This window comes from Marmota monax, unplaced genomic scaffold, assembly GCF_021218885.2.
Source record: "Marmota monax isolate L192 unplaced genomic scaffold, Marmota_monax_Labrador192_F-V1.1 WCK01_AAM20220418_F8-fsc00007, whole genome shotgun sequence".
Taxonomy (NCBI): domain Eukaryota; kingdom Metazoa; phylum Chordata; class Mammalia; order Rodentia; family Sciuridae; genus Marmota; species Marmota monax.
Window position 1 is genome coordinate 27,681,769 of NW_026692781.1, and position 1,136,897 is coordinate 28,818,665.

A 1,136,897-nucleotide genomic window follows, 5' to 3' on the forward strand; every position below is an offset into this window, starting at 1 on the left:
ACATCAATGGTTGTAACAGCCAAGCTATGGAACCCATCTAGATGCCTGTCAAAAAGTGAATGGCTAAAGAAAATGTGGTGTATATACACAGTGGAATTTTACTCAGCCATAATGAAAAACAAAATCATGGCATTTGCTGGAAATGGATGGAATTGGAGAACATAATGCTAAGTGAAATAAACCAGACTCAGAAAGTCAAAGGCTAAATGTTTCCTCTCATACCTGAAGCTAAAGCAAAGCAAGAAAATAAGGAGGTGGTGGGATCCTACAAAAATCGAAGGAAGATCAGTGGAGTAGAGGGAGGAGGGACATGGAAAGAGAAGAATGGGGGAACAAAATTGACCAGATTATGTTGTTATGGGGTGTGTGTGTGTGTGTGTGTGTGTGTGTGTGTCCTAGTGAATTTAACCTTCATGCACATCTATGAAGCACTAATTTTAAAAAAAAAGTACAAATAAATAGAAGAACAGTAAAGTAGAGGAAGAGGAACAGGGGAGGTAAGAGGGGAGGGAAAGGGGAAGTCTTGGGGATTGATGTTGAGCAAATTATATTCCCTGCTTATATGATTAGGTCAGAAGGAACTTATAATATTAAGTATAACAATAATTCACTAATAAAATCATAAAAAATAAAAAATTGGCCAGAAAATATGACATCCAAGTGACTGCCTCATTCTCATTCTAAATGATTTATTTGTGCTATGGACCTATACTAAGTTATGTATGATAATAACTGCAAAGCTGCAGCAGCAATCAAGGCCACCCAACTACCCCACAGTTCAGTGGTATCTGCTGGTATTCCTGCCACAGCATAAAGTATATTCAAAGTCACTCATACACTATGTCTTTAGCACCATGCTCAGTGGTACTTTCATGCCCTGCCCTTGTATTTTGTAGAGCTCACAATTTGGAAATGTTTATCTTTAGGAAAATTATAATGTTCATTCCACTAAATCTTAGGTACCAATAATTTCATACTCTGGTCTACCTTTTGTCTGCTTGCTATTATAACTGAATAGAAGAATGAGTGAAGAGAAATGGGAACAACACCCAAAAATAACACCCGAAAGAGGAGCCACAATGAAGGAAAGGGTCAAGAGAAGCCCCTGCCTGAGCACTGAGCCAATTTTTCTTCCCTTTACTCATTGACAAAAATATCACTGGAACACGTTAGTAGAAACCTGTGCAGGATGCTATGACATTGTGAAGTTGCTTCTTTGGCATCAATACTTAGACACATCAAACAGGAATCAGCAAATGCCAACTTTAAGCTCAGCACTGCTACAGACATTCAATGAATGACAGAAATAGATGTGAACTTCTTACATTACAATTGGAGAGAGTGACATAAATGGTACCAATGAAAGATAAGTATAACTAACATATAGGGCATAGTCAAGAAATATTTGTAAATAGACCATAAATAATAGAGCACAATAACTAAGAGAACTAATTTCAGAGTCACATTAGCATTCATATTCTGGCTTACCATTTACTAGCTTTGTCTCTATGTCAATGTTTTAGCCTTGCTAAGACAAAGTCTCTATATCCATCCAATAATAAACCTACTTCCCAGAGAGTTCTTATATGAATTAAAAGCCAGGTGTCATATGTACTCAATAAAAATATTAAAAGCAGCATTTATTAAATGTTTGTATTTTCTAGGCATTTTATAAGTAGTGTTTATGTATTGACTCATTTAATTTTCCTTTCTCCATATTTTTGTGCCAGAGATTGCACCCAGGGGTGCTTAACCACTGAGCAACATTCCTAGTCCTTTTTATTTTTTATTTTGAGACAGGGTCTCACTAAGTTGCTTAGGACTTTGTTAAATTGCTGAGACTGGCTTTGAACTCACACTCCTCCTGCCTCAGACTTATGAGCCTCTCGTTTATTTTTCTTAGCATTCCTACAAGGAGCTACAGGAGTAGAAAAGCAAGACATGGGCAGGTTATGTAGAGGCTAAGAGTCACACCTAGTAAGTGATAAAGCTGAATGCCAGAGTCTACATCCTGGTACCTGTAATGGTTAACTTTGATTGTCCAAGTGACCAGATTGAGGGATACCTAAGAATTGGTAAAGCCTATTTCTAGGTGTGTCTGCCTGGAGAAGCACCATCCTGAATGTAGGTGGCACCATCCAACAGATAAGAAGCCAAGATAAAACAAGAAAGTGGAACAAGGTGGGGAGCCAGGTCTCACTCAGTCTTAACTCTTCTCAAGGAGTTGTGTTTTTACTGCTTCTATCACCTGGAGACATTAGACTCGGAAGTTCTTCAGCTTTTAAACATGCTACTGGTTTTTCTGGCTCTCTAGCCTGCACATGTGCATTGTGGGGCTATTCAGCCTCTGGTCATGTGAATCAATCTAATAAATTCCCTCTAAGAGTAATATATATTCTATTGATTCTGCTTCTCTGGAGAATCCTGCCTGATACTGTGCCCTTCTGCCTTTCATAAATGGAAGCCAAAAAAAGAGGAGGTGACCAGAGGCAGCTAATAAAGTAGATGATGCTTTGTCACACCTCCGAGACACCTGGATGCAACATAAAGCAGTCACTAGTAGGCGTGGTAAAATTTTATTAGGACACATATTAAATGCCAGAATCTCCTTAAGGAAATGAGATATAAAGTAATCAATATCCTGCTCAGTCAACTATAAGAAAAAGAAAAAAAAAAACCCTCTCTATTCCTGTGAAAGAACCATTAACTATTACAGAACAACACTGTGATAAAGATCAAGATTTTATATCCACAATAATGCATGTACTTTTATGGTGTTCCCTGCAGCCTAAAGAGTCTTTTTGTCTGTTGCTCTTACTTAAATCAAGCAGCTGCAGCCTACCCTCTCTCGGAAGCCTCTTACATGCCTGCAACAGCATCTTCAGCAGCTTGCCTTACTACCCCTAAAGGCAGCTGGTACCTAAACTAGAAGGGTTATAGCAGCCTTTAATCTCTATAATAACAGTACTTAGGCTGTAATTATCCGGGCAAATAATTCATGATCCAACAGTGGGAGCAAAGGCTCCTTTTGGTCTGTTTTCTTCCAGTTTTTTCCTAAAACTAAGCTCAAAGAGAAGATCATGGCAGTTATCCAAGGTGGACTTGCCACAGAATGGAATAATGCCTCTTGGGGGAGGTCACAATTGCCCTAAGGGTAACTGATTGCAGAGTGGGAACAATTTATTAAGTCTTGCTATGTAATCAATTTAATTGCACTAACCCCTAAACAATAGTCACCTGGTTGCTGCTAAATACAGTTGTCTTCTAAAAATCTTTTAAAAATGTAGATTATTTTTTGATGCAGAACATTTTTATATTAATATGTTATGCAAAAATATATGATCACATTTGTTCATAAGAGAGAAGACCAGTATAAAGAGAAAAAAGAAAAACATAAGGCAGCACACTATGGCATACATAGACTAAGGAGGTTTAAAGCAGAAAGGTAGATATCCCTGTGGGATAAGGTACATGTGAAAGATTTTATAATAACACATTTCTTATCTCCATTTCACAGAGAAGAAAGATTATATAATTTCTTCAAGGTCACATAAATAATAGGTAAGGATTCAATTTCTCTGATGTGAGCATTAAGACTCACCTCCATACTGGACTCTGTCTCCAAAATATGGTAGAATTTGAACTGGCCTTGAAGAAGTATAAATTCATCAAAGTTAAGAGTGCAATACAGGAGCTAATGATGCAGCTCAATGGTAGAGCACTTGCCTAGCACAAATGAGGCCCTGGGTTCAATCCTCAGCACTGCATAAAAATAAAATAAATAAAAATTTAAAAGCATGTATTACATTCCAAGAGTGGAGGGAAAATCAACAGTAAAGACAGAGAAAGAATGGAAGGTCTCAGGAAGATAAAATAGAGGATGATATAACTTAAGGGGAGACTACAGAAAAAGATCAATAGAAAATATCAGAATGGAAAGAAGACCTTGCAAAGAAAGAAAATGGCAGTTTGGGTAATGCAATCTCATACTCAAGTTTTTGATAATGATGCCATCTGTTGAATACCTCCTGTGTTCCAGGAAAACATCATTTTACCCAACCTTCACATCTTCTTTGAAAATATAAATATTGTAATTTCTGTTATTCACCCTGTTCTGACAGCCAAGCTTCTCTGGGTGTGGGAATCCATAGTACTTCTCTAAACCTAGGTACAAAGCAATCAAATAAACGATACTCAAATGATGGAAACCAGTAGAAAAAAGTTATTGTGTTAATGTTTTTCAACCTGACAATGCAATTTTGAAGAAAATTGTGGACAAAATTATCAAAGTTTTAAAATATAGACCTTAAAATATCAAATTAGGCACAATTTTTAAGAACTGTCATTTACAAATCTAGATGTATTTAGCATGTAATCACAAAACAGTGTATGAGCAAATTGATTTTATAAATAGAAAATGATTAAGTAGTGTAATTAGCTTTGAATGAATAAGTACTTAATGATGTATCTTATCCTAAGCATAGTCTTTGAGGAAAAATATAATTATCATGGTAAAAGTTGAACCAAATTTTGTTTGTATTATAGTTTTCTGTTGGTGTTTTTAAATTGAAATACCATATGTGGGCTGGGGTTGTGGCTCAGTGGTAGAGTGTTTGCCTAGCATGTGTGAAGCACTGGATTCAATTCTCAGCACCACATATAAATAAATGAATAAAAAAAATAAAGCTTCATCAGCATCTAAAAAAATATTAAAAAAAAAAAGAAATACTGTATGTGACCCATTTTCTTACTGGTTTCCAGTTCATTCTTTTGTTTATGGTACTTGTTGATTAAAATTTCTTTTTCATAAGGTTAGCTACACAATAGTAATTTTTAAAATTTTTAACTGACACATAAAGACATACAATTGTACATATTAGTGTACTGCTATATTATATTTATATATGTATATATATTATATATAATATTTTCATTTCTTTATGGTGAAAACATTCAGAATTTTTTCATCTAGCTTTCTTTAAATACACAGTACAGTACATCAATACATAGTTGTTATGCAGTCATGATTCTGTGCAATAGCATACTAGCACTTCCTGTTCCTAACTGTAGCTTAGTACCCATTATCAACCTCTCCCCACCTTCTCTTCCCTCCACAAGCCTCAGCCTCTGGTAACCACCATTCTACCTTCAACTTCTGTGAGGTCAACTTTTTTAGATTCCTCATGAGTGAGCTCATGCAGTACTTATCTTTCTGGATTATTTCTCTTGACATAATCATCTCCAGTTCAAAAAAATATTTAGTCAAAGAAGACCCACTAGGCTAAACATTTTCTAGAACATTTGGAAGAACCACACTAGCAGGAAGAATCACCTCCAGCAGTCCCTGTGACACTAAAAAAACTAGATTTTTTTTGTAACTTATCTGCTTCTACTTGCTTTCTGTCCTGGCACAGTTATTTAGACGGATATACACCTCACTAAGAGTAGCTAATTCTCAGTTTGCCCATTAACCTATGATAAATTATGGCCTGGCTCAAAAGTAGGAACTACCAGATCTCCTTTTGAGAAATTTGAACTACGAGACTGCAGGAAAGTTGCTAGATAGTGATGAAAGATGAAAGACCTAGGGTCATGTACAGTCCATGTCAGAACAGTGTGGTCATTGTGCTGTCAGGCGTAGAGGAATCTGGTCTCAGAGAAAGAACATGAGACCAAAATAAGAGAGGCCATCATCCCCTGAGGGAGAAAGAGAGATAAAACAAAATTCTGTGCTTCTAATGTCTTCCCAGCTCTAGTTCCCAAGAGTCTCGTACATGCCCCAGTGCCTGTATTTAGATTTCCATGTGGTTTAACTGGTTGTCCTGACAATACCTCCCTTGTTCAGGGTTTTTCGGTGCTTTTCTGTTCCCTGCCAACAAAACATCTTTGTCTGACCTCCTATGGTCCAAACTCTGAACTATCATATCATTCCAGGAGTTCAAGGACGACTGTGGAAGATTCTGACTCTTAAAATTTTTGCAAAAAGGTAGAAAGAAATACAGGCACCTTTAAAGATAATATCAGACACACCATGCACAAGATGGCAAAGTACAGTAGAAGAAAAACGGAAAAAAAAAAAGCCTGGTTCCAATTGGTTGTATCTGAGAGGTTTCTTGAAGGAGGTGAAGATTCCACTGGATCTTATACAATGTAAGGTTTTCAAAAGTGAGGGAAGGTGAGGAATTATATTCTAACACACACACACACACATACACACACACATACAGACACACACACACACACAAAATAGCTTCGGCAAATGCAAATGGCAGAAAAGGGTACCTTCTTTGAAGAAAAAGTGTTATGAAATGATTTTACTATTCAGTACACATAGAATGGGAATATTTAAGGGGAGATAAATAAGTGTATCTATCACAGGTCATGAAATATACAAATTATTGTGTAGCCCATAGAAATTTTTTTTAAATTTGTCCCCTTTTTGCAGTGCTGGAGGTAGAACCCAGGGCCTCCTGCATACTCGATAAACTGCTCTACCAATGAACTACATCCCCAGCCCCATGGAGAATTTTAATTAGAGAAATTATTTTATTAATGAAGTGTTTTAGTCAGGTTTCTCACTGCTGTGACTAAAGGACTTGACCAGCACAATTGTAGAGGAGAAAATATTTATTCAGGGACTCACAGTTTCAGAGGTCTCCACCCATAGACAGAAGGCTCCATTCCTTAGGGCTGGAGATGAGGCTAAACTTCATGGCAGAGTTTGTGGCAGAGGGAAGCAGCTCACAGGATGATCAGGAAACAGAGAGACACTTCACTCTCCAAATACAAAATACATACCCCAAAGCCACACTCCCAGTGAACCATTTCCTCCAGCCACACCCCACTTGCATCCAGTTACCACTCAGTTAATCCCATCAGGGATTGATTCACTGATTAGGTTAAGGCTATACCCCAATCATTTCTCTTCCAAACCTTCTTGCATCGTCTCACCTCATATTCAAACCATAACATGATATAATAAAGAAAGCTTAAAATTCAGTGTATACTGTCCAATAGGAGGACAGGAATTCAAATTAAGACACCATTAAAAAAAAACTACTGATTATTTTAGGCCTAATACTAGAAATGAATAAAAGGCCTGAAGGAGATTTTTCTGGATTAAAAGTATAAGCAAGATTCAAGGAAGTTTGTTTAGTAGGAAACAGAGCCCACAGGTCACTGTGGGAAGGGTTGAAAAAGGAAGCAGAGGAAGAGAATGGGGCAGGAGAAGAGGAAGCAAGGGCCCTGCCAAGTTTCAAGACTGGGAGAAGTGGAAACTTTGTGAATGGCAACCGAAGATGACAGGGTTGAGAAGCATAGTGAAATTAATTGGTCTTGAGGCTCCAGAGAAATTCCACTTAAAATAATTGTGGTGGTCCACTTTTATCGTAAAGAAACAATTTCTGGAATCACAAAAATTATCAGTGTATTAAGGTGACTCCATAGGTTAATGAGCAATCAGAGCCATGAAAACTGAAGCACTGCATTGGATAGTTAGAACTCACCTGAGCTTTATTTCCATGTCCTAGGAAAATTCCTTCATAACCTAACTCCTATAAGGGATATTAAGACCAAACCAAAAATACACACCAGACATTAATATTTCTGAAAAGTTGCTAATGCATTTTAAGTGAAAAGTTATTCTTTCTCCCTTAATAAACCATGATAAATTTTATAAATGAATTGCAAATGCTCCAGGAGTCAAAAACTTAAATATCAATTTCTCCACCACATAATTTATGAAGCAGTTGCTAGAAATCACTTGACCCCTTTCTACCTTTTCCAAGAGGCTCAAACAATCATTCAGTACATGGTGGTGCTTAACTCTCTCAGGAATTATTCCACAAATTGTATTTATATGCTCTCAGCTATGAGGCAGTTGAGCGTTGATATGGGAGACAGTCATTAAAAGGCACATTCCTTTATTGACTCCTAATTCGTTATTTTCTTCTCATAGATAAAACAGTAGTTATCTTCCACAAAATAAACACCAAATATGTACTTTTCTTGGGGTGCAGGATGAGAGAAAGACTGTCAGTATGTTATTCATTATTTTATATTATTTGGGAAAGTATGTGCAGTACTTGAAAAAAAAATAAACTGTTCATATGACATAAATTATTAAGAACCAATGAATCAGGAAAATTATGAACACAGATTGAATAGTCCACGTGCTTAAAATCAAAATACCACATCAAAACAGAGGAAGAAACCCCATTCATAAAAAAAATGGATATGGTTGAAAACCCCTTTTTGTGAACTATGAAAATTATCTGCCGACCAGATCAATTATCTTTGGGTAGATTTCACAAAATATCTTATGTGAGTGGTCTCCAAAGTATCCAGCTAATAGTATCTCAAACTGAAATGAAAGAGAGAGAGTGGGGAAATAATGGGGGGGAGTCTGTCCATGGTCACTTAAGTAATTTGGCATAATTGAGGAGATACCAGTTTGGGAGTCAGGCACAATATGAAGATGCTTTACAGCTACTTTAGGCAATCAATTATGGTTGACATTTTCAGTAATTCATAAGTAAGGAGAAAATGATAAAGAATTGTTTTCTACTGCTTTTAGTTACTTAAAATCCAAAAGGTAGCTATAATTTAGAAATGACTAAAATTGGATGTTTTCCTGTGTTCTATAGAAGGTAAGAAATGTATAAATTTTGGGGGTTGGAGTTGTGGCTCAGTAGTAGAGCACTTGCCTAGGATGCATGAGGCACTGGATTCGATCCTCAGCACCACATATGTGTAAAATAAAGATATTGTGTCCACCAATAACTAAAAAATAAATCTTTAAAAAATGTATAAATTTTACTCCAGTCCTATTCATATTTATCCCATGAGTAATGTTCAGGAAGCCATGTATATGCCTTTCCATAGTTTAGTGCACGCACAACCCAACAAAGTTAGGGAAGCTGTGAGAGGAGCACATACCTTAAAACTCCTACAGGTTACCCTTATATCATTCCTCTTTGATATCATCAATTTTGAAAGAAGTATAAATTTTCACTACACTCTCAAAAAATGAAAATAATAAAAAGCCTACTTTTATTCATGAAACACCCCAGAGACACTTATCAATTATGTAATTGATCATCACTTTTTGTTAGCTATCCCAAACCCTTAGTTGAAACCCAACCAAGTGTTTGTAACACAGACATAAAACAGAGTCAGAATTATAAATAAAATTGTCTTCTCTCAAATTGTATCTTAATTAGCCTATTATCAAACTACATTCCCCCCAAATTAATATATTTTATGTCAATCGAATGGAATAGATGTTCTCAATCAGTTGAAGTCACTGTCCCTCCCCAATATCCTGGAAGTTTTTTCTTAAAACTTCAGAGTTCTCAAAGACTTTTAAAGTCTTACAACACAACAGTCCCTTCTCCAGAATAGAACTAATGATTTTTTAGTGAATTTATTCCTCCTTTGAGAGTCTCCAGAGCTCCATAATTTTATAATGGTATAGCTACATAATTTGGTGATTTCAAATGATCTATTCATGAGTGCATATGGATATCATTTGGTTTAGATTAGATTAAGGCTCAATCATAGCAAGTCAAGAATGGTCTCTTTGAGTCCTATTATTTCCAATTAGTTTCATCCCCTCCTCCCCACCATCACAACTGGGAGTATGTAAGGAAACCATCGCATTTACATATACAAAAGAAGAAAAAACTGAGAAGGCAACTTAAGTCACTACCAGAACAAAATTTTTCAAATGTGTAGTAATTAATGAAGAAGTCATTTGGCAAAAAATTGGCATCATGAATTCCTAGTGTCTTGGTCCTCATCTGTCTTGCCAGTTCCAGCCTACAGAACTGTGGTCAGAGATCATATGTGCCATCATGAGATCATCAGAGTATTGAACACACCTGGAAAAGCGAAAAAAGCCATAAACCAAGGAAAGCAAAAATACACCAAACTGCTACCATCGTCCCACACTCGGAGCAAACATCATTCACCATATAATTCTTTGTGAATCTAAATGTGAATTCTCAAAAAATGGGCTTCTGGCAGTCACTACTAATCAATCAGAATTGTTTTGCAAGATAAAAGACCATCTTGCCCACAATATCCATACCCCTGATAGCAGGAGATGGCTGTAGTTCTATGCTAACTTCAGCACCCAGCCTCCCAGTCAAAGAATAGCAGAAATGGAGAAATTGAAGCACTGGAGCCATGGAGATAACTACTCAGAGGTGTGCAGATGCTTTTATGGCCACAAAAACCTGTTGACTAATATCACCCTTTTCTGAGTCACCAGCATTTACTGAAATAGGTTATTAGCAGCCCGGACTACATAAATGTTTCCTTAGATCTTTGGACAGAACACTTCTCAGAATTGAACAGACACTTCTCAGAAGATGATATACAGTCAATCAACAAATATACAAAAAAAATGTTCAACATCTCTAGCACTCAGTAAAATGCAAATCAAATCTACTCTAAGATTTCATCTCACTCCAGTCAGAATGGCAGCTATTATGCATACAAACAACAATAAGTGTAGGCGAGGATGTGAGGGGAAAGGCACACTCATACATTGCTTGTGGGACTGCAAATTGGTGCAGTCAATATAGAAAGCAGTATGGAGAATCCTTGGAAAACTGGCAATGGAACCACCATTAACCAAGTTCACTCCTCAGTCTATACACAAAGGACTTAAAAACAGCATACTACAGGGACACAGCCACATCAATGTTTATAGCAGTACAATTCACAATAGCTAAACTGTGGAAGCAACCTAGATGCCCTTCAGTAGATGAATGGATAAATAAAATGTGGTATATACACACAGTGGAATATTATTCAGCATTAAAGAGAATAAAATCATGGAATTTGAAGGTAAATTGACGGAGCTGGAGAACATAATGCTAAGTGAAATTAGCCAATCCCAAAAAAACAAATGCTGAATGATTTCTCTGATTTAAGGATGATGATCTAAGGTATGCTGCGGGGGCGGGGGTGAGGGGCGTGGATTAAATGATTCTAGCTAGGGCAAAGGGGAAAAGGGGAAGGAGGGGAAGGAAGAGGGCATAGAGGTAGGAAAGATGGTGGAATGCGATGATCATCATTCCCCTAAGGACATGTATAAAGACACGAAGGATGTGACTCTATTTTGTGTACAACCAGAGATATGAAAAATTGTGCTCTATATGTGTAATATGAATTGTAATGCATTCTTTTGTCATATATAACAAATCATTTTTTAAAATGCTCAATTTTTAAAACATTCCCTTCTCATTGTTATTTAATAAAATAATTGCATGTAATAATTCTTCAATTAAATTATTTTAGTTCTTTAATTGAAAAAAGATTTGCTATGACATTAGGATAAAATAAGACAGTAGAAGACATTATATTGTTGATGCCCTATTCCTTTTTGTGTAAAATCGATTTCTGATGCTTCATTTGTATCCATATTGGTCACACTGTGTGTTATATATTTTAACTTTTTACTACAGAAAATTCCAAACATTAACAAACAACAGATAGAATTGTCTAATTACCTCCAATGTATATACCAATTGAGCATTTCCAACAATTATTTTCATTCTACTCTTCTAATTTTATCTGGCCCTTTGCCTTTTCTTCTCAAGAGATTTTAAAGCAAATTCAAGAGAGCATATCCTTTTACTCATAAACATCTCAGCATGAATCTCTATCAAAAAAGAATGTTCTAAAACATACCACGAAATCATTACCACATCCAACAAAATTTAAAGTAATTCCTTAATTATCAGTAGTAACCAGATAATAATAATGTTCAGATAACAATAATGTTCAATTTTCTGAAAAATGTCTTCTTGAATTTTTGGTACAAATCAAAAACCAGGGTCCAATTGGTTGATGGATTTCTTCAGGTATTGCTTCCTCCCATTATTATTTTTTTTTCATGTTCTTTATTGAAGAAACTGGACCATTCATTGGTCTGTATATATTTTCCCCATTTTATATATAGCTAACTGGATTCTTGTAATGGTGTTTCATATGTTCCTCTTCTGTATTTCCTAAAAGTTGGAGTTAGAAATAGAGGCCTTATTGATTCAGGTTCATTTTAGCAACTAATTTTTCTTTTGTCAAGAATACTTCATGGAAGGAGGTGTTCCTTGTCTTATTTTAGGAACCACCGCTCAATCTCCACACTTACCATAATATTAAGAGTGATGCATCCATTGTCCAGTTCTCCCTCACTCTTTCACTTAATGACCCTAGTAGCCATTTGTGATTTGGGCTCAATCCATTATTTCATTAGTGCTTCCAGAATGATAATACTTATTCTCCCTGCACTTAATAGCAATGTTTTTTCTATAAAGTAAGAAATTCTCTCATCAACTATTAGACAATCTGAAATAAAGTCCATACAGGAAGACAAAATCAATGTCTGAATCCTTCCTTTTATCCATTGCCAAAAAGTTAACTGACATCCTAGCAACCTCCAAAGGTTTCAGAGGGTTTTGTGGTTTTGCACTTAGTTTCTTTGCTTGCTTTTTGGTAGCATTAAGGGTTTTACTATATTTGCTGAAGTCTCTAGTCATTTTAGCCCCTGCCCCACCTTTGGCCAGTGCTAGCTCTTCAAGTTGGCTCCTGTGTAATTTTGACATGATAATAATATCCTGGGTTAACTTTCTCTTACCTGTTCTGGAAAAATATCTCAGGCTCATTTTTTTAACAATTCGTCCCTGACCCAAACTGCAATTAGCCATTTCTCTGGAGAGATTAATTCCTTTTAGTGGAAAACCATATTTAGAAGTCTCTACTTGAGTTCTAGTCACATGACATGTGATCATTGCTTCTGAGGCTGTTCAGTGGTCAAAACTGAAAACATACATTTTCACACAGAGAAATATAACCAAGTTCATAATGCTTAAGCTTATATTGCAGGACTTTTTGCTCCTTTGATCTTATGTTTTTCTCTTTTCTATTACGCTGAATATCCTGGTTCCTAATATTTGCTAATGTTTGCTTGTTCCTATTCATTTTGTTTTACCCTGTTTATCTATGTCCCTTTAAAGCAATATTCACATTGCCATCCACAATACCTTTGAATGCAGTTCAATGTTTCTTTGTGTTTTCTGTCTTTAGAGTATATCTCACTAGTGATCAAAAGTCAAAATGCTGTGTTTTAAAATCATTGGAAATTATTATTCTTTGCATAATTCTCTGATTAAAGTTAGGCTCATTAGTTTCTATTTGTTTTGCATTTTATAATTTGCTTTGTTGTTTCCTATTTTAATTATTTTTATTACATAATATACATACAATCTCCAAGATAAATCCATAAAAGAAGGTACTTTAATAGGTCTAGCCTCCATTACTACTTGTTCCCCTCTGTTTCCTCCCTGTTGCTAAGATATTAACTTTTGGTACTTTTTGGTTTATCTCTGCATTTTTCTTTTTCAAAATATTATCAATGCACACATATACTTAACATATTCATGCACAATAACAAACTCACAAAATAATATCCCTCTGCATCTTGGGTTTTTAATTAATATAAAATATTTTAATTAATATGTCTTGGAGGTTACTGTAAAAGTTTTTAGAAACCTATTCTATTTTATGGATGAACCATACTTCTTCCCAGGTGGTTGATATTTTAAATAATTATTAAAGTAAATTTCTAATAATTTTGCAACTACTTTATTACTACTAAAAAGGATTTTGGGGGCTTTGTCCACAACTGCTTTTTCCTATTGAAGGTTTTAAAATTAACTCTGTTCTTTGCAGGATACATTGCTTTCTCAAACACAAAAATAATCAGCTCTCATGTGAAAATATATACATCCACAATGGAGAAACAAAGTCCACTTTTTTAAAACTGAAGCAGAAATTTTTAGTGTATGTTTCCCCATTGATGTGAATTTAAAAGTGCCATATTCTGTGGATAATAGCATGCCAGAAAATAAACAGGAAGTTATTGTTCTAAGGTAACACTAGACATTTCTTATGTTTTGATGATGCTAAAATGTATCACAAATTTGAAAAATAAATGTTTTAAGCCAAATGAGCTCATTTTTTTTCAAGACACTTCTCTATCACCTCTTCTAATACAGAAGTGCATAAATTTTAAATGCATATGTACAGATTCCAAGAAAAATTACTACACACACACACACACACACATACACACCACCACCACCATCACCACCAAAAAAAAAGTGTCAAATGAACTTGTCAATGAAGCAGGATTCATAAAAGATACTCCATCAAATATATATGGATACAAATTATGGGCCAAGTACTCTACTAACCACTGGGAACACAAAGCTGAATTGGCTACCCCAAATTTAACTTTTTCACTGAAATGTGAATCTTTAAAGAGTTGAAAGAAGATGTATATAATTTACAAATTCTGAAAGAGTATGCTAAGGACAATCATAAATATTTACAAACTTACAATGAAGGCAGCAGAGAGAAATTCAAGTGATTTGTTCTTAGAAAAGCTTCCCAATTAATTGGCAGCTGGGTTTGGGCTGTGAAGGCTAAGGGGGAAGATGAGCAAAGGAACACATGGCAAAGGGAAGAGCCCAGGTATTATATTTTCCATTAAATAACAACAAATGGGCTTTCCCAGGACTTCGTAACTTTAGGGGCTTTAAAAATTAACTCAAGCCTAGGCACCACCCCACTCTACAAATGCACTCTTGGGTTAACTGTCTGGACTGAAGTTGAGCATCAGAATTTTTTTTTAACTCCCAAGATAATTCAATATGAAATCAAGATTAAGAATCACTGTCATGATTGATGTCTGAACTATTCAAAAAGACTTGAGCCCTGTAAGAATAGACCTTTATGCATCTAGGATGGAGGGATGGCTTCTTTGTTTATGGGAATCTTTGCTGTCCAACACTAAGTCCTGGCTGCAATATTATCAATAGTGCCCTCTTTCACTGTCAAATCAGGAAAATTGACACATTTTTTGATCCATATAAAAAAACAGCATTTAAAAATTGTATCAGTTATTAGCAAGATAACTTACTTTAATTATTAAAATAATTTTGCTTTTATAAGCATATAGAAAAAAGCAACACTTTTAACCCTGGTAACAAATCAGGCTTCACCTTAAACTAAAATCTAACACAAGTGAAATGAAAGAAGATTGCCCGTCGTTTGGCCATTAATGTTTAATTATGCATTTCATTAAGTTTTTACTTTAAAAGGTTCATTAGTAACAATTAGTCTTCTCTCTTCTCTAATTTATATGCACCTGTTTCTAATTACAGTGGCGCTATGTCAACCTTAGAAAATGCATCTTAAACTCTAAAATAACTGGAATATTTCTGCCTACTCAAGAATATATGTCTTCCTGTTTAAGAGACAACTCCATTTTATTTTGTTTCAAATGCATTTCCTATACTTCTCTGGTGTAATGAATTTTTAGTCCTCCAATATTTAAAAGGTAAATATGAACATTTCTATTTTGTTCACGTTCTAAAGACTGGCTTCTCACTGAAGAGGGTAATCCTGTCTCAACAAAAGGATGGCAGGGAACCCTAAAAACTAATTGTAATCATTAAATTTTTTCTAAGACTCTGGCCCTCAGAACTTAAACCAAAGCCACATGAACTATTACTGAAAAGTCTTCATAAAATGAGACTAATTCTTCAGCAAGGAGTGGCCATAAAGAAATTCTGTACTCCAAAAACCCCTTAAATAGATGAAAGCATAGAAATCTTCATTATCTGTAGGGACAAATAGAAAAGTTTACTTATATCAATCTATTTTTATAATGTTCAGATGAAGTTGAAAATATATATATTACAAATTATTGCTGATCAGTTGATAAATTCCTATTTCAGAAACTTTCACTTTTAACAGAAATTAATCCCAATGAGAATAAAGGAAAGTATGGTGCTTAAACATGATAATTCGATTGTTTTTAAATTATGATTATATAGCACACAGCATTATAAGCTGTAGACATGAATACTACTTTTGAACAAATAATCAAAACGAATTTCCTAAGTACAGCAAAGAAACTTCTCTTACCAAGGAAAGTCATAGGGAAAATCTGTCTTCAATACTCTCACTCCTCTCCTGGGCATCTTCTCTCATTTTTCAGCACCTCTCTTTATCCCTCCCTGACCAACCCTCCAATTCCACACCCTCTCTGTGTAACATTCATCCCAAGCCTGCCTAGCCCCAAGTGCTCCCAGACCTCCTTTCTTACGTTGAAACTTGGCTATCCTTTTTTCCATCTCCTTTGATCTCAATTTTCTGGCAAAGACTTGACAAATCCTTATACATACATCCATGACTGATAGTAAGTTCCATTCCAAGTACATTTATAAATTTAGAGCTTTTATTTTAAAACAAGTAAGTTACCCTAATGCTGAAAGCTGAAGTGATTTTGTAAAGAAAAAAAGTACATGCTAAACATGGTACACAGTTACACAACTCTGGGTAACTCATTTAACTTTGATCTTCAACTTGAGCAATTGTAGAATTTGTATAATAATCCATATATTGTGATAATTATATGACGGCAGATAAGCAAATGTGCTTTAATAATCATAAATACATTGCAGGTATGTGTATATAGGTCTACATATATACTGATACATATATAGAATAAAATAGCATTATTTATTTTGGTGGAGAACAGGGACCTATCAGATGTCTACCTTTACAATTGTCAAACAAATGAATGACCGGCTAGGATATTAGATGACAAAGGGAAGAGAAATGACCTTCCAACAGAAAAGGATTGCTATATACCTTGGAGACTGCTTCTGAGATACCCAGAGAAATGGCTTTTAGAAAAATGGACACCATTTCATACCTTTAGCCTTCCATGTCCAATATACTGAATTTGACACAGTAGGAGAATATAGGATAAAAATGGCCCTGCGGGTAATTTCATCCTATTATGTTTATATGAAAGGAAGACTGTGAAGTTTATGGGTTTCTTTTTTTTTTTCAGTTTCTTTCTTACAATTTTAGTGCACTGATCAGAACCAACCTAAAGCTATATGCTGAAGGCTACAATTTCATAGGAAGTATCCCAGTTTAAAAAAAAAAAGAAATGATGGATGTGTATCCATAAGGAGATAACCTCAGGAAGGCATCAGAGGCAAAATAAGATTGTCTTAAATAAACCCATTTAGGACGAGCCTATCATATAAACAGACTCCCATACTATAAAATTATGGATTGGTCAAAAGTAGCTGAAAAGCTTGTAAGATATGCTGAGGAGACAAGTTCGGGCTAGTGTGTAATCTTAAAGCTGCTGAGGCAGGAAAACCATTAATTGTATTTTCTGAGTGATGTTTTTGATCATTCTACCTTTCATGAAAGAGGATTTTCTGGAAGTCAAAAGGGTGGTAGAATGTCAAAAAAAAATCAACCAAGTGAAAGTATATTTGCCCAGAATATGATTTTCTGATTTTGTGGAAATTAGCAAGAGTAGATGTTGTCATTGTTGTTATTGTTGTTCCCAGAAATCACACTGGGTCTGAGCAGCTGTTTAGGATGGGTCTCACGGCAAAACTTCCTGACGTGAATACCAAAGTGGATAGAAATTGATGCCAATAAGGCATAATGTCTCCAGCTCCCTTTCTGTGCAATTTCTTAGAAGAATCTTATATAAATGTGCTGATGGGAACAACCAGTAATGGGAGTCCTGAATGAGGAAAAGAAAGAGCAGTATAACAAATAGTAGGCCTCAGGGCAAGAACAACATCAGCAGGAGATAAAGGGAAGTTGGTCAGTGTTTGAACTGAAAAATTGCTACAGAACCAACAGACTAATCTCTGCTAATATGTTGGTGGCTGCATTAATAAAGCAGCTTCATCACTAGTGTTGTGACAACCACTCTTTTCTGTAGGAAGAGAGAATCAAAATACTTAGGCTCTGGTGCTGCTGAATATGTAGAATTATAGCACTTTAATAGACACATTTAAGAAAAGCTGCTGTCGGTTTTTTGTTTTTTGTTTTTGGAAGGAGAGCTACGTCTCATATCCCAAAAGTGATAAATCACCTGGGGAATCTGATGAGATAATTTGACCATCAAAGGGCACTGTTCACCTATTTATAACCCCAACACACACTTTCTTCAAGATCATCTTTCTACCTTCTGTCCCAGAAATGTTTATGTTAACTGTTTAGAAATCATTATAGCGCTTAAACCACTGACAATTAGTTAATATGTATCTCTATTGCCCAATGCTATTTACAATTAGATAAGTGTTAGATTAGCTTCATTGATTTATTTGATATAGCACTAAAGTTTTATTTCTGTAAGCTCAATCTCCCTAAATTTTTTTTTCATGCAGGAAGTTCTTAGTCCCAACCTTTAAATGTGAAAAATAACTTTGCCACCTATTTAAAAATTCTAAATCACAAAAAAATTGCTATGAACTGAAAGATTTCACTTTTCCCGTCCTATCAGTATTCCTTAACAGCTAGTCAATATAGGTTAGATAAACAAGTTTCAGAGAATTTAATATTGGAGAAAAATGAAAGAATATGTTTTCTCCTAATATTGAATAACATACATTTTTGTATATAACTAATTCTGCAAAAGATTTATTGGGTACCTACTACATGCCGGCCTATGCTTTTGAAAAAAAAAAAAAAAAAAAAAAAAAAAAACCTCTGGGACAAAGAGATGATAAGTGTTTGCCAAACAAAAATATATGTGGTGGGTGGGGGGGTAGGGGTATAATAATTGAATCAGTATAATTAGCCCATTCAAGGAAAATTACTTTTAAACTTTAAAGTAGTGTTGGGATTTGTTTGTTCGTTAGCTTCATTGTGTATGATCCTTATGGTCCTTCTCCTTTTTAATCCTTTGTCCAAAAAACAATTAGGATTTTTATAGCATAAATATGGAATCTACATATTCTGCTTTTGACTCCCACAGTAAGGAAGTGAAGCTCCATTTTCTCTTAATTTTGTTAAGAAAATAAATCTTTCCTTGCTTCTTAATGTATACACACATCCTTTGTTGGTGTTTTTCTGAAGAAACCCTTACCAATAGAGTAGATAAGCCTAAAATGTCCCCCAAAAGCCCACAGTGCATGAAAGTATCGTAGAGGAGATCCAGGAGTTCTCAGGTGGAAGACAGAAAATTCAGAAACAACAACAGACCATCTGAGACTGGAGGTCAGAAGGAAGGGGCTTCAGAATACTAGAACATCATGACCAAATTAAATGGCAGAAATTGTGGATTCCATCAACAACATCACAAGAGACTCCAGAAAAGAGCAAGTCACAGAGGCAAGAAGACACCAGCGCATAGCACCCAAGGACCAGCATGACTAACAGTACCACAAAATGAGGGAGATACATTAGGCAGCACATACACCAGCCCTCGCAGCAACAATATCAACTTCTCACTACCTGTCCCCCCTGGAAAGAGGCACCTAGAGAGAGTAGAATAATAGTCCTGATATAAAATTTGTATTTTGATTATTATATAAAATAGCCTGGGCTAATAATAGTAAGTAGACTGTATTAGACCTGAACCTATACTTGTTTGACAAGAGAAAATTTATTCATGCTCTTCCTCATCATGAAACTTTGGGGTCTCTAGGGAAAAAAAAGATGCCATTCATTGACCACATGCGTTGTATGTGAATTTCAACTCTGCTACACAAACTTGCTTCTTATAGATTAATATTTTACTCATTTTAAACCAGAATTGACATATTATTTCCACAACCAAATATTCTATATAATAGAATATCTTCTAGAATACAGTATCAACATGTTTACACATATGTAAACATATGTCACTCTGGTTACAAGTTAATTTTATCAACCTAACATTAATAGCATGCCAAGGAATTTTTCTTCTCTAAAAATGAAGTCAATTAAATAACAGCCTTTAACTTAACTTTACATTGATTTGTTGACTTCTCACTTTTCTAAAGACTTTCTTATTTTTAAGCATTAAGGAAGGGTTGCATATGTACAACCTGTATTTTTAAGACCGTCTTTGTTGATAGAGACAGCCAAAGACCACCGGGGTAGCACAGGGAAAATATCCCAGATAAGCTTCAGTTCAACATGGACCCTGATCCTTGGAAGCCTGAATATTTTTTAAAATCTTCAGGAACTAAGACCAGCTAAATTTGTCAAAAAAATGAGGAGTTGGCTGCTCCTGGATGGGGTAATCTTCTTTGATGGGTACCGTCTAATTATATTCATTATATTCGAGCTGTCTCAAGATAGGGGCAAAGTTTAGTGGCCTATGGACACCTGTGGCTTGTAAGAAGCACCCTCTGTGCTTCTTACAAGCCAGGAGAGAGGGCACATGGAGAAGAGAGAGGAAATAAATAATTCCAAATAAGAGGTAGTTGAGTCAAATCTGTCTATAGACATTTGATTAAACTCACACACCTTGTTTGTTACTTACAAAACTATGTAGTTGTACTTCCTGGTTTACATCAGAAACTCTTTCAACATACGATTAAAGACTATTCAGAAGAGTTCCAAACTTCATGACTGCCCAGTCAGCCAGCATTCAACTATAGATCTTCAAGCTACTGTTTTGTTTTTTTTTTTTTACTTGCCAAAATAATTTCAAGAGCTCCTTTGTGGTTTTGTAGCCTTTGTTGGTGTGTTGGTTTGTTCGTTTTGTTGTTGTTATTGTTGTTTTTAATACTGGGGAATTAAGCCCCACCCATTTTTATTCTTTCTAATTTAAAAACAGAGTCTCACTAAGTTGCTGAGGCTGGCCTCAAACTTACAATTCTCCTGCCTCAGTCTCCCAAAAAGCAGGGATTACAGGCATGTGCTTCCATGCCTGGCTGTAGAGTTTATTTTTAAAGTAGTTGTAGATTCATAACACAATGAATCAGAATGTACAGATATCTCCAATATTCTTCCAGCCCCCACACATGCAATAACCTCCCCCACTGACATCATGCACCAGAGTAGTATATTTGTTACAATCATTAAAGCTACATTGATACACCATGATCTCCTGAAGACCTTGATTTACATTAGGATTCACTAGTAGTGTTGCACATTCTACGGACTTAAACAAATATATAATGACATATATCCACCATTACAGTATCATACAGAATAGTTTCACTGCCCTAAAAATCCCCCATGTTCTGCCTATTCATCTCTCCCTCCTCACTAACTCCCAGTAACCACTAATCTTTTTACTGTCTCTATAATTTTGCTTTCTCCAGAATGTCATGTAATTGCAATTATACGTTTTGCAGCCTTTTCAGGTTGGCTTCTTTCACTCAGTAATATGCATTTAAGTTTCATTCAATGTCTTTACATGATTTTATTGCTCATTTCCTTTTGATTCTGCATTATCCCATCAACAGGATGTAGCACGCTTTATCCATTCACTTACCAAAGGAAGTCTTGGTTGTTTCCAAGTTCTAGCAATTATAAATAATATTGCAGTAAACGTCCATGTATACGGTTTTGTTTTGTCATAAGTTCTCAACTCATTTGGGTAAATATCAAGGAAGGCAACTGCTGGATGTATAAGAGTATTTTGGGATTAGTATGAAACTATCAAGTGGTCTTCAAAAGTTGCAATACCATTTTGTACTCCCTTTAACAACAAATGAGAGTTCCTCTTCCTCCATATTCTTACCTGCATTCATTGGTATTGATCTACATTTGGGCCAGTTTAATAGATATGTAGTGGTATCTCATTATTTTAATTTGCAATTACTTAATACCATTCAATATAAAGCATCTTTTCATACGATTATTTGCCTCTCATTCGTCTTCCTTGGTGACGTGTCTGGTCAGCATTTGTGTTTTATGATCATGCCTTCGAACTCTTTTTTTTTTTTCCCCTAACTTAAAATAGAGGGTTATCCTGAGAAGAGACTGAAGAATCAGGATTATTTCATTTAGGAAAAGAAAATCAAGTCACTCTTTCATCTTTAAATGTGAAGTTTATAACTAGAACTGATGTTTTCCTCAGGAAGGAGTTGAACAAAAATATCTCAAATTGATAATGCAGTACCTGTTTGCCACCTGACCTCCAGTGCCCAAACTCCACCTGTAAAACACTCACAGGACCTGGTGATTATCACCATCTCATTCTGCAGGATTAACGTGAAGGTCTGGGCTATTCTTTGAGTTGTCACTTTTGTTTTATGAGAATGCTCACTTGTTCAGAATGCCCTCGTGTTTAATCCTATCAATTTTATGGCCAAATAAAACAGGGGTCAAATTTACTACACAAGCTGTGATTCATGAAATTATTTGGATAACTATTAGCATTGGACCAAAAAGACTATTACCTTTCTAATAACTAATTTGTATCCATATAGGTAGCAAGTTGGGGATATTTGTCTTTTAAAATTTGTTATATCAAAAGACAATAACATGCTATTGGGAGAAGTCATAAATAGCTTACTAAACAATGCTTTGGCATAAGTATGGTTTAGAATAGGAAATGGTTGTTAATGGTTCCCAAGCAATTTATAATAAATTTATAGGCCAGACTACTAAAGGCACTAAAGTTATGATAATGTAAAAAGGAAAGAAAATGAAGAGATGCAAATGTAAGACATGGTCAAAATCTCCTTAATTTAGATGAAAATTATACTTTACCTTCTAATACATTTTATTTATTGAACAAAATATTATATATAATCATTCAGATTTTTTAAAAATCCTCTGCTCTTTTAACCTTTAAATTTTAACATTAATGACCAAATGCTTACTAGACTCTTCTAACACGTTTTAAAACTTTCATTTGAAATGTAACTATTCATACAATGATAGGTTATGGAATTATATCATCCAGAATAAAATGAATTCAAGAGCAGATAAGATCTCGAAACAAAAACAAAACCAAAAATTAGTGAAGTCACTAGGAAATCAATTAAAAAGCAGAACTATCTATCCATTATAATGCACGAAATAAATGGGAGTTCTAAGGTATTTTTTTTTTAACTAAGAGCAGGTCCATTTGTTCCATCTATCATTTTTGACAAGTCTATAATTACAAGTTATCTTAAATAGGTAGCTGTCAATCATTCTTCTAAAGATGCTTAGAATATTTCCTATTAGTTCCAGGGTCCAATGTGTATTAATTACCTTCTAGAAAATCTTTCTTCTCTTTGCATGAAGTCCCTCCTACTGCTATTTCCCCTGGTTCACCTTCTGAAGAAATGTCAAATAATTGTTCATAAACTACAGCAGTGTTTATGAAATTCAATCCAATACCAATTTACCTTAATGAAATAGAAAATATCACAGAGCATTGCATAAAGACAATAAGTTGATTCATTGTCTCAGTTATTCATGTGAAAGTGCTATGGTTTGCAGAGAAATGAAAAATTGTGCTCCCTATGTGTACTATGAATTGAAATGCACTCTGCTGTCGTGCATAACAAATTAGAATAAATAAATACATTTTAAAAATATAGATCAATTTAAAAAAAAGAAAGTGCTATTGTTTGGACAAGTGTCCCCAAAGGCCCATGTATTTAAAATTGGTCATCAATCAATGATTCTACAGGAAGATGGTGGAACCTTTAGGAGGTACAGCCCAGTGGGAGGTTTTAGGCCATGGGACTTGCCCCCAAAATGGATTGTGAGACCCTGTTCTCTCCCCCATCCCACCCCACCTCCCTCTCCTTCCAGTCTCCATGAAGTGAGCAGCTTGCTCCACCATGCCCTTCCCATCACAAAGTGCTGCCTTGCCATGAACCAAAAAACAATGGGGGCAAGCAACCATGGGCAGAAACCTCCAAAGCTTTTTTTTTCCTATAAGCTGATTTATCTCAGGTATTTGTTACAGTAATAGAAAGCTGATTAACAGTAGGTATATGTGAGCTGGATGTTCATATATTTATATATGAATATGTGCACATCAGGGAAAAATATATTTTTTTACTGGTTTTCAGTGGTTAAAAATAGGTAAGACATCAAGCAGTTTCCTCTGACCACTTTATTTCTTTTAAATTTAAAGAGCATTTTCTGACCATGTTTCCTCTCTTTAGGACTTGCAAAATTGCTGCCATTCATAGAGTTTCACTCCTTGTTGATAGTCCAATTTTGCTTTGGAAAAATTCACAAAATATTTTCTTAGAGACAACTTTTCACTAAATTATATAAGCCTAGAATTTTGCATCTTAGAAAATGAGGCTAATTTAAAATCTTTGACATATGAATTATGGCATAACTGCTATTTAGCCTTTACATAATGAGAATGACTCACGATGTCTGTATGTATCAGCAAACTTCTAAATTGTTATTACAATTGATGAAGCTAGGAAGTGTTTTTTTCTGTATGTGGTACAATTGAAGCCTCAATTACATTACAATAAATAACATTGCTTTGATATGTAATACAAAGAGGCATTTAAGAAAGAATTTTTCCACACTAATTTTGCACAGCTTCTCATTACTAGAGGCAAAGCTGGGGATTAATTTCCAGCATTAAAAATATGAATCTTTCCTAAAATATAAACGAAAGAGATGGGAAGTCGTGTAATACTATTACAAAATTCAAAATCTTTCCTTTGGATTTTTTTCTTTATTTCCTTCTATATCAACTTTGTTCAGGTATAATATACACAAAATGACATACATTTTTAAGTGCACAGGTTAATGAGTTTTAACAGTGTACACACCAATGTAACCACCACCCCTTCAGTTCAATCCTTCTTCAGCCATACTGCATGAATTAGTGTGTACTTATTTATGAAGGTAAACATAGACTTAACATGTGTCCTTTCTAACATGTAGCATTTTTTCTTTATAACTTGTCTGCTATAGTAGGGTTCTCCAGAAAAACTAGAACCAATAGGAAGATATGGATATAGCTATAGATATAGATGTCTAACCTGTAGAACTTATTGGTTCCAGAACCAAAAAAAATCATATTGTATAAGGTACACACAATAAAATTCAATATATATGATACACATGCACTAGAGTATATGTATAAACACAGTCATGAGTCTCTTAATGATAGAGATACCTTCTAAGGAATACATCATCAGAGAATTTTCAGAGTATATTTACATAAACCTAGATGATTTATATCTAGATGGTATAACACAATCACTTAACGTAGTCTCTCTTTTTGCCGTGTCCCCAGACCTTTTATTGTTTTTTATTGTAAGACAGACTTGTTAAGTTGCTTATTACTTCTTTATGGCTGAGTAATACTCCATTGTGTATACATATCACATTTTCTTTATCCATTCATCTCCATAAATTGCTGAGGCTTGTCTTGAACTTGCCATCCTCCTGAGCCAGTAGTATTACAGCAGTGTGCCATCGTGCCCAGCTTAACACAGTATCTTTTCCTTTTATTCCTTATTAATTCTTTTTAATTATACATGACATTAGGATTCATTTTGACATAATTATAAAAGTAAAGAATATAATTTGTTCTAATTCAGTCCCCAGTACTTCCCATTCCCCTACCCTACTCCCTCCCCATATTCCCTTCCCTCTACTCTATTGATTGTTCTGCTATTTGCTGATAGTTTTTTTTTTTAATTAGTCTCTTGTTTATTTACACAATGGTGAGATTCACTGTGGTAAATTTATATACATACATAGGAAAGTTAGGTCAGATTCATTCCACCATCTTTCCCTAACCCATCTCTCCTCCCTTCCCTTCATTCCCCTTTGTCTATTTCATTGATCTTTCTTCTATTTTTTTTATTACCTTTCCCCTTATTTTGGATTAGCTTCCACATATGTGAAAAAAAATTCAACCTTTGACTTTTGGGGACTGGTTTATTACACTTAGCATGATAATCTCTAGTTTCATCCATTTACTGACAAATGCCATAATTTCATTCTTCTTTATGGCTGAGTAATACTCCATTGTGTATACATACCACATTTTCTTTATCCATTCATCTGTTGAAGACCACCTATAGCTTAGCTTAGCTACTGTAAATTGTGCTGCTATAAAACAATGATTTATTTACTTGCATCACCATAGTATTGATTTTAATTCCTTTGGATATATACCAAGAAGCAGTATAGCTATGTTATGTGATGGTTCCATTCCTAGTTTTTTGAGGAATCTCCATGTGCTTTCCAGAGTGGTTGCACCAATTTACAATCCCACCAACAATGTATGAGTGTTCCCTTTTCCCCACATCCTCACCAACATTAACTGTTACTTGTATTCTTGATAATTGCCATTCTGACTGGAGTGAGATGAGATCTCAATGTAGTTTTAATTTGCATTTCTCTAATTGCTAGAGATATTGAACATTTTTTCATATATTTGTTGACCATTTGTATTTCTTCTTTTGAGAAGTGTCTGTTTTGCTCTTTTGCCTAGTTATTGATTGGGTTATTTGTTGTTGTTGGGGTTTTGGGGTTTTTTGTTGTTGTTGTTTTGTTTTGTTTTTGGTATTAAGTTTTTTGAGTTCTTTGATTATCCTGGATATTAATGCAGGTAGCAAGACTTTTTCCCATTTTGTTTTCTCTCTCCTCACATTCTTGATTGTTTCCTTTCCTGGGAAGAGGCTTTTAATTTGATTTCATCCCATTTAATTATTTATTTATTTTTTTACTTCGTGTGCTTTAGGATTGACATATCTTCTTGATACAGTCAAGAGATATAGTAAACATGAGAATGAGATGTGTAAGCTGCTGCCAGTATAATACAGCATTCTATCTTGCAGTAAACTTTTTTAATAAGTCAGAATGTATTCTAAAATGACAACTAGATGTACAATAAATACATAAACATGTAACATCATTTATTATTATTATCAAGTATTAAGTACCATATATAACTGGATCACTGTATTTTATGTGACTGGCAGTGCAACGGGTTTCTTTATACTGGTATTACTGCAAAAACAGGTAATACATTGTGCTTTGATGCTAGAATGGCTATGACAATAGGAATTTTTCACCTTCCTTATAATCTTATGGGACCACCATTGCATATGCAGTCCATCATTGTCCTAAATGTCATTGTGCAGCCTAACAGAAGGAGAAAGAGAGGGAAAGAGGGAGATATTAAGGAATTGGCTCACACCATTGAAGAACCTGAGAAGTACCAAGACCTGCAGTCAATCAGCTAAAGACCCAGGAGAGCTGATGCATAGTTCCTGTCCAAAGACCAGCAAGCTTAATACACCAGGACAGTCTACATTTCTGTTCAAGGTCAAAGACCAGCATCCCTGCTCAAACAGTCAAGAAGAAGGTGGTCACTTTTACTTGCTTTTTCAATCTATTCAGGTCTTCAATGACTGGATGAAGTCTACTCTCACTGGGAAAGGCAATCTGCTTTACTCAGTCCACAGATTCAAATGTTAATCTCGTCTAGAAATACCCTCCCAGCCACATCCAGGATAGGGGTTGGCCAAATGTCTGGACATTCTGGCCCAGTCAAATTGACACATAAAATTAACCAATACAGTTATTGCATATATAATCCCATATCTCATAATACAATCTAAATTCTGAAAAGAATCCCTGTTGTATACCTGTTGTGGCATGATGAAAAAAGCTAACCAGAGAAGAAAAATGGGGAAAAGAAGAAAAAATGAGTGGAAATCAAGTAAGAAGAAAAACAAAGAGAGGTTTTATTGGCCTGATGTCTGTCTCAGAGTATGCTGGGTTTGTAGGAATTGCTACTGGGAGGCTATGGAAGATGTTTCACTGCTGTGCGAGCACACTTCCTAATAATGGTAAATTTTGAAATAACCTCTGGGTACCCGCCTTGTGGTTCGGGTCTCTAAAATTACCAAGTTCAAATAAAACTAAATTAAATTGCCAAGTCCCTTAATGATTCATTCAACATTTACCATCTTTATCCTGAGCAAGGGAATGTCTTCTAGATAAACAACTCCATTCTTGGGAGCTAAGAGTTAAGTGGGAAAATGCTCCTGAAAACATACACTTGAAAAATCATGAAATGCTACTTTACTTAAGCCTCCTCTTCTTGGGCTGAAATTTAGAAGAAATTGTCCCATTCTCCACTTCATCTCCAACCCAACTTCAATGTTTGCATGCAATAAAGATGAAATTCTGACCTCTGGATTTCAGAAGAATGACTCTCTCCATTAAACACTTGACCATAACCCATGAAAACATTCTTTGAATTAATTCTGGGTTCTTGTAGGTGTAATGTGCTCTCAAAGGTCATTTTGTTAGTTCATTGTACTAACCCAACATTTTCCCATTTTCCTTCATTTGTTTGGTTCAAAATCTTTAAATACATTCTTTCAGGTGAGGGTGGGGAGACATAAGGGAACATTGTGACGAAAATGTGAGTCATACTCTTGGCTCCATTTTCCTGTGCTGGGATTGTATTTGCCATAGCTCAGGCATGGGTTCAGTGACAGGTTTTCTAATCTGAGCATTTTATGGCTTTAGCATTAAATAAAAATACGCAAGTTCCAAATGTCTGCCATGATTTTCTTAATATTTGAAAGCTTTTACAACTTTCAGGTGCATGCACTGGAACATTTCAGAAGAGTTTCATTCTTCTAGACATTTAGAGTTATAAATATGAGAATTTAATTTTATGAATGGGGTTTTCCACACACTGGTATTCTACCATAAATGGCCAGCTATGTGCCAAGAACTGTTCATAATGCTTGATGGTTTTTAACTCATTTAATTATTTATTCTCATAACCATAGCAGTCAATAACCAATATTGTCCCCATTTTACATCTGTCGGTGACACAAAGAACAAATAACTTGTACAAGTTTGTGCAGCTAGTAAGTGAAAGAGTGGAAATTCAACCCAGACAGACTGTCTCCAAAATCCACATCCTTAACCACTGTGCTGTTGCTTTTCCATAGAGTGGTCCTTTATCTCTTCTGGAAGTGGCGTAATTCCTGTAGTTACCAAGGAGTCTCATTTAAGATATTGAACCTAGATGGTTAATATGTCATAGGGCTTGGGAAAGGCATTATGCTGAGCACCTCACATTCTTCTTATTGTAGCATTGTAGGGAAATCTTATGTTTTACCAAAGCAAAATATATTCAATACCATTTAGATCTCAGGAATTATAAAAACAGGGAAAAAACAAAAACAACTTTTTCGTACTCTCTACTTAGAGACTCAATAAAATACTTCTGACACCAGATGTATGGGGATTTTCCCCACCTACCAACCAAGTGATTCTGCATCAGTTTCTCCTGTGAATACAAGCTGGATGTTTTCTAATTCAATTAAATTGTGACATTTTCTACCTGGAGATAATTTCAGATCCCACAAGTTGAGGTTGCAATCCCACAAGACTATCCTCCAGTTCAGATGCCAATTATAAACACCAGTTTGTGGTCCTTTTTTGACTGACTAGCTATAACAAGCTTCCCCCAAGACCCTCTCACGTTTGAATAATTTGCTAGAGCAACTCACAGAACTCGGGGAAACACTTTACTTATATGTACTGGTTTATTATAACAGATATTACAAAGGACACAGATGAGCAGCCAAATGAAAGAGATGAATAGGGCAAAGCATGTGGGAAGGGTTATGGAGCTCCCATGCCCTCTCTGGGTACACCATTCCTCAAAAAACTCCACAGGTTTGGTGATCAAGAAACTCCTCAGAATCTCATCGTCCAAGAATTTTTACAGAGCTTCATCTTCATCACTTCCCTTTCCTTGAGGTTGCTGGGTGTGGGTTGAAAATTCTATCCCTTCTAATCTTTTAACCACTTGGTCTTTCTGATGACTGGCCCCATCCTGAGGATATCTAGGGGCTCTATGTTAACATGCCTCACTAACATAAACTCAGAAGTAGCCAAAAGGGCTTTTATCATCAGGAAATTCTGAGGGGTTTAGGAACTTCCTATAAGAATCAAATATAACAAGAGATGCTCTTATCATCATTGTCACTCAGGAAATCACATGGGATTTAGGAATTCTGTGTCGAGAACCAGGAACAAAAACAAATACATTTCACATTATATCACAGGCATGTTAATCAAAGATTATATTTGAAAGTCTAGAAATGGCATTAGGTAAACATAAGTAATTCAAGAAAACTGATATTGACAACAACCTAACACCATTCATTTTTTATTTTTCTGTTTAATTTTTGTCATATAATTTAATATCTCCCAAATGATCAATTCTCACATAACTAGATAGGAAAACACATTATACTTAATGTGTTTCATAAATTTTGTGTTCCATACTTTTGACTTCAGTGAAGAGAATATATCTGGTTACCATTCTGTATGTCCATTCTGTTTATAATAACATCATATAAACCTCAAGTTTGTCATTGTTTCCCCTTAAACCTTAGTAGCTTTGATTCTTGAAACTCCTTTTATAGACTTTGTAGAGCAAAAATAACCAAGACGGGAGCAGACTTCAACTAATCAGCAAGCAGTCTTTATTAAGTCACGACAGAATGGCATATTTTCAGGGGAGAAAATGGCGACCAGTTACATTAGGGGTCTGTGTTTTATGGGTCTTAATGAGAGTTAATTACAGCAGAATGTTTAGTGTGACTTAATCATTAGAGACTAAGGACGTGCTGTTGGGCAATGAGGAAACTAGTTGTGCAGGTTAAAAATCTAACTCAGGAAAGCAGTTGTAAAAGCTTGAAACTCATTGTTACCAGGATGAAAGTCCAGAGCCCATTGTTTGCCTTCCCCTCCTCCCTCCCCCCATCATATGTCCCTCCCCTCCCCCCACATGGGAAAGGGGGCTATCATTCCTCTTTTCTTGGGGGGATGTTATTTTCCATATCCTTTAAACTTCCTCTCTCAAACGTTTAATCAGTTACTTTATTATGGTTCCTCACCAAATTGTCTTGATTTATTCATGTATTTTGTAATTGTTGAGATCCAAATTGAGCACATTCCATATTTTATTATTAAAATATCTTTATCATCATATCATTTCCTCTTGTGAGTTGTGGTTTAGAAGTCAGGAGACTTAGAATCAACTATACCCCTTTTCCCATGTTCTGTGTTGGATAAATCACCTAACATAACTTCCCACTGGTTTGCTCATATATAGATACTAGGAATTACATTAGAAGATTTTTTTTTTAATCTCAGGATGGTATGGTTTTATGAGTTATTCCAGCCAAATAATAATTTTAATGGTGATCTGTACATAGCTACCTTCTTTTTTCACTTTCTTTTGAAGATTTTTTTTCCTTCACAAAGAAGATTATCCTTCATTTATCCCCAGGGAGCTTCAGTATATTTATTTTTTTTAGCTTGTCAAAGTCATTCAGAATTCGAAGGAATTCACTTAAAATATCTGTCCTTCAAATCCAATATGCACTAGCTAGGGGAAAAAACAAAGTATGTCTTATGTATTGAATCAATTTTAGGAATTTATATGAAAAAAAAACTATATTTCTATACCTAGTCTCATAAAAAAGGGTTTAAACAGATAAGGATTAGGTCAAAAGGTGAGATTAATTGGTCTTAACTGTTCATCTTCTATTTTCTCCTCTTCCGATAATATTTATTTAACACCCTCATTTACTGTGCTATATGCTATGCCAAGAAAGCGTAACAGATGTATTTCTTGTCCTTGAAGCACTCAGATCCTAAAATAGATATCATTGAAATGAGAAAAAGATAATAGGTCTGAAATATGCAGAGAAAACTTGCCTTTTACAAAGTATATGCACTTTTACTGATGTGTGCTGGTTGGTACCTGGTGGTAAAACGGCTTCATCTCAAGGCTGAGCTTATGCCTTGGATGACATCTATGTCCTGCTCACTTCTTTTTTATTTTTATTTTTTTGTACCAGGTATTAAACCCAGGGGCCCTTAACCACTGAGCCACATCTCCAGTCCTTTTTTAAATGATTTTTTTTTTTTTTAATTTTGAGACAGGATCTCACTAAATTGCTTAGGGCCTCACTAAGTTGCTGAGGCTGATCTTGCCTCAGCCTTCTGAGCCTCTGGGATCACACACATGTCCACTGTGCCAGGCTTGTCCTGCTCAACTCTGTGGGCCATTTAGGAAGGGTCTCACCGAGAAACAGTCAGACTTTATTATTTTACTACACTGGTCTCTCATACCTATCTCTGCCCTCTTTTCTTTTTATTCCTCTTCTCTCTCCACTCTCACACTCTTAACGGCCCTTCATTACATAGAGATAATGGAGTCCAGGTACTTCATGTAAAGCCAGCCCCATACTTTCCTTGACACCTGTGTTCTCAAAATTATTCTTAACTTTTTTTTTCTTAAAATTATTATCAAATTCTTTCTTCCAGTGATAAAGAGTTCCTAAGAAAAAATAATAATGGTAAGTCAAGTGTAGTATCTTTCTGTAAAGAGGCTGAGAATCTTCAGTACAGGGACTATGAATAATTCTTGCTGGAGTGATATTCTTATTTGAGGCCACATAATTGGAGAAGGTCATGGGAACTATAAAGAAAGAGTTGCTAAATTCTGGTAGAGCTTAAATTAAAAGACATAAAGCTTAGAAATACTGCAGCACTTTTGATCAAAAACATGAAGAATAAGTAAAGGACTAGATGCAGTGGAGGAAAGGAATCATTAGTCTAGGATATCCTCACATTCTTCTAATTTGTAACTAAAGATAAGGAATTGGACACTTAAGAAGAGAAATGGCAACAGAAGAATTTTAATGAGAAGGACTTGATTGTTAAAGTTATTGGTCAGTAACTCACTTTTGATAAAACATAAATACCAATAGCCTTATTATTTTTGTAAAAATGTGGTTCATGGTGCTCCCCAGAGGGAGGAATATCAAAAATAACAAAACATTATTGAAAAGTTACTAATAAAAGTTTCCCTAAGCAATAACTTCTCATTCCTGAATTTTTTCAAAATTTTATTCAGTTTTTCTATGGATTTTCTTTCACATGCTCTTTAAAAAAAAAAAAAAGGCAATAGGACATAGCTATCCTATGTGGCTATCTAGAGAACTTTTCCCTTTGTCAACTGCAAAGTAGTTACCCATGTCTATAAAGTTCTGATAGTGATCTCCATAATTTAAAATGTTTTTTCTAGAGCAAGACTAGTCATGACACTAAAACATGACAATAGTGAGTTGTGGAATCAGGTAAACCACAAAGTTAACTATAAGGCAAATCATTTAAAATATGTCTTTTACAGAAACAAATGCATTTAAATTGCTGTTTAGGTGTTCTTACACATTTGCTGTTTGTAGGGACGGTTGAAATTCATTGCTCATTTAGCTGCCGCTCAGTTGGTAAGCATGTTAATGAACTAGGTACAGTTTGAACCATTTCTTTAATACGTGCAAATGCTTTCAGGAAAACAAAAAGAGCCTTCCCCTCTGCAGGGGCACATATGTAGGGAAACACTGACTTTATATATATTCTGGTGACACTACAGGAGTCAATAAATGTTTAAACTTAACCACTTGATGGGATTTATACATTCAGTAGAAATAAAATTCAGTACAGTTGTATTCATAGCCCTTTTGTTTTTTTGCTTGGTGTTTAAAAAATGCTTCCAGAAGGGGTAATGTTTTATTGATTAGACAACCCAACAGTTTTTTGCTATGTATAAATAATTGCTAGGTGTTTCAGCAAATTTTAGTTGTAAAAGTGACTGGAGTCAACATTACTTGGCAAATTACTCTATTTCCTTACTCAACATTTTTCATATTTCAATTAACTTTTTTCCTCCACTAAGTACTAAACAATGAAGTAAATACGCAGTTAGAAATCGTTTTGTCATGCCTGAACATTACTATTTCACAAAGGGCAATCAATTTTGAATAGGTAATCTGTCAGTGAAATAATTGCATTTACCTTTTAATTGATGTTTAAGCCTCTTTAAGATCATCATTAACAAGACTCTATTAATGATTAGGCAGAAAATATCCTCATATAATTAGCACTTTTCTGACAGCAAGCAATCCACCTTTGTCCTAGAGGAGTAGAGTATAAGAACAGTTGAGGAGGCCCACCAGAAGACAATTCTAGGCCAGATATTCCCAATGGCCACAGAGGATGAATGTCAGGAACTATTTAATAAAATTCCTTTAGGGAGAGAAGAGAATGCTCTTTATAGTATTGTCATCATTTTGTAGCGGCGGAGGTGGGTTTCAGACATTCTCCTTTCCTGTGTGTAAATGTGGAACATCTGTGGGAGCACATGCCTGTGTAGGCTGTGCAAACAAAAATAGAAGGGTTTCCATTTTGAGATCTCCTTCCTGGATATTGTCAGGGGTGAAAAAATAAAAAGGGCCAGATCCTTTTTTTATGGTGTTTTAAGTTGATATTTACAGTTGCTACAGAGAGTAACTTTGTTCATCCATTCTTTTAAGACAATGATCCTGCCCATGATTTTCTTGAAGTCCCCAATCACAAGATTCCCATATGTGAATGGCAGGGGGTTGAGGTCACGCATTACTGTCTACCTGGTTCAATGTCTCCATGATCACAAATCAGAAAGTAATTCAAAAATGGTAAATTCCAGTCCTATTGATGCCTTCTGCTAAAGTAGTTAAGATTGCCATTACAGATTATTTTCAAAAGCTCACATATTGACCTTATTCAAGTAATAATTGGAATATTTCTATTAGATTTGACTCAGAGCAATCTTTTTGGTTATCACAATCTTAATCTAAATTCCCTAGTCATACCAAGTTAATTTAAGCTAACTGATTGAAAACAACAGAGGAAAGTAGTAACTATACCATTTAGAATAATTCAGGTTTTTTTTTCTTTTCAGTTAAATAAAGAATACATCACAATATGAATGAGTTGAGAAAATTTATAAATTATATACAATTCTATGTAAGAATCAGAATCAGCACATACCCTCTGGTTGAAGACAGATTTATTTTTATTTTTTATTTTTATTTATTTTTTTTTAAAGAGAGAGAGAATTTTTTTAATATGTATTTTTTAGTTTTCGGCGGACACAACATCTTTGTTTGTATGTGGTGCTGAGGATCGAACCCGGATCGCACTTATGACAGGTGAGCGCACTACCGCTTGAGCCACATCCCCAGACCCAGACTTATTTTTAAATTACTCTGTAATTGTCCGTTTTTGTTCTATTTATTTATTTATTTTTACTGCTGCTGGGGATTGAACTCAGGGCCTGGTGCTTGCTAAGCAAGTGCTCTACCACAGAGCTACATTCCCATCCTTTTTTTTTCCCCCTCCTGTTCTTTTATTTTTGTTGTCATTGTTGTTTGTTTGGTTTTGTGTTGAGACCAGGTCTTGCTAAATTGCTCAAGCTGCTATCAAACATGCAGGCCTCCTGGCTCAGGCTCTCCCGTAGCTGCGATTACAGGTACATAGTACCACACCCAGATTATAATTGCCAGTTTTGACTGTCTCATAAGTAAATCCAATCTGATTTTATTCACTGTATCATGTAAGATAAATATCCTAATTTGGGGCATTTAACAGATAATTACCAGAGATTTTTTATCCCTGCAGATACATTATTTTAACAATATTTTATAAGAAATAATGTCTCTTAATAAACATTTCATATCATAAACCTTATTTATGATGTTCTATTTGTAAAATGTCATGTCAATTATATATTTTAAACATTTATCTCAAAGAAAAGAGTTATAATGTGTTTCATTCATTTTTAATGTTACTTATTATAGAGCAGTAGTATTTTAATAAACTAAAGAAAAACCTTACAGTTGTTGACAAGTAACTAGAACTGACTTATGAAGAGTGAGGCAAAGCTTTTTGAAGTTACACACCAATATTTTAAGCACTGTAATAAAGAATGACATTCCACTATTGATAAATTAGAGTGGCAGAATGATACTGTACAGAAAAGCCTGAAATTGTTTTGAAACTTTTACTGGATTTTTTAGACTTATATAAAGAAACTGATAATAGATTATATGAATTATTCTAGAACTCCTTGCAAATAAGGTTAGTATTATCTAACCCCAAACTGTCCTGTCAATTCCACATTTTAAAAGTAACTTTCCATATTAAACAGGTAAAAGTCAAAATGGTATTCATCTCCTTCATTTAAACTCATTGAACGTTTTTTTCTGAAAAGAAAACTTCAAAAAACCTGTATTTTTTTTTCTGTATGTTCTTATCAACTCTGAATTTATAACTTTTACCTTTTTCTCTATTCCCTGTCGTTTGAGACTGCAGGAAAAAAATGTTGCTATAAAGTTCAATGTATTTCATTGCAGTTTATGGGTGCAAAGTCTAACTCATCAAAAGTGAACTACATAGTTCTGATTGGCCTTCTTTCGAAGACCTTTTAGAATTCTTATCATATACTGCATGCAATTATAAGTTAAGGTATGGATGAAAATGGAATATCCTTGATTGTGCTTACTGAATTCCAGAATTCAAATAGAATCACCATTGTTACCATATGATTCAGCTCCATGGCTTCTAATTGGATTTACTTTTATAAACAATACCCACACAAATGAAAACTTAAAAAAAAATAGATACTAATGGAGAATATATAACAAGTAAGCTGTGAATTCTGTCTTTTAGATGCTAATGGTTTTAAACAGGAGACAAGATATGTAAATAACCATAAAAGACAGATGATTGGTGATGGGAAGTGAATGGCTGGGATAATTTAGCAAAAAGGAAAATGACTCAGAGAAAGTCTAGTGAGGAATACGACAGATGAGTTTTGGGAAGTGAATACAGCAGAAATAATTAGAAGATGAAGAAGACATGGAAGTTTACAGTACTTAAAATTACTACTAATAAGGGAGTGATCAAAAATGTAAAATTATCAGACTTGGGGAGATGCAGTAATAAGACCGGAGCAGAGGATATTATATTCTGAGGCTGTGATTCTGCTCTCAGTTTGTTCATTTTCAACCCTTCCACATTAGCCTTTTCATATTTCTATAGCCAACCCCATTAACATTGTAAATAATGAAAGCAGCTAAGGGATTCCTTTGATGAATTTCTGCAATTTCTTTTCTCCTTTTGCTATTCTATTTTTAATGAACAGAACAACACATAAAGAAGCTTCGGTTTCTAACAATGTTCATTTCACACTTACATTCAAACTCCAAGGCAACATCTGAGAGTGAGTCTTCAACTCAGAGCCTTGGAGGAGCTGAGTAAATGAAGAGAGGTGAAGTGGTTTTTCAGAGAAGGTGCAGCAAAGCCAAGCTGACACTAGGAGAACTTTAGGTCATTAAGGATTCCCAGGCCACTTGCTGCTGAAGGATTAATGTCTACCTCAGGTCTTGGGCAGATGCCAAGTAGGATAATTGCTTGGGGAAAAATTAGCTTGGATAAATTGAAAACTGCTCTTTGCCCATATATTAAACAGTCTGGAAGCTTCATTTTTCCATATGGTTTTTGTTTCTGGGCAGCCAGGTTACTGCTAGAGGCTGTAATTTCTTTGTTATTTGCTTGCAGGACATTGGGTAAGTAGAAAAGGTTTAGACAATTGAATTAAATTTGGGGTGGGCTGCTTGAAATATGTAGGTGATGGGGCAAACTGCATTCCTGAGCCTTTTAAGGTAGTCATTAGCAAGCATATTGTGGCTACCGCAGGTAAAATTTATCTCGTTAATTTTAATTGGGGAAAATCATCTTTACTTCCTTTTCCTAAAGCCCACACTTCATTCCATGGTTTAATTATGTCATTAATGCACCTCACCAAAAAAAGCAGTTCATCTCTTCTTGATCTCCTAATAAGCGTCCTACAACAGTTCATCCAAAACTTCCCCACTGTTTTCATGCCCTGGATTCTCCACACTCCCTCATTCTCAACAAATGAGCTCACAATTATTTCATGGAGAAGCTGACAGTCATTTAGCATAAACTCCCTCATCTACCCTCCTCTCAGTTTTGGTTTCTATACCTGTCATGTCTCTCTCACTTAGTTTCAGAAAAAGAGGTCTTTTTGTGGCTTAGCATCATGTCTAGGTTCCTTGCTTCTCCAAACAAGACCAGAAGAACAGAAACTGCATCACATGATGACAGCCTGCACCAAATGCAGGACCCATGATGGAGCTGAGAGGCAAAACCTGGATTCAAGATTTGTACACACACTACGTTTTTGGTCTCAGTTATTCCCACATCCCAGGAATATTTTCCTTTAATTATTTACTTTCATTGTAACAATGTCAACTTCTTTTTCCTGCTTGGCTCTGAAAATGCTCATAACTTTTTTTTTTCAGTCTTATAGATCCATCTCTTCCCACCACTTCTCTCTTCAATTTCAAGATTCTTAGCATATTCTTACCCCATTGTCTTGATTTCTCTGAATCCTTTTATGATGACTCCCATGTCTTCCAGATTGTACCCTTGAAAGTGGCCAATGAAGCCAGTCCTGGTGGTAGACACCTGTCATCCCAGCTACTTGGGAAACTGAGGCAGAAGGATCGCAAGTTCAAAGACAGCCTGGCACCTTAGAAAGACCTTGAATCAAAATAAAAAATTAAAAGGGCTAGGATGCCACCTACTCCTCTGACAGTGGATTAATACCCAGAATATTCAAAGAACTCAAACAACTGAACACAAAAAAGCCAAATAACCCAATCAACAAATGGGCAAAAGAACCAAAAAAATAAAATAAAATTTAAAAAAAAAACACTTCTCAAAAGAAGAAATACAAATGACTGACAAATATATGAAAAAATGTTCAACACTCCTAGCAATCAGGGAAATGCAAATAAAATCTACATTGAGATTTCATTTCCATTTTGAATGGCAATCATCCAAGAATACAAATAATAACTGCTGTCAAGGATGTAGGGGGAAAGGTACACTCATACATTGTTAATGGGACTGCAAATTAGTGCAACCACTTTGGAAAGCAATGTGGAGGTGACTCAATAGAGTAGGGAACCAACATATGACCCCAGCTATCCCACACCTTGGTATTTATCCAAAGGAACTAAAATCATCATACTATAGTGACACGGCCGCATCAACGTTTATAACAGTGCAGTTCACAATAGCCAAGTTATGGAACCAGCTCAGATGCCCATCAACAGATGAATGGGAAAAGATGAATGGGTACATAAACACAATGGAGTTTTACTCAGCCATAAAAAAAAAAATGAAATTATGGTATTTGCCAGAACTGTAGAATGCTACACTGAGTAAAATAAACCAGACTCAGAATATCTAGAGTAGAATATTCTCTCTCTTAGCAGAAGCTAGATCAAAACAAGGAAAAAAGGGGTGGGAGAGAATGACATGAAAATGGAAGGCCGATCATTGGACTGGAAAAGAGAAGTTGAGGGGAAGGGAGAGAGAGGAAAGGAGAGGAACAGCAGCAGGAGATTGACCACAGTGAATTCTGCCTTTATGTATACCTACAAAGTACCAGTTTGTAAAAACAATAAATAGGTGGGGGGGATAGTAGAGTAGAAGAGAGGGGACAGGGATACAGGGAAAAAGGGGAGGGAAGGAAGAGCTACTAGGGACTGGCACATTATGTTCCATGCACATGAGATTATATGTTAAAATGAACCCCACCATTATATATAGCTACTATAAGGTAGTAACAAAAACATGTTTTTTTGAAAAAGGGCTGAAATGTTGCTCAGTGGTGATTTTTTTTTTTTTTTGGCATTTGTTTACACAGAAATTCAAAAGTATTATATAGTTATGATGTGAATGTTAAATCGGTTTGATATGGGAAACTTAGTTTTCCTTTCTTTTTTCAAATATTTTTTTCCTAAGAGTTTGAATATCATGGTTTCCTTGCCTTCAGGAAATGTTGACTGTTATTGCAATTTATGATAATCTGAGTACTTCTCATCCTACGGTAAAGTCCTTTTCAGCTGGAAAGGGAGGAGGACAGGTGGGAAGAGTGAAGCAGAGAGGAGAAATAGGAGGAAGTGTGGGGTCTCCCTACCACTAGCAAGAGCATTTCAGAGGAACCATTCCAGAATTGCCTCTGGCAATGCCCTGGGAAGAACCCAGGATGCCTGGAAGGGTTACACAGTACATTCACAGAGGGGACTAGTTCCCTTCATCCCTGTCAGACAGAGAAGCTGCAGAGTGAGCAACCTGTCTGCAAAGACCACCCAGAGACTTAAATATCCAAAATGGCATTGTGAGAGGGCTGGGGTTGTGGCTCAGTGGCAGAGCGCTTGCCTAGCATGTATGAGGCACTGGGTTCAATTCTCAACACCATATATCAATAAGGTTCATTGACAACTAAAAAATATTTTAAAAAATAGCAATGTGAGAAATTCCTGGAAATTAAAAGGCTTTCATTTACATTCAACATCTCTTCTCATTCTACTCCCAATCTACATAATTCTTTCTCCAGTTATCACTAAACCTTTCTAATTTCACAGAAAGGAGTATGAACAACAAGGCTGGAATTAGATCAATCAAAAGGAAACAAAGTATTATTGCTTTCATCCTCAAGTTTGGACACAAATTCATACTTGCTAAATGGTCAAATTAACAATCTTTTTTTATATTTTTATTTTAGTATAATAAAAAATATTATGGCTTCCCCACTCCAAGGTGTAAATATAATATTACATATAATATATATATTATAACATATATAGTCTGTAATTTGTCAAGTACTTTAATGGTTTCATTTTTATTCTTAAATCTTTAATTCATCTCCAGTTTATGTTGATATATTTTATGTGTAATAGCAATGTAATAATGTAATTTTAAAAGTGCTTCCCAAATGGTTGACCAGTTTAATTCTCATTTTCACCACATATCAAACAGAATAAACTGGACACCCTGGAAACGGAAAGCCAGGAGTTACTTTTCTTTTCCTTTTCTTACATTTCTTCAGTTTGGTTCCTTTCCTAATTTTCTCCAGCTCTATCCTCTTTCAGTTTATTCTACCCTGAAGCCAAAGCGATCTTTCTAAAAGGCAAATCTTCTCATGTCATAATTGTTACTGACAAATATTTGAAGGGTTACATTGTAGAAGAGAAGTCTGCTGTGTGGAGCAGAACCAGGGCTCCTGGTAAGAAAACTCAGTGCAAATTTAAATTGTCAAATGGTGGAGCCTCCTCTCTTTCGAGGAATTAATTCTTTCTTTTGGTTTTCTATGAAAATAATCTCAAACTGGAAGACCACTTGTAAGGAATGCATTGAAGAGGTTTTCTTCACAGGGAGTTGGAATAGATGATTTCAAGATTCTACAGTTGAGCTGAGCCTGTGGAGTTCCATAGAAACAGCTCAAAATACAACAAAGGAAGGGAAAATCTACAACTGCGGAGATATCTCTTAGGTAAACACACACAGTTTTCCTGTTAAAATTGTGCAAAACACTATATATGGTCATTTTGGATAGTTGTGTAGTTTTCTAACAGGAAAATTTTGAGGTTTGTAGTAAGATTCTTATTAAGTTCTCTGCTTATTTAATGCTTTTATAAAAATTGGGTTTAATTTTCTGAATATCCAATATATTTATTTAAAATTGTAGTTATTTCCCTTACTATTGGTATAGTATTTCATTGCAAAGCAGTATTTTTTTCAGACATTAGCATATATTCTCTATTCAGTTTTGAATTTCTAATTAATTGTGATCTATTGAATATACCAAAATATATTGACCAGTATTTGGTATTAACATAATTCATTAGAAGTGATTTAGTTCTTTTAGTATGGAGTAATGTTATTAGACCAAAGTCTTTGTTTTGTTTTTAAAAAAGCTTGGAACGGAAAGGTTTATTATACTTTTTAGCAATATCCATCAGCTTCACGCTGATTAGCATATGAAATGGGGGCAAGAAGAGCATCAGAACTTCATGGTTTAGTGATTTAGTCTCTGAACCACAATCTAGTTAAGAGTAGAGCCGCAGGGTTACTAATATATTAGGACTAAGGTCACAGAAGGGAATCAAGTGCCTTATTCCTTGACTTGATTATTATTAAATGTTTCCCTTCAGGAACATTACATTAATTTTCAATTTCAGAAGGAAAATTACTTTTGCAATACTTAGAACAGGATGCTAACTAGGTTCATCCCAAACCTGGACCTTTGCCAACAGCCCTGAGATATTCTTGATAGATAATTTCCTCCCCCCTCCTTCCTGCATGTACTATGTTCTAATTGTCTAGTGGGTGGAAAATATAATTTTATGCTAAATGAATTTCTGCAGATGTTATTTGGAGTATCTATATAATCTAGCCATGAAGTCACAGGGGACCAGTTGTCTGGATAAAGGTTTTAAATATATGGTGATCGTGGAGTTCCACATATTTGTCAAATAGATATTTTTCATAACATTTCTCTACTTTTTAAAATGCATAACATAAAAAATATGGTAGAGCTTAGCAGATGAAGGAAGGCAGCCCAGTAAAGGAAAGTTCCTCCAATAGCAAATGTATGAGGGTATACTCTGGACATAAGACTCTGAAAACTTTTTTCTCCCAAGGGTAGCATACTCAATTGTATGGTGTGCAAATGTAATTAATAAACCTCTAGATTGAACAAAGGAAGATAACATTTATTGGAACATTCAGGCTTTAAAATTTTTACTTATGTGGCATCCATATGAGTACTTTTTGGGGTTTGGGCTAATATTTGGAATGGTTTCAAGAGTACTACATCCATGCATCATATATGTGGGAAGGGATTGATTCCTTCACTCTTTACTCTCACATACCGCAGAACTTTCCTAAATACCATTTTATTTTGATGTTAGAATAAGATCCTGAGAATTATACTGCCTAAAATTCATACAAATTGTACGTTTATTTTCTCTTCAGGTATAGTGCCTGTTGTTAATAACTCAAACAACACTGGCCGTAAGATACAAGTTGTGTTTCCATTATGTCTCTCTATTTTTTTTTTGAAGTATCAAATGATTTAGCATTAATTTTGCCCAACCCCAGTCCAATAAATGCAGCTCTCTTGAGTGTATTAGTCCTAGCATGTTAGAGTCTGTAAACAAGTCAGGATGGCGCCTGGCATTTTGCCAGGGGGAGTGGTTTGTGAGGTGGCGCCAGTGAGCCATTAAGTGTGGAGATTCCTTATTGGTTGACTGCTGTACCTAGTTTATGTTAATTAAGATAAGCTGTGTGGAATGTATATATACCGCTCCTGTCCTACAATAAACAGCTCCCACTCCTGCTGTATCAATCTACGCAAGTTCCTCGTCACCCCCCGGTTATTTTGCTGCAGCCGGACTGCGGCACTAGCATGTCAGTTATCTGTTGCTTTGTGACAAATCATCTAAAAAGTCAATGGCTTTAAAACTATCATCACCTGTCGTCGTGAGCCATCCATGGGCTGTGTGTGTGTGAGCTATGTGCATTGGAGCTAAATGAGGGGACTGGTCTGGAATTGCATGCTGATTGGGCTGAGCAATGCAAGTGCACCTTCCTTTTAGCTCTGCCTGTGATCCCACACAGCACCTGAGATGGGTGTGACTTGCCAAGATGTCAATCAATCTGCTGACCACAAGACATCAGGAAGCAAGGCTCCACCTTGGAAACACTATCCCCTGCCTTATTTGGTGAAGTACATTGCATGGAAGCTCCTTTGTGTGTCCCCCCGCCCCCCGCAATAAAATAAAGAGATTCCGGGTGCATGCTCTCTTTCCAGCACTGTCCAGAGAGGAAGCTAACCCTTAGGGTCACAGAGCAGTCCCACCCTCAACCTGAGAAACTCATGTCCGTGTGTTGCATGATTTTTCTCTGTTTTCTTAGCTTAATGTTGCAGCCAGCTCTTTTTTGTTTTTTTTTTTTTTAATTTTTTATTGTTGGTTGTTCAAAACATTACATAGTTCTTGATATATCATATTTCACACTTTGATTCAAGTGGGTTATGAACTCCCATTTTTACCCCGTATACAAATGCAGCCAGCTCTTTTGAACCCAGTTCATCTTGCCAGCACAGGCAGCTGGTGAGAATCACCCTTACTTACCACAACTAAGCGTGTTGTTGAGGAGGGTCTCCTGGCAAGCTCAGCTGGGCTGGCTTTAGGCTTCCCACATCAACTGGATCCCAAGGATGGAATCAATAGACATGAACCATTTATTGCAGTGGCTTGGAAGTCACACAGTGTCACTTTGCTACATTCTGTCAGCCTAAACAAATTACAAGGCCAGCTCAAATTCAAGGAGATATAGAAATAGACTACTCCCATTATTGGGAAGGAACATGGGTGCAATCTAATCAATAGTCACAGTTGAATTAAAATCTCAAGAAATGGGAAAATAAGAACAATTCATACAACCCAAATAAAAAGAAAAAAAAATAATATGAGGGATTGAACACAGGGCCTCACACATGCTGGGCAAGTACTCTCCCATTGAGCTACATCCCCAACAATTTTTATTTTTGAAGCAGAGTCTCACTAAGTTGTCCAGGCTGGCCTTAAACTTGTGATCCTCCTGCTTTAGCCTTCTGAGTCACTAGGATTACAGACAGGTGCCACCTCACCCGGGTAAACACATTTTTAATGGAAAAAATTTTAAGAAACTTCACACACACACACACACACACACATGCACATGAAAATGTGCTCGATATCATTACTCATCAGAGAAATGTATATTAAAATCACATATACCAAAACATCACACTATACCACCAAAAATATATATATAGTTATTATTTTTCATTAAAAATCTTGAGTAAATAGTTGTATATGAGCAATCGCTTCTAATGTTACAAATGTTAGATAGAGGGATAGAACAACTATCAAATCATTCAAAATAGGTATAGAAAGGAATTTGAATGTTCCCAACACACACACACACGCACACACATACAAAGAAAATGATCCATGTTCAAGGTGATAAATATACCAGTTATCCTGATCTGATCATTGTATGTTGTATACATGTATTGAAATGTATACATGTATTGAAATGTATCCAATGATTGTGTACACTTACTACATGCAAGAAAAAAATCCAACCTTCCCTTCATCTTCCATAACACTTATTTGTAAACTTATTGAATTTTGCCTTACATTTAGAATATCTTCATATGCAATCTTATTAGACTGACAGCCATTGTTAAGAGAGGGTGTATATTATTGCTTTTTCTTCCTCAATGCTTTGCAAGATTCTTTACTTTTACAAGTTATCAATGAATGCTGGTTAAGTTTTTACCTTATCTATCAGTTATTTTTTGATACTTGATATGGACATGTTAAAAAGAACAGACCAACCACTGTATAGTTTGTTCCAGTTGCCTCATAGATTTTTACATTATAGGTTTTCTTTAAGAATCAAGGAACTTGGTGCATTTTAAAAGCTTTACTTTTGGGTATATTTTTTGAATGTTTATAATTTAAAATGCAAATTCCTTTCATGCCATATTTTAAGTTGAACTTAGCTTTCTTGGATTTATACCCTGGAATTTGCTCTCAGTACTGGCTTTTTGTCCTGGAATCTCTTTCTAACAGAGATACATAAAAACCATATTAAATACTTTGGCAATGTGAATAAGGAGTGCAAACACAGATGATAAGCTCAGAATATACCCTATCAATTCCTGGAGGGTGGACTTAGGGGGTAGTGAAATAGTTTATTTTAGCATCTTATAGAATAGAGTGTGGACAGGTTAAAAGTGTTAATGTATATATATATATATATATATATATATATATATATATATATGACATGTGTAATCTTTTTAGAACAAAAACTGCACCAAAGGTTTGTCTAAAGCTTCTTGGCTGGTGAAAATATATAAGGATCAAGTAAAAAAAGATGCAGAGATGTTAAAGAATAAAGTTTTAATGCTTAACGTGCACTGGGCCAATATCTAGTAAGTAAGAACAATCTGTATAATTTGAGGAAGAAAAAAAGATTTTTTTTCTTAATTCATAGAATTAACCAAGTTCATTGAGCAGCTATTTATGTGTGGAACACACAAGGGCTTCATTATTTAGCTATATTCAGATAAAAGCTTTCACTTTTTGCTTTATATTACATGTCTAGACAGAGGCTTAGTTTCTATCCAGAACTAAAGGACACTTAAATAATTTATTCCTGAGTACAGAAGTTTATCCTAACTCCTAGCAATCCTTCTCCATCAATCAGGTAAGTCCCTAACTAAACAGATGAGATTTCCACCAAGTTTTGATGGCCAACAGGCATTGTTGAGCCAAGAATGAAAATTAATTTCATAGACAATGACCTTCTTCTGAAAATGCTTACATAGTCAAGGTTAGCATTCAATCACTCCAGGAAGATGTGTTCTGCTTGATTTAAGAGAGTCTCTTCCTTCTTTTACTACCCAGCTTGCTATTGAACAGGAACTCAGGGAGAAGATATCTGTCAGATGACAGTGGTCTCTGCATCTTTCCAAATGATGAGGTTCAGAACATTTAAAACATAGTTTCTCTCTCCATTTGTAAAGGAGGGTAGCAATGCTCACATCCTCCCCAACTGGAAGGGCAGCATTCAGTGCATGGAGCCCTCAAGTGGTTTGTGATTTATTTTGATCATCACAGACTCAGATACTTACAGCATGTTTTAAGTGCCTACCCAATTATACACAATGTGTTCACTTTATTTCAGTGGATCCAGAAAATACAACTGGAAGTACAACTATTGTTGAGGAAGTGTAACTGTTCTCTTTTTACACAGAGAGAATGGGATTCAGCAATATTAAGGGAGTTCACTCAATGTGACATTTCAACTTTGTTCTAGAAACAATATTTAAAAATGTGTTTCCTGACTTCAAATTCAAAACTCTTTTAACTCTTTCCACCTCTCCCCTCAGGAAACCGCCATGTACTGTCACAGCATTCTCTCTGGATTGTTCAATGTGTGTTATAAACGTGCACATAAATTCTATAAACTTCAAACTAGACTTTCCTCTTCTGTCTCTAATCACAAAGACCTCATAGCCATATCACCTCCAAGGAAATTCGTCATTGACCAGAAAGAAACAAGATTACAAACAAAAACAGCCCTTCATGGTTTTATCAGTATTCAAGCAATCCTTATCCAAAAACATTTAGAAACAGCCACTAAACCATACCACTCTTCTTTTAAAACATATTTTAATGAAATAAAACCCTAAATGGTATCCACAGAGCCTTCAAAGAAAATTTTCTAACTTTAGCTGAATATAACAACTAAGTTGAGATCTTTTCTCAAACTACAAAAGTAATTAATTCACCACCTGGCTTAGTGCCTCAAAAGGATTAAATATAAAACATGAAAATTGCTTTCAGTTAAGGGGCAGTGAGATGAGATCGCATGAGAACTTAGTAAAAGACTCAAGATCAAAGATGGCACATTGGCAGCAGGTCAGGGGTATCTGTTCAAGCACAGCTACTCTCATGGTTCAAACAATTGCCATTTATGTAGAGCTATAAATAAGCAGCTCACTTAGGAAAGTGTCCCCCATTTCTATTCTTCAAAAAATGCTAAAAAGTGTTGTATTTATCCAGGATTTTTATGCTTATTGCCCACCAATGGGATTTTGGAATCAAGTATCATTGGCATAAATGGAAAGACATTGCTGGATTTTCCAAAACCAAATAAATAAAGAATTTCATTTTGTAGGTATATAATTCATGCAGTGTTCTCTATAAGTCTAAATTTTCTTCTTTCAAAACGCCCTCTTATCATGATGTACCACCCTCTGCAGCCCTCATCTTAAGTCAAACCAACAGGGTTTCCCAATCTTGGACTTTGAACCTTAAAACTGTGAGCTAAATAAATCTTTCCTTTTTATAAGTTAGCTGGCTCAGGAATTTCAATGCAATAGTACTAAAATCCTTCTTTTAGAGAGAGAATTCAGACAATATTCATGTTTGTTTCCCTCCTTCCTAGCACTCAGCCAGTCAATAATTTGGAGTCAGTGATTAAACTCCAGAGTTAGACTATCCAAGGTCTATCACTGTACCACTTACTAATTTTATGACCTCATTATTTTTTTTTCTAAAAAAGAAAGAAAAGTGATATAAATTCACTAAATAAAATAGAGTACACAAAAAAACTTAGTATAATAATGCTCAACAAACATTAGCATTTATTGTTGTTATTATTGGTCTGGAACTTAGCAAGACAAGACTTTAGTCATGTCTTTGTGACTCAGAGAGAGAAATATGGAATGAATAATGGTCCTATCAGATGACTAACAACTAGATAATTGACAGTACAAAAAGAATGGTGAGAATGACTAAGGGAGTTTTCAGGAGCTGTAGTTCAGGACACTTTGGCTTCTTCTGATCAATATTTTTACCAGTGACTTAGTTGGTGATTTATCACATTTAAAGAAAACCTGACATACGTGGTATAAAATAGCATCTTGCATTCCCTGATTCAGCCTTTCTTAGCTTCTCACTACAGTAGCCATGAAAATCAAGCATATTATCAAGATATCAAAAACTGGAACTGATGATCAATGGGGCGTGAGAATTTAAGACTCATTCACACTTAAGAAGCTTCTACATTAATGTCTCACAATCAATACTAGCTTGAAATGTGTTCATTTTATTCAATTAATATTTATTGATCACCCACAATATACTCAGTACTATTGTGGGAGCTTGAGATCCATCAGAGAACAAAAACAAAAATCCCTGTCCACAGGGAATATAGGGATAAAGAGACAGTAGTCATTATTAATAAGTTGAATAAATGATGTATTCAATGGTATTAAGTTGTGTGGAATAAAATGAGGGACAGAAAGAAATATTGTGAGAGGAGAAGGGGATACAGGATTAAACAGGGTGGTCTAAGCTTCCTGGCTGAAAAGATGAAATTTGAGCCAAGGCTCAAGAAATGTTTGAAGGAAAAGAGCAAGTTGGTTATGCTGACATCGATGAGAGCAGCACTCCAGGTAGAGGGACAAGCCAGAAGAGAGACTCCAAGGTGGGAAGAAAGAACAAAACGAGATTGTTCACTTCTTTCCCTGCTTGTCTGTAAGTGAAAAAAAAAAATCATAAAGTGAGCCAAGGAGGATTGCATGTTGAATGTCTCCCGTGTGCTGTAGGGAGGTAGTGGAACCCTTGGGGAGGTGGGATGTAGTGGGAGGTCCTTCAGGTGATTGACAGCATGAAGGAGTTCTCATGTGTCCTTTTGGAAATGTTTATGAGACCCCTTTTATTGTTATAAAAGAAGCAAGCCTGACTCTCCTGCTCTCTTTCTCTCTGCTCCAGTACAAGATGTAATCATTTGCTCCTACAATCCTCCTGCCATGATGTGCCACCATCTGCAGCCCTCACCTGAAGCCAAACCAATAAAGTTGCCCAATTTTGGACTTTGAAACTCCAAAATTGTGAGCTAAATAAACCTTTTCTCTCTATAAGTCAGCTGTATCAAGAATTTTATTGTAGTATTACAAAACTGACTCATATATGAGCCAAAGGGGTGTGTTTTAGAATAAAGGAATAATGTATATGTTGAATAACAGAATCAGAATCAAAATTGGACAAACTAACTTTAAGACGAAATTAAATAAAAATAATGAAAAGTATTACAATTGAATTTTTAAAAGGAAATACTAGATAAGCACAGCAGCACACATCTATAAAACCATCTATTCAGAAAATTGAGGCATGAGGATCACAAGTTTTAAGCCAGCATAGGCAGTTAAGACAGACTCTGTTGCAAAATAAAATTTCAGAGGTCTGGTAGTAGAAAACTTATCTAGCATGCACAAGTCCCTGGGATAACACAGACTTATCTTAACAACAGAATGTATCAAAGACATTTGAGGGTTTTAGTTGATTTGGGGGGATGCACACCTATAATCCCAGCAGCTAAGGAGGCTGAGGCAGGAGGATCCAGAGTTCAAAGCCAGCCTCAGCAATTTAGCAAGGCCTTAAGCAACTCAGTGAGAACCTGTCTCTAAATAAAATACACAATAGGGCTGGGGATGTGGTTCAGTGGTCGAGTACCCCTGAGTTCAATCCCCAGTACCAAAAAATAATCCAATGTGAGTTAACACTGGGAGTGGCTACCAAAACAGCTCTGCTATTAAGGGCAAAATTACTATGGAATATCTCAAACCAGGAAATGAATATTTTGGGCTGCTCTACATAGTTGGCAAAATCCTAGAGTATATGTGTCAGTATGTAGCCCACACTGAAAAATGTACTTGGATGAATGCAAACCAACGTTAAGGAGACTAAGTGACCTGACATCTGAGAAACAGTTTTATGAAATAGAAGTTGAGAAGCTAGAGAAGGAATGAAAAATATTTTAATAATTATAGGTACACAAATGAAATAATTTAAAAACCAGTCTTTCTTATTTTACCCTCACAATATCCAGAGGTAAATATTATTATCATTGTTATTATTATTATTTATTGCCTTATGGTTTTTTCATTATCTCATTTTTTAAGCCAAAGATCAAGACTCAGATGTTAGAAAGGAAAGGCCAGGCTTGGCTCAGGCTCCTGGGAGTGAACACACATAGTCCACTGACAACTATTCCAATCTAAGTATGTTTACCAGCCTCCCGGGATCTCTGCTGCCCCCCAGACAGACAAACTCTCCACTCCAAACACCCCAGTACCTTCTCCCAACAGACTGAGAGCCAGTATCCCATGTTGACAAATGCTCTATTAATTGAAACCCACCTAACCCTTTCTCACGATCTCTTTGTCTTCTCTTTGTAGTTTTCATTACCTTCAGCTCCCAGCACTCTTCCTTCCACTTTGAAAGTGAGTGAACACTATAAGGTAGCTATCACGTGAGTGTCAGAAGAGATAACATAAGAGGGAAGAAGTAAAGAGATAAAGATGAATAAAAGACCATATCCAGTAAGTTGGAATTACATGTGCATCATGATCCATTCATTCCCCTCCTAGGTATATTCTCTAGAGAAACTTTTGCACATGTGCACAAGAAAATGGGTAGGAGGGTATTTTTAAAAAAATGTTAAATGTTAAAAAATTCAGTAGCATCTAAAAGTCCAAAACATAGATAAGCAGAAAAGTAAAAAGAAGGAACCAGAACTACATGGAGCTATCTGTTTCATAGAAAGAAAGTAGAGTTTCAAAAACAAGTTACAAAATTATATGTAAACATGATGCCACTTGTGAACATCCAAGGAATATTATTTATATACGCATGGTCTTTCAAGATGGTGTTGCTTCTTGTCACTCCACTTCCTCCTCAGTTAAGATGTACCTATTTGCTCCTTCTTGGGGATTTGGTAAAGTCCTCCATAGAGATGAGCTCTCATGCTGGAAAGAGGTAAACAGGAAGGTGTATCTGAGAAACTTTTAACTGCGTTTTCAGCTTTGTTTTTCTTGTGTCACTTACCTCTATATCCTTGCTTAAAATGCCTGTCATCCTTTCCTGATACAAAATCCTTACCCATCCTTCAAGGTCCAATTTAAACTAGTCCTCTAAAATACTTTCCTAATTATCCCTAATTGGGATTTAATTTTCCTTTCTCTTATTCTCTTAGCATCTTTCTCAATTGTGATGTTAGCATGTCTTGTAAAATTGTTTCATGACTGTCTCCCAGTTGAACTGATTGTCTCTGAAGACCATGGGTTTTATCTTCCCTGTTTCTGAATTCCTCCCTAGCACCTCACACAAGTGGCATACGCTCAGAAGAGCTGAATGGATGTTTATGTCAGTTTAATCCTAACTCTTTATTGTTTTCAATCTGTTTGACATCTATATATCATGCTGCCTGGAGCCAATGCCTTCCCCCATCCTCTTAAAACTAGTTTTGTGATCTATATCCCACATCTAACTCAACTCTCAATCAATGGCCTCTTCTCTTCCTTGACAGACTTCTCCTGACTTGGAACACTCATCCTGTTTTTTTTTTTTTTCTTAGACCCATCAGATCTTTCCTGAAATAGCCCTCTGCCCCAGGTACCATTATGCAGGTAAGGTGTGTGTGTGTGTGTGCATGTGTGTGTGTGTTTGCGTGCACCGCGTACCTACCCTCAAATCAATTTCAATTATATTTCCAACATAATTAAATATAATTATGACATTAAAATTTTAATTGAAATATTAAGTTTTTCAATATTGAGAACTATAAACTAGTAGTCAACAGCATTGAATTATACCTAATTTGTTCAGAGTTGTTTCCATGCCAATTAAAAATGCACCATATACAATTTTGGCAGATAATAGTAGCAAGAGCTGATAAATAAGCCGCTCTTAAATGGATCGCCCCAATTAACTGCAAGAATAGAAAGTTACTAGAGTTAGACGAAGTATTACTATAGCCTTTGGGAGTTTTCTGAAAGGCATTCTGAATTAGCAAATAATAGGGAGCTTTCTTTGATAGGTAATACATAATCGAATGCAGCTAAATAATACCCAATCCCAAAGGAAACTTGCTTTTTTAATAAAATTCTAATTTTATTAGATATTTTCTTAATACCAAAACATCCAGTTCACATTGTATTTTTTCTCTCACTCTCTCCATCTCTCCAGATTTATTTGTATTCTTATTGAAGTGCATCCTTTAGTAGTTCTCTCAGAAAATTTGTGGGCAGTAAAGTAATAAGTCTTTTTTTAAGTGACTTATTTTGCCTTCGATTTTGAATGATGCCTTTACCCTAGAACTATGAAAATATTGCTCTCAGCTTCTGTCATCTATTACGAAACGGAAGTCTAATATCAGTTTAATTACTATTCCTCTGGCAATAATCTTTTCTCTATTTCTTTTTATAATTGTTATATTTTTGTTATTTTCATTTATCCTGGTCATTGCACAAATATATTTTTAATCTACAGCTCAGCCCTATTCCTGTTTGGCTAAATTAATGATCCTCAACTCCACTGTTAGAACAGTATTAGAATGGCCCAAAGAGTTTTCTCCAATTATATAAAATTCTTATCAACTACCTCTTCACATTCAACTTTAAATTTCTCTGGACAATTGTTAGACATAAATCAGAATGTGTCATTCTAATACCTTTTTTCCTTCACTGTTTGTCTATTTTATACGGTGTTCTGAGTAAATTTTTCAATACTATTTTCCAATTCATTAATTCTCTCTTCAAATTGTATTTAGTTAAGAGTCTTGATATATTTTATATATAATATGACATGTATATATGTATTTATTATATTTATATTATTTATATTATGTATATGTGTTGTGTGTATATGTATTATGCATTTATTACATATTTATTGTACATATTATATAATCATTATGTATTTATTATATATTATATAAAATTGATATATTTTTAAATTTTGGCTTGCAGACTCATTTTCATTGGGAAGTATTCTCCTTATCTCTAATCTGCCTATTCTTTCCAAGCCAACAGTTTTATAATTTCACCTGTACAACCCTCTGGGGAAAACAGTTCTGAAACTTATTAGTTTAGGGCTCCTGACCTATGGTGATAATAAATGCACAGTTCTTCTCAGATCTTTCCTTTAGGCTAATCCAGGTCCTCCTGTCTCTTCCAGCACCCAGTTTAGTTTAGTACAGACCTAGGCCACTGTCATTGGCAACCCTTTATAGCTTCCTTCACAAGACAGTCCCTAGTTTCAAGTAACATTCTTAGTTCTAGTAACTGAAAGTAGCACACAAAGATACAAACTCCTGTACCCAAAAGATATAAATTCTTATAAAACCCCAATCTGAGCACTTCTTAATACTTCACAATTGTGTCCTTTATTTTCCACAGATATGTGTATCATATTTTGGTCATCATAAAGTCCCTTAAGTTTTCTCTTTTTATATGTTACCTGTCATTTCTGTAAAACTACCTCTACATTCTGGCTCTCCATGAAGTAATTCAGCCCATCTTACTGAAAACCTTCCCTCTTCCTCCACTAGTCTAATTTGTAGGTGTTACCTTATGAGATCTGAGTTCCTTCAAATGAGCCCACATTCGTGAGATGGTTCCTCAGATGGAAGCGATCACTCTGGTTCATATCCATAGACTTTCATCCCAGTTAAATACCTGGCAAATGTGTTTACACTGTTCTCTACTGATAACAGGTCAGTAGCATCATTTCACACAACCAATTGGTGCTACCTGTCTATTTAAATTCACTGAACCAACAAGAAGAGGGGTACATAGCTTCTGCATTAAGAGAACTTGACACTTTACAAGCCCTGGGAAACTCTGGTTGTTCTAAACCTTGACACTGAGTAAATCAGAGTAGGCATCTGGAAGGTTGAGTTGCCCTTTATGTTTTCACCTGGTGAATTGATCATTACCTGAACAATCTACCCCCTTAGTAAAGACTGCAGAATATATATGAGGCTCCTTGAAAGGAGATAATGGGGTTTGTCTTCAAGCCATGTCTGTATTACAAAAATACTGTTTTTTCTTAGATTATATGTTTATGCTGGTAGAGTTTTAAGAAGGTGAATAGAACGTGGCTGCAGTATACAGCACATATTAAGAGAGTAACTGTCTGATAACAAAGCAAACTGGTAACCTATATAGCCACAATCACAACTCTCAAAGTCACTTTCAAAAATAATTAAGGATTTGACTACTTAAACACCACCTTTTCAATATTATTTCTCCAAAATATACATGGACTTATTTGTATGATAGAAATGAAAAAAAAGAAAAAGGTGTTATTAGAGAGCAGAAAAACCAGATTAATAAAACTCTATCCCAGAAAGTCCCACTTTTGACTTTCAGTATCTCTTCAAGTACATCACATAATTTGTCTACAAAGTAGAAATGCTAATATTTGCCATATCTTCAACTAATAAACACTCTTTGAACAACCAGGATTAATACTCCACATAAATACATCAGAATTCTATTTTCACTAACATCGTTCAAAGCCTACTAAAGTTTTTAATCCATTTGAAAATAATTGCCTAATTACATGAAAAGACATGAACACCTGACTAAAAGAAGATTTCACACCCTGTGGAATTCACATAGAGCTGTCCCCAGAATTTACAGAGGGAATAAATTGGGCCCATAAACTTGGAGCCTTAGGTCAGGTTTATCCTGATCTAAAGCTTTTTCCAACTGTAAGGAAAAATTTAGTCTTGTTTTATGAGATGAAAAAGTCATAAAATATATGGCTCTTACACAACTGAGTGACTCGAATTGCTACTTCTCTCAGCAATTATACTATGAGCTACAGGAATCAAATGACTTCAGGAGAGGCTATGGGCCACTGTAAAATGCCAGCGCTGGTATTTTAAATGAAATAGCTGAACGTTGTCAAATGAAGAGCTGTGTTATGAACAGTGCTAGCATTTAAAAGGGACCAGGTCTCTGCCTACCCATTCATCACCCCAGTGTGTGCTGGGACTGACAGATGGATTTAGAGCATTCCCATTTGCTTCCTCCTTTAAAAAAAAAAAAAAAAAAAACTGACTTCAAGTTTCACTAATGATTGGTGACTGTCGATTTGCCAAATTCAATAGTCTTTCCTCAAACCTCATCCGCTTTAATGTCTCCAAAACATAAAGGAGACTCTTTTCTAAAACACCTCACGCCTCTGGCCAGGCAGGGCACAACGTCACCAGGTTTCTACCTTCTATGACCTTCACTTTTTTTCCTTTTCATATACCCTGAAGTTTCTTTGGCTACTCTTGTCTACCCAGACTTTCTTTCTAGGTTAAAGACTCCCCAAACTAAGAGACTAGACTTCACCTTTCTCCCATTTCTCAATTCACATTTCTAAAGTCCCAATCTTTAAATTTGCATTTCTAAAAGCTCTCACTGATACAACCCATCAATTTGTCTCTGAACATCCTACTTGGGAACCACCTAGAATTCTTTACTTAATAAGGCTTAAGTGTTCCATCTTTGTCAAATCTATCCTTCTGGTTATCATTATTATTCTTGCTGTGGTTCATCGCCTTGATTCAGGTCTCTGATGTTTTTCTACAGTAGCCTCCTAATTGATCTCAATGACTTCTCTTTGCCAGCTTGATGCATTAGAAATGTCAGAAACATGGCTCCACTTTCCCTTACTAGTCCTGTTTATTATGATTCCTTCACAACGTTCTAGGAAACCAGTCCACTTGTAAGCCATTAAATCACTGCCACACATTGCCCCTCTGGATGTCTGATACATGTCCTTTAAGACCCTTCACAGTTGGCCATCTGTCATGGACTGAATTTTTGTCCCCTCTCCCCAAATTCCTTGGTTAAAGCCCTAACCCAACATGACCATATTTGAAGATAGGGCCTTTTAAAAGGAAATGAAGGTTAAATAATGTCACAGGAATGGACCTTAATCCAATACAACCAATGTCCATGTATCAAGAGTATACACCAGAAGCATGTGTATGAAGATGAGGGGCCATGTGAGGACACAGCAAGAAGACAACCATCTACAAGCCAAGGAGAGAGAGAAGACTCAGAAGAAACCAAACCTGCTGGCACTTGGATCACTGGACTTCTACCTCAGAACTGAGAAAATTTTCTGTTGTTTAAACCACCTAGTCTGAGGAATTTTTGTTGTGGCAGCCTAAGCAGACTAATACAGCACCTCTGCCAAGAAGTCTTTCTGAATGGCTCTCCCCCACTATAGAAATCTCTATTTATTCTTTGTTGCTTCCATGGCATAGATTGAGTATCCCTCTTCCAAAATGCTTGGAAACAGAAGTATTTCAGATTTTCATATTTTTTCAGATTTTGGAATAGTTGCACATACATAATGAGATGTCCAAGTAATGACCCCCAAGTCTAAACATGAAATTAATTTGCTTCATATACACCTTATATACATTGCCTAAGGATCCTTTTATGCAATATACAGTATTTTGAGTTTTGACCATGACTTGTCAACAGGTCAGGTGTGGAATTTTCCATTTGTGGCATCACAGTCATGCTCAAAATATTTTCAGATGTTGAAGCATTGCTGATTTTTGAATTAGAGTTGTTCAACCTATACTTCTTTGTGTAAGATTTTGTCTTGAAATGATTTTAGAATTGCATAAATGTTGCAAAAACAGTGCAAAGTTCTCATATACCTTTCATTCAGCTTCCCCTGATGTTAACATATAACCACGAAATGAATGTTGATACAATACTATTAACTTCTGACCTCATTCTAATTTCAGTTTTTCTCTAATGTCCTTTTCTGTTCTGGGGTAATCCAGAATTCCACACTGCATTAGTGGCTCTACCTTCTTAGACTCCTCCAATATGATGTTCCCACAGTCCTTTCTTGTTACTCATGACCTTTACACTTTTAAAAAACAAATAGCTATTTTGCAAAATGAACCTCCAGTTGGACTTAGCTAATGTTTTTTGATCCAATTGAGATTATACATTATTCACAAGAATAGCATAGAAGCAAGATTGGACCCACCTCAGCACATCATTGTGATGAGAACAAGGGAACGTGTTGCCAATATGTCTTATTTGGGGTGATGTCAACCCATATGTGTGGTTGTGTGCAGGTTTTTTCACTGTGTAGTTACTATTTTCCCTTTATAATTAATAAATGTGTCAAGGGAGATAATTTTAAATTATGCAAATATATTTTTTCTCATCATATATTTGCCCACAAATTTTAGTATCCATTGATGGATCTTGCCAGCAACAATTATTACTGCAAAGTTGATTCAGTAATTTATTCAGTATTCAGTTTCTCTAGTTTAACATTTATTAATAGGACTTCTACTAAGTGTGTTTTCCTTCTTCATTAATTTATTTATTCAAGTATTTAAGTCAGTGTGGACTCATGATACTTTCAGGTGGTAGGGGGAGGGATGGAGATTGAACCAAGTGTCTCACTATAGGCAAGCACTCTACCACTTAGATACATCCCCAACCCCTCATGGATATTTTATGAGTTATAACCCACCACTATCATTATGTACTTTTTTTCTCAAATTGTTTCAGCTCTAGCCTTTGATTCGATTTTTAAGCCCTGAAAATTTGGCTCATAATCCCTTTCTACCCTCAAATCCAGCAATGGCGAGTTCATTCTTTGTCATGGTGTCACTTAGATTCCAGGTCTCCTGCCTCCCTCTTTCACTCACAATGAGTCTTAAAATGACATTGGGCTGTAGATAATCCAGGAAACTCTCCAGGTTTGAAGGTCAGGTGATTAGCAACCTTAATTCCCTCAGCATCTTGAATTCTTCCTTGGCATGTAGCCTAGCATACTCATAGGCTCTGGAGACAGGGACATGTGTATTTGTGGAGGTGTGGGGGGACGGAGGTGAGCATTATTCTGCTTACCACAATATGTATTGATTCTTGTGTCCCTAATTCTCAATTCAGCACCCCTTTGTTCTAGTCTTCTCCCTTTCCTTATTTAAAGCTTCTTTCTCTGACAACAAGAAACCTGGCTGTCATTATCTATTATATATGTACTTGCTTGTTCAGTTCACATAGTGTCAGAATTGCTGACCCATACTCTGAAAGAAACAAATTTAGTAACTGTAGTACAGTATTAATGCACAGTTCTTTTTCGTTTAATCTCACAGTATGGCGGCAAAATGCTGTTTCTTGAAGTTCTTTAGATTTGCTTTGTCTTCCCCGTCCTTTCATTGTGCTTGTTATTCATTTGTAGCACAGCTACTGTTTGTATTCCATTTGGACTTGACCCTTCGTGGTGGTTGATTTTAACTATTTATAGGGGGAAAATTATATTAGGGGGAAAATTTTTTTTCCAGACACCTTGCTAGAAAATCAGATACATCATGTGTAAAAGATAGGATTTTCTGTTGGTAAATAAGAAACTCACTGCTCAAAAACAGCTCAATAAGGGGCTGGAGTTGTGGCTCAGTGGTAGAGCACTTATAGAGCATGTGTAAGGCCCTGGGTTCAATTCTCAGCAACTCATAAATAAATGAATAAAACAAAAGTCCATCAACATCTAAAAATTTTTTAAAAAAACAGCTCAATAAGTATTTCCTGCAGAGGTTTCAAGTTGGTGGATGGCAAACCAAATATAATCAATAAACCTTTTTTCTTTTAAGTAATAGTTTTCAATTAAGCAACATATTTTTTTCACTTCAAGAAATTATTTATAAAAATCTCAATTTTCACTATTCCACAAAACATTTAAAGGACTAACTATTCTAGGCTCATATTTGTACATGATAGCAGTTGGCTAGAGTAAGTAGTAGCAGCCTCTTTAGACAGGTTATAAACTTTTCAATTTACCATCATCTCCAAGCTCAGCCCACCTCCTTCATTTACAGTCTGCCGGGGCCTCCATGCATTTGGGTTTGTAACTAAAGATCTGGAGTTCAGGGTGGAAGCTGTCAGGTGGCAGGCCCAGTTTTGATTAGCATATTAAAACAGTAGGTACCCTTTATTAATCATTTTCAGTGCCAGGAATTTTACTAATTACTTAATATATGTCACAATCATTTAAATCTTACAAAGATCTCTCTAAGAGAGGTAAAAATCTTTCCATTTTATAAAAGAGAAAACTAAGACCTCAAGATATTAATATGATGAAGAGCAATACTTTGAGAAGTGAGGGATTCAAGGTCCTTAAGGACAACAGATAGTAGAAAGTGACAAAATAGAGATGATTACAGAACATTGTGCAGGGGAAGGTCATGAAAAACTTGCAGAAGAGTAAAATACAAAGCATAGGAAAAATAGAATAGGAAAGCAAATTTCTAAGAAACATCAGCACAGGCCGTGGTTATACATATCTATAATCCTACCCAGTCTGGAAGCTCAGGCAGGACGATGGCAAGTTCAAGGTTAGTTTTGGCAACTTATGGAGACTCGTATCAAAATTTAAAAATAAATAAATAAGTTTTTAAAAGAGGATGAGGGTGTAGCTCAGGGGCAGATCACTTTTGTAGCATGTGCAAGGCACTGGATTTGATCTGCAGAACCTAAACACACACACACACACACACACACACACACTAGCAAGAACAAAGCCCCAGCAAGAAACCATTCAGACACAAAACAAAAAGGCAAGAATACAAAGAAGTTCAAGAGAGAAAGATCCAAGGCAGCAATGGTGGAGTGAAGATGGGACCATCAGCACCCTTAGCCCATGTACTCATTAGATACAGAGTAAAGTGATCCTCCAGCTTTCTTCACATTTTATTATAACTCATCCTTGTTTAACTGATCGACTTATTGAATTTGTTTCTGACTCTATTCACAACAGATGTGGGTTTTCTGAAATGAATCCTTGAGTCTGAAGGTAAATGTCCTATGGTCCTATGTAATTGTCCTGGCTATCTGAGCAAAATCCACTTGGTACCATACAGAGGAGACAGTGTTAAGCCATACTCCTCAATCTTTTTTTGGAATGCATTCCCTTCTTGTTTCTAACCCTTGCAATTCTAGTTTGTGGTTACTTTTAAAAAAAAAATTTGTAGTTGTAGATGGACAAAATGCCTTTATTTGTTTATTTTTATGTGGTGCTAAGGATCAAACCCAGTGCCTTACACATACTAGGCAAGTGCTCTGCCACTGAGCTATAGCCCCAGCCCTTGCAGTTACCTTTTTGCTTCATCATTGTTATTCTTTCCTTGTACTTGTTGGTGTTCCGGTAAATACTGAACATAAAACTCTTCAAGAGAGAGAGGGACGGGGAGACAGGAGAAGAGAAAGGAAGAGGAAAGAAAGCAAATTCCTAACTTGTTGCTGAGTTTGCCAATGCCCATGGTGTAAATACACCAGCTGGAGCCCACTTCAAGCTATCTGTGTTGTCACTGGAAATGGACAAGGAGGACACATGTAGTGAAACATGATTTTATAGGCTCTCCATTATACCATATATATGCGATAGATATATCAATAGTATTGATAACAGTATCATGTAGAGAAATGAACACCTGAAAATATAAAAATTGGTTCTCATGAGCCAGTATGAGCCAGCTTGAGACAACTACTACTTATAATTGAAATTTATAGATGACATAAGACATTTAGGTGGGCCACAGATCATTTTCTATTTTCCATACATAAGTTTAATTTTTTACTCAGAGACTCTCATTCTGAAATGAAGATGGGTAATCTCAGTCTTTTCTTAGTACCACCATCTGTCCAACAATGGAAGTGGGTGGGGGGGCACAGTTTTCTTCCTTGTCAGTGTTAACAGGTGCCACTGAAATGTTTGTTGTCCAGGCCCACATGACATCCAGGTCAATGTCTCTCTATTTCTCTGTACCATGCTTGGGCACTGAAATCTTGCCCTAGCTACTGTAGGAGTTTTTTTATTCTCTGAAGGTTCTCTAAAATGAACTGACAAAGGCAGAGTGATCAGAGAGAAGATACACAAATTCATTACATGCATGGAAACAATAAGAGAGCAGAATTACCCATTAGACTCACATGGTTCAAAAACACTTATACCTACTGTCATGTATATCTAAAAAGAATGAAATTTTTAAAAATAAAAATAAAATTCTAAAAAACACTGGTAAATACTGAACATAAATACCCCTTTTGCTAGAGGGGAGGTGGGGAAAAAAGAATGTCAGGAGAGTAGTAAATGATCTTAGGAAGGATTCCGAGGACATAAGATGGCCTGGAACAAAGTTAGCTGGACTCACAGAGCAGACAATAGATGGTCAATGAGTCTCCATGGGACTGAAATAGAAGACAATGGTGTGTGACCCAGGTCTTTCCAGGTGTATGGACAAACAAAGTTATTCAATCTTTCTATGACATGAGTTTAGTTAATGCTCAGTGAAGAGATGGGAGGTCATTGTTTCTTCTCTGGTGAGTGCAGATTTTAGTCAGATAAGGAATTTTGCAGAAAGCCTCTCCCTGAACTTGGAGCTTCCTGGATAAGCAAAACAAGGTCAGAGGAACCTTGATTCTGAACCTGCTTAAAAAGGCCTTTCATTTCCTTGAAATCAAGTTGCTCAGAACAAATATATATATATGAAAATGTTATATATTATATGTTATATATTGCATATATATATGGAAGAAAAATATATACATGAAAGAAAAAATTTAGTGTATTCTTCTCTGGGCCTCAGCACTGCTTGTATCCCCATCTGCCTCAGAAACCCACAACTCCTCTCAAGTGACTTCCATTCCCCAGCAGCACTGCTAGAGAATAGGGTGTGTGAGGTCCCTGCCTTCCAGGAATTACAAAATCTCTGTTCTTCTTTTCTTTTTCTCCAATTCTAGAATTGTTTTCCCACTCTGGGAAGTGGGAAATGTAAGACTTTAAGAAAATTTGCCTATTCTAGGAATCCCCTCCCCACTCTGAAGCTGAGGTTTTTTGAAACAACATTAAAAGAGACTCCCCAGTTATTTTGATGATTGCTGTCACATCTCTGCCCTGAGATAATGAGTATCCAGAGAGTCTATGGAGGGATTCACGTAGGAATACAACATAGGTTCAATTTTATTAAAAACAGGAATGACTCTAGACATAAACTTGACCCTTGGCCTCTTTTTCCTGGCCATGTCTTGAGTAAATATTCCTTCTAGGAGAAAGATAACAGTTAAAATGAGTCCCATGCAAATTCTACTCTTTTCCCATTTCCCTCCCACCAGAACAAAAACAGTGTCCTCTTCCTATCTTCTGGAAGAAAAGATGAAACCGAGGGGAGCAATAGAAGCGTACCAAGCGTAGCATCCAGAGCCTGCTGTTTTTCTTTCTCGTTGGAGTTTACTAAAGCACACACCTCTTCGATGTGTTTCGGAGCTGTAGCGCTGGCATTTTTACAGCCCAAGGCTCTATCCCTGGGGAGCAAGTTCCACAGAGCACCTTGCCCTCGCTGCTTTTCTCCCTGCAGGTTCCTCCTCCACTGTCTTTCTAACTCTTCTTTGGAATTTTTCATCAGTCCCTGGAGGTGGGGGTCAGTAGAGCGTCTTTGAAAACCCCTATCGAGGTCCTGGTTCCAGTTACAGGAGAGCTGGGCTTGGAAACTTCTCAGACCTGATGCAGCAGCACAGCAAGCACACCACTGTGCACCTGCCAGTATCCCTCCTGCCTCCCAGGCCCGCCCCTGCTGTCTTGGATCATTCATTGACTGGATGCTTCTGTGAACAAGGTATTTGTGCTCTTACTTGGAATACAAAGATTAATGACATATTGTGCCCTCTTGCTGCTCATGGTCTATGGCATGGTCAGGAAGAGGCGAACAGTCTTACCTGAAGTCTCAGTGATGGGGCATGGCGGCGGGGGCACGTTATATCTGAGATAAAAGACCAAGTAAATGTCTGGCAAGCAAAAATTGGAGCAAAGGAGGATGTTCAAGACAGGAGAAAGGACCCGAGCAAAGGCACAGAAGTGGAGTAGAAAAGATAGAGGGGAAAGGCTCCCAAAGTCACCCAGATTTGTTGGACACTCCAGAAAGTCAGGTGGTACAAGAATCAGGCAGGAAGGGTGAGTGAGACCAGGTTGGGGAGCATCGTGTTCATCATTATAAAACAACTAAAGTGGAAATTCAGTAAGGGCTTTCAAGTAGAAAAGATGCAAGAGCCAACATCCTCATCTTACAAACAGACAAGTGAAGGGACAAATGTTTTTCAGTGACTTCCCCAAGATCACATCACTCTTCGGGAGCAGATTCGAGGCAGTGATCATGGTTGGGAGCCTTTAAAGCTAACAAGGCACAGGTTGCTGTTCATGACCTGATCCTTGCCCACCTACAGCTTGACGTCCTTTCTTCCCCCAGAAGATTCATCTCCATGTTTCTGAGCCTTTGTCTGCACTGATCTCGCCACTTGGAAGCCTTTCCTTTGCTCAACCCCTTCCCATTTCAAACAAGAGCTGGTGAACTGATGATTCAAGGCTTTGCTGAGGAGTCTTCCTCTTTGTTCTCCAGTGTGTCCCTCTCACACCCCTCATCCCATCCTCCTGGCAGTGCCTGGGTTTCTATTTGTCTGACCTAGCAAACCAGGAGCGTTTTGAGAGACAGGTTCAGTGTTTTTCTTCTCATTAGCATATCCCTAGGAGACAGTAATAATCATGTACTATAAAGTGACCTTAAAAATGAGCGAGTCTCATTTAGTAACTTTGAAAAAGGATTATTTGGTACACAGATAACTTATTGGCTACAAATTGGATCAATGATCTAGTCAAGAAAGATGTTCACCTCATCAACAAAAGTATAAAAACAGCAGCTACAAACCAAAGATGAAAAGATTTTTTTAAAAAAATAGGAGTAAAGTCAAAGGACCACAAGTTAAAAAAAAAAAAAAATTGGCACCAAGCCCCTTATTGACTAAATTCCCACATTCAAAAAATTGTACATGGAAGTGAACTTCTCCTTTTTTCTTCCCTGTATGAAAACTTGTTTTCACTCTTCCCTTGGAACATCTCTTTGCCCCTTGTTACAGGTGAAATTACATTTCCTCCAAATTCATATCTTGACGTTCTACCCCAGTACCTCAACATGTGGCTTTATTTGAGGAGAGGTCATTTACAGAGGCATTAAGTTATAATGCGGCCATTGGATGCACCCTAATCCAGTGTGTTTGGTGTCCTTCCAAAAGGAGAAATTTGAAGAAAGACACACATGCCAGGAGAACTCGTTATGAAGATGCAGGGAGAAGCTGATCATCCAGAAGCCAAGGGAAGCAGCTGGACCAAATCCTTTTATCAGGGCCCCCGGAAGGAACCCTACCCACATCTTGATGTCAGACTGAAGCCTCCAGAACTGTGAGATGATAGACTTCTATTGTTTAAGATACTCCATTTATGGCACTTTGTTATAGCAGCCCCCAGAAACTAATACACTCCACCTAAGCATTTTCCTCCAGATAACCCTCATTCCTGTTCTTCCAATATTTCCCAAAAAAAATTTAAAAGAAATATATATATATATATATATATATATTTATTTGATAAAATCTTATGGCTTCATTTGGCTTCTTTTAACATCAGTGGGTAATCTTACCTCACAAAGTTAGATGTAATATAGGAAAAACCTCTACAATTTTCAAACCCATAATAATCAAGTTCTGTAATCACTAAAAAGAAAGTTACAAAAGAAAACCAATGCTGAGACCGCTTATAAAGCAAGCACAAAGGCAGAAGACAAAATTGGCTGTGCACTATCATTAACTAAAGCCATCACGGCTCCTTTGTAATCTTAAGCAGCTATTCCACAATCTTTTCACTTGCAATGATGAACTGAACTTTTGATAAAAGAAAATATTTGATCTCCTTTTAGCCAAAAGTCTTCCCTTTATAAGCCCATTTAATATTCCAGAAGGATTTTCTTTCCTTTGAAGAAATATAAGTTTGACATTCTAAAGGCATTCGTATTTAAAAGTGTACAAAAAAAATTTTTTTTTTTTTTTGGAGAGTACCTGGTGAAGTACTGACTTGCCCCTGTGGCTCAAAAGTTCATTTATTTTTCGCTCAGAATAGCATTTCTAAACACTGTCAATCCAACACCGGCATGCCTTTTAACCTTTATCTAAATAATGTCCATTTCTTTTCCACTATGATGGAGTTCAAGCCTTTGCAGTATGCTTTAAAAGTTGTAAGAGATATACAATTTTCTCCTTTTTCTTTGTTCCTGGATTTTAAACATCTCCATATACCCCCAAAATAAAATAAAACTACAAGTTTCCCAAGAAGAAACCAGTAAGGAAAAACTGCAATTCTGTCATAGAATAAGCATGTATCCGGCAAACATCTGTCTTTTATCGTGTTGTTCTTATGAAGCTCAAGAAATAGATATTCTAATTTTGAAAAGCTGACTCCTATAAAAGCACTTATAAACTGTGAGAAAATTATCTCAACAATGAAGAATGAAGCTCTCTTCAAAAAATATTTATGTGATTTGCAGGGATGGCTAAAGCACGTCTTAAAAGGCAGCTCCTGTTTGTCGTAGGTGGAAAAGGCTCTGAGATAGTGATTAAACATGACAAGACTCGGCTTTGAAAAACTGACTTCATTTGGCAACTAATACAAAAAATTATTCTGACTTGATTCATGGAACTTTTCCCATGTGAGAAACAGTAAAATCCAAATGAACTAAAAAGAGTCAAGTTTACAAAAATGTAATTTTAAAATGTGGCTGAGAACAAATCAAGGATGGAATGACCTTGACTACCATATTAGTCAGGATTCTTTGTTTGGAAACAACAGAAATGAATCAACCCAACAAAGAGAAAGGGAATCTACAGGAAGAATATGGTGGATCTCAAAAAGCAAAACAGCCTGAAAGGATACCTCCAACAGTTTGAAAAGGAAGAACTAATGAGCAGTTTTGCCTGGACATAACTGGTAGAAGATTCCTCCATCCAGGCAAATCTGATTAGCCTACCTTAGTTACCCACCCAGAAGAGTTAAGAATCCTTTGACTAAGATTGCTCACAATATAGCAGAGACAATTTTTCCAAGGGAAGTGAGGAAGTATTAAGAGGAGAATTTCTGAAATGGATGCATATGGTAAATAAATAAATAAACATCCTCTATAAGTCAGCTTATATGACAGCAAAATATATACCTTACATGTTTTTTTAGGGAAAAAAAAGTATGCAAAACTCATGTTTCACCTAGTAATGATTTTATTTGAAAGAGCTAGTGAGCTTTTAAAAAAGTATTAATGGATGAATGGATAAAGAAAATGTGGCATATAGACACAATGGAATAGTACTCAGACTCGAAAAAGAGTGAATGTTGTCATTTGTGATCTCATGGATGGAACTGGAGATCATTATGTTAGGCATAAGCCAGGAACAGAAAGAAAGTACTACATGATCTCACTCATACACAGAATCTAAGAAGTCAATCTCAGAAACTGAGGGTAGAAGGGTGGTGACCAGAGGCTAGGGACAATGTGGGAGAGGGAGGGATAAAGAAAGCTTGATCAATGGTACTATGGTACAGTTAGATAGGAATAAGAAGTTCTGGTGTGCTATTGCACAGTAGGGTACCTATATATAACAATTATGTACTGTACATTTCCAAAGATTATAAAAAAGGATTCTAGCAGGGCCTGTAATCCCAGTGACTCAGGAGGCTGAGGCAAGAGGATCATGAGTTCAAAGCCAGTCTCAGCAACTTAGTATGGCCCTAAGAGCTCAGTGAGACCCTGTGTCTAAATAAAATACAAAACAGGAGTTCAATCCCTGGTATCAAAAAAAAAAGAATTTTGAATGTTTTCATTATAAAGAAATGATGTTTGGGAGATAGATATATCTAACCTGATTTAAACATAATACAACATACACATGTATGAAAACAGAACACAGTGCCACATAAGTACAATTTTTATTTTTTATGTATTGGTTAAAAATTATTTTTTTAAGCTTTCAAACATGTTTGTCAAGCATGAAATTATCTAAATAATTTTAAGCCTTTGACATATGCAGCAACAGTTACCTACATATTCTTCCATGTTTACAAGTTAGCATGAATACATTAAAGTGCTCTTATGTATACTTCCAACAGTTTGTTATCTAGAGAAACAGATATTTATAGACCATAAGAATGATACTTCAACTGTGCAGACATTCCTCAAAAAAATGTGTTCTCAATCCTGCCTGTTTTTAGCTAAACTTTTGCAAATAGTAACTGATCATAAAGCCTTCATCTAATTTTATGGTTTTGAACTTTGAAATTAGACAGCATGAATCAGAAAAATAAATTTAAGAATTTTATAGCTCTGATTCTAATATTGACTCAGGAACCACTATTGAAGCCATCAAGTAAAGATTTTACAATTCAACACTGAAACATTTAATATTTCTGAGCATAAAAAAGGTATGGAAATGTATTGATCTTAAATTTTCAAAAACATACCAAATAAACAATTCAATTGAACAGATATCTGATACCAATCCTCTGCCAAATTCTGGCACTTAAAAGATAAATAACACATAGACCCTACCTTCAAATCACTCAAAAATCTAGAAACCTAGTAGCAAGTAATTACATTATGTGAGGATAAAATGAATATTTTTAAAAAATATGCTTCATTCCATAGCTCCCTCACACCCCACCCCCACCAAAGTTGATTGGAAAACACATGGAAAGAGGGTTGAAAATCTAGTTCTAGTACTGTACTCTAGAAAGTACTCTACCACTATGGCTAATGGTAGAGTACTTTCTTAGCTCGCATGTGGCCCTGGGTTCAATCCCCAAAACTGCCAAAAAAAAAAAAGGGCAGATTTTTAGTCTCAACCCTTGGATTCTGACAAGGTCTGAGGTGGGGCCCAGAGACCTGTATTTTTAGCAAGTTTCTTCATGTGAATCCAATGCTAAGACTTTTAAGAAACAGGGGCCCCATTGAAAGCTCCCAATTTCCTTCTCCCTTTTCATTCTTGTGTTTGGAACTGACAAAGTACCACAAAGTGAATGGCTTCAACAAGAGAATTTATTGTCTCACTTCTAGAAAAAAATAATAATAATACTTACATGCAAGTTGCTGAAAAAGTACATAGAAGAGAAGACTTCAGAAGAGATGTGTGTTTGAACTGAACTTTGAAGATTAATAAGGCGATCAGAGTGGGGAAAATTTGCTAACCAAGAAGAAGAAGAAGAAATGCCTTGAAATAGTAAGAAACACGGAGAAATATGAGAAAAGTTGTAAACTTTGGATTGCTAAACCACAATTCTGACAAAGAATACAGAACTAGCAGCTAGAGTTGGAGTCATAACATAAAAGCTTTCAGGCTTTAAAAAGTATTGAAGTAAATCTTATAAACTTGCATTTCCTAAACTATCTAACTAAGAGTAAAGAGCACCTAAAAATACTGCATCCTAAAAACCTCTGTAGCAACATCTGTTTTACCTCATCCCCATAAATTCTCATTACAGTTTGAGAAACTGATTCCATCTTCAGAAGAAGGCCATGACTAATCCAAGAAATTATAATGTCTTGTCTTCCTTGCTTGAATTTGGCTAAGGAACTCTAATATTGATCATCTGGCATTGCCATGGTGACTGTTACTGGTTCAGAGCTGGACCTAAATCACATCAAACTGAAAAGCATTATTGTCCCGTGATTGGGGGAAATATTCATTCTCTATCTATCTATCTATCTATCTATCTATCTATCTATCTCTAGCTTCAGATAAAATAAATACAGCTTTAATGTCAAAGGCCATGGGCAATAATCCCATGATTACAAGAACCACCAACCTTAATGGATGGCAAAGCAGAAAGTGGAAAGAACCAGAGTCCTTGATGACACCATTGAGTTGCTGAACCAACAAATGCTTAAGTGAAGATTAAAACCTGTTTCATGATGTCAAGGGGCTCATTATCTTACAGGGAAGAAGGCAGGTGCAGGAATTTCAATACACTTTAAAAAGCATTGCAGCAGAGATCAGTACAGACATGAAGAAAACCAAGGAGAGGAGATTGGTAAGGCTAGAGAAAGCTTCGCATCTCTTTCACCTGAGTTTGGGGTAATGGGCAGGAGTTCATAGTTAGTCTGCATATACATGTGGTTTTAATATGTTGATATACTAAGCATTTTACCTTATGCCCTCCAAATGTTGTAAAAAATTTTTTTTAATTTTTATTGTTGGTTGTTCAAAACATTACATAGTTCTTGGAAACGTTGTAAAATTATGAAAAGTAAAATCCTTTTTAAAATGAAGGTGCTCAAGGGAAGCTGACAAATTTCAGACAAATTCAAAATAGAGTGGTTTTTTTTTCTTTAATTGTTTTGTGCTGAAGATTGAACTCAAGGCCTCACACATGGGAAGTGCATACATTGTACTACCAAGCTACACCCCCAGAACCCCAATTTATAAGTTTTTTGTGATGGGCAGTATGAACAGCCATAACTGGAATCCTTTGAAAATGTAGCCAAAATTTTAAGTTCTTATTAATACAGTAAGCCTTGTAATTACTGTTCAGCAAACTCTATCTTTAAGACTCAGGTATCTTCCCATCAGTAAAACTTCAACGGACCATAAATGTCATTTTTTTTTTTTGCTTAAAAGCCAAATACAGAATTATAATTGATGATATTGTTTATGACCTGAAAACCCCATGCCCAGCAAGCTTTGTTTCTCTACCTAATAATTTGCTAAGTATGCTTTTACCAGAAACATCCTGACAAGTTTCTCACCATATAATAAAACAAAGTGTTTAACTATCCTTGTGGCTCCTCAAGACCAAGGAGTTAGAAAGAGACAGCTCTAGGAAGGAAACCACATCAAAACTCTTTTATCTCAAGAATAACATTAGATCATTTAAATTTTTTAAATACTCTTCCAATTTAATTGGGTTTCTTAAACCTACATTTGATGGAGAGGGAAATGTTCTCACTTATTTTATCTTAGCAAAAAAGGAGATAAATGTAAAAATGTCATGTACGTTCTTTATTTAAAATGAAGATTCTTCTCTTTTGAGTAAAGACTTTAGGCATGAAGTTCTCATCTAACAGCAATATTTTGACTCTCTTTATGCTGGGATCTTCATTTTGACAGTCTTGCAGCTGTGCGAGTTTGCAGCTTCCTGAGCTAAACTCAAGAGGCTCTGAGTCCTCGCCAGCTGTCTTTCAATTTTACATCAACTCTCTTGGTGTTTTGTCAGTTTAAAGCTTTTGCAAAGTTTTCAGGGCCTGAATTCATTAGATAAGGGAAATGGGTCATCTAAATCTCAGGCAGCCTCAACTGCCATAGACATTCACTATTGTAAATTTCCTTCAAGACTGAATTAGAAAATAAACCCCATGGGTTTTTGTCAGTATTGGTATTTGATGATACCCTTATAGCAGCATCTGCTGAAGCTGTATGTGCCTCAATAAAAATACAAAAATCTGTTTTAAATTCCTTTTCCTTCATATTTTCTGTATAACAGCTATTATAATAAAGACAAAAAGGTCACTCGAAGTTCAGTTTACTAAGCAGATGATAGGCAACAAATTCATCACAAAGCTACTTTTTAATAATGGCTACTAGAAGAAGAAATATCTATATTATTTCTAAAGAATCCTGTAGAATCCTAAAACAGATTTTAAAAATAACAGATTGTCAGGAAAAGTTAAGTAAGCTGAAACACAAAGCTTCAACCATCAAAAGGTTTGATGATTCCTCTGAGACTGAGGAACAGCTTTATTACCACAAATGATCCCATGTCATCTCCATCCTGGTTCACTGTGCATCTTAGATCTGCAAAGACCCAGGCCTTCCCACATCTCGCCAGTAGATAGAAATATTTAAGTGTATACCTCTATGTAAAGCTGAAAGGAGCAAAAATAAATAGTATGAGGAAAAAGTAAGAGTATTGATAACTTTCTGTAATGCTATAAATGAATAAGTGTTCCATCCTGTGAAGATTAAAATCTGTATAAATTTTGCCTTCTAAAAGTAATTTCCAAGACAGTGAGAAAGAAGTATCAAAATCTATATAAATTTTGCCTTCTAAAAGTAATTTCCAAGACAGTGAGAAGGAAGTATCAAGGCAGGAGACTTTACAGAGAAATAGAAATTGCCTTCAACAGAATTTCAGATTATGTGAACCAAATTATATTTATTGCCAACTGCTTTTCTACAAATAAGCTATTATAGCACAGCGTGACCTAAAGTATGTTCTTCAGAATTAGCAAAAATCACTGCACATCTGACTTGGCCACTTCTATGATTTTGCACATGCCATTTATACTTGTTAAGACTCAGTTGCCTTGTTTGCAAATGAGGATAACATCTAACTCACGGTACTGCTATTAACATTAACCAAGATATAATGCATATCAAGTACCTGGAATATAATACATGAATAATAAATGCTAACTATTCATTTTAATGGATTCCATAGTGCAAAGAATATAAGTGTATTATGCTCCCTGAATTTATAATTCATAAGCATAACTACCTATTCTTGTGAACTGTGGGGAAACTAGAAGTGTCTATTAAGGCTTGTTTTAGTCAGCTTTTTCACAGCTATGATGAAAAGACCTGACCAGCACAATTGTAGAGGAGAAAAGATTTATTCAGGAGCTTATGGTTTCAGAGCCATAGACAGCAGACTCCATTTATCGGGACTGGAGGTGAGGCAGGACATCATGGTGGAAGAGTGTGGCAGAGGGAAGCAGCTCACAGGATGATCAGAAGCAGAGAGTGGAGAAAAACTCCACTCTGTAGATACAAAATGCATACCCCATAGCCACGCCTCCATTGAACCACTTCCTCCAGCCACACCCCACCTGCCTCCAGTTACCACTCACTTAATCCCATCAGGTATTAATTCACTGATTGGGTTGAGGCTATAATCCAATCATTTCTCCTCCAAACATTCTTGCATTGTCTCATGTGAGCTTTTAGGGGACACCTCACATCCAAACCATGACAAGGCTCTATTTGTATACATCACTCCAAACTGAGCCCCCTTGGGAGAATAAAGAAAAGAATATACAGTGAAGAACTTAAGACATCTGACAAGTCAACTTACTAGACACTTACCAGAGAGGTCACAAGCTCTATAACAATGCTGTCCAATACTTCTTTCTTCAATGATAGAAATACTCTATACCTCCACTATGGAACATGGTAACCCCTAGACACATGTGACTATTGAGGACATGAAATGTGGCTAATGTAGCTGACTAACTCAACTGTTAATGTTATTTTAAGTAATTCAAAGTTAAATAGCCATGTGTGGCAATTGCTACCATATTGTTTACTACATTTCTTTATGAATTGACACTTCCATTAGACCTTCCTAGGGAACAAAAAAGAAAAATAAATCTGAGTAAATAAAAGTTCAATGCAGATATAAAAGAAAGGCCTGCTCCATTAATGCAATCCCTGGATCTTTTAAATAACCTTACTTATTGAGCTATGATAAATCAGAATTTTCTTTCCACTGGAATAGCAAGGACTTTGCTTGATAGTACAAGAGAGGTGGTAAGCAGCTCAGGTAGTGCTTTCAAAGTACAGCAAACCTAATTGTCAGCTGCTTGATAAGATTAAATACTCCCAGGACCATTTAGAAAATGCTGCTGTCATGAACTTCTCAAGAGGATGTCCTTGGCAGAACCCAATGCCAATAGGAGACACCTCCAGAAGAACTGGTGCTTGAGAATTGACAGGAGCATTTGTTTGGGTTACCTTAGGAAGATGTGACTTCCTGGAAATCCTCAGCTCCTCTACTTTCAGTTCTTCATAAGAGAATAAACTTTATTTTCCCCTTGCTACATAACATAACATATTTATAGATCCTAGATATTAAGACATCTTTAAATGGGCCATTAGTCTGCCTAACACACACGCACACATGTACGCACACACAATCCTACCATAACTGAGTAGTCACAATGATGTTTTGAGTCCCCAGGTATTAATATCAATTTCCTTAACCCCTATATCCAAGAATAAACCAAATTTGGGGGTTATACCCATAAATACCATTTCTGAAGTATAGGATTAGCCACATAAATGGGCATAAGTCCCTTTGGGTAAGTCCTGGAGAAATTCTTACTTTAATAAGTGCTGTTGATGTTGCAGGATCCTTCATCGAGGGAGTGAGGCCTTCCTTCATTCAATGGGCTCTCAGTCTAAGAACTAGCTCAGGTCTGTAAACTGAGCAGAGGGTTATGATATATATTATTGCATTGGCTGCTCTTAACTTCCTAATCAACAATACTCCCTTGGGTTTGGTGATATAAATTATGAAATACTATTGTTCACTGCACATCTGTTTTGTCCCTGGGAATATCATGCTCCATCTCCACAACTCTCTGTGGATCAGTCACACCTAACTTTCACCTTTGGTCATCATAATAATTGCATCCACCTTGCTTCTGAAGTGCACCCCCCAACCTCTATTATTTTCAGATTGTTTCACTCTCTTCATTCTTAGCTATTGCAGTTCTGTAACAGTGCTTTCTGCTGCCAGTCCTGGCCTCCAGAGCTCAAAACAAATCTAGTGCCTTTTTCACCTCTGCACCCCATATCATTTCTAGCACCTTAAAAGTGTCACTTCAATGTAGTCTCTTGGACTCATTTCTAGACAAGAATTATCATTTGTTGCATTTGTTCTTCTTGATATAATGTGTTTTTTCATCTGTCTGCTTTCAGGATTTTCTCTTCATCAAATTGTTTCCAACAGCTTAAATACGATAGGTCTAAAGGTGTGTGTGTGTGTGTGTGTGTGTGTGTGTGTGTGATAGATCTTTTATTTGGCATCTGTCATTAATTTTGGGAACTATTCCTTTTGTTTCATGCCCTTCCCCTTTTCTGAGATTCCCATTGCTTCTATAATTGGACCATTTGATATTGTCCCACAGTTCTTGGAATCTCTTCTATTATCTGATGAAACTGCAAATCCATCATCATATCTTTTACTGTGTTTTTTCTATTTCTACCATTTGCATTTATTCCATTATCCCTCTAATCATGCATGTGGACCACCACTTTGGCCCTTAACATAGTTAATAATCATAATTATTCTGAATTTCCTGCTTAATCGGACCAACATCTGCATCATATCTGAGTCTGATTGTGCTGATTGCTTTGTCTCTTGATAGTATATTGAATTTTCTTTCTGAATTGTATTCTTTGTAATTAAGAATTCTATCCCACATGTACTCTGTCAATATATGCTACTGTGCATTTGGCTAGATCCTGCAATTCCTCCAGTCCCTGGCTTTCTTAGCAGGCCCCAGTCATTTTATATTGTGATTTGACCCTTGTTATTAGTCAAGAGAGATAAGACAGTAAAGATAGATTGGCTAGAAGTGGGAAAATGAAGTGAAGCAGATGTTATTTTGCTACATCTACACCCTCTATCATCTTTTACCCCTCTCCACATTGTCTAAAGCAAGACTAGAAAAAGGAAGAGAAAGAGGATTCAAGATGGTGAATTAAAGGCACCCAGAACTTGTGGGCTTCTACAAATAAAATAGAATCAAAACAACTGGTGAGCTGTGCACATTGGCACATGCCTGTAATCCCAGCTACTCCAAAGGCTGAGACAGGAGGATCTCAAGTATAAATCCAGCTTGGGAGACTTAGTGAGACCCTACCCCAAAATAAAAAACAAAAAAGGCTAAGGGTGTAGCTCAGTGGTAGACCAACAATGCATTCTTTCCTCCATACCAAACAAAGAAAAAACAAACAAAACACTGAAGAACAGCTGCACATTTAGATGTGTGACTATCAGAGAATGCTAAAGTTCAGTAGTGAACAGACACAGACTTAGAGAAAACCAGAGACTTTGGATAGTGGAACAGAGGGTGAAACCAAGCTCCATAATAGTGATCACATAGTAGCACAGCACAAGTCGGGGTATTGGTGAAAGGAAGAGTTCCTGTGAGTACCAGTTGCACAGAATCAGCACCTTGCAGAAATACATTCTAAACAGGCAATGGACCTGGGATCTGCATAGCAAACTGGCTCTGGAGAAGTCCTTCACACTTCTCAGAACATTTGCATGGTGCTGTAACAGGAAGCCATCTTGAGAAGGTCTTGTCTGAGTTTAGCATCTCTGGGCTTTCATCTTTCTATCTCTAGGGCCCTGTGACAATATTAGCACACTGGCTCAGTGGGAAGTTGCCTTGAGAGTTAGTTTGATCCTGGGGGAGAGCCTCTGACACACACCCACTGAGATGCTATGTAATAGGAAACTGGACTGAAATGACAAGGGAATGCAGGACACTTCCTCATTACAACCAGGAGTTAGGCAGCCAGCTGCAGGAATCTGGAGAAGGGAGCAGTGGACCAGTCCTGTGTGATTTTATATGGGAACCAAGTCTTAGAACACCAGAGTCATGGGCGATGGACTGTGCAGGGCCATCCACCAACCCCAGTACAGACCACTGCAACTCCATAGCCTCTCCCTGTGCTTGGAGTGCCCAGCACAAAAGGCCCAGGAGGCCTTGACATGCTGCAACATTGGTGTCTGCTCCACTCTTGGAGAGTACAACCCTACAAACTCCAGAGTAAATCGTTGCCTGAGAAGCTCTGAGTTCTTCCCTAGCTCATTTTGGAGTACAGGGCCAGCTGAGAGGTATTCCAGCTGGCAATAATCACCAACCACTCCTGCTGGTCACCTGGCAAGCACTGCAAAAGAAAGAAGTGGGGAAACAATTCCATACTTTGGTCTCTCCAAGAGAGGACAGTCCAATAAGGCACAGAAAGAAGCTCTGAGCAACATAAGTTGCAATCACTCTTACATGCACAATCAAGCACCTCAATGTGAGAGAGATTTTATTTTTTTAATAATTTTTGTCTTAATGCTGTTTTTCATTTGTATTTTTTTCTTTCTTCTTTGTCTCTTCCTCCTCCTCTTCTTCTTCTTCCCTTCTTTTAGTACTTAATATTTTATTTCTTCTTTTTCCTTTTTGCCTTTGTTATCACTTTTCTTTTACATGTACATGGTGATAAGGATGACCATAATTCCAAAAGCAAGCCTCATGAAAATACCAATGACATTCTCCACAGAACTAGGGGGAAAAAATCCTAAAATTCATAGAAGCACAAAAGACTCCAAAAATCCAAAGAAATCTTAAGCAAAAAGAGCAATCTTGGAAGCATCACAATACCTAATTTCAAAATGCAGCACAGAGCCATAATATCAAAAACAGCATGATATTGGCATACAAATAGATGTATAGATCAATGGACAAGAAAAAAAAAGGAGAAATATATCCATGCATTTAGCCAAATGACTCTCAACAAAGTTGGCAAAAGCGTACATTGGAGAAAAGACACATCTTCAACAAGTGGTGCTGGAAAAACTGGATTTCACACATGGAAGATTGAAACTAGACTCCTATCTCTCTCCCTGCAAAAAAAAATCAACTCAAAAGGAATCAAAACCTTTAATGTGAGACGTGAAGCTTTGAAATTACTAGGAGAACACAGAGAAAGCAAAGATATTGGCAACAACAACAATTTGCTGGATAGGACAGTAGCACAGAAAATACAAACAAGAATTGACAAATGAAATTTACATCAAAATTCCAAGCCTCTGCCCAGCAAGAGAGTGAAGAGACAGTCTATAGCATGAGAAAAAACCTTTACCAGCTATTCACTGACTGAGGGTCAATATCCAGAATATAGAAATAATTTCATAAAAAAAGAAGAGTAACTAATCCAATCCCCAAAATGGGTCAATGATCTGAACAGACAAAAGAAGAAGTAAGAATGACCGATATAGGGGAAATGCTCAAATTTAGCTATCAGGAAAATGCAAATCAAAATACACAGATTCCATGTTACCCTTAATCAGAATTGCTATCATCAAAAAAAAAAAAAAAAAAAACAGAGCCCGGAGGGCGGGGGGCCCGTTTGCCGGGTGGGCGGGGCCGTTAGCAGAGCCAGGAGGGCGCAGGCCGTTTGCCAGGCCAGGCGGGGACCCTTCTCGCCGCGCCGGCCGCCAGGGGCCGCTTGTAGAACCCGCTGTGAATTGTGAATTCGTTGGAATTGTGAATATTCTTTTGAAATATGGAGCCCAGCTAAATGAACTTCATTTGGCATACTGCCTGAAGTATGAGAAGTTTTCAGTGTTTCGCTACTTTTTGAAGAAAGGTTGCCTGTTGGCACCATGGAACCATATATCTGAATTTATAAATCATGCAATTAATGCACAGATAAAATACAAGGAATGGTTGCCACATCTCCTGCTTGCTGGATTTGACCCATTGACTCTACTCTGCAGTTCTTGGATTGACTCAGTCAGCGATGACATTCTCATCTTCACTTTGGAATTTACTAATTGGAAGAGACTACCTCCAACTGTTGAAAAGATGCTCTCTGCTCGTGCCTCAAACTCCTCCTGGGTTCTGCAACAATGGATTGATGGGAGGCTCCCACTATGTTGACCAGGCTGTATTTGACTCCTGGGCTCAAGTAATCCTCCCACCTCAGTCTTTGAAGTAACTGGGACTACAGCTGCTGTTCCATCCCTAACACATCTTTGTCGTTTGAAAATTCGGTCCAGCCTAAAGCCAGAGCACCTCCTCTCTGACAGTTTTATCCAGCAGCTGCCACTTCCCAGAAGCCTGCATAGCTATTTGCTCTATGAAGAGGTTCTGAGGATGAATGAGATTCCAGAACTGGAGTCACTCATGATGGAGAAGTGAGTGAAGCAACTTAACACAGCTCATTGAAAACCATCAAGACAAAAGAGCTGTGGAATGCAAAAGTGTTCATGATTTTATTTCACAAAAGATGATGTTTGTTTGTGTGGTTGGGTAGGTTTTGGGGACAGTAGTAAATAAATGTGAATGTTTACAAGTGGGCTCAGTAAAAACATATTATAAACATCACTGATGCTACTTTATTGCAGTTCATCACCAGTGCACACTTTGTGTTGTAAAACCTAACAATTTTCTGCTTTATTCTGCTAATGAACTGTGATGCTGCTTCTAGTGCTAGACATGGCATATTTCTACCTATGATTCATGTTTACCTGGTTCTAGGAGCTAAGAATGGAATGTATAACACTTCACTTGAAGTGTATACAACTGTGGTTTTGAATCTGTTATTATTGTTGTTATTATTTTAGTTGGGGCTGAATATCTTATGTTTATTAAAGTTTTTCTATCTTGAAAAAAAAAAAAAACAATAATGAATGCTGGTGAGCTTTTGGAGAAAAAGGAACCCTTACACACTGTTAACAGAAATGTAAGTTAGTAGAGCCACTGTGGGAAACAATATGGAGGTTCCTCAAAAAACTAAAAATCAAACTACCGTATGATCCAACTATTCCATTCATGAGTATTTATCCAAAAGAAATGAAGTCAGCCTACAAAAAAGATCCCTGCATATCCATGTTTACTGTAACATTATTCACAATAGCCAAGATATGGAATCAGTCTAGGTGGTACCCATCAACCAATGAATGGGTAAAGAACATATGGTATGTATACACAATGATGTACTAGTCAGTTAAGTAATTGAAATTGTGCCATTTTTATGAAAATGCATGAATTGAAAAACATCAAGTTAAGAGAAATTATCCAGGGGCTGGGGTTGTGGTTCAGTGGTAGAGCCCTTGCCTAGTACACGTGAGGAACCAGGTTTAATTCTAGCACCTCAAGTAAATAAATAAATTAAAGTTCCATCAACAACTAATAAAAATATTTTTTAAAAAAGAGAGAAGAGAAATAAGCCAGACACAAAAACATAGAAAAACAAGGATCATATGTCTTCTTTCATATGTGGAAATTAATATATATATTAATATATATATGTATAACCTGGAAGTAGAAGAGACATTATTAGAGAAGGGGAAGCAGAGGAGGAAGCAGGGAAGAAAGAGAAGAAGACAAAAGACACAAAACAGTGTGGACATAATCAAAGCACAATTCATGCATCTATAGAAATGTCACAGTGAGCCAGGTGCAGTGGTGCATTCCTGTAATCCCAGCGATTTAGGAGGCTGAGGCAGGAGGATTGCAAATTCAAAGCCAGATTCAACAACTAAGTGAGGCGCTAAGCAACTCAGTGACATCTTGTCTCTAAATAAAATACAAAATAGGGCTGGGGAGGTGGCTCAGTGGTTGAGTGCCCTGAGTTCAATCCCTGGTACCAAAGAAAAGAAAAGAAATGTCACAGTGAAACCCATTAATTTGTACTATCAATTTGTATTAATGAGTATAATTTTTTAAATTAAGAGAAAGTTTGAGGTTTAGGGGAACATGAGAATTTGAGATTTTCAAGTGCTTCTGCCTAGATGTAATCCCACTCCTTTCCAAATAGGGCTCTGTATTTTGTAAAGTAGATCAGCCAGAGTTGAAAATACAACCCTCTTTGGAGCTCTGATACTTCTGTAATCAAATCCTGAGTTTAATTCTCTGTATTTTTTTTCTTCCCTCTGGCAGAATTGTTCATGCTTCCAAGGAAGCCCTCTGGCTTTCACTCTTCACCTTAGAATAGTAATGTATTGTCCTTAGCCTTTCGTTTTCCTTCTCTACTACATTGGTCCATCCCAGTAACAGCCCTCCCTTTTAATAGTCCTTAAATCGCAATTTCACCTGAACCTCTCAAATGCCTGACCTATTGCACCTACCAATGTGGCTCCTTTCACCAGTAACACACCACTTTTCAGCAGTGGCAAAACTTTCAGCAATTACAGTGCAATCTCTTGCCAGGCTCCACCAACAGGTTCCACCAGTGCTACCAACAGTGATGTTAAACCAGCTCTTAGGTCTCATCTTCAAATCGGCTGCCTAGGATCACTCCACTTCTCTTGTCAACTATAATAGATTTTCCCCCAGGAAAATTGTGTCTGAGACTAATATCTACATACAGAAGTTACATTCGTAATGCTTCTTGGAAACTGTGGGTGGTAAGGGAAATAGGATTGGGCATAGGAAGAGACTGAAAGGTGATAAAGTGACAACAGAATGTTAAACTGAAACCCTGAAGGCCAAGCAAGCTCTGAAATACAAGGTTTCAATGAATCACTGCGGATGTTAACTGGAAAAAGAAAGGATCAGGGCCTGTGACATGTTCCCACACCTACCACCAATAAGGCAGAATACAAGTTGGGAAGTATCCTCCAGATCTAGAGCTCAGAGGATATTTATAAACTTTGGGGAAGGAAAGCACTGTTTATACCAAACCGACATTGACAAGAGATAAGAAGGAAGATTACTTAAAAGGGGGTAAGCCTTGGATAGCAGGCAGCCATAAGGAGAAGGGATGTTGCTTCTGGGTTGATTGAGCTTAACAGGTCAGAACATTTACACATTAAACAGGTCACAGTGGCCCTAATAGTTGATGTGACGGGATTGGAGTTAGGGTTTTAGAATATAAAACGGTCTTTTGTTCTTTTTAGACTACAGCTTATTACTGATTAACCTTTCCCCATTTTTCCTCCCTTTCATCCTCTGGCCATGTATAATTAAATTTGGGGCATCTCAGACTTTTCTTTTCTCAGGAGGCATTTTTCAAAGGGCAGCTCAGACAATATTTGAGCACTCTGAACTTCAGATGGTCCTTAGAGCTGTCACAGTTAAGGCAAAGGGAATGAACATTTGACTCTCACATCAATTAGTCACTGTTTCAGGGATGGGGGTGAAACCAAAGTAAATAAGCTCGCTTCTCCCAAAGATACTTCCTAAAAAGGGCCTCAGTTGTGAAGCGTCAGCCACCAATTCTCTCAACCACCACAAGAATGAACTCCTTGACCCTGAAAAGAGCTCTCTACAGCACACCTCAAAAGGGTTCCTAGTAGCCTGGGTGCAGTGGTACACACCTGCAATCCCAGCAGCTAGGGAGGCTGAGGCAGGAGTTCAAAGCCAGTCTCAGCAAGAGTGAGGCTGCTAAGCAACTCAGTGAGACCTTGTCTCTAAATAAATACAAAATAGGGCTGGGGGTGTGGCTCAGTGGTCCAGTGCGCCTGAGTTCAATTGCAGGTATAACCCCCCACAGTCCACAAAAAAAGTGTTCCTTCTAACAGATGATAAAGGTTAAGTTTGCAGTACTGGAGGTAGGTCTTTTCCCAATATCTCAAGATTATATTCAGTTCACATAATTTGTAAGCCTGATCATCAAGATCCATGACAGGGCTGGGGACGTGGCTCAAGCGGTAGCACACTCGCCTGGCATGTGTGCGGTCCGGGTTCGATCCTCAGCACCACATACAAAACAAAGATGTTGTGTCCGCTGAAAACTAACTAACTAAATAAATAAGTATTAAAATTCTCTCTCTCTCTTTAAAAAAAAAAAAGATCCATGATACTCTGTTTCTTCCCATTTTTTCAATATCCTATGCTAAATATGATAATACTTCTGGAAATTTTATGCAAACTCCCAGTTTCATCTCAGTCGTGAAATGAAGAAGGAAGAAAAGGCTGGTTACATTGCTTTAGTTTAAAAATAAAAGACTCAAACCTCCAACACCAAGACCAGGACAGTAGTCCCAGTAGAAAACCAAGAGCCATCCATCTCAAGAGAAGATGGGCCTATGAGCTGAGACAGGTCCACCAGGAGATGCTTTTTTAGTACCAGTGTTAGAGGATCCACGTTTTATTTCCATCAAATGACTCATATTTCTTTAAAGTTCACAATACTTAAATTTCAGCCTACCTCTTTCTTAAGCATGTTCCTTCATTTTTGCATGACACACAAGAGATTCTGATAGAAACGTACCATAAATTCCAACTGCTATTAGAATTTACTCCTTTGGTATAATGAAACACAAAAAATAAAATTAGTAGAGACAGTAATTTGTATGTAATTCAATTCAACATTTCAGCCTCTCCTAAAGAAAATAGCTAATAATTAAAACCAAAATGATAACAAGTCAACTGATGTTTAATGTGAAAAATGTGAATATTGCTGGTATTCACACTAACAACAGATAAGAAAAAAAAGTAGTTCTTTTCACAAGTAGACAAAAACTGAATGCAATATCATTTTACTCCTTAATACTACGTAATAGAAAGAATTTTCTGAAGATTAGATATTAGTAGTTTACTCCAAATTATCTCATTGCTAAAAATACATATAACTTATTGAGTATCTACTATGTACCAGAGATTATGGTAAATGCTCTTGTACCTCAACTCTTTGATTTTTATGAGATTACTACACAGTTATTTTAGCTAAAGCTTAAAGAATTTAAGTAATTTGCCCAAGTTCAAATGGTTGCTTAAGTAACAAATCAAGGATCCTAGGGTGATCTATACTCAAAATCATGGCCCTAAACCCCAAGCCACAGGGCTTCTTTAAAGAGACTATTTTATTCTAATCTCAAATTTTTCTCTGATACTTTTAGGTTGATAATAGCCTTAAATCTTTGTATCCTGAAGATTCATCATTGCTTTTACTGATGCCTAAGCCATGGCTTCTTCCTGCCCATACACGCACCCAAGGTAGACTCTAAGACATACAGAAATTTCATCCAGATAAAGAATAAGTCCTATTTATTTATATATAAAAAAAACTTAACTATTAAATAGTACTAGGAAAAGAGGCTGGACTGAGTAAAAATTTAAAATTTTTAAATTCCAAAAAAATTTTGGAATCAGCTCATTAAAAACTGCAATTGAATATTGAGTATTACTCAGCCATAAAGAAGAATGATATTATGACATTTGCTGGACAATGGAGGGACTTATTGCAATAAATTAAATAAACCAACCCCAAAACATCAAAGGCCAAAAGTTCTCTATGATATGTGGATTCTCGCTCACAATGCGGGGATGTGCCACAGCAGGAATAGAATTTAACTGGATCAGACAAAGAGAAATGAGGGGAAGGGAGAGGGGATGGGAATCAGAAAGACAGTAGGATGTATCAGATATAACATTTCTATGTTCATATATGAATGCATGACCAGTGTAAAGCGACATCATGTACAACCACAAAAATGGGAAGTTATACTCCATATGTGTATGATATGTCAAAATACATTGTACTGCCAAGTGTAACTAAAGGACAAATTTTAAAAAATAAAAACCCACAATTGAAGCAGGGCATGGTAGCACATGCCTGTAATCCCAGCAGCTTGGGAGGCTGAGGCAGGAGGATCAAAAGTTCAAAGCCTCAGCAACTTAGCAATGCCTTCTCTCCAAATAAGAAATAAAAAGGGCTGGGGTGTGGCTCAGAGGTTATGTGTCCTTCCAACCCTGGTCCAAACACACACACACACACACACACACACACACACAATTGAGGAAGGAAAGGGACCATAACACATACCCAACCCGAGTGGTTAACTTCATCTCCATCTCAGCATCTCAGTTGCAAAGCTAAATCTTATTTTAAAACAAGAGTTCTTTTCTCATGATGAAATAAGTTGTAACTGTCTAGAACATTCGGCTCTATTTTTCAAAAGGACTACCAAAATTTGAACTAAGTGTTATACACATAAAAATTTAAAAAGAAGATTCAAATATAGGCTGCAAGCAGTTCCAAACAAGAAAACAGCCAAAAAGTCAGGTAAAAATGATTTTATTCTCAGTGGGTTTAACCCTGGAATGAGACTGTTACCTCCCTTCCCATTACAGAGGCACAGGCATGTGAGCCACTGACTTTAATTAGATTGGTGGCAGGCACAGGATGACTTCAACATCACACCAGTCCACTGAAGCCTGGTCCAGGCTAGTTCTTACAAAATACGTAAATAGGCAGACATGATAGATTCCCTCCACAGATCAAAGAATTCTTCTTTCTCTATAAATATGCTCTTCTGGGAAATTAAGTAAAAGAGTCACTTTTATGTAGGAACAATATTTCTGTCTTCTCTCAATGTCAGAGGCCTTTAGACTTAATATCAGGCTTTCTCCTCTAACTTTGCACTACTTCAGGTCATCCTCATGGGAAATTTTTTTCAATTAATTAAATTCAGCAGTCAAGAGCCAAAGTTTCCTGATGGAAATAGGAGCCAGAGTGAAAAGGGGGGTGTGGGTACTTGTGGACACAGACATTCTACCACCTGGCTGAAAGGTTAGTATTATTTACCCTTCACCAGGGTAGGAGTAAAGGGAAATTTCCCCTGTGCACGCTGGAGGTACACTGGAATAAACTGGTAATAACTGATTACATATGAGATAAGACATGCAAACGTATGGAAGTGTGAAAGGGGAACACATCACAGCACAGGGAAAGACAGGAGTATGATTACCCACTGCCCCAGCAAGATTCTACAGAGGGATGGGTTAGCAAGAACGTCAGGGGAATGTTAAATGACTTCTGGCCTGGATAGCATTCAGCCTGGGACGAAGTCAGGCCACAGAACAGTGGATTGTGTGCGATTCTCTGTGGGGCCAAAATGGAGGACAGGGGTTTGTGACAAATGTCTGCTCAGGAAAGCAGACAGGGATCAGTCTTTCTTCCTATGAGTTGCCGCTTCTCTGGTTGAGGAAATTTCAGTGAGAAGACTAAAGATAATTGTCTTCTGTTGGTGGATCCTAATAGATAGATAAGGAGATAGATAAGGGAGCTTTCCAAAGCAGGCCCCTGTGCTAAGAGGAGGAGAAATGAGGGAAAAGCTCAGGGGGACCTTGATTTCCAGGTAGGTTCTAAGGTCTCTCAGCATGTCAAAGTATGTCTTTGGGTTTCCATTTTCTGATCCCCAACATCAGTCATTTTCTCCTTTTAAGTAATCACATGAGTAAACACATCAGTCTGTTCCTACTTAGTTTTTGTTTGTTTTCTCATGTATTTTGTTTGCTTATTTGGGTAGTGCCAGGGATCAAGCCCTGGGCCTCACATGTGCTTGGCAAGCACTCTACCACTGAGTTATTTCCCCAGGCCCCAATCAGATTTTTATGTAACAAAAAGGTCAAATTAGATTTTGAAGTTCCCCTCAAGAGTTTTGAAAGAGCACATAGGATTGGCCTAGGAAATTGAGCAATCAAAGATTATTTTTTAATAGCTGAGGAGGTACTGATATAATCTCTTTGGTATTATCCAAATAAGAACCTGCAGACTGAGTAACCTACAAAATTTAATTAAAAGTATATTATGTCCCACTGGGATTTTTTTTCTCACCAGAGTGATAAGTAATATACAGTTAGAGAACTCAGTAAAGTTTTAGTTCAATGCTATATCATAGTTTCAATAACTATTTTGAAAAATGTGGTCCAGACAACAATGGTAATAAAGGAGACATTCCATTTATAATTTTTTAATGTTCAAGAAATAATTACCACCGAATTATTGCACAAATAAAGCACATGCCAATCCTATAATGTCTTTATTATTACATTATAGCACTTTAAGAACACACTGACAACATAATATCTGAAGCCAAATAAAATTACTAAAAGTCATTGAACATTGGAGACCATGTTTTACACACACACACACACACATACACAAGAACAATGTTCAATTTTGAACAAGTGAAATATCACACAATTTTCACTTAACAATACTAGTTGAGGGCAGCAAAGATAATTTAAAAAACTAACTACTATGGTTTAGGTGTGGTTTGCATGTGTCTCTCAAGGAATATGTTGCGAGATTGGTCCTCAGTCTGACAACATTAAGAGGTAGTGGGATCTTTAAGAGGTGGGACCTAGCAGAAAGTCCCCAGGTCACTGTGGGTACTTGAGGGACTCCAAGGAACTCCAGTCCCTCTCTGGCCTTGTGATCTCTCCCTTTTGTGGCTATTCCCATTATTGTGATGCCATCCACCATGAGGCCTTCATCAGAGCCAATATGATGCCAGCATTATATCCTTGAACTTGCAAAACTATAAGCTAAACAAATCTCTTTTTTATGTCACCCAACCTCAAGTACTTCATTACAGTAATAAAAAAAATTAATATTTTAGCCTAATCCTTCATACTTAATTATAAAGGTAGTATAAGTATTTTTCCCCTCATATTTACTTTTATTGAAATATATTACTTAGCTCAGGAGAAGGGAATTTTTCAAATATTAACTAGATTTCATCTGAGTTTTGAGTCACTGTTATTGCTTTCTTTAAAAAAAAAAAATTCTTAATCAGTTTTTGTTTGTATTTTTCACTTAGGTGTTCTTAATCCCTAGTGTGTTTATAACCTTCCTTAGGAAATTGCTCTTAACTCTGGATTGGGGGGAAATAGTTGGTCTCCAACTATCAACTCTTGGTATACAAAACATGCTTCAGCCAGTTGATTTGAACTTAAAAGTAAAGTCCCTAGTGAAAAGGCCTTCTAAGTGGTAGTCCCAGGACAGCTTTTACAACTCATAGTGTAATGGAATTTACCACAGCATCCTTCCATCCTGCAAGGTGCTATTTTAATAGTCAGGCACAATCAACCCTACAAGTAGGGAACAGCAGCACAGCTATGCCAGCCCCATAGTAAGAACAGGGCATCTTCTAGCTTGGGTCATAGGAGGTCAGAGGGGGGATCAAAGGCGGAAAGTGACGGCTCCTCTCTTGAGAGCTGCCCCGTCAAGAAGGTCCTGCTGGAAGCAAAGGCAGTGTCAATCAAGGGCTTCCTCATCTGCTTCCCCTCTGCTCCCCTTAAGGCAGGCTCTGCAAGCAGAAGCCCAGGAGACCTTTTACAATGCAAACTAGATCCTGTTGCAAAATCTCAAAGCTCTCTGAGGTTTTCCATCTCACTTTGAATAAAAAAAAAATTCTAAGCCCTTTCCCTGACCTGCGTGATCTGGCCTCTGGCAGCTTCTCTGATCTCCTTTCCTACTGCTCTTTTCCCCACTGCTATTCACCCCCCACTCCCTCTTCTCCAGGCACTTCAGCCTCCTTGCAATTCTTCAAACACGTCAAGCATCGCCCACTTCAATCCTCAGCACTTGCCCATCTCTCTATCTGGAACTCGCTTCCCCCAGAGGAAGAAGGGCTTGCTTCCTCATTTAATTTCCATGTCTGCTCTAATGCCACCATTTTAGAGAGGTCTCCTCTGATGACCATGATTTAGCACTCCAGTCACTCTCAATTACCGTGCTTCATTTTTTTTTTTTTATCATAGCACTTAAAACCTTCTTACTCATGTTACATTTTTATCTTCCCTAGCACAATGCAAGTTCTGTTAGGGCAGGGAATTAGTTTTGTTTACCAAAGGATACCCCAACCCAGTGCATGACCCATAGATCCACATTTGCTAATGAATGATTTGCTAAATGAATGCTAAAGGTATGAGTCTCAAAGACAATTGCTTGCAAATCACAGCCTGCCTACATTTAAACTTGGCTTCTATCACCTTAATACACCAGCCAATGCCAGGGGAAAGTAAGTTATACAAATAAAAATGATAAAATGTACACTAGCTAAAATATGCCTCTGAACATAGTATAGTCTGGAAAATTAACAATCAGAAATTTAAAAAATCAATTTATGGCAACTTTCATTTTATCATCTAGTGCCTTGATTATAACCGGAAACCCTAAATGCTATCCACAACAGCACCCTCCCATCTCCTGTGTATATTCCAAATTGTACAGATCTACATAGACTTCCAAAGCACTTGGCTCAAAGGGGAAGGAAGTGCCTAAGGTCACTGGCATTCACAGATGCAGCATCTTCGCCTTCAACACTCTTCAGCCTTTCAGGCTTACACACACACACACACACACACACACACACTATACTCAGCAGGGGAGAGGATGGCTAATCACAGATGGCAGAATGTTAGAGCTGGAACACCAAAGACATTATTAAATCAACCCCTAAATTTACATTTGAGCAAATCAAGGCCCAGACAAGAGAAGTTGCTGATGAATTTTTATGCTTTCATTAAACAACTTTATAAATGGGTTTTGTCTGGAAGGTATTATTTTCAATCCCCATTATTGTTAATTTCTGAGCAAAAAAATAATAATTTTTTAGCTGCTGTTTATTTGTTAGAGATTTTACTTTTTATTTTTATTTATTTGTATTTGGGTGGTAATGGAGATTAAAACCAGGGCCTTACACATGCTAAGCAAGTACTCTACCACTGAGCTATACCTCCAGGCCTTATTATTTTATTTTGATGAAACAGGTCTTGCTAAATTCCCCAGGCTGGCCTCAAACTTGCAGTCCTCCTAACTCGGCTTCCCAAATACCTGGGATTACAGACCTCTGAGCCTGGCCATAAATTTGTATGGTCCATTTGTAATGTGTGTGTGTGTATGTGTGTGTGTGTTATTAGGGACTGAACCCAGAAGTACTTTACCACTGAGCTACATTCCCGGCCTTTTTCTTTTTTTTTTTTTTATTTTGAGACAGAGTCTCACTAAATTGCCCAGGTTGGCCTTGAATTTGTAGTCCTCCTGCCTCCGCCTCTCCAGTCACTGGGATTACAGGCATACTTCATAGTGCCCAGACCCAGTTGTCTTTTTAATGAACAGCTCTTTAGAACCTGCCTGCTCAGTAGTCCTCAGTCCCTGCTCAGAAATACACAGCTCTGATTCTGAGGCTAGGCCCTTGAGCAAAGCTGAAATCCCTCTCAGGTACAGAAGTCAGTCTCTGATCCTCGCCTGGTTAACGGGAACACAGACTAACCCAGTCCACACTAATGGGTTCATAGTTGGACACATGACCCAATTAATACTCATTGCAGGATTCGAAGTCTTAGTTACAGGAGTAAATAGGAGAGGAAAATTCATGGTCAGCCACAGAGGAAAAGCCTGCCTGAAAGGTGAGCCAACACCACTGAAAGCAGAGAAGAGAGACAGAAAGAAAGTGAGATCCAGTGACATCAGGCCCTTTATGTTCAGCCACATTTACCCCTTGATTACTCCTGTCAATACATTCAATTGAGTTTTTCTGTCACATGCCACTAAAAGAATACAAACACACAAGTAAATGCAGTGAGTGTTGTGTAAATTTATAGAAGAAAAGAAATTTCAGGAATATGATATAGAGAGTTATGTGTACACAGAAGAGCAAAGATTTTCCTATTTATTTGCCTAAAGAGGACCACCACTCTAAAACTGGAAGCAACGTAAGTATAGTTAACAAGTTTCTTGGCTCTAGCCAAGAATATATAGCTAGCAAGTATCAAGAAACCTGCCTGAGCTTTAATCCTCTACACTTTCTATCACAATCTGTAGCAGAAATAAATGTCAATAAATTGTTGCTCTTAAAAGAAAAAATCTTGAGAATCAAATTTCTATTTTTACTAGCTGATGGAAAGTTTTTAATATAAAAAAATACTAGAACAAAAAAACTGCAGCTGCAAAAAATTAAGATCAACTTGGAGATTTGTTTTTATTCTTAAAGCAGAAAAACTGATGACTGTAACAACTGCATGCATAACTATCCACAGTTCCCATGACCCACAAATGTAGCTAAAGAAAAGATGCTGTCACGCATACCGTCTTTGGGCTGGGGGGATGTACAGTGTCAGCCAGAAGGGTTTAATCTTCCTTTCCTCTGTGTAGGGCCACTCACCTAATAGAGCTGGCTCCAACAACAAGGAGCAAAGTGAAATGGAAAAACTGCACTAAGATAAGCACTTTCCAATTTTAACCCTAATTAAAAGAGGGTACCTAGTAAAAATACTTGTTTAGCAACACATTTGGAAGTTTTAACATGCTCTCAGTCCCCTCTGGAGGGCCACAATCCATGAGTCATTTGGCTAAGTAATCTGGTTTTCCCCAAGTCAAACATTTATTTGTAGTTTGACTGGGGATGGAGTTATAGTTACTGTGATTATCCATGGCTGTGTTTGTATAGATACAAAAGTGAAGCTTAGATATTAATATAGGATATTAAATCAATCCAAAGAGTTCAGAAGAAAAAGAATCACTGTCACTTAATAGGACAGAATGGAAAACTCATAAAGAGATCCACACAAATATATCTGACTGATCTTTTCCAAAGGTGCAATACCAGATCAATGGAAGAACAATAGTCCATTCACCAAATGAAGATAGAGGAATTAGACATCCATAAACAAAATCCTCACCCTTATCCTCACACCTTATGCAAATATCAACTCAAAGTGATTACATACATAAATGTATCTTCAGGACCATAAGCTAAATGAAGTGTTCTTAGATTCAACACTAAAAGCACAGCTTATTAAGAAAAGAATACATTGGATCCCATCACGATTAAAAATGTTTGAGATCCAAGATGGCGGGCAAGAGGGAGGCTGCATTCCTTGTCGCTCCATGACCTGGAATTCAAGAAGTGAAAAAACTGTTTCTCTGCAAGTTATTAGAGGACCCCCAACAGCTGCTCCCACACCCATGCCTGCCCAGGTCCCCTGGCTGCACTCCTATGTGGACCCCCATCTACCAACGTGGGGCTCACCTGGTCACCTCCATCTTGGGACCCTGCAACCTCTGCCATAGTCCCCTCCACATGGCACCTTGTACCTGGGGACCCCAGACAGGGTCTGGAGAGAGCTGCCAGCCACAAAACTGCACGTCACAAAGCTGCATCTTCAAACACCCTGCTCAGTGCAACCATCCGGCCCCACCTGATGCCACACATCTGAAAGCAGCTGCCTCAGTTTTGGGACACCATTTTGGGTTATCCTCTCTACCACCATCACCATCTTTACTTGGGGCAACTCCTAGCTTGGGACACCAGCTGGGGTCTAGTAGCAATATCAAGGTACCCTATAGACCTCCAACTCCTCACATTCCCTACAGCCACTAACCTGGCACAGTGCTTGCAACTATGTCACCTGTCCATAGCTCTCAAAGCCTGGTCCTGATCTGTACAATACAAAACAGCTCTCCTGGGCAGGTGCTCAGGACACAGAGCACAGCCCACAGACCTCTGGAGAGACAGGTGCCTGATTGAGGAGTAGAAAGGGAGGGGGTGAGTGAGATACAATTTAGAGAATAAATTAGAAACCAGGAATTGTGAGGTCTACAGGTGACATAAGGAGATAAGACCAGGTGCCCACATCACATGAGCAGGCCCCAAAGGAGATCCTTGGGGTGCAGTCTTCCATTGGAGACTGGCAGGTTCTATACCCCACCTCTAGGAATTCCACCTCCAAGACCAACCCTCCCAAGTTGGAGATACCAGCAAACAACAGACAGTCCCACCTGCTGGATGAGAAGAGAAGCAGGAAAGATACTGAACTCAAACAGAAACAATGTTTTAATTTTCCTTCAAGATTTTTTTTTATTTTTCTTTCTTTCTCTTTTCGCTCTCTTTTCCTGTCCTCATATCCTCAACATTTGTGAAACCAAGTACTTTTCATGCATTATGCTACTGAGGACTGGGATGTATGAATAGTATATTACAGGTGTGTTGTGTATTCTTTTTTATTTTTATTTTTATTTTTTTTCTTTTTCTGAATTTTTATGGGTTTTTTGTACTCTCTCTGTTGTCTTCCCACTTACTCATCTCTCCAAAATCTCTTTCTCTCTTTTCTCCTGTTACTAGCTAACTTATTTGAGTCCTCTTTCATGCTTCCTAAGATCTAATAACTCTATATCCTCATCTCCTACCTCCTTAACCTCTCATCCTACACCCCACCCCTGGTTCTCTCTTTGTTCATCATCAGAAGCAGTAAACTCTTTTGCAAACCTACTGTTTATATTGAAGATAATAATTGAACACACCATTTCTGTCTATTGTGGCAAAACTGTAAACATCTTAATAGGAGCTATTTGGTTTAAGGCTATGTATATATTTTTTGCATTTGGGATCTGTTAATATTGATCTCCCCCCTTAAATGAGAGGATTGGAACCCTTTAGGGACACTATAAGTCTATAGGTTAAAAACTGTAACATCTCAGATATACAGTCCTAGAAGGGAAGACACAGACACACAAACAACATGAAAAAATCAGGTGAAGAAAATACCCCAAATAAACCAATATATTACATTACTAAAATCAATGGCCAGCATGGCAGAAGAAATGTTAGAGAAGATATTCAGGATGTACATAATTAAAATGTTCTGTGAATTGAAGGATGATATAAGAGAGTAAACACAGGCAGCAAAAGATTATTTTGATAAAGAGCTACATAAGCAAATACAGGAAGCAAAAGATTAATTCAATAATAAGATAGAAATTCTGGAAAAAAAATAGAAATCCTTGTAATGAAAGAAACAATAAACCAAATTAAAAACTCAACAGAAAGCATTGCCAACAGATTAGATCACTCAGAAGATGGAACCTCAGACAATGAAGACAAAGTATATAATCTTGAAAATAAAGTTCATAACACAGTGAGGATGGTAAGAAAACATGAACAGAATATCCAAGATTTATGGGATAACATGAAAAGACCAAATTTAAGAGTTATTGGGATAGAGAAAGGCACAGAGTTATAAACCAAAGGACTGAACAATCTATTCAATGAAATAATTACAAAAAAATTTCCAAACCTGAAGAATGTATTGGAAAATCATATACAAGAGGCATACAGGACACCAAATGTTCAAAATCACAACAAATCTACACCAAGGCACATAGTAATGAAAATGCCTAGCATACAGAATAAGGACACAATTTTAAAAGCCACAAGAGAAAGGAATCAGATTACATATAGGAGGAAACCAATTTGATCTCTGCATATTTCTCAACCCAGACCTTCAAAGCTAGAAGATCATGGAATAACATATACCAATCTCTGAAAGAAAATGGATGCCAACCAAGAATCTTATAAACAGAAAAATTAAGCTTTAGATTTGATGATGAAATAAAAACCTTCCATGATTAAAAAAAATTAAAAGAATTTACAACTAGAAATCCTGCACTACAGAACATCATCATCGGCAAAATATACCAAGAGGATGAGGAAATAAAAAACAATGATGAAAATCAGCAAAGCAAGCCATTACACTAAGAGTAAAACCAATCAAAGGATAAACCAAGTTAATTTAAAAACAAAAATTACTGGAAATACAAACCATGTCTCAATAATAACCCTGAATGTTAATGGCCTAAACTCACCAATCAAAAGACTTAGACTGGGGACTGGGGCTGCAGCTGAGGCTGGGGCTCAGTAGTAGAATGCCTGCCCCACACATGTGAGGCACTGGGTTTCATCCTCAGCACCACATAAAAATAATAAACAAGACATTTTGTCCATCTACAAAAAAAAGGAGGAAAAAAAGAACATAGATGGACAGATTGAATTTTTAAAGACCCAACAATATGCTGCCTTCAAGAGACTCATCTTATAGGAAAAGATATCCACAGACTGAAGGTGAAAGTTTGGGAAAAAACATAGTGTTGTTCACAGGGACTGTGTAAACAAGCAGGAGTTTCCATCCTCATATCAAATAAAGTAGACTTCAAGCCAAAGTTAATATAAAGGGATAAAAAAGGACATCATTTCATACTGTATAAGGGAACCATACATCAACAGCACATAACAATTATAAATATATATGCTCCAAACAATGGAGCATCTATGTTCATCAAACTCTTCTCAATTTCAAGAACCAAATAAATCACAACACAACAATTCTGGATGACTATAACCACCTCTTTCACCACTGGATAGATCTTCCAAACAAAAGCTATACAAAGAAACTATATAACTCAATAATACAATCAATAATTTGAACTTAACAAACATAGAATATTTCATCCATCAACAAGTGAATACACTTCCTTCTCAGGAGCACATGGATACTTCTCTAAATTAGACCATATATTATGCCACAAAGCAACTCTAATATACAAAAAGTGGAGACACTACCCTGCATTCTATCAGATAGTAATGGAATGAAATTAGAAATCAATAATAAAATAAAAAATAGAAACTACTCCAACACCTGGAGACTAAATAATACACTATTGAATGAACAATGAATTGGAGAAGACATCAGAGAGGAGATTAAAAGATTCTTAGAGGTAAATGAGAACACTGATACATCAAAATCCCTGGGACACCATGAAGGCAGTACTAACAGGGAAATTTATTGCATGGAGTTCATTCCTTAAAAGAAGAAAAAGTCAACAAATAAATGACCCAACATTACATCTCAAAACCCTAGGGGAAAAAAAACCAAGACCAAATGTAGTAGAAGACAGGAAATAATTAAAATCAGAGCTGAAATAAATGCAATTGAAACAAAAGTAGCAATTGGGAAAATTGACAAAACGAAAAGTTCGTTCTTTGAAAAAATAAATAAAATTGATAAACCCTGAGTCATGTTAATGAAGAGAAGAAGGGAGAAAACTCAAATTACTAAGTTCATGATGAAAAAGGAAATATGACAACAGATCCTATAATAATATGAAAGATAATTAGAGGGGCTGGGGATGTGGCTCAAGCGGTAGCGCGCTCGCCTGGCACGCGTGCGGCCTGGGTTCGATCCTCAGCACCACATACAAACAAATAAGTTGTGTCTGCCGGAAACTAAAAACAAATAAATAAAATATTTTTAAAAAAAGATAATTAGAAACTATTTTTTGAAAATTTTCATTCCAATAAGATAGAAAGTCTTGAAGACATTGACAAATTTCTAGGGACATATGACATACCCAAACTCAATCTAAACAAAATACACAAGTTAAACAGATTAATTTCAAGCAATGAAATAGAGGACACCATCAAAAGTTTACCAACCAAGAAAAGCCCAGGACCAGACAGATTCACAGCTGAGTTCTACAAGACCTTCAAAGAAGAACTAATGCCAATAGTTTTTTTTCTATATTCCATGAAATAGAAAAAGAGGGAACATACCAAATTCATTCTATGAGGCCAATATCACCCTGATTCCAAAACCAGACAAGACACATCAAGAAAAGAAAACTTCAGACTAATATCTCTAATGAACATAGAGGCAAGAATTCTCAATAAAATTCTGGCAAATCGAATATAAAACGTATTTCAAAGATAGTGCACCATGATCAAGTGGAGTTCAGCCCAAAGATGCAAGGTTGGTTCAACATACATAAATCAATAAATTTAATTCATCACACCAATAAACTTAAAGATAAGAATCATATTATTATCTCAATGGACACAGAAAAAGCATTCTACAAAATACAGCACCGTTTTATGTTCAAAACACTAGAAAAACTGGAGATAACAGGAAAATATCTCAACATTGTAAAAGCTATCTATGCTAAGCCCAAGGCCAACCATTCTAAATGGAGAAAAATTGAAAGCATTCCCTCTAAAAACTGGAACAAGACAGGGATACTCTCTTTCACCACTTCTATTTAGCATAGTCCTTGAACTCTAGCCAGAGCAATTAGACAGATGAAGGAAATTAAAGGGATACAGATATGAAAAGAAGAACTCAAACTATCAATATTTGCTAATGATATGATTTTATACTGAGAGGATCCAAAATATTCCATTAGAAAACTTCTAGAACTAATAAAAGAATTCAGAAAAATAGCAAGATATAAAATCAACACTCATAAATCAAAGGCATTTCTGTACAACAATGACAAATCCTCTGAAAGAGAAATTAGAAAAACTACCCCATTTACAATATCCTCAAAAAAAAAAAAACCTTGGGAATCAATTTAACAAAAGAGGTGAAAGACCTCTACAATGAAAACTACACAATGCTAAAGAAAGAAGTTAAAGAAGACCTTAGAATATGAAAAGATATCCCCCATTCTTGAATAGGCAGAAGTAATAGTGTCAAAATGACCATACTACCAAAAGCACTATATAGATTTAATGCAATTCCAATCAAAATCCCAATGACATTCCTCATAGAAAAAGCAATCATAAAATTCATTTGGAAAAATAAGAGACCCATAATAGCCAAAGCAATTCTTAGCAAGAAGAGTGATGTGGGAGACATAACAATACCAGACCTTAAACTATACTACAGAGCAATAGTAACAAAAATGGCATGGTATCGGCACCAAAATAGACTTGTAGACCAATGGTACAGAATAGAAGGCACAGAGACAAACCCACTTAAATACAGTTTTCTTGTACTAGACAAAGGTGCCAAAAACATACATTGGAAAAAAAGACAGCCTCTTCAACAAATGGTGCTGGAAAACTGGAAATCCATGTGCAGCAAAATGATATTGAGCCCCTCTCACCATGCACAAAACTCAACTCAAAGTGGATAAAGGATCTAGGAATTCAACCAGAGACCCTATACCTAATAGAAGAAAAAGTAGGCCCAAATCTTCATCATGTTGGATTCAGCCCTGACTTCCTTAACAAGATTCCTATAGCACAAAAAATAAAATCAAGAATCAATAAATGGGATAGATTAAACTTAAAAAGCTTTCTCTCAGCAAAAGAAACAATCAGTGAGGTGAACAGAGAGCCTACAGAATGGGAGCAAATTTTTACCACACGCACATCAGATAGAGCACTAATCTCTAAGATATATAAAAAATTCAAAAATCTTAACACCAAAAAAACAAATAACCCAATCAATAAACGGGCCATGGAATTGAACAAACAGTTCTCAGAAGATGATATAAAATCAATCAACAAAAATAAGAAAAAAATTTCAACATTTCTAGCAATTAGAGAAATGCAAATCAAAACTACTCTACAATTTCATCTCACTCCAGTCAGAATAGCAGCTATTAAGAATACAAACTACAAGGCAAGGAGGTAGGGGAAAAGGCACACTCATACATTGCTGGTGGGACTGCAAATTGGTGCAGCCAATATGGAAAACAATATGGATATTCCTTGGAAAACTTGAAATGGAACCACCATTTGATCCAGCTATACCATTCCTCGGTTTATATCCAAAAGGCTTAAAAATAGCATATTACAGGGATACAGCCACATCAATGTATTTAGCAGCACAATTCACAATAGCTAAACTGTGGAACCAACCTAGATGCCCTTCAGTAGATGAATGGATAAAGAAAGTGTGAAATATCTACACAATGGAATATTACTCAGCATTAAAAGAGAATAAAACCATGGCATTTGCAGGTAAATGGATAGAGTTGTAGAATAAAATGCTAAGTGAATTTAGCCAATCCAAAAAGAAAAAAAACAAATGCCAAATGTTTTCACTGATATAAGAATGCTGATTCATTAGAGATGGAGGGGTAGCATGGGAGGATTAGATGAACTTTAGATGATAGGGCAAAGAGGGGGGGAGGGTAAGGGAGGTGGCATGGGGGTAGGAAAGATGGTGAAATGAAATGGACGTCATTACCCAAAGTACATGTATGAAGACATTAATGGTGTGACTCTACTTTGTGTACAATCAGAGACATGAGAAATTGTGCTCTATTTATGTATATGAATTAAATTGCATTCTGCTCTCATATATAACAAATTAGAATAATTTAAAAAAAAGAATAAAGCAACAATAAGTGTTAGTGAGGATGTGGGGGGAAAGGCACACTCATACATTGCTGGCGGGACTGCAAATTGGTATAACCAATCTAGAAAGCAGTATGGAGATTACTTAGAAAACTTGGAATGAAACCATCATTTGACCCAGCTATCCCACTCCTCAGTCTATACCCAAAGGACTTAAAAACATCACACTACAGTGACACAGCCACATCATTGTTTACAGCAGCACAATTGACAATAGCTAAATTATGGGAACCAACCTAGGTGCCCTTCAATAGATGAATGGATAAAGAAAAAAATACACACAATGGAATATTACTCAACATTAAAAGAGAATAAAATCATGACATTTGCAGGTAAATGGATGGAGTTGGAGAATATCATGCTGAGTGAAGTAAGCCAACACCAAAAAAAAAAACAAAGGCAAAAGTTTTCTCTGATAAGTGGATGCTGATCCATAATGGGGGTGGGAGGGAGCATGGGAGGAATGGAATAACTTTGGATAGGGCAAAGGAGAGGGAGGGGAAAGGAGGGGGCAAATGGGTAGGAAAGATGGTGGAATGAGATGGACATCCTTACCCTAGGTACATGTTTGAAGAAATGAATGGTGTGACTCTGTGTACTTTGTGTACAACCAGAGAAATGAAAAATTGTGCTCCATTTGTGTATTATGAATCAAAATGCAATCTGTTCTCATGTATAACAAATTAGAACAAGTAAATAAGTAAATTAATTAAAAAGAAAAATGTTTGCTTGGTGAAAATCTCCAAAGAACATGTAAAAAACAAGCAGGGGACTGGGAGTAAATACTTGCAAATCATCTCTCTGATAAAGGACTTGTGATATAGAATATGTAAAGAATCTTCAAAACTAGTTAATTTTTTTTAATTTTCTGAATGTTTATCCAAGAAAACCTACCAAAATTCACTGAAAATAAAATCCATGGCATCTGAAGTATGACCCACTCTCAATCCCCTCTTCTAGCTCAGCATGACAAGAATCCCCCTTGGGGTAAATACAGTCAAGAACACAGGGATTCCTCTCCCTCCAGCTCTCATTGAGGAATGTGGAATCTTCCTGGGAGGGGAAAGCCACTATCTCATCTTCCACCCCCACCCCCCTACCCAGATTAATGCTGTAGAAGTCAAACCAGGGCAGCTGAGCAGTCAGGAGCTCCCTTCCTCCACCAGCCCCTAGTAGAGTACAGGCTCTATCCCTGACAAGGCACTGAATGCAGGCAAGGATACTGAGAAACCATATCATTCATAGCTGTTGATGGAAATGTAAAGTGGTAGGGTCATCTGGAAAAGAGTATGGCAGTTTCTTGTAAAGTTGTGCTTACCATATGACCCAGAAATTAATACCCTTGGGCATTTATCCCAGAGAAATGAAAATTTATGTTCAAACAAAAACTTGCACATGAATGTTTATAACAACTTTATTTATAATAGACAAAAAAGGAAACAACTGAAATGTCTTTCCATGGGTGAATGATTAAACAAATGGTGGGACATCACAAAGCAGGATGCTACTGAACAGTGAAAAGGAATTGATACACTAATCAACTTAGATGAATCTCAAGGAAACCACATCGAGTGAAAAAAAAGTCCATCTCAAAGGTTACATACTACATGATTCCATTTATAGAATGTTCTTCAAACTGCAGAATGATAGAGATAGAGGAGATAAGTGGTTGCCAGGGATTGGAGGTGATGGCTATAGCTGTGTAAGGGCAGCCTGAGGGATCTTTGTGATGAACTCTTCTCAATCTTGACTGTGTCAGTGGTGGCATGAATGCACTCGTGATGAACTGCATTGGACAAATTTACAGAGACATACACACACACAATGCATATAAAACTGGTGAAACCTAAGTAAGGCTGATGGATTGTACCCATGTAAATTTCCTGCTTGTGTTTTTATATATAGTAATGCAGGAGTTTCAGGGAAAATGGATGAAGGGTATGTGAGCTTTCTTCATATTACCTCTTACCACTGCCTGTGAATCTAGTTATCTCAAAATGAAAATGAAGGTTTTTTTCATAAAAGTGATTTAATGTCACACAAAGTTGAAAGAGCAAATGATTTTTAGATGCAATCAACTAAGCTTGCCAGGTTATCATTGCTAACCATTAGAGCCAGAGAATTTCCTTTCACCTTATTTTGGCCCCTTAAGAAATGAGAGACAGAATAGTATTTGAGTGTTACTTTTCTCCAGCTGTCTCCTATGGTAGCTAATAAGCTGAGCAATTTTTATTAATCATGGGTGTTGCCTCAGTGGTGATTCAGTTCAGTGCAAAGCATACAGTCTATGGTGTCATGGGCATACATGTGTTAGTAGTTTTCCGTCTCCATAACAAAATACCTGAGGCAATTAACTCCTAAAGAGAAGAGTCTTATTTTGGCTCACAGTTCTGGAGGTTCCAGTCCAAGATCGAGCGGCCCCATTTATTTCCGGCCCTGGCAAGGGAAAATTTCTTACATCAAGAGCTGGGAAGCAAAGAGAAAGAGGAAGAGGCGGGGTCCCACAATTCCCCTTGATGCCATGCCCTCAATGACCTAATGACCTCCTACCAGGCCCTACCTCTGAAGGTTCTAACACCTCTGAATAGCATCACTTCAAGGACCAGGCCTTTAAGCATGACCTCTGGAGAACCTACATCCAAATCATAGAGCCCCAAGTCAATTTCTGTATTTTTTCTCCTGCAAGAACTGTAACATTGAACGTGCAGAACTTGCTCTTTCTCAAAGCCAGGACTGTAAAGTGGTCTAATAACATTATCTTGCAGAATTTTGAAAAAAAAATAAATAAATATGATAAGATTATATACACCAAAGGCTTAAACAACCATTATCATTAGATTGAAACAAACCCCTAATGGTCCTTCAGGGATTACCTAGACAAATCCTGAATTATAAAGATGAGAAATCTGAGGTGAAGAAAAGTGAAGGATGGAGAGTCCACAGGGAATAAGTGGCCTATTGGGGAAGGAGCATGTGTGTTGGAAGACCAGTCCATTTTTATAACAGACAGATTTTTAAAGCATTTGAAGAAAGGCATCTCTTATTCTGTTTCTCTTTAATCTCTCCATCCCACCTGCGTGATACTCCACACAATAATGCTCATAAATGAAAACGAATTCAATTACCAGTGTAAACTGCATAGGTAAATCCTAATAATATCGTTTATATCATATACAACATTTCATCATGTCATTAGGTCCAATTTGAAAACTAGCATGGCTCTTTTTCCTTTCATCTCAACAGAAAATAGATTTCAGAATTTATAGTCATTTATTTCTAAATTTTCTTAGATAGTGATAGGTTGAATACTGCAGACAATTTTTAATCCATTAAAATCCATATACTATCAACTTGGTCTTTGTATTTTCCTTTGGAAAATGAGCCTTTGGTCTTTTCCCTTTATGGAAGCTGACCAGATGTTAAAACTCACGGTTCCCCCCCCACCCCGGGGAATATCAGGACATTTTATATTCTCATTCCATTTCTGTAAAGTCTTTCTGAATAAAAATTTTAAGATTTTGTTTTATAGCAGTGTTCTAGTTCTTGAAGTCCACCTGTCTTAAGATTTTTTTTTTGTACTGCTTTACAGACCTGCCTTTTCAAGTTCTTATCTGAGCCCATAATAAGTGTATTTAAGAAGATGCCCTTTTCAGCACTCCTGGATGGGGAATATATTCATCTTTATTTATGCATGTTCCAATAACTTTATATGACTTTATATGTCTTACTCTCTTCAACTCCTTTGTGAGCCAAACCTGCTGAAACAATAACCTCAAGTTCCCTATGGGTTTTCTCTATCCTAATATCTGCTTTCCTGGACTTTGTTATGTCACAATTCCCCAGGGTTTGTACTAATAAAAATTTCTACATGTAGACCACGTTAAATTTTTTAAAGCATATTAACCCATATAATTTTACCCATGACTATTTGTGGGTGCTTCCCCCTGCCCCCCCCCCGCACCCTGAAAACAGCAAAAATTAGACTGTCTGGGTCCAGAGATGGAGCTCAGAGCAAAATGCATTGTCTTCGGACATTAGCTCAGCTCCTTCTCTGCCTGGTACCCAGGACTTACCATCACCTGCCCCTGCCCTGAGATTTCTGGAAGACTGTGTAAATTGCTTCAGGCTGACTGCAGCTGGACCGTCTAGCAGGGTGACATGTTACAGCTTGGAGACCACAGTGCTCTTGACTCTTCAAGGTGTTCAAACACAAACTAGCCAATTAAAGTGGTTTTAGTCTTTAGACCAGAAGACATAAAAAGTAATTTCTAGCACCAAAATTCTGTGATTATAACAAAATACTTCATTCAGTCCAAACTACAATTTTTTTGGTAGATTGTTTTCCTTTCTTCTTCCTTACAGACTATGATTGTTAGAAGAAGAAGAAATGTTAAAGTCACTGTATAAAAGAAGCATTTAAGGAATATAAATGTTTGCCCCATTTTTCAGCAAAACTCCACTAATTAAAGTTTTTCCTACAACCAGTGTCTCCTTTCTCCATTCCACCCTCTGTGTCAGTGATGTGTAATAGAATTCTTGCACTAAGGGAAATGTACTGTATCTATGCTGTTTAATGCAGTAGCCACATGTCACTATTAAGCTCTTAAACACAAAGAAATGTGGCTATAGTAACCAAGACAAGTGTTAACTTCATTTTATCTTAATAAAAATATCTGGAGGCAGCTAGTGGCTGCCATATTTTCAGCATCACCTATATGATTATCAAAGTAATGATCCTAAAAACAACTCTGTTCCCTGGCTTAAAAATTTCTCCTGGCCCGGGGCTAGGAGCCCGCGAAACTGCTTCTCGGTCGGGGTCCTGCTGAGGGCCGGTCAGGACTCACCCGTTGCTTTGGTTGCCCGGCAAGGGGAACGAAATGCTGCCATTCGCATAGGATACCAACATGGCAGAGATCTGATGTCATCAGAAAGCGGCGGAGGAGAGAACTTCATCAATACCAGCGGCGACATAAACAGTTGGTCTCCTGTTAGGAGGGGTGAGGCACAGACACCCGAGTCTCCTCAATTTGTCGTCGAGCCAGAGGGGAGGAGCCGGGCCGCCGCCAGCGCCCGGAGCAGGCCCAGCGGCTCGCCAGCGTGGTGACCACGTGACCCCAATTGGAGAGGGGGCGGAGCGGAGCCGCCACCCGCACCCGCAAGGTGGGCAGACCCGCGACCCAGTGGTACATGGGCGTGGTAGGAGGGGCAGGGCAGAGCCGCCGTTCGCGCTTGCAAGGTAAACAGACCTGTGACAGCCTGGCGGGTCAGGCCCAGTGGCTTGCCAGTGTGGTACACACGTCACCCCAACTGGAGTAGGGGCAGAGCAGATCCGTCTCCCACGCCCGGATCAGGCCCTGCCAGTGTGGTGGTCACGTGACCCCAATTGGAGTGGGGGCGGAGCGGAACCGCCACCCGTGCCCGCAGGGTGAGCAGACCTGTGACCAACCTGCAGATCAGGCCCAGGGGTCCGCAGGCGTGGTAGGAGGGGCAGGGCAGATCCGCCGCCCGCGCCTTCAAGGTAGGCAGACCTACAACAGACCGGCGGATCAGGCCCAGGAGCCTGCCGGCATGGTACACACACCACCCTAATTGGAGTAGGGGCAGAGCAGAGTCGCTGCCCGTGCCAGGAACAGGCCCAGCGTCCTGCAGGCGGGGTAGTCACGACACCCCAATTGGAGTAGGGGCAGAGCAGAGCCACCACCCGTGCCCGAAAGGTGGGCAGATCTGCGACCGACCAGCGGGACAGGCCCAGTGGCCTGCCGGTACGACAGACACGTCACCCCATTTGAAGTAGGGGCAGAGTAGAGCCGCCGCCCGCGCCTGCAGGGTAGGCAAACCTGCAACCGACCAGCGGATCAGGCCCGGTGGCCTGCCGGCGTGGTACACTCGTCACCCCAATTGGAGTAGGGGCAGAACAGAGCCGCCGCCAACGCCCAGAACAGGCCCAGTGACCTGCTGGCGTGGTAGCCATGACACCCCAATTGGAATAAGGAGAGAGCAGAGCCGCCGCCCGCACCTGCAGGAAAGATACGCAAGCAGTATGAAAAGACAAGGAAAGAAAGGACCACAAGCAATGCAGGTCAACGCAACTTTAGAAGAGGTAACAGCTGCAGCAGATGGAATGTCAGACAAAGAATTCAGGATATACATGCTTCAGATGATCTGGAGCATCAAGGAAGACATTAGACAGCAAAATCAGACAATGAAAGATCACTTCGACAATGAATTACACAAACAAATCCAGGAAGCAAAGGATCAACTATACAGGGAGATAGAGGTTATAAAAAACAAACAAACAGAAATCCTAGAAATGCAGGAAGCAATAAACCAACTTAAAAACTCAATGGAGAATACTACCAGCAGAGTAGAACACTTAGAAGATAGAACATCAGACAATGAAGACAAAGTATTTCAACTGGAAAAGAACATAGACAGCTCAGCAAGACTGTTAAGAAACCATGAGCAGAACATCCAAGAAATATGGGATAACATTAAGAGACCAAACTTAAGAGTCATTGGGATACAGGAAGGTACAGAGCTCCAAACCAAAGGAATGAGCAGTCTATTCAATGAAATAATACGAGAAAACTTCCCAGACTTGAAGAATGAGACAGAATCTGAAATCCTAGAAGCCTACAGGACACCGAATGTGCAAAATCATAAGAGATCCACACCTAGACACATTATAATGAAGAATGCCCAACATACAGAATAAGGAGAGAATTTTAAAAGCTACAAGGGAAAGGAAGCAGATTACATTTAGGGGTAAGCCAATCAGGATAACAGCTGATCTTTCAACACAGACTCTGAAAGCTAGAAGATCCTGGAATAACATATTTCAAACACTGAAAGAAAATGGGTTCCAACCAAGAATTGTGTATCCAGCGAAATTAAGCTTCAGGATGGAGGATGAAATTAAAACCTTCCACGATAAACAAAAGTTTAAAGAATTCGCAGCTAGAAAACCATCTCTTCAAAACATCCTCGCCAAAGCATTACAGGATGAGGAAATGGAAAATAACAATGAAAATCAACAGTGGGAGGTAGGACAGTAAAGGGGGGGAAAATAATCAAAGAGGAAAACAAACCATGTTTAGTAACAGAAATAAACAAATATGGCTGGAAGAACAACCCATATCTCAATAATAACCCTAAATGTTAATGGCTTAAACTCACCAATTAAGAGACACAGGCTAGTAGAATGGATCACAAAACAAGACCCAACAATATGCTGCCTACAGGAGACGCATTTGATAGGAAAAGACATACATAGGCTGAAGGTGAAAGGTTGGGAAAAATCATATCACTCATATGGACTTCGGAAACAAGCAGGAGTGTCCATACTCATATCAAATAAAATAGATTTCAAGCCAAAGTTAATCAAAAGGGATAAAGAGGGACACTACATACTGCTTAAGGGAACCATACACCAACAAGACATAACAATCATAAATATTTATGCCCCAAACAATGGTGCAGCTACGTTCATCAAACAAACTCTTCTCAAGTTCAAGAGTCTAATAGACCACCATACCATAATCATGGGAGACTTCAACACACCTCTCTCGCCACTGGACAGATCTTCCAAACAAAAGTTGAATAAGGAAACTATAGAACTCAAAAACACTATTAATAACCTAGACCTAATTGACATATATAGAGTATACCACCCAACATCAAGCAGTTACACTTTTTTCTCAGCAGCACATGGATCCTTCTCAAAAATAGATCATATATTATGTCACAGGGCAACTCTTAGACAATATAAAGGAGTAGAGATAATACCATGCATCTTATCTGATCATAATGGAATGAAACTGAAAATCAACGATAAAAGAAGGAAGGAAAAAGCATACATCAATTGGAGAATGAACAATAGGTTACTGAATGATCAATGGGTTATAGAAGACATCAAGGAGGAAATTAAAAAATTCTTAGAGATAAATGAAAACACAGACACAATATATAGTAATCTATGGGACACATTGAAAGCAGTTCTAAGAGGAAAATTCATTGCTTGGAGTTCATTCCTTAAAAAAAGAAAAAACCAACAAATAAATGATCTCATACTTCATCTCAAAATCCTTGAAAAAGAAGAGCAAAACAACAGCAAAAGAAGTAGAAGGCAAGAAAGAATTAAAATCAGAGCTGAAATTAATGAAATTGAAACAAAAGAAACAATTGAAAAAATTGACAAAACTAAAAGTTGGTTCTTTGAAAAAATAAACAAAATCGACAGACCCTTAGCCATGCTAGCGAAGAGAAGAAGAGAGAGAACTCAAATTACTAGCATACGGGATGAAAAAGGCAATATCACAACAGACACTTCAGAAATACAGAAGATAATCAAAAACTATTTTGAATCCTTATACTCCAATAAATTAGAAGATAGTGAAGGCATAGATAAATTTCTTAAGTCATATGATCTGCCCAGATTGAGTCAGGAGGATATAGAAAACCTAAACAGACCAATATCAATTGAGGAAATAGAAGAAACCATAAAAAGACTACCAACTAAGAAAAGCCCAGGACAGGATGGGTATACAGCAGAATTTTACAAAACCTTTAAAGAAGAACTAATACCAATACTTTTCAAGCTACTTCAGGAAATAGAAAAAGAGGGAGAACTTCCAAACTCATTCTACGAGGCCAACATCACCCTGATACCTAAACCAGACAAAGACACTTCAAAGAAAGAAAACTTCAGACCAATATCTCTAATGAACCTAGATGCAAAAATCCTCAATAAAATTCTGGCGAATCGGATACAAAAACATATCAAAAAAATTGTACACCATGATCAAGTAGGATTCATCCCTGGGATGCAAGGCTGGTTCAATATACGGAAATCAATAAATGTTATTCACCACATCAATAGACTTAAAAATAAGAACCATATGATCATCTCGATAGATGCGGAAAAAGCATTCGACAAAGTACAGCATCCCTTTATGTTCAAAACTCTAGAAAAACTAGGGATAACAGGAACATACCTCAATATTGTAAAAGCAATCTATGCTAAGCCTCAGGCTAGCATCATTCTGAATGGAGAAAAACTGAAGGCATTCCCTCTAAAATCTGGAACAAGACAGGGATGCCCTCTCTCTCCACTTCTCTTCAACATAGTTCTCGAAACACTGGCCAGAGCAATTAGACAGACGAAAGAAATTAAAGGCATCAAAATAGGAAAAGAAGAACTTAAATTATCACTATTTGCAGATGATATGATTCTATACCTAGCAGACCCAAAAGGCTCTACAAAGAAACTATTAGAGCTAATAAATGAATTCAGCAAAGTGGCAGGATTTAAAATCAACACGCATAAATCAAAGGCATTCCTGTATATCAGCGACAAATCCTCTGAAATGGAAATGAGGACAACCACTCCATTCAAAATATCTTCAAAAAAAATAAAATACTTGGGAATCAACCTAACAAAAGAGGTGAAAGACTTATACAATGAAAACTACAGAACCCCAAAGAGAGAAATAGAAGAAGATCTTAGAAGATGGAAAAATATACCCTGTTCATGGATAGGCAGAACTAACATCATCAAAATGGCGATATTACCAAAAGTTCTCTATAGGTTTAATGCAATGCCAATCAAAATCCCAATGGCATTTCTTGTAGAAATAGAGAAAGCAATCATGAAATTCATATGGAAAAATAAAAGACCCAGAATAGCAAAAACAATGCTAAGCAGGAAGTGTGAATCAGGCGGTATAGCGATACCAGGCTTCAAACTATACTACAGAGCAATAGTAACAAAAACAGCATGGTACTGGTACCAAAACAGGCGGGTGGACCAATGGTACAGAATAGAGGACACAGAAACCAATCCACAAAACTACAACTATCTTATATTTGATAAAGGGGCTAAAAGCATGCAATGGAGGAAGGATAACATCTTCAACAAATGGTGCTGGGAAAACTGGAAATCCATATGCAACAAAATGAAACTGAATCCCTTTCTCTCGCCATGCACAAAAGTGAATTCAAAATGGATCAAGGAGCTTGATATCAAATCAGAGACACGCCGTCTGATAGAAGAAAAAGTTGGCTACGATCTACATACTGTGGGGTCGGGCTCCAAATTCCTCAATAGAACACCCATAGCACAAAAGTTAATAACTAGAATCAACAAATGGGACTTACTCAAACTAAAAAGTTTTTTCTCAGCTAAAGAAACAATAAGAGAGGTAAATAGAGAGCCTACATCCTGGGAACAAATCTTTACTCCTCACACTTCAGATAGAGCCCTAATATCCAGAGTATACAAAGAACTCCAAAAATTAGACAATAAGATAACAAACAACCCAATCAACAAATGGGCCAAGGACCTGAACAGACACTTCTCAGAGGAGGACATACAATCAATCAACAAGTACATGAAAAAATGCTCACCATCTCTAGCTGTCAGAGAAATGCAAATCAAAACCACCCTAAGATACCATCTCACTCCAGTAAGATTGGCAGCCATTATGAAGTCAAACAACAACAAGTGCTGGCGAGGATGTGGGGAAAAGGGTACACTTGTACATTGCTGGTGGGACTGCAGATTGGTGCAGCCAATTTGGAAAGCAGTATGGAGATTTCTTGGAAAGCTGGGAATGGAGCCACCATTTGACCCAGCTATTCCCCTTCTCGGTCTATTCCCTAAAGACCTAAAAAGAGCATGCTACAGGGACACTGCTACATCGATGTTCATAGCAGCACAGTTCACAATAGCAAGACTGTGGAACCAACCTAGATGCCCTTCAATAGACGAATGGATAAAAAAAATGTGGCATTTATACACAATGGAGTATTACTCTGCATTAAAAAATGACAAAATCATAGAATTTACAGGGAAATGGATGGCATTAGAGCAGATTATGCTAAGTGAAGCTAGCCAATCCCTAAAAAACAAATGCCAAATGTATTCTTTGATATAAGGAGAGTAACTAAGATCAGAGTAGGGACGAAGAGCAGGAGAAGAAGATTAACATTTAACAGGGATGAGAGGTGGGAGGGAAAGGGAGAGAGAAGGGAAATTGCATGGTAATGGAAGGAGACCCTCAGGGTTATACAGTGGAGGGGGTAGAGAGAGAGGAGGGGAGGGGAGGGGAGAGGTGGGGAGGGGGGATGGTGGAAGATGGGAAAGGCAGCAGAGCACAACAGACACTAGTATGGCAATATGTAAATCAATGGATGTGTAACTGATGTGATTCTGCAATCTGTGTATGGGGTGAAGGTGGGAGTTCATAACCCACTTGAATCAAAGTGTGGAATATGATATGTCAAGAAATTTGTAATGTTTTGAACAACCCACAATAAAAAATAAAAGAAAAGAAAATTAGTTGCTGGAAATCAGAATTAAATGTCCAACAAACATTCTAAAACAAATTTTTAACAGATTTGAACTTATAATTTTGGTAAGCTATAAAATGGTTTGGATTTTTATACAAAAAGAAAACTATTTCTCAATGGAGAGATGAAAATGTTATTTAGCTATGGAAATTTTGTTAAAAATTAAGAGGAAAAAACTATATCCTACAGAAGTGACAGATCTTCAATTAAGCTCTGAACAACTGTCTATAGAATTTGAGACTATTCTATAATATCAAAGTTGTGTTAATTCAAATTTTAAAATGTAATTACTTATTTTCAATTTAGTGCAAAATGGGAAAATCTGCTCAATGAATACTTTTCAATTGTAAATTTAATGACATCCGAATATATATCAAATACTCCAATAAAAATTTAGTGTCCAAACTGAAAAAAATAAAATGACCACAGCAGAGATATACCAGATCATTTTCATTACTATCATTTTGCTTTTGCTGTCAGTTACACATTGTAAATTTCTGTTCAGTGTTTTGTTAAGTAAGTAAAGGGGATGATTTCTTGGTCTAATGAGATAACATTAAGTTAAGCAATGCATCGACTTGTTCAAGAGGTTTTATAGGTTGCTCTGGGATAATGATTTTATTTATTTATTTTTTAGTGCTTTTGTTTTGTGGACAAATTCATGTAGACATTCATAAAATGTTGGGGATCTGAATTATGTTTCTCATTATTCCCAAGTGAAAGCATTGAAACAACAACAACAAAAAATTAAAAGACTGAAAAAAAAAAAATTTCTCCTGGATCCCATTTCCAAATGTAGGTTGGCAGATTATGCCACCCCAAAATAAGCTACCTTGGAATAGGGATTATTTTGAGTAAAAGGCACTTGAAAAAGAGCAGATGCAAAAAAAAAAAAAAAAGTGTTCTAACCTCCTCTCTTTATCTCAAAAGCTGGAGATGAAATTCACATATGATAGATGTCCTCCCTGTGCCAGAAGGAACATAACATTCTCATCAAGGATAAGAAGTTGAGATGGAGAAAATTCTGTACAAACAGACCTTGTTAAAAGAATTATCTTCTTTTAGCTTCTTCCCTGCATGGTTTAATTCCTTTTCCATAATTGCCTCTTTTTGTTCAACCTACTATAAAAGGGTTTAGTTTTGCCACTTCTTTGGGTCTGCATTTTCTCATGAGAGCTCTTGTGTCTTGTAAAACATATAATTTGCATGCTCTTCTCCTGTGAATCTGTCTTATGTCAATTTAATTCTCAGTCTCAGCCAAAAAACGCTGAGAAGGTAAAGATAAAAAGTTGTCTTCCTTATCCCCACATCAATGTTTCTCAAACTTCCCTTTCAAAATCCCACTGACAGTATTGTCATAAGCAACTAATAAAAAAAAATGTTAAGTTCAATTAAAAAAAAAAAAGAAACTGGAAAACATAATCCTAAGTCTAAGGAGCCTAACTTAAAACCAGACAAGTTGGAAATTAATTTAGAGTAACCTTTTCACCTTTAAAAATGTATGAATTTGGCCATCCTCAACATAATATATCCATTCCTATTACTATATAAAGGTTTAAAATGTCTGGCCATCAGATCAAAGAACAAGTTTCCTACCTCCTTCATTGATTAAAGGTGAGAAGCTATTAACATTAATGATAGCATTAATTAAATCAACTACTAACAATTTGAGAGAATTCGACTGAATGAAAGAAACACTGCTGCTGCCAAGGGACATATCAGATTTACACCTAATCAGTTTTTCTTGGATTGAGTGTCATAAAATTTTGATAGCCGTTGAAGCCAGAATTAAAGACAGGCAGTCAAGGTAGATAGGCGATCTGGTCCAGAATACGCAGGCCAGTTTGGATCTGGTAAGTTGGAGACTACCCCTGGGAGACTTAAATGTTAATGTCCCCAGAGCCTTGCCTATACTGCCCCACTCTAAGAGTTGTTAGCAATTCCTGAGCAGACCAGGAGCTACTAACTAATGCACCCTGGTCCCCTTCCTGGCCGATCACTCCACCTTGGCTCCTCCAGGCCATCTGCTTCTCACCTTTTGGCCATCGACCAGCTCATCTCCTGAGCCTATTTACATGCACAGGAAGGAGAGAGAGACAAGGGGGAGAAAGCAGAACAAAGAAAGTCTAGGATGTATAAATGGGGTGGGATGCCAGGATACCAGCTATGGCTCCCTTCTCCTTCCCAGGAAAGTGTATGTTGCCTTTTTCATCCCGTATGCTAGTAATTTGAGTTCTCTCTCTTCTTCTCTTCGCTAGCATCGCTAAGGGTCTGTCGATTTTGTTTATTTTTTCAAAGAACCAACTTTTAGTTTTGTCAATTTTTTCAATTGTTTCTTTTGTTTCAGTTTCATTAATTTCAGCTCTGATTTTAATTCTTTCTTGCCTTCTACTTCTTTTGCTGTTGTTTTGCTCTTCTTTTTCAAGGATTTTGAGATGAAGTATGAGATCATTTATTTGTTGTTTTTTTTCTTTTTTTAAGGAATGAACTCCAAGCAATGAATTTTCCTCTTATGGAACCAACCTAGATGCCCTTCAGTAGACGAATGGATAAAAAAAATGTGGCATTTATACACAATGGAGTATTACTCTGCATTAAAAAATGACAAAATCATAGAATTTACAGGGAAATGGATGGCATTAGAGCAGATTATGCTAAGTGAAGCTAGCCAATCCCTAAAAAACAAATGCCAAATGTATTCTTTGATATAAGGAGAGTAACTAAGATCAGAGTAGGGATGAAGAGCAGGAGAAGAAGATTAACATTTAACAGGGATGAGAGGTGGGAGGGAAAGGGAGAGAGAAGGGAAATTGCATGGTAATCGAAGGAGACCCTCAGGGTTATACAGTGGAGGGGGTAGAGAGAGAGGAGGGGAGGGGAGGGGAGAGGTGGGGAGGGGGGAGGGTGGAGGATGGGAAAGGCAGCAGAGCACAACAGACACTAGTATGGCAATATGTAAATCAATGGATGTGTAACTGATGTGATTCTGCAATCTGTGTATGGGGTGAAGGTGGGAGTTCATAACCCACTTGAATCAAAGTGTGGAATATGATATGTCAAGAAATTTGTAATGTTTTGAACAACCCACAATAAAAAATTAAAAATATAAAAAAAAAAGAAAGTGTATGTTACTCCTTTTTAAATAAACCCCGTTATATATACTTGCCTGGGAGTGCTTCTCTAATGTTATATTTCAACATGTGAGGGAGCAGGACTCGTCACCAATAACTAAACTGAGATTCACATAGTATGGGGTGGAAATGGTAATCATTTTTTTTTCCATGAATTTATAAACTGTATCAGAATAATAATTACCAGATATTGCAAAAGTAGTGGTGGGTGAAAAATAATTTTAGGCACTTGTTGGTGGCTATTTTTATACTATACCAGTTAACTGAGAAGTGAAATCACTAGTGTCATATGGCCAGTGGTACAATGTCTTTTACTTCAGTAGGAAAGTGTTGTTAAATCTCATTTTTAGTATAAAACTGGCTAATGTATACCAGTAAATAGATAGCTGATAATAGTCTTTATTTTATCAAAAGCATTATATCATTTTCATAATATAAAATATGCTAAACTCGCTTTAAGAATCCTTCTTTTCTGATAAAATAAATATTTATAACATAATAAAAAGTTAGTGGACTTTCTTACAGCCATGGCTTCTCAAGAAGATGTAATGACTGACCCAAAAGGCACAATGCCAATAGAGTAAAATAAGGCCATGTTCATTATTTTCATATTTAAAGTTTTCCTTACTTTCTATAATCAAATTAAACTACTGTTTGAGACCCCCATCTTACTGATGGGTGAGAGAAAGGTACACTTAAATTTGCTAAATAAAGTTAATTTGCAAGGGTCAGGGTGTAGCTCAGTGGTATAATGCATGCTTAGCATGAAGAAGGCCCGTGGTTCAATTCCCAACACCAATAAACAAAAATCCAAAATAAAGCTAATTTGTATCTTCTTAAAATAATTCCCTTCCAAGTAAATATTCAACTAGTTCAAAGTATACTCTCCTGTGAGGGCTTTTCTCCCTTTCTCCCTTCCTCCTTTTTTTTCCTAAGAATTCTGCATTCCAAATCAGCCTTTTAAAGCTCTGCAGCAAGGAGGCAGGACCTCTAGCTAAACCAAGATGAAGGGACCATCAAGCAAGCCTATCTTTCCTTAGGGATCATGTTTTCATGACATACCTTCTAGCTATGATGTCTCTCTATTTAGCTGCAAGAATTCTTGTAATTCGGGCTGGGATGTAGCTTAGTGGCAAAGCGTCTGCCTTGCATTTGCAAAGCCCTGGGTTTGACCCCCAGTTCCAAAAAAGACAAAAAAAGAACCCAACCAAAATAATAATAATAATAAGATTAAAAACAAGAATTCTTGTAATTTTGGGGGGGTCTGGGGTTGTGGCTCAGTGGTAGTGCACTTGCCTAGCATGTGTGAGGCACTGGGTTCAATTCTCAGCACCACATGCAAATAAAAGGTCCATCAACAATTAAATAACTAAGTGTGTGTGTGTGTATATATATATATGTATATATATATATAGAGAGAGAGAGAGAGAGAGAGAGAATTCTTGTAATTTTGCCCTTCAAATGTGTAAATGTTTTTTAAGATATCATTAAAACTTAATGGCTGCAAGAGGACTCCAAGTTTCACTCCTCAATCACAAACTCCATATTTTAAATTAACATGCGCCTTTCTCTCTTACTATCCCTTTTAATTTAGCTTGATTTCTCTGTGCACTTTCCTAGCTATAACCCTAGGGCTCTCATCTTCTCGGCTGCCAAGACCAGTGCACTGGGTAGGTGGCTCAAACTTTCCTCATGACCATGAATATTGACACTGGCTTTAAGCATCCTATTTTGAACCACTCATCCATGTTCCCAGTTGTCTTTATAATTGTAAAATATTATACTTTTAAAATGCAAATGAACTGACAGTAAGAAAAAACTTCATCCAAAACTTCCATTCTTTTGTGTTATCAGAACACACTGCAGGAGGTAGAGCTAAAGATAGCCAGTAATCAACATTTATAAACTAACATTTATTTGACTGTAGTTGTAGAATAAAGTTGGCCCTATTTGGGAACCAACCATGTTTGCAGAAGCATAACAAGAATTTAAGAAATATAATAATACTGATTCATAAACTTGCAAATGCGTTTCTCATAAAAATAAATTATACGTGAATCTCACAGGACTCATGGAGCAATCTCATGGATTCCATCCAGTCTGTCTCAGAGAACAGAACCAGGTATGTCAACTTGTGACATTAACATGTAGTGGACACTGTGAGGCTCCCCCAGGGTCTCTTTCAAAAAAGGGCTTTTTTTCACCAGCTGACTTCAGCTGTCACTGCCTTCAAAATCAAGAGCAACTGCAAAAGGCTGCCTTGCCTACAGCCATGTCCTTCTGGAGGAAATTCATATCCAGTGACTGATAGATGGAGGCTGGGTCATTTCAATCCACTGCAGGACAATGCTGATGAAGCATTTTAATTCTAAGTTTCTCTGTGGAATCTGCAGAGGTTATCATGGGAACTGCTTTAGCCCTCAACTTCTCCTTTGGCTCAATCTTACATCCTTTACTTTCCTTCCACAATAAATTTCCTGCACACTACTCTCGCTCTCGGGGACTGCTTCCTAGTGAACTCACCCCATAAGACTCAATCTTCCCTTCCTGAAACAGTCAAGACTTGTTTCTTACAGCACGGATACCCAACCAAAACAATGACCTGATTTGCTAGTCACTTGTTATGCATAAAATGCTACACCATCTGGACAAGTGGTTCTCAAAGTCTTGGATTTATTTTTATATTAGTATCCAGATCAATTAACTCCATGGGTGAGCCCTAGGAATCATTATTTATCAAACTCTCTCTGTGGGATTCTAAAGTAATCCAAGACTGAGTCCATTCCAGGCTTTCAGGGGAAATAATACAACTGATCAAGATGGAGGGAAAGGATCCTGCTGCATGTTCTTGTGCTTGCATATGCTACAGCAGCTTCCCTCCACCTAATCTGCTAGATATGCAACACACACACACACACACACACACACACACACAGAGCATCTCTGCTTTTGCTCAGTGCCGCAAGTGAACTGTTTGTGTACCTCGTCAAGGGCAGCTTCTCCATCTTCTCAAGGTCTCTAGGGAGTGTCCCCTTCACACTGCACCATTATTTTTTCCTTTCTCTATTGCAGTATTTCTATTAGCATGTGAACATGCCAAAAGTTGTCTATTCTTTACCCTCAAAAATAAAAATAATTTTTAAAAAATACTCAACCCTTCTGCTTATTCAGCTACTTCCAGTCTTCTAGCTAGGGCACCATTTTTCCGCTCCTTTTTCAGGAATACATCTTCAAAGAGTTGACTACATATGCTCTTGTTATTTCCTAACCTTCCATTTTCTCATTCTTTCCTGAACCTTTTTTTTTTTTTTTTGGAGTGGGGTTAGGATGGTAGATGGGGTGGTACCAGAGATTGAACTCAGGGGCACTCAACCACTAAACCACATCCCCAGCCATATTTTGTATTTTATTTAGAGACAGGGTCTCACTGAGTTACTTAGCCCCTCACTGTTGCTGAGGCTGGCTTTGAACTTGCAATCCTCCTGCCTCAGCCTCCAGAGACACTGGGATTACAGGCGTGAGCCACCATACCCGGCCCTGAACCTTCTTTAATCAGTCTTTTACCTCAACCTTTCAACCAATACTGCTCATATCAAGGTTACAGAGACATTCACCTTGCCAAACCCAGTGGTTAATTCTCAGTCCTCATATTCCTATCAGGAGCCTCTGACAGAATCTATCACTCCCTCTCCAAAAAATTGTCTTATATGCTGAATACTGAATAGCAGAAATTCTCTTCCTATCCTAATTGTCCCTTATTCACAGTTTTCTTTGCTATCCCCTCTTCATCTTTCCAGCCTCTGCGCATTACTTTACTGATGGGCTTATCTCTTTGCTGTCTATATTTGTTCATTAAGGGATTATCCAAGTTTTATGCCTTTAAATACCATCTATATGCATGAAACCCCCAAATGTAGATTTCCAGTGCAAACTGTTTCCCTAAATGCCAAGCTTATTTATCACAACTATCTATTTCAATCTTCACTTGGATATCTAATTGTCATTTCTCATTTATCACGTCCAAAACAAAACATAATTCCTCCTCAAACCTGCTCTTTCCAATCTTCTCAATGTCAGAAAATAGCAACTCCAACCTAGTTCTCTCACCAAAATCTTTAAAGTCAATCTCAACTGTTCCCTTTGATTCCATGTTACAAATTCTGTTAGCTCTACTTTTAAAATATATGTAGAATAAAGTCACTTCCCATCACTGCCTACTGCCACCCTAACTAAGCAACCATCATTTCTCAAAATAAATCTCATTGTTCTTAGTGGTTTATAGGCCTACCTGTCTGGCTCCAGCTCTCCTCTGTGAATAGCTAGTGGATGGAATGCATGTACCAATGTACTTTACAATTTCAGTCTCTCCCACTCTACTATGAGCAGGTTCTTAGTTATCCCTTTGTCCCTATTCACAGTGCAGTGACTGAGCACAAATTTGAGGATTCAATAAAAGGTAAGTGGATAAATAATGAGTGAATGAATGTTACAATATAGACCATCATGAATAAAGAGATTTATTGATCTGCTTGACAGAAAATTCAAGAGGTTATTATTAGCTACATTCACTGTGCATGTCAACTGGAAAGAATTTCACACTTGCTTTGTTGTATTCATTTTTCTGCTTGATTCACTTGGTAGAACTGAATTGTCTTTCTTCTTTCCAGAAGCTGATTAATTCAAACAAAAGGGCATGTGTAGTGACCCTCACAGCACACTGACCAAGTTAGTTGACTCCAATGATTCAATATGTACAAAGAAAGTCTGTTGAAACAAGATAGGAGCTAATGAAGCCAACAAAATCAATCTCAAAAGTTTAGAAGCTCCCTATTAATCTATGTATATTTAAATAATCTCAAATGTATTTATACTGAGATTTGATAGCTATTGCATATTCCTGGATAATTCAAGTTAGCAGAATATACTCTTTTAAAAGTTTAGGCCATTTTTTTTTTAGTTGTTGGACCTTCATTTTATTTATTTTCTATGCTGTGCTGAGAATCGAACCCAGTGCCCCTATACATGCTAGGCAAGTGCTCTACCACTGGCCACAACCCCAGCCCCCTTTATTTTTTATTTTTAATGGAGGTCTGGAAGATAGGAGTTCAGAGAGGCTCACACCTGGTCCAAAATTAAAATTAACGTGCATTTCCCTAATGAGAATGACTTCATGATTTGCATTCACATTAATTCTCAACAGGCTTACTTAAAATTGTTTTGAATTAGAGTTTCATAATTAGGACTTAACATTTAAATCATATTCAGGAGACTGTGCATATGGTTAAACAGACTGACAGAATAAATTATGAACTAACGAAATAGTAATCTATTACTTTAAAGCATTTGGTAAGTCATATTGTAGTTATCCTTTTACATCTTCTTTAAAAAGTCTTCTCTTAAGCTTCTTAGTCACAGTTCACCCCTCATTTGACCTATGACACTTGTTTACAATAATGACACTTGTTTACAATAATGACACTTTCACTATCCCATCCCAGGGGCTCAAACTGACCTATGGGCCAGTGATAGGAGAGAACATTTCAGTAAAATACCTAAAATGTTCCTTTATGTTCTCACTAAACTGAGCTTTGCTCCCTTTTCCCCCACGTATAGCCTCCAATAAAGCTTTTCTCTACTTAAAGTGCCCCTCTCGATATTCTGTTTAGAAATTGGCAAAAAAAAAAAAAAAGAATCAGGTGTTTACTCACTTGCTTTTGAAATCTAAGCACTATTTTCTTGGATACCTTGTCTTCTAAATGTCTAAACTCCATTCCTCTCCACCTTTATCATATTCTAGCATTGTCTCCTTCCCTTTAGTGCAAGGTTTGCAGCCTTGGCACTGTTGACACTTTGGGCCTGATGACTCCTTGTTGGAGGGGATTCTCCTGTGTGTGCTAGGATGTTTAACAGCATTCCTGGGCTCTGCCCATGGGAGATGCCATTAGCAACTTCTCCTGCCCCTACTCTGGTCACAACAACCGAAAACGTTTTCATACTTTGTCAAGTGTCTTCTGGGGAGAGAAAAGGACTACTGTCTGTCCCCAGCTAAAGACCACTGCTTTATGACAGTGGAAGGTAAAGTTCTTTCCAAATGACTCAGCTACTAAGGATCTCTGGGACTCAAATCCATATCATCCAATCCCTATTACAGTGTCTTTCCCTTAAAATGAGAAATCTTGCACTAAACAGGTTTTAGGCAAAGATAGGGCAAAGACTGGATCATGCTCAGGAATCCATTTTCTCCCATCTCCCCTAAGATGGACACAGGTCCTCTCTCTACCACTCCATCTGCTGCCAATCAAGAACAGAAGCTAGACCACCATGAAAAAGGAAAGCAAAGAGAAAAGTGGCTGATGTTGATGCAATGGTATATAGAAGGTGGTATATGAATCCTGGGCATCTTAATTGTCAGAATTCTGAGTGTGATTACTGAGGGACACCTTGTTCCTTTCTTTTCTCCTTTGGTAGTGCCCTTTAGTATCTTCACTTTGCACAGCACTTCACAGTTAACAAATCTTCTGTCACACATGTACTCTCATTTGCCCCTCCAAATAATCCTGTTAGGTAAACCAGGAAACATTATTGTCTCAAATTCCACACTTGTTAGCTGAGGTTCAGGAATGTTAAGTGATTGAGTAGTCAACACCATGGCAACAGCATTGTACTGATTCTCTCTCTCTCTCTCTCTCTCTCTCTCTCTCTCTCTCTCTCTCTCTCTCTCATTTTGTTTGTGTTTGTGTTGGTTTGTTTTGTTTTGGGTTTTTGTTGTTGTTGTTTGATTGGTTGGTTTGGCTTTTTTTTTTCCCTTTGGTACCAGAGAGTGAACTTAGGGTCACTCAACCACTGAGCCACAACCTCAGCCCTATTTTGTATTTTATTTAGAGACAGGGTCTCACTGAGTCACTTAGCGCCTCATGGTTGCTGAGGTTGGCTTTGAACTTGTGATCCTCCTGTCTCAGCCTCCAGAGCTGCTGAGATTACAGGTGTGCACCACCGTGCCTGGCTTGTGTTTACTTTTGTTGTATTTGCTGTTTTTGCCATACTGGAGATAAAACCCAGGGCCTCACATGTGCCAAAGACTCTACCATTAAGCCACAACCTCAACCAGTTATCCAAAGCCAGCCCCTTGGCCCATTCACAATGAAGTGTAAGTGAGTGACTCTTCCCAAGAGTGTCTCCATTTTAATGTCAGAGGAAGAAAATTCAAGGGCAAAATTTCAGGCAATAATAATCAAATGAGAGAAATGAGTTAGGAAGGGAGGGAACATAGGAGAAATACGTCCCAACAGTCATAAATGACATCTGAAAGGTTCTTCCAAATGTATCTAAGTGCTAAACTTAGTGCCAGACTCCTGCAAAAAGTTAAACATCAAGATAAAGTTACTTCAGGGGCTGGAGTTGTAGCTCAGCAGTAGAGCACTCCCCTAGCATGTGTGAGGCCCTGGGTTCTATCCTTAGCACCACATAAAAATAAATAAATAAAATAAAGGTATTGTGTCCAACTACAACTAAAACAATAAATATTAAAAAAAATAAAGCTACTTCAGACAAATCTTATTTATTCCAAAAATGAAGTCAATACATAATAAGGAAAGGTGGAGAGTTTTAAAAGAATTAGAACAAGGAAGATATGAAAAGGGATGGTAAGTCCCACCAGGGGAAAATGAGATAATTAAAAGTTCAAGTGGTTAGGTTAAATCAGAGGTGTAATATTTCATCCAGAAAAAGAGAAATTAAAAATATGCCCCTCTTTTCCAAATGATTGAATAACAACAATTGTTGTGTTTTGTTCTTGTCCATCAGAATGATTCCCTGTGCTGATCTCAGAAGGACTCCTGAAGCCCATTAGAGGGATGAAATCATCTTTGAATCCAGTGTCTACTAGAAATAGCATGTAAATCCCTGCCTACCTCTTTCTTTTTCCTACAGCGTTTTTGTCCATTTAGTTTTTGTCCTCCTGGTATCTCTTGACCTGTTTTATGCTATCAACTTCTCAAATGTCTTTTAATAACATATAAAAAAATTATCCACTTGATGTTTCCTGTTTTGAAATCTCAGGCTACCAAAAAAGATTAAAGTAACCGAGTCTGATAAAATTAGACTAAATCTTTCTTTGAAGCAATGTTGGGTTTTCTTTTTCTCTTTCTTGTTTCAATGCAGAAAGTAACAACATCTTTTTTTGTGTCATTATAAATGTGAAAGGGGCTTAACAAGTTATCAAGCTCATTATATGAATTGAGAAGGCACTGTATTAAAACTGTCAAACAAGAGTGCAAACTCCTATTTGTATTTATTTTAGATCATCAGTGAAGATAACCTCACAGAATATTTCTTCTCTTTGTAAATGAAAAAAATAACACGGTGATCATGGTTGATGTATATGAATATGTATCTCCACAGAAAACATGGGTTTTGTTTCTCTTCAGTAGTACTAAGTTATGGCTATGTGTTTCTCATTTAAAAGAAAATAATAATCACAGGGAATTGAGGATAAGTCTTTCTTTTAAATTAACGTAAGAATTATACCAAATACAGAGAGGACTAAGCATCATTTGCCTTTATACCCAGTAACCAGACAGAAAATGAACCAAGATGATGGGTTAATCAGAATTCCTAGAGAAAATCTGCCTATATAGACTCACTCCTCTCCTTGAGAAGATGAGCCTTGGAACAACCCGTTAAAGATGCTGGTAGGATAATTGGCTAAATGAAGATGGATCGCACCTGAGGCTGAGACATCCTCTAACAAACCTCATTGACTTAGGGAAAGAATAAGGATGTGCTAGGGGACAGATGAGGTGGGAACAAGGAAAGGGAGGAAGCAAAGTAGAAATTTTATTCTGTTTTATATAAACCAAACTCCCTGTTTTGTCCTTGAGCCACGTACAGACTCTCTAGCTGGGGCTCTCAAATAGGACTCAAGTGAAAGTAGGACAGTCTTCTGCTTATTACTGAGGATGACACCGCATTACATGGGGAATATGTAATAGAATTTTATTTGGAACCAGGGATTTGACACTTCACAGAGATATGTCTCTTGATTTAGGATTGATGGCTTTGCTTACATACAAGTGCCACCTTAACACAAAACACGAATATCCACCTCTTCGTTGTGATGAGGGAAATGAAATAGTTCAGGTTATTTTTATTTATAATCAGATTATGCAGCCTAGAAAAGAAAGTAGTTGAGCTGGGGGTGTGACTCAGTGGTAGAGCACTTGCCTAGCATGCACGAGACCCTTGGTTCAATCCTCAGAGCCACAAATTTTTTAAAAATCTAAAATGTATTGACACGACACACTTAAATTATCCTGGAATAATTTAAATACCCTTAAATAACCTTATTTTAGGCATTTTCAAACAATAGGTGAGCAACTAATGACTATGATCTAAAGTGAAATGAATATTCCAACTCCAAGATGCCACTGGTCTTCACAGTTCCAAATATAAATCTTTTGTTCATGAAATCCCAGTAGTGATTAGCAGAGTGGAAGTGATTTATGATTAATGAATATTATATGAAAATGTATTCATAATTTTATTAACATAACAAACAATGACCTAACATGAGTCTCTGAGCACTACCTTTAAACTCATCTCATCTGGTAGGAAGAAAATTATCAAATAGCTGCATCCCCTACCGTGGGGGAACCGAGACTATACATTATAGAAGTGTAAATAAAGTTCCAAATTATTTTCAGATTTATAAATGGTCAAAGGCATTTTTATTTTTTTTGTTGTTTTTCATCTCAAACTAAAAGGAGACAGTGAAGTAAACAGATCATCTGAAAATATACATTCCAAATTTTATGGATGGCGAACCTGAGAGTTTAGATGAGTTTTGTTATTTTAAAGAAAACTAAGTTCAGCTTCTGCACCATCATTTCTCCTATATGCCAGTCACGCTTTCTGTCCTCTGTAATTACCCAAATATATTTCATGATATCATCAACCCAAAGACTGGCATCCTACTTGGTTAATACAACAGTAGATAGCTGAGTCTGTTTCTTTTGACAAAAAAAAAAAAGTTGGGAAACATCCTAGGAATCTGCCAATTACTGTTGAGCAGAACCAAGTTTTAGTTTTATTTGAGAGTTGTCTCAGCCTCATCTGGTAGGAGACAACGGTTTTTGCTGAGTTTCAAGGACTCATATATTCTGTTTGCAGTAGTTTTTTTCTTGATCATCAAAGAGAAACAATTAACAATACAGTGCTTAAATCAGCAAAGAGTACTTTTAGGTCTGATTTGCCTCACTGTTCCTCTTTCATTAAGACTGATTTCTTGTTTAAATCAAGACTCAATGTCTAACTTCTCTCTTTCTTCAAAAAGAGATTTTTATTACTCTGCTCCCACAGCTCTATAAATCATATTCTTGCAAACTACACTTTCTAACCCATATTTCTAGTCTTACAATATATAGTGCATATAAAGGGTCCACTCTACAGACTGATATTCTCACTGTCATTCTTTTGCCATCTTTAAATTCAGACTCTTGACCCATGATAAATGCATCCTCATGCAGATACATAGTTTCACATATGCTCATGAATTACAAACATAAATTTTGTAGACAACAAAAAACAAAGAATTCATAACATGCAAATTCATCATTTGTCTTTTTTTTGTTCATATTTTTAAGAGGGAATTGCTAGTTGTTGGTTTTTTTTTTTTTAATAATGCCGGCTGTTTTTCCACTAAATCTCTTGTTTAAGCAATAAGAGAACTTATTAGAAATATTTGCAGTAGTGCGCATAACTGATGGGAATGCTGAACAGTTAGATCTGAAGGAGCTCTAGGAGTCATGAGGGCACTCCTGAATGAATTTGTTCAAACCAATTTCAGTCTTATCTATATTCTACTCAAGTTTTATATTTATGGACCAACATATCTGATTAATTTTACCTCTATCATAAGTTTCTCTCCTCCCATTTTCCAAAATTTTTTTTCCAAAATGTAAAGAGGCTATTCTTCAAAATGGAAATTCAATAGTACCCAAAGTTGGAACAGAAGGGCAACTGAAAACAGTATATGCCCTTCCTTGTCTAGCCCTTTGGCTTCCCAGTACCCTATACATTCTTCTTTTGCATTTTAGACCCCCAATGTCTCTAGCCAACGTTTTATAACTATTGCAGATAGCATTGACAAAGGACTCAGCATCTCCCCAAAGAAAACCTCAAATAGGTGATTTTCTGTCAAAGTTGCCAAAAGTGGCATGAAGCTTGCTCTTTTGTTTTTTAAGTTGGTCTTTTTACATACACATGACAGTAGAGTGTATTTTGACGTATTATACATACATGGAGTACAACCCATTCCAATTAGGATCCCATTCTTGTGATTGTACACGATGATATGGAGTTTCACTGGTGGTTTATGCAGATATGAACATAGGAAAGTTATGTCTGATTCATTCTACTGTCTTATTCCCATCCCTTCTCCCTTCCCTTCATTCCCCTTTGTCTAATCCAATGAACTTCTATCTTTCCTCCCCCGACTTTATCATGTGTTATCATCCACATATCAGAGAGAATGTTCAGTCTTTGATTTGGGGGAATAGGTTTATTTCACTCAGCATGATGACTAATCATTCTGATGACATTTCCCTAGAAACAGTGATTGATTCAAGGTACAGCATGGCATCCAAGATAGACAAATCATGGCCAGTGAGACTTTTCTTATTCCCCCACTGAAGCTGAATCACATTATATGCAGATTTGAAATAATGCTGACACTTTATTGTCTTTTTTATTTTTTAAGAAAAATTCTTTTTTGCTTGTTTGTTTGCTTGTGGTACCAACGATGAACACAGAGCCTTTTGCACTAGGAAAGCTCTCTGCCACCAAGCCACATTCTCAGTCCTCTGTTTTTCTTCCTTCCTCCCTCCCTTCCTTTCTTTCTTTCAGGCAGGCTCACACTAAGTTGCCTAAGCTGTTCTAGAACTTGTGATCCTCCTGCCTCAACTTCCCAAGTACCAGGAATTACAGGTATGCACTGCTACATCCAGCTCTTAAGAAAGTCTAGAGAAGAATTTTCCTTGTCTAACAACATAGTGTACTAACTACTCATCCCTTGGATTTTGTCAATGGTAAAAGATTGCACTACTGTTATCAAAATAACAAAATGGATACTGAAAAAGCACATATCAACCAGAAACTGTTCTATCCCCATTCATATATATATATTTTACAACTTTATTCAGGTATCTTTTACATGCTTTGAAGTTCATCTGTTTTATGTATATGAAGGATTGTAATATATTCATGCATTTTTGCATTCGTCACCACAGTTGTTCTGCAATACTTCCATCACCCCCAAAATTCCCCTGTGCCCATCTGCCATCAATTCCTACTCCAATTCCTATACCTACATAACTACTGATCTGCTTTTTCAAACTATACATCTGCCTTTTCTAGAAATCTCATATAAATGGAATCTTGCCACATGTAGTTTTTGTGTCTAGCTTCTTTCACTTTGCATAATGTTTTTGAGACTCATCCATATTACTGTCTGTATCAATAATTCATTCCTTTTCATTCCAGCGTAGTATTCAGCAAAATGGATATATCACATTTTGTTTATCTCCTCACTAGCTGATGGACATTTAAATTTTTTTCCACATTTTATTTGGCTATTTTGGATGATATAGCTAGGAACATTTACATACAAGACTTTGTGGACTTATGTTTTCATTCCTCTTGGGTAGATTCTAGGAAAGTATATTTTCAACTTTGAATAAACTGCCAAATTGCTTTTCAATTTACATCTTACATTCCTTTCAGCACTGTATGAAAGTCCAAATTCCTCCACATCCCTAACAACTCTTGGTATTATGTCTTTTTGATTATTGTCTCTCTAGCTAGTGTATAATACTACCTCACTATAGTAAATTTGCATTTAAACTTGCATTTCCCTAGTGACTAATGAGTTTCTTTATATGTCATTTGTAGTCCCTCTCTGATGGAGTCTCTACTCAAATCTTTATCCACTTTTGAGTTGTTTTCTTATTTTTGAATTGTAAGAGCTCTCTCTATATTCTGGATGCAAGTTCTCGTCATGTATATTATTTGCACAATATTATTCCTAAAATCCCTCCTCATTGTGGGTCATTTTGCCCTGACTATTGCTTCCTGTGAAAGGCATGGTAGGGAATACTAACAATTTTTATTGAGCCAGAGGAAGACAAAGTGTCTTAATGTAGAATCTTCTTGTTTATTCAAAACAGACCTTCAGGGTAGCTACTCTTCCTATCTTTATATCACAAATGAGAAAAGTAAGTTTTTGAGGGATTGAGTACCTTACCTAGAATCACATGGCAAATAAGTGGTGGAGTCAAAAAATCAAGAGGATAGCGAGAGGGGTTTTCCCCTAAACTCCTGCTATATCAGTTGCTGGCCAGTCAAAACAGATTTTTTGCCAATGCTCTCGATTCCCCTAGAGGTCAAGTTTCCTCAAGAGGAAAAAACAAAAACAAAACATGTAAAGGTGTAACCCTTTGATTTCTTTTGTACCCACTGGGAAAAATTAAAGTTATTCATACAGCAAGCAACAAACAATTTCACACATCTCTCTAATTCCTGCCGAATGTCCAATGTACAGATTCCAGAGCCACTGAACAGTGGAAATAACAGTAGAAGTGTTGGAGGAACTGAAGTCAATGGTAGCTTATGCTAAAATTTTTACATTAAATAAAATTAAAGTGTGTCCATTAAATACCTGTTATGATTTAGATATAAGGGATCCCCCAAAAGCTCATGTATGAGACAATGCAAGAAAGTTTAGATGTGAGAAGACTGGGTTAAGAAAGCCTTAACCTAATCAGTGTATTAATCCTCTGATAGGGATTAACTGAGTGATAACTGAAAGCAGGTAAGGTATGGCTGGAGGAGGTGGGTCATTGGGGGCTGCCTTTGGGGTTTACATTTTGTCATGGTGAGGAAAGCCCCCCCACACACACACTCTCTCTCCTTTCTGGGGCCATGTTTCCAGCTGCTTTCCTCCGCCACATCCTTCCACCATGATGTGCTGCCTCCCCTCCAGCTAAGAATAACAGAGTCGTCATCTATGGATTGAGACTTCTGAAACCCTGAGCCTCTCAAAAAAAAAACTTTTCCTCCTGTGATTTCTAAAGGAGGTAAAGAGGAATGAAATTATGTCATTTACAGGAAAATGGATGGTACTTGAAAACATTTTGTTAAGCAAAATAAGCCAAACTCAGAAGGTCAAGGGTCTTATGTTTTCTCTCATATGTGGAAATTACAGAGGAAAAAGGAAAAGAAAGGTGTGTGTGTAATGTGGGGGTTGGGGACACCACATGGAGGCGCTCAAGAAAATCATAAGGAGATCAATAAAAGAAAGGGAGCAGGGTGAGGGAGGTGGGGAGGAAGGGGGAGTACTGGAGAATAATAGTAACCAAATTATATTGTTTTATTGTGTGCATGTACAAATATGTAACAACAAATACCATCTCATTTTGTACAACAATCATATACCAATAGAAAATATGAGGAGGGGGGACTAAAAGAAGAGAGGGTGGAGGTGGTTTCCCATACCTCTCCACAGAATACAACTGGCAACTTGAAGGCTCCAGTGCCTTACATAGAGGAAATGGCAGGAAATCGTTAAGGGAGAAGACCTCAGCTTAGTATCATGCTGCACAGGAAGCCTGAACACAAGGGGGAAATGGCAGCCACTGTGTGGTAGCCTAACAGCCTGTCTATTAGCAGTCCCGCACACACACGCACTCAAACTCTGAAATTTTGAATGAGATAGCATATATTCAGTATAGAATAAAGAATAAAATTTACAAGACCAGGAGTAAAAGTGCTAGTCTTGGTTTTGACTATACTCTATCCCTGTTACTCAAGTTGGTTAATTAATTCTCCGTCTCAGTTTCCTATTTTCTTTTTAATTTTTTAGCTTCCTATTTTCTTAAGAGAGGCGATTAAGTGAGATGATATTTTTTAAATCTTCACATAACCATCTCTAATGTTCAAAAAACCTGTCCAGTTCACCCTCTGCCAAGGGAATTTTAACATTTCTTATAAAAGAATCCTTATTCTAATCTACAAATGTGTAAAGACTGAAGGTTCTAAATGTTTAGATTTTTTTTTTTTTTGAGAAAGTGTCCTTCAGGCAGAAGTAAACCGTGTCCTCATCTGTTGGCTGGTCCTTTTCAAGGCACAATGCATTCCTAACTTCTAACCTTGGCAGGTCATGTTTTTTTTTCTTCTTCTTCTTCTTCTTTTTCCTATTGTAAGAGCTCTCTGAAGTTCTGAAGTCTTGTCTGCAAAATAATGAAGAAAACATCGCTGTCTGCAAGGCTGCTTGTCACCTCTGAATATACTCCATCAACATGCTGCCACTTCATCTTGTTTAGGCTCATCGACTGCTTTGTAGAAGGACACTGATGTCCACATCTATCTCCTTGAGACAGGCAGAGAAACAAATCCTTTTTCCTGTCTCAAAAAGAGCTGACAAGCTTTTAGTAGTGTTTATCTTCACTGAAGGGTGATAACCTTGAAAATGAAAGTTAAAAGAAAATGATACAATTAGGTATGTAGTCCTCTGCATTCTGTATTACAATTGGTTTTCTTTTACAGTGTAACATGTCAAAGTTTTTTTTTATTGTCTCCACTTATTTTTCTAAAACTAAATTTAAAATCACATTTCATTTACAAAGTACAAGTGCCTCCTGTTGTAGCTATTTTTCAAAAATGAAATTCCTCTTTTAAGCCTAAAATGGGTTAAAACTATTTTTCCTTTAACACTTTATATCCCCTATCCATCACTCTTCCCATATCATCCTTGCCAGTTTTTGTCTCTTCATTGGCATTTCTTGACCCCATATTATGTCACATTCAGAAAGTACTGAGGTTTCCCTAATAATCTATGCTGATTATAACCAAGTCTTAGAATTCTAATTATTTTATGTTGTATTGACTCAAGGACAATAGAGTGAATTTGATGTCCCATTAATAACTTGCATATTATAGTTCTCTTAAGACCTAAATTGTGTCCATGACTGAGATTCAAATAGATATGGATATACCTGGCAATACAGTAACATGGTCCCCTAAGAGTCTATCTTCATGAGGAACTATGAGTCCCTTATGAAAGAGTTCATCCCAACAGAACCAGAAGCCAGGCACTGGCTCCCTCTTCCTCTAGAGATGGCCCACATTCTCTCTTGAGTGCGTATTCCCTGTTCTACCCTAAAAGTATCTTAATACAAGCCATTCCACCACTGAGCTACATGCCCAGCCTTTTTATTTTATTTTGAGACAAACTCTTGCTAAGTTGCCCAGGCTAGACTCAAACTTGTATTCCTCCTGCCTCAACCTCCCAAGGATCTGGGGATACAGGCATGCACCACCATGATCAGCACAGCTAATTCTTATAAATGCCTAAATTAAATAAAGACAGAAATTAAGTTAACTAATCAGAAACATCCAACAACTTATATAACAGGAACTTTCCAAGGGATAGACCAAATAAGATAATTTTATAACTGTAGCCCATCATATTTTCTCTTCTTTACCTCTGCCACCCTGTGAAAGCCTCCTCTTGCATTCCCTGGATGAGCTCCTGAACCGCTTCTGGTTTAGAGCTTCCCAGTTCATGAGTCATCAGAGCTCAAATAAACTCTTTAAAATAAAAAAGAAGAAGCAGCCAGGCACTGAGCTTTGCCATCAGAAGACAGCAATGTTTATGAGTCCAGTGTCATGTCTGTTACTCCGCTTTGTCCCAGAGCCAGCTCCCTAAAGTTTCATGCTCAAGGCACAGGGGGAAAAGAGTCCATGAGCAAAAACTCTAGTTCACAATGGAGAAAGAGGCACTCTAGCAGATCAAGGTGCAGTTATGGCTTCTTGCAGGTGCCCAGTCCAGCTCCCAGGGAGCACAGTGACTCCTAAGGAATGACTGGCAGTGGGCTACTGAAAAGGGCTGAGCTGGCAGGGATAAGCTGGTGCCAAGCTCTGTGAAGTCCTCCTTGGAGATTCACAAACACACTGAAGGATCATTCTAGAAGGACTGAGGTTGTGCAAAAGCATGAGGGAGCATCCTCTAGGGCATTTCTACCACTTTTCTCTTCTCTGCTTTGGCTACCTTCCTCTTTGCTCATGCCTTTCTCCATGGACGTGCTTAACCAATTCAGGACATGTGGTAGGACTGAGCCAGCAAGTCCCAGGAGATAAGAGCCAGATGGGGCCTTGGAGGCCAGATTTGCACTGGCCTACCCACCTCTCTGCAGCTAGCTGGTGCTGGCACTGACAAGGCGCTGAGTGCCAACAGAGCCTGAGTCATCATCCACCCACAGCTAAGTGTTGCTGCTTGTGCTCGGTGGGAGCCAAGTGTGGACAAAATATCCTTGTGGGCTTAATCTGGCCTGCAGGCTGTATTTAGCCACCACTGCTCTGGCCCTGAAGTATTTCACAGTGATATAAGAATGTCTAAAATTTACATTATCTGGTTTTGGCTCAGAACTTGATATAACATCTTTAGTATTTTCCTAGTAGAATGCAAGCCATCTCTTGTTCTTTTTCATACTATTTATACAGAGCCAACAATCTTGTGCATGGAGGTCTTCCTTTGCCATGAGTTGTTTTTTTATCTTTCCATCTTCCCACCTCCACAAAATAAATATTAAGTCTCATAGATATGCTGGGGAGTAGGCTTGAGCAATATAAATTATAAAGTCCCCTAAAATAGCACCATCTAAAATGCAAAGATATTAAAACTCTATAACAAGATTTTAAGATGCTTAGAACTGCAGCACAAGGCTGAGCACAAAATAACACCCCAATAAGTAATTGTTTAGTTGAAGTTTGATGAATTAAGTGGAATGAAATATTAATTGGCAGGTTTATCAGGACAAAGGCAGAGTATGTATTCAAAGAGAAGTTTGGAAAAAGCTTCTTTGAAGTAGCCAAAGGTTCAAATACTACAAAGGATATAACCAAAGAGCATAACTTTGGAAAAAATATAAACTAGAGATATTAAACTGTATCTCTCTTGGATATTGTAATGATAAATTAAATAGTATGTAAATTATCTAGTATAAGCTCTGTTTTAATGGAAATAAATTATTGATTTTTAAAGTCATATAGAACAGCTTTATGACTATTTGCAATAGGGATTAAAGGGTCAGTATTTTTTACTTGTCTAAGCAAATATTGGACAGATCAGATAAGGCTACTGTGAGGAGGGCTCTCCTGTGTGGTAAATAAATGTCAGCTATAATGTAAAGATGGAGGGTTTTCTTTGGAGGGGGGGGTTACCAGGGATTGAACTCAACCACTGAGCCACAGCCCTATTTTGTATTTCATTTAGAAACAGAGTCTCACTGAGTTACTTAGCACCTTGCTTTTGCTGAGACTGGCTTTGAACTTGTGATCCTCCCACCTCAGCCTCACAAGCTGCTGGGATTACAGGCATGCACCACCATGTCCCACACATGGAGATTCTTGATTGCCGCAGTCTGGCTGGGCACAAATCACGAGCCACTCAAGCAGGAACAAACTTTATTTTACTCCCGCAAAGCCCACCCACGCGGCCCTCCTAGGCACACCACACACCAACCGGAACTCCCTCCCCCAGAACTTCACCAACCAACACACGAACTCCCCAGGAATCCCCTCGAGAACTCCAAAGTGGGTGGGGGGGACAGCAGGGGTGTGTATACAATTGAATCAATCCAGCATCATCTTAATGGCTCGCCTCTCAACCATTACTTCTGGCAAAATGCCAGGCGTCATCCTGACTGGCTGTGGCCCTCAACACTTGATGGTGCAGTGCCTGAGCATTGGATGCTATGAAAAACTCACATAAATATCTATGTTCTATTTTACTACCAAAGAAAATCTCTAATAAATCCCTTTTTTAAATGAGGCACCAAAACCTTCTGGAGGTGAGACTTTTTCCATATTATAGCATTAGACTTACCACATTGGTCAAGCCATGACCTCAGGAGTCCATTGTGGAGACCCCACTAGATTGATTTAGCAACATAAAACTGTGAGATCTAGAATGGGTTCCATCCCTTCCTAGCTATACAGCCTGGGACAAATTACATAAGCTCATCAAACTTCACTCTCCTCATCTGTGAAATGAGAACAATATTTCCGTTCTTCCTACATTACGAAGTTATTGATTGTTACATTGTCCATTCTGCCTTGGCTCTATCTTGTGTGAGCTTAATAATGAGTGTCTCTTCAGCATTGGGTTAGGTCTTGATTGAATTACAACATGAACCTTTACATTAGCAAACGAGGTAGCTGTGAATCCCATTTTAGAGATGAGAAAACTGAACACTGAGAATTGTTAGTGGCAGAGCAGGAATCTGATTTTAAAGCCCATGTGCCTGGCCATTCTTCTAACTGCCTCTCAGAAGCAGGTGGACTTGGAATGGAGAGCCCAGCATGTATTTAATATTAAGTATCAGGCACCCTGGTGCTTGCCCTCCAAGAGGTTATAATCCAAAGTCATGATTTAGAGATACACATTGTCAAATTGCCATCTGCATCCACCCCAGAAGATTTAAATGTACCCTGAGTCTCCAGTCAGTGGGGTGATTTCCTCTGATAGGTTATGAGACCAAAAATGACAAACCACAACCAGAAGTACCTACATTCAGGTGGGGAGAGAGATGCATGGTCAATCTGTGTGGCCATGTGGTACAACTTTCTCTGTGGTTTGTGGCACCATTCCTCTATGTCTACTAAAGTAGAATTTGAAGAAGAAATTCCTGTTTACTGTTCTGTAATTAGAAAGAAAATTGAATTTTGTTTGGCTTGAGATACACACATGTAAAGCTAAAACCTTTAAAAGTAAAACCTTTTCAAAATAACTTAAATAATGATAAATCTCCATTGGGCTTCCTTCCCTGTATGCATAACATTATAGTATTTAATTGCTTCCACAGTCAGAGCCTAGAACTTTAAAATGCCAAAGTAGCTGTCTGATGCCATTTTACATTAAAGGATCAGACTGAAAGCCCTATCTCCCCACTCTGTCCTGTGCTCTTTCCTCTGTAAGATTACCCTTCTTTATGCTGGTTTTAATTCCCTGCCTGAAGGAGAAGAATTGTGTCCTTCTTTCTTCCTTTCTGCCAAATTCCTATTGATTGGTTGGTGATGAGTTAGTAAGAACTTGATGAGAATGCCATCCAGGCCTTCAGTGTCAAGATCAAGGCAGACTTATAAAGAGATGCCTTTCATCTTTTCCTAAAGTCAGTGCCTTAGGTAATCACTTCGTGTCCAGAGGCAATGAGTCCCCCAGATGAGGTGCCGTGATTCAGGGAACTCTGGCCCCAGCTTTGTCAGCTCATTAAGGATACAGTCTACCACAAAGTGACTTTTGAACACACTAAGTAGGAAGAATCAAATGGTTTCTGCAGTGACAGGGTCAGCTGGATCAGAGCCTGAGCCTTGAAATAAATCAGATCCTGAAGAAGTAAACAATAAAAGAAGCTGAAGACACATTGGATACAGACGTGGTGCTTTTATCTGTCAGACAGCAAGCCGCCAACTTTCTCTTTTGCAAACAGACTCGCTGTTTCTGTGGGTGCCATCTTATCATGTTGCGGGTGACTCCCCCATCTCACCTGTTGGTCTGTGAGCTCTTGGAGAGCAAGGACCTTATTGTGCATATTTTTATTCCATAGTTTGCAGCACATTCCCTTTTATACAGTGAATGTTTGATGTATGAAGAAATAAAAGAAGAAAGGAACAAAAACTCTATGTCCAGTATCCTGAAGAAACTTATAATGAGGGTTTTCGCTCTTGCCCCAGATTATGTAAAACCACAATAAAAAAAAAGCACAATTATTTTGTAAAAGAGAGACATCAAACAATGAAAAGGCTAACAAACAAAGAAACTTTTGTTTACGGGCCACTGTGTGCCAAACATAATGGCAGGAAATTTTCATATCTCAACTAAACCTTACAATACCATCATGACTCACTTATTCATATTCTTCTTTTATATATCAAAAGAAACTGGGGCTAAGAAAGACTAACTAACTTGTTCAAATTCAGGCAACTAGAATTCACATCACCAGTTCCACAGCCCATATTCTCCTCATTTCATCGGATTGTTTACCATAGGCAAAATATATATTTTTACAGCCATAATTTAAAAACATTTTATCAACAAACATTTCTATCATTTTAGCACCACCAGCATTTTTGCCTCTTCTTCCACTGACATGCTTTATTTTACGATACTACTTCAGAACTTCTGCTTCGAGCAAAGATGGAATAATGGAAACAAACGTCCTCCTCTGGCTGAAACAACAAGAAAAACAAATCAAATATATTAAATAGTTTTTAAGACACTGAGCATCAGGAAACAAACTGAGAGACGGTGAATAAATCACACCAGCCCTAGGACTAGGACGGCTGCACCTCACTGCTTTGAGAAAGCTTCCAGACTGAGGCACAGGAAGGAGAATCCAGGCACAGCCCAATGAACTACTCAAGTTGAGGAGATAGAGCTGAGAGCATAAGGAGACCCAAGGCAGGTGGGCTTTGCTAGGCAGAGGATCCGAGAGGAGAGAACCTAGCAAAGCTGGAACTCATCAGATTTGTAGAGATACCTGTGTCCCCTTATTATGGTTTAGCTACGAGGTGTCCTCTAAAAGCTCATGTGTGCAACAATGCAAGAATGTTCAGAGTGAAATGGTTAGATTGTTAGAGCCTTAACCTAACATGCATGTTAATCCATGGACTTGGATTAACTGGGTGGTAACTTTTAGGCAGATAAGGCGTGGCTGGAGGAAGTAGGTCAATGGGAGTATGTCTGCAGGGTTTATATTTTGTCCCAGGTGAGCAGATGAGCAGAGCTCTTTCTGCCCCGCCTTCTACCCACTCTCTTCCTCTTCCTGGCTATCCTGTCCTGAGCTGCTTTCTTCACCATTCTGCCAGGTTCTATCTCATCGTTGGCCCAGGGTAGGGAATCAGCCAACCATGAATTGAAATTCTGAAACAATGAGCCAAAGTAAACTTTTCCTCCCCTATGTTTTTATTTTTTTTATTTTTTAACCTAAGGACACTCAACCCCTGAGTCACATCCCCAGCCCTATTTTGTATTTTATTTAGAGACAGGGTCTCACTGAGTTGCTTAGTGCCTCACTTTTGCTGAGGCTAGCTTTGAGATCCTCCTGCATCAGCCTCCCAAACTGCTGAGATTACAGGTGTGAGCCACCATGCTCCACCCCCTACATTGTTCTTGTTGGGTCTTTTGCACAGTGATGAAAAGCCTGACTAAAACATCCCTTCAGTATTTCACAGACTATTGATCAGTGTAGAAATCTGAAGAAATTACCTGTGGCCAGGAAAAAATATGCAAGAGAGGGCTGGAGGTATAGCTCAGCAGTAAAACACTTGCATAGCATGTACTAGGCACTGAATTTAATCTTAAGCATGGGGGCGGAAAGCAAGAGGATTAAAGGGAAGAGTGTTGTGTTCAGCATTCACACAAAGGCCAGGGATATCTTAATTTTCCAGCCAATTGGTTTAATTCATAATTTGTGGGGCTTTGAGTAGATTTCCCAGCAGTGGGAAATAATTGAACCTAGACTAAACATGGTACTAGAATCACAAACAGCCTCAAAAACAGACCTTAAGGGATTAAAATGTTTTCAAGTAACTTAACTACATCCTAAAATAAAGCTCAAAAGTATATGGGCCTGGGTTGTAGCTCAGTGGCAGACCTCTTGCCTAGCATGTGTGAGGCACTGAGTTCAATTCTTGACACCACATATAAATAAATGTCCATCGACAACTAAAAAAAAAAAATTTTTTAAGTTGTAGATGAACACAATACCTTTATTTATTTTATGTGGTACCGAGGATCAAACCCAGTGCCTCATACATGCTAGGCAAGTGGCTCCTGAGTTGCAACCCTAGCCTCCAAAAAAAAAAAAAATATATATATATATATATATATTTTTTTTTAATGGCGTATATGTAGGAATACAACAATATACTGCACTCAATAGGATAAAATTCACAGAGTCCTGCATCCAGTCATCTAAGACATTAGGCAGGCAAAATAGTAGGAAAGCACATTTCAGAATAAGTAGAAAATTGACCAATTAACACCAATCCAGACTGGCACAGATGTTAGAATTAGCAGACAAAAACATTAGACAAGTATTCTAGTATTTTCCATATGTTAGAAAAGTCAAGTGAACACATGGAAGATTTAAAAAAGAACCAAATCAAACTTTTGGAGAAAAATACACTGTCTGAGAGATATGGGTGGGGAAAGTACACTGGATGGAGTTAAGGGCAAATTAGGCTTTGCAGAAGAAAATATTTCTGAACTTGAAGGCATAACAATTGAAACTATCTAAAATGCAACACAGATAAAAACTAATCTTTTTTAAGAAAATAAGATCAGCAAGCTGTGGAACAACTTCAGGCAGCTTAATGTATATGCAGTTGGAGTTTCTGAAATAGGGATGTGAGAAAAAAATTAGAGGAAACAAAGGCTGACATTTTTCAAATTTGAAGAAATGACAAATGTGAAAAGCTCAACAAAACTCAAACATACAAGAAACATGAAGAAATCAACACCAAGGGACATTGTACTCAAAACTGTACCAGACAATGATAAGGATAAAGGCAAGTCTTAAAAGCAACCAGAGGAGAAAAGACACATTCTTTACATAGAAGCAAAGACAAAATGTCATCAGATTTCTTCTCAATAATAATGCAATCCAGAATAATATGCTATAGATCTAAAATTCTATCCTCACTGAAAACATCTTTCACAAAGTGAAATAATGATGTTTTTAGATACACAAAGCTGAAAGAATTCATCACCAGCAGCTGAGTGTCTGGGTACTCACCTATAATCTGAGGGATTTGGGAGGCTGAGGCAGGAAGATTCCAAGTCCAAAATCAGCCTAGGCAATTTAACAAAATCTCATCTCAAAATAAAATATGTTTTAAAAGAAATTTTTTAAAAAGTCTAGGGACATACCTCAGTGTTTAGTATATGTGAGTTCCTGGGTTCAATCCTTGGTACCACACACACACACACACACACACACACACACAATTTATCACTAGCAAATCCACACTATAAGAAATAAGGAAAGTCCTCCAGTCAAAAGGAAGATGACCACGAAATGAAAATAGTCATCTGAAATAGTAATGAAAAGCACCAACCATGATGATACACAGAGTAATTGCTAATTTTGTGTTGACTTGACTTCAATAGCTGCACAGATTACACATTATTTCTGGAAGTGTCCATGAGGCTGTTTCCAAATGAGATTAATATTTGAACCACCAGTTCAATAAAGCAGATTGCCCTGTCCAAAGTGGATGGGCATCAAGCTGTCCATTGAAGGACTGAAGAGAACAGAAGGTGAAGCCAGTGGGAATTCACTCCTTTTGCTTCTTGCTTGTCTAGAAGGACACCTGCCTACACAATATCTCATCTTCTCTTGCCCTCAGTCTGGGATTTCCTAGGTCTCTAACTTGCAGATGGCAGATTGTAGACTCCTCAGCCTCCAGTGAACACAAGTGTTAATTCCTCATAATAAATATATTTAGAAATATCATGCTGGTGATTTCTTTGGAGGACCCTGACTAATACACATGAGTAAATACTTAAAGGTTTTTTTATTATTTATATATCTTAAAAGGTAGTTAACTGTTTAACCAAAAATGATAACAGCTTATGGAATTTACAGCATATGTAAAAGTAAATTTCAAAATGAAAAACAGCATACAGCTAGCAGGGGAAAAAGGAAGTACACTGTTTCAAGTATCTTATCCTATATGTAAAGCAGAATGATATCACTTGAAGGCAAACTGTAATAAGCTAAAGGAGTTTAAGTCTTATAAACCTATAACAAATACTAGAGTAAGAAAACAAGTCATAGCTAATACACCATAAAAAGAAGAGAAAATGGTATCGAAATACTTAAGCACAAATGTTCATAGTAACAATATTTACAATAGCCAAAGAGTGAAAACAATCCAAATGTCCATTAACAGATAAATGAATAAATAAAATGTGGTATATACGTCATAATATTTATATTCTGAATATTTACTATATTCTGTGCAAAGCACTTCACGTCTATTATTCCAATCATTCCTCAGCATCATTCTCTGCATGAGAAGCTTTATTATGCTTATTTTACATGAAAATTATTTACCTAGAAAAATTTGACTCAGCAGCTAAATAATGTATGTCATGCTGCAAGTGCTACAAGCAAAAAAGTAGCAGATATTTACCCCTTCTGAAGTCACTACTACGAATAGGCCAAATTAATTTATTTCAACAAATATTTATAGAGTACCTACCATGTTCCAGGCATGATTCTAGGCACTGGGGACAGAAAGAAAGGGTTAGTCATGGGCCCTGCCAAGGAGCTCACAAACTTGAGGAGGAGATCAATTTTTAAAGGCAAAAAAGAAGGGCAATAAAATCAATAAGTATATTACAAAATTTAGGGTATATGGGCTGGGGACAGAGCTCAGTTTCTAGAGTGCTTGCCTCACATGCACAAGGCCCTGGGTTCCATCCCCAGCACCACTATATATGTATGTATGAATGTATGCATGTATATATATATATATATATATATATATATATATATATATATATATATATATATATATGTATATATACAGGTATATATGTACGTGTATGTGTGTGTGTGTGTGTGTGTGTGTGTGAATGGTATACAGAAAAAGAAGTGATTCACATCCTGAAAGTTTTTAATCTGGGGGAAAAAAAATGGGACTGTAGTTCAGTGATAGACTCTTGCTTAGCACGTGCAAGGCCCTGGATTCCAATCCCAGGCCATAAGAAAGCAAAAAAGAAAACTAGCACCAAAGTATATATTGCTGTAAGAACAATAGAATGTGAACACACGCAATTAAAGTGTAAGCAAAAGTAAGTATCAGGCCAGGCATGGTGGTAAACACCTCTGATCCTACTAGCTATACACGGGTAGAGCATCTCTGGGTTCAACTCCAAGTACTACAAAAAAAAAAAAAAAAAAAAAGCTTATAAACTTCATTTTCCCTACCTTTTATCTCTACATGTGGAAAAGTCAAACTACTGAGTCAACATAATCAAACCAAAACCTCAAACTACAAAATCCTTGGCAACTGCCCAAGTTGCAAGCAGATTAGCTAATTGAATTTCCAGTCTGTATCAATGATGGCACCAGCCAGTTCATTAAAACTGATGTGAATTTTTAGTGTATAAATAATTTAGGTGTATTTTTGTTATCCCAGGCTGCTGGTTTTCCTTCCTACAGTGAACAGTCTATAAATTCATTAACAAAGAGAAGCTATGCTCCTTAATTCACTGAATGAATCACTGTGATTCAAATCACAGCCATGTTTTCTTTAATTCTGAAGAGAGAAATTCTAAATGTTCAAAGAGTATCAAGAAAATTGGTTAAGTAAAACAATTTCAATTTACCATAATTGGATCTTTTCTGTAAGTAATTAGTAGTATCATTTGCCACCAGTTTTTTATAATGAATACAATTGATTTCTTTTTCAGAATTGATCTTATTTTTTCATTTCGTCATTCATTTTTTCAATCCATTCATTTTTCTAATAAATTTTTATGAAGGCCATTTATATCCAAGCATTGTTCTAAGAGCTGGGGCTCTGGCAGAGAACAAAAGACTCTGCCCAAAGAATTTATATTCCAGTAATAGACTAATTCAAAAAGTAAATAAATACAAGATCAAATGATGTTGTGTATTAAGAAAAAAAAAATAGAGCAGGGTAAGGGAACAGAGAGTTTGGAGGCTCACACATACAGTGTTATATGAGTTAAACATCAAGGAAGGAAAGAAACAACCCATGCAGATATTCCAGGAAGAATATCTAAATGCTAAAGACATGAGAAAATAGCCCTTCTAGTCCATTCAAAATAAAACAAAAGCAAATCAGAAAGAAGGCATGAAGAAAGTTGTAAGACATAAGGATGTAAGGACAGAGATAGGGCTGGAATACCACATGAGTTTTGTAAGGGTCTTGATTTTTTCCCTGAGTGACATAGAAATCATTGAAAACTTTTAAACAGAGGCATGTTATAATCAATCAAAGTTCCATTTCAAAGAATCACTCTACTAGCACTAAGGCACAGAGTCCCAGTGCAAAGCTACTACATTCATTGAGGAGAGAGATGGTAGTTTGCATCCTGGTGGTAGAGGTGAAGGAGGTTCAAAAAGAGATGGGCTTTCAGGAAATTGTGATGGTAGAGCCCATAGAATTTACTCATGAATGGCATGTAGGCTGTGAGGGGAAAATCAAGAATGATACTATGAAAAAATATTTTAAAAGAATAATGCCCTAGTTTATGACTCAAGCAGTTGGAAGAATAAAAATTCTTTTTGCTTAGATCAGAACTATAACAACAGATTTGCGTTGGGGAAACAGTGGAAACGTCAGAGGAATAGCAGACATATTGCTAGACATCAAAGTAGAACTGGCAGTAAGCACCTGGATATTTGCGTCTAGAGCTCAGGGAAAAGATCTGAGCTGGGGATATAAATTTGGGAGCTGTCAGCATATAGATGGCACCTAAAATCGTGATATTGGATGAGATCACTTAAGAAGTGTACTGGAGAAGAGGAGCCTCACAGGACGTGCCAATATTCAGAGGTCATAAAGACTGGGAAGAACCAGCAAAGAAGATTAAGAAGGAGCAACCATTGGCTCAGGTTGTAGCTCAGTGGTAGAGCGCTTGCCTAGCACGTGGGAGGCACTGTTTTGATCCTCAGCACCACATCAAAACAAATACATAAAATAAATGTACTGTGTCCATCTACAACTAAAAATATATATTTAAAAAATTAAAAAGGAGAAGCAACCAGGGTCAAGAGAGGTTTGGGGGTGTTGTTTATTGTTGTCATTGATTTGAAAGTTGGGGTACCAGGGATTGAACCCAAGTATGTTCTACCCCTGAGTTGCATCCTTGGTTCTCTGTATTTTTTATTTTGAGATAGGGTGTTGCTAAATTGCGCAGACTAGCCTTGAATTTGCAATCCTCCTGCCTCACCCTCCTGAGGTGCTGGGATTACAGGCATGTGCCTCTGCACCTGGCTCATTGCGTTTTTAAAGTAAAAGAAACTATAACTCTTTGTGCTTTTCATTGGTGGATTATAACTCTTCAGTAATAATGTAGATTGAGATGAATATGATTCTGTCTTCTTAGAATTCTCCTCATGTATCAATGTGACTCATCTGTCTCTTAGTATTCTGTTTGCTTATAGATTTTGCTAATGAACTACCTTAGAGTAGTTCATAAAGCAAGCAACATAGAATCTATTGGTCTTTTGTCAGCCCTTTTGTATGTTGCCTGCTCTTGAGTCATCAATAAAAGACTTGAAAATTAAAGATGTGAGGTAGGGGTGTGTGTGTGTGTGCGCGCACATACACAGAGAGAGAGAGAGAGAGAGAGAGAGGAAGAGAAGAAAGCTACGTGCATATTATTTAAAGTATGATATTTGTAATTCATTTTGGCCAGACATTTAAAAAGAAAAATTGATCATACAAGAAAATTGTTCATACAGAAGATTGTTTCCTCCTGTGTACAGCAATTTATTTCCCTTAATCTTCTTGATCTTTTCAAATTAACACTCTCCAAAATGAAATTTACTTCAGACAGGCATCATTTTAAGATTCTGATTCTAATCTTTTCTGGTGCAGATTTTGCAAAGAATTCAGTGAAATTTGTGAATATGGATCAACTACAGGACCAGAACATTAGAAAGGACTAATAAATAATAATAACAAATAAATAATAAAGTTGTCACAAGGGACACCTGGAAAGAATTCATTTGTTTAGAAAAATTAACGAGCACTGTGAATTGTCAATGTATGTTCTTCTCTTATTATGTGTATGGAATAAACAGAGTCTGTGTGAGCTTAGTTTAGTATTTGGGATGTTTTTATTTGGTCTGAGATATTGTATTCACACACTGGTAATCTAGGCCTATAAGCTTGAGAAAATTCACTGAAGAATGACTGGAAGTTATGATTTACATATGGTTTGTACTACCGACATCCTTAAACTTTGTCTTTTAGACAAAAAGCATTAGGATAAGTAGTTGGAATAAAATTAGTTTAATTCATTATTATAGGGTCAAAAATTCAAGAAAGATTCTCATCTTTCTCCTGCAAGAGTCGGAAGCACATTTCAGGATCTTGTTTTGTTTCCATTTTATCCATCGCTGAAAATGGCAGAAACATTTAAATGCAGGTGGCTGCTTAATTCTACTTAGATAATGATGATGATGGCTATTATGGTGATAGTAAATATGCAACTGGACTTTCTCCCTCACAGGTTGGATTGGAAATTATATTATTCTATAAAACATAGAAAAATAAAAATTTGTCCTATATACCTAACTCCCAAATCCTAGGATCTCATCAAGTGTCAGAGAGTAACTACCAGGCATTCTGTATAGCCAAAAAAAGCTAGTTACAGCCCACTCCTGCCTAAAGTAGGCCGTGGAGGAGAATAAATCTTAAGAAAAAATTCAATTAAATTTTTTCTTACACTCTACTGCACAAATGTCTGAATAAATTTGGAAATCTAAATGTTTCTTGACCTAAAATACATCCATCTCCCTGAGGTCTTCTGTTCTTTACGATCATTGAAATAACATAATTATCCAATAGATCTTACTGGGATAACCACGGCACTCTTACTTTGACATTGATATTGTGCTATGACATAGACTAAATAGATAGGTAGATAAATTATTTATAAATGATAGCTATTATTTCTAGATAAAGGATTTTATTTATAGATACTTGTTATTATATAGAGATAAATGTGGATAAAGAGATGATTTGATGTAACAAATTAGGAATCGAGGCTTTTAGTTTTGATTTCTACCCTACCACACACTGTGACCCTGAGCAAATTACTTAACCTCCTGTTGACTTAATTTATACATCTACAAAAGGGTAAATTACCACCTATGTTATTTACAGAGAGGATGAGGGATTTACTTAACATAGTAATTAGTAGGACTCCATTATTTTGGTAAAATTCTAACAGCTGGAAACCTACACAGATTTAATTTATAGGAAATCTTAATACTGAAATAACTACTAATGCAGTTTTTTAAAAAGGAACTATCCAACTATAAAATTGGCAAATGTTTCCCTTGGGCTAGATAAATGAGTTTACTTTGTTGTAAACTCATCAACTCACTAGATCAGACTATAGGAGTAGAAAATTCAAGGTCATAGTAAGAGTTTCTGTGTTTCTCAGATACTTTCACACACAAAAAAAAATTGTCTGAGCTAGACCTCAATTACATCCCTGACCACATCTCAATCTACTGCTTTATAGCACATGGCATAAGGTCACTGAGGAATGTGACCTAATACCAAGGATGTCTCTCTAAGACCTGTTATCACCATTACCAAAAAAAAAAAAGCAATGCAAAACCTAAATCTTGTTAATTGTATACAGTAGTAAGTTCACCTTGGTCCCATTACAAGAATATAAACCTCAGGAACCTGTAAGGTTTTTATCTGTTTGAGATATATATATATCCAGCTCCTAGAACAATGCCTGGTATACAATAAGAAAAAGCATGTTTAGTGAATTGATTAATTATTCTCAATCAGGACTTGGAGCCTTCCTTCCTTTCATTCTCAAAATAACTAGAGGATTTCCCAGAAGACGGTTATGGGGGGGTGGGGGGAAGGCTCTCTTTTGGATTATTAGGTTATGTAGTATAGACAATTTGACATACATCTGAGAATAATTAGAAATAAACAATGTAAAGAAAACTCAGAAGCATCTTTATTTGCCCAAGACCTTCCCTATTTATGCCTGTTGACCTAACATAATTATGTAAAACATTTTCTTTGACCCAGACATGGTAACAAGCACCTATAGTCCTAGTTATTCAGGACACTGAGGTAAGAGAATTGCAATTTCAAGACCAGACTGGGAAATTTAAAGAGAGTCTATCTCAAAGAAAAAAAAATAATAATAGTCACTTTTTATTTTCAAGAAATCCTGATTGAGACTGCAAAATATATTCTTTTTCCAGCCTACTGACTTATCTATCCACCAGGAAATTCAGAACCTTGATTCCTTTTGTAAGTAAATTCCTTCATTCCTAGTAAAATTGAAACTAAATCCTGAAATAATCCATCAGAATGTTTAATAATAAAGACCAAGGTGCAGTGGAAAGAATAATAAACTAGAAGTGAACAAACTTGAAATGTAATCTAAATTGTGCCCACTAACTAGCTGGGTAACTCTGGGAGAAAAAAATACACACACACACACACATACACACACATACACACACACACACACACACACACACACATATATATATATATTTCAATTGGTCTTACTGCAGAAGGCAGGATTGATTGACATAAATAGACTGAAACTGCAAAGGCCCTTCCAGTTCTGCTATTTCATAATTCTTCAGTTTATCTTTTTCATTTTCTTTTCATTTCTGTTAATTGGTGAGAGATGGTTTGGGGCACATTGAATTCATTTTCTAATGATTAAATGATTTCAGAGATCATTAGTGTGCCTTAGAATTCTAAAAATTATGGTGCACACCTGTAATCCCAGTTACTCAGAAGGCAGGATGATTGCAAGTTTGAGGCCAGCCTTGGCAACTTAGGGAGACCTCGTCTCAAAATAAAAAATAAAAAGGGCTGGGGATGTAGCTCAGTGGTAGAGCACGTTTGAGTTCAATCCCCAGCACAAAAAACAACAGACAGCGGGAAAAAAAAAAAAAACACTCAGTAAATAATGCTTCTTAGCCTCATTCACCTAAAAGTGGAAAGCTGGGGCATAATGTGATAGAGAAGCCAGGATAACCAGGACTTGCTTACCTCTTCACCTTTTTCACCACCAGTATCCACAAAGCAGTGGGAAAAGCCTACTTGATGAGTTTATGGTCCAAGGGAATTTGAGGGAGTGTCATGGTTCGAATTGTATCCCACAGAAAGAAATGTTCAAGGGCTGCGGAGATATATATAGCTCAGTTGGTAGCGTGCTTGCCTTGCATGCACAAAGACCTGGGTTCAACCCCCAGCACCACAAAAACAAAAGAAAGAAAGAAATGTTCAAGTCCTCGCCTCTAGAATGCATAAATGAGAAGTAATTTAGAAATCGGGGTTTTGTCATATAATCAAGTTGGGATGAGAGAAATTTAGACACACAGAAAGACAAATGTGACATTTGCCGTGGAAGCCGAGGGTGGAAGGACACAGCTACAAGGCAAGAGATACTAAAGATGCCACAACGCCAAAAACTAGGAGACAGGCACAGGTCAGCCTCTCCCTAAGGCTTCCAAAGGAACCAAGCCCATCAAAGCCTTGCCTTCTGTCTTCCAGCTTCCAGGACTTCAACACGGCTTTGTTGTGTAAGCCCCCAGTCTGTGGGACCTTGTTAGGATAGCCCTAGGAAACTAGATCTGGAAGCATCAAAGCAAATTTCTGCTCTATTGTGTCTCTTTCCCACAAGGGAGCCTAGAAATGCCTCATTTGACTGTGTAAAAGTGCAACAAATTTGTCATTCCCATGAGCAGCACACTGCTGGGGGATTGTCATAGGCCGGGACCTCAGCTCCAACTCCCTCTTTCATGCTTTGCTCAGGGTTTCTACCGATTCCTTTGAGGGCAGGATGTGGTTGGCCCCAACTTCCCTGCTTCTTGGAACCAGCATGTAACACATGATTGTTTTGCAGGGTATTTCTACTGCTATTATAGAGACACAGGGTCTTGAAGTGATTAAAAAGTGACACAAAATGACAGACATCTCCAAAGTACAGAAGAATATATGTGACTTTACAAAGACATTATGGAAGTGTGACCTGATTATTGTCACATGATACTTGCTCAGTAAGGAAGACTATTATTTATAGAATCACTTCATGAGCCATTTCTAAATGTGGAGCCTGTCTAAGGACGCTGAGAATAGAAAGATAGGAAGACACAGTCTCTGATCTTACAGAGATTACTCTTCAGAAGGGACATAAACAAGTAAATAAGGGCAACAGGTGTTTTTTAAAAAAAACTATTGATGTCATATTGGAGTAGCAGTGGCATAAATTAGTTGTCACTGACAAATTCCACAATAAAATGACCCTGAATCGAGACTTGAATGCTATAGGTATCTGTCTAGTGGGAAGGTGAGAAAGGAATTCCAGCATGTGCCCAGGTCCGGATATGTCCATAAGCACGTACAGATGTGCATATGTTGGTGAACTTATTGGGCTGCGAGCTGTCTGCTGTGGGTAGAGTAACCCAGAACAAAATTGAAAAAAAGTAAGAAAATGAGCCTAAGGGAATATGTCAGTGGCAAGAGAAAAGGTAGTTCAGAAAATCATTTCACACATTCCTACAGATCTTTTTTTATAGGTAGCCTCTACATAATGGCTCCATGCATCATAGTTGGTAATTTAAAGAGAACATTATCAGGTAAGAGACTCATAATACTGTAGTGGCACCCCCTCCTCCACACACAAAAAAAAAATCTTAACTAAGCTTCTCCAGAAATCTTCACCATAATTGATTTTAAGTCTATAAGCAAAAGAGTCTGTACAAAAAAGTTCCATGTATTTAAACTTCCTATTTTCCTGTTGCTCTGTTTTACTTGGCCCCTGGCAGGGAAGAAATCAACACTCCAGGTGCTGAACGCTGCTTTTACTTGTTTTTCACAAATATGTATCCACTATAGTAGTTTGTAGACGTGTGTTTGCAAATGCAAAATGTGAAAAAAAGACAAATCCTTTAACAAGGCCTCTGGCCTTGAGCTGGGGCTTCACATTGATGTCTACATTTCTAAGATAAGAGAAGTTACCAATTGGGCTCACAGCGGGCAGGGGGAGGAAAGAAAGGGAAGAAGAAGCTCTCCCCTTCTCAGGTGTTGTCCTTGGAGGGTTAACTTGCTCAGAACAGTGAAAGAAAAAGCTGCTTCTATGTGAACTTCTGCAGACTGTGAACTTCTGAGCCCCTCCCCTTACATGCTGGGTATAAAATTCTGAAACCACCTGAACTCGGGGTTCAGGGAATTCATTTATTACAGCAAAAGCTGTGCCTTCTGGAGCTGGCTGCAGCCAAATATAACTGTTTCCTGCTATCTTTGGTGCCTTGCCTCGTCTGTCCCTACAACAATATCAAAAGACTAATTCTTTGCTCATGAGCGTGAGAACCATATTTACAATAATCCAGAAGTAAAGTTGTGGTAAGAACAGGAAAAAGCAGGAGAGAAGAGAAATAAAATAAAAAAAAAAATGGTAAGGTGGTAAAATAAACTAGGTAATGCACAGAACATAGATGTGGAGAAAAGAGAACTGGAGGCCAGCCCTCAGGTTTCTTGCACCGGTGACAAGGAGAACAGAGACACTCTAAGATGGAGAATAAAGACAAGAAAATGAATTCAGTTGTGGGAATACTAACAGTTAAATGCTTTGTGGGAAAATAGTGGTGAAATTGTCCAGTGAGCAATAGCGTCCACAGAACTGGAACTCAGATGACAGACATGATTGCCATGGGAGATAGGGAAGATGAGCTTACAGTTGGCAGTTGAAGCTAGAGAAATAGATACGCTCAGTGAAACGGGCCGGGAGGATAAGAAAAGAAGGTGTGCAATGAGAGGCCAGAAGCCTGGGTTCTGGAGTCAGAATGCTAGGGTGGAAGCATATCTCTGTCACTAACCAGCTATGTCACTTGGGTAAATTACGTAACTTCTCTGTTTCAGTTCCCTTAAATGTGAAATGTGGTGAGAAGTGAGTTATTTTATGTACTTAGAAGAGTGCCTGACTCAGAGTAAATACTCAATAACCCTCAAGGTTAGAGGAAGAGAGGAAGGGGAAAGGAGAGACTGAGACAGAGCAGGGGTGATGAGAGAGAGCAAGCCAAGGAAAGAAGCCTAATAAAAAGCAGTATGTGAAGTGGACCAAGAGGAGCCAGTGAGAAATGCTGGGAAGGTGCTCGCAGAAAGGATGTCAGAAACATCAAGGAGGGTGGGAACCTCCAGATGAACTGTTTATTCAGAAGCTGAATCTTCAGCAAGGTCAGAAGATGAGCAAGGGTATGAGGAGTCCACTCAGCTCTCAGTGCAGAGAAGCAACGAGCAGGCTACTATATACCCTCCTCACCAGTCTGCTACTGTTTTCACCTGCTTTTTTATATTCATAAAAGAAAGAATTTTGCTTGACATGAAGGTGCAACATGAAGACTAAGCATTTCGGTCCAATTTAGTCAAGTCTTTGTTGTTGTTTTACAAATTGCCCTGGGCATGGGGAGGGGAACATTTCAGGTTGATAATGCAAATAAACAAAAAGTGTAGTGCTTTTGTCACTTTTCCCACTTGCAGCACTCTCAGTCACTGTCCTCATCTGCCCTTTCCCAAGGCTGGAAAGAGTGAAGATGACCAACCATTACAGGTGATGCCCACATGTAATCCCAATGACTCAGGAGGATTGCAAGTTCAAAGCCAACCTGGGCAATTTAGTGAGACACTGTCTCAAAATAAAAAATAAAAAGAGCTAGGAATAGCTCCGTGGTAGAGTGTCCCTCAGTTCAATCACTAGTACTAAACTAATAATAATAACAACAACAACAACAACAACAACGACAAAGGAAAAAGAGAAGTAAAAAGGTAAATTGAGAACTAAAGAAGAGTAGGATGTGGTGGTACATACCAGCTCAGTGGGAGTCAAAGGGCAGAGGATCAGGTGATCAAGGCCAGCCTGGGCAACTTGGCAAGACCCTGTATCCAAAAAAAAAAAAAAATGCTGGGAATGTTTTACCTCACAATAGAACACCCATCTAGTAAGCATGAGGTCTTGGGTTCAATTTCCAGCACCTCAAAATATAGTACATAAATAAATAAAAATAAGACTCTATCTCAAGAAATGTAACAGCAGTGAGAACACTGGTATGTTGGTTATGAACCTGCTTTTACAGAGTTTCATAAATCCACAATTTTAACACACCCTCTGTGTGATGCTTATATCAACAGTCTGAGTGTCTGACTTTTCAAAAGAATCATTCAGGATTGTGTAGAAATTGAGAGTTGCTATTTCTTGAGTACAAGGTCAAATACATGACAAAAGCAGAGCAAGATATTTTGTGGTACTAGGCCCCACACTGAAAGTATTTCTATGAAAAATTGATTCTCAAGCTCTAAGGACTTTTAAAATGCAGATGTCTGGGCCCACACCCAGTTTTTGACTTAGTAGGTCTGCCTTAAGGCCCAAGAATTAGTTATAGCCAACCCCCAGGTCATATTATTTCTGCTGATTCAGGAGCCATGCTATACAGTTCAGATCCAGAATGTTCCCCCAAAGCCCAGTATTAAATCCTTGGTCCTCAGGGCAGTGCTATTACAGGTGGTAGAATATTTGAGAAGTGAGGCCTTGTGGAAGGTCCTTAGTTCATTGGAGGTATACCCTTGAAGTGGATTGTGAGCCTGGTCTCTTCCAGTTCCCTTTCTTTTGCTTCCCAGACATGAAGTGAGTGGTGGGGCTCTGACATGCCCTCCCAGAGGCCCAAAGAGATAGGGCTAACCAATCATTGACTGGTTAAAATAATTTAAATATAAGTTAAATTAAACTATACTTAAACTATGAAATAACTATGTAAATTTTAAAATAATTTAACTTTAAGTTATATTTAACTATTTAAATTAAACTATACTTAAACTATGAAATAACTATGTAAACTTTAAAATAATTTAACTTTAAGTTATATTTAACTATAAGTTAAAATAATTTTTTTCTCTTTAAAACTTGATTATCTTAGGTATTTTGTTATAGCATCAGAAAGCTAACAGACTAGCTATGGAGAAATACTATTCTTCAACTTCAGAAAATGGTAACATTTTGTTCTCTTATTTCAGGAATATGAAGAAAATCAAACTACACACATACATATACACACACACACACACACACTTTTTTTATTCTTTCTCTTTCTTCAAGCATTAAGTGGGACTAGGGTGTTGCTCAGTGGTAGAGATCTCTCACCTAGATTGTGCCAAGCCCTGATACTAGGTTCAATTCCCATCCCTAAGAAACAACAAAGGAATAAATGGCTAGGTATGTAGCTCAGTGGTAGAACAAGTGCTCTACCATTGCACTACATCCCTAGCAGGCTTGTGACCCTACATTCAATCCCTGGTACCACAAAATAGAAAATTGTAAAGAATGAACCCAGTTCGGAGCCACGGTGCCAAGTATCACACAGCCTTACATGCTAAAGTAGAAGGATGATTTCCCATATCCATTACACCATGTGGTCTCACAGTCAGCCCAGATGGGTCAAGGTACAGACAAAGAACATTTTGTTCCTTCAAGTGTATCACAGTGTTTTTGCACAGCCATTCCAAAACTTCCCAGGGAGCTTTTAAATAACACAGCAAGAGTATTGGGTTCAGTTCTTATCAAAGAATGTTGTTTTAATTTAAACATATTTGAAGTAAGAAATAGTTTGTGGCTTATTTTTCCTCCCTAACTCAGGGATGTTGTGCAAGAATCCACATGAAGATTAAGTTAAGGATAATGTCCAACTCACAATGCTTGTAAATGACTTGTTTCGTAACTATGATTCATAATTACATACTTGCATAGTGTGTGTTCAACATGACTGTACTGTGATTCCCTTTAGCAACTAGCTTTAAATTCCTTTAAAATGAGAAACCTGAAATAGTTTTTGTGTAATGCATCATTCACTGTAACAAATTGAAGTGTAATATTCCAGCATATTTTGTCTTTTTAAATTTTTTTTGCAGTACTGGGAATTGAACTCAGCAACTCCCACATGATAGAGAAGCACCCTACCACTAGGCTACATTTTCAGCTCCTCATCTTTTTTTTACATTAAGTACTTTTTCATGAAGATAGATAGATAGATAGATAGATAGATAGATAGATAGATAGATAGATAGATAGGCAGGCACACATATATGTTGATTTCCAAATAAGAAAGGGTATTATAAATAACATATGGTAGTTTTTCATACTGTTGTAGGTGAAGTATTACTTGAAATGATCATGATCAGTTGGACGTGGTGGTGCACCCCTGTATTACAGCTAGTAGGTAGTCCTGAAGAAGAAAGATCTCGATTTTGAGACTTACCTGTGCAACATGAGACCTGTCAAAAAATAAAAATTTTTTTTTTAAAAAGTCTAGGAGTGTAGCTTAGTAGTAAGACACTTACCTAGAACACGTAAGACCCTCATTTCAATCCCCAGAACCAAAAAAAAAAAGCTAAAATTGTTAATTATGAAAAGAATATATATTTTATAAGAGAAGCAACATTTACAGCCTTTTATATACATGTATGTTAAAAATGAAGATTTGGGACCATCAATTGCATAGTTACAATTGTATTTTAAGTTGACTTAAAAAAAAAAAAACAGTTTGTTTTAACAAAATCACAGTTGAAAGCTGGAGGTGTAGGTCAGTGGTGGAACACATGCTTAGCATGCACAAGGCCTGGGGTTAGTTCCCCAGGTCCAAAATTTAATTAATTGATAAACTTAGTTAAAGTCTTTTAAAAATGGCCGGTGATGAAATTGGAACATAATTTTTTTCTTTTTTTGCAATGCTGGAAACTGAACTCAAGGTCTCACACACAATAAGCAGGTGCTCTATCATTGAGCTCCATCTCCAGCCCAATAAATAAACATTTTATCCCACCACAGTCATCCTAGATAAAAAAGTAAAAGAGGCTCAACCTCACAGGCATTTTAGATGCAAACCAGGTGGCTCTGATAAAATTACTGGATGACAATAATATTTCTTCCTTCCTTCCTTCCTTCCTTCCTTCCTTCCTTCCTTCCTTCCTTCCTTCCTTTCTTTCCCCATCAGTGTCTGAATGTGCTTCTGTCCAGGAAACAATGGCACAGTGTGAGCTGTCCAATAGCTTAACTTTACAAGATGCCTTCTTCTAAGCTGGAGTAGAAGGGAGAATTCTTTAAAAAAAGAAAAACTTAAACTATTTTGCATACATGCTTTTTAAAATTATGAAAAGAAAATTATTGCTCACTCTTAATATAACTCTTTCTCCTTCCCACAAATTAACCACAGCTAATAGTTTTTTGGTGTATACATATGCAAAAATATATGAGCCTGGTCTCTTCCAGTTCCCTTTCTTTTACTTCCCAGACATGAAGTGAGTGGTAGGGGAAATAAATACATATATATTTATTTATTTATTTCCCCCACCACTCTCTATATATCCTGGTTTATACACATTTCCATCATCTTATCTACACAGTGCAGTCATACCATACATATTTTTTTACCTCTTGTTTAAAACACAAACCTTAGACATATTTTTTACCTCTTGTTTAAAACACAAACCTTAGAGTTATTTTTATATCTGCAGTTACAAATCTTTCTCATGCTTCTTTTTTAATTGCATAATATACAATTGAATGTGCAAGTTAGGTAATCATTCTCTTATTAACAAATAGGTGGTTTCTAATTTTTGCTTTAGAAACAATGCAGCATGGCAAGTATATCCATGGCATAAACTACCAGTTGCAGAATTGCTAGGTTGAAGGGTTTGTCAAATTTGCAATCTTGACAAATATTGCCAAATTTTCTCTTAAAGAGTTGTCAAGTTTCACTTTCACTAACAGCAAGAAAAAAAAAGCTTCATTAATTCATTACTTCTCTTAATTATTACTTTCAGCAACAGTACAAGAAGGGGCCTATTCCAAATATTGGAAAGAACCAACCCCATGTAAAATTTTCCATGTTCTGGTATATCAGGGCACTCACTGAATCCTGGTGATTACTCTCAAAAGCATCACTCTAGGGGCTGGGGATATGGCTCAGTTGGTAGAACGCTTGCCTCGCATGTATAAGGCCCTTAGTTCAATCCCCAACACCACAAAAAAATAAAAACATTACTCTGATTTCACTGGTTAGTTTATCATATAAATATGTATTTAACATATTTATTAAAAGATACTCCCCATGTGCCACTTTCCCTAGAACTTGCTAATAATCTAGAATCCTTGCATCTTGTCCCATGTCCTTGGAACATATACAGTCCTTGTATCTGGATGTAATATTAAATAATAATAGCTCACTTATATGGAACTTTTGCTCCAGGATCTCAGAACACATTATACGCATTATCTCATTTATCATAAAACATCCCTTTAAGGGAGGCATTTTCATCTGTATTTCAAAATAACATAGAGCTGAAACTGTAGACTGTTAAGGATCTCCCTTAAGGGTTATCATGAATTAATGGTTTTATGTTCTCTGGCCTTCCGATCTGAGTTCAGCAAAGTTCATGACAGAGCCTCTCTGAGTTCTCTTCATTAAGGAAAGTCTCAATGCTTTTATAAAACTATAACAAGCACAATGGGGCAGAGGTCTCCAGATGAGACAGGGAAGGTTGTGAACTACTTTTCTCAAAGGACTTTACTTTCTTCCATTAAACAACTGCAAAGAGAATAGAAGTCAGGCCACAGATAGAGAAGAAACTACATTGTAGATAAAAGTTTACATTAATCTTAAGAATCTGGGGATTTTCATGGTGTTGATTTAAACGAGAAAATGTATGAAACTTGATGAAGCAACTTTAAGCTTTGACCACATTGAAATGAAGAGTAATGAACTAAAAGTTATGCTGGAGTTAATGGACAATAATAAAAATTTGGAAAAAAAAATGTGTTGGAATGACCAGTTTACATTGCATGTGAGGCCCAATAAACAGTGATAGAAACACGTCAAATAATAACAACAAGTGGAACAGTCCATTCAACACCACCATTGTGAAATCTAGAGCTGGTTACCTGAAATTCCTGGCCTGACTTAGGGAAGGTTATTTAGAAGCCCCGGGTAGGCAAAGACAGACACAGGAATGATTGCGACCATTCCTTCAAGCTTATGGTAATGCCCACTACAAACAGACAGTGGATTTTTCCACTGTTGCACTTCTATTTTTCTCTCATAAAAGTGAAGATTCTGGCAATACACAAAAGGGCAGAAATGCCTTTCACACAAGGATCCCACTCAGGAATCCTCTGCCTGCCGTTCTGAGGTCTTAGCAAAGCCTATCATTGCCTCCTCTAGTTCTAATTCACAGCAGAATTCTGTGGCCTCGGAGGAGGAAGTGCAGTATGGTGAATAGAAAAAAAAAATACAAAATTCCATAAATAAAATCTTCTCTTGCTTTGTAACTTCAGCCAAGAGTGACTTGTGAACCAGTAGCACAGATCAAAAGACAGCTCACAGAATTTTCCAGAAAGAATGCTGGGGCAGAATTTCTTTCTTTCTTTCTTTTTTTTTTACCATTTCAAACACTGAAATAGAAAGAACTCAGAAAAATAATGTGCAAAATACTGTGGGCTTTAGTTAGCAGAACTGATTTGCTTTCTATAGCAGCAAAATTAGATGTGACTATCTTCAATGCTAAAAGCAGTGAAGCTTAGCTGCATAGCTCATATTCATGTTAATTCCAGTGTGTTAAAAGATTTTTCATTGTTTTTGCTGTTCTGAGCTACTCAAAACCATGAACATGAACACTCAAGTAGATGTCCTAAAAAACTATGCCATGTTTGAACAAAAAGTTTCTTATGGTAACATACAATGTACATATCTCTGATATTTGACATATCTCTGATATTTGACATACAATGTACATATCTCTGATATTTGAAAGATTTCATAAATGTGAAGCAGTTACTTGAAGCAGTTACTTGAAGCACACACACGCACATACTGAACCGTCTTCAGTAAGAAGAGACAAGGTCAGACTCTGAGGGGTTCCTGTCTCCCGTAGAGTTTGTCATCAGAAAACCAAGGCAGATTGCCAGCGCCTGTGTACATGAATTTTCTTTATCCTCTTTTGTTTTGGTTATGGGGCTTATCCTAGTGATTTTACAAGATGCCTGCTGTGTTCCTGAGAAAATAAAATGTGCAAAGCACACTTCCCCTCAGCTAGTCCACACCCATGGGAGATATCTTGAGTGATTAAGTGTTGGGCTCTTAACTGCTGCTCTCTCTACTCTGTAGGCATCTGGGTGTTAATCACAACAAAGACATCCTTTCAAATGAAAATGCTGGCAGGTCTCTTTAGCTCTTATAGGACCCTAGAGACATTTGGCCTAATCTAAATCTGAAGGTTAACTTCCAAAATTTAATTTAATTTATTCAATTAAAAAAAATTGGTATTGTTGAAAAGATAGGTGACCTTTTTTAAGATCTTTTCAGGCAGTTTCAGTGGTTTGGGAGGACTCAGTGCAGAAATCTTTTTATTCTCTGAAATGGGGAGGCATTTTCATGGGATAAAACAATAAAATATTGTAGAGGTAAAAAAGATTTCCAAATCATCACTGTAGGCCTATCATATTATCAGATAAAAATTTCCATATGATTTTTTTTTCCCTAAATATGTCACTTTTTGGATAAAATAATATAAGCATATGGTCCAAACTTGAAAAGACATGAAACACTGGATAGTGAAAAATAAATATTTCCCACTTCCTGTCATCCAGTTAGCATCCCTGGAGGGAACCACTGTTATAGATTCTTATGATTTTTCCAGAAATAGTCTATGCAAGTCTTAATATCCTTGCAGCTAGAGCTCAGTCCTGGCAAGGCCAGAGAGGTCATAAATTAATCACATTTTGTAATTATCATAAACTAAAAATGAATTTTTCATTTCCAACCTCAAGTGTGTTACTAAATTGGGCAAGTTAATTAATCTCTCTTCCTCAATTTCTCCATCCATGTGGTGGAACTAAGGGTACCTACCCATCAGGCATGATTATCAGGATTAAGTGAGGTAACATACCAAAGCTCCAGATACACCCCTTGATTTTAACTATGGGAAGGCAGATGCTTTTTCTTTCAACTCGCATTTCAAATGCAGGGTACAAATTCTTACCAAGGTCAGACTGAAGGTGTTCATAGCATATATATGGAAAGAAGCACGGGCTGAGGCTATGGCTCAGTGGCAGAGTGCTTGCCTAGTGTGTGTGAGGCACTGGGTTCAATCCTTAGCACCACATTTTAAAAAATAAATAAATAAACAAACAAAGGCATCCTGTCCATCTACAATACAAAAAAAAATTTTTTAAAAGAAGCATGTATTATACTGTCTGTTTGCATAGCACAATCACTTTGTTTTTCTCAACCTTGGTTAAGTTGATTGGCTTCTCCCTTAATCACTTTATAGCTTCCTTAATAATTGTCTTTCATCTTCCCCAAGATCAGTTTTGAAACTTGAAAATCTGATGTCTTCCTACTTTCAAAGATTTTAGGCAAATAGTATTATTGAGAGAGTAAAAGAGGAGAGAATTTATAGTTTCATAAATACTGATGATGTAACCAGTCACTCTGCTAAGTGGTACAGAACCAGGCAGGACACAATGGAGAAGATGGAACAGAGGACTGCTTGAATTGGTGACATTTGGGGGAGTGCTTGGTCTCCTGAGACATAGAAAATTATTAGCTCAGGGCCAGGGTTGTGGCTCAGTGGTAGAGTGCTTACCTAGCATGCGTGAGACACTGGGTTCCATCCCAGGCACCACATTTAAAAATAATAATAATAATTTTTTAAAAAACAAATAAAGGTATTAAAAAAAGAAAGAAAATTATTAGCTCATCCAAACTTAAAGTTTCAGTTACAAGTAAAAGAAAAATCCAACCAGAAAGTTTGCAACAATTCAAGGAATTCATTGGTCTATGTATCTAAAAATCCAAAAACTGGGCAGGCTTTGGAAAAAAAAAAAAAACCTATGTCTCCATAATGCCAGCAAAGACTGTCTTTCTTTCCACATCCGCATTCTTTGATGCTGTTTCCATCTCAGGTTTCCACACTAAAGGTAGCCAGAAGTAGTCAGAGCAACATGATTCCTAGTTCATACCTACAAAAGTAGTGAGTAGATTTGAAGCAGCTCCTGAGGTTTAAAGAGGAACACCCCCCCCCAAAAAAAAAAAAAAAAAAAAACTCCAACTGTCTCTTTAACCTCATCATCCATAATTGGGTCATATGCCTACTCTGAGCCAGTCAGATGGACAAGGTAATGTTATTCATTTAAGATAATCAGGGATTATTTCTGGAGGTAGACAATCCAAACTAAACCATATCAAAATATAATGTCCATTGAAAGAGTAGAAAAAAATCTAGATGGTGAGGAGGGATTTCCCAAATGTTGGCTCCAGCCTTTGCTACTGCTTTTCCCTGTGTGCCTGTTCTATGTGGCTTTCTTGGGCTGACTCCACAGGCAAGATTTTTACTTTAGATTACTACGTGTAATCTGATTTACACATAGCTGAGACTTGTCATGGACAATTCTCACACCAAATACCTCTGACCTCACAACTTCAGTTCCATTAATGACTTTATACCTTAGGGAAAAATCATCAAAAAAATCATCTAACTAGATTGGACTAACCTATGAATAGACTCTCAGAGTAGGTCTCCACACCCTGGACCAGTCACAAGAGCCAGAGGAGTGGGTCATCTGATGCAAACATGGACCAGTAGGCCCATCTGTTCAGCAGGAAAACAGATTCTTTTAGAAGGGGATGTGGGCAGAAAGGCATACATCTTTAGAAAAAAATCCTAGTGGTGAAAATGACAGGAAGAAAATGGCACCGAATTTAAAGATAAAAGAAAAGCTGTCACCATGATTTAAAATTAGACTATGTGACTGATCAGAGACTTTTGCTTTAATCGCTATTTTAGCCTCATAATCTCCAAAAATTTTACTTTACAGAATACCGAAACACTTCTTTGAGGAAAAACATTACAGAAGGAAACAATCTTTGATCATAAATCTAGAAACCTCAAAAGATATTTATTATGCTCATTATATCCCAGGTGCTGAAAAGTGTCAAAGCATAGCTAAATTTTATGCCTATTTTTTGAAGACTATTACTTCCTCAAAATGAATTTCAATAGTGAACAAAGCTAACAGAATACCCCAGTAGAATTTCTCAAGACAAAATTTCACTCCATATTCTAGTATGACCCATTTTCAGCTCCTGAATTCCAAGAGAGCATTAGAAATCCCCATGCCATCCCCAGCCGGACCACAGATATGTTCACTGGAAGGGGAGGATTTGAGTTCTCAGCAGGGGCTATGGCACTAAGGGAAGAAGTGTTGTGTGGTTACTCGCACAACCAAGCCTCTGCCAGACCAGGAGAAGAATGGGAAAAGCTAGAAATGATGACCTTTTTGTGTTTTTCTTCATTCTCTTATAATGTATTCAGGGTCTCTGGCCTAAATAGCTATCTGACTGGTCTCTGTTTTAAGTGTGAAATAAACAATGGAAGGACACTCACTAGTCCCCATAAATCTGGGAATGGACTGGGCAGAGGGCACCAAAACTTTCCCAAATTATGGAAATTGCATTGATTGTCTTCCCAATGGTTCCAATACTTCAATTAAAAGCCATTTGCCTTGACTAGCTCAAAATATATTTAAATGAAGTTGAAAAAGAAAAATTATAAGAAATATAGAGTGCTGGGGATATAACTCAGTGGAGAGTGCTTGGCAAGCATGCATGAGGCTCTGGGTTTGATCCCCAGCACTGCAAAAAATAAAAAATAGCAAACAAAACTAGTTCCAGTGATGGTTAAGACTGAAGAAACAATTGACACTTAAAAGAAAGAGGACTCTAGACATACAGGCACAGTGGAATTGTTTTAATCAACATTTCATGCAGCAGCTCTGCATGGCCTTCCCATTTCTCAATAGCTTTGATTTGTGGAAATAATGGTTATGTAATTTCCACACATTGTGCTCCAATCACAGCATGTAGGCTACAATAAAAAGAAAACAACCAACCGTACTTGAAGCTGGAGATTTTGATAAGGTTTCTTTTTACTTCATGAAGTTTTTTTAACGTGGTATTTTTCTAAGGCAACTGAAATATTCCTACTAATCTTAAGCAGGTAGATATGAATGCAGCAAGGTGGTCTCATTTTCTTAAAGGTATCTATAGCAGGGACAATGATTAATCTAGTTGTAAAATATTAACAAAAAACAAACTATTGGACTATAAAAATCCCACAGTTAACAGATTGTTAGTCTTTCCTCTTAAAAAAAAAACCTCTATGCCATCTGTTTACAAAAGATGAGAAACGTTGAAGAAAATTATTTCCCTTAGGGCATAATGCTCCAGCCATTCAGAGAGAGGTCTCTCTGGCATTTTTAATAAGGATTTGGTACAAGGATGGAGACAGCATCAGGACTGCAGAGTCATTGGCCAGGAAAAACAAAAATGACTTCCCCCGGTGCCCTATTTTAGTTTTATTCTTTGAACTTCCAAGAGTTTATTTATTGTTGTTGTTATTATTATTTTTAATTTGGCACAGACTGTTTCAAAAATCATCTTGGTTCCCTTTTTTGAAGTGTGTTCTTTTTTTTTTTTTTTAATTGTTGAGACGATTTCTAAAGTGCTCCACCTCCACCACCTGTCATCAGATGGGGGCTGCGGCTGGGAGAACGCTCATCCTCCTAAGAGCAGCTGTGGACTGAATGGTGAAGGGCAGCAGCCACAGGAACAGAGGCAGGCACAGGTTTGAAGGTAGGTGGCAACACGATGTCGCAACATAAAAATACCCATGCAGTAGATCAGTGAGAAATTTTCATAGCTAAGTGTACCTGGAGAACTGCAACTAATTTATTAAATCTTAATTCTCTCAAAAGGATTTCCCCCCTTGGTTGCATATACAATTCTGGGAAATTTTCCTCTTCTCACCTAGTCATTTCTATGTGATTAATGGTACGATGGTCACTCGTCACTAGATGGCATTGTGCAGTGTTCCTTGACAGCAGTAATTTAGCAAAGTTACTGCTTGGGTCATTTTTCAATATATTCTTCTTCAGTATGGATCTTGAGAGTCTAACTCTGATCCTAGAGTTTGGGAGTGTAGCTGGGTGGTAGAGCACAGTCCTGCATTCAAGCTCCAGCACTACCAGACTAAATAAGTAAATAAATCTGATCCTGGATATTTCACCTCTGTATGTTTTGTGGAGTTGATATTGTAAAATTTCTATCTTATTTAATATTGTTTTTCCTCAATGTATCTCCTAATACATGAACCCAACATATATTAGTCTTAAATCAATAATAAATTTATTCTTCCTTTACATTTTCTTTCAAGTCTTGTATGCAAATGTATACTTATAGAGGCTTTGCAGAAATAAGTGTGTGTGTGTGTGGGGGGGGGTCATTGGGGATTGAAATCAGGGCTTTGCTCATGTTAGGTATGTGCTGTACCACTGATATCCACACCCCCAGAAATAAAACAAAGGTCAATACACCTAGTATCTCTACCTAAGCATTCAGTAGGAGAAAACACACACACACACACACACATATGAACACTTGCTTTGACTAAGCATGGCCAATTGAAATCTAATCATGGATAAGCTATGCATATGGAATAACATAAACATGATCAGTTCATGCTTTGACAAAGCTGTGGAATTTATAAAGGTTTTATAACAGCTATGAATAGGAAAACTGATGTTAATATAATGAGTTTATGGTCACAGTCTTGTATTCTTCCAGGTATGACAGGGAATTATGACCACTTTCATTTGTTGTTTCTCAATAAATCTTATAATACTGAAGAATAAATTCTAATGTCTATGTTGTCAATTAGAAAAATTTTTCTAAATTATAAGTTTTTCTAAATTATAATTACAACTTAAGACCTGAGAACTTGTAATTAATCATGGATTAAGATGTATTATTTGGGGCCTGGTGTGATGGCACACATCTGTAATCCCAACTACTTGGGAGGCTAAGGCAGGAGAATTGAAAGTTCAAGGCCAGCCTGGGTAACTTAGCAAGAACCTGTCTCGAAATAAAAATTAAATGGGCTGAGGATGTAGCTCAGTGGTAGAGTGCTTGCCTAGCATGTGTGAGGCCCTGAGTTCAATTCCTAGTGTCACAAAAAAAAAAAAAGTGGAATGATAAGATGGCAGATAAATAGATAAATGATGGATAGATGAATGATAGCATCTAATATACTACTTGATATTCTAAATAGTTCTCTATAATCTGTAATATTTGGACTAGTTTGTAGCTCAGGGTAGAGTACTGGCAAGACCCTGGGTTCTATTTCCAACACCAATATATTGATCTTCTATTTTCATTTACTTAATATATGAAAAAACGTTTCTCTGCTTTAATTTGCTTTTTTATTTTTTATTTCATTCATTCATTCATTCATTCAACAAACATTAACTGAACACTTTCTTTAGATTCAAAGAGATAAATAGGACACTAAGTTTGCCCTCAAAAATCTTTTAGTCTTTTATGTCTTTCCACAAACATGAAGTAAATATCAGAATCCTTTATGGGAGAAGGAAAAGGGAGAGTAGAGAAAGAAATGTAATGCAAATAATCTTCGGTGAGGATATTAGATGTGTGGATTATGATCATAATTCTGCCAGTAACTCATGCTATCATCCAGGACCTCCCTCAGTATACCTTCAAATGAAATAATTTTATATGGAACTGACTTACAAAACTGTAAAACACTTTTAATATTTGACTTTTAAAGTCTTTTTAATTTCTTCCCATAAGAATCCCACATTTTTTAAAATAGAACTTTGATCCTGCAATCAATGCTTCTTCCCTTTAAATTTTCCCTTCTATTTCAAAAGTCAGCAGCATAAATAAAATCCATTAAATTTCCAATTCATCTTGTAAAACAAAAGTGAGCAGCCAAGCACCATGATCTTGGAGAGACAGGCAGAAGGCCTAACTCCATGTCCTATGATCGCATTGAACTAAAGCACAGAGACGGTGCAGATCCCCTTTCCTCTTCTACTCTGCTGATTTCCTGCTGCTGCTTTAGGTTTTTGTAGTGAAAAATAGAATTTCAAGAAAATTTTATCACAATAACATATGTGGGATGATCTCTTGTGAGTTTCCTTATGATCCCAGGACTTTACCTCATCAATACTTGTATGGCAAGAAAAAAAAAATTCTTGTTGATAACTGGATTAGGAGAGTCAGACTATATCCTAGATAATATCTATTCTCATATTCATTTAATAGTTCCGCAAAATGCTTATTTTTCACTAAGGCAAATCATATCTTAATCTACTATAGGTAAATCAGAAAACTTTTCTTTTTCCACAGATTGTGTACAGAAATCGTTATGTAAAGAACAACAAACTCAAATGTATTTAAGACCACAAATAAAGATCCATGCAAAGGTGTGTCCCTGGAGAGATCTTTGACTGGATCTAGGTGTATAGAGAGAGGTGCTTTATCTTAAATTTTCTGATCCATTATGTGAGGATTTTGTCTTTAACTTCATTACTGCATTAGGCTGTATTTGTAGTAGGATGACAGCTTACCTGTAAAGATTAACTACTAATTAAGCATTTGGGCTGAAACTTCCCTTAATTTATTGTCAGATCTTCATTTGAAATAGTCTCATTTTATTAAGAAAAGGGGGAAAGCAGCTTGGATTCATTCTACCTGTAAAAAAAAAAATGATTTCCCTGTACTTATTTTGAATGATTATCATTCTAGAATATCTGTCTACCATCAGACATGAGCTATGAGGAAACTTAGAAGATGGAAATGAAAGTTTCAAGACCAAGATACCTATTATTTCCTGACTTTCTCTTCACTATTCGGGTTTATGACATTCTTCTCTTTTTTCAAAATATTATTTCAAGGCAACAAATATTATAAGAATGACTTATTAGTATTCGTGCACAAAGAACTGGTGAATTCTACTTCCCCAGTCTCAAAGACCACAGCACTTGAGCTTTTCATCATCAGTATATTTGAATGAAGTGACCGTCTCCCTCATGAAAGTATATATATTCAATTTCACCATGGACAAAACTCATCCATAAAGAACTAGAGATTTAAAAAAAGATATTTTTGGAAAATGTACTGAGGCTTTTCTCTAAATATAAAATGTCATTTCATCAGTGCTGGTCATTTTTTAATCACATATGACAAAAGATCACAGATGCTCATAAAAAAATCTAAAAGGAATGGAATGTTATTCTCTTCTGAAATGGCTAAGTATCTTTCCTTTAAACTGTTTTGAAAAAGAAAAACAAACTTTACCACTTTGAAGAAAATGCAGGAAGCCATATGGTCCCACCCAAAATTCCTACATGCAAAACGTCCTCATGGGGAAAGGGTTCAAGGTGTTTTTGAGAACAGAACTTTAATGTTTCTGCCTATTAACAATGGTACTTCCTGTTTTGACCTTTCACTATACTGACGCTATCAAGAAAGTATATTATGGACTTCTCCTTTTTGCCCAATAAAGACCTGTTCTCTCACTATGTGTATAGAGTTCAAAGTGAACATTGCCACTACTCAGTTCTCCTGGGGTTTTATTAATTGATCTGTGGTAACCCAACAAGGTTGGAATGTCAATAATTTATAGTTACCTAGTGGTGAGCCTGGTATTGAAGTCAGCAGACTGTGCAATATTCCTCTGTTCAAATGTGCATGAAGCTACATGTTGTCTCTAAACAGCCCCTATGTTTTACTAAAAAATATTAACAACCTCTAACAGATTAGTACTCAGTGATCTCTTTCTAAGCCATCTTCTTTAAAACAATGAGAGGAGGTCTGGGGTTTTAGCTCAGTGATAGAGCACTTGCCCAACATGCCCAAGGCCCTGGGTTTGATGCCCAGTACTGAAAAAAAAAAAAGACAAGAAAAACTTACTAGGTGATACTTTTTTCAGGAAACTGAGACTTAAGGATCACTTGAGTCCAGGAATTTGAGACCAACAAAAAGTGCCTGGGCACCCTTGAGTTCAATCCAGGTACCAAAAAAAAAAAAAAAATCCCCATCCTTCCACCCCACCCCCATTCTCCCACCCCCCACCCCAGCCAAAAAAACAACAAAAAGGAAACTTAATCTTGGAATTTATCCTTCAATTCTTGAGGGAAGTTATGTATCCCTATGCCATAGAAAAGCAATTTATTGGCTATCTTTTGTAAATTTTATAATATATTTTCTTATATAAATATATAGTATTAATGTACAAATTAAATTAAATACGCATAAATATAAATATCAGGCAAACCTAAATAGCTGCTTCCTTTACAATATTTCAGTAATTTGAATATACTATAAAAATAAATTCCTTCAGGCATTTACTACTTTCACTGATGATTTATGTAAGACCTAGTTAAAAATTTTTTTGAACTTCATATGTTTTAGATGCAGAGTCAGATTGTTGCCCAAATCAAATGATACTAAACAATAAAACATTTGCTAGAACAGAAGATGAGGAAAATATCCTCAAAGGATACTATTGATGTTGCTAAAATTGCTAATCCCATTTGGAAATCTGTGCAACTTGATGAGCAGATGCACAAAAGATATTAGTGGGAGATCTGAGATAACCACAGATAATTAGAAAAGTCAGTTCTTAGCAGAATGCATTCTGGGGCAGAAATGTTTTAGATGCAGAAGATTTTCTGGCACAATAATTAAAATAACTACATTTTTTGACCATTTCTATAACTTTATAAACTAAAATAACAATGAATAATTGTCAAAAGCCAATATTTTCTACTTCTTCCAAAACCACACTTCTTCCAAAAACACACTAAAATTGTCTCTAAAAAATGATCACCAATACATGTTTTCTTTAATCTTGAATTTTTATTTTTATTTCTTTCCTACCAATAAACAACTGATAAATCAATTTTCTTGATTCATTATCAACACTGGACAGGTCAGAGAAATAGAACAAAGGTAAATTAATTTTTTGGTTGTTTATTTTGCTTATTTGTTTGTTTTGGTACTGGGAATTGTTTGAATTGGTACAGGTAAAGCCCAGAGGTGCTTCATCACTGAGCTACATCCCCAGCCCTTTTTATTTTTTTTATTTTGAGACAGAGTCTCACTAAGTTCCTGAGGCTAGTCTCAAATTTATGATCCTCCTGGCTCAGCTTCCCAAGTCACTGGAACAACAAGTGTGGGTCACTAGACCCAACACTAAATAAATTTTTAAAACCCTTTATAAATAAAATATATTATGCAACCACAATAATCCATTAAATTCAAGCTACTGTATATCTACGATCACTTTTTTCTCTAAAAATCAGTGCTTAACAGGTCCAGTTTTAGATGTTTAGGACTTAAGAGTAGTAACTGGGGAGTCAGATGTTCTGAATTTTAGTTATAGGATAGTAGTACCACTCATTAGTATCTTCAGTAAGACAAATTTACTCCAGTAGGCACTAATTTTCCCCTTTATTAAATGACAATGATAATACACTGAACTTCATACACTTGCTTAGAGGATTAAATGAGATAATATATGTAAAGTACCTACTGCAAAGTCTGGGACATAGTAGGCATGCTGTAAAATTACTAGTTGCAATTTGTCAATATAATGCAATAATTCTGGCAATGCTAGGCGCAATGGCTCACGCCTGTGATTTTAGAGGCTTAGGAGGCTGAGACTGGAAGATGGCAAATTCAAAGCCAGCCTCAGCAGCTTAGCAAGGCTAAAATTTTAAAAGAGAATAATAATTTTTAAAAAATAATGATAATTTTTTAAAATTAAAAAAAAAAGCAGGGGGTGGGGATGTGGCTCAGTGGTAAATTGCCCCTGGGCTAAATCCCCAGTTCTCCCCCCACAACAAATAACACCAACAATAATGTTGTTGATAATGACCATAATGATGCCTGTTCTACAGGAGTTCTAAACTTCCTCCTGAGGTTTCTAGTTTCATGTGGGACTAAGAGGCAAGCCCCCGAACGAACCTCTCCTGTTCTTCTTGAGAACACAATATTTATGTAGAAGTAAAATCTTTGAAAATTCACTTTCCTGTTGCCGACACCTTCATACCTCACTTGTTGTTTATGTAGGGAGGTATGTAGACCTGAAGAAGGAAAAGGGATGCCTGAATATTTGGGAACCACTTTTGAAGGGGGAGAATCCAGAAAGTCAGTATGTTTTATCTGACACTTGTTCAGTTGGCACTGAAAACTACATAACAGAGAGCTGAGAATCATCACTTCAAGGATGAAAATTTTAAGATATCTCATATCTCAAGTATACACTAAGAATCCTGGGCTGAGAGTGTTTCTCTTCCCTAAGCATGCACAAGGCCCTGGGTTCAATACTTGGCTCCACAAAAAAAAAATGAAATAAGAATACCAGCTGGAAACACATACCTGTAATCACAGCAACTCAGGAGGCTGAGGCAGGAGGATCTCAAGTTCAATGCCAGTACATTTAATTTAGCAACACCCTGTCTTAAAATCATTTTTTTAAAATATTTTATTTTATTTAGTTGTAGATGGATAGAATACATTTATTTTATTCGTTTATTTTTATGTGGTGCTGAGGATGGAAACCAATGCCACACATGTGCTAGGTAAGCACTCTACCACTAAGCTAAAGACCCAGCCCTTAAAATAATTTATTTTTAAAGGGCTGGGTGGGGGCTGGGGATATAGATCTGTTGGTAGAGTGCTTGCGTCAAATGCACAAGGCCCTGGGTTTAATCCCCAGCACCACAAAAAAAAAACAGGAAAAAGGACTGGGAGATGTAGCTCAGTGGTAGAACACTCCAGGAACAATCCCCAGTACCACAAAATAGGTAGATATCGGGATAGATAGATAGATAGATAGATAGATAAGAAAAGTGTTGGGAAAAAGTATAATGGCAGCCACACCCCAGGAAAAAAAACCCAACATGGTGCCTAAGGACCTTCTCTTCCTATTTTCCCCTTTTATGGCGCGAAAAGTTCCCGCCAGTATAAACTCTCCCGATGGCGCCAATTTCAAATCTCGCTGGCAGGAAACCTTAGCCCCAATAAGAACTAATTTCGTGGGCTCCGGAACTGACATCTGGAGGAACTTACCAATAAACGAGTGACCCATCATTTACCTAAACCCTGCCATCTCTCCTTAGATATAAGCCCACAGCCTTTTGTAATCAAGTGGAACTCTCCCCAGCGAATTGTCTTTCGTGGAGGAATTCTTTCAAAAAGAATAAAAGAGTCTGTCGAATTTTACAAAATTATAAGGAGGAGTTTGGAAGTTCAGGAACAAAAGCTCTATGTTAAGAAAAAGAGAATTAAGAGGTTATAAAAATCACAAAAGCTAAAAATGTGCTGTAGGTTAGAATTTGATGGGGGTCCATTGGGATGCTGATTAGGAACCAAACCCCTCCTTAAAATACCAGCATAACATACCTTAGACTGAGGCAAACTGACATCATTTTAACCTCTAATCCATTCTCTCTTTACCTAGAAAGAGACATTTATTTAAGGGAAAGCAGAGTTGCATCCTTTGCTTTGGACTTGGAGCACCTTGAAGAGCTGTGGCCAGGGTAAGTCTTCTTCCACTCAACCTACCCTAGCATTAAGGCATATTTTGGTTGAGATCATGGAAAGGATGTTAAGGGCCCCTATGACATGGCTTTGTATTTCCCTATTTGCCATTTTATTTTATTTTATTTACTTAGTACCAGGGGTTGAACCCAGGGGCGAGCCACATCCCCCTCCCCCTTTATATATATATATATATATTTTTTTTTTTTTTTTTTTTTGAGACAAAGATATCATGGGAGAAGAGATGTCTCTGGGAAGGGTCCGAGGAGTTCCGAGGGAAGGAAAGGAGGATCTCAACTCAGGACTAGCAGGGTTCTTGCCATATGTGATGGAAAAGAATTCCAGCACTAGCCAGACAAAGGCACAGACAGAGATTTATCTAGGAAGATAGATTCTCATTCAAGGGAGAATGAGGCTGTCTCAAGGATGAGAAGCAGCCCTGACTTGGGCTGGGGGTCCAATACTTGGGCTGTATCAGGGGCCAGACTGGAGGTGGATCCAGGCTGGAGCCGCACAATTTCACGCCATTTTTCTCTGCATTTGTGTATTTCCCTCACCTTACAAGGGCATGGGCCAAGGGCATGTTGCTCAAGATTTACAGCTATGCTTTGTACATCTCAATGGCTCGTGGGTGGGTGTTTCCTTTAAGATTCACTATTTCTCTTTCTTTATCCTAAGTCCTTATCTGAGGGTCTTGCTAAATTGTGGAGGCTGGCTTTGAACTTGCTATCCTCCTGCCTCAGTCTTCTGAGTCACTAGGTTTCCAGGCATGCATCATCGCACGGGATCTGTTTACTATTTTAACTTGATGTCGGTCAACCAAGATTCAAGAATGGCCAAGTGCTTCTAGGGAATTCATGGAATATTTTGTTGAAGACATAAACTTGAATTTCTACAAATAGAAACTCAATACCCATTGAGAAACTGTACCGACTTTGAACTTGAGTCATGTACCTTGTCCCCTTCCTTCTCTCTTCCAAACCTTTTTCTCGCTAAGCAACTCAGTGAGACCCTGTCTCTAATAAAATACAAAATAGGGCTGGGGATGTGGCTCAGTTATCACGTGCCCCTGAGTTCAATCCCCAGTAGCCCCCCAAGAAAAAAACCCAACCCTTTTACTCATGTTCTCAGCAGAATAACAAAACTAGGAACTAAGTCTAGTAAAGAAAATAAGTATTCCATACTCAGAAAGATGAATTGTTGGTGTTGTTATATACACAGTGAATCATTAATTTGAAGTTTTGAATTGGTAGATCTGTGTTTTTAAAAGCAATTCAGTCAGGCGCGGTATACACCTGTAATCCCAGGCACCGGAGAGCCTAAGGCAAAAGGATTATAAATTTGAGGCTACATTTTAACATGACCCTGTCTCAAAAGGAAAAATGAAAAGGGCTGGGAATGTAATGAAGCCAGATAGAGTGTCCCTGGGTTCAATCCTTAATACCAAGGAGGCACAAGAAGATCTTAACAGGGCTGGGTGGGGCTCAGCAGTAGAATGCTTGCCTAGCACACGTGAGGCCCTGGGTTTGAACCTCAGCACCACATAAAATAAATAAATAAAATAAACTAGAAATAAAAAATAAAAACATTTAAAAAAGATCTTAACTACTTGTTAAATAGTCTAACATAAGCAATTTTCAGCAAAATTTTCATACTAATCAGAAAAATTGAATTAGTGAATTGTAACATCAGTTAAAAATGTGATGAGGAAGATATACAGCTAGCATGACCTTATGTCTTAGAATTGATCCTTAATACCAAAATATTAATAGAATAGAAATAGAAATATATTCAGAAGAATCAAGGCACAAACTGACCACTAAATATTTTCTTACTCTACATGTAGCATTGAGAAGGAACAATACCTTCATTTCTCCCCCTTGTATTATTTTTCCCTTTCCCCTCATTTCCTCTTGTATGTTCTTTTGTATAACCCTGAGGTTCTCCTTCCATTTCCATGCAATTTCCCTTTTCTCTCCCTTTCCCTCCCACCTCTCATCTCTGTTTAATGTTAATCTTCTTCTCATGCTCTTCGTCCCTACTCTGTTCTTAGTTACTCTCCTTATATCAAAGAAGACATTTGGCATTTGTTTTTTAGGGATTGGCTAACTTCACTTAGCATAATCTGCTCTAGTGCCATCCATTTCCCTGCAAATTCTATGATTTTGTCATTTTTTAATGCAGAGTAATACTCCATTGTGTATAAATGCCACATTTTTTTAATCCATTTGTCTATTGAAGGGCATCTGGGTTGGTTCCACAGTCTTGCTATTGTGAATTGTGCTGCTATGAACATCGATGTAGCAGTGTCCCTGTAGCATGCTCTTTTTAGGTCTTTAGGGAATAGACCAAGAAGGGGAATAGCTGGGTCAAATGGTGGCTCCATTCCCAGCTTTCCAAGAAATCTCCATACTGCTTTCCAAATTGGCTGCACCAATTTGCAGTCCCACCAGCAATGTACAAGTGTACCCTTTTCCCCACATCCTCGCCAGCACTTGTTGTTGTTTGACTTCATAATGGCTGCCAATCTTACTGGAGTGAGATGGTATCTTAGGGTGGTTTTGATTTGCATTTCTCTGACAGCTAGAGATGGTGAGCATTTTTTCATGTACTTGTTGATTGATTGTATGTCCTCCTCTGAGAAGTGTCTGTTCAGGTCCTTGGCCCATTTGTTGATTGGGTTGTTTGTTATCTTATTGTCTAATTTTTTGAGTTCTTTGTATACTCTGGATATTAGGGCTCTATCTGAAGTGTGAGGAGTAAAGATTTGTTCCCAGGATGTAGGCTCTCTATTTACCTCTCTTATTGTTTCTTTAGCTGAGAAAAAACTTTTTAGTTTGAGTAAGTCCCATTTGTTGATTCTAGTTATTAACTTTTGTGCTATGGGTGTTCTATTGAGGAATTTGGAGCCCGACCCCACAGTATGTAGATCGTAGCCAACTTTTTCTTTTATCAGACGGCGTGTGTCTGATTTGATATCAAGCTCCTTGATCCATTTTGAATTCACTTTTGTGCATGGCGAGAGAAAGGGATTCAGTTTCATTTTGTTGCATATGGATTTCCAGTTTTCCCAGCACCATTTGTTGAAGATGCTATCCTTCCTCCATTGCATGCTTTTAGCCCCTTTATCAAATATAAGATAGTTGTAGTTTTGTGGATTGGTTTCTGTGTCCTCTATTCTGTACCATTGGTCCATCCGCCTGTTTTGGTACCAGTACCATGCTGCTTTTGTTACTATTGCTCTGTAGTATAGTTTGAAGTCTGGTATCGCTATACTGCCTGATTCACACTTCCTGCTTAGCATTGTTTTTGCTATTCTGGGTCTTTTATTTTTCCATATGAATTTCATGATTGCTTTCTCTATTTCTACAAGAAATGCCGTTGGGATTTTGATTGGCATTGCATTAAACCTATAGAGAAATTTTGGTAAGGGGGAGAAATGAAGGTCAGTAGAGGGGGTAGAGAGAGAAGAGGGGAGGGGAGGGGAGGGGAGGGGGGATAGTAGAGGATAGGAAAGGTAGCAGAACACGACAGTCACTAGTATGGCAATATGTAAATCAATGGATGTGTAATTGATGTGATTCTGCAATCTGTATATGGGCTAAAAATGGGAGTTCATAACCCACTTGAAGCAAAGTGTGAAAGATGATATATCAAGAACTATGTAATGTTTTGAACAACCAACAATAAAAATAAATAAAAATTAAAATTAAAAAAAAGAGAAGGAACAATACAAAGCTGGGTGTGGTGTCTGCACACCTGTAATCATCCCAGGTATTAATCATCCTTATTTTTATTTTGAGGTACTAGAGATCACAAATTCAAGACCAGACTCCCCCATTTTAGGGAGATCCTGTCTCCATACAAAATTAAAAAGGCTGGGATGTAGCTCAGCGGTAGAGCATTTGCCTAGCGTGCATGAGGCCTTTGCTTCAATCCTTAGTATCACAAGAAAAAGAAAAAACAAAATAAAAAGAAAGGAAAGGATAGATTCCTAATGCAAAAACACTTTTATGAAATGATGAAGGAGAATGAATCGTAAGTGAATAATATAAAGGGAAATTAGCAGGGGCAAGGAATAATGAAAATAAATACAAGTACCTTTCCATGTGGGGTAAAACACGCATGTTAAAACATTTTAAAAGTCTGTACAGTTTTCATGATGCTGGCCTTACAGGTTGAAGAGGTAAAGATAATTCAAATATGCCAGGCATGGTGACACACCTCTGTAAACCCAGCTGAGACAGGAGGATCTGGAGTTCAAAGCCTGCCTTAGCAAAGGTGAGGTGCTAAGCAACTCAGTGAGACCCTGTCTCTAAATAAAATACAAAATAGGGCTGAGGATGTGGCTCAGTGGTCAAGTGCCCCTGAGTTTATTCCCTATACAAAAAAAAAAAAAGATAATTCAAACACAAATTATATGATACAAAGTCAAAGTTCTGGTTATTAAATGGTACTGGGGAATTATTATGAGCATGGAAAATAGGTGAAAAAATCTCTAATTCTGATTAGTATTTTATATTATATGCTAGAATTGCTCTGTGCTCTTTGTTGTTGTTTTGTTTCTTTTTCCTTTTTTTTTTAAGATGTTACACCTTAAGATTAGCTATAGCAAGAGTACAATTTTAAAGATAAAAGAAAATTACTTACAGGCCCAGACACATCTGTAAGCATTTGGGGTCAATGCCAACTGCGAAGTGTACTGGGGGGTGTCCACTCCCAGGGATAGAAGCTGGGCTCCGGGCTACTGGAAGAGCTGAAGTGTGAATTAACTCTGTGGGTGCAAATCCTCTTCCAACTTGAAACACCAGTCAGTGTAGGTGGTCCATCCCACATTTACATTTCCAAATACTTCTCTCTCAGAACATATACAATTTAGAGGGTTAAAACCTTCAGGAAAAATATTCAGGAACTGGAGACCAGGAGTAGCCTTATGGAAATCTGCATGATAATTGTGCTATTTTCTGAAAGAAAGCAGCCAAATAAACATGCTAAATAATCAAGGATGCTGGTAATTTTTCCGATTTACCTTACTCTCTGTTCACAACTATTCAGGGTCTCATTTCTACAGAGCTTCAATGAGATTATTTTATTACACATGATGTGAATCTTGAAGAGATTTGTTTTTTCTTTCGTTGATGTGGGCATTTCTGCATGGATCCCAATCCTCAAGCTGTTTCACAATACAATAATTTTAACAATTTAAAAGATTAAGTTTGTGGGTTATCTTTTTTTTGCTTACTCTGTATAGCTGAGTTTTGTCATTCCTCTCTAAAACACATGGTGGTGTAGTCTTTCTCTTTCTTTCATTTGTTCTTTCTTTCTTTTTCTTTCAATTACCACATAATAATTGTACATATTCATGGGGTACAACGTTGATGTTTTGATACATATTTATGATGGATAAAGGGATCAAACTAAAGATCAAATCAGGTTAATCAACATATTTACCACCTCAAATATTTATCATTTCTTTGTGCTAGTAATATTCAAAAATCCTTATTTTTATTTTGAGGTACTAGAGGTTGAATTTAGGGGCACCCTACTTCTGAACTATATGTCCAGCCTTATTTATTTATTTATTTGTTTGTTTATTTATTTATTTAGGTACCAGGGATTGAACTCAGGGGCACTTAACCAGAGTCATATCCCCAGCCCTTTCTTGTATTTTATTTAGAGATGGGGTCTCACTGAGTTGCTTAGGGCCTCACTAAGTTGTTGAGGCTGGCTTTGAAATCATGATCCTTCTGCCTCCACCTCCTGAGCCACTAGGATTGTACACCACCAGCTATTTTATTTTGAGACAGAGTCTCCCTAAATCACTAAGACTGACCTCCAACGTGCAATCTTCCTTCCTCAATCTCCTTAGCTACCAGGCCTAAAATCCTTCCTTCTAGTTATTTTCAAATATGCAGTAAACTGTTGTTAATAACAGTCACCCCACTATGCCATAGAAGACTAGAACTTAACCCTCCCATGTAACTACATTTCTGCATTTTAGAAGCTCTTTTTCTACTTTCTTCCCCTGCCACCTTTCCCAGCCTTGCTGACCTATTTTACTTTCCACTTTTATGCGATCAATTTTTTAGCTTTCAAATATGATGAGAACATGCAGTGTTTGTCTTTCTGTGCCTGGCTTATTTCATTTAACATAATATCCTCCATCACCATCCATGATGCTGTAATGACAGGATTTGAAGACTGGATAATATTCCATTACGTGTGCACACCACATTTGCTTCATCCATTCATCTGTCAATAGCTTGGTTGTTTGTCTGTCTTGGCTATTGTGCATAGTGGTGATTTCCTTTCCTTTGGCTGTGTACTCTTTTTGATAACCTCAAACGGAGTCCAGGCCATTGGATTATTTCACTCAAGTCTCTGTTGCCTCTTTTCTCAGGAAACCAGCCAAAGGCACCTCTGAGGCCAGGAATTACTACCTCTCAGCTTCCTTTCCTTTTGCTAATGTTGTCTCTTCTTCAAGTTTTGTATTTCCAGCCTCCTATATTCCTCTTTTTTTAAATTCCCACAAACTGAGTACTTCTCAGTTTCCATAAGTCAACACTGAAATGTTCATAGTTTAGGAAATAGCATACAGAAATAGAGCTGTGTGTCATAGGAGAAGTATGACTTGCTATAAGTAAATAGCCTATTGTTTGCTGTGAAACTCAAAAGATTGCCGGTTCCCCAACTGAAGGGCTAGATGTGTGAGAGGTGAGGCACAGACACAGCACACACTGTATGCAGGGTCTGGAAGACAACAATGGGCTGCAGTGTTCAGGCCCTGGTCAGAAGCTCCCTGCCTGCAGCAGCAGCAAGACTAGCAGACCAACAGGTATTTTGCCCGGTTTGCCTAAATTTTAAAATCTACCATAGATGCCTTCAAAATGAGATACTTGCAGCCTTCTCGGGCCTTCTAGTATTGGGTAGTTGATTCTAAAAGTCTTCCAAAGGAGACAATGTTAGCATTCCTTTCCTTTTTTTCTTATGATAATAATAAATTTAAGGCTAAAACCTGACCCAGAGATGAGTTATTTCTGGCTTACCATCTTTTTTGGCCAAATGCCTTGTTTGAGTACCAGATGTTTCTATTTGTTGTTGTTTGTTTTGTTTTGTTTTATTAGGAATGGTTGGTACTGAGGATTTAAACCCAGTGGCACTTTACCACTCAGCCACATCCCCAGTCCTTTTTATTTTTTATTTTGAGACAGGGTCTTGCTAAGTTGCCAAGGGTCTTGCTAAATTGCTGAGGCTGACCTCAGTTTGCAATCCTCCTGCCTCAGCCTCCCCAGTCAACTGGGATTACAGGAATGTGCCACCACGCCCAGCTCCTGATTTTTCTAGATGTACAAACTGAAGAGTTGGAACACAGGGAAAGAGAGAGAGCATTGTTTTGCTTTTCTCTGAAACTCTGGTTTATATATATACAAATAAAACCAAAGGAAACAGTGGTGTTTACACATAAGGTACTCTGGAATTGTGTAGAAGATTAAGGGTTCTCAGATGTCAAAGAAGGCCCTAGAACAGAAAACCTAATATCAAAGGTCATGCCTTCAGAGCAAAAGTTCAGGGTGAAGCAAGGTTTGGGGACCTGCCAGGCCAGCACTATTTCTCTCTGTTCTTCCTAGATTCATTTGTTTGTTTATTTATTTACAGTGCAGGGGATTGAACCCAGGACCTTGCACATTCTAGACAAGTACTCTATGATTGAGCTACATCCAAATCCCTTCTCAGACTTTAGACACTCAAGTGGGATGGTGTCTTGTGAGCAGTTGCTAAAAGGAAAAGCAGTTGCTTTGGGTTGAAGGGAGTAGAAAGATTAAATCTGAAGGAACCAGAATTCACCCTCTGAAAGCCACAAGCTCTGTGTTATGGTGACCAGCCAAAGCACTTTGTACCTTTGCTAGAACTAGTGCCTGCCTTGCCCTAGCCACAAAAGGCAAGTGGGAAAATACTGTTATCTAGTTAGATTCCAAATTCTTGTCAGGTTACAACTGCAATGCCCCCCCTTGCCCCCACCCCAGTCCTGGGGATTGAACACGGGACCTTGTGCATGTGAGGCAGGCATTCTATCAACTGAGCTATATCCCCAGCCCTGTTGGCTTCTTTTGATAAAAGAAGGTGGGGTATCTTCGTCCATCCAACATATTAAAAAAATATGTAGTACAAAAGTTCAAAAGCCAAAACAAAACTACCTCCTAAAGCAAAATTCTGGCTCCAGGATTTGGGTGAGTTTTCTTTCCTTGATTGCAATCATTTCCAAGAGAGAGGAACCTCTTTTCCCAGTCTCACTTCTTTAAAAAGAAAAAAAGCAAGTTGAAGCAGAATTAGCAATGACCTTCCTCATCTTGGGATCCAAAGGGCAGGATGGGGCTGTGTTAACACAATGACAGAAACAGGATGGAAACCCTTGTTACTGTTTTTCAGAAGCTAGCCCAAGGGTTGCCATGGTAACGCACCAGTCTATGAGACTACTGTGAGCTTTAGGGTACAATTTTGGGTTACATTCTTAAAAGAGCACATCAAGTGTTTGCATTAAAAGAATGAGAAAAGAATCTTTTGGAAGTAAACCAAAACTGGTTTAAGTTACTGATTTGAACTTTTGAAAGCATTAAGTGTCTTGGGAGAAAAAACAATAGAAATGTATCAACTAGTAAATCTTGCTAAGCCTGTAGAAGACACATCTGATAGCAAAACTGAAAGAAAGAATTGTAAAGTCAAAAACAATTGGAGCTATTTTGTAATTTAAATATGCACATATTTGGTAAGAATTGGAACTATAAAAGAAATTGTTCTTTGCTCTTAGCTCTCTGCTGTCCCCTTGGGATTACGTGTGGAAGATTCCATGACAGGAGATTTGATCCAGCTATATTTTTGTTCTGAAGTCATTGCTTCTATACATTAAGAGCTTTATTAATTTTTTACAGAAAAGCATAAATGAACAAAGTGCTCTTTTAGAACGATTATTCCTGGAAGAAGTTGCTTAACTACATAGGATTCTGCAGTTAAATTCTTATCTAATGTTTTATGGTAGTCTCTAACCTTGCCTCTTTGGCTTTTCAGATTAAATAGAGTACAATGACCTTGTAGGAACAGGGTTCTGTACAAATTGTCATGCCTTTTAGAGCTTTACCTTTACTAGAAAATTTTTGGGGAAAATATTATGAAGTAAAATGACAAATTCACAAACTATTTTAAGATGAAATAGAGAACTTGAAGGAAATTACATACATGGGGCAGGACAGCTTCTTGCCAGCTCTGCCCTCCCATAGAACCCTCTGGTTCTCCCACTTAGTACTTTACGGGAAACTTTGAAAAGCCAGATTCAAGCAATCTCCTGGAATTTCCTGAGGGGGGATCCAAACAGTACAATATATGAGTAGGTCCTAATTACTGCTTAATTTTTTACACTTAGTTTAGGGAATTTTTGACTTGTCTTTTTACAGCAATTATAGGGGTAGAGTGTAGGTTAATGTGATTCTAAGTCAGAGGCCAACGATGCTAAATTTGGTTCTTTTTTTTTTTTTAAGTTTGCAAACTAAGACTATTTTCCGCTATTTAATGGTTACAAAACTGCAAAACAAAAACAAAACAAAAAGAAAACATGACATGCGAAATGATATGAAACTAGAATTTGTGGTATACCTAAAGTTTTATTGGAACATAGCTACACTTTCATGTATGCATCATCTGGGACTGCTTCTGAACTGTTAGGGCAGAGTTGAATGGGTGCCACAGAGACCATATGGTCAGCAAAACCCAAATATTTACCATCTGGCCCTTTGCAGAAAAAGTTAGACAATCTCTGATCTAAAACAGAATCTCTACCTCTGCCAAGGTGCAGCATAAGTTCTCTAACTATCAAACATTAATCAAATTATATTAATATTCCACTAATGAGACCTGTTCAGATAGGAGTTCACTGTCCTGGTACAGAAACCTAAAAGCACAAAGACCAAGCCTGGTAGTTGACAGTAAAGAAGGGGAAAAGCACAAAAAGAAAATAAGAAATATATGTAAGTAAAAAAGTGCATAAGATATGTCTAAGCAATTTCTTCCAAAGAAAGTAGGAAAGTTTTCAATGGTATTTGCTGTTAGGTTTCTTTTTTATGTCAGAAACCAAAACTCCCTGTTTTCAACCAAGTGGAAACTGTGGAGACATTTCCACTTAATTAGTGATTTTCTTTCAGAGGAATTAATGATCAGTGTGTGCAAGTTCAAGTTCTGACCTTATTTGTCAAGCTGCCTGAGGTTAAATGTGCTGGGAACAGGACAAAAGGAAGCATGGAGATATGAGTCCTGAGACTTCATTCATCTTTGATTAATTGAATCCATGAGAATATCTTTCTGGGCAAATGATAACCTGCTTCCTTTAAACCTAGGAAAGTCATTCTTTTGAATTAAAATTCTAGTCATGATTCTAATTTAACCAAGTGTCTTGTCTCCCTATTAAATCTTGGAGAGTGTCATACTTTTTCTTGGGTCCTGGGAAATCTTTTGTGAAACAGAACAGTTGAAGCCAGGAGCCATGACACATGACTATAATCTCACTATTTAGGAGACTGAAGCAGGAGGATCTCAAGTTCAAGGCCAACCTGAGCAATGTAGTGACACCTTGTCTCAAAATAAAACTTAAGTGGTTTGGGGATATAGCTTAGTGGTAGACTGCATGAGGCCCAGGGTTCAATCCCCAATACTGCAAAAATAAAAATAAAAACTTTTTAAAATTTTGCAATTGTACCATTTCCTTATCAGGGACTTCTCATTTCTTTTTGCTGTTGCATACAGGGGCAGTGTTTGCATAGTGTTAATGCTTGCTGGGTTGTGCCCCAAGATTGTAAACAATTCTAGGGTCCCCTGGCTATAATGTAGCTTCTCATTTCACACTCAGAATATTGTAGAATATAAGTGAATATAAGAAAATCAATTAATCCATTCTCGTGTTTTAAGTAAATTTCAGTACCTTTATACTAATTCTGGATTGTAATAAATGAATTGATACATCTCTGTTGTATTTTCCTCTAATTTGATCTTGAGATTCCTGTCAGCACTGCCCTAATGGGGTCCTGGGCAGTAGGTGGTCGTGGATATTTACAGTGTACTTTCCAAGGGATGCTTCTTTATTGTGGTAGATGAGCTAATGACTGAGTATCTTACCTGTGACCAGGTGATCCTGACCAAGGGAGCTTATTTAAGCGGGCATCCTTTGGCTCTCATCTGACCTCTGTCCTATTTACTCCCACCAAGATAACCACTATCCCAGGAGAGTCCCAACCTGGAGAGAAGTTAGATTCAGGTGTGTCAGTGAGGTGAGATCTGGAGGAGGCAACTCAACAAAATGCATAAAATCACAAAAGGGGTGTATTACAGACCCCAGACAGAAGATGCATCACACTTAGCAGGGCCAGTTGGTAGGACTTAGTGGCCCCGGGCTTGTGCACTCAACCAGTAAGTGGAAAGCAAGAGAAGAAAAAGAAAGGCATCTGTGAGCCAAAGCCTTTTGGGGGATCCAGGATATTACCCAAGCAAAAATTTCCTTCAGGGGCTATAACTGGTGTGTTTAGAACAAGTAGATACAAGTTCCGTGGAATCACACTGTGGCTGAGAGGTAGTCACTGTGGCATATCTACACAGTTCATTTGGGCTACAGGGGTCAGGAGAGTGAGTCAAGTAGTTTACCCACCTATCCCATAGAGACATGGTCACGAGGAGTCGGTTTCGTAAGGTAGATATCTGAATCCAAGCACGTGGAGGAACTGGGAGGAGGCAGCAAACTGGAAACTGTGCCAAGGGTGAAGAAGCCTTGCTTCTATTAGGGGGAAGTGAACCTTAAATTCTAAATGGATGTAGATCAATTTTTTCACTGATGCATACAGTGGGTGATATTCGCATGGGGTAAATGCTTGCTTTACCCCAGTAGGTTTCTCAGCAGCCAGCACTCTACCCCTGAGCCCAGCCCTGGAAACGAGTTTTAACAGTGGGTTTCTCAGAATCTTCACTCTTCACAAACTGCTGGGGAAAACATTTCATTTCATTGGTATCTCTTCTACTTTCTTTGTATGCTCCACAGCATTCTCAAGAATGTGCTTATTTTCATTAGGCCTAAACAGCATTCTCTCAAGGTCAAATCATCTCAGAGTCTTTTTGCCCTTAAATATTTAAGGCAGCATTACTTCAGGAATGAACATCCATCAAAATCATTTGGTATGAAAAATCATCTGGTACATAGTGCTTTCTTTTAACAAGTTAAAGAAATAGAAGGAACAGTTTTGGATCTACGTTAAAAGGATACCTGCATTTAAGTAGAAAATGAAATTTCCTAAGTTAACCTACTGGGCTTTTAGATTTTTTTTATATCTTATTTTACAATAACTTCATCAGACAGGAGAGAGCAGAACTGACCACTGGGTCAGCAGGGGAGTTCCAGGCAGAAATAATGTAGTGCAAGGCAAATTAAGATCATTGTGGCAAATCTGCAGGGAATCTTCATTCCCCAGAGAGTTGAAGGCCTAACTGCCAAAAAGGGATGCAGCTCTCAGCCTGAAGTGGAAGAAAGGCCTCTTGAATGTGAACGTGGTGGCTGGCAGTGTGTTCCGCAGCAGCTGGGGAGTCTGCTTGGAAAATAAGGCTTCTTGCAGAAACTGAGACTTAATTAATGTCAGCTCTCTAGATAATAAATTCATATACTATAGAACCTAATTTCTGGAAATGGCTGATACTACTTGGCAGCCACAAATTCAGCACTAAGGCTTTCCACAGAGGCCTGTCCATCTGGTTAGACTTTTCTGCCTGCTGATCAGGAGATAAAGTTTTTTGTCCCCCTTGATTACACAAGTCTTCCTTTTCTGACTTCCGAACAATAACTTTTCTTCTTAAATGCTTTATACCAATAAATAAAACCTTTCAACTTTTAAAATTCTTCTCTGTCCCATTGTATTTTCCTTAGTAACTATTACTTCTAGTTTAAATATGAATACGCTGATGCTTTTGAAACTTCCTTTCAAAAGAAGTGATAGATTTTCTTAGCAAGTCTGAAATTGATTTAGCAATATGTTGAAAAAAATTGCACCTTTGATTAGTCTGGATTTTTGTCATTCATGTAGCTTACATTTTTTTCAGATTTTGTTGTTGTTTGTGTTGCCCTTTGTGTGTGTATAACTGGAGATTGAACCCAGGGGCATTCTACCACTGACCTAAAATTTATTTATATATTTACATATTAAATTATATATATTGTTTGTTTGTTTATTTGTTTGTTTTAAGACAGGGTCTTGCTTAATTTCCTAGCTGACCTTGAACTTGTTATCCTCCTAACTCAGCCTCCTGAGTAATTTGGGCCACCATGCCTGGCTATTATGCATTTTCTTAATTTCTTTCTTTTTTCTTATTTTTAAATTGATGTATTATAGTTGTACATAATGATGGCATTTATTGTTCCATATATGTACGCACACACAGTATAGCAACATCTCTCTACTGTCCATTTTCCAATCTATTGGCTTCTACTTCTTATCCATTTTCTTCCTTTTGATTACCATGGGCTTAATTTGTTCTTTTAGTTGCTTATCATGAAAGTTTAGATCATTCATATTAAACCCTTTTTTTTTTTTTGGTACCAAGGGTTAAACCCAGGGGTGTTAAACTACTGAACCACATCCCCAGCACTTTTAATATTTTATTTAGAGACAAGCTCTTGCTAAGTTGGTTAGAGCCTCACTAAGTTCCTGAGGCTGGCTTTGAACTCTCGATCCTTCTTCTTCAGCCTCCAGAGCCTCTGGGGTTATAGACATGCATCACTGCACCTGGCTCTCTTTCTTCTCTTCTAATATAAGCATTCAGTGTTATGTATAAATCTGTCATCAAAGACTGTTTTAGCTGCATTCCCTAAATTCTGCTGTGGATTGTTCTAATTTTTTATTCACTTCAAATTTTTTTCTTTTTGTCGTGCTATTTAGAAGTATGTTGCTTAATCCAAATATTTGAGGATTCTCCATACATCTAGGAAATTAGTGGTTTCTTATTTCTGTAGGGGAGCAAAGACTTCTTTTTCCTTGCCTGTCATGAAATGAGTCCCCTTTAATGAAAGACAGCTTAACAAGAGAAAAAAACATAAATTTATTTAATATAATTTTCTTCATAAGGAAATGAAGACCCAAAGAAACGGGGAGACCAATGTATTTTATGCTTAGGTTTGATAAGAAATAGATAGTCATGGAAGGTAAGATTAGATAAAAGGGTATGATCTAATGCTAATAAAATGGGAAAACTTAGCAAAGGAGAGGGAGCATGGAATGGAGTTCTTAGGACCTGTGTCTGACCTGCATCTGACCTGCTTCAGAGACGAAGGGTCAAGAGAAGATAAACGAGACCTTCCTTCTTATGAGATTTTCTGTAATGCACAGATGCCATATCTTAGAGTAATATGTCCTGAGCCCCATCATTGTCTTCCATTGTAGCCAGGGATAGATTTTATTTTCAATTCCTGGTCTATCTTCTTGAATGTTTTATACTGAAGAATATGTAAATTTTGCTGTTTCTGGATACAGTTCTCTATGTATGTCAATTATGTCGAGTTGATTAATAATATTGATTGTTTTTGTTCGTTGTTTTATTCCGAGTACCAACAACTATCAGTTAATTGTAAATATGTCTCATATGAATGAATGAATGAATGAATGAATGAATGCATGAATCATACATGTGGTTATCATTTTCACATTTACCCAGACTTTATTTTTTATTATTATTTATTTTTATTTTTGGTCATGTTGAGGATTGAACCCATAGCTTAGTTCATGCTAGGAAAGTTTTCTTCTACTGAGCTACAACCCGGAGTTCTAATAAGTTCAGGAATGAGATACTTTCAAAGAATAACGTCAAACCTAACCAGTGTATCTGTCACTAGCACTCAAACAATCATATGGGAGCATTAAGGTAGAAAGGCCGTGTGAGATGCATTTCTAAGTCTATCACTGTAGGGTTTACTGCATATTCCCGGTTATTTAGAGTTCAAGTGACTGCTGTCTTTCGAAAATGTTCTGAAAGAAAATATCCAGAGAAATATTTATTTGGCAAATCAGCATAAATTTGATTTCATGGTGGACAGTTAAGGATGGGAAGTAAAGGGGACCAGAAGGGAGATTGTGGCCCTGAAATATTTATAACAAAGAACATTTTTTAAAAATATTTATTTATTTTTTTAGTTGGATACAATATCTTTATTTTATTTATTTATTTTTACATGGTGCTGAGGATCGAATCCAGGTCCTCGCATATGCTAGGACTCTACCACTGAGCCACAACCCCAGCCCAAAGAATATTTTTAATGATTGCAAATTTTTAAATTTTATTCTCTCTTTACAAAGCCTTTGTTTCTTCATAGGACTCTTTAAAAGAGACTTCAGTCATTCATGGCCCAGGGGAAAAAAATATGATACTTATAGTAGAATTGATCAAACTTTTTAGAGTAACCTCACTGTTCCCCATAAGATCTGTTCAATATTTATTTATTTTAAGATTCATAAAAATCAATATTAGTTTATTTATTTATTTGATTATTTATTTATTTATGGGTACCAGGAATCTAATCCAGGGGCTCTTTAGCACTGAGTACATCCCCAGCCCTTTTTATTTATTTATTTTGAGACGGGGTCTCACTAAGTTCTTGAGGCTGCCCTTGAACTTTTGATCCTCCTTTCTCAGCCTCCCAAATTGCTGGGATTACAAGCATGCACTACCATGCCTGGCAATATTAATTTTATTTTGAAACTTTTACAACACCCCCTGAAATTACTATACATAAACTGGCATGTTAGGAAACCAGGTTTTCTGGATTGGGCCTGTGAACAATTTGAAATTGTGAAAACTACTAACTAGAGTTATAATTTGTGCAGCCTCCTAAGGTGGTAGGAGAGCTGTATTGTGCTTAACTCATGCATTTAAATTAATTCACATTAAATTTGTGTACGGTTGATGTATAGCTCAGCTTTCTGTCATTTCAGTTCTCTAAAAGACTCATACCTTTTTCTTCTTTACCTTTTTTGTTTCCCTCCAAGAAAACCTTGACAGAAATCAAGTCTAGCCAGTTCTACTAGTTCTTGCCTTAAGGATAAGTGCTATCTTTAAAATCACACAGGCTTGCTTGCTAGTCTGAGGTGTTTTTAATTAGGCCAAAACATGTCTTAGCCTGAGAATTTATCTGCATAATTCTAGGTTTTAATATGTAAGAAAGCTAGCCAAGAGAATGTTACATGTGGATTTTTTTTTTTTTTGGTTGAACTGATTGAAACTCTTTTAATGCATTTCTCTATAAAAACTTTTCCTCTACTCCTTGAAATCTCTTAATTAGATACTACTCTGAGTATGCAAACATGAGCTTACATTCTCTTGCTTTGAGCTCATATTCTTTTACATTTCTTCCCTATTTGTTCTTTCATCACTCCCACAGATTACTTCAACCCAAAAAGGATTCTTTGTGCCTTGCTTTTGGTAATCAGGAAGAATGATTCTGCTGTTGTATGAGGGAGAATCATTCCAAATCCAACAAGAACTATTCATTTTGAGAACCTGAGAAGGATCATTAGTCATAGCTATGGGGACCGGCACTATCAGACAGACCACTTGCAGCAGGACTTGCTGGAAGAACTGAGGGTTTGTGTGAAGACATGGGCAGTGGGAACTCAGCTACCCCTGCTCTGGCAGGTCAGAGCCCCCCTGCTCCACTCAGTGAGAAAGACAGCACAGATCCTCATCCCTCAGATGTCAAGAGGAGGAAGCATGCCTGACCTCTAATGAGTGGACTCTGCATCACGGTGCAGGTTATGTGGGTTCCATACATCTCCTATACTCAGGAGTTAAGTTCTTCCAGAAGGGCACCGGAAGTTCCTTGTGCAAGACTACTTTGGAAAACCTTTCACTGATTTCTGAGTATACCTAGGGCTACTGATTAGTTCTACCTTTGTGAAGTAGGAAAAAAATAGTACTCCTTCCTCATAGGTGGGTGATGACAGCCTCCTTCCTGCCAGGGCACTTGGCTTGCCTGGTGGCCTTCTGTAGTGACAACCTGTGTAATTGTTGTGGACTGCCCAGTGGCTACAGCTCTGACCCTGGCCCTGCCTTCCCTGGAGGCAGGAAACACTTTGTCAGTTTTGCCTCTTGATATCACCTGGAGAGTGACAGCCAGTAGCTATTCGGAAGTTACAGGATATCAGGCTGGTGATTATCAAAAGATCTGCGGAAAAAAAAGACCACAAGGTGTAGAAAGAAGTTCTGCTTTTTGTAATCTTTTACATCTTGACTTAAATTTTCCTTCACAGAGGTCTTCCCTTGACAACTTACCTAAAGTGAAATCAATCCCGGGACTGTTTTTTTTTTTTTTTTTTTTTAAGTCCCTTTTTTAAAAAGTGACAAATGACAGTTATTGCATTTGTATTTTTATCTTATTTATTAACTGTCTTCAATTTTCCTGTGTAAGGTGTTCACCCATGTACTCCCAACACAGTATTGACCACTTAATGTGGAGGTGGCACTTATTACACCTGAGTTGAATGAAGGAATGTGTTGAGAGCCACAGCCGAAGGGGCCCCAGCAAACTTCCAGCTGCCGGCTGATGATTGGCTCACAGCGGCCCCAGCAACATCTAGCTGATTGGCTCCTCGGCCCCAGCAACATCTAGCTGATTGGCTCCTCTGCGGTGATGCTCATTGGGCTGTTTCCCTGCCCTTTCAGACCATGGAGCTGCTCATTGGGGGACTTTTTTGGCTCCGCCCACATGACCCAGCCAATCGGCCTCAAGAGCAGGAGGATTGTGGGAGGTGGAGAGAAGCTTGTGTGGGAGAGAGAGGCTTGTGGAAAGCCGGTGGTAGCAGTTGAGGCTCTGAGGGTTTTTCCTGAGAGGCTGTTTTGTTTGGCGTGTGTGGTTCTAAAAATAAAGTTAGTTTCTTTTGACAAGTGGCTCCTGATTGTGCCCAGCCAGACTGCGGCAGGAATGTCTTTAGCAATCTCTGGCTATGGCAAGGATGGGAAGCATGAAGGCGATCTCAACAACAAGATGACAGGGGATGCTCAGCAGCCTCGCTCAGAGGGATACAGTCTATCCGGTGACCTGGGCCACAGAGGCGTTTCTCAAGCCTGTCACCTTCCAGATAGGAAAGACAGAGCAGTTGATGTTTCACTGTGTTTAGCTAACATCCACTGAGCATGGCAGGCATTGTGCTTGGTCCTTAATTTACGTATACCATGTCATCCAACCTGCACTACAAGTGCCCTAGGAAACAGGCATAATGACTATCCAATTTTGCACATCAGGAAACTGAGAGAAGTTATGGATGTGTGTGTGGTTATGGATATATGTGTGGTTATATAAGAAACACAATAAGTAGCAACATCAGGACTCAATCCCAGGCCTGTCTGGGCTTAAATAATGCAGTCTTATGCATTAGATTGCCTTTGCCTTGAACACAGTGATAAGGAGCAGGAGATTCAAAACACAAGTGCCTATTATACAAACTTGCTTAGCCAGAGTCTCTGTGGCTAAGACTCATGGACAGTGGAGGATTTCCATCTCCACCTGTGTTCAAATATAGTAAGTCCTGGCCTGCATGTCCAGTACCTTATTTTGCTTCCTTGATGGTGCTCTCTCCCCTTTTTTAGAAGTGGAGAGCCATCTGTTGCATAGTTATCACAGCCCTGGGCCAGAGGAAGACTATTTCCCGCCCTCAGCCAGGCACAGGGTACCTAGTTACACAGTTCATCAGGGAATGGCGTTTTGTCTTGCAGCTGGAGGAGCATTTTATTTGTACTTTAGAATCTAACTGAAGGATGGCTCAGGTGTGATTTTCCTCCCACATTTTTCCCCCCTCAATTTTAATGACCATTTAAAATGGCAATAGTTTTGCCTTTCAGTTTGAGAAGTGCTGTAAGGTGACCCAATAAACAGTTTGGGATTGTCAGCAGCCACCTCCCAAGAGAAAAAAAAAATGAAAACATAGGCCTCTGCTCCTTGAATCTAAATAACAGAAATGTTTACAAAATTTTTGTCATCCCAAATGATCAGAAATTTTTTTCACAACCAATTACATATGTATCTGTGCTATATATTTACTTACCGGGTAGAACATTATGTTAATTATCTGAAGATATATATATATATATATATAGCATTTCAATATATGCAAATTGCATACAGCTTTCCATATTATTCATTTAAACAAATACATTGAAGACCTCGGTGACAGGAAGAAATCAAAATATTTAAGTTGACTCCAAGAGGTTAAGAATCTTGTTGTAATTCTTCATAACAAGACCCAGATATACCAGGATATTTTGGGTTTTAGTGGAATCATACTACCAATACCCTGCTTCTCTTCATAAACCAGTATGATTCATCAGCCTCCTACCAATAGGACAGGCGTGTGCTTTCATTCCTTTGCTGCACTGGTGATGGTTTGGTAGCTCACCTTACACAGGCAAGAACATACTCACAAGTAAGGTTCAGAGAAACACTGTACCATTACTAGTTCTTCTTTGTTGTACAGATGAAAACAATTAAGGCAGCATAGTCTTGATTTTTTCAGGTATGAATGTAGGATAACGTGGAGGTGTACAATCCAATGATTCACAGATTCTCTGTGCTTTTTTTCCCCCTCCTGCATTGGGGATAGAACCCAGAGCCTCACACATGCTAGGCAAGCACTCTACCACTGAGCTACATCCCCAGCCCCTTTAATGAATTAATTGATGAACTTTCTTATTTATTACTTTTTGTGGTAAACAGAATTGAACCCAGGGGTGCTCTACCCCTGAGTTACATCCCCAGCTGTTTTTATTTTTTATTTTGATATACGAGTTTTACTATGTTCCACAAGTTGGCCTTCAATTTGCAATTCTGCTGCCTCAGCCTCCCAAGTAGGTGGAATTACAGGCTGGGGATGTGGGCTCTTGGCACTTTTTTGGCAAGTACCATGGATTGAACTCAGGGGCACTCAACCACTGAGCCACATCCCCAGCCTTATTTTCTATTTAATTTAGAGACAGGGTCTCACTGAGTTGCTTAGCGCCTCACCATTGCTGAGGCTGGCTTTGAACTCTTAATCCTCCTGCCTCAGCCTCCTGATCATCTGGAATTACAGGCATGCACCACTGTGCCCAGTTTGTGAACTATATTTTATTTTGTAAACTTTTTCAAAGTTGCACTTGATGTATTGTAATTACTCTTGATTATTATCCATGTTAGCCAGAAAATATTTAAAGATCACAAAAACATGTTTGTCACATCTGTGAGAGCTTACACCGTTAAGCACTAAGAGCTGTTCATTTTGAGTTTTTTCAAGAAGAAAATAATGCTGGAATTTAAAAAACAACCATGTGACTTTTCTCTATTCGGTTTTGTTTGTTTGTTTGTTTGTCATTATATACCTTAATGGCGTGGTGTAAATTTGAATATGTCAACTGAAATGAGCTTTTTTTCTGCCTACTAGAAAAAGAATCCTGAGCAAGATCAAGTTTATTTCAATTTAGAAAACATTTATCAAAAGTCTAAAAAAAAGGACTAGGTTAGGTGCTATAGGTAAGAATAAAGAGAAGCAGAATCTTAGTGGGGAGATAAAACAATACAGAAATGACAATAAATTAGAGGATGACAGTTATTTATATGAGGGAGGAGACTGCAGCTGGAAAAGGAGGATATTTGAGAAGTTGTTACTAGAAGGTGGTATTTAAATATTTTTAGATTTATTTTTAATTGGCAAATAATAGTTGCGTGTGTTTGTAGGGTATAATGTGTCATTGTGATATACATATACATTGTGAGATGGTCAAGTCAGTTAAATTCATCACCTCACATATTAATCTTTTTTCTGTGCTGAAAACATTAAATATAACCTTTTAGCAATTTTGAAACATACAGGTACTTATTCACTATTCAATGCAATAGATCTCTAGAGCTTTCTTCTAACTGAAACTTTGCACTTTGATCAACATTTCTCCCTTCCCCATCCGTCCTCTCCCCTGTCTTTGGTGACCACCATTCTCTACCTCTATGAGGTAGAGAATGGTGGTCATGTAAAGTGACATCCACATGTCTACATACATCCACATGTAAGTGACATCATGCAGCATTTGTCTTTGTGTGCCTGGCTTGTTTCACTTCGTATGATGTCCTCCAGGTTCATCCATGCTGTAACAAATGACAGGATTTCCTTCTTTTTTAAGGCTGAATAGTATTTCACTGCTCATGTGTACCGCATTTTCTTTATACATTTATTTGAAAATGAATACTGAATTTGGTTCCATATTAGCTCTTGTGGATAACGAATATGGGAGTGCAGACATTCCCTTGGCATACTGATTTTAATTATTTTGGTCATATACCCAGAAGTGGCATTTCTAAATCATATGATAATTTCATTTTCAGTTATTTGAGGAACCTCCAGACTGCTTTCCATAATGGCTGTGCTAATTTACATTCCCACCATCAGTGTACAAGGGTTTTCCTTTCTTCATATCCTTGCCAATGTGTGTTATCTTTCATCTTTTTGATAATACCCATTCTAACATGTGTGAGGTAGTATATTTGTGGTTTTAATTTGCATTTTCTTGAGGATTAGTGGTGATGGATACTTTTTCATTATATCTGTTGTTCTTTTATAGGTCTTCTTTTAAGAAATTTCTATCTAGGTCCTTCATCCACATTTTGATTAGGTAGTTTCTTTTCTTGCTATTTAGTTATTTAGGTTAGGAGGTGGATTTGATATCATTACAGTTAAGAATTCCTCCAGACCATAACCTCCTTGAAGGAGCCACTTACAGTTGGATCAGGCTCCATTCATTTCTGTTTGGGGTATTACTTCTTTTCCACATCCTTCCTGCTTTCCTTGCTAAAAGAAGAGAATAATACACAGGAAAATACTCTTTTTCCCAAGTGCAAAATTATTTTTTGGTCTAGAGCCAATAGAGTAGAGAGACTATGTACAAAATACTATAGTCAAGGTAGGAGCATGGTACATGTTACCAGAAAGTGATATAAAATTTGCAAGATTTTAAAGGGATCACTCAAAAAAAAAAAAAAAAAAAAGTTGGCAAGGAGTCATGTGAAGAGGAGGAAAAGCCAGAATGTGTGTGTTACCCACCTACTATAGTTATGGTGTTGTAAAAAGATCAGTCCAAAAGACCTTGTTTTATTTATTTAATCACTCTCTAAAATGTTTGAATGCAAGTGCAGAAATAAAGGTATTTATGAAGTCAGACTTGTAAATGCCAGGAAGTAGTAAAGAATGCCAACTTAATCTCTGCTACCTGTGTGAGTCCTCAGGGAAAGGTGAGCTCATGAATGCATAAATACAGATCATTACAAGGCTGAATTAAAATACATTAAATATGGAAGTCAGATATAAACCCCTGAGGGTTATCCAACATAAAAAGAATAGTTGAAGAACAACCTGAAGCTTTAAAAAGGGGGGAAACCTAAGATCCTCACTGGCTGGGGAAAACAGTTACTAAACATCCTTCAAGAAAAGCACCTTATATAAAGCTTGGTGTTTGAAAGCCCTAGCACCTCACTGATCCAAATGAATGAAAACATAGGAGGAGGGACTTGCTTTATCTTCTATTTGTGGTCTCCACAGCCCCTGGACCCAGGAAGCTTCAATAATTGTTAACCGAGTTGGAGTGAGCTGAAATAAAGAGGTAGAGATCCTAAGCCTCCTACTGAAATCTTCCTTAAAGGGTAAGTTTTGTTTATTTACTATTCCTTCTAGGGTATAGTTACTTAGCAAAGTGTACGCTATTAGGTAAACATTTGGACATTTCTTTTACCATTTTATTTTTGGTTAACAATTTCTTCAGTCATACAGGGATCAGAGCAAATAGAGACAGACATCTCCCCATGTACCCCAGAAATTGCATGTGCAGGAGTGTAACCTTCAATGTATTAATGAATTAATATTAGTAGAAGATTCAGTGGGGACAAAAAGAAAGAAGTTAAAGACCTTAAAATAGAAGGTAATAGCTACCAATGAAAAGAAAGAAAAAGGTTCATATAAAGGAATTTTTTTTTTAAAGTGAACTAAAATTGAGAGAATGCTGAGACAATGGAAAACATTAAAAATGGAGAAGCAGGAACAGGAAGGACATTTTACATGCACAGCCAGATTGGTTTGTGAACCAAAATGTGGACCAAGGATTGTATGCAGGGATCAGTTGGAAATTGTTCTGAAAAATAAGCCAAAATAAAGGAAAAAAGATGTTTGCCCTCAAAAAAATGAGCCAGAATAGTCACTCCTTTTGACAGGAAATGACCACTTTTAAAGACATTGAAAGGATAACTACAAAAGTAAGAAGCAAGCAGTTAGAGTGAACAATTTGGAATAATGGAAGGGAAAAAATGGGCACAGGTCCACATTATTAAAATTATAAGAAAGTCTATTTACTGCAATAATTGCCATGAACAAAGTAAGGCAAACAAAACCTTTGGTTTTTTGTTTTTTTTTTTTCCTTAAAATCTCAAACCTGAACCTAATCAGACGTGTTTGCAATTAATGGAGATTAACTGATTGCCTGCAAGTAGGTTTAGGATCACAAACAAACTCATCCAAGGTAATTCTAAAGGAGAAATGAAACCACCACAAACCTGAAATTATTTTTTTTATTGGAATACTTTTATTCTATGATATAACTTTAAAATCTGAAAGGCTCAGCATTAGTCTTAATGCTAAGAAGAAAATAACAAAGCATAGGACCTTGGAATTCTTCATGGCTTTGACTGCAAAGGATCATTAACAAGAAAGGTCCAGATATAGTTATTTCAGTAACAGGGTATAACTTAATTTAAAAATAAATAAAATAATTTCAGCCTAATTTTCATCTAAAAGTAAGACATTAAGAATTTGAATCTTGTTCAGAGTTTTTCTTTCACATGAGAAACTAAAATAAAATGAGAGAAGAGAAATCCCGGAAGAAATGTTTCCAGTGAGCTTTTTGATTTTATGGTGCAAAGAGCTGGTCATCAGAGTGTAATTTTTCTAATAGTTGAACTTTAGTCCGCTCATTTAGGTTTCATCTTGTATAAGCAGAACATCCTGTATGTGCAGGTTCTTTGAAGTGATTCCATATTTGGGGTCAGTTATGCCATGAAAGGCTTTATGCTTGCTTTTTGGTATTTGTGGAATAACAGAAATATTAGCCAATTTGCCTTTAAGCTAAAGACAAGCAAATGTAATTCGGTATCCAACATTTTAATTTTTTGAGTTATGTATCATTTGGTATTTTAACCATCCTTTGTACTGACTTTGCTTTGTACAATATTATCTTGAGTAAATTTTATCTTTTCTTCAAGTATTTGAATCCATAATGACAATGATGTAGATGCTTACACATGCTTTGAGATGGTGGTGGTGGTGGTGGTGTATGTGTGTGATTTATGTAGAAAATCAACATTTATGTCATATGCATCTATTTGGAAATGTGCCCCTTACACATCCAGGCATGTTTTATGCCACACAAAAAGAAGTAATCAGCCTCGCCCCCAAGGAGATTATTATTTCAGTTGATTTAATTTACTGTATATAAGAGCATCTTAGCTCTGAGGATTGAGAGTAAGCATCTTGCCTGAGTAACAGTTAGAAAAAAGTGATTTTGGAGTTAGATGGATCTGAGCTTGAACCCTGTCTGTGCATATTAGTATCTTTGTTCCTTATAATCAGAAATATCAAATTGTGGTTAGGTGTGGTGGTGCACACCTATAATCCTAGCTATTTGGGAGGCTGAGGCAGGATGTGGCAACTTAGTGAGAGCTGTCTCAAAGAATAAAAAGGATGGGGGAATGTAGCTCCATGGTACCATGTTAGAGTGCCTCTGAGTTCAATTTCCAGTTTTAAAAAAAATAGTGAGAGAGATTTCAACATGTAAAATGGGAAAAAAATGAAGATATTAGTTTTTACCTTACAGAGATGTCATGAGAGTTAAATGCAGTTATGTTTATAAAACAACAAACACATATGTAAGTCCTCAATTTTTCATTCTCCTCCTTGCATATACATTTATCTAAATTAATGCTGGGGATTAGCATAGACCATAGTTGTCTGCATTAATTTTAATCTAAGATTTCTAATCAATTTCATGAAGATATTCAGGTTCTAATTGGCGATACTTTGGGTGGTTAAACAAGGCAGCTACCTAGCAGTTAGAAATTCAGGCATGAGGAAGCAATGCCAGGGCATGATCTCCAGGGCCCAGTTGACATCCTTCCACACAGTTCTTCACCAGTCAGCATCTACTATTCAAAATGACCTCCTAAGGGCTGGGGACTTACAGAGGGAGAATATGCTGAAAAAGCCTGGAAAAATAGTTTAAAAAAAGAAAACTAGGTAAGAAGATAAGAATTTATTTTTGTCAAAATGCGTGGGGAACATTTTTTTTAAAGGCACAGATGGGGCTGTGGGTGTAGCTCAGTGGTAGAGCACTTGCCTAGCATGTGCAAGGCCCTTGATCAGATCCCCAGCATTGCAAAATATAAATAAGATAAATTATTTCAAAAGTATTTCACTATAAATAAATACTGGGGTTTCTTACTTTTCTGCTCCTAACTTCCAAGACCTTTAGTTTTGCCCAGAGAACACAAAGGAAAGCCTAACACCACCACTACCACTATACACGTGCACACAGGCGCGTGCGCGAACACACAGACACACACACACACACACACACACACACCCCACATACCACTCAGACAATCTTTCCGTCTTTTTCTTTCTGCTGAACAGTATTGAAAAGCCACACTTTCAGTTCTCTACCTGAAACCCAAATAATTTTCTCTTCATCCTCCTGGTCACTCTGCAAGAATATCCTTCAAAATAAAATCAGAGTAATTGCAGATGCCTGCAACCTTAGAGGAGATAAAGATATCCATAATCAGAAAACTCCAACTGTAACAATAGTCCTCAAAACCTGCTAGATTTTTTGGACTCTTTATAGTCATTTAATCCCCTCCTCTTGCCATTTCCCATGTCTATTGAAAAAGAATAAATAAGGGCTGGGGATATAGAGTGCCTGACTTGCATGTACAAGGCACTGGGTTCAATCCCCAACACCACAAAAATAAATAAATAAATAAATAAACAAACAATAAAAGAAAATAGATTGGTCTTTCAACTCCTGGATGAGAGAGAATTTTTAAAATGAGACCATCACTTCTGTTGAATCTATTAGTGTTTTGGTGGTGGCTTTCTAATTTCTTTTTCATTACTGGTAGTTTGAACCTAAGGGTGCTCTACTGCTTCACTACATCCCACCCATTTTCACTTTTATTTTGAGATGGGGCCTTGCCTTTCCCAGGGTGACCTCCAATTTGCAGTCATCTTGCCTCTGCCTTCCCAATGGCTAGGAGTATTTGAGATGATAGGTGTATGCCACTGTGCCCTGTCTTATTTGTCTCCCTTCCCTCCCCACTGTGAATTTTCTTTTAATTTTATTACAAAAAATAAAATTGCAATAAAATAGACCCATGCATTTTTTGAAATGGTAGTGGTGCTAGGGATCAAACCCAGTGTCTCTTGCTTGGGTGAACTACCTTGAAGCCTATATCCCCAACCCTCACAAATTTTTTACATAGTGAGGTACTTCACTCAAATAAAAATCTAGGCTATTTTTAGTACTCAGAAGTCTCTCTGATGCCCCTTCCCAATCAATAATCCCTCCCTGGTAAACACTTTGCCTGATTTTTAACTTCATTTAAGTGGAACCATAAACTACATATGTACTTTCTTGTGTCCAGGGGATTTTGGTCAAGATGAAGCCAATGAGATTCATCCACATTGTTCCTCATGTCCATAATTTGTTCATCTGTCATATAGTATTCTGTTGCATGAATATACTGCAATTTATCCTTCCCTATTGATGAGTATTTGTGTTGGTTTCAACATTTTGATATCATATATAAATCTGCCTTTAAAATCTCCACTGTGGATTTTTTTTTTTTTTAAGTAGTATTCTGGAGAGGATTTTCAGGTACCCTGCTAGTGTGTGTGTCTATGTGTGTGTTACTGATGATTGAAACCAGAAGTGTTCTGCCTCTGAGCTACATCCCCAGCCCTTTTAATTTTTATTTTGAGACAGGGTCTCACTGAATTTCAGATGCTGACCTTGAATTTGGATCCTCCTGCCTCAGCCCAAGAAGCAGGATCACATGTTCATGTAGCAGGGAAACAGGCATGAACCACAGGGCCTTGTGTCACCCCACTGATCTTGCTCCATATTTTTTATTCTGGTGACATCAGAATTCAAAAGAAAGTAGAATTCCATTTTTTGCCAAAATTGAAATAAAATGAGAGAGAGAGAAAGAGGGAGAGGAAGAAAGAGGGAGAAGAAGAAAGAGGGAGAAAAGAACAAGGGAGGAAAAGAAAATGTATGGGCATGTTAGTATAAAATCTTAAAACTCATAATTCCCATTTTATAGTGATATCTGATCATCTTAATTTGCAATGGCTAAATAAGTAATGCTTACATGATTACAGACTTCTCTACTTCACTTTTGGAAACACTCCATACCCCCTGGAAATTTAAAGAGATATATCATATCCCTTTAAGAAGTGGTAAAATCACAGTGTCAAGTGCAAGTTCTAGGACCAAGCTCCCTAGGCAGTTTGGTTGACTTTGAGTTTTGTTTTGTTTTTTTAAGTTTTTTAGTTGTCAATGGACCTTTATTTTATTTATATATATGCAATGCTGAGAATCAAACCCAATGCTTCACACATGCTAAGCAAGCACTCTACCACTGAGCCACAACCCCAACCCCGCCCCCCAGAGTATTTCTCTTAAAATGGTTTTGTTGTGGTGCTCTTTTTGACTTAATGAAGAGTCCAAAACTCTTGAACCACTTTCCAGGGATATGAGTAAACTGCCTCTTCAAGTGTTCCCTGTGGTCTGTGTGCTATTGGGCCCTTCCCCATGCTAATTCTTATCTTTCATCCTTATTTCACTTCCCCTATTTTTTTTTTTTTTTTGCTTTTGTTGTTACTTAATTTGCTTCCTCAAATATATAGTCTTAGACATTTAAGTTTGTTTCCTTGAGCTCTAGAATCTACCACATTAATAAATTAATTATTTAGATAATTTTTAAATATATATATATATATAGATCATCTAGAAAGTCAGTTAATTAAAATGATCAGTAGTGGCAATCAGCAAATTATTTGCACAGCAGCTTATTTTTTAATTACAGATGTTTAAATTTCTGCCTGAGATTAAGGATAATTGTATGTTCATTTTGGGAATGTTGCTTATTTTTAATTGTAATCTTTTTTGTTTAGCTATGGGGGAGAATACATATTCTTTGTAACATCTTTGTCAATGTTGAAATCAGAGTATAGTCATTTTCGATTGTATACATGCCAAATAAAGTCTGAGAGCCTTTTAAATAGTCATTTGGTACTATAGAATAAACCAAAAAGAGTTAATCTATCTATCTATCTATCTATCTATCTATCTATCTATCTATCTTTCTATCTATTTGCTTGTATCAAAACAAAGTAAATGCATGCTTTATAATATTATAAGGCATATGAATGACTTCTCAATTTCCAATTGTTAATAACCATAGGTAGATGTTTAAAATATGGTTCAAGTTTGCCTATGACTTCCCGCTCAGCATTTAGTGCCAGATGGGCAAAGCTTCCATGATGAATTTTATCTGCCACCTATGCACAGGAAGCAGTTTTATGTCAAGACAAAATGGAAATTCAATAGGCCAAAGTTGAGAGAGAGAAGATAAATATGTTTGTGCTGAAGGACCATGGAAACACATATAGATTATACTTACAGAAAATATTTGGGGAATTAGTGAATTACTTGGAAGGACATGTTTTAGTCTCCTGGGTTTGTTTGACTCACATTAGCAGCCCCCATCTGCAAAAAGTCACTGTTCTCTATCCTAACTCAATTTCAGAGTCAACTTTCTGGCTTTCCTTGAAACATGCTTTGTATTATACTGTCAGGAAATAACTCTTTGTCAACTTGATGGTCTGGGCTCAAAAAGCAAGTAATAAAAGTTTAAATTGTGATTCTATTGCAATAGAAAGAAAGAAAAAGAAACCATAGCTAGAGCTGGTTTTGAATTCCTGCGATGGTGTTTAACTTGTTCAAGGTTCTCATTCAACATTTACAATTGGCTCAGTGTTAGGGAGAAGGAAAAACCTGTTGATACAGCTCCTTTAAGTACCCCGGGTTTCCAAACAACTCTAGATAGCACACATTCCTGTGGTGGGAGGCAGAGGGTGAGCCAGAGCCCTCTCCATTCATTCCAAGAGAGGGGAGAGAGACTGAACTATCCTCCCACAGGTGAAGTTAAGCTCCTCCTGTAAGTGGATTGATTTGTTACATGAATCAAAGTTCTATGGGTCTGGGCCAAAAACATTGTTCTCTCACCTGGTACCCTTTGTTCCCCTAACCCATCCTCATATCTCCCGAGCTCATAGCTAGGAAAATGTTTCTTTTTCAGTGATGCTTTCCTTCCTCCTTGATGATAATACTGTTTTTCTTTCTTTTGGGCTACAAAGGAAAATGATTTCTTTCCTTTTGGTTAGCAACTGTGTGCTTGCCTATCTAACACATTCCATTGTTTCTTTTCTTTTGTTACCATGTTTGTGCACATCTGAAAACCAAATGTGAGCTTTGTATCAAAACAAAGTAAATGCATGCTTTATAATATTATAAAGGAATAACACTGCTGTTCTCAGTGGTTATAGTCTTAGAGCATTTAAAATTTTGAAAGTGCTTGAAGTTTTCTTTTTAAAAAAAGCTTACCGATGAACTTCTTACAGGAAACTCATTTTGTGAAGTTTCTGGGTTTTGTTCTTATGGGTTGTTCACAAAAATACCTAATGTGTTTCAGAATTAGCTATGCCTATTTTAGTGAAGTGGAAATTCAGCAGATTAAAACCTTAGACTGATTTTTAAGTTTTTACTTTTCTTTGCAATTAATCAGTTCTGTGTATACATAGAAGCGATTTTATATGATATTTCAGTAAATAAAATATTGTCTAGTGTAACAATTTAACTTTTAAAAAAGGCTAACCGGGTTGGGGATATATTGCAATGGTTCAGCATTTGCCTAGCATGTGTAAGGCTCTGGGTTCAATCTCTAGCATCTGAAAAAAAAAAGGGTGGAAGAAGACCAGGAAGTGGGGGAGGGAGGAGGAGGAGGAGAGAGAGGAAATATATAGGCATTGTGGGAGCAAAAGACAATGGTTGTTGATGTTTATTGTTCCTTGAAAGCCACATTCTAATGTTGTCATTTTAATTTTGTAACTGTTGCCAAACTCTTTAGCAATGTAGAGAAGAAGTACATTTTTACCTGCTGTGTCCCTCCCTTTTTTCTGTCCCCAATCTCAGTGATCCTTAATATTCAAAGACACAGCCACTTAACCTGCTGGCCCTCTCTAGCTGGAGAGATGGACTGCTTTGAGTCATCCCCCCTTTTATCTTGTGAGATCATTCATTCCCTGAGTAATGACATCAATTTTCCAGGAGGCTGGCTGGCTAGGGATAAAATCCATGACCATTAAAGGGATGAAGTTAAAGGACTTCATCTGATGCATAGTAGGAGCTTGATAAGTATCTGCATAAAAGTCTCCAACTGTTTCCTTTATGTCAAATATATCTCCAACTGGATCATGATGGAGCAAGTTTTCTTTATTTTTTGTATTGCAGTTATAATCCCGGCTTTAAAAATATTGAGTGACTTTATATTGCCAAAATTAAGCATATAAGCATATTTAGCATTTCAAGCCCTGAAAACTTACATAGCCCAATAGCACAATATACCCTTTAAATTTTGCTGAAGGGAGTTGTGAGCAACAGTTGCTGAGCTGGTGATTCCCCAAACCCTCTACCCACTTAAATGAGAGTAGTGTCACTTACTGAACTCTGACATAAAATATTGTTTGGTAGGAATGCTTAATTTGCTTAAAGAAATTTTAAAATAAGTACTAGAAAAATCCATATTAACTTCCTCCTTAAAACAACTTAAGCTTAGACAAATTCCACTGATTCACCATTCCCTTGCTAACAAACTGGGAGGCCTCAGCCATATTTTGGAATCTTGCAGCTGATTTCAACCATTTGCATTGTTACCGGCAGTATTAATGGAAAAAGTAGACTTTTTCTGCATTGCCCCCTGGAAACCCTGGATTGCTGATACTGGGTAATGGATGTTCTGTCCCAGGGAGGATAAAATCTCCCCTGTGTGCAGCCAGATTTAAGGACTTCTAGATCTCTTTTACCTCAAGTTCCTCCCATCAATCCATTCACTTATATATACCAATTGCCTGGCCCCCATAAGCCCATGATTTTCTAAATTACATGGCCTGCCATTTCTTCAAGAAATCACATTAGTCTTCCAAAACCACTTTTCAAATAAAACTGCATTTTTCAGATATATAATACATTTTAAAAATTCTTCCAGCAGCCACCTTGTTCTAAACTCCATATAATTTTATTTGTAACTCCTAAGGCAACAATCACTTGATGTCTTATCTTTAGGTGTGTTTATCCTAACCACCCTTGTTGATAAATCACCTAAAAGCAGAGATTGTCTCACTCCTTTTATCTTCCCCTGTGGTTTCCCACTCAGTGCCCCCACACAATGCCCTGAGCATACATTTGTTCATTTAACATTCACGTGGATTTCCCTGAGCCAAGCAGGTCAGGCTCTGGTGGTGTGCAAAAACAGATGCCTTCCTGTAGGAGTTCCACCTCCAACGAGGGAGATTGATATAATCCACAAATAATGCATAAAAACACATGCAAGATTTCAGTGAGACATGAGGACATCTGAACTCTTCTAGACTGGAAAAGGGATCTTTTAAAGGAATGATTGGGATCTGAAAAATAGGAGCCAAGGTGGAGGTGCAGGAGAATGAAGACACTCCAGATAGAAATATCTGTACACAAACCCTTTCCTTGGGAAGGAACACAACACTGAAGTGGAAGAAGGGCATCTTTTGTGATCAACTTTACTTAATCAAGAAGATGCAGAGTACCTGGGAAACTAAAGGAAACTTAGTGAATGTTAATGACAGAACAATGAATTCCCATTTCCGGAGAAGGCAAATAGTGGTATGGTAAATTCAATTATTATATAATGAAGCAGGAAGCTTCAACCTATAAGAAGGAGACTATAAGTCATAGCATTTGGTCGTAGCATTTGGAAAAAAACAGGAAAGCTGGCTGATATGATTGCATTGATTTATTACAATTTGAAGGTGATAATGACTCTAAAAAATCACATACTATTCTCTGAGAATATTATAAATCCCTGGAACATCAAACTGAAAGTATTTTAACTTTGAATTACTCATGTATTTTCATTTTTTGAAGAAATTTGTGGGCTGAGAGTGATGCCTCTACCAGAATCATTCATTCCTGTATTTCCTTTAACTTCATTAAAAACTTCTGTTTGTTTTTTTCCCCCCATAGGAAAAGTGTGTTTTAAATCTGCTGCATATCATTTTGTTATATGGCTGTATTAATAAACATCTCCTATGGTTAGGGTGCTTCCAATATATTGCTATTTCTTATAATATCAAAATTATCAGCCACGCACTTTAAACATTTTCACAGAAATATATCTGTCAGATAATTTTCCAAAAAAGTGATTACTGGCCAATGAATATATGCATTTATAATTTGAGTGATATTGCTAATTTGCTTCTGTAGTTATTGCATAATTTTACAATATACCAAAATATGAGTCCCTTTTTTCCTATGGCCTCCTCAGTAGTGTATTACCAATATTTTGAATGTTTTCAACTCTAGTAGGTTAAATAAAAGTATCGATATTTTAAATTTATTTTATTATAGTGAAGTTTAATAGCTTTTGTTATGTCTAATAGCCATTTGTATTTTCTTCTCTTTGGCAAACTTTTCATATTTTTTGATGATTTTTTTTTAAATTAGGACCTAATTTATTGATATGATTTATTGAATAAGAATTAAATTTTAAAGCATTGAAATAGGAAAAACAGAACCAATGAGAAAGGCTGACAACAATGCTTTGCCCATTTTGAATATTGGATTGTTGATAATTTCTTGTTGATTTCTAAAAACTTTTTATACTTTAGAGATATTATACTTTTTTGATGAGTTGCTAATAATTCTCCCAATTGGGTTAATTGGGTTTTTTGTTTGTTCGTTTGTTTGTTTTTGCATTTTCTTATAGCATTATTCAAGGGTTTTTTGTTTGTTTGTTTGTCTTTGCTTTACAGAAGATTTTGTTTGTGTGGTGCTGACGATTGAACTGAGGGCCTCACACAGGCCAGGCAAGCACTCTAGCACTAAACCACATCCCTAGCCCCCATTATTTTGGTTTTGATAAACTTATCAATCTTTTCTATTATGATGTCAAGAGTTTGGATCATAGTTACAAAGTCCTTCCTCACTTCCAGACTATAAATAAATTCTTCCATATTATATATTATGACATTGAAAGCTCCACCTGTTTGCTTTTAAGTCTTTAATCTTTCATGTACATTAGGCATATGCTATAAGGTACAGGTCCAATTTTTTTTTGCATGTCCAACTGCTGTCCAAATATATTTTGAATTATTTTTTAAAAAAATTAATGAAGAACATTGAGAAGGAAAAACAAGAGTTGATTCTAGAAGACCCATTCTTGGAAAATGAAAAGTCATGAACTACCAAAGTAAATGAAAGGTTAAGGAAATTTAACTACGCAATCTGTGCAGCAAGATGGCCAGAAAATACATTACATAGATGTTGCCGTACCTCCACTTTTGGGTAAGACATGGCCAATCTGTCAGGGTGCCATTCCTTACAACTTATTATTTCAGGCAGCCACTTCCAATTAATCAAAATTGCCACGTGTGCTACTCATGGTGAAGGATTTGATTGGGAAGAAATGGTAGCAGGAGAAGTGCCAAGAGATGTGACCGAAAAGGCAGGTGATATTAGGATCTTGAATGCATATTGAACAAAGGGGACAATGTGATTCTTTTAAGGCAGAAAGAACATGGTAAAGGTACGTGTATAGAGAAAGGAGGGTTGATGGCTCAAATAAGAGAAACTAAAGATGATTGTAGTAGTTCAATATAAAGATACTGAAGACCTGAACTAAAGGAATGAAGTAAAATGAAGAGAAAAGGCCATATTCAAGAGAAAGGCAACAGAATATATCAGAATTAAAATCATCAGGGTTTGGTAACCAATTGGCTATAGGTAGTAATACAGAAAAGAGAATAAAAAATTATCAACCCTGTCTAGCTTGGGCAAGTAGTGGTGCTAAGAAACCATTCAGAGAATGTAGTAAGAGGAACATATTTAGGGATGGAAATGTAATAATATGGAAAAAGAGTTTTGTTTTACATTTCATATATCAGTAATGTATTTGGACTACTTATATTTACCTAGCACTAGATTGAGATTGCAATGTATTTAGAAATAAAGAGAAGATTTAGTATGATGCACACAAGGAATGTACTGTAGAAAAGAAATTGCATATACAGAAGCTAGAGAGTGACAAATTAGATCTACAAATTTCCAGTATAAAAGATGACTGTTTCAGCAATGGTGGAAGGGATGAATTTGAAAATGGAGCATATAATAAAAAAGGAAAGAAAAAGAACACTAAAACTGAAAATAATCTACATATGTTTATATAAACTGAAATAGGAAGTATAAGGTGATCTTGCAATAATAGTTTAACATTAGCTTCTACCTGCCAGTACCAGCATATTATATCCAAGCTTGGGCTCCAGGGCTTTAGACATTAAAATCCTGGAGAACATTCAAAGAACAACAGAGATAATTAAAGGGTTAGAAAAAAATAGCTGAGGTATGAAAGTATACTTGAGTTAACCTGGAAAAAAGACCAAATGGTGACTCCATCCACAATAGATAGATAAAGGCTCCCTAGAAATAGTTTTCCAGAGTTCAGAGCACGAAAAGAGATTAAATTCTAAATTTATCTACCTGAGGTACAGGACAAAACTTCCTGGGATGAAGGTTACATACATATTGGAGCTATATTTGGTAGTACAAGTTGTCTAGAAGTTGTGAAGTCTTCTATCTTTGAACCTACATAGAAAATTCTGTATTTAGCAAGCACTCTCTACTTACAGATTGAAATTTCTGATCCCTGCCTCTCTGCCAGCAAAAACATACCACAAATCCTGGATGGGCTGTTACCCTAAGATATTACCTTCTAGAGGTCATCTCTACTGTGAGAGTCCCTTCAGAAGCCATTTATTGAATAACTTTTTTTTTTTTTTTTAAGCAGTGCTGGAGAGAGAGGACCCAGGGCCTTGTACAGGCTGACATGGATTCAATCATTAAGCTATATTCCCAGCCCTTCAATAACTTTTTTTTTCTTTTTCTGTACTAGGGAACCCAGAGGTGCTTTACCACTGAGTTACACATCCAACTTTTTTTTTTTTTTTTTGAGACAGGGTCTTGCTGGCCTTAAACTTGCCTCAGCCTTCTGAGTCTCTGAGATTATAGGTGAGGGTCACTGTGTCCAGCCTCAATAACTATGTTTAAACAATGTGTATGAGACTTAATTTTAAATGCCACGGACATGACCTAAACAAAACAGAAAAAATTGAAACATACACAAAGTTTATTTGGATCAAGTACCTAAAACCTATTGCCCAAACTCTCCCCCTTCCTGGATCCTTCATCTGTTTTCTGCCATATGCCTGCCAGATTCTAGTATTGCAGAGATCAGTACAGAAGACTAAAGAACCCTTGCTCCAAAGATATACTATAAGTCTTATGATGAATATATATACAATTTCTCCCCCAAGTACCCAGGGGCACTTAACCACTGAGTCACATCCCCAGCTATTTTTAGAGAAAAGGTCTTGCTGAGTTGCTTAGGACCTTACTAAGTTGCTGAGGCTGGCTTTAAATTTGCAGTCCTCCTGCCTCAGCCTCCCCAACCTCTGGGATTACAGGCATGCTCCACTGTGCCTGGCTGACATAAATATTTTTAAAACTGAACATGGATTACTTGTAGTCTTAATTTTTATCAAATTCATTCAAGATGTAATTTTATTCATTGTATTTAATCATTTCCTTTTTGACTATCTGCTGTTTGATGGCCATTAGTGAACAAGACAGCATGATAATCAATAATGGGACTTATTAGAGACATAGTGACTGATTTTAATTGAGTGGGAAGGAAATATTAAAATATAAATCATTACGTAGTCTGTTTATTTAATATATGTAGATATACATGCTTAATAATATAAAATATTTGGAAAGAAGACTACTGCAAGGATACATGTTGAGAAACTAGCTGATTTTTTTTGGGGGGGGGAGCTATTGGGGATTGAACTCAGGGGCACTCAACCACTGAGCAACTTCCCCAGCCCTATTTTGTAATTTATTTAAAGACAGGGTCTCACTGAGTTGCTTAGTACCTCACCATTGCTGAGGCTAGTTTTGAACTCATAACCCTCCTGCCTCAGGCTCCCAAGCTGCTGGGATTACAGGCATGTGCTGCACCCAGTTTAGCTGAATGCTTTTAAAAACATATTTAGATTTGGAAATTCATTGCTGTATGAGTAGTGAATTCTTTGATTTCTTTGAAAGTAGTGTTTGATGGGATATGCTTTCTTGGTACTGAATTCAGCATAGCAACAAAGACTGGACATCTTTGTAGAAGTGTAGGGCAATTTAGAAGCTACCTGTAGGATAGGGAGTCATTTTCTTCCTGTAATTACTATCTCAAAATACTTTGACGGGGCTGGGGGAATAGCTCAGTGGTAGAGTTCTTGCCCAGCAAGCATGAAGACTGGGCTTAGATCCCCAGCAACACCAAACAATTAGACAAAACAAAACAAAACTTTGAAGCATGCTGATATCATTTGATCCAAGTCACCAGAAAGAAGAGCTGACAGCAGCAGACGGTAGGATTAAGAAAAAAAGGTACAGAGCCAGCACTCATGGAAAAAACAATTTTACTGGTAAAATTATCACCAGTTCAGAGATGTGCAAACCAGCCAGAATAAACTTGTGGTAAAGTATGAAGTGACTGCACATTTTAGCAAAGTTTGGCTTGGAAAGTAGATATTAAAGAATGATTTTTGGAACTAAATTTGAATAAGCTGAGAATTGATGATTCTTTGAGGACAGAAGACATCAAGAGAGGGAGGAGAAAACCAGGGGATTCTGAGATTATTTTTTTTAATAGAACAATTACCTATAATCATAAACCCAATGATCAACTTAATGGGCAAAGGAACTAGCCTCGGTGCCTTATGAATGTTTTCCTGTGAACTTTTCATAAACATCCTATAAGGTAAGGCGTATTTCACAGTTAAAAATGCTCAGGCCCAAATATTTAAATAATTTTCTCTACTTAGGAAGTGATGGTGCTAGGATTCAAATGCTAATCTGGTTCCAAGTTGGAATCCTTTTTATTATAGCACATTGCCTCTTACTGTGGTGTACTGCTTTAGAAAATGAGCAGTTTAGGTACCCCTTTTTCCTTCAAGCATTCCAACACTCTCAGAAGTGTTTTGGGTTAAGTGCACCTACTGAAGTGAATATTTTCAGAGCAAGGCCAAAGGAACATAATAACTAGATGTCAATACCCAAACTGTTACTAGTCAACTGTGACTTGTAGGCAGAAGTAAAGGTAATAATCTCTTGAGGGCAGGGTGTTTAGACAGAACTTAAGTATTTGAAAGGAAAAGTATAGTTAAAGTGATGGAGTGATTTTTGAGTAAATGACACATGAAAGTTTGGACATCATTGATATCTGGGCTTGAAGAAGAGCAAAAAGAGCAGCAGTGGTGATCACACAGATAGGATCACCAAAACAGTGATTAACCAGGCGAAGTCAGCTAAGCCTAGAACCAATGTTTGAAAGAGGTACGAGAAACGGAAGGGTAAAAGTTTGTAGTTAAATGAATGATCCCTTTAATGTAGAATTTGAGATCCATTTAATCAAAAGTTCTACTGTATTTAAGAATGTTCTATAAATTATCCAAGGGCAGCCAGGAGCAGTGGCGCACACCTGTAATCTCAATGCTGGGAGGCTAAGGCAGGAGGATTGTGAGTTCAAAGCCAGCCTTGGCAATGTAGCAAGGCCCTAAGAAACTCAGAGAGGCCCTGTCTCAAAATAAAAAATAAAATGGGCTGGGGATGTGGCTCAGTGGTTATGTACCTCTGGGTTCAATTCCCAGTAACCACCCCCCCCCAAAAAAAAAATATCTAAGGGCATGTATTTTTTCATTACATTTCATGATATTATTGGTTTTGAGTGTGTTATTCCTTTTGGTGGGGAGAAGAGCAGTGCTGGGGATTGAATCCAGGGCCTTGTACTAAGTTACATTCCCAACCCTTGAGTATATGATTCTATTAACAACAGAATTTTCCCCCATGTATAATATTTAAATATTAATACTTCTATTTTAAGTTTCATTTAGAATGGCTTTATGATTTGGTTTTTATAAGAATGTGGAATCTCCCTCTCTCTTACCACTCCTGTTTTACTCAGTGTTATATAATTTATTATAAATACATCGTTAATGATATATTCTTGCAACAGAAGTAAGTTAATCCTTTTGGGCCTTGGTATATGTTTCTAAAAATGAAGAATATCGTGTTAAACCAAATACATACTACGAAACAAATATCTAGTTTCTACTTAAAGTTTTAAGAGGGTAATTTTTACTTTGGCTCTAAAACTAAAAGTTTGAGGCAACTCACTTAGCTCTCAAACAGACATTTGTTCCAGAAAACATTTTTGACCTCATAAAATATCTTATTTTCAGTTTTTGTTTTTTTGTAATGTAGAGGGTTGAACCCATGCTTCATATGGTCAGCCCTCAGTCTGCAATTAAGCTACACTCTCAGCTCCTCATATTTAAGTGAGACAAAATATCTACATTATCTTATATACTTTTATTTTTATTATTCTTTTTTTTCCTCAGTAACTTGCTTTCTTTTTTTCTTTCTTTTTTTTTGGTACTGGGAATTGAACTCAGGGGCACTCAACCACTCAACCACATCCCCAGCCCTATTTTGTATTTTATTTAGAAACAGGCTTTCACTGAGTTGCTAAGTACCTCGCCATTGCTGAGGCTGGCTTTGAACCCACGCTCCTCCTGTCTCAGCCTCTGGAGCCTCTGGGATTATGGATGTGTACCATTGCACCTGGCAGTAACTTGCTTTTTTAATCCTCTGAAAATGAAAGAGCCTAAATATATTATGAATATACGTATCACACTGCAGAAGTAATGTATCAGTAAAGATGTTTTGGTCACACACACACACTTCTTTGGCATATGATTTGGGAAAGATTGGTTCAAGGATTCCATAGTTAAAGTAAAGGCATTATTATTTCCTAAAAATATGTGCTCTGGAAAAAAATAAAGGAGAGAGATCATTCACAAGTCAAAATCTTGGCCCATTCAGTTGAATCCACATATAAAGGAAGGTCTGCTGTTTCCATATATGAAAGATATAAGATGTGCTGACTTTCTATGCAGGAGAAGGCCAAGGTGAACATTTCACTCATAAATTATAGAATTGCAAAAAGCTAATTTTAAGAGGTTGATAACCTATATTTGAGAATAGCCATTGTCTTTGTCCAGTAAAGCATTAAAGGTTTAAAGCTTTTTTTTTTTATTAGTTGCTAATGACAATACAATGATCTTGACATATCATACATTTGATTCAAATGGGGTATGAATTCTCATTTTTCCACATGTACAGGTTGCAGGATCACATTGGTTATATGGCCACGTATATACATATAGCAACATTAGTGTCTATTTTATTTTGCTGCCCTATCCCCCCTCCCCTCTCTTCCCCTCCCATCACTTCTCTACCCAATCTACTGTGACACATTTCTCTCTCTCTCTCTTTTTTTTCCTTCCCCCTCACATCATCATACATGTATCTTGTATAACGATGAGGGTCTCCTTCCATCTTTGCAATTCCCATTCTCCCTCCCATTCCCTCCCACCTCTCTTCCCTATTTAGTAGTAATCTTCTTGAAATTTTATTCTAATTAGTTAAAGGATTACATCTTCACCATGCTCCATCTTCATCCACAATCCATTTATTAAGAACCTACGTTGTGCAAGGCATTGGGATGGGAGATGAGCCAGAAGAATACATACTCAAGGAAAGATTTTCCCCATCCTAGATTGCTTAGTGGACACCATCAAGGCAGTGATATCAAAAATTGAAGAAGACTCAGTGATGATGAACTTGACCAGATTTTATTAGCAAAATAATCTGTAGTGGGCTGAAGATATAGCTCAGTGGTAGAGTGCTTGCCAAGCATGCTAGAAACCCTGGGTTTGACACCTGGTGCCCCAGAAACAAACAAAAATCTGTGGAGCAGGGCGCAGTGGCACATTCCTGTAATCCTAACAACTCAGGAAGCTGAGGCAGAAGGATTGCAAATTCAAAGCCAGCCTCAGCAACTTAGCAAGACCCTAAGAAATTTAGAAAAACCCTGCCTCAAAATACAAAAGAAAAAGGGCTGGGAATGTGATTCAGTGGTTAAGCACTCCTGGGTTCAATCCTTGATACAAAAACAAACCAACCAACCAAACAAACAAAAACATTTGGAAAAGCTCTTTAATCTGCATGTAAGTTTTACATTTTGCAATTCATAAGTTAGTACTTTGATTTTATTTGAACAATAGATGAGGAATCACAATTTTTTTCAGAACTTCAGATCCCTTCTAAATACAGTCCTTCCTTGTTTTTTTTATTTTTTTTAAGAATTTTTAATATTTATTTTTTAGTTTTCGGTGGACACAACATCTTTGTATGTGGTGCTGAGGATCGAACCTGGGCCACACGCATGCCAGGCGAGCGCGCTACCGCTTGAGCCACATCCCTAGCCCCTTCCTTGTTTTTTTAATCTTGGGGAGATTAAAAGCCTCTGAGATTTTCTTCTGTTCTATACTCTCTCCCCACTGGCCAGTCCCCTGCTTAGAGACAGAAGTCTTATGATCAGAAACCCTAAAAACTTTAGGTTCTTCTTAGAATAAGAAGACTTCACTCAACTTGATATAGTGGGACATGATAGCAATGAATAGAATGGTCTGACAATATATAATATAATATTATATATATATGCCACTTTCCAGTATACCTCTTCTTTCTCAATAGCTTTGTTCCCAAAGCTTTGTGATAAAAGTGATAAACACAATTTTCATCAGACACATAAATGAAAAATAATGCAAATACTTTTTTCTTGGTTGCAAGATTTGTATTACTAACGTGACTTTTATAATTCTGTGGAAATGAGAGTAGAATAGTCTTCTTTAAAAAACCAAACACATCTTTAGATTTTAGGGAAGACTTTAGGGATTCCTCTTGAAGAGTATGGACTATGGTTACAGTCAGCTGGAAAGAATCTGTGCAAGGTGCAGATAAGAGTGAAGAGAATGTCAGGTAAAATATCATCAATGGGTAATAATTTGCCTGAGCAAATTTTCCCTAAAGATCTGATTTTTCTATGTAGATTTACTCATCTGTATCCCAGACCCACAAACTGGCTGGCAAGTTTTATTGGCAGGAAAATTGATAAATAGCTGTAGCCTGGAGATAGAGTTTCTCTCCTTGCACATAACTGTCTTCCTATGTCCCTTGGCTATTTTTAATCTCAAAGCATTAATCTGTGTTTCTTGGGGAAAATATATTCATGATAATGCTTCAGTAAATTCTCAACAGCTGAAAGATTTACCTTAAAATTGTATTTTAAAACATTACTTTCTGTATTAATGAAAGGTTTACTTATTACCTAAGAGGTGATCTACATCAGGAGGTTTTAACCAGTCATATGCCTAAGTTCCAATTTGCTCTAATGACTTTGGAGAGTTTATTCCTGAGGACTCTGTCAAGAGATTTTGAAGCAGTAGGTCTAGAAATCTGTATTAGAACAAAACAACCCACTCACCCAGTGACTCACACCCACATCAGCAATTTAGACAAAATAGACACAGCTTCAATTATCATCCATTCTTCCATTTTAAAATGGAGTAAACATGAAGATACTTATTTAAATAAATGCCAAATGTATGCTATTCCACGTTACCAGAGGCTTGGTGATGTGATTTGAGCAGCAACAGCTTCCCACCATTAGCAGCACACCATAAAAACAATTATATTACCTGAATTAACATACACCAAAAAGTAGCTCAAAAATGAAGAGAGACTTCTAAGGACCTTCCAGTTCTAACATGTTATGTGTGTTTTATTAACCCACAACTAGAAATTTTCTTGTAATATAGGAAATGAGGAAAGGAAGGAATTGGAAACAAGGCAGATAAACCTGAGGGAAGGAAGATATATGTATAGTGTACTGATGAATGACCAGGTGCGGGGCTGAGAATCTGTAAATACTGAAGGGCATCAAAAATCCACTGGAAAAGAAAAAGAATTGCAAAGATGAGGGGATTGCTCTTGAAATTCAACTTTGCTAACCTCATACTGACTAAGTCCTCTGTGGAAGAGCTCTCTCTATGAAGACATTAAAATATATTTTAGAAACAGACCTCTGGTAAGACATATTTACAAAAATGGGCATTTTGAGTAGGATCAACAAAATGCCAATAAAATTGGTGTCATTCTAACTTGCTTGCCAAAGCCATAATTAAGGTATACATAGATGTTATAATGTTGTAATTAAAATACACACTGAAACACTAAATCTTTATAGACATTCATAATACATAAGAGAACCAGGAGAGAGAGAAACACGTTCCCTCCAATGTAAGAGTGTGTAAGTAAACACTTGTAGGGCTGATGAATTGTCTGGATTTGGAACACACAAAAAAGTCTCTGTAAACATTCATACATCACAGACCCTCCATGGAGGAAAGTAGTAAACTAAAATGCTTGAATTCTTTGTTGTTTACCTTCTTTTTTCTTATGCTGGGGCTTGAATCCAGGGTCTGGTGAATGCCAGGCATGCATTCTACTATTGAGCTGTACTCCCAGACTTATTTCTTACTAATATAATTTTTTGTTCCCGTAGAAAAGGTCAAGATAAATAACTGGTTAATATTTTAAACTGTTACATTTGTTAATAACTGTTAAATTGCTAGTACCACATTAGTAGGCTCATATCAACCAGGGTCCACATCTACTCTAGTTCATTACTCAATACTTATGTAATATTAATTATGTATACTTAATACTTACTTGATATTAATTATGTATCCAGCACTGCACTAGTCAGTAGGGATACAGATTGAAACAAAAAGCTTCTGCCCTCATGAAAATGCACATTTCTGGTAGACAGACAAAAACAAAATAGCCACAAATAATTAATTACAACTTGTGATAGGTAGAAATTTGAAGAAAAAAACTAAGGGCTTATGCTAGTGAGTGTGATCTAATTTAGACTAAGGGGTCAGGGAATTTCTTTCAACAACAACAACAAAAAGCCAAGACCTAAAAATAGAAGAAGTTAGCCTACTGAAAATAGAGGTAATTCCTCGAGTTTTCTAGGCAGAGTTCCTGAGTCTACTTTCCATGTTGTTAAATGATTCCTAAGCAATTTTATCCAGTCCTGTGGCTTCAAGTATCATCTAAATGCTGACAAAGACAATTTTCTTTCTTTCTTTTTATTTTAATCTGACTCAGATTTCTCTTTGGTGGAGCTTGACCTGAATATTCTGTTGCCCACTCATATCTCCAAAGAGATGCCCCTTATGTACCTCAAACTGGAAAACATCTCAAACTATTAAATCTTCATTTCCCACCTTCACCTCCCTGTGTCCTCCTCCTCGTCGTTGTCATCGTCGTCGTCGTCGTCGTCCTCCTCCTCCTCCTCCTCCTCCTCTTCTTCCTTCTTTTAATGAATTTAGTGCTGGCATAGTTAGGCCTGTCTAGTCACCTTGAAATCATATAAAACTGTATTTTATTTGTGGTTCTGGAGATTGAAACCAGGGCCCGATGTACGCCAGGCAAGCACTGTATACTACTGAGCTATACCTCCAGCCCCAGTCGTCTCTCATTTAGTAAAAGATAATTCTAGTCATAGTGTACAGCCACACTCATTTAATCTATAGCCAACTCGTACCAATTCTACCTCCAAGATATATCTCAAGTTTGTCTACCTTTCTTGCCACTGCGTCTACACCAGAATTTTCCCCTTGGATTACCGTAATGGCATCAGTAAATACACCCAACCTCACTATTTGAATACAACCACAGTTAGGAACCCACTGACTGAGCATATCACCTAATATTTTCCAGCATGTGTCATGGTAAGAGCTCTGCACATATACGAATGACTCAGCAAAATTCCTTTTCTGTTGGCTAATGAAGCTATCAACAGCTCAAAATTAATTTTTTCCTTGTGACACCTAAATGAAAGGGACAATTTGGAGAAGAAATATTTCCACACTACTGCTGGATTGAATCAGTTATTTTACTTGACATTTATATTTAAAATGTTAAATTGAATCTGATTACAAAGCACCCAACATAACTTACCTTAAGCTGCATAGCTGTTGAAAACAAAACAAAACAAAACAAAAAACCCTACTATTTACAATACCCTCAAAATACAACATTGCTTAAGAGTTTTGCAGTGCTGGGGATTGAACCCAGAACTTTGCACATGTTAGGCAAGCACTCTGCCATTAAGCTACATCCCCAGCCCAATTATCATTGTTATTATTGGGAGGAGGAGTAGAAGTAGTAATGCCTTGATAAGTTACTGAGTTTAGCTTTAAACCTGTCATCCTCCTGCCTCAGCCTCCTGAGTCACTAGGGTTATGGACATGTGCCACCATACTCAGCCCAATAACTTATTTTTTGATGACACCAAATTGTAGGTGCAATTGTACCTTGAATCGTTTAACCATAATTAATTTAAAAGTTGCTGATAATCTGCCTTGTATTCTGTTACTGCTTCAAGATGCTCCAAAAAAAAAAAAAACATGCTATTAAATGGAAATATATTAATCCTTGATGGATATTTAAAGTTATTTCTGAAAAATATCCTTGAATGCAATCTCAATTTGTAATTAAGAATATTTATGTCCATTTGCAACAGAGATGTGGGGACAATATTGACTTTACTATAAGATCAGTTTTATTCTATTCTAAGGGAGAAAGCAATGCAAATTTTATGGATATAGTTATTATTAATCAAAGCTAAAGAAACTAGAATGTATTTATGACACAGGATGGAAAACTTCACTCAATGCACAATTACGACTATATATATGACCACTTAATGTCTTTAGAGAGTATACTGAAACTACTCCATCATGGGATGACTGTAACTCTTAATTTGGATAATTTTCATTGTAGAGGCTCTTTGTTGAAGGATATTAGAAATTTGTATTTTTCATATTTGTTTTGATATTAAAGAAATTTCATCATTCTTTTGATTTGATACAAGCTACTTCTAAAGAAGTTCATGGTTCTGCTCTTTCCATGCAACCAGGGTAGAGGCGCACACATGTAGTCCCAGCTACTTGGGAAGCTGAAGCAGGAGGATCACTTGAGCCCAAGAATTCAAGACTGGTTTGGGCAACATAGTGAGACTCCCCCTCCACCCCGCCCCCACAACATTTTCCATGAAGTTGCACTTGAGTGATCTGACTTGAGTGATAATGTCAAATATGAAGCATGTTCCTGAGCTCTCCTACTTCATCTTAGACAATTCCAATACTGGAATCTGCTAATGTGAATTAAAATTATTGGTTCCATCTATTCCTTCTAGAGTCTAGACCCAAGTTCACCTGAGAATTTGGTCTCTTTTTCTGCTGATAAAGAGAGAACATTACTTTATTTTGAAATCTCTTGAATAATTAATTTTGATGTAACAACATCAATACATTCCAAAGAACAAGTTACAATCTGTAAGTACTTCAATGATACTTAACATATGAGCTTAAAACATATTATTGTCCTTCAATTTTAGAATTATTCTTCATTAGAGGAGTTGAAAGTTGTTTTTTTTTAATAGATAGAGGTTGCTATTTTCCTAAAACCATTCCTCATAATGTGAACTTGATTCTCCTTGTAGAAACAGGAACGCAGATCTTTTTTTTATTCTAATTTGTTATACATGACAACAGAATGCGATTCAATTTATAGTACACATATAGGGCACAATTTTTCATGTCTCTGGTTGTACACAAAGTAGAGTCACACCATTTGTGTCTTCATACATGTACTTAGGGTGATGATGTCCATCTCATTCCACTGTCTTTCGTACCCCCATTCCCCTCCCTTCTTTCTCCAGGAACTCAGATCTTGAAAAGTGCAAATAGGTGTGAGCCATCTCTCCTTTTCCATTGACACATAAAGGGCAAGTGGATAGGAGGTTAAAAAATAATTTTTTCTATCTATAAGACCAATTTTTTCCCTTTGTATTTCTCTGATTTAAGCATTTTATTTTCTGAATCTCATAGTCTGATAGTTTAAAGGTAAAAATATAAAATGGATTAGAAACCTTCAAACCTGCATCAAAAGACTGGCCTAATTTATTTTGTAAAGAACTTCTTAATTTAACTTAACTCACAAATATACTTTTTTTTTCCATTCTTTTACTCATGACCATGTCTTGGTGGCAGGACATTAATTGTATTATCACAGAATAACAAATACTTTTCTATTGATGTTCTATAGAGTCTGTGATTTGATTTCTTGACACAGGTTTTTGCCTGTGAATACCTAGTTACTCTCTGATCCGGATTCTTCTATAATGGAGGAATATTTTCAGTCTCCAAATTCTTGATGTTACATTCTCATCCCCTTAAGTATTCTTATTGTGTTTTCATTAAATTTAATTTTATCTCATTTATTAGACTTGTCTCCTTATTAGCCATATGTTCTAGTTGTTTGTTCAACTTGGTGTGCCTCTTCCTTCTAGTTACCGTGCCTTGTTGAACTGTTTGTCATCATTTTATTTTTCACGTTCCTTTTGGAGAGTTTAAAAGGTACCAAACACTGATTCTTGCCAGCAACCTGTACAGATGAGATGAACTGGGTTTAAAACAGCTGGCTGCAACATTAAGCTAAGAAAATGGTGAAAAAGCACAGGACTTAGAAGTAATTTTCATGTTGAGGGCGGGACCACTCTTTGACCTTAAGGGCCAGCTTCCATGCTGGAAAAGGAGCGCTGGAAAGAGAACGTGCACCCGGAATCTCTTTATTTTTATAGAAGGACACACAAAGGAGTTTTGATGAAATGTTCTTTACCAAATAAGGCAGGGGATAAGGTTTCAAGGATGGAATCTTGCTTGGTGATGTCTTCTGGTCAGCAGATTGATTGACATCTTGGCAAGTTACACCCATCTCAGGTGCTGTGTGGGATCACAGGCAGAGCTAAAGGAAAGGTGCACTTGCATTGCGCAGCCCAATCAGCGTGCAATGCCAGACCAGTCCCCTCACATGGCTACTATGTGCATAGTTCACACACAGCCCATGGATAGCTCATGACACTGATGATCAGTCTCATGGGCTCAGGAAGTAGGAAAAATTCTAAAGATGCTTTCAACTTCAAGGGACAGAAAACCCATCTGTAAGTCAGTAAAATATTAGGCAAAGATAGGGCACTTCCAGAGTTGAATAATTCAATGATTCAGCACTGATATCACAGATGTTTTCCATCTTGAATTTTATGCAATTCAATGTGTCATCCTTTTGGATGAGTTATTTCAGTGTTTCACTTAGATGACATAGTCCTTAGACAGAAATGGGACATTCCTGTTTCCACCTTTCCCAGAGGCCCTATTGACTTATTGGCCAGAATGGTACCATATATCTTTTTTAGAATTAACTGGTAACTAAGATAGAATATTACATAAGCTTAATCCAGCACTGGTCCATACAATCTGGGGGCTGTGACCTCCTTTTAGGAATCTAAAATCATTATTTTTCCTAGTAATGCTAAGATAGTACATGTCTTTTCCCATGTACTGAAAACACAGAAGTAGCGATGGTGGCTAGCTCTGCCAGTAGTTTAACACCAATTGAAGGAGAGGCACCAAAAGGTACAGCAGTGGTATTCTTCACTGCCAGGAACTCATATGAAGTTTTACCTTTTGACTGGTTTTTTACCTGGTAAATGCCGAAGTGCTTTAGTTATCTCTGTTTCAGTATACCTGGTGTCATTGTTTGGATTTTGAGCTGAAATGTCCACTTTTTTCATGAAACTTTTATTTTTGTTTTTGTTTTTTACCCAAAAGACTGACAAATGATATGGTTATTTGGACTTGGATATTTTGCAGACTTTTTCTTGAAAGTGAACAAAGTTAGCCTGTCATTTCAAGGAAAACAACTGACAGTATTTGTTGCAAATGATAAAATTCAAGCTTTCAGATGAAAATTAAGATGTTGGAGAACTTGTATCCACCACTGTGAGCTTGACAGCTTTATAAGACTTAAAAGAGTTTTCTGATGAGATGATGAGTTTGGTGGTGATATTAACACAAGTGGTTTATTTACTTTTTTAACATGATATGGTGAAGTATGCCATCTTTGGAAAGTTCTGTGTATCTAACTGAACCAATATTTTCCCAATGACTGACGGTTAATACAAATTCATGCATAGGTAAAATGATCCATTTTAAAGAGCAAAATAGACCAAAAAATTAAGAATAACATAGTACAAAATTTCACTGATCTATTCCATGTTCTACATTGCAAATAACCAACAAGAAACTTTTTTTTTTCAGTTTTAGTGTAGTATCAAAGAAGAATATCCAAAATTATCTGGAAAAAAATTAAAATATTTCTTCACTTCAACTATGTATTTGTATGAGACTGGATTTTTCTCCCTATTTCTCTGTTTCTCTCTGAGAAAGAGATCAAAACAACAGATTGAGACCAAAACAACATATTGGATACAGAATCAGATAATGAGAATCCATGTCTTCAATTAAAAAGACAAATAATTTTTCTTATTTTGAAAACCATAGTTATTTTTCTTAAAATTTATTCATAAAATACATAATGAGTTGGTTATTTTTATTTTTAAATCGAGTATTTTTAAATGATCTGATTTTTAGTTTCTAAAATGGTAAATATTGATGGATATGACTCACATAACCAAATCCACTTTATAGTCCTCAGCAGTCTTGAAGAATGTGTCCTGAAACCAGAATGTTTGAGAACTACCTAGTTTAGACTAATTAAAGATATGCCATTTGGAGCTTGGCTTTGGCCTTCCCCATGGACATAATTTTCTGTTGTCTCAATAAAATCAGGACTCTTTGGCTAAGAAAAAGCAGGAGGGGTGGCAAATGGCTTGGTGTAACAACAATCATCTGCCACAGCTGAAGTGAAGGAGAATTTTTCCAGCACCATTTGGCAATCAATAAGCTTGTGGGATCTTTGGGAAATGTTGGCAAAGTCTCAGATCTCAGGAACAAAGAAGACTTCACATGCCAAGCTCTCCTGTATTACCAGATTCTAGAAGACTTCCTTTAAAAGATGCACTTAGAAAGTGGACGGGGTAGTTAGTTGTCTTTGATGCCTGTTGGGAATTAACCTGTCTTTGGTCGGGCTCTCAAAAGCAATGATGATTTTTCTCCTAGGTTGCAGGAGTTTTGATAAATGATAAAATTCACACTTTGAAATGATAAAATTCAAGCTTTCTTTCCCAGGGAGCACAACACACTGAGATTCCATACACCTGCCTCTGTACTGTACCAGCTGTAGGTCCCAACTATACCTGGATTCACCTCCAGGCGCCACAAGTCAGCCAAGGTTGTTTTGTGTGATGAATTGGCAATTATTCAAGAAAATTATTATAATGACTATAAAGGGAACAGACAGAAGTAGACTTAAACAATATCTGTATGAGATCAGAGAGAGTAATAGTGGTAAAGAAAACAGAGATATGTAAGGACCCTGTGGGGACACAATAGGAGCTATAGGATTAAGGTCTAAAACAAGGACTTCTCCTTTAAACATGTTGAATTTAATATCCCTAGAGGTCTATAGCATCCACTAGGTAGTTGGAAATATGGTCTGACCTTTAAAAGAGAGATTGGGTTTAGAATGCAGATTTTTGTAATGTTCAATATAAAGGACATAGTTGAAGCTGTAGATATGTTTCCACCTGAGAGATAATCTGAAGTGATAAGGCAGTCTCAGGTATTTAGGAAAAGGAGATTGGAAAAATGAATTAAGCAGAACCAGAACATTTTATTGAAGATGTTAAAAAGAGAGAATCCACAAGGAGAATGTCATCTTACAATGCAGGAAGAAAATTGTGAAAGTTAGTAAGACTTGACAAGTAAAAAGTCAATGACGACTTTTAAAGAGTAAACTACTTTGTAAAACTGTTTTAGAACAGTTTTAGATTTATAGAAAAATTGCTAAGATAGCATAGAGAGTTTCTACTTTCCTCACACATGGTTTACTATTATTAACTTTTTACATTAGTTTATTTGCCATGACTATAAACCAACATGGAATTTTTTCGGTTTGTTTTTGTTTTTGTTTTGAGACAGGGTCTTGCTGTATTGCTCAGATTGGCCTGGAACTCCTGGGATCAAGTGATCCTCCACCTCAGTCTCCCTAGAAGCTGGGATTGCAGACATATGCCATTATGTCTGGTTCTTCTTTATAAGCTTTTATTAACTAAAGTCCATAGTTTTTTTAAAAAAAATTTTTTTATGGGGGAGGGTACTGGGGATTCAACTCAGGAGCACACACTTGGCCAGTGAGCCACATCTCCAGCCCTATTTTTTTTTATTTAGAAACAGGGTCTCAGTGAGTTGCTTAGCTCCTCACTCTTGTTGAAGCTGGCTTTGAACTCAAGAGCCTCCTGAGCCACTTGGATTACAGATGTGCGCTACCACATCCAGCCATAGTTTTTAATCTAATTTCTTTTTTGTGTTCCAGAATCCCATCCAAATTACCCTATTTCCTTTAGTCATCATGCCTCAACCTCTTGGTTTTAACAGCTTCTCAAATTTTCATTATTTTTTGATATTGACAGTTTGAGAAGTACTGGTCAGATATTTTGTAGAAAGGCCCTGATATTCTTTTCATGATTAGTCTTGGGTTATGGGTTTTGGTGAGGAAGACCACAGAGGAACAGTGTCATTTTCGTGTGTGTGTGTGTGTGTGTGTGTGTGTGTGTGTGTGTGTGTGTGTTGCTGGGGATCAAACCAGGACCTCTTGTGTGTGAAGTATGTGCTCTACCACTGGGCCTCACCCACAGCCTGAGGTGCTGTTTTCATCACATGCTATCAGACCATATTTTTTAAAAGGAAGTCTGCATGCATAGCCCATACTTAAGTGACTGGGAAGCTATGCTCTTGCTCTTCAAGGATGAAAAAAATCTACATAAATTATTTGAAATGCTTCCACATGGAATATTTTCCACAGTCTGTTCTTCCTCATTTATTAGTTTATTTTAATCATTTGTTTCTATCAGTATGGATGAATCAATATTTATTTTAAACTCAGGTTATAATCCAAAATGATATCTTATTTTCTTGCTCACATTGTTCCAGGTTTGGGCTCTCTGTCTCTCCAATCCTGTGTCTCTTACACACCTTCATTCAATGATGACTTTTTAGTGAGCCATTTCTCCTCAGGGGGTAAACAAAGGTATGACAGTGAATGAAGAAGTAACCAAGTATGAACAGTATGCCTCTTAAAATTTCTATCTCATGAGACTTAGGAATGAAAATCAGCATTGTCTGTTCTTACTGCTTTTTATTTGGCGTACACTAATTAAAAAAAAAAAAAAAAACCAGGGAGTAACATGGTAAACGTTAATTACAATGTGAGAATGCCAGAATACTTTTTGATGTACTCAAAACTTTTCTATGAATGCCAACAGTGCAGGATTATATGATTTGATTTTAGGTCTCATTTAAATTCCTGCAAAGACTTGATCTTTAGAAATGATATAAAAATGTTGTCCAATAAATAGGTAATTTTTCTCACAGTGAATATCTTCCAGTGGTAAAGTCACTTAAAAATATTTAGAAGACAAAATTTCTGTTCATTTTGTTCTCTGATCATTTCCTCAGTTAATAAATGGTGAAGTTATTCTGCTGGGGGCAAAAGAAATGAGAGTGAGTTGGGTGTCTTGTTGGATAGGATGTTGACAGGTGAAGGCTAAACAGAAAATATTAATTCATAATTCATCCTGAAAATACTATTATCGGCCATGTTTCATGCTTTGGGTCCAGGGAAGCCATTCTCAGCAGCCATGGCAGTAGTATTTACTGTACCTACTTTATACCAAGCAGTGGACTGGAGGCTGAAGGGATACTACTGGCACAACCCTGCTATCAAGGACTCAGTGATTATAGGAATTCTTGGTACAGGGAATGGGATAGACTAGCAAACACAAGTACAGTGCAAATGATGTGCTGTGGGGGAAGTCTAGGTGCCAGTGCAGAGCAAGACTCGTATCCTAGGGCTGGTCTGCAAAGAGAAAGGACAGGGAAGCTCAGAGTGATAGCTAAATGAAATCTTGAAGGACAGGTAGGAGAGGAAGGAAAGGGAAAGGGTGCAGAAGAAAGGAGGCACCTTAATTAAGTAAGGAAATGCATGACATTTGAAGAAACATAACAAGTCACTCAATATAGTTGGGTTATAGAGTTGCAACAGTAAAACAATGTAAACAATGAATGCAGTTTAAACATCTTTAGTAGTTATTTCAAGAAAGTATTAAGAATTCAGTGAAATTTTAATATTTTTATTTAGCCCAATATATTTAAAATCATATAATCTCAGCATATAATCAGTATGAAAAATTATTACTGATGTTTTTATAATTTTGCACTAGATTCTAGGAATCCATTGTGTGTTTTACATTTAAATCACCATCTCAATTTAGACTCTCCACTCTTCAAGTGTTAAACAACCACTTGTGACTTGTGGCTGCCATATTTTGGAAAGCATAATTCTAGAGTAATGAGATGTAAATTCACAGAGATAATATGGAATCAGATTAGATCAAACACTGTTTGTCAGGTAAATTATTTAACCCACGGGCTGTGGGAAGCTTTGGAAGTTTTATACATGACAGTAACTCAACAAGTTACTGATGGCTCTGACTTTCATTGTGGAGAGTGGATTGGACGTGAGCTTCATCAGGATCCAACTAGTTCTGCCAATAAATGATCATAACTTTAGGGGAGTGACAAGGGTGTGGTGAGATTTAAGAGTCACCAGTTCACACATGTGTAGTCCTGGCTGAGACAGGAGGATCCACTGAGCCCAGGAGTTCCAGGCCAGCCTAGGCAAAACAGCAAGACTCTGTCTCTAAAATTAAAAAGAGAGAGAGAGAGAGGGAGAGGGAGAGAAATAATTAATACAGCATAAGGAGAAATAACCTTACAGGCATTGATAGAATAAGATAAGAATGACTACCTTTCTTCTGCTCCTCTTCCTTGATGCTCCCAGGAAATATAATAAGACAATTTTGAGAACTGGGGAAAACAAGAGAAGGGTGGGAAGATGGAGAGACAATGTGATTAGTTTGGTGCATCTTAAATTGCGAGTTGCTTAGGAGACATTCAAGTGTAATGTTCATATCACAGATGTTACCTGCATAGAGATAGAAACTGAAAACATGAGATTTGCTATAGTTTCAATGTGGTTTATGCCCAAACCAAAGGTGTTAATAGTTTGTATGATGATGTTAAGAGGTGGAAGCCAGGCCTGAGGCACATGCCAATAATCCCAGCTACTTGGGAGGCTGAGGCAGGATGATCCATCTAAGTTTAAGCAACTAAGTCAGACCTTGTATCAAAATAAAGGGCTGAGGACGTAGCTTAGAGGCAAAATTATTTGCCTCACATGCACCAGGCCCTGGATTTGATCCCCAGTACTGCCAAAAATAAAATGTTTTTAAAATGCGATAGGACCTTTAAGAGGTTGGTCTACTAGTGGGTCTTTAGGTCTTTAAAGCATTAAGGTAGTTTTCATGAGACTCTGATTAGTTCTTGTGGGAGTGTTGTTATGAAAGAGCAAGACTGGCCCTGGGCCCCTCCTTGTTCTCTCTACCTCTCCAGTTCACCATGTGATCTCTTGTGTGTGCATGTGCTCTTGTCTTGATGCCATTTGTCACAGAGTAAACCAGCAAATGCAGCCCTCACCAGAGAACAAGTCAATGGGGCTGCCTGACCTTGAACTTTCAGCTTCAAACTGTGAGCTAAATAAACCTCCTTTCTTTAAAAGTTATCCAACCTCAAATATTTTGTTAGGCAATAGAAAATGGACTAATATAGGAGTGTATAAAATTTCCAAGGATGAATGTATTGAGTACGTTAGCAGTTGTTGTCCAACTTTTCTTTCCTTTATTTTATTTTTTAATGGTCCTAGAGATCAAGCGCAGGGTCTCAAGCATGCTAGGCTAGCATTCAGCTCTTTTAATCTAAATTTTAAAAAAGAATTACCTGGAAACTGATTTAAAATGCAGATTTTTGTTCCTTACTCCTCATTATGCTGGTTCAGCAAGTCTTGGAGGACAGTGGGAAACTGTACTTTTAATAAGAGCCCCTAGAGAATTTGGTGCAAGTGGTCCTTGAAGCACTCCTTTATAAACACTTGTATAGCATGATAAATAAGAGGAACCAGAAGAGGTTGTCCATGTGTACGGAAGATTGTAGAACAAAAGCTCTCTAAGAAATTAGTCAATGAGGTTTGAAAAACCAGAAGAATGCTATCTGCTATTAAAATGTGTGTGCGTGCGTGTGTGTGTGTGTGTGTGTGTGTATATGCTCACGCGCGCGCATGCGCGCGCACGCTTTACAAGATTTTTATGTAAAAGACAGCAAGGATGGAGGTGGGAGATATAAGTAGGTGTCTTACTTGGTGGGACAATCAGCATGGCAGAAGGAGACATCACCCTTTGACTACTGCCCAAGGTGTCTATCCTGGGCATGTTTTCTCAGCCCACCATCAACCACATCAAATTCCCTGAGGAGCTGAGGGAAGAAGTAGTTAACTGCCTGAAATGTAGCAGAGAAATCAAATACAATACCAGTTGAAAGCCACAGTTGGCTTTAGTAACTTAGGCTTATGGTAGCAATTTGTGTGACTGAGTAGGGATGGAAGCCCAACTTCAACAGGTGAGTTGCAAAGGGGATCAAGTAAGTGTGTAGACAATTCTTTTGAAGGATCTATGATTATGACAAGGAGGAAAGAGAAGGTTGAGCCTTATAGGGATGTTCACTTAGGAAATGCTTAGGGATGAATGCCCTCTGAGTCTGCCCACGCGATTTCATTTCTATTATGTGGGTTGATTCAATAATGTGAAACCATACTCTCATAGAATATAGTTATTAAATAATGTTATTCTATCCTTTGGAACCAGTCAAATGACGTTTAGTTATACTATCACCTCTTATACTAATTACTGGAATGGATAAACTATTGTGCAGAATAACAGTAGCTGATTACTGATGATTTGAAAGAAATGCCAAGCTGGGCCAAAGTACGGTAGGTTGGAGTTTAATGAAAGCAATAAGAAAGCAGAAAAATTCTGAAACTTTGAATTTCTCAGCCACCTCTTCTCCCTCCATCTCCTGCTTTTAGGGACCTGCGTGTTTAAATTGGTCATTTAATTTCACTCCAACCTTTATTCCCCTTTGCCAGTTTCCAGGGATTAGGACGTGGGCATCTCTGGGAGGGGAAGAGGTCATTAGTCTGTCTACCACACTAATCCTATTCTTCAGTTCCCTTCTTGCCTGTGATCATGCCACCTGCCTGCTTAAAATTCTTCAGAGGCTCTTACTGCCCTCGGGGTAGCATTCAGACTTCTTAAGATGGTACACAAAGGCCCTGTTTACCAGTCCTGTCTCATCTCTCTCAATCTCTGACACCAAAACCACACAGGACTGGTGTTGTTTCAGTTTCCTAAACTAAAAACCAAGCTTTCACCGATGTCATTTATCTGTGTGGGGAAACCCCACCCCACACCCCTTTACCTGTCTCTCCTACTCATCCTTAAAACAGAAGCCAGATGTTACTTCCTTTAGGAAGCCTACTGCTATAGACACCCATACCTATCTCTAACATAGCACTTGGCACTCTATAATTACCTCCTTAATAACCTTCCCCCCTGGATTATTTAAGAGCAATAATCTCATTTTGTTCACAGGCATCTTAACTACTTTACATATTGGCTTGCATATAGCAGAAGCACAAACTTTTGCTTGAAGATATGTCCTTGCCCTCCCTTTATACTTATCTATTTTTTCAAGGTAGACTGGCAGAGAATATAGAGTCATATGAATCTGAGGATAGAAATGTTCTTTCATTTTCTAAATGAATTTCACTTTAAATCTGCTAGAATATATTTTCCTGCACCCAATCTATTCTTCATTGATTTGCATATTTGCCCTTTATATTTACATTACTAGAATTGAAGTCATGAACATGCACCTGATTCTGCTTAATTTTTAATATAACTTTACTAATATAAACACATACTTGAACAACTGGATCAAAACACTGTGAAAGGGGGAACCTTTCAACTGGATGTATAACCAGATTGGCTAACTAAAATATTAGAATAAATATCACCCTTAGAATTGATTTAAGTTCAACAGGCTGAAAGGGAAAGTGCAAAAAAAAAAAAAAAATGTTCACAGTATAAGTATCTTGATTTTTTTTTCTTTCATTTAATATTACATTTAAAATTCCCATTGACCTGTTGACCTGGCATTTACAGACTGGGAAGCTACCAGTTTAGGGTTCCTTTAATTTTCTCTTCTTTTTTTAAAATTACCAACTTTGTCAGACAAAGTAGTACAGTTGTTCCTCAGATACTGAAGTATACACGGAAGCAAGCATATAAAGCAGGGTTTATTTAAAAAGGGATATGGGATGGTCAAAAATTGGGAATCAGGTAGTCCAGAGGGGCCAAGGTAGAGTGATCCCTGCTGGAAGGGGGTGTAATTAACAACTCCCTGTAGGGAGGGAAAATTCCTGGGAGGCGTTACCTTAACAATAGGTTGGAGCTGGGGCAGGTTGTCTAAGGGTGGAGGAAGGGCTCTGAAGGAATTAACATTTCAATTCCTCCATTCTCAGGATGGACTCTTGCCTATCTGCCTAATTCTGGCTTCACAGTTATCCTAAAAAAAAAAAAAATAGGGTGCTGCATACAGCCTCAACAGATGGGGCCTAAGAGAACAGGTTCAGGAGCCAGGCTGCCTGGGCTGGGGTCCTGGCTCTGCCATATGCTATGTGGTTACCTCAGTATTTTTATAAATAGACCTAATGATAGTCACTGCATAGCATTGTTATAAGAATAAAGTGAATTATTATATTAAAGCATTTAATAGGGCCTGACATTTTAAATGATACAATTTCATGTGTGTAGGGTGGGAAGACTGACTATGAAACATAACTGCTTAGAGAAGGCAACTGTCATAATTAGGATGAAACTTGGATATAGTGAAATCATTGGAGGCTGCAGGTGAGATCATTTATGAGAAAGAAAGCCAGCCAAGCCTGGTGGGTCTTGGACTGTTAGGCACTGCCAGAAGCCTTATTCCCCATAAACATAAGGAAGTTCCTAAAACTTCTATAAAAACACATGCTATTAAGAAGTGGTTGATGAGATTTGTGAAGATTGGAAAAAGTGGCTTATTTTATTAAGAATAAAGAGTTTTACTTAGAAATAGTAGAAGAAAAATTCAGAAATCTCTACAAATCACCCTTGTTTTGACAATTTATTTATTGCCTTCCCTAATATTTAGAGTTCCGCTGGATTCTTGCTGTGAAATTTTTTTAATAAACAAAGGTAAGCAATATTTGCTAAGAAAAAACAAGTATGTCTTGATTTTAAAAGATATTCTTGATTGTTTTCATAAATGTCAGTTGTGAAATGGGTCTCCTTATTAATTATCTTAGAAGCCCCAGGCAAGATTTGAAATTTATTATCATGTAATGAGAGTTTTAAAATGAAGTTTAAAAATAGATTTATTAATTTCAACAAGTTTAACAAACCATTTTAAAAAATAAATTTACATGGTCACTTATTACTAATTCATTCCCATGTTGACAATTTTCCTTAAATTGAAGTGTAACCATCTTAAATACTTTTCAAATTTGTAATATTAATGTAGCTATTTTCATTCCACTATTTTCTAATTCTTATGACTAAGAGTTGAGTTTTGGAAGATCGATTTCTGCTGTACTGCTAGAATTCCAAAGGATCTAAAACTGCTGCCTGAAAGCATCTAGGTCCTCATGGTTAATACTAGTGGCTGTCTGTCAAGCCTTCGGTTTTTCTTCATCTTCACATTCTGTGAGTGAACAAGGTTGACCAGAAGAAGCAGGATTGAGAGGCTGGCAATTTGTCTACAGTTTTCCTTCTTTCACTTTGCACCACACTGCCCTTAGGAATCTAGATAACCATATTTTCTTCTTTTAGAATGTCCTCTTCAGAAAAGACTTGGGGCGGGTGGGGGTGGGGTGGGGGTGGGGGTGGGGTGGTGTGTTACTCTCTTAGCAATAAAAACAACAAAGTGGCAGTAACTTTTCTCAAAGTTTCTGGTTTCAAGACCCACAAATGAAGGGCTAAACATGGAATTTCAGGCCTTGGTGAATAGTTAGGTTTGGGCATATAAGTCTTCCTGACACATGTGGACAAATGTGCCTTCTGCCTCTTGGTCTGGCTTTCTGAGTTGTTTTGTGAATGTATCTTCCTCTTTCTCTGGAGCCAGTTCATACTTTTATTTATGAAAAAACTCACCACAGTGAATTAATTGGAGGTTTTTGAGCTTCTCTGTTATTGTCTCTCTCCCAGTAGAGATGCCTCATGTTACAGACCTTTTGTTTGCATTGCTGGCTCAGGAGACTAAGAGGTCTGGCTACTTTAATGCTATCTTCATCCATGAAGATCATAAAAGTTAATTTTTCTTCTCTGGGTGGGAAGTTGCTTAAAGTTTTGTGTTATCATTTCATTTCTCCAATCTATTTTTGTCTTTGCAGATAGCGTCTGCACTAGCCTACCAATTCAGAATGACTTCACTTGACAGGCACATTAGTCAAATTTGTCTCTTACCAGGGTGGATTGGCTTATCTCTTCTAGCATCTCAAAAATGGTGGGCTCTGTGGAAGAGGATGGCCTCAGATATATAAGCCTTGCTCTTTAGAATAGGGCAGAAGGGCAACTGTGTTATTTTAGTGTAACTGCCACAGACCTCTCAAGGTTTGTTTATTACCACCTCCACCTTCACACTCCCCTGCCTTGCTGGGAATTGAATCAGAGCCTCCTACATGCTAGGCAAGAGCTCTACCACTGAGCTAGATCCCCAGCTCCATATATCTTAAGTTTAGGAAGTCTTGAGACTATGCAAAAAACAGTAAGACTGGGGAGTCCTAGTTTCTCAAAGAATCTGAAAAAGACTGCCCTAGGTATCCCACCTCCTCCTCTTGATAATGTCCTTACCTCATTAGATGTTAGACAGTGCCACAGGCCCCAAGGAACAGGAATGGGATGTACCTTTTACATTTCTCTGGCATCAGATCCAGAACTAGAGTTTCAAACTCCAGGCTGAAGTATATGGTATCTGAAAATAAATAGGTAGTTACTAACTTTAAGGTCAACATTTAGAACTTAACAGATTCCTGAAGTCTTCCTTTTCCAGCTCTTTAATACCCATTCTGGTACTTAATCTCCCACTTCGTACCCACACTATATCAGTATTATTTAGTCTTGCTTGTATTCTTGTCTAATGACCTATTAGACATAACCCTGTCTGAGCCAAACTTTTTTTGTCATGTGAAAATTTGATTTAAATTAAAGAAGAATTTACAGAGTTCTTTATTTTTGTTACGAATCTTGATTCATAAAAAGAATAATTGAATTTGAAAGGTCTGATTTCTTAGAATCAGTCATGTTCTTTATAGAATCCATTAAAGATTCTTATCTTCACTGTGGATGAAGACTATTTTTTCTTGTTAGAGGGAAAGCCACGTTTATGACATGGACTTCCTTCAGTTGCAGCTAAAGATCTAAGTATAAGATATGATTCTTAATCTCTACTGTAGCTGGTTCTTTTCTAATCCTTGGAAAGACAAAAAGGATGCTGGATTTATTTTATTAAGACTCCCAAAAAGGTTGGTCACATTTAAGATTTTAGATATGTGAAATAATATTGTGACTGAAACAGTGTGAATAAGCAAACAATGAAAGGTAAGCCATTTACACATAATTCAATATTATCTCTCTCTCTCAGATCCTGGAAATCATTTATACTGTTCTTGTAGTTCAAATGAGCTTCTTTATAAATCATATGAGGTGGCTGGGGAAAAAAAAGTCTTACCCTTTCAAGAAAGTTCTGTGATTCTAATATATTATAAATTCCCAGCAGCAGGTACTTTTGCATAAGCCTGAAAGTTGTTTTGTGAGATTCCTTTTCCTAGTAGGAAAAAGCAGTGCAATAGTTTGTAGCTTAATTACTTATGTTGTCTAATAATTTTGCTGTAAACCCTCCCCAAATCAATAGGCATATATTTAAATGAATATGAATGCTTGGGTAAGTTTATAAAAGCAGTAGGAGACATGGTCTCTATTTTCAAGTAGTTTATATAGTTTTATGCAGATGTAATATTTAAAAGTTAAAACAATTAGTAAAGAATAGCCAACAACAAATTAGAATAGGAGTCACTAAGAAGATCTGGATCCCAAGGCCTCCATCTTAGCAGGTATTATTAGCCTTTTGGTTCCTAAAATGTGGATATCTGTGGAGCCTTGAGAGGAAGGGTTGGGATACTGGTGTAGAGCATAGGGAAATCTTATTCTGAGCTGTAGCTGCTTCAGTTTTCAGTATTTGTTGTAGTATTTGTTGCAGTTGTCAGTATTTGGTCAAGGACTCAGCTGTATCTGTATGTACCAGCTGAACATTAGCTTTGTAAGTATTAAAATTAAAAAGCAGAGTAGCTGCCCTAAAATATAAGAAAAGCAAGTGCTCTATCTTGTTTGGAAAAGAAAAAAAGACATGTATATTTTAAGGGTACTTAAATGACTCTTGGAATACTTTAAAAACAATCCTCTCAACTTATCCACAGATCTGAGGATCATGGCCATTGTCTCCCACAGTAAGAGGCAATAGTGAAACTATCAGACTAATATGAGACTAACTCCTTCCTGCATACCTCAGGACTTCTCCCTTTGCCAGCAGGAGTAAGGCCCATGGAGTGGCTTCACAAAACACGAAAAAAAAGATATGAAAGAAGATATGAGATTTTTAATGCTGTGGCAGTAGGTCGGCATTAATTAGGTGCCTAATATATACAGAAAACAAATACACACACAAAAAAGAAACAACCTTCTTCACCAAGTAGCCACACTGGGTAGGTTTGGACCCCAATTTTCCTTTCTCCCTGTTTGTTCTGTAATCTTGGGCAAGTTACTTAACTTCTTGTGCCTCGGTTTCCTGAATAATTCCTACTTGATTGTTTTATGGGGATTAATACACATAAGAAGCACTTTGGAAGTACCCAACACATACTAATGCTTGCAATTATTATTAATCATGGTTATATGCATCCAGCTACATACCAATAAGACAATTCCAGAATTCACAATTAAGTAAATTATGGTTGAATACAGGTAGACTTCAACATGTGCTGGGACAGGAAACAGAGTAATGAAGCAGAGATAAAATATCCAGATCCAACTTTTGAGAAAAATGTGGGTTATTAGTTGCTTAAGATGGGGATGGGAAGCGGTGGAGAGACCATTCAAATGGGAGTTATGGCATAAAAAATGCCAAGAATAAGTGCGATGCAGGCAGCAGCCCTTGCAACTTCTTGGCTGATCAGGAGTTTTTGCTCTTGGGTGTTAAGAAACAGTACATCGATTAAGGAGTAGGAAAGACTATTTTAAAGGTTGCCAAAAGTCTCAAAATGACTCTAAATGAGTGACATGTTCTCAGGACTCAACTTTCCCTTTTAGTCTTCAAAGGCCCACAGTAAGTGCGTTTTAAACGGGCGAAGCAGGGGTAGGGTCAGCTATGAAAAACTCATTGCACTTAGCACTAAGTTCACATTTTTTGCCCTAAGAGACTGAAACAGTTACTTTCACAGAGGAGGAGGAATTAGAGAGATTTTACTTAGATAAGTATCCTAATTTATCAGTCTGACACCTTTTGGCCAAAGTGATTGCTCCAGGATCTTCCATTTCTCATTCGCCTGCCCAAGGCCTCAGGAACCGATCTGTAACACTGGGAGAAAAAGCAAGTGGTGAAGGGCACTCCACGCATGCGTTAGAAGCTGCCCCAACTCCCCCACAGTGTCCTTTCTTGGAACAAAACTAGCGCGGAGCCACGGGGCTCCGCAATTTGCGTAGACTCGAATTTCTATTGCTCTGACCATCCGTGTGGAATCCGCGAGTGGTGCAATTCCCTTACGCAGGCGGCGTTTCCGAAGTGAATGACTGGGTGGTGCGTGTACGCCCGTAGCGTAGCACCCATAGGCAGACGGGGTGCGGCTGCGCAGGGACCTGAGTGGGCCTAGTACGCTGCTAGCGTAGCGCGGCGTCTGACGCTCTGGCTTCCGCGACGCATTTAGCGCAGCCGGCTTTGATGAATACACGATTTGGTGCAGCCGGGGTTTGGTACCGAGCGGAGAGGAGATGCACACGGCACTCGAGTGTGAGGTAACTATAAAACCCCGATTTGTTTACATTCCCTCCCCCAGAACCGGCCCCATGCGCGGCGGAGGCTGCGAGTCCCGGGACGGCGTGGGGGAAAGAAAGGGAGAACAGAACCGGGGTGTCGGGGCTGGGTCCCTCGGGGATCTGGGAGCTGGGGCTCCCGCAGCGGCTGCAGTCGGCGGCGAAGGCGAGCTGGAGCAGAGCGCGCGGTGGGCAGCGCATGGGGCGCCACGGCTCCTCGTGTGCGCTCTGGGCTGCTGCGGGCCGCGGGGTCGGCGGCCGGGAAGCGTCCGCCCCGCGTGCTGGACCGGAGTCCTTCTCGGCCTCCTGTGGAGGCTGGGGTAGCCGCGCGGCCCGCGCCGCGGCGGAGGAGTGACCGCTGGGCGGGCGGCGGCGGTTAGGGGGCTGCGCGCGGGCTTCCTAGGGCCGCGGTGGCGTCGCCAGCGGAGAAGGGGACCCTGTGGCCCGAGGGTGGGAGTATCTGCAGGTTGTCTTAGGGGGACTGGGCGACGAACGCCCCCGATTCTTTCTCTGCAATCCTTCCTTCTGGTCCGAAAAGGGCTGGGCAAGGGGACCCCGGGATGGAGCGTCCGCGCCACTCTTCCGGCATCAGGGGACTAACGGACGGCGGCGTCTGAGCTTCTACTGCGGGGGCCTCGTGGGGGCTTGTTTTCTCCCCGACCAACTGAAAAACCTAGGCGGGGCGCGGGGGAGTGAAGATTTCAGCCTGTTGGGGTCCTGGGAGCTGAGCACTCGGGTGGGGCTAGGCCGTGGCGGGTGCGGAGGTGGCCTGGCGGCCGGGGCTTTGTTCCTGAAAACCCTTAAGTGGAGGGCGATGTGGGGCGCGGTTGGGGGAAACTTGAGGGGGCTCTGCTCTTCCAGCTAGGAACCTGCCAAACTCCTAGCCTCTCCCATGGGATCTTCAGAATGCCCCAGCTAAGAAGGGGGCTTTCTGAGGGCTCCGGCGACGTGACGTTGAAGGTCTTCCTGTGTCTTCTGTAAAGAAACGTTCACGTGGGAGCCTGTCCTCGTGGGCTGCCTTTAAGGAGCCGGCACGTGGAAGAAAGAGCCCAGTAGGACCCGCTGCCCTCAGTTGCAAGGGGTCCTTCACTCAAGTACCTGTTATAAGTGATGAAGAGTGACACAAAACAAGTTTAAAAGAAAAAAAAGTGAACCTATTATTTATTTTATTTGTCTTTTTCACTGTTGCATTCCAGTTCACCTTGCAACTGAGTCATCCCTGGAGCAAAAGTAGCATGTGGCAGGTTTATGTTCTGTTTTCATTTTGGATGTGTATCTAAATTGTATATGGTTAAAAAAAAAATAGCAAATAATACATTGGAAAAGCTGGAGCCTTAAGTTAATGGTAGTAATGAAATTGAAAGACTTGACTCCTGTGTACTGTTTTATATTAGGACTCCCTGTGTACAAATTGAGGACCCCACTGTGAGTCAGTCATTTTTTTCTGGTCCTTGGGAATCCGTGCCTGACGACGCACATCCTACGTGCACTGAACATTCCACTAGGGAGAGAAACGAACGATATAAATTGTGGGAGATAAATCCTGTAAAGAAAATAAAACCACGTGTTGACAGGCATTTTTAACATTCTTGTGTAGTGAAACTCAGACTAATGTGTTTTGTGTTTTGTTTTATTTTTGTGATACTAAATATTTTTGACCCCAGGGCTTGGTTCGTGTTAGGCCAGTGCTCTGCCACTGAGCAACATCCCCAGCTCAAGACTAATGGTTTTTAAATGTAATAAAATACGAAGGGTTACAACAAAAACCAATTGCATAGAAATAGTTATTGAGTTGTTAAATATTTATGATGAAGTAATTCATGTTTTAGTAAATAAATACCAACAGAAGTGGCTGATCTAATGACTAATTTGAAACTAATGGAGAACTGTAAATGATTTTTTAAAGAATGATTTTTTTTTTCCTGGATATTTCCTTTTGCTATAATTTTGCCTTCTACATGAATACTAAAGGAATGACTACATTTCAGTGATTATATTTACCCTACCCCATTTCACAAACCTGCATTCTGCCAGTGGACTCTTTGTTTAGAATCCCTGTGCAAGGATGACTTTGGTACTACGTTTTTCAAAAATGGTTAGGGAAGAGCTCTTCTGATGTGACATCAGAAATATATTGCACAATAAGCTGTGCAGGTCTAGTATCCCTTATCCAAAATGCTTGGGACCAAAAAATCTATTTAAAAAAATATTTGCACATACATAATATCTTGGGGTGGGACTCAAACCTAAACAAAATAATTTATATTTCATATGGGCCTTACACACAGCCCAAATAATTTTATATGTTTTTCTTGTATTTGCTTTTTGACTGGGACCTGTTAAACAAGAGGTGATTTGTGAATACATTGTGCCATATTAATGCTAAAAATATTCTGGATTTTCATTTTGGGGATGGTCAACCTATTTTAGGTTTTCCTGTTACCAGTTTATATTCCACTAACAGCTTCAAAGCTGACATAAATTTTCCTCATCTAAATTTTTTTTTTTTTTAGTTAAATCTTTATTTTACTTATTTACATGTGGTGCTGAGAATTGAACACCAGTGCCTCAGACATACCAGGCAGGTGCTCTACTGCTGAGCCATAGCCCAGCCCCAAATTTTCCTCATTTTTGAGCACCTGATTTGAAGTACTTTGAGGAGGCTTTGAGTTTCCTCTATGGGTACTGCTCTAGGGTTTTTTTTTTTTTTTTCCTTAGATGCTTTATGGAGAAGGTAGGATATGAATATTATAGCAATAGAAATTATTCAGCAGCTGGTATGATCATTTGCTTTTTTGTTGTTTTTTAAATAGTACTGTGCTTAGAACCCAGGGGTGCTCTGTCATTGAGTTACATCCTCTTTTTTAAATTTTGATATAGGTTCTTACTAAGTTTCCCATGCTTCCTTGCTTTTCAGTCTTCAGCCTCCCTAGTAGCTGGGGTTACAGATGTGCAACACCATACTGGTAGATCATTTGTGCTTTTTTTTTTTTTTTAAATTGGCACCAGCGATTGAACCCAGGGACGTTTCACCACTAAGCCGCATCCCAAGCCCTTTTTATTTTTTATTTTAAGACAGAATTGCTTAGGACCTTGCTAAATTGCTGATGCTGGGTTTGAACTTGAGATTCTCCTGCCTCAGCCTCCTAAGTTACTGGTATACACAGGTGTAATACCGCCTGGCTCACATTTGCTTTTAATTAAAAAAAATTTTACTTTATTCTCCCAAGTAATTGGAACAAATTTAGGGCTTTGGAGTGAGATTAAAAGTTCACAACTTGGGTCTGCTGTTAACTTGTTTGGTTTACCTTGAGTCAGTTCCCTTAATCTTATTTGTAAACTTCTAACTACTGTAAAATTTACTATGAGTTTTTTTGTGACTGTTAAATGATAAGATGATCCAAAATGCTATAAGCACTTAATTCATTTTACCTTTTCTACACAAGTGTTTCCCTATGATGATCTGTAGTTGTTGAAGGACTCCTTTCTCTTTTTCTTTTACCTTCATATGTGATAACCACCCCTCAAAATGAGATTTGATAGTTTCTTAGTGGGCCTTTGCGAGGATACAGTTATCCATCCTATTTTTTTGTCCTGTTAACTCATATGTAAGAACCATAGGATTTTTCCTCCCTTGTTTCTATTCTATAATTTCATGTGTACATTTCATATCCCCTGCCAAACTAAATTCCTTAAGCTGGGGGAGGCATACTCTAAAGCTTATAGTCACATAGTATTCATTACACATTCATTGTATGTGCAAATTGTCAAACCCTTTAATCAAGTTCAAAATGTTAATTGAAACAATTTAAATTTAGCATTAACCTAAGGGAGAAACTTTGGATTAAAATGTCAGCCTTATGTATATAGTGCTTCCCTCAAGAATGGAAATGCCATGAGTTTTGTTTTATATCAGAGGGACATTATCACTGGTGCATTTTAAACTGTGATTCACACGTTGGATGTAAAAGAAACTAAACAGAAAATGAAAGAGAAAAGTAGGCAGTCAAAACAAGTTTCTTGCATTATAACAAGTTTAATAATCTTAGGCCATATTCATTATAGTTTAATATTTTAAAAAATACACTTTAGGCAGAGAAGATGTAATTCAGTGGTGGAACTCTTATCATCTCATCACAACAAAAAAGAAAGGGAAAGAAAAAAAGTTTACATGTCCAGACTGCCAGAGTAAACCTCATGCAGTTTTATGCTGCCCCCTAGTGTTTGTTTCTCCTTAAAGTTTTCTTGAACACAATTTACAATTTCACTTACACATGTTCCCAAAATGAGATACCCTTTAAGATACCAATTACGTTTAGTATCTCATATCTAAGCTAGCTTTGGGCTTTCTTCAGCTGATTAGTATTGCTAGTAAAATGGACATAACCTTTTAAAATTGGTTAATTTTGATTACTTTTAGCCTTCTGTTTTCCGACTAGGGAACAAATTGGGTGTGGAGGTGGAACTATATAACATCACCAAATGACCTTGCAATAGTATATGTGTTTTTTTCCCAAACAGGAAGAAAGTAATGTTCATCTTTGACGTTAGCTTTGTATATGATTGATAGCAATTTTATTCATTTAATCTGGGCTGCTGCTTGTCTTGGAAATATAAAAATCTACTTTCTGGCTTACTTTAGTCCCATATATAACCTTGAATTGTTTTGACTGTACTGATAATAAAGTTTGAAAATGCCAAATTCACATCGTGAGCTTTCTAAAAATTTATTTTGAACTATGATTTATGTAGAATGATTTTTGAAAAAAAAATAGGATTTCCTATAGTCATTTATGTAAACTCAGATTATAGGTTTTAGATTATACCAGTTACCTGTATTCCAAACTATTTTTTTTCCTTTTCATCCTCTAAGTTCTGCAGGTTGGCTACACAATGACTTGTAGATTTTTCTAAACTAAATATATTTTCAAACAATAAAAATATTGGAATATTCAAAAGTATGGTTCATCAGATACGAAACAATTTACAACTGAAATGAAAAGTTTTAGATAACAGCATTACTGAAATTATTTCAGGTCAACTACTTAGGTTGTCATATCAGTATTCCGAAATATAAAATCAATAACCTATTAAAATTGTAATATCACATTAACAGTGTGAAATGTTATTTTCTTATTATCAGAACATAAGGATTTTAGATTGGATATTTAATAGATTTTTAATGTTCAAAGATGTTAGACTAGGATGTTAGTGATAGTGACAGGTTTGTGCAAGTAAAAGGATAAAATCTTGTGTAAGTAGTGTTTAAATGACTTTCACAATCTAAAAGTTAAGGGTAGATGATTTTATAATTACCTAATTTTATAATTTTGTAATTACTCATTTTTTAAAGATATTTTTGCTGCTGAAAAAGAGGCATGTATTAGATAATATGAGTCTCTGTATTAACATTTCTAACAAGCATAATTTTATCCTTAAACTGTACCTACTTTGGAGTGACACCCATCTCATTCAGAAAAGGCTTTTAGGGATGAGAAATTTTTTTAGTTTTAAAGTATTAGCTTCTCCTACAGTTAGTTGTTTGCTGAACTAGTTTTTTGTTTGTTTTTTAAGTGTATAGATAAACCAATGGTCAGCAAACTATGCCCCTTTATCTCTTTGTAAATTGTTATGGGAACATAGCTTCCTCATTCATTTGTGTATTATCCATGACTACTTTTGTGCTATAATTGTCAGACTTGAGTAAGTTGTGATAGAGACTTTAGGACTACAAACCTTTTAGTTTTAATACCTGACCCTTTCAAGTCATCCAACTCTTGTATCCTGTGTGTGTGGGTGGGTGGGTATTGGGGATCATACTACCTAAGAGTGTTCTTTCTCTGAACTGTGTTCTCAACCTTTTTTGATTTTATTTTGAAACAGGATCACACTAAATTGCCCAGCCTGGCTCCTTGGAACTAAATCTTAATTTTCTGCCTTATTACACATGTTGCTTTTATTTTAAATAGTTACATTGTTTTGGAAACTATATGAGTACAATACTTGAGTAACAGTGTTTAGTCAAATGATAGGTGATAATGTAAGCTCTCAGGTGTTCTTAATCTAAATAACACAGAAACTTTTCATCTCTTCCCCCTTTCCATTTTTCCTCTACTGGAGAAATAGACCTTTTTTGTGTATGGAGTTGGGAAAGGACCGTAAAACCCTGGGTCTTCAACCTCTGTCACTGTTTCCTACTACTACTTATGAAACATGTTAGTTTATCTTCTCTAATTGAAAAGTTGGTTGTGTCTTGTAACTTATTCACAACAAAGAATGTATCATATTTATTTTTATGTCTTCTCTCTGCCTGTCTTCTTTTTCCTTTCCCTTCCTCCTTTTTCTCCTTTTACTTCAAAAAGCAATATATAATTGTGTACTAACAGGCCTGTGAACAAACAGTTTGGTATACTACTTTTTTGTACACTGTATTGAAGATGAATCATTATGTTATTTTGTTTACGTATAGTCAGTATACTTCGCATTATATTACAGAGAAACATAAACCTCTTGATTGGTTTGTATACCTTGAAAATTTGGTTTGTATACCTTGTCTATATAAATGGAATAATATATGATTTGTTGTTATTTCACTATGAAATGAGATAAGTAAAACAACATAATTTAGGAAAATATATCTAATTATAAGATAGTATTGTAGCATTATATATAAAACTACATGTAACAACAATGACTTTAACGTGAGAAGTATATATGTTATAAAGCAGTGAGGTCAGGTTTTCTCTTCTCATGGGCCCCTTTTTGGTGGAGAATATCACTTGACTTCATAACTTTTTAATGTTCGGGATAGACCTTTTCATTCTCTTAAGAATTTGATTTTAAATTAAGATATTCTACTATTCTCAAGTAAAGTAATTCATAAAGTGAATATAAAACAAATGTAAATATAAACTTTATTTTTAAGAAACTGATCATACCAATGTACAAAAATTGAAGAAGGAAATCAGAAATTTAGGCTAAAAATGAATCACTGAAAAAGGCTTTTAAGAAAAAAAGTTTTGTTAAATCACTGTAAATATAATTTTATGTAACATCATTTATAAAACAACTGCTAGGACTTTTCCTATGAAGATTAAAAAATTTTTTTTTTTTAGTTGTAGTTGAACATAATACCTTTATTTTATTTATTTGTTTTTATTTGGTGCTGAGGATTGAACCCAGCGCCTCGCACATGCTAGGCGAGCACTCTACCGCTGAGCCACAACCCCAGCCCCTCCTATGAAGATTTTTGTCTAAAAACAAGTACTTGAAAGTATTTTTGAGGCTAAGACATAAAGTTTTTTGGTTAACCATAAGTATGTATAAGTGTCAGGTGTTAGCAATGGAAGTTTTCTTTTTTCCCCCCGAAAAGGAAAAGTCAGAGGTCTTAATTCTTTAAGGGGTCATGTTATTTTTAATTGCATTTTTTTTTAAAAGACTATATATTAAATCTGTGGGGGGAAGAGCCTTTTAAATTTAGAAATAGTTTCATTTTATTGACATGAAAGCACCTGTAATGTCAGGGAAAACATTGTAATCAAACTAAAAATCAAACTGAAAAATGCACAAAATATGACCAAGTTATGTTATAAAAATTCATATATTTCTAACAATATTGGAGCATCAGGAATAATTTTATAAACACAAAATAAGGCAAGATTTTTTACTAATTCCAAAATTAACAATACTGAGTGTTAATGAGAGTACTATGATCATACAGCTGGTGGCAGTATAACCAAGTTTAATTTCTGTAGAAAACAATTTGGAATACTTTCCAGGTACATGGCAAGACCTAAAAAGTGTTAAAATTTTTTTAAACTTTCTCACATTTTGTAATTAACTGTAAGGAAATTACTAAAAATTACCTAAGTTGGAATTGCAGTGTTTGCATATTGTGATTAAACTCCACCAATAAATGTATTTGAAAATCTTGAACTGTATGTGATTTTCTTCCACTTGTGATGTGATTTTTATTAGTTTATCAGCTAAAATTTTTTAAGATATTTGATTGTTTTTAGCCCTTTGTTTTTCAGCCAAATTTAAATATGAATATGGTTTAAAGAATCAAATAGTATGTGAGCACTTTGAGGATGGTGGAAACCAGTCCTCTGAATTCTTTTGTGTCTGCTTAAATCAGGAACCCTTTTAGTTCCCTTAGTTAATTCTTTAGCTAATTACTATCACATCTCCAAATAACATGTTCATTACTTCTTGTTGACTTTCAGTTTTAGTCATTATCTATTTAATGAACGACTTAAGTGTTCTCACTTCTCTGCATACCTTCCCATTTCCTACACTCCAATTCCTCAAAATTTAGAATATTATTTAGTGTTCTATTATGCTATAAATGTTACAGCTGCTCTTTTGTAGTAAACTATTTTTCCTTTCCTGCAATACCTTTTTCCTGGCATTAATAATTAAAAAAAAATTAATTGTAACTCTTCGACATATCTATATATCAAAGTCTATACCAGCTCTGTGCTTTGGAATATAGCTCTGTAAAGGAAGATTCTATGTTCAGTTATTTATATTTATATTAGTAATTGTTAAACTTGGTAAAGATGTTATTGGACTGGTAATTGGTAATTTGTTAGTAAAAATTAAGTAGCTTTGATATTTGGGTTACATTTTTGTAAGAGCCTGCTAAATGACTGCACTCTTACTTTGTTCAACAATTAAGATGACCTTGATGATTCAAAATAATTATAAGGACAGCTAAAACTAATTGGGCAGAACGTTTCCATGGTAGGGAAGAAATAGCCTCTATGTTGTAAGCAACATCAGAAAATGTCTATGTTATGAAAAGACTGTCCTGGAGATTCTGTGATCATTGCCTGCCCCCGACCTCCTAAATATCATTTTAACTGGCAGTTATTATGAATGGCAAGCTGGTCAGTGTTAGGGATATGTTAACCATGATAGAATATTGAAAGAGGAAAACATAGAGAAGTGAAGATGGTGGGACGATAAAGATTTGAAGCAGTGGCAACAGGTATTCTAAGTATGAGGGCAACTCATCTTCATCATCCATGTTAATGGAGACTTATATACATCCAGGATGGAAAAATTTTTGAAGTCTGTTTACTGAAGGAATAAAATCATAAATATTTGGTTAATTTCAAAAAGCATTTCAGTATTTAATAACTAATAAAGGCACCCCAGTTAGTGCATTTATTAATCTTAGATGTTCTCTGTATTTTCAAGTAGTAGAACAGACATAGCAAAATTATAGGTAACATTCTGTAATAGGCTTCCAGATCCCTATAATGAAAGGTTGAAAAGCAGAAATGCAGATAGTTGTTCAGACATTTAATGTGAAAGTGTAGGTTTGCATGTAAATGTTTAGAATACAGTAACGATGGATTTAATTTGTTGATTGGGTACCTTAAATCAAGATATAAATGTTTCTAGACTCTGACTTTTTAAAATTAGTAAAACAGGACAAACACTGAATTATTGACAAATTCAAGCAGTGTGCATCCTGTTTTCATATGAATGAATTTCAGTGGAAAGGTAGGAGATTGCCTGAACTGTGCCTTTTCCCCCTCCTGGAGGAGTTTCACTGGCATTCTAAAGTGTGAATATAACTTTAGTAGATTAGGTAGCTGTGAAGTGGGGTACAAAAAAGCACACCATGAAGCTATAAGAGGATTATGTGTTTCCTACTGAGAACTCATTACTACAATACTTTTATCCCTGGAAGAATTTTACAGTGTCAGTGAAACTGGTAAGTTGTGGTGAGTCTTTCCAACTTGTATTCAAATACTAGTGAAGTGGAAGCCTCCTGTAATCTAGAGCTGATCTTGGATGTGCTAATTAATGCTGCACGTGCTCTTGGAATATTGTGATAGCATTCTTTCAAAGGAATCACTACAAAGGGATTTTGCCCCCTGCTTCTGTACTTTTTTATAATTTCAGTGAAAGATGCATAATCCTACATCCAATAATGGTAATACCTTAGGTTGAGATACTTAACTACTTTCCGAAGTAGTTTCATATCCAATATTTCTGAGGGGAAACAGTGAAAGTACTGGGATGAACTCGATAAAAAGGTTTCTGATTCCTGATCTATGATACTGAATAGAAAATAATACATTTGGTGGATGCATCAGAAATGGGGATGAAATTCAATTTATGTTACTATTAATAACTTGCACTTAAATGGCTTTTAAATATTATAAAAATGGGAAAATAACAAATATTAAGTAGTAAGACTTTTACCACTTAAACGGTTAAACCTTATTATCTGGTTATTTTAGTGACTGAAAAATGAAACATTACTAGTCTCACTTTGTAAGTGGTAATAATATTTAAAGACACTGTGACTTGCCCAAGGACTCATAGCTAATAAGTAGCAGTTCAGTTTCTAACAGAACTTTGACTCCTTGACTGATAGTTCTTCATTATGTGAAGAAGTCTCATTGCTTCTCCTCACTTACTCTGTACTTTTATTGGATCACAGAAGGAAACTAAACTGATGTATGACTGCCTGCATTCTTGTGAAGATTGATTGAACCCACTCACTGGTAGAAATGCTAGCTGTGTTTATGTAATTGAAGGTATAAATAAAGCTGTTTTTTAACCATTATTTAAAGAAATCCTATAATGAAACCTTTAAAACAATGAAGTCCTTTATAAAATTAGGAAACTATATATAGTATTCAATGGACTTTCACATTGTTTACTTAAAGCATGATGTATTTATATGATCTTGTTTGGGGGTTCAGTGACTTGCTGCATTCCTAAGCCAGAGGGAGACCTGACTTCTGGAAGTCCCAGGAAATGAGATCTGGTCACTTGCTCCCAAAGCCAAATGGAAAAGTAATGGTGAAAGACAGGAAAGGCATTTATTTAATGTAGCCATAGTGGGAAAGTGGCGGGCGGGTGGGGGGAGTGGTGGTGCAGGGCAGATCTAGTTCCCTCATCCCTATCTCCCGAAGTACTGAACCTCATGTTTCAGGTTTAAGTAGAATTGGTACAAGGGGCAAGGAGGTATGAACTATATAACATACCGACAGAAAAGTACAGAAGTGTGAGGTGTAAAACTCATCTTTTTTTTTTTTTTAGAAAGAGAGAGACAGAGAAAGAGAGAATTTTAATATTTATTTTTTAGTTTTAGGCGGACACAACATCTTTGTTTGTATGTGGTGCTGAGGATCGAACCCGGGCCGCACGCACGCCAGGCAAGCGCGCTACCGCTTGAGCCACATCCCCAGCCCCACATCTTTTTTTTCAATGGGGATTGAACCCTGGGACTTATGCATGCTAGGCAAGTATTTAACACTGAACTACATCCCCAACCCTTTTAATTTTTATTTTGAGACAGGGTCTCACTGGGCACAGACTGGGCTGGAACTTAGGATCCTCCTGCCATAGCCTCCCAGGTAGCTAGGGTTACAGTCATGCCACCACATCTTGCCAAAACTCAACCATTTTCACCAGCTCTCAAGTGAAGAAATAGAACTTTACTTACAACTCAGAATTCCACACATGCTATCTTCTAGTCATTCCCCACATCAAGTATAACCACAATTCTTACTGAATATTTGGTTCTGTTATTAATGTTGAATACAGGATAATATTAGTTAACTTCATTTTTTTCTTTGCATCCAAAGCTAAATATTTTCATCAAAAATAGTAATAATAAGCATGATGGTTAAATAGCTTTATTGTAAATTAATCCTGCTCTTAGTGTAGAAATTATGCAATGATAGAGTACTTAAATTTTTAACTACAGTGTTATACTGGAAATCAACAGCAAAACATGAAAATAAACTTGTGGCAGCAACTACTAGTTATTTAAGAGAATTAATTCTTTGATTTGTTGTGCACTAGGTTTATACATTGGTGTCTATAGCACCTAATATAAGTCTTGGGTGGATAGCTCAATATATATTTGCCAAATTGAAAAAGTACTCTCAATTATAAAAGTTAACGTTCTTGCTGGGCATGGTGGTACACACCTGCAATCCCTGTGGCTTAGGAGGCTGAGATAGGAGGGTCACAAGTTTAAAGCCAGCCTCAGCAACTTAATGAGGCCCTAAGCAACTTAGCCAGACCCTGTCTCAAAAAAAAAAAAAAAAAAAAAAAAAAAGCCTTGGGATGTAGCTCATTGGTAAAGCATTCCTGGGTTTAAATCTCCAGTAACAAAAAATAAAAATAACATTCTTAATTTAAAAAAATCTGGAAAACTCCAAAACAAGAAACAATATTTTGGCTAGGGCAAAGCTGAGTTCTGTAAAAGCCAATGTTTAGATTTGAATGGTATATGGAGTTATGCAGCATTTCCCCCATTCTTGTCTCCACCCTAAAGATGCTCTGTGCTGCAAATAGAAAAGGATTTTGTGGAATGCTGTAAGTTGCTGGTGAGACTGTATTTCCTAGCTTCCTGGTTGATTGATGGCATGTGGCCAAGCTCTAGCCAATGGAATATGAGGAGAAAGTGCAATTTCTGCTTCCCTTGTTGATGAAGATGAAAATTTCTGAAACTGGACTTTCTTTTTCTTTTCCCATTATATAGACTAATTTATGTTTGTGTGAATGCCAGGTGCAGAGTTGTCCTCAAACCTATACAGTCGTCTTAGACTGCTGTTTTAGGTTTGTTTGATTTGGGGGGATTATTTTTAAGAGCAAACTTGAATCTTGATTATTTCTTAAGCCACCTTCGGGAGAGGTGTTTGCAATAGCTGTTTAGCTGGTGCAAACAGGTGCATACTTCATTCAAGTTTTTTTTTTTTCTTCCTCCAGTAGTGAGGATTAAACCTGTGCCTTGCCCATGCTACTGAAGTGCTTTACCACTGAGCTACATCCCCAGCTCTTTTTATTTTGAAACCGAAGTCTTCTCAGATCAGCCTCCTGAGAAGCTGGGATAATAGGTGTGTGCCACCATCCCTGATTCCAAGTAATTCTTACGAACATATCTGCTGTAGTAGTTCTAAATTAAGTTGCAAAGTTTATGAATTATTTATTAAAATACTTAGCCAAGTTTTAAGACTTCTTTTTTGATGTTACTTGTGCCCTTGCAGTCCTGTGTTCTTGTTAATATAAAGGATTAGTGGATTTGAGATATTTAGAATCTTTGCAATAAATTGAGTATTTTGCACAATTGAATGCTATGCATTTAAAAAAGAAAGACGTACACTATCCATAGTATTTGTGTTTTGTGGAGTCATTCACTTTATGTTATCTCATCAACATATGCATATGTTGTATATGGTCTTATTTCCACCACTGGTACTTATTCATTTGACAGTGAGATAGTATGAAGGAACTGAAGGAACCTCATGACATTTGTGTTTCAAATGAGTGGAATTACACTCAACATCAATTTTCAGTAGCATCTTCTAATGGAAAACCAGGATAACTGAGGAAATATAACATTTAGAAGCTAAAGGAAAGTGTATCTTCTTGGTTTGTAGTAATTTGAATCATCCACACCCCTAAACCTTCGTTATCGTTAGTATACAACTGAAATATATGAATTTAATTTTTTATTGGCACATTATAATTACATATACATTAATTGGAGCATATTTGTACATACTAATAACAATTTTGATCAGATTCATTCCCCAGTATTTTTTCTTTTCTCTCTGCCCTGACCCCCTTTCCCTACTCTACTGGTCTTCCTTCTGTTTTCATAAGCTGTCCCACACATTTTATCCTTTTTTTCTTTCTAGTTTCCACATATAAGAGAAAACATACGACTCTTGACTTCTAAGTCTGGCTTATGTTGTGTAATACTGTCACATCCCATCCATTTTCCTGGAAATGACATAAAAATTCATGTATTTAAAATGGTGAGTTTTTCCATGAGACTGTATAAGAAATTGAAATGTTTGGATTAAAAACAAATAGTTGGGCTGGACATGGTAGTGCATGCCTGTAATCCCAGAGGCTAAGGAGGCTGAGACAGGAGGATCACTAGTTCAAAGCCAGCCTCAGCAAGGGTGAGGCACCTACATAACTCAGTGAGACTGTGTCTCTAAATAAAGTACAAAATAGAGCTGGGGGTGTGGCCCAGGGGTTAAGTGCCCCTGAGTTCAATCCCCAATACCAAAAAAAAAAAAAAAAAAAAAAAAGCTGGCTGGGTGTGGTGACATACACCTGTAATTCCATTGACTTGGGAGGCTGATACAAGGGATCTCACATTCAAAGCCAGCCTCAGTAACTTAGCAAGGTAACCCAGTGAGACCCTGTCTCAAGAAATGAAAAGGGCTGGGGATGTGGCTCACCATTTAAATATTTTTTACAAACTGTTTGTTAAAAATGTTAACCTATACAAACCACACATAATTTAACAGCATTTATTCAGATAATCATAAGGTTCACGTGACCATTGTTTTAATAGAAGTGTTTGGTTATTTATCTGTATAAATAGTAAATCTTAAACTTTAGCAAGCTTACATCAGTTCTTACTAGTAAAGCTGAATAAAACACTGCTGGGCTCTACCCTCAGAGTTTCTGATTTATAATAATTTGCATTTCTAAGTCCCAGATGATCCTGTTGCTACTGCTGCTACTCTTACAATGCAGTTTGATTAACCACGGATACAGGTTATGTAATACCTTTCCAAACTTAAAGAAAAGCACATAAAACAATAATTAACATGTGAATCTCATTATCTTGCTTTCACAAGATACCCAAAAGGGAGGTATTTTGCATGTTTAAAATTTTTGATAAATGATACATCTTTTTGTAATTTACTTTTTGTATTATGTTTTTGAGATTTTTTTTTGCATGTGTTCCTTCATACAATCATAACTGCAGTGTTATCTCTCATTACATATTTTATTTTACATTATTTTATCCATTCTTTCACTGATATATTTAGGATGTATATACCAAAATAATGACGTATAATCAGCTGCCATTCCTTATTTATCTCTTTTTTTTTTTATATTTTTAATTTTTTATTGTGGGTTGTTCAAAACATTACAAATTTCTTGACATATCATATTCCACACTTTGATTCAAGTGGGTTATGAACTCCCACCTTCACCCCATACACAGATTGCAGAATCACATCAGTTACACATCCATTGATTTACATATTGCCATACTAGTGTCTGTTGTGCTCTGCTGCCTTTCCCATCCTCCCCCCTCCCCCCTCCCCACCTCTCCCCTCCCCTCCCCTCCTCTCTGTCTACCCCCTCCACTGTATAACCCTGAGGGTCTCCTTCCATTACCATGCAATTTCCCTTCTCTCTCCCTTTCCCTCCCACCTCTCATCCCTGTTAAATGTTAATCTTCTTCTCCTGCTCTTCATCCCTACTCTGATCTTAGTTACTCTCCTTATATCAAAGAATACATTTGGCATTTGTTTTTTAGGGATTGGCTAGCTTCACTTAGCATAATCTGCTCTAATGCCATCCATTTCCCTGTAAATTCTATGATTTTGTCATTTTTTAATGCAGAGTAATACTCCATTGTGTATAAATGCCACATTTTTTTTATCCATTCGTCTATTGAAGGGCATCTAGGTTGGTTCCACAGTCTTGCTATTGTGAACTGTGCTGCTATGAACATCGATGTAGCAGTGTCCCTGTAGCATGCTCTTTTTAGGTCTTTAGGGAATAGACCGAGAAGGGGAATAGCTGGGTCAAATGGTGGCTCCATTCCCAGCTTTCCAAGAAATCTCCATACTGCTTTCCAAATTGGCTGCACCAATCTGCAGTCCCACCAGCAATGTACAAGTGTACCCTTTTCCCCACATCCTCGCCAGCACTTGTTGTTGTTTGACTTCATAATGGCTGCCAATCTTACTGGAGTGAGATGGTATCTTAGGGTGGTTTTGATTTGCATTTCTCTGACAGCTAGAGATGTTGAGCATTTTTTCATGTACTTGTTGATTGATTGTATGTCCTCCTCTGAGAAGTGTCTGTTCAGGTCCTTGGCCCATTTGTTGATTGGGTTGTTTGTTCTCTTATTGTCTAATTTTTTGAGTTCTTTGTATACTCTGGATATTAGGGCTCTATCTGAAGTGTGAGGAGTAAAGATTTGTTCCCAGGATGTAGGCTCTCTATTTACCTCTCTTATTGTTTCTTTAGCTGAGAAAAAACTTTTTAGTTTGAGTAAGTCCCATTTGTTGATTCTAGTTATTAACTTTTGTGCTATGGGTGTTCTATTGAGGAATTTGGAGCCCGACCCCACAGTATGTAGATCGTAGCCAACTTTTTCTTTTATCAGACGGCGTGTGTCTGATTTGATATCAAGCTCCTTGATCCATTTTGAATTCACTTTTGTGCATGGCGAGAGAAAGGGATTCAGTTTCATTTTGTTGCATATGGATTTCCAGTTTTCCCAGCACCATTTGTTGAAGATGCTATCCTTCCTCCATTGCATGCTTTTAGCCCCTTTATCAAATATAAGATAGTTGTAGTTTTGTGGATTGGTTTCTGTGTCCTCTATTCTGTACCATTGGTCCACCCGCCTGTTTTGGTACCAGTACCATGCTGCTTTTGTTACTATTGCTCTGTAGTATAGTTTGAAGTCTGGTATCGCTATACCGCCTGATTCACACTTCCTGCTTAGCATTGTTTTTGCTATTCTGGGTCTTTTATTGTTCCATATGAATTTCATGATTGCTTTCTCTATTTCTACAAGAAATGCCTTTGGGATTTTGATTGGCATTGCATTAAACCTATAGAGAACTTTTGGTAATATCGCCATTTTGATGATGTTAGTTCTGCCTATCCATGAACAGGGTATATTTTTCCATCTTCTAAGATCTTCTTCTATTTCTCTCTTTAGGGTTCTGTAGTTTTCATTGTATAAGTCTTTCACCTCTTTTGTTAGGTTGATTCCCAAGTATTTTATTTTTTTTGAGGATATTTTGAATGGAGTGGTTGTCCTCACTTCCATTTCAGAGGATTTGTCGCTGATATACAGGAATGCCTTTGATTTATGCGTGTTGATTTTATATCCTGCCACTTTGCTGAATTCATTTATTAGCTCTAATACTTTCTTTGTAGAGCCTTTTGGGTCTGCTAGGTATAGAATCATATCATCTGCAAATAGTGATAATTTAAGTTCTTCTTTTCCTATTTTTATGCCTTTAATTTCTTTCGTCTGTCTAATTGCTCTGGCCAGTGTTTCGAGAACTATGTTGAACAGAAGTGGAGAGAGAGGGCATCCCTGTCTTGTTCCAAATTTTAGAGGGAATGCCTTCAGTTTTTCTCCATTCACAATGATGCTAGCCTGAGGCTTAGCATAGATAGCTTTTACAATGTTGAGGTATGTTCCTGTTATCCCTAGTTTTTCTAGAGTTTTGAACATAAAGGGATGCTGTACTTTGTCGAATGCTTTTTCCGCATCTGTCGAGATGATCATATGGTTCTTATTTTTAAGTCTATTGATGTGGTGAATAACATTTATTGATTTCCTTATATTGAACCAGCCTTGCATCCCAGGGATGAATCCTACTTGATCATGGTGTACAATTTTTTTGATATGTTTTTGTATCCGATTCGCCAGAATTTTATTGAGGATTTTTGCATCTAGGTTCATTAGAGATATTGGTCTGAAGTTTTCTTTCTTTGAAGTGTCTTTGTCTGGTTTAGGTATCAGGGTGATGTTGGCCTCGTAGAATGAGTTTGGAGGTTCTCCCTCTTTTTCTATTTCCTGAAGTAGCTTGAAAAGTATTGGTATTAGTTCCTCTTTAAAGGTTTTGTAAAATTCTGCTGTATACCCATCCTGTCCTGGGCTTTTCTTAGTTGGTAGTCTTTTTATGGTTTCTTCTATTTCCTCAATTGATATTGGTCTGTTTAGGTTTTCTATATCCTCCTGACTCAATCTGGGCAGATCATATGACTTAAGAAATTTATCTATGCCTTCACTATCTTCTAATTTATTGGAGTATAAGGATTCAAAATAGTTTTTGATTATCTTCTGTATTTCTGAAGTGTCTGTTGTGATATTGCCTTTTTCATCCCGTATGCTAGTAATTTGAGTTCTCTCTCTTCTTCTCTTCGCTAGCATGGCTAAGGGTCTGTCGATTTTGTTTATTTATTCAAAGAACCAACTTTTAGTTTTGTCAATTTTTTCAATTGTTTCTTTTGTTTCGATTTCATTAATTTCAGCTCTGATTTTAATTATTTCTTGCCTTCTACTTCTTTTGCTGTTGTTTTGCTCTTCTTTTTCAAGGATTTTGAGATGAAGTATGAGATCATTTATTTGTTGGTTTTTTCTTTTTTTAAGGAATGAACTCCAAGCAATGAATTTTCCTCTTAAAACTGCTTTCAATGTGTCCCATAGATTCCGATATGTTGTGTCTGTGTTTTCATTTATCTCTAAGAATTTTTTAATTTCCTCCTTGATGTCTTCTATAACCCATTGATCATTCAGTAACCTATTGTTCATTCTCCAAGTGATGTATGCTTTTTCCTTCCTTCTTTTATCGTTGATTTTCAGTTTCATTCCATTATGATCAGATAAGATGCATGGTATTATCTCTACTCCTTTATGTTGTCTAAGAGTTGCCCTGTGACATAATATATGATCTATTTTATAGAAGGATCCATGTGCTGCTGAGAAAAAAGTGTAACTGCTTGATGTTGGGTGGTATACTCTATATATGTCAATTAGGTCTAGGTTATTAATAGTGTTATTGAGTTCTATAGTTTCCTTATTCAACTTTTGTTTGGAAGATCTGTCCAGTGGTGAGAGAGGTGTGTTGAAGTCTCCCATGATAATGGTATGGTGGTCTATTAGACTCTTGAACTTGAGAAGAGTTTGTTTGACGAACATAGCTGCACCATTGTTTGGGGCATAAATATTTATGATTGTTATGTCTTGTTGGTGTATGGTTCCCTTAAGCAGTATGTAATGTCCCTCTTTATCCCTTTTGATTAACTTTGGCTTGAAATCTATTTTATTTGATATGAGTATGGACACTCCTGCTTGTTTCCGAAGTCCATATGAGTGATATGATTTTTCCCAACCTTTCACCTTCAGCCTATGTATATCTTTTCCTATCAAATGCGTCTCCTGTAGGCAGCATATTGTTGGGTCTTGTTTTGTGATCCATTCTACTAGCCTGTGTCTCTTAATTGGTGAGTTTAAGCCATTAACATTTAGGGTTATTATTGAGATATGGGTTGTTCTTCCAGCCATATTTGTTTATTTCTGTTACTAAACATGGTTTGTTTTCCTCTTTGATTATTTCCCCCCCTTTACTGTCCTACCTCCCACTGTTGGTTTTCATTGTTATTTTCCATTTCCTCTTCCTGTAATGCTTTGGCGAGGATGTTTTGAAGAGATGGTTTTCTAGCTGCGAATTCTTTAAACTTTTGTTTATCGTGGAAGGTTTTAATTTCATCTTCCATCCTGAAGCTTAATTTCGCTGGATACACAATTCTTGGTTGGAACCCATTTTCTTTCAGTGTTTGAAATATGTTATTCCAGGATCTTCTAGCTTTCAGAGTCTGTGTTGAAAGATCAGCTGTTATCCTGATTGGCTTACCCCTAAATGTAATCTGCTTCCTTTCTCTTGTAGCTTTTAAAATTCTCTCCTTATTGTGTATGTTGGGCATCTTCATTATAATGTGTCTAGGTGTGGATCTCTTATGATTTTGCACATTCGGCGTCCTGTAGGCTTCTAGGATTTGGGATTCTGTCTCATTCTTCAAGTCTGGGAAGTTTTCTTGTATTATTTCATTGAATAGACTGCTCATTCCTTTGGTTTGGAGCTGTGTACCTTCCTGTATCCCCATGACTCTTAAGTTTGGTCTCTTAATGTTATCCCATATTTCTTGGATGTTCTGCTCATGGTTTCTTAACAGTCTTGCTGAGCTGTCTATGTTCTTTTCCAGTTGAAATACTTTGTCTTCATTGTCTGATGTTCTATCTTCTAAGTGTTCTACTCTGCTGGTAGTATTCTCCATTGAGTTTTTAAGTTGGTTTATTGCTTCCTGCATTTCTAGGATTTCTGTTTGTTTGTTTTTTATAACCTCTATCTCCCTGTATAGTTGATCCTTTGCTTCCTGGATTTGTTTGCGTAATTCATTGTCGAGGTGATCTTTCATTGTCTGATTTTGCTGTTTAATGTCTTCCTTGATACTCTAGATCATCTGAAGCATGTATATCCTGAATTCTTTATCTGACATTCCATCTGCTGCAGCTGTTACCTCTTCTAAAGTTGCGTTGACCTGCATTGCTTGTGGTCCTTTCTTTCCTTGTCTTTTCATACTGCTTGCGTATCTTTCCTGCAGGTGCGGGCCGCGGCTCTGCTCTCTCCTCATTCCAATTGGGGTGTCATGGCTACCACGCCGGCAGGTCACTGGGCCTGTTCTGGGCGCTGGCGGTGGCTCTGTTCTGCCGCTACTCCAATTGGGGTGACAAGTGTACCACGCCGGCAGGCCACTGGGCCTGATCTGCCGGTCGGTTGCAGGTTTGCCTACCCTGCAGGCGCGGGCGTCGGCTCTACTCTGCCCCTACTCCAAATGGGGTGACGTGTCTGTCGTATCGGCAGGCCACTGGGCCTGTCCCGCTGGTCAGTCGCAGATCTGCCCACCTTTCGGGCACAGGTGGAGGCTCTGCTCTGCCCCTACTCCAATTGGGGTGTCGTGACTACCCCGCCTGCAGGACGCCGGGCCTGTTCCTGGCACGGGCGGCGACTCTGCTCTGCCCCTACTCCAATTAGGGTGGTGTGTGTACCACGCCGGCAGGCTCCTGGGCCTGATCCGCCGGTCTGTTGCAGGTCTGCCTACCTTGGAGTCGCGGGCGGCGGATCTGCCCTGCCCCTCCTACCACGCCTGCGGACCCCTGGGCCTGATCTGCAGGTTGGTCACAGGTCTGCTCACCCTGCGGGCACGGGTGGCGGTTCCGCTCCGCCCCCACTCCAATTGGGGTCACGTGGCCACCACACCGGCAGGGCCTGATCCGGGCGTGGGAGAAGGATCTGCTCTGCCCCTACTCAAGTTGGGGTGACGTGTGTACCACACTGGCAGGCCACTGGGCCTGACCCGCCAGGCTGTCACAGGTCTGTTACCTTGCAAGCGCGAATGGCGGCTCTGCCCTGCCCCTCCTACCACACCCATGTACCACTGGGTCGCGGGTCTGCCCACCTTGCGGGTGCGGTGGCGGCTCCGCTCCGCCCCCTCTCCAATTGGGGTCACGCGGTCACCACGCTGGCGAGCCGCTGGGCCTGCTCCGGGCGCTGGCGGCGGCCCGTCTCCTCCCCTCTGGCTCGAGGACAAATTGAGGAGACTCGGGTGTTTGTGCCTCACCCCGCCTACCAGGAGACCAACTGTTTATATCTCTTTTTTTTCTTTGAAGGAAAGGTTCTATGCATATTTCTTCCCCATGTATGTACTTAGAAAAAGTAGCCTTTTGGTCCCAGAGGAAGGAATGTTGATTGGTCTAAGCCACTCACTGCAATGGGAGTGATTGGCTTTGGCATGGGCATGGGCATGTGGTATAGATGTGATAAAAGATATGTAAGGGAAAATCTAGAAGGGACTTGAGGGTAAGAGTTTATTCTCTGTTTAAAAAAAAAAAAAACATGATCTAGTGTGGTATGTGGTTGTGTAAAGGTGGCTTGATTATGAGATTAGCAATTATCTTGAGACTATGAAGACAAATCTGAGGGTAAAAGAGCTTGGACTTTTGATACTGTAATTATCCTGGAATCACTCATGTCTCCCAGCTTCTTATGTGAAAGTTTATTTTATTTTAGCTACTTTGATTATTTGTTATTAACCACCAAAACATTGTGTTTGTAGGAAATTATCAGTAAGATAATTTTGTGATGAAGATTCATGAATTTGTCTTCTTGTGCCTAAATGCCAGGGTTGACAGAAGTGGAATTTGGGGGCTAAAAGTTTATATTCAGTGTTAGTAGATGTCAATTTAATTCTCCAAACACTAGTATTACCAGAGGTTTTATATTTCTCTACATTAGATATTTGTTTAATACCTAGTGTTGTCAAGTGTTAGTGTCTTGGAGAATTATCTAGATTTGCATTTTCAAGATTATTAGTAAGCAACTTTTCTGTTTATATCCTTTTATAGTTGTCTATGTAATGTGGGAGGTTTTTTCCCTGATTGATGAATGTTTGTATATTTTGGATATTAATCTTATTTATACAAATCTTATTTATACACATTATATACACACACACACACACACACATACACATATATCGCACATATCTTCTAATGTATGGCTTGTCCTAAGCTTAGTTTATCATGTTCTTTATCATAGAGTAATTTTTAAAGAATTACATTTAATTAAGTCAATCTTTTTTTTTTTTTTTTTTTTTTTTTTAGCATCTGCTTTCTGTTTCTGGTCTTGAAAATCTTTCACTATCTCAAATCATAATGATATTTTCCTACTTATAAAACTTAAGAATTTTGCTTTTCACATGGATGTTTAAGACACTTGGAATGACTTGTGTATGGTGTGAAGGACTGTTTTTACATCAGGATTATTGATTCTCTTTTTAGAATATTTTCTATTCCACTTCCCTGTATGTCTGCCCCTGTGCCACTAATATTATTTTAGTTAGTGTAACTGTATAAAAAGAAGTCTTTATTACCTTACTAATCTTCTGAATTGTCTTGATTGTCTTTGGATTTTTGCTCTTCCATATGAAATTTTAAATTTGCTTGTGGAGTCCCACTGAAATTAAACAGCTACCAGGACATTGATTGGCATTTAAGTAAATTTGAATATGTATCTGGAAGGCTATACGTCTTATAATGTATTCCATCCACTCAGATTGATGGTATCTCTCTCCAGTTTTTGAAGTTTTGCTTTACCATCTTTTAGTAATGTCTTATGATTTTTGCTACCGATTTTTGCTGTTGAATTTATATCGTTGGTTCCAGAAGCCATATAATTTTGTATATAATTATATTTTCTCATTAGTTTTCACTGGAGAAAATCTGATTTTTCAATAAACTTTGTAGGGCTAGAAGGTGTAATTTAGTGGTGGACTGTGTGCTTAACATGATGCACAAGGCCCTGTGTTCAATTCCCGGTACTGAAATAAACCCACACAAAGATAAAAAAATAAGAATAAAAACTTTCAGTTGAAATGGAACGTGCTCACAAAGTACACAGAGCACGAGTGTTGTGACTTATCACAAAGTAAACATTTGTGTAAATGCCACTCATGAAAGAGAACATTTTCGCACTTTGGAATCCCCCTCACTCTAGTCTTTTCCCAATTATTATCTCCTAACTTCCTTTCAAAAAGTAGTGATTATCTTGGTTTCAGTTTACTTGTTTTTAACTTTATATAGATATAATTATACAGTCTTTGATATTCACCATCTTTTGCTCAGTCTTTTATTTGTAAAATTCATCTTTGTTTATCTGTAAATCTATAGTTTCAATTTCATTCCTGTGTAGTAACCCATTGTAAGGTTATTCCGTCTTTTCACTCTACTGTTGATAAACATTTAGTTTGTTTTTTTTTTTGTTGTTGTTTTTTTCAGTTTTGAACTGTGATAATATTGCATGAACATTCCCGTTGATATCTTTGGGTATCCATGTGCATGCATTTCTTCTGAGCATATGCCCAGGAGTAGAATTTCTGAGCAAGTAGATATGCATGCTTAACTTTTGGCAAATCTTGCCAAACAGGTTTCCTAATAGGTATCAATTTACATTTTTACTGGGAGTGTATGCGTGTTCCAATTAGCTCTATATTCTTTCCTACTTTTGTTTGGCAGTCTTTTATTTTTTTTTAGTAATTTTTGTGGGTATATAGTAGTTTAATTGTGTTTTTAAAATTTCCTGATGATTATTGAAATTGAACATGTTTTCATATACTTCTTAGTAATTTGTATACTCTTATGAAGTGCTACCTATTTTTCTGTTGGATTGTTTGATAATTTTTGTATTGATTTGTAGGAGTTCCTTATATACTTTTGATTGCACATGGTGATCCTCTTCTCTCAATCAATGGCTTGGCATTTTGTTTTGTTTTTGTACTATTGGAGACTTAACCCAGGGGTACTTTACCACTGAGCTACAGCTCTAGCCTCTCTTTTTAAATTCCTTTTAGTAATACACATAATATTAGGGTTCATTTTGACATAATTATTATGAGTATGGAATATAATTTGCTCTAATTCAGACCCCCAGTACTTCCCATTTTTCTCCCCATCTACCACCCCTGTTTCCTTCTCTCCACTGATCTTTCTGTTATTTATTTATAGATTTTTTAAAATTAGTGCCTTGTGTATATACATGAAAGTGAAATTCACTGTGGTATATTTATGTGTGGACATAGGAAAGTTAGGTCAGATTGATTGTTATTTGGAGATAAGTCATGCTAAATTATTGAGGCTGGCCTCAAACTTGTGATCCTACCTCAGGCTCCCAAGTATCTAGGATTACAGGCATGTGACACCACAACCAGATGCTTTTTTGTGTTTTTGGTGTTGTCTTTGCAAAAAAAAATTATTTTAATGAAATATATCATTTTTTCTTTATAATATCTTTTGTATACTGTCTTACAGGTCTTAAAATTAGTTTGTCTAAATAAATCTAGGGGTAGGGAGGGAGAGCATGGGAGGATGAGATTAATTCTAGATAGGGAAGAGAGGAGGGAAAGGGAGGGAGAAAGCGATTAGCAAGGATGGTGGAATGTGATGGTCATCATTATACAAAGTACATGTATGAAGACTTGAATTGGGTGTCAGCATACCTTATATACAAACAAAGATGAAAAATTGTGGCATATATGTTTATTAAGAATTGTAACGCAAAAAAACACATGTATAATGGCATAAATTGGTGTGAACATACTTTGTATACAGAGATACGAAAAATTGTGCTCTATATGTGTAATAAGAATTGTAATGCATTCCACAGTTGTCATGTATTTTAAAAAAATAAAATCAATTTAAAAAGGAGGGAGGAAAGATAGAAATACAGTTAATGAAGATAATAAATAGATTGAGAGACTAAATAAATAAATAAATCTAGATTTACACTTTCCAGCAACAAACTGTAGTGCCATGTAAATGGTGAGCACTTGGTCCAAATTTAGATATGCTGTAAATGTGAAATAATTTCTAATTTCAAAGACATGGCATAAAAAATTAAATATCTCAATAAATTTCAGATATAATGGATTAACTAGAGTCTGATATGAAATTAGATTCACTTGTTTATTTTAGAAAACTTTGACTCAACAATCTATTTTTAGATTCTATGAGTCTGCTATCCAGTGGAATTTTCTATAATGTAATGATGTGCATGTTCTATATCTGCACTGTCCAAAATGGTAGCCATTATCTACATATGGGAGTGTCTTGGCCATTATCAACTTTTTGTGTTTCACATAAATATTAAAAATAGCTCATTAATTTTCACAAAATAACTTCTAGAATTTTGATTGGGGATGTAATGAATCTATAGCTCTTGTAGTCATAAACATGGTAATAGCCATCTGCTTATTTAAGCCATTCATTTCTCTAATAATTGATAATTTTATGTAAAGGTCTTGTACATTTTTTGTTAGTTTTATTTCTATGAATTTGCTCTTACAAATGATCTGTTTCTTAATTTCATTCTCTATTCCTGGTACATAGAAATACAACTGATTTTACATTTTTGTTCTTATAGCCAGCAGCTGTACAAAATTAACTTATTGTTGATAATTCTTCTGGATTTTCTACAAATGCAATTCTGCCATTTGTAGTGAGTTTTAGTTTTTCTTTACTTTTTTTTTTTAAAATAAGGTATAAGATAGGAAGGAAGCCAACAGTACCTGTATAAATGTATGTGGACTCTTTGATGTACTTAAAAAGAGTCAGTAATCTTTGAGTCTTGAGCAATTTGTAATAATTTGAAGGAATGTACACAATTATGATTAAAAGGGACCATTTTTTATAGGGAATTGAAGGGGGAAAAATGATTCATAGCCTTGAAAAAATGGGATAAAACATTGGCAGTTTGTAGAGAGTTTGTTACTATTTTCAATGTGGCTAGGTATCAAATAATGCTTTCGTCTTTTTATATCCCTTTAGGAAAAGTAGAAATGAAGGTACATATGCACACAAAATTTTGCCTCATTTGTTTGCTGACATTTATTTTCCATCATTGCAACCATTGCCATGAAGAACATGACCATGGCCCTGAAGAGCTTCACAGACACCATCGTGGAATAACAGAATTGGAGCCAAGCAAATTTTCAGAGCAGGATGCTGAAAATGAAAAAAAATACTATATTGAAAAACTTTTTGACCGCTATGGTGAAAATGGAAGATTATCCTTTTTTGGTCTGGAGAAACTTTTAACAAACTTGGGCCTTGGAGAGATAAAAGTAGTTGAGATTAATCATGAGGATCTTGGCCACGATCATGTTTCTCACTTAGATATTTTGGCAGTTCAAGAGGGAAAGCATTTTCACTCACATAACCACCAGCATTCCCACAATCATTTAAATTCAGAAAATCAAACTGTGACCAGTTTATCAACAAAAAGAAACCACAAATGTGATCCAGAGAAAGAGACAATTGAAGTATCCGTGAAATCTGATGACAAACATGTGCATGACCATAATCATCGCTTACATCATCACCATCGATTGCATCACCACCTTGAGCATAACACGACTCGCCACGTTCATAACGATTCCATTACTCACGGTGAGCGCGGGGAGCCTCGCCATGAACCTTCAACAGAGACCAATAAGACACAAGAACAGTCTGGAGTTAAGCCACCAAAAGGAAAGAGGAAGAAGAAAGGAAAGAAAAGTGATGAAAATTCTGAGGTCATCACACCAGGTTTCCCCCTTACCCGTGATCAGGGTGAACAGTATGAACACAATCGGGTCCACAAAACTGATCGTGTACATAACCCAGCTCATTCTCATGTACATCTTCCAGAACATAGTGGTCACGATTCTGGTCACGGACACCAAGATCTTGATCCTGATAACGATGGTGAACTTCGACACACTAGAAAGCGAGAAGCACCACATGTTAAAAAAAGTGCAATTTATTCAGCTGCTAATCACAAAGATCATAATGAAGATGACCGTCAACATGAAGTAAGTATAAAAAGATGTCTGATGGTTGATGTGTAGCTCTCATAGAGTTGTGGAAAATTTTAGAGAAGAGACAAAATAGAATAGTTATTTATATTTAAACTCATTTCCACATGGAATATTGGGTAACATTCCTGGCCAAAAAAAAAATTAAGGAATCAGAGTCAGTATTAAGATTTTTTAATCTGGATTTTCATTTGTATTATTTGCCGCTTTTGTTATTTGTCTTATTTGTTTTTTAAATTTGGGATTATCAAATCTAAATTTTTCAATGTTAAAAAATAATTTTTTGAGCCATGTGTGGTGGTACACCTGAATCCCAGCTATTCAGAAGACCAAGACAGGAGGATCTCATATTTGAGGCCAGCCTAGGCAGTTTTAACAAGACCTGGCTCAGAATAAAATTAAAAAATGGCTGGGGATGTAACTCAGTGTGGACAACCTGAGTCAGTACCCAGCACTGGAAGGAAAGGAGAAAGGAACACATACACATGCACACACACACACTAGATTGCTTGTGGATTATTTGAGTTTCAAACAGGTTAGTTTCATTGTTGTTACCATTAGCTGGGTTTTGGATATTTGAAAATTATAACTTTTTTGTTGTTGTTCAAACTGTTCTGGGGAGTAGCTAGAACAGTTTTTTTTTTTTTTTTTTTTTGTAAATATTAATTTATGGAATGGTTCCCAGTCATTGTTGTAGCTCCAAAGTCAGGTGTTTCATTTATGCAGTAGCCTAATTTTCTCTGTTGCTTTATGAGAAGGCTTACTTATTCATGACATTGGACTTTTCTCAGGCCTAACAGACTTGGGGTGAATGCATCGATAAAGTAATAGGAAACACCAGTGATGTGGGACAGTCCTGTTTTGTTTCTAAATTTTCAGGATCTTGGATACTTTCACGTTTGATTGGTCCTTCTTAATTAAAAAAAACTATTTGTCTTAAGCACATTTATTTCTGTTTCATTAAAGATGTTTAGACACCCTTGTTTATTATTTTCAACATTCTTATTAGAGTTTAGAAAACTTGTTAAATTTATGTTTTGTTCATACGAATAGAAAGCAGTACCACATGTGAAAAATGAACTTGCTCTTTGCTATCACTGTCATTAAGATAATGTTTTGCATCAAAATAACTTTGAATTTCTTCCCTGACAAAATTATCAGATATTTGATTTTTAACAGTTATGAACACTGATTTGAAAAAAACTTACATAGTATGAATTTATTACTATGGATTATGTATCCTAGAATATTTTGTTGATAATAACTACGTATTATTCATGAATACTCTATCAGACCTATGAAATCTGCATCATCAAACTTGTTATTTGTGTCCTTACAATTCTAATGCATACTGGAAATTCTCTTAGGATTTCTGAAAATGTTCATGTATTGAATAGGATGGTTCCTTATGGTAATTGAAGATAAAAAAGCAGCCAGTGCAGGGGTAGGTTAGTAAAAAGAAGCATGCAAACCAGAGTGGATCTCTGTGAAAAGGGGCCAGGGCCATCTCTGTTGCCTTAATTGTAGATAGATATTCATTTTGACTATATGATGGCTCCAAATTTTGTTGCATTTGTTTTTTGCTTTTTTTTTTTTTTTTTCAAAGTACCAGTGGATGAAGTTGCATCTTTCTTTTTCTTCCATATTCTAGTTTTGTCTTCTCAACACATTGTGTTTGAGTTTCACAATATAATATTCACTTTTTTTTATGACTTTTTTTTTTCTTTGCTGTGCTCAGAATGGAACCCAGGGCCTTATGTATGCTAAGCAGGCACTTCACTGCTGAGCTACAGCCCGAGCCCCAATACAGTATTTTTTTGGATTTCTTTGGTCAAGAAAATATCTGTATAATGAATTTTGAGTCACTGATGATTACAATTTTATGGGAAATAATTTTTAACCTCATCCTGTAAGAATATTGGGAATATAGTTGTGATTATCTTTTATGCATTGGAGTGGAAAAATGATTAAAATTCTTAAAGTGTTTACACTTTAAGATTCTTTTTTTTTTCACTTTAAGATTCTTAAAATGCTATTACAATTAATTGTATCCTTAACATAAATTTCTGTTTTAAAAGTTTTATTTGTACGAGATGTCTGTGTATTGTACATTATTTTCAAATAATACTTAGAGTATTTTCATTATACATTTATTTGTTTTTCTGCATACTCTTCTTAAAGACATTCTTTTACTTAATTTCTTATATCAATTTCCTTGCAGTGTTTGAACGTCACTCAGTTATTAAAATACTACGGTCATGGTGCCAACTCTCCCATCTCACGTGATCTATTTACATATCTTTGCCCTGCATTGTTATATCAGATCGACAGCAGACTTTGTATTGAGCATTTTGACAAACTTTTAGTTGAAGATTTAAATAAGGATAAAAATCTGGTTCCCGAAGATAAGGCAAATGTAGGGGCATCAGGTAAGAAAGAGATTCAAGTTTTTTCTCCTTAATACTTGTGCTTATGTTTTAAGCTATAGTTGAATTGGAAAGCAATTCCAAATAGTTGGCTTCCTTTCTGTGTCAGACTTTAATATGTTTTAATCAGGTTTAGATACATGCATTTTTTAAAAAATTCGGAAAAGATAGGAGGATAGGACATTTTATTTCTTAGCATTATGGAGAATGGTTGCTATGGATGAAGAACTAGACTAAAAGGGGAAATATAGGTTTTGGTAAATGGATTCTTCTTTTTCTTTAGTATTTATTTTTTAGTTGTAGTTAGACAGAATACCTTTATTTTATTTATTTTTATGTGGTGCTGAGGATCTAACTCAGGACCTTGCACGTGCTAGGCGAGTGCTATACCACTGCGCCACAACCCCAGCCCCAAATAGATTCCTCTTGATAAGCAAATATAAATAATGGGACCCCTAAAGAAGTAATAAGGGAAGCTTGTATAGTTAAAATCCAGGAGGCTCTCAGAAATAAATATTGCTTTTAGAGAGCTTCAACCAGGGTAAAACCAATAGCATTTTTAAACTTCTTTTAGATTTTTTTCCTCATCATATCCATTTGTCTAGACAGCTCATCTGTGATGGTCACAGGTACTTATTTCTTAATGTTTGAAAACTTCTACATAAAAGTTGGTATGTCTTATTGGATCTTAAATGCTATTACAATTAATTCTTTCAAAAGAATCTGGAACTCTTCATTTTTTTTTCCTTTTTTCCTTCTATAACCAGTTATGAAGTCCTATTGAGTCTGTCTCTTATATATCTTTTTACTCCATCCATTTCATCATAACCTTAGTTCATAACTTCATTACCTTTCCAACCTGAGTTTTATCTTCCTTGCAAGGCATCCATAGCACTTAAAGTAGATTTGTCTTTGTAAAATGCAAATGATACTCTCTGACAGAAGTTTTCTTTTTATAGTTACTGCTGACATGTAGTTAATACGTCATTTTTACTTATCTAACACACACACACAAACACACACACAAGTCAGGCACTATTCTAAACTCAATTCATTTACTCCTCATAAAAGTTTTATAAGGTGGATAATATTATTTTTCCAATAGCATTTCCAAAATCTCAGAAATAGTAGGTGATAGTACTGGGATTCAAGCCTGTATAGTTTAGCCATTTTGCCATCCATGTGCTGAATGTGGTATGTGAATTGTTTTTTTCTCCTGATAAATTTCAGCAACAATCTTGAGTAAAGTATTTTGTGATTATTTCTTCTCTCTTTCTTTTGTAAACTATTTTGTGATTATTTCTTCTTCCTCCTCTCTCTTTTTATTTTGGTAGATAAGGAAACTGAGGTATAGAGAAGTAACTTGCCCTCAATTCTCAAGCCCACAGACCCTAAGGTTTGTCTGACAGAACTTCTAGACATCTAATCCCTATGCCATTTTCTTCACATTTATTTATATCTTTGTAAGTAAGCTTTCATTGGTGTGATCAAAGTACCTGACACAAACAACTTAGAGAGGAGAAGTTTATTTTTTGACTCATAATTTCAGAGGTTTCAGTCCATGGTTGGTTGACTCCATTGCTTTGGGCCTGGTGTGAGGCCGAACATCATGGTGGAGAGACATGGTAGAGGACAGCTGCTCAGTTCATGGCAACTATGAACTAGCAAGGGAGGAAGGGACCAGAGACAAGATTAAACCCTTCTAAGACATACCCCAGTGACCTCCTTCCTTCAGGTATGCCCAAACTGCTTACAGTTTCTATCTCCTCCCAGTAGTCCATTTAAATTTTAACCCACTAAATGGTTTAATATACCAATGAGGCTGAAGCCCTCATGATCCAGTCACTTCTCAAAAGCCTCACTTCTAGAGGTTGCTGCATTGGGGACCAAGTCTTCAACATGTGAGCTTTGGGGGACATTTCAGATCTAAACCGTAAGAACCTTTATGATTTTTTTTAACCATGTACTTTTTTACTGTTTAAATACTTTCCAAATTCTCATATAATACATATATATGCATATATATTATACTTCCTTGAGAGCATGGATTTGATATGATATGCTCTTTTTTTAATGCAAAACTGTAGTTTGCTGTATTGTCTCAAAGTTCAGATTCCTCTGCTTAGCCCACCAGCTTTCCATAATATGATACATGCCTCTCTACCTTTTCATCCTTCATCGTTCATTTCTTTCCTCTTTTCTCAGCTATAACTTTAACAAACTGCTAATAATCATACTGTTTTTCACTCATTCTTCTCTACCTGACTACTATATACGTCTGCAAATATTCAGCTTAGCATTAGCCTGTTTGGGCCAACTTAGCATCCTAAGCTTAGTCAGATTTCCTTCCTTGATACATCTTCAGATATTGCCATTGTAATACAAATCTTGAGGAATCTTAATAATTGCATTAATTTGTTTTGTTGAACTTTGGTTGCTTAAGGGCTGTCACTGGAAATTTAATCTATCCTTAGTGCCTCAGGTAAAGAGAATTTGGGATTAAAAAGTAAGCATTTATGTTGATTGAGTTAGTAAATGGTTTAATATTAGTCTTCAAGCTTTTAGTTATAATCCAGAAAAGACAGCTGTTGAAAATGCATCTTTGAAGACCATCAGATATATCAGTCAGCCTAAGTATACTTTGATAATAAAATGTTCTCAAGACAGATGGAATTTTCGTGAACAGTTTCACCATGTGCAAAACCATGATGAAATTACTGTGATCGTAGAATAAAGAACACGGTTCTGGTTGAAATGCCCAAGATGTAGAAGGCCTAGAGGGTAGGGTAGTATTTAAAGTAACTAAAATGATATAAGTGAATGTGGACTAAAAACTGAATTCTGGCATAATAAAGGTTTGAAAGGATAGAATTTAAAATAATTTCTTACTATAGGAATAAAACAGACATGTTTAGAAATATTAGATTTTAGTGTACAGGATTTTATTTAGGAGAGAGAGATTGGAGCTTTGAAAGAGTGCAAGTAGAAGGAGATGCCATCATTGCATAAAGATAAGCCTTGTAGGCACCTATGTTTTTATTTCTGGTTGTTTTTCAACAGGAAAACAACTTTAGAGTAGATAGGCTAATTATAATAAACTATACATTGGGACCTTACCATGTGCTGAACTAAACACTTTTTTAAATATATTCGTTCATTTGTTTCTTCTTGAGATGGAATTCACCATGTTGCCTAGGCTGGCATTGACTTCCTCATCTTGGTGGATCCTCCTCCCTCAGCCTTCTGAGTGGCTGGGATTTTATGCACACACAACTGCACCCAGCTCATTTAATTTGTTAAACGAGTGAGACAGGTGTTACTTCCACATTTGATGAATAGAAGAAGGCTTAGAGAAGTTAAGTAACTTGCCCTAGGTTACCAGCTGCCATGTTAGCAGAGCTGTATATAAACCATAGATTCTCAGTCTGGAGTTTATAATCCTTATCAGTGTCCTCTGTGCTGAAAAGTTTTACGTGAGAGTGCTTTGCTAGAATGTGACAGAGAAATGAGGAGAGTTATATGTCATATTTAGTAGCATTTTGACAGATAATGCACACATGGTAAAAGGTGATACTAAGTGTGGGTATAAATATTGTTGTAAGTATAGATTAGTCAGTGGAAAATAAGAAAACTCCAGAATGGTCTTCTGATGGCAGACAAACTGGGTTCAGTCTATTTAGTAGTATAAAGGCAGAAAATGTGGGTCTACAAACTAGATTTGAATCCTTGTCTTGGAAATAGATAAGATTTATCCTCTTTCTTGACTTCATGCTTGTCACTCTATAAATGAGTAAATACCTTAAGAGGCACAGTTAACTCTCAGTTGCTTATAAATTCTCACTGTGGCAAGAGAAAAGGGGAAGCTGAGATTAAACTTAATTAAAAATAGAATACATTTGTTTTGTACAGGGAAAAATGGAGACTGACAGGATTATCTCATCTAAAGTTAAAGCCAATAGCTTTTTTATTTGAAGACTTCTAAAGAATTCTAGTTGTTTTCACGTCTATGGATTATGACTTTTAATTAGAGTTGTCTGTGTTGTAATATTGCCATAATCCATATATTATAATGAAGCTGTTGACAGATGCTTAACTGTAGTAATATTGAAATTTACAGCTTATTCAATCTGAAAAGCCTAGAGGAAATTGTGCTTGTTTTAAAAACAAATATGTTACTAATAGTGAATATTGATTAGTTGTTTGCAGGTGGTTATTAGCATTGTCAGAAATGCAGCTTGAATTAATTATGTCTTGATAGATGTTAATAATTGTTAGAGAGAATGCCCTGCTAGTAATTATTTTTAATGACTGCTGCACCATTAAGAAAAGGTTAACTTGTTCTATATAAATCTGCCATAGTGACACAGCTACTACCTCATTAACTTTGTTCAAAGACTGCTGTAAACCAAATATGCTGTATACTGTGATGGTAGAAATCGTTTGTTTCACAAGATTGGCCCATTTAGTCATAGAGTTGACCCTAGCTTAATTACCAAGGGGGGTAGCAAATAGGCTGCTAAGCATTTTCTGCCAATTAAAATGCTGAAACAGTGTAGAAAACTGCCATCTTGCACATGCTTTGCACCAAGTTAATTAGAAAGTTTCCACAGACGAGCGCTTCTTTTTAAAAGAATGCATTTTCTCTCTTGATAATGAGAAAAAGAGTTAGTGAATAACTAAGCTTGAAGACCTTTAATGTTTTAAGCGACCTAATTTGCAGAATAAGTCAAGCTTGTTTCAGACGTTTTAGTGCTTTTCATCACATATCGTATCTTGGGTACAAATCAAGAAACATTTGCTAGTTGTATTTAATAGTATGCATATTGTAAGTTTGGTATTGGCTTCTTGAAAGACACCTTTTATTGGTTTTAGTTTAGTTTTGTTTTTTTCCTTTTATACCAAATTGTGACTGGGGGGAAAAACCCCAGCAAGTTAATTAGAAATCAAACAGTTTTATTACCTGTATTGTTTTTTCCTACACCTAGAGAATTCAGTTTATATAAGTATAAATTTAAATGTTAATAATTCTAAAAGTAAGTAAATAGCATGGAAAAGTATTTCAAGTGCTGTATGTTACAAACAGCTTCACACTTCTTTTCTTCTTTTTTTTTTAATTTTTAATTTATTCTTTAGTTTTCAGTGGACACAACATCTTTGTATGTGGTGCTGAGGATCGAACCTTGGCCCCATGCATGCCAGGCGAGCACACTACCGCTTGAGCCACATCCCCAGCCCCACTTCTTTTCTTCTTGAAGGTTAAAAAGATAGTTGTTTCTCTTAAAGATTGTTTAGAAGAATGAACTTCATATTTGTAGTGCCAGAGAGCTGAAATTAATCTTAAGAATAAATAATTGAGAATAAGAAAACATGTTTAGAGTAGTGTACATGTAGGGGAATGGTAGAGCTGTTTTGCTAATGAAACAGTTGTCATGGAATGGTTGTAATCTGTAGAAATACCTGGAAATTTTTATTTATTTCCTTATTCCTTAAGAATGGCAGGAATAAATATTAATTCATGTTATATGGGAAATATATAATTGACCTTAATGCTTATGCATATTTTTAGGGGCATTAAAATAAGTATAAGTATTTTCTGATAATTTTATGTAGTTACCAGTTTGGTTTGTAGTACTTTTTTGACCACTATCTTAATAATAAACTTGATTTCAGTTTTTGTTTTGTGGTATTGGTATCAAATTTAGAGCCTTATCTTCTAGCACTGAGCTGTATCCCCAACCCCTATTAACTCAAATCTTGAAAATTTTTGAAGACATATTTAGATTGGAATATCTAGATTTAAAAATGCTTCTTTTATGTACAGTTGTATTTTCTTTTAGATCTTTTCTGTAAAGCCACCTCTATGAGGTAAATACATGAGTTATAAATAAAAAACTTGGCCAAGAAATCTCTGAAAATAATATGATTTCATAGGGGAAAACAGTGGCTTAAGAGTTAGACGACTTTGGGTTTAGTTTTCACTTTGCCATTTTGTCTAATATTTAACTTTTGAAAGTTGTGCACACACACACACATATTCCATGTGTAATGTAAAGTTAGCTCTTTTAACAAATTTTTTTCCAGTTTTTTTTACTGTTATAATACGTAACATGGATTTTATAATCTTAGTCATTATTAAGTATATACAGTTCAGTGATAGTAAATGAATTCATAATGTTACATAACTATTGCCACTATCTCCATAACTCTTCATTTTATCAAACTGAAACTTTGCACCCATTAAGTAGTAACTCCCCATTTCCCCAATCCCCAGCTCCTGGCATAAACCACCTTTCTACCGTCTGTCTGTCTTCAGTTTGGGGAGTGTATATACCCACAGTTAGAATCGCTAATTCATATGGTAATTCTGTTTTCAATTTTTTGAGGAACTAAGATAAAGATAGCCCATACCATTTTACAGTCCTACCAGGGTTCCACTTTCTTCACATCTTTGCCATCACTTGTTATTCATATTTTTCAAAGCTATGCTGTCAGGTATGAGATGGTTCTCATAGTTTCAATTTGCATTTCCTTGTAATTGATGATGGTACACATCAATTCATGTGCTTGTTGGCCATGTGTATATCTTTTTTGAAAAATGTCTTTTGAAATCCTTTACCCATTTTTTAATTAGATTGTTTTAATCTTGAATTTTAGGAATCCTCTCTATATTCTATTAATCACTTATCAGATAGAGGGTTTGCAAATATTTTCAGTCATTGTGTAGGTTGCCTTTTAACTGTTAATATTGTCATTTGTGCATAAATTTTTAAAATTTTCATGAAATTCTATTTATCTATGTTTTTCTTTTGTTGCTTGTACTATAGGTATTTTCTAAGGAATCATTGCCAAATCCACAGTTCTGAAGCTTTTCTCTTCTTTTCAGAGTTTTATAATTTTAGACCTTTATATAACTTAGTTCTTTGATCTATTTTGACTTCATTTTTGTATTTTGTGCTAGATTTAAATGTCCAGCTCCATTATTTTGCTTGTATATTTCTACTTTGTTCAGCACAGTTTGTTGAAGAAACTATCCTGTTCGTGTTATATCATCTGGATGCTCTTGTCAAAAATCCTTTGACCAGCCAGGTGAGGTGGCACACGCCTGTAAGCAACTCAGGAGGCTGAGACAAGAGGATTGCAAGCTTGAGGCCAGCCTTAGCCACTTAGTGAGACCCTCAGCAACTTAGTAAGACCCTAAAAAAATTAAAATGGCTGGGATGAAGCTCAATGGTAAAGTGCCCCTGGTAAGAAGAAAAAGAAAAAAAGGTCATTTTACCATATATGTGAGGGTAATTTATTTCTGGGCTCTTGGACTCTCTATTTGATTGCATATCCACATGCCAGTACCATACTGTTTTGATTACTATAGCTTTATGGTAAGTTTTGAAATCAGGAAGTGAAACTTCTAGCTTTGTTCTTTGTCAAGATTGTTGTAACTTGGGGTACATTTTAGTCAGCTTTTGTGTTTCTGTGACCAAAGTACCTCACAAAAAAGAACTTAAAGGAGGAAAAATTTTATTTGGAGCTCATATATTCAGAGGTCTCATTATACAGACAGCCAATTTCATTGTTTTGGGCCCAAAGTGAGGCAGCACATCATGGGGAAGGGCACCGTTGGGGAAGCTGTTTCCCTCATGGCAACCAGGAAGCAGTGAGAGAGAGAGGGGAGAAGGAGCCACAGGCACCCTTCCAGGGCATGCCCCCAGTGATCCACCTCCTCCTCCAGCCACACCCCACCAGCCTATGGTTTACTTACCCCAGACAGTTCATCCAAAGTAGGATGGTTTGATCAGGTTATAGTTCTCACAATGCAATCATTGTTACCTCTCATCATCCCTCTCTTAGTACAGGAGATTTGAGGGGGAACACCTCACATCCAAACCAGAATATTGTCCTATGCAATTTCATATGTGGTATATTCATACATGAACATAGGAAAGTCAGGTCAGATTCATTCCATTGACTTTCCCTATCCGCTCCCGCCTTTCTTCCTTTCATTCCCCTTTGTCTACTCCACTAATCTTTCTTCTGTTCTTTTTTTTAGTCCTACCCCCTCTTATTTTGGATTAGACTTTACAGAGAAAATCCTTGGGTATTTCTTATGATGCAGAACTAGTGGTAACAAATTGCCTCCATTTCTGTTTATCTGGGAATGGCTTTTTCTTACTCACCTTTATTTATTCATTCATTTATTTTTTGGTGAACAATTTTTTATAGTACATTATACATAATAGTGGGATTCATTGTGAAGTCAATGTACGTGCACATAATATAATTTGTCCTCCCTCCCCTGATTTCCATTCTCTGGTCTCCCTTCTGTTTTCATGAGGTCCCCTTTTTCATAATTTCTTCCAGTTTTGCCATGTCTTTTAACCAATTCTTGGTTGTCAGCGTTTTAATTTTATTTTGTTTTAGGACTTTGAACACATCAGCCCACTGCCTCTGACCTCTTGGTTTTGATGGGGCAACTTGTGATAATTTTGTTGAGGATCCCTTGTATATGACAAGTTATTTCTCTTGTTGCTTTTGAGATTCCTCTGTCCTTTGCTTTTAACACTTTGACTATAATACGTCCTGGTGTGGCTCCTTTTGAGTTCATTTTACATGGAGTTCACATAACTCCTTTGATGTTTATATTCCTGTCTTTAACAAATTTGGAACATTTATATTTTTGCTGTCACTTTCCGTTTCTCTTCTGGGATTTAGGATGGTGCACTTGATGGAGCTCCACAGGTTCTCTCAGCTCTATTCACTTTTATTCAGTCTTTTTTCTCTCTTCCTCAGAGTCAGTAATTTCCAATGTTCTCTCTTCAAGTTTGCTGGTTCTCTGTTCTGTCTGCTCAAATATGCCTTCAAACCCCTCTGGATTTTTAATTTTAGTCGTTGTATTTTTCCACTCCAGAGGTTCATTGGTTGGTTTAATTTTATGTAAGCTTTTCCGTCTCTTTTTACTGATTACTGTTTTGTTTATATATTGTTTTCTTGATTGACTGTATGGTTAAAAAGGCATTGTCTAGTAGACCTTCCATCAGTTTTTCCGTATCTTTTTGGGTTTTTTTTCCCCCTTTTGTGCCATACTTTCCTGGTTTTGTGGAAAACTTCCCCCCCCACACACACACACTTTTGTTAGGTTTTGGCCATGCTGGGAGTTGAACCCAGGGCTTTGTGTATGCTAACAAGCACTCTACTGCTGAGCTACATCCCCAGCCCATTTTTATTTTATCTTGAGACAAGGTCTCAATGTACTGCCCATCACTGGCATCAAACTTGTGATCCACCTACCTCAGTTTCCCATGGGTGTGCCACCATGCCTAGCATCTTGAATATTAAATCTCACTATCTTTCCTTTTTTTTAAATTTTTTTAGTTGTAGATGGACACAACACGTTTTATTTATTTGTTTGTTTGTTTTTATGTGGTGCTGAGGTAAGCACTCTGCCACTGAGCTACAACCCCAGCCCGCTACCCTTCCTTTTGAAATACTCTCTATCTCATGAAACAGTTTGAATAATGCTACCATAGATATCAGAGTCCTTTAGTAGGAAGCAAGAATTAAGATAAATTGTCTTTTTAAAGGGACAGAATAATTGACTTTTTAAAAAGTATTTTTATAATTTCTATCTCTGCCAGAGAAGTGCATACATGAAGGAGTGGTTTACCAATTATGGGGAGGGGGGAGTCATTGAAAGATATAGGATCATTTTAGTCCTAGAATTTTAAAAAAATCAATTAAAAATCTTTTAAAGGTAAGCCTTTTGTATAATAATCATATGTATTTCTTTTAATTGAAGAAATTCTTTTAAAGAGTTAAATGTTCAGAGTCATGTGGATTATTTAAATAAGTATTTAAATTATTAAATCTAGGAGCAGGAGTAGAGTCTTGTGATTTTTGACATTTCATTGTTGCTCAACACCAGGTTTGTCAACAAGCATTTTATAATGAACAAGACACCAAAAAAAAAAAAAGTTATTTTTGTTAAAAAGTACATACATGTGTATGCATTTATGTATTTATCAAAGCATTTTGGAGAAATAGCTTTCCAAGCTCAATATAATACCATTTCCTTGAACAACTTCAAGTGTGATTCACATTGTGTTCTAAGTAAATGTTGCCCTCTTAAAAATACAGTGAGCATGGTGTCTTAAATTGGGCAATGTTGTAACCCAAGATTTGTGTAAGGCTTTTTTTGTGAGAGTATATCTTCCAAGTTTCAAATGTCACATATTACAAATGACAAAAATTGTCTAATTATCAGGTGGACTTTTTTCTTTTAAAGCATTTTTTTTTCCCCTTCTATACCATAGATTTACTTTCTCACCATGGCTAAGAAAGAATCCATGACGAAGAAAGAACTGTGTAGTTATAACAATTGATACTATATGCATATGTCCTGATAGGTCCTGATTTGTATACACATGAACTCACACAAACACACCCTCCTCCAAATAAATGTATAAGCAGTTGGCTAGTTTCAACATGTGTTAAACTGCCAATAATTGGTCTTCTATAATGTACTTACTGTTTTCTGCTAGTATATTGAAAAATTGTGGTTTTTTTTCTTTTAAATTAGATTTTGGTTAATTTGTCATTTGCTGACTTGACTTTTGATAATTGACCAAATGGCATTTAAAATTATAATTGTTTTCTCAGAACATTGCAATATGTATTTGGCTTCTTGAAATCTTACTGGACATGGTTTCACATTTAAGATATTCCTATTCACAAATTAATATAATGAGAATTTTAGAAAAAAATACTTGCATAGATTCATTCTCATTTTGGTAACACTACTTTTATGATTAGGCAATAGATTTTACCAACTCTTTAATGCCTATAAGAATATGTTGTTTTAATATGGTCCTAAGTTTGAAAATGTTATAAACTCAAAATTTGAAATATACTTCTACTGCTAATATTTTATTAGCCTGCAAAGTTATATTGTATTAGTTGTTGTCTTAAATTGTATAATATGTCAAATTAAAGGTGTTCTCCAAATGTTAAGATTTTAAAATTTAATTTCTTTTGCAAATGTATTGATAAGTAGGTCCAGTATAGATTGTAATATAGCTCTAGAAAAAAGAATAAATCAGGGCTGGGGCTGTAACTCAGTGGTAGAGTGCTTGCCTGGCATGTGTGAGGCACTGGGCTCAATCTTCAGTACCATATATAAATAAATAAAATAAAAGTATAAAAAAATACAGCATTAAAAAATAAATGAATCAATCAGTAACAAAGATCACCAGCTAGAAATTTGCAAATGTAGATTTTAATTTATATGAATTTTTTGGACGTTGATGTATAGACAGAGTTAAAATAAGTACCTTTATTGGATAATTTTGGTAACTAATTCAAGTATATTTTTGGGTTAAATAATTCTGATTAATAAGAATTTCTGATAATTATGAGGAGTTACCAAGTTTGTTTGCTCTGTATATATTGTATATTTGGGGTCTTGTCTGTGATTTTGGTGGTGTTCATCCACATGTGTTTACATTAAAAAGTATATATAGTTATTTATTTATTCTCTTATAGAATATTTTGGAGTATATATACATTTCTGGTTTTCCCCAGAAATTTAGTGTATTTTTCTTTAAACTTGTAATTTAAGGTGCTTTTTAGGTTGTTACTTTGAGATAATTTGCTTCTAGATTGGATTATTGCCAAACTAATGGAAGATATATATTCGGAAAGAGAGTTATGTATTTATAGTATGAGACATTTTATCTTCAAATTAATGTTTTTGTTTCCAGCCTCAATTTGTCCTGTTTAGATAAAGTAACCACTTTTATTTGCTTTTTTCCCCTAATATGACTGGAGGTAGAGAGCTGTGGTAGTTTTGACAAACCTTGGTTGGTTTAGTTGGCCAGTAAGTTTGTTGACTTCCAATTCTCATGTCTAAAATCTGTACCTCTGGCTACCTCTCTGACCTATTAATATTATCAGGTTTCATCGATTTTATTGTTCCTACCTGTGAACAGGGGGCAGAGTAACTTGGTTGCTCCTTATTTAAGTGAGCCTCTAGACTTTACTTGAATATATATTTTTCTCTCTGGGTAGGGTTTTACTTCTTGTGCCTTATAGAGTAAGTGTTGTTGGGGGGATCTCGCTCTTATCCTTCAGTTTCACCAACCAGGAAGGGTTTTATAATGATATTTCTCTGACCCTGTTTCCTTAAAAATTGATTTCCTCCTCCTTCCTTGCCTTGGAATATTTGCAAGGATCAAAGCTAAAGAATTTAAGTCCACTTGAATCTAATGTATGAAATATGATATGTCAAGAGCTTTGTAATGTTTTGAACAACCAATAAAAAAAAATAGAAACTTAAAAAAAAAAAAGAATTTAAGTCCAGTGGTTAGAACTTCATACCTGGATGAGCTGCAAAGCTTCCATCAGCAATAGATGACCTATCGTTTTAATTCCATGATCTAATTTAGCTAATGAGTGTTGGCTATTGTGTGAATGTCACTGAATATTGTGACTAGAGTCCAGTGGATAAACAATTTTATTGATAAAATTAACTACTTAGTGGGCCAAGTCTCATCTCCTCACTGATCTATTTGTGAAATTTTTAAGTTATCTGAGGAAGAGATGCATTTTCCCTTTGTTCACTTAAAATAAGAATTCATAAAAATTCTTTCAGCAGACTGATAGTCCTATTAAGATTTGATTAGAAAAATAGTATTTTACATTAAAAGTTTCACAGAATTGTAATCTCTAGGGGAGCACTTTGAAATCAGTGAAATTTCCTACAGATGAATTTGGTAAAGAATTTTTAAAGGAAATACATTTCTGTTTTTGTTTAGGCTGCTAATACAAGTTGTAATCAAAACTTATAGCTCCCCAAACATTTGCATTTATTTCTGGTATCTTATTCTGCTTATCTTGATAAAGAATTGTGAACAAATTCCTCTTCACCATAACACCTATTTATTTCAAAAGTTATTTTGTAAAAATGTTTCTCATATTCTTAGTCAGTTATATATAGTAAGATACTTAAAAAGTGGTAAATTGTATAGCAAGCCAAATTGAAGAAAAGGGAATTCCAAAATAGTGTAGAGAAGAGAAGAAATCAAGGGGAAGAGCACAGAATTATCCTTTGGAACCATAAAGCGACCAGTAATGCTTTCTTAACTCTTCATGTGAATATCCTTCCACTTTGGGCTGATATGTTGTTTCTTAAACTTTTTATTAGAAAGATTCATAAAAATGTACATTAGATAGATACTTTGTTTCACTTTAGTGCTCAAGGAAACTATTATAATTATATTCTTTAAATAAAGAGTTTTATTGTGTATGACTGTGCCTTCAGACAGTGGAAAGTTTATTTATAGTCTAGATATTAAGAGCAAATCATAGCCTTGTGTCATTTTAAGTCACTGTTTCTAATATTGTGGGCCATTGAGGTACTATTTATAAGTTGATTTGCGTTTTTTCTTTTATTAAGAGTTCAGGGTGGCTAAATGTTATGGTTTTATTTGTTTTTTTTTTTTTTTTTTTTTTTTTTAAGAGAGAGTGAGAGAGTGGGCGAGAGAAAGAGAGAGAGAGAATTTTTCAACGTTTATTTTTCAGTTCTCGGCGGACACAACATCTTTGTTGGTATGTGGTGCTGAGGATCGAACCCGGGCCACACGCATGCCAGGCGAGCGCGCTACCGCCTGAGCCACATCCCCAGCCCGGTTTTATTTGTTTTTAAGAACAGCAGTCCATAAAGTTTCTTAAAAAGCATAGTCTGGGAAAGATAACCTGTCTTCCATGACTCGTTTATCTTATGTTTATTCTTCTTTAGGACTTTTTTGTTCCATGCCATCATACTAATCTTGACAATTTTTCCCTACAGCATGGATTTGTGGTATCATTTCTATCACTGTCATTAGCCTGCTTTCCTTGCTAGGCGTGATTTTGGTTCCCATCATTAACCAGGGATGCTTTAAATTCCTTCTCACATTTCTTGTTGCACTCGCCGTGGGAACAATGAGTGGAGATGCCCTTCTTCATCTACTGCCCCATGTAAGAATTCTTTTTTAACTTTAAAAAATTTTTAAATATTGAAATTAAAAGGATTCTTTAATAGCAAGCTGTTCAAATACTAATCTAGTATTTATGATATGCTATTACTTATTGAATGGAGTTTGTTTTGTTCCATTTTCAGTTTAACTAGCAATATTTTTGAAAAAAATTGAATCATTATGTTTTTAAGTAGAAGCTAGGAATGATATATCTGTCTATCAGTATACTACGAAAGCCTTTAAGAAGAAATGTATAAGAGCTGTAATGATTATACATATAGCCAGGAGGTCAAAGTGGTGACCTGATGGTAGATTAGTTGGTGTGTTTTGTTACTACTAAATTTGAGGCATTTAAGCAGTCATTATTCCCATTTGTAAAGGACTCATCACCTCCTTTTTTTACTTCTGGCTTCTTTGACAATAGTATCTAACTCTTACAGACATTTGAGTCCATGGTGTTTGCTTCACCATGAAAAGTATTACTTTTTGGACAAGTCATCATGTAAAGTAAATTAAAATGAAAGTGAGGTAATCTCTAGGGGAGCACTTTGAAAACTAAAAGATATTCAATACCTGTGATCACACTGGTATGTGAAATCTGAAACAGTTTATCTCATAGAAGTTGAGAGTGAAATAGTGCTTCCAGAGGCTGGGAGAATAGAAAGGAGGGAAGAGATGGGGAGGGGTTGATCAACGGGCACTAAGTTGCAGTTAGATAGGAGAACTAAGTTCTGGTGTGCCATTACACAGTAGGGGACTATAGATAATGTGATGTATTTATTTTTTTTAAAGTTGGAAGAAAGTGTTTTAGATATTTTCACCATGAAGAAATGATAAATGTTTGAGGAGCTAGATATGTTTGCCCTAATTTGAACATTACATAATTTATACATGTAATTGAAACATTACATGGCACCCCATTAATATGTACAATTTTTATTGTCAATTAAAAAGTAAAATTAAAAGCATTTTTTCTATGTTCTCTATAAGATTGTAATCTCCATTGTTTGAATACCATTTCAGTTATTTGTTTATAAGTTTTCTTCATTCTTATTCATAGTCTCAGGGTGGACATGATCACAGTCATCAGCATGCACATGGACATGGACATTCTCATGGACATGAATCTAAGAAATTTTTGGAAGAATATGATGCTGTATTGAAAGGACTTGTCGCTCTAGGAGGCATTTACCTGCTCTTTATCATTGAACACTGCATTAGAATGTTTAAGCATTATAAACAACAGAGAGTAAGTACTTTTTATTGTTTATTTTCTGAGAAAAATAGTTCAAAACAAAAATCATCTTTTTCTGGATATATGCTTTTCTTAATTATAATGATGTTCTGTGTTACATCTTTCTTCCTTTTCTTTTTTTTTGTGGTACTGAGGGTAAAACCTAAGACCTTGCACATGCTATACATAGGTTGTAGCGCTGAGCTTCTCCCAGTTCCACTATGAATAGGAGTGAAGAAAACTTATAAAAAATAACTGAAATGGTATTTCAGCAATGGAGATTAGCTATTTTTAGTCACTAATCTTCAAAGGAAAGGCTGATGTTGATGCCATTTTTTTTAGTTACAATTATTTTGGGATTTATAATCAAGATATAACAGTCTGTTAATTTCTCTTTTATCATATCTAATTGATTTAAGTAGGATGGTAAAAGCTACTCACCAATTTATGCTTACTACAAAAATGTCTAAATAGAAGAAAATTTTATCAATTTTAGATAATATTTTCAATGATGACTTTTATTACTGTAATATCTTCTAGTGACAATATTTTCACACAATACATTTAATCAGAAATGCCTCAACAATAGTAGAAGTAAGAAGAGGTCAGAATAAGGGGGCTTTGTGGAGAGAAATAGGATGAAATGATGGAAATGGTCATTGTTTTCATAGGTTATATACTATTAGGGAGGAAATGCTCGGACTATTTATTAAATACCCTGATTGTCATGCAGTTAGCTTCTGTTTTTGATGTCACATTTATGAGAGAAATCTAAATAACTAAAATGAAATTTTCCACTGAAAAAGAAGTTCAGGGCTACTGCCATTTACTTAGGTTTAGCCTTCTTCTTACTCACATTAGTTCATATCTACCTCAAAAGCTTTATCCTGAATACAACTCACTAACATGTTTGAAACATTAACACTAATCTTTTCTTTTTTTTTTATATTTACTCTTAAGTTTTAGGTGGACACAATATTTTTATTTTATACTTAAGAGGTGCTGAGAATTGAACCCAGTGCCTGGAGCATGCTAGGCGAGCACTCTACCACTGAGCCACAACCCAGCCCCTAACACTAATCTTTTAGTATATTCTGTTAAAGAAAAACTTTCCATCAAAAAAAAAAAATCTTACATATTGTTAACTCCAAATATATTTTTTCCCTATCAAAAACTGTATAGTTTTTGAATACTGGATACTCTTAATTTTATACTATTTTTATGTATTTTATTTATATAAATATGTATTTTGTTACCCCCTTGAGACAAAACTAGGTTTTGAACAGAGCTGTGCACTAGGATTTGGGGAAGTAATTGTAGTTCACACACAGCTGTGTAACTGCAACTCATTCCCTACCATTTCCAGTAGCTATTTAAATCATGGGAAATAAATCTTATTTCATATCTATAATTTCCTTTCACATTTCCGATTGTGTACTTAATTTTAGTTACCATATTTTAGTGAGGACATCATAATATTTGATTGCCTCTAAAGGAGGGATAATTAAGATGGTGAGCCAAGAATGGCAAAAGGGAACTGGGAAGGATCAATTTAGAAAAAAATGAAAGAGTTCTAACAGCATTTTGTTCTTGAAGGGTCATCTGAAAGGTGAAATAATTCCTAAAGCATGGTAGGGAATAAGACATGGTGAGAAGGATACTGAGGCAGGAGTGGCTGGGGTGACACAAGGTTTCTCTAAGGAGACCATAGCAGAATAATTTGGAAGAGAGGTGATAAGCATTTGAACTAGATCATGGGCAATAAGGAGTGGGGGAAGAGAAGGCAATTAAGAGGATTATTTAGATGAGAATCAGTAAGAGGACTTTATAATTGGTTAGATACAAAAAATACAAATATTTAAGAATTACTTTAAAATCATATCATCTCAATAAATGAAGAAAAATCATTAAATAAAATTTAACATCCGTTCGTGATAAAAACCCTAAACAAACTAGGTATTAAAGGATCCTCCAACAACATAATAAGGGCTACATATGACAGACCCACAGCCAATGTCATACTGAAGAGGGGAAAGCTGAAAGTATTTCCTCTAAGATTTGGAACATTTGGACATTTTAGAGCGTTAGGACAGAGAAAGAAATAAAAGATGTACAGATAGGAAGGGAAGAAGTAAATTATCCCTGTTGGCAGGTAATATTATTTCTATATATAGAAATACCTAAAAGACCCCACCAAAAGATGCTAGAACTAATAAATGAATTCAGCAAAGTTTCAGGATACAAAATCATCAGTGATGAACTTGCTGAGAAACCCATGTCCTATTCATAATAGCTGAAAAAAATAAAACTAAACTAAAAAAGCCCTCAGGATAAATTTAACCAAGGACATGAAAGATCTCTACAGTGAAAATTAGAAAACACTTAAGGAAAGAAATTGAGGAAGACACACACACACACACACACACACACAAATGGAAAGACTTCCCAAGGTTATGGGTTGGAAGACTTGATATTTATAAAATGCCCATACTACCCAAAACGATATACAGATTCAGTGCAGTTCCCATCAAGATATCAGTGATATTCTTCACAAAACTACAGAGGCATAAAAGACCTCAAATAGCCAAAGCAACATTGAACAAAAAGAAGAAAGCTGGGAGCATCATAATACCTAATTTCACAATCAAGAACGTGAAGAGAGAGCCTACAGAATGGGAGAAAATCTTTTGTCACCTGTACCTCAGATAGAGCGTTAATCTCTAGGATATGTAAAAACTTAACACCCAAAACCACAAAATAATTCAATCAATAAACAGGCAAAGGAACTGAATTGCACTTCACAGAAGAAATATGAACTTTCAAAAATACATGGAAAGGGGTGGGGTTGTGGCTCAGTGGTAGAGCACTTGCCTAGCATGTGTGAGGCACTGGGTTCGATCCTTAGCACCACGTATAAAAAAATAAATAAATATCCATCAACAACTAATAAGAATATTTTTTAAAAAAATGTGAAAAAATGTTCAACATCTCTAGCAATTAGAGAAATGCAAATTCAAATTACATTGAGATTCTATCTCACTCCAATCAGAATGCCAATTACCAAGAATACAGATAACAATATATGTTGTCAAGGATGTGGGGAAAAAAGTCTACTCATACATTGCTGGTGGGACTGCAAATTGGTGGAACCACTCTGGAAAGCAGTATGGAGATTCCTTAGGAAACTTGGAATAGAACCACCATTTTATCCATTTATCCTACTCCTCCCACTCCTCAGTGCATACACCAAGGACTTAAATCAGCATACTACAGTGATACAGCCACATCAATGTTTATTGCATCTCAATTCACAATAGATCAGCTATGAAATCAGCCTAGGTGCCCTTTAACAAATGAATAGATAAAGAAAATGAGGTATAACACAATGGAATATTACTCAAGTCTAAAGAGGAATGAAATTATGGCATTAGCTGGTAAATGAAATGGAACTGGAGATATCATGCTAAGTGAAATAAACCAATCCAAAAAACTCTAAGGCCTAACGTTCTTTCTGATATGTTCTCTCTAATGCACAACAAGTGAGGGAGGAAGAGAATAGAAATTCAGAGGTTTAGACAAAGGAGAATGAAGCAAAGGCAGGGGGGATGGGCACAGGAAAGACAATAGAATGAACCAGACATAATTTTCCTATGTTCATATATGAATACACTGCCAGCAAAGTTCCACGTCATGTACAACCACAAGAATGGGATCCTAATTAGAAAAAGTTATACTCCATGAATTTATAATATGTCAAAATACACTCTACTGTCATATATTTCTAAAAGGAAAAAAAGAAATTCATCTCCTTTGCTACCCATCATGGCACCCATGCAAGCACCCCACTCAAATCTCAACCATCTGTTTTTTTTTAACAACTGAACCACAATCAAAAGCTCTTCTTAATCAAGTTTCTGCTATTCCCCCATAGCATATCCAAGTGAAAGATCTGTGCTGTGATCTGGCTTTTTCCTCTTCACCCCATCCTGCTTCCTTCCCTTTACCCTTTATTGGTGTTCTCTCAATAAAACTTTTGTACCTGCCAAAGAAAAAAAAATAAAACCTATTTCAAGACATACTACAGAACAATAGTAACCAAAACATCATGGTACTTGCATGAAAACACCTAGACCATTGGAACAGAATGGAGATCTAGAAATAAACCTACACATCAGTCAACTGATTCCCGATAAAGGCAACACAAAACATATATTGGAAAAAGGACAGTTTCCACAATAAATGGTACTGGGAAAATGACATTCATATGCAGAAGATTGAAACTTGACCCCTATCTCTCATCCTATGCAAAAATCAACTCAAAATGGAGCAGAGACCTAAACATAAGACCCCAAAGTATGAGCCTATCAGAAGAAAACATGGAGATACTTAAAGACATTGTTATGGACAATTGTTTTTCTAGATATGACCCCAAAAAGCACAAAAATCAAAAGCACAAAAAAGCAAAAATTGAAAAATGGTATTACAGCAAACTGAAAAGCTTTTGCACAGTGAAGGAAACAACAGAGGAAAGAGATAACTATAGAATGAAAGAAAATATTTGCCGACTATTCATCTGACAAAGGATTAATATCCAGGATACATAGGAACTCACAATAACACAGAAGTGGTCTAGTTTTTAAATAGGGCCAGGGATATAGGTACATGAAAAAGAAAAAAGCTCAGCATCACAAATCATGAAGGAAATGCATATCAAAACCACAGTGATAGGTCTGGGGATATAGCTCAGTGATAAAGCACTTGCCCAGCATGTGTGACACTCTGGGTTTGATCCCCAACACACAAATGCATGAGATCCCCCCCCAGTAAGAATGGCTACTATCAAAAATACTAAAGATAACAAATATTGGCAAAGGATATATGTAGAAAAGGGAATCTTTGCACAGTATTGATGGGATTGTAATTTATTATAGTCATTAGGGAAAACCGTATGGAGGTCCCTCAGAAAATTAAAAATACAACTATCAAGATTGAGCAATTCAACTACTGGGTATATATCCAAAGGAAATGAAATTAGTATATCAAAGAGATCTCTGCACTCTCATGTTCATTGTAGCACTATTCATAATCACCAAGAAAGAAAAACAACCTGTGTCCCTCACTTAGGTGAAAAAAGAAATTGTATATATACACATATGGAAATTGTATGTATACATGTATGGCATATATACACAATGGAATATTATTCGACCTTAAAAATAAAGAAGTTTTGTCATTTGTGATAACATGGATGGAGCTAGGGATTATTATGTTAAGTGAAATAAACCAATAACTCAGGCATAATAAGAAGTAGAATTTCAGAGTTCACTCATGTGGAGGTGGGATGGGGGAGGAATGAGGAAATGTTGGCCAGTGAATACTAAGTTACAGTTAGATAGGAATGAGAAGTTCTGGTGTGCTGTTGCACAGGAGGGTGACCATAAATAATGTACTGCACATGAATTTTGTAAGTTCTTTTCATAAAGAAATAATAAAAGCTTGAGGAAATAAATATACTTATCCTTATTTAAACATTATACAATGTATCCATGTATTGAAATATAACATGATATACTATATGTACAGTTTTTATGTTTTAATATTTTTAATTGTAAAAAATGGACATATGACATGAATTAACTTCTTAAGAAATACATGAAAAAATAAGCTTAAGTCACCAGGGAAATATGACTCACAATTACTTTGAAGGGTGGGCATGTAACTCATTGGTAGAATGCATGCTCAGCATGCATGAAGCCCTGGGTTCAAGCTCCAGCATCACCAAGAAGGAAAAACATATATATTATAATGAGTTATCCCTGTTAGAATGGCTATCATCCAGACAACAAAAAGTGACAATTTCTGATGAGGATGTAGAGAGAAAGGAACTCTTCTACAGTGTTGATGGATAAATTAGGATAGCCATTATGGAGAACAGTATGGAGGCTCCTCAGAAAACTAAAAATAGATGTACTGTATGACTTCAGCTATCCCTCTTTTAGCATTTATGCAAAGGAAATGAAATCAACCTACTAATGAGATACCTGCATGCCCATATTTATTGCAGCACTATTCACAGTAGCTCAGATGTGGAATCAACCTAGGTGCCCATCAATAGATGAATGAAAAAGAATATGTATATACGAAATAGAATGTTGTTAAGCCATAGAAAAGAATTAAATTGCCATTTGTAGCAAAATGGGTAGAATTGGAAGACATTATGTTAAATGAAATAAGCCAGACACAGAAAGATAAGTATCACATATTCTGTTGTGGAAATTAAAAACACCTGCTTGAATGTGAAATAGTGATTGCCAGACGTTGTACGGAGCAGAGAGTAGGACAGCAGGTACCACAGCACAGTTGGATGGAGGAGTGAATTCTGTGTTCAGCAACACAGGGTGACTGCAGTTCACATGAACCTAGTGTATGCTTTATGAAGATCTAGAAGAGAGGAGTTCATGGGATTCAAACAAAAACAAGGAGAGGAAAATGTTAATTTCTCCAATTTGATCAGCAAGCACTGTGTTCATGTTTTGAAACTGAACCCCATTAATATGTACAATTAATACGTGTTAGTAGAAAAAAGCTCATCACTGTAATAAAGTATATATTGCAATATATGTAAAGAAGTTAAAGTCCTAGTTATTTTCTCCAAATGTGTACAACTCTAACATTGAAGCAGCATATAGTATTAGGGACAAGCAGCATATAGTATTAGGGACGGTGTAGTTTACCGGCAAGTATAGAATATAATTCTTGCTTTAAGGGATAAATAAGTTGTTATTTTTTTAATATTTATTTATTTTTTGGTTGAACACAATATCTTTATTTATTTTTATGTGGTGCTGAGGATCGAACCCAGGTCCTCACTTGTACTAGGTATGAGTGCTCTACCACTGAGCAACAACCCTGGCCCTAAATAAGTTTTTTTTTTTTCCTCCATCTTATTTTGGGCCCCAATTTACTGGTGAAATTAAATACATTTTAAAAGGGAAGAAAATTGATGTAAGAGAATGGAAGTTCCAAAACATGACAGCTTTTTTTGTAAATTTGAAATTTGGAAAATAAAAAACTGAAAGGAAAACCTTTGGTTGGGTTGGGGCTGGGAGAGGTCTCCAGATCTAGGAAGGAACTCTTCAAATGTATCCAAGGAAAGGATTTGTCTAGATAAATCACTGCCTGTTCTTTAGATGAACAAGACAGTAAGTACACAACTGGAAAAGGGCACAACTTTTTTTTTTTTTTTTTTTTTTGCTTTGTTTAGTTTTCCCTTTTTTTTTTTTTTTTTAAATTTTTTATTGTTGGCTGTTCAAAACATTACATAGTTCTTGATATATCATATTTCACAATTTGATTCAAGTGGGTTATGAGCTCCCATTTTTACCCCATATACAGATTGCAGAATCACATCAGTTACACATCCATTGATTTACATATTGCCATACTAATGTCTGTTGTATTCTGCTGCCTTTCCTATCCTCTACTATCCCCCCTCCCCTCCCCTCCCCTCCCCTCTTCTCTCTCTGCTCCCTCTACTGACATTCGTTTGTCCCCCTTATATTATTTTTCCCCTTCCCCTCACTTCCTCTTGTATGTACTTTTGTATAACTCTGAGGGTCTCCTTCCATTTCCATGCATTTTCCCTTCTCTCTCCCTTTCCCTCCCACCTCTCATCCCTGTTTAATGTTAATCTTCTTCTCCTGCTCTTCGTCCCTACTCTGTTCTTAGTTACTCTCCTTATATCAAAGAAGACATTTGGCATTTGCACAACTTTTTTTTGAAGAAAGAGAATTAATTGTATTTAAATAGAACAGATACTTGACAGGCTTCTCAGAAGGATCAGTTTGTGTATTGAAAGGGAGCTTTCAGTCTGGCTGCTGGGCTGGTCAGGGTAGAGCTGAAAGGTGCTTCACTTCTATCTTACTGCTCCTCCACCTGATGTCTCCTCAGAGTCAAGATTAAACTACTTCACAGGTTTTATGGCTGGCCTCACTGAGCAAAAGCAAAGGCTTCCTGGCCCTTTTAAGACTAGTCCTGGAACAGGCACTGACTACTTCATTCTATCAATCAGAATAAGTCAGAAGGACAGCCAAAGTCTAGGGCAGAGGATAAACTCCACCTCCTTACGTGTACAGCGAAATAGTCATACAGGAACGAGGAAGTGGGTGGTAGCTGTCTTTGGAGACTGCTTCATGCCTAGCTAGCCATATAAGCTCACTTAAGCCTGACACATCATTAAGGCCTATAAATAAAACCAACAAGAAAATGCCGCACCATATAGTTAGAACCTCTGAAAGAAGAGAACTACAAATTTAGGATATACCTGAAGTATGACTCTTTTCATTATGGTATAATCAGGGCAATAAGAAATTGCATCAAGCACAGAGTAAAATTCGAATGAATAAGCTTTAATTTTTTTAACTTTTCTGTTACATTTAATACTGTGCATTGTATTCTTTAATGTAGATTACTTGAACCTCTTAGCTTAGTATTTGTTAAAATATGAAAGTTTAAGTCAAGCATTTTGGTACATGTTTGTAATAGCCAGTCAGGAGGCTGGGACAGGAGGATTACAAATTTGAGGCCAGCCTCAGCAACCTAGCAAGACTCTTTCTCAAAATAAAAAGGCTCGAGATGTAGCCCAGTGGTAGAGCAACTCTGGGTTCAATCCCCAATACTACAAAAATCAATCAATCAGTACACACATTTGGTTGGATTTTTCATCTATTTAGATCCCTTGATAACTCTCAAATTTTTTTTTCTTCTTTTCTAAGTGATTTATGTATAAAGTTAATACCAGTTGTCCCCAATAGGTGTTAACAAGGTGATATTGTTGCTAATTGTGGATACAGATTTTACTAATATCAGAATTTTTCCCCCAGGGAAAACAGAAATGGTTTATCAAGCAGAGCACAGAAGAATCAACTATTGGAAGGAAGCTTTCAGATCATAAATTAAACAACACACCAGACGCTGACTGGCTTCAACTCAAGCCTCTTGCTGGTATCAACAGTTCTAACTAAAGAGAAACTCTTAAGATATAAAAATTGCGTCTAAACTGCACCTGTGTTGTTTAAAATTTTTTGTCCTTGTGGCTTCCCTAATACTAGTTTCTAAGCTGTTTTTCTTAAATGTAAATATTTCTTGTGTCTTATGATTTGTTTAGTTAATTTCACCCTTATGCTGAAAGTGGGCCAAGAACATTATGGGGCAAGAAACATTTTGCACTTCTAGCTTAAGGAAAAAATATTTGAGGAAATCAAAGTCTTTCTAGGTAGTGAGTTGGTGTTTTACTTCTTGACAATGTGAAATCTCTTTATCTTTTAAATATGATTGGTTTAAGGTGGAAAAAGGAAAATTGCCTTTGTGCTTGAAGGAGCATGGCCTTAGTCTTTATTAAAATTTGCTCTGTTTGTATTCTGATTGTTGTAGGTGATGAGTGAGGTAGCTTAGTTTTCAGGGGAACATAAAAAAATGTTTTTTAACCTAATTTTCTCATTTTCTGTTTCAACTTATTTCCCTGATGGTATCAATGATTTTCTGCAAAAAAATTAGCAGTCTTAGAATCTAATGGTATAACTCTGCCCCAGAATACAATTGGGAAGTATCAGGGTCTCTGTCATAAAAAAAGAGCTTTGAAAAACTAGTTGAAAGGTCATCCTCAGTTAAGAAAAAAGTTCCTTATCACATGTTTCTTCCCTGCATGGGATTCTGAACTTCATTCTACCAATGATCTTTCTCAGTAGCATTGTCATATAGGTGGAGCATTGAGGGATATAAAGAACTTTACCATCAACTAACTGTATGACTTGGGAAAGTTTTGTAAATTTTATTTGTCTTTGTTTTTTAAATAAGAAGTGGCTAGAGTGAGTTACCACTAAGATTCCTTTCTCTGAACATTTTGGGTTTATTTTATCTAGTTATTTAGTTGATGAGTTTCCAAAAACATTGTTTTGTGGGAATTGTTTCTAAATAGTTTTAGGGAAGTATATTTATCAGACTTATATTCACTTAAGAAATGTTCATTGCATTGCTGCTCTGTCTGGGTTTAAAAATGAGCAAATATTCATGCATTTACTTATAAAACATCTCTCCTATAATTTAGGAACCGATGACTCAGTTGTTTCTGAAGATCGACTTAATGAAACTGAACTGACAGATTTAGAAGGCCAACAAGAATCCCCTCCTAAGAACTACCTTTGTATAGAAGAGGAGAAAATCATGGACCATTCTCACAGTGATGGATTACATACCATTCATGAGCATGATCTCCATGCTACTGCACATAACCACCATGATGAGAATAAAACTGTGCTGAGAAAACATAATCATCAGTGGCACCACAAACATTCTCATCATTCACATGGTCCCTGTCATTCTGGATCAGATCTGAAAGAAACAGGAATAGCCAATATAGCCTGGATGGTAATCATGGGGGATGGCATCCACAACTTCAGTGATGGGCTGGCAATTGGTAAGTGGACTATACTTGAAAGTTGGGTTATAAATTTTGTTTTTTTTTTTTTGTTTTTTTTTTTCAGTATTAAGGATTGAACCCAGGACCTTCCATACTGTTAGGCAAGAGCTCTACCACTGAGCTGTACCACAGCCCTTTTAAAATTTTGAGATAGAGTCTCACTAAGTTGTACAGGCTGGCCTAAAATTTCCAATCATTCTGCCTCATCCTCCAAAGTAGGTGGGATAACATACATGGGCCATCACACCTGGCTAATTTGTTGTTCTTTAAAGATGCTTTTCTTCTTTCAATATGTCCATATAATCCTATGAACTATAATTCATAAGACTAAAATTTATGTAGAGCTTATTAACAAATGTACTAGTATGTATTACTGTGTCATTTAGTTTTTCCAAAGGATGTGTTTTCATGTTTTACAGATGTATTTGGAAATTAAAGGTAAAATTTCAGTGTTCATTTATTTTATTTTTTGGAAATTAAACAAATGTGTATAATATACTTCTTAAATAACTTGATTTCTCAAAGGATAGTCACTTTATTGAAAAAGCTATTTTAATGTTACATTTTCAAATACATTTGTATATTCCCTAAAAGAAAACAGTTTAATTTCAATCGTGGAGTTTTTTCATTTTGAAAAGGTGAAGAAAATATTTACAACACGAAAAATCGTGATAATAATACATTATAATACATTCAAATATATTATAATATTTTTGGTACCAGTGAATGAACTCAGGGGTGCTTAATGAGTGAGCCACATTCCAGCCTTCTTTTTTTTTTAAATAGGATATTACTAAGTTGCTTAGGGCCTTGCCGAGTTGTTGATGTTGGTCTTGAATTTGTGATCCTCCTGTCTCAGCCTCCTGAGTCACTAGAATTACAGGCATGCACCATTGTGCTTGGCAAATACATTAGAATTTTGCTAATGTAAACTCATCTTACCATTTTAGGAGAACATTAAATGTGATCGATATGTGACTATCTTTGAGAGAGACTATTAATTGCCCAAAAGCAGGCTTTGCTTTCTTTCAGAAAGCTGACTATATTTTTACATCTACAGTAGCTATTAATACTAAAGGATTCTTCTGGTAGACTCAGAATATGTACTCACTATATTTTCAAAAACTCTAGTATGTAAAATGGGTGAGTTATGCATATAAGTGAAATTAACTTAGATATGCAGAAGAGACAACCAGTCATCATTAATAAAAATGGAAAAACAGAAGAGCTGCAATATCACTTGTTTTTGTTTTAAATCTTCCTCAGGAGCGGCTTTCAGTGCTGGATTGACAGGAGGAATCAGTACTTCTATAGCTGTCTTCTGTCATGAACTGCCACATGAATTAGGTAATATAACCTTAAGAATTTTTACCAGATTTCTTCAAATCCAAGACTTTCCAATTGTAGACACTCCATACTTCAGAGATGTTAAAACAAAAAATGGCCAAAATAACAACTGTGAGGTGTCGTTAATTGTAATTGTATATCCTGACATAAAATATGAAAAAAAATGTGTTTCTTAAGATTCATGAAATGTTTATTTCTGTGTGCTTTCCTTTGCATTCAGGAACATCATTATGTTATTATATGAAAGAATCAGGGCTGGGGATGTGATGCTCAAGTGGTAGCGCGCTCGCCTGGCATGTGTGCGGCCAGGGTTCGATCCTCAGCATCACATACAAACAAAAGATGTTGTGTCCGCCTAAAACTAAAAAATAAATAATAAAAAATTTTCTCTCTCTCTCTCTCTCTCTCTCTTCTCTCTATCTTTAAAAAAAAAAGAATCATAAATTATGACCAGTTCACTGAACATAATGTTTAAAAAAGTATTGTTTCTTAAGTACCTGATTTTACTGGTAACCCACTTTTGATTTTGTTTCATATACCATGCAAACTATTTATATTTTTAAAAGAATCAAGGCAAAGTGCACAGACTGCATAATTGGAAGTTGGCCTAGATGTGTGTAAGGCAGTCTTTTCTTCTTAAATATAGAAAGATACTGTCCCCAAAAGTGTACTGGATAATTATGAAAGAAATTGGACTACAGTCTTGACTAGCACTAGCACCAAGGGTTTGGAGTAGTGTTATTAACTTCTAATCCTCTTAAGCATGAGGTTTGATGATTCTTTATTTTATATGTATATACACATAGACACACACATATTATATGTATGTGTGTGTATGTTTATTTTAATATTGTGTAATCTTAATACCCCAAAATCTCAACATTAATTTTTCATGTGTTTTAAAAAAGTGGACCTTAATGCCCCAAAATTAATTTTTAAAACCACTTAAAAATATTTTTTAATGTTCTCTCATTGATTAATAGATTTTTTTCCTCTAATACTAAAAATGCACAATTTTCTATTTAGGTTGGGCTTTCTCCTTTATCTTCCTATTCACTTCTCTTTCCCTGTTATAGACTTATCATTTTCTTATGTTTATTGTGTAATCATTGTTATATGATCCAAGGAATATGTATGGGTATTTATATGCACGCATTTTTATATAAATAGTATGATGTTTATATCCCATTCTGTTTATTACCTTATGTTACTACCATTGTGTTTTTAAACTCTACTCAGTTACCGTGAATTGATTTAAATTATTATTTTTACCAGTACTTAAAGGTATGCATTCACCACTTTTTGCATAGTTAGCACCTTGTGTTAGATATATACCTTGTGGCCTTTTAATTTCTGGCCACCACAAATAACGGTACATTGAACATCTGTAAATGTAATACTTACTGATCTTGTGAGAACATATTTTATGCATATTCAAGGGACAGAATTGATGAGTCCTAAACATGCATACCTAAGAAATACCATATCATTATCCAAGTAAAGCTAGATTCATTGGCTTCACTGGTGTAATTTCCAGCCAGCAATACCTAATGTTGCCATATCTTTGCCAAAATTTATCATTAACTGAATTGCTTGGTTTTGTGGACTTAATAAATGTAAAATATTGCTTTGTTGTTTTATTTGATATTTATTAATCATCCAGTATCTAATTTCTCTTTGTGTGTTTCTCTTTAATTATAGTTAAAGATGTGAACATGCATTCATATAGAAAACATTCGAGGGAAGTGGAGATGGCATTAATTCAAAATAAAAGAACTCCACATTTTAAGAATCCGAGGAGTTTCTTCATGTGCTCTTTCTAATTTAATTTATTTTTGAAAACTCAGATCTGGCTATGAAATGTCATTATTAATTTGATTATATAATTGCCTTGATTGGTAGTAACCTTATTTGCTTGTTGTTAAGAAAGTTTATTTATTAATAGAATTTGCTTAAAAATCAGTATCACCCTACAAAAAGCAGAGCAATGTATTAGTACACACTTAGCATCTGTTCTGTAGGGCTGAATTCCTATGGTTTTGTTTACCTTGCCAACTTTGGGCACATTATGGTAAGTCTTGGTTTTATTCCATAATCCTTTCCCCATACGAGGTCATTGCTGCCTTTGTTGTGTTTTACTTGGTCAATTTCCACAGTTGTACATTTCTGGCTTCATTTTGTTCTGTCTCATATGCCTTATTACCAGGTATAGCTTCTTAAATGAGATGTGCTTATGTAATCAGAGTCTTCAGTTGCCTCCTTTATGTATAAAGTAAAGCTAGATTCATTGGTTTCATTACAGTGGCCTTCATTTCTGCCCTCTGCTTACCTTTCCAGTCTTCCTCATAATACATCCTATTGCATATTTTCTACTTCACCTAAACACAGTTTTCCAGACAGGCTGTATGAGTACCTGAATCTTTTACTTTGATGATACCATCCTTCTTGATTTGTCAATACCTCTATCCCTAATTTATCATGTTAAGTATGACTCTTACTTTCTCCATCTTCATTACTGTCACTTACTACCCTATACCTTATATTACTCTTCCCTCTAAAATTTATCACTTTCTCTGGGTGATCTTCCTTTTGGTACTTAGTGTATTTCTTTTTATAGATGTTCCATTTCTTAAGCTATAGGATTTTTAATGTGCACATACTGATGTTAGCCCAACTCCATAGCAAAACAAATCAGGATTTTCTATCAGCTTTTTAATATGAATAACATTTGTCCTCATATTTCAATCTTTCACTGTTAAAAAAAAAAAAAAAAACTACTAGTAATAGATTTGTATTGTCACACACATATCCATCCATTGCATACTAGGAAAACCTCTAATTAACCTTCCTGGTCATCTATCCAGTGCCCCTAAATGAAACATGTCAGGCCACTTTGTGTTTAAATGTGGTTTTATTGAATTGTCCTAGCTCTGGAGGAATCTAGTATGGCACAGAATTGAAAACAATGAATTTTAGAGATGAATGATAGTTGCTTTCTTGCTGCTTACTCCTTTGTCATTGAAGGAATGACATGAGATATTCCAGCAATGTGGAGAACAAATGCACTATATCAATTAATGTGTAAGCCAGCCCTTGAAATCCAATGCAGAACTCTGGGAAAAATCCTGGATTAGAGAACCTTCTTGGGTCACTCAACCATTCAGACCTCAAGTATCTACCTGTTTTGTCCCCCAAACCAGACATTGAGATGTTGCCGCTGCTTTGAGAAGAAAATTAGCACAAAGTTTACTGAACTTTGTCAAAAAGGAAGTAAGTGTGACTTCATGAAGTGAAGCACCAACTGTAAATAACGGAAGTAAAAACATGATCATAAATCCTATGTTTTCCCTTGAAGGCACAACAATGGGGTAGTTTTGTAAAATAGGACCAGGTGAAAGTCCCTACTTAGATCATCTATTTTTATTTACTTGGGCAGGAACAGGATGTGGATATGGGCAGAGAAGCATCTTCCTCAGAACTTCTAAGCTCGGGGAAAATCATTCCTCTATAGACTGAAATAGCATGGTGGGTTAATAAGAAAGAAGTTGTTTACCCACTTAATAGTTTAAGATGTTGACAAAGCAATAATAGATCACATTTCAGGAAAATTTATTTAATTAAATCTCTTTGCCCTAATTATGTTTTTGATTGTGAATTCTTAAAACTCTTACAAGATTTTCTTACTAACGTCACATCCCAAAGAAAACTGAGTATTTAAATTATATTTCAGTACATTAGAGACAATACATTGTTTTTATTTGGTTAGGAATATGATATGAACAACCCTTAGAACCTTAGAATGATAGAAAGCTCAGGGAGATTCACTCTTAAGAGGCATGAAGAAATTTAAACCATTGAGGAAGTAGCATGCCCATGAAAATGTTACCCTCAAGTGTGGTAATGGGTGAAATTGCCTGGCTTATTAGGTCTGTACACTTCTATTTTTGCCAAACTGTAGCTGTATAAGTAAGTTACAATATTCCTTTGTTGCATTCTCTCCCTTTTTTCACACACTCCTTCAGTAAGCAACTGTTATAAGCATATGAAAAGTAATTTATAAGAAGGCCTGTAAAAAAAGTTTAGAAAGGGGAATGAAATTGGGGTTAATCTAGAAGAATATGTAATCTAAATTCTCTTCTTGATGTTGCATAATATATTTCAGCTTCAAATAACATTTTGATAAATAAATGCCATATTTTTAGATAGCTCAGAAAGTTAGATTGCTTATAATGTTTTCCTTTTCCTCTCAAGTACACTAAGGGTTAAACTGAAATCCAAAATAAATTTTCCATAATTTGCTAAATTGTCTGGAAACAATTAAACAGTCATTGTATAGATTTATATGGAATTCTCATGTATATAAATAAGCATTACTTAAGGATAAAAATCTTAAAATATATTCTTGTTTCAAAAATATCAATAATTAATGTAGTTATAATATTGGATCATGTTAATTCAGTAGCTTTGGCAAACACCTCATTCATTGTCCTAATGATGCTCCTTGTCAGCAGAAAGAAAGAAGTTTAATTCATCAATTGATGAATAAACTTACATGTTCCATATAAATTACAGTTCTGGGATCCTTTGACGTACTTTTGAAATGTTTAAACAGATTTTTACTGAGAAGGGAGGTGGAGAAAATATGCAAAAACCTTTGAGAATTTATAATCTGAAATAAGAGTAGGACAAAGATAGATTTTTAAGTGAAATCTATAATAATCTTGACATAAAGATTATTATATAAAATGGTACTGTTTATGCAGTCTGTAATTGGAAATAGAATTTTTTATTTTTTTTAATTTATATATGACATCGGAATGCATTACAATTTATATTACACATATGGAGCACATTTTTTCATATCTCTGATTGTATACAAAGTATATTCACACCAATTCATGTCTTCATACATGTACTTTGGATAATAATGTCCATCACATTTCCACCATCATTTCTAACCCCATGCCGCCTCCCTTTCCCTCCCACCCCTCTGCCCTATCTAGAGTAAGTACTGTTTGTAATAGCTCTAAAAACATGAATTATCTAGCTCTAGTCTAAACCATATATGGATAGAATCTGTATACTGAAAACCACAATCAACTAAAATGCTGTTGAAGGAGATACCAGGTTCATGGACCAGAAGACTCAATATTGTTGAGATGTTAATTCTCATAGATGTAGTATGTTCATGTTAATTCAATAGCTTTGTCAAAAACCCTGCAGACTCTTTTGCAAAGTATGTGAGCTTTAAAGAATTTTTATATGGAAAGGGAAAGGAACTTGAATAGACAGAAAATTTTGTAAAAGGACAACTAAGGTGATTTTGAAACAGTTGGGATTGTAAAACAATAGAGACATATATCAGTGGAATAGTTTAGAGCCTTCATATATTTGCAGTTTATTTTCAACAGAAGCATAAAGGAAATTCTATATAGAAAGTCTTGTCAACCAAAGAGGCTGTAACACTTGGATATCCATTTGCAAAAAAAAAACCCTTTGCACTTTGCCCCATAGACAAAAACAAACTCAAAATAGATCATCTATCTGAATGGAGAATTAAAAAATGTAACATTTCTAAAAGAAAACATAGGAGAATGTCTGTGTGTTCTTGGGTTAGGCAAACTGTTCCACGGCACTGAAGGCAAGATCAGCTAAGGAAAAAAGTTTAATACAAATGGACTTCATACAAATTAACAGCTTCACAAAAGACACTGTTAAGAGAATAAAAAGACAAGTCACAGGGAAATATTACTTGCAAAATACATATCTGACAAAAGGTCTTTAGGGCCATAATATTTGAAGAACTCTCAATTTAGTTATGGGAAGACAACCCAGCCTCCTTCCTGCAAAATGGGCAAAAGATTTAAATAGGTATTTTACTAAATAAGGTGAACAGATGGCAAATAAACCTGAGGTTTTAGTGCTGGATTAGTGATTATTGTCTGGCAAGGATATGGAACAGCTAGCACTCTCATACATTGCTGATGAAAATGCACATACTTACCGTATGGCCCAGCAGTCCCATTTATTAAGTATCTACCCAAGAGAAATGAAAACACAAAAGTCAATTTATGAGTAAGTATAGTGACTTTCTTCATAAGGACCCAATACTGCAAACAACCTAAATGTATTTCAGATGGTGAATCGATAAAATATGATGCACCTATTGAATATTATTGAGTAATAGAATGTATTTTCCTGATAGATTATATATCAGGAAAAATATATATAATCTCTATATATAGATGTGGATGAATGTTACAGGTATTATGCTAAGTGAAAAAATACAGACTCAAAAAATGCATTACGTATGGTACCATTCATGATGTTCTGAAAAAAGCAGAACTTTTAAGAATAACACAAAGCAGATCCTTGGTTGTCTAGGGGTGAGCAGTCTAAAGGAATTTATGGTGGAAATGAAACAGTTCCAGAGTTTGATGGTAGTTATGGGTATAATGATATGTGTGTTGGTCAAAAATTCATAGAACTCTACATTAAAAAAAACACACAATAAAAGTTATGTAAGTTGTGCCTTAATTTTTAAAAGTTAAAACTAAGTAGACCTGCATCTTGAGTAGTTAATTCGTGCTGTTTGGTTGCTACTTAAGAATGAACAAAATCATTGTATTATCCAATAACAGTGAAGCCACAAAGTTGATATGGTTTGTCTTGACAGGTGGTTCATTGAGTATTAAAACATGCTCCTTTTAAAACCCCATTATAAAACTCTAAAAGGAAACAATGTATTTCATAAATAAAAGACACTCCTGTAGTCTCATTTTGTATTACATAATCCCCTGCTAAATAAAATTAACCCTTGAGCACTGTCAAATTACTGAAAACATGGAATAAAAATTTGTGGAGGAAAGAGTTAGGTAGCTTGGAGGAAGCTGAGGGGAAAAAAGACAGGAGAAATTAACCAAATGCCAGGGGAGAGAAGAGGTAAAAGTCGATACTAAATCCCAAGTCTCATCAGGAAAATTAAGGTACAGTATTTAGAGAAATTATATTCCATTATATATATCAAAGTGCATTCTAATGTATAACTAGTTAAAACAAATAAAAAATGAACTTTTTAAAAAAGGTGCAGTATTTAGGATCTGAAGGGAAAAGGTATAAGAACAGTATTAGGTGGAAACTAGAGAATGGCAATTTAAAAGTCATTGGAAGTTGTAGTCCTCTGGAGTGTCATCTTGACTTTCCAGAGCAATAGTGCCTTTTGTGGTTGGTAGCAATTTGTTGGAATAGGGAAAAATAATGCCTTGTCACCAGTGTCTTTGCTGTCAACAGGCTTGGACTTTGTAGTCATAACTCAAGGTATAGAAGAAATAGATCATGCATTTTTAGCATATACTTAAGTGTTCAAAAATTGATTGGATGTTTGTACATTTAGTAACTAAAACAAAAACCTGCTAAAATTAAAAGCAGTGCTTTTGACCCTTCTGTTTGAAGAGTATTATCTCTAGCAGAACTTTTATGGTTCTACTGATAATCTCCCTGAATAGTAATTAGTCATTTTCCTCCTAATATTGCAACTTAAGACAGAGTTGAGAACTCCATTTCATTACCACCCTAAATTCTCTTAGGCCTTAGCTTCTGGACAAAGATATGCTTTGTGTCCCTGAAGTTTTGCCTTTTCTAGAATACCATGTGAGTGAGATTGTACATAGATTTTTGAATCTGGATTTTTTCACTCGGCATAATGCATGTAAGATTCATCCATGTAATGAGATTGATCGAATTATGTTCATGTATGGATATGGCAGAATAAATTCCATTATTTTAGTGGAATTTACCAAAATAAAATTTTAAAAGATTCATCTATGTTACTATATATATCAGGAAATGAATTTTTATTGCTCAGTAATATTCATCCCAAAGGTGAGTCACTTTGTTTATCCATTCATCCACTGAAAGACATTTAGGTTGTTTCCAGTTTGGGGTCTTATGCATTGAAGGGAAAAAAAATCAGCTTGGTTTTGTTTGTTGATCCATTGAGGCACTAGTATGTGTATATGTCTTTAGAAAAAGAATTCTTGGATTTTCCCTCTTGTTTTTGTCTTGCTTCAGCTCTGTGATCATGGATGATTACACAATCAACAGTGTACCCATGCTTCATCATCACAGGAACCCGACAGTGACTTGGGGCACAACCTTTTAAGAACCTGGTGTTTATTCTCTTTTAGGCATTGTTGATGCTTTAAAGAGCATCAGCCAGGACATTCATGTGCACCATCGTGGCAGCAAGGAAGATGGTGGGGAAAGTTCATTATTCTTCCACTTCTAAGATTTTCAGAATTAAGGTTTAATGGGGGGAGGGGGCAGAAATGGAAACAGCATAAAATGTACTTAAAGAACCTGTGATCTATATTCTTACTTGGGCCATTTCCCTTTGAAGAAAGAGCAGAAGTCAAAACAGAAAGCTCTTGTTACAAAAAGAGATGGTTCTTTTTTTTCTTCTTTTGTTAAAAAAAATCTTTTATTTTGTTATCATACAGTAAAAGTGTCTTGTGTATATAGTTCTTTGAATTTTAACATGTATACAGATATGTATAACCACCACCATCAGAATATCAGAACAGTTCTATCATCCCCAAACTCTTACCCCACACAATGTTATTAAAGATATATCTTTTAAATGTTATTCTTAATTTTTTTTTTCAAAAAATTTTTTTAAATCCTGTGGTTTTAAAACTTCCATGTCTTAATTGCAGGTGATTTTGCAGTTCTTCTTAAAGCAGGCATGACTGTAAAGCAAGCAATTGTATACAACCTCCTCTCTGCCATGATGGCTTACATTGGCATGCTCATAGGCACAGCCGTTGGTCAATATGCCAATAACATCACACTTTGGATCTTCGCAGTCACTGCAGGCATGTTCCTCTATGTAGCCTTGGTGGATATGGTAAGATATTTTTTATATACATATATATTTTGTTGTTACTGTGGTAAAACCTGAAAATAGAATGTAGCTTACAAAAATGGAAGAAATCTTTGAAGTCAAACTTTTAAAAATATAAAATATCTTAAAAATAGGTGATATCAAAACTTTAGCTTAAAGTTAATAATTTTGCTTTATATCCCAAATATGGCAGAAATGTTTCTATAGAACTAGTAATTTGGTTCATTTTTTAAATTTTGTAACTTGATATTACATCCACTTTTCTTCTATCACATGGCCTCATTTCATAGTTATATGCCTAAATTTTTAATTAAAAATATTAATGCCTGTTTATTGTGTAAAGTTTAAAAGCTGTAAATGAAAAGAATTAAACGTTGATATTGTGTAACCCAGAGGGAGCTGTTTTCCTTTTCTCAGATCCCTCCATGCTCTTGTCTATACTTCTCGGCTTATAGTCTTGCTTCTTGTCATGGACACAGTGAAACCATCATGACACCTTCCCAAGTTCCTGTTCCACTTCTCTTTTCTTTTATTTATGACCATTTGCCTACCTTCCTTTTATTGTGAAGAAATATCCATGTTCTAGCTAAGGCCAGTTTCTTCAAACTGTTCCCCAGAACCATCTGTCATGCCACGTGCCTTCAGTTCTTCTTTCTTTCCCAGCTCGCTCTGCCCTCCCTGTCTGACCATTCCTGTTAACATATATACCACATTACTTTTTCCGTTCTTGAAAAGGTAATGGAGAGGAAGCTCGCTTAGCTTTGATTTCTGTTTTTGCTGTCACCTTGTTGCTCTCTTTCCTCTTTTAGAAAATCATCATCTATGTTTTCTCAAGTCTGACCACATCAGTTTTCTGACTGCTCTGCCAGAACTGCTTTTGTCGAGTGTACCATTGATCACAGCATTATTAAGGCCACTGGTCATTTTCTAGTCTTCATTTTTCATGCCTTAATAGCAGCATCTGACAGTTGATCCTCCTTTCCTGTTTGAAATTACTTTCTTGTAAGTAGGCTTTTATAGGACCATAATTTCCTAACCTCCTTTCCACCTTTCTGATCTTTTTGTTGGTCTTTTTTATTAGATACCCATCAGCTCCCCTACCTCAAATGTTGGCAAACACCCTCTGAGTCATCTCATCTCATGGGTTTAATATTTATTGGCTGATGATTCTTAAATTTATATCTTTGGACTTTCCTTCAGCTCTAGACTTATGTGTTTACTTGAGTGTCTAAAGGCATTGGAAACTTAATATGTTCAGAATTCAGCTCCTGATATTTGCCAGTCCCACTCCTTGCATGAACATTTCTTATATAATGCACCAGCTCATAAATGAAAACTTCATTCTTATTCAGAGCAAAAGCCTATGCATCATGCTTTGCCTATACTGTGTGCCCTGCCCACATGAGCTTTGTGAGTCCTGAGGCCTCTGTATCCTTACCACCTGATCCCACTACCCTCATCCAGCTACCACCATCTTCCTTTTTTAACTGCTCTCCCTGATTCTGCCTTGCCCTGCCCACCAAAACCCTATGTTGCCACCTTAGCTTGAGGATCCTGTCAAGTCATAGAGGAGATCATTCATGACTCTTGTGTACTCTAGACCTTCAGTACCATCTCAGAGTAAAAGTCCCCAAGTTCTTTGACCTGCATGGCTTTTCATCATTCCTCAACATTTGCACTCTGAATCCTTAATTTCCCTAACCTTGCCCCCAAGGCACAGTGTCCCTCCAAGTTGTAGCTCTTGCTTTTCCTGTTAGACCTCAGGACTAGGTCCCTCACTTCCTTCTGGTGAGTGTCCTACCTAAAATTTCATTCTCCTTTCCTAACATTTCACATACTTTAATCCTATTTTACTTTTTTTCCTTTTGCACCTGTATCTTGATCTGTTAACACACCAGACATTTTACTTATGGGTTCACAAGGAATCAGCTCCTCAAGGATAGGGATTTTTGTCTTATTTCACACACTGCTGGAAATGAAATTCACACTAAGTACCAAATTAAAAAAAAATGAGTGAACTGATTCTTGTACTAGGAACATATAAACGAGAGTTTTTACTTAGGGTCTGATAAAGAAGAAAATAGCCATCAATTATAATTCTTTAAATAGGTATTATGATAGAGTATCATACAGAGGCAGGCTATCAAAGAGAACTAAGGAAGTTTTTATGTAATAGGAAATCTAAGCTAAGTCTTAAAGAATATAGAAACGTTTATTTAGAAGCCAGAGGGAAGAGTGTATGAGTAGGGTGAGTGATAGATGGCAACATTTCTTTGACCAGTAATTCTACTCCAGGAATTCTATTCTGAGGAAATAGCCTAAAATGACTATTACTAATAACACAAACAAGCAAACCAAAGTAGAGCCTTACTGCAGTATTCTTTGCAGTGCTACAATTGTATTGGAAACACTAAATATTCAAGAGAAACTATCCACATATATTTTCTCAGATCTTAACTCTAAAATCATGTATTTTCTAATATTAAGTAAAAAAATTAGATTGAAAATTATATCCATGTTGTCATCAGGAAGGTGTGTTTGCAAGAACATGACATATAACTTGCCATGATAAAGAGAGTTATCTTGTAAAGCTTGGGGAGTCATTGTAGGGTTTAAGCAGTGGAATGACATGATCACATTTTTAGCTTAGGAAGGCCACTTTGCCTATAAGAAGGTTTTATGTCTTTAAAGCGATTTAATAAGTCAGCTTTAGTTTGGCTTTCTATTAAATGTCCCACTAGAAATAATATCTGGCCTTAGGGGACTTTGGGCAGTACCATTTATCAATCAGTAAAAAAGCGTTTTTTGTATTTTATCAAGTATGGCCTTAAGAGTAGGTATTGGTTAGCTCTTAGCTGTGGTTGTGACAGATATTATGGGTGTTGGCAGTCAGTATATAATTGAATATGGTGAAGGCACAGTGCCTGTTCTGGTTAGTATGCATGCATATCTAGAGGGGGTGTTTCTGTGAAATGTCCTCTGTGTTGTTCATGATTAAATATTAAGGAAAAGTCAAAAGGAAAAGTTTTTGTGACAATAAAAACTTAGGGGAAGGTAGAAAAGATGTAGTGAGATGGTCTTACTGGAGCCGGATATTGGAGATTGCCAGTTTGTAAAGTTCACAAACTTTAAATTGCTTATAAAGATTTGGTGTTTTGTTTGTTTGTTTTCAGCTTCCAGAAATGTTGCATGGTGATGGTGACAACGAAGAGCATGGCTTTTGTCCAGTGGGGCAATTCATTCTTCAGAATTTAGGGTTGCTGTTTGGATTTGCCATCATGCTGGTGATCGCCCTCTATGAAGACAAAATTGTGTTTGACATCCAGTTCTGACCATTCCCAGTAATCACTGTTGATTACGAGAATGTTACCATTCAGCTTTGCATCTGTTCCTTGTACTGTATGCACATTGCTCAAAGAAAAGTCAGTGGCTTGCACTACTTACAAGTTCCATAGATTTGAGCCTAACCACAAAAGACTGGTGCTCAGTACTGTGTTCCCTATATGAAGGGTCTTTTAAAAACAAACTTGGTGATAAAGAGGAGAAAATGGGACTCTATGAACCAATGTTGATACAGGTTTGATTAAAACTTTTAAAAAATAATCATATAAAACACTAAAGTAGTCTCTTTATTAGTAGAAACTTCTGTGGCTATGCAGAACTAGAAATTAAACCAAAAAAATCATTTACACTTTAAAAATATTTTAAATGGACTTTGAGCAGACATTTTTGTGTATGCTAAGAATGAATTGTAGTGCCCTTTAATTCAGCTACATATATACATATGGTAATAGGGATCAACTTGACACAACTTTGAAACCGCCTAAAGTAGACTATAGGAACTAGAAGAAAGCTCAGGCTGCATTAGAGTATGAATTTAGCATCGGGAAAAGTCCTTATTCTTGAATCTAGAGTTACTATTTTTGTATATATTTGCATAGTGTTTAAACTTGCAGCCTAAACTACTGAAATTTGTGATTGTATGTTTGTGTGAGCTTCAGTTTAATGAAAGATTCATAATGGTTTTTGTATTATTATAATACTTGGTGTTTGGGGGTACTTTTCTTTTTTTTTTCAATTTTGTTTTTGTTCTGTGGTTTTGCGGGGGAGGTGGGGACCAAAGCATGTGGTCAAATGTATTTTTCTTAAAATTATAACTCTCTAGAAAATATGAACCCAAACATGGTCTAAACTATTCAATTTTTCAACTTTACAGTACTGACTAGGTTAAACGGGAAATTTAAGTTCTGAATGTTCTGTAAACAGTTTAGCATTGGAACCAACGCCAAATGGAGCACATGCTGTGGCTGGCAATAAAGTTGGAAGGCAGAAAATCCAAGTTTACCATGCCTGTGATCTGTATGTGAAGTGTCAGTTAAACAGTTTCGAGGATAAACTACACTGATGCCATGGCTATCAGGGTACCAAGTAAATGACTAAGCTGAAATCACTTGATCATTTTGTGCCAAGATATGCTGTTGGTGCCTGATAGGGATTAGTCTCTTTTTTAGGTGCCCTGTTCTTCTACCATAATTGTAAATGATTTGTGAGAAGTGCAAGCCATGTTTATCCTAAATTTTGATCCAATAATTTATAGTACTAGTCATACGCATGTAGCTTTCTGTTTACACCTTGTGCCACGTGGTCTTCATTTATGCCAGGTAAACTATATTTGAACTGTGTGCAGCTAGCTTTGTTTTAATCAGCTTGGCAACGAGTGTGACTTTTTAAAAAAAAAATCTTGCTGTTCAAATATGTAAGAGCCAAACTCTCTTTCCATTCCATTTTAAGTGTCTCTATTTAATCCTTCTCCTTTCCTCTTACTCTATGAATTTTTTTAACAAAAACAAAACTTTGAGAGCAGCACATGTGTCCAGGTATTACTAGATTATTGCCAGTGTTTCTTCTTTATGCTATAAGCAAGGGAGATTAGGTTTTGTTACATCTTTAATTTATTTCTGAATTTGAAAAATCATTTCTGGCTTTCTCTGTGGCCTCCCTCCTTGTAATAAGTAGGAGTTTTATACATAGTTTGTTTTCAGCAGTGGGCACTGAATTAGGACAGTCCTCATCTCATTGCTTGGCCCTTCAAGCAACCTAGCTAAAAGGTGCTGATATTTTATTTAGTACTGCCAACTTAGTGATCGAAATATCTTGCTTTCTGAACCAAGATATTTATAGTTCATTTTTGGGTTTTGATACCCAGTGAACATTCTGCATTCCAGCATTAAATCTGCTTCATTTAAAAGCAACAGCTGGAATATACTCCAGTCTTAAATGCCTCATTTAAAGCAAATTGGTTATGCTAAAATTTTATATTCTCTCAAAAATGGTATTACCTTTATTTGCTAGATTTTCTTAACCTGTTAAGAGTGCTGTAACAGTTGCTGCTAGTATTTTGATAGGGTTCCACCAGTATTTAGTTTTCACATCATCCTAACGTATAGTTTCAAGTCTCACTAGACAATCTTAATTCCACTACATTTCTGTTTGGCTCCAACATTCCATTTAGCTTGACCAGTCTAATTTTAACATGTGTTTGTTGGAGGTCATTAATGTTACTTGTACAATGCTGTCACTGTGTGACATCCATATGAATTTTAGTGTATATCACATTGCAGTCAATCAGCTGTGATTATGCTTAGAAATACTATAGTAACTAGATGCAGTGTGAATTTTTTCCATTAACAGTCAGTGGCTTATATGTGATTATGGTCCTGCAAGGTGATACTTGCTAAAATAGCTAAACTTTTTTTTGTTGTTGTAACTGAATCATTTTTTTAAAAAAATTTATAAAGCTGGAAATGATCAAATGCTGTTTTTTTCATTGTCAACAGTGGTGTGTCATTTTATGTATGTTCCTAATGCTTATGGAACTCTCCCAAAATAAAGTTATTCAGAAAGAGCACATACATATACCAGTGTGGTTTTTTTTTTCAGTATCTACATCACAATATTTCCTTAAAGTATGAATACTTTTAAATTTAGACTGCATTTGCACATAAGTAAATTCATACTTTTGAATAATGTTAGTCAAATGTACTTAAACTAAAAAAATTATTTCAACAGAATAAAATATACTTTCTATTTAAATAACAAATAGGAACAAGAAAATGACATGTTTGTGTTATGAGTTAAGTTGACACAACAGTGCTACACCACGTCCAATCCAGTGCTCCTTGGGTTGCTCAGAGGGAAGAATCATGGCAATTACAAAGTTCGTAGAATGGCCAGTGGTGGATAGTGTTCCTCTCCGCTCACTTGTCTTATACAATGGAGCAACGTAACTTGGTCGTTTTGGTATATCTGCCCGTTTACAGGGCTTTAGCCACATCTGGAAGAAATTGCATAACACTCTTTAGGTCAAAGCTATTATACCTACATGTATTTGAGCCTACTGTGGTATTCTCAGAATAAGGTTAGTCATATCTTCAAATTTCTGTGGCACAAACAGATCTTGGGTTTTGAGCAATCATAACACTGCTGACAAATTTTTTTTTAAGATCTCAACTTCAGAACCAGTTTAAAGACAGAAAAAGTAGTTTTTACTTATTTTTGAAAAGAAACTGTTTATCATCTCTCCACCATACTTACCTGGGGATGATTTGGGGACTTGCAATAACAAAACAAAAGTCACATTTATTTTGAAAAAAGAAAATTATTACTAAAAACCCTGTGTCTTCTTTGGTGGCTGGTGGGGGGGCTACCAGGGATTGAACTCAGGGGCACCCAACCACTGAGCCACATTCCCAACCTTATTTTGTATTTTATTTAGAGTCAGGGTCTCACTGAGTTGCTAAGCACCTCACTTTTGCTGAGGCTGGCTTTGAACTCGCAATCCTCCTGCCTCAGCCTCTGGAGCTGCTGGGATTACAGGCTTCTGCCACCACTCCTGGCACCATGTGTCTTAATTTAAAGCCAGTTCCAAAAAATTTAGGAGTTCTTATTAACAGCTATATAATTAAATCACCTATTTATCTTAGGAGACTATTTTTAAGTGGGTAATACGTGTATCATGCTATCTGATTAGAACATTGTTGTGAGGCAGGCACGATGACTGAACAGAGGTACCCAGCACTAAATTGAACTCTTCACGAAGAGCAAAAGCAATGGATATATAGCTGCATACTGAGGTGAGTGACAATTGGATAACACTGGAATACAACAGTAGAGAAAAACCTTGCAAAACCCAGAGACGGGGGACAGCAGCAAAGCAAGAGAAAACATCCCAGTCTCTTCTTCATTGGGGTAAATGTGAAAGTCTCAGTAAACTCTACCAGTGCTGATACTGGTAATCCAAGCCACTAGAAAGTTTCCCAGCCCTTGTAGGCCTACATCTTAAATTAGAGGCCTGAAATTCATAGCAGTTTGGCTTAGGAAAAGGAATTCACTCCATCTCCCAGCAAGGAGTCAGGGTGCTGTAGCCCAGAGCACTTTAGGGTTAGAAATTCCTGCATATTCCCATCTCTGGGATCCAGACATTCACTACAACACTGCACTAGCTTGATGGGTAGATGTCTCACAAATCATTGAGACTGGTACATAGTGGGGGGCAGATGTGAGGTGGAGGGGAGCAGAATGCCATTCACAAGAACTGGATTGGGGCACTTGCTCCCAAGACCAAGGCATGTCCAGTCATGTGTGGGTGCTAGAACTAAGGGCATTTGTGAAGGTTTCTAACACGTCTCTCCCAGCACTGCATGGGTATCTAACCAGATGGAGAAAGACAGTTTCCGTGGCTCCCAGCAGAGGCAGTCTCCTGCAGCGCTGTGGCCCCACCCCCAATGTGTACAGCCTGGGAAGGTCACACTCCCTCTTGCAAGCACCTCAGCCAAGATCTATTTTCGCCAAAATATTTTCTATTTCACAATTTTTTCCAATTGTGATCAACTCCCACTTGATAATTCCTGGAAAGAACTAGAAATCAAGAAGCGGAGGAGGAAAAAATTTCTCAGAGGCTGCTCTGCCCTTGGGGTACACAGCCTAACATCTGGAGAGAATCAGTCCAGTGCCTGATGGCCTTTTCTTCTCACTTTCTCCTGGAAGCCCATCAACTGAGAGAAACCTCCAGGGGGCTCCAGTCACCAACTCTCACTTTGATCCTTCACAGGCACTACAACTGAAAAAACGGAAGGGAGAAAAGCCCCCAGTTGCCACCTTGCCCTTGGGGGGAAAGTCTAAGAAAGTCTGAAGACAAATTAAGAGAGAAACATTGCCCAGTGTCAGATATACTCTGCTTTCCCTCTCTACTGTAAGCGCCTCCCTTAAGAGGAGCGTTGCCCAGCTCCAGTTGTACCTATTCCCACTCAATCCCTAGCAGGTAACACAACTGAAAAAATAAGGAGAGAAAAGTCATCAGCATTGCCACATACATCCTCAGGCATGGACAGCTACAGAGGATCTGAGGTTCCACTCCTGAGCAGACAACACTCTCATGGTACAGCAAAGAGAATCAACAACTTTTGTTACCACATTTGTTACAACTTTTGTTATGTACATGGGTCTGTGGCCTGGGTCACCTCTGCACCTTATCTGATCGTGTACTGCTGATGAGACTGGATGTGTCAAAGAGAAGAGGCTGTGAATCCACCTTTCTCTGTGAATTACCGGGACCTACACCAATGTCTCATCAGAGGACAAGTGTTTTAGGCCCTTCACCACTACTAGAGCAGTCAGTACCAGATACCCTTTCAAGTAATAGCCAATAGGAATAACCACACAGGATGCATCCTACATACTCTGTTGTCTTCACCACACCTACCTGAATTGGTAGAGTATCCCCACTCCTGCAAACCTGCAAAGAGAATCATCTCTATGATGCCAAATACAATACAGTCTACACTGTGCCCAAACTCACTAATCACGAGTGAAGAAACAACAGGAAGATTTTACTATGGTACCAAGCTGGAAATAAAGTCAACACTGCCTAACAAGTTGGTACCCCAGCATACATTTTCCACAGAAAGCCACTAAAAAGGTTATCCCCTAAAGTGATAGAGATTACCATTCTATCAGAGGTACAAATCCCAACATAGGATCACAAGAAACATTAAAAACATAAAAAACAGGGAGGAGGGAAGATGGCGGCGAGGGGAGTGCATTACCCCCGTGTGCTGCTTCACTGTGTGGGAGTATGACAAGTCAGGACGGCTAAAGGATATCTTGTTAGGAATTTCCAGCAATAGTGGGGTGCGCCGGAACCTGGAGGAAGGATTTCCATCGCATGAGGATCGGCTACGGGGACTCAAACGCGAGAGGTTTGTCGCACGGAGGGTAACTGCTTATTCAGCAAATCGCCCCGCGGCTAGAGTCTGCAAGGCGCGCTGGGATAGAGACGCAGGGTTACAGCGCTGCAGTTTCTGCCAGACGCGCAAGCACCGCACTCAGGGCTGAATTCTGGGTTCGAGACGGGGAAGGAAGCGGTCCATCTCGGTTCTCCACACCGGTCAGACCACAGAGGAGGCCAGCAGCCACCATGTTGGTAAACTGACGTCACCACACCTGTTTTTGACTGACCGCAGCTCATTCAGCCATAGAACAGGTAATTTCAGGCTGCAATTCGCCTGCGGCTTGCAGACAGATTGCTAGGGTTCAGCGCCTGGGGGCTTCTTAAAATCTGATCTTATCGGAGTGAACACGGAGCGCGGGGCGGCCAAGTCCCGGCTCCCGGAACCGTCCCGGAACCGCCCTGGCTCCGGGCTGCGGAGCCTGCGGAGGCTGCTTCTTGGACCCTGCTAATATCAGAGCAAACACGAAACACCAAGAAGCCGAATTCCAGCTCCCGGAACTGAGCCCGCGGGGACTGCTTCTTGGAGCTTACACTTATAGGAGCTTACACTGAGCACAGAGTGGCCGAGTTCCGGCTCCCGGAACCGTCCCGGAACCGCCCTGGCTCAGGGCTGCGGAGCCCGCGGAGGCTGCTTCTTGGACCCTGCTACTATCAGAGCATACACCAAGCACTAAGCGGCCGAATTCCGGCTCCCGGAACTGAGCCCGCGGGGGCTGCTTCTTGGAGCCTACACTTATAGGAGCTTACACCGAGCACGGAGCAGCCGAGTTCCAGCTCCCGGAACTTCCCTGGACCGGGGCTAGGAGCCCGCGGAAACTGTGTCTCGGTCCGGGTCCTGCTGAGGGCAGGTCAGGACTCACCCATTGCTTGGGTTGCCTGGCAAGGGGAACGAAATGCTGCCATTCGCATAGGATACCAACATGGCAGAGATCTGATGTCAGCAGAAAGCGGTGGAGGAGAGATCTTCATCAATACCAGCGGTGACATAAGCAGTTGGTCTTCTGGTAAGGGGGGTGAGGCTCAGTCACCCGAGTCTCCTCAATTTGTCCTCGAGCCGGAGGGAAGGAGCCGGGCCGCCGCCAGCCCCCGGAGCAGGCCCAGCGGCTCGCCAGCGTGGTGACCGCGTGACCCCAATTGGAGAGGGGGCGGAGCGGAGCCGCCACCCACACCCGCCAGGTGGGCAGACCCACGACCCAGTAGTACATGGGCGTGGTAGGAGGGGCAGGGCAGAGCCGCCCTTCGCGCTTGCAAGGTAAACAGATCTGTGACAGCCTGGCGGGTCAGGCCCAGTGGCCTGCCAGTGTGGTACACACGTCACCCCAACTCGAGTAGGGGCAGAGCAGATCCTTATCCCACGCCCGGATCAGGCCCTGCCGGTGTGGTGGTCACGTGACCCCAATTGGAGTGGGGGTGGAGCGGAACCGCCACCCGTGCCCGCAGGGTGAGCAGACCAGTGATCAACCTGCAGATCAGGCCCAGGGGTCCGCAGGCGTGGTAGGAGGGGCAGGGCAGATCCGCCGCCCGCGCCTTCAAGGTAGGCAGACCTACAACAGACCGGCGGATCAGGCCCAGGAGCCTGCCGGCGGGGTACAAACACCACCCTAATTGGAGTAGGGACAGAGCAGAGTCGCCTCCCTTGCCAGGAACAGACCCAGCATCCTGCAGGCGGGGTAGTCACGACACCCCAATTGGAGTAGGGGCAAAGCAGAGCCTCCACTCGTGCCCGAAAGGTGGGCAGATCTGCGACCGACCAGCAGGACAGGCCCAGTGGCCTGCTGGTACGACAGACACGTCACCCCAATTGGAGTAGGGGCAGAACAGAGCCGCCACCAGCTCCCAGAACAGGCCCAGTGACCTGCCGGCGTGGTAGCCACGACACCCCAATTGGAATAAGGAGAGAGCAGAGCCGCCGCCCGCACCTGCAGGAAAGATACGCAAGCAGTATGAAAAGACAAGGAAAGAAAGGACCACAAGCAATGCAGGTCAACGCAACTTTAGAAGAGGTAACAGCTGCAGCAGATGGAATGTCAGATAAAGAATTCAGGATATACATGCTTCAGATGATCTGGAGTATCAAGGAAGACATTAAACAGCAAAATCAGACAATGAAAGATCACTTCGACAACGAATTACGCAAACAAATCCAGGAAGCAAAGGATCAACTATACAGGGAGATAGAGGTTATAAAAAACAAGCAATCAGAAATCCTAGAAATGCAGGAAGCAATAAACCAACTTAAAAACTCAATGGAGAATACTACCAACAGAGTAGAACACTTAGAAGATAGAACATCAGACAATGAAGACAAAGTATTTCAACTGGAAAAGAACATAGACAGCTCAGCAAGACTGTTAAGAAACCATGAGCAGAACATCCAAGAAATATGGGATAACATTAAGAGACCAAACTTAAGAGTCATTGGGATACAGGAAGGTACAGAGCTCCAAACCAAAGGAATGAGCAGTCTATTCCATGAAATAATACAAGAAAACTTCCCAGACTTGAAGAATGAGACAGAATCCCAAATCCTAGAAGCCTACAGGACGCCGAATGTGCAAAATCATAAGAGATCCACACCTAGACACATTATAATGAAGATGCCCAACATACAGAATAAGGAGAGAATTTTAAAAGCTACAAGAGAAAGGAAGCAGATTACATTTAGGGGCAAGCCAATCAGGATAACAGCTGATCTTTCAACACAGACTCTGAAAGCTAGAAGATCCTGGAATAACATATTTCAAACACTGAAAGATAATGGGTTCCAACCAAGAATTGTGTATCCAGCGAAATTAAGCTTCAGGATGGAGAATGAAATTAAAACCTTCCACGATAAACAAAAGTTTAAAGAATTCGCAGCTAGAAAACCATCTCTTCAAAACATCCTAGCCAAAGTATTACAGGAAGAGGAAATGGAAAATAACAATGAAAACCAACAGTGGGAGGTAGGACAGTAAAGGGGGGGGGAAACAATCAAAGAGGAAAACAAACCATGTTTAGTAACAGAAATAAACAAATATGGCTGGAAGAACAACCCATATCTCAATAATAACCCTAAATGTTAATGGCTTAAACTCACCAATTAAGAGACACAGGCTAGTAGAATGGATCACAAAACAAGACCCAACAATATGCTGCCTACAGGAGACGCATTTGATAGGAAAAGACATACATAGGCTGAAGGTGAAAGGTTGGGAAAAATCATATCACTCATATGGACTTCGGAAACAAGCAGGCGTGTCCATACTCATATCAAATAAAATAGATTTCAAGCCAAAGTTAATCAAAAGAGATAAAGAGGGACACTACATACTGCTTAAGGGAACCATACACCAACAAGACATAACAATCATAAATATTTATGCCCCAAACAATGGTGCAGCTATGTTCGTCAAACAAACTCTTCTCAAGTTCAAGAGTCTAATAGACCACCACACCATAATCATGGGAGACTTCAACACACCTCTCTCGCCACTGGACAGATCTTCCAAACAAAAGTTGAATAAGGAAACTATAGAACTCAATAACACTATTAATAACCTAGACCTAATTGACATATATAGAGTATACCACCCAACATCAAGCAGTTACACTTTTTTCTCAGCAGCACATGGATCCTTCTCAAAAATAGATCATATATTATGTCACAGGGCAACTCTTAGACAATATAAAGGAGTAGAGATATTACCATGCATCTTATCTGATCATAATGGAATGAAACTGAAAATCAACGATAAAAGAAGGAAGGAAAAAGCATACATCAATTGGAGAATGAACAATAGGTTACTGAATGATCAATGGGTTATAGAAGACATCAAGGAGGAAATTAAAAAATTCTTAGAGATAAATGAAAACACAGACACAACATATCGGAATCTATGGGACACATTGAAAGCAGTTCTAAGAGGAAAATTCATTGCTTGGAGTTCATTCCTTAAAAAAAGAAAAAACCAACAAATAAATGATCTCATACTTCATCTCAAAATCCTTGAAAAAGAAGAGCAAAACAACAGCAAAAGAAGTAGAAGGCAAGAAATAATTAAAATCAGAGCTGAAATTAATGAAATCGAAACAAAAGAAACAATTGAAAAAATTGACAAAACTAAAAGTTGGTTCTTTGAAAAAATAAACAAGATCGACAGACCCTTAGCGATGCTAGTGAAGAGAAGAAGAGAGAGAACTCAAATTACTAGCATACGGGATGAAAAAGGCAATATCACAACAGACACTTCAGAAATACAGAAGATAATCAAAAACTATTTTGAATCCTTATACTCCAATAAATTAGAAGATAGTGAAGGCATAGATAAATTTCTTAAGTCATATGATCTGCCCAGATTGAGTCAGGAGGATATAGAAAACCTAAACAGACCAATATCAATTGAGGAGATAGAAGAAACCATCAAAAGACTACCAACTAAGAAAAGCCCAGGTCCCGATGGGTATACAGCAGAATTTTACAAAACCTTTAAAGAAGAACTAATACCAATACTTTTCAAGCTACTTCAGGAAATAGAAAAGGAGGGAGAACTTCCAAATTCATTCTATGAGGCCAACATCACCCTGATACCTAAACCAGACAAAGACACTTCAAAGAAAGAAAACTACAGACCAATATCTCTAATGAACCTAGATGCAAAAATCCTCAATAAAATTCTGGCGAATCGGATACAAAAACATATAAAAAAAATTGTACACCATGATCAAGTAGGATTCATCCCTGGGATGCAAGGCTGGTTCAATATAAGGAAATCAATAAATGTTATTCACCACATCAATAGACTTAAAAATAAGAACCATATGATCATCTCGATAGATGCGGAAAAAGCATTTGACAAAGTACAGCATCCCTTTATGTTCAAAACTCTAGAAAAACTAGGGATAACAGGAACATACCTCAATATTGTAAAAGCAATCTATGCTAAGCCTCAGGCTAGCATTATTCTGAATGGAGAAAAACTGAAGGCATTCCCTCTAAAATCTGGAACAAGACAGGGATGCCCTCTCTCTCCACTTCTCTTCAACATAGTTCTCGAAACACTGGCCAGAGCAATTAGACAGACGAAAGAAATTAAAGGCATAAAAATAGGAAAAGAAGAAATTAAATTATCACTATTTGCAGATGATATGATTCTATATCTAGCAGACCCAAAAGGCTCTACAAAGAAACTATTAGAGCTAATAAATGAATTCAGCAAAGTGGCAGGATTTAAAATCAACACGCATAAATCAAAGGCATTCCTGTATATCAGCGACAAATCCTCTGAAATGGAAATGAGGACAACCACTCCATTCAAAATATCTTCAAAAAAAATAAAATACTTGGGAATCAACCTAACAAAAGAGGTGAAAGACTTATACAATGAAAACTACAGAACCCTAAAGAGAGAAATAGAAGAAGATCTTAGAAGATGGAAAAATATACCCTGTTCATGGATAGGCAGAAATAACATCATCAAAATGGCGATATTACCAAAAGTTCTCTATAGGTTTAATGCAATGCCAATCAAAATCCCAATGGCATTTCTTGTAGAAATAGAGAAAGCAATCATGAAACTCATATGGAAAAATAAAAGACCCAGAATAGCAAAAACAATGCTAAGCAAGAAGTGTGAATCAGGCGGTATAGCGATACCAGACTTCAAACTATACTACAGAGCAATAGTAACAAAAACAGCATGGTACTGGTACCAAAACAGGCGGGTGGACCAATGGTACAGAATAGAGGACACAGAAACCAATCCACAAAACTACAACTATCTTATATTTGATAAAGGGGCTAAAAGCATGCAATGGAGGAAGGATAGCATCTTCAACAAATGGTGCTGGGAAAACTGGAAATCCATATGCAACAAAATGAAACTGAATCCCTTTCTCTCGCCATGCACAAAAGTGAATTCAAAATGGATCAAGGAACTTGATATCAAATCAGAGACGCGCCGTCTGATAGAAGAAAAAGTTGGCTACGATCTACAGTCGGTGGGGTCGGGCTCCAAATTCCTCAATAGGACACCCATAGCACAAAAGTTAATAACTAGAATCAACAAATGGGACTTACTCAAACTAAGAAGTTTTTTCTCAGCAAAAGAAACAATAAGAGAGGTAAATAGGGAGCCTACATCCTGGGAACAAATCTTTACTCCTCACACTTCAGATAGAGCCCTAATATCCAGAGTATACAAAGAACTCAAAAAATTAGACAATAAGAGAACAAACAACCCAATCAACAAATGGGCCAAGGACCTGAACAGACACTTCACAGAGGAGGACATACAGTCAATCAACAAGTACATGAAAAAATGCTCAACATCTCTAGCTGTCAGAGAAATGCAAATCAAAACCACCCTAAGATACCATCTCACTCCAGTAAGATTGGCAGCCATTAGGAAGTCAAACAACAACAAGTGCTGGCGAGGATGTGGGGAAAAGGGTACACTTGTACATTGCTGGTGGGACTGCAGATTGGTGCAGCCAATTTGGAAAGCAGTATGGAGATTTCTTGGAAAGCTGGGAATGGAGCCACCATTTGACCCAGCTATTCCCCTTCTTGGTCTATTCCCTAAAGACCTAAAAAGAGCATGCTACAGGGACACTGCTACATCGATGTTCATAGCAGCACAGTTCACAATAGCAAGACTGTGGAACCAACCTAGATGCCCTTCAATAGACGAATGGATAAAAAAAATGTGGCATTTATACACAATGGAGTATTACTCTGCATTAAAAAATGACAAAATCATAGAATTTACAGGGAAATGGATGGCATTAGAGCAGATTATGCTAAGTGAAGCTAGCCAATCCCTAAAAAACAAATGCCAAATGTCTTCTTTGATATAAGGAAAGTAACTAAGAACAGAGTAGGGACGAAGAACAGGAGAAGAAGATTAACATTTAACAGGGATGAGAGGTGGGAGGGAAAGGGAGAGAGAAGGTAAATTGCACGGTAATGGAAGGAGACCCTCAGGGTTATACAGTGGAGGGGGTAGAGAGAGAGGAGGGGAGGGGAGGGGAGAGGTGGGGAGGGGGGAGGGTGGATGATGGGAAAGGCAGCGGAGCACAACAGACACTAGTATGGCAATTTGTAAATCAATGGATGTGTAACTGATGTGAATCTGCAATCTGTGTATGGGGTGAAGGTGGGAGTTCATAACCCACTAGAATCAAAGTGTGGAATATGATATGTCAAGAAATTTGTAATGTTTTGAACAACCCACAATAAAAAATTAAAAAAAAAAAAAAAACATAAAAAACATAACTCTGTATGTAATAACAGATTCCAAAGATTTTAAGAAAGCTCAGTAAGATCCAAGAGAATACAGATAAACAGGTATGTTACTTAGCTTTTCATTGCTGTGACCAAAGTACCTGACGGGCACAATTTAGAGGAATAGAAACTTATTTTGGTTCATGGTTTCAGAGGAATCAGCCATGGTTGGCTGATACAATTGCTCTGGGCTTGAGGTGAGACAAAACACCAGACACAAGGGTACATCAGAGTAAAGCTGCTCAGCTCATGTCAGCCAGGAAGTGGGGAGAGAGAGAGAGAGAGAGAGGGGGGGGGAAGACGGGGTTGGGGACAGAGACATAGTCCAAAGGCGTCTTCCCAGTGACCTACTTCCTCTAGGTACCCACCTCCCACCTATTTATAATTACCAACCAGTAGTCCATTCAGCTATCAATGGATTAACCCAGCAAATAGATTAATCCACTAGTGAGATCAGAGCCCTAATCATAGCTCCCTTGGCATTGCACTTTCAACACATGAGTTTTGGGGGGACACTTCATATCCAAACCATAACAACAGGTAAGTGGAATTAGGAGTACAATGCAGGATATGAATAAGAAGTTCAATAAACAGATAGAGGCCATTAAAAAGAACTAATCAGAAATGAAAAGGTCAATTAGTCAAATAAAAAAATCCAATTAAAAGCCTCAATAGCACTCACTCCAGTAAGATTGGCAGCCATTATGAAGTTAAACAACAAGTGCTGGAGAGGATGTGGGGAAAAGGGTACACTTGTACATTGCTGGTGGGACTGCAAATTGGTGTAGCCAATTTGGAAAGCAGTATGGAGATTTCTTGGAAAGCTGGGAATGGAACCACCATTTGACCCAGCTATTCCCCTTCTCGGTCTATTCCCTAAAGACCTAAAAAGAGCATACTACAGGGACACCGCTACATAGATGTTCATAGCAGCACAATTCACAATAGCAAGACTGTGGAACCAACCCAGATGCCCTTCAATAGATGAATGGATAAAAAAAATTTGGCATTTATACACAATGGAGTATTACTCTGCATTAAAAAATGACAAAATCATAGAATTTGCAGGGAAATGGATGGCATTAGAGCAGATTATGCTAAGTGAAGCTAGCCAATCCCTAAAAAACAAATGCCAAATGTCTTCTTTGATATAAGGAGAGTAACTAAGATCAGAGTAGGGACGAAGAGCAGGAGAAGAAGATTAACATTAAACAGGGATGAGAGGTGGGAGGGAAAGGGAGAGAGAAGGGAAATTGCATGGAAATGGAAGGAGACCCTCAGGGTTATACAAAATTACATACAAGAGGAAGTGAGGGGAAAGGGGAAAAAAATAACAAGGGGGAGAAATGAATTACAGTAGATGGGGTAGAGAGAGAAGAGGGGAGGGGAGGGGAGGGGAGGGGGGATAGTAGAGGATAGGAAAGGCAGCAGAATACAACAGACACTAGTATGGCAATATGTAAATCAATGGATGTGTAACTGATGTGATTCTGCAATCTGTATACGGGGTAAAAATGGGAGTTCATAACCCACTTGAATCAAAATGTGAAATATGATATATCAAGAACTATGTAATGTTTTGAACAACCAACAATAAAAATTTAAAAAAAAAAAGCCTCAATAGCAGAGGAAAAAAAAAGTGGAGGAAACAATATCAAAACTTGAAGACACGTCTTTTGGAATATCCACATTCACACAGAAAGAAAGAAAAAATTAAAAGAATGAAGAGAGTATAGATGTTTGTAATATCATTAAAAAAATCAAATATCTGCATCATTAGCATGCCCAAGAAATAAAGAATAAAGGCAAAGAAAATGTATTTGATAAAATAATAGCAGAAAACTTCTTCAATCTTGGGAAAGACATGGATATCTAGCTACAGGTGGCCTATAAAACTCTAAATAGATATGACCACAAAAGATCCTCAACACAGCATATTATAGTCAAATTGTCAAAAGTACAGGAAAAAGAATTTTGAAGTCTCCAAGAGAAAAGCACCAAGTCACATTTAAGGATAACCTCATTAAACATGAAACGATTTCTTAGCAGATATCACACTGGCCAGCAGGGCATGGAATGACATAGTTCATGTTCTGAAAGAAAATAACTGCCATCCTAGATTACTATACCTAGCAAGACTATCCTTCAGAATTGAAGAAGAAATAAAGACTTACAAGATAAGGAAAAACTAAGGACCTTCACACAAACCTTACAAAACATGCTTAAGGTAGTCCTATACCCAGAAGTGGAAGAAAGATAATTACATCAGAGTAGTATGTGAAATTATATAGCTCATCAGAAGAGTAGATACACAAGTGAGAAATAACATCCCAGGGATGCCAGTTTGGTTCAACATACAAAAATCAATAAACATAATTCACCACATCAATAGACTCAAAGACAAGAACCACATGATTATCTCAATAGATGCAGAAACAGCATTTGACAAAATGCATTACCATTCATGTTTAAAACATCAGAAAAACTAGAGATAGAAGGAACATACCTCAACATTGTAAAAGCTATATACAACAAACCCAAGGCCAACATCATTCTATATGGAGAAAAACTGAAAGCATCCCATCTAAAAACTGGAATAAGACAAGGATACCCTCTTTCAACACTTCAATTCAACATAGTCCTTAAACACTAGCCAGAACAATGAGGCAAAAGAAAGAAATTAAAGAGAGATGAACAGGAAGAGCTCAAACTATCACTGTTTGCCGACAACATGATTCTATATTTAGAGGACCCAAAAAACTCCACCAAAATTAATTCAGCAAAGTAGCAGGATATAAAATTAACACCCAGAAATCAAATGCATTCCTCTACACCAATGATGAATCAGCTAAAAGCGAAATTAGGAAATCTATCCCATTTACAATAGCCTCAAAAAAAAAAAAAGATTCTTGGGAATCAAGCTAACAAAAGAGATGAAAGACCTCTACAATGGAAACTATAGAACACTTAAGAAAGAACTTGAAGAAGACCTAAGAAGATGGAAAGATCCCCCATTATCTTGGATAGGAAGAATTAAAATTGTCAAAATGGCCATGCTACCAAAAGTGCAATGCATATTTAATGAAATTCTTATTAAAAATTCCAATGACATTCTTCAGAGAAATAGAAAAAGCAGTCATGAAATTCATTTGGAAAAATAAGAGACCCATAATAATCAAAGCAATCCTTAGAAAAATGAAGCAAGAGGCATCACAATACTTAGACCTTAAATTATAACTACAGAGATATAGTAACAAAATTGGCATGGTATTGACACCAAAACAGACATGAAAACCAATGGAACAGAATAGAAGACACAGAGATAAACCCACATAAATACAGTTATCTAGACAAAGGCACCATAAACATACATTGGATAAAAAATAGCCATTTCAATAAATGGTACTGGGAAAACTGGAAATCCATATGTAACAGGATGAAATTGAACCCTTATTTCTCACCCTGCACAAAACTCAGAGTGGATCAAGGACCTAGGCATAGACCCTGAGATTACTAGAAGAATATGTAGTAGACTTAAAGATAAGAATCACATGATCATCTCAATAGACACAGAAAAACATTTGACAAAATACAGCACCCCTTTATGTTCAAAACACTAGAAAAATTAGGGATAACAGGAGCATATCTCAACATCATAATGGATATCTATGCTAAGCCCCAGGCCAACATCATTCTACAGGAGAAAAATTGAAGGCATTCCCTCTAAAAACTGGAACAAGACAGGGATGCCCTTTCACCACTTCTATTTAACATAGTTATTGAAACACTGGCCAGAGCAATTAGACAGACAAAAGAAAGTAAATGGATACACATAGGAAAAAAAAAAGAACTCAAATTGGCACTATTTGCTGATGATATGATTCTATACCTAGAAGATCCTAAAAGTTCTACCAGAAAACTTCTATAACTAGTAAATAAATTCAGCAAAGTAGCGGGATATAAAATAAACACCAATAAATCAAAGGCATTTCTGTATATCAGTGACAAATCCTCAGAAATGCAAACAAGGAAAACTACCTCATTTACAACAGCCAATAAATAAATAAATAAATAAATAAATAAATAAATAAATAAATAAATAAATAAAATACTTGGGAATCAACTTAATGAAAGAGGTGAAAAAATCTATATAGTGAAAATTACAGAACCCTAAAGAAAGAAGTCAAAGAAGACCTTAGAAGCTGGAAAGAGCTACCTTGCTCTTGGATAGGCAGAATTAATATTACCAAAATGACCATACTTCCAAAAGCACTATACAGATTTAATGCAATTCTGATCAAAATCCCAATGACATTCCTCATAGAAATAGAAAAAGCAATCATGAAATTCATCTAGAAAAATAAGAGACCCAGAATAGCTAAAGCAATTCCTAGCAGGAAGAGTGAAGCAGGTGGTATCACTATACTAGACCTTGAACTATATTATAGAGCAATAGTAACAAAAACAGCGTGGTATTGACACCAAAACAGACTGGTAGACCAATAGTACAGAATAGAGGACATAGAGACTAACCCACAAAATTACAATTATCTATATTAGACAAAGGTGCCAAAAACATGCATTGGAGAAAAGATAGCCTCTTCAACAAATGGTGCTGGGAAAATTGGAAATCCATCTGCAACAAATGAAATTAAATCCCTATCTCTCATCATGCACAAAACCCAATTCAAAATGGATTAAGGATTTAGGAATAAAACCAGAGACCCTGCGTCTAATAGAAGAAAAAATAGGCCCTAATCTCCATCATGTGGGCTTAGGCCCCAAGTTCCTTAATAAGACTCCTTTGGCACAAGAATTAAAATCAAGAATCAATAAATGGGTTGGACTCAACTAAAAAGTTTCTTCTCAGCAAAAGAAACAATCTGTGAGGTGAAAAGAGAGCCTATATCTTGGGCCAAATCTTTACCCCTCACACATCACATAGAGCACTAACCTCTAGGGTATATAAAGAACTCAAAAAGCTAAGCACCAAATAAATAAATAAATAACCCAATCAATAAATGGGTCAAGGACCTGAACAGACACTTCTCAGAAGATGATATATAATCAATCCAAAAATATATGAAAAAATGTTCATCACTAGCAATTAGAGAAATGCCAATCAAAATCACTCTAAGATTTCATTTCACTCTAGTCAGAATGTTAGCTATTATGAAGATAAACAACAAAAGTGTTGGCGAGGATGTGGGAAAAAAGGCACACTCATACACTGCTGGTGGAACTGCAAATTGGTGCAGCCAATATGGAAAGCAGTATGGAGATTTCTTGGGAAATTGGTAATGGGACCCCCATTTGATCCAGCTATCTCTCTCCTCGGTCTATACCCAAAGGACTTAAAAATAGCATACTAGTGACCTCCCAGGCAGCTGTTTTCTTGCTTTTAATCACCTAGGCAGGAAAGAAAGAAAGGGTGGGGTCTATAAAAGACAAGATATCCTCACTCCCATTGGCACCAGCTCTGGAGCCTGGCTTTTCTCCAGAGAAGTCCATCTCTGTCTCTCTGTTTTGTCTCTTAAATAAAACTTGTGTTTTATGCTTAAAAAAAAAAAAATAGCATACTACAGGGACACAGCCACATCAATGTTTATAGAAGCACAATGTACAATGGCCAAACTGTGGAACCAACCTAGATACCCATCAATAGATGGATGGATAAAGAAAATGTAGTATGTATACACAATGGAATATTACTCAGCAATAAAAGAGAATAAAATCATGGCATTTGCAGGTAAATGGATGGAGTTAGAGAAGACAATGCTAAGTGAAGTTAGCCAATCCCAAATAACCAAATGCTGAATATTTTCTCTGATATAAGGAGGCTGATTCATAGTGGGATAGGGAGAGGGAGCATGGGAAGAATAGACGAACTCTAGATAGGTCAGAGGGTTTAGAGGGGAAGGGAGGAAGAATGGGATTAGAAATTATGGTGGAATGTGAAGGACATTATTATCCAAAGTACATGTATGAAAACATGAATTGGTGTGAATATACTTTGTATACAACCAGAGATATGAAAAATTGTGCTCTATATGGGTAATAAGAATTGTAATGCATTCCCTATCATATATATATGCATTATATTGTAATGCATTCCCCATCATATATATATATAAAGCTTAAGACCAAAAAAACAAATAAAGCAGTCAATAAATGGGCAAAGAACTGAACAGGCACTTCACAGAAGAAGAAATACAAATAGTCAACAAATATGTGAAAAAAATGTTCAACATCTCTAGCAATTATAGAAATGCAAATTAAAACTATACTGAGATTCCATATCACTCAGAATGGCAACTATCAAGAATACAAACAACAATAAATGCTGGCAAGGATGTGGGAGAAAGGTACACTCGTACATTGCTAGTGGGAATGCAAACTGGTGCAACCACTCTGTAAAGCAGTATGGAGATTCTTCAGAAAACTTGGAATGGAACCAACATTTGACCCAATTATCCCATTACTCAGTATATACACAAAGGATTTAAAATCATCATATTATAGTGAAGCAATCACTTCAATGTTTATAGCAGCTAAATAAACAATAGCTAAGGTATGGAACCTAGATGCTCTTCAACAGATGAATGGATTAAGAAAATGTGGTATATATACACAATGAAATATTTTTTAAAAAAGAATGCAATTATGGCATTTGCTGGTAAATGGATGGATCTGGAGAGTATCATGCTAAGTAAAATAAGCCAATCCCTCAAATCCAAAGGCCAAATGTTCTCTCTCATATGTGGATGCCAACACACAACAACGGGCAGGAGGAACAGAAGTTCATTGGACTAGACAATAGTCATTGGTCATTGGAATACCTTGGTAGAGCATTAGAGATCTGAGTCATCCATATCTGATGGGCGTTTTCTCAGCTAAGGCTGAGCTAGGGGAAGATGTGCTTTCTGTTTCAGCTTTAATAACTATAAGTAAGTGTCCTTTTCACAGTTTATTTAGTACATCTTGTTTACCTTTTCCTGTGTTTTTTTTTTTAATTTCATTGTTTAAAGTGACTCCCCAGTGCACGCTGCAGTGCAGTCTGATGTTAGTTAAGTGCATGTAGGCTGTGTGATGCAGAAAGGATACCATGAGCTTTCTTCAGCAATGAGTTATGTGCTGTTGCCCATGAGCTTATGTTACTGATTCAGAAATATGTGTAAAATAAGATGGCTTTAAACAGAAACAAAACAGGATTATTTGTCAATCAATTAACAAAATTGAAACTGCAAAATCTCAACCCATATTTCCCCTGGGTTTATGAATTTGCTAATCCAATGTTGGCGGAAACTTATAGAGCATTATTATCCCAAATAACAAGAATTGGCTGTACATGTATATATATCATTAGGAAATACTAACCACAGGCATTGTATCATAAAGAATTTTTGGATGTGATTCTGCAAGTTTCTTGATCTTTCTATTCCAGGAAGCTCCATCCAGAAATAATCCATGAATGAAAACACCTAAATATAAAAGAAATGTTATGTAACACTCTATCAATTTTTTTATATTGATTGAGATCTCAATCTAAAATTCCTACAAGTGAATATTATGCAGGCGAAGCTAGGTTAACAGTCCTCCCTTCCCCTCTCACCCCTTTGCCCTATCTAGTGTTCATCTAATCCTCCATCCATCAGTATCTTTTACAGTGTGTTATATAATAAGCTGTATAGAAAATGAATTTTTAAAAGCTTATATAATTAAGGAAGCAATAAGTTTTTTAAAAAAAACCCGGCAGAAGAAGAAGGTTTTTAAACTTTCTTTAATTATTTAGCACTATGCCCATTCTGAATATATTAAAAATAAAGGGATTCTGTACAAATAGGTTAATGGTAGGCTAGATCTGTGGCTGGGAAGAAAATGATTAGTTACAAGATAATGTGTATCTTAAAGACCCCTTTCCCCCATGTCTATTTTTCTTAAATGTGTACCTATAATAAAACTGTTTAGATTAAGTATCAAAGACGAAATAAAAGGTGGTTTAAAGGTTGGGTTAGATTCCATGCAACATGAATTTGGAATTTCTACAACAGCATTTGAGGGCTTATTATGTGCCAGACACTGATAGGCACTGAATAAAGAAGGTTGAAGGCAAATAAGGTTATGGTTCTCAGTATTGGTGCTGTCATAGGAATTGAGACCAGAAAGAAGGAAACAGGTAATACGATTGCAGATTGTGACTAATGCTGTGAAGTTAATAAGCAGAGTAGTTAAAAAGGATAACAAGGGGAGTGGAGGCCTTAATAGATTGAATTTTCATGAAGGTTATTTTCTGATGACCTGTAATTTTTAAAGGAGAGAACCCAAAGTTGAGAAGTGGTCACCATGATGAGTCTGGGCTTAGGAACAGGGCATTCAAAGATCCCAAAGGGAACAAATTTTGAGGTAGTCTGTTGACTGTGAAGGTCAGTGTGAATTAAGTAATGGCACATGATGAGCTTGTACCCGTGAAGTCATGTAGGTGGAGAGCAGCCAGAATGTGCCTGGTCTTATAGTTGTGGTAAGAAATCTGGGAAAATATCATTATGGACTTATTTAGTTGTCTGATTTTTCAATGTAAGCTAAAGCTGACATGATCTGCATGTTTACATCTTTCAAAAACTTCCAGGGCTTCTGTGTAAGTTAAGGATTATAAAGAGGTAATGACAGTAGCAGGGAGATAATAGGCTTACGTAGGGGTCTAGATAAAAAATGGTGGTGGCAGTAAGACTGTAGGTGAGCAACTGCATCTGATGTGAGAGCTATAAGGGAGCAGAAGAATAAAGTTTTGACTCTATGGCAACGGCATTTATTAAAATTAATTGTAAGTTTTTACATATCCAGGAGACACTAAAGTGGACTTGCTAGTGTAGCAGTTGGATATAGCTGTCTGGATGACAGAGAAAAGATGTAGATTGCACACTGGGGACATTAACAAGGAGATGGTTAAAGATTCAGAACAGAATAAAGTCACTCGGGGGAGAGAGGATGCAACTAGAAAAAAGAAATAATTCCAGGACTGAATGATCAGAAATTCCAGTATTTAGAGGAGCATAAGCCACCAAAGAAGTATGAATGTGGCCAATAGGAAAAATCAGTATAAGGTGATATACTAGAAGCAAAGGAAGAAGAATGTCTCTATAAAGACAAAGTTGGCAACTGGTGAAAACTGCTGAGGCTAAGATGAAGACAAAAGGGAATTTGCTATGTTTGTCAACATGGAAGTCATCAGTAGCTGTGAAAAGTACAGCATTGGTTGATCAGAGAGGATGAAAAGCACACAGAAATTAGGAGGTGAGAACCTGGAGACAGCTTGCCAATATAATTACTTTGAGAGATTCTGCAATAAAAGGGAGAAGAGTTATAGAATAGTCCGTGGGGGTGTGTGGATATAATGACAATTGGAATTGTTTTTTTATTTAAGATGAGCAAGATTTTAGAGCATGCTGTGTGTTGTTTCAGATTTTCCAGCCCTGAGCGGGATAATATTGATTCTGGAAAGAAAAGGCACAATTAAAGAAGCAAAGACCTGGAGAAGTACAAGGAACTGGTGTCTGGATTCTCAGGGTGCAGATTTTGACAGAGTAAGAATTTGGTGGTGCTGAATGCTCTCTCCTGAAAGCTTTTGATTTTTGCAATGAAGGATGAGGTGAGATGGGGTAGAGGTAAGGAAAAAGGAGAATATGAGAGTGGGAAGGCAAATTTCCCAGAGGAATAGTAGTAGGATGGCTTTGTGTTGCAAACCCTTTGGTGTGACAATCAACATAAAGTAAAAACATTTGGCACAGTAACATAATTATCAAACTCTGTTGTGACTGCATATAAACTTGCCAGTATCTCCCACTAAAGTTTAAACTGGTTGAGGGACTAGATCCTAATATTTCCCTGTTGATATCTCTGGTACCTAAGGAAGTGAGCCAGTGAATTCATAATTCAGTGATGAATAAGGAAGAGTTGACTGTGATACATTAATTGAGGCAGTATATAACAGTCATTTAGAAATAGATGTCCTTCATTTAAAGACAGCACCAACTGGGTAAAATTTAGAAATCCATAGCATTCTTAGAAACACTTGTTTGAAATAGTTTAAAATTCTATCCACTGAATTTGAAATAAAACATCAGAGTAACCACAAAGTTGAAAAGCAATTGATAAGGAAAATAAAGATTTTCCCACAACCAATCTGTAAATCATAAAACAAATGCTCATATTAGTTATAAGTTTGGGAATGCTCTATATAACAGGAAAGATTACATACTTTAGAACTCTGCAAAAGTACACTCTTTGAGGGATCAGGAAAAACCTCCTCCTTTTCAATGCCGCATCATCTTGATTCCCCAAGGCCAAAATAAGGTTACGGCTGTTTATACATGTATTGTTAATTTAATGATTTTTAAAAGTAATTTCTAACTTACACAATTTTGAAAAAAATATAGGGACATATGCTCTTTTTTTTTCAGATTCACCTATTGCTAGCATTTGTGCCCCATTTACTTTATCATATATCCTCTCTCCATAAATTTTTTCTCAACCATTTTGAGGTGAAGTTACCTACATGTTGTTTACATTTTTAATAGCTGAGGAAGGTAAGCAAGAAATTACACCTCTGTTCAGTGCCAAGATAAAAGCAAACTCATTCTCTTACTCCACTTACCATCTTCAGGACCATGTTTATAGTCTTTGTCTTCCATCACCTCATAGTCAAACCCAAGGAGATCAATGGGAATAGTGTATTTCCTGGCGTAGTTCTGCTGGGCACCAGTCAGGAAGGCTTGGGTGAAGAAGAAGCCAGAAAGCCAGAAGACTGCAGGAGGGCCAACTTCATACCATTGCTGTGGTGGACCAAAACACAGAGTCCTAATGATAGTCTTCAATTTTTTTTTTTAAAAAAAAAACCTTTGCTTACTAAAATGTGTCCCCAAATATTTTTGCTTTCTTTATCTAAACTAGTAAACGAACTCAGGGATGACAAGCCAAAAATAAGTAGCGTTCAGTGTTGATGCTGACTTTCAACTTCATCTCTCTCACAACAGCTTGGGAATTACAATGTGTGAGAATGCAGACATAAATGTCTGTTTTATACACGCCCAAAGGTTCCTTCAGAAAATCCCCATACCACACTGAACATCTGAAATGCACTGTTGCACAAAATATGTGACTTAGTTGAACAAGAGAGATTCCCATAGTCTGCTCATGAGGTTTATTCTTTAAAAATTTTTACTCTGATTAATGAGAATAAAATGAGTCATTAGTACCTAGTATACTATTCTGGGGAAGTTTTCTCTCTTATTTCACCAAAATATAATGAAATCTGACATACAGAAACACATGATATTGCACAAAGAATTCCTGAAACAAGCAGGGTAGAGTAAGAGCTTATGGTATTTAGGGTCTTTAGAAATATCAAGACTCCTTAATTATTAATATCACAGATTCTAATTCTGACCTGGCTGAAAAATTACTTTAAATAATAAATTATAGAGGCCAAGCTGAAACAAATCAACTTGAAAAGCTTTTCCCTATAAGAGCCCAAAGCAGAGCCTCATCTTTCCAGAACAATCTTAATTCCTTAGCATCCAACTCATAGAAAAGGGGGCCTGTGTTATGAAAAAGGGAATTAAGGGGGATAGTAGAGGATAGGAAAGGTAGCAGAATACAACAGTTACTAATAGGGCATTATGTAAAAATGTGGATGTGTAACCGATGTGATTCTGCAATCTGTATTTGGGGTAAAATTGGGAGTTCATAACCAACTTGAATCTAATGTATGAAATATGATATGTCAATAGCTTTATAATGTTTTGAACAACCAATAAAAAAAATAAATTAAAAAAAAAAGGGAATTAAATCCACTTATCCCTGAAGCAATTTCCTTACAGTTTTTGATGCCTCATATACAATACCTAGGAAATTAACTGATATTTCAAGGATATAACTATTAATAAGGGCTGGGGTTGTAGCTTAGTGGTAGAGTGCTCATCTAGCATGTGTGGGACACAGGGTTCAATCCTCAGAACCACATTAAAAAATAAATAAACAAAATAAAGGTATTGTGTCCATCTACAACTAAACAACAACAACAACAACAACAAAACTATTAACGAGAGCACCGGTAAGCACAGATATTGCCAGTAATTTGGAGATTGTCTTGGAAATGTTGAATAGGAAGAAGCCTATCAGCCATTGAGGTCATTGCTGTCCTGTGCTAAACCAGCTAAGTGGTGATTTCATGACCAAAAAGGTTGCCAGGAAAGGAAGAAATCAAACTCCTCACTAATAACTTGTCTAGCTTTATAAGATGCTCTGCTATAAGCATGTGTGTGTGTGTGTATATATATATATATATATATATATATATACACACACACAAACACACACACACATACACACATGTATATATATGTATATGTATGTGTGTGTGTGTGTGTGTGTAGGGTACTTTTAATTTTATGTGGTGCTGAGGATGGAACCCAGTGCCTCATGAATGCTAGGCAAGTGCTTTACCACTGAGCTACAACCCCAGCCCCTATAAGCATCTATTTTAATGCTAAATATTTAAAGGGAAAGTCAACATGCCAGATTTTTTTCTCTTTTCAAATGCCATTAACTTCACTGAACATGAATACATACTCTAAAGTCAGAACTTCCACTTCTAGTACTAGTATTGTGACTATTCAGTGTGACAGGTATATACATCATATAAAACATTATTAAATAGTGGCCATTTGTGTCTGGCACTCACAGCAAACTAGAGAATAACACTCATGTGTTGGGCATTGTGATGAAGAAAATTAAGCCAGAAGAAAAATAACAATGTATGTTAATTTGGATAAACTTACCTGCAAGAATTTTAGTCTTGCAAGGAAGTCGTTCACATAGCTGCCAAGTGGTTTAAGGCTTGGGTAGGATTTACCCATCCACATTCCTGGAATTTTGACATTCAAAATGCTCCTAACCACTTCTTCAAGATCTGTAGACATCACTACGAGCCCCTGAAATACATTTAACCTTGCTAACATGATAGTATAGACTATGAATAGCCAGTCCTCTTTTAAATACCTTCTTTACAATTATGCTAACAGAAAGTGAAGATATTTGTTTTTGCTTATACAAGGACATCCGGGAGTCTTTGAACTAGTCCTTAAAAAATATTAAGTTTTATTCTAACAAAATTTTACTGGAAAATCACAGTCTAACTTTGACTTATTTCTTTAATAAATGAACAAGTAATATATTTTCATTCTGTCTTCTTAGAGGGACAGTGATAAATATTAAATTAGGAAAATTATATGAAATGGTTTGAAAAGTTAAAATATTTGGAATACCATTGTGAAGTCTAGCTGACCTTGTTCTATTTTGAATCACTGATGGCCACATATTGAAACTTTGAGTTTCTTGAAAATTTCTGCCTATTTTGATCTTATAATTGGTCCAGTTATGATTATCATTTCTGTTTTTCCTATATAAAAATATTATTTCAACTAACATATGGAGATTTTACAGTAACTGTTGATAGACTAAACACACATATTTCATTTGTTGCCTTCTCAAAATTCCACTGAAACAATATTAAATACGTTTATTTTTTTAAGGCATAAGCCCACAAGTGCAGAAAGGAACAGGGAAAGGGATGATGGGAACACAATTTTGGGAGTGAGAAAGCATGTGGACTGCTGATAGCCGATTCAGTAGTCACAAGAAACCTTATCCTGAAAGGTTAGATATACATTGAGGAATGTTCCCAAGCCTTGGGAATTAATAATCCTACATAATTCTGAAAGGAGGATGCTGTTAAATGAGAAGAGTTTTGAAACCTGGTTTATAAAACAAATTCCTAGGTCTTCTTCCCCCCTAACTGCACATCACTGACTTTAAATGTAACCTGGAAAGGAAAATACAGAAATTCCTGGAGTGGGAGATGCCAGGTCCAGTTGAGGTCAGAGTTATCATACAGAAATCAAGGGTGTTAAGAGAAAGCATGGGTAGACAACGCTGAGATTCCTATGGCCTTTATTCCTTTTAGCTCCCCAAATGCTATGAGCTAATCTTTCTCTTCAGGAAAGAAAAAGGGGGTCGAGGAAAAACACTTAATGATGCTGAATGTTTCTTTGCTGAAGAACTCACTCAGATTGTTCTACTGTGCAGACCACAGTCAGCAATCATCAGTATTCTTATAGTGTCCCCTCAACATGATAATGCCCCATTCTTATTTAAAAGTGGACAACCCAAATTTATTAGACATCAGAAGAAGGTTTCCAATATGAAGGAGGAGTTTTTCAATTAAGCATTCCCTTTTTATATACAGAGGCAACTACAGATTTTCTGTTTCTTGTATAATTTGGGTAACATATGCTTTCTCAAGAATTTATACATTCATTTGCACTCTTTAATTTTCAGGCATAAAGTTTTCATGGTACTATCTTCAGACCTCTTAGACTATAGTGTCTATTATAATGAGCTTTCTTCTATTAAGTGTTCCTTATCTAAAATTCTTGGGACCAGAAGTATTTTGGATGCTTTTAGATCTTGGATTATTTGAAAATATATCATATATATAATATTATAAAATACAAAAGAGAAACTATATCGTATAAGATATTTAGGGAATAGGACCCAAATCTAAACACAAAATACATTTATGCTTCATATACATTGGTTGCAGAGATCATTTCAAGTTCGGTTTTTCAAATTTGAACATTTTCTTTCCCAAAGTAGGGAAATATAAAGAAAATTATAAGTAGTTCATATAGTTTGGGTGGATGGATGAGAGAAATTGATGCCTCAAAATAACCTAGACTCATCTGCACTACCAAAATATTTGAGATAATTTATAAATTTTGTTTCTAAATAAAAATCAATGTATATTAGACTCTGAAATGTATCTCCAGGCTTTACTTCCCTCTTAAACTCTAAAGCATGTATCTAATAGTAATTCTACCTCTCCATTAAGTCTATGAGGCATTTCAAAATTAATCTGAGTGAAAAACAATTCTTGACTTTCTCCCTCAAACCTGTTCCTTCTCCAAGCCTCTACTTCCTAGGCCAAACAAGGAGTGATCCTTGACTCCTCTCTGCTCACTCCTCCCACACCAGTTTTCAGTCACCCTAGAAGACTCCTAAGTCGATAATAATATAAGCGACCACATCTCTCTCCCTCTAATGCTACTTACAAGAGGCCAGCTCAGATGGACTACTTCAACTGTGTAAGGAGCATTTGTCTGTGCAAATCCTGGTCCCCTACATGACTTTCTCCAGGGGCCAGATTAACTTTTGAAAATGTAAAATAGGTCAATTAACTTCACTGCTTAAAAACCTTTGAAGCCTTCCTTTTATCTTCTTATTTTAAAATAAAATTCAAGATCCTAAGCACGCCGACAATGCCATCATGATCTGGTCCTGCCATCTCCCTCGTGCTCACTAGCCACACCAGTCTTCTTTCTGATGCTCCTGGACCATGACACGGTTGTTCTTCTCTTGACTTTTACACTCTCTCTAAAATGCTTTTCCCTCAATAGTCCCCTGGCTTCCCCTTTAAGATCATTTTGGCCTCTGTCCAAGGATCCGCTTCTCAGAAGGGTCTGATTCAGTCTGACTGACAAGCTTCTCAGCCATTATTCTCTATTTCCTTACCTTGTTTTATTTATTTTTTCCATGGAATGTATCAGTTACCAATATTATAAATGTGTTTACTTATCTTTGGTTTGTTTATCTCTTTAAAATGGAAGTTTGCAAGGTCAGAGGCTTTTTAAATTCTTTAACATTTTGTGTCTCTATTAGCGTGTATCTTATCCAGTGTGCTACTGCTATGAAGCACACTCTATACTTATCTACCTATTTAACTGTTGCTACCAGAATTCTGTTAAGTTCCTCAAAAATCATGATTTTTTTTTATCCAAAGAACCAAGAACAGTGCACACACAGTACTTGGTTCTCATAAATAGTTGCTATTAGATTTAAACTATGTTTAACTCAATGATTTTATGAGTTTCATCTTACCTTGATTGCTTTTTGAATATTAATGCATGATTCTCTTATGGTCTTCAGCAACTTATTGAACCGCCCCATCTCTTGGACAAGTACAGTGTTCATGCTTTGAGTGTAAGTTGTTGGGTACCTCCTCATTGCAGATTCAACATCAAAGTTGTTTGGAAGTTTACCTAGTATGTCACCAGCAACCTCGTTTACTACTTCATCTGATGATTTTGCACCAGCACCTGCTGAACGAGACTATGAAGAATCCAAACTATAACTCAAAAATCCTCATACAGTTCTAAGAATACCTGCAAAGAAAAAATCCTAAGGTAAATCTTCATAAGCATGAACACTATTCTGCAATTTTATCCGTGAGCCTTCACGAGATTTATTAAAGTGATGATAACACACATGGTGAGGGATTTCTTAGAGAAAATGATTGTAAGAGAGGAAAAAGAGAGGCATGTGATGTTTCAGAGGCAAAACAGAATCTGGAGAAAGCAAATAAGTTTTAGGTTTAGCTGCTTGGGTGAAGGAGAAGGATCCGATGCTGCAGATGGAGGGAGAAAAGCATTTAAGCTGGTGCAGTAGCCAAGTAATGGTGAGAAGGAGGGAATCTGGTCTGCTTTGAAAAAACTTGCTGCAAAATATATTTGCTAATAACTCTGGGGCCTACTGGTCACCAAAAGTAGAAATATAGTTTTCTCCTTGAACCTGCAGGGCAAAGAAAATAAGCTCATCTTCTCTAAGCAGTTGGAAGAGTTATAGAGAAAAGACAGACTTTAGTGATTCACGTTGGAAGCAAGGAAAGAGAATTTCAAGTCAATTTTTGTTTTTTATGTTTATAGTGACACTGTGTAAATGAATCTATATTTTCTGGAAAACCTCTTTAAATTCTCAGAATAAATGAATGTATGTATATGTGTGTGTGCCTGTGTGTGCACTGAAGGAGAATAGCATATTAGAAAATTCCTATTTTTCCAGTCCAAGGAAATTGTGTTTAGTCTTCTTTTTTTTCTTCAGATTTTTACATTTCCTTGTTTCTATACTCTAAATATTATGTTTACTTAGGTTTCTACCTACCCATCACTTACCACTATAAGATCCTATTAAGTTATACAATAAGCAATTATTAATAAGTTTAATTATGCTAGTAAAAAGAGATATTTATGTGTATTAATACTTTATTATAATCACAAGATACTTGTTTTACAACTAAATATGTAAAAAAAACCCATAAAGAACAAAAAAGATGATGAACGTTTGACCAAAACTAGTGCAATGTCTATTTCCACTTCATTGAAAGAATCAGATGCTGATTTCTATTCGCATTTTGACTTACACTTAGGTCCTATAAAAGCATTTAAAAATTTCTATTTTCTAATAGTAGCTGTGCCTCCATAAAAAAAAATCACATAACACCCAGGCCTATCACCTATAAAAAATGTAATAAAAATATTTCAGTAACAGACAGTTCCCATATATATTTATCACATACCAAAACCACATAATTGGGGTGGGTGGTAGGTTTTTGAAGGTAATATCCAATTGATAATAAGAATAAAGAGCAACTGTGTGCTATTTATCCATAATTGTTTATCTTAGCTTTTTCTTTTTTACTACCTGTCCTTAGAATTTTCACAATTACCATTGGAATATTATAAGAATTACTTTTCCTTTATTAAATGAAATAAGTGAAATTTATTTTTAAGGAGACATCACAGAGTGTAGCCTTTTTAGAGATTCTGCACCATATTAGTTTTCTAATATTCTAAGGTCAAATAATTTTCCTATTCAAAATGGAAGACGGCAGTCAAGCATAAGAAAAAGATCTCTGTAAAAAGTCACATTCTCAACTCTGATACTTCCCTCTTTCATTTTTTCTGTTTTATGTAAATACAACAATACAAAAAGTCTTATCAACATTAACTTGCTCTCCAAGCTATGATGTTCTAGTCTCTCTGCCTCTGAATTGTGATTCACTGAACTACTGCTTACCCATTAGTATAATTGTACTTCCAATCCAAGTTTGAGTATATTAAAAGAGGCTGTTGAATCACATACTGAGAAGATACCCTTGTGAATTTAAACTTATTTGTTTGGTTCTGAGTCATTTTCTGTTGGAATGAGCCTACTGTTTTATGTGTTCTATAATGTGACACACCCCATCAAGTTTAAATAAAGCCAAAAGACACTGTAAGTAAATGTCCTGTTGTCAGACTATTATGCACTACATGCCATCTAATGTTCCTAAATATTTACTTATTCCTGTTTGTTCACATACTTTTATGGCCACCCAGGCAACAATGACTTTAGTGCCATCAATGAGTAAAATGGACATAAAAAAAAATCTTTGTTCTTTTTGCCTGGTTAGAAAAATGTCACTATAGATTAGATTAGAAATAGGAGTTCTGTGGGCTTTTCTGTCAATAAGTACCCTCCTAATTCTAAGATTTTTCAGTATCTTTGGCTATCTGCCTTCCAGTCACACACCATTTCTAGAATCTAGAAGGGAACCGATAGGCTAGCAGTTCAGAGCACAGGTTCTAGAGTTGAACTAGTGGGAACTAGGCTATTGGGTTTGTGTCCTGCCTCAAAACTGTTCCAACTGACATTGGGAAAATTACTTAATTTTTGTGTGCCTCAGTTTTCTAGTTGTAAAATGGGAAGAATAATAGCTCCTGCCTCATAGGATTGTCATAAGTATTACATTACTCTACATAAAGCCCTTACAACAGTGCTAGCACACAGTAAGTACTACATAAATATTAACTGTTATCATGTTTACTTTGAGATTCCATAACAATTAAAAAAATAAGTTAGAACTCAGTAAGTAGGATAATTTGCTTAACTGAATATTTATCCTTAATTATTAAAATTTCATTTAATCAGTATGAGAATTCTTGTTATTTGGATTAATTTAATTTGCTTCCAAAAATTAAAAAACAGTGAGCACATTTAAAGGGAGAATAATACAAGAGAAGATCTCTTAATGGATGAGCAAGATTAGCAAATGATTTCATTCAAACATACTGACTGATGCTCACGACATGCTAAATGCTGGTGCCTTTGAAGACTATTCTCCCAGCTGTGATGCATTTATGCTCTCATCAGTAGGGCTGTATGTCTGCCAAGGATCATCTGCATATTTCTTCTAACCCTTTTATTTTGTACTTACCAAACAATTATATGCTTTAAATGTTATGCAACCTGAAAATATTACCGTGAGAGGATCTGTTTCTATAGGTAAAATGTTTATGAATATATGTATGTATGTTTGTAGTGCTAGAGATCTATCACAGAACCTTACACCTGCTAGGCAGGTGTTCTAACACTGAGCCACAACCACAGCCCTTCTGCAATATTTCATAAAGGTAAGTCACTAAAACCAGTTGCTTTGAATTAGTAGGAGACTAGAAAATAAAGCAGGCAAAATTCTAGGTAGCTTCTGTCTTCAAACTGCTGCCCAAGTAACTTTGATATTCTTTTTTCCACCTCAAAGAAGATTAAAAAAAAAACATACATTGTAGTTGGATAAGACTTATGTAAGAAAGAACTGAAATTCCTAGAAGCAGAATGATATTCACAGAATAGGTCTTGATTCTAAAAGAGAAGATGAAAAAAATTGCATGTGATGTACTCTATGTTTAAATCTATATTTAAGGTATGTATGTGTTTTTTCCTTATCCTTTAAATATCTTTGACTACTATACATGAGGCTCAGAGAGCATCCCTCACAGGCTCAGACGTCAACTCGTGCACACAACACACACCTGTGTAAGAAGAATGTTATCAAAAAGCAGTTGAGTTTCTGACTGATCTTTAGTGATATCTGCATTGGCATTCATCCCAAAGATTTCTGGTGCTGGGGTCAGTGGCAGAGTCTTTGTGTATTCGATGTAGCTTTTGTGCTGAAAAAATAAGTAACAAGAAGTTGGGCGATTAGAAATAAATTGCATTGCAGAACTTCATATATGAGAGAGAGAATTTTTGACACTCAAGTTATTGAGTTGGATGAACCTGTGAGACTGGACACTGAATGCTTTAATTTTCTTTTAGTCTGGGCCCAAGTTTAAAAACCAATATGGACATGTTTTTAGAGGAAAAGGAAATCTCCCACTCAATTGGAATGGGTTTTAAACAAGGGAAGGAGAAATCTGGTAACTTCATTTAGAAATTTCTTCCAGAGAATTTTTTGTGTCACATTTTGTTGTGACTATTCTTAACTTATCAGAATAAAAATAGTCTTTTCTAGTTTACTCTGATTATTTTGTTTAATCTTATTGTGATAAATCCACCAAAATGAGAAAAGTAAAAATTATCTGAAAGTTTATTATCTCAATTACTGCCATTAACATTATACATCTTTTTACATATATGCACACACATTTTATTCACATGGACTTGTACCAAAATTTCATGTCTTCCTCGATATAAATATAATCATATGTAAACATAAACAGAGCAAGGAAGGTTTGGTCATTGATGGTTTTATGACATGGACTTTTTTACATAAACCTTACTTCATTGTGCTTTCTTCACACTTGACAATTCATCATTGGTTATTTTATCCCCCCAACTCCTCATGTTGACTTTGTCCATCCAATCAGTGATGTAAGCTCTGGGACTGATTTTCCCCTTCATCCATATTGATATCTGCGCTTAGCTAGCATTAATCCCAGTGGATGATAGGGGTTATGGCCCAAGAGTTACAGTATGTATCTCTGTTGCATGTGCCCATGTGTTTAACTTTCAAAATATACCCTTTAACTACTGGGGATCAAATGAGAAGCAAACTTATTATCCTGGAAGTCCCTTGAAATCTATGGTGAGATAATCTGAAGGCAATGGATAGGACCAGAAGAAGAGCAGAAGGAAACCTTAGCCTAGTGCTATAGGTGGTTCTGTCACTCTCTGATGCCTCCACCTGGGTGACCTTGGACAAGTCATTCAACCTTAATGAATCTGCTTTCTCATTTATAAAAGGGTATTTATAGTACCAATGTTAATTTGATGCTCTAGTGAGATCATTATATTTATAAGTATTTGTGATATAAACGTTAGTTATTATTAATAATATTCTGTAACCCCTCTTGTGTATATTCATTTTAACTGGAGACAAGGTCTTTTTACCGGAAGAACTGAATTCATGAGAGTAAGCTCTCCTTGGGTAAGGAATGTTTCTGAGACTCTTCACATTACAGCACACTACTAACTCCATCTGTGCACAGGGTGTGCTCTGTCCCTGTGTGACTAAAAAAACAAGGGGAAAATCATCACCTAAAAAAAAAAAAATTCACTGCTACCATAGGAATTTCAAGTTCTATTGCTTTTAGATTTCTTGATCTATACTTACATCGCCAGAAGGGGGGACAAAATAGATGCCACTTGAGTCAAACTTATATTCTGTATTTTCAACTAATTCTGTACAGAAAAATTTATTCAGAATGGTGCGCAGTGTGCGGCGGTCCCAGTCGTCAGTCACCCTGCCTCCGTAGTTGCATTCGCCAGTCATGTACCGGAGGGCGTCATAAGGTAGATCCTAAAATTGAGAGCTTAAGTCGTGAACCAGGTAAGAGGTATCAGTATAGTATTGTATGAAATTGTTCCTTGTTGAAGCCTATTATTAAGTTCTTGCAAATTTCCCTTTATATACTTCCCTACTAATTGTTGCAGTTTCCCCCAGATCTTTCTCTTCTTTTGTATTATTTCATTTCCATTCAATCAATGCTGAGACTAGTACTCACTCACCTAATCTCTTATGAACTCATTTACTGTTCAAACAACATTGTTTGAGTACCTACTATGTGCCAGTCACAAATGAGTTAGACCACATGCCATCCTTAAAAACCTTGCCTTTCTGAGCGACATGCAAAACAAAGCCGATATCATTCACAGATAATCAGTATTGATTTTCTTCAATACTGATTTGACAGTTGGAAACACACTCTATGTTCAGTTTTACATTTTTTCAATCAAATCTCATGAGATTTCCTGTAGTATTTCATAAAAAATTCTTTAAAAATACTTTGAAATGACCATTTCTATTCCAAGGAAAGTTGCTTATAAAAAACAATTTGCAATATTACAAAACTGCTTTTCTGAAAGGTCTAGCAATTGTAGCAGCCAGTTTGAAAGTTTCTGCTAATTAAGTATTTTAAGTTGTATTTTTAAAAATACTAGTGAGGCTATTAATTGTTTCATGTGTTTAATAGTGTTTGTTCTTCTGTGCACTGCCTCTTCTGTTTTTTCAACTAAAGTTTTAACAGTTTTTGTTTGTATAAACAATTACAAACTGATATCAAATTTGTGGTAAATGATTTTATACTTTTATTTTTTTCCTCTTTCTTTTATCCTCTAGGATACAAATTCTAAAATGTTTTTCAAATACAATGGTATTGATTTTTCACACCCATCAGCAGTATAGAGAATTCTATTTCTCACTGCTCCCAACAGAGTTTTATCATTAGGGGAAACATTGATAATTAAAGCATAAAATTATTTTTAATTACTAATTTTAGTTTTGACTAAAATGTTATTTAACAATGTTTATTCACCAGCTATATTTTTTATTTTAGAAACTACTCCATTCTTTTACATATCTTTCTCATCTGAATGTTATTTTTTCCTGTTATTAAAAGCTCCTTATAAAAACTGAGTCAGTCTGCCGGATAAATTTAAATGTTTTCTCCCATTTTTATTTGTCTTTTATTTATTTTTATTTGTATTTACCTTTTATTTGGTGTTTAGTTGTTTATGGTATTTAACTAGAGTGATATTTAAAATATTTTAACTAATATATATACTACTTTTGTCTTGAGATTTTTTTCATCACCTTTATGCTTTATATACCCTTCTTATAGTTAGTTATCTGTTAAAATTTAAAGTTTATAGATCCTACATTCCAGGGATCCCACTCTGAGGACTGACTCTTCAATAGGAAGAACAGCACTAGAGAAGAGCAGGTAGTAGTGATCTGAGAGGAGAAACTTACTGAATTCGGGTTGGAAATTGTGGGAGTAATGTTATCTCATAGATTGGAACCTCAGGCAGTGAATGTAGGAGAATGTGTCAGTGAGCAACAACTTGTGGACAAACAGAATCGAGCACAACTCCAGAGTATTTGATTCTACAACTGCAAATGTGAGAGGAGTCTGACCAGATGCATACCCTGTGTGGACTTGCCTTGCTCCATCTCATAAAAATAAGAAACCTCATATGCAAATTAAATAAATAATAATTGAGGTAGAGTAACACATTGAGTAGCTAGCTCCCAAGAGGACTTTGTGATGCAGATGCAGCTGAGATCAGGAGGGGGAGAATTGGATTTAAGTATAAAAGGGTGAAACTTGGACAATTGAGAGTTTATAAGGAAAATGATACCTGTTGTTTCAGCAGCTTGGTTATAAAAAGTACCAATCAAATTGGAGAGTGTTTTTCTCCCAGAGGCAAAGTAAATAGATGGAGTCCCCAAGTAGTAGCTTGCTGCTTGAATTGCTTTCTTGTTCTGTGGTAAAAATGTTGAGCCCATGGGCAGGAGAGAATGTAGATGCAAACAGAGCTCCAAGTCAACAACTAGAGTTCAAGGTTATGTATGAGGTAGTTCACTTAAACATTGTTTATAAGCAACAAACAACACAAAAGAAAATTAAAATATCATTTTTGAGGAAGATTATATATATGTTGTGTTAATATATATGTGTATTTGTATACTTATATATGCATAGGATAATGTCTGGATACATATATCCTAAGATGTGAAGCTGATTGCCTTGGAGATGAAATTAGGATGAGAGTTGAGGGGTAAAGGATGAACTTTTCATGCACACATACTTGCAAATACACATGCCCTTACCAAAACAAGAAAAACAAAGCAAACGCCTACCTGCCAAGAAGAAAATATATATCCACTTGTATTTTCTTCTTTTATATTTTAATTTTTCCTATTTAGTTTCTTAATCAAATAGGAATTACATAGAATGAAAATTCTAACTTAGCAAATAACCAATTATTCTAACATATTTATTGAATACTTTTTTCATTTCCTATTCAATGTAAATGGTATTATTATTCCAAATTTCTATATATAGTAGTTTTTCCATTTTTCTATGAGAGCATTAAGATATTTTCACTAAGAGTCACTTATTAAATAGACACTCATAGAGGCAAGTACTACACACATTGTTTTAGGCACTGAGAATTCATGAATAAACAAATCAAAGCACATAACTTAGTGGCTCATGATTTGGCAGAATATACTCTGCTTCCTAGCAAAAGTTTGCAATTCCCAATAACCCAGATGTATCATGAACTCTGTTAAGGCTGCCAGAGCCTGGACACATATATTTCTGGGCAATAAACTACGTATCTTAGACACAGGATCACAGAGATGATCAGTAAGTAGACCATGGAAGATAAAAAGATCTGGAATCACCTCATACTCTTACAGGTACTCACACTCTTGATAATCAAGAGTCTCAACAAAGGATGATCAAAGTGGTTGTCAGTCTTAGTGGCATGCAAAAATCTGCCAACCGGAGGGAGGTAAACTTTGCTTCTTTGTCTGAATTGATTATTCAAGAAAGAGTGGCAGAAGTAGACCAGGATTGAGCACAGGAAAGGGCAAATCAAAATAGGAGAAATATGTATACCAAAGTGCAGAGATATGAAAGAACACATTACACAGGGAGAAGAGAAAGCAAAGTAATGTAGTGCATGGATTAGAGGAGGGGTGGCAGGGAGTGTGAGCAGCAAGATGTGGTTTGGACAAGATAAGAAATAACTGAGGGTTGATCAAGGTGGAGATTGGAGCATAGAGAAAGGCAACACTTAGTAACTACTCATGGAAATAGGTTCCCATATGATAACCATTCCTTGTTCTGCTTCTTTTACCTGGATTTTTTAACTTATCTACCTGCTACACATCTGTGAATTCCTGACACTATCCCTTGTCTGGATTAATGAATAAGGTATCGCTACTACGCACATCAGAAAACTAATATGAATCAAGATTTCTCCCTCTACCTTCACCATTTAATATCTAAGTCATTTCAGTCCTTTCCCTTATGTATCCAACTGCATCTCTACCATGTTCCCTATCCTAGCCTAAATGCTTTGTAGTTTAAACTCATAACATCTCCTGTCCGGGTTATCATGATGGTCTCCTGTATTATTTCCCCATGCTCTCATCAGGTGACTTAAAACAAGAGAATTTTACTGTCTAATAGGTCTGGAGGACAGAAGTTCAAGATCAAGGATCATACTCTCTACAGTGCCTTCTGGCTTTTGATAGCTCCAGGTTCTTTTTACTTTGTGGTAGTCAAACTATAAACTGCTTTCATCTTCACAATGCTGTCCTTCCTCTGTGTGTGTGTGTGTGTATGTGTGTCCAAATTTTCCTCTTCTTATGATAACACCAGTCATACTAAATACCATTTATGTATGATGTTAGCTGTAAGTTTTTTGTAGATGTTCTCTTAAGGAAATTCCCTTCTATTTCTAGATTACTGAGAGTATATTTTATTATGAATAACTATTGGGTTTTGTTAAATGCTTTTTCAGCATCTAATGATATGGTCATGTGATTTTTCCTCTCGAATCTATTGATATGATGGTTACATTAATTATTTTTTAATGTTGAACCAGCCTTGCATATCTGCATACAAATGAGTCTTCACTGCTGACTATATTTTAAATGAGAATATATTTTCCAGATATTCAAAACAAATTGCTAATTAGAAGAACTCTTCATTTTTTTTGTTTTTGTATTATAATCATTTTAGTTCAAATATTTCCTCAGATACTGTATAACTGCAAGTTTTCCTCTATTATCATCTTTTTTGGCCAATATTACTACAAGAAAGAAATTTATCAAATTAATGTTTCATTTGAACATTTTGCCCAATTTAGATGCTATAAAATTGAAGGCTTTCTCAATTTATTGCATTTAACACAGAATAAGAATTTGTCCAATAAAACACAAAAACTCAGATAAAAGATTTTTCACATTTAGTTATGCCATTTGAGCTCTTAATATTTATTTTCTGAGTTCCTTCTTTGCTTTTGTAGAAATAGAGAAAATATCATGCTAAGTGAAGTATGCCAATCGCCAAAAAACAAAGACCAAATGTTTTCTCTGATATGTGGATGTTGATCCTTAATGGGGGTGGGGTGGAGAAGCATGGGAGAAATATAGGAACTTTAGATAGGGCAAAGGGGAGGAAGGGGAAGGGAGTGGGCAGGGGAGTAGAAAAAATGGTGGAATGAGATGGACATCATCACCCTAAGCACATGTATGAAGACACAAATGGTGTGACTCTAATTTGTGTACAACAACTACAGACATGAAAAACTGTGCTCTATATGTGTACTATGAATTGAAGTGTATTCTACTGTCATGTATAACAAATTAGAATAAATAATTTTAATAAAGAATTTGATTTAAAAAGTTTGCAAACTGGAAAGTTCCAAAAACTTAAATTTCTTGATACTCCATTGATTAAATGAATGAAAAGAGTTTCAACTAAATTTGAACAACACTCTAAGGTATAGAAGACCAACTTAAAAAAAAAAAGCTTCATATCCTTACAGGCACTTCTAGTTGACTTACCAAATAGTTCTTCAAAGACATAAACCTAGAAATCCAAATGTAAACAGGTTTACCACCATGTTGTGGGAGAAGAGGAAGGAGGGAAAAGGAGAGGAAGAGAGAGAGACAGTGTACCAGCATTGTAGAGAATGTGCCAGGTGTGGTGGCACACACCTGTAATCCCAGTGGCTTGGGAGGCTGAGGCAGACCCCAAGTTCAAAGCCAGCCTGGGTAATGGCAAGGTGCTAAGCAACTCAGTGAGACCCTGTCTCTAAATAAAATACAAAATAGGGCTGGGCATGTGACTCAGTGGTTGAGTGTCCCCTGAATTCAATCTCTGGTACTGCACCCCCCAAGATGTTGATGTGATATTAGGCTTTTTTTCCAGAATCTATACTTCAGGTTAATACCAATGGCTAAAATAGTTTCTTTTTTTGACAAATGGTTCAGACTCTGGAATAAAGATATATTGGCATGTCTCTAAAAATAAAGCCATGCTCTAGAAAAGAAGGAAATTGGGGTCTCTCTCTCTCTCTCTCTCTCTCTCCCTCTTTCCACCCACCTCCCCATTTTGGAGGCTGGTAGATTTATGGTCTTCTCAAGTCCTTTTCAAAATAAATACAATTGGTTTCTAGATCTCCATAGATGTTTATGTGTCAAAATAAATAATAAAAAAATCGGTTCCTAGAGACAAAGTAACATCCTAACTACCTACTAGAATAGTCATAATATCCAATTATAATAAAGTACTATTTATTAAGCTATTGGGAACTACCCTGCTATTTATTTTATAGGAGTAGAATTAATCAAAGGTCCCTGCTTATTGTACAGATACAATGTGATAAATAATGTGTGGTTTTTATTATACCTCATACTGGTTCAGGAACATGTGGAGCTGCTGTACACTGATTCTGAGATCAGTCTCATTGAACTCATAAGGAATATTCCACCCTAGGGGTCCAAATTTCCGTCTCTCTTGTACCAAAGCATGAAAGAAACAGAGGCCATAAAGCATTTTCTTGAATTCTTCCTGTAATGAGAAGAAATTGTGCCACATCATTATTTTCCCCCCAACATTGCGTTTTACTTACCGTATTTTAAAATGAAAGTAATTAAATTCCTTTGCTTACAAATAGCATAGAAATATATGCATCCCAAAGCATAACTAAAACAGAATTGTGTTTCTACTGACTCCTCAGGCAAAAAAAAATGCTTATTTTTATTGTATTTAGCATACATAGCTAAATGCACTCGATTTTCAGGAAGCATAGTAAACTCATCTAATTTAATGTTACCTTAAAGGATTTTGGAGGTGCCAACTCAAGTATCACAAGGCAAGAAATGCATGATCCCAGGCTATCATGGAAAATTTCAAAGAAGATTTGAAATTCGAACCAATTAAATAGCTTGAATACCCACAAATAAAATACCAAATGGTCAAAATACAGCTTGAGATTTCCTCAGATATGCTAACTGCTGTTTTGGAAATTCACTTCTCCCACCAAGGGAGAAGGGTGTGTGAGATCTGCCTTCTACATTGAAATGCTGAGAAGGAAGGAGAGTTAATACTTATTCCCTGCAGCTTGGACAGGTGGATAAGTGCAAAACTAATGATTGAAAAAGGAGAGCAAGCTGTGGCTGCAGAGTAGAGGACTAAGAAAGAGAAATCACCAAACCCCTCTGATGGTGGACTAAGCTGGTGGGAATCTCAAGGATCAGATCAGTAGCTTGGGCTAGGCATGGAAGTCAGTGTCATTTTGAAGGTTCTGTGGTCAAAAGGACTTCTACAAGGGGGTAGAAGTCTATATTCCAATAGTAAGAGTTTGTCTGAGGGGAATGTTGTAGAACCAGAAGCTGAAGAGTCCAGGAGCTGCCATCTGAAAGCAAGGCACTGCCAAGGTGGGTGGGTCATAGTCAGGAGTAGCCAGTAGTGGAGACTACTGAAAACTCACAGAAGAACCATAAGAGAGCCAAAGAGTTATCTTTAAACCCCTTTCTGGTTCAGAGAGCTCCAAATACTACTGCCCAGAACAGGAATTTCTGCTCGTTCCCATCTCATCCCCCAAACACACTCCAAACTGAGTGGTCAGTATCAATAGCTATCAAATATAAGAGGGGTTATAAAAAGATGCCAGCTCTATCCTCTTCCTGTGACGGCATGACACTCACAGACTATAAGTTCCAGGTAAGATGCTAGGAATGAAATGTGAAGTAATAACTAATATATTGCATTATACTTTTTGGTTTCTGAATCAAGACTGGCTTTGCAATTTAAAATGATTATAGAACATTTTATTAATTAACAAGAACAAGAAAAGTCACAGGGATGCCTGGAGTTTTATCCAAGAGCAAAGGAAAAGTTTTTTCACAAAATAAATTTCAAAACAAAAGAAAAAATAGCATATATTTAACCAAAGAAATTGAAGTTAAATATGTTGGGCCAATTCTAAAACTATTTTAGATATATAACAGAATTATCAGATCTGCAAATGTGTCATTGTTGTTGGAACCCAGATAGAAGAAGGTACATAGAAATATGGAATGAAGAGAAGCAAGAAAGAACCATGGAAAAATGCACTCAAATTGGAAGTATTGGTATGGAGTCATCATTTCTACAATATGGATACGGATATATATATATATATATATATATATATATATATATATACACACACACACACACACAAACACACATATATATGCACATGTCCTTTTTGTAGGTATATGTGTGTATATATTTGTGTGTGTTTGTACATGAATTTATTTCCAAGTTCTTTCCAATGACAAGGTCAAGAAACAAAGACAATGAAGTAGCAATGAGCTTATCTAATACCAGATTGTGGTCTCTAATAGCATTTGTTGTTAAAAGAAAACAGAACTTTTCAGAAAATTGGCAGGTTCTATGACTAGGGTAGGATGGATATAGATGATTCTGGAACATTCTATACCAGAGAAGTAAAAGGCTATGATGATACAATAATATTTATTTTTAACAAGTAAAAAGAACTAGAGTATCCACTGCCCAAATATGGAACAAAATTGAACTCCAAAAGACTTCAGTAATGAGTTATAAATCATTGGGAATGAATTCCTCAGAAATTTCCAAGTCTGTACCAATAATAAATAAATGGGAGAGAGAGATGTTGCTTATGACTGTGTCAAGTGTCAAATGTGCAGAGTGTTGCAGTTGGAAAATAATTACTTTGCAGTCATCACAGGAATAACTCAATCAGGGAAGAACCATCAATGGATACTAAATCTGAGTGGGAGGATGGATTTTGATGAAGAACAGAATATTTACATGATCCTAAAGATTCTCCTCACAGACTTATTATTAATTGCAAGGGGGAAAGCAGGTATTATACAGTGGAGAAATCAGCCAATACCTTGTCCAGGTGATCAAAATTAGTATCTCCAACAAGGGACAAATGGGCATCACCCATATGTATATGCTTGTGTGTACATATATGCATACATAGACATATACATGTTGGCCTTCCATATCTTCTGCTGGCTCTGTGTTCATAGATTTACTCAATCTCACATTGAAAATTAAAAATTAAAAAAATATATTGAATACAGATTTTTTCCTTGTCATTATTCCCTAAACAAGACAGTTCAACAACTATTGACATAGCATTTACATTGTATTACACATTGTAAGTAATTAGAGATGATTTAAAGTATACAGGAGGATGTATGTAGTTTGTAAATACTGTGGCATTTCATATAAGGGACTTAATCATCTGAAGATTTTGATATTCAAGGAGGGTCATGGAACAAATTCCCCATGGTTAATGAGGGACAACTGACATATAGATAAAGAAGACACAAATGAAGCAAACAGGATAATATACCAATAAAAAGTAAACAAGGATAAAGGATATTGAGGTGTTCCTTATACTATTTCTATGCTTTCAACTTTTCCATAAGTTTAAATTATTTCCCAAAAAAAAAAAAAAAGTTAAAAAAGAAAAACTGAAGTGTTGCTTTGACATTTAATGAGGTTTGGATTGGGACTGCATTTTGTAAGTGTCTGGACCTCTAAAATCTGTGACTACTGCTGGTGAGGCCTTTTGATCTAGAAGAAAGGGAGGGCTGAATTACATTTTGTAAAGACTCTCCATTCGGCCTATCAGATGCAGAAATGCCCTTGCCACCTGTCTGGAGGTAACCTGCTTTCTCTGGGCCTAATCAATGCAAAAAACTAGTCAGCACAGGTCTTAGAAGCTCAGGATAGGCTTTGACTTAGTTTTAAACATAGGTACTTATTTTTAGTGCCTGGGCTTTTGTTTAATGAAAGCACTTCTTTATTTCTAATGTTTTCTTTTGATGTACACTTAAACCATATTCAGACATCAAGAGTGTGAGCTTTTTAATGGCAAAACTTACTAAGGTTCATAACCCCTCTTAAAAAGAAACTCTTCCATTTTTAATTATGGTAAAAACACTGTGAAACAATTTTAGGTCACAGATATTCATGCAGAATTCTAATCATGAAAGCAGTGGGTGTTTTCCCTGCTCGCCTGGTGATGCTGAAAAAGACCCTTATGAGTCCCATCAATCAAGGAGGAAAATCATTTTGGCTCTCATTATAGTTATATGGAGGAAATATTTTTATGTTTTAATTTAGAGATACGGCTCCAAATAGCAAAGGGCTCAGTTAATATCCTGAAACAAGATTCTCCAACCTTGCAGATTTGTACTGGGAATGGCTTACAGCTGACTTTCTAAATAGAAAGCTACATTATTAATGACACCCCATAAGATCTCAACTGAGCAGGAATGAGGCTGGTGGTAAAATTAAAATAAAATATTAATAAAATTGACTTCAGCACAGTCAATAATCAGTAATCAAAACCAACTGCACTGCAGTGCAGGAGGCCTATTTAATTTGTAGTTTTACTCAGTGCACACATCCCTGATCACCAGGGGCCACTTGAATTGCTTTACAGGCCGAGGTAACAAGACTTAGCCATTACTAACAGGCTTTTTGCAGCTGCCAAAGAACTCAGGGTCAGAGATCGGGTCCATGAGGTATGATCGAATGATATTAGCCCGTAAACCTTTTGGTGCTTCATTGGTCATTTTCACTCCATTCTGCAGCACTGACACAGGGAAAGTCGGAGATGGGTAACTTGTCAACCAAATTCGGAAATCAGGATGTGTTGATTCTGGGCTTAACTCCTGTAAGAAAACAAATCCGATATAAATGAGTAAAAAAAATCCAAAGAAGAATCTCAAGATTATCTGTGCAAGGGATGGGCTGGGAGGAGGAGGAAGCACTTCTATAAAATAAGAAATGTAACAATCACAGTTTTTAGCAAAAGCCTTAAAATCTATTGCTGCCTCTAAACCAATATACTTCATTGAGAAAGCCCAGAGTGTTGTGATCACCTTGAGAAAGTTAACTCAGAGAACTAAAAAGCTTATAACGTTGATATATACTTCAGAGTTGGTAAAAATAGAGACTAGGACATTCCCAAGTTCTCATATCTGAACTGATGTTGCTGAAACATTTACAGAAACAATTCTCTGTCCAGAGCTAGATTAAGACTCATCCCTTTTTGCTGTAGCCAGATTGAAAGCGTAAGTAATACACTGAGATAAGTCAATATTTAGCTAAGCAAAGATTTTTTTAAAAAAAGTAGTTTAAAGAGTAAGAAGAACTAAAGCATCAAAACTTACCACTATTAGTTATATTTAGTTAAGGGGCCAAGGACTGAACACTAGAGGGTAATAGAAGTCTCAGAACTGTTCTATAGGGCCTGGGAAAAAATTATCAAGGATCTTTTTCATTCTTTTTGTCCAATCTCACTCCAATTGTCCATGTCAGTGGTGTCTGCATCTCTTGAAAATTCAAATCTTTACCAGTAACAAAGTTTTTGAGCACTCACAGTGAAGGAGAGAGGTGGTTTAGGAATGATATATAAATGTCTATGTTCTTTAATAACAAGAATTGTGGGCAAAAGCACCATTTTGTTTTGTTTTTCCCTACAGGCTACCCTAGGTATAATGATTTAAGCAATATGATTAATGAGACATTAAGCCAAATTCACCATCCCTTGGGCACATTTTCCATTTTACATGACTATGTTATAGGTATTTATGTTATAATTCTACAGGTCATGAGCTTGGCACATGAGAAATCACAGGAGAAAAGGCACAAATATAAGACCTCCACTATAAGGCCTCAAGTATGAGGACATGTTGGCAAGGCAAACACATAATATAAAGAAGAGTTTTTCAGGTAGATATAATATCTATCACAATGATCTTTTTTTTTGAGAAAGAATGCCGTTCAACAAAAGTGAAAGAAGTTCATATGACAGAAGCAGATAAGTCAAGATGAGAAGTAGGTAGACACCAAACTTGCAAAAGTCAGATCATGAATGGTCTTCTAAGTCATTCTGAGGTTTGGAAGCCACTTAAAGGTTTCAAGCAGGGAAGCAATATTCAATCACTAATCCAATACAAATTTATTTATTGTCTCCTATGGACCAGGCACTATACAAGGTGCAGAGACAAAAGAGAGAACAAAACAAAGTCAATTTCTTCACAGAAATTCACTGTCGTTAAGATTCAGGCAAAACAGAGTGTGATAGGTAGCATAAAGAAAAAAACAAAACCATCTATCTCTTGAAGATTTTGTTGGATAGCTGGACAGTGCAAGTCCTATCATTAATTTGGGTGGTTGGTGGCCTGAGGGATTCCCTCATCAAAGGGAGGTATAGGGATGACAGAGTCATGGGTATTTCCTGTGGAAACATTTTCTCTGTGTTTATTGAAATCAGGTGCCAGGATTTCTGTTTACTCTGTTGAGCTACATGGAATTTTCATCCTGGAATTTCTGCCCACCCAAAATAGGGAAGTACTAAAACTCCCTTCAAGGAAAGTGGGAATAGTACCCTTTTGGTTTCATATTGATCCTCCATGACAGGGAAGCTGGCCAAGAGGATGAGAAGTGAGTTAAAGGAAAGTTGTATTCTAAAGCCTTCTGGTGTAGAGTGGACACATGAATTTTACCTTGAATAGTCTCCTTCGTTGCTTTTGTTCTATTGTGGTAAAAATTAAATTGGGTTATATTCCCCACTACGGATGGTTTAGTCTCATCTTTTAGCCTGTTCCTCTGGATATTTTCATATTACTGGATAAACTCTTGTTCCCGTAAGGGGAACTTGCCAAGGCCTGACTGTGTGCCGTCCTCTGTTCCTTCAGAGAGAATCCTCACTGTGAGCCCATCTCTCCTGGAATCCGGCCATGCCACCTACCTGCCACCCTCCAAACTAAAGGACAGGAAGGAGTTACTTGAATGGTATGTGTTTCACTAATTAGATTAAAAGAATATAACCAAATAAATATAAACCTGCATTTTTACCTCACAGACTTTCTCAAGGGTTGGCATCCAAGAGGTGGCAAGGTGGCAGTTCTGAAGAACAACCCACGTTCCTTCCTTGACAGCTTTTTCTAACATCTTCATAGCAATGGGCCCTTGGCCTTGACCAAGAGATAAAGAGCTAAGTTTTGAACCTCCATACCCCTATATAAAAGAGTATTAAAGATGTTATTTAACATCACAGTTTTAGAAGACTCAATATTGTTATTAACAGTAACTCTGTTATAGTTTAATTATGTAGCATCTCTCACAGGTTCAAATGTATACAGCCCTAAAACACTCAAGTAAGCACTTACATAAAATAGAAGTCAATTCACATAGGAAACAATCATGGTAGTATGCAGAAAATTCTTTGGGGTCTTTGGTTGTTGATATAAAAGATAGGAAAAATTAAGACTTTTAATATAAGGAGGAGATGAAAGGAATCATCTCTCTTGAAATAACTCCTAAAATTCAAAGCTGAGAAGAAACCTATGAATAGATCGATGAATGTGTCCTATTTCCTTCAGATCTTTTTTGTGTCTACTGAAAAAAAAATACGAAGAAAGTAAAAAAATTAACCACTAATTTCCACACAAAATTTTCTTTAAAAAATTCTGTGGAAGTGTTTTCTGGTATTAGGTTCTCCTCTATTCTGATTCATCTGTGGCTTCTGGATTTCCATCATTCCACTATAGTTACCAGCAGACTGTCTCTCAGGAAGAGGCCTTGGATGATGATAGCAGGATCTTGGGCCCTTTCTAAATGCCCAAGACTTACTGTCACTCCGTAATACTGCTCCTGGAAGAAGTGGAGATAGCAAGTGAAGACAATGCATGGAGCAGGACCTATACCAGGGCCAGAAGATAATCGTGTGGTCTAATGTGAAAGTGATACAAACAAGAACTAAAAGAGCTCAAGGGTCACCTGCGTCATGTTGATCTGGAGATGTGAGTCCCTCATGAGACTGATACTTTATACCACCTCCACTGTTTCCACTCTAGTCTTACCACAGTTTTTGGTCTTCTTGGAATTTCAACTATTTTGTACACTCAAATCAATTCTGTACACTCAAATGAGGATGGCTTTATATGTTACAGATTAAATCATATAATAAATTATAGATTAGATCATGTCACTTTGTAACTTAAAACCCTACCACATCTTCCCATATTATTCAAAATTCTTACTGTAGCATAAAAAGACTATGAATGTTCTGTTCCTTCACAGATGTCATAACTCATCTCCTCCAATCATGACAGCCATGTCCTAACACTTCTTAAACAAAGTTCAGTTAGACAGTGAATAGTTTAAGATATAAGTATTACATTATGCAAAATAAAATGAATTATGAAAGAATAAATTGACCTAGTAGAAAGCATTTAATCTATAAGCCATCTATAAGTGGGGTCTTTGAAAAGCTACTCAACCTCTCTATATTTCATTAACCTTCTCTGTGAAATGGAGTTCCACCACTTACCACATAGGATTCTTTAAAAATTAAAAGGAAAAAAAAACCATGTTTAATGAGTTAACAGTAGATATTACACACTCAAAGTAGCAGCATTATTTTATATATCTCAGCAGTATTACCACAAAAAGTTATTCTGATTATACCAAAATAGGAAAAAAAAAAAAAACAACTCAGAAATACCCAACTTCTTGTTCATTGTTACTTTGTAGTTCTAGACTGTATGACAAAAGAACTTTTAGTGAACTTATTTGAATTATTTTTAAAGTCTAAAAAAGTAGGTAATAGAACTAATTTGGTAAAGTGACTATAATGAATAATTGTTCTGAAAAGTCAGCAAAGGTCTTCTTTAGAGACTGGAGAAAGGCAGGCTCAATGAAGGTTCACCCTGGGGACACTGTCCAGATTTGAACTTAGTAAGTCAACTCAAGCTCATGAACTGTGCAAATGATGTCACAGAGTTCCCAGCTCACCCCAAAGAAAGGCAAATGCCTCTCAAATCTAAATATTGGCTTTATAATTTTGGTAAGGAGCTATTTTTAGTCCAATGTTGTCATTTAAGCATCATTGTCTTGGGATCCTGTCAACCTCCAGAACCCCAAAGTCTTTTAAGGGCTGAGTGACAATTCTTGCCTTTTCCTCATATCAGAGGATTTCAATTGTAAGAAAATATTGCTTTAAAAATAGTAACATCAGATAACCTTATCTGTTGTAAGGTACCTGGTCATCAGCAAATTTTAGAAGGGCAGCCATTGGATCTGCTCCAGGAGACAGCACGAAAATCAGTGGTGCACAACAGTTACTATCTCCAAATGCCTTGGATAAATCAAAGGGGGGTGGCTCAATGAATGCACGTCCCAATCTGTTGATTATAAATTCTTGCACCATTGGAATAACCTACAAAGATACAAGAATATATTTTAAAGAATAGTCAAAATTTTCCTAAAATATTAAAAAGTTCAGATTTGAAGGAGAACTCTAGATGTTTTAATTAGGTATTCCTCATTCTTCTTCCTGCCCAGTACTGTGGATTGAACGCAGGGCCTTACATATGCGAGGAAAGCACCATACCACTGATTTACACTCCTAGATCTTTTAAAATCTATTTTTGAGAGATGGTCTTGCAAAATTGCTCAGGCTGGCCTTGGGATGGTCCTGCCTCAGCCTCCCAAGTAGCTGGTATTAAAGCCATGTGCCTCGTCACATGGCTATGTAGGCATTCTTTAATGGTGGAGAGTTAAAGCTGTCACTGTGTACATAAATGTGTTTCAGATAGAAAAAAGTTATCAATGAATTAAATAACAGATAATGAGTCGTAACTGACACCCAATTCAAAGGCATCTTTCTTCCTTTTAATGAATATTCAAGAGTTGATAGGTAAAGAAGAAAAGGAAACTAAATTCTAAAGTTTTAAAACAATGATTATGTTCCCAAAGCCCAAACTCAACAGTAGAAAGTTTCATGTAAGTTATACAAAGTTTCCCACACTATCAAGGATGGATTGATAGGGCTTGGGGATGTAGCTCAGTGCTAGATGGCTTGCCTAGCATGCCCAAGGCCCTGTGTTCCATCCCCGTATCAAAACCCCCCATCACCACCAAAAAACAAAAAAAGAGAGAGATTAATATAGTTGGGGAAGGAAAATAAGGAAGAGGAGGAAGGGTGAAAAAAGAAGGAGGGGGAGGGGAGGGGGAGAAGAAGGGAGTTGTTATGGGAGTTTCGTAAAATGGAAACAAGTCATATACCACCCCCCACCCCTGAAAACAGACAAAACTCTACTGTGTAGGGTTTCTAATAGCATGCCTGATAATTTTCTGGGAACCTGTTTGAGAAAGAGCATAAGTCTGTGGCTTGGGTCTCTGCTATGTGGTCCCTTCCAGGTACTGGTGCAGGAGTGGAATTGTGTTAACAGTGCAGTTATTCCTTTATTCTGATGAGGAGTCTGCACCTGGCATCTCCATTGATGGTACTAGCTAATCAAGACCCAAGTGTGACTGGAACAAGTGATACAGGTGGGTTTACAAAAACAGTATCCCTGTATCTACTTTAACAAATTATATAAAATTTCTCCCTCCAACTATATAAACTCTTCCCTCAAACATCCTTTGTTCACACTTGCTCTTTCTTCATATTGCTGGTTCCCCCATTAAGGAACACAATAAAACTCCCTTGAACTGTGCTCAACATCAATTTGCTTTGTCAGCAAAAAGCAAAAGTAGTTGAATATGGGGAAAGAAAAGCATAATAAAAAGGAAGCATAGATTGCCAGAAGGAAAAAAATAAGATAAAATTTAGTGAGACACCAGTGCATATTTTTCCTGACATTATTCTCTTATTTGTAGATTTATTTGTGTTTTTCATTTGAGACTTTTTAAAAATAGGTAAAAACAAATATCAATGGATCTTTCTCCAAGAAAATAAAATATTTAAGTTTTAAGCTGGGTAAATTAATAACATTCTTTAAATTTCTACCACACTTAATGAAGAAATCAAAACATTTGTTTAATTGTAGGAAGACATGGACATGGGAGCCAATGGACAATGTCTCCTGCTTGACTTTATAAGAGCTGTAGGCATGTCCTTGAAGAGTGTAGTTGAGAAAGAGCCCTGCATTTGTTAACACAGTCCTTGATCCACTGAAAGAGTTTTCAGGCCTTCCTTACTCTGTTAAATACTGAATTTTCTCCTTTGCATAAAAGACAACTAAGCTGAATTAACAATTCCATGTTAAAATATTGAAATACTGTAGACTTCTTTAAAACTGCTACTTTAGAGTTAAAAATATAATTTTCATTTCATATCTACTTGCCATGATCAATGTTTGCATTCACTTTGAAAATAAATAGAAGTAACTGATGTGCATGTGGACAACATTATGAACAGTTTGTCTAATTTTAATTTGTCTCCTAAGTAGTTACTACCAAATATACTTTTTATCCTGCTCAAAAATATAAATATTGACATGTATGTGTGTATATATATATATGCACCAAAATTTAGGTCATAAATACTTGCTATCTATTTTCTGGTATTACAAATTGATTGATTCCTTTTCACAGAATGTTGTGAGCACTACTTAAAAGTTTAAAATAAAAATCCTAGTTTTAGATAAGACTCTATCAAAGTAAACAAATTTTAGAAGAACAAGGGTTATCTTAGGAAAAGGAGTAATTGAAAATATTTTTTGAAGGCCCAGAATCACTCCAAATGAATACTGGCTTATATCCAAGGATGGAATTCTGTGAATACACAACACTCCCAAGTTGGGTTAGCAATTAAACTAGCCGCAATTTTTTCAACTTGGAGAACACTGCAGGAGCAATTTGCAAGTGGCCAAGTAACTTAAAAAGATAGCCTCCTCTGGAAAAAATTATAAGTATCTTCAAACTCCAGTTGTATGTACTTTGGAACATCTATTTTACTTCAGGTTTCTAAGTAAAAATCAGTGATTTTCACATTGCCTTTAAAAAATCAGTCCCTGTGTTTGCGTGTGTTTGTGCTACGTATGTGATCGATGGTATTGGGGGTGTTGGAAGCTAAGAACTATGGGAAAAATATCCCAAATTTATATTAGACTTTTTAATTTGTCCCAATATTTTCCTAGATTCCCTCAAGCATGGAAAAGGTATGGATGAGTGAAAACACATTTATAAATGCTGAGAAAGCAAGGACTTACTTAACAAGATGTATTGTTCATGCAAAATTGGTATCTATTGAATGAACAAATGTATAAAAAAATCAAGATGCTTACTTTTATGAGGGTGAGGGTTCTAGTTACAGAATTTCTAAACAAAAAAATCAATAATAAATTCATTTATACATAATGTTTTATTTCTAGATAGAGTTTGTTCATGTTTCAGATATTTTGAATTATCAGATGCCAAGCTATTGCAGTAATATTAAAAATATCCTAATTGCCTGGTCAGGCTTTGTCCTTGTCTTTCTCTTTATTATTATTATTTTTATCCTATAGCTGGTCTTTTCTCATAGATTAAAAAATAGAATAAATACTAACAAAAGGAAGCAAAACACTGATCTTATAACCTCTTCCTCCCACAGCTAACTTCCCTAAGTTTTACAAACACAGTGAAAAGCATGCAAGTTTTAAGTGTGTGATTGTACTTGTCACAGGTCTGGGATACAAATAGTCCTGCTATTGGGAAATTCAAGCTGGCGTTAGTCATTGTGCACAGGCAAGCATAGGTGACATGGTGAAGGGCTTCTTCTGTCTGTCAGCTCTTGAGAACAAAGTAAGGGATGCTCACCTGAAAGCCTGCAGAGACAAACTGCACTGTTGCACTTATAATGTTAAAAATGAACAAAATTTAGTTTCTACCAAGACTGAACTGTTAGTTCCCAAGGCCAATAAAGCACTGCTAGCTATTCAGTTTGCAAGGTAATAGAACTGGGTCTCATGCAATCTGATTATGCCAGCATTAGGTTGGTATAATGAAATCTGTCAGTAACAAAAATTACAGACTAATTTAGGCAACCATCTTCCCAAAGACAGAAATGAGGTTTGTGATCTTCTATGTGTACTTTTCTGTGTATTGCAAATTCCTATGGGATTTATCTGGGGTCAGAGAAACATATTAACTTATATTTGACAAGTTTCTTATTGAAAGCTGATTAATTAGATTTTTGTTTACAGTTCAGGAGGACAGAACTATGGCTAGAAGCTCGTCATTTTGTAAATGAGCTCAAAACATTTCACATGTCAATATTTATCCACTTGATGTGTTTCTTTTTTCATTAAAACACTATAAACTGTTTAATTTTAAAGGAAAGTGCAAGACCACTTCATTTTTCCTACTGGTGATTTAGTGAGAATCATTCATGTTTTCCCAAACTTGAGAATTAGAGAGCTTGGCATTTGTGGCTTCTCACTACTGAGTTGGGTTGGGTTGAGGAGAGAGAAATGGAAAGGAGACCCACTCCAAAAGAGTATACTGACAAAGTCTACTGTAAGCCAGAGATCAATCAATTGCCAATTTGCCTAGTGGGCATATCTATTATCTTTTGACTTACAGACAGCAAAGAAATATAGACTACCAGCTTAAATATTAGCCTCTATACCACTACTCCTTTCCCTGAATACATACAACAAATGTTATAAGACAGGGTGCTGAAGTATTGGGTGGAACAGCTGACAGAAGTTATGAAAACAAGTTTAACCTCCACTGATTTAAAAGCAAACAAACAAACAGCATACAAACCAAAAGAAAAAAATACCCCAAACAACAACAAAACCTCAACTCAAATTCCCTCTGATACACTTTGAGAAGAGACTGAATATGGAAGGTAATACTTGTTCTCTTTGCTAGCTCAATATATTTTCAGATTAAACTGTCAAGTTTTTTAAAATGTAAAACTAGGGAAGAGATATTTGTAGATGAAACTGACAACAGGAAATGGCTCATTAAATCACTTTTTGAGGGGTGGGGTACTGGGGACTGAACTCAGGGGCACCTGGCCACTGAACCACACATCCCCAGCCCTATTCTGTATTTTATTTAGAGACAGGGTCTCACTGAGTTGCTTAGCCCCTCGCCATTCCTAAGGCTGGCTTTGAACTCATGATCCTCCTGTCTCAGCCTCCCACGCTGCTGGGATTACAGACATGCACTACCGAGCCCGGCTTCCTTCATCACTTTTAATCAAACAACATAAATCATGAACTGAAGCTTGTTTTTCAAATATTGAGGAGGAAAGGTCAGTGGTGTGTATTAAGTCATTTTGGTGTAATAGTCTTTAGGTTGGAAAACAAAGTAAAAAGCTAAAAATGTTAATAAGAGGTAAATTATAGGAAAAAATCATGTTAAACAAGTTTGAAGCATTTAATTTTTCTCCCATATTTAATGCTTAAAGTGAAGTGTTAAAGTGAAGCTTACCACTAAAGTTTTAGTGAAAATTCTTTTTTAAAAAAGGTAAGGCCATCAAGGGGGAAGATGTTTTACTGGTTTCAAAATGAACATCAAATGCTGGGATTGTTTCCTTCCAGCTCCTAACAGCAGGACTTTCATGGGCCCTAGGCACTTCGTGGGCTCCATCTTCCATTAAAAAAAAAAATTGAGACAGCGCTGCAGTTTCTGCCAGACGCGCAAGCACCGCACTCAGGGCTGAATTCTGGGTTCGAGACGGGGAAGGAAGCGGTCCATCTCGGTTCTCCACACCGGTCAGACCACAGAGGAGGCCAGCAGCCACCATGTTGGTAAACTGACGTCACCACACCTGTTTTTGACTGACCGCAGCTCATTCAGCCATAGAACAGGTAATTTCAGGCTGCAATTCGCCTGCGGCTTGCAGACAGATTGCTAGGGTTCAGCGCCTGGGGGCTTCTTAAAATCTGATCTTATCGGAGTGAACACGGAGCGCGGGGCGGCCGAGTTCCGGCTCCCGGAACCGTCCCGGAACCGCCCTGGCTCCGGGCTGCGGAGCCTGCGGAGGCTGCTTCTTGGACCCTGCTAATATCAGAGCAAACACGAAACACCAAGAAGCCGAATTCCAGCTCCCGGAACTGAGCCCGCGGGGACTGCTTCTTGGAGCTTACACTTATAGGAGCTTACACCGAGCACAGAGCGGCCGAGTTCCGGCTCCCGGAACCGTCCCGGAACCGCCCTGGCTCAGGGCTGCGGAGCCCGCGGAGGCTGCTTCTTGGACCCTGCTACTATCAGAGCATACACCAAGCACTAAGCGGCCGAATTCCGGCTCCCGGAACTGAGCCCGCGGGGGCTGCTTCTTGGAGCTTACACTTATAGGAGCTTACACCGAGCACGGAGCGGCCGAGTTCCGGCTCCCGGAACTTCCCTGGACCGGGGCTAGGAGCCCGCGGAAACTGTGTCTCGGTCCGGGTCCTGCTGAGGGCAGGTCAGGACTCACCCATTGCTTGGGTTGCCTGGCAAGGGGAACGAAATGCTGCCATTCGCATAGGATACCAACATGGCAGAGATCTGATGTCAGCAGAAAGCGGTGGAGGAGAGATCTTCATCAATACCAGCGGTGACATAAGCAGTTGGTCTCCTGGTAAGGGGGGTGAGGCTCAGTCACCCGAGTCTCCTCAATTTGTCCTCGAGCCAGAGGGAAGGAGCCGGGCCGCCGCCAGCCCCCGGAGCAGGCCCAGCGGCTCGCCAGCGTGGTGACCGCGTGACCCCAATTGGAGAGGGGGCGGAGCGGAGCCGCCACCCACACCCGCCAGGTGGGCAGACCCACGACCCAGTAGTACATGGGCGTGGTAGGAGGGGCAGGGCAGAGCCGCCCTTCGCGCTTGCAAGGTAAACAGACCTGTGACAGCCTGGCGGGTCAGGCCCAGTGGCCTGCCAGTGTGGTACACACGTCACCCCAACTCGAGTAGGGGCAGAGCAGATCCTTATCCCACGCCCTGATCAGGCCCTGCCGGTGTGGTGGTCACGTGACCCCAATTGGAGTGGGGGTGGAGCGGAACCGCCACCCGTGCCCGCAGGGTGAGCAGACCAGTGATCAACCTGCAGATCAGGCCCAGGGGTCCGCAGGCGTGGTAGGAGGGGCAGGGCAGATCCGCCGCCCGCGCCTTCAAGGTAGGCAGACCTACAACAGACCGGCGGATCAGGCCCAGGAGCCTGCCGGCGGGGTACAAACACCACCCTAATTGGAGTAGTGACAGAGCAGAGTCGCCTCCCTTGCCAGGAACAGACCCAGCATCCTGCAGGCGGGGTAGTCACGACACCCCAATTGGAGTAGGGGCAAAGCAGAGCCTCCACCCGTGCCTGAAAGGTGGGCAGATCTGCGACCGACCAGCGGGACAGGCCCAGTGGCCTGCTGGTACGACAGACACGTCACCCCAATTGGAGTAGGGGCAGAACAGAGCCGCCACCAGCTCCCAGAACAGGCCCAGTGACCTGCCGGCGTGGTAGCCACGACACCCCAATTGGAATAAGGAGAGAGCAGAGCCGCCGCCCGCACCTGCAGGAAAGATACGCAAGCAGTATGAAAAGACAAGGAAAGAAAGGACCACAAGCAATGCAGGTCAACGCAACTTTAGAAGAGGTAACAGCTGCAGCAGATGGAATGTCAGATAAAGAATTCAGGATATACATGCTTCAGATGATCTGGAGTATCAAGGAAGACATTAAACAGCAAAATCAGACAATGAAAGATCACTTCGACAACGAATTACGCAAACAAATCCAGGAAGCAAAGGATCAACTATACAGGGAGATAGAGGTTATAAAAAACAAGCAATCAGAAATCCTAGAAATGCAGGAAGCAATAAACCAACTTAAAAACTCAATGGAGAATACTACCAACAGAGTAGAACACTTAGAAGATAGAACATCAGACAATGAAGACAAAGTATTTCAACTGGAAAAGAACATAGACAGCTCAGCAAGACTGTTAAGAAACCATGAGCAGAACATCCAAGAAATATGGGATAACATTAAGAGACCAAACTTAAGAGTCATTGGGATACAGGAAGGTACAGAGCTCCAAACCAAAGGAATGAGCAGTCTATTCAATGAAATAATACAAGAAAACTTCCCAGACTTGAAGAATGAGACAGAATCCCAAATCCTAGAAGCCTACAGGACGCCGAATGTGCAAAATCATAAGAGATCCACACCTAGACACATTATAATGAAGATGCCCAACATACAGAATAAGGAGAGAATTTTAAAAGCTACAAGAGAAAGGAAGCAGATTACATTTAGGGGCAAGCCAATCAGGATAACAGCTGATCTTTCAACACAGACTCTGAAAGCTAGAAGATCCTGGAATAACATATTTCAAACACTGAAAGATAATGGGTTCCAACCAAGAATTGTGTATCCAGCGAAATTAAGCTTCAGGATGGAGAATGAAATTAAAACCTTCCACGATAAACAAAAGTTTAAAGAATTCGCAGCTAGAAAACCATCTCTTCAAAACATCCTAGCCAAAGTATTACAGGAAGAGGAAATGGAAAATAACAATGAAAACCAACAGTGGGAGGTAGGACAGTAAAGGGGGGGGGAAACAATCAAAGAGGAAAACAAACAATGTTTAGTAACAGAAATAAACAAATATGGCTGGAAGAACAACCCATATCTCAATAATAACCCTAAATGTTAATGGCTTAAACTCACCAATTAAGAGACACAGGCTAGTAGAATGGATCACAAAACAAGACCCAACAATATGCTGCCTACAGGAGACGCATTTGATAGGAAAAGACATACATAGGCTGAAGGTGAAAGGTTGGGAAAAATCATATCACTCATATGGACTTCGGAAACAAGCAGGCGTGTCCATACTCATATCAAATAAAATAGATTTCAAGCCAAAGTTAATCAAAAGAGATAAAGAGGGACACTACATACTGCTTAAGGGAACCATACACCAACAAGACATAACAATCATAAATATTTATGCCCCAAACAATGGTGCAGCTATGTTCGTCAAACAAACTCTTCTCAAGTTCAAGAGTCTAATAGACCACCACACCATAATCATGGGAGACTTCAACACACCTCTCTCGCCACTGGACAGATCTTCCAAACAAAAGTTGAATAAGGAAACTATAGAACTCAATAACACTATTAATAACCTAGACCTAATTGACATATATAGAGTATACCACCCAACATCAAGCAGTTACACTTTTTTCTCAGCAGCACATGGATCCTTCTCAAAAATAGATCATATATTATGTCACAGGGCAACTCTTAGACAATATAAAGGAGTAGAGATATTACCATGCATCTTATCTGATCATAATGGAATGAAACTGAAAATCAACGATAAAAGAAGGAAGGAAAAAGCATACATCAATTGGAGAATGAACAATAGGTTACTGAATGATCAATGGGTTATAGAAGACATCAAGGAGGAAATTAAAAAATTCTTAGAGATAAATGAAAACACAGACACAACATATCGGAATCTATGGGACACATTGAAAGCAGTTCTAAGAGGAAAATTCATTGCTTGGAGTTCATTCCTTAAAAAAAGAAAAAACCAACAAATAAATGATCTCATACTTCATCTAAAATCCTTGAAAAGAAGAGCAAAACAACAGCAAAAGAAGTAGAAGGCAAGAAATAATTAAAATCAGAGCTGAAATTAATGAAATCGAAACAAAAGAAACAATTGAAAAAATTGACAAAACTAAAAGTTGGTTCTTTGAAAAAATAAACAAAATCGACAGACCCTTAGCGATGCTAGTGAAGAGAAGAAGAGAGAGAACTCAAATTACTAGCATACGGGATGAAAAAGGCAATATCACAACAGACACTTCAGAAATACAGAAGATAATCAAAAACTATTTTGAATCCTTATACTCCAATAAATTAGAAGATAGTGAAGGCATAGATAAATTTCTTAAGTCATATGATCTGCCCAGATTGAGTCAGGAGGATATAGAAAACCTAAACAGACCAATATCAATTGAGGAGATAGAAGAAACCATCAAAAGACTACCAACTAAGAAAAGCCCAGGTCCCGATGGGTATACAGCAGAATTTTACAAAACCTTTAAAGAAGAACTAATACCAATACTTTTCAAGCTACTTCAGGAAATAGAAAAGGAGGGAGAACTTCCAAATTCATTCTATGAGGCCAACATCACCCTGATACCTAAACCAGACAAAGACACTTCAAAGAAAGAAAACTACAGACCAATATCTCTAATGAACCTAGATGCAAAAATCCTCAATAAAATTCTGGCGAATCGGATACAAAAACATATAAAAAAAATTGTACACCATGATCAAGTAGGATTCATCCCTGGGATGCAAGGCTGGTTCAATATACGGAAATCAATAAATGTTATTCACCACATCAATAGACTTAAAAATAAGAACCATATGATCATCTCGATAGATGCGGAAAAAGCATTTGACAAAGTACAGCATCCCTTTATGTTCAAAACTCTAGAAAAACTAGGGATAACAGGAACATACCTCAATATTGTAAAAGCAATCTATGCTAAGCCTCAGGCTAGCATTATTCTGAATGGAGAAAAACTGAAGGCATTCCCTCTAAAATCTGGAACAAGACAGGGATGCCCTCTCTCTCCACTTCTCTTCAACATAGTTCTCGAAACACTGGCCAGAGCAATTAGACAGACGAAAGAAATTAAAGGCATAAAAATAGGAAAAGAAGAAATTAAATTATCACTATTTGCAGATGATATGATTCTATATCTAGCAGACCCAAAAGGCTCTACAAAGAAACTATTAGAGCTAATAAATGAATTCAGCAAAGTGGCAGGATTTAAAATCAACACGCATAAATCAAAGGCATTCCTGTATATCAGCGACAAATCCTCTGAAATGGAAATGAGGACAACCACTCCATTCAAAATATCTTCAAAAAAATAAAATACTTGGGAATCAACCTAACAAAAGAGGTGAAAGACTTATACAATGAAAACTACAGAACCCTAAAGAGAGAAATAGAAGAAGATCTTAGAAGATGGAAAAATATACCCTGTTCATGGATAGGCAGAACTAACATCATCAAAATGGCGATATTACCAAAAGTTCTCTATAGGTTTAATGCAATGCCAATCAAAATCCCAATGGCATTTCTTGTAGAAATAGAGAAAGCAATCATGAAATTCATATGGAAAAATAAAAGACCCAGAATAGCAAAAACAATGCTAGGCAGGAAGTGTGAATCAGGCGGTATAGCGATACCAGACTTCAAACTATACTACAGAGCAATAGTAACAAAAACAGCATGGTACTGGTGCCAAAACAGGCGTGTGGACCAATGGTACAGAATAGAGGACACAGAAACCAATCCACAAAACTACAACTATCTTATATTTGATAAAGGGGCTAAAAGCATGCAATGGAGGAAGGATAGCATCTTCAACAAATGGTGCTGGGAAAACTGGAAATCCATATGCAACAAAATGAAACTGAATCCCTTTCTCTCGCCATGCACAAAAGTGAATTCAAAATGGATCAAGGAACTTGATATCAAATCAGAGACGCGCCGTCTGATAGAAGAAAAAGTTGGCTACGATCTACAGTCGGTGGGGTCGGGCTCCAAATTCCTCAATAGGACACCCATAGCACAAAAGTTAATAACTAGAATCAACAAATGGGACTTACTCAAACTAAGAAGTTTTTTCTCAGCAAAAGAAACAATAAGAGAGGTAAATAGGGAGCCTACATCCTGGGAACAAATCTTTACTCCTCACACTTCAGATAGAGCCCTGGTATCCAGAGTATACAAAGAACTCAAAAAATTAGACAATAAGAGAACAAACAACCCAATCAACAAATGGGCCAAGGACCTGAACGGACACTTCACAGAGGAGGACATACAGTCAATCAACAAGTACATGAAAAAATGCTCAACATCTCTAGCTGTCAGAGAAATGCAAATCAAGGCCACCCTGAGATACCATCTCACTCCAGTAAGATTGGCAGCCATTAGGAAGTCAAACAACAACAAGTGCTGGCGAGGATGTGGGGAGGGGGGTGCACTTGTACATTGCTGGTGGGACTGCAGATTGGTGCAGCCAATTTGGAAAGCAGTATGGAGATTTCTTGGAAAGCTGGGAATGGAGCCACCATTTGACCCAGCTATTCCCCTTCTTGGTCTATTCCCTAAAGACCTAAAGAGAGCGTGCTACAGGGACACTGCTACATCGATGTTCATAGCAGCACAGTTCACAATAGCAAGACTGTGGAACCAACCTAGATGCCCTTCAATAGACGAATGGATAAAAAAAATGTGGCATTTATACACAATGGAGTATTACTCTGCATTAAAAAATGACAAAATCATAGAATTTACAGGGAAATGGATGGCATTAGAGCGGATTATGCTGAGTGAAGCTAGCCAATCCCTAAGAAACAAATGCCAAATGTCTTCTTTGATATAAGGAAAGTAACTAAGAACAGAGTAGGGACGAAGAACAGGAGAAGAAGATTAACATTTAACAGGGATGAGAGGTGGGAGGGAAAGGGAGAGAGAAGGTAAATTGCACGGTAATGGAAGGAGACCCTCAGGGTTATACAGTGGAGGGGGTAGAGAGAGAGGAGGGGAGGGGAGGGGAGAGGTGGGGAGGGGGGAGGGTGGATGATGGGAAAGGCAGCGGAGCACAACAGACACTAGTATGGCAATTTGTAAATCAATGGCTGTGTAACTGATGTGAATCTGCAATCTGTGTATGGGGTGAAGGTGGGAGTTCATAACCCACTAGAATCAAAGTGTGGAATATGATATGTCAAGAAATTTGTAATGTTTTGAACAACCCACAATAAAAAATTAAAAAAAAAAAAATTGAAAATTATATTTTACAGTTGCTTTTGTATAAAGACAAATTTAATACACGTTGGAGAAAATATTCTGTTTTAAAATAAATTTTATTCATGGATCACCTAAAAGTATCATGGGCCCACTGAGCTGAATGGATACCCGGGCCCTGGCTAAGAACAGATTGCCAACCCATGTAAGAACAAGGTGTGTTCACTGAGCAGACTGTGGCTCCAAGAGGAAAAAACATCTCTATGCCATGCTATCACTGAGGTATACAAAAACATTTTTTAAACTATAGTATTTTAACCATTTATGTACTGTTTTGTTATTGTGGTTAGAATGGAGGAAATACCTGATATTTCCTAATTCAAGTTATAAATACAGTAAGTTTTGAAATAATTATGTAAAGCTTTTGTAGAGTATCAATGGACAATTGGGATATGTTCTCAAAAATCTCCCAATGTATCTGTAGTTTATATTTTTCAGAGTATACTAGTATCTTACTCTGTGATATGGTCAATATATTAAGGTGAATATATTTTATATAGACTATAATACAAAGAAGGATATAGATGAGTATCCTATACAAATCCATCTCCTGATTTGTTGGTTATATAGTTTATGATTTAAAGAAATTAAAAGTAACATTATTGATATTTTCCTTTGTCATCAACAATGATGAATATCTTAAAAATAACATTTGACTTGCTTTTTAAAGGCTGACTATATATATATAGTCATTACATATATGTATATATGTATACACACGTGTGTGTGTGTGTATACAGAGAGAGAGAGAGTAATTCAAGGCATCTAAAAAAAAAACTAGTATAGTAACTTGATGTTAATGCCATTGACTAATTTCCCCAAAGTAATAAATAAAATGAGTAAAAATGAGACTATAACATGTAAACAAGAGAAGATTATGAGGTATGGGAAACATGAGATATAAAGAAGAGTCATGAAATAAATAAAACTAAAAAATATAAGCTAATTAGTCACTTAGAATGATTTTAGTAAACACACAAACTTTTTGAAAAATGGCTACATTAAAAGGAAGCGGAATATTTTCAGACTCCCCCTCCTCCATGATTACTAAAGGAAATACACATTTGGCAGGACTGTGCAGAGAGGAGAGGCAGGAATCACAGAGCTTCTTTCAAAGACCAGGTTTACCTTATCTGGCCTCAAGCATCGGATGATCAGCATCCTTTGAAACTCATTTGCTTTTTCTTCCCACTCTTCAGGGAAAATCTCATGGTGTGGTTCCTGTAAGTACAATGCATATATAATTTAATGTTCAAGATTTTGTATAAAAAGCAGGTATTTTGACATAAACCAATTTTTAGAGAATATATATAATGAATAAGTGAAAACATGCTTGTGTGAATTTCATTATTTTATTAAAGTTGGGGCAAAGTTATGAAATAAATAATAAGAAAATTAAAAACATCCTGAAGGACTCAAAACAAGGACACAAACTAAATAGATTAATGTCAACATCTGTGTGTGTGGTGCTTTTTTTTTTTTTTTTTTTTTTTGAGGGGGTGCAGTACCAGGGATTGAACTCAGGGGCACTTGACCCCTGAGCCACATCCTCAGCTCTATTTTGTATTTTTATTTAGAAACAGCCCTATTTTCACTGAGCTGCTGAGGCTGGCTTAGAACTCATGATCCTCCTGCCTCCCCAGCCACTGGAATTACAGGCAGGCGCCACTACACCTGGCAATGTGTGTTTTTGAAACTTCAGGATAGGCTATGTGGTTTCTCAAATCATCAATCTCTATGCTTCAGACAGTTAATAAAATTTTAACTTAGAAAAGAGTATTAGCAAAAACACTTGTTTCTAGGAAACATCTTACTATTACCAAGGAGAAATCCAAACTAGATCCATTACAAATATGTAAAGTCATGTGTAGATATACTCTCACTATCATTTATAATAGGCAACAAATAAAATAAACACAATTAAAAAAAATTTCCACCTATCTTTCTCTTCTCCACCAACTTTCCCCAGAGCTCTTGCCATAGTATATAAAAAGGAAAGCAAATAGTCAAAAGAATAGAAACCAAGGAATAGAAAAAAATAACTGGGAATTAGAAAATACTAGTCCATGTACTTAAGAAAAACTGAGGAAAAGCAACAATTGCTACATATCTCAGAAAGGAAACTGTTTTATGGGCATGTGTCAAGTGTAATAATAGGCTCTAATTAGCAAGATAAGGTCTTAGGAAAATATTTTTAAACTAGTAGCTCTCCCTTTTCCTCAAATGACAAAAAGTATTTATTAGCTTGTGTTCTGCCTTCAGAATATATAATCAAACAGCTATTTGTGTGTGGGGTGGGAAGTGGCTTTTTTTTTGGAAACCGTTGTCTTGCTATGTTGCCCCCACTGATCTCAAACTCATGGGCTCAAGTGATCCCCCACCCAGCCTCCTGAGTAACTGAGACTACAGGTGTTTGCCACCACAGCTAGCATGTTTGATAAAATTTCAGTTTATCTGCTCTTATGATTATCAAAATCTAATTTGATAATGAATAAAAACTTGGAATGGAAATTCAACCAAAATATTTTAAGGCCATGCAGCTCCTACATTTCCATACATTTCTGAGACTGAATGGAAGTTTAATAAAATCATTGACTTAGAAAGGTAAGGGTAATATAAATCAAAGCTTGTATTTTAATATTCAACCAGTTGTTTAAAGCTGATTTAAATCTTGCTTTTATGCAAAGATAAGATACACTATTTAACATTATTTTCTCCATTTAAAAACTTTGAAATAAACAAGAGGATTAAAACATACCAAACTATCATATACTCTTTTCCAGCCATCCTTTAAGCGCATAAACTCTTTCCGAATTGCTTTGAAAGAAGGCAAGTCATCTAATCGACATATTTCATCCCAGGACTTTTGAGGGAGCCATGTACAAGGGTTGGCATGAGGGTTATCCAGTCCAATGCCACCAGTTAGCAGAAATCTCCACTCAGTTTTATTGATCTTTAGAAAACAAAGCACCATGAATGAATTAATCATTAATCAGTTTACATTTTAAAAGAGCTGAATATTTATTTATAAGTTTCATATATAGTCCCAATGAAATTCTGAAGCTTAACACAGCTCATTATTTAGCCAAAAGAAAACAAAATATCCATTATAAACAGTTTTCAAAATAGTTTCATTTTAAATAGCTACTTTTCAATTGCTTTTTCCAGAAATAATTTAAACATGAAAATTTGAATATATTCTATTTTAATATATGTTTGAATCAAAGTGTGAAATATGATATATTAAGAAATTTGTAATGTTTTGAACAACCAACAATAAAAAATTTAAAAAAAAAGAAAAAAAAATATGTACTTTCAAATGAATGCTTAAGAGTTCTATTGGTCTATACATTGTAGAAAGGTAGAAAACTATCCATCTGCCATATTTTCAATTATTTTACACAAAATATACAAAACTTTCACAAGAAATGCAAAGAACAAAATCATTACTCTTTGAGAATTCAACCAATATATTACCATAGAAAATCAATAAATCGTGAACATATATTTGTATAAAGTAGTGACTTTATACTTCTTTTCAATTTTAAAAGGTGCTTCCTATATTTTAAATGAATAGATTTAAAAGATAACAAAAATTTATGTAAGATACTATTAAGCTCAAATGGTTAGATTTGACTAACTTGCACATGATTTTAAAAATATTACCATGTACTCTATAAGTTGGTAAAAATACATAAACATATGTAGTAAATTTATATGCATTGTTATCTAGGATTCTAATAGAAACAGACTTATTTTAAACTATAACATAAAAATTTAAGTGATAGTAACATAATGAACTGTGTTTAATTTGTATTTCACCTGTGTGAATAAACTGCCTTGTTGTAATGCCTTGCTTTAAATAAAAATTAGCATCATTTAAACCTACCTACAATCTTTTCATATATATTCCCATACAAATTAGTAAATTAATAAATCCATGTTAATATTATGGTGTTGTTGTTCTTAGGACTAAAGCAGTACTGACCACACGATCATGGATCTGTAGATTCACAGTGAGACAAAAGGAGAAGAGCAGCTTATCCTTTTCAAAGAGGGACCGGCAGACATTAACATACAGTGAGTAAGTGAAGTGATCCCTGAGAATCTGTAGCCTGAGGAGTCCATGGAAAAGTGAATAAATAAAAATATGTTACATTGAAAAAAAACACTCTTAAAAAAACCCATTATAAGCCATTTAGATGTATGTTCTTTTAATAAACTTTCTGGTCAATTACTCTCAAGCAATCAAGTGTCTTCAGCAAGTGCACCAATTTGAGAGTCACACAGTGTAGAAACACCTCAGCAGAATTGCATTTTACTGCCAACTGATTTTTTAAAAAATTTCATCTTCCTTTTGGGAAAAAGCCAGTGCATGGTATATTAATCTATTACATTAAAAGGTTTGTAGGCTATTTTTAACTACAAACCATTTCTGGGGGTAAAATATGACCTTGATAATGCAGATACTTTGAAATATTTTATAATAAATGTTAAATGAGCACAATTAAATTAATAATTTCTTTGTTAAATAATTAACAGCAGGTTTGCTATTATTTATGATATTCTGTTCATAATTCCATAAAATTATTATTCTGTTATTTATGATACTCTGTTAATAAATCCATAAAATCTAGAGAAATCACAACTTGATTATGCTTTTTTATTAGCCATAGAGACAAAACATGGTGTTAATAAATCCATAAAATCTAGAGAAATCACAACTTGATTATGCTTTTTTATTAGCCATAGAGACAAAACATGGATATGAATAATTATAATATTTCCAAACTGATGGCTACTGTGTGATCTGTAATAATTCTTAAAAATCAATATGACATTTTATGAATTTTAACTTAATTGTCAAAGGAAATAAATTATTGAAATCAAATTTAAAAAATATTTTTATTACATAAGTATAAAATTATAACAGGAAAGAATAGTTAGCTAAAATATTTGTTAGCTAAAATATTTAGCTAAATATTTAAAATAGCTAAAACATTTATAAGGAGCTGATGACTAATATAAATAAGAACCTAAATTTTCTAAGCAGATCAATTATTTGAAGGAAAAATCAACATAGTTTGATTATGATTAAGCAAACTTATACTGGTATTTCTTAAAGTGTTTACAAAAATATTACTGCTAAGACCAGAACTTAGCTATTTTCAGACTGATACCCTATACTGTTACTCACTCTCGTTGTATTTTCTTTTTTATTTTTTCTTACCTACCTATTTCCTTATTTATTTTATCACCTGCCAGCATTCCCATAAAACAATGACAACAAATTAATAAAACAAATTATGCACCTATATTATTTCTAGCTGAGAATTCTGAAAAAGGGTTTGGTGGAGAAGGCCTTGAAAATAGTTATGGTAATACAGTTGAATTCTTATTCCTGTTCCCATTGTTATGCTAATAGGCCTTTTCTTGCATGGCATTTAATTTGTCTCACCTGGAACAGTATAATTAGTACAGGTGACTCAGGTTTGGTCTTTCTAGAATAAAAGAAAAATCTCTGCACTCTAAGACGAATGTCCTCTTGTAAACCGTAAGATCAAAGGAAAATTATAAAGGTCAATCATATTAGAATTTCAAGCTTAATCCTCCTAGTGACAAAGTGCACATTAAAATATGATATTTTAATAACCTATTCCATTGGGAAAATATTAAAAATATTCATTCAGTGCTGGGAGTGACACAGTGATATCATTCATGTTTCTCTGATGGAGTTGTATATTTGAATAACTTTCCAGTAAAGAAATTCATATTTTCCGGAAAAAATTAAATTTCTTTGTCCTAATTTTGGGACTTTAGCCTAAGGAAAATAATGATGTAGATGTTTATATTTACTGCAGCATTATATATAATACAAAAGCTAGAGACTACAGCATTATATATAATACAAAAGCTAGGGACTATCTATAAGTCTTAAAGAAATTGTGGAACATTCCTAAAATGGTATATTGTACAGCTACTAAAAAATGCTTCAAAAAACTATTTAATAACATGGAAAAATTATTTTGATAGAAGTGGAAGGAAAAGAAAAAACTGTGCACTGTGTGTGTGTGTGTGTGTGTGTGTGTGTACATAGAGAGATCTCAGTTTGGCCCCTAATAACAAAACTTTGTTGTTTATGTGTTTTTTTTCCTTACTAATTATTTATTCTGATACATAAATTCTAATGTACTAAATTTAAAAAAACCAGATAATCCAAATTACTTATGGAAATTTCACAGTATCTACCATAATAGTCATAACATATTAGTGATGCCATACTTAAATAATCATTATGAATAATTATCACTCAAAAACAAATAAAATGAAATAAATTTATATATCTTTGGGCTAATATTAAGATTCTAAAACAAATTTATAGGCTAGTATTAATGGACACATTCTCTCTGGGCTTTTGGTATAGCTATGATCCAATAAATGGCTACAGTCCAGCTATTATTCAATGTTTATCAGTGATTGGCAGATAAACATATCATTCCTATAAAAACTCATTCTCTTTTATTTTTGATCTGGCAGCTGGTTTCTTAATTGGAAACTTTTATTTTACAGAACAGAGAAAGGATGGGGATTAACAGGACTGTCTAAAGAGTCTCTCTTGGTGTGGCTGCTTTAGAATACTGTTCTGCAATATTGACTGAAAGGAAATACACCCAAGTCCTTTGATCATAGGTTCCATGCCAGGATATGTACCTACCAGAGATACGAACACACCTGCACCAAACCCATAGAGGAGAAGGCTCAAGGCAACAAAGCTCAAAACAGCCTTAAACTAGAAGTACATGTCCTCAAAAGAAGAATGGATAAATACTCTGGGGTAGAATTTTAGGACAAACAAAAATTTAAAATAACAGGCCTAATTCTCTTGTTGAAAATGAGATTCCTTTTCCATCCTTTACCATAGAGCACCTTCAATTGTAATTATTTTCTCCTATCTTTGAAAAATGTATATAATTTTTTTAGAAAGCCTTTGTCTGCTTTACTTCTTTGAAATGTAAACATGCGGGGGAAGGGCAGGAGCCCAACATTAGTGGGCATCTTGCTCCAAATTGCAAAATTACCTCCAATCCTATAGATAGGAAAAGTTTGTTTTGCCTCTAGATAAAGCTAATTTGCTAACACAGATGGTCACCTCAATTAGCAAGAAGAGTTAGGATGAACTAAGTGAGACATTATGAGTTGTATCTGCTTGGCTAGCAATAAAGGGGGTAAAATTTCTTTCTGTCTTCACAATCTCTCTGCAGTTTGCCTGTAACATGCATCACATTCTGGTTTAATGCTTATTCAGCAATAAAGCTGTTTTCTTTGTCTACTACCTTTGCAGAGAGAATTTCTGCCTGGGTCAGCAGAAGATTTAGATTTTAATTACATTTCCCCAACAAGTCACACAATGGAGAACTAGTTAACAATGAAAGAGAACAAAACACTTCACTACATACAACAATATGCATAAATTTCACAAACATAATATTGAGTGCAAAATGACAGACACAGAAGAGCGCACACAGCAAGCCCATTTTATATGAACGTCTAAAGCAGGCAAACCTAATTCACAGAGCTGAAGTTGGGACAGTGGTAATCTTGGGGGAGGGAAGTCTGTGGCTAGAAGTGGATCAGAGAGGAATTCTTGGGCTGTTGATAATGTTCAGTGTCTGGAGCTGGGTGCTGGTTTCACAGGTGTGCTCACTTTTGAAAATTCATTGGGTAAATACTTCTGATTTATGAACATTTCCATAGATACATTAATACTTCAGTAAAGGTTTTAAAATATAATTTCTTTATTAGTACTTGGTTCCAGAATTATCCTTTACATTTTCTAGAGTCATGCATATGATTTTTATTATTTCTGAATTAAAGGATCTAAATTACATAATTCAAGGAGTTTGACTGAAAAAGAAAATGCCACCTGTGTTTTCTAGATTTTATCCAAATCTCCAAATCTCGTATTTGGGTAAAAGGAGTTGGCATTCTTTAACTCTTAAAGGACTCTACCACAGTTATGAAGAAAAAGATGCCACATCTTGGATGAGCTTTACTTTGATAAAGCAAGAATAAATAAAGGAACAAGAGCTATTTTAAAAGTACAGACTTGATCAGGAGTGGTGGCACATGCCTGTAATCCCAATGACTCAGGAGGCTGAGGCAGGAGGATGGCAAGTTTGAGGCCAGCCTCAGTAACTTAGCAAAGCCCTAAGCAACTTAACAAAATCTTGTCTCAAAAACTAAAAAGGGCTGGGGATGCAGCTCAGTGGTTAAATATTCCTGGATTCAATCCCAGTAAACCACCCCCACTCCTAAAAAAAAAAAAAAATTAAAGCACAAACTTGTTCTAATTTTTAAACCTTATACAAAATCATTTCTTTAAATGATAAACCAACAAAATTTTCTTCTCTATTCTCCTGTAAATAGTAAGGGTTTATACTAGTTAGAGTATAACATTCTGATGGTTATTATTTTAAGCCAGGTTGAAATTAAGAATCCCAATGAAAGGCAGAACATCATTTACTATATGGCTACCATGTATACTATACTGTAGTAAAGACTGGGAATTTTTTAAATCCTGTGGAATCTACTATGCAAACCAAACATGCATGCTTAATTAAATAACTTATAATGCAAACAGCCTGAAACTTTTAAAAGAAAGATCACCTAAAAGTTGTTTTTTTCTTTATTACAGTAATCCTTGCTAAACTTGAATATTTCAGGAACTGGAAGAAATAGAGAAATAACCTAAACATTTTCAAGTATCATTATGTTAAAATGAACTTGAAACTACTATCATGCATTTATTCCTGAGAAATAACTCCCTTTTTCTCTTCTCTTTGTCATGAAATTTTTTTGACAAGGCCAATGTGCCAGCTGTATACCTTTATTAGTTTAATATTCAAACTTGAAAAGTAATGAATGATACTGGCAAAAAAGTTGCTCAGTCTGAGCACTCAAAATTTCAGACCTCTACCATGATAAATAAACGGAATTCTATTCAGATTTAAATGAGATTAGCACTTATGATTTAAAAAAAATAATAATTATTTACTGTGAGCGGTAACTATTCAATTGAGTTTCCCTGTGTGTGTGAACCACAAAGAAACCAACTACCAAGGTTCATAATGATCAAGGGCAAAGTTGTAATTATTACTATTTTTACTCAAAAAATAATTTCATGTTGAGCCCTATTTAAAACATGTCTTAATGCCAAACTAAAAATTATCTCATTGATAACAAATCAAATGAATTTTGCTCTATCATACATTTATTACTAAGTAAGGTCTTAATTGCTCTACTTTGATAGTCACTATAATAGTATTATAATATTTTTTATTATATAAAATAAAGTATATTAATACATAAAAGAAGCTCTGAAAAAAAGAGAGGCTCTAATTATCACAAATAATAAGATTTAGAATTTTTACCTTGGTACCTGACAAATTACATATGTAGGAATTAAAATGTGAAATGCGACTTTTGGAAGGTAAGCTCGAAGGGAACAGGAATCATACATTTTGGGGGATGTTAACCACTCTTCCCATGCCTTTAGTCACTGAGATATTTTACAAATGATAAATAGAGGTAAATGTCTCTATTTCTATAGTTGTATTATAAACCTATATCTCTGTAAAAAAATTTCTTGACAAAATAAATTTGGACACGTGTTCAATTTCTAATTCTCAAATTCATATCTCAATGGTTAACCAAGTTCATTTTAGGCAAGAGTCCTGCACCATTCTGAAACAACAATGAAAATCATAAATTAGTAACCTTCATACCTTATTATTAATTAGCATTTCTTTTACACACCTTTTTGCCAAGATTTCTGATTGCTCTGAATTTTCAATAGACAGGATGAAGAGGTTGATAAACCAGGTCAGTGAATATTGGTACATGGGCTCAATGTTGGCTAGATCAGCAATAGAAAAAAATAGGATGGAGGAATGGATGGCGATGGGACGGTAGCCCATGCGGGTGGCATCAATCTTCTTCTCTGTCTCTTCAGCTACTTCCTGCTTTTGAGAAATCTCATTAGCCAAAGCCTTGGAGGAAGATAATATCTTAATAGCAGTTTCATCTTCTAATATATTGCCTTCTGAAGATGAAAGAACTTCTAAAATCTTGTCTTCTATTTCTTTTAACTGCCTGGAATAAAGCACAATTTTCTCAAAAGAAAAAGAAATCATCCAGAAACACTTCACATATATGTTCTTTTATAAGACACAAAGAGCTTGTAACCTAAAGAAAGGTATCACTTTGTGACAAATATCTGTAATGGAGATGTTATATAATTAACGTTTTATCTTGCAAAATGTCGCAATGATGAGCCTTTCTGCTCCAGTACCCTCTCTAATGGTCATTTATGTGGTACCTAGAGAGACGTACGGCTAGCCAATCTACTCCGCCATTAAGAATCTCAGCTCAGAGTGAACACAAAGTATCACTTCATTTATTTTCTGAAATTTTTCATGACTTACAGAGCTTTACCCTTTCTACCTATGATATAGATATGAGCAGAAAGTGGGATACGACCTACGCATTCATACAGTGCTCTAGTGTAACATGCTCATTACACAATGGACACTAACACTTCTGTGCTAAAACTTTGGTGAAGAGGTGAAAATACATTGCCTCGATGTGTGGCAAGCCTTCTAACTCTTCTAGCATCTAAGAACTTGTATGTAAAAATATATTTGGCAATTCCTTATATTTAAAATTTTCCCATTTGCTAGAGCTGATATTTTAACAAAATAAATCTTTAACATGTACTTTAGTTCATTCTAAGTGATCTCAAGACAAGAATAGTTCTGTTTTATGACAGTTAGAACCTTTTGTTTTCGGCTCCTTGCAATATCAAGGCTTGCTTTTCTTCTTCAAGATCTGGCCTTTCTCGTGCCACCACAATGCCCAGAAGCTGATCCTGCATTCCTTCTGGAGTTATCATGAAGTTTAATAATGTTACCTATGAGTAAAACAGTATAAGTGAAAAATGCATCAGTATTGCTATTGAGAAAGCCTCTGCTTATATGCCTCACGTTTTGACCATAAAATAGATTCTATTTACTGTAGTAATATATGTGAAAGTGGAATTAGTAGAGAATACAACCAAAGAAATAGACAAGTATAATTGTTGGGTTAAAAACCCCACAAAAGTTTGTCATAGTCAGAAGTATAATACTTCAAAATTTTTTTTTAGTGGTCAATTTATTGTCATTTCAAACTATTCTGATTTCTGACATCTATAATACTAAAATAAATTAGAATCAGTTTGGAAGTGACCCTTTATTTTGGCAGGACTAGCTGTTTTACTTTTTAAGGATTCTAGTGGTGTCAAAAGTAACGGAAAATTTACAAAGTGAAACGAGGGATAAAAGAAATACTTATCACTTGTCATGAATAACGTATTTTTGCAACATGATAATCAGCCTCTATTGTGCACTCAGAAATTAACAAGTTCATGGTATCCATCAAGAGTCTGTCAGTCAGCTGGGTGTGGAGGTGCACACCTGTAATCTCAGCAGCTCTGGAGGCTAAGACAGAGCATTCAAGTTCAAAGCCAGCCTCAGCAATTTAGCAAGGCCCTAAGCAACTTAGTAAGACTCTGTCTCAAAATAAAAAATAAAAAGGGCCAGTGATGCCAGTATAAAAAATTTTTTTAAAAAAATATATGTCTGCTAACACACCTGCTTAATGGAGGTAACTAATTGCTCTTATAGGAAGATCTCTCTTGTTGCACATCTTAACATTCTTCCTCTCCTGGTTCTTTCCCATTAAAATGTAAACATGCTCAGGTCTCTCTTTTTAAAAACAATACAGCAAATAAGTCATTCTATTGTTCCTATAATCCCATCCAGCTCAGGAATGATCTCTTCTCTTTACTTTGCTTCACAACTACACTTATTGAAAATGCTATTTATATATGTTGTCTGTCTCTACCTTATTTCATTATTCAGCCCTCTAAAATCTGCTTCCTTCTCTGTCTCTGTATACCCAAAAATACACACAGCAATAAACCATAGCAACTTTCTGGCTGTAGTCACCATGAAGCCATAAATCAATGAACACTTGCTTGAGCTTGGCTTCCTGTGAAATCCTCCCTTTATTGTTTTTCATGAACCTAGCAGTCTGCCTGCCCACTTGTGTTAAAGTCTGCACCTGTGTCTTAAGCCTCCCTCTACTCCCTTTCATGTGTCTATTACTTGAGCTACAAGGAACTGATTGTGGAATACCATACCAACTATGAAATGCCTCCCTGTGCTTCAATGTTTGCTCTACTTTACACCCTTCCTCTTATAATCCACCAGATCAACTCCTTTTCATCTGCTAAGGTACAGATGGAGTATTAGCTCCTCTTGGAAACTTTTCCACACCATGTGTTCCAGCCCCACGCAGGCTACTTCCAGCTTCTCTTCATTGTGGTCCAAACTCCTCATATGTAGCACACATTATACTGGATGCAATCATGGGGTCACTCATCTCTCTCCCAGACTAGAGTAAAAATAGTTTTAGCATGGGGTTCATCTCTTATTGGACCTCCTGGCTCTGTTGACTGGCAAAAGGCAATGCTCCCTATAAATTTACTGAATGAACAATCACAATGTCAGTGTTCCCTGTCCAAGGAGTTATTTTCTGCTACTTTGGTTTCCTAAAATTTGAATCTGACAATTATTCTCCCTATGCCACAAGAAGAATAAGACACAGTCTGGCCCCTGCCCTCCTTAAGGAGTTTTGGTTTAGTTGGGTAAACAGAAGTGTAAATAACATCCAGTGGGGTGAGGACACCAACAGTGGAAAGCATGGGTGCTATAGAGGAAGGTGTCTAACCCAGGTCAGGAGGTCAGGGAGGGCTTCCTCCAAAGGAAGGTCACCTGAGCTAAACCTTACAAGATGATTAGCAGTTAGGCAAAAGAAAGAAGAGGGCCAAATTATAAGCCAGAATTTCCCTTGGTTATTTAACAGACTCTCCTTCAGAATTGAACAATCAGTAGTGTCTGAATTCCATCTCCAGAAAGTGGGATTTAATTGGTCTGGAGTGGGGCCAGGGTGTTTGGGAGGTGACCTGAACAGGCAGCAGGGTTGAGAATGACTGCTCCTGGTGGAGGACACAGCACAGACAAAGAGGCAGAGCACGCTGAGGGGAGCCTAGGCAAGTCACCATGCGTCACTGGACAGTATGCAAGCTGAACCCCAGAAGGACTCTTCATAGTCTTAGGATTAGTGAACATAAACATTTTCTGTCATGTGTACCTGAGAATTCAACATTCATAAACATCAATACTAGGAATGTTTTCTTACCCTTAAAAATACTACAAACATCCTAGTAATTATTACAAATTATCAGAGGCAACCACAGTGTTTGTTCAAGTTTTCCTTATTTCACTAATGAAAAAAAATTTTTAATAGGAAGTACCCTCCTAAACTCAGATCAGAGCACTGAATCCTATAGTGTCTGTTTTGTCCCAAAATTTGTTGTTGTCGTTTTATTTTGGTACTGGGTATTTGTCCCCGGTATTGAACCCAGGGACATTCTGCCATTGTGCTACATCTCCAGCTCATTTTATTCTTATTTTTGAAACAGAGTCTTGTTAAGTTGCTGAGGCTAGATCATCTTGCCTTAGCCTCCCTATTCACTGGGATTGCAGGCATATGCCACCATACCTTGCTTCAAAAGTTTTTAATATATTTTATATCACAACTTACCTAGATTGTAGGTGTTAAATATTGCCATTTTGGCATATCTAAATCTGATTTTTTTTTTTTTTTTTGGTACTGGGAATTGAACTCAGGCACAATCAACCACTAAACCACATCCACACCCTATTTTGTATTTTTTTTAGAGAAAAGGTCTCACTGAGTTGCTTAGCACCTTGCTTTTACTGCAGCTGGCTTTGAACTCATGATCCTCTTGCGTTAGCCATCCAAGCCACTGGGATTACAGGCATGCGCCACTGCTCCCAGCTGAATTTTTTTAAATTATAAATTTAAAATAGGAGAATTAGAAGAGAAGGAACAATAACAAAAAACCCTATCAGGCAAACTACCTACTTGTTGCAGGTTATGATCAACCAAACAAAATATATGCAGATATTAGAAGGATGATTTGCTTAGCCTAAGTATTCTTGATTTTGTTTTATTCCACTCAAGGCTCTACTAATCTAGGAAGCACCTTGTGTGGATTAGGACAAGAATCTTTCTACCTGCTGACAGCCCCAAACTAGGCCAAATCTAACTAAAGTGCTCAGGGTTAGGATTCAGCTGTATTCAGCTTTATCTTTGTGTTATGTACAAATGCATAACTATAGAAGCATCCAGCACTCTTTCCCTTAAGGATGAACAATTTCCTAGCAGCAGAAGGGTTTAAAAAAAAAGAAAAGAAAGAAAGAAAAGGGGGAAAAAAAACCCAACAGTCAAAAATAATATTATCTCTGAACTCTTCAGCATCTTTGGTGGTTTTGCCTGTTTTGCAAATTGTTGGCATTGCCAAAGCATCAAGGTCTTCCTTTCTTCCAAACTGGTAATGCTGTTACTGATGTTCTATTTTTGGTCTTTGTCTTCTTATTTTTGTATCTTAGCTCTGTCTACTGGGTGGCAGACATTGTGTTTTCCTGTCTTTCCTTGTAAGAGAATGTTCCTTCTGAAGGAAGAGAGTAATTTGGCTATTGTAAGGAAATTTCCTGCCTGGGAAATAAGAGTAAAATAGCTTCCGGTAGCACTCTAGAAAAGTGATTCCCTTCTATCCAAACCCAGGCACCTGCTCTGTGGTGGGTGCTATTTGGGTTAAATTTTTCTCTCATTTGTGGTCTGGCAGGTCTTGGATGCCACTAGGTATAGATTACATGAACATACTCACAAATTTAAATGAGATAATTAGAAATTCTTGAAACTGAGTAATTTGGAAGATTTATTAACTGCTGCATAATCCTCTACTGCTTTAGCATTTATTCAAGGAAACATTATAATTAAGGCTTTTAAGAGATTCTTTTTTATATTGGCATGAGAAACCATGCTGCACAGGTTACATTTGCTTTAATGCAAAAGCTATAGGCACAGCATTAGCAAATGCATGTTTTATAACTTCTACTTCTCTGCATTCAAAAAGAAAGTATCCATTCCTATTCCATTAATGTTGCATCTTTTGAAATCAAGATTTTTCAAATCTAGTCATTTGTTCACAAATAAACATTTTAAACCATACAAATATGGTGTCATAGGTTTACTGTCATTTAGACTCAAAATACTATGGCAGCACGACACCATCCCTTGGTGTTTTTGAAAGCAAAAGGATCCTAAAAATTAGAATCAAGAGGAAGTATTCTAGTTTGTAAATGAAAGCAAGTAACGGCCTCACTATGTTTTCTAATCCCTGTTTAATCAATCCCAGCAATTAAAAATAATGAAGCAATAAGACACTCTGGGGATCGTAAAGATTTCTATAGTGAATCACAGATCAGTTTCTTCCCTACAGCGTTTTATGACTTCTGCCATAACCAGTTATTAGTGAACTTATGTTATTTTGTATGATATTTTCATGTACTTACTAGAAAATAAAAAAGGCTTTACCTGTTATTTATTTAATATGCTTTTCAAACACAGCTTTGGGCTTTTATTTTTTTCTCTTCTACTTCATTCTTTTTCACTTCTATTTAGAAGTTAAATAGTAATGCTGATAGTTAACTTTCATATAACATTCCCCACTGAGCATATTCTATAAGCATTTTACATAGATTGGTCTTCACATGAATCTCTATGGGATACAAACTTTTATTATTCCCATTTTACAGATGAAGGAATACAGGCACAGAGAATTTAAGTGATATGTCCCAAATCACAACTGGTGAGTGATAGAGCAGGATTTCAAATCCATGTTTCTTAAAACTATATTGGATATATTGTCTCCTAATAGGTAAACAGATCTTTGCTATTTTTTAGGTATCTAGATAACATACTGTATTTTGATAGTTAAAAAGAATAATCAAGAATTTCCATAATTTAACTTTCTGTTTTTCAAGTCAAGCTCAAAGGTCATCAGATCTTCCCCTAGTCTTCCTGGCCTTCTGAATGTCCAGTGTGTCCTTCATTCTGAGCTCTCAGGAGCTCCCCTATTTCTTCCTGTTCACACACCAGAGACACTTTGCATACACAGTGCTGTTTACAGTGTAAATCTCTTGAGAGCAGACATCATGTTTATTGTCTTGGAGGGAATAAATGATGCCATCTTAGTCCTTCTTCCACTACTCTGCACTGCCTGCATTCATTTAAATATTCCCAATAAAGAGGAACATCTGAACTCTAGATAAATTTGCCTCTACATGTGACTTTCAAAATCTGAATCAATTTTTCTTTTTTCCTTTTGTTGTTTTTAGATTATATATGATAGTAGGGTGTATTTTGACATATTATATACACAAGGAGTACAATCCATTCCAATTATTATCTCATTCTTTTGGGTGCACATGATATGGAGTTACACTGGTTGTATATTCATATATAAACATACGAAAGATATGTCTGATTCATTCTACTCTTTCCTATTCCCATCCCACCTCCCTTCCCTTCAGTCCCCCTTTTTTAATCCAATGAGCTTTTATAATTCCCCTCCCTACCCTCCCTTGTTAGGGGTTAGCATCCACATCTCAGAGAGAACATTTGGCCTTTGGGTTTGGGGATTGGCTTATTTCACTTAGCATGTTGGCCTACAGTTCCATCCATTTACTAGCAAATGCCATAATTTCATTCTTTATGGGTGAGTAATATGGATATATATACATATATATATAAAACATTTTCTTAATCCATTCATCTGTTGAAGGGCAACTATTTTGGTTCCATAGCTTGGCTATTGTGAATCGAGTTTCTATAAACATTATGTGGCTGCATCACTGTAGTATGCTGATTTTAAGTCCCTTAGGTATAAACTTAGGAATTGGATAGGTGGGTCAAATGGCGGTTCCATTTCAAGTTTTCTGAGTAATCTATATACTGCTTTCCATAGTTGTTGTACCAATTTGTAGCCCCACCAGCAATGTATGAGTATATCTTTCCCCCCATATCCTCATCAACATTTATTCTTACTTATTGATAATTGTCATTCTGACTGAACTGAAATGGAATCTCAGTGTAGTTTTGATTTGCATTTCTCTAATTGCTAGTGATGTTGACCTTTTTTCATATATTTTTGACCATTTGTATTTCTTCTTCGGTGAAGTACCTAATCAGTTCCTTTATCCATTTATTGACTGTATTATTATTATTATTATTATTATTATTATTATTTTTGGTATTAAGTTTTTTGAGTTCTTTGTATATCCTGGAGATTAATGCTCTATTTGAGGTGCTGGTAGTAAAAGATTTTCTCCCATTCTGTAGGCTTTTTGCTCATGTTCTTGATTGTTTCCTTTGCTGGAAAGAAGCTTTTTAATTTGATGCTATCCCATTTATTGATTCTTGATTTTACTTCTTGTGCTTTGGGAGTTTTATTGAGGAAGTCCATTCCTGAGCAGACATAATGGAGATTTGGGTCTACTTTATCTTCTAGTAGGCACATGGTCTACTGCCTAAGTCGTTGATATATTTTGAGTTAAATTTTGTGCCTCAGGTGAGATACAGGGGTTCAATTTCAATTTACTACACACGGATTTCCAGTTTTCACAGCACCACTTGTTGAAGAGGCTATCTTTTCTCCAACGTGTGTTTATGGTGCCTTTGTCTAGTATAAAATAACTATTTATGTGAGTATGTCTCTGTGTCTTCTATTCTGTTCCACTGGTATTCAAGTCTATTTTTGTGCCAATTCCATGCTGTTTTTGTTACTCAAGTTTGGTATTGTGATTACTCCTTCACTTTTCTTGCTAAGGATTGCTGTGGCTATTCTGGGCCTCTTATTTTTCCAAATAAATTTCATGACTACTTTTTCTATTTTTCTGAAGAGAAATAGAATTGGAATTTTAATGGAATTGCATTAAATCTGTATAGTGCTTCTGGTAGTATGGCTATTTTGACGATATTAATTCTGCCTTTTCAAGAACATGGAAGATCTTTCCATTTTCTAAGGTATTTTTCAATTTCTTTCTTTTTCTGTAGATTTCATTGAAGAGGTCTTTCACCTCTTTTGTTAGATTGATTCCCATTTTTTAGGCTATTATAAATGGGATAGTTTTCCTGATATCTCTTTCAGCTGATTTGTCATTGGTGTATAGGAACACAATTGATTTATGGGTGTTAATTTTATATCCTGCTACTTATTTGAATTTATTTATGATTTCAAGAAGCTTTCTGGTAGAGTTGTTTTTTTTTTTGGGGGGGGGGGGTCCTAAATATAGAATCATGTCAGTGGCAAATAGGAATAGTTTGAGATCTTCATTTCCTATTTGTATTCCTTTAATTTCTATATTTTGTCTAATTGCTCTGGCTAGGATTTCAAGGACTATGTTGAATAGGCATGGTAAAAGGGGGCATCCCTGTCTTTTCCCCATTTTTAAAGGGAATGCTTTCAATTTTTCTCTATTTAGAATGATTTTGGCCTTGGGTTTACATATATAGTTAAACCCAAGTTGAAGTATGTTCCTACTATCCTTAGGTTTTCTAGTGTTTTGAGCATGAATGGGTGCTGTGTTTTGTAAAACACTTTTTCTGCATCTATTGAGATAATTGTGTGGTTCTTTTCTTTAAGTCTATTGATGTGATGAATCATATTTATTGATTTCCATATGTTGAACCAAACTTGCATCGCTGGAATGAACCACACTTGATCGTGATGCACTATATTTTTAATATGTTTTTGTATGAGATTTGCCCAAGTTTTATTAAAAATTTTTGCATCTATGTTCCTGAGGGATATTGATCTGAAGTTTTCTTTCCTTGATGTGTCTTTGTCTGGTTTTGGTATCAGAGTGATATTAGCTTCATAGAATGAGTTTGTCAGGGTTCTCTTCTTTTCTATCTTATGGAATAATTTGAGGAGTACTGGTGTAAATTCTTTGAAGGTCTGGTAGAACTTGGCTGAGAATATGTCTAGTCTTGGGCTTTCTTTGTTGGTAGGCTTTTGATGGCTTCTTCAATTTCATTGCTTGAAATTGATCTGTTTAAATTTTCTGTGTCCTCCTGTCTTGATCTGGGTAGGTCATATGTCTCTAGATTTGATGATGTCTTTATGATTTTCTACTATATTGGAGTATAGATTTTCAAAATAGTTTCTGATTATTATCTGTATTTCAATAGTGTATTGTGATGATATTTTCTTTCTCATAATGATTTTTAGCAATTTGAGTTTTCTCTCTGGTTGTCTTCATTAGTTCGGCTAAGGATTTATTAATTTTTTAAGTTTTCCAAACAACCATCTTTTTGTTTGTATTTTTGTTTCAATTTCATTGATTTTTGCTCTTTTTCTAGGTCTTGGAGATGTAATGTTAGATTATTTATTTGGTGACTGTCTATTCTTTGAAAAAGTGCACTCAGTGCAGTGAACTTTCCTCTTAGAATTGCCTTCATAGTATCCCATAGATTTGGATAAGTCATGTCACGATTCTCATTTACCTCTAAGAATTTTTTAAATTTCATCTCTGATTTCTTCTACTATCCAGTGATCATTCAATAGTATATTATTTAGTCTCCAGGTATTAGCATAACTTCTATTTTTTATTTTACCATGTATTTCTAATTTTATTCCATCATGATCTGATAGAATGCAAGATATCATATCTATTCTTTTGCATTTGCTAAGAGTTGCTTTGTGGCCTAAGATATGGTCTATTTTAGAGAAGGATCTTTGAGCTGCTGAGAGAAAGGGTATTTAGTCCTTGATGGATAAAACATTCTATATATGTCTGTTAGGTCTAAATTATTCATTAATTATAAATTAATTGAATTTGTTAGTTCGATAGCTTCTTTATTTAGTTTTTGTTTCAAGGATCTATCAAGTAATGGGAAGGGCATATTAAAGTCACCCAATATTATTGTGTTGAGGTATATTTGATTCTTGAAATTGAGAAGGGTTTGTTTGATGTATGTAGGTGCTCCACTGTTGGGAATATTTATGATTGTTATGTCTTATTTATGTATAATTTCCTTAAGCAGTGTGAAGTGAATTTTTTTGTTCCTTCTGATTAACTTTGGCTTGAAGTCCACTTTACCTGATATGACAAGAGAAACCCTTGCTTGTGTAGCAATATATCTGAATGATGTCTGTTCTCATCCTTTTACCTCCAGTCTGTGGATATCTTTGCTTATGAGGTGAGTTTCTTGGAGAGAGAATATTGTTGGATTTTGTTTTTTAATTCAATCTGCCAGTCCATCTCTTTTGATTAGTTAGTTTAGGCCATTTAGAGTCAATATTATTATTGAGATATGATTTTTATCATTTTGATTTATTTTTGGTTTTTTAATTTGAATTAGTTTTTCTTTTTGCTTGAATATTCTTCTAGTGTAGCCCCTTCCTTTGATAGATTTTACCTTTATTTTTCATTTCTTCTTCATGAAATATTTTATTGAGTATGTTTTGTAGTGCAGGATTTCTAATTGTGAATTCTTTTAACTTTTGTTTATCATGGAAGGTTTTTATATTCAAATCTTAATTTTAATTTTTCTAGGCATAGTATTCTTGGCTGGAATCCATTTACTTTCAGAGCTTGGTATATGTTATTCCAAGACCTCCTAGCTTTGAGAATCTGGTTGAAAAATCAGCTGAGATCTGGATTGGTTTCCCTCTAAATGTTGCTTTTCTGTGGTGGCCTTTAAAATTCTACTCTTATTCCATATGTTAGGCATTTTCATAATAATGTGCCTTGGTGTGGGTCTATTGTGATTTTGTACATTTGAGGTTACAGGACCTTCTGTATTTGGTTATCTATTTCATTCTTAAGGTTTGGGAAATTTTTATTATTTCATTGAAAAGATTGTACATTCGTTTGGTTTGTATCTCTGAGCCTTCATCGATCCCAATAAATCTTAAAGTTTGTTTTTTCATTTTACCCCATATTTCTTGGAAGTTTTGTTCATGGTCTCTTAACATCATTTCTCCATGGTCAACTTTATTTTCTAGATTATATATTTTATCTTCATTGCCTGTAACTCTTTCTTTCAAGTGGTTTAGTCTGTTGGAGATGTTTTCCATTGAATTTTTAATTTGGTTTATTGATTTCTTTATTCTGAGGATTTCCAACTATTTCTTCTTTAGGTTCTCTATCTCCTTATGAAAATGATCTTTGACTTCTTGTATTTTCTCTATGATTTCATTTTTTACATTGTCTTTTATCTCATAGATCAACTGGACCATGAATTTTCTGAATTCCATTTCTAACATTTCCTCCACTGTGGTATCAATGGAGTCTACTGTTGAGGTATTTTATGTTATTTGGGATGGTTTGTTACACTGCTTTTTCATATTATTTGTGTGTCTACTCATCTATCTTGATGGATCTGATATTATAGAGTTTCTATATTACCAATTTATAGTGTCCCTATATGTTACTGGTACCTCACAGATTAGGGAAGGGGAGCCCAAGAGTAACAACAATGTATTCAAACAATATATAGCAGTAGACTAGGTCCCTAGTTCCTATTTTGATATGTAGTGTTAATGGGTATGATATGTAGAGATAGGATCAGCAATTTCCATCATTAAAAACAATATAAAATAATGCATTATGTCTGGATTAAAATCAAACAATAGGTGTTGTCTATGACTTCTGCTGTGACATTGATGATAGGTGTAGACATTATATACCTCAATTAGTATTAAGTAGTGTTAAGAATAGAATTGAGTATGAGGAAAGAAGAAGAGATATGAAGGTAGAAGAGTGTTTGCAATTTTAAAGAGTGAATAGGGGAGATGCAGTTGTTACTTAAAAATGTTGTTAATGTGCAAGGGGAATAAAAAGGAGAAGAATATAAAGGAAGAGAGAGAGAATATAATTGGGTGTGAGAAACAGAAAAATGAGAGAGGGAGACAAGGGAGATAGAGTAGTGTCAAAGATGATATAAAATAAAATTAAAATAAACTAATCAAAAATCCTAAACCTCAAAATATAGAACATGGGAAAATAACACCAAAAAAAAAAAGAGACTAGAAATGAGGAGAGAGAAAGAAATATGAATATGTGTAGGAGTTCTTGAATCAGTCAATACACATTCAAATAAAACATAAACCTAATATAGAAATTCAAAACAGAACTAAAACCATAATGAATGGAGAAATCCAAAAGCTTAGTTAAATGTTAGGAAATTAAGGAGTCATATCCACTATGGTAGATACAATATTCAGTGAGTGTATGTATTTACTCTATGTGCCTATCTGATTTTCTTTTCAATTCTTTTGAGGTATGAACTACTTGGAAGTATGGGCTGTGGGTTATCACATCTTTCCTTTTTATTGTGTTGCTCACTGGGTTGAAGATTGGGGTTTAAAACTTTCCAATTTCCATCCTTGGGAGATTAATGTAGGCAGGATAGGCTGCAGGCCTAGAGGTGAAGTGGCCTGCCAGGGAGGCTGTGTGCTGGACCAGGCAGGTCTGGTGGCAAAGCAGCATGTGGTGCATGCAGCAGCCCAGCCACATTGAGGAGCCCAGTTGGCTTGGGCTGGTGGGTCAGGGCTGGATGCTGGGTCCTGCAGGCTGGCAGTGAAGCTGTGTGCTGGGCAGGGCAGGTATGGCAGTGTAGCACAGACTGGCATGTAGGGCTATGGGCCAGCAGCTAGATTGTGGGCCTAACAGGCAGAGTGGTGGGTCAGGCTGGGTGCTAGGGAGTTGGGAGACTGGGAACTTGGCAGCCAGAGGGCCCTGGTGGGTGCCATACTGGTGCCAGACCTTGTAGTCCTGGGGACCTGTGGATGCCAGACTGGGGAGGGAGCCAGGGGCCAGGCTGGTGCCAGGACTTGGCAAGTGCAGGCCCAGGTGGGCCCTGGGAATTAGTGAGTCCTGGACCAGCTGGCTAGGTGAGCTGAGATCCAAATGCCCTCACACCCATTCTTCCAACCTCCTGACCTGCTATGGCCAACCCTGTGAGTCTCTGAGAACTGCAGGACCCATGTGGCTAGGGAGAGCCAGGCTCTCTCTCAAGCCTCTCTAACCTGCAGTTCATTCCCCTGGGGTAAAATGCTCCTAGTTTTTGACTTTCCAAGAATTTGCTAGGCTCAGACAGACCCACACAGACCTAGCTGCAAACTTAAAGATCTGGGTTTCCAGTTCCCAGATGGCTCCTGAATTGGTTCTCCATGGAGGATTGATAAACTCAAGGTAAGAGGTTCTTTTTTTTTTCAGATTCGATTAATAAGTCAGTTTCTAGTTCTGCTAGAACAGACTGCCCCTCTAGTCTCAGGATTTTTCACTCTAATCATCAGGGAGTAGTATTCCCACTGCTTCAGTTCTGGGTAGCAGAGATAGGAGACATGCTGTCTCACTCTAATCTACCATCATGTCCCATCCTCTGAATCAATATTTCTTAATGCCATCTCCTGTATTCTTCTGTAAATGAAAGCCACTCATTCACTCACCCCACAAACATTTGTTGAATACCAACCACACACAGGAATAAAAGCCAGAATAAGGTGTACTATCTAATCCTCCAAGAGCTCAGCTATAGAGCAACGTCTCAAGTCATTTTAGTCATTGAATAAAACTTTAAACTAACTTTACTTCTTAAAGGAATTTTTAGTATTTTAAAAGAACAGCGATTGAAAACAGTTCTTTTTATATAGGAAGATGGCGGCGAGGGGAGTGCATTGCCCCCGTGTGCTGCTTCACTGTGTGGGAGTATGACAAGTCAGGACGGCTAAAGGCTATCTTGTTAGGAATTTCCAGCAATAGTGGGGTGCTCCGGAACCTGGAGGAAGGATTTCCTTTGCACGAGGATCGGCTACGGGGACTCAAACGCGAGAGGTTTGTCGCACGGAGGGTAACACTGCTTATTCAGCAAATCGCCCCGCGGCTAGAGTCTGCAGCGCGCGCTGGGATAGAGACGCAGGGATACAGCGCTGCAGTTTCTGCCAGCCGTGCAAGCACCGTACTCAGGGCTGAATTCTGGGTTCGAGACGGGGGAAGGAAGCGGTCCATCTCGGTTCTCCACACCAGTCAGACCACAGAGGAGGCCAGCAGCCACCATGTTGGAAAGCTGACGTCACCATCCCTGTTTTCGACTGACCGCAGCTCATTCAGCCATAGAACAGGTAATTTCAGGCTGCCATTCGCCTGCGGCTTGCAGACAGATTGCTAGGGTTCAGTGCCTGGATGCTTCTTAGAACCTGATCTTATCGGAGCGAACACCGAGCGCGGGGCGGCCGAGTTCCGGCTCCCGGAACCGCCCTGGCCCAGGGCTGCGGAGCCTGCGGAGGCTGCTTCTTGGACCCTGCTACTATCAGAGCATACACCAAGCACTAAGCGGCCGAATTCCGGCTCCTGGAACTGAGCCCGCGGGGACTGCTTCTTGGGGCCTACTCTTATAGGAGCTTACACCGAGCACGGAGCGGCCGAGTTCCGGCTCCCGGAACTTCCCTGGCCCGGGGCTAGGAGCCCGCGGAAACTGCTTCTCGGTCCGGGTCCTGCTGAGGGCCGGTCAGGACTCACCCGTTGCTTTGGTTGCCCGGCAAGGGGAACGAAATGCTGCCATTCGCATAGGATACCAACATGGCAGAGATCTGATGTCATCAGAAAGCGGCGGAGGAGAGAACTTCATCAATACCAGCGGCGACATAAACAGTTGGTCTCCTGATGGGGGGGTGAGGCACAGACACCCGAGTCTCCTCAATTTGTGGTCGAGCCAGAGGGGAGGAGCCGGGCCGCCGCCAGCGCCCGGAGCAGGCCCAGCAGCTCGCAAGCGTGGTGACCGCGTGATCCCAACTGAAGAGGGGGCGGAGCGGAGCCGCCACCCGCACCCGCAAGGTGGTCAGACCCGCGACCCAGTGGTACATGGGCGTGGTAGGAGGGGCAGGGCAGAGCCGCCGTTCGCGCTTGCAAGGTAAACAGACCTGTGACAGCCTGGCGGGTCAGGCCCAGTGGCCTGCCAGTGTGGTACACACGTCACCCCAACTGGAGTAGGGGCAGAGCAGATCCTTCTCCCACGCCCAGATCAGGCCCTGCCGGTGTGGTGGCCACGTGACCCCAATTGGAGTGGGGGCGGAGTGGGGGCGGAGCGGAACCGCCACCCGTGCCCGCAGGGTGAGCAGACCTGTGACCAACCTGCAGATCAGGCCCAGGGGTCCGCAGGCGTGGTAGGAGGGGCAGGGCAGATCCGCCACCCGCGCCTCCAAGGTAGGCAGACCTGTGACAGACCGGAGGATCAGGCCCAGGAGCCTGCCGGCGTGGTACAAACACCACCCTAATTGGAGTAGGGGCAGAGCAGAGTTGCCGCCCGTGCTAGGAACAGGCCCAGCGTCCTGCAGGCGGGGTAGTCACGACACCCCAATTGGAGTAGGGGCAGAGCAGAGCCTCCACCCGTGCCCGAAAGGTGGGCAGATCTGCGACCGACCAGCGGGACAGACCCAGTGGCCTGCCGGTACAACAGACACGTCACCCCATTTGGAGTAGGGGCAGAGTAGAGCCGACGCCCGCGCCTGCAGGGTAGGCAAACCTGCAACCGACCGGCGGATCAGGCCCGGTGGCCTGCCGGCGTGGTACACTCGTCACCCCAATTGGAGTAGGGGCAGAACAGAGCCGCCGCCAGCGCCCAGAACAGGCCCAGTGACCTGCCGACGTGGTAGCCACGACACCCCAATTGGAATAAGGAGAGAGCAGAGCCGCCGCCCGCACCTGCAGGAAAGATATGCAAGCAGTATGAAAAGACAAGGAAAGAAAGGACCACAAGCAATGCAGGTCAACGCAACTTTAGAAGAGGTAACAGCTGCAGCAGATGGAATGTCAGATAAAGAATTCAGGATATACATGCTTCAGATGATCTGGAGTATCAAGGAAGACATTAAACAGCAAAATCAGACAATGAAAGATCACTTCGACAATGAATTACACAAACAAATTCAGGAAGCAAAGGATCAACTATACAGGGAGATAGCGGTTATAAAAAACAAACAAACAGAAATCCTAGAAATGCAGGAAGCAATAAACCAACTTAAAAACTCAATGGAGAATACTACCAGCAGAGTAGAACACTTAGAAGATAGAACATCAGACAATGAAGACAAAGTATTTCAACTGGAAAAGAACATAGACAGCTCAGCAAGACTGTTAAGAAACCATGAGCAGAACATCCAAGAAATATGGGATAACATTAAGAGACCAAACTTAAGAGTCATTGGGATACAGGAAGGTACAGAGCTCCAAACCAAAGGAATGAGCAGTCTATTCAATGAAATAATACGAGAAAACTTCCCAGACTTGAAGAATGAGACAGAATCCGAAATCCTAGAGCCTACAGGACGCCGAATGTGCAAAATCATAAGAGATCCACACCTAGACACATTATAATGAAGATGCCCAACATACAGAATAAGGAGAGAATTTTAAAAGCTACAAGAGAAAGGAAGCAGATTACATTTAGGGGTAAGCCAATCAGGATAACAGCTGATCTTTCAACACAGACTCTGAAAGCTAGAAGATCCTGGAATAACATATTTCAAACACTGAAAGAAAATGGGTTCCAACCAAGAATTGTGTATCCAGCGAAATTAAGCTTCAGGATGGAAGATGAAATTAAAACCTTCCACGATAAACAAAAGTTTAAAGAATTCGCAGCTAGAAAACCATCTCTTCAAAACATCCTCGCCAAAGCATTACAGGAAGAGGAAATGGAAAATAACAATGAAAACCAACAGTGGGAGGTAGGACAGTAAAGGGGGGGGAAATAATCAAAGAGGAAAACAAACCATGTTTAGTAACAGAAATAAACAAATATGGCTGGAAGAACAACCCATATCTCAATAATAACCCTAAATGTTAATGGCTTAAACTCACCAATTAAGAGACACAGGCTAGTAGAATGGATCACAAAACAAGACCCAACAATATGCTGCCTACAGGAGACGCATTTGATAGGAAAAGACATACATAGGCTGAAGGTGAAAGGTTGGGAAAAATCATATCACTCATATGGACTTTGGAAACAAGCAGGAGTGTCCATACTCATATCAAATAAAATAGATTTCAAGCCAAAGTTAATCAAAAGGGATAAAGAGGGACACTACATACTGCTTAAGGGAACCATACACCAACAAGACATAACAATCATAAATATTTATGCCCCAAACAATGGTGCAGCTATGTTCGTCAAACAAACTCTTCTCAAGTTCAAGAGTCTAATAGACCACCATACCATAATCATGGGAGACTTCAACACACCTCTCTCGCCACTGGACAGATCTTCCAAACAAAAGTTGAATAAGGAAACTATAGAACTCAATAACACTATTAATAACCTAGACCTAATTGACATATATAGAGTATACCACCCAACATCAAGCAGTTACACTTTTTTCTCAGCAGCACATGGATCCTTCTCAAAAATAGATCATATATTATGTCACAGGGCAACTCTTAGACAATATAAAGGAGTAGAGATAATACCATGCATCTTATCTGATCATAATGGAATGAAACTGAAAATCAACGATAAAAGAAGGAAGGAAAAAGCATACATCACTTGGAGAATGATCAATAGGTTACTGAATGATCAATGGGTTATAGAAGACATCAAGGAGGAAATTAAAAAATTCTTAGAGATAAATGAAAACACAGACACAACATATCGGAATCTATGGGACACATTGAAAGCAGTTCTAAGAGGAAAATTCATTGCTTGGAGTTCATTCCTTAAAAAAAGAAAAAACCAACAAATAAATGATCTCATACTTCATCTCAAAATCCTTGAAAAAGAAGAGCAAAACAGCAGCAAAAGAAGTAGAAGGCAAGAAATAATTAAAATCAGAGCGGAAATCAATGAAATTGAAACAAAAGAAACTATTGAAAAAATTAACAAAACTAAAAGTTGGTTCTTCGAAAAAATAAATAAGATCGACAGACCCTTAGCCATGCTAACAAAGAGAAGAAGAGAGAGAACTCAAATTACTAGCATACGGGATGAAAAAGGCAATATCACAACAGACACTTCAGAAATACAGAAGATAATCAAAAACTATTTTGAATCCTTATACTCCAATAAATTAGAAGATAGTGAAGGCATAGATAAATTTCTTAAGTCATATGATCTGCCCAGATTGAGTCAGGAGGATATAGAAAACCTAAACAGACCAATATCAATTGAGGAAATAGAAGAAACCATAAAAAGACTACCAACTAAGAAAAGCCCAGGACCGGATGGGTATACAGCAGAATTTTACAAAACCTTTAAAGAAGAACTAATACCAATACTTTTCAAGCTACTTCAGGAAATAGAAAAAGAGGGAGAACTTCCAAATTCATTCTATGAGGCCAACATCACCCTGATACCTAAACCAGACAAAGACACTTCAAAGAAAGAAAACTACAGACCAATATCTCTAATGAACCTAGATGCAAAAATCCTCAATAAAATTCTGGCGAATCGGATACAAAAACATATCAAAAAAATTGTACACCATGATCAAGTAGGATTTATCCCTGGGATGCAAGGCTGGTTCAATATACGGAAATCAATAAATGTTATTCACCACATCAATAGACTTAAAAATAAGAACCATATGATCATCTCGATAGATGCGGAAAAAGTATTCGACAAAGTACAGCGTCCCTTTATGTTCAAAACTCTAGAAAAACTAAGGATAACAGGAACATACCTCAATATTGTAAAAGTAATCTATGCTAAGCCTCAGGCTAGCATCATTCTGAATGGAGAAAAACTGAAGGCATTCCCTCTAAAATCTGGAACAAGACAGGGATGCCCTCTCTCTCCACTTCTGTTCAACATAGTTCTCGAAACACTGGCCAGAGCAATTAGACGAAAGAAATTAAAGGCATAAAAATAGGAAAAGAAGAACTTAAATTATCACTATTTGCAGATGATATGATTCTATACCTAGCAGACCCAAAAGGGTCTACAAAGAAACTATTAGAGCTAATATATGAATTCAGCAAAGTGGCAGGATATAAAATCAACACGCATAAATCAAAGGCATTCCTGTATATCAGCGACAAATCCTCTGAAATGGAAATGAGGACAACCACTCCATTCAAAATATCTTCAAAAAAAATAAAATACTTGGGAATCAACCTAACAAAAGAGGTGAAAGACTTATACAATGAAAACTACAGAACCCTAAAGAGAGAAATAGAAGAAGATCTTAGAAGATGGAAAAATATACCCTGTTCATGGATAGGCAGAACTAACATCATCAAAATGGCGATATTACCAAAAGTTCTCTATAGGTTTAATGCAATGCCAATCAAAATCCCAACGGCATTTCTTGTAGAAATAGAGAAAGCAATCATGAAATTCATATGGAAAAATAAAAGACCCAGAATAGCAAAAACAATGCTAAGCAGGAAGTGTGAATCAGGCGGTATAGCGATACCAGATTTCAAACTATACTACAGAGCAATAGTAACAAAAACAGCATGGTACTGGTACCAAAACAGGCGGGTGGACCAATGGTACAGAATAGAGGACACAGAAACCAATCCACAAAACTACAACTATCTTATATTTGATAAAGGGGCTAAAAGCATGCAATGGAGGAAGGATAGCATCTTCAACAAATGGTGCTGGGAAAACTGGAAATCCATATGCAACAAAATGAAACTGAATCCCTTTCTCTCGCCATGCACAAAAGTGAATTCAAAATGGATCAAGGAGCTTGATATCAAATCAGAGACGAGCCGTCTGATAGAAGAAAAAGTTGGCTACGATCTACAGTCGGTGGGGTCGGGCTCCAAATTCCTCAATAGGACACCCATAGCACAAAAGTTAATAACTAGAATCAACAAATGGGACTTACTCAAACTAAAAAGTTTTTTCTCAGCAAAAGAAACAATAAGAGAGGTAAATAGGGAGCCTACACCCTGGGAACAAATCTTTACTCCTCACACTTCAGATAGAGCCCTAATATCCAGAGTATACAAAGAACTCAAAAAATTAGACAATAAGAGAACAAACAACCCAATCAACAAATGGGCCAAGGACCTGAACAGACACTTCTCAGAGGAGGACATACAGTCAATCAACAAGTACATGAAAAAATGCTCAACATCTCTAGCTGTCAGAGAAATGCAAATCAAAACCACCCTAAGATACCATCTCACTCCAGTAAGATTGGCAGCCATTATTAAGTCAAACAACAACAAGTGCTGGCGAGGATGTGGGGAAAAGGGTACACTTGTACATTGCTGGTGGGACTGCAGATTGGTGCAGCCAATTTGGAAAGCAGTATGGAGATTTCTTGGAAAGCTGGGAATGGAGCCACCATTTGACCCAGCTATTCCCCTTCTCGGTCTATTCCCTAAAGACCTAAAAAGAGCATGCTACAGGGACACTGCTACATCGATGTTCATAGCAGCACAGTTCACAGTAGCAAGACTGTGGAACCAACCTAGATGCCCTTCAATAGACGAATGGATAAAAAAATGTGGCATTTATACACAATGGAGTATTACTCTGCATTAAAAAATGACAAAATCATAGAATTTACAGGGAAATGGATGGCATTAGAGCAGATTATGCTAAGTGAAGCTAGCCAATCCCTAAAAAACAAATGCCAAATGTCTTCTTTGATATAAGGAGAGTAACTAAGATCAGAGTAGGGACGAAGAGCAGGAGAAGAAGATTAACATTTAACAGGGATGAGAGGTGGGAGGGAAAGGGAGAGAGAAGGGAAATTGCATGGTAATGGAAGGAGACCCTCAGGGTTATACAGTGGAGGGGGTAGAGAGAGAGGAGGGGAGGGGAGGGGAGAGGTGGGGAGGGGGGAGGGTGGAGGATGGGAAAGGCAGCGGAGCACAACAGACACTAGTATGGCAATATGTAAATCAATGGATGTGTAACTGATGTGATTCTGCAATCTGTGTATGGGGTGAAGGTGGGAGTTCATAACCCACTTGAATCAAAGTGTGGAATATGATATGTCAAGAAATTTGTAATGTTTTGAACAACCCACAATAAAAAATTAAAAAAAAAAAAAAAGGAAACTGTTCTTTTAAGTAATTATATAAAATCTTATAGCAGCAACCTTAGCCTGAGAAAGAATAGAGTTCTCTTCCTAAATTCCAATTCCAATAATTAGCATATTATAATTCTTACAAAGAAAGAATGTGAATATATGTCATCTACTTTTGACAATGAAAATCTAAGAATAATATCAATTGTCGAAATTAGATTCTGATGAGTTTTTTTTTTCATAGCATAGTAAAGATTCTTTTATTACGCACATGCATGCACAAAAGCAACATTTAGAAATTATTATAGGAATCTCAGGAAATGCAAAAAAAAAAAAAAAGAAAGAAAAAGACAAAATCCCATTTTCCTAGGAAGACCTGCTCCTCTTCTGGCTCAGGAGGAAAATATTTGTAATAGTCACTAATTGTAAAAACTGATAAAGAAACATTTATTTTAGATACAAACCTTTACAGATGTTTCAGGAAGATAATGAGGATTTCTTAACTTGGTAGTTATATAGAAGCGGAAGTCAGGTGCGTATTCAATTGTAGCATCCCCAAGCCGGATACATACACTCCCGCCCTGCTTAAATGTCTGTTTTAGTAGAAGAGGTTCCAAGACAGGATCTAGTTCTTCGCCAACATTTTCTAGCATCACTGGAGTAAAACCAGAAGAAGATTTTCCATGTTATTTTAAATACTGGCTATAAGCAGTAGACTCTCTTGAGTTCTTTCAGCTTCCTACTTCCTAGATTACTTCTGTTCCTAGTCTCTAAAAAATGATGTTTTTCTTCCATGTATATGAAAATGATGCCCAAACCAATATTGTATGCCTGTGGGAAGGTCTGAATTGGGGGGTCTACCTGGTCATCCTGCCTGTTTCCATACCCAGAGTCAACCAGGCCAACCAGTCCTGTTGGATACTGCCCCACTGCCTGTGATTTACTATGAAACCAAGCATGATGCTGGTGTATCTATCCATCTGTGACACCAGAGAAAAAGCACCTCTGGTTGTGATTAAATAGTGATTGTATTTTTAATTTAACAAATCTTGTGCTTATTGTAGAATAGCTGGAAAATACAGGAAAGATATTAATGAAGGAATTTAAAAAGCTACCTCTGATCGGATTTTCTTCATCTTTCTCTCTATACCCCCTTATTTACTGTAATTGATTCATACCATCTATAGGTGATGGAAAAATGACACAAAACTATATATGGCATAATTATTGAAGAAAATACTTTTTATCTTCAGTATTTTTATTCATCTTTTCTCACATGTAGTTAAGACTAAACAATATTTTGAATCTCGTATCCTAATTATTTTGCTTTATGTTATAGCGTAAATATTTCCCTGTGTTATTAAAAACTCTAACACACATATAAGTGTTCCCTCCCTTTTTAACTGTCATTCTATTATTTTATATTTGGATTGTTTTTTTTCAGTTCCACGTAATAAATAGTACTATATACAAAACTTTGTGTTTCAGAATATTTTCTTCTGAGAGAACTGTAGAAGTGGAATCCCTGGATGAAATTTGGTGACACTGTTAGACTTAACATACTTGCCAAGTTAAAGTTTAACATTTTGCTGTTGGGGTTTTATCATAGCTACACTTGGATGAGGGTACTTTGTAGAAGTCCCTTGAAAGACTGACTATGCAATCTGGATCTTTATTTCAGTGAAAGTATAGAAATATTCTGCTCATCCCATGTGTTATTCCTGCTTCTTTTTTCATAAAATGCTTATTTTTCATGGTTAAATAATGAGTGCATAATAATATATTAAATTCATCAATCTTCTATTATCGAGGTTGCTTACATTTTCCACTATTATTTTTTTAAAATATTTATTTTAGTTTTAGTTGAATACAATACCTTTTTTAAAAAAATCATTTATTTTTATGTGGTGCTGAGGATCAAACCCAGGGCCGTGCACGTGCTAGGCAAGTTATTTATCAGGCTATGGTATGAAAAGTAGAATTAATGGTCTACTGTTAGGAATATTTTAAAATTCCTGATATTGCCTGACTCTTTTCTTGAAAAGCTGTAGAGACTTCTGAGTTGCAATGAGTACTCATTTTAAATGTTATTTGTTTTTAAACCTATTTTTACATATAACTATAATTACAAATACTGAACATCTTGTAGACATTATGTTTTCTCATTGTCCTCATAACATTAAAAAACATGGACTATTGTTACCCCAGTTTTGCAGATGAAAAAAGCACAGGCAACCGAAATAAATTTCTTGGTAAGATAAGTAGCAAATGACCAGAGACTTGACTTAGCAATCTTGGCCCTTCTATCACTTTCTTAACTACTATGTGATACTGTCAGCATGAAATACTGACTTCTATAATACGTGTGTGTGTGTGTGTGTGTGTGTGTGTGTATTACAAGTGATTTTACAATTTAATAGGTAAACTGATTCAGGTAAAACATTAAAATTTGTTACGTGGGCAGGGTGTTTTAGGGGCTCTTTGACTAAGTATATATATATATTTTTTCCTGTAAACTATTTGTTAATATTATTTGCCCACTTTTCCACTTTAGGGTATGATATTTACAATTGGACCCATTTTCAAGTGTCAGAATTCCCAAAATAATAGTTTTTCCAACAAAAGGGAATATATACCTCATATAAAGGGGAACCTCACATAGTGCAGGGAATGCAGGGTTGGAAGGTCAGTGTATCTAAACTGTAAAGGACCCAACTTCCCATCACCTGTTGATTCTTTTTTTTTTTCTCTCTCTCTTTCTTTCTTTCTTTTCTTTTTCTTTTTTTGGTACTGGGGATTGAACTCAGGAGTGCTTAACCACTGAGCAACATCTGCAGCCCTTTTTTGTATTTTATTTAGAGACAAGGGTCTCACAGAGTTGTTTAGGGCCTCACTAAGTTGCTGAGGCTGGCTTTGAACTCATGATCCTCCTGCCTCAGCCTCTCAAGTGGCTGGGATTATAGGTATATGCCACCATGCCTGGCTATTTCACTATTCTTGACAGGTTGTTTTAATCTTTTTGGCCAGTATGGCCTTTCAAATAACATACATATTCTACCCACCAGAAAGAAAAAGAAGCAGAAAAAAAAGAAATATCCTTTTCAGGATATTTACTGAGAGTCACAAATTGTATTTTACACTTATATCTGTTGGCCAGAACATAGTCATTTGACCAAATCCAACCATAGTCAGATGGCCACATATACAACAGAGGTTAGGAAATGCATGCATTTGAGTTGTATCTTAAAAGACAAAAAAAGAATTCACCAGATACACGGAAGAGCACAGACAGAAACTGAGATGTGAAACAGTGCTATTAAGTATTGGCCGATTCCAAGTACTTCCATCTTTTAATTCACATTTCATCTTCAATGCCTGCCTTTCCTTTTAAACCAATAAGATTCATGAAAGCAGAGACCAAATTTGTCTTGATCTGCTGCCTTTTTAGTGTCTACCACAGCTCCTGGTACATGGTAGTTGCAAAATAAATGTTTATTAGTTGAATGAACAAACAAGCAAATGAAAGAAATATTAAAACAAGGAATTTTGCATCCTTGATTTGTTATAGAAGAGAGAAAAAGTAAAGTGCTAAGAGATAAGAAAATAAGGAAGGTGTATGATAGCTTTTGTTAAGAATAAAAAATTTTCCCATAGATTCAATGGAAAATCACTCAAAGATCTTTTATACAAATTGATTTATCAGTGATATTTATTTGATTAATATTCTATGCATACTTTATCCATTGATACAGCTAATACAGATGAAATTTTATTTTCTAGAACATTGGATTTCAAACTTTTTAAAAAAAGCACAGTACTTTTTCTCAAAGAGGATCTTATCTTAAAACTCAATATAATAAAAGAAAAGGAAGACCTAGCTTTGGTTGAAGTAGAGGCAGGTAGATGAAGTAGGCAAAAACCTCTGCCTTCTTGACCCAGGCTGCCTGTAAGGGACAATAGATCAAATGCCACTGTCCCTGAAGAGCCACCATCTAAATACAACTTCTTAAATGGAAGAGTCTTTAACCACTTGTGTTTTAGAACTATATCAGTAGCTGATTCTTTTCCTTGATGGTTAAACATAAAAAATAGCTGTAAAACCTACCATATATTTATTTTTCTATAAGGGATTAAAACTTTTTACTTCTGATGATTAATGTTAGAAGACATGATAAATAAATCATTAACCATTTATAAAGTGACTCATTTCAAAATATAGGTTAATTCAACCCAAAGCAGTCTTACTTGTGTGACACAGTGAAGACTGGGACAGAGGCGGAAGACTTGGGAGCTAGTTTTAGTACCCCTACCCCCTCAACTGCCTGTACTATCTTGGTTCAGCTATGTAACATTCTATAACACCCTATGTATCTGAGTAAAATCAAGTGGTTGGAATTTTTATTGAATTTCAAGTTTTTATGGTCACAACTCAAAAGCATTTTAAATCTTGACCTAGTATACTTACTCATATAAAAACTTAAACAAAAAATTCCCTGAACTAATGCTTATCCTTCCTCTGTACAATGCTACCTACTCTGCTCTATTGGTCATGATCCACAAAATTAGTCTTTCCCATGGCTGTAACCCATACTTTGAAAAAACACTAGATGGATCATCTTTATGGCTCTTTCTCCTCTATAATTATGAAATTTTACCAGCAAGATATGTGATTCAGATCAGAAATATCTTCAGAGTGCCTAGCAGATGGTAAATGCTCAATTACCATTTAGTTATCTTTTATTATGCTGAGAAAAGTATTTGAATATTTATATTAAGCAATTTTAATTACATAAAGTATTGAAGGTGCCAATTCCTTCAAGAAATCTGATTCTTCTGAATTTTCACTTCGTGTCACCTGTGAATTTATAGTTGATAAACTTGTTATAGTTTAAGACAAGACACCACTTAGAAAATGCTCAGCAACAACAGCAACAAAACCCAGGGCTGGGGATACAGCTCAATTGTAGAATATGTGCTAGCATACACAAGGCCCTGAGTTTGATACTGGGTCAAGCTTTAAAATCATGGAAGGAAATATACACACACATACAACATAAATTGAGCACTTATCAGACACTGTTCTTAGTTTCCAATATACAGTAACTAATTTTTTCCTTATATTATATAGTTAAAATACAGATGAGGAAACTGAGTCACTGAACCAAACACTGAGTGGCAGAGGAAGGTACTCTGAATCCAGAAGCCTGTGTCCCTGTACATGACAGTATGCTGGTCACAATAAGAGTTAGTGAAAAATGGCCACATTCTATTTTTATCATAGTTATAGATAGAAAGAAATAAATATAGGTATAGATAGATATTCCTGATGTCAAATAAGGATAAATGTTTGATAGTAGAGATTATCCTCCCTTATTGGGTAACTCCTATATCATCATACTGTAAGCACTATTGCATAGTAGATTAACTATAGATAATGGTAATGTATTATATATATATATTTTAAAAGCTACAGAAAAGGATTCTGAATGTTTTCAGAATAAAGCAATGGTAAATGCCTGATTTGAACATTAACATGTATCAAAACATCATGTTACCCCACAAATATGTACATTTTTTACATGTCAATTTAAAATAGTTAAAAATTTAAAAATACCAGCTGAATGAATGAAATAATGTGTGCATGTGCTTGTGTGTGTCCATTACATAAACACAAAATGTTATAGGTAGATTTAGACTTTTTTCATTCATGCTTACTTTAATAGAACCTAAAATCATATTTGAAAACTGACTCATTAATATGGAAAAATGACACACCTATGATTACTGGTGTGTTTATTATAATTCTTCCATATTGTACTAGCTTTAAAGCAAGTGGGATTTGCTGAAATAGTCCTCAAGTTAAATGTGCTGTAGGTTCATAAGTGTTCACATTTATTTGGTCAAAATTTGATAGACTGCATAAATTTCAAAACATGACTAATAACCCAAATTAACTTAAATAATAAGTATTCTGTTTTTTGTTTTGACAGCTGTGACATTTGCATAAGAGCTTGATTGAAAAATCCTTGTCATGTGTCTAATCTTTCCACCATAAATGGTAGATAGAGCCAGAGATGTAAAATCTGTATTATCTTCCCTGTAGGACAAGTCCAAGAAGAAAAAAATAGAATTTTATACTAATGTTATGTAAAAATACTATTGGCAATATTAAATGAGCCTTTTAATTGCTGAAGCTGAGTTATAATGAAAATGAATAAATGGCAAACAAACTACAAGAATTAAAATAGCTAAGTTAGAGAAGCATCACCATGAACTTTTTTTGACAAAGAACACCTCCTAACCTTCTGGAAGTTTTATAATCTCTAAAGTTCTCATTTGATTATTAATAATCAAAGAGATTAACAAAGTTGTCAGTTATGGTGAATCTGAAACATATATATTTTAAAAACAAGAAATTCAACTACATGGTTTTGGGTTAATTGTGCCTCTCTAGGCACTCCGCAGTGTATGTCTGTCATTCATCTACATACCAGGAGTGCCAAACTGGATGCAATTTTCCAGAGTCCTGACATAGTCAGCGTCATTTAATTTAATTAGATGAAGACTATTGGCTTTCTCCATGTTCTTGATCCATTTATTAGCCTGACCTTGAGGATCTATCATCAGAGGCCACCTTCTTGCATTCCTGAAAGGAAGGAAAAAGATGATATTAGTCAAACCACAACTTGTTTTCATGCTATTTCATCATGAACACATCACTTTCTTAAAGTTTATCCTTTGTAACAATATTTTACCTTTTATTATGAGAAATGATCTTAAAATAGACACAATTAGAGTGAATGGGGTACTATAGTGACTACAAAAACCATCCTGTAAAGTTAACAAGAGCTATTTTACTCATTTTGGAAAACTACAACCTCTAAATATTAAATTACATGTTTGAAAATAACTAGGACATATATGCCCCTTCCCCCGCAAAATCTAGTTCATTGGAAGTTTAATAACCTAAAGAAAGAATTAAAAGAATAATTTTATATCATCTAACCTTCATAATTGTCATGGACACTGCAGTGTTAATATTCCTTTTGACTCGCTCTTTGTTTCAAACACTTGTATGTTTAATGTCATTATGTAGCTCATTGAATATTTGCCTAGTGATTGTGTTTGGTGGACAGACGTATATTCTTTGACAGAGAGTTTGCACCATGGGAAAGCTTATACTTATTGCTTTATTCTCACTCACATCTCCCTATGAGACAAAAATGAGAGCAATACCCCATGAGGACCCATTTATTTCCCATGATTTGGATAGTCGCAGAGAGTTAAGCAGTGTCTGCCATCACCAGTGAGATGCAGCCAGGGTTTCTTTCTTGTGTGAAATGTAGTCAGTATCATGATTACTGTGCTTTTTCTTTCTCTTGGAAGTTTTGATAAACACAAGCCATAATCCTGACCAATTTTCTAACAAAACTATTATGGTCTTTAAAAATAAGCAGAGAAAAACTATACAGAACACCAGAAGAGCAGGAGAAGAAAATGAAAGATGATTAAGAAATAAGAGATGGTGATAGAACTAAATGATATATTCAGTTCACTTACTGTAACATGAATTTAGAATGTCATTGGATAATTTTTCTCCTAAAATGGAAGACATTTTTGAGCACAAAAGTTAGAGTCTGATACAAACATGTAGATTAAATGGTAAAAAAGATACTCCTGCTCTTCAATATCAGCATTATATATTAGTCTACTTAGGCAGGCAAAGAAAATACCAAAGGTTGGGTGGCTTAAAGAATAGATATTTTCTCCCCAGTATCTGGGACAGCTGAGGCAGGAGGATCACAGGTTGAAAGCCAGCCTCAGCAACTTAGTGAGACCTTGTCTCTAAATAAAATCTAAAAAGAGCTGGAGATATGGCTCAGTGGTTAAGCACTCTTGTGTTCAATCTTTCAACCTGAGTACAAAAAAAAAAAAAAAAAAAAGATATTTTCTCATAGTTCTGAAGCCTGAAAATCTAGAATTAAGATATCAACAAGAATGCATTTTTCAGTGGCCTTTCTCCTTGGCTTGCAAATGGCAGACTTCTCCATGTGTTTTCACATGGCCTTTTCTCTGGTGTCTCTTGTTCTGTAAGGTTACCAGTCCTATCAGATTAGGGATCTTCCCTTAGGACCTCATTTAAGTTTAAAGTCCCTCTCCAAATATAGTTGCATTGTAGGTTATGGTTTCAACATCTGAATTTGAAGAATAGGGGCACAATTCAGTCCAACACATTAATTATACTCAAGAAAAAAGGAGACCAAAAGATTAACATAATATTTTAGATGCAATTAACTAATTGCTATGGCTTGTGTGTTGAAAGCATGGTCTCCAGTTCAGCAAAGTTCCGAGGTGGAAGATTTAAGCAGGGCTCTGACTTCATGACAGCTGATGGACTTCTGGGAGATGGGACCTGGTTGGAGGAAGTAGTAGGTCACTGGGGGTATACCTGGAAGGGTTTACCTTCTTCACAACACTTTCTCTTCTTGGCTGCCACCAGCTGAGCAGCTTTTCTCTACCATACTTTTCTGCCATGATGTTCTGCATCACTCCAGGCCCAAAGAAATGAAGCCAGTCAACCATGGACTAACACCTCTGTAACCATGACCCAAAAATAAATTTTTTTGCCTCTAAATTGTTTTTTTCCAGGTTATTTGTCACAGTGACAAAAAGCTAACACACTAATGAAAACAGAATCATATGCTTATGAGAATAAAAGGATGTAAAAGAAAATTTGAAAGAAATAAATTACATATATGTAAAAGTTTTCACTCCTGTCACATTTTAGAAATATTTTTAGGTGTGAAGGTTTGTGAATGTTAAATGGCATTGATACTTCCCTAGAGAAATTGTATAACACTCTTCTTCCTGTTGCTTCCATTTTTTTTTAGCTATAAAACCCATGTTCATGCTGTTTCTTTGTCCAAAATGCACTTCTTCCCCATCTTTTCATGTTCAAGTCCTACTCATCTTTCAAGGTCAACTCAAAAGCTATGTAGCCCACAAAGCCTATCTTGATCTCTTTTCTCTCTGAAAATCTTTAGCAATTTAGTCATATTACATTTATAGTATTTTCACTGAATGGTCATATGCTATTATCATAATTCTACAATTCCTTAGCTATATCAACCAACCAAATTTTATGTTCCTTCAAGGGAAGGGCCAGGTTTTTTTTTTTTAACTTATTCTTTTTTTCTACATTAAATTAAGTTTGTTTTAAATAATCCACTGATTCAGAAACAGCAAAAATAATTTTTTGCAAACAACATATAAATTAACTCATTCATAAAATTAAAATTCTCTAAGAGATTATCCCTGTACAGAAAATACTTGGTTCAATGAACAGTATTTCAAAATCAGAGGAAAGAACTTCTGATGCTGACCAAGATAAGCTAAGCCCATTATAGCCTTTCTTTTGTACTGATTAACAAACAAAATTTTGTACAAAATACAAAAAGCACCTTCTTTCATATTCTAGGAAATAAATAAAAATAAATGAATGAGGAAAGTAAAAAATCTGCAAGAATGGCCAATAAGAAATTGGTGAGGTTCCTAGATCTTTTTTTTTTCTTCTTCTTCTTTTTCTTTTCCTTTTTAAAATTTTCTGGCTTCATAGGGCAGTATACAGCAGACTTGGGAAGTAAAAACTCAAACTAGAGAAATAAGAAAATGGTCATATGTAAAACAAGGTGTGTGGGTGGGGAAATCTATGTGCTTTCATTGTTGCTGATTTCTCCTTTTTCTCTTCTCTCTTTGCCCCAAGATTAACCTCACAGAGCTGAATTGCCATGGTAGAAGCAAGTAGTAGTGCACTGACCAAAAACACTGAGCAAAACTCCATCTCTCTGGATAGAAGAATTAGAAAAAGAAGATTCTGTTGTTCATAGAAGGTGAAGGGAATTCAAGTATTTCTCCCTTTTTCTCTTGCCACTTTGGCTAAAGTGTTGGCATGAAATGATATAATAGTATAAGAAAATAAAAATGAGATAACTCCATCATTTGGGCCAGAATAAAATATAGGCTGCATATCTGAAGAAGACCTGAAGACAGAACTCATTCACTCTGTGAATGAAGACATAGTCCTGGGCTCATTACCAAGTTGTGCATGCAACCCACCTAAAGAAGCAAACTAAAGGCTCTGAACTGTCACATAAATTCAAGTTGCAGGCTAACCTCTGACTAATGTGGGCTGAGGAGAAGATCCAAAGAGCATTTCAAAGGTTTCAAATCTAAACTGACACTGAAAATACCATCTACTGAAGGAAAAACAAAAATTGTGTTCTAAACTTCAGTCCTTTAACTGCTAAGACAAAAATCAATCTTATCCAGAGGATTTTAACAGGACCCAGAGTTTTGCATTCAAAAGTTCTAGGTTATAATCCAAAATTACTTGACATACAAAAACCTAAAGAGTCATTAGGTATCAAAGAAAAAGAAAAATAGTGAATTTACCAGAAAATTAAGACTTTAAAACAGATATTGTACTGATTGTACTGATTCTCCATGAGAAAAAGGTGAATATTGTTGAGAGAGATGGATGTTCTAAGTATAGAAATAGAAAATCAAATGGAAATTTTAGAGCTGAAAAATGTAATATGTGAAAAAAATTCCACTGTATGTGCTCAATAATGAAAAGGAGATGACAGAGAAAATAAGTGAACTTGAAGATGTGGAATCTAAAGTGGCCCAAATTTGAATGACCAAAAGAAAAAATAAGATTGGAAAAAAAATAAACAGTGCCACAGAGACTTGAAGAACAATATTAAAAGGTTTAGCTTTCATATCACTGGGGCACCCAGAAGGAGAAGAGGAAAAGACAATACAGAAAACATTTGAAAACAATAATGACTGAAACTCTCCCCAATGCAGTGATACACAAAAACTCAGTTTCATGAAGCTCAGCAGACCTCAAAATGAAGACTCTTATAAACTCACACCCAGACACACAAATAGTTGAAAACCAAAGATTTAAAAAAAATAGTTTGAAAACAGCTAGAGACAAACATGTTACCTATATGCAACAATTATTCAAAAGGCTGAAATTTTCTGATTAGAAATCATGGAGCCAGAATATAGTAGAACATCCTTAAAGTAATGAAAGAACTTCCAATCCAACTTCTATACCTAGCAAAAATATCCTTCAGGAATAAAGGCAAAATAAAGACATTCTCAGGTGAAGAAAACTGAGAAAGTTTTCGCCAGCAGACCTACTTCAAAACAAACACTAAAGTTCTTCAGCCTAAAGGGAAGCAATATCATAAGGAAACACAACTCAATCTAAATGAGATTTGATAAGCTCTTCACTCTGATAACAGCAAAATATATTTTTTTCATGAGCACATGGAAAATTTACAAATATACAATGCCATAAAACAAATTTAAAAATTTTTAAACAATTGGAATTACACAGCATTTGTTGCCTGAACATACCATAAATAAGTTAAAAATTAAATTATAATAGCAGAAAGATTCCTTAAAAATTTCCAAATATTTGTAAATTAAATAATACATTTTAAAATAGTTTATAAACCTAACAGAAGGAAGTCTCAGGAAAATTTATAAAATATTTTAAATATCATGAAAATTAGAACATATCAAGGCTCAGTGGCAGAGTGCTTGCCTAGCATGTGTGAAACCCTGGGTTCAATACCACAAAATAAAATAACACTACCAAAATTTGTGCTATATATCTAAAGCAATACTTAATGGGAAATGTACAGCGTTGATTTCATAGATTAGAAAAGAAATACAAAATAACATAAGCTTCTATCTTAGGAAACCTGGGGGGAAAATGATTTTTGCCTAAAGCAACCAGAAGAAAAGAGTAAATTGACAGAAGAGATTATCATTACAGATTCTGCAGACATTAAAAGGAGGGTAAGGGAATATCACAAACAACTCTATACCCATAAATTTGATAATAGATGAAACTGACCTTTTTTTGAAAGATTAAAAACTATTCAAACTCAGAATTAATAAACAGATAACCTTAATAGAACTATTACTATTTTAAAAATTAAATTCATAGATAAAACCTTTCAACAGAGCAAATTTAAAGCACAGATAATTTCTTTGGTCATCTTGATCAAATATTTATGGGAAAAAAATTCATTCTAATTCTACATAATCTCGTCCAGAAAATAGGAGAGAAGTCTTCCTAATTCCTATGTAAGGCCAGCAATACCATAATAACAAAAGAAAACAGATCAGTATTCTTCATGAGCATAAATGTAGAAATCTTCAATAAAAGATTAACAACTGAATTCAGAGGAGAGTAAATTATAACCAAGTGGAGTTTATACTGAGAATACAATGCTGTTTCAACATTCAAAAATCAATCAGAGTGGATATACTTTTTTCTCAGCAGTACATGAATCCTTCTCAAAAATAGACCATATATTATGCCATAGGGCAACCCTCAGTAAATATACAGGGGTGGAGATGATACCATGCATTTTATCTGATCATAATGGAATGAAACTGGAAATCAATGATAAAAGAAGGAAGGAAAAATCCTACATCACATGGAAAATGAACAATATGTTACTGAATGATCAATGGGTTACAGAAGACATAAAGGAGGAAATCAAAAAATTCTTAGAGATAAATGAAAATACAGACACAACATATCGGAATCTATGGGACACAATGAAAGCAGTTTTAAGAGGGAAATTCATCACCTGGAGGTCATTCCTCAAAAAAAGGAAAAACCAACAAATAAATGAGCTCACACTTCATCTCAAAGCCCTAGAAAAGGAAGAGCAAAACAACAGCAAATGTAGCAGAAGGCAAGAAATAATTAAAATCAGAGTGGAAATCAACGAAATTGAAACAAAAGAAACTATTGAAAAAATTGACAAAACTAAAAGTTGGTTCTTCAAAAAAATAAATAAGATCGACAGACCCTTAGCCATGCTAACGAAGAGAAGAAGAGAGAGAACTCAAATTACTAACATACGGGATGAAAAAGGCAATATCACAACAGATGCTACAGAAATACAGAAGACAATTAGAAATTATTTTGAAAACCTATATTCCAATAAAATAGAAGATAGTGAAGACATTGATAAAGTTCTTAAGTCATATGATTTGCCCAGACTGAGTCAGGAGGATACTCACAACTTAAACAGACCCATAACAATGGATAAAATAGAAGAAGCAATCAAAAGACTACCAACCAAGAAAAGCCCAGGACCAGATGGGTATACAGCAGAGTTTTACAAAACCTTTAAAGAAGAATTATTACCAATACTTTTCAAGTTATTTCAGGAAATAGAAAAAGAAGGAGTTCTGCCAAATTCATTCTATGAGGCCAACATCACCCTGATTCCGAAACCAGACAAAGACACCTCAAAGAAAGAAAACTACAGACCAATATCTCTGATGAACATAGATGCAAAAATCCTCAATAAAATTCTGGCGAATCGGATACAAAGGCACATCAAAAAAATTGTGCACCATGATCAAGTAGGATTCATACCTGGGATGCAAGGATGGTTCAATATACGGAAATCAATAAATGTTATACACCACATCAATAGACTTAAAGATAAGAACCATATGATCATCTCGATAGACGCAGAAAAAGCATTTGACAAAGTACAGCATCCCTTTATGTTCAAAACATTAGAAAAACTAGGGATAACAGGAACTTACCTCGACATAGTAAAAGCTATATATGCTAAGCCTCAGGCTAGCATCATTCTGAATGGAGAAAAATTGAAGGCATTCCCTCTAAAATCTGGAACAAGACAAGGATGCCCTCTATCACCACTTCTATTCAATATAGTTCTCGAAACACTGGCCAGAGCAATTAGACAGATGAAAGAAATTAAAGGCATAAAAATAGGAAAAGAAGAACTTAAATTATCACTATTTGCAGATGACATGATTCTATACCTAGAAGACCCAAAAGGGTATACAAAAAAACTACTAGAACTAATAAATGAATTCAGCAAAGTGGCAGGATATAAAATCAACACACATAAATCAAAGGCATTTCTGTATATCAGCGACAAAACTTCTGAAATGGAAATGAGGAAAAACACTCCATTCACAATATCCTCAAAAAAAATAAAATACTTGGGAATCAACCTAACAAAAGAGGTGAAAGACTTATACAATGAAAACTACAGAACCCTAAAGAGAGAAATAGAAGAAGATCTTAGAAGATGGAAAAATATACCCTGTTCATGGATAGGCAGAACTAACATCATCAAAATGGCGATATTACCAAAAGTTCTCTATAGGTTTAATGCAATGCCAATCAAAATCCCAAAGGCATTTCTTGTAGAAATAGAGAAAGCAATCATGAAATTCATATGGAAAAATAAAAGACCCAGAATAGCAAAAACAATGCTAAGCAGGAAGTGTGAATCAGGCGGTATAGCGATACCAGATTTCAAACTATACTACAGAGCAATAGTAACAAAAACAGCATGGTACTGGTACCAAAACAGGCGGGTGGACCAATGGTACAGAATAGAGGACATAGAGACTAATCCACAAAGCTACAACTATCTTATATTTGATAAAGGAGCTAAAAGCATGCAATGGAGGAAGGATAGCATCTTCAACAAATGGTGCTGGGAAAACTGGAAATTCATATGCAACAAAATGAAACTGAATCCCCTCCTCTCGCCATGCATAAAAGTTAACTCAAAGTGGATCAAGGAGCTAGATATCAAATCAGAGATTCTGCGTCTGATAGAAGAAAAAGTTGGCTACGATCTACATATTGTGGGGTTGGGCTCCAAATTCCTTAATAGGACACCCATAGCACAAGAGTTAATAACAAGAATCAACAAATGGGACTTACTTAAACTGAAAAGTTTTTTCTCAGCAAGAGAAACAATAAGAGAGGTAAATAGGGAGCCTACATCATGGGAACAAATTTTTACTCTTCACACTTCAGATAGAGCCCTAATATCCAGAGTATACAAAGAACTCAAAAAATTAGACAATAAGATAACAAATAACCCAGTCAACAAATGGGCCAAGGACCTGAACAGACACTTCTCAGAGGAGGACATACAATCAATCAACAAGAACATGAAAAAATGCTCACCATCTCTAGCAGTCAGAGAAATGCAAATCAAAACCACCCTAAGATACCATCTCACTCCAGTTAGATTGGCAGCCATCATGAAGTCAAACAACAACAAGTGCTGGCGAGGATGTGGGGAAAAGGGTACACTTGTACATTGCTGGTGGGACTGCAAATTGGTGCAGCCAATTTGGAAAGCAGTGTGGAGATTTCTTGGAAAGCTGGGAATGGAGCCACCATTTGACCCAGCTATTCCCCTTCTCGGTCTATTCCCTAAAGACCTAAAAAGAGCATGCTACAGGGACACTGCTACATCGATGTTCATAGCAGCACAATTCACAATAGCAAGACTGTGGAACTAACCTAGATGCCCTTCAATAGACGAATGGATAAAAAAAATGTGGCATTTATACACAATGGAGTATTACTCTGCATTAAAAAATGACAAAATCATAGAATTTGCAGGGAAATGGATGGCATTAGAGCAGATTATGCTAAGTGAAGCTAGCCAATCCCTAAAAAACAAATGCCAAATGTCTTCTTTGATATAGGGAGAGTAACTAAGAACAGAGTAGGGTCGAAGAGCATGAGAAGAAGATTAACATTGGACAGGGATGAGAGGTGGGAGGGAAAGGGAGAGAGAAGGGAAATTGCATGGTAATGGAGGGAGACCCTCATTGTTATACAAAATTACATATAAGAGGCTGTGAGGGGAATGGGAAAATAAACAAGGAGAGAAATGAATTACAGTAGATGGGGTAGAGAGAGAAGATGGGAGGGGAGGGGAGGGGGGATAGTTGAGGATAGGAAAGGTAGCAGAATACAACAGTTACTAATATGGCATTATGTAAAAATGTGGATGTGTAACCGATGTGATTCTGCAATCTGTATTTAGGGTAAAATCGGGAGTTCATAACCAACTTGAATCTAATGCATGAAATATGATATGTCAAGAGCTTTGTAATGTTTTGAACAACCAATAAAAAAAAAATCAATCGGTACAATTCACCATACTAGCAGGCTAAATATACAAAACTACAAAAATAATTTTAATAGATACAGAAGAAGCATTTGACAAAAAGCCTTCAGCAAACTGGAAGAAAAATTTTTCACCCAATAAAAAGAATTTGCAATAAAAAGCAAAACTCCTAGAGTTAATATCACATGTAATGGTAAAAAAGTCCATTATCATTTTCCCCTTAGATTGGATAGGCAACAATGTCCTGTTTAGTCATCCCTGTTCAGCATTATACTGGAAGCCATTGTCAGTGCAATACACCAAGAAAAAAATAATAAAGGGCATAAAGTTTAGAAAGAGAGAAATTGAAGTTTCACTATTCGCAGATATAATTATCTACATAGACTATCCTAATGAATTTACAGAAAAGGTCATATGAGTTTTAAAAGGTTGCCAGGTATTTTTATCACAAATTCAATGTGATAAAATCTCTTCCAGAAAAGGAAAATTGTTTTTCTAGTACTAGCAATGAACATTCAAACAAACAAACAAAAAATAATAATTAAGTAACATTTACAAAATAGCAAATGAAGATTTAAAAAAATACTGTGTATAAATATAACAACAAAACACTGATGAAATAAATCAAAAACCTAAATAAATGAATCAATACATTGCATAAAAGAATTATAAGAGTTATATTTTTTTTCTGTATTGGAGATATTAAACCTGGGATGTTCTACCACCAAGCTACACCTTTAGTCCCACATGAATCCTTTGTAGATATTTAAAAAAACAATTCTAAAATTTATATTAAAAGATAGAACTATACAGAACCATTTTGACAAAGAATAAAGTTGGAAGGCATACTACTTGTCCTCAAGACTTTACATAAAACTACAATAATCAAAGCAATATTGTATTTGCATCGAGACAAATAGGTCAATGGTACAAGATAGGCAACAAGAATAAAGAATCTAGCAATAGACCCACATATATACGGAGAACTGATTTTTACCAAAGATACAATGGCAAATTTGATGAAAAAAAGAATAACGTTTTCAACATTGTACTGGAAAAATGGTCATCCACCCCCGTGTGTGAGTGTGTGTGTGTGTGTGTGTAATTATACACAAACAAATGTTCTGTAAGCAGTTAAGGAGTATAATACGCTTATTTTCACCAAATAGTGCTCTCATTGTAACATCTTTTGATTAAAAGATAGGACAATATCTGTGACTTCAGTTTATAATATTAGTTTGTTTTTAAAATTTTGGGGTTCCATAGAATAACATATTAAATTAATAACATTTCAAAGGTGACATTCTTTAGAGTACATAGAAAAGATAATACTAGTTTTTAGAATGAAATATGCCAACAATTATTATGTAAAACAAATTTGGGCCTTAATAGCTTCACTCTTTGGATGAACATTCTGAATTCAAAATGAACAAGCACTCTATTACTTGATGACTTCTTTTCCATCATTATTTTGTACTATTTTATTGGCAAGAAAATGATTTTCTCCACACAATCTTCCCCTCTCCTATTTCCTCCATTAAACGTTCTTGAATCCATAAATGCTTTAAAACCAGTAATTCCCAAATGAAAAATGAATCATTATAGCACTCAGTGTTCCAAGTTCTGGCAGTGTTTGTTCTTTTGTTATTGTCTAGAGAGGAGTATTATTTGATTCTCTTTGGAGTTTTTGAAAGTACAGGTTTCTAACAGTGATAATACATGTTCACAGCAGTCTTCACAGGAGGACATAGAATTTGAATACATAGCAGTGATGTATTATAGAAAATTTTGCTATTGTCCTTTTTACATACATACAAAAAGATAAAAACAGATGAAAAGGAGGTGGGCAAGATGGCTGAATAGAGGTCCCCTGAATTCCTACATCAATGAATGTACAGCTACATATTGAGGTGAATGACTACTGGAGAACATTAGGAAATGAGTAGAGAAATGGAATGCTTGTTAAATCCAGAAACCTAGGACAGAAGTATAGCAAAATAAACAAAATATCCCAGCACTGAATCCCCTGCTCCACTGATGGGGAGGTGGAGTCTCCTCTTGACAGGGATAAAGGTGAAAGATCGAGAGTTCCAGCATACTACTAGTGTAGACATACTGGCAATCCTTGCAATTGGGAAGTTTTGCAGCCCTTACAGGCTTCAGGCCTCAAAACTGCACAACAGGAAAAGAAATTCACTTTGTCTCTCTGAGGAGGATGCTATAATCTGGGAGCCATCTGGAGAAGGGACGTATTTTCTGAATGCAGGGTCACAAACCTCTGCATATTCCCATGTATTGGTCACCACAGACTGGCTTAGTGTGTGGCTGCCTCATGAGGCATGCTTGCTTGGTTGAATGAGTGATAAAACCCACTAAGTGCTATACAGTGGAAAATAGATGTTGAGATGTGGAGGGAGCTGACAGTACCATCCACAAGAACCTGCCTTCTGAGACCAGCAGCATGACTGGGAAAATGTAGTCTTTCATGGATGCTGGGAATAAAAGCAGTTGCCCACACAGTTCCTGCTAACCTTCTCCAAGGACCACACAAGTACCTGTCACTAACAAAGTAAAAAAGAAATCTGAGTTTCCAAGGCTCTTCTGCCCGCACAAACATGCAGAGGCAATCTCTGCTAACACCATCACACCTCCAGTTGTGGTCTATTACCAAGATGCACAGCCAAGGAAAGTTCACAGAAATTTTGTCCAGCAAGTGTTTATGGTTGTATACCACTTAGAGCAGGCTCCACCTGTGACCCACACCCACTCAATCCCTAGAGGACACTATAAATGAAAAAAAAAAGGGGGGGGGAAGGATGGCCCTAGAGGACACTATAAATGAAAAAAAAATGGGGAAGGGTGGGAAGAAAAGTCCCTTTTGATGCCCTGCTTCCATGCCTTTGGGGGTGCAAGGCTAAGAAAGTCTGAAGAGAAACTGTCCAGCACTGGACACATTCCCCCTTTCACTCTCTCCTTCAAGCACCTCAGCTGAGAGGGAGTATGTGACTCCAGTTATGACACACTCCTGCCCAAGCTCTGGTGGGCATTACAAGTGAGAAAAGTCTGAGGAGAAACCCCTCTAGCCATTGCTTGATCCCCAGTCATGCATAGCTAAGGGAGGACTGAGGTTACACTCCTCGGAGGGCATGCCCATATGGTATCAAAGAAGAATAACACAAGTTTTCCTACCTTTATACCTATAAGAGTCCAGCCTTGTTTGATCCTATACCTTATCTGATCACATATTGCTGACAATATTAAGTGTGAGTATCACAGAGGAGGTACTGTAATTCCTGCCCCTCTTGTGAAAGAGGATCCTAATCAGAAGAACAAGTGATTGAAGGCCTTCGCCAATATTCAAGCAGCCACTACCAGTGACCCATTCAAGTAACTGAGAGCTAATAGCAATAGTACCTGAAGAAATATCCATCACCAGATAGAGCCTACCATTCCTATCACAGGAAAAACTCTCCTCTCTATACCACACACACCTGAACTGCTAGAATGTCCCCACTCTTGTACAACCCACAAACACTGGGTCTCTCTGACTCTGATACAATGTGCACTGTGCCAAAATCACAATGTCAAAGTAGTTTCTGAGAGATTAGACTACAGTAGCCAGCTGGAAATAAACTCAACAGTTTGGATCCATTTGCATAACAAAATGATACCCCAAGACACATCTTCAGCGGAAATCCACTTACTAAGAAGGCCATAAGAAAAACATTGGTACTGATAATCCATTTCACTAGATAATAAATCTCAACATATGAACACAAGAAACATTAAAAAAACAAGGTAATTTGACACCCCCTAAAAATTCTAACTCTCTAGTAGCAGATTCCAAAGATATTACATTAAATGCCTGATAAAGAATTTCAAAGACTGATTTTTAAAAAAACTCAATGAGATCTAAGAGAATATAGATTAAATAGGTGAAGGAAGTTTAGAAGACAATGTAGAATATGAATGAGAAATTCAGCAAAGAAAGAGGTTTTGTAGAGAACCAATCTGAAAGTTTGAAAATGAAGAGTTCAATGCATCAGACAAAAAAATTCAGTTGACAGCCAGCTGCAGTGGCACATGCCTATAATCCCGGCTCCTTAAGAGATTAAAGCAGGAGAATTACAAGTTTAAGGCCAACCTCATCAATTTAGCAAAACTCTGCCTCAAAAAAAAAAAAAAAAAAAAACATAAAAAGGATAGGGGAATGTAGCTTGGTGGTAATGTTCAATCTCCCAGTACCACCAAGATGAATATTCATCCACTAGATGAATATTCAAAGGAAAATTCATTTGAAGCCAGGCATAGTAGCACATACATGCCTGCAATTCCAGATATCTGAAAGACTGAGGTAGGAAGATCAAGGTTGAGGATGATCTGGGCAACACAGTGAGAGCCCTGTAACAATTTTAAAAGAAATTTAGTTGAAATCCTTAAATGCAGACTAGATAGAGTGGAGGAATGAATACATAAGCTTGAGGACAGGTCTTCTGAAATATCACATATAGACAGAAATGAAGAAAAAAATAAGGAAGAATGAACAAAGCATTAGGACATTGTTGTGGTTTAGATATGAGATATCCTCCCAAAAGCTCACGTGTGAGATGATTGGAAAGAGATTAGAGATGAACAGACTAAAAGTTACACCTAATCAGTGCATTATTCCACTGATAGGAATTAACTGGGTGGCAACTATAGGCAGGTAGGCTGTGGTTGGAGGAGGTGGGTTACTGAAGGCATACCTTTGGGGTATATATTTTGTCCTTTGTGAAAGCGAAGTCTCCCTCTGCTTCTTAGTGACCATATCCTGAGTTGCTTTCCTCTACTACACTTTTTTTTTTTTGCCACAATGTCTGGCCTTATCTAAGGCCCAGAGCAATGGAGCTAGCCATGTATGGGCTGAATCCTCTAAAATTGTGAGCCCCAAATAAACCTATTCTCCTTTAAAATTGTTCTTATCAGGTCTTTTGGTCATAGCAGCAAAAAACTGGCTAAAACAGAAATTATTTAAAGATCAAAAATCTGCACATCAGCATACCCAAAGGGGGGAAATACAAAATACAGTTTAAGGGCATAGAAAACCTATTCAATGAAATAATATCAGAAAACTTCCCTAAGCTGGGGAATAACACGGTCATCCAGGTATATGAGGCCTATAGAAACCCAAATAGACATGAGCAGGAAAGACCCTCATAACCTGTTATAGAGAAATTATCAAAAATGCAAGACAAAGACAGAATTTTGAAATCTCAAAAAGAAAAGCACCAAGTCACATTTAAGAACAATTCCATTAGATGAACAGTAGATTTCTCAGAAGAAATCTTACAGTGCATAAAATGATGTATTTCAAGTCCTGAAAGAAAGTAACTGCCAACCAAGATTAATACCCAGCAAAGCAATCCACAAATGAAGGAGAAATGATGACAAGACAAAATTAAAGAAATTTATGACCACCAGACCAGTCTTACAAAAAATACTAAAGGAAATTCTATACAAGAAGTGAAAGAAAGATAACCACCATCAGAGTAGTATGTGAAATTATAAATCCCACTTAAAGAGCAAATAAACAAATGAAAAGTAGAAAATATTCAAACACTACAAATATAATAAACCAGAAAAGGATCAAATGCTAAAAGTATAATCAATCATTGAACCATAAGATAATTAAGAGAGAAAGAATTGACCAAAGAATATTCAAAACAACTAGGAGAAAAAAATCAACAAAATGATAGGCCCAAGTCCATAGTTTTCATTAATAACACTGAGTGTAAATGGTCTTAATTTTCTAATTAAAAGATGCAGACAGGCTGAAAATATTTAAAAATAAGGCTTAACAATATGCTGTGTACAAGAAACTCAGCTATCCATGGGGACACAAAAAGACTGAGTGAAAGGTTAAAAGGGTGATATTCCAAGCAAACAGAATCCAAAAACAATAAGAAGTAGCTTTGCTTACATGTGACAAAACAGATTGTAAAGAAAAAAAAAAGTAAAAAAGAAGTCCACTATATTATGATCAAGGAATCTACTTATCAAAAGGATATAACAAGTATTTGTTTAGCTGCCTCTTATAAGGGAACACACAATTTTATAAATGAAACGATATTAGTCTTAAGAGAGAGAGAAAGCCTCCAATATAAACATAAATGGGAATTTCAATACCCAACTATCACCAATGGATAAGGCATCCAGACAAAAATCAATAAAGAAACATCAGAGTTAAAATACACTATAGATCAAATGGACTTAATATACACTTACAGAATATCCCATTCAACATCTTCAGAATATGTATTCTTTTCATCACTGCATGGAACTTTCTCTAGAATCGACCATTAATAAGTCTTACCATATTTTTAAAAACTGAACTAATATTCTGTATCTTTTCTGATCATGAAGAAAAGAAAACCACTTTTGAACAAACACTGGGTCTTTGAGAATGCTAGAAGGAAAATTTAAAAATACTTTGAAATAAATGAAATGGGAACAAAACATACACAATCTGTGGGATACAGCAAAAGCAGTACTAAAAGGAATGTTTATAGTGATGAGTGTCTATTAAAAAAGAAGTTTTATTGATTTAAAATAAAAAGCTTAATGGCTTATATTTCAATAATATAGAAAATTAAGAACAAACCATACCCAATATTAGTAGAAGGAAGGTAATAATAAAGATCAGAGCAGAAATAAATAAAACTCAGACTAAAATAACAAAGGATCAATGAAACAAAGAATTGGTTCTTTTAAAATATAAACAAAATTGAAAACTTTCAGTAAGACTAACCAAAAATAAAAATAAAAAGAGAGAACACCCAAATACATAAAATTAGAGATGAAAATAACACATTACAACTGATATTACAGAAGTTTCAAGAATTATTGGGATTATTTTGAAAAACTAATATGCTAAGAAATGAAAAATCTAGAATAAATGTACAAATTTGGACATGTATGACCAAAATTGAACAAAGAGGCTACAAAACACCTAAATGAACCAATAACAAGTAATGATACTGAAATAGTAATAAAAAGTCTCCCATTAAAGAAAATTTCAAGACCAGATGACCTCACTGCTGAATTTTACCAAACATTTAAAGAAGACCCGACACTAATGCTTCTCAAACTAATTCATAGAATTGAAGAGGGATCTGTGAAACCAACATTAACCTGTTACCAAAACCTGACAAGGACTCTCAACAAAGAAAGAAAACTGTAGACAAATATTCCCAATAAACATAGATGCAACAATCCTCAACAGAATAGTTGAAAATTGAATATAACAGCACATTAAAATGATAACACACCCTAAGTTCATTTAGCTCCGTGGATACAAGGATAGTTCAACATACACATAAATAAATAAATATATCACCCAAATAGAATGAAGGATACATATCACATGATCATCTCAAGAGAAGTAGAAAAATCCTTTGATAAAATTTAATATCCCTTCCTGATAACAGCAATGAGATATAGATAACAAAGATTATACATGATAAACCCACATCCAACATTATATTTAATGGGGAAAAATAGAATATCAGGAATAAGACAAGGGTGTCTACACTCACCAGTCATTTAATATGGCACTAGAAATTTCTGCCAGAGCTATTAGGCAAAACAAAGAAATTAAAAGCAAACAAATAGAAATGGAGGAAGCCAAATTATCCCTATTTGCAGATGATGTGATTTTATACATATAAAAACCTAAAGACTCCACCAAGGTACTATTAGAACTGGTAAGTGAATTCAGTAAATTAGCAAGACACAAAATCAGCATACAAAAATCAGTAAATTTCCTCTACACCAATAATGAATTGGCTGAAAAAGAAATTATGAAAACAATCCTATTCACAATATGCACACATACAAAAAAAATACCTAGTAATATATCAACTAAGAAAGTGAAAATGAGAAGTCCAAAGAAAGAAATTAAAGAAGATACTAAAAGGTGAAAAGATCTCTGATGTTCATAGATTAGGAGAATTAATACTATTAAAATGTCTATTCTACTCAAAGTGATCTTTCAATGTAAATTCCATTAAAATACCAATGACATTTTTTTACAGAACTAGAAAAAACATATGAAAATCCATATGGAAAAAAAAAAAAACAATAGACACTAAATAGCCAAAACAATTTAAGCAAAAAAGAGTAAAGCTGAAGGCATTACCATTCCCAACTCGTAAGACAAAATACATAACCATAGTACCAAAAACAGCATGATATTAACAGAAAAAAAAAACCCACACACAAACACAGAATAGATGAATCAGAATTAAATCCATACATATACAGCCAACTGATTCTCGACAAAGACACCAAAAGCATACAACAGAGAAAGGACAGGCTTTCTAATAAATGGTACTATGAAAACTGGATGTATACATGCAAAAGACCAACACTGAATCCTACCTCTCATCCTGTTAAAAAAAATGGATCAAAAATGTATGATCTGAAACTACTACAGGAAAACAGAGGAAACACTTCAAGATATTGGTACAGTTGATGATTTTTTAAATAGGGCACCAAAAGCATAGGAAATAAATGCAAAAATTTGCAAATGGGATTATATCAAATAGAAAGTTCCTGCACAATAATGGAAATAATCAATAGAGTGAAGAGAGAGCCACAGACTGGGAGAAAATATTTGCCAGCTAGTCATCTGACAGAAGGTTAATACCCAGAATATATATAGAACTTAAAAAACTTAACAAAAAATAAGAAATCCAATTAAAAAATGGTCAAATGTCTATCTAAATAGATACTTCTCAAAAGAAAATAAAAATGGCTAATATATGAAAAAATGGTATAAACTAGCAGAGAAATGCAAATCAAAAGTACAAGATACCATCTCAATCTAGTGTTAGCAGGACTATTATATATTTAAAAAAATGTTGATGAGGATGCAGGAACAAAAGAAATTATTATAACTATGGGCATAAATAAAACTTAGTACAGCCACTATGGAAAACATTATTGAGGTTTTTGAAAAAACTGGAACTAGCCAGGCATAGTTGTACATGCAGGAGGATAGTGAGTTCAAAGCCAGCCTCAGCAAAAGCAAGACGCTAAGCAACTCAGTGAGCCCCTGTCTCTAAATAAAATACAAAATAGGGCTGGGGATGTGGCCCAGTGGTCGATTGCCCCTGAGTTCAATCCCTGGTACCCCCCAGAAAAACAAAAAACAAAAAACTAGAATTACCATGTGGTTTAGTTGTCTCACTTCTGGGCATAAACATGAAGTCAGCATACAAAAGAGATACTTCCAGACTATATAGTATTGTAGTACTATTCACAATAGCTGTGATGGTTTAGATATGAGGTGTCCCACAAAAGCTCATGTGTAAGACAATGAAAGAATGTTCAGAGGTAAGATGACTGGGTTATGAGAGCCTTAACATAATCAGTGCATTATCCACCTGAATATATTAAGTGAATGATAACTAATCAGGTAGGGTGGGGCTGGAGGAGGTAGATCACTGGGAGACATGCCTTTGGAGTTTATGTTTTGTCCCTGGTGAGCTTCTGCTTTCTGATTGCCATGTCCCGAGTTGCATTCTTCCTCCATACACTTCTGCCATGATGTTCTGCCTCACTTCAGGCCTAGAGCCCAGAGTCACTCACTATCAATGGACCAGGATCTTTGAAACTGTGAATCCTAAATAACCCTTTTCCTATTCCAGAATTGTTCTTGTCAGATATCTTGGTCCCCATGACAAAATAAAAACTGAATAAAACAACAGCTAAGATATGGAATCAGCCTAGATGCCCATTGCCAGATGAATGCATAAAGAAAATATGATGTATATACACAAGAAAGTATTATTCATAAATGAGAATAAAATCCTATCATTTGCAGTTAAATTGATGGAAAACTGGTACTTTTTTTTTTGGCTAGAAAATAAGATGTAATCTGGCCTCCAGTGGATATAATGATTACAGGTACCTTTCTAGGTGGAACAAAGATATGTAAAACAGCAAATCAAAACAATGAAGACATTACAATCACTCTAGAATGTGGCCAGCTATATTCACAAGTACTAGAGAAGAGCCAAAGGTATTCTCTGAGAGGAAAACCATAACAATAACAAAAACAAAAACAGTAAAAATTTGATTATTCTTCATATCAAGCTAATTGGTCTGGCTGGACAAAAGTGAAAATAAGAGTTGGACTTTAAAATTTCAGAAATTTTTCACATGTGCCAATCTCTTGTATATTCTAACATGAACTATCAACCCACACATTGCATGAAAGTTAAATAATGTTAAAGAATTCAACAATAAACTAGATATGATTCTATACATGTTAAAAGGTACTTAATATTCTGCTAATTTATTAGCAAGCGAATGAATCTGCCATTTTTTACATTCTCTGATTTCTTTCTGGATGAATTTTTAGATTACAGAATCAGAGAACTCAATACTTAATTTTAGTCCCCCAGAAAAAGGTCTTTCTCTAAACCAACAAAATAATTAAATTTTTCTGAAGAAGTTTGTCTTACTTAGACAAACTTCTTGTTTGGTTAAAAGAGAACTATGTTACAAAAGGCTTTCCTTTTTTGCCTTAGTTATCAGAAAGTTTTAAATTTACTTCAGGGTCCAACTAGGATTAGCTTGACTCAAGGACCTAATAGTAACTACTCCTTTAACATCCCCTTGGCAGTCTCATCATATTTTATCTTGCTTCATGTTATAATCGAATGGTACATACTTCAAGTCCTTATAGAACAATTCAGTAAATAAATGCTAAAGGAATCCATCTGTCAGGATAATTTGTTGAGCATAATAACATAACACAGAAATAAATTCATCAGAGTTTTACATTATGGAATGATTTTCATAAAAACTACATAAAAAAATTAAGAGCAACCAGTCATCATACTTGGTGGTCATTTCTATTATCAGAAATCACATCTATATAGCTTATGCATTTTTTACTTTATTTTTTTTATTGGTTGTTCAAAACATTACAAAACTCTTGACATATCATATTTCATACATTAGATTCAAGTGGGTTATGAACTCCCATTTTTACCCCAAATACAGATTACAGAACCACATCGGTTACACATCCACATTTTTACATAATGCCATATTAGTAACTGTTGTATTCTACTACCTTTCCTATCCTCTACTATCCCCCCCCTCCCATCTTCTCTCTCTACCCCATCTACTGTAATTCATTTTTTACTTTAAATTAAATAATATCATACTACTTTTTCAATAGAAAACTATCAACTAATCAAATTGTCTTGTAAGGCAGAACTGAATACTTTCCACTCCTGTTCTATCTGTTAACACACTAAAATCACAAGAAGACTGGCCCAGTCATAAAAGGCCATCGTAATGTGAACTTGGAAATAACACAATTGATGTCTGTTCTCACACTGGGGTAGATTGAAGTCCTTGGTTTCTTGGAGGTAAGACGTGAAGGAGAAGGTGTGACTAGAAATGCCCTTGGCATCCTTCCTACCAAGACTCTGTGGGGTTTATCTACTAACCAGGAGGTTCTAGGACGAGTGTAAAACCCTGAAAGATCCTGTCAGCCAAGGATCAAGAAATGTATCCATATAATTCAAACTTGTCCCACATCAGGGACAAGGACAGAATTTGGAACACCCTACCCAATCACAATCAACAATCCACAGCTGCACATTTAATAACCTATAATCACAAAATTCTATATTTTATAAGAATGAAAATTTTGGACTTCACTTAATTATGGCAGAATTTTCTCTACTTTCTTAAAATTGATTAAGAAAAGTCACCTTGTTTGTTTACTAGTCTCCAATATTCACATTTAATTTAGCTAATTAATTATTTCAACTATGTAGAATTTTGCTACTAAAAGTTGTTAAGAGGTTTGCAGATAAATACACCTGCTGATTCTTTAATAATTTATGAGGAAAAAAAGCTAAGATGTTCATACTCAGATAATGGTAGGGCTATTAAGTTTAAGGCTGTGGTAGGGCTATTAAGTTTCATCAAGAATAGGACACATTTTGAAGTTTTCCATACCTTAGCTGGGGAAAATCTGTTAGGATTCCCAGGAACCAGGAGAGTACTAAAACCCAGGTTCATATTCAGAAAGTTAGAAGTCAATTTGTGAGAGTACTAAAGCCAAGGTTACTTACATTATGATGATGCCATTGTCAATGGAAAATGAGTCAGAAGGTAGTCCAGCAATATTCCAAGCTCGAATTGTCACAGCTTCTCCCAGGGTACCCATAAGAGAATACTCATCTGAGCAGGGAATACTTTTTAGTTTGCACAACTCTGTCCACTCCTTGGTTTGGTTCTTTAAAGCATTTGCAGAAAGATATAGAGAGGATGTTACAATAATAATATTTTGTAAACTCCTCAATTATACTTTGAACTTTGAGAAAACCTACCATTATCAAAACTTCTGTAGCAGATTTTTGTTCAAATAACATTCTAATTAAGAGGGTCAGTTATGCATTTAAATAAAAATGAAATATATTCAATGTTCGAATAAAACCTAGATTGATTATATAATGAAGTCAGAATTTTGTATCTGGAAAAAATAATTACCTATTGTTATTCTAAAACTTCATTTTTTACAGAGTAGTTGGAAACCACATTTTTCCTTAGATTACAAATATTTAGTAAAACTTAATATTATAGCATAAAAGTAAATCCATTTTGAATAAGTAGAGGAAACAGAAAACATTTCTAGTTTTCATATGCCCTTGAGAGGGTCCATGGTAGGGCTAGTAAGTTTCATCAAGAATAAGACACATTTTGGAATTTTCCATACTCTAGCTGGAGCAAGTCTATTAGGATTCACAGGAACCAGGAGAGTACTAAAGCCAAGGTTCGTACTCAGAAGTTAGAAGTCAATGTTCAAGTTCACATTACAAATCAAAACCTTCAAAAACAGTGAAAGGCATGAGTAGAGAGAAATGAGCTAGGAACAAAAGGAAGGCATCAGCAAATCACATGGGAAGATGAATATGCATGGTCATGGTACCAGCTTTTGGTTCGATGAGGCCACTGTGTGTGCGCAGGTGGCACTGGCTCAGAGCGTATGGTGGGCACTACCATCTCCCCTTGGGTCTTGCTGAGTAGGCTGAACCAACATTCTGATTTGCACATGAAAGGCTATGACAGTTTGAGAGAGTTGATGACTTTCACGACTTGGGATAGGCCAGTTAATATTATGTAGAATGCTCCTTATATGGGTCTGTATGGAGTTCTCTCATGATTCACCTTGTCATGCACCTTGCCAGGAATACCACAGAAATGTTGTTGTTCTCATTTCATCCCATCAATGGTACATGATTTTAAATTGTTCATTTACTGACAACATTACTTTTTATTAATTGATTAAAGTGTTGACTTCCAGGCTTCTATTTCAAATTATATAATATGTGTGATATTACAGGTTTTTGGATGGTAGAATACAACACAAAGACACACAGATGAAAGAAGTTTTTGTTATTTATGGCTCTAAACTGTAAGAAGGCTGTCACACAGTGCCACAAAATGTGTCGTACCAAAGACAGAGTAACAAAGCTGGAGCTACAAAAGGCAGCTTGAGTATGGTAAGCAGGATGGGATTAGCAAGGTTTCATGTATTTCAGGGGATTGGGTATTTTGAATAATTCTGTGGGCACAAGGAAAGGAACTGCTTCTGGGTATCCAGCATCTTGGAGCCTCTGCAAGGAGCCTAAAATAACCCAGGAGTGTTAGAGCTTGAAAAGAAAAATCGCTGGGGTGAGGGCTTCTCTCATTTGTGAGAAAACTGCTCAAAAATGAGAATCCAGAGCTTTTATCCATGATTCAAAATAGTGAAGACAGAACTTGTGAATGATGTCACAGCTTTTCTACTGCTGAGTTGTTCTTTCCCCTCCCGTTGCAACTAACATTGAAGCCTTTGTTCAGATACTTTGTGACTAGGAAAATGTCCTGGCTTTTGCCAAGCACTCATTTTTTTTCCATTTATTAATTTATGTCAGCATAGATTCATCTTTTTAAATTTTATTCAATGGGTTATGTTACTATTGTTATTTATTGTGATGCTTCAATTATCTAAACTTTGACAGTAGAAGTACTCTAAGCTAAATTCTATATCCTTTTTCTCTGGGCACTTCCTTACTCTTGCTCACAAAAGATATTTCAGATTTATCTTACATTTTGGGGCGGGGGGAGGGTGCTAGGGATTGAACTCAGGGGTAACTTGACTACTGAGCCACATCCCCAGCTCTGTTTTGTATTTTAGTCAGAGACTGGGTCTCACTGAGTTGCTTAGTGCCTTGCTGTTGCTGAGGCTGGCTTTGAACTTGCGATTCTCCTGCCTCAGCCTCCTGAGCCACTGGGATTACAGGCATGAGCCACTGCACCCAGCTGATCTTCCTATTTTAAGGTCAGTTGATTTTGCCACCTGCAAAATCCCTGTATCATATAACACATTCACATGTATACATATAAATGTAGTCATACTTGGAGATAAAGATCATGGGGGCAAAACTCCTTCCTATCATAAGTACTTAATAAATATCATCTGGCTGTTTTATTTTGTTTTATGTGGTTGTTGTACCCAGAACAGGTGGAGTGACTATGTGAGTTGGAGGGGCAGTTGGCATTTCCTATGTGGATTCTGTCTCCTAGTACACAGTTCCTATTGTCATGGTTTCTTCTGTATGAATCTGCAAGTTTGTTCAAAGCTAGCTTGATGATGGAGTAGGCATGACGGTCAATGAAATGGGGAAAAAGAGAAAATGGAAGCAATATTTCCTTTGGAATGCTCTGTTTAAAGTTCACAGGTATAGTATGTTGCCACAAATGAACTCTGGGGTAGCAATTTAAGTGGCCCAATTATATGTCCATAGGGTATGTAGTACCAGAGAGTTAAATGAAAGAAACATGGAGGACTCTGAATAAGCATCTTAAAATATAAGCCAAGACCCTGGTTACTAACCTAGTGGTAAGACATATGATACAAGTAGAAAAGTAACCATGAGTGCCATCTTGGTGACAATATCACCCCTAAAACAGTTTTTATTCTGATTATTGGCAGGGAAGATGTTGCTTACACAATGTGTGAATTAAGTCAAATCCAGGGTTTGTATATTCCTATCAGAAGTGTAAGATATTAAGGGGATAGGCATAGTCATTGGAGGTGAAGAACTAAGGGCCTCGTTAATCAATTAGACTTTCTATATTTATGAAAAGCAGTGTAAATTCTAGGAAGGGGTTGACGAATAATTGACAACTACATAGATTCTGGCTTTAAGGGAAGATCCAGCTTTTTTCCCATAAGCAGAATCTGAGATGAGGACTGATGCGAGGCACTTTATTGAGGAGTGGATGCCAGAGAAAGGAGTAGAAGCCAATCAAGGATGAAGGATCAGCCTCGTTTCTGCAGGAGGTGATTTTGGTTTGATCCCACAAGGAACCATGGGGGTATAAATTATTCCTTGGAGTTGTCCCAACCACAAAACCAAGAAACAGATTCTCATACTCCTGCCTCTGTCTGAGCCGGAAGTAAGGGTCTAAGAACCCAAGGGAAGACTGACTTCCCCTGCTCCCACCCCAGAAAAAAAAAAAAAGTCATTGTTACCAGCCATTGGATGTGAAAGCACGTAGAGGCCAGGTGAGGACCTGGGCATAGCACTGACTTTGCTACTACAACCCTTACTTAAGCTTAAAGTTGAATGAGAGACCTCTGATGGAGTGCAGATGGCCAACTGTCTCGACTTGAGAGACTGATATGTGAGTGTAGGTCACAGAACAGGACTCTTACCACTGGATGATGTTTGCTTCCTTTCTAGGGATTGTCATGAACAGGGAAAGAATGTATTGGGAAAGGATCAATTTTATCAATTTGTTGCTTCTTCCTCATTCCTTCTTCCCAGGCTACGTGATTTTGTGCTTTGTCATTCTCCGTTATCTTACAGAACCAATCCTTCATACCCTCTGAACATACCCTTTCCAGACTTCTTGGGCTTAGTCCCTGAGTATATTTACACTTGTTCACACTTGCCTGTTCAAATTCCCAACCTGCTTCAGCTGATGTGAGGTACTTTATTGAGCAGCCCCAGACTCAAAGGAGGAAGCTAGTTGGGCTCCCTTTCACTTTTCTAACTTGAATTCCCCTGGGAAAAAGTTCTTTGTTCCTGTGGCACCCTTTTCCTGCTAGGTACAGCCTCAGTCATGTGGCGGGTGCTTGCCAGGACTGTACAGCTGTCTTTGCTCAGATCTCTCAGCTCCTGCAGCTCAGCATGGCTACCTCAAAATGGCTCCCACCAGTTGGGAAAAATGGGGTGTTTTTCATACACCAGTGCAGAGTGCAGCCTCTGGATAAGAATTCAGGCTAATTTCCTGAATTCAGGATTTTACAAACTAAATCTGCCTGTTGTGCTTCTCAGTATTCTCCCTTCCCTCTGTGCTGAATCAGCACTGATACCACTGTTGCTATTGCTACTGCTGCTGAAGTCAGAGGGCAAAAATAGTCAATATAGATAATAAATAAGTGGGTCCCATTAGAAAGATGGGGGCTGGTTGGAAAGGGAAAATAATCCAATGCTGACATCTCCAAAGTCCTTTATACCTCTTACTCCAACCTGTTGCTAAGGTAACCTTCCCCAGGGATTGTTTCTTCCTGCAGGGAGTTGTAGGAGTTGTTAATTAATGCCTCCTGGAAGTAGTATGGAGACTCCTTGGAAAGCTGGGAATGGAACCACCATTTGACCCAGCTATCCCTCTCCTTGGTCTATACCCAAAGGACTTAAAAACAGCAAACTACAGGGACACAGCCACATCAATGTTTACAGCAGCACAATTCACAATAGCTCAACTGTGGAACCAATGTAGATGTCCTTCAGTAGATGAATGGATAAAGAAAATGTGGTGTGCATACACAATGGAATATTACTCAGCAATAAAAGAGAATAAAATCATGGCATCTGCAGGTAAATGGATGGCGTTGGAAAATATAATGCTAAGTGAAGTTAGTCAATCCCCAAAAAACAAATGCCAGATGTTTTCTCTGATATGAGGAGGCTGATTCATAGTAGGGTTGGGAGAGGGAGCATGGGAGGATTAGATGAATTCTACATAGGGCAAAAGGGGAGGGAGGGAAAGGGAGGATGCGTGGGGGTAAAAAAAGATGGTGGAATAAGATGGATACCATTACCCTAAGTATATTTATGAAGACACAAATTGTGTGAATATACTTTATATACAAACAGAGACATGAAAAACTGTGCTTGATATGTATAATATGAATTGTAATGCATTCTACTGTCATATATAACAAATTAGAATAAAAAATAAAAAAATTAAAAAAAAATTAATGCCTCCTGGGCTGTTGCCTTCCTGCCTGGATCACTGCACCATTTGGTCCTTTCCCTGCCAGTTTTGGCCCATCCTTGTGGGCAGGATGGAGAGAGTTAAGGGGAGGAGAGGGCAGGAAAACAAAGAAAATCTAAAATGTATAAAAGGGGCAGGACACTCCCACTTCTTTGGGTACTGACTTCAGGTCCTTTTTTTCCTCTGGAGAGAAGTCCATTTCTATCCTTTAAATAAAACTTGTTTTCTATGCCCGCCTTGGAGTTTCTCAGGTGGTCAATATCACAACTGGGGAAATGGGACTTGTCCTTACTTGTAAAACTGTATAGCAGCAGCAACTAGCTTGGCTACAGTATAGTCTCTTCTGTGTTTAATGTACCCAGATTTCTGAGTCTCTAAGACATTGTGACTGTCAAACATTGGCTTTTAGAGAAATCCTTCTTTCACTCACCTTGCCGAGAAGCAGTATCCCTGCTACATGAATCCCTGGTCATGGAGGGACAAGGAATGCAGCCTCCCTCCAGCCCGCCATCTTGAATCTCCAATTAATAAGAGTTTCAGGAAGGCTCATCTTTTCCTCCCCCAAAACTTCAGTCTTTGAAATGATTTTGAAATGACTTATTGAGACTCATGGAGAGTAGTGATTAAGCACATGAAAACACACTCTTTCATTCAGCTTTTTCACTGCTGTGACCAAAACAGCTGACAAGGACAATTTTAGGAGGAAAAGTTTATGTTTGGGCTAACAAGTTTCAGAGGTCTCAGTCCATAGATGGCTGACTCCATTCCTCAGGCCCCCAGTGAGAGAGAACATCATAGTGGAAGAGTGTGGTAAAGGAAAGCAGCTCAGGGCATTTTACCTCTAAAGCTTCTTTTATTATCTCTCATGTCAGCTTTTGGGAGACACCTCACATTTAAACCATAATACACACACACACACACACACACACACACACACACACACCTGATTCCTTTACACTTGTTTAGAAACTAAAATTTTGTATTAGAGTCTATCATTTCACTTTATATTTAGTTATGGTTTAGATATGAGGCGTCCATCCAAAGCTCATGTGTGAACTGCAAGAATTTTCAGAGTTGAAATAATCAATGAGATCTTCAACTTAATCAATTAATTAATCCACTGATATAGATTAAGTGGGTGTTAACTGTAGGCAGGTAGAGAGTAGCTGAAGGATGTAGGTCGCTGGGTGTGTGTGCATTTTTGGAATTTATATTTTGTCCCTGATGAGCGGGGAGCTCTCGCTCTCTTTCCCCCTCCCCGCTCTCTCTCTGCTTTCTGGATGCCATATCCTGGGCTGCTTTCTTTCTCCATGCCCTTTCACCATAATATTCTACTTCACCTTGGGCCCAGAGGTATGGAGTTGGTGGACCATGTGCTACACCATGAGCCATCTGAAAACCATGAGCCAAATAAACTTTTCCTCCTTTAAAATTGTTTTTTGTCAGGTCTTACAGTCACAGCAATGCAATAACTGACTAAAACACATTTCACAGTACATCTTTTTGTTCTTAAAAAAATAGCATTTAGAAGAGTGTTTCATATAACATCTTTTGGCTACCAAAATAATTTATAGGATAACTAAAACACACAAGAAGAAATCATTTGAAAATATTTTGTGGCTCCTTGAACTTATACCCCAACCCCCTAAAAATATCACAAAAAACAATAATGTCCCTGAAGTTAATGTTAACTGTGATGAGAAGAGGTCAAGAAGAGATCCAAAACATTCCTCACCTGTCTGTAGTTTGATGTAAAGGCCCCCAGATAAGCAACAACTCCTGAGGAAATGAGGATATCACCTGTCAGGTTGATATACGACTGACCCAGCTCCAGAGCTGTATGGCTCCATCTAGTTTTCTCACCTCCAAGGCCTCCAATCAACTGTTCAGCTCTTTCTAGTTTTTTGCTGCATAAGTCAACCTCAAAAATAAAAGTAAGCTTTTATTAACATCCATAAGTAGAATAAGTTTAAAATTTGGCCACATTTAACCCTTAGAGATTTTTTTTTAAAGAATTTCAAACTTTCACCTAGAAATTTGTAAAAAATTATCAAAAAGAAAATATGTGATAATTTCACTATTATAAAGTCCATCATATTTTAGAATTTTTAAAAAATAAATTACCTTAATATAATTTATGAAATTCATAATGGATATCTAGCATATAATGCAAATTATAACTCTAAGGAAATGACTTATAAGACACTGAAAGTTAGTTAACTAATAAAGGACATTCTATAAATATACATATTTTCCCTCCATTTAAAAAAATCAGAAAAAAAGGGGGTGAGTGAATAGGGTTATAGTCAGTGGTAGAGCACTTGCCTAGCATTTATGTCCCTGAGTTGAATCCCCAGCACTGTAAAAAAACAAACAACAACAACAAAAATATGGATGCATTGTATTTCAAATATTCTATAAACATTTTCCCTCACTTAACTTATGGTTGGTTTGATAATGATTTTAAAAAATAAATGTTTAAAAACTAACAATTTATGCTTATGTACAAAGCACAATCTTCAAGTTATATGATGCTAACCAATATAATTAAGCTTAAATTAGGATATTAATTAATAGTTAGCAGCTTACTTTGTGCATAAGACTATCAACCAAATTTGATTATACGTAATTATGGAATGTGATTTGATGAACAAAGACAGGAGAGAGGTTACCTGTGAAGGTGGCAAATAAGGAAAGGCTATTTCAAACCACACAGTAGCAATATTCCAGCAAAATACCTGAATTATTTTGATTTAATTTTGAGTGGGATAGTATCATTATTCTTGGGTGAAGACAAAATTAAGTAAAGTTTATCTTGAGATTCAAAATGAAATAATTTACATTAAAAGAGGAATTCAATAATCAATAAAAGCAGAGACATTTGGATTATTTTGGAATAAGAATTTGTCTTTTACTTTTCCTAATACTACTGTTTATGTTAAGTAAATGTTTTCAAATTAAAAGATACAAAATACCAAATATCAATTCATCCAAAGATAGGTTTGAAAAAAGCAAAAGGGTATATAATAGGTCATATTTCTGATACTTCCAAATTTAAATTTTTCTATTTGATTTTTTTCCTCTTTAAGTATCTTTTGCCTTCTCATTCATTCTTCTTTCAAAACAATACTAATAATAAACTGAATCAGACTTGGACTACAATAAAGTTGTCATTAGAAACCAAATAAAATATTTCAGCTAAAACTTTTCTTCCAAAAGCAGATATTTAGTATAAATATATTTGTACATTCATTTTACATTGCCATAATTTTCTAACATTTTAGTATAAAATTTTTTTTCAGATATATAGCAGAGTTGAAAATGTTTACAAGGGGCAAGTACACCTATTTCTAATATCATTTAAACTACAATTGATTATCCAGCAATTATGCCCAACAGTACATCAGATCTTACAGATTAGCACAATGTCCTATATTTGTGCAAATATAGTTTGCAAGTATAGCAGATAGATTTCATAGAAAGGAGGAGTCTGGTACTTCAGAAAGAGTGGAACCATTAAAATCAGATTTCCTGGGTTTAGGTCTTAGACTTAATGCTTATAAGCTGGGCTGAACATGAGCAAATTATTTAACCTTTCCATGCTTTAGTTGGTTTAAATAATGGTTTTTTAAAAAGGTTATCTCCTCAGAAAGTCATTGTGAGAATAAATGAAATAATATATAATGCTCTTAGAACAATAGGGCCTTGCAAGACACTAGGTGTAATATTTACCCCAGAAAAGAAGCACTGGGAATCAGTAGCATGAGGTAGGACTTTCACATTTACACTCTTTGAAGGGTTTAAAATTTTATTGTCATTGTAATTTTTGAAATTAACTAATGTAATGATTAAAAAAGAATCAGCATGCCTTGTACATAATAAACAATAAATGCTGTTTCAAAATATTTTTAACATTTATTGTGTTAGTCACTTTTGTCACTGTGATCAAAATACCTAACAAGAACAAAGTACAGGAGGAATAAAATAAATAAACTTATTTTGGGCTCAGGGTTTCAGAGGTTCAGTCTACAGTCAGTAAACTCTATTGTTCTGGGCCCAAGGTGAGGCAGAGGAAAGCTACTCAGCTCATGGCATCTGGGAAGCAAAGAAAGAGGGGGAAGGAGCCAGAGGAAAGATAAACACTTCCAAGGCATGCCCCCAGTGACCTACCTCCCCCAGCCAACACTCCATCTGTCTGCAGTTAGATCTTCAAATTATTAATTCATCACATGGATTAATCCACTAATTAGGTTACAGTTCTCATAATCTAATTGATTCACCTCTCAAAATTCCTATATGAACACTAGAGCATTGGGGGAGACACCTCTTATACAAACCACTTTTTTTCTGGAATATGATAAGACTTCATCAATCAATTTGTGAAAATAATATCACTATATAAATTATAGCTCTGGTTTTAGTCTTAAAAATTTTTCAGTAGACATCATGTGGTTTTAGGAATTGAGTTCTAATTTCAGTTCTGCCATTAACTTTTTATACAATATAGGTCAGTTAATGTTTCATTTCTCCATTTCCTTATTTATAAAATCAAAAGTGATTTAAATAATCTAGCTTAATATTCTGGTAATCTAAGGCAGACACTGGCATTTTTTTGTTGTTGTTTGTTTGCAGAGGGTCAAAAAGTAAATTTTTCAGAACTGTTATGGTTTGGATATGATATGTCCCCTAAAAAGCTGATGTTTTGAAAGCATGGTCCCCAGTGCAGCGAGGCTCAGAGATGGGACTTTTAGGCAGTGACAAGACATGTTAATCTCATCAATGGATTAATTCATTTGATGGATTAATAATCTGAATGGAATACTGTGTGATAACTGTAGGCAGGTGGGGCGTGGTTGAAGGAGGTAAGTCACTGGGGGCATGCCTTTGGGATTTGTTTTTGGCTCCTGGCTCTCTCTCTCTCTCTGCTTCCTAGTTGACATGAACTGAGAGCAACACTCCTCTGACAAATCCTTATACCATGATGCTCTTGCTTTACCTCAGGCTAGAACAATGGAGTAGGCCAACCATGGACTGAGACCTATGAAACCATGAGCCCCAAATAAACTTTTCCTCCTCTAAGTTGTTCTTAGCAAGTATTTATGTCACAGTGACAAAAAGCTGACTGTACAAGGGCCAAGAGGCAAAACTGAAGACTTATTTATTATGTAGGTACCTATATAACCATTTAATATGTAATCATTTTAAAATGTCAAAATCACCATAAGCTTATGGGCCATACAAAAACAGGTCATGGGCAGACTTGACCTGGGGGTCATAGTGTGCCGTCTTCTAACCAAGAAGAAAGTAGGATGAGCTCATCACATACTAGCATGAACACTCTTATTCACAACCCTGTATATGTACTGCCCTATATATGTACTTAGCATCAGCACACACCTGGTTTTCCAAGTCGGCCTTCTTTTGTTTGTTTAACTCAAGTGTGTCTTGAAGCTTGGCCAATTTGTCCTGGACTTCCTGAAGTGCTGCCTGCTTCTTTCTAAGACCATCCATGGCAATTTTAAGCTCCCCTTCAGCTGAAGCCAGTTTTATCTTTTTGGGAGCTACTATTTTTGCCACTCTGCAAAAAAGTAAAATTAGAAAATTAAGTATCCATTTAATATGACAGGGTACTTTCTACTTCTGTATTTACTTTTGTAAGATCCTTACTTTGACTCAAAACACTTCTTTATGCAAGATCTGTACTGATTCTATATTCCATATTTCATCTAAGAATCAGACTTAATCCATAAGACATGACTATTAAAATAGTTAGTAAATATTACAGTGTCTTTGAATGATTTTTTAATTCAAAATAAAACATTGTTAGGGTGCATTTTGGTGATTTTGCAAGAGAATAGCATATTTATATAGAATACTGCAAAATTTAACTAGCCAAATTGTTTAGAGCTTAATTCTGATGAGGAGAATTAATTCATCTTTGTCATTTTCCTTTTTAAAAAATAATCATAGAATATACATCAACCCAAAGAGCTGTATTTTAAATACATGTATAGTAATGAAAGGAAAAAGTTTGGCTCTAAATTCTCTTCTCAGTGTCTAGTAAATGAAGCCAATCATGTTATCTTTATAAATAAGTGATAAAAATTAAATCAAAATTTATCATTAATAATATAATATATCATGGTGTTAAACATAGATTATATATATGTGTGTGTGTCTATATATATATATATATATATATATATATATACATATATATATATATATGAGATTTAAATTGGGTATGTATTTGAAAGGTATCCTATAATTATAATAGTTGATTTGAAAAACAATTTTTACTTGTTTTGTGCATCATATAAATAGTTCTCATGTAATCATCAAAAACCTTCCCCGTCTCACAACAATATATATTATGCCAGTGGGTTTCAAAACATGGTCCATGACATGTGGGGATCCTAAAGACATGTGCCCCTTCAGGAAATTCATGAGGCTCTCCCTTGTCTAACTAAACATCTGTGTGAAGTTGGATTTTCTTTACATATTTCAATCAAAACAACACATTGCAACATATTGGAAGAAGCAAAAGATTTGGGAATCCAGCTGTCTTATATTAAACCATTTTTTTTCCTTTCAGTACTGGATCTTGAACCCAGAGGCTCACACATGCTAAGCAAGTGTTCTACCACTGAGCTTCACCACCCCAGCCTTAAACCAAATATGAAAGAAATTTGCAAAAAATAATAAAATACTACTCTCCTCATAACTGTGTTTCTTCCATTGTTGATAAAAATATGGATTTCTAACAAACAAAATAAGTTATATTACCATGTTTTATTATTTTTTAATTGAATGAATAGATACATTTTAGATTCTCCATTTTAACTTCTAACATGGCAAATAAACATTTGTAAGTTTTCTATTGTTAAAATGGCCATACATGAAAATGAAACAATTAGGTTTCTTTTTATCAGTACTCACTTATCATATGAATCCATTGCTATGACCCATTTGCACAGACCTTCTGCAGCTGTGGAAGCATTTCTAATTTTCTCTGGAACAAAGTCTGGATTTGGAATATAACTTTTTCTTATGATATTCATATAAGCTGGAGGAATATTGTCCTTGTCATATTCATGAAGTGATTGTAGAAACCTAATGTCTCCAAGAAGTCTCTTAGCTGGTCCCCAGAAATCCTCAATTTTTTTTCCTGATCCTGTTGGGTCAGGAATTTTGTCAGCTTTGATGCCTTTCAGGATGCAGATGGCTTCCATAACAAGCTTGACACCAGCAGGAGGACTCTTCATGGATTTTACCACTGTAATATCCTTGAAATAACAACATTGCAATTATTAAAAAATAATGTTCCCTTGTACATTAATTGTAATTAATTCATATCTTCAAACTAAGCCTTAAAATACAGAAACTCATTAGTTAGATAGAAGCTGTTTTAGTCAGCTTTTTCACTGCTATGACCTGATCAGAACAATTTGAGCAAAGAAAAGTTTATTTGAGGGCTCACAGTTTCAGAGGTCTCCATCCATAGAAGGCAAGCTCCATTCCTCTCGCCTCAAAGTGAGACAGAACATCATGGCAGAAGAGTGTGGCAGAGGGAAGCAGAGAGAGAGAGAGAGAGAGAGACTCCACTCTTTAGGTACAAAATATATACACCATAGCCATGCCCCCAATTAACCATTTCCTCCAGCCACACCCCACCTGCCTCCAGATATCACTCAGCTAATCCCATCGGGGATTAATTCACTGATTAGGTTAAGGCTATAACCCAGTCATTTCTCCTCTGAACCTTCTTGCATTGTCTCACATGTGAGCTTTTGGGGGACATCACAACTAAACTATAACAAAAGCAGTAGCAATAATGGAACTATGTCAAAAGGGTTAACAAGTTTGTCCCAGAAGAAAAGGATAGGAGGGTACCCTATCTGGCAGATTTATCAGATGAAGTCTACTTCAAATACACTGAGGAGAGTCAGGAGAGATGGCCCAAACCTGTAATCCTAGCTACTCAGGAGATTGAGGTAGAAGAATGACAAGTTTAAAGTCAGCCTCAGCAATTTAGTAAGACTCTGACTCATAATAATAATAATAAAAAAGGCCTGACAATGTAGTTGATGGTAGAGCACCAAAGAGTTCATCTCCAGAGCCCCGAACAAAAATAGAAACAAACACAGCAAAACAAAAAACCCACAAAGAGAGAATTGAATGTCACAGAGTTTTATAGAATCTTAACAACTATAAAAAATAAGATATACTTATTGTGAACATTAGCAAAACAGAGGAATTATACATATTAAGGTGTCTCATCATACTTCTGAAAGTCTTCTGTAATGCTGCTATAAAAATGAAGAACTATAAACATTTTTGTTCATATTATACACACACACACATTTTTTTTCTATGAGTATATGCTACAAACTAGTGTATAATACTACATTTTACTCAATGGAATTAATGCATATATAACATAAATGCTATTGTAAAACTGGCTGTAATGATATTCTTCCATGCTAGCAAACATTTATATCATCATTTTGAATGGCTGCATAGCATTCAAAAGCAAGGCCATGCAACACATTAAGATGCTATTTTTTTCTCTATTTTTATTACTTCAATTGGCATGTTAAAGATTTTATACCTTTTATGTTTAGAGTTTTTGAAACATAACAGCACAGAGCTCTCCAGAAAGTATATAAGGGTGCTGGTTTTGTTGGACATACCCTTGCCAGCACTAGGCAGGCATTCTGGTAGGCAAAATAAATCTTAATTTAATCTGTGTTTCCTTAAATATAAGTGAAGTAGGCTATGTTTTCATATGTTAATAGACTATTGTATTTCTTTTTTGTAAATTACTTCATTTTAATATTCATTATTAGAGCTACTTTTTCTTCTTATTGGTCTTTAAGTTTTTTTTTTTAATATACAAGCATATTAATCCTTTTTTTGCTATGTTTCAAATATTTACCCCAATGTTTCCAAAATTCTGTCTATGGTGTATATACCAAACAAAATGTCTTGATTTTTAGGTACTGAAATTTATTACTTTAAGTTTGTTATTTATTAAAAATATAAAAGGAGCATTCAGAGAATATATATTACAGTCTACTTAGTGGAATTTTTTTTCCTGATTTTTATCATACTAGGGAAATCCCAGGTCCTACGCAACCCTAGATTATAAACATCTGAACTATGCTTTGTTCTATTCTAGTGTTTATAATAATAAAGCTGTTAATGTTTAAATATTTGTATGAAATCTGTTTTGGAGTAAGATGTGAAGAAAGCATAATATACTTTTCTCTCCTATTCCCAACTTTTAACCAAGATTTCCAAATAAGTCTACCTTTAATTTTCTAAAATGAAATACTCCCCTTTCACCACTTAATTTTTAATATAATTAATCAAATGTAAGACATGCTATTAAAAATAAATCATTACTAAAGACATTGTTATTTTATGTGTCACCAAAAAACTGTGGACAAACATTGGTACCATACTTCATCCTGTCTACTATGCGGCGTATTCCAGTTACATACATGTCTAAAATGAAAAATGTGTGTATTGGACTTAAAATATATACGTGGGCCTTAAAGCTGCTGTAGCGCAGAGCTCTTGTGTTGGGTGGGCATGCCATCTGGCAGCCTTTTTCCAAGTGTCATTCCCATGGGTATCTTTTTTTCAGTGAACTAGGGAATACTTTTGCCAAATGAAAAATGTTTTTGATTTCATGGAATTTGGAGACTAATTTGGAGAGACAAGTTAGGTAATGGTACATGCTGGGTCCCCTCTTCAGCTGTGTTCATGTGGTTCCTAGAAAGCACAAGGCTAATTGCTCACCTGTGCAGTAAGAGTGTCCAAGGCAGACAGTGCCGACTCCAATATTGGCAAGGCCCCTGCCAGATCGGCATCACACTCGTCTTTGATGGCTTTGGCTGCCATGGCTTGCTCATTTGCTACTATTTCATCAGCCTTCACTATTTTTTCAGTTTTGGCAACTTCTACAGACTCTCTTTCAATAATAACCATCATCTCATCCACTTCTTTGCTAGCAACTTTCAATTGTGGTTGCAACGCCTCCAACTCATATTGCATGGTGGCTACTTGAGCAGCAGCAGAGTCCAGTTTTTCCAAACCCACTTCATACCTCTTTTTCATTTTCATTACTTCACTGAAAACAAATAAATAAAACAAGGTTGCTTGTGAGGATCTGTATCTGACAATAAAAAAACAGTGTTCTTGAGCTTTTCAGGTTTTTTCATGACAAACTAAAGGAGTAGCTGAAAGATTTTCATATATATTAAGTTGTTAAAAAAATATGAACTCTAGAACACTAAATTGCACAATTAAGAGCAGATAGTAAGTCTTAGTCCTTTCTGTGGTTTTAGTACCTACACAGTATTTAGATGCATAACAAATTGAAAAGAACAAACACACTGGATACAAGGCAAGGAGTCTCTATGTCAAAATCAATGATGTACCTGTAAAATTAATCACCTTGGTAAGTTGATAACACTCTTGTTTCTTCAAAAAAATCTTTCTATAATCACTTATTTTAAATATACTTCAGTGCTCAAAACATATTTTGAATATTGCCAGAAGTAAAAATGTTTTTCAAGATATATTACACATCTTGAAATAAGTATGCTTTATTAAGCCAGGAGCAGTGGCTCACACCTGTAATCCCAGCAGCTTGGGAAGCTGAGGCAGGAGGATTGTGAGTTCAAAGCCCGCCTCAGCAAAAGTGAGGCACAAAACAATTCAGTGAGACCCTGTCTTTAAATAAAATACACACATACAAACACACACACACACACACACACACAAATAGGGTGGGGATGTAGCTCAGTGGTCGGTTGCCCCTAAATTCAATCCCTGGTACAAAAAAAAAAAAAAAAAAGCTTTATTAAGACAAAGGGACAAATAAAATAATAAAGTTCAACACTTTGGTACAAAACAATTATAAAGTAACAATAACTAATTAGAAATAATATAATATCTAGTTTTTCTTTAAATTTTAACATTTTAATGTTCTTTGAAATTTTTATATGCATTCATATATGTTCTCTTTAGAGAGAAAACTCTCCTTTATAATTTGTATCCTTTAAAAATACATGTCATAAGGTTTCAAAGTAAAAAGTGACACATTTTAGAAATCCTTTCCTAAAGTATACTGCGGTAGGAAACCAGCCTGGGCTGGACTGAACAAACCACTGCGGTAGGAAACCAGCCTGGGCTGGACTGAACAAACCAGACTGCACAAACTGTCATAGGGAAAAACAAAACAAAACAAAAACTAGAAGTGAAGGCATGCCACATTTTTGTCACACATTGAATTCCCCGAGGGAACAAACTATGACATTAACAGGAACTGAGGGGCTAGAGATTCAATACTATATTATTTGTCAGTAGAAGCTCTGTGCAGCAAGCACAGCAAAGTTAACTTTTTCCTGCCAACATGAAGCAGCTTCACTATTGTACTTCATCTCATGTGATGCTAACCCACTGATTTCTCAGCAGGTGACCTGATAACTATTGTTTCTAGGTTTTATCTGGCATTAAGAGACCCAAAAGCTTTTGCTACTAAAGGAAGAGGAATTCCATAGGGCAGAAATTCTAGTTGGGATAAAGGAGAATTTAAATGTTTTTTTTTTTTTTTTTAATTTGTAAGAACACTTGAAAGGGAAAAAACTGAAAGAGGATAATGTGAAAGTCAAACAGGAATATTTCAAAAATGTCTAGAAAACTATGATCCCATCTTCCCATGAGTTTGAATTCATTATTACAATCTTGCTTTCAATTAGCATGACCTTAAATATTATGAGTACACAATCAAAGCCTTGACCACATAAATAAATATTGTACTGCTGAGATATAGATTAAGATTCATATACTTAGGTAAAAGTCTCATAAATTTTATAGATAATGCTTAAATATTGAACTTAAGGCTCGCAATATGTATGAATTTAGCTTACTAGGTTTATAAATTATTTAAGTACCTAAAAAAGTTTGATTTGTCAATTAGAACTTAAAAGAAATGAAAATATATCGAAAGTACAAATGTGATATAAAAAATCATTCAAATAAGTTTTTGAATGTCATGGAACATTAATTGGCCTGAAAAGAGACAACTAAGATTTTCTAAACTTCTAACTTTCTTGCTTAATGTTTTTAAATTTTATAACATGCTGTACTATGTATTAATTTTTAGAACCAAAGAAACTTTTGAAAAACTTTTCTGAAAACCTACTTTGCTACTTCCCATAGCAAAAGTTTTTTTTTTTTTTAATGTTTATGTTGTTGTTTTCAAATGACAGTTTACTAGAAGGAAAGCTGGTCATGTATATTAAGTGGCAGTTTCTAGGGTCTCAGCTGTTCACAACCCAAAGACAGTTTTTGTATTATCTAATTACTGATTAAAGAAAAATCATTCTCTAATGAAGTCTACTCAATATCATTGTCAAAGAATCCTGGAGTCTCAACAAACATGCTGTTATGTTTTGCAGTGTGTAAGGCAATTCCTCTGACTAAATGAATAAGATCTGCTTCCTACCCTCAAATTGTTTAAGGATTAAATCATTTGAATATTCAACAAAACAGTATACTTCTAAGAAACAAATCTCTATTATGTCATTCCTATGTCATATTTGTACACACAAATTATTTAAACTGCCATAGCTTACTCAGAAATATGAAATTTCATTTTTACCTTCTTTTCTTTTCTAACAACAGCTTGAAGGTGGAGATTAATTCGAGGTAAGAGGTGGGAGTCACATAATTGTATCTCTGAAGTTCATCATAGAAGGATGTTGATAAGTTTACAGTAGAGGTGTGGAAGCTTTTACACATGTCGATACAGCCATCTCGTATTTCCTCTGACATTTCAATGTCTTCCAAGAACCGTGAGGCAACTGCTTGTAATGCATCTTCAGGCCATGACTAAATTTAAGGTAAATGCTTTAGCACTTTATCAAGGTTACTAACATGAGTCTGTTACTACTGTCCTTATAATTTATAGATGTTGGAGATAGAGAGGAATAGCATGAGGCATGGGGTGGGAAAGACACTTGTACAAGGAACTTGCTGCTGAACAGCAGTAGATAGTGCATGGAGCATTAACACTTTACAGTTTGCTCTGGGATTAAAGAAAATGTGCATGAGCACTGTAGTAGCAAGGAAAGGCAGAGTGTCTAAACTTACAGAATGTCTATTTCTGTGCACATTTTACCAGTATCTTATTTTATACTCCCAACAATTCTCTGAGGTAAATGTTATTATCCTTTTCTCAGGAGACAACAGAATCATATGAATAACTATCTCTTCAATTAGTCTTGGATGGCTTGTAGATATTTCAAAGTCGACAATCCAAAAACACGATTCCTTTCTCCCCTATCATAGTTGCGGTCTTCCCCAATTAATCGCCATTTACCAAGTTCCCTGAGCCCAAAATGAGAAGTTGTCTTGGATTTATTCCCTCTTCCTCAAATCAATATCTACTCCATATGCAAGTTCTCCAGTTATCAATCTTAAAGTAGCTTCTAAATCCTTTTCCTTCTTCCTATATCTATCACCACCTTCTCAACTCTCCATCATCACCTGCCTGGAATACTCCAGTACTACTATAGCTGCTTTTATTCCCTTCATAGTGGCCAGAAATATGTATTTGAAATATAAATCAGCTCATACTACACTGCCTTACAACCCTTTGAATTCCACTCAGCATATTTAGGATTAAATCTATAATTAGATCAATCTCAAAATCGTTATGTACATATATGAATATGGCATAATAAATCTCACTATTGTATATATCTATAATGTACCACTGAAAGAAAGAAGGAAGGAAAGAAAAACAAAAGCCAAACAAACTTTCAAATCTTTGCCTAATTTGCCCTTTTACACCTTCCTGACCTCAATTATGCCACTTCCCTCTGTTACTCTGCTCATGTCCTCCTGACTGCCTCTTGCCCTTCTTGTGCCTTTCATCTAGTCCCTGGCCTTTGCTAGCTTACTGTCTCTGCCCAGATCTTCTTGGTACTGGTCTTTTTGTCTTTCAAGTTTCCTCTTAAAGGTCACCTACTCAGAAAACCTTCACTCCCTATATGCTGTCCTGCGTGATGGATTTTTTTCTAATTGATCTATAGCAAATAAACTAAAGGAAAGGAGAGGTGTTAATTATTAACCTCCTCATCTCTAGCTTTTAGAATAAGACCCACTTCAAAACAAAGGTTTAATAAATATGTTTTGTATGATATACTTTTACCAGGAAATGGAAGTATAGAGACCAGTAAATTTTCCAAGGTAATAAACGCTCATGTATTAAAACCCTTTTATATTCCACAAATTTCCTACTAGACATTCAGGGAATCCATTGTGATGCAATGTTCAAGCCAGAAAGAATTAAATTATTTTTCATATTGAACCAGTTAGTCTCCTTTTGCCATTCCCCAGCCCCATTATCTGTTCTCTGCTTCAGTCTGCTCAGCTTTGTGCTTTCTGATACAGATATGTATTACCAAAAGTGTCTCTCTGGCCTTATTACTTTTGACTTTGGCTGAGCTTGACTTTTCTGAGATGGTGTGAGGTGATACAGTAGCTGAATTCTAAATTTCTGGTTTCAGTTGGGCAGTCCTCCTTCCATGTACTTGCTCTGTCTGAGATCCAGTAATACTATACTCTTCCCTGCTCTGCCTTTATTGACTTTTGGTACTGAAAATTGAACTCAAGGGCTCTACCACTGAACTATATCTCCTGCTCTTCTTGAGACAGAGTCTCACTAAATTGCCCAAGCTGGCCTTGAACTTGGGATCCCCCTGCCTCAGCCTCCCGAGTCACTGGGCAAGCCTCTCCCTTTTTATACCTAGTTATAGTAACAACTTCCTGCTGTTGTGCCACCACTTCCTATGTGCTCCAGTATCTTCTTCTTGGCACCCTTAACCGTGCCCACATCTCTGTGTGCAGTCCCTTTATTAAGCTTTCCTCAAATATGCCCTCTGTTTCCTGTCAGGACTCTGATATAAAAATTTATCCTAAAATTTCCCATAACATTGAGATTAGTGACTATGCATATTCTTAAATATTTTTCTATTATGCTGATTTCTATGATTATAATTTTAGTTCCATAAAATCCATTATAATTGATCATAAAATTCTGCTAAACTATATTTTTGGGAGGAGTCTATGAAATAAGTCATGATGGTAATAGAGAGTGAATATTTCTAAAACTCTATCTAAAGTTTACATGGCAATACCTGAAACCAGTCAATGGTACAGCAGTTAACAAGAGCAGGGAACTTTCTAAGACGATTTCTAAATGCATCTCCGATAGGACTCATGGCAAGAACCACGTGCAGTTGGTTGCGGCAGCGATCAATAAACATATTGAAAAGAGCTATGGGGCTTCCATCAGTTTGCTTGGTTTTATCCCGTTGGCGATCCAACTGTCGCATCTTTTCACATATCTCTTGCTTCTCATCTAATGCAAAGAGATTTGGAACCTCCCCAGCATTCAGCAGATTATTAACATCCTCTAGAAATGACTCTTTTTTAATCTGAGTATCTGTAAATAGGAAGACACCCTGCATGTCACCTTCAGCACACTTCCTTAAAATCACTTTTAAATCTTCACGCCACTCATTGTTACCATAGCTCTTGGAGATTTCAACCTGGAAAAGTGAATAATCAGCCATGTGGGCAGCTAATCTGGTGACAGACTGCCTTCCACTCCCTCCAACTCCAACCAGAAGAGCATGGCTTCGAGGCTGCTTCAAGATCCTGGAAATTCTGCTGATGTGTTCTATGGCAAATCGGAATAAGACAAGATTCATGGTTTTTTTACTCATATTGTTGTATTCTTCTAGATGAGATTCCACTATCACTCGAAGGTGATCCACATTTGAAATTTCTCGGTAGTTGGTATCTTCCCTCTTGAGATCATGAAAATCACAAAACATTAAACTTCTTAAGTCATCTTCTTGCACCACTCCGTCTTGATCAAAATCCAAACTTTGAAAAAGTTCATGAAAATCTTCATACATGTAGCTTTTCAAAATTTCTTGAATGTAGTTGATAAGCCAACTTTTATCTGCATTATCCAGAAGACGATCATAGTATACTCTAAGGACCTGTGTAATATTAAAATGTAGCTTTAAATACTAATTTTTTAGTGGGCTTTTTTTTTTTAGTTTTCTTATTTCTGCAGTATCATTTATTGTAAAAATAAAAATACTGACACAATTTCTACAGGTTTTGCTAAAAGCATATCCAAATAAGCTAGACTGATTCATGCTTATTTTTAAATAATAATTTTTGACATAACAATTTGGACTAATAAATAGTCACATTTAGTTATCCATAAACGAAAGGTATTTGGGGGAGCTGATGTGGATTGTACAGATGCTAAGAGAATGAAGTCCTTGCAAAGATAGTTACTGCCTCTGCTGACCACCACACATGGATCTCAGAACTGGGTGCTGGCATCCAAGTTTGCTACCTCCTTTCAATCAACATTTCTTTTTCCCAATACAGGTGACATTTTAAAAGTTATTGGTAAATCAATAAATATCATTTGCTTTGTTTTTAAGTACATTTTCTAGAAAAAGAAGAAAAATCTTGGGTGGAGAGGTGGTTATTTTGGACACCTTTAATTATTTTTGTTTAAAGTCAGGGACTACAAGAAATAATCGGGTTTGCTACATATAGTAACTATTTCGTCAAAGTGATATGAGTGTCCCAGGGTTACAATCTGTTTTGAACTGAATTGTATGCCCCTAAATACACATATCCAAGTCCTAGCCTTCAATGTGACTGCATTTGGAAATAGAATTTTTAAGTGGAGTAATTAAGGTTAAAGGAAATCACGAGGGTATGGCCCCAATATGGTAGAACTATAAGAAGTGAAAGAGACACCAGCGTGCTCTCTCACTTGCCTTCCCCATCCCGTCTTTCTCATTAATACTGATGGCATTTTTATCTTGGACTTCTGGACTGTAGAATTGTGAGAAAATTAACAAAGTTGGTGGGCCTGTGGTATTTTTTCACATCATCCCTAGCAAACTAGTACATATATGATATAAGCAATGCATATTGTTTGCCATCAGAACTTTGGGTCCTGACTGATCTTCTGCTTTGGATAAATCACTTAAATCATCTGTATCACTTCCTTACCTGCAAAATGGAAATGGTAACACCTGATTCAGATATTTCATAGATTCGTGCCAAAAATAAAATGACAACATTTCACAATATAGAACTGAAATATGTGATTATTACAAAAACTGCTTTGGCATCAAATCATGGAGAACCATGATTTCAGTTTTTACTATTGTCAAATCAATAATTTAATAGCGTCATTCTTTTTAATAAGGGTATCTGCACAGACAAATAATATGACTTAATGGTATGATTTAAACCTCTTCTAAACTCCAGCTGGCTCAAAAACTATTTCTTTGTGGAGCAATCTAATTTCCCAACATATGCCAACAGCCACTTTCTTGGACTGAGGTACTGAAGACTTCAGACAATATTCCCGTGGGAGGAAGAAACTAAATTAAACCAACCCTGCATATCAGGATCAAAGTCTGAGTATGACTTGAGAATATTATCATCAAGATGGCAATTTAGCAAGATCCTCAGGCAGGGTTTCTGAAAATGGTCAAAAAGTCTGCTTTGGAATCATCTGAGGTTCTTGCTAAATTGCAGATTCCAGGCCCTACATTGCACCTGCAGAATTTAAAACTTTGAAAATAGTGTCCAGAAATATCTTTTCTTCTTTTCCTTATAGATGGTGCAAAAATCCTAAGTATTCAACTCAAAACTAATTTTTTCAAATTCACATACCCATATAGCCACAACCAAGATAGAGACACGGAACAATTCCAGTGTTTATCAGAATACCTCATGTTCATTCTGTCTTCTGCCTCCCTTTCCCAAAGGAATAACTGGTCTATCATCACTGCTCATATTTTTAAAAATTGATATGTAAAACTTTCTATTATAAATATAGTTGTGAAGGATGTAATTTGTGGTATACTTATATTGTAATTTGTGCTTTAAAGTAATTTGTGTCAAAGTATTAATTGTAGAGTTAAAGAATAAAGCTATAATTTACATATCATAAAATTCACTCTTTTAAAGTTTACAATTCAATGGTCTTTAGAAAATTCAAAAAGTTATACAGCTATCATCATTATCTAATTCCAAACTATTCATCACTCCCCAAAGAAATTTGGTACCCATTAGCAGATACTTTCTCATTACTTTCTTCTACAGTCCCTGGCAAAACACTAATATACTTACTGTCTCTATTAATCCACTTAGCCTGGTCATTTCATATAAATGGAAACATGTGATACATGATCTTTTGTGCCTGACTTATTTCACTTAGCATAAGTGAACTTAGGTTTATCTTTGGTATAGGATATAGCAGTCTTCTGTCTCGGATGGAACAAAGTTCTGTTGTATGTATACACAATATTGTATTTGTCTGCTCATCAACTAATGGAGATTTGCATTGTTTCCACTTTGGGGCTATTATGAATAATTATGCTAATAAGATTCATGTAGAAGTTTTGTGTGGACATATATCAATTTTGAGGGTGGGGGGTTATATAGCCAAGAGTGTAATCACTGAGTCACATGGTAACTATGTTTAACCTTTCACAAATTACCAGTTTTCCATATGACATTCCCACCAGGAATGTATGAGCATTACAATTATTTCACATTCTTATCAATACAGGTCCTTCATTTTGATTATAGTCATCAGAGTGAGTATGAGAGGTACTTCATTGAAGTTCAGATTTCCTAATGACAATCATACTGAGTATCCTTTCATGTGTTTACTGACCATTTGTGTCTTATCTTTGGAGAAATATCTATTCAAATCCAAACCCTCTGACCACTTTTAAGTTGGATTATTTGTCCTTTTGTTCAGTTGTAATAGTTTCTTATGCATTCTGGATACTGAACACTTATCAGATATATGATTTTCAAGTATTTTTTCTTATTTTATGTATTGTCTTTTCACTTCATTGATAGTGTTCTTTGGAGCACGAAAAATTTAAATTTTGATGAAATCCCTTTATCTCTTTTGTCTCATATTTTTGCAGAATATCTGTATGTAACAAGCAAACCAGATAATATACTCACTAAAGTTTGAGAGCCATGGAGAAGTCAAAGGAAATGAGAGTAAGCCAGTTTTATATCTTCAAAATCATTTTATGTAATTATACTCAGTCCTCCAGTGTCTGGAAAGTAAGACACTTACCAGAGTCTCTGATACATATTTGGCCTTGAAGGAATCTTTCTTGAGTCAACCGAAATAAAGCACAAATTAAGAGTGTTGAGTTTAGTCACTTCTTATATTTTGAAATGCTGACAAGGTACCAAACACTGTTGTCAGCACTGCAGATAACTCAGTGAAAAAAAGAAACCTCTTTCCCATAGCGCTTTTATCCTCTCAGAAGGAGATAGACACTAAACATAATAAGTAAATTATATAGCATGATAGAAGTTGGTAAATGTTGGGAAACAAGGAAAATAAAACAGGATAGGAAAGACTGAACTGCGAGGGTGGGAGTGAAGTGTTAGGCTGTAGTATTGGATACGATGATCAGTGTAGAGCCCATTGAGGAGAAGAGGTCCGATCAATGGCAGAGAGGGAACTACCCCAGAGGACCACTCTCAGGGTAAAAAGCATTCTAGGAAGAGTGAATAGCCAGAGTGTCTGTGAAGGGTGAATGGAGGTGGGAACAGGGGACAAATCTGAGAAGATGAGGCACACATAGCCACTGGACTTTAATCCTGAATTCCTCTGAATGAAGTAGAGTGCTATTGTAATGTTTTAAGAAACTAAACTCATATTCTGAGATCTATATACCAAAATATGAAGTAATCATTAAAAATTACATTGTTATAAACTTCATTAAATGTCCAAAGAGTTCAACAGCCAGTGTCAAAACTCAATAATATGACATCAAAAGCAGTACAGAATCTGAAGAAGGCCAAAAGGTAATTATATCTACCACAAATATATAATAGCACATATGAACTACTCCCACCATTAGAAGAAAGCAATGGCATGTAAAATCCCAAGTAACAAAATATGTTATGTACAGGAAGCCTACCTTCCTTCCTTTATATGCTCATTCACTGGTGTTTATTGAGTGTCTGTTATGTGCCAGGCACTAGGAAAAGTAGTGAATAAATAAAACTTGCTGTTCTCGTAAAGTTTCTATTGTAACAGAGACAACTAGGAAGCAAAAAATTTAGTACATGTCATGCGATGTTTAGGGTTATGAAGAAGAATAAAGCAAAGTAAGGAATAATGAAGCTATGGGGAATATATGGGTGTGATATAGGTCCCTTGGGAGCTAATCAGGTCATGGGGGCAGAGCTTTTGTAAAGATTAATGTTTTTTGAAGGATGAGCTCCCTACCCTGCCCTTCCACCATGTGAAGACACAGAGGGAAAGCACTATCTATGAACGAGGAGTCCCACAGGCCTTCCTATGATACCACATTTGCCAGCCCACTGAAAATGGACTTCCCAGCCTCCAGAAATGTGGGAAACAAATACCTGCTATTGATAAGCCACTCAGTTTAAGGTTCTTTGCTATAGTAGCCCAAACAAACTTAAGGATCACTCCTTCAATGAATTTAGTGTCACCTTCCTCTCTAGCTGCTCCTTCTCTCCAGTTTTCTGCATATTCTTACCACCCATAAAGCCCTCCAAACTGAGAGCCTGTACTCATGTCCCATGATGTAAGTTACAGTAAGTTATGGCAAAAACCTGTCAGAATCTCCACATCATCCTTTTCCAAAGTACACATTTAGGGACTTAGTGTGGCCAAAGTTCCAAGTAGAGTGGATCATCACGTGGACACATATTTCAATGTGTAAGGATTTAGGAATTCAATTTGTATAGCTGAAATGTCTAAGAAACTAAATTTGTAAGAACTTTTAAAACATATGAGTCTGTAGCATATGGTTTCACTATAGTGACATACCCCCATTTTCCTGGTTTCTTAGCTACATTATTAAAATTATAGTATTTATATATTAAAAATGGGTTAGGGTTAGACATTTTTTCTCCCATTTCCCATAGTTTTGCTTTAAAAAATCAAGCTATTGTTTTGATGTATAAATTTTGTATTCTCTTTCCTCCCTTCCTCTACTATTTTTATTTTTAAAAAATGCATAGATATACATATTCCTGAGAACTAAGATACATTTTTATAGAGATACTCTCAAACTATGAGCTCTCAAAATAGATTGCTTTATGGTTATTTTTTCTCCTCATCTAGTAATTCTACAAATAAAAATGCAAATAAATACATACACTTCTTTAAAAAACAACTTCTTAAAAGGTGTTCCATCTCAAAATTTCTTGAAATCAAATTAACAAGGATTGAATCATCTAAACTAGATTGACTCAATACCTACTTTGAAATATCCTATAAATCAACAGAAATTCCTAAAAATGGAAGACTAAGCATTTTAAAAATTATAAATATATTAGTATTATTTTTTTAATTATCTTGATCATTGGCCTTTGTAATGCCAAACAGCTAAATACATTTTCAACAATATTACCTGCTAATTTTTTTAACCTAGTAGTTGGCACACTAAATTTTTGTCTCTTGTACAATCACATTTTAATAACATGGAGTTTTTACCTCATGAACCCAAAGACGTTTAATCACTCCTTGGGTTTCTGCTGTTTCTGGTCTCGACAAACAAACACCTTGAATGACACGGGAGAAATCACGAAGGTTGAACAAGTAGTGAGATTTAGCTGGAGTAGGCAAGAGATTCTTCATTGCTTCCTTATACAGAGTCATTGTGCCATTTACGATTTGTGTAGTCAAATCCAGAAATTCATCTGGAAATTTGTAACTTAAAGTTTTTTAAATAAAAAGAAAATATATTAGCAAATTATAGAATTATGTTACATAAATGAGATTTAGCATGACCAACATCAAATTTCAATTAATTAAATCAATTTGATTCATTACACCCCCATTTTTTGTTATAAATAAGATTTTTACTTCTTTTAGGATTATTTTCCACTCCCTATTTTAGGTCTGAAGGAACCCTGTGAACTAAGCAGGATCAGTTTACTGGACTTAAACCTATTTAAGTAAGTGAACAGAAGAGCCAGCAAAGACTATATGTAATGCCAAATCCAGTATGTACTAAATAAATGCTTTCTCTTACTCCCTGGCATTCTTAATTCCACGTAAATAGAGTTCATAATGAACATTTATAAAATAGATATTTTCAGAGAAAATAAAAAATAAAAAAAATTTTGTATGAAAAAATTAGTAGAGAAAATAAAAAGGACAAAGTACATGATAGGATTGAAAAAAAAAACACAGTGAAAGAACAACCATTTGGAAAGATTAGCTATATTTAGTTTTTGGCTTGACAAAAAGCCAGCTGTCTCTTCTATCACCACTGGATAAAGCAAGGAATGACAATTTCCCCAGAATGGGCATTGGCAGGGAGCTACAACTTCTATTGCCCAGGTGAAGCATGAATCCCAGCCATCTAGGCATCTCCACAGCTAGGGAAGAACATTTCCCCAAGAGATACTCTTCAAGGCTATAATTCTGAAGCTTGGACACAGATAGCCCTGCAAACTCAAAGAGTTCTACCAAAGGGTATCAAAATCACAACATAAACCTGGTACCTCTTTCCAGCTAATGGTATTCCATCATAAAATTCAAAATACAAAATCAAATGTGGACATAGAGAGCAGAATGTTCTAAACCCTTTGTAATGTTTAATGTGAATTGTCAATTTGACTGGATTAAGAGATGCCAAGGATTAAGAGGATTATGGGTGTGTGTCAATGAGGGTGTGTCTAGGAATGACTGGCATGTGTAATAGCCATCTGAAATGGAGACCCTCCCTAAGTGTGGGTAGCACTGGCCAATAGGATAATGGCTTGAATGGAATAAAAGTTGGAAGAACAAGGAAGTAGCAGCAGATGCAAGCTCAATTCTTCTTGAACAGGTTGCTGATTGCTGTTGGGATTTTCTGAGGCTATCAGACTCATGCTTCTTCACTCTTCCAAAGCAGACTCTGCCAATGATTCCCTAGAAGCCTTTAATCTCAATAGCACCATTGATCCCTTTTGTTCTTGGTTTTCAGACTCTTGGACTGTGCAGCTACTGGTTCTTCTAGCTTTCCAGCCTGCAGATGGCCATTGTGGACTATCCAGCTTCTGGTTGTGTAAACCAATCTGAAGAATCCATCCACCCCCTTCCCCCTTCTTTTAAATTTTTTAAAGATGTTGATGGACTTTTATTTTATTCATTTATTTATATGTGATGCTTAGAAATGAACCTAAGGCCTCACATATGCTAGGCTAGTGCTCTACCACTGAGCCACAACTCCAGCCCCATAAATCCCCCTTTTAAATTATATTTCCTGTTGATTCTGTTCCTTGAGAGAACCCTGACTAATACACCCTTTGTGGTATATTTAATACTGGGAGGCAGGAGGAATGAAGAGGAGCAATTTTATCTGTTACCATTTCTGTGCCTAGGGATGCTTTCATGGAAATGTTTAAGAAGTATTTCTTACATTGATAGGTTTCTAAAAACTTTATATCTCTTAGTGAAAAAAAACACTGAAATCTCAAATCACTTACCATATTTTCAAATGCCAGGTTAAGATTTTAGAGAAGATTGTAAACATGGATTTATCACTAAATTCATTGATTGTTACAATATTGAAATGTCTCATGAATCGAGGAGTTACTGGATTTCGGCCACCACCTAAATATTAAAAAGGATAACTTTTAACAATGTTACTAGAATAAGCCAGAGTATTTTATCCAATACTTTACAGTTTGAAATAACTTGAAAGATCACAAATTCACAGCACATAAAAAGTTAAAAGTAATGTTCATGAAACCATGACATCAAAACTAGTTTCCTATTAAACTCAAAATATTGTTTTTCTAGTTGAATTATTTGAATGAGCTCAACTAATTATATATAATCTTGGGTCAGATCTATGTTTCCAAAGGAATTCACACCAACAGAAAGAGCCATTGGGCATGTTCTTCATGGTTCACAGTCCAAAGGAGTAAACTGTAAACAGTCTCATTACAATTCAATATTGGTACATTATACATTAATATAACCTTGAGAAATCTGACTAATTAAACTTTAAAAGGGTATTTACCATGAAGCTTAAATTCCATACAACCATGGCATATGGCCTAATTTTTCCCCTCCATCTAGAAATCAATTTCCCTAAGACTAGATTATATAGTACATGCAGCTACTTTGCTGCCTGATTGTATTTTTAAAAACTGGAGATTATTTCACATTCATAAAATAGTGATTACATTTTCAAATATGATGCTTTAATAAGTGACTTAAATTTTCAAATATGATGCTTTAATAAGTGACTTAAATTTTAGCAAACCATTTAAAAAAATTCTATCTTTTTAAAAATATATATGGCTGCGGCGTAACTCTGTGATAGAGCATATACTTATCCTGCAAGCTAAGGGTTTGATCCCTAGCAACAAAAATAAAATTGATAAAATAGACATATTGCATTTTCTTTCTAAACATTTGGTAAAGAAGTGATTTTTTAGTGTATTATGTATGTATTATGTGTTTTTGGTATGGGGGATTTAATCTGGATGCTTCACTACTGAACTATACACCCAGCTTGATTTCTTTATATTTTTAAAACTGTTTTTAATTTTGAGACAAATCTTACTAAGTTGCTCAGGGCTTCACTAAGTTGCTAAGGCTGGTCTTGAACTTGTGATCTTCCTGCCTCAACCTCTTGAGCACTTGGATTGCAGGCGTGCGCCACTGCACCTGGCTAAGAAGTGATTTTCAAAGCATATAATGTCTTTGTATTTGTATTAAGTGTACAGATACATATTTTATATATGTTTAAGTCAAGATAAATCTACTTTGTGTCTTATAACCATGTTGTTTCTGAAAACATGCCTAATGTGTGAGACCATATACCTGTAACTGGGAATAATGGACCTATAAATCAAAACAGTTATATATGTCTATGAATTTATAAACTAACTTACCTGGGAAAGTTTAAGGAGGTGGTTAAAGGATTGGAGAAGAAAATTGAGAGATCATTTTTACCCTAACTTTGTTTCCAAACCTTTCTCCCAGATAATATTCAGAAATGGTGTATTTTTTAGAGAATGGGGTCCCAGGGGAAGATACCTCATGGATTCCACCTACTGTTCTGTCCAGTGCCAGAGTAGGTAGGAAAATATAGCCATATGAGTACAAATGACTAGCTTGGGACAAAGCAGAACAGAAGTCTGAGACCCAGGAATCACATATATTTTTATTTAGTTATTTTTAAAGTGTTCAAAGTGGCCCAGGGAGTTTTCAGAGAGCAGTTGCTGACTCAGAGCTAACAGTCCATGTTAAACATTAGATAGAGGTTAGGGTTAAGAGGCAAATACCAGAGAGATTCCCAGAAATGGTATATTGAGAGAAGAAATTTTTAAAAAATAGAATACCAGCTTGAAGTCAGGAGAACAGTTAAAGATTTCTAGTTAGTTGAATCAAGCCATTTTAAACATTTTAGCATAAATTTTTCTCCCTATATAGAGATTCCTTTGAGTTTATAAATTTCTCTTGGATAATGTAAAGAATCTTTAAGGGTTAATTCTTTTGGCCATTTCCTACTTAAATTTTTCTTAGAGGCCTAAATCCAGAAAATTCTATCTTTAAAAAAAATATGTATTTAAATATATATATATGTATTTAAATATATATCTATATCTATCTATCTATCTATCTATATATATCTATATCTATATCTATATCTATCTATCTATCTATCTATCTATATATATATATATATATATATATATATGGCTGGAGTGTAATTCTAAATCCAGAGACTGATGAGAATGGTACTTACATGGGGGTGGGAAAAGATGATGTCTGAAGCAGGGACATTCTTCTACCCAATTGAAGACTTAAGGAATGAAATAGAGGGAAGCAAGAGCTGCCCAAAGGGGATTCATCTGGGTTCTCAGAATGTAGGGACAGGAAATGGGAAGCCGAGTCCCAGAAATTAGGAGAGGAAGGGATTTAAAAGAGTTGGTGGGCAAATGGCCCAACCAAGTCCTCTCACTTTATAGAAACAGTAATTATGGTACATACCATGAGGTCACAGAGGACACACATGGAAACATACACAGAAAATACTGTAACTCATATTGTCCAACTCAATTTCTCTTTCTTTCTCCAGTTATGTCTTTATATATAGCCAGAATGATTTTCTATCTTAATAATCACTTATTAGAATATATACCTGGAGGTCCCATAGCACACATGATCTGAATGTCCACTAGTTTAATCATAGAACAATCTTTTAAGTCATACCAATTCCAGTGGTCTAACCATTGCCTAAGTAACTCAATGGGAGGTTGAGCTCCATATACTTCCCGAGCAGGCATATTGACATCATCTACAAATACAATCTAGGAATGAAAAGAGAAGAGGTATTAGAAAAAATGAATTAAGATAGCATCCTATTATGTAAACAAGTTGAGGTGAATTATTTTCATAGGTGAGAAGTGAAGCGTTCTTTCCGAAACAAGAATAATATTTTTAGCTTTAATAGAATACAGAGATTATTTTTCCCTATTCCTTGTTCCTCTAAGTCTAGGGAGACCTTCTCATTATTAATCTTTATAGGTTAGTAGTTTAGGATTTACTAATCTTCTCATATTTATTGATTCACCATATATCTTGTCTTTTTTCCTAGTAGAACAATTCATTAAAATAGATGAAAAAGGTGTAACTTTTAGATATAACCTTTCGTGGTGAGTGTTAGTATCAAGGGTATTTCTTTGCAGATAAGTCAACTGGTAACTGAGTTGTTAAAAATCTAGAAAAGCAAGCAGCAAAGACCTGCTGAATAAAATTGTTAGTTAATGAATTAATAGTGTAAATAAACTCTCAAGTGTATGTTCTATTTTCAATTCAAAGTAATATTGTTTATTTATTTATTTTTATTCTAATTTGTTATATATGACAACAGAATGCATTATAATTCATATTATATAGAGACAGCACAATTTTTCATATCTCTGGTTGTACACAAAGTAGAGCACACCATAGGTGTCTTCATACATGTACTTACAGTAATGATGCCCATCTCATTCCACTATTTTTCCTATCCCCATGCCCCCTCCCCCTCCCTCCCTCCCCTTTACTCTATCTAGAGTTCGTCTAATCCTCCCATGCTCCCCCCAACCTCAAAGGGATATTGTTTATTTTTAAAATCAAGATGTTTAGTGTACATACAAATACCACCAGTTTTAAGACAATTTTAATTAAAAATTTGTGGTGAAAAACTAGGAAAGATGTCAATTCTTAGTATATTTGGTTTCCTTGTTCTGATTGCAGACATGTACATAAGTAGGACTTATATTGTACTATGAGTATAAAAACAGAAAGCCATTACCATTCTCTTGCCCAAAGGAGGACCAAAAACTCCCTTTCTTCTTTTGTCCAATTTTGACATGATAATGTTCTGAGTTTGAGCAGCTGTAGTTTGTGCTGAGAAGTTAATTATCAGAGGTTTGTAGATTTCCTTATTAAGATGATTTAAAAGAAAATTCTACGTAACAGGAAATAATAAAATGAGCCAGAGTTGAAATTATATTTTGGCATTTCAGAATAAATACAAAGCGTCATTGTTGACAGACTTGAATTGAACCCTACCTGTCACAACAATGTAAAAAGAGATAAAGTCAAAAGGAATAAGTTACCATGCAAAAGGAGTGTCTCTATCTGTCCAGGTTCCTTGCAGGTGTTTTCTGATTTCCATAACCACCATGAAGAGTACATGCTCCTCCTTAACATAAAGTCATAGGGACTCAGAGGTTAGGAAACTTGCCTCTGATCTCAGACATGGACAAGAATCCATCCTGCTGTTTTTCTCTCTCCAGACCAGTTTTCTTCTTGGAACAAGCATATTGTCTTTCTACTTATATATTAAGTTATCTTTCTGTAAGTTAAGAAGCTTACGTAATAGCAATGTATTTTCAAAATGGAATTTGCTAAAAAAGCAGGTGGAATTGCAATGGTTCTTAATCAAGATGTATGACAGGGACAAGGAATACCAGAATTTCCTGACCAGCTCTTCAAAGTGTATTCACCTGTCCTTACCATTCCTAAACTCTCCTCTCAAGAGTTCTCTATAGGGCTACTCTCCCCAGGGCCAACTTATTAGAAAATCTTCATTAAATCACATCTTCTTAATGAGTACTACTATCTACTACTTACATTTATGAATAAGGGAGGGGAAAAGGCGAGGTGTTTTTTTTTTTTTTTCACCTGTTCCAAAATTTACTTTAAGTGCTTCTAGCATTCAGCTTTATTGTATATGTTACCACATTACTAACCCAAAATCTCACATGGCAAAACATTTTAAGCATTTTCCCCCTTTCATAAACACAATTACATGCTAAACATGCCTTTAATTAAGCAAGTGAAAATTTTGAAAGCACAATTCAAAATCTCAACTTATTTATCATAGCACCACTTATATTTTAAAAAGGAACTGGTATGTTCCCACTAATAACTACGTTCGTGAGCACATACATGCCTGTCCCTGTCATGAGGTAGAGCAGATAAAAGAAAATGAGCAACACAGGAGGGTCAAGCGCTGATCAGAAATTGTAAAATTAGGGCTAACTTTTGTGGGGACAAGTGCATGGAGTACTGTATACATGGCATATGTTAAGGTGTCTGAGTGCAATCCACTCCCCCGTGCTAGGTGTGTGAGCGGCAAACCGCTTACCCTGTAGGTACAGCCCTGGGCATGAGGCCACGTGTTGCAGTCCCTGCGCTTGCTCCATGGCCTGCTCCTTAATTGGTTGCTGCAAGTGCAGTTGGCCAGAAATTGCCTGTAATCTGCTTAGCTACTGCCTGATCATATATACATGGTAACTGAGCAATAAAATCAGACCTTCTTCCTGCCTGGTCTCCAGAGGTTTGAATAGAGACACCACATCCACATTCTCCTCTACCCTATTCTGTGGACCTCCTTGTTGGACGAGAGAATGAGCCCATGTAAACTTTCACTCATTTCAACCATCCAGCAGGAGCTACTTTTTATTTTTATTTAAAATTATTTTATTTTACATAAAATGAACACGGTCTAAAATGTAAACTTTTAAAGACCTTTGAATAGCTTGTTTTCCTATTTGTGATTGACCATTAGATTAGCAAAAAGTAGCAAGTGTGAAGTTTAGAATAAAAACAGGAGTAGGTATATTTTCATGATTTTATGATTAAAATGTCTTTCTTATGATTATATAATTAAAATGTAAATGAGAGATTATGTCAAGAGAAAAAAGGTTTGAAAACAAGTGATTTTTTTGTACTTTAAAATGACTCTTCTGAGCAGCTACTATAATAAACTGATATTTTACATGTCTGAATAAAGCCAATTCACATTTTCCATATTTTTGGCTCAAAGCTCTAAACAATTATTTCATTTTGTTTGCTCACATGGCATACAGTGCAAATGTTTTTATTACAACGAATTTTTCAGCTAACAATGGCAATCATAGTCATAACCAATATGTCTTTTCAGATGGAAGAAAGGATAGACAAATGGAACAAGATTGAACATGAATGCTCAACACATGCATAAGTCAGGGCATAGTAAGTTTGGCAATGAGACCATTTAAAAGCAGAGCTAAGTCTAACTATCATAAATATGAACAGTAATACAAACAATCCAAATGTAATTATTATTTTAAAGTGACTAAAAGTTGAAGAATGAAATTAAAAAGAGCAAAACAGATTTTTAAAAATCTCAGTCTACTAGAAGACAATAAAGGCAACAGGGATTAGGTAGCAGTATTGTAGCCTTATATAGCTAACTGGGTAGGGAAGGAAGTCAGGAGGAGAGTGCTGTCATTCATAGTATTGATAATTTTAAAACTGGATTTAGGGAAAAAGTTATATTTGAGAAAAAGACTTCAATTATTTACAATAGGTTCAAACAATGCTGATAGAATTGTAAAGTTTATGTAACATCCTAAATCAATACGAAAAAAATAAATATGCCACCATGCCAATGGATTAACATTTTCAAAAGAGTGTAAAAAATGACTGTAGAAAAATGACTCATTATTAAGAATTTACATATCTGAGATCAATTTGCCTTCTAATAGAAAAAAAAAAGACTCAAAGTAACCATGCAAATAAGAAATACAGCAATATGTTGAATCTAAGTGATTCAGACAAGCTTAAAGTACAAAAAGGAAAAAAAAAAAAGCAAAAATACACCATGTAAAAGAAAACTGTTGGAGCAGTGATTTGAGCCATAGTATCTGATTCTCCTGTGGCAGGAGCTGTGTGCCTAGGATGGGAACTTCCTGTGCAAAGGTGAAGATCAAGACTGTCCAATTGCTATGGTGACACCCTGCTTAAAGGATGTTCTGTGGTAGGCACGGCTCTATAAGTCTTGACCCTAAGTTTAGACACCAGTTGCCAGAGGTAGAGAATTAAGAGCATAAAAATGATAATTATAATTGGCTGCCCAGTACTTTGTCCTTCAGCCTGCCTGCTTTGAAGAAACTTTCTCACAGAAAACCCTTTTGATGATAAAACCTATATAATAAATGTGCTGAGTTAGCTCTGTGTCATTATACCTCCATCAGAGGGTAATGTCCCACTTGGTCTCAGCTTTCTCTGTCTGTTTGTCTTTTCTAATCCCCGATCTTCCCTCAATGGTTTCCGAATTAATGGCCATGCTGGTTGCAGCAGAAAGTAAAAAGAATCTAACCAAAGAGGACAATTAATATAGTATGGTCCTGTGTATTGATCATGTAAAAAATCAGACCATTATCAAAAGATTTTTGTAATTCCCAAAAGTTGAGAGTCATTGACTAAAACATTTCTAAATAAGTACATTTTTACCATTGTGCCATAAAAATTATTTGGACAAAATTTATGTTTTTATAAGCTATCATTAGACAAGTCCTGCTTTTCAGTTTAAATATATCTCTTGCAATTATTCAACATATAAAATTCCATTTGTCGAACTGAAAAAAATGACTATTTTTATGTTCATATACAAAACTGTTGAAACTAATTATACACCTATAAAACTATTTTTTTCAATTTGATTATCAAATTATGTTAATTAAAATTATTCAATAAAATCTATGTAGCTATGTGAAAAGAAAAATACTCATTACAACAGAGCTGACCTGCAAATGAAAAATAAATCATAATGAATACTAAATATTGTATTTGTTAGTAATTCTTTTAAGTTAACCATTAACAATGTGGATTATGTGCAATTATAGACTCCTTCCTGTCACAGGATTTTAAACTTCTTCAACATATTTGCTCATAGTAGGTGTCTTTAGTTAATGTCTTTCTTTGTTGTAGAGTGTCATAATTTATTACATTTTAATGTAATCTACAACTAAAATACTACTTATATTTCATTATTTAAAATCTAAATATCTAGATATACAATAATTTTAATGAAAATCACTGGAAACATTAAATTTTCTGCTTAATCACTTCAATAAGAAAAACTGTAAATACGTACAAAATTTCATTAAGCATCTTATTTGTATAAATTTTCAATGAGGGCTGGGGATATAGCTCAGTTGGTAGAGTACTTGCCTTGCATACACAAGTTCTTAGGTTCAATCCCCAGTACCACCCCCCCACACACATACACAAATTCAGTGAAATTACTTTATAGAAAGGTATCTAGCATTGTCTCGAAATAATATTTTCTTTCACTGAAGAATAAGTTTTTGAGCCCCCAACCTTATATGTGTATTATTTATAATATAATCAACTCTTAATTAATTGGAGCAATGGAATATTCTTTAGAGGACATGAGAGACAATTTGAATTTGAATAACCTTTCTGAACAACTTTAACATTTGTTGAAAAATCAACAATTTCACTTCCAGGGATTAAAAAAAAAATTGTTTCTAAGCAAATAAGCTGAGATAAAAATAAAGATTTAGCTACAAAAATGTTCACTGCATTCTTCTTTTTAAAGTGTAATATCCTAAATTAGGGACTTGGACAATTATCATAAAATTATAAAATCAAATACTATGATAGCCTTAAAATCATCTTGTAGCAGAACAAAATAGGAAAATGTTTATAATATGTAAATAAGAAAGTAGGAAGATATTTGCAAGTAAAAAGAAAAATACAGATTACAAAATATGCTCCCAATTTTATGAAAAGGAATATTTTTGTATCTGGACAGTTTACTGTCTGAGCTGAATTTGATGAGAGTACACATGACAAAAAGCTGTATTTTCTTCTAACTACTTCCTTTAATCACATCAAGTTTCTGTTCCATGCCTCTTGACATTTTGAATAAATCTCTCAGCTTTCTGTACATTTTCAGTTACTTTTTAAAAATATGGGGCCAAATCAACCCCGTGGTTTAACTCTCAGTGAGAACTTCTCCCTGCCTCCCTCTTAGATATTCCCGTATGCATATAAACATGAACCTGAGATGGGAGGGGGACTAGGGGTAGCACCTTTCTCCTACTCCTCCTCAGGTTGTGTTAAACCACTCAAATTTGGGGCATTATCTGTTTTAGCAAATGGAATCATCTTAACTCACACAAAACAGAAATCATTCAGGAAAAAAAATCAATAATTACTACATAGTAATCTTTCAGACATAAAGTAATTTAGAAAATTAAATAGCAAGTGCAATTAAAACATATTTTTCAAGGAATGCAGTTATCATCCTGCACAAGCTCTAGTTATCAAAATGGGACATGGGACAATTTTTAATGATATAAAATGGCATCAGCATCTTAGCATCTGATACCAGCAGCCCAACCACCAGAAGCAAAAAAGAAAACCCACAGAATATTATATCTTGAATGAATAAAAGTCATTTTTTATCTAAAAAGTCAATTACTCAAAAATTCTCTGTGGTTCAAACAAAATATTTGAGGAGTTTTAAAAATTATTTAAGCCTACTACTCTAAAAGTAGCATTCTTATGACTATTATTTATATACTTTTAAATATGTAGATTTTAATAATACTTACAATTATATAAACACTCTTTCCTGTTCCTGTTGGTCCTACAAATATTGAAGGCTTTTGATGAGTGGTCAACAAATCCATTAATGCAGAGTATCGAATAGTGTCCACAGTTGGTACAATGATTTCATTAAACATCACATCTTTAGGAATTGGAGGAGCATCTTCTAATTTCTTTACCCATGGCTCCCATCTCCCTATTCCCTGTTCATAATAAACAACTGAATAGTAAAAATTATATTACAAAATACTTTTTAAAACTCTGTACTTCCATGACAAACAAATCCTATTATTCAAATACTCATTTTATCCTTTAAAACACTTAACATTCATTTTACAGTTAAGTTGTATATATACATTAAGGAGAGAAAAAAAGAAGTGGCAATGCTGTGATATTTTTGATGCCTTAAAATCACTGCTTAAGCTAACCCAATGATCAATTATTATGGACAAACATCAGATTCTTTAATGGCATTGAGAAAATTCAACTAATCAATGCATTAAAAAGTATTTTATTCAATGTTAACAATTAAATAATTTTTTTCTCCTTAGAAAAAAAACTATATAATGCTTGTTTTTTAATAATGATAAAACATCAGCTTCACATTTCAGGCAAGATTTATTGTTATAAAAATTACAATTATAAAATAATATACTCAACATAATATACTTGGTTGTTTGTAAGTGTGCAGTTCAGTATTATTAACTATATTCATATTCTAGTGTACCAGTTCTATAGAATGTTAGATTTGTGATTATTATGAATTAACATGCTGTATCTTTGTATCCAATTAGATTGTGAACTAAAGTGTTAACTTTCTATGACAGTATTTATAATAAAAAGTTTTGAGCTGGGTGCGGTGGTGCTTGCCTGTAATCCCAGCAGTTCAGGAGGCTGAGGCAAGAGGACTGTGAGTTCAAAGCTAGCCTCAGGAATGGCAAGGTGCAAGCAACTCAGTGAGACCCTAAATAAATAAAATACAAATAGGGTTGGGGATGTGGCTCAGTAATCAAGTGCTCCTGAGTTCAGTCCCTGGTACTCAAAAAAAAAAAAAAAGTTTCAAAAATGTTATTTTTCCATCTAGAAAAATACTACTGCCCCCTCCATTATTTTTTCTTTTTGGTGGTACTGGGGATGGAACCCAGGACCTTGCACATGCTAGGTAAGCACCCTACCACTGAGCTACATCTCTTTCTACATTCTTTTTTTTTTTTTTTTTTTTTTTGGAGGGTATTCAGGATTGAACCCATAGGAACTTAATCACTGAGCCACATGCCCAGCCCTTTTTATTTTACGATGCGGTCTTACTAAGTTGCTTAGGGCCTCGCTGAGTTGCTAAGACTGGCTTTGAACTTGAGATCCTTCTGTCTAAGCATCCCAAGTTGCTGGGATCACAGGCATGTGCTACTGTGCTGGGCCCTTTTTCCATTCTTAATATGAAATAAAATCTCAATTTCTAGTCATTAAAAGCACATAAGAATTCAGACCATCCTTTCTCTACATCATCAAATATCCTACAACAAGACTTCCTTAATGGGCCTGCTAGTCCCACACGTGCCCCCACCACTGGGATTTCACATATGGCATTCCTCTAGCCTAGAATGTGACATGTCTCTCTTCCAAAGAGTTATGAACTACTGAGGGCAGAATTGTGCATTATTTTCTGGCACAAAGCTGTGTATCAAGGCACCAAATTCATATCAGTCTGAAAAGTGTATTGCAATTGCTTCTAGAATTGATAACTAATGCCTTTCCCATATTTTAGATAACCTTTTCAAACATGTGTGTTTTGACACCAAATGGTAAAGGAAGACTTAAGAATTAGAAAACTCAGATTATATAGTCAATTAGCAATTATGTGATCCTGGAACAATGACTTAAGATCTCTGAACCTCAGTTCCCTCATTGGTAGAACTTTCAAAATAATCCCATTCTTCCTATTTTACCATGGTGCTAGAAAGCAATATAGAAAAAAAATGGGGAAAGCATAAAAAACTGTCAAGTACCCTGAAAATGGACATTATTGGTAACTTGAAATAAATTCAGTAAAAAAGATAGTATCTGTGCTGAACAGGGTGAAGAATTACTTCTGAGGTGAGCAGGGCAACACATTTCAAAAGCCATAAAATTCAAATGCCTTTTCTAGAAATTCATCTTAAGGAAATAATCAGATGTAAATCATGACTTTATCAAAAAATGTCCAACAAAGCAGTACTTATAAAGACACTAAAAACAAGAAAAACAGCCCAATGGCCAAAGAAACGGAATAGATGGTGGTCCGTTCATTGGTGGACTGCAGGGAGGTTTTAGAAAGCAAGTTCACTAGGGAAACGTTATTGAGAGGGCAAGGTGTTTTCCTTATTAAATAGAAAAGAATACTGTGTGATTTCAATTTTACTTAAATGTGTATATATTTAATATATACATTTTAAATACTAAACTTTGTCCTCAGCACAGTATTAGTGGGAGTTTTGCTATGCAAGTTTTATTGCGTAGTTCATTTGGGTAGTGTTAAATTTACATTTAACCAGCTGCATTCTTACAGGGCTTAGTGCCTGTAATATTCTAACACACATGAATCTCTAAGAGGTGTCCTTGAATAGTAAGTGCCTGATGCAGGGTTAGATAATCATAATGCATATTTCTATTTAACGAGTACCACTGACCCATCAGGTGTTATTATTATCACCTTTAATCATTGGGAATAACTACATTCAAGAAAATTAACTATCCCAAGGCTATAGAGAAAGAAAGTGACTTTACTAGGACTCAAACCTAGATATGCTTGACTTCAGAGCCAGCATAGCTTCCTCTTCTCCACACTGTTAAAGTAAACAGAGAGGAAGAAATGGCCTAGAGTCATTATACACCGTGTCTCAAAGGAGACATGGCCAGATTGGCAATTGCAAATCTTGCTTCAAAACTCTTACCTCAGTGATAAATCGGTAATCATAAATTGTTTCTTTTTCAGGAAATGGGACAGTTAGTGCCTTGGAGGAAGTTTGTTCAGTACCACTCAGTAATTTAAACTTAGTTTGAGTTAGCTCTGAAATTGGACCTCGCATTAGTTCTCGAAGAATATTATCAAATTTCAACCGATCATTATCCGAACAAGAAGCACCAACAGACCAGATCAAAGAAAACAGAAAAATTCCCTGCATTGGAAAGAAAGAAGACAAAGTGCAATTAAAGAGTAACTTCAATCTATCCTTGTAGTCAGGTTACTATCTCTGAGAGGAGACCCATGAGGTGATTAAAAATAGCAGGTCGTCTAAGGATGTTGTAGTAAGTGGGCTTTTTCATACTGCATGTCTTTTAATTCTTATATGTAATACAATGCAAAGTACAAATTTTAGCCACAATGAAACCTGCTCACCTGCCCCTGGTGTATGCACAGATTGTTTCTCTTGGAAAACTATCCTTCGATTAAAATTTATTTCAAACATATAAGCTATCATGAGTCTTGTTATTTAGGAAGTTTGGAGAAAGCTGAAGATATTTTTCTATTGCCAGATCTTACCTCAAGCAAAGAGTAAGTTTCTCTATCATTTCTACTTTTTACTTTGGCTTCATCAGCAAAATCACCCATGAAACAGTCTATTAGATTCATTAAGGATCTGACCAAGTTTGCATCTGAAGTAGGAGATAATTCCTGAAAAGTCAGAAAAAGGAGTCTTTCAAACAATTAAAACCAGATAAAATAGCATTGGCTAATTTTTATTGAATTCATTTAATTCTAACAGCCATAGTACTATTATAACCTTTGTCTTATGATTGGAAATTGAGGCACATACTAATTCGTGCCTATAGGAGAGTGTGGCAGTAGAAAATCTCACCTCTAGGTAGTTAGTGCTTTTTAACCTCTCTTACATCAGTTCTCATATTTAAAGAAATGTACTGGTACCTGTTTAATTAATTTAAATCAAAGACAGATTTTATGCTTTATTAATTTTTTAAGTCAGATGCTAAAAAGTGTCTTTCAGAGAAGGCAATTAATTTCTATATCTGCAATGTTAAATAAATAAAACCCACTTTGGAATATATTTATAAGCCACAACAGTAGTTAAGTAAACCCAACCGTATAAAATACATTTTCAAATCTCAGAATCTACAAAAACTCTGCTGGAGTGCCATAAATGCCATGCACATTACTTTTTGGTACCTCACCAGGACAATTTGTAGTAATTGCAATAACATGCACAGCTCCTAGAACCGTTCGGCTTACAGCAAGTTCTCAATAAATATTTGTTGGCTTCCCTCCCAATTCTCTTCTGGCCTTTAGAGTTGCATTACTTCATGGTTAACATAAAAAAATTCTCTGAAATTGACTCTTTGAAGATTAGAAGCTGTTAGCTTCCTATTCGGCAGAGATGGTGGCTGAGCCTCTGGCTAAAGATGGGACTGTTAACTAATGCAACAATAAAATTATAGTTATATATTACTACATATTACTACCAAGTAAATAATGGGCATTCATAATTCCAGTTTCAGTTATTTGTAATATCTGAATACTCTGGCAGCATTAGGGGAAAGAAGTCCTGTTACTTGTTTTATTATGACCCTCAATGCAAACATGGTTAGATGTTTTTGTAACATAATTACATCATATCTCCAATATTTTGTATATAGCCAAACTTCTGGCCCAAAGCAGGCTACACCCATTTTGTAGCCACATTTATCCTCATGGACTTTTACCAAGTGTCCTCCATGTTCTCAATCACCAAACCAAAAGATACGTGTCCCTTTCCTACCTCCACTGGCTTCTTAGTAGTATCTCACAGTACTGACTACCTCCTTCCTAAATTGTTCTTCTCTCTTCCCTCTCTTTGTCTAAGTCACTTGTGTACCTCAGATTCTATCTTTTGCTTTCTTCTATTTTCCCCCTAGATTTTCCCTTTAGGTAAAATGGCTTTAAACTCCTGTCTACAAATCAGTACATTGAGCCCAACTTCTGCCTGCTGAGGTTTTTTTATTATCTCTCCCAATGGCAGAAGAAACATCAGCCTGATTTTCTCTTAAAATTGGGAGCCATCTCGCCACAAAGCCATGAAAATATAATTTCGGCTTTACTACAAATGACTGCAAATTCTGAACTTGCTTGGAATGCCTGCCCGTGCCTTGAACTCACTCATCCCTGGCTTTCCCTGACAGATAGCAGCCTTCTCTAAAACTTTAGTGACACCTCATAAATCTTGGCCTTCCCTGGCCAGATAATGACCCTCTCTGAGGCTCTAATGACCTTCATAAATTCCAATGTCGGGGCCGGCAAAATGTAAACTAGCCTTTGTGTTATGCTCATCAGAGTTTTGTTATCTGTAATGCACCTTGTGTAACTTTCTGGGCTATAAAGTTGGGCTGCAAGAAAGCTGCAGTGCTGTCTTGTTCCCTCAGTTTTTGGTGGGAGAGGCAGCCCGGCCGTTCGAAATAATAAGCTTGCTTTAATTTGATTTTAATTGGTGTCAATGGTCTTTTCTTTCATCCTGGTCTAACAAGCCCTATTTTCCTATATTTGTTACAGAGCCAAAGTTGTTCTAAAAGACCTTTGATTAATAAATCCCATGATCAATAACTCTCAAAGCAGAAAGTAAGCATAATTTATAATTTCCAACTGGAGAGAGTTTGGGAGCCTAGATGGTGCTACAACCCTTAGGCAGCAGATTCCCTTCTTCTTTGTCCCTGCTCTCCCATCTGCTCTTTCTCCCTTCCCACCCTGCCCGTTAGGGTATACTGAAGGAAAGAAAAATGGATTCACCCACTTTAGGACCTCTTTACAATCCTTCCGCCAGGAACTGGCTTATTTTCGGAAGTTTTGAAAATAAAGAAGTTTATAAAAGTGGAAATTATACAACATCCCATCAGAAATAAGAGAGGACATTTTGGACTCTTTTTATCCAGACAGGTTTATGTGAACCTTTGAGGTTGTTTTTTGTTTTTTTAAAAAGAGAAAAGACAAGCATCAATTATACTGTCTTGAATCTAAGATGGTTTCATTTAAAATGGTTTCAAAGAATAGTTATTAGTTAAACTTTTTTTATTTTGATCAGAAAACTGGTTCAGTCAAACCAGTTAAGATATATTTTTATCAACTGGTTAATAACCCATTAAAATTGAAATATTAGAGTGGTTTTTACATTTAAAAAATTGAGTATAATTTTAATCATGTTTTTGGCTCCTTTGCACATCAACTACATAATTATGGCATATGTAGAAAATAATAATTTAGACACATCGCCCCAATTGGAAGAGTGACGGAGCAGAGCCACTGCCCGCGCCTGCAAGGTAGGCAGACCTGCGACCAACCAGCGAAGCAGGCCCAGCGGCCTGCTGGCATGGTAGACACATCGCCCCAATTGGAGGAAGGTCCCAGCTGCCGCCCACAAGGTAGGCAGACCGCGCGTCCCGGAGAAGGGGCCCAGCGGCACGCCGGCCTAGTTGAAAGATCACCCCAATTGGAAGAGGGGCACAGCCGCCGCCTGTGCTTGCAAGGTAGGCAGACCTGCAACCTGGAGAACAGGCCCAACAGCCTGCCAGCATCGTACACAGATCATCCCTATTGGAGGAGGGGCCCAGCCGTTGCCCGCAAGGTAGGCAGACCACGCGACCTGGAGAAGGGGCCCAGCGGCCCACCGGCGAGATAGACAGATCACCCCAATTGGAGGAGGAGCACAGCCACCGCCCGCCCCTGCAAGGGAGATTTTGCAAATATACAAGAGCAATATAAATATATAGGGGGAAAATTCAATAACACAAGAGTTTCACCAAGCAGAGAGAAACACAAGCAGTATGAAAAGACAAGGAAAGAAAGGACCACAAGCAATGCAGGTCAACTCAACTTTAGAAGAGGTAATAGCTGCAGCAGATGGAATGTCAGATAAAGAATTCAGGATTTACATGCTTCAGATGATCTGGAGTCCCAAGGAAGATATTAGACAGCAAAATCAGACAATGAAAGATCACTTCAACAATGAGTTACATAAACAAATCCAAGAAGCAAAAGATCAACTATACAGGGAGATAGAGGTTATAAAAAACAAACAAACAGAAATCCTAGAAATGCAGGAAGCAATAAACCAACTTAAAAACTCAATGGAGAATACTACCAGCAGAGTAGAACACTTAGAAGATAGAACATCAGACAATGAAGACAAAGTATTTCAACTTGAAAAGAACATAGACAGCTCAGTGAGACTGTTAAGAAACCATCAGCAGAACATCCAAGAAATTTGGGATAACATAAAGAGACCAAATTTAAGAGTCATTGGGATACAGGAAGGTATAGAGGTCCAAACCAAAGGAATGAGCAATCTGTTCAACGAAATAATATGAGAAAACTTCCCAGACTTGAAGAATGAGACAGAATCCCAAATCCTAGAAGCCTACAGGACGCCGAATGTGCAAAATCATAAGAGATCCACACCTAGACACATTATAATGAAGATGCCCAACATACAGAATAAGGAGATAATTTTAAAAGCTACAAGAGAAAGGAAGCAGATTACATTTAGGGGTAAACCAATCAGGATAACAGCTGATCTTTCAACACAGACTCTGAAAGCTAGAAGATCCTGGAACAAAATATTTCAAACACTGAAAGAAAATGGGTTCCAACCAAGAATTGTGTATCCAGCGAAATTAAGCTTCAGGATGGAAGAGGAAGTTAAAACCTTTCACGATAAACAAAAGTTAAAAGAATTCGCAGCTAGAAAACCATCTCTTCAAAACATCCTCAGCAAAACATTACAGGAAGAGGAAACGGAAAATAACAATGAAAACCAACAGTGGAAGGTAGTACAGTAAAGGGAAAAATAATCAAAGAGGAAAAACAAACCATGTTAATTAACATAAATAAACAAATATGGCTGGAAGAACAATCCATATCTCAATATCAATAATAACACTAAATGTTAATGGCTTAAACTCACCAATTAAGAGACACAGGCTAGTAGAATGGATCAAAAAAAAGATCCAACAATATGCTGCCTACAGGAGATGCATTTGATAGGAAAAGACATACATAGACTGAAGGTGAAAGGTTGGGAAAAATCATATCACTCATATGGACTTCGGAAACAAGCAGGAGTGTCCATACTCATATCAAATAAAATAGATTTCAAGCCAAAGTTAATCAAAAGGGATAAAGAGGGACACTACATACTGCTCAAGGGAACAATACACCAACAAGACATAACAATCATAAATATATATGCTCCAAACAATGGTGCAGCTATGTTCATCAAACAAACTCTTCTCAAGTTCAAGAGTCTAATAGACCACCATACAATAATTATGGGAGACTTTAACACACCTCTCTCACCACTGGACAGATCTTCCAAACAAAAGTTGAATAAAGAAACTATAGAACTCAATAATACAATTAATAACCTAGACTTCATTGACATATATAGAATATACCACCCAACATCAAGCATTTACACTTTTATCTCAGCAGCACATGGATCCTTCTCAAATAGATCATATATTATATCATAGGGCAACTCTTAGACATTATAAAGGAGTAGAGATAATACCATGCATCTTATCTGATCATAATGGAATGAAACTGGAAATCAACGATCAAAGAAGGAAGGAAAAATCATGCATCACTTGGAGAATGAACAATAGGTTACTGAATGATCAATGGGTTATAGAAGACATCAAGGAGGAAATTAAAAAATTCTTAGAGATAAATGAAAACACAGACACAACATATCGGAATCTATGGGACACAATGAAAGCAGTTCTAAGAGGAAAATTCATTGCCTGGAGTTCATTCCTTAAAAAAAGAAAAAACCAACAAATAAATGATCTCATACTTCATCTCAAAATACTAGAAAAAAGAAGAGCAAATCAACAGCAAAAGAAGTAGAAGGCAAGAAATAATTAAAATCAGAGCTGAAATTAATGAAATCGAAACAAAAGAAACAATTGAAAAAATTGACAAAACTAAAAGTTGGTTCTTTGAAAAAATAAATAAGATCAACAGACCCTTAGCCATGCTAATGAAGAGAAGAAGAGAGAGAACTCAAATTACTAGCATACGGGATGAAAAAGGCAATATCACAACAGCCACGTCAGAAATACAGAAGATAATTAGAAATTATTTTGAATCCTTATACTCCAATAAAATAGAAGATAGTGAAGGCATCGATAAATTTCTTAAGTCATATGATCTACCTAGATTGAGTCAGGAGGATATAGACAACCTAAACAGACCAATATCAATCGAGGAAATAGAAGAAGCCATCAAAAGACTACCAACTAAGAAAAGCCCAGGACCAGATGGGTATACAGCAGAGTTTTACAAAACCTTTAAAGAAGAACTAATACCAATACTTTTCAAGCTATTCCAGGAAATAGAGAAAGAGGGAGAACTTCCAAATTCATTCTACGAGGCCAACATCACCCTGATTCCTAAACCAGACAAAGACACTTCAAAGAAAGAAAACTACAGACCAATATCTCTAATGAATCTAGATGCAAAACTCCTCAATAAAATTCTGGCAAATCGGATACAAAAACATATTAAAAAAATTGTACACCATGATCAAGTAGGATTTATCCCTGGGATGCAAGGCTGGTTCAATATACGGAAATCAATAAATGTTATTCACCACATCAATAGACTTAAAAATAAGAACCATATGATCATCTCGATAGATGCGGAAAAAGCATTCGACAAAGTACAGCATCCCTTTATGTTCAAAACTCTAGAAAAACTAGGGATAACAGGAACATACCTCAATATTGTAAAAGCAATCTATGCTAAGCCTCAGGCTAGCATCATTCTGAATGGAGAAAAACTGAAGGCATTCCCTCTAAAATCTGGAACAAGACAGGGATGCCCTCTCTCACCACTTCTGTTCAACATAGTTCTCGAAACACTGGCCAGAGCAATTAGACAGACAAAAGAAATTAAAGGCATAAAAATAGGAAAAGAAGAACTTAAATTATCACTATTTGCAGGTGACATGATTCTATACCTAGCAGACCCAAAAGGGTCTACAAAGAAACTATTAGAGCTAATAAATGAATTCAGCAAAGTGGCTGGATATAAAATCAACACGCATAAATCAAAGGCATTCCTGTATATCAGCGACAAATCCTCTGAAATGGAAATGAGCACAACCACTCCATTCACAATATCCTCAAAAAAAAAAAATAGAACACTTGGGAATCAACCTAACAAAAGAGGTGAAAGACTTATACAATGAAAACTACAGAACCCTAAAGAGAAATAGAAGAAGGTCTTAGAAGATGGAAAAATATACCCTGTTCATGGATAGGCAGAACTAACATCATCAAAATGGCGATATTACCAAAAGTTCTCTATAGGTTTAATGCAATGCCAATCAAAATCCCAATGGCATTTCTTGTAGAAATAGATAAAGCAATCATGAAATTCATATGGAAAAAGAAAAGACCCAGAATAGCAAAAACAACTCTAAGCAGGAAGTGTGAATCAGGCGGTATAGCGATACCAGACTTCAAACTATACTACAGAGCAATAGTAACAAAAACAGCATGGTACTGGTACCAAAATAGGTGGGTGGACCAATGGTACAGAATAGTGGACACAGAAACCAATCCACAAAACTACAACTATCTTATATTTGATAAAGGGGCTAAAAGCATGCAATGGAGGAAGGATAGCATCTTCAACAAATGGTGCTGGGAAAACTGGAAATCCATATGCAACAAAATGAAACTGAATCCCTTTCTCTCGCCATGCACCAAAGTTAACTCAAAATGGATTAAGGAGCTTGATATCAAATCAGAGACGAGCCGTCTGATAGAAGAAAAAGTTGGCTACGATCTACATACTGTGGGGTCGGGCTCCAAATTCCTCAATAGGATACCCATAACACAAGAGTTAATAACTAGAATCAACAAATGGGACTTACTCAAACTAAAAAGTTTTTTCTCAGCAAAAGAAATAATAAGAGAGGTAAATAGGGAGCCTACATCCTGGGAACAAATCTTTACTCCTCACACTTCAGATAGAGCCCTAATATCCAGAGTATACAAAGAACTCAAAAAATTAAACAATAAGAAAACAAATAACCCAATCAACAAATGGGCCAAGGACCTGAACAGACACTTCTCAGAGAAGGACATAAAATCAATCAACAAGTACATGAAAAAATGCTCACCATCTCTAGCAGTCAGAGAAATGCAAATCAAAACCACCCTAAGATACCATCTCACTCCAGTAAGATTGGCAGCCATTATGAAGTCAAACAACAACAAGTGCTGGCGAGGATGTGGGGAAAAGGGTACACTTGTACATTGCTGGTGGGACTGCAAATTGGTGCAGCCAATTTGGAAAGCAGTATGGAGATTTCTTGGAAAGCTGGGAATGGAACCACCATTTGACCCAGCTATTCCCCTTCTTGGTCTATTCCCTAAAGACCTAAAAAGAGCATACTACAGGGACACTGCTACATCGATGTTCACAGCAGTACAATTCACAATAGCAAGACTGTGGAACCAACCTAGATGTCCTTCAATAGACGAATGGATAAAAAAATGTGGCATTTATACACAATGGAGTATTACTCTGCATTAAAAATGACAAAATCATAGAATTTGCAGGGAAATGGATGGCATTAGAGCAGATTATGCTAAGTGAAGCTAGCCAATCCCTAAAAAACAAATGCCAAATGTCTTCTTTGATATAAGGAGAGTAACCAAGAACAGAGTAGGGACGAAGAGCATGAGAAAAAGATTAACATTAAACAGGGATGAGAGGTGGGAGGGAAAGGGAGAGAGAAGGGAAATTGCATGGAAATGGAAGGAGACCCTCAGAGTTATACAAAAGTACATATAAGAGGAAGTGAGGGAAAGGAAAAAAAAACAAGGGGGAGAAATGAATTACAGTAGATGGGGTAGAGAGAGAAGAGGGGAGGGGAGGGGGGATAGTAGAGGATAGGAAAGGCAGCAGAACACAACAGACACTAGTATATGTAAATAGTATATGTAAATCAATGGATGTGTAACTGATGTGATTCTGCAATCTGTATATGGGGTAAAAATGGGAGTTCATAACCCACTTGAATCAAAGTGTGAAATATGATATGTCAAGAACTATGTAATGTTTTGAACAACCAACAATAAAAAATTTAAAAAAAATTAAAAAATTAAAAAAATTAAAAAAAGAAAATAATAATTCATTAACTCCTGAAAATGATTATGTAAAATAATGATCATACTTGAAATAAATGTTTGTTTAACATGTCCTCCTCTTGCTAGGTCATAAGCTTCATAAGGGCATTTTGTCTTCTTAATCATTGTATGTAACATAGTATTTGTTGCTTGATTATTTTCTCAGTAAATATAATTGTATTACCAAGATTTTTTAAAAAATTGAAATATTTAACTAACACAAATTTTCTATTTACTTTTTAATTTTAAAATTCCCATTTCTCTTACCTTTGTATGCTTTCTAATAAATTCAACAGAAATAGGGACCATTCTGTCAAATAAGCCTGTTATAAATTCCTTCTCAATAGGACTGACTGTCTCAGGTAAAAGATTCAGCCAAGACAACATCAATGGTCTCCAACCTAGTATGTGAGGCTCCATGTAAATCATACCACATCTGGAAACCTGGAAAAATAAATTGTTTACCATCAAGGTAATGCTTACTAAAGAAATATCATTACCATGTACAGGTATGCCGTGGTATGACAGAAGCCAATTAGTTGAGAGGCAAAGTGGTTGAAGACAAAGAACTTTAAGATAAGCTAGCAGATTAGGAGATGACACACACAAAATCTTCAGGGGAGGCTGATTTAGGGGCAGTTGACATAGGAGACGGGTAATCACAAACAGGTAAGCACTTTCTCACACGTGCAGGTTTTCTTGGCTCATTGTTTCCTCAGGTTGTTCTTATCACTCATTATGTTGCCCACAAGCAATTCCTGACATATTATACAATGGACCAGCTAAAGGGGTAGCTGCTCTTGCTGATCACCAAACTCATGGCACTCAAAGAAAAACATACTTCACCTGATTACTGTGTAAGACAAAGGTTAGGTGAGTTTAACCAGGGATCCCAGCATGAAATCTGGTCTCCAGGCATGGCTTCAATAGGTTGTTCATCTGTTTCTTTAACATTCAGAAACTCTTGGGGGAAATAGGGGCTTATTTTTATTTTTTATAATTTCATGATCTTAATTTTCATGTATAATTTACCAAATGATTTCCAACAAAAGAGGAAAACATCTTAACCATTACATTTGTCAAGGTATGTCAACAAATATGACTATTTTTTTGAGTATCAGAGATCAAAGCCAGGTAAGGTAGCACATGCCTACAATCGCAGCTACTCGGGGGACTGATGTATGAGGATTCCAAGTTCAAAGTCAGACTGGGCAACTTAGAAAGACTCTGTCTCAAAATAAAATTTTAAAAAGGGCTGGGATGTAGCTCTCCATGGTAGAATACTTGCCTAGCATATATGAGGCCTTGGGACAACCCCAGGACTGAGGGAAAAAAAGAATTACAGATCACTCTTAGAATAAATTCTAATACCTTTCATTTAAAGTCAAAGCTACTACATAAACAAAACATAACATTTTGCAACTTCTAAGCAGATTTGAAAATTGAGAACTTACAGTGGCAGGAGAAGCAACTTCTAAATCCATGGGTTCAAAAATAAGATTCATTTGTGGTGACATTTGAATAATCTCCCCACTCATCAGACATAACTTTTTGTTGTCATCCAGCACAGTGTTCATGTTCTCAATCCATACTGCATCTACTGGTCCATCAAAAATTAACCATTTTCTATCTGGAGTCTATTGTATGTACATAAGGAATAAAAGGCAACAATTTAATAAAGGAATAATTCAATAATGCTACTTCAAATTTTAAAAATAAAACTCAAAGAATTAATTTTACCATGAAAATATAAAGGTGCCCTTTGAAAAGTGCACAACGTGTGTGTGTATGTGTGTGTGTGTGTGTATTCTATACATACATAAATGAAGAAGCCTATATATGTTATGAACAACATAGGAATATAACATTTTTTCATAAGATTCAATCTCTTCAATGTTTCTGAACTCAAACACATATATACACATATAAAATATATAAACACGTATATGTATATATGCTTTAGAAAATATTAGAAGAAAAAATGTACTTGCCAGGGAAAACAGAATTTTCATTCAGATATGTCAGTTCTTAGAAACTTACAGATTGCTTTTGCTTTTAGCATGAATTCTACTAACATAACTTTATATAGACTAATTACTTTTGTTGCTAAGCCAAACTTTTTTCTCTCTCTCTTGAATGAATTCAGACATATACACATATATCCAAAAGCCTCTTGAGGTAAACTTTCTCATATAGGATAAGGTATTATAATCAATATAACATTCAAAGTCCAACAGTCATTTAATAAATATAAAAATATTGATAAATTGTCCAGAATATAATAAATGCTCAACAAATATGAAAGAGTATCCAGGCATTAGCTAGAGAGTGCAAAGACAGATTCTCCTTCCCAGATTCTATAATGCTGCCTCTTGGTGTATGCACATGAAGTCTTGGTTTGCCTTCAGCAAATGCTGAGTTCAAGTTGAAGTGATGAAGGATTTGAGTCTATCCTGACACATTCTCAGTCCCTGTGGCTAACTCATTAATCTAATGGATTAATGGACAATGGATGTTTCTCAGGCTCAAACTCAAATACCCATACTCAAAGGCTAGTTCTGGCCGTGTCCCAGGATGGAAGCAAAAGTCATACCTCAGTAACGACCTTGAAATAAAATTTCTCTTGAGCTGTGGGTTTCCCATGCCTGTTAACTCTCACTTGGGAAACTTCCCCTTGAGCTTCACACCATCTGAAAGACTTTGCTTTTCATTTGATTCTTCTTCTTAGAAGCTGTGTAACTTTGGGTAAACTACTTAAGCTTGCTGAAACTCAATATATATGGGACATAGCTTCCTGAAAAATGCAATGTAACTGAATCGAGATTGCTCATGACTATTTCTGTGTAAAGAATGTAATTGCATACATTACTTAGAGACTCCACATGCTATTCTGGGCCAGAGTGTGTTCCCCATGGCAAGAGAGGACCTACAAAGTGACATCAATGGTCTTAGACCACTGCCTGCTGCACCTGGTGCTTCATGATTACTTTTATCTTTGAAATTACTAGGAAAGCTTAATACTGAGCAGGATCTCTGCCTCAGGACAGTCAATCCTTATGCTACTCAAGGTCCAAGGTCTTTCTGCCAAAAGAGCAGAGCTGAGATTTCTGTTATTACACCGATTTGTGAGGCATGCATAGTTCACCAGATCCTTGTATGGTAAAAAGCACCAAATTTAGCACATATGATAGTCAGAGTAAAGAAAACAATGACTTGGTAAATAAATAGATGTCCCTAGTCTAGATTCCTTTTTCTTTAAACCACCAGCCTTAGCAAGCTGTTGCTCATATAATTATACTCTATAGATAACCTGCTAAAATCTGGCAACCAAGTTAACACTTACTGGTCTGTGGACTCTTCTAGATGGATTATCTAACTTGTGAAAGAGAATTACAAGTACCTTGACTCTGTGTTTTTCTCCTGCCTTCTCTAACACCTCAGGACAAAGGCATTGGCATTTTTTTGCAGATGCTGACATTGTACTTCATAGAAACACTGAGACCATATAGTAATGTATCTTAAATAAATATCTAAGTATCTTAAGCTAGAAATAAAACTGTCTGAAATAACTGGAAAAAATCAGAAATTAGTCAGAAGAAGATATTATGGCCTTTAAAAAATACACATACAAAAGTGTTAGTACTTACAGGTGAAGCAGCAAATGCTCTGAAACTGACAGCGAGGATTCCATCAGACCACTCATGGGACACTAAATCAAACTGTCCATACAGCTGACCCATGGTGACAGATTTAGGATTTAAAACAGTTATTTGAACCTTGTTTTCTTCCATTAGCCCCTTAATACAAAAAATCAATATTTATTTATTTTGAAGAATACTGTCTTATTCATAGAAAAATTCTAAGAAATCTACAAATAAACTTATCCGAGATGAGGAGTGAATTTAACAAGGTTTTAGTAAACAAGGTCAAGGTATAAAAATCAATTATACTATCTTTATAATGGCAATGAATTATTGAAATATAAAAATTTTAAGTCCCATTTGTAATAGTATTTAAAAGTTCAAAAATACATAGAAGGAAATTAGTAAATGTTGTACAAGATCTAAAACTACGAAACAGGAGTTAGTTGGTAAGTTTTTTTGTAAAGAGTTACATAATAAATTTTACAGGCTTTCCAGGTTTCATATTTTCTTTTTCTTTTTTTGTGTGTGTGTCTTAATAGATTAAAAAAAAAAAACATTAACACCACTCCAAGTTTACTGACATTACAAAAATAAGCATAGGGCAGAATTTAGCCCCTGGATTGTAACTTGCTGACTCTTACTACAAAGAGAAACTCTCTTGTTCTCTGAGAGAAAATAAAAAGATGTAAAGATACAGAAATATGTACTTCTTGTGGTGTGTAAAACTTTCTCTTATTATTAACATCTTACATTGGTGTGGTACAGTGTTAAAATTCATGAATTTATACTTACATATTATTATTTTTATTAATCCCATTTTTAAAATTTTTTGTTTTAATTACTTATACACAACAGTAGTATTCTATGCATTATTAACTAATGTCTTTAATTTTAAGATTTATTCTTTGTGTTGTATAATTCTATGGGTTTTAATATAACCATAATGTCTTTTAGCCACCATTATAGTATTATATAGAATAATTTCACTATCCTAAAATTCCCTGAGCTCCACTTATTTACAATAATTTTTTATATATGAAACAACATGGCAAGTTCAGTTTTACCCAATATAGCCAGAAGTTGGGACACAAACTACCAAATTTTGTGGAAACTACCAAGAGGATGCAGACCTACTAATCTTAAATGAGAAAACAAGCTCAAGTTCTTTGCTTTTTCCTCTGTGCCCAGGAAGTGTTTAACAATGTAACTTCCTAAATTCAGAACTATTTGAAAGTTCTATAATTTCTCATTTTAAATTAACATGTATTAACTATACAAATCAATGGGTTTCACTATGTCATTTCCATACACAAGTATATTGTGCTTTGGTCATGTCCACCCTTCTTTATACCTTTTTTAATAGCACTATCTATAGTAGCCAAAATATGGAGTCAGCCTATATGCTCATCAATAGATCAATGGTTAAAGAAAATATGATATACATATGCTTAATGTGGTATTAGCTGTGAAGAAGTAAATTATGTCATTTGTAGGAAAATGGATGGAAATGGAGGATATCATGTTAAGCAAAATAAGCCAGACACAGAAAGACAAATGTGCCATGTTTTCTTTCATATGTGGAAACAAACAAAAGACCTGAATGTAAAAGAGAGATATGATTAGGGAAGGGAACTGGAGGAGAGGGGAAAGAGGGGGCTATAAAGGTTAGAAGAAAAGGTGGATATGATCAAAGCCATTGTATATGCATGTATGAAAATGTCACAATGAAATCCATTAAGTTGTACATTAATATACATTATTCATTACAATAATAAAAATCTGAAAAATAGGAATTTTGTATGCACAAGTGTATATGTCATATATATACACACATATATACTCCCTTTGTTAAATTAATTTCACCAGCAGCCCTATCAGAAGTTTTCATTACAAATCTAACTTTCTAGAAAATAAAAATTCTCTTAAAACAATTAAAGGAAAACCTTTATATTTTTCTGTTTTTTAGGCTCTTTTCTACAATTAACATGTATTATCTTACAATTAAAAAATAAACAAAAGTTTAAAAGGTAATTTTGTGGGGCTGGGGCTGGGCCTCAGAGGTAGCGCACTTGCCTGGCATGGGTGAGGCACTGGGTTCGATTCTCAGCACCAAATATTAATAAATAAAATAAAGGTCTATCAACAACCAAAAAAATAAAATAAAAGGCAAATTTGTGGCATACTCTTTATAGGATGAACTTCCTACTTGCTTCACTTTACTTTTCTAATTTTATTTTCTCTTTGACTCATTTTCCTTATGATTTTAAGCTGTATGTGGAGAGTATCTTTTAAAATGATTTAAGCTTATTGTAAGTAAATTAATGCATTAATAACACATACCTTCTCACATATGTCATTCAGTGCCCCAGCTAAGACACGGTATGCACTAGTTTTTCCTCCAAATGGTTCTCCAACAATCATAAAACCATGTCGTACAATCATCATTTCATATATTTGCAGAATCTTCTCAGAAAAGAAGTCAGTCATTTGTAAATTCATGGAGGCACAATTATCTTGAATAGCTGCCAGCAAATCATTATAATCTGGTTTTGGTAATTTCACACCAGGAAACAAATCTGAAGTAATTCCCTGGTGACAGATGATTTGGAAAATTTATATTTTAGACATTTATATTAAATATACATAAGTAAATCATGTATATTAGTTAAAATATGAATATAATACATATTTAGTTTAGTGGAAAAAGATCTTTTAAGTAAAAATAGTTCAAAGTTGCGTGTTTTTTTCTAAAAATTTTATATCTTTAGGTTTTATATATTTTTTTTAGTTGTTGATGGACCTTTATTTTATTCATTTATTTATATGTGGTGCTGAGAATTGAACCCAGTGCCTAACACATGTGAAACAAGCACTCTATTACTGAGCCACAACACCAGCCCGAGGTTTATATTTAAGTTTTACAATGTTTTAAGTTTATTATGAAGACTGCCATATTGGTAAAAAGTAATAAATATACCAATAGAACAGAAAAAGAAGTCCAGAAATAGATTCACACATACATAAACAACTGATTCTCAACAAAGATACAAAGGCAATTCATTAGAGAAGAATCTTTTCAACAAAGGGTATGAGAACAACTAGTTATGTCAAAATAATTAACTTTAATCCATATCTCATACATATATAAAAATTAGTTCAGAAGTATTTTACAGAATGCATTGTGTAGGCATCACTTATTCTCTTGAAGTTGTAGATTGAGAAGTGTCCTCCCCAAATTTCAGGTTCACTGAGAACCTCAAAATGTGACCTTATGTGAAAATGGGGTCTTGCAGACAAAATTAGGATTATATCATACTGGCTTAGGGAATCCCCTAAATCCAGTGAGTGGCATCTACATGAGAGAAAGGAGAGAGAGGTTCAGATGTGGGGAAGAAAGTCATGTAAATATAGAGGTAGAGCCTAGAGGGAAGCAATCACAAGCCAGGAAACATGAAGGGTTACAGGGGGCTGCCAGAGGCAAGGAAGAGCTCTTCTCTGAGCCTTCAACAGGAGCATGGCCTCCCAACACCTTGATTTTAGATCTAGCCTTCGAAACTTCAAGAGAATAAGTGATGCCTTATGCTTCAAGTTTGTGTTTGGTTGTTTGTCATGGAAACCCTGGGAAATGAATACAATCACATAATGTATGATTAGAAAGAATTACAGTTTTATGTTGTATATATTCATAGATAGTTTTAATTACAAGGTCTAAGAAACTTATTTTTTATAAACTGATAAGGTTATTGTATCACAACTCATGTGAGAAATATGACTATTCTTTTTACTTTGAAGGTAAAATTGAAATTTCAGTGGTATTTAATGCGAAAGCATATGCACTATGCTATTTATGAGATAGCAGTTTAATTGCCCCTACATTTATTTAGATACTATTATGAAAAAAAAAATTCATCCCAGTTCATCAGAGCAATAAATTTCCTTGGGGGAAAAATGACAACACAGCAAAGTGTTAAGAGTGCACTGCAGCCTGACTGTGGTAAGAATCCCTGTTCCTCAAGTACTTGCCATAAATACAAGTTACTTATCATCACTGTGCCTCAGTTACATCACCTATACAACAGGGCTCATGATAGCACTTGCCCTCTTGAGTCACTGTAGCATTAAAATAATTACACTTTGTAAAGCACTTAAAATAGTACCTGGTTCAGGCTGGGACTATACTCAGTGGTAGAGTACATACGAGCATGTGGGAGGCCTAGGCTTTATTCTCAGCATCACACGCACATATATACACAAATAGTACCTGCTCTATATTAGGGCCATAGTGTTTGCTAAATAAAAAGATAGAAATCTTTTCACATTGTTCAGCTGGTTATACATCACCTGAAAGAAGCAGAATCTTTTTGGTATTCAGTACCTTCCAACCCAAACTCCTCATGTTCCTGCCAGTTATAGAATTGGGAATGTATGGAGGTGTCCTTCTGCTTGTCACTATGAGATAAGTCTATAGAGATCTGAGGGGTAATGTCTTGCAGTGCTTGGAATGTCAAGTATATTCCATTTGAGAAACATGCTTAATACATGTTTCCTGAACGAATGAACAATAGCATAAGAATACACTTAGTGAGGTGTTATTTCCACATTCTGAAAATAAATATATCTTTGTTCTTGGAAAATCTGTACAATGCACCAGTACCAAGGAAACTGAGGAAGAACTTAAGGAAGGAAATTTGAAATATTTTCTTATTGATTTGTTTCATAAAATATTCGTACCACCAACTCTAAATACTAAGGAAAGTTCCTCTCAGAAAATTTTGAAACATAATGCCATGCATAGCTAATGACACTGGGCCCCACGAGTGGCAGCATCTCTTCTCCCCTTCTCCATGAAAGCCATAGTATCTTCAGACTTTACATGCTGAAAGCTAAATGTCTGTCCTGCAAGTAGTGCAAGACAGGACATCTAACTTATAAGCAGCCCACTGCTCCCTTGATTATTCTACCAGAAATGGGAAAGAGAAAAAGGATGACACCAAACAATATTAGGGAAATATAACCTTATCTTTAATCATCTAATACTTCCTCCTCTCAGTTGCTCATCATTTGATCTTAAAATATAGGATGATTATCAAACTTGGTTCTTTTTTAAAATAATCTGGAAAAAATTCATAAAAGTCATCTCATTCTTTTAAAAAATTAAGCTTATTTGTTTTATTTCTTCAGTCACTAACTGAATGAATATTTACTGAGTGTCTATTCTGTGCTTAGAATTCAGTGATGTATTAGGCAAATTACTCTTCTTCACAGAGTCTGAGCCTACATTCTTGTGGAATTTATAAGGAAACATTTTTAAAATTTTGCTTGCTCATTATATTCTGTTGTGGAAAAAAAGTACTATTTAAAAAAAATATCAAGTTGCTGAAAGTTGTCCAAAGCAACAAAGCTAGTGAAAATATCTCAAGTAAAATAAGGAATGATCTACATTTCTCTATAACATGTCATTGCATTTTATAGTGGAATTTTCTTCCAAGGACTTTACAAATTTAGACTTTTGATAAATAGTACATTATTATAAGAGTTTTGACACATAGGAATAATAATTGTTCTTACCTCAAAGAGTGGTAAATCATGAGACAAAAATTTGGGCAGATTTACATCAATAATAGATCTAAGCAGCAAAATTTCTTCATTTTCATTTGGATATTTCAGCTAAAAGAAAAGATATTTATGAAGATATCTGCATCTGCTAAATACACTCTTTTGGTGTTCATACACATGCAAATACACAGGCCCTATGCACAATTTAAGCAAATGCAAAAAGGTTACTTTCATTTGTTTTGATATTGTTGGATTAATTATGTATGCCAACATTTCTGTTTGTTAAATGTTTTACTAGTGTATTTAAAAAACCTAGGTTTAACTAGATTTTCAGACATACTAGGTAAAAAGCCATTGGCCATGAATTCAATATAATTCTGGAGTCACCATTACCTATATATTAGGTAGAGCTCACTTTTAAGACAGGCAGTAGGTGAAAATCACTACAAGTGGGCATTTTGGAAAAAAGTAATGTATTTAAATTTAAAACATATAAATACTCAATCATTTCTCATATTTTGATGCCAGGATGTTTTTTCTGAATTTAGAGTTCTGCATCCTTTTAAAAAAATGTTTTTTTAGTTATACATGACAATAGAATATATTTTGACATCATACATAACATGAAGTATAACTTTCCATTCTTATGTTTATACATGATGTGGAGTTATACATTGTATATTAATATATGAACATAAGAAAGTTATTTCCAATTCATTCTACTGTCTTTTGTATTCCCATGTCCTCTTCCTTCCCCTCCTTCCTCTCATCCAATCTGGTGAACCTCCACTCCTCCCTCCCTCCCACCTATTGTGAGTCAGCATCTGCATATAAGAGAACATTTGGCCTTTGGTTTTTTTGGAACTGTCTTATTTCACTTAGCATGATAGTCTTCAGTTCCATCCATTTACCAGCAAATGCTATATTTTCATTCTTCTTTAGGGCTGAGTAATATTACATTGTGGATGTGTATCACATTTTCTTTATCCATTGGTTCCATAGCTTAGCTATTGTGAATAGAGCTGCTATGAATATTGATGTGGTCACATCACTATTGTATGTTGATTTTTAAGTCCTTTGGGTATAAGCTGAGGAGTAGGATAACTGGGTCAAATGGTGGTTCCATTCCAAGTTTTCTGAGGAATCTTCATACTGCTTTCCAGAGTGGTTGCACCAATTTTGCAGTCCTACCAGCAATGTATAAGTACACCTTTTTCCCCACATTCTCACCAACATTTATTTTTATTGTATTCTTGTTAACTGCCATTCTGACTAGAGTGACATGAAATCTTAGTGTTGTTTTAATTTGTATTTCTCTAATTGCTAGTGACGTTGAACATTTTTTCATATATTTAACCATTTGCATTTCTTCTTCTGTGAAGTGTCTTTTCAGTTCCTTTGCCCATTTAACGATTGGGTTATTCTTTTTTTTCCCTTTGTATTTTTTGAGTTCTTTATATATTATAGAGATTAATGTCCTATCTGAGGTCTGCACCCTTTTTTATTTATTGCAAAAAATTGTATCAGTAAAGTATCATCTATTCCATTCAATTTTGTCATTCATTTTTTTGAAGGGGATAATGGTCTTCAAAGATACTTACTTGTATAACAATTTAAGTGTGTCATCCTTATAAATTTCCAAGCCCTTCAGTTTTACAAATTTTTCTCATCCACATCCAATTTAAAGTCAATTTTTTTTTTAGCATTTCACCTTTACTGAATCTTTCTTAAACAATAATCTCAGCTTTCATAGAAAGGAAACTTTTCTTCTTTTCATGTTTATATATATCATTGGTTTCTCCACCATGCAATTAAATGACATAATAATATGTTCCAATTGGCTTTAAAGATACAAAGCCAGCAAACCGACTCTGGGTAAGGAATGAGGTAAGCTTTTCTGACAGAAGTGGAAGTGGGAGGGCAGAGAAGTGCAATGCTGCTAGCTGTAGCTCACTGTGCCACATGTGTCAGCCCATAGAGAACGTGGAGATGGCTGGGTAAGGTACTCAGCTGAGGGTGTTTAAGAAAATTTACATTTACTCCAAACCATCTACCCAAAGTTAACTAAGAATCTGACTGAACTCTGAACTTTTTACTCATGCCTATGATAGCACTCACATAATTAACAGAAATCTAACTCCAGAATTATTTATTCCCAACTCTGATACCATCTCACTCCAAAATTTCTCTGGCCATCATGCTTTTCTTTCTAGAACCCTCTCCTTTTTCTCTAAAATCTTTATACCAAATAAATGCCTTGTTCTTACTACAGTGGCTTCAATCTTACAAAGTCAAGGCTGTCTGGCTGTCAGGTTCAGCCACCTCTGAATCTCTAGAGCTCCTATTGCCAAAACAAATCCTGGCCATCTGGGTTTTGTCTTTGCTCAATCTAACCAAAAATAAATTATGAAGTGTCAGAAGCCTGTTTTGTTATTTGAGATACTATTATTTTGAAGCAAATGTTTATTTAACTTGTCTCTTTATATAATAGAAACAAACTTCAAAATATTCAAGCCAAAACATTCAACAATTCTAAATTAGCTTCTACAAAGAATGATAGGATTCATTTTCAGGATTCATTTGCAGCCTAACTCTAATAGCTCAATTCCACAGTCAAGATTTCAGTGATGATACACACTAACAATGCATTATCTCTCCTATTATCTGACCGGATTGTAATACTGACATGCCAGGTTAATACAAATTGTTGCTCCTAGGCACTTTTGTTTATTGCAAAAAAACAAAGACTTGAAGTTATGTTAGGCTAATGTGAAATGGAATATCACCACTATATATCAGCATTCTCAATAACATTATTATAGAAGATAAAATGCATGCCATTGCTCTTAATCACATAGGATAGATTTTAAAATCTATATCTTTTTCAAATCATGAACAGGAAAATTCTGTAAACTCCAAGGTCACATTGCATATTTTGCTCCTAACTATAGCTCTATCTTGCCTTCCTAAAGAACTAACTAATGTACATTTATATTTCATGATCCCACAAAATACTTCTAATCAAGTCTTAAAGTATTTGGGTTTTTCATATATATATAAATGTGTATCTGTGTATATATATTTGTGTGTGTTATTTAGGCCATTTTTAAGTACAAACATTTTATTGCAAATTGATCACCACTAGTCCACAGTTGCTACAATTGGTAATTATATTAAGTGAAGGTGTTTAGGACCTTTTACATATATTTATTAATTATACATTATTTCCTTTAAAGGGGTATATGTTTTATAGACTGAAAGTCTTCAAAATATTTCTCAGCATCAAGCAATATTATTCCTTGTAGTACCCAGTTTCATATATCTAAAATTATGAAATAGAACTCAAATCCTTAAGAGTATACATTCTTAGATTTTAGAAATTATTATAAAATTATTATAAAAATTTATTTTTCATGTTTACAGAATAACAAATTATTTTAGTACAATAGTTATTTTTTCAGTTAACTCATGAAACCAATTTGTCATTGGAACTCTATGAAGACACACAAACCTCAGATTTACACATGGGAAATGTATGAGTCAGAAACACTCAAGTTTCTACCTTTAGATTCCCAGCAGCTGTCAGCACTGACTTCACAGCCCGCATTCCATAGTCATAGTGATGTTGAGATGACAACTGCTCTGAACACAAGCGATATGTAGCCACAATTTTTATTGACAGTGGCCGAGCAGTGACAAAGCCACAGGAATACAGGACTATTTCAGCAATCATGGCATAGTCAGGGACCATCATTGCTACTGTCCGGAAGAGAGCCTATGGATGCATACAAAAGGTGCTTTGAAACAAAAAGATCATTAAGATACTCTTTATTTTATACCATATACAACTTTATAGTTTTTATGCAACAATTTAATGTTTATTCAACAATAAATAATACTTATTAAACAAGTATTAAATGACAATGCTCAAATCATACGTTTTTAAAAATTGGCTTCCTAGTTTTGGCTATAATAATAAATATATCATTAACTATATAAATTTTTTCTATCTTAAATGTTAAGTATCAATTATGTTATATTATTTGTGGGAAACAACATATCATAGGGAAAAGAAGATAAGATTTGGCCAGGATGTCCAAAAGCTGGGCTTCTCATCTGGTCTGGTGAGAAAGTGCCTACTGTTGGGAGATGGGGCTTCAAGCAAGGTTATCTAGGGACCTAATTAATTTTACAACCTGGGGCTAATCAAATAACCCCTAATAACAAGACTGTGTTAGATAAATGACATATTTTGGGAAATTCTGAACCTTTTTGTGTCTGTAGTAATGCTGTGCTTTCTGCAAACATAAGAATGGAAGAAAATTAGAGTTAAGTCATAGATGACTATTATAAGAGATAAATCAATTTTTCAAATTATAAAGGTAATTTATTCCCACAGTGTTTTAAATATTGTGGGCAAATAAATGTCATGTATGGTAAGTAAACAGAAAGCTCAATAGATATTTAAAGAATAAATATGAAAATTTAAGTTTCAGTAACCCATGTATTAAAACATGACTTTCTTGTACTAAACAGAAAAGAAAAATAATATTCTTGAGGGGATAAAAAGCACCTATAATGAATGGTAATAGTGAATGGCAACTGTATTCATATATTTTGTAAATATCTTATCTTCAGAAATTAATTGAATTACCAAAACACAAGGTAGATAAAAATAAATATGAACATCTTGCATAAGTGCTCTATTATGACACTTACACATCTGAGAACAAATAAAAGATTTGTATCAAGCAAGCCCCTTTCAATAGATTTTGTAAGCTGCTAGTCAGAGGCCTTAGTACTGACTTTATCAATAAGGTTAGCATTAGAGGATGGAAAAAAAATTGTCAAAAATATAGTTTTGAGCAAGTAACTTTAGAGAATCTTAAGTGTTCTAACTACTACATATATGACAGGAAAAAAAAAAAAGAATGAAGGAGAATAATCCAGATGGCACCTCTTTAAAAGTGTAAGTTCTTAACAACTACTTTTGAATAAAAGGGAATGAATTCACAAATCAGTCAGTCAGTCTTTGGCTATGTTAGGGTGACACAGTCTTTCTACAATGGTACAAATGGCTATTCGAGTTTGGCATCAACACCCAGTACTGTGTTGTAAGTTTTCCTCTGACCACGCAAGGTATTTCTCCAATTCCTATTCATGTTCTCCTAGCACAGTAGCAATATGGTTGTAAAACACTATGAAACAGACACATTGGTACAAAAGAACTAAAAAAAAAAGTGAGTAAAGATACTTTAAGAGCTTATCATGATATTCCATTTATTAGGAGACCTCCACCAAATATTTAACATTGGTACTTACTTGTCACAGAGAAAAGCATGCTGATCAAAACAGTTTTAGGCCTAATTCAGTTTGAGCAAGTCCTTAGAAAGAAATAGTTAGAAGTTATTGTGTAATGGCACTCTCTCCTTCACCAATGCGTCTTAATTAAACTTCTCTAGAGATTCTCATCACAAGTGTTCTTATTAACAAAATATCAGTCAAGATGTCTGCAGAAGGACTCCAAAACAAGCTATATGACATACTGACCTAACATAGTTTGGTTTTGGATGTGTCAGAAATAATTTGTTAGTGATAGCGGTAAATTTGAAGCAAATTTAGCACTTCGGAGGGAAAAAAAAAAACTAAATTGGATTCTAGCTTAGCTAATGGCATAACTTCTTGAGTAAAAAAAAAGAAAGGAAAAAAGGAAGAGAAAGACATAGATACTGGTACCATTCTAGGACTTGAATAAATCCGAGCACATGTAACCAATGTGAGCATAGCCCTTCATGTTTATCTCAGTAGAAATTAGTGATATTTATGGAAGAAGGCTGTTACATAAAATACTACTTCCTGGATTATGCTGTCAAAGGCCTGTGAATTGGTGCAATTAAAAAAAAAAAAAAAAAAAAAAAAAACTTCAAGCAACTGATGCAGGACAGAAGAGGCTGGACACCAGAGGAATTAGCAGGAAGCAGGTTTGTTGGCTGCAGCTAGTCTAAAGGGGATTTCTGCCTAAAACAAATTCTTTCTCTGAACACCAAGTCTAGCAATTCTTTAAACTTTATACCCTATGGTGGGAAGAGCTTAGAGGTTTATAACTTTTTTCAGAAGTTTACATAGAAGTATAGAAGCAATTTTTTTTTCCTGGAGTTCTTAGAAGGTGTCTATTGTCCCATTTCTTAGAACAATCAGGGGAGATTTTACAGGTTATACCACAAAAGCAGAGTATATCCATCAAGTCTGCAGTTAAATTTAGTTTTTGCAAGATAGAGCAGAGCAATGGGAAATAGGGTGTCTAACCACATTGAGCCCTTCTGTAAAGATATTGACTGATATTTTGTTAACAAGAACAACTGTGGTGAGGGTCTCTAGAGAAGCTTAATTAAGATGCATTGGTGGAGGACAGGGTGCCACTATGAAGTAACTTCTATTTCTTTCTAAGGCTTGGAAAATAAATTTCAAAATTACCTTGACCTGTTCAGGAATGAGTTTGATTTTAGTTGAGTGAAATGGGAAATTCAGGATTTACAGTACTACTAGGATGTCTCATTCCACATGCTCTCTGGAAAGCTAGGTATCAGTTTATTGGCTTCTGGGACATGAGATCTAGAACATGCCCATTTTACCATGGCTTCTACCATTGACTCTTCTGAAAGGATCATTAAATATTGATTCCTCAGAATAGCTTCAATCTAAAATATAGCTTCTCTAAAGTAGAGTTGTGCTTAAGAATTTGCTCTTTAAGGAAGGTTTTATCTAGATGTAACAAGTGTCAAAATGAATGTGGCATATACACATTGGAATTTTACTCAGCAATAAAAGAGAATAACATCATGGCATTTGCTGGTAAATGGATGGCATTGAAGAAGGTAATGCTAAGTGAAGTTAGCCAATTCCCCAAAAAACAAATGCCGAATGTTTTCTCTGATATAAGGAGGCTGACTCATAGTGGGGTAGGGAGGGGGAGCATGAGAGGAATAGATGAACTCTAGATAGGGAGAGAGGTGAGAGGGAAAGGGAGGGGGCAGGGGATTAGCAAGGATGGTGGAATGTGATGGACATCATTATCCAAAGTACATGTATGAAGACACGAATTGGGTGTCAACATACTTTACATACAGATATAAAAAATTTTGCTCTATATGTGTAATAAGAATTGTAATGTATTCTACTGTTGTGTATTTAAAAAATAAAATCAATTAAAAAATCCGCCTTTCCATGAACTTTAGACATTGTTGGAGAAATATAGCGTGTGTGTATGAAAAGACACACTTGGCTATGACTTTCACCAGAAATAGTGACCTGCTATGTAAGATATCATAGAAGCTCATTAAACTGAGATTTCCTCAAAAAAAAAGTGTCAAAATGAGACTCTTTTTGCATGAAATAATACTTATCAGTTACCAAAGTACATCTTACCTGCCCTTCCAACCCTTGAAACTTCTCATCTCACAATTTTGTAGATTATATTTGAAAGAGAAGGTAAAGAAGGAAGGATCTATGAAAATATTTCCTTTGAAAGGAGCTGCTGTTATGTTGTGAATCCCCATAACCCCCTTCCCATCCCTAAGTCTAGTGAGAGTTTGGGAGGTATCACTGCATTTGGAGGGATATGGATTAATGCTTGGCTTATGTTTGAGAAAGTTAAAGTGGGCTGTGGCAGCAGGATCAATACCCAGAATTTGCTGAGACAAAGATACATGAGGTGCATGCAACTTAAAAAAAAGCGGGGGGGGGGGGGGGGGAGAGCCAGGCTGGTGCTGTTGAAGTCCTGCCCAATATACCTTCTGGCAGACTGAGAACTCTCCAACAGTGAAGTGTTTTTTATGAAATTGGCCACCAGAGATCTAGACAGAGGGAAGAGACTGACAACTGGTTACAAGTTAAGAGTTCCAGTAGAGGAATACCCAGAGAAGCCATGGACATGCATATGACAGTATTCAGCCACAAACCTCTGCCAGGTCCAGGGACTTCATCCTGATGGTCATATTTGAACTGTAGTATGTTAAGTAGTTCACTGTTAGATTAAAGGATGAGTATAAATTAATCTAACAGGAAAAGAACACTCAAAGGCAAGAAAAGAGCATGAAGAAAGGCATTGGACATTCAGAGACTAGTGAGGCCCCATGGAACAGTCTGATGCAGGCAAATGGTAGTACATGTGCATTGGGTCCTAAGGCCAAGGCTCTCATAGATTTTACTAAGAAATTTGAACCTTATTTTTTAGGCAGGAAGGAGCTCAGCAGGTTTAAGTCTGGAAATAATATGATTATATTTCGTTTGATAGATAACAGTGACAACATAGTAATGGTGAGTTTACTGGGAAAGAAATTGGTGAAAAGAGAGCTGTCACAGGAAGATACCCAAGAGAAGACTGAGAGGGGTGAAAACAAGGTGTGGCAGCAGGCCTAGCCAGGATCAGCAGGAATTATAAGACTTTCATGAGATGGAATCCCTGGGTTTTGGTGGCTGACTGAATCATCAAACGAAGATGAGATTTCAAGGATGATTCTGGAGACTGGTAACAATAAGGCCCAGCTGGCTTTTTGTCTTTTAGTTTTTGTGGTTTTGTTTTTGTTTAAAGGAATCTATAACTCTTTCATGTCAGACTTGTTAGCTATTTCCATATATACTTGAAACAGATTTTCTGTAGCAGCTCTAATCAAAGAGAACACCATAGGAGGAACAGCAAGAGCAACAACAACATCTATCAAATTTGAGAACAACTTTTGGCTTAATATAGAAGGAAAATACCCTAAGAACCATGCAAGAATATTTTGACATTGTGTCAACTTGCACACTCAAAAATACTTGATACAAAAATACTTGGCAGCAATTTGTCATATCAAAAGTTTTTGATGGAAAAGAAAAATTGCTCATTTACTTTAAGAAGCTGCCAGTCTAAACAAGTGAATGGTGGAAGACATGGAGTGTGGTTAGAAGGCTTGGTTTGGGATCTGAAATCGACATTGCACTATTCCCCAACATTGTACACTATGCAAAATACATAATATGCAATTCACCAGAAAATATTATAAAATGGCTAAAAAATATATGAAGAAAATGTCATATTTCACTAGTAATCAAAGAAGGTATTGTTTGTGTGTGTGTGTGTGCACACTCTCAAGTGAAGCTTCTGATCTATTTTCTTAAGGCAGTGTTCTGTTTTTTAATTAAAAAATAATGCAGTATATTAATGAAAATTGAGGATTGATGTGGAAAATAAACTGTCCCAACCTCTGTTCAAAGGCAATTTAGCAGTATACTGCTCATCTCTTGCTGGAAATGTTTTAAATAGAGAAAAGCCTTAAGGAAAACTACCCACTGTGACATTATTTTTGAATGCAGGAAAACTAAAAGTAACTTAAATGTCCAACACTATTTAAAAATATAAATTTTTGGAAATTGAACCTTGTATACATATTTATTTTCTAAAGGTATACATATTTATTTTACTCAAAGCTTGATTATCTTCTAGAACAATTTTCTAAATAAAATATTGTCATGCCTGAAAGCAAATATTTTACATAAAATTCTAGGGTAGCATATTCTTTCTTTTTGCATTAACTTTGCAAATTGTGAAAAGAAAACAGATGATATCATTATATTCTTCATACCTTCAGATTATCTGGTAGTTCCGATCGCCCAGCATACCCAGGGTTCATTGTTATAAAGACAGCACACGTGGGGTCAAGTTTTAGTTCAGTTCCTTCAAACACTAGTATTTCAGCACCTGCATTAATACCTGTGGATAATCAAGCATGAAATGACTTAGCAAAAACCCATATAAATGTGGCTTATGCCATTCGTTACCTCCTATATTTCTTCTATTTTCACATAATACAATGACAGATTAGTTCATTACCTCTTTGGATAGTAAGGATTTGTTGAGCAACCACAGAAAGCACTTCCAAATCAATTCTGTTAAACTCATCAAAGCAAGCCCAGGCTCCACAAGATAACAGTCCCTGGGAGAAAAGAGTAATGAAATTTTTCAACTTTATCTGATTGAATATTACATTGAATTGTTGTATTTTCACCTGATCTTTTCAAGGATTTAATATCCTATCAAGGAAATTGCTTATTCACTTTTATCTTTAAAGACAGCTTATTTTTTTATTACTAATTCATTATTCTGCATGAATAAAAAGTTTGATCAACTGGAAATTTTTTCAATTTATTTTTTATTTCCTGTGGTATTTAGATGTACTCCTGTAATTTCAAAGCCTTTTTTATTTTAATTTATAATTTCATTTTATTTGCTTTTACCATATGGGCTCAATAGAATAGACTGTAATAATCCTCTACCTGAGATGACTTCTGTGGCCAATGAAACTGCTTTGTAGTCTGAGCACCTTAATAACCAACAAACATAATTTAAGGCCTGAATGTACAATCCTAACTCACAGGTACCTCACAAATATATGCCAATTGATCTTAAGGAAAAACTGCAAAATCAAACATTCAAATTTACTTTTTAAAAATATCAATTCAACAAATATTTGTTAAGAACACACATTTGATATATCAGGTGTGCACATGAGTGGTAAGGGTAGAGGCATGCTGCATGGCACTTTACAGATGCCTTTAATGCAAGGAAACGAAGGATATACCATATGAGATGCTGATAATTGGCAAAGCCCACACAGCTAATAGTGTTTGATCTTGAATTTGTACATAGATCATCTATTGAACCAAACTGAATTGAACATAAACTCCATGCATGTCAAAGAATAATCAATTTTCATTATTTAGAGAAGACTCTATTTGTGAACCCTAATGCATGATATATAGTAAAAGGATTAGAAATAACGCAGAACAGAATACTTACAGTCACATATTCAGTTATATAGATTTCGAGGTTCTTAATAATGAGAATGTCTTTTTTATTTTTACCTCCATTATTTAGTCTGAACCTAACAAAGTATCCATATAATTAAATAAATTATCATAAGCAAATTTAATTAAGTGTGTAAATCTAAATCGAACTATGACTATCACAATATATATTAAAAACTGTTAATATACCAGAATTTTTTTCAACACATAGGAATACAGTGGCTACTCGATCTACATATAGAATCTTTTAAAATTGGTATTCATTTCTTAAATAATTATTATAGCATTTTTGTATATTGTTAAGAGGATGAACTAAAATGTTATTTAAATGTTTTCTTATTTATTATAATTTTGATTCACTTTTATTTTTAATTCTTATTCTAATTGCTTTAGTATCACAAATATAGAGTACTATAAAACTTTAAATCTGTTATAAAATAATCAGGATATATTAGTCAGAAAACTAATTATGGTATTGAGCAGAACTTCTATGTTCTTTTCTGTTAATTTATTAATTTGGGCAGGGGGGATCTGAGGATGGAAGCCAGGGCTTCAAGCCTGTTAGGCAAGCACTCCAACACTGAGCAACATCCCAGTTCCACTAGTTTATTCATGTTAAGTTTTTTTTTAATACTTCTTTTTTAGTTGTAGTTGGACACAATACCTTTATTTTTATTTATTTATTTTCATGTGGTTCTGAGGATCGAACCCAGGGCCTCGCACATGCTAGGCAAGCGCTCTACTGCTGAGCCACAACCCCAGCCCTCATGTTAAGTTTTCTAAAGAAAAATATATAAAAGTAAATACTACAGAATATTTTAAATGAATTTTGAAAATTATAGAAAATAAAAATATATAAATATAAAGAACCCATAACCCCAAATGGATTATTTTGTCTTCAATTGTACCATCTAATATTTTAAAGAATAGCAAGCTCTATCAATGAACTACTGAATGGACTAGACATTCATGTGTTTATAAACAGGGACTTTAATTCCTTTAATCTTTAATTCCATCTTTTGGAATCTTACACACCTATGAGTAGAAATCTGACACAGAATAAGAAAAAAAATAACAAAACAAGAAAGCAAAAACAGAATTTAAGCTCACTGAAAAAGATTAATTAGAATGTGCCTGAATCATAGAATCTGCTGATAACAAGATCTACAGGTGAAAAGTCTTTAAATCCTACAACCTTTACACATTGTAGAAGTTCTCAAACGGTTACCTGCCCTAACGTTATTTAAGGACTCACTCACTCATTCCTAACAGTAACAATGACCCACTGTAGCAGGGACTGGCTGGAGATAGAGGCAGAGCTCATCCTCAACAAAACTTTAAAATGAATTTTGAAAATTACGGAAAATAGAACCCTACTTCCCCTGAGAATTATTGAGGCAGTGCTTAAATTTCTACCTTTTCTTAAGATACAGGAAAGCTTTTACTTGCATTTTAATTATGTTATTATAAACAACCTTCCTATAAATTTTCCTATTATAAACAAATGGAGAATCAATTCAAACCTTAAAGAATTTTCCCAGGGCCAAATAATCCAACCCATCAGAGCAGTTGAAAACCACACATTGTTTGGCTATGGCTTTTGCTAAATCCTTGGTAGTTTCTGTCTTTCCAGTGCCAGCTGGACCCTCAGGTGCTCCTCCAAGATGCAGGTGAAGAGCTCCAAATAAGGTTCTGAAATAGAAGAAATAGACATCCCTTAAGGAATAACGTGATTTTTTAAAATGCACATGCCCCCCCATCCAAAAAAAAACCTGAGAACCAAATTCACATTTCTTCCTCCCTACTAGCTTTCCCAAATCTCTGACTCTACATTACTTTATTATTCTATTCTACTTCTAAATAGCTGAAATATATGACAAATTTAGAACTAATTCATTTTTAAAATTCAGTGCTGACTTCTGGTCCAAATGGAGAATTCAGTTGACCCTGAACAATCCAGCTCCCTTACTATAAGCATATACAAAAGTTACGTGAAACATATAGTAACTTTTAAATAACATGGCCATTTATGCTTTTATTAATGCATCATAGTTATACATAATAGTGGGGTTTATTCTGACATACATGCATGGAATTTAATTTGCTCATCTCAGTTCTGGTGATTCCTCTTTTCCCTCTCCTTCTCCTTCTTCTTATTCCCCTTCCTCTATTCGTCATCCTTCTATTTATTTATCATTTTTTAAAAAATTTGATGCTTTATAGACATACATGAAGGTAGAATTTTTGGTGGTATATCATATATGTACATAGCATAATTTTGTCAAATGCATTTCACATTTTCTCCCTTTTCACATCTCTTCTTCTTCAAACTCCTTCCTCTACTCCACTGATCTTCCCTCTAATTTTGTGAGATCTACCCCCCTGGCTCCCTTACTTTGCTCTATCTTTTGCATATGAGAGAAAACATTCAACCCTTGACTTTTTGAGTCTCACTTAACGTCACTTAGGATGATGTTCTCCAGTTCAGTCCATTTACTAACAAATGCCATAATTTCTATTTTTAAAAAAGCTGAGTAAAACTCCATTATGTATATGTACCACATTTTCTTAATCCATTTATCTGTTGACTGGCACCTGGGCTGGTTCCATAACCTGGTTATTTGAACTGAGTTGCTATAAACAGTGATATGCCTGTATCACTACACTATAGTGATTTTATTTCTTTTGGATAAACACCAAAGAGTGGAATAAGTGATTCATATGGCAGTTCTATTCCTATTCTTTAGGGTAATATCCATACTGCTTTCCAGAATTGTCGTAATAATTTACAGTCCAATCAACAATGTATGAGTATATCTTTTTCCTACATTCTCACCAACATTTATTATTGTTTGTATTCTTTTTAAATTAAGTGTCATATTTATACATAGAAGTTGGGCTCATTTCGACAAAGCCATATATGCATGCAAATTGATTTACTCCATTTCAGTCCATGTTTCCCATCCTTTCCCATCCCCTTTCCCTCTTCCTATTCTCCACCCTTAATTCTACTGACCTCCCTTTTACTCCTTTATCTATCTATCTATCTGTCTATCTATCTATCTATCTATCTATCTATCTATCTATCTATCTATCTATTGGTACCAGGGTTTGAACCAAGTGGCACTTAACTACTGAGCCACATCCCCAGACCTTTTTTATATTTTATTTAGAGACAGGGTCTCACTGAATTGCTTAGGGCCTCACTAATTTGCTGATGCTGGCCTCACTAATTTGCTGATTTCAATCCTCTTGCCTGAGTCTCCGGAGACTCATTCATTTATGATTGGTGCTTTGTACATATACCTAAAGATGAAATTCTGTGATATATTAACATATGCATATAATGTGATTTTTAAAATGGATTCCACATTTCTTCTCCTTCTCATTCTCCTTCCCTCCCTTCTTAATCTCCTTCTTCTACTCCACTGATCTTCCCTTTATCTTTTGATATCCTATCTCCCAGCCCTGACCACCACACCTTCTTTCCCTCATATTTCGCTAGCTTCCACACAGGAGAGAAAACATTTGACCTTGATTTTCTGAGTCTAGCTTATTTCAATTAGCATGAAATTCTCCATTTCCCTCCATTAGTGGAGAAGGCTACAATTTCATTCTTAATTATGGTTGAGTAAAGCTCCATTGTGTATATATACACCACATTTTCTTTATCCATTTACCTATTGATGGGTATCTGGGTTGATGCTGTAATCTGGCTATTATGAGTTGTGCCTCTATATATACTGAAGTGACTGTATCACTATGGTATGCTGCTATTAGTTCTTTTGGACAAAAAGCAAGGAGTGGGATAGCTGGGTCATATGGTGGTTTCATTCATTTTGAGGAATTCCATAAGGATTTCCAGAGTGGTTGTACTAATTTGTGATCCCCCTAACAATGTATAAGTGTACCTTTTCCCTACATCCTCACCAGCATTTATTCTTATAATTTGTGTTCTTGATAACTGCCATCTGACTAGAGTGAGATTAAATCTCAGCGTAGTTTTGACTTGCATTTCTCTGATTGCTAGAGATGTTGAACATTTTTCATGTGTTTGTTGGTATTCTGTGTTTCTTCTTTTTTTTAAATTTTTTATTGTTGGTTGTTCAAAACATTACATAGTTCTTGATATATCATATTTCACACTTTGATTCAAGTGGGTTATGAACTCCCATTTTTACCCCATATACAGATTGCAGAATCACATCAGTTACACATCCATTGATTTACATATTGCCATACTAGTGTCTGTTGTATTCTATTGCCTTTCCTATCCTCTACTATCCCCCTCCCCTCCCCTCTTCTCTCTCTACCCCCTCTACTGTCATTCATCTCTCCCCCTTGTATTATTTTTCCCTTTCCCCTCACTTCCTCTTGTATGTACTTTTGTATAACCCTGAGGGTCTCCTTCCATTTCCATGCAATTTCCCTTCTCTCTCCCTTTCCCTCCCACCTCTCATCCCTGTTTAATGTTAATCTTTTTCTCATGCTCTTCGTCCCTACTCTGTTCTTGGTTACTCTCCTTATATCGAAGAAGACATTTGGCATTTGTTTTTTAGGGATTGGCTAGCTTCACTTAGCATAATCTGCTCTAATGCCATCCATTTCCCTGTAAATTCTATGATTTTGTCATTTTTTAATGCAGAGTAATACTCCATTGTGTATAAATGCCACATTTTTTTTATCCATTCGTCTATTGAAGGGCATCTAGGTTGGTTCCACAGTCTTGCTATTGTGAATTGTGCTGCTATGAACATCGATGTAGCAGTGTCCCTGTAGCATGCTCTTTTTAGGTCTTTAGGGAATAGACCGAGAAGGGGAATAGCTGGGTCAAATGGTGGTTCCATTCCCAGCTTTCCAAGAAATCTCCATACTGCTTTCCAAATTGGCTGCACCAATTTGCAGTCCCACCAGCAATGTACAAGTGTACCCTTTTCCCCACATCCTTGCCAGCACTTGTTGTTGTTTGACTTCATAATGGCTGCCAATCTTACTGGAGTGAGATGATATCTTAGGGTGGTTTTGATTTGCATTTCTCTGACTGCTAGGGATGGTGAGCATTTTTTCATGTACTTGTTGATTGATTGTATGTCCTCCTCTGAGAAGTGTCTGTTCAGGTCCTTGGCCCATTTGTTGATTGGGTTGTTTGTTATCTTATTGTCTAATTTTTTGAGTTCTTTGTATACTCTGGATATTAGGGCTCTATCTGAAGTGTGAGGAGTAAAGATTTGTTCCCAGGATGTAGGCTCCCTATTTACTTCTCTTATTGTTTCTTTTGCTGTGAAAAAACTTTTTAGTTTGAGTAAGTCCCAATTGTTGATTCTAGGTATTAACTTTTGTGCTATGGGTGTCCTATTGAGAAATTTGGAGCCCGACCCCACAGTATGTAGATCGTAGCCAACTTTTTCTTCTATCAGACGGCGTGTCTCTGATTTGATATCAAGCTCCTTGATCCATTTTGAGTTAACTTTTGTGAGTGGCGAGAGAAAGGGATTCAGTTTCATTTGGTTGCATATGGATTTCCAGTTTTCCCAGCACCATTTGTTGAAGATGCTATCCTTCCTCCATTGCATGCCTTTAGCCCCTTTATCAAATATAAGATAGTTGTAGTTTTGTGGATTGGTTTCTGTGTCCTCTATTCTGTACCATTGGTCCACCCGCCTGTTTTGGTACCAGTACCATGCTGCTTTTGTTACTATTGCTCTGAAGTATAGTTTGAAGTCTGGTATCGCTATACCGCCTGATTCACACTTCCTGCTTAGCATTGTTTTTGCTATTCTGGGTCTTTTCTTTTTCCATATGAATTTCATGATTGCTTTCTCTATTTCTACAAGAAATGCCATTGGGATTTTGATTGGCATTGCATTAAACCTATAGAGAACTTTTGGTAATATCGCCATTTTGATGATGTTAGTTCTGCCTATCCATGAACAGGGTATATTTTTCCATCTTCTAAGATCTTCTTCTATTTCTCTCTTTAGGGTTCTGTAGTTTTCATTGTATAAGTCTTTCACCTCTTTTGTTAGGTTGATTCCCAAGTATTTTATTTTTTTTGAGGATATTGTGAATGGAGTGGTTGTCCTCATTTCCATTTCAGAGGATTTGTCGCTGATATACAGGAATGCCTTTGATTTATGCGTGTTGATTTTATATCCAGCCACTTTGCTGAATTCATTTATTAGCTCTAATAGTTTCTTTGTAGACCCTTTTGGGTCTGCTAGGTATAGAATCATGTCACCTGCAAATAGTGATAATTTAAGTTCTTCTTTTCCTATTTTTGTGCCTTTAATTTCTTTTGTCTGTCTAATTGCTCTGGCCAGTGTTTCGAGAACTATGTTGAACAGAAGTGGTGAGAGAGGGCATCTCTGTCTTGTTCCAGATTTTAGAGGGAATGCCTTCAGTTTTTCTCCATTCAGAATGATGCTAGCCTGAGGCTTAGCATAGATTGCTTTTACAATATTGAGGTATGTTCCTGTTATCCCTAGTTTTTCTAGAGTTTTGAACATAAAGGGATGCTGTACTTTGTCGAATGCTTTTTCCGCATCTATCGAGATGATCATATGGTTCTTATTTTTAAGTCTATTGATGTGGTGAATAACATTTATTGATTTCCGTATATTGAACCAGCCTTGCATCCCAGGGATGAATCCTACTTGATCATGGTGCACAATTTTTTTGATATGTTTTTGTATCCGATTCGCCAGAATTTTATTGAGGATTTTTGCATCTAGGTTCATTAGAGATATTGGTCTGTAGTTTTCTTTCTTTGAAGTGTCTTTGTCTGGTTTAGGTATCAGGGTGATGTTGACCTCGTAGAATGAATTTGGAAGTTCTCCCTCTTTTTCTATTTCCTGAAGTAGCTTGAAAAGTATTGGTATTAGTTCCTCTTTAAAGGTTTTGTAAAACTCTGCTGTATACCCATCCGGTCCCAGGCTTTTCTTAGTTGGTAGTCTTTTGATGGTTTCTTCTATTTCCTCAATTGATATTGGTCTGTTTAGGTTGTCTATATCTTCCTGACTCAATCTGGGCAGATCATATGACTTAAGAAATTTATCGATGCCTTCACTATCTTCTAATTTATTGGAGTATAAGGATTCAAAATAATTTTTGATTATCTTCTGTATTTCTGAAGTGTCTGTTGTGATATTGCCTTTTTCATCCCGTATGCTAGTAATTTGAGTTCTCTCTCTTCTTCTCTTTGCTAGCATGGCTAAGGGTCTGTCGATTTTGTTTATTTTTTCAAAGAACCAACTTTTAGTTTTGTCAATGTTTTCAATTGTTTCTTTTGTTTCGATTTCATTAATTTCAGCTCTGATTTTAATTATTTCTTGCCTTCTACTTCTTTTGCTGTTGTTTTGCTCTTCTTTTTCTAGGATTTTGAGATGAAGTATGAGATCATTTATTTGTTGTTGTTTTTTTTCTTTTTTTAAGGAATGAACTCCACGCAATGAATTTTCCTCTTAGAACTGCTTTCAATGTGTCCCATAGATTCCGATATGTTGTGTCTGTGTTTTCATTTATCTCTAAGAATTTTTTAATTTCCTCCTTGATGTCTTCTATAACCCATTGATCATTCAGTAACCTATTGTTCATTCTCCAAGTTATGCATGATTTTTCCTTCCTTCTTTTATCGTTGATTTTCAGTTTCATTCCATTATGATCAGATAAGATGCATGGTATTATCTCTACTCCTTTATATTGTCTAAGAGTTGCCCTGTGACATAATATATGATCTATTTTTGAGAAGGATCCATGTGCTGCTGAGAAAAAACTGTAACTGCTTGATGTTGGGTGGTATATTCTATATATGTCAATTAAGTCTAGGTTATTAATTGTGTTATTGAGTTCTATAGTTTCCTTATTCAACTTTTGTTTGGAAGATCTGTCCAGTGGCGAGAGAGGTGTGTTGAAGTCTCCCATGATTATGGTATGGTGGTCTATTAGACTCTTGAACTTGAGAAGAGTTTGTTTGACGAACATAGCTGCACCATTGTTTGGGGCATAAATATTTATGATTGTTATGTCTTGCTGGTGTATGGTTCCCTTAAGCAGTATGTAGTGTCCCTCTTTATCCCTTTTGATTAACTTTGGCTTGAAATCTATTTTATTTGATATGAGTATGGACACTCCTGCTTGTTTCCAAAGTCCATATGAGTGATATGATTTTTCCCAACCTTTCACCTTCAGCCTATGTATGTCTTTTCCTATCAAATGCGTCTCCTGTAGGCAGCATATTGTTGGGTCTTGTTTTGTGATCCATTCTACTAGCCTGTGTCTCTTAATTGGTGAGTTTAAGCCATTAACATTTAGGGTTATTATTGAGATATGGGTTGTTCTTCCAGCCATATTTGTTTATTTCTGTTACTAAACATTGTTTGTTTTCCTCTTTGATTATTTTCCCCCCCTTTACTGTCCTACCTCCCACTGTTGGTTTTCATTGTTATTTTCCATTTCCTCTTCCTGTAATGTTTTGCCAAGGATGTTTTGAAGAGATGGTTTTCTAGCTGCGAATTCTTTTAACTTTTGTTTATCGTGGAAGGTTTTAATTTCATCTTCCATCCTGAAGCTTAATTTCGCTGGATACACAATTCTTGGTTGGAACCCATTTTCTTTCAGTGTTTGAAATATGTTATTCCAGGATCTTCTAGCTTCAGAGTCTGTGTTGAAAGATCAGCTGTTATCCTGATTGGCTTACCCCTAAATGTAATCTGCTTCCTTTCTCTTGTAGCTTTTAAAATTCTCTCCTTATTCTGTATGTTGGGCATCTTCATTATAATGTGTCTAGGTGTGGATCTCTTATGATTTTGCACATTCGGCGTCCTATATGCTTCTAGGATTTTGGATTCTGTCTCATTCTTCAAGTCTGGGAAGTTTTCTCGTATTATTTCATTGAATAGATTGCTCATTCCTTTGGTTTGAAACTCTGTCCCTTCCTGTATCCCAATGACTCTTAAATTTGGTCTCTTGATGTTATCCCATATTTCTTGGATGTTCTGCTCATGGTTTCTTAACAGTCTTGCTGAGCTGTCTATGTTCTTTTCAAGTTGAAATACTTTGTCTTCATTGTCTGATGTTCTATCTTCTAAGTGTTCTACTCTGCTGGTAGTATTCTCAATTGAGTTTTTAAGTTGGTTTATTGCTTCCTGCATTTCTAGGATTTCTGTTTGTTTGTTTTTTTATAACCTCTATCTCCCTGTATAGTTGATCTTTTGCTTCCTGGATTTGTTTGTGTAATTCATTGTCGAAGTGATCTTTTATTGTCTGATTTTGCTGTCTAATGTCTTCCTTGATACTCCAGATCATCTGAAGCATGTATATCCTGAATTCTTTATCTGACATTCCATCTGCTGCAGCTGTTACCTCTTCTAAAGTTGCGTTGACCTGCATTGCTTGTGGTCCTTTCTTTCCTTGTCTTTTCATACTGCTTGCGTTTCTTTCTGCTTGGTGAAACTGTTGTGTTTTTGAAAGTTTTTTCCCCCTATATATTTATATTGCTCTTGTATAGTTGAAAAGTCTCCCTTGCAGGGTCGGGCGGCGGTCTGCCTACCTTGCAGGCGCGGGCGGCGGCTCTGCTCTGCCCCTCCTCCAATTGGTGTGACCTGTCTACCACGCCCGCGGACCCCTGGGCCTGTTCTGCTGGTCGGTCACAGATCTGCCTACCTTGCAGGCGCGGGCAGCGGCTCTGCTCTGCCCTTACTCCAATTGGGGTGAAGTGACTACCGTGCCGGTGGGCCGCTGGGCCTGTTCCGGGCGTGGGCGAAAGCTCTGCTCTGCCTCTACTCCAATTGGGGTGACGTGTATACCACGCCGGCAGGCCACTGGGCCTGATCCTCAGGTCGGTTGCAGGTCTGCCAACCTTGCAGGCGCTGGCGGTGGCTCTGCTCTGCCCCTCCTCCAATTGGTGTGACTTGTCTACCATGCCCGTGGACCGCTGGGCCTGTTCCGGGCGCAGGCGAAGGCTCTGCTCTGCTCCTACTCCAACTGGAGTGACGTGCCTATCACCCCGGCCGGCCGCTGGGCCTGTTCCACCGGTCGGTCGCAGGTCTGCCTACCTTGTGGGCACGGGCAGCTCTGCTCTGCCCCTACTCCAAATGGGGTGACGTGTCTGTCGTGCTGGCAGGCCACTGGGCCTGTTCCGCTGGTCGGTCGCAGGTCTGCCCACTTTTCGGGCACAGGTGGCGGCTCTGCTCTGCCCCTACTCCAACTGGGGTGTCGTGACTACCACGCCGGCAGGTTGCTGGGCCTGTTCCTGGCGCGGGCGGCGGCTCTGCTCTGCCCCTACTCCAATTGGGGTGACATGTGCACCACGCCAGCAGGCCACTGGGCCTGATCCGCTGGTCTGTTGCAGGTCTGCTTACCTTGCAGGCGCGGGCGGCGGCTCTGCCCTGCCTCTCTTACCACGCCCGTGGACCTCTGGGCCTGTTCTGCAGGTTGGTCGCAGGTCTGCCCACCCTGTGGGCACGGATGGCGGCTCCCCTCCGCCCCTACTCCAATTGGGGTCATGTGACCACCACACCCACCGGCGGGCCGCTGGGCCTGATCCAGGCGCAGGCGAAGGCTCTGCTCTGCCCCTACACCAGTTGGGGTGACGTGTGTACCACGCTGGCAGGCTGCTGGGCCTGATCCGCCGCTCTGTCGCAGGTCTGCCTACCTTGCAGGCGTGGGCGGCGGCTCTGCTCTGCCCCTCCTACCACGCCCGCGGACCACTGGGCCTGTTCTGCTGGTCGGTCGCAGGACTGCCCACCTTGCGGGCGCGGGTGGCGGCTCCGCTCCACCCCCACTCCAATTGGGGTCACACGACCACCACGCCGGCGAGCCGCTGGGCCTGCTCTGGGCGCGGGCGGCGGCCCCGCTCCTCCCCTCTGGCTCGACGACAAAGCGAGAAAGACTCGGGTGTCTGTGACTCACCCTCCCTACCAGGAGACCAACTGTTTCTGTCGCCGCTGCTATTGATGAAGTTCTCTCCTCCGCCGCTTTCTGATGACATCAGATCTCTGCCATGTTGGTATCCCATGCGAATGGCAGCATTTCGTTCCCTTTGCCGGGTGACCAAAGCAACGGGTGAGTCCTGACCAGCCCTCACAAGCCCCGTCTCAGTCCCGTTGCCACTGCCCACGAAGGCTCGGTTGGTATTTACCTCCACGGTACTCAGCAGGACCTGGACCGAGAAGCAGTTTCCACGGGCTCCTTAGCCCTGGGCCACAGCAGTTCCGGGAGCCGGAACTCGGCCGCTCCGTGCTCGGTGCATGCTCTGATAGGAGCAGGCTCCAAGAAGCAGTTTCCGCGGGCTATTTAGCACTGAGCCTGAGTAATTTGTCTGCAAGCCGCAGGCGAATGGCAGCGTGAAATTACCCGTTCTATGACTGAATGAGCTGTGATCAGTCGAAAACAGGGATGGTGACGTCAGCTCTCCAAGATGGTGGCCGCTGGCCTCCTCTGTGGTCTGCCTGTTGTGGAGAACTGAATTGGACTGCTTCCTTCACCGTCTCAAACCCAGAATTCAGCACTGAGTACGGTGCTTGCACAGCTGGCAGAAGCCCACAGAAACTGCAGCGCTGTATCCCTGCATCACTATCTCCTCGTTTCCCAGCGCGCGCCGCAGACTCTAGCCGCGGGGCGATTTGCCGAACAAGCCGTGTTTCTTCTTTTAAGAAACATTTGTTCAGTTCTTTTGCCCATTTATTGGTTAGGTTATTTGTTTGTTGTGTTTTTGTTGTTGTTTGGCTGTTTGGGTTTGTTTTTGTTTTTCTGGTTTTTTTGGTGTTAAATTTTTTGAGTTCTGTATTTATTCTGGATATTAATCCCTGTCAGAGGGGCAACTGGCAAAGATTTTCTTCCATTCTGTGGGCTCTCTCTTCACATTATTAATCATTTCCTCTGCTGTGGAAGCTTTTTAATTTGATGGCATCCAACTTATTGATTCTTGATTGAGCTTTAGAGGTATTGTTAAGGAAGTCAGTACCTACACCAATATGACAGAGTATTAACTCTATATTTTCTTCTAGCAGTTGCTAGAAACTTCCGGTCTAATTCCTAGATCTTTGATCCACTTTGATTTGACTTTTGTGCAGAGTGAGATATAGGGATCTAGTTTCATTCTTCTACATATGGATCTAAATGATCTCAGTTTTCCCAGAACCATTTGTTTAAAAGGCTGTTTTTTTTTCTTGAACATATATTTTTGGCCCTTTTGCCAAGTATTGATGGCTGTAAGTATGTGAATTTGTCTCTATTTTCTATTTTATTCCATTGTTGTTCATGTTTTTTGATGTCAATACCATAGTGTTTTTGTTAGCTCTGTAGTATAATTTGAGATTGGTATTGTGATGCCACCTGTATCACTTTTCTTGCTCAGAACTGTTTTGGCTATTCTGAATCTTTTATTCTTCCAAATGAATTTTAGGGCTGTATTCTTCCTAGTTCTTTAAAGCATGCCATTGGTATTTTGATGGGAATTGCATTGAATCTGTATATTGCTTTTGGTAATATGAACATTTTGATGATATTAACTCTCTACCCAAGAACATTGAAAATATTTTCAATATTCTAAAGTCTTCAATATCTTTTTTGAGTGTTCTATAGTTGTCATTATGAGGTCTTTCACCTCCTTGGTTAGACTTATGACCAATGTTTGTTGTTTGTTTGTTTGTTTTGTTTTTAGGTTATCATGAATGGGATAGCTTCTTTCTCAGCAGATTCACTACTGCAGTATATGAAAGCTATTGATTTCTGAATGTTGATTCTGTGTCCTGCAACTTTGCTAAGTTCGTTCATTAGCTTTAAAAGTCTTCTGTACATAGCCTTTCTTTAAAGTATAAAAGAGAAATCACCAACAAAGAGGGAACGCAAAGTTGGAGAAGTAATTAGGTACTAATGCTGCAGAGGTTTATGTTGTTTTAGGATCTGCATATAAACACAAATGCATTTATGCCTACGTAGACATCGAAAATAAATCCTCAGAATTGAGGCAAGGTGGAGAATTGAAATGTATCCACTTATATAAATCTAGAAGTCTTGAAATGCTTCCTTTCTGTAAGTGAGAAGTAAATTTACTCTAGTAACCTATTGGAGAAAGACAAAAAACAACCAAGAAGAAGTAGCTTATCTTCTATGCAGGGCCTCATGAAGCCTATATCATTCACTGACGGGAGGGCATTCAAATTCCAATTACTTGCACATGTGAACCCATATAAAAAACTAACCTTAAACTTTTTTTCTGGACCAGAGAAAGCCATGTATCCTTCCTCAGAGATATATCTGAAACTGCTCCATCAGGACACCTCAACTAAGGACATGAAAGACTACATGATGAAACAACACCTACTAAAATGACCTCAAAGATAAAATGGGAGGGGGGTGGTTGCCAAAGTTCAGTCAGACTTGCAATGACAAAAGCAGGTAGACAAAGGTCTATGAGTGTCACTAAATATATGGCACGCTGCCCTCTTGGTATTCTGGTGGACTGCTAAATGAGATTTTAAATAGAAAGTAATGCACACCAGAAAGTGTGTGTGTGTGTGTGTGTGAGAGAGAGAGAGAGAGAGAGAGAGAGAAGAAAACACAAAGAGATAAGCCAATTTCATAAAAGAGAGTAGTTGAAATTCTAGCAACAAAATTGTAGAAAACTCAGTGAATTGGTTATATATTAAAATAAACATAAGGAAACAGAACTATGCCCTGGAGGAAATCACCCAGAGAGATACAGATATCAAATGTAAAAAAATTTAAGAGGCAGAGAAAAAAAGTGGTGTATAAGAAAAATAGTGAAGAGGCAAAATTTATGTGGCAATGGCTGAGAATTTTCTAGAAATGAAGACAGACATTAATTGAAAAAAATTCCCAAGTAAGATAGATAAGTAATGCAAATAATGCACATTTGGACAAAAGAAAACCATTTTACTCTTCCTCAGAGACAAATCTGAAACCCGTGCATCAGGATACCTCGATTAAGGACATGAAAGACCTACATGAGGAAAAAATAATTCACATCTAATAACATTACAGTGGACATCAGCAATAGAGAGAAAATCTTGAAAATTACAATAAAGAAAGGAAATTTACTTAGAAAGATAATAATTAAAATAACAGGTTTCTCAGCAATCACAATGGATGGATGCCAGGAGAATATTATCTTTGGAAGTCTGATGGAAAATTATTGTTCATCTACAATTCTATACTTAGCACATATTTTAATAATTGAACAAAGACAGAGAATGAAAGAAAAGGAGAGGGAGAGGCATTATTTATATAAAGACTAAGAGAACACAGCTTGCAGATATTCACTGAACCAATAACTAAAAGTTGTTACACAGTAAGTAGAAAATTAAAAGAAGTAAAGCAAAGCAAGAAACAATGGTAAGTAAAAAAAAATAATATTTGGGGTTTTATATTCCTCAAGTTTTAATTTTTATTCTCTTTTGCTTTTCCCCTTTCATGTATTATCTTTTTTTTTAAAGAAAGAGTGAGAGAGAGAGAGAGAATTTTTTAATATTTTATTTTATTTTAGTTTAGTTTAGTTTTCGGCGGACACAACATCTTTGTTTTTTTTGTATGTGGTGCTGAGGATCGAACCCGGGCCGCACACATGCCAGGCGAGTGCGCTACCCACTTGAGCCACATCCCCAGCCTATCATGTATTATCTTTTAATAAATTTTTAAAATTCAATTTTCTCATCTGATATGGATATGATATGAGATATGATATGGGATTCTATTTCTATTCTTTTAAGCTAACTTTGACTTAAAAGTGCCTATTTCATTCAATGAAGCCTATAATTAATAAATCCCTTTATCCTCTTTCTGAATAATAAAGGGCTCTAAGTACTTTATCTTCAAGTTCCTATTCCAAATTATTGTCAAATACTAAATTAAACTTTGTCTTTAAATTTCTTTGAAAAATTTTATAATTTTAACTAGTTTATTGAGTAACTGGTTTAGGATGTAAGCAGAAAACAATTTTTTTAATCATTGTTATTTTAAATTTAATCAAATATTTTCCCTATTGCTGGATGAAATCTAGGGTAGATATGTTAGTTTTTCTTGTCATTCTAAGATACTAATGAATTGTGTCACCCATCCCCCAAATAGTAAAGTCTACTTAGGTCTTATATAATATTTAATATCTTTCATCCAATTTAAAACTTTCCTTCTCTCCCAACTTAAGCCTAACTGGCTCAGAGCTTGCATTTAAAAAGGTAGATGTGGTTAGTCTTTTGTCATTTTTGTTCCTGCCCTTTTCATTGAATCCTCCATAGCTCATCTTTAGGTACTATTTTTTTTAAAAAAGGAACTGGACAGTTACATTTTGGAAAAAATATAAATGCAAGTCCCTATGAGATATGAAATGAGGATATCCAGTGATATGTGTGTGTATACATAATATATATAATGTATATATTTGATATATATTTAATATATATAATGTATATGTTTTACATATTATATATATATATACATATATATATATATATATATATATCTCAAAAGCTTACGGTAGAGTGGCATAGATATGGAGTCTTCAAGATGTAGTTCACTAAAGCCTGAGAGTATGTGATAAGAACACTCAGGGAACCATGAAGCATGACATAAAACACCACATGAGAATAGAACTCTAGAAAACCAACATTTCAGGGAGGAAAATGATGGCGCTAGTAATCCAAAAAGAAGTCAGGGAGTTTCAAGAAGAAAGAAGGGATGAAGAGTTTCAAAACCAACTCCAACAACTGAGAATATTGAGAGCCCAAGCTGAGAAGAAGAAACCAGCAGAGAAAGAGAAACAGAAGATAAAGTTAAAAGGAGAATTAAAGGTCTAAGAAAAAAAAAACACAGGATAAATTTTCCATATGGAAGATAATATTTGTATTTTTTACTAAATTAGTAGGTAAGGGTAGTGAAAGTCATTACCAATAAGATCCTTATATTAAAGGGGTTACCTGTAACACCGATCCGTGAGTGGAGTAATAACCAGCCTAGGGGAATTACCCAGATATTCATACCCATATCGCAAACCAGCATTGATCATTTTTGTTTCTAAATTATTTTCCTAGGATAAAGCAGACAAAATTAAATTAGGTCAATATAACAACATTTTAAACAATATGATCTCAAGCTTTTTAATAAATAATAACATAAAGTAGGCTTCTTTAAATGTATTTGTAAAATTATCATTTGCTTCAGAAAAATTCAAAAGCTAGTTTCCATAAGAGAAGTAATTAAAGTCAGCGGTTTTAATTTTTTCCCATCGAATGCTTTAGAATTTGTCCCTTATTTCTCCCATATTTTCAATATTTCCCCCCCAATATAGAATGAGTATTATCATCATCAACATTTTCTAGATGAGGAAACTGATAATTAGAGTAAGGAACTCACCCAAGGTTATACATCTGGTAAGAGGAGGATCTGGCATTTAAAACAACGACTCTACTACCTGAGCTTCTAACCACCATATGCACCGACACTTAAATGGTTTCCCAGGATGCTGGTTCTTGCCCCTCTTGTCTTCCTCTCATACGTCTCAAGACTTCCACAAAAGCCGGTATGCTGAGAACTTCCAAGTGCATTTCTCCACTCACCTCCTCTCTCTGCCCATGCTTAGCAGGCCACTGTACAAACTGTTCCTGCTCTCCCTGCCTTCCCAGTCATGATTACCATCACCAGCCACCCATATACCCTGATAAAATCCTTCCTTACAGATCATTCCTCTAGATTCTGCCATTGATCAATGATAGGAAAATTTGATCTGTACATTCTTTGAATGTACTAGGAATCTAAAAACTGACTAATCCCAAAATTTTAAATGAATAATTTAAGAAATTTTTGTTTATTTTCATATATATACATTTAGGTATATATATACACACACTTGGATAGAGATATAAGCATAGATATTAAAATATAGATGTAGATATTGGCTGTCTTATTCTGCAATATGGAGAATCACTTATATAAATATAGTCAGTCATCAGCAAGAAATTCTACATTACTATTTCCCTTGTGAGCAAGCAAACACAAATTAAAAAGCCATGAGCTGAAATTGCTATGTAATAACATTCAGTGGGAGCACTTACTTGCCAGTAGTACCTCAGCTGACTTAACCATTCAAAGTTATTGTCATCACTAACATTTTTTTTCACAAGTGCTGCAAGGACATCTCTAGCATGGACGTCCAGTACCACAAGGGCTCCCAGAGTAACACGATTCTGCTTGGACAATTTGCCACGGACCAAAGTGACAATATCATCAATTTGTCTGTTACATTTTTCCAAATATTGCTCAAGAGCCTTAAAGAAAGTAAAATAAGATACAATTTCCCAATGTGATCAGAATAATTTTGAACAAAACCATTTTAACTAGCATGTATATAGGGTATTCTTGGCATTTTATCATAATTTTCTATATGATAGTTTTAAAATAACATCTCTCTACTACTACAAAGGTATTAGGCAAACAAGTCCAATCTGGCAAGATATAGTGGATATATGTGCTTTATATCCATACAACATCCTTTCTCTGTTCTCTGTGATTCTGTTTGGAGCTGTCTATAATATTCCCCATCTCTGTGGCAACATGAAGCAGGCATGTGGGACCTAATGAGAGCCAATCACAGTTCTTCCCAGGGACTGCTATCCAACCAAGAGAAAAGGTGCTTTTCACTAGGCTAAGCAGACTGTCAATATGCCCTCATGAAGATACTGAAAGTCTTCTTTCTCTTTCAGAAAAAAACTGCTAGTAACTAGCAGATAGATGTAGATGGTGAATGAGGGACTACTGCAATGATGAAGCCCTGAGACTCTGACTCTTTCTCTTCCTTTGATCCTTTGAGTCCTTCTAAGTTTCTTACACACATTTTCTGAAAGGGGTTTATATCACTTGAGATGAAAAGATACTGCTATATTTTGGAAATGATTTGAGTGTGTCCCCAGAAGGTCCGTGTGCTGGAGGTTTGGTCTCCAGGGCAACAGTGTTTAGGTGGTTGAACATTTAAAAGATGGGGCCTAATGGAAAGCAACTAGATCATGGACATCACACTCAAAAGGGAGGCCTCCTGAGACTGGACTAGGTCCCATGAGAATGGGTTGTTATTTTAGAAGGGAACCTGGCCCCTCCTTAGTCTCTCTTGTTATTTATTGCATCGTGTGATCACTCCCTCTTGCACACACTCCTACCATGATACATGCATCATGTTTGATATGACCAGAAGGCCCTCATCAGAGTCCAATCAGATAGAACTGCCCAATCTTGGATTTGCAACTTCTAAAACTGTGACTGAGATAAACCTCTTTTCTGTATGAAGTACACAGCCTCATATTTTGCTATGGACTAAGATACTAATGAGCAGAACATCACATGGTTTAGTTTTCTGAAGACCAAGACTGCTTTGGAGTCTCTCTTCTGGTAGCTCAATCTAATAAATAAGTTCAAAACAGAAGAGGGTTTAGGATGAAAATCAAATTAGCATCAATGAACACCACTGTTTAAGGGAATTGTCAATAGGTTTCACCAGGTCATTTTATCCACTCTAAAAATCTTTAATAAACAGTGTACACTGAAGAATTTATTTCACTCTTTTAAGTCCATTGCTAAATGTAAGATTAAACTGAAAGTAAGGCTTTTCAAGAATGAAAAAAGTTTAAAATATCTGGAGACTGAAGGTTTTTTTCTATATAGGACACTTGTCTTATTCCTTGAATTATATTATCTTTGTTTAATTGTTATTTTTAAGACAGCTCTGTATTTAAAGGTTTGGTGATTAAACATTATTCCATTTCTATTATTTACATGTTTAATTTGCTAGTAATTTTCTTAAGAAATGAAAAATGAACTTTTGTTCCACCAATGTTTAACCATATAAATATTTAATTTCTTTAACCTAATAAATGAATTTAACTATATCGAGCATATACATAAGTAAGGATAGTTTTGATCCTAGGAATACAAGCTGTGCCAATTGGTGTATCTTAACTTCCTCAGCATCAGTAAAATTTAGACTCTCTAAGAGTCTTACCAGTTCTCACATTCTATTCTGACGCAAAATAAAAATGTAACATTTGAATTTATTGTATGTACAAATTATATGCCCAGAAGAATGAACTCCTCTACACTAGAAAAACAGATTTGAAACTAAAATTTAGCTTCAGATTATAATAAACCAAGTTTTTTAGGACTGTGTTAAATGAATCAATGAAATTTTTTTTGATGAAATAAATTGAAAAAAAAATCATTTACACTGATAACATTTTTGTTACATTTCATTCCCTATAAAACAATCTTATTGTGAGCCAATGAATCTGAAAATAACTAGTATAATATTCCACTAAAATAAACCTTACCTAAAATCTCACAATTCTATCATTACTTAGATTCTTCTATCTGTACCACTATACACTGCCTCAAAATTATAGTAGTATTTACAATATCCTGGGCTCTGGGGAAGTAGTAATTCTTCCATTTATTCTATACTCCCTGTAATGCTTGACACAGACTAATTTTATAATCAACAGTCATTGAATAAATAATTGTAAACATAGATCCTGTGGTGAACAGGTCTTCTGGGAGCATGACAGTGTAACATGGTGCTTGCTATGAGGCACTCAGCTTTCGGGTGTTTGCAGAGAATGGAAGCACTCTTGTCTTCCATGAGATAACCAAGAGTCTTCTGCTGCTCATCTGAAGTCATCATTTTCACATATGAGCCACTAATTCATAAGGAAAAAAAAACTCTGAACATACGGAATATTAAAACATATGCTAGCCTACAGTGACAGAATCTCCTATTAATTTTTTTTAATTCTAGAGAACACTAAAGCATGTACTGACTCCTCATGATGCTGCTACAGAACTTGAATGACCAGAACTTGGATGAAATATGACAGGGACATATCTGGAGAAGGGCAGATTAAAACAGGAAAATCACAAGCAGATGAAAAAGAAAAGAATTTTTAAGGATGCATGAAAAGTTTGATTTCATGCCACAAAACTTAGCTGTGAAAGTATGTAATTAATATTGTAGCAGCCACTCAAGAGAAAAACATAGTTTCTATTCTGGCATTCTTGGTGACTGGTTCCAGACCTGCACCATGTAATATCATGTAATAAAAATGAACAGGATAATCATGTATAATTAACCCTAGCACAGTATCTGTGAAAACTTTTTAAACAACAACAGCAAAACCCTGGAGGGGGCAAGATGGCTGATTAGAGTGGGGCAGCATTTCTCCTAGCTTGGCTACCCAGAACTCAAGCAGCAGGAACACTATGTCTTCCCATCTCCCTGAGGCTTAGAGTGAAAAATCCTGAGACTGGAGGGGCAGTCTGACCTAGCTGAACCAGAGACTGTTTGACTCATTCATGAGATCTGAAAAAAAAAACCCTCTTGCCCTGAGTTTATCAGTCTTCTCTGGAGGACTGATCCAGGAGTCATCCTGGTTCTGCAGCATGGCGGAGCCTATGGAAACTGGAAGGCCAGATTTGTGAGTTTTCAGCTAAGTCTACGTCGGCCTTTCTGAGCCTAGCAAACCTGTGGAAAGTCAGACACTGGGAGCATGTTGCCCAGAGGAACACAGGTTAGAGAAGCTCAGGAGAACCAGGCTCTCCCCAGCTCTGTGAGTCCTGTGGCTCATGGAGACTGACAGGGCTGGCTACAGCAGGTGGGAAGGCTAGAAGAGAGGATGTGAGGGATTTTGCTCTCAGCTTGCTCATTCAGCCAGTTTGGTACCCTCCAGGTTCCCAGAGCCTACCTGGGCCAGCACTTGCCCAATCCCAGAACCAGCCTGGTCCCCTGCTCCCTCTGCAGTCCAGCATTCATTAGTCCCAGGGACTTACTAGGATCCTCCCCAGTCCCCAGTCTCCCAATCCCCAGCCCCCACATCAGCCCACCTTTCTGCCAAGTAGACCCGCAGCATAGCTGCCAGCCCATAGGCCTACATGCCATGTGGCTGCTTTGCCACCACACCTGCCAGGTCCAGCACATAGCCTCACTACTGGCCCATAGGATCCAGCACCAGCCCCTGATCCACCTGCCCCATCCTCCATGAAGCCTGAAGCCCAGTCTACCCACACTAATCTCCCAAGAAGGGAAATTCAGAAGTCTTAAACTCCAACCTTTAATATGATGAGCAACACAATAAAAAGGAAGGATGCACGATTCATGGCCCATACTCCCATGTCTAGATTATACCACAAAAAGAAAACCAGGTGGGCACAGACAGTGAACTCAGAACTCACTGACTATTTTGTCCACCATAGATGATACGACTCCTTAATTTCTTAACATTTCACCAAGATTGTTGTTGTTGTATTGTTGCTTATTTGTTGTGATAATAGTTCTGTTTTGATTTTTGTTTTTGGGATTCCATATCGGATGTTTGTTTTATTTGAATGTGTACTAACTGATTCAAGGAATGCTGTACATATTCATATTTGTTTCTCTGTCCTCATTTCTAGCCTTTTTTCTTTTCTTTTCTTTCTTTCTTTTTTTTGTCATTGTAGTTTTTTTGTTTGTTTGTTTGTTGTTTTGTTTGTTTTTTTGGTTTGTTTTTGAAGGTGTTAGTTTTACATGCTCTGTATTTTGAGGGTTAGGGTTTCTGATTCTGTTTTGTATCATCTTTATAACTACTCTATTTCCTCTTGTCGCCCTCTCTCTTTTCTTTATCTTGACTCCCAAATTCCAATCTCGCTCCCCTCTTTTATATTCTATTTTTCCTTCCCCTTTCAAATTAACATTTCCTAAGTAACCACTGCATCTGCCCTATTCACTCTTTGAAATTGCAAACATGTTTCTACCTTCCTGTCTCTTTTTCTTTACACATACTCAATTCTATCCTTCAGACTTCTTAATACAAATTGAGGTATATAACATCTACACCTACCACCAATGTCATAGAAATAATTAATAGAACAAAGTCATAGATAACACCTGTATTGTTTGATTTTAAACCATATATAATACATGATAATATACTGTTTTTAGTGCTGGAAATTGCTGATCCCACTATCCCTACTACAAATCATACCAATTAATACTGAATATCAAAATAATAACTAAGGACCTAGTCTACTGCTATATATTGTTTGCATACGTTATTGCTATCATTGGGCTGCCCTACCCCCAAGCAGTAGAATTTACTAAATAATCAAAATCAGAGCTGAAAGCAATAAAATTGCAGCAAAAAGAAATTAAAAAAACAGACAAAACAAAAAATCAATTATTTGAAAAAACAAATAAAATCAATAAACCCTTAGCCAACCTAATGAAGAAAAGAAAGAAAACTCAAATCACTAAAATTCACCATGAAAAAGGAAATATCATCATAGAGACTAATGAAATACAGACAGTAATAAGAAAATACTTTGAAAATGTATACTCCAATAAAATAGAGAGTCATGACTACGTTGACAAATTTCTAGAGACATGTGACCTACCCCAATTGAAACAGGAAGACATAGAAAATTAAACAAATCAATTTCAAGCAATGAAATTGAAGATGCTAAAAAAAGCCTACCAAGAAAGAAAAGCCCAGGACCAGATGGATTCTCAGGCGAATTCTACCAGATCTTCAAAGAAGAATTTACACCAATCATCTTCAAATTATTCCATAAAATAGAAAAGGAGGGAATCCTTCCAAACTCATTCTATGAAGCTAATATCACCCTGATACCAAAACCAGACAAAGACACATCAAGGAAAGAAAACTTCAGACCAATATCCCTCAAGAATATAGATGCAAAAATGCTTACTAACATACTGGCAAATCACACACAGAAACATATTTAAAAAATAGTGCACCATGATCAACCTTTGAAAATGGAAAGACCTCCCATGTTCTTATATTGTCAAAATGGACATACTATCAAAAGTCATATACAGATTTAATGCAATTCCCATTAAAATTCCAATTTCTATTTCATAGAAATAGAAAACGTAGTCATGAAATTCATTTGGAAAAATAAGAGGCGCAGAATAGCCAAAGCAATCTCCAGTGATAAAAGTAATGTGGGAGGCTTCACAATTCCAGACCTTAAATTATACTACAAAGCTTTAGTAACAAAAATGCCATGGTATTGGCACAAAAGTAGATTCAAAGACCAATGGTACAGAATGGAAGATGCAAAGACATACCCACATAAATATACCAGACATTACCTATGTCTCATACCAGACAAAGGCACCATAAACACACATTGGAGAAAAGATAGCCTCTTCAACAAATAATGCTGGGAAAACTGGAAATCCATATGTAACAAAATAAAATTAGACCCCTATCTCTCACCATACACAAAACTCATTTCAGACCTTGTGCCTACTAAAAGAAAAAGTAGGCCCAACTCTCTATTATCATGTTGGCTCAGGAACAGACCTTCCTCAATAAGACTCCTACTAAAGTGCAAAAAATAAAATCAAGAATCAATAAATGAGATGTCATCAAACTAAAATGCTTCTTCACAGCAAAAGGAACAATCAAGAACCTGAAGTAAGAGCCTACAGAATGGGAGAAAATCGTTACCACCTCTACACCTCAGGTAGAGCATTAATTCCAGAATATACAAAAAAAATCAAAACACTTAATACCTAAAATACAAATAACCAAATAAATAAATGGACAAAGAAACTGAACAAGCACTTCACAGATGAAGAAATATGAATGCTCAAAAAATATATGAAAAAGTGTTCAACTTCTCTAGCAATTAGAGAAATGCAAATTAAAACTACACTGAGATTCCATCTCATTCCAGTCAGAATGGCAATTATCAAGAATACAAGTAACAATAAATGTTGGCAAGGATATGGGGAAAAAGGTACTCTCATACATTATTGGTGGGGCTGCAAATTGGTGTAGCCACTCAGGAAAGCAGTGTGGAGATTCCTTGGAAAACTTGGAATGGATCCACCATTTGATCTAGTTATCTACTCCTGGTCTACATCCAAAGGACTTAAAATCAGCATACTACAGTGACGCAGCCACATCAATGTTTATAACAGCTCAAATCACAATAGCCAAGCTATGGAAACAACTTAGGTGTCCTTCAGTGGATAAATGGATAAAGAAAATGTGGTATATATACAAAATGGAATATTACTCAGCCATAAAGAAAAAAAATATGGCATTTGTTGGTAAATGGATGGAACTTGAGAATATCATGCTAAATAAACCAGTCCCACTGATATGTGCATGCTAACCAATAACAATGGAGGGTAGGGAAGGGGAAGTATACAAGTTCATTGGATTAGACAAAGGGGAATGAACTGAAAGGAGGGGGTATGGGAATAGGAAAGACAGTAGAATGAATTGTACATAACTTTCCTATGCACATACATGAATGCACAACCAGTATAACTCTACATCATATTCAACCATAAAAACGGGGTCAAAATTGTAATGGATTGCAATCCATGTATTTAGAATATGTCAAAATATACATACTGTCATGTAATTTCTTGTAAAAACAAGAAATAAAAAAAATACTATTTTCATCTATACGCAATTTGGGAAGAATTACAGGCAAGTAGTTTAAGCACAGGACCCACTGAAATGGGAACAACCTACACTGGATCTTCCTGTTACTGCCTTCTTGGCATAAGACTATAGATGTAATACACACCACATTAAATCTGAAGAAATTTAGAAGATGCATAAACACTTGTCTTGGTGAGTGACAAAGTTGGTTGAATGGGTCATAGGGCCAGGGAGTAGGAAAGGAGATCCCAGGAAACTATGCTCTCCCCATTAGCCCGACTTGGTGAGAGAGTAATCCCTCTGTATAGGGAGGTTGGTGAAATGGTAGCTTAAGAATGAAAAGACAAAACAAATTCTCTGACCCCACTGAGGATAGAGAAAAATGCACGTGGCAAACACAGCCAGGGCCCAAGAAATATCCCCCAGTGCTTACTGCTTTTAGGGAAACCCTGAGTCCCCATTGCTCTGGTTTTCGGGAAGAAAGATGTTTTTCTGAAAAATGTCTACAACCTGACTTACACCCTTAATTCCTTCCTGGAAAGAAGTAAGTAACATGTTGGTAAACTGCAGTAATTTAAGCATGTGCTACTCAGCTTCTTTCTCTTTGGGATCTGCCTACCCACAGAATCATGTATCCCTCCTAAACTCGGACACTTTCTAATGTTCAACACTGCCTTAGCACTAAAGACATACCAAATTCCATGTCAAAAAATGTATTTAAAATCAGTGATTTTTAAACTAAAGATCTACAATTGCTAGGCTGATGGGTCAACTGTAAAACTGGTTCACTTGAAATCCTATCTCAAGGGTAAGATGTTTGATTAAGTCTAATTTTGCTTTTTTAGTTAATAACAGCCATCCAATTAATTTTTAATTCAGATATATGAATATATTAGAATATTTAAATATTTAATAATAAGCATCATTCAAAATATCACTTATTCAAAATCAATACATTAAAAAAATCAAACATCAAAAAATAGTTAAAATAAATCATCTGATCCCTTGTCTATATAGGATAGTTTTATTCAAGGCATAAAAGAGAATTTTATTATTCTATATCTGTAAATCTTTATGAGTTTAGGGGGAAGTTTCTTAGTTGTTTTGTTTTTGGTGGTGCTGGGGATTGAACCCAGGGCTTTGTGCATGCTAGGTAAGCACTCTACCAACTGAACTATATTCCCATCCTTCAGTCCTCTATTTTTAAAGGCACACAAATGTATATAATTACAAGACTGAGGATCAAATACCCTTAAATTTTGCATAATGTGAATAAACAAGTGGTTTAGACATAAGTTTTAAATAATTATTTTTATAAGTTTTTTTGATCTATTTGTGATGTAATATTTTTATTTAAGGAATCTATAGTTTTACTTGTAGCATAAAATAGATTTTATGTGGACTGTCTTTGTTCTATTTTGTAAAATAAGTATATTCTGACAGAGGCAATTATTGAAAAAATTTGGGGTGATAAAAGCTTACCTCTAGCCCCAGTGGAATAGCTGTTTGTACTTCTTTTGTCCAAAAGGTTTGGGATACACAGAGAACAGTCTGTCCAGGCCATTCTCTTACCCAGTTAATTCGTTCATTTTTTGTATAGGCCAAAATCGCATCTAGAATTACCTAATTAAAAACAAAATGCTAAAAATGAACCATTCTGAAGAAGCTATAAAATGAAGAGTTAAACTCCTAAAATAGACTAACTAAAACTGCTCAACTTTTTACAACATTCTTAACTAATTATGGAAGATTCACATAAAGTATCAAAACTCAGCTATCTAAACTCAATTTGATTCACATACTTGTTAGCAAAGCAAATATATAACATTTACTTTTGCTGATTCATTGTCAATTTGTAGGAACCACAGTAAATCAGGTAATCATGTGACAAGTTTTAGCCAAAGACATTATATCAGTTTGGAGAAGCATGAGTAACTTTATTACAAAATACAAATTCAAAAAAATTCCAAAATGAGATCGATCAAATTTAAGGCTAATGATTTTCTTTTGGTTTCATCAGATTTTCACTCAGCCACGTGCATATGTGAAGAACCACAGTGTTCTAAAGTGTCCTATGTTCCAGACCTCCCTCCCTCCCAATCCTGTATATTGTGACTCCCAAGGTAATGATGACAGGAACAGATGTGTGAATTCTGTCATGGAGAGTTGAGAGCTGTAAAGCTAAGAAGTCTAATTTATGTACTTTGCTGCGTATGTTCCCTGGACTGGTATGTCTACTTTTTGTACCAGCCATTAGTGGGGAAACAGTCCAGTCTATCAAATGTACCAACCAAAAGTAGTAACGTTCTTTGACAGGTGTATGAATTTCAAGAAAACTGTCAAAATTAGATGTTTTAGAGAAACATATACAAATGGTTCAAACTTTTGGGATTTCTAGTCTATCTGGGAGATTTATAAAACCAAACAAAGATAAAGGACAGAGTGATGGTGATCGATAACAACAACAAAAAAATTTCTAAAACCCAGAAGTCAGAAAGGGCAGGTAAAAATGGACAGCTAACTGAAGGATGGAAGAAATAAAAGAATAGAAAGGCAGAGCCGAGAAATGCCAGGATGGAGTAAATATGTAAAGGACACTGTGGGGAGAACAAGAAGAAGACATTAAAATCTGAATCACAAAAAGGATTATATGTAGTTAGATGATGAGAAAAATTATTATATAAAATTCCAAAGTAGCTTATTATTGTATCTATGAATACTGTGTTCATAGTATGTACTTATATATGCAATCACATCGCAAGCATGCAAATACATATAGTACAACAGAATAACACACATATCTCCTATTTATAGTATTTTATGTTGCATTTACTTGATTATTTTACCAACAAAAACTTGCACATGAGTGTTTTGTGCAGATATGTATTTCCTATACAATTTCTTGCTACCACATCTTAATGCTCTAAGGTGGCAGCCAAAATATTTTCTCTAAGCACTTTGACAAACAAACTTAAAAGAACAGTACAAATAGTAACAGGCATGTCTACAAAAATGAGTTATAACTGTATATGACATCAATTAAGAAACCATATAACTCAATTTAATGCTGCCAAATTCATCTGCATTGCTAATGGCTACATAAATAGTCATGCTATTTCTCAATACTTATCAAGGTCTATGGAAATTTATTCTTCTTTGGCCCAGTGGTCCTACACATGAGAAGTTATCATAAAAAATAGCTAGTTCAATCAAACAAACCAGCTATATTTATAAATACATTCATTTTAATGTTATTCATAACAGGGAGAAAAAGGGAAAATGGCAAAAGATTTTAAATTTACTGAAAAATATTATTAGGGGACATATTAAAGCTATATTTAGGATAAGAAAGAAACCTTAAGATACTTGGGTGACATTAAATGCCTAGATTCTAATAAATTTCTCCAATAATATGAAAGAATATAAAAAAATTAAAAATTAATTAATTATGCTCCCTTCCCTCCCTGTCTTAATCATGATTTTTATTCTTTTTTTTTAGAGAGAGAGAGAGAGAGAATTTTTAATATTTCTTTTTTTTTTTTTTTTTTAGTTTTCAGCGGACACAACATCTTTGTTTGTATGTGGTGCTGAGGATCGAACTCGGGCCGCACGCATGCCAGGCGAGCCCGCTACCATTTGAGCCACATCCCCAGGCCGATTTTTATTCTTTATGAAAAACTTAACTTGAATACTAAGCCTATATCATAGAAAAAAATTTAAGTGCTCAATCTATTTGTGAGAATGCCTTGAAATTCTCTACTAACATAAAAAATAATTGAACTAACTGTGATTTATGAAATGTGGAAGGCATGAAGTCGGCATTACTTGAATGATATATTATGATTTTCTGATGTTGTAGTATCTATTTTACATAGAGAACAATAAGATTCATATCTATCAAGGAGATTGATGTGAACATATAGAGATGTGCTTCCAAGGCAAGACTAAAATAGTTCATGTAAACAAAAGTGTGTCTAATTGATGATGAAAGCATTATCATGTGGCTATAAGAAATAAGACAATACATTATTAAATTCTTGGGTAATATGTATGGTATTTTGTTCTATTTCAAGTGAGTCACTACAAAATAACTACTTTAGAATTTAAGCATCTATTACACTTAAAATGGTAATTCTATTTAAATAACAACACATATGTCAATGATAAATTTGTAATAATATTAACACTTTATAACTTTTTTCTAAAAGCAATAATAAGTATAACCAGTTATTACCTTGTGGATGGATTTAATCATAATTCTTTCTAACTCAACCAACCATTTCTCCACTTGACCTCTGGCTTTGGCAGTTGAAATGATATCTGTAAGTTCTACAACTTCTCCTTCACTACTCTTCATATGAGTAATATCTAAAGTTTCTGTAAATTCTACCCTTGCAATTCCTTCAAAACATTTCTTCAAGTGAGGTTGCACCCTTTCAAAGAAAAACATTAAAGAATTAATCAAATTAAAGCAATCCCTAACATTTTAAAATTAATAAATGTGTACTCAGTGTTAGGCCTATGGAGATGAAATACTGAGCAGAAAAAGAAAACAAAAACAAAATAAAGAAAAACAAAATAAAGCAAAATAACAAGACAAAATATCTGCTTAAATGGGTTATACAATCCAGTTAAGGGGTTAGTACTAATTGAATAACCACAAAAATATCTGTGAAAGTTACAATTATAATAAGATCTATAAAGGAGATATCCTTAAGTCTTTGCTTTTAATATAATGAATTGAAAGATGCCAAAAGTAATAAAACAACCAAACGAATTTTAACTCACAGCTAAGTACACTAAGCTGAAGAATCTTCAAGTGCACAAAAGTAGTCATTTCAAGTGGAGTCTTTAGAAACTGCTTTAAAATTATGGACTAAGTTTAGTACTTTACAGCTTATTAAATTAACTGCCTAGGCATACTCAACTGTTAGTCTATTCAGTATACTATAGATGGGACTGACTACACCCCTCATTTTGGTGATAACCAGTTGCATTCATCTTTCAAATAGGCAAAAAGAAGCAGAGTATAAAATTCAAATGGAACCTAAATTTGTCTTTTTTTTTATCTGGACTATGTGACGCCTTCTTTGAAGGCCCAAGATATAAAATAAACAAATTTGCTTAACAAATATATATATTCACTCCCTTCTTTATATCAGATGCTCTTCTAAGGATTGAGGAATCAACAGTGGGGAAAAATAGCCAAAACTTTCTATAATCATAGAGTTTATATTATGTTAGAGGAAGACAATTAGTACGCAAATAAGTAAATTACAGAGTATACCAGGTGACAACAAGTAGGCAGAAGGAAAAATAAGGAAGCGAAAGGAAGTCCAGGAAGTGCTGGAGGCATGACATTTTAAATAGCATAGTTTTGCCTGAGTTTGAGTAGGTTTCTACACCACCTCTAGGATGTAAGGAATAAGTCCGTGCACATTTGTGTAAGGAGCATCGTAGGCAAAGGGAACATGTATGCTGAATGAGGACACTGCCAGTCATGGCAAGGCTACTAACTTTTACTTTAATTGTGAGGAAGAAGAGGAATGTGTCCTGAAAAAATTCTGTTAGAAATTATCTGATCAAATATGAAATCCATTCTAAGGTTCAGCATTGGGGGGAAAATATCATTGAATGATATTACTAGTTTTTAATAGTTATTCAAAGTTGTTTGCTGATAATATCTAGAATATTCTTGAAGAAAAATTATCATATAAGCATGATTGTATATAATTGTTTATATACACATATAAACTTAGACATGTATGATAATACATGTAAGTTACTTACCTAGTGGGATCTTTAGTCTCCGATAGTATCTCAAGAAGTTCATCATTCGACAAGAAAAAGAATCTGGGGAAGAAGAGACGTTTCTTTTCCAAATATTCATTAAGTCCTTTAAGAATGAGTTCCAAAAGTTCATTAGATTTTAACAGTCTTTCCAGCATTCTCTCAATAGTTACCACTGACAGAACACGTTTATCCTAAAAATAAGAGAAAACCCTCAACTTGAAAATATTAGATAACTAATTTTATTTACTTTCATATTATATTTAGATTACATATTTTTATTCAAATGAAGATTATGTAAATTTTAATATGAATATTTACTTTTTAAATCAGTCTTGCATTCTAGGTCTAACAAGCCTCTTTAGTCATCTAAAAAGTCATGTTGACTTGATCCTCAGACATAATGTTCACTATTTCTTATTCTGAGTTGGAAACTATAGGTAAGAGAGAAGAAGACACAGAGAGAGATGCAGAGAAAAAAAGACAATATACTATCTGAACTTGCAAGAAGGATGGGGGGTGGTAAAGAATAGGATGAGACATGTTCTTTTGTCTTTTATACTTTGAGAAAATGTACCCTAAATAGTAAGTCATCATTATAATGAAAGTTTTGAATATTATTGCTATCAGCAAAATAATCCAAATTCCTGTTTTTAAAAACTATAGGTAATAAATAAGTATTGTGGGTAGTGGAGAAGTTTTCTACAAACTTTTATAAACCACCACCCTTGGAAGCAACTGTGCTTGCTTGAGGACTTAAGTTCAAGGTGTGTTCTTCCTGAGCTCCCAAGAGACTAAAACTGGCCTACCTTGAAAGCATGGACATGAAAGTGTCACTCTGAGCTATCTCCTTCAAAGTGATTCAAACAGAATCAAGTATTTTAAAAAGAGGGTTTTTTTTTTTTTTTTGTACTTCATGATTCAAAATAAGAATTATAACCAAAAGTTAATCTTAAGAACTCTATTTTTAAAAAAGAATTTATTGACTTCTCGGAATATCCATACATTAACCACTGGGTTCATGAAAATCTTCAGAAATATATATTAAAATACAATCTAGATATAGTTGAAATAAAACTCTTTTTTCCTTAGCACATGATTGATGTCATCCAGGTCTATAATTGGTTTTATAATTCCTAGCTCAGTGTTCATGGAAAAATTCTTTACTAAGAAAGCTTTAAATACAAGAGATTTCAATTATCAGGCCAAATAAAAATTCCATCAGAATACACTAGACATTTATTACCATCACAGGGTATTTGAGAAAATTTATATGAAATTGAAAAATAAAAGAACACCATTTAAAAAGAAACATTGAATTTTAAGATTAACTATTTAAACTTATTTTGGGTGTTCAGTCACAATGGAAAGATCAACCAAAAATGTCAGCTATAAACTCTTTCCTATAAAAATTTATTCTATTTCAAGAGTCTCTAAAATACATTTTTGTTAAGGTACTTTGTGACTGAAAAAATATACTTCTCTGCTTTATTTTGAACTTTAACAATGTAACTTGAAAAGAATGTAAGCAAAGGACAAAACAATTATCGTTATTCATTTTCTTAATAAAACAAGAACATACTACGATCAAATCAACTTATCTTTAAAGCATTTTATTTCCTAACAGTTTTGTGTTTCAAATGAATATTAGGTACACACACACACACACATACATACACACACACACACACACACACACACACACACCAGGACAAAGACTCAGGCCATAGTTTAAAATGTACAATTCAGCCAATACATAATAGAGTAGTAGTCCTATATTCCTAAATCCAAAAATCAAAATGGTGTTCTTCAAGCGCCACCTTCTGGAAAAGTATTTTGTGTGTGTGTGTGTGTGTGTGTGTGTGTGTGTGTGTTTTAAAAGCAGAATTGCTGATCAAAGGGGAAAAACTCCTTTCAGAGAGATAAATAATATTTGTTTTTCTCTTGTCCAAATAATTGTCTAAATAATTTCTTGTAATGTTGCTGTAATATTTAAAAGCTTGAAATTTAGTTTTTAAATAACAAGTCACATTCCTTTCTCAAAATAATATAATTACCAAACAACAAACAAGCAAGCCAAAAAATCCTGGAAAAACTAAGCATTCAGTTAAAAATTTTTTACTACAGGTTGAATATTCCTTATCTGAAATACTTGGGACCAGTTTTTCAGATTTCAGAGGTGGGTTTTTTTCTTTTAATTTGGATAAATTTTACCTGTTCAGCATCCTTAATCTGAAAATTCAAAATCCAAAATAAAAGTTTTGCATTTTGGAACATTTCAGGTTTTGTATTAGGGCTCAGTCTGTACTAAACCCAAGGTCAAACCAATCAGATTAGCTCAATGACTGAAACAAAAATGCCACTTCTAAATGAACATAGGCAATAATCTGTGTACTTCTGTATATGGACTTCAGAAAAAATATGAAGAAGTAATCACCTCATGACTGAAATATAAACACTTTCACCCTCTCCCAGTGAGAACAGGAATATACCAAGGACTGCTGCAGATAAAGGAAAGGCCCTAAAGTGGGACAGAACTTGTTTCTATCCCACATTCTGCTTCTTAGTACCTGTGTGACCTCAGATCATGGCTTGATCTCTTTTCTTAGCTATAAAAGGGGGAGAAGAGCTCTCAAAGGTAGCATGAGAACCAAATTAGCAACATACTTGAAGTGACTAATATTGTGCACATACACTTAAAATTTCCCCTTCACTCCCCCTCCCCTTCCATACCTGGATGAGAGGGGGGAGTAAAAAGAGGGGGCAGGCACTGACTCCAGGGAAAAGGGACAAATGAGACACTTAAATTGCTTCATCCATTTCAATGGAATTAAAATTAACATTTGATAATCTGCAATCCTTCAAGAAAGATATTTATCATAGTAAAATAAAACTGACTTTGAATCCCTTTGAAGTATCACCATAAAATCCTAGTACAGAATAAGCATTCTGTGAATATATGTTGAATAACTGAGGAATGTAGGCAGGTGAAGCCTGTAGCCATACAGAGGAGCTCAAGAAACTTCCACCCACTACGTGGTACCAGGCTGGTACTGATTGCCTATGTTCTCAATATGTAATAATAAGGTGTGAAAACAGGAAACTACTAGAAACTTGGAACTTGGTGTGACTTCCTTGACACTTTATGTCTCCTGGAGGGAAAGAAATGAATTATTACCCGTCATACATTCTGATTAAAGAAATAATTTTATAACTTTCACGTGTCTTCTTTTGCTTCATAAGCATCACCAATTTCATCAGCTTAAATAATGATCTATAGGTTGATTTGATATTTCCTAGCCAAAGGACTATGCTAACATAGGCCTGATACTTTAATTTGGGTATACAGAAAGAGTTTTCTAACTACTGCTACCAGAAAGCTTCCACAGAAAACACAGTTGTATATACTACACAGAATTAAGCTCAAGCTTGATTGGTCAACTTTTGGAATCATAACCTCCCTCATCAGAAATTCCTGGACAACAGACAACTGCTAAGAACCTCATTCACTAAGAATGAAAATGTGGGTCAAGCAGAGCCTTAAGATCCCCTGCAACTTTGATTCTTTGACTTAATCAGGAGAAGAAATTATTTCATTTCAGACTCAGAATATATTTCAGGGTTAATCCAGATCTCAGGGTCCTAAATATGAATTTTCACAGAAGGACTTTCAGAATAAATTCAGAATTGATTCAAGAATTAACCTCAGTTGTTCATTTACTCATTCAACAAATACTTGCTGGGGGTCTGGCTATGTTCAGTCATTATTTTCAGTGCTTAGGTGATAACAGTAAACAAAACAAAGACCCCAGCCTCCACAGGGGAGTTGGACAACAAGTAACAAACATACTGATTTGAGTAGTCAGGATAGAAGATCAAAACAGCTGCAACATTCCCTTAAGCCAAAGCTAAATCCAGAGCAAGGCCCTCACTCTCTTCAAGAATTCTGTGAAGACAGAGAGCTGAGGAAGCTGCAGAAGAACAGTTTGAAGTTAGCAGAGGAGGGTACATAAATTATACATAGGTTTAGCTCATTTTATTGTATTTCATTTCATTATGCTGCACAGATACTAAGTTTCTTACAAATTGAAGGTCCATGGAAAGCTTGTGTAGAGCAAGTTTATTGGTATAATTTCTTCCCCAACATCTTGTGCTCATTTCTCATCTCTATGTCACATTGTGGTAATTCTCACAATATTTCAAACCTTTTCATTATTATTATATCTGTTATGGTAATCTGAGATCAATGATCTTTTATACTTACTATTATAATTGTCTGGGGGTAGCACGACCTTACCCATGTAAAATGGCAAACTTAATGAGTGTAGTATGTGTTCTGGCTGCTCCATCAATGGACCAGCCCCCCATCTCTCTCCTTTTTCTCAGGCCTCTCTATTCCCTGAGACAACAGTATTGGAATTAAGACACTCAATAACACTACAGTGGTCTCTAACTGTTCAAGTGAAAGAGTGACATATCTTTTACTTAAAAATCTATAAGTCATTAGCTTAGAGAAGGCCCACTGAAAGTCAAGATAAGGTAAAAGGTACGCTTCTCATGCCAAACCATTGGCCAAGAAGTAAATGGAAAGAACAGTTCCTGCAGGAAGTTATATGAATATAAAAAAGTGAAGCAGCTCTAAACTGATGTGGAGAAAGTTTGAGTAGTCAGGATAGAAGCTTTGGTATTTGTACACAATGGAACATTACTCAGCATTAAAAAAGAATAAATCATGGCATTTGCAGGTAAATGGATGGAGCTGGAGAATATAATGCCAAGTAAGCCAATCCCAGAAGACCAAAGCCTGAATGTTTTCTTTGATATGAGGATGCTGACTCATAGGCAATGGGGCCAGGGAAGCATGGGAGGAATGGAAGAACTCTAGATAGGGCAAAGGGGAGGAAGGGGAAGGAAGGGGGCAAAAGGGTAGGAATGATGGTGGAATAAGTTAGACAGCAATACCCTAAGTACATGTATGAAGACATGAGTGGTGTGAAAATACTTTGTGTATAATAGGTGACTTGAAAATTGTGCTCTATATGTGTAATATGTAATGAACTGCATTCTGCCATCACGTATAACAAATTAGAATAAATAAATAATTTAATAAAAAAAGAAGATCAAAAAATCTGCAAGATTCCCTTAAGCCAAAGCTAAATGCAGAGCAAGGCCCTTACTCTCTTCAATTCTACAAATACAGAGAGCTGAGGAAGCTTCTGAAGAAAAGTTTCAAGCTAGCAGAGGTTGGAACATGAGGTTTAAGAAGACAATCTCTCTTCAAAACATAAAAATGAAAGGTGAAGCAGCAAGTGCTGATATAGAAGCTGCAGCAAGTTATCCAGAAGATCTGGCTAAGATAACTGACAAGGGTGGTTACACTAAAAACCAGATTCTCAATTTAGATAAAATAGTCTTCTATGAAAGAAGATGCCATCTAGGACTTTCATAGCTAGAGAGGAAAAGTCAGTTCCTAACTTCAAAGTTTCAAAGGACTGATTCTGTTAGAGGACAATGCAACAGGTGACTATGAGATAAAGCCAAGACACATTCATCATTCCAAAAGTTCTTGGGCCATTGATAATTATATTAAATTTCTGCCTGTGCTCTATAAATATAAATAAAAAACAACATCAGGATAACACACGTCTACATACAACATGAATTACTCAATATTTTAAGCACACTGTTGAGAACTACTGCTCAAAAAAACATGCCTTTCAAATATTACAGTTCTTTGAGACCACCTACACCAGCCTGCGCAGGACTTTGGCTCACAGTAGGCCCTGGTCCACCGATCTTCCTATGGGACAAACACTGGCCAGAGCCAAGCCTCTGGCACAGGACCGCCCCTTCGGTCCAGCAGACTACCATGGGAGTCGGCCAGGCCCAGATCTGTCCATGCTGACTTGTGCAGGACCCAGTTCCAGGGTAAGTCAGAGTTCACCCCACCCCAACCTGGGAGCCTAAGCCTAACCCACTTCCATCTTGGGACACTGTAGTCATTGCCATAGCCTTCCCTACATAGTAGCCCCTAACTTTTGGACAACAAACAGGGCCTACAAGCAGCTGCATCTCAGAGCAGGTATCCCAAAAGGGAGTGTGAGGCCCATTCTTGCAGTCCCTTCTCTGTAAGACATTGCTTCCATCTCAGGGCACCTTACCTTACCTTGAGTTACCTCTGCTATTGCAGACCTAAATGAGCAAACACAGGCAAAAATTGATAATTCCAACAATGAGATAAGAGAGCAAATACAGGTAGCAAAAGATTACTTCAAGAGAGATATAGACTCTGAAAAAAAAAGTCAGAAATACTTGAAATGAAGGATACACTAAATCCAATAAAAAACTCAATAGAAAGCATAACCAACAGACTAGATCACTTAAAAGAAAGAATGTCAGATAATGAAGACAAAGTATGCAATCTGCGAAATAAAGTTGATCAAACAGTGAAGATAGTAAGAAACCATGAACAGAACATCCAAGAATTATGGGACAACATCAAAAGACCAAATCTAAGAGTAATTGGGATAGAGGAAGGCACAGAGTTTCAAACCAAAGGAATGCACAATTTCTTCAATGAGATAATATCAGAAAATTTCCAAGCATGAAAAACGAATTGGAAAACCAAATACAAGAGGGTTACAGGACACCAAATATGCAAAATTACAACAGATCTACACTAAGGCACATTATAATGAAAATGCCTAGCATACAGAATAAGGATAGAATCTTAAAAGCCACAAGAGAGAGGAATCAGATCACATATAGGGGAAGACCAACTCATATCTCAGCAGATTTTTCAACCCAGACCCTCAAAGCCAGGAGATCATGGAACAGCATATACCAAGCTCTGAAAGAAAATGGATGCCAAACAAGAATCTTATATCCAGCAAAACTAAGCTTTAGATTTTATGATGAAACAAAAACCTTCCATGATAAACAAAAGTTAAAAGAATTTACAACTAGAAAGTCTGCATTACAGAACATACTTAGTAAAATAGTCCAAGAAGAGGAAATGAAAAACAATGATGAAAATCAGCAGAGAGAGGCATTACGCTAAAGGAAAATCTAATCAGTGAGAAACCAAGTCATGTTAAATTCTAAAAATAAACAAAAATGGCTGGGAATACAAATCATGTCTCAATAATAACCTTGAGTGTTAATGGCCTAAATTCACCAATCAAAAGACACAGACTAGAGATTGGATCAAAAAAAATCCAACAATATGCTGCCTCCAAGAACTCATCTTATAGGAAAAGACATTCACAAACTGAAGGTGAAAGGTTGGGAAAATAATACCACTCACATGGGCTGTGGAAGCAAGCAGGGCATCCTCAGATCAAATAAAGTAGACTTCAAACTATGTTAATGAAAAAGGATAAAGAAGGACACTACATACTGCTCAAGGGAACCACACACCAATAAAACTTAATAATTATAAATATATATGCCCCAAACAATAGAGCATCTATAGTCATCAAACAAACTCTTCTCAAGATCAACAGTCAAATAGACCACAACACAATAATTTGGGTGACTTTAACACACCTCTTTCATCACTAGATATCTTTCAAACAAAAGCTGAACAAAGAAACTATAGAACTCAATAATACAATCAATAACTTGGATTTAACTGACATATCGAGAATATTTCATCTTTCAATGAGAGAACACACTTTATTCTCAGCAGAACTTGGATCCTTCTCTAAATAGATTATATACTATTCCACAAAGCAACTATTAGCAAATACAAAAAGGTAGAGATACTGCCCTGCATTCTATCAGATCATAATAGAATGAAATTAGAAATCAATGATAAAATAAGAAATGAAAGCCACTCCAACACTTGGAGACTAAATAATATGCTACTGAATGAACAATGGGTTGCAGAAGACATTAATGAGGAGATTAAAAAGTTTTAGAGGTGAATGAGAAAATAGATACAACATATCAAAATCTCTGGGACACTATGGAAGGAGTTCTAAGAGAAAAGTTCATTGCATGGAATTCATTCCTTCAAAGAATAAAAAATCAACAAATAAATGGCTTAACATTACATCTCAAAGCCCTAGAAAAAGAAGAACAATCAACAGCAAAAGAAGTAGAAAACAGAAAATAATTAAAATTGGAGCTGAAATCAATGAAATTGAAACAAAAGAAACAATTGAAAAAATTGATAGAACAAAAAGTTGGTTATTTGAAAAAATAAATAAAATTGACAGACCCTTAGCTATGCTAATGAAGAGAAGGAGAGAGAAAACTCACATCGTTAATGTACATGATGAGAAAAGGAAATAGCACAACAGACACTACAGAAATACAGAAGATAAATAGAAATTATTTTGAAATCTTGTACTCTAATAAAATAGAAAATATCAAAGGCATTGACAAATTTCTAGAGTCATATAATTTGTCCAAATTGAATCAGGATGATATACACAATTTAAACAGAACAATTTCAAGTGATGAACTAGAAAACACCATCAAAAGTCTACTCACCAAGAAAAACCCAGGACCTGATGGATACACACCTGAGTTCTACAAGACTTTTAAAGAAGAACTAATACCAATACCCTTCAATTTATTTCAGGAAATAGTAACAGAGGGAGCACTTCCAAACTCATCTATGAGGCCAATATCACCCTGATTCCAAAACCAGGCAAAGACACATCAAAAAAAAAAAAAAAAGAAAACTTCAGATCAATATCTCTAATGAACATAGATGCAAAAATTCTCAATAAAATTCTGGCAAATCGAATACAAAAAGATCATACACTACAATCAAGTAGGATTCATCCCAGGGATGCAAGATTGGTTCAACATACGGAAATTAATAAATGCAATTCATCACATCAATAGACTTAAAGATAAGAACCATATAATCATCCAATAGACACAGAAAAAACCTTTTGACAAAATACAGCACCCCTTCATGTTCAAAACACTAGAAACATTAGGGATAACAAGAACATATCTCAACATCATAAAGGCTATCTATGCTAAACCCCAGCCCAACATCATTCTACATGGAGAAAAATTGAATGCATTCCCTCTAAAAACTGGAACAAGACAGGGATGCCCTCTTTCACCACTTCTATTTAACATAATTCTTGAAACACTGGACAGAGCAATTAGACAATAGAAATTAAAGGGATACACATAGGAAAAGAAGAACTCAAATTGGCACTATTTGCTGATGATATGATTCTATACCTAGAAGACCCTAAAAGTTCCACCAGAAAACTTCTAGAACTAGTAAATGAATTCAGGAAAGTAGCAGGGTATAAAATCAACACCCATAAATCAAAGGCATTCCTGTATATCAGAGATAAATCCTCAGAAATGGAAAGGAGGAAAACTATCCCATTTACAACAGCCTCGAAAAAAAATAAAATAAAATACTTGAGAATCAACGTAACAAAAGAGGTGAAAATTCTATATAATGAAAATTACAGAACCCTAAAGAAAGAAGTCAAAGAAAATCTTAAAAGATGGAAAGATTTACCTTGCTCTTGGATAGGCAGAATTAATATTATCAAAATGACCACACTTCCAAAAGCACTATACAGATTGAATGCAATTCTGATCAAAATCTCAATGACATTCCTCATATAAATAGAAAAATCAGTCATGAAATTCATCTGGAAAAATAAGAGACCCAGAATAGCTAAAGCAATCCTTAGCAGGAAGAGTGAAGCAGGTGGCATCACTATACCAGACCTTAAACTATACTACAGAACAATAGTAATAAAAACAACATGGTATTGGCACCAAAACAGATTGGTAGACTAATTACCCCATAGAGGACACAGAGACTAACCCGCAAAATTACAATTATCTTACATTAGACAAAGGTGCATTGGAGAAAAGATAGCCTCTTCAACAAATGGTGCTGGGAAAACTGGAAATCCATATGCAACAAAATAAAATTAAACCCCTATCTCTCACCATGCACACAACTCAACTTAAAATGGATCAAGAACTTAGGAATAAAATCAGAGACACTGCACCTATTAGAAGAAAAAGTAGGCCCTAATCTCTATCTTGTAGGATTAGGCTTCAATCTCCTTAATAAGACTCCTGTGGTGCAAGAATTAAAATCCAGAATAAATAAATGGGATGGACTCAAACTAAAAAGTTTATTCTCAGCAAAAGGAACAATCTGTGAGGTGAATAGAGAGCCTACGTCTTGGGAGCAAATTTTTAACCCTCACAGATTAGATAGAGCACTAATATCTAGGGTATATAAAGAACTCAAAAAGCTAAACACCAAAAAAAAAAAATAACCCAAACAACAAATGGGTCAAGAACCTGAACAGATACTTCTCAGAGATGATATTCAATGAATCAACAAATACATGAAAAAATGTTCATCATCGCTATCAATTAGAGAAATGCAAATCAAAACCACTCTAACATTTCATCTCACTCCAGTCAGAATGGCAGCTATTAAGCATACTAACAACAATAAGTGTTGGTGAGGATGTGGGGAAAAAGTTATACTCATACACTGGTGGTGAGACTGCAAATTGGTGCAGCCAATATGGAAAGCAGTATGGAGATTTCTTGGAAAATTGGGAATGGAAGCACCATTGACCCAGCTATCCCTCTCCTCAGTCTATACCCAAAGGACTTAAAAACAGAATACTATAGGGACACAGCCACATCAATATTTATAGCATCACAATTCACAATAGCTAAACTGGATAATCAACTTAGATGCCCTTCAGTAGATGAATGGATAAAAAAATGTGGCATATGTACACAATGGAATATTAATCAGCAATAAAAGAGAATAAAATCATGGCATTTTCAGGTAAATGGATGGAGTTAGAGAAGATAATGCTAAGTGAAGTCAGCCAATACCAAATAACCAATTGCAAAATGTTTTCTTTGATATAAGGAGGCTGATTCATAGTGGGAGAGGGCAAGGGAGCATGGGAGGAACAGATGAACTCTAGATAGCGCAGAGGAGTTGGAGGTGAAGGGAACGGGCATGGGGTTAGAAGTGATGGTGGAACATGATGATCATTATTATCCAGAGTACATGTATGAAGACCCGAAATGGTGTGATAGCTAAAGCAATCCTTAGTAGGAAGAGTGAAGCAGGTGGCATCACTATACCAGACCTTAAACTATACTAAGAACAATAGTAACAAAAACAGCATGGTATTGGCACCAAAACAGTTTTTCACATCTTTGTATATAACCAAAGATATGAAAAATTGTGCTCTATATGTGTAATAAAAATTGTAACACATTCTGCTTCATACATGAATTTTAAAAATGTTTAAAAAATAAAATTAGGGTAAGAAGATGGAAAATAAAAATAAATGAATAAAACACAAAAAACTTTGCCTGTGATTGAATTAAAGTGCAATTTATTTTCCAAACTCATAAAATATTATTACTCTTATTATTTCATTGAAGTATTATTTGAATTGTAATAATAAAATATATTATAATAGTAAAAAAAGACAAATATTACTGTTCTTTGACAATGCACCTGGTCACGCAAGAGCTCTAATGGAGATATACAATAAGATTAATGTTGTTTTCCTTTTTGCTAACACATCATGTACTTATGCAGCCCCAGGATTAAGGAGTAATTTTGGCTTTCAAGTGTTAGTATTTAAAAATACATTTTGTAAATCTATATCTGCCATAGAGAGGGATTCTATTGATGGATGTCGGCAAAATAAATTGAAAATTATTAGAAAGGATTCACCATTCCAGATGCCATTAAGAACATTTATGACTTATAAAGACAGATAAAAATATTAACACTAACAGGAGCTTAGAAGAATGACTCCAACACTCCTGGATGACTTTGAGGAGATCAAGACATCAGTAAAGGAAATAACTACAGATATAATGGGAAAAGCAACTTGAATTAGAAGTGGAGCCTGAATGTGTACAGGAACTGCTGCAATCTTATGCAAAACTAACAGATGAGAAATTGCTTCTAATGGGTGAACAAAGAAAGTGGCATTGTGAGATGGACTCAACTCCTGGTGAAGATGCCACAAACACTGTTAAAACAATAACATAGGATTTAGAATATTATATAACTTAGCTGATAAAGCAGCAGTAAGGTTTGAGATATCTGACTCCAATTTCACTGTGGGTAATATGTTATCAAACAACATTTTATTCCATAGAGAAATATTTTGTGAAAGGAAAGGTTAATTGACATGGCACATTTCATTCTTATATTGAGAAACTGCCACAGCCACCCCAAACTTTAGCCACTACCATCCTAATCATCCAGCAACCATCAATATAGACACAAATCCCTCCACCAGCAAAAAGATTATAACTTACTGAAAGGTTCAGATGATGAATAGCACTTTTTAGCAACAAGTAGTTTTTACCTATGTTATGTACATTTCTTTTTAAAAACATGCTACCACTCAGTGAGTTACAGTAGAGTGTGAATATAACTTTCATATGCACTAGGAAATAAAAAAATTATGACTCAATTTATTGCAACGTTTACTTTTTTGCAGTCGTCTGAATGGAGATTAAAATATCTCTGAGTTAGAAGATGGCAGATACTTCAGAAAGGACATGGGGATAAAGAGTGCCCAAAAAAATGGGTCGGTTTTAAATAGGGTGTTCAATGTGAGCCTCTTCAGACAGGTAATACTCAACAAAGATTTCAAGGAAGCAAGGTATTGTTCTGTAGATATTTAGAGACAGAACATCACAGGAAGAGGAGCTGGCAGGTGCAAAGGCCCTAGGGAAGAATGTTCTTGATATGGGTTATTGAAAAAGAAGAAGGAACCAGGGTGGCTGGAATAAAGCATGAAGTGGAAATTTAAAAAAACAGAGAGACTAAAAGTGGATTGCACAGATAAAGAATTTCTCATTTAATGTAAACTTGGCAAAGAAGTCTTTCTCCCCGATGCTAAAATGACTTAATCTAATAAGATAATCAATACTGGAATTCTACCAGCAAAGCAGAAATTAAGAAATGAAATTGTGTGTTTTATTGGATGAATTGTTGAGAACTGTCACTTCCATTTTCATTCCTTAGTTCCTAGACCCATGTACTTTGCCTATGGGATAAACCATATATTTGGAGCTCCTGAGAAATATATTCTCTAGAAGTATACACAAATTCATAAGTCGTTCTCTACCCTCAGGCACAGCAAATGAGACTTCAATGTGAGTCATTTCAGTTTTTAAATGGTCAGTGCTCATAGTAGGACCTGTAAATCACAGGTCTGTCAATTGCATCATTTCCTATATGAGTTCCTAAGTAGAAGCAATGTTGTGTGGAAACTGTGACTAGGAATAAGTCATTCAGTTGGTAAATGAATGAAAGTATTGGCAGAAGCTTGGGGATGGAAAAAGAAAAATCTATCTAGTGCAAATTATTGCTTTCTTCCCTATTGAAAGAGAGCGAATGTATTCAATTCCCTCTAAATGGCTGACTGGTCCCTCCAGGTGTGGCATCAGAAGCACTGTTAATTTCTGCTATTGGCAGCTCCAGCATACAGCAATGTTGGGGATGGGAGGGGGCATCTGTGATTGTAAAACCTTTCCATAATTCCCATTCCTGCTGTCATGTCTTCTTTGTTTTTACCTAGAGTGACCACACATCCCAGTTTGATACAAGGAGTTCTAGTTATGCGTGCTATTCTAAATTAATTATTAATTGCTTTAAGCCTCAAGATTTCTCTAGTTTGTATAATATGTTTGTTACATGATTATCCTATCTTATAACTCACTGCACACACACTGGCATAAGCTGGTTGACATTCACAAAATAAGTCAACTAGTCAACAGGTAACCAAGTGTCCCCTTTTGCAATGGTACCTTATTAAGCATTGGCATTTAGTCTATTCTGTGATCCCTTATATACTTCTTCTCTGTTACTAATTCTCTAATTTTGTTTCTTTTAAGTCCTTGATTTGTACAGCCAAGTTTGCTAATGATCATAATCAATGTAGATACTTTTAGTCGTCTTTCTTTCTAAGCAAGGTTTAAAAGCAAAAAAAAAAAAAAAATTAATAGTCTCATTGAATTTATAACCCACTGAAAAATTCCATTTCTTTAAGGTCACCCAAGAAGGATATAATTTCCCTTTTTGGAAGGTGTACATATATTCTTTATGGATATTTGTAAACTAGTCTCTAATTTCTTAAAATTATATCAAGGATCTTCTATCATTTCAATATCATTGAGATAGGCCATCACAAAGGCCAGGTTTGGTGAGCAAAACAAGTAAAGAGTACCACTCACACTCCTTTACTAGATCATTGAAACCAGGATTTCTGATAGTATACTCACATCAACACATTTGACCACATCTAACTTAGGTTCTTTCCTCTTTAGGTAAGAACCATAATAATGATAATAATGATGTACTATATATTTAAAATTCTAGAAGAAAATATTTTTAAAGTTTTTAATTATAAAAAATGACAGACAGTTTAACTTGATTTAAATATAATACAATGTATACAAGTACAGAAATAGTACATGGTACCAGATGGATATGTATAGATGTACTGGTTTTATGCTTTTATGTACCAGTTAAAATAAATTTAATTAACTTTAAAAAGAAAAATAAAATAGACTACCACATATAGCACCAAAAAAAGCCATATCAGCTGTGATTGTAATTAACTGTATAAAAGTTTGGCTCAAGTAGCATTACTTAAAAAGAGGTAAACCTATTAAAGTAATGTAAGACTATTTCTGAATATTTTCTTGTCAAATCATGTAGTTGGTATCAATAAAATATAATCAGTAGTTAGAATTATAGACATAACTTTCAAAGTTTAATAAATATGTGCATATTTCTATTTCAGGTTAGGAAATTTAATGATAGTACTTCTGTCATACAGTATTCTATTCAATCAAAATATCAATGCAGAGGCCTGCATTCATTTAATGATATAACTATTATTTTTCTATTTTTATCTTAACTTCAGTAACACACAAACCATGCTTCATATACAGAAAGAAATGTCTTCTGAAGTAAATGAAAATCAGACTTTCTTTTTCAATGTTACAGATTGTTTTTAAATTCCTCCTTAACTTAAATGGTTAAGTTCCCCTCCACAGTATTATTTTTATTTCTTCATTGCACTTTGTTTGCATTTATTGGACTATTTAGATCTATTATCTTTGCAGTTCATCATTCTTTTCTAGATCCCTATCAGAGGCACTTGCTAATGGAGTAGGTAGCAATGATGAAATGATTCTGTTGCAATGCGTTTCAGTAGGTTGCAGCCCATAACCAGGAGCCCTTCGAATAGACAGAGCAGCTTGCATAGTGCACGGTCTTTCTAACAGAGCATTAGTAGAACCAAAGACAAAACCAAAGGTTATTAAGTAATGTAACTTCAGTTTGAACTTCAAGGAATAATCAGGACAAATACCTATTTTTGCTTTTCATAGTTCTTGCTCCCAGAATTCTGAAATAATAGTTGAAAAGAAAATGTATGTGAGAAAAAGATAATAGCCTATTGGAAAATATACTGGCTTATATGGATATTCAAACATAAAAATCATGTCACTTCAACTAAATAATTCCATTTTCAAGGATATTTTTACCCACCTGAATGACACTTTTCATTATATCTCTCCATGTTTTATCCACAGTTGTAAATCGTCTGCCTTCTTCAGGCATTTGAGACATAATATCTGGAGAGCTGAAAATGGGCTCCAGATATAGCCAAGTGGCTTGGACCTTAAGCCACTCATCCAGAATCTCCTGAAGCAGCAGGAGCTTGCCCTCCCATTCTCTGAGGAGAAAACACAGTGGCTCTTATCAAGAGCAAAGCAAGCAATGTATCAGGTGACAAAACTGAAAACCACAACTAGATTGTAATCTTGAATGCAATGTTCTCATTCCAATTTCCATTCCTCTAGTTTCATTCAAAGATAAGTCACTAGATTTGTCCAACAAAATGTTTTTAAAATAATAATGTCAACATTTATGCTTTTACAAAGATATATCGTAAGATATACCTATCTTACAAATGGGCCGGTTTATGTATGTCATTACAAGAAACTTCAGTGATACCATTCCATACCTAGAAGTTACAAATTCTGCAATGAGAATACTCAATGATAAGTATTCTGAATGACTGAGGAAATGCAGTTACATATAAGACTCATTATTTACTTTAACATCCTTTCTTTCCCCAGTGATTAATCCACTGATTAGATTAAATCTCTCATAACTCACTCATTTCACCTCTAAAAATTCTTATACTGTCTCATACATGATTTGGGGGAGGACACCTCATACATAAATATTAATATTCTGCCCATGACCCCCAAAACCTCATGCCCATCTCAAAATGAAAAATAAATTTAGTCCATTTTCAAGAGTCCCCATAGTATTAACAGTTATAGCAATGCCTAAAAGCCCAAGTCCATGTGAGACTCAAAGCCAACTCATGGATGTTTTGCCCTGTAAAGATCAAAGCAAGTTATATGTATCTGCTCTATAATGGTACAGAACAAACATTTCCATCCCAAAAGGAGAAACAGGAGCATAGCAAAAAGTGATGAGACTAAAGCAAGAATGAAATCCAGCTGGGCAAACAAGTCCTGTAGTTCCATGTCCAGATCTGGAGCACATGACCTCATGATATTCTCTCCAAAGGGCTTCTGCAGCTCCACCCTGTCGTTGCTGATTGAAACCCCAAATGGTCTCTCTATTGACTTGTTTCTGCTTGATTTCTGCAGCTTTCCTGGGCAGAAATCCCACTTTATTGGCAATTCTTAGTCCCAAGAGTCTCCAATGCAGCTTTGACTTCCTTCTTACATCTTCATGCATCACCTTTTCCAGGGTGGACCACAGGGACTCTGATTTTGCTACATTTTGCCTGGCCTTCCAGGCCTTCCTTGGAAATCTTGGTGAAAGTTTCTGTGACCCTCGAACTCCAGCATCCTTCATTCCTGAAGAACCAGTATCATAAGGTTTTTGCCAAGGTCTGTCATCATCTCCAGCAGTAGCCAGTCCTCCTGGGACCATGGCTGTAGTAGCTGCTGAGTGCTTAGGTGGCTAAGCATGGTGAAAAAACTTCTAGGCGCCCTCTGCCAGCAGGTTGACCCATGCCCTTTTCTCAAAGGAATTTTTACTTTTATATCCGTAAGCCTAAGATGGGTATAATTGTGCCAATTCCTGAGATGCCCTTTAACTATCTTTCCTATTGTTTCGGGGTAGAGTACTTTGCATTTCTCTAGTGGCTGCAATACCTTTAACAACCACACCTTCCTTAGCTCTGTTTTATTCACAGTTTTCTGGCCACACTGCACGTTTTTCAGATCTTTCCACTTTGCTTTCTACTCCTAGTTATCACAGTAAACTTGGCTAAAAGCTGCCTGCAATACTATGCCACCACCTGAATGCTGTACTGCCTTGACATTTCCTCCACAGGATTAATTAATTAGCACATCACCTTTAAATTCAGCTTTACAAAAAGTTTCACAATATGAGCAAAATGTAGACAACTTCTTTGCCACAATATAACATGAATGACCCCAAGTCTAATTAGTGTCCTCCTTCTCTGAAACCTCATGAGCAGTCCTTACTGTATATAGTCTTAGGACATTCTGGTCTTTTGTCTCTCACAATAATCATTCATTAAGCTCCACTTAGAACATTCTGAAGTTTTTACAGCTTGCATCTCAAATTTTTCCAAATTGCTCCCACCACAAACCAGCTTCACATGATCAGGTTAGTCACTGCACCAATCCCACTCTCAGTATCAATTTCTGTGTTAGTCAGCTTTTTCATTGCTATGTCCAAGAGACCTGACAAGAACGATTTAGAGGAGAGAAAATTTATCTGGGGCCCATGGTTTCAGAGATGGCCCACTCCATGGATCTGGGCATGAGGTAAGACAGAATATCATGGCAGAGGAAGGCAGCTCAAGGAATGGGAACAAGGAAACAGAGAGTTCCACTCACCAGGGATAAAATAAAAACTCCAAAGGCACACCTCCAGTGTATCTAAATCATAAAACCCCATAAACTTAACAATTTTATAAACACACTTTTAATTTCTATTTGTACTTCCTCTATCCTTACAACAACCCAATAAGTTAGGATCTGTCATAGTATATATCTATGATTGGGGAGACTGAGGCACATCAGGGTAGGTTCCAGGCTCAAGTTCACCTTCCTAATAAATGACAGAAGTTCACCTTCCTGTTAAATGATAAAACCGAGATTTGAACCCAGACAGCTGTAACCACTCTGCTGTCCGAGATAACATAGCCACAATAAGGAACACTTTATTAATAACAACAACTTAGAGGTCGGATAGCTTTATTTTATATATTAACACATTACTTTCCATATATAAGTGGTAATCTGTGATTTTAGATCTCTAAAACCAAAAAATATGCATAGTTCCCTGAATAACCAGTCATTTTTAAATGCCTTTAAAATTCTTTTCTTCCAGTGTTTACCAATGAATTTAACTTTCTTTCACAAGAGATATGAATGCTTTATGCTTTCTTCTGGGATTTTTCTTTTTTCCTAAACCCTATATAATGGAGAAAAATTTCTCACTAGCTAATAATATCATGCACAATTCCTGAAAAAAAGAATTTTTATATATATATATTATTTTCAAAGCAGTTTGTTCTTCTTTTGATGTGCACATTGTGCTACTTTTGTAAGAGACAGAACAATCAAACACAGAGAATGAGCCAGTTCCAATCAGAGCATGCTCAAATTTATGGTATCATAACATGGTACAATCATGTTATAATCAGAGAGACTCTCAGACAATTAACCTTCCCCTTGCCATGAAAATTCACATTGAAGATGGTAGTTTGATTTGGATATCTATTGTTTAAATTGTTAACATAACCTGCTTAATACAAATTCCAAAACTGAAAACACTGGCAGGGTAAGAATTTAATGTAATTGGTTGTGTCTACTGCTTAAAACTTCAAATTAAAATTATAGTTTCATTCTTTTGCACTTAATAGCCATCCTTCACTCATGTAGAAATTAAAATAGATGCTCAGAGATCATCTCTGACAAAATAATTCATATATTTGGAAAATGATATTATTATCTTCAGTTTATAGTCCATGTACTTTATAAACTATGTTCAGAGAAAAAATTATTTTTTGGAAATCCAAAAATAATATCAATTATAGGCAAATAAAAATAAATATATGGATGTTATTGTTCACTGCCTTTGGTATGAATATAGAAGTTAGCAATCTATTAAGATAACAAAAGGATCTGAACTCTTTTAAAATAATGAAGGAGCTGAGCTCAGTGGTGCACACCTGTAATCCTAGCTACTCAAGAGACTAAGGCAGGAAGATCCTAACTTTGAGGCCAGCCTCCGATCTTAGCAAGATGTTGTCTCAAAAATTTTAAAGGGGGACTCTGGAGATATAGCTTAGCAGTGGCACACCCTTGAGTTCAATTCCTAATGCCTCAAAAAAATAATAGTAATAAAAGTCACCATTTCTTACAACGAACCATTTAAAATATGGAAGTATAAAATGCAGTATCAATTCTTAAAGGAACTTCACATTAACTACAAGCACTTTTGTTAACATAGTATAAATATCATATCACTTTACCTCATTTGTTTTTCATAAGGTTTAATGAAAGGAGAGCCTCGCATAGTTTGTGTTTTAATTATATGGTCATCCAACAACATCTGAATTTCATCAACTGCAGACAAAATAAATGTTCCACTTTCTCTATAAGGATGAATGACAAATTCCATTGAATCCCATTCATTCGTCATCTTCTCCATGCCCTTTTCAAGAGAATATTCTTTGCTAGCTGATTCACTAATACCTTCAAATCTATCTAAATATGGTTCCAGATTCATGTCTAAAAAGGAGAAGACAGTGGAGTCATCTGCTGGCTGCAGTGGGAAGCCAACAATTGCGGACATGGCCTCCCAGTGCCTGGGGCGCAAACCAGGATTACAGATCACTTGAATGAGAGGAATGTACTGTTTGAACTCTTCCACCCTTGCTCTTACTTTTTTTGTCATTGCCAACGCATTTGGAGAATCATGGAAGGTTTTCTCCAGCTTATATAGTCCTCTCCAGTAATTTCCAACATCTGTTTCTACTTGATCTGGATTCACCTTATGATATGGTCCTTCTGTCCATGCTCTAAGTTTGGTGGTAAATTCAACAGCAGTTTCATACAGACGAAGATAAGGATTTAAACCATCTTGGATTTTTTTACGTTGAGGATATATTGATGGTAACCAGCCAAATGCCTCCTCTTCAGCATTAAATTGATCAATCTGAAAAGACAGGTATTAAATACACTATTCTGAAAATGAATAATATTGCAGAGCATTGTGGCACACATCTATAATCCCAGCAACTCGGGAGGCTGAAACAGGAGGATTACAAATTCAAACCAGAAACTCATAGAGGGTGTAAGTAGCTTAGCAAGACCCTGTCTCCAAATAAAAAATAGAAAGGATTTTGGATGTAGCTCAGTGGTTAAGCACTTCTGGGTTAAATTCCCAGTACCAAAACTAAAAATAAACAAAAAAGTAAATAATATTAAATATTATTTTTTTTAAATGTTTCAAATGTGAACTAAAAAAGCCTCACTAGGCCATAAAATTAAACTTAAATAATCTAGAAAAGTGAGTAGTAATCTGTTTTCTGCTTCCTGTTTACATTCTTGTAAATGACATAATATCCTTTTTTGGAAGGGGAGGTACAGGGATTGAACTCAGGGGCACTCAACACTGAGCTACATCACCAGCCCTTTTTTGTATTTTATTTAGAGAATAAAAGGGTCTCACTGAGTTGCTTAGCACCTCACTGTTGCTGAGGCTGGCTATAAACTTGTGATCCTCCTGCCTTACACCCAAGCAGCTGGGATTACGGGTGTGCACCACCATGCTGTAATATCCTTTTATTAAGACTAAATATTTTTCTCCTATACACTTTTACTAGTTTCCAGAGGACAATTCTGGTTACACTAGTTAAAACAGTCAAATAAATTTACATATATAAAGAAATTTTTGCCAACCCAGACATATTGTGGATCTAGCTTCCTTCACTATTAGGAATTCAAATACTTTAAATATATACAGGATTGTCTTAGGTACTATGAAAAATAGAAGAGTATTATATTGCAAATTACCAATGTCAGAGGGTTAGGAATCCAGCTCAGGGAACAAGACATGCATAGGCAGAAATTTAAATAGCAATTGTTCAATAATCATTTAAAACAAAAGAAGAGATGTTTTAAAGCAGTTCAGTGTAAAATGGATAGTTTGTGTCTGGGTATGTATATATAAAATATTTTCACTCAGAGGTGAGAATGCTGAAATAGTGTATTCATAAGTGCTTCTGTAGAAAAGATGTGATCAGACCTTGGTCTTAAAAGTGAGAAGGACAAGAAGAGGAAGACTTGGTAAAGAAAGAAATAATTTTCTTAGTTTAGTTGTGAAGTAGGTAAAGATGTGGGTTGTTCAATCTGTAGAATTGGAAAGTGCAAGACACATATATAAATTATGCAGGTTACTTAAAATTTCACTGACCTCAGTTTTTGAAAATTGAGTTTATTTCTATTTTCTCAATGGGTGGTTACATATTTGTGATTCTTATAAAGTATTTAATTACCTGAATAGATACTAAAAACTTTCCAATGTAAAAAAAATGGTAGGGTATCATAATATAGTATGTTTGCATATATCCTCTTTTTGTAAAAAATACAATTAAAATTTTCAAATGTTATATATGTCAAAGGCTTTGGCTTTCCTTCTTCCAGCTTCTTCTAGTGAGAAAGCTAGTTTTTGAAATAGTTGTTTTAGGAATAAAGTGGCTCAGTGATAGAAAATAATAGGTTCAATTTCAAAATGCTGCTGTAGAACAGGAGCAGCGGCCTGCTGAGAGGCAGAGCCACCCCCCCCCCCTGCGCCTGCAAGGTAGACGGAACTGTGACCACCAACAGAACAGGCCAGACCTGCAACCGACAAACAGAACAGGCCCAGTGGCCTGCGGAAGGGTAGAGCCGCCCCGCCCCCCGCGCCTGCAAGGTAGGCGGACCTGCGGCCCACCAGCAGAACAGCCCCAGAGGCCTGCAGAGGGGCAGTGCCGCTGCCTGCACCTGCAAAGTAGGCAGAACTGTGACCACCGACAGAACAAGTCTAGCGGCCCGCAGAGGGACAGAGCCACCGCCCGTGCCTGCAAGGTAGGCGGACCTGCTACAGACCAGCAGAACAGGCCCACCAGCCTGCTGGCGTGGTAGGCACATTGCCCCGATTGGAAGAGGGGCAGAGCTGCCGCCCGCGCCTGCGAGGGAGACTTTGCAACTATACAAGACCAATATAAATATATAGGGGGAAAATTCAATAGCACAACGTTTCACCAAGCAGAAAGAAACGCGAACAGTATGAAGAGACAGGAAAGAAAGGACCACAAGCAATGCAGGTCAACTCAACGTTAGAAGAGGTAATACCTGCAGCAGATGGAATGTCAGATAAAGAATTCAGGATATACATGCTTCAGATGATCTGGAGCATCAAGGAAGACATCAGACAGCAAAATCAGACAATGAAAGATCACTTCAACAATGAATTACATAAACAAATCCAAGAAGCAAAAGATCAACTATACAGGGAGATAGAGGTTATAAAAAACAAACAAATAGAAATCCTAGAAATGCAGGAAGCAATAAACCAACTTAAAAACTCAATGGAGAATACTACCAGCAGAGTAGAACACTTAGAAGATAGAACATCAGACAATGAAGACAAAGTATTTCAACTGGAAAAGAACATAGACAGCTCAGCAAGACTGCTAAGAAACCATGAGCAGAACATCCAAGAAATATGGGATAACATAAAGAGACCAAATTTAAGAGTCATTGGGATACAGGAAGGGACAGAGTTTCAAACCAAAGGAATGAGCAATCTATTCAATGAAATAATACGAGAAAACTTCCCAGACTTGAAGAATGAGACAGAATCCGAAATCCTAGAAGCCTACAGGACGCCGAATGTGCAAAATCATAAGAGATCCACACCTAGACACATTATAATGAAGATGCCCAACATACAGAATAAGGAGAGAATTTTAAAAGCTACAAGAGAAAGGAAGCAGATTACATTTAGGGGTAAGCCAATCAGGATAACAGCTGATCTTTCAACACAGACTCTGAAAGCTAGAAGATCCTGGAATAACATATTTCAAACACTGAAAGAAAATGGGTTCCAACCAAGAATTGTGTATCCAGCGAAATTAAGCTTCAGGATGGAAGATGCAATTAAAACCTTCCATGATAAACAAAAGTTAAAAGAATTTGCAGCTAGAAAACCATCTCTTCAAAACATCCTCGGCAAAACATTACAGGAGGAGGAAATGGAAAATAACAATTAAAACCAACAGTGGGAGGTAGGACAGTAAAGGGGGGAAAATAATCAAAGAGGAAAACAAACCATGTTTAGTAACAGAAATAAACAAATATGGCTGGAAGAACAACCCATATCTCAATAATAACCCTAAATGTTAATGGCTTAAACTCACCAATTAAGAGACACAGGCTAGTAGAATGGATCACAAAACAAGACCCAACAATATGCTGCCTACAGGAGACGCATTTGATAGGAAAAGATATACATAGGTTGAAGGTGAAAGGTTGGGAAAAATCATATCATTCATATGGACTTCGGAAACAAGCAGGTGTGTCCATACTCATATCAAATAAAATAGATTTCAAGCCCAAGTTAATCAAAAGGGATAAAGAGGGACACTACATACTGCTCAAGGGAACCATACACCAACAAGACATAACAATCATAAATATATATGCCCCAAACAATGGTGCAGCTATGTTCATCAAACAAACTCTTCTCAAGTTCAACAGTCTAATAGACCACCATACAATAATCATGGGAGACTTCAACACACCTCTCTCACCAATGGACAGATCTTCCAAACAAAAGTTGAATAAGGAAACTATAGAACTCAATAACACAATTAATAACCTAGACTTAATTGACATATATAGAATATACTACCCAACATCAAGCAGTTACACTTTTTTCTCAGCAGCACATGGATCCTTCTCAAAAATAGATCACATATTATTTCACAGGGCAACTCTTAGACAATATAAAGGAGTAGAGATAATACCATGCATCTTATCTGATCATAATGGAATGAAACTGAAAATCAACGATAAAAGAAGGAAGGAAGAAGCATACATCACTTGGAGAATGAACAATAGGTTACTGAATGATCAATGGGTTATAGAAGACATCAAGGAGGAAATTAAAAAATTCTTAGAGATAAATGAAAACACAGACACAACATATCGGAATCTATGGGACACATTGAAAGCAGTTCTAAGAGGAAAATTCATTGCGTGGAGTTCATTCCTTAAAAAAAGAAAAAAACAACAAATAAATGATCTCATACTTCATCTCAAAATCCTAGAAAAAGAAGAGCAAAACAACAGCAAAAGAAGTAGAAGGCAAGAAACAATGAAAATCAGAGCTGAAATTAATGAAATCGAAACAAAAGAAACAATTGAAAAAATTGACAAAACTAAAAGTTGGTTCTTTGAAAAAATAAATAAAATTGACAGGCCCTTAGCCATGCTTATGAAGAGAAGAAGAGAGAGAACTCAAATTACTAGCATACGGGATGAAAAAGGCAATATCACAACAGACACTTCAGAAATACAGAAGATAATCAAAAATTATTTTGAATCCTTATACTCCAATAAATTAGAAGATAGTGAAGGCATAGATAAATTTCTTAAGTCATATGATCTGCCCAGATTGAGTCAGGAAGATATAGACAACCTAAACAGACCAATATCAATTGAGGAAATAGAAGAAACCATCAAAAGACTACCAACTAAGAAAAGCCCAGGACCGGATGGGTATACAGCAGAGTTTTACAAAACCTTTAAAGAGGAACTAATACCAATACTTTTCAAGCTACTTCAGGAAATAGAAAAAGAGGGAGAACTTCCAAATTCATTCTACGAGGCCAACATCACCCTGATACCTAAACCAGACAAAGACACTTCAAAGAAAGAAAACTACAGACCAATATCTCTAATGAACTTAGATGCAAAAATCCTCAATAAAATTCTGGCGAATCGGATACAAAAACATATCAAAAAAATTGTACACCATGATCAAGTAGGATTCATCCCTGGGATGCAAGGCTGGTTCAATATACGGAAATCAATAAATGTTATTCACCACATCAATAGACTTAAAAATAAGAACCATATGATCATCTCGATAGATGCGGAAAAAGCATTCGACAAAGTACAGCATCCCTTTATGTTCAAAACTCTAGAAAAACTAGGGATAACAGGAACATACCTCAATATTGTAAAAGCAATCTATGCTAAGCCTCAGGCTAGCATCATTCTGAATGGAGAAAAACTGAAGGCATTCCCTCTAAAATCTGGAACAAGACAGGGATGCCCTCTCTCACCACTTCTGTTCAACATAGTTCTCGAAACACTGGCCAGAGCAATTAGACAGACAAAAGAAATTAAAGGCACAAAAATAGGAAAAGAAGAACTTAAATTATCACTATTTGCAGGTGACATGATTCTATACCTAGCAGACCCAAAAGGGTCTACAAAGGAACTATTAGAGCTAATAAATGAATTCAGCAAAGTGGCTGGATATAAAATCAACACGCATAAATCAAAGGCATTCCTGTATATCAGCGACAAATCCTCTGAAATGGAAATGAGGACAACCACTCCATTCACAATATCTTCAAAAAAAATAAAATACTTGGGAATCAATCTAACAAAAGAGGTGAAAGACTTATACAATGAAAACTACAGAACCCTAAAGAGAGAAATAGAAGAAGATCTTAGAAGATGGAAAAATATACCCTGTTCATGGATAGGCAGAACTAACATCATCATAATGGCGATATTACCAAAAGTTCTCTATAGGTTTAATGCAATGCCAATCAAAATCCCAATGGCATTTCTTGTAGAAATAGAGAAAGTAATCATGAAATTCATATGGAAAAAGAAAAGACCCAGAATAGCAAAAACAATGCTAAGCAGGAAGTGTGAATCAGGCGGTATAGCGATACCAGACTTCAAACTATACTACAGAGCAATAGTAACAAAAACAGCATGGTACTGGTACCAAAACAGGCGGGTGGACCAATGGTACAGAATAGAGGACACAGAAACCAATCCACAAAACTACAACTATCTTATATTTGATAAAGGGGCTAAAAGCATGCAATGGAGGAAGGATAGCATCTTCAACAAATGGTGCTGGGAAAACTGGAAATCCATATGCAACAAAATGAAACTGAATCCCTTTCTCTCGCCACTGCACAAAAGTGAATTCAAAATGGATCAAGGAGCTTGATATCAAATCAGAGACACGCCGTCTGATAGAAGAAAAAGTTGGCTACGATCTACATACTGTGGGGTCGGGCTCCAAATTCCTCAATAGGACACCCATAGCACAAAAGTTAATAACTAGAATCAACAAATGGGACTTACTCAAACTAAAAAGTTTTTTCTCAGCAAAAGAAACAATAAGAGAGGTAAATAGGGAGCCTACACCCTGGGAACAAATCTTTACTCCTCACACTTCAGATAGAGCCCTAATATCCAGAGTATACAAAGAACTCAAAAAATTAGACAATAAGAGAACAAACAACCCAATCAACAAATGGGCCAAGGACCTGAACAGACACTTCTCAGAGGAGGACATGCAGTCAATCAACAAGTACATGAAAAAATGCTCAACATCTCTAGCTGTCAGAGAAATGCAAATCAAAACCACCCTAAGATACCATCTCACTCCAGTAAGATTGGCAGCCATTATGAAGTCAAACAACAACAAGTGCTGGCGAGGATGTGGGGAAAAGGGTACACTTGTACATTGCTGGTGGGACTGCAGATTGGTGCAGCCAATTTGGAAAGCAGTATGGAGATTTCTTGGAAAGCTGGGAATGGAGCCACCATTTGACCCAGCTATTCCCCTTCTTGGTCTATTCCCTAAAGACCTAAAAAGAGCATGCTACAGGGACACTGCTACATCGATGTTCATAGCAGCACAGTTCACAATAGCAAGACTGTGGAACCAACCTAGATGCCCTTCAATAGACGAATGGATAAAAAAATGTGGCATTTATACACAATGGAGTATTACTCTGCATTAAAAAATGACAAAATCATAGAATTTACAGGGAAATGGATGGCATTAGAGCAGATTATGCTAAGTGAAGCTAGCCAATCCCTAAAAAACAAATGCCAAATGTCTTCTTTGATATAAGGAGAGTAACTAAGAACAGAGTAGGGTTGAAGAGCAGGAGAAAAAGATTAACATTAAACACGGATGAGAGGTGGGAGGGAAAGGGAGAGAGAAGGGAAATTGCATGAAAATGGAAGGAGACCCTCAGGGTTATACAAAAGTACATACAAGAGGGGAAAGGGAAAAATAATACAAGGGGGGACAAATGAATGACAGTAGAGGGGGCAGAGAGAGAAGAGGGGAGGGGAGGGGAGGGGGGATAGTAGAGGATAGGAAAGGCAGCAGAACACAACAGAACACAACAGACACTAGTATGGCAATATGTAAATCAATGGATGTGTAACTGATGTGATTCTGCAATCTGTATATGGGGTAAAAATGGGAGCTCATAACCCACTTGAATCAAAGGGTGAAATATGATATATCAAGAACTATGTAATGTTTTGAATAACCAACAATAAAAAATTTAAAAAAAATAAAATAAATAAATAAAAATGCTGCTGTAGAGAGGAAAAAGTGGTGGATCAGAGGAACTAACAATGTTACAGCAGTACTTCAAGAGTGAATTAAAACATCAGTTTCGTAGCAGCTAACTGGGGGTAGAAAGCAGGAAAACACAAGTAGGCAACCCAGTGAACTAGCAACTAGTTGAAAACCAAAAATATTGGTTTCTAGAAAAGAGGCAATAGATACCAGCAGCAATGAATGTGCTGTAGCACAGAGCTGAACTTAAGTGGGAGAAAGTCTTGGTGCTCTCCAGGAGAGAGACCCAGCAAACCCTGGCAGAAGTGGCTAAAGCAGGGAAGCAGTGACAGCCTGGAGGGCCTCTTAATCCTAAACTAGCCAACTAGGAATCCCTGCAATTTACCCTTGAGATTTTTGCTCTCTGTTTTTCTTTTCTTTTCTTTTTCTTTTTTCCCCTGTTGTTGGTATACTTGCTTAGTTTAGAATACTCAAGATCAAACAACCATTTAGGCTCTACTCTTCACTGGAATGGTAGACTCAGACCATGAATTAATTTGGGCCTAGGAGGCTGGGACTCCAACTAGAGACAAACTCAGAGTGGCCAATCAGCTTGAAGAGTAGAGGAGAATGGGGAGTAATTTCATTTGAAATTGGCTGTTTGATCTCTAGGATAAGTAACATGGCTGATGGGGGAGGGGAAATTGGGACACATTAGAGTTAGGCAGAAAGCAGAGACCTCCCAAAACTTAGAAGAGGGAGGGGGAATAGACTAATGGCCACTCCTACCCACCCCCACCCCCACCCCCACTTCCCCACCATTCCCCCCAGCATTCCCCCTGAACTTGGCCTAGGGCTCTTAGAAAGGTGCAAGGCAACCCAGATCAATCTACAGATGGAGCAGATGAAGGATAGGTCAGCAGCCCTGTCAGAATTGCACTCCTATTTCCTGACATAATAACGAAGCCATTTTGAGAGTACAGACTGCTCTGTAGCAGACAAAGCCTCCTCCCCTTGAGTAGAGATAGCAAGGAAAGGAGTGAGTGAAACAGCATACAGACTCCCCTAAAACAAGTTTATCTGGCTTGGGTCAGAGAACAATGAATAGCATGATATTTGCATAACAGAAACTGCCTCATAGTTGGAAGATTCTATAATCAAAATCCTAAAAAGAATGGCCCTTTTTAATAATATCTCAGCAAGAATGAAACAGAACTTCTGCATGGTAACTATTGCATTAACTGCTTGATAACTGATTCTTAGTGTCACCCTACAATTTGTGTTTTGTCAGAGTTCTAATACTATGTATTTTGTCAATTAACTGGAGCCTGTCTTGATACCTCTTTTCTTCTCTTCCATCTCCATCACCATCCTTTGTCCTTCATCCATTTTACTCTCCCTATTTTAACTTGTCTCCCTTCTCTCCCCCACCATTTTACTTTCTTTTTTCCTTTTTCTTCTATTTTCTTTATTTTATTCCATCTTTCAGTTCAAATTAATACACTACAACTAATACTTAATCTTTTTATCCTATGATTTTTTATTTCTCATCCATGATTCTCCTTTGTTAATAGAGTTGTAGGGAACATTAATACTAATGGTTACAGCATATGCTAATATAAGTTAATATAAAGTGTGTTCTTATAATACCACTATTATTTGTGGTTTCAAAGAGGCATTGGAGGTTGAAATTAACACTTGGTTATGCTGTTCAAATACATGGATGATAAGACATACTCCCAGCTCAGGATTTATTGTAGATAACTACTCACCAAAGGACCCCCCACATAAAAGAGGAAGAAGAATCCATCTCAACAGATGCAAAAATAGGACCTTAGAAACCATGGGGAAATAGGCCAAAAAGATGATTTTAAAGATTTCAACCCCTCAATAAGTGAATCTACAAATGTTGATGTGGATAAAATCCCAGATGAAGAATACAAAAAGTTGATAATTAAAATGACCAATTAATTTAAAAATCTAAGGAATAACTCAGATGAAATAAAAATACAAATGAGAATTTAAATACAAAGAGGTGCTGAAAAATCAGCAAATAGAAATCTTGAAACTGAAAGACAGAAAACAAATAAAAAATTCAGTTGAAAATCTCACCAACAAATTAGACCTACATAGGAGACAGAATTTCAGGACTTAAAGATAATATACATGAACTTGAACACTCAGTCAGCAATTAAGAAAAAGAAAAGATAGGACTGAAGTACAGGCTAATGGCATTAACAATCTTTTCAGTGAAATAATACCAGAAAAATGTCAAAAGCTTGGGAATGAAATGGACATCCAGATACCAGAGGCATATGGAACCCCCAAACAGACAAGACCAAAAAAGAACCTCTCTACAACATATTCTAATTAAGATACAGGACAAGGATGGAATTTTAAAAGCCTCAAAATAAAAATGCCAGGTCATATTTGGAAGTAAACCTATAACTTCCTATTTCTCATAAGGAACTAAAATCCAGTAATACCTTGGAATGTCTCATTAAAAGCCTTGGAAGATAACAAGTACCAGCCAAGAATGCTATATCCAGCAAAGCTATCACCTTCAGAATCAAAGGAGAAATAAAAATCTGCAAAGATAAGCATAAACTAAAAACTTCATGGTTTCTACAAAAGCGCTACAGAAAATATTTAAAGAAATAACACAGAAGTTAAAAACAAATTTCAGAGCTCTGGCAAGGATAAATCTCATTATAAGAGTAACTTAGCAAATGTAAATTAAGACCAAATTAACACTTTTTTATTATTAACATCCCTCTATAATAAATGTGTCTCAATTTTGGCAGAGTGAATTAAAAAATAAGACTCAAGTACAAGTGGTTTGCAAGAGAATCATTTTATAGACAAAGACAACCACAGGCTGAAGTAAAAGGATGGAAAAAGATATCCCATGCAAATGGAGACTGAAAGCAAGCAGGAATAAGTACTTTTATATCTGATAAAGCACCCTTCAAGTTAAAATTAATCAGAATAGACAAGAAGGTCACTTCATACTGGTAAAGGGAACAACACAACAAAAAATATAACCATAAATATTTATATCCCAAATGTTGGTGCATATAATTATATAAAACAGTACTTGACATTAAGGCTCAAAAGACTCCAATATGACAATATTGGGGTGATTTTACATACTTCTATACCATTTGATAGGCCATTCAGACACAATATCAGTAAAGATTCTTCAGAGCTAAACAATTTTATGAGTCAAAAGAAGCTAAGATACATGTATAGAATAGTTTATTCAACAACAGCTTAATACACTTTCTTCTCAAATTCTCAAGGAACCTTCTCCAAATCTTCTCCAGACCATATTTTAGGACACAAAGCAAGTCTTAGAAAATATTTTTTTAAAAAACTGTATATTCCTTTGCATCTTATCAGATCATAATAGAATGAAATTAGAAAAGAACAGCATGAAAAAACATAGAAATTACATAAACAATTGGAGATTAAAAATGCACTTTAAATGAACCAGAGAGAAAATAAGAGGAGAAATGAAAAAATTCCTGGAATCAAATGAGAATAGGGACCCCACATAAAAAAATCTCTAGTACACCATGAAGTGGTTCTAAGAGGAAACTTTATAGCTCTGAATACTAAAAATCAAAAAGACCCCAAATACATGCCATTATCATGTTATCCAAGATCTTGGGAAAACAAAAACAAACCAATTCCAAAAGAAGTAGAGAGAAGGAAACAATTAAGAGCCAAAATTAGTAAAACAGAGAATAAAAAAATAATACAAATGATCAATGAAACAAAGAGTTGGTTCATTGAAAAGATAAACAAGATTGATAAGCCCTTAGCAAAATTAACCAAAAGAAAGAGATACAGAAACTCAAAGTTTTAATGTTTTCTTTCATATGTGGAAGCTACAGTTTAAAAAAAAAAGAGGAAAGGGGAAGAAAAGGAGAGAATAACATAAAGAAGTTATCCCATATAAATTAATAGATAAGTGAAAGAAGTCTAATAGACAAAGGAGAATTGGAGAATGCTTTTTCTATTTCTATAAAGAATGATGTTGGTATTTTAATTGGAATTGCATTGAATCTGTATAGTGCTTTGGGTAATATGGCCATTTTGACAATATTAATTTTTCCTCATGCCAGTTATCAAGAATACAGACAATAAATGTTGGCAAGGATAGGGGGAAAAAGGTTCACTCATACATTGCTGGTGGGACTGCAAATTGGTACAACCACTCTGGAAAACAGTATGGAGATTCCTTAGAAAACGTGGAATAGAACCACCATTTGACCCAGCTATCCCACTCCTTTAAGTCCCAAAGGACTTAAAATCAGCATACTATAGTAATGCACGCAGCCACATCAACATTCATAGCAGCTCAATTCACAATAGCTAAACTGTGGAACCAACCTAGATGCCCTTCAATAGATGAATGGATAAAGAAAGTGTGGTATATATATACAATGGGATATTAGCATTAAAAGAGAATAAAATCATGGCATTTGCAGGTAAATAGATGGAGTTGGAGAATATCATGCTAAGTGAAATAAGCCAATCCCCAAAACCAAAGCCCAATGTTCTGATAAGTGGATGTTGATCCAAAACTTGGAGAGGGAAGGCATGGGAAAAATGGAGGAACTTTGATTGGGCAAAGGAGAGGAAGGGTGGAAAGGGTGCATGATAGTAGGGAAGATAGTGGAATGAGATGGACATCATTACCCTAGGTACATGTAAGACTGCACATAGGATATGACACTACATTCGTGTACAAAAAACAGAGATATGAAAAGGTGTGCTGCAACTGTGTACAATGAATCAAAAGGCATTTTGCTGTCATATACACCTAATTAAAATAAATAAATAAATAAATAATGAAAATAAAAAGAAAGAATGGATGGGGTGGGGGGCAAAAGAAACACTGAGAAGCTAAGGGTAGAATGAACGTATCTCAACATCATAAAAGATATACAGGAAAAACCCAAACTCAATAGTGAATGGGGAAGAACTGAAAGCACTTCCTTGAAAATTTGGAACAAGACAAGGATGCCCACTCTCATCATTCTTATTTAATGTAATAGTAGAAACTCTAGCCAGAGCAATTAGGCAAGGGAAAGAAATAAAAGAGATACAAATAGGAAAAGAAGTAAAATTATCACTGATTGCAAATAATATGATCTTATAGTTTAAAGACCCCCCCCAAAAAAAAAAAAAAAACTCCATCAGAAGATTTCTAGAGGTGGTAAATTCAGCAGAGTTGCAAGGTACAAAAATCAATAGCCCTTCTGTATACCCATAATGAATCCACTGAAAAAGATATTAGAAAACAATTCCATTTACAATAATCTCAATAAAAGCAAAAACCTATGAATAAATCTAACTTCTAAGGTGAAAGACCTCTATAACGAAATTTGCAGAACAATGAAGAGAGAAAATGAAAAGAATATTAGAAGTTATAAAGATCTCCCATGTTCTTGCATAGGCAAAATTAATATTGTCAAACCAGCCATATTGCCTAAAGTGTTATCCACATCCAATGCAATCCCCATCAAAATACTAATGACATTCTTCACAGAACTAGAAAATAAAGGTCCTTAAATTTATACAAAAGAATAAAAGACTCATAATAACCAAAGTTCTGAGCAATAAGATCAATGCTGGAGATATCACGATACTTAATCTCAAGTTCTACTACGGAGCTATAGTAACAAAAACAGTGTGGCATTGGCATAAAACATAGATGTGAAGATCAAGGAATAGAACACACAAGAATAGAAGAAAAATCCACACATATATAGTCATCAGAGTCTTGACAAAGTGCCAAAAACACATTGGAAAAAAGACAGCCATTTTAATAAAAAGTGCTGGGAAAACCGAATTTCCATAGGTAGAAGAATAAAACAAGATTTCTTTCTCCCTGAACAAAACTCAACTCAAAGTGGATCAAATACCTGAGAAATTGACCAGAAACTTTGCGACTGCTAGAGAGATTACAGGGTCACCACTCCAACATATAAGATTAAGTATTGATTTCCTCAGTAATACTTCTGAAATTCAGGAAATAAAACCAAATGTCAATAAATGAAATAGCATTGAGTTAAAAAGCTTCTTCACAGCAAAGAAAATCTATGGAAGAAGAGAAAATCTTTTGGCAGCTATTTCTCCAACAGAGAATTAATAATCAGGAATATATAAAGAACTCAAAAAGCTTAACAACAAAAACAAATAACTCAGTAAATAAATGGGCAAGTGAACTAAAGAGACATGTCTCAAAATAAGAAATACAATGACCAACAAATACATGAAAAAATGTTCAACAGCTTTAGCAATCATGGAAATATAAATCAAAATTACACTGAGATTTCATTTTACTCAATTTAAAATTGCAATTAACAAAAATACAAATAACAATAAATGTTGGTGAATAGGTGGGGGGAAATTTACTCTTATATTTTGTTGGTGGGAGTGCAAATTTAGTATAATCACTGTGGAAATCAGTATAGAGTTTCCTCAAATGATTAGGAATGGAACTACCTTAAAACCCAGCTATACCACTTCTAGTATTCGTCCAAAAGAACAGAAATCAGAATAGTATTGTGAGACATGTATTCCGATTCACAATAGCCAAGTTATGGAAACAGTCTAGGTGTCCTTCAACAGATGAATGGATAAAGGAAATATGGTACATTCACACGATGGAATTTTACTCAGACATAAATGAGGATGAAATGATATAATTTCAGGTAGATGGATTGAACTGGAGAACATTATGCTAAGTGAAATATGCTAAACCTCAAAATTCAGGGGTTATTTTTGCTTTCAAATGTGGAAGCTTGATAAAAGAAAAGAACAATAAGGAACTCTCACAAAAATAGAAGGGACATAAACAAAACAGGAAAGGGACAAGGGGAAGGAGAGGGGAGGAAAATTATGTTATGTGCATGTATGCATATATCACAATGAATCCCACTATTATGTATAAATATAATGCATCAATTTAGACAATTTTTAAAAAATACAAATAGAGCTGCAAAATCTAACCAGGCTTCTATGAAGATGGAAAACCTAAACAGTAACCAGATATTATTATTTGCCTACTTCTGCTAAAATTATGATGCTGATATTTAATTATGCAAAGCAAAAACTGAGAAGCAGACTTATACATGACTCTATCCTTAAAATAAAAGACTAAGGCCACGAAAAAATCAATATCAATAGAAAACAGCAATCCTGCTCTTCCTTGAAGAACATCTGTAAAATCTATTTGTACCATTTCTATTATTCTCTAGTTATATAGTTAAAATGTTTTATTTGAATCTATTTCTTGGTACTAGGGATTGAACCCAAGGGCACTGAACCACTGAGCCACCTCTCCAACCTTTTTTTATATTTTGAGACAGGGTCTTGCTGAGTTGCTTAGGGCCTCTATAAATTGCTGAGGCTAGCTTTGAACTCATGATCCTCCTACCCCAGCCTCCTGAGCCACTGGGATTACAGGCATGCACCACTGCACCCAGCTGAATCTATTTCTTAAAGGTGAATACCCAATACAAATGCCATTCCTTTTCATTTGAACAAATTAAATTTTAAATTATACCTTGTCTGCTGCTAAATCCAATTTGGCATTCAGTGTCTGAGCCTTCTTCAGGTATCTTTGTACATCCTGAAGATCTCCAAATGTATAAAATTCTTCTGACTGTTTGGCATAACTCTCCAATTCCTCCACAAACCGTTCACACCGCAACTAATAATAAGAAAAAAAAATTGCAGTTACTATTTTTAAAAGTTAAAAACCCTAGGCATCAAGAGAAATTTTAAATATTTTTAAGGGTTATCAGAATTATTATTATATTTTTGTTACTGACAAAATATAAAGAGATCATTCAGAAGATGACTAAGATCGAAAATATGCGGATTTTTAAAACTTGAACTTAATTTGCTAAGATTTATCGAATTTCCAGATTTAAGTTTACTCTGTATTATTTTTGTAAGGAGTTCTAACACACAACAGAAAAAGTTCAGATTTAAAAACTTAAAATTTTAACATTCTGATATAAAATCTGTGTGTGTGTTTAATATTTTTTTAGATGGACACAATACCTTTATTTTATTCATATTTATGTGGTGCTGAGGATCAAACCCAGGGCCTCACACATGAGAGACCACACATGAGAGATGAGTGCTCTATCGCTGAGCCCCAGCCCCAGCCCTGTGTGTGTGTTTTTAATGAGAAAAGCTTATTATAAAATTGTCATTGGTAAGTCATCCTAAATGAAATGGCTCTAAAAAATAGCTAACAATGAAATACTCAAAAGTCAAATATGGGTTATTAAAAATAGTTTTTCTATTATATAGATTTTCTAGGTGGTTGTCCTGTTTTCTCTAGCCTCCTGGCAAATTTATGGGTCTGGACCAGCCAGAAAGGAAAATAAGAGGAAAAATTCATGAACATTACATGTAGTTTTTTGTAATAGTATAGTTTACAATAAAGTATAGATAATTCTGTGTCACCTAGCAATTTTCTAAGACCCCATTATATTGTAATTCAAGTATCTAATATTTACTCTTCATATTTTCTATTTTTTGGTTTTTAGTTGTATATGGACAATATAGTATGCCTTTATTTTATTTTTGTTTATTTTTGTGTGGTGCTGAGGATTGAATCCAGTGTCTCACACATGCTAGGCAAGCTCTCTGCCACTGAGCTACTGCCTTAGTTCCATTTTTTACATTTTAAAAAATGCTTTTGAAATGGTATAAATGTGAAACAGAAATATAAAACACAGTTTAACAGTTTAAAATAATTTGATTTTTAAAGTCTATGGATTAATTTTCCATATAACATATTCTGTGAATTAACTGTATTCTCAGTAGCATCGCCCAGAAAGACAGCTATGCTGGTAATCAAGGGATATCTTAACTGTCTGACCTGGAACAAGTCTCTCAATCTTTGGGAATTAATTCACTCATCTATAAGATGAGACAAAAATTTAAACATTCATTCAGACAGTAGCTATGGAGTGCTCATGGTGCTCCATATGCATGTGTTATGATTTAATGTGTCCCCCAAAATTCATGTGTTGAAAACTTGATCCCTAGTGAAACACTGTTGAGAGGTAAAACCTTTAAACTGTGATTAGGTCCTGAGGGCTGGCCTATGAATGGGGTAATACCATTATCATGGGAACAGGTTAGTTATCACAGAAGTGGTTTCCTGAAAAACAAATGAGTTTGGTTCCCTATGCCCCCAGAGCAATTCCTTTGTTCTTTCTCATGCAAGTGCCTTTTTGCCTTCTGCCATGGGATGATACAGTAAGAAGCCCTTTGCCAGATGTGGGTCTCTCAAACTTGGACTTCTCAGCCTCCAGAACACTAACAAACTTTTGTTCTTTTCAGGTGTTCTATTACAGCAGCAAAAAAACGGACAAAAAGACGTGTGTCAGTCACTGTGCTAGCCCACAGGATATAAGGAGGAAAGGTAAAAATGAAACAGCCTTGCTTTCAAGATGCTGGCCATCTAATGGAAGACAGACCTGAAAATAGTAACATAATGATCAGATCATTCATTTGGTGGACATGGGTTAAAAATGCAAGGAGAGCAAAGGAAAAGCTGCATTGAGATCTGAGAGAATTGTCAGAAAATAAATTGTGTTAGAGAGGCACATGGTGGCAGCAGAGTGTGTTCCAGAGTGAACACAGACAATGTGCAAGAGATGAGAGATGTACAGGAGTGTAGATGTTGCTTGGGGTTACAGAAAAGTCACAAGCAAAGAGTACAGAGAGGTAGGAGATAAGGCTGAATAGGTACACAAAGGTAAGTCACAAACCATCTTCATTTGAAAGATTAAAACAAAAACAAAAAGAAAATGCTCTGGTCACAATGTTTAGGAGAGTTTTAGTGATTATGAGGTATGAAGGGACATTTTGCCAAACAGAGCATTGATGTTCAAGCAATAAAAAAAAATTAAAAATTTAAAAGACTAAAAATAGTACTATAAACTATATAAGATTAACAGTGTTTTTTTTTTTCATTAAAAATCTTATATGGTCACAGTCACTTGTGGGTAAAATATTCCAATGTTTTCTTCCTATTCCCTTGAAAAATCAAGAAATGACCCCACACTGATAATAGGGTACTCAATTGTTAAATATCCAATAAGCAGAAATCCAATATGTGTTCTATCTTCAACTAAGATTTATAAAGTAAGAAAGCTCAATATATGACCTTTGAAATAAAAGATTTGGCAATGTTATGAAAAGTTTAAAATTCAAAATAAAAATAATTTAAAATATTAAAATACCAACCTTAAGGCCATCTTGATATTGTTCCGTTTTCTCTTTAATAATTTTTCTGTGTTCATCAAAAACTTCTCCCATTCTTCCATACCACTGGAAAACATTATTATTTAACCTAATGTCTGCTGGAGAAAAGTTGGCACACTCAATGAGGAAGGCAAGGCAGTTTTTAGAATCCACTAATCTATTTCCCAATTCAACCATTTCAACCGCCTCCACTTTCTGGATATAAGCCTGAAGGAAAACAAAAATAACAAAATGAACTGCTTACGTCAAAAAGTAGACATGGAAATACACTGTATAAGTATGTGCAGACTTATTAGAGGTGAAGGCTTCTGGTTCAAACTAAGGGACTGCAGCTCAGATCAATTCTCCTCCCTCCCTTCCAAGCAACTCACCAAAATGGCAGAAAAAACAAAAAACTTAGAAAATACTTAACGACATACAAAAAGCAAAGCAATGGGGAAGTACAGAGGAATGCTGTGGGTTGCTGGAAGACAACAGCAGATGCTCTCTGAGTGATTTCACTTATTCTTTCAGAATTACATTGTGCACGACCAACTATATGTCAAGACCTGTGCTAAGTGCTGGCAATGTAGAGGGATAAAGAACAGAACATCCTCATGAAGTTTGCAATCTACTTGGAAAGATAGTTAATAGTCAAATAGCCATCAGTGAAACTGCACCTCAACAGACACAACTGCTGCAGAAAAAAACAAAAACAAAAACAAAAGACACACTGCTTAGAGCATATAATAAACAGTGGAGGCAGCTGGAGGTAGAAAGTAACTTTTCATAAAATTAAAAAATGACCCCACATTGTCAATATACTATAAAATCACTCCTTAATCATCCAATATGTATATTATCTTCTACTAAAATTTCTATTATAATAAAGTTACAATATATGACCTGTAAAATGAAGCAGTTGGCAATGCTACATAAAAGCTTGGTGTTACCAAAATGAAAAGGAAGTAACATGAAATGGTGAGTAGATTTAAAACACAGAAGTAACATGAAAAACAATCAAACTAAAACTTATCTAATAATTTCAGTGCCATAAATTCTATGCTTAAAACACAATATTTTTCAGAAAATTACCACAGAGATTTTAATACTCAATAAAATGTAGATTTTACAAAAAACAAAATATTTGCTGAGGAATTAAACATTTGTTGATAAAAATGGAGGGATAACCATTCATTTGAGGTTGCCTTGAACAGTTCTTGTTTATATCTGTAAACATGGTAATAATTATTAATAGTGCTCTCAAAAATATTCTGGTAGACAATTGCATTACTTGCTCTAATATTTCACCTCTCCAGCAGGCCCTGTAACGTCCTCTCATTCTGACTTGCTTTGGTCAATAGAATGTTAGCTATGTGATACAAGCAGAGAACTTGAAGAGCACTCAGACAATGAGGCTTGCTTGTCTATCATGCTATGAGAACAAGCCCAGGTGAGCCTGCCAAAGTTAGAGAGACAAGTGGAGCAAAGCCAAATTTCTGAACCACAGTTATACTAGTCAAACCAACTGAGAGCTGACTGAGCCAATGTAGTGAGTAATCCAACTGAGTGATGAGTGACCCCATCAAAACTAGAAGAACCACCCCAGAGAGTCCAGCCTAAATTACCAAATTGCAGATGCATGAACTAAGCATTTTTAAAGTCCATATTATTTTTAGTTTCTGTCTCAACTTTTAGAATGATTTGTTTCTCTGAATTATCGTGTCAATAATGAACTGATGCACAACTATAATGTGTTTATATAGACAATACCTTCATTTCCATTAGTTCTGCTGTATTTGGAGGAGTGCTTAGAGCTTTTTCAGCTATTTTCTCAAATTCTTCACATAATCTGAAACACCAGACAAAAAAATCAATCTTACAAATTCATGATCAAATTTCATTTCAAAATACACTCCTGTTTACATAGTGTTTTGCTGCATAACAAATAAAGATTATAACTTATTTATATGACATCTAATAAATTAAGTGCAAATTTTTGTTCATCGACTTATTTGTTCAATACAAATTTAGGGATCATCTATTACATTTTCAACTTCAATATTAAGTGACAGCGACACAGAAATGACTAAGCTGTAGTAATGGCCCTCAAGAAGCTCAAAATCCACTATGAAGATAGGACTAAAAATGATTATTTTCAACCTAGAGTTTTGAGGGCTCTAACAGAAATTTAGTTGAGATGGCCCAAAGAGAGGGAGTGATTAACTCCACTTGGAGAAAACGGTTATAATGGACCTGCATTCTTACAAACTTCTGGTAATATGAAAATCTTTCTTACTGATTAGGATTGTGGCCAATATAAATGGTGAACTTACTTCAGGGTAGGGGGTAAAGAGAAAGAAAAGAGTAGCATGAGCTAAGGAAGTCCAGAAAAATTCTTCACAAAGATTGGCTGTAAGGTGAAGGAGACAAGAATAGTAATGGTAATGATGTTGGGTTGAAGTCGGGCTTAGAAGATGGAAGAAGGATGTGAACACATTTGCAAACTTCAGAGAAAGAATCAACAGAAAAGAGGAGGTCTGACCTATAGGATACAGAGAGGATTCCAGGTCCAGAGTGATAAGAGGCAATGTGTGGCACCTACAGTTCGAAAGGCAGATTCTGCCCTCTAAGAATGTGACAGACAGCTATGAAGAGCTTCACGTAGAGGTGAGGAAAGCATGCAGAGGCAAGAAGTTTAGATCATTCTATCTCATGGTTCCTGATATGTCCTCTGTACATCTAGTGAGTCTGGTGTAATTAAGAGAAAATGAGAACAAACAAGTAGAACTGGCATGAGCTCAGTGAGCATTAAGAGGCAGGGAAAGCAGCTATGAAATTAAAATAAATATTTCACCCACTAGGAAACACTGTAAGTAAAAGGCATCTTCTCTCCTAGTACTTCTAGAGGAAAATGTGCTTTAAGCTAAAAATATGATCTTGTTGCTAGCTAAGCTACCAAGTCCTGGTCTTTTCTCACTAGCCCTCCCCCTCACCCCTCTGCCCTCACAATGTCTATGAAAGCATCACAAACCACTCCTGGTTCTTGGAATATGCCATGCCATTTCATACCTCACTGCCTTATATATATTCTCTTCTCTACCTGAAATTCTTTCAACTACATTGTTATCCTGGAACATTCATCCTTCAAAATGAAATTCACACATCGATTCCTCTTTGCAGACTTTCCTAATCCCCCCAACCCCCAAACACCACCCTGAAAAAAATATTAATCATGTCTTTCTCTGTTCTACTTCTGTGCTTCTGTACAGAACTTACTGCACCTTATTGTAATTTACCAATTTGTATTTTATTCCCTTTCTACATTGTAACTTCCTTCAGCAGTTGAATTCACACTTCATAGAGTCTGATCCTATGCCTAATACAGGATAAGTTAAAAACAAACAAAAAAGACAAAACAGGAAGAAAAAAAACACTTCCTTCAGGCTTTTGTACATTTTAAGATAAATATTTTTAATGATCTATTTTTCTCTAATACCATAATCATAAAAATGGGTCAACTTTCTTAAAAATATCCTGGGTTGGTCAAGAAATAATTTCCAGTTAACAATTTGTCATGCCCTTTAAGAGTAATTAGTAAGGCAAAATTTCAAATTTGAGAATTCCCTGAGAACCCACAACAGCTATTGTGTAAATCCACTTTGAAACCCCACTTTGTATATTGATTATACAATTTAGAACATCTGATGTTAGATAATATCCTTATGACATGTGCAAAAGAAATGCAAACAAATTTAATGCAACCTTAATTTATATAATTAGAATACATTAGTAGTGAAAAAGAAATAATATTAATAATCACATCCGGAAATGATACTTAAAGCCAAGTAAAAATACATTTGGCACAATCTTTTCTTCTGAATCAATTATGACAATGCACTAGTCCACTACTTTAGTTGTGTGATAGTTTATTCTGTTGACATTCCCTCCAAAATAAAAATATATTCAATATCACACAAATACCTTGTATTTACTTCCTGATGATCTGTGAACATTTTTGCTATAAGTTTCCCACAAATATTATCTGCTCGTTTTACCAATGCTCTGATTAATTCTTCACAGTGTATTTCAAACATTCCCAAGCGAATACTCTGAAACATATTAAAAGTTTAATAAACATGAAATGGAATAAAAATTAATGAGATTCCCATATTTTTCCATTCTCATACGATTGATTTTTGTAAGTATGATCTAATAAGGTTGTTGTTTTTTTCTTCAAACATGATGCCTAGAGGGTTTTCTGATATTTTACAACTATCTTTTGGATAAACATCCTTGAAATTATTATCCTGGAAGCCAATTCTTTTAGAATAATAATAGATAAAAACAATTTGGAGACTGAGTTACTACTAAATAGGTAAAGTAGATTTCAAATGCTCCATTTGCTCTGTATACAAAATATAATACAGGGGCATGGTAGAAAACTAGAAGAATGTTGATTAAAAAAAAAAGAACAAAAGAAGAAAATTTTAAGTTACCATTATCCTACTAGACAGAAGTAAGCATGGGATTGGGATAAAGTTCATGGGATTGAGAGAAAGAAGGGTTAAATTATATGAAGGTCTTACAAGATAATGTCTCCACTACATGAGCACAAGAACTGTTATCTGTCCTGTCTGCCGCCTAATACCCAGGGCTTATCACAATGATTGGCATATATCCTAAACTCGATAAATTTGTTCCTAGTGATAGTGATGCTCTAATTCTTTCTCTGTATGTTCTAAACTACATGTTAATAAAAAAAGGAGAAAGATTGTTGGGTACAGATAGCTGTTGCACAAAACGAATCATTTACCTTTCTAGATGTGTACTGTATTTCATCAATTAGTTTTTGGTATCTGCGAATTTCTTCTATTATTCTCTCATAATTATGATTCTCTGCAAGGAAATCATCAGCATCTTTCTCAGCTTGTTTGGTAATTAAAAAGTCATATTTATCATAGAGCTTGAGGTGTTCAGTAGGTGCCACACTCTCTTTCATAATCACCTCCTTAATCTTTGCTTTGTGAGCTTCGACAATTTCATCCAGAATTATGGGCTTCAAAGTTGTTGGTTTAGACTTACTTTCCTAAACAAAGGTGGGGACAACGTAACTTATTTCAAATAAAGTAACCATATCATTTGTCTTTGTAAAAATACTAACCTTATGATAATATTGCCTTTCTTTTTTAAATTTTTATTTTCTAATCTCTATAGGAAGATATTCATTCTAATCACAGCAGGGTTTTAAAATCTAGGTTTCATAGAATGTTTTGTTTTCCTTAAGGCTAGCTAGTTGTATTTTGTTTTTCTGTATGGATCAAAGAGTAGCCACTTGAAAATCTATACAAAATAAGATTTAGAACATAAAGACAGAAAAATCCACATTTTATTTGTGCAATTGTACATGCTAGCTTTATAAGGTTATGTCTACATTGTATAGTATTAAAAGAAAATTCACTAGTTCTATGTCATATCATCATACATTTTAATCCTAGAACTTCTTGACCTTCAGGAGAAATTTATCTAGAACAAAGAATGACTGTTGACTCATTCATTGACCTTCAATCTTTGAGCCTGAGAACAGCAACCAGACCATACTAAAATCCTTAGTTGAAAACTTTTATTCTGCTATCATAATCAGAATAGCAATGGGTATGAATGGACCAGATGACACGTTTAAATAAGCAGAAAAATCTCAACACTTTGCCTCTATTCCCTTCTCAAATATGAGGACAAGTAATTATGTTGATATAGTTTATTATCTGAACTTAGTAACTCTTAAAAATATTTATGCTCTGTTGTCAAGAGGAAGAAACTTTTAACTGTAACAAATGAAAATTAGTGTGAATAGTCTAAAACATTCAAAATCGTCACATCAAATGGTTCCTTAAGAGAACTGTAAAATTTTCTGTCAGCTGGGGGCATTTGTCTGCAATGCCCTCTAGTGGGCGTTTCAGAAAATCACTTTGCTTAGAACTGGTGAAGCTTCACAAGAATATTAATGAATCCAGCTACTTTTACCCCTGGGCTTAGTAGATGCTTGGTTCTCATCTTTTCTGAGAAATAAATTTTAGGATAATGCAATCTATATCACATGATATACTATATGCAATGTGAAATTATTTATTCTTGTATGAAACTCATTAATATTCACTATAGAATGTTTCTTAAATTTACTAACAGTCTAAGTCTATAGATTTATCTTTCTTAATATAATTAGATACCAGGACTTCAGAACTACATTAGAAAGTGTTTTTTAAATCTAATCAGCTCCTGTCAAGAGTTAGAAGAAATGATATTTTGTATGAAACACCTCGGGTGCTCTAAAGCGTATCAAATTAGACTTGATAAAGTTACATGCTTGGACTCAGTGCACTGGCTTCTTGCAGGTTTGCCTTCCATGAAAAAAAAAGTGTATTTTTAGTTCATTTTCAGTTCCTATCAAAAGTTGTGATAAAACAGCAACATAAATCCCACTTTTGCAATTGCTGTCAAAGATCATTGAGACTATGTGCAATTATCTTATTCAAGATACTTTATTATCATTTGTTTCCAAATCTGATTTCATGAATCACCTAAGGCTAGGGGTAGTAGTCATGGTGAGCCTTTGATTTGTATTTTTAAAATATCACCAGGTAATATTCATACGTTACCCTAGGTATCATGAAAAACCTTTTTCATGAAAAACCTTTTTCTCAAAATCTGATACCAGGAAAAAATATCATTCTCCCCTGAGAAGTTTAAATTGATTATATTAATCCTAACTTAAACTTGTCACATTTTCATGTTTTAGAAATCAGGAAGATTATAGTCATATTTTATAACCATAAAATTATAGTAATTGTAGTCATTTGGATAATTACAATTATTACTTTTATCTATTTAGAACTTATTAATTCACCTTGGTAACTTATTGTATATGTGTGTTTCATATGCTACCTCAAGTCTTACATGAAAAAAATGTAATAAAGGAATTGAATTTCACAAAGGACAAAGTGAACAGTTGCGTTTCTTGAGTGACTTCTATGACAACATGAGAAACAGATATCCATAAAATGACTAAAATTATCATTTATAATGTACACCTAAGTAAACAAAAATTTAAGGGGCCAATAGGAGAGAGCATGACTTGAGATAGATCACAGTCTGCAGAAGTGAGCAGCTGCCCTGGGAATGGCACTGATCTCCTTCTCTAAGCTTCACTTTTGAGTCTCCAGCAAGGTGGAAATAGGAGGTGGGAAGTAGCTGTGGGGTGACAAACTCTCAGGACTGACCAAGGTAGGAAGTCATATTTCGTACCCACACATAAAATGAAGAACAATGAAAGGTGACACAATAAAATGATGGTTCTGAGGAGACAAATCTTCAGAATACTAAAAGGTGATAGAATCCTTGCATGAGGGGAGAAAAAGAAGAGAAATGTCTTGCTTTTGCCTGATTTCTCAGTGAAGGAAAAAAAATGGCTGCCTTAAGAATTTAGAACCCTGAGCTTGTTCTCAAACAGAGTTGGTAATTGCCAGTGTTGTTCACAAAATTGTTAATCAAGGAAAATAATAGTTAGTTAAAAATAATTCCATGGTCTATGTGCAACTTCCAAAGAATCAACTTAAACCACAACCTCAAAGACTTTCCTGCACAAAGTTCATATATATATATATATATATATATATATATATATATATATATATCCATCCCCATAATAATAAAGGAAAAATATCCAGAGGAAAAAGAACACTAGTAACAGGAGTCAGCAAACAGCAGAATTAGAATAGCAAAGACCATATATATACTGCAATTATTAAGTATAGAATATAACAGATATTTAATGTGTATAAAGAAAAGTAAAAGCTTAATGAGCACATGATGATATACAAAAGATTATCAAAAATGATGAGGCCTTCTTGAAAAATAAATGGAATTCCTGAAAAAAAAATTAGAAACTCAGAAGTGAAGATAAAACCCTTAATATGCATAATTTCACAATCATAATGTTAAGTGAAATAAATCAAGTCACAAATGATATAAAAGATGATTTTTCATACTTATAACAAAGATATGAAAAATCAAAACAGAAATTGTTTAGATATTTATAGACATACAGAGAGTTTATTTTTTAAAATTATGAATAATAAATCCAAAAGTCAGGATAGTGATTATTCTGCTAAAAAGTAGAATAGGGATCTAAATAGGAAGGAGCAATGAGGGAGAGCTTTCAATTATCAGTATCATCCTTTCCCTTAAGATGGGCTATAGCTAAAACAGATGTTAACTTTATTACCATGTAAACTTTTACATGCTAATATCCTGTACTCTTTTGTATGGGTGAAATATTTGTAAACTACTTTAAAAATAAAAAAGCAGAAGAAAACTACAGATTGCAATTGCCATCTTGGAAAACTTGTAAGCTTAGGAAATCTTCAGGCATGGTTGTTTAATGTACTAAAGTGCAGTAACTACTGTTGAAATGTCATAGATGGGATCTATGAATTTATAATATACAAAGAGGAGCTCACTATTTGTGGAAAAAAATATAAGAAAGGTAATCAGCCACAGGATAGTTTTACAGAGCTAGAAAAGCATAATGGAGGTCTACAGAATTGAATAAGTGCTATAGCAAACAGTATGAGACCCACAGTAAACACTCATCAACTGCTTCAAACCCCATCACAACTTTAGCTCCTTCCCCTTAGTGGAATAGTAGACTAGAAAAAAAATATAAATATATGATAAGTTGATGGAAAATGATAACTGTTTTTAAACAAAGCTTTCTTATAAGCCAATGTTACTGAGCCATTCATAGTCTATGAAACAAAGGATACCTGTCTACACTTTCAGAAGTTATTTCAAGTGAATACCTTATGCAAATTAAAGCAATCAGAAGTTTCTTGTTACTTACCCACTTAGAATACAATTTTGTCTCAACCCTTGGCACAAAACTGACAGCCTTAATCATGATAGCATAAACATTTACAAAGATATCTATATAGTCATTAAAGTCAGGTTCAAACGTAATGGCATCATTCTCAAGAATCAGCCTCATGATGAAACCTGGATGTTCAAAAGCTCTAACAGAATCCTACAAAAAATAAAAATTTATATATATATATATATATATATATATATATATATATATAATATTCATATTAATATTCATAACTAAACAACCATACACACACACACACACATATATATATATATATATATATTTCTACATATATATAGTGATAAAGAGCACACCAGTTCCAATTACAATACATGGGAAGACACCCATACTTCCTCTTTCACCTTAGACAGTTAATCCAAGGAGGAGCTCTACAGGAGAAAGTAAGAGTGATTGCAAACTATATTTGTTGGTATCTACTATCCACTTGGCCTATAGGCTAACTATAGGGTCAAAGTACCAGGAAAAAAAAACCTAGAAGATGCTTAGTAGCACGCTTTAGGATCATTCAAGAATAAGTCCCAGGCAAAACATTCCAATTCCAATACCCTGTTCATACTATACCTAACAAATCCTTTTTCTAGAAAGAGAAAACATTCCTCATGAAAACTCTCCCCAGCCTCTATAATCCAGGTATCCTAATTATGGAAATTTTTTACTTATTTCCCTTAATCTTTACTGAAAATAATCATATATCCTAAATATGCAAGTTGACACCAATTTTTGGGGGGGAGGGGTACTGGGAATTGAACTCAAGGGCATTGTATCACTGAGTCACGCCCCCAGCTCGATTTTGTATTTTATTTAGAGACAGGGTCTCACTGAGTTGGTTAGTGCCTTGCTTTTGCTGAGGCTAGCTTTGAACTCACAATTGGACACAAACTTTTTTTGACACCAGCTTTTTAATTTAACAAATGAGCACAATAGATCTAAATATGTATTCTGTTTTTTTCACTGGTAAAGATATTTTGTCATTTTCCTCTCTGAAAGAAAAAATAAGTAAGTTACTAAATGCATATTAGTGTACTGAACCATACTTACAGGGGGTTGCACAATTAAGTCTGTGAAATCTTGCATGGAGGCTAAAGTGAGGTCCTGCAGCTGTAAAGTCATAAGTGTTGCAGCACAGTTGAAAAAAGATTCCAATTTGGCACTGTTGTCACTGGTTGGCAATTGCTTTTTTTTATTACCTTGGTAATAAATATTCTGTACTTCTGGAAACCACCTTGAAAGAACAAAAGACTTTTAAAAGTCAATACTCTCAATGAATTACTCCTTTTACAATAAGCATTAACTGTAATTTCTAGACATCCAAAGGTCTTCATAAAGAGGTATATTGCTAAGTGACATTATCCACTCTCAGAAATGTAAGTGCTAGAATATTTCACTTCTCCTAGGAAAAGAAATTTTAAATCATAACTAATAGAAAATGACTCATTGATGTGATGCTGTAAGACATAAATCTAACTCCTGGAACTATGATTCCAGCACTTTTTAAAGAAATATGAGAACTAACTTTATTGGCTATCATGAGATACTTCTCTCCAGTCTCTTAAATGTTCTCCTTGGAATATATCTGTTAGTTTAAAGCTATAACGTGAACAACTGATTAAATCAAGGTTGAGCTTATAACAAATTAAACCCAATTAGTATTTAATGGTATTCAGTTTCATAATTGATGAAATACAAATCAACAAAATCATATTTTATTTTTACATTTCTCTTAATGTGACATACTAAAAGAATGACTGATCCAAAACAAAGTTTAAAATGTGTAATAAAAGAATAATCAGGGGCTGGGGTTATGTCTCAGCGGTAGAGCGCTCACCTCACATGTGTGAGGCCCTGGGTTCAATCCTCAGCACCACATAAAAACAAATAAAATAAGTGTATTGTGTCCAACTACAACTAAAAATATATATTGAAAAAAGAATAATCAGGCAATTTCATATGTAGTTACATCATGATGATAACAAGTTGAGTTTTCAGCTTATAAAACTACTGTTCAATGCTACAGGATTAGAAAATACTGGTACCTTCTTTCATGAGAGATAGTGGATCTTTTTAAAGTAGTTAATATAATTTCAAGAGTCATCTGAATGTTCCTAGAGAGATAATCTAAGCTTTAAATATTCTTATTCATCCTTTTAACAATCCATATTTAATGTCTACTTATATGCTAGAAACAGTGTTCCAGGAGATATAAAAAGATATGACATCATCCTTTCTCTCACAATAATGCAATGTGCTTTCAATAAAAACAGGTATGAAGTCAAAGGATAGAGAGATAATTTTCCATTTAAGTATTGAAGAAGGGTTTTATAGTGAAGATGTCAATTTTTTCAAAGAATAAATAGAAATAAGAATAAGAAAGGCCTGAGAAAAAGAAAGTAGAAGTAGGATAAAAAGTAAAATGAGTGGGTAGGTAGTGCTAATATCTCTTATTTCACTGTCTGAAATAGAGATAACAGGTGATAGAAATAATACACTAAAAAATGAAAATAAATAAATAAATAAATAAAGGAAAGCCATTTGCAGAACTTTGGAATTAAAACCAAGAACTTAAAGATAGGTACTCAAATGAAGCCTGGGCAGATGCTTCTTTGGTGAGGCATCTCACTGGTAAAGCAACACATAAATACTGGTAAAGCAGCAAATATAAGGAGAAGAGGACCATACCAAGAAAGGAAACTGAAATGCTTCCAGCAGGTTTGGGCAAAAGACAAAATAAGGTTTGGACCTGTAGGACTTGAAAAAGGATGACTAAATGCATTTAAAATATTCATTTACTCATTATCTTCAAAATACTTATGATTCCCTATTATGTGCAATAATATTTGGAGTACAAAGTATTTCTCAGTTCTCAAAGTGCTTATAGGCAAGTGAAGGAAAATAGGGACATACATAAAGAAATACAAAAGGAAGAAGTAATGAGAATAAAGATCTGGAAGCATCCAGAAAAAAAGAGATCACTTCCAAAGAGGCAACAGTGAAGATTTCATGGAGGAAGGGTCACTGAAGTGAGGATCTAAAGGACAGAAGAAAGGGTTCTAGGGATCCAAGATGGCATGCCAGAGGGAAGCAGCATTCTGTGTTGCCCCGTGGCTGGGGTCTCAACTAGTGGAATGATTAAAAAGTAAAAGGGGTGGGGATGAGGGAGATACACTTTAGAGACAAATTTAGAGGGCAGGAATTTTGTGGTCTAAGGACAAGATGAGGAGATAAGAATAGACACCCACATCACAGGAGCACTCCCCAAAGGAGATCCTTGAGGTGTGGTCTCCCAACAGGACCAGTGGGTGCCATACCCCACCCTCCAATTACACCCAAGATCAACCCTCACACCTGGTAACCCCCACCACCCTGAGGGCGGAGATACCAACTAAGAACAGAACACCCCACCTACTGAATAAGAAGGAAAGGAGGAAAGATACTAATCTCTAACCAAAACAATCCTTGTTTCTTCCTTCAACACTTTTTTTCTTTCTTCTTCCTCTTTATTCTCCCACCCTCATATGCCCAACATATGTGAAACCAAGTACTTTGCATAAATTAGGATACTGAGGACTGAGACTATTGAATAGGATATTACAGTTGTGTTGTATATTTTTTCTTTCTTTTTTTTCTCTCCAAGTTTTACTATTTTAACATTTTTTAAATTTTTCTTAATATATAATGTGTGTTTGTTTTATGTACTCTACTGTATTCCCTCTTACTTATCTACCTAAGATTACTACCTCTCTATTGTCCTGCTACTAACCTTCTTCTTTAGGTTTTTAAAGAGGATTTCTAATAACTCTATCATCATCTCACACCTCCTCAGCATATCTTCCTACACATCACCCTTGGTTCTTTGTCCACCATCAGAAACTGTAAACCTTTTTACAAACCTACTGATTATATTGTAGATAATAATTGAATTCACCTTTTGTGTACATTATGACCAAACTGTAAATGTCTTAATAACAACTATTTGTTTTTAGGTGGTATTTTTTTTATATTGGGATCTGTTAACATTGTCCTTCCCCTCAAAGGAAAGGTATTGGAACCCTACAGGGGTACTATAAACCTATAGGGTAAAAACAATAATGCTGTAGTTCCACAGAGATAGAAAGGGAGACACATGAGCAACACGAAAAGACAAGGGAAGAAAGTGCCCCAAACATAACAAGATACCATATTATTAGAATCCATGGCTAGCACAGCAGATGAAATTACCGAGAAGGAGTTCAGGATGTACTGTGAATTAAAGGATGATATAAAAGAGCAAATACAGGCAGCAAAAGATCATTTCGACAAAGAGCTACATAAGCAAATACAGAAAGCAAAAGATAGAGGCGCTAAAAAAAAACAGAAATCCTTGAAATGAAAGAAACAATAAACCAAATTAATAGTTCAACCGAAAGCATCACCAACAGATTAGGCTACTTGGAAGACAGGACCTCAGACAATGAAGACAAAATATATAACCTTCAAAAGAATGTAGACTACACAGTGAAAATAAGAAACCAGTGAAAGAAAGAAACCATGAGCAGAATACTCAAGAAATATGGGATAGCATAAAAAGAGCAAATTTAAAGAGTTTTTGGGATAAAGTAAGGAATAGAGTTCTAAACCAAAGGAATTAACAATCTATTCAATGAAATAATATCAGAAAATTTTCCAAACATGAAGAATGAATTGGAAAACCAAATTCAAGAGGCTTACAGGACACCAAATGTACAAAATCACAACAGATCTACACCAAAGCACATTTTAATGAAAATGCCTAACATACAAAATAAGGAGAGAATATTAAAAGCCATAAGAGAAACGAATCAGATTACATATAAGGGGAAACCAATTAGGTTATGTGCTTATTTTTCAACCTAGACCCTGAAAATGAAAAGATCCTGGAACAATACATATCAAGCTCTGAAAGAAAATGAATGCCAACTAAGAATTTTGTATCCAGCAAAATTAAGCTTTAGATTTGATGATGAAATAAAAACTTTCCATAATAACAAAAATTAAAAGAATTTACAGCTAGAAAACCTACACTACAGAACATCTTTGGCAAACTATTCTATGAAAAGGAAATGGAAAATAACAATGAAAATCATCAGAGAGAGGTATTACACTAAAGGAAAAACTAATCAAAGGAGAAACCAAGTCAAGTTAAATACCAAAAATAAACAAAAATGCCTGGGAATATAAATCATGTCTCAATAATAACCCTAAATGTTAATGGCCTAAACTCACCAATCAAAAAACATAGACTAGCAGATGGGATAAAAAAAAAAATACCCAACAATAGGCTGCCTCCAAGAGACTCATATCATAGGAAAAGACATACAACACAGACTGAAGATGAAATGTTGGAGAAAATCATACCACTCACATGGACTGCAGAAGTTTCCATCCTCATATGAAATAAAGTAGACTTTAAGTTAAAGTTAATCAAAAGGGACAAAGAAGGACATTTCATACTGCTCAAGGGAATCATACACCAACAAGATATAACAATTATAAATATATATGCCCCAAACAATGAAGCATCTACGTTCATCAAACAAACTCTTCTCAAGTTCAAGAGTCAAATTGACCACAACACAAGAATTCTGGATGACTTTAACATACCTCTTTCACCACTGGATAGATCTTCCAAACAAAAGCTTAACAAAGAAACTATAGAACTCAACAATACAATCAAAATCTTAGACTTAACTGACATATATATAATATTTCATCCTTCAATGAGCAAATACAATTTCTTCTCAGCAATACATGGATCCTTCTCTAAAATATACCATATATTATGTCACAAAGAACTCTTAACAAATACAAAAAAAGTAGAGATATTACCCTGCATTCTATCGATCACAATGGAATGAAATTAGAAATCAATGATAAAATAACAAATAAAGGCTACTACAACACTTGGAGACTAAGTAATACACTACTGAATGAACAATGGGTTGCAGAAGACATCAAGGAGGAGGGAAGATGGCCGCTGCGTACGGGGGTTGCTGAAGTGCTGAGCGTGGTGCTCAGAGCAGCGGCTTTAATCGAGATTTCGCACAGTCTGTTAGAGCTCCTTTCACCGTTAATCTGTAGTGGACCATTTTGCCAAGCAGCAGGAAGAACAAAGAAATTGAAAAAGAGACGCTTGGCTCCCGGATGCTTGGCTGCTCAGAGCCGCAGGCGCTTTGCTCCCATCTGCTTCCTCTTTCGCTTCGCTCCGGGCAGAGAAGCTGAATGTGTAATCAGCAGTGGATTGTAAGTACCCGAGGCAAAGAAAGCTCAGTGCACCCGGCCTTTTTTTTTTTTTTTTTTTTTGAATATTTTTTATACAGGGAGAGTTTGTGGATTGGGATTGTTGGCTGGGCTGTGGTTTCTGTGCCGAAAATCCACTCCGCGGGAGCCGCCATTTGCTTTTTGCTTGCTGTCTTGATGGCTCTGTATACATTGTCCGGCAGCAGCATCTAGAGGTTGGAGCTGGGCTGCGTGCCGAGCCCTGTCCTCCGAAGGCTGGACTGCAGCCTTGAGCGCCTCGGTGGCCTGTTCGCCGCTGCACCTTCGGGCAGAGCCTGCTCTGGGGTCGTTCTGCATCCCCCTGACAGGGGACCCGTGCTCCGGAGGAGGGGGACGGAGAGCTGCGGCGGCAGCCGCTTGGGCCCCAGGGGCCGGGCACCGGGCTGAGGAGCTGCGGAGGCCAGGGCGGCTCTGCTATGGTCGCAGACGAGTGCGGTGCCCGTGAGCGCGGCCCAGAGGCGGAGGCGACGGCGGCAGGGTTTCATTTCTAGAAATCTGGACTGGAAACAGAAGCAGCAGTTTGTATAATCCCAAGAACTTGCTTATACCAGGAAGCTGTAAGGGCAACATGAATATCATTGAGGAGATCTAACATGGTGGCAGGCGCAGAGAGATCAAGTCTCTGACATCTTCAACTGCGCCGGCATAGGGAGCCATAAACTGTCTAAATGCTGTTTGCTCAGGATCACTAGGCAATGCTGAGCTGACGTGGATCTGGGGTGTACAGGCTGGGCCCCTCAGAAAACACACACAGAGCCCGAATCGGAGGCAATTAAGCTCCAGTTCGCCTGCTTCGTGTGACTCAGCACTAACGATCCCGCTGAAATAATTGGTAGGCCCTTAGGAACTTACAGAGGTAAAAGCCAACAGAGCCTTCATAGGCAGTGGCCACAGGACTGAAACGGGGATTGGGAGAGACAGTCAGGACCCACCCGTTGCATTGGTCACCTGGCAAAGGGAACGAACGGTCACCATTTGCATGGGATACCACCATGGCAGAGAACTGGCGTCACGGGCGGAGAAGATAACTGCATTGAAACCAGCGCGACAGGTGTGTAATCCCCTAGCCATCTCTCTCCACACAGCGGGGAAACCTTAAGGGCCGCTCCCAGCTCTCCTGTGAACGCAATAACCAGACCGAGGGAACCAGGAGTGGCGCGGGACTTGCGGCGCGGAACTCCCGGCTACCGCTCCCACCAGTGCTGACAACTGAGGTCTCTTGCACCAGCTACCGGGGGCGTGGCTACCGGAGGGCAAGCAAATTCGCTGGGGGATCTCAGCCCCAAGCTCTACAAACTTAGGGTCTGAGGGAGGCAAACAGGGAGAGTGAGCCCAGGTGTTCATGAAAACAGGGCTCCCAGGAGCAGCAGACCTGGCGTGTAGCCAGTATTGTGGTGAGCGCCACAGGTGAGCACGGCCTGGCTTGAGGAAACACAAGACAAGGCCCTAGACACTCAGGATTGGAGACCCGCCCAGTCTAGGAGAAAGAGCTGCTGCACAGTGAATGGTTCCCACCTATTGAGAGGAGAAGCTTGGCCCAGTGGGCACAGCTCCACCTACTGGAAGAGAAGTTAATAGAACTCTAGGACTGCATTTATTATTATTATTATTATCATTTTCTTTTTCTTTTTCTTTTTTTTTCTTCCTTTTCTTTCATTTTCAATTTTTATTTGTTGTTGTTCTTTAACTTTTTTCAATGTTTCTAATTTTTTAAAAATTTTTTTATTTTATTATTATTTTTTAAATTTTCATTTTCATTTTTTTATTATCATTATTATTTTTGTTAAAAAATTTTTTTTCTTCTTTTCTTTCTTTCTTTATTATCTAATCTTTGTTATTTTTGTTTCTTTTGTCTTTTCATTTGTTTTCAATTTTCTTATTCCCCCTTCCTTGAATTCTACCTGCCTACTCTCATTCTCTTTAGTGACTTCTTCCCTTCCCTTCTAATATCTTTCCTCCCAAGCATCAAATAAATTTATAAGAGTAAACAGTAACTCAGCAGTCAAACAGAACAAGAAGTAACATGAGCAGCATAAAAAAGCAAGGAAGAAAAGGAGTACAAACAATGAAGGACAGCCTAAATATTCAGGAGGACCTAGAGTCAGCAGAAAAATGGTCATATAAAGAACTCAAGGAATACCTTAGACAGATGGAATGGAACCTTAAAGAAGATACGAGACAGCAAATCCAAACAGTGAAAGAACACTTTGAAAATGAATTACATAGACAGATAAAAGAAGAAGTTAAGCATCTTTATCAGGAGATTGAGATTATAAAAAAAACCCAAACAATAATTCTAGAAATGAAGGAAACGATAAACCAAATTAAAAACTCAATTGAGAGTATCACTAACAGAGTGGAGCAAGTAGAAGCCAGAACATCAGATAATGAAGACAAAATATATCATCTTGAAAAGAGCCTAGCCAACTCAGAAAGGCTGGTTAAAAACCACGAGAAAAACATCCAAGAGATATGGGATAACATAAAGAAACCAAACCTACGAGTCATCGGGATAGAAGAAGGTACAGAGATTCAAACCAAGGGAATGAGTAACATGCTGAAAGAAATAATTACAGAAAACTTTCCAGAAATAAAAAAGGAAACGGATATACAAATTGTAGATGCATACAGGACACCGGGCACACAAAATCACAGTAGACCAACGCCAAGACACATTGTTATGAAGATATCCAATATACAGAACAAAGAGAAAATACTAAAAGCTACAAGAGAAAGGAGGCAGATTACATTCAGGGGTAAATCAATAAGGTTAACAACGGATTTTTCATCACAGACGCTGAAAGCGAGAAGATCCTGGAACAACGTATTTCAAACACTGAAAGACAATGGATGCCAACCAAGAATTCTGTATCCAGCAAAATTAAGCTTCAGGTACGATAACGAAATAAAAATCTTTCATGATAAACAAAAGCTAAAAGAATTTGCAGCCAGAAAACCAGCATTGCAAAGCATCTTGAGCAAAACACTACACGAGGAAGAAATGAAAAACAATAACCAAAACCATCAGTGGGAAGTGCCTCTATAAAGACAGAGGGCAGGGGGAAAGCTAACCATGGAGAAACAAACTAAATTAAAAAAAAAAATAAGAAGATAAATAATCAAACATGGCTGGAAGTACAAACCATATATCAATAGTAACTCTAAACATTAATGGCTTAAACTCTCCAATAAAGCGACATAGGCTGGTAACATGGATTAAAAAAACAAATCCAACAATATGCTGCCTCCAGGAGACACATCTGATTGGAAAAGACATACACAGGCTGAAGGTGAAAGGTTGGGAAAAAATATACCACGCACACGGTCCTCGTAAGCAAGCAGGGGTGGCCATCCTCATATCGAATAAAATTGACTTCAAGACTAAATTAATCAAAAGGGATAAGGAAGGACATTATATACTGTTAAAAGGAACCATTCACCAACAAGACATAACAATTATCAATATTTATGCACCAAATAATGGTGCTGCGACGTTCATAAAACAAATTCTCCTCAAGTTCAAGAATCAAATAGACAACAACACAATAATTATGGGTGACTTCAACACACCTCTCTCACAATGGGACAGATCCTCCAAACCAAAGCTGAATAAAGAAACTATAGAACTCAATATCACAATCAACAACCTAGACTTAACTGACATATATAGAATATATCAACCATCATCAAGTGGATATACTTTTTTCTCAGCAGCACATGGATCCTCCTCAAAAATAGACCATATATTATGCCATAGGGCAACACTCAGTAAATATACAGGGGTGGAGATAATACCATGCATTTTATCTGATCATAATGGAATGAAACTGGAAATCAATGATAAAAGAAGGAAGGAAAAATCCTACATCACATGGAAAGTGAACAATATGTTACTGAATGATCAATGGGTTACAGAAGACATAAAGGAGGAAATCAAAAAATTCTTAGAGATAAATGAAAATACAGACACAACATATCGGAATCTATGGGACACAATGAAAGCAGTTTTAAGAGGGAAATTCATCGCTTGGAGGTCATTCCTCAAAAAAAGGAAAAACCAACAAATAAATGAGCTCACACTTCATCTCAAAGCCCTAGAAAAGGAAGAGCAAAACAACAGCAAATGTAGCAGAAGGCAAGAAATAATTAAAATCAGAGCGGAAATTAATGAAATTGAAACAAAAGAAACTATTGAAAAAATTAACAAAACTAAAAGTTGGTTCTTTGAAAAAATAAATAAGATCAACAGACCCTTAGCCATGCTAATGAAGAGAAGAAGAGAGAGAACTCAAATCACTAACATACGGGATGAAAAAGGCAATATCACAACAGACACTACAGAAATACAGAAGACAATTAGAAATTATTTTGAAAACCTATATTCCAATAAAATAGAAGATAGTGAAGACATCGATAAATTCCTTAAGTCATATGATTTGCCCAGACTGAGTCAGGAGGATACTCACAACTTAAACAGACCAATAACAATAGATGAAATAGAAGAAGCAATCAAAAGACTTCCAACCAAGAAAAGCCCAGGACCGGATGGGTATACAGCGGAGTTTTACAAAACCTTTAAGGAAGAATTAATACCAATACTTTTCAAGTTATTTCAGGAAATAGAAAAAGAAGGAGCTCTGCCAAATTCATTCTATGAGGCCAACATCACCCTGATTCCGAAACCAGACAAAGACACCTCAAAGAAAGAAAACTACAGACCAATATCTCTGATGAACCTAGATGCAAAAATCCTCAATAAAATTCTGGCGAATCGGATACAAAGGCACATCAAAAAAATTGTGCACCATGATCAAGTAGGATTCATTCCTGGGATGCAAGGATGGTTCAATATACGGAAATCAATAAATGTTATTCACCACATCAATAGACTTAAAAATAAGAACCATATGATCATCTCAATAGACGCAGAAAAAGCATTCGACAAAGTACAGCATCCCTTTATGTTCAAAACATTAGAAAAACTAGGGATAACAGGAACTTACCTCGACATTGTAAAAGCTATCTATGCTAAGCCTCAGGCTAGCATCATTCTCAATGGAGAAAAATTGAAGGCATTCCCTCTAAAATCTGGAACAAGACAGGGATGCCCTCTATCACCACTTCTATGCAATATAGTTCTTGAAACACTGGCCAGAGCAATTAGACAGACGAAAGAAATTAAAGGCATAAAAATAGGAAAGGAAGAACTTAAATTATCACTATTTGCAGATGACATGATTCTATACCTAGAAAACCCAAAAGGGTATACAAAAAAACTACTAGAACTAATAAATGAATTCAGCAAAGTGGCAGGATATAAAATCAACACGCATAAATCAAAGGCATTTCTGTATATCAGTGACAAAACTTCTGAAATGGAAATGAGGAAAAACACTCCATTCACAATATCCTCAAAAAAAATAAAATACTTGGGAATCAACCTAACAAAAGAGGTGAAAGATTTATATAATGAAATCTACAAAACCCTAAAAAGAGAAGTAGAAGAAGATCTTAGAAGATGGAAAAATATACCCTGTTCATGGATAGGCAGAACTAACATCATCAAAATGGCGATATTACCAAAAGTTCTCTATAGGTTTAATGCAATGCCAATCAAAATCCCAACGGCATTTCTTGTAGAAATGGATAAAGCAATCATGAAATTCATATGGAAAAATAAAAGACCCAGAATAGCAAAAGCAATTCTAAGCAGGAAGTGCGTATCAGGCGGTATAGCGATACCAGACTTAAAACTATATTACAGAGCAATAATAACAAAAACAGCATGGTACTGGTACCAAAACAGGAGGGTGGACCAATGGTACAGAATAGAGGACACAGAGACTAATCCACAAAGCTACAACTATCTTATATTTGATAAAGGAGCTAAAAGCATGCAATGGAGGGAGGACAGCATCTTCAACAAATGGTGCTGGGAAAACTGGAAATCCATATGCAACAAAATGAAACTGAATCCCCTCCTCTCACCATGCACAAAAGTTAACTCAAAGTGGATCAAGGAGCTAGATATCAAATCAGAGACTCTGCGTCTGATAGAAGAAAAAGTTGGCTCCGATCTACATATTGTAGGGTCGGGCTCCAAATTCCTTAATAGGACACCCATAGCACAAAAGTTGATAACAAGAATCAACAAATGGGACTTACTTAAACTGAAAAGTTTTCTCTCAGCAAGAGAAACAATAAAAGAGGTAAATAGGGAGCCTACATCATGGGAACAAATTTTTACTCCTCACACTTCAGATAGAGCCCTAATATCCAGAGTATACAAAGAACTCAAAAAATTAAACAATAAGAAAACAAATAACCCAATCAACAAATGGGCCCAAGACCTGAACAGACACTTCTCAGAGGAGGACATACAATCAATCAACAAGTACATGAAAAAAATGCTCACCATCTCTAGCAGTCAGAGAAATGCAAATCAAAACCACCCTAAGATACCATCTCACTCCAGTAAGATTGGCAGCCATTATGAAGTCAAACAACAACAAGTGCTGGAGAGGATGTGGGGAAAAGGGTACTCTTGTACATTGCTGGTGGGACTGCAAACTGGTGCGGCCAATCTGGAAAGCAGTATGGAGATTCCTGGGAAAGCTGGGAATGGAACCACCATTTGACCCAGCTATTGCCCTTCTTGGACTATTCCCTGAAGACCTTAAAAGAGCGTACTACAGGGATACTGCTACATTGATGTTCATAGCAGCACAATTCACAATTGCTAGACTGTGGAACCAACCCAGATGCCCTTCAATAGATGAATGGATAAAAAAAATGTGGCATTTATACACCATGGAGTATTACGCAGCACTAAAAAATGACAAAATCATAGAATTTGCAGGGAAATGGATGGCACTAGAGCAGATTATGCTTAGTGAAGCTAGCCAATCCCTAAAAAACAAATACCAAATGTCTTCTTTGGTATAATGAGAGCAACTAAGAACAGAGCAGGGAGGAAGAGCAGGAAGAAAAGATTAACATTAAACAGATACATGAGGTGGGAGGGAAAGGGAGAGAAAAGGGAAATTGCATGGTAATGGAGGGAGACCCTCATTGTTATACAAAATTACATATAAGAGGTTGTGAGGGGAATGGGAAAATAAACAAGGAGAGAAATGAATTACAGTGGATGGGGTAGAGAGAGAAGATGGGAGGGGAGGGAGGGGGGATAGTAGAGGATAGGAAAGTTAGCAGAATACAACAGTTACTAATAGGGCATTATGTAAAAATGTGGATGTGTAACCGATGTGATTCTGCAATCTGTATTTGGGGTAAAATTGGGAGTTCATAACCAACTTGAATCTAATGTATGAAATATGATATGTCAAGAGCTTTATAATGTTTTGAACAACCAATAAAAAAATAAATTAAAAAAAAAGACATCAAGGAGGAGTTTAAAAAATTCTTAGAAGTAAATAAGAACACTGATACAACATATAGAAATCTTTGGGACACTATGAAGGCAGTACTAAGAGGAAAATTCATTGCATGGAGTTCATTTCTTCAAAGAAGAAAAAGTAAGTGACCTAACATTACATCTCAAAGCCCTAGAAAAAGAAGAACAAATCAACACCAAAAGCAGTAGAAGACAAGAAACAATTAAAATCAGAGCTGAAATTAATGAAATTGAAACAAAAGAAACAATTGAAAAAATTGACAAAACAGAAAATTGGTTCTTAGAAAAAATAAATAAAATTGACAAACCTTTAGCCTTACTAACAAAGAGAAGGAAAGAGAGAAAACTCAAATTACTAACATACATGTTGAAAAAGGAAATATCACAACAGTCACTACAGAAATACAGAATACAATTAGAAATTATTTTGGAAACTTGTACTCCAATAAAATAGAGAATATTGAAGGCATCAACAAATTTCTAGAGATATATGATTTGCCCAAGTTGAATCAGGATGATATACATGATTTAAATAGATCAATTTCAAGTGACAAAATAGAAGACGCCATCAGAAGCCTACCAACTGAGAAAATCCCAGGACCTGATGGATACACAGCTGAGTTCTACAACATCTATAAAGAAGAACTAATACTATACTCTATAAATTATTTTATGAAATAGAAAAAGAGGGAGCATTTCCAAACTCATTCTATGAGGCCAATATCACGCTGATCCCAAAACCAGGCAAAGACACATCAAAAAAAGAAAACTTCAGACCAATATATCTAATGAACATAGATGCAAAAATTCTCAATAAAATTCTGGCAAATTGAATACAAAAATATATTAAAAAGATCGTCCATCACAATCAAGTGGGGTTCATCCCAGGGATGCAAGGCTGGTTCAGTTACGAAAATCAATAAGTGTAATTCATCACATCAATAGACTTAGAGATAAGAATCATATGATCATCTCAATAGATGCAGGAAAAGCATTTGACAAAATACAGCACCCACACATGTTCAATACACTAGAAAAATTAGGGATAATAGGAACATATCTCAACATCATAAAAGCTATCTGTGCTAAGCCCCAGGCCAACATCATTCTAAATGGAGAAAAATTGAAAGCATTCCCTCTAAAAACTGGAACAAGACAGGGATGCCCTCTTTCACCACTTCCATTTAACATAGTTCTTGAAACATTGGCCAGAATAGTTAGACAGACGAAAGAAATTAAAGGGATATGGATAGGAAAAGACGAACTCAAATTAGCACTATTTGCTTCTATACCTAGAAGATCTACAGAATTCCACTGGAAAACCTCTAGAACTAGTAAATGAGTTCAGCAAAATAGCAGGATACAAAATCAACACCCATTAATCAAAGACATTTCTGTATTTATCAGTGAAAAATCCTCTGAAAGAGAAATGAAGAAACCTACCACATTTACAATAGCCTCAAAAAAATAAAATACTTGAGAATCAACCTAACGAAAGATATGAAAGACCTCTACAACAAAAACTACAGAATGCTAAAGAAAGAAATTAAAGAAGACCTTAGAAGATGGAAAGATCTACCTTGCTCTTGGATAGGCAGAATTAATATTGCCAAAATGGCCATACTACCAAAAGCACTATAAAGATTTAATGCAATTTCAATCAAAATCCCAATGACATTCCTCATAGAAATAGCAAAAGCAGTCATGAAATTTATTTAAAAAAATAAGAGACCCAGAATAGCTAAAGCAATCCTTAGCAAGAAGAGTGAAGCAGGTGGCATCACTATACCAGACTTTAAACTATACTACAGGGCAATAGTAAGAAAAACATCATGGTATTGGCACCAAAATAGACTGATAGACCAATGGTACAGAAAAGAGAACACAGAGACAAACTCACATAACTACAGTTATCTTATATTAGACAAAGGTGCTAAAAACATACATTGGAGAAAATATTGCCTCTTCAGCAAATGGTGCTAGGAAAACTGGAAATCCATATGCAATGAAATGAAATTAAACCCCTATCTCTCACCATGCACAAAACTCAATTCAAAGTGGTTCAAGGACTTAGGAATTAAACCAGAGACACTGTGCCTATTAGAAGAAAAAGTAGGCCCAAATCTTCATCATGTCGGATTAGGCCCCAACTTCCTTAATAAGACTCGTATAGTGTAAGAATTAAAATCAAGAACCAATAAATGGGATGGATTTAACTAAAAAGTTTCTTCTCAGCAAAAGAAACAATCAGTGAGGTGAGTAGAAAGTCTACAGCTTGGAGCCAATTTTTACCACTCATACATCAGGTAGAGCACTAATCTCTAGGGTATACAAAGAACTCAAAAAGCTAAACACCAAAAAAAAAAACAAATAGCCCAGTCAATAAATGGGCCAAGAAACTGAACATACACCTCTCAGAAGATGATATACAATCAATCAACAAATAAATGAAAAAATTTCAACATCTCTAGCAATTCGAGAAATGCAAATGAAAAGTACTCTAAAATATCATCTCACTCCAGTCAGAATGGCAGCTATTAAGAACACAAACAACAATATGTTTTGGTGAGGATGTGGGGGAAAAGGCACACTCATACATTGCTGGTGGGACTGCAAACTGGTGCAGCCAACATGGAAAGCAGTATGGAGATTCCTTGGAAAGCTGGGGTTAGAACCACCATTTGATCCAGCCAACCCACTCCTCGGTCTATACTCAAAGGACTTAAAAACAGCAACTACAGGGACACAGCCACATCAATGTTTATAGCAGCACAATTCACAGTAGCTAAACTGTGGAACCAATCTAGATGCTCCTCAGTAGATGAATGGATAAAGAAAATGTGGCATATATACACAATGTAATATTAATCAGCAATAAAAGAGAATAAAATCATGGCATTTGCAGGTAAATGGATGGCATTGGAGAATATAATGCTAAATGAAGTTAGCCAATCCCAAAAAACCAAATGCCAAATGTTTTCTCTGATATAAGAAGGTTGATTCACAGTGGGGTTGGGAGGAGGAGCATGGGAGGATTAGAGAAATTCTAGATAGGGCAAAGGGGAGGGAGGGGAAGGGAGGGGGCATAGGGATAAAAAAGACAGTGGTATGAGATACATATCATTACCCTTAGTACATGTATGAAGACACGAATGGTGTGAATATACATTATATGCAACCAGAGAAATGAAAAACTGTGTTTTATATGTATAATATTAATTGTAATGCATTCTGCTGTCATATATAATAAATTAGAATTGAAAAAAAAAGAAAGGGGTCTCTGGAAATCAGCTGTATCAAGCATTATAAATATAATTATTATGCTGATGGTGTGTAAGCGGTCCTTATTCCATTTAATCTCCTTAACCATTCATTTGATTATTACAATTATGTATGTAAACATAACAGTGCTGAAATTGATAGAGTTTAAGAGGGAAGTAGCTAAACAACTTTTCAATTTTCTTAGCATCCTCATCTGACCATTAAAAAAAGAAGTCTTTTAAAAATCAGTAGTTGGCTAAAAAGGGAATAAGACATAAGACTTAATCCATAGATATATTTTTAATGGTAGTAAAAATCCATAGGTATTTTTTTAATAGTAGTAAAAATGGTTACAAACTAGCTATATTCTGTTTTATCAAGTATAATTATTTCTACAGGCATAGTCCAAGGCAAAAGCCTTTTCAAAAATGAGGATGAAAAAGATAGGTTGGGTTTATGTTGCAGAAAATCTTAAAATATAGGTTAGGAAATATATTATAATTTTAATAAATGGAAAATAAATTAAAAATTGAGTTACATGGGGCATTTTCGGTATTCGTTATGCTATTCTTTAAGATGTTTTGTACATCTGAACATTCTGTAATAATAGTTGGAAAAATTTTAAAAATAATAAAAAGAAATATGGACTTATTTTATCAACACCTAGCAGTGATTTATAGGACAGGCCTGAAAGAAGAAAATACCAGAGACAAAGGAATAGAGCATTTATTCAGATTTTGCAAAGCCTACCTGGGAGGAGAAAAGGGCCCACCGATAGTGTAGCAATGGGAATTATGATGAAGGGGTACACATGAAAGATGCTTCTGAAAGAAAATAGTTGGTAGTCATCATATAAATCTCAGTAAATAAAAAGAATTTAAATACAAAATTAGAAGTCAATAGTAGAAGGACACTTGGAAATTCGCTAGTATGTAGAATTAAGACAACACACTCCTAAATAACCAATATGTTAAAGAAGGAAATCATAAGGGAAATTAGAAACTACTTTAAAATGAATGAACAATGAAATACAATATGTCAAAACTAATGGGAGTAACACAATCAGTGATCAGAGGGAACTTTGTAGCTATAAACACCTATGTTAAAAGCAAGAAAAATTTCAATAAAGTAAAATTCCACCAGAAGCTATAAAAGAAGAGCATACTAAATGCAAAACAAGAAGGGAGAAAAAATGATTTAAATGAAAACAAAATAGAGAATGAAAACAAAATTTTGGTAAATAAAAATATCAACAAGATATAAAAGTGAATAGAAAAGATATTTATATCAACAAAATATAAAAGTGAATTCTTTGAAAAGATCACTAAAATGACAAACTTATAGGTAGACTGACCAAGAAAAAGGAGAGAAGACTCAAATTCTTAAAGCATGGGATGAAAAAGAGGACATTAATACTTACCTTAGAAAAACACCAAATATTATAAGGGAATATAAAGAAAAATTATATGCCAACAAATTTGGTAATCTATAAAATCTTGAACAAGTTCTAGAAAATATAAATAGACCTATAACACATAAAGAGATTTAGTTAATCATTAAACATCTTCCTAAAAAGTTTTTAAAATGCCAGGAATAATGATGATTTAATACCAATTCTTCACAAACCAAAAAAGATAAAAGAAAGGGAAACTTTCTAACTCACTCTATGAAACAAGTATTGCCCCAATACCAAAATCAGACATAAGTGAAGTGTCACAAGAAAAAGAAAACTACTGCATACCTAATCCAGCAGCATATATTTAAAAAAATTATACTACACGACCAAGTAGGACTTGCTTCAGGAATGCAAGACTCTCTCAATATATGAAAATCAATGTACTGTACCATACTAATCAAAAGAAGAAAAGCCAGCTGACAAAATCTACCACTAGAGTTCATGATAAAAAAAAAAAAAACTAATCAAGATATTAAGAAAAGAGAACTTTCTTAGCTTGCTAAAGTTAACCACATAGCTAAATTGATAGTGAAAGATTGAAAGCTTTCCCCCTAAAATCAGGAACAAAACAAGAATGTCTGCTCTTGCCACTTCTACTCAAAATTGTAATGGAGATCTAGCAAGGGAAATTAGCCAAGAAAAAGGGGGAAAAATCCAGATTCAAAAGGAAGAAGTAAAACTACCTCTATTTGAAGATGATATAACCTTGTATAAAGCCATAAATAGTCCATGCCAAAAATAAACAGAAAAACTTGTTAAAGCTAATAAACAAGTTCATCAAGTTGCAGAATAGAAAGATCAATATGCAAAAGCAACTGTTTTTATATACTATAGCAGAAAATAATTTGAAAATAAAAATAAGAAAACAAGCCTGTTTACAATAGCAAGAAAAATAAAACACTTAGAAAAATCCCACTAAAGAAATCGTAAAACTTGTATGCTGAAAAATCACAAAACACTGTTGAAAGAAATTAAAGAACTCAATCAATGGACATATCCCAATCCCAGACTGGAAGACTCAACATTATTAAGATGGCAATATTCCCAAAATTTATTTGCAGATTCAGTGAATTCCCTACCAAAAAGTCAGTGGCCTTTAAAAAAAAAAGATAGACAAGTTAATATTAAAATGCCTGTGGAAATTCAAAAAACCTAGAACAACCAAAACAGTCTGGAAAAAGAACAAAATTAGAGGATTCACACTTACTACTTCAAAACTTACAAAGCTATAATAATCAAAACAGCTTGGTACTGGCATAAAGTCACAATTAGAACAAAGGTGCAAGTATAGAGATCCCAGAAATAAGCCCTAATATATAGGGTCAAATTATTATGTACAAGGGTGTCAAGGCCACTCAATGAACAAAAGACTTGCACAAATAGTGCTAGAACAACTGTATATTGACTTGGGCCAGGCATGGTGGCATACACCTGTAATCCCAGTGGTTTAGGAGGCCAAGGCAGGAGGATTTCAAGTTCAAAGCCAGCCTCAGTGAAAGTGAGACACTAAGCAACTCAGTGAGACCCTGCCTCAAAATAAAATACAAAATAAGGCTGGAGATGTGGCTCAGTGGTTGACTGCCTCTGAGTTCAATCCCCAGTACCAAAAAATAATAGTAATAGTAATTGACTTGGACCGTTTCCTCATACCACACAGAAAAATTAAGTCGGTCCAAAGAGACTAAAACATAAAAGCTAAAACTGGAACTTTTAGAGGAAAAAAAAAATGTAAACCAGTAAATCTTTGTAATATTGGATTAGGCAACAATTTCTTAGATATGATAGCAAGAGCATAAGCAACCAAAGAAAATAATAACTTATACTTCCTCAGAAGTAAAAATATTTGTACCTTAAATTCACTAGCAAGAAAGTTAAAAGAAAGTTAATGGAAAAAATATTTGCAAATCATAGAACTAATGAGGGTTTAGTATTCAGAATATATAAACAACTCTTAAAAATCAACAATAAAAACTCAGACAACCCAATATTTAATGAGTAAAGGATATGAATATACATTTATCCATAGAAGATCAATAAATTAATAATAATCATATAAAAGGTGCTCGACTTAATTAGTCATTAAGAAATGCAAATCAAAACCACAGTGAGATACTACTGACACACCCTCCACAATGGTTATAATCGGAAAGATAAACAACATGTATTGGCAAAAATGTGGAGAAATCAGAACTCTCATACATTGCTGGTAAGAATGTAAAATCTTACAGTCCTTTTGGAAAACATTGTGGCAGTTCCTGAAAAAGTTAAAATAATTTAAATAATTTAGACTCAACAGACACATTATATATAGAATTACCATATATAACCAGCAATTCCACTCCTAGGTATGTACACAAGAGAACAGAAAAAACATGTTTATACAAAATGATTGTTCATAGAAGCATTATTCAAAATAATCAAAAAGTGAAAACCACCCAATGTCTACCAATTGATGAATAGATAAACAAAATGAGGTTTATCTGTACAATGTAGTATTATTTGGCCATGAGAAGAAATGAAGTATTGAGACATGCTTTATACCATGGATGAAACTTGAAAATGTATTACATATAAGAAACCAGAAATAAATGGCCACATATTGTATCATTTCACTTAGATGAAATCCCCAGAACAGGGAAATCCATATGGACAATAAGTATATTGTGATTACCAGGTACTTATAGAGGGAAGAATTGCAAAAGATACAGAGCTTCTTTTGGGGTGAGGAAAGCATTCTGGATTTAGTGGTTATATTCACACTTTGTGAATATACATAAACCACAGACAGTACACATTTTATGGTAAGTGAAATATATCTTACTTGTTAAAAAAAAAAAAAAGTAGGAAAGGAGGTTTCAAGATGGCAGAATAGAGCAGGTTGCTTTCTTGGCTGCTCCGTGGCATAAAACCAAGAAATCAAACAGGCAGCTTTTCAACAAGGTGGGTGAATGAACAAAAAATGGGGGCGTAACTTTACTGGAATTTAATACTGGACATTCAAAGCATATTGGGGACTCAGGAAGTTGGATATAATAAAATAAGGCAGAAATCTCCAGTACCACAGCCATGCTCCAACCAGAGCAGTCCCTCTGTGGAGGAATAAGGGAATTAAAGAAACCTGCATTTTTGGGAGGACTGAAGTGTGTCTGGGTATGGAGTTTGGAGATCGGGGACACTGCCTGACTAAATAGCCTTGTATTGGAAAGAAACCTCATCTTCCCCAGCAGTGTGCAGAGCACAAAGGAAGAAACAGTTCTACAGCTGCAGCACCAGGGCCAACAGCTGAAGGAGCCAATTCCTGGAAAACCCGAGTTTGACCCAAAATACAGGCCTGGCAAACCCATACTGCATGACAGTAATTTAGACTCAACAGACATATATAGAATATTTCATTCATCAATGACTAAATACACTTTCTTCTCAGCAGTACATAGATCCTTCTCTAAAACAGACTATATCTTAGGTCACAAAGCAACTCTTAGGAAATACAAAAAAAAAATAGAGATAATACCTCACATTCTATCAGATCATAATGGAATAAAATTATAAATCAATGATAAAATAAAAAACAGAAGCTACTCTAACACTTGGAAACTAAATAGTACACTATTGAATGACCAATGGATAGCAGAATAAATCAGAGATGAAATGGAAACAATTAGAGGTAAATGAGAATTATGACACAACTTATCAAAATCTCTGGGACACTGTGAAGGCAGTGCTAAGAGGAAAGTTCATTGCATTGAGCTTATTCATCAAAAGAATGGAAAGTCTTCTGCTGTCATATATAATAAATATTTTTAAAAAGAAAAGAAAGTCAGCAAACAAAACACCTAACATTACATATATCTCGAAGCCCTAGAAAAAGAAAAAATCAACACCAAAAGCAATAGAGACAGGAAATAATTAAAATCAGAGTTGAAATCAATGAAATTTTAAAAAATTCAAAAAATTGACAAAACATAAAATTGGTTCTTTGAAAAAATAAATAAAATTGATAAACTGTTAGCCAAGCTAATGAAGAGAAAGAGAGCAAACACTCAAATTATGAAAATCTCTATGAAAAATGAAATATCACAGACACTACTGAAATACAGATGATAATCAGAAACTATTTTGAAAATTTATATTCTAAAAAAATAGAAAATCTTGAAGACATCAACAAATTTCTAGAGACATATGACCTACACAAATTGAATCAGGAAGACACAGAAAATTTAAAACAGATCAATTCCAAGCAATGAAATTGAAGACACCATCAAAAACCTATGAAGAAAGAAAAGCCCAGGACCAGATGGATTCTCAGACAAGTTCTACTTCAAAGAAAACTTCAAAGAAAAACTTACATCAATCCTCCTCAAATTATTTCATGAAATAGAAAGACAGAACCCTTCTAAACTCATTCTATGAAGCTAGTATCATCCTGATAATAAAATTAGACAAAGACATATCAAGGAAAGAAAACTTCAGACCAACATCCCTGATGAACATAGATGCAAAAAATTCTTAATTAAATACTGGCAAATTACATATAAAACATACACTGGAGAAAAGACAGCCTCTTCAACAAATGGTGCTGGGAAAGCTGGAAATCAATACATAACAAAATGAAATTAGACCCCTATCTCTCACCCTGCAAAAAACTCAAATCAAGGACCTAGGCATTAGACCATAGACTCTGTACCCATTAAAAGAAAAAGTAAGCCCAAATCTCTCCATCATGTTGGCTTAGGGACAGACTTTCTCAATAAGACTCCTATAGTGTAAGAAGTCAAGAATCAATAAATAATATCATCAAACTAAAATGCTTCTTCACGGCAAAGGAAACAATAAAGAACCTGAAATGAGAGCCTACAGAATGGGGGAAAATCATTGTCAACTGCACCTCAGGTAGAACATTAATCCCCAGAATATGCAAAGAACTCAAAAAACTTAACAACAAAAAAATCCAACCCAGTCAATAAATGGGCAAAGGAACTGACCAGACACTTCACAGAAGAAGAAATATGAGCCATCAACCAATATATGAAAAAATGTTCAATATCTCTAGCTGCAAGGAGCCATCTCTGAAATACACGTGGATCTTCTCTCAGCATGGAAGCCAGGGGGAAATAGGTCTGGCATTGGGAACTTTCCATGGCTGTCCCACCTCAATAGATGGCTCAATGCACATGATCCTTCTCTCCACTCTGCTAGAAAGATTTCTCATAGTAGCTGGGAAGATGGGCATAACTTGTTAGGAACTAAACAGCCCAACTTTAACCTTTTTTGGAAAAGAACATTCTATAGAATGTCTTTGATGTTTCCCAATCTAAATAGAGCAGGCGCAGGCTCTATTTGGCCAGAGCTCAATCCATCTGATCAGCTTGTCCATCCTACACCTGCTTTTGAAACTACTTTCTGTGTTCTGTGTTTTTGTTCTGTTTTGTTTTGCTTTTGTCATTTTACTTCTCTTAGCTTTTATTTCTCAGCCAACCCATTCTGCCAAGGGGAACCCCATTCCCACCACCCAGACAGGACATGGGTAGGATTTAGCACTTAGAAAATGCAAATTAAAACTACACTGAGATATCATCTCACTCCAGGAAGAATGGCAATTATCAAGAATACAAGTAACAATAAATGTTGGCGAGAATGTGGGGGGGAAAGGTTCACTCATATGTTGCTCGTGGGACTACAAATTTATGTAACCATTCTGAAAAGCAGTATGGAGATTTCTCGAAAAACTTGGAATAGAACCAGTTATCCCACTCCTTGGCATATATAGCCAAAGGACTTAAAATCAGTATACTATAGAGACACATCCACGTCAATGTTCATAGTAGCTCAATTCATAATAGCTAAGCTATAGAACTAACCTAGGTGACCTTCAACAGATGAATGGATAAAGAAAATGAATTATATATACACAATGGAATGTTACTCAGCCATAAAGAAAAACAAAATTATAGCATTTATTAGAAAATGGATGGAAATAGGGACCATATGCTAAGTGAAATAAACCAGTTCCAAAAAAACACAAAGATTAATGTTCTCTCTGACATGCTGAAACTGACTCTCAATAGGTTGGGGGGAGGGGGAAGGGATGAGGGGAGGTTCACGAGATTGGACAGGGTGGAGTAGAGGGAAAAAAGGGGAGATGGAAGTAGGAAAGACTGTAGAATGAATCAGACATAACTTTCTTATGTTCATATATAAATACATGACTATGGTAACTCCACATCATGTATAACCAACAATAATGGGAAGTTATATTCAATGTATGTATGATATGTCAAAATACATACTACTGTCACATGTAACTAAAAAGAACAAATAAAGAAAAAAAATTAAAAATTTAAAAATAGGAAAATTTAAAAATAGAAAGAATTTAAAAATAGGACGTTGCTGGGGTAGGGAGAAGGTGGTAAGGGTAAAGACAATCAGCAAAAGAGATCAAAAAAAAAAAAAAAAAGTCACAAGATTTTCAAGTTTCCCTAGGAATGATCCAGAGGAGGAAGAATAGGTTTGGAAGAAAGAGGATAAGCATTGTTATGAACATGCTGAGATTCAGGTACTGACATGATATTCAATTGAGATATTCAGTATAAAATTATTAAGAAGGACCAAGAGCTCAGAAAACAAGATCTTTAGACAGCTGAGAAGGATGAAATTGTCAAAAGAATATAAATAAGAGAGAGAACAAAAAAAAAAGAAAAAAGAAAAAGGACCTGGGGACTTTTAGGAGATAATGAGATTAAGTTGATAGAAAAATGAGACAGTGGAGAAGAACAGATAAGCGCACAGGAAAACACATAGTTCCAGAAAACTGTGTAACCACCTATGGCAACTGCTGAGTAGAAGTGAAAGATAAGGACTAAGAAAATTCCTTTGGGTTTGGTGTAGATGTCATAATTAATTATTTGCTCACTGTGTCTCCACTGTGAGCTGATGTTCTGCCTTTTAGCCATGATAAACCCATTCTGGCTCACTAAAGTGTGGTCAGAGAGTTCTTCCCCTAGAATCAATCAGGAAGCATCAAGAGATAAAGCTAATCAATCTACATTTCACAGAAACAATTATTCAGTATGGGTTTGCACTCTCCTCTGTACTTTGACATGCATTTTACTAAAATTTACAGTGATAATGTATTTCTAGGGTATAACCCTGCAGTCATAGATTAAGATAACTTACTTGCATCACATTCTTAAGAGGGCATTTTCTTCTCTGCAACTAATTATGCAGTTTTATTTTTCACCTCTCCTCTATTTTAAATAAATATAATATAAAATAATAGGTTAAAGTTCTTCCAAAGTAACATTTTAAAAAGTTAATTTAAAAATGATCAACTCACCTTTCTAAGAAACTTTTGGAAATAATGACACTATGGTATAAGTTTCATGTGATATTTGAAAATTGTCCTAATCTTAATAGTCTATTTCTTATAAATATGATTCATGAGAGAGGCTATTTCCCATGTTTTCCAGAGTAAAACATCATTAATTATCATATGTGGTTATTCCAAATTGAAGGGACAATCCAAGGAATTGTTTGATTATCATTTGATAAATCTAAATCTAACCTCCATTGAGATTGTAAACTCATTTAAGCAACATACTTTTCCTTCTGAGTCATTCTTTAAACTCTTCTGCATCCTTCATCCAAAATCAAAATGGAAGAGACACAGCACTTTGCATGTAGATGCAGATAATTATCTGGTAAATGATTAGTTCATGATTATTCCTGCATGGTTTCCAACACACACTCAGAGCAGAGGCAGAAATCAGATATTTAGAAAAAAGCAACTATCAGTTATGATCATTTTAGTTTCTGTGCAATCTATGCAGTGTAGAATATCTGGATAGACTAAGGCAATTAAAGACCTATTAATTTTCTAAAGGAAATGATGTAAAACTAGTTGAAATGGGATTTTCTAAAAGAAGTTAAAAAGCAATTCCCCATCAATCACATGTTTTTATGTTTTTCTATATGATATTTCAAAACTTTACATTTTAAACAGAGTCTCTTTGGCAGATTCCAAGTGTTTCATGATAATATTCTGAAAAGTTGACAGCTCTAAGGCATCCTGGAGATTGTGAAATTCTTCTATATCAACCAAACGTAATTTTCTGCAAGAGATAAAAAAAGAACATGATAATATAAGATCAAACTTGTTTGATACATAACATTTTTGCTAACTGAGCCTTTCTCAAAGACAGCATATATCTATATTTTATCATTATAAAGTATTGTCCATAAAATTAAATATTCAATAACATGATATTTTCTAAATTTAAAAGTAATGTATATAGTAAAATTCAATAGGGACACAATATAATATTGTGAAATTTCTCTGTGAAGTAGAAGAGCATAATAACTTTGATTTGATGGATAGTTTAAACTGACTTTTGCTTTTAAACTGGAACAATTATAACAGAAAAAGAGGAGTTCAATGCTACAGGATTTACTTCTAAAACAAAACTTGCACCTTCTCTGAAAAGGAAGCAGTCCTGAATAATAGAGAGCCAGAGAGTACAGAAGTTCTCACACCTCACTAAGATCCATTATACTGGGGCTGAGGTTGTGGCTCAGTGGTAGAGTACTCACTTAGCACGTGTGAGGCACTGGGTTTGATCCTTAGCACCACATAAAAATAAATAAAGGTATTGTGTTTATCTACAACTTAAAAAATTAAAATAAAAAAGATCTATCATATCAAAATCTTTTCAACCTGTCTGATTTTTTTCTCTAACACACAACTTGCTACAGTTTTCAATGCATTCCTTTTTTTCTCACTGCAATGATATGTATCTTCATTATGTACATAGTTTACTCATTTAAAATTTTTCTCTGGCCTATTAAACAAAATGAAAGACCAATATTAGCTATTAGTATCATTGTGTTATTCATCCAGAGCTCTTCCCTTGATTGCTGTTTCATTTCCATATGAGTGAGTAATTTTTATGTTCTCTGGAAGATACTAAACACACTATTAAAAACATCACCTTTGCCAAGCACAGTGGTGCCGCAGTCTGGCTGGACACAAATCATGAGCCACTCAAGCAGGAACAAACTTTATTTCCGAACTCCCCAGAATGCCACCCACGGGCCCTTCCAGGGACACCAAACACCAACCGGAACTCCCTCCACCATCAACCAATGGAACTCCAAAGTAGTGGGCAGCTGGAGGCGGACAGCAGGGGTCTATATACAACTGAATACACAGCTTAACTTAACCATCATCATCTCAATGGCTCGCTGGCATCACCTCTCAACCACTCCCTTCTGGCAAAATGCCATGCTTCATTCCGACTCGGCTGTAGCTCTCAGCATAGTGGCACATAATTTCAGTTACTCAGAAGAAAAAGGCAGGAGAATTACACGTTCAAGGCCAATCTGGGCAATTTAGGGAGTTCCAGACTCAAAATAAAAATTAGAAAATGTCTGGGGATGTCCCTCAGTGGTAGAGTGCTTGTCGAGCATGAATGAGGTCCTGCGTTTTATCCAGTATCAAAAACAGAAACAAAAGCTGGGAAAAAAAAAGTCACCACATTTAAGCTGGGCATGCTGGTATGTGCCTATAATCCTAGCTACAAAGGAGGCTAAGAAAGAAGGATAATGAATTTGAGTGAGGCCAGCCTGGACAAGTTATTAAAACACTAACTCAAAAAAAAATCACACTTAAATTTTATGTAAAGACTAAAATACTGATTAGTAAACAAAACATATTGCAAACTTTCTCTCACAAGCTACAAATTCATCTCAAATTAAGATGCAGTTAGTACAGGACATTGACAATACATTAGGCATAAACAGGGAACCATTGCCAGAGAAACTTTCTAGTGTGTTATTCTAGACAATTGCACTATTTAATGTTTTCATTGATTTTTTATTGATGCATATTAATTACACAGAATGGCGAGTTTCATTGTGGCATATTTGTACATGTGCATAACATAATTTGATTAGTTTTACTCCCCATTACCACCCCTTATCTTCTCCTTCTGCCTCCAACTTCTGTCCTTTCTGTACCTCAACACTCTCTCTTCTACTTTCATGACATCTTTTATTTTCTTTATCTTTCCCTATTTGAGAGAAAACATATGAAACTTGTTTTTCTGAATCTTATTTATTTCAGTTAATATGATGGTCTTCAGATTCATCCATTTTTCCTAACAAATGACATAATCTTGTTCTTTTTTATGGCTGAATAAAACCCATGATAGATAGATAGGTAGGTAGGTAGGTTGGTAGATGGATAAACATTTTATTCATCCATTTTCCTATTGACAGATATGTGGGCTGATTCCATACATGGCTATTGTGAATTGTGCTGAGATAAACAATGATTATACATACATCTCTAAAATATGCTAACTTTAATTCTTTTGGATAAATATCAAGAAGTGGTACAAATGGGTCATATGGTAGTTCAATTTGTAGTTTATTGAGGAACATCTATACTGAGTTCCACAGTGACTGTACTAATTTACATTCCTACCAACTGTGTATACGAGTTCCTTTTTCCCTTACATTCGCAACAGCATTCATTGCTATTTGTATTCTTGATTATTGCCATTGACTGATGTGAGATGGAATCACAATGTAGTTTTGATTTGCATTTCCTTAATGGCCAACAATGTTGAACATTTTTATATTTCTATATAAATGCAAATATTGAACATTTTATATATTTATACATGTTGGCCACTTCTACTTTTTTTTGAGAGTGTCTGTTTCATTCATTTGCCCACTTATTTAATGGGTTATTTGTTTTGGGGGGGTTGAGCTTTTTGTTGTTGTATAAAATCTGCATATTAATTCTCCATTGGAAGAATAGATGACAAAAATTTTCTCTCATTATGTGTATTTTAAATAAAATATTTTGAAAATGTAGTACAATATTCCCAACCTTGCAGAACTTGCCTGAACTCTGGCCAGTGAAATTTAAGCAATGTGCTATGTGGAACTTCTATGAAGACTCCCTTCAAGGTTTCTGATGCCATTAGAGCAAGCTGTATATATTTTGCTTCCTTACTGATTTGTAAAATGAGGAGCACTAGCAGCAAGTACTTGAACCCTTGAAAATGGATGTCATGAAAGAGAAGGAAAATCTCAGGGCCTAGGACCCTAATAGATATTATATCCAGCAAGGATTGACTGTATATCTTTTAAGCTTCTTCTACCTGATAAAATACATGATAAAGTATTTAAGTTACTATTTATTTGTATTTTCCATTATATGCAATAAACTTAACAAAACAATGCAACAGCACAATCTTCTTGGTCAACTATTTGAACATTATTATATTTTAAAACTGTAGCTGTAAATCAGGCTACTGATGTGTGTAGTAGAACAGTACCAAATAAGAAGTAGCTGCTCAGAAGGAGCTCTGGAATTTACTTTGCCTCATAGCCATGAGAAGAAATTTCCTTAGTTCCTTAGTATTTGATTTGAGAAAGAATTCTAGGCACAAGCTCCATCTGTAATGTTTTGAGATTGAAAGGTTTTACAGTACAATTTCCCATGAAATCTCTGGGGATAATATTTCCTATTTTTTTCAGGTAGCTCTATTATTAAGAAGATGCAAAAAAAAAAAAAAAATACTACCGGACACTGTTTCTATTTTCTCAGGGAAAAAAAATACAGCACTGTAATAATAGTTTAAACCGTTGGTTTAAAACAACAGAAAGGATCAGATAAAAGAATATTATTCACTATGCATTAGCTTGACCTTAGTTGGCATAAAGAAAATGTTTATGTCTTTTTAAAAATTTTATGATAATGAGCCTTCTACCAACTAAAACCTACAGAATGGGAGAAAAATTTTGTCAGTTACTCTTCTAACAGAGAATTAATATTCAGCATAGATAAAGAATTCAAAAAACTTAACACCAAATATAAATAATCCAACAAATGGAATATGATCTTAACATAAATTTTTCAAAAGAAGAAATACAACTGCAAATTGGTGCATCCAATATGGAAAGCAGTATGGAAATTCCTTGGAAACCTGGGAATGGAACCACCATTTGACCCAGCTATCCCTCTCCTCAGACTATACCCAAAAGACTTTAAAAACAGGGACACAGCCACATCAATGTTTATAGCAGCACAATTCACAATAGCTAAATTGTGGAGCTAACCTAGATGCCCTTTAGTAGATGAATGGATTAAAAAAATGTCTCCTATATACACAATGGAATTTTACTTAGCATTAAAAGAAAATAAAATCATGGCATTTGCAGGTAAATGGATGGCACTGGTGAAGATAATGCTAAGTGAAGTTAGCCAGTCCCAATAAAACAAATGCCAAATGTTTTATCTGATATAAGGAGGCTGACTCAGAGAGGGGTAGGGAAGGGGAGCATGGGAGGATTAGATGAATTCTAGATAGAGAAGAAGGGTGGGAGGGAAAGGAAGGAGGCAGAATATTAGCAAGGATGGTGGAATGTGATGGACATCATTATCCAAAGTACATGTATGAAGACTCGAATTGGGTGTCAACATACTTTATATACAAACAGATATATGAAAAAATTGTGGTATATATGTGTAATAAGAATTGTAATGCAAAAAAATTTAAAAAACAAAAAAGTACATGTATGAAGACATGAATTGGCGTGAACATACTTTATATACAAAGATATGAAAAATTGTGCCCTATATGTGTATTAAGAATTGTAATGCATTCCGCTGTCATGTATTTAAAAAAATAAAATCAATTAAAAAAAGAAATACAAATGGTCAACAAATATGGGGAAAAATGTTCATCGTAAAAGGAATTTTACAAAAAGAATCCCACAAAAATAGAAGAGACCAATAGAGTCAAACAAGGGGTAGAGAGGAAGGAATAAAGGGAGAACATGAAGAAATACTGGGGATGAAATCTGCCAACTTTTGCTATATCCATATATGAGTATGCCATAATGAATCCTGTATTTATATATAGTTATAATGCACTAATTAAAATAATAATGATGATAGAAGGGAGACCAGTAGATTAAAGCAAGGGGATCACGGGCATGGGGGTGAGGAGGGCAGTGAAAAGGAAGGTACAGAGGAATAAGATTGATCAAAATATGTTCTGTGCATGTATGAAAATGGCATAATGAATATGACAATTATGTATAATTATAATGTACCAATAAAGTTAAATTTTAAAAATTCTACATAACAGTCAATGTATATATTTTACATCTGAGTTTTAGTAGTAATTTTATTTGTTTCAGGTAACAGGCACGAAATTAAAGCCTCTAGTATACTAAGAGGTCATAAATTGATAAGAAAAGACAAAGAACTCAAGAGGAAAATAGAAAAAAGATATAAACAGGAAATTCACAATCAAAAATATACAAATAACACAAAAAAATACAAAAAAAATGCTCAAATTCCCTAGTAGCCCAACAAATGCAAACAGAAATAACAATGAAAAACAAATTGATTGATTAAACAAATACTATGGTACACATAGCTAGTGTTTTGGAGAAAGAAATTTTCCTTTCCTATTGACACAAATGTAAAGTATCAAATATTCCTGGAAAGAACTAGCAACATCTACTAAAATGAAAACACAAAAATGCATTGATCCAGCAATCAATCCCACCTTCAGAAATCTATCCCATGGAAAGAAAAAGTACCAATAAATAAGAACATGCACACAAGGCTGTTTCCTAATGCATTGGTCATAATAGGAGAAACTAAAAGCAAAATGAATTATCTTTGAAGGAGGTAAAGATGAGAAAAATGATGATTCATTTATACTATGAAAAATTGTATGTCTTTGAATAAACTGCATCTATACCAGTCTAGTCATAGGGATTTCTGCAAAATACAGTGGTACATGTTTGTATATTTCTGCTAGGTATCTATGTATATGTATGTGGTAATTCAAATGCATGTAGTTATATGAGCATAAAACATTGAAAATATCCACTTAACTGATATCATGCATCTTTTGGTTGGGTTCATAGAAAGACAGGCAAGCTAAGGAAAAGAAAGGTAGATAAGAATCAAGCAAAATAAAGAAAGACTGTACTTAAGAAGATTGTATGATTACATTTATATATTTATATAAAATTACATATGCATCTGTACAAGAAAATTAGGGAGATGAAGATGATGTATTAGAAGAAGGCTATGCTTTCAGTTGCTCCATGCCTAAGGATTCAAGCAGCAAGAGCACTAATTCTCAATAAGGTGGATGAAAGAAGGAATTCACTGAAACTCAATATCAAACAGGAAGAGTCTCAGAGACTCAGAAATTTGGGTGAACTGAACAAAAACATGAAAGAGTAGATTGGAGCCAATTAGCGGCAACAGAAGTGCTGGTTCACTGCAGAGGGAAAAGTAATACAAACAGAGACACACAGCAGATAAATTTGTGATTAAAAAAAATCCTGTTAGATTAGAAAAGCAGCCTGAACTTAGCTGATCCAGAGGCTCCACAGAGAACTGGTGTTTGAAAAGTTATGTTTCTCATAACTCCTGGAGAGCCAGGAGCCGTCTTGAGGAGGCTATGCCACAACTTGCTGTAGAAGCTCAAATTGTAGCAAACATTGCCATACTGTCCTAGAAAGCACCTATCTTGACCTACAGTGTACCCAGCAGATGAGTAAATGGACACAGAGAAGATTGTGCCCAAGGGTATTCAAGTCAGAAATGCAAAGGGGAGTGCAACTCACTCTCCCTTTGATTCTGGTGGCTCACAAGACCAGCTGAAGAGGATGAGGAAACTAACTGATCAGGCAGAGTGAATAGGGTCTAAACCTGGGAAGACAGTATTCTTGGGCAACAGAGTGTATGAGATCTGTGGAGAATTGACTGTCCTGCCCCAGAAATAGAATTCTAGGAAGGCTCCTGAGATACAGAATCCCAGCAGGTATAGCATCTGTCTTACCCTGGAGGTATGATGTTCTAATCTCTCCAACAAGGATTCTACCCAACAAAGTCCATAAGGACTGATCAAACCTAAGTTCCAACCACTAGAACTTCCCTCTTAGAATTTTTCAGCAGCCCCTTCCTGGGAGAGCACCTATTTGGTCTGTCAAGACAAAAATCCCAATTACAGTACTTCTCATTCTATCTTATACTGGTGGGTAGGAAAACTGAGAGTTATGTCACCAAATTCATCTTTAGGTCATTCAGTGGGTAGCTTGGTGAGCAAAACAAAAGGGATAGGGGTTAACAATCCCTAATCTTTTCCCCAACACTCACTCACTCTCTCCCAGTACATAGCCCAAGAAAAGGAAAGAAAGAAACTTGGCAGTAGAAGTGACCATCCATTTATCAACAATTTTGACCACCTCAGTGAAGACAATTTTTCATTAAGAATCATTGTTCCTAGGGCTGGGGGTGTGGCTCAAGTGGTAGCACGCTCGCTTGGCATGCACGTGGCGCTGGGTTCGATCCTCAGCACCACATAAAAAATAAAATAAAGATGTTGTGTCCACCGAAAACTAAAAAATAAATATTAAAAAAAATCATTGTTCTTATTTCTTTTCCATTTTTATTTTGGCATGTATGCGTTCTTGCTGCACTGATTTGTTTGTGGAGAATATATATGTATTTTCTCTCTCTCTCTCTCTCTCTCTCTCTATATATATATATATATATACACACACACACACACACACACACACACACAAATAAACAAACATTTACATACATGTACATATCTTCTTATTTTTAGATTTTTTTTGGTAATAGTTATTTTCCTTGTCTTTTGAGGGTTTGAGTATTTTGGTCTGTTTATTTTGATTTGGTTTGGTTTTTGCTTGCTTATTTCTTCTGTACAGCCAACTTCTCTTGTTCTCTCCTCTCTCCCTTTACTTTGTTTTTTCTATTTTTTCTCCTTCTTTATAGCTATTACTTGCCACATCTCTTCTGCATTCTCTATTCATGTTTTGAACATTCTAAACTTTCTTTTACCTTCATATCACATTATCTTTTCACTTAATGAACTGAATTTTTACCATCTTTTCTAACTATTTGGTTTATATAACTCCATATCCCACCATTCACATGATTGCAGTTTTTAGTACTGTGGAAGACACAGTAGACAACTACTAATTAACATCAGACCTAGTTCACAGCTATGTATTGTTCTTGCTGTTGGCAATTGCTGACTCCGCTGTTCCTGTTTTTGTGGTAATTAGTATTGTTGTTGTAGATGACACAGTAGGCACTGTATCCTTATTTAATGCTGTATACTGTTTGCTTTGGTTGTTGTTATTCTTCATTTCCCCCTTTTCTGTGAGGTACTGGGAATCTACAGGGACACTACAAGTTAACAAGATAGACACACTGCTGCTGAACTAAATGCAGTCAAAAGACAACTCATCTTGATCCACACACAAAATAACCAGTCAAACTTCAGCAATACTTTAATACAAAGAATAGAAGAAAGAAATAAAAATCCCAACTGACAACCAGACCCCAAGGAAGAATAGCTAGGGGGTGCTGTCAAGTCCTACCCATGGATATCCACTACTACAGCAAAAACAGACAAAATCAACACAAAGGCTGTAGAGACTACAACTACAATGGGTCTCAATCTACATGACTCTAGAACACTTTGGTAAAAAAAAAAAAAACAAAAAGCCTGTGCCCTAAAAGGTCCCACACATAAGAGTGGAAAAGAAAAACATCCCAGCAGATGAATAAAATTCAATATAGGAAACAAGAGATATGAAAACACAAGGTAACAAAATGTCTCCTAAAATTCATAATTCACCAGCAACTGACTTTAAAGATATTGAAGTAGATGAAATATCAGGTAAAGAATTCAAAATAATGATTATAAAATAATCAGTGAATTCTAACAGAACACAGAAAAACAACTGAGTGAATTAAGGAACACAGTGCAGGATATGAATTTGAAACACAATGAGGAGGTAGAGATGTTGAAAAAGAATATTGTGAAATATTCTTGACAAATATTGTGAAAAAAAGACATCATAAATCAAATAAAATGTTCACTTGAAAGGCTCCCTAAAAGAGTAGACAATGCCAAAGACTGAATCTCAGAGCTGGAAGGCAGTGGCCAGCCTTGAACAGAAAATAAGTAACCATGATCAGAATATACAAGAGTTCTGTGACAACATTAAGATTCCAAATTTAAGAATCACTATAATTGGAGAGAGTTGTAAGATAAAGGCTAATAGCATATATATATATATATATATATATATATATATATATATATATATATATATATATATATACACTCTTCAGGGAAATAATAACAGAAAATTTTCCAAACCTAGAAAACAAGAGATGGACATCCAGATAGAAGATGCATTCAGAACACCAAACAGACATGATCAAAAAAGAACCTCTCCAAAACACATTATAATTGAAATACCTGATATACAGAAGAAGGATAGAATTTTAAAAGCCTCAAGAGAAAAAATGAAGGTCACATTTAGAGGCAAGCCAATTGGAATTACTTCTGTTTTCTCTGCACAAACTCTAAAATTCAAGGGGGCTTGGAATAATGTGTTAAAAGCCCTGAAAGAAATGAACTATTAACCAAGATTGCTAAATCCAGATAATCTATCCTTCAGAATCCAAGAATAAGTAAAAACCTTCCAATGTAAACAGGAATTAAAAGAATTTACAACTACTGGGCCAGGGTTGTATTTTAGTGGCAGAGCGCTTGCCTAGCATGTGCAAGGTACTAGGTTCAATACTTAGCACCACATAAAAATAAATAAAGGCATTCTGTTCATATATAACTACAAAAAATGTTTTTTAAAAAAGAATTTACAACTACTAAGCTAGCACTATGGAAAAAAATTCAAGAAATACTTCAAACAGAACAAATAAAAACAAGTTCACAAATGAATGAATATGATTTTATGAGTTAAGCAAATGGGAAACAGGACCAAATTAAATATTAGAAAAAAATCAAAATGGTAGGAATTAATAAGAACATTTAATATAAGTATTCTCAAGTCTCTAATTATAAGGCATAGGATGGCAGAATAAATTAAAAAAACAAGACCCAACTATATGTGGTTTTCAAGAGACTCACCTTACAGACAAGATGGCCACAGGCTTAAAATTAAAGATGGAAATTGATATAATAGGCAGACTGTAAATAAGCAGGAGTAGCTACTGTCATATCTGACAAACCTGATTTCAAGTCAAAATTATTCAGAAGAGACAAAGAAGGTCACTTCATACTGGTAGAGGGAATAATTCAACAAGACAATATAACAATAGTAAATATTTATGCCCCAAACATTGGTGCACCTCATTATATGAAATAGACACTACTCAAATTAAACATTCAGATAAACCCCAGTACAATAATGCTGGCTGATTTCATCACACATCTCTCACCAATAAAGAGGTTAGCCAGATATAAACTTAGTAAAACTCTTTAGACCTAAAAAAATTATAAATCAAATGAACTTAAATGACATCTATGGAATATTTCATCCAATAATAACACTTTCTTCTTAGTTGCTCATGAAAACTTTCTCCAAACTAGACCATATTTTAGGTCACAATGAAACTTTTAGCAAAAACAAAACTGATGTAATTCCTTCATCTTATCTGCTCATAATGGAATTAAAGTAGAAATCAACACCTAAAAACCCTACAAAAACTACATAACTACATAAACATGTAGATTATAGATTGAATACACTTTTGAATGATGAATGAGTGATCAAAGAAATCAGGGGACACTATAAAGGTCTTTCTAAAAGACCTTTTTTTAGCTATGAGTGTCTACATGGGAAAATCAGAAAGATCCCAAATAAAAATATATAATGCTACATCAAAAGGCAAGTTTATTGGTTGATAAACAAAAATAAACCAATTTATTCTTGATAAACAAGAATAAACCAATTCTAAAATCAGTAAAAGGAATAAAATAATTGAGATAAAAGCCAAAATCAATGAAATTGAGAACAAATAAAACCCAATACAATGGATCAATGAAACAAAGAGTTGTTTCTTTGAAAAGAAAAACAAGATTGATAAGACCTTAGCCAAACTAACCAAAAGAAAAAGAAGATTAAAATTAATCATAAAAAAAGGAGAAATCACCACAGACAGTATAGAAATCCAGAGGATCATTAGGAACTATTTTGAAAACTTATATTCCGATAAATTGGAAAACTTAGAAAAAATATGATCTGCTAAAAAAGAGGACATAAAAAACAAACAAATAACTAGCAATGAGATAAAACAATAAAAAAAACCTTCAACAATAACAAAAAGCCTAGGCCCAGATGGATTCTCAGCTGAATTTTACCAGGCCTTTAAAGAAGATGTACTGCCAATGTTCCTCAAATTCTTTCATAAAATAGAAAGGGATGGAACACTTGTAAATTCATTCTATGAAGCCAGTATTACCGTCATACCAAAACCAGATAAGAAAACATTCAAGGAAAGATAACTATAGACTAATATCACTGATGAAACTAGATGCAAACCCTTGTTATTCAACAAGGTATTAAGAAGATTGTATGTCATGAGAGTTTTACTCAGCTTTTTTACTGCTCACACCCAAAGACCTGACAAGAACAATGAGAGAAAGAAAAAAGTTTATTTTGGGGATTATGGTTTCAGGGGTCTTCGTCTATAGATGGCTGACTCCACTGCTCCTGGCATCATACAGGAAGAGTGTGGTGGAGGAAAGTGGCTCGGACATCACACCAGGAAGCAGACAGAAAGTTTCACTACACTCATCAAGGACAAAATTTTACTCCAAAGGCATGCTCCCAGGAACCCACCTCCTTTAGCAACACCCTATCTGCCTACAGTTACCACCCAGTTAATCCCTATCAGGAGATTTTTATATTGATTAAGTTAAGACTCTCTTAACCCATTCATTTCACTTCTAAACTTTCTTGCCTTGTCTCACACATGAGCTTTTGGGGGGACACCTAATATCTACACCATAACAATGACCAAGTTTGTTTTTATCTCGGGGATGTAAGAATAGTTTAACATATACAAATTAATAAATGTAATTCGCCACAAATATAGAATCTGAAACAAGATACAGATGTCTACTCTCACCAGTCCTATTCAATATAGTACTAGAGATTCTAGTCAGAGAAATGAGGGAAGAAAAGGCAATAACAGGAATAAAACCAAAAAAAAATGGATGAAGTCACATTATCACTGTTTGCAGATAACATGATCCTATACTTAGAAGATACAAAAATCTCTACCAGAAGGCTACTAGAGCAAATAAACAAATCCAGCAAAGATGCAGGTTATAAAATCAGCATACAAAAATCAATACCTTTCTTATAAACCAATAATGAATCTAGTGAGAAAGAAATTATGAAAACAATTCCATTCACAATAGCCAAAAAACAACAACTCTAGGAATAAATCTATCCAGAGAGATGAAAGACCTCTACAAATAAAAAAGAAGAATTGAAGAAAACACAAGAAGATTTTAAGACTTTCCACATTTATGCATAGGGAGAATAATATTGTTAAAATGGCTATACTACCAAAAGCAATATACAGATTCAAAGCAATCTCCATCAAAATACCAATGATATTCTTCCCAGAACCAGAAAAAGTCCTAAAACGCCTGTGGAAAAACAAAAGACCCATAATAGCCAAAACAATTCTAAGCCAAAAAAGCAATGCTGAAAGTCAACTCACAATGGATAAAGACTTAAGAATTAGGTCAGAAACTATAAAACTCCTAGAAAAAAAACGCATATGTGCAGGCAATGACTTTCTTTATAGGACCCCTAAAGCTCAAGAAATAATGCCAAGAGTTAATAAATGGGATGACATCAAATTAAAAAGTTTTTGCACACAAAGGAAACAATTAAGATTGTGATGAGACAACCTACAGAATGGGAGGAAATCTTTGCTAACTGCTCTTCTGAAAGAAAATTAAAATCCTGAATATATAAAGAACACAAAACACTAACACAAAAATAATCCAATTAATAAATGGGCAAATGAACTAAACAGATACTTCTCAAAAGAAAAAATACAATTGGCCAACAAATATATGAAAAAAATGTTCATCATTAGCAATTAGAGAAATGCAAATCAAAACTATACTGAGATTTCATCTCACTCCAGTTAAAATGGCATCCATCAAAAGTACAAACAATAAATACTAGAGAAGATATGGAGAAAAATTAACACTTTTACACTATTGGAGAGACTGTAAATTAGTACAACCACTATGGAAATCCGTATGGAGCTTCCTCAAAAGACTAGGAATGAAACTACCATATGACCCAGCTATACCATTCCTCGGTATTTATCCTAAAGAATTAAAATCAGCATACTATAGTGACACATACATATCCATGTTTTAACAGCACAATTCACAATAGCAAAACTATGGAACTAGCCTGGGTGCCCACCAATAAGTGAATGGATAAAGAAAATGTGGCATATATACACAATGGAGTTTTATTCAGCCATAAAGAAGAATGAAGTTATATAATTTGGAGGAATATGAATGGAACTTGAGAACATTATATAAGTGAAATAAGCCAAATTCAAAGTCAAGGTTGTGTGTTTTCCTTTAGATGTAGGAGCTAAAGAAAAAAAGGAAAAGAAAGGTGGGGAGGGAAACATGAAAATTGAAAGGATATCAATAGAGTAGAAAAGGAACCCGGGGGAGGGAGGAGGAAAAGGGAGAGGAGTAATACTGGGGAATAATATTGGCCAAATCATATTGCTATATTGTGTGCATGTATGAATATTTAACAATGAATCCCACTATTATATACAACTATAACAAACCACTTTAAAATATGAAAAAAAGAAATTAAATTTAAAATTTGTTAAAGGAAGAAAGGAAAAGAGAGATGGAGTAAGAAAAGAAAGGGGCCTTAGACACCATGAACTCAACAAGCAATCATTTTATATGTGGAAAAATTGAAGCCTAGGGAGAACCAGTCTGTGCTGATAGAGACATAGCTGGGCAAGCTGGAATGGGGGTTAGGTGCTTCATGTGCCCTTAGAATCTGATATTAGAAGTTCAGAGAAGTTAGTTGGCCAGGCCCCAGAGGGTATGTACAGAGGGTTTCCAAGGCCAGGGACACCGCCTGTGCTTCTGTTAACACACATATACTTAGCGTAGTTCTAAAGGAAGTGTATTTCCCTTGGCTGTTCTATAGGAGGCAGAATAACATACTCATTTATTGTGCCCCTATGCAATAAAACCCTGAAAACTCTGGAGAGCAGGTTACATGTAAGCAAGCAGGGCCTGTGGTTGGGGTGGTGAGGATAGGCTTGCCAGACCACCCTTGTACTCCAGCTTTGGACACTAGGGTGCCATCTCATCTATCATAAGGGTAGGGGCAGATACAGGTTTTGGAAAACCTGAAGAGATGTCCTTTTTAAGAAAAATAATATAAATCTACATTTGTTTTTGCAAATTTTAAAAATATACATGCATGTGAGTATATTACCAGAATGCTTCCCAGGTCCTTGGAAGGGGACTGAAATGCAAGGGACAGTGAAGCTAAAGGTCCAGCATAGCATGTCGAACCCTTCTCTTTACCCTAAGAGGCCAAGTTCTTTTTCTCCACCAGCAACTACCAACCAAGCTTCACATTCAGCTGCCAAACACTTTGCGTCACACAGCCAAAACAAGAGCTGGGAGACAGGCCATGATTCCCAGCAGTCATCCTGGACTTTACCTCACATCACTCACTTGGGCAATAGTCACCAGGTTACCACATGCGTTAAAGGATGTAAAGATTAAAGTTCTGTGTAATTTAAACAAAGTATGACAATTCAGCCTCTTATCTGTAATTATCCTTAAAGTACTTGCGGTATTCAACTGAGGAAGAAGGGCAGAACTGGGTTAGAAATAAAAGGCAATACTCACTCTATGTATATCTATATTGTGTACTTAAAACCAGGTTTGAATACTTTGAATATTTACCTTGTATTTTTAATTCATGTTTTAATTTGCAGTTAAACTAATAATAGAAATAATTAAGATGTGATACAGGGTTGGGGTTGTGGCTCAGTAGTAGAGCACTAGCCTAGAACATGGGAGGCCCTGGGTTCGATCCTTAGCACCACATAAAAAATAAATAAAATAAAGGTATTGTGTCTAACTGCAACTAAAAAATAAATATTTTTAAAAAGATGTGATACAAATAACTTTTATCTCTCTTTTAAAAACCTCAATAAATCCAGAAATAAATACTCACTTAAAAGTACTGTGCCACAAATCTAGCACAGCCAGCATCGTGGGATTCATTGCATTCAAGTGATCCCTAATATAACTACTTGCAGCTAAAAAAGATGTTCTCCAAGGTTTTGGCAGAATTTCCATCCTGAAAACAAAGAGAAAATATTTAATTACTTATTTTTAATAATCAAGAGAAAGTATTGGGCTAGAGTATAGCTCAGTGATAGAGTGATTGCCTAATATTCATAAGACCCTGAGTTCAATCCCCAACACAGCAAAAAAGAAAAGGAAGAAAGAAAAGAAAAGAAAAAGAAAGGAAGAAAGGAAGAAAGAAAGAAAAGAAGTATGTTTACAATAAATGCAAATTTTTAGCAATAATTATTTGCTTTTAATAAAAATGTCACCTAATAAATAATACAATATTCAACTATTTTTAAAAATATATACAGGATATACTCTATATGGCTTAGTATAATTTCATTATAATAATGATTATCCAACTAAATTTTAATCTTTAGCACATAAATTAATTTTTGTCTGTAAATACTTGATCTGATTGAGTCTACAAAATAACTTACAATGATATCTTTGTAGCCAGATATCTTTCATATGTGAAAAAACTCTGTTAATTTTAGGGTATACAACATTTAGATTTTGCCTTTATTTTTAAAATATTTTAAGGACACAGTCCAACTTGCCTGTGGAAATTCCCTTGAACATTATCATCTGTTAATGTGTAAAGAACATTTTCAAATCACAGATATCCTTTAGCATTCTTAACTGAAGACCCATTTGTTCTGTAACTTCAATGATTTAAATAATCATCCTTTAAATATTAAATATATGCCATCTTTATCTTTCAGAATACAGATGGTTCCCAACTTACAACAGTTGGACTTAGGATTTTTCAGCTTTATGATGGTGCAAAAGCAACACACATTCGGTAGAAAATGGACTTTGAATTTTGAATTTTTCCAGGATTGGCAATATGCCGGCAGTGATAATAGTTCTCATGATATTGGGCAGTAGCAGGGCACTGCAGCTTACAGCTAGCCATGCAATGAGGAAGGTAAACTGTGGAACACAGCAGACTATGTTGGTAAGCTATGATGTTCAATAGGTAGGCATATTAAATGTGTTTTCATCTTACAGTATTTTCAAGCCTCTGTATATTTCAATATCCATTTTTTACTATAATGTTTTATTCTCACGGATTTTAAACAGTTTGTCCTGTTTTGCTCCATAGTAAGATTAATTTAGCTTTTCAGGTGTGATTGCAATACCTCCTATATAATTATGAAGGATAATTCTTGTCTTTCCCCAGGAGAACAGATGTTCTCCACAGAAAATAAGTGGCTACTTGATGTTTTCTTCTTTTTTTTCCTTTTTCTTTTCTTTCTTTTTTTGGGGGAACATTTTTAATTAAAAAAAAAAGAAAGTAAAACTGAATTGTTTCTTAATTATATAAGTCCCATTCTTCAAACTATTTAAGAGATTTATTCCTAAATGTCAATTAGTTTTAAGGGAAAATATACAGCAAGTGAATTTTCCCATTATATGGTCTATAATTTAATCCATGTACTAAATTAAGACATAATATATATGTATATTTTCTTTTTTTAATTTTTTGAGTTTTTAATTGATTTTTTATAAAAATAAATGACAGTGGAATGCATTACAATTATTATTACACATATACAGCACAATTTTTTATATCTCTGGTTGTATACAAAGTATGTTGACACCAATTCATGTCTTCATACATGTACTTTGGATAATGATGTCCATCACATTCCACCATCCTTGCTAATCCTTGCCCCCTCCCTTTCCTTCCCACTCCCCTGCCCTATCTAGACTTCATCTATTCCTCCCATGCTCCCCCTCCCTACCCCACTATGAGTCAGCCTCCTTATATCAGAGAAAACATTTGGCATTTGTTTTGGGGGGATTGGCTAACTTCACTTAGCATTATCTTCTCCAATGCCATCATTTACCTGCAAATGCCATGATTTTATTCTCTTTTAATGCTGAGTAATATTCCATTGTGTATATATGCCACATTTTTTTTTATCCATTCATCCACTGAAGAGCATCTAGATTGGCTCCACAGTTTAGCTATTGTGAATTGTGCTGCTATAAACATTGATGTGGCTGTGCCCCAGTAATATGCTGTTTTTAAGTCTTTTGGGTATAGTCTGAGGAGAGGGATAGCTGGGTCAAATGGTGGTTCCATTCCCAGATTTCCAAGGAATCTCCATACTGCTTTCCATATTTATGCATATTTTCTACAGGTTCCCAAATGTGTTTTTATGAAAGTTATCATCAAGCTTTGATACCCCACCACATCTGAAGCCTTTCACTACTTGCTATGGAGACACAAAGACATTTCAGTTTCTCTCCACCATCTAAGTGTACATCTGTCCCTGTGATTAATCATCTGTCCATCTATTCATCAATTTGTAAATGTAACATACTATAGTTTAAATACATCAATAAAGATCATAATAAAAATTAGTTGAATATATGAAATATATACATACACATATGTAATTATCTAATGCATATGTTTAGATATAAATTATAAACATGTGTATGAGAAAACATGGCATGTAAATATATTATATAAACATAAACAGTCACATAAAATCAATATTCTTAGAGAAACTCGACCACTTACTCAGCACGATGGGGTGGAAGTTCAATTGTCTTTTTATCATCTTCTTTTTCTCTAGGGTCTTTTAAAACAAAATCAACTAAAAGAAAATTGTAAAGTTTTTATAAATAACCTTATATTAATTATGCATTTACAAAACTAATTACAAGCAATTATAAAACTAATTCTATTAAAATTAATCAATTAAATTAAAGTTTTTAATAATAAACAATCTTTGTACTTATGAAGAAAATTTTTATAACTTATGATTACAATCAGATTTGCATCTTTGAGAATATCTGTTCTCTTTCTTAACAATGTGTCCCTGTTCTTTCATTTGAAAATGATAATTGTTTTTAATATTACATTGTCCTTTATAGCTTTTTCACCAAAAGTATTCTTATTGAATTGAAGCTCATCAAAACAGAGTAGTTTTCTTTCACTGTAGAAAGGAACATATCAACTTTTTAAAATTTATCTTTTTAGTTTATTTTATTTATACATGGTACTGAGAATCAAACCCAGTGCCTCACACATGCTAGGCAAGCACTCTACCACTGAGCCACAACTTGTTCTTTTGTTCAGTTCAAACTTGTTGTCTTTTAAGTAGCATAAGCGCGTAAAACTATCTTATTATAAAATCAGTCAAATAAGCTTAAAATCAGTCAAATAAGCTACTTCTGCTTTTGTTTTCAGTGGTCTTTAAATCACAAATACCAATTCTCTTGCCTGTCTTTCTAGAATCTATTTATAAAATGCAAATATGCCATTACCACCTTGCTTAAAATTCTTCAGAGCCTGTTCATGACCTTCAGTTGCTTTAAAAAGAAATATAAGACCTTCAGATAGTGTCCCCTTCCCAAAACACATGCTATACTTTGGTCACCAAAACTGCCATAGCTTGTACCATTTCCTAAGACAAACATGTTCTCGAGAACACACCCCTTATCCTTCAAGATTCAGTTCAGGGGCCTCCAGAGTCCTTTCTAACAAGCTGGGGTAATATCTTCTCCCTTACGTCCTCTGTCTGAATTCTTATTGCACTTACTACTGTGCTTTATAGTTCAGTGATTTGTTCATCTCCCTCATTATACTATTTGGCTCTTTATATTACCAAGATATTCAACCCCTCATTATACTATTTGGCTCTTTATATTACCAAGATACTCAACAAAAATCAAATGCAATGAATGATCTGGGACCACTTTTGAGAAGTGTTCAGGGAAGTGTTCCCAGGTCACCCCAAAGTGTTGTGATGTCTCCAACTTTGAACAGAGCATCAGTTATACCAGTTTTATTACTGAAACCAACTGGGGAACCTTTTTTAGAAGTATGGATTCCAAGGTCCCATCTCCAAGCATTTTAATTCAGGTTGGACCAGAAATGTGTACTTCAAAAATGACTCTTAAGATGTTCAGACTTAGGGTTAATCTATTGGTGTATACCATGAGTCAATGATTCTTTTTTATGTAAAGGACCAGACTATAAATATTTCCAACTCTGTGGGCCTCAAGGTCTCTGTTACAACTACTCAACTACTCAACTCTGCTCTCATAGCTCAAAAGCAAACACAATGTGAAAATAAATGGCTTCTGCGCGGTCACGCTGAGCCAGCGCCCGGGCCTGGGAACGGGCCCAGCCGCCTCCGCCTGCCTCTCCTCGACCATGGATCCCCGCAAAGTGAGCGAGCTTAGGGCCTTCGTGAAAATGTGTAAGCAGGGTCCGAGCGTCCTGCACACCAAGGAGATGCGCTTCCTGAGAGAGTGGGTGGAGAGCATGGGGGGTAAAGTACCACCTGCTACTCATAAACCTAAATCAGAAGAAAATACCAAGGAAGAAAAAACAGATAGCAAGAAGTCGGAAGAAAACATTAAGAGAGATGAGCCACCAAGTGAGGAAAGTGATCTAGAAATTGATAATGAAGGTGTAATTGAACCAGACACTGATGCTCCTCAAGAAATGGGAGATGAAAATGCGGAGATAACCGAGGAGATGATGGATCAAGCAAACGAAAAGAAAGGGGCTGCCATTGAAGCCCTGAATGATGGTGAACTACAGAAAGCCATTGACTTGTTCACAGATGCTATCAAGCTAAATCCTCGCTTGGCCATTCTGTATGCCAAGAGAGCCAGTGTCTTCATCAAATTACAGAAGCCAAATGCTGCCATTCGAGACTGTGACAGAGCCATTGAAATAAATCCTGATTCAGCTCAGCCTTACAAGTGGCGAGGGTACGCCCACAGACTTTTGGGCCACTGGGAAGAAGCAGCCCATGATGAGCGAAAACGTGAAGAGCCAGAGATCAAAGAAAGAACAGAAAGAGTTAAGAAGGCTCGAGAAGAACATGAGAGAGCCCAGAGGGAGGAAGAAGCCAGACAACAAGCAGGAGCTCAGTTTGGTTCTTTTCCAGGTGGCTTTCCTGGAGGAATGCCTGGAATGGGAGGGGGCATGCCTGGAATGGCAGGAATGCTTGGGCTCAATGAAATTCTTAGTGATCCGGAGGTTCTTGCAGCCATGCAGGATCCAGAAGTTATGGTGGCCTTCCAGGATGTGGCCCAGAACCCAGCAAATATGTCAAAATATCAAAGCAACCCAAAGGTTATGAATCTCATCAGTAAATTGTCAGCCAAATTTGGAGGTCAAGCGTAATGCCCACCTGACAAAACCCCTTACTGAAGGAAAAGCAACCTAGATCACTTAATGGCTGTCGCAATAATACAAACCACTGTACCTCTGACCTCATCAGGAGAGCTGGGGTGCTTTGAAGATAATCCCTACCCCTCTGCAGCAAATCCAGTTGAAGCATTTTACAATGGTTTGCCATTAGGGTGTTCATTCAGATAATGTTTTCCTACTAGGAATTACAAACTTAAAACACTTTTTAAACCTTAAAAATATTTAAAACTCAAGGGGGTGTTATTTCCTACATTTTTATTTACTAATCATTTTGGATTTTTTCTTTGATATTGGGCAAGGCAGATACTAAGTATGGAAAATACATAGCTGTAACATGAGTGAAATAAAGACTTACTAGTGGGAAGTAAATAAATCTCATTTACATAGATAAAAGTTTCAGTTGAATATATGGTTACTGAGACTGAGGCATTTCGATTTGTCATTTAAAAATATTTTTTAAATGATTAATTTCAATAAAACTATTGGGACCACCAGTATTTCACTCTAACCTGGGTAGGGACTGGAAGTATTTGGTAAGGCAGCAGCAGTCTTACTATTTTATATGACATGTGCCCTTATGCAGGTTGCATTTAAATCTTACACTGTGTTGAAGAGGTGATTTTTTTTTTTTTTTTTTGGTTATGCTGCAATGGAGTTGGATTACTTAGCTCTGTTTTTGTTCAATATATCAAATAAATGTTTCATATTATTTCCACCGTGGGGAAATAAGGGAGTAGTTTTCTTTTTATATTCTATGTTTAAAATTTACCTTTCCTCATCAGAAAATGACCAACTATGTCTGCTTTCTGCTTCTTGTATTTCCCTCCTTCTTGAACTAAAGATAATCTTTTCTCACTAGTATCATCACTGCTATCATACCATAATTGTGCAAAGCATATATAATGCTGGGGTTAATTTAATATGTAATACATATCCTAGCTGTGGAATAATACCCATAAGAGCTGTAGTTCTTTCTTAGCCATGAAATTGCTTATTTAAATGTTATTAGACTTCCACTCTGGCAAAATCTTGTGATGTCAAAAAACATTGGAAGGAAGGATTCCTTTTAGTGTTTGGTGTTCTACTTAGGAAGTACCTATTGATCTTTGTATTTTGAAAAGTATATGGTTTGAGTTATTGGTAACCATACAAGGAATTAACTGCTTGATCTAACATGAATTATAAAATAGATGAGAGACTGGTTATTCATTATGGAGTTCTTGGCACCATGAAGATTCATTATTGTATTCAGCTCTTCCTTAAATACTGCAACCATATCCCCACCTCTTTTTCCCTTTTGTCCCTGCAAAGATAAAGGAAATGATAAATTCCTTGGAATACATTTATAAAGTAGTACATTTCTAATATATTTATACAGGTTCTAACCCTTTACATGAGTAAACAGAACTGCATCTGTTACAAAAATGAGAAAAAGCCGTATGCTAATAGAGCATGCTTTTAATACCCTTGGAAAAAAACACCATTTATACTTGGATTTGGGCTTGCCGGTGTTCTTTTTTGTTGTTGTTGTTCATGTATGTTCTCAAAAATCTCATGTGTGCTGTGCTTAATTCAAGAAGAACAGTTTCTTCTTGGATTCCTGATTTGATTGACTTAATTATACATGACCTAACTATACTCAAATATTACGAATATAAATGGGTAAAAGTAAATTACTCTTCTAAAAATGTGTCCTGTGCTTTTAGACTTTAAGTTCCACAAATACAACAGATAGTCTTCATTTTCTTAGAGACCCAGTATCATTTCTAAAAACGAGAAATGTTCCTTTTTTCTGCTAATGATGCTGTAAGAAGGAAAAGAAAGTTTTCTGCTTAAAAATATATAGTTATTGGATATTTCTAGCAATAAAATATGGTTTCAAACTGGAAAAAAAAGAAAATAAATGAATGTGGCTGTGTTTTAATAAAACTTGATTTATAAATACAGGCAATGGCCAGACATGGCCTCTGGGCCCTTGCTTTCCAATTTTTGGTCCATAGCAATAATGTAATCATGTAAATTTATGACATCATTAATATTAATGTTCATTATTAATGTTTAAATTTTTAGGTTATTATTCATATATGTATGTCTATCTCTTACACATATATCAAGAGATCCTTGAAGGAAGGAACCATTTTGAAGAGAGAGACTATCTCCTTAGGTGTCCAATGCCTTGCATAAATTAGATACTCAATAAATATTTTGAGGGATTGAAATTAAGGTTTTATAATTTTCTTCAGTGATATCCTTTATTGAGAGTATGCATTACTACAAACAGAAAGACTAATTTTTAAAATTGCTTGTTGGAATTCATTATAAAAGTTGCCAAAGATTTTATGTAACAACAATATAGGAAACAACATATTTAATATAGTAAATAATTTCAATTATAAGTGTTAAACTTCAATTAAAAATTATCTTTAATGTAATACATATTCAAATTAGAAAGCAAAGAGTAATCCCAATTTACCTATGGATTTCTTTACACTAAGAAGATAATCTTCTCTCATTTCATCGGATAATGCTGTTATACTGTCAGTGAGAACTTTCAGATGTTGTGGGACTAAATTCAATACATGTTCTAACCAAGAATCTTCCATTGGTGCTACGTGGTCCGTATCAATTCCATGGTGAATATAATAGTAATATCTCTACAAAGAGGACAGAGGGAAAACACAGGTGGTATTATAAAAAAAGAACAATGTTTGTCAAAATGCAAAACCATTGAGAAAAATTCAAGTTTTAGAAGAACTAAGTTTTTATAAATTATAAAGAAGTATTTTGTGTAATTCATGGAAGCATTATTTGAGTTCTCTTAAATTCAAAATACATGTGCTATTTCATGAAAATTAAAGCTCTTATTTTAATTCACAAATATACTATTAATCATCACATTATATTACCAAATATATGATGCACTTAAAGTCTATGCTAAATTAGAGTTTAGTGCTTCATAAATGTTTTAAAATGTTAAATTTTGTCCTGTTATTATTGATAATCAAAAGTATATATTAAAAGCTGCAAGCAAATCAGTATCCCTACATAGTAATTCCAAAAATATTATACAATAGGATTTAGAAAATTTCTAATTGACCTATTAATAATCTACATTATAATTTCAGAACTTCTACTATATGTGTTCATAAAATATTTATTTAAAAACCTGGGGTTATTTCTCTAAAAATGGAATTAAACTTTAATATATTTTCACAAGTATTTACATGGCACTTATTAGAAAAAAAATTAAACCTCAACTTTAAATTAGCACTATTACATTATTTAATATCCACATTTTAAAAATTATTATGTATTGGTATACTTGAAGAATTACTATTTCTAAAGATAGTCGATATACTTCATAAATGTACACTATATAACAGATAATTTCTCATAAAATAATAAAAAGCATGTAAAACCTATACATAACTGAGGCTAACTTTAAGATGGGAAAGCAAATAGATTTGAGTTTTTTGTTTTTGGTACCCCCCCAAGTACCAAAGGGGCACTTGACCACTGAGCTATATCCCCAGTCCATTTTTTATTGTTTATTTTGAGACAGGGTTTTGCTAAGTTATGTAGGGCCTTGCTAAGTTGCTCAAGCTGGCTTTGAACTCATGAGACTTCTGCTTCAGCCTCTAGAGCCACTGAGATTACAGGGGTGTGCCACTGAGATTACAGGGGTCTGTAGTTTTAAGTGACAAAATAGAGAATGATTTCCTCCATTAATCCAATAGAGGCATTTTATGGAATTCTATATTTACTCCTAAATCCACAGAGCTCCACAAAGGAGGCTCACAGAATAATCTCAAAAATATAATAAAAGTATATTCAAGTGTTTCCTTTATTTTTAATTCTACTGATAAAAGAACTAGCTTGTTACCAAGATGTCTTTTTCTATTGCAGAAGTGGTCGCTTTGGGAACTGTGGTTTCATCAGGGGTAGCCAAGTCTAAAACATCATCTTGCTGCCTGAAAAAATGATAAACACAATATTGAAAAAAAATATAAAGGGCAGTTATAACATGAAACAATATTAAAAATACCAGGACTGTTTTCTATTAGTGAAAAAAAGCATTGCTAAACATTTTATAAATGGTATGTATATTTATTTGGTACCATATTCCCCCCAAAATACTTTCTTCATATTCATGAAGAGACAATTGTATTGGAAGTGATTTCCAATAGCTAATTCAAAAGCCATTCCCTTTTTTATGGCTTTTACTCATTCTCCTTCATTACTCAAAATCAAGCTCTCTCTGTATTTGCAAAGCAAGGTAATTTATAAATATGGGTTTTAATGGAAGCACTGATAGAAATAACTTAAAATGCTCCTTTGCAAAAGAAACAGAGATACGTACTTCAAAAGGAGTTTTCTCAGATTTCTAGAGAACTACAAGTTAGCAAGAAGTGACATGGAAGCTCATATGTTCAGATGTATTTTTATTGGATATGTGCTCATATAATACCATTATGTTTACAACTATAATATAATAGAAAATCTATGCCAAGATATGAGCCACATTTTGTGATTTTTTTCTGGGGCTCCACTGTACAGAAAGGCATAGTTCACATCCTCAAGAAAAATAAGTTTTTCTGGAATAGCATTAACCTCCTTAGCATCAGGTATATCATTCTCTGGATCTCAAGTTTGTCTGAGATGGATCCAAGGCAGTGATGCTGTATTTAAAAAAAAAAAAAAAATCTTCCCACTAACAATCTGGTGAATGAAGACTGGAGGTTACAGAATACCCAAGCTACCAAACTAAAGAATAAACCTTTTAATTCATCTGTTGCAAATCCAGGAATCGTGTGTGTGTGTGTGTGTGCAATTTTACCCTTATTCTTTTAAATTATACGAGCAAAAAAAAAGTCAAGTCTTTGGGTGATTGTTCAGTTTAATTCAATACATCACAGGTGCTCAAAAAATGTTTATCAAGTGAGGGAATGTGAACATTAAAAGTACCTTGAGATCTTCAAGGTATTCAGTAGTTAGAAGAGAAGAATTGCTTATTTTAACCACAAATGTAATCTCATTACATTATTGATTGCACAGAAAAGAGGAACTAATACAACAGTAAGATTCCAGGCATCAGGAAATCTGGATTCACACTCTACTATTATAAAGTTTTTTGGTTTTTTTTATAATGAATTTTAATTCCTGCTGGGTTTTTAAATGGTAGAAATGTTCATATTACTTACCTTGATGATTCCTGAGAATCAAACATACTTCATCAACTATGTAAATAATGCCTATCTAGAGAGATGCAGAAAGACCAGGGAAAGGGAAGAGGAAAAACACTAGATTTATATGATCTACTGCAGAAATTCTTGTAGTCAGGGTAAAGATTCTTTCAACTCTACAACTCTATGACTCTTTCATTCTAAGATTATTGTCAAGATTCTGCTCATGGGAAACAATGAAAAGAAAAGCTTTTTCTTGATCACATATTTCAGGCTTTCAACATTTTCTCATATATTATCTCTCACATCCATTGTTAAAATAACAATGACATAATTATCCTCACTTCACAAGAAACTGAATGTCCTGGAGATTAAATGACTACCTCTTGGTCATACAGCTAATTAAGTATGAAAATAAGGATTTGCTCAACAATATATACCTCCAAACAGCCATGCTCTTTCCAATAGAACAACATTCCAATTAGAAATAAAACAAGCAATACAGGAGATACTCAAGTTGGTTAAATATAAAGTAGGATATACTTTATATCTCAAAAATGAAAATAAAAATATTGATTTTCTTCTTCTTTATAAAAATTAATCAAGACTTTTGGTTCAAGAAGATAGCATGAATGTACCTTTTTTCAGTTTCACCCTGAAAATGGTAGTAAAATGATTTTAACCCATAATTGAGAATAGATTTAGAAGTCATCAGTTGAAGGAATATTTCTGGAACATGAACAGAAGACAAAGAATAGAAGAAATCGTTTAAGATACCACAGTCATGGAGGAAGGAAATCTGTCTGCCTGCAGACCCCCAAAAGGCCCTGGTCTTGGAGTCAGCAGGAATCCAGGCAGGAAATGAGTAGGAAGAATGAAAACCAGGAGGTTATTTGGATAGCTAGCTAAAGCCAGTAAATTAGGCAATGTAATGCAAAGGAACACATTCCCAAAGGCAACAAACATGACTAAAAAAGACAGGGAAAGTAGGAACAGATCTCTATCAAGTAAACTAATTAGTAATTAATAAATTTCCCATAAAGAAACATTCAGGTCCAAATGTCTTCATTAATGAATTCTATCAAACAAGGAAGAAATACCAATTCCACACAAACTCAGAAAATAGAAAAGGTAAGAACACTTTACCAATTCATTTTGTGAGACCAATAGAAATCTGATCTCAAAGACATGACAATAAAATTACAGGCCATATTATTCACAAATATAAATGAAAAAAATTAGCAAATAAAATTCAACAACATATTGAAGATTATTCACAATGACTAAAAAGAATGCAAGGTTACTTTAAGATAGGAAAAGCAAATAATATACCATATATTGATAGAACAAAAGCCAAAAGCCAAATGACTTTCTATCAATAGACACAGAAAAAGCATTGGACAAAAGTCTATTACCATTCATGAAAAAACTCTCAAAAAACAAGGAAAGAAAGGAAACTTCCTAAACCTGATAAAAGTTATCTTCTATTTTCATTTACACATTTATTTTGTCCATGTTCCCATTTTATGTGTTCTTTTAAATTTAGTTTTTAATTTTTATTATAAATTAAAAAGTTATAGTTCTATCTATTTGGGGGTAAAAGTGATATTATGATTTATAAATCCAGTGTGTAATACATAAATCAAGCCAAGTAACATATTCATCATCTCAAGTACTTACTTTTCGTAGTGAGCACACTTGAAGTTTACTCTTCTTTCAGTGATTTTGAAATGGACATTATATTATTATCTACCATATTTGCCACACTATGTAAAGATTCTCAAAGGAAAAAAATTCTCTCCTCCTGCCTAATTGAAGCGTTGTATCCTTTGACCACCATCTCCCCATTTCCCACCCCATCCCTACCACTTGGTAACCATGATTCTATTCTCTGCTTCATGAGTTCAACCATTTTACATTCCACGTGCAAGTGAGAACATGTGGTATCTGTCTTTCTATGACTGACTTTCGCTTAGCCAGTTCTTGAAAGCCATCTATGTAATTGTAAATTACAATTTCCTTCATTTTTAAAAGGCTGAATAGTATCCTATTGCGCGCGTGCGCACGCGTGTTTATGTGTGTGTGTGTGTGTGTATGTATCACATCTTTTTATCCAATCATCTGTTGATGGACACTTTAGTGTCTATAACTTTAGTGTCCATAACTTGGTTCTTGTGAATAGTGCTACGACGAACAAGAGAGCGCAAGCATTTCTTCAACATACCAATTTCAAATCTTTTGGATAAATACCCAGAAGTGGAATTGCTAGATCAATGGTAATTCTATTTTCAGTTTTTTGAGAATTTTCTATACAGTTTTCCATAATGACTATACTCATTTACATTTCCACTAATGGCATTCAAGGATCCCCTTTTCTCCACTAAGGGAATCTTAAATATTCGCAATTAACATCTCACATAATTGTGAAAGACTGAATGCTTTAACCCTCAAGACAAGGAATTCCATTCTCAGGAGTTATTTTCAATAATGAGCCAAAGAACCTAACAAGTATAAAAGGAAAGAAAGAGAAAAGAAAAGCAACCAGATGGAAAATGAAGAAGTAAGATCATTTTTGGTGCAGACAGCATGATCATATATATTATGGTTTAGAAATGAGGTGTCCCTCGAAAGCTCATGTATGAGAAAATGCAAGAAGGTTTAGAGGTGAAATGATTGGGTTATGAAAAGTCTTAACATTTCAATGTGATAATACCCTGATAGGAATTAACTGAGTGGTGACTATAGGCTGGTAAGGTGTGGATGGAAGAGGTCATGCCTTTGGGGTATATATTTGGTAAGTTGAGCTTAGTCTCCCTGCTTTCATGCTGAGATGTTATGAGTTGTTCTTCCCTCTACCACCCTCTTCCACCATGACTTTCCACCTCACCTCAGAGCTCCACGGAATGGTGCCAGCCTTTTATGAACTGAGATCTCTGAAACCATGAGCCACAAAATAAACTTTTCCCACTCTAATTATTCTTTTCAGATCTTTTGGTCACAATAGTGAAAAAGCTGACTAAAACATTATATATGCATATAATGGACTAGAAATTATAAGCACAGGAATTTGTATTAAGAAAGCTCATCTCAGTCACTGCATGCCCTCATGTCCCCTTGGAATGTGCCCTTCTGACTGGCATGGCAGAAGACTCTGAGCCTCCTAAACCTGTTCACTGTCTAAAGAGATAGCCATCTTCCATCCAGTACCATTGTGTTCCAGCATGTCTGTGCTCATCAATGGTAGTATTTATTATGTATAATAAAGTTTTATATTCAAACCATTGAGAAAGAAGAAAAAAGTTCATCTTTCTTGGCCAGGGGTTCCAAGTAGAAAAAAAAAAAGTTTCTTAAGAATTTTTAGCCAAAGGCCTTCCATTGATTTGGGTGTTGATTTTACACTGGTTGTGTTATGCAAGCACACTTAAACCAAGAAAGCAGTACGAGTGGACCTAACTGGTAATATTCTAGGGTGCCTGGCAAAAGCAAACCCAAAACTACTCTAGACAAGGCACACAGCCTCAATTCAGCTGCATATAACTCCCATAAATACCCCTCATGCACTTTCTAAGCACTCAGTACCCACTGTCATCCCTTCAAGATGGTCACCCAGCCAGTACAGTGCCACAAGGGGAAAGTAAAACAGGGTTCCACAGGTGGGTGAGTTACCACAGTAGGTCAAGAGACCATATTTGTTCCACAAGTGGTTGTACCCTGACTCGTAATGAAACAAAAGAGGGTACCAAACAATTTATGTGAGGCTGTATGGGAACAAGGCAAGGAGGAACTAGTAACTTGAGTCTACAATGCTCTCCATCAAATGTTCTAAACCCCAGACCAGGTCACTCAGGCCATACTCCCATTACAGACCATTCCACCCCCATTCCTTTTCTACACAAGGAGACCCAAACATCAGAGAAGTCACCATATCACCTGAGCAGACAACATGGGTGAAAACAAACTAGCCAAATTTTCCACCAGCTTCCATAGCCATAACCAGAACTCACTCAGAAAAATTTCTCAGCCAACGTCAACCATTAACATAATACATTTAAAACTCATGAGGTTTAAAAGTAGGACATGCTTCATAGGGCTAAACTCAAGGTCTTTCTTTATTTATACACTGACCTCACTGCAACAAGACTTTAAGGCACAGAAATATTATATTTTTTATATTTTTAGATAAAATTTCCCAGGAACTCTAATGAGGGTAATGCATAATAGAAGCGTTACAGAACTTACATTATGACATTAACAAGAGTACTTCTAAAGTTTTCTCTTTCTTTATGTGGAGATTTGCCCTTTGATTTGGAAGTAGATGGTTTAGCATGGCCATCATCAATTTGGTTGAGGATTTTGCTTTTTTTCCCAAAGTGTTCCATGTATTCACCTGGAATTAAAGAAAAAAATTAATTATCCCTTTAGAAAACTAGCTAAGATATTTAAGTGATTAGAAAAAATGCCAAAGCACCATCCAAGAAAAAAAAAGTGCTTTAAATTCTTAAGGAACCCTAAGCTAAACTACTCTGGTTTAATATCATCATGATAGAAAACTTTGTCTATTTCAAGAATATTCAACTGATTTATCCTATTTTATTAATATAATAAACAATTTTCAATTATATTTGCATAGGATCTTTTTAAATGAACAAGATTAAACCTATGATAAAACTGAATATATACTATTTAAGAAAATTTAAAGAACCAGAACCATAATAAAAATGTTAATATTAAATGTAATAAATCTGATAAACAATGTTTCTTTTTGTTTTGTTTTTTTGGTACTGGGGATTAAACCCTAGGGGTACTTAACTACTGAGTCACATCCCCAGTCCTTTTTATTTTTTATTTTTGAGACAGGGTCTCACTCAGTTCCTTAGGCCTCGCTAAATTGCCGAGGCTGGCTTTGAACTCCCGGTCCTCCTGCCTCTCAGCCTCCTGAGCCGCTGGGATTACAGGTGTATGCCATCAAGCCCAGCTGATAAGCACTATATTTCAAGGAGTCAGAATAATAAAAAAAAAAATTAGCAACTCAGGAGGTCAAAGCAGAGAATCACAACTTTGAGGCCAACCTCAACATCTTAGTGAGACCTTCAGCAATTTAGCAATAACCTATCTTAAAATGTTTTTTAAAAAAGAGGGCAGGGGGGCTAGAGTTATAACTCCATGGTAAAGCACATCTGGATTCAATCCCCAGTTCTATTACTATTACCACTACTACTACTACTGCAACTGCTACTAACACTACTATTACTATTACTACTACTGGTAATCATAATAATGAATTAAATGACTAATTTGGAAGTAATATTTATATCTCATTAAATCCATCTCAGAAAAAAATTTAATAGAAGGGCAAATTTTAACTACAATAAACAAAAGTTTTATGATAAACATCCCAATTCCTAAAATATCATCTCTAACAGCATTTACAATGGCCCAAAATAACTAAGAACTGAATCAATTACTTTCTGATGGAAAATATTTGGGAGTAATTTTTCTACTTGACATAAATCTCATTTAGGCTTTATAATTTTGTGACTCTATTAGCTAAATGTTGTGTTTTTTCCTCTAGAAACTTTCTTAAATCTAATATAGAATATTGAAGTTCTTACCATATGACTGTTCATTTTTAATACTAAAAGTTTCTGGAATCTCATTGTCTTGCTTTATATTCAAATTAAATGAAGGGGCCGCCTGCTGCCACTGGGGCTTTGTACTCACCTAAAATATGAGATTTAAATAGCATTAATAAGCAATGTGTAGATTTTTTTCATGAAATATGTGTTTCATAAAATGCTGACATTTTCTCAAACAAATCAGGAATGTGGGAAGGAGGTTCAAACACTCAACAGCAGATTTTACCCAAGAACACATAGTATGTGCTACTTGAGAGACATTACCAAAATCCGTGCTGCCAGTTCCATATGGATATCTGTTACCTAAAACTGAGGTGTTAATTCTGTTAATACCCAGATTTTGACAAGTATCTCTATCTTTTTAAAATTTTAACTAATACAAAAAAAGACTAAAATTGTACATATCAATGGAGTACCCTATAATGTTTCAATACATACATACATTGTGTAATGTTGAAATCAGATTCAACATATCTACCTCCTCACACATTCATTTCTTTATGGTGAAAAATTTCAAGATCCTTTCTTCTAGTTTTTTAAAGTATTCAGTACATTATTGTTGTTTATAGTTACCCTACTGTGCAACAGCACATTAGAACTTCTCATTTTTATCTATCTATACTTAGGACCCATTGATCAACCTTTCCCTATCCCCACCCTCCTTGGTAAGGTATAAATGTCTAGGAATTTGTCCATTTATTCTAGGTTAGGTCTAGGAATTTGTCCATTTATTCTAGGTTATCAAATTTGTAGGCACATAGTTGCTCATATTGCTCTAATGGTCTCTTGGATTTCCATGCTGTTGTGATGTCTCCTTTTTTGTCTCTGATTAAGTCCTCTCTTTTACTTAGTTCAGCTAAGAATTTGTCTATATTGTTTATCTTTTTGAAGAAAGAACTGTTTGTATAATTGATCTTTTGTATTTTGTTTTTAGTCTCCATTTCACTTATTTCCATTTTACTCTTTATTATATTTTCCTTCCAATAACTTATGGTTTGGTTTTTTTCTTGATTTTCTAGTTCTGGTGTAGTAATAAGCCTTTTATTTGTGATCTTTCTACTTTTTTTGATGTAGGAATTCATTACTATAAAGTTCCCTCTTACCACTACTTTTGCTATATTCCATAGATTGCATATATTGTATTTCCGATTTCATTTGTTTCAAGAAATTTTAACTTTCAGTCTTGATTGCTTCCTTGATTCATTGGTTGTTCAAAAGTAAGCTGTTTAATTTCCATGTATTTGCATAGTCTCCAAAATTTTCTTGTCTTTGGTTTCTAGTGTTATTACATTGTGGTCAGAAAAGACACCCAATATGATTTCAATTGTTTTAAATTTGCCAACACTTGTTTTGTGACCTATCATATCCTAGAAAATGTTTTGTGTGCTGATGAAAAAAAAAATGTGCACTTAAAAGCTGTTGGAGGGAATGTTTTTAGATGTAGGTACATTTGGTCTAGGGTACAATTCACGTCTACATTTTCTTTGTTGATTTTTCCATTTGGATCATCTTTCTATTATTGAAAGTGTGTATTAAAGTCTCCAACTATTATTATATTGGAATTTTTCTTTCCCTTTATATATATTAATATTTTCTATATGTACTTGGGTGTTCCAATGTTGGAGATTATATATATATATATATATATATATATATATATATAATGTTATTTCTTCTTGCTGACTGTACCCCCTTGACATTATATAATGACCTTCCTTGTCTCTTTAGTATTGCTTTTGACTTAAAGTCTATTTTATCTGATAAAAGCATAGCTACTTCTGCTTTCTTTTGGATTCTGTTTGCCTGCAATATCTTATTCTATCCCTTCATTTTCAGTCTTTGTGTCCTTATAGGTAAATGAGTTTCTTATAAGCAACATATATTTAGGTTTCTCTCACTTTTTTTAACCCATTCAGTCACTCTATGTCTTTTAATTGGAGAATTTAATCCATTTATATTCAGGATGATTTTTCTTAGGTAAATTTTTACTGTAGTCACTACATAACTTGTTTCCTAGTTTTGTTATAGTTTCTTTCTCTCCTTTACAGTCTTCCTTTATGGTTAAGTAGTTTACTCTAGTAGTTATTTTGATTTCTTGTTTATGATTTTTAGTTTGTTATAGATCTTTGTTTTGTGGTTACCATGAAAATTACAAAAATAAACTTTTGACTTTAACAAGCTATTTTGAAATGATAGCAACTTAATATGATTATAAAGAACAGAAACAAACAAGAGAAATATTATTAATAAGAAAACTGTACACTTGTACTGCATTCCTCCCTACATAATGAAATTTTTATATCCCAATTTATATATTTCTGTATTACTTAGCTCTTAACATATTAATATAATTATTATTTTTTAAATTATTTGTTTTTAGTCTTCACACTAAAGATATAAATGGTTATACACAATGCTTATAATATTAGAACATTTGAATTTGTTTGTATAATTATTCTTACTGATTAATTTTATACCTTCCATGTTTTCTTCTTATCCATTAATATTTCTCTCAGTTTGAAGAACTGCCTTTAGCAACTCTGGTAGAACAGGTCTGGTAGAGATATACTCTCTTAGCTTTTGTTTGTCTGGGAATACCTTTATCTCTTCTTCATTTTAAAGGACAGCTTTGCTGGGCACAGTCCACTTGGTTGACATTTTTCTCATTCAGTTCTATAAAAAAATCTCATGCCACCCTCTCCTGACCTATATAAGGTTTCTTCTGAGAAGTCCACTATCATGCAATGGAACACACTTATTTGTTGCTTCTTTTTTCTTACATCTTTCAAAATCTTGACTCTATTTTTCAACTGATCAATTTCTGGCACCTGATTTTGAATATTAGGTAAGGTCATGGTTTCTTAAAAGCTCTTGATCTTTGCTGGCGTATGATGTTGTCTGCGTATGGATTAGGTATTTATTCCATTCTTCCTAATCAGGCTGTGTGTGCGTGTGTGCGTGTATGTGTGTGTGCGTGCGTGTGTGTGTGTGTGTGTATGTTTGCACACATGCGCAAGTCTTTCCAGAAATTTTAAGCAGCCTGGTTATTTTCTCTGAGATTGTAGTAATTTTTCTATTCAGCACTGGATGGTGCTCAGGTCCCGATGTTCCAGGAGTCTGCTAACAGCGTATTGTCATTACTTCAGTACTACAGAGAAATCCAAGAACAAGTTTGTCCCAAATACACTGTTTCTGTGCAATTCATAAAGAATCAGGAAAGTACCTAGAAAATGTAGTCCATGCTCACAAGCCTCTTCCTGAGGCCCAAGTAGGCCCAAATGCCTCATTCAGTTACTGGCCCATGGTCAAGCACTATAAGATTCTGCCAAAATCTGGGAAGAATCACCATAGATAGACCAGTCCCAGGTTCTATATAATACTTCTTGCCACCAATGTCACCAAGCTGTCACACTCTGAATCCATAGACTGCAAGACCAGCACCACTATGGACTTCCTATTACTAAGGTAGACTTGTACCCCCAGACCACTGCAGCCAGCCACAGGGGATGCTAACTGGGATAGAAGTCCAATCTACTGGGACTTTGTATCTTCCCCTGGCATTGGAACTGTTTTAGAGGCTTTGTCTGCAGGAAGAGACATTAGGATCTGCCCAGTATTAGGTTTTACCAGCCATGTGCTAGGTTCCAAGGCAAAGTCTTGTGCTTACTATGCTGTCCTATCCCCGGTGGATGGGGTCTAACACCACACTATGCTGTTGAGGCTCTGACAGTGTTGGTGAAGACAGTCCCTTAGCCACCTAGACTCCTATTAGGCTGGATTGTGCCTGAGCCTCACAGCTGCATGGCCCTGCAGTTTCAGGGTGCATGAAGGCCTATGCTACAGCTGGCAGTGATGCAGGCTGAAACATGAGTCCATCTCTCTTGGGTACAGGTCTCCAGTGAGTGCTAAGGAAGTTCTGGAGCCCCATTTGCTAGCCCTGGTCTGGTGACAGCTGTGCTAGCTCAGGTTGAGGGACAGTGGGTAGAGAGAGTCCCTTGGCCACTAAGCTGGGTCTCACCTGAGTGTGATAGTCACAACAAATACAGTCTCAAGAGGATAGGCACTTCCTGGACCCATTCCAAGGATGGAAATTATGAAGATTGAAACTCAGGACTCTTCTAACAGTGTACAGGTCTAGACCTGATGCCAGGGAAGATTATAGGTTCTGTCTCAGAATTCTGGCATGTGTATGGGTCCTTCAGTTTCTACCAGGTGCTGGGTCTCACCATAGCAGGACTGAGACTGGGTTCTGAGACACTGATCTGCACTGAGATTGTAGAGGAGCTGGTGGAGGTATCACAGAAGAAGTATCTCTGAAGAAGGATTTAAGGAGTTCCCAGAAAGAAGAAGCAATCAGGAACAGCAGACTTCCTAACATATGTGATGAAAAAGAATTTCACACTTGCCTATCAGAGGCATAGAAGTTTATTTAAGAAAGTAGACACATATTCAAGGGAGAATGAGGGAAATCTCAAGAGAGAGACACTTTGGGGGTAAAATAAGGAATACGCTTTCAAGAAGTCAAATCATCTTCAGAGTGAGAGATGCAGCTTTTTCTGGCTTTTCTTTTAAAGGAAACTTGGTGAGGGGTGTATATAGAAAGGTATGTAGGAATAATATCAGTCCAGCGAACTCAAGATGGTTTATGATGGTCTGGTCACTCTCACAATCCTCAAGTTGATGTAGTCTTTATTATCTGATCAGTAGATAGTGCTTAAATGTCCCCAAATTATAGGTTTCTCAAGATATCATCTCTCTCTTTGCTTGATCTATTGGGGGGGGGGGTTAGTTAGCAGTGCACAGATAGCTTTACAGATTTTCCAAGAATCTAGGAGTCTCAGGCCTGCAAGAGAGACTAGCTTAAAGAGTGACAGGCCTGGCAAAGTATGCAAAACTTCTGAATTAAAATGTTATTTCACTGTCCTTCCTTTTTGTCTCCTCACTACTATTTTTATTTATTTTCTCTTGCCTCAGAGGCAATCAGTTCCAGAGGCTAATGCAGTTCCTAAAGCTCTGTCTGTGGCTATGGACCTGATGATAGGGGTTGTGGGAGTTTGCTCAGCACTGGGCTTCACCATGGTGAACCTGGTCCTGGGTTTCAAGATTAAGGTCTCGGCTTAATTTTCCTTCCCTCCTCTAAGGAAATGGCATCTCTCTTTGAGCTGGGCTAATTGGAGATAAGGGAAGGAAGATGCAGAGAACGTTTTTCTTCGTGCCTTCTTCAAAGTATCTTTTTATTTTGTTTTACTAAAATCAGGCACTGTGGTCTCTTACCTGATTTCTTTAGCTCTCATGAAGGTAGCACGGTGCTTGAGCAGCTGATCAAGTTGGTCTGTCTGCTGGTAGACACTCACTGGAGGGTATTATCTGCCATAAGGATCTTCCTCTCAAAACCTTCTATTTTGATGAGAAGGTGCCCTCAGCTTATCTCTAGTGCTAATGAGTTCCCTCACATCCCAGCTTCCTGTTCTCATGGCTTTAAAATGCCTGGGAATTTATGACATCATTTAAAGTTTGGGTCATACATTCTTACACTTACATTATCTGAACAGTCTCATAAAGAGAGAGAAGGTGAGTGGTGATAGGCAACTGGCTCTCAGATTCACACTGGAAAACAACAGTGTGTGGAGGGAGCTGCAGCAGACAGGGGAGCAGCTAAATCTTCTAGAAAGGCCATGACTAATTGGCTCTTGAAAATTATTGTAATACCAGAACATAGACCCCTATTGCTAGAGACAACAATTCATCAACAAACCCAGAAAAGATCATTTTAAAGTAAAATCTACATTTGTGTATATGTGTGTGGTACTGGGGATTGAACCCAGGGCCTTATACTTGCTGGGTTAGTGCTTTCCACTGAGCTACATCCCCAGCCCTTTTCATTTTATTTTGAGATAGGGTTTCACTAAATTGCCAAAGTGAAACTTGGGGTTCTCCTGACTTAGCCTCCTGAGTATCTGGGATTAAAGATGTATGATATACTTCCTAGAGAAAATCTACATGTTTTCTTAATGCTGAAAATGTAGTCTGTCTCTTCTTTTTAGATCCAGACCAACTTGACAACCCATGCTTAGATTAGCTCCTCTTTTTTCATAGTTTCATTCAGCCCAGTTTCTTACTCCTGCATCCCAAATGAAGTGATTTCACACAAGTCTTTCTTTTTCAGTTTCTTCTTTCTCAGGAAAATAGGTTAGGACAGTTTATAAGTTAGTGCTTTTTCCATCCTTCCCTCTGCCCTTTAAAGATTTAAGATTCACAGAAGTGCTATGAATGAGGTGTAAAACAAGGGTAGGAATCAGGTCACCAGTTCATACAGGCTAGGAGCCACCAGTCCTGGATCAACTTAATTTCAACTCAGTGATCACCTTCTAGAAGAATCAAGGTCTATAATGAAAATCACTCTAGGTCTTAATTGTTTCTTTGTTGCTGGAGCACTTTTATCCAAGTGCAAACCTTAATATGCAAATGAAAATCATTTTTAATGAATTATTTTTTTAAAATAAAATACTATTTCCCCTAAAACATAAAATTCAAAGCACATTGAACAATCCACTGTAGGTGATTGTGTGCTTTTCTACAGGAAAGGGGTATTATTAATCTCAGTTATAGACGTTCAGTAAGTAAATTTCAATTAAGTTTATATTTTTCAATCTGTATACTGACAAGACACAACAAACTGAGAGCAATTTTTCAGTTTTAAAATTTGTTAAATACTTAAAAAGAAAATACATTGTCTAGTCCATTTCAGGTCTTTAACTTTTAAACTAAACACTTAACATAGATTTTGCAGGACTAAGGAAAATATAATATGCTCAATTGTACAGACATGGTATAATGACACATTATCAATAAAAGCATATTTTCAATTAAAATGTGTACTTTGAAATGTTCAAGATAATTCATCTAACAATATATTCAAGTGTTCTAAGTGAAAATCATCCTTGTTTCAAATTTGTACAGAGCAGCATAAATTCAATATTGCAGTTTGCACTAAACTTTTAAAATCCCTGTCCATACAAATAATGCTTTGGATGAATCTAAAGATTATGCTAAGTGAAATAAGTCAAATGCAAAAGGATAAATACTGTATGATTCCACTTATATGACATGCCTAATCAAATATATAAGAGCAAAAGTAAGATGGTTATTTTCCAGGGACTATGGGAGGAAATATTGGGAAGTGGTCATGTAAAGGATACAAGAGGGAAGAAGAAAAGAACTCTGGAAATGAGTGATAATTATGGATGCACAACAGGGTGCACTACTAGATGCCACTGAACTATGTATTTAAAAAGGCTAAAGTAGTAAATTTTATGTTATATATTTTTATCACAATGTAAAACAATAGTGTTTGCACTGAAACTCCATTAAACTCAGCTTCTAGGAGTTACAAGACTGTAATTTGATGGCATTAAATTCAACATAATTTATTAGACTATAAATTTTATTATGACAAAAATCTAACTTTTCCAGCCCTTTATCAACTAAAAATGTCTATTAATGGTCTTTTCCACAGGAAAACAATCATTTGTAGTCAAAATAATAAAAAAAAGATGCCAAGATCTGAGAAATTTTTTTGTAGTACAGCCTTTTAGTACTGAGAGCCTTCTCCTCAGAGATTATTAAGTAGTCTCATTTTCAAACCTAGAAATGAGGTCAGAGAAGTAATGACTTCCCGAAGGTCACAGAGTCATAAGGGACAAAGCTTTAACCCAAGCCCTTGTTCCTGAATCCCACACTGATAATCCTTCTGCTAATCTATGTTGGCAGTTCTTCTACTCATAATACTAGAATATTTGTACATATTAAGAAATTATAGTTACAGCGATTTTATTAAGATAGTCTATTTTGCCTAAGATATATGATCAAAAATGACTCAACCTGGAGCACAAATTTCAAAATCAGAAATTCAGTTACTTATTTTTCAAGTTTGAAAACTCACAAACATTTTTTTAAATGGAAAACATTTGAGAATATAGAGTATAGGTAGAGGTACATTGAGAGGGTGTAGGTAAATTACCAGAGACAACTGTGGCAAAACTCTTGCTGATGCCTTTGATTTTGCTTTTTCTTTGTTAGTCGATTTTTCCTGCATGAAAAAAATATAGGGAACAAAACTTGTTTACTCTATTAATGCAAAATTGATTCACTCAACCAAATTTTACAGTGTCTGTCATAAAGTAAAACGTATATTATTCAACATACTCAAAGACATACTTTATGACTTTTTAAATTCTCAATATTTGTTAGAATTATTTTCTTCAGTGAAAGGAAATAAAGGAAAATGGTACATTGCAATAGTTATCAAAAGCTTGAAAAAGTGTGCAAAGCCTTTTATCCATCACATCCTTATCTGAGAATTTATCTGAACCTAGTGTCCAGGAGTTACACAGCTTTATCTCTCTATTGTGAAAATATCATTTGTATCCTTACTGATAGCCCCAAATGGTGTATTTCTGAAGGTTACAATGTATTCAGGTTAATGCAGCCTCAAATTATCATGAACGACATTTATATTTTGGGGCATTTATACTTTTCTCTTTTTAAGAAAAACCTGCCGCTATTTCCTTTGCAGAAAACAGTGATTCCAGGGCTAAGTGTCATCTAGCTGAGAGCATGTTGAGGTGATAACAGAACATTTTGATATCTAAAGCAGATAATACGAGCTGTGCTTTTGGGCAATTATCAATGTACTGCCTCTCGGTTCCAGATCTACCCTTTCAGCCCTCCTTTGGGATATTGGATGGGACCTTCAAAAACATTTCTCCTTTGCCAACTGGCATATAATTATAAAGGGTGCTAAAGAGACAGTGAAGAGGAGGAGGCTTCCTTCCTGCTTCCAGCACTTTTTCTCATTGCTCCTATGATGCCAGCAGTCAGCATCCTTCCCTGTTTTGGCACCTATTCCACCTGTGGTATGTGACTCACCCAGTGGCAGATCACCTCCAGCAGGTTTCACTGGCTTTCCTATGGGTGATTTTCCACAAGTTTCACTTATACCACAGAGGGAGACTTCCTTCCAAACCTTCAGCATCCCAGCAGGTGGTATTCACCTTCCAGCCCAGACCTGCAACTCCTCAGCAAATGTCTCTACCATCCAGTGAGCCACAGTAACACCCTCTCGGATGAGGTCTGAATGTAAGTTTTGGGGAATGGATGGCTCTTCCAAATTTGTTCCTTGAGTCAGGCATGGCAGTGCACACCTATAATCTCAGCAATTTGGGAGGCTGAGACAAGAGAATCAGAAGATGAAGGCTACCCTCAGCAACTTAGCAAGATCCTATCTCAAAATTTAAAAATTAGAAAAGAGATGGGGATGTAGTGGTAAAGTGCCATAGGGTTTAATCCCCAGATTAAAATTAAAAGCTTCAATTCCAAATTTGTTCCTTGAGCCTTTCCTTTAGACCGAGCGGCTTCTCCTTATATCTCCTATTTCTACATTCTTTAGAGCTATACTGTCCAAAACAGTATCCACCAGCTTGCTGTAGTTATTGACCATTTAAAATGTGGCTGAGTTGAAATGTTTAAAATATAAACTAGAATTTGAAGATAGTGTGAAACACAAAGGATATAAATTATCTCATTAATAATTCTTTATATGGATTTGTTTATATCTTGTATTGATTACATTATATGTATTATATTGTTCTAAGAAATTTACATGAAGTAGTTCATTGAATTTTCTTAAAAATTATAAGGTAAGTGCTGTTGTACCACTTTTGTGCCCGTTATATAGATAAGGAATGCCTCCATAAAGTGCAAACTTAACAAAAAACTATGTGCTTCCATTCAGGACAGGATGTAGAGGAAAGAATTCTAAGAAACTTCCAAAAGAAAAATGATGGTAGCTATAAGCCTTGAAGCACAGCTGGATCTCCACAGAGAAGGACACCAAGGAGCACACTGAAGACAGAAGGAGCATCAAGAACTGAGGATTAAGAGGCTGTGGCTCAGTGGTAGAGTGCTTTTCTGGCATGTGCGAGGCACTGGGTTCCATTCTCAGCACTGCATATAAATAAGTAAAATAAAGGTCTATCAACAATATAATTAAATGAGACTGGCAATTGGGAGGGGGTGTTGGGATAGATGGTAAGAGGACTTGGAACAAGTCAAAGGTAATCAATTTCCTAGTCAACAAAGACTTACTGAGCTCCCCCCATGTCTTGGGCTCTACTTAGGCACTGGGTCTATAGTCATGGACAGAACTAAGTCCCTCCCCTCATGGCATGTACATTCTAGTGGAGTACAGAAAGCTATTTCAGTATATATGTGTCATATAATCTAGGGAAATAATATGTGCAATAGAGAAAAATAAAAGAGTGTAAAGGGATAGAGAAATGCTATGAGAGATGGGGTAGGAAGAGCCTCTTTGGAGAGTTATGTTGGGGTAGGAATTTGAACAAAGGGTGAGGGAAGAAACAGGGATGCATAGGTGGGTGCTGTATGTCATGAAGGACTTGGATTTTAAGGGATAACTGGCCTGGCTTGCAATAGAGAGCTATTGTAGTCCCTCCTATGGTAATCTTAAATCCCAGTTTGCTGGACATAGTTCCAGCTTACATCTCTTGCCCTATTATAATTAGTAGCACTTTCACTCTTAATGTTATGTCAGTTTGGTTGATAAATTATGTTACCCTATTTATCAGGCAGGGACACAAAAAGGGTTATTTCACAAATGATTCTAGCAGCAGTAAAAAGATATACAAGAAGAGACTTGTGTCAAGTCTAGCAGCTTTTTAAGATAATCCAGGAAAAAGTAGATAAAGGCCTTGATTTATAGACAATGCTAATAACAGAAGGTCACTCCAACCTTCCTGAGGCACAGCTATGACCATACTGCTCAGAGACATTAACAAATTCCCAGTGAAGTAGGTACATGTCTTAGTACTGTTTTTCAAAGCCCTCCTCAATGTACTCTGAATAATTTCATTTCCTAGCCTCTCTCACAGTTATTCTGTTGCCACGTGATTTGTGCTGCATGGACAAGGCAGGTAGCTAAGAGCTGGAATGCCTCTTGCATTGCAGTCTCACCCCTGCCACTGCAGCCGTGGAGGCCATGTGCTCTCCCTGGCATAGTGATAAGATAGAGAGCTATCTGACCTACATCAGATTTCATGTGAGCAGAGGGAAATCTTTGATGGGTAAAGCCTCTGAGATTTGGAAATCTGTCTGTTATGTCAGCTAATATTAGTTACCCTGCCTAATAGAGCCAACAATATACCCCTCAATATCTCTCTATTAAAATCTGGACCTTTCTTCAAGACAAGAATCAAAAATGCTTAAGATAGTCTTTCTTAAGTTCAATTGCAGGTGATCTTCTTTGAATATGCACAGCATTTATTATGGTTTAAATTCTTTCTAAGGTATGTATCCTACCTTATCCTATTCTCCTTCCTCCTCATTCTACCCTTGTCTACTAAATGAGTCTTGCAGAGCTGGATAAACTGATTTTAATGTTATCTTAGAAAACTGGTTAAACAATTCTAAAAACAGTGTAACAAGAAAAAGAATTAAAGAATTGCAATGAGCTTCAAAAAGTACTTACCAAAGCACAAACCTCAAGTTAAGTGAGTATTTCATGCACCTCCAATGCTGTACCCCCAATTGCTCTATTTTCTATAATTCCCAGTGGACAACACAATATCAAGGGAAATGTGAACACAACATTTTCATGTTAAAAGGTACAGTAGGTTCTCCCCAATAAGAGCACAGCAAAGGCCTGATGAGAATTCAGTTATCAATAACAGAAAAGAAAGACTTTGGACTGTATGGTTTACAAGCCCTGGAATTTTGATAATAGGGTACAGAGGCAATTCAAATAAGGACTATTATAATGTCCAAAATTGTCTACAAGTGTCAAAATCACCTGCTTGGGCTGGAGATATAGCTCAGTTGGTAGAGTGCTTGTCTCACATGCACAAGGCCCTGGGTTCAATCCCCAGAACCACAAAAATAAAAAAATAAATAAATAAATAAATAAATAAATAAATAAATAAAACAGCCTACAACAAATCTATAAACACACCTTACTTAGAATCTCTATATCAACCATCTCTTTGCTGAGCTCATCAGTACTCTGGATGGAGAAAGTTGGTAGGACCTTAATATTTCCTTCTTATACTAAAGTATAGAATATATATATATATATATATATATATATATATATATATATATATATATAAAATAGTAAATTTTATAAATAGTAGTTCTCTGGCTAACCAAGAAAAGTATCCACACATAAGCAAGAATATCATCTAGCTAATGATATGCCTCACATCATTTAACATCTTCATGGTCTCACCTCTGATTCTACACATGGCTGCATTGCAGTAAACAGTTTTGTGTTGGTTTCAACTCATAACAGTGTTTTGCTTCAAGAAATATGTACTTGTGCTTCCTGATGGGGATTCCTCCAATGCCATAGCATAGGAAGATTCCACTGTCCCCACACACAGAAGCACCCAGAAGAGGTAAGAAGTAACATCCCCAGGAGCTATTCTCCATCAATGCAGGATGACAGAAGATGGATAAATGTCATTCCTTGATTCTCCTTAGGTGAAAAATTCCAGGAAGCATTCTATAAGCTCAAAATATCATGACAGGAACAGTTGCCTACTGAGCAACCAACGTGATAGCCCGTGTTTCTATTAAATCTCCTTCTTCCTAACTTTGCTCCCTCTACTCTCTTACTCCTGTATCCCGAGATCACCTCCCAGAGAAACTAGCTGTCTACAAGTTCTTTTTTTCAGGCTCTTTTTTCATGGGATAAGAAATTAAGACAAGATAAGAGTACTTAAAAATCAGTGCTCTTTTATCTTTCCATCTGACTTTCCATTCTTCTACTCCCATCTTTCTCTATAAAGGATTTAAGATTCATGGCAATGCTATAAGTGAGGTGTGTAGAAAGGGTGAGAATCAGGTTACCAGCTAACAGATGCTGGGAGTTATCCATGCTGGGTCACCCTATCAATGATAACTTTCAGAAGCAAAAAGGCCTATAATGAAAATCAGTCTTGGTCTTAATGACTACTAAACTTTTATTCAATACAAACTTTAATATTTAAATGAAAATTGTTTTAAATTAACAGATTATTTTTTAAAGTATGATTTCTCTTAAAAGAAATAAAGCTCAAAAGATACAGAAAAAATATTGCAAGATATAGTCAAATAAGAGCAGAGTAGGTCAACAAAAGCCGTTAGGATAACTAAATGTAGCTCTGGCTTGAAAGGATGATTCATCTCAACTTTGAATATTTATTAAGTAAGTAAATTTAAATCTAACATACCAAAAAACACTAATATCAATATTTTCAGCTTTAAAATTTTTAATTTTTAAAGAGAAATGTGTTTCATTTCAATTTCCTTAACTTATAAATGAGAAAACTCAAAAGTAGATATTCATAAAACTAAAAAAAATTATGATTTTGTTTTGTAGAACTTGTGGTAATCTTGATATTATTATCAATACAAATAGACTCACAAAATATGTACTTTCAAATCTTCAAGATTATTCACTTAAAATTTTCATTCAAGTTTGTTTTAAGCTGAAAGAATTTATCATTTCAAATTATTAGGGATCATCTTCATATGAAGTAATGCAAATTCTAGCATAGAACTCATTATGAGCTTTTAAAATGTTTCAAAATAAATGTTTGCATTTAAACTCCACTTTAACTCAGTTTCTAAGAGTTATAAGAGTTTAACTCAATGGCATTAAAATTTTAACATAATTACTAGACAAAAAATTTTATATGGTAAAACATAACTTGTTCAGCATTTTATCAACTAAAAATGCCTATTAACTGTCTAAATTATTTACAGTCAAAATATGAAAAAGGATGCCAAAATCTAAGACATCTTTTACAATATAGCCTTTTTTAGCATGAAGAGCTGTTTCCTCAGAGATCATCAAGGCCTCTTATTTTTAAATCAGAAATGAAGGCTCAGAGAGGTGACTCCCAAAACGTCACAAAGTCACAAAGGGCAAAGCTCTGACCCACAGTCTCATTTCCTGACTCCAACACTAACATTCCTTCTGCTAGTAATGTTGGCTATTCCTCTAACCATAAAACTCAAATTTTTGTATGTAACTAAGACATTGTAGTTACAGTGACTTTGTTAAGGTATTTTCCTAAGATATGTACCTCACTGAATTTCTTCACCAGAAAAAAATCATGTGAAACAAAGAATTTAAAATCAGAAATTCAGTAACTCATTTTCAAGTTACTAAATTTCAAATTAGACATTGTATAGAAGCAATGATAATATATTAGTAAATTACCATAGGCAACTGTGGTAGAAATCTTACTGGTTCCTTGGATTTTTCTTTGCCAGTTGGTTTATCCTGCATGAAAATATGAAAAAGCAAAACAGTTTATCTGCTAGTGCTAAAATTGATTCACTCAACCAAATTTTATAGTGTTTACTATAAAGTAAAGTGCATATCATCCCAAATAGTCTAAAACATATTATACAGATGTATGACCTTGTATTTAGAAAATCCTATAACCCACCAAAAAATTAATAGAGCTAATGAATGAACTTGACAAGGTTGTGGAATACTAGATCAATATACAAAAAATCAGGAATGGGGTTGTAGCTCACTGTTAGAGCACTTGCCTCGCACATGTGAGGCACTGGGTTCAATCCTTGGCACCACATAAAAGTAAATAAACAAAATAAAGATCTTGTGTCCACCTACAACTAAAAATATTTGAAAAAATATATATACAAAATTAACTGTATTTAGATACTAGCAATAAAAATCCAAAATTGAAATCAAGAAAAAGTTTATTTACATCAAAAGGAATAAAATACTTAGGAATGAAATTAACAAAAGGTGTGTAACACTTATACAGTGAAAATTGAAAATTACAAGGTATTATTTAAAGAAATTTTAAAAGACCTTAATAAATTAGAAAAAATACCATGTTCATGGATTGGGAAACTAAGATTGATTTTTTTAGTAGAAACTTAAAAGTTGATCATAAATTTCACAAGGAAATATATGAAACCCAGAACAATTGAACTATATTTAAAAATAAGTACAAAGTGATAGACTCACCTTTCCATATTTCATAACTTACTACAAAACTACAGTAATGTAGACCATGTGGTATTAGCATAAGGATAAACATGTAGATCAAAGCAATAGAATTAATAGTTCAAAAAAACCCCACACATTTATGATCTATAAATTTTTCAAAAGGGTGTCAAAGACAATTTAATGTAGAATCTTTTGAACTTATTCCTCTTGTTACTTCTCGTGCTTTTTTTTTATCTTCATGTTATAGACATGGCAATTTCTAATGTAAATTTCCTTCTTAATTGCTCTATCTAGTCCAAATATTGTAAATATCATCTATACACTGAAATCTTTCAAGTTTACCTCTCCAGTACTAATCTTTTCCCAAGGTTTCTGACTCTTCTATAGTTAGTTTGATAACTCTACTTGGAGGACTAAAAAAGATTTATTTCTACCTTAACATGTCCAAAATATTGCTTGCTTAATGAACACTTTCATACCCTAGTAGAACTTTACTGTTTTCTTGAACTAAAAAAAAAGAAAATGACATCACCACCATTCACATTTCAATTTCAAGGTAAAATCCCACCCTTGACTGCTTGCTTTTTTTTTTTTTTCACATTATATATGTAATGTATTAGTCAACCCTTTGAGCTCTATCTACAAAATATTTTCTGAGTCTAACATTTTCTCACTATATCCATAACTGGTCCAAGAAACTGAAAGAGAACCAGAAGAGCATGAAAGGAGACAGATTGGAGATATTCAGGAATACAAAGAGGGAATGAAAAAGGGAGAAAGAGTCCTGAATATTTTACGCTTTTTACATACTTGAATACATTCTGATGTCATTCTCTCATTAACTAACTTTTTAGAGTTTGAGTTTAATTGCATTTATTCTGAACAGAAAAAGCATATATTCTTGCTCATCAATCTCAATGACTGAAAAATAAGTCCATCAGCTCAGGAGTCTGAGGCAGGAGGATTGCAAGTTCAAAGTCAGTCTCAGCAAAAGCGAGGCACTAAGCAACTCAGTGAGACCCTATCTCTAAATAAAATAAAAGATAGGATCCAGGATGTGGCTCAGTGGTCAAAGAGCCCCTGAATTCAATCCCCGGTACCAGAAAAAATACACACACACACACACACACACACACACACACACACACCTGAGAATCATCTGTCCAGTATTCTAATTCCTTAGTTATTTAATCTTAATCTTATCTGTAATCTTTTTATTTTTTCAATTCATCTCTGTCATTCACTCCCACGTCAACCCTTCTAAATTCTAAGAATATGGCACCAGTTGTGAAATCTTGATTTTAAACACTCTCTTCTCTGATTACCACATGCTTTGATTCTCTATTATTATGTGATACTTTCCTCAAGGCTCTGTTTCTTTGCTTTTATTGAGACCTCTGATAACAAAATCCATACCCTTCTCATCACAATCTATCTACTCCTTCTTATGTTCTTTTTCTTCTTGTTCCTCTTAGATTCTATACTATCAAATACCCTCAACTCCTTCTTTCTTACACATTTGACAGAACTATAATCCCACTGAAATTCAACGATTCACCTTCTCCATATATGTACCCAAGTAGGTATATATTGCTGGAGGAAAATCCTATCACCAATCCGTGTCAATTATGGATGATCTCACATAGACTCAAAAATTCTATTTTTTTCTAATACTATTTTTTCTCCTACTTTTGGTGATGAATAATGTATCTTTTTTCATCCATCATCATTTCATTTCTTATAACCAAATCTATAAGCCTACTAGCAATGGTGCCCATATTGTTCTTCTGTCCTCCATCTACAAGCAGTGGAGACAATATCCCACCTCCTAGCAGAAGCCAATCCTTCAACTACCACAATCTCCTTTCACTTTAACAAGCACTATATTTTCCAAGCAATCCCCCTTTTATCTCTGTAATTAGCAATGCCTCCTTTTATAGTGAAACACTCCCATCAACATTCAAATAAAGAATGCTTATTTTTTAAAAAGAAAATATCTTCCTTAACTGTGCTTTCCACTCTAGTTATCACACACATAATTTATCTGTTTCCTGCACCAAAATTGTCTGTACACTCTAGCCACATTTATTCACATTCCATTCTCTTAAAATTATTAAATATTTCAAAAAGAAAAAAATATCATGAAAAGTCATATGTCCTCAACCCAACTCTGTCCATCCTAAGTCTTTGCACTCTGGAATTTTGTGTTTATTATTCCCCTGCAATATATACTATTCTTATTACATACATTTGATCATTAAATAGCTTGAGATATTGTTATTGCAGGCTTTTGAATTTTATATAAATCATATTTCACTATTTGTATCCTTCTGCAATCTGCTGTTTATAGTATTAGGTTTGAAATTTATCCACATTGATTGATAAATTATACTTACCTCACTGATTTTCATTGCTATATATTACTTATATGAATATAATACAATTTGCACATTCCTTTCTCTTATGAATGAACATTTTGCTTATTTCCAGTGTTTTTCTAATGCCTCAGTGAATATCTTCGTGTGGGACTAGGGATATAGCTCAGTTGGTACAGTGCTTTCCTTGCATGCACAAGGACCTGGGTTTAATCCCCAGCACCATACACACAAAAAAATCCTCAGATGTGTTTTAGTACACACACAATTCTTGAGCATGAATTGCATACACACTTATGAGTGTATATGTAATATAAATATGTTACACACATACTATGTGCATATCTTTTTGTTTCTTTATTTAGTTTCTTTGATTGTTTGTTTTAAAAAATGTATCACATTGTCTAAATTATCACAATTCACAATACTTCCTGAAATCTGCAGGGAAATTCCCTTTACTTTATTATTCTTTATTTTTCTATCTATTTATTATCACTTTATTATTCTAAAAATTATCAGGGGCTGGGGCTGGGGCTCAGTGATAGAGTGCTTGCCTAGCACATGTGAGGCACTGGGTTCAATCCTCAGCACCACATAAAAATAAATAAATGAAATAAAGGTATCATGTCCATCTACAACTAAAAAATATATTTTTAAAAATTGATCAGACACAATCTTGACCTTTCTTCCATGTGAAATTTGGGATCCATGTTACATGAAACTTTTTGTAACTTTAGGAGAAACATACTGAATTTCTAGAATAACATTGAAAATGATATCATTTTCACATTGGGTTTAACTTTGCAGATTTTCATTCACTTACATGTTAGTAGAGATATTAACATGGCATTATCTAAGTGTTAACCATTCTGATCAAACATGTCTGGTTAAATTAACCTATCAAACTTTATTAAATATAAGTGACACTATTTATATATAACTGTCATATATTTAAGTTCTGATTTTTAAAGTTGTTACCATGATGTTGGTCTCATGGTGAACTTTTCCCTTCTTTTTAAAGTAATGACACTAAGAAAATATGATGAAGGAAAAGAAGGGATGAACATCATTGCCATGCAAAAATTCCTTGATTCTATAACTAGAAGAAGTACCTGAGTAGTAAAAGGCTGACAACAATTTTTTTCCCCTCTTCTCCCAAGTGGTAGTCAATTTGTGGACAGCTTTCTGGTCTTTGGTTATTGGTACCTTTAAACTTTGGCAAGTTCTTCAACTGAAACTCAAAATGCCTTATGTTTTAACTATTTTTAAAAATAAATTGAGCAATACTAAAAGACTGACTTTTTTTAAATAGCTAACTTAGGAGAAAAACCCAGACTGCTGTTTCTGAAAAATGTCATGTCATTCTTGACCTTCCACTAATCAGATGAATATGGTAAAACCTCCTCAGTAAATATGATTTTACCACCTGCTCACTTTTTCAAACTGAATGAATACATAAGTAAATGTCACATTAAAATTGAATTTCCAAAAGTTTAATCCATTCTATTTGCTTTAGATTAAAATATGAAAACTTTCATCTTTTCAAAAGGAAAACTACACTCTAAATTGTCATATAAGTTAAAGTATTGAGACTAATTTTAAAATTACAAATCAAACAAAGCAATGAGAGAGGGCCCTCTGCTGTTTAAAAATAGTATGTAGAAAGTGGGCTGGGGGGACCTTAGGTGGGTTAATGCCCATTCTTTAAGATCCCACTGCCTGTTCAGTAAAACAACACCTTTTTTGGAGGGGTGGGGAGAGACCAGGGCCATCATTTCCCTGCATCACTTTTATAAAAACGAAGCAAAACTTAAAAATTAACTGCCAGTGGAGTTTTAGTGAATGCTTTTTAGTTGTGAGGAGGAAGTTAAGGAAACTGAGAAATAAGTCATTCAGAAATACCACTGTAAATTTAATAAAGATTTATTTCAAAATTTGACAATCTTGATATGGTTCAAGATCAAGTCAAATTCTGATTTGGGCATCAATCAAAGAAGCTGCTCAATATATATTAATACATATATATTAAAAGACTGATTACAATAACGTCACATAAAATTACTAGTAAGGTCTAGTAATCAATTGCTCAGTATTTTAGTTACTGGTATCCAAGTTTTTTTTGTTTGTTTGTTTGTGTTTTTTTTTTTTTTGCTATCTCCTTTGTTATTTTACTACTTAGTACTAATTACATATTCTTAATTCTCGTGTCAATAAAACGCTAAAATCAATTTTTGAGCATTCAGGTATTAATTACTTATTTGATTAATGAATTGGGATCTTGACATTTTCTGCTTTAATCTACAACTTTAATACTTGACTAAATCACCTTTTAAGATGTTTTCCACAATAAATTCTAAAATAGACACACACAGAGCACTATGAAGCCATGCAAAAGAATGATAGTTTAGTATCGAAACAAAGAAGCTAATCAAAATTTGCAGACTTAAACAAAAATTCCCTGGTACTGCCTCCCCATTCCTTGCTGGCTATTAAAAAAGATAGATCACTGGTCTGCATTTCGTTCAATAAGGACAGACTTCTTTTTTAAAAGTAGCCATTGCAACTTGCATCTTTTATTACACTCTTAAGCAGTGCTATTTGCGACATATCAAACCCTCTCTTGTAGAATATGGCATACCAGAGCTAAGGTACGGTGTAGTATTTTCTCTTATTGGAACTTCTTAATAAGCTTAGGAAAGTTGCTCTGAGGAAGAACTAAGGCTTGGAGAGACTGGGCGATCTGCCAACAGCTAGGAAGAGCCCAGCCCCCTGCGACTCCTCAGCCTCCCTCCTGCGCACACGCCAGCCACGACAGCCCCTGCCACTCTCAGGGCCAGCTGTCACTGCTGGGTTGTTATGACGTCCAGGGCGAAAGGCTGTGAAGGGAACGAGTAAAGGTATTCGCCGACGCGCTCAATACCCCAGGGGTACACCGCCGGGTGCCGCGGCTTCTACCCTTCTGAACTGTGGGGCAAGCGCGGAGCCGCGGCGGCGGTGCTCGTGCGGCCCTCTCACCTGCTCGCCACTCATGGCGGCGAGGACACGCTGACCGACAGGCCGGCTCCCCGGGTCGCTACTACCGGGAACCCTCAGAAGCCCTCTGATCTGAGATGGGGCGTCTGGGTGCGGTGCAGCCTCCGCTCCCCCAGCCTCTGCTTCGGCGCCTGGGCAGTCTAGCGTCCCGGCAGCGTTCGTTGCCTAGCAACAGGCCGCGCATGTTCCACTTCCGGTTATCTGTTGCCCTAGTGACTGAGCCCGGAACCTCAGAGCGTTCCCGCGGAAAGTCTTTCTGTGCTCTCACCCGCACTTCTGTTGCGCCACTGTGGGGCCGCAAGGGGTGCGTTCGGCACACCCGAGGCGGTGGGTAGCCGCCGTGAAGCGTGAAGACCCTTTGATTACTGACGTCCATCCTCACATCTTGCACCCTCCAAGTAAGCGGGGTGCACAGGACCCCCATCTTAAACCCTCATTTAGCTTTTTTTGCCTGGAAGTTGTCTGAAGATTGGTGACGTGAAATGATCGCAAATTACAATGCCAGTGTGGGCAAGTGGAAGGCATGCAAGACTGGCGCCAGAAAACACCTTTATTAACTGTGTGCTGGCCAACTCCCATTCTCCAGTTGACTCTTCCCACATGCTAGAAAAACTATTCCTTGGAAGAATGCCAGAAAAAGAACCTACAAAGATTCATTTAAATTCACATTCTCGGATAACTTGTTATATGAAAGGTGCTGTGCTAAGCCCCAACCCACAAGAGTGACCAAGACAGTCCCTTCAGCACAGGTTAGGGGAAGGTTCCAGCAAGCATTTATAATGCAGTGAAGACAGAGCTGGAAAGGAGTCCTCGGGAAAACACAAAGCACCAGCCAATTTTCTCATGGAAGGTGTGTAAGGTTTGTGGAAGCTGAGGTCTGAAGGAAGAAGGCATGGCCATGCAAAGAATGTTCCAGGCAGAAAGCAGATCATATATAAAAGCCTGGGACGAAGAACATGCGCGTTGGAAGAATTGAAAATGGATTGAAAGACTAAAGAGTAGATTTGGGTAAAGGGGTTTAGAATTTAGAGATGAAACAAGTGATAATCTTACAAAACATGGTAAGGAGTTTAGATTTCAAGGGCAGTTGATCTGCATTGAAAAGTTTTATGTTAAGAAATAGAAGATTCCCATCCTAAAATTCTTATGGAACCTTAAGGGATCCCTAATAAACAAAACAATCTTGAAAAAGAAGACCATGGTTGGAGGACTCACTCTTGATTATTTCAAAATATACCAAAGAGCTATAGTAATCAAACAGTCTTTTCAACAAACGGTGTTGGGAAAACTAGATTTTCATATGGAAAAAAAATAAAAATAAAAAATCAGAAGTGAACACCATATGTAACAGCATATACAAAAATAAACTCAAAATAGATGAAACACCTAGATCTAAGAGCTAAAACTATAAACTCTTAGAAGAAAATGGGGAAAACTCCGTGATGCTGGATTTGGTGATGATTTCTTAGATATGACACCTAAAACAACAAAAGAAAAAACAGGTAAGTTTGATTTTATCCAAATTAAGAAACTTGTGCATTAAAACATCAACAGAAAAAAAAAACAGCAACCCACAGAATAGGAGCAAATATTTGTAAATCACATATCTGATAAAGGATTAATATCTAAAATATTAACAAGTATTAGCAAGAATTGCAATCCTATGCACTACTGGTGGGTATATAAAATGGTATACTTGCTATGGAAAACAGTATGGAAGTACCTCAAAAAAATCACAGTAGAATTACCATATGATCCCAAAATACACTTCTGGGTGGAATTGAAAGAATTGAAAGCTAGGACACAACCAGATATGTGTACATTTATATTTATAGTAGCTATGTTCATAATAGCCAAAAAGTGGAAGCAACCCAAATATCTATTGTTAGATGAATTGATATACAAAATGTAGTATATTTGTGTAATGAGAATATTGTTCAACATTAAAAAGGAAGGAGATTCTGACACAGACTACAACATGGATGAAACTTGAAGAAATTATGCTAACTGAAATTAGGCAGTCACAGAAGGACAGATATTGTATGATTTCACTCACATGGGGTACACAGAGGACTTTGGCCATGGAAGGTCAAGGAACTGAATTGCTAATATGATTATTTTCATGGATGCTGAAGTAGCAGAGGGGAGAGGAAAACTGAGCTAAAGTCTTCAACAAATGAAGCAGGAGACAAGAAGAGAAGATGCTATGAATCTACAACTGGTAAGAATTTGTACAGAGGATAAATTTAAAGAGAGGATAAATATTGCAGACCCCATCTTCCAAACCTGGAAAGTAGAAATAGAGGCTTCAATAAGAAACAGATTTCAATAGAGGGCAGGGGTTCAGATAGAGTTATGAGACTGACTTGAAGAGTAATTATTGTTGCTGCTGTTTCGTAGCTCATGGCACAGTGAAAATATTGGAAAGTCAGTAAAGCACGAGAAGTTTGATTCATCCAAGCAGAAACAAACAAACAACAAAAAAAAAGCGTTTAGAAGGTAAAAGTATGAGAGGGAAAAGATAAATACCTAGAGAGCTTGTGCCACAGGCAATGAGCAAGAGATTTGAAACTATAGTAAGTTTAATGGCTGCCAGCAAGCTGCCAAAAGAACTACTCCTATTAGTTCCCAGGTGTTCAGAAGGAATTGAAAGTTTTTTGCCAGAAGTTCAAGGTCAACTAGATTGCTTCACAGAGGGTCAAGATCCACATGAATGGCCCAGCAAGAGATATATTCACAGCAACAATACTAGACAGAAGTGAGCCTGAGAAAACAGTCTTTCCACTCTTTCCCATTTACAAACTTCTTCTTTAGTTCTTTGCTCTCTCGCTGTCCATTCACTCCAATCTCAAAAGCCATAATTGAAATAAACATCAGGCTATCCTGACTTTCTACATTGCCTTCTTCAAGACCTCCATTTATAGCTCCTCTGGGGCCAACATTTCATTTGCAGAATCCTGTTTCTAAATTTGCCGTCCACAGGGCACCTTGCCAGAATTAGGAAGAAAAACAATTTGATAAAAATTGGCAAAGCCAATTCTTTTGTATTTGTCAGTTATTATGATCTCTGTCAAGTAACAGGAATGTGGCTCCTGGGATTGAGTTCCCACAGTAATTCTCATAGATCAGTAATGTCACTAAGAGAGTGCTGAATTGAAAGAAGTGAGCAAAGTAAATCCTTATCCTCGCTGTTCAGGTTAAGACCAGATCAAAATTCTGACAACCATTGACATATTTCACAAAATATGAACAGATGTGTTGGACCGCTAGATTCCTCAAATGACAGGTATTTTTTCACTCCTATTGTCTCCTTGAAAGACTGGTTACTCAATTTGGGTAGAACTATCTGCATGCTTTTGATTTGCTTATAAATACAGAAATACATTTTAAGGGATGATATCTCAAAACAGAAACTGGTTTCCCAGTTGACCAAATATGAAAGACCTAATGGAGAACAGAAAATGACTTGCTGATAATCTTGGTTCCCTAAGCATCAAGTTCAGTTGCATTTATGATCACCTGTTTTCTCTCACCATTTGCATGCTCGTTTGCTTTTTGTTCATTTGTTATAATGATTTTATTACACGTGAACCAAATGCTAGGATTTTATACCCAAATTTATGCTGATTTGAATGAAATCAAATTTTTCTTTTAAAATATATTGTGTAAACTTAAGCAGCTTCTGAATTCTCATTTTTTATGTTGTTATTTGTTACCACGTAGTTATTACTTCCTGCTTTTGAAACTTAGCAACTGTGGAAGAAAGCAAGTAGGCTTGGTGTTTGTTACACATCCTCCTTTTCAGATAAGCCAGTCAAAACAGTAGGGAATGAGTTTCCCAGGAAGTGGGAGAAGCTAGTGTGTAGACCCTAATATGGGAAAGAGGTTACTACAACCAGGGCCTGGCAAAGGTCAGGAACCCAATGAGGAAGGACTGTATTTTAATTGCCCGGTGATACCATACACAGAAATGAGGCAATGAAACAAGAAGGTCAATAGGAGCCTATGGTAAAAGTCCTGGGAAGTAACAATGGTGACTTAAAATGGGAGCAGAGACAGAGGAGATGGAGAGAAGGCGACAGATGATAGTTTTGGAGGTGAATCTGATAGGACTTACGGATGAACCAGATGTAAGGGATGAGAATATGGTAAAATGCCTCTTCCCTTTTTTTGTCCAAACCATTTGGTAGGTCGTAGGGCCTTTAAAATGAGGGGGGGGGGGGGAGCAGAATGATGGAAAGCAAAGAAAATAACAAATTTGATTTTACTTATGTCAAGTTTGAGATGCCTATTAGATATTCAAGCAAGATATTGAGGTGTCAAGAAGCTATACAACTCTGCAGTAGCTCTGGTCAGGGTATAGAAGTTCATCCACAGATAGATGATAACTGAATCAATGAGATAGATGAGTTGATCAAGCAAGAGGGAGTACCTATAAAAAAGAGAAAGAGAAAAGGTAGTTCAAGGACCAAGCCCTGGACTCTTGTTTTCTCTTTCTGGAAACTCAAAATTTTTAGAAATTGCAAAATTTTTCAACCCTTTAACGAAGTTATGCAAGTACAAAGTTAAAGTTACAGTAGATAACTTAGATATGAAAGAGCACTACAAAATGTGGTTGGCAGTTCATGCATGTGGTATTTGTTTGTGAAAATATTGAGCTATATATGGACCACTTCCTATAAAAACAAATAACGATGTTGCTTTATTGCCACACATTGACCTTCTGCTAATCACAACCAGATCCAAAAACACATATGATTGCATTAATGTCTTTGAACACTAGAGGGAGATATATTCCCCTGCAAATCAGGAAGAGGGAAACCTCCAGTTTTCTATAGAAGCTACTCTTTTTAACACCAACTCATAGATTCTTTTAAATGTTGATATTTTTGCAATTATCAAAAAATAAAGTCATACATTAGAAATGAAGAAAATTCTATATATTTGGAAAGTAACCCGACCTCTTTGTTACATCAAGTCTTACTAATAGGCTGTTTTATATATGATAATGATATGCTATATTTTCAGGTGATCCCTTTGTCATTTTTCTCTAGTACAGTGTGAAGTTACAATATATAATCTAGCTAATTTTTATTTGGATAAACATCATTTCTTCTTCCCTGGGATTTGGCTCCATGTAAGCCAAAGTGTCAAAGCTTTGAGAGACCTTTCGTCTATGGGCTTGGCGAACGTGTTTTACTTCGTCACGTTCCTTGTTTCTCAGGTAGCTTAAAGGTCACTGGTACAGAGTTCATTCTGAACTTTTTATTTGCCCAGTAAAATGCTTTTGAACTTTGCTTGGTAATCACATAGATATGTAGTGTTTTCATGATTGCTTGGGGCAACTGGAAAACTTTCTCTTTATTTACTTCAGTAATCATTCCAAAGAACATACTGTAAGACGTCCTCTTTTCCTGAACAAAGGTTGAATGAGAGTTCCATCCAACAATGCTTAGCCTAACAAATACTTTGTTTGACCTTGTAACTAATTTAATGAGTCTTCTTTTCTGTGATTTCAAGACTGAAATGATTCTGGTAATTGAAGAAAAAGTGACCTTTCTCTAGTGTAGGACTTTGGTGTAGGAAAAGAGGCTATTTTCTGGAATCAAGCTGGTGTGAATCCTGTTTGTCTCTACCTGTTGGTGAAGGTGAGTACGTTGCTTGACATCTCTAAACTGCCTTTTTTATCTCTGTAATCAAGATCACAACCCTTTAGAATTGTTGGAAGGATTGATTCACATGAAGTATGAAAAGCACCCAGTTTAGTTCCAAGTACAAGGCAGTTATTTCAAGTTCCCTGGACCTTCTTTTTTCTTTCCATCTGAAATGCTTTATACAATGACCCTGTAAATCACATGTGCATAGATTATGTGCCCTGAAGTTATTTGTCAAGTGCTGATGATAAGTACAGAATGTGACTTCAGCCACATTTGCAAGGCAATCCTGTCAGAGTAGAGTAGGGTCAGAGTTGTATTGCCCTATGCTCTGTATGATAAGGCCAGATACCTGACCTCCCCAAGGTCCCATATGGTTCATGATCAACCACTCCAAAATATGGGCTTGGGAGCAGAGAAAAAAGGAGGCAACTAGAAGTTAGGCAAGGGCTGTTGTCCCTAAAAGAAAGGAATAACTTCCTCTTTCCCTTTCACAAATGTAAATTCCTCCTCCCCACCTCCAGAAAAGTCCAGTTCAAATCCTACTTTCCCCAGAAGATGTTTCCAGCCTAAGTAAATTCACTTCTCTAAACACCTGAAACATTTATCCAATTTAATCATCTGGCAATGCTTGCTTTTCATTCCTTCTTTGCCACATGGTTTACATGTCTCCCTAGCCAGGGAGGTTCTTGTAAGGCAGAAATCTGACCAATTTTGAGTTTTTTACTTTAGCATATTTCATGGTGCTCTATATGAAGTAGACATTGAATACAAACTTGAATGTATTTCCATGTCAATTTTCCTCCTTTGTCATATACAGTTTGATAATAAAATACAACAGGTAATCATTTTTCTGTTATATGGAGTTTGATAATAAAACACAATGGGTAATCATTTTTCTGCTTGTTGGGAAAACATATAACGGCAGCAGCACCCCAGAGAAAAACCCCAACATGGCGTCTAACGACCCTCTTTCTCCTCTTTGTTTCTTTCACTGGCGCTAAACATTCCCGCCGGCGACAACGTTCAAACCCTGCTGGTGGGAAGCCTTAGCCCCAATTAGAATTAACTTCTTGGGCTCCGGAACTGACATATGGAAGAGCTTGCCAGTAAACGGGCGACCTGTTATCTACCTCAGCCCTGCGACCTCTCCTGAGACCTATATAAACACACAGCCTTTTGTAATAAAGTGGAAACCTCTTTGGTGATCTGTGTCTTGTGGTGCGGCGTCTTCCAGTCTTCCACTGCTACCATCTAAAAATTACATTTTTCCTTTGAATTGTAGATTCTTGAAAAGAAAAAGCCCAAAACACAACACATCAGGCTTTTATTCATGCAATTTATTCTGGCACCCATGCCCATGGTTTTTCTGGCATGTTTGCTTTGACTTGGAACAGATTACAATTACCATGATGTCTTGGCCATCACCTATAATACAATATAGCAAAGAGAGCACCTGATAAACACTTTATCACTGGTTAGCCACTTCTTCTTTAAAATCCATTAGTCAAATCTTATCATTGATCATAAGATGTACAAATGATTATTTGATGCCTGTAAACATAACTGCATTTTTACAATACATAGAACTGAAAAAGAAATTGAAGTTTCATTATCATTCATACTGCTTAAGAAAAAGATGGTGAAGATGGAATTAGAATATTCTTCAAAGGAATGAAGAAGAAAGAATCGCACATGAACTGGTTCACCTGTTCCCCACGTGTCAGACAAACTATAACATAGAGAAGTAATAATTCTAAATCCTTACTGCTTGTGAGCAGCTCTGTTTCCTTCCTGAAATGTGACTCTGATTTAGGATGGCCCCACTTTTCTCATAAAGAGCATCTAGGTAAGGTTCCATGTTCTCCAAGAAGACAGTACATAAACATACTTTCAGATACTAATAATGATAACTGAATCTATATTATTTTCAAAATAAGTGCAATACATTTTTTTAAAGAATATTCAGGTAATGTCCACAGGTTAAAAAAAAAGTAGATGCAGGAAAAATATGGGAGTGTACTCATTTCCCTTCTGCTTTCAGTGGCTGCCTTCCCTCATTCCCCTCATTAGCTCATACTTCCTTTTCCAGATCTTCTAACCCTCTCCATCCATTGATAGTCCCCAAATATCTGCTGGTACCCTCCTCATTTTTTACACCAAGGTCTCACCTCCTCACAGAGCTTTCTTTGTCACCCTGATGCTTTTGGCTCCTGTTTCTGTTCCATGCTATTTTCTCTCTCATTTGAATAGCTATCTCCTGCGTCCAATTGCCTTCTTGCCTTTTCCTTCTAATCTGCCCGCCCTGCTATTCAAAACTATAGCTTCAAGTCTGATCTTCTCTTTGCAATTTTTTTTTTCATTTTGCCTTCAGCCTCACCAGTCTTCTTAGTTCAATATCCTGAGTTCACCTTTGTTTTCTCTCCGTCCTCCAAATCCAAATCGAGTCATTAGTTTCTGTTAGTCCTTTTTTAATAGAAGTGTCTTACAGACCATCCCTTCCTTTTAATCTTATTGCTACTTTTTAAACCTAGGTTCTGAACACCTAGATAACTGTATGAATCTTAATTAATTGCTTTTTTTGTCCTCAATATATCTAAAGCATATTTAAAGGCAGGGGATATTAAAATAATCCAGTGAACCCATCTTAGATTTGGTGTCATCAAACTCTACCTTAGAAGATTCTCCATAAATTCCTTCCTCTCTACCAATCAGTCAAATCATCTATAATCCTCTTCTTTATGCAGAAACTCTACATTGGCCATCATCTGTTCAGATTGTAATCCTTCACAATTTGACAGAGTTTATTTCTCCTCTGTTTCTGTCTTAGTCAGATTTTGTGTTGCTATGACCAAAAGACATGACAAGTATAATTTTAGAGGAGGAAAAGTTTTTTAAGGAGATCACAGTTTAAGAGATCTCAGTCCATAGATGGCTACTCCATTCCTCAGGGCTCCAGTTTTGTGACTATCCCCCAATCTTCCAGTTGTTCTATAGTTTGAAGAAGAATGACCTCAATGAAATGCAGAACTCCATGGCAGAAGAGTGTGGTAGAGGAAAGCAGCTTAGGACATGATACCAAGAATCAGAGAGAGAGATGCCCATCACCATAGACAAAATTTATGCCCCAAAGGCATGCCCCCAGTGACCCACCTACTCCAGCCACACTACCTACTTCTAGTTACCACCCAGCTAATCCCTATCAAGGGACTAATTCACTAACTAGGTTAAGACTCTCATAACCCAATCATTTCACCTCTAAACATCCTTGTTTGTCTCACAAATAAGCTTTAGGGGGACACTTCACATCCAACCCATAACAGCATCTTTCTTTGTCTAACTTCATACCAAACAAATTCTATGGTTCCATCAATTAAACTTTTGTCCAAACATCCAATAACAGTCTATTATATTTTGAATGAGAATTCATGAATAGTCTTCCAATTTATTCACCATTATAGTTCTCATGGATACTACTTTCTCCTCTTTTCCTATTACATATTTCCAATTTTTAACTTATTCTCTAAGTCCCAGAGCAAAGATCACCTCCTCTACAAAGTCTTCCCAGATAATTCCAGGTCCTTGTGTCCTCCAAATGTGCCAAGAATAGTTTTAGACACTGAACAGATGCAAAAAATCTTCCAGTTGTTCTATATTTTGAAGAAGAATGACCTCAATGAAATTAATTGCCTTCTCAGACCCAAAGGATGTATGCATAAATTAACATGGAAAGATGATATTTTTCTAGGTTGAGCCATTAGCACTATTAGTAGAAGTAAAAATAGAAATGAATTCTCAGAGCTAGTCTGTTTTTAGACTTAAACAATTGCTTATCACTGTAGTCTAAGATTTAAGCAATTGCTTATCACCATAGCCTATATAATACTCATTATTTTTATTTTTATAAACTTCTCTCAAATTATAAAATAATGAGTTGTAATGTCAGAGTGGATATAGGTCAATACACATTTGTTAGAATCATAGGATGTAGAACACAAAAGGGGAAACAATGTCAGTTATGAGCCTTACTAAATAACATATCAATAGTTGCTCATTATTGTAAAATATGTACCACACTAATACTGGTATTATTACTACTTCAAACTGGGGTAGAGGGAGATTGAGGAGTCATATGGGAACTCTCTGTGCTTATATCACGATAAGGTAAATCATAGTAATATGTTTTTTAAACATCAAACAATTCTTTCCTTCTTAAAGTACTTGTATGTTACAAAATACTTGATTTGATCTACTAACACGTTATTATGGGTTTTCACATTGTGAGAATTGTCTATAATTTTTCATATTCATACTACTATCACTAATTTTTTTTATTCAGGTTCAACTGGCCTTATTAAACTACTTTAGAATATTTCTGATCTTTAGTCTGATGAAGGACTTAAGATTAGAACTTTTATATGGACTTTTGTATGTCCCTTGAATATTTGATTGAATTCACATATAGAACTTTCTGAGCTGGTGTTTATTTTTGAGAAATCTTTTAATTACTAATTCCATTGCTATAATGAATCATTCAGATTTTCTACTTTTTCTTGAGTCTATTTTGGTAAGTTACATGTACTGTTTCTATTTTTAAGCGATGCATAATACTTGTACATATTTTTAGGGTAGAATCTCATACTTTGTTACATGTTTATAATGTCTAATAATCAAATCAGGATATTAGCAAATCCATCATCTCAAACATTTATCATGGCCCCTAGATAGCTTTAGGATGAGAACTAATCACCAAATAGACCAAGCATGAGATTAAAGTGTTGGAATTTTTAACCTCATTCTCTAACTTTTAGGGAAGGAAAGAAGGCTTGAGATTTTTCAGTCACCAATGGCCCGTGATCTAGTAATAAAATCTTGATAAAATATCCTTGAATATCAAGTTTTGGGAAGCTTCCAGATAGATGAACACATCCATGTGCTGGCATATGTTGGGAACGTTCAAAATCCTTTCTGCTAGTTATTTTGAAATACGGTAAATTATTGCTAACTATAGTCACCCTACTGTGCTATAGAATACTAGAATTTAATCCTTTTACCTAAATATATTTTTATACTGATTAACCAACCTATCTTTCTCCTCTCCTCTCTTCCAAGTGACTCTTTAGTCAATCACACCTATAATGAAACTTTGATAAAACAGCAAGGTCCAGGAAGCTTCCAGGTGGGTGAGCACATCTGTGTGCTGAGATGTTGATACACACAGAGGGTGTGGAAGTTTTGTGGCCAGCCTCCAAGCTCTACCTCAATGCCTATCCTATGCATTTCTTCCCTTTGTCTGTTCCTTAGTTGTACCCTTTAATTGTGATCATAACTACAGAAGTTTTCTGAGTTCTGTGAATCATTCTACTGAATTATTGAACTTGAAGGAAGATCATGGGAAACCCAAAATGTATAGCTGATCAGTCAGAAGTATGCATGGACTCCAGGTCTTGCAACTACTATGTCAAGTAAGGGCATCTGTGGGACAGACCCATCAACCTGTGGGGTTTGCATTAACTCTGGGTAGTTAGTGTCAGAATTAAATTGAATTGTAGGACATACAATTGGTATCATAGAATCAGAGAGTTTGGGGAATGACATCATACTGATTAATAGATTAAGAGAGAAAAAAACACATGATGTCTCAAAAAGCACAGTAAGAAAAATAGGTGACAGATCTTTTAAAACAAAGCTTTCTAACAAGTTTGCCTAGATTCCATATCAGTGCATGTGGTATACCCTATGGGTGACAGGTAAACCAACCTTGAGAAAGGCTTGTGAATACCCCTAAGCTAGCTGCTTCTCATCCATTTTTCTGTCATTATAATTTTCTATGTGCTGTCATGCAAAAAATTACAGTTTTTTTTTTTGGTGGTCCTGGGGATTGAACCCAGGGCCTTGTGCATATGAGGTAAGCACTCTACCAACTAAGCTATATACCCAGCCCTACAATGTTTTTGTAATTTTTTAAAATGGGTTTCATTCAAGGAATTCACTCTTTTGTCCTGGTCTTCCATGCTTAAAATTGGTGGATGAAATCCATTGGTTTCATTTGAGTTTATCTTGTCTATTTAAAAAATTTATATCTGTAGTTTTTGGGCATTTGCTCTTTTCTTCCCTTCTTGCCCTAAACTAACATGACATAAGAATCTTGGGTAAGAGTGTCCCAAAATTCCTCAATTTGGGCTGAATCACAGCCAAGATAGAGGGAGTAGAGGATAAAGAATGCCTATTTGACAACTTGCATGAGACATACCTTCTAATATAATTGTTTTCAGTAATTAAACTTATACTTTTATCTCCATTGAACTGACTGGTTCAGAACCTATGAAGGAAAGTGCTATTCTACTTACTGACTTCTTACCATGCCATCATATAAAATTTCTAAAGTGAGGACTTATTCTTACTCAAAATTGATAGATGAGACAAAGTGGAACCCAGAATGTTAGTCTGTTTCCTGTTGCTAACACTGAATACCTGAGACTGGGTAATTTATAAAGAAAATAAATTCATGTCTTAAAAATTTTGGAGACAGAGAAAAAAAGCATAATACTGGCATCAGGGCAGTATCTGATTAGAGCCTTCTTCCTCCATCATAACCTAGTGGAGGGTATCACAGAATGAGACAGAGCAAGCGTACTAGCTCAGATCTCTCTTCCTCTTATATTCCATTAATGCCATCACTGCCCCACCCTCATGACCTCAGCTAATCCTAATTACATCACAAAGGCCCCATCAGTATATAAATTGGAGGATTGTTTTCAACCCAACAATTTTTGAGGGACACATTCAAATTATAACACCAGGTTCCCCAGTGATTTGCAAACTTTTCACCTCTATAAGTTTTCCTAAATGGTGCCCCCTTCTTTTATTCTAAGTTGTCGCTGAAAATCTTCTTGAAAGCTTTTTCATTGACCAGGTTCAATTTAAGCCACCTGACCTTCTACATTTGGCATTATTGACATCGTGACCAGTGTCAGATGAGCCTCTGAGAACAAAGGGTTCTGTGCATTCCCTGACCCTCCACTTCCTTCTTGCACTGTCCATTAGGAATCCTCATTTCTTAAAGGATTTAAATAATAACTCTGCCCACATTGAACTGAAGTCATGACTGATATGTTTCCAGCCTTCTTCTTTTTTTTTTTTTTTTTTTTTTTTTTTTTTTCAATCCCCATTGACCAGGAACCCTTTTTAAAAATAACACAGTACGACACCATTCTGGAACAGGGACTTTTCAGGTAACCCTCAATCCAACATACTTTGAGAATTGCAAGTTCAATTCAATAACATGCTATTGAGAACCTTATCCTCTGTAAAGGGAGTCATCAAACTGCAATATGAAAACAAGAATTTCCACTGGCTATATTTCTTCTAAGGTTTGTCCCAACACCACACGCACACGCACAAACACAAACTACCTCTGCTAACACCCATTGTAATAACTATTTCCACACTCTCCAATAAACATGTCTTGATGTTAAGAGATAATTAACATTTTCTTTTTGTCACAAAAGCTCTATGAATTGTCTTTGGGATTTAATGATAATCTTATATAGAAAGTGCTTTCACAGGACATGAAACCCTAGCCAAAAATACCCAGAAGTTTTGCTCAAAAACATTCTTGTTGGGTCAATCTTTATTAAATCCTCCCCAGGAGCTGATATTTTGGGAACAAAATATTACTGGTAAAGAAAAGCATGTGAAGTTTCCAAAAGCAAAAACGTATGTAACCAATGAAAGGATAAAATTTCAAGGCCTGTACAGTAAAGCAGCTGTTAGATGATTTACTGGAAAATTCCTCCAAAACATAATAGAGGCTGCCTGCTACAAAGGAAATATTTTTCCTTCAAGTGCCTAATATTAAATTTCAGTGTGTTAAGTACTCAAAACACCTCTCTATTAAAATCTGAGGCTTTCATGATAGCTCCACCTTAGGGACTTGACTCTTACTCCATCCCTCTAAACAGCCACACCACTGGTGTGAGATTCATGATGTGAGTCCTAAACTCCAGGGACTCATTCCTTTCATACAGCTTCCAGCAACAATAACAGGGGATAGGACTTCATTTCTCAGGCACAAAAGTGATTCACACTAGACTAGACAAATCCGATCACATTTCACTTTCAATTAGAGAAATTATCTTACACTTGCCAGTGAGGGCTCTGGGTGATTTACAGGGCAGTGAGGACAACTGCAAAGCAGTTCTTGAAGAGGCCAGAGAGGAAGAGAATAACGTTTCCAGCACCTGCTTAGCTTTCCACATGAAGACCAGCACACAGAAGGATATCCTCAGATCCCAGAGCACCTGAGTGCTTCAGTAATGTCCCCCAGGGGAGAAGGGAAAAGCATCCAGAGGTGACAGCGATGTTGGTGTGTGGCACACCGCACATTCACTGCTTCATATCTCAGGACACACATGGGACCAAATGGTTCAAACCAAGACTTTTCCAAGTAGCTTAGTCTTTGTCTCAGCAATCTCATAGAGTATGTAGGAGGAGTTATCAGAACCTCTTGGCCTGTATACAATGTTGCATTTACACATAGGACATCATCTGGCTCAAACTACAAGGAGGACCCCACGTGTGCAAAGGCCACTATTGCACTTACTGTGGGGTGATTACTTCAGAGACTTTGATCTACATAGGAAAGTAGCAATGGCAGTGAAGAAGCAGAAGTCAAAGTAAGAGGTGTTCTCTGCCACTTGTCTCCATTATTATCAGGAATATTTCAACTACTTCCAGCCTACCCATCCATCCCCCAGTGTGCCAGAGAGGTGAGCTGGGCCACTGTAGCAGGACAGTCCTCTTCTGCAGACAGCTCTGTATCTGTTTATTGACTAATGATAAGAAGGCTGCTCTCAGCTTTGTTAGGATGTTCAGATAGTAAGAGGACACTTGGTTCCAATATGCACGTCTGTCTGATTAAACCTCTGGGCCAAATAATCCTACTTTTCTTGAGAAATAAGCACTAAAATGGTCAAATTGCAACAAGATATGAACTCGGTGACGGTTTGTTCAATGACTATGATATATGAGTCAAATGTTCCAAGTCTGATTTTTACATGATCCTCTATTGTGGGAGAGGGAGGCAGCACTGAGCTAGCTATCTGAGAACTGGCTCTGGTGAAGCCTCCCAAGACTGCTTGGCTGTAAAGGTTTGAGTCTCCATGCCAATGACTCAGTTTTGCTCTGCTGGAGGAAGATAAATTAGGTGTCACGTGATTTACCCTGGGTGAAATAGGTTATTTTGGAAAACACGTAGAAAGCAACTTTTAAAAAAAAATTCCAGTGAACACAAAATGTCCCTATCTGACAAGATACACATTTGGCCTGTAATGAGAACTTTTTCCTTTCCTTTTGAAAAAAAATATTATCTCCAAAGTTATCTGTTTACTACATGGACCCCATGAGTGGCACTGATAAGAAGGGAGTATATTTACAGTGATAGTCTGCTCCGTTGCAGCCTCGTGTGCTGCCACCCCAGCCCTGGCTGAGGAGCACTCAGAAGGCTGTTCTGGATCGTAGCCATAAGTAGTTGGTGGCCTGTTAATTACAGGTGGCAGGGCATGCTTGGGGCCAGTTATAGAACTATTTGTTTCATAAGGTATGCTAAACATTTAACATTCTGCATTCTGTTGGTATGCATGTCCTGGAGAGGGCTGGCTCCCTGGTTCTTCATCTTTTCTCTTTCCTAACAGACCCCTGGCTTTGTTTAGGGATCATTCAACAATATGCAGATGATAGTTAGACTTATGTCCACAGAGAGTCATGACTGGCCATTCCTATCTTCCAATGAATGGTACAGGAATCAAGCCAAAAAGGAAACATTGCTTAGGGGTTTTGGGGGGAAGGAAATCACTTCTTCCCTAGTAAAAGGAACCTTGGCATGACTGAGCTGCTGAGTACACCACCCCCATCCCAACCTCTAGACCTCTTGTCTGGAAAGACAATAAACTCCATTGTTGAAACTCCACTGGATATAGCAAATGCAGATAAAGACATCCTAAATGATCCCCAGTGGTAGGAACCTGAATTTAGTTTCTATTTCCAGAAGAGTGTTATAAGCCATAGGCTACCAACTCCTCTAATAACAGAGAAAATAAACATTCATTGTAAACTGCATGAATTGAGAAAACTGCAGTTGAATTTTCTCATTGATAAAATGGGTATAGCAGTAGTAATAATTTCAGAGGCACATCCTGACGACTAATTAAGTATAGATAAAGCTCCTAAAATAGTTCCTGGAGCAGAGTAAAGACTCAATGTAAATGTCGAGTGTTATTATAGAAATGAAGAGGCAAAAAGAATTATTTTACATCAAATTATGAAGTCCTTATAAAAGAACCTTAAGGGAGTTCTGACACAGCAAGAAGGAGTCCATTTTGGGGGGGAATCACCCCTCATTCTCACTGAATCTGTAATGCCTTGATCTTGGACTTCCTACCCTCCAGAACTGTAAGCAATGCATTTCTGTGTATAAATCACTCCATTTAAGGTATTTTGTTTATAGTTGCTCAAATAGACTAAGCCAGGCCACAAGCCAAGGAATAGGCAATTTCCAGAATCTGACAAAGCAAGGAAACAGATTCTTCCCTCAACCTCCAAAAGGAATGCAGCCCTGCCAACAGATTGACTAGACTTCTTTTTTAAAAACCACTAGCAACTGCAAAATAATAATTTTGGATGGCCAGGTGAAACTAGCCCTCTGTGTTAATTTAGATATTGCAAGTAATAGAAGCCACAACTCAAAATGGCTTAAACAATTAAGGAATCTATTATTTCACATTTCAAAAGTATAGCATCAGAATAAGGGTGATTCAAGGGTTAATTCAACAGCTCAATTACATCATAAGAGATCCCTTCAGGTGGGTCTATGCATAGTTGAAATTGATTGCTGCAGTTCCAAGCACTTTAATGTTCAAAGGTTGGAAAAGAAAACTACCTTTGTCTTGGGTCCCTTTGTAAGCACCAAGAATGTCCTTGGAAGTCCCCCAGTGGACTTTACCTCTTGTGGGATTTGCAAGAATTGAATCACTTGGCCAATCACTTTAAACCAGTCACTAAGAAAAGGAATGAAGTCAAGATTCCAGAACAATGGAAGGGCTTGTTGGCCCAATTCCTGGATTGTGTTAGTAAAGAAGAAGACAGATGGAGGGTGGTGTGCAGCAGACACAAGTGAAGTGTCTGCACTCCTCTCTCAAGGATCCTTTTGAGCAATTTAATCAGAGAGAAGAACTCTCCAAGATAAAAGGTGAAGAGTGCATGTGCCTATAATCTTTACTCTTGTTGTTCCAAAATTTTTGACCCAAAATGCATATTCATTTAGTTAATAAATTTTCTTTACTAAGAGTAAGCCTTAAATAAATGTTTATTGATCAAGAGTCCTATTATTTTATGACTCCAATGGTATTGTTTTCTTATTATTTCTCAACAGTTTGAGCAAGTATTCAGAATCTGTCTGACATTTCATGGACAGATATTTGTATCATATTGAACAAATACATAAATACATAGCATCTTCTCTATGCCTGTCATTTTACTAAGGACTTCATAAAATTGGTACTGGGTTTTTATTTGTTTGCTGCTGACAAACAAATAAAATTGCACGCAGGATCTCTCTACCATTGAGCTAGCCCTTTGTACTTTTCATTTTGAGACATGGTCTTGCTAAGTTGCTGAGGCTGGCCTTGAACTTGCAATCCTCCTGCCTCAGCCTCCCAAGTGGCTAGGATTATAGACATGTGCCACCCTGAAATGGTATTTTTAATGTCTATTTTATAGGTAAAAATTTCAGGCACAGAGAGAAAACCATTGCTAATCCATAAATTCATCTGTGTAAAATGTGATCATCATTATTATCCAAAGTACAGGTATGAAGACACAAATTGGTGTGAATATACTATGTATACAACCAGAGACATGAAAAATTGTGCTCTATATGTATATAAGAATTGTAATGCATTCCGCTGTCATCTATAAAATTAAAAAAAAAGGTTAAGCAATGTCAAGGGGTGGATCTCCAATTGTATTTTAAAAGGAAGTAAAAACAATTTAGAAAATATGTGCCTCATACAGGATATAAACTGCAGGAGGATTTTACATTATACTTTAAGAAAATTCTTTCTGTTGTAAAATTAAGCAACACACACAGCATTCAAACCTAATCTGAGGGGTGGGCAAAAAGAACAAAAATGAAAGGGATGTCTCCAAGAAAGAAAGAATAAGAAAAGATAAACCTTATATATTGAACTTGAACTTATAAAACTAGAGGGAAAATGTAAAACATCAAGGAGTTGATATAGAATCAACATAATTTGGCTTTCCCTAGAAACAGACTAACATTTTTAATGGTTTCTGTATGTTTGTAGAACTATTTTGACCTTTCTTTCAATGAATCTTTTTTCAAAAAATGTGTATGAAATATTGTGCAATAACTATTCCACATATCAAGGCCTAAATTACGCTTTTTGGTTTTTCTTATCACTATGTATTCATTTTACAGCTATTAGGTTTAGATATAATACAACCCAATGATTTTTATCAATTCTTACATACAGATAGAGACAGTAATAAACTACATGTTGAATTCATTGGGATTCCCTCCAAGAGAGATAATGATGCCTGAAAATGCAGGCACCATCATGTTTGTGCTGGTTGGCACAGCAAGGGAGATTGAGATGCTTTTTAAGTAATTTACTGAACAGTAGGAATTTCTATGCCAAGTGAATAAAGATTAAGTTTTAAACTCATCCGATTCTATTACAGCTGATGAGAGTTTCATCGAAGACAGTTATTTGAAGATGGGACACTGTAGATTACGTGCGTAAGGCAAAACAAAGAATACCTATGAGAACACAAAATCCTGAGACTGTAACAAAGGGAAGTAGGGGGCTAATTTGTGATTAAATACAAAGCAGGGAACAATAACAACAACAACAAAGAAAACTCCTAAAACAAAACAACTTTCATCATGGCAATTTGTTGTTTTAACTCTGGCTCTGTTTAAACATATCAAATGTCTACAAAGAAAAATTAAAAAATATATTTGACATTTATCTGGGTGATTTCAAACAGATATTTGATACGGTAGAGGGAAAAAGAGTAATGATCTGGATTTTTCTTCTTCTCAGAAGTTGTTATCTAAAACTGTGATAGTTTCAACTATTTCAGAAAGAAGTCAACTAAATAAGATGATTAATGGCTGTAAATGTACTTCCTCTCACATTTAGTTTCTTCAGACTGATTTACTCTTGTCAAGAACTTAAAAATATATGATTTCCTTTGAATAGCTAGACTTAATTGTCACTTCTATGATACATGACACACTTCTATGATACTTCTGAATCATTGCTGGTAGAGATTTAATTAGTCCAATGCATATGGAAAGCATTTTAGCCATTTTAGCAGAATACATAACAGTCTTACCATGTTTAGATATCTGCTTACCATGTTTAGATATCTGACCCAGGGGCTCTACTTCTGCAAATCACTTTTTTTTTTAAGAGAGAGAGAGAGAGAGAGAGAGAGAGAGAGAGAGAGAATTTTTTTTTAAATATTTATTTTTTAGTTTTCGGCGGACACAACATTTTTGTTTGGTATGTGGTGCTGAGGATCGAACCCGGGCCGCACGCATGCCAGGTGAGCGCGCTACCGCTTGAGCCACATCCCCAGCCCTGCAAATCACTTTTAGAAATTAACACAAAATTCAGAAAATATATTTATGTTCAATAATTTATATGGTAATTATACTCTACAACATGAGAAATAACCTCAATGTCTAAAAATAAAACAATGGGTAAGTAAAGTGTTATATGTCCACTGAATGAGATATTATTGTCCCCCAAATTTATAATAAAATGCAAAGTTGCTTTTGACATTTGATCCTAATAAAGAGATAAAAGATAGCTACATGATAAAATACTATCTAGTTTTTAAAACTAATGAATTCTAGCCTTTAAGACAACATGAATTATTCTAAATATTAATAATATATCTCCATATCAATAATATACAACTACCTTTGGAAAGTTCAAAAACAAACTAAATTAAATATTATATTATTTAGGCACACATGCATATACATGTGAACATGTGTTTATGTGTGCATGCGTGTATATGCATAATGAAACTAAGAAAAGGAAGGTTGAGAAACACAGAATTTGAGATAATAGTTGCCTCTAGCAGGAGGGCACAGGGTAAGAAGGAAATAGGGGAAAACAATAGGTAGAGGACAGTTAGTAGCAATGTTCCACTTCTTTGTTAGGGCAATGGGTATTTTCTTTTTAGTTATACAAGGACACAATATTTTCATTTTGTTTATTTATTTTTATGTGGTGCTGAGGATCAAACCTAGTGCCTCTCATGTGTGAGGCAAGCACACTGCCACTGAGATACAACCCCAACCCAGATTGAAAGTATTCAATCAATATGTATAATTGGGTCTGGATAAGCTAGACAAATTTAGGTCAGGCAAATAAACCAAAAGTCAGAGTTTAATTAACATGACACTTCAAACAATCAGTGGTTATATTATCTCCACCTGATTTTATATTCTTAGCCCTTCTTAGGAGATTCAGATCTTTTCTCTGAGAATCAGACCAAACTGGACCCTTGAGGGTAACAATCTCAAAGTGCTTTAATGTCTTAGAATAAATGTAATAACATTGATTTAATAATTAATTATTATGTACCAGGAATTCTGTTAAGTGCTTTTCATTCATGGTTAGATTAATGCTCACTGTAAACATCATAAAGTCACTAATATTATCAAACTTTGACAGATGAGGAAACTGAGACACACAGAAGGTAGATTCTTTGCCCAAGATTACAAAACCAGTTAATAAGAGAGCTGAAAATTTAAGCTTAGACTTAATATTAAATCAAAACTCCTGCTGAGAACAAAATCCATACTTATCTCAATAAATACTTATTCGCCAGAATGAAAGACCATAAGTCTCAGAGAGGAGCCTTACTTTGGGTCTTAGAACTATGTGTGAGAGTAGATTCGTGAGCATGGCTTCCCAGGTCAAGGATCTGGGGACAGAAGTTGGAGAGTTACTGATCCCAAGAATATTCAGAAGGCAGAACATAACAGTGTTGAATGTGGGTTCTCATACACATAAACACTCTCTTTCTCTCTCTCTCTCTCTCTCTCTCTCTCTCTCTCTTTCCCCACATACATATTACCCACATTACCTGACCATATAAACCTTAGGTTTATATCCTGGCTTCAACACTTGTTAGCCTTGTGACCTGGGAAAGTGACTGGAGTTCTCTGTTTTGGTTTAGATGGTTGTGAAATTGAGATAATAGTGGTAACTACCTTACAAAAATATTACGTGCGTTTAGCTCATTATAGAAAAGCACTTAGAACAGTGCCTGGCACATGGCAGCCACTAAATGTTAGCTATCATAACTCTTGTGTATATTTTCACAATTCTTGGTTGTGATTCTCTTTCCCTCTCTCCCACACTCCCTCTTCCCACCCCACCCCCACCTCATTGCATAGTCTAGATTACTCTGAATTACTTGGGAAATGAAATGAGGTATAAACAAATATAGAATGAAAAATAACCTTTATAATGTATTAAACTCAGTTTTATAATGTGCACTACAGACTCAGAAATGTACCAGCTGATATTCTTTTGTAGTGGAAAGAACATAATTCTAGGAATAGAAGGTTCGACTGGACTTCAGTCTGTTGATAACTATATAATTTTGCATAGGAGTCAACTCTATCAGCATCAGTCTTCTCATCTGACAGGTAGAGATGACAATGCCAGGATTATCTACTTGAATGCTTTATTCTGGCATGCTTTGTCAGGTTTGTTCCTTGATCAACATTTATATTTATTTAGTGGGTATCTGTTTTGTGCTAGATTCAATTGGAGGGTAAGTCTGTTATTTTTGTTTTGTGCTAGATTCAGTTGGAGGTGAAGTCTGTTACTCTGAATAATTTATGGGGTTGAAACATGTAATCCTGGACTGGTGGATAATGTGGAGTGGTAGGGGGTGTGCACCCGTGTGTTGTGTGCATGTGTGTGCATAAGCGCTTGTATGCACTCAGGTACATGCATACAGAGCACAGAGATGGAGCACAGACAAGAAAGTGGATATTCCAACTGCTATTGTGGAATTTTCAAATTGTGTTAAAGTACACCAACCACAGACAGGGGAATAATAGCTGGCATTTATCTTGGCCTTTAGGGAACAGATCCCTTTCTTTTTGAACTGAAACATATGCATATTTCCATTGGATTTCTACCTATAACAGCCCACATCTAAAAAGTTTGTTTTGCATTTGGTTTAGATCATTTAAGATTCCACATATCCTTAATCCAGTTTCTCAAGATACAACATTTGTACTGAATATTACTTGGCAGAAATTTTCTCACTGTTCATGTTCAATTATTAAGTTAGATAGAAAATAATGATATGACTACTCTTTCATGCTTATCATACTTGACATTTTCCATAAATAGACTCTTTGTTCATGGGCTGAAATCCTGTTTAATATAATTCAGTGTCAAAAGTAGGATTTGATACACCAATGTCCTTGGATAAAAGTATGTGGATCTCTAATTCAATTACAAATGAAGCTGAATTTGATAGCCCCAGACTACCTGCCAATAATATTTTTGTGGCCACAAATAATTTGGTAACTCAGCATTTAAGTTTTGAGTCAGGTCAGAAAAAGGTCTAGTTGGGTCATACTAGTCATTAATTTGCCCATTTCGCCACATGTTCATTTAGTGCCTACTATGTGCATGTCCATTCACAGAAGAAAAGCCTATAACACTAACCAAGGGCATGCCCAAATAATGTCAAGCATTAAGGCCCAGCCCCAAAGGCTTTAGCACTTAAGTAAAGGAAGAAGACTTCAGGAGAAAAAAACTAAAACTTTTTTTTTTAACTTCTCATCAGCATCAGGATATTGGTATTGCTCAGACTGAGCCCTGATTTTGTTTTTTAATCTTGCTTCAAAAAATGCAATAAAAAGAGAAAGACAAAGAACTGATAAACCATAAAAAGATGCCTGGCCTTACAGTAATAAAGGAAATGAAAAAATAAAGGAAAATGCTATTTTTCTCCTATTAATTTGGTAATGATTTGAAAATTGATAATATTCAATATTAGCAAAGGTGGAAAAAATGGTAACACTCACTTAGTCAATGGACCTTAAAATTGTATAATTTTTCCAGAAGGAAAAATATTCTGTATTTCATATTATTTGAACTTGAAATTCTACTTTTAAGGAACTAAAGAAATAATTGTGAAGGTACACAAAGATTTGCCTTCAAGGATACTTGCTGCATCATTTATTTTTTATTTGTTCTAATTATTTGACAATAGATGTATTTTTATACATCATACATAAATGGAATAAACTTCTCCATAAACTTCTCATTCATCAGGTTGTACATGATGTAGTGTTACACAGGTCATGTAATCATATATATACATAGGGTAATAATGTTCGATTCATTCTACTATCATTCCTACCCCTATGCCCCCTCCCCTCCCTTCACTCCCTTCTGTCTAATCCAAATTACCTTTATTCTCCCGCACCCAATATTGTGAATTAGCATCTACATATGAGAGAAAACATTGCTGCATCATTTTAAACAATGAGTAGTTCAAAACTTAAATGTACAATAATAGGAGCTTGGTTAAATACAAGATGCTATACCCACAAAATTATACAATATGTAGTCATTAAAAATAATGTTATGTTAGAACATTTTATAGTAAGAATATATCTGTGATATATAAAATAAAAGAGTCACCAAGTGCAGCGGCGCATGCCTATAATCCCAGTGGCTCAGGAGGCTGAGGCAGGAAGATCCAGAATTCAAAGCCAGCTTCAGCCAAAGCAAGGCTCTAAGTAACTCAGTGATACCCTGTCTCTAAATAAAATATGAAATAGGGCTGGGGAGTGGCTCGGTGGTCAAGTGCCCTGAGTTCAATCCCCAGCCCTAGCCCCAAAAGTAGGTACTTTTGTAGTTGCGTTCAAAATGTTAGAAGCAAATGGTAGAAAGCCAACATTCAGGGATCCAGAGTGACTTACATTTAATTCCTGCCTCTGCCCTTTCATTAATTGTTACTACAAATTGATTTATTTGTATCTCTCCCAAAATTCATGTTTTGAATCCTCCAAAGTAATGGCATTTGGAGGTGGGTACTTTGCAGGTAATGAGATCATGAAGGTGGAACCATATGGATGGGTATTAGAAGATAAGATATAGATGACCTGTAAGAAAGCATCTGTCTGAAAATCAGGAACTAAATTGGCTTTGATCTTAGACATTCAGCCTCCAGAACTGTGAGAATTTCTGGTGGTTGGCCACCAGTTTATCATATTTTATAAAACAGCAATCTGAGATAACTAAAAGAACTAGGAAACTATGGCTGTTACTTAACCTCAATAAACCTAGGATAATGATAATATTTACCTCTGCCAATTGTTATGAGATTTAAATGAGAAAAGGGAAGGATAAGGGTAGAATTTACACTATAATTGGCAAATCAGTTCTTAATAAACTTCAGTTATTATTGTGATCAATAGGTTCACCATACTATTAGTACATTTAAAACTGATCAGTCCTCTGGACCAACCTATGGAGGGGATGTCAAATAGCAAGACAAATCAACAGCCTCTTGTGTTTCTTGATGTTTCCCAAGGAATATAATGTATAAGCCATGAAAAGGAAATGAACTTGGAAATGTTCTTGTGAGTGTGTGTCTGTGTGTTTGCCTCAGAGGAATCTTTTTGTTGAAATAAATAAATAAATAAATGGAGTAGAAGAAAGGCCTTTTCCACCATAGCAAATATTGCAAAGCTTTGGAGAGTAATAAATTCACTGCTTCATGACTTAAAAGTTCAACAGAGGCAGGCATCAAGGGATCCACTTTGAATTATTTGATTACTTTTCCTTCTGCAAAATTATTTAAATGATAGCAAACTTTTAAATGAATGAATGAATGAAAATCTCTGGGAAAACTGGTAAATGCTGAAGCCTAATAAAGAGTTGTCTCAATAAAAGGAAGGGTCTGAATTATTCAGTATACTGAGCACAGGGAACAATGACTACTTTGTGTGATAGTATACTTAATCTGCAAAAACAATAATCACTCACGGGAAAAATGTACAAAAAACATCTATCTTAAAGGGAAAACATTAGTAAGTTTTCAATTAGAATCAGTAATTGAAAATTTACTCCATGTTCTTTAAGGAAAATACCTTGGCCCTATGTAGGCCAGAAGAAAAGAGATGTGTTTGCTTTCTGTAAAATACAAATTTGTTTTTCAGATCTTAAAAAAGAGATATAATTTAGAAAAGGGAAAACTACAAACAATACTTTCTGCTGAGAACAGAAACCAAAGCAAAAAAATATTTATGGACATTCTCAAGAAACCACTATGGCAAATCTCGTTGGAACTTTAATTCATATGGAGGCTTTGAAACATCAGCACATAGCAGGAAATGAAAGGGCATTGGAAAAGGGAGGGACAACTGTAGTTTCTCCTCTATCCATACCTCTATAAATTGCAAAGAAAGTCCTTATTTTAGTAAAATTGCCATAACATTTAGAAACAGCAGTTCTGGATGTGTGTTCACAGTTCTATGCCAACATCACTGTATCACTGTGGATCCAAACCCACCAGAATATTTTGTTATTCAAAAGTAGCTTTGCCTTAAAATACAATCACATGGAGAGAAGGGAATGAGAATGGTAGTGGATAATGAGAACTCGGCTTGAGAACAAGAGAAATCTGCAAGAGGTCTCAAGGACTATGTTATAAAGAGAAGTTCTTTTTTAGCTCCCAGTGAATTCCTCAGCAATTAGTGGTTTGTCTTGAAATGATAGCAGTTGCAAGAACTGTGGCCAGAGATCCATTGCTTGCCTACATCACGGGACTGCCCTTGGCAGCTGAGAAAAACAAACTGCATAGAGTTTTATGGTGCAAAATATGTTTCTCAAAGCTTTATAGGTCTCTCTTTCAATAATATATGAAGTGAGCAATCAAACAAACAAAAAGTAAACAAAGAAAAATAGTTTTTGATCTGTATTTCATAGATATTGCCAAGTAGAGGGGTGCCTTAGTACTTTAAAGTATTATTTCTGACCAAGGAAATGTATCTCAGTATGCCAAACTATCCTCTAAGAAGCAACCTAAACACTTGGAGGAATAAAGTCCAAGATAAATGGTTGTGGGATATTGGAGGCAAAACAACTCCTTCTGGCATTGCTCAAAAGGATATAATACAATGCATAAAACACCATCACAAACTTCCCAAATCATCACAATTCCTTAGGCAATTTATTATTTTAGTTTTACAGTATTTGTGCTACTGCAAAGACAACTCTTCCCCTCTCCCATAAAAGATTATGTGTTCATCACAGACACTGGATACCATGAAAAAAATTTCACCTATCATTCCACTGCCCAGGTTCTGACATGATTAACATCTTGACTGTTAGTCAACTTTCTGTTACAACATTCCTGAGATATCAACTAAAAAGTTAGACAGATTTATTGTGGCTCACAGTTTCAAAAGTTTCAGTCTATGGTTACTTGGCCCTGTTGCTTTGGTTCTGAGGTGGCAAGTGACAGCAGAGGCCTATTCTCCTCATGGAAACTGAAGAGCAAAGGAGGCACAGGAAGGGGCCAGAGTTTCTATGTTCCCTTCAAGGGAATGCCCCCAATGACCTAACTTCCTTCTATTAGGCCCCACCTCTTAAAGGTTCCACCACCTCCTGATAGCAACATAGGCTGGGGACCAGGTCTTTAAGACATGGGCCTTTAGAGGACACTTCTAAACCATAGCACTGTCACGTTCTTGACATTTTCCTACACATGTTTTTAGACTCTGTTCAAACTATACGGTGTGTATGTTTGTTTGTTTGTTTGTTCCTTTAATGTATTATAGAAGTTTTCCCAGGTCATGAATAACACTTCATGGTTATCATTTTGAAGGCACAATAATGTTTAATCACAACAATATGCCATAATTTGTTTAACTGTTTCTTGTCTTTGAATGTTTTATTATTATAATTAATGAGTTTTCTTAAAATATAAAAGAATTATACCTAATATTTATTAGTGTGTGCATGTGTACATCTCAATTTGGGATGCCAAAATAAGATAGACTGATTTATCTAATATTTATTTTCTTTGATATAGTTCCTAAAAAATTAAAAACACTCCTCTGTATCTAGAATGTATAAGGAAGCCCTTCAACTCGATAAAAAGAAAAATAACCTAATTTTAAAGTTGGCAAAATATTTGAATAGATATTTCTCTAAAAAAATAGTTACAAATGCCAATAATCAAATGAAAAAAAAGTTCAACATCACTAGTCATCAGAGAAATGCAAATAAAAACCATAAAGGGATACTTATCAAGATGGCAATAATAAAAAAGTCAATAACAAGGGTAAAGAAGAAATTGGAACACTCACACACTGTAAAATGATGCAGCCACTTTAGAAATCAATGTGATAATTCCTCAAAAACTTAAAAATATTGAGTTATCAGATAACCCAGTAATTCTACTTCTTTCTCTCTCTCTCTCTCTCTCTCTCTCTCTCTCTATATATATATATATATATATATATATATATACCCAAGAAAAATGAAAAATGCATCCAAACAAAACTTGTACATGGGTATTCATAGCAGTATTATTCTTTTAAAAATATTTTTAGTTGTAAATGGACACAATACCTTTATTTTATTTATTTATATGTGGTGCTGAGGTTCAAACGCAATGTCTCACATGTGCTAGGCAAGCCCTCTACCACTGAGCTATAACCCCACACAGCAGTATTATTCTTAACCAAAAAGTACAAACAACCTAAGTGTCCATTAATTAATGAATGGATAAGCAAAATATATTATATCCATGCAGTGAAATATTATTTGTTCAGGAAAATAAAAAGTGATGGCTACAATATGCATGCACCTTGAAAATGCCATACTAGGTGAAAGAGGTCAATAACAAAAGATTACTTATTTTATGATTCTGATTTTATGGAATAGGCAATTTCATACAACCAGAAAGTAGTTTAGTAGTTTCCTAGAGTTGAGAAGTTTGAAAGGAAATGGAAGTGACTACAAACTGGTAAAGGGTTTCCTTTTGGGGAGATGGAATTGTTCTGGAATTAGACAGTGGTGACAGTTGTACAAGTCTGTGAATATGCTAAAAAATATTGACTTATGCACTTTAAATCTTTACATGGGTGAATTGTACAGTATATCAATTATATCTCAAAATTGTTGTTTGAAAAATTAAGAAATCTCTTAGCACATTATGGAAAATGGTCAGACATTGGCTCATTTTTTTTATAGTTTCAAAGGCACTAATAATGGACATCCCATTTTCTGGCAATGTAGTTTTCCTGGCTGAAAAGCACTATTTGATAACAAATACTTTTATAATTGTTTGAGATGATCTTGTAGCTTCAAGAGATAATTACTTCCCACTACTCCTGCAGCGCCCACCCACAACAACCAGTGAAGGAACTCCTCTCTGTGGATGGGAATGGTGAGTGTTCTATAAAAGAAAGATTCTAAATTCCTTCCACTGTTCATCCAATCTCTTATCTCCACCCTGTCTTACTTTTCTCTTCATCCCAAACAATATCCTAATGAAGACTGTCTTCCAAGCAAGTCAGTAAGACTATCTAATATATAAATCTGAATTGTGGTAGCCATCTTCCCTGCTGTGACTCATACAGTCACCTCATTCAATTTGCTGTGGAATGATGGCATCCCAATTTTTATTTTCATAGCTAGCTATACCTTTGTGTTCTCAAAACATATATGCCTTTGCTGCCAAAGAGTTAATGCTATTCTTTCTGCCTGGAGAAGGTCTTCTAAGGAGGTCTATAGTTATAAGACATTTTTTTTCAGACATTGTTATGGTTTGGATATAAATTGTCCCCCTAAAGCTCATGTGTGAGACAATGTGTTATAGAAGTGTTAATCCAATCAGTGAATTAATCCCCTGATAGGGATTAACCGTGTGGCAATTGAAGTGGTAGGATGTGGCTGGAGGTGGTGGGAATTAGGACGTGGCTTTGGGTATATATTTGTATCTGGAGAATCGAGTTTCTCTCTCTGCTCCTCAATCACCATGTTGTGAGCTGCTTCCCTCTGCCACACTTTTCTGCCATGATGTTTAGCCTCACCTCAAGCCCGGTGGAATGGAGCCAGCATTCTATGGACTAAGACTTCTGAAACCTTGAGCCCTCAAATAAACTCTTCCTTCTCTATAATAGTGCTGGTCAGCTCCTTTAGTCACAGCAGCGAGAAAGCTGACTAAAACAGACATTACAATAAAAGAGTTATGAAAGACTAATACCAATTCCTGTCTCATGCAGTCAATTGTGTGTGAATACAAGTAGAGTAATCTGTATGGTACCTATTTGCATAGCATTAAAGGGCTCACCAGGACATTCTGTGGTGAACTGCTCACTTTTCTCTCTTTAGTAAACTGTATCCTGTAACACAAAAACTATTGCACTTTATAGAATATTCTATTCTAAACTTTACTGGCTTTATGATACATTTTCAGTGCTTAATTAAACATAAGTAAATTAAAATTTTAATCACCATTTTTAAAAAATGATACAGATTCCAATCACTTTCTTTAGTTTTTTTCATTAATCCTGTAAAATCTAGTTCTAATTCGGTATGATAGAAAGAGCAAGGGCATTTGAAGTCAGATGAACTTGGGCTGAAATCCCAGTTTATGATAATTAGATAACTTTATGATAATTAGATAACTTTGAAAAGTTGCATGACTCTCTGAGCTTCCTTTTTGCCCAGCATATTACATAGACTAAAGGAGAAAGAATACAGTTTGCAGAGGGCCCACCATGAATCAGGAGTTATATTTGGCCTTTTCATTCATGTTATTTCATTTAATCTGTACAACAGTCCTGCAAATCAACTTATATATTCTATATATCAGAATACAGTAGAGACACACAAGCCCCATTTAATCAAGACACATACTATAAAGAGATTGCAAATTAAACTGACTATTTCAGATACAATATTGTGGGATTGGTGGTATTGTTTGTCATATTTGCTCAGGGGTATTGGAGCAGAGCCAAAGTAATTAAATCCCTAACAAATTTAGTAATATAAAAGGACCCAGTCATTGGCCAGCATAATTATTCTATTTCTGGGAAGAAAAGAGACAGGTTTATTTGTAGTATCCCATGCTTAATCATTAGTATTAAATGAATCAGGACCAGAACTAATCAAAGAAGCAAACAGCTGATGACTGCTGCTTTGTAAAAGAAAAGAAGTACTTGATGTTCACACAAGTGAAAGCAGCCAAAAAAGGCCCCTCAATAAATGGCCAAGTTCTTTTTCTCCCTTTAAACTTGTTCTCAATGGTCTTTAGTCTGTGATTATTTAAATATTCATTTATTTCAGAGACCTTTTTGTGCAAATCTCAGTTTAAAATCCAATCACGTTCTTAATAAATTGGTCTAACAACTGCTTTCAAAGTAAGAAACAAACTACAATATTTCATCTATAAAATTAACTGAAGGCTATATGGGCAGCTAATCCAAAAGTAAAAATTATAGAAATTGTTTATAAAATGACCCAGCCTGAAATTAGGGAAGACCATGAAGCTTCATTGATTGATCATGATTATTGATTTATAAAGGTAAGAAAGGGCTGCGATGTACAACATGGGATATGGAGAATCTGTTGTTTCATTTGTTCAATAATTCTTAAAATTTTCCACACAGGCATTTGCACTCATTTGTTTGCTATTCAATATTGGTAGAGTGATCATACACTTGTTGTGTGTCTGTCATTGGTGACCCAGTTGCATTTTATAATCTGGCTAGAAATATCGGGATAATTAGCATATATTTTTCCTTTGGCCTTTCAAAGGGGTATTATAATGACTAAATTTAAATTCCAGTGGTGAACCACAGAGGGTGGAATCCTCCCGACTAATTATAAAATAATCCCTTTTTTGCTTATTCTGAGATTTGACCACAGCATAGGGTTGGCATAGAACCTAAACGTGAGAGATTATTCGTTTGATTCTGACCACACTTGCACCCACCCTCTCCACTGGAGACATTCTTAAAGTTTCTTTAGTAATATATTTTAAGGAGAAGTACTTAATGATTTTCAATAAACTGGAAGAACATTTTGTTTTCTATATAAAAAAAAGTTTCCCATTTAAGGAGATAGAAAAGTGTGTGTGTGTGTGTGTGTGTGTGTGTGTGTAAAAGAAAGAGAGGTGGGGAAGATAGAGGAGAGAGAAAACAATAAAGGAAAACCTTGGAACTTCTTCATTCTCACAAGAAAGCTTTGAAGAGTAAAGATGTCAGAAGTCAAGGAAAGAGTTTTACTTTCAGGCATGGAAGATGTAAAAAAAAAAAAAGAGGTAAATAGCTAGAGATGAAGTGAAGGTTCTAGAATACAGGGCATGGCTGAGCACCCTTAGAAGCCCATGACGATGACTTTCTATCAAGGAAACATCTAGAAGACATTGGGGGCCAATGAGAACCAGGGAGAGTGTTGTCAAAACCTACTGGTGTTTCTAATCAAGGTATAAAGTTTACAGTGCTGCAAAGAGGGCTACTAAAAGTAGTTTTATTTGGATCAAAAAATTCAGAGCCTGTTCTTCCCAGTTCCTTCTCCAATGTAGGAACTAATTGGTTCTCCCATAATAACCTGAATTCTATGCCAGACAAAGCAGATCTTAGGAGATCATTGCACTACATTGCTTTGGCATCTACTACTATTTTTCAAGTAAGTGTCCATGGAAAATATTCCAGGAGAAGTTAGTACAATGAAAGTAAGTATGATACACAGTAAATGCTGTGTCCCTCAACTGGGGATTTCCAGTGCATATTAAAGCCAACAAGAGATACTACAGTAAAAACGCATGCTTAACTCTCTAGAACATAGTGTTTCCAAAACATAATTGGGCACAGAATGCTTTATTTGCCACACACCTTTCCACATTTAGAGGAATGTGAGTTTGGGAAACATGAACAATTGTGACAATTAAGATGCTTTCAGGGCAGAGGATATATCTTAGTGGTAGAGTGCTTGCACAGCATAAATGAGCTTCTAGGTTCAATTCCAAGCACCATCATTAAAAAAAAGAAAAAAAAAAGATGCCTTCTGTTTTGAATAACAGAAAACCCAAAGAAAAGTAGCTTAACTAAATGGGACTTTGTTATTATCACACACTGAGAAGTCAACATGACTAGCTTGACCAATGATGTCTGGGCCAGCATCTCCAGAATTCCCTTGTCCCTTCCCTCATAGTTACAAGATGATGGAAGCAGCCTCCATCCAAGATGTTGGGAGCAGTCAGAAACATTTCTGGTTTTCATTAAGAAACCAAAAGCCATCCAAGACTTCCAGACCATCCCTAACTCCACATGAGCTGAGGTGGAGGCAGGTGAAGGAAAAAGGGTTTGGCCATGACCAGTGAGTTACCCAACCAACAGGGTTTTCAACAGTAGAATTACGTGTAGGGACTTGCATTGTGGCTTTATGCTTTCAGCTTCTACCAAGAGATACTGTTAGAACAAGTCACATAAAATCTGTTGTTTCTGTATTCTGTACACGAGTTGTACAGAGTAAAAAATATGCCATTAATAAGACCCATATGAGCAATTTCAGGTTCAGTGCTTTCTTCCTCTTCCATCTGATACTCATTCCAGAGGGAAAGTTTACCCATATATAACTCTTCGGTTCTACATTGGCCCTATAAGCTACATGACTGGTGTTAGACCATTGTCTATAAGGTCCTGTGATATTCTCAATTATAGAACTAGACAAGATCCAGCTGCTCTAGATCCAGAGATCTTTTTCCTCATTTCTTTCTAAGCCTTTTCTGCTCTTTCCAAATTTTCTCCCAATAGACTTAACTCTATAAAAGCACCAATGGAAGGATTTTGGGGTTCCCTGTTCTGAGTGTTACCATGTACTTCCCTGAAGGAAAGAAACAGTCTTTCAATTAAAAAAGGGAAAAATAGAGGCAGAGATCATAAATTAGTATTACAAAAGACCACTTGACACTTTACACAATGAACTCATCACAAATTAAGATGTTACCTATTGAATGTTTGTCTCTTCTGGTAGGTCTTAACTTCTAGCAATTTGATAAATGCTAAGGACTCTTGTGTTCTTCACTTTCAACAATTTTTCTCTCTTCAAACCAACAACTATCTCCACTTCCTTCATTCTCAGCAGAAGATTTAGCTTCAATCTTCTTAGAAAAGGAGAAACAGATCAGCCCCTTACTTCACATTTCTATTATCCCCACATTCTTTTTCTTCACTTCTGTCTCAGAGAAAATGAGCCTCTCTAAGGCTGACCCCTCCATTTGTGCTTGGGATCTCACCACATTTGGGGGCATTTTCTTTCATCAATTACCTTGCACTTTTATGTGCTTAATTGCTGTTTCCAGATAGACTCCTTCTCCCTCCTTGCCCACAAATATGTGTCCAAGTCCTCCCATCCTATTGACATTGCTTACTCTTCAAACAATCTTTTTCCTCTCTCCAAGATTTCTCAAAAGAATCATGTGTATCTGTGGCTTCTACTTTCTCACTTTTTTCTCAACAACTTGCAAACTCTCCATAGTGAAACTTTTATGTACAATCACCAGTCTTAGTATATTGGAAGTCTGTGTTAGACAGTTGACTCAGACAAGACTCATTTTTTCCTTAGCTTATGATGTTGCACTACCCTGTCTCTGTCTGTTCTCTCCATATTAAGCATATTAAAGCAAGAAGAACCAGTTAAAATAACATAATAATCCAGATTGGGTTCACAAATTCAACATCTCACTGTCTTTTTGTAAGTTAAGTTCTATTGGCATATCCATACCCATTCGTTTCCATGTTGTGGATGGTTGCTTTTGTGCTCCCAAAGCAGAACTGAGTAGTTGTAAAAAAAAAAAAAAAACTGTCTAGCTTGCAAAGCCTAAAACATTTATTAACTGGCCCTCTACAAAAGACATTTTCTGGCCTCTTTGTAGATGATCTAGATAATCTAGCTCTAGATCAAAGATTATGTACCAGTAGGAATCAAGACATGACTACAAATTATAGTAAGTGTGTATGAGTGATAAACATCAATGGAAGGGGTACAGTAAGGAAATAAAAATTTTAGAATGACAACTAGAGATTCCCACTTGTGAAAAGTGGTATCACTGTATTAACTAAGGGAGGAAACAGAGCCAAGAAGTGTGGTGGTGATATAAGAGAGAACATGATCTATTTACCTAAGAGGTGTTTCACATTTCAGGATATTTATAATTCAGATATGTTCAGTGCCCAGGAAGAAAACTTTGGAATACTTGTGTACCAGAGTAAGAAAATAAACTACAGAACTTGAAAAAACAAAGTGCATTTAAGTTCCAACATATATAAATTTCTTCCTCCTGAAGATTCCATTGTCAAAGTCTGTATCCCATTACTCTCATCACACTTCATACCCCTTACATGGTGAATTTATTACATACAGTTGAGCCTCATTATTCACCCACTCACTGAAATTTATTACTCCAAAAGAAACACTCATGGTGTAGTCACCATCACTTGCAGACATACTATAGTGGTAAAGTTCATCCAACAAAACATTCTCAGCAGAGGTTGAGCAAGGTGACATTCTGCCTTGCTTTAGCTGGCATACAATAAATGTCCTTTCAGTCTTTTTAGTGCCTTTTCCCCCATTTTTATGCCTTTTTTGGTAATTTCACTGTTTACCAAAGTGGCCCCAAAGGATAGTGATGAAGTGCTGTGTAATGTTCCTACATACAAGAAGGCTGTGATGTGCCTTATAGAGAAAAAAATGTTAGGTAAGCTTCATGAGCTGTAGTGTCACTGGCCCTGAGTTCAGTGTTAATGAACCGATATTATATATTACACAGTGTCTTTAGACTGAAACAGAAAATAAGATTATGTGTTGATCAGCTCTTAAAAATGTTATGAACAGAGATTTGAAGGAACCTCTACATTTCCCAGAGTGATGCTTCAGTATTCACCAAGTGAAACTTTATAGAACATAACTACCATGAATAATGGGAATTAACTCTAACTTAGTCCACAACCAGATAAAAAATCTTGTGCAACATATACCACATTGCCATTCCTTGACATTTTTTAAAAAAGTATCCATTATTACCAGAGAATAGATACCTGCTTATTTTCAAATTTATGAGGTCTTTCCAAAGGACAGAACTTAATAATAAACAGCCTGGGTCAAAGGCTGGAACATTCAGGCAAGACTTTAGGAATACAAAATTTAAAAATGCTTTTAAACAAAGGACAACCACAAATGTTAAAAAAAAGTGCTTTTTAATTTTTAACCAGAAGAATCATTAAGTTGACGATAAACAGTTCTGTGACTTTTCTTACAATATTCATGATGTCTGTTTATATGCTTTAAGCAATATGATTATTTAATGAAAGTGAAGATGGCAGGGCATAACAATTTATATGAAATTTACAATTACTGTTCTTTAAGATACTTTTATAAAATTATAAGCTAATAATAATTCTCCCAATTAGAAGTCAGATAATTTTAATGTAACTCGAAATTAAAGTATAATTGTTTACACAACAATTAAGAACACAATTCCAAATCAGCTATCAAACTGAAAATTTAAAAATAAGTGGTAAAGCGCTTACCTAGCATATGCAAGGCTCTGGGCTCAATCCCCAGTACCACAAAAACAAAAATAAACAGAAAAAATGTAAACAGTTATAAAATATCAACTTATAAATGCTATTAAGAGCAAGGCTATTTGAAGTATGGCCTTGAACTGTTTGTCACCCATCCAAAATGAAAAAAAGAGCTTGTGCCAGAATGAAAATCAACTGCATCACTAGTCACACTGGTTGAGTTTTTTGTTTTTTTCATAATAATAGAAACAAAAGTTGATTTATATTCCGGCACAATCACCTTATCTCATTACAGACTGGAGAACAGGTACTACCTTCCTTTATTAAAAGTGTCATTATAATTTCACTGCTCAGTTAGGTCAACTTACAGTAAAAGGGCAATTGTAATTGTCATCTATACACCATTTATTTCAAAATCCCACCTATCCAGGGATCCTCCTCAAAAAGCAAATAATTTTATAAGACCATCACAATTTAACAGTTTTTTTCAGATGTGTTTTCAGTGTTACCGACACCTACTTACTCAGAGGTGCTCTCTAGATTCCTACTTTAGGAAAATAAATCTCATTTGCTTTTTATAGACATTTTTTTTTATCTTGGGAGAAAAAGAATAAAAACCGAGTCATTTGCTAATAAATTCTCTTGAAAGATTGATTTTCACCATTTAATCAGTGAAAATATTTAAATTATCTTCATCAAAAGATTCTTTTTATATTCTTTGTGCAACAAGCAGTTGCTTTTTTACAATAAAACAATGTTACAAAAACATTATGGAAATTTACAACTCTTAATATTTTATTAACTAAAAGGAAACTTAAACTATTTTAATATTCCTCAGAGAAAAAGAAAGCCTGTATAAAATGATTTTTAAAGAAGTAGCTTATAATTCAAAACTCAACATTTCTTTGTTTTTATTTTTTTGGTATAGCATAATTATTCTAAAATTTTAAAAATATAATTTGGTGTTTTGGAAAAGTAATCATTCCCTCATTCTCAATGACTTTACTAAGCTTTACTCACATTGCCTTAATACTGAAGGCAAAAAAAAGGCGGGGGGTGGGGGGGGTGGCACTCAACATTTAAAAACAACTCATAAGTTTCAGATATATGAAAGCTCAATTCAAGCATCTGCGGCATCTAGTTTATTGAACCAACAAACTACTTTTTAAAGAATTTATATGTATATTGATTATTCATAAAAAGGGAGCTCTTGTAGCACCTGAGTTCAGCACAATATACCAGAGCAAAGAATGGTTAAGAGAAGTTGCTTAGAGACTATATTTTATCTATCTATACATATATACACACACCTATACATATACACATATGCATATACATACATACACACAACAAAGTAGAGAGAAATTTTCCTTTTAAAATGCTGTGGATGAGCCAGGTGCAGTGACCCACACCCGTAATCCCAGTGGCTTAAGAGGCTTAGGCACTTAGCAACTCAGAGATACCCTATCTCTAAATAAAATATAAAATTAAAAAGAGGTCTGGGGATGTGGCTCAGTGGTTGAGCACCCAATTTCAATCCTCAGTATTGAAAAAAAAATGCTGTGGATGTTAAAGTAATTCACCAGTTAGTCAAATAAAATAAGTTGATGGTCATTAAAAAATAGTTTAAAGTCATCTAAGGAATTTGGAATCTATCAAAATTTCAGGAATTTAAATCATTATAGTAATATCTGACTGCATGGGGAAATATGAGGTTGTTTGTTTTGTCAATATACAGTTTGATAAAGTAATATGGCCATGAGACCAGTTATTTTAACATGATGCTATAATAGATATTTTAATGGTCATCAGATAGAAAAACTCATCAAAGATTACTCTAAAATGAATAAATCACCTCCCACTATTAGAACTAAACAGTTTCTGGCCATTGACCAAACGTTCTGCTTTCCCTAGACTTGCCCACATTGCTCCCAGCAAAATACCATAGTTATAGGCCATTCTCTTGGTGGCCTTAGGCCTCCCCCAAGAGTCTCCTTAATTACTAGGAATTTCACACAAGAACTTTAGGAGAATTTGATGTTCTCATGCTGACCTTGGCATTGTGCTAATAGTTCTGCTGATGCCATGGTATTTTTTACATATACTTCTAAAGCACTGAATGATGGACTTGTATTTAGGAGACATCAAAATTTCAGTAAGCTGCCTGGATCTGCCAACATTTTCTTCTACACTTAATTGATGAATACATTTGACTAAAAATAGAGCATGTTCAATTTTTCCTAAGTCTCTTGTATTCTAGAGGATGAAGAACCACTATACTTGCATACTATGCATCCTCCATCTTCCAGACCTTATTAGATCTGAAATATCCTGAGAGTGGGCAAAAGTCGTTTGAGTTAAAAAATAAAGCCATGTTATTACTCTTTGCTCTGACTTGCAGAGGATATCATTCTTTTAACTTCCTTTTTGCTCTGGTTAAAGAACCTCTTTCACACAGCAGATCATAAATAATTGAAATTGTATGTAGTTTCAAAATATTCATAATTTAAAAACATTTTATTGTAAAACATCTCTGAAGCATCTATAAAGAATATACTTTGGCTTAACTTTACACTGTTTTCCTAAAGAAATTATGTCAATAGAATTATGGTATAGAACTCATCTTAAGAGAGAACCTATTAAATTCCAAAGCATTCATTTTTTTTGTTCAGTTTACAGCAATCATAATATAGCACAGACTTTTTTTTTCCTGATATGTAAAATATTTTTAAGTTCACTTGAACTTGAACTTTTCATTACCATGTGAACTCACATGTAAAATTTTATTTTGTCATGTATTTAAATATTTCCTTCTCTGTGGAGTTATCTCAGTGGAACAAATGATATTATGCAAGCAACTAGACTTCCCTAAATTCTACTATGCCAAAGATAATTTACAATATAAACAGTCATATATGAAGCTACAAAGCACATCTCACAATGGAGTTGATTTCAAATTTCAAAGTCAATCCAAATGAGTCAAAGAGAAAAGTGTTAACAGAGTAAATCTGGAACAAGTTCATGGGGATTGGGCAAAGAGTCATCAAAGCGAAATCTTTTGGAAACCATGCTGCTATCCTCTGGAATATTCTCTTTGTCTTCCCGATTACCACAGGTTCCATTACAAGAAGATTTAGAAGTCTTATCTTCAGAGGACCTTACTGGATGATCCTGAATTTGAGAGGAGCTAGAAGTTTCTTCAGGGTGAAACAAGCTTCCAAAGTCCCACTGCTGTAGCCAAGAATGAGAAAGGCAGGATTCTGCTGTTGGTCTTTTCCTTTGAAAGAAAGCATCAAGGGGAAATTGAGCACTAAAATCAAGTTGAAAAGGTCTTTAGTTTGACAGATTATAGACAGTTATAAATGATTATGAAGATAACATATAATACTATAAAATCCAAATAGTAGAGAATAATAATGATAATAGTAGCTAACATTTATTGAATGCCTAGTTATATGCCAGGTGTTATATTAACGTTTTCAATATATTATCTAATAATCACAAGAAACTAAGAAATAGGTATTATTTACACTATTTAATAGAATAGGGAATAAGTATACCAAGAGGCTTGGATTTTGCCTAAATTCTCCTAACTTAAAAATGATACATGCTGTAGTTTAGATCTTAAATGTCTGCCCAAGAGGCCTATGTGTTAAAAGCTTGGCCATCAGCCTGCAGTGCTATCAGAAGGTAGTGAAAGCTTTGGGAGGTGAGTGAAAGGAAGTTAGGTCATTGGGAGTGTGCCTTGAGTAACATAAAGGGACTCTGGCCCTTCCTCCCTCTCTCTTGGTTTCCTGGCCATCATGAGGTGAACAGTTTGCTCCAACCACATGTTCTTCTGCCATGACTCTGTTTTGTCACAGACCAAAAACTGTGGATCCAACCGTCCATGGGCTGAAACCTCTGAAATGATGAGCCAAAATATACCTTTCCTCTCAATAGTTGATTATCTTGAATATTTTGTCAAAACAGCAGAATGAGGGGCTAGGGGTATAGCTCAGTTGGTAGAGTTCAATCCCCAGCACGCCCCCCTCCCCCACCAAAAAAAAAAAAAAAAAAGAATGAGAACTAAACAAAAAATTGATACTGAGAAGTTGGGCTATTGCTTGTGACTATCCATGATGATGTGGTCTAGAACCTTTGATACTGGCTTGTAAAATTGGAGGAATTTAGACGTTTGGAGAAATAGGCTAGAGAAAGTCTAGGATGCTCTAAGAAGAGCCTAAAGGACGAATTCTGATGAAGGGATCAAAATCAAAATTACTAACATGAATGTAAATAGTAAAGACTGTGCTGATAAAGGTTTCAGATGGACATGAAGACTCTACTGCAAAGTGAACTAGAGGCAACTCATATTATATTCTGGCAAAGAACTTATCTACATTTTGTCTATGGCCTGAAACTGTGTCAGGATGAGTTTAGTGTTAGAAGACTAATTAATCTGATATAGAAATTTTCATGGTTGCACAGCACTCAGGGAGTGGCACAGGTAGTATAGACTGCTTTTAGTCAGATTTACAGTGAGAAAAAAAAGGGGCAAGAAGAGCAGAGTATAAAAATTTGGCAAACTTGCAGTTTAGCCAAAAAGGAAGTATAAGAAAAGTTCCAAACAAGGAGGGTGTAGTTGTTAAAGAGATTAGAACCCTTAAAAATAAGCCAAGTACCTTGAACTGGGACAACAGGAAATATGCCTTGAGAGCATCTCAGGAATCAGTTAAGACCCCTCCTCCCTTACAGGCTCAAAGATGGATAAGTGTAAACATGTTTCAAAGACTTTCCTTGATAAGAGCTCCTCAAGGTATTCAATTTGCATGGGGACTCCTCAGGAATTGTTTATCTGGGATTGCTTTTCCCATGTTCAGATATCTAGACACTGGAGACCACTACAGGCATGGTCTAAGCAGGTCCCAGTACATTTCTTGCTGGAGGCAAACCCTGGCGTCATCCATATAATGTGGTTTTTCAGGCATGCAGAATTCCAGAGTTGTGGAATTGTGGACGCATCTATCAAAATTTCAAAGGAAAGCCTGAGAGGCCAGGTTGTTTGTGGCAGGGTCACAATACATGCAAGCAGTTCCTGACAGGATGATTTCATAGTAAAGCTCTGAGAGTGAAGCCAGAGCCACAATGGAGAACTCAAGAAATTAGAGATGCCAGGAATGCAGAGCACCTGCTGAAGGAAGCCGCAGGCAGTGAGCAGTGAAAGGCCATGAGGGCTGCAATTATCAAGATAGGGATGTCCAAGCCCTTTGGAGTTCACATCATACACCCATACACATACACACAAACACATGTTCCTACACTATATATTTTTGCAATTTCCTTGTTCACCCACTCAGTAGTGTGATTCAAGCACATTTTTCTATATCAGTACAGAGTTAACATATTAACAGCCATATTATTTATCACTCTTTCATATGGATATGCCATAATTTATTTAATCAGATCTCCATCAATACTTCCAGACTTAACTATAATTAATGCAGCAATGAACACTGAAAAAAAATTGGGGGAATTTCTCTGATTACTTCCTGTGAATAAATTACTGATAAAGTTATTGGGTCTTTTTATTTATTTATTTATTTATTTATTTATTTATTTATTTATTTATTGTCAATGGACCTTTATTTTATTTATTTATATATGGTACTGAGAATCAAACCCAGGACTTCGCACATGCTAGGTAAATACTCTACCACGGAGCTACAACCCCAGCCCCAAGTTATTGGGTCTTTATATTTTAAAAGATGGATTTAACTGCCCTCTAAATGACCTTAATATGCAATCCTACCTATATCTTCTCCAAGATTATCCAAAAAATCCAAGTTTTTAAAAAATATCACTTTCATGGTTTACTTTTAGAACTATTTTTATTCTTTATTTGATCATAAATGTGTACATATATATATAGAGAGAGATCATATACATATTATATCATACACACAAATATATCTTTTATATGTCTTTTTTTTTTTCCTGTGCTGGGGATTTGTATCTGTTTAAGTACTCTACCAGAAAGATATCCTGAGCCCATGAACTACTTTTTTTCTAGTAAATCTCTTCTTGGAACCACAATTCACATGAAAAAAAAATTAATGGCTAACCCATTACTTTCTCTAATTGAAAATCTTGATTCTGGTCTGCATTGACAAAAACATAATGGAAATTACACTTAATTTGAAATTTCCTTTACTGAAGAAAATACTTGTCTCATTATCTAGGTAAATGATAAAAGATAAAGAATGAGAATGAGAAGTGAACAACAAAAACAAAAATAATCAAGGAACTATTTAGCCTTTGTATTTCCTCATCACCTCCAAGCCTGATATCTGCTCATGTGCAGATTCAGTTTATATATAAAAGTGTTCCCCTAGTTGTGATTGCTGAAAGAAGGAAAACTGCATTTTTTAAACTTGACATGTACTGAAAATTCAACTTATCATGGAACTTATAGATAAAAATCTAGTCAAAAGGCTTGAAATAATATGTTAGCTTAACAAATAAAATTTAGTAAAAATTATAAAATTTCTAGGTTTACAAGCCCTTTGGAGGAAAACATTAATAAGTAACATATTCTCCATTATTTTGCATTCTTAAAAAATAACACTAAAACTTGAAAACAAGGTCTAGTCTTCAATCATATTTATCTAACACTTTAAATTTTCAAATTTTGTTTCTATATGAAAGTAATATGGTCAAATACTACAGTTGTAAAAGAAGGGAAAACACCCATCTTTATATAAACATAACTCTAAGCTTAACACAAATACCAGTTGGTATATGCTATATAGTCTTTTGTTTTTCTGTGTAATTTTTGTCTGATTATAGTAAAGTTAATGTGCTCATCATAGAAACTTTAGAATATTAAAAAGTTTGAGAAACAAAAATTGTTTATAACTGCACAGTATTATTACAATTCCTATTAAATAATCATTCAAGTCTATAATATAGCCAGTAAGAATTATTTGGATTTGAATTAACCTAATAAAATAATTAAGAAATCAATGAGTTTTTGTTTTTCTCTCTTTTAACAGATAAGGAAATGGAGTCCTCCAGAAGATGCATAACTGACAGAGATAAAAGACTAACAGAAAGAAATCAGGATGCCAGCATAATGCACTATGTCACAATTTTTATACCATGTAGTCAGGCCATTTTAAGTAAATAGGCTGATTCTGGATAAAGAAAAGGTCCGCTTTTCCTTTTTGTGCCTTGAAGTTGCCAATGATAGGAGGCCTGATCCACAGTTACAAGGCTGTTCAAACATCTGATCCTTCAAGATTTGACAATCAGTAATTTGTTCTTGTTACATAAAACTGTAATTATTTAACTACAAATCATTCACAATAAAGTCTTATAATAATCAGCCATATGTACTGTAAACTTTCTATTATTTTCAAGGATTAATAGTTGGCTGAGAAATAACCCAAATCTTTTCATTCTAAATTTCCTATTGTACTCTCTTATCTAAAGTTATATATTTATTATTTAATGATCTTTCATATCATCTCTCTCCCCATTTTACCTGAAACTTCAGCATACTTCTAATTTTATATAACTTTAAAATGTATCTTTCTTAATGAACACATATTATTTACTTTGTAATAGTAATTAAACAAATTAATATTATTACTTACTCTGGATTTTTTACTAGAAGGCCTTGGATAAAGTCTGTGGCCAGCTGTGAAACTGATGAAAAAATTTCTTCTGAATAATCTACATTAACTTGAGAAATATTAAGATATGTTTCCTGATTATCTTCTCCCACAAATGGTGATGTATGAGTTAACAACATGTATGCTATTATACCAATATTCCTAAAAAATGAGAGGAGGAAATTAAAAATGTATGTTAATTTTTAAATATTTACATAAAGTACTATCAATGTTATATAAATTCCTGTCCTTAAATATAAACTAGAGACTCAAATTGCTTTTAGAAATTCCTATATTATTAAAACTAAAATAACTAGTTACCTCAAAGTTTGCCTCACACAAAGAGAGTTCATGCACATGTGTTACAATAACACAAACAATGTACTTAAAATATATCATGATGTCCACAATATCCCCTTCAACACATACATCTGTTTCAGAGACACAAAGCTGCTGCAGCAGTTCTAAATGGTGTGCAATGACACAGTAATGATCTTTGCAGGGGTTCTGAGTACATACTGTCTCTAAGTTTGTCAAAGCACAGAGTTGGACAGGTAAATATCTTTACCACAAAACTTTTCAAAGTTATAAATATATTAATGAAAAGGCTGGTGCTCAAGAGCCAGAAATAGACAATATAGTACGGGTTTCACAAACTTATTTAACAACAGAATCTTTTTTCCTTGGCAAACTCATAAGCAGTTCAGAGAACACAGGGCATAAGTCTAAACTCTTCCACTTGGCCTATGAGATCAGTCTCCTGCTGAAGTCCCCTGGTTCTAATCCCCATCATGTTCTCTCTGTGCTTGCCACAAAAACTCCCAATTCCCTATCAATGTACACTCATAAAACCAAACTTGTGTGTGCATCTGACCTCATCTTTTTCTTGGTAAACACCTCTACCTAATTCTTCTAGACCAAGATGAAATGTTTCCCATTGTTAGGTGGAACCTAAGACTACTTTGTCTGTTGCTTCATCCAGGCTTTCTGAGCATTCTACCTCTATTACAAAACATGTAGCTCTGCACTGTGGATTATCCAGAGTCTTCATCCCCTAAAGGATTTTTCCTATTTATTTCTGTACCTTTGGCTCAGAGTTTAAGTGTTATTTCAAAAGGACAGACAAGTAAATATTCTCCTGTGGCGTAATAATGATACTTGAATAAAATCTTCTAGACAAAAACCCTTATTATTTATCCTTGGGATCAAAGAACCCAGGAATACACATTACCCAACTTTCAATGAGGGCATTTAGGTAATGAGCAGAATCTTACCACATATCTGTTGCTGTGGTAATGGGATCGTAGTTCAGGATTTCTGGTGCTAAGAGAAAAGAAAAGTCAAATTTAATATCAACAAATTTTACAACATAAAAATAAAATATATTCCATGCTTGTATAATTTTATCAAGATGGATTCTACTGTCATGTATAAATAAAAAGAACTAATGAAAATTTAAAAAAATTAAGTAAGAGGTACAAAAATTACTTTATACTATACTAAATTAGAACTGTATTTAATTTTGAAAATCTGAGTGATATAAGATCATCAGGAATTTAGCTATTCTGTGATTATACATTTAAACATATCTAATGTTGAGCAAATTGTAAGACCAGATGGTTCATTTGGGGGAGTTTTTTTTTGGTGCTGGGGGTTGAACCCAGGGCCTTGTGCATTCAAGGCAAGCACTCTGTCAGCTGAGCTATATTCCCAGCCCAAGACCAGATGGTCCAAAGTGTTAACAATATTCTTGGGAATAACTGGAAGCTATGTAGTTAAAAAAAACCAAGGTTTCATTAAGATTAATGTCAGAAAAAGCAATTATGAAGAAATAAAATGTGAGAAACTAGAATCTTTAATAAAGTTTTAGTTTTATTACTGTTAAAAATTAATTTCATCATTTTATTAGACTGATTTAAATTTATCTTTTCAGGATAAATATGATCATATGCATTTATAATGACATTATGAGCAAATTATGCTTCTTGGATATGACAGATTTTTAAGTAGATTAAATATCCCTTTTAACCTATCAAAAACCTAATTTGCACTTAATTTCCAGCTCTCTTCCCCTCAAAAAAAAAGAAAAAAGGAGCAAAATAAATTCTCTATACTTCTCCAAAACAAAACTGTTTTCTAAAGCCTAACATTCTTGCTAATAAAGCCCTTCTCCTTTTCCCTAACTCCCCTCTTACTCATTTCTTTTTTCCTTGCAAACAAAGTCTTTATACATAAACATTAAATTTTACACTTAGTCAATATCCTGTGAATGTTTTAATAACCCTACATTTAGTACAGTTCATTTAAATGTGTCACAACCAAGTTTCAGTGTATTTATTAATGATAATGGGAGGTGATGATCATTATTATCCAAAGTACATGTATGAAGACACAAATTGGTGTGAATATACTTTGTATACAACCAGAGGTATGAAAAATTGTGTTCTATATGTGTAATAAGAATTGCATTGCATTCCGCTGTCATATATAAATAATAGAAAAAAAAAGACTTGAACCTAATGAATCCTGGGATTAGATGCTCTAAAATACAACTTTAGAGAGGTATCATTTACTTAATAAATTTGAAAGGTGTAGGAAAAAGAAAATTCTTACCTAAGTATTCTGGTGTTCCCATGATCTCCCGAAGTTCACATGCATTCCCGATTTTTCTAGACATTCCAAAATCTACAATTTTGATGTCCCCAAGAGGGTATATGCTGCTCAATAATATATTCTGTGGCTAAGTAAAGCACAACAAAAATGATAAATAATGTATAATAAAAGAATATTAATCTCAGATTGAAGACATATCAAGTGAAATGTATTGTTAGCTATTAGGTATTTCATTGAGTCATTCATCAAAACATACTGAATTACTATTTAAGAAGAACTATACATTCAATGATGAATAAAGTAAAAAACTGTACTCAAAAAGGTTTTTCAGTATGAAGGAAAGTTAGATTGATACATTGATTATGAGACAGAGTACTCAATAATAAGGCAAGATACCTAATACTGCCCATAAAAAAGTCCAAGAAGGCTATGCAAGAGAGATGATGTTTAAGTTAAGTTTTAAAAGTATAAGCATGAGTGTGCCAGGCAAGAAGGTGCTTGGAGAATAGCACAAAAGGAGGCATGAAAAAATGGACATGCACACATTTCTAGGAGAAGGTAGTTCAAGGTAGTCTGATGGTTCTGGATGAGCTGGGTCTGATTGTTCCCAGGTTTGAAGCTTAGAGAATAAGATTCATGGTACACTTACTTCATCTATTGCCTCCTGGGACCACGTGACTCAACTTTACTACTGTAGAATTATGACTTATGACAAAATTTTCTGCTACCAGCAAAATCTATATATATGTAGAGGTACTTTTCCTAAAGTCTGTACAATCATCATAGTGTTTTAACTCTGGGAAAACCTCATGTTTATTATTAAATCAAAGATACCAACATAGGAGAAAAAGTAAGGGTAATTAGTTGTTGTCAATCTTGGGCTTTATGGTATATAAAGTCAAGCTTATATGGCATCCATGACTTCAAGTGCTGTATGATGCTATGTAATATACTTGGTTTGTCTTTAGCAGGGGAAAAAATAAATCTAATAATAGGAAGCTCATGGGAGCCTGAGTATCCTGGTATTTATTATGTTTCCTCTTTTCCTATATCTCATCAGTAGTGGAAATGGTAGGGGTATTAGATGGTAAAAACTGCTCCCCCTCCACAGGGGTACCCAATAGAGAAGAGCTTTTTTATTTTTATATTTATTTTTTAAAAAGGGTAAGAGAAAGGGAAGATGACAAGTCCAGTGTGAGATATGGACATTTTAAAGTTTCTATGGGACATTCACATGTGTATCCAAATTGCAGTTTAAAAGGGGGGATTTGGAAATTAGGAGATAGGCCTGCACTATAGGCCAAGATCTGGGGATTGTTATTATTATTATAAAGTGGTAGTGGAAGTCAAAGAATCATGCAGGGAGATTGTAGAGAAGAGTCCAATGTTTGGAAATTAAGAGATTGATAGACTTTCAGGTCCTTGGATGACTATGGAGGAAAGGAAGAAAAAGGACAACATGAAAAACTTAAGTTTCAGGGCTTACAAGAGGAACCTAAATGATCTGGAAAGAGTCAAAAGATTGAAAACCTCAAGAGAAAACTGAATGAGCATAATGGGAACAAAGGAATGAGGATTATTAAGAATATATTTTCAGAGACAGAGAACAGAATTGAGTATTTCAGAGGTGGACAGTTTCATAAATTAAGAAAAGGTCCAGGGTATGGCTCTAAGAGAGGGATAGAGAAGAATGACTGTAGGATTATAACATAAGAATGATGCATTTTAAAAGCTCAGTGATTAGCTGCTCACATGTACAGTCTTCTCCTGCCTGCCAATACAAAATCAGGTCCATATAGCATGTAGGTAGGCAAAGAATGCACACAGCATAGGCTAAATGTGACTTGTTTCTGATCAAAACTAACTTAAAAATTCTACACATCAAAAGCAACAAAGGAACACAGACTTTGCATTCCTTTAAATCACTTTACCTTACCTTTAAATCAAGGTGTACGATATTATTCTGATGTAGATAATAAACTCCTTCAAGTATTTGTTTAATGAGTCTGATAACATCATTTTCAGAGACCATTTCAGCCAGCTCAGGTAAACACAGGTTAAAAATTTCTCCACCCGCAGCACTGAAAAAAATTCAAATAATACAACCTTTAAAATCATTTGCCTAAAAATAACTTTTAAATACTGTACACATGTTAAATAAAAGACACAGCCATCTAAACTTTAGTGCGTGTATGTGTGTATAAATGTGTACACTCTTAAGAATAGTGCAGGGAAGGGAGAATTTTTAAGAAGAAAATAAATGACAAAAATAATTCTGGGTACTAATACTTGAATGTTGAATGAATAAAACTGAATTGCTCTATAAGTGAATAATGTTATAGTCTGTCTTAACTGTGATAGAAATAATAAAAACAGTAGTTAATACAATAAGCTCTGCTTCATACATATAGAAAGACAGATCTGGGTATGTATGAATAGCATCTATTTTGATCCTCATGATAACCATGTGACAAAGATGTTATTATTCCCATTTTACAGATGAATTAACAGGATTAAAAGAGATCACCTCTGTAAGTATTAATCACAATGTCTGAGACATGAAAAGCAACAAAGATTTGCCACATTACTCTTAATGGCACTGTAAAAAAAGCTCTGTGGACATATACAAAAGTTCCAATCACACATTCTTGACTTTAATCCCATTCCACCCACCAAAACTCCCTGAAAATTCACCAGAAATTAACTTTAATATGTCTCATGATAACATGGTAAAGAAAATCTGAATATTGATGCTATTGTTTATAATAGAGAACTCCGAGTTAAGGAACAGGCAAGATCATTGTACTGTCATGTGTAACTAAGTAAAACAAATACAAAATAAAAATAAAAAACAATATTGGCAATTCACATTTTTTTTAATCTAAAAACCAAATAAGTTAATCTTTATGAACAGTTAATGAGTGGAGAGCTAGTAGACTCCACCATAACAAGTTCAAATTTAATAAAACCAATAATAAAACAACCTGACATTAATATCACTTGATGTGAAGCAATAAAAAATAAGATCATTACCTATATGGTTTTCGTGCCAAGGAAACTGTTATAATCTAATCATGGGGCCATAGACAAATCCAGAATGTATGACATTTCATGTGACAAATGATATAAATTTCCCTCAGAATAGTCAATATTATGAAAAATAAACAAAATTATTGAAGAGGCTCAACAATGAAATATATGGTGAATCTCAATAAATCTTATACTGACAAAAGTTAGTCTAATAAGACATTTTAGATACAAAGAAATTTCAGTATGGCCTATTAGATGATACTACTGAATAAATGTTAGCTTTATTGTGTTTGATAATGGTGCTAGTCATATAGACAATTACCCTTATTCTTTGTAATAAGTACTTTAGCATGCAAAGGAAAAATATCATGCTATGTACAATTTTCAAAATGTTGCCATGGCAAGATGTCAAAAATTGGTGAATCAAAGTAAAGCTTGCAAGAATGTCAATTGTGCTAGTTTTCCATCTTTCTATAGATTTTAACTTTTGTAAAACAAAAAAAAAATGAGTATGTAGGATGGTTTGAGTACAGAATTGAATTGGTAATAATAATTAGAGTAAAAGATTCCACATTTTATTTTTACCATATAAAAAATAATGCCACTTTTTAAAACAACTAAAACTGTCTGACCATATTTTACCATCAACTCAAATTACATGATGTGACAATGCCACTCCAAAAGTGGTGGGCAAAATAATTAAGCCAAAACCCTAGTAATAACTTAAGTAACTTTTTTTTAAACTTTGGTAAAAAATTAAATTTTTTTACCAATTTGCTGAGTGCTTGGTACATTTCAGCCAGAGGTACAGAGATCAGTAACAGTTTTGCTAGTTTACTAGACAGGGTACTTGAATGATTTTCAGATTATAAACAACATCAATCCATAAAATGTATTAAAACTTTCTAACGTATTTTGTTGTTGCTGTTTAAATGAACACCCAGAAGACAAACTTTATGAAGACAATCAATATTATCATGTATATTCACCCTTCAAACCTAGTATTCCATCACAATTTTTGAAAAATGTTAGCTACTTTTTACATACTTCAAGCATACAGATGTCATGCATGTGATAATTATTTAAAAAACAGCTGACAAAAATAATTACAAAACGTATGAAATATGAAATCTTATTGGGAGTATCCTGGCATTTACATTCTTTTTTTTTTGGTGGTGCTGGGGATTGAACCCAGGGCTTTGTGCATGCTAGGCAAGCACTCTACCAACTGAGCTATTTCCCCAGCCCCTATTCTGGCATTTACTAAAATTCAAATTTATTTTGAAGGTGCTATAACATGCCTTAATATGATACCTTAGCGTTCTGGGAAATGTACATGATATTTGGGGCTGGGGTTGTTGCCCAGAGGTAGAGTGCTTGCCTAGCATGTGCGAGGCACTGGGTTCAATCCTTAGCACCACATAAAAATAAAGATATTGTGTCCACCTAAAACCAAAAAATAAATATTTTTTTAAAAATCTACATGATATTCATTATGAGATGAAATACTTGTCTACTTAACATTTTGCAAAATTAGCAATTTCATTTACAAGTTGATTCCAGGCAAATCTATTTCCTGGCACAAACACATTTTTTTATTAATATGCAAATAAACCTCTTTATCCTTAAGATAACTAGAAGCTAAAATAAGGCTAATATGCTTTTAAATTCAAAAAGGCAATGAGGCAAGTTAGCTACTAAAAAGAAGTCATCAATACATTTTCTTCTAAAAGTAGATTTACTTTATTAAAACTATTAGAATCTAAAGCATAATAAACACACATTAAAGTTATCTTTTCTAATAATTGTTATAGATATTCATACTTGTTACATCCTTATAATAAATGTGTCAGATCTTCATGTAATAAAGACACTAAGAGTCACATGTGGATATATTGGTAAAACCTGCTATTTTAACCATCTTCCACTCCCACTACCTCATCAATTATTGAATATTTGGTTGTTTTAGCATTCACTGACAAAGAACATAATTTCTTATGGCTACAATTCTTACCATAATGTTATGCATTTCACACATACTAAATGGGTTTCTTAACAAACAATGTTCTAGTCATTACCTTATGCACTTTACCATTCTGTTGTTCTTGGATTTCCTTGAAAGTGTTTTTTCAAGTAGATGCATGAAGTATATAAATGATTTCAATTCTATATGCCCATAACATTGTTTTCCAAAAAAAAAAAAAAAAATCTCAATTTCCACATCATTAGTAAAAATAAAAGTATGATTTTACCACATCCCCCAAATACTGTATTGACATTTGTTTATTTCTTGCTGTCTGTTTTGTGCTTTTCTGTAAGGCTATATACTTACCCTTATGAAAAATATCTGAATATGAACTATGTTTCTCTAACATTTTATCAAAGGAATCCTTACAAGTTCCTGTCATATTTTTATTATTCTTATTTTTTTATATTTCAAGTCACCTATCCTAGAATAGGTAACTTAAATTTACTGAAGTACATACTTACTATTCTAATATCAATATGATCTCACTTGAATTTTCATAGACCTCATGAAGATTAATCACACGGGGACAGGACTTTGCCAATTCAAGAACAGCAATCTCATGCAAAATCTCTGCTCGACAGTCCTGTCCTCGTCTTCTCTTTTTTAGAAATTTTGCAGCATATTCTTGGCCAGTAGATTTTGATATACATTGTCTAACCACAGCAAATTTTCCTCTGGAGGAAAAAAAAGGAAAATTAATTTTAATTTTACCACAGAGAACTATGTTAATATATTACAGACACTCTTACACCTCTAAATTAAAGTCAAATGTTTCAAATATTCATGTCATTTGGAAAGTGTCTTTATTCTCTAAACTATATCAAGCATCACATTTATTTTTATGAAATTTACAGTGTTATCACATAAAAAACATAAATGACAAATTTTAATTTTAATAACAGGATATGGCAAAATTGTATTTACTCTTCATTATTAATATGATATATTATCACTACAAAAAGACAATCTCATTTGTATACCATCTCCATGCCATATACTTGACATAAATTATGGGGTTTAAGAATCATAACAATGTTATTCTGTTTTGCAGACCCCAGAGAAGATACTTAACTTGGTCAAGATAAAGATTAAACTTAAGTCTTTTTCCAAAAACTGTACCCTTCATAGTGCATCACATTAACTCCTTAATCAAAATAGCCTTTCTTAAAATCTAAAAAATTAAAATGAATGCAAAAGTGGGTATTTGGCCCGTTTAATTTTGTTACTGTAATAATTTAGCATTTTAAAATGATTTTTAACAAGGTTGGAAACTTTCAATTACAATTCGTCAGCTGTTTTACCAGTATATTTCTTACTAATGCTCAGTGGTCTGTGATGCCTTTAACAGATAGCAGAGATACATACCCTATGGAGAATATTTAAAGACATTTCATGTTCAACTATGAAAATTTACAGTAATCAACAGGTAGGTACAAACACACACATATCAACAGGTAGGTACAAACACATATTTCTTATTTTAGAAATGAGTGTGTTTTTGGCTTTCTCCCATATCAGTACTCAGCATCTTAGTCAAAACTTTAATACACACCAAAATTTAAACATGTCTACTGGTATATGTATGTACTACAAGTATACAGTCATCCAATATTTAGTTTCACAAAGGCCTGAATGAAAGACAATTTTGAGAAATAAAAGCGATTCATTTGCCTACACAGAAAAAATGTACATATGCTCTTAAACAGGTAGTTTACACTCAGTTCCAGAGAATTTTCAGACTTTGCAGCCCCTCCATAAGTCTTGTGAGTCTAGAGGATCCAAAATTAATAACCTTATTCTGAGCCTCAAATTTCTCTCCAGTTTCGGGTACTAAGAAATCAGGTGTAGGGCTGAGGTTGTAGCTCAGTGGTAGAGCGCTTGCCTCACATGTGTGAGGCCCTGGGTTCTATCCTGGGCACCACATAAAAATAAATAAATAATAAAAATATTGTGTCCATCTACAACTAAAAAAAGTTTTTAAAAAAATCAGGTATAAATAAAATTTTTAGGAGACAATTTTTGTTCCACAGTTCCCTTGGCCAATTCCCCAAAACAAACTTCCCAAGACCTTAGCAAGGTAAACAATTTTTAATACACTTGGTCTTTAGAGTGTGTATGGGGTGGTAGAATTAATTGCCTGATTGTATTTTACTCTTCTCAAAATTTCCCCTAAATGGGTGCCAATGAAAAGCACTGGAAAACAAACTAGCTATTAAAGAAAAAAAAAAAAAGCTATAATTTATTTGACTCTTACATTTATTAAAATATGCCTCAAGTTTCCATGTAACGAAACTGATTTTTTAAAGCAGTTCTAAGATTTGAGGATGTTTAATTTTCACTACAAAATATTTTCTTACTTTATGAAAAAGGTACACAAATTGAATGAAGCATTTCAATAAGTACACAAAAATATAAATCAATTCTTCAATTTTATATTTGAAACACTGATGTTTTATAAATTTTACAGTGAATAAAACTAAGTCAGAATAAGACTACATGACTCATGAAAGGTCACATATGGAAATGGAGTGCCAAGAAGTAAACTGGAATGTGAATTTCTAACTTTCTGTTCTAACCACTACAATTCCTTCCTTTTAAAATAGTTCTGTTTTTTGCTGTGTGTTTGTTTTTTTTTTTCTAGGAAGTTTAACTTACTTCTGCCAATTCTTGGATTTGGAAGCAAAAACTTGTCTAAAACAGAAAGGAAATTTTTTATAAAGAAATTCATCTTTTAAAATTTAGACAACAGAAAGTTAGTCAAGAAAATTATACATCAGAAAAAAAGAGTTTACAGCACTAAAAGTGGCAATTAAGTTTTGCTGTAATTTTATGATTATATCCATGAGGAAAAATTCCCTCAGAAACAAAGAACAAAGTACTTTTATTTAATTGTTGAATGAATACCTACTAGAATGCCACATACTGTGCTATTCTGTATGCTGTACTCAGGCACTTTTAAAGTTGGAGATTCCAAAAATTTTTATATATGTGCATGAATATATGTAAGAGTGTGTGTATGTGTGTACCCTGTGAAACAAGGTAAATATTTTTACAATTAACCGAATCCTTAGGGGAGAAACAAGTGTTTTATTCTAAAATGCTAGTTATTAGAAATCTCCAAAATAATTTTCAATATATAATGTTACTGTACCAAATTTAATAGAAACACTCAAGAAAACTTTAAAAACCCTTAACAATAATACTTAATTCATACCCTAAAAGGCAAGGCTGACCAGATTTCCCAGCAACGAAAAGGTCTAGTAGTTACCCTCTACATTCTAGAATACATAATAAAATGTGAAGGGATGGGGAGGGTAAGCCACAAAGGAAGCTGACGTTTATTTCTGAATCTGCCTCACCCTTCTAACCACAAGCCCGATGAAACTTTGCCTCGGTTGGGGGAAGGGTGGAAAAAACTGACCCAACATGTTTAAAAAACAGGAACAATGCAAGGTTTTTGAGAGTAGTAACAAATGAACTTGACTAACTTTTATGTATGTTCCTTTAGACTGCTCACTGACATCTTAAAATTAATTTTTAAAAAAACCAGTGGATTTAGAAAGATGACATTATAGTTCACCACATGGTAGAATTATGTCTATATACTATAAAATATGCAAGTTTCAGTAGAAACAAGACTATGATCCTTATTTCCACTTCACAAAAGTGTAATACTTTAAGATTGGTTACAATATTAAAAGAAATTTAAGCAAGTTTTCAGTAGTCATGATTTCTAGTTTATCAAGGTCTGCTTATTAAATACATCAATGTGACTCATTAGTCCAAAACAATTTAAACAAAGATGATATTATGCCACTTTCAGAAGATATTAGCAACCTGAATTTGCTTTAATCAGAAATCTACCAAGAGTTTTTGCTCTAAAATGTCAGAAAGCATACTGACACAAGTTTACAATTCTTACTCACGATGGCACCTCATTTTTATAAAACAATTTAGAATTATTGATATTGCCCTCATCAAAGTTTAAGTTCTCCAAAACCTTTACAGAAAAAAAGGTACTTTTCTAGTTCCCATAAGAGCTTGTTTTGCAAAGTTAATTTAATAAAGGCAAATAAATTTACCCATCAAAACAGTAACTTAGAAAAAAAATTTAAAATGCCTTTTATTGTACATACTGTTAAAGGATTTAATATCTAATTGCCTGTTCAGAGCAGTTTCCAAACATAATAAAAGGAAACTATGCGACATACAGTCCATCTTCTCACATAAGAAAAAGTAAATCATACAACTAAGTAGATCATACAACTTTAGATACAGAACAAAGGCAGGCCAACTGACTTGTAGCTCATCTGTTTCTACTAATGTATTATATAATGTCATGTGGCAGATTTGATGCAGCTTTTGGAAGAAGGGTGGCTAGAAGACAGAATAGAGGGACAGAGTAGGAAGGAAGAAAGGAAGGAGGTATGGAGGGAAGAAAGCAGGTTCCTAAGGGAACTTCTAGGCTTCCTCGACACAATCTCCTTAAACTTTAAAGGGTGAGATATTACGATGCCATTTCCAATCATAAGCCTCCCATTTTAAGAGAGACAAATGAACACTACAAAGTGATTCAGAAGAAGGTATCTGCATCAAGGAAAGCTGTCTGGAAGTCAGATCATATGACAAGCATTTAAAGAAACTGTCAAGGTTAGAAATATTCAAATATCTGAAGGACTTTTACATGGCTGGACATTACATATAGCTATAAAAGAAAACAGTGTCTATTAGGTAGACATTAGCAGAGTAGAAAACAGAACATTTTATGCCTATAAGGTATCCAAAAATGAAACAGACAATTGAAGCATTCAAATTGAGGCTGGTTAATGGCTTGTTGGGGGAAATTAGAGGAAAGACTGCTTACTACATTTAAAAGAAAATTTTATGAGAAGACCACTGAAATTTTTCAATGAAAAGATTCTATGACATAAAAGAAAAAAAGAAGAAGAAAACAAAACACTCCTTGCTATGATACAATGACAAATAAAGACAGAACAAAATGATTTACCAAAGTCATTTTAAAATGTCTTTAAAATTCTCTTTTAATATACCATTAAAACATACAAGCCAGTGGTGGTGCATGCTGATAATCCCAGTGGCTTGGAAGGCTGAGGAAGAAGAACCGAAAGTTAAAAGCCAGTCTTAGCAACTTAGTTAGACGCTAAGCAACTTACCAAGACCTGTCATTAAAAAAAAAAAAAAAAAAAAAGTGCTGGGGATGTAGCTTGGTGGTTGAGTATCCCTGGATTCAATCCCCAGTTAAAAAAGAAAAAAAAAAAAGAAAAAAATGCAAATAGTTTGCATACAAAATTAATTAGTATGATACAATTATAAACTGTGCTTTTGCACTGAGTTCTTTTCTTTAATAAGGTAGATCTTATCTTTATTTTGAAAAATATATTCTCATCATCTTCATTTTGAAAAAGGTTTCATTCAATATCTATAAAAGTTAAAAAGCAAGGATTTGTCTCCATCTTAAAAGACTACTATGGGGGCTGGGGTTGTTGCTCAGTGGTAGAGTGCTCACTTGGCATGTGTGAGGCACTGGATTTGATCCTCAACACCATATAAAAATAAATACAATAAAGGTATTGTGTCCAGTTATAACTAAAAAAAATTTACAAAAAGACTACTATGGAAAAATTACCTCTAATCATTCACTTTTTGTTTTCACATTGAGATTTTCAAAGAAAAAATTTAATCCTACTATTTTAGTATACATCTATCTATACAAACATTGACTAACCAGGCCATTTTAATAAAACCAAAACATTTACCTCCATAACTAAATCACACTGAACATATAAATTAATCACCATTTTGCAACCCTTCATTAATTACCTTTAATTTAAAGTTCAGAAGATACTTAATAGATAACTTGGCATAGCTTTTATAATTTCATGTATATTAAAAGAGTAGTACTAAATGATCTCATAATATCAAGTCACTCCTTGGCGTTTAGAAACTTACACCTTGGTTAAACCAAGGCAAAATTTATACAGGCTCTTACTTATAGAAGACTCATTCTTTGTGATACAGAACTATATTTCAGGTATATGTTAACTATTTTTATTTAATTAGGAAAAAAAGTGATGGAGGAGAATCTCCCTATTTCTTTTTTAGGCAAGTACAAACTAAAATATCCTAGGAATTTTAAAAAATTATTAAATAAAAACTTATACCACCCTATATAAGGCACTTTACAAATATTAAGTTATTTAACCCTTACAAAAACAATATAAAATAGACACAAGTATCTTTCTCCCTTCTTCAGATGAGGAAACTATGGCACCAAGAGGTCCAGTAATTTAATTGAGCTCACACAGCTAGGAAATGACAGAGCCCAGAAGCCCAGATCTGGACCCAGCAATCCACTGTGCTATGCTGCAGCCTCTTTCTATTCATGACCTTAGATAAGAAAGGGAAAACTCCCATAGGAACTCTGAAGTTAGGTGTGACACTTGATAGAAGGTCACTAAACCATCTACAGATTTGATTTTCCAGTCAGTTGAAACCCTGTATAACAGCAATAGAGATGATGACTTCACAGAACTACAGAAACAGAAATCCAAAATTTGACTTTAAACAGCATATACATCATATTATTCTTACCTTCCAAGCTCTTTAGATGTAAGTGTATAGAAATTATTAAAGTTTTCCATTTTCATTGGAGTTTGAGGAGTTGTAGTTAACAAGCCTGAAATACTTCTACAATCAAATCTTCTCCGAGACATCTTAGCTGACTCCCAGAGATGCTTCTCTAATCACTTAATATTATCTATTTAAAAAAAAAGAGAAGAGAGAGGATATAAGTGTAATTAAGAAAAAAAAAAGATGTTATCTCAGGCAGGATGTGTGTTATATTGTACAGCTCCAAATATAGCAATAGGTCGAAGTAAAAAAATAAAATAAAAATTTAAAGAGCACATGTATCTACCCACAGGATGAAACACCAGAAGCACACACATCAATTGGTGTCACCTCAATGGCATCTGAATAAAGTTACTGACTTCATTCTAGAACAAAACTACTATGAAAATCTCTCCAACTTCTTTTTTTTAAAAGTTATCATAAAACTGTAATGAAAGCAATCATTTTGTTTCATTTTAAACTCTAATTCTTTGAAGTTCTACCTTTCATACAACTAGGTAATTTAACACAAGGTAACAATTATTCATTTTAATTTCACCTGGCCAAATAAGTTTGATCTAATGTACAGATATTGTGACTTATATTACTGATCTATGAATGACTACAAGAAATGGAACTTGTTTTGAGGATTGACCACATTCCAAAACCAAATCCAGAAACTTTCCATTTTTGAGTCTCTCCTTTGTCAGAACCTGGCACAGAGATTGCCATGTGAAACAGCAATGAGTGAATGATCACAAATAAATCCTTATTCTGGAGTCTTAATCATATCTGAAGTTCATGATTATTTGGAACTTTTTTGACATTTACATGCATCCAGTTTTAACATCAAAACTACCGTTTTATAATGATGGACATATAATAAGAGCAGACTATATATTTCAAGATACTTCTGACTTTCTGCTATGCATGCTTAATAAAAGAAAAAGTATTATTCTTCTCGCTCTTTCCTATAACAAACCCAGAGGCTTTTTTGTTCATTCTCTGTCATATCCCGCCACCCCTTATTTCCTGCTTTACATCTACTGTCCTTTATTTTCCTATATTCAAATACAAATTACATTATACTTAGAAAACAGGCAGTGTGCTTAGAGTTCAATGTTTCAGTTCTGTATTTTCTCTTCTTGATTTTATTTTCAAGTCGGTAAATTATTCTCTATAAATTCCTTAGTCTTTGAGGGGGGGAAAAGTAACTAGTTTGAGGGTATATCTCTAGGAATCTAAGGACACTAATGCAGCTTTCTGAAAATAACATTTGGGTTTAAAAACATCAGGGTCTGAATTATCCATCATAACAGCTATAAGACCTTAATTGATTTTTTTAACTTTGCTCCTTTAATTCATTTTTCATTATTATAATGAAATTCCTATTGCAGTCTCCTTTATAAAGAAAAGGGGTTATTTTGGTTCATGGTTCTGGAGTTGCAAGGCTTCATTTGGTGATAGTTTTCTTGCTAGCAGCGTCCTGAAACGCACAGAATATCACATGTTGAGAGACAGGGAATAATGAGTGTGCATGTGTGCCTGATCTATTCTTAAAAAGCCACAGGATTTAATCCTGGGGGGGCTCACCCTAATGAGTTTATGTAAACTTAATCACTTCCCAACAACTCTACCTCTAAACCCCATAGCTAAGAAAGTTCTCACCTTCTTAATAGTCCACAATGGGAATTAAATTTCAATATGATTTCAGGAGGACAAACCATGTTAACGTCAGAGCAGCTACTACTACAGGATGAACTATGTCCTTCCTTATCAAATTCATAGGCTGAAATACTCAGCTCCAGTACATCACACTGTCACTTTGGAGATAGAGCCTTTTCAGGTACTAATTATGTCAAGGAAAGCAACACCTTGATCTCAAAATTCTAGCCCCCAGAATTAAGAGAAAACAAATTTCCACTTGTTTAAGTCACCCAACATATAGCAATGTAGCTATTAAAAAAGACAGAAAGAAATACTTCAAATATGGAGGCAGGGAAACAAATACCACAATAAATGCTGTTCTTTTCAATCTAATTATGTGGCCATATTTCATTTAAATTAAATAAAATATCATAAAACAAAATATCTTTTTTCCATCCCAAGTTCATTCTTCCACTGGCACTGGATGGGAGGATTTATCATTACCTTGACAATACTTATCCCATCAGACTTTGGGCTATTCTAGTATGATGAAGGTGAAATGGAATTTTACTGTGATCTGTTTTGCATTTCCCTGATTGCTTCAATTCTGCTGCCTCTAATGTATGGATGATACCCAGTGACGTAGGAGGCTGAGACAGGAGGGTCACAAGTTCAAGTTCGGCCTGGGCAACTTAGTGTATCAAAATTTTTAAAAAAAGCGGGGAGCTGGAGACGTAACCTAGTATTAAAGCACCCCTGAGTTCAATTCCTATACCCCTCCAAAACAATGGATGATAATATCTTGCAGAGCTCTAAAAATGAAAATCAAAATATGATGAAATCCTATGGAATGACATTGCTGTGTGCTAGCAATGATAGCATATTATGACTGTTCCATTAGAAAAAAATAACATTCTACATAAAGATATTCTCTACAGAGTACCTTTCCATTGTTGAGCAGCTGTACTGATTCCATATACAAAACTCTCACCTCAAGTTAGTCTAAACTCCACTCTTAAAACTCCTTTTATTTTCTTTTTCTTTATTTGATTTTGTTTTTTGTACTGAGAATTGAACCCAGGGTTGTTTAATCACTGAGCTACATCCCACATCCTTTTTTTGTATTTTATTTAGACACAGGGTCTCTCTGAGTTACTTAAGGCCTCACTATGTCGCTGAGGCTAGCTTTGAACTCACGATCCTCCTTCTCAGCCTTCTCAGCTGTTGGGATTACAGGTGTGTGCCACTGCGCCCAGCTTATCTGCTGCTTTGACTAACTATTTTGTATCATCATAGTTGTGACACTCAGTTTTATTGGTCACATATCATTCTCTGAAAAGTTAAAATGAGTATCAATTTCTGTGCTCAATCAGTTTAGGTTTTTCTTTTCTTTCTCCAGATTGTCTTTGGGATCTTAGAATTTTACACCTAAATGAAAAGTCCTACATATCCTTATGATCACACTTACATCATACACACATATACAGAAAAAAAAAAGGAAATGACTGTGTTATGGATATATTTGGGCTACATTCCCAATACTATTCATCAATGATGAACATGACAAATTCAATCACAGAAACAAGAGTAGCACTGGTTCTTGATTCTAGATTTTTGTCTCATCTAGATTCTGGCTTCTAGGAGGTTTACCTTATGTTGAAATACATTGGTTCCTAAGTGATCCATTCATAAGAACTCTAGTAGAACTAAGATATATTTTATGATAAGCCACTTTCTGTTTTTAGTTTTCAAGAATGTATGCCAATATGGTTTTAGATGTAGTCAAATATTTGTGTTCAATTAAGCATGACTTATAATAGCAAAAAAAAAAACAAAAAAATGCTTCAGAAGTTTAAACTCATGAACACCAAAGTCCAGTTAATAAGAAAATAGTTAAGTAAACCAAAATAGAATATTATATGTTCAACAAAAAGTATGCTTTCAAAGACTATTAACCCATTAAGTGAAAAAATAAAAACAGAAAATTTTATATATAATATAAATCTATACGTAAAATATAAATGCAAACAGAAGAACATTGGAAAACTATAGCACAATATTATAGTGGTCATATTTGGTGAGATTATGAGCAGTATTTATACTTTCCTATGTTTAAATTATCTACACTGATACTACCTTAATAATCAATAAAAAGATACTTTTGGGTAAAAAAAAGATGGCTATGACTCTCTTCACATTATATAAGAGTGAATATGTTTTAAAACTAAAACATTAATACTTAACTCAATAATTTAAGTGATAAATTCTTCCTTATGGAAAAAAAGATTGCTGTGAATATATCAACAGACAAATGCAGCATCTTACCCATTTGTAACACCAAAAGGTATCTACTTCCATATAAAAGGTTTACACAGCCTGCAGTTCAAGAGCCATCATATATTGGGTTCTTAAAGACCTCTACTTTTTCCTGCATTGACAAGTAGCTAATGGTATTTGTTATCTAAATCTTAGGTCAGTTCTCATGCAGAGTCCATACGAGAATTTAGGGTATATGTTTAGCGTCTATGCTCTAAGCAAAATTGCCCAGAAAAAAACACTGAGTAAATTTTGAATTAACTGATAGCTATTATTCTATAAAATGAATATGAATCACAACTGGTAATCTTGAGACCCTTGAATTTATTAAGAATATTACTTATGAAAATTCAGACTTATCCTGGGACCCCAAAAAACAAACTCAAAATGTGATATCCAAATATACTGATGAAATTAAGTTTGACAAATCCTATTATTTTTAGTTATATTAGGAGAAAAAGGAGCTTAGATTAATTTTTGTGATTAAAATTAGTAATGATAATTTAAATAGTAATTATTAATCAATCTACTTAATCAAATTTCCTAAAACTAGATGTGTGTGTGTTTAATTTTTTACCCTAACAGATTCTTAGCACTTATATGTACTACTGGTTATTATGATAGATGAATATGTTACAGGCATTTGTATGACTACAGATGTAGCTGAAAACAGTGTTGGGCAAGAGCAGTTTTTTAAATAAGTGTCAATACAAAAAGTATTTTGGGTATTGTGATACACTTCACTCTGGCTCTGAATATGCTGGAACACAAGCTATGTCTCAGAAAAAGAAAGCACATTTCTGAAAACTGAATGCTCAACTCATCTACTTATTGCTAATATATACAAATTGCTTTAAGTATCTGAATTCCATTTCTTAAGTTCATCTTCCTTCTATTTACTTGTCTTGAACCAGTTGTCACAGCCTAGATATTTTTTCCATTTCTCCTCCTTTGGCCAGTTTTGCATATAGTGAAGCATGAATGTCACCTCTGTCTTCCAAACCTTTCAAAATATCTGGCTGCCCTTCATATAAGACACCCCAAAACTATCAGCTTTTACATCTTCTAAATTCCCCCATCAAATTCTCTCAATTTCAACAAATAATCCAATCCACATTTTCTTGTCTTTTACCACAGTTCACAGATTCTATAACTGATTTTAATTAGCAATATGTTTTACTCCATTTGAAATCCATTTCATAACATTTTATCAGGCTCTACCAATTTAAATCTGAAGGGACATTTAATAAAATTTGTGTCTGTACACAATTATAGACATAATGAGTGCTTTTTTACCATAAAAGGGTAAAAGAAGGTAAGACACAATTAAGATTTTAATTATACAGCTCTACTATTAATAATGGTGCTTCACACTTATATTCAAAAGATTTTTTTCATTAATTCACACTACAATAGTTACAATAAGAATGAAGATATGGATTGGTAAAGAAAGAAACATGAAGACATGTTAAGTTTGATCTAAGTCTTATCTTATTTGAATGGAGAAAGCAAATATGATGTGATCAAAGGCAAGACAAACAATCCATCATAAACCTCTAAACAGCTCTATTTAAAAAATACTCATCATGAAAATCACTTCAAAGTTATCGAATAACAAAGTTTTATGAAAATAAAATTTGCAATATACAATAAAAACATCTAGAGAATTAATTGTCTGCTTTGATTCCTTCATTAGCTGCTCAGCATCTGTAAGCTAAAACCCTTATACAATAACACTCAAGGCTCTTGAAGCCAAGTATACACTGCCATTGTTTCCTGCTGCACTCCAGTCTCGTTTCCCTCCCCCCCCCCAATTAGATTATACTTCTCTGCCTGAAACTCCCTTTCTACATTTCCTTAAATGACTAATTCTTTTTATCCATACTCCTCCCAGGACACTTTGCCTAAAAATCCACAGGTTGATTTAAATGTCTTTCCTTTATGCCTCAAATAAGACGACCTTGGCATACTCCTTAACCTCTTAACACCTTAGACTGCAATTATGTTTAGTGTCTAAAGGGACAACAGCCTTTTATTTCTGTGCCTAAGCAAATAGAAATTACCAGGTGGTGTCTGGTACCTGGTGGGAATTTTTAAAAAATGTTTGATCAATAGAATTATATGAACTATAAATATAAAATATAGCAGAATAAAATTTTAAGTACATCTCATATTTTCAGGGGTTGCGATCTATCCTGAAATTAGTACTGGAGATGCAAACACAGCTCATCTTTGCTTAATTCAATGTTTAACTAAATAAAATAAGAAACATTAAAATTGCTATTATAGAATTTCAGGCCAAAACAGGATATCCACAAAATTATTTATATCATATACTGCAATATGATGCCAACAGAGCATTTATTTCCTATCTATCAGTCTTTCCAGACTATGTGACTCCCTGTTTTTATGTAAATAACTACTTCAGCTAAGAACATCAATAGTTTAAGAAATACTTCAATCAGTAAATTCAGACACTTGTGCTATCAAAGAGTGATAAATCTCAATTTTCGTGAAGTAAATCTGAAAGGCAATGGAAAGCAAGGCAAACCACAAGATTGCAGGGAACCAACTCTTCCTGTCTACATGGGCATTTACTGAAACCCAGTTGTTCCTAGGAAAAAGAGGAACCTGGCAATTTAATTACATAGCATCCATCAAAAGTAAAGGCAGAACTTTCTGCTGTATGGCAGAGGATCCATTTTTAATTAGCCTTAGATTGGCAGTAAAGGCATTGTTTGAAGGATGAAATGATAATGGTTTTCAATTTCAAGGAAGGTGTATTCCTTATATGTATTCTAGTAACAGGTTGTTGTTTGCTTTTAACTATTAAACACAAAGTAGAATTCAAGAATTTAATCCCCTGAAAATCACAATGGAAAACCAACTAGACTGACTCTAGTCCAACCAATCTAGTGTATACTATCCAAGGGCTGAAATCCCAGGGAACAACCCCAGGCAGCCTGACACCGTGCCAAGACAGTAAGGCCTGATGCTGTCTCTTCCCACCTTCAGAAAAAGAATTAAATCCTATAATTGTAAACTAGGATAAGACATTGAAAAAAAACGGAAATAGAGTGGGCCAACAAACATAGTGCTTGTCATTCATCAAATGGAAAATTAGGTTTCTGTTGTAAAATAAATTACTGTTTACTCAATGGCATCACTGAAGTACTGTTTATTCAGTAACCATCAGAATGCAAAATGGAATCTGATCCTTTAAGGATTAAAGAGGCAACTACTATCTCACTGCTTAAATTCTTCAATGCTTAATGCATAACTAACGCCCCCTTTTGGAGTAGTTGAAAAGGGTAAGGGATGAACCAAGACATGTTGCACATAAATATTAAAAGAAATTAACTTCATGCTTTAAAAAGCAGTGAAGTTTGAGTTAAATATTTTTGGGAAAAGGATAAATAAAGAAAAAATTTAACAAAGTATGCCTTGAAAATTTCAACATTACAACATATGTAGATAAAAATAAACTACTTAAAAATAAAACCACTGAATTTTGTCCTCGATATTATGAAAAATGAAAGCAACAGAATACATTTTAAGTTCTTCCAAATAGAAAGGTAGTACTTAAATGACTATTGATGTTTGTGATACAATAAATTCAAAAGAATTCTAAAAACAAAAGCAAACAAAACAACCAAGAATCAATCAAAAAACCTTTAAAAGTAGTAGGTCAAGGTCAAGGGATAGGGATGCAGCTCAGTGGCAGAGCTATTTGCTGAACATGAACAAGGTCCTGGGTTTGATTCTGGGCACCACAAAAATAGTAGTTAGGTCAAGAGCACTGTTCTCATCTGCCAATTTTACATACAGGAAATGTGCTCTACAATATACCACACGTGAATTTTTGAAATAATTTCAAGACTAAGTGAAAGAATCAGTATTTGATTTAATTGATTCTGGGTTTTAAATTGAGTCTTCAGGATTAAAATAGAAATTTTGATAAGGAAATTCTCCCTTTTAATTGTAAACAGCTTCAAAACAAAGTTTCCAAAATTATGTTTAAATGTTTACTAGTAAAATACTGTCAGTGTAAGCTTAAAAATAAAATTGTTTGATTAGAAATATCTGCTACAAATGTCTGTCAAATTTGTCTCTTCAAATTTGTTATTAATATGCAGACAGTGATCAGTCAAGTCTCTAGTTTCCTAAAAACTGATTCTATCTTAACCAACTTGTAATTCACTATACAATAATCTCAAGAGGAAACTGAAATTACTCTATCCACACACTAAAAAGATTTCCAAACAATAACAGAAACTTTGCTTTTATTATAACTCAAACATATTGCCATGCAAGTAAACATATTTTATTGTAATATTTTAGAAAAATGATCTAACATGCACAATGTGCATCCTAAAAATAAAGCAGCTATTAATAACTCCAACTATTAAGTATTAGAAATTTCCTTAAAAATTCAGCATCTGCTCAGATGCCTTTTTAAAAATATACAACTTTATATATGTGTGGTTTAAAATTTATAAAACACACATTAAGAAGTTGCTGAAAACTACTTCTAGACAGTTCACCATAAAACTGCAGAATGCTGGACCTATGAGAAATTATCTTTTCCTGTAATAAAACTGTGCTCCTGGGTTCAAAATGCCAGGTTACATACACTACTTGCCCAGTCAGTTCTACAGACTCTGCGTTTCAGCACACACATTCGCATAGACTTGACAGACCACACCATATCATACATCCCTGCAAGGTTCACCTAATCATTCATTATTACCATGGATGTAAACATCACCTCTGCTAAACAATTGGTGAATGTGATACAAAAACCTGATGTATTCAAATATTATTGAAATCTGATCAGTATTATGGTTGGACTCTTTAAAAGCATTTTTCTTCTTAATTTCAAAATGCAAAGTCATGTCTGAGTGTCTGTAGTCCCAACACAGATAGACAGGAAAATTTAATACCAGCTACCAGCTGGCAATAAAGTTTCTTTCAACTTTGTCTCCATTTATCTAGTCCTCTGAGGGAATGCAAATGAAGCGCTTTTACCTACAATAAAACAAAGAGCCTGGGTAAATGTCAAAATCGTGGCCGTCGTGTAGATGTAGTTTAAGGATTAGTCTTGTACACAAAGTGTTTCCAGGGCATTCAAGTAAGAGCTGATTACTGAAAAGTAACTGAAACAGCTGCAGTTCTTCTTGTCCTCTATTCACTGATTTAAAAAAATTGTTCAGAAGCGATGACTGAAAATGCCCCAGAGATGAGCACAAACTTTCTCCTCACGACAGACAGCTGTGGACATGACGTGTCCCCCAGCGCAGACATGAACACGTCCTGTGCTGACACTACGAAGGGAACTCGAGGGGAATTCGGAGGACCACGTCAACGGGACGTGGAAGGGGCGCGGGTGGGCCCGCCGCGTGGCGACCCCCGAGGGGCCACGGTGCCGGGGGTGGGGCAGGCCGACCGCACGCACAAGTGCCCCCGGGATTGGGAAGCGGGTCAGAGGACCCGGCCGCCCCCCGGGGAGCACTCGTTGCAAACTGCCGCAGGACACCAGCCCGAATGTGGAGAGGGGCCCGTAGCCGCGGGGCCGGCGCGGGGCAGGGGGCGGCAGTTCCGAGCCCATCTCCGCAAGGCCGGATTCCGGGAAGACCCAAGACCCCCGGCCACAACGCTGGGACCCCTCCAGAGTCTCGACCCGCTCCGGGGTCTCTGAACCGATTCAGGGGTTCGGAGGCGCAATCTTAGCTCACCCCTCAATCCCGGCTGGACCGCGGACCCGCGAGGCGCAGTACACTGACCGCTCCGGACGCAGCAGGCTCTCTCCAGGCTGCCCCCTTGGAGGGGGCTCCGGTCCCTGGGCTCCCGTCCCGCTCCACGCGGGTGGCGGCAACTGGACGCGTTCTCCAGCTCTAGCAGGTGAGGCGCCGGGTAACTCGGAACTTGGCAGAGTCCACGCTTACTATTCCAGACAGAGGTCAACACTTGTGAACTGGTTCCCTTCGAAGTGACTCGCGGCGACCGTGGTGAAGAAGGGGACCGAAGTTTACAGTTGAGGTTTGAAAACTGCAGCAGCGTCTGGGGCAGAGCAGTTTGCTAGATCCCACCCCCTGGGTCGGGAGAGCCAACCGGAGCGTGCGCGGAGGGTGGGGCTGCCATGTGACGGGCGGGGCGCCAGCCAGCCAGCGGCGCGTGCTGAGGGGCGGGACCCAGCGGTGAGAGGGCGTGGCCCGCACCCGACAGCCCTGTGGCTGGGCGGCCCTACAAGCAGGTGTTGAGCTTGGGTGTCTGCAGCCCAGGAAGGGTGAGGCGGTTCGCTGAGGCCACGCGCAGTCCTGTAACTCTGAATGCACCTCTTCCCACATTCAGTCTGGTCATTCCACAAGGTGTGAATAACCGGACAGTGGTAGAAGCAAATTTTGTCCCAGGTGCGTGCAAGTCGCTACCAAACTTCTGTGCCTACAAAAGACCTGTTTCTGACTCTTTCGGATTATCTTCCTTATGACCTGAATCTACCCTTCAAGTGGAGAGTCCAGTTTGCTGCATCTTGGCAGAAGTTCTTGGAACATCAACATCGCTTGGGGATTTGTGGAAACTGGGCCCCTCTGCTTAAGTTCGCTCCACCAAATGGTGTCCTGACACATTGGCTGAAGGCAGTGTAGAGAGGGTCCATATAATAGGATGTATTGCTGATTTTCATGTATGATGCTAATGAAAAAAAAATGAAAGCCCATAGCAAACCACTCAGGTTCTGTTACCTCTTGAAGACAGTGAAAAAGTTGAAGTTCTGTGCAAGACATAGTTGGTTTTACATATGTAAAAGATCCTAGGTTATACATACTATTCATAAACATAAATATGATCTGCAATTGGTTGCAATATATATATATGTGTGTGTGTGTGTGTGTGTGTGTGTGTGTGTGTATCCTGTTAATTTTGTCAGGTGGAGAATATCGTTTCATCTATATATACGTATATATAATTTGTTTTGTTTGTTTTGGGTACCAGAGACTGAACACAGGGGTGCTTAATCACTGAACCACATTCTATCCTGGTTCCCCCCAACTTTTTTTTTTTTTTTTTTTTTTTTTGGTGAGACAGGGTCTCTCTAAATTGTTGAGGCTGGCTTTGAACTTGCCATCCTCCTGTATCAGCCTCCCGAGCTGTTCCTGGTTACATTTTCAATAGTTGTAGAAAACTATTGGGGGAATCATCCTCTTGCTTTTAAAAGATTTTAACACTCTGCCAAAATTTTAAAGGAGAGGTTTTCTTGTTCTTTCACACTAACCCAAGCAAATTTCCATCAAGCAATCTGTTCTTCTACGCTATATTTTTCCCCAAGATAAGTGCATTGAGGGCATCATAACCATTTAATGAAGCCTATTTGTTTTTACACTGAGTCCTCTTCTCGATTTAATGTGTGTATCCTGTGAATTTTGTCAGATGGAGAATATAATTTCCATCTAATTTTTTGTTGATTACAATTGAGCTGACTAGAGAAACCTAAAACTAGGATGGAAATAAAACTACACACTGAAATTGACTTTCTAGGTGCCTTTATAATCTACCAACCAATGAAACTCTTCCCATCTTTTCTTTCATGAACACAGGTACTATATCCTCAAAGTCTCAGCACCAGTACTAGAACCAGTAATCTCTTGAGATTTCAGAATTGCATCCTTGTAGGGTGTGTGTGTGTGTGTGTGTGTGTGTTTATAACTCTGAATCTTCTTAATTTTAACATTTAATCAACTGCCAGTTTTAAACAATCTTCTTATCCTCCATCTTCCTTCTTTCCTGCTATCACCAACCCAGTCCCATATCACATCTAGACACAGACCTTTCTCCCATCACCATTTTAAACCAATGTCCTGGGTCCCAATTCATCTGCTCTAACCAACTCAGCTTTTAGGGATCTCTTCATGTCTTACACTTTCCTGCTTTTGCCTTGACTCCAGCTTTTCACCTATATCCTCATCCGCATTGCTTTCTGCTCAGCCTGATCACCTCCTTACCCTATGTTCTTTGGTACAGGGCTTATATTCATTCTATCTGCTCATGTAGCTAAATAGATTCTTAACCCTTGTGCCTAATGACAGACATATCATGCTCCCCCAAAAGACATTAGCACATTTTCTTGATGTTTGGCACTGTGATTCAAGTCACAAAAAATTCCTGGTTCTAAGGAGGAGAATGTACCATCTGTCACTTTGCAAAAAAAAAAAAAAAAAATCCAGGACTCAACACATTCCCCCATTCCACCTCATTTACTTAAATGTATTCGTAAGTGTGTCAGAGATGAATGTTCTTGTTCTCGTTCCCTTCAATAGGAAATGAAGCCTGATGTGGCCTGATGACCATTCTATGGTCACTGCCTCTGACCACACAGTTCATTAAGATTGTCATCCTGGAATGCAATATACTGACCCAGGACAGTGGTTGAATTCTCCCATTCAACTTCATTTGTTGCAGTCCTAATACCTTATACTTCAGCATATGACTGTATTTGGAGATATAGCCTATAAAGAGGTAATTAAATAAGATGAGGTCATATGGGAAGATCCTAACCCAATATGACTAGTGTCGTTATAAGAAGAGATCAGGACACAGCACAGAGAGACAACGATGTAAGAACACAGCAAGAAGGCAGCTATTCTCAAGCCAAAGAAAGCAGCTTCAGAAAAAAACTAAATCTGACAACTTGACCTAGGACTTTACTCTCCAGAACTGTGAGGAAAATAAATTTCTGCTGGTTAAGCTACTCACTCTGTATTTGTTGCTAGCAAGCTAATATGGTGATCCTCCTTAAACGCAGCAGGTTAGTCATCATAAGCCGACTAGGGATGGTGGTCCTTCTTGGTTCCTCAAATTAGTCATCACCTGTGTCCAGGGACAGTGATCCTCTCTGTTCATACCACTATATCCACCATGTTCTATTCAGGAAAGGTGACCTTATCCCAGCATCAGGCCAGTCACCACACAGTGAACAGGGAAGGTAATTCTCCCTGATGCTATATTTACTACTTACAAATGCAAAGGAGGGTTGAATTTTGCACAGAGAAGAAAACCTGAAAACTCCTGCCGTTGATACATCCTTCTTAGAAAGTCTATCAATAATTTTTTATTCTGCCAAGATCTTATATTTCAATCCATGTAGAAAGACTAAAACAAGCACTACTACTACAACTGGATAACCCAGAAATTTGTGGCAAAGCTGAAGGTAGCCAGATACAGGGATAGCCAACAGCTTCTAAAGAGACATGATTCAAATCTTCACCCAACAGATGCATATTGGATGGAGACAGCTCCTCCAAACAGATATAGGAGTGCAGAGATAGGAGTGCAGGGTGTACTCCGATGGAGACATCACAGTGCAATTATCCATAGTGCCTACAGCACACCCCAATTTTAGAAGCACTGAGAACTAAATAGACTTTAGAAGACCTCACATCCCCTAGTTCTCTTAAACACTGCTAGCAAAAGTAATTGGGGCAAGTATTCCCTGAAGAGAGCAGTGACTCAGACTGGTACAGGACTCTTTCTCAAAGGGTGACACAATTCTTTTCTCTGAAACACCCATGATTGACTAGGGCCACTATATACCAATTCAGACACCCTCTAGAGTCTATAACCTCCAAATCTTTTCAAAAGAAATGCCATGAACACATTAGACCAGAGGCCCTGTGCCTACTAGAAGAAAAAGAAGGCCCAACTCTCCATCATATCAGCTTAGTAACTGAATTCCTCAATAAGACTCCTAAAGTACAAGAAGTAGAATCAATGATCAATAAATGAGATGGTATTAAACTAAAAAGCTTCTCCACATCAAAGGAAACAATAAAAAAATGTGAAGAGAGAGCCTACCAAATGGGAGAAAGTCTTTGCCACCTGCACCTCAGATAGGGCATTAATCTCCAGGATGTATAAAGAACTCAAAAAACAACACCAAAAAACAAACAAACAAACAAACAAACCAATCAATAAATGCTCTAAGGAACTGAACAGACACTTCACAGAAAAAGAAATATGGTCAGTTAACAAATATATGAAAAAAATGTTCAACATCTCTAGCAATTTGAGAAATGCAAATTAAAACTACACTAATTTTCTGTCTCACTCCAGTCAGAATGGCAATTTTCAAGAACACAAGTAACAATAAATGTTGGCGAGAGTGTGGGGAAAAGGTACACTCATACATTGCTGATAGGACTGCAAATTGATGCAACCACTCTGGACAGCAGTATGGGAGATTCCTCAAGAAAACTTGGAATGACCCAGTTATCCCACTCCTTAGCAAACCAAAGGACTTAAAATCAGCATGCAATAGTGATGTGACCTCATCAATGTTTATAGCAGCTCAATTCACAATAGCTAAACTATGGAACCAACCTAGTACCTTCAACAGATGAATGGGTAAAAAAGAAATGAAATACATATACACAATGGAATGTTACTCAGCCATAAAGAAGAATGAAATGCTGATTCATAATAGGTGGAGAGGGAGGGAGGGCAGTCCACCGAGTTGAACAGGGCAGAGTGGCGGGAAGGGAGGGGAGAAGTGAATGAGAAAAACAGAATGAATCAGTCATAACTTTCCTGTGCTTATATATGAATACATGACCAGTGTAATTCTACATCATGTACAATCACAAATATGGGAAGTTATACTCCATGTATGTATGATATGTCAAAATACATTCTACTGTCAAGTATAATTAACAAATAAAAAATATTTTAAAAAATAAATGCCATGAAAGTTTGTAATTTTAAATGTTGTAGTCATATTTTAAAAAGTAAAAATAGATCTTATTGAACTCAATATATACAAAATATTATCATTTCAACACACAGCAATAATTATGGAGATATTTTACTTCTTTTTTATACCATTTTAAACCTAGTGTATATTTTAGACATGCAGCATTTCCCAATTCAGATGCTAAATTTTTATAGAAAACACCTGATCTATACATAGAGTTCATAAAATTTACCATTGGAAAAGGGAGGCCCACATCCTTAAATTGTTTCAAACATACTAAAAGTTTTCAATAACCGCATATAGTGTCAATTTCTTAGTTAATTTAAAAAAATACAATTAAAAGTCACACTAGCCACATTTCAAACATTCCATAGCCACATGAGGTTGGTGACTACTGCATTGGATAGCGTAGTCTTAATGGATTCAAATTGTGATATAGTACAAGATACAATATAGGTTTTCAATAAATCTTGGCATCAGAGACATTTAGAATTTCAAAATCTTTAAGGTCAAGTAGGCTAATTTCTTTGTTCTAGAAAGGAAGAATCATAGAATGGAAGAAGTTAGGAACTTGCAAAACATCACACACCTGACCTAGTTGTTGGTGCATATCTGAACAATAGTCCTGATTCTTAACCCCCAAATATTTTTTACCTCCTTACAGCAGACAAACTTCACAGGGAAAATTTTTTTAAAATTTATTTGAATAATTACTCAAATGATGGTCAAAGAAAAGCAGACCTATATCCTAGCTACATTTGCATAACCTGATGAAAGTGCATTCTACAACATTTAAGGTGCCTTCTTCCACTGTGGTTTTGGGTCTGGGTGGTTGAATCTGTCAGTGCCTCTTACTAAGCCTGTCACTGCTTCCTCTCCTGAGCACCACCTGACTGCACATGGATCCCACCCACCCACAGAGCATCCGGCCACATTTTTCTACCTGCAGCTGTTCCTTCTCAGCTGTCTACACAATTTGTTTAAGTTTTTTGGTTCAGAGAATCCTTCACATTTGCAAGCCAAAGTATTCAGTAGAAACTGAAGCAAAGTTATAGGAGAGCTGCTATCCTTTAGCCACAAACATGCCAAGCCCTGAGTCCTACCTCATGAGAAGTGAGAGAGAGAAAGAAAGGATGTATGTGTGGTTAAGTGGGTGCCATCAGACAGACCTACATTTCAGTCCAAGTTCTGCCCACTCCTAGTTATGAGACTTTGGGCACTCCTCATTTTGCTTATCTGTAAATGGAAATAATAGTAATAGCTACCTCTGTGAGAGTTAGATGTGATACTAGCTCTCCCCACAAGTCTCCTCTTCTTTCACTTTCCTAAGAAATTTCCTCTTCCAACTGCATACACCAAAGCACAGTGACTGGCAAGATTAAACACTTGGTTTATTTAAACTGCTGTTGTTTACAGTGGTCCTAGGGAGAAGGGCTGCAAATGCCTAGCTCACTACTGTACCTTCTTCTAGCAAACTGTTAGAGACATAGTAGATCCTATGTAAATATTTGTCTAATAATGTTATAAGGTACGCATACAGGTCATTGGGAAAAAATATAAATTCACTAGTCAGGAAAGGGGAGAGGAAAATGACTGCTTTCCCTTTCAGAATCTGCTTGATACAGGCACCAGGAACAAAATGAAGCTCTAAGGTCAACAAATGGTAAAGCCTAGGACCTCTGTGAGATAAAGAAATTAGTCACTAGGACTTAAAGGAAAACAGATAATGAATGGAGCAATAAATACAGGGAGTAAAACTGTCACTGATATGATTTGAGTAGATAATACCTACTAGTTCTCCCCACAAGTCTCCTCTCCTTTCACTTTCCTAAGAAATTTCCTCTTCCAACTGCATACACCACGAATCACGACTTAGTGTCACATACCCTAGAGCACACGGCAGGTAAGAAATAGTTAAGCTTCCAGGAACCCTTGACTGAGTTAAGTCTTCTTACAGCAGGTCACAGTACAGATAAGGTAGAACTGACTTTGACCCCTACCAATTGCTTAAGAGTGATCTTTGCCTCCATACATTAAGGCTAATCTATTCTACTAATTGAGTCCTTTCATGGCATAAAAATTTGGTAGTATGGGAAATGGTGATATTACTGATTATCACAGTACCTCTGACATTGAGAGTACTCAAAGAATCCTTGAGTCTTTTTAGTATTTATCTTTACCTTAAGAACTGCATTTTATAGCTTGATTTTTACAGAAAGAGAAGTAAATTCAGAGATGTTTGAAAACCCTTTAAGGGTTTAACCTTTTTCACAGTTTATGAGGGAGTAGTTCTGTAATTTACAAGCTGCAAGACCTGGAACAGGTTTAAAAAAAGTCTCTGTGCCTCTGTTTTTTCATCTATGAAATGAAGATAATAATATACTTTCCCCATAGAGTACACAGTGACAACAGCTCATACGTAACCAGCCTGGCACTGCTCTAACTGTGATGCTTGTGTTAACTCATCTAATCTTCACATATTCTTAGAAACTAATGTGCTATGTTTTCCTCCTTTAAAGATAGGGGACACAGGGTTCTACACTTGCCCAGAGTAACCCAAGCAGTAAATCCTGGAGCCAGGACTCAAGTCCATCCTCCATGTTGTACTGGGTATGTGATACTGTAGCTACTAATAAAGGAAGACAAGTTCTTGGGTGTTAACTGACCATAGTGCTGGGATGTAGCTTAGTGGCTCAGTGCTAGAGCCCTTGCCTAGCATATGCTAAGGCTCGGGGTTCAGTCCCCAGCACTGCAAACAAAGGAATAAAGAAAAATTTGCCTTCACCTTTGCTTTTTCCATCCTTTTGTTTCCTCTCATACCTACCACTCCCAAATTGCTTCATTATTAAAATAACTTTACAAACATATTAAATGCAAGGGGTAGGGGTTAGAATGTTGCATGTGGCAATGGATTCCAGTTAGAAACATCAATATAAACTCATGTTTAGCTCAATATAAATTCAATGTTTACATTTAGACATTTTTGTAGATGTAAATACATACATGGCTTAGTGTACACACATACCTCTTCTTTTAAAAAAATAGTTGTAGGTAGGACACAGTAACTTTATTTTTATTTTTATGTGGTGCTGAGGATCCAACCCAGGGCCTCACTTGTTCCAGGCAAGCGCTCTACCACTGAGCTACAACCCCAGCCCCACCTCTTCTTACTCTGTCAGCTGAGGATACCTAAAAGCAATGATGCCCAAGAATCAACAAGTGAATTTAGCCCCCAGGTTTCTAATAGCATTCTGCTATAAAAGGAACCAAAGTTCTTGGGGAAGTGGCTGATTGTAGAACTGGGAATAGAACTATACAGACGGGCCACAACCTTCTTGTAGCCTTAGAAGGAAGTGCCAACAGACATCACCATATAATAATGAGGTGTATGAAAGACACCCAAGAACCAATTGAAAGAGCTCCCAAAAGCCTAGCCTGGGACTATTGGAACAACACAAGAACTAAACAGTGTTGGATTACAACCCAAGTGTAAGATCAATATCCATGAATTTATGTTATAAATGAATAATTGAATTACAAAATGGGAAGGGATATGCATATCTTCCATACAAGAAGAATTATGAATAATTTATGTTGATATTCCCCCCTCAAGTTGTTGGAGCATAACTTGTCACTCTTTAAGTATGGGTTGCCTGTAATGACTTTCTTCCAAAAAGTGTAGTATGAAAAGGAAGGGAAAGAAGAAAAAGAGGAGGTTCATGGTGGAGAAATCTGAGGAGCAGAACCTCAAGCTGGGTGATCAAGGATAACTTCCACAGCCATAAGTCATGTTGGTAGCATGCACCCTTGTAAAATGCGACAAGAATGCCACTTTGCCTCTGTGGTGTTCCTCCCCAGAACTCATAGCCTCAGTGTAGTCATGAGAAAAATACCAGACAAGTCCCAGTTGAAGATAATTCTATAAACTACCTGACTTATACTCCTAAAAACTATCAAGGTCATCAAAACCAAGGGAAATCTGAGAAATGATCACAGCCAAAAGAAGTGTAAAGAGTTATGATGACTGAACGTAATGTGCTATTCTGGATGGTATTCTAGAACAGAAAATGACATTAGGTGAAAACTAAGGAAGTCTGATTAAAGCATAGGCTTAGTTAATAATGATGTGTTAATATCAGTTCATTAGATGCGATAAATGTACTCTACTAATATAATAATAGGGGAAATAAGTCATAGGCTATACAGAAACTCTATACTATCTTTGCTACAACTCTGTAAATCTAAAAGGTTTGTTTTAAAAAACTAAATGTGTCTACTGCTACTTCATCAAAGTATAAAGAAGTATGGAATCAGAAATTAGATCTGGAAGTAACATTTGAGATCCAAGGAGAAAACAAAGCTCAATAAAATAACCAAAATACAGTCCTGCTCTTGTTTTTGTTATCTATTCAAAACACAGTTGTTTTAGTAATTTGATGCAGGCTCAATCCTGTTGAACTCTGAGCAAAATAATATGTGATAGGAATGCAAAAAAAGATACAATGAATTGTGTACTTTGATATATCTCATCTAATTTCAATCACAAAGTGAATCTTCCATCAAGCAATTCTCAAACTAGATAGAAGAGAAGGAAAACCCAAGAAGACCCTTTCAGGGAGTTCCCAAGGTCAAAATTATTTTCATAATCATACTAAGATGGTTTTTATCTTTTCACTCTTATTCTCTGGGCATATGATGGAGTTTTTAATGACTACAGGATATGTGATATATAACAGAAAAGCATATAGGAAAGTCCACTGCTTTCTATTAAGCCAGAAATTAGAAACTGCAAAAATATAAATAATGTCACCTTTATCACTGTTTTGTTTGCTCTGGAAAATATAGCTATTTGTCATAAAATATGTTATTTATGTTAATGTGTAATTGTCATTTAAAAGAATTAATAAATATTTTTAAATTTGTATTTTAATTTGTAATAAATATTGATAGATGAAACCTACATAAATCAAAATTCTTGGAGTTTCTCAGTAATTTTGAGGTATAGAAAATTGTAGCACTTGAATCTAATGTATGAAATATGATATGTCAAGAGTTTTGTAATGTTTTGAACAACCAAAAAAAAAAAAAGGCCTTCCAAAAAAAAAAAAAAAGAAAATTGTAGAACCAAAAATAATCATAGGACTGAGACTTTTGTCACCCTATAATCGCCTTGTATCTTAACCCCTCCATGTTTAGTGAATTCCTCATTCTTTGAGATTATGCTAGTGAAAGTGCTAATGCAGCTCCAGTCCCCCCCGCCCCCCCCACACACAGCTTGGCAGCAGCAGTTTTACCTTAGCCTCTTTTAGTCAGGTTCACTTTGAACTTAGAGCTCCAGAGGCTGGGCCATGAATATCTCTACGATGGGAGGAAGAGTTGCAGGGAGATCAGGCCCCAGAAGAAGCAGTTTTAGTGGCTCCTCCTATTCCACTGTCAGCAGTGTCCGTGGTACATGCTGCAGTGTGGAACCCCAAGTTTGTGAGTAGTAGTATCTTCCCCAGAACCATCCATAAATACAACTTTGGATATTCTTAGTTGTTATGTCCTGACCTTGGCTCTCCAGTCTGGATCTACTTTCAAACAGCCTTACAATATCCCCAAAATGCATTCCTTTTCAGTTTTAATCATCCAGAGATGCTTCATTGCTTGCAATGAAGAACTCTGAATCTGTGAAAAAATGGTTTCTTAATTCATTTCTGAGGTTATGATTCTTGATGTATTTTTTAATCAGTCGATCTGTCTAAAATCTATTAGTAAACCATTATTAATTAATTTAATTAAAGGAAAGAAAAAGCAAAAGACATGTACCCTTTGCGTTATCCACCACAGAAAAAACAAACAACTACTTAAATAAATTAAAACGTTGAGCATTTTGAAAGAAAAAAATGTTGGCATTCTGCTCCAGCTATAAACTTTTACCTAGACTTTGGAATTATGATCCAATTTTTAACCAGCCGAATGTAAGATTTTCATTGTGTTATTTCCCAATTAAGCAATTTCTATAAAATGACCAAGAGGCTCTGAAGAGAATGACTGGTGACGCCACACCATGTGCTTGGTTCATTAAAAATCATTTCGAGTACCTCCAGCCGTTCTGAGCCAATCAAAACAGAAATGTTCTAACGCAGTTAAGAGTATCTCATTTTATAGAGTGCTTAAGAGAAGCATGAAAAGCATACTAGATTTCATGTACCAAATTATCCAGAAATGATTTGGGAACTGGTTCCTATTACGTTTCTTTGCATTATTATTTAAAGCTTTTCTATTTGAGCTGCTATGGCCTGGAATGGTTCTGCTGTCTACAGTTTTGCAGGCAAGTTTTAAAGTAATTTTTAATCTAGTTACCTTCCTGCTAGACATCAAAGGTGAAAAGTGTGCAGGCTAGTTAGGTCCTTCAGATCTTTCCGTTTCATGCTAACTGAAATTATTAGGGATTTAAATTAATTTTGACCAGAAAAAGTATCTTCTTTTACAATTGAAATACTTCTGCAGATTAAAGATTCTTTGAAGTAGGTGTCTTGAAATAATTTAGAGAAAACAGACAAGGGAAGCAACCCCTTGCTGTTTTCCACTCACGCTGTTCAATTGTTGAGGCCCCTGGATCTGGTCTGCCATTTTTCACCATTAACTTCTCAGAAGAAAGGCTTGTGTACAGTAGAAGTCAACAGAAAAACATAAATCAGCATACCTCACTTTGAGAACAGGTTGAGAAACTGGAAAACAGGCACATGTATCAAAGAGAGCCTGTGTCTTGCAAACCTAAATTAGGAGTACATCTTTCTAAATAGGAGGTTTTTGAGCACTCTACAGATAATCATCTTGGTGTACTTGAGTGATGCTGCAGAGACATAAAATCATTTGATTTCATTTCTTCCTGTCTTTCACCCAGGGTGTTTGTCTTTCTTCTCTTCCTGCTAAGAACAGGAAATTGCAAAAATAAAGATTTGATCAGTTCCCATGACTTCAGTGAGCCTTGTTCAGTTTAATCTAGACCAACAGCAGCTCATTTGTAGTTGTCAAAAAATTATACAAATTATGAGAATAGGCTAGTTTTGCTTAGTATTTAAATATAGCTCCGAATCTTCCAGCTCTTGAGTTCTTGTTACTATTAAGCCTGTCTCTGAGAAGGCTGCTCTTTCAAAGTAAAAATAGGCAATACCTTTGAGACACTTTCCATTACTCATTGACCTAGAAAAATCCCCTTCAAGTAGCTCAGTCCTGAGCAGGTCTAAAAGCTTCTAGGCCAGCCATGCATGCTGAACGTGGTGCAGGTTATATTAGTATTAACAACACCTGAAGTCTGTATAGCATTTTAGAGTTAATATAGAATTTTCACATGCAGTGTTTTATCGGAGCCTGAACAATCTTGAGGTTACCGCCAGCAAGGCTAGTATTATCCCATTTACTGGTGAGAAAAGGAACTATAAAAGTGACTTGTCCATAGGAGCTCAGTGTTCAGTCTAGAGCTGAAGATCGTGGATCCTTTTTTGGGTTACCCCTAACAGAAAGGACTGTACAGGCATTAAAATTATATGACCTGATTTCTCTCTGGTCCCACTTTTTCTGAACCAAAATAGGAGGCCCAATGACCCATGACCAATGGGAAAGAAAGGAAAACAATTTGTTAGTAGGATCTAAAGTTCAGATGGCAAGTCAGGCCAAGCCTTATGGTTGTCTTACCTGCAGCTGTATGAAGCATTGGAAGCCCTGATACCACTGGAAATCAGACCGTCCACTTCTTCTCAATCAGTTCAGTCATACTGACTCCCTTCTGCCAGCCTGGATAGCCTGAGGAATTTTGGGGTGGGAATTTTAAAAAACACAAGAATGATTTACCATCTGAAATAATAATACCTAGCATGGAACTAAGCATTGCAAACCAATAGCTAAGGTTAGAGGAAGGTAGTTAAGACAAAGGAATGTATCCATTTTTAAAAGCTGGCATTTCCGTGGTGAGACTACAGAAAAAGAAGAAAAGAGTGCAAAGCAATAATGCTTTTAAATGAAATGAGAACGTTGTAAATAAAACCAGTCCAAACTTTTTCATGCAAGATGCTATGGTCATTTCATTTCATTCTCAAACCATATCTTTGAGGCAGCCTTCATTATTACCATTTCTCAGATGAAACACAGGCTGAGTGACCTGTTGAGAGTCATATAGAGAAGAAGTGGAGATAGAATTCGAACTCAGACTACCAATTTCATGTTTTTGTTTTTTTTTAGTACACTGCACTACAAACTAAGTATAGATTACCTGTTCTCGTTCTGCATTCCCCACTGTGTCCTATCTCCATAACACATTATACAAACAAGTTTGCATTACTACAGGAGAAAGTGACTTATCTGTCTGTATAATGTCTAAGAGAACAGGAAATAGGCAAAACCATTTCTTAGAAGCAGAGTAGATGTTACAACGTTCAAATATGAGAAGATTGTCTTTGGCAATGACTCTGTCTTTTATGTATAGTCTGTAATTATTTGGGATGTTTATAGGACTGCAATGACAGGATATTGCAGGAGCTTTCCTTCTGATCTTCCAATGACTGGCTCCTCTTCCACCCTCAGTTCTCATCTTACATGTTACATCGCAAGAGGCTGTTTCAGTCCACTGATGCTCCTTGTTCTTTAGAGCACTTTTAAAAAATTACAATTAGTAATCATGGATTTATTTGTTTATTGCCTGTCATTCCTGTCAGGTTGTAAACTCCCCAAAGGGAGTTCCAAAGGCGCCTGCCATGGCTGCTTTATCCAGCAGTGCTCCCAGCACCTACCATGGTGCCTGGAAAAATTAGCAACTCAATAAATGTTGATTGGAAGGATCTGAGGAAATAGGTGATGTGGCCATCCAATCAAGGGAAAGCTACATTACTTTTTGGGCCAGAATAAGGCCAATCACTCTTCACTAAAAATAGAACTGAGATCTGGTGGCCCTCCAATGGTAATAGATAGAAGCAATGAGTCCAGTTCACTAGGACACAGTGGGTTGGGAAAGAAATACCTATTAAGCACTTACCAGGTACAAAGCCATGTGCTAAATATGCATTATCTTTATCTTATATATCATAGAAAGCAATGCATTATAAAGGAATTATCTCTATCTTGCAAATGGAAAAAGTGAGATCTGGACTGGAGAGGGTGCCCAAGTTTTCATAACAAACAAGTACAGAGCCAGGATATAGGCTAGCTTTGTCAGGTATCAAAGATCATGCTTTTTGTTCTTTTTAAGTAAATTTACTTTACCTAAATATTCTTCCTTTTTATTGACCTATAATGAAGCACTCATATTTTAAAAGTACACTTGATAAAATTGAAATATGTACATACCCTTGTAACCATTATCCAGATCAAGAAATGGGATATTTTGAGTCCCCCAGAGGTTCCCCTGCTCTTTTTCCCAGTCAGTATCCCTAAGGACACTGCTATTTTGATTTATGTCATCACATACCCCAGAAGTAAAACTTTATATAGATGAAATTTACAGTATCTTCTCTTTATTGTAGGGCACTTTTGTCTGGGAGATTCATTCATGATGTTGCAATAATTAATTATTTCATTTCTGACTTATAGCTCAATAAACGAATATAAACACAATCTATTTATTTATTCTACCATTGATGGACATTTCATTATCTAGAGTTATTAATAAAGTGCTATGAAACTTCTCCAATGGGTGTTTTGGTGCATAAGCACTCATTTCTGTTGGGCAGACACTCAAAAGTGAACTTGCTGGTCATAGCTATGCATATGTCTGGCTTTTAGTTAATGCTGCCAAACAGTTTTTATTTATTTATTTTTAATTGTTGAGGTACCTTTATTATTTATTTATTTATTTATTTATTTATATGTGGTGTTGAGGATTCAACCCAGTGCCTCACACATGTTAGGCAAGTACTCTACCACTGAGCTACAACCCCAGCCCCGTCAAACAGTTTTCTTAAATGGCATATCAATTACCACTCTAATCAGCAGTGCAGAGAATGCACTGGATCCTTGCCAACCATTGACATCATCAGTCCTTTTAGTTTTAGTCACTCTGGTGGAGATAGGTCACCTTTTCCTGAGCAAACCTTGGAACCTCTGCATGGGTCGTGAAACCTCCAGAAGGGAAACACCAAGAGTTTACTTCTGGTTCTTGGAAGAGGCTGATATGCTGCTGCTCCCCAGTCTCTAATGTCAACAAAATGAGACTCATCTATCTGGCCATCTGGTAGGTGAATAAGCGAAGCCTCCCAGAAGATAAAGCAGACTCTTAAATTGGCTCACAAGGGTGACTCAGCCAAATGGACCCAATGAGAGAGAGAAACAGATCAGATAGCAATGGCTAAGTTCTTTGTCCTTTTGGTAAGAGCCACAGAGATCTCCAACAGAGGGGTGAGCAAGGCCTTTTCAAAATCAATACATAATGTGGACACCAGGTCAGGACTCTTTGGGAAGCCAAATATCAGACAATTGCTACCACTTCCTCATATTTTGAGCACTTTCAATGTGTCAGACATAGTACTTCATGTTTTATGGAATTCAGTGCTAGGGTCATTGGGTTGTAAATCATAGACTCCAAACCAATTATGAATAAAGATTAATTTCCTTAAAGGACAGCTCTTTATTCTGAGTTTTCCCTTCTCTTTGTGTATTAAATTTACACCTTTTTAGATGATAATCATTAGAGTAGATGGCAATTGCTAATCATTATTGTTAAATGTTCCTTTTAACCACACGTATGGTTAAGGCTCACTGCATTAGGCCATTTCCCTAGAGTCATTTACCAAATTTTGTGTTTTAAGATTATCATATGGGACTAAATTTTATTGTAACCTGACATGTGGATGGGAAAGTGTGTATTTCCCATTATTCTCTAAGACATGATCACGTTCATCTTTTAACCCAAGGACAGCCCTCGGATGCACAAATCAAGAATGTTAGGTAAGCTTGTGTGCCTATTTCCCTAGCATGTTGCTAATCAGCCACAGCAAAATAGAGGGGCTACTTCCAGCAAGGGTATAGTAACATAAGTTTTAGCCAACAAAGGAGGAAGATTAGAAAGGTATTAATGGTACACAATAGGCTAGACAGTTTAATTGAAACAGATAAATCACTGGAATCCATCAAGATAACAATTACAGCATTTACTTGATATCTAGATGCCTATAAGTCATCAACAAACTCACTTTGTCCAATATATCCTATTAGTGTCTTAAGAAATTATGAATCTTTTAAAAGATTCTCAAGGGTACAGTTAAAGATTTTAAGTTTTACTTAAAACCAGGAAGTTGCAATAAATTGTAAAGGTCTTTTAGGTTGTATAATTTAGTTCTTGGGAATACCAGATAAATGGAGGTATTACTCTAAGAATTAAAAGCATCATTTTGCATGATGAATTGAGTTGACAATTTTTTGTGTGAGATTGTTTCTTTATTTTTTTGAACATCCAAAATTTGTAGGCATTGTATCTGGTTTCCAAGTCTCTGACCTTTCCTAATTGCTTTAGGTGGATCCTGTCACTGAGGTAGTTTTTGATAATCTCTAATTCTATTTTCTTTAAAAAAAAACAACTTCTATTTACTTTTAATACACAATATCAAACTTACTTATCTGTAACACAGTATATCACTAAGAATGAAATCATTGCTTTCCTATAAAGCAAACATTCTTCCCAGTGTCTGTGCAGTTGTTTATACTCAATTTTTTTTTCAGTGCTAGGGATTGACCCCAAGGAATTGCACATGCTTGGCAAATTATAATTCATTTTTATAGTTGCTATTTGATTATAGTTGAAGACTAGCCTCTGGCTACTCTGTGAATAATTGCCAATGAATTGATTTAGGGGCTTTGTTACATGCTCTAATTTAGTGCTAATTTTTATCCTTAAACCCATCCATTTATTTTTAATATACTTTATTGTTAAAAGTAGTTTTACATTTATAGAAAATTTGACAATAGTATATAGTTTCAACCTACCTGGCACCTACTTTCCCCTACTTACATCTTACTTCAGTATGGTCCATTAGTTATAACTAATAAATTGATCTTGACACATTATTATGATGATGATGATGTTATAGATATATCTCATTAGGCTTCTCTTGTCTGAAAACCTTTTCAGACTTAGTTCTGATAATCTTGACAATTTTGATAATTAATAGATTTAAGTATTTTGAAGAATGCATCACTATTGAAATTTGATGTTTTTCTTATGGTTAGACTGGGATTTGGGGTTTAGAGGTATTAAAGTGGCATTTTTATCAAATCATCAATAGTATACACTATCTATAGAATTCATTGATTACCTTGATTACCTGTCAGTGAAGTTCCTTTTCTCCCTTTACTCCCATTTAGAAAGCTCAACAGCAATTATCTACATAAATTATTTGGAATTTTTCTGTACAGGAGATTTCTCTCTTTAATTATTTAATTACTTATTCATTCCCATGGACTAATAGTATTTATTTTATAGTTTCTGTTATAATCTGATACCACTCTATTTTGTCGCTCCAATTATTCCACATTTGGCCCCTGGAGCTCTTTTAGTTAGCTTCCACATCCCTTTGGCAGACATGTATGGTGTTTTTTGTTTCTTATCACTTCCTTACTTTGCAGCATTACAAGATGCTCCAGGTTCATCTGCTATTTTTTTCTTTTTTTCTTTCTAGAATCAGCCATTTCTCCAAGGAGTAGGGCTAATTTTTTGAAATATGATGTCATGTGTTAACTAAGGGCCTTAGCTAAGGCCACGTCAAAGTCAGCTGGGAAATATTTACTAATGGTTCTCGGACAACCACCACCACACCTAAACTGTGTGGCAGGTTAGAAAAGATATGCACACACGCACAGCAGCCACAACACGTTGGCATTCCTGCTTGGTCCAGAGATTCAGACAGCCTGTTATCTTCATTCCTTCTTAAACATTGTTATGAGTGATATGACAGACAGGCTAATTGCAGATGAGAGAAAACAAACCCAAACATTTTAGCTCCAAATCATCAGTCGTATTGTGTGAGGAAAAGACTCTGATTTTATGGACCTTGCTTTTTGTGGGTACACTCCAAGAAACAGGTAAAATCAAAGTGGTATCTTGCTGGATCATCAAATGTCTTTGATTCTGGTTAGGGCAGGGTGGTTTACAGAAAGAATCAGTTTTCATTATAGCTCAACAGGAAAAGATCTTATTTTCAAAGTGAAACCATGTTTGATAAGTGAAGAATTTACTTAAAAATAAATGAAACACACAAGAAATGTTGTATAGGAAGAGCTCATTTCAAGCTACAGCTCAACATCTGAAGGTGAAGGGTCCTCTATCATTACTGGTAATATAATGTGAAATGATGGTATGGTTTGCTAATTAAAACTGCAGTAATAGTAAATTAGCACTAATGGGTAGTTCCTTAACCAACAGTTTAAAATGGCTTTATTTTTATTTTTATTTTTATTTTTTTTTGTCTGTTCGTTTGGTTCTGTTCTGAGAAGCCATTGAATCAGGAGCTGGCTCCTAAGGGAAAAGCTCAGCTACTCGCCATTACTTCTCACTCCATCCCAAAGAAGAAATAAAATCCTGGATCAGCCAGTTTCAGAAAACTATACCCATATTTGTTCTCTTTTTGAGATTTTGTCACTTGAGATTTTTCTTGGATTTTAGGCCATCAGACTGGAAGGTAGGAGGCACTTCCCAGGCATAGTTAGGTTTGACCATCTTAGTTTTGGGCTCTCTATTTTCTGGACCCATCAGAAGGACCTGTAATTTATTCATTCAGGTCTACCCTATGAAGACCTGCAGTGAACAATCTGAATCAACTCTTGCTTATGTATTAGGAAAAAAATATATTTTTCTCTTTAATGGCTGCTTTTCTCTTCCTGTAACTTGAATTTCCTTTGAAGTAAGACTTAGAGGGTGAAACTGTGAGTGTGAGCTTAGGAAGAAACAGACATAGGAAACCTCTTGGCCTCTGGTGTCTCAGTCCACCTAAATATCAGAAACAGGGCAACCTATAAATGAGAGAAAGTTATTTCTCATAGTTCTGTAGGCTGGAAAGCCAAAGATCAAGGCTTGGCAGATTCGGTGAGGGCTGGCTTCCTTGTTCATAGATGGCCATTTTTTTACTGTGCCCTCACATGACAGAAGGGGTAAAGAAGCTCCCTGGGTTCTCTTTTTAAAAGTAGACTAACCCCATTTATGTGGATTCCATCTTCATGATCTAATCACCCCTTAAAGGTCCTACCTCTAAACACTATCACGTTTGGAAATTAGGTTTTGGCATATGAATTTTTGGGACACACATTCTGTTTTAAAGCATTTGGTTTTTTTAGACTTGATTCTACATACTGCAAAAGATGTCCTTTATATGGTTTAATCCATTCCAAAAGATTATATCAGACACTGGGGACAAAAGCATCATAGCAATAAAAAGCAGGTCTTAACTTGGCTTTGAGTCTAGGAATTTAATTTGGTGTAGAGGGTGGGGCAGGTAGAGAAATATGTGGACAATGTCATGACAGAGTTCAAGAATTTGGACTTGGAGTCCATTATCCAATGTCACCTGACTACCAAGATAGATACGAATTATTATACAACTCAAGTATTTTGTGTAACCAGAGGTGTGTACTTTATAACATTATAGTAAATGTTAGTAATGTGACTAAGATCTATGAAAGTAATATACATTTTTCTGATGATTTTTTTGAAACTTACTTTTTTTTTTCTTACTATATGAAAAACTAGTGACTAAACATCTCAGGAAGTTCCACCAAATCAAGGATTTTTAAATAACCAGACTAAGAAAATATACAAAGTATGTGTGTCTCAAATGTTAAATCTTTATCAGATGCTCTTATTTCAATTTATTCTTATGATTCTAATATTTATTTTCTCGACAAAGAGGAAAGCATGAAGAGGAAATCTTTATTCCATGATTTAAGGATAAAACAATTCGGCATGCAAGACTTCCTGGGATGATGGCAATTAAGCATTACTACATATTCACTAATTAAGTGGGTTTTACATTAAAAGAAAATAATAAAGCAGATAAATTGGCCATAATAAAAGCACACTAAGGTCAAAGAACATGAGGGGAATATTATGACACAAAACTCAGAATGTCAGTGTCATGAATGCAATATCTTGCTTCAATGTTAATGTCAAATTTTAGTCAGTTATAGAAACTGGATCTTCCGCTTTAACTGCTCTCATGCACCATGAAGCTGATTTCTAATATATAATGTCAAATGAAGAGTTTAATGGTATATCTGTTCCATAAAATCTTAACAGTGATCCTCTTAAATCATATGAATTATCATGAGTTGGTTTTCAGAAAGAAATAGACCATTTCGAATATATTTTTTAGTGATTGACTGCCCTTGTAGTATTTATTCACCGTTTTTCTTTCCCCATATTTTCCTGTTAACTGCCACATCTTAGTAACACTTTACTTATTTGGTCAATTTATTTACACTATCAATAATCAAGTATAAAAGACAGTGTTATTAAATCAAGGGTTCCAAATGCGTCACCTGCAAGGAAACTCAACCAGGAGACATGGTTGGTTTGATCCACCCAATATTTTAAAAAATACTGGAAATATCATATAAAAATTATATTCTAGGTTTCTCTTGATAAAGCAGAACACCTTTCAATACCACCTGAATTCCATGTGACTAAGATCTGTTAGAGAAAACTATTTCAATGCCTCTTGAGGTAAGCCCCACTAGTTTTTTGCTTATACCCAGCCAATTCCACTCATTGAATACCTACCTGGTTACCTACCCATAGGCTTGTGAATATGTGACCCTTAGATTAAACCCTGAGACCTTTCTCCCTACTTTTGTTCTCCTCCCTCCTGAGTTTTTCTTCCCCAAAAGTATGACAGAAAAGTCATAACCTATTTTTTAAAAGAAGATTTATTTTGGATTAAGTGATTTCATGATGTAACATGGTTTTAAACAAAAATAGAGATCAGTATGAAAATAAAACAAATTGTACACATTAAAATATCTTTACCTTAAAGCATTTCAGAATCATAAAAAATACAACACAAGAGTCAGGGGTCCTGGTGAGGATAAGAATACAGACTTCCCAGAAAATGAGCAACTAGTCCAGGATTTGGAGTCTTAGGCTCCATATAATATCACCCACATACCATTTCTAGGATGTCAATAATCTGTATTATTTGCTTTGAAAAAAAGAAAAGAAATTTAAATGTAAGATGAAATGAGAGCTGTATAATCTTAATTCTAATAGCAAATATCTCCCATTATTATTCTCTATTAAAAGTCGCATTGAATAAATATGAAGCTTAAATCAACTCAACAAAAATAAAAACATTGCTATGAACTGTGTTGCATGGTGTAGTGGACATAATGGGTGGGATTAGTGAAGGAAATGAAAAGCCTTAAAAAAATACACCACCTGTGCTCTACTGAAATTTTAGAAATAAATGTTTTTGTTTTTGTTTTTTTTACAGAGCCTTAATATTAAAAAGTAAGCATTATTATAAAATTAGATTAATACTTTCAGTAAGAGGCAAGAGAGATGCATGTATTTTATTCATTTATTTTGGAATGCCTGCATCCCTATTATAAAAACATGTAATCTTATGCACTTTCCAACATTTAAACGGCCCCAAATTTTACTTATAATATCGTATAAAGAAAAATAGGTTGTAATTACATCTTTTAGAGCATCAAGGTCCTAAAAGAACATTCAGTCCTGTGTGTTTCCTGGTTAATCCTTCCAAGGTATTTCTTGAACATCATCCATCCTTTTTTACAGAAGGTGACAGTAACCAGAAGTTTACTGATGGTTCCTTACCTGCATCAGTAATAGCTGATTCAGTTTGAATCATACAACATGCTTAACAACACTCCTCAGGGTGTAATATCTCAAAAGAAAGTTGGATAGAAATATATCACCTGCCCAAGGCCACTAGACATAAAAATCACAAACACAAGTGTGATTCTCCTGTTTTCCAAAGAAACCATATAACTGCGACCATCCTATTCTGCTGGGCTATTGAATCATGAAAGCCAAATAAAGTACCTTGCAGATAAAAACCTAAGCAAATGTATGTCTAGTCTTGATTAACTTATTGAATTAGAAACGCTGATTAGGTCTTTACTTGCAACTCAGTAGCCTCACTTATGATTTTGCTTTCTAGATAGATTAACAGGGAACATTTAAGTTGTCACTGGGTACCATGAAAATGTTCTAAAGCCTATTCTGATGTCAAAGAATGTCTGAAAAAAAAAAACCCACAAATTAACCATAATGAAATAAAAGCATCTTTGTTTTATTTCATATAGTGTTTGATAGTAGTAACAATAACTCCTAAATCTAAAAGATCCACAACATAATTGAATGCAAAATAGTTGAATCTCCTGATTAAGCTATGGTTAATGTTAATGTTTTGGGGCTAAATTCCTTTTTTCAGTACAGAAAATGTTAACTTATTGAAGTTATAAAATGAGGTTATTTCCTACCAGGTAGATTCCTAAGCAGTGCCTTAATTAGGCAGCAAATCATTCTCATTCTCAAAGAAACCTAACTGTAGTATGATCCTGCCCCCACCAGCATGCTCTAAGATGATTTTTCCACCCTTGTTAGTTTCCTCAGCTACTATAATGGGCAGCTCACGAATTCATTCTGTCCTTTATGCCTCCCTTGGAATGCAGTTAAGGGCCCTGAATCTTAAGAGTTGGTCAACAATTAGCCTTACATTCTTGGGGTTGGCAAACTGCTGGGCTTCTCTTTTCCACTTTTATTTTTATCTCCCTTTTAGTGGGCAGCAGTTGGCCTTAGGCCACAATTCAGAAAGCTTCAATGTCACTGGCATTCCTTTGCTTCCACGCTAGACAACTTTATCTGGAAAACACAATTGAACTAGAAAGGAAATAAGTTTTGCCAAGTTAGAATATAGTAACAAGTGACTTTCTCATTAATTTAAACTCAAGTCTCATGGAAGTAAGATGGCTAAGATCTAGAGTGTTGTCACTCATCAAATAAATTTGAAAGCAGATGAAAGAAGAGGGCCTGAAACTCAGACTCAGCCTAGGGATTAGGTCACATTCTTCATATGCATGGGCTTTTTTAAAAAAAAATTTATGCAGGGTTCCTGATGCCTTTTAATGATGGTATGGCATCATTTTCCCTGCCTTTGGAGTTTCCTGAATAAGATTAAATTGGACAGACTTCTAGATTCTCCATTTTAAGATGTTTGTCTTAGAAGCGGCTGACTCATAAAATTTGTGCAAAAGCATAAAAAAAAATTATTGGACAAATGTGAGGAAGATGGGGAGAAAAAGAGAGATGAGAGTGGTCCCTTCTTCCATCACCACTGCAATTCAGCTACCAGGGCTTTCTCAATCCATTCTTATTAAAAAATTAAAACTAAGGGACTCTGATTAGTCCTTTTCCCATGATCTTTCTTTCAAATGATAGTTGATAAAATGAAATCACTATACTATAGAAATACACCAAAAGCAATCAAATTTTGCCTGTTTTAAATTTCTCATGTCAAGAAGTGAAAAATAAACATTGCATTTATGAGGAGTTTTGTCCATTAATATATTAATTTCTTCATAGACTTTCCAGAAGGTATCACATTTTAAAGTGTGTTTAAGAAAGTGAGAGTTTGGGTGGATGAAGCATCTTACAAAACTGGCTGAAAGTGGAATGTCCAATACAAACATTAGTCGCTACATCACTTGAGATGAAACACAGAATTGTGACTATAAAGTACTGAACTGATCTCAAAAAGTCACCCATGAAAATCAACCTCAACCCAGGTAGGACTTGATACTTCTATCCAACAAAGTACCTGAGAATCAAGAGACATGTGCCTAAAGGCACTTTGAAACCCTAAAACACTATCTTTATCATCATTTGAATGCATTTTACCATTTTTGATTGTTGTGCTGGTGATGGCTAGATTTTAGCCATCTTACTTCCTTAAGACTTGAATTTAAATGAACAGAATGTCACTTGCAGCTATATCCTAAATTTGCAAGATTTATTTCATTTCTAGTTTAATTGTTTTTTTCCAGATTACAGAATTTCTACTAAAGTATATATACAACATATGCTAAAAAATTGTGACTGTACTTCTTTGACCCCAATCCATTCATCTTGTGCACAAGAAAAATGTTTTGATCCCATAAGTAGTTTGGGTTCAGGGATTGGAATTCCTTACACTGAAAACCAAAGGTATGTTGTAGTACAGATGAAGGGAAATTATCAGACTTGATTTTGGCATTTCTTTGATAATTAGAAGATCCTGGAGTTGCTCCTTCACTGTTCTGCTCCCCACCTACACACTTTATTATACACTTTAAATCCTCATTGTGTAAATGCATTCGGGGCCTCAATACTTCACTAATATTGACACAGTATTTTTTGTCATTAGTTATCAGCAGAAACAGTACTTTGTGATTTATTTGAGTCTCCCATATATGAAGCTGTGATGGAATCTTCCTGGATGAATAAGCTGTTCTCTCTTCATTCCTTGATTGTAGAACATAACAAATTTTATTGAACATATTTTTGGGAACCATGTCATCTCCTCTGCTAGACTGTGAGCTTTTGAAGGGCAGATTTAGAATTTTGTATCTCCATCATCAAACACAGGCACTGAAACAGAGAGAAAGGCAAGAGTATGCCTGTTCTCCTACCTAAAAGATGTTCTGCCTATTTATATGATGTATCATAACTGTCTCTTAGAGTATAATGAGCATCACTTGTGAATTTCTTAAAGAAAACTAGACCAAAAAGCCAAGATATCTGGGCTCACAGTCCATAAGAAAATGTTTATGGATATTTCTAATTGTAGAGTATACTAAAGGCTAATTTATTATGTGGAGCATATTTTAATATCTTATAGAGTCATTATTGGCTGTTTTTTTGTTTTACTAATGAAGAAGAATAAATACGTTATCATGGTTTTCTGATATGCATTTTTGTTTGTTTTGTGACACTGGGATTAAGCTCAGGGGCTTACACATGCCAAGCAAGCACTCTACCACTGAGCTATATCCCTGGTCCTGGTTTTCTGATATGCTAAGTACATCTTTGATAAATTCCAATTCTGAGAATGGTGTCAACTAGACAATTCTGCTAATTACGAATGTCTACATATATTGGAAAGAACTGTTATTTGAGAAGTTGGATGCCTCAACAAAGAAATATATTTGTTAGAAAGAGATACATTTTATTTCAAATCTCTTTTACCTAGTAATATGGCATATGATAACAGTGTTTCAAACCAAAATGAAAATTAATATGGTCTATGAATGTATTTTTAAAAAATATAACCTTCTCTATCAGCTGCTTAGTGAATGCCAGCTCTGAGACATCAAAAATGTGATTAAAAAGAGTGTGTTAGTGTGTTATATACTTTTCCTTATAATGAAAAAATACAAACGAGTAAAAACAGTTTGCAAAATTAAATATATACTTGTATTCATGGTCAATCAGTACAAACTAATATTTCCGGTTAAAATTTTTTTCTCCTTCCTTTTTATCTCACCCAATTATAGTACATATATAAATCTTCTTTGTTATTTCCAGATTTCTATAACCTTTTTCCTAGAACATTACCCATGCTGCAATACCTGCCTTTAGTGCAGAAATGCAACATGAGTGGCACTGTTCTTGCAGGTCTCAATAGAATACTCAGTTCAAATGGCAGGAGAGCAATCAGTTCTTACAAAACACCTTTGAAAACTGGGCATATCACCTCTATAAGATGTAAGATTGCCAACATCCCATAATAGGAATTCCATGGCTACTTATAAATATGAATCTCAAAGAAATGTTCCAACAGTGCCTGTAAGCTCATAGGCTGGCAAACTATATGTTAATCCAATGCCTTACCATCCTCAATTTAGATTACTCTATTGTGCGTCTGATTAGTTATGGCCATAAATCAAGGAACAAACAATGGTGTGGAATAATTCCAAAAGCAATCAAAATGAAGGATACCCTTTTTAAAAAATTAAGCAGAAGTAAGATTAGTGATGTCATGCAGTTTTTGAGATATCATAGAAAAATCGTTTCTTGATATTAATAAGAAAATTATGCATCCGTGAAAATGCAAGCTTAGAAATATAGTACTGAGAGTTTCAATTTGTGGCATCTTCACTGATAAGGAAAAATGAAATTCTTATTACTAAAGAGAGCTGATGTCTTCAATGTTGCTGATGGCTCCCTAACTGAGCTTGGTGTTTAATGATGCTGTACAAATAACAAGCAGTGGGGGAAATACGAAATATCTGTATTAAATGCCATCCTGGAAAGTATTTGATGGATGGAAGAGAGTCTAATGCATTTTAAATAAATGCATATCATACTATCACATATAGTGAGTCTTAAAAAATTATTACTTAGATGCACAGTCCTTGTAGTGGTTGACATGGCACTGTGAAGGAAGTTTGATTTAGAAGCTACTTTCTATTATACTTGTCAAGTGATGGAGTTGCTGTTAGTCATATTGTAATGTCCCTTCAACTTTGGTACATTCAGTGCAAATTATTTTGGGGATTTTTTTTTACCTTTATAAAAATAAAAGGCCCTTTTGTTCCCTTGAGAGTGCTTAAAAGGATACATACTAGCATGATGCCCGAGTAAGCATGGAACATGAAAATGGAAAGGTGATACATATAGTATGATAGGTAGGTTCTTATATACATCTTAAAGAACATAAATATAATGAACCTATAAAAAAGAAACAGAACTCACTGTGTACATTTTTCCTGATATGCTGTGATTAATTGCTAGTTATTTTTAAATTGTTTTCATGCATTATAAAGCATAAAATCTGTCCATTAGTAATTCATTGAGTAACAGTTTGTCTTCAGCCGTAATTACACACATACCACTTGCATATACATTGTCACAAACCACCTTATTGTGAATCTTTAAAGTTACCTCATATTGACTTGGTTTCATTTTTACTTGTATCCCATGAAAGCTGAAACCTATAGTGCACACCATGCAGGCACTCATAAGCAAGAAATGAATATTGTTATAACTTAGGGCTTAAATGAATGTATTTTCAGGAAATATATTTGTTTTATTATATTATTTAACTTGCACTAATTTGGAGATTGGGCCAAGTGCTGCCAGTTTGGCTTGAACCACGTTCAAGGGTAAGTTTCAAGATTCTCCTGAGTCCCTAGAAATTGCCATGGAGCTGATCATGTACAGGTTCATCTTTGTCTTGGAACATAACAAATAGAAAAGGTTTGGCAGTCAAGAACTGTTGATTGAAAGACTGTTGGGTTGTTCCCTGGGCATCAAGCTCACCCAAATCCTTCCAAGAGGACTCATCACCAGTCCCCAAACGTGAGAGAGCACATGTTCCTGGAAACTAACAGCACTCAGCTTTACTCTAATGGAAGCCTGAGCTGGAGACTTCCAATGCTCAGTCATGCTGGAAGCCAGCTTCTGAAATTGCCTGTCAATAAAGAGGTGCTTCCAGATCACTCAAGTCCAAAGGTACTGGTCTCTTCAACTGCTGTCAGGAGCTTCTCATAAAGCATGGAAAAGGATGGGTACGGGGGCAGATCCAGGCGGTTAAAACAAGTATGAGCTCTGCAAACAGAACAAACAGTCCATGGTTAAAAACAAGTCCAGGGAAATGAAGGTGTGTATCAGTGTGTGTGCATGTACACATGCATGTTTTTCATATTCAGATTTGTTTGTTGGCAATTCTCAGACTTTTTTGGGAAAAACTTTGAAAATAGTTTGACTTTAAAGTCAGAATTAAGCTGGGCATTATGGCAAACATCTGTAATCCCAGTGGCTGGGGAAGCTGAAGCCTAAGGATCCCAAGTTCAAAGCCAGCCTCAGCAACTTAGTGAGGCCCTAAGCAACTTAGTGAGACCCTGTCTCAAAATTAAAAAAATATAAAGAGGATGGGAATGCCGTTCAGTGGTTAAGTACCCTTGGGTTCAATCTTGCTGGCAAAAAAGGAAAAAAAAATCAGATTTGGTTTCCCTAAGAGAAGTAGTATTTATTTTTTTTCCATTTTCACAACCGTTTAAAAGCTATATTACATATATATTATTATTGTTTGTTGAGTGTGTAAGAATTACAAAGGTTAGTTTAGGTTTTTGTTGTTCTCTTTTAGACTTTTTCAAAGACATGAATATAAGTCATTCATTTTCAGCACTGGCATTGGCCTGGATGTTTCTCTGAATCTGAGGTTTGGCATTTTTTCCCACTTTCTTGGGCAGGGAAGAGAACTAGATGTCTCTGAAGATCAGTCTCACATCTCAGAGTTTTGGGAAAGTCCTTGGCTGGAGTTTTCTATTAAAGTCAGTAGACCATTGTTACTTCTTTGAATCTTGCACCATAATCTGTCTTCTCCCCGTTCACAATGCAGAAAAATGGCCATTTAAATCACCATTACATTAAGTATTCTTTTTTAGAAATACTCCCCTTTGCCAAGATAGGAAAAAAAATGTTTTCCTGTTATTTGCACCTGAATCACAATAAAAAATAGACAGTCTCCAAATAGTACATCTTATCAGGAAGCAAATCTGTACTTTTGACATGGAATAGGAAGCATTTGATTCTGAATGTGCAACAGCTTTTCAGCTGAAGCTAAAACAATTTTGACTTAAGAAATGCTCCTGAATCAACACAAAATTTTAGAATCTATGATTATTAACAGGCTATTTCTAAAAGGTAATGTGCTTAAATTTTTACTTCTAACTTTTTACTTATAAAACAAATGTAATTAATATTCTTAAATGTGGGGTAGAACAGTGGGAAGATCAGAACTTTGGGAGTTGGAGAGACTTTGATTTATTTAAACTTTGTACACAGCTGTGTGATTTGCAGTGAGTTATTAGCATTCTGAGCCTCAATTTTTTCACTGGTCAAAAGGGAATAATATAACTTGTCTCAGAAGGATGTATTAAAGTCAAATAACAGAAAAATGCTTTACGAGGTGCCTGGTTCATAGTTCTTAACTAGTTAATAACACATATTTTTAGTTACATTTTTTTGTTATCAAAAAGATTTAATCTGCCTCCAATAAATTGCCAAAAGATAACAAGACCCACAGAAACCGTGAGACAATAAAGAGGTAATAAAGCAGGTATATGTTCATATAACTTACTAGAAATAGGAATGTGCAGGGTCTCTCTCTGTTATATTTTAAAGAATATCAATTTTAGAACATTGAAATAGTTTGACCTAATTTACTGATCCTGACACTACAGACTCTGAGATATACTGGAGGAAATCATCTACTAGTTGCAGTCAAGCACCTTTTTTTGGATACAATAAATATTTCAGAAATGCAGTTAATGTAATTCTTATTATACCTCCTTATACTAGAACCTAATTTTTAAAAATTCAATGAGCATATTAAAAGAGTCTCAGGAGTTTAAAATCTTATCTCATGGGAAACACTGGAATAAAAATATTAAGTGAAGACTTTAATCTCTGTTCTAGAGGGAGCTGAAGAAGTAGAAAAGTGAAATGTTTGGAACAGAATTATATGCCAGGCTATGTGTGACAGGTACACATTCATTATCCAATTAGGCTAAAATATGGTGTATCATTGTTATTTTTTTCATTTTTACCTTTTTAGTTATCAAAAGATTCAGTATCTTTCCCCAAGTCTGCTTACTTGTTAAACTGCCTGTTTTGTGATCTTTATATTCATTTCATCTTTTCTTTTTAATGTTTTTACTATGGCAAAATATACAAAACATAAAATTTACCATTGTAAGCATTAAGTGCATTTACATTGTTTGGCAACCACTATCATCAAGCATCACAGAACTTTTTCATCTTGTAAAACTGAAGCCCTAAACCCTTTAAACAATAAGTCCTGTTTCTCCCTTTCTCTGGCCCCTGGAACCTACCAGTCTACTTTTTGTCTCTATGATTTTTATTATTCTATGTACTTGAAACATTTGTCCATTGTGTCTGGTTAATTTCACTTAATATAATGTTTTCAAGTTTCATATCAGAGTTTGGGTCAGAATTTCCTTCCTTTTTAAGGCTGAATAATATTTCATTATACATACACACACACACACACACACACACCATTATCCATAAATCCATTGATGAACATGAATTGCTTCGACCTTTTGGCTATTGTGAATAATTCTACTATGAACATGGATATAAAAATATGTTTAAGTTCCTGCTTTCAACTTGTTTTGGGGATGTATATGCAGAATTAGAATTACTGGATCATATGGTAATTCTATTTTTAATATTTTCAGGAATCACCATACTATTTTCCTTAATGGCCATACTATTTTACATTCTCACCAATAGTACACATGGGTTGCAATTTCTCTATATCCTTGCCAACACTTATTTCGGTTTTTACAAAAATTTTACTTTTATAATAGCCATTCTAATGGGTGTGAAATGCATTCATCTTCTAAAGCCTTAGGATTTCTTACTGATTTGTACACATGCTAGAAAATAAAGAGAGACTCTATTACTGGATTTGAAGAAGCGAGTTGCTATGAAATTCACAGCTTTAAGGAATGAATGCTGCCAACAACCTAAGGGAGCTTGGAAGTAGATCTTTCCATAGTTGAGCCTTCAGATGAGAACACAGCCCAGCTATCACCTTGACTTCAGCCATGTGTGTCACTGAACAGACAACTCAACCAAGCAGTGCCTGGACTCCTGCCCCATAGAAAGATGTGTGTTGTTTTAAACCACTAAGTTGATATAATTTGTTTTGCAGCAGTAGAAAACAAGTAACAAGTTTCAAGGTCATGAAGCATCTAAGAAAGGTAGCAACTGTGATGATAATGTGAAACAGTAGAATTGTCTTTAAAGGGAAGGTGGCGAGGCAAAGCTGGTGGTAAGTAGCTGCCCTAAAATGCTTCTAGGTGTCTGAGCAAAGAAACAGAAATTCTGCATATTTCTTTGCAGTTCCTGTTATCTCTTTATAGGTACCATAGTGCATTATCCAGTAAATTCATGAGCTAGGGCACTCTTTTCAATTCTCAATACAAAGGGAAGTACTGATCAATCTTTTTCACTCTTCTTTAGTCATAAGATATAATCACCATTATTGCTATATAATCTAAGGTCATCACTCCTTCTTAAATTACATCTGCTTACATAACATATAGTTACCACAACACAACTTTCCTTCTGAAAAAAACTGAACAGCTCCTCTGGAAAAGGCTTCATGAGGATGGATGGAGACAGCATATACTGTGGAAGGGAAAACTGTGTGAAAGACTAAATGGTTTTCCCGAGGTCAAAGCTGAATCAGTGGCCAAATCAAGAATAAGACCTCAACTTTGGGTCTTCTAGGGAAAGTCCAACATTAAAGTGAAAGCAGGTGATTTTCTGCACACTGGCTCCATTCTTTTACTTTTGAAAGCTTGAGTGATAATTTCATCCCAGGCCTGACTACGAGCTGCTAGTCCTCAACATCCTACCTGGTTACATATGGAGAGGAATTCACAAAATAAGCTTCAGGTATTTTTTAAATGAGTGGTTCAATCTTAATATGCAGCAGCTCTGAGGAAAATGGTCAAGATTGGGTCAGTCCAGAAAAATCTTGGGAGATACCAGGGGATTTTTAAGTGATCAAACTATCTAGTTCAATCTCAGGCCTACCAGAAAACAGAGCTACTTTGGAGTGCTTTGGAATCAGCCAATGAGTTGTTTACAACAGGGACTTTTGTTTACAACAGGGACTTTTAGTTACACCCCTTGAGAAGATTTGGGGTGGACCTGGGGATCTGCATTCTAACAGTTATTTTAAGCAAGTCTGATATAGGTTGTCCCCACTATTGGAGAGACATCAAGTAAATTAGAAACAAGATATCTACATTGGACATGCACACCAACATTTTGTGTGCTTGCAAAAATTTCAAAACTGCTTATAAACAAGACAGTATTACTAATGAGGAAATTGAGGAAGAGTGTGGTTAAATGAATTGCCCAATATTTACCATCAACTTGCTATATGAGCCAAGAAAGGAATAAAAAGGCAAAACAAAACAAAATCCTCTGAGGCTTTTCACACCCTCCACCCCCACCCCATTCCATGTCCTAAGAAAACTCTAGTAGAAAATAACAGGAGGGCCCTTGGACTGTGTTGATATTGGCAGCAAAAGCCTGTCCAGCTATTCTGTCTCAGTAAAAGAACATTTTCCAAATCTTTCAAAGCCAGTCACACTAAAGTTTATAATGAATTTAGTTTTTTTTTTTTAATCTATCCAACCAAGACCACTCAAGGAGAACAGGTCTAAACACATCTTCAGGAAATCTTCTGGCATAAATATCAAGATGTAAAAACCCTCCATATATCTGGTCTGACTTAATAGATCTCATAGTGCTTTCTGAATCCTTCAAATGTTAACAGGGAGCTCATGTATTTATACCCCCTTTTTTCCCTGTAGATTGAAAAGTCAGTTATCCAAATCCAGTAAGCCAAAAATATCACAATTATATTTCCATAGGTCAGCTAATTGATTAATGTGCTGTTTCCTCTGTGTGAATGTATTTATTCATTTATTTCTCATTCTTCCAGAAGTGATTTCTGTGTTTAAGATTTTAAAATGAGAGGAAAGAAAGAGAAAATCATGTACCTTATGTTATCTAGTAGATAGTCTTAGAAATAAAATGCCTTTGCATCAAATAAATTCTTTTTATCTGCATTACAACTTAGAAAGTGTTAACTCCCTTATTTTCTTAATTGACAGTATTGTGCAACCCTTCATATTTCATTTTTATTACTCCTATTTGCACTCCTTCATCAAGCAATTGATCAACCAAAAATACTTAAGACCATTCTAGAGGATCCTAAGGAATCTTGAAATATATCAATTTCCAATGTCAAGATTTCTTTGAAAATAGGCATATTCCCAATCTAATGATTTGGCAAGTCCAAATTTTACTGATGTGAAAGTATGTTCACAGGCTTCCTTAAGGAGATCAGGTGAGCCTGAAGTTTTTGTCATGGTCACACACTACAGCAGTCAAAGCTGGGCTTCTTCTGAGTATCTGCAAAGGTCCTGGTGTTTCTTCTCCTTCTCTCCTTTTCTGGCCTTTTGGGGTGCCCTAATTTGGAGCCAATAGGTTGTCAGGCAGAATTTAAGTTCTTTCAATTTCAGAATCTCTCATTATTTTTCTCCTTGAAGATCCCATACTGGGAAAGCTTGTCATCCCCATGCAAAATGATTTGATGAATAAAATTTAATTTTTCAATTAGCATTACATTTTATTTATTCCTTCACTTACTGAACAAGCACTTACTGTGTATATACTATATGCTGAACCCTGGTAGATGAGAATGAGAAGTCTGATCTCTGTCCTCAAGAAGTTTATACTCTGCCTGCAAATACACACCAAAAGGGAGGCCTGCAGGCTGTGCAGCCTGTGCTCTGTACTAGGGAATCTACCTGGGGCAAGTGGCACTGAAATCTAGCCTTCCTTTGCCTCTGCCTGATAAACTGTGAGCCCTAGTTTAGGGCTGCAATTCCTCAGAAGACTGAGACACCTTTGTTTAATCCAAAAGATTCCTGTGGGCAATTAGGGCTCGGCATACAAACAATAATACAATGAGTTATAAGTCTGCTCCACAGAGTTGGGGAAAGCTTTATAGAAGACTCTCCATGCCAAGGTTTGAAGGATTTGTAGGTGTACAGAGCTTTTCTGGATCAACAAGGAAAAGGATGTTCTTAGCAGATTGCCTGGGGTGTGAGAAAGCAGCACCAGGAAATCTGAGAAATGCAAGTGACAGGAGCCAAGGTTGGACCTGTGGCCAGATGGGGAGGCAAGGCCACATCTGCAAGTCAGGTGTGTTCATTCAAGGACCTTTCCAATTTAATTCATGGGTGAACGGGAGTTAATGACTGGGTGTGTTGAGGGGGGACGGCAGAGGGGCCATTAAGCATGAGGAGGAATATAGGAAATGGGTAGAGGATAAATCATTAATCAAGAGCTTGTAATCACCATGAATAATCCAAAGTTACTAATCACACAGAGCAATAAGATTCAATTAAAGTAGCCCAGTGGCAGTTCTGTTAGCCTACATAGCTTTGTTAACACAAATAAAGGTAAAACTTGTTAAAAAATTTTAAAATAGTCATAATTTCTCTAATACCCTCATTAGTATATTCTTAAGAAACCATAAGGTTTAGAGGAGGAATTCTTATTCAGACTCAATCACAAATACCTGTGTCACCTATGGCAGCACAGCACAACCCTTGACCTCACAAGGTATTCAGTGTGAACTATTGGAAAGGAATTCAACAGTACTTAGTACTCAAGCTACTCATTTTTCATATCATTTTTGTGGATAATGATGCTGACTATCTGTTCATGCAAATATCTAATACTCCCCTCTCTGTGTTTTAAGGTCCTCCACATAAACAGAGATCAACTTCTAATGGCCACAAGGTTTTGCATATAATAAGCAAGTATAAATTTCTATTGGCTGACTAGAGAAATTAGATTGATTATCATATTATTGCTTATTTCAATGTCTCATTAGGCCACCTTAGTAAATATGCACCTGAATTTGTAAATGCAGTGTGGAATACTCCTATAGGGAAATTCCTGTACAGGTGGATAACCTGCTGAAGAAACTCTTCAAACTATTCATTCTGAGCAGATAACCTCTTGCTGGATGCGGTGGCACATGCCTGTAATCCCAGCAACTTAGGAGGCTAAAGTGGAGGATTGTGAGTTCCAGGCCAGTCTCAGCCACTCAGCCAGACCCCAAGCAACTCAGCGAGACCCTGTCTATAAATAAAATATAAAACAGGGCTAGGGATGTGGCTCAGTGGTTAAGTGCCCCTGGGTTCAATTCCTAGTACCAAAAAAATCCCCCCAAAACAAAAAATTTATAGTGAGCAGATAACTTCTTCACCCATGGATGGCTCTGAGGAAGAATGTTACATATAATTTTTTACAGGAAGAACATTTCCAGAGTCGGGAACTCCTGGAATTCCAAACAAAATGTAAATATCTTGGGTGGATATAGCACATTTTTCACACAACTAAAGATTGTAAAATACAATGCCAACCCTGGATGATAGATATTAGGAGCAACAGTAATAATGGCTAAATTTACTGAATGATGTGTTAGGCCTCATTTTAAGCACTTTGCATATATTATCTCACTTAGTCTTTAAAACTTTGTAATATAATTACTAGTATCTGCCCTCAACTATTCATATGATTATATAAATATAAAAGTGCTTTTGAAATATCTTGTCTGGAGTAGTCCAAAGTCATCCCTCAAGTTTAACAATTCACTGAAAACAATATTCATTGAGTGTTAGGTGTCAGGTTCAGTGGTAAGGACAAAGCCACGTTCAACTCAAGGCCCTTGTTCTCCCAGGGTTATATTCTAGAATAGGAGAGGGATAATCAATAACTAAACATGATAATCAAATTAGTTTAAGTTTTATGAAGGAAATGAAGTGTGACAGAGTGACAGGCACACTGGGTAAAAAAGTGAGGTGGGCCTTTTGCAGAAATTACATCTATGCTGTCTTCCTAGGGATGAGAAAGAACTAGCAGGAAAGAGTCTGGGCAGTAAGTTCCAGATTCTTGAAACAGAATTGGGTCTAGACTGTTTGAAGACTAGCCAGGAGGTTGGTGGCTGTTGTGGGTGAGAGACTATATATGCTGAGGTTAGAGTGGCAGCTTGACCAGGTCCCCCACCTGTAAGTGCTTGGAAGGAATCTGGATTTAATCTAGGCCCCTGGAGGGTACAAGCGGGGGAGGAGGTGACCTAAAGACAGCAGATCACAGTGCTTGCTGAGTGCAGGTTCCTTGATGAAAGGCACACAGGATGAAGCAGGGCATTCAGCCAGTAGGCTACTCTGGTCCCCGGAGAGGTGACTGTGGTGCAGACTAGGATGGTGGACAGATGAACCCAAACTAGTTTTTGTTCTTGAGGCCAAGGGGAGGGGAATAATTATTCTTTAACAGTTGCGATACCTGTCACCCACAAATACACTTTAAAATATGATGTATGAAGCAGGTTTCAAGGCCCATTAGTCGGTTGGGCTTGGATTATGCTATTCTCTGTTGAAAGCAGCAAGTGACCCTCCTTTCAGTCCATTACATTTCATAAATTATTTCAATAGCTTCAATTTTTAACTTCATTTTTTTATACATGATCAATTTTTATAACTTTACCCACCTTCCAAAGTAAAGACCAATCCAAAAGATAAAGCACATTTAAGTGATGTTTGATATGATATTATTATGAGTTATCTCTGGCATATTTTAGTTAGTACATGCTGATTCAATGGTAGCAAATATTGTAAGTATTATTGGGAAGGCAAAGGAGAAAGGAGTTGAAGAGAGCCCAGAAACTAAACTAAGGAACAAACTGTTTTATTAGAATCTTCTGACAGTTTCCTCCCAAAATCAAAAGCCACCTTTTTTTATCACTAATCAGCAGGTGGCAGGAACTGGGGAAAACAAGGAGGAAAGCTTCAGAGCAAATATAGCAAAGAGGTGACACAAGGGGTTCTTCCAGGGCTCACCATTTTTTTTTTTTTGAGAAAAGTAGCACTATATTTCAGTTATTTTCTTATTTGCTAGCTGACAGTTTACTTTGACAGCAGACAATGTTTTTCTGTACCAGAGAAGGAAAAGCCTAATTACAGATGATATTGTAGTGCAATATTTAATGACATGGAAAGATGTACATGGTTAGTGACTTGTAGCAAACAAAAGGCAGATTACTAACAGATCATGCTGTACCTTGTACTTTTGCTTTAAAATGTTTATGTACATGTGTGCACATGCACGGGTATCTGAAGAAATGAATGGAGACATATACTTCAAAATGTTAACAGAGTAGTAGATATTTGGTTGATATAAACAAGTATATATTTAAACTTTTTTAGACATTTATATTTAATATATTTTTAACATATACATATATTTCCTATCACTTTTGCAATAAGTTTTTATGATAAAAAATGGGATTTTTTAAGGTAAAAAAGTTCTCAGTCTTTGAAAATAATTTTATCTTTTATAGTTTAATTACACTGCGAAAACTGTTTCTCTGAGACCCCTAATTGATAGTTAAATCTTACATTCAATTTCTTGATTTGTATCAGCATTTCCTTTATCTTCAGGCACAACCATTTTCCAAAAATTAGCATTTCCCTTTCAGCAAGAACTATCAGTCCTTCATAGTGATTATGGCTTCCCAGCTCCTCCGTCCCATCATCCCACTTGGCAAAAAACCTCAGGGATAAACACAGGAAGTCTATACCATGATTGGAGAGAGGGCTGCCCTGCATTTTCCAGACTGGCAGGTGAACAGTCCATTTTTAAACAACTATTTAAAAGAAATTCCCATAAAGTGAATTTACTCTTTTCTCAGAAAATCCACCAGAGCACCATGGGGCAGGAAGTCTTCTACAGAAATGGAAACACAGAGCTAAACCAACAGCCAACTCCAAAGCAGAAATGCAGTCATGTGTTCAGGTTGTAAATCTCCATGGAAAACCTGTGTCTCTACCACTATTTAGCAGCAGAGTCTCTAGTTACTTTATTACAGCAGAAGGGATTAAAAAGAGCCATGGATCCAACTCACACAGGTCTTAGAGACAGCCATATAGCCATAAATGCTTTAGTATACTTCTTGGCTCATTCCATGAGCAGTGCTACCCACTGCTACCACAAAGAGGGTGTTGGAATTGGAGAGAAGAATGAGATCCGTATTTGCTGGCTTGAAGGGATGAAAGGCTTTGAATCATTCATGTCTGGAAAGACCAAGATATTCTCCCTCATCATGCTGATTTGAGCTGCTTCTCACTCTCCAGGTTATAACCTCCCACTCCTGATCAAGACCCTGCCAGACTCCTTAGAGGAAACTTTTTCTTTCTTTTTTTTTTTTTAAGTAAAAAGGACACTTGTGCATTTTCTATCAGTGTGTATATACAATGTCACATCTTACATGTTAAATACAGAATCATTAATAGAAAGAAGTATACTGGGGTTGACAAGGTTGATTCAGACTGATTCTTCAGTTCTACAATTTATATGTATCAGGAAAAAGCAGGAAAATGGTTTGAGTGTATCCGTTCTGAGGGTGGGAGAAATGGACCTGGTAACCTAAAACAACCTCTTTAATATTTTATATTTCATAGAGGGTGATGACAATGTAAGTAAAGAAACTGCTTCTGATGAAACAATACTGTTACATATTAAAGTTCTTCTTTTTATATTTTTTCCCCAAATGTATTTTTTTTTGTGGAGCACTTCATAACAGAGTAGTGGCAACTTTCAGAGATTCATGATAAATGTTCAAAAAGAACAAAGAAAATATACCATCCATATGGACTTTTATATCCATCATCCCAAACACTCTTTAAACATGGGATTGTCATTCCTATTTTATAGAGATGAATAAATCCATCTTCATTTGTGCTATTTTATAATCTAGATAGAACTAAGAATGTAGAGCTGCCTTAGGTTTATATGAAGAGAGGAAGAAATGACAGCACCTATTGCCCAACTGTGTGTATGCAATGATGCTGAGGAACACCACCATTTAAAATGAGTCAGCACATGAACTTCCTGGAGGTACCAGGAGGAAGTAGAGGAGTGAATACAGCATGACCCAAGATCCTCTAGCAGCTCTTTGCTGTTACCTCTTACTCAACCAAACCTAAATTGCTAACCCCTCCTGACTTTTATAAATAAGCAACCCGAAGCCCAGTGATCAAGTGATCTTGAAGGTTCCAGAGCTAGCTGTTGGTAGAGGTGAGACCAGAACCCACATCTTCTAACTCCCATCTCAATGTTCTGTCTAATATGCCACCATCTAATATGTATTACAGATGGCAGTGACACAAATCACAATGGCAGCCTCTACCAACTGGATGCTTATACAGGACCAGAGAGAATAGTTAAGTGTTTTATAGGAATAATTTCAGTTAAACCTCAGAATTACAGATCTCCAAGGTAGATGAGGAAAAGGAGGCTATACCAAATTACCTTTGTCTGTTCATCAGGTTTAATGAAAATTCCAGTCATTAAATATGAATGGCTGATCCATCTGCTTATCGTTAAAGTTTATTCCGTATACTTTAGTGGCTTTACAGAAATAGATTTTATCAGAAAAGTGACACAAGTAGTCTGCCCTCTCCTATTTCTTCAATGCTAGTTCTTAAGTTTCTCAGAAGAATGAAAAGCTTTACTCAGTCCATGTCGTCTGCTTTGAGACACAAATTTGTGTTGAAAGAGAAAACACCATTACCCAAGCATAAATAAAATAAATTTCTTTAAATAATGAAATTACAGGGATCCAGGGGCCTAAACATGGACGTGCACCTGAAGAACCTCTGGATCTGTGGGCCTAAACATGGACACCTGAGGAACTTCCGGTCCTAGAGCCTAAACATGGACATGCACCTGAGGAACTTCCGGATTGGGGGCCTAAACATGGGTGTCTGAGGAACTTCCAGATCTGGGGGCCTAAAAATGGGCGTGCACCTGAGGAACTTCCAGATCCAGGGGCTTAAACATGGACGTGCACCAAGGAACTTCTGGATCCAAGGGCCTAAACATGGACGTGCAACTGAGCAACCTCTGGATCCGTGGGCCTAAATATGGATGCCGGAGGAACTTCTGGTCCTAGAGCCTAAACATGGACGTGAACCTGAGGAACTTCTGGATCCGGGGGTCTAAACATGGATGTCTGTGGTACTTCCAGATCCAGGGGCCTACACATGGACGTGCACTTTTGGAACTTCCGGATCTGGGGGCCTAAACATGGATGTCTGAGGAACTTCCGGTCCTAGAGCCTAAACATGGACGTGCACCTGAGGCACTTCTGGATCCGGGGGCCTAAACATGGACGTGTCTCTGGAACTTCTGGGTCCTTGTGCCTATAAAGGGAAGGGAGTGACTCTCAGAAGGGATGTGGTCCATGAAGAGGAGCAGAGCATGGGGCCTGTTGGGCGGCAGACTGAGCTGTCGCACCCTGAACTTGATGATGGTAGCCTCACTTCCCGGCCTTCCCTTGGGTGTCACTTCCTCCCCTTCCAGGCGGTGCCAGGGAGGAAGTGAAACCAGGCACAGGGGCCAGGCCCTGAGGAGGGACTCCGTCTTTCTCCTCGCTCAGCCAGGCGCCTGGCCTGGCTGCGGACAGGGACATCTTGTGATACTGGCTGCCTCCTGCATCCCTGCCCCAGGACCTCAGGGACCACAGGCGGGGACAGTCGTTGATTCTCCCCTGGCCACTGACCCTCATCCCTGGGGTCTGCCCAGGGAGAGCTCTGTCTCCCAGAGGGTCAGGGGGCCCCTGTGACCTGCTGCTCCTTACCCACCAACATCCTGGGCGAGCACAGGTCAGGACACCAGACGCTATTGAGAGTGACATCTCCTAGATGGGTGGCTGGGGACTTTGCCTCTGTCCCTAGGCCTCGGACACCAGATGATCCCCCCTGGAGACAGAAAATAACCCCACACTGCCCAAGACTTATTTTTAAGCTTTGGATTCTGAAATTTTCCTGCTGCCACCTTCTTTGTGAAGCCAATTTTTCAACAGAGACAATATTCCGGGAGGGGGGGTGGGGTGACAACAACATGGAGCTAATCAAACCAAGCTGACACATCTGGTCCTCCAAGAGAAATCTGTATTGGAGGGAGAACAGCCATTCTCAACTGGCGAAATAGTGAAGTTCCCTTGTCCTTATTTTGTGTAAGAAAAATAAATAATCTGATGTTAACTCATTAAATTATTTTTGATGAGTGCTTGGCTAAAAAAAAAAAAAAAAAACAATGAAATTATAGTCTCCCAAATTTGGTGCATTAAGTGTCCAATAATAATTAGGTATCTGATTCAGCACCACCTTTCACAGATTGTGATACACAGAAGGTGGCTAACGAGGCTCCCTGAGTTTGCACCATTCACCTCTCTCTGGGTTTGTATTTTCAGTGTCCTCTCCCTGCTTTTTTTTGTCTGTTGATGCTAAGTATGCATTCTGAAATGTCTTGCAATTGCTAAGAAGAAAACTTGCTAGATCTCTTAAAGTTGGTTGTATTCAAACTTACAATGCTATCTTTGAATACCTATTATCACCTTATATTACTAATATAACAGGTTTCTTAAAGTTACCTCTACTTATATTTAAGATGATATTTTGGGGAACCTAGTTTCATTAAACCTCTCCAAATTTAAGTTTTCTTATTAGTAAAATTAGGAGGGGGGGAGGGCGCAGAGAGAGAGAGAGAGAGAGAGAGAGAGAGAGAGAGAGAGAGAGAAGCAATTTGAGATTCTTTTTACTTAAAAAACTCCATAGTATTACTGTTGATTGGGAAAAGGATTCCACTCCTCTTGTGTTCATTTGCTCCCTCCTTTTCTTTTGCTCCAGCTATCTCCCTATAAGCTCAAATGCTTCTTTATTTACAAATATTGCTTCATTAGTCTCTTGCCTTTATTAGGAGCATTAGGAAAGCAAAATTTTTCTAGTTCAAGGGAATGTATGATCTTGTTATGAATGAGACTCCAGTGCAATGAGAATTCACATGGAATTAAGATACATACAATGTAAACAGAGGTATGAAGCACATTCACATGATTTAGATTCTTTAACAACTACAATGATAATGTTTAATAAAGGGATTCTAAGTACTTTTTAACATGAACTTAAAGCTACAGCTTCCAAAAACTTGTAGACAATGGTCACAGGTATTTGATGATCAATGTTGCTTTGGTAATGCTAGCAAAAGCTCTGCTTTTGTTGTGTATTGTATTTTAAAATACAGATATATATGTATATATTTTAAGGATGACCAGGAGGATTTTTTTTCTTCCCTCCCTCAACATTGATAGGAAAGGAATATATCTTTATAGATTTAGTCTATCTATATCTTTTCCTCTATCCATCTACCTATCTACCTACCGACCTATATAATCCAAAGTCTCTCCAAAAGCCTGGTAGTGGCAGAAAATAAATGTTGTTTTCTATTTTACCTGGGAAGAGCCGTGATTTTCCCCCATTTCTCCACACAGAATCTTCTTGGGCCATTACTCCCTCGGAGAGAAGCGAATCCTTCGTAGGGAATGCTGGATGTGCCTGTAACAAACTATCAATGCAAGAAAATAGAAGGGAAAGGTAAAGCCAGTGAAAAGTGGCCCAGAAACACACTGCATCATTCATGGGCAGAGCTCCTAAGGAGGAGCAGGTGGGAGTACCAAACTTCATAGGCATATAGTAACACAACACATAAGCATGACGAGAAGAGCACCAAGAAGGGACTGTGCATTATCAAGGAAAGTGGGATGTGGAGGGCTTATAGAAAATAAAGCACCCTGTGCAGCTAACCAGCTGAGCTGCTAAAACCAGGCATATTTCCATTATAGATGAATAGGGTAGGTATATCAACTAACTTAATCTACTTAGTATTGGTCCCTAAAGTTGAGGTGAATTAAAAAATAGATTTCTGGGTCTATAGACTCGAGGCTCAGATTCTTGGTCCAAAGGAGCCAAGATCCAGTCTAATTGTAAGGCTCTGCCTGAGCATCCACGAGGCTTTCCCGTGTCTGGTAACTCTTAAGCTGCAACCAAATAACAATTGCCCTAGATAACTATAAATACTACAAAAACAATTTTCTCAGAGCTCTTGAATGTTATTGTTTTCCAAATTTGTAGAAAGTTAGATGAAGGAAAAGAAATGACTCTTCATCAACAAACTGGATCCCTTCTTATGGGATTGAACAATCTCTTTCTGCTCCTAGGTATACTGGCTGCAGAGGACCCTGCTGGAGGGACCCAACTGTCTTTAAGGCAAAGGTTGTCCCTAGGATTTTGGGACTAGAGTTGACACTTCCTTACAACTTTCATATAATGCCTTGACGAGGCTGGGGATGTTCTGATGGCGATGAAGTCATAACCACGCAATCCGAGGGGTGTGGAAATGGTATATCCCACGCTTCTATATAAAAGTGTGTATTCATGAAAAATACTTAGAAATTGCTAAAGATATGTATTTCCAACAATAATTATATCATTGCACTAAAAATGTTACCTAATGGCATCTTACCTGTAACAACCTTAGTCGTTGTTCATTGTTGAATCTTTCCACTGCAGCCCAGAACCACCGAATTACAATATGATTGTCATGGTAACCTATCAAACCAATAATGAACACCATGTTACTTTGACTCTTCTGCCTTAACCCACTAAGATACATGACGACAACAACAAAACCCCAGACATAGGTCATCATCTTGGATTCTTTAAATGTTGTTTGTAATTTAAGACTAAGGAATAGCACTGTAAATGTGATCATATGAGTGTCAAAAGTTAAATAAAAACAACATAAATGAAACCAAGAGGTCTCTGTTTTTATTTAGTGGTCACTAAATGAAAACGAGTGGCAAGAAGAACAACAAATGAGTTATTTTAGCGTATCATTTCTGAAAAATATATTTGCTGTTACTGGAACTGCTTAACTCTTTGGGTCATTCAGATAAGAAATAATTTTCAAGTACCACTTGGTATGCTCTGTACAAAGCTTGGAGGGTACAGTGGCAAAGAAAACAGACCCTCACAGGGCTTCTGGCAGAGGATAAAACATGTTAATTAAATCATTTGTATAAAGAAATACATAACTATGAGCTCTTCTTAAAGTCATATATATTTTAAAACCAAATTACTTTCATTTTAATTTATTAATCAAAAGAGACAAGAGACCTTTAATTCCTCCAACAAATAAATCCTAATTAATCATCAACTAAATTTTACTTTTATTCCATACTTTAGTAGAATTTAATGAAACATCAAAATTATCATCTCACAGGTAGGTTAAGGCAGTGGTTATGGGTTCCCAAATCATTCAGTGAAAAAATAATTCAGTTTAGAGACAACACTGGCAAGGATAGGCATAATTAATGATTCAAACTAATTGATAGTTATATATTATGTGCACAAAAGCTACTTTAAATTCTGAGTCAGCAGTCCCCAAAAAGTAGGTGAGTAGATACTCTTTTAACCAGAATGTTTTCATTTTAAGGTTTGCCATTTTATTTGTGATGTATAGTCCCATTTGGAGAAGAAAGAGATCCAAGAGAGAGAGAGTCAATAAAAATGGATTTGGCATGGTGACACACAGGTTGCATGTCCAGTCTACTTTGATAAGGACTATTTGGTACTGAGCAAACAGTAGCTCTATCTATAAAATAAGTGCATTATAGCATTAAAGTTTTTTGACCTCATGAATCAGCCCTTTTTGCTTCCACTTTTGCTATTTGTACTAACCCTTTTTTGGTAGGAGAAGGAGTGAATGTGTCTCATATTCTCTCCAAACAGCTGCCATATGAACATATGGCCAGTGGCAGCTTAGCTGCTTTTTCATTCAGTGCCAACCAGTTGGGTTAGCAAGCGTGGCAGCTGAGTAGAGGGCCCTTTTCCTGCTCCTTCCTAAGGTTCTCATTTGATAAGATTTATAATAACCATATAAATAGTTCCTTAATTAGTTGGATATAGTGAGTAAAACTTTATACTGTGTGAATAAAAATATGGTTGATTTGATTAACTGCATTGCTATTAGATTCTCCTGGGATGAAGGAATGAGTAAATAATATTTATGGTACAGTGCAAGTTACAACAGCCAAAGCCATATACGGATCATACGTAGGGCCAACTGAAAAACTTATTCCAGCAATTAGATTCAGAAGCAGCAGCAATGGAAAATGCAATTTAATACAGCCTTTCAGAGAAAACAGTCAAGCAAAGCCAGCCACAGAAGAGGCAAGAGCTGGAAGAGCCAGGGGTGGGCAAAACCAAAAGCAATTTAGCAATACTAAGGCATTTTTTTTTTACAGCAACCATAAAACTGTTGTTGTTTTAAATGTCTGTTTCAACTTACAAATAACTAGAGATCTGTTCAATTCTCAACTTACTCTGCCAAATAGTTAACAGTGATGCAAAGCTTGTATTTTTTACTATCTGGGCTTAGAACAACTGCTAACCTCTTAGATTTTGAGCTAAAAGCAACAACAACAACAAAAACTACCACCAAACAAAAAAATAACTCTGAACCAGAAAACACTGGTATTTGTGATGAGTTTCTGAAAACTTTCTAACTACAATATATTTCAGAAAATGTATTCTTTCTTTGATTAAAATTATTGAACAAAACTCTGAACTTATTGAACACAACTCTGAATTACCATTTGAGTCCCAGATTTAACAATCACATTTCAATAGCTTTGGTCCCAGTAACTAATTAAAAAATTGTACTGATCTGCAGAAATCTACTTCTAAAGCTTCCAATCTAAACGAATTTTTTAATAGTACCTTTTCCATTGAACATAGTGCTTGAATTTAGAATGGTTTTGCCAATAAGCTTGTTGTATTTTGAGAATCTGTCTTGTTTCAATCAGGTGTTTCAACCATTGCAATTGGTAAGCGTGGAATGGATGAACTGGAGAAAAACCATGCTGACCCTTTGGGGTGTGTCCCCAGAAGTTTTAGAATGAAAATGGAATAGGTGGAGTTTGACCAGCTGGATGTTACCTGTCTGATGCTTCATTAACACCATAAAATAATTAATTAGTGTTCTTATGGTCACATTTAGTCACCAACAATTAAAGAGTTATGACATCTTCTGATGGTGCATAAACAAGCCTTCCCCCTTTAGACTGATGAAGTAACTAGGGAAAGAAGGGAATGTACCTTGCCCAAGGTCTCAACAAACCTATGATTAGAGTACAAGTGCTTTGTCTGTCTTGTGTTAAGAATAGCAAGTTGGACCATGCCTCCCTTTAATTTGAAACTTAAAGTCCATCCATCTATAAATCAAATTTTACCTCCTCTATATTCTGTGTTATTTCTCCAATCACTTAGGTCTATTTCAGCTGTGCCTGCGATGACCAGTTCCAGTTCTCTTGCATCAAAAACAGATACCAGCCTGGCATCCACCACCTGTGGAATAAAAAGAGTACAGGGCATGGCTTAGGAGCATGAAGAAATATCAGCTATCATTAAGCCTCCCCAGAAAAAGAGAGCACAAGGAATTTGGGAGATACTATGGGTGCACCCTGTATGAGCATTTGAAATACTATAAGTTTCTCTACAAGTATAAGGTATTTTTAAATAGAAAACTGGTTAAGATTGGCCCCACTAAAATTTTTATTTTGTCCATGACTATACCATCCTGAACATGTCTGATCTCAAAAGCTAAGCAGGTTGTGCCTAGTTAGCCCTTGGATGGGAGAATTTTTGTTTTACAATTGATCACTGATTGATCCAATTTATTTTCCTCTTTTTGAAAAGATCTAGTGCTCCTAATGAAAAAAAATCACATGGAATACAGGTGACAACTCATTCTGACCCTCACTTACAGTCTTTTCACATGAGATTTGATTACCTGCATCTAAACATGAGTAAGAGTCATGACTTATATGTTATTAGTGGTCATTAAAGCATCAAACGCTACTTGAAATCAGGTCATAATATTCAGTTTAATGATCTCTTGTAACAAGTGCTTAACCGTTTGTGTGTGTGCTATTGAAATATAAAGGAAAAATATTGAACTTTTAAAATTAAAAGAGCAACAGTAAATACAGCAACAGAGAAGATAGAAATGTTTCACCCAATTAAAGCACAGTAGGACAGACCAGGGCATCATTGCTCTTAGACCGGAAACCCCCATGACTGCTGGTTGTCTTTACCTCATAGAAGCCACGCACTAAGCTCTCTGTTTGTTGTACCACACCCCTCTCAATCCTCCACTTCACCATCCTCTCGATGTACTCCTTCTTGTTCTTCTCTGTGACCGGGATATTGGCACCCCCTGGCTTTAATTCTCGTTCAGTAATCTGAGATTAAAAAACAAAAGAACTGACCAGAAAGTAATATGCTTGATGTTATAACACCTAGCAAAGACAGCTAGTTACCTGTCCTTGTACTGCGGTGCATCCTATGAACACAGCACATGCATATAGAGGCACTCAGTAACCCCTAGACATTGAGCTAATGTTTGAAAGCCTCAGTGGTTAAAAAAAAATACAGGGGTGAATGGTTAAGTTTTAAATCCTGACTAACAGTGTGAGTTTTTAATCCAGATGGATTCCAGATACTCATCCTTTGCTATTTGAATGTTTGACAGAAACCATTTCCACAAATTCCTCTAAGATTTAGAATCAACTGTACCTAGAGATCCAATATTAAACTATAGATTTATTTAGGGAAATAGATTTGCACTCAAGTAAATGTTGAGAACTCAGTTTTCAAAACACATGAAATTCAGAAAAAGCAGCCAAATATTAGTGTCTAATAAGAATTAATACATAATCTTTGAGAAAAAAATTTTAACCTATCCTTCCACCAACTTTGAAATATAACCAATGTGTTCTCTGTTTTCAAGACTTCTACAAGATATTGTTTACATTCCCTCAGCTTCAAAACAATCAATTTTAGTTCTTAAATATGAAAGAGAACTAAATACATATTCCAGCTATATATTTGAATATTCAATTCTAGGACAGCATAAACTATTAAAAACTATATTCTATTTAAGACATATTCTAACCTTTTTTTGTAGATAGTTTAGTTGGAAATAAAAGGAAGATGGCTTATAACATAAAGGCTTATTATAATCTATAAATGAGAACATCTTAATCTGCAACTGGCATTAAAATAATTTTGTAATTGAGATTATGGTAACTGAATATAATCTTGGGTTTAAATCACCCAGTAAGTCACAAATAAACAAGCATTTGATCATAGCCATGTTTGATCAAATTTTTTCACCAATAGCTTTCAGTTCCCACACAGAGATGTGCCCATACACACCTGCCCAAAAACTTCTTCATTCACAGTGAACGTGAGGTCTAGGATGTCGTGAATATCATTGTCTTTCATCCACTGTAAGCTCTGGTGGAATTCTTCATCGAGATATTCTAGATCACTCAGGTCACACAGACTAAGGTGACAAACAGAAACAAATATGTAGGCATGGCTATTAGCAAAAATCTAGAGTCATGAGAAAAGAAACTAAGAATTAATAACAAGAATAAGATACACGTAATAAGCATATTCTTAGTCAAATTCAGTAACCAAATTGGTGAAATAACTCAGAAATTTGGTATTAGTTTAAAAATTCTGGATATATAAATGGCCATAGGAATCACTTAGCTTGTCTCTGCTTTTATATATAGAACTGAAGGTACAAAGAGTGGTTATCATTTACACAGTCATCCAAAATTAATGCCAGATCTGGAACTGGAACTTGGGTTGACAACTTGGATCCAGTATTCTTTTTGTTGTTATTGTACTGGGAATTGAACCCGAAGGCACTTTACCACTGAACTACATCCCCAAGTCCTTTTCATTTTGAGATAAGGTCTTGCTAAGTTGCTGAGGCTAAGGCTGGTCTTCAACTTGCTATCCTCCTGCTTCAGCCTCCCAAGTGGCTGGGATTACAGATGTGCACCACTGTGTTCAGCTGGATTCAGTATTCTTTTCATTATATTGTACTATCTTAAAATATTGTTCTTCTACTTTGAACTTATACACACACATACACACACTCGCACACACACACACACACACAGAGTATCTTTGCTTTTCATTTTTTTTTTATTAGAGCTTTACAGTTACACATATTAGTTGAGTTCATCCTGATACACTCATACATGCATGGAAATTGATTTCAGTTCACGATTCCCCCCACCTCCTTTTTCCTCCTTTTCTCCCTCCCCTCTCTCATTCTCCTTCCTCCACTAGACTTCCTTTTGCTCATCTACTAACTTATATTTGACTGTTTTTTTATATTATCCTATCCGTTACTTCCTCTTTCCTTTATTTGCTTTAGCTTCCATAAGAGAGATCTTTGATTTCTGAGTTTAGCTAATTTCACTTAGCATAATATTTTCCATTTTCATTCATTATTTTTTTTAAGAATAGATTCTGTGACTCATGTTCACATACATCTCTCTTTTCTTCATGATTCTTCTTTTGTGACTCTGAAAAGAGCCAAAGAACCTCTCTACAATTATAATGACTTTCTATATTTCTTTTTTCTTTCTTTTTTTTTTCTTTTCCATTGCAGGGACAGGATCTATGTGAGGTAGAGTTACTATTATATACCTTGTTATAAGGTGGTAGTAACTAGTTTACTATAGTTATTTTGAAATTTCCCTACGTCAGATCAATTTCAAGGGTCATTTTGTTTGGTTCATTCTAAAAATTTATTAGCTACTGGATGAGCTTGATGTTGCTGGTCTCAGGAGTGAGTGGTCTCACTAGGGAGACAGGTACACAGTATATAATTTAATATAAGGTGATTACTGGCAATATAGGGTAGATTCAAGCACTTTTTAAAATGCATGAGGTAGGTATGGGGAACTGTCAGAGCAAACAGGAGTGGCACAGCATTTGCTTTGACTTGAATATTGAGGTAAATCTTTTTAAAGCAGATGATGCCTACATTCAGTCTTTTGGGATGTTTAAAAGCCAGAGAGACAAAAATGAAATGACTAAAAAGGAAATAAAGAGGATAAAGAATAAACATGAACAAAACACACAGGCATGAAGTGTAGAACACTCCCAGCACATGGGCAGCACCAGCACACTAACCACAGTACATAATATCCAGAGTATGAGGCTGCAAAGGTGGCTGGGATTAGGTCCTGAGTGTCACTTGAAGGAGTATGGTGATTCAGAACTACCAAAAGGGTTTAAGACAGGAATGACATGATCATGTGGGAGTGGTAAATTATAAATCTCCTCTGGAAGCCACAATGTAGATGACTATTTAAAATGGGATTGAGACCACTTCAGTCATCTGGCACAAATAAGATAAAGGTTCTAATTAGGGCAGGCCATCAGAGAGTAATTTGGTAAATTTGAGAATTATTTAGGAAGTAAACATGCAGAAATCCGTAAATGGATTTGTATGGAAGAGGTCTAAAATGGGGTGGCAAATGAACTCGTGTCACAAGCCAACTCTGATTAATTAAAATAGTCTTGAGTGCTATAAAGTTGAAAAGATTTCTGAGGCCACATGAGCTTAGTGGGGAAAAGTATCATAAACGATTTGTAAACTATTCCATGGGAATAAGATCAGATATGGGAAAGAGTAGAAAATGTACTCTGTATTTGCCATCCCCGTTTTAAGGATCATTCTTGATTTCTGACTAGTTGCCAAGAATAGGAACATAATTAACTGCAACTGGACACATGGGGGAAGGTATATTTTTAGATCAGGGAAATGGTGAGTTTGGCTCTGACCATGTTGATTGTGAGGTCCCTGTGAGACATCCAAGCAGAAACATTCACAAGTTGACCATGTGAGCTTGCAACTCAAGAGAGATCAATTCTGAGGGAATCCCCAGGATGTGAGACAAGTCTTGAAATTTCCCTATGCTGGCCTTTGAGCCAACAAAGCACAGGCCAAAGATGAGAGCTTCAGGAACATGGAGATCTCAGGGCAAGTGAGAGGAGAGGCTGATAAAGGAGACAGAAAGGTAGGACAAGAACTGGGAGATCAGAGTGTCACAGATGCCAGGGGAGTAGAGACCCAAGCATAAATGGGGTTGGGGCAAGTGCTCAATGGTATTTGAAGCATCAGAATGGTCCAATCAAGTAGAGCTAAAAAGTCCTTGCAGATTTTCTTTAAAAATCTCCACATGTTACTGGTGGGAAAGAACCTAAACTAACATGTGTCGAGGGTATGAATCTGGGGCATGTGTGAACAGTGGTATACCTTTACAGGAAACTGAAATGAGAAGAGGAGAGGTAAGGCAGTGAAAGGGGAAGATGTGACAGGGACTAGGGAGGAGGAAATAGTCCCCTGGCTCAGTAACAGCTGTGAAGATGTTGAAAGGGAGGCAGAAAGCCAGGTATCGCAGCAACTTGGGAGGCAGGAAAAGCCCTCCTACTGACCTCCCTACTGACCAAGGGTGCATAAGAAACATTTTATTTGCATTCATTTGAGTTCTAGGCTTCTGTTTTACAGAAATCAGGTCCATAGTTTCAGTAAGGGAATGAGATGGATAGAACCAAGCCATGTTTTGGTGCCTTCCCACGGCAAATCTGAGCTACCACTCCATAGGCAGTTGCCCTCTGTTCAGCCTTGGAAATTACTACATACAGACTATAAGACAGGAATGGGGTTTGCCCTACATTTTATAACAATTGCAATCTATCATGGTGATAACAATGAAGAAAAGTTCTATGAATGCTTAATTTTCATCTGCCATCATAAATTGCTGTTTTGTACATAGAGAGATCTCAAGAAAAACATGGTGCTGTCTCCCCCTAACAACCACACCCAATATAAAACCAAATCAAAACAAAGGAGAATGAAAATTTGACTGAGAGTAAGAAGTTGAAAGTCTGCATGAAGAAAAACATAAAATGCATCTCATAAAGGACAGGGGGCTGTGACTCACCAAGAAGAACCCACAACTATTTTATTAATAATCAGCATTATACCACAAGAATTCCAGGGCTGTATTTGAAGTACAATCATTTTGAAGAAACATGTGGGGTTGCAACAAATGAGAATAAATTAAGAGTAGAACAAAACTAAGACTTTGGTCGCTAGACAGGAATAAAAGGTCAGAAGCAGGGAAAACACAGTAACTGTATTTGAAATTGTATTAGTTTCCAAAATCAAAGCCACTGTTCAATTTAATAACAGCAGATTTGCAATACTGAACAGATATTTAAGGAGTCTGACAGAAGACTCTTCAATAAACACTGCATTTTTACATGCTAATTACAAAAGCAACAAAAAATACACTTACATTCTGAGAAGAGCCTTATAAAAGGGCCGTGTGAAGAAGGCATCCAACAAATACTGGTGAATTAGTGCAAGACCTAGGATCCTACCGCTGAACCGGAACCTACAAGGAAAAACATGAAATAGCTTACAGAACATGGAACAGCTTTTAAATGGTTCTGTTTGCTTTATAGAATGCGTTCTCATTCCAACCACTTAAGTTCATCCAAGATTAATTGCCTACTGAGTTCATGAGAATTTGTGTGCACCTTGGATTGTCTCCATTAGCCAATAATTCATATCTACATGTTGAAGAAATGTGTCTCACTGATATTGAGAGACGAGGTTCCACCATTACCCTGTGTCAGTAATGTCATATTGTAGCATCCCACATCTGACAACATGAATCCCCCATTAGCATTTTAGTGAAATTTCTCCAAACCATTTCTAAGAGATGTGGATGGGACAAGGGAAAGTAGAGAAAATGTCCCCTTCTAGTTCACACATGTGACTATTAGTCGGGTTGTCTAATACAAACTCAGTTGCAATTCTCCTTTGAGGAAAAGCCCAGTTTCAGACTGAGAAAGTTCCCATCACTGTTTTTTTTTTTCAAACCCCATTCCCAAAGATAACGACCACTCTTCAAGAATTATGCATATGGACATTTGGGGGAGTTTCCTCTTGGGACATTCTGTTCTCCAAAAATTTCAAAGCTCACTTCTATTCTGAATCAACTTGGAAACTTTATGACATATATATGGTATGACTCGTTGGCTGATCCAGATGTACACTTGTTTTGTTTATCAAGAGTATCAAGTTTTTAGTTCCTTGAAAGTCTGTTGCCTTCTAAAAGTATAAATCCAGACTGGGATTCATTATATCAATTTGTAATTTTAGTTTCAGGCCACCATTTGAGGTGAGTGCCCAGCAGCTTTGCTTCTCTGTATTTCCACTTACGTTAAAACAACTCCAAGAGCCAGTTAGGAGGACTTCTATTTAAAAAGCCCTGATATTAATCTCATGACTCAAAGAAGTTTTCCCCATGAGTCCTACTCATGTTCTTTGTTTTTTGGTGTTTTTTTTTGTTACTATCAGTAAAAATGAACAGGAACAAGTTAGTAGGAGTTATGCAAATATTTAAAGTCTACAAATGCAGGGATTTAAAAAAGAAGCAAGGACATTTGAAAAGTGCAATTAGAGATTTTCAGAATAAATGCCTCCAGATGGGAATACTAAATCAGTTTTCCTTGATGATTTTGTGTGAGAAATTAAGAAAGTGGCAATCCCTGTCATAAACTTCAAGTGGTTCATAGGGTGAATGGAGCTCCAGCTGTCCCAGCACCCAGCCTACCAGTGTCAGCCACTTCCCCAAGAGCTACCAGAGACACAGCCTGCCCTCCTGCTCAGGACCTCCTTTTCACCCCGACCCAGTTCAGAGTTCAAAGACACCCAAAGGTGCAGAGAGGTATCTAGGTTTTTTTTTTCTGGGAACCTAAAAACATCTGTAACTTTTTTCTGATGGGGTAAAGCTTTTGAATTCTGTCCAACTCACTTAAAATTCATCTTACGTAACATAATCTATTCCAAGCTTAGAGATGGCTTGTGTATTTAAATTTGACAACAAAAATGAGAGTCAAATGAGGTATTTAACTGATATAATTTTTGTTTAAGGGGAAAAATGTTAAAAGAATGTGGACTTATATTTTAAAAAATAACATCACAGAAAATCAACTGAAGAAAACTTACAGAAAAACAACAACAATAACAACAACAACAGCTACTTACCATTCATGATGATTGTCTACAAAAGCAGACATGGGACTTATTTGTACTGTGTATGTATCATTGGCTGAATATTCAAATAAGCCATAATAGGGGTTAAAGAGTTCTCTGGATACCAGGAAGAAAAACTCTCTGGAAGGCCCACTGTAATCCAGCCTGTAAAAGAATCCACAAAAAGAATAATCAGCTTTTATTTTTTTCTAGATATTAGGCATATCTTCTCCTGATCTCAACTTTCTACAGAATGTTCATTATAAGATGAATTGTTTACATACCAGGACTGTCCAAAGTAAATTGAACAAATTCCTAATCTCACCATGTCTTGACCCAAAATAGTAAATGGACACTTATGTGGAATATATCTAAAATGAAGGCATCAACCTATCAGATGATGCATAAAATATACAATAATGATTTTAATAAATATGTATAGGCATTTAAAAATGTCTGAGGAAAGGCTATGGGGAAAGGGAGTGCAGTGTGGAAACTATTTACACAGGGTAAAGCCAGAGGGAATCCATTTATGGGACATGGCATCCATTCATGGGACACTGAGTCCTCATGGAATTTCTGGAACATTTTTGAATGAGGGAAGAAAAAGACTTTTGTGAATCAGGGAATGTTACAAATACAAGGCTCCCTTGGGATATCACAGCAAAAGAAAAAAAAAAGAAGGAATAGGATGCAAAGGAAAACTTTGAATTATAAAACATCACAGAAAATTAAAGAAAACATGAGGCTGCATAAACCTCTCTAAGAAGGCATTTGAAGAGGCTCTAACTTTAGCACCTGAACTACACTGTAAATTCCACTGTACTGACAGAGACATCTGGGTCAATGTGAAGTAGAAGAAAAGATTATGTTGAGTTTTAGGAATGACAAGTGGCCAAAAATGCTGAGAGCAAAAAATGCAGTAGAGGGGAGTTTGCAAGAAAGCAATTTGATCTGGTAAATTTGAGCTGAATGATATAATTGCATCTACCTATGATAAAAAACACACACATAGATTCAAAGACAGGAAGGAAAGCAGAGAGGGAGTAAAAGCAACTGAGAAGTTGGGGTGGTAGGATTATGGGTGATTTTTTCCCCTTAACTTGATTTTCTCTATTCTGTGGACCTATTGCTTTTTTCTTCTTTCCTGTTTTTTTACAAAAAAGAAATCATCTGAGTCTAATCTACTCATGAGATATGTGATATAGAAAAGGATCATATTATTGGCAGAAGAGGGAGTTGGGAGACTAGTAAGCAGAATAAAAATGGCTCTTACCTGTCTTAGTAGAGAATCTAACAGAATTTACACAGTACAGACTCCAACTATTTGCCTACTACTTTCTCAATTTTTGCCTTATTTGAATATGTTATTTCACATTTTGCTTTAATTCCATTTTGATTTTCAATGTAGGCTTCACTTACATACGATTTATGAGGTTTCACTGTGCTAGCTCTATTCCTAATATACGTTAAAAGAAATACAGAAATGTTAAATAAAAACTGTTGATCTCTGCAGCAGTTAAAACCTGTTCACATACCACCAGTGACGTCAATGTGCTCACACCCACACCACACTGACTAAAATCCTGTGCGTGCAGAAAAGTGCCAATAGAGCAGACTCTCGGGGCCAACGGGGACACGGTGGGCCTGCCCCTGGGAGTAACTGAATATAATGCTGTTAACAGTGGCCCCAGGATGGGGGGACTAATGTTGGTTGCCCTGGGGACTCCCAAAGCAGCACTCTGGCTGTCCCCTGGGTGCAGGGATGTACAGCCAATCTTATGCAACCTGCTTGTGGCTTCCTCTCTCTGTCCTACTTCTGGCTTCTAATGCCACCAAGAACAAGTAGAGCACTTCTTCCATTTGAATGTTCTTTATTACTCCATCTTTCTTTCAACAAATACATTTTCCAATTACATTCTAGGTACTAATCTAGATCTCAAAGAGAAACTCTTTCAAAAAGTCACTTTCTGCTCTTACTTATGTCTCTATCTCACACTTCTGCTCTCTTCTGCTCCTTCCCTACCCCTGAGCATGTCCACGTCCTTCACCCTTCTGTCAACGCAGGGGCCATGGCCATCTTAGACTGAGCACAACGCTTGAGGTGAGGTTTTATCATCACAGAGCTCAGAAAAGGGTTTGGAAAGTCTTGGATGCTTTTCTCCACTAATGCAGATCAAAATTAGCGCCTTTTGGGACAGCCACTTTACTTTTTGAGCCACAATGAGCCAGTCAATCAGTTTAAGACTCCAAATCTTTTGTCTATGCTGTTTTAATCTGGGGCTTCCCGTCCTGTCTGTGAATAGTTCTATCTGTACTAGACACAGACCAGTAAAGAACAGTGTTAAATTTTACTTTGTGAGACTCTGTTTCCTACATCTTTCCATAAAGAGAATGCTAATGGATAAAGACACTGTAGGATTTATTTTGTCCAAACCCCTCATTTCACAGAGAAGATGGAGACTGGAAGAAATCATGGACTTGCATCAAACAGAAGCCACAGACCTTCAAACAGGTGTCCTGACCCCAAATTTAATATCTGTTACTCTGAGAGCTTGCCCTTCTGGAAAATTTAAATGTTTGTCAAGACTGAAAACAATATTGTGTATAGAGCAGGGGTTAGCAAACTGTGGCCTGCAGGCCAAATCTGCCCCACCCCCTAGTTTTGTAAATAAGGTTTTATTGGAACACAACTGTGCAGTTTATGTGTAGTCTATGGCGCCACAATGGTGGAGTTGGGTAGGTGCCACAGAAAATGTTTGGTGGGCAAAGCCTAGTATTTCCTATCTGGCTTTTTACAAAGAAAAAAAAAGAAAGTTGCCAACCACTGTTACAAAAAGAAGAAAGGAGGAGGAAAAAGGCCACTTTATTAAAATATCTAGTTTACTATAAATCCTCTTCTTTAGAGTTATGATCTTTCAAGAAAATATAAAATGGCTCCAACATCCCGAGAATATATCTAATCTCAGGGAGTGGCCTCAACTACTAGATAGGAGATGCTTAAAGAGCATCAGTCTATTTGGTCACTGCTCTGTTGGGGTTTCAGACACTACCAAGGCCCACCATACATGAGGATCACAGACAACTGAAAAATAAGGCAAATTCTAAACAGGTCAGTGTTCTTAGAGAGACAAGTGGTACAGTAAAGTAAGTTTGTAACTTTCAGCTTTAAAATGCAGGTTGTTTCTGAGCTATATCTCTGACTGTTAAATAATACTGCACTTAACCACAGTGCATTATAATAATCCATTTACGTGTCTGCCTCCCCTACAAACACTACCATACTTTAACTATACTGAGAGGAGGCACTGTATCTTACTCGTATTTGTATCCCAAGTCCCTTGCCTGACACACATTGTTACTGGAAACGTGGAACTCTCTAATTTTCTAAAGAAAATCTGTTATTTCCATTGTTATTTAACATCTAGCAGAGTGAATGAATTTGCACTAGTTTGCTATTTAGTGGTTCATGGATTGTGACAGGCATAAGTAATGCCAATCCCTTAAAGACCACTCAGTCATAAAACATTGCCCAAAATCACACAAGTGAATTGTGCTTAGGAAGTCCTCGGTGCAATAGCTTCTAACATGGTAAGTTTATTAAAACAATAAAGACCCTGCTGATTGGTTCCTTTTTTATGACAATAGCTGAATCTAGCTGAAGACAAATGACTGGGATCCTGAGGAGTAAAACTGAAAAGTAAAACTACTATCTATCTATCTATCTATCTATCTATCTATCTATCTATCTATATGTATGTATGTATTTTTTCCCCTCAAGAGAGAAAAAAGCTAATAGCTCATCTAAGAGGAAATGTATCTTAACTGGTCAGGATTTTATCTGTTGTGTGTGTGTGTGTGTATGTGTGTTTTTAAAATCTCCAAAAGCATGGATGGGGTCATTCTAAAGCTAAGACAGGCTTTAAACTTTGATTTGATTACAGTCTGAAATTTAGAACTGCATATCTGAGCGCAAGTTGTAGATTACAATTTATGCATAAGTATAAAAATCCAATAAAACATGTCACAGCAGGGTACATAGTACATGCGCTTCCTGAAATGTCTTAGCAACCTCTTCCATATAAATAGTTAATATGACTCATATCACAGAGATCGTTTGTTACATTCCTGTTTTGCCAGTTAGGTTGGTTCCACAGTTAAAGGCTTGGCACAGAAATATAGAAACTGCACAGTGGGTGTGTAGCCACACAACAGCTGCATCTGAGGGCATTTCTGAATAAGCACAGATGTCTCTAGGGTGGCCATGTAGTTTTAAGCCCCGAGTGCTGATAAAGCATTTTAAACATCATCACGTTACTGGGCTGGCACACCACCCCAGTTGTTAGCAGCACTCTGTGTTTGTTAAAATACTGAATTTTATTCCCCCATTCTTTATTTTCAACTAAGAATGACTGAGAACATTCAGTTACGTTCCAGTAGAAGTAGACTAAAATGGAAGAGGATGATGGCCTCAGGAATGACAACATCATTTCCTACAAGTTGGTTCAGGCACACAAGGCCTACGTACCTTCTGATTCACCACAGATATTTATAGCAACGAGGCATTAACCCTTAGCGAATTATGTAGGCCTGGTGCAAGGGGAATTTTGATATAATAAAGGTACACTTGGTGATACCAAGCCAAGACCAAGATACAGGAGCAGCCTTCTTTTATGAGGTTTGAGTTACATAGGTGATCCTGGAAAGGCCTCCTTTCAGAAGAAAATAAGCAGCATCCTAAGTTTAGCTTGAAGCTCTTCAGATTTCTGGGGAATTAATGAACCCCAAGGAATTAATGGACCTTGATTGACTTCTAGAAGAGGACCTGAGCAGTCACGTGTGAGAACTGTTTGTTATTTCATAAACAGGGAGAGAGGAAAGCTGTCAGGTCTCGCCCTCCCTAGTTGTTTTCATTTGCCTGTCTCAGGAGAGGTTACAGAAAGAGCTCAACAGAAAGATAATATAAGTTCCCAAGCCCCTAAACTAAAACTATGTGCACACCTCTCCCTAGACTAAGTGTGGCTTTGCAAAACAGACGATTGATCTCATATAGATGGTGCCTCATGCATAATGAAACTCATTCTTTATTAAATAAAGGTGCCTTTTACAGAGATGGCCATGGAGAAAAAAAGAGATGGAACAATCCCAGTGTAAACATCCTCTTTATTCAGGCCATTATTTCATTACTGTTTTGGGTACTCAGAAGTTTGTGGCCTTAGATGCCTTATCAGTACCCAATAGCCTACCTAGCTAACTTTGGATATCACAAGAGCTTTAGTTGCTAAGACTTTTAATTGATAAGAATAAAAAAAACCCTCGAGAATATATAGTATTTTGTTGCTCCTCTCCCTAAACAAGCAACTTCTGGAGAGACCAAAGCCTAATAGAAACAGGCAACCACTGCATGCTATTTCCTGCCACATTCAACCAAGATGACTCAGTTTCCAGCCACTCTGCCACTGCTGATCTCCCCACTCCCCACCTTGCAATGCAAGATAATCAAATGCAGTGGGTAAAATTTTAATGACTAGAACAAAACTTGCAGCTCTACCAAATTAAATCACTAATCACAAGGTTGTGCTTAGAAACATTGTTTGTAAAAAGCCAAGCATAACACGAAGAATTATTTTAGTGAGAAATAATAGTTGTAAGCCAATGTCTTTGCATTAATAGGCTCTAGGTTATTTTTGTATTTTTGTAATTGAAGACAGACATCTCCAATATTCTGGAGTTAATTTTACCTAATGTGGAATTTGTAGCCATACTACAAATTTTTAACTAAATTTTTTCATCATTGCTCCTGACTCTCTTATTTCAGGAATGATCTGTACATCATGTTTCAGACTTATGCAAAGAAAAAGCTTAAAGCAGAGATGAAGTCTCTCTGTGAACCTGCTAATTCAAACCATTTTGGAGGGCAGGTAAATACATTATTCTAAAAAGTAAACCTCTTTTTCTTTATGCTTCAAGTAAACTATTGTACCATAATTAATGAGCCAATATCGACACATTATTATTAACTAACATCCATACTTTATCCAGATTTCCTTAGCTTTTACCTAATATGCCTTTCCTGTTCCATGATCCCATCCAGCAAAAACATTACATGAATTAATTATCATTTTGACTGTAGCATTTTCTTAGATTCCTTTGATTATTGATAATGTTGACAATTTTCAAGATTCCTGGTGAGTATCTCCCACAGTGTTCCTCCAATGGGTTTTGTCTGAGTTTTTCCAAGATTGGTGTGAGATTATGGGTTTGGAGGAGAGAGATCACAGAACTGCCCCTCTTATCACATCACATGAAGGGTGTCACCGATCAAATGACTTGGAACTGTTGATGTTAACCTTGATTACCTCACTGAAAGAGTGTCTGCCAGGTTTCTCTACTATAAACTTACTTCTTTCCCACATTTTCCACAACTGTACTATTTGGAAGAAAATTCTGTGTACAACTCATATTTAAGGGGTAGGGAGTTATGCTGAATTCTGAAGAAATAATTCACACAGATTTTTCTATTCTCCTCCATTTATTTATATATTTCATCTCATATTTAATCAGTATGGATATTTATTTTATACCTTAGGCTTTATTTATTTTGTTGCTTCTATTATTCCAGGTTTGGCCTTTGGGATCTCTCTCAGTGGGCTCTTGTGTCCCTTTGGCATATCCCCATCCTCATTTTGAAAACCCCTCTACTTTCTGGCAGTCTCTACGAGATTCTTCAGGGTCCATCTTGTATACTTCCTGCCTCAGTCCTAGAATTAACCATTTCTCTAAGGAACCCTAGTGCTTTATATTGAAGAAGGATATTAGAAACAAAGATCTAGGCACCAGATATGTACATTTTAAAATACTCGTTTCTAGACCTAGAGGTGAAGAATTTACAAAATGATATGTTTTAAGGGCACTGAAATTGATGAGGGGGGAAATAACAGGAAACTTCTATTTTTATCGTTCAATGGAAAGATTTGGGTAGCTTTTCAAACTGGGTATTAATTATAATCCCCCCAAAGTTATAATACCTCAATGTGATAGGATCAGTGTGTTTGAAAGGTGGCAAAGGTTCAAAGAATTCAATTTTATGTAGTTTTGAGATCTCTATTTTTTAAACAAGAGTACTGTTTTAGTCTTTCAAAACAGAAGTCTCTGTGCTTCAATAGCAAATGAAGTTTTATGTCTAATAATCTAAATATGTGACATTGGCATGATAAAGACAGGAGTCCAGAAATCCAGGTTCAATAGGCCCTATTAGCATAGGAAGCAGATTTAGAGATCATTCCTGATAACTGAGGTCACACCTCAAAACATCCTCTCCCTTGTTTTCCCTCTGGAATCATAGGAAGGAGACAGGTGATGGAGGCAGGAAACATGTGGACACCAGTGGTAATCAAGCACAGAGGAATCCAGCTCCACTCAGCCTGGGCCTCCTCCTAGGAACCAACGTCATCAGTCTAGATCATGAGAGACTGCTGGAGGATGACCAAGCAAGATCAGCATCTATTCTATTTAAATTTAAATATCAGTGCTTCCAAAGACTCTTCCCTGTACCTCTGAGATCTCAACAAACTGTGGTCCAAGCCAGGCACAGTGGTGCATGCTGGTAGGCCCAGCTCCTTGAGAGGCTGAGGTAGAAGGATAGCCTGAGTCTGGGAGTTCAAGGGCAGCCTGGGCAACAAAGTGAGATACCATCTCAACGAATAAATAAATAAATAAACAAAAACAAAACAAAAATGTGGTTCCACAATGAAAGAAGGCAGTTGGAGTTCTGGGGGAGGAAAATATTCTCATCCAAACCAGACTGGTCCTGTAAGGAAATACTTGGAATCCCATGCATACCTGTGATGAGGCTAACGTTTGCCTTCCTTTTCAATGGTGCACCTGCATCTTTAAGCCAACACAAGCCTGAAGTCATTTATGCAGGTCAGCAATGAAAGACTCAGTCAACTGTCAGGCAAGCTTCTACCGAAACTTTTGTCACATTTTACTTTCTTCTAGTCAAAGCTGGGAGACAGTTATCAGTCACGAGTTGGAATGGTTAAAGTTTCAGCAGTAGGGAAAAAAATCAGGTCTGAGTTCAGGGGTTTTGTTAACATTCCAGTGCAATTCCAAGAATATTGGATAAAAGACGAAAGGCCTGGGTTTCAGTCATGATTTTGCTCTTCCCTCTATTCTATGAGCACAGGCAAGTTATTTTGTACTTTGAAGTCTCCAGTTTATAACCACATACTGCAAGGTTAAGTTTTTTGGAAATCTTCTTTATTCCCAGACATGACTGAGAGTGACAGCCTTAAAATGATCCAAATCAAACAGAAACAAAGAGAACAACATCAGAGTTCAGACAACTATGTGGAATTTTTAAAATTCCCTCTAGTGTCTACAGGGAACTGAAGATGGTGCTGGGACCTCAAATGAGGAAAGACAGAGGGGCCCCAGAGTGGGGGAGAAGGGCGAAAAGAGGGATGAGTGCTGTCGATCCAAGGTGACTTGCAACAACTGAACAACTGTTGTGTCTATTTGGGTGCAACAGACACTGTGGGAGTCATCACCCTTTAGTTTCCTAACTCTCGTCCAGGTGAGCACACTCATAGAAGAGTCATGAAGCTGGACACCTTGGTCTATGGTAGGTAGTTACATTTGTAGGTGTGCTGCCCTCCCAAGGGAAGAGAAAAACTGGGGGTGGAGAAAGAAGAGCCAAGGCCCCAGAGTGATTATGGTGGAAGCCTCCTGGTAGAAAAGCAGAATTCTAACTTGTGATGCTGAAACTGAACTTATTTAACAGGTGAAGCAAATTGTACCCAGCACTCGAGGGCAGAACACAAGATCTTAGATGTTAAAATGCAATTCACTGTTGTTTTTTACCCCTCAAAGTCTCACTTTCTTCCCTTTGAGAGAAAGAGAGATGGAGAGAGAAGAAACCAAACTAGTCTCCTGCTCTCAAAAATGATCATAGCTACAAGACTTTAACCAAAGAATTTCTATGTCAAATGATTTAAAAACCAGAGGAAGCCTTAAAAAAAAAAAGCTGAAATGTTTAAGTGTATGAGAACAGCACTTCCTGCCAGAAGGATTTCCTGTTTCAGGCAACCACAGCGACATGGAGAAACATCCGCCCTGCAGCCACAGCCTGTGTTCCCCAGCCACTTCTCTGTTCTCCTCACCCTTCCTCCCCGACGAAGGTGACATACAGCTTATTCCTCTGCAGATCTTTTCTGGAGTAGCCCATAATCTGATTAAAAGCATCTTCTAGCAAGTGATCTCTTCGGATAATTAACCTGTCCGTAAAGAGACAATTGGGAAAACACAGATTATTTCCTCTTCCTTATCTTTCTAGAGCCTGGCACCTGCTATTTAATTTCTATTTACCACAATTAACTAGGCTAGAGGTAAAGTTACTTACTACCATCACTGTCTGCATTAAAAGTACACACTTGTTCTTATTTCTTAGCAGCATTAACAAACATTACATAAGAGACTTGAGGGTAAATAAAGTGCCCCACCTTTGGTCTGAAAAACATCCTGAGAGTCTTTTCTGAGTGGCCAGTCACTTATCCAGAAGAAAAATGATCATACAACAATACACATGCACACACGTGTGCACCCACACACTATACAAACACACACAAACTTTTGTTTACTAAATGAAGAACAACCCTATGAGGTAATGCTTTAAGCCTGAATGCACCTAGACAAGGAATTCAGTTACTAAGACTCTCTCCGGAGAACCAGGAGAAGGGAAAAAAGTCTGTGTCCTCCAAAGCAGAGGAGTTTACAATTGTGCTTAATTTAATTTTTAAATTAAGCCAACCTTGAGATTCCCTAAGGGGTAGATAAAAGTAGATGATGCTCATGGCCAATTAATTTACTTGTGATGATGACATTAAAGTGGTCCTGCCACAGATATCCATTTGCCCTTCATGTAAATGGTAATGGACCAAGAGAGGACAGGGAGGCTGGGTGAATGAAACCGGATGATCCAGACTTTGTAAGTCAAGTGCGACACCATTACAGCTCAGAGAATGATGGTGTTGGGGATGGGGAGATGAAGGTGAAATTGACAATGAGCCCTCCTATGCAGAGGGGTCAGGCACCCAGGTCATAGTGATGCTTCAAGGGAGACCCCCCTCCCCTGCCCTCTCTAGGTGGCATAGTGAGCTGTAGTGGGGACATGGGGAGGAGGGGAAGAGTGGTAAGTAAGGAGTGAAAACAAATCTAGGCCAGACAACATGATGAGGATGTTTCAGTGTCCCCACTGAAAGGGAGGGTGAGAAAGGCAGAAACAACATTCATGACCCATTCTCTTGTAGATGAAAGTTGTCACAGAGAATGAAATAGAGCTAACCATACATTCAAGTCAGCTCAGAAAATAGTAACATGCTGTCAGAGACACGGCAATAATTTAATATCTAATGACTATCCAGGAAGCCAAGAGGTACTCTTTGGGAGAAAAAAAAATTAATCAGCTTTTTATTTTGCCCCTATTTTTACAAGGAAAGCAGTAGTGCATTCACTGCTGGATTTCAAACCTGAAGTTTAATCGTACGTTAACTCTAGAACTACATCTTACATGATACTGTAATTTACAAATGCCAAAATAATCACGCCCACTAAAACATAGGCTCATTGTCCCAAATCACAATTTCCTAAATTTCCGACTACATCCCATCCTTAAACCATCTATAAATCATGTGGTTTGTATTACTTTGACTTACTTTAATTTCCCTGGGCCTTGTCCATATCCTTTAGTCTCTAACTTCCTGTAAAAGTTCCTTAGTTTGGCTTCAAAATCTCTCTTGTAAGGGGCTGGAGCGCGGGCATTGGCACGTTGAGTACCTAGAGGATACCACAGAGGAGGACAAGCTGGGGTTGAGCACTGTCCTTACCTTCATCACATTGCCATGAAGAAACCACCCCCATTAACAAATAAAACCAGTAATACTTTCAGCTTCTGCTTCCCCTCCTCTCCAAGTTGAAGGATATAGCAAAGCTTAACCAGGGTCTTAAGTGACATCTTTGTGGCTTTTTGGTTAAGAATAAAGATCCTCTTTGAGTAGTTACAGGATGCCCATGTTTTTCTCAAATATGTTCCCCTTTTTACTCCAAACTAATATGAGTCAAACGGAGTTACTCATGTCCAGTGATTAACTGTTCAGGATGAAGTATCTTTTCTTGCTGCTGAAATGATATCATGGCAATTCAACAGGAAGCTACTATGTGAAAGTATGTGGCATATAAGGCAAGAATAGTCAGTTTCTATCATTCATTGGACATTCCTCACCCCCCAAATCCACAAAAGGTTTATTCACATATGCACTATAAAAATAAGAAAGATTTCAGATATATAATTATATATATTTGTTATTGCAGGGTAAGGTAGTCTTAGTATAAAAACAATTAAAACATAATTGCAGAAGGTACTTGTCTTCTGGCTGCACAAAGAGTAAATAATAGTGATATTTATTGCATTCCGAATGCACCAAGTGCAGTGAATATCTACAGAATATTTAAAGATATTTATATCATCCAGTAGCTCAGTATAAGAGCATCACAGTTTCTTCCTCTTTCCACAGAAAAATCTTGCTTTGGGTCACAAGCAACAACTTGGGATATTAAACTGATGATGAAATGGGAGTCAGACACAGACATAAAAACACACTGGATATTTCCACCAAGTACTTCCAACTCAATAAAATAAACCAGAAAACACAAATTGTGAAGTCTTGTTCATCACACATCATGTAAGTTCATGAAAAATTTCCTTAACAAATGAATCAGCTGTTATTTATTATTAGTTTATTATTTATTGCTAATACTGTGTTAGATTCAATCATGGATGCTAAAAATGAATAAGGTAGGGTTCTGGCATGACTATCTTGGTTGGGGAGACATAATTAAAACACAGAAAATAATTAGAGCATAAATCCTAAACTAGGTGGTACACAGATTATAAAGCAGAGGTGACAAACCTATAGCCCTTGGACTATCCCCAGTCCTATAAATCTATTTTGTTTGCCCCACTTGCTTTTTCTTTTTTTAGGATTTAAAATTGATTACTGACATTCAAAAATTTAGGAGATTTCAAGTTTAAAAAAAAACTATGTTTTTCTCTTGAAAATTATTTGGGAAATATTACAACAACCGGCTCGCATTTCTCTGGGGAGACAGGAGCAGCTGTTCTATTAAACCAGGCCTGTGTTCTTCCCTCTGCCATAGCTACTCAATGACACTGGCTGCCTGGCCTCCTAGTATTTGCTTTTGATATCAGTGGTATAGAAAAGTTACAGTGATGTCACAGAAAAGTAATGAGCACAGGTGGAGATTAAATTGAAAAAGACCTAAGGAGGGAGTCTTAATTGAAACCAAACCTTGAAAATGGAGGAGAATCTCTATTCTATACTGGAACAGGTCAGCAAGAGCTGGAAAAATGATTGCTTCATATTCAGAAGATGCTGAAGAAACCCACTAGCCTAGAGTGAAGGGGGTGTACTGGGGAGTAAACGGGAAATTAAATCAGTCAGAAGTGCTGGAGTCGAATTAGGAGAGGAATTTTAAAAACCTAGCAGAGGAGTTTGGCATGGTGCAGTGAACAGTGGAAAGCCTTTATAGGTTCTTCGGCAAGGGAATAACATACAAATGGTGTTTCATTAACAAAATTATTTTCAGAGTGTGTTGGACCGATTAAGGGTGGGAAAGAGGAAAGGAAACTAGAGGGTGGATACCCAGTTAGAAATTGTTGTAGCAACAAGGCCTGAGGGGATAAGGACTAGTCAGGAGGGTGGTGACTCAGAGGAACATTTACAATGTGAAATATGAATTGGTAACAGTAGAAAAGTAAGGAAGAGGAATGGGAAACCCCGATAACATCGATTTTCAACAATAACAATAGCTATCATTTGTTAAGTGCCTGTTATATTAGGGATGATGCACTTTACATAGGGATCTTGAGAAATCCTCCCAAGTCTATGAAGTGGCTGTTATTATTATTACTATCATCATTATCACTTGGCAACTAAGGAAAACAAAGATGCAGTTTCTTGTCCAGGTCATATGCCACTGATAGTAGTAGGTTTGGGACTGGAGCCAGGTCAGCTTGATGCTGAAAGCATTGTGGGAAATGATGCTGGTGGAGAGAAGCATATGAAGCCTTATACATACTGAGCTGGAGATGACAGCTGGTCAGGTGGATGTGCTCTACAGGTACTTGACAATATAGTACTGGAGTGTGAGTGAGAGACCAGGGCTACATCAGTGGACTACATGAGTTAGTGTATAGGTGACACTTTGTGCAGTGTCTGCTGCATAAGAAGCTGTCATTGTTATCAGCATAGAGGTAACAGTAAACACATGGGGAAATGTGTTGGGGTTTTAGGAATGGATATTGAAAAAATTGACTACTGATCAGTGATCTGTCAGGAGATCTGTTTGTACAATTAGGAATCTTTTACTCCAAAAGCTAAGAGTTATGTCAAAAAGAAAAAAAGTAAACTTGACCTTAAAAGATCTAAGAAGCAGAAGAGACTCCTAGCAAGATCTCAGTCTTGACTGCATATTAGAAGCACTTAGGAAGCTTTTAAAAATCCCGAAGTTCAAGCCACACCCAAAATGCATTACATCAGAATCTGTGGGGGTAGGACCCAGGCATAAGTGTTGTACACAGCTCTCCAGATGGTTTCTCTGTGCAACCATGGTTGAGAACCAGGATTCTCTTTACAGGAAGATCAAATGTAACCAGCAAAACATGTGGGCAGCATCCAGGGGTTAACCCAGGAGGAATGCTTCCTGCATGTATGAAAGACATCATTTGCTCCACAAAGAAACATGAACTCCATGAGCACAATGCTGCCCTCCTGGGTGGATGGGGGAGGAGGGCAATGAAGCACAAATCCTTGGTGCTCCAGTCTAAGAAACTGCAGACGAGTAACCCAGACAGCTCAGAAGACAGCCACAATGAATCAGCTTTTAAGAGTACAATCATTCATAGAGAAGAGGAAAATGAAGAACAAAGGACTGAATGAAAATCTTTCAAGACTCAAAAGAAACATGATTCTTTAAGAGTTGATTACTTTAAGAAACAGCACATACACTAGAGCTGTATAATTTGAGATGCTTAAAAGGATGTGGGAAATACCACAATGCATTCCATCACTATCAGCACAGACATAATAAAAATTAGCTCTGACTCCATTCACACGCTAGGTAAAGCGATTTCATTATGGAGGCTCTGGAGACAAATTATTCAAGGCAAAAATTCTTTTCCTAATACATCTATTATGAAAAATCACTTATATATGCTTCAGCATTTAAAAATTACAGTAAATTATGCTCTGGTCTTTGTCAAATTCTTAATTACAAGTCAGGTGCAACTGCCAAGAGATTCCAGGGGAGGAATAATGCTACTTCTGTTTTGAAAACCAAAAATGTTCCTGGAAGCTTCTGCTAACAGTATTGTATGGGAACCATAACTTCCGGTGAAGTTCTAGGATAGGATGTTCTCACAGAGAGGTGCCTGTATGGTCTTCACAGTCTTACAAAAGGAAATCAGATACCAAAGGTCAATGTTGCATCTAGTAAGTGATCAAATGAGGAACTGACTTCATGTATGGTCAGCATTATACTAATCATTTGGAGGAAAATATTTCAGTATTAGATATTAGTGTGTTTTTTTTTTTCTTCTTTGTCATTGCTAGGCACACCTAAAGAACTTTCATAGAATGGTACAGGATTTCTATTACTATTAGAAAATTTCTATACTATTATAGAAATCATTACTATTATTAGAAAATTGCAAATTAAAGAATTCTACCTGACAAAACATTTTAAACGACACTAGAAAAATGTTGGCGTTCAACTCCCGAGAAATCTCAGTCTTTTTCTGATACTGGTGTGCAACTTGGAACTCAGATGACTTTGATGACTAGCACTTGCCCTGCACCGGATAGGGTTTGGAGCTTGGCCTAATCCACAACAGCTCTAGGCCTCTGTTTTGGGATGAAGTTGGAAATCCCCTTCTTTCTTGGTTTATTTTCCACCAAAAAAAAGAAAGAAAAAAAGAAAAAGAAAGAAAGGAAAAAAGAAACAAGAAAGAAAGAAGCTCTTCATATGATTTAAACAACAACAACAACAATTCCCTGTGTGTATAAACAAACTATTGAGCATTACAATAATTTCTGGAAGGCTCTACCTTCTGAACCATAGTTCAACACTGAAACTGATGGAAATAATAAGATAAATAAATAAAAAGCAAAACCTCAGAACTAGCTGGCACAAAACAAGTGCTGAATCCCTCACATTTTTGCTTTATTCTCTAAGAGTAGTAAAAGGCCCTTGGGTCATATTTTGAGTTTGTGGATGCACATGTACATACCATGCATTGAAAACAATTTGATGCTCTGATTTCTCAGACTTTGGCAAAGAAGCAACTTATAAAGGGAATGCTGACAGGCATGACAATGACCGGCATCCTAATAGGGATGAGAACATGGAGGACTACCGAAAAGCAAAAGCTCTCTACTGCTAAAGACATATCTGAGAGGAGAGAGAGCTGGGGGAGCAAGGTGGAAGGGTATAGAACGAGCAGTTGGTAAGATGCTAACACTCTGCAGGGAGAGAAAGAGGAAAAGAAGATTTTATGAGAGTCCCACCATGTGTTGGATGAAATAATCCCTTTTACAGCCCATTCCCTCAAGAAAACCTTCAGTGAAGACCCTCAAGTTGCTCTCCAGGGCTCTTTGAGTCTGTTTACTTCCTCTTAGTGTGACCTTGTGCAGGTCCTAGCTTCCCGTTGAGTCCTAATCAAGTGACCACAGCTCTGCACCATAATAGGCACAATGATCTCCGAAACCATGAAATCTCCTCAATGAGCTGTGTATATGAAAGCAAGGAGAAATATAATGTACTTATGAAGAGTTTCAGCAAATAGTCGGTTAAACAAATTCTCATGTAGTTAAAGTCATAGCTTTGATTACCTGGAAAATTCACATAAGGGAGCACATCTCCAACAATATTAGATAAATTAGGTGTTACTGCATTTAAATTCCTAGAAATGTTCACTTAAATAAACTTCTGGGTCCCCTATTTGGCATAATAAACCATATGGTATTTGCAAAGATCTTTTCCTTCTGGCAGAGCAGAGGTTGGGATTGGCATTATAAAGGTCCTAGAAAAATGAACCTTCACATTCCAAAATTTTGACAAATTTTAAGTGAGCACTCTAACAGCTGCAGAAAGCAGTGAGTCAAAGTTTCCAAAGCCCCTCTCTCTTCTGTATGTGAAAAGACCCATAAATGTGCTTGGAATGAGGAAAAACGTGGAAATACTACCAGGTTCCTGGGCATTCTGAATGAAGATCATTAAAATTTATTGTTGTCATAATTTTCACAATGTTATTCTCACACCACTTAAGGGGGTAAAATTCCACTTATGATAAAAAGGATCAGGCCACTTTAAAATATTAGTTTTACCAAACCTTCAGGAATACTGGTAGAAGAAGCTATTTGACTTAAAGAAACAGAAGATTCCTCCACAAAGGAAACGAGGCTAGCAAGTCCTGCTCTTCTATCATGTGGAATTAGTTACAGCTACTTCCACTGATATCAGGCAGTACATCCCAATCTCAAGATCAAACAGGGCCCATTGAAACAGAGTAGGCCAAAAAATGTGGAGATGATTCTTCCTGAAAATTAAAACCACCACAAATGCTGCTAGTAATTTAGATATATTTGGATTACACATGTCTTTGGAAAATGTTTAAATCTAAGCTTCTAGAATGAATTTTAGGACCACCATGGATTACTCATGTGCATTTGGATGCTAAATGAAGAAGTAAACTGGGTCACCATTTTAAATATTCGCACAAAATCAAAGAATGTTCAGCCAGTCTTTAAGAGCATACTTGGCAGGGCTCCTAAGAGAATCTGGTGATCTACCTTTTTCTGAGGAAGGATGGGCCTCAGAAAGAGCCTAGAATGGAGAACCTTGATGGCATGACTGATAATCTACATGGCTTCATTTCTTTAACCATGAACATCAGACGAAACTTTAGCAAAGGTTCATTTGTTTGTTTGTTCTTTTCTTCTCTATCACTCTTGTTTTTTTTTTTGTTTTTTGTTGTGTGTGTGTGTGTGTGTGTGTGTGTTACTGAGGATTGAACCTCCCAGGGTCTAGCACACCCCCAACTTTTTTTTTCACCTTTAAATTTTATTTTTAGACAAGGTCTTGCTAAATGGCTGAGGCTAGCCTTGAACTTGTGATCCCACTGCTTCAGCCTTCCTAGTAGCTAGAATTATGAGTATGTACTACTGTGCCCAGCCTAGCATAGGTTCTTACTAAAAAAAGACCTCCCTGAATGACGAAATGCCTAAGCAGCCAGCTCTGCAAATCAGTAAGGCGTGGATCCAGTTATGAATGACTCATATATGGACAAACTATGCTTCTTGGGAGAAAATTTCCAGAAAGAAAGAAAAAAGGATAAATTAACATTTCTTGGAGGTCTGCTAAGTTCCAGCATCACTAAAGGCATTTTTCCAAAAATAACCATCAGAGGTAAAGTGACTATCCTTATGTCCATTTTATAGAAAAAGAAATATTCAAGATCAGGGAAGGAGGTGAATTTACTTCAAGTCACACAGCTGGTAAATGACTAAGGTCAGCTATGTATTCCATCAGTTTTTTCCCCTATATCTTTGAACTTACTTGTAGTGTCAAGAATATTTCCTCTCACCTGGTGTCATCTGAACAGTTGTCTCCAACTCTTCCAGAGTTGGCCCATGCTCTTCCTTTCTGTGTCCTGCCTTCCCAAAGGCCTGTGTTGTGATGGCTGCTTTTTGCCTCATTCAATAAACCATTCTCCTTCCACCCACCCTGTGACTGCTCCAGGTACATGCTCAACTACCCTACCCCCAAAGACCCTTTCTTCACTTTCTCCTCTGCCTTTCCTTTCTCATCAACTCCATGCTTTGTGAAAAGAGCATGCCACACTCCTGGCTTCTACTTTACATCCTGCATCATTCTATAACTGGTCATAATCCAGTTTATTAGTTCATAGACTCTTTAGCAGAGATCGTTTATAACTTCACAATTTTAAGATCTAATGGCCTCTCCTCAGACCACATTCTTCTTGAAACCTTTGAGCATTTTTCTCTGTGAACTGCATCCCCTTGAAAACTGACTCCCCTCAAAAGACTTTCCTAATTCTATGCCCAAATCCATTGGCTCACCTTACTTTACTCTCCTCAGCCCATCACTTAAATATTGAGGCTCCCCATGTCACCATCAACTATTTTCTCTTCTTTTCACTGGCATTCCTCCCTACTTCCTCTAAACTACACTCTGGGCTTCAATTACCACCAGTACACTCAATTCCTGGCTATCAACCTCTACTTCACTCCATGACTATTTTTTCCAGATGTCTTTGTGTATTTCCAGCTGATGGCCCAAAGATTTCTCAACAAAATACATCCAAAACCAAATTCATTTCACCTCTCATTTCAAGTCTAACCTTCTTCTCCTTCTTGGTAAATGGTGCTGACATTTACCTAGCAATGTAGGTAGTAAGGACCTTCGATTCTGCCTTGACTCTTCCCTATATGGACTCAAAGTCCTTGTCTCTGCATCCAACATAACCCCTGCATTTATTCCCATGTCTTCACCCTGTGCCCCAGTCCAGCCTTTTATTCATCGTGTCACAAGGCTAACGTAACAGCTTCCCAAATGGTATCTTGGGCTCCAGTCTCTCATCTATTCTCCATACTGTCACCAAACGAATCTATATTTTTGTTATTCTTCTGTTTATAAGTTTTCAGAGGTTTCTCATGGATTTCTCATTGAGATAAGGCTTCACTGACCAACTGGACCTACTCTACCTTACCAACCTGAGCTTTCAGACCTCCTCTTCACTTGTAACTATTAACTTGCCCCTAACAATGCTTTTCATGCTTCTGCACCTTAGCTTATGCTTCCCCATTAACTAGAAAGTTCTTTCTTTGGTCTACTTGGCAGATTCCTATTCATCAGCATCTAAGGGTGACTTCATGTCTGTTATCCTCACCTTCCCCAAACACCCCACCCCCAACACTGAAGGAATAATTGTTCCCACATCTGCGTTCCCATACAAGCTCTTCATTACAGGACTAACAACAGAGTTCAGAGTCATTATTGACTCACTACACCTCCATGAACCCTTCAAAGGCAGACTGCATTATTCATCTGTATACCACCAGGGTTTAATCCAGTGCTTGGATCATAGTTGGATGCTCAATAAATCTGTGTTATGTGAACAAATTAATAGACCTGTTCCTGTCTGCAGTATTCAGTTAGGCTGCAGCTTCATTATCATAGCAATATGTGAAAACACATGTGAAATATCAAAGAACATACAGCGCTTTTAGTGATACCCTGGATGTTTGAATTTATATTGAAACAGTTTTAAATTTTATAGCTGTTAAAGTGTGAAAAATTCATTGCCTATAATAAGGATAAATATAGTCAATGTTCTGTCAGAATTATGTCTACCTTCCTTAAAAAAAGACTCATTTGTTATGTTTCATTTTTTACCATTCATTCATCCATTCATTTACTCCTTCCCTCCTTCATTCACATTCATTTTTCAAAAGAGTTTGAGTTTACAAATCTGAATTTATCTATCAATATGCTCTTTCTGCCCATTTAGCTTTCTTTTTGTTTTTCCTATCTAATACAGTTAGTGAATACTGAAGGGGAGAATATCTAAGTCCATGACACTGAATAATTTAAATTCAATATTATGTCTTGAGAATGGAGACTTTATTTTCCAATGTCTCCCCACTGGCACTTTATGAATCCAAAAAACTAACATAGTATTTTGTACCTTAGTATTTTCCAAGGTGTGTAAGGCACCACATAACATAACAATGAGTAAATTGTATGGAAGCCTGTCGTACTACTAACATTTATCCCCCTATTCATCATCTTTCTGCTAAAATGAATCCCCACAGAAACAAGCTGCTTTTAAGAGACAACAAATGCCACACAACATGTACCTGTGCCTACACTAGTCCTTTAGGAAGGAGAGAATATCTGACTTTGGGGCATACTCCTCAGAGAATTCACATGAGCAGTAGGTGGACCTACCTGGTGAGTTCTGAGGAGAAGACACGGGGGAGCCACGTGGGGACTGACAGTAGCTGGGGTGGAGTAAGGCATGTGGAGGCACATATGACATTATCTCTTCTTCAAATAAGCTGAAGAACACAAGAAACAAAATGCATACTTTAGTCAAAGAGGTGGGGGAAGCCTCATTTGCACAATGAGTAGGAAAGTAGGAGAGTCTGTACTCCACACAGCCCATCCCTCAGAGGTCCCTTGTTCTCCACCACCATGACTTACAGGTATTCTTCCATAGTTTTGTATTCTGAAACGTATCTATATAGAGGAATGTATAGATGAACAATGCCTCCTACATTGTTAAAAATTATATAAACTCTAAGTATATAGCATTCTTGATTTGTTTTTTCTCATTCAACAATATTGTTCTAATTCTGATATCTATGCATAAGGATCTAGTGTGTTCCTTTTGTCTACAATATAGCAGGCCATTCTATAAACATATCAGTTTATTTCTCTATACCTCTTTGGACAAATATTTACTTTTTTCAAAGTGCATACTTTTATCCTCTATGTGTCACCTTGTATATGTATAAAAGAGTTTCTTAGGTGTAAATGTAGCATATACCTAAAAGTAGTTTCTCAGTAAACACACATATGGCTTTTCAACTGTACAAAATATTATCCATATGCACTCCAAAGAGATTGAAGAAATCACAATCCCACCAAACCCAGGTAAAATGAGAGTTCCTATGTCTCATTTGGTATTATCAGAGTTTTTGAGTTTTACAATCTTCTATTGTGATATGGTATCTCATTATTTGAAATTGCATTTTTAGGATTATAAGAGTTTTTCCATGAATTTATTCGTGCTTCAATTTCTATGAAATGCATTTTTATATCTTTTTTCCATTTTTCTTTTGGGTTTCTTCTTTTAAAATATTCTAAGGGCATTCGTCATCTATTCATGGTGCTAACATCTACCTAGCAGTGTAGGTAGTAAGGATCTCGATCTCTTTGTTCAAGTGCTGTGAATATTATCCTTTCAGTTTGTTACCTTTCTTTATCCCTTGATATGTGGTATCTTTTATTATATAAATTTTGCAATTTTATGTGGCTAAATAATCAATCATTTCCTGTATGAGTTATGATAGAAGCATGAGTTTTACATGACTTGAGTTATTAAAAGGATACAGGGAATTGAATAATCAACAATAAGTGCCACGGGTCATTTAAAAATTCTTGTGTTTTATAATAGCCATGTTAGATGGTAACTTTACACAGGTTGACTTTGAGTTGAAAGTGTCATAGAGCTGTATTATTTCTACATTGCGGCTCACTGAAAATCAAGTACATTTGTACTGGGGTGATTTCCCTTCTTAAGAAACAGACAAAATACAAAAACCAACATAAAATCTTCCACTATGTACACAATAAATACTCTGCTTGAGTCCATAGTCACTGATTGAAGCAAATCCAATACCAAAGTGGTGTAAAAAATAAAGAACTGAGGATAAAAACAAAACACCCACATTTTTAATAATCATTAAACTACAAGCAGGTACGTATAACACATGTATCATTGTGTACTATTATTAAAATAATAAATACATTTGGTCACTCAAATGAAGTAAAACATTTTTAGGTAACAATAATGGAACTACTAAATAGAGGTAGATTTTTCATACCACTCTAAATAATCATTACCTTCAGAGAACCTGTGTATTTTCCTAAAAGAGAGGACAATGTGACCTTGCCCTTTATACAAGAGATTTCAGATACTGTTGAATTGAACCACATAATACATAGAAATTCATGCAAATTACAGTATTTATCAAAGAACAAAGTACAAATATTTGAAACTCTAGGGTAATAAAATATGTAAACTTAAACCATCTAGAGATTATTTAACTAAGGTTAGTTGAAGAATATTCATGACTTTTGCTTTATAATATAGTTCTTACTAATTCCAAAAGCAGAATTCTTAGTTTAAATGAAAAAATTAGATTTCTAGAATTAAGCAAAAGAGTCATTTTCTAGCCAGAATTTTGTAACAAAACTATTTTGTCACCAAACTCTGAAAGAAAGAAAGATCACACTCTGATGTTAACAGGCCAGTAGTCTTCCTGATCATGTAAGCACTAGATGCTGCTTTCAGAATTAGCTCAGTTTACCACAGAAGAGGAGCAAGGCCATCCCTAAAATGAGAAGTGACACCTCCCTTGCAGATTTTGTTCAAGGTCAAGTGGAGAAAAGTGGCTGTGGAAAGTGATGACATCCTTTTGAGTTATGCTTCAACCACACAAACAACTTTTGGGCAACAATACAAGGGATAAGCTTTTGGCAACAATCAAGTGGTCAGTGTGAAATATGGCAACATAGATAGCAACCATCAAGTGGAGAATTAGAAATGGCCAGAGTCAAGATCATCATAAAAAACATGAATGGTTGTTAGCACTCAGGGACAAATAAAACAACACCTCAGTGGCTCAGCATGACATTCCCTTAAATTCTTCAGAGGCCTCTGTGGTGGGTTTCCCAACCACTAGGTAGAACAGACCTTTATTTTACTCTGGCTTGCCTATATTTGAGAGATGATATTAAAACTGAGAAAGTCTTTTGAAAACTTGACAGTTTCCCTTCTGAACTACTCTAAAATTTAAAAACCAAAGCCAATCTAACCATCACAAAAGAAAATACAACGGGTCGACTTTATAAAGGGCTTTCAAGTTGGCAGTGAGTGCCAGGGACCAAATTTCAACTTTCTGATCCAACTTCCCAAACCTAAACTCATAAAACCACAAAGTAAATAAGTAATATCTTGAATCAGCAGAAGGAAACAAAACACATTTTGAGAAAAAAAGAAAACATAAAGATGACCTCTGTCCTGCCCTGAGGAGGTAAATCGTTTGTAGCTTCTCTGGTTACTCTTCTATTCCATTCTGACTAGGACATTGTATTCATTCATCTCTATAGTCTTTCCCTTCTCAAATACCACATCCTTTTTCCAGGAGGGTAAAAACAAAATTAAACAGATCTCTGTGGTAACAAATGTAATTTCTCAAATAAATCTTCAATGTATTTCCTTAAGTCTATTTTAAGATAAAGAAGACATGTTTAGGCTATCAATATTGGCATATTATTTTCTAAAATGCTTCCTAGTATCTATCAGGAAACTGTCTACTTCACCGTGTTACATACCTCAGCAACATAACAAGGTCTGCATCACTAGAAAGGCGTACCAATCCTGGGGTCCCTTCAGTTCGAATAAATTGGATCTTCTCCCTGTTCAGATTGGAAAAAAAAAAAAAAACAAGCTCAGAATACATGTGGAAGGCTTTAGGGATGTAACTCATTGTAAAGCACATTTTTAAAATAATTTCCAGAGCACATTTTGGCTCCTATTGTGTGGCAGTTACTCTGTAATCCCCTAGGAATACACATCCCATGGAGGACCCTGGGAACATCAACATCTCCTAGTTCTAACATGGGTGTGGAGGGTATTATGTTGTTGCTTTGAACATTTTGTTGACTAAGGACTGCTCAAGACGGTAGTACGATGGAGTCGTTAAAACCAGTCCCCTCTGTGAGTGAAGGCCATTGTGAGTAAAAATCTAAGCAACAGTTTTAGGCTGGTCCCCTGCTCTTCCATAAGTAAGTATTCACATTCATCCCCTGCTATTCTAAAAAGGGATTGTTAAGATCATTCATCTATTCTAAGGGTAGATCTAAAGTTAAGTGTGAGGAGCTCATTGCTACCTGGAAGCAGATAGTATCTATGCATTATAATTTCAATATAAATGCATAAGGCTTTTTTTTGAATCCGTTAAAAATAGAAACACTTAGTTACTACAGTTGATGAAACAGATTTTTTTTGTATATGGGCAAACATGTAACATACCTATACATATCCAACCCAGTGGTGTGAGTTATTTCAGGCACTATTTTATTATGAACACATGTGACAGCACCAGTTTTTTTTTTTGTTTCATAAGTTATCTTCATGTTACAGCTTTCAACTTGTATATAACAAGTATATATATAACAAATTGTATTGATATAGAACACAATTTTAATTTAAAAAATTCTCTTAGTTGCTTTCCCTTGTTTACCTAATGCTATTTCAAAGCATACCATGTTCATTTTTGTAAGATAGGGGAAAAAATAAAAACAAAAAACTGTGGTACTAAAACTATCACATTTGATTGGAACAGAGAGGCCAAGAAGATCTGCAATTTTACTCTGAGCACTAAGGACAATCTATTTTGATTACTCTACTACAAAATGAAAAGTCAGTCTCTGTATTTATTGAGATTTAGTTTTTATCTACAGAACATCTTATTTTTCTACTTGATATTTTCATAAAGTTCCAATGAATTTTAGGTTTACAAGTTCCAAATTCTCTTAAGATTGCCCACAGACTTGAAGGCAATAAGTGGACAGCAAGGCTTAATTATTCAGACAAGAATTTCCCATTACATCAAAACTGATTTGCCCTTAGCTACACAGATTAAGAGGTGTGATCTAGAGCTTAGTTCTTCGTTTCTTGTGGCTAGATCCATTTTACATAATGTTAATATACAAAGCATCTAATCTTTAGTATTACCAAATTTTCTTTTCTGTCCTTTATTGCCAGTAACTACCATTTTTTTAAAGAAAAGACTGAAGAAATGAATGATGGAGAGGTGCATAAAATAACTGCTCATGCCAGGCACGGTGGCACACCCCTGTAATCCCTGTGCTTTAGGAGGCTGAGGCAGGAGGATCACAAGTTCAAAGCCAGCCTCAGCAATTTAGTGAGACCCTAAACAACTTAATGAGAAAGTGTTTTTAAAGGGCTGCAGATATGGCTCAGTGGTTAAGTATCCCTGGGTTTAATCCCTGGTTAAAAAAAGAAAAGAAAAGAAAAGAAAACTGCTCAGAAGTGTAGCCTCCCAGCTGAGATTACTTTAACATGAAGGCTTGAATCAGGAAAGACATTTTCCCTCAAGTGGTCTGGAGCATGTGATGGAAACCTATGCCCATTATCTGGTGAATGGTTTTCTGATAAGAAATCTAAACACTGACTCAAAAAGGCTAAGTTAGAAAAATAATTATCTTGGAAAAAAATGAATAATTACTTAACCAAAGCAGTACTTGTATAAGGGTCAATAACAATATGCTTTGATCTTGAAGAATCAAAAGTTATCTCCAACCAATACACAGTTTATCTGCTTGACCTATCATCACAATGAAGTCAGGCAAATAGAACAAAACCAAAAACCAAAGAGCATGAGCATTCGTCCTGACTTAACTGCAACTGTATGAACGGGTCGAGTGATGAATGATAAAGAGCCTATGTTCTGGACTGTGGCCTGTAAGTTTCCTGTGAATAAGAAAACCAGCACAGCTCATCTGAGTCATAGGGATGATAAGATGAGGAAAGGAAAGGGGGAAGGCATCAGAGGAAGTATGCCAAATGGGAAATATTTCATCACTTTCCAGATATTAACCACTACGCAGTGGGCAACTAGTGTGATTCTTCAGGCAAGAACATACCAGAGACAGGCAGAGACTAGTTTCCTCCAGGCCAACTCATCTGACCCATAATGACGAGCCATGTGTCATATGCTTCCAGGAGCAGAAACGGGAACATGTCATCTGATGTACTGAGTTCTTTCTTCTATGAATATTTATGTGCTCTTACAGCAAACCTTTCCAGAGCACCCCCTATTTGCCATGCATGGTCTCACACACTGGGAATCCCAAGGGAGTAGGACAGAGTCACTTGTCAAAGAGCTTATGGTGCAGCAGAAGAGAGAAAGTCAATGTCAATTCTGTTATTGTGTGAAATTATGTCAATGGTTCTGTTCACTTAAGGGAACTCTGTTTTGGCCTTACACCTGTGCCTAGTCTACACAGTCCTTTTATGTAGAAGAAAGATATTGGTTAACTCTGGTCAAGAGCAGATCAAGGCTGAAGGAGAAAGAGAAGTCAGCAGACATCTCAGAAATGTCACCTCTTTTCTGAGAAAGAAAAAGGAACTGTTCCTTGGTTATCAGATATTTGCCTAATATTCTAGACTAGTGTTTCTCAAACTGGTGTCCTCGCCTACTAGAAATCTATAGACATGATCTGGAGTTTTCCAATCATTTTTAAATTTTGTATTTTCACTTTGGTGCTCAAATGAGCTAAAATGATAGAAGCATATTTCAGATAATAAGGATGACATTCATGACGAATGTCTGCAGTCCCAGGTCTGCAGTTACAAGGCACTTGGTGCCAAGCAATCTGAGATGAACTTTTAAAAGTACTAGTGAGCAGGACTGGCTGCTCTTAGGTCAGCAGGGCCTTGTTGTTAAATATGACAGCCACAGTTTGTTGCTCGTGCACAATTTTCTTACCAATTACAAGGACAAAACTTTTCTCTTGCAGCATTAATTTGCGTCAAGAAAATGATCAAGTGAGGCTAAGTCATGCAAGTTGCCATGGGCTAGAGAGAAAATAGAAGAGATGGATTTTAAAAGTAAATTATGCATTTATGCTAAATAATGCATCAAAGATGTCATGGCTTATTCTAAGAACAAAAGCTTTACAGTAGTTTGCAAATAGAAAACTTGTGGGTGGTAGAATCCACTCATCCTAGGGTGCATTTAGTGATATCTTTCTTCTTCAATATTTTATCTGGGGATATATAATTAAATAAATTGGCTTAATAAAACAATGAATCAGTAGATATAAACGTGTTTTTTGTTAAGAAGGAAAAATGATTATTGTGATAATGCTAAGGATACATGTGAAAGACTAGTAGAAGTAAAACCAGAAAAATCAATTCAAACACAAATAGCACAAAAAGCACAGATTGTCTTTCCACTGATGATGGTCTCAACATTGGTGATTTGGCTTCTGGAAGGCAAAAAAAAAAAAAATCTTCTTATATTACTCATTTGTTCAAACATTACTAATTTTCTTAGTTTTTATTTAATTTATCTTTAGGTTTATAATCTATAGAAACCATAAGCATAAGAGGTTTTCCCATAATTTACATTTGTACACATTTAAATTTCTTTTAAAATAAACTAGGGAAAGTCTACTTGATAGTTCTGTAACATTTCTTTTCCTTTTAGATGGAAAAATAACAGATTGAGTGCTATGAATTTCTGAATCCACTCAGTGTTTGAAATTTGCATAATTGGTCTGAGAAATGTTGCTAAAATATGTCTGATAGTGATTAGGGGGATGTCTGAATATTACTTTAATACATTTATTTACTCAAGTTTATTTTGTTAATATATAGAGTTAGGGACTCTGTGGCAGGAAGAAATTCTATTCATTCTTAGTGGTTTATAATGAAGATTATAATAAGTTCCTTTAGAAATTCGAATTTCTCAGAGCAAAAGCGCCTCCTCTTCCATCTTTGTACTCCCTAGATACCTAGCACTGTGATATGCACACAATGAGTTCTTCATAAGATACAAACTAGGCACATGAGCAGTTAATGCCCAAATAACATATCTGGCTTCTGACAGTCCACTTGTGTTTGGAATAAACAATCTTGCTATCATATTTTGCTTCGGCAGGGAAACAAAAAAAGAATCAGAAAGCTGATGTCAGATTATTTACTAAACCAGAATCCACTGGGGAGATTGCAAAGACAGGTGAAGAGGCGATTTATTTATTTATTTATTTTAAAAAAGGTAATCTCTTAGTAGGAAAACCCACAACTAGATGGTCAAAATGCTAAGCTGTGTAGTGACAACTTCAGGAAAAATTCCTTAGTTAGTGCTGTCTCAGAATCACAATGTTTAGGCCTCCTAACCACTTCCTCTAGCGCACAGGATCACCCCCAGAAGATCAACTCTGGCAGAAGATCATTTGAGGACAGCAAAGTCTCAAGACTAAAATTCCCACAGAAAATATTCTCACTGAAGCCAACCAACATTTTGGTGAAGTTAAGGACAGCACGTGTTTAAAAACAACTAGAAGCAGCAGAGCTCTAAACCGCAAAACTCTCTGGATTGTAAACTCTGCACACTCGGGTTCCTGCAGAAACAGTTTAGTAACACAGTCACCAGTACATATGCTTTTAAAACTGCCTGAGGGTAATTTTAGAGAAGTACCCTCGACTTCCCCAAAGATATACTGACACAAAAGGAAAGATAGCACTGATGTTCATACTCCCTATTAGAGTCACAGAGTGTTGTCTGACTTCCCTGCTAGAGCAAAGCAGTAGAAAGGTCAACTTTTCTTTCTACCTCCCATTACAAAGGTTAGATTTGGAGGTATAGGTCCATATGGTCATGTGATTCTTATGGAGACACAGAAGTGAAATGAATTCTCTACATGCTTATGAGCAAAATGTATCATAAATTGATATAAGTTATCTCCAAGCTAAGAACTAAGAATTACTTGACTCTTTTTGCTTGCTTTTTTTATTATAAAATTAGCATAATTATAGAATGAAGATAAAATATTTAGCATAGAGCCTATCATATTGTAAGCTCTCAGAAATTTTTAATTACTGAATATATTATTAGGCAGGCTTCCTAAGTGTTTATTCTTTTCTCTACTGACAGTAATACCTATTGAAAACAGTCAAGCTAGATTTCTGATGACCCACTCTTTTTTCTGTTTGTTATGGGAAAGTCATTCTAATTATGGAGTTCATTCCACAAATATTTATTGAGTACTTCTATGATATATAGTAGATAAGACACTGGCCTCTCCATAAAACAAGAAAAAATGCGATGAGAAGCACAGAGATAATCCATATGAAGGGTTTACATTCCTCATAATTCAAAAGATGATGGAAACTATGACTACCAATAAAGCAATCTATATACAGTGGTTCCCCTTAGCTATGGTGTCACCTTCTGCAGTTTTAGTTATCTCTGTTTTCTTTAGTCCAAAAATATTGATTGGAAAATTCTAGCAATAAAATATTCATAAGGTTTAAATAACTTTTATTATAGCATATTGTTATAATTTTTCTATTTTTTCTATTTTATGATGCTATTGTTAACTTCTTACTGTGCCTAATTTATAAATTAAACTTTTCCACAGCTATGTATATTTATATGAAAAAAAGTGTCTAAGGTTCAGTTATATGTGTGATTACATGCATCCACTCTTAAGTGGGGAACTACTGTGAAGCAAAACAATTTTGAACTTTGTAAAAGAAATTTCGTTATGCCTGGTGCAGCAGCACATGCCTGTAATCCCAGTTACTTGGGAGCTGAGACAGAAGGATCACAAATTCTAGACCAGCCTGGAAAACAAGGAAACCCTGTCTCAAAATTAAAAAAAAAAAAAAAAATTTCTGAAGATTGGGGATGTAGCTCAGTGATAGAGTACCTCTGTATTTAATCTCTAGTACTGGAAAAAGAGAGAGATTTATTATTATGCACAAAAGCACCTAGTTATAATGAGTCTTTCTTAAGGCATTCTAACAGCTTAAACCCTAAGCCTATCATTATTTTGAGGAATTAACATTTAGATATACAGGATATATAACTATGGTTTATATTTTCTTATGAATTATAATATTTTATTATGTATTTGATAACAAGTATTTTTAATAAAAATATATTCAGGAATTGAAGCTATATTATAATTCCATTTAATTTTTTTAAATATACAAAAAAAATCCCACAAAAATGCTTACTATGAAGCACTCAGAATGGACAAGCAAGTTAAACAGAATGAAAAGGGAGACGTAAGGATGGCTGTATTTTCCGAAAGTGATATAAAATGCCATGGCATAGGGAAAATAATGAGAAGTACCAATTTCAGAAAAACTAGTAGTTTCCCATATTTTGGCAGTTATAATTTAGAAGATCAAAAAACAAAATCTACCACATCAGAAACAAAGATATAAAATACTTTGGGAAAGCCTAAAGAGAAAAATCCAGTTCCCTATGTGAAGAGAACAAAAAGGTTTTATTGCAAGAAATGAAAGGATTGAATACATGAAAAAAAAATATAGATATGAAATTTAAAAGGGGATAACTATAAATATTTTATTGTGTACAAATTACTTAGAAATAAAATATAATTGTAATCAAAATCTGAACATAATTTTAAAAGTTGAGAACACAATTCAAAATTTCATCTCAAGCCTCAAGAATAATCCTATATGCTAAGAAAATCTAGCCATTATCAAAATAATTGCTAAGCTGTTATTTTCTAAGATCTAAATGACCCATTAGAATATACAAAAATAGGCAAATTATTGTAATAAAAAGATGAATCTTTATGTTAATTGGACTAATGGAAATGTAGCTACTTATCTCTTAAGGTAAAATTTCAGGTACTATCATTAAGTTCCAAATATATGTTCTATGAAATTGATAGATTTAATAAATGTTTATCAAACATCCATTCTATGCAATGTAAGACAAGAAGTTCTGTAATGATTAAAAAGATGAATAAGATGTAGACCCTGATTTCATGGCATACTATTTAGAATGTAAGTATATAACAATGGATAGGGTAGAAAACACAAGATGTTTTGAGACATTTTAACTGCAGATGGTACCATTACATTATTTCTATCATAAATTATAAAAAGCAGACAGATAGGATGCCTCAAGGGTCCACAAGATTGTCTTCAGTAAAATGTGCTTTCCCCACTAAGGAAATGATTCAATGGGATATATCAGTAAAAGTCATTTGTATGCAGGACACTGAATATCAAACAAGGTAATTTTAATTTCAGCATTGGTTATTCAAAGTTAATTTTTTTCTGAAAATAATTTGCTTTACTATTTAAATCCACTGATAGAGACAAAAATACATTTTAACAGAGATGGGATGCTTATTTTATTTAAAAAAAAACTCCTGATTCATTAATAGCTGGGTGATTAATTTATGTAAACAACAGATTTCACTAGAAACCATTTTGTGCTATTACCAAATGATAATTATTCTCTATGATTTTAGAAATAGATGTAGTATTCTTTTGGATTCGGGAAAAGCTTTGAGGTTGAATTCAGTACTGATATTTTGCTTTTGTTCACAAATGGTTCATGGCTGATGGGCTACTTAAGGAAGACATTTTACTAAATTATTTTCTTGATAAATGCAGCAGGATATAGCAAAAATCCACAGCGAAACAGATATACCTGAAACAGAGTCATTCCTAATTTAAGAAAACAATTTTGAAAATCCTTAATTGAATCATTTGTTAGCAAGAAAACACAATATTTTAGAGAAATATCTAGTGGGTGAACATATTTGTAATTTGTGGATGTTTTTCAAGGTTAAATGAAGAAACCCTATTTATAGGGACACAATTTAATAAATACCTGGTTGTGATACTCTAAAAAAAAATCTAAACTAATTTTGGCTAATAGAATTCTTGCTTTGTGTCTTTTTTTTAATTTTTAGGTGATTGTATAATTGTGTTAAATTTAAGAGTCATGAGATTTCATGAACAGAAAATATAAAAATTAGAATATGCATATGTCAAAAGCCTAGACATATCTATAAATTAGTATATTCATTTAAATAAAACATGGGTAGAGTTATTCTTTTTTACAAAAGTCATAGAATATATAATTGGTTCTAAGACTCTGTTTCTTACTGTCTTAGTAAATAAATTCCCAAGTCTCTCACTAGATCTACAAGAAAATGAGCTGCTTATGAAAATATTTCATTATTTGGATACAGTACTGGAACTTTGGCCAGGTTTGAACTGTTATGTTAATGATATTTCCATGATACTTGGTCCTCATTACATGATACATAGTCCTCATTAATTTATTCTGATTCTTGCTTAGCCTTCTATGCATGAGCAATCAAAGCTGGTTTCATTGTATATGTGTAAAAGCTTCTAGAGAAAATCTCCCTATATGAAACTGGGAAAATAGAACTAGAAATTCACCTATATGGAAGTTAATCACAGAACTAAGGAGATCCTGGCTGCACTTCAATTATATGCATAGAAACACATAGTGCCATTTATAGGTATGCTTAGTCTCAAGGCTGGTGGTTTTGAGAATTACAGAAAGTTCAGTGGCAAATTACTTTAAATTGAGTCCTTGTGATACAATCAAAAGGAAATGCAGATTACTAATATATTAGTTTCAATTTATTATATGCTTACTGTGCTTACATAGTACCAAGTGCTATGAATACCACTGAACACCAAGTATTAATTTTCTCATTTAATCTTGAAAAGAACATTGCAGGTTAGAAATTCCCAGCCCCAATTTTGGGGTAACAACTTAGGGGGTTGTTAAATGCCTCATTCATTGTCACCTTTGAAGGATGAGCAAACTGCAGAGCTAGAATTCCAACCCAGGACTGGCTGACCCCTAAATCTGAACTCTTAAGATGAATTCCTTGCCACTTTCTAAGAGCCAGGATGTCTGGTCTTCAGTGAGAGACTTCTAGCAAGATTTCATGATGGTCATCACTAGGTGGTCTCTATAAGTTATTTTAACTGGGTATTTTAAAAATTTAACAATTATGCCTAAGCAAATGGTCTACAACTTAGGAAAACAACAGTTCTATTCTAGATTTAACTTTAGTACAATAAAAACAGAAGATTGCCATATTGGTCCAGACATCCGAGCGAGCAGTAAACAAATTAGAGGAGGACTCAAAGACAGAGCTAAGCAAGTCCCAACAAGAAAGCACATCAGGCCAGCAGAAATAAGTTCATGATGCTTAGAACAAAAAGTTCAGATTTTAACTGATATTAATATCTAGCCCGATCATAAATATAGAAAAATTCACTTGCTATAAAATCTCTACTTGAGAAATGGGTTAGATATTTTGAAAACTGGGGTTTGTTTTGTATAAATCAGCTTTTGAAAATCTTATCTTTTTAATTCCATATGATTCTGTATTGTTTAATAATTTCAAAATAATTTTCAAACATGCAGGGCTCTAAAAATAGGATGATGTGAACATAAAGGTCAGAGTCTGAGTTTAGTTCCAGTCTAGGGAATCCAGAGACACACATACATTTGCCTTTTCTGGCTCAGGATGTTTTGGACTTCCAATTTTCTGATTTACTAAAACTTAAAATATTAAATGGGCTGATTTACCCAGAATGAACAAAAGTGTCACAGATCACATTCTTTTATTTATTTATTTATTTATTTACTTATTTATTTATTTATTTATCTATCTATCTATCTATTTATTTATTTATTTATACTAGGGACTGAATTCAGCAGCATTTAACCACTGAGTAATATCCAGCTCTTTTCATTTTATTTTTATTTTGAGACAGGGTCTCACTAAGTTGCTTAGGATCTCACTAAGTTCCTGAGGCTGGCTCTGGACTTGTGATCCTCTTGCCTCAGCCTCCAGAGGTGCTGGGATTATAGGTGTACTCCATCATCCCCGGCACAGATCACATTCTTATGGCAAGGGAATTTCTATAGGAAGTGCTCAAAGAGGAATCAGCCTGGTGCCCAAAATAATTATCACTGACTCCTGGGGAGAGCAAGACAGGCAGGGATTAGATTAAGTGGTTAGACTTAATAATCACATTAAGAGGGAATGTCTCAACTCTTAACTCGGGGGGTTATGACATTTAGATCCTTTATCATAACAGAATATTGTACAAACACCAAAATTAAAAATTTTACTGAATTTGTATTCATAAAATTCACCTATAAAACATTATTTTAAAATTTTTAAATATTTTTAGTTGTAAATGGACACAGTCTTTATTTTTTATTTATTTTTTTACGTGGTGGTAAAGATCCAACCCAGTGCCTCACACATGCTAGGTAAGCATCTACTATAGAGCCACAACCCAGCTCCTATTAAAAGTTTTTAAATGAATATATTTTATTTGGATACAGTACTGGAACTTTTTACTTTATCTCTTGTTTTTTATGACAAAGCATTCAAATATGTTGGTATGATTACTGTCTTCCAGTGAGAACTAGGAGTAGGATATAACAGTCCAAGGGGACATTTCCCATTTGACAGAGGTGGTAGCAAATTTGGATGCTGATTTTTCTAATTAAGGAAATAAATCTCTTTCAAAATTAAAAAATGAAAACCAGGGGGTACTTGGTACCATTCACATTTGCATGATAGATAGAGGAGTGATTTCAATACAGAGTTGAAATAAAAGCCATATTCTATTGCATGGAAACTCTCAGCCATTCTACAGGAAAAGATACCCAAGTGGAGTCTCAAGGAAGAGGAAGCTATATATGGATGCAAACTATCAAACAGCTTGCTATTTTCTGGTTTGGGGAGAATAACACACAAAAGAAGAAAAATACAAAATAAGAAGGCATACCTACTTCAGTCTCCAAGGCTGTCCTCTATTTCTTCATTAATTTGTGGACAGAATATGAAGGGTTATTTCTTTTAAGTGGATATGCCACAGAGGAAGAAGAATGTGTAGAAAACTCTGTTGGTGTTGGTAATCCTTGCTTAAGGCATGAGCAGATGATTTATAATCACCTGCGAGATACAGATTACCCAGTGGCTCTATTCCACACATAAATAAGTCCATGTTATAGTTTGAATGTCCACCAAAGGACTATGTGTTAAAGGGCAGGTCTTCAGTAAGATGCTGTTGAGAGGTACTGTGGTCCTATAGAAGAAGGTACCTTATGGGAGGTCCTTAGGTCACTGGGATTGTGTACCAGAAGGGGATTGTGGGACTCTGGCCCCTTCCTCTCTCTTTTGCCTCCTGGCCAGAAGGTAAGCAGTTTTACTCCAATTTATACTCCCCAACACTGCCATCTGGCTTGTCCACCAAAGGCCTGAAGTCAACAGGTCCTCCTGATCATGGACTGGACCATGAACAATAATAAACCTCTTCTCTTTATAAGTTAATTATCTCAGGCATTTTGTTGTAGTGCAGAAAGTTAATGCAATCTGTTATTAAAAATATCACTGAAATGTGAGATTAAACTCCAGCTGGTTCCATTCCTGCTACTTATGGGAATGGTCCTTACAATGCAGTTTTTAACTACATGAAACAGAATGTTCTCTCACATATATAAACTTCCCCTTTAGGTCATTATGATAAAGCAAAGTGCTTAACTACCAAAAACATTTTGGAAAATGAAAGTACACTGTGACACACACTCTGGCATTAGCTCATTGATTTAAATTCCTATTTCCTTCTACTTGTCCTGATTACATATGCTTTCCATAATCATATTTAACAAATGTAAATAGATAGAAACATATTCCAAGGCCTATCAGACAATTTCTTAGTAAGGGATTATCATGTGAGATCTATGTTAGAAGAAAATTATGCTTAACTGAGGACCCTGGGTGTTACTCAATTATAAAATCTTCAGCAATGTTCAGAAGATTAGAGACTTAAGACTAAAAAAGTAAAAAAGAAAATAAAAAAGAAAACTGGGAAGTTGCCATCTGGAGCCTGGAGCCTCCCTTCTGTTGGGGTCTGTTAAGGTTCTGTCAAGTCATTAAAGAATAATGACAATGCTCTGTTCAGGTAGAGATTAAAGCATCCAACCTCTCCCATGGGGAGGTTGAAAGATACATTAATTATTTTAAATGCTAATGTGAAGTGCAGAGAAAAAGTGGAAAACTTGAGTTTCCTCCTTTTTCTTTCTCTTATGTGGGGATTAGGGTATTTCCAGAGGAACAGATATGAACTAAATCTGTGTGAGTGTGTGAGTGTGAGTGTAAGTGTGTGTGTGTGTGTGTGTGTGTGTGTGTGTGTATGTATAAGCAAGCCTTTGTGGACATGTACTGCGGCTGGAGGTGGTAGAGATTAGAGAAAATAGTGTTTGCTTTATCTTTTGGCTAGCAAAAGAGTAAGAATTTAGCTTGTTTATTTGCTTTGATTTAAAGTCCAGAATCAGTAAGATCTTTAATTAGACCATCAAGGAGCTCATTTCTGCAATTTCATTAACTAAAAAGTCTTACATGAGATTCTCCATGGATGACTTTGTGGATCTCATAATAAACAAACACACCAAATCCACACTTGTATAATTTTGATCTTTTATGTGATTGAGAACAGAGTGCTGTGTTGGAGAAAGGACTAAATCTTCAGTTTAATGTTAATCATGTAAAACTGAATTCTCCACATAAGCAACGTTTGTAATGTCATACTCGAAATGTTGTGCAGTTGTAGCCTTTAGAACTTTAAAAGTAATGACAGCTTTAAAAGGCAGGAGAAACCGAGAATAGCTGATAATTTATTTTCGAATTAACAAGTTCACTATGCAAAGTGCTAGTCTAGATGTCTGAGTAGTAAGAAGGAGAAATAACGAGTCTTATAAGATCCCTCTTTGCAAGGATCTTATAATCTAATTGGAAAATAAGGTTTTAAAAACTTCAAAAATCAAACTAAAGCACAGAAATCAAATAGCCAAAACAGTACAAAGAAAAAAAAAAAAAAGAGGTACCTTACATGATAAATCACCAAATTAATGTCTGCAAAGGTGGCATGTAGGGCCTTGGGTTATGTAATATTAAATTCCCCCTTTTCTAGCTCTAATGAGATTGAGAAATACTAGGCTAGATCATGAGACTGAGACTCCACAGCAGAGCTGAAATGTTTCAAGGAAGGAGAACTTGTCCTGGGCTTTGAAAAGGAGATCTTTTCTGCCAGACTGAGAAGAGAAAAGCTTGCCAGTGAAGAGGAACAGCCTGTATTCAGTAAAGTCAAACCAGGCTGAAAGCGCTAAGGAGCTATTTAGAAGAGAGGGTTCATGCAGGGAGAATGCTGGACAGCAGAAAGAATCATACTCCTTTCTTGGGTTCCACTGTGTTTTTATTATGGAAAAATGTGAATACCAAGCCTAAGACTCTACAAATCTTAATTCAATAAACTATTATTTTGTTTACTCTAGCTACACTTTTTTTTCTGTATAATATACATATCTAGTATGATTCTTGGCTGTTAATTTTTCTTTCTTTTTCATGTTTTTTCTTTAAAGAGAGCTCTAGATTGCTTAGTTAATCTCATTCAACTTTTGTACTTCATAGATGTCAGAACTACAGTGAGTTGGGGCTGATGACCTAGAAGATGCCTTTGTAATAAGTGACAGAGTGAATTTCCGAGTGTTACCAAAATTTAATGATTGGGGCTTATGCAACTTGAAACAAATACCAAGATTATGGTTACCTGAGTGAGTGATTCCTGGTAAGATCAGGTTGACGCTCCTGTAGAATTTCAAAGATGTTGGGTTGACGCAGAAATGCAACAATCTTGTCATTATAAGCTGAAAAAAAAATCAGAAAAGACAACAGTTTTTTTTAAAAAAGTGTTATCAGTGGTTTTATATAAAAACAAGCAGTTTTTATAGTTAATATTCCTGGCATTCAGATGCACAGTTTGGAGTTACACTGTCTCTTCCATCACAGAAGCTGACATTCCAGTGTGTGTCCAACCTGTTATGTGACCATGCCTTATATCTGATGTGTGTGGCTTACTTAAGTATTCCTATTAAACTCATTTCAACCCTTATTAAACTCAATATGAACCATATTTATTATCAAATGACAAGATTAGTTCATCAAGATTCTAGATAGTGATCATTTTAAGTTTACCAAAATCAACCTCACAGAAATGACAACAGTCATAAATGGAAAATCATTTTCTAGTTAAATATTAGCCAGCCAGAGAGGTAAAGGGGCAGAACCAGAGTTCCGCAAATACAAAAGATGCAGAGAGCTACAATCAAAATACAGAGGGCAAATCATTCCCAAATTCTGCATGGAAATAAATGCTATTAAGCTATAAATCGCTTTTTACCAAAACAACTATGCAAACAGCTGCAATATAATAATCATCATCACCTATGAATAAAACATGATTAAAAAATTTATGTTCCAAATCAAGGCTGGCTAAAGAAATTTAAAAACAATTAATTAAAATAGATTAAGAACTCTGTTAATAGAAACAGACAATGGAGAACTGCTCTAATTTAAGATGTTGGAAAGGCATAAATATATTTAAATTCATAGAAGGGAGTAGATTCTTAAACATGAGAGTTCCTGGCTAAGTCAACACTTTTGTGTTTATACATATGATCAAGATACATGCCTTTAAAAAGAACTAACAAATGATTAAACAAAAGAAGTATAATTCTGTAGACATCTGCTGTCTGAAATTTTATGGTACATTATGCTGCCCATACATACTATTTTAGTTGAGTATGAATAAAAATTTTTAAATGTTATCTGCTAAAATGGAAGCCCAGTGTTGACTCAAACTGTCCCTAAATATATATTTCATTATATATGAACTAAAAGCCATTTTTATAATTTATTAGTTTTTATATTTCATCCAAGATTAGAAACTAGATAACTTTTTCACAGCATTTTAAAATTGTACGTGTGATATGTAGTATCACAGTAGTAATGACACAATTAAATGTATCCTGACTTGACCCTAGATTTCTTCTTATCCAGTGCACTATCCAGTGGTTATCAAATATATTTGGGTCATTGTCATTACACTGCATTTCACCACATAGTTTTTTTTTAAGCAAAAATTTAAAAATAGAAACAGACAATGGAGAAGTGCTCTAATTTAAGATGTTGGAAAAGACAGTCCATATGACCTTCCCTCGGTCTATCCACTCTATCTGCCTTAGGGGCACCAGGTTTGAAAACCATAGATCTATTTCATCTTCATCATTTTAACACTCAAGTTGTTTTTTAGGCCTATATGCCCACATTCATTTATTTTTAGTTTACTATTTTGAAGGTTCTTGCTGCCTTCTATATGCTACAAAAACACCTTAAGAACGTGCTACCTTTGCTTGATTACTTCCTGAGGTGACTACAGATTCACACACCATGTAAATTCTGTCTCAAGCTTTAAATATACCCTAAGTGTGTGCTCATTCACATGCTTAGTTTATGATTGCAAAATATATAACCTTAATAAATTATTCTTTCTTAACTTCAACAACCTAAGGCTTCTACTTAGAAAAGGTAGAGTACTATTTTTAAAAAATCTTATCCAATAGGTTTTTATAAGACAAAAGCCATTTGCGACTGAAGTCTCTGGGATTTTGTTAGAAATTTCTTAATGCAATCGTTTCTGAATACAGGGCAGAGAATAGCAGGCTAACAGGATAAGTATGAGTATAATATGCATCGTCTACAATGACACAAAAGCACAGAGGGATTTCTGGACGGGGTGACATACCCACTGGAACCATGTCCTGGTACTGTGGCCTACTGACTGTATTGAATGTACTGGACGGTCTGGGGAGAACTGGTGGTCCTGCGTGCCGAGAATCTTCTCCTACCTGCAAATGCAAGCATCATTTATGTTCTGCATCAGGAGCTAGAGGAATTTGCATCAGCATCCCAAACCAAGTTGTTTAAAATATTTAACAACAAACAAGGCAAAGTACCAGCCAATCAGATCAGTTGCCAGCAGTGGAGCTGACATGGAACTCTGGGTCCTCAAAAGCCCTGTTCTCGTGTCTGAAGGGGAGAAAAGTTAAGGTACCCACATCCTTGAAAGGAGCTGGGGTAGTGAGTATTTTTTTATTTTATTGTATTGTATTTTTTTATTTTTTAGGCAGTGAATATTTCCAAGTGTAACAGAAGTAGTTCAATATGCTTGTAATCACTGAGGCTATGGCACCTAAATAGCAGACTTGTTGATCAGGAATAACTTATGCATTGACATAACACAAAACTGCAACAGTACAATCAAAGGGAAGAACTGGGTGATACAAAGTGTATTGGGGCAGTGCCAAGATATTCCTTCTTGTGGCTAAAGCAGGCCAGGGAATTCCCTGTCTCAGCAGAGGAGGAAACCAAGGGCAGCACTCTTCCTATGGGGTTCCAAGTTAGTGTATTATCTCCTTAGCAGCAATTTCACATGCCTATTAGAGCACCTGGCATAACAGCTCTTTCAAGTTTGAGCCTCCCACACCAGGGAGCTAACAGTGGCTGGTGTGGAGAACCTAAATAGGATTGCCCTAACCTGAATTATTTATTGTACCTGCTACCGATTTAGAAAGTCATACATACAAGTAGATGCCCCAAAATACCCATTCAGATTATTGCCAGAAAACTCTGGCATTTCCCCCATATTACAGAAGTCTTTTGGGACATCAGTAGAACAGTAGTGTAAAAGAATAAGAGAACAAGAGGCAAAACAACACAACGGATTTATAAACTAGTACATTTGAAATGGAGCTCCTACTTCCATCCACTGGAACCTTCACAACCATTTTATCTATGGCATTGGCCTGATGTTTGTTGAGGATTTTTCTGAAGGTCCTCACCCTAGAAACAGCCTCTCCACCCTCCACTGTTTGCTTATCCTTCAAGAATGTTCTCACTCATGCTTCAAAGTATAGGTCAAACAGCCCCTCCTTGAGGAAGCCTTCCCTTCAAGCTGAAGTTAAATGCAGCCTGCTCTGAGTTCCCACAGGATTTAGCGTAGATTTCCAAAGCAGTTACCATTATTAACAGATTATATTAGTTATCAGTTATACCTCAAAAAAGCTGGAAAGAAATTTTCAAAATGAAAAATATCCACAATTACCTAAGGAGGTTATTAAAGTAGAGTTCTCTTTCCCAACTACTACTAAAAAAAATAAAAGCTTTATAAAGATTTTTTTTATTCATGGTATTATGATTTTATATTTTCTCTCCTAATTAAGAACACAAACAACAAATGTTAATTATTTGTATTTCTCATGATGCCAACCACTATGTTTATGCACTTTAGTGCATGTTTGGCATTAATCTGTTGAATCGGAGAGATACCAATATTTCTATGAATTGGGATACTTGCTGAATCAGTACAGGACAGTGGCTGGAAAGACTCATGTGTATAATTAGTTTTCTTATGATGCTTCTCCTGAGTTATCAGCCCTGAGGAATGGAATCAGTCACTCTGTGAAGATTCCATCATTAACTACATATTGTCTATCAGTCAGAGAATGTACCATTTCAATATACCAATATATATAGTTTCCCTCCTGTCAGCATATTGCCCCATGTCTCATTTCCCTGGATAGCAAAGGTCTTCTCCAAGATCTCACATCTTGAAATCAGACTATAATCCAGGAAGCAAATCCTATGCTAAGTATGGGTAGCACTTCAAGATGTGTAGGCTTCCAACCACTGCACCAGAAAGCACGTTCCTAGCAAAGGTTCAGCAACACTTTGGCTAAATGTGGAGTCCTTATGGTGCTATCTCTAGTCTACTGCTCAGTTTCTATCAATAGGAAGAGAAATCTTCATTCAAATTTTAACATACCTCTCAGGGCCTCTCTCCCACAATGGGTTACTACTAGACCATGAAAATAATTCAAGTTCAGAGGAGACGGGTTGAAAGGAAATGTAAATGTGGCTATTAATCTCAAGTATATTTCCTTATAAAAAGAGTCTTATTTGACCTAACCTCCAGCTTCATCTTATGAGGTCACAATAAGGTAATGGCTAAAGTGCATGGGGCATGTGATAAGTCAGAGTCCTAATTATGCTACACATTGCACACAAGGTCCAAAGGTGAGAGGTCTGTTTTGCTTTTAAAATGAATGCTCTCAGTATCTTCCAGCTTACCACTAATGGTTTATATGACAGCGAGGTAGAGATTTATAAGCTACTCATAAAACATAAATATTTTTGTGCATACCTCATCCTGCAATAGATTTATGTATCATTTTTATATGAGCTTCTCACGTATAATTCTTCTGTGTCTGCACTTACAACCAACAAACACAGGATGCATTACAGGAGGAATTTAAATCATGAGGGGAAATTCCAAGAGCTCAATTTTGATGAATCAAATCCAGTTATTTATTGCATTCATAATTTTTTCTTTTAAGAAAGACTACAGCAATATTTGATTTACAATATAATATTGAAAACGTGATACGTGTTTAGACATGAAAAGCATGCTACAAAAGAATCTTAATTCTATTTGTAGAGGGAATAGTTAGAAACAATGTACATTAAGGAATGATACACACTCAAAGCATAAGCTGATTCTAAGGAGAAGCAAAGTAACTTAACCTGAAACATTCCTTGTGTTTAAACTGCTAAAGAAGAGAGCCACACTTAGACTAGGTCTAGAAAGGAGCAGGAAGGATTTGTGTGTTTTGGGTTAGGATATTGGAGGGCCCTCATGTGGTTACCATGGGCCACTACAAACTGGCAAGTAGCCCATAGAGCTTTCAGTAATTTCTAGTTCATCTAATTTTCTCTGGGTATTTAGTATATAAATCAAGCCCATTGGATATATCCTAATCTTAAAGAATACTAGTGAGGATTCCTCAACTCCATAGTCTTGGATGAATATTTTAATGTAATCCAGCAAACCTCACTTGGGAAATCCTTTCCTATATTGAATAAAGTTTTAGTCCACTAAAAGTTGCATTCATTTCTTCTTATGTCCTTGGATGTGCAAAAAGTCTCATTATCATCTTCTAATAACATTTTAGTGCATCATTAATTCCCTCTCACCTTTCTCTGAGTTAATAAAAAAAAATCTCATCTTCAGTCTTTCCTCATATGCCCTACCTTTAAAATTTGTAACTTAGGCTGTGCATATTTCTAGAGAAGCCTGTCAACATTATAAAGCTTTTCATCCTCCAAATGATTCTCCTTTTAAATCAAACTAGAAAAACAAAGCAAAGCAAAAAACATAATAAAAAGCCAACCCAATTTCACCAACCACCACATCCCTGTAGCTTCTATCAACCAGCAGGTCGGTCCCTGCAGCATGTGACTCACCTCACCCGCACTGTGGCTGCGTTGCCTGGTCAAGTGTTGTCGGTGAACCAGTGCACTTGTGGGTCTACTGCTCTGCAGCGGGAGCCGAGGATCAATGAAGGTGGTGGTTCGGGAGTTGTGGTCGACAAAAAATGCCTAGGATACAATCCAGAAAATCAATAGAGAACACATGCCACATACGTGTCTCAGCTGACCTAGACCATCACACCTTCAGGAAGAGGTCCACTTCTGAGTAAGGATCTTGGGTCCAGTTTTTCATAATTTCTAATCTTTGTGGTAACTGCTCCTCATCCCTTGGGATAGAGCAGAATAGAGAGAGCCACACTTAGACTAGGTCTAGAAGGGAGCAGGAGGGAACATTGTGACTGGTTTTAGAAAATACTCCAAGAGAGTGTCATCAAAGATGTGGTCTTAGAAGGATTCCACAAGAAGGGATATTTTGGGGTTCTTTTAATGGATGCTCTTTAGGTGCTTCCCAAATGTGGTCATTATAAGTTCTTACGATCTGAAACATCAGCATCACTGAATTCTTATCTTTGTCTTTTCCTTTTCCTAAACAGTCAGCCACCGAGTCCCTTCCATTTCCCCAGTGCAGTGGCCTCTATTTGTCTGCCCCATCCCCTTCCTGAACCACTCCATTATTTCAGGACTTTATCTTATACATATAAGTATTAAAAGTTTGTCAGTTGGCCACATCTCCACCACCTTTATCCATTTAGCTGGTATCTTACTCTAAGAATATTCCTTCTAACCATGGATTATATTACCACCTGTTATGGTTTAGATGTGAGGTGTCACCTAAAGGCTCATGTGTGAGACAATGCAAGAAGGTTTAGAGGAGAAATGACTAGATTATGACAGACTTAATCCAATCAGTGAATTAATCCCCTAATGAGGATTAACTGAGTGGTAACTGAAGGTGGGTACGGTGTGGCTGGAAGAGGTAGCTCATTGGAGGCGTGCCTTTGGGTTGTATATTTTGTGACCCGAACTTAGTGTCTCTCTGCTTCCTGATCATCATGTGAGCCACTTTCCTCTGCCACATTCTTCCACCATGATAGTCTGCCTTACCTTGATCTCTGAGGAATGGAGATTGCTGTTCATAGACTGAGACCTCTAAAACTGTGAGCCCTCAAATAAACTTTTATGCCTCTACAATTGTTCTTGTCAGATATTTTAGTTACAGCAGCAAAAAAGCTGACTAAAACACCACCCTAATCCAGAGTCTCGAATGGTTATTCATCCTAATACTTTGGTCAGTTTTTCAAGACTAAGAATCTCCCTCCTGCTTACCCTTCTAGTTTAGTCATCCATCACACACCGAAACCTTTATCACATATCTACCATGACTCTGGGAAAGTTGCTTCAGTTCTCTGAGCTATATATTTCTTATAAAAACATGTCTCCCTCATTCATAATAAACATCTCTCCCCACTAACAGGTTGGGAGGGTGAAAACCACGTCTGTCTATCATGTTTACTTCATACTGACAACATGAAATCATGAATGAACATAAGCCAATTTTCTCAGTGTTGCAGAAAGGATCACATACAATGTAGAAATGCATTTTTGTTTGTTTTATGCATTTTGTTTGTTTATAAAAGTCTATACAAGTGCAACTTCATTATCATTAGGCCAAATGTTATAAGTTTTCAAAGTAAAGTTCGCTCAAGATAATAATGAAACCCAGTATCTCAAGTTCAATTAGACATTGATCAGATAAAGTGAATGGAACCACCAAAAGGGACTATTAGTAAAGCCAGGAGACTCAGTATCTATAAATCAAACGTCTGGGCACATGATGTATCACAAGTGACCTAAGCAAAAAAGAACTGACTTTTCAAACTGATGGAGCTCAGTTAATTTATTCTTGAAAGACTAAGAATAAATCTATCTAGGCAAATGCAAGAGACAGGTGGTATATTTATGCCTATTTTAAAAATCACTTCCCCATTAATGGGACAAAATGTTTCTGGTTGTACATAACCAGGAAATGGGGGTAAATAATTTGTTGGTAGTTCCAAGTTATAAAAAAATTATGTTTTTATAAAAAATAACTTTTAGATTAAGTAAAATGATAGATGCACTAGGAAAAAAAGCAAAAGAAAAAGGGTATAATAAGACTTTTTCTTGATTCCTTCTCTTAATATTTGATTTGCAGGTACAAGGACTGGATTAAAGGGAAGTTTTGTGTGAGATTTTGTCACCAGCCTCCCAATGCTCCTTCTTTCTCTTCCCTAACCTATCAGGTGAACATCTTTTTTCTCAAATTTTGTAAAAAGCATACCAGTCATAAATACTAATAGACTTGTATGGATAGGTACTGGCTCCAAACTTAATTCCAATGTTCACCTGATTTAGACTTTATACTTGTCCATTATTCTTGACACAATTTAAAATGTCATAAAATTGGAATTAAACTATGACAATTGGACATGGTTAACACCTAGTTTTAAATAACAGGCATTACAATTCAGTCCCCATCTTCCTTGTGTAAATTAACATTAACAAGCTTTTTTTACTAACACAATAATATAAACCATGTTGTTTAAGGGAAAATATAGAGTGTTTAAACAGAATTGCCTATTTATTCTAGTAATTTCTTAGATGTTTTAAAGGGATGGGTGGCCACCAGAGCTACAATGATGCTCTTGTAATTATAGACACATGGGTGTCTACATCTAGGTCAATTGTGATTTGCATGTATGTCAGCCTAATTGGATGTTAACAGGCTTGTCTAAAATCCATTCTCTAAAGAAGTATATTGTAAATTCCTTGAGGGAAGGGACTCTTTTTTACCTTGTGATCCCCATAGCTTTTAGGAGTGGGCCTAGGAGAAGAAGGTTGCTCAGTAAGTAACAAAATAACAAATTGCCCCAAATTTTAATACACAGATTTCTCACCAAAATGTGAAGAGACAACTCATAATTAACTAACCAAGTATTTATAAACCACACAAACACACACACACAAAAAAAAACAGTTAAAAATTTGGGAAATAAATAAAGTGTGTGTGTGTGTGTGTGTTTGTGTGTGGTGAAAAAAGTAGGAAGCTAAAGACCATAAGAACATAAATGGGACATAAGGTTTTTTAAAATCCCACTATAGATATGAATAAACCACCAGGTGAAAACTTGAGAAGTGGGAGGCAAAGTCATGGTTAAATGCTTGAGATCTAGATAAAGACCCATCTGGTTCATTGTTATAGCTCTACCTCTCACAGGTGATGGACCCTTGGAAAGACTACTTAAATTTATTAAGACTCAGTTTCTTTTCTGATAAATGGAGATAACCACATCTACATAAAAAGAAGGCTAAAGGATAGGGTTCATCTAAATTTTTGAACACAGAGCTGTGGCACCTCAAATGTGAGTGACCACTACCATCACTAATATTATTGTTCATCTCTATGACATTTTCCTAAGGATCAAGATGTTTTCTCTCTACAGGCCTTATGTAGGCCAGAGAGAGAGAGAGAGAGAGAGAGAGAGAGAGAGAGAAAGGTGGGGGAGGGAAACACCAGTGAAAACTATGCTACTCAGGTGGTCCCTTATAGTTGAGTGGCCAAAATAAGCTCTGGCCAAGCAGATATGAAACATGGGCACTTCTGGGAAGCCCTTTGCAAGGCACAATTTGAGCCTTCCTTCTGTCCTTCATCTTATCCTGCTCCCTGAAACAAAGATGTAAGAGCTGGAGCTTCAGTAGCCACACTGAAAACATGGACCTGGTGAAGCAAAAAAGCTAGAAGGAGCCAGGGGGCTCTTGCAACTTGATGAACTGCCTAGTGAATCCTCGACTACCTACCTCTAAGCTTCTCTATGTGCACAAATACAATCTTCAGTGTTAAATTTTTCATAAATCTTCTGTCACACTAGAGCCAAGTCAAATCCTTCCCTGAAGTCTCCACACTGCAGAGGAAACATAGTCTTCCTAAGTTATAGTCAGGAATCACCATTATAAATAGGAATTTCCATTATTTGGTAATAATTGTATTTTATTAGGGTTCACCATTAATCTATCTGGGTATCAGTTCCCAATTTAAGCAAAATATGGAGCTGGAAACATACAAAGCTATCTTTCTGTCTGACTCCAAAGCCCAATAGGCATACCTCATTCCCATCACCCCTCTTTTCTTATCTCTTTTTCTTCTGTTCTGCTTTCTACTTAGCATTTTTCTCGTTTAATTGTGTTCTCCCTACTCCCCTCATACCTTCATCTGGTACTTGACTTTAGAAAAGCACTCAGGTATGTATTGAATCAGGCTGACAAGAACAGCCACTCATGATGTTTGGCCTACTCTGCTTCAACACTGAATAGGCTGCTACCCATCAAAGACAGCAGACCATACCCCATATACCCTATGTGGTTCTCCCACAGACTTGTTGGAGGCATGGCCTGGGCTGGGAACCAGGTGCTATTTGTATCTCACAAGGGGTTCTGTTTTAGAGTCAAATGGAATGTGTATCTTGTTTACACGTGCTTTTGAAGACCCACACATTTGGGGAAAAGGTGTTGATTAAGCCTCTATCAGCACCCCAGGGCTAGAGCCCTAACAGGAAGTGTTGAGAAACAGCTCCTTCAGGTACCTTTGGCTCTTCTCTGGGCTCACTGTGCCACCTTGGACATGTTTCCCTAGTGCATTGCTATATCCACCTAAAAGGGATTCATTGCTCAACTCTCCACTGAGTTGTGAAAAATGTATTCTACTTTAAAATGAACAGGATAACATGAAAAAGTCCCTGTGCAAATTTCAGGCTTGCCGTCTCTATTTGTGACAGACATTATCAATTATGTCAGAAAAGTGGACCTCTTTCCCACAGGAAATGCTAACTAGTTCAAGCTAGCAATGAAGTTGACCTAGTACTTTTTTTTTTCAATTTGGGTCTCTTTTATGTCACAATTTTGAATAGCCTGTGATTACTTATGAAAATATCTGCCATGTATTAACTGTTTGTATAGTATGTTGGAAATGCAAACTATATGAGAAAAGCAATTACCTGAGGGGGGAAATGCTTTTCATATTAGCCACTAGCAAAGCAAATTTTGAATAACATTGATTCCCTACTGTTAAGTTTCATTAAAGAAATTCACTCAAGCATTACAGTGCTGGGCCAGCTAAGACTAAGAACTCAAAAACTGAAAGGAATGCAAATATACAAACTCAGATCTCATTTTAAAAACTTCTACCCTTTCACAGCTTCGGGGCATAGCCAGAATCAGGAAATATGGGGTGTTTGGAGCCAAGTGGTATTTTAGTGAAGCCAAATAAAACACATTTCTTTCTTTACACAATTCTTTCTTCTTCTTCTTTTTTTAAACTTCTATTATTTTAAGAAAAGAAAAAGCCATCAGTATTTGTGAAGAAATACCAACCTCGGGCTCAACAATCTAAATTAAAGAGGTTTGAAATTGTTTCCAGTTAATATTTTGCCAAACAAGAAATACATATTAAAAGACCATGTAAACAAAATAAAACAAAACACACTTGTATCTATGTTACAGAAAGACAGTCAGATTGTCTTTCTCAATTACCAGCACATCATTATGGAAGACTGAAAATCCAAGTTAGTATGTATAAGGTGGAGTAAAAAGGCATTACCACAAAATTTGAAAATAATATATATTTTTAGAAATCCAATGCAGGTCTTAGGGACACTGTTTAAAATAAATAAATAAATACCGAAGTCCATCTCCATATTTGGGCAATTCCTTCCAGATTCTATAAATCTGGCAATCTCCTCAGTAAGATACCAACAAGCCCAAAATCTGTTCTATTGTCTCATTTGAAACATTATACAGCCTCCCAAAATACTTTGTTTTGCCACTTGCCTTCCATGTATATTTACTTGTGGGTTATTTTTTGATCTGACATCACTTACCCTTTTAAAATAGGTAAAAGATTTTTTAAAAATGTCCTATCTATAAATTTAGAGTTTAATCCCATCTTCATCTGGATTGCTATATAACACAAGGTATTTAAACCAGGTCACTACCACAAAGAGGTATTCATGGTTTCAAAACAATTAATGACATGTATCACAAAAGTAACAAATGTACTTAAGTAGACAATAACATATTTTTCAAAATGTGACACTTATCTTGCTAAAGGATTTTTGGAATTCACTTGAGACCTCTAAATATTAAGTTGCCTTTTATTCACTGAGCTAAATAGAACTTGACCCAGTAAATTATAGGCCATCAGTTTCCTGTAGGATTCACACCAGGGCCTAGGTCATACCTGGGATAACTTTTGAGGCCACACAGACCATTTAGGTCTGGTAGAACAAGAGCCCCCAAGTAGGCTCAGCCTATGGTGACTTCTAAAACACAAATACCTATTCTATTCAAAAATCTGTCCTCAGAACTAAAATTGCTATTTGCTGTGGTCATCAAAGTTGGTTATTTGGACCATGTGGACACTCAGACTCCTAATCAGAATTACAAAGCTTGGATTTAACATGTGATTTTTGAAGGCAAAAACACAGGAAACCATGGGAAAGACGTTTTACTTTAAATAAAAATATAATTACCATTTTACACTTTTGTTTCAAAAATAAAGTTTATGGCATATTGCTTATAAAGATCAAGGTTTCCTAGAATTTGAATTTAAGCCAAAGTAGAATAATCTGGGGAAAATACTCTGTGTTAATACTGTTTGAGAGTACAAAGCAAAGTGTGGGGGTGGGGGCACTTCATATTTAACATCTGAAACAGAAAAGTAAAAAGAGTTCTTTTCCTAAAACTTAAATCAAATAAATAAATAAAACCCCACTTTTGTTGTTGTTGTTGTTAATTATGTCTTTTTGCAACACTCTCTGTTATCCTCAACCCTCTGCAATGTAGCTGCCTCTGTTTTCATTTCATTGATATGAGTCTCTTGAGATTTACCAGTTATTTCTTCACAGGAATGAGACATACCCACCTGGTGCTTTCCTGTCTCTGTGACTTTACTTCTGGATTTCCCTCCCTATTCCTTTTTTTTTTCTTTTCTTTTCAACAATCTCTTCTAATCACCATCCTACCCATCATGGAAAGTTCAGCTCAAATACTACCTCTACTCTGAAAAATTTCCAGGTATCTCATGCCAGAAACAAGTCGTTCTACATTGGACCCCTGCATAACCTGCACCAATGCTATGGTACATAATCTTTAATAATCCAAAGGTGAGGTATCCATGGTTAACCGGCAATGTCTAGGGGAAGAGTGCCCAGTGGCCTTAAATCGAAGTGCATGATTCTGTGCAAATGTGTAGATCTGATTTGGGTTCCAGTTCTAAGTTAACATACCTTATCATTTGAGAATTTTTTTAATAAAATATTTTTAGTTGCAGATGGATAAAATATCTTTTTTAAAATTTATTTTTAGTTGTAGTTGGACACAATACCTTTAATTAATTTATTTATTTATTTTTATGTGGTGCTGAGGATCAAACCCAGGGCCTCACACGTGCAAGTTGAGCGCTCTACCACTAAGCCACAACCCCAGCCCCAAAATATCTTTATTTTTTTCATGTGGTGCTGAGAATTGAACCCAGTGCCTCACATGTGCTAGGCAAGTGCTCTACCACTAAACTACAGCCCCAGCCCTATTTTTAAAATCCTACTTTCATGAGCAAATATGACAAGCAACCATCAGAGCAAAAGGTCACTGATTCAGCAAGGGAACAAATCTATCAGACCCCACAAAGACAGTACTCATGGTTAAAAAAAAAAAAAAAAGAGCACTCAGGTTTAAGGCAGAAGTAAACATGTATCTTTTAAAATCATCCATGCATTTTCTGCTAAAGTAAGGATTCAACCATTGTCAAATTTTTATCATTTTCAGAAATCTCAATTGACAAAACTCTTTATTCACCCTACATCTATCCCTACTCAAATCAACATTTTGTTGAATAGGGTGGCAGCAACCCATTGAGTATCCCACATCCTACTCTTTAGGCTCAGAGGGCTGTGTATTCCTTTTCATTTTGAAGATGTTTTTATATTCCTTATTCTTGTTGACCTCAAATTAAATATGAACCTCTAAAGCCTTTCAAACATATAGCTTTTACATTCTAAAATTTAATAAATTCATTAATGAATGAACCATGATCATTACCATACTAATTATTATTGTTTTTCTTCCATTTGTAAACCTACTGTTCTATAATTTGATGCCAATCACATCTCTAGGAGCTGGAAAGAACTGATCCTAAACCGCATAGGAAAGAAAATGGGAAGGCTGGGGCTGTAGCTCAGTGACAGTGATTGCTTAGGATGTGGAAGGCCCTAAGTTCAACCCCCAACCCCCCACACACAAAAGAGGGTTCCTAAAAAAAATGGGGGTTCATGGAGGTCATATCCGATAGTGTTGGACTCAAGAATCCTGACCTACTTCAGCATCATTTTCTCAAATCCATCAAATTAACAAAAAAACAAAGCAAAAAACATAAAAAAACCCATTCCTAGGTTAAATACCATTTGGTTTTCCTTATTAAAGCACATTTTTTCTAGATATGTCATCCCCATGAGCACACACTAATGATTAAACTCAGCCAAGAATCAGAAATTATTTAATTCAGTCACATTTTAATACTACTGATGCATATTTCTTGCATAAATAATAAAAATCAACAGTTATTCAGATCCCAAATTACCCTTGATTTTCACACTCCTGAGAATATTCAAAAGTTTAAAAATTATTACAATGAGAAGCAAGCAGAAACTTTCTTTTCACACTGGCCTACTTTCTTTCATTTCAAAATGAACTAAGTCAAAATGTATGTCCTGCATGTTGAGTGGAAATCCTGGGCCTTAGCTCCCACAGATACATACAGATGTTGATGACACAGTCTCATAAAGTCAACCCTGTATGAAATTAAACTTGGCTCAGTTCTCATTCTCAACATTACAAAATTAAAATAATTAAGGAAATAACTAATGGGAAAAAATACTGCTGAAAGGAATACCACTATGGAATTTTGAACAAGTGACCTCTACAAACGTAATTAAAAGCAGAAGGAAAAGCATTACTATTATAAATATTTGTGTGTTCCCTCCCTCACCATGCATATGTTGAAACCTAACTCCCAAGGTGACAGCATTAAGAAGTCTTCTTAATCTACAGAACTGTGAGAAATATGCTTCTGTTGTTTATGAGCTACACTCTAAGGTATCTTGTTAGCTCAATCAAAACACACTAAGACAAGTGCAAATTTGATATTAATATCATCTAATCTTTGAGATGAAGGTAGCAGAAATCTATAAAATCTGGGAGCTAAAAAGGCAATCTTGGTCTTCTCAAACTATTCACTTTTAAACAGTTTTATTAACAATTAACTTAGATACTATACAATTCACCCATTTAAAGTACATATATCATGTTGTTTAAAGTACAGAGACAGGGTTGTGCAACTATTTCCAACTCTAATTTTAGGACATCTTTGACCCCTACAATGAAACCCATACCCATGGGCATTCACTCACCATATCATCCCAACCCTATGCAACTATTAATCTACTTTTTGTCTCTCTATATTTCCTTATTCTGGATATTTCACAGAAATTGAATAATAGGTGATCTTTTGACTAGATTCTTTCACTTAGCAAATGTTTTCAGTTTATTTATGTTATAGCATGTATCAGTACATCATTCCTTGGTAGTATTATTATGTAGTATTCCTCTGTATCAATTTTCCACATTTTATTTACCCATCGATGCACATTTGGATTACTTCCAACTATTGGCTATTATGAAAAATGTTGCTATGCATTTCATATACACGTTTTTATGTAGAGGTATATTTAATTTCCCTTGGGTATATATCTAGAAGTAGAATTGTAAGATCATGTGGCAATTATTTGTTAAACCCTTTGAGGAACTCCCAAACTGTTTCCAAAGCAATAGATGAGGGCTTCAGTTTCTCCACATTCTCATCAACATTTATTGTTTTCCATTTTTTTTCAAGTATGGGTGTCAGGTACTAACTCACTGTGGCTTTCATTTGCATTTCTCTAATGACTAATGATATTCCATTGGGAAAGAAGAGTCTTTTCAGCAAATGATGCTGGGATAATTAGATACACACACACACACACACACACACAAAATGAAGTTGGATCCCTACCTCACACCATTAAAAACATTTGCTAGAAATGGGTTATAGTTTGAAATGGATTGAGAAGCTAAAACTATAAAACTCTTGAAGAAAATAGAAGAGTAAACCTTTGTAGCCTTAAGGTACATGTATTTTTAGTTATAACACCAAAAGCACAAATAACAAAAGAAAAATACAGATAGACTACATCAAAGATAAAACTTTTGTGCTGTCAACAATACCATCAAGACAGTGAAAATATGACCCAGGAAACATGAGAAAATATCTATAAGCCATGTGTCTGATAAGGGTCTAGCATTTAAAGAACTTTTGGAACTCGATAAAATAAAGCCAAATAACCCAATTTAGCAATGAACAAAGTGTTTGAGTATACCTTTTTCTCCAAAGAAAATGTTCAATGGTCAACTATCAGAGGAAAAGATGACCACCCTATTTATTTGTACAGATAAGGAAAGTCAGACCCTGGGATTTAAAATGATGTCTCCCAAATTAGACAGTTTGTGGACACTGAGGTCTAGATGGACCTTGTACAGGAAAGCTTTGAGCATTCACTCACCATATCATGCCAACCCTATGCAACTATTAATACAGAAAGACCAGGGTTTGTATCCAAGAATTTACTGCACGCAATTAACTCAACCTTTCTGAGCCTGATTTTCTTCTATAGTAAAAACTATTTTACAGAATTGCTGTGAAAATAAATAAAATAATATCTTTAGCATAGATCTTGGCATCTAATAATCCATCAGTACATGTGAACTCCATTCTTTACATTGATACTGTGAGCCCCTAGCATGAGCCCTCCTGATATTTAGGCACAAAGCCATCCATGGGTTCCTGACCACATGTTCTGTTAGAAATTACCCATGATCTAATCATGATCAATATGTATGACTCAACTTTGAAGGACACTAGTAATCCCAGAATTTGTCCTGGAATTTCTCTTCCTTGAGATGTTCAAATATCTGTTATTTGTTTGTTTTTTAAATTTTCTTTTATTGGTTATTTTTTGTTATACATGACAGTAGGAACCATTTGATTAAATTATATAAGCATAGGATATATCTTATTCTAATTAGGACCCCATTCTTGTGAGTGGACATAATGGTGGGATTCACTTAGGTATTTTCTATGTGTACATAAGAAAATTATGTTAGATTTACTCTACTCTTTCCTATTCCTATCCCCCTTCCTTCCTTTTTTTTCCCCTTTGTCTAATCTATTGAATTTTTCTTCTTCCCCTTCCACACCTTTATTATAGTTTAGCTTCCACATATCAGCAAAATCATTCGACCTTTGGTTTTGGGGGATTGGCTTATTCCACTTAGCATGATATTCTCCAGATCCATCCATTTACTGGCAAATGTCATAAACAATTCCTTTGAATTAGAATACAGTGGGTTTCTCACTTCCTTGTGAATACATACACTATTAACACCTCTAAAGCTCAGCAAAATGTAGATAATAATACCCACCTCATACACTGCCATGAGCTATAAATAAAATAATCCATGGGAAAGTACTTAATAGAGTGCCTGTTTTATGGTTTGGATGTGAGGTATCCCCCAAAAGCTCACATGTGAGACAATGCAATGTTCAGGGGAGAAACGATTGGGTAGTGAGAGTCTTAACCAAATCAGTGAATTAATAACTTGATAGGGATTAACTGAGTGGAAACTGAAGTGTTAGGGTGTGGCTGGAGGAGGTGGGAATTAGAGGTGTGACTTTGGGGTATATATTTGTATCTGGCAAGTGGAGTCTCTCTCTGCTTTCTGACCACCATGTGAGCTGCTTCCCTCTGCCACACACTCTGCCATGATGCTCTGCCTCAACTTGAGCCCCAAGGAATGGAGCCTGCTGTTCATAGACTAAGACCTCTGAAACTATGACCCCCAAATAATCTTTTCCTCCCCTAAAATTGTGCTGGTTAGATCTTTTACTCACAGCAGCGAAAAAGCTAACTGAAACAGTCTGGCACATGGATAAGTTTAATAAATACACATCAACATCATCTTCAACATTGTCTTACCTAACAAGACTTGATGTTCTGTTCTCATTCTGATTAGTGGTTAATTTAATTAATGTTTTACTTCTTTTTTCTCTTTTTTTTATGTGACTCAAACATGTTTTTCACTGTATATCTCCCAAACATAACATACTGTATGTATTTCATATTGTATGTATTTCAAGCCTATGAAATCTCATCCAGTTTAAACAATTTAAATCCTTGGCCTTAAGTAATTACCAAAAAAATATTCTTCCATAAGATAGGTAAAGTGCAAACACAATCTCTATTTTTTTCAAGCATGTAATACAAAAAACCTAAGACAACACATACATTAAGAGAGGTCAAATGGAGCAAACCCAGGAGTTGCTTCCAGTAAGGGCTTAGAAGGAAGGAGGAAGAGGAGTAGAGAGGGAACCCAGAAGCTTTTTATTTTGACTAAAGCAAAGCTTGCTGAATAACCAGGGAACTACTGCTTGCAAGTATCACTCATCAACTTGTTTTAAGAAACTTCTGTGTGAAAGTGCTAGAGTAGAAGAGGGGATAAAAGGGGGTAATTAAAAATATAAAAGAACTCTTAATATCATGTCATTTTAATCCTCAGTATCCTTTAAGTCACAAATTCCAAGACTTTTAATATATAAGGAAGCTGAGGTTGGTTACATAATTCTGTAGAGCACATCATGGGTAAGAGTGTAGCCTCTCAAACCAGACGGCCTGGGTCTGAGCACAGCTCAGCCTCTGCGTGTCTCAGTGACACCAGGAAAGTCACAGAGCCATTCTGGGCCTGGGACTACTTATTTGTAAGTGGCAATACTAAAAGTACTGCTTTAGTAAGCAGTACTCGCTATACATAGGACCTTCTATGTATAAAATGTATAAACATTTCATGGCTCATAATAAGTGCTAAGCAAATGTTAAATAAAAATAAAATCTTGGCTGAGATCGCCTTATAACAAGCACTAACTTTCTCACTCTTACTCATAGAACGACTTCCTGATTATCACCAGGCTTTCTGGTTCACCCGTCTACAAAGGAAGTACAGATGTGTGGTTACTCTGACCTGTGATAGTCATGCATTTCTCATCATAAATGCATCAGTGAGTTGTTCAGAGTGCAAATAAAATCTATTCTGAGCCAGAACTGAGGCCCAGATGGTATCTTTAGCAGTGACTTGCTGAGTGACTCCTAGTAGCCCTTCCAAACAATATCGCAACTTTTTGTTTAAATATCTACAACAGGAGCTACACAGGCAGGAAAAGTGTTGTTGCCTAAGAAACACTTTATTTCATTAGTAGGAAATGGTCAGAAATGACAGGTAGAAGAATATCCAGGGAAATTTGTCCCCACCAAATTCACACCTCTGCACCATACTTGATTTCAGACTAGTGTTGTGAGGGCTTATAGGAAAAATGGCCTGCCAGAGCAGGTTTCACCTGAAGAGGAGATGGAATGTCTGTCCCCACAAAGGGCCATCAGCCCTCACTGAAAAGCTAGAGCCAAGTGCCAAAGTCACAAGTGACCCACAGTCATTCGGCTGCTCCCAGGGGCAGCCCCCTCATGTTACCTTGCCCTGATGATCATGTTTCATCTCCCAGCCCCTTGGCAATTCCAGCTGTTTGTTCGCAAACATGTTGAGGAATCCCACGAGGTCCCTGTTATGCTGGTAGCGTTCAAAGTGGTGGGTGTCCCTCCGGACTTTGGTGATCATGTGCTTCAAACACGTGTTGTTTGTAAACATGCGGTAGGCACTCTGGAGGAAAGGATGGAGAACCAACATTAACCTGCTTGTGGAACGTAAAAGCATCACAATGACTACACATGGCTATATACCACATCTCCTAGTAGGTATATAAAACAGGTTCACAGGCTTCAACATGACTTCAGACCTGCATATTAAAACAACAAACAGAAAAGCACATTGAACAAAATAACAGAAGACGACTATGGGTAGAAGTTTCTCTCCGCTATTGGTGAAGAGTTTTCTAAAGAAAAAGAACACTGTAGCATCTCATTCTACACAGGACATTAGGTCCTAAAGATGGTTTTAGCAAAACATATACACAATCAAAATTGTGCTATGTTGGAGATAAATATGCCACCTCCCAGTGAGCCGTCACATACACTGTTTTTCCTCCATCATTAAACCAGAGCATTGGCTCTATGGGTGAATGCCAGATGATTCAGCTGGCGTACATTTGGGGGCCACGTTGTATGGGAAAATTTTTGTCATATATTTGAGCATTAGAAGCACATGCAATGAGATGAATTGCTTTTACTGAAGTCACCTCCAATTGCGATTAGAGTAGACTGAAGTTTTCATCTTACATTTTCTTGGAGGCATCAACTCAGTGAATGGAATAGCAGCTAGAACTGCCTGGACTGCTTATCTATTATTTTTCTCTCTCTCTTTTCCCCTATGTATGTATGGTAGAATTTATATGATGGAAATGCAAATTTAATGAAACTCCACTATACTACCATACAAAAAAAATGTTGGTTTTGTCAAAAACTCTATAGCCTTAACTCTTAAGATGCTTAAGACTCCAGAAATTGATTCTAAGTCCATGACACTATACATCAGGTATCAAACAAATATTCACTGCATAATATCATGTGCTAAGCAGCAGAAAAAGAATAACTACATAGGAGCTCTTTTCTTGAATCATCAAGAATATGATATCCATGACAGTGACTAGGTTATGAATGATGCTTCCTGAAATTCTATTCTTCTCAGGTAGATTCAAAGGGCTTTGGATTCCTAATACCTTAGTATTCAAGGATGCTAGACAGTCTAGGGACCTTCAAGCTTTACTTCATAGGTTCTATCATTTCTTTCAGTCTAAAATAGCTTAAAACAAACCCCAATCAGAGTTCCTGTAAATCAGTTCAATTTAATAAACACTTACTTTCTACTGGGCCCAATACTGCATTAGTTATTAGGGATAAACAATAAATGAGCATAAGGACAGTAAACATTTTTCCAGTCTTTCCAGGGTCTCTCAAGATGTGTCATGTCTAGCTGGGCATGGTAGTACATGCCTGTAATCCCAGATAGCAGGGAGGCTGAGGCAGGAAGATTACATGTTTGAAGACAGGCTCAGCAACTTAGTGAGACCCTGTCTCAAAATTAAAAAAAAATTAAAAAAAAAAAGAACTGGGGATATGGCTCAGTGGTAAAGCACCCCTGGGTTCAATCCCCCTACTAAAAAACAAATAAGAAAAACAAAAAATGGTGTGTCATGTCCAGCTCAAGGCATTATTGTCCATGTGAGTCCCCTCCAGAGCTTTCTTCACTTTGGCCCTGCAAGCACAGCAAGTAACAGTGTTAGAAATGGTGGCTGCTCTGCAGCCTGGGTCCCTGGGTCCCTGAGTGACTATGTGAATTGGAGAACCCCCCAAAAAAAATCTGATTTGGAGTAAGAAACAAATCTTTGTAAGCTTAAGACATTGACATTTATTGTTGCTGTTACTGAAGTATAATCTAAAGTGTTCTGATTAATTCACCATTATTATATGCTTTTTGCTTTGTATTGAAATACTTTTTTTTCCTATCAAAACATCTGAAAAGAAGGAAAGAAGGAAGGAAGGGCAAACAGAGCTGGCAGCAGTGAATCATCCTCAGATCTTAGTTTGGTAGTATACTTGAGTATAAGCTACTTTGGGGTCATATTTCAACCTGTGAGTCTAAATAAGAGGAGGTTTTGGTGGCTGAGAGCAGTCATGGTTCAGAGCACTGGATACTACAAAGAGGCAGGGCCTCTGAGCAATTAGGAAGCATGAGAGAATGGGAGAGTGATACCATGAAAACAGAGGATACTAACACAAATTAGAGGTTGTCAGAGACAAACTTTAGCTAACTAATAATTTACTCTATGGCTGGTCTTGGCTTAGAGTTTTGAGTACAATCAGCCAGCCTCTGGTTTCTACTTCTGGCTCTGAGTTCCTGACACATTTTCACATAAACCATTGCAAATGTAGAGGCCTGAGAATGAGTTTGAACAGCAATGGAAAACAAACAAACAAACAAACAAACAAAAACCTCTTGAATCTTACTCCTAATAAGTCTCTTTGGGGACAAATCATTGTAGGATTGTCCTGTTGTTATAAATGGGTGTACCTCTTGGTCCCTTTCACTTTTCCCTCCTCCCATTATAATGAAAGGCCACACCACAATTCCTAATCTAGAGCACTACAAATGCTTCTCAACCTGCTAAAGAAAAGTAGCAGAATTCTAAGCAGTTAGGTTAAGGTACTCATCCTAGCCTCAGGGTTGAAATAATTCCTGGCAGTGGGGTAGCTCTTCATGCACAGGAATCTTAAGATTCTTCTTCTAATTAATCATATCCTTTCATCTTCCCCCTCCACTCAATGAGACATGCAACATAGTGCCAGAGTTGACTAATCTTTGCATAAAGCATCTACCAAGGTAAATTAAATGCAAAAAAATATTTTTCATTATTAACTAGCAAACAACTTTTAGAATCAGTCTTTTCAAATCTGAATAAAATGCACATGACTGTCAGGGTTTATTCAAAATACTTAAGGCAAACAGGAACATCTCTCTACACTGCTACATTTTTACAAAGAAACCATTTTTTTAACATGTATGCATGTATGTATGCATATATACTCACACACACACATACACACACATGTGTATATATACACACACATAAATGTATATATTTATGTGTATGGTATATACTGTAGTGTGTATGTATTTATATAAATATTGTATAGATGTAATTGAATAGAGAGATACAGATAAAATCCAAAATGAGGTATAAATATTCTTTTATTACTGGATATTTATACTCCATTTCGTACAGCACTACAATGAGGACTCTGGTCATACCTCTATCACTTATGGACAGAGACAAGGAAAATCATTTAATTTTTGTCTGCCTCAATTGCCTCAAATATAAGATGGGATAATAACTCCCTTGTTTTTTTCAGAGGCATGTGAGATTCAAATTTAATAGAACAAAGGATGTGAAAATGCTTTGAAGAGGTAAAAATCACTATAAAATACAGAGTTCAAGTAATTAGAAGAATATATAGGGGATTATACATATCATACCTGTTTTATAACAGATAAATGATGGTAGTAAAGTTGTTTTCTCTCTTAGTCTTTGAAGATCTTGGGCTAGCATCTCACTCTCTGTTAACTAAGCAGGGTCTTCTTTCCTTTCATTAACTATGTGCTAAGCCCTGTGCTAAACCCTGAGGATACAGACCTGATCACTCAAAAGGATGGAGAGGGAAATTATAGGGGGATGTGGGAGGAAGCGGTTCACAGGAGGTAAAGAGTAGAGCTGGAAAAGAGAAGACAATGGTGGTGCAGATGCTGAAACACCCTGGAGAACCAGCAGAGCTAAGAATGTGAGTGAAGAGACACTACACAGGTGAGACTGGATGGAAAGGGTTTGGTCTTCATGGAGGCTGATGTCAGCAAAGCTGTGGTTCAAGAGAGAAGAAATCATCTTTATTCTCCCTCTGGGATTTATGGTCCTAAGTAGGTAAGGATCTTTTTCTGCATTTGTTTGTTGATTTGTCTGTCTTAAAGAAAAAGATGAAGTAAATGGATCTGAGTTTTTACCTAAAACAAAAGCAGATCAGGAAGGAGTGAGTGGCATCTCTGTTGTAACATAACTGACACAAGTGCACAGAATGATTTTACCTGGGGAGGGGTTGCTAAAGGAGTCACAGGGAGTGAAGGAGAGTTGACCAACCTTAATAGCAGATAAAGCCCCTTTAAAAGATCTCTGGAAAACATTAAGTTTTGTTTTCTTTTGAAGTGAGTGAACTTATCCTTTTTAGTTATTTCTTCTCTGTTTCAAAACTCCCTTTCCCAGCCTCTCTCTTCTTTGTTTCATGTCTGCCTAGCAAGACACTCAATGGTTGAGCCAATGACTGATTGAATTTCTTTACTGGAATTTGGTTAAAATTAAACTTGGAGCTTAAATGAATCTTGTTTGGTTACGTGTTTGAGGTTTTAGTGAAAAATAATGAAAGGAGCTGAGGAGAATGTTCTTATCATTTGGCAGCAAAATAAAAAAAATTATATATAAATAATTCTTATCCATCAACCACAATGCAAATGCAAATGATAATCCCTAGCCCACCCCCCCCCCTTTTTTTGCAGGTTTCTCTTAATAATAGACATTGTGGGGCTGGGGATGTAGCTCAATGGTAGTGTGTTTGCCTACCATACGTAAAGCCCTGGGTTCAATCCTCAGCACTGCAAAAAATAAGAATTAAAAAAAAGAATAGGCATTTTGAATTTAGGATTGGAAAATTGCATCACTGAATCTATAGCAAATGCCTCTCATAACCACAAATTCACTTGTATACATTCCATAAACAAAATTTATTACAAACAAAATCAGGAAATATTATCTCTAGAAGACACTGGTTTGGGAATGAAGAGTCCTGTCTTATACAATCTTTCTTCCTAATATTTTAAATTACAAAGAATTTTACATTGTTTTCATCTAGTTAGAAAATAAAATGGAGGGAAATTTAAATCTATTAACAGAAACAACTATAAATTATCGGTTCATATATTTTGCTATGATAGTAATTCTTGACCTGTAAAAGTATATTTGTGAATTATAGAATAATATTTTTCTTCATTAAGTGCCAAGGAATTTATATGTTAGAATTCATGTATTTCTAGTGCTTATTAAAAGTCAAAGTAATAATTATTTGGCATGTATGTTGGAAATATTACTCAGTTGCATATAATTAAGTACATTTATGCATAGTCAGATAAACACAGGCATACCAACTATGAAAGACGTGGTGACAACAACTAAATCTTGAGTTAAGAAGAAATACTTTAGTGAGACAATTTTAGAGGAAATCTGATCACAACCAGCAGAGGGCAGTAGAATATATCTGAAATCAAACCCCCATACCAAAGAAAAATATCAAAATTTTGTTTATCAAGTTTTCCTTTAGCGTTATGACACCATGTCTCTACTTACTTTTATTCTTTTTAATGAGAATTATCAGGTAAATTATTGCCACACAATATCTATTTCTTATGACTATCTTGCAACACAAACTGGTATCTTCCAATCATAGAAACAGAGAATTAGGCAAACCTTTAAATTAAAACACTCCTTTTGCATATTGAATATTCCAATAATACAAACAAGGAATATACATTAAGAATTATATAGCATAAGCAATTCAAGCAAAAGCAAAATTAAAAACATAAACAAAAAAATGAAGATAGACCAAATGAGTTGTTTTCTAACATTCTCTACTAATCTAGGAAAGAGAAGAACTCCAACAAGTAATGACTTCTACATAATCTTATCCCATTAGTGCTACCTTGAGACATTTAGCAAGAAAAACCCAACTGCTTTAATTTCTGCCGCATGTAAGTCAGGGAAATATGCCTTCTAAACCAACAGAATTTAAATCTTACAGATTTGCATAGATGTACAGCATGGATCCTTTTTTTAGCCAATAATGAATGCAGTTTGGGTATAAAGAAGAAAAAAATTGAAATGCTTTAGAAAGAGTACTTTAAAATCATGATGGGCTATCCAGAGAAATTTTAAAATCATGCTCAAATATAGAAAAATGAAAGATAACAACAAAAAGAAAACAAAGTGAGAAGAAAACCAGTTAGGTGCTTAGAATTTTCACACTTTTAAGACGATTTAGCTGTCAGAAGTCTACAAGGTGTATAGTTGTGATGTAGGCAATGGGGTCCTTTGATGCAATGTCTTGACATTAAGAGATCCCAAATTATAAGCCCCTAATTGCATCACAATTACTTAAGGGACCTTACATAAGTAAATGAATACAGACTCCTGGGACCCACTCCAGACCTATTGAACCAGATTCTCCAAGGAACAAAGAATGTGTGTGTGTGTTTTTTTTTTTTTAAGCCTTCCAAGTTTAATAATCACAGTCTTAGACCACAGCCTGGTGACTGTTATTCCAGCCTCTAATTGAAATACTGAAGTGATGAGGAACTTGTACCAAAGAAAGCAGCCCACACAGAGAAGTCAGAACCTGTGCTTGCTGAGGTCATTAGCATCTTGATTTTGGCCTTGGTGGGCGTATGCACAGTGCAGAAGTGGGTAAATACAAATCAGGGCTTGATGTATTGTTTTGTAGGCTGTTTAGATCAGCCTGACTGTGTTTGTAAACAAAGTATCATTGGAACACAGCCAGATCCCTGTGTTTACATATTGTCCTTGGTCTAAACACCTAAAATATTTACTCTCTGATCCTTCGAGAATAAAATTGGTTGCCTTTTTCTGACTTAGAAATCGATGGAGAAAATAAAATGCTACTAATGCAAACTAAACTTCAAATCATGCTGTTACATTGTGAATATCTCACACCCACAAAATGAAGAAACACAGGTCCAGTATTCAAAAACTATTATCTGGCTCAACAAAGAAGGTGCTGACCTCATTGACAAGAGTATGACTTCCCTATTTCCCTGTTTTCTTTGTTTCACTGTTGTCCTACTCATTAATGAAAACAAAAGCATCCCTCTTGGAACTAAACCGTTAATCAATTACCATTACCACTGTAGGTTGGTTACTGATACAATAGTGGGGAAAATCAACAAAAGCATTCTATGCATATTTTACTTTTACTTATAAACTGTACACTATATTTCCTTTATATAGATAAATTTTATAGTTGATATATATGTGTATATATTTTTAAAGAGAAATGCATATACATATATACATATGCACATATTTATCAGCAAACATTTATCAACAAACCCTGGAATATTATCATACAATCAGTTGCTCCTTCCTAAAGTCTTTTTCTTTCTTTTTTTTAATATTTATTTTTTAGTTGTAGTTGGACACAATATCTTTATTTTATTTATTTATTTTTATGTGATGCTTTCTTATCCCTACACTCCAGCCTATTACCATAATGTCAGCCCTCCATCCAAAACACATCACATGTTCATTTACTTGTCTCAGTGTCTACTGATACTGCACTGGTCCAAGCCACTTCTACATCTCCTCACAAAGCCTTTTCACCTGTCTTTCCAAAGCCAGGTTTGCACTTTATTACCCATTCTCCCAAAGTAGCTAGAACTTTCTAGAAATCTAAATCACCTACATAGAGGAATCAATTTTAGAATGAAATCTATTTATATTAAAGTCCAAATTCCTTGCCAGATCATGTAAGCTTTATATTCTGTATCCCCACTCAGTTATCTGAGATTATTATATGCCCCTCAAACTCCTTCCTGCCTGCAAACTACAGCTCTTTTTTAGCAAAGAAGGTTCTGCTCACAGGCCTTTACCATACTGGCTTCTTGACATTTTATGACAGCTTGAATGTTCCTAGGATCCCTGGGGAGGCCTGCCTGTCGCCTTCCTATACCCCATCGCCCTCCTCACATCTGAAACAGTTTCTGCCCAAGTGCTCTATTCCAGTGTACCACTCCAGTTGCCTCAGGCTATGATGCCTCATCTTAATTATTCTTTTTTATTCACTCATCTGTTATCTATCACTCTATTTTATTTACAACTATAACTCCACAATCTAGAATATACCAAATCACAGACTTTTAATAAATATAGGTTGACTGAAATGATAAAACAAATGAACAAATGGAAGCCTTACTCTCTGACTCCAAATCCAAAACTCTTCTCACTATACCATGATACTTTGTGTTGAGTGACAACCCTAAATGTTAGCCCTTTCTTCTTGGTAAAAAAGTCTGTTACCTCCTAGACACGAGTACACGAGTTTAGTTTTGTGTGCTCTGGCTTCTGCTCACCTTTCCACCCTCAAGGCTGACTTTTCCAATGTCCTATGCTTTCAACATATCAACAACACCAACTGGCTTTAAACTGCTATCCAATTTCTGTGCTTCTGTGATTAATAATTATCAAGACAGTCCTGCAGTGTCCTGAATATCTTGTTCCGTAAAGTACTTTTCCCTTCTACCTAGAGTGCTCTTGCCCATATTATTCAAGGACAAGCTCCAGTCCAGCCATTAAAACCTATTTCAGATGCAAACCTGTCTATGGCTCCTTGTGTGTGCTTTCCCCTCGGAGTTAATCACTCATTCCAGCATGTCTTCTACAGCTTTCCATCACTACACTCATAACTCTGATCATGGCATTGTGATGTTTTTTCAAGTCTGAGATCCCAGGGCCCATGCCTGCTCTGATCTTTGTGTCCTTAGGACTCAGCTCAGCACCCATACATAAAAGGGAATCCATTGTTGGCATGTATGGCCAGTCTAACTCCTCTCACATGATACAAGGACAGCCAGTGTGCTAGCCATTGTCACCCTCGACCCCAAACGTCTTTGTTCCAAGCTAAACCTATAAACCCAGAGATAATGATGAGTAAAACCAGGCAGATGCTTATAAAGCAAAGCCAATGAAGTAAGATAGAAATATATTAACATCAAAAAATATGGACATCCTAATGACCTCACTCAGAACTCTTGGTGTTATGACTATGCTAACTTCTACGTTTCCCATGGTCTCATCTGTTTTTCCAAGGATATATAATTTGTTAAATCTGATATGTTCTCCTTCCATTCCTCTAAGCAATCCCTCATTCTAACTTTCCATATTATTATTATTATTTATTACTTATGTGTATTATTAATATTCAGGGTCACCTTCAGTTTCTATTCTATCTATACAATCCCTACCAAGTCTTGCCAAGTTTGCTTGTGATTCCTCTGGTGCCATGCCGTTCATTCCCTTCCTCTCTATTTCCTTACCTCCTTGCCCCAGGCTCTTTCTAATTCATGCCATGACAAATGGGTTATGTCCAGCTGGGCTTCTAAGGGCAACGTTTCCCTCATCCTAGGTCACTACATGCCACTACAACATACTTCCTCTACCTAATGTCTTCAGCAAGCCATTCCCTTAGCCTTGAGAGACTTATGGAATGACTGTTCTGGTATGGTCTAAATATGTGTGTCCCCCAAAATCCATATGTTGAACCTTAATCACCAACATAATGGTTTAGGAGAGGGAAAGGGAGATGGCCTAAGAGGTGATGGGCATAAGGGTAGAATCCTCATGAGTGGAATTAGTGAAGAAACCCAAAAAGAGACCTTCAACCCTTCCACACTGTGAGGAAGCAGCATGAAGGTCCTGTCTGTGAACCAGGAAATGAGCCCTCACTTGACACCAAATTGGCCAGCACATAGAGCCTACACTTACCACCGTCCAGAACTGTGAAAGATAAATTTTCATTGTTCCTAAGCCCCTCGATTTCAGGGCTTTCTGTTTTGTCTTGTTGTTAAAGCAGCAAGACAAGGATACTTTGGACTAAGTGGGTTAAAACATGCAGTGAAGTGCTCAGATCACTGGCTGTTATTCTTACTCTCATTACATAAGTGAGCACAGGTTTCTCTGACCAGTTGTTTTCCCGGCACGTTCCTCCAGATTTGCTACTCACAGGGTTAGAATGTAGCACGGTGAAGAACTCTGGGCTGATGAGGAACTTCACAGGGGGAGACTGTAACAGCAACGTGAGCCTGGATCTGGAGGTAGAGTGGGGCAGGACATTCTCCCGGCGGAAATCTGGACAGGACAGACCACAAAGGCTTTCAAGGAAATTGTTCTGTTCACTTCAATCTGTGTTTCATAAGAACCAAACAATACCTCTATCATCTGCTGTTACTTCAACCCCCAACACTTCTTTTTTTCCTTAATATAAATTCATACATAAGACCCAACTGTTCTCAATTACACTAAAACTAAATTGAATCCACTTTAATGCATTCTTAGACTCTTTCAAAATGATCAGATTCCTCTCCCACTATCCCACAGATTCAGAGACTATGGTAATTTATATTCTATTTGTGATTCTTTTCATAGTACTAATAAAAGGTAAAGTATTTGAAGGGGTTTGTGGTAATTTTTTTTTTTGAGTTGGGTTATCAGATTTTATTGAAGATCAAGAGTTCTCAAGAAAAGCTCATATCCTGGGAAATTCTTAGTCATTTATTTCCTACTTTTATGAGTCTATAAAATCCAACGAACCCAAGGTTCTTACCTGCACTGGCTTGGTGAAAGTCGGCTTCCTCCCCCGCCCCATCAATAGCACTGGTATTTTCCTCAGGCCTCTCATTAGTCATGGTTCTGCGGATGCTCTGATAACTAAGATCATGAGTCTATAGTTACATTCCAGCAGCCTTGAAAAGGTGGGACCCAACTGCTCCCCCCGAGCCTCAAAGTTTTCACTACCTTCTTTCTCATATTCACTTAAGTCCTCCCCAGGTTCCCGTTCCCTGACCCTGTGGACCATCCATTGTTTAAGTAAATTTCAATGCATTGGATTTTTTCTGTCTATTGTTTGTGAAACATTTCCCTAACAAATTAATAAAACTTAAAAGAAAATTGTGGCCCTTCACCAAAGAAAACTAAATTCCTATATTGCTAAAGGAAAGAACAGCTTTATGTTTCACTGTAATTAGTTCTTGAAAAAAAAAATGGCTGATTGAAAAAACAGAGGTTGATAACAAAGATGCACCACAAAGGAAGATTCTCAAGATTAGAAAAGGTATTTGGCTTCAAATTCTAAACACATATGTTCTCTTTAATAAAAAACAATAGCGTGGGTTGTCTAAAAGGGTCATTACTATTTATTTCCAATGTGTGTACATATGTGGGTTTTTTTTTCCACCACCAAAAAAAGTCCAGTGTAGTCTATGAATTAAAAGAGGTTGTAGCTATACTTTAATGCCAGAACACCCTGAGATGAAAGAGACAGCTGCGTCTCATACTTTGCACCAGGTAAAACCCAACCACAAGACAAACGTTTACAAAAACATGCATCCTCACCGCCGGTTGAGCTGCTCCATTTGTTGTATGGAGTTAGATCTCTGCAGCACCTGTGGGGCTGGGGGAGCTGTCGGCCGCTGCCACGTTGTGGTTCTGTTTACGTGATCCACATAGAAGATCCTGCCATGGCTGTCAATGCGCGCCTCCCAGTCTAAACAGCAGCAAGGCACGGAGAGGAGAGGCATTAGGAGGAGGAGCTGGGGCCACTAATGTGGTTCATTAAGTTCAAGTTCTCTCTCTCTGACATGGTATAATTTGGGGCTAATGACATATACCTCACTGTGTAATCCAGCATTTCTCCCCAGTCCACTTAAGAAACTGTTGTTACTGGTTATTAAGTCTACCCTGTGTGTATAATACAAATCTCCTAAAGAACCTCTAAATGTAGAGAATCTTTGCAAAGTTGCCCATAGTTCTTGTCCTTCATATATGAACATCAGTACTTTAAAAGTACATGTTTGCATCCTAATATTCTCAACTGTCACATCAAAATTGGTATTGGTGTTTATTTTCAACCAAACCTGATTTTTCTCAATTTTTTTTCTAGGTTAGATTAAAAAAAAATTCAAACTGGAAACTTCCATGTATAAATTTACACACAATTGTAGTCAATTTAGTCTTCAGAAGAAAAGTAGCTAATTACTGCTAGCCCAGTGATCAAACAGTATCATTATCTATACACTTCAATTTGCACTTTCCCAAAGATGAACACATTTTTAGAGCAAGGACAATTTCTTCCCTCCAACCTAAAATAAATACAAGTTTTTTAAAGATTATTTAATTGTATGTTAAGCAATCACATTAAGAGTGTTAGTCTCTGCCAACAAAAATACATAAGTACATGTTCAGTAAAAACAGAGCAGACCAGTCTTCAGGGCTAGACATTCCACCTCTGTGACTCTCTAGGAGGCCATTCCCTCATTTAAATGCACAGAGCATGAGTTGTCTTCTCAGAAGGCAAATGTTTGGAACTTATTGCATTTGGAAAGGGAAATTCAAACAGGAAACATGAAAAGAGCAGAAATCTAGTCTTTAACGAGGGAAGTTCTTTATATTTTTATATATTTTTTAATTAATATACACTTTCTCCTGAGAACTCTATCTCAAAAATCTCAACATGATCACCTCACTTATCATTTGCTCTAGAAATACATAAAACATGTATTTTGACAATGTCCTTAGGGTCGAGAAGACCTGCAAGAGAGATACCAGCCGCACAGGACTGCCCCTGAGGATCACTACCTCAGCTGGGAGTTGAAAGATATCTTTGTTGATCTCAGCACACCGTAATGTATGACAAGTAGCAAAAGAAAGAAAAATTGGACCAATGAATAGCACCACACAGATGACAATAACTCAAAGCCACTGACGCGCCAAGGTAACACACTCCCAACAAACCTGCCCTTCATATCTGAAAATCTAGAGCATAGCTACCATCCCATCAATAGGACATTTCCAAAAGACCTCATATATAGCCTGTGCTTCCCTGACAAATGTAAGGACATGAAAGCATCTCCAGAAACCACACTCCAAAGCCCTTTGCATGCTTCCCATCTCATAGATTTCAAGAGTGAATTACTTTCATCTCATTTTTGTCTCATTAGAGCCAGGATAATACATGCACACACTATGTCAAATCAAGTTCACATGAAAACAAATGATCATTCCTTCAACAAGAATGTTTAGAGTAGCTCCTAATTTTAAAAACATAGAATAGGTCAATTCGAAATTAAAGAAAAAAAAAAAAAAAAAAAAAGAACAGAGCAAACTAAAGGAAACAGAAAGAAATGCTGCCAAGTGTCTTAGATAAGGTTATTACTAAATTCTGGCTCTAAATTTTTTGGCAGTTAAGGCAGAAAAGAAAACACATTGCTACATATTTTCCATTTCCTGACAAAAGAAAGTTAAAAAAAAATTCACAGATGGAACTTTTTCTTGGAAGTAACTAAACAGGATTTACCAAACAAGATGTGGATGTAGCCTGTTTAGCGCTATAAGGGTAGCAAAATAAGGGATTTGGGGACAGGTTCTCTAAATATATTCACCACTGTTCCCTTGCACGTAGCATATAATAAAGGAACAAATGATTTAAAATGGTGTAATGTTATAAAAATGTTTCTTGTATTCCCCTTCTACAAAAGCCAGAGATAACTTTTAACTTGTTTTTCAGTAAAGATATTTCTATGTGCAATAGGATGAATGAGATAATAGGACCAAAAGTTTGCTTTCTAAGAACATGGGATGTTGAATATATGTTAAGACTATCCCTATCAAATATCATATCTTCAAATTGATGCTGCTACTTAAGTCTCCATAAAAACAAATTCTATATTGCTGACTCCAAGCGGGTGCTTGGCATTGGATGTATAAAGACTTACTGATGAACTGCATATTCATTCCTACCCAAGTGATCAATACCCATCCATCCAGGCAAATCAAGAGAGGTGCCTGTGGGAGGATTAGGCCTCTGTTGTACCTATCACTTATTTTGAAGGGTATAATTGCTCTAATATCTTATACATCTTTCTTTTTTTATATTTGCATGGTTTTATTGTGGTTAAATATACATAATATGTAATTTAACATTTTAGCCATTTTTAAGCATATAATTCGAGGGCATTTCTGTTGCCAGGCAACTGTTCCCACCACTTAGCTCTAGAACTTTCTCATCTTCTCAAAACTAGCAACGTATTTTTAAATGTTATTTTCTTTTTATTAAGTAGGAAAAGATGCTGTGTTTTCCAACTTGTCCCTTAGAGATAATAAGGAGGATAATAATCATAGAACTTTCTTTAATTCTCAAATAACCTCAGGGAATTCATGTTCTGGCCTCTACTTCACAGAGGAAGAAGCTGGTAGGGGCCAGGGATGGGCATGGAGTGTGGCTAGCCGAGCTCTAAGCAATGATGTGCCTCCCAGGTATCTCCCTCTCAGCTGGTCCTCTCCACTTCCTCACACCTGGCCAGGGACTGGCAGGCTCCTGACAGGGCTCCCAGACTCGCCTCCTGGGTCTCTGGGTTAAAGTCCCTCTGCTCTACTGGGCCTGGTTGTTCTTCACACGAGAAGTCATTTTACAGAATCAAAGCTTTTTTGAAAGAAACCATGCTAAACTCAGATAGGTAAAGAAAGACAACAGGGATCTTAACACTTTCTTATCCTGATTGTACATTGTAAAAATACACAATCAGGATGCTGTGAGACCAAGAGCATTTTATTGGTGTATGTGGGTGGATTAGGATGATGCACCAAATTGAGAGATTAAAAACCCTGGTTTCTGACCATGTCTTGTCACACATAATACTACATGAACTTCAAAAAGTTACTACAACTCTACAGACCACAGTTTGTTTATATATATGTATTTGGACACAATATCTTTATTTATTTATTTACTTATTTTTTATGTGGTGCTGAGGATCAAACCCAGTGCCTCACACATGCTAGGCAAGCACTCTACTGCTAAGCCACAACCTCAGCCCCTACAGACCACAGTTTTTGAAAATTAGAGTCCAGATTTAAACATTATCTAAGGCCCCTTCCAGTTCTAAAATGCTATAATCTAGCAAATGATGCACACTTTTTTACATTAGGTTCGATAAGGGCCCAGCAATATCTTAGTATCACCTCGTATGTCTTTTGTAGAGGTTAGAATTTCCAAACTAAACTCTAATTAACTAAGCCTTACAGGTCTAGCATTTTTGGAACGTTGAGTGGAGGGACACTGGAACCACTCACCAACCCTACTTTAGCCACAGAAGCCCCAATATGATCTGTGGTGTACACTGGCATTCCACATAAGATTTTATTTACATAAAGAGATTCATGGCAATAATAGAATTTGAAATTTATTATCTAGAGAAATTATTCTCAAGGTACAGGGGGACTTGGAAAACATATGAGAATCTCTTTGAGGATCAATAAAAGTGGAGATTCCTAGGACACACTACAATCTTCAGATTCAGACTCTGAATAGAGGACTCACTTTTCTTTTTAACCTTTCCAAGTGATTCCTAAACTAAACTTTGAGAAAACTAAAATTTTAAACTAAAACTAAAAACTAGAACACTTAAAATTTGAGAAACACTGGCATATGTTAATAAGCACTTATTACTGTAGCTAATTTACTGAACAAACCCATGGAGCTAATGCTAGATTTCTTAGAGGTCATAAGATGTGGGTTCAGAAGAAGCTAAACTTCAGCCTAAGTACCCCACATTAAAATCTAGGAACAAGTGGCCTCTTTGACATCCTGAAACTTAAATATAAATACTCCACTCTAAACAGTTAAGACAGTAAGAGGAAATCTGAGATTTAGAAAGCTGGTAAAACTCTCTCCATGGCCACCACCATAGCACTGATTCCTTAGGCAGGGCACAGAGGCAGGTGGGGCAGGTAAGGTCTTAAGAGCTTTTAGAATCAACATGTGTGGGAAGGGGGCAGGGTTGTACTATTGATCCTTCTGTTCTTGTCATCATCCTCTTTCCCACTCCCTCAAACTGGACTTTGGTCTCCACTGGACCACCCTGATATTGATCAGATGAGATGTAAATTTATCTCAGCAAATGGGGAGATGGGGAGGAAGGCCAATGGCCAAAGGGAATGAGCTCCATATATATCAGGGTAAGCCAATGAACTGTATCAATCAAGGGGGAGAGAGGACTATGGGTGGAGGCTTAAATTGGTTATAGTGGACTTAATAAACCCCAATCCTGAATGGTTACATTTATAAGTCCACTATGAGAAAATTATAAAAGTATGGTATGATCACCAAAATGGCAAGATGGTACAGCCATAATAAATTAGTTTGAAGGAAAAATATAAACTTTGTGATAGATGACAGATGGTTGTGTTTAAAAGATTTCTTTGCTGTTGTTATTTTAACACTCAAGTAAGTCTGATTCCACTTATTTAAAGTGCAAAAAAACAAAACATGATTGAGGAGTCAGGATGCTAGGTCTCTTTCCCATCAGGGGGAGTTAGTGACTGGCAGAGGGCCCAAAGGGGATTTCTAGGGTGCTGGTGATGTGCTGTTTGGTTGTATAGGTATGTTCAGTTGGAAAATATTCAGGAGGCTGAATGTGCTATTTTCTGCTATATTTTATTTGAAGGAAAACGTTTTAAAAGTTCAGGTAGCTGAATATTTTGTCCCTTATTCTTTAATTTTTAAGCAAGTAGCTTTTTAGTTTAAGAGCATCAGTTTGTTTTCCTTCAAACTCAATTTTAATCTCTAGAGATTAAGAACCCCTGGCCCTAAACACAGTTGAAACTCGAGGATTAATTACACTTTTCGGATTTGCTGTCTACTTTCAGGCTTTCATTTTGAAGGATGCTTTAAAAATCACAAAAGTATGCAATCACAAAGAGGTGGTAAATGTCTCCCTGTATTTTTCCAGGCCTACACATCCTATGCATAATCCAGCAACCATGCTGGGATCCTATCAGAGCTCACCAATGCAGAGTGTTCATCCTGAATCCATTCCTATTCCTAGAAAAACTATCCTTCTGGGGAAAAAACACTTACACAATAATCCACATCGTCTCTAGTGCAGCAGGGGGTTCGGTTATAAGTACACTGGAGTCAATAAGAGGAAAAGAAAACAGTTTTTCAGAGGGGCTGGGAGGGCTCTTTTTTTTTTTCCCCTTAATACTAAAAAACCCAAAATTGTCATGCTGATAATGTTCTACCAGGCCTTACAAACACTGTTATGATGAAAGGTACAGACCCCAGATGTCCCCTACTGGGTGGCACCACTGAAAACCACTGAACAAGGGCTGCACGTCTTGGAATTTGTGCTCAGTTCACATTCAGGTCCACACTATCTCCTTGGAAGGCTATGGACAGAGCCAGCCCTCCTCCAAGGCCTGGCCTTTCTTATTGTCTATGAATCATGAGAACATCTCTTGACCAGTGGTTATAGGTACATGGCCCACGAGGTCACAGTGAATGCTCATGGCCTAAGGTGGGAGGGAGATTTGGAGGATCAACTGGAAAATCATTCCCACAGCTGAGCAGTTGATACCAAATCTAAGATCTGTCCCCAATCCTGAGACAGGAGAAATGAGACTGCAAGCAGCAGCAAACAAGCAAGAAAATCCTGCTTTAGATAAAAAGAATTCAAACAGAAGCTCAGGAACTAAGTGTTACTCTGACGTGATCAGCTATAGGACTGAAGTGGCAAAGCCAGGACCACCACCGAATCCTCTTAATTGGGGTGTTGAATTGTCAGAGAGAAGCATAAGTTTGCTGGACAGTTTCCTCACTATATTTTATAGCAAATATTTTTAAAGTGAAAATATATTAAAATAACAATAACAACAACAAGAATAGTGAGGAATCATTTCTAAAAATCAAGTTTGGGGGCTACCCAAGCTCAAAGCACACTGCTTCTGTAGTTTGTCCTGAGGGTATGGACAGTGACTGGCACAGAAAGAAAAAGGTCACACATCCTGACACAGACACTGAACAGGGGAAATCTGACAGGACCCAATGTTGGCTCACAAAGTCACTGCGACTGCTCTTGCGGGTGAGGGGCTTCCCCAGGGAGGTTCCTGCTGCCTAAACCCATCCTGTAATAGAAGAAAGCTGAGCATGTGCAGAGGCTTTCTTGGTCTGACCTCAAAGTAGAACACCATAGTGAAGTTTCAGTGAAATCCCCAAGCTGTCTGATTTGAGATGTCACTGGTATCAAATAAATCACATACCACTCCTTTGCTTCTATGCAGACTTTCAGAATCTACATTCACCTACTCACACAACAGCCCCTTCCCTTCCAATCTCAGATCAGACTACCTGTTGCAGGAAAAGCAATGTTTGAAACTGCCTCAACTTTGACTAGCATGGGATCTTAAATAAATTCCTTAATTCATCTGAGCTTCATATATAAAATCGAGCAATCCAATTAGCTGACTTCCACGCATCAATCCATAAATTATGTATAAGCTTGATCTATTTCACAAAATTATCCGAACAAAAAAGAAAGCATGTGAAAGTGCTTTATCGAAGTGTAAAATAGTACTTCACAAATTTGAGTTACTATAAGAAATACTTCTTTTAAAAAGTAGAGCTGTTAGCCTTAAAATAATTCAGTGAGGTCATTTAAGAGATGGACCAATCTGCACATTCCAACCAGATGCCCCTCAGCTGAGCTGCAGAAGGCAAAAGACACAGAGGAATGCAGATGTCACAGCTGTAGGACAAGGCAGGTCAGAGGTGGCAATGGAGTGCTTGGCCAGAAAAGGAAGGCAGAGTAGCTGGAGTGGGGACAGACAACTAGTGAGGGCAGTCAAGGGATTAAACAGACTGTAGAAAGGATGAGACACACATGGGAATAGGGGACGGAGCTCAACAGTCATCAGGTACACTCAGACCCTACTTTGTAACCTACCTACCTCAATTGTATAAATCCATAAATCCTCAAATTTGCAAACTGCTTGCTCCTCCAATGTGTGTGTGTGTGTGTGTGTGTGTGTGTGTGTATTTAATCTCATTTTTAGAGGAAGGCATTTTCAGTTCTGAGTTTTTAAAATATAAAAATTCTGGTTATATTTTACCAAAAAAAGCATCATTTATTGAGTACTAAATAAATCAGGGCTGAGGCATATTTCTCAATGGGCAAGAATGAATTATGTTAGAATTCTGGGCAAGACAGTTCCTTGTTGTGTCAGACTGTCCCATCATTGCAGGAGGTTTGGCATCTCAGGGCTCAGCCACTAAATCCAGCAACTCTTTGCAAACACTGTTATGATAAAAGACAGTCCATAGACTCCAAGTGCCCCCTACTAGGGGGCACCACTGAAAACCACTGAACAAGGGGGACACGTCTTGGGATTTGTCTGCCTATTCATCTGTCACTTATGAAATAGAATGGACCATTAAATTATTCTCACTTGGGAACATATGAACTTATTGAAATGAATTGCCAATTGTTTGCAAAGAAGAAATACCAAGAGGGATTTTATCTATACTTATCAGTATTTAAAAAAAACAGATTGAGATATCATAAGTGGTGGTCACCATTTCAGCAAGCAAGTCGCTATCCTCACTGAATACAACCTATAGACCAAAATTATGTCCAGCAAAAATTAGAGTAATCAATGTGATTAGGGGGATGCTGTTAATGGATGAACTTGTGCAATGCTGTCTCCTTGTCCTGCCTCCAGAAACTCTGGTTACTATTAATCTACATACACATACAAACAAAGCTCTCTCAGAACTCTTCCTCATGTTCTCAATTCATTTTGCTCCAATTATACCTAAATGTCTCCCAGGAATATTCCTCTTTCCTGACTCTAATCTTTTCTCCCAGAGTAAACTATAGGAAGTTTTCATTCCTTGTCCCTCCACCTGCTTCAGATGACAAATGATTAATTAATCTCTTGTTCTACTTTTTAAAATATTTTTTTAGTTGTTGATAAATCTTTATTTTATTAATTTACTTATATGTGGTGCTGAGAATCAAACCCAGTGCCTCATACATATCAGGCAAGCACTCTACCACTGAGCCACAATCCCAGCCCCTTGTTCTATTTTTTAAAATATATTTTAAAAATATATATTTTAAAAATAGGTTTTCTATGAATAATAGGTTTTAGTGATCCAAATGTACAAACAAGGGAAGGATCTGGTACAACAGAATTTCAAAAGGATTAAGCCAATTTTTGAAAAAAACGTATAGTACTGTTTATCTCTTTTGTTAGCTTCTCCAAAACTAAGAATGAATTCAGTATTTTGGCCCTTTAAATTCATGCCCTCCTCTTCTTACATCTCACCATTTTCAAAATACACAGTCGAAGCTCTTGCCAGGATCCCACATAAGATGCGTGAGCAGAGAAGAGGGTGAATAAGAAGAAAAAAGCAACAAAGCTAAGGGTATACTTTCTAATGTTTTCTTACACACAGTATTTACTGATCTGTATAATTATTCCTCAAAATGCATTGGTTTCACAGAACAACACTACTTTAAGGGACTCTAGAAATTTAAATTGAGTTTAAATTTTTTCCAGACTATGCCTGGCACTTGAATGCAGACTGTGTAACTATTTCCTAGCACCACTAATCCTCAACCATCTCTCCTGTAAGTGCTAAGTGTCTCCTGAAAGTAAAAGAAATGAAACATCTTTTAAATCCCCAGATAACTGTCATGGGCCCCAAAATAGGAGGCTAATTTCTGAGATTAATAACATTTCTTTTCATATCCCTAAGGGAAGACATCAGAATCTTGTGCTTAATTATTTTAAAAAGATGGAAGTAAACAAAAAGGCAATATATTACACAGAATGAGGCTTTTCTAAGAAACTGGACCTATTTGTCTGCTAACTGAATGAAAATTCATGCTGCTATTAGGCATAATTTTTAAAGATTCTATTATGCACCCAATTGCCCAATATTTCTGGATCTTACTTCCATGATTACAGTTTTTACTCCACAGGCAGTGCAGTGTTTACTTTTCCCCCAGCTGTCTTTTCATTCAACAGAATGAGGCCCAAGAGAGTCAGGGCATGGCATTTTCCAGACTACATCACCCTGCCAAGGAGCAACCCTAAGACTCCTGCCTCCCTAGGACCCATGGATTGGATCTGCTTGTGTCCCTTGTACCCTGTGATTAAGATGGACCATTTAGTCAACAGCTGCTCACTTGGTGGGAGAGCCTCATCCACCCTCTGGTACCGGCTGACATCCTGGCGCACTGAAGGTAGTGACCGCAAGGGCTGGTGACCATTGGCTTGAGAACCTAAGATTAAAGGTACAAAGTTACCTAGGTATTGCTTTCACTCTCAGTGTTAAACAGTCTTAATTAAAAAAAAAAAAAAAAAAAAAAACCTAACATCAATCCTGAGGCTGATCTTTCCGTAGTCTCATTTCCCATATGAGAATCAAGAAATGAAAAAAGAGAATAAAAAGGAGGTAGTGCTCGGAACAGGCCTCTAAAGCAATGTCCTCTGCATACATTTTTCCTCCTTTGTCCCCCTCCTCCTCCTCCACTCACCTGGCTTCTGCTCTGCTCATGCACTAATGCTTTAGGGTACAAAAAGGCCACCAGATAATGAAAGAAGCAAAAATAAAATAGGAGAAAGAGGAAATAATTTAGGTAGAAAAATTAATTATAGAATAAGAAAACCATGCTAATTTGAGTCTATCTTATTTTGGCATATGAAATAATTATCCTTTAACTTTTTAATGCATCTCTATTAAAACATTATAAAAGAATCATTCTAGAGAGCCACATTCACTGAGATTCAATGCAAATTTTATGTCCAAATTTGCGTCTTCAGACACTGGCTTGTGCTTCAAGTGTCAGAATGTATCACCTAACTTGATTGACATCTCTTATGCTATACAGGACAAAAAAACAAAAACTGATGCAAAGCACATACTAACCTGCTGCTCTGAGGTTTTATGAAGGGGGTATGACTTAGGTTTTCCTAATAACCTCTGTAGATTATACTAGGTCAAAACTGCCAGTCTATTTGGTTTTGTATCAGGACCCATTAGAAATTCATTATTTAAGTTTGAAACCTGTTGTTTGCCAGGTCTCTTATTTTAGCCACAGAAGATGTATTAAATAATAATAATAATAATAAATACTGATTTAGAACTGAGGCCTAACAAATGCCCATACATTTGTTCCCTGTTTCCAGCTCTTTCTGGTTCCATTTTTGATCTTCCCCCTCTTTCCCTTCTCATTCCTTTTGCTAACTCCAGAACCCCACAACAAGGAATTCAGGTCATATGCAACTGCAATATAATTTGCATTGAGGGGAAAACAACACAACTTCTCTCCAAGCACTGAGTCTCCTGCATCCTACCTCCAGTAGCGCCCTCCTCCTGGGCAGTGGCCCCTTCACAAGCGCCTTGGGCATCCCCAGCATCACCTTCTTCCTGAGGCTGGCTCTCAGGGGCAGCAGCAACAGCTCCCTCTAGGCTCCCTCTCCGCTGCCAGACCTCCCCAAGCTCCTCCTGGTCAGGTAATGTGGCTGAATCTGTCGCTGGCCCTTCCTCCTCCCCACTGGGCACCTGTACCACAGGTAAAGAACCCGGAGTGCATATGGGATCCTGAGACCCTTCAGCAGGGCCACTGCTGGGGGGCTCTGCTGCACAGGCCCCGTCTTCCTCTTCCTGAGAAGAAAAGGCTGGGGTTTCGGGAAACCGTGCACTCTCCATGGAGGAGCACCGAGTGTCCACTGAGGACAGCTGTGTGGTCACACTCTCATTGCAGGAGCTGTCAGCACCTTCCAGGTCACTCTCTCCCTCAGGCCGGGTGCTGGCTTCACTCACGCTCTCTGTCCTGGCAGGGTCGCTGGGTTCTGTTTCGGAGGACACCTGGGACGGCTCAGACCCCTGATCCAGGGACTCGGTCTCACTGATGGCTCTTCGGCTCCCTCCTGATGTGTCAGAAGTCCCCGTGTCCGCCCCACTTGTAGGCTGATCAACCTCTTGAGAGCCACACAACTCAGTGCTGCCCTGGTCAGCACTGGGTTGAGACTCTGGGCCAGTTTCGCTTTCCTCTGGGGCTGGGCCTGAGGGCAAGGAGCCATCTGCAAGCTCAGGAAGGTTCTCTGGCTTATCCTCAAAGGAAGCTGCTTCGTGCAGGGAGGTTTCCTCATTTTCAATGGGGTGGTCATCCTCTGGCTTCGTCTGAGATGTCAGGCTGCCATCATCAGTTCTCGATGCCCTGCTAAACATGATCAAACCACCTTCCTCCTCCAAGGAAGATGGATAACCCAGGTCTTGCTGGAACTCATGGTCTTCTTCATCAGAATCAATATGAAGCATTGCATTGAGTCTTGTGTCAGTGGGAAAACTACTCCTTAGTTTTGGAGAGGCTCCCATGGCCCTCTCAGAGGAGGTTGCTGCTCCTGGCCTGGAAGGGCCATTGTGTTCGATAGCATCTAAATAATCATTGAGTGAATCCTGACGGCCTCTGGGAGGTGAGGTCCTTGAAGAAGTAGAGGTTAAATCCTCTGTGTCTATTTCCAGAGTAGAACTAGTCCTGAAAGAATGCTTGGGTGTCCCCTCAGCAGTACTTTCCTCAGACACTGGTCCATTAGCACAAACAGGGCTGTCATGATGGCTCCCTGGCATGTCCTCGTCATCAGACGGGCTTCCTAGATCTCCGTTCACAGTACCGACTCCAAGGATCGTACCAACAGCTTCTGGCGACGCATCTGGATGAGAAAGCAGCATTTGTAAAGATGAACTAGAAATAGCAAATGAACTTTTCATAATCTTTTGTCTCGTGACCAATTGGTTCAAAGAATTCGGTCATCCCACTGAAGCCATTTGGTGGTATTACCAACTTGCTGAGTTTCAACACTCCCGACTACACAGCATGTAGCGAGTTTGACATGTGAGTTATGTATATGCTAACTCCTGCAGAAATTCTGCTGCTTAGTTTCAAAATGCAGGTGAAATTCTAAGAGACATTTTGTGATAAACAGGCTTTCCTCTCTGCTTTGAGAACTTCAGCAGGTGATTATCATATTTCAAATGATTATTTGAAAGCTATTTTATTTTCAGAACAGAACACAAACTCAATTCTGTTCAAATGCCAACTGCCCACAGAGCAAGATTTAGCAAGTGTTTATGGATGTGTATAGGCACCTCACCTTCATGGACAGAAGATGTGACTTCCACTTTAAACTGCAGGTACCCGCTCACATGATCAGCTGGGAGCCTTCTTCCAAGGTTGTAGCTGAGCATCTGATCCCTGCAGGAGGAGAAATGGTTCTCACATCCTTACTACACAGGTGTCAGCCTTCACATTATTCCCACAGGCACCCCCAAATCCCACGTATTTTCCTTTAAAATTTCAGACTCACAAGTAAAGAAAATATAAGGCACATTATAGCCCATGTGAACACTTTATAAAGCCAGAGATAAAAGGAAACCTTGTTGAAAAGAAAATTATTAGGAGAGAGCAACATGGAAACACAGGAAAGGGCCATACACAGGCAGCAGACCCAGCTGGTATGAGTAGATGGACTACTCACCTCTCCTTCCTCACCTGCAAAGGTAGGGGTGGACCTGTTGCCCCTCACTGTGAGGGAGCCTGGCAGATCACTGATTCTCAAGGCACCTTTTGAGCCATGCTGATGGGATGGTTGGAGAATGTGTCACTATAAGATCAGAGGGGTCATGTCCCCAACATGGTGCTGGAGGGATTCACAACTGGGTTTGCCCAGTTTTTGCCCAGCCTTGCTGCCAGGCTTGGTTAGCCACTTTCCTCAAGGATGAAATTCTCCGTCTGTTTCAAGACCATGTCTATTTATTGAAGTCAAATGCAATTACTTAATTTGCTTGAGTGCAAGCAACTCTTATTCTGAATTAGATTTTTTTTCTTCATTAAAAAATAATCAATGGGATAGTATCAAATCATACCATCTCTGTTCTCACACTGCCCTCTAATGGCTATTTAAGAAGGAGAACATAATGCCTCGGCCTAACATCTGCATTACTGGACAGTTTAGAGTATTCAGTCAGCTATATGGCATAACTCTGCATAATTTCTCTGTTCTTCTCTATTTCCTTAGTACACTCCTAATAGGCATTGTCTGTTTAAAAGAACACAAATTAAGTTAAAAATCCCAGTTCAGTTCTTATGAATTATTCTGATCTCAAAGCAAGACTTTCTTAGAGAGTTCTTTTTCTTGCCTAGAGATGACATTGTGATAATTTCACTTTCTTGATTGATGCTTTGATGTTTCATTTCCCATACAGATGTCTTACTGTGTGCCCTGTATTACTCTGCTGAGGGCTTTATGTGCATTATTTCTTTTCATTCTCCTAGCAAGCCAGAGGTAATGGTAGCCCTGTTTTCTAGAGGAGGGAACTAAGATGCAGCCAGTCAACTATTAAGTGCCAGACCTGGGAATAGACACAGATTCATCTGACACAGAAGCCCCCCCTTGGCAGTCACTGCACCTCATTTTACATACATCTCAGTGATTCCAGACCGGTTTCAGTATCACACATCATAATGACATATTGCCTTGTGGGCCACCTTGATTTGAATAATATCAATGCTTTTTCTATTTAAACTGGTACTTTACAAAATTTCTTCTGTAAAGTAATGCAAAGGCGTCTGCAACTATTAGACACTACAGGTATGTCCAAAGCCATTTAGAGTATCCAAATAACATTATATGATGACTATTATCTGCATAATGACAGGGATGTCTTTTTCTTTTCTTCACCACTATTGTCCCAATATTTAGACAGTGCCCAACACACAGAAATGCTTGATATTTGTCCACTAATGCATGAGTTGGACCTGCTCTCAACTTCGCTGTTCACCCATCTCTTTGGAGACTCAGTCCTTTAAAGATAAAATCATCATTTCTGGTTTAAAAATAAATCAATCCTCCTCTCCTCCTCCTCCTCAATCAATAAAAGCAAAGTGTTAGTGTTAATGATGAAGATTTATAAAACTGATGAGTTTTATTTAGGAAATAAATATTTGTAAGAACTGTAAGGAAAGGCTATATCTATCTGTTTTGCTCACTATCTCCTCTCCAATGCCCAACACAGTGCTTGACATTTAGTAGGCACGTAATATATAATTATGTACATATAATAACATATATATGTGTGTGTATATATATATATACATATATGAATTAAACTAATTAATAAGTGAGACTTTTTTACTTGGAAAATGAATTTTAACTGACAAGATACTCAACTATTCAACTTGTAAGTACAGGGAACCCTCCCTATTCACTGTAGATTCTGAGCCCAGAGTTTCCTCATTCACTGAGTGCCTATCCAGGGATTCAGCAGCTGTGCTGGTCTTGCTCACCCTGATTCATTCTGTTTCTCACTGTCATATATAATTATAAAAGAATGTGTTATATATTATTATGAAAAAATGAGTGCAAAAACATTCTCACTAAGACAGTCTCTTACTAACATAATCAGAGGAATTGACAAAGCATAGGAGCGTGACATGCCTTTTGGAAGGAACAGAAGTCATGCTCTGGTAAATGTCATGTTCAAACAAACATTCTTGAAATAGGTTATTAGTAAGGAGTTCTAGCTCATCCTCTACAACTGCACCCTGTAAAAGTTCAACAATTTCAAAGAGCAGCATGCTACCAAATGCCTAACCAATCAAATACAGCATTTTTCAAGAGCTATCAATTATTTGATGGAAAACAATAATCATATCAGAATATAGATTTATATGTAACAGCTAATATGCTAATATGTAGTATCATTGCAGTGATTTTAATCTACTTAGAAATAATCCATGATCCTGATATTTTATGAATCCATGTTGGACTTGCTTCTAGTACACATAGAATCCAGGACTGGTAATTCTCTGGATATTCAATTCTTTAAAAGAGTAAATCAAAAGCCAGAAAGTGAATAACATTTTCAATCATGAGATTCTATTTTTCCTTGTTTGTTATTGCTGGCATACATAAAATTGACACCACCAAGTGTCATATATATTATGTAAATTACATGATTATAATTATATAAATTAAATGATAAATATGTTATATTCACTGTACTCAGTTCTCACTCTCTATAATCTTTCACTTTTTATAAATGCTAAAAATAATTTTAAAAGCTTTCCAAAATATATCTACTAGAAGCTCTAAATGTTATTCTTAAAAATAATTGAGATTTCTCAGCTTTCATCAGGTAAGTCAGGTTGTTAGAATTTCATATAATCTTCCGACTTGCTATGGACGGCTCAACCACAAAATCCACTGCCTCTGACCATCAAGAGGATTAGACTCCATTAGAATCTCTGAGTTTTGGGCTTTGAAGGGGCCTTAGAGATTATGTGGTCCAAATGTTTTAATTTTCAGATGAGAAAATTAAAGACCAAGAAAATTGTGATTTGCCAAAATCAAAGAGTTGATTAGTAGCAGAGTGAATATGAAATATCAACTGTCCAAAGGTAACAGTAATATTACATTATAGCCAGTCCTTGAGACGTTTCAGAGACACCAGGTTCTTTCTATAGCAGATGGATCCGAACTCAAATCTCAGCTCCACCATCTGCTTATTAGCCTAGGAGTCTTCTCTGAAATTAGTATTATTACATTAGCTACCTCTCATTGCTGTTGAGATTACATGAGCAAATGAGTGTGATATACTTAACCCCTGACATACAGTGGACTCCCAGCATCTTAGGTGATTATTGTTACTCCTAATTACTACTGTTACTTCTGCTGCTACCATAACCACCACCTCCACATGTTCAAAATGTTCTTACAGTAAAAGAGGTACACAACCAGATGCCTCTTAGTGTCATCTCAGAGTACATGTGTTAGAGTCTGCTGGTGCTTACCATGTAAAACCATGTTCAATATAATATAGAATGGAAACATGCTATGATTTCTTTACTCACAACTTACTAAAAACTCATACAAAGAAAAGCATGGATCACATGTTAAGATTCTGCATATGTCTAGGAGCTTACTATTTTACCTCCTTATCTAGGTCTTGTTTTGAAAGGCCACAAACAAGATTGCTTTTGTTTTTCAGAAATAATAGCTTCTCCAGATGGGCTTAATTAGGATAAAGTAAGTATCCTCTGACACTAAATTCTGCTCTAGGGAGAGTTTTATAGACAGATTTCAATACATTAAAAACACAATCGAACACTGAAATATGATTCTGAAATACAAATGGTATGTACATCTTGAAAAAGATATAGATGCCAAGAAAAAAAGATACATAATTATAATGAAGTGCTATTGACCCTGTATACTTTTAATAACTGTAAAGCCACTTTTATTTTTAAAAGAATTATATTATCACTTCTTGTCAGTAAGAAAAGTCCTAGGGCTACCAAGTCATTTCTGTACAAACTTATCTCAACAAGATCCCTAGAAGTCAGAGCTGATTACCCAATGGCTTGTCGCTCCAGCAACCTCTGGACTGGAATGGTTAGTTTCCCCAGGAAACGTTTGATAATAGGACGGCTCTTGGCAAACTTGTCTTTAATTTCAATTTCCAGGACATCAGTTAGAAGTGCAAAAAAGGAATATTTCTGAAAGCAAAAGCAGGGAACATGTTGGTTCAAAACAAGGACAAATATAACACTTTACAGTATAGGAAATGATCTCTCTTAAATTGTAATGATATATGGGGTCCATATTACTAGAAAAATCTATGGCTATTGTGGATCCTGTATTTTGATATGTGCTGGATTAGAATGAACTGAAATATTTTATTAATAGCCATTTAAACTCCTAATCTCATGGGATTTTTGAAGTTGCAAAACATAGTTTATAATATTCCTTCATTTAGTGGTTAAAGTAGGAACATCTATAGAGTACTGTGGTATCCCTAAAAAGAATTAAAATAAAACAGTTTTTAAATGGAATTATTACCCAAGTTTAAGAGACACATGGGGTCATTTTTTTCTTTTAACAGATGCATTTTATTTACATAATTTATGCCTTCACACAGTTGGCCTTTCCCATCTTTAGGTACCTCATATAAGGATTCCGCCTACCTCAGTTTGAAAACATAATTAGGTCTACAATGGTTGCAACTGCAACAAATATGAACAAACATTTGTTTCTTGTCATTATTCATGGGGTCATTTTTTCTGGGACAGAAAACAAAAACAGAAGTTAAGATAGGCTTTGTTTTTATTTAAGAATGTCATTGGGGAAATCTAAATTGGAGTTGATAAGTATATAAAATAAATATAAAAAGCTTTACTAATTTTATCATTAAGATGGGAGGAAGGAGGCATGGGGAAAAATGGAGAAACTGATGCGGCAAAGGAGAAGGAGGGTGGGGGCTTAGGAAAGATGGTGGAATGAGATGGACATCATTACCCTTGGTACATGTATGACTACACATATGGTGTGATGCTATATTGTGTACAATCAGAGAAACGAAAAGTTGCGCTGCAATTGTGTACAATGAAGCAAAATGCATTTTGCTGTCACATATACCTAATTAATATAAATAAATTAATAAAAAGATAAAATTTCCTTTTTAAAGCTGATATCAGAATAAATAAAAGATAGGGCCAGAAAACTAACCAAAATATTGTCACTCTTTCCCTGACGGAATCCACACAACTGCAGTGATGTGAATAGTGCCAACCAGCTTGGTGCTTAGGCACCACAACGTTTATTTAGTCATAACAATAAAAGTTCTCTAAGGGCCAGGCAATTTGGCGTCTGCTTTATGGAAAAAAGCACTTACTTAGAATGAGAAAGCTGAATGCAAGCCCCATTATTGCCTCTTGAGTAGTTAGTCACATAAACACTCCAACCTTTGGTTTATTTGATTGCTTGATTGATTATTTATTTTTAGTACCAGGGATTGAACTCAGGGGCACTCGACCACTGAGCCACATCCCCAGCTCTACTTTGTATTTTATTTAGAGACAGGGTCTCACTGAGTAGCTATTCATTTATGCTGAGGCTGGCTTTGATCTGGATCCCCCTGCCTCAGCCTCCCAAACTGCTGTGATTTCAGGCATGCACCACCACACCCAGCAAGTTTTGGTTACTTAATCCAAAACAGAGAGATGATTATCTCATCCCATAGCCTCCCCTATCAGGTTTGCACTGATGACTGCTCAAGAAAACTTGCAAATACAAAATGTTAGAAATAAAGCTATTGCTTATTACAATACCATATTCACTATGTGCCTTCTAGAGATTATATTGAGATTAATTCTGTCTTCTAGGCTTTGAAATATGTTAGATTAAGGGGTATGCCTCTAAGTATTATTTCTTATTAAGAGATCCTATGTGTAGTTTTTTAAACCATGTATAAGAATGCAAGTGATGTTTGCCTGTTCAGATAACCAGAGCAACTGCTCAGGAGACACATTTTGCTGTGTTGACAAGGATCAAAGAGCATGTCACACGTCTTCTCAAATTGGTTTTAGATCTACTGCATTATCCCTCTCCAATTAAATACCTCTACAATATTGTTAGAACATATTGCTGGATCCCTGAGAAATGGTGGAAGAGTTTATGCCTTGTTCAAACTGTAAGTAACCACATGGTGTCTTTTTGTTCATTCTCTGACTCTCCGTATTTCTAATGAGAAAACCCTTTGCTTGATATGGGCACTAGGATGACGGGTAGCATACTGTAGCTGTGAGGAAGTCTAAAATACCATCAACACAATCTGCCGTCACTCCGGGTGACAACTCTTAGAATGGCTCATGCAACAAAAATCTAGAAATCCACAAAAGATTTGCCAAAGTCCACAGAGAAGTTCCTTCAATTTGAAAAGAATTCATGTTAGGACAAAATTTTAAATAAAACTTTTACTCAGGTTCTTCAAAGTAATAATTACTTATCCTGTTCTTATTTAAAATTATGGAATTTTGTTCATGGCAAATTTCTGGCATTGATTTTAATTTTGTAAAAAAAAAAATAATTTATTAAGTCAGGCATGGTGTCATGTGCCTGTAATCCCAATGACTCAGGAGGCTGAGGCAGGAATATTGCAAGTTCAAGGCCAGCCTCAGTAACTTAGCAAGACACTGTTGCAAAATAAAAAATTAACAAAGAGGTAGGAATGTAGCTCAGTAGTAGAGTCCCTCTTGGTTGAATCCTAAGTACTGCATAAAAATAAAATAAAATAAATATACATATATACATATTTATTTCATTAAGATATTTGATTACTGAATCTTTTGGCAGACCCTTAAATTGTGTCCCTGAAGTAAATACCTCAACTGTCTTGGACCCAACTTTGATGAGATAGAAAACTTCAGTCTAATTGTACCCTCTTTCGAACAGAACCCTAGACAACTTAGCCATATTGCCCACACGCATGAATAGTTCAAAGTGCATAGAGCTCAGAAGGAAAACAATGAGCCTGGTTGACATTCTGTCAAGTAGAAGACCCCTAAGGGTCATCTTACCTCTCGGTGCCAAATAGGATTAGTGGTGTTACTGATGATAGTAGACCTTCTCTCCTGCCCATGGTGAGCACAGGTGGGGAAACTGCTCTTCTTCCCTGGCTGAATGGACATCTTAAGATAAGGGTCAGGATTGAAGAACATCCCTTTCTTTAGCCCAACTGCCCTAAGATCTTTAAAGAAAGAGAGAGAAGGAGGGAAAGACAAAGAAGGAGGAGGAGGGAGGAGGGAGGGATGGAAAAAGGCAGAAGGAAGGATCCACATATCCTGATTAGAACAACAACTCAAAGATAATTCACTCTTAATCACACAAGAGGTTCTAAACACAACAATTCGGTAAAACAACAACAAAAGTTATTCACGCTATAATTGCTTGGACAAATGAGGACAAGTGGGTTATGGCTGCAATTTCAAAGGTGGTTTTCCTCACAGGTTGTAAAACTGAAGCCAAACCTTTACCACCACCTCACACCCCTGTGCTCCCTATCCTGGGAACCTTTAGATGCCAGCAGGTGCATCGTTTACCACCTTTCCCAGAGTAGTAATTTGGCAACTGGAGTTTTAGACAGTGTCTTGAGAAAAATCCTTAGTAAATAGTTTTTTGGACAGCAACTTCCTTCATGAAAAAAAATGAATCTTTTATATACATATGGAAATGAGTTTGAATTAAGTTTAATTAGAGAGGAAGCTTCAGAGTACACATTCATGGGTGCCATGTTTAAAATGCTGTATATGTTTCATAAGTGTGAAGAACATTAGGTGGAAAGAGTGGACCAAAAATGATTCATATATGTGGGTCTTGCCTGCTATTTTAAATAGTTCTACAGATACTTTTTCTATAGTCTGTAATTTAAATATTTGATGAATGTCCTAGAACTCACCTTAGTTTCACAAATTGTCATGTGCATAAATGTCCTAACTAAAGTCTGTTTAGTGAGGAAACTGATACTTAAAAAAAATAGTCAGGCTAAAAGATACAAAAATGACAGGAACAAAAGATGGCCCTCCTGGTTCCCCAGTTCTGAGATTATCAGTGGATTAATGTAGTTCTGGGAGCTAAGCAATCATGAAAACTTCTGGAAGAAAAGAATGTAAATAACTTTCTGTGGATCAGTCTGGGGAGGTCCTAAACACTCTAGTTCAGACAGCATCAAAACCTTTGGCTTTCAAAGGGTCTCCAGGGTCATCTCATGCAAACCCATTTCTGAAAATAGAAGGTCTTTCTTAGGAGAAGAGAATTGGCCTGGAGCTGGCTGACCATAGACTCCTCCAGGTCAAACTGGAGAGGGCTTCCAATGGCTCACAAGAACTCATGGCCTGAACATATGTGAAGAAAGCAGGTGAGGACTGTCCAGTAACACATAACTGGCAGGAGAAGGAGGAAGCTTAATACGTCAGCAAATACTGAAGTATTCAACCAAAGGACCTTGTGTTAATGACACTGCATGAAATATAATACAACCTTTAGCCTGACAACCAGCAAGCAAGGGAAGAGACAAAGAAAAGACTAGACAGACACTCAGAAAAGCTGCTGTAATCTCATTGTCCCCACAGACCCTATTGCTGATGCTTCATAAACTAAGCAGGCACTATTAAATGCAGAGTTTGCACTGTACTGTCAGTTTAATAGTGCCACACGTTTTCACTTGATTTTATTTAGCATAAAGCCGCTTTGAGAGGGAAATGCAATTTACACATTTATTTTCTTGCCTTTGAGTAGGCTTGCCTTGGACTCAGAGGCAGAATGATATACTTTAGACATTAAGATCTACTTCCAGACAAGGAATTTCTTTTCAATAAATGAAGAGGAATGTGGACAGAAGTGGCTGCTGCAAAGTCTGGCAGAGCTAAGCCATTTGCAAAAAGTGTTCCTTCAAACGAAAAGCATTTCACCAGAAGATTAAGTCACTGGGATGAAAGATGTCACTGTTAGATAACCCTGATATTAAAATCTCCCACAATGAGAAACAAGACATAGTACAAACACATCTTCATTAATAAATACAATAAACTACCAATCATGTTTAATCTGATAATTTAGTTCCCTTTATCCATTTCACTTGTACTCTTGCTTCTTGCTTTTTTCTTATATATGTTTTATTGTTCATATCCATGATAGGCCAAAGAAGGACTTAAAGTCACAAAGGTATGACATGTTAAATATCCTAGTTACAGCCTTATTTGGAAGAGATTTAAAATATTAATTCAAGTACAATTTTTATTTTAGTTGTAGAGTTCAATTATTTGTATTCTTAGATAATCAAGAGTAGATAATCCTTAGATAATCAAGAGTAGAATATTTGTAGGCAACCATTCTACAATGCTTCAATGCCCTAAGATAAAAATTAGCATCCACAGTCAATATGTTACAACCAGATTAAGCTTCTAGAATTAACCTTATGGAATTGCTTTCATCTCCTATGATTTTTAGCCACTTCTGTGTATCTGCAAATGTCTGACTATATGGTAGGAAATAAAAAACAGATGTTAGGTAACCAGCCTCCATGTGAAGAGAGGTGGGATGCTAGAAGAAGTATTAAAAGAAGCATTTGGCTGTGACCTGAAATTTATTTTTCTACTTTTCAGGAAATGCTCTAGGAATTTTAACCTTCCAGATGGTCATTCTCCCATGATGAGTTAATAGCATCCCCTCTGGAGTTAAAATCACTATGTGAGTTCTATATTTAGAATGGTATCAATTGAAAGCATGAGGCAATAACTGTAAACTAAGAAACCCATGGGTATAGAGCAAAATTTCATGTTGTACAAAAGAAACTATGGTATGTTTGAACTTTAAATTTTCTGAGCTATTGGGGTTAGATAATTGTTCACTACTATAACAAGGAATTTCAGTACCTGCAGCCTCTCAGGACTACAGAGGTCTAAACAACCAAGATGTTTTCAGAAAACAGACAGATAGGGGTAGGAGAGTAGTACAACAGGATTTTAGCTGTCCTTCTAAAAACCTAGATGTTGTTTAAATCCTAAGGGTTCCAAAAAATATTATTTAATAGGCTGAGGCAGGAGGATCACAAGTTCAAGTCCAGCCTCAGCAACTTTGCAAGGCTCTGTCACAAAATGGAAAAATTAAAACCAAAAAGGACTGGGCATATAATGCAGTAATAAAGAGCCCCTGGGTTTAATTTTCAGTTAAAAAAAAAGAAAAGAAAAAGAAAACTATAATTAGTGGCCAAATTTGGATTATAACCTGCCAGTACAATTAGCATGTTGTATTACATTATATTTGAAGTATAAACTTGTGAGATTCACCAGAGAAGCAAAGCAAAAAAGGTTTTCACATGCAACAGCCTCAAAGGAAGGGGGAAGGACTATGAAAAAGCAAATGTAGCTGCTGGGAGGGACGTGAACCAGCAATGAACAGATGTGCATGCTTCAGTCATTTGTGACAATTGTGCCTTGTGGAAGAGTCTGATTTTAAGATCTCACTTTTGAGAACGTCTGTTTTCACTCACAACATTTTTTTCTGCAGTCAGGAAAAGTGGGTCTAATTTAAATTTCAGAAGCACTAGACCACAGAGCAATGAAACAAAATGTCTTACTGTGACAGACATCAGTTAGACTTTGTTGTCATACAGTCGTCTGTTTTAGAAGTCCAATTCAAATACTGATCTTGGCGTATCCTTGAGTTTAAAGCTACCAGTTCATTTTATTTTTTTAAATCAGTGGCTTTCAAACTTCTCTGACAACGACCTATGCATGAAATACATCTCACCTTTTCTACATTGCAGTACATACATAGATAGATATGTACATTTTTCATGCAAAAATTTTCAGTTTATATAAAATGATGTTTTGGCAAAAAAAAATCCCTTTGGTAGTAAACTTATATTATTCTTTTTTTTAATCACTGGCTTCAGCCAAATCAAAGGCACAGACTGAAAAAGGGTCCAAATTCATGGCTCAGAGAGAAGAGCAGTACATCAACTGTATGAGAAACACACAAGCAGCCAGAATATTTAACTAACAAGAAAAAAACCAAAAGCTTGTTTTATTCACTTTCCAATTTTTATGTATATTCCTGCACAGAAAGAAGTATACCTTGACTTTTTTTAAAAAAAAAAGTATACCAAGTCTTTAAAATTTTACTGTCTCTAACTGAAGTAAGCATAATTGTTCAAAATAATCAAAACTCCTCAGTAGAATTAGCACGTTGTGTTACAGTTTTAGTAACTACACATATAGTCCTTTAATCATCAGAAAACTTTGTAGAAGAAATCATTTCTGAATTTATATTAATGATGTAATTTCATCAGGGAAAAAGGTATACTTGAATTCCTAAAAGTATGACCAAAAAATTCCAAAACAATAAATTCACATGTTATTTATGGGATCGTGCAGAAAAAAGGAACTATCCCTACCTTTGAACTATCCCTACCTTTGAAATCAGACACTTTCAAACTAGATGCCACAATTAAAGACATTCTTACCTGACAAGGTAAAGCTGACCAGCTTCCGAGAATGCAGATTTCCTGAAGCACCTCCTTCCATGCCCTCTGCCCCCATCTGAGGAGGAAAAAAAAAAAGTATTTGAAGTGTCACATAGGTATTATGCTACCTTATCTTCCCCAGGAACTGCAGATGTTTGCAAATACAATGATTTTTGTATCAAAACACATTGCAGCTTGTCTGTAAATTTCCAAATCTTGGAACAAAGAAATATAGATTCTTGAAGCTAAACAAAGGTTCTATTTAAATTTGATCTTACCCCCAAATTCAAATAATGAGTTTTGAAATCCTTTATGAATATGAATCAGCCTATCTTATATCCTTTTCTCCTTTAATGAGAATATAGTTGACATGTAGTAAATGCACTTACATTACTAACAACATTATTATTTAACACTTCCTTAAGTTAAACACTAAACATCAAATTCCTTCAGACTTATTATGAAAACCTAGAAGAAACTAAATAGTTGATTTATATCAGACTCATCCACATGTACAGTCATCCTCTCTTGAAAAATATCTGAGTTTCCACAGGGGTGTCCTTCCTCCTTTCTAAGCTTCTAGTGGTGCTAGTGTACTGATATATTTTTTCCTAAAATCTTCCAAGTAAATTATATTTCACATGAAACCAATCATTTATAGACCACATTGCAAATTTAGGCCTTTCTCAATTTATGCACAATTCTGGCACACTGGAAGACCTTCATGATACTCTGATAAAGAAGTTCATAACACTGGAAGAGACAGAATTGAAGGCAGAATATATTCTGAATCATTGGAGAGTGGAAATTACACTTTAATTCTGAAGTTTGGATTAAACCCTCTGACCAAGATTCTTTTCTTGACCAAACTTTAATCAAGTTCCCTTGAGCCCTCTGCTTAAACTGGTGCTGATCTTGGGCTCCCATTTCCATCTTTGTAGAGCTGAGTTTTAACAAAAATGATGCTTTCAGTATACAGAGAATCCCCATTCTCCATATCTGATCACTTTAATATCAGACCAAATTCTTCATCCTCCCCTTCCCAGGTGATATCTGACCACCCTGGTCTGCCTTCAGTAAGAATTTTGTTATTCGGTTTAGCAAGAATCACCCTATCCTTTATTTATCTTGTATTTACCCATTTAGTAACTTTTCATCCACGGACCTCACATCCCCCATTCTGCTCCCCTCACTTTCTTTTGTTATATTTGTAATTGTGCCAATTCTATATTAAGGTCTCTTTTCCCTATTGTACTAGTTCCTGATTAAAATCTGCTTTTACCATTTTAACTACTGTCCAGGGCTGGTTTTAACACTTTGTCTTACCCATATTCCTTTAAAGAAATCAGACATCATCAGGAGATTAAAAACCTGCACTAATCCAAGCAAAGTTGAGAAATTCCAAAAGAAATTCCAAATATATTTCAAATTTCAAAATGCAAATTTCTACTGTCTTCTCTGTAATTCCTATACATTAGTTAGGACGATTTTGTGTGATTCTTAATTGCTTCCTGGTTGTTTCACATGTCATCTGCAACATACCAGGGTACCATCCAGGTATCTTTATTTCATTCCGTCTATAGAACCAAATCCTTGATGATCATAGATTTGGTGCTCAGCAAATATGTGTGGTTTCCTAAATTGTTTTTGTCCATTTGAGTCATCATTCCCAGGTTAACTGGGGCAGAGGCAGAGTAAGCTAGCCAGACAACTGACCACTGTGACTATTGCATCCTGCTTTCATGACTCATGACTCTAGACTGCTGGGAAGTAGTGCAGACCACCAGAAAGACAAGATATGCAGCAACCTTCCCCTTCAGGCAGACCTGAAAAAACAGGGCCTCACTTCAAATGGACCACACTGTTCAGTCAAATGTGTCACTCTAGGAACATGACACCTCTACCTGCTATAGGTACTTGTGCTAAGTGAGTTACTTGAAAAGATTCATAGCCTATCTTCATTTAAAACCAATTAAATATTATAAAAAGCAAATAGGAACAAAAGAAAAATGTCCTTTAATTCTCATTTAAAAAAGTAATTCACCAGCTGGCAATACACTACTCTGAAACAATTCTCAAAGAATTCATAGAAAAATAGTGTCCCACCTGACCTCTCTTAGATTTTAAAATGCTCATCTGAAATAATACTCAAAGAATTCAATTTTATTATTCATTCTAAGAAAGCCAGGAAAGACCAAACATTACCATTAATACAGGGACATTAGTGGTAATAAACACACTTGTACTCGGTGTTTAGAGAGATTTTAAAATAAACTCATTACACAGATTCATTCCAGGAAAACCAGAAGCCACACTGTCAACCAAGTGTTGAGACAATATGTGGTCGTGAGTGATGGTGGCTTTAATCTGCCCCTTCAGCCAAAGGATTTCCTGTTCCAAGTGACTGAAACACATACCAATGAGTATTCTCAAAAACAATAGCATCAAAATACAAATGACAGTGAAGACAATTTTTTTAAAAATCCTGATTCATTGCAAAAGGACATGTGAGAAAAGAGACCATATGATTAGGATGGTAGCACATTTCCATCCCTAGGGAGTTATTTCTTCCAGGTCTAGCCTTTGCATCTGGACATGGTATAATCATACAAGGTAAGTTTTTTGAATATCAATGTTTTTAATCAGTCATAATAATGAATACACATCATATACTTAGGGGACCATCATGCTGCTATAGAAGCACACCATTGATTCCCCAAATGATGTTTCTCAATGAGACTTAAATTTTGAACACAGACCCAAGTGTTTCAAGCTTAGTCAGAAATCTATTGACCAACAATTCTTAGTCTGTCTTTGAACCAAAATATTCCTTTATGATTGCCAGTGCTGCATCTATGAAGCTCTTAAAGTGCTCTAAAATCTGTTTTCAGCAAATTAATTATCTCCAAAATATCTATAGGCTTTAACAAAGTGATCTAAATGCAAAATCGATGGAATGAAATCAATGTTCAGTCAGCTATAAACTCCCAGTGCCTCCTGTGATATCTGGGCATTAAAATTGCTCAAGTCTAAAAGCTCTTGACTCCAGAAAATGTTTATTAGCATTACTAGTTATTGTCTATTTTCATAAGCAATAAATGGTCAAAGGTTTTATTATAACCTGCCCACTCTTCTAGTTTTGTACCTTCTCTTTTTAGAATATTAACTGGAACAAAGTCCATTCCAGAGCTTACTCTGTGACATGGCAGATTCTGTTAGTCAACAATTGCTATTCTTTTGTGACCTTTACAGTCTTAAATAGTAATGTGGGTTATTCTTTTATATTATACACTAGGTTTTCTACAATGGGGACTCAAAGATGATCTTATTTATTTATTTATTTTCTACTGTGTTATTTTTTGTTGGATCTTTTCAGTTATAATGATAATAAAATTCATTTTAATATAATTATATAAGCATGGAATATATCTTATTCTAGTTAGCACCCCATTCTTATAGATATACATGATGGTGGGATTCACTATGGTGTATTAATATAAGTACATAGAAAAATTATTTTGGATTCATTCCACCACTTTCTTTCCTTTTCCTATCCCCCATAGTCTGAGTGTTGAAGTATTTTCACACACTGTCCCCTCAGTCTGAAATGCTCTTCATCCTAAATAACTTCTATTCACCCTTCAGATTGTCTCTCATCACATCTTCTTCAGAGAAGCCTTCTTACTAATATGATTCTCCTTAAAGAAGTATCACTCAAATAAATACAATGAAATTTGATTGATATTGCTGTCCTTCACCAGACCAATAAGAGCCACAGCTGTGTTGTTCTTATCATTTCATCCCTAGTACCTGGCACTTAGCAGGCACCCAGTGGATATAAATAAAAAGAAAAGACTACTCAATTCAGAGGCACAGACACTACCTAAGACAGTGCATGGCAGGTCTGGAAGATTTCAGAATGCCATCTTCAGAGATTGCTTTCTGAATTATAGGAACTCCACCTGGTCACTTGTCTATTTCCAAAAGTGCAACCATCTATAAATGTGTATACTCATGGACACCCACACACACAATTTTGTAAGATCCTATAGTACAAAAGTCAACATTTTTTTGTTATATTCATGACCTAGTTTTTATTAATGACTAATAAAAACTGCAAGGTTTTACATATCTTGGGCCCTAAAAATCACCTCAAACCATAATCCAATCATCATATACAATGGACCCATTCATTACAAGAATGCTAGAGTTTTAAATTTGGTGTATTGAATGAAAAAAATCACGAAGTTGTTAGGAAAGTTTCATTCCAAGAACAGACATGTTTCTTTTAAATGTCCAACACAACCAGTTTCCTCCAAAAGTAAATTAGATTATCTGTTTCTTCAGTTGAGGGCCTGATAAAGAAGTTGGCTTCTAACAAGTGGCCACATTTTCCTAAAAAATATAAACAGTATCTTTAGGCACTACACCCCAACTCAGCATTGAATGGAATCCAGCACTTTGATCTTTGGGTTGGCAGGTAAAATCACCCACTATTTAAATGGTTACATTTTCTCTTTTACTCCCTGAATTCATGTAAATTAAATTCACCTAAGATGCAATACCAACATTTCCTACCAATCAGCCACCCAAACCAAGTTTAAAACCTTTTTGTGATGGGACACTGGCCACTGTTCCTCATGAGAGGGTTCCCTGCAGAGCTGCCAACACACAGCATGTTTTCCCACTGATTTATATTATAGATTCAGGTATGCCAACTTTGTAAGCTTTTTCCTTTTCTAAAACAGTGCCCACGCTGTTATGCATTTCTTTTTTCCTTGTTCATAGTAACTCTGTCAGGGATGCAGAGGCAAAAATAGAAATCGTATCCCTGCATGCACCTCATGAGGAAGCTGGCAGAGAGGGGCACTCACCATCACAGCTGGGTTCTTCACTGTGATGCAGGGGGTCGTGGCTCGCAGGGCTCCACTAATGCCATGGTAGTATTTAAAACAGATTTTTATCTCCGCTGAAAAGTAAAGGGGAAGGGACAGTATTTTAAACAATGAAAGAAGTCATGTAGGAATCCACTGAGGAAACCCATCATTCTCCTCTCAGGCAATGTCACTCTTGACTCTGTGAACAATCCCTTCTTTTCCAATCAGAGACAACAGATTATACCAATCCCTGTTTGATTTTGTATGCTCTTCTGAAACATTTGAAGAATAGCTCAAACATATCAGAAAAATGATGCATAAAAACAATATACCCAAACAGTGTGGAGATAAGAATAAAACTAGCTACGTTTATTAAGAGACTCCACAATTTGCCAAACAGTGTTATGTCTCATGTTCATGCTATTATTTAACCATCACATCATGCTTGGGAGGCAGAAATTCCTGTCAATGTGTTAGAGATGAGAAATTGAGGTTTGCTGTAGGTCAAACAAGAAATGACAGTGGGGACTAAAACCCAATCTGCCCAAGGTCCTAACCTCTACAATACAGTCAGATAGTCACTGTCAATAGAAATAAAGAAAAAAGTTAAAAAAAAAAATACAAAAGTATACCACAGTAGACTCTATGGGAATCTGTATTATTTTAATTTTCCAAATGATTTTAGTGCTGATATTAGAGATCAAATTTGAGAACTACATACATACATACATACACACACGTAGGCATATGTACATATGTATATGTGTGTGTGTGTGTGTGTGTGTGTGTATATATATGTACATATACACACATTCACTTCATGGCATTGTTCTATTAATTTAAGCTTGACAAAAAGCATTACAAATACCAATTATGGTCTTTGGAAAGTAATTACAATATCAATGAGCAAGCAGACAAAATGTGTTCAATATAAAACCTACAATCACCAGAATTTCTTTACATACAGAACATCTGAGTCTCAGAAGTGCCACGGCCAGATGCATTTTTCCCAAGGTGTCATTCTATATTGGCAATGATGCCAGTGGCCAGGCCCCAGAGAGAGTCCTGAGCTATATCAGGGAATCCCTTTTTCAAATGAATTACCAGGATCGTGAAAGCGGACTCTATATATTTTCCCAAGGAAGTTAATTTTCACTGACTTTCCAGACAGTACCCAAAAGCTTCTTACACAGGACTTGGTTAGCTTGTTTAAGAAAAAGATAAAATAATAAGAAAAGTTCCATCATGAGGTAAAATATTCAGTCTATTAAGTACATTAACCACAATCCAATCATTAATTCATAGTTCAGTTAGTATCATCAACCAAAAGATGTTTTACTATGTCCCCACCAAAATACATGCTCAGCACTGTGCCAGACTAATCCAGGAAAGGACTTTGGTCCAGCAGGTGTTTACAGCGCAGCTGCTGAGATGACAGTCCTGGGCATGACAAAGAGCAGCAGGAAGAAGAAAACAGAGACCTGGGAGATTAGGAGGCCATGGTGGAGTCAGAAGGTGTCATGGAATAAAGAGGTCCTATGAATCAGAAAATGAGATCAGAGAGCCAGGAGAGAGGAGTGCAGATGCAGGCAGGCAGCGGTGATCATGCTGAGTGTGAGGAACAGCAAGAATTCTAGCTTCACTGTGATTTTGCCTCCAGAGAACATTCCTTCAAATGATTTTCCTGAACACTAACACAAGATCTTGATTATGGGGACAGTTCATAACTGCATGAAGCTGAGCAGACCTCACTCTCCACTTGCTTTCTTCCATGACCCAACAGCACATGTTCTATGAGAACCAAGTGAAGCCACATGCACAAAGACTATCAAAGCAGCACAAAGCTCCACAGAGTTTGTGATATCCACAATTGGATTCTGTGGGTACGAGCTCATTAGTATCACTCTCTAAATGCCAGAGAACCTGCAGTCTGTGAATCTGCCTGCAGCAGCACCTCATAAATCAAATAGATGGTTAGTGCGTGAACATGACATTTTTTAATAGAGAGAAGTGCATTTTTATAATATATCTTCTCCTAACTCTCTCTCAGGTTAGAGGATGCTATCTGCTCTTTTTCTAAGGTTTTAATAGTCAGCTAGGCAAGAGACTCTGAGACCAAGGAAACTCAATTGCTTACTTCTCTTGGAGGATATTGATGACCAGGACAGTTTTGCTAACTGATCCATGTGGGGCATTATTTTATTTCTTAGAGTAACAAAAAAATCTCCAACACACACAATAATTCAGAATACATGGAACTACAAGATAAAACTTCTTATGAATTGCACAAAAGTAGGTTTTATGAATATGATCACCAAAACTCTGCAGAGTGGTGTTACAGAAGTGCAAAGCTGAGGAATTTCCACAGATCATCCTGTCAAGGCCACACACACACAGGCTGGTCACCACAGTTCTGGACAGAACCAGTTATCTGCTCCTGGATAGAAGCCAGCAGGCTCCCCCAGCAGGACATGGGTGAGGCTCTCTGCCCCTTAGTGCATAGGAATGTTCCATATTGAGTGGGACTTTTTATCTTCAAATGTTACTTAGCATTTTAGGAGATCACTCAAAAACTTTTTAAATGGTTACCTAAACGACTTCCCCTCTGAGTAAGGGAGAGAGTGACATTTTGATTAATGTATTTGAACATGTTAGTTAGGAGAAAAGGTAACTATGTAAAAGGGTGAAAAAGAGAAGTTGGTATCCAGGCTTCCAGCAACAACCTTTAACTGCAAGAGGAAAATTAAAAAAAAAAAAAAAAAAAGCTATTCCAGAGAAATACATACAAGGGCAAATAGAAGTGAATTCAGGCACAGTGACTGAGCATCCAGTTAGGGAGGAACCCAGTGTCCAAATGGCCAGCATGTCCACAAGCAGGGGAGATGGTAGACGTGGACCAAGGAGCAATGAGTGATCCCATCCTCCTAAATGGTTTCCCTACAGCTTGATGCAGCAGGCAACATCACCTCCTACTGGCCTCAAATTACAGGTGAAAAATCCAAAAAGCTGTTAAAAACCAGTAATTTTTCCAAAGAATCCACGCATGAACAGCATGTTGCCTCAGAGGGCAGCAAGCCAGGAGAAGGGTAAATCTTTCCATATTGGCCTATCAGAACTTGCTGGTGACTTGTCTAAGAGATTGTGGTCCAAGTTACATCTTCACCTCTTAGGTACCTTCTGAAAGCTGAACACAATCATGAATCATGGAAATATAGTCTGGCTTCTTTCAGTAAACTTCAGGATATTTTAGCAATAGTGTTACTAAAATAAATATTCGGTACCCTCAATTTAAATGCCCCTTTCATAAGTACAAATAAAACATCCCCAGGGCAAAAGCACAACAACCCCATCCCCACTAGAGCAGGCATGGGGAGTGAAGGGGAGGATAGGGAGGAAGAAGGGACTGTGGACAGTGTTAAATGTGTTCTGAAGTAAAGGGTTTCTGAAATTGTGATTCTGATATTGCATTGTAAAGCCACCATCCTGTTTAAATGAAGACTATATTTCTGGTCTTATATATAAATAAAGTATTTCCAGATAGATAACATGAAACTAGTAACTAGTTGACTTTAGGGTGGGGAAACTAGTTACTGGGACACAAAACTGGGAAGAGATTTACTTTCACTTATTATATCTTTTTAATATTATACTCTTCTTATATATTACCTCTTCAAAAATTTAAAAAAAAAAAAACAATCCAATTCAGTTACGTTAATCAGAGGCATTTATGCATGATTACATCTCAAGCCCTCTCCAAAAACATGGTCTACAGGTCATTCACTCCTTTCACAAAATCGTTTTGCCTCAAAGGTCCGAAGCCTTAGCTATAAGATTTGCTTAGGCAGCTCATCCTTATTTAGAAAGTCTGGATTTGCCCCAAGTTTCTAGAAGGTGACCATAAAGTTGAACCATAAAGACAGATGGGATGTAAACACCCTTCTTCCTTCAATGCTCTCTGTTTTACTAAAATAATCTAAAAAATCAGGCTAATTGTGATTTATTTTAAAGCATGATTTTAATCACTGTCCTGGATGATTTTATGAAACACTTAAGATTATAGTTCCTATTCAGAGCCCTGTTATTCAGGAACCACAATCTGAGAAAAAGTAAACACATCTTAATTCACACTTTTGAGGAAATTTGCCCACATTCCTGGTGGTATGTGCACTTGTCATTATTGCATTTCTGTAAGTTGTCTTCTCTTTAATAAGGACACCTGCAGCCCAGCCTGAAATGGAGAGGATTTCCTTGGCTAAAGCTCAGGAAAATCATTATAGATGTGGCAGAAATCTATAGGATTGAGAACTAACTATCCCAAAATATTTAATATGAGGATGGAGAATGAAAAGCACCAAATCTCAATCCAAGGGGCAAGAAGGCCCTCTGACATCAGTGGGAAAGGATTTAGAGATGGCGGCATTTAGAGTCGGGGCTCTGAAAGTAAAAACAAGAGGCTGAGGTCATACCCTCTCTTCCAAAAAGAGCCATCCTGTGACAAGTCTATTTTGAGATGATGCCAACATGAGTGCTGCCACTTAGAGAAGAGACCCTCACATAAGCTGTTTGGATTTCTACTGCTGCTTCCTAACCCTATATTCATTTCTCAAGGCTGATGCAAATAAATGTGGGAAAACACTATATAGCTTCTACAAATACCACTGTTGTGTTTTTATCCTTAATAATCACCAACTAATGTAAATCAAGTTTACTACTTCTAAACTTGCTCATCGATCCAGGATTACTGAATAGCTAAAATAGTACCTGGCATAAAGTTGGCACTCAATAAATATTTCATGATGGATGAAGAGATAATGGATGGATGAATAGAAGAAAGAGGGCAAGAGAAAAAGCAGGTATGAATGAATGAATGAATGGCCACAGTTTATGAAAGAATACATGAGATAATATAGACAATTTGACTTGCCAAGACAACTTTTGAAACTTCTTAAACTTCCGAACTCAAAAAAGCATACTGCACAGATGATCCATTCAGTTGCTGTGAGCATAAACTCACTGGAGGATTATTTGACACTCTTTGGAGGAAGCCAGTCCCCTCTCTAATGCTTAGGATGGTCGTCTCCCCAAAATTAAACTGGACTTTTTCCTTAATTCTCTTAAGTAGGGCCTAATAATAACCTACTAAGATAAGCCTGGGCCACCTACCTCCTGTGGGGGTTGATTAAACAAACCAGAGCCATCTGACATTCAGAAGTATTCTAAACAGCTCAAATCCAAGCTTGTTCAGGAATCTGGACAGATCAATTTTCAGAGGGCTTTACTTTTCTTGTACTTCCAATGAGCTAAAGATAACTTAATTTTATTTCTGAAGATGAAAGTAAAAGTTTTAAAATACCATAAGTTTTGAACATCTGAGGCTGACGATATCTACAATTCTAGAAGCTGTGTGAACATCTTCCCATTTTTTTTTTAAGTTCCACATCATCAGCTCCAAAATTTCATTATGCTATGAAGCTCCCTTAGGATTCCTCTATCCAGACTTTGGGATTAAAAACTGACATCTAAAAGACACAGACTTTACTGCTAAGTATGGGTAGAAACACTACATGATTGTTTTTTTCCACTGTAAAGATAGAGGGGTATGTCAGAGGAGAACTCATTTTGATCCTGTGAAGATAGGATTATTTGAATGCAGAATCTTTCTGAAATTCCTATTCACTATCTTAGACTTAAACTATCTTTCTCAGTCCTTCAAAACATTACTGACTATTTCCAGGCTTATAATATGCTATTCAATGCTTCCAATTTTATGTGTGAAGAATGAAGCTATGGAATGCTAAATTAGAAGAGAAAACAAAATAGGCAGGGGAACCTTACTCTTTTTTTCATTCCTAATTCCTAGCTTCAACATCAAGCGCACTTCTATTAAATAACAGAATGAGATGTAGAAAAAACATTTGCCAAGACAAATATTTACTATACTTACTGTTTATAGTATTTACTATATAGTAAATTTATATTTGTTTTGTTTACTGTTTGGTATAGCTTAATCAGCCAGGACATTATGAATCTCTAACATTTTGGGAGAGAGAAAAAAAATCAATCACAGCAAGTGGAATACTCCGTAAATAGATTTTTTTTTCTTCACATAATGTTCCAAATTATAGCAGTGTGTGACACTGGCTTTGTCCAAGGTGTTCCTGGGCTCGGCAATAAAAATCTGCCCCTCTGTCAACAGGCAATCATGGCATGCAGTCTTTAGCATTTTGAAGCAAACAGAAAGGTGGTTTTGCCTTTCTCCTGGCATTCAGCTGGTAATATTTCTCACTTAATCAGCCTCTTAAACCCTGGGATCCTTTCAAAGAAGGAATCATATTACAAGTAAAACCAGCTATTTCCTGTTCCATTTTTCCCACATTCTGACTTATTTTCCTTACCACTTAGTAGTGTCAATTAAGCCAATGTTGGAAAGTAAAGTAGAAATAGACAAGAATAACAAATCATCCATAACTCCACCTCCCAGAAACAACCTTATCCAATGTTCCCATACTTTCCTAGACACTCTTCTACTAGCTGGGATTATGGTGTGCATATCTGCTCCCCCACCCACCTACTCCCCACCTCCTCTTCTTCTTATGTCATGAACAGTCTCCCTTAGAAAATACACTCCATTTTAAGAGAAAGCTAGCCAGAACATTGGACTATGAAGACATTCCTTAAGGGACAGAAGCAGGATTAGAGAAAGTTCTGAAATGCTGATCAACCAGCAAGGATGATTGAAGATATTATCTTATACCTTTAATACCAATTCAAAGTAATAGATATTAAACTTTTTAAAAAATATTTTTTCAGTTGTAGATGAAAAAATACCTTCATTTTTTACTTATTCACCTCCATGTGGTACTGAGGATTGAACCCAGTGCCTGACACATGCAAGGCAAGCGCTTTGCTACTGAGCCACAATCCTAGCCCCTAGACATTAAACTTTTAAAATAACTTTTATATTACATTTAGATGCATCATTAAAGACATACTTGCAACAAATTTCCATTTAATCAAATTATACCTTATATTTTAAGGCTTAATAAGTTCTATCCTTAATTACTCTGTTGTATATTAAATATCTTATTGTATATTAAATATCTTGCATAGAGAAATCTTAATTCTTACACAGGGCTCTATAACTCAGAAAAAATTTTTAAAAGCCCATTTTTCGTACATTAAAGAAAAGTAAATTCTATAGACATAGATGTTAAATCTGGGCCAACTAGTAAATCATCTATTATTCATTCTTTCTATTTTATAAATTTTTATAGAATATTTAGGATGTTCTTAGTAACACTAGTGGCAAATATAAACCACCTCCATTTTACCCAAAATAAAAAGGGGAGAGATATTAATTGGGCAATGGTTACATTATCTGCAGCCTCTTTCTGATTCCATGTTAGCTGCATTAGTGATTTCCTCAATCAAAGTGCCCCCCAGACTATCTTATCAACACTTTGAAAAGACCAGAATCCAGATTGTTCTGTTGCTGGCAAAAATAATAATGAAGTATTCTAAAAACAAATAAAATTCTTAAATTGACAAAAATCCTAATTATCCTTTCTGCATCCAGAATTAATATACTTAAACATTAATTATAAATGTAGATACAAGGATATATATAAATTTGTAAAGTATTAAGATAACACATAATTTATATACCATATATTCCATAAGGTACATAAATATACATGTATTGTATATATTTATATTCACATATTTGTGTGTGTTTGTATATGTACAAATGCCTAACTCTTTTTTATTTCAAAATATGTGAACATTCTCTAATGAGCATGTTCTGAAAAACCATGTATTTTTCGCTGTGGAGCTTTATGACAGAAATATATAAATAAGAACCAAAAATATTTTTTAAAATTCAGTAAAGATTCTATAGACCTATGCATATATTTATGCAATATTCAATACTAAACTTGTGTTTCACACTCAGTTACTTACGTTCCATGAAGTAGGGCCCAGGCTCAATTCTCCACACAATTTGTCCTTTCTGTGTTCCAGTCACACCCCTGTTTTTAGAATCCCAGAAGTTGGCTGGAGAATTCTCATCTGGAAAAAATTTTAAAAACATTTTTAATTTAATTATAACCTGTCTTTTCTTAGCTCCAAGACTAATTCATGCTCTAAAATAAATAGAAAAAAATAAAAGGGAATATTAATGAACACTATTCTTAATGACTACCTTCCAGCATATTATTATTCTGAATTTCTACAGTTGCATTTATTGGGACAAGGGGTCAGGGTGAGAGATTGGAAAGAAGATGGCATTTGGGGGCTTGGCCAAGTTCAGTGTTACCAAAAGACACTACTGCAAAGAACAATGGGTATACTTGCTGCAGCTTCAGCAAGGAGCTAATTTATAAGAAAGAGGTTAGGGTGAGCTTCCTTCTATGAAATCCCTTATCAAAAGGAAAAGAAGGGCAAACTGGGATAATAGAACAGAATTCAGGATGAAATGAGGGGGCTGGGTATGTAGCTCAGTGGTAAAGTGCTTGCCCAATATGTGCAAGGTCCTGGATTCAATCCTCAGAACTTGAAGAAGAAGAAGAAGAAAAAAAGATGGAATGAACCAAAAGGATGTGAAGTTATGAAGTTATCTTCTAAGACACAACAGAAATTCTGTGTGCTTCTATGTGGAAGAATGATAGAAAGGACAGGGACCCAAAGAATAGGTCTGGAGACCGGATTTCCCAAGCTTTCTATCCTCGTGGCATATAGGAAATGGTAATATATTCAACGCACTGAGGTAGTCAGTGTAAGATATATTTTCACTTAAGATGCCTGCCAAAGATGGGCCTGCCTTGGGCTCTGCCCTAGCACCCTGAAGGCTGAAGGGGTTCATATTCTATAACTTACTCACAACATATTGGGTTACAGCTCTGCATCAAGGACCTAGAGGAAGAAATAAAACTAGAAAGCGTGAAAAGGAGAGCATTTGAAGTTTTATAGGTACATCAAAAGTGTATAGTGACACTAGTTCTTCAAATTGCATGTACTTCATTTGTTTTCCTAGGAAAAAAGATTAGAAATATACTTTAACCCAGGGTTGGAATAAAGCAGGATAAATTAAGAGCTACACTAAAATAGGAAAGGGAAAACAGATCCCGAGCCCAAAGGGATGGTCGTAACAAGAAAATCTTTGCCCTTTTGAGCATGAAAGAAATGCAAAGTGGGCCAAATTAAGGGGGTCAGAGGGATTTCTATCTGTGGTTGTCCTTGGGCCTTTGGGTTTCACCATATTGATAAGCTCGAGAACTTTGGGAGGATTGGTCTTTTCATGCCATTTGCCTTTAGCCTGTTATAAGTCAAAGAGTCTTTACTGTGAAAGGCCAAGACACAGCCACTATTCTTAAGAAAGGAAAGGCATAGCCCACTTACCGTATCACCTCCTCTCCTAGACAAACAAGGTAAGCAAACACTCCATCCCAAATCAAGATGTATAACCAAGATGCCATTATTTAGATAGCACTCAGGCAAATGTTTAATGCTGGTTTTGAAAGATGGCAGGTAGCTCTTATGGGCAGACTGCTCACTGCTTAATCATTCAACATCTTCCTTGCCAACAAAACTCCAATTCTGTTCAAGGCAACAATGAGTGCAATTAAAAATAATCACCTCTTCAGAATCCCCTAGTAGTTAGGGTGGCATGTCACCTGGTTCTGGCCAGTGATATGTCAGTGGAAGTCCACCAGTTGGAAAATATTAAGGAAAATATTACTTTCCAAGTAAATAAAGGACAGTCCCAGCATCCTTTTGCTCCTCCCCTGCCCTTGTGGAATGACAGCCATATATTGGGGATGTCAGGGAAGAAACTGGAAGCAGTGATAATTAGCTGATGCCTGAAACTACCTGCCTTTACACTTCCTGCAACCTAGGAACAAAGAAATTCCTATCTGGCTAAGCCACTGCAGCTGTGTTTCTGTTATGCGCAGATGAACAAAACTCCTAACAGATAAATCCACCATCCTAAAAACTGCTTAATGATTTAGATTCATCATTCGTGGCCTGACCTGGAATTCCTGAGAATTTTGTTTTTGGTAAGGAATAACCAAAAATAATGATTTTATTCCCTTTTCATTGGTATAATAATACATAACAGTGGGATTCACTTGATATATTTGTGCATGTACATAGTATAATTTGGTCTCTTTTACTCCCCTGTAACCTACCTTCCTGCCTCTACATCTCCAACCTCTACCCTACTGGTCTCCCTTCTACTTTCAGGAGATCCTCTTTTTTCCTTTTCTCCTTTTTTCTCTCTAGTTTCCACATATGAGAGAAAACGTACAACCCTTGACTTTCTGAGTTTGGTTTATCTCACTTAGCACAATATTCTCCAGTTTCATCTGTTTTCCTGCAAATAACATAATTTTGTTCTTCTTTATGACTGAGTAAAACTCTACTGTGTACAGATACCACATATTCTTTCTCCACTTTTCCAATGACAGACATCAATGTTGGTTCCATGACTTGGCTACTGTGAATTGTGTGTGGCACACATGGCTTAAACTGTCACTGAAGTATGCTGACTTTAATTCTTTTGAATAAATACTGAGGAGTAGTATAGCTGGATCATCTGGTTGGAAACCCTAAGAGTGCATGACAGCTTCAGGCCAGAAACAAAGATGATTGCTCCACCTTCTGAAAGATATTTTAATGGTCTGAACTACTTGGATAAGGACAGGGCCTCTCATATGTTCACAAATAAATTTACTTACAAGCTATTGGTCACTTGGAAAGCACAGGAGGTTAGACCCTCCAGGGAACAGAACACAGGGACAGCAAGTACAAAGTATCTACCTGTCCAAAAGTCTTCTTTTAAAAAACAAAGTAGTGATGAATATGGACAATTTTCTAAAAATATTGTTTTGCCAGTTTCCTCTTGAGACCTCAAGAAAGATGAGGCAGCTTCAATCTGTTTTGAGTACCAAGCATGAGGATCACTATGACTAAAAGCACCCATAAGAATATGGCACTTGTTGAAGTGTGCTTCTGTAGAAGTGTTTTCTCCCCAGTCAATTAAGCCAAACTAGGTACTCACTTCTGAGATAATAACCTTGGGTCACTGAGGACAGAATGCAAGGGCAGTAGTAATTGATGAGAAGAATTATTCTAGGAGGTCTGAGGCCAGGACAGAGGAGATCCCCAAGGTTAACAGATCCTTTAAGATTCCAGGAAGGGAGCTGAGACAGAAAACCACCATTGGCACCTGTTGTCCCAGAGGGACACTAACATTTTCTTTGCCAGTCATGGTTACTCCAAGGTAGAAATGCTGCATTACCTGGATATCCCTACTTAGTTTCACAGAGGAAATTAGGGAGAATGAATGATGTGATGCTTCCTTCCTTCCCAGACACTTCTCCAAGAAACAAGTCTAGAGTTCAGTGTTCAATTTATCTACCAGCTCAAGCATATTAGGATAAACCATAAAGCTCGGACTTCAATTGCCCTACTTCGTTTATAGCCCATTTGATTAAATTAATGAGTTAAGGAAAGAGAGGCTGAACCCTTAAAATCAAACGTCTATGATGTAGCATGAGTATTCAGGTTCATCCAGAACACAAAAGTTCCATATATGATGAGACACAGGTTAGAATTAGGATGAGCTGACATGGAGCACAGCTTATGGATATGATTCAAAAAACAAGTCCAAGTGCCACAGCAAGAGATCATCCTTCAGCCTTCATGGAGAAGGAAGCTTCAGGGTTATTCCCTGCCAAGTACAATGCTTGTCAAGTAGAAAATAACCATGAAGATTAATATTCTGGTTAATCTACATACATTTCACTTTGATGAGTTATGTTTCCAATAATTCATTATCCTTGACAAATATAAACACTTTTTCCATCAAGTGGCTGCTAATCTTAATTGCAAATATAAAGTCACTAGAAATAAACCAGTTAAGAACAATGAGTTTGAATTCTTTGCATACGAGTAGAACAACCTCAGCTGTTACTATCACTCATAGGGCTGCTAGCTAGTGGAACCCAGGCCACCATGGGCATGCCATGCAAAGTATACCTAGTATGACTCCTTCCTTTGCTTTGTTTCAAGAAGATCAATCTAAATTGCTACTTCAGGTTACAACTTCTTCTTCTTGGTAGGTTAACCCCGTTATTTAAGTTGCAGTCAGTTAGTCTAGCCTGAGAATATATTTACAGTGATAACATTTCTCTGCTCAGATCTTTTTTTCAGAGATTTTTGAGGACAAAGTATGTTTTCTAGATTGTGTATGAATTGTTCTTCTTTTACCTCACTTAACACCCATATTAGGTGATTGTGTTTTTAAAAAATGTCTCTACCTAAAGAACAACTGAGTATAAAATGTTACACCAAGGAAAGAATTCTAAGACCCCTACAAGTGTAATGTAGAAGTAATTATCAATCTGTTTCTTCCAATCACTTGGGTAAATGTTCTGAAACATTAAAGAAATATCATTGGCCTCTAAAACCAATTACCCATCATTCCATCTATAACTGGCCACTTTCCTTCCTCATTTCTCTTAATAACTATTCCAAATCTGACTCCTTCCTAATTACCCTCTAACTTGCAGCAGGCTGTGATACATCCTAAAGAACCCACTTGATGGAGGACATTTGGCCTGACCTCTCGTGGCTTTTGGTCTCCCTACTACCATTTGTTCCTTACTCATCTGTACTTCTTACTTTCTTGCCCAGGGTTTTTTCTATTCCCCAAATTGCCTTTGACACAATTCCCTCCATCAGTCACCTTCACTCACCTTAATCTTTAACCTGTCCCTCTACAGGGACCTCTGCTTCACTAGAAACACATCAGCTTCATGGTTTTGTCTTCTTTGAGCATTACCTTCTTTGCCCCTTTCCCTTCTCACTCCTAGTTCCCTTCCCACTAGGATTAAAGTATCTGTTTTTCAGTTACAATAGAGTCTATAATACAAGGGCATATATTCAAAATACCTGAGTAATTTCCTAGCTGGAACAAAATTACAATAAAAGGGATGTTGAAGATGTTTAAGACATACACATAAATGTCTTCTTGAAGTCTTATTGTATTTGGTAGGATTTATACAAAGCATTTCCCTTAATGTCTCATATGTCTTCCTTAGAGTTGGCCCTCCATAAACATGGGTGACACATCCATGGGTCCTACCAACTGCAGATGGAAAATATTTAGACATCTGAATGTGTATAGACTTTTATTTTCCTTCTCATTATTCACTAAGCAATACAGTCTGATAACTAGGTACATAATATTCACAATGTATTAGGGCATTGTAAGTAATCTAGAGGTGAGTAAGAGTTTTAAAAAGGTTGTGCATAGGTGACATGCAAACACTGCACATTTTATATAGGGACTTGGGCATCTGTCAATGTGGGTAAAGTCGGTATTCACCTCTAAGTCTGATTGGTTGCACTCTTTCTCTAAAAACACACCCAGAGAGCTCTAAAATCCTTCTAATAAAATTTTCATACCTATATGTTTGTGAATACTGTGGGAATATGATGAAGAAAATTTCTGATAATCTTTACACTTGCCTTATTTTAGCAAACCATGATACTTTTCCAAAGCAATTGATTTCATTTAGGTTTTTTGTTTTAACTATTCTGTGGCGTTACTCCAATTAATCCTGCGACTGATACTAAAAATATTTATGTTAAGTCTGCATTTCTAAGAAAGAAACAAAGTGTGTACCCAGGAGAAAAAGGTGTAAGATATAAGATTACCCTTACACAACTTTTTTGTTAACTATTTAGGGGCTTAGGGATTTTTCCCAGAACTTGTTAATTAGATGAGAAATAGGCTCCTATGACTTAAACCATATATTTTTTTAGGAGAAACACCTAGGGGACTTAAATAAAATTTCTATCTAAGGGTGCTGGAGTGGTGGCTCAGTGGTAGAGTGCCTGCCTAGCATGTATAAGGCACTGGGTTCGATTCTCAGCACCACATATAAATAAATAAAATAAAGGTCCATTGGGGAAAAAATTTATATCTAAGCAGACTTATCAACATCTTCACTTTCACTAACACAAATCATCATTGGCTACCTTCCCTTTAGCTAATTTATCTTCCTGGTCAATGACTGCCCAACTCCATGATACACAATGGATTCCTGGGCATTTCTTTTAAATGTTAATTCTTGTGCTACTCCTCTAGAGATCCCCATTCAGCAAGTTTCAGTCTAGGCCCAGTAATCTGAGTTTAGCAAGGACTCTGACTTGTTAATTTTGATACAAGTACTATAAGGACCACGTATCGAAAACCTCTACTCCATAGTTATATCTAAGCAAATCAAGCAATCACAGTATAAGTCAATAACTGCCTGTTGAAAGAATGAATGAATGAATGAACAAATGAATGAATGAACAAGCTAACAAATGAGAGAAATGATAGTGAAAGAGATGTGGATTTCCTACTGTGAAGACTAAGAACACCTATTTCCTGCCATGGGAGTTGACAGAATAGTGGGAGAAGACTGACACATAGATATAGATATAACAAAATGCCATGATAGAGGTGTGCATACTTTGTTAAAGGAAGATGGAGAGGAATGATTGATGCTTCCTGTTGATTAATATGGCTCTGGGTCTGTTAAGTGTACAGTATCTTTGGGAGATGCATCTGGAGATATCCTTTGGGAGATCTACAAGTCTAAGCCAGTCATTCAGTTCTCCCATTCATTCCCTACACACACACACACACACACACACACACACACACACACACACCATATATCTGCACCAGGATTCATATTTTTGGTTCTATGACTAGTCATCAGAAGCAACAAATAAGTGGCTGTATTTTAAGCTGAATTTTGTGGCAAAAGTTACTATTATTGCCTGGGTCCCAGGACAGTATCCTTTTCTTTCTTGGAAAAGTTGTATTAATTATATTAACCTACAGTGTGACCGCAGAGAGTAATTCTTTTTCAACTAAATTAATTCTTTTTAAAAATGCTGCAAAATGCTAAAATAATGTAAACATAGTTTTAACAGTTTTCAAACTCTTCTTTCCCCATAATATTTCAAACACAGAAATGAGTATCAGAATTATTTTTAAATGACTAATTTTTCCTGTGCATAATAGTTGGGTTTCCAGAAAATATCCTGTAACTAGGCTTTTATGCCAATAAGGGGATATACAGGAAACAAGACCAGACATATCAAACATATCCAAACATTTTGGGTTTGGAATTGTTTCTTTGCCAAATGAATATCCACAAGACCTCTATATAATACTGGAGATAAAACAGAAACAAACAAACAAAAACCCTTTTCAAAGCACTTACTTTCCTACCAGTCAACCCAGAGGGTTCAAAAACAGACGTGAGAAATTTTGTAAGATATTATGTGACGGATTGTGCCAGAGAAATGAAAAACAATGTTTACAATTTTTCTTTTCTTATTTTTTTTGCTTTAAAATAATTCTATCTCCATTGTATGATTTTTCAAGAAGAAAAAAAGGCTCGGTTGAGTTTCAATTTTCATCTCAGTTGACATTCAGTCACTTTTTGAATACTGAATTGCCTTTTGAACTGAACATAACTATGCTTTGACATTGATCATAAAGGGGTCTGAATCAATTCTGGCTTCACTGGGGAATTAGACAACCTCTCTGAGATTGGAGAGTTGGAAAGTAATATTAAGCTACAATTTAAATAAAAATAATCATTCTAGAACTGGGCAAAGATGGCACATTCACAGGGACTGTATGACTGTTACAGAGCAAACTGACAAGCATGTGCTAGGAACACCCCTTCATGTTGAGAGGAAAACTCCCACAGTGACTTTGAGATCTGACTATACTAGAGGGGAGGTGCTTCACCACTGAATATGACAAATTGAGCATCAATTTTATTAAGTGTTATGAGAATTTACTAACAAACTCCGTTGTGAATTTGCAAATTTATCACACCTTTTTAAGCCAGCCTCCCTAGATTCCAGGTTCCTTACATTGAAGCCCTCTGGATGGAAAGAAGAGCACATAAGACAGCTCAGAGATTACAGTCGTACCAGGCCACCACTGAAATTACACTCACTGGCAAGTGTGGCTTTGGAGGTGTTTGCATGGCTGTTTTCTTATAGTCACCAGAATGAAGATTTTCTGAGAAAAAAAAATGTGCCAAAGATGGAAGAAAAGGACACCAGCACATTAGAAGGAAAAAAAAAAAGGAACAGAGGCTGAGAAGAGCTGATAACAAGTCTTCAAGCTTTGGCTTTGGGGAAATTTGTACATTCAAAGGACTGTCCAATGCTACCTAAGGAGGATCATGCTTCTCACAGAAGAGAACACTGACATCAGCATAGTAAGGAGCAGAACTCACCTGCTGAATTCAACACTGTGCATCTACAGGTTTGGAAGAGATGTTTTAATGCTATTTCTATAGGAGGCAATTCACAAGGGACGGGGAGTACCCAGAGAATGTGAAATGCTTCGTTAGATCCATGATGGGTGATGTATATATAGCCAGTTACTAACCATTCCCCTGAGGGGACAGACACTCACCCCTTCAGACACACTGAGCAGGGGAAGTAGGCTCTGCTCAGCCACTTCCTATACAAATACCAGATCCTATTCTCATACAGTTGGTAGGAATGTAAATTAGTACAGCCACTAAAGAAAACAGTACCAAGATTCCTAAAAACACTAAAAGTAGAACTACCATAGGATCTAGCTATATCACTCCTGGGCATATATTCGAAAGGATCAAAGTCAACATATTATAGAGATACCTGCAAACCCAAGAAACTATTCATAAGAGCTAAGTTATGGAAGCAGCCTGTCAATGGATAAGTGGACAAAGAAAATGTGGTATATATACACAATGGGAGTATTATTCAGTTATAAAGAATAAAAAAATCACAATCATGTCATTTACTGGAAAATGGATGGAACCAGAGATCATCATGTTAAGTGAAATAAGCCTGACTCAGAAAAATAAGTATCATGTTTTCTGTCATATGTGGAAACCTGATCATAAACTATTGGATTAAACACTCATTTTAACAAGGGTGGAAATTGCTGGCATACCAGTGAGAAAAAACACTTGGACTAACTTCAGCAAATACCTCCCGAAAGTTTTAGTAGGGCCCAGAATAGCAGATCATAAACAGTTCAGAAATTACTTACAAATTAAAAAAATTTAAAAAATCACTTTCAAACACAGGTAATGTTGAAACATGTCTCTGCTCTGCTCAGTGGCTCCCTATTTATATCATAGTAAACTGTCTAGTGTGCTACAGAACATGGCTGCCCACCACCCCCTTCCAATTATGGCCCTGACTTCATCTTTCCTCCCACCTCATTCCACTTTAACCACACTGGCCTCCTAGACGTCCTCAAGAGTGTGGTCAGGATTCTGCCTTGGGGCTTTTGCTCTGGCTGATTCATTTGTCTAGAACTTTCCCCTAGACACACTGATGGCTCAATTCCTCCCTTCAATTTTTTCTTTCCCCCTCACAAATCACCTTTTCAACGAGGTCCACTTGGATGGCATTTAAAACTGCAATGAGGTTTGGATTGTCCCGTTTAAAACTGCAACTCATCCACTAACACTCCTGGACTCTCTTACTCTATTTACATAACCCTATCACCTTCTAACATACTTACATCTACTTACACATACTTACATACTTAATCTACTTATACACATATTATCTGTCTAGAATGTAAATCCAAGAACTCAAGAATCCTTGTCTATTCCATCCACTGACAGATCTCAAGTATTTTGCACGGTATCTGGCACATGGTCCTCAGATCTGGTTGAATGAAAGGTGTCTCAATATATTCTTTTGATTATATGATAAAAACCAAATATTAGTATTCTATTGTTAAAAATACAAAAGAGAAATAAAATCCTCACCAACAAATACATAAAGGCTTTTTAAAAAGATCTCCGTCTTGTTCAGAGAGAAGACAAGAATAATATTCAAAATTCCATGGAAGCCTTATTAGACTTCTCAATAAGATAAGTTTAAGCTCAGTCTTTAGAGCAAGAATTTCTAATTAATATTCACACTTAATTCAAGTGTACTACTGAGCTGACATTCAACTTTCCTTAATACTTACAATTGCACACATCAGTGCACTAAAAGATGTAGAGCCTTACCTAAGATCACAGGCCTAGTTTCAGGTAAAGGCCTTTGACACATTTTAAACAAGCTCCTTATTGACAAGAACTTACACAGCATTTCTAACTTAAGTTTTATTTGTTTTTCACAACTGAACAATTTCTTATAGAGGATTTATGAGAACTCATTCTTTGATAATACTTCAGATGGAAAAATGACTAATTCCTTCCTCCTATCAATCAAGAAAACTATATTTAATTTGGTTATTGCAGACATTTATAATAAATCTCATAGTGAAAACAAGTTATTTGCATTTGGCTGTATCCAATTTTATGACAAAATATCAGAAGGAACTAGGTGTTCTTTGTAAAAATTTGAGACTTAAAAATTTCCAGTTCTTTCTCGAGCACATGTTGCTATCAGTACATCATTTTCCCATCATACTGTACAGAGTTATTTCCTTCCAGCAGTCACACTTACATAACAAGAGTGTACACTCAAGCTCAACTCAAGGGTCAAGTGTGACTGGCATTCAGTAGCTTGGTAAACATCTTAGCACATGGTTCAATATTAGGCTCTACTAGAATATTCTCTGATGATGACAATAAAATGCCTCATTCCTAATCTGTGTAGCAGAACTGACGGGGCAGAACAAGGCTTCTTTCTGCTGAAGAAATTCCATGATAAACAGTGGAGCAAATGATTTTTTTCCTAAAGGTTATAATTTGGACCAAAGTGATAATAGGCTAAAAAGAGTTAGAAAGAACATTTCAAACCCCCAAGGCAGAAGTAAAATAGCAATTATTGAAAGGAGATTTGAAGGAAAACACATAAACACAAGATGCAGGGCTGAAGACATAAGTAACTCAGGTAGAGTGCTTTTCTAGCTTGTACAAAATCTGGGCTCAATCCCCAGCACTGCAAAAAATGAAACAAACAAACAAAAAATGCAAAGACCCTGAAGCAGGAGCCAGCCAACCATGTTCTAAAGAACATCAAAGTGATGCAGTTAGAGTAGCAAGAAGAAGGCAGAGAGTGGGAGGAGATCAGAGTTAGCAGGAGCCAGTTTGCAGACAATTGTAGTAGTAATAATTATAACAGTAGTAAAAATAATAATAAACTTTCTCAAGAACAACCTATGTGCTAGACACTACTCTAGCATTTTACCTACATTAACTCATTTAAACCTTTAACAACTCTTTGAAGTAGAAATTAATATCTGATTTTTAATGATGAGGAAACTAAAGCACAGACAAGTTAAGAAATGTGTCCAAGGTTACGAAGCTAGTCTGTGCAGAGTGAACCCAGGCTCTAGCTCCAGATACCATATTCCTCAAAACTACACGATGCCATCTACCCAGACCATAGTGAAGGTTTAGATTCCACTTTAAGGATCACCGAATTACTGGAGGACTTAAAGCAAGGAAGTGACACAATTTGCATTAAAAATATAAATCTGCTATGTGCAGAGTAGACTTTAGAGCAGCAAGAATACAGTGCCTTATGCTTCATGCCCAGGAAAGCACCAGAGTCATAACCTGAACATGACCCTCCTCCCATCACCATCCTTCCTGTGTAGTTAAAGCTATAGCAGATATAAATTTCCACCCTTAGAGAAAAAGGCCATGAACCAATCTCTGACTCTTCAGTTCAGCAACCTTAGGTGACTCATCCACCTCTCATGCCCGCCACATCAAACCACTATCCTGTAATTTCACTCTCTACATCCACCATGTTCTTCCCTTCCCTCTTCTCATGCAAATAACTCCTCAAATCCCACTTTCTTCATAGTCATCCTTAATTAGCCAAAATATAAAGCTCCAATTACCCATCATTTCAGAGCTCAGTAAAACTCTTAATGCAACATTTTTTACTGTATCAATGGCACTGACTCCACATAGTCTCTATTTGCCAAGAGAAGTAGGTTTTCTGTTTTTAGGTACATATCATATAGCAGAGAAACAATGAGAGTAACACACTATTTGATACTGCTATTGCCAGGTGTCAGCTGTGAGATGACAACAATTATAAGTTTAAATCCCATTCACTTAATTTATACCCTTGGGCAAGTCTTAAAGCTATATATAGATCCCATTTCTTTTTTAAAAAAATATTTTTATGAGTTGTTGATGGACTTTTATTTTATTTATTTATATGTGGTGCTGAGAATCGAACCCAGTGCCTCAAACATGCCAGGCAAGTACTCTACTACTGAGCCACAACCCCAGCCCCATAGATCCCATTTCTTTAATCTATAAACAGATAAAAACACCTGGCTCAGAATGCTGTGAGAAGTACATGAGCATCACATGTGAACCTGACATAATAGGAGCTAAATGTTCAAGTTCTTATAATTTTTTAAATCTGTGTCTTCCTTCTTTGGAAGGGAGCTATGTTTTTATTTTCATGCTTCAAAGCACAATTCTTCAACCTCATTAGTTTTTACTTTTAAAATTTGCTTTATTCTAAGTTCTCATAAATATATATATAAATTAAAACAAAAGAATGTTCATTTATGTCTCTTGAAATGCTGGTTTCTTAATCAATGGCTGCCAAAAGACCAGGGCCAAGGTGAAATTCCCTACTATACAGTACTTACAAACTGTGCCACTAAATACACAGCACAGTAGCTCACATACAGTAGCTCAATACTGCCCAGTTCCTAAAAGGAAGTCACTCAAAGCTTAAAAATCTGTCTTGAGAGAGACCCAAATGAAGACACCCTCATTTCCTCACACAGTGAAACCAGGATTTTCAGTACAGCATTCACCTTGAGAATCTGTCTCAGAACCATGTATATAAAAAGTTGCAAGGAATGATAATAGCATTTTAATTATGTATTCTACTTTTTTTCCTCTAATTATTAAAAAAATCATATATGCACTAAGCTGTCACTCAAAGGTTATCCCTTTTGTTTTTTCCATATTTTTATTGGTACACTAAAATTATACATACTGGTAAGATTCATTATTACATATTCATACATACACATGATATAACAATATAATTTGATCCATATTGTTCCAGGTTACTTCCCCTGTCCCTCTCTTCACCCCCAACACCCGTCCCTTTCCTCTAGGTAATCCCTTTTAGTACCAAGTGACATTTACAAGCAAACTTTAGATCCTTCAAGATGTTACTTTTACATGGCACCTAGTGCTGAAAGATCTGAGAATTAAACAATCAATATAAAACACAACGTTCATCACAAAAGCATCTATTGGTTATGAGTAAATTATTCCTTTAATCTTAATAAGCTTGTACAGTACGGATCAGAAACCGTAATAACTATATTCAAAGAAGGAAGTTACTTTCATTGAACTGAACCAAATACTTGTTGGAGCTAATCTAAATTCAGTCTGAAAATATTAATTAGAAGTACATGGGGGCAATATTTCTGAAACATTCATTGCTACTGATTCTAAAGAATAATTTTGCAGAAGTAGCTGTTTCTTGTAGGCCCCTCTCCAAAACTACTTGATCAGAAAATAAACTTACCAGAAATTAAACGGCTCATCTGAATTTCTGCTAAATCATTAGCTTACTTTTCACTAACCTGGGTTTAACAAGGGCACTACTCGAGTTCTAGCACATAATTCTCAGTGAGGGCCTATCCAGTGTACTGCAGGAACATCAGCATTCCTTGTTCCCAGACACTAAATGCCAACTGTTCCTATATGGGAACAAAAATAACACCCACCTCCTCCATGAGAGCTACTGATTGGCATTTTATTGCCAAAATAAAATTCTTCGTGGCATAAAACTATTGTATAAGAGATTAGGATAAAACTGAAATTCTGCTTCTAAATTTTAGAAGGTTTACAGAAAACTTGGTCAGTTTCCTACAGTTACCACAAGAATATATCTAAAGACTACGGTCTTATGCTCAAGTTTAAGTTTTATTGTAAGATTGTAGTTTTCAAGAACAGTTTCTGGAACATGAAAGTCTACGAATACTCGCCCATAGATATTTTACCTTAAAAATAAATGTTTTAACAACTCATTCCCTAAAAGCACAGTTTTAAATTTCATCATATGAAAACAATTTTTGCAGGGGTAGATAACCTGCCATGAAATCTATTTAGACTCAATCTAATGCCATTTTCAAAAGCATTCTTGTAGATAGAACCTGTACTGAACATCCCAGTAAAGTAATTCCTTTAAAGCCAGTGGGACTAGAAATTCACAGTAGGGGGACTACATATTTACTTGTAAAGCTTCATAAACTTTAATCCCAGTAGCTCTCTCTATATTGAGTTTCCAAGTGACTAAATGTGATTAAACATACCATACAGTTTGTTAATAACTGTCCCTAACCAAGCAAGAAGAGGACCACATTTAGGAATTTGTCAAAGTAAAAGGCAGAGATGACTACAAATCCAAAAGTTTAGATAAGGAAATCAGATGAGGGTCAAATTCATTCCACAGAACTTTCCAGTATCTTACCTCATACAATCCCCCAAAATTTCCCTCTGCCTTTGCCAGGGAAGAATCCTTCACCTCGAACCAGGTTTGGGGAGCAGCAGGAAGACACATGTTGCACTCTCCTTAAAACCCTGTGCCTGGCCTTGCTACTTGGCAGTTTCATTCATAACAGCAGCCAGAGCTGAAGTCACAACCAGCCTGGAGTCTAAGGTGGCTCTGAGTCCAGTGAGTCTACCTCAATGATGCTCCTGCGTCTCCTTCTCTTCCCAATGTTCTAGAAATGGAATACTAGGCGGACTGGAGCAGACCTCCACCAGGAGACTCCTGTCCAGCTAAGAAGGACACCGAGAGCCCCTGCTGCCTCTCATCAAGACTTATCACTGTTCAGACATCCTAAGTGAAAAAACACATCGTATTGTGTCCCTTCGGCAAAGGCAGCAGTGGCCACACCCCTATAAAGGGTACAGGATGCAATCGCCCCATCCTCCCTCAGCTTCCTTCCTTTGCTTTTCCATGGGAGAATTCCAAAGAATGAGTTATGTATACACACACACACACTCACACACAGTAGGCTGATGTCAAACAAGCTGATTGCTCTCACAGAGAGGCGCTGCTGTCTGATTTACTCAGAACAGAGCAGTCACTGTGTATGTGGAAACTCCAATGCATCGTTTCCATTAATCAGCTCTTGCCTTCCTTTAGGTTATTAAAACAGGCTTGGAGTCGCCTCATCAATCCAGAGTGGACTTTGTGAATTTATGATTTCAAATTGTAAAAGAGATTAAAACCTTTTCAAACATTACACAGCTTTAATGAAAACCCTAAAATGTGGTTATTGATCCAGAAGTTATTTGCAGATCTCATTTTCAAAAGTGCAAAAATGGACACAATCATCAATCTAGCTAGTGCCCTTGTCTTTCACTGGAAAGAGTTGGGATGCAGGAATCCCCAGTTCAGATCCACTGGTCTTTAATGGCAAGGCAGCCTCTTGATGCCGTTAGCTCACCTGTGTGAGCCACTGCCATTAAGGGCTAGCTGAATGCAATCAAAGCCTACAAGACCATCTTTTTCCAGCAAACCTCCAGGAAAACAAGACCAAATGTCCTCAATTGCCTGGTGCATTTGCTGTAAAGTGAGGCAGGCTGGTTTTAAACTTCACAATGCATCTGGTGGCTGCATTTTTCTCTGTCCTGTTCCCTTAATCCAGAATTTACCCTAAAACTGAGAGGGCCACAGAGCTCTGGGCTGAGCCTGAAATTGGAAGAGGCTTGTACAAACCTCTTCTTAACTATAAACTTGGCTCTCTCTTAGGACAAATCATCATGACTTTACAGTGTGTCTTAGCAAATAACAATAATAACAAGTATGTACAGAATGCCTTCTATGTGCTAGGGACCCAGAGTAGACCTTTAAAAATAGTCTCTAATGAGCACCATTATGCTCTAAGAATGAGGTCAACACTGTGACTGGATCCATATTACAGATGAGGAAACTGAGGCTCATGGAGAAGAGTGACAATAGGCCAGGATTTGAAGTCAGATCTGAATGATACCCAAACCCCTCAAATAACATTCCCGAAAATGCCAGCAACCTCATTAACTTGCAGGAGGCCAATGGGTCCACTGTGGCCTCAGTTACCATTAGGAGATTCAAAACGTAAGTCTAGAAAGGACAAATTCATTTCCTCTTATTAGCATCAAAGGTGACCGTAGCCTATGAAAAATAAATGGACTTAAAATATGAGCATCTCTGCTTTCATGCCTAATCAAAAATAGTGATAATCTTGGATATTTCACTATTCTCCAGATATGGACCAACAAAGTCTCCTTGGGCTACAAAGAGGCTTACCCTCTCTGCTCATGGTACAACTCTTACTGCCACTGGCTTCCAGGTCTCTAGACCAGCCTGATGCTCCATTCATCCTCCAGGTCATGATCCTTTGCTTTCCAAATGTGGTGACATTGTCAGATATGTCACTTCAGCTGCACCCTAGGATCTGGTGTTACCAATGTCCACATGTGACAAACAGGCTATTCCCGTATAAAGGCAACCTACTTTCTCCCAGCACAAGCCACTGTTATAATTAAACTAGATTTCCCAACAAACAAGAAAGAAACTTAAAGTGCAGAGGGTGGGAGATTAGATAGAGTTTAGAACTTAGATTTAAGACCGCCAAATATGGGCTGGGGCTGTAGCTCAGTGGAAGAGCGCTTGTCTAGCATGTGTGAGGCAATGGGTTCAATCTTTAGTACCACATAAAAATAAAAAAATCCAAGGCATTCTGTCCATCTACAACTACAAAAAAAATAAAGAATAAAAAAATACTTTATGAAGTCAGACATTTAAAACAAAAAAGATCCCCGCATACATGTGCTCCTTCATATGTGTGGTATATTTTTAAACACAGGTAGTTTATCCAGCATCTCTGCAGTCATAGTAAGCAACCATATTAAGAACTTACAGCCAGAGGATCATAGTGTCAGACCTTAGAATGCATACAAGCTAATTCTTTCTCCAAACCATACTCCTCTGTGAAGAAAAGCCAGCAAAATCACTAACAACAAATAAAATGGGGAAAAGATTAACATAACAATTTTGCATGCATATAACACAATTGTTTTCACTTACTATGACATCATATGGTGTTAGGTATGGGGAGATAGTTATGTACAAAACAAACATAGCCCCTACCCTTATAAAACTTACATTTGAGAGAGACAGGGGGAAAAAAAGCAATGAAAAACAAACATAAAATGAGATTGAGCTGAGCACCATGGTGCACAACTGTAATCCCAGCAGCTTGGGAGGCTGAGGCAGGAGGATCGCAAGTTCAAAGTCAGTCTCAGCAATGCTGAGGCACTAAGCATTCAGTGAGACCCTATCTCTAAATAAAATATAAAAAGGGCTGGGGGTGTGACTCAGTGGTTAAGCAGCCCTGGGTTCAATCCCTCCCCATACCTAAAAAAAAAAAAAACATTGAATTAGAATTATGATACATGCTACAAAGGAAAAAAGAAAATCCTAAGGGATCTGATGATCTGCTACAGAATGACATGGTCCAGAGAATAAGAAAAAGCCAACTCGAGGAATCAGTGCATGGGCAACTACCATCTAAAGGATGACCAGGAATTGTTCTGGAAGGGAGAGGAGAGGAGCCAAAGGTAATTCCAGGTGGAATTGCTCAGCAGAGGCTCTGCAGTGAGAAGTAACACAGCCCTTTCAGAGACTGAAGGAAGATCAATGAGATCAGAGCACAGAAAGGGAACAGAGAAGAGGCTGCTGGAGGAGAACCCATTCCAGAAATTTTAAGCATTAATGTACATGAAGGTAAAGAAACCCTTAGCAATAATGGAATGTAAGTAAGTATTTCCTTTTTCCTGGCTCCTTCATAGCACCTTCTGAATATCCATTTGATTATCACAGTTCTTATCATTCAAAATCATTGATCTAACAAGGATGGCTGTGGGGGGAACTGTGATTTGGGGATGCTGACTGGATTAATCATAGAAAATTAACTAAAGTAGCTTATTCCCCAAAGCACAGAGAATAGCTATTGAAATTAAGTAGGAACGAGCAAAGACTCTAGATTACAGAAGGACTTAACAATGGGAAATAGTCAACAGTGTCTCCTCCATCTACCTTTATGCTGGCACCAAAAACACAAACCAGAATCAGGATTACAGCATCAGGAAGGAACAACCCTTTTCCTTAAAAGCCATTATAAATCTCTTCTGTGTTTATGCATCTTGCATGCCTCTGAGTCTGACATCACTGCATACATTATTGAAGCCTCACAGCATGTGTCTGCCTATCTGTTGCAATTTTCATTAGAAGCTTCTTCTTCTGACCTTGGTGCTCAAAAAGCAGCCAGATTAATGTTTTTCTCATCATCATTCTGTTTTCAGATTCCCCAAATCTTCCAATGGAAATACATAGCAGTTGGTATATAAATCAGAGAGCTTTTGAGAAAATATATGCAAAAGTGAGATAGCTACTAAAAAAAAAAAAATCAAGGACATAACCCTAAACCCAAGTAGATAAACATATTTGAAATATGTGCTTTTTAAAAAATTTAGCTTAGAAAGTAGTAGGCAATCAAAGTCAATAAAAATAATAATGACTACTGTATGTGATCTATTAAGAACTTGGCAAATGCCAGGCACTGTAAGTGTTTATACACACTCCCTCATTTGATCTTTGACACAACCTTCTGGAATAGTCATTACAGTTCCCATCTCACAAATTCAGAAAATTTGGAGACAGTAAGATTGAATGGCTTCCTCACACAAGACCACATAACTAGAAACTAGCTGTATTTCAAATCTACAACAACAAGCTTACCCACACGTTGGCCACTGCTATACAGCTTCCTCCAACAATGACTAACTGCCATTCACCAATTGGCAAAATGCTGCACTTGATATTTCGGAATCACTCAGTTGCTGAAATCTCCCAGCAGTTCTGAGAGGGATTATTATTCCCAAAATGAAGAGACTCAGCTCCGGAGAGTTCCAGTAGTTTGCACACAGGCAAGGCTGAAAGGTGCAGAGGGGAGTTTTATAGGAGCTTGCACAATTCCACAACAGCAATACGATGTGGTACTCAGTTCAGTAAAAGTAATTATGGGCATATCATTTTTTTAGGAATTTGCAGTTTTATCTGGGAAATTACCAATATACTTTGGAAGAGAGGAAAGTCCCCAAAGGACTGATTTTCTCATCTTAGGTAGATGAGGAATTCTCTTTGCCAGTGTCCACTAAGGCTAAAATGTCAGGATTGTGATCCATGATTTCATAAACAAAAATCAATGAGCCTCATTTTTCTGTTTCATAGATTAATAAATACAAGTAGATGTAATATGCCAAAAATTGAAAGGTATACACAAATAATAATACACCTTGTTGGTTTTCTTTCCATTATTTCTACTACAGAATTAAAGATCCAGCTATAATGTGTCTGATTTATTGGATTGCCATATTTCTTGAAGTTCTTAGAATGTAATATTTTTTCTTATTGGTGAATTTTGCATTAACTAACATCCAAGAGTGTTATATTTTTCCTCAATGATGAACTTTGTACTAACTCCATATTAATCTGAAGACAAATGCATTAGTGTGTTTCCTGTTGCTATAACAATAAAGCTGAGTCTGGGTTCTTTATAGAGGTTTATTTAGCTCACAGTTTGGAGGTTCAAGAGCATTGTGCTGGCTCTGTTGAGGGCTCCCTCATGGCAGATGGCATCATAACAGGATTACATTGAGAAGGAGGGATCATAGGAAGCAATAAGAAGCCTGGAGGGATCAGATATGCTCTTTTATAATATAACCCCTGAAAGAATAATTCTCAAATTTTATTGTGTATTAAATCACTTGAATTTCATGTTCAAAATTCACACTCCATAGAGTAGACCACAGAAATTCTAACTCATTAGGTACAGGATAGGCCTCAGAAGTCTAAATCCAATAATTATCCCAGCCCATTCTGTTATAAGTGGTCCCTGACACTGTCGTGTATAACTAAAAAGAACAAACAAAAAGTTAAAAACAAAAAAGTGGTTCTTGAACCACACTTTAGGAGACAATAGTCTAAAGCCTCAAAATCTAATAGACCATATATTTCATGGACATGTGTATATGAATGTCAAATTTGATTTTATACATTCATTTTATTTGAAAACTAAAAAAGAGACACGCATCTTTCTTCCCACACAGTGACCCCTACCTAACAATTCTCATGATGATTATGTTCAACCCACTTTTAAAAGAAGAAGAAAAAAAAGAGCATAGTAGGAAGACAAATAAGTACAGGAAAAATGAAGGCAGAGGAGCACACCAACATGACAACAAAAGTTTTAGTCTATATTTAAGTCTACAGTCCTCCTAAGATATGGACCATGGTTGAACACTGCTTCATAAATTGTCTGTTAATTAGGTAGGTACAGAAATTGAATGTAAGTCTTTAGAAATATTTATGGAAATTTGTCAGTGACTTTATGTCTCTTTCATCTAATAATAAAATTGAAAGCTCACATTTTGTAGATCCTATCTTTATTTCACTTTTCTACTAGTTTATATTTATCCTATTTTGGAAAAGATTAATGTCCATGATGGATTTGAATGATCATACAAAGTCTGAGGAGCAGTAGTGAACCCAGGTAGAAGAATATGGCCATCCTGGGTCAGCCCAGTCTGTCTCCTAGATCAGGATTTTGATACTAAAGTTGCTTTTTGTGATATCATCTCAAAAGGTTATGGGACAGAAGGGATTTATGGAATCAACATCTAAAGAAATATTCTTAACTTATATAATTCACTGAATCTGTCAGCCATGAACTGAACTCTGTTTTTGTTAACCTACCATTTTTTTCAGCTTGTACCACCTTTAAGAATAATGTTTTAGTAACATTTCCAAAAAGTCTGTTTTCAATAGCGCAAAGCAATAATCCCACTTGTTATAAATGTATTTCCTTCAATTTTCAAAGAGTCCTGATAGCATCGTATCTACATCCTATCTATATCTTTGCTGACATCAAATTACAATTTCAGGCTGTTCTCAAAAGCAAATATTTTCCTAACTGTATGTGGTAGTATACATCTGTAATCCCAGCAACTCAGGACACTTGAGGGAGAATGATCACAAGTTAGAGGCCAGCCTCAGCAACTTAGCAAGATGCTAAGCAACTTAGCAAGACCATGTCTCAAACTAAAAAATAAAAAGGGCTGGTGATGTTCAGTGGTTAAGTACCACTGGTCAATCCCAAATCTTTTAGCTGATTTGGTCATCTTAGTGTCAAAACCTTATTAGCTATCTAATGGCTTTCTTGACATTTGGAAATGACAATAGTAACAGAAGCACAAAGTATCACTACATTATTTCAGTTAACAATATATAGGACACAGACCTCATTTTGCAGTTTTTCTCTCTCTTAACAAACTGAATACTAACTGTTTCCATTGCTGAACGTCTGCATTCTAAACAGTATTAACATTAAAAGCTAGACATATTCTTTACAGTTCCTGCTTCCGGTCAATACATCCCTTGGAGTCCTCCGCAGTTTCCACTTTTGCTATATGAGTGTTGCCAAGAATAACTTTTCTTCCTTCCAAGTTAAACATGGTGTTTATAAAAGGTGTGGATGGAGAACCTGGGAGTTTAAATCTGAACTTACAATAGGTGAAGTCACAATAATAGCAACCACATGCTAGTGGTTGCCAAGAGCTCTAACCAGGAAAAAGGAAAATGAGGGATTTTCCCCTTACATAACTGTGTCTCCTTTCAAAAAAAAAAAAGAATAAAGTCAACTTTTAAATATCCAAATATGTTCTGCAATGCTTATAAGTTGAAAGTTAAATCACACACTAAATTTGTTCATTACACTTTCTTAACATTTGTTTAAAATCCAATTTAAGATATGTTCTCCTATAACCAGTAATTATATGACTAAGAATGCTCTGAGAGCTTGTCTGGAGAGCACTAGTTCTGCCACCAAAATGGACACTTATTTTGTGACTTTAGGCAAATGACTGACCTTCCTAAACTTCAGTTTCCTCATCAGTAAAATGGGGATAATAACAATGTACAGCCAGTAGAGTTTGGAGAGGACTATAAAGCTATATAAGGCAAGGAACAGTGTCAGTTGCTGAGCATATATTCATTTTCAGTAAAGTCTCAGTAAGAAAAGATTATAAACCATATAAATAAAATCTGGAGAAGATTATAAATCATATAAATAAAATCTGGAGAAGCTTCTAGAATTTTCTCATTGTGACAAATACACTAAGTAGATTAGTCCACCAGAAAGGCAATTGGTTAGATGAATTGACCTCTGGAGTCACCCTATCTGGGTTATCTGACATGATTAAACCATGCTGAGTACTTTCATTAAAATTCAAGTAACATATTTAGGGAAAACAGAACTGCCAGTTTTCAATTAACTAAAAGAATTATGCTAATTTCTGTTAGGGTATTACATACGTTTGCTTCAGCAATCACTTTGCAAAAGGTTAAGTGCAGCAGATAAAACTAAAATCACAGGAATCTTTGTAAAAGTAGATGGCGTTCATCCAAGATGCCTTTCCTGGAACAAACTGTAACAACTGGATTCACTCCCGCCCTTCCCTACCAAGCTATATTTAAGAGTCTGTAAGCATTTCCATTATAAACTGCTATCATCAGGATTTGTAATTTTATATTCTAACCTGTTTCAGAGTTTATATATAAACATCTCAATCAAATGTTAAAAAAAAAACACCCATTGTTTTGAAATTTAAAAACTTCCTTCAGTAAAGGATAAGAGTACAAGGGGGAAAATGGAGTGCCAAGAAAACTAATGATTCCTTTACACATGAAAAAAAATATTATTTTCCATGGCTTAATAAGCAAAATAAGATACATGCTCAAGAAATAAGTGCCAAAGATTACTTAGAGTCAGTGGTGATTGTATCATGATTCATAATGATTAGAAACACTAAGTAAGTGTCCAGAAATCAGAGAAAAGATAAATTATAGAAAGCCAGAGGATATTATGTAGCTATCACATGATGCTCCAAAATAATTTTTGACCAACATGGAAAATGTTCATGGTACACCAAGTGGAAAAACATACTGCAGAACTATCTGCACAATATGAACAGACTGGGTTTTAAAACACATTATACACACACACACACACATACATTGCAAAACGGATATGCCAAAACGTTTACAGTAATTACCGCTTGGCAAGAAAATTTAAATTCCTTGCAGTCTTCCATATTTTCCAAGTGGCCTCCAGTGAACTTACATTACTTATTCAACATGGCTTAGCATCACAACAGAGAAATTCAGAACAGTAAAACAGAAAAAAAAAAAATGAGTGTTTGTGTCTTTCTCCTGTCTTTGTGTTTCCTTTGTAAATTTATCTTTAATCATCAACTATTTTGACTTTTGAAAATCATCCTTATACTGTAGATTTATGAAGTGCTCCTTCAAAAGGAGTTTTCACTCATCAAATAGTTTTTAAAAAATGACCTTGTAGCTAACTACATATTATCAACAACCCTGTTTTAAGATTCTGAAAAACACAAGTATCATCCATCATCAAGACATCTCTAGGGGACAAAACAGACTGAAGTCACATCTAGTAAAGGAACAGCAAAAAGTTTATATATATCACAGACATCACATGAGAACTGGTTTCAGTCTATAATTGTTTAAAATTGTATTCAAAACTTCCAGGTACTCAATAGTCATCAACCCAAAAAGACCCATCTGAAATGAAATTATGACATCAATTTAAATCAAACACAAGCACCAAAAGAATTCAGGCTATCTCAAGGGACTCTCTAACGGCTATTGAAAACAAACACACTAAAATTAAAAGTAGAAAATTTGGCTCAAACAAAAAGCAAAATGTAATAAAGAAAAAAGGAAAGAAAACCAACAAGTATATTTTTTCTTGGCACAAGTTTGATGCGTTCTCACAAAGCAATTTTGCAATTCTTTTAAAAGTAGCTTCTTTTGCTCATTCTCTGTTCAGATCACTTCCCTGCACTTACTACTCTGAGTAGTAAAGTTACAACTGCCTCCTCTTTCGCCTTTCTTTAGGCTGTGGGTCAATGGGACAGCCAAAATTACAGCAGGGTTGATTAAGAATCCAAGTTCAAAAGTCAGACTGCTGAGTTTAACTCCCAACCCTGCCAGGTCATCTTCCTGTCATCATGGGCCAAGTCACTTACACCCTTTGCCTGAAGCTAAAATAGCACAGATACTGTGCCCCCCCCACACACACACACATACAATTTGCTTTTATTTATGAAAGAACATGGAAATGACAAAAAGTCCACCACCATAAATGTTTACATACAGAAAGAATGAGTGATCAAAGTGGAGATATTGAAGATAAAACATGAAACTATTCTTAAAATATTTTCTTTTATAGTTTTTTCCATTGGTCCCAAAAAACCTTTCAACTCATCAAAACACATGAAATATTTTTTTAAACATGAATTCATAATGATGTCAAAATAAATATAGCCACTAATCAAAAAAAAAAAAGGCAGACTTCTCTAGTCAAAATTGGCAATAAGCAGGAAACCAAAGCCTGTAACTGAACTCTGTCAATAAGAATTAAAGAATTGGGCTGGGGTTATGGCTCAGCGGTAGAGCGCTCGCCTAGCACATGCAAGGCCCCGAGTTCGATCCTCAGCACCACATAAAAATAAATAAATAAGGATATTGTGTCCAACTAAAAAAATAAATATTTTTTAAAAAAGAATTAAAGAATTAAGCATTTGCCTTTCCTTTTTGGTATGAATTGTACTTCAGAGGAACTAGGAAGGCACAGATAATGAAAAGTGCTTTCTACACAAGAATTCCAGGAAATACACATAGAAAAAATCCAAGAATTAGAAAATTCACAATTTTAACACCTAATAAGTGAAATTTAAAATTATTAGATAAAAAATTGATGACTTTATAATGAGGACATTAAGTATCTATCTCATAAGGATTTGTTTGATCTTATTTTTGTTTTGTTTTCCCCAACACTGTGGATCAAACCCAGAGTCTCATGCATAGCTAAGCAAGTGCTCTACCACTTAGTCACATCCCAGCCCTCCTATTTTTTAATGGAATACAAATGTGAAGTATACAGCACCTTTGGAGCGCGTGGGGAGTGGGTGGGGGGGATGACCCTATCCTATTCAAGACCTTTGTGTTCACCTCCAATTTACAAGAAAAATGGAGGACAGTGAAGCAGTTAAAAGACACTACCACTAAAAGACAAATCCAAAATGCAGAACAACCTATAGGATACCTGATATGGTTGTCAGTGTCATCCAGGAAAAAATAAAAAAGAACAAAGATAGTGAAATCACATAGACAAAAGTGATTCACTCCACATAATTACTTTTTCCATTTTTAGAGTTCCCAAACAGGCAAACTAGTCTGTGGCTTTAGGAAGGCAACTCTTAGGAAAACTCTAAGTGGAAGACAGTAACGGAAGGATTTTCAGGATGCTGAGAATGTTCTAAACCTTGATCTGAGTGGTAGTTAGATCGATGCACGCATATGTAAAATTTTATCACATTGTACACTTAAAGGTAAGGCACCTCAAGCACTTCCCTAAATATGTGCTATTCCTCATTGGAAACAATAAAAGAGGCATAGCTCATCTGTGGTGTGTTTGTTGGGACAACGGTTGCCTTTCAGAAGCAGTGTGACTAGGTAAGGAAGGAGACAAGATGAACCTCTGGAACACTGGAAATGTTATTTCTTTTTGTTTTGTTTTTGTAATACTGGGGGTTGAAGCCGGGGCCTTGTCCATGATAGGCAAGTATTTTACCACTGAGTACCCCGCCCCCCAAATGTTTCTTGATCCAGATATTGTTACCTTATGTACTTGAAGACCTTCAGTTGATTTCCAGAGTTCTAGAAAAGGTGATTTTGACAATTTTCATCAGTATTCTCATTGCTTTTTAGAGACTTTTGGAGCTCTGTACCCTGATCATTCCATAAGTGCATCTCCTTCAAGTCATTCCTTGAAGATTAAGAGATTTTTCTACTGGACTTTTCAGTTCTACCAGCTGCCATTTACAATAAGCACAGTTGCTATTTGACTCAGAAAGTCAAAACTCCTCTATAGAGACACTTTGTTTAGACACACACTTCACTGATAACCCCGTACTGCTACCATGTCACTTTTAAGGGTCACTTCAGCACAAGGTTATCCCTCCTACTGGAAGAACAATTAAGTACAGCATGCCCTACTGACCATGAGTGACCTATGACAGCAGTTTTCATAAAGGTTTCATCTTCATTTCATAATGCTTCAGTGCCTTCATTATTAGTAAAGTTGTAAATTGGTATAGCAAAATAAAGCAAAAGCACTGTCCATATAAAATTTTCACAAAACATAAAGTCAACAATGACTCCCTCAAGATTGACACTGGTCTCTCATAGTGTCAGAGATTATAAAGAAGCAAGTTCTAGTCTATTAATAGCCAAAAAATGTTCCTGATATCATAATAAATAAAAGCAGAAAAGAAGTTCTGGGAAGTCAGGAAGCAGACACTTACCTCCTACCAGGAGGGCAAGAGTTTCCCAGAAGCCAGAGCAGTTAAGGTTGAAAAGGTCACTGAAGAAGCAACATCCCCATGTAAAACTCTCTTGGACTGTGATTTGGAGGTTCGGTGTGATATAAAGACATGAATTTTCCTAAACTGTTAGGAGTGGACTATCTAATGCAGGGTATAACTGACACTGGTTCATTAATTAAACTAAAATAAAATTAAACATACTATTAAACAAAACAAAACAAAAGTCTTTAGAAGTTAGTACCAAAAAGATAAATCACAATATTCTCTTTTTCTTTCTGGGAGCAAACTTGCTTTATAACCTTGAACGAAGGCCTTTACCTCAGAATCTTAGATCCTTTTGAGAACCCTGAATTCTATGAAACTGTAGGCAGACTCTATGTGCATTTGTGTACCCCCCCCCCCCCCACACACACACACACACGGGGGTGGGGGGGAAACCAAGGTTACTGACATAATCACATTGTACTTTACAAAGTAATTGACTTCAATAATAGTAAGTATTATATTACAGATGGTAGCAAGATCATAAGTAATTTTTATTTCATCCTTTTAATTTCTGCATATTCCATGCTTTACATTGAGCTTAATTTTCATGATCAGGGATAAAACTATATTTTTATAAGTCCCATGACTCCAGTGGCAGTATAGAGGATGAACTGCAGTAGGAAGAAGTTGGCAGCAGGAACATCAGTCAGAAGAGAGGCCTGGAGTCGACCAAAAGATGATGAGGATCTAAATGAAAGCAGTAGCAGAGGGGCTAAAAAATAGATAAGCTGAAGAGGTCAGCTGACCAATTAGATGGGAGTGATGAAGAAAAAAATTCAGAATAAGCCTTAAATTTCTGATTTGGGCAATTACAACCAGCATCATTAGAAAAAAGAAAAAATGGGCTGGTCACAGAGGATGTGATCAAGTTCAGTTCAGCTACAATGAGTTGGAGGATGCTAAGGCCCTAAAGGTAAAGATGTCAAGTCAACAACTAATAATGGCACTCAGGAAAAGAACAGGGTTAAAGCTTTAATCCTGTGGGAATGGAATGACCTTGCAGAGAGGGCCAAGGGCAAAATGAGAACAAAACAGTCCAGGAGGGGAGCATAGAGAACACCAGTACTTACAGTAGAAGAAGTAAAGACAAGGTAGAAATAAATGCAGGCAGCAGCTAGGAGAGAGTAGTCTTTTGAAAGCCAAAGAATATACCTTCTCAAGAAGGAATAAGTTATTAATAAGTATTTCAACTATATGAAATACTGCTATGATTAAAGAAGATGAAGCCCTACTGCATTTATCAAAGACAAGGCCCTCAGTGACCTTAGTGGGGACGGTGACAGTCAAAAAGTTGGCACTGGAAACTAAGTTGACACGGGTCAAGGGGTTAAAATGGAAGGTGAATATTTCAATCAAGAAAATAAAATCATTCAATTGTGAACTTACACACTGTGTATAGATATTGTGCACTTCAAATATCCAATAAGTGAACATGAAAATTATATTCTCATTTATTTCATCGAAGAAAAGGCTAAACAAGTCAGGCATGGTGATACATGCCTGTAATCCTAGACACTCAAGAGGCTGAGGCAGGAACATACCAAGTTTAAAGAAACCTCAGCAATCTAGCAAGACCCTAAGCAACTTAGTGACAGTGACTCTGTCTCAAAATTAAAAAGAAAAAAAAGGGCTGTGGCTGTACCTCAGTGGTTAAATGCCCCTGGCTTCAATCCCTGGTACCAAAAGAGAAAAAAAAAAAAAGATTAAGCAGTTTAGTGGTTAAATGTATTCCCTTTATTTAAATCCTGTTTCTATTCCTTGTGTGACTTTGGGCCAAAAGTTTAACATTTCTGTGTCTTGTATTCCTTTTGTAGAAAATGGGGCTGGGAATTGTACAACCTCAACAGGTCATTGAGCTGGATGAAGTAATTCATTCAAAGCAACTGGCTTCTTATCTACTTGTTCAGGTTTCAGACGTTGTAGTTCTTAATATTTCTATCTGTGCAAAACCAAAGAGAAGTTAAATCTGGATCTCCTAAGTAAAGGTCTGAATGTTTAAAATGATATCGTTCAGGACTGCTGGTTAAGCCTGTTCCTTCGCTTAATGTACATACATTGAGCCCTCTGCATGGGCCAATGTGTGCTGGATCTTGTGGAAACACAATGATTAAGGTTTGGTCCCAGTTCTCAGAGCCCAAGAGAACTACAATAAGCAACAGCTACACGGAGGGAGAGGGAAGGATCACAAGGAAGCAAATAAAATAACAGAACTGTAAAGAGTTGTTCGTGAGTTAATTTATTTTGCACATTTTATAACATATTCATCACTTGTTCTAATTACTTACTATTTTACAATCTATTTTACTCTTCTCTGCATTTCCCAATAACTTCACTGACATTAACAGTAAATCTCCTGAGTCACCTGTCTGATGATTTCTCTTCTGTATCCCATATGCAATAAATCACAATGTAATCTAATTAAGACTGTAGAAGCCTTCTCTGCCTTACAAACACCAGCTCATTTATTTAATCAGAATATAAAAACCCTAGTTACCTAATGAAAAATATTCAATAAATCACCGAAAATGGGAATATTAAAGCAAAATTTTCAATGTCATCTGAGTAAAGAAATATCTTGTACCCTGCCAAACTTCTTCCAGGGATCATGGATTACTAGCCAATCCTCTGCTTCTACAGCCCCATAATCTAATACCATAACCCTCTATAAAAGAGAGCTCCACTTACCTCAATAGGGCTCTAAAGACCTTGGTTGCAGGTCTTAGAGAGTCCTTTTGTGATCTGGAGCCTGTCCTTTAACTTCTCTGGAAATTAAAATTATCTTGTGTGCATGGGGACTGAAGATACTTATTAAAGTATTTGAGGGGCTGGGACTATAGCTCAGTAGTAGAGCACTTGCCTTACATGTGTGAGGTACTGAGTTCGATCCTCAGCACCACATAAAAATAAATAAATAAATAAAGACATTGTACCAACTACAACTAAAAAAAAATTTTTAATAAATAAATAAATAAAGTATTTAAAACAAGGTTGTTGAAGAGACCACCCAAGGAAATTTTCACCTACCTTGCTCTGATTTAGGCTAGTTCATGCAATCCAAACGCAAAACACTGTCTTGAAATAACTCCCTGCGTTAAAATAACTGTGATAGTAGATGAATTTTGTTTTGCTTTCTTAATTACTTATTTCAAGTTAGTCCAAAGGAAACTACCCTGACTGGAAACCTATCTATAAGAATCTATTAAATATGTTTCATTTAATGTGAAATGCGTCTGAACAGTGCTGAGCTGTGTGTTCCTGCAGTTCTCACTAGTATATATACAAAGGTGCCACCTCCGTTCCTTATCCCAAAACTGTTTGGAAAGGAGAAACTTAGGTTATGAAACTTCATGAATAATTGAACTAAGGAGAAAGTAGAATGACAAAATTATTCAGCATTTATTTATTGAGTACCTATTTTGTGCCAGAAACAATTCTACATCCTTGGGTTACATGAACCACCTGTCCTCCTGACACTTACACTCTAGCAGGAGATGGAAGGGAAAAACAGACCACGAACACTGAACACAATAAAGTGAATCATGTAGTGGACTTGAAGGTGATGAATGTTTGTAGAGCTGGACAGGGACTCCAGAACCGGAAAGCAGGGCCTCATTCAGAAGTGGATACTTGAGCCATGATTTGAGGGAGGTCTGGAAGTGATCTTACATTCTAGGCACAGGAAACAACTGAAGCAAAGTCCCAGGGCTCTCGAGACATATTTGAGAAGCAGCAAGGTGCTCAAAGGGACAGGGACATTAAGAAAAGTACAAGAACAGACCACCCGTCTGAACTATCCTTGTACAGTAATGACTATGCATGTTTTTGATTTGTCTGAGTCAATAAGCTGGGCACCCCAGCACTACAAATCAGGACAAGGTGGGGAAAATCTTGGCTTTCTGTATTCTGGGTCTCTTTTCAAGCAAAATGAAGTCCTCAGGACAGAGAACATCTCCTTCCTAAGCAGCAATTTTTGAATATGAACAATAAATAAATTTCTTATATAAAGGGGGAAAATTCTCTAGCATGATCCCCAATGTTGATAAGTTCTTTTTAATATATCAAGTATATGAAATTATATAATAAAATATCAATAGTACTAAACAAATTTATAAAACAAGAAAATGTAAGCATTAAATACAAATAAAAAAGAAAATAAAATTCTGACTAACAACACTCATTTACTGTGATTGACGATGTTGACTTGCTGAAAATAAATCATGCTTGTAAAGAGACTAACACTGACTGCTAGCAGCAAAGGTTATTTTGAGTTCATCATCATATTAATGAATGGTGCTAGCCGATGACTCAATTACTCTCCTATTTCTCTGTGAAATCTACTGTCAGATCTTTGGGACTCTTTCTTGATACAAACACATCTTTTATGTACTAAACCTACCTCACCTTTTTTCATGAGCTCTGATAATTAAAATAGACAGAAATATTATCAGAACACATGCTAAAACTGATAATCTCAATTTATAAAAATATGTTTAAATACTTTGTGGAATGCTATGGTTTAAATGTTTGTGCCCCCACCACCCCGCCACCAATCTGCCAGAAAACGAGAGGTGAGTCTGTAGGAGATGAATTGGCCATGAGGGTGGAGCTCACACTCACAGGATTAGGATCCTTATAAAAGAGGAAGCCTGCTCATCCCTTTTTGCCCTTCCATTCTTCTGCCACATGAGGACACATAGAAAGTGCTGTTTATGAGGAATGGGCCTTCACCAGGTACTAAATCTGCTAGAGCCTTGATCTTGGACTTCCCAGCCCCCAGAACTGTGAACAATCAATGTGTGTTGTTTATACATTACCCAGTCTAAATTATTGTATTATAATAGCCAAAAAAAAAAAAACCCATGGACATGGTGAATATTCCATGCCTTAGAGGCCCACAATATACAACTATTTTTTTCTTGATATTTATATAGTATCTCATCATATGTATATTTTTGCAACATATAAGAATGGAAATCTAGAATTTTGTGAAAAAAATCTGGTTTTTGTGAACTAAAACACAAAATCACATCTATGAGAAAATATCTATATTTACATTTATAATATATATGCAGAGATATAGATACAGATATAGATGTATATATAGATATCTCCAGTGATTAGAATCTTATGGCCCTATTATCAGCATGAAATCAATAGTAGGGAAGAGACCCCTGGAGTCTGGACAGTGTGATAACATACCAATTTAAAGCATTCTTCTTCCTTGCTATTACTTTGAGACGATCATTTAGCAAAGATCTTATTTCACTGAATAAAGTAGCAGCAATAAGTAAGTTTTATCAAATTCAAAGCTGTCATTCATTCAAATAAGCTAAATAAGTTTTATAAGCCCTGAGTTATTAACAAACAATTCTTAAAATATAATTTTCTCATAATTATACAAAAAAATTTCATTTTTGAACACTAATTTGTTTTTTCATTTTTAAGCATATAGATTTGATATTTCATACAGTGCTTACTCTGCCATGTGTTGTTTAAAGTCCTTTATAGGTATCAATTCATTTAATATTAACAATAATCCACAAGTTGAATGTTATTAGTATTCCCGTGGTGTGGGATGATTATATAATATGCCCATGGCTTCCCAGGTAGTTAATAGCAGAGCCAGAATTCAGGGAGTATGTGTGTGTTACACACTGTTACATTATGCTACCCTGGAGTTAACTACCTGTGGGCCTTCAGCATACAACTATTTTTTTCCATGTCATTTATATAGTATCTAATCATATGTATATTTTTGCAACATATAAGAATGGAAATCTAGAAAAATAAAGAAGCAGGTGATTTTTTTGTAGCAAAATATTGGGGCAGTTAGGTACAAGTTTCGCAATTTTACAGAAATCAAAATATTAGGATTCCTAGATGTGTTTACTTCTCAGATACAGGAATCACTGTCCCACAGAGCTGCCTTTTCATTATTGTGTAAGTTATTTTGTTGGCAGAAAACCAGCCATTAGGAGCATGCAACTGCCACTATGAGAAAAATTGTTTGAAAACCTGAAAAAAAAATATAAGCCTCTCTACAGGATAACCTTTACAAGCAGGAGGAAAGCTATTAAATTCCCAGAATTTGATGCATAAATATACTGTAAATAATAAATTGTGGTTGAAGTACAATCTGTTGTGGTTTAGTCATTTTATGGAACACGCAGGACAAAATTTTCACCCACATCTAGTTTCTCTGTCCATTAGGCACACCCACCACACACCACTAAGTGAAGAAAATTTCATGCACAAAAGTAACTGTTATATTGCAAAACTGTCTTTTGCCAGCAAAAGAATGTGCTACCAAGAAGTCCTACAGAAAGACATTTCCTTATGCAGCATTTTTAAAGTACATTTTGAGAATCAGTCATGCTCTGAGAAGTTATTAAGAAGAGAGTCCTGGTCAAATAAGAGTAGGACATGGTGAATATTCCATGCCTTCTTAGAGGCCCACACCATGCATTAGCAAATATAAAAGCTCCAGAAGCCTTCTGACTCCACAAGGCACAGCCATCACACATCACTAAGTGAAGAATATTTCATTCATGAAAATTTGTGCATGATTTGGCCAGGGAACTCTCTATAGCAGAACACCAACAAACAGCCTGGGGAATGTAGCTGGAGAGACTGTGACTTGATGAATTCCCCACTGTTCTGCATCTGCCTCCTGTCTCCCTAAGAGTCTTGATTTTATCAGGCTCCCAGCCCTGATCAGAATCATAAAGGTAGAATATGTTAACTGGAAAGGTAATTTTAAGAGTGCCTAATCTTGCATCTACTGGCCTTCTTGGAAAACTACAGACAAAACAATTTATCCTCACAAGTTTGCTGGGCAGCAAGAAATCAGAAGTAAGGGAATAAGTTCAGATGCTTAAAGGTTTCTGGTTAATACCATCTGAATCATGCACTTCTTGCATGAATCAAACAGACCTCACACTTGGATCATCACATCTTGCTTCTGGACAGTGACTAGGCTAGACTCTTCCAAGGACTACATGGTTCATGCCATGCTTCTATTCCTCTCTGGGATCCTTTCTGTTCTTTCATGATTTTTTTAGATGTTTCAAAACTTTAGGTCTCTTATAGTCAGGGCTTGGAACAATAATAAATAACATTTATTCAATATTTTCTTGTTGTCACATGTTACATGAAGTGCTAAAATTATACTCAGATATTATATTCATTATCTCTTATAATTTTTCCTATGACTCCATGAGGTAGATCCTATTACAATATCTACTTATGAATTCCTCAAGTACTTTGAACCTCAGAGCTCAAAAAAGTAGCATGCCCAAAGTCAAAAGGAAAAAAAAAAGGTCAACTTTAAATTTGGATCCAGGCCACTGGTCTGTGGAGTTCACACTCCTTACCAGCTCCCTTCTGATTTAAAGACCCAAGAATCTTTTGAGTTCCCAAAGGCTGCTTGGAAAGATCAATATGTCATCTTCGTCTTTAATTCTCAAAGGGAATTATTATTTTTATTTTTATTATTAATTTAATTGTATTTTTTTTACACAAATAGAGCACAACTTTTCATTTCTCTGGTTGTACATGATGTAGAGTCACACCATTCGTGCAATCATACCCTTACACAGGCGTAATAATGTCCATCTCATTCTACCATCTTCCCCACACACACACTCTACCTCTCCTCCCTCCCCTCCCACACCCTTCTGCTCCATCCAAAGTTCCTCCATTCTTCCCTCACTCCCACCCATTATGGATCAGTAGCCACTTATTAAATAAAACATTTGGCCTTTGGTTTTGGGGGATTGGTTGTTTATATAGCTTAGCATAATATTCTCCAACTCTGTCCATTTACCCATAAATGCCATAATTTCATTCTTCTTTAAAGATGAGTAACATTCCACTGTGTATATATTATACCACAGTTTCTTTATCCATTCATCTATTGAAGGACATCTAGACTGCTCCCACAGTTTAGCTATTGTGAATTGAGCTGCTCTAAACATTGAGGTGGCTGTATCGCTGTAGTGTGCTGCTTTTAAGTCCTTTGGATACAGACCTAAGAGTGGAATTACTTTTACATTCTTGCCAGCATTTCATGTATTTGCCCAAATTATGACATATCATGACTCAACAGCAGCCACCTACCTGATTGCCTCTGAAACTAAAAAGCAAAGTCACAAAGGGAGGACTGAACACACCACATGACCTTGGGTAGGTTACTGGCCTAATCTGTGTCTTACTCTTTTCATCTAGAAAACAGAAATTACACATCACTAATTCCTTATGTGGCAAAGAAAGTACTGTGCTTGTAGCTTCCTGAGGGAGGTAACACTATCTACAACCTGCTTGTTTTTGCTAAGGCAACACCCCCATCCTTAATGCCTACGGGGGCCCATACATTCATGGATCTGGAAACAAATACACTTCTCTACAAAGCCTGTCATCATAAGGAACAAGATACTTGGAGAACAGTAGGTTAAGATTTCACCAGGCAGTAATGTTTTATTTGTGAACAAAACTGAGTATACTTTTCTCTACCTCTTGCCTATTCCAAACATTTCTAATTGATTATACAACTCTTTCCAGAATGAAGCTTCTGACATTCTAAACACAGCACTCTAGGTGTTTCAGATACATGTTAAGATGAAACTTATTTTCTGTGTCAGGACAGTGTGATCTCTAAGGATCCTTCCAATTCTTTGATTTAAAGTTTTATGCTCATGAATTAAAATGCTATGCACAGAAGTGTAAGGAAAAAAAAAAACCCTCATTTTTGTAATAGTAAATGTCTAAGGCAAAGACTTAGGAAAAGAAGATGTGTTTGTTAGTGTTTAGTTAGCAATGCGTATTTCATTGTCTAAAACATCAAAATAATACTCCATAAACCTTAGAAGTAGGAGAAGTTAATGGAAAAGTCTGAGTCATTTCCCTTAAAAAATATAAAATAAAAAAATGCCAAACACCACCAGTATACTTCAGAAACATTACTGACTCACTTTAAAGAAATACGAAAACAATGCAAATCAACACTAAACCAAGTTAATAAATAAATGGAGAAAAGAAAAACATGAAAACTTCACTCTCTGCCTACAAAACCTTTTACACACCTAGACAATGACCCTATAAAATATTACAGATAACAAGTGAAGATAAAGCAGAAATTGTTTTGGATTTCTCTCATTACCTAAGGTATAAGGTGAATCAATTAGATAAAGGGAAACAAAAACCTGCTGAGTGCTCAATTTTAGAATAAAATACTTCATCTCCTTTTCTGAACTTGGGGGCCATGTCATATTTCAGCAAGACAGTAAACACCACCACCTTATTTAGACCATCTAGAGGTAGATACTGGAGCTGGAAAGATGTATCATGTACGCATGAGAAAGGTAATTAACTTATTCCAGGCCATACAGTTAGTTAGCAGAAGAGCTGGATGTAAACCCAGGTTTGTATGATTCCAAAGCCCAATATACCTCAATGCCATAGAGATAAACAAAAATGGGCTTGAAAACAGTATTTTTGAAAATGTGTGCCATTCGATGGGAAAGAATAACTTCTGAACAAGTACTGCTGAGAACACTGGATGTCTACCTGCAAAAAAAAAATGAAGCTAGACCTTATCTCAGTCTACTTAAGCTGCTATAACATATCATAAATGGTGGCTTATAAATAACAAACATGTACTTCTCATAGCTCTGGAGGCTGGGAAGTCCAAGACCATGGTGGCAGCAGATTCAACATCTAGTGAGGGCCTGCTTTCTCAAGGACAGTGGCTTCTCATTGTGTCCTCATGTGGTGGAAGGAGCCATGCAGCTCTCCGGGTGCTCTTTTATAATGTTCCTAATCCCACTCAAGAAGGTTCTGTCCTCATGACCTACTCACTTTCCAAAGGCCCCATCTACTTCGGGAGTTAGAATTTCAATACATGAATTTTAGGGGACACAAATATTCCCACCATATCAGATTTAAAGGTAAAACATATGTAATGAGGGATTGATAGAATATATAAAGAACTCCCACAACTCAACAACAAAACAAATAACCTGGTTGAAAAATGAGCAAAGGATTTGAATAGATATTTCTTAAAAAAAGATATATAAGTAACCAATAAATACATGAAAAGATGTTCAATAGGGCTGGGGTTGTGGCTCAGCAGTAGAGCGCTTGCCTAGCATGGCATAAAAAAATAAATAAATAAAATCAAGGTATTGTGTCCAACTACAACTAAAATATATATATATATATATATATATATATATATATATATATTTTTTTTTTTTTTAAAAGATGTTCAACATTGCTAATCATTAGAAAAGTGCAAATCAAAATCACAACAATGGGGCTGGGGCTGTAGCTCAGTGGTAAAGTGCCTGCCTCGCATGTGTAAGGCCCTGGGTTAAATCCTCAGCACCATATAAAAATAAATAAATATGCTGTATGTTTACCTACAACTAAAAAAAATATTTTAAAAAATCACAATGAGATATCACTTCACACTTACTAGAATGGTAAGAAAGAGAAGGAGGTAGAGAGGGAGGAAAGAGGAGGGGGGAGGGGGAATGAAGGAGAAAAAAAACAGTAATGGTGAGGATGTGGAGATATTGAAATCCTTGTGCATTTCCGATAGGAATGTAAAACGGTGCAGCCACTAAGGAAAGTTAATGATGAAGTGACAGTTTAACAACTTCAACCAGGGAGAACTTTCTATCACTTTTCCTAATCACTATAGGTCTTTGCAAAAGCAAGAGATATTGCCATGGGTTTGAATAAATTGGGTGTTTCTGGGCATGGCATGACTTAGTAACAGCTGTGAAGAAGGGAAAAAAAGACATATCCTATTATGCCTTCTTTTTCAACCAATAAAATGTGACTCAAGCTCTAATCAAGTCCTCTATATTTAATGTATGTGAAATCCCTACAAAAGTAATTCTACTTTCAATCTAAGTGGCACCTTTCCCTCTTAAACATGTCCTTTACTAACTATAACAACTCATTTCTCACCCAGTCATACACCACTATGCAGCTATGAATCTCTGGATACCTTGTATCCCCAAATCTTGTAACCCCCCCACCAGAAAGTAAAAGGTTCACACTATTATATAGATAGAGGGGCCCAATAATTCTTAAGGATGAGCAAAAATCTAAAAAGAGAGATGAAACTATGGTTTGCAAACCAACATGTATTTACAATCCAATGTTATTACATGATTTTGACCCCCCCCCCACAAAATCCATTCTTAATCTGAAATGCCAACTACATGCAAGCCTTAATAGTTCTAGAGTTTCTTCAGGCTACGGTTATCTGAAGTGGGGGTATGTATAATCCAGAAGCACACACTGGTATGGTGTCCTCCAGACTTAACTCCATTAGAAAAGTGGTGTGTATTTTGGGAAACTGTTTTTTTTTTCCCAAAGGTTTGAAGGAGGGGAGACACCTAAGTAAAATTAAGTATTTGGTAATTTCAAAACCGCCTTCCTACATTAAAAAAAAAAAAAAAACATACTGGGGCTGGGGTTATGGCTCAAGAGTAGAGCGCTTGCCTTGCATGTGTGAAGCCCTAGGTTCGATCCTCAGCACCACATAAAAATAAAAATAAGTGAAATAAAGGTATTGTGTCCAACCACAGCTAAAAAATAAAAATAAAAAATAAAAAATACATATACTATGAAGAGGTTAAATTAAAACAAGACACCAAATAATTTCACCCTGGTAACAGACTAATTTGGAGAAAACTTTCTTAGACCATTATTATTTATCTACTATCTTCTGCAGTAGGAATACTCTTGGTAGAAAACTCTGAGAAGCACTATTTGAAGGATTCCCCCAAAATGGAAACGAAGTGCACCTATGAGAATAATGACTATCAATCAAGATCTTCCTCCAAGTTAAATATGGCTCAAGACATTTTACAAACACTGTTCATTTCTTTCTCCAGTCCCATGGGTGTTACGGTGTCCTTGTAACAAAAGACAAAATTGTAAATATACATAACTTGCCCAAGTTCAAGCAGCTAGTAGTGGCAATGATGGAATTCAAATTCAAGCCTAATTAAACATCAATGTTTTTGTTCTTTCTAACCAAGTCTTCAAAGTAGGAATGATAAATGTTTGGACTCACACTCTTTACTAGTTTTCAAGAGAAACATCAAATTACTAGCAAATATTTATACATTTTAATGAACTGTTCATTAGCTTTTTACTGCCATGCCTACTGACATTTTCTAGGCAGGAGAATATTGCACTAGATGCTGCCAAGATCAGTTTTCAGTATCAGCCAGTGTCCTCTGGATTCCAACAAATTCTAGGAGAAAGTCCTAAATGGTAGGTAGTCAATAATTATATGATATATAATTGAATCATATGCTCAATTAATTAATAACTGGGTAACCCTAAAATAAAATATGCTAGAACCTGAAAGCATGGAGAATATGTCTTATCAGAAATGAACTTGCTCCTTTCCTCAGGCCAGTTTTGCAAGAGCATCTTCATAGATCTAAGAAACAAATCTCTTAAATTTCAACAATTTTTCTAATCACACAGTGAATAGTATTTGGTACCTCTGTAAACTTCACTCTGTGAGTTTTGAGACCTTTCCAAAGAGATAGCCTAATTATAACTGCCCACATTGCAGAGCAATTGCATCACTCCTGTTATATACATCAGCAAGGAAATGGGACAGACAGAGGAAGGATTTTGGTGTTGGGGGAAGGAGAGTAGAGTATATGACTAATGCCTGCATACCTCTGGAAAAGATATAGCATTTTTACTCCTGAGTGAAAAGATAAGGCTGTGCATTGTATTAAAATCAAGCCCTGTGACTGAAACAGGATAGCCTAGAAATAGTTCAGAAGCACGGGATACTTGAAACTTGAAAATGTGCTTTCAAAGAGGTTATTTTTAAAAAACCAAATATGCACAGGAAATTTTGTTATTCCAGAGCCTAAAGATCTGCATTGTCCTAACACAAAGACCTTCTTGGACTGAATCCCAGTCAGTTGGTTTACTTAAAAATCATGAAAACTTTACTAAATATCATCTTGTTCCAAACAGCATCTTCCTTTAAAGATATCTTTCACTCAACTCCACTCCTTTGTTTTCAAGATCTGGTGGTGACTCTTTCGTCCTCTCTCTGAGCCACTAACCTACATTCTCACCAAATGCGAAATACAAAGTCTAAAGTAATTCCCATTTCTTATATATAGTATCTACTTTAAAATATGAATTTTGAATTGCCTTTGCCATAAAACCTAGTTATACAAATTCATTTGTGATACTTGTCTTCATCTTTCAGCAACTTGTAATTCCTATCATTTGAGAAATTTCTAAATTATTTCATTTCATGTCTAATAATGGGCTTTAGTGAATTGATGTTTCTGGAGGGATATTTAGTAATAACCCTCAAATTAAATGTTCACACTCTTTGCATTAGCCATTCCAAGTTTATAAATAACTTTTTTGGGAGGGTAATACTGATACAAATGCTCAAAAATATAAGTGTAGGAATATAATTGCAACACAATAGTGGGTCCCCCTCTTATTGGTGGGGGCTATATTCCAAGACCCCCGGTGCATATTAGAGATGACCAACCATACTGAACCTTGTATATACTGTTTTTTCCTACATTTAAATACAAAATGATGAAGTTTAATTTATAAATTAAGCACAGTAAAAGCTGACAACATTAACTAATAATAAAATAGAACAATCTTAACAATATGCTATAATAAAAGTTGTGTGAGTGTGTGCTCTTGCTCTCTCTCCCTCAATACCTTATTGTACTTGTACATTTTGACTTAAAGGAAGGTTTTATAGCTTCTCTTTAGCATAACTGCCCACATGAATGGCCAGCCTCCCTACTCTTTTACTTTGTAGCCACTATTAAGTAAAACAATGCCCACTCTGTTATCTCTGATATGTGAATGCTGACTCACAATGTGGTAGGAGTGAGTGGAAGTTCACCTTATGGGACAGTTAGTAGGGGAGAAGGAGAAGGGATGGGAATGGGAACGACAGTAGAATGAATCATACATAATTTTCTTAGGTTCATGTATAAATACATAACCAGTATAACTCCACATCACGTACAACCACAAGAATGGGAAGTTATACTCCATGTAGTATGATATGTCAAAATACATTCTACTGTCATGTGTAACTAAAAAGAACAACAACAATAAAAGAAATTAAAATTCTGACTGTTAAAGAAAAAAAAATTAGGGCCACCTAAATACAAGCACTGTGATTTGCAGCAGTCAAGGTGATAATCCCAAGGGCTGCTGCATGAGTAACAGATGCGTAATACACATACACTGTGTACACACTAAACAAACGAATGAGTCACTGCCGGATAGGGCAGAACAGGACAGTACGGCGTGATATTTTATCACGTCACTCAGAAAAGTGAGCAATTTAAAACTTAAGAGTTGTCGATTTGGGGAATTCCCCATTTAATATTTTCAGACTCTGAAATCAAAACCGTGGATAGTAGGGCTAGGACTGTTATATTTGTAATACCAACTTTTGGAACCAACCCAAAAGACTATTAATAGGGTAATGGTTAAATAAATTATGGTATAATCATATTAGGGAGTACTTTAAAGAAATTAAAAACAATGAATATTGAGAGATGGCCAAGACATATTACAAAGTACAAAAAAAGCAATTTAAAGAGTATATACAGCGTGATACATTTTTTGTTTAAAAGTATGTGCATGTGGAAGTATATTATTATATAATCTGTCATTTATACTTTTTTCCTTTAATAGAGAAAGGAAAACAACTTGTATTATTAGGCATTTTACAAAAAATACTCTGGCACCAAATTATAAATAAAATACTTCTTTTAAAACTATCCCTAAATTCATAGATCAGGCACTCCTCTTATCAAATATTTCAAACTACCAGGCCAGGTAACAGTACACCCTTCATAGATGTTTTATACACACAGATGTGAAAATATATTCACAGATGTTTTGAAATGAACTATGAACATTTAAAGAGCTTCCATCTGTAATCCTAGAGAAAAGGCTTTATTAATGAGAATACTCTCTTTACCAATATGCTCTCAAAGGAAAACAAAATTCCCCAGAAAATTTAAACACAGATTCAAGGGATGGCTACTGTTTATAGGACCATCAAATGGAGAGAGTAACAGCAATAACCAGGCATCAAAAGAAGAGAAGCTTGCCATAATAAACTCGGGTTCTAAAGGAAAAAGATGGCAGCTGTTGCTCAGAAACTCAATAACCATGCAGCTCATCTTGTTGCTAGCCCTTTAACAGAGCTGAAGTTTACCTTTTGGGGAGGATTGTTTGAAAAATGGTATATTTTTCATTCATAGTCAAAGAAACTTTGGAACTATTTGTCCAACATGGGAATCCAAGTGAAAGACTTTCAGCTGAAAACATTGTGCATGGTGATCTCCACCCCACAGATTACTCTCACTACTTTTTCACATGTATTCAGTTTACTGAGAGATACTGTGCTCCATTATGTTTCTCTTTCATTCACTTAATCACTTTTTTTCCAGAGGAAATAAAGCAGCATCTTTAATGATATATTTATAAATTACCACAGTGTACTTTTGACAATAATCCTGAACTCCCCAAAAACAAACTGCATGAGAACAACAAAATTTCTACGGCCAACAATTTAATTCAGGAGGTCAAATACATACTTGGAAGGTAAAGTTAAATATTTTCAAACCAAATCAAGTTATAATTAATGAACAATTGCACTTCCTTACTTTGGGGTTTTTAATTCTTCTATGGCTCTCACCATTGATGACCAATTTTAACTGTGCTGGGCTGAACGGAGCTTCAAGCAAAGAGAGTGCTAGGAAGTACTGAATACTCACAGGCCACCACAATGACAATTAAAGGCTGTGTTTTGATACTTTGATGTTCATGAAGTATAAGAAAGTGTTTACTAGATATGTGTGAAGAATCATAATCATATTAATACAGGAACAGATCATTAAATGTCTCTGTATTTTACATAAAATGTCTCTGTATTTCTGGATATGCATAACGACTATTAAAAAGACTTCTATGGAGCTGGGGTTGTAGCTCAGTGGTAGAGAGCTTGCCCAGCATACATGAGGCCCTGGGTCCCAGCATCTGGGAACGGAAGAAAAAAAAAAAAAAAAGACTTCCAGGGAAAGGTAGACTGTCATTAAAAATTCATCTCCTCATATGAAAGAGATTCGTTAAGTTCAAACCTTCAGCTCTTCAAGATGCCATAATTTTTAAATGTCTTTATAAAAAGACATTTATACTATGCAGCTCATTTCTGCAAAATGTGGCTTGATTACAAAGCTCTCAGCAACTTCCATGATTTATTTTAGGACACTGAGTCACTTCCCTAAAGTTTTATGGCTATCTCTTGTCAGAAAAAAAAAAAAAGTCTAAAGCTTAAAAGCTCTCAAGGAAATGAACCAAAACATTCTGGAAAATTCATTCTCTTCAGGGCAGATAAGATAACCATAGCTCTAAGACCTGTCAGCTTGAGGAAGTACACAGGGAAGAAGAATGACAAAATGTAATAGGGCCTCAGATCTTTTGAAGAAAAAAATAATAACATGTTTGTCTCCCAGCTTAATTATGTAACTGATTATAAACAATACACTTTTCAGACTTTTACACAGGTTGTATATTAGGCATGTTGTCCTACTTCAACATCACACTGCTGACCTCTAGAGCATCCACAACGTGTTTAAGGCCTCATATCCATCTAAGACTAACGCTAGTAATATACAGTGGAACCACTTATTGGCTGTGGTTGGTGTTGTAGTTTGATTAGGTAACCCCCAAAAGCTCATGTGTGAGACAATGCAAGAAGGTTTAGAGATTAAATGATTGGGTTATGAGAGCCTTAACCCAATCAGTGAATTGATACCCCCATAGGGATTAACTGAGTGGTAAATGAAAGCAGGTAGAGTGTGGCTAGAAGACATAGATCATTGGGGGTGGGCCTTTGGGGGTATATATTTTGTCTCTTTGTCTCTCTTTGTCTCTCTCTCTCTCTCTCTCTCTCTCTCTCTCTCTCTCTCTCTCTCTCTTCCCCTCCCTCCCTCCCTCCTTTCCTCCTTTCTTTCTCTTTTCTCTCCTTCTCTCCCTCTCCTTTCTGGTGTGACATCTTGAGCCACTTCCCTCCACCACACTCTTCTACCATGATATTTAGCCTCACCCAGAGTCCCAAAGAATGGAGTTAGGCCACCTATGGACTGAAACCTCTGAAACCATGAGCCCCCAAAATAAACTTTTCCTCCTCTAATTATTCTTGTCAAGCCCTCTGGTCACAGCAGAAAAAAAAAATGACTAAAACAGTTGGCTAGCCATATTATATTGGGTTTTTCCTACATGCAATTAAGTTCCAAGGGAAAGTCATCCTTTTGAATCCATCAGTAAAGAGCTTTCTTGTAATCGGAGTGTCTGTAGCAACTTGTATTCACATCAGATACTCTGGATCTTCTTCATCCCTGTGGGTAGGTGAGGAGAAACAAGGAAGTGGAGCCAGGACTGGAGTCCCATTCTGTGAACTTAATAGCTAAAAAGCACAGTTCTCTCTATGGCCCTCCCCATGGACATTTACTTACTTGTCCAAAGCATTAGTTATGCTTCTTTGTGCCATATCTGCTAAGATTATGTAAGAATAAAGAGATTCTACAAGTCTCTTTCTAGATCTTTTGGTAAAAGAAAATGATGTTCTTATTTCCCAATACCCAATAATACTATCCTGAACATCCAGGCTCACTCTTCTAATGCCAATCCTAGCCAAAGGTCTATAAGTTGAGAATTGATGACACTTTTTTATTTTTTTAACTATGTCAAAACCCCCAAAATATTCACATTTAACCCTGAAGGGATTTTCACTCCTGCAATTTTCATTCTATCATGTTAGAAATTGTTTTCTTTCTTTCAGCACATTTCTATATTGAAACACCTGGTCATCTAGCCCCAGTAATCCTACTCTAGAAACCTGTGCATCCCAAGTCCTCCAATCCACTTTTTCTCTTATCAATCACCCCAAGTCATTAATTTCCTCCTAATCTTGCTGGATTCCTTGATTCATTCTTGTAATCATCTTCTTGGTAATGCCTGTAACTCCATTTTCTGCTCCCTCTGTATTCCCACAGCAAAGCCTAACAGTGATTAAACTAGCTACTATTTAGACCATATCTGAAATCCAGCTTGTAGAAAAATAAAACAAAACCAAGCACAAGAATGCTCAGGGGTCTTATTTCAGACTCATGATGACCAATCTCAACATTGTCAGGCAACCTTGCTACATTGCTCTAATATATATACTGGTTTTCTCTAGACAGCTAGGTCAAACATTTGCCTGTCTCCACTACCTCCTCATCGCCTCCAAGTGGATTAAAAACAGAAGCAAACAGATTAATCTATCACTCATCTGCCTCTAGGTATATCTTCTCTATATTCCCTTTTGATATTCTGTATGAAATGTCTCTGTTCCTGTGGAGGTTCAAGTCCCTGACTTGTTCTCTAAATTCCATCAGTTATCACCTTCTCAAGGATTTATACCCTGCAATGATGATCCCCTTTCCTGCATCATCAGTGTCACTTAGATGATGTCTACTAGATCATATCCAGTACTCACTTGTAAAGATACTTTCACTTTATTCCAAATGCTCCTCCAGCCACTACTCCTTGCTTTAATCTCCCTGCACAGCAAACTTGAGAGAATTATCTACAGCCAAAGTAGCTACTTCCTCCTCTCCTGTTTTCTCCCCAACCCATTTCATTCCAACTCCTGTCTCCACCAAACTTGTGGAGATACTGGATGATTCACAACAGGTTGCATCATCAGGCAGAAGCAATAATGAAACTAAAACCTAAATGGCTGGATTCCCTTGGTAACTTCTCTATTCTCATATGACTGAACCTCTATCTTACTTGATTATCCTCTCTTTCTCCTCATAACTACATAACTTCTCATTCTCGTAGTTTTCTTCCATAACCACTCTTTCTTAGACTTCTGTGACTCCTCCCTCCATTCAGCCTCCATGCTAAACTCTTTCCTCTTTGGACACACTCTCTCAGGGAAAACTCCTCCAGCACCATCTATTTGCCAATAATTCCCAGACTCTAGATTCATGGTCCCAACTTCCTCCCACTAGGCATATCTATCAGGTCAATAGGCATGTCAAATTTGGCATGGCCAAAATAATTCTTGACTGACTCTCCTCTTCCTTCTCATTCCCCATAATTACTTTCATTTCAGAGTACTGAATTACTCTGGCTAAAAATCAAGGAACCATTCCTGATTCTTCCATTTCCCATAGAAAATCATAACTGAGCCATGAGGAATCTCTGCTGATACCATCTTCCATAATATCCTATACACATGCTACTTCAATCAACTCTTCTGCTGTTAGCCCAGTATAAACCCATCTTCCCTCTGATTTGCACTGTTGACAGTCTGACCTATAATCTCTTCTCCAAAAGCAACTAGAATAATCTTCTGAAAGGTCAAACCTTATTACTCTCGTTTGAAACTTTTCTCTGGTCTCCACTGTACTTGTAATAACACCCAAATTCTTTATGCTGGCTCACAAAGTTCTCTGTAACCAGAACCCTGCCTATTTCTCTGACATCATGTTGTCCTATTTCACCTTTATGTCCAGTAGGCTTCAGCCACTCTGGCCCTATTTCTGTTCCTAAAACCTGCCAAGGTTGCTCCAGCGTAGGCCTATGCTAGAACCATTCCCTCTGCCTAAGACACTCCTATCTCTGATGTTTGCAAAGCTTATGCCTTCAGGTCCACTCAGGCTAAACATCATATTTCAGAGAAATTTTTCTTAACCCCAAATCCAAAGACTACCCAATCATTGCTATCACATGACCCTGTTATTGTTATATGCATTCTACCCAGAACACTATCTGATTTTTTGTTGTTGTTTACTTGTTTATTTCCTGTCTTTCCCCTTTAAAATGTAAGCCCCATAAGTAGGGAGCCTCTTTGATCTATTCACTGCTGTATCTCAGCATCTAGAAAGTATGTCTAGAGCCAAGTAGGTGCTCAATAAATATTTGATAATAAATTTAGGTAAAGCTTAGTCAAAAAATATGAGCTTTCAGACACACACAAAAATATGTTTGCAAATTAAAAATAACATTTTCATTTATGACAGGTAATACTTTGAAAACATCTGTTTAATTCTCCCAATAACCTTTTTAATGGTTTTCATGATACTGCCTTTCCTCAAAATAGAGAAAGAGATGCTGGATGATTCACGCCAGGTTGCATCATCAGGCAGGAGCAATACTGAAACTAAAACCTAAATGGCTGGATTCTTTGCCCAATGTCCTTCCTTGCCACCTTACCTTAACAAATGAAAACTATGTATCAACTGGGCCCTTCCTTCCATCCTGTGCTCTGTGTGTGCTACAGTCTGCTGAAGTTACTTGTTTGCATGTCTCTTCTCCCACAGATTATATGTTCCGATAAAATCAAGTTGCTGATTTAGTTATCTGCATGTTCCCAATGCCTAGCTCACTGCCTGGTGCACTGGAGGTGCTTAAATTCTTATTGAATTTAACCAAATACTCACATCAGAGCCAAGTCTTCCTCACAATGCAAAACAGATGAACTGTTCTATCTTAAAACCAAAGACTTCACTCTGAATATATAAAATCCCTAATGATTTTTTTTTTTTTTTTTTTGGTGGGAGGAGGTTGCCAGGGATTGAACTCAGGGGCATTCAAACACTGAACCACATCCCCAGTCCTATTTTGTACTTTATTCAGAGACAGGGTATCACTGAGTTGCTTAGTGCCTCGCCTTGGCAGAGGCTGGCTTTGAACTTGAGATCCTCCTATCTCAGCCTCCTGAGCAGCTGGGATTACAAACTTGCACCACTGCACCCCGTCTTAATGATTCTTTTTGAAAAGCCCCACATTTCGCATCAGCCAGCACTTTGAGTCTTCACTGACAACCTGCATGCCTCATGATGCAGGAGGCTATGAGAGTACTACGCAGTCCCCCCAATCAATGCTCCAATTCTCTTTTACCTTCTTGATGGGCTCTAAAGAGCACAGAGACTCTAAGGTTTATTCAATCTGAAGTCACAGTCTAGTAACATGCTGTATTTTTTCCCATGCTCTGAATGTGAATGTGAGGAGAAAAACAATTAGTCATAATGGTGCCATGGAAAGTACACTAAATGGAGTGTCAAGAATCACCAGTGACGATCCCAGCAATGACTCCAACAGCTGTGTGATCATGTGCAGATCCATCAGTTTTTCAGTGTCATCATCTATAGCAGAAGAGCAATGATCATCCTAAGGGTCCTTCCCAACTTTTCAATCTGTTGTTCTCTATTCTCCCTGTATCTTATCTCCTCCAGTCTCTAAAACCAGAATAGCTAGATGGAAGAGTGCCATAAATAGGTTTTGGTCCAGAGTAATATCAAATATAAATAAATGAATAAGCAAATGGATGGATGGATGGACGGGCAGACAGGCGGACAAATGGATGCATGGGAAATGTCTTACACCCTCCACTGGATTTTCTCTCAAGATTCATAATACAGGCAAAATCTTTATGCAGAGGAGGCCTATTCATAAATAGGAATAAATACCACAACACAGCAATTACAAAATGTTTTAGAATCAAACAAAATACCCTCCCTTAGAATCCATCATTTACTACCACACGTTAACTCAAGGAAACTACAAGTCTTATAGAGAGATCAGAATTCAGGGATGCAGGACTCATCTGAACTGAATTGATCAATAAAATAAACCTTCTCTGATTCATACCATTTTATCTCTTATCCCCACCAGAGACCTATTTCACAAGACATTGGTCACTGATATGCTACCAATATTTCCAAAAAAGAATATGTAGGGAGAAAAAATAGCATAGTCAGTGGTGTGCTGGGGCCTATTGTTAACTGGAGAATTTTTCCAACTGATTATTAGAAGTTGCTAACTTACAATTGGCCATCTTAGAAGTATTTATACCATGGAAATATATGAACATACAAACCAAGGTTTTTGTTTGGTTTGGTTTTAAAAATAGCCAGTTAATCAAAACACTACCAAACACAGTACTTGGCTAGAAAGACTGGGGGAAACAGATAGTGCAGCACCAACAGAGAACAAAGAGGAGATTCATAAACGCAGAAACCTGAGTTCTGATATTTCCACTAATTGGCCATGAAATCTGGGAGCAAATCTCTGCACTGCTCTCTGTCTGACTGCTGCAGTGGTGGGTCCCACAGGAGCCCTCTGGGCATAAAGGAAAGAATGAAAAAGGCCATGCTGCAAGAAGAAGATTAAAAAGAAGTTCCAGCCTTGATCCTGAGCCACCATCGTGAGCACAATACCCAGTAAGTCCTTGGAAGGAAGGGGTTTGTGTATCACCCACAAAACTGGCACAGTATTTATAAGAGATTTGCTAAAGTCAGTTCCCTGGTTTGGTGGTTTGGGGTTCATCAACCTGAGATTACTGTAGGGGCAACAAATAACTTTTAGTTAAATGTTTCTCGCAGTGCAGCAAAGAACTCTTCTGAATAGCTGCTCCAACAAGCCAGGATCTATCCCATGTGTAGCAAGACAGCACGGATAGCCAAGGTCTGACCACGGAAAAAAAGCGGCTCTGGCTCCTCCATGTCTTCTCACTGCTGGACTCGGGTGTGTGGCTACCCTTGGTCCATCCTGTTGCTCTTCAGAGGAAAAAGGTAACACATTTGGGACTGAAGTATTTCATTAGTAAACGGCAACAGTACATGTGAACATAGTAATCAGGAGAAGTGAAAATCATCACCCAGCAGGATCTATTTGTCAAGGTGTTGGCAGCCAGATCTAAAAAGAAAACAGGCAGTCATGGAGAGCAGAACGGAAAAATAGGCAAAATGATTTAAACAGAATGAATTCTGAAAAATGATTATATGTATCTAATTTAGCTCACAAAATAGATCTGTAAGAGATTATAGCAAAAAGGGAATTATTGAGGTCAGCCTGCTGTGTCTGATCAGATTGGTACTGAAACCATTTAAAACAGAATCCATAAAGTCTTGGAAAAGCATTCTCCAAATTAACAAGATTCTGAACCTAAAGGCTAGGAGAATGTTCCAGGTGCATAATACCAGAATTTAATTGTGTATCAAATAGAACTTAATTAAGCCCAGAGGACTGTGAATCTCGGCTCTCCTTTTAAAATACTCATGCATTCTACAAATGCTTATTGGGTTTGTACTGGACACCAGATACTGGCGATCTAAACATGATCAAGATACGGCCAGTCAGCAGACAAGGAGTCCACGGTGTACAGTGGGCAGCTAATACACCCACAAATGTTGCCAACACCGTGTGCTGAGAGAACATGGCCCACCCAGACAGACACAGATTCTGACCTCCAAATGCCACACCAGGCAACAGCTCAGCGGGAGGATCTTTTAATTAAGGGCCAAGCTCTGTGGGGAGTTCAAACAGTGCCCTTCCTTTTCAATGGGTGCTACCACTTCCAAAGGAAACAATATATGTATTTTTTTGTCAGAAGAAGAAAAATAAATCCCACAAAGCTGAAGTTTTAAAAAACCATCATGGTTCAATTAAAAAAAAAAAAAAGCCTGTGGAAAAGGGGAATGACTCTCCACATGATTCAGGGTGACAAAAGTTGAGACATCTAGGGCAGAGTTCCTAAAAAGAGACACTAGAAGGTACCTCAGCTGAGCAGATGGTGCAGGGGTGGGGGAAACATAGCTGAAGTAGAGAGGAAAGAAGGGGCAGCCAGTGAGGGTCTCACAGCCCACGAGGAGGCATTTTTAATTTGAATCTTGGAGTGACTTTGATCAAAATTACACTGGAAGAAGATCTCAGTCTGAGAATGATTAAAGGTATTTAAGCAAAAACCTGATGAGTTCGTTGATGGATTGCTGTCATAACAAAGTCCCATACTCTGGGTATCTATGGTTTTATAGATTTATAGCCTGGAAATCCAACATCAAGGGATTGGTGGGGTTACTTTCTTCTAAGAACTTGAGAGAGAATCTGTTTGGGGCCTCTCTTTGTGGCTTACCATGGACTCTCTTCATGTGTCCATGGGGTTTCTCTTTTCATAGAGACACCCACCATATTGGATTAAGACCCATCCTAATGACTTCCTTTTGATTATCTCTGTAAAGACCCTATCTCCAATTAAAGCCCCATGTGGAGGTACTGGACTGGAGTTAGGACTTCAATTCATAAATTTTAGGGGAGAGACAGTTCAACCCATTACATTGAGTATCTAAGACATGGTCCTTGCCCACAGTTTATAATCCAGCTGAGGTCAAGACAGTCACGTGACATATGAAGAACAACATTTAGAGGATATAATAATATTCTAAGTGCCATGCTTTGACCAGTAAGTCTCGGATGATTGCCACACTTCAGGACCATTATTTATTTGACACTTTTTAATTTTTACTCTTTTCACTTAGACAAGGTTTTTTTTAGTTCATTAATTGAAACCAGTATCCTTGCCAAAAATAGAAGGCAATCTTAAAAATAAAGCATTTAAAACTCTTTAAAAATGAACACATTACTAACAAATTTTAAAATATTGTTTGTAAATCATCTGAAACCCTTTCATCTGCTTTAATAAAGCAGTTGGTAATGCTAAATGTTGGTACGCTAGAGAGAGCCCTCCAAATTCAAAAACTCTAAAACCAGTTTGGTCTAAATTCTGTCCCCATCTGTCTGACCTTGGATAAGCAACTTCACCTATTTAATTTCCTCCTCTTGTTTCCACCATCAGGTGGCACAGTGGATGGATGCCATAAAAATGACATGAAATAATATTATTGAAAGCTTTCTCCAAAAATCAAAGCATTATAAAAATATTATCATGGATAAATTGAAAGGAAGACTAAAACCCGTAACCTTTTACCCTGCCTTTTTTCCCGGTCTCTAATTTGAAGCATTCGTTCCCTTCATTCTTTGAGGTTTACCACAATGACCCAGGCCACTCAGCCTGTCCTCCCTTCTCTTGGCCTGTCTTAGTGTTTGGTCTCTATAGGAATGCTTGACGTCATTCTTAGGGACAGGTGACCTGATTTCCATCAACCAGCACTTCAAGCCTCAAGGACTAAGGCAGGTCCTACCCTTGCTGTTTGTTATTGATGATAACTTCTCTGCAGGTCCCCTCCATGCTCAGCTATCTTCCGCTAATGAAAAGTCATCAAAAAGCACCCGAGAAGATAGTCCCTGATTTTCTTTTCGTTGCTGCACTTGAGTAAAATGCTTTGGTTTTCCACAAATAGTTCAGAGCCTGATGCCACATGAAATTTTTTTTTTTTCAAAAGTGGTTCTCTCCGGGGGACTTGAGCACAGTTGTCGGCCAGCTTGACTTAGAAGCAACAGACCAGAGAAAGTCCACATTTTCCCCAACAGTACCATTCACATCCAAATTTACCCACCAACATTCAGCTCAACTTTTCACTTCTGAATCCATGCCCTGGAATATCTCAATTTCCAGTTTGAAAAAGTAAGCCGAACAAATCTCAACACATATTAGGATCTTCTCTACTTCAAACGCCAAAGACAATGTCCAACCTCATATTTTCCAACATGAATTTTATATCTGGATATTTAGTGATCTATTATACTGAATGATCAGGAGTTTTAAGATACCACTTAAAACTATTTTCTTCTCTTGCCCTGCTGCTTATTCTAAAGTGCTCCATGGAACAGGTTCTTTACTTATCATTGGATAAAACACCAGACCCCTTGACTTTTCTGATCATTCTGAGATGATGAAAGAGCTCTTCTCACACAAAAAAATGTTTATGTCTATAAAGAAAATGTCTAGTTGGGTTCAATGGTCAAAAACCTTGAGCTTCAGCTAAAATCATCTCTCTCTTAGCTCATGCTAGCTTCAGAGAGAAAGCTTTTGGAGAAAAAGGGAGAATGGCTTATTCTCTACCTCCTGTCAGTTTCTGATCCTCAGGGTAGCAGCAGGGTGGAAGGAAGAAAGGTGAGAGGCAGAGAAGCTCCTGTTGAGGTTCTGCCACAGTTTGCAGCCAGGCATTCTCTGAGTAGTGGAGACAGACCCCATTTCTGAAGATTCACACCTGCAGTCTCCTTAGCCCAGACACTCCTCTGTGCTGGACACTAGTTTCTGGGAGACACTCTACCTCATTTGTCCTAGGTCTCCCATCCTGCCCTTCAGTGACATCAGCTCTTCCAGGTGCCCTCTGGTTGCTAGAGTGATGACCCCACATAACCCTGTTGTGGGTGGACCCCACATGTATGGTCTACAACTAACATGTGCTCTTGCCACAACAAAAGCACTGTAGATCACTGTCAGTGCAGCCTTCCTTACTGCAGATTCCAACCACAGTCTCTCACATTTGGAGTCCACAGGTATGGGTCAGACACTAGTCTACTGTGTCTCTCAGATGAAGAGGATGCTTATGAAGCTCTTGGAGCAATTCCCTTGATGGCCCCTCACCTGACATCCCTTGCTTCTCTCCAGTATGCATATATTTGACAAAGAAAACAGATTCTCCAGAACACTGACACTGACCTCAAGGAATTCCTCCACCAAATCAACAAACTACTCTCTCACCTGGTGGCCAGGTCAGAACCATGGGAATGATGTGGTCCATCGTCATCCTAAGTCTTGCCTGGGCCATCAAGCCTCTCATTTTGGAATGTACAAGTGGTTGTTATCCTACACCTTGGGACCTCAGCTGAAATTGACAGAACAATTCTATTTTGATATTCTTGCACATTAATGACGCTATTAGTCCTAAAAATACAATTTCCACCATCATACTTTCCTACATAAACTGTTCACTTCTTTTTAACTCAACAAACAATTTCTCCAAAAGTAAATGAGCCACTGTACAGTACATAGAAACAGAGAAATTTCTCTGTCTTGAACAATATACAGTTTCTTCTTCTTTATAATCATCATCATCAGAGGTAAGATTTCTTTTACAGATAGTCAACTTACAATGGTTCAACTTGATTTTTTGACTTTATAATAATGCAAAAGCATACACATGTAACTATTGACCTTTTCACTTTTAGTGTAGTATTCAGTAAATTACATAAAATATTCAGTTCTTTATAATAAAAAATCATCTGTTAGAAGTGTTATGAGCACATTTAAGGGAGGCTAGGTTAAACTATGATGTTTTCAATAGGTTAGGTATAGTCAATGCATTTTTTATTTACAATGTTTTCAACTCATCATAGATGTATCAGGACATAATCCAATTGTCAATCAAGTAGCATCTGTACTCTTGACCAAGTCCTATTCCAAACACATTATACATATGCAGAAAAATCCTACTAACGATATTTCCCCCCTTCAAGTTTGATATTGCTATCCAGCATCAACACAGAAAGCAAGTGGCAAAACACCAACTTAAACACAGGTCTATTCCTCTTCAGAGTATGAGCACTTGACCACATTCTCTACAATATAAGTTTGGAAGTTTATGCCAAAGGATGATTGACAGGGTACATGCTTCAAATTCAGGGAAATGTTCTACTCCATTGTCCTAACTGGAAAGCTTGGAGAAGTTAATTGAATTCTGGGTCTATTTATTCAGCAATAAAATGGGGAGACTAATAACTACCTTAGTAGACATCTGTCGCAATACACAGCATCCATCTCCTGCCCCAGTCTCAGCAATACAGCTTCTATAGCTTTAATGCCATTCCTATCTCCAGGTGAGCCCTCGTTGGCTTAGTGGATAATTTCACACTGACAAATCCTACCTGATGATATACTACCCCATAAGGTTGTTTTAAGGATTATGTAAGTAAGATGTGACAGGGATCATGAATTGGACAGGAGGATGTTAGCCTGAGGAGATTACATAGGAAGCTAACAGTAAGCATGTAAACAAAGAAATTTGTTGACTCAAAAGAGTTAACAGTGCTGGAAAAGACAATTTACTTAAAATTTACATCACTTAGTAGCAGATTGGTTGTACAGGTTAAAAGTGGGCTCAGAATCAAAATTTTTGCAAGATTTTCAAGACTAAGAGACCAAAAGATACCATTTCCAACTTTAAAAATAAAAGGAAATCAGAAAGAACTTGGTTGGCATGTTATTCAGTTTGGAACCAAATGAGTCTAAGAAGTGAGTTGGTCATTGAGAGGGAAATGTCTTAGGAGCTTTAGGCAGAGTCTGGGACTAGACACTGATGCCTGGCTCTCCAGGGGAGCAGGTAAAAGCCCTGATTTGAAGTATTTGTCACTCCCATCACAGCTGACTTCCTGCTACCAACATGAAGGTATGAATGCAGGGCTGTGCTCTAGGTGCACCAAGTGCAGAATTGGCATTTGTGAACTAGAAAGAGATGGTCCCAGCCAGTCCTGGTGAGAATGAGACCACCTGCTTACACTGGATGAAGACAGGGAGTGAATGAAATCACACAAGGAGAGTGGTATGAAAAAGAAGAAAAACCACACTAAAGTCTAAATATTTAATGAAGAAGGAAAAAGAAAAAGTTTCATGAAAGAGAAAAATAACGACCAAAAAACTGGGGAGCCAAGTCACATCACAGCCAGCAAAGAAACCAGCCTTAAAAGGAGAGGGAAGTGAATAGCATCAAAGGCCAGGGATGCGGAAGAGGGTGAAAATGTCCAAAAGGCCTAGAAAATGAATTTCCAGAGTTATTCTCGGTTTTGGTAAACAGCATGGACAGGGGGGTTCCACCTATTACCTCTAATAAATAAGAGCTCCACCTTTAGAAAACAATAAAGCACATTAGTTATAGTTGAGAAAAAGATGAATAGGTTTAAATTTTTATGCAAAGAAGTTTGTGTACTATATATAATCTATTAGATCATCTCAGTCTTTCCTCTGCCTAGAGCTTATATAAACAGGAACTCAGCTCTGTGCATTTAAAAGCCCAAGGAAGGGGCATTGCATAAAAAAAGGAACATAAGAGACAGTTCAACATCTCTAGTAATTAGAGGAATGCAAATTAAAACTACTCTAAGATTTCATCTCACGACAGTCAGAATGACAATTATCAAGAATATAAGCAGTGAGAAGTGTCAGCAAGGATGTGGGGGAAAACAGTACGCTCATACATTGCTGGTGGGACTACAAATTGATGCAACCAATATGCAAAGCTGTATGGAGATTCCTTGAAAAATTGGGAATGGAACCACCATTTGACCCAGTTATCCCACTCCTCGGTCTATACCCAAAAGACTTAAAAACAGCATACTACAGTGACGTAGCCACTTCAATGTTTATAGCACCACAATTCACAATTGCTAAAATGTGGAACCAACCTAGATGCCCTTCAATAGATGAATGGATAAAGAAACTGTGAGATATATACAATGGACTATTACTCAGCATTAAAAAACAATAAAATTGTGGCATTTGCAGGTAAATAGACGAAGTTGGAGAATGTCATGCTAAGTGAAATAAGTCAATCCCCCCCAAAAGACAGGGGCCAAATGTTTTATCTGATAGGCAGATGCTAATCCATAATGGGCGGGGGGCAATGGATGAATGGAGGAACTTTGGATGGGGTGGAGCAGGGATGGGGGCAAGCGGGTAGGAAAGATGGTGGAACGAGATGGACATCATTACCCTAAGTACATGTATGGTTGCACAAATGGTGTGACTTGACTTCATGCACAACCAGAGAAGCAAAAATTTCTGCGTAACCATGCAAACCATGCAAACTCACAGGAAATGAGAAGAGAGATTGGGAAAGAAAAATAGGCTGCATGGGAACCATTCCAAATCTGGAGTGCACACCCTGAGAGGAAACATGAAATATGCAGTTCTCCCAAGCACCCCACTAGTTTCGGTTTAGCTTTTTAAAGATAGGGTTTAGGTTCTCTTGTTGTTGTTGCTTTTTATAAAAAACAGATCCTGAACCCAACCCAACTTCTTCTTTGGCACTCCAGCTAAGGCAGCGTCTGTTGCAATGTGGGAAGAAAGTCTGACTGCTGGGTTTGGTGTTAAGTCTTGCTGTCTTCCCAAGGGGTGTTCAAAGCAAAGTTTGGCTTCCAAAAAATCACCTCCAAGAAGTGACTTGAGCAAACTATCTCCCTTTAAGGAGCAATTTCATTGTGAAGGAAATTGCTAGTTACAGGTCAGCATATTTTGCCACTATTTTAGTGAACAATCACAAGCATTATTACTTAACCCATCTAGGCCCTCAGCTTCTCATTTGCAAAATAAGACTAGTAAACAACTGCTAATTTTCTTTCGTAACCTAAAATCTCTGTAACTATTAAGTTTTAAAATAAACTTCAACAGATGAGTACTATACAGAATTTTAATGATTCCAAATGATAAAAAAGAACTATCAGCATTCAAATTTCTTAAATAATACAGCTTACTTGCATTTGAATGAAACTTCTATAGTCTTGTTATTTTATACTTATATACTTTGTATTAATAGTGTGATCTCTTTCTTTTTTCCTCTCTCTCCCTCCCTCCCATCTCCACCTCTCTTATTTAGACAGGATCTTGTTAAATTGCTGAGCCTGGCCTCAAATTTGTGCTCTTCCTCCTGCCTCAGCCTCCCGAATCTCCGGGATCATAGGTATGCACCACCATGTCCAGCTGTTGAATGAAACTTATTTAGAATGACGAATCCTGGAGTCTGAAGATTCCAAAAAAATGCCATCACATAATAAATACTAAGATAATATTACAGCTTGAGTACTGATGCAGTCAGAAAGCATCTTAAAAGTAATAATACTATTTTTTAATAAGAAATGTTGTTAGGTTGTTTTTTTTTTAATCTTTGTTTTATTTATTTATTTTTATGTGGTGCTCATTTATGTGGTGCTTATGATGGAACTCAGTGTCTCAGGCATGTGAGGCAAGTGCTCAACCACTGAGCCAATGTTGTTAGTTTTATAACACCCTATTCAGGCAAATGAATCACATGATGAACCAAAAAAATTCATACACTGACCTGTAACCTTGCTCAAATCAGCAGTTGCAGTAGGTCATGTGCACAGCACCATTCACCTTGTTTACCTCCTTGAAATGTCTCAGAAGTGACAGGTTTTGGCAGTAAAGTGCAGAGAGAAAAAAAGGCTGTCACGGAACCCCAAACTGACAATTTAACCTTCTCCAGATGTTCACTGGATTCTTAAGGCTTTCCTTTTCACATGGAATGTTTTATCATATCAAAACTATGCCACAGACTTACACTTAAATAGAAAAAAATATATATATTTGAGTGCCTTGCAAAGACATATAATAAATATTTAGAATTCCACTAGTCAATGTAAATTCCCAGTTGGAAATTTGGAAGGTTTTTTCCCCCCCAGATGAGTCATTCCATAATATATTAGCTTCTAATATTGTAGCTCAGTGCCATAATTACAATCCCAAAAAAAGAAGTAGTTATTTTTGCAGAGTGAAAGGATGATCATTTCTTGATCCATCAGTAATTTCATAATAGCACTTGCTTGTACTAGAAGTATAATAGCTATATTGTGTAATTCAGGTATATACTTCAGAACAGTCAAAACACCACAAATATTCTTCATGCCAAACAAGACACAACTTTCAGAAAAACATCAATAACTGCTTAAAAGAGAATGATAAAGAACCAAAAAAATAGACTATAAGGTAGTATTCACACTAAATTCAGGAAAAACTTTATTACTATTTAAATATCCACTGTTGTTCCAGGATTATGGCTCAGTGGTAGAATGCTTGCTCACACGTGTGAGGCACTGGGTTCCTCAGCATCACTTAAAAATAAATAAATACAATAAAGGTATTGTGTCCATCTACAACTAAAAATATTTTAAAATAAATAAATAAATACCCACTGTTTTCAATATTAAAGACAGATTCCATATGTATGGAAACAGGAGGTAAAAGGCCAGTATATCGCATAATAATTAGTTATGTGATAAAACTAGAATGATAGTCCATTGCTATGATCTTAAATATAGAGAATATTTCAAAAACTTTTTCAGATACCTGGTATATAGTAAACTCCTAAAATAGTTGAACAAATGAATAAATAAATAAATATCAAAAAAAATCTATCCTGTGCAAAAAAAAAAAAAAAAAGACTAGCAGAAAATCTGCATAATAGGGAATAAATTTTGGAATGATACTTCAATCAAAAGTATTTTTACATCATAATTACCTTAGCCTAAAACCCATTCTTTAGCAAAATTAATTAGTCTGCATGGATAACACAGCCCAGAGAGCAGGGGAAGGTGCTCAGCATGTAGACAGGACATAGTTAAGAGCTCAATGGAAGAAAAAAACACAGAAAAAGACAAATCACAACACAGCATGATCAGCACTGAAGCCAAGAGGAAAGAATTCCTGGGGAGCGAGAAAATTCACAGATTGCTGGGAGGGTTAGGGAGTGCATCAAAGTGACTTCTGAGTCCTATCTAAAAGAACATACAGAACCTAAAGATATTCTATCAAAAAATAGACATTGGCCATGAAGAAGTGGGCAGGACAGGAATTATGGTCCTCAGGAAAAGTTTTATGCAGCTCCATTAGGAGAAAGAACTAGCATACGCAGATGAAATTCCTACCTCCTAGAATAAACTGTTTTACGTGAAAACACACACACACACACACACACTCCATATTTCATGCTAAATCCAAATATCATCTTCTCAGTGAATAAGTCCATTCTCTACCCTTCCCATCTCTGAACTCATCTCAGGCATTAAACGCTCCTTCTTTATGCTCCTGTGGTTTTCAACATTGTTCTGCACACACTGTATTGTGATTACCACAGTTCATTCCTGCCTATGTCTCACCTATTAAACTGGGCTAATTCATGTTTCTATCCTACTGCCCAGTGGATCTCAACAAGTATTTTCTGGGATGTGGGTTGTGGCTATCTCCTCTGTAGCAGTTGCTGTGAACACACAATTATAGATGTCATCTTATCTCATCTTCCTCCCAATTTTAAGAAGCTGGCATTATTCTCATTTTGTACATGAAGAAATGAGGCCCAGAATGTGGCAGAGCCAGGAGTTGAATCCAGGTCTGCACTCTGTTATGACCAAATCAGTCTCTTAGCCACTCAGTGCTGAGGTTGTTGGATCCAGTGGGCTCTACCCAGTTCAAGCTCTTTGAACACTCAGTTCAAGGCATTTATGTTGTTCTGGTGACAGTACAACACAGAGAATGTGAAAAGGTGACCACTTGTAGTATTTGTTGTTTTATAAGTTTTGATGTAGGAAGAGAAAAATCAGTCTCTCTCAATGAGCAAATATTGGGAGTTTTATAATTCACAATTTAAATAAAGTAAATACAAAAGATATAATTACAAAGTCTTGAAGAATTCCTTAATGTCACTATTACATCTGAGTTAAACACTCTGATCTCCACAACTTAAAAAAACACTGAAAACTCTGAGCTGCTCTATATAGTCCCTCTGAAGTCCATAAGAAGGGCACACTATTGTGAAGTGAGACCAAATTTATTCAACAATAATAATGTCAGCCAGATTGTAGAAACAATGGATGGAAATAAATATAATGTCTTTGATAGTTATCACAGTTCTACTATAACTGAAGGATTGCTAACATAAAGCAGGTTTAAAGCCTTGACTTTAAAAACAATAAAAATAGGTGGTACAAAATGAAATGGAGAACCCACGAGAGTCCATTAAGGGGAAAACCCACCGGAGAAAATGAAGAGACGATTCTGGACATATTACATACCTTTTCTCATAACCCACCTTAACTAGAGAAGAAAAGGGATATTCTTTGGTTCAGTAAATCAACAAGGATTTGGAGTTAAATTTTAGACTCTTCCTATGTGCTTCCATTTATTTTATTTTATTTTTAATTGATTTTATTTTTTAAATACATGACAGCAAATGCATTACAATTTTTATTACACATATAGAGCACAATTTTTCATATCTTTGTATATAAAGTATGTTCACGCCAATTCATGTCTTGCAACTTTTGCTGTGTGTACTGTTTTGTAAGAAAACCCAACTCAATGTATGTTATTGATGCTGATTCAGGTAAGTTGATTTTTGTTTTGAGGTTTTTTTAATCTTTAAATTTTTTATTTACTTTACTTCTTAAGTCATTGTTTCATGGAGGTTTGTCACACAGAGTATATAACTAGGACAATCCTTATCTATGAAAAAATACAACAGTAATAACCAATATGGAAGAAGATATTTAAAACAGGATGGAATTAGATGTTGTCAATAATAACAAAGAAGATGGGGAGAAAAATTATTGGAATGAAAAGATTCTTGAACAGTTTGAGGCATTTAGAGAAAATGATTAATGATAGCCTTTGTTAACTCAATTACACATGCCCAAAGTTTAAAGAATGACCACTAATGGAATAAAACTAGAATGCTTAACTTCCAAGAAAACAGAGGAAGAATGTGGTGACAGGGAGTAAAGAAAACCCATCATTTCAATGGAAGGCATAAATGTAGGGAAAAATCACTATGATAAAGCATGATACACAGAAAATAAATAAGATATAGAAATAAGCCCAAGCATGTAAAAAATAACAGAAAATTTAAAAACACTAAGTGTACCAAAAAAAGATGCTCACTCACTTTGGATTAAAGATCATAAAGCTTTAGCTGATTTACAGTAGATAAATCTGAAGCATGTCAAAGAATGATTGAAAGTAAATCAGTGGGAAAAGATACATCAAGCAAAAACTAACTGAAGAAAATGGACATAACAATTGATAACAACAGATAAAATAGACTTTTAAAAAGATACAAGGACAAAAAATAGCATTATAAATATACCTCTTTATAGGTATCTACTATTTAGTCCTTAGGAAAATATGAGACGCTATTTATAACACACTATAAAATTAGTATGTCTGGTAAACAATTATTTTGTGGATTAATAATGAATCTTATCAGAACAAAGAATTTCTAAACCTCATGCCAATGCTATTTTAACTCTATCATAACATATTAACAAATATTATTTAACATTTACTAATTATGACTATATAAGCCTTCTTTTAGGAGAAATGGTACAAATCAGCATGGGAGAAAAAAATAACTCAGGTAATGTTTCTAAAATAACTGTGTAGAAAGTAAAAATTATCTTAATAGAAGAATGCTTGTTTCAGTAAGGCTTGCATTGGATGTGTTAAAGGAAAAAATAGGTTAAAGCCTCTTTGGATGCGAGAACATTGACCTATGCCATTTTAAAAAACCTATCATATGTCTATGGAAGTTTCTCATAATCATTCTGAACACAGGATACTTTTTTGAACCAAATATTCAACATGTATATTAAAAAGAAGACCCATGACACCAATATGATGCTGTGAATTCAGATTCCACTAACTACTATTATCTGCTCTGGTACTGTGCTTGGTACTGGCCTAGGCATGTCCACTCAATCTCTGAACACCCTTGCAAAGTATGTACCAAGGTATGGTAATTTCCAACCCCAGGATCGTCTCTTCTTGCAGTTACCATGCAAGGATGTCTTACACTTTGAAACTGACCAAAGGATCAAATACATTGTTAGCAAGGTATATATATGGTAGAAACACTGAGTACTTGGCTGAATAATCAAGGACTCCTTCACATTTCCCTGTCTCCTTGCAGTTAGGCAGAACATGATAACAATGCTGAATGGTGGGCTCTGAGCAGAACCAAAACATATCACCTAAGTGCCAAGGCATCTAAGAGTTGGTATAGGAGTCTCCAGCTCTCTCTTCTCCTGACACCTGCTAAAGGAGACCATGTGTTCCAGGTAGCATAATGACAAGATGGTTAAGGCTTTATAAGCCAATATGACAAAAATAAAGAAGGTGGTAAGCCTGCATTCCCAAGTGACAACAGGATTCAAGGTCCCTGCCAACCCACATTAAGCATATAGCAACACCTATAAGTAATCTTTTATATTGAGTAACTGAGGATGCAGGGTTAGATTATTAGTGTAATATAATCTTATATATCTTGACTAATACAACAAGGTAGCAAAAAAATTTAGAGTTAAGTTCTTCCAAAAAGCAATCTCATATTCAAAGCTCTTTATTTTCTAAGAGCATATTATAAATTTAAAGTTATGAAATGAAACAATTTTTCTCCACAAATATTCATGTGAAAGTATCAAAAAAGATTAAAAATGGGCATTAAACTGCATTTGATAGTTATTCTGGAAATGAATACCTAACAGATTAATTCTGTGTTCCATTTAATTGAATTTCAGATTAATAGAAGCTTTCCCATCACCCTGGAAAGCATGTTGATTTAAAGCCTATATAATACTGAAATCAATATACCTTATTGTTTAGCATTCAAATTTTAAGTGCTTATATAATTTCCAGAGCTCTATTTCAAAAAAAGCAGATTTTGTTTTCTGTAAGCAGAAATGGTCCAGTGTGTTACTTTAATCTGAAAATCCCCTCTTGTGGATTCATTCAGCGGATAAATCTGTACTGCAGCTTCAGACACCAGTAAAATGCTTTTATATTACTAACAGTAATAGTAGCCAAAATAATGATAGTTTATAATCAACAGGAGCTTAGAATGAATCTAGGCACCTTGCTGAGAGTTTTATACATAGTATCTCATATAATCTACATGATATTACTCCTTTTTCTAGTCATTTTTTAATTGGAGAAGAATACGAGGAATTAAAAGATTACATAATTTGCTCAAAGTCATTTAGCCTTCACTCACTGAGTTTGCAAATCAATCTGATTGTAGAGTTGGCGCTATCAACCACTGACAACTCCACATCTTCTCCAAGTATGCTGTTTCTGATGGTTCTGTGCAGTTCATTGACAAAAGTAATTTCTTCACAGTCAATGCACATCAGAAAGAAAAAAACATAATGTAGCAAACCTTTCCCTAACACTCCTGCTTAGAACAAGGTCAGGGTATGTAAAAATGGTTCATATTGTTTAATATAATGCCCTCCAATTCATTGATGTTGCTATGGATGACAAAATTTAATGCCTTTTTATGGCTCAATAGTATTCCATTATGTATACATATCTTATTTTCTTTATCCATCAGTTGATGAGCACTAAGGTTGTTTCCATTGCTTTGCTATTGTGAATGATGCTTCAATGAACATGGAAATGCATACTTTTTTCAACATATGGATTTCACTTCCTGTGGATATATGCCCAGAAGTAGAATTTCTAGATCATATGTTAGCTATATTTTTAATTTGTTGAGGACTCAACATACTGTTTTCCATAATGACTGTATTAATTTACATTCCAATCAAAACAGTGTTCCCATTGCTCCCTGACCTCATTAACATTTTTTATCTTTTTGATAAAAGCCACCCTAACAAGTGTGAGATAATATCTCACTGTCATTTTAATTTGTACTTCCTAATAATTAGTGATGTTAAGCACTTATTCATATCAATGTTGGCTACTTATATGTCTCCTTTTAAGAAGTGTCGATATATAGGTGTTTTTTAAATTATTTTTATTTGTTATTTTATTGTCATGGAGTGAAAATATGCATGACAGTGTATAAACATGACAGTGGAGTGTATTTTGACATATTATGCATGCATGGAGAACAACTTATTCTAATTAGGATCCCATTCTTGTGATTGTACATGACAAGGACTTTCACTGCTTATGTATCCACATATGAACATAGGAAAGTTACGTCTGATTCATTATACTTTTTCTCTCTTTTTGATACTGGGTATTGACACTAGTAATAGTATCAATAGTATACTGGGGATTGAACCCTGGGCTGCTTTATCACTAAGTTGCTAACACTGGCCTCGAACTTGTGGTCCTCCTGCCTCAGCCTCCTAAATTGCTGGGATTATAGGCATGCACCACCTTACTTGGCCATATACAGGTACTTTGTTGATTGGATGATTTAAAAAAAATATTATCAATGCAACTGATAATCCAAATTTGCAAAACTCAAGAAGGTTGTAAGCAAATAACTAAGTATTGAGAAACACTGTATTACATTTACAAGCACAGGTAAAAAATGAAAATTGGGACACAGAACACTTAAATTTCAGTCTTAATTGCCCACAAGAAACTTTAGAATCTCACCACTCTGAACATTTTTATTTATAGAACATCAGCTTACACTATAGGGTCTTAAAGCTATAAAATATTCAATCTTTAATACCTTGGCTCACTATAACAATCCTATTTCATTTTGCCATCCAAATGCAAAGAAATATGAAAAGTGTCCTACTATATTAGCCATGGTATTTTAAAAGGCCAACATTCAAAATAGAGCCATGTACCATTCACCTCTGAAGATATAATCAATGCACAGACACAAAGAGATATACATTAAGTGCACTCCAGACAAATGCTGGTAATGACTTGTTTTGGGTCCATGACAATATAAGAAGCTTGAGCCAGAATATGAAATACCAATATCAATCACTTCATTACTTAGGTCAGATGTTTTTCCCCCCACAGCAAGTTTCTCAATGAAGTAAGTGGTACATTGATTTACAAGTAGGAGAAAGCATCTTTTCTAGTTCAGATCAATAACAATTTGCAGACCAGCACTATGGATAGCACTACAACACAGTAGATACTCTGGAATGTTTATAGTACCCATTTTCCTACTTCTGTTGGGTACCTGAAGTTGCCTGAAATTGAAGAATGGCAAATTAAGCCTTTTGAAGTGTTTATTTTTCTTTTTGAATAGACAGATAAAATGAGCACAAGACCAAAGGTTAAGGGGAACCAGCTAGTGAACCTGAAATGAATTGAATATGTTCTGTTTCCTCTTTAAACTGTTCCATTTGATTTTTCATGAAAAGCTATTTGTGTTAGGTACGCTGCATGTTTTGCATGAGGTATGTATTTAGGTCTTTTTATTTAGTGAGTGTAGGAGGAGGTAATGAGTAGCTCTGTTAAATTTGTAAAGGGTCAATTCTAATTTCAGAGACCAGCAATAAATTATAAACCTAGTGATTTCTGAAAAACACCTACAACATGATCATCTCTAGAAATCTCGGGATTTGTATCTTACCAGAGGGAGAACATAATCAGCATATGTTTTGAGAGCTGCGTTCATACTCAAAGTTTCCGCAAATGGTACTTTCATATTTTCACCGTTTTTTCTTTGTATTTCCATATTATAAATACTTACTTAATGACTAAAATGCTTATTGTTCTGATTCAGGTGGATATGTTTGCCCTCTAGATTTGTAGGGCTGAAGGTCATCTGGTTTGAGTTATACAATGCAAAACATTACTAACAATTAGACCAACAAAAACAAAAGTCACACTTTAGAAGAGAATGTAAGCCAAGAGAAACAATCAAAATGTACACTGTGCCAATGAGCCATGCCTCACCAGCTCAGTGTCCCACTAAATTGCTTTTCCTTTGGGATTTATTTCTATAGAGACCATATCCCTGTTCCATAAATAAACCCAGAAGTTGCTAGGAGACAGTCTAGCTTCTCAGGACACAACTCAAGGGGAGCGGCTGCTTCCTACCAAGAGGTATAGAAATCTGAAGCTATTTCTGACATACATGCTATTGTTATGAAACCTAGATTCTCAGCACGTGTATGTCACAGAGCTCTAGAAAGAATCTATTATGGAGTGAGGCTTGTTGGTACTGTTCGGGAGGCTGAGGTGGGAGGATCACTGGTCACAGGAGTTCAAGGACAGCCTGAGAAACACAGTGAGACCCCATTTCACAAAAAGAAAAAAAGGGGGGATTTATCATGCATATACCTATTTAGCCATATAAACCCTAAATCGTATGATTGAATCTGGACTCCCAAAATCTTTTTCCATCCTCACCTTGGATCTCTTCTTTTCTTTCTCCCCCTCTCCAAATGTGCCACCTCACTAGACTCTATCTAATAGCGCCCAAACAAATGTTTTGAATATTTTTTAAGTTATGAATCACTCACTCAAAGAGCCTTCCCGTCACATTGTTGGTCCTGTTAAACCTCTGAAAATTTCCACATGGCTTGGGGTCATTGTTTCCCCCCACACACACACACTTCTTTTAACAAAACAATCTAGTGGGTTTGACCTGTATTAAGACAGCCCTAAGCACTCTCCATGAATGAGGAACTACAGAAGGGGCAGCCCATACCTTCTGCCTTTAGAAGCAGTTGTCATCCTTTTTCCTTTGTCTGGCTGTGCTAGAGACTCAGTTGGGAATAAATAATGGTACATAAAGTCTTACTAACAGTGACTGAAACAATGAGAGGAATATTTCTTCCATATATAACACGAACTTCAGAGTTCCAGGCCAAGCTCTATCTTTCTGCTCTACCCTCTGTTATGGTTTGGATGTGAGGTGTTCCCCAAAAGCTCCTGTGTTGATGTGGGATATGAAATGATTACATTATGAAAGCTGTAACCAAATCAGACCATCTCAGTTTGAATGGACTAACTCCAAGCAAGTGAGCATTGGCTAGAGGAGGTGGTCATGGGGGACGTGCCCTGAAAGGATTCACCTTCTCTAAGGCCCCTTCCCTCACTGTTTCCAAACTGATATGACCAGAGTAGCACTCCTCTGACATGCCCTTCTGACATGACGTTCTTCCTTACCTTAGGCCCAGAGCAACGGAGTCAGCTCACCATGGACTAAACCTCTGAAACCACAAGCCAAAATAAACTTTTCCTCCTCTCAGTTGTCCTTGTCAAGTATTTTGGTCACAGCAATGAAAAGCTGATTAACATACCATCCTTAGCTTATTATCCTCCATACTGATACCTCCTTGGTGCCAGATGGATGCAGCAACACAGGATATCATATCTTTTCATTACAGTCCCAAGTACAAGAGAAGCAAAACTTTAAAAAACCCTTCCCAAAGCTCTGGATTTCCACTGGGAAGAGAAGTTGGGCCAGGGTCTTTCCCTTATATCTCACAGGCCAGGACTAAGTCACATGTCCACTGCTAGCTGGATTACCATTCAGATTTACACCTTTCCTGAGCCTGAGGGTGGGGGCTACCCTGAAATCAAAGTTCTGACCGCAGGGAGATAAGAGCAGGATATGGCTGTCAGTTAGAGACCACAGTTCTGCTACATTCCTCTCCACATGGGATGATGAATTTCCAATTGAAATAAGGCTATCTCTCCAATCCAGTCATTAAAAGAGCCCATCCATCCATTCTAGCTCCAGGAAGAACATGGATATCTCTATGAAGGGCAGATATGCATTCACTCAGTTGAAGACCCAGATTAATAAGTCTTTCTTTTATACACAACTCTGACCCTATAATTACAGAAACAAGTTACATTTAATGTTATACAAGGACCTACACCTTTTAAAGCCATTCATTATAAAAGATCTGTTAAGACCAATGGCTTACTCAAGAACATCATGAGCCCGAGACTACCAACATACTACTTTTAGCTGCAAATGCTGGTCTCTATGTCAGTCCTAGACCCTTGAGACATCTGGGATGCTAGCTACTCACTCTCCTGGCTCGGGATTTAAGTATTTAAGAAAATATGGTGAGAAGAACTGACAAACATAGAGAACTCAAACAATCAGGGTTCTCCAGAAATAGCTAGATAGGAAAATGAAGTGGGATCTCTTAACTCTTCCCATCTAAATCAAAACTGTGGAAAGAACTCCTGCTTCAAGTCATAAGGAAGTGATCAGCAACAAATCAGCCTTCCCAATGTAATCCCCCAAATACTAGGAACTGGATATCTGGTGGCGTAAGACTGCAATCCACAAGAAAGAGAAACGGATGAGGTGACTTCCTGATCACCCATATCTCAGCCAGCAGACAATTTCCTGAGTGCATTTCAGGTAGCTAGGGTCCATGGCAATTCTTCAAAGTGTGGAGGCAGAGATCACAGTTTGAGTCAACTAAAGAGACTAGAATCTCCAGGCCTCAATACTAGAAAGGAAAGAGTTATGAAGTGGTAAATTTCAAAAAGTCTACATGGGATCCCCTATAGATCTTTGGCTATGGTGTGGACTGCACACACTCAAAAAGAAACTACTGAGGCTTTGCAGAAAGTCTTGGTAAGGCTTATTCTAAACCTGTCTTAACAAAGCACCAAATCAAGACCTAACAAAATCCATAGGGTACAACAAATTTGGAGGCTGCCTTCCACCAAGCTGGAAATGCTGGGAAACTACACTAGACTTTCCACAGATGCATCCCAACAAGGTGTAAACACACACCTACTCAAGCACAAGGAAATAAATCTGCCTTCTAATAATATTATTCCACAGGACTCAGAATTTTTACAACACAGTGAAAAATTAAAGATAGATGTCCAGTGTAAAATTAGAGACAGTTAGATGTGCAAACAAAGACAAAAATGGGGGAAATATCAACAGAATCTGACCCTGAGATGGCCCAGATTTTGAAATTTAGAAAACAGAGACTTTAAAGCAGCTATATCCAATTGAATTCAAAGAACTGAACAAAAATATGAACTGGATGATTTAGCATGTAAAAGAAATAAAAACTATACAAAAAATATAAATTCTACAAATGAAAAGCTAAATAACTAAAATTTAAAAACCCATGAGACTGATAACAGAATGAAGATGAAAAAGGAAAAACAAACTTGAAGAGAGATTATCAGAAATTATGAAATTTGAATATCAAAGCAAAAATTAATTGAAGGATAATGAAGTAGAGCCTCAGGTCCTTGTAGAAAAATATAAAATGATGGAATATATTTCTAATTGTAGTCTCAGAAATGTGAAAATGGACAGGAAAAAAATTGAAGAAATAATGACCAAATGTTCCCAAAATTCAACAAAAGCATTAACTTATAATAAGCTCAGAGAAATCCAACCAAGGTAAATAAAAAGAAAACCATGCCTAAGTATGTCTTCAAAATACTGAAAATGGAGATAAAGAGAAAATTTTGAAGGTAGCCAAGGGCAGGGACATGTTACATACAGGGGCACATGTAGTGATGATTTCTATGAAATGCAGAAGTCTCTTGAAATAAACTGAGGAAGAGTTAGTACTTGGAGATTTCCTTTCTTTTTTTTTTTTTTTTTTTTTTTTTTTTTGCCTTTTTTGGAACTGGGGGTTGAACCCAGGGCTTTGCGAATGCAAGGCAGATGCTTTGCCACTGAGCTACATCCCAACCCGGAGATTTATTTCTTAATTCTGCTTTCCTGTCTATATCTTTGGGTTAATTTGAGACTTACAACCCTGACCTATACGTCTTCCTCTACGAAGTAAAATACAAGAACTCTAAGATTTTGTGGCCATGGTTACTTATAGATAAGACAAATTGTACTTTGGATGCCTTAGCTCCTCCCTGATTAATTCACACAGGAAAATACAACAAGTTGGGTAGGGAATTAAAAAGAAGACACAGGAAAAAATACGAAGTAATGTGAGCCAATATCTTAATTGATTCTAGCATTTACAGATAAGGTTATTAACACAGAAAAGAAATTATGAAAGAAAAGTTAAAATTGATTATTTCCCAAAGAAATATATACAATGTATTTTTTAAAATACAACACTATTTGTAGTCTTATATTAAAAATTTTATTCATAAAATATAAAATGGGAAAAATTTTTAAAAAGCAAACAAAAAACTACGTGAAAAAATAAGTTTTATGAAGCCCAAAGAGTACAATGACATCAAAACCAAAGGAATTACTTCAAAATCCCATAAGAACTGTAAACTTTTTGTGATCATAATAATACACAAATATAATTTTTAAATCATGTATCTTCCTCACTTTGGATATATTGTTAAATGCAACTGTGGAAAATACTGAACAGTAAAGATTTTTTTCCCCTTTCTTATTGTCAAAAGAGAAAAAAACAATGATAATTCATCAATTTTTTTACTATTTAGAATTCATATTATTCAGCATGGTTAATCATTAAGAGTTATATAAGTAAATATAAACCCTGTTTTAATTTTAACCAACATAAAAATTCTCAATTCAGAAAAACAAATTTTGGTGCATATAACATTTTAAAAACTTTTTAGCAAGGTTATTTTTCATCAAACCAGAGTTTCTGATATTTGAGGCCAGATAAATCTTTGTTGTAAGGGACTCTCCTGTACATTAAAGGATGTTTAGCAGTACCTAGGGTCTTGCATCCCCCTACCCAGCTGTGGCAACCAAAAATGTCTCTGGATACTGCCAATGTCCTCTAGGGGGCAAAATTGGCCCTGTCTGAGAAGAACTTAGACATGTGTAAGAAACAGTTTTCCCCCTTATACTTATTAAAAGAAAAAGGAGGGGCCGGGGTTGTGGCTCAGTGATGGAGTGCTCAACCAGCATGTGTTAGGCACTGAGTTGGATCCTCAGCACCACATAAAAATAGATAAAAATGAGGGTATTGTGTCTATCTACAGCTAAAAAAGAATTTTTTAAGAAAATAAAGGAAAGATGACTGGCTTATAATTTACATTAAAAGCAACAATCTCTTTCTAATAAATGATCTGATGTTAACTTTGAAATGAATTTCCTTCATTTATAGAACAAGTTCTCCAACTTTGAGAAATATAGATTTTATTATTGGGTTGAATTTAGATTTTCTTTCTGGTTAGTTAGGAGGTTTTGATTTTTGCTTCCGAACAAAGCAGACTTTTTGCTTACTGGGATGCTTCATTCATCAGTCATTCATCTATGAATAACAGGTACAAATTAGCTACACAGAGCTGTGACTGCTATTATTAAAACAAACAGCAACTATTTATTTCTCAGTCATTCATCAGGATACTTTTTTCACCTAATTGATCTGAGACACATTCAAGGAATTTTGAAATACATAGACACCTTAGACCACAGATTGTTCTTAATGAAATCCAACCTTTAGAAAATGCAAGACATTTTTCATATCAGTTATCTAAGTATAGGCATCTGTCAGTTTAAAAGTGTTAATAAATATTAATAATCACGTCTTTACTAGGACGACTGATCAAGGGCAATGGGAAGTTTTAAAAAGAAAACTATAACATCTGCAGGTTCTGGCATTTAATTTGGTAGAAATGTAACCAAAAAATTCATATAAGCAAAAGTACTATTGACTCTCCTCCTGAAGAAGGAATGTTCCCAGAATGTGCTGTGTCTATTTGTGTGTGTGAATTTTCTTCCAGGAGAAAATACAGAATGGTATAATGACAGAGGGAAAAAAAACCCCATGCTCCAGAGCCACACACACGTCCATTTCCTTGTACTCACCTATATGATAAAGTCCAATCCAATCGCTGGGGTCCACCTCCTCTTTAATGTCCCAGAAGATAATGAGGTTCTGGGCTTGCCCCAGTGTGTACTCGTACATGCTGGCAGTCAAGCTGGAGCGGCTCTCAGAAGTCACCAGGTCCGTGTCGCTATTGGCTCTTTGTAGGGTCATGTTCTCGGGCATGGAGCTCTGCGCTGCAAGGCTCTGCAGGTTCTCTGGGCTCAGTGTGTACCGCATCTGGGGATTTCGACGCCGCACAAAAAGCAGATGCTCCCGGGCTGAGCTAGCCATCCTGTCTGTCTCTCTGAGGTTGGCTCCCTATAAAGCTGCAATAGACAAGCATAAAACATTAGTGCTACAATGTAAAGAATTAGGTTTAAGCTTCCCAGACATAAAAGCCTTGAAGAATATTTACTAAAATCTGAGCATGGAATAATTTTCTGCTGCCAAAATAAAACCTATTATTCTACTGTCAACTGATGATGTCAGGAATAACTTTCATAGACTGAGGTCACATGGCAGCAAAGGCTACCACACACCTGTGGCCCTGAATTTCACTTAGCACAGCTTCCTCCCAGCAGTTGAGGAAGGGATTTCTTTATCACTGCTTTTAGGTCTATCCTTTCTCGAACACTCCACCTGCAGAATGGCATCCTGTTCTCATTTTCCAGCTCCCACAAGCACGTTATTTATTTTCTGCTGCAATTAAATTTTAAAACAGCAAGACAGAAATTTCTGACACATGCTAAATACAGTTGACATACCACTGAGTATAAGTGCACTTGTTCGGTTTCCTTAGCATGAGTGTAACCCACTGAAATTGTTTTTAGGAGCTTGCTCAGATGCCACCTCTTCACTTAAACACAGGAGCATGATATTTAAACCTATAACACCCCAGACTTAACCCTCTCGATTTTTCTCAGTAGCAATTATTCTGACCCAATGCACCACATGACTGACTTAGTTGACTATTATCTCCTTCCCCCAACAAGAATGTAAACTTCAGGAAAGGAGTAAAAGGAGTAATTTATTTGTATATGTATGTGCACACTATGATGCTTGGCACACAGTAGGTGCTGAAAAACATCTGTTAAATGAACAAATGATGGAATGGTGAGCATCTTTCTCCTACATATTCCGTGGCCTTAACTTATATCTCGAGTCTCCTTTTTGAGACTGCCTCTTGCTATCTTGATTCTTTGACTGAGTTATACATTTCCACCACCTGAATTATGATAAGCTATTTCCATTAGTTCCCATTTGGCCTCCCTCTAAAGGAACAGAGACCTCCCTGTTAGGCATTCTTGTTGGGACTTAGATACCTCTTGTTGTCACTGTCCAAGACATGTACTTTCATCCAGCACATTCAAAATTCTGGCTCCCAGTGCTTTCCCTATATGTCAATGGACTCACACCATGTCACCCAAAGCCTACTGGCTTTACATAGAAGGCATGTGGTTCTCTTTTCTCTATCCCTTTTAGAACCATGTAATCCACTAATGCATTTGTAGACTAACATTTATCAGTATCCTTAGTACGTGTTGACATCTCTGATGTATTTTACTTCATTTAAAGCCAAACCTAATTGAGTCTTGGGAATTAGCAGGAGCTCCCATTTAACAGTTAGCCTTTGGGTGCAACATTTACATTACAACTAACAATCTTGGGTGTTGAGTCTAAGAAGAGGAAAAGGGAGAGCAGGTTTCCCTATGTGACCCATTTCCCCACCCATTTTACAAACACTGTAGGTGAAGAGGATCTATTTCCATTGATAGGGTTACTATACTTGCAAATCTATTTATTTGAACAATTCTGCCATCAAGTTGACTTCATGCTTTTAGTACTCTCTCGTGAATTAAAAATAACTTGGATTGATAGGCAAGCTATCCTATGTAAAAAGGAAATAAAAATGAACGGACAAGCCAATTTACCCAGTTTAATGGTACTAAATCCAGTATCCCTCTTCAAGTTAACGCTTCTCTTTTCTTATGACAACATACTCCATAACTGTTAGACAATCTCCAACCTGTGAAGCCTTAAAATACAGGTCAAATTCTAATCTACTTTCATTTTAGAGTATTCCAGCAAGCCATTATTTCTTTATAAACTCAGTGAGTCAAGTACCACATCAGCTTCAGCAAGAACTATAAATAATTAACTGCTCACACATTGCAGTCTAATAAAAAATGCAGGCTGTACATAACTAGACTACTTTCCTGAGAGAAAGAAATAGGCCAGCACCTTGATACCTCAAAACCACAATAAATGAACTATAGACAATTATTCTGCTCTAGAAAAAAGTGAAAAACACATATATGTACAGCCAAAGTGTTCTTTTAAAATGACCTTCAGCATAGTGGATAAGAGAATAAGTTCAAAGCTCAATTTCTAGATTTTGGTTAGGTCTCTATTAGTAATTCACTCTGATGGTTGATAGCTTATTTTAACCACACGCGGCTGGTGGCTTCTACACTACGCAGACAGATCCAAATGATGGACATGCCCCCGGCTTTCAAAATGGCTGATTCCCTTTGAACTCACTGCCATCAGGAAGCCCCTCAGTGTGACTAAGAAGAAAATAATCATTGAACTAGCTGTCAATGATGTGTGAATAACCGAGAAGCCCTGAATCTTTCAGAGGATTCTGTTTCTGCATTTCAGCATAAAGATGCTTCTTTAGCCAAATCTCTCACTAAAGGAACTGTATAATCCTGTTAGAAAAAAACACTCATCTGTGGGGAAGAGTTTTCTAGATAAACACTGGAGGGCAGGAGGATTGAAATGTCCCAGAAACTCTCATGGTCTCTTACAGCTTCTTTCCTTCTACTTTCAATCTGTGTAGTCTTCAAAAGCAAAAACCATGCTGTTGTGGGGCTTGTGTATGTCAGGGCCAATGAGATGAAGGAATGAAAAGACAGGGGCTACCTGAATGCTTCTTTAACACTCAGATGGCACTTACTCTAAATGATTTACAAATATGTTACTTATATGTATAAATAACCCAGTCAGACGATCTCTATATACAAAATAGAGAACCCAGGTTATTTGCAAGTCTTGTGTCCACAAATCAATATGGTACACACTTAAACTCCACCCTGACTCAATATACTCAATATATTCATCTACTACATGGAGGTGACCTGAACGTATCATGACAAATTGTTTTAAGGACTAGAAGTATCATGGGTGAAGGTGTACAGTTAAAAAATAACTATTGTCATTTTAGTAGGCAAATGATGTAATTGTTGAATTAATACATTATTTCATTTGGGGTAGCTCTAAGAGGCTGGAAAGAGGGACTCTTGGATGTGGAAGATAGGTAACAGAAAACAAATGCCAAAGACCAATGTTATATATTAAAATCACTACAAGTCCTCCCTAGGGCCAGATGACCCTGTACTTGAGAGGGAGTACAGTATATTCTTTCCTTGCTGCTCCTACTCACCAAGGCCCTTGCCTCCAAAGTCCAGAAATCAACTATATTATGTTTCACAGTCCCTTCAGCTGTAGCTCAAGAGGAATGGATTTTAGGGACAAGAAGACACCATATCCATCAGGAATCATTCAAAGAAAGAACCCAAAGACTTGGTGACAGATTGGATATAAAGGATGAAAGTGACACAGAAATTAGGATTAATTTTTGGATTTTCAATCTAGGTGATAGGAGAATCCCAGAAACATCAACAGAACTGAAGAACAATTTGGGGGGAGTTTTGAGTTAATGTGATTGATTCAAGTAAATATGTCTTGAAGACTCATCAGAGGGTAGGACCGCACAGCTGATTCATATGGGACCAGGGATAAACAAATATTCAAATAGAATATTCAATAGAAACCTTAAAGTTGATTAAAATATGCCAATGTGTCCCTAAAAGGCGCAGTTCATGGTTTTAAAACTTCTTTCAGATGTTTTACTTTTACATAAGTTGTTTCAACCTGAAAAGAAATACACCACTAGAATGAATAGATGACCAGGAGGGACTTTTATCAAAACTGCTTTGGAAACTTTAATTTTTCCCTTATAGAAAATGTAATTTTTTAGAGTTCATGTTTCCACAGCAAATAAGATCAAACTCTATTCGAAAAGTAATCTGCAAAGTTATGTAAAAGTGAGGGGGAAAAAATCAAAGCACTCTAAATTTTATAGTTAACATTGTAGTTTATAGGGACCTTAATTCAATGCAGTGCTCTCCTATGTGAAAATTGGTGCTACTCAAACAGGAAAAGAGCAGCTGTACATTTTCTCCTAACGAAACCTATGAATGCTTGATTTGCTCTTTGGTTTCATACCTATGCCTTCTGCAATAATAAAGCCAGTTTTTCTTTAGAAAATTATCCGTGTCTTTTGAACTGCTTTAGAAGTAAAGATGATGGTAACAGAAACTGACTAGTGTATACTCTATTAAATAAACTAAAACTGGTCCTTCCAAGTTCCTTAGATAATCCAGCCCTTCCACAGTAAATCTTCGCTGTGTTTCTCTCTCCCATTCTCAATGGATGCTATTTAACATGATGTCGCACTGCTTTTAAACAAAATAGCCCCCGAAAACCTAGTTCTTCTAATTATGATTAGGTTTGCACTATGTGCTCTCTCTGATAACAGACGTCTGCTTAAACAAAACCAAAAACAAAATCACTTTTCTTCCCGAGGTCAAGAGAGATTTAATTACTAAGCAAATTGTAAAATGCCACAGTGTACAACTTCATTTCTAAAACCAGCAGGTTTTGTTCAGAAGATACAGGCAGGAGCAGATGACAAATACTCTAAGCAAGTGTTTTTATTTAAAATATGTTTGCTAAAGAATCTGGAGGTGAATGTCAATTTACTAAACCTCACCTGAAGGACAAGACTAAAATATAATGTCAGAGCATTTTTGTAGACCAAGAAATGCATGCCAGACCAGATGAATAAATAATACTAATAATAGTAACTAACGTCTCTTTTAACCCTTTGAATACACACATACATACAGATACACACACACACACACACACACACACACACCTGCTCAAACTCAAAGTGCTTTTTTCAATATAAATGAGATGAACAAAGTGGGGGAAACTATATTTACAATCAGAGACACTAAAGAAAACATAATTTACTTGCCATAGCAGAGACGTGAGAATCTTGGGAGGGAGGCTAGGAATAGGAAAAACAGTGGAATGAATCAGACATAACTTTCCTATGTACATACATGAATATACCACAATGAATCTCTACATCATGTACATCCACAAGACTGAGATCCTAGTTAGAATACGATATACTCCATGATATAAACGTCACAATTGACTCTACTTTTACATATAATTAAAAAAGAACTAAAAAAAAAAGAAATTAAAGAAAAATGCTTACTTACTCTAAAACACACACACACACACACACATATACAGAGACCTGTCTCCAGCAAGGCTAGTTGGCATCTGAGATAAGGAAAGTCATCACCAAATTCTCCATGAAAGACCCTCTCCAAGGGAGTTCCCTTGTGTCTATTAAGAGAAAGCATTTACACTTAAGTGTTTATCATAGATAATCCCATCCAACTGCTTGGATTAACTGGTAAAAAAGTATGCTAGTAAAATGACTGAGAAGACCAGAAAAATTCCTTCTATACAATCTGCCACCAGAATGAGAATTGACAGAGATCCGGGTGATTGTTAGCCCCTCACTTCCTCTTCTTACATAGAAAAAGATCTATAAATAGAGAGGTCCTCCAAGCTTCCACCAGTAAGAAAAAGCATATTCTCCTCATAGTTTTACCAAATAATATATTTTGATCCGCAACATAAAAATAAACCACGTGGGCTGGGGTTTTAGCTCAGTGGTAGAGTGCTTGCCTCACATATAGAAGGCACTGGGTTCGATCCTCAGCACCACATAAAAATAAAATAAAGATAATGTGGGGCTGGGGTTTTAGCTCAGTGGTAGAGTTCTTGCCTCACACACATGAGGCTCTCAGTTCAATCCTCAGCAAGACATTAAAAATAAATAAATAAATAAAAATAAAGATACTATGTCCATCTACAACTAAAAAAAAATTTAAAAAAAACACTTGGAAAAGGGATATAGACAAATAATCTTAAATTCCAAAAAGTGTTAATTTTAAAGACTAAGTTTCACAGTGCTTTTAGGATGTTGATTGAGCATGAAATCACTGAATATACAAATTATAGTAACTAGGAAAATAATTAGTATTTAATTTAACTCTTCAGCTTTTTTAATTTAATAAGGTTTTTAATTCAATTCAACATTTTTGCGGACAGCAATAAATTATTCACAAAAGAAAAAATGCACATCAATAACTGTATACCAAAAACAAAATAAAAATAAGACATAATTTTTGTGCCTTAAAACTTTAAATAATAATGGAAGGCAAAAATAAATAAATAAACAAAATAAAAAAATAATTGAATGCAAGTGAAAATGCAGGAAATGGGAACTCATATAGTGTTGAGAGGACAATTTTACAAAACTCTCTGGAGTCTTGGATATGCTCATGCCCTCAGAGCCAGTGATTTGCTTCCAGAGCAAAAGGCAGCAATGTTCATCACAACATTATTTCAAACAGACAATATGTCAAAAGAAAATAACTTTCAAACAATGGAAGAACAGCTAGATTATGGCATAGGTACACTATCGATAACATGAAGCCATGTGAAGTATATTATATTTCTTAACACGTGACACGGGAACTTGTTCACCAGAACATAATGTTAAGTATCAACAAATACTGTTATATATACAATAGAATTAAATTGTCTTAAGAGGACACTTTTTCAGTAGTCTTAGATGAGGAAACTGAAAATATTTTTTTCTCTTGATACTCCTTTTCTGAAATTTTCAACAAATTATATGTATATAACCAGAAAAGTTATTAAAAACACACCTTTGATATGAAAGGATAATTCAAATTATTCATTGCAACAAATAGTTATCTTTCAGGAATTATTAGTTTATGTAAAAAAAAAAAAAAGAAAAAAAAACTCCCCTGATAAATTAAAGAAAGGGAATTTACTAGAAGGATATTGGGTCACTTACAGAATCAAAATAACTGGGGAAAAAATAAGCCAAAGCAGCTCTTGGGTCACAGGAGCCCCCAGCATCAATCCACCTACACATTTATCCTCTCCCTCATTGCTTAGGACAGACTCCTGGGAGACTGAATCCAAGGACCTGTGGGGAAGAGGAGAAGGGATCCAGATGGATAGTGACCAAACTGAAGATAGCTGGAGAAAAGAGATTCCTCAAAGTGAAGTAAGCTAGTAAAAAGGGAGGAAGTCAGTTGTTTAGATGAATAGAAAATTAATACTGAACAAAATTTTTTTTTAAAAAAAAAAGAACCTACAAAAACGCCAACTCCAAAATTACATGTCCTTTAATATGTAACAGGAGAAGAGAGGACACCGGGATGGGAAGAAGAAAGGCAGCATCTCTATCTCCTTAACCTCGATGGTTAAGGATAGACTGTCACTACCCATACTGAAATGATATCAAATAACATAGGTGTCATTTTTACCATTAATCTATACCATTAATATGGCATTAAATTAAGAAGAGAAGACTTCAAGAAATATTTTTAAATGGCATGCTAGATTAGGAAAATGAAAACCAAAATGTCACATACTTTCATTACCTTTTAAAAATTCAAACCTACTTTTCAGTAAATACACATGGAGTTTTGTACTATATAAAAGGGAGGAAGAGAGGGAGGGAGGAAGGAAGGACAGAAGAGAATTTGCTTAATATCTACAACTTCTCGTGGTCTGCTTGTTTATTAAAAAATACTGGTGGTTTGTGTGGTAGAAGCAAAATCAATTCATCTTAAACTCAGCCCTTTTGAAAGATATTAAATGCTTATTCTTCACACAAAACATAAGCTCCTAGTACTGGTTGTTAAAAACTACTACGAAAGAACAACTGTATTTAAATGCAATTGTTTATTCCATAAAATACTAGAGGTCATAGCTTTAAACACTAGTAATTCTATCATGTACTCTAAAGTGCAGAGAACACATTTTTTAAAATGTAATTCTCTCTTTCCATTCCCATGGCCACAACAGACTAATTAAACTTGCATCACTTCAGACCTAGATTATCTCAACAGGTTGTTCTGACCCTAATATTTACCCCAGTCAATCCATCTACTCCCTCCTGACAGCACTTTTTCAATGACAACCTTTGAAATCTAGGAAATAACACAATTAAAGGACCATGATGTATGTAAACAAAGGAGTGAGGCGGGGACCAAATTCAGGTAGGGTAAGCAGGGCAGGATTCTCACAGGCATGACCTGACTCAGCTGCTCCCTGGAGTTAGCAAGCTGTTGAATAGTCCAGGTAAGGGTGAAGATGACACACATTTGAGTGGTGGCTCTGGGGCTGGAAGAGAGAGCAGAATGGGGATTTTCCAGTGGTACCATACAAATTGTCTCCATGCAAGCTTCTCTCTTCTGCTGCCCTTGAAAATACTTAGCACACTGAGCATTAGCCAGGCCATTCTTTCCTCCTACTCCAACTCTAAGAGCTAAGGAACTATGCTCTGAAGAACATTCAGTCAGAATTTAACATTCTTACTTCTAAGTCACCAGTAGCCCTCTTATATCATTCATCTCACCTGCACTTCCCAATGAGTTATAGTCTCATTATGAATCATCATGTCTTCTCTTGCCAGATGATAAGCTCTTTGAGGACAAATTACTGTTACATATTTCTCTTACATATTATATCCTCTGCAAATAGTGTTTTTCAAATGAGTGAGTGGATGGGGCTAATTTCTACTAGAAAATAGTGCAAAATAACCAATTCAAGAGTTTGAATAAATGCTCACTTTTTCTTAGCATTAGTCACATTTGCCATCTGAAAAATATTTTTTTTTTTTATAAAATACCTACTGTGTTTTGAAAAGGCCCCTACTGCACCAGAGAAAGAAATAAAAATCAAGTTTCATGGAAAGAAACTGCCCTTGATACTACAAGGTCAAAGTGCAAAAGTCAGCAAAAGTTAATTACAGAAAATGATCAGCAGGGGCTGGAGTAGCTAAGAAAAGCCTACTGAGAAAACTTGAGCTAGACCTAAAGAAATATAAAGAAGCCAGGAACATATGGCATGCCAAAGAAGGAATCCAACTAAAAAGTGTCAAAAGGCAGAAATTAGCTTTCTCTGCCTTCAGTCTGGTCCAAGCTACTATCATTTCCTCTGAATTAACAATTGCCTCCTTCCTACTTCCATATTGTATTTCTTGCTCTCTAGTCTCAACAAAGCATGGACAGTGATCCTGTTCAAATATAAGTCAGAACTGTTGTTCTCTATCCAAAATCCTCCAGTGCCCTCCCATCTCACTCAAAAATTAAAAAAAAAAAAAAGCCAAAATCCTCACATCCTCTCAATGGTCTACAAAGCCCCACATGATCTGGCCCCAAGTCTTCTCTGATCTCCTTTGCTGCTCCCAGATTGCTCTAGCCACATTCTACCTCAGGGTTTTTGCATGTGCCATTCCCTCTGCTCATCTCTTCAGAATCCACATAGTTTGCTGTGTTACTTCAGGATTTCACTATATGGCACCCTCTCAGTGGGACCTTCTCTGACCACCCTATGGAAAATTCTAATTGCTTCAACCCTACCAACCCCCTTTGTCCGTTTTATTTTTCCTCCATAGTACTTTTCATATTCTAATGGACAGCATAACATATTAGTTTGTTTACTGTCTCTCCCCACTGGAATGTATGCTTCATGAAGAAGTGGAAATGACAGACATCACCTCTAAGACAGCTACTACTTACATGGTTTCCTCATTAGAATGACTAGAACACTGTTCCATTCAATTAAGTCATGAATTTTGTTTTTAACTTTACAAATGATTTGACACAATGGTAAGATTCATTATTGATTTCACTAGTGGAGTGGAGTGATTTTGAGTACAGGTTAGAAACATACAGGTTAAAATTCAAAGTCTGAGATTACCAACCTATGCTTATCATTATGACAGAGGTTAACAAAAGGTGTATTAAGCAGGGCAGGGAGGGACAGCACTGGAATCAAACAATAAGGAATGATCACATGAGGGAAGGAAGTTACATGTATGTCACAAAATCTGAGAGCCATACCTGCCTGTTTATATAAATAATAGTTACCCAATGCTGAAAACATGTGATGCACTGTCCTACTCCAGGAATACAACAACCAGAGCCCATTCTCAAGGAAGTTACTAGACTAGAAAAAGAATGAATGCTGTTAATTAATGATTAATAAATTCCCAGTTCATGAGATTCCCAATGACAAAGAGGACATCTGGGAGAACTAAAAATAAATAAATAAATAAACAAACAAACATGAATCATCAAGCGGATGAAGAAATGGTTCTTTTCAGTATTATGATCCTGCTTATTGACTACCAACATAATAGTATATTTTTTTATTTTTTTATTTAAAAATCCCTTTTTACCTAAGTATTCATTGCCAGTTCCATTATACTGGGGGATAAAGACAAAACCAAAGAATATCACGAAATAACAAACTGAAGATTTAAAATTAATTCCCGTTTAACCTTTCTCCCACACAATAACAGAGTCCATCCTTGCCAGTCACATCTCTGTCAAATGTCCCAACAATAAATTGATTGCAAAGAGAAACTTCATCAACTGCTAAAAGATTCAGAAATTTATAAAAGTCAATAATAAGAATTTAAATCAGGCAAAAACACCAAGAAACAAGGACCTGGCAAAGTCAGAATAATTGACAACCAAGCGAGGAAGAAAATAACAATAATTTGAATACCATAGGATTGAATGAAGCAATGAGAAGGTCAATAGAGCCCTGGGGTTGTTTTTGAAATGTGACTTTCTTTATAATTGTGATGAGAAAGTCAAATATCCTATTGTGTTATCATACAATTTCCTTGAAAACAATTAACTCCTTCAACTCTCCAAAAATTTCTACACTTCACTTGTTGTTTGTTTCTTCTAATAATTAAGTCATTTATGATTATAATCTAAATTTTGTTAAACAATCGTTTGAATTTTTAGTTTGTCAAACAAAAATTCCCCGCTATTTACTTATAAAATTTGGCTTCCCAATGTAAATGTATTCTCTTTGAGAGGTCTGCTTTTCTGGTATCTTCTACCTCCATGTTATCTCCACATGGTGCTACTAAGCTTAGATTTGATTTCCAGATGAAGCTAGCGGGCCTTAGCTGAGACCAGTTTTTAGGTCATTAAATTTCACTGCATTTCCTAGATGCCAGGGCTTCTTGTGGCTTCCATAGGTCCCAGGATTTGATTAGGTTACCAAAGCTACATCGTACATGTCTTAGTCTGTTTTCTGTTGCTATAACAAAATACCTGAGACTTGGAAATTAATTTTAAAAAATAGTCATTTATTTGACTCATGGTTCTATAAACAGGGAAATCCAAAAGCAAAGCGCCAGCATGTGCCTGGCTGCTAGGGAGGGCCTTCTTGCTACATAATAATAACATGGCAGAGAGATTCACATGATGAGATACAGCAAGTGTGCTAGCTCAGATCTCTCTTCCTCTTATTACAAAGTCACTAATGTCATCATTAGGGTCCCATCCTCAAGATATCATTTAATCCTAATTACCTCCCAAAGGCCTCATCTCCCCATACCACCAACAATTGGGATTAAGTTTCCAATTCATGAACTTTGGGAGACACATGAAAATTATAACATCATGTCACCTTGGTTTAACCTAGTTTCCCTAACTTTGGAGATAAAGAATATCAACTATTTAGAGATTTTTAAAGTCAGTATCTTAAATATAGGAGTCAAGGAGCTTCCCACTGCCAACATAAAGTTCCTAAACTCCTGATTTGCTCTGTTGCATTTCCACACTTTCTCATTCCCATTTTTGGTCTACCTACTGGGAGTTTTGCAGACATAGACAGTAAATATTTATCTACTTGTTGTGAGTCATAGATTTATCTTAAATCAACTTTGTAAGCCCATAATAGCAATTTCCCGCCCTCAAGACAATCTTGATAGACCTGGCGACTGATTGATGAGCAAGCATAAAAAAGGGACCCAGCGCAGGCTTTGCAGATGGGAGTCCTTCCAGAAGCACTCCATAAAAATCATCTTCTCCCTGCCCTTTCCTTTTTATCTACCCATTTTTAATAAGAATAATGACTCTTTGAGTCAAGTATGCCAAGTACATGAACACTTTGTTAAAGCAAAACTCTTGCAACCGAAAATTTTCTGAAATAAATGGATTTATTGAGCTGGCCTACATGTAGCCCAATGCTTAATCCTTGGATCAAATTCCTGCAACTACCAGCATCAGGATTAGGGAGGAGCTGGGAAATGTCTGCTGGAGCAGAGTTTAGGGCATTTATTCTACCATGAAAATTTGGGGAAGGAAAACGAATTGTTTATAGGGAATCCACATTGGTTGTAGATAAGAGAGGTGCAATTATGGAAAACAGGAAGAGCTCTGGAATAGAAGGGTGGTCCACAGGAAAAGTAATGGTTGCTTCTAAATGGGTTTGGGGTTGATAGTTCAGAAAGTTTACATGTAACCAGAGTGCAGTGGCCCTAGGGTAGTGGGCTATGATGGAATTCAGTCAGGGATTCAACATACATTCAGAAACACACACACACACACACACACACACAAAAAAAAAACTAGTTTTCTTGGTTTCACCCTCAGCTGTTAACTGATTAACTTCCTTTATCTCTTCCTCTCCCCATCCTCCAGCTCTTGTCATTAAATTTAGGACATCTCAGAAGTTTTCTTTTACGACTTTATGCAGAGAAATCCTGCAGGGACCTGATAAGTGAAGGTCTTCCATGTAGGTTTCCGTGGCACTCCAGTATGGGTTAAAGGAAAACAGTGATGGCCCCTTAGCCTAAAGATTTGGCCAAGAAGAACAGGAAACTGGTGCTTCCTGCCTAAAGCTTCCTCCTACCCCAATATTCTGATGCACACAACTAATCCTCAGGTATCTTAATAGTTCTCCAGCTAACTACAGGTAATATGTTCTTATACAAAGCAACGTGGCCAATCTCCACCTCTCCCCCTTCCCACCAGTTTGGTCCAGTGCCTACTGCAGCAGCAGAAATCTGTAACTGTTCATTGAATGTGGAACAAATGAGAACACATGGATGTAGCAAGGTTTGAAGTCAAATGAATGATTAATATAGAATCCTTGCAGAATAATGATAAAAGTATTTTAATTGGGTTATATTTCAGGCAAAGCTATAAAACTATAAGTAAAATTGGTAATTTCTTTTTAAAGAGGCTGAAAAGATTCCATTTGTTTCAATGAATTAAATTATATTTTAAATCATTCAATGTACAGAAATTGGATTCCTGCTCCCAAATTCAATGTACTATAAGAACTTGCATTTTAATTATTAATAAATCAAAATGTACTCAAAGGAAGAAATCCATTGAGTTTATAAATGAAATTAAATATTTATTTTTGCTTAGAAAGCTGCACTATTAAAATTAGAAAAATATCATAATCTTAATAGTCATTCCAAACAAATTAAAATCTCATTAAGTTGCAAACAAGATTTAACTGTTTGCAATGAGGGAAAAAACCATTACCTCATTAATCCATGTTTTCATTTAAAGGATTGCAGCATAAGACCAGAACCTACCCTCTGTAATGGCGAGTCCTTCTGTCATAAAGCATGGGTGACTGGGATTAAGAAGAGAGTTGGAATCATGCATTTTAGCACTCCTCTTCTCCTCTAAGAGGAAAGTGTTCCCCTCCCTGCCGTCCAGAGGTATGAGGGCCTTGGGAAACAGCCAGGCTGAAGACCCGAGAGATGCTGTGAGCATCCCTCCAGCCTCAACCCAGTGTACCTGGGACAAGGCCCACCCTGGGCTCTTCCAATACTTGGCTCTCTTTGCACAGGGAAGGTTTGGGTTATGTTTGTGTCACAGTTTTAAAGAATTTTTTATAATACACTAGATAAGTCCAAAAGCCTCATACACAAAACTGAGATAAGGGGTGAAATAAGAAGGGAAGAATTTGAGTTGACCTATAATACATGGTGATTAGCCAGAGAGGGACAGAGGAAGAAAGATAGAAGAAAAAACTGTGGGGACAAGGTATGGACAGCATTGTTCCCCACCCTAGGAGATTAGGGTGAGGAAGAAGGAAAATGGAAGAGGAATATGACAACACAGAACATGTTAAATTACTATTGTCTAGATTCCAATCCAAATCCACTAATCATAACACACCCATGGAGCAGAGCCCAAACATCATATTTTTAACATGTTCCCCAGCTGAGGCTGATGAAAGCTGAAACTTGCAAACTGCTGACCTAAGAATTCATTAGGTAATATCTATATAAAGCTCCAAGAAAGACCAAATAACTGATTCTATCTCCTTAGGTATATCCAAATTTGTTCAACTGATTTAAAAAGAACCAAGAAATTAATAGAAAGACTTCCGTCTTCCTAAAAATTTTAAAATTCTATTGCCCATAAAATTTAAAGGGACATAATTATTTAAACTTAGTGAAAATTTAAACTCACCAGATTTTATTTATTTGTTAAAAAGATGCATGGAAAAATCCAGTATTATATTCAACAAAATGAAAAATGCCAAGGAGGACTGCTAGGAAAAATAAGAAAGCCACAGGCGAAGTTTATACTCAGAACTCAGGCCATTCACTTGTGCTCAGACACTAGATACAGGTCACCAACTTGTCTCTTAGTTTCTGACATCCCAACAACAGTTACTAGACACAGGCCTATTCCACAAACACAAACAATGTCCTGGTAAGGAGTCCTGATAAAAATGTTCTCCTCTTAGTCTTCATGATGTATGAAGTACATTCATTCATACGTTCTTACATGTACATTAAGTAGCATTATTGTGTTACCATCTTTGTGATATCGACAATAGCACCAATTGGCTTTACTCCAATAGCACCAATTCCAGGACTTACATACAGAATAATGGCCACATATGGCTTTTCCCCACAGTCAGGTCTAGGTTTCACATTTTTGAAGTTGTTTTGTCACCATGTCGCCCAGGCTGGCCTTAAACTGGGGATCTTTCTATCTCAACCTCCAGAGTAGCTAGACTTTACACTTTTTAAATCAACTTTTTGTGAATATAATTTCTTACAATGAGTTTCTTATAAGAATTTTAGAGCAGAAAGTTCAAGATAATGTCCTCATAAATCTAATCTTGAATATTTGACATGTGACTAAGATTTCAGCCTTTTATGAACATGAAGGAAACAGACCAGCATGTGTGCTCATTCAAAAGGCTACTCCTCTCTGCATGCAGATTAGTGGTGGGAGCATTCTTGGGCAAGATCTTCCTCAGAAAACAATTCTGGGCTTTGTCCAGATGAGTGTCAGATACCAAAGCTCTAAGGAAAACACAGGGACCTATAAATTAGCTTCATTTACTTTCAGAACATGGCTTATCAGGCGGTTACTGCCCTGTGAGATAATCCTGATTTTAGCAAGTCAATTCCAGGACTAGGAAAATAAAAACAAATGAGGGCTGGGGGTATAAATCACTGTTAAGAGTGCTTTCCTAGCATGTGTAAGGCCCTAGGTTCAATCCTCAGTACTGCAAAAATAAATAAATGAAAAAAAAAAAGTAAGAATAGGTGTTGGGATTGTAGCTCTATGGTGAAGCACTTGCCTAGTATGTGTGAGGCACTGAGTTTGAGCCTCAGCATGACATAATAATAAATAAATTAAATAAAGGTACTTATAACTTAAAGTAAAATAAGTAAGACTAAGCCCATCCACAAGGACCAGGGAGAATCTGTGATAAAATTGTGGCCTCCAGCAAAACTAGCATATTTTGGGGAGATTTGCTTTTTATAATGAGGTCTGTTGTACATTATGCATATAGGCAAGTCAGCAAGACCTTGATGTGTCTTTATTCTGACTTTATAGACCATGTAAGCAAGTTAATCCTCTCACATAGAAGGAGGAAATCATTGCTCTTGGAAAAAACCAACCATTGTTTAGTTGAAAGATCTCTTATCACCTAGGATTTGGGGTTCTGGATTAAGGGTGATGCTAAAATCTGTCAGACAATTGATTACTTCTAAAGAAGACTTTAAAAGAATGCAGCTGACTAAACTAGCTTGAAGCAAGGGTCTGAATGCAAAAGGAACCAACTAAAGTACTTCAAACCCCAGGTGAGTGTGCCCTGGAGAACAGGCTGTAGGAAGTTTTATATCAAGCTTTTCCCCACAGTCAGGTGTAGGTTTCACATTTTTGAAGTTGTTTTGTCACCATGTTGCCCAGGACTGGGGGGGGGGGGGGAGTATTCTCATCAGGACCCACGTAGATGATCCTGAGAGAAACATTCTGACTGACAAAAGATTTCTGATTTTAATGACATTTGTGGATTTTAAATGCAACTTAAAATATTATCTGCTTTAAGGTTTAGTGCTAACTTACATTAATTTGAATTCTATTTTTATATACATTATATTGCAGACAAGTCATGTTTTAATCAAGATGCTCAGGTCAACTAGGATGGGGACTGCAGTTTAGAGATAATCTAAAGCTCATGTGCCCTGCCAGATTACAGCACACCTAGGTTTATGGAGCACCTTTGGAGGAGGGAATAATGACTCTTGGAAGCTAAAGCTTTAAAAACAAAATTATAACTCAAAGTTTCATGAAAAACTACATATAAGATTGCTTCATATTCAGAAAGCATGAAGCCAAGTTAAAATTTGCCAATCTGATTTTATCACAAAATAAGAATTGGGGGACAGGGAAAGAAATACATTTATAGGGTGTTTTCCCTGGTGTAAAAATAACACACACCCACTATGAAATTTCAAAAATAGAAGAGAAAAGATAAAGAAGAATCTAAATATCACCCATAAGGCTAGCACCCAGAGATGACAGCCCACAGCATTTTGGTCTATAAATACACACGTAGCTACTTAGATGTATAGATAAGATGAGATCATACTACAGAACAAAACTGTTTTTGTAGCCTGCTTTTCACACAAATGCAATACAAGCATTCATGTTAATAAACAAAGAAGTGTATCATTCTTTTTCATAGCCATTAACTTTACATTATATGGTACAGCACAATTTAAACAATTCCCTAAAGATATGGTTATTTAGATTATTGCTACAAATTGTGCTGCAAACACATCCTCACACTTTCATTATTGCACGTGTGCCTGATTATTTCCTTAGGATAAGTTCTTAGACTTGGAACTGTAGGATCCTAAGCTATTGACCAGTTTTCCTAGACTGTTTTTTTTTTAGAAAAGAGGCACAGTAGCATTCCCCACCTCAGCAGTACAGAAGAGGGGGCTATATTCTTCCTGATACCTTCCTCAATGCTGAATGTTTTCCTTCTTTAGGGGCCATTGATAAAGTAGTAGTTTCTAGTGCTAGAAGCCATGGGTAGGTTCAAATTCTACCTCTGCCTGAACTAATTCTGTAACCTCTGGAAGGACATTTAAAGTTTTCTGCAGATTTCTATAAAACAGGGTTTGTATCATTGCATCTACCTGAAAGGGTAATTATGAGAATTAAATGAGTCAGTAAAATACCTGACACAATAAGCACTTTTATTGCATTAGATGGTGTTTGCCTGAAAGGTAAAAACAAATTTCCTTTCTTTTGGTTTAATTTACATTTATTTGATTCTTTCTGGGATTGCAGACCCTATTATTTAGATTTTTCCCTATTTTATTGGTGCTTTATATTTATACATAATAGTGGGATTTACTGTTACATATTTACACATATACACAATATAACAATCCTTTTACTCAATTTTTATTAGCCATTTTCATTTCCTAGGCCTATTTCTTAATCACAAGTAATTGTCTTTCTGACTTATTTTTCTAAGATAAATTCATGGATTAGAACTTCTAAAACAAAAGAGAGTAACACTAGTAGTAGTTATAAATCATCATTATCTCATTTATGACTTTATAAAAGCATTTTAAATATTTCAAATTTCAAATTACATAATGTGATAGTATAGACAACTTCTATTTTTTTTATAATGTGTCCTTTAAATACAAATCCTGTATTGTTTCCAAATTGTGGTGTTCTCTTTGGGGGAAAATTACCTCAATATTTTAATTTAAACAATCTTTTTTTCACACTGGGAAAAAGGGTAAAATTTTAAAGTATTATACTACCAATTTACAAGGTAAAAAGAATAGTATATTTTGTCCAATGACCCAAAATCAATTATTCTTAAGTAAATGTATCATAAGTAAGAGGGAAAAAAGGGCTGGGGATGTGGCTCAAGAGGTAGCGTGCTTGCCTGGCATGAGTGCGGCCCGGGTTCGAGGTTCGAACCTCAGCACCACAAACAAAGATGTTGTATCCGCTGAAAACTAAAAAATAAATATTAAAAAAAATTCTCTCTCTCTCTCTCTCTCTCTCTCTCTCTCTCTCTCTCTCTTAAAAAAAGAAAAAAAAAATTAGACCACCATTTGAAACCAAACTATTGAGCCTTTCAACTTTAAAGGATATACTTTGGTCTAGTACTTTTGATTCCCTGTATTTTCATCCTAAAATAGCATATAAATTTCAGAAGAAAGACTCCATTTCTCAAAATGATCCCTATAATCCCAAGCCCTGAGAAGGAATATGAATTATTTCTACATATGAAAGTCTTTAGTACAAATCAGGCCCCTAATTGCTAATTCTCAAAATGAGGGATAGTGAAGTCACAAAATATTTAAATATTGTTTTTAGTTAAAAAATTATATTAAAACTCTATAATAAATCAAATATTCTCAAAGATCTTTCCGTAACCATCACAAAATGCATGATTGCCTGAAGTTATAAATCTAAAGGCAAAACTATAAATCAGAATAAGAACATATTTACTGACCACTTAAAATGAGCCAGATCCTAAGGATGATGTATGTATCTCCTACCACCAATTTACTTTATCCCAGCAAGGAAAATATTACCACACCACTGGCTCCCACTGCCTTTGCCACACAGTCTTTCAAACACCCTTTCAATTAAGAGAATGCAAATGGCACTGTGGGAGTCATGACTGACCATTTGTCCTCTGAAGAAAGGTGGGGGAAACTTCAGGTGTCAGGCACAGCAGACACAGTTTAGACTTGGGCTGGCTAAAGATTATTGAGAGGTCACTGCAGTCAGCAAATAAGAGTAACCATATACCAGCATGGTGATAGGGGACAAGGAACAATGACACTCAAGAATGACCAGATTGACCAGATGGTCTTCCTATTTATTGCCCTTGTGGGACACTTTCCTTGAATAAGGGTGAGCGTGGCTAAGAAACTGGAATTACTCCTCTACAGAATGTCCAGAATGTCAAATGATGGAAATGTACTGGATAAACACACGAATTCGATAAAATTAGCCCTCAGAGCACTTATAGAGCTTTTCAATAAAAGATGCTGCAAATTCAAGCAATCCAGTTTTCTTTGTTCTTTAATACACCAAATGTCTGCTATATGTACGAACTATTCACTTGAAGAGCCAAAAGATTCCAAATAATAGGCTTCCTATTCCTATATCAAGTTCTAAGTACCGAAAGGATATCTAAAGTAAGCCTAAAAAAAATAGAAAATATCTGAAAAAGAACCAGTAGTGCTTACTGAGTGGAAGGCATAAAATTAAGATAAATGTTGAGCTGCAGACATGCTTCAGAGAGACATTAGATACATCAGTCTCTGCTCTGATGTCATATAGATTTTATCATGTCATGTATCAACGTCTTCCTATTGCTTCACTTTTTCACAGAATTTGAGGATGAAAAGAGCCCTCAGATAGAATCTAGCCTAGTCCATTAGTTTATGAATGACACCACTGTCTCACTTTCTCAGTGCTGGATGACTTTTTCCAAGGTCAAGCACCTTGTAAGCAATGGTCCTAGAATCAGGACTTAGATTCCTTAATTACATGCCCCACACAATGGTATTTTATATCTCCACTATATTCTGGTACAAAATTATCTTACAGAGTTGCTCAACATATTATCATGTGAAATCTTTGGAAAGATTTTCTTTTTAAAAAATTATACTTTTTAAGAATGTGTAGATTTCTCAGATATTTACCTACAGAATAGTACTTTCTACAAACTAGGTCAGAAAATCCAGAAATACTAGAAATTATCTCAACCTGTGTGCAGCATTGCTCCACTCCTGATTTCTACTAACTGTGACCATATATAGGTTGCCAAATCACACTGGTCCTTGATTTTCTCACCTATAAAAATGAAGTGGGCTGTATGATCTTCAAGATAACTCCAGCTCTATAAATTTTGTGTCAATGATTCATTTGCAAATCAATATGATCATGTCTCCACTTCTGTTCTCTTTTCCATTACAGAACACTCAACTCCACTGTTACCATGAAACCTAGAAAGGCCAAATACAGAAGCTTTCTCTACTTAAGAAATACGACAAAATACGCCAAGGTGGCATATCTTTATGGTGTTATCTTATTCCAAGGTGTTTATCTTTAAACAATGTAGTATTTGATCCAAATCAAAAATCAGCAGGGACAGTAGCCACAATTCTTAAAAGCCACCATGGTCCAACAAACTGGGAACTACCTCTCTTTCCCAATCCTTCCACAGGGCCTTATATACTATGCCTGAATTGCCCAGGCTCTGACAATGAAAAGGTTTTACAATGCTTGGAATATCTGGCTTTAACTGTTAATTCACATGCACGTGCACACACACGTACATGCACATATATCTCTGCTCTCGGGATGAAAATCTGTGACTTGGCATTTCTGGGTAATGTCAATTGAGGCACCTCACATAAAACTCTCAAAAGCCCCAGATGGGAAACTAAAACCAGATGATAAAATTGACAAGTTTTGTAAACCAACTGACCTAATAACCATATATGCAGATGACTAATTAACTACTAGCTGCTTATTCAGCATTTACGATATGTCTAGTACTGTGTTAGGCACTGCAGAGTATACAGACAAAGGAATAATTTAGTCCATGTTCTCTGATTACTTACAGTCCAGTTGGGGAGAGAACATTTTTGGGGAAAAAAAAACAGTCTAACATTGCAAATAAGTAAATGTTATTCTGCACATGGTGATGGAGGAGTTCAGAGAAAAAGAGGGCCAATTCTGTTCAGATTAGACAGGGAAGGCATCCCTGAGATAACAAGACTGAGTTGAGCTGAGTCTTACAGCTAGAGAAGACAGCTGGGCAAGACAAGAGATGTTCTGGGCTGGGAGGAACATAGGAGTGGGTTTAGAAACCCAAGGAGGCTTTAGCACAAAAAGAAAACAGTTCAAGGGGGAAAGTCCAGCTTAGAGTATTAGAGAATAAAGGACTAGATTGGGGTCTGAAGAAAAACTAAGTTGTAGAAGTACAGAGAAGGCCAGAGGAGGAAAATCTGCCAGCAAGAAGAGGAGGCAGCCTTGACCCATTAGGAAGCAGGAACCACTCACAAGTGTTTGAAAGAACTCAAAAGAGGGAGGATTCAATATTCGATCTAATTAAAAGACCACCTCATCTACAAATCATAAGAAATTATTTCAAATAAAATAAATATTGGACTAAATTGAATAATTATACAACAAAACACAGGGACCCACTTATCTCCAAAATGTAAGAGAAAGACCTGGAAGGCATGTCCAGTCAGGGTCCACAGGCCCATCTCTCGGGCTCTCCCTTGCCCCAGAGCAGAAGAAGCAGAACCAAAGCTGCAGATACTCTCTTTCTTGGAGTGAGGGTGTGGCAATGGATAAACACCAAATATTTACACTGCAGGCCTGTCATTTCAAGGGCTTCCTAGAATGCCACCAGGCCTCAGGCAAACCCCTGATCATACTCATCTAGAGATTCCTAAATGGACTTGCCACAACCACACAGTCCAGTCGAATGAATAAGATAGGAAAGTATTCTGAGGCAAAATACCTGAACTAATGCTAATGTTGGCCCAACTCCCTCCTCCATCTCCTGCCCAGTTTATAGACTTGAGGGAACAGGTGGCAGAGATAAAATGTCCCTCATTTAAAGATGAGTAATAACAAAATGACAACATAGATAAATGCACCAACAGAAAAAAGGAAGAAAGGAAAAACAAGAAAGGAGGAGGCAAGCAACAGAGAAACTGAAACATATGTCAGAAGAATTACAAGGAGATGAAACCAAAGAAAATTCTAATACTAATACCAAGAGCACAGGGAACTACTAAAACCACACTAAAATACTACTTCATATCCATTAGAATGGTTAAAGTTTAAAAGACAGACAATCATGTAAGACATAAACAACTGGAATTCTCACACATGGCTAATCAGAATATAAAATAGTGCAAACATTCTGGGGAAAAAAAAATTTTAAGTTAAGCATACCATGCCATTTAACTATTCTATTCCCAATTATGTATTAAAAAAATAAAAACTCACATCCATATAAATACTTATATACAAGTTAGGTGTGCTAACATGTGCCTGTCCCACTACTTGGGAGGCAGAGGCAAAAGAATCACTGGTGCCCAGGCGTTTAAGGCCAGTCTGGGCAAAATAATGAGAATTCAGCTAAAAAAAAAAAAAAAGAAAAAAAAAAACTTTATATATGAGTGTTCTCTAGAAACTTTATTTATAGTAACCCAAACCTGGAAAGGTCCCAAATATAATCAGTAGGTGATCATCCTATCAGATCTTTTCTGTACCCTTATATATATTTATAAAGACATCTAGGCAAAGGTAAAAACGCATCCTTTTTTTTTTTTTTTTTTTTTGGTAACATTTAATTGAATCATAGTAAAGGGAAAAAATTATAACAATAAAACCTGGATTATTATTCTTGATGAAATGGTTATATTTAGAATTGAAATCATGTTGAAAAGCAGTCTATTATATAAAACAAATTTAGAAAAATATGTGGAGAGGATAAAACCAAAGAGGAAAATATTAATTGAAAATTATGTGCAAAATAAATTTGCCCAAATAAAAATACAATTAAGGATATCAGACGTTTTCATAGACTGGTTTCTGTGCACCCTATCGTATCTTTCCTCAGTGCAAACTCTATTATGTGATCAAGATGCAAAGACATCTCTGGATCCATTAATAGTACTTTCCAGATGGTCAATTCCTGGTTATTTTTTAATCAGGTTTCAACCAAATAAAATCTTAAAACTTAATACCATCATTCCTTCCCAGAAAAAACAAAAGAGGCTTCTTATCATTCTACCAATAGGTCTTCCTTTAAGGCTACTTAACTTACACACAAATGGGTTTGAATTTTTTAAGTAAATTTTTTAAGTAAATTTATAAATTTCTGAACCCAACCAAAACACCCTCCCTGCCAAAATAGATAATAAATAACATTATTTTTCATCACACTTAATATTTCTGAGTAACACTGGAAATAAATCAGGTCAAAACAACTGCACTCTTTCATCTCAACAACAAGGATTAGAAAATAAAACAGAAGGAGGAGGCTTAAGGGAGTGCCCTAAAAGCAAACACACAGACATGAGCTCCAGACAAGGGAAACCAGCTCTCTCCTACTGCTCTCCCCTGCTCTAGGGAGACTCCAACACAGGAGAAAAATGCCCCAAAGAAAACTGTAATACTAAAACCATGAGTACAAGGAACTATTGAAACCACACTAAAATACTACTTCACATGCATTAGAAAGGCTCAGAGTAAGAAGCTGCAAATTCTTCTATTCTATGACTCCAAGGCTTCTGAGTCCTCATATTAGTTGGACTCCTAGTTCTGAACAAGTAGCAATTAGTCACAGGGCATGGACAAACTTCCAGATCCCAGTGCTGTCTTCCCTAATGGTCACCAGTAATAGCACCAGCAGTCATGTGGGAGTAAAAAGGGTGTTTCACCTCTTTCCCATGAGATTAGAAAGAAAAAATAGCAGTGGTTACTGTTAACAGGCATTTTTGGTACCAATTGTACTTGCTAACATGAGCTACTGAGGGATGAGCTGTCTGAAAAAAGAAGAGATGTGTTAGTGCCTGGAATATTTGGGATCCAGGACCCAAAGAAGATTCGTCATTCTGAGTCGGGCCGCACGCCAGCCACCCCCACCCCCCACCCTGCAATAAAAGAAAATAAAAATTGCAACTGCAAAGGGGAAATTTTAACAGAAATGAAAGTTAAAAACTATAGGGCGGCTGGGTTTCTTCAGAATACTAATAATGGAGCCTGGCATCAGTCTGCATTATGACTAAAACTGTAGTAATTGCAGAGAGAGTGCTAATTTTTTCATCATTGTTTTAAACGTGCTTATATAATATTCTATTTTATATTACAAAGTGAAACCACTTCCAAGATAATTAAATGAACCGCCTGATCCCTTTGTTCTTTGAATTCTATTAGACAAAATAATTCCTTGCCATAGTGCTCTTTGCCCTGAGACTTCCTTTATATTGATAAGGCGAGCCAGTAGCCTGCCCAGTGACACTCCTTCCTCTGAAGATCCAAAGGGGCACCTGAAACCAACCAGCAATGTTCATTATCAGGGCTTCATATGGACCCAGGAAATAAAAACCTAAACAAGCTGAAAGCTTCACATAAAGGCTCCGGGAGTTTGTACTATTTTGAGCTCCCTCCCCATCCTCCTTCCTCCACCTATCAAGAGTCAAGTCCTTATATTTTACTTTCAAATCCATGTCGAAGCTTTTCCAAAGCTCTTTTCCAGTACTTTTGAAGAGGGATACATTAAAACTGCCACCCACTTTGGGGGCCATTATCATCTTTACTGCTTCCAATTTCGTTTTGGATCTTTCAGAGTGAAACATTAAGAGAGCGGCACCTAACAAAGTACAGGCTGCTACTTCAGCACCAGTTGCTGCTGCCTCATCTCAACCCCTGCCTTAGGCCTTCAACACCCACCAGAACTCCCATCTGAAGAACTGCACCTTAGACAGAAGGCAAAAAATTAGCATAGGACCCGGGCCCCATGACAATGCTGGGCGTCAGAATCACAATCCAAATCCCATCAGTATTTTTGTTTTGTTCCCTTTTACTAAGCATGAAGACTCCACCAAAATGAAAGCAGGCCCTATTTCCTTTCAAGATATCAGATGACAGGTTTTTGGTGACTAAGCTCAGACATTCAATCCTCTTTCCATAGCAAAACAACCAAGAAAGAGAAAAAGTCCAAGGATAACCTGAAGTATAACCCCTAGGATTTTGCAAACAAAAGGTAAAAACATAGTCCATCGTTATCTCACTGGTCACACTAAAACATGTAAGAATTCAGGGGAGGCAAAAGGTTACTGCCGTGATCATTTTTGTTTATGCACTTGTTAGGAAAAATGATGACAAATCTCCAAATAGGATAAGATCACATGCTTGTAAAACATTAGCTTAAAGGAGATGCAAGTAGTCATCTATAATTGGATAGGTAGTTTGATGAGCCCTTCAGTGGAAGAGGAACAACCCAAGCACTGCTTTAGAGTAAGCATGTTTTATTTCTTACTAACAAATTAAAGAATTTGGCGATAATTTTTTTAAGCAGATGGATTGGACTATTTTGGGAAATGCTAAGGGGCTGTTTGCTATTGCTTTTTAGAACCTCAAGTTTTAAAAATATGATTTTGGCTAATGTAGTCTTCTTCCAAATTCAGCAGTGTTTATTAAAGGCAACAGACATGGCTTTAACTTTCTTGTCTAGATTGATCTGTGAAGCAATAGCTTAAATTGGGAAATAAAGTTCAAATAATTAAAATCATGCTGGATTCAGTGTCCTTAGTCCTTCAAAGTATGATGAATGAATTCAAAAATAACCATGTGCCTAGACAACATGGGCTCAGGTAAACCCCTGGCCATTCTGGTTGACCACTGGTCCAAAAGGACATTTATGAAAAGGAAGTTTTGCAGTTTATTACTCTATATCACTTTGGCCTTGCTCAATTCCACTGGAAACACAATGGAATTATTCCTTTTTCTTTGGCTTTTTCTTTAGATCAATCATTTGGCCAATATTTATTAAACAATCTAGTCTGTGCAATACTTCCAAGAAATTACTTTCACAGGCTACCCAAATATATATACCAATCTTTGTACAGATCCAATACCAAAATCTCTTAATTGACTCTCTAACATAGTATCTTAAAAGAATTTTTTTTAAAAAAATGGATAACCAAGCTAATGGCTACTAATTCTTTTCTCTACACCCATATACCAGAAGAATCCAGTGATCAAGTACAAATGACCCTCCCCACCCTACCCATGAGGTTGATTGTGAGAGAAATCATGTTATCAAAATCTATTAATATTTGGTTTGTGACATTGGGTAATATGTTCAAAAGTGGGGGACTCTCTTTAAGTGGGAATCCCTTTAAGCTGGCTCTATCAACAGCTCAGGAGCCATCTCTTCCCAACCTTCAGAGACCAAAAATTGCCAACTTAAACAAGCCATGATTAAAGTATTTATACTTGTGACTTTTCTCCAAATATTTCCATCTTCAAATCTATTCTGTTCTTGGGTTTAGATAGTTCAAGGTTAGCTAATCTGGGTTACCTTTTATGTTAAGAAATTATTACTTGTAAGAAACAGTAAAACTTCATAAAAATTATAAGATTTCCAACTGTAGGGGAACTTCCAAAGTATTCAGAGGGACAAGACATGGGAAAGAAGCAGTAGGTGCATTCAATACTACCCCTTGGCAAGATGTATGGATATCAGGAATCCCATCATTTGAAACCACATCCAGGAAAGTTTGGAGAAGTAGGATTTGAAAGGAAAGGGAAGTAGGATTTGAAGCAGATAATAATTGGTGGTTATGATACCAGTCAGATGGAAAGAGTGAAAGATACAGAACAGATAAAGGAATAGATAGAAAAACAGATAAAAGAATACGATGAGCTGAAAATGAACTTTGGGCCAGAATGGGGTCTCCCACAGAGCCTGATAGTCCAATGGAGCTACCGAACTTCTATGAAAAGAGTGATAAGGAAATATTTTAGAAATATTCTTTCAAATTTTGCTCAACTCCTTGTTTTTCTGATGTTTAACTCCTTTCTGGTCTCTGATAACCTGAAACCCCTTTGTTTTCAGACTTCCTAAACTATAACTCACACTGGTTCCAAGAATGCTGGCATGTCACTTAGTGACTGTGAGCCTCCTGCTAGAATTAAAAAAAAAAAAAAAAAAAAGAGGTTTAGGGTCAACTTTAGCCTAGCCTTTGTTTTCAGCAAACTATAAATCATTGCAATAAATGAAGGCAATCCTCAACTTCAACATTTCGAAAAACTGTCCATATACATGCTTTAAAACATGCTTGAAGCCATTCACTAGAATGGAAACCTCAAATATCTCTTCTTAAAGAAAATCATTTCCTCTTAATCTTTATGCTTGATACATATTCTACAACTACTGGTCTCCACAGTAGTACTCCTAGCCGCTTCCGACTGTGTGATCACACTACCTGGGAGAGATGGAGAGAGAGGAGGCAGAAGGGGAGGAGAAGTTGCTCCTATTCGTTGAGAGCTTCCTCTGGGCCTTCTGCAGATCACATTTAAACCTCACAGCAATTCATGAGACAGGAAGAATATGGGGCTCAAGTCCAATACTTTGATCATTGCACTTACTATCATTCCAATTTGGGCTTCAGCATGTGACTCCTTCTTATGCTCTAAGGACCCTACATGCAGGAAATACCTGCCATGTGTATGTATAACCCCAGCTTGCTATATGGCCACCATGGTGTTCAACAGAAAGTTGTTCAATTGTTAGAAATGGTAATTCACTTTCCTGGTTAAACTTGAAAAGTTAAAATAGTAACTCTGGGTCTTGACAGACCCAGAATCTGCATTTCTAGCAAACCATCAAGGAATGATGATGTCACTTGAAGCAGAATTGCTCTAGTCCACTTTTTTGTTATTTGTTCTTTTTATTTATACAAATTATTACAACATAAAAACAAGAAAGGGAAGATTTTTTTCCCCATTTCTGAGCAAAATCCCCATGCTATCTTCATCCCACCTCCTTAGTCCTCTTTTTACGAAATAAATTTCATGCTTCCTTAGATTTGCCTCTAATTCAAGTCTGGCCTAAAATGTCCATGTTACAAAATTTTTCATCTCTTGCTAAATGTTTTTATATACTAGCAAATATCAAAAGCATAAACAAAATCTAATAACCATCAATATCCAAAAACCTAGTAACCTCTAAATTATCACAGTTGTTTCTTTAAAGAATGTTCAGATTAATTAACTACAATGAATCTTTCACTGATATGAGGTATATACAGGTTGTCAACACCCAACCACCACCAGGTTTCAGGTACTTTCAAAGAAAAATGGAGGAGAAGGAGACAATTGTGAGACAGGTCAACCTTGACAAGGATTCTGATTTGGGCTGCAAAATTTCACTTATTAAAATTAGCCTCTAATTTGGTAGGATTGGTGTGGAACTCAAGAATCTGCATTTCTAGCAAACCATTAAGGAATGATGATGTCACTTGAAGCAGAATTGCTCTAGTCCACTTTTTCGTTATTTGTTCTTTTTATTTATACATGACAGAAGAATATATTTTAACATATCATACAAACTTGGAGGATAACTTCTTGTTCCTGTAGTTGTACATGATATGGAGTTACAGTGGTCATGTACTCATGCATGAACATAGGAAAGTTATGTCTGAATCGTTCTACAGTCTTTCCCATTCCTATCCCCCTTTCCTTCCCCTCATTTTCCCCAATACAATCAGATGAACTTCCACTCCTGTCCCACCCCCCTAATCACGTGTCAATTGTGAGTCAGCATCCACATGTCAGATAAAACATTTGGCCTTTGGGTTTTTGGAATTGGCTTATTTCACTTAGCATGATGGTCTCCAGTTCCATCCATTTACTGGCAAATGCCATAATTTCATTATTCTTCATGGCCGAGCAATATTCCATTGTGGATATGTACCACATTTTCCTTATCCATTCATCCAACCTTGGTTGGTTCCATAGCTTAGCTATTGTGAATTGAACTGCTATGAACATTGATGTGGGTGCATCACTATAATATGCTGACTTTAAGTCCTTTGGGTATATGCCAAAGAGTGGGATAAGTGGGTCAAATGGTGGTTCTATTCCAAGTTTTCTGAGGAATCTGCATATTGCTTTCCATAATGGTTGCACTGATTTGCAGTTCCACCAGCCATGTCTAGGTGTAACTTTTCCCCCAACATCCTTGCCAACATTTATTTTTGCTTGTATTCTTGATAATTGCCATTCTGACTGGAGTGAGATGAAACCTCAGTATAGTTTTAATTTGCATTTCTCTAATGGCTGATGATATTGAACATTTTTTCATATATTTGTTGACCATCATATTTCTTCTGTGAAGTGCCTATTCAGTTCCTTAGCTCATTTATTGATTGGGTTATTTGTTTTTGTTTTTGTTTATTTGGGGGGGGGGAGTTGAGTTTTATTTATCCTGGAGATTAAGGCTCTCTTTGAGGTGCAGGTGGCAAAGATTTTCTCCATTCCGTAGATTCTCTCTTCATGTTCTTGATTTTTCCCCTTTGCTGTAAAGAAGCTTTTTAGTCTGATACAATCCCATTTATCAATTCTTGATTTTACTTCTTGCGCTTTAGGAGTCTTGCTGAGGAATTTGGTTCCTAAGCCAACATGATGAAGATTTGGGCCTACATTTTCTTCTAGTAAGCACAGCATATCTGGTCTAATGCCTAGGTCCTTGATCCACTTAGCATTGAGTTTTGGGCAGGGTGAGAGAGAGGGGTCTAATTTAATTTTATTACATTGGTTTTTACATTTGTTGAAGAGGCTATCTTTTCTCCAATGTATGTTTATGTTTACTTTTGTCTAGTACGATATAACTATATTTATGTGGGTTTGTCAGACAGTCTATTCATTCATTGCTGGTTAATAGCTCCACTTCCAGAGTTATAGATTTTCTAAGTGTGTGAAGGCATAAAATCTTTCTTCACAAAAACTAGAGAGAAGCAAAAGTCTATAAGATGGGAACTGGAATGGGGGCAAAGGAAGCAAAGGGAAGGACTATATAAATGCATACGGTTGACTAAACCAAGCCTGCAGGTGTGAAGAGAATGACAAAAAGCCCAAGTTGTTCATTCCTACATGTACCTGTTCAGCCTTTATGTTGCAAAATGTCTTTTAGCAGGCTAATGATACCTTACTTGCACTAGAGTGTATGCTTGTAGAAAAAGCAACAATTCTTTGCAAAGACAAGGGAAAATAAAGACATGATTATGTGCCATATTATATTTTATACTTTTTGCATGCCTTAAATATTTCATAATAAAATTTTAAGACCTTGTCCTGGTAAATTGGTAACAACCTTCCCTTAGTAGATAATTAATAGCAATTGATGGGACCAGAAGTTATCTTCAACTCATATTCATTCTAAAGTGTACTAACAATTACATCTTTCAAAAATAACAAATTGGTATTAGTATTCTAGCTCAAAAGGAACCATTTGGATGCACTGAATGATCTTTTGCTTTCTAAATCAATGCCCTCTAGAGTGCATTAGACTAAAGGAAGAAAATATTGGAACTTACATGGTTTCTTTGTTTTGTTTTCATAAAATCTTTTTACTTGCTAGATTTAATCTATTACCTTTCTTCCTTTTTTATTTTTTTTTTTTTGGTGGTGCTGAAAATCCAACCCAAGGTCTTGCACATGTTAGGAAGCGCTCTACCACTGAGGTACATCTTTAGCCCTGTTGTATGATGTACATAACAAACATAAATATGTGATTTAATTTATAAAATATATACATGCACAACAGTAGGTATATGCCATTTATAAATTAACTTTTGTTTGGTACTGCTACAGTTCTTTATTTTTCTTTTTATTGGTGTACTATAATTATACATGATAATAGGATTTGTTGTTACATATTTCTACATGCACACAATATAACAATATAATTTGGTCAATTTCATTCCCCAGTACCTCCCCTCTCTCTGTCCTATCTCCCTCCCCTGGTTCCTTCCTTCCTTCCAACCCACTATCTCCCTTCTATTTTCATGAGATCCCCACAAATACTTTCTTTTTGTTCCTTTTCTCTAACTCGCACATATAAGAGAAAACATTTAACCCTTGACTTTCTGAGTTTGCTTATTTTACTCAGCATGATTTTCTCCATTTCCGTCCATTTACCAGCAAATGACACAATTTCATTTTTTTCCATGACTGAATAAAACTCCATTGTGTGTGTGTGTGTGTGTGTGTGTGTGTATCACATTTTCTATATCCACTCATGAACCCAGGCTGGTTCCATAATTTGGTTACTGTGAATTGTGTTGCTATAAACATGAGTATGCATGTATCATTGACTTTAATTCTTTAGGATAGATACTGAGGTGGGTCACAGGTGGTTCCATTCCTAGTTTTTTATTTTTTTAACTAGGGCATTATAATTTTACATAATATCAGAGTTCTTCTTGATATCATTATACAAGCATGGAATTTAATTTGTTCCAGGTCAGTCCTCAGTATTTCCCTGCCTCTTCCCTTCCCCTGCTCTTTCCTGTGTTATACAGGTATTCTTCCATTTAATTATAGTTTCTTTTTGAAATTACTGCATTATAGATATACATACAGAGGAAATTCACTGTGGTATATTCATATGTGTACATAGGATGGGTTGGTCAGTTTCATTCCACCATTCTTTCCTTTTTCCCATCCTCCCTTTCTGCCCCTCAATCCCCTTCCTTTATTTACTCCACTGATCTCTCTTTTATTTTCATGGGATCCCCATCTCCTTCTCTCTTTTCCCCTTATTTTGGTCTACCTTCTGCATATGAGAGAGATCATTTGACCCTTGATTTTGGGGGGTTTGGCTTACTTCACTTAGCATGATTCTCACTGATTATATCCATTTACCAGAAAATGCCATAATTCCATTTTTCTTTATAATTGAGTAAAAGTCCATCATGTATATATACCACATTTTCTTTAACTCTTCATCTGTTGATGAGCATCTAGGCTGGTTCCATAACTTGGTTATTGTGAATTGTGCTGCTACAAACATTGATGTGGCCATATCCCTACAGAATGCTTATTTTAGACCTTTTGGATAGAGATCAAGGGATGGGGTTGATGGACTATATGCTTCCATTCCTAGTTTGTTTTTGTTTTTCTAAGGAACCTCCATACTGATTTCCATAGTGGTTGTACTAATTTACAATCCCACTAACACTGAAAAAGTGTTTCTTTTCCTCCACATCCTCTCCTGCATTCCTTGCTCTTAGTATTCTTGATGACTGTCATTCTAACTGGAGATGAAATTTCAGTGTAGTTTTGATTCCCTAATTGCAAAAGATGCTGAACATTTTTTTCCATATATTTGTTGGTCATTTGTATTTCTTCTTTTGAGAAGTGTCTGTTTAGTTCATTTGCCCATTTGTGAGCTGGGTTATTTGTTTTTATGGTGGTAAGTTTTTTGAGTTCTTTATTCCAGATATTAATTCTCTGTCAGAAGAGTAGCTAGCAAAGATTTTTCTCCCATTCCTTATATTCTCTCTTCACATTCTTATTTCCTTTGCTGTGCAGAAGCTTTTAAATTTGATGCCATTGCATGTATTAATTTTTGAAATTATTTCCTGAGTTTTAGGGGTCCTATTAAGGAAGTCATTGACTGTGCCTATAGGTTGAAGTGTTGACCCAACATTTTCTTCTAGCAGTTACAATTGTTTCTGATCTAATTCCTAGGTCTTTGATCCATTATAAATCAGCTTTTAATGATCAATATGCTAGATCAAAGGAGTTCAGAAACCACTGCTCAAGATGACCATTAACTGATACCTAGGCCTATCCAATTAACCTATACCCAGGCCTTGGAGGTGACAGAGATTTTAAAGGACTGGATTTTTAAGAGAGAATTTATTAGTGAAAAATATCTTGAACCAGATGACTAAAACTGCAGTCTAAAAACAGCCTGTCTCTGCCAACTTTCTACAGACTGAATTTTACTTCAAGACAAAAGTTGATATAAATGCCAACCAGTGCAGCACCAGGTCTGGTTTTATTAATGTCAATTTTTTTTGTTTTTAAAAGAAAAGGAAAGGGAAAGAAAGAAAATAAGTCATTTGAACAACTCATGCGGGAACAGGGCACAATCTAGGAAACCGAGTGCCACTCTTCAACACAAGTGCTAAATTAACATTCTGCAACTGCTTCCAGCTATTGATATTCTTTTTGGAACAGGCAGAACATATTTAGAAAATGGCACATCACCAGAAAATGTGGGTGAGGGTGTGGGACTTTGCCTAATACAATGCAGCTAGAATTTTTCCAAAACCAAACTCTGGAGCCAGAAAAGAAAATCTGTTTCACAAACCCTTTCGATTACAGTGTAATCCTCCAATAAAAGAATATGAAATCACACAGTATCATCTTACTATAAATAACTCTTCAAAGAAGCTGTATTTTAAAATACAGCCTTCTGTGCTGGGGGTGGGGTGTATCTCAATGATACAGCACTTGCCTAGCATGCGTGAAGCCCTGGGTTTGATCCCCAGCACAGCAAAACAAAACAAGAGAAATATAAAATGCAGCCTTCAGGTTATTGATCTTAGTTATCACCAATTACATTTATAATAAAAAGTATATAGTTTTACTAAATGTTTCATAAGGTATTATAAATATACCACTGGTGAAAATAAGCACTTAAATATAGCTTTCAGCAAAAATGAAATGACTATTCAACATGTACCACTTATCTATTTAACAATGGGCAGACAAAGTAAGAAAGTGCACATCACCAGCTATCATAAAGGCCTGCATTTTGACAGAAGCAGAAATAGAGGTGGGTAGATACTATGAATCTCATTAAAGCAGAAATTAAGGGAAGTTAATATTTTCATACCAGGCAAAAGAAAGACATCTCAAACAATCCTTCACATTCATTTGGATACCAGCTAAGAAAATTTCTCTAAAGGTCCCGGTAGTAGCAATTAATACAGATATCTACTTTGTAATTTGTTTAAGGCAGCTCTCACATCTACAAACGGCACTAGCTGCCATTTTATATCTGATAATGACAACAGTTCTCATCCTGTCTCCATTGATGTCTCCTTTTTTTTAGGATTGATTCCTACAAAGCATATGCAGTATAGAATGTAAAAGGTCATCCCAACATAGATAAGTTTTGCATGAAAGCATTTGCTAGGGTTTCTAATTTCTTCCCTCAAGCACATTAGACAAAGTAAATTAATTACCCTAACATCCAGACGCCTAAAGTAGAGGCTTATTAGTTAGAATACGTTTAATATAGAAAACATAGTCTGTCCCACACCCTATCCTTAGCCCTTTGGGTCCAGGGATAAGGGTCTTACCACATATGGGGCTTACATGTTTCTCTGGTGCACAACAATGGCTTGGGCCATGGTCCCATGGCTCTACTTCCCAGAGACCATTCGTGACCAAACCCTTGTCAGTGATTTTCTCTAAGATGCTCAGAAGTACCCTGAACATCACTGCCCCCATCCACCTGGCTCTGTGTCCCTTGATGCAATTGTACAGTTCCTCCTTCAGGACAGAGGCAGAGACTAGCCACTGTCTAGGCTGGACAGTTCCTGAATCTGTTCACTTTTTGTGCTAGAATTCTTTCAGATGCAAATAATGGGATGGGAAGAAAGGGGAAGGGGAGAAAAGGAGAGAAAGCCAAAGGAGGGGGGGAAGGGGAGGAGAATGAGAGGGCAGGAAGGGAAAAAGAAAAGAGGCTCAAAAAAAATCTAAGGGTGGATCCCACATCTTCAGACACAGCTGAATCTGGAGGTCTCATCAGAACTGGATCTTTTTTTCTTCACTTCTCACTTCTGCTTTGCTCTGCATGATCCCCATTTCCTAGCAGGCTTTCACTGTAGTAGGAGCAACACATCCACCAGCAGCTAGCTGCCAGCTCACACCTTCCCAGCTTTAAGTCCAGTGAAAAGGCATCTCTTTCATAAGAATTGCAATAAATTTTCTGGTGAAAACTCATCAGCTCTAATTGACCTCTTGTGGTCAATCTGCCAACCCATCATTATAGTCTGAGACAGGAAGGAATCTCTGATGGACCCAGGCTGGATTGTACACCCACCCAAACATAGAAGAAAGGAGTCTTAGAGGGTGAGCTGGGCACCTGCTATGAAGACCACTCAGCAGCCCACAGACCACCTCAGGACTCTTATTATCTATAATCTGCTCAGGTATTTCCTCAGTCTCCATCCCTCAGCACGTGTGTCCAGCACAGGACTTCTCCATGTGTTTCTCTGACACAAGAAATTCCTGTGTGCTATAGTGAATGACCCTCGAGTCAAATGACATGGGTTCTAATTCTGACTCCATCACTTGAGCAAGTTGTACAATTTCTCTGTTTACTCAGTTTCCTCATCAAAAACAAACAAATAGAAAAAGGGCAATTGACAATAACAGTAAGTAAGCTGTTGGGACAGATAAACAGGAAGATATATGTTAAAAACAGTGTTTGGCACCAAGTTACCTCTAAAAAGGGGGGGGGGGATATTATATTATTCAGTGATGAATGGTGGTTCAACAGTTCACTGCCTCATTTCTGTTATATGTGAAACATCTTGTAAATGCAATTTATAAAAAGCTATCACTTAGGGAAACACATATAACATAAACATAGGACATACATACAAGGTCATATTTCCTCATTTTCAGTCTCACCATCAGTGTATGAAGGTACCTGTTCTCCTGCCTCCTTAGCAAACTGGGTGTTATATTTTTAATCCTTTTCACAAGGCCATTATGAAAAAATTCAGTTAACAGGCTGTGGTTATTGCTCAGTGGTAGAGCACTTGCCTAGCATGTGTGAGGCACTGGTTTCAACCCTCAGCACCATATAAAAATAAAATTAAATAAAAACAACATCAAACAAATAAAAAATATGATTTTTTAAAAAAATTCAGTTAACAACCATGAAGTACATTTTAGTTTAATCTACAAAATACTAAACTCCTAAAATATGGTAGTTAATTTACATTTCATCCAGTGCTCTTGCTGGTTTTATATTCTATATATTATCTAATTTGGTTACTGATAAACCCAGAGAACAAAGAACTGAAAAATTTGGAACACATAGAACAGTGATCAGAGTTCTGAACTGTAAAAGATTGAGCTTTTTTCCCCTGAAAAAAAAGCCAAAAAATCTACATAGAAATAATATTATATCCTCAACTCATTAAAAGTAAAAGCTAAAATTAATATGTGCAAAATAGAAATTAGCCATAATTGATGTGTGGAAGAATGTAATAAATATTTTTCCAGCAGTTATCTAAGAAGACTTTTCATCTACTCGATTCATCAAATTGCTATTAAAAAAAATTAAGCCTAATCTGAGTTTCTTTGTTAAAGGTAGAAATTAATAGGCCATGGTATTAAATGGAAAATATTAGGAAAATTTTTTATCCTTTTGAATGAAGAAAACACTTTTTCCAAGCAGTTCTCAGCTTCCAAGTGTTTGAGGAGAAAAATGCTAAATGGAATACAGACAGCATTTACCCTCAAAATCCCTTCAAATGTCACAGGTGATTTCATTTTCAATAGTGGCATAATTTAACACAAAGCCTGTGCTACTAATTTATTTCCCTTTAGTTCTTTTCAAATGCTTGTTGTCCAAAACTGTGAGTGAGTACCTATACTTCTTTGAAATGAAATCTGATAGGAGCATTCTAAGCTCCCATTGCATACCTGAGGGCTTGAAGGGTGGGGTGTACAAGGACCACCCTATCTTCCAGGAGCCCAGCACCTCATAGAGGACAAAGGTCCCTCTGATGAAACAAGTCTCCGGTGACACTTTAGACGCTGGCACCGAAGCAACAGGAAATTCAAAAGGAGAAATCAGCGCATCCCCATCATTAGAAGTGGCTTCTGGCCAAGAGGGGACATGTCCTAGACCCTGAAGACCAGCAGGATTTAGACAGGGAGAATGGAGAGGAACAAAACATGCCACCCAAGTCCCTGTTTGACTAATTCATCATGGTTTTTGTGATGACAAACACATTTTCACAGACACATCCCCTGGCAGCCTGGTACGAATATCATTACTTTCCCGGTGTTCAGTAATGTAAAAGGCAGCTTTAGTTTTTTCCCAGGAGGCTGCACTTGGGAAGCAGAAGTGAAAGAAACACTTGAACCCAGGGACAGATAAACAGGATAAACCAACCTGAGCTACACATCAAGAGCTCATCTTAAAAAAAAAAAAAAAAATCCCAAGAGCCGTGGAGTCACTACTGTTTGACTATATAGTTCTTTAAAGCATGTTTGAATATTCTGTTGCTTATACTCAGCAACTCAAATAGATAAAACGAAGAAGGTGCGTGGAGGAGGAATTGTTCTTATCACTATTCATTTTTTTACTCCCAATAGTTCCTTTTTACTAGCACCCCGTAATTTTTTTTCATAAAGATCAGTATCAGAAAAGCACAACTCCTACCAGGAGAAGAAATCCAGTCCTGCAACTGAGAACAGGGCAGACCAAGACACAAAAGAGCTGGCTTGGTTTCCACTTTCTCAATTTCATGGGAAATTCCACACTGGTCTGTCTCCCCAAATGGAAACACATTCACAGAATCTGTAAAAGCATGTGGCAACCAAGGCTAGGGCACAGACAACCTCTGCACTGCAGGATACAGAAGAGGGGCCACTTTCCAACAAACTTGATTATGGAATTTCATCTCAAGAGGGAGAAGGGGTCAAGCAGCACCCACTAAAACCCCACTTAGTGAAAAGAAACACAGCTAAGGTCAGGACCAAAGAGAGGGATACATAACAAGAACTGGGAACAGTGTAGTAGAGCATCAGCTCATATGACCAGGATATGACTCCTCAGGTACAAAATCACCCCTCCTTTTCCTGGTAATGGATAAAAAAAAAAACTGTAAGTCTGACCACTGGGAGCACATCAAGGTGGCAGGTAAGAAAGTGAAGCCAGTCACAGTGGCACACACCTGTAAGTCCCAGCAACTTGAGAGGCTAAGGCAAGAGGATTGCAAGTTGGAGGCCAGCCTTGGCAACTTAGCAAGACCCTGCCTTAAAATATTAAAAAATAAATAATAGGGCTAGGGATGTAACTCAGTGGGAAAACACCCCTGGGTTCAATCCCTAGTACCAAAAAGAGAAAAAGAAAAGAACCCAGGAGTTTCTCATAACTTCTAGTTCTATCTCAGCCAAATGCCTTTACCCTTTCTCCCAAAAGGAAATTTCTTATCTAAAATCCCCAAATTACCAACAGTTCTTGCCATGCTCATCACTCATTATAAACATAATAAGGACTAAGAATTTGTGCTTGCCAACAAGATTGTCTGTTCTTTGCCAAGGTCCTGAGGAACACTCAATCTTCTGGACAGAAAGTACTACTGAGATTTGGATGAAACAGCTCTTTCTTGTCAGGCAGTCACCAGGAGTACAGGGCAATTTCCACTAAATTCCAGCAGCCCCTTCCAGTCACAATCAAAACTGCCCCGATGCATTTCCTAGACTGCCTTGACTACAAATTACTGGGTCACTGAACCAAGCTGTTCCACGGTTGAGTCTCCCTCCAGTGTTTAACCAAGAACAGTACGCCAAGTTACATGGCAGTCAGTATTTCCAAGGACAAACTTGGGATCTCACTCCTCTCCTCCACCAGCAACCTTCTACACTTCCTTATTTCTATAACTAAAACCTGGACTCAAAAGTTGTGATTTGTTTGACTCTCTGCCTTCAAGCCCCATGCTGAATTTTCTTTCCATCTTGCTCTGCCTTTCCAGTCCCTGTAGCATCCTCTGACCTGAAGAAGTTTTGTTTTGTACTGAGGATTTTACCACTGAGCTACATCCCCACTCGTTTTTGTTTTTGATTTTAAGACTGGGTCTTGCTAAATTACAGAGGCTGGCCTTGAACTTGCAATCCTCCTGCCTCAGTCTCCCAAGTCACTGAGATTATAGGCGTGAGCCACTGCCTCCACTTCTATGAAGAACTCTTAACTGGTCTCCCAACTTCAGCATGTCTTCCAGCTGCTCCTGGTCCGTCTTAACTGCAGCTCTATTGGTGCATCACCCACGCTTTGAATTATTTCAAGAACTCCTTATTGCCTGCTAAATTAAATACCTTGACCTGGCACTTGAGACCTCTGATAGCATAGCCCTTAATGCCTTTTCTCACCACACCCACCACCCCTCCAAAAATATCTGTTCTCCAATGTATATATTCTTCCCCAACCAGGTCCCTATCTCAGCCACATGCTTTCCATATCTCTCTTAAGTACAGAGATGTCTGCCTGAAATGGCTTTCTTTCTACATTTCTAGTCAAATCACATTGGTTTGGTGAGTTCCTCTCACATAGCTTTTCCAACTTCCCAAACATAAAATTTCTTTTTATTTTATTTGCCCTCCCCCAAGTACTCTATACTTTCTTATCCTGTTACTTATTTTTATACTAACTTATCCACCATAAGGAAAAAATGTCCTGTTGGAGTTTTTTGCCATGCAGACAGGCCTGATTTCTGCCTGGGCTCAATCCTTTAGAACTGACTGAGGCCTCAAGGGTAGAGCAGAGGCTCTGAGCCTCAGGCAGGCAGCACATCCCCTCCCCAGTCACAGTGAGGGGTTTTGGGGTGTGCATCCTAAAAAACAAGACCACAGTCCTCAGTCTATCTGAGTGACAATTTGGCCCTTAGCTTTTCTTAAGGGGCTGAGGAAAGAACTGGGTGAATGGAAAGCTGACCAGATTCAGAACACAGCTAAAAGGTGAGAGACCCCCCCACCTCAACAACACTGTCTGAGGCCTGCACACTGCCACATGAAACCTATAACTATCCTTGGAGTTTTCAATGACATGAGTTAAACATATTCTCTTCCTGCTTAAGCCAGTTTGATTTGAGAGCCATCACAGACCAGAGAGTCCTACCTTTAACGATGTTTCTATTTCTTTTGGCTACCTAAGCAGAATGTCTGACCCTTACATTTTCCTCCATGCTTAGCTCCACTGGGTCACTGTACATTTCTATGTGTACATTTATAAACATATGTGCCTGAACTTACAAAGCAGTTGTCCTCAAGAATATTTTGGGCAGGAATTTGGGAATAAATATTTTCTTTGGGAGGAAATAAGGATTTAATTTTAGCCCTTTGCAGTCTCTCCAGTCACTACTTTATCACTTGTAGTCAGTAGACACTGAAAAGCTTTCATTACCAAGTTTCAAGAAGGTTTTGGATTCATAACTAAACTCTTCGGTGAAAACCCATCTCGGCTTTCAGGATTACCTAAGTACTCATGGCATATGTTAAAGCAGGTGTTTGGCAGCAAATGTTTTTAAAACATCTTTTAAAGACCACAAACTTGTTTCTCATTCTAAAATTAGGAAGAATATCATAATTTTAGCTTGGCTTCAGACCCTCTCAAATGCACATTAATTCCATCCTATTTAGAAGTCACAGGCTTATTAGGTGCAGCCAAAAGAGATGTGGTTAGCCATGCTCTATTCTAGGTCCAAGTGAGCTTCACAGTTGCTCTTTGTGCCCAGAGCATAAATACTCTGGAAAAGTAAGCACAGATGTGCCCCACCACACTGCAATGCTGGGGACTCACTCCTTGTGGAAACTGTTAGGTAGTAGCTAGCAATGAGCAGTGAAATGCATCACATCGTAAGTTCACAAAGTGTTCTTTGTGTTAAATCACTTTAGGTCCTTTTTTAAACTATGTTTAGAGTACACAAGAAAACAAAGGGTAGTAGTTAATTTGTAAAAAAAATAAAATAAAATAAACAAAAGTAAAGGAGCTATTTGGAAATGTCAAGAGAAAAGGATTAATGGGACTAACTCTTGACAGGGTCCACTGAGGTTGATGTGAAGTAAGGAACTATAGCTATGAGTGTCTCCATTTGTCTGGGAAGGAAGATTCCTTTAGTATTACAGGCACACTAAGGTAACTTCTGACCAACTATTGACCCCAGGGCCCATATTAACATGAGAGTGACTTGTAGATGAAGCCCCCTAAATAGAATGGTCACCATGATAGTTCCAGAGAGGACCAACTAATGTCAAAAACTACTGCTCAACATGAAGGAGGAGTTAAACATCTGATGGCAAAGAGTATAGAAGGTAAACATCAAAATGTTGTTTCCTTTGTCATTCTCTTCTCAGAGATGGCAAGAGAGAGAGAGAGAGAGAGAGAGAGAGAGAGAGAGAGAGAGAGAGAGAGCACCCTGCTGAAGCCTCACTTTGCTTTTACTTTACTTTCACTTAAGTTCTCTTGCATGACTTTTGGTGTCTTACTTTAAATTTTCTTTCATTATAACACAAGAACCAAGGTTTGGAGTTTCAGCTCCCTGCTTTCCTATGACAGAAACCAGCAACAGACCATCTCCAGGGAGACCTACAGAGTGCTGCTCACTCTGGGATTAACTGACCATGGTTTGAGGCCTCAGGCTTTGCAAGCTTGGAAAAGCTATTTGTGGCATTCCAAGCAGGGTGTGTTTTCAAAGTTGACATTTCATAAAACAAGCACACAAAAAAATCAAAATGCCAATTAGCTAGATGACTTTTAAAAAAACTACAGTAGGAATTAGAAAACAAAGTTCACCTGATCACCACACTCTCTCTCCCATAGCTAAACTACAAGAAAGACAAATCATAATCTGAAGATTATTGTGGTGAACACTAAAATCAAAGAAAATGGGATTTAGATGACTTTACAACATGGACAGAACCTGAGCTGAGGCAGCTGAAGCAGTCTTTGTTCCTATAAGAATCCAAGTAAACTGACCACATTTCCCTCCCTGTAGAGAAAGCCCTCTGCACAATGGCAATTTCCTTCCCTCTCTATGCCTTCTCTTCAGGGGTTTGCAGAACTTGATACAAAACAAAAACGTGGGGTTCCTTGTTAAAACAGTGGGGGAAAGTGTCATTAAAGGCACTTAAATACAATAGCCATCCCCCTGACCCACAGTTTTGCTTTCTGAAGTGTTAATTACCCATGGTCACTTGAGTCAAATGTATGAAAGATGATATGTCATGAGCTTTGTAATGTTTTGAACAACCAATAAAAAAAAAAAAATCACCCATGGTCAGTCATGGTCCAAAACTATTAAATGGAAAATTCCAAAAATAAACAATTCATAAAACTTAAACTTCAGGCTGTTCTAAATAGTGTGATGAAATCTCACACTGTCCCACTCCATCCTGCCCAGGGTGTGAATCACCTCTTCTTGCGGCACTGCATTTACAAGGTACACACGCTATCCACCCCATAGTGTCTTAGGAGCTATCTCAGCTACCAGACCAACCTCCAAGGTTCTGTGCTTTTGTTCAGAACCCTTCTTTTTACTTATAATGACACCAAAGAACAAGAGTAGCAATCTGACAATTCTAATATTCCAGAGAGAGGCTGTATAGTGCTTTCTTTCAGTGAAAGGCTGAGTGTTCCTCCTTGTTCTGGATGAACAGGAAAAACATAAGATTGGTATACTCTGTGGTTTCAGACATCTGTGGGTCTTGGTATTTTCTGCAGAGGGGGAGGAAACATTGTATAAAAATTTCCCCCCTTCTTCCCTGATCTTTCTCTTACCTAGTCATGGTGCTTTTTTGTTTGCTTTTTAATATCACACTCTCCAGAGCACAAGAATTACTCACCAAGACAGTACAGCCCTTCTTAGGCACCAAAGGACCTTGTCCAAGACTTGGCCTAAGTGTGCAGCATCCACAGGCATAGGACTCCCCCTGCCACCAGCTACTGGACTGAAAATGCCCAGGCCAGAGGTGAGGAGCCCAAGCTAGGCATGTACCTTGCATAAGGATAAAGAATATGAGCTTTGGGATCATATTGTACGATTCCAAATATCTTGTGCAACTAGGCACCAAAAACTGGGATAGGCTCTAATGACTGCATGTTCTTTCTCTAAGGTGGGAAATAATAATATTTATTATTATTATATAATATTTGGAACTTCATTAAATTATCAGAAGATGATGAGAGGTGACATGAGAAAGTGTCTGGCTCCCAGTAAGCACCTGTTCAATGTCTGTCACTAGTAAGCTGATGAGGCACTGCTTAAAGCCTTGCAGCGATCTCATTCAGCATGGTCAACTCATGGTTAACCAGGTCACTCTTATCTCTTCCATATACCACACACTTTTAAGTGACCAAGACTTAGCTTTTCCTTTAGAATTTGTATTATAAGGGCTGGAGATGTAGTGCAGTGTTAGAATGCTTGCCCAGCATGCATGAGGCCTTAGGTTCTATCCCTGACCCTGCACAGAATCTGCATGAAATGCCAGCCTGGTTCCAAGGCTGCCTAACACACCGTGAAGCCTGCAGGACAGCGCTTATTAGGAACTCACCACTCACATCCTCAATCCTTCCTCAAATAATCACTCTATGCTGCTACCATTCTCCCAGCTACCAAATTCACAAATCTCTGTTCCTGTCCTATATTACCCTATGGACTTGAAGAGTAGTATATCCCAAGAATCAAGGAATACCAAGAAAAAGATTCATCTCCTAGGCTAAGCTATTTTTCTTTCTTTCTTTCTTTCTTTTTTTTTGGTACTGAGGACTGGGCCCAGGGGTGCTCACCACTGAGCTACATCCCCAGCCCCCCCCCTTTTCAAATTATTTATTTATTTATTTTGAGACAAGGGCTTGCCAAATTACCTGCTAATTAATTGAGGGCCTCACTAAGTTCCCAAGGCAGGCCTGGAATTTGTAATCCTCCTACCTCAGCCTCCCAATTCTCTGAGATTACAGGTATGTGCCACTGTTTTAGTCAGCTTTTTTGCTGCTGTGATGAAAGGACCCAACCAGAACAATTGTAAAGGAGGAAAGGTTTATTTAGGGATCACAATTTCAGAGGTCTTAGTCCATAGAAGGCATGTTCCATTCCTTGGGACTTAAGGTGATGTCAAACATCATGGTAGAGGAGTGTGGCAGAGGGAAGCAGTTCACATGGTGATCAAGAAGCAGAGAGAGACTCCTTGTGCCAGATGCAAATATATGCCCCATAGCCACACCAGCAATGAACACTTCCTCCAGCCACACCCCATCTGCCTCCAGTCACCACTCAGTTAATGGGCTTACTTCAGTGATTAGGTTAAGGCTGTAACCCAATCATTTCTCCTCTAAACCTTCTTGCATTGTCTCACACATGAGCTTTTGGGGGATACCTCATATCCAAACCATAACATTCTGCCTCTGGCCCCGCAAAGCTCACACGCACCTGACAATCCCAAACACATTTAGTCCATTCCTGAGAGTCCCATAGTCTCAACAGTTCCAAGATTGCTCAAAGTCCAAGTCCAAAGTCTTCTCTGAGGCTCAAGGCAGTCTCAAATTGTGAGCTCCTATAAAATTAAAAGCAACTTACAATTATCGAATATATAAAGGTACAGAACAAACATTTCCATTCACAAAATTAGGGGTATAGAAAGAAGGGATAAGACAAAAGCAAGACCAAAATCCAGCTGGGAAAACAAGTCTTGTAGCTCCATGTCTGGCATCTGGGGTGCATGGCATCATGATGTTCTCTCCAAAGGGCTTGTGTAGCTCCATCCCCATGGCCTTGTTGGTTGCAGCCCAAGTGACTCTCTGTTGGCTTGTCTCTGCTCAATTCCTGAAGCTTTCCTAGGACAATTTCCCACATTACTGCCAATTGTTCTTAATCTTGGGAGTCTCCACTGCAGCTTCAGATTTCCCCTCAAATCTTTACACCTTGACTTCTCAGGGAGTGCCTGCAAGGACTCCGACCATGCTTACTTTGCCTGCCTTCCAAAGCCTTCCTTTGAAATCTCCGGGGAAACCTCCATGATCCCTTAACTCCAGCACCCTGCATTGCTGCAGAACCAGCAGCACATGACTGACACCAAGGTCTAAGGCCATCTTGAACAGTAGCCAAGCCTCTAGGGACCCTTGGCTGCAGCATCCTCTGAGTGTCTGGGTGGCTGAGGACATTGACAAAAACTTCCTATACTTCTTTACTGGTCTCTTCTCAAGAGAATTTTCACTTTTTTTGTCTTTTTTTATTATTAGTTGTTCAAAACATTACAAAGCTCTTGACATATTTCATACATTTGATTCAAGCTGATTATGAACTCCCATTTTTACCCAGTATACATATTGCAGAATCACATCGGTTACACATCCACTTTTTTACATACTGCCATACAAGTGTATGTTGTATTCTGCTGCCTTTGATAGGAAAGGCAGAATTTTCACTTTTACTCCCTCAAGCTAGAGATGAGTGTGGCCTTGCCAGCTCCTGAGATGCCCTCAAGCCATCTTTCCTATTGTCTCTGAGCACAGTCTTTAGCATTTCTTTAGTGGCAGTAATGTCTTTAACAACTACAACTTCCTTAACCCCAGTTTTACTTCTGTCTTTCAAGTTCAAGTTTTTCTAATCTTTCTACTCTGCATTCTGTTCCTGATTATCACAATAAATTTTACTAAAACCCACCAGCAATATCCATGCCACCACCTGAATCCTATGCTGCCTAGACTTTTTTTTCCAACAGATTAAGAAGTCCATTGCAAGTGCAAATCAAAACTACTCTAAGATTCCATCTCACTCCAGTTAGAATGGCAATTATCAAGAATACAAGCAATAATAAGTGTTAGCGAGGATGTGGGGGAAAAGGTATACCCATACATGGCTAGTGCAACAACTCTGGAAAGTAGTATGGAGATTCCTTAGAAAATTTGGAGTGGAACTGCCATTTGACGCAGTTATCACACTCCTCAGTTTATAATAAAGGGACTTAAAATCAGCATACTACAGTCATGCAGCCACAGCAATGTTTATAGCAGCTTAATTCACAATAGCTAAGCTATGGAACCAACCTAGGTGCCCTTCAACAGATGAATGGATAAAGAAAATGTGGTACATATCCACAATGGATAAAGAAGAGTGAAATTATGGCATTTGCCGGTAAATGGATAGAGCTGGAGAATATAATGCTAAGTGAAATAAGCCAAACCCCAAAAAACCGAAAGCCAAATGTTTTCTCTGATAAGCAGATGTCGATCTATAATGGGGGATTAATTCAGTGATTAGGTTAAGAGTATAACCTAATCATTTCTCCTCCAAACCTTCTTGTGTTGTCTCACACATTGGCTTTTGGGGGACAGCACATCTAAACCATAACAGCCACCATGCCTGGCTTTGGCTAAGCCTTTTTGAATAAAATCTCTTTGATTCATACAGTCACTTCTTAATTCACCCCTGAAGGATCCAGGCACTCCCCAACTCCAAGGAACAGCAAGTCTATGCTTCTGCTTCTTCTACTCCAAGTTTGTGCTGTGAGTTCTGGGATTCAACAAAAATTCAAGTAGGATTCACTGTCTCCTACTGATCCTGGCCTGCAGGCTACAGAAGCATCTTGCAAGTCTTCTGCTGGAATCCTGACCCTTTCTCCCTTTCAGGAGAGAGAAGGTGGAGCACTTGGAAAATTCTTAAGATCAGAGACTTCCTTGCACTTTTTTGATTCCTCCATGGCCACCTACTTGGTGCTCTGCACATTTAATTCTTACAAAAAATAATGATTAGGAACAGCAAGTAAGGCTGGCTTAATGTCAGGATCTGAAGAAAATACAAAAACAGACTTGGGCAAACTAGTGTAGAGACAGTGACACTATTCTTAAAACCTGTTCCTTTCAAACCAGAAATCCTAATTACTCCTGACTTCTCAGGAAAAGACCTGGGTGGTTTCTTACAGTTCTGCTACTAATTACCAATGTAAGATTCCAGCTAAATGACTTAACCTCTCCAGGCCCCAACTTCTATATCTGAAATGTCAAGAGGCTGAATTATAAAATCTCTAAAGACCCTTTTAGCTTAAAAGGCATGATTTTAAATAGAAGAGAGAAAACCATCAGATACCATCCTAAGGCAGTGGACTTACAGTTCCTGACACTATTTTCACAGTAATAACTATTCAAAATGTTTCAAAACTATTAAATTGGATACTCAAATGACTAATGCTACTATAAATTCTAATATTATTATAACACAAATTTGAGTTGCCAAACAGACATTTAAATTGTATGTACAAGAGCCACAGGTTATTATTGTCTAACATCTAGTGAAATAACAATAGTAATGTTGATATTCATAATATATTAGCATAAGGTCCAGCACATTCTTAAAGGCTAAATATGATCTTTCATTCTAGCATAGTTGTTTGTACATGAGCCAATCCAATATCTGCCAAATTCATTCATTTCGTTAAGAACTCTGCTTCAGACAATACTCTGTACAGGCTTTAGAGATTGTAACATGTTAAATGAGATACCCTTAGCCAAGCCAGAGCACTCCTTCAATTCCTTTCCTTTCTTCAATTCTATTCTCTGAAATTTAACTGCAAAATTGAGTCATTATCCATTTGTGTTGAAGGATGACCCACTTTAAACCACATCGTGGATGGCAGTCAGGGCTATAAAAATGCATCTAGAGGCACAAGAGTTTTCAGGAAACTGAAAAAGATTGAAATCCACATCTGTAGATAAATATCACAAAAGTACAGCCTGCACATAAGCAGGACTTCATCTCAGCATGCTGACAAGTGAGACCTGTTTGGAGCCTGGGCTTCTACCTGTCCTAGAAACTCCATGCTAATTGCCATGGCATATAAAGACAAGTATTTGTTAGAAGTCCCAGCAAATGTCAGCCCCAACCACATCAAAGCCTAAAGGGTGGTCTCAAAAGATAATCAGGCTAAAACTGCTGTCATGCCTCCTCACTGGCTATAGAAACACTACCCTGGAAATGGGACAGGGAGGCTAACTGCAATTTAGGAAAGTAGCACTGGAGATGGAGAGCAAATCATCATCTCAGTCCTTCAAGCCCTAGGATCCTGCAGCTGAAATGTACAATGGAGAGGAAATCTGGAGAGCCAGCTCTCCACTAAGGGAGGTTGAAATTCACTCAAACCACTGCCACTCTCTGAGCCTCAATAACCTTATCACTAAAATAGGACTAAACTATACAACCTCTAAAATCCTTTGTGAACCCAACACCCACGAATCTGTAACATTCAGTCAAATGTCTGGGTTGCCATTTTGATCCATTTTACCATTTCTACTTAGAAAAACCCTTCCTCTTTCTTTCACCTACCTTCATGCCAACTTCTTTAATGTGGTTGGCATTTATAGCTATCCTATCTGCTCTTACCACTTCACCCCCTTTCTTACAACTCTCCTACAAAGCTTCCCAGCATATTGGATTCTACACCACCCCTCTGTAGGACCCCACCACTCTGCCTGTCTCATGTCTCACACACCCAGGTTTACCCCATTTCAGGAAGTCTCATACATATGAATTTTTTAAAAATAAAATTCCTTCCTCCTCCAGGCAGTGTTTTTTGTTTTTAATATTTTTTTAGTTGTTAATTGACCTTTATTTTATTATATGCAGTGCTGAGAATCAAACCCTAGGCCTCCCATATGCTAGGCAAGCCACCCAGTGCCAGGCATTGTTTTTATGAGTTGACATACTGTGAATAAAGCACATTCAGGTCAGTGGTCAAAATCCAGATTCCTCATAGGCCTACCCACTATAATTCAACCTGGAAAGGGTCAGCTCATCTCAGTTATCTCCTAGCTGCCTGTTGTTGTAAATAAAAATTTTAGTGAAATGCAGTCCTATGTACCCATTTTTGTATTGTCTACTGCTGCTTTCTCCCTGCAAGAGCAAAGCTAAGTAATTGCAAAAGAGACAATATGACCAGCAAAGCCAACCGTATTTACTATTTAGCCCTTTACAGAAGAAGTTTTCCAACCCCTGCCCTGATAGATACATGGCAAACACAGCACTAATCTGGTCTTATAAAGATCCCTGGATAAAGAAAGACCCTGAAGAAAAGATGATAATTAGTATCTATTGAAGAACTACTATTTGTTGAGCACCATGCTGGCTTTTTACGTACTTTATCCTGAAGCAGTGATATTTACTCAAACTCCTCTAGGGCAGAAAGTATTGAAACCAATCAATGTGCACAGTAGACTCTCAATATTTATTTGTTGAACTGAAGGGTCTTGTTTAGGTCTCACAATGACCTACAAAGAAACTGAAGTTTAGGTAAATGGCAAGGTATGCACCCAGGTAGGTCTGATTCTGTCCAATATTCCAAAAGCCCAAAACAAGTCAGTTGTCATCCTGGGAATTGAGTTATTGTCACCACAACCTGATAACCAGGAGCTGGCTGTTATCAACTTCCCCAAATTATCTGCCATACAACAATTCTATCTCAACATTGTACATCATGATAGCTATAGGGCACTCTGAGTGTGCCCTATATACCAGGCATTATTCTCCCTGCCTTCCACCTTCACAATCCATGAGTGGTATCACGAATCATTTTTACCATTTTGTAGACAAGAAAACTGAAACCCAGTGAGTTTAAGTAACTTAAAGGTTGAACAGTTAGTATGGGGCAGTGTTAGAATTTGAATATGGGAAGTCAGACTCCAGAGCACCTACCCTTAAGCACTTATGCCACCTCCCTGCTACCATAATACTTATCCACAACTCAGATCCACATCCTCCATAAGGACTTGAAAATTGAAACAAACATCCAATTCCACATGTCCCCCCTACCCACCATACAATTCATTAAAATACTAAAAGTCAAAACATTTCATGGACTGTTTCAATTTATGCCACATACTTCTTTAGGTTAAAGACCATTTTCTTTTTTCTTACAGTACTCGGGACTGAACCCAGGGCCTTGCACATGCTTGCTAGGCAAATGCTCTGTCACTGAACCATATCCCCAACCTGGTAAAAATCATTTCTAAGAAGCTCTGAAATCTAAGCATTTAAATAATAGCAATAGTAACATATGCCCTTTAAATAAAAACAATAATAATTTATTCCATTCAACTCTACCTTGAAGTTTAAGAAGGAAGATTTTGGGGGGTGGCTTTTGTTAGTTCAGGGTTAAGGTAAAACACAGGACAACCATGTGAACTAAGCTTTCTTGTTCACCATCCTGGTTATACAGCAATATTTGAAGGAGGGAGGAGTGGAGAAGGTTTCATAGGTTGGGAGATTTGTTTGTATATTTTCAAATCAATTTATTTTAATATAAAATGAATTAAAACCTCATTATTATGCACTTTGTTATTTCATCTAGGTTAAAGCCTATCTTGATAATTTAGACGCTATTAGTGTTAGCTAATGTTAATGGAATTGGGTATGTAATCACTGCATTAATCTAATCCATGACTAACATTAATGCAGTGACTATGTATATAATTCCACTCGGGGATTAAATTCAGGAACTATTCTTCTTATAAATAAGTTATTTATTTTGGAAAGGTAAGGCTGGTGGAAAGGTCAGGGCACTAAAAACAAGAAAACAAGTTCAGGCTCCTAGTCCACCAGCTGCTAGCTATGTGCACTTGAGCATGTCACCGTCTCCATGAGCATCAACTTCCTCACCTATGCAGACAATATTCACTTCTCCTTTGTTCTAGTACTTCAAATTTAGTATCTGTAAATATCCTATATGTGTGTTAGAATGTCTCACAACTGTGGCATCTTGCCTCTGGCATTATCACAGATGTTTTGTGTGTGTGTGTATATATATTAGGTCTCCAATAACTAAGCTGAGGATCTGATGGGAGTATTAAAGATATCTAATTATCAGTCTAGATCAGTCTGTTAAAGAGAGAGGTTTGTATTATTGTCTTTTTAAGACATTGCCAGAGCAAGCTATAAGTAAGCAGTTTATAATAACAGTGTCGTTTTTTGACTCATACTAAATATTTTCATATTATTGTGAGAGCAAGGATGCCTGTTATTATAGAATAAAAGAGATAATCTTATGAGCACTGAGACAATTTCATTTCATTTTTTAAAATACTTAGCCGCAAGTACAGCATAATTACCTTACACCCTATTCATAAATCTCAGAGTAAGTTTACAATGTGTCTTTACACTGGTTATTTAACTTTCTCAGTTTAATGAACCTCATTTTAACATACAAATATATCTGTTATGGATAATTTTACTTTGTCAACTTGACTGGGATAAAATAGTTGGTAAAGCCTTATTTTGGAAAATATCTGTGATTTTTTTTTTCTGGAAAAGATTGGCGTTTGAATCAGTGGACTGAATCAAGACAATCCCCCCTACCAATGTGAGTGGGCATGATGCAGTCTGTTGAGGGCTCAAATAGAACAAAGGTGGAAGAAGGGTGAATTCTATCTCTCTGTCTCATTAAGCTGGGGCTTCGGCTTCTCCTGCTCTCACCAACCCTCACCATGTTCTAAGGTATTCTGTCTTGTATAAAACCACAGGTTTCCCTGGTTTTACAGGACATAAATGGCAGAAAACTAGACTTCTCAGCTTCTGCAATCCTGTGAATCAATACCTTATGAAAAATCTAATCTATAAATATATATCCAATTGGTTCTATTTTTACTGGAGAAAATCTAATATAGCGCCTATAATGATCTAACACTTCTAAACTATTTCAGACAACTTGGCTACTGTATAGAGTGTTTATGAAGCAATTTACACAGAGACTCACCTTCATGACCCAAAGTATTTGCACATCTTCCAAACACCTCCTTCACTCATTTAAGTATACAGAAAGCAGCTACTTAACATGGGAGGTACTAGGCAGAGTCAAGGGCAAGCTGAAATTCCAACAGAATGTCATTCTCACCATCAAGGAGCCTACAGGTAAGTCCACCAGTGACTAGAACACAATGAGATAAATTCTTAACATAGAAATGGTGTGCAGGGCAGAGGAGAGCCAAGTGAGGGGTTGGGTCATTTGAAAAAATGAGCAGAACACACTGAACACCTCATAATACACAGAGTGCTCTCATATCACTCCTTTAGGAAATGGAGATAGAAAAAAACTTCTTGTAAAGTCAGGAAAAGAAATTAATGTTTTCATAGTGTTAATTGAAATGCCTATCATTTCCCTTAGGTGGGTGCTTATTTCACATTTACATTAATATGTTTTTTTAAAATTACCTAATGGGCAATACCGTTCAGAATAAATTTAATCCTTTTAAATTGAAGATGCAAATCTTAGAGAATTCTCAAATAAAAGCAGGCTAATAGCCAGAAGAAAGTCAGGGAAGAAAAAAGAAAGCACAAACAAATCAATGAAATGTATGTTGGACTTGAACCGAAGGAAAGGTCATTGAAGCAAAGAGTTTACCAAGCTAAGGCTGATATAAGGGCCTTCAGTGAAGAACTGTCTCTTTATCCCTCAGTTTTTTCATTGAATCCCTATTGGCAAGGTTTATCTATACCTTTCTAGAATAAGCAGGATGACTGCCTTGCCATATTGAAAATTTTCACTAAGAAATGTCACAACCCAATTAAAGCCATTCAGAAACAATGGTATTTTTTTTTTCAAAATTCAGCAAAGGAATTCAAAAAATAATCATTAATTCAACAAATGTTCACAGCATACTGTTTTAATTTGCTCAGGGAACCTCAGCAAAGTCCCACAGACTAGGTGGCTTGAACAACAGAAATACATCTTCTTACATTTCTAAAGGCTACAAGACAGGTATCAGCAGGGTTGGTTTCTTTTGAGGCTTCTCACCTTGGTTTGCAGATGGCCATCTTCTCCCTTCCCATTCTTCCCTCTGTGTATGTATGTGTCCACCTTAGTGAACTTTGTAACTTAATTCTTTTAGACCTCTCTCCAAATACAGCCCATTCTGAGGTTTTGGGGCTTAGGACTTCAACATATGAATTAGGGGAGGACACCACTCAGCCCAGAACATATACCTATTCTGGGCCAGGCACTAGGATGGGCATTAGAAATATTAAAGAGGCACTAAGCAACTCAGTGAGACCCCATCTCTAAATAAAATACAAAATAGTGCTGGGGATATGACTCAGTGGTCGAGTGCCCCTGAATTCAATCCCTGGGACCCCCAAAAACATAATAAAAAGAAAAAAGAAATACTAAAGAGACTGGAACACTATCATTGCTTCATGAATCTCACTGTACTTCATTTTTCATCATGATTTTCACATGTTAGTCACGTATGTGTAGCAAATGAAGGGAAAAAATTAACAGATATCAAGTCTAATGAACCATGAACAGTACCTGATAAATCTTGCAACCATTTTGAAGGCAAAGAGTGGAAAAAAGGAAAGAAAGTAGCCGTATAAGAAGGAATGAAAACCTCAGTCTCTAAGACTGCAACCTAGAGCTTCCATCTTGCACAATGAACGACCATTCTTCATCCCAGTCACTACCCACCAGTTCAGTCTCCCACCTAGAAACTCACAGGCTGTGATAGCAACAAGGCCATGAACAGCACCAAACACACACAATTTAGATCAATCCAAGAAATACCTGAAAGAAAGCTCCAGTTGTTCTCCATACTCTAAATCTACGGTAAGGTAGTGTCATTTCCTTCTTTTAGGAAGTAGGCTTAATCACTTGGACCTGTGGCCATCTAGTGTTAATTACACATTTCCAGGTCCCAGGGAGTATGGTGTCAGTAAATACATTACCAGAATGCCCAGGTCATAAAAATCACGTTAAGGGCCTCGTTAATATCCTCTCAGTCCTGCAACTCAATAGTCTTGAATTTCCTTATTCCTTTTATTCCTCCATTAAGCCCTACATTGTATTCATTGTAGACTCAGGGGGGACGGGGATATTAAGTTATTTCATTACATAATAAACCAACCCAAAACTTAATGTCATGAAAACAATGATTTAATTACTTTTAAAATATCAATAATGATCGAAGTAAGGGAACATAGTACATTTCAGAAGGCAATCTAGTAATTCATGCCAAATTATTCACCTCAAAATATTACTTTTCTGACCTATATATAATTCCATGAGTAGGAATTTCCCCTCAAAGATGTGCATAACAATTTGAGTACTCTTATATTCATGATAGGATTTATAACACCAAAATATGGAGGCAACCTTAACTCCCAAGGCCCTTGTTAAAGAACTTATGGCACATTCCAAAGAGAGGATACTAAATACTCACTAAAAATATTTAATGATAGAGGAAATTGTTAAATTCTATAACTAAGTTTCAGGCACAAAAATTGTCCAAAGCAGTATTACAATGACCACACAGTTTTTAACTACATTGCATGTATTTCAGATATGACTTTCACTTATGACCTCATTTTAGAATATAATCTTTATTTAAGATGAAGTTGCACACAGCAAATCTGTCAAAATATTTGAAAGTTATTAAAGCTTGATAGTAAAATAAAATGAGTAAATCCTGAAGGTGAACTGGAACATTCTAGAATTCACCTTGATTTTGAGCTCTCTTTAAAGCAGGATGGTTTGCATGCCAAGGCAGCTACTTTCCCTTTGTTTTTTGTTTGTTTGTTATGTTTTGTTTTTTGCTTCTGGCTAGCTCTGTGGTTCTCTTTTATGTGCACTAAACACTCTGTCCCCTGTTACACACATAGAATCTTCTAATATCTTCTTTTATGACTGAGTCAAGGGATTTGGGGAAGGTGCATACTTTGACTTAATGCCCAATGACTATTCTATCTATAGGTACATTTATATTGATACAGAGGACATACATTTCTTTAAAAAGGCCTGGCTAAATAAATATCAGACCAGTGGTGCGATTCTAGGTTAACATATTACTGTGTCATGCTTTATTACAACAATTATCTTATAATCAGAAGAAAATATTATTTTAAAAATAGATAAGAGATAAGACTATTTGCTCCCCTATACATCTGAGCACATTACAAGGAAATCAAACTAAGCAACAGCTCCTTTATCTAGCATTTTCAAGTTAAAGCTTCTATACTTGAAGGGGACTTCAGACTGCAGCCAATGTGACATCTCTTGAAGGCCTGCTCTTAGAATTACTCCTCCCTTCATACAGTCTGTCTCCTTGTTCTATAAACCGACATTCAGGGAATGTGAATGACATGTCTGGCACACCCAAGTATTCTACAAGAAGTTAGTTTCTACTAACTAGTAGTAGTTAGTTTCTACTAACTAATGGATCTTCCCAACAAACCTGGGATGTAAGTAAAAGAATCTTCAATTCACAGATAATGTCTCATGCAGCTGGTAGTAGTGGATCCAAGGTACTGCTTTTCACCAAGATGTGATCAGGTAACTGATTTCAGAGTGAGTGAGGTGGTTTGAAAGGAAATACTCTGACCATCTTATTATAATGCAAATTATAATCTCTTGTATCCACTAGATCTCATATTCATATAATTCACATAATTTAGCAATTAAAAACACCTTCAAAGCTATCTTAGTTAAAAGATCAAAGTCTTTTGACAATAATAGATGATTTTCTACTTTAGTATTATAAAAATAATACTAGTTTATTCACAAAGGAAGAGACATAACCAGTTTACAATTTTATTTTCCATTTCCAAACTCTTAATACATGAATATATGTTGAATTGCAATCTGTTATAATGGTTAAAAGCATGTGATCTGAGGACAGACAGCCCTAGTTTGAGTCCCAGCTCTGCAAATATGGACTGTGTGTCTCTAGACAAACCCCTTAACCTTGTTGAGGCTCACCTTTCTCCTTGGTCAAATGTTGACAACTATACCCTTATCACTGAGTATTTCTAAAGTTTGAATGAAATAACATGCAAGGTACTGAAGCACAGGACCTGCCAGTTAGGGAATGCTAAATAAATGTTCATTACATTTATAAAGCTTCATGTCAATTCAGCATCCAGCTAACTCCATAAATAAGGCTTGATATGCAAATCAAGAGTTCATTACAAAAAGCTCTTCAGTTACAAACCCTAACAAAATCACTTATTAGCAGAAATGACAGAATGTTACAAATTACTCTTCTGAAATCAATGGGTACTTAGGGGTGGATGAAAAAGAAGCTAAAAAAAAATTAGCTTCAAAGAATAACTTTTTCTCTGAAGCAAAAATGAGATTTTAGGCCTGTTATTCTTGATAAATTGGTTTGTTTTCCAAAGAATATGCGCAAAACCCAACATTTCAAAAACCTTCCCATTTTTTTACCTACTTGATATTTTCTGGTCACCATCATCTGACATGACATTGTACCCTTCCCCATCCAGCCATATTGCTCTGTGATTCTTGGGTAAAGCAAGCTGCCACCCTAGAGCTCAACAGTCAATAGATGGGAGTCCAATGTCAGGCACAACAGAGAGATTGTTGGAAGAAAAACTATAAATTAAAATAATGTGTTCAGTTGCTAAAGATAAATAAGCACCTGGGGATGAGACACAACATTTAATAACAACAATAAATCAGCTGATGTTATATGCCATTCATTGTTCAAAAAGTTTTACCAATATAATCATATTTTGTGCTTTCAACAAACTAATGACTAGACATTGTTGTCTCTATTTTGCTAATGTGGAAACTGAGATTAGAGGGGTTAAAACACTTGCTAAAAGTTTACCAAGCTAAATTCAAAGCTAGAATATGAATTTAAACATCTAACTCTAGATCATATGAAAAAAAAATGTTTTCATTTATCTCATGGTCTTTTGGACGAACATGTTAATCATCAATATTATCACGTTGAAAAATTAAGGGGTTTGGGGATGTGGCTCAGTGGTGCAGTGTTTCTTAGCATGCACGAGACACTAAGTTCAATCTTCAGCACCACATAAAAACAAATAAATAAAATAAAGGTATCATATCCATCTACAACTAAAAAAAATTGTTTTTAAAAAATTGAATACCTTTTTCTGCTCCTTTAAATGATTTATGGCTCTTTTAAATGATTATATGCAGGAAAGAATATGTGAGTGTATATACAAATATAGATAAATATATATATATGAATAACAGGTAAATGTATATGTATACATACATATATGAGAGTGTATGACAGCATCTCATTTGTAAAATTAAGGTAACAGTATCTAACACTGGGTTTTTGTGGGGATTAAATGAGATAACTGGTATAAAGTATCTTTTAAATATTGCACATATGAAAGTATAAAATGCTTTTAAACAATGTAGCAAACAGCACTCAACAAATGTAGCTATCATTATTATTATTAATACCATTAGTTACTTAAATCTTTCCTTATAAATCAAATTGTTTGAGCCTGGCCCAGTGGCACATGTATATAATCCCAGCAGCTCAGGAGGCTGAGGTGGGAGGATCATAAGTTCGAAGCCAGTCTCAGCAAAAGTGAGGCACTAAGCAACTCAGTGAGACCCTGTCTCTAAATAAATACAAAATAGGGCTGGGGATGTAGCTCAGTGGCCACTGAGTTCAATCTCCAGTGCCCCACCCCCCGCCAAATTTAATAAATCCACTTGTTTGCATCCAATAGTTCATGAAGTCATCGAAAGCACAGATGCTGAAATGGGTAAAGATTGAGGATTATGGATCTTACTGTTCAGCATGTTCTCTCTCAGTAGCAAACCTGCACATGTTGCAATGATTCCAGCAAGAATGCCAACTGCATTATAAATTTTGTAATGGCATCTGGGCCCTTGCATTTCCCTAACAGCCACTTTTAGTCACTAATATGCAGATTTTGAAGTGGTAGCTATTTGCTATTTGTTGGGGGCTATGGAAGGTTCAGTGTTCGAGTTCAAAGAAGAGTAAGACATTCCTTCTAGTGGGCATGAAGCACAGCAGGTGCAAAAGGCAGTGGTTCTCATCCTGGCTGCACCTAAGAATTCCAGGGCAGGAGCTGGAGGAACAGAAGATGGGCTCACTTCGGACCCATTAAAATAGGCTGTTCAGGATGGAACCTGGGTATCTGTAGTGTTTTAAAGATTCTAAGGTGGTTTAGTGCACAGTGCAGCCTGAGAATCACAGGTGTAAAGCAGGAAATAAGAGAAGCAGACAGGAAAATTCTGGAAGAAGAGACCAGTCCAGTTTGTGGAAAGCTGTCCTTGTCTAATTACTGAGGATTCTGAAGAGAGTAGCACAATTGTACACCACACCACTCACAAGCCATCAAGACTATTACTTATGCTAACAGAAGTACTATATGGTGTCAGATTTTGGAATGGCCTAAACTCCAGGACAAACCACAGATTTATAAATGAATTCTAGTAATCTTTGACGGGGAGGGGGCAAGAAGGACCAAGAACTTGACCTACCACTGAAGTCACAGAGCCATTCTTGTGTAGCTGCATTCAGGTCAACTCTGAGTCCTGTCTACACTATATACCAGGCCACAAAAGAGGAAGAAGACAGACATTCTCTATGAATCAGGCCACATTTTCTTCATGTCAGCAATCCTAAACTTTATGTAGTATGAATGATAGCAGATGGCACGTTTTGGCAAGATATAAACAGGTAGCCAGCCTGGTAAGCAGGATTCAGAGAATGGCTGTTTGGCTCAAAAGTGTGGTGCAAAGAGTATAATGATATATGAATTCCATGAACAGCAACCAAACCAGGAATTGTCAGTCAGTTTGCAACCCCAGGACAAAGCTCTTTGTAATGAAAGGCAGGAGTTGCAGCCCACTACTTACAGCCTTCTGGATAGGCAGGCAGCACTGTATCCAGAAGGCTATACAACAAAACAGACCTTCAACTTGGGTCTGGCTCAGGACTCCCAGTCCATCCAGTTCCACAGGAAAGTGAGTATTAGAACTGGATTCTCTTATATGGACATTTACATGCCTAAAGCCCCACATCCTTTTTCTCCTCATGAGGGGTGATCAGTCCTTGGTCTCTTGTGGTTCCTCCTTGGATTAGTGCAGGTCTGTGTGTCCATGGAGGAGAAGTAAAGGAATCCCAAGTATTTGGATCCTTAGAGAACGGGGTGTTCCTAGACTTGATGGGTCTTTCTTAGAACAACTCTAGTCAATTACTATTCTAAATTTGAAGAACATTACCTAAGAACATCTTTTATTATGATTTTAAAAACACATAACATAAAATTTACCATCTTTACCAATCTAAGTGTTTTGTAGAGGAGCATTAACCCTAAGTATATTGTGTATGACAGATCTCGAATACTTTTTCATTTTATAAAACTGAAATACCCATTGATCCCCTAGTCCCTGGTAACACCATTCTATTTTCTAAGAGTTTGACTGTATTAAATTCCTCATGGAAAAGGAATCATTGCATATTTATCTTTTTTGTGACTCGCTTATTAAACTTAGCATAATATTCACAAGGTTCATTTGTTATAAAATGTGAAAGGATTTACTTCTTCTTAATGCTGCATACTATTCTATTATGTGTAAATGCTACATTTTCTTTATCCATTTGTCAATCAGTGGACATTTAGGTTGCTTCTACCTCTTGGCTATTGAAACTAATACTGCAGTGAACATGGGTGTGCAAATACCCCTTTTAGATTCTGTTTTCCATTCTACTGGATATATATATATATATATATATACCCTGAAGTAGGATTGTTGGATCATTTGGTAATTTATTTTTAATTTTTTGAGGAATACTCATAGCATTTTCCATAGCTGCACCATTTTACATTCTCACCAACAGTGCAAAAGTGTTCCAATTTCTCACATCCTCGTCAGCATTTGCTGTTTTCTGGGTTGCTATAATTGTTTGGTTTTGTTTTGATAGTGGCCATCCTAATATGCAGAAGGTGATACCTCACTGTGGTTTTGATTTGCTTTTCCCTGATGATTAGCAATATTGATCATCCTTTCATATGCTTTTTGGCCATTTATATATATTCTTTGGACAAATGTCCATTCATGCCCTTTGTTCATTTTTAATCAAATTGTATGTTGTTGTTCAGTTACAAGTTTGTTTTATAGTCTGGATATTAAATCTTTATCAGATACATGGTTTGTAAATACTTTCTCCCATTCCATTTCTCCCATTCCATAGGCTGCCTTTTTAAAAATTTTTATACCCTTATTTTATTTATTTCTTATGTGGTGCTGAGGATTGAACCCAGGGCCTTGCACATGCTAGGCGAGTGCTCTACCACTGAGCCACAACCCCAGACCCCATAGGCTGCCTTTTTACTGTATTGCTTCCCTTGCTGCATAGAAGGTTTCAAGCTTGATGTTAAAAAAAAAAAATTTAAAAGATTCTAAAGTTTTAAGTCCCATCTGTCTATTTTTGCTTGTGTTGTCTATGCATTTGATGTCATATCCAAGAAATCAATGTCACAAAGCTTTCTCTATATCTTCATCTAAGAGTCTTATATTTCAGGTCTCATATTTAAATCTTTAACACATTTTGCAATTTTTGCATATGATGCAGTATTTATGGGTCCAACTTTATTCTTTTGAATAGGATATCCAGTTTTCTCAAACACTAGATATCCAGCCTTATTGCCATTTTTTTGAAGACTATTCTTTTCTCCATTGATGACTTTGGCACTTTTATCAATAATCATTTGTCCATATAGGCAAGGGTTAATTTCTTTCTAAGGTCCTCTTTTTTAATATCTGTAAAACAAAACTGAATTATTTCTGTATGTATTGTTTTGTAATCTGCTTGTTTTATCATTTAAAAATATATAATTGATGACCATTTTCCCTTACAATTCATTTTATCATTTTAAAGGTTTTTTTTTTTTGCCTAATTATGAAAGTAACATGATTACTACACACATGAAAGATAAACAGGAAAAGTATAAATAAAATAGTAATCCCTGCTATGAGTTCGAAAGATTAACACTGCTATGAATTTGATATATATTTCAAGATCATTTTACTTCTGAGGATGAGAATCTTTTTCCAGACTGTAATTTGCCAAACATTCACTGATATTCGACTATTTGCCAGTCACTACCCATTATGTTATAGTAACTGGATCAAGGTCAGGAACATAGTAGGCACTCAAATATTTGTTGAATGAATGAAGAGGACTATTCCCTTGATGAATTTACAGTCAGTGGAGATAAGGAGCAAACAAATACGAAAATCACTACAAGGCAGAATGGCAGATGTTATAAAGGGGCTGTGGCCATAGTGATGGAAGTACGGATGCACAAAATAAAGAGAATCAAACTCAGAATATTGGGTAATTTTTTCACAATGTCTATTCTGAGTGTTAAGGGAAGATAGCGAGGTGGAAAAGTAAAGGAAAAGCAATCAGAAACAAGAAAATAAGAAAGTATGGTATATTTAGGAAAGTGTACAGGGTACATTGGCAATGGAGTGAGAGCATGTGTGTGTGTGCTCACATGTGCGTATGCATTTCTGCATCTACGTGTGTGCACCTGTGTGTGTACATGTGCATATGTAGAGCCTGTTTGTGGGATGAGGGAAAGTGGGTAGCAAAACAGCAACCTAGGAGACTGATGAAACACAGAGAAACCAAGCCTAAAGGGCTTTAAATGTACGTTCCAGAGCTCCAATTTCATCTTGAAAACTATAGGAGCAATTGAGGGATTCAAGTATGAAAGTTATATACTCAATGTGATAAGCAGTCCTCTGGCTGTACTTTGGGTGGGTGGCAAGAGCAAAAACTATCAGAAGTTCTATCGCAGGATTCTAAGTTATAAGTGGGGCAATGGGGCTCAATTCAGCATGGAGGTTGGGGATAGAAGACAATCATCCATTATTAAGGAGGAAAAGCCAAGTGATAGTGTGTAGTCACTGAGAGGAGGAAGGTCCAGAACAACTCCCCATTTTTAAAAGAGCAAGATCACAAGAGACATAGCAATTGAAAGAGAGAAAATGATGAGCTTCACCTGGGGCATGTTGAGTGTAAGAGAGGTGTGGTATAAGAAAAACTGAAATGGGAGCACAACACAGAGTTGAAACCAGGAGGAGAAAAGGATGAGGTCAAGGACAGAAGAGGGCAGAATACCATCTTAGTCCATCTGTTCTTTTATAACAAAATATCAAGACTGGATTGTTAATTTTAAAAAAATTCATTTCTCACAGTCACGGAGTCTCAAAGTCCAAGATTAAAGTGATGGCAAAAATGGTGTCTGGTGAGGGTCTTATATCTCTCTGCTTCTAACATGACACTCTGTAGCTGTGTCTTCACCCAGCAAAAGACAAAAGAATAAAAGAGAAAAGGGGCCCAAGTCAGTCCCATCCAGCTCTTTTATATGACAATAATCCAGTCCTATGTGTTCCATCTCCAAGGGCCCCACCTCTTCATACTGTCACACTGGTGATAAATTTTCAACACATAAGACCATAACAAACATCAACACGTAACAAGGGGACTAAGAAAGATGTGTCTGGGAAAGCCAATGGGCAGAAACTGTCCAGGGAGACGATAATAAGGAAAGTAAGGAGATGACTCATCATCATAAAAATCAAGGTTTAAAAAACTAGTTAATTAAAAAATTAAAAATGAATTTTAAGAAGAAAAAAGTGACCAAAAATGTGAGGGAGAAAGATAACTAGGAAAATGAAAGAAAAAGTCCAAAAATTAGTAAAAGGGGTAAAAAGAAGAAACTCTCAAACACGGAAGGACAAATGCCTGAGTAATTCAGAATGAGCTATCTTCCATCACACCACACTATTTCCATCTCTTACCAAGAGAAACTAAAATTTCCCCATCCATATCACACAGAAAGAGCAAGGCAAACATGCAGTTCTTATGGATTTTATAAAGGACCTGGTGATATTCTACATGCAGATTGTGACCCCATGGAGTTCTGCCATCCCAGTGGTAATTCATCTCTTTTGAGGGCAAACACCAGCCCAGACCTCAGTGCCTATGGTCTTTTGTTGACAGAGAGAAAGTGGGGTGATGTTGGGAGATACAGAGAGGAGAGACACTTCACAAAAGGACAAAGAGCAAGCAGCTCAAGAAGTGAGAAGTGGCCTTGGAAGTTCCAACAGGAGCCTCACATGGGATGCTGACATTGTTGTGTGCAGAGTGAACGGCATCATCTGCCTTTCCAGAGCCTCCCCGTTGAGCTGTATGTTTACTTCCTAACTTTAATGTTGGCCAGTGGTGCTGAGGAGTTAGAGAGAGCTTCTCATGAGGTCCCAGTGCAGTACGGGTGGCCAAGCTTCACACAGTCATATGCTGCAGATGAAACCCCTGTAGCAGCCTCAGAGAAAAACCATGATTCTAGAAAACCCTCAGGCTCAAGCATCTGCCAGCATTATACACATGAGTGTTCCTAGCAGGAAAAATAAAACAAGTGGCAACAGTGAGCATTATCTCGAGCCCCCAGGATGGGTGGCAGCCTTGGAAGGGACAGAAATGGGAAGAGGACACACAAGATGAAGCACCCTTGATTATTATTGCAAACTCTGCTCTATTTTTAGAGAGACTTAATGAATAGAATATTTTAACCTGGTAACAAAGACTAGGAACCATCATCCTATTACACAAGAATAGAAATCTGCGGTGTCCACCTCTCATCTGTGTGATTCCAAATATAAATACAAAGAAATTTAAGCAGCTTTACCTCTACTCACTAACATTAGGAAAGCAAGGCTGGCATTAAATCCTCAAATAAGGATAAATAAATTGCTATTATTGCTGAAGTGGTGCCACATCAGATGGGTAATTAAGTCATCTATCTTTGGGTGATAATACTAGGTCAGCATCAAGAAAGGCCCCCTGTTTATTTCTGGAAAAATTTATCCCTATCCAGACCTTTCTTACAAATGTTCCAATGCACTGATATCAAGACCTTAACCCTGATGTGAAACCATACCTCTCTCCAGAGAAGAAAGCTGTCCCACTGGGACATCACCCCAGAAGAAGGGTCTCCAGAAAACTGTATAATCCCACACCAAGCAATGCTGTCAGAGAATTTGCTTTGACACACATGGAGGCCAAAGACTTGATGAATTAAATCATCTCAAAAACGTAGCACTGATCCTAAATGCAGCTCAAACATTTTGATATTGCTATGAGATAAAATTTCCATATGAAAAATAACAGTCTACCAGATCAATGCATTTACCAGGGTGTATTCCCAAAAGCACAGTATCAGTGACATCTGCCCTGAGTGCACCACCCCTAACAAGAGTCCTCAGGTCTTCTGGGACATTTTATATCATTCAATTAACTGTCTAGGAGACATGAACAAATTTTATTTTTGAATTATAATAAGTCATAGTCTTAGAACTACAAATTAACAATTGAGATAGCTTCAAAGACTGATGTTTCTGAAATCCCATTTAGTGTTTTTTCCTTTTCAAAAGGAGGAACTACATGTGCATATTCTGAGATTGGGAAGTATTCAACAGAGTTATTATCACATTGAGCAACAGACCTATGAGCATATAAATCAGCTTCTCCATGGAGTCTCTTATAATCCCATTCCTCTAGAGCACATTATATAAGAAACAGGATTAAATCTTTCGAATATTCAAAACAACAAAATACTTCCTCACTTATACTAAAAACTACGAAGTTAAAGCATGTCAGCTTATAATCCTTTTAAATATCTCCACCTCCATGTAAAGCGCTCTTTTAAAGCCGATCAAGAATAGAAGGAAAAAATTTCAAAGCGTAGACACAAAATAGTGACACGCTATTTCTTCCTTATCTTTCGGAATTGACTAACTGAATGACTGAGGCTTATTCTCTTTAAAATAAGCAGGAGAAGTTATTAAAATAATGTTGTAGAAGATTATTTAATGGCATGAGAAGAATGTTTATTCCACCACACATTTTCAAACAATAAAAGGTACATTTCAAAATGACATACACAGAAAGATCGTAATTTTGCCACAAAGAATATTCCCCTCCCGCATTCATTTGCTGTCCACATTGAACCTACCTGTATCTGTAAAACCCTGGGGAAATGAGAAAATTAATGCTCTGAAATATTGTCTCTAAATGATTGTATTCCAAAAGCTTTTATTTTCTTTTTCTTTTTTTTTTCAGAATTTTCTTATTTTTATACAATAACTAAGACTTTTAAGGTCAAAATGGTATCTAACCTTTTATAGACTACTATAGAAATTAAATCAAATAAGATGATAATTGGGTATAATACCAAAACTCAGTGCCAACACAAAGTAATCATTCAATGAACAGAAGCTTAAAAATTCAATGCATGAAAATGCATACATACAGAATTAGGTTAAAAACTAAAGGGTAAAATATTACAGACTACATTGTATCCAAACTTATATATTAAGTAAAATAAACTTAAGAGGTTTAGGAATTTAAGAGTTAGTTATATTTTATTCTAATTTTTAAAAGTTTTTTGGTATACTAATACAGGTAGATGATCTCAAGAAACATGGAATTCACAGAAGTGATGAGTCCCTGGCATTGGTTTGCTTCATTACCCAGAGGACAGCACGAGGCTGAAAATAGGTAGGGCTTTAGATAGGAATACTGAACATACTTCTTTAAATGGTGCTTTGTTTTTAGGCTATGCTAGAAGCTGTGAGAAGTTTTTCCAAGAACTGAAAGAGGGAGATATAATCACCCTATCATAACAAAGCTATCATTTTCTGGAACAAAGTACTACTTTTCTTTTAAGGTCCTCAAAGCTATTTTATTCTCAAAGACACTGTTATAATTCAGGAGTGTGTTGGAAGAACACAGTTAAATTCAACAGAGACTAATGAGTGACCAGAAGAAAGATCAAAAGTACCCACATCAGGGATCCATGCTGTAATGAAGGTCCCACAAGGTTAACATACCCCAAATTCAATCCTTTCCTCTAAACAATTAATAAAATATTCCAGAATGTTAGGGGGCCAACCTCAAAGCCTGTCCCAAACATACCTCTCACATACTCCTTTGCCATTGCTATTTTAAGTCTAGGATGGCTCATCCATTTGGTCCCCAGCTTTGGGGACTGGGTCTTGTTAATGAAGACATGTACCCAAGAGACATGGGGACCTGGCACAGGAAAAGGTAAACTGGTGTGCATTAGCTCCTGCTTTCTTCTGTTCCTGGATGATACTCCATTATTGTATCTAAGAAACATCAGCAGAGAATACTACAAAGAGAGAGGATCCAGGGAGCCAAGGGGAATGTGGTAATTGAGGAGCAGGTGGCCAAGGGACTCCAACAGGTTTACACAACCAGGGCAAACACAAATTTCAAAGCCAAAGATGTGTGATTTCCACACAGGAGCTCTTTTATCCACACCACTCTCCACTCCAACCATGGCAAAGCAAGAGAACGTTAGCAGCCCTACACTAATGGAGATGCCCAAATCAAAAAATGACAGAGGTGTCCATGACCTGGCACACTTCATTTGCCTTTCAGGGTGGACCCTCTTTGGAAAATATTTTATTTAAGCTCTGAAAAGCCTACAACTAAAACCAAATGAAACAAACAAAAAATTAAATGATTGACTTTTAAAGCAAAGGTAATAATTATAAGAAATAAATACATGATGATTCCAGATTAGCCTCTCCCAAGAAGTCAATATGATATTAACAGAACTAAGAGAGATCTTTGTGAAGATTTTTTTTCTGAAATAGGTGGGATATAGCTTCAAGTCTAAGTGAAATTTTAATATTTCAAGCCTAAAATAAAACCTTATTTGAAAGTAGTATACAATTAATGCTTAAAATAAAAATATATAATCTCTCAAGAAAAACTATTTAGCATTGTCAAAAATGTTTCAAAGTAAAGAGAATGAAGCAAACATTTATGTTTCAAAGTATGTAACAATACAAAACTTACAGATCATCACAGAATGTTCAGGATACAAAGTACAAAACTTAGTACAAAACTTGCAGATCATCACAGAATGTTCAGGATACAAAGGGTCTACCATGATCAGCAAGGTTGAGTGTCCCTTTGTTACCAAACAGGCAAGACATAGGATGGACCACCTTCCCAGACCATAGCTTCCCGTGATGCAGGACCACTAAATGCAGTTATGATCTCTGCCCCTTACTAAAAATGTCAAGTGAAAGTTACTCCACAAACCACTGGGGAATGTCCGGTGCCATCGGAATGCCCAAGCCTGCAAGCAACTTATGAAAAACTAAAAAGGAAAAAAATGACATAGTCCATAAAATATCAGACTAGATTATCAAAATGAAATTAGTATTAAACTCTACTAATTCATCCTTAGAGGCCAAAGGACTGGGAACAAAAGAAGTAGGGGAAGGAACGCAGATAAAATGTATTTTTTATCTCAGGTACTAATGCAAGAGAACTAAGATGCTTTTGGAAGCTTGAGATGTCAGATATACAAGTGGATGTATGAAATCCAAAAGTTTAAGACTGCTGCAACTTCCCAGGACATTTTGTTTTTCTGGTTTGCTTTAGTATATTGGACATCTTTCTAATATAAGCTATGAGAAAGCAATTCTGATTCAATGGAAGAGATGCCAAAAGATTCAAGATTAATGTCATTTTTTATTATCAAAGTGTTCTCTATCTTGAATTTAAAAGAAAAATTGGGGGGAGAAAAGTCTACTCAAAAGAGATGAATATCAGTAGCAGCAAGTAAGAGTTGTCACTCCTGTTACTGCTCCTGTCATCTTTCATCTTGCGTTACATGACTTTGAAGTTGGTAGAGAAATTGTGACTTCAACAAAAGTTTTATTTAAAAAATCCAAATGAAGGTCAATAGGGGGGGTAGAGAGAGAAGAAGGGTGGGGAGGGGAGGGGAGGGGGGATAGTAGAGGATAGGAAAGGCAGCAGAACACAACAGACACTAGTATGGCAATATGTATATCAATGGATGTGTAATTGATGTGATTCTGCAATCTGTATATGGGCTAAAAATGGGAGTTCATAACTCACTTGAAGCAAAGTGTGAAAGATGATATATCAAGAACTATGTAATGTTTTGAACAACCAACAATAAAAAAAAAAAAAAAAATCCAGCAGATTAATTTTATTGACAAAAACAACAAAGACTTCTCAAGTTTGTGAAGCTGAAGAGCAACAATGTAACTAAAATAATATCTTGACTCAAAAAGAAAGAAAAAACCCTTCTGTAAAGTTACAAGGGGAAAAATAAGGATGAATGATTAAATGAGCACAGTGAAGTTACTTCAAATGAATCTGCCTGACTGTTTCCAATAAGATCAGAATTAGATGACGTATAATAAACAGAAATTTAGAAATTCAGATGTCTTTACCACTGAGTAAACATTAAAGGAAATCCTTTTTTTTTTAATTTTTTGGTTGTAGGTACACAATATCTTCATTTTTATGTGCTGCTGAGGATCAAACTCAGTGCCTCACACATGCTAGGTGAGCACTCTACCACTGAGCCACAATTGCAGCTCCCCCTCCCCCACCGCCGACCTTTTTTTTTAAACTAATGAATCTCTGGGTATCTAAATTCTCAATCCAATTATTTTTCAAATAATAAAATAGGAATGTCAGAGTATTGGGTACTGACCACTTCTTTTTTAAAATGTCTATTTTTTTAAGATAGTATGCTGTACCTTCATAGTAAACTTAAAAGTTCAAAAACAGTAAGTATACCAAGTCACCAAAATAGTAATCAAATGGCCAGGCACAGTGGCCCACACCTACAATCCTAGCAACTCTGGAGGCTGAGGCAGGAGGATTACAAGTTCAAAGACAGCCTCAGAAAGTTAGCAAGGCCCTAAGTAACTCAACAAAACTCTTTCTTAAAATAAAATAAAATAAAATAAATGAGCTGGGGACGTGCCTCAGTGGTTAAGTACCCCTGGGTTAAATCCTCAGTACCAAAAAAAGAAAGAAAGAAAGAAATGAAAAAAATGAACAGCTTTTAAAATTTTATTTAATTATTTTTAAAAATACTGTTTCTCTTGTCTGTCAGAGACCTAATTGACCTTTATGTAAGTTAGAGACAAAAGAAGGAATATTCCCAGGTTCTTTGAATACTTTTCAAAAGATAAATTTGGGTCCAGAGATGAGTGAGACTGCAGTGAAATTTAAACAATAGTCAATGTTATTTCTTAAAGTTCAGGGAAGGAGGAAAAAAATCTGTTAGGAATTAACTACCAATACAAGCGTTCATTGACTCTTCAGTGCCCAATACTGACCACAAAGACAAGTTGCTCCTAGGAAACAGTCATGTAAGTCCACCTACTACCACTTAACTGTTAGTCTGAACTGAGCTAGAAACAGCGGGCATGACCAACCCGCTCCAGGGATTCAGCAGTGTCTCAAAATCATGGCTTTTAAGTTCAGTCTGAAAGGGATTCATCAGGTAAGAAGAAGCATTTCAAGAAAAAAAAAATCTCAAGCATAAAGGCATGCAAGTCTGCCAGCAGGACTTGCTCAGGAAAACGGTTCTGTGTTGCCAAGAGGGACAGAGAGAATCCGAATCATAAAGCTGATGAGCTGGCAATGGGGGTCAAGGGACCCGAAAAGGAATTTCTACCTGTGTAGTGATATGATCAAATTTTCCTGTTAGGAAGAGCATTCCAGGGGCAATGTGGAGGATGAGACTGAGAAAAGAAAACTTGAAGACAACTGCAGCAACTCAATTAGCAAGAGAGTGGGAACAGATCTAAGGGATATTGATATGAAGCAGAATTTCCAGAACCCAGTATTCAATTAGATAGGGGAAGAGGCAGGGAGAGAGCAGTTACAGAAGGACAGATTTGGAAAGATTCCCAGATTTAGGGGGTCCATGGGGTAGATAACACTGCCATTTACAACAACAGAGCATAGAAGGGAAGGGTAGGCCAACTGAGGAGTGTCCACTTGAGTTCATGATACTTTTGGAAGCTCAGGAGTCAAGATACACAACTGAATATGTGAAATCCAAATGTTTAAGACTACTGAAATTTCCCAGGGCATTTTCTGTATGCAGAACTCTGAATTCTTAGTGACTATTAAGATGATTCATATTTATTCATTTGACAGAGCGTGCTTGCGTGCTTCCCAGCTGCAAGGCACTCACTCTGCTGAGGATTTGATGAGGCAACTGTACACGGTGGAAAGAGCTCCGGACTCAGAGTGAAGATTCTCATTACAAATCCTGGCTGTGCACCTGCTCTATGATCCCCCAAATCACTTACCCATCCTGCCCCTCTGTAAAATACAGATGATTTCTTCCACCCAGCAATGCTGGGAGTGTGAAATAAAATGACTGCATGAAAAGGCAAAGCATGGTACTAGGTACATCCCAATGACCAATAAAAATCTGTAGAATACCATACAGCTCAGTCTTTATTCTCAGCTTGTGAACCAGGGGTAAAGGTGAGACATGTAACATAAAAATACTATAATATACTGTGAATGGTGATGGATGCTTCTAAAGAGATAAAAACAGTGATGAATTGTTAGAGAGAGGGAGAGAGAGAGAACACCTATAGAAAAGACTTAGGGTAGTACATGTATGAAAACACGAATAGTGTAACTCTACTTTGTGAACAACCAGAGACATGAAAAACTGTGCTCTATATCTGTGCTATGAATTGAAATGCATTCTGCTGTCATGTACAACAAACTCAAATAAATAAATAAATTTAAAAAAAAAGACTTAGGGAAGAACTCCCATATGAACTGAGCCTCTAGAATGGCTGGGTGTTGGGAGCCACTCTGGACAGGAGGTATGTACACACCTTTAAGTCCTGAGTAAAGGGGTACTGAACAATTATTGCATCCCGCAATACATTGGACTTTTACCCCTGCTTGGATAATGAGGCATGGCTCCAGGAGTAGGCACCACCCTGTGGGGCTGAGTTACACTTTGTAATCCTACCCCTTTGCCCTTTGGGGATGGAATGTTCCATGGAACCTCCCCTTGTGTGTCCCCTATATAAGAACAAAGAATTCCAGTGGCTCTCTCTCTTTCCATGGACCCCTAAGGTCACAGAGCCATCCCTGAATTTTGAAAAGTTACTTCTATGTCTTTGTGTACTTTCTTCACCGTTTTCTTAGGTTATTGAATAGTCAGATTTTGTGAACCCAGCATAGATCGCCAGTTCGGATAGATGGTGACAGCCGGGATTTACAAATACAGAGACTGAGTCAAAAATGCATTCTAGGTGGCGAGAAAGGACAGGTCACTAGACAACGCTCACTAGACAAATAATGAACCCAGTTGAGAAAAACAACTCCCAGTTGACAATAGGATTTTATGAAACAATATTAGAAAGATGCTTAGCACATGGCACACTGCAGAAATAAAGAGGCAGGAAAAAGGAAAACAGTTTAGCTATATACAATTCATGATGCTGAGTAGTAGGGCAGAAAGGAAAACAGACTGTAAAAGTGAAGAAGAAGAAAAAAAAACATGGAACGTACTGATGCACCTGTAATCCCAGCAATTTAGAAGGCTACAGCAAGAGGATTGCAAGTTTGAGGACAGCCTCAGCAACTTAGTGAATCCCTAAGCAACTTAGTGAGACTCTGTCTAAAAAATAAAAAACGGCTGGGATATGGCTCTGTGGTAAAGCACCTGTGGGTTAAATCCCTGCTACCAGAAACAAAAACAAAAACAGATTTTGAACTTTATTCTATAGACAAGAGATGCTTCTGAAGGTTTTAGTGTAAGAAAGGAAGACGCATATGCTTTATCAGACTTTTTACTTATAAAATAAGAAATTCCAATAATAAAATGATCTCCTTCCCACCTCATGTTTGGCAGCACAAGAGTTTTCAATAACTACATATAGCAACTGAAAATACTAATTTTAGACCCGCTTTAAAAAAAAAAACTGGCTGAGATTCCTATAGCACATGCTTACAATTTTTAAAAATTTGTGTATTGTGTGTGTGCACACATGCTGCATCACTTAGAAAATAGAAAGCCCTTGGGCCACCCTAGCCCCAGAGACTAATACAGTATTTAAAAGGTAAGACTCAGAGAATACATATTAATGCCTTTTTTGAGACGGGATCTCACTATGTGGCCAGTCAGCTCAAACTCATGATTCTCCTGCCTCAGCCTCCTGCATAGCTGGGATTACAGGCACATACTACTATACCTACCTATACTGATGTTTTTGGTACATCTTCCTTTCATCACAACTGTAGTACACTGGTACTGAAACCTTAATCATTTTTTTCCAAATATACAATTGGCCCTCTTATCTACAGATTCCAAATCCATACACTCAACAAAACTACAGATTGAAATTTTTTTTAAATCACTGCATCTGTATTAATCATGTACAGATTTCCTTTTCTTCCCATTATACCCTAAGTTATACAGTATAGCTAACTATCTAGTATTTACATTGCAGTATTTATTATATGTAATCTAGAGATGACTAAAAATATATGGGAGATGGACATCAGTCATATGTAAATACTACCCCATTTAATATAAGGGACTTGAGCATCTGCAGTCAGGTATCCAAGAGAGTCCTAGTAACCCCCATAGGTACCAAGAGACAACTACATGTATGTATCTTTGTATATATAATACCTACATTAATTATGCACACTTACATACATAGTAATTCTTATATGTTTATATTTCATCAGGATGACTAATCTCAAACATTTTTATAATTATCACACATATAGCTCATATTCTTTTTACAGCATGTTTTCATCCAAATCCCAAGCCCTTTTTCACTCTTCATTTGCCATTGAACTCCCACTAGAGTTAAAAATAACCAAATTTCCAATTCAGATATGCATAACACTTTTCTTCCTAGGAGCTTATGTTGCTTCATAATGTCTCAAATTGTTAAGTCCTTGTGAGATAGTAGGTATGGAATACTATTAACCTTGCTGGCCTGTGAAAAAGAAGTAAACATTCTTCCTAAAAGTTCCCCCAAAAGAATGACAGCACTGTGGAGGACATGATTGTTGTACATTTCTCAAATACTAACCAGGTTTTCCTCATCCATCAATTCTTTGTCATAACCTTTAACTATAAATATAACATTAATTCATTTTTCCTAACATTTATTGAGTACCTAGTATTTACCAGACAGTAGGAAGGCTTGGGGGAGAATAACAGAAGATGAGTTGGTCCTGATACCTGTCTTAAGAAACTCTCAACAAGTCAGGAGGACAGAATATTAACCACCTGAGAGCACAGACTGATGCAATCCAGACTTTGTTTACAGGAGTCCAAAGAGGGAGAAATGAGGATACAACATCAAAAAGAGTATCAAGTTTTACTTCCAAATCCCAATTCTAGGATTTATAGTTTCCCCCAAAATATGTATGCTGAAATTAGTTGGATCAAATAGTCCACTTCAGATTTCCTAAGATAATTTTTACTTCCCAGCCTCTTTTCTGCTGAACTTTGGTTTGTACCACCTTGATTCCTAAAGCAAACAAAGCCTCTCACCTATGAAAGGAATCTAAGCTGTGACATTTGACTAGAATCCTTTAGCTTGCTAGTCAACATTTAGGAGTAAATATCAAGGTTGCATTCAAATACTGTAGTTCTAAGGCTTTGTATCTCAAGCCCAGCTCAACACTTGTCACAGTAGATAGGAAATAAATAAACACTGGCTTAATTAAATGAATTACAAGACCTCTGTTAGGCGATGACAAAGCACCAGCCTACCAAGGAAATGAAAGCATCCTGGAACTTCAAAAGCTACTGTCACTACTAATATTTGAAAGTTGTATAAATCTTAGAATTTGTTTTTGTTTTTCCCATTCTAATTTTTTTTTATTTAATTAGAAATTTCAGCATTGTCATTTTAAAAAGCTACATAACTACCTCATTGCAAGACTACATCATCATTGGTCTAGCCAGTCCTATTCATTGGGAATAGCGCAAAGATCCTCTTTTATTTATTTATTTTTTCATTTTTATGAATATTATAGTGAACATTTTTATGGATAAAAGTTTGGGGCTGGGGATATAGTTCAGTTAGTAGAGTACTTGCCTTGTATGCACAAGGCCCTGGGTTCAATTCCCAGCACCATTTAAAAAAAAGTTTTTATGGATTTCTTATTATTTCTTAGAATAGGATCCAGAAATGAAAATTAAAAGGTCATATATTATTTAATATTCTCATAATGTACTGACAAACTGCTTTCAAAAAAAGAAAAGTTTAAATTCATTCTGACTGTAGGATATAAGTGCATTAGTTTTACTGGAACTTTGCTGCATTCAGCATCCTTAATTTTTTAAATCAATGCTAGTTTGCTAATTTAAACATATCCCGATAATGTAAATAATTTATGCTATAAATGTAAATAATGTCTTTTTCATCTAACAGTTTTAAATCAAGGAGACCTTGCAAAGACCTGAAAATACAAGAGGAAATCAGCTATTTAGATGAGGGTTTAACTTAGAAAATGATGCTAGGTTTATTCTTAGAATCTACAGACAGTTTCAGACACATTTTATCATTAATTTTGCTAATCTTTTCAAAGGCTAACTTTTGACTTCATTGTTTTCATGACCTTTCAGATAGACCTGACTTTGTTATAAGGAAGCTCCCATGGGTGTTACATTTCTACTCTTTTATAGAAAAACAGATGGAATGAGTCTTGGATTCCATTTTACTTAAAGTTCTACAACATACTTTGTTTTAGTCTCAAGCACCTCCAAAATGTCCCTCTTTGAGGGAAAAAAGATGGAAGATGATGTAAACCCGTTGTTCATCACTAATATTTCTGAATGAATCATACTACATACCACTGACTCCAACTCCTGAGAATCAAATGATTGAGTACATGGAAAGGGGGCTCTAGACAATGCCAGAAGCTTCCCCAAATTGTTGTTGTTGTTGTTGTTGTTGTTGTTGTTGTTGTTGTTTCTTAAACTAAGATCCAACACTTTGCATATCAACTTTCAGGGAAAATCCAGAGCTCAGTTCCCAGTCCCATGACTTCAAGGCAACACAGGCACCAACAGTAGATTGGTCATACTTAGAGTCATTGGTACATAAAGGCTTTCACCATTAAAGGATGTGAGCACAGAAACAATTCCCATTGCTGCAGGGAGAACCAAATGTTAACATATTAACTGCATGTTAAATCACACTATAAGATTGAATAGAAGATTTTCGGGTTTCACAGAACAGAAAAATTCCAAAAACATTTTACAGACTGCTATAATGTAATTGACCAAGCCTTATCCACATTCCTCTGCTACTTCTCCTTTTAGTCCTCTGCTCCAATCTCTGTAAACAAAGTCAGAAACCTACCGAGGACTCAACACAGCAGAAACCAAGGTCAAAGCAGGCTTCATTGGAGGGACACAAGGCCCACAGATGGCAGACAAGGTTCCAACAGGGAGAACATCCTTGTTTTCCTGCCCTAATTGGCTGAGTTAAATCATTTCCAAAATCAAAGATTTTTTTGGTTGAAACATAAAAGATAGAGTAGGATAAAGAAGAAAGATAAAATGAGTATAAATAACAGTATAATGACACTATCTACTTCACTCTTGTTCAGGAGGTGATTCTTTTCAGAAATTAAAAGTATAATAACACAGGATTTTCATGTAATCAACAGTTATCTAGTAGTAATAGCAGAAACACATTTAAAGTCTGGTTTTTTTTTATGAAAACCCTAAATATCCTAATAATTTTTAAAATCATATTATAAAAGGTAACTAATATTTTCAAGGTCTGTTTTCTTTCAAAAGGGCAACTCTCCTTGCATAGATTTAAAGAAACAACTGGAGGTGATGCTACAATTATGGAAACTAACTGCAAAAAAAAGACATTTTGTCATAGGAACGGCTTACCAATTCTCAAATTTGTATCACAAGCCCAAGTTTTTCATGTTTTGTATTTTGGAAGCACAGAGTTTCTTCTGCTTTCTATTTTTTTAAGATGCTGTTTTAAAATGTAGGAGACTCTCAAAAATCTAAACCCACAGATACTACAATCTATCCAGACATTAAATTGTAAGGTCCTTGCTTAGCATCTAGACAGCCATCCTAAGTGACAACCAAGCCATTTTACAAAAAAAAAAAAAAAAAAAAAAAAAAAACTCACTTTCCCTCCCAAGGCCTTTTCTGAGAAAGGCTCACCACACCCTCATAACCAACCCAACCCTTAACCATATTAGGACCCACCTGGCTCTAATCCCTGAGCCTGCCCCATAAAAGTCCGGAACCCCCAGTCTGTTTTGCCTCTCTCCATCTATGGAGAGATGGCCTTTATTTGTCAGCTCTGACAAATAAACTCTCGCATGCATCTCTGCCTAGTCTCCATCTTTCATTTCTCGCTAGCCCATCTCTGGTTTCCACGCTTTCCTTTCAAAATGATTTGGGTTTACTTCTAATTAAATGTAAAAGGAAACTAATATGTTCTGATTTGGAAATAAGAACATTTATACTTCTCTCGAGCATTTGATAGACTTTGTTGGATGATTTTTTTCCAAAGCCAGAAACAAAAGCATTTTAGAACAATTTTATAAACCTCAAGTCACTGTACATTCCCAAAAAAGGAACCAAGACACAAGATGAATCCCACTTCACATTATCCTCTAGTACATTCCCCCCAAAGGAAAGGCTTTAGATTGCAAACTTAACATTCAAGTCACATTAAGAGTTCTTTGAAAATCTTGACTTTCCTTGACTCTAGCTCACAGTTTTATTTTCAAAATGCTTTCAAAATTGTGCTGGTTATATATATGAAAAAAGATTGTCAGAAAATATAATATACTCATTTTGCTTTAAAATATTCAGTAATCAATAACAATCACGATAGGTTTCTTTGTTCTACAATGTATTTCTTATTTAATTGCCTTCCCTTAACCAACATTGGTAGTCTGGAGTTCGGTTTGTTACCTTGTTCGATTTGTTTATTTGCTTCCTCCAAACTAAATAAACTACATATCATCCTATAACGGATATTTGTAGTGAAAATTCAAATTAGAAAATTATCATGGAATTCCCTTCCCTCAAAAAGAAAATATGCTACCAATACAAAGTCAGACCAGAATACACTGTAAGATTCCCCGAAGGGTCCCTAAATAAATACACACACACACAAAAAAAAAATTCAAACTTGATGTGATCCAAGAAGGAAATGAACACTGGACAGCACCTTGGAATACTGACTCTTCAGCCTATTGCACATAATCACAGCCCAATAGTGTCAGTAAGAAAAGGTACTTCCCTTTTCTTCCCTCTGCTTCTGGATAATTCCCTCCCTTCTACAACTGCTCAGATCCCATGACTTTTCCTTCTTTCCTTCAGCAATTTATGCCTGGCATTGTTCTAAGGAACAATGGTGAGCAAAAGCAGAACGAGTCCCTGCCCCATGGGCTTCTGTACTGGGGGAAGGGCATGCTCTTGACTTAGCTTGGCTTATCCCAATGCCAACAGTCAGGAAAGCATGGGAATGGGACAGGGTTCTCAGCAGGCCCACCCCTACCTAGCACTTGCAAAGTTCGGGGCCAGAGTACAAATGGAGGTTTACAATCATGTCTAAATATGGATTATAAATGAAGCTAATGAATGCACTCTATTTTTCTATCTTGAGCTACATAATAGCTTGAAAGGCCAGGTTAGAACTGAGAATTCTAGCCAAAACACAAGGGTGGCAGAGGTTCCAGGTACCCTTCTCATTGCATCCCCATACAGCAGCACGAGGGGCCTCACCTCTGCAATATTTGTGGACCCTGAAGCCAGCTCATTGAGATCCACTGATGCATTCTGCAAAAAGATACTCCTTGGACACCCCTGGGGCCTAGTGACTGCCCAGTCTGTCCTCAATAGAAACCCCACGAAGTGGCCTCAGCAAGATCATCAGGGAAATTATGTACCCAGAATACTTGGAAGGTGTTCTAGAAAAGAGGATGCAGGTTCCAGATGGATACATGCCTTTCTTTCTTGCCTTAAGAGAAATAAGACAAAAGAAACCAGAAGTCGGAAGGGCCTCTTGCCCAACTCTAAGAGCAGAAGTGTGTTCAGAACATTTGTTACAGAATCAAATTTTCAATATCAGTCAAGTATTGAAAGTAAAGTGGAAAAGAGGAGCCAGGAGAGAGAGGAAGAAGCACAATATCCTGATGCCACCAGATGATCCCCACTCCTACCCCCACCCTCATGTTTCTCCACCTAAACTGCCAAGGGCAGCAATGGGAAGGCCAGAGAGAGGCCCAGTGCTCTCAAGTTGCAGGAAGTAGTGTCCACCTGTAACAGCAGAGTTCACAGTCCAGAAGAATCAGGTGGAAGAAACAAAAAAGGTGGAAGGTTCTGGTATCCATTAAGACCCTGCACAGAGCCAGGTCAGCCCATCTCAGAGGGACAAAAACACAAACACAAAAATTTTAAACATATTAAATTATATTTTTAAAAATTAAGTCCTTTTCCCACCAAAGGCTTTGCTCTGATCTTCATGCGACCTCCACTGCAAAGCCACCCATCCCGGGACTTCCATTGTCAAAACAGTCACAGACGCCTCTACTCTGGAAGGATCAGCTTTTAAAAACCAACCCAAAATAACAATAATAAAATGTTTATCGATAAGCATACTCATTGATATATGTATTGTTTAATAAGAACATTAAAAAGAATTCTTAAAAACCAAGACAGCAGAGAAAATTAATAAAGACAAAACCAGCATTGAAAGAAAAAAACAAAGAAACTAGACTTGATTAATAAATCAAAAGATGATACTTTGAAAACCAATAAATAAGGCAAATCACAAGCTAGTCTACTTTTTTGGAAGAGGATAAACACAAATATAAGCAACATTTAAAGTAAGAAGTCTTAATTGTTAACTTAATATTAAGAGAATAGTACAGGTTTGTACCAAGATATTTGAAACGTTGACCCAAATGGATGAATTTCTGGGAATATATATGAATTGATTCATTCAACAAATGTGTATTGAGGACCTTCTACGAGCCAAGCACTGGGGTATTCACAGCCAATAAAACAGATAAAGTCCCTCCCATTGTGGAGGTTTCCTTTGGTAACAGAGTAATGTGGTAGAAATATAAACATATGTATATATAATGTATCATCTGGTGATATGTGCTATGAAGAAAAGTGGAGATGGTTAAGGGGGGGAGACAAAGAAAATGGGGTGCTTCTTCCAACACAGTGTTCAGAGAAGAATGGAGAGAGGTGTGTCAAGGGGAAAGGAAATGTTCAAGTTCAGTGAGGAGGGACACAAGAGGATATGATATGATCTAATGTGTGTTTTAAAAGAAGCATTCCAAGTCAAAAAGAGGTGAAAATACTGCATAGACCAGTTACTCTGAGGTAAAATAGAAAAGTTATTTTTAAAACAGAAAATCTAAAAAAGGGGGGGGGGGCAGGGATCCAGATGGCTTTACAGATGAATTCCATCAACCCTTTGAAGAACAAATAACCCCTATATGGAAAGCTTCTGAACATTTATGAGGCACACAGAATCTGCAAAACAAACCATAAAAAGATTGCCATAAGGTTCTCCTTCCCAGCCCCATCCCTTTCCCTGTCACATGTGCACAAGTGTGCATACATATCCCCCACTTTCCACATGCACACTCCCCCTACCCTTATTTTATAGACCAGTGGTCCCTAAGCCTCTGTCATTTAGGAACCACTTTCAGGATTTTTGACATTTCCAGATACCACCTATATACAGTATATCTAATTATTATTCAATGTCTATATAAATTGTCTATTCTAAAAAATAAATTGATATCACTACCATGAATGGAAAACCAGAATCGCTTGTCAAAGTAATTAAGCTAATTGCATGCCTAATATAATTTTCTCAATGTTTATCTGCACATACCTAAGGGTAGCTCACATTCTGCCAGTACCCAGTTCTGGCACATGGACCATATTTTTGAGAAACAGTGTTACAGGCAAGCTCAGGTATAAGAGCCCAGGTAGAAAAAAATCTAAAATATAATATCAGAAAATCTAATATGGAAAAGATTTTGAAGAACAATATATCATCACAGGTTTTATTCCAGAAATAAATGGAATATTGAAATGGCATCTGGAATTTTTAGTGGAATATTAGAATAAAAGAATAGCTTGGTGGCACACACCTGAATCCCAGCAGCTGGTGAGGCTGAGACAGCAGAATCACGAGTTCAAAGCCAGCTTCAGCAAAAGCAAGGCACTAAGAAACTTAGTGAGACCCTTTATCTAAATAACATACAAAATAGGGCTGGGAATGTGGCTCAGTGGGCAAGTGCCCCTGAGTTCAATTCCTGGTACCCCCCTCAAAAAAATGGCTCAATAGAGGGGATCCGTTTATGTCTATATTAACTATATACACATGTATGAACAGGTATAAATACAGACACGTGCAGATAGGCAACAAAGCACATTCAAAACCATCAGTTATCTCTTTTAAGATAAGTAGTATCCAATAGGCTGAGAGGTGCTGGGTAACATGACCAGGATGTTAGATTAGTGCTCACACAGTGGTTCCCAACCAGGAATAATAATACTGACCCCCAAGGGACATTTTCGATTATCATGACTGGGGTAGCTGATACTGTCATCTGGTATCTGGAGGCCAGGGGTGCTGTTAAACATCTTACAATAAATGCAGAGGACATCACACTACAGCAAATCATTATTTGATCCAAAATGCCAACAATGATGAGATTGAAAAACACTGACTTAGAAGAATCTAAATCTGATTCCAAGTCCAGAGCTGCATTTCTATCACTGAATTAAAATATTGTTTTTGGGGGAAAAATACATGTTGGATTCCAAATTAACTCACTCTAAATTATATTATTATATTATGAGGAGTGTTCTCCCAGCCACATTGTGGAAAACCTTTTATACCAGTCAGAAAAGTTTAAGAGCAGCCCACTGAAGCATTTATCCAGCTACTTTTCTCCTGTGACATTAACATTCCTTTTTGACCTCAATAAGTGCTGGAAACCTGGATCATTGTTTTAAAGCATCCTGGGAAATTTTATAATAAGCTAGTGTATTTTAAATGCTGTTTGCTTGTGCCATTTGTACAATTTATGTATGTGGGGGAGTGGACTACTTTAAACAAACAGTTATTTTTATCCCTCTGAAACTGCCCCTAAAACAGCGCTGCTTTCTCTAAAATGGAAGGAGACATAAATGTGCTACTTTACTTTTCTTCAGTTAACTCTCTTGACCTACTTTTTCTAACCTGTTTTTTGCCCGTATACTAAAACTGCAAAGGGGAGAGGAGAAGAACAGCTCATAAGCCAGCTTGTGTCAAATACGGAAGCTTGCAGCCATCCATCTCTGGGTAGGCTCAAGACAAAGAAGCTAAATATTTCCACCCTTCCCTATGGTATAACTAAAATACAAACTGCTAAACATTTTCTTCAAGATCACGATGTAAGAGTTGGCCGAAGAAAGCTACTGGATTTTCACTGCATCTGATGGGCAGGGAAGGTTTGACTTTCAAAGTTCTTGGGCTATAAAAAGCTTCCATGTGCACGGGAGAGTTCTGTGTAGGATGAGTAGGTGGGGGTATAAAAAGAAAGAACAGTATTTTGGTTCTTTAGCAGATTTTATCCCTTTATCCAGCCTCCCACTAATATTTGTGAGGATGCGCACCCAGATCCTTCCAGAATATCCCTCCCCAACCTTCCTTCTTCTGCATCTTTCCCTTCATTCCCCCAAGGCCTCTTGGTAGGGGATGAGCACCCTCATTCCTCCTCCATCTCCCCCATTCCTGAAGAGAACTCCATTATTTCCTACAGGATTTCTTGTTATGAATATTTTCACCTCAGCTTTCAAATAACCACAACTATTATTCTGTTTAAAAAAAACAGTTTTACCAAACTCAGGAACAAAAATAAATCATTAATTGTATAAATAAGCTTCCAGCTCAAATGTAGGGGGGGGGGGAAATGCTGCAATAGGATTATGGGATTTTCTTTCAGAAGATGCCCTTAATTATTGTATTTCATAATTTATTGATTTTTTTAAAATATGGTGCTGAGGATGGAACCCAGAGCCTCACTCAGACAAGGCAAGCGCTCAACCACTGACCTACAATCCCAGTCATGTATTTCATAATTTAAAAAATAAAATCCTTCCATTCCTCAACACTAAAAACACTGATTTTTTTTAAAGTAGCATTTTTTTTTTAATTTTGGATTTTTTTTTAATTTTTATTGTTGGTTGTTCAAAACATTACATAGTTCTTGACATATCATATTTCACACTTTGATTCAAGTGGGTTATGAACTCCCATTTTTACCCCGTATACAGATTGCAGAATCACATCGGTTACACATCCACTGATTTACATATTGCCATACTAGTGTCTGTTGTATTCTGCTGCCTTTCCTATCCTCTACTATCCCCCCTCCCCTCTTCTCTCTCTACCCCATCTACTGTAATTCATTTCTCCCCCTTGTTTTTTTTTCCCTTTCCCCTCACTTCCTCTTGTATGTAATTTTGTATAACCATGAGGGTCTCATTCCATTTCCATGCATTTTCCCTTCTCTCTCCCTTTCCCTCCCACCTCTCATCCCTGTTTAATGTTAATCTTCTTCTCATGCTCTTCGACCCTACTCTGTTCTTAGTTACTCTCCTTATATCAAAGAAAACATTTGGCATTTGTTTTTTAGGGATTGGCTAGCTTCACTTAGCATAATCTGCTCTAATGCCATCCATTTCCCTGCAAATTCCATGATTTTGTCATTTTTTTAATGCAGAGTAATACTCCATTGTGTATAAATGCCACATTTTTTTTATCCATTCGTCTATTGAAGGGCATCTAGGTTGGTTCCACAGTCTTGCTATTGTGAATTGTGCTGCTATGAACATCGATGTAGCAGTGTTCCTGTAGCATGCTCCTTTTAGGTCTTTAGGGAATAGACCGAGAAGGGCAATAGCTGGGTCAAATGGTGGTTCCATTCCCAGCTTTCCAAGAAATCTCCATACTGCTTTCCAAATTGGCCACACCAATTTGCAGTCCCACTAGCAATATACAAGTGTACCCTTTTCCCCACATCCTCGCCATCACTTGTTGTTGTTTGACTTCATAATGGCTGCCAATCTTACTGGAGTGAGATGGTATCTTAGGGTGGTTTTGATTTGCATTTCTCTGACTGCTAGAGATGGTGAGCATTTTTCATGTACTTGTTGATTGGTTGTATGTCCTCCTCTGAGAAGTGTCTGTTCAGGTCCTTGGCCCATTTATTGATTGGGTTATTTGTTTTCTTATTGTTTAATTTTTTTGAGTTCTTTGTATACTCTGGATATTAGGGCTCTATCTGAAGAGTGAGGAGTAAAGATTTGTTCCCAGGATGTAGGCTCCCTATTTACCTCTCTTATTGTTTCTTTTGCTGAGAAAAAACTTTTTAGTTTGAGTAAGTCCCATTTGTTGATTCTAGTTATTAACTCTTGTGCTATGGGTGTTCTATTGAGGAATTTGGACCCCGACCCCACAGTATGTAGATCGTAGCCAACTTTTTCTTCTATCAGACGCCGTGTCTCTTATTTGATATCAAGCTCTTTGATCCATTTTGAGTTAACTTTTGTGCATGGCGAGAGAAAGGGATTCAGTTTCATTTTGTTGCATATGGATAAAGTAGCATTTTAACAGCTATTTTCCACAAATATAGAGAATGTGTGTGTGTGTGTGTGCATGTGTATGCACACTTTTTTTTTTTAACTTAACCATCTACTTTTTTCATGATGTGATCAAAAACCCAAAAGAGTTTTTGGAAAAGCAGTTCTAATTATTTTGTAGCACTGAAGTTTTAATTAGTAGTATGAAACTAATTTAATGCTGACTTATTTTTCCCCTCAGAATTATAACCACCAGCAATTTAGTAGAGAGAATTGTGAGGACTTCGCCCCTACTCTCTTGAATATCTCTAAAAATTAGGCTTTGTATTCTCACTGTCAATGACACAGTCACAGCAAATAAATTATTTTTAGAGTTATGAGATATTAAATTACTAAATATAAAAATCAAAACACTAAAATTGCCATTCAATAAACTTAAGAAAACATCAAGGCTGGGGGTAGAACTCAGTGGTACAGCATGTACTTAGCAGGAACAAGGTCCAGGGTTTGATCCCCAGCACCAGAATAAAAATAAATAAAAAGAAAGAAAACATTAATTTGTATTTCCATTCATTTTCTGGAATCATTAAAACAGAAATGGACTGTAAATTAAGACTGAATGCTGTATTGCACACTGCAGCAGTACAAATTAATTCCACAATTTATCCTCAAGGCTAGTGAACCAATAACTTCATTTCATTCATCCAGCAAATATGTCAGTGCCTGTCATGTGCCAGGACATGAAAGTAGGAGTCAACAATTCAGTGATGAACAAAGCAAAGATGAGCTATCATAGAGCTTATATTCTGGTATTAAATAAGTAAGCACACAACAAGTAGGTATGACTGAAGAGACAAACAGCACTATAAAAGAACATTCCAAAACAAGGAAAACACACAAATTCACAACCAGAATTATTACAAAGTTAGTATTTCATGAGAAAATTGTAATCCAAGGGAAAATCTGTGAGAAGCAGGTGGACAGCTGAGGCTACAGCAAAGAGGCTTCTAGAGAGGTCAGAGGAGAGGGAGTGGAGAGGATTGGAGTGCTGAGCAGAAATGTGATGGTGGGGCAGGCTGAGAATCAAGGGAGTTGGCACCCAGGGCTCCAGGGATAATGACATCCCTCTTGATGAAACTTATGGACTCTCCTTCAGGTAATGGATTCTCTTTCTGATAATATCCTCATCAGGCACCGATCACTGAACATTCTGAGGAGTACAGACTTTAATGCATTACTCTGTACTAAATGTCACAAACTCCAATGCTTCAGGGGCCATGCAGGAGAAGAAAATTAATGAGGAGAGCAGTGCACACACCCTGCATGAAAAGTGGGCATGGTAGGGACCTGGAAGCAGGCAGAGAGCAACTATTATTCCACCTGTGCTGACAGAAGATACGTGGGGACAAAAAAAAAAAAGAACAAGAAAGAAAGAAAAGAAAAGCTACAAATCTGGATTTACTTCATGTAAAACATTAAAGACTATATGAGTTAAATCAAGGAAGTTTAAGGATCACCCCTGTGCAATCTTCCTTCAATATTTTACATCAGTTAGCCAGACACAAAGATTTTTCTTCCTAATTAACCCTTCAACTGGCTTTACTTTTTAATATGCCATTAACAAAATATTTTAAACCAAGGAAACAAAAAGCTATAAAACAATCTACTCCACTATTCTTGACCTTTATTCTTTAAGCCCCCAAAATTCCTGTGTGCTTTAGGAATGCATAATTGAAGATATGATAGTACATTTTATAATGTCTTACATTTTGTATGCAAATTTTGCTGTCTTTAAATGTAAATCTACTACAAGGGTGCTTGCTAGTGGTGTTTGACCTTTTATAGTGATACACCTAAAGAGTATTCTATAAGCCTTCACCACATGTGCAGTACAATACTAAGACCCTGTCCTCAAAAAGCATACATTCTTAGTTAGCAAAAAAGTCTTATGAACTATTAGAAAATAACACAAGTCTTGTATGGTGGCATACACCTGTAATTCCAGCAACTTGGGAGGCTAAAATAGGAGAATCATAAATTTGAGACCAGCCTGGGAAACTCTGCAAGACTCTGTCTCAAAATAAAATAAAAGGGCTGGGGGTGTAGCTCAATGGTACAGTGCTTGCGTAGCATGTGCAAGGCCCTGGGTTTAATCGCCAGTACTGCAATTAAAAAAAACAGTATAGAATTAAACAAAGAAAAATTAAACTGTAGGAAAAATGAACATAGTAAGAAGCTACAGAAGTAAAACTCTGAGTTCCTGGTATGATTGAGAATGATTTAGATAAAGTTGTATGTGGAAAGATGGAGTAAAAAGCATCATTCACATCAGTACAGCTCAGAGTGGTCCTCAGACCAGTGCCTGGTAGCAGATGGTTTGGTACTGATCTATGCAATAAACACAGAAAGAAAGAGCAAATAGTTAGAAAGCTTTCTAGCATTTTGACATTGCTCTGGCATCCAAGCCTGTGATCCATGGACTTGGCTCATTGAACAGGTCATAGACCAGTTAGGGCACTATCAAACTCATGGGGTGGAACACAGGTAGCATGAGTGACATGTCCATAATGTGCAGTTGGAACATACTCCAATACATATAACTATATAAAACCCAGAAATCATTTATTTTTTCAAGAGACAAATTATTTACTATAAAAATTGTTTAAAATTGTTACTAAGAAAGAATGGAAGATTAATTGTTAAAAAAAATATCTTTGCATTGGATTCAAGTTTCAAATGAATATCTTGAGCTGTTGAAATTGCTTTAAAAATCACTTCTTCCATTTCTGTTATCCCTCTGCAACAGTGAGTTCTCTACTATGAGTATTATTAAAACAAACCCTGAAACACTGTTAGGTAAACATTATGTTCTGTGAGCAGCACTAACAGCAGTCTAACCTAGATTATGTTTGTTAACAAACAGGAAGTAAGCTCATTGCTAGCATTAAAACCTTTATATATGTACATAGGTAGTATATGTTCAAAGTGTGCATATAAACACATAATTATTTCACTTAAAACTATTTTAGTTACAATTCTAGGACAACAAGATTAAGAATGCATGACAGTTCTCTACATCAATTGCCTATACATACATACATACAGTTTTCAAGGAACATGAATGTAGTTTCTCTAATTAAAACTTTTACATTTTTTCCTATTATGTTTATTCTTGTTATTTATTGAAATCTAACACTAAAAGTCTGGGCCCATATTTTGTATTGTGGCTTTTACTTTCTTTTTCTGGTAATTCATAGCATCAATCCACAATGTATAGGAAATTAAAGTTTGAAAAAGAAAAATTGGGCCTCCTGTACTGATTATTTGTGAAATATTCATCTACCCTAGATTGTTAGAAACCCAGCCAGAATTATGCAATCATAGCTTTCCCTAGGGTCATATTTTCTGAAATTCAGGATGTGTTGCTTGGTAACAGACTAACATTAAATTACACTGAATCAGACAGGAAGAAAGGCACTGTTGTCTGACCTGTTCAGAAGAGATCTGGGTCTGTTAGTGAGCATCAATCAAGTCAGGTATAGTTGATATAGCCTATGGTCACAAGCATGCGACAGGTTACCCATCACATATCATGGACAAAATTCAGCCAAAGGTACACTTAATATCCAGCAGGCACCAAAACTTTTCAACAGCTCAAGGAAGTCCCAATTTCTTCCTCAGTTACTTCCTACAAATATCTAACATGAGAGACTTGCTCCTGGAGAGACACCTGATGATAGAACAAGTCAACGCTTGCACTGGGGACACTGCAACAGTGGCGACTCTGAGGCTTATCATAGCTCATTCATACAACATGCACTCATTTCATATATTAAATATATATATATATATATATATATATATATATATATTCCTAACATATCTTATGCTCATTAAATCCTCTAAAATCAATTTCTATATCTTCAGTTCTAAATATTCAATGCTGGGCTGGGGATGTGGCTCGGTGGTAGAGTTTTTGCCTGGCATACGTGAGGCCCTGAGTTCAGTCCCCAGCACCAAACAAACAAAAAACTAAATATCCAATATTAGTCAATATTGAAGGCATTAATTCCTTATTAGGATATTTGAAATTATACCTAACCACCTAAGGAAGAAAACGAGGCAAGGATCACATCATTTATACTAAATTACTTTCAAACTGAATTACCACACATACAATGTAAGAATTTTGTTCCAACAGTTCTACTGAAATAAAGTCTCTGTTTAATAACAGGTTGCCTTTAATAAAATCTTCAACCCTTGCTAATCTTCCATTTGAACCAAAAGCAGAGATTTGGCTGAAAGCATCTAGCAACTATCCATACCCAACCAGAAGTTAATTACATTGTTTTGTTTTCACTATGATTGTTACAGTTAGCTTCTCTTAATCACATAATAATGGTGCAGAGTTGCCTTTTAAAATACACGTCCTTAAATTAAATAAAAAGTAAGTAAATAGAAAATTTTAGGTAATCAGTAGCAGAAACAGTACTCATATAAGGTGAAAATGTATGAAAAGTGTTCTGTCCTAAGACACTCCTAACCATCCCCAATCATCCTCAATCCCCCTTCACCAAAAGCTGGGGAGGACAGCTGTTGCTAAAATAATTATGGGCTCATCATTTCCCATAATTACTCCTCAAAGCATGGTTCAAGTAAACCCCATGGGATAATCCTGTTAGCAGGAACCTAGGCCAGAGGCCCAACTCCAGAAGTCTCAACAAATCATGTCCAGCCACTAGCCCCAAAAACCAAACAGAAAAAGAAATGAGAAGTAGGAAAGGAACTTCAAGCAATATGGTCATATTGGGAAGACAAGTGAGATGAAGTATTTCAGCCCTCTCTTTCAGGGTACAGACAGGAGCTTTAGGTTTAAATAAAGGAAGAATTGGGGCAGGGGACAGGAGGTATGAAAAATTAAAACAGTCTGGGCCAAACTGTGGTCTGCTGACTATTATCTCAGTTCTGGTAACCCCGTGTTATCAGAGTCAAGGAAATTTCTGCCACTCAGGGGACAATCTTCATTTGCTCTGAGGGATGTTTATCTATCAGCCTGCGATCCTGGAACAGGGAGCAATTTGGTTCCCATGAGATTACTCCTGCTCAGGGAGCAGTAGTCTCCTCATGGGGTAATCAGCCTGCAGAGCTCTGCTGCCCCGGGAAGGTGCAGGACAGCGCCTGGAGACTTGTGGGCAATGCTCATGGGGATCAAAAAGAGGATGGGTAATAAAAGCTGGCAGGTGAATGTCCCTACAAATCATAAAATACCTTAGTTGTGCTTATCTTGGTGTCATCAGTCTTAAAGGGGGACAAGACATTTGTGCAGACCTGAGCAGCAATCTGACTCAAAGTTTAAGATAACAGAAGAGACAGATAAAAAATGAAGGCAGAAATACCAAAACTTATTCTGCCTTCATTTGTTCATTGAGCATCTACAGGCCCAGTGAAGAGTCAGTGCTTTTAGCAAAGGCAGCCTCTGTAAGTCCTTGTTAGAATCCTTCATGGCAATCCTTTCCCTTTGGCACCCCTCAGACAGCATGTGGTTTACCCCTCAGGCTTTTTTCAATGTGTGTGTTAATCGAATTTCAGCAATATACAATAGAAAGGGAAAGAAGACAGGTTTTATATGTGAATGGGATAAGATGAAGAAAGACTGAAATCTGCTGCACTAACACAGCAATAGAGCTGTGGGCTTTTCCCCCATCTTTTCTCTGTTTTCCAGTCTTTTTTGTAATATTGTTATAGGTCTCTCATATCCAAAATCATACAACCTGTTTTGTGAATCATACAACCTGTTCATGCTTAGAACGGGTTATATGACTGTTTTGTGTCTACATACATATAAACAGGATATATGACCATTTTATATCTATACACTAATAACGTTTATTAATATGTTTATTTCATGAAGTCTGAAACCTGCTTTTTGTTATAACCTGGTAAGAAAATTACCCGATGTTACAGATGTTTATAAAACAAAGAACCTAATAATCATGCAAAACCAAAATCCATTTGTACTACAATATTCAAGATGGTTTTTCAACTATAGCTTTTAATGACTAACATATATTGATGCCCCTAAGTTAAGCAGGGTAGTAAATAAGGAGTCAGAGGAAATTTAACCTAATTAGAGGAATTTTCAGTTTGCATGAAGAAAATGCAAGCATAATAATTCATCATACTTAAGACTTGAAATTATAAGTTTAGAAAACATAACTGTGAACAGGAGAATGGTAGCTAAAACAGTATCGGTTTAGGATCTATATATAGTAGAAAGCTAAGATCAACTCTCCTATCCATGGCTTAATTTCACTCATATTCCTACAAAAATCCTGTGACCTTTGGGCATATAAGAAGATTAGGAAGGGTTCAGGCCAGGAGAAAAGCATTATGTCATATCATCCTCACAGCAATCGAATATAGTAGATATTATCATTCCATTTTACATATGAAAAAAAAATCAAAGCTCTTTTGTGGGTACAGTATTAGCAACTGGCTCAAGCTCAGAGAGCTGGCAAGTAGTCAGACAAGCATCAGATCCACGCCTGTCACTTCAAAATGTTTCCCTGTCCAGCTCCATCTCTCATAGTGGGGATACAGTAAGAGGTATCCCCACTATGAAAGTGAGGACTTAAAAGAAAAATGTACCATCGATTTTTTTCAATCAGTTGTCATTGCATAATTGATTTTATGCAAAAAAACTTCTAATGGAGACTAATTATTAAAATTTTTTCCTTCCAATAAGTTTCAAAAACATATATATATATATATATATATATATATATGAATATTAATAAGCCACTTTAACCCTGTCATTTTAACCCAACCACTGTACACAACATAAACTTGCCAAACTTGGGAGCTAATACTCTGGGCCTGAGTCAATGGTATGGCCACTGCAAACCACAAGAAAAACTATCCTGATGTCAAATTTTACCCAATGTTGTAGAATTCAAAACATTTTCATATTAAAAGACATATTATAAACCAGAATACTACACCTGTATGAATTTTTAAATCGTGAATTTCAGAGAAACTTCAAACTTGGATTAGCACACTTTGACCCTTACCTTAAGCCCCTGGGAGTTTAGAGACCTCTCCTCAGAGTTCAGTGGGAAAAGGGGAGTTTTATGTAGTTGGTTGGGTTTTGGTTTTGTGTTTAACAAGCTCTGGCAAGAATTACAGAAGATTAAAAAAAAAAGAAGAATTACAGAAGAATTTTGCATGGTTTACTTTTTACCAACCTGTTCTGGCAGCATCAATGATACCAGAATCACCTGGATCAAGGATAGCCAGTGTACATGCTCTTATTTTTTCCCCATGTTGTGCCCAATTCAGTGTTACTACCACCAGCTGGATGCCAGTTTTGACCTACAAGGCATAGTAAGTACTCTGTTTCCTCAAAGCTGGCCAGTTGTTGGCGAGGATGACCAATATCTCTTTACCTAGTCTGATCACTTTCAGATTCTGCTCAAACTCCAGCACATGCTTTTCCATTTTTTAAAAAAAAACAAGCTATAGTCTAAATTTCTTCAGCTCCAGCAACTTTTTCATTTTCTTTAAGGCCACCATCTTTCTACCTTAGGTATTAAACAGCCTCCAACCAAGAGTGACAGCTAAAATGACCAGGGAGTCAGAAAGTTCAATGAAAAAGCTTAAGAAACATATTAAGTGATTTTTATGTCCTGGTTAAAATTATGTAGACAGTCATATAAATTAATACTTGAAGAAAGCTCACAAACATAAAGATTATCAGGACTCCATTTTTGAGAATTTGGACATTCCAACAATTTAATGATAACAATTCCTTAAATTGTTGTTTATAGAGACTGTAAATGATTGAGTTGTTTTTGCCCTCAAACTTTATTTTCTTTTCTAGAAAATGAGACCCATAGCAAGGGTTTGAAAGATGATTGAGGTGACGGTGACTACAATGGTGGTGGTATCTTTGATTAGTGTTTCTATATTTACTAGGAGATCATTTGGGTCCTTACTTAATATGCTAAAATCTTCCCTCAATAAATAGGATCTGGATTTTTAACTACATCTCTTTAAACCATTCAATTACATAAAAGTGAGATGAATTACCAGTTAAATGTGAAGTTAACATTGATGCCTGTATTATTGGAAATTAACTAATTAATGAAAAACAGAAGTCAAATGTATTATTTTTAATTATGTAAATTAAATTGCATAAAAGCAACATCACCACCATCCTGTCCTCCACATGAGAGGCAAAACCTACTCAGCCTCCCCATTTAAAAATCATTTGTTGCCTGAAGCAACCAAAAGCTAATAGATTTTCAAATCAGTGCTGAGGGTTGGTGGCAGAGCTCTGGCACTAGAACCCTGGCATCCTGGCATTATAATCCCAGGATCCACCAACCACAACACCATGCCCCTTCAGAATAAGAAACAAAACAAAACAAAAAAGAAGGCTTTTCTATTGTGCAGATCCAAAGCATTGTCAAAACATCACTGCTTCATTGTTCTGCTCATTCTTCATCCGAGCAGTCACAATTATGTGATCATGCCTGGTTCTTTTCCTAATTATAACAAAAGCAAGAAGAGAGAGAATTCCACATCCCGATGGCCTTTCATTCCCCAGGACTCCAAATTCACCATTTAAATATTTCATTCAAAGGCTGAGGTAAAAATGAATGAGGGTGGTCAAGTATCTGGAAATTCTGTGGCTTTCTCTAATCTGCTCTAGTGAAATACCCCAAAAGCTGTCAAATGAGATTTCATTTATCTGTGCAGAGGTTGTGGTTACTCCAAACCAGGACAGCAATTTTACTAATGAGAGCAATTCTAGCCATGCCACTCTTCAATCGTTTCCTCAGAAACTAGAAATTGAATGAGGTTGAAGGTCTATAACCACATGTAGAAACCACACCATAGGGAATCAATGTTCCTGCATACAATTAAACTGTAACTTTTAAGACAGAAAAAATGTTCTGGTACTTCCTGAGCAAAACCAGCCTAGTAGGTACTCTGTGGATTCCCCCATGGGATAACATAGTGATCAAGAATGAAACTTTGGAAGGGAAATAAAACATCCATGATGGAAAATACATGTTGCCATCTCCCTTCACACTTTGGTGAGTGACTTAATTTTGTTTGGCAACAGGAATTCAAATGCATTACTCCAAATATATTTAAAGGTATTTTATTATTATTAAAAGATAGTCGAGATGGATTCTAATCTTTCTGTCACTAATTATCTTTATGATCTTGAGCAAATTACAACCCACCTTATTATTTCTTCACCTATCAAATACTAATACCAGGTTCAAAAAGCTAAAAGGAATTTTTTAAAAAATTAACAGGGAAGTATGCTAAAAGAACTATACATTTATTTATTTTAAACTGCTATTAGAACTTGTTATGAATATATGACCAGGGCCTTCAGGCATGCTCACCCATGTTCTCTCACCCCATGTAGAGGGCTAGAATCCAGACATGGGAATGACCCCACTACCACCATGCAGATGAACAGCACCACACCAGAGGACAATTCAGACAGAACCTGACCATGAAAGGCCACCTCGTCCACTCACTAAGCTGGCACATGAGAAATATGCATGTCTATTCTTTTGGCCACTATATGATTGAATTTCTTCATTATCAGCCTACCCTAGGACCTACAGCAGATGTCATGAGTAAACCCAGATAAACCAAATCCCACTCGTAGATCTGTTTTGCTTGGCTCTTACCACATTAGCCTATTCTGTTGGTATATTTGCATTCTTATTTGTATATGTAATTTTTACACTTAAAAATTAGAAAATTTCATACTAATATTCAATACTTTTTACAAAAGAAAAATCATTGATCTGGCAACAAGGAATTCTTATTTACAAATGGCAACACTTGGATGAATAGACATGTCTTCTTCAGAAGGAACATGTGCCCCGCAGTTCCCCTTAACATTTGACTATTGCAGCAGGTCTATTTTATTTACTTAGTTTCTTTATTTTAAGCAAGCCCTAATAAATATTTCACTTTTGAATCCTCATTTAAATAACCATGTGAATTTTTTTTAATTCTTGAGACTCATACAAGGTTATAAAGTTCAGGCCCAGATAGCAATAGATTAAAATAGTTAATTCCTACCAAAGTTCTCTCCTTGAAGTTATACCTATTATCTATATTATGCTTATTAGATGACCATCCCTGAAGGTCCAGACCATATCTTTTCTCGTGTGGATGATAACAGTAACCTTCCTGGCTGCCCAGCCTTCCATTTTGCCTGCCTAGTCATTCACGCATTAAAATCAGAGCCACCTTTGTGTATTGCAAACCCAATTCTCTCTTGCCAATGGTATTATATTAACCTTTGGACAAATCCAGAATTTAACATGATTTGGGGAGCTGTCTTACCATTTACCTTAAACTATAATAAGATGGTAAAATGATAAATGGATGGATGGCTAGATAGATCATTTAAAATAAGGGGCAAAGAGTTAATGGTTCCAATTTCTCAATTAGGAATTCACCCATTAGCATTGCAAAGACCTATTCAGGTGTCCACTATGCAAAAATTAACCATACCAAATCCTAACTATTCTATGAGGCAAAAATAAACTTCTGTCTTATTTGAGTCATTATAATTTGTGATATCTTTGCTTCAGGATCCTAGATTAGGCCCCAATGCCACATCCAGTGTTTTTCAGTTCCTTAAATACACTCCACTCCCTCTTACCATGAGTGCTTTGCACATATTTTGGCCCCTGCTTGGAACTCTCCCACCTCCTAATCTTCATTCTGGCCAGCTTCTTCAGTTCTCACATCCTCTGTGAGATTATCTCTAAACTCAATACTGGGTTCCATTCCCCTTGATAACTATTCCATCCAATAGCAGATGTCTCTCTGACTCCCAGCTATTATTTTACATATCAGTGGTTCATTAATCAGTATAAGGGATGCCATAAATGATATTTCATTAGTGAAATGAGTGATCAATTTTTTTAAAAAAAGTTTGAATTCCAGAATGTCCTTCAGGAGCAGAGCTTCCTGTCCACTCTGGCTTGTCACAAATTCTAGACAATTTCATGAGAGGAAATAAATTTCTGTCTCTTTTGGAGCTACTATAATTTCATGTGGTTTTGTTACAACAGCTTAGTTGTACTTTAATGAATGCATTTAGCATGTTAAATTTTTTTCAGGTCTGTGAACAAACCATGCTATATCACCTCTTGATTCTTTGCAGTTGCTATTTCCTATGCCTCAAATCCTCTACCACCTTCAAATGTTAACCCCCCTAACTACTGATGTCAAGATTGAGCTTAAAGACCACCTTCAAGGAGAGGTTATCCCTAATTTTGATGGTCCATTAAATGTCCATCATATACTCCAATAGATGCCCCTGTACCCCCCTTGCCATTTATTGCCCCAGCTTTTTAATAGTCTCTTTCCTTGGGAACCCAATAAGCTCCCTGAAGGCTTTGGTGGCACCTAGCACTGTGCTCTGTAAGTGACAGCATTTAACACGATCATTCAACATATTCTTCCACAGTGGCATCTGGAAATGTCTTGCCAATTACTTGCTAAAATCTAGATACTGCTCCACATTTTATTTTATCTTACTTTACTTATAATAACATTAATAAGGATAAGGAGAAGAGGAGAACAAAGTAGAGGTACAAAAGTAAAAGAGGAAGAAGAAACAGATTAACTTTACATAATTTGTCATGGTTTAGTGAACCTTCCTGTCTAGATTGCCCTTCAAAACATCTTATTAAGAAAATATAGCCTGATGCAGTGGCACACACCTGTAATCTCAGCAGCTCAAGAGGCTGAGGCAGAAAGAATTGCGAGTTCAAAGCTAGCCTCAGCAAAAGCAAGGCACTACGCAACTCAGTGAGATCCTGTCTCTATATAAAATACAAAATAGGGCTGGGGAGGTGGCTCAGTGGTCGAGTGCCCCTGAGTTCAATTCCTGGTATGCCCCCCCCCCCAAAAAAAAAGAAAGAGAGTAAACATACTCAAGGCTGGAGGAGTAGGTCATAGGTAAAGTGCATGCTTAGGAAGCATGAGGTCATGTTTTGGTCCCTAGCACCACCCAAACATATATGCATATGTATATATATGCTTGTGTGTGTGTGTATACATGTATATGTATTCAAAATATTTAAGGAAGCTGAGGAAAGTTAGCTAACATATAGTTTTCTTAGCTCTAATTTCGTACATATCCACAGCATGTAATCCACTGGGTGCTGTATTACTATCTATACTCTAGATAAGACTTGATTGAGTTGCATCTCAGCCATGTGTGTTTTAAGACCATGACAAATGCTTTGCTACTATATTTTCATTCTTGCTAGCAATCACGGATGGTCGGCTGATTTTTTGGCAAACTAATATACTATAATGCCATGAAAATGTTCAAACTGAGGTCAACTTATCGTCTGTAAAGAAACTACAGAAAAGATCACTACATTAGTTGGGAATTAACAACCAATGACCTCTCTTCTTCCAGTGATAAGTGTCAAGCCCATTAACATCTATTGTTATTACAGAACCCCTTCCATAATAGGAAGCAAATTCAACCATCACAAGTGACCTTTGAATACAGAAGCTAAAAGACCAATCATTCTCTCTCTCTCTCTCTCTCTCTCTCTCTCTCTCTCTCTCTCTCTCTCTCCCTCTCTCTCTCTCTCTCTCTCTCTCTCTCTCTCTCTGTGTGTGTGTGTGTGTGTGTCTCTCCCCCCCTCCTCCCTGTGTCCCTCCCTCCCTCTCCCCTTTCCACCCTTCTGCTTTCCCTTTCAATTTGCAGGCTGGAGGATAGAAGAGCTCCTATTCCTTAATCTCAGCAAAATCATATTCAGCCTTGTCCATGACACCGGAAAAAGAGTATACAGATGCAATTTCATTCCTGATTTTCCATTAGCAATGTGTTTAATTAGGCAAATGGCTCTATTACTGTCACCCTCAAGCAGGCTGACTTTGTTCTGGCTCAACTTACCTAACTATAAAATAGTTATGAGGTCACTGCTTGATTCTAGAATTTAATTAAGTGCACAAAATGAATGCTTTATCATCACTTCCATTTTGCTTTGTATTAAGAACAGGAAACCAATTTTGCTTGGGAATGAAATATAATATTAGCCTTATAGGAAATGATTATTATATGTGATTGATAACTTCATTGCCATGATCTATCTGTCCCAGTGATACTTTGATACTGTTCATGAGCTATCAGCTGGGCTGGGGATTTGATTTGTTTTCTATTACTGCTCCCTGATTTTCTGTTGCATACTATTCCCAGAATCCTGATTTTATTTGCTTGTACTGATAATACATGTCTATTAAGAAGTTCTTACTTTTGTGTGTCCTAAACTAAATTAAATCAGACAAGTTGAAATTAGGATGTATAACCTTTAATATCCTTTGTCACTGGCTATTTATAGTCCTTTTCATAGATTAACTTCCTGACCACAGTTTCAGTCTGGCTGTAAATGAGTCTTCTGTGTGTTTGAAGGCCTCCTGTCCATATGCGGCAAAAAATCTTTACTTTGTTCTTAAATTATACAGCTCTTTCTTGCCATATGCACTGAACTGCTCATATGTCAACATTAATAAACAGGTATAAATTATCTAGTAGCAACATACTGTAAGATCTCAATTCAGTGAGTGTGAAACACCAGTGGGGAGTTGGTTAATTTTCTCCTTTTTAAAGAATACACACCAAAGGACAGTGGCAAACTCATTTCAAGCCTTAGAAATGAGAACAGGAGTTGAAATGACAGCTAAATCCTCTTCTATTCTTTTATGCCTCACTCCACCTCCCATAAATATCAGAAGAGAGGCTGCATATTCTGGTGAATGTAGGCCAGCTGCTGTGACGCATGAGGGAGATTTGGGGCTTTGAGATATAAATTTTTCAAAGAGCTAAAAGTAGCTCCCAAGAACCTGCTTAACACAACTGCCTGCCAAGCCTCAGACAGCACTTGTCCTGCCAGTCTCCTCTGTGAAAGATACATGTGGTCAGTATCCCTTCCCCAGTGGCTGCAACTGGCAAGGCAGAGTTGACTAGCAGGAACGAGGGCAGGGAAAACCATCTCGCCACAATGCCCAAGATACAAAAATCAAATCCTATTGCAACTGCTCGTTCCCTACTTCCAACTGGAGAAAGTTTTGAAATGGCAAAGATGAAGGTAACTAAGTAGGTAGCTCCCCCACAAATGCATATCCCCTTCAGTCTGTATCCATGTGTACAACAAAAAGACAAGGAGGAAAACAACTCATTGATATAAAGGGGAAAAGAAAAACCATTCTCCTTCAACTGCTAAGAAAGCTAGCCCCCAAAAAAGTTATATTTAAAGCTTCATCAGCTTCATTTCTCATAGCACTGCCAAAGGAAGGAAAAATAGATTTCCCAGTTGGTGGAAATCAGTGCTGCTTATACAGAGTTGGCAAAGACTCTAACTGAAGAAACACAAAATCAAGGTCAGTACAGTACCAAACTAATGGTGGTCTTTGCCATCAGTGTGAGAAATACAGAGAGTTACCAGCCTAGATTTGTTACTTCATGGTGCTTCCAATAAGATGCATCGGAAAGGACAGATTCTAAATATATGAAACCCCAAACACATCCAATTTACCTGCCACAGGTAGAGACTTGGTGAGTTGGTATAACGCCTTGCATGACAATATTGAAAGATGAAACTTGCTAAAGACAAATTATAAGGCAATTTAATTATAAGCCTCAAACATGTGGCACTTAGAGCCTATTACGTGAGATGCTGCATCAGCGTCCCTGACCCCCTGACCATATGCCTAAGTCTAATGTCTGTGGCACAGTTGACCCTAAATGCATGCATGGCAGCTCCCCTCCCCCTCCTCACCCATCCCTAGTCACTATTTGCCACTTTGGAAATGTAAGAATGCTATGATTTCAGAAGCAGCAGAAGAAAAGTCAGAGAAAACAGAAACAGATTAGAAGATTACACCTCAAGAACAAACTACCATAAATTCATTTATATTGTCCCTTCACTTTTTTCCAGAATGTCTGAAACTGCTTGTTTCACTACAACACACCACCTCAGTGTCATCAATCACAGATATGAGTCAACAAGCATTACTAGTTTAAAAAAAATCCAACTAACTCCAGAGGGATCACTAGACTAGGGATAATATAACCAGACTGCTCTCTATCCTAACACTTATTTAAATAAGTGGCAGAAAAAAAAAATCGAATGATTGAGGCTTAGTAATTCTGGAGCACCTTAGAACAATATGGAAAGGTGTCGTAGATCCTTAAGATCGCTCTGGCATCCTAAAAGCTCAAGGTTTGGAAAACAAATACCTATTTTTTTCTAAATGGGCAAGGGCAACTATAGAAATACACTGAAAAAGCTGATGATTAGTAGATCTTAGGGACAAATGATGCCCATCAGATGTATGGGACCTTCTGCCTTTGTCTTATTCTGAGTTCATTAGTTTTCCTGGCACACATATGTACATGGTTAGTTAGTCTGAAATGTGACCACTGTGATGGCATTCTGCATAAGGGACTACTACAATAGAGGCCACAGAACCACATAAAAGAGCCAGGCTAGAAAGACCAGAAACCTCAGTGAGCACTGGTTTTCCAGAGTATGTGTCTAATGCCCAGAAATCTTAAAAGCTGTAGGTTTACCCTCATCAAACCCCTTCTGTCTAGTTCCTCTACCCAGCTACTTCTAACATTAGTGTACTGATAAGCAGAAAGAAGGAATAAAAATCTTTTTTCTTGAGAGCTTGTAGAATCTGCCATTTTGTTCACACACACACACACACACATAAACACACACAAGAGTCGCCTTCAGTTTGAAGGAAAAAGGGAGATTCTACATTCACAGGGCAAGTGACCTTCCACTTTCTAAACTAGGGGTTGAGAGCTACAGGGTTAGTTACTTCCAGTGGCCGCTGTACTACATGAACAAACAGCAAAAACCCACAAGCCAAAGGTTACTGCGACTCATCTGATCTTTGAGGGCTGCTTCAGTGGTGGTGCTGGATGGAAGACAGCAGCAGCTGTAACTGAACAAGTCTGGAGGTCTCTGAATTTATCAAGGACACACATCACCCATATCGCATAGCTGGATCTACCCGCATGGAGACCAGAAATTGCAGAACTAGTAAAGCAAAGGAGGGAGCAGACACCAAATCCTTTCTGTTCAGTTTCACCTAAAATCAGTTCCACCCTCAAAAGAAGAAAGAAAACTACTAGTGAGAGAAGGAAGAAAACGTGTTATTTTTCCTCTTCCTCCACATCACAGGCCTTCTGCTTCCAGGAAACAATTCCGTTTGGAATTTGGGAACTTGCTGTATACAAAGGGAACACAGTGGGAGGTGGGAAGAGGGAAGGCTCTGGAAGGAAGGCAACAGATCCAAGAGGAACTCAAACATCCAACCTAGAGACCAGCTAGCGAGATCCCAAAGGTTTATAACCCAATTGAAGCTGGAGGTCAGGAGATGGCAAAGCTGTTGGCCTGCCAAGGAGAACAGACAGGCACAGATGATTGTGATTATGAAAAGACTTCTCAGAAAACCAGGGACAGCATGAACCAGGGCAGAGAACAGGCCAAGCTAAGGTGTGGCTGAACAGTATTGGGAGTGTAACAGAGATGATCAAAATCTTCAATTGTCTTTCTACCTTACAGAGATTGTCCCTTTAACCTCTCACCCCCTTCCATAAACAAATTTATCCTGCATCCCAACTTTCCGTAATAAAACAGGGGAGAATACGAAGGAGGCAGTGGTTGTCAAATTTTATGAACACTTGGAGAGTTTGTTTAAAAGTTCAGAATCCCAGGCCCCATCCAGGCAGTTCTGGGGCTCATTTTAGGAATGTGTGAATGAAGCAAACACTGAATGATGTGAGGGCAGTAAAAAGGGCCATTTGCTGGTGAGCACAGCAGCCCAGGATTCATTCTGGCCGTGTAAAAAGGAGTTCTCCACAACAGCCCCACAGTGCATTTATGGGCAACTTAAGACTCCAACTTGGATTACTTCCATATCAGTGCAGCCACCATGGAGCCTGGTTAGTCACAAATTTCGCCAGTCCCCCTCCATACCCAGCCTTGAATATTTAGGAAAAAAAATTACTGGTCTTACTAAAAACCTTTCATTTTTAAAACTATGCAATGAGCCAACACATTCTGACACTTTTGCTTTTACTTGCATAAGTTTCCCCCCCCCCCAGTACCTTCATTTTTATATGAAGAACAACTTTGGTGATTAGAGAGAGAACAGAAGCCAGCTTTCAGGCTGCTCATCAAAACATACCAGAAATAAAAGTTTAGTACTCACTTGGGAACTAGACGTCTCCTCTACGCCAAATCAACCCACCTCCACAGCAGTTTCCTTGGAGCTGAAGTACTCTCTGAAGGTAGGAAAGATGAAGGGTTTTCTAAATATCCCTGAACAAAGAAACCGAGTCCTTCCAAAAGTGAGACGTGGTAGTCTGAAATGGGTGAGTCCTTTTAATTGTTTTAGTTCCAAATGTCAGGAACTCTTGCCCAAATGGCATGAATAGTAGCAGAAGTCCAGAAATATAAGTACCCTACAGTCTTAAGCTGAGACTAAAGATGGATTGGTAGAAATACTCTGAGGCTCATTTTAGGATTGTGTAAAATGAAGCTTATACCTGCTCTATCCCTCCTCACAGGAGGTGGGAAGGGTGGAGAGAGAAATAATATGTGAGAGCTTTTGGTAAACTGTCAATAAATATGTCTATTAACATGATTGTTATTCCTTTAAGGCTTTAAAAATCAAGAGCAAGTAGTTGCTCTTTCATTTAATGATTTACTTATTAGTCTTTAAATTAGTCCCCTAAAGGAATCTGTTCATGGTAATGAAATTGATCAAAATTGAGTAATCAAGAATAAGAAAGGAAGCACATGTGCCTAAAGAATACAAATTTCAAACATCATCTTCTGTCATAAATGATTCTGCAACAGAGAATAGAATCACTCTGAGGAAGTACAATATGCTTAACCACTAAACTTTTTACTTAGAACACTCACATGAAGAAATGACTGGTCATCCTATTGACATGATGGGAATATCAGACACGAGAAAGAAAAATAATCTTGGAAATTTAATTTTATGGCCAGAGACTAAAAATGAAAACATCCTCAATTTATTGATGTGCTTTCACCAATCGTGAAGATCCTTCAGTATCTTCATGCTGAAAATTCTCTTTCCAACCTTCTCTCAGCCAACCTTCACTTAACCAGTCACTGTTCATTTCCTCCATCAAATAATACTGAGTGATGCCTGCTGGACCCCCAAGAGCTGCCCTCACTGCCTGTGCACCTCTGTTCCCACAAGCTGAGTTGTTTGCACCCCAAAGCTAGTTGCATTTGCTCCCAAATCTGATCATGTTACCTCTACTTGTTATTGTAATTAAGGAATGTAATTATATAATTTATATATATATAATCATTTAATAGTATAATTTAATATTAAGAAAACCACAGAAATTTGAAATTTGAAAGCATAAGAAAGAGTAATAACAACCATGGAAAACAAGTTAGATGAGTCTGAAAGGTCTGGTAAAGGCAAATAACTAGAAATATTTCCATCAAACTAAAAGTAGTCAAGGAATTGAAGAAAATCTCAAAAATCTAGAATTCTTATCTCAGATTGCTTTGTAAGAGTCTTTGAGTACTTTCCACCTTCTCTATTGAAGAAATCACTGAAAATCACAGAGGAAGCATTAGGAGTATGACTGGTACCTGAAAGCCATCAGGAACGCCAGTAAGCAGATACAGCCAGTAAGCAGATACAGCCTCCCGGGAAGACCTCATTCCTGTTATCAAAAGACTGGGGGATGTGCACACAGAAAGCTCTCATCGCCTTTTTATGACTGGTGAAAGATCCCCATAATAAAACATGTAAAGAGTTTCTGTTTTCATCCTAAAACTACAAGTCCCAGAAACTAGGAGAAGACTGTAGCTATTAAAACAAATTCCTTCCAAAACCTGAAGATCTTTTCAAAAAACCATTCAACTTCTGCCTAAAGGAATAATTACAAAGGGGTGGGGGAGAGATTTTATCTCTATATTCTATAAACATAAAGAAACAGACCAAATTTAAAAGAAACTATATGAAGAAAGCCCAAATAAAAGGGCAGCATGGTGAACAAGAAAGGATAAGATGAATGTGTGGAATTAAAACCACATTGGAGCTGGGGACATACATAGCTCAGTTGGTAGAATGCCTGCCTCGCATGCACAAGGCCCTGGGTTCAATCCCTGGCACCACAAAAAAAAAAAAAAAAAAAAAAAACACATTGGACACAAAGGAAGGCAACCCCTAAATTGAAAGTTCAGAATCCATGACATGAAAAACAAACTGTAAGAAAATTAAGTGGCAGTTAAAACTTGTGCTTTGAATAAAATACATACTGCCATAGGAAACGGTTCATAATAGGATTTTTTAGGTATTTTGTTCATATTTGTATAAAAATCATATTTGTATATAAATCATATCATATATACCCATAGCAACACCATTGGGTAAATATTGAAAAATAAGTTTCACAGTCCTTTTCCCGCAACCACCTACACCCCTCCACAGAAGCAATGACTTTTAATGGCCTCTTCCATGTCCACCTAGGGATAATCCATGCATATAAGTGTGTATAAAAATCATATCATCTTGGGGCTGGGGTTGTGGCTCAGCGGTAGAGCACTGACCTAGCACATGCGAGGTGCTGGTTTCAATCCTCACCACCACATAAAAATAAATAAATAAAATAAAGGGATTGTGTCTGATTACAACTAAAAAATATATATTAAAAAATCATATTATCTTAAGTATAAAATTTAGTGGAAAGAGACAGAGACACAAAGGAAGGATAGAAAGGGAGAGATGTCTAATATATTCTATAGAAAATCCAGCCTCAAAATTCAAAGTTATAACATACAAACAGAAAAAAAAATGATGACAGGAAGTTTGTTAAATATTAGTAGTTGCTATCACTGAGAAGTGGCATTTTAGTGATTTTTATTTTTCCTTTGTGCTTTTCCATATTTTTCAGATTCTAGGCTATAATCAAATATTGCTATAATTAAGAAAATATTTTAGACATTAATAGTTAAGTGAAGGGGTAGGGTTGTAATTTAGTGGCAGAGCGCTTGCCTTGCACATGTAAGGCACTGGGTTTTTGATCCTCAGCACCACATAAAAATAAATAAATAAAATAAAGGCATTATTTCCATCTACAACTAAAAAAATATATTTTTAAAAGAATAGTTAAGTTAAATACAAATATACAAATGAAAAACATTGCCTAGATGTTTAACTCCTTAGAATTAAAGGAGATTCTCTCTTTCTCTCTCTCTCTCTCTCTCTCTCTCTCTCCCCCCGTACGTGTGTGTATACATACATATATATATGTATATATATGTGTGCGTGTGTGTATATATATATATACCTGATAATACTATAATGATTTTAATATATATATGTAAATGTGTACATGAGTTAAATGCTCAATATAAAATGCCCTACAAAAACATAAACTATTAATATTGATATGACATGCAGATGCAGAGGTGATGATAGAAATTTAACTTTAATATCACTTCGTTCTTAGTATTTAATTACATCCTTTATATTCTAAAGCATGGTTTAGGAACTTTTCTTCTGGTGAATTGGTAATAAAATATCTAGGGGCCTTAGGCAGACTTCCCAGAGCATTCAATTCACCCACCCAGGGAGCAGCCCCATGCTCCTACATTTCAGGACTTTGCCAGGCAAAGAGGGTAGAGAGATGAAGGGGGCCAACTGATGACCTCAACAGCTCTCAAAGTTGGCACTACGAAAAGCACAGTCAGCCATAGGAAAGTGAGCAGTTTTCCTCAGGAGAAATGGCACAGCACCATTTGGTTCAAGACAGGAAATGTGGCCTTGCTCCTCACCCAAGCTCTAACACAGGACTCTGTAGGAGGGCAGGCCTCAAACCCAGTCTCCAGTAGGCCCAATTTCCCAACTCAAGTTGGCCTCCCTCTCTGAGCATCACAGACCCTAAAAGGCCAGAGTAAAATGATTACCATCTGGGGTGGACTAGAGTGGTTAGCAAGGTCCATTTTGTCCTTGAGCTAAGAAACATGAGCCCTTCTCTGTGAAAGAGAAAGGAAGAACAGAAACAGCCATCACTCCTCCTCTCACAGATTACGCCCACAAATCCCACTTCACATTGTTTTCACCACTCCAGAGAGTCTCAGCCCACAGTTGCAAAATTACCTCACAATTCCACAGGTACCATTTCTGGAAAACGAATTCCATCCAAAGTCATATTTGCACAGCATGTTGTAGGAATAGAAAAAATAATAGTGCTGCTTCTCAAACAGCAAGTCAAATGAGAGATCCCTAGAGAGTATTTATATTAAATACAAAGCTGGCTAGATGACAAGGCTGATCTGTTGTGGTAATTCACATCTTCCTGTTGCCATGCCCTTTTTAAAAACTGGCATACCACACACACAATGTGTTAATCTGCATGGGAACTGAAAAGGAACAATGGGGAACAGCATGGGAAAGTGGATCCCACAGGGTCTCCTCCATCATACCTTGCTTTGCCCAAGTCCAGTTTGGGCGTTGTTGGAAACTGATTAGTTGCCACATTCAGAGTAGACCCTCTCCTCAGGGGCAAATTTGCTTTAGTGTAACTCATAAGAGCTACACGTGGGTGGGTATGTAGGTGTGACTGTGCGCGCACATACACAAACACACATACGCACAATGTCAGTGTATTAATTTACAGGAAGAACTGCTACACTGTGGGCACATCACTTGGAAATCAGACAACAGAACTACAAAAGAAGCCTGTCATTTCCGCCTATTTGAATCCATTCCATTTTATTCTGGTTACAAAATTTTACTTCTGGGAACTACTCATTCATTAGGAGAACATACAGTTTGAATGGTTGATGGGACATGTTCCAGGACAGGCCAATTCCAGGGCCAAAATTCTCCCAGTAATTAGCAGGATCACTAAACTGTGAGGATATGAGCTGGGACTTGTAGAAGGCCACTCTGGCAGTGACTGAAAATGAAGCCCAACAGGTGAACAGAATGAAGAGACGGAGACACATGGCCTGACAATATCCTTTAATGTCAGTCAAGCTATGCTGAGACGAGGGTACTCTTTGAACTTTCATTTCTGAGAGGCAATGAATTCCTTCTCCTTTACTTGAGCCTCTTTCAAGTGGATTTTTATCTCTTGTAGAAAAAAAAAAAAAGACCTAATTAATACAAGAGTGTTTTGGTAGGGAAAATGGAACTGTACTATGATAAATTTATAATATGTTCTAAATATTCAAGCAGCATTAGTTTGAAGTAGCTTAAGGCATCTGAACCTATGCCAGGACCAGCCAGGACCCTCCTTAGGTATCCTTCTGTACTTTGACACTTAACCAATCCCACTTGCCACTGACACATTCTTTCTTAAACTGTGTTCTTCCATTCAATCAGTCTGGCAGGCCCATAGTCATTCTGTCTCTGCTCCATTTACAACTTTAAAATTTAACTCTCAGAGGGCAATCTGATTTCCCTTGTTCCCAAGTTCTTAAGGGGATGCATCATTGGATCCTTAGTACCGAGAGTAATCAAAAACCACTTAATAGATTATTAAATTCTATAGAGCCCCCAAGAGAACTCATAAATCCTCCAAATAAAATGCAATGAACTCCTTCCAGTAAATTCTAGCATCAAAAAAAATCATTTACTGTAGTAAAATGACACATTTGATAGTTTCCAAGCATCAAGATACATCAATGTTATTTTCAATTAAGGGAAACAAATACTTCTTATACTTTAATGAAAGTGGGTTTTTTAAACCCACATATTTTCAGGCACAAGGAGTTATTTATATTCACTGATTTTAGAAAGTCACAGGACAAAAGTGCATGTGTTTTTATAATTTTTGCACCTTTTACCACTACTAGTTATACACGTAAAGACTGTAGTATATTCTTTTTATTCTTTTTAAGCACAAATCCTGTGTGTGGTTAGACCCTCTAAGGTCTCCCCCTAATCCATTTCCCAGCTCCCTGTCCTAATTAACCCTTGCCACAGAGAGAAGCAAATACTTGCTTTCTGCTCACAGTTGTCATCACTTATTTCCATCTTGCCTCAGTAGGTGCTGCTCTGGATGACTTGATGACTAGTCTAGCACAGTGTCTAGCAAACACTCCATAAACACCAGTTGAGTGGATTTAACTAACTTACAGAATTTTACCAGAATATCTGGTTTGTGGCCTTTATGTTACCATTTTGTTTCAAGCATCAAAGAAAGCATTGAAAAGGAATCTCCAAAGTGTGGGGTCTACCTTCCTTTCAAAAACAAAGGGTCCAGAAACAGTTTCTTGCACACAAGTTTTCAACCTCTGTGAAACAGATCCTATAACTCTGACTACAAGTCAGAGCTTTGCCCATTGGACATGAGAAAGACACCTTCAAGGTGGCCAGATGTGAGAGCAGAGCCCAGCCCCAGGAAAGATGAATTATAATGAACAGTGATTAAGCAACTCAACAAGATCCTCTCTCAAGGTATATAAATGCAATTTGCACAGAGACAGCTGTCAGCAGAAGGACAGGCAGAGAGAGAAAATAAAAACTGAAATACTAAAGCAGAAGATACCAAAAATAAGCAAAAATTATGAGGACTCTAGGCAGAAGGAAGCATATAATACTGCAGAGAAAGAGAAGGGAAAGGCTTGGCAAGAAACTAAGTATCAGAGAAGTATTATAGCTCATGTGTGGTCCCAATTTTCCTCATATAATAGTATGAAGGGTCAATTCACAAAAAGGCCACATTAAGAGACAGCTGTTATAAGTTTTCAGCTATATTTACAATGGAGAGATGAGGTTGTCAGCTATCATGGTGGATATTAGAAATAGACCTTTATTATTGAAAATTGACTTTTGAATTGACTAGGAATTCTTTTGGGGCTCCTCACTGTTCCATAAAGGAGTTCAAAAGGCTGGTCTCAGGAAGAGGTCTACAGACTGGATTCTACACTCAGGCACAGTTTATTTGTAAGATTCTGGTTATCCAATGCCAACTGTAAGTTTGTCTCTACAACATGTCATTTTTGCCTCAATCAAATTCTTCAAGCAAAACAAGAAATACCTAAAAGGGCAGACACAGAGACTCTATCAAACTTACAAAATAAGTTGTAGGTATAGTTTTGTGTCCTCTTACCAAAAAAAAAAAAAAAAAAACATTTATTTTCTTGACTAGGGTGAGGGTGTTGGTGGGAGCTCTATAGTCCCCACCTACCTCCAACAACTGGGTGCATTAGTTGGTGTGTAGACTCAGGAGCTACTGGGCAGAAACTGAAAGGTTAAGTGGCTTGAACAAGGGTGTACTTGTTTGTGTTTTCCATTTCACATCCAGTTCAGGCTGGAAGGGCTTCCACCTTCTAGTTCCATGGATGCTTCAAGTCCCACCATCTCCCCATCCGCAGAAGAAAGGAAAGAGAGATGGAGGGCATGCTTTTCCCATTGGCTAGGTTTTACCACATGATTCATGCCTAGCTACAAAGGCAGCAAAGAAACTAACCTCATACCAGCAACTAGATGCAACTAAGTGGGATTCTACTGTATTACATCATTTGGGGAACTTCTTTCCTGCCTGGTTCCCATCACCTGAGGAAATCTGAATGAGATCTGTTTCTCACAGCATAGATGAATTTAATTTAGGAAAGCAACTCATTACTTAAATAATATCAATACACTATCAAGTCTTACAAAAATCAAAGGTTTACAAAAAAGGGGAAAAAATACCAAATCTTAGAAAGACAGTTAGATAACTATTACATTACACAAAATCTGTTTGACCTGAGAATAAACCACACCCTTGCTCCTGGCCTTCTTCATTCACCTTAATTAAAAATTCCTAAATCACATGATAAAAGTAGCTGTCCATGCTCTACTTTGAAAAAAACCCAAAACAGGTCATTGTAATAGGCAAAGACACTGATTAAAAGATAAAGTCTTTATTGGTCTTCCAAACTGTGTTACTTTGATAGGGCTGCCATAACAAATACCACAGACTGAGTGACCCAAGTGACAGATCTGTACTGTCATCCATTTCTGGAGGCCAGAAGTTCATAATCAAAGTATTGGCCTTGTTTGGTTGCTTCTAAGGCTTGTGAGAGAAGGATCTGTTCCAGGCCTCTCTCCTTGGCTGGTAGATGGCCACCTTCATTCTGTGGCTCTCCACATCACATCTTCCTCCCTCTACATGTGTCTCTCTGTCCAAATTTTCCCTTCTTATAAGTATTCCAGTTATGCTGGATTAGGGTCTACCCTAATTACCTCATTTTAATTTGATTACCTCTACAAAGACCCTATCTCCAGATAAGGCCACATTCTGAGGTACAATATATATATTTTAGTGGGACATAATTCAACCCAATAACAACCTTAGAAGCCCTTTAAATCTCATACTAGAGTGTGTACTCACTATAACAGTCATCACACCCCTTCAAAACATATTTGTTGTATTTGTTGTAATACAACAAATAGAGAAAATACTTAAGAACTAAAATCTACCACGTAAGAAATAATTATGAAGTGAGCACCCATGGAACTGCCAGTCAGGTCAAAGAACACAGCTTTGTGGGCAGCCTCGAACCCCACATGCCCCCCGGAGTCACACAACCATCCTTCACTCATGATGCGTCACTATCATGATTACTTTTAGAAAAACGACTTACTCCATTTCCTTTATAGTTTTATCACTTCAAAATGTATCCCAAACAATAAAGTTTGGTTTTGCTTACTTTGTAACTGCACATGAGTTAAATTACATTGTAATATTATTTATGTCTTCCTTCACTCAAGATGTTTATAATACATTCACTCATCTATTTACATCCATGTATTTAAATGGTGTCAGAGAATATTCCATTACTCTAAATCTAATTTAGCTGGTCAAAACTACATTTTTCCTGTTTCCCTAATATTCCCACATCCTTTCACATCTACAGAAAAGTTCTATCTATACATAGAAACTACTCTAAAACTTACTCTTATAGTTTTTATCTTGTAAAAATACACTTTTTGCTTAAAGCTTCTGGATAGACAGATGATAATACAAGCAATTTTCTTCAACATCATCTCTAAAGACATTTTCACAGAGAAAGTGAAAAAGAAATAATACTCATAGCTAAGAGTATTTACCACTCAATCTGATATATTTCAGACAATGCCATGGTATTCTAAGCTGCGCTGCCCCATAAACCACTTCCACCAAGCTGTGTGAATCACCAGGTAAAGTGAAGAGGGTATGATTCAGTCATTTGAGGGACAGGCTTCCATGATGAGCACCAGTCCTTAAAGGAGAGACAGCAGTATAACCGAGTGGGCTACCTTGACCTCAGAGGCTGGCCCAGTTCTTGTTGGGTTTCTAACAATCAAAGAAGACGCGCTCCTTTGTCAGTTCAAGTTGAGATTGCTCAGTGTTCTGACTTTCCCTTCCTATCTTTCTGAATTGTGTGTCAGTCTGCAATTCTAGGCTGGAATCTATCACTGGTTTGGTTAAATCATCCACTAATTAATACCCAGATCATACACAGGTAGACTGGCCTTCTATATTTATCTTGATATTCTAAGCATAGATCCTAATTTCTGTTTGAAAGTTTCCATACACACTTCACTTCCTAGTCCTTATGATCAGTTTATTTTCTGATCCCAACTTGAATACAAATTCCAACAGTGATGTGACTCCCCTACAAAATGAATCATAATTGGGAAGTTGTTCTCTGTCATTTCAGATGTATGAGAAAATAAAAATAAGCTAAGCAAAAAGAAATTAAGAAACTATTATCGACATGAAGTTTTCATTGAAAATTCTACAAATAAGAAATCACCTTTTTCTTTCAAAACTACTTTCAGACTACACAAATCTTAAAGGGAAAAACCACCTTTATTTCTAACACTGAGAGATATATTATTAACATTTTAACATATATTTTTAGATTTTTCTTTTTAATTCATAAATACACAGGCTTCATAAAGCCATAAATATGTTGCAGGAGGCTGAGTATGTAGTTCAATGGTAGACTGTGTGCTTAGTATGCATAATACCCTGGATTAATCCCCAGCACCATGAAAAAATTTTATATATATATATATATATATATATATATATATATTATAATCTATAATATATTATATACCTACATATGTTTGTGTATGTGTATACTGCAGACTTTCTTGTGACAATAAATTTTTCTTCACAGCCTAATTTTCAATGTCAATGTAGAATTCCATTATAAGAGTTTACAATAATTTATTAGGCATCTATTTAATCTCTTTGGTGAAGGTATATATTTGATCAATGAAAACCACCAATTCTTATCTTCTGCATTGGCAATATGTTATAGCTTAAGTCAACTATAAAGTCAATTGTACAAATAAAGTCAACTATAAAGATGCTAAAAGAACTTTGGTTACAACCAAGAAGATTAATGACTAAAAAAGAATTTCTTATAAGATCAATGAAGATTTAAATCTTCCATGCCTTATTGTTGTCATGTACACAAGATAGTACTAAACATTCAAGCTTCCAATCAGGATGAAAACTGTGTGTGTTTTTGCCTAGTACACATCCCAATGTCTCCGAGGGCAACTAGAAAATGAAGTGAAATCCAAATGCTCCTCGCAGCTCCATCACAACAGAGCCGTTAAACAACTCCATAGGCTGAGTAAGTTAAGAAGGAGCCAAAGAAATGCAATACCTCTTGGACCAAAAAAATTAAATCTCACAATGAAAACAACTAAGAGACATGTGTTCTTCACTTTATTAGGAAGAAACGTAATAACCTGTAGCCAAGGACAGAGGCGGAGGAACTTAAGGAAAAAGAAATAGTAATTAGATACTTATTGTTCAGAAAAGTTTGTGTAAGACCTTAAAGTTAAAAAAAAAAAGTCAAGCTATTGTTAGAAAGTGACAGACTATGGAAAACACAACTGTTTTTGAATCACTCTCCTCCAGGAAGTGGAAAGACTAATTTCTGTAGACACAACCTAGCAGAAGTTGTTTCCGTTTAGCGCCAAAATCTTATTCCAGATGATAGTTCAAAACACACAAATGCCTGGATTAATATACTTCATTATATATGTATAATTTCCCCATATATACTACATAAAGAAAGATTTACATCTCTGTGGTACTACACAATTTAAGTCATCTAAATACAGTATCTGATAACTTTGCTTAAATGGTAAACATGATTATTAATTCCTTTTAAACTTAGCTGTACACTAATTACTCACTGATTTGGAAGAGTCACTAAGAGTTGCAAATGACTCTAAATTTTGAGAAACAGAGTAATACTGAGTCATGCATTCCTCTCCTAAGCTTCTGTATTCTGACTTCAGAAAACAAATCTTACCTGAAACTCTCCTCTGCAAGTCATCAGTGACTTTCTGCCTCCCTTATGCAATACTTCTCACTCTTAATTTTCTTTTCCAAAGCATTTCTAACTATGGACTATCACTTCTGAACACTCTGCTCCTCCACTGCATGACAATGCATCACCCCAAGTCACTTCTCACCCTTCTATCCCTATCCTGGTAAAGTCACACATTACCCAGAGCCTTATATGAGATGGGTACAGCACTAGGTCCTGTACATAAAGGGAGACCAAGCAATGTCTGTCCTTGAGACACAGATGCAGGAAACCAATATTTCAGCCCAAAATTATTTTATATGTATATAAAACATTGAGAAAGGATCTGCCTCCTTGTTGCTATTCTGTCTGTTACCCTTTATGCTGGAGGTAAATCCAGGATAAGAATGTTATGGAAAAAGAAGCCAAGTACAAAAAAAAAAAAAAGAATGTTATGGAGACTCTGGGCCAGCTTCAGAGGAAGGTGGGAGGGAACCTGGGGCCCATATAGGAATGGAGACACTTAAAAGAACCACAGACAAGAGGGAGAGATGAGGAGCTTTCCTTTGCCTCTCAAGGTTATCATGCTAGGAGTTGAGCTTGTGATTTAGGGAACAATAAAAGAAACTGGTTTGGACTATCCTCTGTACTTTATAATTAAAGCTAAGATGTCTCTGCTAATGGATTGTATGTTTTCTCTGAAGTTGGAGGTGAGGTCATTTTCTGCAAGTGAGACAGAGATTGTCTGGAAATTTTGAGAATAAAAGAAAAACTAAGAAATAGTTGTCATGAAAGTGAACCAAAAACCTGCCTAGAGGGAATCTAGAAGGATTTATAGCAGCCAAGGGCCTGAGGATTACTTCGTTTGGAGAATATGAACATGTTCTGTCACATATCTCTTCTCTTGGTCAGTGGCACATCCTCCAAGAAGCCTTCTTTGACCATAAATCCTGGCTTTGATTTATAACTTCAGTATTGCCCCCTAGAAACAAAAACAATAAACAACAAACAAACTCTCCACATCTCTAGCCCACCTCCCCAAAACTGTTTCCATTACCTAGACTGCTTAACGACCCAGAAAGAGATGGTTGAGCCCCAGACCCCAAAAAGTCTGGATGGTTAGGTCCAAAGAGAATAAAATCTAATCCTTTCTCACAGGCTTTTATGCTTTTCTATAACTACTTTCTAGGAATCAGATTTAGGTAAGCTAGAAGGTAATAATCATGTTTGTCCCTCTTGGGAAAACTCCTTTCACATCTAATTATTTTGCAAAAATACTATATTGTTCAAATTGTGCCCAATGTAGGGATTGCATTTGGTAATTTACTATATCTAGAAGAGATTTTGGAACCAGTTAATCCAAATTGCAGGTTAGCCAACAAATCCATAAATGTAAGTCTATATAACTTCCCAGTAACTTGAAGGTTACGGAAAATCTCAAGTTCATTTATTCATTCAGCAAATATGAATGAAACACCAGATTCTGCACAAGGCTCCGGGCCCCCAATGTAGAGTAAAACAGATATGCTACTACTTACAGACTACTGAGAATACAGACAGTAAATAAGTTGCCAAGTAACTAGAGCATTACAAATGGTAATAGGTGTTTGCACTACACTCTTCAACAAAATTATACTTCTAGGCACTACCCAACTGCCATCAGCCTCCTTAAAAGGATGAAGCAGTGACCAAGAAAACATGGTAGAAAATTGCAGCAAATTGTTGGTGTAGGAGACATTTGCATTTAAACTCTAGTTTACAAACAACTGTCTGAGAAATCTTCAGGCTGATGGCTCACTAACCAAAGGGTTCTACTTATAGAACTTCACATTTAATCAAAATGATGCCCCACACACTAAAAGATCATCAACATCCAACCTAGGCAAGCCTTAAAACATGTTTATATGATAGTATCATTCCCATGTAACCAGTGAGAAAGTCTTCAGTCAGTGAAGTGGACATCTCACTCAGCAAAATGATTCAGCCCCAGGTAGCAGAGAAGCCAAGGGATTGTTTGACTAGGAGATTTCCAAGACATCTCAGATAGGGGCAGAAGGATTTTTTTTTTTTAAGATTTCTGAATTACTATTGCAAAAACCAAGTAACTCATGATTAACTCATTGCCTTTCATCTCATGGACATTGTCACCATCCTGGCAACTTCACAGGTGGCAGAGAGACCTATCAAAAAAACAAGGAAATATCTGTGGACTAAAGCTCATTTAAGGACCGAGACCTACACCAAAGGACAAGGGGGACAATCAAATAGAAGAATTCCCTTCACATCTCCAAAATATGTATTCTACCTCCTAGAATCTGGGTCTTACACAATAAATGGAAGCAAACTATTCCCTCAAAAAATAGCTGGGAACTTCCGCAGATGTCAGTACTTCCTTTCTGGTACCAGTTCCACTTTACTTTCAACTGACTTTACTTCTCAACATGCAAGAGAGACCCAGGGCACTTCAATCCACAAATATTAAACTGATCCCTGGAGAAGTTTGACCTAGAAGAACAATGAGCAGTAGGCTCTGTCAAGGACAAAACTATTGGCATGTAAATTGTTTGTAGTGTTTTCACATCATGAAAGAATGAATCCCTACCCTCACAAAAAGGTAACAGAAATGAGAGATCACAAAAACCCTGCTTTGGTCAACAGATCCATGACCGATAGACCATGGAAAAACAGCTGGCTCTAGGGTGTGCACAGCATTCTATCTTCCAGTTAAAAAGGACAAAGTGGATTGTAAAACCTACAAAGTCACCTGGAATAATGATAAATATTTCCTATACTAGGAATTAATAGATTTCCACTTGTGTAAGGCTAAGAAAAAACAAGTAAGAATCTTGTCTGTTTGAGCTGCCATAACAAAAACCAGGGTAGCTTATAAACAACAGAAATTTATTTCTCAACATTCTGAAGGCTGGAAAGTCCAAGATCAAAGCACTGGCAGATGGCTTTGAGGTGACAGTGCCTCTCTATTTTATAGATAGCACCTTCTTACTATGCCTCAAGGTGGAAGGGACAAGGCAGCCCTCTAGGGCTGCACTGTCATGATGTACACCTCCCAAGGTATCACCTCCTAATACCATTGTGTTGAGGGTCAGGATCTCAACACATGAATTTGGAAGGGTGGTGGGGAGACCACAGCACACAGGTCCTGTCAAAACATTTACTGCAAAAAACACAAGTTACATATAAAATTTCACTATGTTCACTATGAGTACATTTCAGATCAATGGGAAAAGAAAGGACCATTCAGTAAAGAGTGCAGACTATGATTAACTACTTGGAAAGAAAATTTGTAGTCCCCATAAGAATAAACTCCAAAAGGATTAAAGAGGTAAATATTCTTTAAAAATAAAAAATCATGTTATCTACTTGGAACACACTGCTTAAATCGCATTAGTGGTATTCCATTGCTTTTTAAAAACCAAAATACATATAAGACCTACAAGACCTAACATAGTCTGATGTCAAAATTCCTCTCCAGACATAATCCTGCTTCACCTTGATCCCTGTTTCAGCTGCAATGGCCTCTGACTCAGCCTGAAATACCTCCCTCCACCACCTCCTTATTGTGACTTAACTACAATCTTCCTTCAGAGTTTAATTCAAAGCTACTCCCTCAGGAAAGCCTTCCTGGTCCTTCCCAACTGGAGTTCACCCTGTAGACTTTTTATATCACCATTTCTCTCGCCTTCAGAACACTTTGAATACAGTTTTAATTTCATTTGTGAACTTAAAACAAATTAAGATCTATTTTCTTTTTTTCCCCCAATGTTATTTAGGTATAATTGATACATGATAACTTTACACATTTAAGGTGTATACAATACTTTGACAAATGTATACAATTGAAATGATTACCACAATCTGGCAATCTAAAATATCCATCTCTTTACATAGTTAGAGTATTTGCCGGTCAGAATACTTAAGACCTACTGTTTTAAAAAATTTCAAGTGTAGGATGCTCTAGTAGTACTATAGTTACCATGCTATATGTTACATCTCCAGGACTTATTCATTTTATAAATGAAAGTACCCTTTGATCAACAGCTCCTCTTTTCCCCCACCCACCAACTCCGTAACCAACCTTCTACTCAGTTTCTATGATTTTGCCTTTTTTAGATTCCTTTTATAAATGAGATCACAAGATAAACAAAGAGCATTTCATAATCAATAACCCTTCAAAATTGTTCAAAGGTCATAGAAAAGCAGTCTTACAATAACATAGTTTCCAAGCATAAAAGTGTTCTAATCATTAGGAAATAAAGATACATTTTATACAAAAATATTTTACCTATAAAATTAATAATTTTAAGAAATTATAATGCTTAGTGTTAGAAGGAGTAAACACTAAACTTTATTCCAATAGAAATATAAATCTGTAGAATTTTCCTGGAAGGAATTTTTGCAACATATACAAAAGTTTATTCAGTAACTTCAACTCAGCAATTCCTCTTCCAGGAACTTAGCCCAAGAAAGGAAAAATGTTTTCACTGGAGAGTTACTAATAAAAAAAAATTTAAAAAGACTAAAAACAACATAAATTCCTAACAATAGAAGAAACAAATTTTAAAGCATACATAAAATAAAACATCATTGAAATTATGTGATATAAGCAGTCAAACTATGAGAAAATATTACAAACATATAATAAATGAAAAAAACAGGGGTTGAACCAGCATAATTGTTTTCCTTCTGTAAACATATTTCTACATGGAAATAGAGAAAAGATTGGCTAGATGTACTAAAATGTTGATATAAGTTATTAAATGGAGAGTTTATGGTGATTTTTATTTTCATTGTTTTATTTTACATTTTCCACAATGAACATTTCTGTTTTATAATAAAAGAAACTAATAACAAAAAGTTATAATGTATAACACTATTAAAAATGTGCTTATGTTGTGTCAAGTAGTATACAAGCATTTTATACATATTACTTAATTTATCCTTTGAGGTAAATACTAATCCTTGAAGTAGGTACAACTATTGTCCTCATTTTTAAAGATGAATGGATGTAATTTTATCAAAAAAATATTCTTCATCCAGTAATTTTTTAAAGCTGATTAAAATTATTTTTCTAGCCTTTTCCAAACATCGATCATTAAAGTTAAAAATAATCAAGGCTTTACATTAATATCTAAAACAGAGCCTCCAAGTTCAAACTTAGATTCTAGATTCAGATTCAAAGAAAGAGAAGAGACTTAAATATGATCTAATATTCACATTAGGACATTGATAAATTAGGGATTCCGTGCCACACCTTCTAGTCTCCTGATGCAAGCAGGGTTCTGAATTCCAAGAAACTTACACTGAACAATATGTCATTTCTAAAATATGAAGAAAAATGTCCTTTCCAGGGGACGAACGGCATGAGCATACATTTTTAAGCCCAGTGTCTGTCTTTGTAGCCTTCTTCATGGAAAGGAATTCCACATACTGCAACCATCTGAACATGATTAATTCACCATAGCCCTCTTCATCACACACTATTGTTTTAAACATATACTTTCTTTTCTTTGACTCTGACTGACAGGTTGGCCCATCCTCCATGAAAAATGGAATATTCTCAGTCTTTTGGACATGTAATCCCTGCTGACCTTGATACAGCTGATGAGTCTACCAGTAGAAAGCACTGTGTCTCTGGAGGCCAGCCGTCTGCCAAGGTGGCCCTAACAGAAGATGACAATTGCCTGTCAAAGAATCACTTGGAAACATATTTAATAGGCAAAACTATCAGAAGCTACTTAAGTTGCTGCTCAGGGTAGCTCGCACAGGCATGAAAATAACTGGTAAGAAATAATTTAATATATAAAATGTAAATACTGATGTATACTTACACAGAGTACGTACCAGGAGGCACTGTATTAGGCTCTAAATATATCCTCTCAATAGAGCTTCACAACAACCCTGGGAGAAATAAAGTAACCCTATTTTTACCATTATGAAACTCAAAAGTCAGAGATAAAATAACTACTAGTAGGATTCAAACTACATACAGCTAATTCTAAATCCAGTGGCTAATGTGAGATATCACAACTAAGGTTCAGCCAATTGCTTCTCATAGGTTTACACAAGACCTCCACCCCCGCCCTACAGTGTCATGGAACAAAAGGGCCACTCTACTGTACCCTGGGAGCCAACTCAGTGAGGATGCAAACAGAGGCACATTGAAGAATAATAAGTTAGCTAATACTGTGACAGAAAGAATGTACAAAGCAGGAAAGGGGAGGGAAGGTTTTGAGCACTCTAACACAAACTACTTTCTGACCAGTAATCGCAGCAACTGGGGAGGCTGAAGCAGGAGAATCGAAAGTTCGTGGTCAGTCTCAGCAAATCAATGAGGCCCAGAGCAACTTAGCCCCTGCCTCAAAATGAAAAAGGGCTAAGGATGTAATTACTGGCAAAGCTGCCTAAGGTTCAATCTTCAGTACCCACCCCCCCAAAAAAAAAACAAAAATCACTTTCTGAAAATTGAGTTCCTGGCATTTGGAAACATCTCCCTTAACCTTCTTGGAAGAAGTAGTATAAGAAGGTCTACATCTATCAAGGCAATGGCTTACAACAAATATCTGAAGTCTTTTCACTCTAAAAGGATTCCAAGTGCTACTGAGTATGCTATTTAGTATCTCTGCAGCTACATCACAAGACGAGCCTGTATCTCTCAACCGTTAAGGTGCAGGAACAGACAGCCTCATGCAAATTATTTCCAGGGCTTCTCAAACCTAATTTGTATAGGAACCACCTGCAGATGATGTCACAATGCAGATTCTGATTCACTATGGCTGAAGCAGGACCTGAGTCTGCATTTCTAATAAGGGCCTAGGTGATACTGCTTCTTGCATGTGATGCTGCTTTTGCTAGCTTTTTGCAGCAAACATCTCTCTGCTATACCATGAGTTAGATTCCCATGTGCCAGTGATGCCATCCCTATGCCAGGAAACTGAGCTTTAAGAAATCCCTAGAGCCTTTCAATATTTTTTATAATCTAAAAACATGCATGTGTATGTGTACACACACGCATGCACACAGAGAGAGAGAGAAAAACTGGTTCAATGATAAGACTTCACTTTTACATAATAATTGAGACATTTCCAGAAAAATTAGTTTCTTAAGTCAGCTTTTCTCAAAATGGATTCTGCAGATATTTTCTTGATGGGTCCAAAGAATGATTTACTCATAAAAGAGGTCCATAGAATGACTTTGTGATCAGAGTGTTGCCTTACCCAGAGAACAGCCAACATCTGACTGCAGCAAAAGGACAGATGTCAGAGGATAGAGAAGAGAAGGGTAGATTCTGACAATCACAGAGCTTGATGTCCCGCCCTGCAAACCTTTAAAATGAATTATGGAATAGGTAGTTTGTATGAACTTAAAGACAATAAAAACAGGCATTCAGTAAAAACAGCATGGTTTTGCTCAGAAATAAGGTATACCTAATATTTTATTTACTTTTTAACAGGGTTTTGAGAATGGCAGGCTGTGACAATGCTTTTGACAATATATCCAGATTTCAACAAGGTATTGAGTCTCCAAAAATATTCTTATGGCCAAGAACACATAAATGGAGCCTAAAGATGTAGGCTCTCTATTCACCTCACAGATTGTTTCTTTTGCTTAGAAGAAACTTTTTAGTTTGAATCCATCCCATTTATTGATTCTTGGCTTTAATTCTGGTACTATAGGAGTCTTATTAAGAAAATTGGGGCCTAATCCAACATGATGGAGATTTGGGCCTACTTTTTCTTCTATTAGATGCAGAGTCTTTGGTTTAATTCCTAGGTCCTTGATCCATTTTGAGTTTTGTACATGGTGAGAGATAGGGGTTTCATTTCATTTTGTTGCATATGGATTTCCAGTTTTCCCAGCACCATTTGTTGAAGAGGCTATCTTTTCTCCAATGAATATTTTTGGCACCTTTGTCTAATATAACTGTTATTTTGTGGGTTAGTCTCTGTGTCCTCTATTCTGTACCATTGGTCTACCAGTCTGTTTTGCTGCTAATACCATGCTGGTTTTGTTACTATTGCTCTGAAGTATAGTTTAAGGTCTGGTATAGTGATGCCACCTGCTTCACTCTTCCGGCTAAGGACTGCTTTAGCTATTCTGGTCTCTTATTTTTCCAATGAATTTCATGATTGCTTTTTCTATTTCTATGAGGAATGCCATTAAGATTTTGATCAGAATTGCATTAAATCTGAATAGTGCTTTTGGTAGTATGGTCATTTTGATAATATTAATTCTGCCTATCCAAGAGCAAGGTAGATCTTTCCAACTTCTAAGGTCTTCTTTGATTTATTTCTTTAGGGTTTTGTAGTTTTCATTGTATAGATCTTTTACCTCTTTCATTAAGTTGATTCCCAAGTACTTTATTATTTTTTTGAGGCTATTGTAAATGGGGTAGTTTTCCTCATTTCCCTCTCAGAGGATTTGTCACTGATATACAGAAATGCCTTTGATTTATGGGTGTTGATTTTATTTTATATCCTGCTACTTTGATGAATTCATTTATTAGTTCTAGAAGTTTTCTGGTAGAGCTTTTTGGGTCTTCTAAGTATAGAATTATATCATCAGCAAATAGTGCTATTTTAAGTTCTTCTTTTCCTATACATATCCATTTAATTTATTTCATCTAATTGCTCTGGCCAGTGTTTCAAGAGCTATATTAAGTAGAAGTGGTAAAAGAGGGCATTTTTAGAGGGAATACCTTCAATTTTTCTCCATAGAATGATGTTGGCCTGGGGCTTAGTGTAGATACAATGTTGAGATATGTTCCTGTTATCCCGAGTTTTTCTAGTGATTTGAACATGAAGGGGTGCTGTATTTTGTCAAATGCTTTTTCTGCATCTATTGAGATGATCATATGATTTTTATCTTTGTGGCTATTGATGTGATGAATTATACTTATTGATTTCCATATGCTGAACCAATCTTGCATCCCTGGGATGAATCCCACTTGATCATGGTATACGATCTTTTTGATATGTTTTTGTATTTGATTTGCCAGAATTTTATTGAGAATTTTTGCATCTATGTTCATTAGAGATATTGGTCTGAAGTTTTCTTTCTTTAATGTGTCTTTGCCTGATTTTGGAATCAGGGTAATATTGGCCTCATAGAATAAGTTTGGAAGTGCTGCCTCTTTTTCTATTTCCTGAAATAAAATGAAGAGTATTGGTATTAGTTCTTCTTTAAAGGTCTTATAGAATTTGGCTGTGTATCCATCTAATCCTGGGCTTTTCTTGGTTGGTAGGCTTCTGATGGCATCTTTTATTTCATCACTTGATGTTAGTATGTTTAAATTGTGTATATCATTCTGATATCAGATAGAACACTAATCTCTAGGGTATATAAAGAATTCAAAAGATAAACACGGGGGCTGGGGATGTGGCTCAAGCAGTAGCGCGCTCGCCTGGCATGTGTGCGGCCCGGGTTCGATCCTCAGCACCACACACAAACAAAGATGTTGTGTCTGTCAAAAAAATAAATATTAAAATATTTTTTTAAAAAAGATAAACACCAAAAGAACAAATAACCGATCAATAAATGGGCCAAGGACCTGAACAGACATTTCTCAGAAGAGGATACACAATTAATCAACAAATATATGAAAAATGCTCATCATCTCTAGCAATTAGAGAAATGCAAATCAAAACTACTCTAAGATACCATCTCACTTCAGTCAGAATGGCAGCTATTATGAAGACAAACAACAATAAGTGTTGGCGAGGATGTGGGAAAAAAAGGTACACTCATACATTGCTAGTGGGACTGCAAATTGGTGCAGCCAATATGGAAAGTAGTATGGAGATTCCTTGGAAACCTGGGAATGGAACCACCATTTGACCCAGCTATCCCTCTCCTCGGTCGATACCCAAAGGACTTAAGAACAGTGTTCTACAGGGACATAGTCACATGAATGTTTATAGCAGCACAATTCACAATAGCTAAACTGGACCCAACCTAGATGCCCTTCAGTGAATGAATGGATTAAAAATGTGGCATATATACACAATGGAATATTACTCAGCAATAAAAGAGAACAAAATCATGGCATTTGCAAGTAAATGGATGGCGTTGGAGAACATAATGCTAAGTGAAGTTAGCCAATCCCAAAAAAACAAATGCTGAATGTTTTTTCTGATATATGGTGACTGACTCACAGTGTGTAGAGAGGGGGAGCATGGGAGGAACAGACAAACTCTAAATAGGGCAGAGGGGTGGGAGGGGAAGGATTAGGCTAGGGAGTTAGCAAGGATGGTGGAATGTGATGAACATCATTATCCAAAGTACATGTATGAAGACACGAATTGGTGTGAACATACTTTATATACAACCAAAGATATGAAAAAATTGTGCTCTATATGTGTAATAAGAATTGTGATGCATCCCACTGTCATTTATTTTTTAAAAACCAAGAAGAAAAAAAGAAATGGAACCTAAATAATAATTTGCTAAGTGGCCTCCCAGATGGTTGAATGGAAGAGCCCAAGACAATCGACTAATGGAATACATGTCAGCCTGGTCTGAGGTTCCTTTAAAGTTCCTTCCCTTTCCCACCCCCACAAATGCCCCCCAACCTCCAAGCAAATTAGAAACAACACCAGAAGTGACATATCCTGAAACTACCATTTTTGTTGTTGTTGTTGTTGTTGTAAATGGACAGAATGCCTTTATTTGTTTATTTTTTATGTGGTGCTGAGGATCAAACCCAGTGCTTCACACATGCTTGGCAAGCACTCTGCCACTGAGCTGCAGCCCTAACCTCCAAACTACCATTCTTATATGTGCTTTAAAAGTACAAAGAAGTCGCTTATATCTGAACTTTACAAAAAAAGGATTCAACTCAAAACCTACTCCTGATAAAGCCCCAGCACTTAAAGTTTAAGAGCGTTTTCCTTTTATGCTTTATTTATTTAAACTGTTTTCAATGGCAATGCTTAAAGAGGTTAGAAATATATAAAAGAGGTAAAATGGAGGCTGTGAAGCAATTGAGGCTTTTCCAATTAAAATTTGGGAAAGATAATGGACAATGAACTCCAATAAGCCTTATCATTGTATTTTCAAGGTGTACGGGAGGAGGAGAGGCAGAAGTACACGTAAGGACAGCTTTTTACCCCACCTTAAGCATCCATGTTATTGTGCATCTCTGGGACTGCTAATGGTTCCAGGAGGCAGGACTTGGAATTTCTATTCTGAGTCATAAATCAGAAAAGGACCAGCTTTGAGTAACATGCTAAAAATTGTCCTCGTGGTATGTTTATAGTATTCAATAAGTCAAAATTATAGACACATCACTGAAATTATAGAATAAGAGAACCTTCCATCAAACAATGAAAGAAGGAAATTCTGTAAAATGTCTATGCTACTTTACTTACCTTATTATAAATAAACATTATAACTTTATCTTAGTCACATAAAAAATATATGAATGAAAACAAAGAAGTGCTCAAAGACTATAGGAGTCATGTGTGAAGAATATAGAAGCTGGCCTAAAAGGGACCCACTGGCCAGATTTGGACAAACTGTACTTTCGTAAGCACAACGTTGATAATCAATTATATCACATTTAATCTAAAAATCCATGAGTCTGTATTAAGATAATATGGGGGGACTGGGGTTGTGGCTTAGAGGTAGAGCACTCACCCGGGACATTCGAGGACCTGGGTTGGATCCTCAGCACCACATAAAAATAAATAAGCAAAATAAAGGTATTGTGGCCAACTACAACTAAAACATAAATAATTTTTTTTTAAAAAAAGATAGTATAGGGACACAGGAGGAAAACTCTTGCAGAAAGCTATCTGTTAGATGAAAAGGGAATGACAGAAAATAATCCCTTTGCAACCACCAATACAATTAATTCAAGCAAGAATCACCTGTGAATGCTATTAGTACCTGGGGAATGACTGTTAGGGAATGGAATATTCACATTATCTCAAGCATCACTGGGCAGTTTACCTACTAATCATAAAAGAGCTCATGCACTTGTTCAGGGGAAACTGCAGGATTTACCACTTAACCAAGTGAACTCACTGCACAATCAATAGCAGGATGACCAGACTTCCTGGGCCTCTAAATGGGATGCAGTAAGTAATATCACCTGAGCCACCAAGCCTGAATGTAAAAATTGGGTAAAAAGAAGACAAATCCAGAACATTCTGCAGTGGGTCTAAATTCTTCAACTCTATCATCCTAAAACAAAATAAAAGGCATGGGAATTTTTCTAGATTAAAAAGAAATTAAGAGACATGACATAAATGAGATGCATGAAATTTTACTGTATCTTAAAAAAAAGTGTGGGATAATTTTAACATAAAATATACATGAGATATTGTTTTAGTCAGCTTTTTCACTGCTGTGTCTAAAGACCTGATAAGAACAATTTTAGAGAAGGAAACATTTATTTGGGGGCTCACAGTTTCAGAGGTCTACAGTCCACAGACAGCTCCATTTCTCAGGGCTCAAGGTGAGACAGAATATCATGACGGAAGATGTGGTGGAGGAAAGCAGCTCAAGACATCACACCAGGAAGGAGAGAGAGAGGGAGGGAGGAAGACTCCACTTGCCTACAAAATATACACCCCAAAGGCACGACCCCAATGACCCACCTCCTCCAGCCACACCCTACCTGTGCTCAGTTACCAGTCAGCTAATCCCTAACAGGGGATTAATTCACTGATTGGGTTAAGGCTCTCATAACTCAATCATCTCACCTCTACCTTGCATTGTCTCACAAATGAGTTTTTGGGGAACACTTTACATCCAAACCAAAACAGATATTCATTGAATTATGGTTAATTAGGTTAAAATCCAAAAACAACAATAATAATATTAGAGATGGCAGAAGAATGTCTTTATTCTTAGGAAGTGTGGATATTTAGGGGTGATGTTTAATGGCACACACAATTTATTTATAAAATGTTCAGGGGAAAAAAAGAGAAATCAAAGTAAAAGAATGTTAACAATTGATTAACCATGAAGATAATTTTGAATGTTTCTTTATCTTATTCTAACATTCAGAAATTTTTCAAAATGAAAGATTGGGGAAAGAGAAAAATACGTTGTTCTTTCTTTCTTTCTTTCTTTCTTTTTTTTTTACTCTAATGCTAGGGGTTGAACCTGGGGATACTCTATCACTGAGCTACATCCCTAGACCTTTTTTTATTTTTTATTTTGAGATATTTTGCCCAGGCTGGCCTCAAATCTGTGATTCTCCTTGCCTCAGCCTTCCGAGTAACTGGAATTACATTCATATGCCACCTGCCTAAGAGGGAAAAAAAAAACATTAGTTAAATTTTTCCCTTTTGCCTCTTAACATTTCTTTTCTTTTATAAATTTATATTCCTTGCCAACTAGGGTGGCACACATCTATAATCCGAACTCCTGGTGAGGACAAAGCAGGATTGCAAATTTAAGGCCAGCCTGGGCAACACAACAAGACTGTTTCTCAAAAAATAAAATTTAAATAGGGCTGGAAATGTGGCTTAGTAATATAGGACTTGTCTAGCATTTGTAAGATCCTGATCTTGATCCCCTTGTGCCTAAAATTTAAAATAATAATAATAATAATAATAATAATAATAATAATATCACACTGCTCACCCTCATGCCTACCCCTACAGAACTTTTGAATACTGACTTATCCTTGGAGTTTCATACAAGTTCCAGTCCCACACATTATGTATTCAACATTCTGGATGTATACAGATCACAACAAAAATATATTCAAACATAAAATATAAGTATCAAGTAAAAGTTTAATAAGCAAGATAGTGTAGTACACAGTACATTAAAAGTTGAGTGATAATTTATTTCTATTTTTTTTTAATTCAAAGCTGTCTTTGGCTTGCTCAATGATGTCCACCAAGCTCACAATAGAGTCCTACTTAAATCATTACAAGGCTAGTGGCTGCAGTGATCCTGTCTCCATATAACTCCATTTAAAGACCCTCTCAACCTCACCCACAAAATAAGCCAGCAACTATTCCAGAGATCAAGGGGAAAAAAAATTACCAAAAGCTGCAGGTTAAATTAGTGAGAAATCAATCTAAATTTGGAGGGTCTGATCTAAAATTGATGATGATAGAGCAGATGGCACACATATTCTCTTTCAGTATTTTGCCCCAAAAAAATAGCAAACCAAGGAAGGATTCTTATGCAACAAATGAACATGCTTTGCAGATGCTAATTTTTCTTTAAAAATTAACTTACAAGTTCTTTAACACATTTGTATTTTTTTATGTTCTTATCATTAAAGATAGTAGGGAACTAATGAACAGATTTAAAGGTCAGTTTCTTCATCTTTAAAACAATGGATACAGACTCTGCTTTCACCATATTAACACAGAATTTCACAACACTAGTGGCACCCTGAATGTGATCCGAGTCACATTTCATTTTTATTTATTGGTCAAACACTGGATTCATCTGAGAACTGTTTTTTTTAAAAAAATGGATGAGGGAGGCGGCATGGTGGTAGGAAAGACTGCAGAATGAGATGGACATCATTACCCTAAGTGCATGTATGAAGACACAAATGGTGTGAATATACTTTGTGTACAACCAGAGATATGAAAAACTGTACTCTATATGTGTAATATGAATTGTAATGCATTCTGCTGTCATATATAACAAATTAGAATAAAAAAGAAGGGATGATGGGGTGAAGGTGGGAGTTCATAACCCACTTGAATCAAAGTGTGGAATATGATATGTCAAGAAATTTGTAATGTTTTGAACAACCCACAATAAAAAATTAAAAATATAAAAAAAAGGGATGAATTGTCCTTAAGAATTGATAGGCTGAAATTACTAAGTTAGGGAACCAAAGCCTAAAGTAAAGTTATCTCTGTACTAAAAATAACAATAATTGAAGGGGGCTGAGGCATGAGGACTGCAAGTTCAAAGCCAGCCTCAGAAAGACCCTGGGCAACTTAGCAAGATCCTGTGTCAAAATGAAAAATAAAAAGGGCTGGAGATGTGGCTCAGTGATTAAGCATCCATAGGTTCAATCTCTGGTACCAAAAAAATAAATTAATAGTAATAATAATAAGCCCTGAAAGATTAAAGAATACTTTGCCTCAGATTTAAATGTTTAGTATAGCTGCCAAAAGCAAATAATATACAGTGCACACCTAAATAGCCACAATGCTAGATTACTTTCCTTACTTTCAAACTAAAGCATTAAAAATACTAGTAAATTATCTCTACTTTTGTATTAAGCTCTTGTTTTTCTTTAAGCTAGTAAGAGGTTTTATAGCTATCCACCCCACCCCCACCAAATACCAGGAAACAATGTTTAAAATTACATGGGCATTTTAGAATTCTCACTTCTGCAGCAAATCCATATGCTAAGAATATCATGCCAAATAAATGAATTGCTTCTAGCGATGACCCATTTTAAAAGAAAAAAAAATCTAAAATGTTTGCAAATGAAATTAAATTACTCTAATGGACTACTTACCTCAAAACCTACTTATGTTTTATCTACATTAAAACCATTCTAAGAAACAGTGTTAAAGGTTACTCCATTAATAATACTTTTTAAAAAATATGTTTTTAAAAAAACATTACGTTATGGTTCTATAAGCATAGTCTCCATGTATTTTGTTCAATGCCTTTTACTCGTTAATATAGTATAATTTTCCTGAAATAAGCATTGCTTACAAGTTATTTAAGCATTAAATAACAGAAAAAGAAATCATTACTCGTGTCATTAGAAAACTCTCTTCAGAGTTAAAAGCTAAATTTATTAAGATTATTTTATTATGCCAGAAACTTCAACTTCTATGTATTCCCTTATCTAAGCCTCAAGACAACCCTCTGAGGTGCGTATACATTTTAGATATGAAAAAACTAAGATTCAGAGACATTCAGTAATTAACGGTGCCACATTGCTAGGTCTTTCCCAAAAGTGAATCTCTCCTTCTTTCCTAGTAACAAGTTTCAGCTGGACTGGTGGGCCCATGGCCTTCCAGAGAAAATGCATGTGCCAACTTCCCAGTCAGTCTTGAGGTTGTCATAAGACTGAATTCTCACCAGTGGAACATGGGTGGAAGGAACACATGCATTTTCCGTGTCAAGTGATTCTCTCCCTTCTCACTGGCTGGAACACAAATGAGGAAGGGGGATAGCTTCGATTGTGTGAATGATAATGTCCCAGAGGGGCTGGCAGAGCAATGAATTAAAAAGAGTGTGTTAAAAATAAAAATTAAATTAAATTTTAAAAAAAAATTTAAAACTGTGCTCAAAGGGCTTATCCATCCAGAAACATCCATCTACCTAAAGGAGAAATGAGAGAGAAACGCTAGAAAGACAATTAGATAAGAATAAGCTCTACTCATTGTTATTCAAAATTACATATAAGAGGAAGTGAGAAGAAAGGGGGAAAAGAAACAAGAGAGAGAAATGAATTACATTAGATGGGGTAGGGAGAGAAGATGAGAAGGGAGGGGAGAGGAGGGGAGAGAAGGCGGGGGATAGTAGAGGATAGGAAAGGCAGCAGAATACAACATACTCGAGTATGGCAGTAGGTAAAAAAGTGGATGTGTAACCAATGTGAATCTGCAATATGTATATAGGGTAAAAATGGGAGGTCATAATCCGCTTGAATCAAATGTATGAAATATGATATGTCAAGAACTTTGTAATGTTTTGAACAACTAATAATAATTTTTAAAAAAAGAATAAGCTCTAGCTTTACTGGGCCACTATGTTTTGGAGAAGTGTCTATGATAATAGCTTAGTTCACCCAATCAAAGAAACTGGCACCAGAAGTGGGGTGGTAAAGCTACATAAATATAAAATCATAATATAAATTATAAGGTACTGGCCTTGTAAAAAGAAAGTAGATGTTGCTAACTGAAAAGGGTCATCAACTAGTGCCCCTTGTTTGTCATAGTAGAATAGTTGGCAAACCTGTTCACCTGAGACTACCTGGAAGGCAGACTGAACCACATATCTGTAGATGCTATTTCTCTAAGGAAGATGGAGGGAAAGTACAGGAATAAGATATTTCTGAAATTCTAGGTGTTCAATCAGAATTAATTATCAAGTACTTATATGGGCCATGTCACACACACACACACACAAAAAAAAAAAATCCTGGGAACTAATGATGTTCTTCACCTTATGCAGTATCACCAGTAAGAGGTCTTAATAAATCTGTTTCTAGATAATTTCCTTCCTCCCTAAATGGGAATTAAAACAGAAAGGACTAAAGTCTTCTCCCATTTTGAAAATTGAGAAATGGAATGTTTCATGTCTTAAAACTTGGAATAAAATAATTTTTTAATTTTATATATCAAAGTCATTCAGAAGATCTTTTGTTTCATTTTACTATTATATGTATCTAAAAATAAAACAATTAAAATACATTTAGAACATACCTCCTTTAGAAATGCTGAATTGCTTTATGTATATGTTGCCTATTTTGCTACACATGTTCTCTTATTATCTTTTCATTTCCAAATTCAGCTTAGAAGCCAATAGAATTTCATTCAAGGTCAAGTTGGGTGTTTGTTTCTTTAAAAAAATTGGAGGGGGGAATCATAAGTACACTCATATACCTAAATTAAAATTCTCTATGTTATGATAGTTATTTTTGTATTCTCATTATATAAAACCATAGTTCCTAAAAGTATTTCAGAGAGTGCTGCCAACTTAAAATCTCAACAGTACTTAGTTTCGCCCACTCCCACCTCCCACAAAAGGAGACTAGAGGTATGAATAAAATTAAATGCAAGAAAACAAAGAGCCTAACAAAGCACTAAACAAAAAACTAAGAAATAATACAGAAATAAAAGCTGTCTTAAATGTCAACTTCTCCTTGATAAATAAACACCAAAAATTATCCAAGAAATGCCTTCTGTCTACTTTTTTCCATATGACTATTTTTTTTAATCCATTTGATCTATTCAGCACTTTTTCCCCACTTGAGAAACATTTATTTTGTTGTATTATTTTTCTTCCTGCCATAATGGGAAAATTTACAAGTAAGGGGACTAGATCCTATTATCATATCTGTCACTAAGGTTGGAGTGACATCACATCCCAGACTGCCCAGGACCAACTCACCAGTGCCTTGTCCCAGTATAATTGAGTGCTAGGATACAGAAGAAACTATAATGGATACACTATTACCAACTAGCTGTGTGAACTTGAAAAAGTTATGAAACTTCTTCAGGACTCAGTTTCTACTTTCACCAAATGAGAATAGCACCTGCAATTGGTGATTGTGATGATCTCTGAAGAGAACATTTAAAAGCACACAGGAAAATTCTATATAAATCTAACTTATTGTAAATAAAAATGCAAGAGTCATCCAAACACATTTTAAGAAGGAGGAACTGAGCTGGGTAAGGTGGCACATGCCTGTAATTTCAGCATCTAGGAAAGCTGAGGCAGGAGAATCGCAAGTTCAAAGCGAGCCTTAGCAAAAACAAAGTGCTAAGCAACTCAATGAGACCCTGTGTCTAAATAAAATTCACAAATACAAAATAGGGCTGGGGATGTGGCTCAGTGGCCTAGTTTAATTCCCAGTGCCCTCCCCCCAAAAAAAGGAGGAGCTGGTACTGTTATCCCTCAGCTTGCTGTGCATCATTCCAAGAGTCTTAACAAAAGTGAAGTCACTTAACTTCGTCAGATTCTGGTTTTTTAACTAAACAAAAATGAATACACAGAATGATCCTTATGGACCTTTCCAACAGTAGAAATATTATTATCATAATCACGTTAATCCAATTTATCAGATTACTATGAATATGTCATTTATGTGGTATCTCTCAAACTGACTACTCTGAATCCACAAATTTCTTGATATCTATTAGGATCATGAATCCTGCTTGCAAACTTATCTGGTTGGATATCCAAGTGTTCTATTCAATGTTTAAATTATTTTCTCCCTTTTTTTATAACCAGTATGCTTAACCACTGAGCCACATCTTCAGCCCTTTTTTATTTTTTCATTTTGAGACAGGGTCTTGCTAAGTTGCTGAATCTGGCTTTGAACTTGCTATCTTCATATCTCAGCCTCCCAAGCAACTGGGGTTACATGCATGAGCCACTGCACTTGTACCCTTTTTAAAATAAGGAGATTTCACATAAAAAAATTATTTCTGAATTTTATTGAAAACTGGCATATTCAATATGTTAGGGAAATAATCTAACTGTTGTTCCTTTAGAAAGTGCAAGTGAGCTCCATCTTTCCAGATTCTTCTTCATTCAGTTTACTGCACAGATTTGCGTTTTCTCCCTACATGGTGCAGATTTTGAGTTTATTCGCTGGATAGAAGAATGTAAGGCCACTGACATCTACCTCAGTGAATAGACTGTAACAGTGAATAGACTGTAACTCTTTCCCTAAATACATTTTCCCAATAACCTATTACCAATGAAATTTCGACTGTAAAATTCTATTATTTGCTTAATCAAAAGAACTATAATAATTCTTATCCTTATACCATGTAATTTAAACAAAAAATAATAAAACACAGTAATTTAAAGGTCCAATTAGGAATCAGAAGTCAGATTACATTTAACTTGGTGATTTACTCATTTTTCTAACCCCAACATGGCTTCATGCCACTTAGTAATTTTTAAACCGTATCACCTGAAAAACAGAACAAGTATTGTCTAATGTTGGAAACAAACAGAAAAGAATACTTGTTCATATCTGCTGAATAATTTACACAGCAAAATTTAAGAAAATAATTAACATGTACTAACCTAGTAAAAAAAACTATCAAATTAATTGCCATTCTGACAGTCCATTTGATAGTTTTTTTAACAGGTTAATATATGTTAATGATATTTCTGTAGATTTTTTTAACAGGTTAGTATATGTTAATGATATTTCCACATCTTTTGATTTCCATATCAAAAAGAAACCAATTATATACTCAAAAGAATTGAAAACAGAGTCTACAAGAGATATTTGTAAATTGTGTTCATGGAAATATTATTCACAAAATCTAGAAGATGGAAGCAACACAATTGTCTATCAAGGGATGAATGGATAAACAGAATGTGCTGTATACCAGGAAACATTACTCAGTCTTAAAAAAGGAGACTTTGACCCTTGATACAACGTGAGTGAATCTTGAGAGGACTGTGCTAAATGAAATAAGCAAGTTGCAAAATGATAAATATGGAACACAATTCTATATGTGTGCACTACCTAGAGTAGTCAGGTTCATAAAGGCAGAAAATGGAATGTTAGTTTCCAAGAACTGGAAGAAAGAAGTATTTTGTTTAGTGGATATAGAGTTTTATCTTTCCAAGATGAAAGGAATTCTAGAGATTGGTCCCACCACAATGTGAATGGACTTATCATTACCATCCTGTACATTTAAAAAGGATTAAGATTATAAATTTTATTTTGTCTATTCAAATAGACTGAATATTTGTGCATCTTCAAAAATTATACGTTGAAACTCTACTCTCAATGTGACAGTATTTAGAGTAGTATTGGGAGGTAATTAGGTCATGAGGGTGGAATCCTCACAAATAATAATAGTGCCCTTAGGAGAAGAATCCCTTTCTGCTATGTTAAGACACGCAAGAAGACAGCCACTTGTAAATCGGGAACAGGACCCTTGGCAAGAACTCAAAACTGCTGGCAGCCTGATCTTAGATTTCTAACCTCCAGAAATGTGATAAATATTTATTGTTTAAGCCGCTTATTGGTTTAAACAATAAATGCTTATTGGCATTTGATTATAGCAGCTAAAACTAAGACATGTATATTTCACCACAATTAACTTTTTTTCACTGAGCATGTGGCATACACCTGCAATCCCAACTACTCAGGAAGCTTAGACAGGGCTGAATTTTTGGAGCCTAGTTCAAGACTAGCCTTAGCAACATAGCAAGACCTTGTCTTTTAAAAAAGAAAAATTCGCTGGGCACAGTGTTGTACACCTGTAATTTCAGCAGTTCAGGAAGCTGAGGCAGGAGGATCATGAGTTCAAAGCCAGCCTTAGCAAAAACGAGGTACTAAGCAACTCAGTGAGACCCTGTCTCTAAATAAAAACATACAAAATAGGGCTGGGGATGTAGCTCAGTGGTTGAGTACCCCTGAATTCAATCCCTGGTACCCACCCCCAAAAAAATATTCATTGGCACACAGACTTAAAAAATAAAAACTGCGTGACAAAATTTAAAATAATTATATCAGCAAGCAGTCTCAGAATTCAATAGGGAGAAAAATACTTCCAGAATGGTCAGGTAAGAATCTCTAGAAATTTTCTTCTCTATAAAATTCAATAAAAACACTGGGAAAAATCGTCAAAAATTAGTGTTTTCATAATTCTGAAAATTGACAACAGGTTTGCAGCATTGTGAGGATATTTTACTCAAGAAATATGGCTGAGTAAGAACAGTGAACTCTAAGGCTTTTTAATTTGTCCTATTTTCAGCATTTCTCCATGGCATCATGACACCCTTGAAACTAGTATCCTTAAAGCCATGGTAACTTTGAAAAACAGCACTCTAACAGCCCCTGTACAGAGCACAATCAGTTTGTAGCTTCCCAAAATGTTCCCATTCCATAAAATTGTCATTATATGACCCAGTGGTTACCTGGGAAAAATCCATCCTTAGTACCTATCTTTACTGGACCTGAATCAGTGCCCACTCAAGAGAAAAAGCCCTTCCCCACAGCATTTGTTGAAAACAATCAGCTGCAATTGCTTAATCCTGCAGTTGCCTGAGCAGCAATACCAGCTGTGGCAAACAAGAGGCAGGCAAAGCAAAGCAATTAGACAAGAAAAAAAAAGCATCCAAATTAGAAATGAAAAAGTAAAATTATATCTGTTTGCACAAGACATGTCCAAATACAATGATAGATTCAACAGCAACAACAACAAAACACTGTAAGAACAAATAAACAAATTCAGTAAAGTTGAAATATATAAATCAACAAATTTTTGAATTTTTGGAGCCTAGTTCAAGACTAGCCTTGGCAACATAGAAATTGGTCGCACCACAATGTGAATGTACTTATCATTACCATCTTGAAAAGAAATTAAAACAATTACATTTACAATAGGAACAAAAAGAATACAATACTAGAAGTTAAAAAAATACAGTGAAAATTATAAAATTTTAATAAAGAAAATTAAAGAAGACAGATAATTGCAAAGACATCCCATGATCAGAGATTGGAAGAAAAATATTGTTAAAATATCCATGCTATCCAAGGAGATCTTCAGATTCAATACAACTTTTACCAAAAATAAAAAATAAAAAAAATAAAAATCCAATAGCATTCTTCTGGGTTTGGTTTGGTTTGGTTTTGTTTCATTGTTGTTTTTGTTGGGGGGGAGTACCAGGGATTGAACTCAGGGGCACTCGGCCACTGAGCCATATCCCCAGCCCTATTTTGTATTTTATTAGAGACAGGGTCTCATTGAGTTACTCGGAGTTTTGCTTTTGCTGAGGCTGCCTTTGAACTCGCAATCCTCATGCCTTAGCCTCCGGAGCTGCTGGGATTACAGGGGTGCACCACCATGCTCAGCCTCCAATAGCATTCTTTACAGAAATAGAAAAAGCAATCCTAAAATTCATATGGGAGACCCTGATCATCAAAGCAATCTTGAACAAAATTAGAAGCATTACAATTCCTGAACTCAAGACATTACAAAACTACAGTAATCAAACAATACACTACCAGGGCACACCCTTAGTGACCTAATTCCTCCAACCATACCCCCCACCTGCCTAGAGTTCTTACCTCCTTCTAGTAGTTCATTCAAATCAATAATCCAAAAACTGGATTAGTCCACTGAGGCGGTTACAGTCTTCATAATCCAATCACTCCCCAAAAGCCTCTCCCCTGGACATCACTGTATTGGAGACCAACTCTACAAAACACAAGCCTTTGGGGGATATTCCAAATCCAAATCATAACACAAATTATTAGCTGATTGCTAATGTAACTAAGTAGAGGCTTCAGGAGCAACACATGACAATGAATACAGACTGCAGAATTGGTCCAGAGAAACAAACAACAACAACAAAAGGCAAAAGTAGCAAACCATAAAGAGGGAGGAAACCTGATGTCACATTATATTATTTGAAATGTCTACTTTTCAACAAAAACATACAAGACACACAGACAAGGAAGCACAGCCTATTCACAGGAAATAAAGCAAACAAAAATGTTGCAAAGATAGCAAATGTTGAACTTAACTGGATAAAGACTTTATATGTGAAAGACTTCATGTGCGAAACACATTCAAATAACTTAAGCAAATCAGGCATAAAGAATTAAAGGAAGTTTGAGGATGTAGCTCAGTGGTAGAGCACTTTCCCTAGTAGGTGCTAGGCTCCAAGTTCAATTAACAGCAGTACCAAAACAAATTTTTTTTAAAAAAAAGAATTAAAAGTGCAAGCACAATGTTTCAACAAAGAATATCAATATGTAGATAAAAATATTTTTAAAAGAAACAAAAAACAGTGGACTTGAAAAACACAATAACTTAAGTGGGAAATTCACTAGAGAAGTTCAACAGCAAATTTGAACAGGCAGACAAAAGAATCAACAAATTTGAAAATATATCAATTGAGATTATGTAGTCATAGGAACAAAAAGAAAAAGAATGAGAAAAAGTTAGCAGAACCTCAGAGACCTGTGGGACACCGAAAAGCATATCAACATCTTCACACTGGAAGTTCCCAAAGGAGAACAGAGAAAGGGACAGAAAAGTGTTTGAAGAAATAGTGCCCAAGAACTTTCTAAGTTTGAAGAAAAACATTGACCTATACATCAAAGAAGTTCAACAGACTCTAAGAAGAATTAACTTTAAAAGTAGTCAAAATATCAAAAGACAAGCTTGAAAACAGCAACAAAAAAAAATATTGCACAAGGGATCTCAATAAGATTAAGAATTAATTTCTCATTGAAAATCACAGAGGTCAAAAGGCAATAGGATAACACACTCAAAAATCACTGAAATAAAAGTTCAACCAAGACTTCTACATTCAGCAAAACTGTGCTATTAAAAAATGAAGGAGAATTCTCAGATAATCCAAGCCTGAGAGAATGTTAATGCCAAATGCATCTCACAAGAAATACTAAAGGGGCTTCTTGGACCCTGCTACTATCAGAGCATACACCAAACACTAAGCGGCCGAATTCCGGCTCCCGGAACTGAGCCCGCGGGGGCTGCTTCTTGGAGCCTACACTTATAGGAGCTTACACCGAGCACGGAGCGGCCGAGTTCCGGCTCCCGGAACTTCCCTGGACCGGGGCTAGGAGCCCGCGGAAACTGTGTCTCGGTCCGGGTCCTGCTGAGGGCAGGTCAGGACTCACCCATTGCTTGGGTTGCCTGGCAAGGGGAACGAAATGCTGCCATTCGCATAGGATACCAACATGGCAGAGATCTGATGTCAGCAGAAAGCGGTGGAGGAGAGATCTTCATCAATACCAGCGGTGACATAAGCAGTTGGTCTCCTGGTAAGGGGGGTGAGGCTCAGTCACCCGAGTCTCCTCAATTTGTCCTCGAGCCAGAGGGAAGGAGCCGGGCCGCCACCAGCCCCCGGAGCAGGCCCAGCGGCTCGCCAGCGTGGTGACCGCGTGACCCCAATTGGAGAGGGGGCGGAGCGGAGCCGCCACCCACACCCGCCAGGTGGGCAGACCCACGACCCAGTAGTACATGGGCGTGGTAGGAGGGGCAGGGCAGAGCCGCCCTTCGCGCTTGCAAGGTAAACAGACCTGTGACAGCCTGGCGGGTCAGGCCCAGTGGCCTGCCAGTGTGGTACACACGTCACCCCAACTCGAGTAGGGGCAGAGCAGATCCTTATCCCACGCCCGGATCAGGCCCTGCCGGTGTGGTGGTCACGTGACCCCAATTGGAGTGGGGGTGGGGCGGAACCGCCACCCGTGCCCGCAGGGTGAGCAGACCAGTGATCAACCTGCAGATCAGGCCCAGGGGTCCGCAGGCGTGGTAGGAGGGGCAGGGCAGATCCGCCGCCCGCGCCTTCAAGGTAGGCAGACCTACAACAGACCGGCGGATCAGGCCCAGGAGCCTGCCGGCGGGGTACAAACACCACCCTAATTGGAGTAGTGACAGAGCAGAGTCGCCTCCCTTGCCAGGAACAGACCCAGCATCCTGCAGGCGGGGTAGTCACGACACCCCAATTGGAGTAGGGGCAAAGCAGAGCCTCCACTCGTGCCCGAAAGGTGGGCAGATCTGCGACCGACCAGCAGGACAGGCCCAGTGGCCTGCTGGTACGACAGACACGTCACCCCAATTGGAGTAGGGGCAGAACAGAGCCGCCACCAGCTCCCAGAACAGGCCCAGTGACCTGCCGGCGTGGTAGCCACGACACCCCAATTGGAATAAGGAGAGAGCAGAGCCGCCGCCCGCACCTGCAGGAAAGATACGCAAGCAGTATGAAAAGACAAGGAAAGAAAGGACCACAAGCAATGCAGGTCAACGCAACTTTAGAAGAGGTAACAGCTGCAGCAGATGGAATGTCAGATAAAGAATTCAGGATATACATGCTTCAGATGATCTGGAGTATCAAGGAAGACATTAAACAGCAAAATCAGACAATGAAAGATCACTTCGACAACGAATTACGCAAACAAATCCAGGAAGCAAAGGATCAACTATACAGGGAGATAGAGGTTATAAAAAACAAGCAATCAGAAATCCTAGAAATGCAGGAAGCAATAAACCAACTTAAAAACTCAATGGAGAATACTACCAACAGAGTAGAACACTTAGAAGATAGAACATCAGACAATGAAGACAAAGTATTTCAACTGGAAAAGAACATAGACAGCTCAGCAAGACTGTTAAGAAACCATGAGCAGAACATCCAAGAAATATGGGATAACATTAAGAGACCAAACTTAAGAGTCATTGGGATACAGGAAGGTACAGAGCTCCAAACCAAAGGAATGAGCAGTCTATTCAATGAAATAATACAAGAAAACTTCCCAGACTTGAAGAATGAGACAGAATCCCAAATCCTAGAAGCCTACAGGACGCCGAATGTGCAAAATCATAAGAGATCCACACCTAGACACATTATAATGAAGATGCCCAACATACAGAATAAGGAGAGAATTTTAAAAGCTACAAGAGAAAGGAAGCAGATTACATTTAGGGGCAAGCCAATCAGGATAACAGCTGATCTTTCAACACAGACTCTGAAAGCTAGAAGATCCTGGAATAACATATTTCAAACACTGAAAGATAATGGGTTCCAACCAAGAATTGTGTATCCAGCGAAATTAAGCTTCAGGATGGAGAATGAAATTAAAACCTTCCACGATAAACAAAAGTTTAAAGAATTCGCAGCTAGAAAACCATCTCTTCAAAACATCCTAGCCAAAGTATTACAGGAAGAGGAAATGGAAAATAACAATGAAAACCAACAGTGGGAGGTAGGACAGTAAAGGGGGGGGGAAACAATCAAAGAGGAAAACAAACAATGTTTAGTAACAGAAATAAACAAATATGGCTGGAAGAACAACCCATATCTCAATAATAACCCTAAATGTTAATGGCTTAAACTCACCAATTAAGAGACACAGGCTAGTAGAATGGATCACAAAACAAGACCCAACAATATGCTGCCTACAGGAGACGCATTTGATAGGAAAAGACATACATAGGCTGAAGGTGAAAGGTTGGGAAAAATCATATCACTCATATGGACTTCGGAAACAAGCAGGCGTGTCCATACTCATATCAAATAAAATAGATTTCAAGCCAAAGTTAATCAAAAGAGATAAAGAGGGACACTACATACTGCTTAAGGGAACCATACACCAACAAGACATAACAATCATAAATATTTATGCCCCAAACAATGGTGCAGCTATGTTCGTCAAACAAACTCTTCTCAAGTTCAAGAGTCTAATAGACCACCACACCATAATCATGGGAGACTTCAACACACCTCTCTCGCCACTGGACAGATCTTCCAAACAAAAGTTGAATAAGGAAACTATAGAACTCAATAACACTATTAATAACCTAGACCTAATTGACATATATAGAGTATACCACCCAACATCAAGCAGTTACACTTTTTTCTCAGCAGCACATGGATCCTTCTCAAAAATAGATCATATATTATGTCACAGGGCAACTCTTAGACAATATAAAGGAGTAGAGATATTACCATGCATCTTATCTGATCATAATGGAATGAAACTGAAAATCAACGATAAAAGAAGGAAGGAAAAAGCATACATCAATTGGAGAATGAACAATAGGTTACTGAATGATCAATGGGTTATAGAAGACATCAAGGAGGAAATTAAAAAATTCTTAGAGATAAATGAAAACACAGACACAACATATCGGAATCTATGGGACACATTGAAAGCAGTTCTAAGAGGAAAATTCATTGCTTGGAGTTCATTCCTTAAAAAAAGAAAAAACCAACAAATAAATGATCTCATACTTCATCTCAAAATCCTTGAAAAAGAAGAGCAAAACAACAGCAAAAGAAGTAGAAGGCAAGAAATAATTAAAATCAGAGCTGAAATTAATGAAATCGAAACAAAAGAAACAATTGAAAAAATTGACAAAACTAAAAGTTGGTTCTTTGAAAAAATAAACAAAATCGACAGACCCTTAGCGATGCTAGTGAAGAGAAGAAGAGAGAGAACTCAAATTACTAGCATACGGGATGAAAAAGGCAATATCACAACAGACACTTCAGAAATACAGAAGATAATCAAAAACTATTTTGAATCCTTATACTCCAATAAATTAGAAGATAGTGAAGGCATAGATAAATTTCTTAAGTCATATGATCTGCCCAGATTGAGTCAGGAGGATATAGAAAACCTAAACAGACCAATATCAATTGAGGAGATAGAAGAAACCATCAAAAGACTACCAACTAAGAAAAGCCCAGGTCCCGATGGGTATACAGCAGAATTTTACAAAACCTTTAAAGAAGAACTAATACCAATACTTTTCAAGCTACTTCAGGAAATAGAAAAGGAGGGAGAACTTCCAAATTCATTCTATGAGGCCAACATCACCCTGATACCTAAACCAGACAAAGACACTTCAAAGAAAGAAAACTACAGACCAATATCTCTAATGAACCTAGATGCAAAAATCCTCAATAAAATTCTGGCGAATCGGATACAAAAACATATCAAAAAAATTGTACACCATGATCAAGTAGGATTCATCCCTGGGATGCAAGGCTGGTTCAATATACGGAAATCAATAAATGTTATTCACCACATCAATAGACTTAAAAATAAGAACCATATGATCATCTCGATAGATGCGGAAAAAGCATTTGACAAAGTACAGCATCCCTTTATGTTCAAAACTCTAGAAAAACTAGGGATAACAGGAACATACCTCAATATTGTAAAAGCAATCTATGCTAAGCCTCAGGCTAGCATTATTCTGAATGGAGAAAAACTGAAGGCATTCCCTCTAAAATCTGGAACAAGACAGGGATGCCCTCTCTCTCCACTTCTCTTCAACATAGTTCTCGAAACACTGGCCAGAGCAATTAGACAGACGAAAGAAATTAAAGGCATAAAAATAGGAAAAGAAGAAATTAAATTATCACTATTTGCAGATGATATGATTCTATATCTAGCAGACCCAAAAGGCTCTACAAAGAAACTATTAGAGCTAATAAATGAATTCAGCAAAGTGGCAGGATTCAAAATCAACACGCATAAATCAAAGGCATGCCTGTATATCAGCGACAAATCCTCTGAAATGGAAATGAGGACAACCACTCCATTCAAAATATCTTCAAAAAAAATAAAATACTTGGGAATCAACCTAACAAAAGAGGTGAAAGACTTATACAATGAAAACTACAGAACCCTAAAGAGAGAAATAGAAGAAGATCTTAGAAGATGGAAAAATATACCCTGTTCATGGATAGGCAGAACTAACATCATCAAAATGGCGATATTACCAAAAGTTCTCTATAGGTTTAATGCAATGCCAATCAAAATCCCAATGGCATTTCTTGTAGAAATAGAGAAAGCAATCATGAAATTCATATGGAAAAATAAAAGACCCAGAATAGCAAAAACAATGCTAAGCAAGAAGTGTGAATCAGGCGGTATAGCGATACCAGACTTCAAACTATACTACAGAGCAATAGTAACAAAAACAGCATGGTACTGGTACCAAAACAGGCGTGTGGACCAATGGTACAGAATAGAGGACACAGAAACCAATCCACAAAACTACAACTATCTTATATTTGATAAAGGGGCTAAAAGCATGCAATGGAGGAAGGATAGCATCTTCAACAAATGGTGCTGGGAAAACTGGAAATCCATATGCAACAAAATGAAACTGAATCCCTTTCTCTCGCCATGCACAAAAGTGAATTCAAAATGGATCAAGGAACTTGATATCAAATCAGAGACGCGCCGTCTGATAGAAGAAAAAGTTGGCTACGATCTACAGTCGGTGGGGTCGGGCTCCAAATTCCTCAATAGGACACCCATAGCACAAAAGTTAATAACTAGAATCAACAAATGGGACTTACTCAAACTAAAAAGTTTTTTCTCAGCAAAAGAAACAATAAGAGAGGTAAATAGGGAGCCTACATCCTGGGAACAAATCTTTACTCCTCACACTTCAGATAGAGCCCTAATATCCAGAGTATACAAAGAACTCAAAAAATTAGACAATAAGAGAACAAACAACCCAATCAACAAATGGGCCAAGGACCTGAACAGACACTTCACAGAGGAGGTCATACAGTCAATCAACAAGTACATGAAAAAATGCTCAACATCTCTAGCTGTCAGAGAAATGCAAATCAAAACCACCCTAAGATACCATCTCACTCCAGTAAGATTGGCAGCCATTAGGAAGTCAAACAACAACAAGTGCTGGCGAGGATGTGGGGAAAAGGGTACACTTGTACATTGCTGGTGGGACTGCAGATTGGTGCAGCCAATTTGGAAAGCAGTATGGAGATTTCTTGGAAAGCTGGGAATGGAGCCACCATTTGACCCAGCTATTCCCCTTCTTGGTCTATTCCCTAAAGACCTAAAAAGAGCATGCTACAGGGACACTGCTACATCGATGTTCATAGCAGCACAGTTCACAATAGCAAGACTGTGGAACCAACCTAGATGCCCTTCAATAGACGAATGGATAAAAAAAATGTGGCATTTATACACAATGGAGTATTACTCTGCATTAAAAAATGACAAAATCATAGAATTTACAGGGAAATGGATGGCATTAGAGCAGATTATGCTAAGTGAAGCTAGCCAATCCCTAAAAAACAAATGCCAAATGTCTTCTTTGATATAAGGAAAGTAACTAAGAACAGAGTAGGGACGAAGAACAGGAGAAGAAGATTAACATTTAACAGGGATGAGAGGTGGGAGGGAAAGGGAGAGAGAAGGTAAATAGCACGGTAATGGAAGGAGACCCTCAGGGTTATACAGTGGAGGGGGTAGAGAGAGAGGAGGGGAGGGGAGGGGAGAGGTGGGGAGGGGGGAGGGTGGATGATGGGAAAGGCAGCGGAGCACAACAGACACTAGTATGGCAATTTGTAAATCAATGGATGTGTAACTGATGTGAATCTGCAATCTGTGTATGGGGTGAAGGTGGGAGTTCATAACCCACTAGAATCAAAGTGTGGAATATGATATGTCAAGAAATTTGTAATGTTTTGAACAACCCACAATAAAAAATTAAAAAAAAAAAAAAAAAAAAAAAAGAAATACTAAAGGAAGTCCTTGAAACCTAAATGGGAAAAAAAAACCACCAAATACTAACTCAAATTCATCAGTGAAGTTAACTACATAGTTCAATGTAAATGACAGTATAAATGCATTTTTGTCTATAACACCTTTGAAAATCTGATAAAAAACTGCATAAATTAATAATTATAAAAGTGTGGTGATAAGGTTTTAATGTTAAAGATATAATTTGTATCATATGAAAGGAAACAATGGAACTATATTGGAGTGAAGTCATACACTTCTGAAATTGAAATTGATTTTAACTTGACCATTTAAAGGTAAAATTTTAATTGTAACCTCAAGAATAACTATTAAAATAACTCAATATCGTAACAACATCATCAGGAATACAGCACAAAAGCCTATAAAAATATATTTTTTCTAGTGTATCCTTGTTGCTGTTTCAAAGCAGAATGCACTAGAAAATGTATATTTAACATAAAGCAAGGTACACAAGACAAAATAATAATGGAAAAATTGAAAAACAACAAGACACAGACATATAGAAAACAGCAGAGGAGCAGAGATTAATCCCATCTGATTATTAATAATCACATTAAATGTAAATGAATCAAACACTTCAGCCAAAGGCAGAGAATGGGCAAAATACATTTCTTAAATAATCCAACTAAATTCTATCTACAAGAAATTCTTAACATTCAAAGAAACTAATAAGAGGAAAGTTTAAAAATGCAATATACCATGTATTATGGGCTGGGTTTGGTCCCTTAAAACTCATATTTCTAAGCCTTAACCCTCATTATTTAAGAATGTTCCTAATTTTGGAGATAAGGCCTTTAAAACATTATATATTAAAAGGAGGTCACAGGGTAAGTCCTAATACAATCTGACTGGCATCATTATAAGAGGAAATCTGGACATAGAGAAAACATTAGAGACATACAGAGAGTACAGACTTCTAGAAGACACAGCAAGAAGGGGGCTATCTACAAGCAAAAGAGAGAGGCCTCAGAGGAAATCAGACTTCTTGATACTCGCTAGCCTCCATAACAGTGAGAAAATAGATTTCTGTTTTTTTTTTTTTTAAGTTACTCAGTCTGTGGTAGTTGTAATGGCAGCACTGGAAAACTAATACACCATACAAACAGTAATGAAAAAAGACTTGAAGTGACAATGTGATTATCAGACAAAATAGACTTTACAATAAAAATTGTTACTAGAGGCAAAGGATATTTTATAATGATAAAAGGGTAAAGTCAAAAGGAAAAACATGATTATAATCCTGTATATACCTAAAAACAGGGTTATAAACTACAAGAGCAAAAAACTGAGACATCATTATCCAAATCTCCATAATGGATAGAAAAATATGACAAAAGATAAGCAAGGATAGATATGAAACCAAAAGCACAAGGGACCTTAAAAAAGAGAAATTGGATCTCACAAAGCAAACTTTTGTGCTTCACAGGACACTACTGAGAAAGTGAAAAGACAATCTACAGAATGGGAGAAAATATTTGCAAATCATATATTTCATAAGGGTCTAATACCTGGAATATGTAAAGAATTCTTACTACTCAACAACAGAAAGACAAATAACCCAGTTTTTTAAATTAGTACAGAATTTGAACAGACACTTCTGCAAAAGAGATATGAAATGGCCAATAAACTCATGAAAAGATGCTCACCAGTAGTCATTACAGAAATGCAAAGCCAAATCACAATGAAGTACTACTTCAAACCCACTGGGATGGCAAAAAGAAAAGCAGTATTGGCAAGGATGTGGAAAAATTGGAATCCTCGTCCATTGCTGACTGGAATGTAAAATGGAGCACCCACTTTCGAAAACTGTTTGGCAGGTGCTCAAAATGATAAACATCAATATGATCCACAATTCCACTCCTAGGTATATACTCAGAGAACTGAAAACGTATGGTTTTGGTTTGGATCTGAAATGTCCTCCAAAGCATCATTTGTAGATGCAGCAATGTCCATGAGTGGGGCTTCTGGGAAGTGATTGGATCATGAGGGCTCTGATCATATCAGTGGATTAATCCTTTGGTGGCTGAATGTACTACTGTGAGGTGATGGATACTGCAGGAGGTGGGGCCTAATTAGTGGAAGCAGATCACAAGAGGTATGCCCTGGAAGGGCATATCCTATGCCTGGCCTGTTTTTCTGCCACACCTTTCAGTTATGCTGTTCTCTGTAGCTTCAGGCCCAAAGCAAGGAGCCTACCTATCATGGATCGAAACCTCCAAAAACGTGGAACAAAAGAAATCTTCCTTCCTTTAAGTTGTGTATGCCAGGTATTTTGGTCACAGTGATGAAAAGTTTGATTAACACAGAACATTGGTACTGAGAAGTGGAGTATTTGCTGTGATGATACCTGACCATGTGATTCAGAAGTCAGAAGCCTTTGGAACTGGTTTGTGGGAAGAGTTTGGAAAAGTTTGGAGAGGTGGAGGAGAGAGAAGAAGGAAGGGATGGGGAAAACTTGATCGATGTGTACTAAGTTACAGTAGGAGCAAGAAATTAGGGTGACTAAAGATAACGTAATACACAATACATTACAACTCTTGCAAGCAAAAGATTTTGAAAGCTTTCATCGGAAAAATGATAAATGTTCAAGGAGATATGTATTTTTAACATTATACAATGTACATATATCAAAACCTCAAGCTACCCCCATTGATGTATACAATTATGTTTTATATACCAATTAAAACAAATAAATAAAAGCTTTAATGTGTATTAAAAAACACAGATTCTAATTCTGGTCTGGTATAGAGCCTAAGATTCTACATTTCTAACAAGTGTCCCAGTGATGCAGATGCTGCTGGTCTGTAGACTACACTTCCAATAGCAAAGAGATGACTTACAAAGGAAGAAGGTTTCTGAGATCAGAAGCATCTGAATGAATCAGATCTCCAAGACTTTACTTTCTCTCATTTTAAAACTATAAAAATGTTAAATTTTTGGCATCCTGTGCCAACTTAATATTTGATTTGTATAAATAACTGCCTTTCATAGTGTTCCATGAGAAAGAAACACACATTTCCTTTAGCCATTAGGCATTGATTATTGTATATTCTCTACATGATCAATACTGGGCATTACACAGAGACTTTAGAAAGTTTCCACGTTTTCAGAGTGCTTAAAATTCAGGTGGATTTTAAGGAAGGTGAAACAAAATAACTGGTGCACCATCTAAAACAACAGATTATTAACATCTTAATTGTTATAAAAATAGCATCCCAAGGAGGTGATATATGAGCATCTGGGAACATCAAACTAAATTCAGTTCCCCACCTACTCCCAGATGAGGATATCCAGCCCACCCTCACCCTTACTGTCAGGCACCAACAAAGGAAGCTACATAGACTTCTAGATGTATCATATTCTTCAAGAGAGGAGGCTGAGAATAAAATGATAAAAACCACTATTTCTACTGGAAATCCATATGCAATAAAATAAAATTAAGCCCCTATCTCTCACCATGCACAAAACTCAACTCAAAGTGGACCAAGGACCTAGGAATGAAACCAGAGACCTGATGCCTAATAGAAGAAAAAGTAGGCCCAAATCTCCATCATGTTGGATTAGGCCCCAACTTCCTTAATAAGACTCCTATAGCGCAAGAATTAAAACCAAGAATCAATAAATGGTATGGATTCAAACTAAAAAGCTTCTTCTCAGCAAAAGAAACAATCAGTAAAGTAAATGGAGAGCCTACAGAATGGGAGCAAATTTTTACCACAGGTACATCAGATAGAGCACTAATTTCTAGGATATATAAAGAGCTCAAAAATCCTAACACCAAAAAACCAAATAACCCAATCAATAAATAGGCCAAGGAACTAAACAGACACTTCTCAGAAGAAGACATATAATCAATCAACAAATACATGAAAAAATGTTCAATATCTCTAGCAATTAGAGAAATGCAAATCAAAACCACTGTAAGATTTCATCTCACTCCAGTCAGAATGGCAGCTATCAAGAATACAAACAATAAGTGTTGGCGAGGATGTTGGGGAAAAGGTACACTCATACATTGCTGGTGGGATGCAAACTGGTGCAGCCAATTTGGAAAGCAGTAAGAAGATTCCTTGGAAAACTGGGAATGGGACCACCATTTGACCCAGCTATCCCACTCCTTGGTCTATACCTAAAGGACTTAAAAACAGCATATTACAGTGATGCAGTCACATCAATATTCATAGCAGTACAATTCACAATAGCTAAATTGTGGAACCAACCTAGACACCCTTCAGTGGATGAATGGATAAAGAAAATGTGGTATATATACACACAATGGAATATTACTCAGCATTAAAAGACAATAAAATCATGGCTTTTACAGGTAAAAGGATGGAGATGGAGAATATAATTCTAAGTGAACTAGACCAATTCCAAAAAAACAAATGTCAAATGTTTTCTCTGATATAAGGATGCTGATTCATAATGGGGATGGAGTGGGGCAGCATGAGAGGAATAAATGAACTTTAGATAGGGCAAAGGGGAGGGAGAGGAAGGGACAGGGTATGAGGGTAGGAAAGACAGTGGAATGAGACAGACATCCTTACCCTAAGTACATGTATTAAAACACAAATGGTGTGACTCTACTTTGTATACAAGCAGAGGCATGAAAAATTGTGCTCTATTTGTGTAATATGAATTGAATTGTACTCTGCAGTCATATATAACAAATTAGAATAAATAAATTTTTTTTAAAAAAAACAGTGTTTCTAAGTTGTTTATCAAAGGGCAATAGAGACATGAAGAGTAAGTAGAACGGGTGCTCATTCCAGGTGTTTGCTGTGGTAAAAGTACTGAAGTAGAGATGAGCATGGGTATTAACGGGATGAAAAGAAGACCCGTCTGAAGTAAACCAGAGTGCCTCACACACCACCATCCCATACTGAGTAAAGAAAGCACAGAAACTACCTCCTAAGGAGGTGATGATCACCTGTAAAAATTCCTGGATAATATATTTCTTTACAGGAAGGCTCACTAATTTGCCTTGCAGGTTCTCTGTGGCTTTTCTTCAACTGCAAGACAAAATTCCAGTTCTCCTCCAACATGTAATTCTTTACCAGAGTCACTTGCCTTGCCTGCTGTTGACCATGGGGACAGTGGATGTGTAAAATGCCTATACATAAAAAAAAAACCTTGCTCATTGCATCAGGTTAGGCTTTCTGCTGCTGCTCAGCATCCCTAGTACTTAGTGTTCTCATAGACTATTCTCATAAGTCTTATTTTCAACTTAGTCATTAGTCGTCTTTGTGACTCTTCTCTGAAACTTGTCCAGACTATCCTCACCCCTCATACATAGTGAGTGATGAGTGACACTTCAGGTTCTCTCTGACAACTCCACCTAAAAGAAGCCTCAGTCACACACTTATTCTCTAACAGGACCCCCCTCCCATAGGGACTTATCACACTTCCAATTTTGCTTTATTTTTCCATTTTTTACTTACAAAATATTTCTAATTTATATTCAGAAGTTTATATAGGTGAGAAGTTAATATAACAGTAACCATATACCAATACCAGATTGAACAAATGTTAACCATTTGGCGGCGTTTGCTTTGCACTTATATGCTTGTTTTCATATCTTCATTACCTGTTTCCGTCTAGACTATCTGTTTTATGTAGGCAGGGCTGTGTCTGAATATTAACCTTTTATACCCACCACTTAGCATACAGCCTGGCACATCTAAGGCTCTCAATGTTTGTCCCATGAATAATGCACAAATGACTTCTGTTCTAGCATTAAACAGTGGCCATCACAATTAAAGAGTTATTAGACCAGAGACCATTACTCCACTTTCATTATAGTTCAAAGTGGAAGAAGAAATGGTCTGTATGAAAGAATACATGTTTAGATATAAATATGTGCTTTAATTGGATATTACACATTAGAAGGGTTTGGCTGAGGAAGCTACAGAATTTTCCTTCCCCAGGGCCCTTTTCCTCTTGCCCTGGATAACGTATCTATCTGCCAGACATGATGGTACAGGTTCTGAGCTCTTAATGTCTTTTTTAGATTAAAGATGCCAGCTCAATGGCTTAAAGAAGGAAATAACAAAGGTTGAGAGAGAAAAAAAACAAAAGGAAGAAGAAAAGAAGGAAAGGGAGGGAGAGAGAAAGTGATAAAGGTCTATGCAGAGAGAATCCAGGATGATTATAAGACTCTTAGTGATCATTCAGTTTTTTTGTAGGTTGACCAAAGACAATATAGATCATGTCCTGAAAATTTTTGAGTGACAAGTTCATTTGAAACAAAATGAAATATAAGGCAAAAATATAAGATCATGTCCAAATGTCAAGAGTTCCCATTTTTCCCCTACCTGAACCCCCTGCCATCAGCATATTATTCCAAAATCCTAAAAGCACAGATTCTACCCACCGTGGCTCTCTACCTGCTTTCAAATACCATTTTTACCCTCTCCCAAAATTTACTAGGTCTAAGTGCTATTATTTTGAGCTCCTATTTCTCCAGTGGGTCACTAAGAGATCACATGCATTATTATTTTAAGGACTATCTATTACTGAAAATAGTACTTCCTTATACCTATATGGTTAATGTGGACCTCCAACTCTCTGATGGAAAATGTCACAGTCAAGTACTGTGGTGTATTTTATTTGTTAGCTTCTCTCCCTTCTTTCCCTGCCCTTGCAAAGGGTCACTACTATGGGCAAAGCATATTACTGAGGTACTCTACTAGATTTAACAGAAATCATTTTTAAGTGGTGTCACAAAGAAATATTTTTCTTGCTCCATAAATATCTCATTCCAAAGATAAAATATTATACAAACAGCTGTCCCCTATTCAATCAGCATATGTCACCACGGAGAAGCAGTCTTACACTCACTGGCCAGCATAAATTCAGAGGCCACAATTTGGCTATATCCACAGTCTTCGCTCTTTCTTTTGGAATTTCCTCAAAATCAGAAGGCACTACAATTTCTCTGTGGATTGACATCTTTTCTTCACAAAGTCGTCACCTTCTTATCTGTCCCCCAAACCAGTGCTCTGCCAGCCCTGTCCCATGAGCAACTTTTCCAATCTCATAAATAATGGTTAATCAAAAGAAAAATCTCTTTCCTTATAGCACACATTTTCAGTGATAAAGGAACAAAGCATCACCAAGCATTCCTTCCTGAAAAAATGCCAAAAGCTGATTCATTTTCTCTATGACATGGGTGGTTTCTTCCAACCAAAGTGATACCTGCCAGTTTTTACTTGGTAGTAATCACTCTTCCACACTCTACTCCACTGATATTTGACAAAATATCCACTCTACACCATATCATTTGACAAAGAAATTTTGTCAATAACTTCTGGTTTCTCTCTAAGGATAATGTTCATCTTTACCTGTCCAGCTGATTTTCCAAGCATCTGTTCAATAAGATGATTCATACTTATTTGTGCTACAAGCATCCTTTAATGAAGCTAGTAGAGTTACAGCCTCTTATCCACCTTTAGCAATACAATACATTAATTTCGTAAAGGAAAGCATTATTCATGCTTGTCCTAGAAAACTTCAATAGTATAACAGAGAAGCCACTGTGCTTTGTTTGAAAATGACACAAAAACATCCATGGCTTCATGCCACAATTGGACAAAGTTTCATAACAGGCAACAATTAAGGATTGGCTCCTGATAAAGATCAGAAGTAAATGGATGGTGAGCCCATAAAAACCAACTTTAAAATAGTCATTGTCATATTTCCATTTACACTCTTCATTTTCAACTACTGTCTTGAGATTGTCATTATCACAGATTCCCTTGTCTGCATACATACAGATTCATATTTTATATTTGCAGGGGCTTCAGTTCCCTAAGTATGTTTATGGCATTGTGAACTGGGACATTTACATTACTGCAGGTTTGAGCAGCCCTTATCTGAAATGCTTGGGACTATAAAAATGATTGAATTTCTGATATTTTTCAGATTTTGAAACAATTTCATGTATATAATGAGATATATTGAGGACAGGACCCATATCTAAACACAAAATTCATTTGATTTGTTTGCACCTTATCTATGTGGCCTAACAACTATTTATATACAATTTTTAATAATTTTTTGCAGGAAACAAAGTTTCATGGTGTGTGATATTCAACCTGTGATATATCAATGCTCAAAAACTTCCAGATTTTAGAGCATTTCAGATATCAGACTTTTGGATTAGTGATGCTCAACCTGTGTCTTTATTACTATTTTTACATATCAATGAACCATCTTTAAACTACTGATCTATTTTTGTGAAATGGGGATACAACTGAAGAACAGTAACACCAAAAATATTTTAATAAGTAATAAGCTAAAGATACAGAACATATGTTAGTAACCAACATGAAATGGACCATTAATTAAATGTAAGCTATATACACTAACCAGTATACTTTTTATAGCACAAATACAATCTTTAATGTTATGATAACCTTATAAGAACATAACGGGATATTGACTAGAATCATAATCACTGTCATATCTCAAGGCCTTCCAAGCTCTATCCCTCATCACCTTCCTGAGCTCATTTCTGACTCCCACTGGGTCACTTCAGCTCATCATGCTGGTCTTCTTGTGAATCTTTGAACACATCCAAACACATTCCCACCTCCGGGCAGTCACACTAGCTGTCCTCTCTACCTGCAACTCTCTCCCTCAGGCATCCGCATAAGTAATTTCTCTTACTTCTTTTCAAGTCTTTGCTTTTTTCTCTATAAATCCTACTTATCCATAGGTATCCTGTTCTGCTTTCTCTTTCTTCCAAAGCATTTATCTCCTTCTACCATGCTATAAAATGTACTTATTTATTTGGCTCATTATCTATCCCTTGCCTCAAATAGAATGAAACCTCCACAAGGTCAGGGATGTTCGTTTCATTAGTTGGTATACCCCTACACCCAGATAAGACACTAATTCATGGAAATCCAACAAATATGAGTTGAACAAATGAAATGTTTTCATGGCTATTCCTTTCTTACCATTATCCTGCGTATCAATCTTCGAGAAATAAAGAGAAAATCATAGCCTTCAAAGGTTTTTAAGCAAGAGAATTAAAAAAGAACCATGTTAAAACTAGACAAGGACAGGGGATGATTAAAAGTTTGGAGAAGCTAGATGCAGAGAATTAGGTTAAAAAGTAAATCCATGAACAGATGATGAAGGCCACAATTTTCTAATAACTACACCTTACATGGTTATATCAATGACACAATACACATAACGTAGATACATGATCAATGTTTGCCTGTGTACTCGTGTGTGCATGTGTGTGTATGTGTGTGTGTGCATGTAAGGTGAACAAATCCAGAAGAAACTAAGCACATTTTTCCATCATGTGAATAGTCTTCAGAAAAACTAATGATTTGGGTCATGGGACGACAAAACAGGGTAGTTTTCCTGGGATAGTTGATATGGTAACCTTCCAGTTATAATCATTTCACTTTCAAAAATGTCCTTGACTGGACAAAAAAATTATATAGTCATCCTACTTATAAAGGAGATACATAATTTCTTCTCTTTCAGTCATGCTGACCAAGCTTTTGAGGACTTTAGTGGACTGAATGCTGCAAAAGTGACAGCCATAATTAATTGTAACACCTGCAGACCAGTAATGCAAGTGAACTATTACAAACAGGCAATTGTTTAGCAAAGGAGCACAGCTACCATTGCAGAGGCAAGTGTCACAAGCTTCAGATATCTAGCTTTGGTATAGAACCCAAACCCTCACCTGCAGAAAACCCCTTAGAAAATCTTCATGTGTGAACAGACACACCAATTCTCCTTCTCTGCAACATGACTGGTGGAAAAGTTGAAACCCAAATCCAACTGGAGGAAGACAGTACAGAAAACAAAAGCCCTCTATTATCCTCATGGCCCAGAAAGCTTGCAAACTAAGAGAACATGGAATCAAGTCTTCACAACAACAATTGTGTTCTGGACACTCAGTAACTATCTAAGAACTGTACCAAACACTGGATCGTGAAACCTGCATTCATATTTGCAGGTGCCACATAACCATCTGGTCTGCAAACAGGTTTTGTAGAAACTGCTCTCCTGAATCACAGGAGTTGTCCTCATTTGTGTCAGCCCCAAATAAAAGGACAAGAGCTACTTCTAATTGTGCTTGGAGACAATAATAACATGGGCTTATTGCCACAATAGACAATGACTTAAGAATAAAACTATTTTATTTCCTATATGTATAAATTGATGATAAGCAATTATCCCATTTTTCTGCCTTCCCTACAACTTCTTTTTTCCTTATGCATTTCTTCCAGTTTAAATTTTTCCGATTGTCTCTCTTTGCATTTCACAAATAAAAGACTGAAATGAGGCAAGACTCAAAACCTGGGATCAGGAGAGGGGTGATGAAGAAGATGGTCAGGATTCCTTAATTCTTAGGGTGATCATATAATTTACCATAAATGATTGAAAGGGGTGCACTTTTGATCACTAAGAGGGGTCAGCAGGAATAAACTGGCACTGGTAAACAACAAGGTCTGGTCACCCTTCTAATCTCTAATTCATAGCCTGATAACAAAAGACCTCCTATGTATAAACAAGCAACCCCTGCCCCTGTTGGATCAACCAAATTCAAATATAGTCTTGTCTCTCAGGACAGGCCTGGAATTTGCCAACAAAATGGTTTTTATTCTATACTGCTATTCCATATCCAATTCACCATGCAAAACTGATTCCATTTTATTTATTTATTTTTAACCCCAAGAAAACGGGCAGTAGTACACTAAAATGTGGACCCATGCCAGGCCCACCAAGCCCCAGGCCAGAAACCTCTGGTTTCTCTTGAAGAAACATTTGGCAACAGAGATGGCCAAGACACCAGCCATGGATTTAACAAATATTTTAAATATTATATCATTTGTTGATGTCAGGACACATAATAAAAGCCACCTCTCCTACAAAACACATTCATCCAGAAGAAAAGGCCATAGCATCTGTCTTTAACTACAGGTTAATTGGTTTCTTTGCTGAGATCAATGATACAAAGTCTTTCAAAAGAGTAAGAAAGTATGTTTTTCTCCCAAAATCACATTGAAAAATACCAACGCTTGCTTCTATTCCATGCCTCCTGTTCAGAGCGGTGAAACACTACTCATGTTCATTAAATTTAGTCCTATGGCTGGTGAATATAAATTTACTGAAATCTTTTCCCTTGCATTCACAAAGAGGGAAAACCAATTTTATGATCTAGTTGCAATCTACAGCGCATAAATAATCTACGGTGGTGGTAGGAGCAGAAACCTCCAGGTGACTCTCAAATGTTCAGAATGACTTTGATTTCCTCACTGACATCACAGTCCTTCATAAAGATTCATTGCCAAAAGGTCCCCCAAACTGTGATGGAGGCAATGGTAAGCCAAATGTCTGAGGCTGGTCAATCATCATAGAATCAGGGTTCTGCCTATAACTGACAGTCTAGGGGCAAAAGGTAGGGGTTAGGGATCCACCTGTCATAGAGTAGGTAAAGGAAACTGCGTTCAAACTAATGCAGATTAAAGTTCTTCCCGCTAGTAAATGCTATGAGTCTAAGGGCCATTATGTACAAGAGCTATGACTGGTTATCCCCAAGAGTGTTAGGATACTTTTAAGTTCAAAAGCATTTTTGCTAGTCTATTTATACTGTTTCACATAACCACAATTAAGACGAAAATGTGCTAATGTAATAATCAAAACAAATAGCTCAATGATGACTTTGTAAACCTTCAAAGAAAGAAAAAAATGAATAACTATTCAGGCTGCTGGATAGTGAAGTTATTAATGTTTCCTTTGAGAGATCAAAATTATCTCTTTCTCATCTTCCATCCCATTCTACCCCACCTCCCAACAGTGAAGTAGATAATTTCTGAAGAATACAATGACCCTTTATGCCTGGCTTCTCTTGTCTGCTAGGGATGCCATCTGTCTCCCACACTATATAAACAATCTCTGCAGGAATCTTCTGATGACCAAACAGATTAGCAAGCTCCAGATTTTCACACCATTAATAATATCACCATCCAGATCAGGTCTCTTGTTTTAATAACTCCAAAGACAAACTTAAGAGCTTTCTTTGTTTGTAAGTAATGTGTCATTTTAAAGATAGCCTCTTGGAACGTACAGCCATCTGTTTGGAGAAGAGAGAGAGAGGCTCTCTCTAGGCAACAGAAGAAATGAGCCCTTGAGGGAATAGGAGAATTAGTAAAAAGAAAATCATATTTAAAATAATACACCAAATTTCACCAAGTCGAATAGAAGACCCTGTTGATTATTCTAAAGTATTTTTTTTCTTCTAAATGACAAACTATAGAAACTATTAAAAAAAAGACAAGTTTTACACTTTGACAAAGGTATATGTTCTATGAGAACTCAAGAGTGTGCATAACTCTAGGACATCGAAAGCAGAAATCTTATTCAGGAAGGTTAAAGGCCCCGGTGAAGTTTGCCTGCCGTCCAGCTCAGTCTGTATAATGATCACGATGTTTTCCTTCTCCAAGTTTAATATTGACCGAATGCTACAACTCTATTTGTGAGCTGTGATGACTCTAAAGACTTCCAAGTCGAACAAAAATAAATGCGTCTATACAGATGTTCCTAAAATTAATCACAATGAACGAAAAGCAGCTAAGCACTGCTAATGAAGAAGACAAGGCATGAAAGAGTCAGACCTCTGCAGTTGCACGTCCTCCGAAACGTCTACGTCTAAATCTGCAGCCCCGGTTTTCTCCAGGCCCCAAGCTCCAGCAGAGGATGTTCACAACACATTCCAGACCAAAAAGGAAATGAAGCCTCCTGTCCCTTGAGTGATGCTCAAATAAACCCAAAAGTCCCAGCTTCTCGGGATAAGCAAACCATCAGACACGTCCCGGTGCCTCTCACCCGGGTTTCAAGGCAGCGGAAGCAGAATGTCAAATGAATGACCGCGCCGGGGCGCGAGCGAGGAAAACAAAGCCACCTCCCGCTGTCCATACCTGCGGCGCGAAGGCTGGGCACCGGCAGGGCACTCACCTGGGCTCGGCGCCCGCCGCCACGGGCTGCGGGTGGGACCCGGCGGCCAGGCGGGAGGGCGCCCCCGCAGTGGCCCCGACCCGCCGCTCCGGCGCTCTCCGGCTGGTCCGTGCGCGCCGCGGAGAAAGCAGGCGGCGGGAGATGCCGCCGCGCGTCGCATGCAGCTCCGGGCTGCGGCGTCCGCTATGACAGAGCCAAGGGACCCTGCACTGCCGTCCCGACCCTGAGACCCAGGGCAGTGATCAGAGACAGCGCGGAGCAAAGCGCGCCTGGCGCGCCCCTCAGCGGCTCTTCCCGCCGCCCTCCGCAGCGGGCCGGGTCTCCGCTAGCCTTTGTGCTGGCATCTTCCTTGCTCGCCAACGACACTCAGAGCTCTCCAGGAGGCTCCGCGCCGCCACCCACCCCCGGGTTACGCCGCGCCCCCCGCGCGACCCGCCGATTGTGTCGAGTCAGCAGCGGTGGCGGCGGGGACGCGCGAAGCCATGTCTCCCTCCCGCGCTCGGGAGGGCGCCGGGGCTCCTGGCGCCGCCGGGAGCTTCACGACCGAGCGCTGCGCGTCCCCGAGCGGCCCCGCAGCTCCAGGCTCCGGGCCGCTCGCTCTCCAGGCGTCGCCCGCGAGCAGCGAGCCGACCCGCCTGCGTCGCCTCCCTCTCGCTGCTCCCAGCCGGCCTCCCTCCGGTCGCCACCTTCCTCCCGCCCCAACCCCAACCCAGCGCCCGGGCCCGCTCACCTCCAGCGGTGCCGGCGCCCATCCTGCTAGACGCCGTGGCAGCATCTGCCCGCACCGCCTTGAGGGCGCTTGGCTGAGGGCTGCCTGAACGTCGGGGACCCGTGGAAGGGAAATGGGGGGAAAGGACAGGAAAGACAGCCAGACTTCGGTCAGCCGGACTTCACTGAGGAAGGTGCGCTAGAGCAGGGCGGGTGCAGCTGGGCGGAGGACGAGTCCCAGGGCTGCGGCGGAGCCTGAGCTGCTTTCCTCCTGGGAAGAAGCCAAAGGACAGGAGGATTTCTAGGGACGCTTCCGAGGGTGAAGGAGACCCTCTGAGGTCATGTGGGGAGGACTATTCCTAAAACCTACCAGAAAGCTGAGTAAGGGGGTGTCGTGCCTCGGTTTCCCCAACTGCGAGAACAAAACGGTAATAGTTATGTCACCTGCACAGGGTGTGGTCAAAATGAAAAAATGTATTATTCAAAGTGTTCCGAGATCCTTTGCTTAAGAGGGCACTAAAATTTAAAATTGTCAGATGAATGCTTTCGGCTTTGTATGTACTTCTGTAACCTCTTCATTGACTCATTCCCACTTGGGGGGAAAAAAGAAAAATGTTGAAATGTAAGGCCACTGCCCTCCCCCTGCCCCACTCCTTGAATGGTATCCCTCCAGATATGGGAAAGATTTACTCGATTTTGCAGTTTAACTATGCCTATATGAAGATAGTTCAAAAACACATCTTCTCCCAAATAATGGATACTCATTCTTTGGGGATTTTTAAGTATGAGTGCTCAGTGTTATCCATCCCTGCCCACTTCATTTTCTGGTAACACTGGTTTATATTTCTTATGGGAGCTGCCCTTCCCCCTCCCCCACAATGATTCTTTGTGGTTCCAAGAGACTGACACCTCCCACTCTCCCTCCCCAGGACTAGCCAGTCATCATCATATTCCAGACCACAGTTATTGGTTCTGGGATAGGCATTTTGGTTCAGAATCTTAGTCTGGGGCTGTTGTGGGATCACTTCAGAAAACCAAACTCTGGGATAACTAGACTAGAAAGATATAAACTAGTGGAAAAGTGACTACTAGTGCATGCCAGTGAAGCTGACTTTAAAGGAAGAAAAGTTGAGGAAGAGAGGATGAAGATGTCTGACCTTTAGGAGGCAAATGTGTCTGCAATGAGCTCTACTCCTGCAACCAATAAATTATCTCTTTTTATTTCCTCAAGCCAGTTTCATTTGTGTTCTGTCACATGTCACAAAACAACCCTGACTCCTTAGTCACCTGAATCTATGATCCCAAGAATCATTGATGAATTCCTCCTGACCCAAGGTCCAATTCCAGTTTCTACCCCAAAAATAGGAATCCCATGTGATAGTCTTTCTATAATTTAGACCTGGAAATCCCTCCCCTGCAATCCTTAGCCTCCTATATTGATTAATCATTATATTACAATGTATCCTTTTTTATTTTTTTTAGTAAATGGAAACAATACCTTTATTTATTTTTAAGTGGTTCTGAGGATCGAACCTAGAGCCTCATGCGTGGTAGGTGAGCGTTCTACCTCTGAGCCACAACCCCAGCCCTATGATGTATCTTTAAACTAAAAATTATAAACATCAAAGAGGTAAAGTGGATGACTATCACTGCCCTAGTTTTAAAAAAAAATCCCTACTTAGAAAGCAGCCCCAACTTCCTTAAGACTATCAACATATCAACAATTGTGACTAAGGCACCAAATAAAATTAATAGCAAAATCATCCTAAAATTTGAGAGTTGTACCATGTGTGGTGACACATGCCTGTAATACCAGCAACTCCAGAGGCTGAGGTAGGAGGAATGCAAAGCTCCAGGCCAATCCCAACAATTTAGCAAGACTCTGTCTCAAAATAAAAAGTAAAAAGGACTGAGGATGTGGCTCAATAGTAAAACATCCCTAGGTTCAATCCCCAGTTTAAAAAAAAAAAATTAGACTTGCAAAAGTGTGTAAAGGTTAGATTCTTTTCTTGACCCACTCTCATAAGGAACTCAGTATGTCATAAACTGGTCAATTCTGCATTGAAACTGGCCTATCATTAGGAAATTAAAAAGTGATTCTTTATTGTTTCCAAATACTTCTTCCACCTAACAAGACTTGAAACACTAGAGACACACACGTGAGCCACTTGAATTGTCACTTTTCCAAGATTTTGCATGGGCTTTAACTGCTTATCATATGATAATGTCTTGACCCTTCATCATCCTAAGTTAGCACCTTTCTATGGATGTGCTTCTGAAGCACAGTATCCAAAGCTAAACCCAAAGGCAGATTCCAAGCAACTTAAACTTAGCACACCTTCCAGTATCACAAGAAGGGTACTAGAAACAAGTACATGTGGTCTTATGCTTTTGTAAAAGCTTCAAAAATAAGATCCTCTCAAGAGGTTTGTAGTGGACTGAATGTGTGTGTTCCCCAAAATTCCTAACCCCAAAAAGATAGTATCAGGAGTTGGGGGGCTTTGGGACGTGATTACATCATGAATGTGGAACTCTTGTGAGTGGCCTTATAAAAGGAACCCTGGAGAGTTCTCTCACACTCTTACTACCACATGAGGATATAAAGAAAAGATGGTAGTTCTGCAAACAGAAGAGAATCCTCACAAGAACCCAGCCATGCTGACACCTGATCTCAGACTTCTAGCCTTCATAATAAGTAAATTTCTGTTGTTATAAGCCACCCAGTTTATTATATTTCATTATAGCAGCCCAAACTAAGAAAAGACTGCTGTCTCTTTTCAGCCTAACTTCCTATTTGTCATAATTCCCTTCATGTCTGGAAGAATTGGAATAGTTCCAGAGACCATTTGGGGGATCTGGCCAAAGGGAAACTGCAATAAAATCACATGGTACCTGGGCACGTGCAGCCCATTCTATAGTGACACCTATTCCAATTGCTTGAAGGCTTACAGTCACCTGTGCTACTTGGTATTATGACACAAAAGTAAAAGGTTGGAAATCATATCACCAAACAATTGTAGACTTTAGGACCTCTCACTGAAGTATGTTGTAAATAGATTAATGATATTTGAAATCTCTGGGTCCAAAATTTCTGTGGAAAATCTTCCCACCTCTTATTCTTTACATGTGAAAGAAATTTCATAGGAATTTTCCAAATTTGACAAAAAAATCTTAAAAATATATGTAACTTTGCCAAGAGTGAGCTGTGCACTGAAAATAAACTCTTCTTAACTATCAATAATAAAAACAAATTTTATCAACTTTGTTAATGGAAAGGTAAAAATATCTTTTAATTCTATAGAACATAAAGTGACAAAACCATTTTCAGGTAAAAAAAAAAAAGAAATCAGAATATAAACCCAAAATACATAGGAAAAAAAGTCTCACACAGTTATATCAGGCAGTTCATTAATTTTCAGAATCATTGTGAGTTTTTCAAATGTATCATTTGTTGTGATTTTTTTAATTTGGTATTGGGGATTGAACCCAGGGGTACTTAACCACTGAGTCACATCCCCAGCCATTTTTATATTTTATTTAGAGACAGGGTCTCGCTGAGTTGCTTAGGGCCTCACTAAATTGTGGAGGCTGGCTTTGAACTCAGGATCTTCTTGCCTCAAACTCCTGAGCAGCTGGGATTACAGGCATTCGACACAGAACCCAACTTGTGATTTTTAATTTAAAATAAGAATTGTCTTTTCTAATTCCTTTTGTATTTGTAATGTGGGTCTTTTTTTTTTAAAGGATGATCTGAATTTTATAATCTTCTGGCCCCAGAAAATCTGGATCTGTCCCCAATTGAACTTGATACTCTTTGGTCTAATCTGTATAGCATTCAAGAAGTAGGAGCATCCAATTGAAAAAAATTACTAATTTGAGCACAGTATTGCTTTAAAATATCCATTTCTATGGTATTCTTTCTATCAACCATCATAAGGGAATGAATAAATAGCCATTGTAGCTAGAAAATTGGAGGCATGACCAAAGGACATCCATTTGAATGCCAAAATATATTCTTAAATATATTACAAATTTCTTTTTAAAGGAAATAGATCAAACATAATCAACACATTATTTTCATAGTACCTACCACTTGTTTACCATGCTATGATTCACTTAGCAACTTGTAGATATAAGTGGTTTTGCACCTAAACTAAATAGCCTCAGGCTACTATAGTTTTTTTGTTGTTGTTGTTTTTGTATTTTAAGAATAACTTGTTGAGAAGTGCAGTGGTACACCCTTGTAATCCCTGCAATTTGGGAGGTTGAGGCAGGAGGATACAAAGTTCCAGGCTAGCCTGGGCAACTTAGACTCTGCCACAAAATAAAAAGAGCTGAGGAGCTGAGGATGCAGTTTAGTCATAAAGGACCTGTGGGTTAAATTCCCAGTACCACAAAAAAAAAAAAAAGAGTCACTTTTCCCCCACTACGGATTGTTTTGTTTATAATACATTATTTTTATGAGCTTTATTCATTCATATATTCAAAAAAGGTCAAGAGTTTTGGTACTAATACAAAGATATGAGTGTATATTGAGGACATTTGTGATTCCATTGCAAAGGTATTATAGCTATCAATACTTTTTTGACGTTGCTTGCTTTTAGTTACTTTTTATTTTTTTAACTTTGATTTGATCTTTCCTGTTTCATAACAAAAACATTTTTTAAAATCTAAACAAAAACGCCATATCAGTAAAACTAATTTTGCTTAATAGTTTAAAGAGTTTCTTTAAACTAATTCTCAACTTTTTTTTTTCCTTTTTTCATTTAAAAAGGCTGGATCTCTGACATTTTCTCCCCACTCCAAGCTATGCTTGGGAGGAAATGTTGCATTGGTGGCTGATGCTGTAACATGACAGGAGCTGGGTTGATGAATCCAGATGTCCACATGGTATCCTTGGGTTGAGGGCCTCCCTTGAGGAGTGGCCATCTGGGCTGCCTGGACTGCAGGAAGTTGACTGGTCTTACCTCTAGGTATTCAGCTAGTGGCTGCAGAATGAAGCCAGTGGCTACCATGACTCAGCTTTGATCTCTTGGCTTGCACTGAGCCCAGTGTTGCTCCCTGGCTGAGTTGGCCTCCTCATAGCTACTACATGCTGCTACAGACTCCTCTGAATTTCAGTCCTATGTGTCATCTATTGCATAGTCTAGGCTCAGTACAGTCAAACCCAGGGTTTCTCTCTGCCTAATCCAGCTCTGTGCCTCCTGAATTTACTTTGATGCAGTGGCCCCTTGGCTGGTGCTAGGACATCCTATGAAGAAATTCTTACTAACCTTTATAAATCAAAAGCAAGAGTCCCTGTCCTAACATGTCCACCCTTCTAGCTCAAAGTCCAACTATTTGGAAGTATACATCTGTCAGACTGTGGGCCTCTCCTATCTCTGACTGGCTGCTTCTTCTGTGACCCACCATAATTGGTCTTTCCTTTTATGTCTTCTTCCTGTCTCCCTGGGACTTCCTCTGGCTGGAAGTAGAGCCTTTGGAGGGCCTCCTGCCTTTATAGCATGTGCTCCATCCCAATCCCAGCCTGGTTGCTAAACCCTAAAGGAGATAAGGCTGGTGAGAAAGAGGTCTACTCACTAATGAGGGACACTAAATCAAGAGATCTTCTAAAAATATCACCCATTGGTGATATTGGCAAAGGATATTGAATTTCTCCATAAACTTCAGAATATAACTTCTCATTTGAGGAATTAGTTCCATCTTTATTCCAACTTAATAGGTAAGGAAATTGAAGCACAGAAAGACTGAGTCATTTGCCAAGGCTAGCACCAAGTGTCTAACTCCTCATCAAGTGTTTTTTCCACATGGCATATTATCTCTTTGGTCAAAATAAGACAGCTTTTGAATTATTTTTTAAGTTTTAAAACACATAAAACTCATCCCACTCTCATTCAAATCACTCACCTGCTTGGATCTCTTTTGCATTGGCTCAAATATTTTCCTTCTTAGTTCTTTACTTTCTTATAGTATTGGGTGGGGGGATGAGGGATGTAGCAATGTTTTAAAGTGTCTTTTAATACATATAACTATATATAATAGTGGGGTTCACTGTGACATATTCAAATATGCAATAACATAATATACTCCATTTCATTCCCCAGTATTTCCCATTTCTCCCCCCTCCCCCCTCTCCCTGATCCTCTTCCTCTGCTCTATAGGTCTTTTTTTTTTCATCTTTCAGCATCTTCCTTAATACTTTCACCCCTTTTAGCATTTTCAGTAGCATACAGGAAGAGGCCTATATCACTTGTTGACAGAATACATATTTTCCCAATTTATTGAGCTGAAGAGCCAAAATAAACTTGAAGATATGGAAAGAGATCCCTCCAAATGACAATATTTTAGTTATATATCTAAGAAATGTGAATGCTCTGAAAATCTGAATTATATATTTTGCATATTTTTCTTGTTAATGAGGAAATAAGGCAGCTTGACTTAAAATTCCAACCCTAAACATGATTATGTTTGTTGAGAAGACTGTGGGTGAACATTGGCCAAAGAAAAGCCAACATTCCCAGAAGCTATATCATTATTGAAACTTGTGCCAAGAAGTTTGTGTTGTGCTCTAGTTCAAGGTCACACAAAGGTGATACAGTAATTAATCTAAGAAGATTTAAACAGAAGCATAGAAAATACATTTTGAAGTTAAAGTAGGGATGAGGTCCTAGAAATATAATACAAAAAGTTTAATCATGGTGCCCTTTTAAGTGCTACTTTTCACCCATGTCCTGGGGGCCAGTGTAATACATAAAACATCCTTTGATAGAGGGTAGACAGACACAAGTGATAGGAACAAGAGGTTAAGGGAATAATTCTATAAAACAGGCCCACTGTGTTGATGTTGACATGCTTTCTTTTCCAATAAGCAATTTACCTGCAGTCCTGCCTGGCTTAATTGGACGACATATGTCGCATCCCTCAGCAAACTACCTGTTATCTGCAAGAGAAATGTAGGCCCAAAATAATGTTGATAAGAAGAACCCAAGTTCTTTCCCTGAAGGGGGAGACTTTTGTGACCATTTTGACAAAACCATATCCTGAAACTCTGGGAGATAAGAATAATTCCTCCTAACCATAAAATCTGTAAGAATTTATGGTTAAAAATCCAATCAGAACTGGTCAGAATGGGTCAAAGTGACCTAGAGTTGTCATAGCAGTGGGGACTTATAAGTCTGATATCATCTTGATGTCAGTCACAAGTTAAGAGGTGGAACTAAGCAGGACTCTCTGGAAAAATTCTCTGGGATCCCCAATAAAATTGGAGTGCAGGAGAGGCACAACTCTACCATCTGAGAGGACCCACTCTCTCCCTTGACAGTGTCCCTTTTTTAACTTTCCCACCTCTTCTAATAAACCCATTGCCTTTTACTCTAAGTGACGTGTCTGAAATCTTACTGACTTAGCGCAAGAATTGGTGTTTGTGTGTGGAGGTGTCTTTGTGCTGCCTCAGTTTCCCAGGAAAACCCAGCCCTATAACACTTTGACACTAGTTTTCTCTCTATGCTAAGCCAACCCTCTAGAGACCTGTGTTGCCTTCTGCTGTTGCTTTGGGTCCTGGAGGCATATCCATGTGGACTTCTCAAAGGCTCCCTTGTGCTCTGCACTAAAAGATATGGAGAAGAAGGAAAGAGAAAGGTTGGGGTCCTCCCTACCCCCAATACATACACACTCCCTCCTTCCTTGACTTGGAGATGCAGTTCCAGCAGAGCCTCACCACCACCACCACCACCACCACCACACACACACACACACACACACACACACGGTCAGGCAACTCACCTTGCTCTCCTCATCTCTTCCTGGACTCCAGGGACATGCCTTTTCCTTGACCCTTTGTACTTGTGGATAATAATAGCTTTTCCCATTGTTGCTTGGGTGCCTCAACATTCCTTGTTAGTTTTCTTAACCCTGCCAAGCCTCTGTGAATAGACTTTTTATGACATTCCCTATAACATTCCAGCTCAGCATGCTTTCTATTTTCCACTTGGTTCTTGACTGGCATTCTTTTTCGGGATACTCACATTTTGAAAAATGATAGATTCAGACACAGTTAGAATTATATTTGGACTGTCTTTACGGTTCTGATCAATAGAGTTCAGGTCAACAGAGTTCAAATCAATTGCTGTCAGATCATTTCAGACCTAGCTTTACTGAGAGTTTCTTTGTTTTGAAAGTTCAAAAATTTCATTTTTATCAATTTACCTGGAAATAACAGAACCATAGAGACTCTCTTGCCATCAAACACACTCATAGGATACTGAGTTATACTTCCAAAGTACCGTTTTAAACCTGTAGATAGAAGAGAATCTCTGGCAATAGAACCATTAAGCAATCAGCTCAGGGTCCTGCCTTTTGGTGGATAATATAATCTCGAGACTCAAATTACAGATTAGATGTTTTAGCTCAGTTGCTCAGAGTTAGAACTAGAGGCATTGGACATTTTAAGGGATTTTCCTATGAATTTATGTTGACATATGAAATGGATTTGCACACTTCAGGTATGTGTCTAAAACAGGAAAAAAAATACCCACATGGAATACTAAACAATAATGGAAATGAACAAATTACAACTAAATTACAATATGAGTGAATCTCACAAGCATTATGTTGAGTAAAAGAAGACAGATAAATTGTATGCAGCCATTTATGCAAGTACAAAACAAACAAAGCTAATCAAGGCCATTTAGAAGTCAGAATAGTGATTACCTCCGGTGGGAAGTTTATGGTTGAAATAGAGCCATTAGGTGAGATTCTGAGAAACTGAGTGCTAGCTAGCTCCAAAGGTAGATCAATTCATGAAAATTTATTGAGCTGTACATTTTTAATCGGGATGGACTTTTATATTTATATCACACTTGGATAAAATGTTTTAAAATTTACCAGTACTACTTTTAGCATAAGAGCTTACCCTCTTTTGGATAATGCTATAGACCCACTGATCAAATAACACCAAAATATGCTTCTCACATGGGGTATCATTTGACAGTACTGAAAGCTTCTATCATGACATTATCTCAAATATGAATGTCCAACATCGCAACTATTTTACATCTTCATCTTGTTGGATGTCTCTCAGGTGAAACACCACATTCTTCTAGAAGAAAGTACTCTGGTCCCATTTAAAAAAAAAAATGCATAGAAATCATTTCTTAGGCCGGGCTGTTTCTAGAGTGAGTTCCATTGAGGTCTTCTCCTCAGACACTATTTATGTGCCTTTTTGATACATGAGAGGAGCTTATTCCTAACCACATATGTGCTTAGAATCTCACCCCACACATACGGACTCAAAGTCTCTTCTGGCCGGCTGCCCATGCTGACAAGAGGAGCTGAGTTCAAAAGAGCTGGCTGCAACATTAAGATAAGGAAATCATGCAACACACAGACATAAGTCTCAGATAGTGGGTAGGATGACTCTGTGACCTTAAGAGGGAAAGAGAATGTGCACCCAGAATCTCTTTATTTTTACAGGGGGGACTCACAAAGGAGATTAGATGGAACCTTCTTCACCAAATGAGGCAGGGGATAATGTTTCCAAGGTGGAGTCTTGCTTTGTGATGTCTTGTGGTCAGCAGATTGATTGACATATTGGCAAGTCACACCCATCTCAGGTGCTGTGTGGGATCACAGGCAAAGTGAAAGGAAAGGCACACTTGCATCGCACAGCCCAATCAGCATGCAATGCTAGACCAGTCCCCTCAAATAGTTCCAGTGTGCATAGCTCACACACACAGCCCATGGATGGCTCATGACAGTCTCTATACTTAGAGTCTCTGCTACTGTCTGAATGTTTGTGTCCCCTCCAAAATTCATGTGTTGAAACTTAATCCTCAATGTGATAGCATTTGGAGGGGTCCATAGGAAGTGACTAGGTTATAAGGGAAAGAGCTTTGTTACAAAGTCCCCAGAAGTCTGTTCCTTTTACCAAGTAAAGATGCAACTAGAAGGCACCCACAATGAACCAGAAAATTTGGCTTTTAACAGATAGTCTGCTGGTGCCTTGATCTTGGACAGTTATTTCAGCCTTTAGAACTGTGAGAAACAAATTTATGTTGTTTATAAGCTACCCAATTTATGATATTTTATTATAGTAACCCAAACAGACTATGACAGCCTCCCACCTTCTTGTCAAACAATTTCTAAGACAGTATCCTCACTCATTTAAAGTCTGCTTTCCCATTTCAACTGATATGTATATGCCAGTGTCCATAGCAGTATAATCCTCAATAGCTAAAAGGTGGAAACAACCTCAATGTGCATCAGAATGGATAAATAAAACATGGCACATTCATACATATTCATCCTTAGAAAAGAAGAAAATTCTGACACACATTGCAACAACGATGAATCTTGAAAACATTAGGTTAAATGAAATAAGTAGGATAATAGGATGAATCCTGTATGATCTCTGTGAGTACCTAGAATACTCAAATTCATAGACAGAAAGTAAAATGGTAATTTCCAGAGCTGGGGAAAGGGAGAAATGGGGAGTCATGGTTTAATGGGTCCAGTGTTTGAGTTTAAAAAGATAAAGGTCTGGAGACGAATGGTGGTGACAGTTGCACAATAGTGTGAATGTACTCAATGTCACTGAACTGTATATATAGAATTGGTTAAAATGGTAACTTTCATGCTATGCTAAGGGTTCACACTATTGGAGAAAGACAAACCCAAGGCCATAAGAAACATGGTGCCAACCAGCCCCAAACTTACAGGCCAGCATTTCCCTCAGGCTCACATGTGGAGAGAGATCTCACTGTGGTCATTTTGATTTTTGTTTATTTTGCCTGGATATTGACTTGTGGAACCAAGCATTATGTGCTCAGCCCACAGGCTACATATGGCTCCTCCAGCTTGTTGATTAAAAGCAGCTTCTTTCCTCTGTGAACTCCCTAGGAAGCTAAGCCCTACCTGGCAACAGTTGCCATGCCAGAGAGACTTTGTTTAAACCGCATTCAGAAACGTCACTAATGAGCATTGAAGAAACCCTGCAATAGAGAATTAAAAAAAAAAAAATTACTCCATTTTTCCTGGATTCTTCTAAAGAAAATATCATTTCCTCTGAGTATTATTATATAATTGTTTCTCATAGTGATAGTAGTTTGTTATTTTAGGCATTTGCTTGTTCTGTCTTAGTTTATTTATAACAAAATTTTTCTCACCAACCAGCTGTCAAAAGAAAGAGGAAAACCTTCATAGCTGTCTCCTTTTTGGGAAGAATTCTGGTTCATTATGACTTCTTTCAGAGAAGTTTGACATAAAAGTTGTCAAAAATGCTTAGTATGTATCAATAACATTGAAAATTACATTGTGATTAAATTTTCCAAGTATCCTTTTTGTAACCATTGTATTCATGACAATCAGACTTTCAGTGGGAAGTTTTCTAATACAAATAAAAACTTTCTAATCCACTCTTTGAAATTCAGTTGCAAATACATTTTCTCCTTTTGTTAACAAAAGCAGTGGCAATTACAAGATGTTATTATACCCTTCTGCCACCCTACTACCACTGTCAAAAAAAAAAAAAAAAAAAGTCTTCTATGAGAATTGATGAAATAACAATGTGGGAACTTTGCAGCTAAGTATGGATCCAAATTAAAGGACATTGATTTAAAACAATTCTGTTTATATGAACTATACTTTTATAATTGGAAGAATGTGATGGTAATAATCTTGTAAACTTGCTGTCCCCAAGCAATAATATGTCTAGAGAGGGCACAACACTCCAGACATTTTTTTTTTTCATTTTCCACTCCAAAGAAACTGATAGAGCCTCTTTCCTTGGTAAGAGAATGCTGATTTCACCTGAGATACTGTTTTAGTTTCCTATGTAGCTGTAACAAGTTATTTTGGATTTAGTGGCTTAAAATCAACAAACTTATTATCTTATAGTTCTGAAGGTCAGAAGTCTGAAATCAGTTTCACTGGATTGAAGTCAGGGTGTCAGTAGGCCTGCCTTCTATATTTTCCAGTTTCTAGAGGTCACCTATATTCTGTGGCTTGTGACTCCTTCTTTCACCTTTAGATCTCATCACTCCAACCTCTATTTCCATTGTCCCATCTCCTTGTTTTGCTTTCAATCCTCTTGCCTTTTTCTTATAAAGACCTTTGTGGGCACCTTTGGGTGCCCTCTTGTCCTGTAGGAGCTCTATCTCTTTTCTTCTCACTTAAATAAATCCTACTCTTTTCCACTCACTCTTCCTCATCCATGGATTTCATTCTCTGAATTCATGAGACAAGAACCCAGGAAGAAGGCTCTGACAGGCGGTTGGGGTCTGCTGTAATACTATAACAGCAGAAGCTGAAAATCTGGTTTCCTTTTTTGGGTACTCATCCAGGATTGGTCAGAAGGCATGATCCCTACTCTATGTTCATCTTGTCCAGTCATTTACCAACCATCACCATGGACCTCTGGACTGCCCTGATAGGCAAGATACCCAAACTACAAATGGTCATATAGATGGAATTCAAAATGAAACCCCCATCTACTGGGAGCCTTTACATAGGCCTTTGCATGAGGACCCTGACTGCTGTCACCTTTCAATTCCCCTTTTCAGCTTGTAGTAATCAGAACAATCATCATCAAATCCCCCTAACAGCTGTTAGGGGCACTTCTTCAGTGGAGGGAAATGAATAAGATAGGGTAGATAGTAAAATAGGCAGACAGTTGAGGAAATAAGCCCCATAATGACTTCTCTAAATGTAAAGACCATTCCATGAGATTAACCTGTAGAAGTATTCCAAACATTCCAGCCATCTCCTTTGTCCCCTTTGTTTCCTCCTTTGGCAGGAAATAGGAAGCTAGACAGACCTGAGTGAAGGCTATAGAGTCAAGAGCTAACCAATCAGAATGTTGCAGGCTGAACCAATAGCTTTAACACTTTCCCCATACCTGATTAGAATAGATATTGACCAATGCTCTTACCCAACAGCTACATAAGCCCCTAGACTAATATATTTAAGTAGCAATCCCTATTAAGTCCTCTCTCACCCTACAGGAGCTCTCTTCTCACTTGAACAATTCCTACTCTTCTATGGGGATGGGGGGGCTTTTGTGATTACATTTGGTCCCACCTGGATAATTCAGCATAATCTTCCTACCTCAGAATCCTTAAGTAATCACATTAGTAAAATTGATTTTGCCATGTGGTGTAACGTGTTCTCAGATTTCAGGGATTTGGGGGCCATTATTTAATCTACCACAGGTAGCTTTATCTCCAGCTAAAATATTTCATCTGCAGGCTTCTTTTCCAGATATAATATTAAATTTTAGTCAATGATCTTTAGGTCAGAGCCCCTTCTAGGATGAATAATTACAAAACATAGATTTAGCTATAAAGTACATTAGTACATTCTTTTGTTCTTTCCCTTTTTTCCTTCTTTCTCAAATACAGACATAATGTCTGGAGTTCAATAGCTACTTTGGACCCTGAGGTTAACACTGGAGGTGTGATGCATATCTAGGATAAAAAAGCAAAAAGTGGTCTTTGCAGGGACATTGTATCACCCTGAACTGCCAAACTCTGAACTTATTGTATATGACAGAAAAAAATCCTGGGTACACTATGTTATTTTCAGCTAAATACAATTCTTGCCTGACAATGACAACCTACTCTGGCAAATCTACCATGTCAGTTGGTCTGAGAGTATTTGTTGAGTCACAGGGCACTATGTATCTCTGTATTGCTGCAACACGTGACTAAATCAGTCAGAGTCACTCCAGGTGAATTGGGCTGGCACTAAATGCTCACACAGAGACAGAGAAAATATTTTCTCTTGGGGTTCAGCAACGGCTTCTCTGCCCCAGCTCCCACAGGGAGGCAAGGGAGGTTGGCCAAAGAGAGAGAGAACAAGCACGCCTGAAGCCCTATTTATCGAGGAAAGACACTCAAGAAAGTTCCACCCAAATGAGGCAAGAGATTGGGTTTCAGGGGAGGTATAGCCCAGTCCCATTGGGTGATGCCTACTCCCAGAGCTGTAATTCCTTGCTCAGTGGAAGCCAGTTCTAAGGGAAGTCAGTTTCACACCTCCATCACTCAAGGCTAAGGGTCGTGGTCAGCTCCTACATGCTCAGCTCCTGTTCATGGCAGCCCCTGACACTGTATTATTTGGGCTATCAATCTAAATTTAATTAAAAAAAGAAATAAAAAGGTACATAGGCCCCTATAACTAAAACCTTCAGTTAGGGCTGCACAAAGCTCACCACGACTTCAGGCAAAACTAGAATACCAGGAACCAGCTGACTCCGCCTCCCTTGGGCTTCATGATCAGGTTGGCTACTCCTATGGTAGCAAGACAGCTGCCATGTTCTCATCTTCCTCATTCCTTATTTTCTACAACTTCCTTTCCTAAAGGCCTTACAAGATTGCCCTAGGTCGCACTGATTCTGTTTAGGTTAAGTGCATGTTTCTGAATCTATCACCATGGTTGTGATAGGTTGATTGGTTTGATTTATGCCTATCAGGATCTCCTCAGCAAATAGGCATGGAGGCCATTCTACATAAACAACATGGCTAAAACCCAGGGAAGGTAAAAATAAAGTGTCAAAGCATGTGAATTCAGAGGAGGTCTAGAAAAAATAAGTAATCAGCAGAGCAGTTTCTTAAGCGACTTCTCTGATAACCTGGAAATAGAATTTTAACCATCTCATGAGAAAAGTGGGAGCTTATCTTTGTTATATACATAGAGTAGCCTATATTTTTTGTGTAAGCAGTCCAAGACCTTAAAGACTCAGTTTCCATTTTGCCTTCCTTAGTCATTTACACCAAATTCCCATTTATTTATATACTAACCTGTTATTCAGGGTAGGTTCTTACTCTTTTTGAAATAGAATTAATTTTATCTCATTTAATTTTCAAAAATACTGGAAAGAGACATCTACATTTCCATAACTGAGACGAAACAAGGATTAGCAATTTTCCATATGTAGTTTAGATTTTGTTTTTCTAAAGTTAAACACCATTCTCAGAATGAAGCAATTTAGGTCTAGCTAAAAACATCCTAATTCCCACTTCACTCCTATCCTCTCTTTCTCAGAAATAACCACCATGTTGAAGTCAGTGTGTATCATTCCCATCCTTTTTGTGGTTTTTGCTTTTGTTGTTTTGGGATAACGTTTTTTCTTCATGGTACAGATTCAGATACAAGATATAGTATAGTTCAATCAGTTGAGATCCCAGCAAGAACCTGATAGTATATTCAAAGTGTTAACCAGATAGAAAATAACAAGAGACATAATGAAGGGATTGATTACAGAGGTGTGCACACTTTCAAAGAACAAGAAGATGTGGTAAAACATCCAGGGAGTGGTAGCAGTGGGAAGTACTGAACATATCTGAACTTCAAGGGGCCAAGGGAAGAAGTAATGTTTTCAGAGCATGGTGTGAGTGGCAACTGTGGGTCAGGGGTATAACAAGAGCTTAGATCTGCAGGAGAGGAATCAGAGGATCCCAGTTGCGGCCTAAACCAAAGCTCAAGAGAGAAAACAAATGCCAGGTTCTCTTCCCTCCCTCCTCTAATCTCTCCTGTCTGTGCCTTCCATGGGACAAAACGAACCAGAATCCAGGAGAGCTCAAAAAAGCCAGTTTCTTGTGGCACAGAAAAGAAGAGACAGATAGAAAATGGATCTGGGAAGTCAGTCAATAAGGAATGCAATTGTTTTGCATTTATTATCAAGTACATAAGTCTAATTTTATAGTGATATATAAACTGTTTTCTTCCATCCAACTATAAATTAAAAATTAAAGTTACTAAATTAGAAGTTTTATATCTGAACACTACAGTTGTTTGCCAATATGAATTTGGAGAAAGAATGATTAATTCCAGAGTTCTTGAAGAAAGGTGTATATGTGTATGTGTGTGTGTGTGCGTGTATATGTATAATAATTCACACCATGCTCTGGAAACATTATACCTTCCCTTTGCCCCTTCAAGTTCAAATGAGTTAAGGACTTCCCACTGTTACTACTCCCTGGATGTTTTACCATGTCTTGTTGTTCTTTGAAAGTGTGCACACCTCTGTACAAAAAAAAAAAAAAAACATTTATGTTTATATATTAAATATTATTATATATTACATATAATTTACATATATACAATGTAGATGCATATATGTATATGTGTGCATATTATATCATATGTATTATAGCAGAGATGTTATATATATATATATATATATATATATATTTATATACACATATCTATATAACATCTCTGTGCAGCATAGGAGCAGAAGTTCTGACCTCCTGTCAACTGAGCAACTTCTGAATTGCTAAGAATTCCATCCTTCCCCTTGCCCTTCACCCTTCCTCTTATTCCTGGTAAGGAACAACGATATGGCAACTGAAACAAGCTGTTAGCAAATAAACATTTTGCCCACTTTTCTCTGTTTAATGGTTTTATTGTGATACAATTCAAATACCATATACTTTATCATTAAAAGTATGTAATTTAATGAATCTTACTATGTTCACTGAGTTATGCATCCATCATCACAACCAATTTCAAACATTTTCATTATTCCCCAAAGAAACTCCACACCCCTTAGCTGTCACCACAATACTCCCCCTCCCATTGTTTGTGGTACTAGGGCTTGAACTCAGGGGACTCAGGGCTACTTTACCACTGAGCTATATCCCCCACCTGTTTTATTTTTTATTTTGAGAAGTCTTGCTAAGTTGCCCAGATTGCAATCCTCCTGCCTCAGTCTCCCAAGTCTCTGAGATTACAGGCAGGCATCACCTTACTCAGCCCAATATCCCTTCTTTTCAACTTTTTTGATAATTTCGTATCTAATGAAAGAACTAACATTATTACCTAATTATATAATTTGTAAATTATACAATTTACAATTTTCTTGTAAATTCTCATTTCTAAATCTATAAAACTAGACCAGCTATGCTGTTGTAATTTTACTGAATATTTTAGCACAGTTGTTTTTTCCTTTATTTATTACCCTTCAACAAGATTGCCCAAATTAATTTGTTAAACATGTCAATAACTACATGTTCATTTCTTACTCTTTTAAATTACTATTAGAAATGTTCTAAGGTTTCTAATTACTTTGAGACTATTTCAATTATTTTTGGTTTTCATAGTATCTAAGGTAAGTGAAAGGCCATTTAGAGTGAAATAAATTGTTCAAAAGTTTGAAATGATATTAATGGGAGGAAACAAAAATAGATCATGAAATACCCTAGAAGTAGTTCTCCTTCACTGGGGAGTAATTACAATGTTTATTAAGGTACTATCTCTAATTTTAATTCCTTCATTTAAGAGTACTGTCCAGAAATAAATGAAAATACAAAGCAAAGCAAACGAAGTAAGGGAATAAATGTGGAGAAAATAGAAAAGAATTTTATTTGACTGTGAACATGAGAAGTATGAGGAACAGCTTGGTTGCCCCCAAGTTTAGAGAGGATATTTAATGCCTCTCCATCTCCACAGATATCTACATTCCTCTGTGTACATTCTCCCTGTGCAATCTCATATACTTTGAACATTGTAACTGCCATTTGTATATCTACATGTGGAATCTTCTGGTTCTAGACCCAAATATAACAATGATCCTTATTTGGATGTTACATGAAACTCAGCATGTCCCTGCTGAACTCATCTTCCAGCCCTGTGACAGACACATTCTAAAATGGTCCCTTGATCCCTGATGGTATTCACACCTTTGTGTAATCCCCTTCCCACAAGTATAGTCAGGACCTGTGGCTGACTTCTCAACAGTGGAATACATCAAAGGAGGTAAGACATCACTCCTATTACACCATGCTATATGAGATTCCATCTTGCCAGCAGACTTGCTTTAGAGACTCTCCTTGCTGGTTTAATAAAATTAGTAGTCATGTTGGGGAAGCTCGCGTGGCAAGGAACTGTGGCTAACCTCTAGGAACCGTAGGTGGTCTCAAGAAGCTGAAGGTAGTTGACCATCAAGAAACTGGAGCACTTGTCCTACAACCACACGACATGAGCTGTCAGCTGATGACAATGCAGTTTGGACATAACGTTGAGTGCAGCCTTGTGAGGCTCTAAGCAAAGGACCCAACTAAATCATGCTCAAAGCCCTTTCCCACAGAAACTTTTGAGACAGGAAATGCGTTGTTTGTGGAAATTGCTTACACAGCAATAGATAAGTAATACACCCCAAAGTCTCATTCTCTTCCTCCTTTCTTGTCCCTAAAATTACTCCATATTCTACCTTGTTGATCAAGCCCATCCTGAATTCTTCCCTCTTTTTCCTCTCCCCATTCAACTAGTCTCTGTGCACCATTATTTTTGCCTGCCAAATAGCTTCCAAGTTGAGCAATTTCCAAACTACACCCTACGGACTATAAGTACATGTTATACACACACACATTTCAGTGTCAAAGAAGTAAGTCATATGTCTTTGTGCTTTATTTCCCTGGATACAGCCATAGCCTTTTAATGAGGCTCTCCACCTCCATTCTTCACTATTTCCAACCCAGTCTCAAAGGACAACCACATTCATCTCTCTGAATAATCCCAAATATAACCATTTCATTCCCTAAGTAAATTCCTTTAGTGGCTTACTGACAAAATTCAGGCTTGGAACTCCCTACTCATACTTTCATTTCTCACCATTCTGCTCTAATCACACTGCATTTCAATTCCCACCTGCATCTTGCTTTCTTACCACCCAATACACTTGCTTAGGCTGTTTCTCTTATTGGGGTCCCTTTCTGTCCTTACTCAACTGGATAATTTCAATTCATCTCTTTTACTTAACTTGGGCATCATTCTCCACAGACTTTCTCAGACCTCATTATCTAGACACACTTCTAAATTAGATGCCGCTTCATGTGTTCACTGAGCTTTGAGGACTTCTTTTGTTTGCATCTCAGTCTCTCTTACAAGATAGGGAGCCCCTTATCACATAGAACTATGCCTTGTTAATCTGTTCCCACTACAGTTTACATAGCATAGCATCTGTTATAGTTGAATAAGGTTATCTCCTCTAAAATTTATTATGTACTTTAATTTCCATTGTGAGTAATTAAGAGGGTAGAAATCTAGTCAGACTATGGTGTTTAGAGGTGGGGAGATGACTGAAATTAGATAAGGTCATCAGGGTGGAACCTGCATGATTGGATACTGGTGGCTTTATAAGAGGAGAGAGGGAGTGACCAGAATATACACACGTATATAATCCCTGTCTTAAGAAAGCCAACACAAGATATGGCCTTTTTCATCTTGGATCAGAAGCATGAATCAAAATAAACCTCTTTTCTTTATATCTTACCCAGTCTGTGGTATTTTGCTATTAGCAACAGAAAATAGACTAAGACTGTGTCCAACCCAAGCAATAAATGGCTGAACTAAATCAGCTCACACTTCTTATATATACAGAAGTTGAGAGAAAGTGCAGTTATCAACTGCACACGGAGACGGTATAGACTCCTGAAACAAGAAGTAAAATAGGAAAGTAGTCTTTCCTCTGCCTCATCTCTGGACTACGCTCCCATTTGTAAGGAATGTTTATTAGAGGTGCTTCCTCTTTGAAGAAAGAACTAGGATATTGAACATGCTTCTTTGAGCTTGAATCTTGGCTCAGTTTAAGTCTAACACCTCGAAGCAGTGATGGAGATAGAGAATTGGGGATAAGGCGCAATGTCATCTCAGAGCTGCAATCAGTTTTGTGTATTGGAAGATGATGAGAATTTAATGCAGCTTTGATACAAGTCTTTTTTTTGTTTTTGTTTTTTTTTTAGTTTGAAAACAATCACTTAAATACATAAAATACCTAATTTCATTAAAGAAAACTGGAGCCCACATAAATCAGCATAGATATTGGAGTGTTGTGATTCTTAGTTTGGGTTTTCCCAGTATTTGAATTTGAGACAAGGACTTGAGTATAGGTAGTGTTTATTTAGGAAGTGGTTCCAAGAAGCTGAAATAAAGGGGTAGACAAAGTGAAACAGAGAAGAGCCAAAAAAGAGAATCTCATTGAGTTGTGGGCAACTAGAATTTGATTCCACTTGGAACTTTCTGAAGAATCATGTTGAATGTACCCAGAATTGTCTCACTAAAGAATTGGTGGGCTCTTCACTCTCTTTTTACCAAAATTGGCTGAAGGTTGCTCCCAGGAGTGTTAACTACTACCTTCCCCAAACTCCTTCCGCACATTTTCCAGCTAAACCTGCTTGGGCTACATGACTTTCTATAGCTTCAGAGGAAGCCCTGAGGTAAGAGGCAGAGAGATTCACAGCTCACAGTTGAGTTTGAACACTGGCACTGTTTGTAATTGTTAACCACACTTGTACTGGATAAGGGAATGTAGTTTGGGGCATCTAAGTGTCTGCTTTGAGGTCTAAGAAGCTAAATGGCATTTGTGATCATGCATTTTTCTCTGTTTTGAGCGTGCATTTAAACTGCCCTGTGGCTGGGCATGGTGGCACACACCTATAAATCCCAGTGACTCAGAAGGCTAAGTCAGGAGGAATACAATTTTTAGGGCAGCCGATGCCTGAAAAATGTTGCTGATTTTTGTTGAGATGACTGCTCTCATTTAAGCAGTTATCACAGACCCGGTCTTGTAATCCTAAGAACTAATGGAAGCATATACAGATTTTTTTTTTCATCTCACACTGGAAAAGAGGTCAAAAAAAGATTCAGACTGGGTTTGTTCAAACTCACTTTGAACCAAATTGCTGATGTCTAACACAGGCTTGAAAAATGTTTAAAAATTATTTTGGGGGGGAGCTGGAGTTGTAGCTCAGCAGTAGAGTGCTTGTCTCATACGTGTGAGGCACTGCATTCAATTCCCAGCACAACATATAAATAAGCAAATAAAATAAAGTTCAATCAGCAACTAAAAATATATTTAAAAAAATAAAACTAGGGGCTGGGATTGTGGCTCAGCGGTAGAGCGCTGGCTTGCCTAGCATGCGCGGGCCCTGTGTTCGATCCTCAGCACCACATAAAAATAAATGAATGGAATAAAGGTCTTATGTCCAACTACAACTAAAAAAATAAATACAGTTTTTTAAAAAAACTATTTTTGGTCTCTTCTACTTGGAAGGGAGACATTTAAGGTTGCAATCCTGCTGCTGTTGGGTATCTCCCAAACGGATAATGGATACTGTGGTCTGTGTTATTACGTTGTTATCCCAGATATATTATGATGAACATGGTTATTTTCACTGTCAATCATCTTGGGAAGAGAAAGACTCCAAATAGTGTTTAAGGGTTTTTTGTTTGGTTTTGTTTGGTTTGGTTTGGTTGTTGTTGTTGTTTTGCTTTTCTAGGATTGAGTTTCAAGAATGTAATGAAGCTACTCATAAGGGGTGAAGGAAATTGGCATGTGTCTGCCACAGGGAGTCTCATAGTCACCCAGACAGACAGCACTGCAAACAAACCATGGTTACAAAAACAGCCATATTTGAGAGTCATAGATCTGAATTGTGTCCAGCTCCCATGAGATTGCAGTCAAGTTTATAGCTCAGTTTTAAAGATATGAGTTGGATTGTGCTTGACTCAAAATGTTCTTTCCTAAAACTCAAGTGGAGTATGCCCTAAAGAATAAGAGTCATTGGATGATGTCATATACTCCAGAGAGGTCAGGAAGAATGAAGGCAATAAATAAAACCACTGGCACTCTGTGAGACGGAGGTCAGGAGGTCAGCAATAACATTTCAGCTGCCATTACAGGAAAATATTGAAGCTAATCACCCAGTTAAAAAGCCTAAAGATAGATAAATAGAAAGAAATGGAACAATTAGCTCAGAACATTCTTTCCATTATAAACTAAAGGAAATGATAAGAGTTTTTATAATTCAAATTTATTTTAGCCAGCACACCCCCATATTGCAGATAAAGAAACTGAATCTCAGACTGTGAGTTCCCAAAGTCAAAGTCATATTTTTCCCCCTTATGTATGATTCTTTTAACCATTAGCTTCATCAGGCTAATGTCCTGAGACTAATGTCTTGAGAAACAGAGTCAAATAATGTTTTTTTTTAATTAATGTACTCTTTTCTACCCATTCACCCTCCCCACTACCAATGGCTATCTGGGAATATTTATGCACAGAATATCAAGAGCCAGAGGGATATAGTAGTCCCCCTTTATCTGTGGGGGATATGTTCCAAGACCTCCAGTAAATGCCTAAAATTAAGCATAGTGCCAAATTCTATATATACTGTTTTTTTCCATACATATCTATGATAGACTTTAATTTATAATTAGGCACAGTAAGAGAGTAACAACTAATAATAATAAAAAATAATTATACCAATATACTATAATATTATGTGACTATAGTCTCTCTTCTCTTCTCAACATCACTTCTATGATTCTGCACTTTGCCTCCCTCTTTCTGTTATAAACCCTTATATTTGGGATATTAAGAGAAAAAAACCTTATAATTACATCTGTACCAGGTAACACATATAATCTCTGCATCTTAAGATTCTTATCTTAATCTTCAAGACCCTTTTGCTGTGTAAGGTAACATATTCACAGGTTTCAGGGATTAGGATATGGACAGCTTTTGGAGGGAAGGAGCATTAGTTTTTCCACCACACTAACCCTACTCCTGGACATGCAAAGCACTCTTTTATTCTTCCCCCCTTTTCACTTGCAAACTAGAGTTCAGTTCATTGGCCATACAATTTCTTATATCAAATATAACAATAAATACTGTGAGTCCACTTAGATTTCCTCTTCATTCAGGTTAACTTGCTTTTATCACAGGAATTCATCCACCTGCTCTATTCTAATAGAGGTTCTCAGGATTCATGAGTATTAATGGTCCTGAGTAAGCCTACCATGATATTGCCTTTTGCATATTTTTAATATTTATTTTTTAGTTGTAGTTGGACACAATACCTTTATTCTATTTATTTTTATGTGATGCTGAAGATAAAACCCAGGGCCTCACATGCGATAGGTGAGCGCTTTATCACTGAGCCACAACCCCAGCCCTTGCATATTCTTAATCCCAAGAAATTTCAAATTTTTGGAGCAAAACTTTTACCAAAATATCACCATAAGGATTGTTAAGGCATTGTTTAATTCTCTAGAATGTTTATTCTCTAGAAATCTCTATCCTTTATCTACAGTAGCTAAAAACTTATACAAATAAAACCTCTGGACAATATGCAATTACCTGAGGACTCTGGAAAATAATGTAGCAGATGGATTGTGGAGAGGACTCACAACTTGAAGAAGGGCATGAGTTGTCCTTATTCCCACACCCCTTTATCTGCTGGATTTGACATACGGGTAACTCTAATAGTGCATAACTGAACAATAGCATTGGCAGGTATACCCCTGAGTAAAATCCCATATTTCTGACTGGAGAAGGGGGTCCCTTTGGAGTTGTAGAAAATATGAGAAAAATTAAATTCAGTGCTGGGGAAGGAAGGGGATCCCTTAATTCTATGTATGAATCAACACAAGTCTCAGGCTTATACCCAAGCTATGCATACATAGAATGAATACAAAGAGCTAGCAAAACCTTTGAAAACTAAAATGATGTTAGAACAATTTCTCACAGAAGCTGAGATAGAAGTTGAGGTGTGAATTAAATGAGGATGATTGTCAATTAAAACAAAAAGTAACTAACATTCTCCAGAGGACTTTAACAGTTCTTGGAGTCTCACTGTATAATATTAAAAAATTCCAGGGTATATTCCAAAATGACTCAATATACAAAAACCAGAAAAATGTGCCCAATTCATAAGGCAAAAGACAATCAACAGATGAAAAGTCTGAGATAACCCAGATCAAGAGCAAAATTTTTCTGTAAATAGGCAGATGGGAGGAGAACATTTTATAGTATATGGGACATATGGTCTCTGTCACAATGACTTGATTCTGTCATTGTAGTACAAAAATGTCACAGACAATATGTAAATAAATAATCATGGCTGTGTTTCAATAAACTTTTATTTATGGAAACCAAAACTTGAATTTCACATAATTTCATGCATCACAAAATGTTATTCTTCTTTTGATTTGGCCCAACTATTATAACTGTGGAAACAAAACAATTATTTGCTCATGAACTGTACAAAAGCAGACAGAAGGTTAGATTTGGCTCATACGATTGCTAACTCCTGACTTAAATGTTGGAAATATCACACAAAGACTTGAAACCAGCTATTAGGATCCTACTCCATGAGGCAAAGGTAAACACTCTTGAAATGAATGGAAAGATAGAAGTTCTTGTCTGAAAAATAGAAATTATCAAAAATAACAAAATGGAAATTTTAAAACACAAAGTTTTGCTTGGACCCAGAAGAGGAAAGATAGAACAGAACGTATAAACATTGTAGGAGAATAAATGATTATTTGCATATGACACAAGTTTTAGAGTGGTTTTATGAGGTAGCAACCTGTGGCAATCAAAAACTTATAAGTAGACATTTATATTGATTCCAATTTTTTGTTATTACAAATAACTTCACAATTAATATCCATCCTTTTCTCAAACCTTGAAATTTTCGGCCAGAAAAAAAATATTTAGAAGTATTGATAGATTAATTTTGGAGAGGTGTGGTGCTGGGGATTGACCCTGAGTGATTTACAACTGAGCTACATCCTCAGGCCTTTTTATTTTTTGAGACAAGTTCTCACTAAGTTGCTTAAGGCTTTCATAAATTGGTGAGACTGACCTCGAGCTTGCAATCCTCTCCTGCCTCAGCCTTCTGAGTCACTGGGATTAAGGCATGTGCCACTGGACCTGGTTGATAGATAAAATTTTGAAGCTACATACAACATGTTGTTGTGGTAAATATTAATATCAATATTTGTTGAGCAGCTTCTATATTTCAGATTCTTATATATGTGTCAAGAACTGGAAAGGGTGAAAAAGAACTGAAAAGGGCCCAAGATTTTACCCTACCTGCAAGCTAGCAAGTTGTTCTGCCACAATTTCGTAGAGACATGGGTAAGAGTACTTTGTTACTGATGATACAACAAATGGCATGAGTTTGTTTGCATTAGTTCTCAAGGCCCCCAGGTCCCACAGGGGTATCACATATTGGCCCAGAGGGGTCAATGTACTTGCAGTGGGTTGTGTTTTAGGAGGGAATTCCTGAACTTAGAGAACCTAAACCTTTAATAATTGATAATAAGCCTGCCCCTCCTTTGCCCCAGAGGGAGACACTAGTTATCTACTACAGAAGATTGTATAAGAAACAAAAGATTGTTCAGAAAAAATGGCATCAATGACTTTTCTCCCAAGTTTATAAAAATGAGAGAGATTTACAGATAATTATCTTCAAATGATATTTATTAATTTACTTAATCTTTTCTATTTTAAAAATATGGAAAGAAAATCACTGTGAGTTTAAGTAACTTTACTTGCATATGATCATACAGTAAATAGAATCAGGTATATGGGTTAATTTTCCAGGACAAATACAGCTTTCTGTATATTAAATAGTCTTTAATACTGCAATTATAGAAAAAGTAAATACAAACTTGATCTTTATTATAAAATAGTAGTCCTTTTGAATTTATTAAGCTGTTCAGTTTATATAAGAAGAAAAAATGTATTGTGGTAGCACTGCAGCTAGAAAGAATATTTTCCATGAACAGTTATTTTAAGAAGCCAGGATGCTTTCCAGGAAGAGAGTGTATGGGGGTTGAAAATGAAACCAGCCAAGCTGTCAAAGGTTTCAAGAGATGATACTTCAGAGCTAATGCAGAAATTTTATTTTATTGTCAATTTGATTGATTTACTATCTTGCTGGGTCTTCTGTACTGACAGTTATATGGAAGCAACAGAGAAAGTACTATGGATATGGATTCTTCTATTTGTTGAGGGCCAGAAGAAAAACAATTCTACTTCATAAAACAATCTTATTAAATAAGTTTATTTTTTTACCATCTAATAATTATTTCACCAAGATTTCCAACTTCTATCTTGAGCTCAATTGACATGTTTTAGTGAAATATACTTAATATTCATTTTCTGTAGAAAGGTTACTACTATTGTAACAATAAAGTACCATCTGTATTTAAATAAAATCGAGATCTATAAAGGAATCAGAGAACCTTTGTAATTAAAGGAACAGATCCTGAAAAATAAGAGTTATAAACTAATTTTTTCTAATTCAATGTATGGGGTGAGTATTATGGTTAAGATATGAGTGTCTCCCAAAAGCTCATGTATGAGAAATGGCAAGAAATTTTAGAGGTGAAATGATTGGGTTATGAAAATTTTAGCCTATTCAGTGCATTAATCCAAGTGAATGGATTAATGGGATGGTAAATGTAGGCAGGTAGGGTGTGGCTGGAGGAGAGTCATTGGGCATGTACTTTTGGTGTATATATTTTATTAGTGGTGATATCTCTCTCTCTCTCTCTCTCTCTCTCTCTCTCTCTCTCTCTCTCTCTCTCTCTCTCTCTCTCTCTCTCTCCTGTTGGCTGTGTCCTGAGCCACTTTCTTCAACTACACTCTTCTGCAATGCTGTTATACTTTGGGCCCAGAGCAATGGAGCCAGTCATCTATGGACTGAGACCTCTGAAGTATAAGCCCCCAAATAAACTTTTCCTCCTCTAACTGTTCTTGTCAGGTCTTTTGATCATTGGGGGCGAGGGGGGCGGGGTTTGATTTCCACTTTTTTCACTCTCCTGAAGTTTCCTACACTTCTGATGAGACACATTCTTGTCATACTGACCTATAACAGCTTAGTTATCTCAGAGCTCATGTCTTTTGAAGGGCTGGATTAATCTTTGATTACTATAATAAGAAACTCTCTTAGGATTTTAGGGATATTGATCTCATTGCATTTCTCATATTTAACTTATCAAGTCAGTTATTTAAGATATGTATGAATGTGCAAATGAAAAGCATATGTTTTTTAGAGAGAGTGATTTTTTTCACAAATGCACAGAAGAAATAGTGTCATAACCCTTTTTTCTTCCAAAAACAAAATTATTTCATTCCAGCCATCTGATTTATTGATTCATGGAATTCAAGAACATATTAAACATTGAACAATGCCACTGAGTCTCAGGAAAAAATGAACCAACATCCTGACTGCATCTATGATAACATTTTACTCAGACACTGAATTCTAAACAACCACTTTATAAATATTTTTACAAATCTGTTTACACATATTGTGTAGGTTTTCTTGGCCAAAATCATGTGCAAAAGATTTAAGATGTTCTAAAGACATACACATACAACTGTAGTGAAATAGAAATCCCTAAGTCACCATGCAGAGGGGACAAAGGATTCGAGGAAAAGGACCCTCAATAGTAACCTCTATAGAATTTCTATAGTCTCCTTTGCCTTTATCCTGATTGCTCTATAAAAAGTTACAAAATACTGTGATGTTTTATTCCCACACATTTTCCCATCTACCTTTTTTTCTGGTCCACATATATCCCATAGACAGGATGACCATACATCCTGGTTTCCCCAGAATATTTCCAGTTTATGCTTTTTGTTTTGGTTTAATTATTAATAGTGCCTCCTTTTTCCTTTCAAAAAGGCAAATAATAAACATTAGGGGAAATTGATTAACTTGAAAACAAACAATAGACAAAATCAATAACACAAAAAGCTGTTTAAAAAAAATCAATAACATTGATAAACTTCTAGCCAGACTACCAAGGAGGGAAAAGGGAGAAGCCAAATATAACTGATATTAAAAATGATAGAGGAGCTATCATGACCAATCCTCAGAGAGATTAAAAGGATAATAAGGTTATATTATGAATAACTCTATGCCCATAAATTAAACAGCTTAAAGTGGACCAATTTTTTTAATTTAATTGATTTTATTTTTTTAAATACATGACAGCAGAATGCATTACAATTCTTATTACACATAGAGAGCACAATTTTTCATATCTTTGTATATAAAGTATGTTCACGCCAATTCATGCCTTTATACATGTACTTTTTTTGCATTACAATTCTTATTACACATATATACCACAATTTTTCATATCTCTGTTTGTATATAAAGTATGTTGACACCCAATTCGTGTCTTCATAGCTGTACTGGTAATGATGTCCATCTCATTCCACCATCCTTGCTAATCTCCTGCCCCCTCCCTTTCCATCCCACCCATCTCCCTATCTAGAATTCATCTATTGCTCCCATGCTCTCCCTCCTTACCCTACTATGTGTCAGCCTCCTAATATCAGAGAAAACATTTGGCATTTGTTTTTTTGTGGATTGGCTAACTTCACTTAGCATTATCTTCTCCAACTCCATCCATTTACCTGCAAATGCCATGATTTTATTCTCTTTTATTGCCGAGTAAAGTTCCATTGTGTATATATGCCACATTTTTTTATCCATTCATCTACTGAAGGGCATCTAGGTTGGCTCCACAGTTTAGCTATTGTGAATTGTGCTGCTATAAACACTGATGTGGCTGTGTCCCTGTAGTATGCTGTTTTTAAGTCCTTTGTGTATAGTCTGGGGAGAGGGATAGCTGGGTCAAATGGTGGTTCCATTCCCAGATTTCCAAGGAATCTCCATACTGCTTTCCATATTGGCTGCACCAATTTGCAGTCCCACCAGCAATGTATGAGTGTACCATTTTCCCCACATCCTTTCCAACACTTATTATTGTTTGGTGGACCAATTCTTAAAAGATAAAAACTACCTAAACTCACTAAAAACAAAATAACAAATCATTTATAGTCCTATAAATATTAAAGATATCAAATGTATAGCTTAAAACCTTTCAACAAAGAAAATTCTAGGCCTATATGTTTTAATGACAAATTCTAGAAGAACTTTAAGGGTGAAATTAAAAAGCTCTATACATCCTCTTTCAGAAAATATGAGAAGAAAAACACTTTCCAATGCGTTTTATGAGACTAGCATTATCCTAACACTAAAACTAAACAGTATTATAATAAAAAAATAAAGTCTAAATTCTTCCACAAACATACACACAATTATTCCTTTTAAACTATTAGTAAAATAAGAATATATAAAAAGGAAAATACAGAATCATTAAGTGGTGTTTATTCCAGAAATGCCAAGTTGATTGAATTTTTGAAAAACCCATTTAATTCACCAGATTATCAGACTAAAGAAAACAAAAACATGATTATCTTCATACTATTCAACAAATTAAAATTTTTTCACAATAAACACTCTTAACAAATTAGGAACTGAAGGAAATTGTCTTAAACTGATAAAGTACAAGTATAAAAATCTACAACTAACATCATACTTAATGGAAACAGGACAAAGATATTATCTTTTTACCACTGCTTTTCAACACTGTGAAAGTACCACAGTGCAACACGTGAGAAAAATAGAATCATTCAGAATGGGAGGGGAGGATCTTTATTTGCAGATGACAGGATTGTGTATGGAGAAAATCCCAAAGAATATACAAGCAAAAGTCCCCAGAACTCACAAGGGAGTTTAGCAAGGTCACAGGATAAGTGATCAAAATACAATAGTCAATTATATTTCTATATGCTAGCAACAAATAATCAAATTTGAAATTTAGCAAAAACTACTTATATCTATAGTTTAGATATATGTAAGAATATATCATATATGTTGAAAACCATAAAACACTCAAAGAAATCGAACAAGACCTAAGTAACTGGAGAGCTCTATCGTGTTCATGGGATTGAAAGACTCAATAATGTTAAGAGTAAATTCTCCTCAATTTGGGGACCACCATCCTAGAGGAGAACCAGTGTGAGACAAGAAGGCTTCTCTGAGGCTCTCATGTTTACTTGCCAAATAAGCAAAGAACAGTGGTCAATGTGCAGAGTGCAATGAGCTTGCACGACTGCCTTATGAAAGCCTCGAGGTAACAGACCTACAACCAGAGTACTGTGCAGTGTTCAGACTTCTTCATGAACATAAAGATGAAAAAAGCAAGTTTAGTTTGGAATACTGATGCTGCATCTTTGATTGGAGAGCATCAAGTATGCTCCCCTCACAACATACAACTTTGCTTGGAGGATGTTCCTGAGGCTTGCCTTTTGTGACATCTGTTAGAAGTTCCTTTAAATGGATTTCAATGTTAGACTCATGTCTACAAATTTCATGAGCACTGTAAAACCAAAGTACCTGCTATGTGTGTGGACTGGAGTAATATCAGACATTTCTTATGGTTTCTGAATCCCACTATTGGTGAGAGTGGGGCCCCAGCACTACCTTCTTTGACAATGTGCAGCTGTGACAGTCTGTTAGCTCCCTCCAGATATTTTCCATGCCCCATTCCTTCATTTTCAACAATTCCAGCACCCCCGTATGAAGGCTTCCTCTCCCAGAGGCAGAGGTTAACATCCACACTAATGTCCACATGGTCAGCACCATCCTACTTGTGGACAGCAGGATGACTGAGGATGCAATTCAAAGTCACAGTGTATCAGCCTCACATTCCGCCCTGTCCAGCAGCTCCAACAATCTGAGCCCAACAGATTGGTCACAGCCTAAAACCCTGTTGCCAGCACTGAGAGTGAAGGCTCCAGGATCAGGACCCAGGAGAAAAACAAAATAAGGCCTCACAGACAGATTTAAGCTTTTATTAGGAAATAGAGCCAGTAAACTAATGGTCTCTACTAGCATTGGATCAGGCTCCTTTGGAACCGTTTATAAGGGCAAGTGGTACTGAGATGTTGCAGTCAAGATCCTAATAGTTGTTGACCTAACCCCAGAGCAGTTCAAGTCCTTCAAGAACAAGGTCACTGTCCTGAGCAAATCATAACACATGAACATCCTGTTCTTCATGGGGTATATGACAAAGGAAAACCTGGCAATTATGACCTAGTGGTATGAGGCAGCAGCCTTTACAAACACCTGCATGTCTAGGAGACTAAATTCTAGATATTACAACTAATTGACATTGCCTGGCAGATGGCTTGGGGAATGTACTACTTGCGTGCAAAGAACATCATCCACAGAGTCACAAAATCCAAGTCACAAGTCAGATGTAAACTGCCTGGCTTCTTTACCAAGAGGTACTTATTCTGACTTAACAGTGAAAATTGAAGATTTTGGTTTAGAGACAATAAAGTCACGCTGGAGTGGTTCTCAGCAGATCAAACAACCTACCCGCTCTATGTTGTGTTGGTTCCAGAGTTGATACAAATGCAGGATAATAACCCATTCAGCTTCCAATCAGATGTCTACCCTGTGGTGTTGTCCACTATGAGCTGATGATGGGGGAGCTTCCCTACTCCATCAGGAACTGAGATCAGATCACCTTCACGTTGTGCCTCCCTAGATCTTAGCAAACTGTACCTGAATTGGCCCAAAGCAATGAAGAGGCTGGTGGCCAACTGTGTGAAGCAAATGAAGGAAGAAAGATCTCTCTTTTCCCAGATCCTGTCTTCCATTGAGTTGCTCCAACACTCCCTACTGAAAGTCAACTGGAGTACTTCTGGGCCATCCCTGCACTGAACAGCCCACACTGAGATATCAGTGCTTGCACAGTGACCATGCCCCAATGCTGCTGGTCCTCTAGTTGACTTTGCACTTGCACTCAGGCCCCAGAAAGAAGGGAAGCCTTCAGGCTTTCTTATGGGACACCGTGTGTTTTCGGAGAAGCTGTTGTTAAGGACCTTCTACATTATGCACTTCGTGTTGCCTTCTTTTCTACCCTTTCAGTTCCTAGGAAAGGAAGCCTTTCACCCTATTGACCTGTCCTACTCCCTGCCCCAGAGCCCAGCCTCTCCGGAGGTATGCACATGGGATGCTGTACAAGAGCTGGACTCCAACCATCAGCTAAATGAGGACTTTTAGGGTAAAAATAAGTTACTGGAGAGTAAGTAAATGTTGTGAGCAGAATAGCCCTGATGTGGGGACACATGGGATTTTGCAAACCGGTATGTTAATTTTTTTAAATTTTGAGCTAAAGAACTCATCATGTATGATTCCAATTATGTCAAATTCAAGAACAGACAAAATAATACATAGTTCTAGAGATCAAAAGAGTGGTAATCTGCAAAGGACTTAAAATCAGCATACTACAGTGACGCAGCCATGTCAATGTTTATAGCAGTTCAATTCACAATAGCTAAACCATAGAACCAACCTAGATGCCCTTTAACAGATGAATGGATAAAGAAAATGTGGGGGGCTGGGGATGTGGCTCAAGCAGTAACACACTCGCATGGCATGCATGGGGCGCTGGGTTCGATCCTCAGCACTACATAAAAAATAAAATAAAGATGTGTCCACCGAAAACTAAATAAATAAATATTAAAAAATTCTCTCTCTCTTAAAAAAAAAGAAATGTGGTATATATACACAATGGACTATTACTGAGCCTAAAGAAGAATGAAATTATGGTATTTGCCAGTAAATGGATGGAGCTGGAGAATAACATGCTAAGTGATAATCTCAAAAAACCAAAGGCAGAATCGTTTTTTTCTGATATGCAGAGAATAATTCACAATGGAGGGGGGGTGGCTAGAGAAAAATAGAGGTGCTTTGGATTAGGCAGAGGTGAGTGAAGGGAGGGGGGTTTGGGGATAGGAAAGATAGTAGAATGAATCAGATATTATTGGAAGGGGGGTACTGGGTATTGAACTCAGGGGCACTTGGACACTGAGCCACATCCTCAGCCCTATTTTGTATTTTAGAGACAGGATCTCACTGAGTTGCTTAAAACCTTGCTTTTGCTGAGGCTGACTTTGAACTCTGGATCCTCCTGCCTCAGCCTCCTGAGCCACTGAGATTATAGGCATGCATCACTGCAACCAGCTGAAGAAGACTTCGTTACTCTATGTACATATATAATGACATGACTAGTGAGATTCTATACCATGTTCAACCAGAATAATTAGAAGTTATACTCCATCTATGTAAAAAGCGTCAAAATGCATTCTACTGTCATGTATAGCTAATTAGAACAAATTAAAAACAAAAAAGTGGTAACCTGTATGGGAATCAAGTCACTAAATCCACATATGTATTATCTATTACTATACAACAAATTACCTCAAAACTTAGCATCTTAAAACAAGAAGAATTTACTGTTTTATGGTTTCTACTGGAATCTGGGAGAAGTTTAAAAGAGTGGTTCTGGCTCAGGATCTTCTCATGAAGTTGTGTCAAGATGTCAGTCAGGGAGGTAGTGCTCTCAAGGACTGACTGGTGCGGGAAGGTTCACTTCTAACATGGCACACTCAAATGGCTCTTGGCAGGAGGCTTCGGTTCCTTGCAGTGTGAGCTTCCCCATAGGACTGCTTGGGTATCCTCACAACATGGCAGCTGGTTTCATCCAGAATGAATGTCCTGGAGAGAGCAAGGTAGAACCTACTCTGTCTTATGACTTAATCTCAGAAGTAACCCACATCACTTCCACCATGTTCTTTCTATTCATTAGTTACTATGTCTAGCCCACACTCAAGGGGAGAGAAACTACATTCCTCTTGAAGAAAAGAGTATCAAAAGCATATCAGAATGTGTGAGCCTATTTAAAAACCACTACCCACAGAATAGGGCTACATAACCAAATGTTTGCAGGTCTGGTAGTATGGCAAGAGACAAGATCTGGGAAGACCCCTGCAGTAGGCAGAATAATATTCCCCAAAGATTTCTGTGTGGAAATAGGCTTCTTTTCAGAGATGATGATGCAGCGCCAAACAGTTCTGCACTCAACTCACTGAACAACCCAGGACTACAGAAATATGCTTCCCAGAGGAGCCTGCTCTGGTACTATAGAACTGCCTTTCACAGCCTGAGGTGTACAGTGATCATGGGTGACTTTCCGGACACAGTGCTCCACCTTTCTGTTTTGATCCTCTCTGAAGCAACTTCCCATAATGTTGAACTTGATCTTTCAGGGACTACCCTTTCTCTCTAGTCATATAACTGTGTATGCAAGGAAGCCAGAAATACAAGTTTTCTTGATGATTTGGGTTTTTTAAAGTTGTAGATGGACACAATACTTTATTTTATTTATTATTATTATTATTATTATTATTATTATTATTATTATTATTATTTTAATGTGGTGCTAGGATCAAACCCAGTGCCTCACATATGCTAGGCAAGCACTCTACCACCGAACCACAATCCTGGCTCCAATAATTTGGGTTTTAATTTTGTTTTTAAAGCATCTGACAAGATATAGTTTTGATGGTTCCTCAGTTAATAAAATAATTTTAAAGAATTCTCATTCAATAGAAGGATAGATTCACGTAATCCCAATCAAGATTCTAGAAGAGTTTTTATAGGTATAAGTAAGTTGATTCTAAAATTTCTGGGGAAAGGCAAAGAAATTAGTATATCCTAACCAAATGTGAAAAAGAAAAAAGTCAGAAAACTATACAGGAAGCCCTCTGTATCCATGGGTTCCACATCTGTGGATTCAATGAGCCAGGGGTGGAAAATATTAAGGAAAAAAGCTTGCCTCTGATCATGCACAGACTTTTATCTTGTCATTATTCTGAACACAACACAATACATTAACTATTTATATAGCATTTACATTGCATTATAAGCTATCTAGAGATGATTTAAATAAAGTATATTAGGCAGGGGTTTTAGGCAGGTTACGTGCAAACATTACACCATTTTATATATAAGGGATTTGGGAATCACCAGATTTTGGTACCTGTGGGGGGTTCTGGAACCAATTTCCCATGGATTCTATATTTCCTGACTATTCAAGAATTGCTATAGTTACCACACACAGTCTAGCACTGATGGAGAGGTATACATATAAATCAATGGACCTGACAAAAGGTCTAGAAATAGACTCATAGTCCGGAAGAAAACAAATCATCCATTTTAAAAATGTTTGAAAGGTATGAAAAGGTACTCCGTGTTAAAAAAAATACACACACATATAAAAAAGCATATGAAAATATGTCAAACATCTTAGCCACTGGAGAGATGTATATTCAACCACAAGATATCATCACACACCTATTCAAATGATGGAAAAATAAAACCTGAAAATATCAAGTGGGGATAAAAATAAGGAGCAACTGGTACTATCACACATTGTTGATGGATATACAAGATGGTACAGCCACTTTCAAAAGCAGTTTCATAGTTTCTTACAAAGTTAAACACACACTACATACATATAATCAAGCACCACTCCTAGGTATTTGCCAAAAGAAATGAAATACTTATTTTCATACAAAAACCTGTAAGTAGATTTTTTTATAGCAGCTTTACTCACAATTGTCCCAAACTGGAAACAACCCAGATGTTTTTCAACTAATGAATGACTAAATAAACTGTGGTACATACATATAGTTGAATGTTACTCTGCAACAAAAATAAGCTTTTGACTCATGCAATAACATGAACAAATCTTAAATGCATCTTAACAATGAAATAAGCCAGGTTCAACTTCATTAATATGATATTAAAAAAAGAAAAATTATTAGGTATGGAAAACGTATTAGTGATTACCAGAGATTGGGAAGTAGGGGAAGAGGTCCACTCTAAAGAGAAATATGATGGAGTTTTGGAAGCAACGATACTGTTCTATATGCAGTTGTGAAGGTAACTAGCTGTAAGACTATAGATTTGTCAAAACCCATAGCACTGTATACCACAGAAGTTGAATTTTCCTATATGTAAATTAAATAAAATAAACCGGAATGTGGGTAGAATATAAGATAGAATATGGATGGGGCCAAGTGAATCTGACCATATTACAAATAAATCAAATAGCCACACTGAAGCTCGTGGTGAAAAAAGGGGCTGACCTAAGCAACTCTGGAAAACTATTTTGACTGGATACTAAAAGAACTGCACTCAAGCAATATGCTCTAGTTACAAATCCATTTCTCATAGCAATTTTAAAAATTTAAATTAAATGCATGTTACAGGTTATTATTGATGGCTTGATGTATTGATTAGAAATTTGCAAGACTACTTTATATGTATTTCAATTTGAACAAACTAGTAAATATATCCTAGATAATGAGAACCAGGTGTCTTACAGTTAGAGAAAGAAGTTAGTTAAAATTAAGGACAAAGATTAGAATAAACTCTATGGTGCTGGATTTGAATAGGAGTATCAATATGAACTCATGCTTTGTTTAATTATATAAACACATTTACATAGATATGTGTAAATATTATATATCTACACACACAGAGATACAGAAATCAACACAGATGTTTATGCATATTCTAGGGTTGTATATACACTATCTCCTGAGAGGAACTAGAAGTAGTGACACCCTAGCATTAAGATTTTTTGCTTCTAAATACCATTCTTTAATAAAAAGGAACCAAGGATTCTTGGAATATTATGCTCTGAGAAGGATACAACATCACTTCTGTGGTATCCTTTCACAAATGAATAACTTCAATCTAATCATGAAAAATCATGATGAATCAAAGTTGAGGGACAACTTACAAAATAACTGACCAGACCTCTTCAAAAATTCCAAGGGTATAAAAGACAAAAAATGACTGAAGAAGAGTACAAAACAAGTAAACACGATGTAGAATCCTGGATCATATCCCAGAATAATATTAGAACATTAGTGGACACATAGGAGAAACCCAAAAGTTTGTTTAGATTCTGTGTTTTGATAATTGTACCTTGATTATATTAAGATGCTAACATCGCTGGAAGCTGCAGAGAGGGTATACAGGAATCTTGTGCTGTTTATACAACTCTTCTGTTAATCTAAGATTGTCTCATAATAGAAAGTTTGTAAAAACTATCTTGGTTTGGATGAAAAATTATGTGGTTACCCTACCTACACAGGTAATAAAAGGTACTTTTGTTTCCCTGTGAATTCTCCCAGTGCTTATTTGTGCAAATACAAAATTCTTATCCTATTTGTTGTATAATATGTTGCTTTTTAAACTTAAATATGTCTTGTAGAACTTTCCATGCAAATACAGGGATTCTTCTCTTCCAACTTTTAATGATAAAAAAATCTTAGATATACAGAAAATCTTAAGAATGATATACTAAACATCTTCATACCATCAGCTATATTTCCTTATTTTCTTCTATATACATATGATATTCCATTGTGTGGAGTTAATATATTTCTCATCTACTAGTTACATACTGAAATTTCCCTCGTGCCCCACTGCTGTTGTCAGAGTGGAATAGATAACAGGAGGAAATGGAATCTTGTCATGTTGGTTTGATCCCAGCACTGTGATGGGGAGTAGATAACTAAGAAAATTCTCCAAATCCTTGTTTCTGGGTTTTTTTTTTTTTTTTTTTATTTTGTATTTTGTCTCCCTCCTCTTCCCCCCCCTCAGGGCTGAGGACCAGACTCAGGGCCTTGTACATGCTAGGCAAGTGCTCTGCCACTGAGCTAAATCCCCAACCCTCCAAATCCTAGAACCAATATTTTACCAAAAGATTTGAATCATCCACATAAGTAGAAACTAGTTGGTAAACTTTTTTTTTTTTTTTGCAATGCTGGGATTGAACCAGGGCTTGCCTCATGTTCCACTCCTGAGCTACATCTCCAGTCCTGAATTTGCCATTCTTATTCTCCCATTGAACCAATGAAATATGAAGACTTTGACTTTTTTTAATGCTTGCATTTCATTGTCCACAGACCACATTTACAACTCCAAGGGGAAGTGGATGCAGGTAACTTTGCTGCTATTTGTATCACTGCAATGTCAAATCAATGGCAGCTCTACAAGAAGGCAGATGTGTTTTTCTGCCCTACAAAAAGATTATGTAGGGAGTAGATAACTAAGAAAATTCTCCAAATCCTTGTTTCTGTTTTTTTTTTTGTTTGTTTTTTTTTTTTACAGTTCTGGGAATTAAACTCAGGGGTGCTTTCAGCCTTTTTAACTTTTAAAACAGGGTCTTGCTAAATTGTCCAGGTGGGCCTCCAACTTGGGATCCTCCTGCCCTCAGCCTCTCAAGTAGTTGGGATTATAGGTGTGCATCACCATATCCAACTAAGTTCCAGGCACTGTACTTGGTATTGAAAACAAAAATAACAAAATTTCTGTCCTAAAATAGTTTACAGTCTACTGAAGGAAATATAAGATATACTATTACAAAGTACTTAGGGAGGGAAGAGAATGACTTCACAGAAGAGACTGAGTTTCTCTTGAGTTCACGGACTAACACCAGGAAGGGCAAGGCTGGCAGAATGAACAGTTCCTGCAAGCTCAAAGACATGCTATGCTACCTAAGTAGGCTTGAGTTTAGGGTTCCCCTGGGAGTAGATATAGAGGAGGCTGGTGAATTAGTCCACAGCTATTAGCAGTTTGGTCTTCATCTTATTCAATAGAAAACTATTAGTTCAATGAGAGAAACTATTAAATGGTAAGTAAGGGCTAAGATAATCAGATTTATAATTTTTAAAAGACAATTCTAGTAGTTATACAAAGGATGCATTGGAAAGGGTGAAAGGAAAACCAGTTAGGAGGCAATTGTAGTAATTTAGTGAAAGAAGATGTGGTCCTTATGAAATCTCTAGGGTTTTTATGAGTGAAGTAATCTTTTAGGAAGGAGAACATGTTTGAAAACTATCAATTGAAATCAAGAGGGAAATGGTAGTATGTGTAGGGGGAGTCAATATGTCTGATCATTTAAAAGAAATAAAATCAGACTTTTGTGTGATGTATGGTACTTAGGATTAAACCTAGGGGTACTCTACCACTAAGTGAGTCACAGGAACGCTTAACTTTTTTTTTTTTTTTTAAAGTTTGAGACAGGGTCTCCCTAAATTGACCAGGCTAACCTCCAACTTGCAATCCTTTTGTTTCAATCTCCTGAGTAGCTGGGATTACAGGCGTATGCCACTGCAACCCACATAAAATCAGACTTTGTATATAATGAATTCTCAAGTATCCAGAGATGGATTCTCTGGTGAATGAATTAATTTATTGAAGACTTCAGATTCTTTTTTCAAACTTGTAATCATTTCACTTAAGATTTTATATGGTTTGCCAGATGGTGATAGGGAAAAAGAAATGAAAAACACGATATTTAATCATTCTGGCTGTCTGCTGCTTAATATGGAGATCTGAGGAGAAGGTGAAATCCTCATCACAAAGAAGCCTGAGTTTTATCTATGAAGTGCATACACGTGTCCCTCATCTCCTAGTTCCAAAGATATATCAGAGGTCATTGCAAGAGGAACTATATATTCTGAAAAAAAACCTGTTTTTGCATTGACGTTTTAAAATACATTTCTACTTTCCATATTGAAAGCTTTATTTGGTCCCTTCATCTGAATTACATATGCGGTGCTCATTTTTCTATCGCTGGATGGACTCAGTAAGATGATTATGTCTTAACAGCTGAGGCTCCTCGGTTAGTCCCTCCAGCTCATAGGGCTCCGCTCTAGGAAGAATCAGAATAGCCAGATCAATTCAGTCAGACACCTGCTAACTAAACGAGGACTCATTTCGGATCTGACTCAATTTATTAGAGGGTCCAAGGGATTTTCAGCTGTGTTCTCAGGGAGATGCGAGAAGACCTTATAATTGTCCTGACGGTGGTAACAAAGAGTTCTGTCCAGCGACCTAATGCAAAGCCGTGCTGACTTTTCATCATAAAAGGCTTTTCACTGAACGCAAATACATGCTTTTAAAGCAAAACTCAGAAACGTCTGCAGTCTTATCATTGCTTTCTCGTTTTAAACTACTTATGCGCGGATTTAGAAATACCTATTCACTTACCTGTCAAGGCAAGAAATAACTTGGGCCAAAGAAATGAAAAGACAAGAGAACAGACTCTATGTGGTTTACTCTCCATCTCACCATCACGAACGACGAAGAGGGAATTATTCTTTTCCTTTAACAAGAAATTTGGGGTTTTTTTTTAACCATTTTTTTTAAATGCTCGTAAACAAAAATCTATTATTTTTCTATCGTTCAGAATTTACTTGATAACTTTAGT

General features: G+C 36.5%; 5 protein-coding genes, 2 long non-coding RNA genes and 1 pseudogene across 16 annotated transcripts; 4 read left to right on the forward strand and 4 right to left on the reverse strand.

Moving 5' to 3' along the window:
- The first annotated feature begins 158,003 nt into the window (after positions 1-158,003).
- Positions 158,004-299,874, forward strand: Slc39a10 (solute carrier family 39 member 10). 3 transcript variants are annotated; one of them, XM_046447274.2, is made up of 12 exons: positions 158,004-158,160; positions 165,857-165,935; positions 188,559-188,659; positions 254,547-255,571; positions 257,796-258,003; positions 271,838-272,007; positions 273,067-273,255; positions 282,123-282,243; positions 283,346-283,714; positions 284,984-285,064; positions 293,779-293,969; positions 297,140-299,874. In XM_046447274.2, the coding sequence occupies exons 4-12, from the start codon at positions 254,558-254,560 to the stop codon at positions 297,296-297,298; spliced, it is 2,502 nt and encodes an 833-aa protein (XP_046303230.1). In that variant the 5' UTR covers positions 158,004-158,160; positions 165,857-165,935; positions 188,559-188,659; positions 254,547-254,557; the 3' UTR covers positions 297,299-299,874. The 3 variants fall into 3 exon arrangements, with proteins under 3 accessions (XP_046303230.1, XP_058436320.1, XP_046303229.1); XM_058580337.1 differs by lacking the exons at positions 158,004-158,160; positions 165,857-165,935 and having other exon boundaries at positions 188,393-188,659; XM_046447273.2 differs by lacking the exons at positions 158,004-158,160; positions 165,857-165,935; positions 188,559-188,659 and adding an exon at positions 228,258-228,541.
- Positions 218,602-228,634, reverse strand: LOC131424281 (uncharacterized). Its single transcript, XR_009227047.1, has 4 exons — positions 228,030-228,634; positions 225,329-225,449; positions 219,295-219,353; positions 218,602-219,186 (listed from the first exon to the last, which is right to left on the reverse strand). It is a non-coding gene; the product is annotated as an uncharacterized LOC131424281 (long non-coding RNA).
- Dnah7 (dynein axonemal heavy chain 7) lies at positions 298,408-644,364 on the reverse strand. 3 transcript variants are annotated; one of them, XM_046447271.2, is made up of 65 exons: positions 644,193-644,364; positions 638,038-638,100; positions 631,777-631,845; positions 623,733-623,841; positions 622,360-622,507; positions 616,821-616,908; positions 615,411-615,591; positions 610,286-610,361; positions 607,628-607,753; positions 592,459-592,578; positions 567,087-567,270; positions 566,001-566,180; positions 561,918-562,190; positions 561,086-561,213; positions 558,875-558,953; positions 557,105-557,329; positions 554,397-554,543; positions 538,683-539,368; positions 534,674-534,860; positions 519,100-519,293; positions 517,544-517,742; positions 514,792-514,932; positions 505,924-506,136; positions 504,790-504,899; positions 490,381-490,549; positions 487,884-487,986; positions 487,636-487,763; positions 481,575-481,787; positions 478,025-478,123; positions 474,797-475,045; positions 472,460-472,609; positions 470,267-470,449; positions 469,080-469,256; positions 460,171-460,302; positions 459,581-459,805; positions 456,656-456,853; positions 451,051-451,206; positions 449,893-450,061; positions 447,221-447,347; positions 445,239-445,458; positions 438,814-439,686; positions 436,272-436,501; positions 433,403-433,733; positions 430,535-430,881; positions 428,993-429,173; positions 425,331-425,516; positions 418,396-418,559; positions 396,722-396,876; positions 390,695-390,885; positions 370,036-370,169; positions 369,017-369,352; positions 363,189-363,315; positions 361,959-362,153; positions 360,329-360,421; positions 346,643-346,819; positions 344,455-344,616; positions 342,063-342,263; positions 337,945-338,106; positions 331,845-332,030; positions 330,262-330,399; positions 326,513-326,743; positions 323,356-323,508; positions 321,171-321,348; positions 317,897-318,000; positions 298,408-300,300 (listed from the first exon to the last, which is right to left on the reverse strand). In XM_046447271.2, exons 1-65 carry the CDS (start codon positions 644,205-644,207, stop codon positions 300,094-300,096), a joined length of 12,081 nt encoding a protein of 4,026 aa, XP_046303227.1. In that variant the 5' UTR covers positions 644,208-644,364; the 3' UTR covers positions 298,408-300,093. The 3 variants fall into 3 exon arrangements, with proteins under 3 accessions (XP_046303227.1, XP_046303228.1, XP_058436319.1); XM_046447272.2 differs by lacking the exon at positions 459,581-459,805; XM_058580336.1 differs by lacking the exons at positions 567,087-567,270; positions 592,459-592,578; positions 607,628-607,753; ... (6 more) ...; positions 638,038-638,100; positions 644,193-644,364 and having other exon boundaries at positions 561,918-562,000; positions 566,001-566,051.
- LOC124094502 (hsc70-interacting protein-like) lies at positions 611,857-614,778 on the forward strand. Its single transcript, XM_046447276.2, has one exon. The coding sequence runs from the start codon at positions 611,927-611,929 to the stop codon at positions 612,908-612,910; it is 984 nt and encodes a 327-aa protein (XP_046303232.1). The 5' UTR covers positions 611,857-611,926; the 3' UTR covers positions 612,911-614,778.
- A 34,847-nt stretch (positions 644,365-679,211) lies between the features above and the next one.
- Positions 679,212-711,535, reverse strand: Stk17b (serine/threonine kinase 17b). Of its 2 annotated transcripts, none has more exons than XM_046447389.2 (8): positions 711,257-711,535; positions 701,493-701,658; positions 695,342-695,554; positions 691,758-691,902; positions 689,822-689,948; positions 688,483-688,531; positions 687,191-687,370; positions 679,212-682,830 (listed from the first exon to the last, which is right to left on the reverse strand). In XM_046447389.2, the coding sequence occupies exons 2-8, from the start codon at positions 701,612-701,614 to the stop codon at positions 682,548-682,550; spliced, it is 1,119 nt and encodes a 372-aa protein (XP_046303345.1). In that variant the 5' UTR covers positions 701,615-701,658; positions 711,257-711,535; the 3' UTR covers positions 679,212-682,547. The 2 variants fall into 2 exon arrangements, with proteins under 2 accessions (XP_046303345.1, XP_046303344.1); XM_046447388.2 differs by having other exon boundaries at positions 711,209-711,535.
- A 20,546-nt stretch (positions 711,536-732,081) lies between these two features.
- Hecw2 (HECT, C2 and WW domain containing E3 ubiquitin protein ligase 2) lies at positions 732,082-1,097,261 on the reverse strand. Of its 5 annotated transcripts, none has more exons than XM_058580338.1 (29): positions 1,097,122-1,097,261; positions 941,227-941,553; positions 869,511-869,618; positions 861,549-861,643; positions 856,675-856,750; positions 852,230-852,399; positions 849,228-849,370; positions 844,968-845,068; positions 843,168-844,526; positions 841,997-842,092; positions 832,362-832,512; positions 831,574-831,677; positions 830,974-831,098; positions 821,105-821,290; positions 807,437-807,571; positions 803,880-803,982; positions 801,846-801,942; positions 787,976-788,059; positions 784,802-784,911; positions 775,408-775,528; positions 773,857-773,970; positions 764,705-764,857; positions 762,945-763,043; positions 758,986-759,115; positions 757,863-758,009; positions 756,999-757,113; positions 754,229-754,314; positions 753,159-753,271; positions 732,082-738,784 (listed from the first exon to the last, which is right to left on the reverse strand). In XM_058580338.1, exons 2-29 carry the CDS (start codon positions 941,516-941,518, stop codon positions 738,673-738,675), a joined length of 4,725 nt encoding a protein of 1,574 aa, XP_058436321.1. In that variant the 5' UTR covers positions 941,519-941,553; positions 1,097,122-1,097,261; the 3' UTR covers positions 732,082-738,672. The 5 variants fall into 5 exon arrangements, with proteins under 5 accessions (XP_058436321.1, XP_046303278.1, XP_058436322.1 ...); XM_046447322.2 differs by lacking the exon at positions 1,097,122-1,097,261 and adding an exon at positions 1,096,392-1,096,763; XM_058580339.1 differs by lacking the exon at positions 1,097,122-1,097,261 and adding an exon at positions 1,096,052-1,096,351.
- LOC124094518 (uncharacterized) lies at positions 918,214-937,425 on the forward strand. Its single transcript, XR_006852266.2, has 4 exons — positions 918,214-918,498; positions 918,661-918,849; positions 926,608-926,691; positions 936,641-937,425. It is a non-coding gene; the product is annotated as an uncharacterized LOC124094518 (long non-coding RNA).
- A 24,753-nt stretch (positions 1,097,262-1,122,014) lies between the features above and the next one.
- LOC124094652 (RAF proto-oncogene serine/threonine-protein kinase-like) lies at positions 1,122,015-1,128,823 on the forward strand (annotated as a pseudogene).
- Positions 1,128,824-1,136,897: the final 8,074 nt, after the last annotated feature.

Coding starts and splice junctions, on each gene's coding strand:
- Slc39a10 (XM_046447274.2), top strand. CDS start 254,558: ATGAAGGTACATATGCACACAAAATTTTGCCTCATTTGTTTGCTGACA. Junction 258,004..271,837: donor GGCAAATGTAGGGGCATCAG/GTAAGAAAGAGA, acceptor TTTTCCCTACAG/CATGGATTTGTGGTATCATT. Junction 285,065..293,778: donor TGAACTGCCACATGAATTAG/GTAATATAACCT, acceptor TCTTAATTGCAG/GTGATTTTGCAGTTCTTCTT.
- LOC124094502 (XM_046447276.2), top strand. CDS start 611,927: ATGGATCCCCGCAAAGTGAGCGAGCTTAGGGCCTTCGTGAAAATGTGT.
- Dnah7 (XM_046447271.2), bottom strand. Junction 615,592..616,820: donor CAATAGAAAAAGACATCTTG/GTAACAAGCTAG, acceptor TCCTCTTTGTAG/AGATATTACTATTATATTCA. Junction 607,754..610,285: donor CTTCCACCCCATCGTGCTGA/GTAAGTGGTCGA, acceptor CTTTGTTTTCAG/GATGGAAATTCTGCCAAAAC.
- Stk17b (XM_046447389.2), bottom strand. CDS start 701,614: ATGTCTCGGAGAAGATTTGATTGTAGAAGTATTTCAGGCTTGTTAACT. Junction 687,371..688,482: donor ACCACAGCAACAGATATGTG/GTAAGATTCTGC, acceptor CTCATTTTTTAG/GAATATTGGTATAATAGCAT. Junction 682,831..687,190: donor CTTCTAGTAAAAAATCCAGA/GTAAGTAATAAT, acceptor TTTCTTTCAAAG/GAAAAGACCAACAGCAGAAT.
- Hecw2 (XM_058580338.1), bottom strand. CDS start 941,518: ATGGCTAGCTCAGCCCGGGAGCATCTGCTTTTTGTGCGGCGTCGAAAT. Junction 831,099..831,573: donor CTTTCACCAAGCCAGTGCAG/GTAAGAACCTTG, acceptor TGTCCTGTCCAG/ATTTCCGCCGGGAGAATGTC. Junction 803,983..807,436: donor GCAGCCACAGTGCGGGTGAG/GTGAGTCACATG, acceptor TTGCATTTGCAG/GTAGGAGAAGATTCTCGGCA.